Below are 1,153,433 nucleotides of genomic sequence, written 5' to 3' on the forward strand. Positions count from 1 at the left end.
AATACGGTAATGATCTAACTAAATTGATGCTCCCCTTACAATGAAAATTTATGCTTAAATGATTTAGCAACAACAGTGTATGATGAATAAATTATACATGAAGATTAAGTAAGTCAGCATTAGAGCATCAGTTGCAACTCATTTTTACAACATTAACTGAAGGATACTTCAACGAGTGAGCAACTGTCTTCTAATACTTGACAGAGCTAGCTGCAAAACAAACAAATAGTGCTAGTGCATGAATATAGATTTGTAACAGATAATTTAATAGTTCACTCTCCTATTTAAAGTTTATTCTAACTAGAGTGTTCTGAGATTTTTATTTATTTATTTTTGTGTGTGTCATAGATGCCTTCTTTGAAAGATACTTTTTTTTAAGCTCATGTTTTAGGGGTAAGATACATGTCCTGACATCTAGATAGGTTCATTCAAATGTGGAGAGGTTTTGCGTACCCTATCTTCCTTCTCACAGATGAATGATTCCACCATTTTTTGAAGTCACTCCTACAATTTCAGAATCCAAATGCAGCTATAGCTCTTTGATTACCCTGCATGGATCATTGCATTACCCATTGCATTGATTGGCTGACTGGGTAATATTATTCCTGGAGTTAAATTAATTTTGTGCTCAGGGCAAGCCTTGGATTGACAGCTCTAGAGATTACACCAATATTCACATCCTGAATTCGCTGTTATTGATTAAAAGGGGCTCCACAGATGTAGTGATAGGAAGTATTCAGGGGTTCCCGCCCCCACACTCTGTTTTCTTTTCTTAATCTGGCACAATTTATTTCTACACTCAGAAATCTAATGCCTTTGTTCATGGGTGGTAACAAAATTTATGAGTTGGGAAAACTTTGAGAAGTTTCCACTTCAACAAACTGAAACTTGCTAGGAAAGGGATAAAAGTGATTCCAGTTCAAGAATTGTATGAGGACAGGATGCGAAGATAAAGGACACAAACACACTGGGGCAAATTCATAGTTCATGATGGCCCACCAAAATCAATAGGCATATACCAGGAGCAACATGGCTCATTATGTATACTAATACAGACTATTCCTTGTGCACCCAAATTCCACTGAACAACAGTGGTTTGGAATGTGTAAACACTGCAAAATCAAGCCTCTATCTTCTGTGTATATGGCAGCAAAAGGATGATAGAAGCAAAGCAATTTCACTGACCTGAAAGAGGAAGTAGCAACAAGCAACAAGATGCTCCAGGGAGGACAGGATGGTCTCAGAATATACTTGTAGACATGAACCTTAGCTGAAGTCCAGGTCCAACTCACGATGGTGTAAACCAGGAGTAACTCAGCTGAAGTCAGTGTATTTATTCCAGGGTAAAATTAGTGTGAGAGCAGAATTGGGACCCAAGTTTCTTGTAGCATGGAAGAAACTTATACAAACAAATCAACTCCTATTTACAACTGTTTTTGTAGTTTTAATAAACCATTTAGTTGCTACAGTTTAATCATTTAGCACCACATCAGCAAATGTAAGCCTACTCAGTCATGGGCTGGTGACAACGACATTTGCAGTTAAGAGGATCTACTGCATGAAAGTGAGAGAAACGCCTAGAAAACAGCAGTTGTGTTTTTTTAAACACGTTCCTAAATCAATATAGTATACCTCTTCCACATTAACACTCATCTTTCTTCAAACAATCCTAATTACCATCTCATATCAAAACACTGACAAAGAAAACCCATTTCATATCAATTTTTTATGATAGATCCCTTTAATGGTGCACAGCTTTTATTTGTTAAGCTGACACAGAAAATTAGCTCTGCTTTCCCCTTACAATCCTCCCCTGCACACAGACCAGATGGCATTGAAAATCAGATAAGAGAATAATAAAGTTAGCAGGAGAAACTGGGATTGTTTAAAATAACATATCATTTGAAAGATATAAAAAATATCAAATCTCTTTCCTTTTGCTCTTTGGCATGAGCAATCCAATACATTTTTATTTCAGTCTATTTTGTATCTCTCCATTAAATTAAACTGAAGAAATGCAGGGCAAACGACTCTTCATTCAAGGAACTAATAAGCACAGTAAGTCATAAGCATTACATTGTATGAGCTATAGTTTTTCACATTTCTTGCACACCTGGGAGGCATTAAACAATTTTTCCTCTGGAGGAGACACCTTTCTCCATCCAGAGGAAATACTTTCCTTACACAGCAACTAAATAATGAACCTCTTTAAGGTAACTACAAGTAGAGGGGGTTGTGTAACAGAAATGCATCATGAAGATGTTGCGTAGTTAGAGGCCCAAGCTCATTACTTTGATGTATAAGATAAAACCACCACTCAACACCTACTAAAATTCTATTGCTTAAATTATACCTCCTCCACAACACACACAGCCTCAGACAGTTGCAACAGAGGGAGGAGGTAGTGTGGATAGCCTTGCCTCCCTCATATTCTCTGCCAGTGCAGCCATACAGAAGGCACTCATAATCCAGGCACTCGGGCGTATAAGGAAGGGTCTGGCTAATGCTGACTGGCTCTAGAGGTAGGTGTTTCTGACCAAGAAATGTACGGAGTCATGCCCCACCCACTTACACTCCTGAGGTCTGATCATTAACTTCAGTAGGTGCAGGACTGAGTCCCTGATTGGCTGTGCTAGAGAGAGCACTTGGTATACTTTTTTAAACACATAAAAAGGTCTCGTGCACCATGCTCCCTTCAACCATAGTACTCAGGAGACTTTATGCCTTTCTAAGCCTGACAAATTTAGGGTATTCACCCTTCCCCCTTCAAAAGTGGCTCAGCCTCATAGGAAGAAAAAGTGAGCCCTATATATCTTGCATGGAGTGGGGGAAGAGGAAATATGCTAGCTAGAGAATAAAGGATATCTGATAAACTGTTCCTGTCTCTGTGTCAAGGCCCTTTTTGTGAAACGCCAACTGGTGCCTCAGGGGAATTATTGTAAATTATATTCATGGGGAGCAGAGGGAGAGAAAGACACTAAACTTGTCTTTCTTGCTTTTAAAGGTTATTTTTAATTTTCCATTAAATCTCCTTAATGAGAAGGCTGTTGTTACCCTAGACATACCTGGCTAAGTAAAATAGGAGACAGATTCAACCCAGAGCATCTGATGGATGAGCAAATATTAGAATGTGGCAGTGAACGCTCAGCAGCAACCTTAAACAATGTTTGCTTGTTTTTTAGGAGGCAACAAGAATAACTTCTCCAAATAAAAGTGCAGGGAGAAATTCCAGGTACACAGAACAGAATCACCCACATTTGAATTTATTTTTTTCTTATATTACAGATTTTCAAAATACAAACATATATGACCAGACATAAAGCATTACACACGTGACAAAACAACCAGTACACATCAACACTGATAGCCCTTGGTGCTGAGTACCTCCTCCTCCTCCTCCCCTCTCTGAGGCACTGTTTGCTCCCAGGAAAGTAGAAATCAGGAGTTAAAGTAAAAGGAAGTGTTGGGGAGAAGGACTACCCCTTCTCTCCTTGGCTTCTGGCTTGGGGGAGCAGCATTCCTCTTTTCTCTCCTTCCTGTTTCAATCTACTTTAAGCACTGGTAGAGATGGAACAGTCCCTGAGCTCCCCAGAGCACAGGGGGCTGAAATTCTACTTGTCCTTTACACAAGGCACATAACGGGAGAGGATTCTTTACATCCTGTCTACTTTTTCTCCCTCACTGCACACACACACAAAATGTTCAGGAAGAATGTGGCTCTTACAATTACAAGGTCTTTATTCATTTTTATGAAGCACAGTCTCTCCAGATTTGAGTAATTTGTGTCAATAATTTGATTTTTAGATCACTGTTGAGTGTTTGGTATTTGAGATGCACTGGATAATTTTTACTGGACACAAAGTTTTGTTCCCTGATTGGCTGAGTATAATGAGTGAGATTTCTGGTGCAAATTCTTTTACAGTTAGAAATTCAAAATTTACTTTCTCAAATATTTGGTGAAAATTTGCTATTTTAGTCAGAAACATATTCCTACTAGTAACCTATTAACTAGAATATTTGCAGAATTGGAATTCAAATGAGTACAACCAATGCAGATTCCCTTTGTTTATTCAGATTTATTATTAATTATGTTTTATTATTAATTATTATTATTTTATTTTGTTATGTATACACTGAGTTCTAATGGAAAATCATTCTAGGAAGCAGAGATAATGCTATAGCAGACTGTCCTTTACTAAGTGTTGAGCTGTTATTAGGCTCCCTCTTAATCCAGTTTCTCCTATTTGGCCTGTAATGTATGCGGCAGAGAAGTTTTGCTTTTTGTTTTCTTTCTCTCTAAAGAGCTCAGATATAGTCAGTAACCTTATCTGTGAAAACCTGTAGCCATGTAGAGGTCGACATCACCCCATTGTGGAAACGCAAGTAAAAAGTCCTTGAAATGCTGGTTTTAAAAGTGTAATCTGGCCTTTTTAATAGCAAATGTGGAGTCCTTTTTTAGTGTCTCTATTAAGCTGTCCTCCAAATAAACAACAGGAATAGCAACACTACTTCAAAGTACTTTGGCATATGTCACATTTTCTTTCTCCAGCAGCTAATTCATCAGGAATGATCAAAATCAACATTAATGCAGTTTATTAGCTGTGTGGTCTTCCCCCAAATGTCTCATGATGATAACTGGACTTTCCATAAGAGTCTACTGAGATTCACAGTGCATGTATGCATGTATAGTTTCTCAAACCCATTACTCTTCTGCAGCATGCTAAACTCATTGATGACTCATTTGTACTGCTCATAGAACCATTCAAACATTTTCAGGGTTGAATTCCTCCAGCTGTTGCTAGTAAGTTTGACCATAAAAAGGGAACTGCTCACGCATGGCCACTCTTTCTGTAATTGTGATGCTTGCAACATCTCATTTACCTTCAACATCAGCTGTAATGAGAACTCAATGTTTATTTTGCTAGAGATGCCAAATTCACTATGCTGTTGTGCATAGATTCCTAAGACTGACTGAGGGGTTGTTAGTAATGGAGATAGGTCAGGGATCACAAAAGGTGAGAGCAGAACTAGCAAGGAGGAGGCATGCTGCTGCTGCTGCCACTGCCACATTATCCCTTTACACAGGCCCTATTGTTTAGTTTCTTTTCATATTTATATTGGACATCTTCTAGGTGTTGGGAATTTACTCCTGCTTCCTTCATCATCTTTTTCTCTGTTTCTTCATTTCCCCGTATCATTTTATCATTTTTGATCCTCTGCCATAGTAACTTGCCTGTATGTTTTCACTGCATCGGCATCCTCAGCCATCCTTTTCCCACAAACACAACCCTTAACATTTTTTACATTTCCTTTTTTATTTGCCTGCAACATTCTAACAACATTCTGGACAGTCTAAAATCTAGATATGCAGCAGAAACTGGTTTTGCATATTTTTAAACAAACTTCTGAGTTTGTTTTCTTTAGTTCAGGATGCCGGTGAAAATTCCACTAACACTTCTGAGTGTGAGCATTGTTAGGTTGGGCCATTTAAACTCATTTCCCAACCATGGTCATTAGACATTTCCTGTGCAGCTCTTACAGCTTCATGGAATCTGATAGCCCGTGCCCTTTTTGAATGAGAATCCAAGATAGATTAGGCTCCAGACTCCCTTCTTTCACTGTTCTTTGTGTACATTGAGGACTTTACTTATCCCAATTACAGTCAACAGTAGCCAGCTGTACAGGTGCAAATCCTTAGTGAACATAAGAACATAAGAATGGCCGTACCGGGTCAGACCAAAGGTCCATCTAGCCCAGTATCCTGTCTACCGACAGTGGCCAATGCCAGGTGCCCCAGAGGGAGTGGACCTAACACGCAATGATCAAGTGATCTCTCTCCTGCCATCCGTCTCCATCCTCTGACAAACAGAGGCTAGGGACACCATTCCTTACCCATCCTGGCTAATAGCCATTAATGGACTTAACCACCATGAATTTATCCAGTTCTCTTTTAAATGCTGTTATAGTCCTAGCCTTCACAACCTCCTCAGGTAAGTAGTTCCACAAGTTGACTGTGCGCTGTGTGAAGAAGAACTTCCTTGTATTTGTTTTAAACCTGCTGCCTATTAATTTCATTTGGTGACTCCTAGTTCTTGTATTATGGGAATAAGTAAATAACTTTTCCTTATCCACTTTCTCCACATCACTCATGATTTTATATACCTCTATCATATCCCCCCTTAGTCTCCTCTTTTCCAAGCTGAAGAGTCCTAGCCACTTTAATCTCTTGCTTTTCTTGCTTTTCTTGCTTTTACCATGAGATAGCTAGGTCAGCACTACACCCTGCACCTATGGTTGACCGCAACTAGTTTACCTCACAGTACAACTAAAGCTCCTTATGTCCACTATGGTTTTACATTGGGATAGCTACTGCATGTTGGTTATTCTATGATAGACACATTCCTTGTTTCATTAGTAAAGTCGTAGCCTTTGTCTGCCTATAGTAAGAGTTCACGCTATATCAGTGGCTAGCCATCTGTGGCTGATATTAAGGCAAAACTCCAATGCAGACAAGGTCTGGGAGGTCGTTTCATCTGTTTGGGAAGTTCTACATAAAATTCTCTAACCGTTTAAAACCACAAGGATTGCAGTTAGAGAAAGGTGATTACAAATAGAGAGGAAATCCTGCCAAAACAAAAAGTTTAGACAATACAACTAGTCTGAAACTCTGCAAAAGGCCCATGTTGTGACAAAGAAACAAAGTCTAACATTTCTCAAGTGCTCTGATTCTCTTTCACCCAACTGGTCCTTGTCCTTCTCTGCTCCTTTTTTGCAGACAACATATCAGAGGCACGACCTTTGGTGTCAGGTGTCTTGTGTCATCTCCTGTCCTGCCTGACTCACATCCTGTTATATTCTGCTTGTTTGATATATCTGTCTCATTACCATACCAGACACCCCGCAGAAAGTGATGGGCCATGTTCCCTCCTGTCTCCACAGTGAGGGATATTATTCTGCCATTCATGTTGTTCCCAAGTTATTCACCATTATAATCACTGTGTTGAATAAACAATTTAGGCTCCTCTTTTTCTCTACACTATTCCAACCTTACTTTTTTTGAAGATGTATTAACACAATAGTTGATTCTCAGGCCAAAGCGGCATTGTGACGTTATTGACATAAACTGGGACCGATTAGATCAATGTTTCTCAAACTGGGGTCGCCGCTTGTGTAGGGAAAGCCCCTGGTGGGCCGGGCCAGTTTGTTTACCTGCCGCGTCCGCAGGTCTGCCCGATCGCGGCTCCCACTGGCTGCGGTTCGCTGCTCCGGGCCAAGGGGGGCTGCTGGAAGCGGCGCGGGCCGAGGGACGTACCGGCTGCCACTTCCAGCAGCTCCCATTGGCCTGCAGCGGCGAACCGTGGCCAGTGGAAGCCGTGATCGGCCGGACCTGCGGATGGGGGAGGTAAACAAACCGGCCCGGCCCGCCAGGGGCTTTCCCTACACAAGTGGCAACACCAGTTTGAGAAACACTGGTATAGATCATTGTTGCCACCAAGATCCTCTAGTGGCACCAAATCTTGTATAAAGGGGGTCAAATAAGGTATCTAAGACAAGGTTATGGTTTGCTGGTTATGATTATGCTATCTGTATGCATGTATCATTTTTCTATTTAAAGTTATAAGTATTGGCTCTATACTGTCTGTATTTCAAACTTGTGCTATGCTTCTGGGTGACACCCCAGACAAGTTGGTGTCAGCTCTACCTAGCCTGCTTGATGCCCCATAAGGACCATCAGCTATACAACTGACCCACTGAGAGAAGGCAGATACACCTTGTGACTCAGCAAGGCATGCAGGGACATGCCTATGGACAGAACTCTGAGGTTTTTCCATGCCATGTGATGGACAGCTTGTCTTTGGGACAAGGAAAGTAGATATCACATGGCAAGAGACTATAAAAAGCTGCTGCAGCTCCTCCATCTTTTCTTCAATCCTGCTTCTGACCTCTGGAGGGACTTTGCTACAAACTGAAGCTTTGAACAAAGGACTGAATGACCCATCCAGCTGTGGATGTTCCAGAGACTTGATTTGAACTTGCAATTTATTCCATCACTGCTACAAGTCTGAACCAAGAACGTTGCCATTACTGTATGTAATTAATTCTATTTAACCAATTCTAGCTTTCATCTATATATTTTTCCTTTTATGAATAAACCTTTAGATTTTAGATTCTAAAGGATTGGCAACAGTGTGATTTGTGGTTAAGATCTGATCTGTATATTGACCTAGGTCTGGGGCTTGGTCCTTTGGGATTGAGAGAACCTTTTTTCTTTTACTGGGGTATTGGTTTTCATAACCTTCATCCCCATAACGAGTGGCACTGGTGGTGATACTGGGAAACTGGAGTGTCTAAGGGAATTGCTTGTGTGACTTGTGATTAGCCAGTGGGGTAAAATGAAAGTCCTCTCTGTTTGGCTGGTTTGGTTTGCCTTAATAGTAAAGGAACTCCAGCTTTAGGCTGTAACTGCCCTGCTCTAAGCAATTTGTCCTGAATTGACACACTCGGTTGTGTCCCACCAAAGCCAACATCGTTACAGGCACACCACAGAGAAGACAGACCCAGATCAAGCCCAGACATCCAGCTCCATGACAGAAATGAAGGGAGGGGATGGGGGACCAGTAACTTCCCAGGAGGGAAGAGTCAGCCCTCCCCAATCCGCAATCCAGGTGCCAGGATGGAGGGATGCCTTTAACTCAGACCGAGTTCTAAATGAGGCAGAAAGAAATTTCTTCCTAGAGATGAAGTGCTTGGAAGCGGAGGACAAGTGCTTGGAGGCAGAAGTGGAGGAAAAGCACTTGGAAGTGGAGGTGAAGCACTGGCAGGCGGAAGCATAGGCAAAGCACATGGAGACGGAAGTGGAGGCAAAGTGCTTGGAAGCAGAGGTGAAGTGCTGGCAGGCGGAAGCAAAGGAGAGGAGAGAGGCGAAGCGCTTGGAGGTGGAAGCGGAGGAGAGGAGAGAGGCGAAGTGCTTGGAAATAAAGCGCTTGGAGGCAGAAGCGGAGGAGAGGAGAGAGGCAAAGCGCATGGAGCTGAATTGCTTAGAGCTGGAAAAGGCTAAGCTGGATCAATCAGGTAGCCCTAACAGTCCTTCTCCCCATTCCAAAAAATTCCCCACATACAAGGTAGGTGATGATACAGAGGTCTTCTTAGAAAATTTTGAAAGGGCCTGCCTTCGGTATGACATCGCTACAGACCAGTATGTGGTGGAACTAAGGCCACAACTCAGTGGACCCTTAGCAGAGGTGGCAGATGAAATGCCTAAAGAATACATGAACGAGTATGAACTTTTTAAACACAAGGCCAGAATTAGGATGGGACTAACACCCGAGCATGCCCGTCTGCGGTTCAGAGCCCTAAGGTGGAAACCAGACATGGTATTTTCCCGACATGCCTATCACATGGTAAAAAATTGGGATACCTGGATATCAGGAGCAAATGTTAAATCTCTGTAAGATCTGTCTCTCCTAATACAAATGGAGCAGTTCTTAGACGGTGTTCCTGAGGAAACAGAAAGGAAAGGAAATAGAAAGGGAAGCCCAAAATTGTAATTGAGACGGGGAGATCAGAATCAAATAGGTGGAGGTGGTGGAGAAGAAGAAAGCTAGTAGCAGTTGGTGCGGATACCAGAAGGGCAACCCCCAAGACGACACCCCAACATCAGGGTCAGCCCAAAGCCCCACCTCGCAAGGAGGAGCCCTCCACACAACCAGGGCGACCCCAGATGACCTCTCGGCCCATCACCCCACTCTCCAACCACCCACCTCACCCCAGCCCCCAGTCAGCTGGGCGATGCTTTAAATGTAATGAGCTAGGGCATGTGAAGGCCAACTGCCCAAAGAGCACCAGCCAACTGCAACTCATCACCCTGGAGTCCTATCAAGAGCCTTCAGGCCCAGATGCCTCACAAATACCCCCAAAGCGAAGGGAAACTGTGAGTGTGGGCAGGAAGAAGATTACTGCATGGAGAGACACTGGAGCACAGGTGTCAGCTATCCACCAATCCCTGGTGGACCCCAATTCATCGGCCCAGAGGCCCAAGTGATGGTGCAGCTTGCCTATAGCCAAGTTGCCTGTCCAGTGCAAGGGCTGGTCTGGAATATGGACTTTTGCAGTCTATGATGATTATCCCATTTCCATGCTGCTGGGAGAAGACTTAGCCAACCATGTGAGGCTAACAAAATGGGTGGGGATGGTCATCTGCAGCCAGGCTAAACAGACCTCCACACCTAACTCCATTCCTGAGCCTCCTACAGGAACCCAGCCAGAGGTGGTGAAACCAGACCCCAGACCAGAGTCTATGACAGCGGTTGTAGATCCAGTTCCTGGAACCCAGCCAGAACCAGCCCGAGGACCAGAACTGGCGGAGCAGTCAGTACCAGAGCCTGTGCTTGCAATGCCACCAGAGTCTGGGGAGCCAGCACCAAAGAGCGCTACAGAGCCAGCACCTGCAGCAGCAGCTAAACCGGCGCAAGAAGCTCAACCGGAGCCTGAAATACAACCTAGTGCACCAGTGGAAAGCGAAAACAACCCCATCACCTGCATCGCTTCCAGTGGGACCAAGCCAAAGTCCACAACCCAGCGAGGAACTAATGTCCCCAGCATCAAGGGAGCAGTTCTAGGCAGAGCAGGAAGCGGATAAAAGCCTCAAGGGAGCTTGGATGGTGGCACGGAGCAACCCACCACCTCTCAGCTCTTCCAATAAGTCCAGGTTTGTTGTAGGAGGAGGACTCTTATACAAGGAAACCCTTTCTGGTGGGCATTTCACTGTGAGTGAATGTGCAAGGATGTTTCTACCTATGTCCGGTCTTGTGAGGTGTGCCAGAGGGTGGGAAAGCCCCAAGGTCAAGGCTCATCTCCAGCCACTCCCCATCATTGAAGTTCCATTTCAGCTTGTAGCTGTGGATAATCTGGGTCCTTTCCCTAAGAAGACACCCTGAGGAAAGCTGTACATGCTGACTTTCATGGATTTTGCCACCCGATGGCCAGAAGCAGTAGCTCTAAGCAACACCAGGGCTAAAAGCATGAGGCAGGTATTGGCAAACATTTTTGCCAGGGTAGGTTGGCCCTCAGACATCCTTATTGATTTGGGTCGTGGGAGGGACCATTTTTGGTCTGAGAGCGCCTGGGAGCTGTTAATTACCTCATAGCGTTCCCAGACCCTACCCTAAAACTTAAAGTATACCATGTTAATTCTCTAAAGCCCTTTTATTCCCGAGAAATCAAGGTTCTCCAGTTTACAGCCTAGGAGAGAGACGACGCTGAGTGGCCTGAAGGAGTCTACTATGAAGTAAAAAGCAACGGTGGCGTGAAAGAGGTGAGCCTTTCCATGACCCTTGGGCATAAGCAGCGACAGCAAATTCAGGAGCTATGCACCAGCTTCCCACCAATGTTTTCAACCACCCCAGGACAGACAGAATGGGTGTACCACGCCATTGACACTGGTGATGCTCATCCAATTAGAGCCCAACCCTACCGGATGGTTCCTCAAGCCAAACGTAATAGAAAGGGAGATCAAGGACGTGTTACAGATGGGTGTAATCCTCCCCTCTGAGAGTGCATGGGCCTCTCCAGTGGTTCTGGTTCCCAAACCAGATGAGGAAATCCGCTTTTGTGTAGACTACTGTAAGCTAAATGCTGTAACTTGTCCAGAAAACTATCCAATGCCACGCACAGATGAGCTTTTGGAGAAACTGGGATGTGCCCAGTTTATCTTCACCTTAGACTTAACTAAGGAGTAGTGGCAAGTGCCGCTAGATGATCCCACCAAGGAAAGGTCAGCCTTCTGTAGTGGACCTTCGCTCTCCCACTTGGAGGGAGGTCACTTGTTCCAGTTGCCTTGGAGCTTGTCTGGCCAAGGCACGAAGCTGCAGAACACTCTAGGGCCCTTGTCTCCCCCCAAGTGGAGCAAGGCCTCCCCAGATCCTCTAGTTCCCAGCCCCACAATAGGGCTGGGCACCAGACAGTCATGGCCAGGCTTTAGCCTGGGCTTGGGGAGGCTCAAGCTGCCAGTAATTAAACACCGGCTACAGGGGACTGGCTTCGGCTGGGGCGGGGCTCCGGCCACCAGCAAGGCAATCACAGTCTATGGAGCTGGTTCAGGCCTGGGCTTGAGGAGGCTCAGGCTGCCAGCAAGCAAACAGTCTTAAGGCTGGGTTTAGCCTGGGTGGGGCTCAGGCAACCAGCAAAGCAACAGTCTATAAGGGAGCTGGTAAGGGAGGCTCCTTCTTCAGAGCAGGAGCTTCCCTGCACAGTGTAGGGAGTCAGCCACCCCGGGGTGGGGTTGCAGGGGGATGTGGGCCCACCCTACTCCACTGTGTCCCAGCCCAGGGCCCTGGCAGGGGCAGGATTGGCTGCCCCTGCGTCAGCGGGGATCCAGCCGCAACATGCCGACTGAGCCACACCCTGGCTTCACAGCCGGCTGCTCTGTGGCTGCCCCTGGCTACTTCCTGCCTCCCCAGGGTTTGGTACCTCTCGCTTCCAGGGCTCCTTGGGCTCCTCGGGGTACACCGTGGCCAGCAGTCCAGGCCACTCCTCGTCGGGGTCTCCCACTTCTGTGGCTATCGGACAGCCGGGGTAGGTTCTCCTCCTGTGCACGGCAGTATGGCCTGAGCATCCTTCTCCTCCAGGGATTCTGCCACAACTGGGCTTCAGGGCCTTCCTCTTATACTTCTGGCCCTGCCCCGGCACTTCTGGCAAGGGGGGGTGGGGCAGGCCAGGCTCCGCTCACCAAGGGGAGTGTAGTCGACCCTCGCTCTCCCACTCGGAGGGAGGCCACTCAGCCTCCCTACACTTCATCACACATATAGGGCTGTATGAATTTAATGTGCTCCCTTTCGGACTGCGAAATGCACCCGCCACCTTCCAGAGACTGGTAAATAACCTTCTGGCAGGATTTGGGGAATTTGCAGTCACCTACCTTGGCGATGTGGGTATATTCTCAGATTCCTGGGCAGAACACTTGGAACACCTCCAAGCTGTCTTCCAGTGCATAAGGGTCAAGGAACTATCAACCCCCTACAGGCTAAAGTAAATGCTATCCAAAATTGGCCTGTCCCTAAGTCAGAGAAACAGGTCTAATCCTTTTTGGGCTTGACCGGGTATTACCAATGATTTGTACCACACTACAGCCAAATTGCCACCCCACTGACAGACCTGACCACACAAAAAAAAACAGCCAAATGCAGTTCAGTGGACTGAGAAGTGTCAGAAAGCCTTTAACGAACTTAAGGCGGCCCTTACATCTGACCCTGTACTAAGGGCCCCAGACTTTGACCAACCGTTCATCATAACTACAGATGCGTCCAAGTGTGGTGTAGGAGCAGTTTTAATGCAGGAAGGACCAGATCAACAATTCCATCCTGTCATGTTTCTCAGCAAAAAAATTTCTGAGAGGGAAAGCCACTGGTCAGTCTCAGAAAAAGAATGTTACGCCATTGTATATGCTCTGGAGAAGCTACACCCTTACATTTGGGGACGGCAGTTCCATCTGCAGACTGACCATGCTGCAATGAAGTGACTTCACACAGTCAAAGAGACTAACAAAAAGCTTCTTCAGTGGAGTTTAGCTCTTTCAAGACTTTGATTTTGAAATACAACACATTTCAGAAGCCTCTAACAAAGTGGCTGATGCACTGTCCCGGGAAGGTTTCCCAGGATCAGCCGGGTAAAAATGTCCCTGTATTCTAATTCTTTGTAGTCCTTAAAATGTGAAAAATACTGTTTAGTTCTTCATGTAATAATTAATAAAATTAGCGGTGCATGTATCTTACTTCAAAGAAGTTAACGGCAACATGACTGATCGGAGGCCACCTTACTCTGTCATGGGCTGTTGCTTCCAGTTGCTGGGGTCAACCTGACATGCTTTCTGTTTGACTTCAGTGTGTCTTTATATTGCTTGCACTGGTCATCATGAGAAATGGTGCCTTACTTTAGCTGACCATAAAATATGTCCATGGTATACTCGAATTGGCCATACAAACAAGATGTCCAGACCAATAAAGCTGAGCTTTTATGAGAATGCTTTGAATGCCAGCCATCAGACAGCAGTTAAAGATTTTAATATTGGGAATCTTGTCCAAACCATTTGATCTGGCAAACAGAGTGAAGACAGTGCCTATGGAGCTCATCAAGTTTCCTAATAGGATGGCAATATGTTGTCCATGTCTCACAACCATATAGAAGCATTGTAAGTGTGACTGCCCAATAGACATTTAGCTTAGTACTTATTTTGATACCCCCTCATTCCATAGGTGGGCCGGGCCGGTTTGTTTACCTGCCGCATCCACAGGTTCGGCCGATCGCGGCTCCCACTGGCTGCGGTTCGCCGTCCCGGGCCAATGGGGGTGGCGGGAAGCTGCGGCCAGAACATCCCTCGGCCCGTGCTGCTTCCCGCAGCTCCCATTGGTCTGGAGCGGCGAATCGCAGCCAGTGGGAGCCGTGATCGACCAAACCTGTGGACGCGGCAGGTAAACAAACCAGCCAGGCCCACCAGGGTGTTTACCCTGGCGAGCCATGTGCCAAAGGTTGTCGATCTCTGTCATAATCAATTGTGGAATTTGGTGATATCATACTCCCAACTTAGGAAAACTTCTCCACACACTTGAGAGGAGTAGTGATCTCAGTAATTGAGTAGACATACACATCCCCCAGCATAGGTTGGTACATATTTAAAAGTGATGTGCTGCAGGTCAAATTTCCTTATCCACTTATACTTTCTACACATCTTAGCCCTACTTATACCCACATTACTCACGTATATGAGTCTTAGGCCCTGCTGACATTATGGAAATTTGTACTGGTGTAATTACAAATTTTATCACTGGAATATTTTAAATCAAGATTAGATGTTTTGTCTAAAAGCTCTAGTTCAACCATAATACAGGACTTGAAGCAGGAATTAATTCAGGAAAGGCCTATGGCCTGTGTTATGCAGGAGATCAGATTAGATGATCGCAATGACCCCTTCTGGCTTTAAAAGCTGAAACTGTATGGCAGTGTAAGCCCAGCCTTATGACAGCACAGTGCATATACGCTATAGCAGTGGGTCCCAAATAGTGGGTTGCGGGAAGATTCTAGATTGGTCACCACATTTAGGTCCAAATTAACCCATTATTGGGCCTTGGCCTATGCAAACATACACTTCTCCCAGCCTGGTGGGAGGGGAGGCACACACCTCTCAGCAGCGGCTCCTGTCCCATGGGGCTGGGCCCAGCTCCCACTCTGGACATTGAAACCCTAACACACAGGGTCACAGAGCCATTCAGATTTGGCCCAACCGCCCCTCCATGATGGAGGGTCAGATGGGCCAAACCTGAGTGTCACTGTGATCCTGTGTGCCAGATCACACAGCCATCACTCAAATTTGACCTGGCTGATCTTCTATCATGATGGAGGGGTGGCCAAGCCAAACCTGAGTGGTTCTGTAACCCCATGCAGCAGGTTGAAACACCTGGAGCAGGAAGCCAGGCCCAGGCCCGTTGGACAGGAGTTGCTGCAGGGTGAGGGCAGGGTGGGCTTATTCTCTCCCCTGATCCTTGAGCCTCCCCTCTGCAGGATTAGGGTGCAGTGTCAGGATGAAGGGTGAATATACGTAATGGTGAGTCACAAAAAAAGACAAAATGCAGTTGGTAATCATGTTAGTAACAAGTTTGGGAACCACTACATTAGAGCTTTCCACTGTTTTAACTACATTGACATAGATAAACTCTGAATACCCTCTGTATTTCATTAACATAGACAGGAACCAAGGTCCAGCTCTTCAAAGCTATTATGGTGCCTTACACCCCTTGATTTACCTTTAAGAATCTGGGCCCAAGCAGATATAGTTTATATGTCAAGGAGCTGGAAGAATCTTGACATATAAACCCCCCAATCTTGACTTATAAACTGCATCAATTTAAACTCACTTATACATGATCAGACTTGAAGTAGATTTATTGGAGTCCAACTGAGTGAAAGAGGGAACAGATCTAACTTACACCACCTTACACAGCAGGTCTGGATTTGACTTATAGAAATTAAAGACAGAAAATGCCTTTTCCATCGCCTGCAGTCTATTTTCTAGTGCACTGTGCAATCCAGTTACCTCATGCTCTCACTTTCCTATTTTAGATGAGAAGGTAAGGTGACCTTGTCTCAGCGAGCAATTAGTTGGCCAATAGTTTCGTGGAAATTCTTGACTAGCTAGGAGGGCAACAGTGCAACATTATTTTAGGTCATACGACTCTCAAGCACTTAGGCATGCAGGAGTAAAATGCACATGCGGAAAGTACCTTGCTAATTTTCACTTCACTAATGTACTTGTATCATAGTTCACACACAAAACCCAGCAGTTTATCCCCACCTGTCTGTTACTGTTTAACAGCAGAGTGCTGTAGTGGTTTCCCATATGAAATGTTACTAAGACTTCTTTACTTTTACAAAATAAACTAGAGAAATGTACTAATATTTTATGAAGTATTATAATAAACAAGTAAAACTAAACTACATCTTTCAAATATGTGAACAATGTATAGGTGTGATGACTTATCCTTGGGGTTTTTTTTAAACTATTTGTTCACTTTGGGCAAAATTCAGTTCTCAGTCAGGCAGAACTCTTATTAACTTGTGTGTGTGTGTGTGTGTGTGTGAGGGAGTGTAAATATATCCTGCAAATTAATGTGCATTATTCACCATTGATTATTTTTAGTAAAAAATAAAATACTACCATACATATGCTATGTCATCCATGAAAAATACTTCTCTTTGCTATGTAATCAACATAGAATCATAGAAATGTAGGTTTGGAAGGGACCTTGAGAGATCATGGCACCCAGCCCCCTGTGTTGTGGCAGGACCAAATAAACCTAGACCATCCCTGACAGGTGTTTGCCCAACCTGTTCTTAAAGACCTCCAGTGATGGAGATTCCACAACCACCCTTGGGAGCCTATTCCAGAATTTAACTATCCTTATAGTGAAAAGGTTTTTCCTAACCTAAATCTTTCTTGCTGCTGTGGACATGAAGAAGAATTCATCACAGTCCTCTTTATAACAGCCTTTACGATATTTGAAGACTGTTATCAGGTCCCCCCTTAGTCTCTTCTTGAGACTGAACATGCCCAATTTTTTTAACCTTTCCTCAGAGGTCAGATTACATAAACCTTTTATAATTTTTGTTGGTCTCCTCCAGACTCTCGCCAATGTAACCACATCTTTCCTAAAGTGTGGCACCCAGAATTAGAAACAGTACTCCAGCTGAAGCCTCACCTGTGCCGAGTACAGGGCAACAGTTATCCCTCATGTCTTACATATAACACTCCTGTTAATACACTCCAGAATCATATTAGCCTTTTCCACAATTGCCTCACATTGTTGACTCAAGCAATTTGTGATCCACTATAACCCCCCAGATCTTTTTCAACAGTACTACCACCTAGCTAGTTATTCCCTGTTTTGTAGTTGTGCACTTGATTTTCCCTTCCTAAGTGTAGTACTTTGCACTTGTCATTACTGAATTTCATCTTATTGATTTCAGACAATTTTTGTAATTTGTCAAAGTTATTTTGAATTCTAATCCTGTCCTCCAAAGTGCTTGGCACCTCTCCCATCTTAGTATCATTGTAAATTTTATAACCATACTCTCCACTCTATTATCCAAGTCACTAATAAAAGATATTGTATAGTACTAGACCCAGGGTAGACCTGTGCAGGACCCCACTAGATACATCCTCCCAGTTTGACAGAAAACTGTTGATAGCTCTTCTTTCACTTCAGTTTTTTAAACAGTTGTACATCCATCTTATATTAATTTCATCTAGATCACATGTCCCTAGTTTACTTATGAGAATGTCAAGTGGGACTGTCAAAAGCCTGATTAAAATCAAGATATATCATGTCTATTTCTTCCCCCCACCCACTAAGCCAGTTATCCTGTCAGAGAAAGAAATTAGGGTGGTTTGGCATGATTTGATCTTGACAAGTCCATGCTGGTTATTCGTTATGACTTTATTAGTCTCTAGGTCAAGGATCGGCAACCTTTGGCACGCGGCTCGCCAGGGTAAGAACCTGTTTGTTTACCTGCCGCGTCCACAGGTTCGGCCGATCGCAGCTCCCACTGGTCACAGTTCGCCGCTCCAGACCAATGGGGGCGGTGGGAAGCGGTGGCCAGCACATTCCTCGGCCTGCGCCACTTCCCACAGCCCCCGTTGGCCTGGAGCGGCGAACTACGGCCAGTGGGAGCTGTGATCGGCCAAACCTGCCGACGCGGTAGGTAAACAAACTGGCCCGGCATGCCAGGGTGCTTACCCTGGTGAGCCACGTACCAAAGGTTGCCAATCCCTCCTCTAGGTGTTTATTAATTGATTGTTTAATAATTTGTTCCTGTATCTTTCCAGGTTTCAAAGGTAGGATGACTGGTCTATAATTCTTCTTTGTTCTCCTTTTTAAAGATAGGTACTAGGTTTGACCTTCTCAGTCCTCTGGGACCTCACCCATCTTCCATGAATTGTTCAAGATAACTGCTAAAAGTTCCACAATTTGCTTCAGCTAGTTCCTTAAATACCCTAGGATGAATTTTATCAGGCCCTGCTGATTTGAATACATCTAACATATCTAAATATTCTAGAACTTGTTCTTTCCCTATTTTTCACTTGTGTTCCTTTCCCCTTCTTGTTAATATTAATTGTGTTGAGTATCTGGTCACCATTAAACTTTTTTAGTGACTACTAATTAGGCATTAAACACCTCAGCCTTCTTGATGTTGTCCGTTATTAGTCTCCTTCCTCACTAAGTAGAGGACCTACACTGGGGATCGGCAACGTTTGGCACGCGGCTCACCCTGGTGGGCCGGGCCGGTATGTTTACCTGCCGCGTCCGTAGGTTCAGCCGATCGCAGTTCCCACTGGCCACAGTTCGCCGTCCCAGGCCAATGGGAGCTGCGTGAAGCAGCGCGGGTCAAGGGCTGTGCTGGCCACCGCTTCCCACTGCCCCCATTGGCCTGGAGCGGCGAACCGTGGCCAGTGGGAGCCGCGATCAGCCGAACCTGCGGACGCGGCAGGTAAACAAACCGGCCTGGCACGCCAGGGTGTGGGCCGCGGGCCAAAGGTTGCTGTTCCCTGACCTACATTTTCCTTCATCTTTCTCTTCATCCTACCCTATTTAAAGAACCTCTTCTTATTGCCTTTTATGTCCCTTACTCAGTGTAACTTATTTTGTGCCTTAGCCTTTCTGATTTTGTCCCTGTCTGCATACTTGTGCTATTTTTTTCTACTCTTCCTTAGCAATTAATTCACATTTGCTTTTTAATTGTCAGGTTACGAAAGTGCTCCTGATGGAACCTTATTGTCCTCTTCCTACCTTTCCTTCACATTGGGATAGTTTACAGTTGTGTCTTCAATACTGTCTCCTTGAGAAGCTTCCAGCTCCTGAACTCCCTTTTCCCTCAGTTTTTCTTCCCTTAGGATCTTACCTATCAGATCTCTGAGTTTGCTAAAGTCTGCTTTTTTGAAGTCCATTGTCTTTATTCTACTACTTTCATTCATTTTCCTTAGAATCATTAAATTCTATCGTGTCATGATCATTTTCACCCAAATTGCTTCCACCTTCACATTTGCAACCAATCCCTTCCAGTTGGTCAGAATAAAGTCTAAAATGGCTGTCCCCATGGTTACATCATTACTCTCTGAAAGAAAAATTTGCTCCCAATATATTTGAAGAACTTATTGGAAATTTTGTTTTTTCCTGTATTATTTTTCAAAAAGACGTTTGGGTAGTGAAAGTCCCCCATTATTATGAGGTCTTATGTTTTGGATATTTCTGTTATTTGTTCTCATCCACTGCCTCTTCCTGACACCTACCCTGATGTCACCTCTATTTTTCCACTTTTATTTTTACCCAGAGACTGAACTGGTCTGCCTCTCACCTCCTTCTGGACCTCAGAACATTCTTGCAGTAAAATGCAACATTTCTTCCCTTTCTATCCTGCCTGTCCTTCCTCAACAATCTATACTCCTCTATACCAATATTACAGTCATGAGACGTATGCCACCAGATCTCTGTGGCACCAGTTAAATAATGTTTTAGCTTATGGACTAATACTTCCAATTCTTCCTATTTATTCCCCATATGCCTTGCATTTGTGTGTGACATATGATGCTGGGCAGATTGCCCCACTGATTTCCCTCTTGTTGCTCGTATGACTCTACTGTCCCCCCCAACATCAAGCTCTCTGTAAAGGTTGCTTTTTTTATGCTTACCTGTGGGCTTTTACCTGCTCCCTTTGAACCTAATTTAAAGTCCTTCTCACCAGGTTAGTGAGTCACTGAATGAAGATACTCTTCCCCTTCTTGGTCAGGTGGAACTCATCTCTTCCCAGCAGTCCTCCTTCATGGAAAAAGCATTCCATAGTTGAGGAAGCCAAAGCCCTCCCATCTACAGATGAACAGACAATCCAGGAAGTTTTTGGAAAGTGTAGGGGACAATTTCCCGGTGCAAGTGCAGAGCTCTTCTAGACCTGCTGCTCACAAACCGGGAAGAATTAGTAGGGGAAGCAAAAGTGGATGGGAACCTGGGAGGCAGTGACCATGAGATGGTCGAGTTCAGGATCCTGACAGAAGGAAGAAAGGAGAGCAGCAGAATACGGACCCTGGACTTCAGAAAAGCAGACTTTGACTCCCTCAGGGAACTGATGGGCAGGATCCCCTGGAGAATAACATGATGGGGAAAGGAGTCCAGGAAAGCTAGCTGTATTTTAAAAAATCCTTATTGAGGTTGCAGGAAAAAAACATCCCGATGTGAGAAAGAATAGTAAATCTGGCAGGCGACCAGCTTGGCTTAACAGTGAAATCCTTGCTGATCTTAAACGCAAAAAAGAAGCTTACAAGAAGTGGAAGATTGGACAAATGACCAGGGAGGAGTATAAAAATATTGCTCAGGCATGCAGGAGTGAAATCAGGAAGGCCAAATCACACTTGGAGTTGCAGTTAGCAAGAGATGTTAAGAGTAACAAGAAGGGTTTCTTCAGGTATGTTAGCAACAAGAAGAAAGTCAAGGAAAGTGTGGGCCCCTTACTGAATGAGGGAGGTAACCTAGTGACAGAGGATGTGGAAAAAGCTAATGTACTCAATGCTTTTTTTGCCTCTGTCTTCACGAACAAGGTCAGCTCCCAGACTGCTGCACTGGACAGCACAGCATGGGGAGGAGGTGACCAGCCCTCTGTGGAGAAAGAAGTGGTTCGGAACTATTTAGAAAAGCTGGATGAGCACAAATCCATGGGGCTGGATGCGCTGCATCCGAGGGTGCTAAAGGAGTTGGCGGATGTGATTGCAGAGCCATTGGCCATTATCTTTGAAAATTCATGGTGATCGGGGGAGGTCCCGGATGACTGGAAAAAGGCTAATGTAGTGCCCATCTTTAAAAAAGGGAAGAAGGAGGATCCGGGGAACTACAGGCCAGTCAGCCTCACCTCAGTCCCCGGAAAAATCATGGAGCAGGTCCTCAAGGAATCAATTCTGAAGCACTTAGAGGAGAGGAAAATGATCAGGAACAGTCAGCATGGATTCACCAAGGGCAAGTCATGCCTGACTAACCTAATTGCCTTCTATGAGGAGATAACTGAGTCTGTGGATGAGGGGAAAGCAGTGGATGTGTTATTCTTTGACTTTAGCAAAGCTTTTGATACAGTATCCCACAGTATTCTTGCAAGCAAGTTAAAGAAGTATGTGCTGGATGAATGGACTATAAGGTGGATAGAAAGCTGGCTAGATTGTCGGGCTCAACGGGTAGTGATCAACGGCTCCATGTCTAGTTGGCAGCCGGTTTCAAGCGGAGTGCCCCAAGGGTCGGTACTCGGGCCGGTTTTGTTCAATATCTTCATTAATGATCTGGAGGATGGCGTGGACTGCATTGTCAGCAAGTTTGCAGATGACACTAAACTGGGAGGAGTGGTAGATACGCTGGAGGGTAGGGATAGGATACAGAGGGACCTAGATAAATTAGAGGATTGGGCCAAAAGAAACCTGATGAGGTTCAACAAGGACAAGTGCAGAGTCCTGCACTTAGGACGGAAGAATCCCATTCACTGTTACAGACTAGGGACCGAATGGCTTGGAAGCAGTTCTGCAGAAAAGGACCTAGGGGTTACAGTGGACAAGAAGCTGGATATGAGTCAACAGTGTGCCCTTGTTGTCAAGAAGGCTAACAACATTTTGGGCTGTAGAAGTAGGGGCATTGCCAGCAGATCGAGGGACGTGATCATTCCCCTCTATTCGACATTGTGGAGGCCTCATCTGGAGTACTGTGTCCAGTTTTGGGCCCCACACTACAAGAAGGATGGGGAAAAATTGGAAAGAGTCCAGCGGAGGGCAACAAAAATGATTAGGGGGCTGGAACACATGACTTATGAGGAGAGGCTGAGGGAACTGGGATTGTTTAGTCTCCAGAAGAGAAGAATGAGGGGGGATTTGATAGCTGCTTTCAACTACCTGAAGTTCCAAAGAGGATGGATCTAGACTGTTCTCAGTGATACCTGATGACAGAACAAGGAGTAATGGTCTCAAGTGCGGTGGGGGAGGTTTAGGTTGGATATTAGAAAAAACTTTTTCACTAGGAGGGTGGTGAAGCACTGGTATGGGTTACCTAGGGAGGTGGTGGAATCTCCTTCCTTAGAGGTTTTTAAGGAGAGGCTTGACAAAGCCCTGGCTGGGATGATTTAGTTGGGAATTGATCCTGCTTTGAGCAGGGGGTTGGACTAGATGACCTCCTGAGGTCCCTTCCAACACTGATATTCTATGATTCTATGATTCTACACCATCTGCACAGTCATGCAGCCATCTCCATGCTCCAGTCTTGGCCCTTACCATCAATAAGACACCTCCCTTTCAAAAGCAGATCTAATAGCATCAAAATTATCATTACGTATTTTGAATACCAAACAAAACAGCAATGTTACACACATGTGTCACCTTTAATTCCAGTCTACAGTTGGTGCTTATTAAAACGGAGCAGTTTTAAAAAATATTGCATTCAAAGATGAAAATTTACTGGAAATTTTTAAAAATTACAGGTCCTTTACAGCAAATGAAGCGTACTGCTTAGAGAAGAGTAAATGTAGCCTCACATATACCGGATGCTGACTCAATCCACACAGATGGCAACAGGGATGTAAATGAAATGTGTGTCTTTTTATTGTTATTATTTAATATTTACATCAGTGTAATTCCCAAAGGCCCCAGTCATGATTAGAGCCCCGTTGTGCACTAGGCTCTATACAAATATATACCAGTGTGTATTGGTTCCAGCTCCATCACTCTCCTGCTGCACAGTAAACTCATTGATGACTCATTTGTATTGCTCCTAGAGCCATTCAAGCATATACAGGGTTGAATTCTTCCAGCTGCTCTGAAGAGTTTAAAATCTAAGCTGGCAAGTGACATACATTATATTCCCTAATAAAAAACCCTTTGTTTAGGTGAAATTTATGCTTGAGAATATACAGCAGTCACCTCAAGGTGACAGTCCTCACAAGATTATAGTAGTTGCAGTAGCAAAAAAAAAAGTAAGCATTAAGGAGTGAAGAAATCAAAAGCATTTGACAGTACAGAAATATGGTTAAGTTTCCTGCCTTCAATCTCTTAAGTTATGCAGATACGTTGGAATGTCCCTTCACACTGCTGTCCCTGTGGTTTCCTTCTCCCTGGCCCACTACTCTGCTGTCCCCCATTCTCCCTCTCTCCTCCTGCTCCTCACTATGCTGTTTTTCTCTTTCTTCCCTGCTCCAGCATTCTCAGACTCCTTGCTCAAACCATCACATCCCTCCACACCAATCCTTGCACCTCATTCAGAGAGTTTAAGGGGGGGTTGCAGTAAATGGCGGTTACAGGAGCTAGAAGAGGGCTTTGGAGACAGAAAAGCATGAAGACATTTCCTTCTGTAGACAAAATGAATCCAATACACTTAATTTAAAATATTCCCCAGTTTTAATTCTCAAGGTAGGGCCGTGATAGAAAGTATTAGAAGATTGTAGCTGTGGTGACCACAACTTTGAAAATGAGCCTTAATTTACAACACATTGTTTGATGAATGTCTGTTGTGATGGAAATATTAACCTATCTCCACTGACAAGCCTCCCTTACCTTTCAGTTTGAAGTCTATTTCCACCAGGAAACAGGATCAAAATTTCCTCCCCAACCCCTTTTTTAAGTGAAATTTTGGGATGTCAGTGATCATTTAACCCAATATTTTAAGCTTATCAGACCTGATGTGCCATTCTGATATTCATAACTAAACTCTTGATACTGTTTGAAATTACAGTGCAATCAACCAATCCTGTGAACTAGTTCTCAACTAGATAGTCTGGTAAGTTATCTTTCTGTCCTTTTTTGTAACTATTGTGACAAAGTCAGTTCTGACAGATATTAGAGAGTGGTGGAGGGCAGATATATCAGCTCTAGAATGGTGAAGGCCCTGTTCCCTATGAGCTGAAACCGGCTTACCTCAGGTTAACTAGAGACACCTGAGGCCAGTGACCTTTATAAACCCCTCTTCTGGTGAGAGAGGGGATGGGAGATAAGCTGCAGCAGGGCTAGTGGCAGCAGGGGAAAATTTTTCTCCTGAGTGGAAGACTGCTCTTCTTCCTATTGGTTAGGCTCCTAAATACTTTTGAGGATCTGGGCCTACTGTAATATAAATAATGAATGGTGAGGGTAAGCTGGGGATATTAGGCTGTACATGTCCTTGTTTTGTACAGGATGAAAACATTGGACCAAATTTATTCCTGGTACAACTCTATTGATTTCAGAGGAGTCATACCAATATCAGGCCAAATTTATACAGGAAGTAATTTTATTGATTTCATTGGAGTTATACCATTGGCCCCTGTTGCTAGAAACAGAAAGCACTCATCAATTTGCCTTTCAGTCCACATTCCAAATAATGTTTTTGGAATGTGTTTCCTTTCCTTTTCTTTTGAAATCAAACAAGAACATGATGTACTGATTCTTTGTAACAAAATGTCTCTGAGCATTTGCTGGGTATCACACTTAGTCTCCATAGGTCTTAACACTATGTCATTTAAGTGGTGTACATGAGCATTACAGTGATTGCAATGGGACAGGCAGGGGCCGTTTTCTGTTTCAAAGTCATAATCTGAACTCTGACATCCTTGACAGTGCCACACGTCAAATCAGAAGTTCTTGCTTCCAAGCTTGTGCCAGCCTTGTGCCAGGAGTGACATAACCAACAGCCTTGATTATCACCCTTTTTAGAGAGTCAAACCACGCAAGCTACAAAAAGGCAATGATAAGAGCATGGTGTAAGATCAGAAATTCAGACGTTAGCACTAAATCATAGGCTTGCAAATGCCAATAAATATAGGGATAATGGATGCCACTGATAGAACCTCTAGATACGAAAAAAGTTTTGTAATGCTTTTTAAAACAACATAAATAGAGCTTTGGAAAGCACAGCAAGCCCTGTTTTGGTGACACAGATGGGAGTCGCAGCCCTTACCAAATGAGGGTCAGATTCTGCTTGTAACAGTGGCCCAGGAGTTACTCCAGATTCAGACTGGTGCAACTGAGAGCAGAATCTGACCCTGAAAGACTTGCATTTCAGAGCAGCGACTCTGTTCCTTGCCAGAAACAGTCCTTAGAGAACACAGTTCAGTATGCATTGCTCTCATGACACTTGGTGGGCCCAAGCATACTGTTCTTGTGGAATGGCATAGCTCTTATAAGTTTTTGATTCTAGGAGAGTGCTGCACCCGTGACTGAACCCCAAGAACAAAAAGAGCTGGTTTGAGAAATGGTATGTTTTGCAAAAAAATTCACAATATCATTTTCTGAATTTGTTGTGAATTTCGAAGGAAGACAACAATATTTTATTTTAATTTTATTTGGGAAAAAATCAGAAATATTTAAAAACAATTCCATGACATTTTTTGTTAAAAAAAAATGCCATTTTTCATTGAAAAAAAAGTTTTGAATGAAAATATTTTGACTAGCTCTATTGAGAAAGAAAAAAAGAAAGCATAAAGGAGATGGTAGCATCTGAGAATGTGGAAGACAAAAGTGCAAGAAACTCCCTGAACTATGTTACAAACAATCATAGAATCATAGAATATCAGGGTTGGAAGGGACCTCAGGAGGTCATCTATCCAACCCACTGCTCAAAGCAGGACCAATCCCCAACTAAATCAATGAATAACTCTAATTGCTTTCAGTGTGGAAAAAGAGGAGCAAGAAGACTCAATCTGATCTATGTTATGCTGAACTTGAGTCTTTTCTCACTCACACTCATTTTTTACTGGCTACTCCACTGAATTCTGCTGAGTCACTCTTCATATACATTTGTGTGAGAGGAGAATTGGGCCCAAATACTATAAAGCAAAGGATATACTGTATATTTCTGATGCTATTTTGGGTTTGAAATGTTTTTTTACTATTTTTCTTTTAAAATTAATTTAAAAAAAAATATCGATTTTGCTGTTGAAATCAGGAAGTCAAATTATGTTTTGCTTTTTGTTAAAGTATTAGGACTCACAGATTGGCCACAAAATTGGCCTTTAATAAGGGTGACCTTCAGCTACCTGCTAATTCATCTGAAAATGCTGAAGGCCCACACATATTAAAACCTTGTTTTTAACATATTAGTGACTTAAACTAAAGAACTGTTTAAGGTTGTGTAAGACATACATTCGTTATCAATCAAAGAATAATCAAGCAATGTTCAAACTCTTTGCATTTCAACAGAAGTCAGCGATTAAATCAAATCACTAACCTTTGTGTGACTGAAAAATATCATATCGAAGAATGACCCTTTTGCATTTCTGCACAACAACATGCAAAAAACCCAACAATAAACCACATCAGGGTATAGGGAAATATGTAGAAAGAAGAATTTGTGCAAGGTGTTACTCAGAGTACTTGTAGCTTTGGCCTCATAACTCACATGGCACTTAAGGCATGTTCCAGTAGCTATGTCTACACTTCGAGCTGGCAGTATAACTTCTAGCTCGAGGAGGCATACCTGCACTAGCTCTGATTGAGTCAGTGCACTAGAGTGTAGCCATGGTGGCATGAGCAGCAGCACAGGCTAGCTGCTCTGAGGACAATCCCGGCTGAGACACTAGGTGCATATGTAACCCATGCCTGCTTGATATGGTACTCTGTCCCTCTCTAGTGGCAGCTAGGTCAGCTAGAGCAGTGGTTCTCAAACTTTATTTTTCGCGGACTACTTGAAAATGGATGAGGGTATGGGCGGACCACTTAATGATCTTTCCAAATGTTTGTACCATTAGCTAACTATTGTAAAGCGCTTTGGATAAAAGCGCTATATAAAAAAAGTAATAATAATTAACTTTTTTGTTCTACAAATAAAAGTACACAACTCATATTTTAATATCAGTAGTCTTACCTTTCTAATGCGATGGATGTGTCTTTTTCCCCCGTCGCGGCAGCCCCGGGGCTGGGGCTGGGAAGGAGGGGGATGTCTCCCTCTCTCCCCTGCTGTCACAGCCCCTGAGCTGGGACTGGGAGGAAGGGGGGTCTCTCCGTCTCTCCCCCGCCACGGCAGCCCCCGAGCTGAGGCTGGGAAGAAGGGCCATCTCTCCCCGGCAGCCACAGTCCTGGAGCTGGGGAAAGTCACCTCTTTCTCTGGCCGCTGCAGCCCTGCACGTCCCAAATTCCACCCATCCCCTCTTCTCACCCCACTGCCCCTTCCCACCTACCCCATATTCCTCCTAAGGCCACCACCTCACCTTACATGTGCATCTTCTCCAGGGACCAGGCACCTAATTAGTGGAGCCACGCCTGTGCGGCTCCATTAATTAGGCAGGTGGCCCTTCATTCTCTCATGTACGGCCACCCAGGCACGCACCTTAGAGGGAACTATCCATGGATCACCAGAATGGAGCTCGTGGACTACTGGTGGTTCATGGGGATTGGTCCTGCTTTGAGTAGGGGGTTGGACTAGATGACCTCCTGAGGTCCCTTCCAACCCTGATATTCTATGATTCTATGGACCAAAGTTTGAGAACCTCTAAACTAGAGATTGATGAGTCTCCTACAGCCTTGGCTAAGAGAAATTTGTCTTTTAGCTCATGCAGTAGAGGCTTATGCATTAAGCTCCAAAGGTCCCAGGTTTGATCGCGACAACAATGATCGGGGTCTGTTGGTGTTACACATACTAAGGACAGCTAGCCACACCCATCTCTACTCCCTATTTTTAGCACACTAGCTTGATCAGAGCTAGCACAGGTTTGTCTCCTCGAGCTGGAATTTATACCTTCCAGCTCAAAGTATAGACATACCTGCAAATACACATCCTGCTGTGGTTTATAGTCCTAAATTGGAAGAATTATAAACTCTGGCAACAGTTTACCAACCCATATGAAATGGTATAATGTAGTGAAAGTGCATTTGCTTGCATTTCAGAGCCTTTCTTGTCCTTGGGTATGTGATGCCCTTGTACAATTGCAAGGCAAAAATAAACTGTTTTCCCCTTAACCAAACAGATATAGCCCCATGATATGAAATTACTGAAAAGATGTGATTTGGGGAAATTACAGTTCCTTGCTTAGTATGTACTGTGCATGCCCTACAGCCTTCCCTAACCAGTAACTCCCAATTTCATTTAAATTGTAATGATTTCCTTTAAGGACAATTACGTGCCCAAGAGCAATGCATGCATAATAATGCTGCTTTGGCCTGGCTGAATGTAGAGGAGAGTAATAACTGTTTATTAATATGATAATTAACTGTTAATGCTTAGCAACCTAATTATATCTGTTAAACAACTTACAGTTTTGAGACAAATTTTGGTAGAAGGAATTCTATTAAAAATAATAAAATGCTATGAATATCATAGGAAAGCCACAATTACACTTTAAAAGGCTGTATCCCGCCTTGACTTACACCAAATGGATTCTGGATTTTTGCGTATTGTGAATTAAAATTGGCTCTAAGGCCTCCCGTGTTCTAATTATGTGCAAGCAGTGTTAGAATCTGGTGCATATTCAGGAAAGCCCAAGTACTTGAGGTGGCTGTGCATAACTGAAAAAGTCGGAAGAAAATTAACTAGTCCCTCCAGATGAGAACATTGTACATATAGGGCATTTTTTAAAAAAAATCACCTGTTTCTGTACTCGCATACACTCACAGGGTATTTGACTCTAAGTGGGTGAATCTCCACTGAAGTCAAGAGAGGTACACAAGCTCAGAACAGTGGGGAATTTGGGACCATTTTATTATAACTTATGTTTCAGTGGCACACAGATTGTTCTACATCAGGGGTCTGCAACCTCTGGCACGTGGCTCGCCAGGGTAAGCACCCTGGCGGGCCGGGCCAGTTTGTTTACCTGCCGCGTCGGCAGGTTCGGCCAATCGTGGCTCCCACTGGCCGCGGTTCGCCGTCCCAGACCAATGGGGGAGGCGGGAAGCTGCGGCCAGCACATCCCTCGCCCGCGCCACTTCCCGCCGCCCCCATTGGCTTGGGACGGCGAACCGCAGCCAGTGGGAGCCACGATCGGCCGAACCTGCCGACGCGGCAGGTAAACAAACTGGCCCGGCCCGCCAGGGTGCTTACCCTGGCAAGCTGCGTGCCAGAGGTTGCCGACCCCTGTTCTACATTATGTACAGATGTAAAGGGAGATACAGCCCCTGGTCCAGAAAGCTTATTGTACAAAAAGACTGGTTGGAGTTTGAAAGATTTTAAAAATTTAGGAAAAGGCCTACCAGTGATCTTAAATTAGGAATACATTTGGCCCAATACATTTATGACGTCCTATCACAACACCTTGGTTACTGGAAACTTCTGAAAATTTCTCCTAATATTACTTGTACTTGCAACCTATATGGTGATGTCCAAGGGCCACTTTTCCCCCATCCATCTGCTATAATGTTACCAAATTTCTCATTCATAGACGTTAGAGTGCTTTACAAAGGAGGGTAGTATCATTATCCCCATTTTACAGATGGGGAAACTGAGGCCCAGAGAGGGGACGTGACTTGCTCAAGGTCACCCAACAGGCCAGTGGCTGAGCCAGAAGTAAAACCCTGAGTACCTGTCCAGTGTCCTATCCACTAAGTATGACTGCCTCCAAATACTTGCCCCCAATCCCCCAGCAAACAACACTTTGTTGAAGAGATAAGAAGATACCCTAATGCCTTTTGAGTTTCTTTGATCATCTTCTATCCCTGAATTTTGATAAAACCACTAGTCCTGATACCAGTTATTTCTCCAGTACTTGCTATCACACCAAGTCTGAGCCTGGAGTTTGAATGCCTGGTTTGCTGTCATTTCACCAAATGCACTTTGACTAATCTATCCCACAGTCATCACCATTGTATCTGAAATCCTGACAAAATTATATAAATCCAATATGTTTGGGGTTTTCTTTTGTTGTTGTTCCTTACCATCTTCTAATAAATCTAGAAAGAATGCATGCTGAAATCTTTGATCTCATATGTAAGAAAATCAAATATAAAATGGGAGCGCACAATATCATTTCTCTGTATTTACAAACTTGGGGAAACTCATCCATCTTTCAGCAAAGAAATGGATTATTGGCAAACTAAAATGGCTGAAAGTGTTTCGCTATCTTTGACCAAGCTATTTCAGGGTGATTCATTTATTGCATTAAGAGCTATTAATACAAAATTTAAGATCCCTGACTTTCCACTTTTTTCTTTATTTCAGAATTAGAAATTTTGCCGCAGTGAGGACAATTAAATCCCATATTATTACAGACCTGATGAAGTAAAAAGACTTTTTATTTTTCCATAACTCTTTCATGGATCTTGCAGGCAGATTATATAGAGCATTAGGAACTGGACTGACACCAGAGGTGAAAGGCTCGCTAGCCCAATCTCAATCTCTTTAGCTAAAATATTTTTTAAACCCATGAAAACATGCAATAATTATGTTTTTCCACAACTTGGATTCACATGATTATTAATAGGGGCCCAATGCACCCCAGTGCTTTTAACGGGAATCAGTTCCACAGTGCTTTGTTACCCCCAGTTACAATCACTTGCCCATAGCTCCTTATTATCCAGAGAGAAAAAGAATAAAATGTAGTGACTCCCCATACATCAATGCTTTCTTCCAACGACCTTGCTCCCTAGCCATACAAAACAAATAAGCGAAGAAAATGCAAAATAGAAGCTTTCAATCTTCTCCCATCTTTTAGGAATTCCATACTCAAGGGCCTAGTACAATCCCTACACAAAAAAGGGGGAAATTTGGAGTGTAAAGTCCTCAGAACAGTTACCTTGCCATTTTTTTAACTTGTCTGTAAAGCACCAATGGATTTCTGTAAATAACCAGTGCTTACATGTGTCTGGTCAAAAGAGTTTGCTGACCCGCAAATCACATTTCTACAGCTGGATTCCTAAGAGACACACATTTCAACCGTGCCTGGGAGATGGGGATCCTCTCATTGGTTGCATTCCCCACCTCCCGGGATGTAAGCAGCCAATCAGATCCGCAGCAGAAAGTAGGCATAGCTCTTCTCAGGAGCAGAAAAAGCCCAGGCCATCACTGCAATTCAGGGTGACTCTGCTCCTTCTTCTCAGTCTGTGAGCAAGTGGATGATTCTTCTGCTCTTCTCCCACCCCATTTTCCTCCCTGCAACACCCAGCCTGGGATGAGGGAAAAGAGTCCCCACGGCAGCCCACTTCAGGCTTGAGAGAGGGGGTTGAAGAGCCCCAGGAGCTGCAGGGAGAGCAGTGTTGAGGCTGGAGGGTAGGGAGAGAAGGGAAGAAGATTGAGGGCAAAATTGATTGAGAGCTGGAGGGACAGAGCAGAGGTGGGGCAGAACTGATGTGGGAGTAAGGGGACCAGCAAATGGGATATCGCTTTCCTTTCTGTAGAACATATTAGACCTCCACTTTTTTCAGACCACTGTAAGCACTGAAAATAATAATATTAAAAGAAAGGGGAAAATATTCACTGGTAAGTCCTTTAGTTGTTATCTTCTTCTCATCACCTTATATTGTTACAAATCTTTCTTCCATTTCTTTGTTCTTTGACTTCCTACTCTAGAAATCTCTCAGGAAGGAAGTGAGAGGACTGGGTCATCATATATATGTGTGTATGGGTGTGTATCTATCTAATCCAATCTATCTATTTATCTATATATATATATACACACACACACATTATATATATATACACAGACAGAGAGAGACAGATTTTTGCTTCCTTCCATCCTAATGGGGAGATCTATAAGGCGGTATGTCATTACATGCTCTCTCTATAATAGGGGTCGGCAACGTTCAGCACGTGGCTCGCCAGGGTAAGCACCCTGGCGGGCCGGGCCAGTTTATTTACCTGCTGACGCGGCAGGTTCGGCCAATCGCGGCCCCCACTGGCCGCGGTTCGCCGTCCCAGGCCAATGGGGGCGGCGAGAAGCGGTGCGGGCGAGCAATGTGCTGGCCACGGCTTCTTGCCGCCCCCATTGGCCCGGGACGGCGAACCGCGGCCAGTGGGGGCCGCGATCGGCCGAACCTGCCGTGTCAGCAGGTAAATAAACTGGCCCGGCCTGCCAGGGTGCTTACCCCGGCGAGCCGCGTGCCGAACGTTGCCGACCCCTGCTCTATAATGTCAACACATACAAATCCTGGAGCATGTTCTCTCCTGAAGCCCATTTATTGTTCTTTGTTGAGTATAGTGATTGTCCTCAGCAGTGCACAGAATAGGGAAGACAATGCATGCCACAAGGCACTTACCAATACCATCTGAGTTAGACACAGAAGTACAGTCCACATGAATTAATACACAAATAAATTAAATGATACATAAGTCCCAAAATATAAGTGAGTGTTCATGCTTTTTCCCCCCCATTGTATTTCCCTGTGTTGGTGCAGGGTGGGGAGTTTCCTTATCATCACAGGTGTAAATTCAGCCATGATCAAATTTGCTGATGATGGAAGAATTGGAGTAATAAAACAACAGAAGTGGAGAGAAGCAAACTGCAATGTGACGTGGAAAGATTTAAATAGTGGGGTAAAGGCAATGAGAAAAGTAAAGTGATACAAATAAAGACAGAAATAAAGAGAGGTAAAAATGAGGGAAGAGACATCTGGAAAGCAGCAAGTCCCAGAAAGACCTGCAGGGAATAGTAGCTGCAAACTAATTAAGAGCTCCCAATACAAGTCCATTGTGAAATGCTGTTTATTTCTCACATCTTTATATAAGGAGATTCCATATTCATTGTTTATGAGTGCCTATTCAGAACTGGAATAGGCTGGAGTTGCAAAAAACCATAAAATAATTGCAGTGTTGTGAAGCCATTTCATTGCAACATGTCAGCATCATGTATTGATGCAGCGCCACAGTGCCAGGGTCACAAAACAGTATCGGGACATTACACCAAGATTCTGTGGCTTTTTGCCATTGTTAGATATCCTTTTCTATGTGTGGGTGCCTCTTCTTCTCCTCCAGTTCCATCACTCAAGTAATGGGGAAGGCTCCTGATCATTTCAGTCTGTTTCTTAAGCCCCACCATATGCGGACTTGCACGTACCAAGTGTGGGGAGTGCTCCTATGATCAGTATTGCTCACTCTGTTCATTCCAGTCAAACACTGAAGATTCTTGAACAACTGCATACACTGCCCCAAGAGATGCAAGTTGAAAAGCTTTGTCTTTAACTTCTTGAGCCTCAGACTAAGTATTGTTGCCTTTAAGGTAATATACAGGAAGGAAATTAATTAGTCACACTCTCAGAAAATATTAGGATAAGAAGCAATGGCCAGAAACTAAGGAAGGGAAAAGTTAGGCTAGTTATTAAAGAAGGTTCCCAAATGCATAATAAGGGTTAAACACAACCCTAATATACACAGGGACAACTGTATTGTCTTCTCTGGAGTTGTCCCAACTTACAGCAGGCTGAATTGGTCTCAGAGTAATTGGTCGGCAAAAGAAACTCCCAGGAGAATGGACTGAAGCACTATCAGCACAGACATTCAGGAAAAGTTTACATAAGACTAATGACACAGAGTTGTGCTAGATCAGTTTTACCTCCCTAATAAGAATAAGATTAAGACTATAATATCAAGTGTGGAAAGAAAATGTGTGTGCCAGAGTATCAGTTTCCTAAGTATTTAGTGGTGTTGGACATCTCAGTGGTATCTGGGATAGATAAATAAATTTGCTAAATAGGCCACATGACTGATCCACTCCACCATTCTGGAGTAAGAGCTGAACCCTGGTGTTACCGCACATATAGCTGAAGTCTGCCTTTGGCTACATTTGGGAGACTTCTGCTGACATCAATAAGAGCCACAGGCACATAGGCAAGGGCAGAACTTGGCCCACAGTAAAAGCATCTTTGGAAGCCAGTCAGGGTTGGGTGGGGGGAAACGGGAGGTTTGGAGGAAACTGACTGGAATGTAAGGGGAATAATGATTTCCTGCTCAATTAATTTACAAGATTTATCCTATTACATATCAATTAAATGTATATTTAAAACATGTAATTGAAAATGTTACTAAAATATGGAAATTGCACTTAAAGTAGGGAAATTTATTTTGTCCTACCTTGAATATCCACGGCTGTAACTTACTAAATGGGGCATGAAATGATTTAAATGTGTGGCTTCAGTTTTGCCACTTTTTATAAAACTAGCATAAAACATAGGCATCATGCTTTCGTAACAACCACAAGTCAAAGAAATGTACTGAAAAATGTTTTTTACCATACAAACAAAAGGACAAGATCCATATCCACTGACATATGAAATACATAACAAAGGACAATATGTAGAGGAGAAGCAAGGAAGATTCTTTAAACTCCATAGCTATATATTAGACTATTATTTAATCATTATTTTTTATATAATGTCATAATTATGCATGGTGTTTTGCAGAGCAAATAAAGATGGGAGATTTAATCCTGGCCCTATTGAAATAAATGGCATAACTCCAACTGATTTCAATGGGACCAGGATTTTTAGCCAGGGTCCCTACTTTAGGAGATTACAGTTTGCGGCCCTGATCATGCAAACACTTATGCACAAAACACTCAGTGATATTACTCACATTCGTAAAGTTACTCACATGAGTAAGTGTACTCAGGGTTGGCGGTCTATCTTAGACGGGACATGACATGACATGATGTAGGAAGAAATGACATCAGGAAAGCAGAGGGAGGTTTGTACAGGTGTTAAAATTTTGCCTGATCATATCAGGAGCATATTATAATTCCCTTTTCTGGTTAAGTTTTTGTTATTTTGTTTTTATTCTGCTTTCATTAGGTTAAATTGGGAATGGGATTGTTGGAGAGACTGAGCATTTTGAAGAAGGATTACAAGAAGGGGGTTGTGTGGGATGCAGGATGATGAAGTACATGCCAGGTTCAGTGGGAAGCATAAGAGAAAGCACAGATGTATTTGTCTGAAAATCATATAATGATAGGGTTGCCAGAGAGCAGGAAGGGCTAAGAGGGAATTGAAATTAGCAGAACACTGAGCCTGAGCTGGAGAGTTGAGGGAGACAGGGGACAGGTGTAAGAGGTGCAGAGGTATGTAGAGATGTGAAGATGAGAACACCATCTTGAATGTGAAGATATGGAAACAGTGACTCTAAGAAGAAATAGACCAAGTCAGAGCAATAGGAGAGAGCAGCATTTCATAGAAGCTGGGAGCCAGATAGACCAGAAGGGAGGAGGGGGAGATCTCTGAGACACTGACAAAATTGGAAGAAGTTGCAAAGGAATTTATCAACAACCTGGATGTGTGGATTAAAGGAGAGAAAAGTCAGCATTACACTGAGATTCTGGGACATAAATCACCCCTAACTAACAGAGGATAGGAAGAACTGTCCCCTATAGGCATACTATTTCATAATTGCCATTTCATTTTAGTGTCCCAAGTATCTGGTTCTAACCACCGACAAGGCAACACTAGACTGGATGGACTACTGGTCAGATTTGGTATGGTGATTCTTATGCTCCAGTAAGGAAGCCATTGAATAAGTGGTCTAAGAGGTAGGAAGAAAACCAGTCCAAAACCAGAGTCACAAACCCGAGCGAGGACAGGGTTTAAGAGGATGAATATGAGAAATCTGAAGGGACAGAATAGAAAATATTAAAGGCCTCTAGAAAATGTCAGTGTTAGTTTATTCTGAATTTGATTTTGAATGCAGAGGCCTTAGCACAAATGCAAGTATCCCCAAAAGGGAATATTAAGCATATATACACACACATATATGTATGTATCTAAATGGATCTTTAAAATATTGAATATTATAAAAAGGTTTAATGAAATCACATTTTATCATTGTAGTCATAATGACTCTTAGTAAGCTCTTTTGTTCCTTTTCTATCTATGAGCTCGGTTCAGCAGAACGATTCATGGTCTCTCATGGTACATGAGCATATGAAGGTCATGGATTTGGACTCCACACCTGGCTGAACTACTCAGCAAAAATGCAGCTGGGCCATGGAAACCAATTTTGCTAAATTCAGCAGGTGTCCCCAGTACAAAGCTGTGAGGGACTATGATTTCATTTAGACCAGTTTCTTTAATTCTATTCCCCCTGTACAACACTAATTCAGGTTGGCCAAGAAACAGCATTCCATAGTGGTCAAAATTTAACAAGAAAATGGATTAACGCCCTCCAAAAATCATAGATTGCTAGCTGGGTGCCCAGAATTGTTTTCAGGTTTGCTTTAAATCACATCCTCTATAATCTCAAAGGGGTCCTTCACTTTCTCAGCAAGGACTCCATGACCTCAATCGACATTTTATTAATGTGTAGCATTAATCTTCCAGTTACTGCATTCAGGATTTTAGAGATGAAAGTAGCTGCCAATCAGCTTTGAATAGTTATTTCTGCTTATATGGATATCAGCCAATGTGATACCATGATCTGAGGTCATTTTCCAGATACAAGTGTATAAAAAATATATGATTCCAAATTTGGATGTTTGTGCACATGTAGAAGATTATTATTGTTAATAATAATATTATTTCATATTTGCTTATCATCAACATTATGTTAGCATTATGCAATACACAAAAATCAAGAAAACCTTGCCCTTAAAGACCTGAAGAGATCAAGACAGAAATAAATTCGTTTTCTTTTCTTTTTTTAATTTACCCCCTTAAATATAATAAACTAATTTCTTAGGGCCAATACAGAAGAAGTGTTTTTTAGAAGAACTTTGAATAAGTAGAGAATACTGTCCTAATGGAAACTGGAATTGGGAGAACATTTTGCAAATGGCATCACCATGGATAAAGGAAAAGACAGGCGTGGAAGAGGACGTGAATGGGGAGTGAAAATTAGAATAGAAATTGGGACAAATTGGTCTGGAACTAAGTTTGCTGAGCCTGCAAATCTCATATATATTTCTGCTGAACTAGCCTTCTAAGTAATAAAGTACTGCAAGGGCGTGGACCAAGAACAGCAACATAATTAATTTGAAATTAAGATACACCAGCAACCACACCAATAAATTGATTAAGGGCCATTTTTTTTTACTGGCATAAATTGGTATAGCCCCATTTAAATCAGTGGAACTGCCTCGCTTTACACCAGAACTTGGCCCATAGGATGTATCCATCAGACAGCGCCATACTGAATGTTAAGTAAGAAGGTATTAAATATGATCATTATTTTCTTTCACTGTCAGTGCATGGCATCTATAGCATAAGCGGTAGTTTGGAGAGCTATGTCACATTTTCAATTACATGGAACTTACGGATAAACCCAGTTTGCAGGTTATTGTTGATCTGGGCCTTTAGTTCTATTTCACAGGTGGAAAGATCTTCAAAGATTTACCAAAAAATCCCAAACCCAATTTAGCTTCTGATGGAATCTAAATGATAAGCTGTTGAGGTAATATCTGCTGTCATTTAAACCCGCTAGCCCCACTGCTGCTCAATGGGCTGCTCAATATATATGACCACAGAATTTGAAGCATTGTTTCTGAACTGCCTTATTATATATATATATATATTTAAAGCCTAGTAATTATCCTAGGAGATATTTTACAGGAATAAATGTTGCTTATGCATAAATGCACATTATTTGACTCCTTCTACACTGATTCATCTTCTCCAAACCAAATGTATACAATACAGTTACATCTGGGCCAATTTTCCCAGATTGAACATTTATTTATAGTCTTGCTTCTTATCCAAATTTCCATATTATGTTTTCTTCGGGCATTTAGAAGTTATGTTACAACTATCAGCAGCAATAATTCTTGATTTCATAAAATGCAGAGTTTGACAGGCAGTCCAAAAGTCTCCATAAATTAATTGAAATGCTTGCCTCTGCAGAGGTATTGAAATCCTTTCTTGTGATCTGTTGAATCACACTTTCTTTGTTGTTGTTGTTGTTGTTATTGTTCTTCTTTGCCTTTTTAAGTTGAGGAAGTCTTGAGAAAACTGGATCTCTTTCAGAACACAGAGGAATGCACTTCCTTTCAATACAAGAGCATGTACGGAAAATACTTTTTCCATTCTAAAATGTTTCTGTGTTTTTAATAAATGTTACTGACATCTCCTGTGAACCAACAGGAAATAGCAATGAGTCTTATTGAAAGGAAAGATTTTGTTACAGAAAATGTTGATCTTTTTTAGGGTTCATGATACATTAGCCCTAACTAGCTCAGGACCATGCAAGATGGGGTTCTGAAAGGCATTCACCATTTTACCCCTTTAAACTGCTTCTTTACTCTGCTGAAATACAGGTAAAACAGGAGGAGTGTAAGAACCATATCTTACTTCCATCAATACTGCTTCATAGTCAGCCATCTGGAATTATTACTGAGTGATTCTTGGATCATCACTGCAGCGAGCAGGAAGTCAAGTCCTGAAATCAGGTTGTTGGTCCTCTAACAAGTAACACTAATGACAGTACAACAAACTTAGTTAGTTTTCAGAATAATATTAATGTACAATACTAAAGTATCCACCAAAAATGATCTAGATTGTGAGTTAACGATCTGATCTGAGCAACAGGTAGTGTGTTGTTGCACTGCTACTGGAGCAGACTAGGACAGAGATTGTGACTCATTAAGTCACCGTGGCCTGGAGCCACAAAAGGAGTTAGTGTCACAGTGTCAGTGTCACAATCCCTAGCTTTTACATGCCTAGAAAGTCACAGCTATTCACAAAAGTTGCATGTGGAGTGATAGATGCCTAAGAATGGAATTCACAAAAGCTAGCACATTAGGCAGGGAGCTGCCTGAACTAATGAATGGGAGATGCTGAACAGAAGGGGGAGTGCTAAGCCCCAACCCTCTCGTGGAGCTAGGCACCTAATTCCAGTTTGCAGGGAGGCTCCTATCTCTGCTTGCGATTCTCAGCTGTGAACCTTCTCCTGGAGTTAGGCACCTATGCTGTTTTAGCCAGAAGCTGAGGAGAAGGAGCTTTTAGCACAGCAGTTAAGGTACTCACCAAGGATCTGGGAGCCCCCCCCAGCCCAAGGCCCTCCTCTGCCTGAGGGGCAGAAGGGATTAGAATAGGGGTCTGCAATCTCTCTGGTGAGTGCCCTAAACTGTGGGATACTCTGATAGGTGAAGTAGTCCTCTGTCAATCTCTCATGCTGAAGCTGTTGCGCTGTGGCTCAATAATTAAAGAGTCATTTCAGCAGAAGGACTGGACCCTGGGTCTCCCACATCCTAGGTCAGTGCTCTAATCACCAGTTTCTCATACTCTATCTCTCCCTGGTCCAAATGACTCCAAGTATTTTTTTACCAAGGCTTGTATGCTTCCCAACATACCTATGCATACACTGCCTGGCACATTATGAGAAGCAGAGTCAAGGTTCTGTCCATTCCTTCCTATTTCTCACCCACCTGCATGGAACATAGCAGATTTGCAGAACACACTTTCCTTCCTATGCTGTGAGTGTTGGTATAGATAGCTAGTGTAATGTATTTGCATGTATTTTAACCCTTTAATAAAATCAATAGAGTCACATCAGGACTGTATTTGACTTGGTAATAATAATAATAAATACATTTTATTTGTATGATTCCGCTCATTTCAGAGGATCCAAATCCTTTTACAAACACAGGAATCAGTTCAGTCACTAATGAAATGCAGTCCCCCTAAGGTAAATTCAACAGCTTTTTAACAGCACAGTACTCCATATAACAGTTTAGCACTGAACATGAAAAAAAAAATCAGGAATAGGGCAAATACTGAAATGAACAGGCAGCAGGTTTAAAACAAACGAAAGGAAGTATTTTTTTCACATAACACACAGTCAAACTGTGGAACTCTTTGCCAGAGGATGTTGTGAAGGCCAAGATTATAACAGGGTTCAAAGAAGAACTAGATAAATTCATGGAGTAGAGGTCCATCAATGGCTGTTAGTCAGGATGGGCAGGGATGGTGCCTCAAGCCTCTGTTTGCCAGAAGCCAGGAATGGCTGAGAGGGGATGGATCACTTGAAGTTTACGTGTTCTGGTCATTCCCTCTGAAGCTCCTGGCATTGGCTACTGAAGGAAGACAGGCTACTTGGCTAGATGAACCTTTGGTCTGACCCAGTATGGCTGTTTGTTCTTATGTTATATACTTCACATCAGATTCTGACTTCATTTATACTGAACTCCACTGAGTAACAAGAAGATTTTGTTCAAAGTTTTAGGAAGCACCTAAATTTTCAAATAGCAAACATTTTCAAAAATGGGTGCTTAAATTTAGGTTGCCAAATCAATATTTATGCAAATAAATTAACTGCTTAATGTTGTGGCATTAAACAAGGGTTTTATTAATATCTTAAAGCTTTTGACATGAGATCCCCCACACCTCCATTAACACTATAGCTCTGAAATCCATATTTAGACACCATAATGAGTGATCTAATTTTCAAAAGTGCTTAGCATCATGCAGCTATCAGTCTAGATGAGCTAACAGTTGCTCAGCACTTCGGAAAATCACACCACTTCTCTAGGTACCTAAATATAGAGTTAGGAGCTATACCACTAATGGAGTTGGGGGAGGTCTCATGCCCACATGGGTTTAAGAAGTTAATAAAACCCTTGATTACTGCCACAACATTAAGCGTTTAATTGTGGTTCAAGATGTTATATGCCCAGAGCCCTTAGGTTGCTAATTACAGTTACAACTGCACTATTAAAAAATTCCCTCAACTATTTATTAAGTATAAAGACAAATAATTAAGGCAAAATGTTAGAGCATTTGAAATTTCACAGTTGACCGGAAGGCACCGCTTCACTACATTTGCCAGCTCTTTCATGAATAAAGAGAAGAGGAAAAAAACATAAATTGAGGATATAGAGGGGATTCCTTTAAAATGTTCTTTATAGTTTTAGAGATAGAAAAGTTTTCAGAGATGTTCCTTATACTTAAAATGGGGAATACAGCTAGAACTGGTAATAGGTAAAGAACTGGCAAGAACTTTGTAAGAGCATCCAGTGGATGGAGAATTCATGTCTTCTTACTGCCATCTTTCAAAGGAAAACTCTTGAAGAAATTCAGTTTTGCCATTGTGAAGGGCGGCAAATTGTTCTAGCTCTGGAGTTAACCACAGGAAAATATCCAGAATGAGGGAGGGTTCTCCTTGTATGCATTTTCCCCTGAAATGTCTGCCACAGCCTCTGGAATGTTGAACATGGAAAAGTACTTTCTGCTGTAGTACAACCTCAATATTTTATGGTCAGGTTGGTCATCTCTTCAGACCTAGATCCCTTGTTCAGTCAGTAATGTCTACTGACAGCAGCTGAATCTGGGTACTCTGAATTATTAGTACCCATTCGAAAGAAACTAATTTGTTTGTGTTTAATGGGGCCTCTGACAAGGAAGGCCCCACTCTGTCTTTGAGGCACTTTTTTGCAGGATCTCTGGGATAGGTAAGTGTAAGAAGATGTTGGTTACAATACCATTAATTTCCTTCTCCTCCACATGAGACTGTTATTGGTAAACGTTTTGTGACAAAAATCCCTGTTTCTTTCCCATTAAATAAGGGTTAACACCCTGCTAATACCTCCCATGTGCATAGGTTAAATTAAAAATGCAAGGCTGGAGAATGAAGTCCCAATCATGGTGGCTAATAAACAATATAAATATCTGTTTAATAGTTACAAAGATCAAAAGCCTTTGAGAAGGCAGAATCAGACATACAAGCCAAACTGTGTTATCTATGCCCTTGTTGGGACAGCGTGCAAGCAACCTAATATGCAGTGGGACTCTTCAGGCTGTACCAGCCTTTAGTATTCTGTAAGAAACTCTGTGGGCTAGTGTAGGGCATGTGAGGCCTTGGCCTCCCTACAGCCTTAGTTGCAGTGGACTTCTTGGTAGAACAATCTCTACAACTGCTGGGCCTACAACAGTTAGTGGCTCTTGTACAGAACAAGCAAGGGTAAGGGGAAGAGGTTCCCTGCAAACTCTCTCCCAGCCTATGTGCAAGAGCTTCTGACAGTTTGGCCTCACTTGTTATAAGGCTATCTGTCTGTCTGCTGTTTTGTCATGTTAAACTAGGTTTGTTTCTCTTATCCCTAGAGTACTCTAAAATCTCAAGAATGAAACTGTGAGAAGGAAAACCTGTTGGTTGACTACTCCTTTTCCCTTAGTGCTTCCCAATTGGTTAAACTTTTTTTTTAATCCCTCTGGTTGCTTCTGTAATAAAATTGAGATTTGGAAAGACTGGGAATAGACCAACTAGGGACTCCAGTAGCCTACTATAACCCTTGCCAAAAATCCTTTGTGTGACAGAGAGCAGACATCACTGTTGATAAGTTTTTGCTATGAAATTCCCCTTGGACAAGAGAATGTTTAAGGTCAAATCCATGGTATCTACACTGAATGCCAGAAAGTGTAAACTAGGAAGAGACAGAATGAATTTTTTTACTTTTAGTAACACACACACACACACACACACACACACACACCCCGGAGACTTATATAGAGAGATATAATGTGGAAGAAACTCTCAGCCTCAGAGGCCATTCTAACCCTGTTGAAATCAAGATATAGTCTAAGTAGATAAGCATTTTCATTTCCACGAACTATAGGAATTGGACGACAAGTGTCATAACTAGATTTGGCAGGAATTTTGCATTCAACCTTTTTCAAGAAAGAAAGAAAATAGCTTAAGAAAAATTGACAAAAAAGTTTTGGTTTTTCAAAATTTTCCAATACATTTCAAAAATGAATGTAAATATGGAGGTTTTAAGATTTGTTGTTTTCCCGTTTTCTCTCCCTACCTACTTCTTTCTTTCTTTCTTTCTTTCTTAGAGAGTAGGAAAATGAAAAAGGCAGAAGTGAAAAACAAAACATGGACATCATTCATTTTAGTGCACATTATGGCAAAAATCAGAAAAAGGATGGAGGAAAGGCAGGAAATGAACGTTTGAAATTTCAAAAATTCTATTAAAAATACTTTTATAAAAAAAAACTGTTCCATTTTGAGCTCTGCAAAATAGAAACACCTTTAAAATTAATTTTGTGTGTGTGAGAGTGAAAATGTTTTTCTATTTTCAACCAGCTCTGCTGCTAATCTGGTAAATAAGTAAAACAGAAACCAAAGACTTTCGCCTAATACATCATGAATTTCTACGAGAATATTATGCTTTTTAAATTTTTTGAACTTATTTTTTATTTTATTTCAGTAGCTAGCAAGCATACTGCATGAATACCATTGAAAGTTTTGCTAAGGTCTGTTTTTGCAAATTTTATATTATATATTTATTTACAGTTGTTTAAAGACTTCAAGTTTTTCAGGTTGTCTATGTGGAAGGACTGGACATTCATGAAAGAGTTTTTGGTCTAATGCTTGCAAGTGGATGATAACCCCACTGAAACATAAATATGGAGCTTATCCATCTCAAAGGCCTGTGACTCTCAACATTCTGATCTTCTCTACAGTAAGGAAGGCATCTCTGCCTAAGGCCTGGTCTACACTGGGGGTGGGGGGATTGATCTAAGTTACGCAACTTCAGCTACGTGAATAATGTAGCTGAAGTCGACGTACACTGCTGTGTCTTCACTGTGGTGAGTCGACTTCTGCCGCTCCCCATCAACTCTGCCTGCGCCTCTTGCGGAAGTGAAGTACTGGAGTCGACGGGAGAGCGCATGGGCGTCGATTTATCGTGTCTAGACTAGATACGATAAATCGACCCCCACTGGATCGATTGCTGCCCGCCGATCCGATGGGTAGTATAGACATACCCTAAGATTCTTAGTAAAGAGAGAGCTTTGAAAATGAAAAACAGATGCATCACTTCTGTCACAAATTTTAGAAGAAAAAGTCAGTGATGAAGAGAAGAAATTATTGAACTGTCTGTATACCAATTCTAGAAACCTGGGTAACAAATAAAAGGCATTTGAATTGCTCGGTTATGAGTATAAATTCGATCTAGTTGGTATTACTGAAACATGGTAGGATGATTCACATGACTGGCACTCTGTATCAAAAATAACATTGCCAATTTCCAAGTCACTGGTAACTTGAATGAAAGTGATTTTGAATGCTTATGGATCAATGTCCTAACAGATAAAGCACAAGATGGGGTATTAGTTGGGGTGCTATACACCACCAAATCACCATAATGAACAGGATGACTTCCTCCTTACACACCTATCTATAATGTGTAGGGTGGGGGGAAAACCCTGCACTATCATGGGGGACTTCAAACTGAGGTTTCATGCTGCCAGTACTAAAACATCCTTGCAATTTCTAATACTATTGATGACAATATCCTAACTCAAGAAGTGTTACAAACAACACCAGGGAATTCTTTATTAGACCTTGTCCTAACAGATAAAGAGGAACTGATCACAGAAATAAAAAATAATGGTAGTTTAGGTACAAGTGACCATTATTTGATCACATTTATAATGTGCAAAGAGAATAAAATCCAGACCAGCAATATACACACACACTTGGTGCTTTAATGGGGCCAATTTCACAAAGCTGAAAATAATTATGAGTGAAATCATCTGGGAGGAAGAATTTAATCAAAAAATGTAAATGATAATTGTGAATCATTTAAGAAGATCTTATTAGATGCCAAAAAACCCACAATTTGACAACTGAGAAAGAAGGCCAAGCTGGTTAAAAAAAAATTACTTAGTTTAGTGCAAAAGTGAATGCAGCTATTTTTTACACACACACACACACACACACACACACACACACACACACACACACACACACACACACCAAATGGAAGAAAGGTGAAACTGATAGTAATGAATATAAATCAGAAACTAGGAATTGTAGAAAATTGATAAGGGAAGCAAAGAAATGCAAGGAGAAAATTTTGGTCAGCAGAGTTAAGGACAATAAGGAGGTTTTTTTCAAATATATTAGGAAGAGAAAGAATCCAGACAAGGTATTGGTCCATTACTAGATGGAAATGGGACAATTATCAATAATAATTCATAAAAGGCAGAAATGTTCAATAAAATTTCTGTTCTGTACCAAGAAAAAAACAGGTGATATAGTCTCGTCATTTGGTGATGATAATGCTCTTTTCTTTCTACTAGGATCTCTGGAGAATGTTAAACATAAGCTACTAGAGTCAGACATTTCTAAATAGCAGGTCCAGATAACTTCATCCAAGAGTTTTAAAAGAGCTGGCAGAGGAGCTCGCCGGACTGTTAATGCTGATTTTCAAAAAGTCTTGGAGCACTGGGGACGTTCCAGAAGGCTTTGAGAAAGCTAATGTTGTGCTAGTTTTGAAAGGGTAAATGATTAATTATACGCTGGTCAGCCTGACATCAATCCTGGGCAAGACAAAACAGCAGCTTATACAGGACTCAATTAATCAAAATTAAAGGAGGGTAATGTAATTAATGCCAATCAACATTGGTTTATGGAAAATAGATTCTGTCACACTAACTTGATCACTTTTTTTATTAGATTACATGTTTGATTTATAAAGATAATAGTGTTGATGTAATATACTAAGACTTCTGTAAGAAACCTGACTTGGTACCACACAATATTTTGACTAAAAAATTAAAACAATACAAAATTAACATGGCACACACTAAATGGATTAAAAACAAAAACAGGCCAATGATAGGTCTTGTAAACGGGGAATTGTCATCAAGCAGGTGTGGTTCAAGTATGGTCCTGCAGAGATCTGTTCTTGGCCTTATGCTAGTTAACATTTCAATGACTTTGAAGAAAACAAAATCATAATTGATTAAGTTGACCCCAAAATAGGGGAGTGGTGAATAATGAAGAGAACAGGACACTGATACAGAGCAATCTGGATCACTTGGTAAGCTGGGCACAAGCAAACAATACGTGTTTTAATATGGCTAAATGCAAATGTATACATCTAGGAACTAAGAACGAAGGCCATACTTACAGGATGGAGGACTCTATCCTGGGAAGCAGTGACTCTGAGCAAGATTTGAGGGACATGTTGGATAATCAGCAGAACATGAGATTCCAAGTGATGCAGTGGCCAAAGAGCTAATGCAACCCTGGGATGCATAAACAGAGGAACCTTGAGCAAAAGTAGAGAGTATATTTTACCTCTGTATTTGGCAATGGTGCGACTGCTGCTGGAATACTGTGTCCAATTCTGGTTCCCACAATTCAAGAAGGATGTTGATAAATTGGAGAGGGTTCAGAGAAGAATTATTAATGAGAATTATTAAAGGATATGAAAACATGGTTTATCATGAGAGACTCAAAGGGCTCAATCTATTTAGCTTAACAAAACAGAAGGTCAAGAGATGACTTTATTACATTCTGTAAGTATCTACATGGGGAACAAATATTGAATAGAGGGCTCTTCAATCTAGCAGAGAATCTTCCAATCTACCATGATCCAAAGGTTGGAAGAAGCTAGACAAATTCAGACTGGAAATACATTGTAAATTTTTTGACAATGAGGGTGTGACCATTTTCAGGGGGGGGGGGCACTCTGAGATTGCTCAATTAAGGAAAATTGCAAAAAATGGGGCAGACAATCCCCAGTTATTCCTATACTTAGATTCACCAAGTCAGCAACAAAACATCTTATACAATAGCTTATGGTTACCCAGAAGTCAGAAATACAGTTCCCTTAAAGCAAGCCAGCCCTGAGCTCCCACCCAGACAGCCAAGTCTAATATGATGAGGATTACTGAAAATCTTGTTCATCATATAAAAAATTCTACCAATCCCAAAGGATCAGACACATTATCCAGCAGGTTAATGCATATCTCTGATCTTAACCAAATACATGCTTACAGCCAATTCTTATTAATAAAAGAAAAGAGTGAGAGTATTGATTAAAAGATCATTATATATACAGATATTAACAGAGTTCTTCGGCCAGTTTCATAGTAGAGTTGGTGAGCTTCGAAGTTGCAAACAGTCCATAGTTCATAGGTTACAGTCCAATGTCCAATATCAGCACAATCCAGAATGGAACTGGAGATCTCAGTCTTGTGACTCAAACTTCCCCGATGAAGCTTAAGCAGATCTGAGATGATAGGATCAGGGCTCTAGAGTTCTTTTTATAATTGTCTAGCAGCCTCTTGACAGCATGCAGTCCTTGGGTGAACAATAGGCAATTATCTTAGTTTTGAAGTAGAACTTCTATTTCCTAAGCATCACTGGTAATTAGCTAAATGGATTAACATAAGGCAATTGCCCATCTTCAGCCATTTACAGGTAGTTTACTACAAACTTCAAAGAGAAATAAGAATGATATTACTACATTCACAGTTCATCTAAATGTTAACATCTTCTTTTGATCTCTGAATTAACAGAATACAGCGATAGACAGGAACTGTTTGGTTACATTGTCAACCTCTAACAATATATATGTAAACACGGAAAAGACATAATATGTCTCTAAAGTTTGAATCTGGATCAATTAGCCTGCTAGTTGTGTAACCCTTTCTGGTCCTGTGTCACAGAGGGTAATTAAGAGACGGTTACTCACCATGTGCAGTAACTGATGTTCTTCAAGATGTCCAAAAGGTAGCACCTTGTATTGGTAATGATCAGTCTGCAGGATGAATCTGAGAAATCGTCTGTGAGCAGGGTGTATGGCGATGTGAAAATACATATCTTGGAGGTTGAGTGCTGAGAACCAGTCCCCCTGTTCCACTGCTGGGATAATGCTTGATAGTGTGACCATCTTGAAGCATTGCAGCTTGGCAAACTTGTTGAGGTTTCCTAAATCTAGGCTCAGTCTCCAGAAAATAGTAGGAATAAAAACTTTTCCCTCTGTGCTGAGATGGTACCGGTTCTATGACTCCCAAACGCAGAAGGTGATTCACCTCTTCTCATAGAAGGTGTTCATGAGAAGGATCACTGAAGAGGGATGGGGAGGGCATGGGGTGGGAGGGACAGTAATGGAATGGAGTATGGAATCTTTGTTGATTATTTCCAGGACCCACTTGTCTGAAGTGATTTGCCACCATGATGGATAAAAAGGGGCTAAAACGGTCACCAAACTGGTGGGTTGTTAAACATGGTTGCAGCAACTGGAAGTGGGGGAAGCTTCTTGGAGCCTCGACCAAATCTTCAAAATTGTTTAGACGAAGGTGTGTGACAGGTAGACCCCCTAAGGCGGCGTTTGTCTGAACTTCAGAGGGGGTCTTTTTGCTTTGTGACTGAACAAATTTAGTCACTTCCAATCCCTTATATAGGGGGTTGCCCTAGGGTCGTGTTGAATCTGGATCAATTAGCCTGCTAGTTGTGTAACCCTGTCTAGTCCTGTGTCACAGAGGGTAATTAAGAGAGGGTTACTCACCATGTGCAGTAACTGACGTGGGAAGAGGAGAAGTAGCATGGTGGTGTAATCTCTTTCTCCATTTCTTCCTGCTGTTCCTCCATCGTTACTGAGTTAACATCAGGTGGTTGAGAGATGGATGAGGATGACAATTATGCATGTTTCTGGCTCTGCACTACGGATGGTTTGGGAAACTGTGCCCTGTACAAAGCCCATGGGTCACTGTAGGGCCAATATGTAGGAATTGGTATGTGGGTTTTCACCCACAGGAGTCTGTACCAGGGCCCCGGTTTGGTCCAGGATCTGAATAATGCGGACAAGCAGAGGATTGTCTTTGTGGGTGTTCTGGATATGCAGGTGGAATGGAGTACTCTTCATCCTCTTCCTCACTGGGAAAGGATGGTGCAGGTCTCAGAGGTGAAGGGGAGCAATGTTGTGACTCCAGAGAAGAGGCATGAAGTATAGGGAGCTTCCTACAGTGGAGCAGAGACTCAGGCGTAGCAGAAACGACCAGGTGGAGCAGACAGGAGCATCACTGGCACCAGTGGTTGTTTGGAAAGTGAAGGAACTATTAGTGCCAAGGGTAGAGTGCATTCCCTTGAGCGGTCAGTGGATGTAGATGGCTTAGTTGGTGCCAAGAGCTTGCCCAGTGCTGAGGGTGTTGTCAGTGCCAAGGATTTGATCAGTGCCGAGTGGTCGGTGCCAAAAGACTTGTAGATACCAACATTGTTGTCGGTGCCGAAGCACCTGAGATTGTCTTGGATGAGGCACTTGGTACCATTTTTGGATGCTCTTGCACTGTGCTTCTCAGTCCTGAGAGACAGTGTGTCTGCCTGTGGTCCTGCCCATTGAGGGTCCTTGGACTTCTGTTTAGCTCCAGTACCGGAGGTACCCTGATGGCTGTAGCAGCTAAGTCTCAGCCCTGAGGATGTTGAGCCTACTGGCCTCACAGGGGATGGCTTTTACTTAGGTGGTTCCTTGGCAGGCAATGTAGTGATCCATTTTTTCCTGTCTGAGCAGGAAAGAGAGGATTTCCTCTTGGATGGCCATGGCAAGTGGGGATTGGCTGATTGAGCTCAGGTAGAGAGCCATCCCAGAGAGGTATCACAGCCGGGGTACAGCTGGGCATAGAGAACTCTCCATGAGGAGAATTTTCAGTTGGAGTTCTTTGCTCTTTTTGGCCAGGGAGGTCAAGCTGATGCAATGGGTGCACTTAGGTGTGACATGGCCCTGACCGAGGAAGCAGATGCACCATGAGTGACCATTGCTCATGGGAAAAGCCTCCTGATAAGAAAGGAACCTCTTGACCCTAGGAGATCCCGGCATACTCCCAAGGGGGAGAGCTCCCAATCGGGGAGGGTTTAAAACAGGTAAGAATAAGGTAACGGGGAGGGAAAAGTAACTAAAAGATTAATTTTTTTAGGGGGAGAAAATGTACAGAAATGGCTAATCACTACTAATGTAAGGTAACTTAATGAGAGTACATTTATATATTCTCGTATTCTATATTCTCTATATATTCTTTTTAGGTAACCTCATCCTGTCCCATAGCTTCAGATAACTCCTTTTTCCTGAAGGTTCCCACTCCCATGTCTCCACCCATAATCTTTATACTGAAAGCTCCTTCTGATCACCACCAATGCCCTACTTCAACGTTGTGTGGTGTGTACTGCAATCTGTGTCAACTCTTTTCCCTCAGTGTCCTCCCTCCCTATCCAGTCTCTAAATAAATCCTTTCCATTTTTTTCTTTATAATATAACCACAGTCAATCCTTCTCTTTCTATTGTATTAGTCACCTTGGTTTACTCCCATTTTGATTTCTTTAAACTTCTCTTTTCTGTGTACACCTATCCTCCATTCCCAGTTCTTACAAAATTCCTCTGATAAAATTGTCTTCCTCCCTTGACATTACAACCTTGAAACTCATAATTTGCTTCCTTTCTTTAATCACATTACATCTCTTAATTTTGCCCCTATATACATCTCGCCTGTCATTTACTTTTGCTCCCTATTTTCTCTTTCCTTGCAGTTTCATCTCTTGTCTCATTCTTGGTCTTCTTTACTGCTGCCCTCTCTGCTTAGAATAGTTTCCAACTTCTTTTCTACCAAATGCTCCCTGAACCTATGTCATCATTAGTGCCAAATTTGAACATCTTATTTGAGGTTAAATAATAAAAGGTTTTTTTTTAAGGACCACACTTCCTATTTGCTTTCCTCTGACATTCTCCCCTCCCCTTCTGCTCTTCCCTGTTGGAAGGTCCAGCTGTCTGTTGCTCTTCATTTTGTTCTGAAGGGTCTTCACTTTCCCTCCCAGTCCTTTGGCTGAGATGCCTGGCACTCTACACCAAACCCCTAAGCGGCATCCTCTGAAATTATGGATGAAGGCAAACATTAATGGGTATATCATATGGGCGAATGTGAAGAAGCTTGTACTGCAACAACATATACTGACCCCAACTTCTGGATACCAAGGGTATGTCTACACTTAAAACACTACAGCACACAGCTGCAGCTGCACCGCTGACAGGAGTGGCTGTCCTGTCAGCATAGGTAATCCACCTTCCTGAGAGGCGGTATCTAGGCCAATGGAAGAATTCTGTCTTCCATCGACCTAGCATTGTCTACACTGGTGGTTAGGTCAGCATAGGTATGGATTTTTAGTGAGAGACATAGCTATGCTGATGTTAATTCCCAGTGTAGATCAGCCCTAAGAGGTCTTCATTATCCAGTCTGGTCAATCTATGATGAGAAAGGTGGATGGAGAGAAGGGGTGGGTCTATGTGACTACGGGACCTTTTAATAGTCTTCTGTCCATGCATAGTTCTTCTGAATCATGTCCATTGACTTTTGGACTTCTTCTTGAGGTGGTGGGCTTTCTTTGCTCAGTGTCCCCCACTGGATCCCTTTTGACCATGTGACCTGCCCCCCAGTCTTTGTATTTCATTCTTTCTCTGTCATACACTCAGTTAAATTCCATGCTCTGTGGCCTCTCCCTCACCTCAATGAGTGGGATCTTTGGTGCAAAAATGGGCTCCATCCACCATCCCATGATTTAAATTAGATTAGGATCTAAATAATTGTGAATTTCATTTTGATTTTTTAAAAATTCTGATAAGCAAGTTGCTGAACAAAGATTTTATTTATTTATTGTTATTATTAGATTAGTGTCTAGGGGTCTCAAATGAGGTTACAATCCTGTTGTGTTTATCACTGGACAGACATGTACTAAGAGACAGTCCTTGCCCTGAGAGCTTACCCTTTAAATATACAAGACAGACTAAGGGTAGGAGAAAGAAAATATTACCATCCCCATGTTATGGATAAGCAACAGGAGATTAAGTGACTTGTCCAGAGTTACATAGGAAGCCTGTGCAAGAGTCAGGAACTGAATCCTAATCTTCTGCACTGCAGACCTGTACTGTAATCACCTAGATGATGGGAGAATCAAATGAAACTATTAAAATATGTGCTATTAAATTATTCTATTTTATGGAGAATTAAGTGTATGAATTTCAAATTTCTATGAAAAATGTAAATAATAGCACATGAATAAAATATTAGATACATGAACAACAGGGAGAAATCAAAATATTAAAAGTAAAATAAAATCAGATAAATTTAGCTGAACAGAAATTGTACACATAGTCATCAAAAAGAAAAGATAAAGGAAGGTAAGTAAAGTGTAGCACACAGGTGATTTAAATTAGTAGTGGAAATCATGTCTATAAAAGAATTTGGAAAAGTACATGAGAAACAATGAAACATGAGCAATCTTAAAAATTCCCATCACTTTGAAAGATTATAATAGTTCCAAGAGCATTCCCCATACGAAAGAAAGAGATGGGAGAATCTTTCAATTCAGTCAAACTTTTTAAGTGCAGGTATCATAGAATCATAGAATATCTGTGTTGGAAGGGACCTCGGGAGGTCATCTAGTCCAACCCCCTGCTCAAAGCAGGATCAATTCCCAACTAAATCATCCCAGCCAGGGCTTTGCCAAGCCTGACCTTAAAAACCTCAAAGGAAGGAGATTCCACCACCTCCCTAGGTAACCCATTCCAGTGCTTCACCACCCTCCTAGTGAAAAAGCTTTTCCTAATATCCAACCTAAACCTCTCCCACTGTAACTTGAGACCATTACTCATTGTTCTGTCATCTAGTACCACTGAGAACAGTCTAGATCCATCCTCCTTAGAATCCCCTTTCAGGTAGTTGAAAGCAGCTATCAAATCCCCCCTCATTCTTCTGTTCTGCAGACTAAACAATCCCAGTTCCTTCAGCCTCTCCTCATAAGTCATGTGCTCCAGCCCCCTAATCATTTTTGTTGCCCTCCGCTGGACTCTTTCCAATTTTTCCACATCTTTCTTGTAGTGGTGGGGCCCAAAACTGGACACAGTACTCCAGATGAGGCTTCACCAATGTTGAATAGAGGGGAATAATCACATCCCTCGATCTGATGGCAATGCCCCTAATTATACAGTCAAAAATACCGTTAGCCTTCTTGGCAACAAGGGCACACTGTTGACTCATATACAGCTTCTCGTCCACTGTAACCCCTAGGTCCTTTTCTGCAGCACTGCTGCCTAGCCATTCGGTCCCTAGTCTGTAGCAGTGCATGGGATTCTTCCGTCCTAAGTGCAGGACTCTGCACTTGTCCTTGTTGAACCTCATCAGGTTTCTTTTGGCCCAATCCTCTAATTTGTCTAGGTCCCTCTGTATCCTATCCCTACCCTCCAGCGTATCTACTACTCCTCCCAGTTTAGTGTCATCTGCAAACTTGCTGACAATGGAGTCCACGCCATCCTCCAGATCATTAATGAAGATATTGAACAAAACCGGCCCCAGTACCGACCCTTGGGGCACTCCGCTTGAAACCGGCTGCCAACTAGACATGGAACCATTGATCACTACCCACTGAGCCCGACGATCTAGCCAGCTTTCTATCTACCTTATAGTCCATTCATCCAGCCCATACTTCTTTAACTTGCCGGCAAGAATACTGTGGGATACTGTATCAAAAGCTTTGCTAATGTCAAGGAATAACACATCCATTGCTTTCCCCTCATCCACAGATCCAGTTATCTCCTCATAGAAGGCAATTAGGTTAGTCAGGCATGTTTATATCCATCCATGACAGTACTTCAGTCATGTGAGTTATCCCACCAAGTCTCTGTTATTCCAATCACATCATAGTTCCTTGACTGTGCCAGGACTTCCAGTTCTCCCTGCTTGTTTCCCAGGCTTCTTCCATTTGTGTATAGGCACTTAAGATAACTCGCTGATCATCCCGCTTTCTCAGAATGAGACAGGCGTCCTCCCCTCTTGCACTCTCCTGCTCGTGCTTCCTCCCAGTATCCCATTTCCCCACTTACCTCAGGGTTTTGGTCTCCTTCCCCCGGTGAACCTAGTTTAAAGCCCTCCTCACTAGGTTAGCCTACTTGCGAAGATGCTCTTCGTTAGGTGGAGCCCATCTCTGCCTAGCACTCCTCCTTCTTGGAACACCATCCCATGGTCAAAGAATCCAAAGCCGCCTCTCCGACACCACCTGCGTAGCCATTCGTTGACTTCCAGGATTCAACGGTGTCTACCCAGGCCTTTTCCTTGCACAGGGAGGATGGACGAGAACACCACTTGCACCTCAAACTCCTTTATCCTTCTTCCCAGAGCCATGTATTCTGCAGTGATCCGCTCAAGGGCATTCTTGGCAGTATCACTGGTTCCCACTTGGAGAAGCAGGAAGGGGTAGTGATCCGAAGGCTTGATGAGTCTCGGCAGTCTCTCCATCACATCGTGAATCCTAGCTCCTGGCAAGCAGCAGACCTCTCGGTTTTTCCGGTCGGGGTGGCAGATAGATGACTCCATCCCCCTGAGGAGGGAGTCCCTGACCACCACCACCTGCCTCCTCTTGGAAGCGGTGGTCGTGGAACCCCCATCCCTAGGACAGTGCATCTCATGCCTTCCAATTGGCGGAGTCTCCTTCTGCTCCCTTCCCTCAGATGTATCATCTAGTCCACTCTCCGCATTTGTCCAAGTGGAGAGAACATGAAAACTGTTGCTCTCCTGTATCTCCATTGCTGGTACATGGACGCTCCTCTTTCTTCTTCTGGAGGTCACATGCTGCCAATTTTCTTCCCCGTCCTTCCGTCCCCGCTGCGCAGCCTGCTCTGATTCTTCAGAACGTTGTGCCCATAGAAGCATATCCTGACATCTGTCCAGGAAATCTTCATTTTCTCTTATGCAAGGCAGGGTCGATACTTGTTTCTCCAGACCTCGAACCTTCTCTTCCAATATGGAGACCAGCTTGCACTTTGTACAGACAAAGTTGCTTCTGTCCTGTGGAAGAAAGACAAACATGGCAAAACCTGTGCAGTTTACAACAGCTGAACGCTCACCCTCTAAATTACTGTACTTCGCAATTGAAGTCCAGAATTAGATTTTCTTTCACAAAATAAAAATGTATTAAATGTAGTTACATTATATTTTCAATAGCAACCAATAAGACATATTTTATACTTCCACATACAGTTGTGTGTGCAAGTGTATCCCATTCTAAGAAGCATTCACAGAAAAACAACCTTTCACCAGGAAATTAGTTTACAATATCTATCCATTCCTGATCCCATTAAATTCCATTACAAAACTCCTACTGAAGACAATAGGAGCAGGATGTAGCCCAATTTGTAGTCATGAACAATTATGTATCAATTTAAACCCCATGCAATTCGATGGAGTTCCACAGGATATAAATCAGAACAGAATTTGGCTCAACATATATTTAATGCTCTGAAATGCCAGTATTACTTAATTTCAATAACCAAAATTTTAGGGAGGAAAATCAAATTAGAATAGAAATGTACCCACACTAAATTAGATAAGCCAATAGAACAGGGGAGTCTCATCTGAATGTTATCCTCTTCCTTCCTCACCTAGATGCCTTCTCATTGCAGCAGTTGGTTGTTTGCAACTTTTCTTGTTAGACAATCATGTGTTAGATGCAATATTGCTCATAATTACAGCAGTCACAATCCTATTGCTATCATTATTCCTGTAATTTGTACTTACATAAATGTAAGCTTATTGTTGAATGCAAGTGATGTCAACCCTCATAATGGATGGTCACTGTAATTATAACGGAATTATAAAAAGAAAATTGCTTTTTAGCCAGTATTATCTTGTCAAAGATTTCATCTCCAACTAGTTAACTTGACAGCTTTACTGAAACTTTGTATAATTAAATTCTTGTATCATGTAGCTGTCTTGTTTGATTTTATTTCATACTGCATTTTTAATTAATTTAATTAACTTTATAGCCTGATTAACAATTGGCATGCTTCTAATGCAGGTCATTTATAAAACAGATATTAACTGGTGTTCTAATCAGTCTATCTCACTATACATTCTTTACAGGTTGCAATCCTGACCCATGACTTAAATTAGACTGAGCCACAGAAATTTAGATTCTTGCAAAATAATATAGGATCATTATACCTTTTCTAATTCCAATCTTTTTTGAAATATATTGGAAATGGAAAAGGCACAGAAAAGGGCAACAAAAATGATTAGGGATATGGAATAGCTTCCACATGAGGTGAGTTTAAAAAGACTGGTACTTTTCAGAGACTACTAAGGGGGGATATAATAGAGGTCTATAAAATCAGAACTGGTGTGGAGAAAGTAAATAAGGAAATTTCTTTACTCCTTCTCATAACACAAGAAGGAGGGGTCACCAAATGAAATTAGTAGGCAGCAGGTTTAAAACAAACAAAAGGAAGTATTTCTTCACACAACGCTCAGTCAACCTGTGGAAATCTTTGCCAGAGGATGTTGTGAAGGTCAAGACCATAACAGGGTTCAAAGAAGAACTAGATAAGTTCATAGAGAACAGGCCTATCAATCGCTATGAGCCGGGATGGGTAGGGATGGTGTCCTGTCCCTAATCTCTGTTTACCAGAAGCTGGGAATGGGTGACAGGGGATAGATCACTTGATAATTACCTATTCTGTTCATTCCCTCTGAAGCACCTGGCTTTGACCATTGTTGGAAGACAGGATATTGGGCAAGATAGACCTTTGGTCTGACCCAGTATGGCCATTCTTATGGTAGCCAGAAATAGAAAAAGGACATTGAGAGCATCAACTCACTCTCCTTGTAAAGGCAGTGGATTATGGAGTGGGAGCACGAGGGAAGTTTTGTTTTCCAGAAACAAAGGAGCACTACTTCAATTAAAATGCAAAAACAACTTTTTTGTTAGGAAATAGTTAATAGAGTGAAAAGCAGGATTGGGGCCAAATTGTATAGCTGATATTCAGGATTTTTTTATTTTATGTTTATTATTATTATTACTTTAGTTATTCACAGCATACATCTCATGTTGGCAATAGAAACCTCTTGCTAATGTCGAGTTGTCTGCATATGAGGAGAGCCATAGGGTACTTCCTTTTTAATCGTTTTAACGAGTTAAGGTCCTACAGTGCCTCAGCTGCTATTGATCAATGAGTTACTCTGAACAACTTTGAAATCAGCACATGGTGCAAGTTAATGGAACACTGGGACAGAAAAAATGTCAAGTTAAAAAAAGGAATGAATGACAAGGGATCTGTAACAAGTAATTTACTTGTTTGTTCCGTGTGTAAATATATTTGAAAATGGGATATGCTGCTGCTATTCATCGTCAGTGCAACTTTGCTTTGTTTGGCAATAAAGATAAGGTATGGATAAACATAAATTTTATCAACTTTTATTTACTGTTACTTAGACCTTTTCATTATTTTGTAAAGAATCTTAATACAATTTGAATTCCATTAGATTAGGGACAAATAACTAGAGCTAATTATTTTAACATGCATTGGTCAAAACTACATGATATTACAGCCTATGGCCTTATTTTCTATTACAGCAGTTTTACATAATATTATGTCACCTTAATTGAGCTAAACCAAAGATTCACAGCAATAATGGATGTTAGTTTTAATTTCTTTAAAGAACGTTGATTAAATTAACAGCCTTGAGGCATCCAAGCATTTTGTTGTGACAGGGTATTAGGCTTTCTGGTATTCAGAAAGAAGAGCATATTTGATAGTACTTAAAAAAATAATGCTATGGCAACTGGCTATCATCATGCTTTTACTTTGCTTGTTTTCAAAGTATGTATAGGAGATATTGGTTTGTCAATGACATGCAGTACCACAAAATATCCTCTAGATGACACTGTTTACTGCAGTTAGAAGACTTGCAAGGCTATAGAAACAAGAGCGGTGAATTAAACAGAATAAAGTGATAAACTGTCTGAGCCTAATCCTGCCCCTGTTGATGTCTAACATCAATAGCCAAAATACCAATGGCTTCAACGGGAGCAGGAACAGGCCCACTATTTGTCTATTTAGTTTAGTGAACTTTTTTTTTCTTTTAACAGAAAAGACTGACCTTTAAAATTGAGAAAAATAGTTCATATCAAAACCTAAACTACGAAACGTGATGTCTCTTAGGATTTTTAATGTGCCCCCATGCCACTCCCAGTTAATTATCCTAACTGGCTTTGTTAAATAGTGACACTATAAATATTACAATTTTTTTTTCTAACTATTCTTTGTTCTGTAGTCTACATTCATTGTAGCACAGCAAATTTACGTTAATTAGATCAACTAGCCCTATTTATAGATGTATATGCCTTGAAGTAGGATTAATTATGCTAGTTTTGTGTGTGTGTGTGTGTGTGTGTGTGCGCGCTTGTTTGACCTTTATAGTCAGGATAATAAAGACAACCTCTGACATTTCTCTGAAAGAAAAAAAGTGATAGGAACTCCATCTTGTATTTCTCCACCACCAAACACTTATTGGGTAAAATTTTGCAAAGTATTTAAGTCACTTAAGAGCTTTGGAAAATGTTACCCATTATTTTCAAAGATCCCATACAGTATGCTTTGGAGTTATGAGGGCTACATTCTGCTGAGTTACCAGAAAACCCCCAGTTATGTCAGGGTAACTGAGAAGACAATTTGCTCCTTTGTACTTTTAATCCCAACTATTCCTTGATTACTGCCACCTGAGCATTGCCATTTGTAACTCTATCTTCATGCTGTATCAATAAAAATAACATGGACCTTTTGCCTGAATTTCTGCGGTGTCTAGGGTGACCAGACAGCAAGTGTGAAAAATCGGGACGGGGGTGGGGAGTAATAGGAGCCCATATTAAAAAAAAGCCCCAAATATCGGGACTGTCCCTATAAAAGCGGTGTCTGGATTATCAATATATTATTTTCACTCTAGGACCCAGATGTTAAATGGAGACACAGGCCCTGATCCTGTACTGAGTTTTGTGTGGGTGGAATCCTGTGTTAATGTACTAGTCATCATTCCAGGCTGTAGGCCTAGGACTGCAAACACTAGGCTTTCGATTCACAGAGGGGTTTAACTAAGTTCAGTCATTGTAGGTGTGTTAGAGGCTTGAGTATGCTTTACCCAAACATCCAAAGAGAAATCCTTTCAGCTGGTTGCTTCCATCTATCAAACCAGCTCCTCCCTCACAATAAGTTCCGGGATCTCCCTCTTCTTCCCTTAGATATCTTCAGGTAAGTGCAGAGGTGAAAGTAAGCCGGTTCGGCCCAGTACGGCATACCAGCAAGAGCTGGTACGCTGTGCTGGACTGGACCAGCTTCTCCAGCGGTGATTTAAAGGGCCTAAGGCTCCAGCCACTGCGGGGAGCCCCGGGCCCTTTAAGTCACTGCCAGAGCTCCGGCAGCTGGGCTCGGGCAGGGATTTAAAAGGCCTGGAGCTCCAGCCCCTGTGGGGAGCCCCGGGCCCTTTAAAGCGCTGCCGGAGCCCTGTTGCCGGAGCTCCGGCGGCGCTTTAAAGGGCCTGGGGCTCCCCGCAGTGGCAGGAGCACGGGGCCCCTTAAGTCCCCGCCCGAGCCCTGCCGCCCTGGGAGTAGCAGCGGCAGGGCTCCAGCGGTGATTTAAAGGGCCCAGAGCTCCACGGCGGCCGGAGCCCCGGGCCCATTAATTTGCCCCTGAGCCCCAGGGCTCCCAGCCACCTCTGCAGCTGGTAGCTCCGGGGTGATTTAAAGGCCCTGGGGCTCCCAGCCACATCCGCCTCTTCCAGTTCTTGAAATACCCCGCCTTGAAAAGCTTGAAATACCCCGCCTCTTCCAGTTGAGGCCCCGCCTCTTCTGGTTGAGGCCATGCCCCCGCTCAGGACTCCAGCGTACTGGTAAGTCCTTTAAGTTACTTTCACCTCTGGGTAAGTGCTGGGCTCACTGTTGGAGAGCAGGATATCTGTTTGTGGACAAAGCAAGGGAGACTGACTAGAGGTGACTCTTTACGAACAACGTCGGCCCATGTCTGCTAACGTTACTTGAGCACAGGCTGAGGTTTGCAACTGAGTGTCAAACCAACTTGATATCCAATACTTTTGTGATTTGGGTAGAATATTCTCCACTGCACTAAAAAAGACCCTACATAAGGCACACAACAAAAATAACAAGAAGCAGCAATGTGAGGGTTTTCTCTTAAACATTCATATAGTTCTCATATATGTCTACACTACAGCAAGTGCCATTGCAATCAACATAAATTTGCACCTTTTTGGCAGGCTCAGCTTAGAGGCCGTGCGTGGAATAGGCATGACAACTGAACTAGCCTCACATCCCTAACGGTGGTCCCCCCACTCAGAGCTGAAAAAACATCTAGTGGAAAAATATGGGGACATTTGCACTGCTGAGCCCTGTGCTATACGTTTTGTAATGGAACAAAAGTCTTCAGTCCTTTGGTCTATGAAGCCAACTACTTTCATAAACACTACACTCATTTTAAATATGTATTTTAACAACTTTTCTATAATATCAATTTCAAAATTTCCTATTTCTGACAACATTCAGCAGTGTTTTAATGCCCCAAACATGCCTGACCACACTCTTTTCACATCCACTACACCTTCTCCCAGGAACTTATGCCACAAGAGGAACAGTCCTACCTCTTAAGGCTCCCTGTGTTGTTACAATCAGGAATAAATAACTGAAGAGTAACCCAAGTGAGTCAAACAGTAATTGTAGGCCAAATGCTGCTCTCAGTTAAAACTGATGTCAATCCAGAGTAACTCCAAAGATTTCATAGGAGTTACTCTAGATTCATTCCAGGGTAACAGTGGAAAACAATTAGCTTTGTGATTATTGAATTTATAATGAGTGATATACTTCAAAATGAATTACAGGTAAAAAGTCCTCCCCAATATGAGCTAGAAGAGAAGCTTAGCTATATTTTGCATATTATGCTTCTCTATTTCCTCCCCTAGCTTCAAATATATCTCATTAGGAACTTTGATCCCAGTAGGTTTGCTTTTCTATTATATGAATATCCCATCTTCAGTGATAAACAGTCTAGGGAAGCTGAACACAAGGAGATACACTAAATGAGAGAACAATTTAGAGATACACATAAAATGCTAAATGAACTGTATACCTTATATAAACTTAATGTGTTCATTTCAATGGAAAAATGTCATTAGATGTACAATAACAAAATTAAAGGATTTCCACATAAAACTAGTGACCAAAATGACCCAGTGGGAAGTAGGCTTTGTCTCTGCAGCACCAGGTTTCGGTATGAGGCGATCAGGGTTAACATTTCAGATAGAAGGCCCTCAGTCTTGTCTAAAGGCTGTTTGGGCTTTACAAAGATAAGGGGGAAATGCAGGATGTGAAGGAGAATCCAAGTACTGGGCCCTGTAAGTACATCTGAAAATAAAACCTCTTGGCATATGATAGCAAAAACAAACATTGCCAGAAAACATAGTGGTAATTCTGGGAAATTTTGAATTTTGCTTTCCTGTAATTTAACTCTCTCATTCCCAGCATAGACCAGAGGAATCTTCTCTTACCCCAGGCTTCCAGTGGTTGGACTAGCTGCTCGGTGGCTTTAAGCTCAGTGCCTGTGAAGCTTTGCTATGAGTCAGGGAGGCCCAGTCCCACCTGTATCTAATCTATCTGTGTAGACAAGGCTTAGCAGCACCATAATTTGCTCTAGTCTGGTTCCTCTCTTTGATGTTTCTTGTGACAACTAGAAATTTGACAAGGAAATCCATTACTGATCAGTCTGTGGTATGTTGCTGTGATAATTGTGTAAGCACAACTGAGTTAGATAGGTGCTTGCTTACCTCCTAAAGCATGTTGCCCTTGGAGTAACAGATACATTGATAAGGAAGAGGGCAAAATGACGAACTTCGATTGTGTTTGTGTTGAAAAAATCTATTGTTTGTTTATATGGGAGGTAGGACCCATGATTTATTAGTAGAGATTAGGGGAAGCCACGGAAATCCACCATCAGTTCCGTCCCCTAAGCTGGTTCCTGGCTCCAAATATTCAATAACTTCCCAGCAATAGAGAGTACCATCCCATTCTCTATATTTTTTTCCTGTGGTTTACATTATTGTTTGCTAAATACACCTCTACCTTGATAGAACGCTGTGCTTGGGAGCCAAAAAATCTTACCGCGTTATAGGTGAAACCGCGTTATATCGAACTTGCTTTGATCCGCCGGAGTACGCAGTCCCTCCCCCCCGGAGCACTGTTTTACCGCATTATATCCGAATTTGTGTTATATCGGGTTGCGTTATATCGAGGTGGGGTGTATATTACAACACCCTATTTACCTTGCTTGTAATCTTTGTGTAGCTTATGCCTTTCTAAAGAATGTTCTTAGTCAATCACTGGATGGGATAGTGCAAATCATGGAGCTTGGGGAAGCCAGACTGTGGAGTTAAGGCCTTTTCCGTAGATTTTGAACTCTTCCCCAGACTCTAAACCCGTGTTTCTCAAACTGGGGTCGCCGCTTGTGTAGGGAAAGCCCCTGGCGGGCCGGACCGGTTTGTTTACCTGCCCCGTCCGCAGGTCCGGCCGATCGCGGCTCCCACTGGCCGCAGTTCGCCGCTGCAGGCTGATGGGAGCTGCTGGAAGCGGACACAATAGGCCCCATGTCAAAAACCAGAATATAATAAATTTTCCTTAGACATGTTAATTTAATTTTTGGACCCTTGGTTTCATTCATAAGTTTAGGAAAGGCAGAAATCAGAAAACTAAGATGCCAACTCATGCCCTTAAACAAAAAGAAGTCATGTATCTATCTATCCTTGAAATCAAGCGTCTCTATGTTGGATAGATGTAGTCCTCCAGTGGATGTATAGTTTAATCAGGTTGCACCATTCTGATAACCTTTACAAATGGTGATGTGTGGGGCTGAGATAGGGATGGAGACTGAAGAACAGAAAATATTTAGCATAAAATTCAGAAGTGATATAAAGGATGGTGCAAATTTCACCTTGATAAGTGAATGTGATTGAGTGGACATTGGTCTAAATTGCATGTTATTTTAATGTGATCAGCATGAGCAAGGACAGAAAATGTGGGCTTGAAGCTGGAAAAAGTTATGCAGAAGATATAACAAGGCTCTTCCTGCTTGTCTCATTTTGATCCCAGTTTTACACCTGTGTAACTCCATCGATCAGATTTGCATTATCTTGTCAGGGGAGATTATTATTACCCAGTGAAACTTTCTTCAGATGTTATTTTGTCTAAAGGTCCTTACAGCCCCTGGTTCCTTCTGCCTTTTTCTTTTTCACACATCTGAACAATGTCCCTCAGCAAGCTATGCAAGTTATTTGCAAGTCTTGGAACATTTTCTCCTTCCACAATAACAAATTGGTTGTATTCTGCTTCTAGATTCTGATTCAAAAGCTACTTTCATCAAAATAAATGACATGAGGGTAGCAAAGAATAAAATATATTTTTTATGTGCCACATGTAATTACATCCCTTTTAAGTGGCCAAATAATTGCATTTTAAACTGTACTTGTTTATTATTCTCTTTTTGCCATTTCAAAATTGATTTCCATTGTTTTTATTAAATAGTTGCCAGAGCCCTGGGAGGGAAAAATACTCCTAAGCAAACAGTTCAAGTCTGTCCATTAATCTGTACCTTTAAATAAACATCAATAATGAATGAGAGTTCAGCACCTTGTTGCATTGTACAATGACAGTGATTAAACACTGGCACTGCAAAATGCCAGTTTTCAGCTTTTGCATTTGGAGACCAGTTAGAGCCATGAACCTGACATTTGTAATCTTTGTCAGTCAAAAAATATGGCAAATTCAGTTAAATTTAGTTCTGTCATTCAAATGGAATAAAGGTTGTCACCTGCCCCTTTTGTGATTTAATTACCCAGGAATGAATTTATTTTCCTGAAGGGAGACCCATTAAAAGGGCCTGATCCTGCAAACATTAATCACCTGACTAGTCCCATTGGCTTCAATTATTCAACATTAATTGACTTTTTATTGCTGTTTATTTAAAAGTTCAGATTAATGTACAGACCTGAGTTGTTTGCTTAAGTGTTTTTCCCCTCCCAGGACTCGGACAGCCATTTAGAAAAAACAATGAAAATCAATTTTGAAATGGCAAAAAGAGAATAAACAACAAGCACTGTTTATAATGCAATTATTTGGCCTCTTAAAATGGTGTAATTACATGTGGTTAAATAATACAGAAATATATTTTTTATTGAACTCAGTGGAACTATTCATGAAAGTAAGGGCTCAAAAATCAGGCCCAAGCACTGTGGAGAGGAAGACAAGTAATTTTTTAAGGAGCTTCCCACACGAGACATGAATAAAAAAGGAATCGTAAAATCGAAACTATCATGTGGATAAAATATGAACAAAAGTAGAAGCAATATCATCTTTACGGCTATGAGGAGAAAACAACAATACAACTGTTAAGATCTCTTAAGCTATATGGTCCCTTCTGTATACGGATTTCCCCTGGTCTGCACAGAAAGTGGGGACAGCATCCTTTGTGGCATTATTTGGTGAGGTTTTGGGAAGTGGGGGTGAAGCAGGGGACTACCTTATTCTGTGGCATTGCCCTCGTCTTAGCCTCTGGATTTGCCTGTGGAATTCCAGGAGTTTGCCATATTACTCAGCAGCAGTGGAGGGAACCAGCCAGTCATGAGACGAGAAGTAGAGGCAAGTTTGAACAAAGTGGAGGCAAGAGCCCTCCAGGTAGGATCTCCTACCTCCATGGATCAGTAGGATTCATAAGGTGGGAGGTCTTGCCCTTTGCCAACTCCACTGGACTCCAAATCCCCACTTTTGAGGGGTCAATTAAAGGAGGAACCTCATAAGGTTTTCCTGGCAACCTCCACTAGGTCTCTGCAGGATTGGCAATCTCACTCTGAGTTATTCCCTAATTATGATTGAAATTCAACTGAATTTGGTAATTTTTAATCAGTATTTCAAAAACAAAGCCTCCAAATATTTGCTACCATACAATATTTCATTTAAGCACATGGGGAAATCTGTACTACATTTATTTCATTTTCTGCTATGTGTTAAGAAAGCAGGCACACCATAGGTACACTAGGTTAAGCTCTGATGCACATTGTGATGGCATGCAGTAGAGGAGCTCATTCACCAAAATATGAATCAGCAATCCATAAAAAGTGTTAATGTTCTTATAGGATTGTCCTGGAGTCTCCAGGAATTAAAGATTATGTCATGTGATGAAACCTCCAGGAATCCGTCTAAACAAAATTGGCAACCATAATAGATGAAAAGGCATTATGCCTCCATAATAACAGACCAGGAGAGGCAATATGAGGTATAAAATGATCAAGTGACCATAGCCAGTTCAGTGAAGCATGATAGCATTTTATGCTCAACAGTCCAAGATTAAAATCTTTAGTTAGCTAAGCATAATGTGAGTCAGTTTCATGTATAATGTATTGTGTGAGCCTGTGTGATACAATGTAACCAATTCCATTTAGTGCAATTTGACTATAGCTAATACAGAATAATTGGAGTCAGTTTCTAGCATGCTCCAGTTTGAGTCAAATATGATATGGAAAAGAACTTGATACATAATAATATGAAGAGGAGAGACCATATAATGCAGTGGATGAATAGTTAATATGCTAGAATACAGAAGGCAGTCTAATAGGTTATAATGTGATTAGGGGCCTAAATACTCTAATACGTAGACAAAAGCCTAATACATTATGAAAAAGATAGGAGACTATTAAAGAACAGTATAAATAATAGTACATAGCTGAACAAATCATAACACCAAATACTATAGTTTTTCCAAAAATAAGTGTACTGGGAGGAATATTTATTAGAAGATAAAACACGGCTCTTCAAGCAAACATTAAAATAAGGACTTTTTAGAGCCATTCTTCACATTTAAAAGGCTGTATAACAATGTACTGGGCAATCCTGATTCCTGTGCCAGAATACCGGCTTTTATTAATTTTCTTTCTAGAAGATTAATAAAAGTAGTTATGACAGTTCTAACCCGTTTGATACCAGGAGTTACGATTTCACAATTTATTGTACTATACTAATGCAAACAGTGTAGTCTGAAGACCTACCTTTTCCAAGAGGTTAACAAAGTCAGATTAGTTAAAGAACAGCAGCACACAAAGGTGTGTACAGCAAGTACACAAAGATTAACATGACAGATTGTATTTCAAGCAAACATCTTTGGCTTTTTAACATATTCAGCTTCTGAAAAGAGCAGACATGTTTTAACTTTTTTTGACTTGTGAATGTGTTACATTTAAGTCCAGTAGCCATTAGTTTAATCAAATTTGATTATTTCTCTTCCTAACCCTTCATAGGGCTAACCTTGTGTACATGTGGAGAGCTCATTTATGAGCACAAGATAATCAGTTCTGACTACAAGTTAAAGTCATCCCTAAGCAAACAGAAAACTATTCAGTTTAGCAATAAAGTTAAATAATTATTATTAGACTATGTGATGTGACTACAATGTGACTTTGAAATGACTGTAGTGTGATTAGAATAAAAATGTTATGTGTCTGTGATGTTTCTAGAAGGAGAAAAACATCTGTGATGCCATACCGCTGTGACATGACTCGTGTCAGAAAAAATGCGTGCATTATTAATGAATACATAGGCACAGTATTTCAGGAGCAGAATATGTTATGCAAAATGCTAGTAGTTCTAATTATCTTCTTTATTAATAGTTGTACTGCTTTGTACTGTAATATGATGAAGGAATTAAATACTTAATTCTTTCACAGAAAATTCTTTCTAAATGTTTTGGCAGTAAGGTTACTCTTTCTTGTCAATTCCTTGACTTTTGACGCTAGGGCTACAGCCATCCTTCCTGTATTACATAATGAATGCTTTTCTTTATTATTAGATTAAGTTCTGTTTGCTCCCATTACTTAATGTCATCAAAACCAGAATCAATTATTTGTGTGTGTGTAATACAAACTTTTTTTAATATAAAACAGAGTGGCAGGAAGGTTTTATCTTTACACAGCATGTGATTATTGAGACTGCAGCGTTCATGCACACTTATATCAGGAGCATCTGCACCAGTGTGACTACCAAGGGTGTTTATATATGTGACTGTGAGGATCAGGATGTACCCCCTACATATACAGTAAACGCCTATATTTAATTGAATGCATTGGGTTTCTGTATTTGTACATAAATACACATATATGGAAACCTAATACACCATGATAAAGATAGAAGTCTACATATAATTGGACAAAGATATGCAACTTAAAATGGGCACAGTATGTTTTCATGTTATGGTTTTAAGACCTGAAAATCTTATATTGATGCTATTCTTGTTTTTATATACATAGATTTGGTGGTCATAAACAATACCATAATTACTTATTGTGGCCATTTTAACCTGACTTGTTAAGTTTCATAGGTGTTAGATGATATGGTAGGTAAATTCAGGCTGAGAAAGGCTAGGGATTTCAAAAAATATTCAGAATAAAGGTTTATTCATGCTGCAGATGTTAAAGAAATGCATTATGATCCTATCCTTGTGACACTTTTAAAGGTAATTAATTGCAGAGTAGGTTATTTTATTATAGCACTGTCTTCCAGGCTGGATGGACAAAGTAAATGTGTCACTTACAGGCTAGAAGAGATTATTGTTTTTATTATTGATTAGACAATAATGAAGAATGTCTTTCCGTTCAATATTGCAGGGGATAAAAAAAAAAGGCATTTTCTTAGAAAATTCTCCTCTGAGCCTTCAGAAAGGAAAATGAGGAAGGTGTACAGGAGTCAATGGGAAGCGAGACTGAGCTGGAGTCAGAGAAATCTGAATTATAGATGAAGAGGCATGTATTAAATATAAAGTTGAAACAAGTTGAGGAGGGCCAGGGAGCGATATTTTATACAGCGAGAGGAGAGATGCCGGCCGGAGAGAGCCCTCCAGCAACTCTGAGGGGGGAGTTTGACGCACAAGCAGCAGTACTCTGCACAGCACCGGCCTCCTGCGGTGTCGGAGCTAGGAGAGCGGGCAGAAGCGGTGCACGGTTGGGGGGCGGGGAAGTCTCCCCCTCCCCTGTTAAGAGCAACTGCCCCCACCAAAGGAGACTGCTCCATGAGAACCAAAGGCAGCAGCTTTATCCAGGGGGGCAGACTGGGCTTCTGCTTTCAGCCAATCCACCCCCGCTGCGGTTGCTGAAAAGGCTGCACCAGCTCACGCCATCCAGCACCCCTCATTCTCCCTCTCCGTCGCACTGGTGTGACTGGGCACCAGGGGCTCCCCGCTCCAACGCCGCGGCTAAAACGCATGAGGCCCCTCGCGTGGCTCCCCGCAGGCTAACTTGGGGCGTGCATACGCCGCTAAAGCCAACAGAGAATACGCCGAGCGGAGGCCCCCGGCCCCGGCACCCCGGGGCAGTTTAGCACCGTGCAGGGCAGTACGGTCGCCGGCCGCCCCTGTAATCTGGGGCCGCGCTCCCCTCCCCCGCATTGCAATCCAGAAGCACACAGCCACGTCCCGCCGGGAGCCGGGCGCATGCACGGACTCCCCTGCCCACGTCTGGAAGGCAGCGGCGGCAGAAGCCTCCTCCCGCCCGACCGGCAGCGGCTCCGAGGGCTGAATCCAAAAGGTCCCGGCTCCCGCGCCATCCCCCCCGCGTCTCTCGCGCTCCAGTCAGCCGCCGCCGCTGCCCGCAAACCTATTAACCATTCCGCGCGGCGGCTGCAGGCTCCGCTCACCCTCCTCCTCCTCTTCAGCTCCGCCTCCCCGCGGCCCCGGCTGCCCGACCGACGCGCCTAGCGGCCAATGCCAGGGCAGCACCGCTCCAGCCTCCACCCCTGCCGCTGCAGGCCAATCGGGTGCCACAGGAGGGGAGGCTTAGCAATACTCACACCCTCCCTCTGGGCTTATTGAGAGTTATATCAAGAAATTTCAGTTCAGAGAGAGAGAGAGAGAGAGAGAAGGAGAGAAAGAAAGAGACACTAGGAGGGAGAAGGGCAGGGGAAGCGCTGTAGCTTCCTTCCATCACTAAAGCAATAACCTATTAGGATTTTCTTTGGCACCTATCACCCCAGAGATGCAAAGAAGGAGAGAGAAGCATCAACCAGCCCAACTCTGACATTTCTAATAAGAACTTACAGACTTAACATGCCTGCCTCTCTACACTGAGGAGACAGGAATGGAAAATGTGTGCAGTGTAGAGTGGAAAATACCCCTGATCTAAAGAAGTGCACTGGGTTTTGTGCTTGCTGGTTGGTTGTGGTGGTGTATGAACGTTAAGCACCAGAAGGATCGTCGCCGGATAGAAATGAAACGTGGAGAGGATGACTAACGACAGAACTGTGAATTTGTTCTCTGGAGTTGCTAATTTCCTACCCCGAAGCAACACATTTCGCAAAGAGCAAACGTTTGGCTGCTGCTGATTTCTCCAAAACTGGTGGTTTAGCAGATGCTTTGTGCTGTATGTGTTGGATCAGATCCTTGCTGAGCCGCAGCAGATCGGCAAAGGTACACAACCAGTGTAAGTGCAAAGTTACACATGCACCGTGCCTCTAATTTTTTTTTTAAATACTAAATATATTTATCTAGGTAGAGAATCTGTGTTTCTGATTCAGTTGCTGTTCGTGGCAAAGGCTCACCTACTCGGCTGTCTCTGCATCCCTACCTGCATCACTCTGCTGGAAGTGATCACAGGCATCAGCTACCGTGCAGCTTTAATGCAGATAAGATGTAGTGCTTAGGCGCTGACCAGTTCCACTAAAGTATGTAGATGCTTGGAGCCTTGCACCATTTAATTTGCGGTTAATAGAGCATTTCGGCAGAAGTCCTTTTTTTTTACCTGCATTATCAGTCTGCAGTATTTATGTGTGGCAGCCGCTAATAACATCCTGAGGGGAGATCAGTGTCAGTGGTAAAAGACTGCACCTTTTCCCCTCCTCCTGTGATCAGAACATATTTTTTCCTGCATGTTCTTTGCAAACATTTAGGTTGCTTCTAAGTTGCATTTTGAATCCCCAATCCCTCTGATTTAGAATGTTTTAAAAATCAAATAAAGTTTAACGTTATTAAACATAAGGTGAAGTAGCCAACATCTGGAGACGAGACACCGAGCTTACTGTGTAAGAAACTGTGAGTCCTGTTATTGTCTTTTTAGTTAATAGGGATGTGAAGTAGCCAGTGACGACTGCTGCTGCTGCAGCATGTCCGGGTGCTTATTTCCCTGTACGATAGCAATAGTGGGGGATGCAAGGCACCAGGAGGAAAGAACAATCTGGTTAGCAAAAAAAAAAAAAAAAAAAAAAAGCAAGGAAGGAAACAACAAATTACGTTTGGCAGCTGACATTGCAGTTAGCACATAATCCTAGAGAAGTACGGCAAGGTTTTTCACTGGCACCAAAGGACTGGGTGGAGGTGGGAAAGCACATTACTGATTATTTCACCAAGTGCTAACAAACGATTTGGAAAGTACGTGTCGAAACTGTAGCTGCCTTTAGTACGGCAAGTAGTTAATTCCATTCTCAGTATGTGCAACTAACGGGATATTGGTGCATTCGTCCGGGATTGCTTGTAAAAGGGAGAAGCAGGGATATGTACAGCGTGCAAGTATGCATTGCAAAAATGAGTAGTAGTTCTTGGTGGTTGTGGATTTGTTTTGTTTTTTTTTGTGAAACAATAATGCTCGTCTGTGTGATTGTGTTGACAGTTGCTGTCTCCAAATAAGAAATGAGATGTAATGCATCCTGCAGTCCATGCACGCCTCCTCTTGCAAATCGTGCACCATTCCTCCGTGGAAACCTTTAAATCCTAAAATCCAGGAAAAGAGAATAAACACATTATCATGGACCTGAGGGATTTTTACCTGTTGGCTGCTCTGATTGCCTGTTTAAGGCTGGATTCAGCTATAGCTCAAGAACTTATTTACACTATTAGAGAGGAGCTGCCTGAAAATGTACCCATAGGAAACATACCAAAGGATCTGAACATTTCTCACATCAATGCTGCCACAGGGACCAGCACCAGCCTTGTCTACAGACTGGTTTCTAAAGCAGGGGATGCCCCTTTGGTCAAAGTGTCCAGCACCACCGGGGAAATCTTCACCACCTCTAATAGAATAGACAGAGAAAAACTCTGTGCTGGAGCCTCCTATGCTGAAGAAAATGAGTGTTTTTTTGAACTTGAAGTGGTGATTCTCCCCAATGACTTTTTTAGGCTGATCAAAATAAAAATCATTGTAAAAGATACCAATGACAATGCACCTATGTTTCCATCCCCTGTCATCAATATTTCCATACCTGAAAACACGTTGATCAACAGCCGCTTTCCAATTCCATCAGCAACTGATCCGGACACTGGTTTCAACGGTGTACAGCACTATGAACTGTTAAATGGGCAGAGTGTCTTTGGATTGGATATTGTTGAAACTCCGGAAGGAGAGAAATGGCCACAACTGATCGTACAGCAAAACTTGGATAGAGAGCAGAAGGACACCTATGTGATGAAAATCAAAGTAGAGGATGGAGGAACCCCTCAGAAATCCAGCACAGCCATACTGCAAGTCACAGTAAGTGATGTCAATGATAACAGGCCAGTTTTCAAAGAGAGTCAGGTGGAGGTTCACATACCAGAGAATGCCCCAGTAGGCACCTCTGTAATTCAGCTTCATGCTACAGATGCAGATGTAGGAAGCAATGCAGAAATCAGATATATTTTTGGTGCCCAAGTTGCCCCTGCAACCAAAAGGCTCTTTGCTTTAAATAACACAACAGGGCTGATTACAGTGCAGAGGTCCTTAGATCGAGAAGAGACTGCTATTCACAAAGTGACAGTGCTGGCCAGTGACGGTAGCTCTACTCCTGCTCGGGCAACTGTTACCATCAATGTCACTGATGTAAATGATAACCCTCCTAACATAGACCTCAGGTACATTATAAGTCCCATCAATGGCACAGTATACTTATCTGAGAAAGATCCTGTCAATACAAAGATTGCCCTAATTACAGTTTCAGATAAGGACACTGATGTGAATGGCAAAGTGATCTGTTTCATTGAGAGAGAGGTCCCATTTCACTTGAAGGCAGTTTACGACAACCAGTATTTGTTAGAGACCTCTTCCTTGTTGGACTATGAGGGCACCAAAGAATTCAGCTTTAAAATTGTTGCCTCTGATTCTGGCAAGCCCAGTTTGAACCAGACTGCCCTGGTAAGAGTTAAACTGGAGGATGAAAATGACAACCCTCCAATTTTCAGCCAGCCTGTAATTGAGCTGTCAGTTTCTGAAAACAACCGTCGTGGTCTATACTTAACAACTATTAGTGCCACAGACGAAGACAGTGGGAAAAATGCAGACATTGTTTATCAGCTTGGCCCTAATGCCTCCTTTTTCGATCTGGATCGAAAGACGGGAGTTTTGACAGCCTCCAGAGTTTTTGACAGAGAAGAGCAAGAACGTTTCATTTTCACTGTAACAGCAAGGGACAACGGCACCCCTCCTCTGCAGAGTCAAGCGGCTGTAATTGTTACTGTGCTGGATGAAAATGACAACAGTCCCAAATTTACTCATAATCACTTTCAGTTTTTTGTATCTGAGAACTTACCAAAGTATAGCACTGTGGGAGTGATCACAGTGACCGATGCAGATGCAGGGGAAAATAAAGCAGTGACCCTTTCCATCCTGAATGATAATGAGAACTTTGTGCTGGATCCTTACTCTGGAGTTATAAAGTCCAATGTTTCTTTTGATCGAGAACAGCAGAGCTCGTACACCTTTGATGTCAAGGCCATTGATGGAGGACAACCTCCTCGCTCTTCTACAGCGAAAGTAACAATAAATGTCATGGACGTTAATGATAACAGCCCAGTTGTCATCTACCCACCTTCTAATACTTCTTTTAAGTTGGTGCCACTCTCAGCAATCCCAGGCTCTGTGGTAGCAGAAGTATTTGCTGTGGATATAGACACTGGAATGAATGCTGAACTTAAATATACAATTGTAAGTGGAAATAACAAAGGTTTATTTCGTATTGATCCAGTGACAGGTAATATTACTCTGGAAGAAAAACCAGCTCTTACTGACGTGGGGCTGCATCGTTTAGTGGTCAACATAAGTGACTTGGGTTATCCTAAATCCTTGCATACTCTTGTGCTTGTATTTTTGTATGTAAATGACACTGCTGGAAATGCCTCTTATATTTATGACTTGATACGTAGGACTATGGAAACACCCTTGGACCGGAACATAGGGGACAGTAGCCAACCCTATCAAAATGAGGACTATCTTACTATCATGATTGCTATAGTGGCAGGTGCTATGGTTGTGATAGTGGTGATATTTGTCACGGTTCTGGTTCGCTGTCGACATGCATCTAGGTTCAAAGCGGCACAAAGGAGCAAGCAAGGTGCTGAATGGATGTCTCCCAATCAGGAGAACAAACAGAACAAGAAAAAGAAAAGGAAGAAAAGGAAGTCTCCTAAAAGTTCTCTTTTGAACTTTGTTACCATTGAGGAGTCGAAACCTGATGATGCTGTTCATGAACCTATCAACGGGACAATAAGCCTTCCAGCTGAGCTGGAGGAGCAAAGTATAGGAAGATTTGACTGGGGCACAGCACCACCAACAACCTTTAAGCCTAACAGTCCTGATCTTGCTAAGCATTACAAATCTGCCTCTCCACAGTCTGCTTTTCATCTTAAACCTGACACTCCAGTATCAGTGAAAAAGCATCATGTGATTCAGGAACTTCCGTTGGACAACACCTTTGTTGGTGGTTGTGACACCCTTTCCAAACGCTCTTCCACTAGTTCAGATCACTTCAGTGCCTCAGAGTGCAGTTCCCAAGGAGGCTTCAAGACAAAGGGCCCCTTACACACCAGACAGGTAAATGAGCACTTTTACTGGTCTATAAGTACTGCATACAAGTGCCCAATCAACCAGTATTAAAGTGCCAGTATGTCTTTTGTTTAGGTCTACTTTTAGCTTGGTTATAATATGGAGAGAGAAAAAAACGACCACTTTACCATCTGTCTGGGGACTTGTAAAATGCCTCTGATATTTCACAGTTTTAAGAGTCACTGATTATTAAAAAGAACTACATGTGCACATATACACACGCATGCAAACACACACACACACACTTACATATCTGTGTGTGCATAAACAACAGATCAGAAATGGAAATAAATTGTTAAAAGCCAAATTGTTTTCCCAAGAGTGTCCCAGTGTAAAGGTTACTGAAGAAGAAAAACGGTGTTTTCTAATATGCCAAATTCCACTCAAAGAGAAAATTTGACTGTTTCAGGATTAATGTGTTACTTTGGGGATATGTAAATTCACTTTTAAATTTCAAGTGAGGCTGGTTTGAGTGTCTTTTATATTTCAAACTAGTTTGGAATATTGTTAAGTTACTGTTGTTAAAGGGGTTCTTATTTTTTCACTTACAAAGATAGCAGACTTTCCAAGGAACTTCAGCTGTGAAGCATATGGTTTGTTGGTAGGATATAACTAAGCCATAAGGAAGTCTTCCTTTGTTTTGATTTTTAATTATTTTGTTGTTATAAAGTAGGGGGTCTAATAGAAAGTTTTTTGCATATTTTCAAAAATGGCCAAAGTATACTTTCAAAAGGAATGCATTTGCTCTAAATACAACTTAATTATGCAGAAAAAATCAGCCCATTGTACATATTTTCTCATCTTAGTTATGCATAAGTGATCTGTCACAACTCATTTTAAACTGTGAAATATGCCATATGAAGAGGGATTAGGAGGCTGATAAACTCATATTTCAACCAAATCCAGCATTAGTTTTTCTTAGGTCTAATAATTCCTTGCTAATAAAGATTTAAATGCAGTGCTGTCTAATTTATTTCATTGATGCTTGTCTTTTGCCACTAACTTAGAATGTCAATATAGCCTGTAGATGGCACTAAGGTACTGTGTCGCTTGTGCTGGCCAGGTGCCAATCCTGCAGTAGATAGGAAATGGGGGAGGGAGGATCAAAGTAGTACTACAGCCAAAGAAACCTTTTGTTTAATCATAGTTGCACTGGAGCAACCAGTAGTTAAATTTACGGGTTTGCAAAGCAGCTTCTTAGTGCTTAGCTTTCACTGCACCAACTTTCTAAGGTTTAGCAATCAACTTCATATTACTGTAGGCATTGTAATCTTCAATATATGGTGATTTGTCTGAATTTATTAGGGGTCCACAAAGTACGAATCTTAGAGCAGCAGAACATTTAAACTTGTCTTTGCAAAAAAGATTTTGTCAGTAGCAAGTTTAGGACCAAGTAATTCCCTTGCTGTTGCATTAGCCTTATCTAAGATGAATGTGATGTTTCCCAAACCATGTCTTGACTTTTGGGTGTCTGTAAGGTGTCATACTAACAAGACACCTTGTTTAAAACAGGCACTTACAAGGCATCTGCTGTCTAGGTAACTACTCCAAAAACCCTCAATAGACTTGAAATGAGACACCGAAGAAACACTTAGAAAACTCTCCACACAAAAATCTGTCTTTCACAAGGACTTTAAAGCACTGTAAACTCTCAGAATGTTTTATGCACTACAGTAGCACTCCTGTCAGCATATTTTTTTTAAAAAATGCTGATTTAAAAACCTCCAGTGCAGAGCAGCTCTGGGTAATCTGTGGTTGTTCAGATGAGGGAATACACTCTTCCCCCATTTTAGTTACAAAATTTAAAAACCTCCTTCTTTGGTGTTCAGAGGTGCTGTTAATTTAACTTGAATTAACTCCCCATGTTCTGTTAAAAGAATCGCTCTTAATCCCCTTCAGCCTCCCAAAGAAGTGAAAGGAAGTTAAGCTCACTAAAATGATTTACCTGATAGAATATGTCAGCACTGAACAGTGATGCTGAATGTGGGCAGAAAACCTACAGGCAACATTTTCACCTTTTTTGTTCTTTACATTAAACAAATGTTGCTTGAGTTTAGTAATAATACCAGTCAGTATACTCACATTCTTGTATTATGGACCTGATTCAAATCCTGTTGTAGGCAATGGAAAGATTCTCATTGACTTCCATGGATTTTGAATCAGTCTATAGAAGAGGTATAATGTTACATGGGACTGAAAATGCAACTATATTTTATTGTTCTTTTTATAGAAACAATTATTATAATTGAGCTTTTCCATTCATAAGCCTGATTTTTTAAAATAGATTTTCCAGTTGATCAGTGTTACAGGAACTAAGGTTTTTGACCTTATAACATTTTCTGCTGGTTGAGTTCAGCCAACAGTGGCAGCATGAGTTAGCAGTCTGGTATTTCTCTATCTATGATCTCTAGAGTTAGGATGTATCTTTGCTACTGTTCCCTGTGATGATGCAGAAATTAAATATAGTTTCATAGGTATGGGTTGTTGGGGTTTTTTAAAGCCTTGTTGATATAGAGTATGTCCTTAAAGTAGAATATAACATTTTAAATAAAATCTTTCTTATAGAATGTTAGATGAAAATAATGTAAGATCTGAAATGCATTTTTTAAAGTCCTTTGTGAAAAAAGTGTTTAATTCTGTGCCATTGTACTGTTTTCTTGCATTTAGAATTGAGGATTTCTGTATTTTATGCTAAAAAGTTATAGCAAAGCAGTCACCTGCATCTTTTGTAGAAAGTATTTCTTTTTGTAATTTGGAAAGGGTCCATGAAATGTTGCAGAAAATGTTGGAATAAAAAAGGGAGAAGGTTAGGGGAATACTTACCTGAGAAAAGTTATCATGATATATTTTCCATTAAAAATGTTATTTGAGATTATTATCCATGATGAAAACACATATACATAGCATTAGGTACTGCTGATAAACTAAAATCCATGTATTCAGGCAAAACTCCCATTGACTTTAAGTCATCTGCTAGGACTGGGTCCCATGATAAAATCTTTCATTTTCAGAATACTTTGTTGGGCTTTAGCTATGTGATTGCCATTAAATCCAATGGGAATTGCTTGGCTAAACTTCTGTACACCACTTTGAATTATGCTGGTTGGTGTTTCAAAAAGTGCCCAGTATAAAAACCAAAGCCCTCCCCAAGTGCCTATGATGCAGAACACCTGGTAGCTTCTCTGAGCAGAGCACTTTTGAATACTTGAACTTGGGAGTGTCTTTTCAGAGCTAATTAACATAATTAGGAGTGCGAAAAGAATGTTACCAACTGTCAGCTCTTGTTGCTCAGATTTTGTAGTCACTAATATGACCCATGAATAATACTGAAATCTATGCAGGGTGTTCCATCAGTGTTCATTTCAGTATTCAACTGAACAAAAACATTATACAAAATATTGAGCCAATGCATCAAACAACTAAGTACAAAATATAGCAGAAGACAGCATGTTGCATTCTTGTGTGTGAAAGGTTTTCTTTTAGAAAAACCCTACTCAGTGCCATAATTTTAGCAATAGGATAAATAGTGAAATGATAGACAATGAAAGTCAGATCACCATGCTTTATTCCAATTTTACACTAATGTAACTCTGTTCAAACAAATTTGGAAGGAGTTACACCACTGTAAAACTGCAGTAACATAGGGCTAAAAACCTTACATTAATGTCACCGTGAAAGTTATGAGCAAAGACTTCAATTCATGAAAGCATTCCTATTCAGAATAGCACTTAAGTGTGTGTTTAACTTAAAGTGCATACATATATCCCATTGAAGTCAATGGATGTAAGCACAGGATCAGAGGTAGTCATCTGCTTAAATGTTGTCCTAAATAGGGATGGACTACAGTACATGCTTAAGTACTTTTCTGTATCTGGGCCAAAATTAAACCCTTTCGGAAATATGTACAATTCCACTGAATTCAATCAAGGTAAACAAGCACTGACTTTGGCCCTACATTTTCAAGCACTCAAAAGACAGAAAATACAAAAATGTAAGGTTCTCATAGTAACCTTAACTTACACAATACTCATATTGCATATTAAAGTATATATTTAACTGCATAACAGTAATGCAACATATTCTGTGGGGCCAATTCTTTGCTCCTTATTCAGTCAATGGGAGTTTTGCCTGAGTAAGGAGTGAATATGAAGAATGAAGGCTCAGTATTATGAGTGAAGATCACTTAAGCTTGCTCTGTCAAATGTAATTTTTGGCATTTTTTGACTTTGGTGTGTTTAAAATTTTAACCTGAAGCTTTTGTATTTAGTTTCTCTATTTTTTAAGGAAAAAAAGATTAAAACATTAATGCATCTAATGTGTTCTTCCACAGTCGCAAAGTTGAAAGTGTGTGCAACTGTGGTAATCCACAGTGAAATAGCAGTACAGAATTTTTCATACCTTGTAATGATTACCATTACGTATTCATAGCATTCCATAGTCCCGTAAATAGTATTGTTCTTAGTGGCAATTTTTTACTGCAGATGCGCAAAGTTGCATTTTCTATCAACTATAATTTCATTGTTTCAATTATTTATGCTTATGGTTATTTTATTTTTACATGTTAGCCTGGACATTAGTCCATGGTGAGGGCTAGCCACTGAGAGAACTTCAACATATAAAATTCAGCTGTTTTTGAGTTATGTATGTCTTAAAAAATCTGGAAATGCTGAAAAAGTACAGTATGTTTTTCCACCTTTGCATAGCTCAAAAATAGGATAACAGATGGCTAAAGAAATTTATCTTTGAGCTGAGACTAAGCATGGAAAATTTCAGCTGAAAAGGAGAGTTTTTCAGCAAGTTAAGAGCATGTGAAAACTCATGGTTATAATGGAAATCTGAACATAACCTTAAGCTATAATACTGTTTTCAATTGTAGCACTGTAAATGCTAAGCTATAATAAGGAACATTTTGTGTATACAGCTACGTACGTTAAAAGCCTAGCAAGCTTCCTTTCTCTTTAAATCGGTTTTCCATGCAGAGAGTTTTTGTCTGAATCACTGCAGTCTGTTCTCACCTGGATGTGCAATGCCTAACTTTCATAAATGCTAATAAGAATCACATCACACACAGTAGAGAGAATAGGATCCTAAGAGTTTAATGCTATTGGAGTTTTGTGATACTGTTCTTTTGTGTTTAGGGACAAGAAGGGATCTTTCTAGTTACTATTTCAGATTTTCATTTCCAAAGAATCTATTCTTCTAGCAAAACCATATCAGCCACACTTTATTGACAGCAATTTTATTGTAGCTAGAGGCTTTACAGTAAGCTGTTTATTGCTGTTCCCTAACTCAGTTGACAGCAATTGGGGAATTAATTTTCTTGCCCCTGGTGTGCTTTCTTGGATATAAACAACAGATGTTAAAGATATGAAAACAGTGACCCATTTACATTTGACAACTCTTTAAGTACACAGTTTACCTGTGTGGATTACGCAGAAGTTCATATTGGGGCAGAAAACAAACACATACAAAATGTAATGTGAGGGAATGCTAAATAATAGGTAAAATTGCTCCATCGATGCTATACTATATATTTTCACAATAGAGTTGTTTATCCATATATCAAGCATGTAATACACTGACATGTATTTCATATATACGTATATACGTACACACACGCACATATATCAGTATATCTAGCCAAACATATACCCACACTCACACACATACATATATATACAGCTCTCATTTACGAAATTGCCTCCTCAGTGCAGTCTCATTGTGCCTGCTTACTGTGGGCCTCATCTGACCCATCTGGTATTCAACATACTGAATATAATGTACCAGTCAGAAAGCAGTAAATTCTGAAAAATCTAGCAATAGCCACAGATAATATTTGGATTTACTTAGCAACTTCCATCTAAATAGATCCTAAAATCCTTTAAAACTTTTATTTATTCATTCACCTCTGAAGTGCAGCTCTCTCTGGTACTTCCTTTAGTGCAGGTGTTGATTCAATACAAACACAGAGGGAAAAAGTGAAACTAAATCATCAACATTCCCTGCTGCAGCCTTTGTTTTTCCTTTTAATTCACAGCCTGTGGTGGAACATCTTGAGGATGATCTATAAAATCATATATGCCAGATATATCACTGTAGACAAGTTTTCTCTGATTTACATCCCACTCAATCCCATTAACAAGAAGGGTATTATCCAGGGTGTAAATCATGGAGGAATTTACCCCATATCTATAGTCATTGGCGTATTTCTGTTAGAAATCAACATGAAGACATAATGGGCCAATATTTTTCTCTAGCAAGGATTCCAATCAGCAAGAAACTTAAGATTTGTCTCAATTAAAGCATATGACTAGTCCTAACAGGGCTTAAGCTTGCTTAAGATTTAGCATCTTACAGAATTGTGACCTTAAGGGCTTGTCTACACACAAAAGTTGTACTGTGTTAACTATACCATTATAGTTTGAGTGGTATAACCCTCTTAGTGTGGATGCAGTTATATCATTATAAATATGCATTAAACCAGTATAATTTCTGTATGGGAAGGGGAATAAGATAAATTGGGATAAGGCACCTTTATAGAGATATAACTGTGTCCTGTACCACTCTAACTATTTTGGTAAAAAAACAAAAAACAAAAAACAAAACCATACCTCTAACTAAAATAGATTACTGGTACAAACTGTGTGCAGACTAGGCTCACACTGCATGGATGTAAGTCAGATAAACATAAGGCCCATTATCTCTTTATGTCTACTTCATATTGTGCTCATTAAAAAAATGCACAGGGTGTAAATCATGGAAGAATTTGGCCCATTTTGTCAATTATCTCCACATTTTTAAAGCAGCCTCAGTCTAACCTCTGGTTTTGGGAGCACAATGAATTGTGAGTGAAAATACATTCAGTTGTTTGATTATCTGATTTGTAGGCATATTCAGGTAATTAGGTGTCTAAATGCTAGCAGGTTCACCTACAAAGATCGTGCCTATAATTTCCCCTTTCATTTTCTATTTCAACAGTTAGCAAGGTTAGCAAGAATGAAAAGTTATTATAAAACCTCTGTGTATCTTTGTAGTGTTTCTGCTATCATACCACATGAAAAGTGAAACTTGAATTGTTCACCCTTTGTCAGGAGATTATCTAGCATTATTTCAAGTTGTCATGCAGTTGCTGTAGTTTACTGTGAAGTCTCTTTGTAGTCATGTTATATTTTGCAAAATACCACACTATATTTTGCATTAGTAAAATCTCTGTCACTATTGTAGTATTGTTTTAATTTAGAATATGCATGCTCTGCCTACAGGAAGAACGCAATGAGCTCTCATTTACAGACACTGTTAATAGTAAGAATTAAAAATTTGAGGCCAAATCTTCAGCTGGGGTAAATCAGCATAACACTACTGAAGTAAATGAAACTCTGCTGATTTACCTGAGCTGAAGATCTTGTCTGGTATTTTTGTTTTTACAAAAAACTAGGGTGTGGGGGAGTAGGTGATGTCGATATAAAATATCCAAAATACAAAATAACTCTGAGTAAAATAAATGTGGGCTTGACTGAACTCCAGATTAATCCATTTTGAATTCCTTCAGACACAGTGCAGAAATCAATCTATTTGTCTATCACCTTTATTGTCTTCAGTGGGAGCAGGTTTAGGATAGCACCAACAAACAGCAACAAAGACAAAAATAAAAACAGCAACAACAACAAAGAAAACAAATATTTCTATTGACTAATGGATGGAAGGTGAAAAATACAGAATTTTATGTGTTCATTGAAATCAATTTGTAAGTTGCTCAGATACCAGAAATGATAGGAATGTTTCAAGATGCCCAGATACCACTAAAATAGAAGATCTGACTGTCTATCCATCTATCTGTCTATGCATCTATCTAGAGTTTAATACTATTGTTGTTTTAAGGTGCTAAGTGCAGTCTACTTTTGTTGAAGTCAATAAGAGTTGAAAGATATTATTTTGTAGAAAGTGTTCCGCACCTGCCAGTGTGAGGTATTTTTATTAATATTCTTAATTGTATGATTGTTTGTGAATCAGTTCCTGAAAAGTGTATACAAATATTTTTCTACCAGTAATAATGGTTACTTTTTAGCCTTATATAGTGATATTGTCCTTAAAATACAAATAAAACCCAAACAAAAATTCTTATTTCGGTTGTGAAAGAGATTTACCATCAGCCTGACCCTGTTGTTGATTCATCCAGTTGGAGATCTGTTTATTTATTTATTTATTGACATCATTCAAACTTCTGGAAACAAAATAACTTTGGATATCTTCACTGTAGATGCCCATCTTGGTTACAATAGCTATACATTAAGTGGCTTCATTCGAACTGTAAAGCACAGAAAGTAGGATACCTTCACATTTTGTACTGACTCCAATGTTGTGTATGAGTTTTTGGGCCTGATCCTTCAAGCCTTCTGTATATGTTAATTTCAATACTGCAGGTTCAAGCCAAAAACTCTCAGTGAAGTCAATAGTAACGCTTGCAGGATCTGGCCCTCTGTTTATGAAAGTATATTTATGTCCATAGTGTGTATGTATAGAAACATGCACCCAGTACACAGTAACATTTGAAAAGCTCCTCTTTGTAATATGGGCCCAATCCAATGTCCTGTCGAATCAATGGAAAGATTCCCATTGACTTGAATGGACATTGGATTCAGTCCTGGAGGGGGGGGGGAGGGCAGGGCTGCACACTCCGGCAGATCAAAGCAAGTTCGATATAACACGGTTTCACCTATAACGCAGTAAGATTTTTTGGCTCCCGAGGACAGCATTATATCGGGGTAGAGGTGTATTAGAAAAAAATACTATTCTATTCAACTATTCAAGCCATTGTGTTAAAATATTTCCCGTATCTCTTTTTGTGCTTGTGTCTGCAGCTGCCTGAATTTTCAGTCGCTTGTCAGTTTGCTTCACTTTAACCGTGTCAGAAATACAGGTCAAAATATCAGTAAAGTGTTGGTCTAGTCGGTAACAGGACTTGAAATTGCATTCAGGTTGTGACAACTGTATCCTGAAACATGCCTCATGTTGAAGTCTTCAGCATTCAGAGCAGCAGGAGGTAGACTGTGCACCAGTAGTAAAGCTGTAGTCATCCCTATATTTTTAACAACTGCCAAATAAATTAATTAATGAAATCTGCATCTGTCTAAGGGATAGTAATAAACCTCACCTGTTGAAATGTAATCTCTCGTGTACAGGAGATGGACTTTTCTGTTTGAGATTTCATCAGTTTTTATTTCAGAAAGCTGTTAAATCTGTCAAACATTTCAGATGGAAAAGAATGCCTGCCTTTTTTTAATTTTTTTTATTTTGCCTTTGTATGCTACAAGAGCACAGGGCTGTCAATCACCAGAAATACAGAGTGAGACAGGATAGACATGTTGCCATGATTGGCATTTTATTTTTATTTACAACTCCCTTTTTCTTCCTGAAACCAAGATTAGTTAAAAATGGCAATGCCTGATTATGACATGGCCTTCCTGTGAAAGTAGATGAGGTGTGGATATGGCCAAGGGAAGCCACTTATAATATGCCCTGGTACAGTTGTTCTTGTCTCCTGGAGGCATCCTTTTGAAAGGGGTGGTTCAGTCTAGGGGGTTTGTGCAGCTGTAGCTGAACAGCGCTGTAGAGCATTCAGAACTGGCTGTTCATTTAAGCTGTTCATCTATCATGGATCTGTTTTTGCATCCTTAGCCATTATGTGACTGAGATGTGAACATACTTGCTTTGTTTTCTTCTTTTGTGTGTGTGTGTGGTATTGATGCATTAAAGTTTACCTCATGCAGTCCATCACATTTAGAGTGATAGAGTGAGATCATTTCTACATGGATTGCCTAACAGTCATGCTGCATAGTATGGCAAAGGTGCAGTCAAGGGCTTTTAAATGCCATAAAAAGTAGTTTCCTTTATCCACTTCTCTTGAGCTGGCTCTTTTGGATTCCCTCTGTCATTAGAAGCATCAAATAATAACAACAGTGTGTTGGTGTGGTCAGCTTTGTGTGACCTCATTAAAAATCAGTACACTGGTTACTGTCATGTGATTCTTCAAAGTTGTATATTGCAGACTAAGAAACTGCCAAGTTACTAATTGGTTTTCAGTAGATTTTAATAACTGCTGCAGTTCTTGCTGTGATTGTATCCTTTGCTTCTTGTTGTGATGGTATCAAAGCTATCTGAACATATCCAAATTTTACTATTACCCAACTTTGCTAATGTGTAGGCTTTGGCCTTCTTCTGTGCTTTAGCAGTTGATTAAGAAATACTTTAATCCCTTGCAGGGTACTGAGAAACTAATGGCTTGTGTAGTATTTTAGTCTTTAAGCTTCCATTGTAAATGGTATGAAAAATTGAGTCACTTGGCTGATGCTTAAATATATCTTTCCCTTTTACTAAATTATTGTCACTATCATTTCTTGTTTCTCTTTTTAATACTCAGAAAATGAAATCTGGAGATATTTATTTTTGTACGAAGTGTGCATGCACATATTAGAAATCTGAGATTTCCCCCCAAATGAATATTATCAGAGAAATGATACACAAATGATTTCCATATGATCTGTTATTGCACAGTGAACTCAAAAGCATAGACTGTAGTAAGTACTTTAAAGGAACTAAGTGGCTTCTTTAAAATTTGAATAATAGAGTGCTTTTATAGGAATATTTTTATAGAATGTTGATAACGTGAAGTAAAATGCTTTCTAATCTAGATATTTGCTTGTACTTGTTCCTACATTATTGTATTTTTTTTTTAAAAACCCATCAAATTAAATAGAGTGATTTAGGGATGCTAATGAAAGTCAGAGGAAAAAGAAAGAGAACCCAGCCCTGCAATACTTATTCTGGAGAAACTCCCATTGAAGTTTTCAGAACTGGGCTGAGAGAATGAGGGAGAGGAGAGAGAAACTAAGGCCTAAAAATACTCATTATTTGTGGGTGCCTCCATTTTCAGGTGCCCAGCTTGAGATAACTTGATATTGATTTCCAGAGGTGCTAACTGGTTGCTGCTCCCCTTACTTGCATTTGGAATTGTGGGTGCTAAAAGTCAGACTTCTATGTTTCTCAAGTTGTGCACCCAAAATTTGAGGTATTCCTAAAGTAGTGGACAGACACTGTTGAAAATGTAGTGCTAACTAGATGAACAGAGACTGTTAGTTGTGGACAGTCGTATATGCTTATTTTAAAATTGACGAAACCTGATTCACTTGCAACCTAAATCTGATATGAACCCCATGACCTCTTCTAGGTATAATAGGCCACTAACAAGGGCAGGCTACTAGTATGATCTGGTAAGGTAACTTCCATGAATCACTTTCTTTCTGAGTATTTAGGACCTAAAATGTATGCCAGAAATGTTTGGATTTTGGAGTTTAAAATGTTGCCCTTTTTGGAGAGCTATGAAATATTTATTTTGAAGTAGCCTGCTGGAATCCATTGGCTAGTTCTGTAGCCATACTATATTTGTGATAGTTGAGGCAGGCACACAAAATATCTCATTAATGTTTTTTGGGCAGACTCTGTTGATACCACACTGGCAGAGGGCAACATCCATGTTAGGTCTGGTGTCTTGCTGAGATTTATAAAAGAGGATTGATTCAGAAAACAAAGCAGGACCGTACAAATTGAGGTTCAGTAAGTGGACAGTACTTGAATTCAACAGTTTACCAGGAAGATTGGGATGAAATCTGAAAACACTTATGAAACCATACGGCTGTCATTTGGCTAAAAACACAGTGTGGATATCTGAACTTTCAGGAAACAGAATAGGTCTGTTAATAAGAAAGCAGGCAGTGCTTATATGATACACAGGGTGATACTGACTCTTGAGTCTGCATGTTTAAAACAGTATGTTGGGAACTTTTAATAGTACAGTTTCATAAGATCCCTCATGGGACTCTTTGTATATGGCGCACATTACAGATGGCAACAAAATGGACTTACCTTGTCTGGAGCTGATTTCTGATGTCCGTCTGTGTCATAAGCAAGTCACACAAGCAATTCTTGCATTTGGAACTTAGGTCAAGTAAAGCTGTCAGTCTGTGAATCAACTTAGAAGGAAATGACTCGCATTGGAAACCATTTCTATGTTTGGTAACATTTACTTGCTACTCTTGCGCCATTCTAGGTATTTTGTTAATGCTCTTACATTTTGGGCCAAGTGCAAGCCTGGTGTAAGAATGTGCAAGCCTGGTGTTCTAAAAGCCCATATTCAAAGAGTCCCCAGCTACCATAGAGCCTGTGTAGCCAACTCCCTGCGTCCCCCCAGTATAGGTGATGATTCTAGGTTTGCCAACTTGCTGATTGCAGAAAACCGAACACCCTTGCCCCGCCCTTCCCCGTGGCTCAGCCCCTGCCACGGGGACTCGGCGTGCTGACCCCGCCCCGAGCGCTGGCTCCGCAGCTCCCATTTGTTGGGAACCATGGCCAATGAGAGCTGCGGTGGCGGCACCTGCGACTGGGGGCAGCACGCGGAGCTGCCTGGCCGTGCCTCCACTAGGAGCCGGAGGGAAATGCCGGCCACTTCCCGGAGCCGCGTGGAGCCAGGTAGGGAATCTGTTTTAGCCCCACTGCGCTGCCGACTGGACTTTTAACAGTCCAGTCAGCAGTGCTGACTGGAGCCACCAGGGTCCCTTTTTGACTGGGAGTTCCAGTCAAAAAACAGATGCCTGGCAACCCTGGATGATTCGGGAGCAGGAGGAAAGGGCATGTCTGGACTACTATTTCTGCTGCTGATTACATTTGTGACCTGCCAGTTGTTACTTGTAGACATCTCTTTGGGAACCGTAGCCAGTGAGCATAGTGTAAAGCAGCCTCAAGATTGCGCTCCATTATGACAGGGCTGAAGGTAGCACAAAACCAATCTCAGAATCAAGCAGCTGTTCGGGGTACTTTGTGGTCTTCACCAAAGCAGCACCCAGCAGATACTGGTCCCAGCTGAGAATCCAGGCCAAGGTATCTAGGGCAGTTCTTTTGGAAGGCCTAAATTAATCATATTCCTTTTTAAACAATTGAAATTAATTCTGTCCTAATTTTCAAAGCTGTAAGGGTTTTTTGCCTGTTGTGATTTCTTAGTGGGCTTTCATTACTTTTGCCTCTATACAGTTTCACAGATAATGACAGGCCCTCAAAACCTGCAGAACATTGCATGTAACATTGCTTCTGCTACTATTTACCACTTCATTAGCTTTTTCAATAGTGAAGATAAGTTAGCATTTTGTCATGAAATTTGAATTGCCAACTTGTCTGACTGAAACACATGAACCAAGGCATAATAACTCTCACAAAGTGCATTAACGCTTGCACAAGCAGATGCAATCCCCTAAGAAAATAAAATTTGTGTGGGGTTTTTTTTGTGATGGTGAAGCCAATTTTTTTTTGACATTTTCTCCAGCAAATTTTGCTGCTTTGCAGAATATCTGAAAATACAATGGGAGACATTTAGCTCTTGTCTAAGTGGGAGCAAATCAACTGACTGCAATAAACTTAATCAGAGCTACATTTGTCCATACAGTTCCCACATTACACTTTAAACGTAATTGAACCACCGGACCAGTTTCAGTGTGTTTTTTGTCTTAAAGTTATCAGGCCAGATTCTCACTAAGGACTTTTTACATCACAGGAAAGTGTGCACAATGGTGATTGATACCCACTATAAGGCATCTTTATACTGCCAAGTGGTGGTAAAGTGGCGGTTGGCTATGACTTTGCTACAGAAAAATGGTGTGGTTTTATACTGTGGTAGCCATCTTAAAATAAAATTGTAGTGGAGATGGGCACTGTGGTTTTTAACTTGTATGTAACCAGTTGAGGTTAACATTAGGTGTGTAGTACTGGGATCAGCTAGCTACATTGAGGACTTTAACCATCAGTAGCTGTCTCACATTAGATATCTCAATGTAAAAACACCCCCTTTTTTCCCCATGAAAACAAAGCCTTAATGTAAATGAAAATCAGGCCTGATACCATTAAGTCAGACTTTCACTGAATTTGGTCCCGTGGTTCATGGAGTGAAATAACATTACTTTTAGGTTATCAAATTTCTCCCCAGTGACACTAGCAACAGAATGCCTTAAAACTCCTGCCAGGCTCTCAGCACCATCTGTTACACTACTGATATGTTTCTCATATCAGCTTCAGTGTCAATGCCATACTTCTGCAAACTATTCATTGTTGCGTCAGTGATTATCATTCCATTCAGTGAAGATAACTCATTGAACCCAAACAAATGCAGTAATCTCTAATTTCACTAACAGAGGTAACTACTCATAGCCTTTCTCTTTTACACCCATAGCCTTTCGTTTTTACACCGTCCAGAAGTTTGCAGTTTTGACTTCTGTCAAAGTTTTTTAAAGTTTGGTGATGGTTAGAAAAATCACTGTAAAAATAGCATCATTTTTCTCAACAGATCTATTCCTTGTGTACATTGAGAGTCTGTTCTGTTTGCCTTTTCTAAAAAACAAACAGGCAAACTGTTTATTGCTTTTAATTCTGTTAGCACACCAGCACTGTAATGGCAGAGAGAAAGTTGTATACTCTTCTGGCTCACGTATTATCAACCATATTTTTAACCAAGATACAATTGCAAAATATTTATTACTGATCATTATGCCTGAGTCAGAACAATCCCAGTTTGATTTGCAGTGTTAGCAATTAGAGAAAAAAATGTTTGCCTGTAAATAAAGCCCTTTATTGCTTTTCAGTAACTCCAGCTCCAACACAGAACCCCATGATGCCATTCTTACCATCATTTTTTTTTTTTTGGAGTATCATCACACTTCAAGGTTTGCTAGGCCTCACGCTTGAGATTCCAAGGATTAGAAGGGCCTGATCCAAAGCCTATTGATATCAGTGGGAGTCTTTTCATTAACCTAAATGGGCTTTGGATAATGGAAAGACTTCCATTGATATCAATAGGTTTTGAAACAGGCCCTTTGGAAGGGCAGAATTTGGCCCACTGAACTAATCATTTTTGTGCTGTTCAGCTTCGGTATCACTAACCAAAAGAGGGGTTGGATTTTTGCTTAGCATGAAAACATCGGGACAAGACTTTCTTCACAGTTACAGAATGAAGAAGGCAAGCAGGTCAGAATAAATGTGTTGTTTTATACCTTGTGCTTCAACTTTTTCCTTTTATCTCTCTTGTATCTCTTTGAAAAAATTCCTTTACAATATCTTATCTCTTCGCTTTTGATCTACCTCATAGCCATTTTTTAAATGTAGTTTCCACTTCTGAACATTCTTGGTAATTTGCTTGCCTCTTTATCCTCCACAGATGCTCCACCCATCTGAGGATCCTCTCCTTTATAACATCTTCGTTGCAAAACTGCCTACAAGACAGTGAATCTGGTTCACAGTCAGTACTTACTCAGCAGGAGACATTTTTCACTCACATTTGATACCTGCTGGCTGCTGCTTTCAATTATGCCCTATACTGGAGAGCAGAACTGTTGAAGTAACGGAATCAAGGATGTAATCAAACTAGTTAAAATGCTAGCAGGGTAGCTACAGGGTTCTGGACATTGTCTAATTCCTGCCATAAGCAAAATAGTGACAAGTCCTGCTATTTTTTGTTGCTTTCTTAGATGGCAAAAAACTAGACATTTGTTCATTACATTGTGAAATCACATCCTGGGATATTGTTGAATCTGCCCTGCAGCTAATTATCAGACGATTGTAGGTAATGAAAATAACCTTTCCCTTCCACTAGGAATATAGTATTGATCAAGTAGATGCATTATTTTTGTGTGTTCCTGGTCCTGTGGTTCATATGGATTTATTTGATATGAATTAATGGTACTGTTTCCCAGAATTTGGGTATTGGTGTTTTACCAGAGGAAGGGGCATTTAATACATTGCATCTTGGCACTGAGAATGACCAGAGACAGTAGGCCTGATTCACATTTACACTAAGACTATTTAACAATGCTCTGGTTGTGGAAAGGGGCCTTAAATTGGGTATAAACACAATTTACCGTGGGCCCAATTCTGGTCTCACACTGGTTTTCCATTAATGCAATTCTAGTTACATCACTGATGTTATCCTGTGTGGCAGAGTAGAATCAGACCCATAGCCTCTATGCAGTTCTCCTCCTCCTCTTTCTCACTCACCCCACAGCACACATTATATGGGAGGAAGGTTCTATGGCCCTTCTGGAGCCCTCAGAATCGCCAGCATACATTTTTCCCCTTTGCACCTTCTTACCGCCATTCTTCTTCTACTGAGGCTGCCTGGATGGCAGTCCCTTGGGCACTCTTGAGTGGTTGCTGTTTATTAATGTGAGGTATTCTGTCTCTTTGAATAGCAAGAATGCAAGAAAAGAAGGCTAAGTCCTTCCCCAGTAAGGCAATTCAGAGCATGACCAGTAGGCTGGCCAATTGATGCTATTGTAATAATATCTTCACTTCAGGGCTGTATCTAACATCTAGCTCTGTCTTCTGTGTTTTGATTGTTTTATCATGAGGTTTTCCAAATATTACATACAGCCTTTAAAAGCTAGAGCTCAAATCCCACTTCTAAAGAAGAATGTGGTATCAGAGGACTAATATAATACAGATCTAAGTAGTGGTGTGATTCACTAGAGGTGACCTGCAGTATAGTGAGTAGTGTAAAGGCATTGTAATAATCTCTGATGTTACATGCCACTTGTTGTCATGCCCTACATTTTTCATTTTACACATCTCCTGCATGCAATTTCCAATTGGGATTCATTTTAATGTATCCTTAATATGTTCCTTAACATGTTAATGGCACTTTGACATCTTAAGAAAAGAGGGCCAGTGCCAAAACTATGGAAGACTCTTTAACCAACATACTAGTTTAAATAATTCAGCACTCATAGTTTTAAGACCCAAGTGTAGATGTAAAAATTAGATGCATGTTTGGGGAGATCACTAGTGTCAGACTTTAATCTTAAGGACATAAAGAAGCTGTACACTTAACACAAGTTTGTACTGTTTTGAAATATCAGAGGGGTAGCCGTGTTAGTCTGGCATGCGTCTGACGAAGTGGTATTCACCCACGAAAGCTTATGCTCCAATACATCTGTTAGTCTATAAGGTGCCACAGGACTCTTTGTTGCTGTTTTGAAATAGATGCCATGTGTGAGAACAGAATCTCAAATTTAGTGTAGGAGACCTGTGGTAATTTAAGGTAGTGTAACAAAACAGTAACATCCATTATTTTAAATCCAAGACCATCAGAATTTCAAATTTTGCTTCTCCCGCTTACTGTGGCAATGTACTTTAGAGGAGGCTTTAGAGAAATTACTTGACTCTTAGGGCAAGTCTACACTACAGCATTACATTGGCACAGCTGCACTGATGTATCTGCGCCAATGTAGCGCATCTGGTGAAGACGCGCTATGCCGACAGGAGAGCAGTCTCCCGTTGGCATAATTACTCCACCTCTGCGAGAGACAGAAACTATGTCAGTCGGAAAATGTCTCCTGCTGACATAGTGCCAGTGTGGACACCACTTAGGTCGTTGTAACTTGTGATGCTCAGGGGGGTGTCTTTTTCACACCTCTGAGTGATGTAAGTTACATCGACTTAAGTGGTATTGTAGACCAGCCCTTAGAAAAACACCATCAAGAGGAACTTGGTTTGTCCCTTGTCTGGATTGGAGTAGCCATTCTGATATATTAACCTGAAGACAAAGGGCCAAATCATGGAGTGCTTACTCAGGCGAAACACCCATTTGCATCATTTAGAGTTTTGCTTGAGTAAGGACTGTTTTCCTGTAATCACTGAGTTCCTTGGACAAACCATTTTGACTCTGATCCAGTAAAGCAGAGCAAGTTCCTTCATCTGGCACATTAAATGGAAGCTCTGCTAGAAAAGGAAATGTAGTATTTTGCCTTTGCATTTCAATTGAGTCAGAATTTATTATTTTAAGCTTATAGGGTGATAAGCATCTCCAAGCAATGTAACATCATTTACAAAGCCAGGTGACAGATCGCTTAAATACGAGGATACAATTAGGCATGTGGATTCTATTAATGACAACAAAAATAAATGAATGTCATGTGCACACTTCCCTGTGCAGTTCTTTCAGAGTAACTCACTTCTGACTTGCAGCACTCCTGCTGTTCGAGTCTGGGATCTTTCTTTGACACAGAAAGTCTTTTATGCAAATTTGCATGGTGGGCAAGCATCCAAGAGAAAATAGGTTAAAGTCTAAACCCACTTCCACTTTTGACCAGATTTAGATTTGAACCAGGGTGGCTAATGTTGAAAGACATGTATAGCAGTGTGCAAGTAGGACCTCTCACACACAGTTTTTCTTAAAAGACCCAGGTCCTGATTCTCTTCTCACTCACTGCATTGATTTCAGTGGAATTACTCATGATTTATACCAGTGTGAGAAGAGAAAGAATTAGACTCATGATTTCTAAAACAAGCAGGGGATTTTTTCCACTTGCATTCAAGCTTGTGATAAACTCTTAGATTTGTGCCCAAAAATATGAAAAGAAGTCACCAGCTGTTCTGCAGCTCTTTAGGCAATTATCACTGAACACACACCATGGTTCAAAATGCCATGAGCACAAAGAACTGCAGAAAGCAAAATCTATGTAAATTGCAAACAAACAAGTGATGCAAACACTAATAGTACTTCTTGGTTAATACATATTGATTGTAAAATCTAAACAACATTTCAGTAATCCAATAAATGTTTCGATTAATATAATAAATGATTGGAGGGTTCATGAAAACAGAATGTTTGGAAATGAATTTCTCTCTGAGCAGTATTGAATATATTCTATTTATGGATCCATAATATTTGTTAAAGAGCTTAGTGAAACCAGTAGACACAACAGGGCGGGCATTAGGCTGAGATCACAGCAGCAGCTCCATGCTTTGGTTGCTGTGAGAGTCACAGGAAGAAATAGATCATGTTGAATAGGAAGTGAGAAATACTGTAATCTGATGATTTGGTATTTTCGCAGAGTTCGTTTCTTACTATCAATTAAAGCAGATATTTAATACTATACTGAAAAACTTGCCATTGTTACTGTGACATTATTTTTGCTATCATTCATGGATTTGACAATACAAAGCAAAAACGTTTGTAGATCATGGAAGCAGGAGAGGGCAGAAGGACTTGGACACTCCATTGAGTAGCTCAGTACTCTCCACCTTTAGGATGCGGTGTGATTGGCTAGAACAGTATGCTTGCACCAGGCCTCAAGTTGGAATCGGCATGTTCAGGGTGCCTAGAAGTAAAGATGATTGCTTTCCCTGATAACTTTTTGCCCTGATTTCACATTGTTCTCCTGGGTCCACAGAGTCTAGGGGCTGGATTCCGCCATCTCTTGAAAACCAGTTTATGGGACTTTTGTGACTTTAGCACTTCTTACGCTGCAGTGGGCTTAAGCCCTCCTTCTGCTCTGGGGACTTTGGCTTCTCTGCATGTTTGCTAATGGCAGGGAGCATGACGATACTCCCCCCTCTCCTTTGGGCTACTACTCACAGTTAGTTACCTTTGTTTTATTTCACAGAAAAATAAATGCTTACAGGCAAGACTCATTAACTTTGTGAAGTAAAACAAATGGGGACATAAGTAGTTCTCTGGTATCTCCTTTGACTCGCATTGTTTCACCAGAAGATAACTACGCAAGTTGATGAGGAGGGCTGGTGTAATGTTCAGCACAAAGTTCTATCTTCCATGTTTGAACACCAGCAGGAATTCCAGGCCTGATTCTGATCTCTTTTGTGCCGGTGCAAATCAGGAGCAAATCTAGAGAAGACAATAGGGATACACTGGTGTAAAACTGATAGATGCGAGAGGAGAATTGGGCCTTCTGCACAGAAGTGGAGGTTTTTTTAACCTGCTGTTTTCAGTGTGTTACTTTAATTTGCATTGTTCACAGAATTTCATCTATTTCTTACACATTTGTCTTCTTCCTCAGTTATAGCTCCCTGCTTTTGCAGGAGGAATACATATAAATGAAAGTGTGTGCTCTTTAATAAGAAGTAGAAGTTTTTACTAGGAGGGGCTGAGATTTGGCTTGAAGTGATAACTGCAATAAATAAGCTTGAGAGAAGTGAATCCTGCTTTTTTTGTTGCCATGGTGTTGTTGTCACTGTGGGTGTTACTACTATGTGGACTTCAGCGTGTAGGTGGCTTAGACAAAGGCTTGCTCGGTAAAAGATACAGCTATGGAGATACAACTGTAAATTATGCTTGGACCAGCGTTGTGGACTTGCTAGCACACATTGCACTTCGCTGTGCCTACAGGGGCTGTTGTGACCTTGGATTAAGTCCATCCCCAATGTTGGTGTCACTAGGCATCACCCTAGGTAACTCGGGGGGGTGGAAGACCACGAGAGTTGATGAAGCCCCCCCGCTCTAGGCCAAAGTGAACCAAAGCCCCTGCATGTTAAACTTTACTAACCTCACAGGCCAGCATCTGGGAAGCGATAGTGATAAGGGGAACCTACATGCTTCTAGCTGAAGGACTAGATAACTTGCAGAAGGGAACATAGCGAACAAGCTATGCAGCCAAGGTTGTTTAGTGTAGCTGCAGAGGGAGGAAGGGGGGGAAGTAGGGAAGGGAAAAAAAAGAATAAAAAGGGAAAAACTGCTTGTCTCAGTGCGCTTGATTTGAGACATGCTGGTCTCCTAGTGCCTATTCAGAGCTCTTGAATAAACTTTGTCTGCTTCTCCACCCTGGTGTGTTCATTGGCGCGAAGCACACCGGGCAACGAACCCCGCTGTTGCCCCCTCGGGCCCTCTGTGCCGGCAACACCAAGGGAGGGCATCCTTAGGACAGCACTACCCACTGCTGTGCCAATTCCCTGCTGGATATCAGGCAGAGTGGAAGATTCAGGACACTTGCCCTGCTGCAGCTCCCTTCCAGACAGATTTAGTCAGTCTGCACTAGAGCTGGGTGAATAACTATTTCCATTCGGTGGCAGTTCTGAAAAAAATAATGTTAATAATAATAATAAAAAATTGGCTTGAGTCAAAACAGATTTTTTTTTGGAAATTCCTCACTATTTCACTATTGGTCCTATTTCACTTGCCTTGATTTCAACGGGAGCCCAGTCATCTCAGTGGAGCTTGGCCCACTATGTGTTCATTTTTTCACTAATTTTCTCCTTCCTGTGCTTGCTCAAGATGCCCTCCATTCCTAGCATTTCCTCACGTTCTTTCTGAGCCTGATAAGTATGCTTGCTTTATTTGTGTTTAATAATAATACTAAAGTTTTTGTTAGGAAGAGTGACTAAATGTGAATTTTCCAGGCTGGGAAGATGCGTGTTGTGTATGCATAAGGGAGTGAGGTGGGGCACAGATTGGGGAGTGATTGCTGATACAGTTAGGATGAAAAGAGGGAATTTATATCTTTTAAAAGTATGGGCCCAATCATATTCCTCTGTAGATGCATGGAAGGTAGTCTGTAAACCCAGAGAGTTGAATGTTTGTATTGGGGGGAGGGGAGAGGCAGTAGAGCTGAGAAAGGAGGAGGAGGTTGAAGAAAGGAGTACATTCTACCCCCACTGGATCTGCAGAAATCAAGGTGGATGGATAATACAGCTCCAGGTTATCTTTCATATAGGCCCCCTCTGCAGTGAAAATCCCCTTTTAGGGTATCCCCAGGGCAAGTGCTGGCTGCAGAAGCCCTGATATCACAGCTTCAAGAGGTACCAGGGAGTGGGAAGGAGGCATAGAACCTCTACACTGATGGCCTCCACCTTTATCAGATCCTGCAGGAAACAGGTTTGTGGTGGACTTTGTCACCTTTTCCATGGGGAAACCCCCAGTTTTTGCCCTATCACATCCCCACGACATGTCTCTGTAAGGAGACCTTCTTCCAAACCTGCCTGCAGGAAGTTTTGCCAAGGGAGGAGGTAATCAGGATATCTTCTTGTAAGGCTCTGTAGACATCCTGGAGCACATTCAGCCAGTTTGGGGATGGATACTTGACCTAACCATAGTCGCTGGATAATGCCATTATTCTAGAGAAGCATTTTTTTAGTAGGATCCCTGCAGTTTTGTCTAGAATTAATATTCCCATTTGCTTCTTTTCTCAACAAATACTCTTCATACAAAGTGAAGCATCTAACATGCTCAGATTACCTAGACAACATGATAAAATGAAATTTGGATTAATAAAGGAGAAAGATATATATTCATAGTAGTCATTTTGTAAAGATAATAAAAATACTGGAAGATCAATGATGTCGCCTTTCATCAAATAAATTGTGTTCACATTGTTTCCAGTAGACCCAGTTTAATTCAAAAATGTTTAAAAAATTGTTTTTGTATTACAGATTAAAATAACCAATTCACTGTTTAAATGGCCTAGGTAGCACAACATGCATAGTTTTTCACTGCAAATAACTACAGGATAATAACATCAATATTAAAGAAAAATAGTGCTTGGTGGATTTTTGTTTGGTTAATTCTGTGTTGTCTGTGGGTGCAGTATTTTCATGCACAGATTCTCTTAATGCAACAGTATAACAGTATTCATTGTCACACATATATAGTGCTTTAGATGGGAGGGAGACCTTGAGTGGGAAAAGGAACTATTGGTTTTGAAATCTAAAACTGCAAGTTATGAGAAGCGGATTTGTTGTGCTTGATTCTTGTTTACATGAAGGCCAATTTACACCACTTTGGTAACATAAAGGAGCATAAAATTAGATGTACATTATATTTACACTGATATGAAGACCTATTTACATTCTCAGAGCTATGCTGAATGTCCTTAGTATAAATGAGGCCCGTCAAATATAAAGTAGATAGTAAATAGTGATATATAATCTAATATTATTAGGTAGCTAGTGTCCAACATAATGAAAATAAAAATAATACACTAAATAAAAAAGAAGTATTTCATACATAGTTTTTGAAGTATTTTATGAAGAAAGGTAAGTCTCAATATCCCCATTTTACAAATGGGGAAACTGAGGCACAGTGCAGTGAGTGGCACGACGTCACAAAGCAGGTCACTTTCAGAGCCAGGACTAGAATATAGCTTTTTATTAATATGCAGAATGATGCACAATAGGTACAATGAGCATTATGTAGAATAATTAATTGAATGAGGTGTACAATTGATGTTTTCATGAGGGAAAACTTAGCAAGGTGAGAGATGAGCATGCCAGCACTGGCAATTGTATCAGCAATTTTTTGCATAGCACTGTTGGGGACTACTATTCTAGAGACAAAGCTGTTTGATTAATCAAATCAATTTTCCACTGTAACAATGCAGAGAGGTTATGTCTGCTGGCAATCTAATTTGAAATCAAATGTTTATGGATTAATGAACACAAGACAATTGCTTCCAAGCTTCTTTTCAAACAAAAGATCTTAGGTCCTTAGAAATGTGGATAAGTAGAGAATCATTAGCCAGGGCTGGCAGTATAAATAGACCTCACTCCCCAAACAAACTCTCTTTACAACCAAAAAAAAAAAAAAAGTCCTTGGGTTGTTATTTATTTGGTTAAACCGTAGGGTGGCATAAATAAGGGTAACTCCATGTATTTCAGTGAATTGGGTCCCTCAAGTTTAAAGGAAATAGGAAACGAATACATGGTGTAACATTATCATTCAATAACACTGAGTTCAATGGAACTATGCCTTTTTACATCAATGGAGGATGTAAATCATAATCTCCTTCCAAAAAAGAAATCCAGGCCATGTTTTGGAATGACCCTTTTACTAAAATATATTGGAAAATTCAGCCTCCCTTTTGTACTCTTACGTGAGGTTATTCATGACATTATCTTTAAATTCCCCAAACAATTGGCTTATTATAAAAGGAAACATGTAATCCACTTGAGCATAAAAGAAACTTCTTCTGCTTTTATAAGAAACAACTCTGAATTAATTCAGGTACCATTTTCTGTTCCCTTTGGTCCCTTTCTTCCCTAAGAAGACTATTTGCTTTGGTTTGATACTAAATTGGTGGTATCTAAATGCTCCCCATTGAGTTAATTTTGCATATTGGAAAAAGAAATCTTTGCTCTGATGTTTTATGTCATCCCCATGGTGCCATAGACAAATAAGAAGCATATAGCTCTTATTGAGTCAAGAGAATAGTACAACTTCTCTGAAGAAAATTGGCTGGCTTTCACTCACTACATAAAAAATGGTCAGTTAAACACAGAAGCAGCTGGAAGTGAAAATCCTCCTGTTGTCAAAGGTGAAAATTAAACTTCTTCCGGCTTTGACTTGCTCCTTCTCCCTCTAAGATTATTTTATCTTTATACTGTAATGTTTATACAACTGGTTAAGGCCAGCCTGCTAACGTGAGCTGCTTGGACTCAATTTTACAAGTTTTCTTCACTTTGGGTAGCACTTGCTTGATGAGTAGTTTCATTGATTTCCACGCAAAATGTACCGGAGTCTTTGAGTTTAAATTTTAAGTTTTCAAAAGTGTTCCGCACTGGCCTATGTTTGCTTCCATTGAAGTCAGTGACTCAACTATTGACTACTGACTCCAGTGACAGCAGAGAGGCCAGTGCTGAGTGCTTTGGAAAATCCCTTCCAATGACTCCTGTGAGATGACTCATGTGAGTAAGTGTCACTCAGTATAAGGGTCACTGAATCAAGTTCTATGGGTTTTGTGAAGGACTTTATCTAAAAGTAAATGAGAATAAATGAGAACATTTTAAATGGACACTTTAGTGGGGGAAGAAATTGTTGAGAAAAGTTAGACAGAGAACATTATGTTTAAAATCTGTTCAACAGGTACTGCAACCTAAAATGTTGTCTGCAACTATGGAAAATATTGTTTTATAGTTTAAGTGATATGTTGCATTGGGACAAAGCTTCTTGCATTGGCTACTCTACATTAAGCAACATTGTCTGCACATCCCAAGCAACTGTTCTTAGCTTAGAACATTTCACTGACTCTATCTCAAATTTTCAGTGGTGTTGTAGCTGTGGGTTGGTCCCAGGATATTAGAGAGACAAGGTGGGTGAAGTAATATCTTTTATTGGGCAAACTTCTGCTGGTGAAAGAGACAAGCTTTTGACCTACACAGAGCTCCTCTTCAGATCTTCGAGCTACATTCAGCTTTTCTGGGAAGATCTGAAGGGGAGCTCTGTGTAGCTCGAAAGGTTGTCTCTTTCACCAACAGAAGCTGGTCCAATAAACATATTACCTCATCCATCTTGTTTCTCTGTATCTCACATTGTTTTTACTGCTTCTTTATAATTTCAGAAGTTATAACAAATAATATCCATGGCAAGGTGAATAAGATGATATAACAATTGTCTCACAACACTATGCATATATAGAGTAATGTATAAGATGGAGCTAGGCTGTTCTCAGTGGTGGCAGATGACAGAACAAGGAGCAATGGTCTCAAGTTGCAGTGGGGGTGGTCTAGGTTGGATATTAGGAAAAAATACAACGCCCTGGCTGGGATGATTTAGTTGGGGTTGGTCCTGCTTTGAGCAGGGGGTTGGACTAGATGACCCCCTGAGGTCTCTTTTATGATTCTATCACTATGAGACATGTAGGGAGCTTTGCATCAGGAGAGTGAGACAAAGTTATTCTACTGCACCAGGAAATATGGCTTTGTACAACTTGCCCAGAGAACATCAACATATAGGCAATATATGAATGTGTTACCACAGAGTTCAGAGTCTCTTTCAATACGTTTAAGAAGACCAGCTTTACTTCTCTTTTGAGAAATCCCAAACTACTTTTCATCTTTATAATACAAAAATTGGCTAGAGATCCTCAGCTGGTGAAAATTGGCGTAGCTCACTAAAGTGTTTGGTGCTATGCTGATTTACATCAGAGGAGGATCTCTTCTTATGAACTTTGGAAAAATGTAATTTTGTGGGATTAAAAGAAGGGTGCAGACCATTTTATGGCAATGAACTATGATATGGGCACTGTCTCACTTCCACTGAAGTTACTGGAAAAATTTCCACTGGAGTCTTTGGATCAGATCCTAAGAGATAACAGTTTGCAATTGCTTAGGAATGTCATTAGATCAAAGGGAGATAAAAGACAAAGGGCATAACAAGTAGTGAACTTTCAGCCTCTGACTGAAACAGCTTACACTATAAATTAGAAATAAAAGAGCAAGGGAGTCAGTGGATGTGATATGGAAGGATGAGGATTATAACAGTGAGAGAGCATGCAATATGTTCATAGTCATGTATGAATCTCATTTGCTACTGTTAGATTTTATTATTATTATTTTATTTATTTATTTTATTTTTAGTATTTTCTTTTTGATATAATGTGGTAAAATTTGGGGGCAGTGTGTGGAGAAGTTCAGGAAAGGAGCCAAATGGAACTTTCCTATCATACTACAATGGCAGATCTTTCCAAACCTTCACTCTTAAAAGCTCTGTCTACATTAATCCTGGAAATGCATTTGTCAGAAATGTGTTTCAAGACAGTGCATGGTGCTAACATTTCCCCAGTGTAGCTAGGGCTTTGGCATCCGTGTGATTTTTTAAAAATTGTGCTAGACTAGAGAGATCGTTATCAAGAGCACAGATTTGTAGACTGGTTTACAATGATTATACCATGGCTTAGCCTTGTCTACACTGATGAGAAAAACTATCCTTGCACCTCATATTTGAATATGGCATTGGCTAACATAAGCTGCAATGTAGACTGGGGTGATCTGTTCAGAAGGACCCACATTACTTATCTGCACTTAAATACTTCTGCTAGAATCAGCACTGGATAGAAGTTTGTCTTTTGCCTGCCGTCTCTGTTCTGGTGAGCAGCATTTCTCAGTTGGATACAAACTCTCTAAATATATTTAGAAATGTATTATTTTTATACCCCCATTACCACAAGAGGCATCCTGCTGTTTTATACAGTGTTTTGAATATGCCAGCCTTATGTTGCTGGTTTCCATAATGGCACTTTTTTATATGTGCTAAAATATAGCCACCTCATGTTAAGCTTCAAATATAATCCTTGAAACTGGTCATAAATAATGTTTACAGTGTTCTTATCAGTAATGAATGTGTTAAGTATGGTTTAGGTTTGAATGGAGTAACATCAGATTTAAGTATAATTCTACATTGCAGAATTTTGTGCAGGTTAACCTCTGTGCACATTACAGAATAAAATAAACTAGCTCAGTGATCTAGAAATGGTGTACACTGTGCCCATGGGTGAATGAGATTGATTCTTGCAACAGTCTGCTAACAAACTTGTTTAGTGTGTGAAGTGCATGTAGATCATGTAATCAGATTCATGGCTGCTGTTCTTATTTAGGGCACAAGGTGTTGCAGATTTCTAGAGAATAATAAAATACAATCTTAATTTAAAATATAAAAAAAGAGAAACCATACATAGGAGCTAAAATAAATCAATTTCAGACACCTAAGATATCAGAGGAACAATGCTTTTTAGTTTTCCTGTATTTTGATCATTACTGTTTAGTTATTTTGAGGTTGATTTACTTATTTATTTTTGTTTATTTCAGAATTAAAATTCTAATGAGCTCTCATATGTGGAAGGGAAAGTTTTTACCTAATTAAAAAATGCTGTTAAACATGTCACTGAATGTGGACCTTAGTGCAGTTAATTAGCAAACAAGCTTTTATTGCAGAGTTCACTAGTGATCAATCATAGATTTTTAGATAGTTGGACTCAGCTGTTAACTCTTCCTGTCACTGGAATAAAACCAAGATTTACAAGTTTTAATTCATCAAGCCAATCAAAGAAAATAAACAGTGTTCTCTGATATGTGTATTTTTAAAAAGGGGGAATTGACTTCAGACCAAGTGAGATGGGACTAGAAATACTCTGTGTGTGTGTGTGTGTGTATGTGAGAGAGAGAGAGACAGACAGACAGACAGACAGACAGGAACAGTACCATTTATGAAGAATCTCATATTTAACTAGAACAACCCTGAAAGGGAATGCTCTCAGTAATCGCTCTTTAACAGATTCAGGTGGAAGAATGCCAAGTTTTTTTTGTTACACAATAGGTGCAATCATGTGATAGAGTTTCCAGTTGGGAGTTGAAAACTGAAAACCTGACATGCATAAGTGAATGAAGCTGCCCTATGTGATGTGTTGATTTAGTATTTTCCCTCCTTAAAAATACAGCTGGAGTTCTGCCTTTGTCTGGGAACTGAACAGACAAAGCTATGTGAGACGCAAAATTAATTTCGCATTGACGTTCTGGATGTTGGTGATAATTTGTACTGACATTGTGGCTATTGGTTATTATTGTGACAAGCAGGCTTGATCCAAGTGGACATTGTAAGAGCCAAATTTAATAGACTTATCATTGTAATTTTCTGCCTTGAGGACAACAGAGACTTTCCAATGTTCCTTTACCACAACAATCATGGATTACAATATAACAAGTCCACAGGATTGGGGGAGGATTGAGGGGATTAATGGAGTATGACAAAATTGCACCTAAGGGGGAAAAGTCTGTAGCAGTTTCTCTATGGTGATGTGGTAGACCAGGCAAATTGGCAATTGCTACTGATCTTTACACATGCATGTCTTCAAATAAAGTGTGTGAAAGACAAGTGGAATGCAACTATGTGGCTAAGGCTGTCACTATCATTTATGTCATCAAATGCACAAATCACTTAATACTATCGTTTTAAGTATTTCAGTGATCAACTACATTAAGCATCAATAGATTGTAGGCATTGCACTAAATCATTTTATGCTCTGTTATAACCTCTTATCCTGCTAAACTAAATCCTAAAAAAGATTAAAAATGTAGGGTTAGGCCAAGTCTCTTTAAGAATAATTAAGGAATATAATTCCTGTTCAGTAGGAGTGTTCTAGCCTCAGAATGTTAGAAACACTGATATTAAAATAGGTTTGTTGTCTGCATTTATTTGCTGACATGCTTTTAAATAAGACCCCAGTTCCCCATCCCTTTAAAAATGTCCATCTCACAGCAGAATATATTTTAGCCCTACTTCTCATGGAATATGAGTATATTAGTAACAATATTGGCATAAGCAGGGATTGCCAGTATTGAGTCTGGTTCTCCTCTCACACGGTTGTAAAACAGGAGTCAGTCCATTGACTGCAATGCAGTTACATCTGGGTGAAAACAGAGACTAGGAGTATGACACTTGTTCTGGTTTGTGACAGGAAATCCCGACTCTTCATTTCAAGCATATTTAGATAATTAGAACTAGATGCTTTTCTCTTTTCACTGGTGAAAATTTGGAGTAATTTCTTAGACTTCAGTGGCGTGGTTTTAGATTTATGCTGGTGTAAATGCCGGCAGAACCTGGCCCTAGAACATCCTTCTTCCATGGAAATTACTGTGAGCGCTTCATTATTAATTTAAAAAAAAACAACAAAACAAGTGGTTAAATGTTGATCTAGCAAGAACTATACAAGAGGTACAAAATTAGCGAAAGAAGAAAAATCACAAACATTTATCAGTGGCTGAGGTCACAGCTCATGTGTTTTGAATCGTTTAGGAAGTGCTTTTGCAGCAGTGTTGACTGAAGGTCATGTTGTTATTTAGGCTTTTTGCTAGTAGGCCAGCAGCAATTCATTAATTCCATTAGCCATCCACTCCGCAGGCTGAGACGTGCAGATGTAATTGTCAACAATTCCTACAGTATATTTAAGCTGTCAAGGCTTCTGTAAGGCTTCTGTTATCCTGTTTGGCGATATCAGTAGAGGCAGGGAGGGTTATTTCATGTCGTTTAAAAGCAGAAATAAAGAGAACTTTGTACTACAGAATCTATCCTAAAAGATTTCAACTTCACTGTTAACTTAAAGTGACATTCCAGCACAGAAACACTGAGTAGATTTCTAACTGGCAAAGTTTCTGTTTTTTTTTTTTTTAAATGAGTCTCGAAGCCATTACAGTGTTCTCTCTAAACCCAAACCTGTATTCTTTCTAATAGCCAGATGGATGAGTTCTCTTCTCGTTCCCAATGGCACAGTGATATATACAGTTGCCCCGATCCTGCACACTGCTCCATGTGGGTAGATTCTAGTGCAGAGTACAGCTGAAGCCAGTGGTGCTCTGTGCAGGTTTCCTCCCGCATGGATCCAATTGCCCGATTGGGGCCTATATTTTTTTATACCAACATTTCACCCTAAAATTTCTGGTCGATAAGTGAGAAGAAAAAGTGACAAATGACAAACATGTTTAGTATATATTCTTAATATTAACTGGTTGTTTGTTGCTTTGATGGCTTTTGTGTCTGAGTGATGGTCAGAGCCAGATGTTTAGAAATGAGAGGCAAGGAGATATTCCTGATTTATGAGCCCAGTCAAAAGTAGATTATATCTGCATGTGTGTGTCTGCCCTCCAAGTGAGGCACTGTTACCAAACAGTGCCCTGCAGAGAAAAGTTTATTTTCTCACGTAGAAGAGACCATTACCTTGAAAAGATTGCAAGACTGCTTGGAGTGAAATGCCTCATATTTAACTGTGATGCGTGAGTCCTGGAGAGGTACACAAGAATTTAACTTGCTCTTCCGCTCTAGTAGCCTACATAAAAATAGCCTGCTCTCTCTTGAGAACTTAATACACCATAAAGCCTTAGTGGCATTTAAAAATCTTTAACTTTCAGTTAATATACATTTCAGCATGTTGCTTTTATTTTAACAATAATGAATATAAAGCTGTGCTGTCCTTTGCCATGCTTTGAGCTGTTCAGATAACGCACCGCAGGGTGGTTAGGCATGACTCAAATAGGCCCACTGTGCGCTATTTGAATGGAAAGTACTTCTTTTCATTCATCATTGCTTAACTAGTTTTCTGGTTATGTGTTTCCTAAACTTTCTGAATGACACCCCTATGCCCACAATTCCTAATTTGTTTAAGGTCAGTGCCAAATGCTTGACACTCTGTTAAAGCTGTTATTCCTTAAACTCTGTTTGTAAAATGGTCAGGTTGCTGCTCATTTTCTGATCTTGCAATAGAAAATGCATTTCACGTATTTCTGCAGAAATACTTTGTCACTGTGTAACAGATGATTATTCTCTGAAAGATGAAAAAATGTGGCGGAGTCTGTCTGGGAAAAGGTTCCCCCTGTTGTGTGATATAATGTATGAGTAATCATAAATGTAAAACACTTGATGTGACAATTTCCTATATAATTATTATTCAGTAGTTAGTAGGCACAGTATACTATATTACTCCTGTTATGTATATATATGGTGGACGCTATGTATTCATAATATGGTTTAACATGTTGTATACGTAGTATCTACCCATCTGAGGGATATTCTTCCCCCAGGTTGACAATTGAAAACTGACAGTGTTCTTTTCTTTTCTTATGAGCCACTACAGGATAGAAAAATTTTAAGGATAGCAGTGTATTTACTTCTTCTTTACAATTCCGATTGTTGAATCTCTCTCTCTCTCTATATATATATATGCAAGAAATAGCTGAAAAAATCAGGTAAAATGTTTCAATGTTTTAAAGTAGTAGTAGATACCATTGCTATGTATTTATTACAGGCATAGTTTAGAAGAGAAGAAGATGCTGTCAATGATTCTGGAATATTTTCTTCACTGTAGTGGCCACTGAGTTGAATGGGAATTCACTGATGTGTATAGTAATGCATCTTGCAATTTATCATTTCTAATCAGTGTTGGGCAGTGAAAACGAACAAACTGTCCTTTACAAAATGGACCTTTGTGCACTCTGATTTGATTTAAGAATTGATTTCATAAAAGAAGGTATTCAAATAGTTGTACATTTAAAATGTATTAAGTTCCATTTTTCTTTTGCTATATTTTGTAAAACATTTTCAATGTAAACAGTATGCCTCTCACACATGTCAAATCAAAAGTCCTACTATTTATTCAAAAATATATTTACCTAATGTAATTGGAAGCTTATTGCACTCTCATAAATGTATATATTGTGACTTCAAAAGTATGTACTGAACTTTTGCTTAAACTACTAGTATGTGGATTTCTTTCAAATTTATTTTTAATTAATGATATTAAGGATAAGGTCCTTTACTATATGTACTTTAAAATTCACAATAAAGTTTCAGAATTTGTTTTATACAATGCTGAGGTTTTGTGTTGAATTTTATTATGGAAATCTACTTGCATTGATACCTTGGTAAGATCCATTCCTTGAGCTGCGCGTGTAAATCTGCTTCACATCATAATGATTTAAATCGGGTCTGTCATATGAGAAATGACCATATCTCCATTCAGTGAAGAGCTGTCTTCTTTTAAATAGAGAAAGCTGCTCTGCTGAAGAAAGGAACTACTGACACCTATGTAATCTATGCTTGAGAAGGCAAAAGCCAAGAATTCCTAGTATTTCAGTGTACTGGGCTCAGTGATGAGGAAATATATACAGTAACTGGTGGGTCTGTTCTAGCCAGAAAAAGGTACAGAAGAAGATAGGTGGGCTAAAGGAATAAACATGGAGGAAAACATTTAGGTACATTGGGCATATACTAATGAGTATATTAATTTAAAAATTCTAAATCACCATTTTATAACTTTCTATGAAAGGAAAAAATCATTCACAGATTTACAGTGTTCAAATACACTGTTCACACTTTTATAGCCTTTCATTTTTGCTCTTTACCTAGCTATTGTTTTTAATGCTCTTTTATTAGTTACTTAGTAGTTACTTAGGCAAAGCTTTCGTTGACAATCTGTGAGGATTTCTCCTGAGTAAAACTGTTTTGGATCAGCCTCTTAAAAGCTAATTTTTTCACTTCCTTTCTCTATACCCTTTTGAAAATTTAAAAAATGACATTGTTTTGCTTATAAAACCTCTCAGTAGTCTTTTTCTTGACAAAATATCATCACCCATTTATAAACATCATCAACTGATTGGGACAGCTATGCTCAGGAATAGAAGTTTTTTATTTCAGCTAACTGCTGTGGCAGAGCTAGCCAAGAGCACAACATGTTATAATTTTTCCCTGGGAAACACAAAAAATTAGGGACATTAAAAAAAATTATTGACAACACATTCTTAGGGCCTGAGACTTCTCCCATTAAAGTCCACAGTAGTTTTGCCATTCATTGTAGTGGGACTGGGATCAGGTCCTTAGATTTTACAGATGGAATTTTCAAAAACACTCAGTGTCAGCCTAACACCGCTCCCGTGGATGTCAGTTTGAAAACTCCAACTGATTTCAGTGGGAGCAGAGTTAGGTGAATGCTGAGCAGTTCCACCCTATTCGGAGATATATATCCCTTTACAGTGCAGTCATTCACATTTAAATTTTTGAAATCTAGGAACATGCCCATTTCAGAATTTCTTTCAGAAATCCAAATATATTTTCTAAACTCTGGTTCAGCCAACTGTTGGCTAATTGAAATGGAGATTTTGTAATCAGAACCTGGCAGAGCTATTATGTAATTGAAGGGTCAAATTCTGCCATCCTTTGTTTCCTATATGTACGGTTCCCAGTAAAATCCAGGTCAACACTGGATCCCAATGTAGAAAACACTTTGGCCAAGTCACTACTGACAAACAACTTTAATAGAGTTACACCAGTGGAGAATTTGGCCCCCTCTCTTTTTTTATAGCGTGATTCCTTTAAAAAATCTGAAAAAGAAAGTTGAATTGTCATTTGAAAAGCTGAATTTGAAATTCATGCTCTTAAAACACCTTTAGGTCATTGCAGAGATACCTAGTATCTCCATGCTTTGCTGTTTCTGCAACATTTAGTATTATTTGCATAATTAAAGCTATGCTATGGACAGCCTCTCTCAACATGCTCAGTTGAATTAAAACCCTGATACTCCAAGCAAGAGAGAAGCAAACATTTTTCATCCCTAAAATGGAAAAGGATATTGAAGTAGTCTCATTCGAGGAAACACTCAGGACCAACAGGAGGTAGGCTGGATTGTCTGTATCTTGCAAATATAGCCAGGGTCAAGGAATAACACCAGTGCTATTCTATAGCATAAATAAAGATGATTATTCATAATTTTCAAGAATTAATGTCATACCATAGTCTATTGCCCATTTTCATGCTACCCATCATCAGTTCTGTCTGTCTTATTTCCATGTCATTCATACTGTAATTGTCTTTTGATGAATGTCCTTCTGTTGCAGGCTGTTACTGGTGTTCACATTCCCTCTCCTCCTTTTCGCCATATACTCTAATATCTTATATTTTAATACAAGTGACAATGGTAAATGATTTGTGTAATTTAGATCCAGATCTCATAGTCTCGACTCAAGTTGGTGGGCACTTCTAGATCTTACAAATGGTCCTGTTGATTTCAATATCATACAATGCTCCTGTGAGTTAGTGCTCAATAACATGTGAAATGTTGTGTGATTTGGCTCTTAATATATTGGTTCACCTATGCAGAATTTGCACTTGGTAAAGTGCCCTTTGTTCATTATTAAGTAACATGATGTTAGGGGCAGAAAGAATTAAACCTGCTGTCCCTGAGCAATGGGCCCAATTTTGATAATAAAATATCAGTTTTACAATACTGTAACTTGATGGGTATAATTTCTCCTTCTATCCACATGTGTGAGATCAGAATCAGAGCTTGGTACTGTCCTCATACAAACCAGAGTGCAGGCTCAAGATCCAATTTTTCAAGTCATAGAATCATAGATTCTTAGAAATGTAGGACTAGAAGGGATCTTGTGATGTCATCTAGTCTGGCGCCCTGCACAGAGTCAGCACCAAGTAAACCTAGACTGTCCCTGACAGATGTTTGTCTAACCTGTCCTTAAAAACCACCAGTAATGGGGATTTCACAACCTCCCTTGGAAGCCTATTCCAGTACTTAACTACCCTTACAGTTAGAATGTTTTTCCTAATAACTAACCTAAGGGTACGTCTACACTTACCTCGGGGTCCGGCGGCAGGCAATCAATGTTCTGGGATCGATTTGTCGCGTCTTGTCTAGACGCGATAAATCGATCCCGGATCGATCCCGGAAGTGCTCGCCGTCGACGCCGGTACTCCAGCTCGGCGAGAGGAGTACACGGCATCGACGGGGGAGCCTGCCTGCAGCGTCTGGACCCACGGTAAGTTCGGACTAAGGTACTTCGAATTCAGCTACGTTATTATCGTAGCTGAATTTGCGTACCTTAGTCCGAAGTGGGGGGTTAGTGTGGACCAGGCCTTAATCTCCCTTGCTGCAGAGTAAGCTGATTACTTTTTGTCCTACCTTCAGTGGACGTGGGGAACAGTTGATCACTATCCTCTTTATAACACCCTTAGTGTATTAGAAGCCTATCAGATCCACCCTCAGTCTTCTTTTCTCAAAACTCAACATGCCCAGTTTTTTTAACCATTCCTCATCGGTCAGGTTTTCTAAACCTTTCATCATTTTTGTTGATGTCCTCTGGACTCTCTCCAATTTGTCCACATCTTTCTTAAAGCAGGGTGCCCCAAACTGGACACAATTCTCCAGTTAAGGCCTCACCAATGCAGAGGAGAGCAGAACAATTACCTCCTGTGCCTTACATACACAATGATATTAGTTTTTTTTGCAGCTACATCACATTAAAGACTTATGTAATGATTACCATGTGGGCCCAAGAAACAAGAAAAAATGGCAAATTTGTTATGTATCCAATAGGAATGTAATAAATATTCAAGCTCAGCAGCAATATTCTACAGAAGTGTTGAACTTTAAATCAGGCATTACTCTGACTGAACAAACATAACAGCATTGTCAGCTCTCAGTTGTTTGATGGTGCATACTTTTTCTACATTATGTGACATTTCTTTATCCGTCAAGTTAGATGTTAACAAAAGCAACTGAAAGTTAGACTCAGGCACTTTCCGCTATATGTATGTATTTAATGGGATTTTTTTTAACAAAACAAAACATTTCTTTTGCCCATGAAGTACTGCAGAAAGTGCTTGAGCATCTTTGTCTTGCAGTTTACTTGAAAGAAGAGGCCGAGACTGGAGTGAACTTTCCAACAGCCAATGTGTGACAAAGCATGCTTAATGGGAAATGAAGTCAAATGTTTTTCTCTTTGAAAATGGCTTCCTCTAGATTTGATGGAGAGCAGATTTACTGTAGGAAATTGTTCAATTCCATTCTTGCTTGTTCACTTTGCATTTCATACAAAATGTTTTCTTGCATGCAACATGAAGCAGAATTTTGTCACTGTACTGCAGAGGGAAGAAACATAATGTGCTTTGGCGGTCCCTGACAAGATACATACATTAAAACTTTTAAATCTAAATTTATGGGGGAAATGTATGTCATGTCCCATCATAGAGCTTCACAGCCATTGCATTCATTGCCACTGGTTACTAGCAAAGCTGTTCTTTCTTGTGTTTGTAGCTTGTTTCCCCTGTAAGTGCAAATACTTATACAGAGCTATATTTGGGAGATTGCTTTGTAAAGCTCTGCAAGTAAATAAAGTCTTGTTCATAAGCAATTTAACGTGTAACTGTTGGTTAACGTTTTTTTTAACTGTTTAAAAAAAAGTTCAAGTCTTTTTCTCAAACTACATAATTAGATTTTTTTTCAGGTCACAACACACTGTCTTAACAAAAGGAGTGGGTGGATTAGAATTTGGATGTATGAGAAATGCTAAATGGAAACTGTTCAATACTGCTTTCACTGTGGCCAGTCAAACTGTGGTGTCAATTAAAAACTAAGAAGAACATACTGGTAATCCTTTGCTGAATCCAAATGACTATAACAGTTTGTAGAGTTAGTAAGTATGGGGCATGTTTTAACCAGTTATAAAGCTGTTTAGATGGATCAGAAAATATATTGGAGAAAGATTATGACAAACATAGAATCCAATTCCCATGTCATATCATCCTTCCTTTTACCTTTTCCATTCTTATTTTAATGTTAAGTACTTGAAATACATCCAACATTCTGAACATGTTAATTACAAAATAATTTAAGAGCCTTAGTTGCTCCGAGAGACAGTAGCACCATATTTTCAATCTGAGAATACGCAGCAAAATGCTCTGACAATGCTGAATCCCTTTTCTTTTTCCATATTCTGTTTTACATATCCTACACAAGGATTGTACTTGGAAATTTGTCTTTCCTAAGTAGTGTCCTAACAACAAAGAGGCAAGTTTGCATCCCCTGAGCAAGGTCTTGCATTTGTTATTAAAGTTGAATGACCACTGAGGCTAGTGGCAGTTTAATCTTGAATGAGGAATGCAGGATCTGCAAACAAACTGTCACAGCTCGGACCTCCTATGGTTTTGCATGTGGGATGTTTATAGAAAACAGTGGGAGTTTTCTGTGGGGATTATGGCAGGATTAGGAGATATTGCAATGTATCTCGTGCACTGAGAATTTATCTCCATACAGGTTCTTAACCCATGTTTGTAAAATAATTATTTTTGCAGTGGTATGCTCCATATTATGGGAGTTGCTCATAGAAGTCTTAGGGCCCTGTGCAGTAATACCTGCTCACAATAGGCTTGAATTAAGAGTACTTCAGCAGTGTTAACTCTGCATGCTTCTATGTGTATTTGTATTTTATTCATAAAATTATTTTGACATAGCTTTTTTGTGCTTTGCTTCTTTCTCTTTTCTTTTCTACTGATCTGTAGCTCACACTGGCATGGTCCCCATAGGCTTCCACTGACTATGTTTCATATTTTTTCTAATTAATATTCTTTCTTATGTGGTCTCTCTAGACCTGTGCTGACATTGCTTCTTTTCACGGCGACACAGTGTCATCCTGTTAGAGACAAATTTTGACATCTTTAAAACTTATATTCTTAAAAAAGGAATATGTCAGTATTTTACAGTAATGGTCAGTGTGTGGGGCCATTACAGTGAAATGCTGTAGTGTTCTTTTTTAAATATGACAAGAATGTCAAGTTAAAGTCCAAGAAAATGGGAAATTAGCATCATTTAGAAGAAATAATAACTTGATCATATGCAAAAAAATAGTTGTTTGCCAAATGTATATATCTGTTGTTTCACTTGAATAACTGAAACTCTCAAGCCTAAATTAAAGGGACACTGTCAGTAAGTTTAGGTCAAAAACGTAAGTTTGAAAATAGAAAAGTTTTACCAGTGCTAATAAAAATACTTTCATGCTTTAAAAACAATAATTCAATAAAACCTTCATAGATATTCTCTGGCACTGTTGGAAACACAACATTACTTCATTGTATTAGTGCCAAAGCACTTAATGCTGAACCTGACTAAGCAGCTCTTAGTCAGTGTCTGCCTCTGTAGCTTCTCCATGCTTGATATTCCCAAGTCTGTCTGTCTACCTACTCAGTCTATAGTATTTCTCTAACGTCTATCACTGTATTCAAGTACTGAGAGTTCTGTACACAGAGTGAAATTCATTGCTCTGCAGAGGTTCCGTATCACTGTATCATTTAAATGCCATTTAAGGCATAGGTTTAAGTGGGACTGAAATGGTGCATAAACTTTGCTCTGGCCCTTTGCATATTGATGAGCTTCATCAAGTGACCATGGAATGAGACCCTGATAATCCATTATGAGTGAAATACACCAGTAAACAGCATAAGTGATAAACCTGTATTTATCTGATTCTTTCACATTAATAATTTAAAGTGTTATGTGTAATACTGGTAAAGACTTTTTTTAAAATTAGACTCATAAATACAAAGTCCCCGTAAAAACTAAAGTTTTATAATTAAATATTAGGTGCTTTTGGTTTCTGTAGCTTGTTTGAAATAGATGGAAAAAGGCTGTTCCTAGGACATTTCTAGGATCAGGCACTTAGAGGCCGTTAAAAACTGCATAACTAATTATACTTATTTTTTTTTTAGTTGAAAAAAATCTATTAAACACATTTTAAATTAAATTAAATTAAATCCTGACCGACAATTAAGTTTAAACCTGATACAATAAAGCCAATTTATCCTTACAGTGTGATTCAGTTCTGGAAAGTGACTGTGTCAAAGTGTTATCCTGGTGTTCCAAGTTCATTGTCTCTCAGTCATTAGCATATGAAATGTGCCCAATTTTGCTATTCAGAAAAGATATTTTTCTAATGGCTAGCCCAGAAAACTCATCTGGCTTCTGGCCGCCAGGCGAAATTCTGCTTTCAGTGTCATGGGAATGAATCCTCTGTCTTCAAATTATGCCCTTGTTATGAGGGTAAGGTGGGGTTTGCTTCCTTGTGGAAAAGGTGGATCAAACCCCAAAATGTGGGTGGTCCTGTCTAATCTGTATGGAACTGCACTGTTTCCAGAGCCCCTCCATTCCATTGCATCTTAATGGCAGCATAGAGGGGGCTCACAGCATGGAGGTAGTGCTCTCCAAAGGTACTTTATGACCTTAATGGTGAATCTCAGCTGGGTTAATATGGGGTGCAATGCATGAAAACTGTCATTCCTCCATCACGTCCATTCCCAGGCCACTAGCTCCCGAGGCATGAATTTGGATTGCTACAGAGGAAGATACAAGCGAGGGAGAGGCAATGCTATTCATGTGGTATTCCCTCCCTTTGTACTTTGTCTCTTGGAAAACACCAAGTTTTCATACCTTCTGACCATGATGGTGGAGGAAAGGATTTGGATATATACCAAAAATAAACAAATAAGAAGGAATGTAAAAAAGATAAGAAAAATATTTCCAAATGTAAACTCAGAAAGGAGGAGCTGCAAGCTTATGGCCATATAATTCCCGAGTCCTACAGAGGCACTGGACTCCCAGTCCGATCTTTTTTCCAGGTGTTCTGCCTCTGTGGAAGCTGTGGAGTGGTTTGGAAAAGATGGGAGCAGAAAGAGTCCGGAGGCCCTTTTGGACCTCTAGCACGATATGTAACAGCTCTCTACTTAGAGCATGCAGTAGGTGATCTTTTTCAAAACACTCTTTCATTTTCATGGTATTAAAAAGATGTACAAAAACTGACTGTGCCCATGAGGTCCAGGAGTCGGATCATTTTTCTCTTTTGTGAGTGGGCAGCTGTAACTTAAGGACTGCATGTTGAACATTAGCTTTCTTGAGATAATAAAGTCTCGTAGAAGAGAAATATATAAAACTAGATCCATGGAAATAGTAAAAGGTCATTTCCATGGAAACCACAGGAAACTCTCAAACTATGATTTTGAAAGAGTCTGTCTTTGAAGCTGCAGAATGCTTGAACAATGAGATTTGTTTTAAATTAGAATCCAATCTCTGTCTTTTAAGTGATAGACACTTAAAAGTGTTATTTCTAATTTAATGCAATCTTTTGCTAGGAAGGAGATGAATGTATATGTCAAAGCCAGCTGTATTGTTAAGTTTGGCCTTCAATAGAACTCTTTGGTATCTTTCTCTGCTTTTGCCTCCTGTTGTGAATGGCTGAGCTTTTATACTGAGCATGCTAACCTTTTAGGATTTGTGGCTGAGGTTTCCATTTGCTGTGGTTTCATCTGCTGTCTACACCTTAGGCCATAAATCCAGCCTCAACAGACTGCTGTCTAGAATACTTTATATATATATATATATATATATATATATATATATGAACTAGAATACTTATATATTTATATATATATATATGAACTTATTCACACACAGTGAAACAAGGTGAAAATAACTATGCAGCAAAAGAGCTATCTTTATGGATAAGTTCTGTATAATGGGGTGAAAGCAATAGGGTTCTATATAAATTACTGTAAAAGTTTATAGAAGTTAATCTATCCTAGATTTTTTTTCTTAGATCTCCTTTCTAGAGAATTTTTAAAACATCCTATAATTAAACAAAAACAAAATTATTCTCCATTTAATTCTATAGGGTTTTTTTCCTGTAAGGGTAGAGAAGATTTCTGAAGTTTTCATAATAAGAAGGTAGTAGAAGGATGAAAAAATGGTGGAAACAAGACAATTAAAGGTGGGTTTTAAGCCACTAGAACATATGTGCACTTGCTTTCAGTGCAGAGATATAGGGAAATATGAATGTTGTTTGTCACAGCCTCAGAAGTCTGCTACATTGTCTTTTTTTTTTAAATGATACTATATCAACATTTCAGTACGCAAGAGCTTTCAAGCAAGGTAACACATAATGTAGGGATCCTTAACCAAGATAAAGTTAAAAGTAGTATACCTCTACCCCGACATATCGCGACCCGATATAACACGAATTCGGATATAACACGGTAAAGCAGTGCTCTGGGGGGGCGGGGCTGTGCACTCCGGTGGATCAAAGCAAGTTCGATATAACGCGGTTTCACCTATAACGCGATAAGATTTTTTGGCTCCCGAGGACAGCGTTATATCGAGGTAGAGGTGTAGTAGAGTAGAACAAGTCATAATGAAAATAGGCTCAGAGATCACTTCCTCCTTCTTTCTTCATCCTCATCTTCTTTCAATATAGTGTCTTTCATCCAAGGCTCTCAAAATGCTTTACCTATATTAAGCCTCTCAATCTGTAAGATAGGTAGATATTGTTATTCTGAGTTTGGAGATGAGTCAGTTGAGACTCAGACAGATTAAGGCTAAAGTTTCAGAAGTGTTCCTTAATTTGATGTGCCTCCGGATTTGGATGCCCAGCCCGAGACAACTAGTGTCTGATATTCAGAGGTGCCGAGGACCCGCAGCTCGTGCTGAAGTCAATTGCTTTCCTATAGAAAGGCATCTGATCAATCACTGTAGGAGCAGAAAATCTGTTTAGGAAGTTACAAATGGGAAAGCAGAGGTTAGTTATCCACTGGACTGCAGTTCAACCTCGATAGGCTTTATATGGCTTTCTTCCTGCCATTTAGAGTGTTGGTAATCAAAAACAGATCACAGAAGACACTATGAGCCTTGTGCAACATCACTGATGTCATGGGCACTGTCCAGGGTGGGAATCAGCACAGTTGGCCCATACTGTAATGCTGACAAGTAGTTACTCCATTTTATTTGGAAGATGTTTTGAATAGGCATGAAACAGTCAAACATTATAAAAAAATATAAACGTGCAATGGTGCGCTGTGAGGGAATTACAAGTTGAGCTCCTGGCAACAAGCAACTGGTGATTTATGTTGTTGTTTGATGCCCTCAGTACATGTATGTAAAAGACTGTTTACAAATTTTTCTGAGTGTTTGGCATTATGACTAACTCTGCACTGCCTGGTAGTGGATATTGTTGTAGTCACCGCAAGTATGTATTTCATTGCTGTGCTGTTACTTTGGTGGCATTCGTCACGATGCCTCATTTCCCTAGCTAATATCAGCTTTTGCTCCTGGTTTGATTGGACGAGGTTGTTAGAAATGACACAGTGCCCTTCTGCTCCTTTCTTTGTTTCTTAGCTTTGGCCAGCTCAAGACCCAGAGGTGGAAGGGAACAGGTTGCGCTGATATTAGACTACCAAGATGCCCATGATCCATGCAATTTTAGGCTGAGACTTTCTAAGGGGCCTAGAGGAGATAGATACCCAACTCTACTGCACTGTGTCTAACTTCCACCAGCTCTTTGAAAATCGCAGCCTTAATTAGTAAATCTACAGAATACAAATTAATTCAAATACATTGAATTATTATATGGAGAGCTCTTCTTGTCTTCAGATTAGCTGAGCTGCCATTGAAGTCATACCCCCCGCTGACAATGTCCTATTTCCTGATTATTCTGGAAATCAAACCAAATATTGACCATAGACATCCAGAAAACATCTTTTACGTGAACAATTGTTTCCATAAGGAATCTGCTGAATCCCTACTGGAGTCCTCTATCCCTCTGCTTCTACCTCCCCAACATAGAAGCTTTGTGTCAGAGCTCTCATTTCTCTGGTGAAGAAATACTGAACTAGATTCCTTTCAGAGGCTATGTACTTTGTCGGAGAGATTGCTGTTGAGCCGCACTCTGAGCAGCATTCACAGCTCTCTCTCTTGGGCCTGCTCCAAAGCCATCAAAGTCAATGGAAAGAATCACAATGACTTCAAGTTTTGTCTTGCAGGGAGTAAGAGACCAAAAATGAGAATTAAATTGAGCTCTTTTAAATGGTAACAGAACCTCCTGGGGCACGTCATTATTTTTCTGCTGTGAAGTATTACTGGTAGGGATTTCTGATTACAAATCTTTTACTCCAATACTGATTCTGTAGCTGCTCTATGTAAGAAACTTGCTTTGAAGTCAATGGGAGCTGTGGAGATGGGGTGGGTACATCTCTGAATGGGATGTCTTTGGTGTTTGCCTGAGAGTCAACCTGAAAAAATGTAGATCAGTCATTTTTATATGAATTACTTCCTATGCTGTACGTGCTGGAAGTAGGAGTGCTGGGGGTCATATACAGGGTTTACAGTTTGGTTCAATGGCTCTCAGCACCCCCATTATACAACTAGGATCGATTGGTCTGATTTGCCCCTGCCTTACACCACTTTTACATCCATGTAAAGGTATTGACTTCAGTGGACTTACTCCTGATTGTTCTCCATTTAAATGAGAGGGGAATCAGGTCCAGTCACTAGGCCAAATCCTGCTGTCATTGGGAGTTGTGCCATGGGCATCAATGGGACCAGAATGTAGCCCTTTGTCTATTCATTTGTAAGGTATATTGTTGTTGGTTTTTTTTTTAAAGATGGCCTCTATTTGCACAGTGCTTTTTCTCTTACACTGTTATTGTCATCAAAGGAAGTAGGACATCATTAAAACTGCCAATGCTCAAATGTGAATTTTCAAGATTAAAATAAAAGAAAATATGGTTTTAAATGTTTAAAGTAGGTCAAAGGCTTCACTTAAAATGAGGGTTGGTGGTTTGACCACACACAAAAAAGTACTAGGTAATAATTCAGTCGTAGTTTTCCTGCTCTCAATGATTCTGAAAGTGGGAAGGTGGAAAAAAATCAGTTTGATTTTTTATAGTAAATATAGCTGTTGAAAGGTCAAATGAAAGGTTATCTTTATTTGATATTTTTGAGCATTATATGAAGGGATGGATGAAATGAAGGACTGTGGAAAGTATTTAAGGTATGAGGAAACAAGGTAAAAAAAACATCAACAGAGAAATTATCATTTATTTTGCACTTGCAGAAAAATGCACATTAAAAAGTCCAAGGGTAGATAATCATATTAGTCAAGAACTCAAATTTTCATTAAGAGAAATGAAACCATTCATCATCATTATTAGTAATTTATTAGTTACACCTCTACCCCGATATAACGCAACCTGATATAACACGAATTCGGATATAATGCGGTAAAGCAGCGCTCCAGGGGGGCAGGGCTGCGCGCTCCGGTTGAGCAAAGCAAGTTCAATATAACGCGGTTTCACCTATAATGCGGTAAGGTTTTTTGGCTCACGAGGACAGTGTTATATCGGGGTAGAGGTGTATGTGCATTTTGTTAGTGCTTGCCATGCGGTAGGTGCTGCCAATGCACACAAGGAGGATCAATCAGTCCCTGGAAGGGTTTACCACCAAAGGCTTTCATTGTAGAAACTGGTCTGCACAGGCAGACCCCAGGTCTCATGTGGAAACCAATTGACTCCAACAGGACTCTGTATATGCCCAACAGTCTGTCTGTGTGGAGCAGCTTGCAGGGCTGGGGTGTAAGGGCTTAGTCCTAATAACACTCAAGTTTAGGGAACTAAGTTATTCATGCCCATAGGTGTTTTTAATAACAGGCCCCAATTTCAGAAGTAACTTAAGAAACGGAGGATGAGCAATTCTCAACTGTGTCAGCCAATGGACAAAAATATAAACAGAAAGGCAACCAGCATGAAATTTTAAACTAAAAGCCTGTCCTCAGTCCATTTGTATTACATCATGTGAGTGTCACATGTGGTTTAATCTTTACTGCTCTAATTGAAGAGAAGAGCAGAGAAGATTGGTCCTGGAATGCTAAAGATTATCAATATTTTTCTATCCAAAACCACAATGAAAACAAACAAAAAATATGTGGTAATCATTCCAACTGCAGTCTGATCTAGACTCGTCCAACCTAATTTAATCTGACCTATCAATCATTAAGAATATTTTCCTATTAATAATAAATATATATGATTGAACAGAAACGTTATACATTTTATTCAATAGCAATGATAGTCAAACATTTATAATTAATGTTAAGATTTTACCAAATAGGGCCATATTGTGTTATCCAATTTGACCCCGGTGTGCCATCTAGGAAGTTAAAAGGGGCTAGAAAGTGGCTCTGTCGGAGATGAACGTCCTGCTTTTGTCAGCCTACTGCTCTTTTTTTTTGTCAGCTACCCTTCCTCTTCCCTGCTGGGGTGTGTTGGGGGCAGGAGTTGGATGGGTCATTGTGAAGGAGATCCATTCCACTATACCTGTGTTGCATTGGCATTGGGACTATTAAGTCTCTGGGCCAGTTTCACAAGTTAAAGCTGCTTGGAAACATTTCTAAGTGTCATAATGGCTAGAGCAGACCTTGAGAGTCAGGGAGCTAGAACCGGCTTCTTTTCACCTCTCCTGAACTCAGGCTCAGGAAAGGATCAAGCCCATCATGATTGCTTGTTAATAAGTTCAATAGCTGTATATAATTTAAAAAGAGAATATCTTGCTGAGGATTATCAGCTTGTGTACAGTCACATAGCTCTTTGGAGATAGGGTCTTTATTTTTTGTTTAACATAATGGTGAGCTTATTGTCAGTGCTGATAAAATAAATATTAAAGTGTAATCAGAATAATAATTAGTAATAATGAAGGTCCAAGATCCAGTTTTTTCTGTGATGTAAGTCAGTTGCGGATAATGGAAGTTGCACCAGGGATAAATTTGGCTGTCTACGTCCTTGCATAATATGTGTACACTGGGTGCACAATAAGATTGTCATAGTTGCTTGAGGGAGAAATTCTGCCTTCATATATACAGGTGCAGGACCGATCCATTAGAGTCAATCGGAACTCTGTGCGTGAACTCGAGGACTGAATGTGGCCCTTAGCTGTGCATTTTTTGACTCCTTAAGCATTTTAAATCTGTCCTTAATATTCCATTGGATATGGATGTAGTTGTTTGTACTGAATACACTGTAGTTGCTTTTGTGCAGTATTCTATGTATCTCTGTCTGTCTCTGTCTCTTTTTGTCTTTCAGCCTGTCTTTTTTTTCCCTTTCTTTCCCTAAAATATTACATTTGTTTACATGGGTTTGCACTGAGTGCATTACTTGCAAGTAGCAGAGTGAAATACAGATACTATATGAGTAATAAAAGCACTGGTTCCTAACAACTGTACATAAATATAACATTTAAGGAAGGTTATAATGTTTAACGTATTTCACAGCTTCCTAGAGATGCATTGTTGGCCAGGTAAGTGATTTTCATTTTTATTTTTGTTTGTTTCACCAAATCATTACAAGAGCTTGTGCAAAAAGAAAACATAACCATACCCCTTGCAGCTATTTTGTACGGCTGATGATTAATTGCAGTTAATTCATGCGATTAACTCAAAAAATTAATCACGATTAAAAATTAATTGCGATTAATCACAGTTTTAATCACACTGTTAAACAATAGAACACCAATTGAAATTAAATATTTTGGATGTTTTTCTACATTTTCAAATATATTGATTTCAATTACAACACAGAATACAAAGTTTACAGTGCTCACTTTATATTATTTTCAATACAAATATTTGCACTGTAAAAATGATAAAAAAATATATATTTCAATTCTCCTCATACAACTACTGTAGTGCAATCTCTTTATTGTGAAAGCTCAACTTACAAATGTAGATTTTGTTGTTGTTACCTAACTGCACTCAAAATCAGAACAATGTAAAACTTAGAGCCTACAAGTCCACTCAGTCCTACTTCTTGTTCAGCCAATTGCTAAGAGAAATAAGTTTGTTTACATTTATGGGCGATAATGCTGCCCGCTTCTTATATACAATGTCACCTGAAAATGAGAACAGACGTTCGCATGACACTTTTGTAGCCATAAGTGCAAGGTATTTACGTGCCAGATATGCTAAATATTCATATGTGCCTTCATGCTTTGGCCACCATTCCAGAAGATATGCTTCCATGCTGATGATGCTCGTTAAAAAAAATGTGTTAATTAAATTTGTGACTGAACTCCTTGGGGGAGAATTGTATGTCTCCTGCTCTGTGTTGTACCCACATTCTGCCATATATTTCATGTTATAGCAGTCTCGGATGATGACTCAGCACATGTTCATTTTAAAAACACTTTCACTGCAGATTTGACAAAACGTAAAGAAGGTACCAATGTGAGATTTTTAAAGATCGCTACAGCACTTGACCCAAGGTTTAAGAATCTGAAGTGCCTTCCAAAATCTGAGAGGGATGAGGTGTGGAGCATTCTTTCAGAAGTCTTAAAAGAGCAACACTTCAATATGGAAAGTACAGAACCCGAACCACCAAAAAAGAAAATCAACCTTCTGCTGGTGACATCTGACTTAGGTGATGAAAATGAATATGCATCGGTCCGCACAGCTTTGGGTAGTTATCGAGCAGAACCCATCATCAGCATGGACGCATGTCCTCTGGAATTGTGGTTGAAGCATGAAGGGACTTATGAATCTTTTGCGCATCTGGCACGTAAGTATCTTGCAATGCCAGCTACAACAGTGCCATGCGAATGCCTGTTCTCACTTTCAGGTGATATTGTAAACAAGAAGTGGCTAGCATTATCTCCTGCAAATGTAAACAAAATTGTTTGTCTGAGCAATTGGCTAAACAACAAGTAGGACTGAGTGGACTAGTAGGCTCTAACGTTTTACAATGTTTTATTTTTGAATGCAGTTATTTTTTGTACATAATTTAACATTTGTAATTTCAACTTTCATGATAAAGAGATTGCACTACAGTACTTGTATTAAGTGAATTGACAAATACTATTTCTTTTGTTTTTACAGTGCAAATATTTATAATAAAAATAAATATAACGTGAACACGGCACACTTCATATTCTGTGTTGTAATTGAAATCAATATATTTGAAAATGTGGAAAACATCCAAAAATATGTACATAAATGTTATTCTATTATTGTTTAACAGTGCGATTAATCACAATTATTTTTAAGCTTATGATTAAGCGTGATTAATTTTCTTAATCGCTTGATAGCCCTACTATTTTGTTCAACATCCATTGTCTCTATCATATGCAAGCTGAAAATGCTGATAACATAACTTTTACAGACTGAAACAATGTCCTGTCCTCTTGGTTATCAATAGGGATTTTGCCACTGACTTCAGTGGGAGCAGAAATGGGCCTAGTTACCCATTTAAACCATCCATAGTGAAATGTAGAATCTTCCCACAATTTCTTGGATCCAGTTCTGAACTTAGTGACACCAGTGTAATCGGTAGAAACTCATTAGAAGTCAATGGACTTGCATCCACACAGCATCACTGTAAGGGAGAATCATGCTGAATCCTTGTATAAATGAGTGCATATACAAAGAGGAAACATTATATTTATTTATAGATATTTACTTTTAGCATGCAAATTACAATTTTATGAGTGTCTTTTCTTCCCACATGTATACATAATTCCTGTTCCCTTAAAGGGAGTTGCACACATATAGAGAGAGAAGAAAAGCTTCCCAGAAATTTGAGCTGAAAAGCAATTCTAAAAATGACACTATGGAGTTCTATTTCCTATTTCTCTCAGTGACTTCCATGTCAGTCTAGTTCAGAAGCCAAAAGATGACTTTTCTAATTGGATGGTCTGCAAACACAGTCTTGGATGTGAAAATCAATGTGTGTTTCTTCTGCCTCTCACATCATCCCTACTAAAAAAACCTCTGCAGTTCAAATTTAGATAAATCATTTTGTTGATGATGGGCGAGACAGAACAGAATTTAGGTCATTCTTCTACAGTGGTGTTGTCTATGTAGTGCAAACAGTAGTAAAAACTTGATATTTGTTGTTAAAATAAGTGAATGTGAGTTGCAAACAGTCTAAGCAGATAGGGTAAGTAGGAAGAGAAGGTATTATTATAACAGTTAATTTTCCGACTATGACCACACTTAAATGTTAATCACTAAGGGCCATATCCAACACCCATTAAGTCAATGAAAGGACTCCATTTGGCTTTGGATTGGGGCCTAAATCATAGAACATATCACTTATCTTATTGGTTCTGTCAAGTAAATGTAAATGACACTTTGGAGGCTTGTCTGTGTATAGTATCCTTCACAAGAGTTCTTCATCTAGACCAGTGGTCTCCAAACTTTTTTGATTGCGCACCCCTATCAGTAAAAATTTTTTGAGTACGCACCGCCAATATATGTATATTTATTTATGTATAAATTATATACATGTACTACTATAATAATATTTTATGTATATTACAAAACATACAAAAATAGAAATTAAAAAAGATGAGATAAAGATGAAATAAACAATAATTTTTAAATATTTTTAATTGTATTTTATTTATTAACAGTACAAAAAACCTTTTTGTTCTCACAAAAAATTATTATTAATAATATTTTTTAGTGAGAGCAATGTGATTGGATATGCTTCATTATTTCTGAAAATCTTGGTTTAACACTTTGTGATACAGCGATTTGAAGGTCTGGATTAGGTTTAGGGTGTAGGAGGGGGCTCAGGGTGGAGTGTGGGGTCTGGGAGGGAGTTAGGGTGCAGGAAGGCGCTCAGGGTGGGGGTGTGGGAGGAGGCTCAGGGTTGGGGCAGGCAGAAGGTGCAGAGCACTTACCTGGGGCAGCTCCTGTTTGGTGCAGGGGGTGTGCAGGTGGCTCTGCGCTGCGCGGCACCGCTCCCATGGCCACGATTCTGAGAGCCACGATTCTCGGTGCTCCCCCCCCCAGGCCACCCGGAATGCTGGGGTTTAGGGGCTGCAGGGCCCTGGGCTAAGGGGGCCCCGGGGCCCTGGCCTGCAGCTCTAAAGCCCCTTTCGGAATTCAACCCTGCGAGCACGGGCTGGAGGACTCAGGAGGAGCAGGAGCAGCCGCACAGCCAGTGGCCGGAGAGAAGCACCGCTTTCCCCTTCAAAGCGCCGCTTCTCTCCAGCCGGCTTTGAAGGGGAAAGCGCCGCTTCTTCTGGCAGCTGGCTGTGCAGCTGCCCCTGCTCCTCCACGGGCCGGAGGACTCAGGGCCGCATTCTGAAAGAGGCTTTAGAGCTGCAGGCCAGGGCCCCAGGGCCCCCTTAGCCCAGGGCCCTGCAGCCCCTAAAGCCCCTGCGTTCTGGGTGGGGGGCAGCTTTCCCGCTCGCTCGTTCCCTCCGGCCACCCCCTTTTTTTTTTTTTCCCGGTGGTGCTCCTCCTGCCGCGCCCTCCAATGGATCGTCTTGCGCACCCCACTGTGGAGACTACTGATCTAGACTGGACATTTGGACTTTGTTGTCAATCTTGTTGGTCTTATCTGGTGTTCTAAACCTTGTTCCTGAAAGAGCATCATTTTAGTGTTTTTGGAAACCTAGGTTTGATAATTAATGTGTCATCTTTTCTTCATGCTTCAAACATAAGAACTTTAAGAAAGCCGAGTGTTTTTTTTCTCTCACTGCCCTCTTCTAGTCAAGAGAAGATATAACAGGCAAGAATGATTCAAAATTAGTTTGATGGAATCAAATGATTCTTTGTAATACAGCACCAATATGCACCTGATCCAAGAATTTTTAATGGCTAGAGACCACAGGTGTCTTGAGACATGCCATTTCCCAGTTTTGGCAGGCTAAAAGCACTGAGACTACAGTGTAAGTCAGCTCTGTCAGAGGACATGTTTATGTAGATTTCAACACTCTGACATTGCACAGTTCCCTGAGGGCTCAGGGAGACATGAGGAAAGATGTTTATTATTGGTTTCATTTATTGAAGAAGAGAGCTCGTGTTTAGTGGGAGGATCACAGAGGCAGAGTGAAACTCAGAGAGGTCCCTAAGGTTAACATACTAACTCTCCCAGGCTTGTTTGTTCTTTTGTTTGTCTGTCATTGTGCACAGAACAGCATGGCCGCTATGTGCCTCCTGAGTCCAGATGCCAATTGGGGATAGGTGAGAAACACAGTGCAGCAGAAGGGAGGAAATATGTTTACACAGATCTGTTCTGGTGTTGAAGTTTATGCAGAAAAGAGTGAGGCTGTGCTGTGTAAGTCACTTGGTAATGCTAAAAGTGAGGGTTGCTTGTCATCTAATGGAAACTTGCTAAACCTCCTACTAACTTTTATTTACTTCATAGAGCAAAGAACTCCCAAGCTCACTCAAGCTCATATAAAGTTTTCATTAGCTTCAGGTCAAGCTGATCAGACTGTCTCCCCCAGCTGAAACTGGTAAAGCATTGAATTAACGCAGGTCTGTGACCTAATGGGTAGTTGATAAATTTTTGTTCCTTGTGGACAGTTGTGGCTCATCTCCAGCCCGTGTAAACACTTCCCCATTCATTAGTGTCACCTAAGAATTGATTCTCTATCAGTGTTCAGACAGCTTGGAAAATGGCTTTATTTTTTATCTTCCTTCATGCTGACCCCTTTCCACTGTGTGAAAAAGACTGTTAGCTATTTGCTTTCACTATGGGGCATGGGGTTGTTATTCTGCCAGATATGCAGAACCCTGAATTAAATAATACATTTTGGGCTAGATTTAGCACCACCTAGAGCTGCCAGGTATCTGGTTTTTGACCGGACTGCCTGGTCGAAAAGGGACCCTGGTGGCTCCAGTCAGCACTGCTGACGGGGCTGTTAAAAGTCCGGTTGGCAGTGCATCTGGGCTAAATCAGGCTCCCTGCCTGCCCTGGCTCCGCACAGCTCCCAGAAGAGGCCAGCATATCTCTGCGGCCCCTAGGTGCAGGGGCGGCCATGGAGGCTCTGCACACTGCCCCCACCCTGAGTGCCGGCTCTGCAGCTCCCATTGGCCAGGAACCTTGGTCAATGGGAGCTGTGGGTTGGTGCCTGCAGACGAGGGCAACGCACAGAGCCCCGGGCTGCCCCTGCGCTTACGGGCTGCGGGGGCATACTGTCCACTTCCGTGAGCCGCCTGAGGTAAGCACTGCCCAGAGCTCGCACCCCAACTCCCTGCCCCAGCCCTGAGCCCCTGCCTGCACCCAAACTCCCTCCCACAGTCCGCACGCCACATTCCCTCCCACATGCTGAACCCCTCGGCCCCAGCCCAAAGCCCCTTCTGTACCCCAAACCCCTCATCCCGGCCCCACACCAGAGCCCGCAACCCCAGCCGGAGCCCTCCCTTCCCTGCACCCCAACATCCTGCCCCAGCCCAGAGCCTCTTCCTGCACCCAAAACCCCTCAACCCCAGCACCACCCCAGAGCCCGCTCCCCCAGCCGGAGCTCTCACCCCCTCCCACACCCCAACCCCCTGCCACAGTCTGGTGAAAATGAGCAAGTGAGTGAGGGTATGGGAGAGCAAGCGACGGAGGGAGGGGGGGGATGGTGTGAGCGGGGCCAGGGCCTCGGGGAATGGGGTGGGGCAGGGGGCGGGGCAAGGGTGTTCGGTTTTCTGCAGTCAGAAAGTTGGCAACCCTAGCCCCACCGCAGTGTGGGAGAAAATGCAGCGCTGCCATATCCCACGAGGAACTCCTATAAAGAAAGTACTTCAGGAGTCACACTCCTTCCTAGAGCTGCCAGTGCATGATGGGAGCATGAATGTTGCATCATCCCTTGGAAAGCCGCAGCCTGTTTCTCTTTTGGTGGCTGGCCAGCTTCATTGACTGGGAGGGGAGACAAGTGGTCTCACCTCATTACCTTCTCCCCCATTTTGATACTCAGTGGTGTGTTGAAGGGGCAGTCTCTATGGTCCCGAAATGCAGGGACGGCAAATACCCCTGGTCCTTGCACTGTGTGTGCAAAGGATGAAAATTTGCTCCCATGCACCGGAACAAGGTCCAGCTACAATGGGACTCTACTTCCCTGGACTATAAAACAATATCAGTGTAGTACACTTCAGCTTCATAGTTCTATATGATACAAACGTACAACTGTTCTATATTCATCTCTGTTAAAGGTGGCACACAAAGATAAAGCATCAAATAACTGTATGAGTAGCTGCTGATTGCTCCGAATAGTCAGGTTAGAAGGGCACAACTCATTCTTCCTTGTCCTTTTTCTCAGGTCACGTGACATCCATCCCTCTCATTGCTGACTAGCTCCGATGTGATGCCCCAACATATGTGAGGCAGTGGTGTCACAGCCATCACACAACCTCATGGGAGCATAGAGCTGTCCCATAGGAGGTTCAGTATGTGCGAGATTTTTAATATACTGCAGAGTGTTTCAGAGTTTCACGTGCATTAATTTATACTGTTTGTAGCTATAAATTAGTACAAAAGAAATCTGTGCAATATAATTAAAATAAAAAGACACTTCAATGCCCCCTTTGTCCTCCAATGCCAATGTGTTTAACCCTTGTGGAAAATACTATCTCTGTTACAGTAATGGTCAAAATCACCTCGAATCAAATTGTCCTGTGTGTAACGTGGTTGAAACCCCCAGGACTTCCCTGTAACAGAGAAGAGAGTTTTGCCTACATTTAGCAATAGCAATACTGCAGTGATCCAATCACACATTACTGGGCTAATGCTGTAACATACTGTAATATTTCTTTTAAGTCTCCTGTAGTATTTGCAGTGTAACAGCATGATTCATGCGGGACATCTCTTTGGAGACAGAGCTGGCCATCCACAACACCACTATTCACTTGAGTGAAGTTACTCCTGGGCATAGTCTTTGTGGGATTAGACCCGTAGATAATCATATGCAGATTTTCCATCTTGGTGTGGCTCTTGGGGGCATTCAAAAACATTGGTACATTTTTTTAAAATTTGGTACTTAACTTCTTCAATTCAATTTTCAATGACACAATTCTTAGATTCTGAAACAACTTTTATAGAGATGTCATATTGTATCTCACCAGATGTGTTGATTTTCTGGTTACAAAAAATTAATAAGTAAAAAATACATTAGAATATTTATAACCTAGAGTGACTATGCTACATGCAATTTTTTTGCTATACTGTATGCAAAATATTTGAAAACCATACCACATAAAACTTTGTTTTTACAACCCAACGTGAAACTTCACTGAAACTGAATCACATTTATGTCTGTCTATATTATCTGCCTGTCTATAGATCTTATTTGTCTGTCGGTCTATCTAATTGATGTGTCGCTCTTATCTACGTATTTTATCTGCCTATACTGTCTACCTACCTACCTATCTTATCCATCCAATCTAATCTAGCTAATCTATTTTAGGCTTTTCTATCATGCTTATCACTGTGGTGCATAAGCACCATATGCCTCGATCCATTTCTGCTTTTTTTATTTAAATGAACTTGAACAACATTTTAAAAATGTTGTTAATTGGAATCAGCTACCGAGCATAATTTTAGCTCATAATTAGGCCTTTTCCTTCTAGAATCCCTTCCCAGTCTTCCTAATCGCAATGAATTTTAGCTAACTCAATAATTCTGCGGGGGGGAAAATAGCTTTAAGTGCTTTTGCAAATCCTTATTGCATAACTGTACTAAGCATTTTTGTGGAAACCAGAAAATAAGGTTCATATCCTCTTCTGCCATAAATTGGAGTTAGTCCATTGAAGTCCATGGAGCTATGACAATTTTCACCAGATGAGGACTTGGCCTAAGACATTTAGCAGAGAAACATGTACATGATATAGTCACTTTAAAAATAAATTAAGTCTTTGGATGCATTCACAGGTTTTCATTGGTGTCGATGACCACAGAACATATTTATCTGAGGGCTGAGTTTGACCCTAACATTTCTTCCCCATTCATATTTTGATACTATTTAACATTTGTTTATTATTTTTTTACTTGTGTATCTGTCTAGACCCAGAAATAACTTGCATAGATTAGTTTAAATATCCTTTCCTTTGCAGCCTATTGTCCCTGGACTTAAATAAGCCATGTAATGTTCAAGCAGATAATGATTGTTATTAGTAATGGTATGGTACGTGTGAGGTAGGTGAGCTCTTTGTGCATATGCCATAGGTTTATTTGTTTACCTGCTGTGTCCTAGGACCCTAATGAAAATGTGACATTGCATTTCATGATTTTGTCCTGGTGAGTAAGAGTTTAATACATCACCAATCCCAGTAAACAACTTACAACTTATTCAAAGTAATGTTATACCTGAGGACCATTAGCAACCATTCTCAGCTCCTAGGAGAGCAAAGGCTTCTTCACCAGTGCTTCCTTTATTAAAGTTACCTTGGATGCAACTTTGTCTCACTGGGGAAGTATGAGTTAGTCACAGTGCAACGCCAAGTCTGTCTCACCCTTGATCTTACTAGTAAGGCTGAATCTACCTGTGAGTGCTTTCCCCAGAGCTTCTTTGTTGGACTTATTGTCACTGATCCACCAGTTATAAAGTAACATGAAGACGAGATAGTGCTTCATAGAGTAGTCACTATGCTACAAAAAGGGAGCCAAATATGAGCGTATTAGTTACACACCAAAATATCTTCCTGGTGTTTTTAAAAGTGGTGCAAGTGCTTCTCGGGCAATAGCTTTTTTCAGATATATTGTGCACTTAAGAAAGTAAATTACTCTAACATTATAACATATGTGTATAACTTCAGTGGCGGGGTAAGGGGAGAGACAGATGCTAAATTTAAGCTGCTTTAAATCTAAGTCTGCACTAATGGGTTTGAAAAATAACCCTTCTACCTTTTGTGCCATACATTCGGAACTAATTATGAGTTGAAGACAAAATAGCTTTGCTTAATTTAACAGCCATCTTTTCTTTGCATGACATTCTAATAGTTCCAGAAAAACTAGATTTATTCTCTTGCTCTCTTGCTTGCTTTCTACCTTGTATGTTGGATGTTATACACTCCAAAGATTCAATGAAAACCTGAGCATTGTTCCAATTGTAGTAGAGTTCGATGCCACTCAGTGTTTTATGATCCAATTTAAGTATCTAACATTCTTGAAACCTCTTTGTCTCAAATAGGCCCATACGTATGCTTCTTTACTCAGGCAACATTCCAATTGCATATTAGACCTATGTAGATCTAAAATTAAATTATATTATTATAACATGGAAAATCATGTTTAGCTGGGCTAATTCAACTTTTTCAGTGAGAAGAAATATCTAGAATTAAACAAAAGTATTTGTTTCCCCCTCTACCTACTGTAACTTAATATCAAACAGATTTGGTCATATTCTACAATTAAAATTGCAATTAATATAGTTTACCCTCTTCGCACATGTTTATATTGAAGAACTCTCACTTTATAAATTATTTTGCTTACTGTCATTTAAGGTGCTGAAAAAGAACAATACAACTTAGTGAATACATGCCAGTTTGTTCTTATGATAGCCAAGGACCAACATCACAGAGTTCTCCTCACCATGATAAATATACTGGACATGCAAACAGAACAAGACAAGCTGAAAATATTAATGCATCTTTGCCTTGAAAATACTAATTGACTTAGTCTTTCCAATCTGTTCTTTACAAAGGTGGAAGGCAGATGTTGTAGATTAAAATCAACAACAAAACACTAGCTACTGTGAATTAGCAGGACAGAACTAAGGGATATCTAGCAAAACCTAAAAACAGACAAGGAAATATAGAGCAATAATGTAAATATGAACAAAGACCAGAGCCCTAAGGATAACAAGGGAAATCTTAAAATCTATAAGTAAAAGTCAGTGAAAGGTACTTAAATTCTGGAGTAATGTGATGGGTTGATTTAGTGCAAGTGTCTCCTCAGGCATCTACTGTCTGTAATAATAGCAATACCATTGTGCACAGTGAAGCATCAAGGAAACCAACAGTGAACTGTAGTAGTTCATTGCTGAGATAGCAAAAGCTTACAATAGCAATATTAGCAGAAGTGGACTCAATCATGTAACATTCCTGAGGGAGATGAAAAAGCAGCCCTGCTAAAGTATTTGTATTGTCATCTACAGTCAAATAATAGTCCATTAACCCCTAATCAGAGCGGTCAAAATACAATGCACCTTAAAAGGTGGTGTTTGAGAAACTGCCTTCCCTAGGAAATACTGAGGCTCAGTCCAAAGCAGCTTTGCCCTATTGCCTATAAGTTCAAATAATGGTTAGAGATCCAACTCCAGCCTTCAGCACCAGTGGGACAGCCCAGATGTTGCAGAGACCAGGTCAGATAATAGTCATTCTTTAACTTGTGTATGTCCAGTGCTGTATATGAATTTGTGAACCTCTGATGGTTAGAAAAGAGAACACCAGAGAACATGCAGATTCTAAAGAGCACTTCTCCACAAAGGATCATGTTCGTGAGATGGCACCCTATCTTGAAGCTAGATGGTGGTGAAAGTACATTGATCAATGGCAGATGATAACACTGAAAAAAAAGAACCCAAATTTTCTCAGGAAGGTCAGCTGCCAAGGTCCCCAGCTCTCCTGAAGTAAAGATGCTGAATCCTAAATAGCTGGGCCAGAAAGCAAGCTTGTATCAGAAGCTGGGCATTTGCCGTTCTTCAGGAAGGTAGCTTTTGTTCCATTTTAAGGCTGCAGCTCAGCAAAACTTTTTTTTTTGGGGGGGGGGGGGGGGAGGGCTGACATTGGACTGCAGCTGTGCAACTGATACCACCTCAATGGATCACTTCTTAACACAGTGAAAGGTTGAGACAGAGCAAACATTTTTACCAAGCCCCAGGGGGGGAAGTAAGATCCCTGGAGCAAAGAACTGATGATCACAAATTCACACAGTAATCTGACATTTACGGTTCACATGAAATCTGAACTTTACACTAAAGGACACTTAGGTACTATGTAGTACATGGAATGTCTAAGCCATAGGGTATTTCTGCTTTCCTCCTTAGTTCCAGTACATATTAGGATTAGTGCTTAATTATTTTATCTAAGAACTACTAGCTCTAGGTGGTCATTCTTACATAGAAGCTTGATCTAGAGGGGTGTGTTACAAATCTGCACTGGGTGTTAAGTAGTATAGCCACACTACTCCACTTCACTGAACTTGGCTCCAGTCCCATCACCTGACATTAGGAGTTCCTGTGACTTTTTCAGCTATTCTAAGTGCTGGCCATACTAATACACAAAGACAGTATTTTTATTGGGTTTAGAGAGCAAATATTCGCAAATACATTTCATATATATACTCCTATTAAAAATCTAAGGTTATGGATAGAAGTCCTGGCTAAACTGTGACAGACATTAGCCATGGTAGAATGAAAAAGCATCAACAGTGCAAAAAAAATGTAATCTAAAATACATCTTTTACAGTTTCACACAGTTATGGATGTATGTGCATTTTAAACATGGACGATCTGACTGAGCTCTTTGCTTTATTACAAATTTAATCAGTGTTAACGAAAACCAGGCACACAATGCAGTTTTGGAGTAAGTAGGTATGTTGCTAATTCTCTGCCTTCTCTTTTCTTTATTTTCACCCAGGATGTATTTCAAGGAAGCTGTTAAGCTACTGTAATTGCAGTAATTTCATGAATCTGTATGAAGATTTTCCCTTTAAAGTTGAACACTTTGCTAGTTCAGTTTAGTAGCACAAGTCTTTGTTGTGCAAATTAAATGCAATATGTTTGCTGTGTTCTTGTTTTTTCCACAAAGATTTCTTTTAGCTCTGCCGGAACTGACTTTTTGTTTTGTTCTGTTTTTTAAAGTAAAATAATAATACCACCAAATAACTGGCAGTTCATTTAATTAAATCCACCACGCCAGAAGAGTCTCTCTCTTGTACTGGACTTGAAACTCACAGTGGAAAATGTAAGCCTTTTCTCCAGCTTACTGGTGCTGGGTATATGTGCCCTACTCAGAGTGTCAGCTAACACTGGTAATTATTCTGGACAATATCTGATCTCTACCCAGTAGTGCTGGAGATTCATCAACATGGGCTGTAATCTCTTTGGAGCCCTAAGAAGAGACTTTTCCCAAATTGTCTCTAGGGTCTGTGCTCTGATTATGCTATTACTGGGTGGCCATGAGTGTATTGATGGAATCAATCCACTTCAAATACTACAACCAAAAGCCCTTTTCTATTTTGGCTTACCCCTGTTCAGTCTCAGATAGAACTGTGCTGGCATTAACAACCAACTGCTCCTGCAAAAGAGCTCTACCCAATCCTTTCTCTGATGCATCACACTGGACTGCCAGTGGCTCCCGTGGTGGTAGTGATTAATCATTTGTTTCTGCATGTAAAAGGTTTGGTGTTGGGGACCTGCCCAGTCCTATTTAACATCCTGCCTTGTGAGCTGATACCAGGGTTTTGCTGCTGCAGCCAGGTGTGGACAGAAATTGGACAGAAAATTTATGATTTCTATGAAGTGCTGTACCCCTTTCACATCCACTGGAGTTGGCTTGTCTCTGTCCACTTCAAACTTGTTGGGAACTGCTTTCACTCCCTCTGCTATGAGCAGGTGTCCAGTATATGTCACCTCATGCTGGTTGAGTCACACTTTTTCTGTGTTCCATTTTATGTCCTTGTACCTGCATCGCTGTAGAAAAGCGTGTAGATTTCGGTCATGATTCTGTCAGAGCTTCGGTATGATTATTCACTTCACCTGCAATGAGGATATCCTCTGCAATTATTTTCACCCACGGCAGTCCTTCAAGCGCTTGGGTGAGTCTTCTCTGGAACACCTCTCAGACTGGGCTTATGTCCATTGGCATGTGCAGGCATTTGTAGTAATGAAATGGTGTGGTCAAAGTTGTCAGCATGTTGGACTCTTTCTCCAGACCTATGTGCCAAAACCGTTCTTCACATGAGACCATAAAGATTCTGCTTTGGAAAGTTCTGCCAAGTTGTCCTCAACTGTGGGCAGTGAATTGTGTCATCTTTTCAATGCCCAGTTCAGTGGCTTTGGGTCTATGCAGATGCATAATTTGCCAGATGGCTTCTTTACTACCATCATGCTGCTTACCCAGGCTGTACTGGCTTTTATAGATGCACACTTATAAGCTCCTTCTGTATTGGATTACATAGTACGACTGGAATTTTCCTTCATGGTAAGCACACAGGTTTCATTGTGGGGTCTTCTTCCACAACTTTCCTCTGAGGCATCTGTTGCCTCACAACTTTCCTCTGAGGCATCTGTTGCTTTTGAAAACATCCTCATGTACCTTTAAAATTGTCTCCATTGTCCACAGGACTCCTCCTTTTTCTTCTTGCACTGCAGTTATAAAATTCTGATGCTGCATGTTGATTAGATCTATGGCTTGTATGTATAGAGGGATCTGTGGTGCTTACCATCCACCAAAACAAATGTCAGTTGGTAACATCTGTTCTTTTTTGGGTTAGTTACTATGAGGTCACATTTTCTGTGTGCTGCATTATGTCCTTTTTGTACATTTTTAGATTGTGCCTGCTCTTTGTAATGTGTGTGTTGGAGTCCAGTTCACCCAGAGGAATCACACTGCAGGAGGCCCCACTATCCAGCTGAAATCACACAGGGTGTTTCCCTGTTAACATTGTTAACTTCACAGAAGTTGGCATTATCCCTTGTTGCTTTCCTGTCTTGAAAGCCTGAACCTGATATGCTCTTTGACTCAAGGAGAGAATATGATCACGGCTGTCTGATGTGCCATCCCCCCTCTTGTAGAAGTCTGAATGAAACTTTCTGAAACCTTCCTCTGCTCTTGCACACACTGCTAAAATGGTTCAATTTGCCACATTGCTGGCAATGCTGTCCTAATGCGGGGCACTTTTTCCTTCCCCCCCCCCCAGGCTGTCTCCCACAGTAAATGCATTTCACTATGGGTACCCTGGCCACCTGCTTTCCTTCGCTGTTGACTTACTGCATATATTTCTGGGTGTGTTGTTCCTCGTAGGGATTTCATCCTTTCTCTTCGGGCTTCTGCTGCACACCCCTTGTCTAAGCATCTGTCTAATGTCAGATTGCCTTGTTGCAGGAGTGCTGGAACAATCTGTGTAGTGGGGGTGCTGAAGGTCATTGAACCAAACTGTAAACCCTGTATATGATGGAAACCACTATACCTTGTTGGTACAGCCACTCCCACAGGTGGTGATCCCAAGTGCTGCAGACTATCCTGTCCCAAGTTACAAGAGTGTGTCAAATACTCAGAATTGCATGTAGCAGCCAGTGTGCATAAGGCAGTAACATAGGGGTTTAATCTCCCTCCCTTTCAGATTGGCCTGTAGCGAAACACCTGTATCACTCCACAGTTTTGGTCTGCTTTGGGGAGCAAGAGTTCCCGAGGACTCCTAGGACTGATGTGAGGCTTGAGGCAGTGCTGAGCTTCAGAGTGGTGCAGACCTGTCTGCCTTGTTCCCCAATAAAGTACAACACAAGTTTTACTTTCCTATCGTCACCCTCCTGCACAGCCAGGTCAGTGTACAGGTGGAACTCCTCCTTCTACGAGCTCCTTAGTGTCTAAAAAATCCAGGGCTCCCAGGGGCTTCAGACCAAGTTCTATGGCTCAGGCTGCCAGCTGCTGCACTTCAGAGAACTCACAACCCTGATGCTTCCGCCATCAGAGCCAGCTCTAACCTTTTTGCCGCCCCAGGCAAAAAAGAAGAGCGCCGCCCCACCGTAACACCCCCCCCCCAGTGCCCCGCCTCCCCTCCCGAGCGCCACCCCGCCCTGCCCAAACCCCCGAGTGCCGCGCCTGGCTGCCCAAACCCCCGCCCCCCCCGAGCGCCACCCCACCGTAACACCACCCCCCAGCGCCGGGCCGGGCCGGTCAAACCTCTGCCCCCCCCAGCGCCGCACCATGCCGGGCAAAACCCCGGAGCTCCGCGTCGGGTCAGGCCGGCCAAACCCCCACCCCCCCCCGCCCAGCGTCGCGCCGGGCCGGGCAAACCCCTGAAGCGCCGGGCCGGGCCGCCCAAATCCCCGCCCCCCTGGAGTGCCGGGCCGGGCCGCCCCCCCCCCCCAAGTGCCGCGCCGGGCCGCCCCAAACCCCCGAGCACCGCGTTGGGTTGGGCCGGCCAACCCCCCGCCCCCCCCCCGTGAGCGCCACGCCGGACCAGGCCGGCCTGGGCCGCCCAAACCCCCGAGCGCTGCGCCGTGCCACGCCGGGCCGCCGAAGCCCCCGCCCCCCAGCGCCACGCCGCAGCATGCCGCCGAAACACCCCCCGCGCTGCCCGGCCGAAACAAAAACAAAAAAACAAAAAAAAACCCTCCAGCGCCGCCCCGCCAAACAAAAAAACAAACACCGCGAGCGCCCCCTGCAACCCCAACATTGGCCGCCCCTTCTAAGGTGCCGCCCCAAGCACGTGCTTGGTCGGCTGGTGCCTGGAGCCGGCCCTGGCTGCCATGTTTCCTTCACAAAGAGTGAAGCTGAATGCTGCTTAAGTTGAAAAAGTGGAATTCTATTCAACCCTGAGCACTGTTCCATCCATGTGGCTGAGTTGCTTCCAGGCTAACTCTCCTCATTCCCTGTTCCACTGATGTCCTGTCCATAACAGTCCCTCCAGGGAACTTTGGCCCTCTGACTCCAATTATCATGATATAAGGATGACAGGTCTAAGTGTCCTGATACCCACGTGGCTAGCCTGTCTTCTTTGACTACTCTACTCTTGGGCATCCTAACCCTTGTAAACAGATGTTTGTCAGCTTTTAATGGACAAGACTGTCAAAGACCTTGGCCTTTCTTCCTCTGATCTCCTCCCTGTAGAAAATTTCTGAGATGCCTAGTGATCGAATGTGTTCATCTTCCATTAGGTCTAAGCTGCCACCTGAACTTCCATTGCAGCAGCTTCCGTGCTCCCTTCAGAAAGGGAATTTCCATCCATTTCTTTGTCAAAACGTTGTTTAAAAAGATAAGATTTATAATTGTGGGTTTGTGGTCCTAGGAAGCATTTTACCCAATTAAGATCTTCAAAGCAGCCTCCCTGAAGCTCTGAGACTGTCTATTGCCAAGTGACTTAAAAACTGTTATCTACACTAACATTTTCTTTGCTTTGTCTTGTACAATACTTAGAATAAACAACTATTCCAGTTACTATACTGGCCCATGGGCCAAAAAGTTTGCCCACCCCTGATCTATATGAATAGCAATCAGCTCCACCACTCTGGAGAATCACCCATAGGTCTTCATTTATGAAGAAAGAAAAATAACTTCCTTATTAAAAAAAGTTGTGGTATTATCTGGGTTTACAGAGGACAAAGTAGCTGCTATGATAGTGACATGCCAAAGACTTGAATACTGATTGACTCAAGTTTTGGTTTGCCTGAGTGATGGGTAAAAGGCAGGGGAGAATGTTCCTTCCAATGTGGCAGATCTTCTTAGTCATAGAATGAAATTTCCAGGTTAAAAATGGCCTTTTCCCCAAAACTTTTCTTTTGTTGTAGTGCTTTTTTCTACACAAAACCAGAGCCGTTACACATTTTGTTTCCCACGCTGTTAGCCTTTATTGGACAGATGGAAATACCGCTGGTTTGCAAATAGGCTATGAAGGAGAGAATGGTTAGACACTTAGCCACAGGAAGTGTCTGAACACTCTTCCACATTAGCTTGGCATTGGTATGATGATGGCATTTTGCCTTGGCCTTGACAAGTACATTTCAGTGGCTGGACTGTAAGCTCCAGAATAAACCATTGTTTGGATGATAAGAGAGACTTTTTATCGGATGACCTTTTTCGTATATTTATAATAAAAATTAACCTTTCAGAAGCTGTGTTAACTTTCAGTCTGAGGGACCAAAACAAGCAGTGAAAACTAGGATTAATTCTCCAGCAACAATCTAGTGCATAAGCTCTTTCATTTCCAAATGAAAATCAAGTGCAGATAGGGGTTTCTTTTTATAGTAAAGATGTAGATGCACATGAAAATATCAGTCTTTTAAGTTTTCCTAATTAAGTTCCTCCTCCAAACATGATTATGAACACAGAACCTCCCATGGCAAAATAATACTCAATCAAATCAGAGAATAACATTTGTAGGATGTCACAGCCTTGCCTTCCTTGTACTGTGTACTTTTATAAATAGTCTTTGACAATAGCTACCTCATTGTGTCTTTGATTTTGGTCAGCATTTTGAATATATTGCTCTTCTTGTGTGTATTGCCATCACAATGTATAAATAGTATGATTTTGGATGCCTGTTATGCATCTCTCCATAAACTCTTTAGTCCTGCAGTTGCTGTTGCATCTTTTCTAATATTTACATTGCAAATTGATCTATTTCTCTGTTTTTCTGTCTGTTCTTTATTTCTTACTGCTGTGGTTATGATGATTATTCTATATCAGCCTTCCAAATCCATGTTGCTGCACTACAGCAATGTCAGATAGTGAAATCATCCAGGAGCTTAGTAGGGAGATTATGTATTGAAATGATTACTAACTCAGATATTTTACGTTAAGAGAAATCTAAGAGAATAAAGGTTTTGTCATGACTTGTCACAGATGTTGAAATGGATTGTCACATACTGGAGGATGATAAGTGAGATCCCCCAATGGTAGTCCACAACATTGTTTGGCTTATCAGTTTGCATTCTGCTCAGTTAAAGTTATATTTATCATTTTTTCTCATATGAACTTTGGTTATCTATTGCTGTATATCCAGACATTTATTTATGTTTGAAGCAGTGATCTTCTACCTGAATATATAATATTAAACCATTGAAAATTTCCCTGCTTGCCTGCTTTTTTTTTAAATTTTAGTACCATTGCAAAAGTTTTATTCTTTGCTCCTTTAGATGAAGACACATTGTATTGGTTTGTACATGAAGATAAACTAGGATGAATGCCAGTTCTCTTGATTATTTTAGAGAAATTCCAGACAGTTAGAAAGTAGTAGCTCCTTAATGTATGTTTACTATTGTAAGTCTACTGATGGTGCATTAATAGCTGTCATCAGGAGTATCATACAAAAACGTTGGCGTCAGCAAGCGCTGAGCCTAATGGCACTCCTTGTGAACAGACTATAGAGAGGAGAGTGAAAAAGGATAGATGACTGTTTTAGGCTCTTGTCCTTCATCTAAGGGCAAAGAGGGGTGAGACTGTCACTTTAAATGATAGTTCTCTACTTCAAGCAATAGTTTGTTAGTTATTCTCTATTAATGTTACACCAAAGTTGATTTTTATGTACTAGAGACATTAACTGAAATACAGAGGGCTGATACATATTCATAATTTTGTTCTAACGCTAAAGTGCTTTCCTTGTAAAGCCATCTAGCCAGAGATCTTGTGAGCACCAAAAGCAATTACTTCACTCCTTCAGTTTGGTCTAAAAAGGATACTATTAAACTCCTTGTTCAAAATGTATTGTTCCAATAGGGAACCAGAAGAGCAGTCTGCTGGGACACAAGTACAAGGAAAAAAGTTAGGATGCTTTATTTTAATTATGTCTGACAATGTTGGGCACCTTTCTTTTTTCAATCTGTAAATTAGTAAATTTATGCACCTATCAAAAACAGTGTATAGAGCTCTCCAGCGATAATTTGTGGCAAAGAAAGTGAAACAAATTTACCAAAGGAGAGACTCTTTTTCCAATTTAAAATGCACACTTGAGATTCTTAGGAAAGAATGCTAGAGTTTCTAGGGAGTGGTCATCTGGGCTCTTTAGAAATCAGAAGATTTGTGGAAGTAGATAGAAACTATAATGTACTGTTGGATACTCAGCACTTTTGAAAATATGGGCACTTAAGTGCCTAAGTATGGATTTAGGAGTCTAATTTTAAGATCCTAATTTTTGAAATCCTTTGTCATGGATGTTGTGGATAGACAGGAAGATTGCTATCTGTCTATCTACAGTACAGACCCATTTACCCGTGGATGTCGGGAGTCAAGCCTTCACGACCGCGTGATAACGGACCACGGGTTAAGAAGGCCATGTTGGAATATCTTAAGATATCTATATATACATGTATAATTATCTAGGATTACATACGTATTCACAGGATCCCAAATACTGCAGGCCTATCTGTTAACGGCGCTTTGGAAGAATATAAATTCAAATGTGTAATCTAATAAAAAGATTATTATTACTACACGGGGTGAAAGTAACTCAGGACACTTACCGGTATGGGGCAGGGGCAGCTCTGGCCCCCGGAAAGGGCGGGGCCTGGGGTGGAAGGGGCAGGGCTAGGGGTCAGCATCCCCCTTCCAGGCCGCCTGGTCTGCTCCACCCAGGGTTTCCGTTGCGATTTAAAGGGCCCGGGGCTCTGGATGCCGCTGCTGCGGTAGCAGCGTCCGGAGCTCCGGGCCCTTTTAAATAGCCAGCCCCGGGGCAGCTGCTCCCTTTGCCCCCCCATTGGCGGCTGAGGGGGGGCAAAAGGGGCAGGGACCTTAAAGCGCTGCAGGGTCCTTTGCCGCGGCAGCGCTTTAACGTTGCTACGCCCCCCCACCCCCGTCGGCGGTCCAGCGCTGCCACAGCAAAGGACCGTCCTTAAAGCGCTACCGTGGCAGTGCTTTAATGTCCCTGCCCTTTTTGCCTCCCCCGTCGGCGTGTTGTACATCTTTCCTGCCGACGAGGGGGAGGGAAAGGGGAAGCAACGTTAAAGTGCTGCCGTTGCTTAAAGGATGTTTAAGGACGGTCCTTTGCCGCGGCAGTGCTTTGAGGATCCTTAAAGTGCTGCCACAGCAAAGGACTGTCCTTAAAGCACTGCCACGGCAGTGCTTTAACGTTGCTGTCCCTTCCCCCCCGTCGGCAGTAAAGACGTACAACACGTTTCCGCTCTGCACTTCCTGTCAATTTCTATGTCAGTGAGTTAGTGAGCAGATCTGTAGCGCTACATAGCAAGTTCCTGTATCACATGTTAACGAGTCTCGCATGTTAAATAGGTAGCACTGGGAAGCATGGCGCTACCACGCATTAAGTGGATTCGCGTGTAAACGGGTCGTGCGTAAACGGGTCTGTACTCTATCTATCTATCTATGTTCTATTTCTACATGGGTTGTGGGCATGTTCAAGTCATATTTTTCAATAATAAGTTTATTTTCTAACAAATAACAAGAACAAATCTATTGCTGATTCCTTCTTTTATAATAAGCACTGACAAGTTTAGGTCAGAGTATTAAAAGAATTAGGGATATTTTCTGCAATCCTTACACATTCTCAACTTTGGCAAAACTGTCACTGAAATCAATGGCATTTTGTCTGTTTAAGGAATGGGAATGAGAAGTTGGATTTGGCTCTGGATGTCGTTTGAAGTTTTGTGTTAGTCCATCAGCTATCCCAGCCATTCATTAATTCTTAAGAAATTATCTGGACTGTAGTCATTACTTAATTAAGTGTGTACTTAGGAACTTTCATGTAATGTGTTACTTGAAGAACTGTTCTTGGCAAGCTTTAATTTCAGTGTTTGTGATGACTTCCAATAATGTAGGAAATTAAAAGCAACAATCTCTTCTTTTAAGCTGCTCTTAGTATAAATGAAGGCTACTTACAATGAGATATTGCAGTCATTGTCAAAAGCCCTTTAGTATAAGATTAAATCATTTCATAGTTGTATCATTTTCAGTTGGGGAATTACATATTTGTTTTATGAGAGCTTGCTAATGAAAAACTTCACTGGAACTTGAAGGAATAAAGAAATTGCTTTTGTGATGATTTAAGATTATAAGTGTTTAGGTAAACACAGATGATAATTTTAATATATTTGAATTGTCACCTGAGATTATACACGCGCCTGGTTTATCTTTTTACTGAACAATCACAGATAACAATTTACAATATATTTTTCATATATGGTCTTGGAGATACTTCCCTTAATAAATAGAATTCTTCTATGTAACAGAAGCAGCTTTATTCCTCTGCTCTGAATAAACTTAAAATGTAAGAAACAGTAGGAGTAATCTCAGTAGAAAAAAAATGATGTTCTTTACATCTTCATTTTGATGTAGTCAGGGCTGGTTATAATCTTTGTGTATTTATTTATACTTGATGTATTCCAATTCTCATTCATGCTCATGGAATCACTACAGTAACTAAATCTGCCAAAGCTTTTGTTTGATTTCCATTCCTCCGAATAATGGGCCCAGTTTAAAAGAGCTACTTGTTCTACAAGATGTCTACTTAATTATGGCAATTGTGTAAGCACATTTGTTGGTCTAACTGCTGAGAAAGATTAGCCAAATTCAGGAGAAAGTAGAGACGGATGGGTGATCAGGAAAGTACAGTTTGTATGTAAATAATTTTACATAGATTTTCCCTGTTAACTTTTTCAGATGTTGATATTAAAATTTAATGGTGCATTTAACAAAGATTTTCTGTTTCACTGGTCATGAGCCATACAGCTATTTTCTCTGCTTGCAGGAGCAATTTGTTTCACAGAAAGGATCTTTTCCCCCCAAATACATTAGCACCAAAACAGTGAAGACCAAGGAATGCACAATCAGTTTTCATTTTTCTGTGATGCAGCGAATGGTGTTAAAGGCTCTGTAGCGCCTTATCTTCTTCACCCACTCAGGCCTGTAGCCTCTTAGTCAAGAGTACTGAAGTGAGGCCAATTTTTATTTTCTGATGCAGACTCCTGCAGAGTAGAATCTAGGTCAAGACCTTCTGACCTTATTCTATGCACAGTCCCTTCTAGTGCTTAGTAGAAATGATATTTGATTGCTGCAATGTGGATTGGGAGTCTAACAATTGAAAAATCATGGTGCTTATGCTGTTTGGCCATGTTGTGTGAGTGCTGTTGCTTTAAAGTAAACTATTTTAAGCAGTAGTTGCTAGACATCACTAAACAAACAAACAAGCAGGCATACTTCTCTAATTCAGCAATTATATTTTGAGATTTAAGAATTTCACAGACATTTGCAACACTGTTGCCATATTATCATAGCACAGTGGCTCTCAACCTTTCCAGATTACTGTACCCCTTTCAGGAGTCTGATTTTTCTTGTGTACCCCAAGTCTCACCTCACTTAAAAACTACTTGCTTACAAAATCAGACAAAAAAACCCAAAAGTGTCACAGCACTCTATTACTGAAACATTGCTTCCTTTATCATGTTTACCATATAATTATAAAATACATCAATTGGAATATAAATATTGTACTTACATTTCAGTGTATAGTATCTAGAGTATAAACAAATACTTGTCTGAAATTTTAGTTTGTACTGATTTCGCTATTGCTTTTTATGTAGCATGTTGTAAAATTAGGCAAATATCTAGATGATTTGATATACCCCCTGGAAAACCTCTGCATACCCACAGGAGTACCCCAAGTCTCACCTCACTTAAAAACTACTTGCTTACAAAATCAGACAAAAAAACCCAAAAGTGTCACAGCACTCTATTACTGAAACATTGCTTCCTTTATCATGTTTACCATATAATTATAAAATACATCAATTGGAATATAAATATTGTACTTACATTTCAGTGTATAGTATCTAGAGTATAAACAAATACTTGTCTGAAATTTTAGTTTGTACTGATTTCGCTATTGCTTTTTATGTAGCATGTTGTAAAATTAGGCAAATATCTAGATGATTTGATATACCCCCTGGAAAACCTCTGCATACCCACAGGAGTACTTGTAACTCTGGCTGAGAACCACATAGTGTGAATCCATTGGCTTCTTCCAAACAAATATGACAATTTTAATATGTTTGTGTGCATTCTTCGACACAAAATCAACCTGAATAAACAATCTGCTATTTAGCTATAGATAATAGCTATACATACACCTCCTTAGGGGGAGTTAACTAAAAGTAATGGGACTAGAGAATGAATGAAGCAAAGAAACTTAGCAAGGGGTATCAGAGATACTCAATGCCTAATGGTGAATGCTATTAGATGGTGAAATAGCTTCCTTCGGGAAAATGTGGAAGCTGCATTTCTTGGACATTTGAAACTGAACTAGATGCAGCGCAAGAAAATATATTGAATGGAACAATCGGCACCAGCAGACTGATGGACTAAGCCAGGGGTCGGCAACCTTTCAGAAGTGGTGTGCCGAGTCTTCATTTATTCACTCTAATTTAAGGTTTTGCATGCCAGTAATACATTTTAACATTTTTAGAAGGTCTCTTTCTATAAGTCTATAATATTTAACTAAACTATTGTTGTATGTAAAGTAAATAAGGTTTTTAAAATGTTTAAGAAGCTTCATTTAAAATTAAATTAAAATGCAGAGCCCCCCGGATTGGTGGCCAGGACCCGGGGAGTGTGAGTGCCACTGAAAATCAGCTCGCATGCCGCCTTTGGCACACGTGCCATAGGTTGCCTACCCCTGGACTAAGCGAATAAATAAGTCTTTTATATCTGTAATTTCTAGAGCTAGGGAAAAATAGGAAAAGTAAATGTAAATTACAATTTTTTTTTTTTTTTTGATAGAGTAGTCGCATACTACTCAGTTCCGTAAGAGCATCAGAATCTGGCACTTAATTTTAACAAGATAAACTGTTTTCTACAGGTCCCTTTTAATTTAACTCTGTCCCAGAATTCCCACAATATGTAGTACATTAAAATTCCGTATAGTCTCTCCATGCACCTGTTGACATAATTAGCATGCACGTGCCTGCTGACAAACATAACAAACATGCATGTGAAACTATGGCTGTCAAGAAATGAAACACTCAAAAAGCTTCCAGACGCTTGATAGAACTGTGCCATCACATGAGCTGTATGGAGCCTTAGGCTCCTTAGCTAACTTAGGTTTTAAAGAAGAGGGAAAAAAGAGATTTAGCTATTTAGAGGAAGGTAAAGTCAGAGAGTGCTGCGTCAGGTGTTTCAGTCATAGACGAGCTTAAAGCATGGAAGGAGCAATGTACCAGCAAAGCAGGCCTGCTGAATAATTCATCTCTGTCTTACACATGTCTGCTGCTGTACCATTATTTAGGTAAGAATATTATATTGTTATTGATTACACCACTTGCTGATACATTTCATTTGCTGTGAGGTGTGTGTGTTGTGTGTGTGGTTTTTACCTCTGACTCTTATACCATCAGCAAAGAAACTTATATATGAGATCTATTGAAACTTAAGAGGCCGTGTAAGTGTCCCAGCTGACCCTTCAGATGGGGAATGAAAACTTGCATGAAGTTCCAGAGAAAGAGACTAGTAAGAATTCCCATACACATTTTTTTCTAAATGACAACAAAAATTCTTTATGAGAATACCACAAGCTGCCCTGTTCACCATAACAACAGAGGAAAAGCGAGGGACTGCATGTCATCCTGCAGTGCTGCATGAATGTTCTGAGGAGAAATGCACACACGGATTCTGTTGTGACACTAGGCCTCTGATGTAGCTGTGATCAGAGCCAGTCCCCATTTAAGGGCCAAGCTCTTTGCTTATGCACCTGCAGTCGCTGATACAAATAGAACTTCAGCCTGCAGTGGGCTAAATGCCCAAAGCATTCCATGGGCATTGCAGTCAATATGTGCCAATTGAATGCCACAAACAAAACTCACTTGAAAATAAAAATAGCACTTTCTGTTTGTGGTTTTTAGAATTTTTTTTTAAATGCACCTATGACTCAGGGTGCCTTGCACCCATTTTTCAGATGTTTTCTGAAGCCCAGAAGGAAAGAAACATTTTCCTCAGTTGTGGATGAAAAGAAAAATGCCTTGCTTTATCACTTGCGAGCAGGACAGTAAATTATCTAGGATTGTCCTGAAAGAGGACAGAATATCCAGGAGTGGAGTTGTGGGGATCTTTAGTGAGCACTATCTTGCTTTTTTCACTCCATCTAGCTTTTCTCAAAGAGATGGGCTAGTGGAACAGACAGCCATCCCTTAAAAAGCACTGGAAGATAAAGAGGAAAGAAATTGGGATACATCCTGCAGGACCTCACCTTTGTTACCCCTCACCCCCACAAGCCAGATAATCTCTAAAAAAACCAAACGTCTCTGCAACCTCTGTTAGAGACACTGTATACTGTGTAATGGATTTGCTAGAAAAGAAATGACCTTATGTCTTCAGGCTGCTCTTCCTTTCTTGGACAATTAGAGAAATTATTGTAGGAAATCCAGTCAAATTGATTCCTGATCAAAATTAGTCAAATAAAAGAGAGAGTGTGAAATCCAGACCCCATTGAATTCACTAGGAGTTCTGCCATCAATTTCAATGGGAACGCCTAGTGAATTCAGTGGGGTCCAGATTTCACCTACAATGTCCAGTGTATACTTCAGGTTTGTCGGGAAAGAAAATGTGATTTCTCTGCTCATTAAGGCTCTGCTCAGGCTTCTATGGGTAGGGACAGGAGCTTAACATGGCCAAGGGTCGGTCCTGGGGCCGTTTTTGTTCAATATCTTCATTAATGGTCTGGAGGATGGCATGGACTGCACCCTCAGCAAGTTTGCAGATGACACTAAACTGGGAGGAGTGGTAGATACGCTGGAGGGTAGGGATAGGATACAGCGGGACCTAAACAAATTAGAGGATTGGGCCAAAAGAAAACTGATGAGGTTCAACAAGGAGAAGTGCAGAGTCCTGCACTTAGGACGGAAGAATCCCATACACTGCTACAGACTAGGGACCGAGTGGCTAGGCAGCAGTTCTGCAGAAAAGGACCTAGCGGTTACAGTGGATGAGAAGCCCTTATGCCCTTGTTGCCAAGAAGGCTAACGGCATTTTGGGCTGTATAAGTAGGGGCATTGCCAGCAGATCGAGGGACGTGATCATTCCCCTCTATTCAGCATTGGTGAGGTCTCATCTGGAGTACTGTGTCCAGTTTTAGGCCCCACACTACAAGAAGGATGTGGAAAAATTGGAAAGAGTCCAGCGGAGGGCAACAAAAATGATTAGGGGTCTGGAGCACATGACTTATGAGGAGAGGCTGAGGGAACTAGGAGTATTTGGTCTGCAGAAGAGAAGAATGAGAGGGGATTTGATAGTTGCTTTCAACTACCTGAAAGGGGGTTCCAAAGAGGATGGATCTAGACTGTTCTCAGTGGTAGCAGATGACAGAACAAGGAATAATGGTCTCAAGTTGCAGTGGGGGAGGTTTAGGTTGGATATTAGGAAAAACTTTTTCCCTAGGAGGGTGGTGAAGCACTGGAATGGGTTACCTAGGGAGGGGGTGGAATCTCCTTCCTCAGATGTTTTTAAGGTCAGGCTTGACGAAGCCCTGGCTGGGATGATTTAGTTGGGAATTGGTCCTGCTTTGAGAAGGGGGTTGGACTAGATGACCTCCTGAGGTCCCTTCCAACCCTGATATTCTATGATTCTATGATTGGAATATTCAGCACCCCTGCTAAAATTATATCACTCCATCCTTGCAACCCCTATACAAGGGTATAGTGAAATGATACTTCTCCTTACATATGATGTGCTTCCTAAAACAATAGGGTCAAACTACCATGAGGATTTTACCCACTGATTTGAGATGGGGGTGCTCAGCAGTTGCAATAGCCCATGGGGAACTTCAGGTGAGACTGGGTCTTAGGGATACACAGTCCATCCCTGAAGGGCTCCAGCTAGCAAAGGGTGCAAGTGCAGGCTGCAACATTCTTTGGAGTGGTAGAGTCTGAATCCCTAGTGTGTCCATCCCCACTCTGTGCATGGTGCTGACCTGGGCAGTACCATGTCCTCACCTTCGCCTGCAGTCTCCTAAGGTTGTGGCAGACAAAGGAATAACAAGATCCAGTAGCTGGCAGATGAAGCTAGATGAATTCAAAGTGAAAGTAAGACACTTTTTTACAGTGAGGGTAATTAACCATTGGAACAACTTACGTGGAGACATGGTGGATTCTCCATCACTTGATGATCTAGCTCAGCCCTGATTTATAGGGTTTGAGGTTAGAATCACTGGGTGAGGTTCTTGGGGCCTGTGTTAAGCAGCAGGTCACACTAGATAAGTATAATGGTCCCTTCTGGCCTTAAATGCTGTGAATCTTCACTTGAAGAAACATGGCTTTAACAAATCAGACAATCCAGGTATGTGTGTGTGTGTGCGCGCGCTGGAAAACTGGCGGAGTGGAATATGTCTAACGCTGCATCTGTTGGGTGCAATGAATGCTACAGCCACCTTTTTAATCCAAGAGGCAATAGTTTTCCTGTACACTGGGCAGATGTATGAAGTTTGAAAGCTTGTATTAGTTCTACTATTCTTCCACATTATATGTAAGAGAAAGTAGAGCCTGGCAACCCACCCTGAACCTGATGGGACTCAACTCCATGTGTTGGGTTTGGGTTCGGTCATGTCTGCAAATAACCCAACCCTCTCAGGCTTGGGTTGGTTCAGGTCATCTCTGATCACGTCCTCCTGCCTATGGAGTTGCCGCCGAAGAAGCTGCTTGTCCCACTCGTGGCTGCCATTGCTTCTCTGCATTGTGTGTGGTGCAGAGTGAGTTTGCTGATAAGTCACAGCACCTCTCAGTCTGAGGGGCATGCAGCCACCACTGCGCCAACCCCAGGGGCAAGAAGCAGCCAGAGATAGATTGCGGGCACGGGTTATAAAGAACGGGAAGCCCCCACCATGCTGAATGACAAGGACGAGGCAGTGGAGCTGGCCCTGCACAGGTTCAGGGGAAGTGTTGGGGTCAGGTTGGGTCTGAAAACGAGACAGCATGCTTGGATTCGATTCAGTTCAGCTGTGCTCTAGTCGGGTTTGGTTCTGGGCTGGGCTAAGCCTGAAAGAGCTCTGTGAGGAATAACTTTCAAAAATGGTAAAGGCATTCAGAAGGGCAGGAATATTTTGTGTGTAACCACCCTAAATTAAATATTCCACTCAATTTATACCAGTGATAACTCAGCCTGTGCCTCTATAGCCACAAAGCTCTATTTAGGGTTCTGCATGTTGCTCTACTGGAGCCCATGAACTCCCAGAGAGATCTCCTTGTTCCACCCAGTTTCAGGCAGATTGAATAGATCACTGTCAACAGATGAGCTTGAGGGAGGTATAGGAATTATCAACAGCATGCTTTAAAAACTTGTCTTTCCACTAACAGGAGGACATTGGTTCAGCAACATAATATGGACTTGGGAGCCTACCTTTAGACACCCATTTATGAAAAATCTTGCCCTTAAGTTTTGCCAAGGAAAATTGTGTACAAATAACTGTATGGTCGCAGAACTTTGTGGATTCATACGTAGGTGAATTCAAGTGTTTGTTATCTTACATCAAAGAGTTCACACAGTTCTACAATCTAGTTACTGAAGATCATTTTAAAAAAATACATATATCTGTTTAGTCAGTGTTTTCAGTTTTGGTAACTCAGAGTTAAAACGACTGGAAGGAATCCTGTCCATCTTAACAAACAACTTGTGTACAGTAGATTCATTATTTACTTCTAGAGCTTTTTTGTAATTCTGATTAATTTTTAAGGATTGGAGTGGGAAAAGATATTAATCCAGTGTACTGTTTGCAAAATACTCTTGAAAATTTGCACTAGCACTGGGACAATTAGTATAGGATCATGTTTACAATAAGTCATATAGTATTAGTTATTTTACTTCTGATGTACTATAGGAGCAAGATGTTCCTGATATGCTTCTCAGAAGTAGGACAAAATGTGCACTCCATTAGTCTGGTAAGCACACATAATCAATCTGAACTTCATATCTTAATTTTTGCTTTCCTTCACTTACCTTCTGCAGACAGACATACCTCTCAACCTCCTAAATGCTGAAGTTGAGATTTTCAGGGAATTTAGACAAATGATTGCAGAATTTGTCTCCAGAGATGTACAGGAGACCTTCAAAATGTATAGCAAAGAGCTAACGTTGCCAGCAATCATTTTTTCCATGAATATAGGCATTTGTATCTTTTCTAGTGTGATGACTATACATATTTTGTGATTATTGTAGTTACTGTGATAAGTGTACCGTATCTGTAAACTTGGCTGTAGTTATTTAAGTTTAAAGTCAACTAAAAATGTAAAGACTGAACACTGTGGCCCAGTCTGGAAAAGCACTTAAACATGTGTTTAACTTTAAACATGTGGTCCCATTAAAGCCAATGGGACTGCTCATGTGGTTAAGGCTAAGCGTGTGCTTAAGTGCTCTGCTGGATCAGAGCCAGACTGCAGTCAGTTAGTTCAAAGCTAGAATAATGGCAGTGCCTGCATAGCTATCCCATAACTGGTTGCTTACCTCCACCTATTTCCAGAATCTGTCTTTTACAGTTTCAGCTGCTTTTAGATCATGTGGAGGAGGATCTACATATGCTACTACCGATGGGCAGGAACAGGCCACAGTCATCTCTCAAGATTGGTTGGTGATAAATGGATAGCATGAACATTGTGGGAAAGAGTAGAAGGAACACTTTCTGTTTTCTTGTCCAAATGTATCAGGCTCTCAAAAAGAGAAGCACTTGAATGATTTGAGGACATGTATTTGAATGCTGGTGTTTTTCATTGAGATGTGGGCAAAGCGGTGAGACAACTAGTAAACTTTGTATCCGGCTGAGGGAAGATGGAAAATAATGTGAAACTGAACTAAAAAAACCTTGTAATAGAATGAGAAATGGTATGATGTGGGGGTGTTTGTTGAAGTGAATGAAAAGTGTTATGGCTGAGAATAAAGTAATGTCTTGCTCACCGTGAATCTGTGTGTCTAACATGTGACCCATGAATGGAGAAAACAGACACACAGTCACATGACCAACTAATGATGAGTACACAGACTCCCTAACTGTCTGTCATGTGATTTGGGAACATGTTTTTGAATGTTGGTGTTTTTCAGTAAGATAAGTGCCTCTTGACCTGATAATATCTAGTACACCTCTACCCCGATATAATGCTGTCCTCGGGAGCCAAAAAATCTTAACGCGTTATAGGTGAAACCGCGTTATATCGAACTTGCTTTGATCCACCGGAGTGCACAGCCCTGCCCCCCCCCCCCCCCCGGAGCACTGCTTTACTGCGTTATATCCGAATCCGTGTTCTATCGGGTCGCGTTATATTGGGGTAGAGGTGTACATACCAAACTGATGCCTTTCAACTATACTAAACAATTTACACATACTTATTTTGAGGAGCCCGAGGCATTTTGAGGGAACTGACTGGCTAAGCAGCAGTTCTGCAGAAAAGGACCTGGGAATTACAGTGGAAGAGAAGCTGGATATGAGTCAGCAGTGTGCCCTCGTTGCCAAGAAGGCTAACAGCATATTGGGCTGCATTAGTAGGAGCATTGCCAGCAGATCGAGGAAAGTGATTATTCCCCTCTATTTGGCACTGGTGAGGCCACATCTGGAGTATTGCATCCAGTTTGGGGCCCCCCACTACAGAAAGGATGTGGACAAATTGGAGAGAGTCCAGCGGAGGGCAACGAAAATGATCAGGAGGCTGGGGCACATGACTTATGAGGAGAGGCTGAGGGAACTGGGCTTGTTTAGTCTCCAGAAGAGAAGAGTGAGGGGGGATTTGATAGCAGCCTTCAACTATCTGAAGGGGGGTTCCAAAGAGGATAGGGCTCAGCTGTTCTCAGTGGTGGCAGATGACAGAACAAGGAGCAATGGTCTCAAGTTGCAGTGGGGGAGGTTTAGGTTGGATATTAGGAAAAACTTTTTCACTAGGAGGGTGGTGAAGCACTGAATGGGTTACCTAGGGAGGTGGTGGAATCTCCTTCCTCAGAGGTTTTTAAGGTCAGGCTTGACAAAGCCCTGGCTGGGATGATTTAGTTGGGGATTGGTCCTGCTTTGAGCAGGGGGTTGTACTAGATGACCTCCTGAGGTCTCTTCCAACCCTAATCTTCTATGATTCGATGATTATCATACTTATAACAAACTGGATTGGTTTACAGAAGATTCTGAAACAGTGTGGGGTCTGTAGCTGTTCTCAGTGACAGACTTTCAGCTTCATAATGAATGATAACTGACATTAGTGTGAAAAGGCTAGTGTGGGCAAAGTGTCTTTGTATGGGGTTACCAGTCTGAGAGAAGTTGGAAAATAATGTGAAACTGAACTAAAAACCTTGTAACAGAATGAGAAATGATATGATGTGGGGTGTTTGTTGAAGCGAATGAAAAGTCGTATGGCAGAGAATAAAGTAATGTTTTGCTCACCATGAATCCATGTGTCATGTGGCAAATTCCTGAGACTTAGAAAATACAGTATGCTTTCCTTCTGCTCTTCCTTCTACTTCAAACCCTTTCATTTCCCCCCTCCGCCTCCTTCCCTTTCGTCACTTGTACCTCTTTCCTTCCCTTGCTTTACAGGGAATGTTTGATTAGCAGCTACTCAAACACTGTACTATCCAAGTTCCGCTTCTTGTAGCAGTGCCCCTCTTCCTTTTCACGTCTCTCACAGTGGCTCTTTATCCTGGCAGTTTTCATCACTGCTGTATTTTTGCAACTCTCACTCCCATCACCATTTTCCTTTCTTCTCCTCCCTATGATTCTCTTCCCCTGTGGTTCTTTCACTGGTGCGAAGGGACACTGTCAAGTATTTTTGTCCAAGACAGAAACAAAATCAAATAGAACTGTTCAGTGTTAAAACAAACAAACAAAATCACCTCAGTGAAAAACAACAACAACAACCTTTTTATCTATTGAAATATTATCCTGCAGTGCTGGAAACTGAAACATCGCTTTGCTGTGCAAAGGCTTGATACAAAAATCACTGACGTCTATAGGAGACTCCTGTTGACTTAAAATGGGCTTTTATTAGACCTGGCTGGAAGATGTGAACATTTTTGTACCAGTAGGATCTGAGTGACTCAAATCTTTATTTATTTATTGTATCTATCCTCACAGTATCCTGTGAGGAAGGGATTAGCCCCATTTTACAGATGGGAAACTGAAGCACAGAGAAACTATGTGACTCAGCAAAGGTCATACAGGAATTCTGTGCTAGAACAGGACTCAAACACAAGTCTCCTGAATCCCAAAGCTAGCACCGCAACTGTTGGGTCATCTTTCTCTGTGGTAAGCCCATTGCAAACAAGAACCAGAAAATGAAATTGGCTGTAAACCAAAAATTAAGCTGCCTAATAGAGTGTCACTGTCTAAATTGAGCAAAAAGTAAAGAAACAGTATGAAACGTTTTCAGAAGTGCCTAAGTGTCATGGAACGTAGGGACCTAAATGATTTAGCACTTTTTAAACCATTGTCTGTAACACAGATGAGAATTTTTAATGTAAATTTTATGTTAAGAATTTGCATTACAATTTGTTATTCATAAAATGGATAATTGTGTGTGTGTGTGTGTGTGTGTGTGTGTGTAAATGGCTGCGTCTCAGGATTTTGGAATGTTAGTGTAAATCCAGAGGTGCTAGAAAGTGGACACAGGACACAGTAGGTTGTTAACAATAATAAATTAATTTCTCACATGGCTCTACAGCTTACCACATGCATATGCATATATGTGTCCATTCATATTACGGGTGATTCCCATATAAGAAAATTCAGAGCCACATAAGAAGTATAATGTACTCCTTTGACTGTCACTTTGCCCATTTATTCATCTTTCTGGAACTTTAACATTCCAAACCCCAGATCAGCATCAAAAGCTGATACTTATTTTATTCTTTTTAAAAGAGAGAAATCAACCTATTGGAGAAATATTCCTCCTCCTCCCTCCATATGTGCAGATACCCTTCCCTCCTGCCCAAATTTACCTCTGCCCAAGGCCCAGCAAGGGCAATGTTCAGTCGTGGATCTTGAAACAACCTTTCCTATAAATAAAAAATGTAACAGCTTTAAATTCCAAAACCTCACAGCAAGGCTAGAAATGGGAGTTTATAGCATTGAGAAGTGGAGATACTCAGTTCCCCAATGTGGACTCAGCACTCACTTGAATATGTGGTTGCATTATACATAGTGGATTTCAAAGTCAGGAGATTTTATGTTTAGAAAAGCTGCTTGTGAGATATCAGGCTTTTGAGAATAGAGATCTGAAAAGGACTGTGACACACAGCTGAGATAAATAATGATATATGACTACTGAGGAGGCCAAGTGTGGAAACAGTAGAGAGGAAATAGTGTCACTTGTTGCTCTTCTGGTTTAAATGGTTAGATAGCAGGTTTTCTTAAGTGTTTGTAGCAATGTGGGAATCTCTTGGAACACTACTATGGAGAAAAAAAAGGAGTAGGCTCAAAAATATCCTTTGCGTTTCAACCAGGAGTTTTGTATTTTTCCCTCTATACAGAGTTTGCCTTTTCTGGAGATAAAACATGCTCAGAAATTTACTGCCTTCCACATTGGTGCCTGTCTTTTGCACACACTGTCTTCACTCTCCTAACGATGTTTAAATTCTCCGCCACTATTTCAGCCAATGATATTTCTTTGCCAATGGCTTAACACTGTCCAGTTGTGTTTTGTAACCATTTTACCGTCTCCCATCTCTTAAAGGGGAAGTTGTAGTTTTGCTCTCCTTGTTTTCTGAAAAAAAATGACATGTCAATTCTTCCTTTATTCTTTGAATCTAGCCCCTCCTGGTAGTCTGTATACTCCCTGATTTTCAGTGTGCTGAATTGCAACTTCTGGATGAATCACCCTATGTTCTAGGGATTGGCAAATGGTGTCATACTTCAGGAAGTGCATGTTTGGAATGGTGACAGCAGGTGTGACAACCACCATCTTGCCGGCCAACGGGATGGCGGCAGCATGCGGAACCCCGTGGCCCACCCGCCTAGGAGCCGGATCTGCTGCTGGCCGCTTCCGGGGCGCAGCGTGGTGTCACAACAGGTAGGAGCTAACCTGCCTTACCTGGGCAGCACCATTGACAGGACATTTCACGGCCCAGTCAGTGGTGCTGACTGGAGCCGCTGCAACCCAGTGCTTTACATTCCGCAACCCAGTACTGGGTCGCGACCCGCAGTTTGAAAACCACTGAGCTATAGAACCAGGTTCTGAAGCTAAGAGCTGTAACAGACTCACCTTATGTGTGGATCGGGCACAGATGGGGATTCATAATGCACACTGACAAGTTTATATATTTCCTCTGGTTCATCCTCATCAGCTGAAGCTTATAGCAGTTTGAATTCCAGATGAGTTCCATTTCTGTGATGGTCACCATGCTATGGATTGTGCTGGCACCTTTAATAGACTCATTCCTCTGTGAATCAGGCACACAGAGGGACATGGAACACACACTGACCCGTGGGTTACACAGGCACAATTGAGTACACTGTTGGAGGCAAAGCAGTAATACATATTATGCATGTTTGAAATGTCATGCTGGGACAGTATGCTCAATGTAGGCCATCTGGTCATTTTACATGATGTTATTCATAAAATGGATAAGTGTGTGTGTGTGTGTGGGGGGGTGCTCCTCAGGATTTTGGAATGTTAGTGTAAATAAGTGATGTGATGGACAGCTCTAACTACAAGGCTACATAAGGAGCACAAAATTCCTTTTCCTTATCTACTTTATGTATTTGCAGGTTAGTAGTTGAAATAAGTCAATTGGTTGGGTGAAAAAAAAAGGCTCTTTTTTGTTAAAGTGAGAAGAGAAAAATATTAAACTCTGTCAGGCACTAGGCTTTGAGAGTCTCCTCTAATACTGTGGTACTCCTGTGTTGTGCTGCCAATTCTATTTTTCCGAGCCACCCTGCCTTTCTTACTTTTTCTCATCCTGCTTTGGAAACTGTACCAATATTAGTAAAAGCTATTGCTCATAATTTCAATGCAGACTTGGTCAGTGTCTTTTAGGCTCCAGAACTGAAAGAGGCTCCTAAAAGATGAATGCATTTTAAAACCCTCATTAAAGTGAAGATTCTTCAGCAACATGCTCTCCCCTTTCTTTCTTTCTTTCTTTCTTTCTTTCTTTCTTTCTTTCTTTCTTTCTTTCTTTCTTTCAAATATTGCTGGCTTTTATGAGAAATACAGGGGTATATATTGCCATCCAGCAGGGCCATCAATCATTTTGAAGCTGAAGATATTTTCTGGAAGATGCTCAGGTCTTTTCATATTGGAGGTAGCTTGATTCAATCAGAGATATGAAAACATCCTTTGACCTTATCATTGAGACCCTGATTTTCACTGGTCTCATGTTGTCACTGTAAAATAAAAGCAGAAATATTGGAGATGCATGTTAGTGAAAGAGACATTCTGTTGTGTTTTTTTCCCTATTAGTAAAGCAGAATCAGAATTCTAATACATGCTTCTTTGTGCAGTCTGAATGGCACAGATTTGTTTCAGATACTGGCCGTAGATTGCTAATTTTATAAACTTGAATAGAATTAGATCAGGCCTGGAGTTCTGAAAGTTACTAATTCATTAGTTCACTGCTTGGCAGAGAGCTGTTTTACATCAAGAGTGAGGAGCTGCTGTTCATGGACAGACTTCTGCACCTATGTGGAACCCATTGAATCACTGTGACTCTGCATGAGTACAGGCTTTCAGTGCAGGGGTGTTGCTTTCATTTTATTTAGAATGCATCATCCTGAAAACTAACTGAAGGTGTTTGTTCCTTTTAACTTTTTTGGTGTGCTCAAGTTTTCATGTATGTGATAGACAGAAGTGACTGGCAGCATGCATTGTGTGCTGTGCAAGCTTTATTCATTATACACATTTGTCATTACACCTACTTTAAGTCCTTACCTGCAACATCATAGTTGGCTGGTTCTGAGCAGAGACTGTCAACAATATCAGCTGTATTCTTCATCCATGCCCACAAGGGCCTGCAGAACATAGCTCTTGCCTATCACAGCACTGTGATTACCTTCTTCTTGACCAACCCAGGCCACCCAACTCAATGCTATTACACAGTGCATGGAACTTCTCCCTTCACTGAATCCTCTGTGCCTTCCCTCCTCCATATTAAAACCCCCCTTAAGAAAAAGAAAGTTGCAGGGACATTATTTATTATTGTATATTATCATAGCACATAGGAGCCCTAATCATGGATCAGGACCCTGTTGTGCACTGTTCAAACACAGATCAGCAAGTCGGTTCCTGCCCCAAAGAGCTTACAATCTAAGTATAAGAAAAAAGACAACAGATGGATATGGACAGATGGGGGAGTACACAGAAACAGACAATTTTGGTCAGCATCATAGGCCGTGGTCTTTGCTTAGCATCAGTCTAACTTGTCTAGTTTTTTGTAGGTGTCACAGCAAAGCAGGCCAATGCATGTCACACATCACTGCTGCTTGTTGCATCCCTTCCCCTTCCCTACATTAGTATGTACTGTCTGTCTGGACTACAAGCTCCTGGAACAGGGATTGTTTCTTTTTTAGTTGTCTATAAAGATCATAGGAAATTATGTGGGCTATACAAACAATAAGTAATAATAATAACAATTTGAAATCATGCTACGCTTTTCTGGTTTAGGCAGACAGACACTACACGAGGTTGAGGCCACCACAATCATTTCATTTGTAATATAGCACAGATTTAATGAAAGCCTGATTTTGTTTGCATTGAGGCCAATGACAACATTTCAGTTGACTGCAATGGGAACAGGATCAGGTCATACATGCAAAATTCCTGAGGTAATAAACCACTCATCTAGTGGTTTTTATTTTTTTAGCTCTTCAAAATTCAGTACAAACATGAACTAATTAGTTCTCCCAACTCCCCTCTGAGGCAGCTAAGTACAGTAATCACCATTAAACAGAGAACTTTTACCAATAGGTACCATCCTGTAATATTTGAGTTACCATAGAATTTCTAGATGGTTAGATTAGGAAATAGGGAATTTTGCCATTGACTTTGAAGAGGGCAGGATTGTGCCCTAAATGTGGAATCTCAGGTTAGATGGTGTGGTTACCATTGGTAAATATTGACTCTTTCATGGCAACCATTAACTGTTATTATCCATTTTACAAGTGAAAAAAAATCAAAGCAGAGAGGGTTAGTGACTTGTCTCAGACCCCAGATGGAATCTGTGTGAGAGCTAAGATTAGAGCTCAGGAGTGCTGATCTGAGAGCCATTAACCCTGCCCACAGTCCTCTAGAGCACATTACCTTGCAGGTGAATCACATCTGAGCTACTCTTATATATTTCTTAACATGGTCCAAGTTTGCTTTTGATGTGCCTCAAAGGGGAACCCGTTCAACATTTCAGTCTCTTAATTAACTGCGCAATTCCCTGAAAATTTATATCTGTGTGACTGGAGTCGATTACAATTAGGGTATTAAACTAATATTCAAACCATATATTTTGGACATGTAATACAATAACCCTAACCAGTGAGATGAAGGATGGTAAAAGGAGCAGCACATATTTATATAAGTGAATACTAATTTTTACATCATAATTTAAGCAGTATTAAGTATTAGTCATGTCCTCTAGATAGATATTGATAGTTTCTGTTAGGGTGAGCTAGTATAGCTGTTTCTTTGCTCAGCTTGCAGAGAGCTTTAGCCTTGAAGAATGAGGTTTTAGTTGCTGCAGGTACTTACTGTTAATGTATTATTTGATGTGTGTGTCTATGTAGTTTGGGGTCTGTGTAACACACTGTATGTAGTGTTGTATGTGTGCACTGATAAAGATTACACGTGTTGCATTCCAGCACTGGGGAAGCCAACCAAGTCACTGTAGCAGCTGGCAAAGCAGGCCACAGTATAGTGAAACTGAAATAATTTTTGCTCTGTTTCCAATAAAACTGGTTCAGAACCTAGGACTGTGAAGCGAAGTATGAATGTGGGGAGAATATAAGAAAATAAGAGGAGACGGGTTTGTGTTCATGTTATCCTTCCCTATAGATCCTTTAGCACAAGGGTTCTCAAACTGGGGGTCGGGACCCCTCAGGGGGTCACGAGGTTATTACATGGGGGGTCGTGAGCTGTCAACCTCCACCCCAAAGCCCACTTTGCTTCCAGCATGTATAATGTTGTAAAATATATTAAAAAGTGTTTTTAATTTATAAGGGGGATCTCACTCAGAGGCTTGCTGTGTGAAAGGGGTCACCAGTAAAAAAGTTTGAGAGCCACTGCTTTAGCACCTTCTCCACATGTTGACTCTTTTAATATCCTAGTTCTTCACAGTGCTCTGCTTGGGCAGAGCCCTACATGTGCAGAACCTATTGAAATCAGTGGAGCTCCGTGTGGGCACAGGAGTCTTCTGTATGGGGTCTGTTGCAGGATTAGGGCATTAATTTGGAGGTTTTGTGTAGTGAAGGGAATTCTCTTCATGCTTTGTCGATTTTTAGGGGGCGCCATTGGCATATCCCAGGGCAGAAGTTAGTCAAAATACTTTTTTTTGCCTCCCCCATGAACTGCGGAAGAAGGTTTTTCTTTCCACAGTAACCCATAATACACATTTTGCACAGTTTTAAAGCTGTCACTACCTAGAGACAATTACCAAAAGGGAATGTCATGGAGAAGGAGGAAAAAAAACAACAACTCAAAACCCAACTCCCTGATCTGAAGGATCACCTTCATGATCCTGGCTTAGATATATAAGTCAAAATCCAAAGTTTGATCATTCCTCTTCTCACCGGTATCTGCCACATAAAGCTTTCATGCACTGAAAGAATGGCATGTGCCTTTTTTAGCTAAGAAACGGAGCTTCTCTAAAGTAGAACTTTAAAGGTATACAGCAGTGGTTGAGAATGCTGATCCTTACATTCGCTACTCAATGAGGTTTGACAAGGTCATACAATAGGGTATGCATTGTTTCACTGTCACAATGGGAAGTACAATTGCAATATGTGGATATAGAGCACCAAATGAGCCTGCCTGTCTGGTATACTGAGGGCTTGTCTACACTTACTAGGGGTTTGACGTGCGGTGATTGATGCATCGGCGGTCGTAGATGCGCTAAATCGACCGCCGATCGCTCTCCTGTCGACTCCTGTACTCCATCTGAATGAGAAGCGCACGGGGAGTTGACGGGAGAGCGTTTCCAGTCCACATCGCGTAGTGTGGACCCCGCGGTAAGTAGATCTAAGTATGTCGACTTCAGCTATGTTCATAGCTGAAGTTGTGTAACTTAGATCGATCTCCCCCAGTAGTGTAAAGAAGGCCTTAGTTTAGGTAGGCTGAGATTGATTTAACTAGGTTCCTTTAGACCACAAAGCACAAGAAGGAGCTGAATGAGCAGGCCAGTTGCTCTTTTAACCTTACAACATGAAACTCTTTGCACTGATCAGCTTTTCCTAAAGCCCTCCCAATGAACAAGAAAATTACTTTAGTTTAAAATGATGTAATCAGTAGGACCCACAGTGCTGGGAGGAGGAGCCAGTGAGCCCTTTGCCTAGAGAATGCCACTGTCTGGAGTTTTTGCAGGAGGAGGAGGAAAATGACAGATCTAGGAGATGGCAGGTGTGCAAGGTAAATTGATATCCTTATTGATTTTGCAGTGTGCTTATTTTCTTTAATGAGAATTCTTGTTTAATTAAAACTAAAAATTAGCCGTGGCTTTATAACAGAGTGTGAGGGTTACGTGTACAGAGCTGAAAAGAAAACAAACACATTTGCTTTCTGTGACCCACTGCACATGTGCATCATGCTTGTTACCTAGGAGAGGAAGGACTGCTCCTCAGCTGTAGAAATTCAAAGGAGGGAGGAAATTTCTCTAATTGGTCCCTAACTGGCTGGGGAAAGAGGTGTTTCACACAAAGAAAGTGACTTAAATATGTGCTATCTTGTTAGGAGGTGTTTTTGCTTCTACATAAACTGAGAAGAGGAGAAAAACAAGCACAAATTCCGGACCCTTGATTAAAATTAATTAATCTTGCAGACATCACAAATAAAGGATGGCAATATATATATTCAAAATATCTATATCTATGTATTCTCAGCACCACTGTGAACTACTGGCTTCTGAGGACTTGTGTTAAAAAGGTAGACCTGCATTTAAATGCTGATCTCAACTTTCCACTAGGGACCACTAAAAAGTCTTTCAGTAGAAAAGGCCCGGATCAGCAAAACATGAAATCATTATAGCTGCAGACTTTCTAGACCTGCTTTGTATTAGATGCTTGAAAAAAGACATTTGTTTAAGGATGTGAGGGTTTTAATCCTATCTGTAATGCTTAATCATCTGCTGTGAAGAAAAAACAACAACCAGTGTTCTCACTGTAAGGTCACTAAAGAAGGACCACATAGTACAGTTTTCCATCCTCCTCGAGCCGACATTCAACAGTTCACCTGGAAACTCATCGTTAGGATTAAAGGAGACCCTGACAAGCTGGCATAAAGTACATGGAGTAACAGTTATGTATAAATGTGTGATTGGAATGTAGAGATTATGAGCCTGATTCTCCAATCACTCAAAATGGTGCAAATCAGGAGTGATTCCACTGAAGTCAATGGCATTGCACTGGTTTAAAACTGTGTTCAGTGTGATCGAAAATCAGACTTTCTGTATCTTTGGCTACATCTACACTATGAGCAAGGAGTGTGATTCCCAGCTTGTGTGCACATATGCTAGCTTGATGAGTGCTTGCATGAATATAAATAGCAGTGTAACCACAGTAGAATGGGCAGTGGGAGTGATGGCATGACTTAGCTGTGTCAAGTATGTATCCATGGGGTTCAGGCAGGTTTGTAGTTGGCAGGGCTAAGCCATGCTTGTGCAACCACTGCCCATGCTACTGTGGCTACACTACCATATATACTTGTGCTAGGTCTCATTGAGCTAGAGTAAGGATGTGTGGATGTAGCTTTTGTTGGAGAAGGTTTCTAGGATATCCCATTTTTTTGCTCCTTTACTCCTTGTCACAATCTCAAAACCAAGTGTCAGGACAATGCTTTGTCCAATTACGGAGTGTTGTGTCTCTCTCTGAAGCCTGCCAATGCCTTTCTGAATGTCGCCCAGAATTTGGTCACATGAAAGTGATATTCAGCACATCCCTCCTCCGAGTGACTGAGCAAGCCTAAGACCTAAGTGCATATCCACACATGGTAGCACAATGTAGATGAGGCAATATTCTCCCCCAAATCTCTTTACTGGCAAAAATAAAGTACCTCAGTTTTAGTTTAGATAATTTCAGTAGTTTTTCTATTTATTTCCACAGAGAACAGTCACTATCAGCACAAAATAGAGGCTCTGTAAGGAAGTAAGACAGGGGCCAAAATCGTGCTATTTACCCCAGAGTTGTATTTACATCCTGTGACACTACTATTGTTATATTGTTACCTGCACTAACTGGTTTGCTGTGTAGATATATCTTAAGTGTGCGATATGTCATAGGAACCTAAAAGGGTCATGGAAAAGATCACATACAAAACAGAAGTAGGAAATCAACAGGTTGAAAAGTTCAGAGCTTAAGTTCAGTAGCTCAGTTCCTATCTGCATGCACTAAAAATATCAGCCCAACAGCTGATTTTTCAAGCAACTCAATGATGCATGCCATGTATCTGAGACTAGAATTTAGCACCAGTGGTGTAGGAACCATTCCCATTAGGAGATTTGTGTGTAACTCAGTGCTGAGTGCAATAAAGTAAATGTGTTGCTTCCCTTATAATAATGGGAGATAGTCATCTAACCAGCTTTGAAATCCTCCCTCCACAATAACTATTGAAATCTTGACTGCTGCTAAATATACCAGTTACAGTAGATATGTCCATGCACCTGCTGACTGCTAAAAATTCCAAGTATGTCCAGGCAGAAAATGCTGTGCTGCTTGGTGAACCAACCCTATGTAGGTAAAACATACCTGCTGAGCTGCTGAATATTATGGATATATCCAGGTGTTGCTGCTTATGAATGTTAGGTGGAATGTACTCATCCAAATGAAACAATGGTCACACACTAGGTCAGGGGTCGGCAACGTTTGGCACGCAGCTCACCAGGGTAAGCACCCTGGCGGGCCGGGCCAGTTTATTTACCTGCTGACGCGGCAGGTTCGGCCGATCGCGGCCCCCACTGGCCGCGGTTTTCCGTCCCGGGCCAATGGGGGCAGTGGGAAGCCGCGGCCAGCACATCCCTTGCCCGCGCCTCTTCTCGCTGCCCCCATTGGCCCGGGACAGCGAACCGCGGCCAGTGGGGGCCGCGATCGGCCGAACCTGCCGCGTCAGCAGGTAAATAAACTGGCCTGGCCCGCCAGGGTGCTTACCCTGGCGAGCCGCATGCCAAACGTTGCCGACCCCTGCACTAGGTCCACTGGAACATCAGTAACAAAGGGGCTTATCTTGCCCTTTTGTTCTTTCTCTTTAATTTTAGTTGACAATGATCTATATATAAGAATAAGACAGACTGTTCATCATAATCCTGGCAGAACTTTCCCTTTATAAAGGTGTCACAGAGCGTTTTTGTTATAATTATGAAAACATAAGTGGCTCAGCCTCAAAAGCTGAGTAACATCTGGTACATACAAATCTAACACAATAGAATCTATTTGCAACTTGACTTCACAGCAGATCACTAGCATGTTAGCAAACACCTATTTAAGTAGTTTGAGAAGTGATAATTTGCCTTTTTTCCCTTTTGGACTGTGTGACTCTCACTTGTGTATGTGCTTCCCCACCCTCTCCCCCCACCCCTGTTTTAAGCAGAAAAAGCCTCTTGTCATAGTCAGTGTGTTCTGAGCCTCAGTAGATGATGTAAAACAAAACAGCCATGACACGTGATGTGACAAAGTCTATCTGAGCTGTTTCTCATGTTTCCCAATGAGGGGGTAAAAGACAATGCATAGTACAAAGAGTCTTGAAGTGGGATTAGAAATTCAGTGTGACTGAATGTGAGTAAAATGTCTAAGCAAATGCCTCACAGAAAATTGGCAAAAGGAAACTGCACATGGCTCAGACTAGTGCTTCTATGGTAAGCTGTAATTTAAAGGACCAGAATCATTATTTTTGTAAACATGAAACAGTTTAGAAGAGGGTTGAAATACATTTGTGTATAGCTGCTTTTGTTATAAAAATCATCAGTTTAACATTGAATCAGCACAGATCCTGGTGGACAGGTGTCCAGAGTGCAAAACTCACTTGGCACTCATGAGGAGGCTTATAGGCAGTCTCAAAAGAATGACTGAATGAATATTGAGACTAAATTATCTTCTCATGCCACAAGTAGTTGCTTCAGGTCAAAGATAGTGTAATTATTGCTGCATCTGCCTATGTTGTGCCTGTTTCAAGGATAGCAGTTTTCGGGGACTTCAGCCTTGCATCTTTCACAAGCAATGAAAGAATAAGACGTATGGATGTTGTGTTGAATCTGCTGGGGAAAAGGGGGCCAGATCCTCAGATAGTATAAATTGTCATAGCTGCATTGTCTTCAGTTGAGCTACAACAATTTACACAAGTTGAGGATCTGGTCCAAAGTGTGTGTGTGTGTGTGTGTGTGTGTGTGTGTGTGTGTGTGTGTGTGTGTGTGATAATATATATTTGTATTTAAAATGACCTTGCACAGGAAACCCTGCTCCCAAGTAGAGTGAGATGTTGCAGGTAATCAAGTAAGCAGATTTATAAATGAGAAAGAAGCTTTCTGGCTAAACATGCCACACTCAGATGGTTAACTCAGTAGCTGACGATCATGTTCACATTGAAATGGCATGGTTGCAACATCACAGGGTTGAGAATAACATGCTATTGTGGTTGAAATAAAACAGGGCATTTACCAGCCGTAATCAAATAGTGGACTCTGGGATACCAGAACTATTTCCTATTCTTAATAAAGAGGACTACAGTGGTATAGCAGATGCCATTGGGTGGTAGCAACTGGTAAATGATGGTTTTTCATGGTGCCCACTGGACAATTTGTTTTCCTGCAAGCTCCTTCATGGTGATGGACTCTTGCACCCATGTGGAACCCCACTGACATAAGTAGGGGTTCATGCAGACACAGGGGTTCATCTGCACAAAGAAGTGTCATCCCTTGAGGAAAAAAACTCCAAAATAATTGACCCCCCCCCCAAAAGAACCAATTTGTTGTATGTATAAATGTGAATTCCTCTTACAATTTCAAATGTGTTACAAATGAGCCGTATGCAAACAGAATTTTAAAAGTTTTATCTTTATTAAATGACTTTATACAGATCAAAAATAAAAACTCAATACTCGCTCAGTAGTCCTTGGAAAGTTGTATTTCCTTCCTGTGGTAAAATGGCTTATTGTTTGGACATCAAGCAAAAATAATAATTCATGAGTCCAGCAATAACTTTATTAAATAGTCTTTCTTACCTAGCCTATGAGATACATATTTTCTTCTCAACATACCAAGAAATATTTGTTTGTTTGTTTATAAATAGCACATTAAATAGGCAGGAGAGAAAGAGGTTATATAGGTATTACAGAAATAAATGAAGTATAAGCAAAAAATGGGAGATAAAACCAGAAAAAACCCTCACATGAATGACCAAAGATTCAAGGCCAGATTGAACATGAGTCTCACACAGTACTTCCAGGGAAATTGGTGGTAGAGAGGGGAATTGAGTCCACATCTACCAAGTGTGAGCCCAGGGCCTAAACCATAAGGCCATACTTCCTCTTTAATTAAGGTCTCCATTTGAGAGATGGTGCATTTTAAGGTGGCTAAGAGGGTAGAACAATGTTCTGCTCTGAGAAACATAGGCTCATGTGTGAGGGACCTTGTGTTGAGGTATTTATACCCATGATCCATGAGGTACATTGTAATGGGAGACAAGGCTGAGGTAACCATTGGAAGGAGGAAATCTTGTGTGAGATAGTTAAGGCTCCATACATTCTGTCTGTTATCTGTTGGAGTGATAGGATGTGTGTTAGAAAACCAGAACTACACTTCATGCTGATTAACATAAGGTTGTTGGTAAATACAGTATCAGCTATCCATGGTTTCATACAGGATGAGGCTCTTTAACTGTCTAGAAATGTGGAGCATTCTTTCCCAAAAGGTTTGGTGGTGCTGCTGTCATGACACATCCATCCTTGATATTTCAGGTCTAGGAAGTGAGAGTCTGGGAGAGGTTTTGAATTTGGCTGTTCCATAGGACAATACAGAGAGCTACCATTAAGTCTTTGGGCAAGTCCACACAATGTAAAATAGTCCATGCTCACTAACATGAGCAAGGGTTGACAAGTATTCTGTCTTGCCATCTGCCCATAGTATTCTGGTTTCCTATTCTACAGTCTGATGCATGTACATATGCAAATGTATTGGAAGGAATATAGCCAGTATTGTATTACTGCCACAAAACAGTATTGTCACGAATAGCCTAATACAGGGATTGGCAACCTTTGGCATGCAGCTCACCAGGGTAAGCACCCTGGCGGGCCGGGCCAGATTGTTTACCTGCCGCGTCCGCAGGTTCAGCCGATCACGGCTTCCACTGGCTACAGTTCGCCGCTTCAGGCCAATGGGGGTGGCGGGAAGCAGCGGCCAGCACATCTCTTGGCCCGCGCCGCTTCCCGCAATGGGAGCCGCGATTGGCCGAACCTGCAGATGCGGCAGGTAAACAAACTGGCCCGGCCCGCCAGGGTGCTTACCCTGGCAAGCCGTGTGCCAAATGTTGCCGATCCCTGGCCTAACGTTCAAATATTTGAAGCCCAATAAAAAGTTCAAAATTTTTTATAAAATTGAAAAGTAAGAATCATTGACTGTTTACCAAATAGAGTTCTGTGTTTCCTTTTAGAAACAAACAGGACTATAAATAAGTTACTAACCTGGCTCTTCTGAACATTGCTCGGTCCTTACAAGGAAACCTGTCAAGTAGAATATGTAGACTTCTAACGAAGAAAGAGGTTTTAGGCTTTCTTTTAAAAGATGATTCTCCTGTGTACCCCCGTAAGGTATGAACATTGACCAGCAAGGCAGTGTGAGTAACCTATATGTTGGGTTAGGTCAGGGAGCAGAGGAAATACTCTACAGGGTGTGGGCAGTAACTGAGTTTGGACACAGCAAGACACAGAGAGAGGTGACAAGTAGCATTTTTAGAATCTCACAAAGAGAACAATATTTTAGACTCTGTTATTAAAGGGAAATTATCCTGACTGTACATCTGTCTTGCTGCGTCTGAACTCTTACTCCCTGCACCCTGTAGTTTGTCGTCTGCTCTTACTTTTCTTTGCCAGTCTCTGTGACTAATTCTTAACCACAGTTCGGAATGAAGTCTTCAAAGATCCCCAAATTGATCTTCTTCCTTCATTTCATAAAGAAAAATCTTAAGTAGCTACCTCTCTTTTTTAATTTGTATCACAATTCAATTATTATGCTTACTGTGGTTGTTTAATTTATTTGTGGTAATAACACTTCACACCTATGTAGTGCTTTACATTTTCCAAGTGCTGTGCAAACTGACTAATGTTTGTGTAGTTTAGTGAGTTGCTTTGATAAAGGTAGGGTGGGGAGTACAACACTGCTGATATTTTATTTTAATTATCAAACAGTGCAATGAATAGTTTATTTTAAAGTCTCAGGGAAATGGCTGACACTGTCTCAATGTCAGCTTGATTGAGACTGAATTTGAACCACTTCCTTTTCCAAAATATTGCGCAAAATGAGACCAGATCTGAGAACAAAGAAAAGTCAACGTTATTGCTGGTCAAATTAACCTTTAGAATATATAATCTTGTATAGTAAATATGAAATAATTTACATTAATGGTATTCAAATATTTATTATTTGTATTACAATATCCCCTGAACACTACAGCTATGATCAGAACCCCACTGAGTGAGGCAATATGCAAACACTTAGTAAGAATTTCTTATCTCTCTCTCTATCTATCTATAAATGCATTATCATCAACTGCATTTTACGGATGGGGAAACTGAGGCAAAGAAAGATTAATTGAATTGCCCATGGTCACAGAGGAATCCTGTAGTAGATTTGGAAATTGAACCTACTTCTTCCAAGTCCTAGTCTAAGATCTTAACTACAAGGCCATCCTCCCTCTCCAAGGCAAATCTCAAGGCAGCAGCAAGGGAATGGAGTTATTATCCCTGCATTATTCTACTCTGATCCTTCAAGAACACTTAATATAAATATTAGGGGTGAAATTCTGGCTCAAAATACATAGGAGCTTTGCTATTGACTTTTGCCCAAGATTTTGGTATTCTGTTATTGACCTCTAAATTAGCCAGTACTAAGAGTTTATCGTACTTATGCATATTTTCTGTTGTGCTGCAGAATGTGCAACCTATTGGCAAATTGTATTTGATGTAATACTAAAGTATGATGTTGCCTTCTTTTGTATTGCTTAGTAATTGCAGCTCCTACATTAACGGTCAGGGTGTATTAATGTCTGCATAGTATACTAGAGATTTTTATTTTATCGCTAACATGACAGAAAAGTCCATCAGGTCTATGTCAAAGTCATTCAGAAGGTTACTGGTGAGATACTTGGTACTATACATATATGTGATTAATTTGCATTGGACAGTATTAGAGTCTACTCTTATTAGGGATGACAGTTTATTTCTAGCTATTAAAGTACTTTAAGTGTTTTGTCTTTATTAAAATTCTTAAGCTTTTACCATCCTAACTGATGACTAGTCAAATCCTTTATCATCCCCATAATGCATATGAACCCAGGAAAGGATGAATCATAGTTCATGATTTCTTTTTTCAAATAATTTCAAATGGAGGAAGGAAAGAGGACAATAAATAACTGTTTATGCAACTTCTGCAAGTGGCTTGTATCAGAGAATGGAGTTAAATGATCCCTGAATTTGGTGTCTTGTAGAATGCAGTCACGGCACACATGTATTGCCGAATCGATGTGAAATTTTAGCCCCCTTGATATCAGTAGCAAAACTTTCATTGGGGCCAGGATTTGATCCCCTGGTATCCATAAGAAAAATTTTATAGAGCTATCAGAGTAGGGGCATGAATCATTTACCCATTTACCCTCTGAGTTGAAATGAGCTTTGTATCCATGACTGTTTCATGCTTAGCGGTGTGATCATTGTATTTGCAAAGTGATGCTACGTTTTCCCCAATCTGTGTGGCCTGTGTTTTTCTCCTACTCTCCAAACACTCTTCATTATGAACATGCTATAAAATTTCAGGTATTGTTTAGTTTCTTTGATTTGACTGATTAACCCTGACTGTGTGTTTTAGTTAATCATATCCTAGACTGGATTCAGCATGGTATTTATAGACTTGGGTGTCTCTATTAAAGATATGGGCAGTAGATGGGTTTCTCTTATTTTTAGGGAAAGCTCTTACTTGTATGCCAAGGACTATGGTCATTATTCAGAACTAACGTGTTCAATGCTTGCTTTTCAGTATACATTTTGGTTCTAGTTGAAGGCATTGGGCCAAATTCAGACACAGTGTAAGCAGGTATAGCTACACTGAAGTCAATGGAATTAAATCCTATAAATCTGAAGCTGAATTTGGCCAAATGCCCGTATACATTAACTTTCAGAGGATCTGATCCCAGAGCAGTGGACATACAGAAAGCTTTTGACTGTCAGACTTTTTCAATTACTTTAGAATAAAATGTATGGCATATTTCTCTATTATAGTAATTATTGTTCTCAAGGGATAATCAAGACACGGAGCTTTCCTTTCAGACAATGCTTGCTGCCTCAAGGGGGAAATAGTAAGCATGCAGAGTATTCTTAGACAGCCTTTGTCACTCACAATAGCTTTTCCTAGATGAACAGTAGCTGAATGCCAGGGAATCACTTGATTCATTGTGAGGACACTTTGTTATGTATCTGTCTAACAGCCCCAAACTGGTTCGAAGCTTGGAGTAGGTTATTAAACTTCCCGCTAGGTTTGTACTGATGGTCCATTGTAATGGAAAGCAGAGTGGCATAATACTTCACCCAGTGATATGATGGGGGCATTTTTAAGCAGAGCGGATTGAAAGTACATTTCAAGAGGGAGGTTATTCCAAAGTCCAAAACGTCTACAAATCTGGAGGAGTTTAGAGAAATGAACAAGGAGACCGCATGGAAAATAAAATAATGTATTCCCCTCCAGAATTTGTTTAAATATATGAGGACCTGATTTTCAGAGGTGTTGTGCACCCCCACCTCCCATTGACTGTAATCAAGTATGAGAGCTGCTTGAAAAAAATATAGGTATTTTCTATAGAGAAAGTATATTTTCTGTACACTATGATCCTCAGCTGAAGTGAACCAGCATAGCTCCATTGAGATCAGTGGAGCTATGTCGATTTACACCAGTTAGCTCCCAAATTGGAGAGCAGGAGGAAGTAGGGGGTAGAGGCCAATAAGAGCCCCTCTGTTGTGTAGCATCCACAGCCCACAGACAGAATGAGCAACCCTCTCTCTCTCAGCTTGCGGCTACTACTTCTGTGTGACCTAGCGTCTGGAATCACTAATGGAAATGGAAGTGGGTTGTCATTTCTTGTCACAGACAACTGCTGTTCAGAAAGGAGAACAGAGGTTTTAAAGTAAAGGTAAAAATACTTTCCCTTTACAATTGCCATTTATTTAAATATCAATAACACTGTAAGGATATTTTATTCATTTCCTTTCTTTTACAAAGCTAAACTTCCACAAAATTGAGAGGAAAATGCCTGAAAGTTACATGTGAATGATCACACTGCAGCAGAACATGGAGAATGGTATTATCTGTTGTTTACCTCTGCATCCCCTTATATTTCAAACCAGAAAATGAACCTCTCTGTGATTTACAATGAAGTTACTTTACACCAAAGCGGCATTATCCAAATTTGGCACATTTGGTTTTTGTCTGTGTTTTTTTTTAAGTATGTAATTCTGTAAAACTGTAAATAAACAAGCAGAATTAATGCATTTATCACGACTGCCTGTGCTGGATATACTCTGAGTAATGTTGTTAGTCATTCCACTCTCAGCCAATATAGGGGCCATGTGTGTAATGGATTGTGCAGCCCAGCTTTGAGGGATCAGGCTCCTGTACATAACATTACATTGATAGAGCGAAAGGTGGGAGACCTGTTGGGGTAGGAATGTACAGTGGTTTTGATGGTCGTCACAGAGGTAGGCACAGGAGATGTTTGGTGACGGAGGAGGGGAAGAGAAAAAGGCTGCCTACTCCCTCCTGAGCTGAGTAACACACATTCCTCTTGCCACCTTGAAGGTTTGTCTCTGCGTGCAGGGTCGAGCTAGTCAAAGGATGCATTCAGAGGAGATGGAGTGGGCTCCCCTGGAGGTCTCCTGGGGCCTGCAAGTGTTTATAACAAGCAAGACAAAATGCTGGGACAGGCCCTGTAAACAGGGACATTCAAGTTTTTCAGGAACATACTATTGCCCTAGGCATCAAATTCTGTGGGAATTCTGTGAAGGGAGAGCTATAGGGATTATACCCTGTATATCCAGCCCTCCAACCCAAGTTCCTGTTTACTGGACTGTGCTGTCATGCTCTATCAAGGCAGAGAGAGGAATGAGCTGTGCATGTGGAAACCTAAAAATACAATGCTTTATGTAATGATACCTTGTGAAACTGATGGTGTCAGAGCCTCTTGGCATGCTGATAAAAGTACAAAGTGGTTTGTTTAATCTATGTACTCAAGAGGTATTCCTCCTTTAGCAGCTGAGCAGGCACCCAGCCTGGTGACTTTCCAGGCTTCCATTGCTTGATTATAAAGAGTCAGGGCTGCCTCCAGGGTTTTTGCCGCCCCAAGCGGCCGGGGGGGGGGGGGGGGGGGGGAGGGGAAAGCCACAATCGTGATTGGCTCCACTGCGCCGCTTTCTTCTTCAGCGGCAATTCGGCGGCAGGTCCTTCCCTCTGAGAGGGACTGAAGGACCCGCCGCCGAAGAGCCCGAATTGCCACCCCTTCCCCTTGGCCGCCCCAAGCACCTGCTTGCTGGGCTGGTGCCTGGAGCCGGCCCTGTAAAGAGTTACCAGTTTCCTGACACCTAACCCCAAGATTAGTTAAGTTGACAAAAACATCATTTATACATGTGGCAGGAGACCTGGCTTTGGATGTTTCCACACCTTTAGCCAGTGGAAATGGTGCATGTTACTTAGTGACATATTTTCCTCCCTAGGGCGGAGATGGTGAAGGGTAGAAATGTGGTTTGGCTAGAACATGATTAGTGGCCAGCCACTGAAATGGAATTATTGTGACTATTTTATTCTTGAAGTCCTAGTCAGTGTGGCCTGAAATTTAGAAGTGCTGAGCACTAGCAACCCCTATCGAATTCACTGAGAGGCTCAGCCCCTTGGAAAATAGCTGTCTTTGAGTTAGGTGCCTACATATGGAGATAGATGCCTAGCAGTAAACATCCTTGTTGGAAAGGTTTGGTTTTGGAACAAATGAAGTCCACAGCTATGCAGTTTGGGAAAGAAATATACTAGCTCCTAAAAGAAGCCTGGATGGTGCAGGGTCATTTTCTGAAACAGAAAATAAAATGTGAACAGTCTTCTTACCTGAAACCTGCTAGATGGCTTTAGTGCCAGATATTCATAATTTGTGACTGATGAGGACGGTTTTGCAGTTAATGAAAAACATAATAGCTTTTCTTCCAAGACCTCATATCCACAGTTAAAGTTGGTGCTGTAAAATAGATACCAGTGCTATAGTGCAACCTGAACCTATTAAACTCATTACCTCTCAATTGGATTGTGTAACCAGATGAACATCTCATGCTCTTTAAAGAACAAAATTGCCAATTGTCTAAAATGTTTTGGGTTTTTTTTTAAATTGCATATGCTGGCAAAACGTGGGTAGTTCTTACTGATCTTTACATATTTTCATGTAATTCCCATTTCAAAAGATTACATCTCTAAAATAACTCTATTTCTTTTCATTTGAAGCAAGAGGAGTGAGGCTGAGATTTCACAGAGTTACATTGTTAAGTGTTTTGTAACCTCTTGTTGCACTCCAATGTGGGGGATTTGCTCTGATTGCCTCATCCTACATCTCTCTGTTTTTTAAACTACTAAGCCTTGTTAATAGTCATGAGAGTCTATAAAGATGCTCACAGACAAGGACTGAAAAGTAGTCAGAACAAGAAATGAATTACTTTAATGGGGCAAATTTAATGCACATACAGTATGACAAACAATGTCAGAAGAAAAATCTGCACATCATATTTGAGACTATTGTGCTACATTTTAGCTCGCTTGACAGAAGCCACTTTGATTTACATAGAATCAAAGATGGGTAAAAAACTAAATGTACATGAAGTGTCATGAGCTGCTAGACTGTGCTCAAGGCGTTATTCTGGGTAGCATGCTAGTAACTTCCTATCCCTGGCTCTGGTAACAGCAGGATCATGGTGATATAGGCTGCTGGTGGCCTTCTCTCCCCCATAGTGACAACTCTACCTTGCATGACTTCCCTCATAGATATCCCATAACAGAAACTGCTTTTCCAGGAAACATCCATTCCCTGCATATGCTCATCTACCATTACATACTCCCCTTCACCATGCATGCTTTCCTTCTGAGCCATATGCCGCATGTGCTTTCATTCTATGAAACGTCCACCCCATATAGAATATCCTTTGACAGTTCACATAGAGATCCATTTGTGTATGGGTCTGACTATTCAAGTTGGCTCTCTAAGAGAGGGATTTTGTTTTCATTCATATTCACCTTCCCCAGGCAACAGGAGATGGCCCTTTTTGCCAAATTTTGTCAAGTCCCAAAAGAACAACAACAAAGAAAGAAGAAAAAGTGTAATATTGCCAGCCCCAAGCATTCTAAAATCACAAGTTGAGCTCCCAAAATCACAAGATTGACTTAAAAATTATGAGATTTTATGTTGGCCTTTTGGTTTTTGAGAATTTGGGGTCCACTTGGGTAATGTTTCAAGCTTATCTCTGCAGTTGCGGGCACTAAAAACTTTATTTACGTATTTTAAGGAAAGCTGAAATTCACATGTATTCCTATAACTCCAGGGGTTGGGGCTACAAGGAATATTGCAAGCTTTGTGACAAAATGTTAAGCATAGGCAACACAGGAAGTGGAGGCTTTTTTACAATTCTTCCTTCCTTCAGCAATGCCCATGAAGATAGGTGAGGATCCCAGTTTGATCTTTCCCCCTCACACCACAAAATAGGTGGAAGTGGGCAGCCTTTTGTGGCCTTATCATTGCTTTCCCTTGAGTAAAGAGATATAAATGGGAAGGGAAGAACTACTCCATCCCTTTCCTTCATCTAAAGGAATTTCCAGACTGGAGTTAAGGTGTACATTTTTGACAGTGAGGGTAAATAACCATTGCAACAATGTATCAAGAGTCATGGTGGATTCTCCATCAATGACAGTTGTTAAATCACGATTGGATGTTTTTTCTAAAATTATATGCTCTAGGGATTATTTTGAAGAAGTTCTGTCACCTGTGCTATACAGAAAGTCAGACTAGATCAGTGTATCTCAAACTGGGGTCGCCGCTTGTGTAAGGAAAGCCCCTGGCGGGCCGGGCCGGTTTGTTTACCTGCCCCGTCCACAGGTCTGGCCGATCGCGGCTCCCTCTGGCCGCGGTTTGCCGCTGCAGGCCAATGGGAGCTGCTGGAAGCGGCGCAGGCCGAGGGACGTACTGGCCGCCCCTTCCAGCAGCTCCCATTGGCCTGCAGCGGCGAACCGCGGCCAGTGGGAGCCGCGATCGGCCGGACCTGCGGAAGGGGCAGGTAAACAAACCGGCCCGGCCCGCCAAGGGCTTTCCCTACACAAGCGGCGACCTCAGTTTGAGAAACACTGGACTAGATGATCACAATGGTCCCTTCTGGCCTTAGAATCTATGAATCGTGAATGAAAAACCTCTATCCAGCAAAAGGAAAGCAATTGGCAGTTTGTCATAACCAAATATCTGTTATTGGAGCAGGGAGCTGACATTGGTGGAGGAAGTATTGCTCAGTCTGATCAATCTCCTGAATGAAGGAGAAATTGAGGAGTGTTGGGGTCTCACCTGCAGCCATTGTTTATCTTCTCTGCAAGAAAAAGTCCTTGTTCATTAGAGGTCTGTGCACTTTGTTTAGAATTGAGCCCAATAATGTAAAAAACAAAGTATTAGCCAATAAAGATAATGTTAGAGAAAAAGGATACAATATGTTTCTTTAATTTAAATTGGTTGATTTTGGGTAGACGGGCTAATTTCTCTGAGGTACTGCAAGCACATTCCTGGAGAAAGGAATCCTTATTGTTACATTGTGTATATATAACCTAAGCTGAGAGGATCACAGTACCTCTGCCTCTGCCACTGCAGAGTAAAACCAAAAAATGTTGAAAGGCAAAAGGCTCTGAAATCTACTTAGATGGTGAGGAGTATGAAAGACACGTTTCATAACAGGACAGGAATATGCAGATGTCTGTATTTGTGCAGCCCTCTAGTGTTTTAGAGATTAAATACCCATGAATGATGAGACATCCTACAGTTTTTCTGTGGCTAAGGAAGCTTGCCTGCTCTGCCATCCAACTTCCCTATTTTCATTATTAGCTGAACAGTAGAGGGGGAGCAAACCCGATTCAAGTAAATGATACACACACCAGTAGCTTACATGCATACTACTTATATGGAGAAAATGACAAATTCCAACAGCTTATCTGATGCAGGGCAGTAGCTCATTGAAAGTAGGCATACTTTCTGCAGATATTTTTTTGTAATTTAACTTTTTTCTGTCAGTTCCATAGTTGCTAGAAGTAGTATATCTCATAAGAACTCCTGTAAACTAGAAATTCCTGCCACACATATACTAGAGTAAATGGAATTGTGCTGTAACTCTGGCTCTGTTCCATTGAAATCAGTGGAGTAGCATCTATTACTCCAGAGCTGAATTTAGCCCATTACATCAAATGTGTGCCATTCTACCACATTAACCATGTACCAGGTATGTGTGGCAAAATGTTTCTGCAGAGCTGTCCCCTGTACTGGATCTGTTATGTCCCCAGGGAGCCATAGTGCATTAAAAAAAAAAAAAAAAAGCGTGCCACTATATTGCTGCAGCATAAGACCTGCATAGAACTGAAGTAGTGAAGAGGTGAAGGGAACTGACAGACCTGACAGAGGATGAAGGACATTGATTTTAGGTTTCTCAGTGCAGAGACTGTCTCTCTTTACACTCGGTGTAGACTGTAGAGCATAATGCACATTTAGGGCACCATGTACCCTAAATAAAGTAAACGAATGTTCATTGTGAATTTTGAGTAATAGGGCTGTTTAGGTAGCAGCAGATTTACAGGAGATGCAAATAAGCATGTGTGTGTGTGTGTGTATATATATATATAGAGAGAGAGAGAGTCCCCATTTATTTAGAAAATCCTACCATAAGTAGGTTAGAATTCCCCCACCTACTTGGAAGGTTTTATACCTATAATAGCAACATGCTGGATCTGTATGCACAGTCTGTTGCTCTCTCAGACACTATGCCGATGGAGGCTGGACAGAGGGATCAATAGTCTAATACATGCATGGTCATTCCCATATGCATGAGAAGCTCCTTGCATGGTCTGTTTATTAACCTGTGCTTGAAAAAGTATTTTAAAAATCATGTTCTTCATATTCTTGTGACAAAGAAGGGCAGCAGAAAATGCAAGTAAGACAAAGCTAGAGCTTAGATTTCTGTCCAAGCTAAGCGCTGAAACCAGAAACCTTTTTTGAGTTCTCTCTGGGCTTTTTGTTTGTTTTTAATCTATAGTGTTGCTAACCTATTGGCAAACATCATAAAATAATGCTAAAAAACACTGCTGGCAGAGCTTACACAGTCACCCGGAGCAACAGAGGGGATTGTTCAGGGAAAGGTGACAAAGTTTCTACTAGTGTACGTTGATATGTCACTTCACTGGGAAAGTACTATATTAATACATCTGCTGCCTTCTGTGTAATAAAATTCCCCCTTCAACCTGCCCCCCCCAAAAAAACCCTCCACAGAAACCTAATACCAACCTCACTCCCCAGAAGCCCCACCATCTACAAAGTGTCTAGATGTGGCCTGATTCCATAACAGCTCCTCCCCATTTCCCCACTACAGAAGCCTCCAAAATCAAATTTTGTGGGACAAGGTCTTTTGGCTCTTTTTGCATAGAAAACAATGAGAAGGACACTGAAGCTTTCACATGGAAGTGTAATTTACCTCCCCAAATCAGCCTGGCACCCTGGCCCCAGCAGGCTTCAACCAGAAGAAGGGCAAGGAGTATTATCACCACCATCTACTCTTTGAGTTTCTGCCAAATTAGAGGAAGGAGAACAGCTTTGAAAATGGCTAGGCTGTGTCTTAACCTTTATGGTGCAGGCTTTTATAGGAATATTCCCAACCAGTATATTTGCCCTGGCAACACCCCCTTCCTGATCAAATAACCTACTTCTTGAGCATTACCATCCCCTGGCATAGGGGATATTAGTTAGAGGAGGTTTTCTGTCTCCTCAACATCCTCTCGCTGTTACTTGTACTTGTGTGTTTATGCTGGTGCAAGCCCAATGAGTTCAGTGGGGTTGCACATACATAAGTGAGAGGAGAATCTGATCTATTGAATGCATTTAATAGGATCTAGCCTTCTATGCTGCTGTGTTTTAGTTTATTTTACTAAGAAGGTCATTCCTGCGTTGCTCTGTTTCAGTTAAACTTCAGTGGATACTGGCACAGCTTTTTTTTTCTTTTCCGCAGTTTAATGATGTGTCAAGCTATTGTGGTAACAAATTAACACACATATTATCAAGAAATATTTGACATTACTGTAACAATACAGAGGGTTACAAAATACTCCTGTGATAGGTCTTCAGTAAAACATAACCACTATGTTCCTTCATTTTACAATCCCTCACACTTTTATGCAATCATTTTGGAGTGCTTGAAAAACAAGTGATTTTAAGCTATGTAAATTGGTACCATGACTCTTGACAATGGTACATGTTCAAAACCAGTTTGTCATTAAAAGTTAAAGCTGAGCATGGAAGAAAACATACTTTCATTATATTTTAAAGGCAAACCTCATGCTCCCTTGATCAGGAAAATATAACTAGCAGCCATTTTGCTGCATTATCACAACATCAAAAGAAATCAACAAACTGGCATAGAAGAGAACTGTTCTATCTAACACAATCCACATGCTCCTTATGTCTCTGTCCCTCTCTTGGTTACTTTTGTTCCTTTTTATATTCATTTTTGGGTTAATTTTTAAAAATAAAGATTAGGGAAAACATGGATATAAAATTTTCCTTACATAGCAGGTTTTGGTTTATTGCTTGACAAAATGTGCCTTATTTCAGTGAGCGTAGATACTATTTGCTAATCATGTTGAAAGCTACAGGGCATTCTCAAAATTTAAACTCTGTTCATGCGTCCTTAATTCCAGTTTTGAGGGACAACAATATGTGTTTGGAGAGATTGGGAACACAGTTTAAATCCATTCCCAGCACAAATAGTTTGTGGCAGTGGGACATGGGCAGTGTTCTTTTGAAATGTCATTTGTCCATTGGAATATCAGCCCTTTAGATGTGAGAGGCCACTAACACATGGAGGAGCATTGGAGGTGCAATCAGTGACATATACTGTGGCCAGAATTCTTCCATCAGTGACACTCATGCCCTCTGTGGTGTTACATGACTATAATTGGGGTAAGCATTTGGATTGATGCCTGGTAGAAGCAGGGGATATTTTGTGTTGAAATCTTTCTTAAATTACTGTGTGTAAAACAGATTCTCTAATCAATGATTTTTCAGGAAAAATATAAATCAAGAATAGCACTGCTGTAGTACTGGTCCAGGTTTGTACTTTTTTGTTTGTAATTGGTTAGGCTTCGACAGAAAAAAAAATCAGTTAAGATGCAAGGCTTTGCATTTCAAGTGAGGGAGGCAATCATTGTCTGACACCCTTTTCCCCTCCTCCCACCAACTTTCATCAGAAGGAAGGCCAACTACTTGAATGTTTCTAATCCTCAATTTATTGGCCATAATATCAAGCCTGGTTCTGAAACCTTTATTTTCTTTGAAGAATTCTGTAATAATCATTTCCTGGCCAGACAACCCCATTTTCTAAATCACATACTTTGTCTCCTGTCCGAGTGAGCCTTGCTCCAAAAATATTCTCTCCTTTTTTGTTTTCATCCAGAGCAGTAATAGTATTTTGGACACAGTCCAAACATTTGTAGAGTGTCTAGCTTCCTAGTCAAATCTTCTCTCTCTCTCTCTCTCTCTCTCACACACACACACACACACACACACACACACACACTTATATATATATATATATAAAACAGGACAGGGTATAATGGGGCAAGGACAGGAGGTCAGAGCAGAACTCACATATAGGACTGGGGTCAGGAATAAATGCATAATAATCTCTAAAGTGGCTTGTTGTTTTAAGGATGCAGGCTTTGTGGTTTAAAAAGAATACCTTGCTCTTATAAAGCACTTTTCATCAGTAGACCTCAAAGCACCTTACAAAGGAGATCAGATATCATCATCTCTAATTTAGAGATGGGGAAACTGAGGCACACAGAGAGATGTGACTTGCCTAAGGTCACCCCGCAGGCCAATGCAGAGTAGAACCTCAGTTTACTGAGTGCCAGTCCAATGTGCTATCCATCAGGCCTTACTAACTCCCTTTAAGCAATGTGTTTTGTTCAAATATCTATCCAGTTATCTAACTATCTCGTTCAATGAAACTTGATGAAATAAAATGACACAGACATGAAGATAGCACAGTACTTTGAGAAGAGTGTTCTGAAGGCACCTCTTACATCTTCCCACCCTGAAATCCCAACATTTAGGGGGCTAATTATTAGTGTTATTTATTTGCTCTGTATATTGCTGGAGATGTTCTCAGATGTTTACGGTAAATAAAATATTCCAAACAAAGAACGGAATTCCTGATCTTGCCCTTTAAAAAGACAGCAGCAGATGCAATACAGGCCGATGAAGTACAGGACATATGCTCAGTGGCTGGAAATTAGTGACTATCATAGCTGTGATACTTTGTGGAAGTGAGAGAATTTTCAGAAAGTGGAAGAAGGGGGCTCCTTGGGTACATTAGTTGTTATGCTGTTACAAGAGTGAGGGGCAACATGGAAAAAGTTACAAAATGGAGAGTGGCTAATAGAAAGAGAGACAGAGCATGCAGGAGAGAGGCTTGAGCAGAGTGTAGGGAGCATCGTGGAGTGCAGGAGGAGAGAAGGGAAGAGATGTAGGTGGGAGCAGAGTTATGGAAAGCACTTACAGGTTAGCAGAAGTTTGGACATTGGTGAAAGAAAATGCAGAAGCAGAAGAGAGATATGGTCAGTGGGAAAAAGAAGATGACCTTTGCATTTGCCTTTTGGAGAAGAGTAAGCAGTTGCATTATTTCAGCTAGGAAATAGCTAGAGCATATAGTGGTGTGTTGGCTGAAGGGAGGAAAGGCACATTTTGGACAGTGTAAATAAACATGCAACAGGATTTTAAAACAGCCTGGATGAAATGAAGAATAGGAAAGAGGGGCCAGAGATGACACCCAGATTGTGAGCCTGCGGGGTAGGGAGAATGTTAATGTTGTCAACAGCAATGAAGAAGTGAGTGCAGTGGAGAGGATTTTGGTGGAAGATGCTAAACTCACATTGTGGTGATCATGAGCTGTCCAAAAGAAACAGGATGCAAATGGACAGATAATGGAGAGGTGGCTAGCTAGAGAAACTAGACTGGGCAGGTGGCTAAAAGTCAGGGATGGAGAATTAGGCTTTGTCTACATGCAGAAGTTACCCCAGTGTAATTTAAATTATTTAATCTGATTTAGTTAAACTAGTACAAAAAGTTTATACTGGTTTAAGCGTAAGTCAAACCAAACTAAACATGATTTTCCAACCGGGAAAAATGAGAAGTATGCTGCTTGCCAGGAGCTAGGATTCATGATGTGATGGAGAGACTGCCGAGATTCATCAAGCCCTCAGATCGCTACCCTTTCCTGCTTCTCCACGTGGGCACTAATGATACTGCCAAGAATGATCCTGAGTAGATCACTGCAGACTATGTGGCTCTGGGAAGAAGGATAAAGGAGTTTGAGGCGCAAGCTGTGTTTTCGTCCATCCTCCCTGTGGAAGGAAAAGGCCCAGGTAGAGACCGTCAAATTGTGGAAGTAAACGAATGGCTACGCTGGTGGTGTCGGAGAGAAGGCTTTGGATTCTTTGACCATGGGATGGTGTTCCAAGAAGGAGGAGTGCTAGGCAGAGACGGGCTCCACCTAACTAAGGCCTGGTCTACACTACAACTTTAATTCGGATTTAGCTGCTTTAATTCGAATTAACGCTTGACCCGTCCACACAACGAAGCCATTTAATTCGAATTAAAGAGCCCTTTAATTCGATTTCTGTACTCCTCCTCGACGAGAGGAGTAGCGTCAAAATCGGTATTGTTAATCCGAATTAAGGTTAGTGTGGCCGCAATTCGATGTTATTGGCAATTAGATGTTATTGGCTACCCACAATGCAACGCTCTGGAAATCGATGCTACTACGGTAGCTTGGACGCACACCACCGAATTAATGGTGCCTAGTGTGGCCGAATACATTCGAATTTATAAAATCGGTTTCCTAAATTCGAATTATATAAATTCGGATTAATCCTGTAGTGTAGACATACCCTTAGAGAGGGAAGAGCATCTAGGCAGGCTAGCTAACCTAGTAAGGAGGGCTTTAAACTACGTTCACTGGGGGAAGGAGACCAAAGCCCTGAGGTAAGTGGGGAAGTGGAATACCAGAAGGAAGCACGAGCAAGAGAGCGCAAGATGGGAGGATTCCTACTTCATACTGAGAAAGCAGGATGATCAGCGAATTATCTTAAGTGCCTATATACAAATGCAAGAAGCCTGGGAAACAAGCAGGGAGAACTGGAAGTCCTGGCACAGTCAAGGAACTATGATGTGATTGGAATAACAGAGACTTGGTGGGATAACTCACATGACTGGAGTACTGTCATGGATGGATATAAACTGTTCAGGAAGGACAGGCAGGACAGAAAAGGTGGGGGAGTTGCATTGTATGTAAGACAACAGTATGACTGCTCAGAGCTCCAGTATGAAACTGCAGAAAAACCTGAGAGTCTCTGGATTAAGTTTAGAAGTGTGAGCAACAACGGTTATGTCGTGGTGGGAGTCTGCTATAGACCACCAGACTAGGGGGATGAGGTGGATGCAGCTTTCTTCAGGCAACTAACAGAAGTTACTAGATCACAGGCCCTGGTTGTCATGGGGGACTTCATTCACCCCAATATCTGCTGGGAGAGCAATACAGCAGTGCACAGACAACCCAGGAAGTTTTTGGAAGGTGTAGGGGACAATTTCCTGGTGGAAGTGCTGGAGGAACCAACTAGGGGCAGAGCTCTTCTTGACCTGCTGCTCACAAACAGGGAAGAATTAGTAGGGGAAGCAAAAATGGATGGGAACCTGGGAGGCAGTGACCATGAGATGGTCGAGTTCAGGATCTGACACAAGGAAGAAAGGAGAGCAGCAGAATACGGACCCTGGACTTCAGAAAAACAGACTTTGACTCCTTCAGGGAACTGATGGGCAGGATCCCCTGGGAGAATAACATGATGGGGAAAGGAGTCCAGGAGAGCTGGCTGTATTTTAAAGAATCCTTATTGAGGTTGCAGGAACAAACCATCCCGATGTGTAGAAAGAATAGTAAATATGGCAGGTGACCAGCTTGGCTTAACAGTGAAATCCTTGCTGATCTTAAACACAAAAAAGAAGCTTACAAGAAGTGGAAGATTGGACAAATGACCAGGGAGGAGTATAAATAGGGGGTGGGGTCCTGGGGGGCAGTTAGGGTGGGGGGGTCTTGGGAAGGAGTGGTCAGGGGGCAAGGAGCAGGGGGGGATTGATGAGTTGCGGTTTCTGAGGGGGGTCGGGGGGGGATGTACTCACCAGGCGGTTCCCTACCGGGTCTTCGGTGGCGGGTCCTTCAGTGCCGCTTAAGACCCGGAGCGCTGCCGGGTGAGTCATCCCTGCCGGGGCCCCGTCAAATCAGGCCCCGCACTTCCTAAAGCCGGCCCTGATTGGAGGGTAGGAATAGGATACAGAGGGGCCTAGACAAATTAGAGGATTGGGCCAAAAGAAATCTGATGAGGTTCAACAAGGACAAGTGCAGAGTCCTGAATTTAGTACGGAAGAATCCCATACACTGCTACAGACTCGGGACCGAGTGCCTAGGCAGCAGTTCTGCAGAAAAGGACCTAGTGGTTACAGTGGATGAGAAGCTGGATATGAGTCGACAGTGTGCCCTTGTTGCCAAGAAGTCTAACAGCATTTTGGGCTGTATAAATAGGAGCATTGCCAGCAGATTGAGGGACGTGATAATTCCCCTTTATTCGGCATTGGTGAGGCCTCATCTTGAGTACTGTGTCCAGTTTTGGGCCCCAAACTACAAGAAGGATGTGGAAAAATTGGCAAGAGTCCAGCGGAGGGCAACAAAAATGATTAGGGGGTTGGAGCACATGACTTATGAGGAGAGGCTGAGGGACCTGGGATTATTTAGTCTGCAGAAGAGAAGAATGAGGGGGGGATTTGATAGTTGCTTTCAACTACCTGAAAGGGGGTTCCAAAGAGGATGGATCTAGACTGTTCTCAGTGGTAGCAGATGACAGAGCAAGGAGTAATGGTCACAAGTTGCAGTGGGGGAGGTTTAGGTTGGATATTAGGAAAAACTTTTTCACTAGGAGGGTGGTGAAGCACTGAATGGGTTACCTAGGGAGGTGGTGGAATCTCCTTCCTCAGAGGTTTTTAAGGTCAGGCTTGACAAAGCCCTGGCTGGGATGATTTAGTTGGGGATTGGTCCTGCTTTGAGTAGGGGGTTGGACTAGATGACTCCTGAGGTCCCTTCCAACCCTGATATTCTATGATTCTATAATAAACCAAAATAAGTTTCCACACAGCCTTTCCACTGCTTTAATTAAATTGGTTCAAAATCAAATCTTAAGATAAGTGCCTGCAATTTTCCTGTGTAGACAAACCGAGAGCCTCAAAGAGAAACAGTTATCTGGGTACCCAGTGAGTAAGAGCATATATAGGGAGAGATGTAATGGGTCAAGGATGGAACTCTGTTCTACTGTGACAAGAGAGAAGGAGACAAATGGATGAGGAATACCCTTCTCTCCCCTAAAGCAGACAACCGGGGACTGATCACTGAGATAAGAGAGCAGGGGTAGATTAATACAAAGATCCTGGATACTTGGAATGGAATCTCCTGGTCAGATGGGGGCTTGAGTATGTTAGATTTAGAGTAGTTGATGCAACACAGCATTCAGCTGGTTGCTGACTGTTTCTGCCTCCCTTGAGTGGAAAGTCACGGGCTCAAGGGTGGGAGGGAGAGTAAATACTAGTGGGGGTTGGAGGAAGTTTCTGTCTGGGAGAGCTGAAACTGTGATTGATGTGGGCTCCATTTAAACTTGATTCACCCAGTGAAAGGGAAATCAGGAGAGAACAGAGCCACAGTGAGCAAAAGGAGAGAAGGATGAGCCAGTGACCGATTATCCGACATAGCAGGAAGATCAAGAGCAATGAGAATGAGAAGGCCATTGAATTTGAAAGAATTTCAAAGGCTTTTTCGATGAGATGGGTAACTGAGAAAAACTGATGGTAAAGGAAGAGGAAGCAAAAAGAACACCTGAAAGAACTACATGGCGCTAAGAAGGCATAGGCATTGAGGGGAGGCAGAAGGGAGGCCCAAGCTCCCAAGCCCATTATAAATGATTTCTGAATCTAAGGACTGTGCCTGCCTTTGCAAGGATGAGGAATGCAGGGATGAGTGTAAAAGGGGCCTGTGTTTCTGACCTATCATCCTTTCTCACTCAGGGCTTGATCCTGTGCCAACTGAAGTCAATGAAAAAAGATTTCAGTGGTGGAGGATCAGGTTTCACATAGGGGTCAGGCACAGTGGTACTCACCTGAGTTCAAGGACCACTCAAGCGTAGCTGCTTGTGTTAGCCTGTCCAGAGAGGGTGGAGAGCAATAAGAAAGGTGCAGAACCAGGGGCAGCTCCAGGCATCAGCACACCAAGCGTGTGCCTGGGGCGGCAAGCCGCGGAGGGCGGCCTGCCAGTCGCTGTGGGGGCGGCAGTCAGGGATCCTTTGGCAGCATGCCTGCGGGAGGTCCGCCGGTCCTGCGGCTTCGGCGGGAATTCAGCGGCGGGTACGCCGAAGCCACGGGACCGGCGGACCTCCCACAGGCACGCCGCCGAAAGCCGCCTGACTGCCGTGCTTGGGGTGGCAAAATACATAGAGCCGCCCCTGTGCAGAACATTTCTGAGCTGAGAACTGTTCTCCTACTTTTTACAGGGCTTTAAAAAGGGCAATGTTGAATCCTGGGAATCCTGCATTTTCCCCACATTTTCCTGCATTTTTGGTAATTGTCCAAGAAGCACTGAAACAGAATCATCCCTCAATAGAGTAATGGTGGTGCTGCTTGTATTGGCACTGTGATGATAAAGGAGGAGGAGATCAAAAAAGTTGGTGCTGGCAAGAAGAGAAACACAAAAAGGGGAGAGCGGCCATTCCTTACTTTATATACCTTTACCATATTACTGCTTGGTCTTCTCTCCAAAATAAATGGCTGTTATTATTTTAAATCTCTCTTCATATTGTGCTTCCAGTTCTTTTCATTGCCTCTCTGGATTTTTAAAATTCTTCTTTTTTGAGACAAAGTAACCAGAACTGAACAGAGTATTTAAGGTCCCACAAATCCATATATATACAGGCATTTTTTTTATTATTGTTCTTCAACCATTTCAATACTCTTAATTTTCCATCCCTTTGTTCATTCTGTTTTGTTTGCTTTTTTGACTACTTTTGTACTCCGAACAGATTTTTTTTTTAGGTAACAAATCTGAGGAACTGTCCCAGATTCAGGTGAAGTGGAGGAGGTCTTGGAGCAAATTGATAAATTAAACAGTAATAAGTCACCAGGACCAGATGGTATTCATCCAGGAGTTCTGAAGGAACTCAAATATGGGGTTGCAGAACTACTGGCTGTGGTATGTAACCTATTACTTAAATCAGCCTCTGTACCAGATGACTGGTGGATAGCTAATGTGACACTAATTTTAAGAGACACCAGAAGTGATGCTGGCAATTACAGTTATAGTAAATAGCAGAATTATCAGACACATAGGTAAACATGCTATGTTGGGCAAGAGTCAACACATTTTTTGCAAAGGGAAATAATACCTCAACAGTCTATTAGAATTCTTTGACGGTGTCAACAAGCATATGGACAAGAGTAATCCAGTTGGTATACAGTCTTACTCCTGAGGGAATTCTGTGCCAAAAAAACCCAAAAATTCTGTGCACAATATTTTAAAATTCTGCAAATTTTATTTGTCATATAAATTTGGAGGCTGCAGCATGGCATTGGGGAGCACAGGCCACTGACTGCACAGAGGTGGGAGATCAGCTTCCCCCTGGGATACGGACTCAGGGGTGAGGTTGCACCCAACCCTGACACAGCGCAAGGACCGGGCCTGCCCCAGAAATATCCAGTGCCATGCCCCTCCATGCCAAGTGCACCAGGTGTGGGTAGGCAGGCTCAGCAAGGCAGGATCCAAGTGTGGAGGGGTGGTGTCTGGGTGTGGGGGTGATATTGCTCAGAATATTGTTCTCCTACTTTTTACAGGGCTTTAAAAAGGGCAGTGTTGAATCCTGGGAATCCTGCATTTTCCCCACATTTTCCTGCATTTTTGGTAATTGTCCAAGAAGCACTGAAACAGAATCATCCCTCAATAGAGTAATGGTGGTGCTGCTTGTATTGGCACTGTGATGATAAAGGAGGAGGAGATCAAAAAAGTTGGTGCTGGCAAGAAGAGAAACACAAAAAGGGGAGAGCGGCCATTCCTTACTTTATATACCTTTACCATATTACTGCTTGGTCTTCTCTCCAAAATAAATGGCTGTTATTATTTTAAATCTCTCTTCATATTGTGCTTCCAGTTCTTTTCATTGCCTCTCTGGATTTTTAAAATTCTTCTTTTTTGAGACAAAGTAACCAGAACTGAACAGAGTATTTAAGGTCCCACAAATCCATATATATACAGGCATTTTTTTTATTATTGTTCTTCAACCATTTCAATACTCTTAATTTTCCATCCCTTTGTTCATTCTGTTTTGTTTGCTTTTTTGACTACTTTTGTACTCCGAACAGATTTTTTTTTTAGGTAACAAATCTGAGGAACTGTCCCAGATTCAGGTGAAGTGGAGGAGGTCTTGGAGCAAATTGATAAATTAAACAGTAATAAGTCACCAGGACCAGATGGTATTCATCCAGGAGTTCTGAAGGAACTCAAATATGGGGTTGCAGAACTACTGGCTGTGGTATGTAACCTATTACTTAAATCAGCCTCTGTACCAGATGACTGGTGGATAGCTAATGTGACACTAATTTTAAGAGACACCAGAAGTGATGCTGGCAATTACAGTTATAGTAAATAACAGAATTATCAGACACATAGGTAAACATGCTATGTTGGGCAAGAGTCAACACATTTTTTGCAAAGGGAAATAATACCTCAACAGTCTATTAGAATTCTTTGACGGTGTCAACAAGCATATGGACAAGAGTAATCCAGTTGGTATACAGTCTTACTCCTGAGGGAATTCTGTGCCAAAAAAACCCAAAAATTCTGTGCACAATATTTTAAAATTCTGCAAATTTTATTTGTCATATAAATTTGGAGGCTGCAGCATGGCATTGGGGAGCACAGGCCACTGACTGCACAGAGGTGGGAGATCAGCTTCCCCCTGGGATACGGACTCAGGGGTGAGGTTGCACCCAACCCTGACACAGCGCAAGGACCGGGCCTGCCCCAGAAATATCCAGTGCCATGCCCCTCCATGCCAAGTGCACCAGGTGTGGGTAGGCAGGCTCAGCAAGGCAGGATCCAAGTGTGGAGGGGTGGTGTCTGGGTGTGGGGGTGATATTGCTCAGAAGGGCGGTCTGGAGGACTCAGTGTTGGGGTCCAGATGTTGGGGGAGCGGGGCTCGGGACAGGGGTGGGATCTGGGTGTGGTTGGTTCATCGGGGTGGTCCAGATGCTGGGAGAGTGGGGCTCGTCTGGTGGGGTTCTGGGTGCAGGGCTGGGGTGAATGAACCTCCCTCGGCCCGCGCCGCTTCCCGCAGCCCCCATTGGCCTGGGACGGTGAACCGCGGCCAGTGGGAGCCATGATCGGCTGAACCTGCGGACGTGGCAGGTAAACAAACCGGCCCGGCCTGCCAGGGTGCTTACCCTGGCGAGCCGCGTGCCAAAGGTTGCTGATCCCTCAGGGCCAGCTCCAGGGTTTTTGCCGCCCCAAGCAGGGAGGGAAAAAAAAAAAGCCGCGGTTGAGATCAGCTCTACTGCTGCCCCTTTAGTCTTCGGCGGCAATTCGGCGGCGGGTCTTTCGCTCCGAGAGGGAGTGAGGGACCTGCCCCCGAATTGCCGCCAAAGAGCCGGACATGCCGCCCCCTCTCTCCGTTGGCCGCGCCAAGCACCTGCTTGCTGGGCTGGTGCCTGGAGCCGGCCCTGCGAACCCTACTCAAGATAGTTAACTCCATTCTTATGTTCTTAATACCACTGAGATCTTTTTTTTCTGAGTAGTTTCAGTTAATTTAGAACCCACATAAGTATAAGAGTAGTTCACATGATTTCTTCCCATGTGTATTACCTCACCCTTGTCTACACTGAATTTTATCTTCTGTTGCGTTTCTTAATCACACAGCCTTGCTCAGTCTTTCTGAAGTTACTCCCAGTCCTCTAAAATCTTGATTAACCTGCATCAGTTTGAATTTGAGTTTTAAAGGTCCTATTAATAAATTTAATGGTTTTTAATTTTTTGTTTTGTTTTGAGAATGGCAAAGTAGTATCAAAGGTTCATTCAAAATACAAAAGTTCAGCAGAGCTGCCATAAGCAGTTCTGTCTCTTGTAGCATGTGGGAAATGAAATAAAGTGAAAATACCCATTCATAACAAGAAAATGTAAAGTCAAATAGGCCCCGAGTTTTTAATATTTAATTTTCTGCATTATAAAGCAGACTCTTCTTCTCTGCCTCCCCATAAAGGCAGAAATGGATCGGATTAATTAAACATTAAACCATAATTCTTCCTAAAATAAAAGTTCTTGCTGGTCACATTTGATATAATTTATTCCCAAGGTGATCTTTCCCACATTTGATTTTTTCCCCCATCTTTGGTTTAAAAATAATTTATAATAAGGAAATAAGCATTGTGCTATCCTATTATTCCTTTATCTTTTTCCTGGGGGAGACGGGGTATTATTTAGTAATTTTTTCTTTAATTAAATACATGATTTGTAGACTGATTCCATAGTGGAAATGTTTTATTAGATTCAGTTCAGCCACTGATTTGGAAATGGGTACAGACAGTCATTCTGTAGAAGTAGGTAGATTTCTGGGTTCCTAGGCCCTAGGGAAGGAGCAGATTATGCTCTAGGTTTTCAAACTGCTGGTCGCGACCCAGTACTGGGTCGTGGAATGTAAGGCACTTTATTGCAGCAGCTCTGGTCAGCACCGCCGACCCGGCCGTTAAAAGTCCTGTTGGCAGCGCTGCCCGCTAAGGCAGGCTAGTCCCTACCTGTTCTGACACTGCGCTGCACCCCAGAAGCGGCCAGCAGCAGGTCTGGCTCCTAGGTGTGGGGGCCACAGGGCTCCGCATGCTGCCCCCACCCCAAGCACTGGCTTCCCGGCCAATGGGAGCTGGGGGGGCGGTGCCTGCGGGCGAGAGCCATGCGGAGCTGCTGGCGTGCCTCCGCCTAGGAGCCGGACCTGCTGCTGGCCGCTGACTGGGAGTCGACCGAGGTAAGCCTGCACCCTAACTCCACGCCCCAATCCCCTGCCCTGAGCCCCCCCAAACCCGGAGTCCCTTCCTGTACCCCAAACCCCTCATCCCCGGCACCGCCCCACAGCCTGCACCGCTCAGCCCAGAGCCCTGACCTCCTCCCACACCCCAACCCCCTACCCCAGCCCTGAGCCCCTCCCACACCCAAACCCTTCATCCCCAGCTCCGTTGGGTCGCGGGCATCAACAATTTTCTTCAACTGGGTCGCCAGAAAAAAAGTTTGAAAACCACTCCTCTAGACTGTTTGCCTTCTAGAGAAGGGAAGGAAGCCAAAGGACGAGCCATATGCACTTTTAGCTAATCATATGCAATGTCAAGAAGGTGCTACTTCCTTCAGTGGAGTATTGCTCTGGGCTGGCAGGATAAGAGAAAAAGAAACATGTGAAGGGAAAATGTTAAACTTGGATGGAGCAAAACTGTTGGCTAAAAAAGAATAAATAAATAAATAAATAAATATATAGAGATATATATATATAATCGCTGCTATATTGCAGTCTCTTGAATAGTATAAATATAAATCATAATTACTTAAATTACAGAGAATAAATTTTTGAAACTGCAAACATACTTATCGTGAACTTAATTGCAGCACTTACTGTACTCTTTTGTTCTTCAATCTCTTGCTCTGTTATTTGCTATGTGATGACATACCATGTGTGCTCCTCAGATCTATCAAAAAAAGCTGCACAGCTATTCCAGTCCACAATATAAACATAACAGCAGAGATGATAAATAATGATTAATGCCATGTTTCCACAAATTATCCTCATAGAATTGTAAAATTAAAAAAAAGAAATCACTGCAGTTTGTGATATGGGTCTGTCCAAAAAGAAAATTAGTTGCCATCAGTCAGCTAGAAAGCAATAGCTTGGTCAATGTCTCTCTTAATTTTGAGAAATACATAACTATAGCAGACAGGCTGAAAATGTACTTACTTATTCTCTCTATGCCCCTTTGTGAAAGTGCAGAGGAGTTCTATAGATCACTAAGCTCAGCATTAGCCAGTCCCTTTTGAATAATAAGTAGAATCTCCAGCACATCTCATCCTCCCCACAGTGGTATATTATGTTACAACCTATGCCATGGCACCTGTGGAATCCTCAGGAAATTCAAGAGAGGAAGAGAGAGACCTACCACTGTTCAGTTATATAGAACCCCTGACTGACAACAAATATCTATCAACCATTTCCTCTTTCTAAATTGTAACCAAAAGAGGAATTGACAATAAATGATAGACGCTTGGGATGTAAATGTTAGTGGGAGAGGTAGTGGAAAGGAGAGAGGAGCCCACTGAGTGCTATGAATAAGAAAATTCCATCTAAGGGAAATCTTTGTGACTCCCAACTGCCATAATTTTGATTAACCTTGCTGTGTTTCAGCACAGGGTCACGCTATCCTGTTGACACCCTTCCTTTGAGATGTCAGTCACATTTCAATAACTTTTCAGCATGGGCTTGTATGGTCTCTTCATTGACTTTGAATGAGGCAGGTTGCTTATGAATGCAGCTTGAGGTGTCATTCACATATTCTTGCATTGCGTTATCTTTGATTGGCGTGTCTGGAAAAATTTCAGGATATCCAACTGCCCCTGTTTCAGCAGTGCGGTCCCTCCATTTTTTATTTTTTTTAATGTCTTCCACTCTTATGAAGATAATGAGTTTTGATAGTGCTTCATTTCAATGTTAAAAAAGCACAGAAGAGAGTTATCTTACAGGTGTAGCTTCTCAGGTCTTCTGTTTGTTTGAAGTTTAGTTCCCCACAAGCCTGTGGGGCTACAATTCCACTAATAGAACACATTAGCTGTCACATGCCAAGTCAGTACAACAACAACCTAATTACTGTGATGAGAATTCCTATGTGATCTTCTCCTTGGCAAAAAAAGAATCGTTAAAAGGATCATATAGTATCTAGTTTGGTCTAAAAATATGATGCATTAATCATAATAGAGAAAAGCAAGTCTAAGAAAGGACCTAAACGTGACTCCCACTAATTTTAGCCTTCCTGGTAGATTTTTGTCTGCCTTGCATGGTTTCATAGGGTTAAGCCCAAAGCAGGTTGAATGAGGTAAACTCATTTCTAGTTTTGCAATTGTTATTATTAACAACAGATTCCATAGTTGTTTTTGTGGAAGTTTCATTGTGCAGCAAATGTTGTGTCCCAGGACAGTGGTTGTTCTAAGGCAGTATTATTCAATAATCGGATTTATAATATAGTGTTCCAGTTGTAATTCAAGGGTTGTTCCATTAATTTTAAGCAAAATAAATATTTCTCTGACACAGCTTCTTGAGGTTTATCATCTCATTTTCAGGAGTGTCCTAGCTCACATAAACAGACATTTCCCTTTTCCAGTGTTAGCAGAAAATACAAGGGTTTGTGGTGGAGGAGTGGGGAACTGTATAATGTAAAATACTTCATATCACTCAGAGGCAGAAAAATAAATAAGAGGAGTTTCTGTTCTCATAGCTACTGTTGTAACTTCTCTGCTCAATATGAAGGAAAGAAGGACTATGTTATTGTAAGTAGCCGAAGACTAAGAGTAAAAAACCAAACTAAAATCCCTATCACAAGCTTAGTCCTCTATAACCAGAGAAAGGAGAAGACATTATGAAGTCCATTAGGGACCTTACTTTTCTAATCTAACAAAGGTGGGAGTCTTCAGATACTGTGCTAGGGCATGCCAGTACAACGCCCTAAGAACTATACATAGATACTGTTGATGGAGTTGTTAATTTACAATGGAACTTTGAACTAATCGGTTAACTTTTGTATGCCTCAGTTTCCCCACCGATTAGATCTACCACACAGGAGTTTTGTGAGTCTTGGTTAACTATTGTTTGTGGCGGCTTTGAGAGTCTGGGCTAAAAATGCACATAAGTGCAAAGTTTTCCAGTATTAGCCCAGACAAAGATTTCTCTGATTGCAAACAGTAGCTTCTTCCTCTGACACATTTTTTATTTTCCTGGTGAATGCTATATTTTATTTGCAGCAGTTAATAGTATTAGAATTAACCCCAATATATTTTCTTTGTGTTTTTTGGAAAAATAAAGGGCCTATATTGAAAAAAACAAACAAACCCAAACCAGCCCTGAGTTATGCGTGCAATTGTGTATGTGCATTGGCTTGCCAGTTATCATGATTGTATATGAAGATGGAATGGTTGCATTCATAAATGGCTAGATGCCTAGCTAGCAATTATCATATGTTATCATCTCATACAATCACAGTGATTTCATGTGAATCTGAGACCTCTTTTTTAATTAATGAAAAGGCCCAATATAGTACTGTCATCTTTACCTGAGTGTTTCTTTTAGTCAGCTTATTTGTGGCTTCTGCTACTGTCTGTGTATGTGAGAAATGAATATTAAACTATAATGAAAGTTTTCTGGATAGATAATAACATTATGAGCCTCATTAGTATGAGAGTTGTTAGGAAGCTCAAGAAGTAACATTTTTTGAAATGTACTGAAAACCACTGATATATTGACCTCATTCTCCAGTCACCTGTCTTGAAAACTAACCGAGCTGTAAAAAGAAAATGTGTATTTCCCAGTGGAAAACGAAGAGTAAAAGACAGAGCTGCGACACGACTTCAGATAGTGCATTGTGAGGGTCATTGTCTGGTTGCTGAGAAGCATATGAATGTCACTAGAAATGATTGTGGGAGCCCTTTTATGTAAAATCATAGGTCACATTTAACCAGCATAATATAATGTGTAATGAAAGCCTCATGAGAGAAAAAAAAGCTAGATTTACATATTGAGCTCTGGGTAGGAATTGTTATTAGCATTCTCTTAATTGTTCAGCATTCTCTCCAGAGAGAGCTATTTTTTTCCCTAGAGCTTCACACTTGGAATCATAGAATCTTGTCTGAAGAATCAGAGAAGTTAGGAACAGGTAGGAGAAAAATGGAACTAGGCATTTAGTCTTCCCCACTCCCAATGCTGTTTGTTCCTTACAGTGCTATATTTTCTAGTACCTTGTTCAATCCTGTTTTAAATGTCCCCAGTCCTGGGGCTCCCACCACTTCTGTTGGGAGATTGTTTCACAGTCTAACAGTCCTGGCATCATTAGAAAATGTTTCATGATATTCTGCCTAAGGATTCTACTGTGGCTTTTAGAGCAGGACTTTAATAATGGGGCAGTGAAGCTGTATTGCACAGTGGCAGTGGGAAGAACCAAGTACTGCCTACAGGGAGCTAAAGCAGGCAGAATGCCTCCTGGGTACGGTGGGGAGCATGCTTAGGAGTAGCTCTTAAACCTCCTGTTCAGATATGAAATATGAACTGCTCCAATTATTGCTCTCTTACCTGTAACCCTTATGTAGGAGTTGGAGGCCTTGACCACACCTCCATTCCCTCCAGCCACGTCCCCTGTAGGATAAGCCTCTGGCCATTCTAGCTCATTTTAATGCAGAAGCACTATCATTCTAGCTGCCCCCTGAGCAAGGAGAGTCTGGATATGGGCTCCCTGCCCCTCTCCTCTTAGTTGAAATCATGCTGGGATAGCCAGACTCTACTGTTATCTTTTCTTAATTTTATTCCACTTTGTTTAGCTATATAAACCACACAAGTATGTACCACCCTAAACAATTTATCTCCCTAAAACATTAGGCCAGACTTTTATGTTATAAAAGAGGCCTTTGCTGGGTTGTCTTAAATAAATCGGAATGATAGGGCACTGTATCAAAAGTACATTCACTTAACATTAATACTTATGTAGCTCCTTAAATTCAAGAAACTCAAAACATTTCACAAATTTAACTGAATGTCTCCCAACTCCCATCAGATACAAAATGGAGGAGAGCACCACCATCATTATTCAACTGTGCATATGGGACAGAATGTAAAGAAGGATACCATAAATTATGGTATGGAGTTACCAAAATTACCAAAGTTTCTCAGGACTTAGTTTTAACCTTTTTCAGCTATATGGAACTCATGGAAACTTCTCTGTTGAAGGGCTTCAGCAGGGTAGATTCAAAAGGGAAGGAATGCTTCCAAGACTAGAGGAATACTCCTCTTCTGGCGGGTGAAGAGGGGGAAGCTCCCTTCTATGTGCAGGTGAGCATGATCCTGATTTAATAAAAATACAAATCTGAATGTGAAAGTCTACAGTAGTAGCAGCTGGAACTGAATTTTCTTTTTTAGTGGGTTTAGGTTAGACCCTTATGTACTGAGCACCTTGTTAAGAATCTACTATTTGCAAGTCACAGAAGGATAAGGTACCTGTCCACTGGAGCTGCTTGCACAGAGATAACACAAAGCAGACAAAAAACATACTGGGGCACTTAGACATTCTGCCACAAAGTGGCTTGAGGTTTTGTTTTTGTTGCTTATTAGTAGATGCAACATTTTTTACTGTTGTGTCATCGTGATTGTTCAGTTAGCAGAATTATTGTGTTTTGAGGAGGGATTTGGGATTTGAAAGCATATTGCTCATGCTAAAGAAACAGTAAATAATAATGAGACTGTAGTGTTTTAAGAAAGTCATCAGTATTTTTATATATTTTTATAGACAAGGCAAACAATCAGTGGTTATTAAAAGTAGTTTGGTTCATGAGGCTAGCTCCCATCTGCACAACGCCTTTTGAGTCATTCACAGCCAGATGAAAATAAAAACTTAAACCTGAATGCAACTGTTATAAACGGAGCCTCAGATCTGTTAACATGAATCACTGTACCATGTGGAGCATCATTGACTTCAGTGGTGTTTTGCCTAGACACGGGTGTCTGTACTTACAAATTGCAGGATTGAAGTCTAGAAGGGAACACTACAAACCTTCTCAAACTTTTGGTAATTTTGGGTCCAGATCTGAACTTCCTGGCTTTAGCCCATCTCTAAGGCCTGGTCTACACTACGACTTTAATTCGGATTTAGCTGCTTTAATTCGAATTAACGCTTGACCCGTCCACACAACGAAGCCATTTAATTCGAATTAAAGAGCCCTTTAATTCGATTTCTGTACTCCTCCTCGACGAGAGGAGTAGCGTCAAAATCGGTATTGTTAATCCGAATTAAGGTTAGTGTGGCCGCAAATCGATGTTATTGGCAATTAGATGTTATTGGCTACCCACAATGCAATGCTCTGGAAATCGATGCTACTACGGTAGCTTGGACGCACACCACCGAATTAATGGTGCCTAGTGTGGCCGAATACATTCGAATTTATAAAATCGGTTTCCTAAATTCGAATTATATAAATTCGGATTAATCCTGTAGTGTAGACATACCCTAAGTAGAATGTTAGAATTTCCATCTCATGATAGACATAACCACCACCTAAATCTTGTATTTTGTAGCCAAAAAAGCACGGCTGAAAAGGAATTCTGTTTTTTCTTGATATAGTCTAAACCAGTGGTTCTCAAACTTTTTTTTCCGCAGACCACTTGAAAATGGCTGAGGGTCACAGAGGACCACTTAATGATCTTTCCAAATGTTGTTTGTACTGTTAGCTAAGTATTGTAAAGTGCCTTCCACCCCCTCTTCTGACCCCACTTCCCCCTCCCACCTACCCCTTATTCCCCCCAAGGCCACCACCTCACCTTACATGTGCGTCTTCTCCAGGGTCCAGGAACCTAATTAGTGGAGCCACACCTGCACGGCTTCACTAATTAGGAGGGTGGCCCTTCATTCTCTTGTGTGTGGCCACCCAGGTGCGCAGCTTAGAGGAACTATCCGTGGACCACCTGAATGGAGTGGTCCATGGACCACGGTTTGAGAACCTCTGGTCTAAATATTATCCTACAAAGCTTTGTGCTTAAATTCAGTGTTATAAACCACCTGCTACTGCAGAGGAACTGTTTTAAATCCCCAAGAACAACCAAATTAAAAATTATATGATTCATGCCAGGTCATATTGCTCTTTCCTGACTAAATAAACTAATTTAAATATGTTGCTTGTACTACCTTTGGATGCTAACCCCAGTAAATTGTGGTGACATCCAGAAAATTACATATTAGGAAAAGGTATTTGGAACAAATGAGCTGTAGTTTGAAGGAGCAAATGTGCTATAAATCTCAATTTTTATGAGTTTAATGTAATTTCCATTTTCGGTTCTGGTCCATCTTGCCTGGAACATTTCTTCTTAACAGGGCTGCTGAACAACTTGTGTATCCACATAGCAAGGGACTTTGAAGAAGTCTGCTCCCCATGGCTTTAAAGATTAAGTAAAAAAAGCACATTTTCCTCACTAGAAAGGTCTTTCTGAAACAAAAAAAGAAATGCCGAGGACCCATTTTTAATGAAAAGCTGTTAAACATAACAAAAATCCAGTGTACCATATGGCAATTATGCCAAAAGATTGAATTTATTATCAAATAAAACTGTTGGCTTGTACATTTCACAGTTTCCTCTTTTCTCAACCAGTGTGTTTTTAGAGGTTTTCTGTAGGGTTAGTTGCCCAGACTTCTGCAAAAACAACAGTTTGTCCTTGTCACAGGAGGTGTTAGGAAATCAAATCCAACTGAAACAGCAAATGAAATTACAGACTAGTTCTGTCCCAGCTGCATGACATGTGCCAAAAGCTGGTTTTCCATAAAGAAATGTAAGGCAATGGACATAAAATTCTATTTGCTCTGTTATGGGAAGGTGTTTCCCCTGTTATGGTCTTTCATAATTTTCTCTGATACTTAATCTTTCTGCAAAACCCCAGTTCATTCTCACCACAGTTAAAGGTGATTCAAGTGTCTTTCTTGAAAGGTTTTCTTATAACAATTTTAGTTGGATTACTAAATAGCTCCAGTGAATAATGTTATGCCAGATTCTCAGATGGTAAAAATCAGCATAACTGGATCATTTTACACCAGCTGCAAATCTGGGCTGTTGTTGTGCATTTGCGGAATAATGTTCTTTTTCTAACAATATATTGTAGAATCCAGGGTAGTTTAACCATTCGTGTTACAGAATTTTCTTCAGAAATTTCCTCCAGCATCTTCTGGACTGAGGGAGTCCCCCAGGAGACACTTGTATCCTTTTTAGTTCTGAGAATGTTTTCTAATCTTTTTTTAAAAAATGTATATTTTATATCTGACAGTTTTATGACACCTATCCCCTTTTTAATCTATGATCTTAATTAGGTCACATTAAGGAAAGTGCTTCCTCTCTTCTCCCCCCACCCATCTCCCCGTGTAGCCATTCATCTATGAAAGTGGAAGTTGATATTATTGCCTCAGATAAAATTTGCTCTCTGAAGTTCAGAGTCTCTGAGGCAGTTAACAAGTGTAATTTCATAGCATGAATACTTAGACAACATTCATTGAGAGCTTTCAATGCAGCTTGCATTCAAACCATAAAATTATACTTTCTTATGCAGCCACTTGTCAAATGAACTTTAAATGAGTGATCAGTGATGCTTATTACATTCAAATGCTATTGCCAAACAGTGGGGGGGGGGATCAGAGATGAGACCCCCTCATTTTCACTTGGGTATGAAGTGCGACTTTCACAATTAAACTGGCAAAGAGCCTTGAGGCGTGAAAGGGAATCCTTCAGTAAGGACAATGGTGCTTTTCTTTGGCAGTAGTAAAAGATGCAAGAGAACACAATTAAGCTCCCTACTCCTGCATTGAATGGTTTAATTCAGCTTTGCTCCTTCACCGGTATTTCACTCCTATGCCAGTGATTGGCATGGAGAGGAATACAGGAAAACTAGTCCACAGAAGCCCTCTTCACAAAGACAACTCACTTATCTATAACCTGTCAAATTTGTCACCGATTAGTGTCAGTATAATAAACCCTCTACAAATGTGTCCAGACACTTTGTTCTTTAGATCACTTCCATTATCACAGCACATCTTTAAATTTCTCCCACTCCTTCATTCCCCTTCTAATTTGCCTTTTTTGGGCATCTAATGTAAGAGAAATAGGATACTATGAAGCTGTGAACAATGTTTTGGGCGAGTTCATGTTGATATTTTATAATAATTCATGTTGATTTCCCTGAGAGGAACATTATGGGTTTCATGCCTTGATTGCATTTCCTTGGTGCATTTATTGTTCCTTTGGGGAAAGTGTGGATGTTGGGTTCAATGGACCATAGAATTTTGAATTAACCCCTTTTTTCCTAATCATGAATATAATGGTTTTCACAGCCTGTTCTTCCTTGCTTCTTTTTTAAGAGGGGGGAGAACAAGAGATGTTCAAGTTTTTAAGGTTCTGAGATAGGTATGGAGAAAGAGAAATATTTATAAGGAAACTTTGTTTCAAAACAATTTTTTAGGTTTCTTTTCCCATAAGAATTCCCCACATTGTTTCAACCAAAAAATATTCACTGCAGTCCCTAGGAGTGAAGGATGAACACCATTAGTACTACATTCAGATGTGGCAGTTTCAGTTATACATCCCTGTATTTGGTGAACGCTTATGATGAATTTGAGAGGCTCCCCTGGATGATTTTCAAGAGTCTTATTGAACACTACCAGGAGCCCTATTTTAGGTAAATGCCTCATTTTCCTGGAAGTTCTAATTAAATAATGTAATTTACAAGATGGAGATTAAAGAGAGAGAGAAAGGGAGGGAGGGAGGGAGGTTTTCCTTGATTCCCGGTTGCTATGTTCAAGGCATATTCTGGTTGTAAGGAACAATTCAGTCAACTAGAAATTTTGCTTCGGGGATCCCCATGCATCAGAGGATCAATCTGAACTTTTCACTGTTTCCAAAACTTAAAATGCTTATTCTTTGTGTGTGTATGAGGGTGGCAGTGAGGGGGACAGGGGGAAGAGGTGGAGGAGAGAGGGAAAGGGACTGGTGGCGGTTGAGTGGGAAAATAGAGGAAAACGTAATTGCAAAGGAAGTTTCTTCCTCACTGCATTGGTGTCATTGTCGCAGCCCGGCAGGAGAGAACATAAGTAGTATTATAGATGGTGAACATGTACTGGGGCAATGAAGGAGTCACGTTGGGACAGGACAGGGAATTAGCAAACTTTGTTTCAAAATAATAGGATTTGTATGTAACATAAGAATAATTGACACTTGTAATGTGACTTCCATCTGAGATTATCAGAGCATTTTTCTAACGTTAACTATGCCTTACAAAAGCCTTGTTGATTAGGTACAGTTACACTCATATTATAGAAGGGTAAACTCAGGCAGAGAGGTTAAAGAGACACTATCAGTTTAAAAATTATACATCTTTGAAAACACACAGATTTCTTTACCAACTGTTGGTACCGCATGGTTTATTACAATTGAAATAATTTTTATAATTAAATGTATTTTTCATTATTTAGTCTCAGCTGTGTGTTTATTCTGTCCATTTTACTCTATTCGAATAACAAAAATGAAAATGAAGAGTTTAACATTAGGTGGTTTAATTCACTGGCAGACATACACTAACACCATGCTGCAATATTTAGTTTGAAATACTACAAGGGAGTATTTGAAACCACATGAGCTTTTAATTGAAATAAAAACAACAACTGACAAATATGTGTAATAGTTAGTCTTGTCATTTATTTTAAGCAGATCTGGGTTTAAGTTATTTGGGTGCAGGGGGAATTAATCTAATAGCAAGTCAGTGGAAAACTCTGAGTCTGCTCATCTAAGCACGAATCATGATTGTGGACATTTAATAATACTATGTTGTAATTTACAGTTTTCCAAGTGCATTGAAGGCAGTGGGTGTCTTTCCATTAACTTCAATGGGCTTTGGATTAGAACTGAAATTTGGATTGATGAAGTAAATCTTTGGGACATTCTACCTGTGTCTGTGGCTTGCACTAAATAACTTGGGCTAGATTTGTTTGCACTCGGAATTAGTTTAATTGAACTCGTGTTGTCCACAGCTTAGTTCTTAGTGAGGACAGGGATGAACCGTGGTCATCACCGGTTCAGCAAAATCATTTCAACAATCAGTTGTCAATAATTTGTTTGATTTCTAGTGCAGACAAGGTTTAAGAGCAGTGCTGCTGAAATCAGAGTCTGTTCTTTCTTTGTTCAATTCACTCCAGTAAGCAAATAGGACTTGCCACTTTTTTTCCCCTAAAGCTGAGTTTCTTGCTAAAATTTCCCACCATTTTTACTACTGTTTCAGCTGCATTGTTGATGGGAAGCAATAATGTAGGCAAGACTCTGGGCAGCTCCGGCATTTTAATGAGCATGGGCTTGTTTTTCTGAAATGTCCAGCACTCATAACTCTAAGTGATGTCAGTGGGAGTTGTGGGTGCTGAGCTCCGTTGAAAATCAGGCTCTATGTCATCTAACCACATGTGCAACAGGGGTTTTGGCAAATGTTATCTCTTCCACTATTGCTACCGCCAATGGAGCTGAACCATTGATAGTGAAATTGGGAGATTTCAACAACAATTTCCTGGTATAGACAAGGCCTAAGTGATTGTACTTCCATGAGACAAAGTGTGCACAGTTGTGGTATCAGAAGATCAAACAATTTGGTTAAACAAAAGCAAATAGAAGGTGCTCAGCTTGGTAACATATGGAACAAAAGTAATTACTGAGGATGAAATGCAAAGCAAGGCAATTAGCATGCTTGTTATTTGTCAATGAGTAACCTTCAATATCTCAAAATGGTGCAGTTCAAATTTCATGCCAGGGTTGTGGGAATGCATCAGAAATGGTGATTTCAAAGTCTGATTATTTAAAATGTATTGCAGTGACAAATGCAATGGAAAGCTATTCATAGGCTTGCTCTATACTCAATTGCTTCTTTTAACATATTCATTTATCAGATATTTGACTAGGAGGAACACAGCCTAACGTTATATTGATGTAAATTGGTGCAGAACAAAATACATTCATTTGTTAGGATTGCACATGCAACAAAGCAGCTGATCATTACTATATTTCATGTACCAGGTATTTATTTCATAAGTATTGGCACATGTGTGAAATTATTCTTCTTGTAAATGTATTTCTGTATTATATTAGAGTGCCAAGTTTTGATGATAAATGTAATGAAGCTGTGATACACAGGAAAGAGCCTGCTCTTAATTTCCTGGCTTCTGTCATATAACTTGTGTCAAACTTACAGAAGCTTATACCTCTGTCACATGGAAGGACATTAAGTTATGATGAGTTTGCTTTACAGCATGTTTTCACATGTACTGTAGTTTTACTACAGCAAGTCCGATTTACTGAATGCTACTTCTAGTTAAGTCATATAGTTCTTCCACTAGTTCTCCTGTCAAGAGGCTGCTGGACCACTAAGTGAGGAAACCTGGGGTGGGGGTTAGAACCTAGTAGAGATCCTTATACACCTCTACCCCGATGTAACGCAACCCTATATAACACAAATTCGGATATAACGCGGTAAAGCAGTGCTCGGGGGGGGGGGCTGCGCATTCTGGCGGACCAAAGGAAGTTCGATATAACGTGGTTTCACCTATAACGCGGTAAGATTTTTTGGCTCCCGAGGACAGCGTTATATCAGGGTAGAGGCATACTACTTCTGGAGGTGGACCAAAGTGAGAACATTTCTGGTTACTTGTTCCTCAGCTTAGCTGGTGCAAGTGTAATATGTAAAGGTGTGTCTGGGACTGTCTTTTACTCTGTCAACATCCTTTTTTTTTTCTTACCACAAATAAAAACTTGTCTAAGAAGCTTGCCATGATACTTACATCAGAACTTTCAAATGTGCAGAGTTTTGGAAGCATGGAAATTTCAAGCTCAAAGTGAATTGTACAAGATGATTTTTTGAATCCTCATAATGTACAAAAAGCAAACTTGTGAGCACTCAAACACTGCACAAAATGCATTGGTAAAACACGTATATTATGACTGAACTGGTTAAAAATTTCCCTAAACATGAACTCTACTTTTCTGGGGTTAATAATTCAGGAATATATTTTATAATCATTCATGTAAAAATAGCTCTCAAAAACTTGAGGGAAAAAGTAATTAACAACCCTTCCAATATATCCATATATTTATATCTATAAGGATTATTATAAAAAAAGAAGATAAAAGAGGACATATAAACTTTTATTTATTTGTGTTGGTTTAGACTGGGGTGATCAAACTTTTTGGCATGAGGGCCACTTCGGGGAATAGAAATTGTATGGCGGGCCATGAAAGCTCACAAAATTGGGGTTGGGGTGTGGGAAGGGGTGAGGGTTCTGGTTGGGGTGCGGGCTCTGGGGTGGGGCTGAGATGAGGAGTTTGGGGTGTAGGAGGGGGCTCTGGGCTGGGACAGAGGGGTTTGGAGGGGGATCAGGGCTGGGGCAGGGGTGCAGGAAGGCGTGCAGGTTCTGGCTGGGGGTGCAGGCTCTGGGGTGGGGCTGGGAGGTTTGGGGTGCAGGAGTGTGCTCCGTGCTGGGATCAAGGGGTTTTTAGAGAGCGGGAGGGGGATCGGGGCTGCGGCATGGTGTTGGGGTGTGGGGAGAGGCTCGGGGTGCAGGCTCTGAGCGGTGCTTACCTCAAGCGGCTCCTGGAAGCAGTGGCATGTCCCTTCTCCGGCTCCTACGCATGGTGTGTCCCCTGACCGCATGGAGCGCCGGAGCAGGGCTGAGCCACGTAGAGTGGGCCCCGACCCGGCGGCCCGGCTGGAGCTCACGAGCCGGCTTAGTTTGCCAACCCCTGGTTTAGACAGAGCCTTAATATCACTTCATGGTATTGTTTTGTTTATAATATGTTAATCTGAGTGATTTTTACTATACTAGGAATACTTCATTCCAGATAATATACTATTTTGGAAGGTATATGTACTAGAGTGTTTCCATGTAAAAATTCACCTTATCAGTTGAATCTAGTAGGCCTGTATTCTTTCCTGTAACTTGAAATCATAAAAATTAATAATTTTTTAACATTGGCACAGGTGTCCTTTTGAGCTTAAGAATGGTTTCCATTCATATTATCTCTTATATATATTTTTCGGACGTGTGGCTCATTATCACATCATTTTCATTTGCATGCAAGTATTTTTTCAAAGCACCAGTTTTTGTAGCCTTTTCTAATTCCAAGCTCCATTTCCTAGATTTATTTCTGAGAGCAGCATTCAAAGCAGCACTGTGAGCCTTAAAATACCATATTTCAATCGGTTTTGCTGTGAAATTCGAATCTGATTTAGTCTCCATTTTGAAAACAAATGGAATAAACACTACAATTTGAATGTGGTAAAATAATAACTAAGAATTCTAGATTTCTGTGTAAACTCTGACATACTTACTTATGGTATCATAACATTTTGGGCTTTCCATGCATATAGGTTGTAGGTTCAGCTCTAAAATCTCCAACATGCACTGCTACAAAAAAAGGTTGGATATCCCAGATTATGGGTGTATGTGTGTGTGTGTGGGGGGGGGATTGTTTTGTTTTTTTGAACCTGATTGGATCAGTGCAGAGCTGCACTTGAAGGCAGTTCTGAAGTTGGTTTGCATGGGATTAGGATCTTGTCAAAAGTCAAATTACTAACACTTCTGCAGTGTCTCATGCATGTAGTTTCATGTTATAAGAAAAGAGAGACAAGCTGGGTGAGGTAATATTTTTTATTGGACCAACTTCTGTTGGGGAGAGAGACAAGCTTTTGAGCTTACACAGAGCTCTTCTTCAGGTCCTTCTTCTGACCTGATGAAGAGCTTTGTATAAACTCGAAAGTGGCTTGCTCTTGAAATGGTTTTGACAATGTAAACAATGAGCAGGAGATTACTCTCCTAAATTCCATATGCCCAGGAGGCTAACTGCAGTTGAGGAGTTAAGTATCCTCTGGGCAGTACAATATTGGAAAGGCGTCTCTCTCCTTTCAGTGGAGTAAAAATATTATTAATTGGAAATGGTAAAATATAATCTTATGTTTAGTGATACCCTTGGCAAATTTCTATACAGCTTGTCAGTAGCATCCATTTCACCTTCTTGGAAATAGGCCAGTTTCTTATAGGCTTACAAAGAGCGTTTATAAGTAGTTTGTCAGGAGATGGAGAAGGGGAGAAGGAGAGTGTTGGCTATGGAAAGTAGGGGAGTCTACATCTAGATTAAGACATGACATCAAATAATTAGATCACTTTCTGGGAGTAGGTGGCTGTAGTTTATGGAACCGGGTCTCTTTTGGGGAGGTGAAAGGAGAAACCTGCAGTTGGGGATCTTGGGTGCATTTTGAAGTGACTACAAGAGGGGTGGCTGAAGAATTGAAATGAGTGTTTAAGGGTTAAGCGGAATCTTTTTATAGATTATGTTATTAAAGATATATACTGCAGTAGGTATATATTGTAGCGATGACATGCTAAGAGTAATTGAGTAATCAACTGCTACAGCTGAAATAGGCCATGTACAATTTTGAGTGCTATTAGGTCATAAGAGATTTCAGCTTGTGTTATTGTAACTAGACAATTGCAAAGAAAAACAGGTCTTTGTTATAATATTGTTTGTCAGTAATGTGTCAGGATTGCTAGTGCACCATAAGCACTTAAGGGCTATTTTCTGAAACTGTGATAACTAAATTCCATGCCAAAGATGTCTAAATTTGGGAGATTCTAACAGCCACAAATGTAGCCATAATCATTTCTAAGGGGTTGAAAACATCAGATTTCATTTTACATGACAGTAATTTTTGTATAAGGAGAGAACAAAACAATGTTTTTAACTCAGCAGTATCCAGAGAGCATAATGTTGCTGCCAGCATGGTTTTTTATTTGTTTAATCCCAAGAACTGCTTGCTCCTGCTTGGTCAGGTGATGTCAGATGCCTTCTTGCTGGAGGCAACAGGGTGAAAGGAGTGCTATTCCAGCTTTAGTCATCTGACATTCATGCCATTTGTTAGCATACATGGGTAATTTTGAGTCTGTCTGATACTAATTTATCACAGTCCCACATTTCACAAGGATGAAATGAATCTCCCCAAGATAATACCAAAAGAGTTGATTCAATATGCAGCTACCGTATACGTGTTGTAGAGTTCATCATATCCTATTCATCAAACACTGTTTTGAACGGTGTGCAGTGTTTGCAAAACACAATAAAGGAATAAAGTAGCCTAAACAGCAAATAATAAAATAACTAATGCTTTTTAATTTAGGGCTTTTGAGTCCAGAAAATATACTGGATTAACCACCCCATATTGCCACTGTCAACTATGATTTTTGAAGTGCCATCATTCAGTTGACTTAGTTAGAGTGTTCATAGTGAACTTTTAGCAAGAAGGTAGGTCCAATCACTCTCAAAACTCTAATCACTAATACAGAACAGATTCTAATTTTTCTTATAAAGTAAACAGATTGCATTTATTTACTTGGGCTGAAATTTTCCTCAGTGCAGAGAGCCAGTCCTAGTTCCTCTACACCAGTATTTCTCAAACTTTTTGATACCTGGGACCGGCTTGCTGCCTTCCTAAAGTGTGTCAGGGAGATCTGAGGGACCAGCACTGAGAAAAGATTCCACGTAACCCTTAAACATTCATTTTAGTTCCTCAGCAACCCCTCTCTTAGTCACTTCAAAATACACCTGAAGCCCCATATCTGCTCTACACTACCTAAGCGTAATGTTAAGGGCTTGTTCCTTCCACCACTGAAGTCATTAGGAATTTATCCTTTAACTAGAGCTTGAGCAGGCGCAAACCCTAAGAGGGCCTTAGGTGATGACAGGGTCTTCTCGCAGGCTCTGTGCACTGAGATCAGTTTCATTTCCTATTTTTAGGCTTGGCAGAATTCAATTTTTATATATTTTTTTAATTTTGACGGAGAATATCGATGTTCATTTTTAAGCATTTTTCCAATGTTTATCTATTTAAATTTTCACAGCTGTGGGAAATGAGAAGGGGGCAGACAATAATTATTTACTGACAGTACACATTGAGATTCAAGAAGTTAAAGCATTATAACTAAAAACACAAATTGTCAACATCACTTGTCAAAATGTAAATATCCTTAAATCAGTCTAATAATTTCTCAAGCAGCATTTTTCTTACTTTTCCTATCTGTAACATTTTTTGTTATTATTGATGTTTACTGACCTTTACCAATGAAAATTGAATGCTTCCAAGCCTATTCGTAACCTATAACTGGATACTAAACTACATTAGAAAGCAAAGCAAAGCAAAATCTAAGGCTCTGGAATTGTGGGAGAACTATTCAGGAGCGTCTATAGCCTGGCATATGTTTAAATATTATTCTTTGACTCATATATACACACTAACTTTGATAGCCCCATTTTTCTGAAATAATGTTAATTACTCCTGCTTTTTATTAACTTGGTTTAGCATTTCAACAGTAAATACCAATTAATAATAAAGGTTATAAAACTCTGCATTCACAAATATAGTGATCACTATTAACATTGGACAGAATCTTAAATCTTTCACTTAATAATCTCACATTTTACTCCTTTAAAAGGAGTGGTGGAAGATGTGAAGTACAAATTGCCTGAGAATTTTGGATGTACTGATGGGTTTGGATTTTCTGTAACTTGAAGTCTTTAAATCAAGAGGTGAGGACTTTAGTAACTCAGCTAGTGATTATGGGCCTATGACAGGAGTGGGTGGGTGAGGTGCTGTGGCAGGAGGTCGAACTAGTTGATCATGATGGTCCCTTCTGGCCTTAAAGTCTGAGTCTTTTAGCGGTATAAATTGACATGTTCTTGATTTGCAGTGCAAAGAGCAGTTGTCATGGCCAGGTTGTCAGAGCCTGGATTCAGCTCCCCAGGACCACAGAGGAGTAAAAGGGAATGAGTCCAGCCGCCCCCAGTCCTCTCTTTGGCCTTGCTCAGATTGTGACTCCAGCCATGGGTAGGAGAGCCAGGGCTACTGATCAGATACTATGAGCGTTGGATGGGGAGAATGCAGGAAGTTGGAGCCTAAACTCCAACCCCAATTTGCAGACCATAGTATATGGCCAAGATTAGGGAGGAACAAAGTAGTTTATCTCTCCTCCACACAAAGTCCTATCTCCCCAGATTAAGGGGTAGCAGGAGAGGAATTGTGATTGAGTCACAATTCATTCTTTGGATTGTTTGTGTGGTAGTGCAGCTATATGGGTTCCTAGGTGCAATGGTAATACAAATAAATAATAATAATTAATAATAATTAATAAATGATGCTCCTTATTCTGAGCTACATTATAACTTTACAATCTGCCCTGTGTGAGAACTAAATCAATCTGCATTGCATACACTAATTTTGGTAGAGATTGGACAGCATGTGATAGGTACTATCATCTTAAGGACACACCGTTGTCAGTGGTTAGAAACCAGTGAAATACACTTCAACACTTGGAATATTGGAAAGAATTCTAATATATGTTACTATGATTAGTACTGGAGAAATCCTCTCTATTACACTGGTCTACAATTTTTGAGAAGTCGTCTGCTTCAGAGATAAAATGTGCTATTTATTATGTATTTTGATATGCTGAATTCAAATATGACAATTAAAACAACTGATTGGCTACTGTTTCTAAGATATTTAAGTTTTTACATTTTATGTCTACGTATATTGTGTAGATAGTAGAGTTTTAATCATAAATTGTAATGGGTCTTTTCATGTGTTTATGGTTGCTTTACATGATAATATTTCACCTGTCCTGTTTATGTAACACTTTAAAAATCAGCAAAAGGGTTATATAAATAAAATTTATTATGAAACAAAAGGCAAAAAACTATTCTGTACATAGTTTAGTCCTATTCAGTGTCTACTCGGCGCTTCTTGGCTTGTCTCTTGTATTCATTAAATGGAGCATCTCTTGTCACTGTCCAGCAATAGTCTGCAAGCATTGATGGGCTCCATTTGCCCTGATAGCATTTCTCCATTGTTGCAATGTCCTGGTGAAATCGCTCGCCATGCTCGTTGCTCACTGCTCCGCAGTTCGGTGGAAAAAAATCTAGATGAGAGTGGAAAAAATGTATCTTTACTGACATGTTGCAACCAAGGCTTTTGAATGCCTTGAGGAGGTTTTCCACCAATAACCTGTAGTGGTCTGCCTTGTTGTTTCCGAGAAAATTTATTGCCACTAACTGGAAGGCGTTCCATGCCGTCTTTTCCTTGCCACGCAGTGCATGGTCAAATGCATCATCTCGAAGAAGTTCACGAATCTGAGGACCAACAAAGACACCTTCCTTTATCTTAGCTTTACTTAACCTTGGAATTTTTCCACGGAGGTACTTGAAAGCTGCTTGTGTTTTGTCAATGGCCTTGACAAAGTTCTTCATCAGACCCAGCTTGATGTGTAAGGGTGGTAACAAAATCTTCCTTGATTCAACAAGTGGTGGATGCTGAACACTTTTCCTCCCAGGCTCCAATGACTGTCGGAGTGGCCAATCTTTCTTGATGTAGTGGGAATCTCTTGCACGACTATCCCATTCGCAGAGAAAACAGCAGTACTTTGTGTATCCAGTCTGCAGACCAAGCAAGAGAGCAACAACCTTCAAATCGCCACAAAGCTGCCACTGATGTTGGTCATAGTTTATGCACCTCAAAAGTTGTTTCATGTTGTCATAGGTTTCCTTCATACGGACTGCATGACCAACTGGAATTGATGGCAAAACATTGCCATTATGCAGTAAAACAGCTTTAAGACTCGTCTTCGATGAATCAATGAACAGTCTCCACTCATCTGGATTGTGAACGATGTTGAGGGCTGCCATCACACCATCGATGTTGTTGCAGGCTACAAGATCACCTTCCATGAAGAAGAATGGGACAAGATCCTTTTGACGGTCACGGAACATGGAAACCCTAACATCACCTGCCTGGAGATTCCACTGCTGTAGTCTGGAGCCCAACAGCTCTGCCTTACTCTTGGGTAGTTCCAAATCCCTGACAAGGTCATTCAGTTCACCTTGTGTTATGAGGTGTGGTTCAGACGAGGAGGATGGGAGAAAATGTGGGTCCTGTGACATTGATGGTTCAGGACCAGAAGTTTCATCCTCTTCCTCTTCCTCGTCTGACTCAAGTGAGAATGATTCTGGTGCATCAGGAACCGGCAGTCCTTCTCCGCGGGGTACTGGGCGTATAGCTGATGGAATGTTTGGATAATGCACAGTCCACTTTTTCTTCTCTGACACACCTTTCCCAACTGGAGGCACCATGCAGAAGTAACAATTGCTGGTATGATCTGTTGGCTCTCTCCAAATCATTGGCACTGCAAAAGGCATAGATTTCCTTTTCCTGTTCAACCACTGGCGAAGATTTGTTGCACAAGTGTTGCAGCATATGTGTGGGGCCCACCTCTTGTCCTGATCTCCAATTTTGCAGCCAAAATAAAGGTGATAGGCTTTCTTAACCATAGTGGTTATACTGCGCTTTTGTGATGCAAAAGTCACTTCACCACAAACATAGCAGAAGTTATCTGCACTGTTCACACAAGTACGAGGCATCTCTGCTCACTTTGGCTAAACAGAAATGTGTCCCTTTGCAAAATCAAACACTGACAAAGAAGAGAGCACGACACTGTATGATTTCTAGAGCTGATATAGGGCAATTTGTTCAGCAGAGTGATGTAAGCTTCATTTTGATTGCATCATCTATGACTTCTAGGAATAACATGATGCAATTCATATCATGCATGACGCAATACCAGCTTCAGATTGCATCATTCATTGTTTTGCCTAAAAAGCAAGTACTGTCCAAACCCAGTCATAGATTTATTCATAGATCCAGTCAAAGATGTATTTTAGTCATTTCTGGTTTAAATTGAGATACCTTCCCTTTATAACTCACTTATCCTCCGCCATTCCCAAGTCAGGGGTCGTATATACTGACCCAATAGCATATCTTGAAAACTAGAGCCAATCAACAATTTTAAGCATCATTTTCGTTCTCAGTGACCCAGAATTAGTAAAGTTTGACTACATTTATTTCAGAAGCATTTTGGCTGTAGAGCAGTGTTATTGATTTCCTTTTTCTTGGAGAAAAATAGTAATAAAAATGGATTCTAGAACAAATTTAATTGACTGTTTTCTCTGCTGTATGAAAACTTCCATTTTAACTATTAAAGAGCCATGTGCATTTTCTGCTAACATGTATTACTTAAGCAGAAGATGGCATTGAAAAAGAAGTTCCAATTTTAGCTCTGTTATCACTACATTTACAGAGGTAAAGGGACAGCTGAATTAGAGAAGAGACTGTTTCTTTCATTCTGTGTTGATACAGGAGACTCATTAAATCTCATGTCAGGCTTGCAGCCTCTACAGAAAGCCAGACTTTTCAGAGAACTTCAACCTCTTAAGAACTATAGTTTGCACACTTTGGAAGTTAATGAGCTATCCTGCATTTATTAGTTGGTGTTTTATCAATGGGTAGGCTCTGGGATTTTATTTGACTTTCAGATTGTAACTTGCTCTCCTATGCGCTGCATGACATCAGAGCTAGAGTAACTGTGCTTTCCAGTCTGCTAATCCTCCCAAAACAGATTAGACTATAATAAATGTTGCACAATGTAGTGAGTTAGCGAAAAAGTCTTATGTGATTATCAAAATACCTGAATTGCATAATTCTTCTTCCACAAAGAGATTATATCACCTTCAGATTGTGGTCTCTAAAGTCTACAAAGTTGGCCCTGGAATAAGTGAGAACATCTCAGCTAACACCATCCATACTGGGGATAGGCCTCCATTCCAGCCATAGATGGGAAGTGAGCAGTGTTGCTGTACCTGTGCAAACCCTTAATGTAGACAAGGTAAACCCCAAGGATAAACAACATTGCTACAAATGACTACTTACCTTGCTTGCATTAGGATTTTGTACTGGTACATCTATGCCAGTAGCAGGTCTCCAATGGAATAAATTGAGACACTTGTCCCAGTGTATACAAAGTCTTAGGGCCAGATCCAAAGCATCGTGAATTCAATAGAATACCAGTAATGCTTAAAGCGAGGGGAGGTCACAGACCAAGCAAAAAAAAAAAAAAGAGCTGGGTCACTGAGGGGTGCACTTTAAACACTCTGTTGCCAAAACTGCTGCTCCCAGATTATGGTCTTCAGACCACTTTAAGCACTGGATCAAATTTTGTCAGCTAAAGGTATCCCTTCAGGAAACTGCAGATAAAGCCAGGAGCTGATGTCAAGTCTGGTAACCTGTTTCTGCTGTGTGCCTGATCATTGACTTTTTTCATGTCTCTTGTTTTGTTCTCTTTGCTATTAAACCAAAAATCAGTAGAACTAAATAACGTAGTGGCATGTTTTATGAAAAGGGAGATAATTTTCATGCACTTCACCTTCTCTCATAGCCTACAGAGAAGTGGAAGAATGTGGGTAAGTTAAGCAGAGATAAATTTTGCTTGAGGATTAATTTTTGGGGAGGGTCAGGACAGGAGGCTCCTGGGGGGACCTGAAAAAAACATTTATTTTATACCAATCAGGCCTTCTTGTGCTGACATGCAGTATTTTTCCACTCCAGGAGACATGGTTAGACATCCTCTGACACCCTGGAGGGTTTAAATGAGGGACGGAGCTCTTTAGCCTTCTTACACTCTGGAGAAATGTACCCATTTTTTGAATGTTTGTTTTTCTTTCCCAAGTGTATTCTTGCTTAAGTGCTTTCAGTTTAAAATTTAAAAAAGCTCCCCACACACATATCCTCAAAAGACAAAACAACTTTTGACTATGTCGCTTGTTAGCATCGTAGTGCACCAAGGGATTTTTACAGAGGTGCTGTATGAACAGCCTGAAGTACAGCTGTTCTGCTCCAGCTAAACAGGTTCAGAGGGAATGAAGAGCTTAGAGCAATTTGTAGGCAACCAAGCAAAAAGAGAAATGCACAAAGAAGCAGCGGATGTTAGCGGCTTTTACAATGATAAAAAGAGAAAAGGAAGAATAGGCAATCGGAACAAGAGCAGTGAGAGAAGATGACTCTGGAGGCAATTTTAATAACTATTTCTCCAAACCAAAGAGAAGCCAGAGTAGTTACTTACTTTTGTAAGTCATATTTTATCCAGTCTTGGATTTCACTGGGATACCTGCTGAGCAATATTCTTGCTTAGAATATGCAGACATTAAGCCAAATGTTTTCTCTCTTTTCTAGAATGTTTTCCCTCATTCCCACAGTGACTAGAACATGAGACTGGCAGCCATTTAGGTTTTATTTCTGTCATTCTCACTCACTCATGCCCAGGCTCAAAAAAGCACTTAAGCACATGGTTAAATCCCATTGATTTCAGGGATGCTTTCATGAAATGGGGCCTCAGGGTATGACTTTGGGCAAATTAATAAGTTTTGGTGCCTCTGTTCCCCATGTTTAAACGTGGGATAATAATACCTACCTCTTATAGGTGTTGTGAGGCTTAACTCTTTTTAATATTTGCAAAGCATTTTTTAAACTTTTAAACTATAGAAGTGTGATGTATTATTATCTCTCATTAACACTAACAGGAGTCCTTATATGGGCATCTTGTAAGGAGAATGAACATTCTTACTGTCACTTGTTCTTGGAGTGCTCTTAATGGGCAAATTCTCAGCTTGTGTAAATTGTCATAACTCCATTTAACTCAATATTCAAAAGTATAATCCTTCAAGTAGAAGCTTCTTGGATCACCTCCCAGTAATGGGGGAGGAAGGTAATGTTTGCTCAGTGGGACTGATTCTTGCTCCTGGTATACTCATTTAAACCTGTCCAAAGAGGGTGTAAAATGCTCCCAAATCAGACTAGCATAGCATTTTGCACACTTTGCACAGGGGTAAATGACTACACCAGGAGCAAGGCAGGGGAGACTCAGGTCCAGGGTGCTTACAAGATAAGGTATTTTATCTGCTATAATACAAGATCGTCTTTTAATATATGTATGGGACAGAGCTTAGAGTAAAGGTAAAAGGGTATGTCAAATAGTATTATAAATATATTCACATATATGTGTAGGAGTTTATCAAGTGAGATGTTACTGAAAATTTGAATGTCACAGACATTTGATAAACCATTAAATATAATTGAAGAACAGTTATGTGAGAGAGAGCTAGAAAGAGAGGGAGAGAGAGAGGGTGTAAAAAAGTGTTGCGGCTACTGCAATTTTAAAAAAATATTTCAGTGATTTAAAATTCCCCCTAAGAGTATGTTTGATCTTCCTGAGGTATATAACAGAAGTTATGGAGTGTCATGGAGCACAGGGACCCATTATTATATTTCCTTGGTACTTTTATTACCTGAGGGTAAGTGCAGGCAATAGAACAAGGTGTCAAACTTACTTTTAACCTTTGGTCTTTGAAGACGCTAGATGAAGGGTTGAAAAGGATTTTAAGTTATTATCCTTAGAATCTCCTCACTCCCTCTCCATTTGCAACCACTGCACATGAATGTTATCCAGTTTGTAATGTCAACCCCTCCTATTGTGCTCCATTTAGACCTGTTGTTTGCTCCACAGGCAACTTCATGCCTTTGCTTCTGCTTTATGTGACATGCTATAGGTTTTGTCAGATATCTTCAATGTAATTCCTGCTTAAGAAAAAAAAATAAAAAAAGAGAAATATCTCATTTTGTGTGCTGGGTAAGAAGCAGTAGCATGACATAATTGTTTAGAAACATATATGTGGGCCAGAGATCCGGTCTTTCATGCTTTGAATGATATGTGTCTTATCCTTCAGTGCTGGAGAGTAAAAATCGGAGAAATTGACAAACGTACTTTGAAGTTAAAAACTGGACTGTGTTTGTCATTAGGGACATGTTGGTATTGGCAGCATTATTAAAGGGCTTCTGGCTCCTGATGTTCTTAACTTTGTTCTTAAATTGAGACATAAACTGCTCACAGAGTTCAGACAGAGAGTGAGCCGAGTTAAGTAGCTTCTCTGAGTTAAAGAAGCCACTTAGAATGTTGGGCAGGAGAGCAGGGCAGTTAGCTTTACTCTACATTTCAAAGGGAGCCAGAGCCACATTATTCCATTTTTTCCCGTGTATCTTCAGAGATTTACATGAACTGCCCAAGACTAGAAATTCACTTTGAAATCCAGAAAGCCTCCGAGAAAATACTCTTCCTCTGATAATGCTGAATATCTACATCTTGATTTTTATGACAACATGAGGTTCTAGTCTTGGGACATTAGCATAACAGTTCTCATGAAGTAAGTGTTCTCCCTGGTACTAAGACATTTGTTTCTCTTACAATGACTGGCAAATTTATTGATTGCTTATAATAGGGGATTGCATGGAAAGTAGGGATGTAAATATTGTTTAAAAAGTTAACCATTTAAACTATTAAAATTCTATCGTTTAAATGGTTAACTTATTAAAGGGCTGGGGTTGCTCTGGCTGGCGAGGTGGGGGATGGGGCCAGTTGGCCGGCTGGCAGGATGGGGCTGGGGGCTAGGGTGCGGCTGCACTGGGGTCTTGCCTTGGTTGGGGTCCAGGGTACAGCCGGCGTGGTCAGGCTGGGGGCCTGATGGCTCGGCTGGGGATTGGGTCCAGTTGGCGTGACGTGGACAGGGGTTAACTGTTAATATTGGTTAACATTTTACATCCCTAAAGGAAAGGTGTGGAAAGAAAGAATGAAACAAACAAACAAACAAAAATTGCCAAGTTTCCCCCTCATCCCCAGCATATGATAGTATCAAGCCACATGACAGTTTTTCTGGTTTTGAGTAAAAATGATGAACCAGGCCTCCATAACTTACCCATAGCTTTAGAAAGCACAGAAGTAAATATAGAACATTACAAAAGTAATAATAAACATTTTACTACGGAGCAGATCAAGTGAGCACTTCAAAGAAGTTAAATCTTCAGCACTCTGTAATGCAGTGTAAAATCATTTTGGTTTCTGCGGCAAAAAATATATTGAAAGAATGGCACTTGTCATATTAACCCTGATATAAAGCTGATAAAAGCCATCCATTAAATGGGTTTGGGGGGTGGGAATCTAACAAAAATCTAACTTCCAACAATTGTAAAAAATATCTTTCAGATTCATTGTCTGTTTTATTTTCCTAGTCCAACAGTCTTCTTTTGTTGTGGCCTCTACCATCCAGTTGGTGCCATTTGGTGCCCTAGCCTTGCATACTGGAGACTAAATTTTGGTTGAAGTCATGTTGAGAAAAGCCAGCTCAAAAACAGGGACGACTGGTTAAGTAAACTTATGTGTTACAGATTTATTTCACAACTGTGGTTTGTTGATGTTTGTTAATTCTGTTTTTGGAATTTTCCTCATTTCCTAAGTGGTAGAGACCTTTGTGTTGTAACCCTTCTGCCAGGTGCGTTCAATATATAGGGGTTCCTTTTTAACAATACAACTCAGAACTGGCTCGAGCCCTCACTCAGTAACCTGGGAAAATTACACACCACCTCTTGGGCACCTCTAAGAGGCAATACTTCCCCTCTTGCAAGCACTAAGTCTGTGTGTAGAGAAGAAACTTTTAATAAAAAGAGGAAAGTAACCCGGCATTAACTTGGGAAAATGATGCAAGCATGATTCATAAGCATAAGCCACAAACATAATTAATAAGCATAAGACCATGAGCAAAACACCCACCCCAGAGTACATTGGGCAGTGTCCTTTGCCTCAGGTTCTCACCTTGTGGTGAAAAAGTCCAACAAACAAACTAAAGTTCCTTTACAGTGCCCCTCCCTTCACCCCACCCCACTCACAGTTGTCCTTGGTCAGTGAAAACCGAGTTCAGAGGTGCATTTGTGTGAGTTCACATCCCACCCTGGGGAGAGGGGGAAGGCACTTTGATCGCTCTGGCAATCAGGCGCTCGCTCGCCGGCTGCTCTGCCAGTGGCCAATTGGTCTGCCGGCCCTTCCGTCCACCAGCTGCTACTCGCTTGCTCACTCTGCTGGCCACTCCACTGGCCACTTACTCCACCACTGGCTGCTATACCGCCCACTTTGCTACACTGTTGGCTGCTTGCCATGCCATCAGCTGCCTACTCACTCCGCCATTCACTCGCTCCACCCTCAGCTCCTCTGCTGTTGGTTGCTGGAGCCCCCAAGTCAGCCGCTTACTCCACTGCAGTCTCTGGGATGTCTTGAAGTCCAACCATTTAGCACAGCTTTCAGTGAGTTCAGCTGTTAGTGGGGAAGCCTCACTGCTAGTGGAGGCTGGGCAGTCTCTTTCACCAGAGACACTGTCCTACAGCAGGTCTAATGGTTAGATCTGGTTATCAGTGATTTCAGCTCTATTCATCCACAAGAAAAGACTCTCAATTGAGTCCTAATCAGCTCTGTCATTACACAATGGAGAGTCAAATGGTGTCTAGGTCCCATAGGCAGAGCCCATACCATCAGGTACAAACACTTATCCCTACCTGCTCTCATCTCCTCTGGGCTTTGGCACCCCTACCCCATACCTAGCAATTGCAGTTCAGTTGAGGGTGTGTCCCTCAATCAGGGCATGCCAAGCACAGTTCTCTGCCCTTTATTCACACAACAAGCATAACCACACTTTATTACTTCTGCCCCTGCCCCAAATAACAAAGTAACTTGTGATCCAACACCAGCCAAAAGTGATCATTTGGGCAAAGCAGTTCCATCATGCTGCTCATCTAGGCACAGTGGCCATGTCTATGCAAACAAGGTTACTTCCTGGAGTCTTCTCTCCCAGGTCATCACTACATGTCAGGGGAGAGCTCATTCAGACCCTGTTTGAAGTGTTTATAACTTTTCATCAGTTCCCAAGCAGTGAGTGAGACATGAATTTTTACTTTCATTATATGCTTCGATATTAAGGAATTTATCTGCATGTTGCATGTGACTTGGGGAGCATGTTTTGTTTTTTTCTCTCTGTTGTTTAATTTTTTGGAATATTAATTTGTTTGCTGATAGCCAGGAGAAGTATTAATCTATCAGTGTTACATAGTGGTACGTGGCTTTTGAATGAGCTCTTCTATAGTACTTTTTATCCATAGATCTCAAAGTACTTTACAAAGGAAGTCAATATTATTATCATCCCCATTTTATAGATGGGGAAACTGAAGCACAGGGAAGGAAGTGATTTCCCCAAGGTCACACAGTAAAGCAGCCACAGAGCCAGGAATTTAACCCAAGTCCTAGTTCAGTGCCCCTATGAACTAGGCTACACTGCATCCTTTCGTAGACACTGCCTGCTGTTACGCTCCCATGCACACAAGAAAATAAGAACTCACCAAAGATTTTTGCAATGAAAGGAGCATAAAGAAATACTTAGAAATTAATGTACAAGCCTACCCCCTACCACATGGCTTTGTCTTCACATAGCGGGGACATATTATATAGTACCAGTGTATATTCCCAGGAAAATTAACTGTAGTATACCGTTTGCATTGAAAATAAAATGTACCATGCTTGTGTAGAGTCCTCCAAGATATTAATAGTCCCTCAGTTTACATTTAAATCAACGTTTCTTGAGAAAAACATATTTTTTATTCAGCAGTACATTTCCATTTTATCAAAGTGTATATAGATTGCATTAGGACCTTTGCCAAGCAAAATTTCTGAAACTGTAGCTGACATGTTTTCATAAACAGCAATTTACATTACAGAGAAACTGTTCACTCTTAAAGTAGGTAGCTAAACATACAAACATCTTTGACATGGTCATGTCTTTTGCCAATTATCTTAAATAGTCCAACCTTTATATTAAATTAAATTAAATATATATAGAGAGAGACACTTAATTTAAGAGTAATCCTTAAATTTGTTGGTGCCAAGAAATCTTTGTGCCTCTATTTGACATTTAGAGGTGTAACTGGAATGTACATACCAAAACAAAGTCCATTCCAGAAAATGGAAAAGTGTTTTCTAAGGATGTACTGCAAAGGAATGAATAGACTGAGGAGGAAATCTGTCTGACACTACTCCAGATGTTACGGCACATTCTTCCTTCGGGTGTATATATGTGCAGCTCCCACTGAAGTGAAGATAACAGGCACTGCATCCAGACATTCAAGAGCAGAGTTGGGTCCCTTGTCAGCAAACATGTAAAGACTGAAGCTCTTAGCTTGTAATAAAACTCCATGCATGTTGTGCTTCTATAAGGTGCTGGCCAGCCCTGTAGACAGCAGTCTTCTCTCCATAGAGAAGGTTTCCATGCAGGCAAGTTGTAATGCTTACTTCCCCACATGTCTAGCAAGTGTAATTTAAACCTGACCTGGAAAGATCACATTTAGGAGAAGAGAAGGTAGGTCAGCCTCTGTGATCATTCAGTTCTTGGCCCTGTTAATGAGATGGCCAACAAGGTGCAAGTTGTTTAGATACATGTCCATTGGGAATTGGGTAGAGACCACCAACTCATTTCACCAGGACGATTAAGCAGCCATTACTTGATGATGTTGCATGCTAATAATTTTCACTGTTGACCTTGACCAGATTAGAACAGGTGATCTACAGGTTACCCATAGTCTGATTATTTTGCTTAAAGTAAATAGACCCTAGTAATACACCCCTGACTCACTCCTGTGACATTTATATGGTTCTTTGACTATATATTTTTGAACAAGTATATATTTCTTTCAAACTTTCTTCAGCAGAGCCTTACACCAGACAGTCTGAGTGACTGGTGAACTAAGTAGAGATAAGGCCAGATTGAGTCATAAAAAAAAGTAAAACCTATTTCTGCCATAGACCTGTCATGCTTGAATGAACATGGAAGCTTGAATGAACATAGGAGCATGGTCAAAAACAATTTTGAAGGGATCATTTCCATGAATGAGCTTTTTGAAGTTTGAAATAAAGTCTTTTGTGGGCAGGAGGAGTATACATAAAAAATGATGAAGGCAGTTTTTGTGCTGATGACTTTGTTGACCCTTTTGGGGGCTATAGGTCTGTTTCCTGTCTTACATTTTCCCTGCCAGTTATGCAGTGTATTGCATGATTCCAACACAGTTCATTCAGTCATAGTGGAGTAAGTCTCTTTCAAAAGAGACTTAGGACCAGCTTTCTTTGTAGCAAGAAACTGAACTTTGGACAGCAGATTATCATCCTTTATTTAAACAACTATGAGGATGATCTTGGGATATGACCTCCAATAGATAAGCATTCTCAAGGTTCTGTGATCTTCTAGGACTCACTTGAGGGAATGTTAATTTTTATTATCAGTAGAGAAGATCAAGAAGAAAATAATTGCTGAAACTTCACATAAAGAGTAGTAGTGGATTTTGTGCCTGGCGTAAAAATCCAATATTTCCAACTATGACTACAAAGTCAATTTAGCTTTCAGACAATCAGACAATGTTATGTCTCCCATAGTTCTGTTGTTATTATCTACTCAGGAATTGATTTCTATATGGTATAGTTTAAAAGTTGACTTTTGTTTTTCTTCCACTGCTCAGTAGCATAAATCAGTGGGTAGTAGACTTCCAATCACTATGTGGCTCTGATAATACACAGCACCACAGGAATGATATCTCACTGTGGTGAAAATGGATTCTCTATTAATTACTTATGCCATTTATTTTTAGGGGGGGGAGAGAAAGAAATATAGGATGTTTGTAAAACTGAACAATGTAGTGATCTGGAGCATGGAGCTTTGGCTTCTATTGCATTCTGCCTCTATGTGAAATAAACTATAATAATGTAATGAAAAAAATCATTTAGTTTAGCAGTATATAGTGCACTTCACCACACATTATGACTAACCATTAAGAGAGTGCTAATATGTCTGGACAGTAAAGGCAGCATCAGCTAACAAGGAGCAGATGTCTCCCACAACATCATTCAGCAATGGAAACTTCTCTTCGGACAGGGAATACAGAGTACAAGTTTAAGTTGTGGAGTTACAGAAATACAGGTGGTCAGTGAACTCAAAGAAAATGTCTGAGCTTTAATCTCCTGTATGTATCTGCAGATAATTATGTTAATGTATATGTACATAAAGGAGCATTCATTGTGTGTATCTGTACATATGAATCTACCTTCGACACAGAGTCCCTATTCAAACATACACATATATTTTTGTTTTCCTTTGTTGTCTGAGTCACAACCTTAATTTTAAAGTTAAAATGACTGTCTCTTAATTCATTAGTTTGTTTCTGCATCACAGCATTCCAGTGCTCTGAGACCCTCAAATTATTAAGGCACAAATTGGAAGGGCTAAGAGCAGAGCATCAGCCTAAAAGAACACTTGTCAAAGTTGGTAGGTATAAAAAAATAATCCTAAAGTGACAACGGTCCCACAGGAAGGTCTTACCTTCCTGATACTATCCATGTTTTTCGTGTTTCAGAACACTTGTTAAAACTGAAAAGGAAAAAAATATGTGTTGCACTTAGACTGCCAGTAAACATAAACCTTTCTTATCTTACTTCTCAGCCCCTCTCCTCCGCCTCCCTTCCCTGTCTCCATTTACAACTTCACTATTCTTCCTGTCTCCTGGGACCATAACCTTAGTGTAATCTTTGACTGTTCTCTCTGCTTCCCTCTGCATATCCAAGCTCTTGCTAAGACAAACTGCTTCTTTCTGACTTCACCAAAAAATCCATATTTCCTCACTGTTGGTACTGCCAAAAACCCTTGTCCATGTGCTTTTTACTCCAAATCTTCTTCATTCTGGCTTCACTGCTACTCAGCTCCTGCTATCAATCCACAGTGCTGCTGCTAAAATCTCTGCAGAGACAACCACAAAGGGTGCCAATTACAAAGGTGTTTTCTTTCCCTAATGTGGGCATTGATCCATTAGGAACTGGACTGAGATCTCACAAATTTATGCCATATAATGAACAGCCATCAAATGGTGCCAACTTAATTTATTCCCAAACTGGATTGGATTTGATACAGTCACCTAGCCCAGAAAAGGCCTATAATCCATTATCTATCAATTTGCTTGCATTTGTCAATGTATTTCACAGCTTTCATGTTACATATTTTTAGTACATTTTCCCTTTTGTCCTTCTCCCTTCTGTAGCAGGGTATATGGCCCAATAAGTAGGATACTGGATAGGAAGTTCTATTCCTGCTGTAACAATAGGAAAGTCATGGACTCTCTTTTCCTTAGTTTCTCCATCTGCATATTTGCTGCTTTCATAAAGTGCATTGAGGTCTACAGAGGAAGAAAGTAATTTAAGAGCTAGGTATTATTGTTATTAGCCTGATTTTGACAGAAGCCTCAGTCCAGCCTCTAATTTGACATTCACATTTTTTGTGGGTACAAATACTTACAAGTGCAAACATATAGCTTCCAGAGTATACCCATAAAAGAAAGTGCAGTAGTTATATGACTAACTATGTCTAAGTGGCATCAGTTGTAACTACACAATTGTGACGTATTGAGAGGCCGCATCTAATCAAATCCTCTGTATAAACCTTTCTAGCTTCTTATCAGAGTTTATGTGGACAACTCAGGAAATGAAGTTATTCATATTCTGCATTATCTTTTATTTTAATTATCTGCATTTTGAAGGGCATATTGTTTTAGAAAGTGGCAGATATGATATATAATCATTATGGATTGAGAGATGTAATACTATGCTATAATAAAACAAATATATTAACTTAACTGTGGTGGCTGTTGACTTTTTGACAAGTCAGGCACAAATCTCAAAATAGTTATTTCCACCCTCTTCCAATATATAATTTAATAGATATTAAAACCTTACTTTTACTAATACTTGAAGAAACAGTAGGCAGACCTGGGAGCTGGAGCTGCCACCGTTATCTCCTCACGGATACACAGGGCCTGCCCTATGCGAAGAAGGTTGGGGAGGCACAGGGCACAGGCCTCATCTCATCATCTGCAAACCACCTGCAGACTAGGTTTAACTGCTACAATTCTGCCATGGCCTCACCAAGCAGTAAATACCACTGCAGCACCATTACAAAGAGCTTCTCGGCGTGCTGAGTTGTTGTGGTAACAAGGCAGCTCCATGAGGCACCAAGATTCAAACCTCAACTTTCTCTTGTTGCATTTTGCAATGGCAAGAGTGAGCTGTGATATTAAAATGAAATCAGAATTTGCCCTAAAGTCTGTATGTATTTATCAGCTAAAGGAAAATAAAAAAGAATATGCAAAATGTATTTTTTGGCTTTTAGGACTTCTTGGTTAGGCTGTGACTCACTTGCCTGGGCTGACAATCCACCTCTGAAACCAATTGGGCTTGAAAGTTAACATAGCTTAACATATGGAATCCAATTATGTTTTTTCCCAAATCCATAAGTCACATCAAAAATTCAATGGAAAACTAATGGCTACTGGCTAATTTCTCAGCTGCAGCTCCATTTACAGCAGCACAGTATTTGGCCCCAATATCTAAATCATTGATAACAGAATTGTGACAATCAGGGTCCAGACATCCCAGTTTCTGAACCCCAAAGAATAAGCAATTGAATCAACTGATTGTATACAGTAGTATTGTACTGTAAAAGTGCATGGAGTAAGGTCTTTTATGAAAGCCGGTGACACGCTGGTCATGAATATAATTGTGCGATGTATGTGTGGTTATTGTATAAATTGTTATGTATGTGGTCCGGAAATATGTTTCTAAAATATATTCAGAGCAAGCAATCTGAGTAGAGCAGATAAACGGGTTTGTCCTAGACAAAGAAATGTGGATTCGCCCTTCTGTGAGGGTCAGGTTTTGTAAGCAAAGGACAATAGAAGTACATTTGCATACAAGGTAATCAAAGTAGTCAAACTAATCAAAAAAGCAAATTGACCTGGGGATGAATAAAAGGACTTGGTGCCTGCACCCTGAAGAATGAGCAGCTGGAAAAAGGAACTTTGTCTGGACTTACTTTTCAAAGAATGCAGTCCAAAGGTTTACTGGACTATAAAAAAAGGGCAAAGAAACCAGTGATTTATATCTATGAAAGATGGGTCCTCCTGCTAAAAGAGACCGGAGAATGCTGACAATTTGGGGTGATTAAGAAACTATGTTAGGCAAAAGCTCTAGCTTTCTAGAATTAAATTTTAGTCACTAGAAAGTGTGTTATTTTTGTTTTGTTTGTAACCCTTTCATATCTCTTTCACTCTTACTTGAAATCACTTAAATCTATGGTCTTTGTTAATAAATTTATTCTTCGTTTTATGCAAACCTTCTCAGTGCTGTGTATTAAGCCGGAGTGTATAACCCCAGCTGAGCTAACAAGCTGTTGTGTATACTGGCTCTTTGGAGGCAGTGAACTTAGGGTTACCATATTTCATCAAGCAAAAAAGAGGACGGGAGGAGCCCCGCCCTAGCCCCTCCCCTGTCCTGCCCTAGCCCCGCCCCTGCCCCTCCCACTTCCTCAGAACCCCCAAACCCCACCCCGCTCCTTGTCCCCTGACTGCCCCCTCCTGGGACCCCTGCCCCTAACTGCCCCCAAGGACTCCACCCCCTACCTAAGCCTCCCTGCCTCTTGTCCCCTGACTGCCCCCTCCTGAGACCCTCCCCCCATCCTAACTGGCCCCCTAGGACTCTACCCCCTACCTGTACCCTGACTGCCCCAACCCTTATCCACACCCCCACCCCCAGACAGACCCCTGGGACTCCCACGCCCCATCCAACCACTCCCCACCCCCTGACAGCCCCCCCCCAGAACTCCCGACCCATCTAAACCCCTCTGCTCCCTGCCCCCTGACAGCCCCCCCCCAGAACTCCCAAACACCCCCCCCCGCTCCTTGTCCCCTGACTGCCCCCTCCTGGGACCCCTGCTCCTAACTGCCCTCCAGAACCCCACCCCCTACCTAAGCCTCCCTGTTCCTTGTCCCCTAACAGCCCCCTCCTAACACCCCCCCCAAATGCCCCCCAGCACCCTACCCGCTACCTGTACCCTAACTGCCCAAAACCTTATCCACACCCCCACCCCCAGAAAGCCCCCCCCCCGAACTCCCGACCCCCCCGTCTCTTGACTGCCCCCTCCAGAACCTCCCTGCCCCTTCTCCGACCCCCTGGCTCCCTTGTTGTTGGCCTTCGCCTAATGTCTCTGTGAGCTTGCTCAGGAACGGCCTGAGCCCTTCGTCCCGGCAGGCTGGGGAGCGGGGGAGGAGCTCCAGACTGCCGGAGGCGATCTGCGAATGCAGGGAGGGAGGGAGTGATCTCAGCTGCAGGGGGAGGAGGGGCTCTCTCTGGCTGTCGGAGCCCCATGTAAGTGGCACCATCCGGCCGGCTGCCCTGTTAGCCACGCGCGCTCTGCATGGGGGGGGGGAAAGTCCGGACATTTACAAATTCCCCCCGGACGCTATTTTTAGCTCAAAAAGCCGGACATGTCCAGGGGAATCCGGACGAATGGTAACCCTAAGTGAACTTGATATTGCCTCTGTGAGTGTCCAGTAAGAGGGATAGGAGACATGCCTGAGAGACATGTCTAGGGAACTCGGGAATTGGAGTTCACTGGTTGTTACCTGCAAGGGAAGGTTTGGACTGGCAGAGTCCTGTCGAGTTTGCTGGCAAAGCAGATGGGCTGGTGTGCTAGGAAACTGACACACAGCTTAGCAGTGACAAAGCTCTCACTCTTCCTAAGGCACAGTTGTAACACAGTGGCTCTCGAGTTTGGGTGTCAGGATGTCACAGCCATCTACGATTTTATGAGTCTACCTAAGTAAATAGAAGAAAGGCCACGACAATGATTAAAAACAAACAAACTAACTAACTAAACCATAAGAGACAGAAAGAGAGAGATCAATATCTGGCAAATAGAAAGGGAGACAACTATTATTTTCTAACTTCTAAGAGATTTTTGCAGTCGATAAAGAATAAAGTTCTCTTAAAACAAACACAAACAAACAAAAAGTCCTGGGTAATTTCATGTCTATGTATGTGAGTAATAGCAGGTCTATTGTATTAAAAATCTGTTCCTTTAAGAAGATTAGGAAGTTTAAACCTTCAGCAGGCATTAGACTTAGAAAGGTTTTCTGACACACAGTATTGATATAATTGATGCTAAGGAGATTTATTTATGTAACTCAGTCATTATTTTTTATAATAATTTAAGAGAGAGGTTTCTACACTAGACAGTAAATTTTGAAAGCCCACACACATAGTTCAACATGACACTCCTATTTAGAGAGTCACTCAGCTAAAGCAGATCTTTGAAAATGTACTCTCGTAGGAGTATATTCTATTACAAACACAGGAATCTGCACAGAGCGGTGCAAAGTCTAGTACATTTAATTTGTCACAAGTTACAGTAGACTGCCAAAACGGGGCTAGTGCTTTTTCTTGTTCATCAGTGCATTTTGCTATCATAGTACAGGGACCTGCATTCTCCATTTAGAGGCATCAATGCTTCATGCCCTTTTTCTTGTCAGTTTGCTTTTTCTCATTGCTGGTGAGTAGCTTATGAGAAATAAACCACTGAGGCACATCAGACCTTATAAAAATGGTAGACCAATGAGTAACTCAGTAGCAAGCTGAGTTTTTCTATTCTGCTGTCTTTCAGTTGTGTGGCTTGTATTAAAAATAAAATAAAATAAAAAAAGACTCCTGCTGCATCTCACATTGATAGAAACTCCTTTTACCTTAATTATGCCAGTGACATGTATTTTTGTTTATCTTTCTAATTATTTATTTATAGTTGACATGAAAATGTTTCCCACTAGACATCATTGACTGCACCTAACTCAGTAGTGAATTTCCTTTGTGAGACTTTTGTTATTATAACACGATTAAAATAGCACATTAATTATGCATCCTGCTATAAAACTGGATACAGCAGAGGAAATAAATGCATATTAATAATACATTAGTTATTAATCTGTATGCTTGTCATTTGAATGAGATGCAAACTACTACGTCTTCAATTCATGAAGACTACCAGCAGTCTGTATGTTAAGTCCACTTACATCTCACCCCTGCAGAGGGATAAACTTTTGTTCAAGGTCATCTTGTGCTACAAAATTACTCTGTTGTTAGTTGTCCTACCCAAGATAATGTACAAGCGTAGTTTTGTTATTAAGCCAAAATTTAAAATTGAGTATGGCATCTGATTTGATCGCATCATAAGAACATAACATAAGAAGGGCCATACTGGATCAGACCAATGGTCCATCTAGCCCAGTATCCTGTCTCTGACAGTGGCCAGTGCCAAATATTTCTGAGGGAATGAGAAGAACAGAGTAATTTTGAGTGATCCATCCCTGTCATCGAGTCCAAGTTCTACCCATCAAAATGTGCTAGAGTAGCTATTTAGTTTGGCATCACAGTTTTGTGCTCATAAAAAAAGTAATTGAAGCTCAAATCACTCACATAGAGGACATTGTTAGAAGAGTAAGAGGGATGATATCAACAGTTTGCTCTGCAACTACCTCCCATTGTCTCATCAAAGGGACACATTTGTGCTAACTGCAGGGGATGCCAATTATAAAGCCAGTCCTACCTCTTGAGGCTATCTAGAAGGTTCTGGGAAAATCAACACTTCATTGGATTGCTTCTGAGGGCTCTTAATAAGGTTGAGAGTGGACTAGCTTGAATGTCACAAAGCTGTGTCCCTTTTGGTTGCAACCAAGAGAGGGTAATTAATGTCTTGTGCAACAGGAAAACACCTGGCCACATCCTTCAAATTTTAGTCTAAGTAGTACAGTTGCAGAGCAAATAGGTCCAGCTCACTATTATGCCATAATAGTGGGAGACATTTGTTTTTGTTTTCTTCAAACAGTTTATTTAAATTATGGACTGTTTGGGCTGAAATCTTTATTGGGAGCTTGACTGTAAAGCAGAGGAGTTTAAGGGCACTTTTTATGTTCCCAATTTCAGTTCCACCGTGAAGGACATAGTGATATTTCCTCATGCTTAGTTCTCTGAATGTTTAAATAAGTTCTCAATATTAGGGCCGGGATGTGTGGGGTTTTTAAATGTAAGGTTTTGAAGTGAGCCTTTTCCCCTTAACCTAACTAGGTATATGTCACCACTCTCACCTTATCTTTAAATACTATATACACATTCACTAATTTCAGGTGCGAACGTTTTTGTCTAGTTGCCTCAGATTTGGCACCGAAAAATGGATGCACCCAGAATTAGTATATACTTTTTTATGACCTGATTAACTTGATGAAAAGGGTCATAGAGGTCAGCACATATAATAATAGTAATACTTAGCACTTATGTAGCACTTTTCATCAATAGATCTCAAAGCTATGACAAAGGAGGTTAGTATTAAATGGAAGCACAGAGAGGGGAAGTCAGTTGCCCAAGGTCATCCAACAAGTCATTGGAAGAACCAGGAATAGAATGCAGGTCTCCTGACTCCCAATGCAGTGTTCTATCCACTAAGCCAGACTGCCTCTCCTCATCTAGATCACGCTATCTCTGCAACAGATAAATCCAGCCATTGTTAGAGACGTAGATTTAGATTTTTCCCAGTTGACTTTGTATCCAGAGAAGCTGCCATACTTTTGATTTGTACAGCATGTAGCAGGGTGGACATGATGCCCTTAAGATTAATGAGTCCGAGCAGTCAATCATCTGTATATAAGGATAACAAGGCTTCTCACTCTCTATCTCTTTCCTTTCTGTGGCTTAATCTCTTCTTACTATTTTCTCCCAACACATCCTTTACTGTAAACAAACATGCTATGTTTTACTCTGAAAGTAGACGGTGGCAGGAAATGAAAAGGAGGGTGGCAGAATATTTTGTCTCAGAGAAGAACAAAGAAGAGAGGTCATTTCCTCTTTCCTCACACGCTAAAAACCTTCCAGAGCTCCTACCAAAACAGTCAACATCCCCACCTACTGTTTCACCTCGAAAATGCGGTCACACTGCACCTCTTGGGACAAGCTCAGTTCATTGCAGAACCAGGTCTCTGGGGACGGAGAAACCAATAGTGAACTGCTCAAAAAGACCCCATCACGAAAAACAGGAAAGAAAGCTGGAAACCCAAAATACCAATGTTTTTAATGTTTGTGTCGTTAAATTGGTTTCATTTTAAAATGACATTGCAAAATTATATATTCACCGTTTACTTTGTGTTGTAAAACCCCTGAGTGTTCTCTGTGAGACTAAATGAAATGATCTGGCGGGCTGCTGAATGTTTTGGCTGCTCTAGGGTACTTAAGTAGAAGTGGTTTTGCATTATTGTTTTTTCTTTTCCTTTTTTGGTAGGATAAGTCATAAATAATTACTCTCTAAAGACCTGGTTCTGCCGTACTTACCTAAGGATTGGGCACTGCATTTTATTAACCCTACAGAGAAACAGTACATTCATTCAGAGTGGGCCACAGTGGCATTCTGGAAGAAGTATATTTTCATAAATGCATGTAATCTTGTGGTGTAAAGGCTTAGTTATTCCTAACTGTTCTTTGTCTTGTAATCTGCAGAGCACAAATAATCATGTGGTTGTTCTGTAAGAACAAAAGAGTTACCCTTTAATTCCAGCACTGTTACATCAGTGCTTTACATATTTAAAACTAACTGTTCCTGCACTTCCCTTTCAGCTTTGTTAGTAATTACAGTACCACACAGCCTGTCTATATATGTTAGTGATTATGCTGTATTAATCTCTCAGGGCCTAAGGGCTGTGGGAAAACTGTGAAGATCCTAGGAGATAAATTGGAAGTGAAGGCCATCTCCACAGAGGATTTCTGCAACCCTCCTCCATGTCCTGCCAGTAGGGCTCCAATGGGAATATGCTTATGCACTGTGGGAGGAGGATTTCTACTGCACATAGGAAGCACTCAAATTATATAAAGCATCTAAAAATGGCTTTATAAACCTCAAACCCATCTCTAGTCCTGAGTTGAATACTACAAATCTTATAGCTAAAGCTACTGTTATTTTGGTGGGAAAATTCACTTTGGAGGGAAAGATATTTTGTGGCAGTTTTGTTTTTGTTTTTAAGCAGACAGCTGCTTAAAATGTACACAGAAGTCCAGTACAAGAACGGATAGATAGTGGGTAGGGTGCGAATGAAGTTGTCAACGGTTCTTGTGCTGGGAAGCTGGAAAAAGGTGTAGTTGGACTTCTAACATTCTCACCAATCTGATAGATGTAGTGAGACAATCCTTTGCCAATACAAAGGAATTACATGAGCCTTAGGGGTTGAGATTTGGTAGGGTTGGTTGCATATGGGTTATGAAGTTGTGAAGTGATCTGGATTTCTTGATAAGCTGGGCGCAAGCAAACAATATATGTTTTAATATGGGTAAATGCAAATGTATACATCCAATAACAAAGAATGTAGGGCCATACTTATAGGATGGCGGGACTCTATCCTGCAAAGCAATGACTGAAAAAGATGTGGTGATTGTGGTAGATAATTAGTTGAACATGAGCCTCAAATGTGATACTGTGGCCAAAAGAGCTAATGCAATCTTGGATGAATTAACGGGGGAATCTCGAGTAGGAGTAGAAAGGTTATTTTACTTCTCTACTTGGCAGTAGTTTGACTGTTGCTGTAATACTGTGTTCAGTTCTGGTGTCCACAATTAAAGAAGAATGTTGATAAACTAGAGAAGGTTCAGAGAAGATCCAAAATAATGACGAAAGTATTAGAAAACATGTCTTATAGTGACAGATTCCAGGAGCTCAATCCATTTATCTTAACAAAAAGAAGGTTAACGGGTGACTTGATTGCAGTCTGTAAGTAACTACATGGAGAACAAATATTTGATAATGGACTCTTCAATCTAGCAGAGAAAGGTATGATCCAATGGCTGAAAGATAAAGCTAAAAAAATGCAGACTGGAAATAAGGCATACATTTTTAACAGTGAGAGTAATTAACCATTGGAACAATTTACCAAGGGCTGTGATGGATTCTCCATTATGGACAATTTTTAAATCAAGATGGGCTGTTTTTGTAAAATATTTGCTCTAGGAATTATTGTGGGGAAGTTCTATGGCCTGTGTTATGCAGGAGATCAGACTAGATCATCACAATGGTCCCATCTGTCCTTGGAATCTATGAATATATGGAACACTTTCCATCTATGGAATGGTTGTTTTTTCTTCTTTCCACCACCAGCCAACCTTCCCTCTCAATAGCATCTGTGGCGCCTTCTGGGCTTTATGAGGCTGGGAAGGTCATATATATATTTTGGCAGAGTAGGACCCAATCATTGTTTTCTCTCTCTCTTTCTGCCTAGAAACCATTGAAGAGAATATACCCAATCTGTCTAATCATAAAATAAAAACACAATACAAGTGAAGTGCCCTGGACACCACTGCTTTGTGGTTTCTCCATACTAATGTTCTGACAATATGCCAAGGCATGACAACTGAGCCTGAGACACAAACCAAATCTGAAGTGAAAAAAAAATTAATTTAATGTTAAAGTGCGTAGGATGTCGGGTTTTTTGGGAATATAAGCATCTGTAAAAGGAAACAATGGAGTATTCTCCCATCCCCCATCAGCTATCACTTATTTTATTTTCATATTTGTTTGGAGATGTTTGTTTTTCTTAAGATTAAAATGTGTCTGATAAAGGAAGCCACTATAATATCAGGTTAACAAAGCATATTTTGAAGTGATTGCTACTCTCTTTTTCTACTACTCTCTCTCTCCCCCCCCCCCCCGCCTCGCCCACAGAATGACAACTAATAATACTTGCAGTTAGGGCCCCGTTTGTCAAGCCATCTGTGTACAGAACTTCCATTGACCTCAGTGGGAGTTCCATACCTGGAGGGCTTGCAGGATCTGACCCTTACCATATGTAGCTCTTGTCAACTTCAAAACACTGTACATACAGTAAGTAATCTTCACAATACCCCTCATACGAGGCATGTTTTATTACTTCCCATTTTACAGATGGGGAGACTCGTCCTCAGGAAGCTCAGGTGACTTATTCAAGGTCGCACAGCAAGTCAGTAAAAGAGACAGTGTTCCAATTCAGAATTACTGGCTCCTCATTTTGTGCTCAGTTTACGTGAAATAATTGACACGGCAATTAAGATACAATTTTACACGTTTGAAATATCTAGGGAAAAACATATTTGTACATATTCAGTACACGAGCAATACAGAAAAAGGGCTGAGCTATAGTAACTAACATTTGAATGATATGTTAGAGTCCCGCTTCTTTCAACTTAAGTTTTAATTTTCTATCTGCTAATACCTACATTCCTTTCCTCTGACTCCTTCCCCTTTGGTCCAGTTTCCCCTGCAGCTCTTTCATCCCTCTAGCCAATATCTGCTCCCAAGTATTTTGCTTTCAAGGAGAGACTGTCTCTTTGTAGCAGATGCCAGTTCCACTCTGTGGGATTGTAAACAGAAAGTACCCATGACAACTGATTCATTCCCCCATAGAGACCACACAAGGTATCTGTGAAATGTCTGCATTTTCAAAGAGCAAATCCTGTCTCTGACTCAGGTTCACAGAACTGAGTGCCAGAGCAGGTGCCAGGAGAATTCTTTTTGGCTTGTGGTGTGTGAATGAACTAGTGTATGTTGAAGACCACAGTCTCCATTGATGCTGCTTTCAGCATTCTCTCTATTAAGTGCAGAGAGCAGCGTTCAGTCCACGGTATAATCATTTCCCCCACCCCTGAACTGATAATAATAATTTGTACCTGAATAGTGCCCTTCATTTGAGAAGTTCACACTCTGCAAACATTACTTAACTGAGCTTCACGATCCCTCTGTGAGGCAGGTATTATTAATCTCTTTTTCAAAATCGATAAATTTGGGAACTGAGAAATACAGGGCTACATTGTGTCTAGTCCTGCACAAGTGTGCAAGAGGGAGAATATAAGAAGCCTTCATCCACCCCCTTCTACATATGCATGGGGATAGACAAAGTGCCTTCCAGAACTGCAAGGACTGGAAAAAGCTGTAAGGAGTCCAGTGCTACTTCTCTTCCAAAGGTAGGGGGGCAGAGAAGGGAAGGGCCATGTACTAGGCTAATGTGGCAGGGGAATGAATGCTGCTCTGTGTAAAAGGGTGTAGCAAGAGTTGCGAGTTACACACGCTCTCCTGTGCTCCTAGAAGACATTGTGTCTGTCACAGGCACAATGACTTGTCAGTTGGCCTCCTGCACACAGCTCTGCCTCGCTCCCTTCCCCCAAGTCTAATGCCAACTTAGAGCTATAGTCTTCCCCGTCGTGATTTGCCAAAATCATACACAGGCTTTGTGGGATATAGAGTAGGGAGTAAAACACAGGAATACTGTCTCCCAGACTTATGCTTTATTAGAAACCAGATGGTAGATACCTCTTTCTTTTGTTCTTTTTTTTCTGTTATTAATCCCATTCTTGCATATGGAGTAACTTTCCTTTTTCTGGAACAACAATACTATAGTGAGCAGAATATTATCAGCAGAGACACTAAGACATTGTTACTAAGAAAGAGAAAGTAAATGGGTGTGAGTAAGAAAAGGTGTCTGCAGGACTTGGGGCTAGAAGAAAATTTAACGCTGGCTTTTAAGGGCTCAGGCGGTTTGCACTGGGATTGAACATTGGCAATGTTGAATTATTTTAAAATGACAGAATCCTTTATGCATCCATAAAAATTGTTGCTTCTTTAAAGCTACTTTACCAAGGACAATAAAAGGTTGAAACTTAGTCTACTTGAAGAATATATATATTGGGGTTACCCAACATTAAGTATACATTCTAATCGTATACTGTGTGTATAGTCTGGCTCTTAAAGCCAGAGCCTTGTTGGGAGGAGGAGAGGAGGATATGCAGTATCAAGCAGTGGCTGCTAAAGGCATTTTGACTGCCTTGGCTAGGAGTAGGCATAATGCCTCCAGGGGTGCTGGAGAGATCTGTGTGCATTGGCAGTGCTTCCTGTTCTTTATGCCTTGTGAAAAGCTGTAGCATGCACAACCCACGGCAAAGCCCTGAAGCTGCTAATCCACAGGGGGAAGAAGACCATGGCCATGCTGCCACCCAAGGAGACACAGCCCCTTTAGGACATTGAGTGCTAACTCGCAGCATCACTAAGCCCATCATTTCTCTCGTGCTCACAAAATGCCTATGTTGTTGCTGCCCTCTCCCCTTAATTTGGCTCAAAATGTGTATGACCTGATTTTCTATTTAATATTTCTAGTAGCCAGAAACCAGACCAGGTTTAAGTCACAAAATTAGCATTGGTTTGGTTGATAGCAGTTCAGAACCCGTGAAGCACTTCTAAACACTTCACAGTTCAGGCAGGCCCAGGATAGATACACTAGGACAGCCTCAGGTGTATGAGTGTAGCTTTGTATCTATCCAGTGAGAGGGCTTGTGTTCACAACAGGGATAAGTCGACCTAAATTACGCTACTCCAGCTACAAGCTGGAGTCGACGTAGCTTATGTCGACTTACCCCAGTGTCTTCACAGCTGAGTTGATGGGAGACGCTCTCCGGTCGACTTCCCTTACTCTTCTCGGGGAGCTGGAGTACTGGGGATGACCAGAGAGCACTCTGCTGTTGATTTAGCGGGTCTTCACTAGACCCTCTAAATTGATCCCTGTAGCATCGACTGCAGCAGCGTCGATCTCCCCGGTAGTGGAGACTAGGGGTACGTCTTCACTACCCGCCGGATCGGCAGGTAGTAATCGATCTATCGGGGATCGATTTATCGCGTCTCGTCTAGACGCGATAAATTGATCCCCAAACGTGCTCCCCGTCGACTCCGGAATTCCACCAGAGCTAGAGGCGGAAGTGGAGTATACGGGGGAGCCGCAGCCATCGATCCTGCGCCGTGAGGACGCGAGGTAAATCGATCTAAGATACGGCGACTTCAGCTACGCTATTCTCGTAGCTGAAGTTGCGTATCTTAGATGGATCCCCCCCCCAGTGTAGACCAGCCCTAGCTCTAAGCTCTAGTTCATAAAGCTGCCATACCTGCCCCCCAGAGGATTTTCTGTGTATAGCATGGTACTCTGGTGCTGGAGGGTTAATGTAGTGGCACCTTCTTGCAACTGCCCTAGGGTGTATGGTTGGGGTGTAGCTCCCGATGATCTCCAGCTGCCAGAAGGATCTGTCCCTTGAGGCCATAGACAGCCAACTCATAGTAAAGCCCTGATGCTGGCCCAGTACAGATCAGCCCAGGATTGGTAGAGCACAAAGATGGTTTAGTCACGTATGCACAAACCCTTCGTGAGCTGCACAATGTAATACTTGAGGCAAGTCAAGATCTTTCCTCTGATTGGGTTCAGAAAAAAAGAACTATAATTTCTTTGGGCCATTTTTATTACTGCCTCTTTAGTAGTTGTTTGCCAAGTCAGCACTTTCTTAAGAGAGATCTTAAATTGTGTTCCTCAGTTAAGAGTGGTGTTCAAGGGAAGCCAATAAAGAAGAAGAAGAAGAAGAAAAAAAAAACTAATTGAAGAGAGAAAGAACTCTGACTTGTCAATCTGTACATAAACATTTGAGCATTGCAGAACTCCTCCCTCAGCACTAGAACTGCAACATTTACATGAGCCCTGCAATTTCTAATCTGCAGTCGTTTTATTGGGACTGTTTCACTCATCCAGAGATTCATCCATTTGAAATATGTGTTTGACACCTTGTCCTGGGAATTCCCAGTGAAATCTGTTTTATTATTTTTTTAGTTTTTGCAGATTCCAATAGCCTAATTTGTCAGTAGCACAAGCAGAAGAAAGGGGAAGGTTTGGTTTCTGTAACTCACTTCCTCCAGTGTGGACATCTTTGTTCAAATTAGTTTCCTATTGTTGGTGAGGGCCAGAGAGATTAGGTTCAGATATCTTAGGATCAGATGCCATTGTTCCTCAAAGGGTAAATTTCAATGATGTAAGTATCTCCTGGCTGAACTGAGTGGTAGAAAATGAAAGGGAGAATCAGAAGGAGCCAAAAATTATACTATTAAATTGCTCTCAACCAGCTTTGAATTAGAAGCAGAGGGATAACCCTTTGGTAAGGGATCACGGTTCACTAAGGGAGACACCAGATTCATTGTAAAAAAAAAAAAAAACCCATACTTACGCTGTGGAAATACAGAAAGCTGAAAATTCATTATGACATTTTAAGGGGAAATAAAAGACTGAGAGTCTAATATTCAAACCTTCAATTTATACAGAAAATCCAGGCTTGATCCTGGAGACAATCCTTTCAAGTAGTTGAATGATGGCCTGTGTGTAATTTATAAGTGACAATTGTAATGCTTGTGACAAGTGGAGAAGCTCTCAAACACATTGGCTTTGTTTTGATTGCTCAGTGAAATCATTGTAAACAAATAAACCCATCATTACCTTAGTCACTGAAACAAATTCCAGCCTAAAGGGGAAAAGGTTATCAATATCAGGGCCGCTTTTATGCATAATTCAAATAAGTTAATGTCACACAAACTTATAATTAAAAGACCATCCTTCTATAGGTGTACCGGTAGCAGAGTTACTGATTTCAAGAGTCTAATAACATATGTGAGCTCCTGAATAAAGTAGAATGTTTTCAGCATGAATGCTTGCTTCTGAAGTGACGTTGTCTATTGCTAAAATTGACATGAATTACTATATGCATAGCTGTATTTAGCACCAAGTAGAGGTTAACTATATGTTAGCTTTTCCACTTTCTATTTACAGATTCTCCTGTAAAGAGCTGGTTCTAAACAGAAAGTGAAGCATTTCTTTTTGCCAGCTGAAAATCGCCATGTGTTTTGGTGGACACAAAACAAGTATAACTAAGCATTCAAACTCTGCGTTTTAGCAACTTGCCCCAACTTTCGTTTTCCCTTCATCTTTTCCCATAGACAACAGCTGCTACCAGCTAGTGCAGTGTATCAAAGAGGGTTGGTTGGTTGCTTTGTGGTTCTTGGGATGTCTGATTTTTCACGTGTTTTCTCCCCAGATTTTTCCTACCCTTGGAGCGATTTGGCTTTTGTGTCCTGCTTCACATCACTAGGGTTACCATTCGTCCGGATTCCCCCGGACATGTCCGGATTTTTGAGCTAAAAATAGCGTCCGGGGGGAATTTGTAAATGTCCGGACTTCTCCCCCCCCCCATGCAGAGCGCGCGCGGCTAACAGGGCAGCCGGACGGATGGTGCCACTTACATGAGGCTCCGACAGCCAGAGAGAGCCTCTCCTCCTCTCCCCTGCTGCAGAGATCACTCCCTCCCTCCCTCCCTCCCTCCCTCCCTGCATTTGCAGATCGCCTCCGGCAGTCTGGAGCTCCTCCCCCGCTCCTCCTCCCCTGCCAGCCAGCCTGCCGGGATGAGCGTGCCGGGACGAATGGCTCAGGCCGTTCCTGAGCAAGTTCACAGAGACATTAGGCGAAGGCCAACAACAAGGGGGCCAGGAGGTCGGAGAAGGGGCAGGGAGGTTTTGGATGGGGCAGTCAAGAGACGGGGGGGGGGTCGGGAGTTCGGGGGGGCTTTCTGGGGGTGGGTGTGGATAAGGTTTTGGGCAGTCAGGGTACAGGTAGGGGGTAGGGTCCTGGGGGGAAGTTAGGGGGGGGTCTTAGGAGGGGGCAGTTAAGGGATAAGGAACAGGGAGGCTTAGGTAGGGGGTGGGGTTCTGGAGGGCAGTTAGGAGCAGGGGTCCCAGGAGGGGGCAGTCAGGGGACAAGGAGCGAGGGGGGGGGGGTTGGGAGTTCTGGGGGGGGGCTGTCAGGGGGCAGGAGTGGGGAGAGGGATTGGAGCAGTCAATGGGACAGGGAGCAGAGGGGTTTAGATGGATCGGGAGTTCTAGGGGGAGCTGTCAGGGGGTGGGGAGTGGTTGGATGGGGCGTGGGAGTCCCAGGGGTCTGTCTGGGGGTGGGGGTGTGGATAAGGGTTGGAGCAGTCGGTACAGGTAGGGGGTAGGGTCCTAGGGGGCCAGTTAGGATGTGGGGAGGGTCTCAGGAGGGGGCAGTCAGGGGACAAGAGGCAGAGAGGCTTAGGTAGGGGGTGGAGTCCTGGGGGGCAGTTAGGGGCAGGGGTCCCAGGAGGGGGCAGTCAGGGGACAAGGAGCGGGGGGGAGGGTTGGGGGTTCTGAGGGGGGCGGGAAGTGGGAGGGGCAGGGGCGGGGCTAGGGCAGGACGGGGCGGGGCTAGGGCGGGGCTCCTCCCGTCCTCTTTTTTGCTTGCTGAAATATGGTAACCCTACACATCACCAGCTTTTTCCACAGGAGCCTCCCACCCCCAGTCTTTCCCTCCCGTCAGCCCAAACACAGCAATGCCTTTAGGCTGAGAGGACAGGATACAGCAGCCTCTTAAAGCCTGTCAATTATGCTTCTTTTTAAGCCAGTGAGAGTTACTCTCACAGCTGCACAATGCAGTGGATTTTGGTTTACACTTCCTTCTATCCACAGGGTACCTCAAATGCTTTATAGAGTAGTGAATTAAATACTGATAAATGAAGGCAAAGGAAGACAACACCCCATGCTTAGCATAGACAGCCCTGTATATCAGAACCTTTTTTACAGAGAGGAAGGGATGCTGTCTGATTATTCCGTACTCTTTGCAAAAAATTTTTAGGAGTTTTTTTTATCTTCAAATTTGGCTGCCACCAAGCAAGGGCAAAAGGCGAGTTGATACTTCCTTTGAATGCTTCATTGCATAAATGCTTCATTAATTAAAATGTGCTTTATTACATGGATATGTGAAATCTTTTGAAATCTATCCTACTGGCATAGAGTTATTTCAGAATCTAGTGGTCTCACTTCCAAAATGCCCATAGCCAGACTGTTTGTTCTTTAGTCCTAGTGTGGATTTGGACCAACGGCCCCCAGTCCCAGAAGCAATAATGCTACCACCTGAGTCATCATGATGGAATGATATTGATACAGTGTTCACTCTACCAGAGCAAGGGCACAGCCTCCACATCACTCAGCTTCAGAAATAATAGGCTATGTACTTGATTGTTCCAAAGTCAGCATATAACCATGACCCTAACAGGTCATCTAGCCAGCTCACAAATCAATTTGTAATTAGTAAAACCTAAATTTCACTCTAATTACAATTAAAATATTTGTTGCATGTCTGTTGCTGTGGTTAAAAATTCTAAGTTAAAATTCTGGCTTTATGTCACATATGGAAATGAGCTTGCTGGCCTATCCCAGTCCCCAGTTGTGCCTATCACAAAAAAATATGCACAGTTTAATATGATTAACAGCATTTGCTCAAGACCAGAGTAGTTGATATGTTGTTGGTCACAATTGAACTGTGTTGGCAGCTCTGTGTGGCGATCTGTATACCTGCTCACATTCTGCCTCCAAAGACCAATCTTCAAAATTGGCCCAATGACTATTCCACTGTGAATATATAGTCACTGAGACAGAAGGACTTTGTAGGCCATTGGTTAGAACACTTATATGTGAGATCCCAGGTCCTGTCTCCCTGTTCCAATCTCTCTTTCATTATTTTTCCATAGAGGAACATCTTCAACAGGACAGATTGAATATTTCATAGCTCAGGGTTGGAGCACTCACCTGAGAGGTTGCCCTGTTGAAATCCTTTCATGCTCTCTGGTGGGGACTGGGGGTTTGAACCAGTGTCTCCCACATCCCAGTTGAGTGCTCTGACTACTCCATTAAAAGTTTTAACCTGGGCACCCATAGCAGATTTTGAATGGGAACTGATGCAGTAGGCAGCCTCTGAGCATGCCCACTGGACCAGGCCCTGCATGCAACTTAGGTGTCTGAATTGCTCTCGGACTTATACGGGAAATAGATATCTGGATGCTCACAGTGAGGCAGCAGTGTGGATGCCCTGAGGAAACTTTTATCCTGAAAACTTAGGCACTGAGTGAGTAGAAGTGCCTATCTGGTTTGGTGGGAGTTTTGTGGATCACAGTGGAGCCAAAACTGGACTTAGGCCCTAAACCCGAGACTTAGGCCCTAAACCTGAGACTTAGGCATCAAAGCACCTTTGTGGAGCCCACCCTGAATGCCTTGTGTGCATATAAATGCTGTGAGCACTAGATTGCAAGCAGAAACTTATAGGTCAGATGAAACATACATTGAAAATTTGGACAATAATATTTTGGGAATAAAACCATGTTTGCTATGCTTGTGATCCAACACAGTTTTTACTACTATAGAATCATTTTGGACTAAACCTTTACACAGAATGCTGAGCTGCTTTCAATTTTATGTTAATGCAGTACTGTTTGTGACAGTAGAGGCCACTGACTTTAAATGGGAGAACAATTTTATAAAGAGCAACATCATTTTAGGAGATCAAAACTTTTGCTGTGTAAACAGGCTGGGAAAAACGTTGTCAAAATGATTAAAAGTCTTTGAAAATATAATTCCAACAATCAAAAACAAATTAGCTACCAGTTAACACGATAATATGCATTAAAAAGGGGGTATTAAGTGTGAAACCAACAGCTTTATATGATGCAAGTTCATAAAAAGGAGAAACATCAAAGCATCCCTACAACTGTAAAATGTTAACAAAGCATTTGGAAAATTAACTGAAGATTGTTCTGTAGGTGATTAAATTTATTTGGAGATCTTTTTAAAGAGATATGATGACTAGATTTGAATGAAAACACTTACTTTGGTGACTTTAATAAATTTGGTTTAGTCAGTAAGAAAACATGAAACATATTCTTTGACATGATAGAAAATATCACCTTTCAAACACCAGGCAGAATTTCAGAGTAGCTATTAATCTATCCATTACCTTGCCCATGCTGGGAAAGGACTGCTACATTTCCAAATGTCATCAGAACTGTTTGAGTCACAGTATAAATAAATGGAGCTGCTGGATATTATTATGAGCCTTGTCTACACAGTTTAGCTCAGGGATCGGCAACCTTTGTCACGTGGCCCATCAGGGAAATCCGCTGGCGGGCCGGGACGGTTTGTTTACCTGCAGTGTCTGCAGGTTAGGCCAATCGCAGCTCCCACTGGCTGCGGTTCGCCGTTCCAGGCCAATGGGGGTTGTGGGAAGCGGCAAGGGATCCTAAGGTTGCCAATCCCTAGTTTAGCTCCTCCGGCATTAGCAGTGTTGTTTAACATTGATGACCCACCAAAATTTTAAACATTTTGTCTATCTCTGGTCTCATTAACACAGTGCTTAAAATGCTGGTAGCAGCTATTGGCTCACAACATTTCTACCACTGGTGGATCTCCACCATTGTTAACCAGAGTGGGAATTGTTTGCAACATTTCACTACTGTAAATAAGATGTCTTTCACAGGAGTGTAATGGGCTGGGACTCTTTGTTTGAAACAACCTATTACCGATGTTGAGCTGCTGAGAAAGTGTTAACTGGGGTTTGTTCACTCACTGGTACAGCTAACTTATTGCTCCACCAAGGTATAAGGGAGGTGGATCTAGTCAATAGGTTTGGTACAAACAATAGCCCTAGAAGAAAGGCTTAGTATTATTTGCAGTCATATTTTTGTTAATATCTGTCCCCTAGCAGAGTGACTTTTAAAAATTATTCTGTGTTGTTTTGTTTGGAGTGGAGTGAAGACTTGCTTGTACGTGGTTCTAGAAGATTCAGTAAGAAAATATGACCCTCTTTGTTTCTAAGAAAACTTTACAACTTCCATCTCTGCATTCGTTGAACATCCTACACATTCCATTGTAGTCATTCTTGTGTGAGCCTAAAAAGTTAGAGGCTTCTTAGTTGGTGCTTAGCGTTTATAATGCATTTGCTCAGGCAGATGTACTCATAAAATTACCAAACCATTCAAAGTTATAACATGGTGCATATAAAGCTTGTTTCATCTGTATGAAAGAGACTGAATCTTTCCTCTCCAGACATCCTAGCACATGAACATCATCGCAGCAGTTTAGCAGATTCTATTGTGCTGTTGGTTGGTGTTTGCATTGTTACTGCTAGTTTTCTCTGTTTTTTTTTCTGGTATGTTTATTTATAAAGGAGTTATGAGACTGTGAGTGAAGTTAGAAAAGATGGTTCCCTTTGGCTTGAAAAGTGACTGACCCCAATCAGCAGGGCTTGTTGTCAGTGGTGCTGGAATCTCTCCATGAGTGAATGGAAAGCGGTTTTCTGTCAAGTTTAGTTAGAGTTCTTTTTCCCAGTGTCGCCTGTCATCCTTGTTCAGTACACATTGAAATTGTACATTAACCTGTGCTTCCTTAAAAAAGATACATAAAAAAATGGTCTGTTTTTTTTTTAAACTGACCAATACAACTAAATTCTGATTTGAGAAGAGATGTGTTGTAGATTATTTCTCATTGATAGAGAGATGTTTCAATCAGTGGGACCTGTCAGAGTTCTTTAAAAAATCCAGCCATATGATTGAGTATTCCCTTATAACCCAGACTACTTTAACTTCTACAGTTTGAACCTAGTCTTGAAATCTTTTGCAGCATGTTGAACTGGGGATATACCTATCTCATAGAACTGGAAGGGACCAAGTCCAGTCCCCTGCCTTCACTAGTAGGACCAAGTACCAATTTTGCCCCCGATCCCTAAGTAGCCCTCTCAAGGATTGAACTCACAACCCTGGGTTTAGCAGGCTGATGCTCAAACCACTGAGCTATCCTTCCCCAATATGTGAGGTTATACAGATAGAAGAAAGGGGAGAGATGATTCTAATGATGCATTGCGTGGAAGGGAGGCAAAAAAAATGTTCCTTTGAAACAAGAACATCTCTCCATACTGTCGTTGACAAAGCTCCAGGAAAACTGTAGTATACCATTTTCCTGTTCAGAGATTTCTTTGTTTCCTGATGAACAAATTATGGTATGGATTATCTCTTTTGTTAGTTAATACATGGTTTTATAACGGAAGTGTAGCATAGTCCTTCTGGGGAGGAGGTGATTGGATGGGGAGAAGGAGGAAGAATCCCTATAGTAAGTAGAAAGGGTGACATTTTCCGGACCAATAGTTTATTGGCCAAAAAATGCGGTTTCGGCTGAACTGAAACTGTTCGAGAATTTGCCCAGATTACTTTTGGTTGGATTAAAAAAGGAAACAACAACCACCCTTTTTCCAGGCTAGCAAAGTGTCTGTGTTCTCCCTAATAGTCAGGGGACCACAAATGAGGGCACTTAACTAGGATGTGGAGGCTTAAACTGCTATACTTTAGAGCACAGACTTAAAATCGCATTTTGTTTCAGCAGCCTAACCACCAGGCTATAGACTGTTCTAGGGAAGAGGGGTGGAAATCTCTCCTGTTGAAGCTGTTCCACTTTTTATGAAATACTTCAATATTAATTGAAGACAGCAAGTGCGACTGACTCTATAGTCTGCGGATTAAGATACTCACTTAGCAAGTAGAAGATATGGATTCAAATCTCTCTGCCTGATTCAAAGGAGGGATTTGAATCAATCTCTCCTCCCATGTGAATGCTTACTCAGCAGATTGTAGAGCTGTTTGCTCTTTGGCCCAGTAGTTAGTCAAAGTGGAACTGCTTCAAGAGGCTCAAATGAGAGCATCCCTATAACATAGTAGTTTGCATGCTTACCTAAAGATATGGAAGGCTTGAGTTCAAGTCCCTGTTTTAGAGTGGGGATTCAAGCCTAATTTTCCTGTATCCCAGACAAATGCTTTCTCCAGTGGGCTTAAAGGGAGAAATTAATGCCTGTGGTTTGTTGACAAATTCCAAACATTTTTGGAACCATTTTTTCTGGTTTTTCAGTTTGCTGGTTGAACTGAAAAATCATTTATTCGCCCAGCTCCATTTATGACAGGCACAACACAGACACACCTCATTCCTAAGAATGACTTCCTAGGTCCTGCTAACTTTGGCTAAGTGAAAGTTTGCCCACTTATAGGAACTTTTTTCCCAGCATGCTCTTCTGGGGCTGGCCTGTTATATTTGGCAGAACCAAGCAACTAAAATCCTTCTATGGCCACGTTGCAACTGGCTGCTGCTTACTACAGCTCCTTCTTTCTAGCAGGTAAGTGTTCTTAACTCCTGGTGTTTCTCCCACCATGACCCCTAGTTTTCCCATATATATATATATATATCATGAGGAGAAAGGTATAGTTTCATAGCTATTCATGCCCAGTCAAGGAAACTGTTAGAACTGCGAAACCAATAAAAGAGCAATTCTTAACATGTTTCAACTATACTGTGAGCTTTGTCTCAGAGCTGTATGGTTACAGAGTCCAGTTCTGAATCAGGCTGTGGAGCTTATCTCTAAAGTCCTCTGACAGCTCCAAGCACATGAGCTGAAATAATAGTTTCCTACCTCACAAGATTGTTGTAAGGATTAATTAATAATGTAGAGTGCATTGAGATGCTCAGATGACAGGTGCAGTGCAGTAGAAGTGCCAACTGGTCTTAATGATTAGTATTAGTATTTAGTTGGATGCATCCTTCATGGTAGTGAGCACCAGCAAATCTAACAGTCCTGAGGTTGTTGGGAGGTACCAGTGCTCAGCTTTTTTCAGAAATTAATGTCATTATTACTGGGAGGAGCCATGATGACATGAAAGGCAAAGTATTACTGCATGCTGGAGGATTACTTCTGTTTCAGAGAGATCTGCCAACCAGTGCTTTTTTTCTTTCTTTTCATTTGTTTGCTACCTTTTGAGGCGCTTACAGTAAAGGGTGATTGAATATCTGATTAACATCGTGTAAGAACCCTTTTTGCCCAATTTCCTGATGAGACGCCGAACCAGTCCAAATCCCCTGAGTTTTATAGGAGAGGTAATCCCACGATCCAATGTCAGCATAATCCCCCCAAGACAGCTTAAATATTTGTAGTTCTTTCTTAAATCAAGAAATCCCTTGAGGTTTATACCAATCCCAATTTTAAAAAAATCACTTGACCTGAAAACCCTGGAGGAATATTTGAATGAGGTTGTCTCGCCTCCAGCTTCTTGGCCAAGTTGCTCTAACAAGATATGAATAAGATATACAAGGTCACAATTTATAATGGGATATGAAAATTATGCATCCAGTGAAAGGCTAGGGGAAAGAAAGAAGGGGTGGCCCTCAGGGGAGAGGCAGCATTTATTGTGATTACTAGAAGGGGGCCTCAGTGGACTAGGATTATTGTACTTTAAGTGAAATTGATTTTGTACATGATTTGATTTTAATCTAGTTTAGATGAATCAAATTCTACAAGGAACAGATATTTAATTTAGTACATTAGGATGAAAAGGACATCAGTTCAGAGAAGTTTAATGCATATGATGTGATAAAGCAGTATCTGATTATGAGAGGATTTTTTATAATAATTCCTTTTTATTTTGCTACTACTTGGGTAACTTTTTCTGCTCATAATATTTTTTTTCTTGTACCGCTAACATTTTAGTCTCTTTAATGGTATTTAGTCTGATTTCCTGAGCTAAAATAATAATAATAAAAAAAATGGGGGCAGGGGAGAGGTGAGGGTGAAGAAAGACAGTGCTTTAGGTGTACTACTGGGGCAAGCCAAAAGTTCTCTCTTGTAGCTGGACACTTGTCACAAGCAGGCTCCTTAGCAAAGCAAGTCATAGCTGTCTTGTTACAGACAGCAGTTGTAAACAGGGGGCCTATGAAAACCAATCTCCTGCAATTTTCCAGTCTACTGTTTTCTAATCTAGAGAGTATGAAGGCTTTTCAATTTTGAATATGCTGGTGTTGAACGGAGGATGCTACTCTTTAATAGTTAGGACCAGATGGAACTGTTTTCAAAGGTTAACGTTAGAGCGGGGAGAACCATCCATGCACAGAATGGAGACAAAGAAAAGTTCAGATGGTGCATACACAGGTTGCTTTTTCTTATAGAATAATTGTATAAGTATTTTTCTTTCTCTTTTTTTCCTGAAGTCTGATTATTGGAAGAAGCAAATGCTGTTGATTCACTGGCTTCCCTACAGGTTATTATAGATGAATCAGTGTACCTGTTCCTTCTCTTTCACTGAGGAATAATTTCTGTTCTAGTGCTTAATGAACAAACCTTTTATATGCTCAAGGAAAAGATTTGCTGTGCTGGAAAGGACTTTATATTATCATCTAACATCACAATGATTTGCATGGGTCATAATGATCTGCATGAGTAAATAATAAAAAAAAGAAATGAGGGAGAATTCTTACATCGTAGATGCAGGGCATAAGTTGGCAGAAAAGCATTTTAATACATCAGTCTAGAGATGTTTGATTATATGTCACCTGGTTGTGCTTGTGTTGCAACGAATTACAAATGCTTTTCCCCCTTTTGTAAAAATATTATTAAGCTTTCCCATTTGCTGAAATGCTTTACCGTAGAAGAGGAACAGGGGGGGAAAAATTGTATCTACTTAACTGCCTGTGAGTAGCACTTAGGGCCCTCCCTTTCCATGCAGAGATCCAATCATCTGTCTCAGACATTGCTGCTATTACAACTTCAAAGATGTGGTTTTTTTAAATCAATTTAGTTAAACTGGGGCAACGTCCCTGTGTGGACACTCATAAGATAGATCGATATAAGGCAGTGTCTGTGTGGGGGGGTTGCATTGGTTTAAATCAAATTAAGAACTGATTTTAAACAAGTGCATGTTTGCTGTGTAGACAAGGGTTTGGGATTCTCCCTCATAAGTATCATTTAAGGCCATGCTGCCGAAGAGTTGTGTCTCCCTCTCACAGACTGGTGGGAATAGATAACAAGGATCTCTGGTGAATAGGGCTGCTCATGCCCCAGGAAATGTGTGGAAAGACAAGCTGAGAGTGTGGTCTGGTATGACAGGGAGGCACTATGTCCTTTTGTGGTTTGGAGGCTGGGCTCCTTTGTTAACCAGCCAAGCACTAAAAGTCCTGATGTCAGTCTTGAGCCTGATGAGGCAGCAAAATTGGACAGTGCAAAAACTATTGGTTTAGCTTGTAATATTTCACTCTGATGTTTTGCCCATGAAAGGAAACACTGTACCCGGTCATCCATAGATGTACATTTGCTGTAGCTAGAGATTATCCACTCATATTGTTCACTTTTAATGACAGGTTTCAGAGTAGCAGCCGTGTTAGTCTGTATCCGCAAAAAGAAAAGGAGTACTTATGGCACCTTAGAGACTAACAAATTTTAATATTTAAAATTTTAATATTTAAAATTTTCACTTTTAATATATCTTTTTAGCTATCAACTTTGTTTACTTGTCTGCATTTCACTATCTGGCGCAAATAAGGCTTATTTTGCTTTTGATCACATGAGGCCTGAGTGAGGCAGTATGAGATGCAGTCAGGGTTGAAGTAACAAAGTATTAGTTTGGTCCATGCCTTATCAATAATCTCTGATTTCTACTATGTACAAATACTCGTGTTTCAAACCAGCTCCTTCTCTTTCCTTGAGATTCTAGAAATAATGAGAATTCCTTTGTCGTTGCCAACTGTAAATCCTGTGCTGAGATTACATCAGTTCATTTAGCTGGAGCTTTTCTGGGACACGTTGGCAGGAATTGATTTCCTTATTTTAGTCCTTTAGCTTTTTGGATTCAGACCCAAAGGCATACTTCAAGGAAGTGAATTCTGCCCTTACATCTATTTCAGACAATTACCAGAAAACATTATGCTAGGTAGGGGAGGAAAGCAGCTTTTCTTTTTCTACATATAAAAGTACTTCACAATTGTTGAACATTTTAAAGCATTTTGATTCACGTTACAATCCTAACTGGTCTTTCTTGAAAGTGGATGGGGTGGAATGGAGCAAAACAAAGAACCACTTAGCTCTCGACAATGACTGATAGGATAAACAGAACACCAAGAATATTGCCATTTTTATAGTGTCACATTTCCTAACCCTTTTTTCCCTTTAAATAGTCTTAAAACCTGAAAGGCTACATTCAGCATCCCAAATCTACCACAGAGAATTTGAAGGGGGTTGTCATACTTGGCAGTGTCTGCTGAGAACAGAGCTGGCACAGAGTGTTTATCGGAACAATAGAGTAGGTGGTATCTCCAGGAGAGTGGGATTAGGTAACAAAGCAGATGGAGTGGTAGCTTTAGAGGTTCAGCTAATCCTCTATAAGTATGAAGAATAAGAATTTAGGCCTGATCCTGCTGCCCTCACTCGGGCAAACTCCAGGGTATACTTCATCAGGCCCACAGAGTCCAGTAATTTTGCCTGCTGAGCTTGTTTAAAATGTCTTAACTTATTCACTACCACAGAGTACATCATATGAGGTATGTGAGTTTATTGCATTAAGTAGATCCAGGAAATGGGCCTATATGAGCAAATTATGTTATTTTTATTTATTTATTTGTTATAGAAGTGTAGATAATGACACGTATGATGAATTTTGCTCAACACTTTCCATTATGAGACCCTGTCTTCAGTTGCTTGTAACTTCTCCAAACCTAAACTGTTTGGGTTGAAAATTTCCATACAGAGTGTCTACCTGAGGCTGAATTTTTTTGGAAACTAAATGGCTGCTTTTAGCTGAAACAAGAATGCGGTCGGTTAGGGAAAATCTTATTTTGCCCATGTTAAAAATAATTTAAGTTTAGCAGAGAAGCTCTGGGGACTCCATGTTTTGTATCAGGGACTTGAAATTTGGCTGTGGGGAATGTCTCTTTTGCCATTTCTGTGAAAGTTCACCCAAATTTTGTCGAGTTCTAATTATCTGAAAAATCTCAGGAGAGACTTGTTAGAGTCTGGCAGTTAAATTGTCTGAGGACTCCATTTGTACTGAGCATGTTCCAGTATATGCTCCTATCTCCAGCCAGATTTCTCATGCACCATCCCAAAAGAGCAACTGAGCATATTGCATCCCAGGGCTGTAAGTGCTGAGCAGGACTTCCCCTTCAATAACTCCTTCCAATTCCCAGAAGCCTCTGTGGGGGTGGGTGTCACAGTTTAGGGCAACAACACCAGTATTGCCCCTTTATGGTCCTGTAAGTGTATCCACTCTAGGCTTCTGGCTCATCGGCTGTTGCTTCTCTTGGGTGGAGACGCATGTCTCCCTCTCTCTCCCATCTGACTGGTATAGTTGCTGCTCAACTCCTTGTGAGAGAGTTGTTAAAAACTCTTAAAAGGCTGCATAATGATACTAAGCCCAGTCCAAAAATCCAAGATGAAGAGGAGAATTCTGTGCTGACTTTCATGTGGTACGTCCTCTATTGTGTCCACTGACATGCACATGTTGTAAATCAATAGAGAATTCATCTCAGAATATACCTACTAGGTCATCAGCCCTTTGGCCATTGCAGGATTGTTCACAGTGAAAGCAAAAATAGACCACACTTTTCCTGCAGAACTTCTGTCATTTCAGCACACTGAACTTGCTCTGTTCCAGCAAAATAAAGACAAGAGTGATTCCTCCTGTCAGGCTACACAGTTCCTTGACTACTATGAATTCCCTTGCAAAAGACAGACTGCCTAAGCAGCCCACTGCTTTGCTTCTCTCCTCAGAGACCATCATAGTGTAATTGTCACAGTTAAGTTACCACACAGCCCTTTCTAAGCAAAACCTTTTATTTTTAAGGTGAAAGCATTACAGAGAAAGGATATTAAAAACAAGCAACGAACCTACATGTATGTTAATAAGCTTAGCAGAGATCACCCCAACTCCAACCTAGGGCTCTGGTTGGTGACTAGCACCTCAAACCCTACACTGTTTTTTTCCCTGTAGTCACAAGTTCATCACAAAAAGAACAGGAGTACTTGTGGCACCTTAGAGACTAACAAATTTATTAGAGCATAAGCTTTCGTGGGCTACAGCCCACTTCTTCGGATGCATATAGAGTGAAACATATATTGAGGAGATATATATACACACATACAGAGAGCATGAACAGGTGGGAGTTGTCTTACCAACTCTGAGAGGCCAATTAAGTAAGAGAAAAAAAACTTTTGAAGTGATAATCAAGATGGCTCAGTACAGACAGTTTGATAAGAAGCAAGTGTGAAAATACTTACAAGGGGAGATAGATTCAATGTTTGTAATGGCTCAACCATTCCCAGTCCTTATTCAATCCTGAGTTGATTGTGTCTAGTTTGCATATCAATTCCAGCTCAGCAGTCTCTTGTTGGAGTCTGTTTTTGAAGTTTTCTGTTGTAAGATAGCCACCCGCAGGTCTGTCATTGAATGGCCAGACAGGTTAAAGTGTTCACCTGCACATCTACCAATGTGATATATGCCATCATGTGCCAGCAATGCCCCTCTGCCATGTACATTGGCCAAACCGGACAGTCTCTATGCAAAAGAATTAATGGACACAAATCTGACATCAGGAATCATAATACTCAAAAACCAGTGGGAGAACACTTTAACCTGTCTGGCCATTCAATGACAGAAAAACTTCAAAAACAGACTCCAACGTACTCCAAGTACTCCTGTTCTTTTTGCGGATACAGACTAACACGGCTGCTACTCTGAAAAAAGTTCATCACAGCTTCAGCTCAGAACCTGCCTTAAGTCCTGTGGGTCTCAGTGGGCTGAAGACCTGCCAACTCTTCTCCTAAATTGGGTGGCCCGTTGGGCCAGAGGGCCCGTCTGGTTACTGGATGAGAAAGACAGCCCCGAGTCAGTTTTAACTCAGGCTGTTTAATGAAAAATCTTTTCTTTCCCTGGTCCCTGAAGAATCCAGTTTGCCATTTGTTAGCCTCTCTTCAGGTGGTGGTAGCCCTCTGGAGATGTTACAACCTGAGTGAATTTGCCTAATCACCCTGCACTGTTCTTAGTTCCTGGAGGGCTGTGGCCCTCCTCCCCCGTGGAATAAAATACAATCCCTCAATAGAACTTAAACATTTGTGTTTTTTAATACAATGAACTCCTAAAATGCTTCAACATAATTCAGTAAGGTTTTTCCCGGATATTGTTATGTCTGTCACCGTGGGACACCAGTACTGAGAGTGGGAAGAGTCTCCTGTGCTCTGGGAACTCCCCCTGTTCATGCCCAAGCAGCATGTAGCTAGAGTCGGAGGCAGCAGCCTGATGGAATGAGGAGGAGTGAAGAACGGGGGAGAGAGAACAGGCAGAAGCTGGCAGGGGAAAATAGCTGGGAAGGGGGAAATAGGAGCTGAAGGTTGGAGTTGCTCTGGGGATGAGTGAGGTTTGTCTTATGAAGGGGCTTGTTGTCTATAGAACCCCTGCCACATTTGTTGCATAAGTTGGAAAGTGTGTAGTAAATGTGGCAGGGAATGGCAGGAAGAGACAAGATGGTCTAATGCCTAGGGCAGTTGAATGCTCCTCTGGAGAACTAGATTCTATCTCTGCCTCTGCCACATGGCTGCTGTATTATACTAGGCAAGTCATATAAATGGTGTCAAGCGATTAAAAAAATGAATCGTGATTAATTGTGCGATTAAAAAATTAATCATGATTAATCGCACTGTTAAACAATAATAGAATACCATTCATTTAAATTTTTGGATGTTGTCTACATTTTCAAATACATTGTTTTCAATTACAACACAGAACACAAAGTGTACAGTGCTCACTTCATATTTATTTTGATTAGAAATATTTGCACTGTAAAAAACAAAAGAAATAGTATTTTTCAATTCACCTCATATAAGTACTGCAGTGCAATCTCTTTATTGTGAAAGTGTAATTTACAAATGTAGAATTATGTACAACAAATAACTGCATTCAAAAATAAAACAATGTAAAACTTAAGAAACAACAAGTCTACGCAGTCAGTCTGAGCCAATCGCTCAGACTAACAAGTTTGATTACAATTTTCAGGAGATAATGCTGCCCACATCTTGTTTAAGAACATGCGTTCGCATGGGATGTTGTAGCTGGCATCGCAAAATATTTATTCGTCAGATGCACTAAAGATTCAAATGTCCCTTCATGCTTCAACCACCATTCCAGAAGACATGCATCCATGCTGATGATGGGTTCTGCTCGATAACGATCCAAAGCAGAGTGGACCGACGCATGTTCATTTTCATCATCTGAGTCAGATGCCACCACAGAAGGTTGATTTTCTTTTTTGGAAGTTCAGGTTCTGTAGTTTCCGCATCGGAGTGTGTGCTCTTTTAAGACATCTAAAAGCATTCTCCAGACCTTGTGCCTCTCACATTTTGGAAGGCACTTCAGATTCTTAAACCTTGAGTCAAGTGCTGTGGTACCTTCTTTGTGTTTTGTCAAATCTGCTGTGAAAGTGTTCTTAAATCAAACAACATGTGATAGGTAATCACCCGAGACTGCTATGACATGAAATATATGGCAGAATGAAGGTAAAAGAGAACAGGAGACATACAATTCTCCCCCAAGGAGTTCAGTTGCAAATTTAATTAACACATTATTTTTTTAACGAGCATCATCAGCATGGAAGCATGTCCTCTGGAATGGTGGCCGAAGCATGAAGGAGCATATGAATGTTTAGCATATCTGGCACGTAAATACCTTGCAACGCTGGATACAAAAGTGCTATGTGAATGCCTGTTTTCACTTTTAGGTGACATTGTAAATAAGAAGCAGTCAGCATTATCTCCTGTAAATATAAACAAACGTGTTTGTCTTAGCAATTGGCTGAACAAGAAGCAGGCCTGAGTGGACTTGTAGGCTCTAAAGTTTTATGTTGTTTTGTTTTTGAATGCAGTTATGTAACAAAAAAAAATCTACATTTGTAAGTTACACTTTCACAATAAAGAGATTGCACTGCAGTACTTATATGAGGTGAACTGAAAAATACTATTTCTTTTGTTTATCATTTTTATAGTGCAAATATTTGTAATAAAAATAATAATATAAAGTGAGCACTGTACACTTTGTATTCTGTATTGTAATAGAAATCAATATATTTGAAAATGTAGAAAAGCATCCAAAAGTATTTAATAAATTTCAATTGGTATTCTATTGTTTAACAGCGTGATTAATTTTTTTAATCCAGTTAATTTTTTTGAGTTAATCGCGTGAGTTAACGGTGATTAATCGACAGCCCTAATATAAACCACATTTTTCACAGGTCGTCACTAACTGCCTCACGTACTGGGTACGCAGCTTGGGACACTTACACTTGGGCATTAATTTACAGAAATACTGAGCACTCACATCTGTAACCGAAATAATGGGAGCTGTGCTCTGAAGTGCTATGCGATGCTAAGTACTCTGAAAAGTCAGGCTCATGACTTCTCAAATTTGGCACCCCAAATTTGCTGACAATTTTGACAATGATGAGGAGAAAAAAAAAATTGAATAGCTACCCATTCAGCAACCTGTGCACTGAAAGAAACAGGGGTCCTGTGGAAAAAATAGCATGTGATCATGTAATTAAAGACTATATGATAATACATATGCACAAGGGTGGTGAATTAAGGGTGCACTGGCAACTTTAATTCAGACATTTCCAAACTTTTGGGTACTCAATTTTGCAATCTTAATATTCTTTCAACACAGGATTTTTGTCTGTAATTATTGGGGCCCACCTTTTACATCCCCCTAACATTCTGTTCATTTCAGCAGGCTTTCTGTAAAGAGCTGCTACCAAAATTTTATGCAACAGTGAAGGAAGTTAAGCTGCACATATCTTACACACCCATTTGTTACTCTTGAAATAGTGTTAACCTCCTACAAAACTGTAAATTTATCTTCCCTTTTAAAGCTCACAAGAATTTTCAATGATGCTCATTTGTCGTAATACCTGTTGGGGGGAAGGAAAAGCCTGTGCAATTACAAGTTCTCTTATAGCCATTGCTTATCAGCGTCTGCCTCCTAGTCAGCAGCCTGTTCCTGGCTTGAGCAGTGCAGTGAAGAATGACGTCTGTGCCAGCAGAATGGAAACTCAGAATGAGATTGAGTTTAAATCCACAGCGGGGACTTGAGCACTTGGCACAGGAGATCATGGGGTCATTGCAGTAAGACAGGGAACATTCATGCTTATTGTGTAAGAAATACACGGGCTCTCCAGTCCAGTTTTCAGCTGTTTTAACTGCAGTGCTTCACTGTATTGTATGTGTGTGTGCGCGGTATACACATAGCTTACCAACCTGTAGAAAAATAACTACTCCATAAAAGTCTGTCTTCTTAAGCCAAGGCATTTTATTTTTACAAACAATAAGTATTTATTTTATTATTAGACTCGTCACTTCCAACACAGCACAAAATGGTGTTTTTATTTACTTTGACAAATAGAAAATGTTTGGTATCCTGTGAAATATGGGAAGATTCCCCAGGATATCAGAACTCACATAACTGAAAGCAATTGTTTTTCCAGTTGCCACATTTAAAAAATATATTATTTTTTTTCTAAACCATTGTTTGTGAGTCATATATCTCTTTTATGTCTTGCACATATACCATGATGTGTCTGTTCTGGAGTTATCAATATTATATTCAGAAATCAGGATCAAGATCATTCAGTAGGACAAGGTTCTGCTAATAGATAACCTGCTATAAGGCTAGAGCTTTCTCCCCTCTGCTTATTCCAGGTTACGTGGGTTACCTTGTATAGTTCTTGATAAATATGAAAGACCAAAAGAGAAAGTGCTTCTTTGTAGAGAGCCAATGTGACCTCTGGAACTAGAGATGCATATTAATCTTGCAGCCAATAAAGCTGCCTGAAAAATACATGAAATGTGTTTTAATAGAATTGGCAGTAATAGTTTCTTACTGTGAAGGGTAGGTGAAAGCATGACTGAAGCAGATAGAAAAGAAACATGTCTGGCTGCAAGGAGTTGGCATTCAGATTGTATTAGAAAGACAGGCAAAATTATACAGACACAACGATGAGGGGAGCTGCAGAAAGCTGAATCTCACGAGTGGACTTTTATGGGCAGAACCTATTAACAACCGCAAAAGTTGGGTTAACTGAGATCACTGCAGGGCCATTTATGAGCTCTGTTTTTCTTTCATGTTTACGGAGTACTAATCATCAAAGTATCTAGATATTGCATATCTTTTGCTATGCACAAATGCCAATGTTCAAAGGTACCATCCAAAGAGCATGATAAATTCTTTCATGTGGCCAAATGGGATATAACTCGGAGTGATATTTAATATATGCAAAGGATAATATTGGCTGAACATCAGGGAAAATATCAAATTGTGACCTCCCAAGGAAAGTGCTGGGACCTTAGTCACTTGCGTCATTTAAAAGTAGATGGCACAAAGCTCTAGAGAATACTCTAGAATATGGTATAAAGGAGGATGGACTGGATGACCTAACACCAATAGGTATTTTACATCTCTTATTTCTATGATTCTGTTATTTTTATGAGTTAGTCGTAAATAACGGTAGTCCCTAATGAAGCCATATATTTTTTTAAAAGCCAGATTCTGACTTTGATCACACTAAACAGTGACTTCAGTGAGTTTATTCTGGGCTTATTCTGCACTCTGAAGAGAAGCGAAGGCTGGGAGGAATACACAGGCATAGAAACACTCCCCTTGAGAAGCTGAACACAACTTGTAATAAGACTGGAAAAACCTCCTTCTGGTGCCTCCATAACTTCCCTGGACAGGGCTCACCTTCTAGAACAGGAATATTGTAAAGCTAGCTTTAAGTAGAGTCCCCTTTGAACTGGGCTTCTCTGACTGCCTAGCAGTTTACTAAGTAAAGCTGAAGTCCTCTGGTCATGTTAAAGGACCCAAAACATCTCTCCAAACATTCATTTAATCTTGTGTGTTTTTCCTTTTTTTCCATCTCTGACAGCTTTTTCTTGCCCCCACTCTCCTCATGTTTTCTAGAGTGGCCGTGGTGTTCTACCAAATGGGACTCTCAATCAGTGGCACACACCCAATGGCCTAGTTTGGAACTAAGCCCATTGAACCTTCCCATTGCACAACAATGTTAATGATCATGTGTTTTTTTAATATCATTCTACTATATGAATATTACTATCTTCTTCATAAATAAATATGGTCTGACTCTTTTTGGCCCTACATTTACTGTGGTGTATCAGAAATTGGGGCCCTAAAACTGTAGGCTCCTACTTTTTAACCTTTCATTCTAGTTTTCTATCTTCCACAGTGTTTTCTCTTATTCTGATTTATTTGTATTTACTTTCCCAATAGGCCTGCAGTAATGCTACCTTCCTTGTCTTCTGTGTGCAAAACACTAGCTCTTTGCAGAGATTCGTATTTTGTTTGATCCTCCGTGGGGTCCATCCAGTGACCAGTATATTTGCCCTCTACCAGACTCCTGTACCCCACTGGTCGGGGTCTGTCACAATATATATATACACACTTCTGCACAGCTAAAGTCACTGTGATTACATCAGTGACATTTCAGCCATTGAATGTGGCTTCTCCCAACCTTAAATAGAAAGGCCGAGATGGCTAGATCTGTGTGGTTCCTTTTTCAGGAGGAATCATTAGTTCTGTAGGGTACGTCTCAGGGAAAAAGCCTGCCCTTCAATGAGAGATGTGTGTTTGGGGTTCAGGGGGCAGAGGACACACACAGGCGCTGAATGTTCATCTGGTACAAGAGCTAGATGGCTTAGGGCTGGCAGTATTCACTGTGCTAATGTATTCCTCTTTAGAAAGGAGTTGTGTGCACGTCACCTATATTGTTCTGCTGGCCTACACATGCTCCCTACTCCCTGGGCCTCTGGTATGCTATTCATTATGATGAACAAGCCTCAACCTTAGTGCTGTCTTGAGATACCAGTGCAGTTGCCAGTGGAAAGAGGTTCTTTGTACCTCTATACTTCTCTGCCAAAGTGGAACTGCAGAGCAGATGGTAGAATCTCTAGCTCTTGGAATCTTGGGGACTGCTGAGATGTTACAGAGTATACAAGGAAGGAGATGTTACTTTGCTAAATTCCCACAAATACCTCACATACTGTTTGCTTTACCTTGAGTTATGGTTTTGCTGCAGACTCTTGAAAGAATGAGACTCAGCAAAGATTTCAATTAAAATAGGCAGCAGGGAGGTACAATAGCAGCACTTGTTATGTTGTGTCTAGGGGAAAGAAGGTGAAAGTGAGGAATATGAAAATCAGAGAGCTAGAGTATGTATAGTGCTGCAGGATCTGCTGTGCAAAATACTCGCTTGCTTGTCAGTGAGACCTGATTTTTGGGAGCAGATCATTTGCTATCTCAAAGAAGACAACTTGCCAGTTTCATTACTTATGTCTCGTCTACAAGATATAGACAATGTTCAAATCATTAAAGTACCCATCCTAAGCTTTCATTAAGTTTGAGCCAAATGTCACCATCTTCTCGAAGTGTGCTGTAAGATTACAATATGTAACTGCCTTCTGCTTACACATGAGTAAGCTTGTGATAACTTCACTCTAAAATGGATTTTCTCTCTCTCCTCTCACCATCCCCCCCTTTTTTACTTGCTTGCAAAGGTTTAATTTTCACAGGCTTGCCAAAAGCATAATTATACTTGATGCCTATAAATACCCAGTAGAGATAAAAGAGAGAGAGAGACTCGTTTTTAGAATTCTGGAGAATTTGCAAATGTAAACTGAAAGCACCAACAGTGTTGGAAGTGTGTGAGTTGGATCACTGATTTCCACTAGGGCAGGCTTTATTCAAGGGGAAAATATGGTTAAATTAGATGCAGGCAGGTATAAATTACTTTCACATCTCTAATGAGCACTTCAGATTGCCTGCTCTTAGAACCTCAATGCATCTACCTAAATTTGGATGGAAAACTATATCTACAAACAGCCAGTCTCCTGCTGGGAACAATAATATATTTACCTTTTAAAACCTGGGCATTTCATTACACTGTGTCATGCTAAATGATCAATACATCTGATCAAATACATCACCTACATGTGTACGCATGACCTGGTAACAAATATTGAAAGGAAAGTGCATACTGGATGCTGCTCATTCTTCTTGTTATTGTACTGGAATTCATTGGGCCAAGTTTTACTTTCTGTTTCATCATTGTGAATGGTGCAACTCCATTGACATCTGTATAATGGAGAGCAGAGTTTGGCCTTTCTTCTGGCTAGTAAAGAGGAAGAATAAAATCTACAGTAACACAGGGCAAATCACTGTTTGCTGACCCGCCCAGTTATTTCTCAGATGCAGTACTGTGTTTCAGGACAACACTATTTTGCATGTCTTCAGGGCACATTTTTTGCCTCTTTACACAGCACTTGGCTCAAGGAGCTCCCTGAAGTTTGGATAATATTGTTCTGACATATATGTACAGTATAGTATTTAGATTCATGATGATCCTTTGAAACAATCTACACTCTTGTTAACTCAACCTGTGCCATGTCAGAAAACATGAATGGGATGCGCTGTTATTCTTCTCTGTCTTCAGAATGCCATTGATGCCCTGTCTAAATGTCTTCACTAGCTATCGCCTTACCCATCAATTTGAACCTCATAGGGTATGAACCAAAGTCCACTGAAGTCAACAGAAAGAGTCTTGTTAACACCCGTTGACTTTAGATTAGGCATATCCACAAAGGGAGTTAGGCCCATAGAAAATGACTGGATCATCAATGTAATCCTGTGATGGGGTATACAAACCGCAAATGGACCACAAGGGGTTAAGGAGCTGCTCTGGGCTCTGCTAGATCTGCCCCTCCAGACCCGCAAGGCATTCAAAGCTGGAGCTTGAAAAAAGAGCAGAACAGTTCACTTGTTGGCAGCCCCAGAAAGAGAGCAAACTGTTAACCCTCAGCTCCTGAGGAAAGGGCTGACTGAAGGCAGGAGCTTTGCAGAAAACTACTTCTCCTGAGGCATGGGAGAGACAGATTCTGATACACCTTCACGGAGATCACTCCCCTCTATCTCTGACTAACTCAGTTTATTTGTGTTAATTCCCCTTGCTCTTTGTTCATGGACTACCCTGGAAGGGGAGAGACTTTGAAGGGACTTGGCCAGAGCGCCAAGTCCCAGGAAGAGGCAGGCCACCGCAGAGGCAGAGCAGCCACTGGCAGGAGACACCAGTGGAGGGAGAGCTGCCACACCATGCCTGAGCATGAGGAGGTGGCACAAGTGACTTAACCCCTTCACAGCTCCACAAACCCTGAAATAGATTCCTAGGCTTCCTATACAATGAATGGGAAGAGGGAAGTGAATAAGAATATGATCCACAAAAGCAAGAATACTACACAGGGCGTTGCCTGAACTAGCCAATGGTAGATGCTGATGAAAGGGGTGTGTGCTGTGCCCCATCTGTCAGAGATATGTGCCTAAATCCTTGCAGTTGGGAAGCTTCTAGCTCTGCTAGTGATCCACAGCTGGGATCCCCTCTCCTGGAGGTCATTTGGCAGGCGTCTAACTCTGCACAAAATGGCAGTGGCTGGGGGAAGAAAAGGAGCTCTCTCATAAAATTTAGCCCAGTGGTTAGGGTAATCCCTTGCGATTCGGAAGACCCTGGTTCAAATCATCCCTCTGCCAGATGAAGAGAGAGGATTTGAACAGTACCACTGGACTATGGGATATTCTGATATGGGTCTCTCCATCTCTCCTGTTGAAATTGTTCCACATGATGAAATAATTGAATAATTAAATATTAGTTATGTCAGAGAGTGAAAATCACTCCCTAATCCAGCGTTTAGGGCACTCGCCTGTGAGATGACAGATATCTGTTCAGATCCCTTCTCCTCAGCTGGCAAAGGGGGAATTGAACTTCCACATCCCAACAGCACTAAAGTGTATAACAGAGCTCCTTTCCTCCTCAAATCTACCCCCTGCCATTTTGTGTGGAATCAGGTAGCCTCTGAGCACACCTACTGGATGAGGTCCTGCAGGTGAGATAGGCGGAGCAGTGCCTATCTTCCCCTGTTTTGCGGATCATGTTGGGGCTTTGGTGGGAGATAGGCCATCTATACCTACAGTGGGGCTGCGGTGTGCATGCCTAGAGGCAGAAACTTACGTGACTGGGCAACTTTTAGTGAAAAGCATAAGCACTGAGATGAGGACCCTACAGGGTTAAGCGGCAGTCAAGTGGCGCTGTTGTCCATTGTAGTAGTGCCTAAAACTGGGATTTTGGCATCTAATCCCAGATTTAGGCATCTATATCCCTTTGTGCATCCAGGCCATATTAGTCACTGTCTACAACTCTTTTCCTGCTTGTATCTTTGCATGTTTCTTCCTTTCCTCTCGCTGCCTTTACTTCAGTGAACTTCTTGTCTAACTGGTCTCTTTTTAACCCTCTTATTTTGTCTTAATGCCTTCTTCTGTGCTGCATTTTATTCTAGATCTTTCCATTGACTTCAGTGGGCTCTGGGTCCTAGCCAAAATGATTGCACTCTCTTCATTCAAATACTTCCTTAAGTCATCTCTTCTATGAAGCATTTTAGAAAAAAACTCACCCTGGTGGAAGAAATTTAATTTTTAAATAATATATTCACACAAAGCTGCAACGTTTTTAGAAGCTGCTCTTCTTAGAAAATTGCACTCTTCCAAGAGGCATGATTTTTTGGTTTCCTTCCATGCACTTCTCTACCCATTGTCCATCAAAGTCTGTTGTCATTTTGTTGTGTTGACATTTTCGCTTAGATTTTATGCAGCTGATGGAAGTGACCTTGTCTTTGTACGAGGCACATTACAGGAAAATGTACACATGGTCCTTATATAATAATAAATTATAATACATACAGATGAAAAATATGTCGTGTACCCCAAAATATCATGTTGTTGTGTTATGATCCGATGCTGTCACCTAGCAATTATAATTTAAAACACCCAACCAGATTCATCTTATTGGCTCCAGGTCAAAAGTTAAATAGAATGATAGTATTGTAAATGCTAGAATGTTATCTTGGCTCTTTAATCCCTTCTGGCTGTTGCACATTCAATTCATGTTGCCCCACGCAAGCACAAGGGAGGCTTTCCATTACTTTCAATGGAGATTGCCTAAGGGCACATTAAAGAGATACTGACAGGTGGATAGACATATTTTTTTAACCAATCTGAATAAATGAAGGGTGCATGAGTCATGTGGGAGTGAATGGAATGGCTCTCTGGCCTCTTCTTTTCCCTGCTGGTGGTTGGTTTGTTTGTTTGTTTGTTTTTGTTTTATTTTAAAAATATCTGACAACTTTCCCCTCCCCGTTAAGCCACCCATGTAATTTAAACAGCAATTTCTGTTTACATCTAGTATATGTATGTCTCTGGGTGTACAAAAAAGCAGGAATGTATAGGCACGAATCCTTTGGGTAACCCTGGAAAGTAAAAATGTAAAAATAAGCTATCATTTGGTGTATTTCCTCCAATATTGTGTCTTGTGTTTGAGTGTGTGTGTTGCATGGGAGACCTATTTTGATGGAGGCAAAGATTGGTATTGTCCGTCTAATGGCAAAATGAGTCAAATATAATATGAATTTATATTTATAATTTAAATACAATATCGGAAACAGAATAATTACTCCACTTATTAATAAATTCATCTGTATTGATTTCCAGTAAAACCAGTACAAACTCCATTTACAGTGTTGAGGTGGCACTAATCTATACTAGAGCCTGTTTCATATATTAGCCTTTAAAAATGAAATGGTTTCTTACTAACTGATAAGATGCAATCAAAGTTGAAGCTAATAAATATACAAAACAAATTAAACATCAAGACATATTCTGAAATGAAAGGCTCAGTTGTTCTCCAGCTGGTGAGGACTCAGATTTAAATACAGAAGGATTACTGTAATTTTTACATATTAATACATTGGTCATGGATACAAAAATAATTATTATATGTACTTAGCACAGCATCATATGTCAGGCAACAGGACACCTACTTTTTAAAGACGTCTTGAACATCTAGCCGGCTAATTTTTATTTTCACCTGATGTAACATGAAGCAGACATTTGTGTCTGAAGAAATAATGAAGAGTAGGGCTGTTTGGCGTAAAATAAATAGTATATGGAAGGCATTTGCATGTTGTTTACTTTAAGATCAGAAATCTTGTAGATTATGATTAGATAGTTTTCAACAGGAGGTCTCTCTGTTTTTTTTCTCCTTCCTGGAGACATTTCTTTTTACTGTTGGCATCAAGCCTTCACATTTATAAACAAGATCAAAAGTTTGGGAAAACCTCAGTCTGCATCCCTTTTCCTTAGTCCAGATTTAATATTACTTACCAGGATGTTATGTGATTCTCTTTCTTATTGTCTTGCAGACATCTTCTGTAACTGGGATAGAGAATTAATATTGTTATATACACAGCAGTGGGGCATGGTTTAGGCAGGATGAGAAGGTGTAACTTGCATGAGGTGATAATAAGGGATACAACAGAAATGGCTGCGTTCCTTAACTGTTCAAATCTCAGACTTTGATACTTTTAGTGGCCTTTTTAAAGTTGAAGGATAATTCCATAGAGATTATAATATATTTTCTGGGGGTCAAGACTCCATAGATACCCAAGGGCAAATCCCCAGCTGGTGTAAATCAGCATAGCTCCATTGACTTCATATGGGAAAAGGTTGTAGCTAGCCACCTTGGCATAAATTAATCTATATTGATTTACATCAGCTAGAATCTGGCCCACACTTTCAACCTGAACTTTTTCATATCTTTTGTTTGTTATTATCTTTAGCTAACTAGTTATATACAGTACAATAGGAGAGATTATTTTAGGTTTTGTTTAAACTTTCCTTCTCCACATGACTCACATTTTTCCTGACCCTAGAAAGTTAACATTGACACTGTTCAAACAGGGATGCCTTAGTGCACAAGACTTTGTGACATGCTTGTAGGTGCTGTCCGTTTTTGTTAGAATAATTTGTTGTACAGTTCATCTAACTTCTTCGAGTTCAGTAGAAGGGCTTGCATTGGTTGCTGTAGCTATCTGTGCAAGTAAATGAGTTGCCACTAGTTACAACCCTTTTTTTTTCTTCTTATGCAGCAGTAGTCAGGGAATGAAGGGCGGGATGAAAAAATCAAAGTAATTGGATGTTAGAAACCTGAAGATTCCGAGAAGCATCATTTTCACAATTAACTGTGGAAGTTGAATAAGTTAACCTTTAAAATGTTGTTTATTCTGTTATGATCAAGGGGGAAAAGTGTCACTCTTTTCTTTTGCTGATGCCATTTACAGGTTATGATTAGAGATGTGTGCTGCAGGTGTCCTATGTATAAGCAGCCTTTGTCTCAGTGAAGATCCTCACTGGGTAAAATAAATCAGCCAAAACAACTAAAGAAACTAAGGGAAGGTTTCCAATTTTTTGGCAGCAAGTGACCCTTACCCTGAATCATCCTGGGTAGTAGTAGGGTGAAGAGACTCTGACTCACATGAAACTGGAACTCTGGGTAGGGAAAGTCTGAAGCAAACTGAGCAGAGCTTTTGCTTCTCTCAACTTTGTCATCATATTTTTACTTTGTATGATCGTCTCCTCTTACTTCTACATCTTTGGTACTCTGGAATTTGCAGCCTTATAATGAGCTGGTGACATACAACATGGGTCTGATTACCTACTCAGTTACACCAGTGGACTTATTGGTGAAATGGAGTGGAGAATCATAGTTTAGAAGAAATTACCTACTCAGTTACACCAGTGGACTTATTGGTGAAATGGAGTGGAGAATCATAGTTTAGTTTATTTTCATGTGCTGAAATAGCTTGAATAGTTTCAGTACTTTATCCACTGTTGTTATAGTTATGTATCTTGTGCACCATTTTCTGAGTGTGCAACAATATGCATGCTGGTGTTAACCATTTGGTATTGGGATCACAGATGAAATAACTCAAGACGTGGTGAGCTTCATTAGGAAAGGGTGCTGGAAAATGTCCTGGATTCCTCCTGAGAGACAGGAGGAATCACTCTTGTCCTTATTTTGCTGGAACAGAGCAAGTTCAGAGATTATCACTGTCCCTTACGTGTTTCTCTCTCTTTCTTTCTGGTGCTATGCATTGTCTGACACTAGTCACAATGGAGATAGGAAGATCTTTAACATAAAAAACCTCATTCACAGACACATGCCAATAAATGCGTTGCCAGCATTGCTAGGAGAGACAAGAATGTGTTGGGTAGCTTTCTTATCAGAAAAGCCAGCAGAACTCTGTTGAAAGGGGAGGGAAAAAATGGACCAGATCCACAATCTCAGCAGGACTCAACTCAAAGAGGACTTAAAGCTTCTTAATGCCAGCCCTATTTCAGTTGCTCCTGCTTAGCAATCCAGCAGTTCTGGCCAGCAGAGAGGCTTCTTGGGAGCTGTTGTCTACTGCACAAATTTAGAGCAGTTCTGAGGATTGGAGAGGCAAAACTGTAATATAAAGCAACCTGTGCTGTCCCTGCTCAGGTGTGCCGAGTGCTGCTCTGGCACATCTGGCCTCATCCATTTAACAGACAATGCAAGTATTTCTGGATAGCTGGAATGGGGGTTTCCTGTTAACCAGATAAGCTTGTTTGTGGGATAGGCGACATTATTTATACCGAGCAAAACTCCTGCTAACAGTTGTGGGGTTATAGAAAGTGATAATATCCAGTATAATATTATTGCATTTCTCTAGTGCACTCCATAAAACAATCTCAAAATATATAACCCTTATGTGTTCCAGGGATATAGCATTTCACCAGGTCCTACTGTATGCCACACCACTTCAGATGGTCCATTGAAAATTTGGGGTTTGCTTTATAAATCATGGCTTGTGGCATGCCTTAGGGCATGCTACTTGTGGGGCTGCAATGATACAATACTTTACTGTGTATGTACTGTACAGCTACCCATACTTACTTCAACATAAAATGGCACATTTACACATAAGACGAGTACAAAATGGTCCATGTGGAACTAGTTGCACTTCAGGCAAAGTCTCCTTGTAGTGGTCTGAAATGTGAAGTGAATTTTATTTTAAACTGTACAAAAAAGCAGAAAGTTGATCAGTATTCTCTTTTCCATTTCAGGGCAATGGGGGGTTTGGCCTTTGTTTCTTTCAGGAATGAAGCTATTTTCTTTTTTCATGCGGCCAAGCCCATTTTCAAAGTAATACAAAGTAAAATTAAAATGGTGGGAAAGAGAAAGGGAGTCTAAGCCTCTTGAGGTTGATTGGTGTGTGTGGAGAGTAAATTCATTTTATTTAGCATAACATGGAGGTTTCTGCTTGGCTGGGTACAAAGAGAGAAGGAACTGATTTTATCTTGCATGTGCTGAAGTGACAGAAGTACTGCAGGAAAAGTGTGGTCTATTTTTTGCTTTCACTGTGAACAATCCTGCAATGGCCAAGGGGCCGATGACCTACTAGGTATATTCTGAGATGAATTCTCTATTGATTTACAACATGTGCATGTCAGTGGACACAATAGAGGACGTACCACATGAAGGTCAGCACAGAATTCTCCTCTTCATCTTGGATTTTTGGACTGGGCTTAGTATCATTATGCAGCCTTTTAGGAGTTTTTAACAACTCTCTCACAAGGAGTTGAGCAGCAACTATACTAAGAGCTGCTTTCTCACCAAACGTAGCTTTCTGAAAGATGCTCAGCAATATACACCTCGGTAAGCAGAGAAACTTGAATTACTCAGACTCGGCCATTCCAATGCAAGTATCACCCGTATGCAGTGGCTGATCTGACAAAGTTGTGAATCACAGATGGCAAAAATAAGTCTAAGACCAGAATCAACTCCTCTGAGCCTCAATCTGGTGTTGCTTATGCTGGTGTAAATCAATAGGAGTAACTTCACTGAACTAGTGGGACTACTTGTGAAAATAAGGGAGCTAAATCCAGTTCACAAGAACAAAAGTGGAAAAATACCCCACAGGTTAAATTGCCCACTGAAATTACTGGGGATATTTTTACATTGTTTATGAAACTACAGTCAGGTATCTTTCATAATCTACAGATGTTTGAATCTCACAGAGAGCTGAGGAGTGTGTAATTGGGGGACCTGTACAGTTTGCCTCTTCCTAAATATATGGGGTAATCTGGAAACCAGCCTCTACAACATGTAGCGTGGTGTGAGTTGAGCCCCCATTTTAATTTACAGTCCATAATATAGTTTCTTTGGCAGGGATTCATAAATCTCCATTTCATCCATACGACTGCTGCATGATAATGGAGCTTTCTCTGGAGCTGCCTCTATCTCCACTAAGCCTGCCTCTCAGGACACGTAGGCTTCAGCTGTAGGAATATCACCCGATGCCAGTCTTCACAGACGTGTAGCATTATTGAAAATGTGCTGGTGCCTCACATTGTTATCCGGGTCCATAGTCATTAAAATTTTATCATATAAACCCTGCCGTCTGCACCGAAGAAGAATTGAGAGCCTTGGCAGAGGATGATCACATATTTTATCAGAATCTTCCGAGAGGGAAAAATCAGCAGATTCAGATCAGGAGGGAACCAGGACAACATTCTCTTTCATTTAAATATAATATAATGTCAAAACCCCTGAAATTGACATTTATCTACTGTAGTTCCTTTTCCCCTTTTCCCCAGAGTGGCTCATTGTCCCATGGTTGCATGACAGTTCAAGCCAGTTGCACATGGTATCATTTTCATATGTTTCTCTTGGAAGGCAGATATTAATCGAGGGATGCCAGTGAGAATTAAAGCAAAATAAAGGAATCTATTGATTATAATGTTGATTTCTCAGTGGTCAGACTGTCATGTCAGTAGGTTCAGAGGCTGTCTGGCTCTGCTTAGTATGAATACAGATTTAAATGAATAGAGAACTAACTACACAGAACATTCTATAGTTGAATCAGTCAAGAAGAGGTTTAAATAAAAAGAAATAGGCTAAAACCATGCTTAGACCAAAATCTTTGGATTTCCTCCTTTGCCAACCAACCATCCTTCCATGCTGTCCACAACAAATCTGATTCATTTGGGGATTTTCTCTTGATTGTGAGTACAACAGAAATACTACAGCAAGCACAAATAAGATACTTCATTTTTCTTTTTTCAAAGTATTTTATATAGCTCAACTAGTTCATAGGTATTCAGGATTGATAAGAAGTAGTAAGAATGCATTTCACACATTTGGAAACTGAAGAAAAGAACAGAAAATCTACATTTTACAAAACATCCACTAAATTTTAGGTGCCTTAATTTTAAGACAACTAGGTTCTGTTTTTAAGAAAGTATGTGCAATTCTGATTAAAATCAGTGGGAGCTGTTGGCAATCAGCAGTTCTGATAATCAGGCCATAGATTCTCCAGAAGGGTACCCCAAAAACAATACTTAAAATCAGTTGGTACTTAAATCAGTGGACACTTTTGTGAATGTAAATGCTAGTAACTTGCCAAGTGCTATAGAGGGAGTTAGGATCAGAAGTTGTGAGTTCCTGGCACCTTGTCCAGGGTTCAGATGAGGAAAGAACAAAAAAGAACTTTCTTAAAAGAATAAAAATAAAGACACTCCAGATCCATTGACAGTATAGAATATGTCCCCTTTCTCATGTCACATAATCACATGGCTTATCACATGTTAGGCTGAACGGAATGAGTCAGATTCACGGACAGGAAGAGGCAAACCCCTAATTTCCCAGTAGCAGAATGAGGTTGGCCTCTAAAAAGTGAAAGCTGAATTTGGGCTTTTTGCTGTAAAGCTCAGGAACAGTGTCAAAGTCTTCAAAGGTAATTAAAATAAATCCATGAAAAAACACTCATGCTCCTGTAATTAAGGAACCAATATTGTTCATGTTTTTTTGTTCAGAAGTAAAGTTTGCCCCTAGAACTAGCAGCTCCAAGATTTGCACATAGGTTTCTTTTAGATTTTTCTCCCCGCACATTTTAATGTGGCAGATGGTGTAGATCTGGGGGCTAATTAGTAAATCGTTATTTGTATAAGTGTGCAGGCCTCTCTGTAGTTTTACTACACTTAAGACTTAGAAACTTTCTTCAACTGTTGTGTTTTCTTCTACCTTAAAAGGAGAACCTTCAGCTTTTTGCCCTTTTAACAGTGATGGGCCAGCAGTGCCAATTCTGAATGGAATTACTTTTGATAGCAGTTTGTCCCATGCCCTATAATGATGTTGCAGGCACAGAGGCCTGAGGACAGCAACAGCTGGTTCGTTGCCCGGCGTGCTTCGCGCCAATAAACATACCGGGGTGGAGAAACAATCAAAGGTTTATTTGAGATCTCAAAGTGGTGCAAGGAGACAGGCAAGTCTCAAATCAAGCACACCAGAACAAAACAGTTTCTCTCTTCTTATACCTTACAACTAAGCCCCCACCTCTCTCCCCCTGTACCACCACCCCCTACTCCCCCTCCCTTCTCTACCGAAGACATGTTTATACATTTAAGCCGTTAAATCATTCTAGGGCTATAAATCTAGCTTGTTAGTAACATTCCTCTAAACAATCATTTGGTTCTATTTACCCTTAGTTTACCACCCCTCCTCCAGCTAGAAACATGCAAACCTCATCATTATTGCTTAGGACCTGGTTATAAACAAGGTCGTAATAGGTAACTGGTTATTTACACATTCCAATTCCTGTCCTTGGCTCTTGAGGTCGATTAGAGTTAAACATGGAAGGACAGAGTTTAAACATGGAAGAACTCTGGTTCATATATATATATATATGCCTAATAACCCCAACAATGACTTAAACAACTATTTTAATCAGTTGAAGTAGTGCATGATGTCCTGCTGAGGGAACCCTGGGGAATTACAGACAAGCAAAGAAAGTTCAGTGCTCAAAGATCCATCTTTTTTTAATGTGTTTTCTTATCTAGTACACCCCCACTTATACTACGTGAGTGAACCTATATGTGCCAAACTTACATTTTACATCTTTGACTCTTGGAAGTGAGAGGTTGCCAGGCAGGCTCTGTAAATGCAAGACCCACTTCTTCTGGTGTGGAAGCCTCCACAGCGGAGTCTCTTCCCACCCCTGCTCTCTGTAACTCATGTCCTCTATAGACCCTGGACCTGTGGGAAGGTCAGTGAGAGGAGTATAAGTTCTAACCTGGAGTCAGTGTGGAGGTACAGGTCATCTTCATGGATGGCCTTTCACAGCTGGCAAATTTCAGGGGATCAGTGGGCTCATTTCACAGAGTTCAAACCTGTGAGTGGCAAATAATTCAGAGACAACTCTGCACAGGGAACCTTATACAGTTTACTTCTTCCCCAACTCACCTTCTAGTGGGTTTTCCCAGGGGAATGGGTGATGTGGTGTTTGGGGACTGTAGTTGCTAGGCAAATAATTAAAGGTTTTGACAAATACAAATTTCTCCCTGCCCCATAATCTCTGAATATGATGAACCTGTAAGCAGTTCTACTTCTAAGCATCTGCTTACTTTCCATAAAATTCAGCTAGATTACATTGTTTCTGTGCTTTTGACATTTATCTCCTCTGATTAATTTCTGCTTACAGGGCTGCTGAGAAGTATTTAGGCCTAAAAGTCTGACAGAATTTAAAAGGGCACTGTCAAGGTACTATTCTAAATATGCAATAAATGTTTTTTTTCTCACTTCTGTTTATATGATAACGTTTTAGATACTTGAAGCTGAAATCTGGTTCCATATCAGTGTTTGATTTAAAAAAAAAAATCAGTTGATGCAGAGCATAAGCATGGATAATTTTAGCTTCAAACAGAAAAAAATGTTTGGCAAAATTTTAAGTAACTGAAAACAAGTACTTAAAGCATTGTGCAACCTTAACCATGGACATTGCTCTGCCTATAATATTTATTTTAAAATTTCTTGACAGACTCGCCTTATGTTTTTTTTTTAGCTCTGGGAAATATGATGAGTAAGAAGAGATTTATTATGTTTCTAAATCAATCCAAACAATACTTAGCACTTGTATAGCACTAATTTTCATTTTTTTTTAAATGAAAGCCCTTTTAAAAGGTGAAAGGCATGTGTTTTCTCCATATTGCTTATGGAGAAACTGAGGCAGGATGTGACTAAGTGACTTGCCTGAGGTCAAACTAGCGAGTCAGTGGCAAAATTGGGAATGCCCATGATTGGAAACTATAAAGGAAAACACAGCTGCTCCTGAAAGTACACAATATACAACAAAGAAACAAATGACGATAACTGTAAAACAAGGATTTTACAAAGTGAAGAGGAGGGTAACTAGTGGCCTCAGAATGAAAGGTGAAGAATCAAAAGGAATCTACAACATTATTTAATTTATCTGTTTTTTGGAGCAGAATCAGAATCTGAGATTAGAAGAAATGAGAACACTGTCAATACTTTGTATGTATGAGTATGTGCATTATTGATACGTGTGTGTGTATAAAAAAATATCTTACCATAAGCTTTGACTTCCCCACAACTTTATCCTTTTTCTTTGCAATGTCCTTGATTGAGAAATACTATTTAAGTTTCCTAGGTACCATGTAGTAGGCTTTTTCACTTGTCTTTCTGATTTTGGCATTCAGTCACTTGATGTGGGTGAACACAGAAGCAAAATGAGGACAGATGCATGGAATTAAGCGGCAGGCCACAACTTTTATTAAACTTTAATGCAGAAAGGAGAGCTGTAACTAGATATTTTAGTGCCTGGGGCAAGCAAGCATATTTGTGCCCCCTGCCATTTTCCCCCCAGCATTTTTCTCCACCCCATTTTTCTGCCCCTGCAGCTTTGGGCTGCTGCCCTATTTGCCCGCCCTGGTTACGGTCCTGTTAATTGGTTCCTGCATTCCTGCATTGGTTCCTGCACAGTACCTCAGTTGGGTACTAAGGACGTTCCTATTCAACCCACTGTGGCTTGAAGGTGCTGCGAGGAAAACAAACAAACAAACAAAAATCCCTGGTCTTCTGCCAATTGCCCCAAGGCATCAAAAAATTCCTTACTGACCCCCAGATGGGTGATTGGCTAGAGCCACAGCATCTGTCAGGCTGGTATCCCATTCCTAGTTCAGATCCGGTAGGGTGGGCTGCTGGAACAGAGCTGAGAGAGACTCCATATGGTCCCTGCGCTGGACTAAACCCTGGGAGCTGGGGAATGCTGGCCAATCAACACTCTTCTCCCCCTGCTGGCCAATGGGTATCAGAGACTCCTGGGAGACGAGCTTCCTGTTGTCCCTTAGTGAGTGTCTCCCTCCCTTGCAACTGGGACTGTTCCCCTTTCCCTGCTGGTATTCCTGGAGAAAAGAGCATGCTCCAGATGTAGGATGCTGTAGGAAAGCATCATTCAGCACTTCTGTTTTACCAGGCACAGTACTTCGTTTTTATCTCTTTCTGCCAGTACTCTAGCAGGAATTTACGGGAGGGATAGGATGATGTTCTGTGAGAGATAAGATAATATAGTTCACACACTGATTTCTAAACAGTGCATACCAGATTGATAGCACAGCAAGTAAACAACAATAACTACTTCTCTGCCATACATGTCCACAGCTATCACTAAGGGACACTGCCATGTGAAACCTTTTCTTCCATGCAGTGCTGCACAGCTGGGCATGGATACTGTGATTTACAGGCCATTGAACACAGTTCCAGCCAACCTACTTTGAATCAACATTTGCTCTTAAAGGATCAGTCTGTGCTTTGTCGTTCTTTCAAAAAAAGTCAACTGAATTTTCCACCAGATTTGTAAAGTCCTAAATCTTTTTTGTTTAAATGACTAATAGTTTTCCCATTGAGCCTTTTACACGGCAGGACAGAACTATTCCCTGGCTGATTTAAAGGCAGAAGACAGAAATGGGCCACTCCGGGCTTCCTGTAAACAATTTAGATGAGAACAATGTAGTTCCATGTAGTTTTCAGAGGCTGCTTATTTTGCTGAGTCACTGACAAGCTGTCACATCAACAAGAAAACAATTTCTTTCAATTAGAAACTCAGACGCACGGTCTCCTTTAAATATGGCTGGGATAAATGGAAATTCTATTATATTTCACTGTTGCTGGGTTTTTTTCCCCTGCTAAGGAGCAAGCACCTCCAGAGGGAAGCTACGTATATTTTCATAAACGTCAAACTTCTTTCATTTTTCTTTTTCTTTAAATATTTCTGAACTACCTTTTCTAAATTCATTTTCCTGTTGGCTGCTTGTCACTGGTTACCATAGCAACAACCTCTAGTAGCAATGAGTCTGGGTTGCCCAGTGTGAACATCCTCACATTTAAACCTTGCCAAGGCTAGCTATTAATCCAGGGCTCTATACTGGCTCAACACGGTAAAATTGCTCTAATTTCCTTCCTTCTGCCATGCTGCCTTCCCAAACTGGTAGCACTTTCCCCAGGTGCATTCCTGTCAGGCAACCCACCGTTAATTTTCATGCTTGTGATTCTTGATTTGGCTATGGGCATTTTCAGGAACTGGACTGTTGGTGTCTTTAAGTGCCTTCAACAAAATATCTCAAAGAAACAATTACTTAAATCCAGTTTTTAAGGATATCTCCCCCCTCTCTCTCTCTCTCTCACTCACACACACACACACACACACACACACACAAAAGAAAGAGAAACTTATTCTTTAGAAACATACTATAGGCAGTTTATAATAGAAAATTTCACTTGCCAGTAATTCTACTCTTTGATGTTTTTGAATTGCTTTACAAACCATCATGAAGAGATTACCTTTTCAATGGGTTTGGGGTGTGGTGGGAAACAGGAGACTAATGCAGAACAGGTGTGGATGATGCAGGACTTACACCCAGCACTCTAGCAGTTTTAAAAGTATTTCAAGACCTAGCACCTTCCCTTTAGTCAACCCCTAATGACAGCTGAAAACTCTTTGTAAAGCAGAAGTAGCAAAGTGGTTAAGAGTAGTTGGATGGGAAATGAGAGCTGAAGGAGAAAACTGCAGTGTAGTGATTGGTTTGATTTGCTGAATAAATTGCTATTTTCAGATTCAATTTGTATCAATAGGCAAAGCACTGTATACCTGCAGAGCCTGTCACACTTGGTATCCAGAACTCTGACGCAGCCAGTCTTAAACAATCTTTTCACTGTTGTCAATAATTATAGCAACCCCCCCCCTCCCCGCCCCCTCCCCAAAAAAACCTTGATGGCATTGGCCTTTTATTTTAAAACATTTAATAGTAGTGTTTCTCCTGCCTACTTCCTGGAAAGGAACAATTCACTCCATAAATACGCAGAATAATGTAGCTATTCTCAACGGGTAATTTTCAAAGTAGCCAAGAGGTGCTGCTCATTCGCCAGAAGGATTTAGCTTTATTAAATGTGACTGAAAGCTGGAAGCATAATGTGCCGTCTCCCTAATGCACTGAAAATTACACTTTGTTAATTTACAACATATGATATAACAAAGAGTGGAACAGGTTAAGCGTGTAAGTATGTACAATCACACTCAGACAGTTAACATTTATTCTCCTTTGCAATCCATATAGTTTTTCAGGATTGCAAATATTTGGCTTCTAGGTAGGGCTTTTTTGCAAACCCTGCTGGGTTTGTTTTGCATGAGTTCACAATCTGAACCCTGCAGGTTTGTTTGGAGGTTGGAAGAAAATCCCTGTGGGTTTGGAGATCTGAGTTCAAACTGCTGTGATGGGGAGGGAAGGAAAAATCCAGCTGGGGCTTGCAGGGGGCATCTGTGCAACCAGCATCAGTCCACGTGTGATACATTTTTGAGATCATAGGCTGAGATGTGCAAACACCAATCTTAAACATAAGGCTCTGTTCAAGAAGGTTCAGTACAAATAATTTCCAGAGTCCCACTTCGTATGTTAAAGGCAGTTGGAGCTTGAGTTTTATGATTCAGTATCTTTGTTGCTGAGGGCCAAATTATGCTGGCCTTACTCATCTATATAATTCCACTGACTCTAATGGAACTGTTCAAATGAATAAGGCTTTGGCCTTATATATATATATATATATATATATATATAATGTGTGTGTGTGTGTGTAATATTTATTTATATATATATATGTATGTATGCAATTTTATGGAATGGTCTGCATACATCTAGGTCACTGATAGAACAAATAAAATTAAGAGCATGTGTTTATACTCCAATTCCTTGAAATTTTTGAGATTAAAAGTTGAGTATCAAAGCGTACATTAAAAGCTTCAAATACTAAAGTTCAGTTTAAACTATGAGCTGTTTTGTAAAAATTGCAGACTCTTTGGGGTAGGGAACTTGTCTTATGTGTCCATGACATTTCATAAACACTTGTGATGCTATAGAAATGATAAATAAGTATGCATAGTATTATTTATTATGTTCAAAATGTCAAAATTCAATTTTTAAGAGAGATGAAAGAGGACAAAAAAGTAAGAGTGAAATTATGGGTCTATTAAAGTTGATGGAAAAACTCCCATTGACTTTAAATGAGTCCAGGATATTCACTGTACACGTTTTCTGGTTGTATCTGTTTTTTGCACTGCTGAAACTTTGCATAACATACTTTTTAAAAGTATGATATGATATAGATTTATTCCAAAATGTAGACTAACTTGTTAGCAAGTGCTGGTGAGAGGGGAGAAGAAAAAAATTACATTTATCTTTAAAAAGTAGTATGTGTGCATGTTTAAATACTACAGCATTCTACAGCAGTTTTGTAACACTGCAATAGCATGCAAACTGTAGAGTTTTAAGGACCTGATCTTGTACCACTAAAGTTAATGGCTAGGGCGACCAGACAGCAAATGTGAAAAATCGGGGCGGGGGTGGGGTGTAATAGGAGCCTATATCAGAAAAAGACCCAAAAATTGGTACTGTCCCTATAAAATCAGGACATCTGGTCACCCTATTAATGGCAGAGTTACCATTGACTTCAGAGGGAACAGAAGTGAGCTTTTATAAATGCATGATATGGGGATACCATTTTTGGAGAATGAGGGGAAATTTGAATCTCAGGAGAGTCACAGGTTTGGTTTGTATAATTCTTCCTAGGGTATGTCTACACGGTAATTAGACACCTGTGGCTGGCCCGTGCCAGCTGACTGAGGTTCGCGGAACTTGAGCTGTAGGGCTGTTTAACTGTGGTGTAGACAGCTCGCACCTCACAGAATACTAGAGCCAGTGGTGCAAGTAGGGCGGTCTGGTCCAGTACGCAGTACCAGTATGATATTTATAGCCAGTATGCCATGCTGGAAAGATACAGCAGGAGCAGAATGTGTAGCAGCTGGGTGACTCCACGTCAGCAGCTCCTCCAGCGCGGCTGTACTATCCCCATCCCTTCCACGCAGCTGCATCTCCTGAGTCCTTTTTGGGGTCTGTATAGCAGCCCCGCAGGAGGACAGGCTGGGGGCGGTACAGACGCACCGGAGGAGCTGCGGCCCCACGTTCTGCTCCTTTCACTGCTGCGGTTCCGGGAAGCCCTGCGATTTGACGCAGCGGTAGGACAGAGCCTCCCCACCAGGTAACATGGGATGGATCATGGGGAGGGGATTGGGGGAGAGCGTGGGGCCCCGGTCTGGAGGCGGGGAGGAGTCATGTGAAGAGTCACGTGGGGAGGTCACGTGGCCCCCTCCCTTTAGCTGGTGCAGCATACTGGTCAGAAATGAATTCTACTTGCATGACAGCCTAGAGCCCAGGCTCAGGTCCAAGCCTGGACATCTACACTGTAATTAAACAGCCCCTTAGTCTGAGCCGTGTGAGCCCAAGTAAGCTGGCACAGGCCAGGCCAGCTGTGGGTGCCTAATTGCAGTGTAGACATACCCGTAGTGTAAAAGCTTATCCAAGGCTTATCTGGACCAAACCAAATATGTTTGGTCTAAGTAGACTTTAGCGACAAACCTCTTTTCCTTTTTAAAATTAATCATGTGTTCTGACTCACATCAGTATATACTGGTATAGCGTCACTGGAGTTACTTCAGTGTTTCCAGCTATCCCTGCATGTAATTGAGAGGAGAATCAGCCCAATATTTGCTCTTAAGAGACCAGGTGTCCTGGGGGCAGGGGCGGGGGAGGAGGGGAGGGAGAGGAGAACTGTAAATGATTTATCTGTTTCTGTTGTATGGTAAGGCCTGGTTATCATCTGGGTTTTACCTCATGTTGTCCTGTGTGTTGGTATATAGTGTACCAATTGGGTAACTTTTGTCCTGACCCTGCAATTTGTTAAACTCAATTCCAGTTGAAGTCAGCACACTGCAAGATATGTTCCTTAATGCAAATCTGCATCTATTTTGCTCAGTCCAGCAGTATGAATAAATTTTGAAATGTTATTCTTAATTACAGTTGACATTTGTGAACCTGGGGTCAAGCCAGTTGCTGAAAAATGGCTACTTGACAAATTTGGGGCAGCATTTTTTGACACTGTGTCATCAAAGACCAATGGAAGACACTAGAAACTAGTTTTCAACCTGCCTTAATATTGGTTTAACACTCCAATGTTTAAACCAAATGTTTGATATTTAAATATTAAACATTACCATTTTCCTCCAGACTGTTAAACCAACATTAAAGCAGATTGAACACTGACTTTCTGTCCTTTACACTTGGACTCCTGTATTGCTCATGTCAAAGTAAACATATATTTGCAGTAAGATGGCACACTCTAGAATGGCCTGATTGTGTTCCCATTGAAGTCGATGGAAAACTGGTGCCAAGTCAAGGCCGAGACTCAAAAACATCAATGGTTATTACTCATTTGAAGAAAGAAATACACTTCTGAGTTTATTCATGGTGACAAGTGTTCTTGTTACCATGCAAACTAATGGAATGTTGGGCTGGATAAAACTAATGCAGCCTTCCTTTAAAGATGTTTTCTCAACACTTCTGCCGGAACTTGAAGTTCAGGAAAAGAAAGAGATGCTTCATCTTGGATGACTGACAGAAATAATTTAAATGTCCTCTCTAGTATTGTATAGGGCAGGGGTCTCAAACTCAAATGACCACGAGGGCCACATGAGGACTAGTACATTGGCCCGAGGGCCGCATTACTGACATCTCCCTCCCCGCCGCCCTTAGCCCCGCTCCCACTCCACCCCTTCCATGAAGCCCTGCCCCTGCCCCGCCTCTTCCCACCCCTTCCCTGCCCCCATTCCAACCCCTTCCCCGAAATCCCATTGGCCAGGAACGGGGAACCACGGCCAATGGGAACTGCTGGGGGCGGTGCCTGAAGCAACATCAACACACACCCCTGCGCCTCTCCTCCCCCAGGTTCTGTCCACTTCCCGGAGCGGTGCGGGGGCAGGGCAGGCAGGCAGGGAGGCGCCCCCGGTGCGCGTCAGGCCGGAGCTGCACTAGGTAAACGCTGGGGGAGGGCGGGGGGGCCGCGAGGAGCTCGCGGGCCGCAGAAAATAACCTCGAGGGCCGCATGCGGCCTGCGGGCCGCGTGTTTGAGACCCCTGGTGTAGGATGTACTGTTTTCAATGATTGCTACTTTGTGGTCAAGAATACACTAGTCATATAGAACATACATTGTTCTGTATGCTTAGTTGAGCAATACAGTTCACCCAATAGTCAGTTTCTCAAGCACTTGCAAGTTGATTAAAATGAGGGCAAAGACTTCTTTCTCTGACTGTATTGTCAGTCAGGGGATATTTCTGCTTAAATGAGTCCCCAATGCAAATTCCTATCTAGTAAATACTCTTCTTTCTCAAAAAGATCAAAGATAATGCCCAGAATTCTGCTTTTACATTTGCCCTCCATGGAAGTCAATATTTTAAGGGTAATATCTTGCTATACATCATGGTCTGTTGCTTATGCATCTAAAAACAAGATCAGTAAAATGAGAGATGTCACTCATGAATTGGTAGAAGACAGACCAACATTGTATTGTTATGTTGGAAGGTGTTAATGACTGCCATCAATAGCACCCGGGTTAAAGCTGATGGGTGTACTAAGTACCCTTTCTTCAGGCTGAATCATAGCAATGTAGGGCTAGAAGGGGCCTCAAGAGGTCATCTAGTCCATCACACTGTGCTGACGCAGGACCAAGTAGACCTAAACCGTCTCTGACAGGAATCCCATACCTAGACCATCCTTTGTCTATCTTGTTTTTAATAACTTCCAATGATGGGAATTCCACAGCCTCTCTTGGTAACCTAGTCCAGTACTTAACTACCGTTATAATTAGAAAGATTTCCCTAGTATATAACCTAAGTCTCCTTTGCTGCTGATGAAGTTGATTACATTTTGTCCTACTTACAGTGGACATGGAGTACAATTGCTCACTAAAAGGAGCAAAAATGCCCCTTTATGTGGTGATAGCTGGAAACACTAGCAGCCACCACCCAAGAAACTGGGCCACATGGCAAGGCCTGATTGCAGAAAAAGGAACAGAAAGTGGGAGAATCAGTGGTGACAGAACTTCTTTTGGCTCAAACTCACTGGAAAGGCAGTCTCTAATTTCTGAGCAAGGGAACTGCCTGTGTTCAGGGAAACATAACTTTGTGTGTACTCTTAATAAATAAACAAGATTGCAGAAAAGAAGTATCTGACATATTATCCCTTTCCCCTTCCAACAGGAGTAACTTGGCAAGGCCCTGAATATTAGCTAAGCTGTCATATCCAGAAGGGGCAAACATATTAATTATTGTAGTATATTAAAGATTGAAGTCAAAGGGTGTATGTATTGTCTTGTTCATACAGTATGAATTTTCTCATTTTGTTTTTCAATACGCCATTTTGCTTCAAATATTGTAGGAATTCATCACTTGTTATAGGTGGATTTGTCTGACTTCTTGTCAAATCAGTGTTCATTTACAGAAATCTATAAGGCACTTTACCCTGAAGGCATTTGGTTAGTCAGTGCCAGCATGAGCTGCCAGCTTTTACTGATTTTATGATGCCAGCTGCTTTCTTGGTGAACAATCTGCTCTGAGTCTTCCTTTACTTTCTGAGACCTTGGGCTCCTTTTAATCAGCTTGTTAACGAAGGTGAGGCAACTCCTCTTTGAAATCTTTATTGGCCCTGACCTGCTCAGTAGAAGATGACAGAGGACTGATTTATCTTTTCTTTTTTTTATTTCTAGCCATTTTTATAATAAGACGATTAGAAGCTGGCACTGACTTACTGAATATGAGGCATCATATTTAGATAATGATGCAGACATTTAATAGTTTAAATAAAATACTGGTAAATATGATCACAAATAAAACCTGGCTATTTCTTGAATGGTTGGGCCAGGTATGAATGTTTGCTTGTGTCTGTGGATTATTTGTCATTGGTAATAGTTAATGGCTTTGGATTGCAAAAATTGATGAAGAACAGTCAAATCAAAGTAGCTATACCCAAACAAATTAAACTCCTGTAATGGAATTATTGTGCTGGGTGCATGAGTATTCACTGGTGCACGCACACACACACAGTCTCCAGAGGTATGGCTCCTTGATAGATGGTGAAGAAATCATTCTGAAAGGGAGTTCAAGGGTGTGTCTGCTCTTTCTTCCTCTGTAGGAAATGAAAATGTTAAGTAACGGCAGAGCAACCCCAGCAGCAGGAGGGGAGCTGCTTTTTTGTACTAATAAATAACAGTTATTTTGCTCACCGACTTTTGCCTGCATCCTAATTCCATTGATTGTTTGTGCTAGCTCAACAACAAGTAGATTGCAGAATCATATAACATGTCCATTCTGTGTCGCTTTTGGATGTGTATTGAGGTAGAAACAATAGTAGCCCCTTAGCTCAGGATGAGATGAAGGGGGGAAGGAAATGGGAACATTTTTAATCTTCTGCAAAGAGGGGGATATTTTGCATGACGTCACATTCCATTGTGCTCGCTCTTTAGAAGATGTTCTTCACAACTTGCCTGGCAAGGTGAAAATGAGTGGTAGTACAAAATGGGTGTAAAATGCTACCTGATCAAGGTAGCTCTTTACAGCCACATTGTGAAAGTGTAAATGACTAAACCGATAGGTGAAGAATTAAGCCCTTCATCACTAAGGCCATGTCTACACTACAACTTACGTTGGCAAAACTTAGTTGCTTCGGGGGATGAAAAAAACCACCCCCTGAGTGACATAAGTTTCCCCAGTATAAGTGGTAGTGTGCACAGTGCTATGTCAGCTGGAGAGCTTCTCCCACCGACACAGCTACCACTGCTTGTGGAAGTGGTTTTATTATGCTCGCAGGAGAGCTCTCTCCCATCAGCATAGAGAGGCTATATGGGTTATCTTACAGTGGCTCTGTTGCATCGGTACAGCTGAGCTGGTGTAAGCTTTCTAGCGTAAATATGACCTAATTTTCTTGAATGCTTGGAGTCAAATTATAGCACTGAGAGCGAGTGGAACTTGAGGGTGAGAGGGGCTTATGGTGACTGAGGAAAACAGTATGTTTGAATAAGGCATAATGACTCCAGGACAATGATGGAGGATATATGGATGTGTAATTTAAAGTGGCAGCTTTATACCTGAGCAAAAGACCAGTGTGCATTTTTTTCCATTTCTTTTTCTTGTGGGGGTCGGTTAGCGTGTTTACAGCATTTTTTCTTTCTTTGCCTTTTAGCCTCTTAAACAGTTGTTATTACTGCTGTGCAGCACTGCAGCTGCTCATTCTCTCACACATTCAGGACCTGGTCATGCAGCCATTTCACATTAGGCATTCCCATTGACTTCACTCAGAGAGACTTGTCTGCAGCAGCACAATCATTTCAAATTCTGTGCAATGATTGGGGTTGGTTCTTATTTTATTCAAACCAGGTCTCCTTCTGCAGTATAGTTGTAAATTGGAAAAGCTTCTTAAGTGCCCCTTCTGAGTTTCCTTTTTGGGTATGCAAGTTTCACTTGAGTCTTAAACATTTTTTTTAACAAGGATTATTTTTTATATTGTGTACTTAGGTGAGCAAACTGAGAAATAAATACCAAAGTTCAGGGCCATTTGATCTGATTTTTCAGCTTGGTTCATTTAAATGGTAAGATCTTGCTACAAAGGTCAGATCTGTAACACTGCTCTACAGCCAAAATGCTTCTGAAATAAATGTAGTCAAACTTTACTAATTCTGGGTCACTGAGAATGAAAATGATGCTTAAAATTGTTGATTGGCTCTAGTTTTCAAGATATGCTATTGGGTCAGTATATACGACCCTTGACTTGGGAATGGCGGAGGATAAGTGAGTTATAAAGGGAAGGGATCTCAATTTAAACCAGAAATGACTAAAATACATCCTTGACTGGATCTATGAATAAATCTATGACTGGGTTTGGACAGGACTTGCTTTTTAGGCAAAACAATGAATGATGCAATCTGAAGCTGGTATTGCGTCATACATGATATGAATTGCATCATGTTATTCCTAGAAGTCATGGATGATGCAATCATAACGAAGCTTACATCACTCTGCTGAACAAATTGCCCTATATCAGCTCTAGAAATCATACAGTGTCGTGCTCTCTTATTTGTCAGTGTTTGATTTTGCAAAGGGACACATTTCTGTTTAGCCAAAGTGAGCAGAGATGCCTCATACTTGTGTGAACAGTGCAGATAACTTCTGCTATGTTTGTGGTGAAGTGACTTTTGCATCACAAAAGCGCAGTATAACCACTATGGTTAAGAAAGCCTATCACCTTTATTTTGGCTGCAAAATTGGAGATCAGGACAAGAGGTGGGCCCCACACATATGCTGCAACACTTGTGCAACAAATCTTCGCCAGTGGTTGAACAGGAAAAGGAAATCTATGCCTTTTGCAGTGCCAATGATTTGGAGAAAGCCGACAGATCATACCAGCAATTGTTACTTCTGCATGGTGCCTCCAGTTGGGAAAGGTGTGTCAAAGAAGAAAAAGTGGACTGTGCATTATCCAAACATTCCATCAGCTATACGCCCAGTACCCCACGGAGAAGGACTGCCGGTTCCTGATGCACCAGAATCATTCTCACTTGAGTCAGACGAGGAAGAGAAAGAGGATGATTCTTCTGGTCCTGAACCATCAATGTCACAGGACCCACATTTTCTCCCATCCTCCTCCTCTGAACCACACCTCATAACACAAGGTGAACTGAATGACCTTGTCAGGGATTTGGAACTACCCAAGAGTAAGGCAGAGCTGTTGGGCTCCAGACTACAGCAGTGGAATCTCCTGGCAGGTGATGTTAGGGTTTCCATATTCCGTGACCGTCAAAAGGATCTTGTCCCATTCTTCTGCATGGAAGGTGATCTTGTAGCCTGCAACAACATCGATGGTGTGATGGCAGCCCTCAACATCGTTCACGATCCAGATGAGTGGAGACTGTTCATTGATTCATCGAAGACGAGTCTTAAAGCTGTTTTACTGCATAATGGCAATGTTTTGCCATCAATTCCAGTTGGTCATGCAGTCCATATGAAGGAAACCTATGACAACATGAAACAACTTTTGAGGTGCATAAACTATGACCAACATCAGTGGCAGCTTTGTGGCGATTTGAAGGTTGTTGCTCTCTTGCTTGGTCTGCAGACTGGATACACAAAGTACTGCTGTTTTCTCTGCGAATGGGATAGTCGTGCAAGAGATTCCCACTACATCAAGAAAGATTGGCCACTCCGACAGTCATTGGAGCCTGGGAGGAAAAGTGTTCAGCATCCACCACTTGTTGAATCAAGGAAGATTTTGTTACCACCCTTACACATCAAGCTGGGTCTGATGAAGAACTTTGTCAAGGCCATTGACAAAACACAAGCAGCTTTCAAGTACCTCCGTGGAAAATTTCCAAGGTTAAGTGAAGCTAAGATAAAGGAAGGTGTCTTTGTTGGTCCTCAGATTCGTGAACTTCTTCGAGATGATGCATTTGACCATGCACTGCGTGGCAAGGAAAAGACGGCATGGAACGCCTTCCAGTTAGTGGCAATAAATTTTCTCGGAAATAACAAGGCAGACAACTACAGGTTGTTGGTCGAAAACCTCCTCAAGGCATACAAAAGCCTTGGTTGCAACATGTCACTAAAGATACATTTTTTGCACTCTCATCTAGATTTTTTTCCACCGAACTGCGGAGCAGTGAGCGATGAGCACGGCGAGCGATTTCACCAGGACATTGCAACAATGGAGGAACTCTATCAGGGCAAATGGAGCCCATCAATGCTTGCAGACTATTGCTGGACAGTGACAAGAGATGCTCCATTTAATGAATACAAGAGACAAGCCAAGAAGCGCCGAGTAGACACTGAATAGGACTAAACTATGTACAGAATAGTTTTTTGCCTTTTGTTTCATAATAAATTTTATTTATATAACCCTTTTGCTGATTTTTAAAGTGTTACATAAACAGGACAGGTGAAATATTATCATGTAAAGCAACCATAAACACATGAAAAGACCTAGGTTTACAATTTATGATTAAAACTCTACTATCTACACAATATACGTAGACATAAAATGTAAAAACTTAAATATCTTAGAAACAGTAGCCAATCACTTGTTTTAATTGTCATATTTGAATTCAGCATATCAAAATACATAATAAATAGCACATTTTATCTCTGAAGCAGACGACTTCTCAAAAATTGTAGACCAGTGTAACTAAATTCAAACTTGACTAAAGTTTGGGATGTTAGGATCCAACATTGGTTTATGCCCAACTCTATTAAGAGTTGCTATTACATTGCACCCAAAGTGCTGATACATCCAGTTCCTCAGCATTAGAAAATTTAGGGCCTGATTCATCATTGCCCTGCAGCTTGTTGTGTACTTGTTTACCCCATAAAGTGGATGCAAAACACGACTAATCTGAATGCACTCACTTTGCACTGGCGTAAAGCTATAGGGCAAGCATGACTAAAACCTAGATTATTCTGGAACATTAGCACATTTTGTCTTTCTCCACTGCATTATACAGTGTCCAGTGATGTGGGGCAGAACAACAGCTTCTTTGTTACTTTTTAAGTGGAAATCTATCTGACTGGCTGTAACTCCCCATAATGGGAGACAGAGAGTGCCACTGCTGGGTGAATTGCAGGGTGACCAGGTGTCTGATTTTCGACTGGAACACCCAATGGAAAAAGGACTCTGGTGGCTCCAGTCAGCACTGCAGACGGGGCCGTTAAAAGTCCAGTCGGCGCTGTGACTCTAAGGCAGGCTAGATCCTACCTCTCCTGGCTGTGCCCCGGAAGCAGCCAGCAGGTCCGGGTCCTAGATGGGGGGGCCACGGGGCTCCATGCGCATCCCCCTGCCCCGAGCACCGGCTCTGCACTCCCATTGGCCAGTTCCTGGCCAATGGGAGCTGTGGGGGGGGGGCAGTGCCTGCAGGCGAGAGCAGTGCCTGGAGCTTCTTTCCACCCCCGCCCCCCCCGCATAGGACCCGGACCTGCTGGCTGCTTCTGGGGGGTGCACAGTGCGGTGCCAGGACAGGCAGGCAGCCTGCCTATCCCCCTGCTGCGCCACTGACCGGGAGCCACCGGAGGTAAGCCCACACCCCCAGCCCAGAGCCCTCATCCCTCCCTGTACCCCAACCCCCTGCCTCAACCTGCAGCCCCCTCCAGCACTCCAAATCCCTTGACCTCACTCCCCAGGCTTGAGCCTCCTCCTGCACCCCAAGCCCCTCATCCCGGCCTCACCCCAGAGCCCTCCCACACCCCAACCCTCTGCCCCAGCCAAGTGAAAGTGAATGAGGGAGGGGGAATGTTGTGAGTGGGGGCGGGGCCTAGGGGACGAGGCAGGGGCGGGGCCTCGGGGAGGTGTTCGGTTTTTTGAAACTAGAAAGTTGGCAACCCTAGGTGAGCGCAGAGAGCACTTGGCCTTGACTCAGATTTTCCTGCTCCCCCCCACACACCACAACCCTGCCCCCTCAGGAAAAAGGTGTTCTAATATCTGCTTGGTGAGAGCCCTATGCTTGTTCCAGAACAGAGTGGGACCATGATTGTTTTCTGTAGCTTGTTTAAATCCTTCCTAGGTTGCATGTCACTTGTTCAGCTGTCAATTTAATCTGCTCACAGGAGCAATGCCAAAGTTAAAAGCTTCAAATAGACATCTTTTAAAAAGATTTTTGCTATTTCCCACTTTCCACTAAGAGCCACTGGAACAACATTTTAATATAGGAAATAAAAAATGCTGATGCTGCTTGGCAACCCTGCCCAAATAAATGCAGATCACGGCATAATGTCCATGATCACAGGCAAGTGGGGCAGATAGGTTTTCTTTGCCATGCATGCCCCATCCATATGAGCAGGCAGCATGCTGAAGTGTACCAGAAGCTTGTTCTCTGAAGTGCTGGGAGAGCAGGGTTGGTTTAAATTTCAGTACACTTCTTGCTCACAAGGATAAGGCAAACAGGCACAGCAGGGAAAGCAGTGTTACCTGCAACCTTTGTGACCCAGCTTGCATTCAAAACAGTTGGTGGTAAATCAGATATTTGGCTCACCTGTCTTGGCAGTTTCAAGTGTGTAGTCCACTGATATGTGTCATTTCAAAAGATGTGTACATTTGAAAGAGATTATGTTTTTAAAAAATAAACAACTTTCCAAATCAGACAACTTTTAACATTGGATGTTAGACCATCTGAAGCATCTCATTGTATTCTGATATCGGTCCACAGGCGATTACACACAGTTACCATATGCATCAAGGAGAGGCTAGATCTCATTTCATTTTTGTAGATAGATGCTTGGGTAAAATGTCAAATTGGAGCTAAATTCATCTTATTATTTTTAACAGACTTAGCTGAACGCAGCAATATATATGAAGTAAGAAGAGAAAGTTCATGAATCGTAATATTCTAGTCACAGTTTCTCTCATTTCCCAAAGTGGAGAGCTGCTATGTTGTTTTAAGGTTTAGAAGTCAATGCATTTGCCTTTCAACAATCAATAGCAGCTGTTGATCAGAGTCATTAATGAGCTTTAGACTGCATCCACATTTAAACCTTGTATATTCAGCAGGAGATGGAGTATGCTTGGAAAATGGGATTTCTGTCATGGTTATAATGAAAGTTTTACATGTTTAAGATGAGGGGACACTACAGTGAATCCTCCACCTGACACAATGGAAGCTAAACGATGCAAGCTTTTTCTCTAATGAGGAAGCATAAAAGCAGTTTCTTGTTGAGATTTCAACTAGAGCCCCTGGTTTATGAGAAAATGGCTCTTGGGTGGAAGTACTTGCAAAATGTGATTTCATAGGTGGCCTGTTCATTAGAATGCTACCCACTACCGGCATAAGAGCAGCAGGTTACCTCAAAGAGTGACAGGCCTGTGTACATACAGTGTCAGTTGGGGGATGTTCAATATAATGCCAGGGTAATCTACACACACTGACTCTGGGTACATTGAAACTCCACCAAAATTAGAATAGAATTAGAGTAAAAGTCCCAAAATATTGTACACATTATAATTCTGATCCATAGTGAACTTCCACTTATATTTAGGTTTTTCTATGGGGAAAAATGATTGAATTGTCAGTGGGCTCCCCTGAAATACATCCTAGAATACTCAAGGAGCTGACTGGGGAGATAGTTGAGCCATTAGTAAGGCTATGATTTAATGATGGGTATTTTTAGTAAGTCATGGGCAGGTCATGGGCAAGAAACAAAAAAGCACGGCCTGTGACCTGTCCATGTCTTATACCATAAATACCCCTGATTGAAGAATCTAGGGGTGGGGGCGCCAGCGGCTGCTATGGCCACCACCATGGGGGGAGCAACAGGGGGCCAGCGGCTGCTCCAGCTGCTACCAGTGCAGGGAGGGGAGCCCAGGGGGGCCAGACACTGCTCTGGCTGCCCCAGGACCACTGCCGGGAGCCATCGAGCTCCAGCTGCTCCAGCCACCCTGGGGACTGCTGCTCAGGCATTCCCCATGGCCAGCTGCATCGGCCACTGCTCTGGTGGTCCCCGGGACAAGCTGCCCAGGACCGCCGGAGCAGCGGCCGGGGCCATGGCCGCTCCAGTAGTTGCTGGTGTAGCCAGGACTGCCCGAGTGGCTGGCTCCAGGGCCAACTGCTTGGGCGGCCCTGGGGTCAGCCACACTGGCCACTGCAGAAGTCATGGAGGTCGCAGGAAGTCACGGAATCCGTTACTTCCTCAACCTCTGTGACAAACACGGAGCCCTAGCCATTAGCTATTATCTTCAAAAACTCACAGAAGATGGAAGAGATTCCAGAGGACTGGAAAATGGCAAATACAGTGCCAATCTATAAAAAGGGAAATAAGGGCAACATGGGGAATTACAGTCCAGTCAGCCTAACTTCAGTACCCAGAAAGGTAATGGAGCAAATAATTAAGCAATCAATGTGCAGACACCTAGATGAAAATAGGGTGATAAGTAACAGTCATCATGGATTTGTTAAGAACAAATCATGTCAACGCAACCTAATAGCTTTCTTTGACAGGGTAACAAGTCTTCTGGATAGGAGGAAGTGGTAGATGTAGTATGTCTTGACTTTAGTAAGGCTTTTGTTACTATCTCGCATGACCTCCTCATAAACAAACTAGGGAAATACAACCTAGATGGAGCTACTATAAGGTGGGTGCACAACTGGCTGAAAACTGTTCTCAGGGAGTAGTTATCAGTGATTCACAGTCAAGCTGGAAGGGCATATCGAGTGAGCTCCCACAGGGATCGTTCTGGCATTCCCCATTCTGGGTCTGATTCAGTTCAATATCTTCATCAATGGTATAGATCAGGGGTAGGCAACCTATGGCACGTGTGCCGAAGGCGGCACGCGAGCTGATTTTCAGTGGCACTCACACTCCCCGGGTCCTGGCCACCAGTCCGGGGGGCTCTGCATTTTAATTTAATTTTAAATGAAGCTTCTTAAACATTTTAAAAACCTTATTTACTTTAACAACAATAGTTTAGTTAAATATTGTAGACTTATAGAAAGAGACCTTCTAAAAATGTTAAAATGTATTACTGGCATGCAAAACCTTAAATTAGAGTGAATAAATGAAGACTCGGCACACCACTTCTGAAAGGTTGCTGACCCCTGGTATAGATAATGTCATAGAGAGTACACTTATAAAGTTTGTGGACTATACCAAGCTGGGAGGGGTTGCAAGTGCTTTAGAGGATAGGATTCAAATTCAAAATGAGCTTGACAAACTGGAGAAATGGTCTGAAGTAAAAATGATGAAATAAGGACAAATGCAAAGTATTCCCCTTAGGAAGGAGCAATCAGTGGCACACATACGAAATAGGAAATGACTGCCTAGGAAGGAGTACTGCAGAAAAGGACCTGGGGGTCATAGTGGATCACAAGCTTAATATGAGTCAACACTGTGGCCAAAAAAAAAAAAAAAATCAGCAAACATCATTCTGGGATGTATTAGCAGGAGTGTTGTAAGCAAGACATGAGAAGTAGTTTTTCTGCTCTATTCTGCGCTGATTAGGCCTCAACTGGAGTATTGGAGACATTTCAGGAAAGATGTGGACAAATTGGAGAAATTCTAGAGAAGAGCAACAAAAATGATTAAAAGTCTAGAAAACATGGCCTGTGAGGGAAGATTGAAAAAAAGGGTTGGTTTAGCCTGGAAAAGAGAAAACTGAGAGGGGGCAAAACAGTTTTCAAGTACAATAAAGGTTGCTACAAGGAAGAGGGAGAAGAATTGTTCTTCTTAACCTCTGAGGATAGGACAAGAAGCAATGAGCTTAAATCGCAGCAAGGGCTGTTCAGGTTGGACATTAGGAAAATCTTCCTACCTGTCAGGGTGGTTAAGCACTGGAATAAAATGCCTAGGAAGGTTGTGGAATCTCCATCATTGGAGATTTTAAAGAGCAGGTTGGACAAACACCTGTCAGCGATGATCTAGATAATACTTAGTCCTGCTATGAGTGTAGGGGACTGGACTAAATGACCTCTCGAGGTCCCTTCTAGTGCTACGATTCTATGATAAATAGTTGCCAGCTCATTGTTCAACACAAACAGAAGGAAAAAAATATATTCCACTTTTTCAAGCTGAAAAAAAGAGAATTTCAACAGTTTGCTTTTCCCCCCCCTCTTGTGGTCTTTTTCCTGATATACGTGTTTCATTAGCCTTTTTCATGCTTTGACTTAAAAAAAAAATCCATCTGTTTAAGAGCCTTTGGAGGTTGCATTCCTTAATTTGTCCTCCCCAGCATGCTAAGGGGAATTCTTTATGTAATAAACAGACATAAAACTCTTCAAGATAGCAGCTACTGAAAGTGTGGAAAATGAGGGAATAAAATACAGAAAGAGTATTCTTAAGGAAGAGCTATTGTAATTTTGCACCTAGAAGTCCAACTGAGAAATGAAAAGTTCCTCAGTAGGAAGCTTGTCTTCATCATGAAGCCAGCACTCATTTTTCTGCCACTGGCTAACTCACTCAAGAGAGGCCTGACAACTGAAACAGCAAGGACATTGTGTGGTAGGACTGGTGTGAGGTGCATAGGCAGAGTTATTGGAAGAAGCTGAGCCTGACTGAAGACTGTAGTATGTCAAGATCAAGCCAGTAGTTCAAGTTATCACACTTTCCATGAGGATTCACTTTATCCGACTTGCCTAAAATTTAAGATAAAAAAAAGTCAGCAAGTGTAACTCACTATCTCAGAATTACAAGATGCCAGGTGAGCCCACCAGGTGTGCTATTGATCTCTGGTAGAGCAAATAATCCCAGTCTTAGTCAGCACCACTGTCCCAGAGGAGGGAGTGTAAAGCATCCAAAGTCATTGCTTAGAAGTTGCATTATGGGATTACTTAGAATTAACTCTGCTGGTATTTTGCCTTGTTGGATGGTCTAGAAATAGACACAATTCTTATTTGGCTGGTGGAATTAAGGACAATATGGGACACAGAGTTAAGGTTTGCGAGAGCGATCATGCCCTTCTTTATCTTTCTACATCTTTTTCAACACTTGCTCATGTGTGATTTACATTACCTTTTGTACTCTGTTCCTCCTCTACAAACGTTTCTTTCCCTTAAGTGCTTGACTCATCTGTTTAAGTCACTTACCTTTTGCAGTGTCCACCCTCAGCTGATATTTCAGCTTTTGTCATACTACATTGCAATGCAGACTGAGGCAATGTTAAATCACACCACACTGACAACACAGGAAAAAGCTAAAGAAAGATGACTTCTGAAATTTGTAGAAAATATTTATTGTTTTTACTTCATCTGTGCACATCACATAGTGGGGGGAAACTGTCAAATACTACACAGGTAGGGGCCATATAAATAGGTAGGTTGGAAGCTACATTGTCAGCCAGATACAAATTCATGGTGTGTAGTTGAGGTTGGGGCATAAGTTTGTCAGTTATGGCTCCCTGATGCTAGGGACCAGTCCTGCAATACCCTTGGCATAAGTTAGAACACCCTGGGGGCTGATCTACATCAGCTGGCTATAACTCCCAAGTGGCCATTGACCAACAGGAAGAGAGAGTGCTCCATTCCTTTCCCCTTCTCCTTTCCTTATGTGCCCCCAAGCAGCTGGAGTGACAGGGTGAATTGGCATAGAAACCTGCTACATTAGCTCTATATCCTCTGAATACTCCCCCCGTGAGTGGAATCCTCACCATGCAAGATCAACTTGCTTTCTGCTCCCAGAGCTTTGTGAAAGGAAAGGAGGATTGGGCTAGAGAATATTGCCTAGCACATTAAACTCCAGCAATTATGGAGGTTAGGAGAAGGGAAATAAGAGTGGAGCTGTCCCTGGTACTCATGAGTTGGAAAGCAGTGTGATTCACAAACTGTTTAATTTATTTGTGGGTTTTCTGGTCATCAGTCACTGAATAGCATAAACCAGGTGAAACAATGATTCAGAATTTGCTTATCAGTGTTCATTCAGCAGGAGAAATTGTGCTGTCCCAGAGTTTGTTTTTGCTTTCCATCATCTCTCTCCGTTTCAGTGATGAATTTGGGAAAAATACTCTAAGTAATAACTTGTCTGGTTTTATAGCACAAGATGACTTTATGGAGGCTTTTAAACACGATTAACCTTTGAACATTGGTCTTCCTGCTGAAATGACTGCTGGTTTAGAGCTGTGTCATCATCTCAGGGCCTGGTCCGACCACACCTTATTCACATTGGTGTTCCTTCTCACATGCGAGTAGTGAAACCCATGGTCCTAATGATGGGGCTAAGGGTTTTCAGATAGATTTGGACTTCCAAGACCCTTGTGTAGGGTGACCAGATGTCCTGATTTTATAGGGACAGTCCCGATTTTGGGGTCTTTTTCTTATATAGGCTCCTATTACCCCCTGCCCCCGTCCCGATTTTTCACATTTGCTGTCTGGTCACCCTACCTTTGTGTGTGAGCCCTGAATAATAGCTGAACTTGAGGCAAGAATAAGTTTTAAAACACATTAAAAATCTATTTTAGTTTATTTGAAAATGCCTACATTATTATATGGGAATGTCAGTGAGCAACTTAATTGTATTTTGGGCTGCATAAGCTCCAAAGGCCCAAGGTATTTATAATGTGGCACTCTAAGGCCAAGCACCCAAGATGTGTTTCAAGAACAGGATGCATGCTCAAGTTTTTCATGCTCTTTTTTTTTAATGACACTGTGGTGGACTTAAAATGCACAAACATGAATCCTAAAGTTCAACTATATATGCACAAAATTATTAATTTTTAAAGTTCATAACTTTAAAGCCATGTTTGTAGAAAAATTGTTCTAAAGTTATCAACTTCTACAGTCTCAATGGGATCTACAAAACAACTCAGCTTGAAGTTTGTCTTCTATCTTATTTTTGGTCATACAAGCACAATGTATCTGACTGAAACCTATGAGGAAAAACAGCCCCAAAAATCCATTTGTAATAGTTCAATTTATTCCTGAGGGGATGGGGGTGGGAGGGTGGGGAGGGGAGGGTGGAGATCTTTGGCCTGAGAAAAACCATGGTAAGTTTCAGCCCCAAAATAAGTTGTATGAGACATTTATGAGCAGCTGGGGGGGGGGGGGGAAGGTGGTCGGCCTGTCTGAATACAACTTGTCTCAGATAGTGGTCATGCAGTTTCAGACTAAAAAGCTAAATTCTCTGCTGTCCTGGAGTTTGTTTGTGCTTTACCATCATCTCTTCCCCTTTCAGTGATGAATTCTTGTTGCATACGGTCATGATTTCCTCAGACTTTTACATTTGGTATTGAAGTTTTCAGTGCTCGGTTTCTATAAAGTTTGAAATGGAAATCCTCCCGAAGTTTGAGGGAAATCCTCCCGAAGTTTTTAAGTTTGAGTTATGAGAGTCTGAAAAAAATATTCCTCTCTAAATTGCCATTTTCCCCATGCAAACAATGCATAATGGTTGAATTTGAAACTTCAAATTCAGTATGTAATCAGTCCTTAGTACTTTTGGAAATTTTGGCCACAAAATTAAAAGTGACTACTGATGTTTGGATGCCAGAATTTTTGATGCCCAACTTGACATCTCAAAAAGGCGAGGTTTTTGATGCTGGGCCCCTTAAGGTGACTCGAGTTGCTCAGCCAAAAACCGAAGGTCCCAAAATCACTGCTCGCTTTTGAAAATCTTGGCCACATTTAGTTGGATAGTGATAAAGAGCCAGATTATTACTGGCTGTCATGCAGGTGCTCTGTGTATGCATTGGGGTGACTGCAAGTGGAATAAGGGACTATCACAAGTTCACTCCCTGCACTGCATTCTCAGAATGTGTCCACATCATTGCAAAGGGGTTGGAGTGGCAGGGCTATGTAGGCAGCCTCCCAACACATTGGAGTTTAGGGAAAGATCATAGCTTCCTGGGGTAGAGTTCCCTCCTCAGTCTCCCTATGGGGCAGTCACAGTGGCTGCTGTTTGGTGAACGTGTGCACAACATTATACATGTAAATGTCTCATTGAAACACACACTGATAAAGTCCTCCAAAAATACCACCAAGAATTTTAGTGTTTCTATGCTATTTTTTGTTGTGGTGCAGAGTATTCTACAAATTCTAAGCTTTTTAAATATTTTTAACATGCATTGCTATCCTTTTCTGTTGCCATGATACAGCCATCATAATGTAAGCAGATGTGTTGCTTCCCTGTAAATGCTACTTGCAGAAAAGTCTCCAGAAAGCAATAACAAAAGTATCCATGTATCTTTCCCGTATCCTTCTTTCATCCCAGGCATTTTAGTAAAGTGCTAAATTCTGTCCCCTCTACAGTCCATTCATTCCATGGAATGTGTGAATTCTGTCCCTCTGTCTACCTTTCCCCTAAATGAAATGTGAACTTCAAAGATTAGATGGTACCATTTTAATGATAAGATTATTAACAAAGAATTTTTCTCTCTCCTTAAAGCCACCAAATTAATAAAAAAACACCAAGCAAAACACAACTTTTGTCAATGTGATTGTAAGGCTGTACAGTTAAGTCAGAACGTTAACAAATATTTACTTACATATACTAGGCATTTTGCGGAAGATATTTTAAAAATCTTTTAATGTGTGTGTATATATATATATATATATATATATATATATATATATTAGCTACATTTAGCTATATAGCTAAATTATGTATATCACTATATATATTATTTAGCTACCAGATTAAAAGGTAAAACTCAATGAGAGACTACCTCATTTGTGCAATATGGTTGAGTAAATGTGACTGTAAGAGCCTTAATTTTGCATAACTGAATAATACAATATATTGTGTCATATGTTAATTTTAATATACAGTTTACAGGTTTTTCAAATCTGAATACTAAACAGAAAGGGAGTGTGGAATCAATTGCAATAGTTTGCAATAATTATTTGGGTTCTTTCATGCAGCAGGGCTATTTCAACATCATTCTTTGCTTTTTAAGATAATTGAGGGTTTAAATTGGAAGACTGGAAAGAAGTCAAAAGAGCACTTGAAACATACATGATCATTATTGTAACAGTTTGTAACCAAATCTGTTCTCCTAAGCAGTATTTATGCTTATACTATTCTTTCATTTATTATGAACTAACAAGATAGATACTAACATAATGTAAGTGATTGTCAGTAAGCATACCTTTACAATAAAAGAGCCCAAAATATGGACCAGAATTGCTGTATTTAGCTGCAAATGTAGCTTCATTATATTTTGCATTTGTATTTTATTAAATAAGAACGATGCTATATAGCTTTTTTCCCAGTAGGTGGCTTTCAGTTGAAAGATATTTCATGGTTTTTATTGTCCTGTAATATTTCCCACTAAGCCCTGATCCTGCCCACATTTAAGAAAGTGAGCAACTTAATACATGAGGAGTCTTTTGAGCTCACATCCATAGCAAAACACGAGCAGTAATTCTTCTGCTCTATTCCATGCTGAATAGGCCTCAACTGGAGTATTGTGTCAAGTTCTGGGCACCATATTTCAGGAAAGATGTGAACAAATTGGAGAAAGACCAGAGAAGAGGAACAAAAATGAATAAAGGTCTAGAAAACATGATTTATGAGGGAAGATTGAAAAAAAATGGGTTTGTTTAGTCTGGAGAAGACTGAGAGGGGACATGATAACAGTTTTCAAGTACATAAAAAGTTGTTTCACGGAGAAGGGAGAAACATTGTTCTTCTTAACCTCTGAGGATAGGACAAGAAGCAATGGGCTTAAATTGCAGCAAGGGCAGTTTAGGTTGGACATTAGGAAAAACTTCCTAACTGTCAGCGTGGTTAAGCACTGGAATAAATTGCCTAGGGAGGTGGTGGAATCAACATCATTGGGGATTTTTAAGAGCAGGTTGGACAAACACCTGTCAGGGATGGTCTAGATAATACTTAGTCCTGCCTTGAGTGCAGGGGATTGGACTAGATGACCTCTTGAGGTCCATTCCAGTTCTGTGATTCTATGATTTCTATGATAGGAATTTGCAAGATAGGACTTCCTTTGTCTCTGACAGTGGCCAGAATGAGAGGCCTCAAGGGAAAAGGCAAAACCCCCTTGAAGTAGGTAGAGGTAGGGTAGTCCCCCACCACACACACACACACACACACACACACACACACACACATGGAAATCTTATGCTAACCCATTTAGTTATATTCTGCTTTTTTGCTAGTATAAGGGTCACAAGAATATCCATACCCTTTTTGAATCTTGCTAAATTCTTGGCATCATTGATATCCTGTTGGCAGTGAGCTCTACACTCTATGTGCCGTGTGGAAAAAATTACATACTTTTATCAGTTTTGAACCTGCTGCTTTTCAGTTTCATTTCATGTCCTTTTCTTCTTGAATTCTGAAACAAGAATATAGAAGCTCCTGATCTACCTCTGCTTTGCTACTTATAATTTTATATACTTTTATCATACTCGCTCTGATTTATCTTCTTTCTAAGGTAAATTATTCCAATTTTTTCAGTCCCGCTTCATATTCATTCCCCCCTGTTTATTCTGATGACTCTTCTCTGAAGACTTCTAATTCACTACTATACTTTTTGAGATGGGGTTACCAGTACTACACACGGCATTCTAGATAAGAACAAAGTATTGGTTTTATATAATACTATTCTTTATTATTCTCCATCTCATTTTTTATGCATCCTAACAGTGTGTTGTTTTTTTGACTGCAGCTGCACATTGAACAGAGCTCTTCATTCAGTTGTCTACCATGATGCCCAGGTCCTTTTCTTGAATTTATGCTGTTAATTTAGACACCTGTAAAGTGTATGAGTAGTTATATTCCCTGCCTCCAACATGCACCACTTTGAATTTTATCTGCTGTCCTGTAGTCCATTCACCTAGATTGGTTAGGTCCCTCTGAAATTCCCAGTTTTCACTGGACTTGGCTAATGTAAACAATTTTATGTTATATGCAAATTTTGTCACATTGCTGCTCACTCACTTTTTCACATCACTAATATATATTAGACACCTGAGCCCTGTATGTAACCTTGGGGCACCCAGCTGTTAACTTTTGCTGTACCATTTATTCCTACTTGTGGGGAGGTGTTTAATTTTTTTTTTTTAATTTTTTTTGTTCTCAGTCAGTTTTTGATCCATTAGCAGTACATTAGCTTTTTACCTTTTAACTACAGTACTGAATTCTTTTAATAGCTTCTTGTGAGGGACCTTGTCACTACTACAGCTATTCAAATGAGTCCAACAAGGTTAAGTGGCTGTTTCCATCATGCCTGGATCAAGCATATATACGAGACCACTAAACTGTGTCTGTAACTGTGGGGAATAATGGCAGAAGATGGGAGATTAGTGAATGCAATCGGTGCTTTAGGCAGATATATTAAATATTGTTACATTTTGAAGTGACATTTATCACAACATTTCCAAACACTGTCTTAATAAGAGCTCTGGCACTTAGGAAATTAGTCAGGACCCCACCCTTTACACTTAGGACCTAGCTTTGTGTGAATGTGACATGAGAGAACTGAAGGTAAACTCTAAGCAGCTATTTATAAAGATCTTATATCTTCCTTTCTGAACATGACTTGAACACAGATTTTTTTAAGGTTGGGATCCACATATGTAGTCAATTGTAATGCTCTTTTTTTGTTGGGGGAAAAAAAGGAAAGAAATACCTATTTTTTAGGTTTAAAATGTCCTAAAAATCCCCATGCCTGCTCATCTCCTGGTATTTCTCTCTTTCTCTCATGTGCTCCCCACCCTCGCACTGAGAGAATCAATGTCTGTGTCATCAATCCTAACTATCTGCAGTCCATAACAGAATCCAGGAGCTATCATGCTCCTTCAGTGAGAAGATTACTTGCATTCAGGAAGGTTTCTCAGGCAGCGTGGAACCAGACACCAGAAACAGATGCATACTACCTCCTTTCCTTCTCCTGAATTCAGTCTGTGGACACTAGAAGAAATCTAGGATGTATGAATGGAGATGCGGCTCACCGCTTACAAATCACTCCCTTCCTGGCTGGCAAAGGAGTCAATGAGAATTAGGACTTCTTCTGACTAAGTCTGATAAAATGTTATTTGAAAGAGGCATTGTACCTCACACATAAAAGCATGCTATAGTCCAGCCAACCCTAAAGTTATCTTCTATGGATGACGTGGAGATTGCCAACTGCTACCTGTTATCAAGTCTCTCTTTTCTGAACAAGTTTATTGAGAAAATCTGTCCAGAGCTGGTACACAAACATTCCTGGTCAAGTGTCAGGTATGAAACAGAAATTTCAGCAATGGATATATGTGGATTTTTCATACTCATACAAACCATATGATCATTCATCAACTTTTCTGCAGCATTTCACAGAGTCCATCACAAGATATCAAGAGGTCTAGAAAGGGATAAGTAAAATTCTCTACAGTGACTTCCTTGCCCTGTATAGCAATGCAGAACATATCAAGTGTTACTGATATTAAAACAGAACAACTTTAACAAAGGTGTATAACTTTGCTCTTTTGATGGAAGACTGAAAAGAAAAATTTGTTTGATACTAGTAATCTTGTCTATTTTTGGAAGACACTAAAATACTACAGTGTGGATGCAATAGAAGAAGTTGAGTAGGATAGGATATCATAATTTGTTCAGACACTCCTCCTATTAATGAAGGTTAGGAAATCCAATCAAAGAACAGAAATTCCACCATGTGATGTAAATGACCACCATATTATTTATTTACAAAAGTACAAATGTCAAACACTTGAGCTCACAGCAAAGAACCATCCAGTGGCAAATTTTCAATCTGATTCATAACAATTTTGCCAGCCAAACCTGAGAAACCTATTTCATATTAGGCAAACGAAGGCTCAAGTTTTCAACCACTTTGCATTTGGAATGCACATGGGGAAGCCTTGGGAGCACCTTGGCACTCCAGGCTGGCTCAACTCAGAATATGTTATCTGCGTATGCTTGAGCGGAATATATCTTCTGAAATACTTTCATGTTAAATAGCATAAAGAATGAATATATGCTTCTTTCAAGAGTGCATTGTTTGGGGGGAGGGAGAATGGAAATCACAGAATATGTGTTGGTATTTCCGGAGGCTGTCACTCATTAAATGGTGCTTCTAGCCCACACAATTTTAATGTAACCCACCATGATTTAATACATCAAAGAAATAAAAGGTAAAATATTGTCTGGGGCTGTTTCTCCTTAAGGAATAAACTCTGAAAATACTCCAGTACAAAATGGGAGCATTTTTCACAGGCATTTTTTTTTCTTCGTTCTCCATTTCACACAGAACCTTCATCAAAACTAATGTGAACATAGAGAAGATTTATCAGAGGCTCTCAGGCAGGTTTCTTAGATCTCCCTTACACTGAGAACGGTACACATCCATCTGCCTTCCCAAGAGATTAGCAGCAAATCAGAACCCCTGACAGATATTATATTTTAAAGAAAGTGTTTTTAATAGCTTTTGCTTTTCTCTCCCGTTAGCCTCTAATAATGACTGGTAACAGTTCCCAGAATGTGGTGTTTAAAGTTTACAGTTTTAATATATAGAAGAGTAAGTAAAATGATATAGTGTGAGTGAGTCATGAAAGGATTTAGGGTGGAGAGGACACTTATGGTACATTTGAAAGTTCCTGTTCCATATTTTAGACATATGAAAAACCCATTAGTTTCCATTTACATGAGTTTCAGTGAATCTTAGCAGCAGGTTTGGCCTCACATTTTTTGCACCCCACTCTTATGCTTTGGCTTTCAGGTTCATACTAACACTAAACTCAAGATGAAGTCTGAAAAAGGTGACTTGTGTTTTCTATTTTGTAGCCAAGCAAACAAGTTTAATTAGGAGACTCCAGAGATGAAACTTGCTATTTACTGAAAACTTGTTCATGAACTCTCTGATAAGTTTTCTCTAGAATCCAGAGCCAGCAAAATACTTCAGGAAATGTTTCTTTAATCAACCTTGACCAGGTTCATCATCTGACCCAACAACTGTGAGAGCAAAATCTGCTCCGTGGTCTTTGATGGCCTTCAAATACATTAATATAATATTTTGATACAATTTTTGTACAATTCTAGTTATGCATGTCTGCATAACAAAACCTGCGATCAGAGGTGAAAAAACAAAACCCTCTACTCAAAAAAATTGTATGGTGGAACTATATACAGTTCCTAGAAAGAAACTGCTGAAAATTGTAGTGCTAGATGGACAAATCCATTAATTAAAGTTAGTTACAAAGTCCTTTCATATTGTTTCAATTTGGAGAAATAGAGAGTCTATCAAATTTAGTATTTGACAGGTGATGTACAAAATATGTTGCCAGTTAGCTATAATGAAAAGAAATTCCTCTTCCACCTGTCTCTGATTACAAGATGCTTGCACGGTTTCATACATACAAGTGTCTCTGATTCAAAAAGACTGATGTTCTTGACCACTTTGTGATGTGATATTCATATTTAACCCGCAATATAGGACACTTGAAAAAAAATAGTATATAGCAAACTACACTTTGACACCAGCTTGCTCACATGATATTTTTTCTCATGGGAACTCCCTTTTGAAAACATAATGGCCAGTGTTCTTCTGTCTAATAGATATGAAACTAAGGGTTTAATCAGTGGGAAGGCTTATTCTATGTCCTTTTCTGTCAAGAAAATAAACTGCTGTCATTTCTTGCAATAAGCTCATGCCCTGTGTAGTCAAGTTATTATGAAAAAGAATAAAAGAATTTTACCTCTGCTAAAAATGCATAATTTGTTAAGTGCAAGCTGCTCCAGTTCCAAGACTAGAGTTCTTATATTTACCTATGGAGTTTGCTGAAAGGGACACTGTTGTGTAAAAGATGATACTTAATAAAATAAAAATCCTTACCTGTGTGCTTTAGAATTAATGAAACAATTATTACAAATTTAGGGCCAGATCATCAGCTGGAGTACATCAGTGAACAGTGAAATTAGACTGGTCTGTATCTAGTCAATTTCCATTTGATTTTTCCTTTATCTACAGGACTATTATGTTTGGGCAACAAACACAACAGAAGAAAGTTTTAAATTCTTTAAATAAATACATATTTCAATTGATATTTTCCTTTAATTACTAAAATATTTCTATTAAATTTTAAATTTCAATTCTGTTTTCTTTCTCTCGTTATTTTATCAGAACTAAGTTGTGGCTCAAAGATACTGCAATGTTTCTCTTTAAAATGTTGATGCGTGGGAATATTGAATTTTCAAAGTGACAGAGCTAACTAGCCAGATACATTTCCTCTCTCTAACCACAGCTGTCAATAAGAGTAACACTGTCAATGTCGCAACAGATTTTATGTTGCATAACACTCATCCTTTTTTCATTCAGCGAAGCCCCTGAGACAAATATTTAATTGACAAAGAGATAAATGGTTTGAAAATGCATTATATCCATGCCTAATCATGAAGGGAGCTTGTTTATGAAGCAGCAACAGTTAGTTTTTATTTTATATTTGATATTCTCTGAAGCACTTTACAAAACACTTAGATTAATATGATATGTTGGGGGAACAGTCAACATGTCTTTTCTAAAGGGAAATCAGGCCTACTAATCTATTACAATTTATGGGGATCAACAAATATGTCAACAAAAGTGATCCAGTGGATGTAATGTACTTTGACTTTCAGAAAGCCTTTGACAAGGTCTCTTACCAAAGGCTTCTAAGAAAAGTAGACAGGCATGAGATAAGGGGGAAAGTTCTCTCCTGGATCATTAACTGGGTAAAAGCTAGGAAACAATAAATTGTCAGTAATAAATTGTCAGTTTTCACAATGGAGGGAGGTAAATATCAGGATCCCCTAAGAATCTATACTGGGACCAGTGCTGTTCAACATATTCATAAATGATCTGGAAGAAGGGGTGAACAGTGAGGTGGCAAAGCTTGCAAATGATACAAAATTACTCAAGATAGTTAAGTCCAAAACTGACTGTGAAGAGTTATGAAGGGATTTCACAAAACTGGGTGACTGGGCAACAAATTGATAGGTGAAATTCAGTGTTGATAAATTCAAAGTAATGCACATTGGAAAACAATCCCAACTATACATACAAAACAATGAGGTCTAAATTAGCTTTTACCCTCTAGAAAGACATCTTGAAGTCATTGTGGATAGTTTTCTGAAAACATCTGTTCAATGTATAGCGGCAATAAAAAAATCTAACATAATGTTAGGAACCATTTAGGAAAGGGATAGATAATAAGACAGAAAATATCATAGTGCCATTACATAAATCTGTGGTATGTCCACACATTGAATACTGTGTGCAGTTCTGGTCACCTCATTTCAAAACAGATGTATTAGAACTGGAAAAAGTTCAGAGAAGGGCAACAAAAATGATTAAGGGTATGGAGCAGCTTCTACACAAGGAGAGATTAAAAAGGCTGGAACTGTTCAGCTTGGAAGAGAGATCACTAAAGGGGGGATATGATAAAGGTCCATGAAATCATGAGTGGTGTCTAGAAAGTGAATAAGAGTTGTTTAACCCTTCAGACAACACAAGAACCAGAGCTTCTTAGTTAAAGACGTTAATGGGCTGCAGATTAAAACAAACATAAGACAGTACTTCTTTACACAATGCACAGTCAGCCTGTGGAACTTATTGCAAGGGCATGTTGTGATGGCCAAAAGTGTAACTGGATTCAAAAAAGAATTAGATAAGTTCATGGAGGTTAAGTCATACAATGGTTATTAGTTACGATGTTCAGGGATGCAACTGCATGTTTTGGATATCCCTAAATCTTTGATTTCCTGGATGACCGGGGATGGATCACTTGATAAATTGCCGTGTTCTGTTCATTCTGTCTGAAGCATCTGGCACCGGCCACTGTAGGAAGACAGGATAATGGGCCGTTGTTCTGATCCAGTATGGTCATTCTTATGTTCTTAAAACTCACATATAGTTGCCACCTATGTTGCTCCAAACTTTTTTAGGCACTAACTCAATAATATGAAATTTAAAATGGGGACAGAATGTGTGAAATAACCTTCTCACACCTGCCATAGACTAGTATATACAAACCAGCCAACCCATATAACTTAATTTTAGAAATATTTGTGATCAATTTATACAAAGATACATGCACAAACTATACAGATCTCACATCCTTTGATCTCCTGGTGAGGTTTGTTTTGGTGTTCAGAGAATTTATGCAGGTCTTTCTCTTTCCTATGATGGGAAGTAGAATGGGTTGAAAAAGGGATTTATTTTTTTTTAAGAATTCATCCCATTTATTTTCATTTAAGTTTTGAGCAATTAATTAAATCAGAAATTTCTAATTTTGGGAAAATTTGATGAGTTCTATTAGGAAGAAACTGCATACTTCCTCCAAGAGTATAACATCTGTTGTTTCCCTTTCAAACAAGGTATGTCTATGTTAGTTAAATATTTCCCTGCCTGACTTAAAAATAAGAGATTTGCAAACTTAATGTCAAATTATTCCTTTGGATTCCCCAGCTGGTTTCCAACTCAAGTCAGTGGAACCTTTTCATATGCATCTAATAAGGGCAGAATGTCACTCCATAGGTCTTGTTCTGATTTTGATTTCAGTGGACATGGTACTCATTTAACTGTACATTCTTTTAGACTCATGTAACTAAAGATTCTAGGGGGGAGGGATAGCTCAGTGGTTTGAGCACTGGCCTGCTAAATTCAGGGTTGTGAGTTCAATCCTTGAGAGGGCCATCTAGTACAAAATCAGTACTTGGTCCTGCTAGTGAAGGCAGGGGGCTGGACTCAACTCAATGACTTTTCAGGGTCCCTTCTAGTTCTATGAGATAGGTATATCTCCATATATTATCTGAGCTATGGGCAAATGAGACAATTGTGTAAGACAGGCTCACCATTGCCACATCCCCTATGACAAAACAAGATAATATTTTATAAATACATTGGTTAATCCCATCTTAATCGGATAGTTTAAAGGCTGTATAATTGTGATAGAGATGACACAAGCCATCATTTCTTGGTCTTGAATACCTGGTCCATTGGTCTGACCAAGTTTAACAGAGACTTGTTGGCTTATGGCTCAAGGAGCTGGTGATGATATGTAGAAATGATCAGTTTTAAACTTAAATCATGAGTTTAAAGAACTGAATAAATTCTTAAATAATCCAGTATTGGAAAGTGGTGATAGATAGAAGCAAATTCAGTATTCCTGGAAATGACTCAGAAATATCACTAAGGTGGTTGTTACAGAAAGATATTGGCATGTAATGCCTCTTAGGAACCCAATGTTAAAAGAAGCTTCTGAACTTTGTCCTCTTGCTAATAACAAAGTTCCCAGAAGACCAAACCCATGCCATCACTGCACTAATTGACACCTTTGCTAATCTCAGCAGAAAGGTCAAGACTCAGTTGGGCATGGGAGATGGAATTACCATCTTATCCCTAGGTAGCTGCAGAGATCACAAGGCCTTCTTGCCTTGCAATCATCTAGTCTGACCTCCTGTGATTTAAAAGTTGCCAGTGATGTGGCACCACTGGCTGAGGATTCAGATTTATTGGCAGGCTATAAGGGGCGGGGGCAGCTCTTATTTCCACTGGCAGTGTTTTAGCCAATTCTGAGATGAACAGATTGCCACTTTATTGTGTATAGTGCTTTTTTTACAAACAACATTCTATGCTCATTTAAATGGGTACATATAAATATATAAAATAGAGGAAGAGACAAACTAAGAGGTATGAACTAGGCTAGTGGGAAAAAATCACTTCAGATATGAAAATAGATGGTGAGCCAATGAGTCAGACTGTTCCTGTTACAGGAGGACTTACTGATAACAGGAACTGCAGAGGTTCAGTCTTTCACACAAACATTTGTTGTGAAGGAACAGAAAGGAGACAAGCGCTAGACAAGTGGAGTGAGTGAAGAGAGCAATATAGTATGCCAAAGTCTATGAAATATACTGAATAACTCCATAATGAACTTAAAAATAAATAAAAAAATTAAAAACCAGGTCCATTTTGGTCTTGGTACTGAATGAAGTGAGTTAATGAAGTTGTTTGATGCAAGTGACATGGGCATACTTGACACAGTATGTGCACGAAGATGGGAAGCATCATAATAGGCATCTGTCTCCAGACTGTTGGTATGATACCTTCACAAATACTTGTGCATGTGTGTGGACACTTTTATTATTATTTATTAACTGTTATAATAGTACCATCACCAACAGATATTGGGCAAGTTTTAAGCACTATACAAACACATAAGAGATAGTTCCTGCTCCAAAGAGCTTATGGGCAAAATAAACAAGATAGTGGGAGGGAAAATAGAGGCCCAGAGAGATGAAGTGACGTCCCCAAAGTCACACAGTGTGTTGTAATTTTTTCCTGCCATTCCATGGATGGTAATGTGGTTTGCATGAGTTAGAGAGAACTTAAAATACACACACATTTTGGCCACTCATTTGTGAAAGCTTTTACTTTCAGCGATAAAACAACCATTTCTACTTACAAATGGTGGTATTACAGTAAACAGGCTCATTTTCATTCATGAGGAATCAGTGGCATTCTTAGAGAATTAGTTCTTATACACTATTTATGGCTCTTCTATTTTTAATTCATTTTGATTATTTGACACCTTTTAAAGAGAATTCAGGAATTCTGCAACCAGCTGTCTGCAAATTTATTGGGTCATTAGTCACTGTACATGTGGATGGGAAATCTCAATTTTTCATCTTCAGAACTGAAGGTTACTAAAGGACACTCTACAGACTTAATTTACAGTTAATATCCTTTCAGGTATCTTCATAGCATATAATGGGTGGAAAGGGAATTTCTAACCAGAGCTCCTTTGTGGATGCCTAGCAATATCCAAAATAAAGAATTGTCATATTATGTTTGAATAAAATTGCTCAGGTCTAGTCTGAGCTGTCTGCCTCCTTGAAAACAGTTGTATCCTGAGAGGGCAAATGCTGAAGGTGAAATCCTCATCCCATGGAAGTCAAAAGGAGTTCTTCCATTTATTTGAATGCAGCCGCCTTTTGTCTCCTCTGCCTGGGTGTGACCTTAGTCACTCGCTGCAGATCTGGAGGTATTGAGGGTTTATCAGGCCTTATACTGTGAGTTAGTTCCACAGCTTTTCTGGTTAGTGAAGAGCACTAGGGAAGTATGAGGCTCATTGTTGGTTGAGGTTCAGTGTTTCCCATTGCTGGGTTAGGGAAGTCTGGAAAGTGGCCATCTTGGGATCAATCTATATTCAACCCTCTTTTTGGGGGGGAGGAGGAGGAAACAGGACTGAATAGATTGGAGCAGGGCAGCTCTCATGTGTGGAGTCCTCAAATTTCATTGTCAGGTAAGTTAGGTTTTCATTCCTGGCATGGGACAGCAACTGCCCTAGCTATATTGGCTTATGATACCCTCTCAGGGATGTATGAAGATAAAGCGTCCATGCTAATTAGCTCTGTCTGTAGCCTTTGATCCTGTTGACCATGAAGTTTCCCTAAAATGTCTGTGTTCCCTAGCAGTGTTGGATGTGCTATCTTTTTGTGTTCCTTTTTTTGGTAAGATATTTGAGGGTAGTTCAGAACAATTGATCTGCAGGGAGTTTACTTTGTCAGCTGTTACTGCTCAATGAGTGCATAGCGTTGTTGGGAGGGGTAATGAAGGGTCATAGACTGTGCTGCATTTAGTATTGCTGTCTGTACCACTTTCTTTACATATGTTCAAAATTTGGGATTTTTATTAGACAAAGAACTTTTTGTAGTTCAGGTAGCAACTGTAGTCAAGAGTAGGTATTTTCCTTTCTGCTCCTAATGAAGGGAGTGTAGCCTTTGATTTCATATGCAGGGCTTGCTATGGTTAGGTACTATCTATTGTGCTTCCTTCTGTCGCTGAAAAAAATGACCAGGTACTTGCATGTGTCCTGGGCAGGTACTTTAGTCCTGTCTAAAAACTGATATTGGGTTTGGTTCTCTACTGCTTCGTACCTTTCATAGTTATTTACATCTGTGCCGTATGATGTAAAGTGCTACCATTCTCAAATGGTGATATTTTACATCCACTTTGCATGGATGTAAATGACTATACAAAGTGCAAAGCAGTAGAGAAGCCTGATATTGATTTCCCTTCGAGAAGATGAAATTGCCTAGCCTGCTTGAGTTCTCACAAGGATGACCAAAATAACTGCTATTTAAACTGAGTAAACTCCTCACTCTTCCTAGTACCAAAGAAAATCTGATTCAGTACCAAATATAACAAGAATAATCTAGTGAAAGAAAGGGAGCTACATACGAGATGCTAATATTTTTAAGCATTTTTTCTGCTTACATAATAACAAAGATTTAACAAATAATAATAAAGAAATAAACAGCATTTATAAGTTCATCCTTTTGTAGTCATACCCTGCATATAAAGTATCTCCTCTATCAGTTTCAAAAGCTTTGGAGCAAATCCTGTTCTCAGTTGCACCACTGTAACCCTGGGATAACCCCATTGTTGCCAAAGTTATTATATACTCAGATAATAGAGGGGAACATTTTGGGCCTTTCATTTTTGCACCCAAGAAGTGAATCAGATCACCATATAGATAGAAAATTTTCATCAGAAACTACTCATTCTGAGGTTATAGTGTACTACATAAAAACTATGGCTTTATTACCTAAATAGAGATAGTATTGAGTACAGCCTTACTCAGTATGAGTCTTTGATCACTCTTACTAGCAAGGAGTATATCTTTCTGTTTTGTTTTTCCACCACCGCATATTCACTGCCACCTCCCTCTGCTAATACTTTACTGTTTTAAAGGAGAAAGTACTTCTTCTTTCCTTTGAATTAGATACAGAAGTGTGCCTGGGGTTGACTTGACACTCAGAATTTCATCACACTCATATGCTTTGTTTTGTTACTCACTTGTTTTTTTTATTGTACACATCCTGGTAGGGTTGCCAGGCGGTTGAACATCCGGTCAAAAAGGGACCTTGGCAGCTCTGTTCAGCACAGCTGACTGGGCCGATAAAAATCCAGTTGGCCGCAGTGGCTGGTTCCACACGGTTCCCGGAAGCGGCCAGCACGTCCGGCTCCTGAGTGCAGGGGTGGCCAGGGGGGCTCCATTCACTTCTTCTTCCCCGAGCACTGGCTCTGCAGCTCCCATTGGCCAGGAACTGTGGTCAATGGGAACTGCAGGGGCGGTGCCTGCAGAGCCGCCTAGCTGCACCTCTGCCTAGGAGCCAGAGGGTCATGCTGGCCGTTTCCCGGGAGTTGCCTGAGGTAAGCGCCACCTGGAGCCGCCTGAGGTGAGCGCCACCTGGAGCCTGCACCCCTCACACCCTCCAACACCCCAACCCTCTGCCCCAGCCTGGTGAAAATGAGCGAGTGAGCGAGGGTGGGGAAGAGCGAGCGATGGAGGGAAGGGGGAGGGAGTGAGCGGGAGCAGGGCCTCGGAGAAGTGGTGGGGCGGGGCGGGGCTCGGGCAAGGGTATTCGGTTTTCTGCAATCAGAAAGTTGTCGACCCTACATCCTGGGCATTCACTTTCTTACATCCTGGATATTGCCATGTTCAAAGAAAGTTTTGGAAACATCTTCCCTTTTAAACATGCTCTTATTAGTGCAGTAGAAACACATCAGCAGTACATGAACAAGAAGCACAAACTACAAGAGAGAATATTTTAGCATATCTTAAATCAGTATTTTTGCATATTTGGTATTACAGCCTGTTATGCGCAGGAATGGGAGATTGATGGGCATTGAACTCTGAAATTTTTACTTTTCTAGGCAAAACAGTGCTAAGTATATTTGTTTATTCAATGGAAAAATCAAGTCCACTGCCTGTTGTAACACAGTCCGTTTTTTTAAAGGAGCAACACTGTTCCTAATGAAATAAATTAGATTAAACCGAGCTGACATATACTGAAGGATTCAGCTGTGCCATGACAGCCTGGTATTGCATCAGTTGTGCTAAGCTGCAGTACCTCACAGAAGCCCAAAGAATTAAAGACAACATTGGTCCCAGTATTCTCAGAATGTTGGGGCTGGGTTAGAAGCTGGGTGGGGGAGGGGTTATTGAGGGACTTTCCGAAGCCATATGGACATCAGTTCTGTAGGGGGACACAAGCCAAAGTAGTGTAGGTACGACAAAGAAGCATAGAGAAGGGAGAGAATGATGGAACAGGTCTGTCAGCCTGCCTTTTGTGCTCAAAGTAGAAAACAAAGTTTAAAAAATTAAAGACGGGAGCAAAATAAATATATTAAACATGCTTTGTGTGCTTAAAAATTCATAAACATAGTCTGAAATATAGCAGCAGCAGGGTGATAAACTTGCCCCCTTTTCCGTTTTCTCAGTAGTGGACACTTTCACGCAACAGCACTCAAGCACAGCTTCTTACGGCAGGTGTTTTTCCCATACTGGGAGTTCACTGCCCTTGTTTTGTTAGCCTCAGCATTTTGAAAGTGTCTGCTCACCTACGGTGCTTGAGAATATATCACTGTCCATGCTGCATTTGCCTTTTGTATTTACTGGTGTCTTATGCTTCAGGGTTTCTGATGCCCTTGAGAAGTTGTGACCATTCTTTACATCTTAAAGAGTGCCAACTCATTTATTAAGACAGAGTCTGTGAGGCCTGGATGAATTTATTCTATCTAACATTTAATAAAACATTTAAATTAAAAATGTGACTTATGCTGTGACATGCTCAGTATTACCCTTTCAAGGTTTAAATTTGAGAGGCATTGGGCCCTCCTGTTCAGAACATGACATGTTATCAGTCTTGCGCCTAGATGACAAGGCCACTGATGTTTTCCTGAGGCAGTTGTTTAATAATAAATTTTTCATTGCTGGCATGTTCAATAAATGGATTGCAACATTTATACCCAGTCTGGAAGTTTTACAAATTCCTTATAAATATCAGTAATGATAATAGTTAATAATAGAATAATGAATTTATGCTCAAAGAACCCAAGATCAATCAAGGACATTAAGTCTAGCCTAGGCCTCTGCTGCTACTTTTGGGCTTTTTATACCTTAAAGTGTACCCTGTGTGGATAGGCCTATCTGGTGATTTGTTGAATTTCTTAGTGTTTCACTTGTCATATTAATTTAAATCTTTAATCTGCAGACATGTCAAGTGTATCAAGTGGCATAATAAATCAATATTATATTGCAGATGACGTCTCTGAAGAGGTTGCAATTGTGTAGTGGAATGTAATAATAGGAATAATAAAAAGAAATTGCATTTTGATCTTCCCACACTTGTTATCACAATGCTGTTCACCCTTTTTTAAAAAAGAAACATACAGCTCTGCTTGTGGAGGCAGCCTCTTTCATAGAGCTTTGGCACACATTCAAAATGCAAAGTAACAAACAAACAAACAAAAAATCCAAATGGGGAAGGCATGTCAGTTACTATTAGGAATCTAGAAAATCACATCTATGAAGAGGGATTCTGTTGCTAAACAAGCGTTAACTTGGCATTTAAAACAAATGGTTATGGTCCCATTAGAGTTCCTGATAGTCAGGGATAATATCATTAAGAGAGTTAATAAAGGAGGAAGTTACAGTGTATATCCCTTACTGTTTTCCACTGCTTTTCACCATGTGTGTGCAGGCATTTCTGCCTGTGCAAAGTAGGCATAAAACACTATCATTCCATTTTGGCAGTGATCCTGTTAACAGGCTCTTTGCACAGGCATAAATGACTTTGCAATGGATAGAGCACTGGTCTGGGACTTGGAAGACCTAGGATCTATTTCTTGCTCTGCCACCGGTCTGCTTGTTGACCTTGGGCAAGTCACTTCTCTTCTCATTTCTCAATGCCTCAGTTTCCCCATTTGTAAAATGTGGATCATGATACTGACCTCCTTTGTAAAGTGCTTTGAGATCTATTCATGAAAAGTGTTATATAAGACCTGGGTAGTAATATTACACAAGAAGAATGACAGTGAAGAATTGAGCCCTGGTTTCTAAAGTCTTCCTGTAAGAGTGTTCACCATAGATGCGCTATTAAGATTTGTCTTTGACATACAATAAGTGCACAGAAAGAATTACTGCAGTAAACCTATCAAACTATAGGTATTTAGAAGTGAATTTGAACATATAGTATCTATTCTCTTTTCCAGAAACTGAAGGCAAATTTATTAAGTTATATCCTACTTAAAATACTAGACCGATCCAGTTTTATATAAGTAAATGGGAGAGCATACAAATGCATTGTTTTCTCCTTTATTCTGTTCAAGAGTTTAATTCTAATACTACAGGCATGCAGAATGTACCTAAGTTTGCATGACGCCTGGACCTTTTAAAATTTCCACTGTCCTGCAGGAAGAGAGGAGGGACCTTTTTTAAAGAACCCCAAGTTGTTCAATAGATTTTACCGTGCAGGACAGGAGGGATTTGAGAGGACCAAGAATTGAATACAGTGTGAGTAAGAGGCTGCATTATTATAGAAGTTGGAATCCTAATGAAAAACATTTCATAGAAATCCACATGGACAGAGATGTGGTTTTAAACTGTGTCCTCAGTGGATTCCCACTCCCATTTCATTAACATGAATCTCATATGTACAATCAACTGCTATTCATTTACTGTTCTCTCACTCTATCTCAGAGCCACTTAGTTCAATACACCCTGGTTTTCAAGGAATCTTGAAGTGACAACTAATCTCATTTCTTCCACTTTGCTGTACAAACAGATACAGTTTTGAATGAGGAAAACCTTTGCTGCTACTGAATAAAAATCTTCCTTTATGGTGATCTGTCACAGTATTAAACAAACTCTCCCTCCCTACTCTTGGATCCAAGCCTAAGGATGCACCCTCTCCTCATTTAGTGTCTCTCCTCTTTAGGGTATGAATCTTATTTTCCCCTTAAGTACAACAGTAGCCTCTATTTAATACATCAGTTGCAGTTTAAAAATCAGCCCTTGTTAACAAACTACTGTGTGAGGTCCCACAGTTATTTCCTATTCTAAGTAGATGGCAAACCGCTTCTCTCAAATGTATACGACTAAGTTGTTTTTTCCATTTTAATGCTGCTCGACTGCCTGAACACATGAAAGCCAGAACCCCATTTTTTTTTTAATTTGACTGTTTGAATCCAGCATTCAAATGCCACATTTTGGTACTCAAATGCACGTTTTTACTTGTGAGCATTTGAGCACCCTAATGTGGGATATTGGCACCCAATTTTTAAAAGTGGGCTTAAGATGTTAATGATAGCACAGTGATATCAGTTTTTTAAAAAGGGAAAATAAAGATGCACATGAAACTTTGAAATTCAGGTTTCCTTTCTGAGTTCCCAGATTTTTCAGGCTTATTATACAGGAACACAGGAATTGCCATACTGCATCAGAATAGTGTTCCACCTAATTCAGTATCCTTTCCTCTAACAGTGGAGAATGCTAGAAGCTTCAGTGGAAGGTGCAGAGAACTCCAAAATGGACAATTATGTAATATCTTTCCCACAGAAGAAGTTTCTTTCTAAGCCATCAGTTAATGGTTGGCTTATGCACTGAAGAATGAGAGTTTATATCCCCCTATATAAAAGAATGTATTCTGTCTAGTGCTACTGTGGATGTTTAATCCTTTTTTTGAATCTTACTGAGCTCTTAGCTTCAATAATATCTTGTAATAAGATGATACAATAGTTTCCTGACACCAACTTTCTCTCTGTCTGGGGGTGAGTTGCTCATTCTGATGAGAACATATTCACCAGAGTCTCTCCCGGCCTTACTGGATGTGAGATACCTTTTTTTCTAGAAGTGGACAGCTTCTTGTCCCCTGGAATGGAAAAAAATGTGCTTCATCCTCTCAACTCTATTAATAGTGTTTAGATACTAATGGATTGGTCTTGCAATATTGAGTTTGCACCTGCTGATAGTTACCAGCTCAGTCTTGATTCAGTCAGATATATCAATCATTTATGGACCGTGGACAGATTTCAGGGCAATGTCTCTTGGAAAATAAATAAGAAAGGATTATCTGAACTGTGATCCACATAAGATGTATAATAGGTGGGTTGAAGTAAAAATAATTTTAAAATAGACTGGTATGGATTACAGGAATATGCTGATTAATGAAATAATAGGCAATAGACCAGATCCTCAGCTGATGTAAATTGGCATACCTACCCTGAAGTCAGTAGCTAAGGAATTGGCCCAGTAGCAAATCCTAAAGGAGACTTACAACTGAAAAAGTATACCAAGGCACCATTGGTTTGGATGTTCACAGGAATGTTCAGACCTGGATGCTGAAAGGGCAGGGATGAGAGTTGGTATATGAAAGCAAGCTTAAAACAGAATATGAAGGAAGGAAATGTGCATATTCCTGTCATTTGTTACTTGAGTAAGGGAAGGTGCTGGGCTAAGAAGACTCATACTTAAAGCACAGCTCTACTCTGGAAATCGACTGGGTAAAAATGACAGTTTCGTATGCACCAGGCCGGGCCAGGTAGTTTTTATTCCTTAATGCAACTGTCAGCCCTGCAGAACCAATGCAGCTATGGGAGAGTAAATTGGACTCTTTTGTGGCTCATGCGTCATCAAAAGAATTGTTAGCCAAATCCCATTTTCAAGACTGTTCAACCCACTGTCTTCAAATTAAGTCTTCAGTTACACCCATGCAACCCCACTGAAAGCAATAGGATTTCACAGGTGCAACTGAGAAGAGCATTCAGCCTGCAGAATCTGTATTGCTGGTGGTCGTGCATGAGCTAGAAAGGCAACAGCTTGGCTTTTAAATAGCATGCTGAGACTACAGTGCTGGAAGATAAGCTGAGCAAATTTTGATGGGCAGCCAATATGGAACTGCACTATGCCATTTTTACAAAGTTCCTTTACAGAGAAGGACCATACTTGAAAGTAGTTAGGTGGGCATCCTGCTTTCCAAAATACACAGTGATCTCTGAAAACATTACATTTGATTGACATTGAAGTGTCTTTGAATTATGAAATCATCTGAAACTTTGAATCTTCCATGTTTATTATTATTTTCCTGCGAGCTTTCCAGTTGTTTAGCGTGGTTACTAAAGGGCAGGGTGAGCGTGTGTGTGTGTGTGCATGCATGTGTAAGGGCACTGTTGTCCCCTTACTAAAACTCAATAGGGGTGTTTTGGTTGGCTAGCTCCCAGTACCAAAAGAAAGGGGAAGGGTTGATGGGAAATCAGGACCCTGAGACTGACAGTCCCCAGAAACAATGGGGAGAGGCCAGTGCTCCAGGTCATCCTGACTGACTGGGCGGGCAAGCTAATCAGGGAGTCAGGAGGTCAGGGAGGTCCCGTCCTCTGTGTGAGCTAGAATTGCCTGGGTCAGAGAGGGTGGGGCCGAGCTAAGGAGAGAGCAGGGACCCAAGCTGAGCTGGGGAGCAGAGCCATGCCAGCCAGAGGGGCCAGAAAAGCAGCCCAGGAAGCAGGTCAGTCCCGGGAGCAGAGTCATAGAAGCAGCCCACAGAGCAGACCTGTCCTGGGAGCAGAGCTGCAGCAACTGGAGCCAGAGGGGCCAGAGAAGCAGCCCAGGAGCTGGAGGCAGAGCTAGGGTTACCATTCGACGGATTCCCCTGGACATGTCCGGCTTTTTGAGCTAAAAATAGCGTCCGGGGGGAATTTGTAAATGTCTGGACTTCCCCCCCATGCAGAGCGCGCGCGGCTAACAGGGCAGCCGGCCAGATGGTGCCACTTACATGGGGCTCCGACAGCCAGAGAGAGCCCCTCCTCCCCCCTGCAGCTGAGATCACTCCCTCCCTCCCTGCATTCGCAGTTCGCCTCCGGCAGTCTGGAGCTCCTCCCCCGCTGCCCAGCCTGCCGGGACAAGCGGCACGGTAAGGGGGCCAGGGGGTCGGAGAAGGGGCAGGGAGGTTCTGGAGGGGGCAGTCAAGAGACGGGGGGGGTCAGGAGTTCGGGGGGGGCTTTCTGGGGGGGTGGATAAGATTTTGGGCAGTCAGGGTACAGGTAGGGGGTAGGGTCCTAGGGGGCAGTTAGAGGACAAGGAACAGGGAGGCTTAGGTAGGGGGTGGGGTTCTGGAGGGCAGTTAGGAGCAGGGGTCCCAGGAGGGGTAGTCAGGGGACAAGGAGCAGGGGGGGTGTTTGGGAATTCTGGGGGGGCTGTCAGGGGGTGGGGAGTGGTTGGATGGGGCGTGGGAGTCCCAGGGGTCTGTCTGGGGGTGGGGGTGTGGATAAGGGTTGGGGCAGTCAGGGTACAGGTAGGGGGTAGAGTCCTAGGGGGCCAGTTAGGATGGGGGGAGGGTCTCAGGAGGGGGCAGTCAGGGGACAAGAGGCAGGGAGGCTTAGGTAGGGGGTGGAGTCCTGGGGGGGCAGTTAGGGGCAGGAGTCCCAGGAGGGGTCAGTCAGGGGACAAGGAGCGGGGGGAGGGTTGGGGGTTCTGAGGGGGCGGGAAGTGGGAGGGAGTGGAATGGGCAGGGGCGGGGCTAGGGCAGGACGGGGGCGGGGCTAGGGTGGGGCTCCTCCCATCCTCTTTTTTGCTTGCTGAAATATGGTAACTCTAGGCAGAGCAGCAGCAGCAGCAGTGCTGAGGCAGAGTGAAGCTGGAGCTGGGTTTGGAGCAGTTGGGAGCTGGGTGCAGGGACAGCTGAGGAGAGCTGAGAAGGAGCAGAGGAGAGCGTGGGGGACCCTGGGTCGCGGGCCTAGTGCAGGGAGATGCCCCCAGCCAAGAGGCCTTGCAGGTCAGACTTGGAGGGGGATTGTAACCCTGACGGGGCGGGGGCAATGCTGAGAAGAAGGGTCCTGCCACCTAATGCCTGAGGGCGTGTGGCCACCACCAGAGCAAGTGTCCAACTCCCAGCATCCCTGCAGCACAGCCAGGGCCTGAGAAGGAGGCCTGGGACATGTGAGGAACAGGCTGTGAACTTCCCTTACATTCCAGAGACGCTGATTGTGATGTCCCCCGCCACAGAGCTGGATTATGTGTTTTCCTTTAACTTTTCCCATTTTTTCCTTATTTTTTTAAATTGCTGTTTAATAAATTGTATTTGCTTTGAACTGTATGTAATGATGAGTGGGTCAGTGAAGCATCCAGTGAAGAGAGAGCACCCTGGAGTGGGGACACCCTAGTCCCTGCCCTAAGTGACCACAACGAGGTTGGGGGTCGAGCCCTTCAGGAATCCTTGGCCCAGCCTTGTTGGGGTTGCAAGGACTCTGCCACACAGGAGAGTGGAAGGGGAGCCCTTGAGGTCAGGCAGGCCTCTGGGTAAAGGAAGTGGGAGCAAGGACTCAGATCCTTTTGCTAGCCCATCTCACCAGGGTAGTGTATAAGCCAGGAAAGTTCCCTACAATAGTTTACACATGCATGTGTGTTTCTCGTAGTATATTCCAGAATACAGTGCCTGCTGTCTCACTGATAGAGAGAATTTTATGGACATAATCATTTGATGTTCGTTTCCTAAGCTTGCTTGATCTTGTTTTGAAGTATCAAGATTTTTCTATCTCAGGAGAAGAATAGAATAGAATTTGTTGGGAAATCTTCCATTATATATCTAGATTTTGTTTCCCCTGGCCAGCCTTCAAAACCTCCAGGGTCTCTTTACCAGACATTTATCAAATTCAGTTAAGGTACCATCAGCTCTCTTTAACACAATATATACATAAGTTGCACTATTGTGGCAGGCTAATAAAATATATCAACCTTTTTGCCTTCCCCCCAAAACAGTTTTTTTTTCTCCCAGGTTGAATGCAGCATGTCACGAATGAAAGTTGTTTTATTTATTTAACTTAGCTGTTTTGAAATGTAATTGCTTCCAACCTTTCTTTGAGGTATATTACTCTGGGAAGCTATGTCTATGCCTCCTAGGGAAAGCAGTGGATATCCTGCAAAGAAGTAGCTTTCAACTATTCCAACCTGCAGGCTAAAACAGTACTAACATTAATGTTTCTACTATAAACTTGTTCATCATGCTACTATTTCATTTCCTGGCTTTTTTTCCTCCTTTAATATGCTGTGAGAGGCTTAGGAAAAAGAATGTGGCAGTTGCTGGTATGTCAAGAGCTTAGCAGATTAGACACTCTGTCACATGAAGTGAGAAAATAAATTCTAACAAAAAATTAGGTATCTAAAATAACGTACAAGTACATTGGGTTGTTAGCTCATTATTCCTAAGAAGTGTGGCTCAGCGCAGATACTTAGAGGAGAGTCTATCTGGTAAAGTGGCATTATGAATGGGACTTCATAGGGACATGGGGTAATTTCATAAAGAGCTATTTCCATTATCAGAAAGTTGTATTCATTACTTGATAAAGTTAGTTGGGGAAATAAATTGAAGACAATTTCTTAAACAGCTCACATTTGGGAAAACACCATTTAAACAATGAAAGCAGAGTGCTGGAATCTATTTACTGTACTAGCTACGGTATTTAATTCAGGGGGAAACGGTATATATTAATAAACATTCTAATATTATTTTTGGGACATTGCCCATCACCAGGTTGACAGACACATGGTGTGGGGTCAAACTGCTGTTGGTAAGGTGCACAGTTATGGAAATCTAGGAGCTGTTTTGGTCTTCAGTCTGCTGGCGGGGAGTCTTCACATCCTCTGGTTTGCATCTGCGGACTGGTTTGCACATGACCAAACAATAGCTTGGTCTGCTATGTTGATCTTTTTACACAGTGTGTCCCCTATCTCCTCAAATGCCAGCAGTTAATTCGATACATATCCCAACACCATGTGTGTACAGAAAGGCCTTGTCATTTGATTCAACTGCACTTTGCTTTATTTGCAAGGACCACTCAACAGGCCAAACAACACGCAAGCTGCACTGCACTAGAAATATAAAAGTGAGCAGTGTATCTGGATTGTGAAAATGGTAGAATTTGTGATGAGACAAAACCAACCATGAAACATCAAATTATGTTTAAAAAAAAAAAAAGTAGCAACAAAACCCAATCAGGAAATTCCTCCTTGACCCCACAGTGTGATAGAATCTAATCCTGTGGTCCATGAGTTCTGAATAAGAGAGTGACTTATAACATCTTCTTATGAAGTATCAAAATTGCCCCAAGGTGACCACATCATATGATATGTAAGCATCTGGCTTAAGAAGAATCAAAATGGAGGATACGTAGATTGACTCAGTTTCAAAGAAGAGAAATTGGTCGTATTGGACTTGTGAAAGACCTCTGTACACAAAGATAAGCAAAATCCCAGATGGCCAGGCTACACAATTCTGGGCCTTACCACTAGCTCTATGGGTGGCTGGACCTGAGTGATGGCTGTGAGGATGTTCAGAATGTGAGATTTCTAAGCCAGGCTTACTTGATTGGAGCCAGACATCAAGGCTAGTCACTCTTACTTCATCGCCTTTAAAAGGAGCAATTTGGGCCAGGGCCCTAAAGGGAACCTTGGATAAATGATGGTCAAGGGAACATATTGAGAATTGGGAAACATTGTCGCCAATGGCAGTATTGCTAGAGATTCCATGTGTGCCAGAATCAGCTCATGCCAACGGGTAAACACTCCTTTACTCGCTACCTGACAGCAAAGAGGGGTGAGCGGTATTGAAGATACATTCCTAAAGCACGATGTAGGTGTTTATGCCAGGAATTCCCAGGGATTATACTGAGATCTGTGTGGCAAACACTTCCTCCTCATTATAATGCTTCAAAAATTGACCTTTTTTTGTATTTGTATTAAAACTGAAATGAGACAATTAGTCTCTCTGATTTCAAATATTTCCTCAGCAATGACCTTTTCCTTGGGCAATCTTTAAAAGACAAATACACCCCTTCACACTTAAGTTGATGACTAGTGTAAAAGGTTTATGAAAAAACCTATTTGACTTCAAAGAAAGATATTTCAATCACCATTCCAACATTTCTGCCTTACTAATAAGTGAACTAGTTTGATAATTGAAAGGATAGTAAGTAGGTATGGTCTGTCTATTTAAATACTTCCTATGGTACTCGTCCTTCGTACATTATGAGAGGGTCAATTCCTGAATGTCATGGAACAAATAGACTTGCTGTGATGAAAGCCAGTCCTGAGTTGAGAACAAGAAGTTCTTTTCACATTGGAAACACTGGCACAGGACTGCTACATAACCATTCACTTTTTAAGGTCAAACCATAAGAATTGAAGGACAAATCTGATTCCTGACAATTTTTTACACAAATCCCAGTTGACTTCAATGGGTGCTCCAGTTGTACTACAATGGCAGGACATGACCTGAAATTTACTTGAGGCTTTCAAGCTTTTTTATTGGTTACACTGAATACTGATCTGGTTTTAAAGCAGTAAGTAAGAGTTCTTTTTTTTTTTATCAGAACTTTCATTGCATACATGAAAAGAACAGGAGTACTTGTGGCACCTTAGAGACTAACAAATTTATTTGAGCATAAGCTTTCGTGGGCTACAGCCCACTTCTTCGGATGCATAGAATGGACTATTCCACAAAAGCTTATGCTCAAATAAATTTGTTAGTCTCTACGGTGCCACAAGTACTCCTGTTCTTTTTGCAGCTACAGACTAACACGACTGCTACTCTAAAACATTTCATACATGGTTTGTTGTTTTGTTTGTTTGTTTTAAACAATTTTCCTCTTGCAAACATAGCTGTATTTGGATATGGAAACTCAGTAATCAGTGACAATAGAGGCTTTTATACAGATTTTTTTAATTTGTGAAATTTGGGCGGTGGAAGGAACCTTTTGTGATGACACCTCCCATAATGCATGTTCTGCTCAAGGCTGTTCACAAGTTACTGAGCCTGAGATCCATGGCTTTAAAGCCGTTTCCAGTCATTTACTGAATGATGCTCATTCACTCTGTTTAGAATTGGATTTGATATGAGGTCAGCCGCAGAGTCACTAAGTCACTTGACCTGTTTTCAATGTTTTATTTCAATCCTGAAACCTGAACCCTTTTTATCTTGTGCAACATCAACTGAGTGCAAATCCTCTTGATATGATTAGTTGTTTTTCTACTTACTTTGTAGTGCTTTTGTTTACTCAACATTGCTTTCTCATATTCTATTTACAGACATCAGATAACTTCTACTGTGAATTATGTAACTTAATGCCTTGTAAATGTTAACAGTCTTGATATGTGAAATGTATCCTATTTATAGGTCCCAACCATGATAGCTTGACTGTTCCACAGGAAATGCTAAGATCTGTGTATAAATCTCTTTCTCTCTCTCTCTCTCTCTCTCTCTCACACACACACACACACGCTTTAGTGCATTAGGTATGTGTGTGTGTGTGTGTGTGTGTGTGTGTGTGTAATCTTACAATATGTATATATGTGTGTGTGTGATCACTGATAGAATATCCAGGGCCCAATCCTTAAACCTTCACTGTCAGGTGAATAGAATAGTGTGGCAATTAGAATTTCTGTTCCATGGAAAATTCTGCAATTTCAGGGTTTTGTGTTTTTTTTTCAATTCCAAATTGGAACAAAAAGTCAGAATTGTGAATTTTACTGCAAAATGGAACTTTTGAAACATTTCAGGACCATCTGAGCAGCCCCAGAGATCCTGGCTTCCTGCCAGCCCACCCACCAACCAACTGGTTCTTTCAGGAAACCAGGCAGGCAGTTTGGCTGTCCAGCCTGCCCGATTTCCATTGAAAGTTTTGATGGAATCAACACATTCCTAAAGAACATTTTGGTTCCATCTAATCAGCATTTTCCAATGGAAAACTGTTCTGTGGGAAAATTCTTGACCAGTCTTACATATGAATAATCATTATGGGCCACTTTCTCACATTTTACTCACATCAAGTACCGTACCTTTTCATGAAGTACGATTCTTCTCAACTTGATTAAGGGTGGCAGAATATGGCCCTATGTAAGCAGTTTTTTACAAGACACTAGAGCACTGCTTGAGTGGGTAAGGATTACCCATGAGTGTTGCTTTTTCATTACATAAATCTATTACAGCGCTAATGCATATACCATAGGTCAGGGATTGGCAACCTTTGGCACGCGGCTTGCCAGGGTAAGCACCCTGGCAGGCCGGGCCGGTTTGTCTACCTGCCGCGTCCGCAGGTTCGGCCGATCGCAGCTCCCACTGGCCGTGGTTCGCCGCTCCAGGCCAATGGGGGTGGCGGGAAGCGGCAGCCAGCCCATCCCTCGGCCCGCACCACTTCCTGCAGCCCCCATTGGCCTGGGACTGCGAACTGCGGCCAGTGGGACCCGCGATTGGCCGAACCTGCAGACGCGGCCGGTAAACAAACTGGCCCGGCCCGCCAGGGTGCTTACCCTGGTGAGCCACGTGCCAAAGGTTGCCGATCCCTGCCATAGGTTATTGAGCATGGTGATTCTTTGGGCAAGTTCACAACAGAGTCACATTGGGATGAATCTGAGGTTCTCAATCTTTAAAGTAGTCAATAAACCAATTAATGTATCAACAGCAAAAGCTGTTAACCAGCAGTGCAATAACACTACTGATCCTTCCACTGATCTCTGGATTGGTATAGAAGGAAAAGAATGCAGTATTGTTTTATTCTTTGTGCTACTGGATCAAAAATATAATAGCACTTGGCACTAGAATAATGGAAGGAAAGGACAAGTTTCTTTGAAATTATTTGTTAAATAATCACTTTTTGAATAGATGGTAATTTAAAAAACAAGACAACAGCAAAAACCAACAAAAAATAAATTGATAGATTGTGTTAGCTTGTAAAATCTTTGTTTAGAAAATGTAAATGCCTGTTCTAAAACTTGCAGACTGCTATCAATGGAATTAAGTGAAGATTTTCATTCCAGTAACTGACAACCTGTGTAGCAGACTATGCCACACCTTGCATCTTGTTTCCCCCTCCCTTCTTCCTAATCTTGAAAGCCTCATGTATCATTAACAATCAAGTCAGGCTTTCTGACTGGAACAGTATCATTACAAATAAATACCTTAACACTCTGTGCACGTTAATGCAACAGAACAAATCTTAGCACCAATTTGCAGGCACTAAAACCCATTAGAGCACTGGCCCCAAAAGGGGTAATTCGTTGAAAATGCACTAATTATTACTTGGGCTCTTTGGAAGGATTTTGGGTTGATGCCAGATGTTAATAAGATTTTCAGTGACTGAGTTCTTTGGGCAGCTCCCAGAATGAAACCAGTAACCAGAGACATTTTCCTTACTAGCTTGAACTGACGCATTCTGGTTTAGTAGAATTTTTTGTGCAAAGTGACCTATATTTCTCAGCTCCAGTGTGTAGCACTGGATGTGAAATGAAACTACCACATTACGATCCCTAAGACCTCTTCATTCAGTCTGCATTTTGGATGTCCCAGTTGTATTACCATTGTCATCTTGCTGCTCTTCAGCAAGGAGCTGAAAAGTAGTCAGCGCATATTAATAAATGGGTAAATGTTTACACCAATGTCATGGCTGGTACGCAGCAGACTTTCTGTGGGGGAGCTAGTCTGTGAAAAATGGGCACTGTGTGAATTTATGGCTCTGTCAGGTCAGTTTCACGGCTAAGGGAATGGGGTATAGTGGTTATCGACCAGCAGAGGATTTATGGCTAGGATTGACTATCGTTGTTTTGCACAATGGATTGTTTCTCACACATCTCATAAATAATGTGCAGCATTTCATTCAAACTGATGAATATACAAAAAAAGGTTCCCCCCCTTCTGCTTTGCACTGAAACAGTGAAAACATCTTGTCATTTATTTGTTCTGCCTTTGCAGCTACAAGGTCTGAAAGAGAAGAGAGTAAACCATGCATACATTCATCCAGGTACCTATTTTTTTTCTATGAAAAAGAAGCCATATGCAATAAGCTGCACTGGTTCTTGGTCTCTCTTTATCTAATTTGAGTCAATGGTAGAACTAGATTCTTTAGTCAACTTTAACATCCTTCATGTTCGGTAAGGTGCAAATATTCATGGAAAGTAGAAGGCCAAATTCTGTACGAGTGTAAATGGGATGCTCTCCATTGACTTCAATGGAGTTTCACCCATTTGAACCAGCAAAGAGTTTGGCTCACAGTCTTTAAAATGCCTTAAAAGTTTCTTCAAATAAACTTTGAGAAAAAGCTTCTTCCCACATCTGTAGTTGCCTGTTCATGTGTGAGCTGATAAAAGCACCTGCCTTTTAGCGTTATCCTCTTGCTTATACTACTGAACTTTATTAATTCATTATAACCCCTTTCAGTGACAACATCACTTATACTTATACCTCTCTTTCCTTTCCTATACTCACTATCATTGAAGATAGTGATGGGGGGAAATCTGTTTTAAATACTCAGGATGATCTATTGCAAAAACCCTCATTGAAGAGCGGTTTCCAGCCACAAGTAGTGGCGGAGCTCATGGTATTCGAATCTTGTATGTTTTGAGGAACAGCAAGAAAATCAAGTCTTAGTTCTAGGGCATCCAGCAGGGGTTGTTGTAGATACTGAAACAGGCCTTTCCGTTAATTGATTTAATGTACATTCACTTGGAAATATTGTTTGCAAAGTCCTGCAGTCACACAAGATCATTAGTGGCATGGCCAGAATAGCAAACTCTTAATAGATCTGAATTAGAATAGATCTGAATTAGATTTGCACAATTTTCCCGATATATTAATATTTGCCTTATGTATTGAAGGCAAATTACTTTTTTTAAGGCACAGTGAGAAAGATACACATTTTTATTTTGATGAGGACATCCAAGCAGTGGTAAATCAAGAGTAAATATCATTAGTCTGTTGATTTAGGTCTTTGTTGGCAGGGTGCCCAAAGCTCAACACAATTTATATCCACAGGTCCATCTGGAGGGATGCCTCACCACAAAAGAAATGGGGGTCTAGGCCAGTGGTTCTCAAACTAGGGCCGCCGCTTATTCAGGGAAAGCCCCTGGCGGGCTGGGCTGGTTTGTTTACCTGCCACGTCCACAGGTTCAGCCGATAGCAGCTCCCACTGGCTGCGGTTCACTGCTCCAGGCCAATGGAGGGGTGCAGGAAGGGCAGCCAGCATGTCCCTCAGCCCGCGCCACTTCCTGCCACCCCCCTTGGCCTGGAGCGGTGGACTGCGGCCAGTGGGAGCCGCGATCAGCCAAACCTGTGGACGCAGCAGGTAAACAAACTGGCCCGGCCTGCCAGGGGTTCCCTGAACAAGCGGCGGCCCTAGTTTGAGAACCACTGGTCTAGGCAACATGAAGGGTGATGACTCAGGCAGGGGTGATGGCTGATCCTCTTGTGCTGAAATTCAGCTACTCGTGCGTTGTTATGAAATGAGATTCAGAATCAAACACATATGCTGCTAATGGCAGGAGGGCCATGAGGGACAAAAACTGAGGTATCTGGGACTATCAGATAATCACACGTTGACAATGTCACAGTGATGATGACCTTTCCAATTGCTTCCTTTACCTAAGGGGAGAATAAACCATCCCATCCCTCTGGGTACTATGGGTGACAGTGGGTAAGCACGCATCTGCCCAGAGCACTGTGAAAGGGAAGTGCTTCCTCAGCCCAATTATGAACCCAACATAATAGTCTTATATTTAATACTTTTGTGAATCTCTTGATCCTGTCCCCCTTCTCTAGTAACACCCACATCTACCGCTCCCTACAGGTGTTCACATCTTGTATTTGAGTAAGCAATTGAGAGTCTTTGAATAGTGCTTTAGCTATATGAATATTTAATGGCAGGTTTTACTGTAGTAAAGTATCTGTATCAAGCATCTCATCTCTTGAAACATATAATTACCTGAGGTGAGCAGAAAATTTGATGCATGTTCATGATTTGTATGTACAATCTTTTCTTATTGTCCTGATTTTTATCTGCATATTTTGTATATTGTGTATTTCTAGAAGATCATCTAGTGTATATGTTTATAATATAAATTATTAGGTGCTAAATCATGTTGTAGATGATAAATAGAATGGAGTTGTTAACTATAACTCAGAAGATCTGGGTTCAATCTCTGACTCTCAGACTTCCAAGTGATCTTGGGCAAGTCACTTAATTTCTCTGTGTCAGTTCTGCATCAATAATATTGGCATAATTATACATTTTAATCCATTCCTTGTTCATCTTGTCATTTAGACTATAAGTTTTTGGGAGCAGGGCATGGCTTTTAACAGGTGTTTTATATAGCAACTAGATCAATTTGGCCAAAAATCTCATTGGGGGTCTGTAGATGCTCCTCTAATAAATAAAATGCAAATATGTAAATAACTATTACATATTACAGCCATATTTGTAAATATTAAATCGTAGCCAGTGAAACCAGCTCCTGGTGCCTGTTACACTATGTAGTGAAGCAGAAAGAGAAAGTGTGCAAATGTTTTACTATATATTGTATGTGTTTATCACCGATCTAGTTACACTCCTTCTTTTGAACTCATCAGACTGCTGTGAGGGGATCCTTGTGCTTTAAGCCTACAGCGTCTGAACAGAGTCCAAGCACTGCCCCTGGGTTGCGGTCTCTAGGCATACTTTTGGGGTGCAGATCATCTGTCTAGCATTCCGTCCTGAGAGTTGAGATGTGGTCCAGATGACCCCTCAGACTCCTACGTAGCTTAGTATCAGAGGTGTAGCCATATTAGTCTGGATCTGTAAAAAGCGACAAAGAGTCCTGTGGCACCTTATAGACTAACAGACGTATTGGAGCATAAGCTTTTGTGGGTGAATATCCACTTCGTCAGATGCATGAATACCGACGAAAGCTTATGCTCCAATACGTCTGTTAGTCTATAAGGTGCCACAGGACTCTTTGTCGCTTTCTACGTAGCTTAGACACCCTCTCTTCCAGAATTCCAGCTTTGTGGGTGCTCTGGGTTCACAGGTTAACTCTTCGGGGGCACACAACAGGTATAACATATAACACACATACAGACTTTGCACATGATTCTAAAACCCTATTGCTCATTACTTAATAGCATGAGAAATACACAGGTCTATAAAAAGTAATAAACCCTACATATATTTCCCTGCCTCAGTTTCCTCACCACTCTGGAGCATTACTTGGGCTGGGGTCACTGTACTATGGGGGTCTCCTGGATCCTTCTGCTGCAACTCTTGATTTCTGGTCTATGGACCCTCTAGCTCACTCTTTCAGCTTGCTTCTTCTGATGTTGGTTGGTCCTGCAGTTAAACTGGGCCCGCCCCTGTTATGAAATCATTTCCATTTCTTGCCCAGAACTTCCTGCCTTTTTCTCTAAAGCCTTCCCCCAGGAGTCCTTTTTAACCCCCTGCTCTGTCTCCTCTGTGTCTGTCTTGTTTGAGAATGTTGCACTCTCCAAAAGCCAGCCCCTGGTCTATGGCCTGGAGAAAAATGGTTCACATTGCTTTAGCCAGCCTCTTTAGTGTATCCATTGTGCAGCCACCATAGAGTGGTTAAACTTAACTACTCTCCATTGTCCCTAGTCTGATGGGTACATGATACTGGTCCTGTCTGCCCATGATGCATTCCATATTTACATGGAGATATTAAATGATAGAGCAATTTTCATAGTAACAACTTGATAATATCAGTCAGAATTCATAAATTATACAGACAAATTCCCCAAATCATCACAGAGTAATACAAGAAGGAGTCATTTTAAAATCTGGTGTTGTATGGAGAGCTCTTTCTCTGCCATCAGGAAGAGGACAAACTTACCTTGGAGGCTGGGTTCAATGAATTTTCCCAACCCCCTCTTTTCCCTTTTTTCCTCTGCCACAACCAATCACATTGCTACTGTGATCAACCTTTCCTTTGGCTAAGAAAGGGCAACATGGTCTCTAATGCTAATGTGTATCTATTATTTGGATACCACGGGGGATTGTCCAAAGAACATCCCAAATCTTACTTCCCTGTTTCCCAGTTCTCTTGGGCTTTTTGTATGGCTGTCCCTACTATGGGATTGCTGTGCCCTCTCAACCTATGTTCAGTCTATTATTAAGATCTTTTTACTCAAGCACACCCCTCTAACAGCCTAATCAAAAGGAGTGCTGTATTTTTCCATCAAACATTGATTCTATCCTTGAATCCCATGTTGCTCTTCAATTCATAACACTCTCAATATATATAAGGCACTGATTTTTATTTAGAGCTTGTCGGTTATCTTTGCCACAGATGAGTAGACATCTAGTCTTAGTAATAAGTGGGAGGAGAAACAAAGTATTTATATGCTGCCAAAAAATTGTCACTCAAGTGAAATCCTTCAGGAAAACAGGTAGTATTGGGCTAAGTGCTACAGTCTTTACTAAGAGCCTAATCACGTGAGCTCTCCATGCATTGACTTCAGTGGCAGTTCTAAAGATGGGAGTATAGAAAGATTGGTCCCTTAGTCCTTATTTGGGCTAAATGATCATTGGAATCAATGGACACTTTATTGATAATGAAGATTCTTTACCATTGGAATGCAGTTTCCAACACAAACTCTGACAGTGAATTAAGCATTATGGTCTTGAACTTGTGAGGTGTTGAAGATTCCAACACCTCACAATGGAAGTGCTCGTTACATTGCAAGACTGAAGTTTTTGAGACTAAGAAACTTCCATATGGGCAAAACTAGTTGCAATGAGTGTGTAAGAAAAAAGGTCTTAGAGTTACCTATGGTATAGATTTTTAAAAAATTATTATTCATGGGAATTCACTGAATTTATACACACATGCTTGCTATTCTCTCTTTACTTGTAGCCACAACATACAAAAAATAATGTTTCTATTACTACAGTCCCTTCAGTCTGACAGGGTATACAGTATCACCAGGGGGAAAATAGATTAAAACATGTTTACAAATTTATTTTGTTTCTTTACCTATAAAGGTGCAAAACTCTTGCAGCTTCCAGAAGTTATTGCAATAAAGTAGTTAGCATTCTGATTACCAGACAGATAGACAGATATTTTATCCATCCATCCATCCATTCACATTGTTCCTTTTTCCTTTAAGATTAGTATGGCTCAAGGAACATGGATTTCTCAGCAGGACTCCAGGATTCCAGTGGTTGTGTTTTTGGAATGGATTCTAGATTGTTAAATAGTCTCTAAATATAACCTTAGAAGAGCCAAATAAGAATGCCAGGTCTAAAACTGTCAGACACATTTCACCATTTGGCTATGACACAAGGGCATTTTTTATTTTAATTTAGAAATTTTAATGCAGACATGCATAGCATTAGGGTCCAATTTTCAGACATTATAAACACTTTAGTGTCTACACTGTTACATTTAATGACCAATAGTATTATTACCAATTAGTACTTCTAGAGTATTATTTATTTTTAGTGCTACTACTAATGTAAGTAAATGTATTTATGAACCTCTGAAATCTCCTCTCTACCTCCACTCTGATGCTCAGAGGACTGCACAGTTAAAATGCAAAGTACTTAAAATAACATTTAAAAAGATAAAAAAAAAGCCAAGTATAAAGATAGTGCTAAATGCATGGTTGGTCAACACTGCCTGAAAATCCAGCCCATTTCCCATTCCAAAACACAAAATACACATAATTATGTATCAGGTAAAATTGGCTTTGCAGGGGGAACTGCAAGGTGATTGGGGAAGAGGAATAGAATCCAGTTGCAGGACCTCTCCAGAGTTCCTACCTCAGTTTCTGGGTTATAATGTTAGGCACCTAAATACATACTTTCGGTATCTAAATGCTGATTGTGGCACCAAAATGTCAATTTGGATTCTTCTTCTTCTTAAGTTTAGGCACCTGCGTGTGAAAATTAGACCCACATTTATCACAGAATCACTTTTACAGTTTGATTTGAAAAGTTGCTAAGCTCCCCAAGCTCCTGTTGACTTCAGCAGAAGTTTTGGGTGTTTGGAATATTTGAGAATCAGGCCCTTGTTTTTAATTAGACCAAATATTTGAATTTTCAGTGTGTTAAAGATTAAACCTAACTATCGTAAAAGCTAAGAATTTAAAGAAACAAATAAGAAAAAAGCATATCTGTGATCTCTTTCCACAACTTGTAATGCTTCTTTCACTTCCTCGCCATTATACGTCTCTGTTGGCAAAATTAATTCTCAAATCTCTCTACATTCCCAGTGATGATAACTTTGTGTGGTTAGTAGCCCTTTCTTTCTAGGCTCCTCTTAAATTTAAGTATAAATAGTGTAGTATCAATTGGATTTGCTTGAAATCTTAAAATTTGTTCAAAAGATATTTGCACAATTTTTGAAAATAGACATTTAATAAAAAAAAAGTGTGGAGATTAATGCATGAGACTTCAAGGAATGTCAGCAAAGAGATGCTATGACATTATTCTTTATGTTGGGCAAAGCCTAGAAGAATCTGCCTGGCAATATTTCTTGTTTTCTTCTCTTTTTAAGAAGAAGGGGGGAAAAAAAGATTTTCTAAGTTTGCCAGGCTCACAAGTGAATAGTAGGCAAAAAAGAGATGCTGATAAAGTTGACAGGTCAAAACACAGGATTGTGGTCAGGGAATTCTGAGGTGAAGAGAAGCTTAGAAAACAGATATAGATGCAGTCACCAGATTCCACAGCCTACTTTTTTGTAGTGCCTCACAGCAGAATATACAGACATACATGCAGGCTTCCCTAGTATCATTCCTAGAAAAAAATCTTAAACTTTTCTTGACCTCTGCCTTTGTGAGAGTTATGGATCTCCTTAATGTGTAGAAGAAATAGATATTTGCCACTCTAAGGTGGGTTAGTAGGAAGATGCAGGTAGACCCATCAACTCAGACCAAAGTATATGGGGATGGGATAGCAGAGTTCCAGAAGTGGCTATTTCTCCAGAAAAAAAATGACTCTCTAACTCCTCTACTTGTAGTGACTTCCATGTATAGCAATACTGTCTCATAGTCCTTTCAGAAGAGTTAAAGGACAGCAGTCTATGGAGACTCTTATAGGGTGAAAGTGAAAAATGACACTGCTTTACTATTCTACATATTTGTTTTATATTATGTTTCCTCCTGTATAAGACTGGATGAACCAAATACAGAAGTGATGGATTTTTTTTCTTAAAAAAAAATAAAAAATCAGTGTACCACTTATGAGCAAGTCTACAATAACAAACCAGTGTGTAAACATATTGGATAGAAGCATAAATTAGTCAGGAAACTTGAGTGTTGATTGAAATTTCTAATTAAATAGTAAATTCAGTGGAAGCAGGATTAGGGAACTGAGAACTTTTGAAAAATCTTATCCCATATTTAAAAAAAAAGTGACTTTACAAAATATTCTTTGGCACATCATTATTCAATCTTAAGTCAGTGAAAAAATCATTAAGGGCCTAATTTTGCCATGCTTGCTCACATGGAGTAGTACTTCACTCTGCAAGTAGTTAAGCCTTCTTTAGTTGAGACTATTCAGGAAGCAAGGATGGCAGAATCTGTTTTGCAGTTTTGAAAATATTCTGCTTGTGTCAGCTGTAGGATTTTGTACTGTGAGCACCTCTAGTTCCTAGTCCATAGTTCCTTTTCACATTCTTTGCTCTCAGAATGTTTCAAATATATTTTTGGAAAAGGGAAGGAAAAAAGAAAAAAGAGAAGGAAAGAACAATTAAAAATTGTGCTTTGGAGGGTTAATTAATACTTCTGCCTCTGTGTCCTCCCTCCCATGCAATCTCCTGTATTCATTTTTGAAACACAGCACTTGAAAGTGTTGCTGTGAGGCTCACATCATGCAGTCGGTTCTCCTTTCTCTGTTGGAAGTCACTGGTTAGGCCTCGGGCTTGCCTCAGACATGTGCACAAAATTACCATTCGGAATAAGTATGAGCTGATCTTGCTCAGAGCACTACGTTACATTTCAGCATCTTGAGTCAGAACTGTTTTACTTTCCTGCTGACTCAGTAGGGATTTTCATGAAATAGTAAAAATTAGGGTTTGAAGAAGTCTTAGGTCACATAGCCCACCTGCATGTATAACACAGTGGTAGGCAACCTGAGGCCTGCAGACCATCAGGGTAATCTACTGGCAGGCCGCGAGACTGAGTTCGCCGTTCCCAGCCAATGGGAGCTGCGGGAAGCGGTGGCCAGCATGTCCCTGCAGCTGCCATTAAAAATGTCAAATGTATAATATAATATAATTATAATATAACATACTGTGAATAAAATGTCAGCTGTTTGGTACTTTTATTTTAAAATTACTATATATGTTTTAGATTTTTTATATGATGAATGAAATGAGATAATTGGTGAGGTAATTTAGAATACAACATAATCTAATACATAGCACTCATTAAATTAAAATGGTTGATCAGGAATTATTCTGTGTATAGTAGCATTAATTTTTTTGCCTTTCATATACTGGCATAAAGATGCTTCTGGAATGGAATGAGGTCTTTCCTTGAAACATATTCTCTATTTACATTGCTTGTAATTTGTGTTATGTATCACCAATTATATCTTGGCTCTTTGCCTATCATAGTGGATATTCTGTTACAGTTGCAAAATCATCTCCTCTGGGAGATCGGGTGGCTTAGAACAGTGCATTACATTTCCCACTAAGACTGAATTTAGGAAAAAATAAGTTTTCCAGAAACTTTTACTAATGGAGGTTGGATAACTACCAGAAATGATGCTACCACAACAAAGAACTGAGGTATTCTAGATAGACCTTGTGCTCAGTTGTCATTTGAGTAGCAGCTTGCTATGTCAGTTGTCAACATTGCTCTTTCTCGTGTCCTTTAATTGTATTCTGTTTAAAATAAGTACTTCAAAGAGACACCTACTGGGGAAACCAGAGAAGAATCTCTGCAGTATTCTGGCAAACAGATGCAGTTACCCTACCCTGAGCAGTTAATTAATTTAAATTTGAAGACAACAGACTTGAAGTAGTCATGCCTGTTGTTTTCAGTGAGGAGACAGGTGAAGTGACGGGGCCTCTGAAATGTATGTTGTATTCATGCAACTATGAGCTGGGCATGGTCTTCTCACCCAGTTGCTTTGGCTGTCTGCTCATGTACTCAGGGCCAGCTCTGGCTTTTTGGCCGCCCCAAGCAAAAAAAAAACAACGGGGTGGCCACAACGGCAAAGCAAAAAAAAACCAACAAAACCCTGCGGCGCGGCCGGAGCGCGGGTGCAGGGGGACCGGCTAGCGGGGGGGAGAGGGAGGGAGCGGGCGGGAGAGAGAGAGGAGGGGGCGGCCAGAGCTACAGCGGAGTGCTGCCACGCGGCCCCTCCCGCCGTGCCGCCTTCGGCCGCCTGCCGGGAGGGCTCTGCTCCAGTCGGCGGGGGGGAAGGACGAGGACTGCCCTGCCGGGCTTGCTGCAGGGCACTCCCGTCCTCCGCGCCGCTGCCCCCTACATTATTACTAAAGGAAAACCCAGTGGGAAATGTAGGAATCTCAAAACTATTTTATAGAATGACAGATAAAAATGACTAAGTAATCCAAGACAAGATCTACAGTGCATGACGACTATCTGTATTCCAAACCTAGAATCTCTACTGATAGGATGTTTTATCTGATGGAGGATAACCTACTTCTGGTGATTAGTTTAAATGGAGCCCCCAAGAAAAAGACCATTTTACTTGAAGCAAAAAGTAATCAGACACTTTTTTTTTAGTCTTTCCTATTTACAGATAAAGAACAATTTGACTGTCTGAGAATAGTTAAGTGTAGCAGTCCATGGTAGTCAGGTTAAAAAAAATCTGTTGGTCAGCTCATTTGATTGAGGATAAAATGTGCAGTCTTTCATAAATTTTCAGCTTAGACACTTGGACTTTATGATGCAGTAACTTTACTGAAATCTCCTGGGAAACAGAGATCAGCATTCAACTCATATTTTTTCCCTTATCAGGATGATTTTTGAGCTAAACTTTTTTTTTTAAGGTGCCTATGTTGTACTCACAAAATGTGTACGTACATGGTGAAAGCGTGCATTGGGATGCACAAAACACATTTGCATAGCTACAAGAATGCAGCTTTGCATGTACTTGCATGTCTAAATACCCCTTTACACATGCAGTTAACTTTTTAAAATGCAGATACATACTAGTGCATGTGCACACACATTTTGTGGGCACAACTAAATGTATTGAATATTTGACCCACTGAGTCAGTTATCCCACATAGTAGGGATGAGGGGGCAGGGACTATTTCTAGTATATATTGTAGATTAATGTATCTCTTTTATTTGCTGATTGTGATTTACAAAAGAGAGTTAAACTCATTCTATTGTTCTATGAACCTAGTGTAATTCCTTTATTTTTTTAAGGCCACAGGCCACCAATAATACACTAATATGGGGCAAGCTATTGTTAGTGTCAGATCAGAATTCATTAAACTACAATGTGGGATACAGCAGTCCATTATTAAAGCCAGGTTATGTCATAGCACTGTTGTCAATGAGAAGGTGAACAGTTCATGGAGGATTACTAGTGCAGTCACTCATAATTAGCCTACAGAATGTAGAATGTCAATTTGCAACATCTTCAGATTGTTTATGCCCACAGGGCCTGAAAACTCAGTTTAACATATTGTAGTAGATCTTACTGTTATTTCCTTGACTTGTACTGCTCCTTGTCTCCCAGTGAAATGAGACCTACCACTCCCCTATCCACCCAGCTCCCTATGCAAAAAAAATCTCATTTACACAGAATGACAGTATCAAAATAAAATGACATTGATGCATTTCTTTCCTAAGACCTGAAATGATATTTTCCAGCTTCATGAAGGACATAAAGCATGTTCTGTGGTTATAGGGCCGGCTCCAAGTTTTTTGCTGCCCCAAGCAAAAAAATTTTCCCGCGCCCCCTGGCCCTGCGCTAACTCCGCCCCTTCCCCGCCCCATTCCAACCCCTTCCCCAAATCCCCGGCCCCGCCTCCTCCCCCGGGCATGCCGCATTTCCTCACCTACCCCTCCCTCCCAGGCTTGCCTGGGACGGAGGGAGAGAAGCGGAGTGGCGGCGCGTTTGGGAGAGGAGGCGGAGGTGAGCTGGGGGAGCGGTTCCTCTGCCCCCCCAGGGTTACTTCCTGCGGCCCTCCCTGTGCCCCCCACTGCCACAGCTCACCTCTGCTCCGCCTGCTCCCCTGAGCGCGCCGCCGCCGCTCCGCTTCTCCCCCCTCCCTCCCAGGCTTGCCGCAAAACAGTTGATTCGCGCGGCAAGCCTGGGAGGGAGGGGGGAGAAGCGGAGCGGCCGCAGCACGCTCAGGGGAGCAGGTGGAGCGGAGGTGAGCAGTTCCTCTGCCCCCCCCCCCGGCTACTTCCTGCGGCCCTCCCTGCTCCCCCCACTGCCGCAGCTCACCTCCGCTCAGGGCCGCTCCTGGCTTTTTGCGCCCCAAGCAATTAAAAAAAAAAAAGGAGCCGGAGTGCCGCCCCTTGGAAAGAGCCGCCCCAAGCACATGCTTGGAGCGCAGGTGCCTAGAGCCGGCCCTGTGTGGTTAGCAGGAGTGGATATAGCTGAGATCTAGCTAAAGTTAATGTGGGTGGAAGTTGATTTGCTTGTCTAAGTTCTCTGCATTGTTGTGTGCATCTATAGGTTTAACAATTATGCTAGTGAAGTACTCTGCTGTCGCAGCTGGGTAGCGTGAGTAAGAGGTGACAAGAAGATCACAGTTAGGGTAATTTCTGACTGATGCTGTTAAGCCTTGATTTAGGCTTCTTCTGCACAGCTTGGCCCATGCACACAAAACAAAACTGTTGGACTGTGCTGAGATCATATAGCCTGACTGAACATGTATAGTTAATGTAAAATACTATGGCATTGAGACTGCAGATTCAACTTAGTTGCTGTGAGAACTTGAAAACAGACAGAGACTCCACTATTCTCTTTGCTCTTGTACATCTTGCAACTCTCAAAACCCTTAAGTTCATTTTTCTTCTGTTTTGGAGAGAATGGGAGATTACTATTCATCACAAAAATCAACTTCCGAAGGACAGATCTGAAGGATAAAAGAAGCCTCTGCTTATCCATATGTGTATTAGGTTACCAACCTCTCGTAGATTGGTTGAGACTATTAAACAGGCATCCCAGTACAAGCAACTAGCTATGCCAAAGTGTAACAATGGCTCAGTGGCGATATAGATTGAATAATCAGAATGTGTATTTTGAAAAGGAAATTAGGTACAGACATTTGGATCTTCAATGCATTCATGTCACAACTTTGATACTATTAGATGTGTATTTAAGAACAGGAGAAAAATGTTTTAAGTGGTTATAAGAAATGATTTCTTAACTGCCAAAAGCAGCAGATAATAATTTGGGAATTTAGTGTTTAGGTTTTATTTGTGTTTATTTCCATACCAGAGACTGTTTACATAATAATTAGTGCTGTCGATTAATCACAGTTAACTTACATAATTAACTCAAAACATTAATTGTGATTAATCACAGTTTTAATCATACTTAAAACAATAGAATACCAATTGAAATTAATTAAATATTTTGGATTTTTTTCCACATTTTCATATATATTGTATTCTGTGTTGTAATTGAAATCAAAGTGTACATTATTTTTTATTACAAATATTTGCACTGTAAAAATAATAAACAAAAGTAATAGTATTTTTAAATTCATAGAGTCATAGAATATCAGGGTTGGAAGGGACCTCGGGAGGTCATCTAGTCCAACCCCCTGCTCAAAGCAGGACCAATCCCCAACTAAATCATCCCATCCAGGGCTTTGTCAAGCCTGACCTTAAAAACCTCTAAGGAAGGAGATTCTACCACCTCCCTAGGTAACCCATTCCAGTGCTTCACCACCCTCCTAGTGAAAAAGTTTTTCCTAATATCCAACCTAAACTTCCCCCACTGCAACTTGAGACCATTACTCCTTGTTCTGTCATCTGGTACCACTGAGAACAGTCTAGATGCATCCTCTTTGGAACCCCCTTTCAGGTAGTTGAAAGCAGCTATCAAATCCCCCCTCATTCTTTTCTTCTGCAGACTAAATAATCCCAGTTCCCTCAGCCTCTCCTCATAAGTCATGTGCTCCAGCCCCCTAATCATTTTTGTTGCCCTCTGCTGGACTCTTTCCAATTTTTCCACATCCTTCTTGTAGTGTGGGGCCCAAAACTGGACACAGTACTCCAGGTGAGGCCTCACCAATGCCGAATGATCATGTCCCTTGATCTGCTGGCAAAGCTCCTACTTATACAGCCCAAAATGCTGTTTTCGTTCTTGGCAACAAGGGACACTGTTGACTCATATCCAGCTTCTCGTCCACTGTAACCCCTAGGTCCTTTTCTGCAGAACTGCTGCCTAGCCACTCGGTCCCTAATCTGTAGCAGTGCATAAACCTCATACAAGTACTGTAGTGCAATCTCTTTGTTGTGAAATTGCAATTTACAAATTTAGGGGTTTTTTTTTTGTTACATAACTAGACTCAAAAGGAAAACAATTTAAAATGTCAGAGCCTACAAGTCCACTCAGTCCTATATCTTGTTCATCCAATCGCTAAGACAAACAAGTTAGTTTACATTTACAGGAGATAATGCTGCCCTCTTCTTAATTACAATGTCACGAGAAAGTGAGAACAGGCATTTGCATGGCATTTTGAAGCCGGCATTGCAAGGTATTTACGTGCCAGATATGATAAACATTCGTATGCCCCTTCATGCTTCGGCCACCATTCCAGAGACATGCTGCTGATGCTCATTAAAAAGAATGCATTAATTAAATTTGTGACTGAACTCCTTTGGGGAGAATTGTATGCCCCCTGCTCTGTTTTACCCACATTCTGCCATATATTTCATGTTATAGCAGTCTCAGATGATGACCCAGCACATTTTAAGAAAACTTTCACTGCAGATTTGACAAAACACAAAGAAGGTACCAATGTGAGATTTCTAAAGATAGCTACAGCACTCAACGCAAGGTTTAAGAATCTGAAGTGCCTTTCAAAATCTGATAGGGATGAGGTGTGGAGCATGCTTTCTGAAGTCTTAAAAGAGCAACACTCTGATGCAGAAACTATAGAACCTGAACCACCAAAAAAGAAAATCAACCTTCTGCTGGTGGCATCTGACTCAGATAATGAAAATGAACATGCATCGGTCCGCACTGCTTTGGATTGTTATCGAGCAGAAACCGTAATCAGCATGGATGCATGCCCCCTGGAATGGTGGTTGAAGCATGAAGGGACATAAGAATCTTTAGCACACGTGGCACATAAACGTCTTGTGACACTGGCTACAACAGTGCTATTAGAATGCCTATTCGCACTTTCAGGTGACATTGTAAACAAGAAGAGGGCAGCATTATCTCCTGCAAATGTAAACAAACTTGTTTGGCTGAGTAATTGGGTGAACAAGAAGTAGGACTGAGTGAACTTGCAGGCTCTAAAATTTTACATTATTTTATTTTTGTTTGTTTTGGTGTGCATAATTCTAAATTTGTAAATTCAACTTTCATGATAGAGATTGCACTACAGTACTTATATTAGGTGAATTGAAAAATACATTTTTTACAGTGCAAATACTTGTAATCAAAAATAAATATAAAGTGAGCACTGTACTCTTTGTATTCTGTGTTGTAATTGAAATTAATATATTTGAAAATGTAGAATACATCCAAAAAGATTTAAATAAGCGGTATTCTATTATTGTTTAACAGTGTGATTAATCGCCTGATTAATCGCAATTAATTTTTTTAATCGCTTGATAGCCCTAATAATAATACCACTGTTGTTTCAGATCACTCCATGATAACGACTCACACATCACAACTGTATATCCTTTTTTTACATACTCTGTTGAATTCTAGTTAAGTATTCTGTCTGATTTTTAAGAGTTCACTATATCTGAGAGAATGCAGTTGGATCATGTCAACAAGGTTTGGATACTAAATTACTTAATTGTTGTTCAGTGAATTTCCTGAAGTTGATAATTTAGTGGGTGAAGATAGAAAAAGGCGGGGGAGTGGGGCTAACAACTTAGAAAATCAATGTATAAAGAAGAGGGTTTCAGTGTACACTTGTCTCAGTTCAGATAGAGGATTACTAGTTCAATGGATTGGCAATGAGAGAAGAAGAATGGTCTTCTGGTTAAGGCATTGGACTTGGGATGCAGATGTTCTAGATTAAATTCCAATGATTTCCTCTGTGATTAATCGTGCGATTCTATAAAACTGTAATAATACTTCCTTATTTCACAGGCATCTTGTGAGAATAAATACAGTCATATTTGGGAGGCCTATCATGATGCCAACATATAGGGTATGGTCTACACAGCATTTTGGAGCCTGGGGAGTGAGCCTCCCAGCCCGGTTGACAGACTTGGGCTAGTGGGGCTTGTGCTAGCACTCTAAAAATAGCTGTATATACATCACTTTTAAGTTGTGGCTCAGGCTGGAGCTCGGGCTCTGAAGCCACGGGTGGCATCTCTGTCTCTCTGTCTCTCTCTAGTTGACAGCTTAAAAAAAAAATTAAGGGCAACATCTTGTTTTAATGCGGGTTTTTAAAAACAGCAATGACCTTTGGAAGTTGCATTGTCTTTTTGCTAGTTTATGACGGAATCCATACTAGCCTGATTTGTCACAACACAGCATCAACCGCTGAGGAGAATTGTAGAACTGCTCTCTGCTTCTTATCTTGTTCTCTTATATCTTTCTTATTTCTTTCTGCTTTTGTGTTTACCCTTTAGTTCAACCTAAAGACACCTTCAGCTTTACCCATGGGGAGGAAAAGCTAAGAAGAGGTGCAAAAACACATCTATATGAACATCAGTATGTCAGGGAGAGAGGCGTTCATATCAGAAGAGGATTAATGTCTCTTTTCTAGTGACTGGGGAGTAGGAAGAGGGGTGAGAGGGGAATGGCAGTGTGTAGAAAATGAAATGAGAGGGCTTTTGCAGGTAGTGCCATTACAGAAAAATGGTGTGGTTTAAGGGTTAGAGCAGGGGACTCAGAATTACATTTCCTGGGACATATTTGGGATTGAACAACTGACTTCTGTGACCTTCGGTATAACCTATGTGTCTGTTCATTCACTAAAATAATATATTTACTTTATGTGTGTGTTGAGACTTATTTACTTAATGTTTGCAAAGTGCTTTGAGGCCCTCTGGAGACAAATTATTATAATTAGTAATGGCCCATATTAATTGCTCCATATTCCTTTTATACCCATGTTCCACTAAGAGGTTAGGAAGAATGGCGAAACAGTAAAACTGTTAAACCTGATTCTACCCTACTTTGCAACTTGTGGAGTCTGGGACCCTCCCACCTCACAGGGTGTGAGAGCCTGGGCTTCAGTCCAAGCCCAAACATCTACACTGCAATTAAACAGCCCTTTAGCCTGAGCCCTACGAGCCTGAGTCAGGTAGCACTAGGGTTGCCAGTTTTGGTTGGATGTGTTCCTGGAGGCTCCAGGACAGGGGTGAAAGTAACTTAACTGACTTACCAGTATGCAGGGCAGCCAGGGTCCTGGGCAACGTGGAGTGGGGGTCGGCTCTGGGACCCCGGAAGGGGCGGGGCCTCAGGTGGAAGGAGCGGGGCTGGAGCCAGGCCTCCTCAGCCAGCTCTCCAGTGCTGCCTGGCCCGCACCACCCAGGGCTCCGGCGGTGATTTAAAGGGCCCGGGGCTCTGGCCACTGGCACGGTAGCAGCAGCAGCTGCAGTGGCCGAGAGCCCCGGGCCCTTTAAATTGCCATTGGAACCCCAGGATAGTGACGGCGGTGGCCGGGAACCCCAGGCCCTTTTAAATTGCTGGGACCCGGGGCAGCTGCCCCTTTCCCCCCCACCCCCCGCTCCTATCAGCGGCCCTGCCGGTATGGTCAGCTGTGTATCAGCGACCACTTTCTTACAGGAACGCTGGACTGGACCAGACTGGCTTACTTTCACCCCTCTCCAGGACAATCCTGGAGGGTTGGCAACCCTAGCTGGTATGATTTTAATGGCAGGGTAGACACACACAGAGATCTTCCTATCTAAATAAACAAGCCAACACGTGAGAAGGGAAATAGGCATGGAGCAGTGACATAGCCGTGACATAGTGGCACAACCTAGACTAGGACCCAGCTCTCCCAAGTCCCAGTCCAGAGACTTGGAACATATTACTTCTCCACAACAATCTGCTTGTTATAAATTATAGAGACTTCCCAGATACTAAGGGAAGATTATTTGGAATATTGTTCACAACTTTTCTGTCATGTTATCAATGACATCTGTGTTTTAACAAATTTTCAGACGAGTTAATTCCCAGGAAGCTTTTATAATATAAAGAATTGTTAGACAAACTATTACTGAATCTCAGGTAGACAATGTGTTCCTTAGGGAATGTAAGTTTCAAAGGCCTGCCAGATGTATTTCAACTCAATAGTCAATATTAAGAGCAAATGTCTATTCTATAATTGTGTATATTGCTATGACAATTGGTAGAGAATAGAGGGAAATAACTGATAGATACTGTTGATCAAAGCACCAATATTTACATAGGTCTTCTCTAAAACAGACCCTTTGCAGTGAGTTACCATTCCATTAATTCACCTCTCTCTTACCTGTAAAGAACTGTCCTGGAAAGACAGTGTTTAATTCACCTGCAGACAGTATTGTTTCATGCAGTTAGTATTGGGCATTAAAAATGAATTTGCACTTAAAAAAAAAAAAATAGAACACCGGACTCTTAACCTGTTATCTGGAGGAACACTGACCTGACATACTCTGGCTGTGTAAATCAGATGAACATTGATCAAAAGAAATTTGCTTATGTCTTTGTGAAGACAGTTTTTCATGAAACATTATTAATTTTCAGTTGTATGTTTAAAATCTTATTTTTGGTTTCCAGATGTTAATGAATCCTACCATTTATTAGTAGGGTCCTACCAAATTCATGGCCATGAAAAAGGCATCACGTACCATGAAATCTGGTCTCCCCCCATGAAATCTGGTCTTTGTGTGCTTTTACCCTATACTGTACAGATTTCATGGGCGAGACCAGCATTTCTCAAATTCGGGATCCTGCCCAAAAGGAAGTTGCGGGGGAGTCATAAGGTTATTTACAGGGATTGCGGTATTGCCACTCTTACTTCTGCGCTGCCTTCAGAGCTCGGAGGCTGGAGAGCGGCGACTGTTGGCCGAGTGCCCAGCTGTGAAGGCAGCACCATGCCAGTAGCAGCACAAAAGTAAGGGGGGCAATACTATACCATGTCACTCTTACTTCTGCGCTGCTGCCTTCAGAACTGGGCGTCTGGAGAGTGGCGGCTGCTGACTGAGGGCCCAGTTCTGCAGGTAGCAGCGCAGAAGTAAGGGTGGGAATACGATACCATGCCATTCTTACTTCTGCGCTGCTGCTGGCGGTGGCGCTGCCTTCAGAGCTGGGCTCCCAGCCATCAGCTGCCGCTCTCCAGCTGCCCAGCTCTGAAGGCTGTGCTGCCGCCAGCAGCAGCACAGAAGTAAGGTCAGCAGTACCACCACCTCCCTTACAATAACCTTGTGACACCCTCCACCCACAACTCCTTTTTGGGTCAGGACACCTAAAATTACAATATCATAAAATTTCAGATTTAAATAGCTGAAATAATGAAATTTACTATTTTTAAATCCTATGACCATGTAATTGACCAATATGGACTATGAATTTGGTAGGGCCCTATTTATTAGGAATAAGTTACTTGGTATAGTTCGTTCAAATTTTGTTGTATGTCAGCTGATAGGCATTCCTTAAAGTGAATATGTCTGCCTCAATAACTGCAAATACAGAGTAAGTTGCTCATACTCCCTATGAGTGTTCCTGAAAGTCCTACTTAAAAATAAGAGGGCTACAGATTTTCTTTTTGCTCTGTTTTTGTACAGCGCTTAGCACAATGAGGTCCTGGTCTATTACTAGGGCTCCTGGACACTCTAGACACACATGGTACAAATAATAAAGAATAATACAGATTGCACTTGTGGTCACATTTTTGGAGTCTCTGTGGGAGTCTGAGGGTTTGTTTACATGGAGACAATCAGGAAAGTTAATCCAAATTAGCTAACGGTGTGAATTAAAAATGGGTTCATTAATTATTTTGGGGGCTTCTCTAGGAATTATTTTGGGGAAGTTCCATGGCGTGTGTGTTGTACAAGAGTCAGGCTAGACGAAGGATCGGCAACCCTTGGTACGCGGCCTGCCAGGGTAGGCACCCTGGCAGGCCAGGCCGGTTTGTTTACCTGCCGCGTCCGCAGGTTCGGCTGATCGCAGCTCCCACTTGCCGTGGTTTGCTGCTCCAGGCCAATGGGGGCGGCAGGAAGTGGCGCGGGCCGCATGACAAAACTTACCCTGGCGGGCCGCATAACAAAGGTTGCCAATCCCTGGGCTAGATGAACACAATGGTCCCTTCTGGTCTTAAATATATGAAAACCATATTAAACCACTGTGTAGACACTCCAATTCAGTATTAAAGTGCCTTTAATTTGGTTTAGTTTAATTCACACCCAAGTGAAATCACCTTGTGTCTTGTCTCAACACTGAGAGCCGTCTAGCTGAGAATATCAGACTAGAAAAGGGAAAGATGCAAAATGGAACACAAAGGAAACTGTGAAAACCTATTGCAGATGTTCACGTTAAAGCTTTGACTAATATTATATTTCCTCAACATCATAAAAGAAAAAAACATAAACTAATGCTCTTCAAACAAAAAAAGTTTGAAGAGCATTAGTTTACTGTGTAGAACCTTTGAAAGTGTGTGCACATACATTATGTCTTGTTACAGCATATGGTTACTTTAGTATATATTGATGAGATGATCAGATTTCCATTTCACATTACAGGTGATATTTTCTGAGTCTGTTGCCAGGTACATTAAGTGACCCAGATGTTCTAATGTAGAGGAAAGTGACATCTATTTAAAACAAGCAGCATGTTAAAAGTTATAAAAAGAAACGAGGGCATCTGTTTAAAGAAGAGATAGCTATAAATAGACCTCAGTTTGAAAAGGGCTTTCTATTAAAATAGCCACGTTGAACAAGTCTCATTAATCCTGCCTTTCTTATGCTTGCCCCCTTACCTCCAAACAAGTTCTAAATTTCATTTGGTTACCATAATTAGTTAAAAGATATAGCCCTTTTCTAAGCACCATGCTACATGACATGTAAATAAAATGTAGTGTGGTATAAAGGTTTTATGGTTATGATCTCATTACTCACCACAAATGGAATTTTTTGTGCATGTTTCATGACTTAAGATGACTGATTTATTCATAAATAACTACTCTGTTTCATTTGTAACGGAGTGTCTTGTAGTTTGATTTTATGTTAATAACCCATATTGTTTAGATTGCTGAAAACTGGATTGAGAGATGTGTGAAATTTGCTTCTGCTGACTTTCTTGTCTGGAATTCTAAATAGCACTATTTGGGCATTAATAGATACATATTATATAATTGCCTTTGAACTGCAAGGTAGAGTAGTAGTGGTACGCATTCAGCGGTGAAACAAATGGGAGCTGCAGAAATGTTTCAAAGGCAGATTTGCCTCTGTTGGTAAAACAGGAGATGGTTGTTATTTTTCCAACGAGGGTGATTCTCTTAAATTCATGGTGTATAAAATACATTGTAAGGTAGTAGTGGTGGCTGGATATGCCTCTCTGACAAACAGGTAGACAGACAAGATTGTAATCTGGTATCACTTCATACATTAAATGGGACATTAGTATAGCTTTATGCAAAATTGTGCATGCATATTGCATAAAACAATGTATAATTACAATACAAATTGGATTTGCCCCAAGGTCTCAAACTTAAAAAAAAAAAAAAAAAACTTTTGGGAAACAGAGCTGCAATGTTTTGTGCTGGTGGTATGTAAAAGACCTGCAATTGTCCCAATCCAAAAAATTCAGTTAAGCAGAGGTCGGGTAATAGGGTTTGTAAGGTAGCTTTATGCTTGGATGTGATATAAGTAAATATATAGATATCTTCTTACACAACCATAGATATAAAATATATTATATTTTAAGTGATTTTCTCCTTCCCTGTGTTACCGCTGTGAAAATGAAGAATTGGCCTCCCATCATTCACCACTTGTCTTTTTGTGAGACTCAATGAGAATATGCACACTGTGTATCTTAGAATCATAAAAATGTAGGGCTGGAAGGGACCTTGAGAAATCATCAAGTTCAGTCCCCTGCACTAAGGCAGGACCAAGTAAACCTAGACCAGCAGTCGGCAACCTCTGGCACGTGGCTCGCCAGGGTAAGCACCCTGATGGGCCGGGCCAGTTTATTTACCTGCTGACATGGTAGGTTCGGCCGATCATGGCCCCCACTGGCCACGGTTCGCCGTCCCAGGCCAATAGGGGCGGCACGAAGCCGCAGCCAGCACATCCCTTGCCCACGCCGCTTCCCGCCGCCCCTATTGGCCTGGGACGGCGAACTGAGGCCTCACCAGTGCTCAGAACAGGACAATTACCTCCCACATTTTACATATGACACTCCTGTTAATAATAGACCCCAGGATTATATTAGCCTTTATCACAACTGCACCATGTTGTTGATTCATATTCAATTTGTGATGTACTCTAGCAAAAGGGGAAAAAAACAGAGGGAAAGGTTGCAGACCAAGCTGGTTAAGAAAGCATCTGAAACAAGTGATTAAGAAAAAGAAAGCCTGCAAGGAATGGAAGATGGGATGGATCAGCAAAGAATGCTACCTCTTGCAGGTCAGAAAGTGTAGGGATAAAGTCAGAACTGCTAAAAGCCAAGCAGAGTTGGACTTGGCAAAGGGAATTAGGGGTGAGGGATAGCTCAGTGGTTTGAGCATTTATCTGCTAAACCTAGGGTTATGAGTTCAATCCTTGATGGGGCCATCTGGGGCAAAATCAGTACTTGGTCCTACTAGTGAAGGCAGGGGGCTGGACTCAATGATGTTTCAGGGTCCCTTCCAGGTTACTAGTGGAGTTTCTCAGGGACCAATCTTAATTTAACATTCTTATTACTGACCTTGGCACAAAAAGTGGGAGTGTGCTAGTTGAGAGGTGTTGCCAATACAGAGGAGGACCAGAATATCATACAAGATCTGGATGACCTTGTAAACTGGAGTAATAGAAATGGGATGAAATTTAATATTCCAAAGTCATGCATTCAGGGATTAACAACAATAATTTGTGCTATAAATTGGGGATGCATCAGTTGGAAGTGACCGAGGAGGGAAAAGATCTGGGTGTATTGGTTGATCACAGGATGACTGAGTCACCAATGTGATGGGGCCATGAAAAAGGCTAATGCAGTCCTAGGATGCATTCAGGCGAATCTTCCATTAGAGACAGGGAAGTGTTAGTACCATTATTCCAGTCACTGCTGAGACTTCATCTGGAATACTGAGTGCAATTCTGGTCTCCCATGTTTAAAAAGAATTAATTCAAACTGGAACTGGTGAAGAGAAGGGCTACTAGGATGATCCGAGGAATGGAAAACCTACCTTCTGAGAGGAGACTCAAAGAGCTTGGCTTGTTTATCTTAATCAAAAGAAGGCTCAGGGAAGTTATGATTGCTCTCTATAAATACATCAGTGGGATAAAAAACAGGAATGGAGAGGAGTTATTTAATTTAAGTGCCAATGTGAACACAGGAACAAATAGATATAAACTGGTCATCAACAAATTTTAAGCTTGAAATTAGCAAAGTTTTCTAACCATCAGTTAGAGGAGTGACGTTCTGGTACAGCCTTCCAAGGGGAGTAGTGGGGATAAAAAACCTAATTGGCTTCAAGACTGAGCTTGATAAGTTTATGGAGGGGATGTCATGTTGCCGATTTGTGACTGCTCGCAGCAAATGTCTCCCAACAGCCAGTGATGGGATACTAGATGGGTAGGGCTCTGAGTTACTAAAAATAATTCTTTCCCAGATGTCTGGCTGGTGGGTGTTGCCCACATGCTCAGGGTCTAACTGATCACCATATATGGGGTTGGGAAGGAATTTTCCCTTGGATCAGATTGGCAGAAACTCTGGGAAGTTTTCGCCTTCCTCTGCAGCCTGGGGCACGGGTCACTTGCAGGTTTAAACTAGTGGAAATGGTGGAGTCTCTATTACTTGAAGTCTTTAAACCATGATTTGAGGCCTTAAGTAACTCAGTCAGAGGTTTAGGACCTATTACAGGAATGGGTGGGCCAGGTTCTGTGCCTACAATGTGCAGGAGGTCAGACTAGATGATCATGATGGTCCCTTCCAACCTTAAAGTCTATGAGTCTAACCCCAGATCCTTTTCAGCAGTACTATCACCTAGCCAGTTGTTCCTCATTTTGTAGTTGTGCATTTGATTTTTTCTTCCTCTCTAAGTGCAGTACTTTTCTGAAATGCTGCACTTGTCTTTATTGAATTTCATGTTGTTGATTTCAGACCAATACTCTAATTTGTCAAGGTCGTTTTGAATTTTAATCCTTCCTCTAAAGCACTTGCAATCCCTCCCACCTTGATGTCATCAACAAATGTTGTAAACATACTCTCCCCAGCCATTATTCAAGTCATTAATGAAAATAAAGTACCGGGCCCAGGACTGAACCCTGAGCGACCCCACTACGTGTGCCATCCTTGTTTGACAGCATGTCTTGTTTTCAATTATCAATGTGAAATGATCTCCAGATAGTGAGGCAGACAAAAAGTGTGTTCTGAATGGGCCAGAGAGAAAACAACCAGTCAAATGAATGAGAAATAGAATAAATATTCTACAGCATTGGAATATTAAGGTGAATATATGCAGTCTTGCAACATTTTTGTTTGTGTAGTTTTTAGGCTACCCAAATATACCTCTTCAGCAAACAGACATAATACACACTGTAAGTCATCCTCAGTAAGATATCTGTTTAGAACTGGTTGTAGAGCAATAAGAAATATAGCCTAACTTATTCATTCCCACCACATTTTTTTTGTTTTTTTCCACTTAAATGTAAATAATGATTGATGTAGTTAGACTTTCTCTCAAACACATCATAGTTACATTATCTTTAGTAAGCATCTGAGACATTCTCTTGAATGATAATGAGCAATAGTAATACTTCACACGTTTTGAACCTTTCATTCAAAAATCTTAAAGCGCTAGAGAAACATCCATTAATTACTGGAACTCTCACATCTGTAGGAATATATACAGTAGAACCCCATTCATTCAGCCCTCCATTATCCGGCTCTCCGTATTAAGCGAACAATCAGTACACACAAATCCAGAAATGGGTGATCTCTCCTGTGGTCATTAAGTGGCACTTTCCCATTCTCCAGATTATCCAATTTTTTGATTATCCAATCTGGCCCTGTCCCAATTAGGTAAATGGGGTTCTTCTCTATATCCTTCAAGCTATTTCACATGCCATACAGTCAAAAAATCAGCCACATCTGGCACGATTCATTTATTTATTATTTATTCGTTGATTTACTTATTTATTTATTTGATTGATTCAGATATCAAGGAAGGCTCAATGGCAGACAGGTAAACTTATGGTTTCACTGAAGTTTAAAGTTCAGATTCAGCTATCTATCCAACCTTCTTAGTTCTTATATTTTCATTTATCCTGATAGAATCTAAGCACCTACATACTGGGGTATCTGAATTCATACAAATGATAGAACTCAGAATGAGAACTGTCACAGCAACTTATGCATCCGAAGAAGTGGGTTGTAGCCCACGAAAGCTTATGCTCTAATAAATTTGTTAGTCTCTAAGGTGCCACAAGTACTCCTGTTATTTTTGCGGATACAGACTAACACGGCTGCTACTCTGAAACAGCAACTTAAAACACCTGGAGTAATTCCACATGTAATAATAGCTGTTACATTTTTTTAAAGGCTGTTAGTCCATTAAGGCAAAATGAGTCACATGCTACTTGCTCAGACATCATGTTACTCTACCTTATTAAACATGGTGACACTTAAAAAAAGTACTTTATGGGGCTACTTATGATATTTGTCTTTTGCCATAAATCTCATATTTACAAATTCAGGGGAGGGAAGAGAGACTAGGTTTGCTGTGATCATCCAAACTGTAAAATATTGAGCAATTATTCAAGGCTCTCTTTTAAAACAAATGAAATTATTTCCCAAAGGATGATTTAAAATAGTGTCTCTTGTTCCTTATTATGACTGACTACAACTTATCAGAGCCCTCTGCTGTATACTTTGGTTGCATTAGTATACAGGGATCGGCAACCCTTGGCACGCGGCCCACCAGGGTAAGCACCCTGGCGGGCCGGGCCGGTTTGTTTACCTGCCACATCCGCAGGTTCAGCTGATCGCGGCTCCCACTGGTGGGAAGCGGCGGCCAGTACATCCCTCGGCCCGCGCTGCTTCCCAAAGGTTGCTGATCCCTGCATTAGTGGGATTTCCCTAACCAGATAAGGAGAAGTTTTCTTTAAAAAGCTGGGTGCAACCCCTGCTGCACCCTTCCCTAAACCTACATTTTTGATGGATTCATTCTCAGAGTTTCGTTTCAGAGTTGGATTTTTATGTAAGATTAAACAGATTTGTATTTATAGGTTAAATGGAGATAGACCTGTCTGGAGTTGCAATTTTAAGGCTAGACATGATGAATCCCTAACAGAAACTCAACCTGCTCCTATTTCTGTAGCACAGATGCAAAACAGAGTAACAATTCATTTGAAATAGGAGCACTAATATGATCTTTACAGATTCATATTTAACTTGGCTTGACAAAACTAGGAAGTCAGAGTACTGCCTGTGCTTTCAGGGGTCACAGCAGCTGCTGTTTTCTTCATACAGAAGTAGAAATCTACGTGGGATAAATAGGACCAAATGCCACAGCTTACTGTTTTATGAGTGGCAAGGTATGTCAACAATGCAGAACATTGGAATAAATGACATTTTTCTACCTTAAATATAAAAGAATTTTAAAGTATTTTGCAAAATTCAGGCCACTGAAACTCACACACATTACTGTTGATTGACCCGGAGAACCAGTCACCTGCATCACCAATAGGTGGTGAGTTTCATGTATTAAGTTTGTGGGTAAACAGATGTGTGGACAGCAAAAGTTCTAATCTGCTGTTTGGTTTAGTGAGAAACATGCATGTGAACATGTTCTGGTCCCCATCAAGCAATGTAGATGGTGTTGGATTATCTTTGAGTTCAAAGTGATTCAGTTCATTTCTTTGTCATTATGATTTAGGTTCTTTAAAGAGAATAGATTACTCTGAGAATAGATCAGCAGTCAGTAGAGATGTTTCACTACAGTATGGAATGCTAATAAAACAAAGAAAAGACTTTTTTTTTTTTTTAAGGAATTCACCATTTGGTATGAAAGGTACCCATTAAATTATTCAACAAATATTTAAGCTTGAGTGAACAGCATAAGGCCTGGGGTGCATGTAGCCCAGCAAAAAATATTTTCATTTCATGTTTGCCTGAGCGTGACCCTTGACATCTCAATGATTTTTGAGGTCTCAATCCTGGAGCTTGAAGGAGTAGTAGAAGACCAAACCTCAGAGTGACATTGAAGGAAGAGGAGAACCAGCAGGAAACAGAGTTAATAGGGCATGCTAAATTCTTGATAGGAATACATCCGTGGCCTGTAAAGTGATGAATTATATACTGGTATGGAGTATATTGTTAGTAGCCCTACATGGGGTTGCAAGAGATAGGGAGAGAGAACAAAATGAGCCATCAAACACACACTCACTTATGGCTCTGAACAGGGGATGGCCACAATCCTAGTCCAGGAAATCCCTGGATGAGGCATGAGGAGCTGGAGAATTTGCCACTAATTGATGGCAATAGATACTCCAAAGAGTGTGGGAAGGTGGTGAAGCTGTCACCTCACTGTATACTTCATTGACTGATAGCTGAGCCAGCATGACAATGAGTTCCCACTACACCCTATATAAGGATGAAACAGCAGCCGCTGTGGTGCACATTCCCTTAGTGCAGCTAGCAGCATTGTGCCTGCCTGATGCAGAATGCTTACAGGAAATCACTTCAGAGTCCTGTGCCCCCACACCTTTTCTCTTGGCTTAAAAGCCATAACAAAGTGCCTAGAAGTTAGGGAACATGGTATATATTAAAGGATCAATGTACAAATGAAAATGGGAATTTACAAGTGGCTTCACCAAATATATCTTACAGCCCTAGTCTTTATACCCTAGTAGAGTATCCATAGACTGACTAAATGTATGGGGAAAGAATCTGATATTACTATATATACTTTAAAATGACTGGGCAACCATTACAAATCGTTGAAGATTTTTTAGACCGCTACAAAAGGCTTCTCAGGGAAGACAGATTCTGGGAAGATGTTGAATACTAAAGAAACACTACAGTCCTGAATAGAGAGATGCTGTAGTGTGCAGACGCCAAGAACTTTGACTCTTGTCTGTTTAATCTGAAGGTTGGTGGCCAGCAGTCTCATCGCTCTGAACTGTGACTTTTGTCAGATTTTACAAGCCTAGTAGGATCATGCCTGGTCAGTGCTTGGAAAGGAGATCTTCAGTGAAAATCCTGTGGGTCGGTTCTTCAGAAAGGGTCACTCTTCCGTTATAATCTGTATTGAACATACACCCCAACTTGGCACTAGGTGCAGGGGTGCTCCTTTCATTAAAGTACCAATTACTTGTGGTTATTAAGAATGCCAGTGCACTTTCAGCAAAAGAATGGTCAGTAGTCCCAGTATGTTGAGCAAATTCCAAATACATAATGATATCAGCTTCCCTAAAGCCTAAATTGGCACTTCTCTCCCTATTTTAAAGAGAGTTGTGTTTTTCGTCTGTATCCAGAATTTCTTTTTCAAGTAAGCGTCAAATGACATACAGTAAAAAGTGATGGACAATGTCAATACAAAATGATTTCATTCAGTAGAATTTTACAATACAATTGGGAAAGAGGGAGAAAGAGAATGGGCAGAAAAGCCATAAATAAATCCTTTTAAAATGAGATAGCATTCCTTATGTAGGTTTCTCTATAGCAAGGGTGAAAAAAAGGTGTTTTGTTTCGGTGTGCTATTAAATGTAACACTTTCCACTCTGATAGTGGCTGGATGTCAGAACTAGTTATTCCTGTAAATGTATAATAAGCAAGGTGGATTGAGATCCTTCAGGATAAAAGTATTAATATTTTACATGCACACGCACGCATACACACAAAAGATCTTGAATTTTAGGCCCTTATCCTGCAATCAGATTCATGCAAGTGGTTCCTGTACACAAACGTACAGCTTCATTGATGTCAGTGGGGTTCCACGTGGATCTGATTGCAGGATCAGGGCCAGTATGTGTGATGTTTCAGGATGCCATTGTTACAATGTGTAGCCAGTAGTTATTTTCCCTGATCCTGCAATGACTTAATACATGTGCTTAACTTTAGGCATTCTAAGTAGTCCCATTGACTCCTTGCATTGCGTAACATTAAACACTTATGTAAGTCTTTGCAGGATTTGGGGCCTTAGGTAGGAAAGGACAAGCTGGTTTGTTTGGAAATGAACTATATCTGATTGTGTTCACAGATCACTTTGGATAAGTATCTTTCCTCTCTGGTCTTAACCAATCAGGAGTCTTATTGGGTTGAGTGGTCCTGAGGCACAGAATGGTGTTAACCAGTCAGATCTCATATGCTAATAAGTGAATCCTTATTTGTTGCCATGAAGCCTAGAAAAACCTATTATTTACCTTCTGGGAGGTGAACTGTAGGTGCTTTCTGTATCGCCAACTTCATCTCTTATATAGAATGTTAGTTGTGAAGGAAAAACTATTACACATTTGAAATTCATGACCTTAAAGGAGAGATTTCCACATTTCTGCCAAAGGTGATTAGAATGCATGTAGCAACACATTCTGTGAAACCACTATATTAATATGTCTGAATTACTAAAACTGCCCTTACATGTAGCACAGTCTGTTTGAGGATATTGCTTTTAATTTGTCATTATAAATATGTTGTTACAAGGATAGAAAAATATAAATGAAAATATGCACCAGGTATCAGTGCTCCCAATAGATAGTCTGTAATTATTTCCCAATAAAATAGATGACTGTACACACATTCACAGGGGGTTTTTGCCTTTTGTACTCTATGCTATGAATTCAAGTGTTGGATCAGAAGGATTTATTGCTTGGTAGTTCAAATGGTAAACATAGGGAGGATTTGATTAAACAGTTTAAGACAATGTTTCCTAAAGCCAGTAACTTATTTAACACTTCAGCAAGGTTTTCCAAAAGGCTGTGTGTTATAGTAACAACAGATTATTTCTGACAGCAGTGCTCTTCGTATTAGAACATTGTCAAAACAGGTACATACACAAGACTGAAAAACAGCTGAAATACATCTCCTGCCAAACACATTCCTGGGCATGCTCAATCTGGCTGTCCAATCATATAGCACAGCTCAAGGAAGGTATTTAACAAACATCATTATCTTAGGCAGTGAATCTATAAAGTAGTTTTCATGTTCCTGTTCTTCACTGAGCCTTGAGATCTATAGTCTTTTTTTGGGTAGGGGGAAGGAATTCATCTTCCTAATTTTCACTATGGTCCCATTTCAGCTTTTTGCAATCTGGTTACTACAAAATTAGTTACACTATACTAAGTGATGACCAAGAAAAACACAAAATGTGGCTTGCATTACAGTAAATTCTTAATCTGAATTAAGATCCTGCATCTTCTATTGTAGTCACCAGGTAGACGCATGCAGCATGTTTATCTGGGGAATCCCACACATCTACTGACAGTGAGGACAGATTCAGTATCGTAGTTCTCCTCATGTGCTGTGCTAATATTTACTCAACCTTGTTAAAGTGAGAATGTAATTTTGTTTTTGAAATTCTAGTTGTCATGAGTGAGGGGCTTGATTCAAACCCACAGATCTGCCCACTCTCTAATGTTTGGGAAGTTCACATTCAAATCAAGATCCACTCTTTGTGACTCAGGCCTCTCCTCTCTTCTTTTCACAATCCTCTGCCAGGTCTCTGGATGTCTGTCACTACCATTAACTTCAACACTATAATATCTAATATGTTCTGAATTTTAACATTACTAATATCAGGAATAGGTGCCATGTGAGGCACCATAATTCACTTTCAAAAATCCAAAGCTGATCTAGCCTGACAGAGGAAGTGGCTGAAAATGTACTAGACAAATTCAGAATAGAAATAACTTTCACAGTGAGGGCAATTAACCACTGGAACAGTTTACCTGAGGATGTAGTGGATCACTTGACATCTTTAAATCAAGATAAGGAGGGCTCTGAGTTACTACAGAGAATTCTTTCCCATGTGTCTGGCTGGTGGGTCTTGCTCACATGCTCAGGGTCTGACTGACTGTCATATTTGGGGTCAGGAAGGAATTTCCCATTGGGTCACGTTGGCAGAGGCTCTGGGGTAGAGCCCTGGTGGATACACAGTTTATATCCTCGGCTGCGGATAGTGATCAAAGCTCCATGTCTAGTTGGCAGCTGGTATCAAGCGGATTGCCCCAAGGGTTGGTCCTGGGGCCGGTTTTGTTCAATATCTTCATTAATGATCTGGAGGATGGTGTGGATTGCACCCTCAGCAAGTTTGCATATGAAACTAAACTGGGAGGAGTGGTTGATACACTGGAGGGTAGGGATAGGATACAGAGGAACCTAGACAAATTAGAGGATTGGGCCAAAAGAAATCTGATGAGGTTCAACAAGGACAAGTGCAGAATCCTGCACTTAGGACGGAAGAATTCCATGCACTACTACAGACTAGGGACCGAGTGGCTAGGCAGCAATTCTGTAGAAAAGGACCTAAGGGTTACAGTGGACGAGAAGCTGGATATGAGTCAACAGTGTGCTCTTGTTGCCAAGAAGGCTAACAACCTTTTGGGCTGTTTAAGTAGGAGCATTGCCAGCAGATCGAGGGACGTGATCATTCCCCTCTATTCGGCATTGGTGAGGCCTCATCTGGAGTACTGCGTCCAGTTTTGGGCCCCACACAACAAGAAGGATGTAGAAAAATTGGACAGAGTCCAGCAGAGGGCAACAAAAATGAATAGGGGGCTGGAGCACATGACTTATGTGGAGAGGCTGAGGGAACTGGGATTGTTTAGTCTGCAGAAGAAAAGAATGAGGGGGGATTTGATAGCTGCTTTCAACTACCTGAAAGGGGGTTCCAAAGAAGGATGGATCTAGACTGTTCTCTGTGGTAGCAGATGACAGAACAAGGAATAATGGTCTCAAGTTGCAGTGGGGGAGGCTTAGGTTGGATATTAAGAAAAACTTTTTCACTAGGAGGGTGGTGAAGGACTGGAATGGGTTATCTAGGGAGGTGGTGGAATCTCTTTCCTTAGAGGTTTTTAAGGTCAGGCTTGACAAAGCCTTGGCTGGGATGATTTAGTTGGGGATTGGTCCTGCTTTGAGCAGGGGGTTGGACTAGATGACCTACTGAGGTCCCTTCCAACTCTGATGTTCTATGATTCTATGATATCTGTGAATATAAAGCAGGTAACCATGGAGCTACAGGGCTCTAGCGACAATGAGCAAGACCAGCAGAGCCATGGCCAGTGAGTGGGCCAGGAACCGCTGTGACGAAAGCAGCTACATGTTGGGCCACCGTTCACAGGAGCCAGTGACCAGCCCAGGTCACTGACCTTATAGTCTGAGTCTGATGGGGATGTTTGTAAAAGATATGCTGTAGCTCAAGAGATGTTATGGGCTTGATCCAAGAAAAACTAGGTGAAATTCAATGGCCTTCCCGCCCCCCCCCCCCCAGTACGTCAGATTACATGATCATAATGGGCCCATCTAGCCTTTAATAATAAATCCTAAGAAAATCCATATCCAATCATTGTTAAAGGGTCTGATAAAGAGCCTGATCCTGAAATCATTGCTAAGGCAAAATTTCCATTGATTTAATGGAGAGCCCAATCCTAAAATCCCTGTTGAAAAAGAAATTGCCTTTGAATCCAATAACTACCCTGGAAGTCCTGTGGGGAAGAAGTCAATGGCTGTATTGCTAAAAACTGAAATGAAAAGTTAAGGAATGGGCCCTCTGATTTTTTTTTTTCTGAAAAAGAAGTGAAGAATTGGACCCCAAATGGAACGATGCTGTTGTATAGATTTTAACATGTTGTTTTGTGCTTAGAGCAGTGTAGTGGCATACAGAAATACTAACTACTGTCCTTGGTTCTACCAATGACTCAAAATGTTCAGGGACAACTTATCCTCTTTGTGGTTCAGTTTACGTGTCCACAAGCTCAGTAATAGTTAACTCATTGGGATGTTGTGATGCCTAATTAAATAGTTCCAGATTGTGTAAAGAAAGGCATTGTTCTGCTCTGAACAGAATCTATAGACACTGGCCAAAACTGAGGCCCTTTCTTTGTTTTGGCTTAATTAGTAACTCAACAGTAACAACAAAAGTAATCCTCAACTTACTCTTGGCTGTTCCTACAGTATTTTCTCAGAATCCTCTGTGTCCTAGACCCCTGTTCCCTCTGTTTAAAGGGCCACTCCCATCTCCTATCCAGGTGGAATTAATGAGCGACCTGCCACAATGAGTCACCAGGAATCTGCTCTTCCCTCCCGGATTCCAACTCCTGCCTACGGAGTGGTTCAACAGAAGAATGCTTCCCTTCAGTTACAAGCACAATGCAAATAAAAATGAATAGTGCTACTTTCTTTTTATATATTTTCTTTGCGTATGAGATCATGTCAGAGTAGAAAATATCTGGTCTAACGATTTGGGCAGTGTTACTGTGGCATCAGCAGAGACAGAGAAGCTGGATTTCTGTCACTGACCATTTCCATTATATTTTACTCTGTGATAGAACGAATTAAACCCGAGCAGCTATTAGCATCCTGATATTCCATGGAGGAACAGCTAGTATGTTTAATGTTCATCTGTAGATAATGTCAACTGTGCGAGCTGAACCCCAAAAAGCAAGGCAATTCAGATTTAAAACCTAACCTTTAAATACATCCTTCAATAAATAAGCATGCTTGCCACATGGTCTTCCAAGAGCAGGCCTTTGCAACCATCTTGCTATAATGTAAGCAGAGTATTGGTCAATAGGCATCTATAGTAAAACATGGTAAAAATGATTATGTGGAAGTTAAAAACAAAAAGAAAAAAAAAATCTCATTATTTTCAATGGTTCCCCATGAACATGTCATCTTAACTTCTTTCTATTAAAACAGAAATTCTATTTTACTTCCTATTCTCATTTACTTAATATTTTACATTTCTTATGTATATCTATTATTTAAACATATTTCCTAATAATACGAGTACTTTCAGGTCAGAATTACTTGTGTGTTTGATTTTGAGTAATTAGATTTGTGGATTGTGGATGGGTGTTGGTTTGTATTGAATGGGGAACACGTTGCAGTGTGAATATCATGTATGGTTGTGATGTTAACTCATTTAGCTTTCTATAAAATGTCTGTAAACATTTAAAAACAAATAAACATATGTACCCATCTCATATTTACTGTATATACGTATGACTTGGGCTGCTAATTGGCTGGTGAACTTACTGTTACTGTTTCCATCTGGGGAAAAATAAATATTAAGTAACCCAAACAAAGATAAAGCAAAACCCCTCTGTCAGGGTTCCTTCCCCACTCTGAACTCTAGGGTACAGATGTGGGGACCCGCATGAAAGCCCCCTAAGCTTATTTCTACCAGCTTAGGTTAAAACCTGGTATGCTGCCACCACCAAGTGATTTAACAAGAAACAGGGAAAGGACCACTTAGAGTTCCTCTCCCCCAAAATATCCCCCCAAGCCCTTACACCCCCTTTCCTGGGGAGGCTTGAGAATAATATCCTAACCAATTGGTTACAAAGTGATCAAAGACCCAAACCCCTGGGTCTTTGGGCAATGAAAAAATCAGTCAGGTTTTTAAAAGAAGGATTTTATTAAAAAGAAAATGTAAAAATCATCTCTGTAAAATCAGGATGGAAAATAACTTTACAGAATAATCAGATTCAAAGAGCCCAGAGGAATCCCCTCTAGCCTTAGTTTCAAAATTACAGCAAAACAGGGATACCTCCCTCTAGCAAAGGGAACATTCACAAGTTGAGAAAAACAAAGATAAACTAATATGCCTTGCCTAGCTATTACTTACAAGTTTGAAATATTAGAGACTTGTTCAGAAAGATTTGGAGAGCATGGATTGATGTCCGGTCCCTCTTAGTCCCAAGAGTGAACACCCACCAAAACAAAGAGCACAAACAAAAGCCTCCCTCCTCCCCCATGATTTGAAAGTATCTTGTCCCCTTATTGGTCCTTTGGGTCAGATGTCAGCCAGGTTACCTGAGCTTCTTAACCTTCTTTACAGGTAAAAGGATTTTGGTGCCCCTGGCCAGGCGGGCTTTTATAGTATTGTACACAGGAGGGTTGTTACCTTCCCTTTATAGTTATGACACCCTCACACTGCTTTATCATTAAAGTTGTGTGCGCAATGTACATGTTATTCTGTATATTTATATGTACATACGGTTGTTAGTTTATAAATGTGACTTCTTCAGTTTGTAGCCATAGAGCTAGCTTAGCCTTTTATTCTACCTAGCAGTAATGCTTAATCCAATGTTTTACAGCAGGGGTCAGCAACCTTCGGCACACGGCCCATCAGGATAATCAGGTGGCGGGCTGCAAGACATTTTGTTTACATTGACTGTCCGCAGGCACGGCCCCCCACAGCTCCCAGTGGCCGTGGTTCGCTGTTCCCAGCCAATGGGAGTTGCGGGAAGCCGCGGGCCGCAAGGACGTGTTGGCTGCCACTTCCCACAGCTCCCATTGTCCGGGAATGGCAAACCGCAGCCACTGGGAGCGGTGGGGGCCCATGCCTGTGGACGCTCAACATAAACAAAATGTCTCACAGCCCACCAGTGGATTACCCTGATGGTCTGCATGCTGAAGGTTACCCGCCCCTGTATTACAGGATACAGGCCTGTAGGTTCTTTCGGGTCACCAGGCCAACCCATTGCAGCCTGCGGGTTGACCTGGTGGCCCATAAATTCTAAGGGGATTGTGCAAATCTTGCTTTGGTTTCAGTTCAGGTTAAAACTCAACTGAAATGATCAGGTTTTGCTTGATTTTACCCAAAATTATAAATTCTAAGTTCTGCATAATCACTGTTAAGTTTCAACTAACAAGTTTGTGAATCTAGCCTAAATTTTGGATTTGCAAGAAAATTTTTGGCCACTTTTGATTGTGTTAAGAGTTTTTCAACAGCTGCATATATAAGGTTGAGATTACAAACAGTAGAGGAGTATTGCCTCATTTCTGGTATGTGGCTTTACTGTCTGGTTTACATGCCAAACTGCTCTTAATATGACATTCACATTGTAAGATTCAACTCTGGCTCTATGATTTTTAACTTAAAATATGGATTTCCTGTTAAGAGCGGGAGTCCCAGTAACTCAGTTTGCAGTCTCTTTGTTTGATGAATTGAGCTGAGTCTAAAGGATTCTCTACATTGATGTGTGAAACCTTGAACGAATAGAAATGTGTTTTCCATCAACACATTTGGAGGAGTAATTTTAAGTCTTCACAATATGAAAGACATGTCTGGGAATGTCATGTTCTCAATGCTCTGCTGAGCTACTCATTAAAGTGTGTGTGTGGGGGGGGAATCTTGGGGGAAAAAACTGTTGCTTGACTAGATTATGATAACCTCCTCTCTTAAAATGAATCATAAAATCAACCCAGGGAGACTTTAAGTTGTTTTCAAAACTGCCAACTTCTCTGTATGAACCATATTTAGAAAAAAACAACTTTTTTTTTTAACTAACAGTTTGAACAGGGTAGAAAATTAAGAATAACAATCGCTCTCTTTTAATGTCAATTTATCATTTAATGGATCAAATTAGGTGTTTCCAAATAGTAATTTTGTATGCAAAACAGACAACCTAGTGTGTGGTTCAAGTCTAAACAGTTGAATATCTCAGAAATGTTTTTAATTAGCTATGTTGATGCTCAATTAAAAAAAACTAACTTGACCCAGGAAATACATTTGTAATGTAAAAATGTTTGTGTCTGTGTATCTTTTGTCATAGGAAGCAAAGCACTATGTATGCAAAAACCCCAACTAATTAATCAATTAATTTCCCAGTCTTTGTCTGCAGCATAGGATTATTTTCCAGACTCTTTTTTTTAAAGTGTCTGATTTGTTTCTCATTTGAATACTTGCATAAAAATTCTCTAGGCCTTTAGATCTTCTCCTTCTATTTTACATATTTCATTTTCCTCAGGTTCTGAGAAGGCTTTGTACTGAGGGAGTCAACTGGCACAGTGCCCACAATTAATGATAAGCCTTTCCTTGTCATACATTCTTTGCATCATTGGAGAGTAAACTAAAAGAACATAACATATAAATCCAGAGGCTGAATGCAAAATCCAGCACTTCACCTTTTCTTCCTGAGAGTGGGCATGAATGATTTTATATAGTTTAAAGGTAAAATGGTGACAACAGATGTCAGTGTCTCCAAGGAGGATTTAGAAACTTGCTTTTTAGAAAAAATAACTGCTAGGAGCTATTGTTTTTGTTTATTGATTTTAAAAAAAACATCATATTTTCATATATTTAAAGCCTAACAAATTGTGTTATTGAGTGAATGCTTTTTCTCATTGCTCTGGAATTCGAGTACGGTGAATAGGATAAAACACCACATTGGTTTCAGTGCTGCAGACTGATATACACATGATGTCATAATATATTCTGATAATGCAACCCAGAGGGGAAAAAAATAATATGAGGAGGAGGTTATTAGATCTTTATAAGGAGGGAAGAATCATTTAGATGGAGCAAGGAGGGGGAATTTCCTAACTCTCCCCTTAAAAATAAAACTCCAGCTTTGAGGGCTTGATCCTGCAAGATGCTCAGCACCCTTAACTCCCATTACTTGAGGGAGGACTGAGAGCATTCAGCGTCTTGCAGGATGGAATTGTATATGAATAAAGCCTTTGAATAATGTAACAATTAGGGCTTTCTACAATGACACTTATGTTTATGTTGTCTTGTACTTGCTATTAAGGGCTTGAGCCAACCTTCCCTGAAGTCAGAGGAAGGATTTTCCAGTGATTTCAGTGGGTTTTGGATTAGGCCCTGTAAATTAAATCCCACTTCCATTAAATCAAAGCTCCCCTCTCCTCCCTCCCCCCCAACACAAACACTAAAAAATATGTGGAGCTTAGTTACAGTGATAGAGGATTGGGCTCTTAATGTGGATTTAAGAGGTACAATAAATGCCTGTTAAATAAGATTGCCTTTGTGAGCCTTAATGTGGAAAGGATAAAAAGAAAACAACCCTTTGAGACTCACAGAGCAGGGAAAATAAGTTAGTTCAGATAAGGAAAGAGAGGAGTTTAGATCTTGTTTGAGTGATACAGTATGTGTTCTCTGTGATTCATTACTAAAGTATTTCAGCAATGAACAGTAGCAGTCTTTCCTATTTGTGACAAAAGAAGTGGAATCTGATTTAAGGGGGGAGGATTCTATTTTGCTGTTCTGTCAGTAGCAGATTTACATGAGTTAGGATCAAATGTGGTTTATTTCTCCGATTTCTCTGTTATTGCGAGGAAGGCAGGGGAGAAGAAAACAAGTACTTACAGAGATCCCATCCTTGATTGGTTTCATTGTTCTGTGGTGCTGCCAGGAGGTTTGAAAGGAGAAAATCCCTTCCAAAGGAAGATGTCAGAGAGGCACAGCCATGTGAGCTTGTGACAATGAGCCAGTTTCCCAGGCTCTTGACCAATGGTGGATCAAGGAAGTTGCAAAAGTGACAGTTTGTGTATGAACTTATTGTGCAGAGGTGCACGCAAAAGGGAGAACATAAAGAGTCCAGGGAGCTGATGAGGAAATAGGGTAAATAATTTCCGAATGTCTTCTCATGTTCTGGGAACTAACATTACCATTGAGCATCCAGCAGTGTGTACATTATGACTGATGCAGTTGGTGCCCTTCCCAGGAAACCAAGCACATTATTTGCATGACATGTCCAGTCTGAACAGCCCACCTAGCAGTGCTATGAGCTGTCCTTAAAGAAATGCCCTGTAGAATTTATTAGAATGTAACCTTTCTCTAGCTTTTTAAAAAAACTTCCAGACTCTAACCGAGAATTATATCCCTACTATTGAAATCTAGAGGATGGTTTAAAATAAACGTATATAGATATAGATACTCAATATTCAATAAATATTCAATTCTATAGGTTTTTAAGCATACCTTCTATAGAACTCTGGTTTCACCCCATTACATTCTATAGCACTTTTCCACAAAAGCGCTGCATGCCAATAGGCTGACATTTAAACTACAGATTTAATGGGATCATCAGCTAGGGTTCAGAGATAAAGAGCAAAAAAAAACACTGGTTAGCCAGATATTTTACATTGTGAGAAGGGCACTCACCAGACTGGTTTTTGCTGTGTTTGGATGCTACTGAACTTATACGGAGCAAGACAGGTGTGCCACATTGAAGAGCCTTTTATTATAAATGAAAAAGTTTTAATCTATATATAATTTAATAGCTCAACATGTGTAATGTTAAATGGGACAATATAATGCATTTTCAGAACAGTTCAGTGCATTTTTCCCTTATTCCAAAAAGGTGTAGCCCTGTTAGCCTTCCTCCCATGAGATGCCATGGCATCACAGCAGAGCAGAGATCCTTCTGAGAAAGACATGCCAGAATACTGACTATTCTTATGGGACACCTTAGCACTTCAAAGGAACAGGACAGATGGGGTCCCACCTCGTGAGAGGGAGTATGACATCAGACTTCAAAGGAACCAGAAGAGCTAAGGGAGGGGTACCTGAGCCATCATGTCTTTTTGACATGTCATTTCTTCTGCCAGCTTGTTATATTACAATAATACATATGACTCTATGCCTCTATGAATACATACACACACACACACACACACACACACACACAGACTTGTAGGGCACCTAATATTTCTTATAAAGAGAAAATATGAAAATTATAGCAATATAAAGAATAAAAGAGAGCAGTGAAACATTTGGTATGAAATTCAGTGGGTAAAAAATCCAATCATACACAGTATCCAGCAGATTTCATCAAAATCTTAGGTGTATTAGATCTAGACATCCATTTTTAAAACTGTTAATGTTAATATTTGCAGGCTAGGTAAGAGGGGGGTTCCAAAATATTTAAGTGTTTTCCCCTCCCTGTCCTCCCCCACAGTGTTACCCTTTCCTTTCTCCCCCCATCGCCTCCCCTCCACACACTTTATCCTATCCATTCTTCTTTGTGCTCCCTCAGTCCTTTCGTACACTCCAGAATTATTTCCATATTAGAACACTCCTATCAACACATGGCCCTCCCCTCCCAGCTCTTTGGCCTTGCATAAAGTGTCCTGTCCTTGCCAGGCCTAATGCATTCCTTGGACCCCCTCCACCAATTCAGTTCTTTCTATCTATAACATAGTGTGAAAAGAGACAGGCTTTGCTAGATGGAGCTGTGGTGATGCAATTTGCTGGTTGGGGATTCACACAGTACATGGGCCATAGTAAAGGGCTGCCAGGCAAAACCAAAGAGATGGAGGAGATATCCATTCAGGGGTGTGCATGGGAATAACCGCTACCACCACTGAGCTGCTCTTGAAGATTCTAAGGCAGGGGTCGGCAACCTCTGGCACACGGCTCTGGTAAGCACCCTGGTGGGCCGGGCCAGTTTGTTTACCTGCCGCCTCCGCAGGTTCGGCCGATCGTGGCTCCCACTGGCCCCGATTCGCCGCTCCAGGCCAATGGGGGCTGCGGGAAGCCGCAGCCAGCACATCCCTTGGCCCGCGCTGCTTCCCGCAGCCCCCATTGGCCTGGAGTGGTGAACCGCGGCCAGTGGGAGCCGCGATCGGCCGAACCTGCGGACGCGGCAGGTAAACAAACTGGCCCGGCCCACCAGGGTGCTTAACCTGGTGAGCCACATGCCAGAGGTTGCCGACCCCTGTTCTAAGGATATGTCTACATTGCCAGCTAAGGTGTGTCTGAAGGTTGGGGAGGCATACCTGTTGCTAGCTTTAATCACGGTTGCACAGGTAACAATATATATGAAGATGTAGTGACCTTGGTTTCCATGCTGGTAAGCAACCCAAGTACATACCCAGGGCCCCTGGTGGGATTTTATTGGGGGTGGCAAACCCGGACTGCCACATCTTCACAACTACTGTTACCCGTACTAGCTAGATTAAAGCTAGCAGGGCTAGCCTCCCTCTGCTGCAATCACACCTTCACTTGCAATGTAGACTTATTCTAAAAATCCTAGAGACTAACAAATTTATTTGAGCATAAGCTTTCGTGGGCTAAAACCCACTTCTTCAGATGCATGCAGTGGAAAATACAGAAGACATGAAAAAATGGGTGTTGCCATACTAACTGTTGCTTTCTTTGTTGGTCTGTCCTGTAATAGGTGACTTCTGGGTACTCTTCTGGCTCTGTCAATCTGTTTGGAATTAATTTGCAAACTGGACACCATTAAATTAGGCTTGAATAAAGACTGGGAGTGGATGGGCCATTACACAAAGTAAAACCTATTTCCCCATGCTAATTCCCCCCCCCCCGCCCCCCAACTGTTACTCACACCTTCTTGTCAACCGTTGGAAATGGGCCATCCTGATAATCACTACAAAGGTTTTTCTCCTTCTGATAAGAGCCCACCTTAACTGATTACTCTTGTTATAGTTAGTATGGCAACACCCATTTTTTTCATGTCCTCTATGAATATATATCTTCCTACTGTATTTTCCACTGCATGCTTCTGATGAAGTGGGTTTTAACCCATGAAAGCTTATGCTCAAATAAATTTGTTAATCTCTAAGGTGCTACAAGTACTCCTCATTCTTTTGGCTGATACAGACTAACAGGGCTACCAATCTGAAATCTAGAAATCCTGTAGTTGAAGATATCCTACCAGTTTTCTTCCCCACCCTACTCTTGCAGAGCCATTACAGTGACTACTGCAGAGCTATGGGATAAAGTTATCGGGGCAGCACCAATTTTTCCACTTTGAAGTAAACTGTGAAGAGCCCACATCCAGGTTCTTCAGCATCTATAACGAGATCTGTGGTATAGGACTAGTTAATTGGATGCATGTGTAAGTAGGGACCCCAAGTGTTGCATAAATAGAGTTGCCAGTAAGTGTGCATTAGGGACACATATCCAGTAAGCCAGGAAGAGAGCTGAGAAGTGAGGAATAGAAAGAGGCCCATGCTAAGCCCTGAGTGAAGTAAGTGATGCCCTTGCAGGATTCACCTGCTAGTGAAGAATTCACTATGCAGAAGCAGGGTTAAAATGATGCATTCCTTCTGATCACTCATGCACTGCAGTGACTGGCATAAGTAGGGGAGGAGAGGAAGCCACATTAGTCTTCCATCCATAGGTGTATAATCTCACCCAAATTGTCATCTTTAAAAATACGGAACACTTTTATTTGTTTTCTTAGAGACTTACCTCTACAGCACAACATACTATCCTTGAATTAAAAGGAATTGTGTGCACAGCTGCTTGTGAAAGGGAATGAAGCTGACTCTCTAGCTCTTCTGTCATGATGAATTCTGGAACTAGCTGTTAAGAACCCTTTTGAATGAGTAGCTTCAAATTGATCCAGTTTGCTGAAGAGCTTGGGGCCCAGTGAATTGAAAAATAGCATTGGGATTAAAAAAAATAGAATTGAAGTTTCTATACTATAGATTTAAGTTTTGTGCACACTGGGGGTGGGGTTGTATTGCAGTGATAATTCAATAGTATGTGTTTGCTTATTTCAGCATTCTTTTTAGCTTGTATTCTTTATCTTTCTTTTCTGCAACTTCTCTAATGCTTTTAAAATATATGTATATATATTATACTTGTGTGCATATAAAATCATTCATACTTCATATTAAGATTTCTTTTATAAATTGTTTTAAAGGGCTAATAACTTATTAATAAATGTTACAATCGTGTTACCAAGATGAGTAGTATGTAATATAGTAACCAAGAAAAGATGCTGGTTATAAAAAAAAAAAGTCTATTGACCAGTTGGACTCTTTAATGATCAACAATTATTCATTTATTAAAATATCTATTAGTCATTTATCGTCTCTATAAACTATTTATAAATGGAGCTATAATAAAGTGTGACCTATATATGCATGTACCATAGAATACTTTAAGTTCTAGGTTTTTCCTTTTTCTTTTTAGTGATGATGTTTTGAAGACTTCATCTATTAGTAAGATACCTAAAATCAGTATGAGCATTTGTTATGAATTGTAAATTGGACTTTTCTTAGCAGGGAAACACCCCCTCCTTGATCTATGTAGCAGTTCTCTTATGCTGAGTGTTACATATTCTGCATTTTATTTTGTGTGAAAGTGGTCCAGATATGAGTTTTGCAGGTCAGAGGGCACTCTTTCTTTCTTTTTGATTTTTAATATGATTGTCATGAGTATTTCAGTGTTTATTCCATTTCTCTAAAGTTATACTGTGCCCTATTGTTTTTTATCTAATTCAAATTTCTTAGGTTCTCTGTAGCATGTATAACTAACTTATTTCCAGTGTACTGGAAACAGTATACTGCACAAGTTAATATAAATTCAGTGAGAAGAGAACTGAATATATGTATCTATAGCCACCTCCAGGCTAGTCTGTTACAATGTGTTTTACCTGGGGCTGACCCTCAAGGCCCACCCATAAAGCAACATCTGCTGCACCATGCTGTAGCCCACCTCCTAATCAGGTCACCAGGTGGTGATCTCTATTCAATATAAGCTGCTAGTTCATGACTCGGTCCACATTAAGTACCAGGTACTTACTTTCAGTAACTAAATGTATTAGGTTTTGGCTATCTTAGAGATTGCTTCTCTTTGTGCACCCTGAGACAGCAGCTGGGAAACTTTGGTGACAGTACCTAATTTTGACTGGGGGTGGAGGGGCGGGTCAGGGAATTCTTAATGGAGAGCTTGAACCTGTGGAATTAATTATGTGAACAAACCTGAGTCCACTTTTAGGGTATTATGCAAGATTCGCCTCCTTGTACGAGCCTCCTAACTAAATTTTACAGCCACCACCTGAATTTGCATTCCTTTAAGAGGGATTCTGAGGAGGGAAAGGAGAAGAGGAGATTTATGTTCCCACGATAGGTAATTAACATGCTTCAAAATGCTGTCAAATGAAGGGTGCACAGGTACTACGGTGACGGAATGCATGAAATACTAGTGGGTGATAATTGTGTATGTGCATGTGTATGTCCACATCTATCTTTCCACGCTGACGCTAAAAAAATCTTCAAATCCATGTCTGCAGTTCACAGCTGGCTCCTATTTTTATGCAGAGCTGGATCCCGTCACCAGAACAAAACCACAAACGTCAAGGACTATTGCAAGTTTGACATCAGATCCAAATTTATGCAAGGTTCAGGTGTATTTAGATTTGGGATTTTGGTGCAGTTCACTGTAGAGGAGGATCCAGCTAAAGAGTCTAACTACAGAGCAAACTTCACCAATATAGGGGGAAGTTTGAATGTAGGATTTTGGTTTGGGCTCACTTGTAGTAGAAACTGTTGGCTTGGTATCTCCACCCCACTACTGTTCCCTGACCCCCAGTGTTGACGTTTTACAAATGTTACTTCTGGTTGTTACAGTCGGAGGCAAAATGCAACATATGGCCCTGGTCCTGCATCATTAAATTGAATGGGAGCTTTACCATTAATTTCAATGACCATGGGATCAAGCCTTATATGTGAGGAAAGGGTAAACAAACCATGGACCTAACTCTCCTCTCACTTGCACTGTTCTTATACTGGTGCAGCATAATTGACTTCAATGGAGTTATTCCTGATTTTCACTGGTTTAAGAGAGAGAGAGAGAGAGAGAGATCAAGGCTCATGCCTTTTCTGGTGCTTTCGGAAGAAATCTTTACCCTGTCTCTTCAGCCCAGCAGTAAAAGTTCACAGGGTTAGAAACACTTCTCACCATGAGTAAACTGTGAAATGTATGTGTCCCAAAGCCACCAGTCATATCCTGTCCCAAAGCCACACAGCAAGTAGTGTTAATTCTTTTTAGCACTCAGTTTATACATCCTGGATTTCCAATCACTGCTTCTTGCAAAAGCAAATTATACTTTTTAGAGCTAATGATCCAAGTTTATCATACTCAGTAATACCCTTTGGATGGTAGATTATAGTCAGGCTTTAGCTTGGATCATTATGGTCATAGCAGAGAATACAATAAATGTTAATATATTAATTATAGTATAATAGAATAGCATAACACTATAATCTATTTACAGAAAAAAAGCGCCAAGAGTGATTAAAACAAGCATTCTTTCATAATGCCACTAAAGGTGCTTGAACGAGTTGCATTATTGCAGTGAGACAGCAGAGACAACTTGAAATCTCCATCATAATGTATTGGCACAGCAGCACAGGAAGGATAATTTCAGGAACCCTATTGGTATGTGAACAAAAGCAGAAAATCCAAAGAATGTATACCTACAATTTCATAGGTTCATATATTTATAAATGCCAAGGCCAGAAGGGACCATTGTGATCATCTTGTCTGACTTCCTTTTATAACAGTCCATAGAACTTCCCCAAAATAATTCCTAGAGCACCTCGCTTAGAAAAAAAACCCTGTATTGGTTTAAAAACTGTCAGTGAGGGAGAATCCACTATGACCCCTAGTAAACTTCCAGTGGTTTACGAGTTCACACCTTCATATCCCACAGAATCCAAAGTCAAATAGTGGTTCTGATAGTAGCATTCCCACTTGAGTTTCTCAAGTAACTCTATCGCTCCATAGTCTCCTTTGTCTTCTGCCATATCTCATAATGCAATGGGAGGAAAAGAGTCCTTAGAATAGGAATTTACCAACACTCCAGTAAAAATTATGGCATAAAAATAATAATGTTAATAATAATAAACAACGTTCCTTGGATGAGTATAGCTTGACAGCGTCAAACTAGCTTAGCTTCTATAAGGGAAAATCATGCCTCGCTAACCTATTAGAGTTCTTTGAAAAGTTTAATAAAATAGCAGCTAGCAGTGACCAAATGGATACAATTTACTTGGCTTTTCACAAAGCTTTGGACAGAAGACTATTAAGGGAAATAAATAACCACAGGTTAAGAGACTAACACTTGTTGTAGATTAAAAACTCTTTAGATGATAGAAAACAAAGAGCCATAGTAAAAGGATATTCCTCAGAACAGAATGAAGTTAATGGGGTAATGAAGAAGCCTGACCCAGGGATCAAGACTGGAACAAGGACAAACAATTTCAAGAGAGCATTGTGGAAATTTGACATCATTTATCATTTTCTGAATATGTTCATTTTATATCAATTTACTTTATCATTGCTACAGAGGGGAAATTTTTATATGACTAGTGCAAATATAATCTATATGTTTTCAGGTGCAGGGTCATCATTTTCAGTCTTATATATATATATATTTCTGAAAAAGTCACCTATCTTAAAATCCCAGTAACTTTCTCCAGGGTGAGTAGCTATCATGTAACACAAATAACAATTTGGCATTGTCATGCTTTTACAACATTCCATAATTAACAATAACCTTGAAGCTTTGAAGAATTTGGATGTTTATATGGATAGCAAGAATATCCAATGTTATAATAATTTGTTAATAATCATAGAATCATAGAAATGCAGGCTTGAAAGGGAGCCCAAGAGATCATCAGGTCCTGTTCCCTGTGCTGAAGCAGGACCAAATACAGTAGAACCTCAGAGTTATGAACTCCTAGGGAATTGTTTGTAACTCTGAAATGTTCATAACTCTGAACAAAATGTTGTGGTTGTTCTTTCAAAAGTTTACAACTAAACATTGACTTAATACATCTTTGAAACTTCACTACGCAGAAGAAAAATGCTGCTTCATTTTTTATACTTTTTTTAGTAGTTTATATTTAACACAGTACTGTACTACATTCGGGGGTTTTGAGTGTGTGTGTTTCTGCTTCTGCCTAATTGTATACTTCTCGTTCCAAACGAGGTGTGTGGTTGACTGGTCAGTTCGTAACTCTGGTGTTCATAACTCCGAGGCTCTACTGTAAATCTAGACCATCCCTGGAAGGTGTTTGAGACCATCCTAGACAGTATGGGAAGGCAGATAAAAGGTCGTGTTTCAGGATTTAAACCAATCTCTGACTCCTAAGGATTATAGGGAAAGGGTTACCTCACATCTGCCTAACATTTTTTTTTTTCTTTGCACTGTGCTTGGAAACATCTGGCACTTGCCACTGGGAGACAGGATATTGGACTACATGGTTCACGTTACTGATCCACTATGGGAGTTCCTTTGTTTCTGTGTACATAGATTGTTGCTTAATTCTGCATGTAGGGCTTGGTGCTAGATTTGTGCCTACCCCTATGCTGGTCCACAAATTGGGAGCTATGACATAAGAAGCCCCAGGTCAGGAGCTACTAATCCAGTCACTATGCTCTGAGTGCAAGGATTGAATGAGGCTAGAGCCCATGGCAGTGCTAACCTATCAAAGGAAGCAGGAGGTGGAATTGGGTGGAGAGTTGGGAGTGTGATGGCTCTGCCTCCTGCAGCAGCCAAAGGAGATGGTCTATTATGAGGGAAATTGCACATTCTTTCAAAGGCTGTAGCCATAGGGTATATCTACACTGCAATAAGACACTCGTGACTGGCTTGTGCTGTTTAACTGCTGTGTAGATCTTCAGGCTTTGCCTGGAGCCCAGGCTTTAGGACCCTGTGAGGTGGCAGAGCCACAGAGCTCAGCCTGTAGCATGAGCCTGAAGGTCTCTACCATAGTTAAACAGTTCCTTAGCCTGAGCCAGCTGGCACGGGCCAGCCACTGGCTTTTAACTGTAGTGTAAACATACCCATAGTGTCTCTGGCTTGCACTCCCTGCCATTCACAGAGGTAGTCTATCCGAGTCACTACAGCAAGACAGTGTCTTGTAATCTTACACATAGTTTATTTTCAGAAAGTAAGGAAGCAGAGGAATTGGCTTTCATGCTGATTGTTGGCAGTTACAAGTAAATGAAGTAATTTAGCCCTAAGGAGAAAAAGCAGCACAAACTTTTGAAAATAATCAAAATGAAAGAAGCCCTTTGCACTAAACTCATTCAGGGGCATGTCTCACCCTTATCCTGTTTTGCTTTTTCAAACCCACATCTAGTTGCACTTTCATATTTGCTAGGTCTCTAGATTGTCAAACATCATTGTATAATAACCAGCTTATTATAGAAAGTGGCAAATGCCATCCTGCCAATCATTTATCTGTCATACTAACAGGTGCACTGCCATTGTCAGTGTCAGGCTGAATGCTGGGGATCAGTTAGACAGGTGGAGTAATTTGCTCGTCTTGACGTGGCAGGAGGGGACACCTTATCAAGGAAGAAAATGGGGCTTCACTTGGTACATTTGGTATTTGGCTGTATGACCTGAGGTTTACACTATCCAGGCAGAAAATGATGCACCGAACAGATACTGCTGTTTAGAATCATATTTCTATTACTTTCATTTATCTCGAAAATCTCTCTATTTCAGTTCCTCCTCCCCACCTCTTTTTCTTTTCCTGCCAAGCCGTTACCAGTATCCTTTTGGTATTTGCTGAATGCTAAATTCTTGAAAGGCCTGATCATTTCACATAACAAAAAAGAAAACAAATAAAAAACCAACACCACACCACTCAGGGAAAGAAACTCACTTCATTACCTATCCAAACTGAGAGGCACAACTTATCTTGTCTATATGTCTGTATATCTAATCTGTCTCTATATACTCTTATCTATATAGGTCTTTATTTTGCATTCATCACTATTATATGATCTGGCTGAAATATTCTGAAATCAGATTTTGTATAGACAGCAGTATAGCCCTTGCATTGGACATTTAGATTACAACTTTTTTTTAATCCACTCTGTGAATCCACTTGGGGATTCATGCACCCCATTAGGAAATTAGGCTCAATCAATCTATTTTATTGTGATTGCAGTGCTAAATCTTGAAAGGGTTTATTCAGAACGAGTGCCAACTTTTGCTGTAATATTGGGATTATGAAAGTAAATCAGCTCTGTGGTGTTAATATATACTGTTGACAATGTCATTTTAATGTTTCCTGTAGAGTTAAAAAAATTGGGGGGGTTCGTCCCCATTGGATTCTGATAATCTTGTTTCTTTAAATATATGTTATTGTGATCCTTCCATTAATGATGCATACTCTTTTTTGAGAAAAACACCATTGATTCCAGAGATAAAGGGTACAAATTTCCCAAGAAAATTTGACCTCTAAAGAAGAAAATGATAGGTTTCCAGGAGATCAGAAATTAGAACTTTTAGCAATAGGACATCATGCAGAAAAATCCTTGAGGTTAAAAGGGTTTGTTCTCTCTCTCTCTCTAATGTGTGTGTGTGTGTGTATACATATATGTGTGTGTGTATTATATGAGAAGGCCTGCTTCCATGGGATAAATGGCATATGTTAAATTTTCCACTGGAAAAGTTGATTGCTCAGGGAAAAGCCACACTTTGCTTTTGGTAAGGCTCTTCTACCACAACAACTCCAAGCCATCACCTCCCTGCATAAAAGACACCAAAGACTAAGCTGTGCCAACCCACTCTTGTGAGACTTTGTGGTCTCTGCTAACCCTCATATATGTCAGTGCCACTAGGAAGGGACTGAAAAAGGCAACAGCAAAACATTTATTGAAATAATTTGAATCAGGAGACTAAACCATCTGAGGGAACAGGTTAAGAGAACCATTAAAGATGCCTGTGACTAACAGGTCATATGAGTGCAGAATGGGTCCTAGGACTGCTACTCTCTAGAGTCCTTCACTTCCAGGATGGCAGTTGAAACTCAGTTTTCATCTAGCAGGAAGATGCCTGTTTGTATCTGAACAGTGTTAGACAGTTAAGATTTTATTTCACTCAGTGATGTGTGAAAGCAGCTCTTTAGGAAAGCTGAACAGTTCTACTAGACATTGCTGCTGCATTAACGGTGCTGCATAGTAACCTGTAAAAAGTTTTGCCTTTGCCATCGGATCATTTACGCATTCATATGAGCCTCCGATGCAAACTTTTTTTTTTTTTTTTTTTTAACAGTATACACAATACAGGACTCAGGTGCATGCTAGCACTTGCCACAGTCAGCAGTGGCTGCACACAGGAACATTTTTTAATTTTTTTTTTTTTGACAGAGCAGCAATGAGCAGAGATACAAATCCCTGAGGGGGCTTCTCTTATAAAGAACAAGTTTCCTCTGCATGGGAATTTATGTGCACAAGTCTCATTAGCATTATAGAGGAAGTCAAACACTTAAATCTCCAAGCATCCAGACAAGGATATATAAACCTCTTAAAAATCTACCTGCTTTTTTGCAGTATATAAGGCTGCAAGTTTGCATGTATGGCTAAAATTGTTACAGCATGCAAACCCCAGTGGCTAACTTTAAAATGAAACCTTGTGCTCAGCTTACATACGCGGCATTTCATTTTTCAACAAATTTTCAGCCTGCCATTTAAATATTATCACTTAAATGCACAGGGGATTTCATGACTTTTGTTGTTAACTTCAGGTGCCATACTGGCAACTGCATGTGGAAAAATAGTTTTTGTAGTTCTCAGCTTTCTGCTCTGACAATGTGTCTGAAAAGAGATGTCTCCGCTGTAGGTATTTTTGGGATGTTTGTATCACTGCCAGCTTACTTCTTCCAGTGGGAACCATTGTAGAACAAGGATTATTTTGAATAGGCATTGGCAGATTAGGTAGAGAAAAATACCCCCAAACAACCTACCCTTACAAACATGATATTGAGGAGGAGGAAATGAGATACCAAGTGAAAATGTCAGCAGTATCCAGTATATGGTTTAGTAAGTTTTTTTCCCCCCCATTTGCTTTATGACCCTCCAAACCACTTGATGTGAATAAGGTGTCCTCTAAAAGCATATTTAGGATGTCAAATGCATACTAAGGAAATATGCATCATCACGCCCAGTTTTTGCAGTGGTATAACACTGAATTTTTATGCTGCAGTCCTCAGTAAAATTGCTGTATGCTTTCATTGCTGCTTTAGGAGGATTTGAACGGTAGTTGAAGATTGGGAATGGTATGTGCAAAAGCAAGCTACTTGGACTACAAGTACACTCCTTTACACCCAAGGAACTCTTGGCTTCAATGGGAAAAAAGAAAGGCAAAGTATAGACCCAGGTGTTTGGAGCTCCAGGGCTTCATTTAAAGGTCTCACTCACTTCTGGTCAGTCACTAAGCACTCATTGAAGTCTACTGAAGTCTTGCAATTGATTTCAGTGGATGTTGGATCTGACCTTAATAGAAGTTGACAACTGAGTTTCCAAACCAAGGAAACCTCATATGTGAATGCTCAGAGCACACGCTTTGACAGGTGTAGGGAACTGAAATCCATACTGTCTCTCATAGGACACAGTGACAGATCACTCCTCTAAGTATATGTCCATATATATCAATCAATATAAGCAAAAAGCAAAAGTAGGTGACAGTCTATTAAAAGCTATTTAAAGATTAGAGTTAAAATTCCATCTGATTTATTTAAGATGAAAGGAAAGCTACCTCTTGGAAATTAAATCTCATTAAGTTATCTTCCTATCTCACTTCATGTAATTTAATGTCCCCTGCCCTCAATCCTTGCTGTTCTACAGATCTGAGATTCAAATACGGTATTGCAGGTGGGTCACCCATTGAAGTCTCTTCTTTTATAAGTGTCTGGCTATTAAAAGTAAAACTATCCAAATTATTTTCTAAAGTGTAACAATATATTCATGACACAACCAAGTTGACGTTGCTGAAGAGATTGGAAGCTTACCACTGTCGCTTAATTTTTTTTCCTAAATTGATCAAGCATGCATGATGATTTGTTTTTCTATCATTGGCAAGCCTTTTTGGCCTACAATATGTGTTGGTGGTGTGCAACTGAAATATGTGTCCTATTTTGTAAGTGTGTAGATGGCTTAAACTAAATGATGAAAATCTAGTTATTCCCCCCCATAAATTCATGCAACAGTTAAACTATCAACCAGACATTTTCTCATGCCTTGCCTTTATGATGGTTAACTTGCAAGCAAGCAGATTTAATATTAATTCCTCTCAAGTCAGCTACATCTACACTCTGACCTACAGGTGTGAACCCCCTGCTCATGTATACCTGCTTGCTCTAGTTCTCATTGAACTAGAATGAGCATAAATAGCAGCGTAGCCGCAGTAGCACAGGTAACAGCAGACCTGGCTAAATTGTACTGCATATCTACCCACTGGTTTCAGGTGGGTTTGTACTCTGCACAGCTGTGATGGGCCTCTGCTGCTGCTTGCCCTGTTACTGTGGCTATGGTATTACATATACTAGTGCTAGTGTCTCTGAGCTAGTGCAAGTCGGTGTACATGAGCAAGAATTACACTCTTCGCTTGTAGTGTTGACGTAGCCTTTGTTGCAGGCTCCATAGATAGAGGTCATTAAAATAGCTAAAATTCATTTCTATTTTGTCTGCAGTGTATACTCAGTGGATTGTGCTAATTTTGATGTTGAATATACCCAAATATGAAAGATAATCAGCATGGATGTTTGATCAAGTTCAGAGAAAATGTAAGGGAAATACTCCCCAAATCTTTGGTGTATTTAGGATTGGGCTTCTAGCTAGTCTGCCTTCAGATAGCTCCACTATATTACACAGAGACTAAATTAATATCTAAAGTGTTACAGTTCATTGTGGATGAGTGATAATGGGATTATTGCTTGTACGCCCAAAGCATGACATTTTAAATCACATCATTCTTAAAAAGCAGTTATAGTCAGAAAAGTGACTGCGTGAAGATGACAGTGTGAGGTTCCATATTTATTCTCTCTCAACAGCTTCCCTATCAAATTTGCTCAGCTTATGAGTCAAAAGATGATTTTTTCTAACTGCCAGCTGTGCAGCTGAAGCTGTGATTTGAAAACTGACTCACACACCCTATCCACACAATAAAAGACTCTGGTATTGAAACTTATATGACAATTCTGTTGATGATGGATGAGGCAGAATAGAAGCTAGCTCAGTGTTCCATCTGATTATTGTATTGGCTCTTGTTGCTAACAATTGTCAAAACTTTCTTTATCAATACAGTAAACAGATGTGACTCTACAAACAAGGAGCAAATATGGTAAAGAAAAAATGTTCTTGTTTACATCATAATTTTCATCCATAGATCCCAAAGTGCTTTTTACAGGGAGATATTGTTATTCCCATTTTACAGATAGAGAGAATGAAGCACAGAGAGCTGAAGTCAAGTTACCCAAGGTCATAAATGATTTTCATAGACTATAATTTGTCATTTTAAGGCTGAGCCAGTTCTATGGATTTACTCTCAAGAATACCAGAATATTTTTTTCCATTCATAGCAAGGTATTGGAACTGTAAATTGAAAAGACATCTCAAATGGTGACTTGCTTTTCCTGGAATAGTATTACTAAACTCATGTTATGTACAGTATGCTCCTTTCAGTGTTTCCTCTTCCTTTCTGTTTCTGCGTACCTAATCTTCTTAACAAACCCCAAATATAAAAATAAATAGAAGCAAAACCAAAAGCCAATCTCTGCTCTCCCCCCTCTGATTGTATATTGTAACATCCCATACCCTTCATCTGTCTGTCTCTTACAGCATAATGGGTCCCTGATCTCAGCTGGTCTCTAGGTGTTACTGTATTTGATCAAGTCAAAAATCTAACATAAAACTTTATCACTCCTCACTCCACTTTCTTCCAAACATTTTACTAGACCAAAGCTTCATTGTGCAATAAATGAGTCTTTTAGCAATAGCCAACTGCTACATAGCAAGCTCCTGTCCCTTTATTATTTTGGGGGGAGAACAATGGAAATTTACTGTTACTGGCCACACGAACCGGAATTAAAGTCAAATAGGAAAATTTAAAGTGATTGTCAAGTTCATCATTTCTAATACAGTAGAGGCAAATTAGAGTTATCTGCAGCAGAAGAAGTAGCAGCAGATTGCGTTATAAATCATATCATTGACAGACAATTACATTCAAAACTTTTCAAGCATGAGGCAGTGGCAGTGTTTATCTACCAACAAACTTGATCAAGCCAGAAACCACAGTGATTTTGGGTGCATGAAATTTCTTGAGGATCTGCTTATCCTGTGCTCTGGGTGTCCCTAAGCCTCTGACTGCAAGAAGCTGGAACTGGATGACAGAGGATGGATTGCTCAATAATTGCCCTGTTCTGTTCATTCCCTCTGAGGCATGGGCCACTGTCAGAAGACAGGATAATGGGCTTGGTAAACCACTGGGCTGACTGAATATGGCTGTTCTTAGGTCCTAAAGGACTTACTTTTTTTTTTTTACTGCACCTCTTCCTATTTGCTTGTAATGCACTCCATGTTAAGAAGGGTGTCATACCGTCTGGAGTGGCTCATGATTATGAGTGTGTATGTCAGGGCAGACTGTCAGAAAAGTGGGCAGATACCCCAAACTGGTGGTGTGTTCTATAATTAGATTTCACCCAAGCCAGTAACAAATGTGTACTCCTGGATCACTATACCAGTCTTACCATGGAGTCACAGACACTCCAGTCTATCTTGCCACCCAAACAAATTGGAGTTTGTGATAAAAGGTCACTTACACCAAAATCACATCACATTTAGGTTGCTTATGGTCCTAAGAGACCAGTCACTTACCCCAGATCAATTGGTACTCTAGATCTTACACCAAAGGCAACGCTGGTAGCCAGTTCTATAGTAAATTATCTAAAAGGTTTATTAGCTAAGAAAAGGAAATGAGCGTTATTGAAAGGTTAAAGCCAGTAAAATGTATGTATAGGTGAGTCACAATCAAATGATCGAAGTGATGTAATAAATTGCCAGTTTCCCAAAAGTCTTTTCAGGGTACCCAGATTGTCTCTGGGGATCTGTGCTTTGCATCTGGGACACTTCCCTGTAAGAGTCCAAACAGTCCAGAGATGAAGAATCTTTCTATGAATCCACAATTATAGCTTCTTCTCACAGAAAACAAGTTGACAGGGTCACGATCCACATGGGCTTTTCCTTTGATGAGGGAGAGTGAGGAATGCATTTTGAGTCTTTGACTCCGATAATCACATACAATGACCACTTGCTTGAAAATTAGCACTTTTCTGTTAAAGTTTTTCATTTGCATTACACATCTGCATTTCTCGTTTGATAGGTTATTTAGTTACAGGGGAATATACAATGTAAATGTTTGCTACTACATTATAATGGGATACGGGTAAGTGAAAACAATGCAAGTAACATCTGATTAGTTTTCATGACGTTTAAACACCAGATACAATCTTATACATTTAACAATCACTTTGATCTAAACGAATACACAAGTAAATTGGCCTGGCTATGCATTTGTAAGCATTTAGTGAGGCCTGAGGCTTTTGTATGAGCTGGCACCTGGTCTGCCAGCATCAGAAGGGGGATGAGCTTTGTGAACACAGCAGGAGAATAATCCTTTATTTTGGGGACTGTCTGGGTCAAGGAATAGAGAAGGAGATTTAATTAAATAGCTGCTGATCTACAGTGGATTTAACATAGCTGGATTGGCAGAAACCTCTTGACAAAGTTTCTCCTGAAGGGTTATTGTATGAACTCTATAAAAGTGAGGACTTGATTGCCACATTTAGGCACAGCCTAAGGGCATGGCTACACTTGCAGATGTAGAGCGCTTTGAGTTAAACCAGCCTTCGTAGAGCACTGTAGGGAAAGCGCTTCAGTCTGTCCACACTGACAGCTGCAAGTGCACTGGCGTGGCCACATTAGCAGCTCTTGCAATGGCCACAGAGAGCAGTGCATTGTGGTAGCTATCCCAGCATGCAAGTGGCTGCAATGTGCTTTTCAAATGTGGGGGGTGGAGTGTGACAGGGAGTGTGTTGCGTGTACTTGGGGGTAGAGAGAGTGGGTTTTGGGGGGGCTGAGAGCATGTCAGCACGCTGTCTTGTAAATTCAGACCTCCCTCCCCCCGCCTCTCTCTCTCACACACAGCATTCCACAGTAATGGTTGCTTTGTCTCTGGGCAGATAAGCAGGCTGGCTGTCAGAAACGGAGCTTTGAAAGGGCATATCCGCATTCCTGCAGTGATTCCAAAACAATGAGAAGAGTGACCACTTGACTTAAGGGGATTATGGGACGTTTCTGGAGGCTGATCAGAGCACAGTAATGCAACACCTCATTCACACTGATGCCGGGGTGTTTCAGCTGAGGCGCACCAAGCATTAATCTTCTCATGGAGGTGGATTACCAGGAGTGCTCCAGCTGCAGAGTCCAGGTGCTCTAAGTGCCTTGCCAGTGTGGACGGGTCATGAGTTAGGACGCCCGGGACTGCTTTAATGCACTCTAACTTGCAAGTGTATCCATGCCCTAAGAGGGGCGTTTTAGAGCCACACAACCTCAAGGGGAGAATGCTTGATGGAGTTCCATCAAGCACCATCACTTGCTCTCCCCCACCCTCACTCACTTTCACCGGGCTGGGGCAGGGGGTTTGGGTGTGGGAGGGGGTGAGGGCTCTGTCTGGGGGTGTGGGCTCTGGGGTGGGGCTGGGGATGAGGGGTTTGGGGTGCAGGAGAGGGCTGGGGCCAAGGGGTTCAGAGTGTGGGAGGAGGTATGGGCTCCAGCTAGGGGTGTGGGCTCTGGTGTGGGACCAGGGATGAGGAGCTTGGGGTGCAGGAGGGAGCTGGGGGCAGGATGTTGGGATTTTGAGGGGTGTGCAGGGTCCCAGCGGTGTGGCCGCCAGGTCCCTGCAGCCCCATGGCACATGGCAGCCAGGGAGGCTCTGCATGCTGCCCTTGCCCACAGGTGCTGCTGCCGCAGTTCCCATTGGTCGCAGTTCCTGGCCAATGGGAGCCCCGGAGCCGGCACTAGGGGCGGACGCAGCGCATGGAGCCTCCCTGGCCGCCTATGTACCTAGGGGCCACAAGGACCTGGCGGCCATTTCCGGGAGACACACGTAGCCAGGGCAGGCAGGGAGCCTGCCTTAGCCCCGGGTCCCCGCTGTGCCACCAACTGGACTTTTAATGGCCTGGTCGGCGGTACTGACTGGAGTCGACGGGGCGTTCTAGTCGAAAACCAGACACCTGGCAACCCTAGATTGATCCCCTAATATGTTTAGGTTTAAAATGATGAACATGGACAGAAATAAGGTCCAAGGCAAGTATAGTTTCATGGGAATGAGTTCAAGTGGTAGAGTAGAAGGATCTATGCATAGGGTGACGAGACGTCCCGATAAAATTGGGACCGTCCCGATATCTAGATGTTTGGTTGGTTGGGACGCAATTTGTCCCGATATTTCGCGGTACTCCATTTTATCCCCCTCCACCGGTTTACTCCCCCACCCCATGTGTCCCGATATTTTCTTCCTCTCATCTGGTCACCCTATATGCATAATGATAGAGCCAAAAATTAAAATATCACTCAAATGTGCAGTAGTAGTAAATAAATTTAATAGGGTCAAGTATTGTATTAAGGGACACATATTAATAGTCTGTGGATACTATAAGACTGTAGATTCTGCTATCACATTATAATGTACTGACTAAACATATGTTAATTGTAGGGCCAAATTCAAAAAGAATGTGATTGGGTCAAGTCCCTTAACTTTAAAATGTTTGCATTCACTTACACCAGGACTCAGTTTGGATGTACATTCTAGTTTTGGTTACCTTACCTGAAGGAAACTATAATTATACTGGAGCAAGAGCACAGCATAGGGCTACGAAGACCATACATGGAGTGAGAATGCAGCTCATATGAGACAGTGACAAGATCTGAATTGAGAGTGGCTAGTGTTTGTTGTAACATCCACATGAGATCTCTGGATGGACTAGAACTAGAGGCCATGAAGTTTATATGGAGCATACAAAATACAAAAAGTTAATCAAATATTTTAGAGAGAAAGTGATGAATAGGAGACTGGGCTTCTGAGTTCCGTAGTGGGTTCAAATGATATGGCTGTGGGAAAGAAACAGACATTAGAATGTATTACAGCGGTAGTAAATTAAAAAGGAAAAGAAAAGACCAAACTGTGTTTCCCTTTGCAAGGACTTCTACAAACATTTTATTTGGTGAATCTACATTAATTTGCATTCCATAGAATTCTCTGAGTATAAATAAGTAAATAAATAAATAATACAAAAATCCTTATTGAAAGTTGAAACTACTGATTTTCACTTGACTTCACAATGAAACCATATGTATATCTCACATGATTTAGCCACAATGATCTAAATTGGCTCAGTCAATGGTTTGGACTCCTTAAATGGGATTTTTTTTAAAATCTTAATGAACTTTTCAGAAGCCCAAGGATGAAATTGGTTTCTACCAATATCCAAAATTTAACATGTTTTTCAAATAGTTTAGTTTTGCTGTGAATATTTCACAGAACTCTGCCCATAAATTTACCATGGTCAGTAATCTTTATCTAATGTGTCTGCTAATGTCCTTTTCCTATTGTATCCAATACTGTAACATGTAAGGACTGGAAACTAAATTTGTTCTGCAAACTGTGAATTTGTAGAGGATTCTGTTCTACAGCCTTCGCAAAGTCTAGGAGCGTCTTCATTTGTCTGTTTGGTTTTTGTTCTAACAGCTAGGATTTGGTAGGAAGGCTTTAACAAATGGGAGAGACTGTAAAATTCATTTGCCTTTAGCTAAGGCTAATCTCTTCTAGTAGTTTGTTCCACAAATAAGCGCCCCTTGATCAAGAATGCTTTATCTCATCTCTTACACACTTTGTTCTGGATATTGTTAGCTGCATTGTTCCAAAGGAGCATGACTTTCTTAATAACACAAGGAACCAAAGTTGTCTGTCTGCGAGTCAAGTGATATTGTTATGTATATAAACATATATTTAAATAACCAGTATGCAAAATAATTATATATTTGAAAGTGAAGGAAAATACCTTTGAAAATATATTAAATACAGAGACAAATCTGAGTTAGAATACTTAAGATCCAATCTAGTGATATGATCTCATTGGCATAACAAAATACTTAGTGGACAAGTTTTTGTAATCTGTTATCCAGCTCCATTAATCTCTTGGTGTCAGGTTCAACAAATTTCTTTTTAATTGTGCTCATAACATTTTTAGTGTATTCATTTTGCACTTATAAAGGGGTATATACACCTGTCTGTATTGACTGAAATCAATAGGACTTATTTTGTGCTTACAGCTATGTACAAACATTTACTTTTGGCAATGGAATCTGCCTATGCAAAGCTGATTCTTTTTTATACATACCACTATGTAAAGGGCTGTTTAATATTTCCCATTAAAGTCCAGGTAGGGCTTGTACAAAGCAGCTTTGTGGAATCCATCTTTAGTTTGTGTTCAAATCACAAGAGCTATCACCTGAAATCGCTTCCTTATTCAAGTATCAGAGGGGTAGCCGTGTTAGTCTGGATCTGTAAAAAGCAACAAAGAGTCCTGTGGCAACTTATAGACTAACAAATGTATTGGAGCATAAGCTTTTGTGGGTGAATACCCACTTTGTCACTTTCACCCACGAAAGCTTATGCTCCAATAGATTTGTTAGTCTATAATGTGCCACCAGGGCCAGGTCCAGGCACCAGCCGAGCAAGCTGGTGCTTGGGGCGGCAGATTGTTCGAGGAGGCATTCCGCCCAATCCTAGGGCAGCACGGCCGGTTTTTGTTTGTTTGTTTGTTCGTTTGTTTGTTTTGCCGCTCCAGCCACCCTGTAGGGGGCAGCGGCGTGGAGGACGGGAGCGCCCTGCAGCAAGCCCGGCAGGGCAGTCCGCATCCTTCCCTCCCAGACGACCGGAGCGGTGCAGAGCCTCCCAGCAGGCGGCGCACCAGTCGGGGCCGTGTGGTAGCGCCCCGCTGAAGCCCTGGCCGCCCCCCTTTTCTCTCTCTCCCCCCTGCTCCACCTCCCCCCCGCTAGCCGGGGCACGTCTGCAGTGCAGGGAGTCCCCCTGCACCCTGGCTCTGGCCGCGCCGCAGTTTTTTTTTTTGCTTTGCCGTTCTGGCCGCCCCAGGTTTTTTTTGCTTGGGGCGGCCAAAAAGCCAGAGCCGGCCCACTGTGACTCTTTGTTGCAACAGGACTCTTTGTTGCTTTTTCCTTATTCAAGGTCTGCCCTCCCAACAAACCATCAGGATTATGTTCAAAACCTAGGTATTGAAGTCATCATGTTTTTTGTTTGTTTGTTTTTAACTGATGAATGCTGCATTTGAACCTTATGATAAGACTTCATTATAACAGTATATCTGCTATCAAGCTAGAGTCCCTTGACTTCCAACTGTACTAATACCCATTATATTATCTTAGCACTCACAATTCTGGACTTCTGTGTCAAGGTTTAAAATAAGGTTACTCTGTTTTGTAAAACAAAATACCCCTTTGCTGGGATTATCATGGGTTTCTTGGTGGATTTTTGGAGGGAGCAGTTTTTCAGTTCCTAAAATTGTTTTCTATTGGGAAGTTTTGTTTTTTTTTAAAGCCCAATTTGGAAACTAGAGTGTAGTATCAGAATAGCCCCCTGCTGTAGCAGTGCATATGATCTCATAATTGTATGTTATATAGAGAGTGGAGTTGGCACTTGTATCTTTTTTCTTTTATAAATATTATCGTGTGGGGGTGGGGAAATTATGGATTGTCAAATTGTGCTATATGTTTTAATTTTTGATAGAAAGAACAGATTGTATTTATAGACGGTCACCTGTAGGTATGGTTATTAATGTGAGAAGTTATTTGCTGAGGTAAACCGCCTCTGTTAGACAGTGAAATTCATCACTCAATACTTGTTTAGATACATGCAAAATACACTCTAAATGTTGTCTAAATTTCAAGGAAATTAATGCTCCCGCTAAGATCTTTTCAGACTGCCTTGACATTAGGGCTGGGGATTAATGACAACTATACATTTGTTGCTTTTCTTTATATAGGTTTATTGAGTTTCATGTTCTACCTTGCATGTTCACTCCTTTCCATAATTTATCTGGAACCTGAAACATTTCTCTGGAATCCCATTTTGTTAATATTCATCTTGCTTCTACATCTCTAATCTGTGCAGTTTTAAGGACACAAGGTCTCATTCCTACCAACTACCAAATGTTAAAAAGGTCACAGTACCCAAGTGACCTGAACTGAAGTTGCAAGCCAAGCTTCTTCAAAATAGCTATCATAGAACAGAATGCGAACTAAGTTTAGTTCTCAAATATTTTGCCCTCTAGAAAATATAGTACCTATATTTATGCTAGGCATATACTTGAATGGTCAGTGATTTATAAAGCACAAAAGGTAGACCTGAAGAAGAGATCTGCATAGCTCAAAATCTTGACTCTTTCACCAACAGCAGTTTTTCCAATAAAAGCTGTTGCCTCACTTATCTAGCCTCTCTAATATTTTGGGACCAACACGGCTACAACTCTGCAAGTGACATATGAAGCATAAGGTTATTCTACGGCAGGGGTTCCCAAACATGGTTCGCAGCTTGCTCGGGGTAAGTCCCTGGCGGGCTGTGAGATGCTTTGTTTACCTGAGTGTCCACAAGTACGGCCGCTCGCAGCTCCCAGTGGCCGTGGTTCACCATTCCTGGCCAATGGGAGCTGCGGGAAGCGTTGGCCCACTAAAACAGCTGTGGATTAACAGATAAATATTAATGGTACATAACATGAGAGAAAAGCATACAGGAGTGTAGTCCAATAGTCACAATGCTGGCCTGGGACTCTGAAGACCTAGGTTCAATTCTCTATTTTCCTATAGAGTTCCTGTTGTATCCTTGGCTGAGTCAAAAATCTAGGCACCTAATGGCATCTTTACGAGCCTAAATACCTTTAAAAATCTGGCTCTTAGTCTCTCTGTGTCTCAGTTTGCCAGCTGTAAAATGGGGATGATAACACTTTCTTACCTCATAGGGGTGTTGAGTATTAAATACATTAAACATTATGAAGTGCTCAGAAACTATGGCTATGGGGGGAGGGTGCACATACATACACTTCTAAGAAGTCATTGTGGAAGTGACATCCTGAAGTCCTTTGTCCTAATTCTAGGAGCTCAGGTTGGCTTGGAAAGTGATTTGATAGAGCTGCAAAGGAAGCAATCCACTGAGTTGTTCTCTTTGGGTCTCCTGGATCATTTGGTACTATAATGGCTAATGTTTCTGGGAACTGCAATTGCATATCTCCAGTTCCATCTCTGAAGGAATGGGTAAGAGGGAACCATCTCCAGGGGTTGACAGAACCATAACCTCTTTGGAAAAGTGGCTCTGCTGGCACAAATTCTGCTCTAATGCTCACAGGAAAGGATCTGTTGTTACTAAACACTTCTCAGAAAGGAGGTTGCTACAATGTGACAGTATAAATGTTTAAATTAATAACCAATAATAAATTACTTTTGCAGGCATCTGTGGTTTATAAAAGAGATGGTGAGGAAGAAAGATAGATGATCTTACTTTGATATATTTTGCTTCATGCTATATTTTGATCACACTTATAAACAATAAAACTATTGCTCCTTAACTTGCTCAATTAGCTATGTGGTATTTGTGAAAGAGACACTGAAACCAAACCCTGATTACCAGTGGATAATGCTTATCTCTTTCTTATCTCATTTTCATGCACTAGGAGATAAATCCTGTAGCCCTCAAACAGACAAAACTCCCACTGATGTCATTAAGAATTTTGTTTGAGGAAGGATCACAGGATTTTATGCAGGGATCATTTAGATTCTCTCTTATATAGGTTTATCATGCACAGTATTTACCAGTACTTGTCTTTTGTTTTCTTCTACACTGCATCATGATGCATCACCATCATAATAACAAATAGCCTGTCAACACATTTACTGGACTGCAGTCCTCTTGGGATAATCACTAAATTTTCATCAAGACTGCAATGATTAGTGTTTGATTATGATAATCAAATGACTAATTAACTATCAGATTTCAGAAAAGATTTATAAAATTAAAAAAGAATGTTTCCAGAATAGTGGGAGACTGAAATTTTAGCCACTTCCATTTTCTACAGACTGCTTAGATAATAGGAGGGAATTGAAGAAATGTAATATTTCGTGGAATAGTGGTGTTCTCTCTCTGTGTGTGAGTGTGTGTGTGTATGTGTGTGTACCTATTCACACATTTTGTTTAGGCCATCATCACTGTAGTATCTGAGCACAACTCAGATTAATTAGAACAACGTGATGGGGTTTCTAGTGCACTTCATATCACAATACATAACACATTTTTGTTCCTGCCTGTTTTGCCCCGCTCTATTTTGAACCTTTTGATGAATTTTCAGAGGTGTCACAATCTGACTAGACATCAGACTAGAAGCAGGAGGGGGGGTCACATCTCACAGATTTACCTCACTGCAGTACTGCATAATGGTGCTGAGATGCTGAAAAGGAGGGTGAAGAGATAAGCACAGATATAGGTAGGGGTAGGGGATTGGACATAAGAAGGAGGGGGCGGATGGACAGTACGGGGTCCGTACCAAATTGCATAACTAATGGGAGAAAGGATAGACAGCATACAGTAAGATGTTTATACACCAATGCGAGAAGCCTAGGTAACAAAATGGAGGAATTGGAGCTCCTGGTCCAAAAAATGAAACCTGATATCGTAGGAATAACCGAAACGTGGTGGAACGGTAGTCAAGACTGGAGTACAGGTATGGAAGGGTATGTGCTGTTTAGGAATGACCGAAAAAAAGGTAAAGGTGGGGGAGTGGCATTGTATGTCAATAATGAGGTAAAATGTAAAGAAATAATAAGTGATGGAATGGATAAGACGGAGTCTGTCTGGGCAATAATTACACTGGGTAAAAGAACTACTAGAGCCTCCCCTGAGATAGTGCTTGTGGTGTGCTATAGACCGCCAGGATCTAGCCTGGATGCGGACAGAGAACTATTTAATGTTTTTAGGGAAGTAAAAACTAATAAGAACTGTGTAATCATGGGGGACTTTAACTTCCCAGATATAGATTGGGGAACAAATGCTAGTAAAAATAATAGGGCTCAGATGTTCCTAGACGTGCTAGCAGATGAATTCCTTCATCAAGTAGTAACTGAACCAACGAGGGGGGATGCAATTTTAGATTTGGTGCTGGTGAGTAGTGAGGACCTCGTTGAGGAAATGGTTGTAGGGGACAACCTTGGCTCGAGTGACCATGAGCTAATTCGGTTTAAACTAAATGGAAGGATTAACAGAAATAAAACTGTGACTAAGGTTTACAATTTCAAAAAGGCCAACTTTAATAAATTAAGGCAACTACTTAGGGAAGTGGATTGGGCTAACATACTTAGGGATCTAAAGGCAGATGACGCCTGGGATTATTTCAAGTTGAAGTTGCACGAGCTGTCCGAGGCCTGTATCCCGAGAAAGGGAAAACAGTTAGTAGGCAGAAGATTTAGACCGAGCTGGATGAGCGGGAGTCTCAAAGGGGCGATTAAGAAAAAACAGAAAGCGTACAAAGAATGGAAGAGGGGAGGGATCAGCAAGGAAACCTACCTTATTGAGGTCAGAGCATGTAGGGATGCAGTGAGAAAGGCCAAAAGCCGTGTAGAGTTGGACCTTGCGAGGGGAATTAAATCCAATAGTAAGAGGTTTTATAGCCATATAAATAGGAAGAAAACAAAGAAAGAGGAAGTGGGACCACTGAAGAATGTAGATGGAGTGGAGATTAAGGATAATCTAGGCATGGCACAATATCTAAATTAATATTTTGCATCGGTCTTTAATAAGGCTAATGAAGGGCTTAGAAATAGAGGGAGCAGGACAGAGGGGAATAAAGGAGGGGGGATTGACATTACAGCATCAGAGGTGGAAGCCAAACTTGACCAGCTAAACGGGACTAAATCGGGCGGACCGGATAATCTTCATCCGAGAATATTGAAGGAACTGGCACGAGAAATTGCAAGCCCCTTAGCGATAATTTTTAATGAATCTGTAAACTCGGGGGTGGTACCGTTGGACTGGAAAATAGCTAATGTGGTTCCTATTTTCAAGAAGGGGGAAAAAAGTGACCCGGGTAAATACAGGCCTGTTAGTTTAACATCTGTAGTATGCAAGGTCTTGGAAAAATTTTTGAAGGAGAAAGTAGTTAAGGACCTTGAGGTGAATGGCAATTGGGACAAATTACAACATGGGTTTATGAAAGGCAGATCGTGCCAAACCAACCTGATCTCCTTCTTTGAGAAAGTAACAGACCTTCTAGATAAAGGAAATGCGGTGGATCTAATATACCTCGATTTTAGTAAAGCGTTTGATACTGTACCGCATGAGGAATTATTGGTTAAATTGGAAAAGATGGGGATCGATATAAAAATCCAGAGGTGGATAAAGAACTGGTTAAAGGGGAGACTGCAGCGGGTAGTACTGAAAGGTGAACTGTCAGGTTGGAGGGAGGTCACCAGTGGGGTTCCTCAAGGTTCGGTTTTGGGTCCGATTTTATTTAATCTATTCATTACTGACCTCGGAACCGAATGTAGGAGTGGGCTGATAAAGTTTGCGGATGACACAAAGTTGGGAGGTATTGCCAATTCGGAGAAGGATCGGGATATTCTGCAGGGAGACTTGGATGACCTCGTAAATTGGAGTAATAATAATAGGATGAGATTTAATAGTGAGAAGTGTAAGGTGATGCATTTAGGGATGACTAACAAGAATTTTAGTTATAAGCTGGGGACGCATCGGTTGGAAGTAACGGAGGAGTAGAACGACCTCGGAGTCCTGGTTGATCGCAGGATGACTATGAGTCGGCAATGTGACGTGGCTGTGAAAAAAGCTAATGCGATCTTGGGATGCATTAGGCGAGGTATTTCTAGTAGGGACAAGGAGGTGCTGCTTCCGTTATACAAGGCGCTGGTGAGACCTCATTTGGAGTACTGTGTGCAGTTCTGGTCTCCTATGTTTAAAAAGGATGAACTCAAACTGGAACGGGTACAGAGAAGGGCCACTAGGATGATCCGAGGAATGGAAAACCTTTCCTATGAAAGGAGACTCGAGGAGCTCGGTTTGTTTAGCCTAACCAAAAGAAGGCTGAGGGGGGATATGATTGCTCTCTTTAAATATATCAGAGGGATAAATACCAGGGAGGGAGAGGAATTATTTCAGCTCAGTACTAATGTGGACACGAGAACAAATGGATATAAACTGGCCGTGGGGAAGTTTAGGCTTGAAATTAGACAAAGGTTTCTAACCGTCAGAGGGGTGAAATTTTGGAACAGCCTTCCGAGGGAAACGGTGGGGGCAAAAGACCTCTCTGGCTTCAAGATTAGGCTAGATAAGTTTATGGAGGGAATGGTTTGATGGGATAACGTGATTTTAGTCAATTAGGCAATAACGTGCCATCGCTGGTAAAATGAGGGTCCGGCTGGAGAATCTTGCCTGTATGCTCGGGGTTCTACTGATTGCCATATTTGGGGTCGGGAAGGAATTTTCCTCCAGGGTAGATTGGCAGAGGCCCTGGAGGTTTTTCGCCTTCCTCCGCAGCATAGGGCAGGGGTTGCAAGCTGGAGGATTCTCTGCGACTTGAAGTCTTTAAATCACGATCTGGAGACTTCAACAGCTGAGTTAAGGGAAAGTGGGTGGGTCAGCTTTTGTGGCCTGCATCATGCGGGAGGTCAGACTAGATGACCATAATGGTCCCTTCTGACCTTAAAGTCTATGAGTCTATGAGTCTATATATCTTTTAATAGTCAATCATCTCGAGTGTGTGCATGATGAAAGCTGTGTTGTTTTGGGGTCGCCCTCTTGGAAAAGTGTGTGTGTTCATGCACAGGGGTTGGGGGAGGAGAGGAAGACTTAATAAACTCTCATGTCGTTTGGATGCTTTAGATGCAGTTGAAGGTACCAGTTCCATAGACAGCTCCTTCTCTCTCATGGGGTTCTGTGCCACACATTTACCTTGATGTCTCACTTGTCCTTCATCCTAGTTCAGTTTATATATTTCAGAGGGAGACGGTAGCATTATGTTAATTTGTAATAGATTCCAATGTTACATTTCTCCACTTCTTTGACCATACCAAGGCCAGTTGCTAGGACGAATAGAAGGTAATGAACTCCCCTCTGAGAATGAATGAACTGCTATGGCTATATGACAGGGGTGGGCAAACTTTTTGGCCTGAGGGCCATATCTTGGTATGGAAATTGTATGGCAGGCCATGAATGCTCACAAAATTGGAGGTTGGGGTGTGTGGGAGGGGGTATGGGTTCTGGAATGGGGGTGGGGGTTCCAGGGTGAGGTCAGAAATGAGGGGTTTAGGGTGCAGGAGGGGGCTGTGGGCTGGGGCAGGAGGCGCGGGGGAGGGAGATCGGGCTGGGGCTAAGGGGTTTGGAATGCGGGAGGGGGCTCCGGGCTGGGGCAGGGGGTTGGGTTGTGTGTGGGGGGGAGGGCTCTGGCTGGGGTGCGAGCTCTGGGGTGGGGCTGGGGATGAGGGGTTTGGGGTGCAGGAGGGTGCTCCGAGCTGGGACTGAGGAGTTTGGAGGGTGGGAGGGGGATCAGGGCTGGGGCAGGGGGTTGGGTTGTGGGAGGAGGTGAAGGGTGCAGGCTCTGGGTGGCACTTACCTCAAGCAGATCCCAGAAGCAGCGGCATGTCCCCGCTCCAGCTCCTACACAGAGGTGCGGACAGGCGGCTCTGCATGCTGCCCCGTCCATAGGCACCGTTCCTGCAGCTCCCGGAAGCAGCGGCAAGTCCCCCCTCTGGCTTCTACATGGAGGCATGGTGCCGGCCAGGCGGCTCTGCGCGCTGCCCCGTCCGCAGGTGCTGCCCCTGCAGCTCCCTTTGGGCGCTGTTCCCGGGCAATGGGAGCTGCAGAGCCGGCGCCTGGGGCGGGGGCAGCTGCCCCCTAGCTGCCTCTATGGGCAGGAGCTGGAGGGGGGAATGCCGCTGCTTCCAGGAGCTGCACGGAGCCACGGCATGCACGGAGCAGGGCAAGCCCCTGACCCCGCTCCCCGGCGGGAGCTCAAGGGCCGGATTAAAAGGTCTGATGGGCCAGATGCGTCCTGCGGGCCATAGTTTGCCCACCCCTGCTATATGAGATTTAAAGAATAAAGTCTAAAGTAGTTGTGCAGATGTACTACATGTTTTGTGCCTAGAAACAAAACAAAACAAACAAAAAAAGGATTTCAAAGGGAAGAATTTTTAACCTGTGTGAATTTTTCACCTATTTTTCACTTAGTCCATAGCTGCTTCCTCAGAAAGCATCTCTTTCATTCAGAGATTCCTATCCAAGCTTATAAGAAGATCAGTTTTTAGTGAGTTTGAAAAGAAAGGTGGCCCACATGTACGTAGGATCTGCTTCTTAAGAGATACCAAGCTTTTATAGGGAATTAGATGGAAAGACTATCTAAGCATCATACTTTAATCTGAGTTCTTCGCTAAAGTTAGACAGTGTCTGAATCAAGATAAGGATCTTGCCTCAAAGATCACTGTAGTTTGTTTCTCTTGCAGCCTAAACATGGGAATTATTGAGCTCTTGACTATAAAAGGACTCTCAAAGCAGGCCCTGAAACCATAGAAATTCTCTGTTGCTAGAATAAAATACTGGTGGAAGCATCAAAGGCACAGTTCAACCATGTCGGCTCTTTTAAAAAGAGAAATGAGCAGGGGTCATGTGGGAGGACACTATGATAGGTAAAATTGAAGTAAGGTTTCAGTCTACCTTTGAATATACACCGGCATTAATATGATTTTTAAGAGCATGAATAAGAAACTCTACAGTCAAAGAACTGCTGTAGGAGCCTGTTTTTGGCCTTTTAAAAAATCTCCATTACAATTACACTTTATCTCCAAAAAAGAGGCAAAGAAAGCCCAAGGACTTGATTCTGCATTCCTTACTCACACAAAACTCTCATTGAGTTCGGTGGGAGATCTGTGTTAGTAGTAACTGTTTTCAGTTATTGCCTATATTTACTCACAGTGGAAGGTGTACCTAACAGGTAACTTTCCTAATTCTTTAGATTTCTAGGATATAGAAGCTGAACCAAAGGGAAATTTTGATGCAAACAAAGATTCAATGCCAAAATTTTTCATTAAAATGACTATTTACTTCAGGTGTCCTATGGTTGGTTGGTTTGTTTGGTTGGTTTTTTGGATGCCCAACTTGAGACTCATTAAAGGTGTCTGATTTTAAGAGGGTGGATGTTCAGCACTTTGTGAAAATCAGGCACCTTTAAAGTGTCTTAAGGTGGGAACTGAAAATCTTGGTTAACATCTTTAATTTTGGGACCAATCATTTATTCTGTTGTATCTTTTTGGTGATAATGGGATTGTTAATTGACACAGTTTAACTCATCACAGAGGTTATCTTTTCTTGACCTATCAGCAGAAAAACATGTATTTCAACCCTACCAGACCAATTTGATTCTTCCTTTAGAAGTGCATTAGCAAACATTCAGGTTGTAATAGAAGTTACTGAACATGGGAAGTAAGGATGTATTTTCTGCTGAGGCAAAAAGAATATCAACTCTATTCATAGATTCATAGATTCTAGGACTGGAAGGGACCTCGAGAGGTCATCGAGTCCAGTCCCCTGCCCGCATGGCGGGACCAAATACTGTCTAGACCATCCCTGATAGACATTTATCTAACCTACTCTTAAATATCTCCAGAGATGGAGATTCCACAACCTCCCTAGGCAATTTATTCCAGTGTTTAACCACCCTGACAGTTAGGAACTTTTTCCTAATGTCCAACCTAGACCTCCCTTGCTGCAGTTTAAGCCCATTGCTTCTTGTTCTATCCTTAGAGGCTAAGGTGAACAAGTTTTCTCCCTCCTCCTTATGATACCCTTTTAGATACCTGAAAACTGCTTTTGCAAACAGGGGCTGCTAACAGGGAGTTTCGCAAGGGAGTTTCGCAAGGGGAGTGGGAAGGGGGCGAGGGTCCCTTGCCGGTTCTATCTGTTTTCCCTTTATTCCCCTTAAAACCTATAAACCAACTACATTCAAAACTTCTTGCTTAAACAACCCTTTCAGCGGACAGGGGGCTGCAGACGGGAGTTTGACAGAGGGAGGCTTACGATGGTTAGGAAGACCCGCAACACCTGTGCCAGCACTGCTTCTGTCTCCTCCACCTGCGCCTGTCGCCAGACAGAGTGCCTGAGCATGGATGCTTCTACCCAGATCCTGGTGTGGTTTTGCAGAGACTGTAACTTGCAATTTCCACTTACTGATATCCAGGCTGAGGGGACCATCCAATGTGAAAGGTGCCTGCTGGTGGAATCTCTCAGGCAGCAGGTGGGAGAGCTACAGGAGGAGGTGGCTAGGTTGAGGAGCATCCGAATCCACGAGCAATTCCTGGACAGTGTCCATGTGGAGACAGCTGAGGTAGCTGTCCCAGTACACAGGACTGCTGATACACCACTGGTGGAGGAGGAGATGGCTCAGGGTGGACACTGGCAGCTGGTTACTTCTGGCAGCAGGCAGTGCTCCACCCCTGCTCCGAACCCTCCCGCCATGGTAATAGGTAACCGTTATGCTCTTCTTGATACAGGAAAGAAGGAATCACCCCCTACAGTAAAGGAGGAGAAGCCTCGTACCCCTAAGGCTGGGAGGTCTGCTGCCACCACTGCGAATAGGAAACGTAGGGTAGTGGTGGTCGGAGACTCTCTGCTGAGGGGGACAGTATTAGTATTCTATGTCAGTGTTAGTATTCTCTCTTTCCTGTCTTTGAGAAAGATTTATATTTGTGTCCTCTAGGGGCCATATCTCAGCATTGGGATCTTTTACAGCTTCTGAGATGTCAGAATGTTGGGTGGATTAGTTTGTCACTAGGTTCTCTCAAGCAATTGCCTTACAAATTGAAAATGAAAATGATCTTTTATGTGTGTTTTTTTAATTATACATTGGTATTACATAATTGCACAGAGTTCAAAATTCCGTCTATTGCTCTATTCTTATCCCTTTCATTATTCAGTCCCCAGAATTAAAGAAACGGTTCTGAATGCATGAAATCCAAGATGACCATGTCCTTATAACCATTTGGTTATATTCTATTCAGAGAGTGTCTTTCATCTTAAAGGACTCCTGAGTCACTTTTTAAAATATACTGATAAATTATACCTTATGTTATAGCTGTATAACCCCATAAACTTCAGTGGGATTACACAGCTATAGCTGTGGAAGAATTTGGCCCTATTTATTTATCTGTCTGACTAATTATCCTCTCTTCACCTGCCATCCTATCTGCTGAAATGCAGTTGCTTCTGGGGAGGATCATAACAGCTGTTTTATACTCTCTCTCATCAAAACTGCACAACTATTTGGGGACAGAAAGTAAGCTAAAACCTGAAGTCAGGGAGTAAGCACTGTAATTCCACATACCAGTAGATGTTCAGTCAGTTCTTTTTACCAGATACCAGAATTATTCTGTGGTAATTCAGCTGGTTGGAAAGTACATCCATTGAAGTACAGAGCAGGTTTAATTCTCCCTCAAGATATAAAAGGGGTTAATCCTCCAGAGTATAGAAAAGAGCTCAAAATTGCCAAGTAAGAGTCAGATATCAGCTGTACTTATAACACTTGAATTCTTTAGTAGAGGCAGTCTACTTAGCAACATGCTGAATGAATTCCTTTATCTGTTAATGAACATATCTGATGTATTATTCCTTAGTCAGACTTTGGTCCAAAATGGCATTTGTATTCAGCTGGATGTGAAGTTACAAATGCCTATATTTCCTGTATCAATTTATTTAAAACACAATGTTAAGGTGCAGTCAAGAAATCACCGTGGCCTGTAATGCAGATTCGTAGAGCCAATCCAATGTGTTCTTCTTTTTTTAATTTAAAACCTTTCAGTACATTTTTCCTTTCTATGAAATGGATTTTTGGCAAGGAAATAATAGTGTGTGTGCACGGGGGAGTAAAAGGGAGATGCAAACAAAGAAATAGAAAGTACACTTTGATATACATTTTATTTAAATGCATACCCATAGCAACTAGGTCAGAACAGGTGAATAAAAATCAAATATAACAGCACAAACCATTTAAACTTGGTCACCGTTATGTGTGCAGAACATCTAACATTTGTGGCCCAAACCAAAGGGGTTTTGCATTGCTTCTGCTTTGTGAGTAATGACTTGTAATTGCATCTGGCATGGATATATTAAGATGGAATGGTGGACAGTAATTGAATGTGAATGGTCTTTGCAGTTGGACTTCAGAAACAAACAATTGGTTCTTCTAAGAGCAAGGCTTTGTTTCCCATTTTGCCCATACACCCCCTACTTTGCAAGGTTTCCATGGCATACTTAGTGTTTTTGTTGAATTCTAGCAAGTCTAGTCTAGCTTGTATATTACAGCACATTTAGAGAGACCCTGCTGTGTAAGTTTCACACCGGGTGCTGTTGTTCAATTCTTAATTAAATTACCAAGAATTCCATTGTAATGGTACACTTTTTAATATGTTTCTTGCAAACCTTTGCTAGATTACTTGCAGCAATAACTGAAGTCATTATTTTTCTTATAACAAGTGTGATGACATAAGTAATACACACACATCTCTTTGAAACAGGGCTAATTCTAGCACCAATTGTATCATAATTTAAGGAAGTCTTTCTTATTTTTATTCACCTGTTAAAGGAAGAATTTTGAAAACAAACATACTTTTACTAGCAACATTTCCTTGGGTATTTTTAAGCAATATCTTCAAACTATGTCAAAGGGACTGCAGTACTGAGTATCCTGAGTACAAAATACAAAGGGAATTAAAAAAATAAAATAAAAAAATAACATGTAATCTCTTTATCTCCTAATCCTGATTGAACATCAGCCTTTTGGAGTTGGAGAAATTGACTAGCCCTTGTCATAACCAGTACCTGTGCTGAAAATCTGCCTCTGTTCTCATCGAACTGAGAGAAAAAATCCAATATTGTGTGTATATTTGTGATGAGATTTTTGTGTAACAGCTGTCAGTAGGGCTGATTTTAGAACTAGCCATAAGCCTAAACTTTCCCCCTCCTTTGTTTTGACCTTGACTTTAGTTCTTTGAGTTTGTGTTTCTTTGGTTGGATAGGTGTGGGGTCCCGGGGGGGGGGGGGGGGGGGGGGGCTGTCAAGGGGCGGGGGTGTGGATAGGGGTCAGAGCAGTCAGGGGACTGGGAGCAGGGGGGCTGGATGGGTCAGGTGTTCTGAGGCGGGCAGTCAGGGGGCAGGAAGTGGGAGCGTTCGGATAGGGGGTGGAGGCCAGGCTGTTTCGGGGGGCACAGCCTTCCCTACCCGGCCCTCAATACAGTTTTGCAACCCCAATGTGGCCCTCGGGCCAAAAAGTTTGCCCACCCCGTTCTAACTTGTTACTTTGAGAAGTTGTACTTCTTCATACAAAGGGATAGCCACCTTCATCATTTAGTCCATGGTTGGGACTGTTTACCCATAGCTATGATTAGGGCCCTACAAAATACAAAATTCACAGCCATGAAAAACTCGTCACAGACCATGAAATCGGGTCTCTACCTGTGAAATCTGGTCTTTTGTGTGCTTTTACTCTATACTATACAGATTTCATGGGGGGAGACCAGTGTTTCTCAAACTGGGGATCCTGACGCAAGGTTATTTTAGGGGGGTCGCGGTATTGCCACCTTTACTTCTGCGCTGCCTTCTGAGCTGGGTGGCTGGAGAGTGGCGGCTGTTGGTTGGGCACCCAGCTCTGAAAACGCCCCAGCAGCAGCAGCGCAGAGGTAAGGGTGGCAATACCATACCATGCCACCCTTACTTCTGCGCTGCTGCCTTCAGAGTTGGGTGGCCAAAGAGTGGCGGCTGCTGACTGAGGGCCCAGCTCTACAGGCAGCAGTGCAGAAGTAAGAGTGGCAATACCATATCATGCCCATGCCATCCTTACTTCTGCACTGCTGCTGGCAATGGCTCTACCTTCAGAGATGGCCTCCCAGCCAGCAGCCACCGGTCTCCATCTCTGAAGGCTGCACCACCACCAGCAGCAGCGCAGAAGTAAGGGTAGCAATACTGCAACCCCTCCCCCCCCGCAAAAAAATAACCTTGTGACCCCCCACACACAACTCCTTTTTGGGTCAGGACCCCTATAATTACAACACAATGAAATTTCAGTTTTAAATAGCTGAAATCATGAAATTTATGATTTTAAAACTCTTATGACTGTGAAATTGACCAAAATGGACAATGAATTTGGTAGGGCCCTAGCTATGATGGTGGTGCTTTGGCACTGGACTGTGTGATGCATCTAGTGCTGTGTGTTGCGTTCCGCTTCTCACTTCATACCCAGTTGCCAGCTAGTCTTGGTGAAAGAAAGGCAAATTATAGAAGTCCTACTTGCTGGCACATAGCTTCTGCACGGTCAAGACTCTTGGAATGCCTCCTTGTGGCACCAGCTGGGAACTGACCACACCTTGTAGTTTCAGGCTAAAGGTGTGAGGGATCTCACAGCAGCATGGGCCCCAAGGTGCAGTGTGCAGGACCTCCAGTGTGTGCATATGCCCTGGTGCTCACCTACCATTCTCCAGCTATGGGTAAATAGTCCCAACCATGTATTTTATATATTGAAGGGGGAATAAGAAAGATAAACAGAGCAGGATTGTATCCTAGATGCATGCCAAATAAGTTCTTTCACTTCTTTCAGTCTTTTTTATTAAATAATAAACATTTCAAAATCATGGAAATGTTATTTTTTTAACAGTTCCTTTGAATCAGTAATGATTGGTAAATATTCTGAGGAAAACAAATAATATTCCAGGGGCCATATTGTGTAGTTTCTATGCAGTCCCACTGTCAATCATGGGAAATTCTACTAAGAAATATATGACCTCTTTTGTGCTTATCGTTTCTGTGCCAACTTGTGGCACAATGCACTTCAAAATGACCGACATATTAAACCCCACTATGTGTGACAGGTCCTTAAGTGTTCTGCAGTTACCAAACACTGTGATAATATATGATGCTAAAAAGAAATCACTATGTTGCAAACCTTTCTCTTCAAACAGTTATTACACTAAAATATGTGCTGTGATTTAAGGTAATTTATGCTGTTTTTTCCCCTGTTGTTCTGTTCAGTCTGTTGTGGTATCTGGTATAGTCTTTGTCTCAGTAATTGCATGCTTAATCAAATTGGTTTGGATGTGTTCCAAGCAAATTTAACATGAACCAAACTTGACCAAGCATATATCAGCCATAGTGAAAAATGTTCTGTGCCCTTCATCAAACGTAGTTATTTCAGAATAAACAAGTAAGTTCTCAGCTTGTTTATCATTGATATTTGTTTCTGGTAACACCCCAATATTTCAGAGGCTGCACAAGCATAGAAGGAGGCACAATCCCTGACTGAAAGCAGTTGTTGTCTAAGGCCTTGCTCCTACAAACACTTACATATGAGTCACTTTATTCATGTGAATTAGTTTGTCTTTGATGGCAGTGTGGAGTACTCACATGTATAAAGCTATGCACATCATAAGAATTTGCAGGATCGGTGCCTAAACTATATTTGGCCTGCCTTATTTAATTTGGTAGAAAATTCACACTTAATTTTTGCTTTGAGAACTTTACAGAACAAGGTTGTGTTATGCCTTTTTTTCTTGTTTTTTTCTTTTTCTTCATTTTAAAGCTCTTCCTTCCCTCCTTAACAAGTGGGGGTGGGGGAAGAATGGCACAGACAGTTCACTCCACCTCCTTCAGAACTTGGATCTCAGAAGACAGGACATTTGACAGATATTGACAAAAGGGTTCACTCTAGCTTCTAGATGGAGTCAGGAAGTGCTACAGAAACATTTTTTAGGAGAGCAAAAGACTTGCTAAAGAAATAAAATACAAGGAGCTTCAGCACTGGATGTCTACAGCACTGAATAAGTAGTAAAGCTGAGGTAGTGCTAAATCAGTCCTGATGTTGGTTGGGATTTTAATGCAGCCTGCTGCATGAAAATAAGACTCCTGCCTCCTTAATTATAGCAAACACATTTTATAATGACTCTACTGATCTTTTGCAAACAAGGCTGATTTTGTTAGGAAGGGTAGGAGGAGTAAGTGAATAATAGCACAAACTACTATTGGATTCCAGCATGGAAATAGTATTTAAAAAGCTGCTTTAACAAAAGAAGCTACTATTTGTTACTGATGCAGAATATATTTTCAATAGTCCAAAAATAATTCAGTATCTCTCTGTTTCATGATTAGAAGTATTACCAGCTTCTGTAATTTACAGGAAATTATGTGCAAAAATCTCCATAGAGAACATATAGCTGTTTTAGAATTCTAGTGAGATGAGGTAATGCTATGTAGCCAGTGCAGATTGTCCCTGGCATACTGAATACAGTGTTGGGAAGGACTTTAGGCAGTCATTAAAAATAGTGGCTACATATTAAAATGAAAGCAAATACTCCATGAATTGAAAGGAGACTTCTGGGGAAACAAGTGATAGATAAGTGATCCCAAAGTGATGTCTAATCAATAAAGTTACATCAACTATTTGCAGCTAAGTATTCAACTAATTTTGCCATTTAGTTCTCAAATTATCAGCAAAAAGGCTTTGACCGTTAAGAATTTGTTAGTTCAGAATTTGAAGATTTATACTGTTTATGGATTGTTCATTATATATTTATTTTGACTATATATTTAACTATTCATCATTCATTATTTGTGGTGTGACTAGCTACCTATTGGATATGGTGTTATTTTTCGTTCAGATTAGATGATGATGGATTTTATTTGATGGCAATTTTTTTTTTTTTGCAGTACCCAACTCTAGTGCTGAGCAATTAATGTTGTAGTGATATAGTCTGTATAATTGAACTTGATTTACAGAAATCATCCTACATATTAGGTACACTTTTTGTTACTGATCTGTCATGTGTACCACAAGATCTTGAAAAACACCGCAAAATATAGATCTATATATATTTGTGATGTCTTCAGATCCAATAATATTTCCTTGTAAGAATGGTTTGGAAGCAGATGGTGACTGCTTAATCAGTTTCAAGGCTCTGACTCTAAAGAGGACAGTAGGGAGCCAAGTCCTCTTCACTTTACTCACAAAAATAAGTCCCATTGACTTATGTGAGTGCTAATCCTGTGACTAAGATGAGCAGGATTTGTGAGAGGATATTTCATTAATAAGAGCAAAAGATCATAAAAGAAAAAAAGTCCATCACTTGCAAACATCAAAATGCCAAATACAATATATGCTAAATGTCATGCATCATTGTAAGCACCCGGAGGGTAAAAGGGTTATTAGGAATAGTCAGCATGGATTTGTCAAGAACAAATCATGCCATACAAATTTAATTTCCTTTTTTGATAAGATTACTGGCCTACTGAATAGTGGGGAATCAGTAGATGTGATATACCTTGATTTCAGTAAGGCTTTTGACACAGTTCCACATGACATTCTCATAAGCAAACTAGGGAAATGTGGTCTAGATGAAATTACTATAAGGTGAGTGCACAACTGGTTGAGAGACCGTACTCAAAGAGTAGTTATCAATGGTTTGCAGTCAAATTAGGAGAGCGTATCTAGTGGGGTCCCACAGGGGTCAGTCCTGGTTCCAGTGGTAGTCAATATTTTCATTAATGACATAGATAATGGAGAGAGTAGGCTTATAAAATTTGCAGATGACACCAAGCTGGGAGGGGTTGCAAGCACTTTGGAGGACAGGTTTAAAATTCAAAATGACAGTGACAAATTGAAGAATTGGTCTGAATTCAGCAAGATGAAATTCAATAAAGACAAGTGCAAAGTATTCCACTTAGGAAGGAAAAATCAAATGCACAACTACAAAATGGGGAATAATTGGTGGTAGTACTGCTGGTAGTTCTAGGTGGTAGTACTGCTGAAAAGGTTCTGCAGGCTATAGGGGACCACAAACTGAATATGAATCATCAATGTGATGCAGCTGCAAAAAAAGACTAACATGATTCTGGGGTGTATTAACAAAATTGTTGTATGTAAGACACAGGAGGCAATTGTTCCACTCTACTTGGCATTAGTGAGGTCCCAGTTGGAGTACTGTGTCCAATTCTGGGCACTACAATTTAGGAAAGATGTGGGCAAATTAGAGACCAGAGGAGAGCAACAAAAATGATAGAATGTTTGGAAAATCTGACCGATGAAAAAAGGTTAAACTTTCTAACTATAAGGGTAGTTAAGCTCTGGAATAGGCTTCTAAGGGAGGTTTTGGTTTCCCCATCATTAGAAGTTTTTTAAAACAAATTGGACAAACGCCAGTCAGGGATGGTCTAGGTTTACTTGGTCCTGCCACAACACCGGGGTGGACTCGATGACTTCTTGAGGTTCCTTCCAGCTGTACATTTCTATGGGGTTTTTTTTGCTTTTGGGGGGGGGGGGGAGGGACGAATAGCAGCGGGGAAGAACCTGTGTTGGATCTGACAAGTTATAAGCACTATTTCATGGCAATTAAAATATATATTTATTATGAATTTCAAGCTACATTATTACAATTTAACAAATATTTCAGAGAATGGAAATACTCTTCAAGAAAATAAGCAGTTATAAGAAGCAGACATATTCACTTGTACTATTGAGATCTCAGAATTAATTCTGTCTTCTCTCACAAGGTGGAAAAAATTACCTTGCAAAAAGATAAGAAAGACATTATGCAATATTAGAAAATAGATGTTTATAGCAGTGTTACAGGAATTCAGTTTGCTTGGGAGAAAGCTGAAACTAGGGGCTCAAATCAGTGGTGATTGTGCAAGATAATCTCCCATTGAAGGTAGTGACTAGTAGCCGTCTGGGACTGTTATAGAATTTGAAGCAGTATTTGATGTAAATGGCTCAAAAATGTTAATCACCTTGCGGATTAAGACCCAGGCCTTCATTTGACACCAGTACTGAACTGGGAACCAATGGAGAGTGTGAAGCAGTGGCATTGTGTATTCTTAGGGAGTTTTCTCACAAAAGAACTGGGCAGCTACATTTTTAACATTACTGGAGAACCTTTAAATTTAACCCCAGATATAGTGAATACAGTGATCTAGTCTGGGTGGTTTAAAAGCATGGAATTGTGTGACTGTATTCTCATCCAAGATAAAAGGGTGTATCTTACTGGGTAACTAACGGTGGAAGTAGGTATTTCTTATCACTGTCCCTGTCACTACACTATCTAGTACAACCTGACTTTTATGATCCACAATCTGGTTCTCATAGTCGATTTAGCAAAGGAGACATTATGACTTCATCATACAATATTACAGGATTTTGTCTTTGTATTTATGCTTAAGTTTCACATATCTGCAACCATTTGCATAGACTTGCCTTGTTTGGAGCATATTACATCTTATTTTTCCTGAAATATAGCTCATCAGTGTGATAATCACCTTGCGCTATATCTAGTTGACTAGCTTGTCATGATCATTTTGTAATGTAATGCAGTGTAACACAACTTAGTAAGGCCGACAGTATTTTTCTCATTACTTTGGAATCCCTGTGCAATAGTTTCACACATGCTAAAGACGGGAGAAAGACATTCTGAGGTATATTTCTAAGGAGAAGGCATGTTTGTACTGATCACTTTCTCCTTGATCACTTGGAATGCTTTCTGTTATGTTATCGTTGCTTCATTATGTTGCCTTTTTAAATACTCTGCTTTTCTCATGACCTTTTATACATGTCATTCATTTATAAATACTGCTCATATAAAAACTGAACAACACCCAAAAATAAATTCCTTCTCTTTATTTCATCGTTCTAAGGTACAAATGCGCTCTAAGATATGCACCTAACCAAACACACAAAAACTACTCTGAGAATGAGTTCAAAGTACTGATGTTCTCTTAACCTAGACAGCCTCAATCTCAATTATCATTTTATAAACTAGGAATCTGCTAATCGTGATAATTTATCAGCAGATATGATTTAAGAATTGCCCTTGAATCCAAGGAAAACTAGAGACCTTTGTCAACTCAATTTTATTCATGTGAAGCAACATTCTGATATCAGCAAAAATAACAGGAGTACTTGTGGCACCTTAGAGACTAAGTACTCCTGTTATTTTTGCGGATACAGACTAACACGGCTGCTACTCTGAAACCTGTCATTATGCAAGGCACTGCATTTAGCCGTATGGAGTGGAAATCCATCAACTTCATGAAATAAATTTGTTAGTCTCTAAGGTGCCACAAGTACTCCTGTTATTTTTGCGGATACAGACTAACACGGCTGCTACTCTGAATTCTGATATCATTGCACCACTTATTTCCTATTGAAATGAATGGGACTACTCACAGAATAAGATCATATGCACTCTGAGTGACGGTGACAAAATCTGGCCACTGGTGTTTAGGATTTCTCCAGCTATCAGGAAGCCTGGCAGAACTTCTAAGGTAGTTTGGTTTTAAAGGAAGAATTTTATGCATCTGGAATAATTGCTGCATGGAAACAAGAGGCCAATTAAAGTTGTTCGGGTAAATTTAACTCTGCATTTCCATACTTAGTAATAGTTTTTGTAAATAGATAACCTTGCTTTTAAATGTCCTGTGTGTGCATATATGTGTGTATTATACACACACACACGTAAACTGCAGCATTCTATGTACTGTATTGAGTCATATTTACCACTTTTTTTCCAGGTTAATGATTTTTTGGGGTCTGAGATTAGCATTTTGTAGAATAATACAAGAGTTCCATCCTACAGCTTGTCAGAAACAGACACAATGGTGATGTGCTATAAGAGGGGAGCCCTCAGCAACCCCTTGCTAAACTTCCACAACCAAACTGAAGGAAGAGTTGGAATAAGTTCCCTGACTTTGACTGGGTTCACCAGTCTAGAAGAGCTGTTGTATAATCTGCACCAGGACATGGCTTATCCTTGCAGCCGGGGTTCCCTAACCCTGTACTTGGGTGGCTACACACAATACTGGCTGGATCTACATTAGTTCTCTCAAAGACCATGGGTGAGTGGAGGATTATGGGCAACTGCTTCCCTGTCTCAGACAGTTGTGTGGGAGGGGAGGGTGGTGACATGATCCTGTTCTGTGATAAGAGAATATATTTGGGGATCAGAACAATGGCTGCTGCTCTTTTAAGAAGATAGGTGATGTAATGAGCAATAAATAAAAATAAAAAGCAAGCTATTCCGCTGGTTAGGAAAGATAGAAAATGTGGCAAAAGACCACCTTTGCTTAACTACGAGATCTTGTATGATCTAAAAAATAAAAAGGAGTCATACAAAAAATGGAAACTAGGACAGATTACAAAGGATGAATATAGGCAAACAACACAGGAATGCAGGGGCAAGATTAGAAAGGCAAAGGCACAAAATGAGCTCAAACTAGCTACATGAATAAAGGGAAACAAGAAGACTTTTTATCAATACATTAGAAGCAAGAGGAAGACCAAAGACAGGGTAGGCCCACTGCTTAGTGAAGAGGGAGAAACAGTAACAGGAAACTTGGAAATGGCAGAGATGCTTAATGACTTCTTTGTTTCGGTCTTCACCGAGAAGTCTGAAGGAATGCCTAACATAGTGAATGCTAATGGGAAGGGGGTAGGTTTAGCAGATAAAATTAAAAAAGAACAAGTTAAAAATCACTTAGAAAAGTTAGATGCCTGCAAGTCACCAGGGCCTGATGAAATGCATCCTAGAATACTCAAGGAGCTAATAGAGGAGGTATCTGAGCCTCTAGCTATTATCTTTGGAAAATCATGGGAGACGGGAGAGATTCCAGAAGACTGGAAAAGGGCAAATATAGTGCCCATCTATAAAAAGGGAAATAAAAACAACCCAGGAAACTACAGACCAGTTAATTTAACTTCTGTGCCAGGGAAGATAATGGAGCAAGTAATTAAGGAAATCATCTGCAAACACTTGGAAGGTGGTAAGGTGATAGGGAACAGCCAGCATGGATTTGTAAAGAACAAATCATGTCAAACCAATCTGATAGCTTTCTTTGATAGGATAACGAGCCTTGTGGATAAGGGAGAAGCTGTGGATGTGGTATACCTAGACTTTAGTAAGGCATTTGATACGGTCTCGCATGATATTCTTATCGACAAACTAGGCAAATACAATTTAGATGGGGCTACTATAAGGTGGGTGCATAACTGGCTGGATAACCGTACTCAGAGAGTTGTTATTAATGGTTCCCAATCCTGCTGGAAAGGCATAACGAGTGGGGTTCCGCAGGGGTCTGTTTTGGGACCGGCTCTGTTCAATATCTTCATTAACGACTTAGATATTGGCATAGAAAGTACGCTTATTAAGTTTGCGGATGATACCAAACTGGGAGGGATTGCAACTGCTTTGGAGGACAGGGTCATAATTCAAAATGATCTGGACAAATTGGAGAAATGGTCTGAGTTAAACAGGATGAAGTTTAACAAAGACAAATGCAAAGTGCTCCACTTAGGAAGAAAAAATCAGTTTCACACATACAGAATGGGAAGAGACTGTCTAGGAAGGAGTACGGCAGAAAGGGATCTAGGGGTTATAGTGGACCACAAGCTAAATATGAGTCAACAGTGTGATGCTGTTGCAAAAAAAGCAAACATGATTCTGGGATGTATTAACAGGTGTGTTGTGAGCAAGACATGAGAAGTCATTCTTCTGCTCTACTCTGCTCTGGTTAGGCCTCAGCTGGAGTATTGTGTCCAGTTCTGGGCACCGCATTTCAAGAAAGATGTGGAGAAATTGGAAAGGGTCCAGAGAAGAGCAACACGAATGATTAAAGGTCTTGAGAACATGACCTATGAAGGAAGGCTGAAAGAATTGGGTTTGTTTAGTTTGGAAAAGAGAAGACTGAGAGGGGACATGATAGCAGTTTTCAGGTATCTAAAAGGGTGTCATAAGGAGGAGGGAGAAAACTTGTTCACCTTCGCCTCTGAGGATAGAACAAGAAGCAATGGGCTTAACCTGCAGCAAGGGAGGTCTAGGTTGGACATTAGGAAAAAGTTCCTAACTGTCAGGGTGGTTAAACACTGGAATAAATTGCCTAGGGAGGTTGTGGAATCTCCACCTCTGGAGATATTTAAGAGTAGGTTAGATAAATGTCTATCAGGGATGGTCTAGACAGTATTTGGTCCTGCCATGCGGGCAGGGGACTGGACTCGATGACCTCTCGAGGTCCCTTCCAGTCCTAGAATCTATGAATCTATGAATCTATGAGGGTAGGGCAGCTTAAACACTACTATTTTTTTAGGACGGGGGGAGAGGGAACAGAATGGTTCAAACACCTCTGCTGATTTCTTAGAAGGGGAGGGTAAAGCAGGATGATCTAGAATCTCTTTTAAGTCTGTGAGTGGATGACTACATATGCGTGGCTGAATGAGTGTGTGCATATAAATATGAGTGAGAAGATGCCCAAGTGCGTACGTGGATACCTGTGTGCAGGTGGGTTCATGCATGCATGCAGGAGGGTAAGTGTGAGTCATGCTGGTTCAGTCAAACTGTCATTCTGTACACGGGGGGGGGAGGGGAAATAAGACACTGCTGGGATTAATAAAAATACTTATGAAGAATAAACAGACTTCTATGTCAAAAGGACCAGATTTTCCAAAATGGCTGTTATTAAAAGAAATAAATATTCAAAATGGAGCCTCCCTACTTATCTTTCTTCAAGTCACCACCTTTCGAAATAAACAAGTGGAATGTCCAATTGAATTTAGCATAATTTAACATTTTTTTCCTGAACAAAGTATCAACCCCTGCAGAAAAGCATAAATTTGTTTGCCCCTCCTTCATTACGGTTAGGTAAATAAATTTCTGAGTGAGCAAGCTGGGAAGGAAGAAATGCATGGATTTGGTAGGCACCTCTTTCTACCTCCCCTATGTCTTTGTAGGTACATGTACCACAGATCAGCTAAAGGAGACTATTTTCGTGGAGCCTTAGAAGCCCATCATGAACAACACGGCAATTTTATTTCTCTACTTATTTATTTTGATTAATTAAAGAACCATCTTTAAGCTCTGGCAGATTTACCATTTCAAGCCAAAAATAAAATCTTATTACGTACTTGGTGAATTCAATGCACTCCGTGAAATTAATAGACTGTGTGGGACAACAACATAAAAAGCTAATAATTAACAATAGTCATCAACAATTCAGCCACCTCCCTATCCCATAAATCTGATTTATCTCCAAAGCCTGTTGAAGTCAGTTAAAGGATGAGGTCAGGCCCAAAATGCCCCAGAGGAAAGGATGAGCTTTGCAGACTTTATTTTACCATTTTAAAGTAAACGGGGAGGGGGGAATAGAAATGTTGTGTGTGTTTAATTTATTTGCTTTGTTTGCTCACTCAACCCAGTTTGGATGTTCAGCAAAGAAATGGACCTTACCTTCTACTTCAGTGCACTAACTTCCTTTTTTTCTTTTGCCAGCAGAATATCAAATAGATGGCAATATCACTGTTACAAAAATTTCAGATGTTTTTTGCCCCTGAAAACTGAGAGCAGAAACCTAAAATAATATTGTGATAAATAAAGTGGGGGATAGCTCCCTTTGATAGACACCCAGCCAGCCATTTAGCTGTAAAATCCCTCTTGGTAGCTGTTCTCTGCTTGCTTTACCTGTAAATGGTTAACAATCCCACAGGTAAAAGAAAAGGAGTGGGCACCTGACCAAAAGAGCCAATGGGAAGGCTAAAACTTTTTTAAATGGAGAAAGAAACTTTCTCTTTGTCTGTTGTTCTCTGGGCTGCAGGGACATGGAGCAGCAATACTATAAGTAGGAATGCTGTGTAAGATTTGAATCAGGTATGAAAAAGTATCTTCCATACCTAGAAGAAATAATTTGGATAGGGAATGTTTAGTTAGAGGCAATCAGGTTTATTTCTTATTTTGGCTTGTGGATCTTCTCTGTGCTAACCCCAGATGCGTTTGTTTGTTTGAACCTTTAAGCTGAACCCCCAAGAAAGCTATTTCGGGTGCTTAATTTTTTGTAATTGCTTCTTTTAAGATCTAGCAAAAAGGCTAAGTTCCAGAGGTATTTTTTTCCTTTTTGTTTTTAATAAAATTTACCTTTTTTAAGAACAGGATTGGATTTTTGGTGTCCTAAGAGGTTTGTGCATGTTGTTTGATTAGCTGGTAGCCGCAGCTAATTTCCTTTGTTTTCTTTCTCAGCTCTTCCCTGGAGGGGGGTGAAAGGTACCCCACAGGGGAAAATTCCCAAGTGCTCCTTCCTGGGTCCAAGGGTATTTTTTGCATTTGGGTGGTGGTAGCGTTTACCAAGCCAAGGTCTGAGAAAAGCTGTAACCTTGGGAGTTTAATACAAGCCTGGAGTGGCAAATATTAATTTTTAGAATCCTTGCAGGCCACCACCTTTCCCACTCGGAGTGACAGAGTGGGGATTCAGCCTTGACAATATGAAAATCAAAATCTCGGTATTCCACTGCCCACAGAATGTAAATGAATTCTTGCAATGTCTTACAACTGCATGGCATGAAACTAACAATAGAAATGGGTGACATTAGAATTGCACATCAGTAAGTGTTTGTCTTAGTGGGCAATGTATAGCAAAATAAACATCTGTTATTTCTGACATTCATTTCTAATATTTGTTATTTAAACTTTCAAAAAATCAAATAAAAATCACAACCCAAAACATGGGAACACAATGTAATATCCCAGAAGTAAAAACAAGGGGCAGCCAAACTTCAATCCTGCCTTGCTATTCACAGAAGTACAAAAGAGCTGTTATCTTAACTGATGAATTGTTACAAGTTTTCTCTCCTCTTACATTCGTCTCTCTGTACAGAGAACACTGAAAATCTGATTTCTAAAGGAGACTGCCAGATCTGTAATATAATTTAAGTATTTATAATGTAGGGTTAAGGGCCTTTGTCAGGCTTAAGAGTATGCATTTCCTTACTAATTTTACTTACAACACTTGAATGCATTTGATTAAAAAATACTTTTAAAAAATTTGTTCTGCTTGTTTAAGTTTTGCAGTTCTCTTTGCTTGGAAAATGAAAAGAAACTAATTATATTTCTGAATAGCTGTCTCTGTGCATTGTTAGTGTGCCCAGCCATTGTGGTGTCTAGATACCAGTTGTTACAGACTGGACAGTTTCACTTTTGTTTATAATCACTTTCTCATCAATTTTACTGTTTGGTACTTATACATGAGCACAGTGCTTTGGTATTTAGATTGAATGCTTGCTTTTGTTAAATTGATCGATTGTTTTAAAAGCATTGTTTCCAACGGGGTGTGTTGTCTGTTTTTTTTTTTTTTTTTTTAAGAAAACACTTCTATTGATCTTACATTTTGTAAAAACTTATTTAACAAACTGAATTTTGAGATAAATTGGAGCTGACATTGTCACTTTAAATGTTATCTCGCTTATCTGATAAATTACCATGATCATCACTCCTGCTATATCACCAGATTTGATTTAAGGAACTACTCTTGAAGCCCTGTCAGAAGTAAGTACCTGTAAATGAATGAGTAAACTTTACTCTCAGGAGTAATTCCACTGAAGTCAATTAGATTACTTGTGTGAGAGAGGATTATTCCTCTGATCACAGATTGCTGGATTAGGCTCTTACTTGTGAAAGGATAAGTGGACACAATTCACAGTTATTAAACAAAGATTAAAAACATAGGACCTAGTCTTGCAAAAAGTTACTTGTTTGTGAGGTTAAGCATGCATGTGTAAAGGTTTGCAGGATGGGGAGCAGAGATGAGAAGCTAACCAAACAGGAGAAATTGAGAAATGGAAAGTTCTCAGAAGTACTGAACGTTCACAAGTACTGAGTAAAAGTACTCAGAAGTAATCATGTGAACTCCAGAAGTGATTTAAATTCTTCAGTGGTATCTGGAGGTATGCCTTTTATCTAGCTAGGTATTCTTAGCTATGGACCACATCACTGTCACAACTGAGTACATCACGTGAATTGGGGGGGTGGGAAAATAGAAGTCAATGTACACCTTCAGAGTAATGCTTTTTTCAGAACCCTGTTGGTAGTGCCAGCAGGTGGAAAATTAGTGTAATGCGCCAAAGATCTGGGAGCACAAAGAATTTGAGTGTGTCCTAGCATTGGCTAGAAAATAGGGTGATGGGGCGAGAGATGCGGTTTTGTGAATTTTGGCTCTTGTTTTTTCCATGAAATTTTCCAGACAGCCCCTCACAACACATTGATTTTGAAAACAGGATTTGAGTGTCAGGCTGCTTTGTATGTTGTCTCTTTGGACTTATCCTCCCGCCTGCTCTTCCACCTGCTCTTCTCCTCTTGGAACTGTTCAGTTCTCTTATCATCCTCTCTGACTACAGCCTACACCTCCTGGTTTTTCAATTGCTGGAACACTGTATGCACATATGTCTCAAGATTGTCCCCACAATTGTAGAAATAGTGTGTGTCTATTTGTGTGTCTATACCCTGCCGACCCAATCATTGATCTAAAGAAAGAATTCAATAAATAAATGGATTAGAGTATTAAAGTAATGGATTATCTGTGTCTTTTAAACCACCCAGAACAAATTCTGTCTTTGTTAATTTCAGGAAGGTCAGCTGGGTAACTGAGCAGAGTTTGGCTCGTCATCAATTACGTGTGTGTATGTGTGTGCGCGCGTGTGCTTTGGTTTAGTCCCTTAATGCACAGATGTTTGCTGTTCAACATTTAGCCATATTGTTGATAGAATCCAATTTCTAACAGAAACAAAAATAATTAACTGTTGTTTGTATGCTGTTGATATAGTTTTGAATTGTTAAAATATTTTAGAGAAGTAACAGTTGACATGCTTTCAATTTTGTCAGTGTAGATGTAGTAAGTAGTGAAAGAAGAACCTGGCAACACATCTAATTAAATCTATAGTTTTGTTATAGAAAAGGGTTTTAAATCCAGAGACTTCTGTTATACACCTTGAAATAAAAGATGCAATACATAATCATGTTGCCCTCCCATCCCCACATCATGTAAATGTCCCAGACCCATCAGACACTGAATCAAATACAGCAACCAACTGTTGCCAAATTCTGGAATCTCTGCTACGATGCCTCACTGATATTAGACGTCACCTGAGGCTGGATCTCAGTATGAATAGCTGTACCCTGTCACTGTCTTTGACGCATGACCTGAAGTAGTTTTACAAAGTGATCTGTGTGCAGTGTATGAATTTCTGTGATAAGACTTCTTTCCTTGTAGGAATGAAATCCCCAAATCAATGTCAGATTGAAATCTAAACTCTCAGAGTTTGGGGGATTAGTGGAAAGGATTTTAATAAGTGTGAATTTTAGATTTTACCCTAGGAAATTTGGCAGATAGACCAAGTGTGAAATTCATGGGAGCAGATGGCTGATTAAGATATCTGAAGACATAGTACTAAGAAGGTTTAAATCAAATTTGGGAATAACATTTTGATGGAATGAGAAAATATTCTGTGTTTCACCTGGATTTATAACACAGACTTTGCTGGCATTGAGAATTTGAGAAAATTAAGTTCTTGCCTGCACCTTTGTGAAACTGAATGATAACATTCCAATATCTCTCAGTAAAAAGAGCATCAAGTTTAATTGCTTCTATTTAAGTAGCTATTTTTTTTTCTTTTTTACATTTGAACTACACACTCACGTGTGGACACACACAAAGTGGATACAGCAATACTAACATAGCCAGCAGAGTGGATCAGTAAGGTGAAAGTCATTATATATTGTACCAAAAACATTGCAGCACACAATAAATAAAAAAGCACAACTTAGATACAATTTCTTTTTTTAAATTGTATTCACCAGGGTAATACATACACATTCTTTGCTAGCCAGAGTTGATTTTGGCAATGATTGCCTAGAATCTCTGTGGAATTAAAAGATTTTAGTTGTTACATATATCTACTGCAGTACTATAGGCATATAAAATATGCCTTTCTCTGATCACTATTGACTTATCTCATCATGCTTAACCCAGCAATTTTGGCTTTGCTAAAAAATGTATTTCTTTATATAATATTTCATATTGGCATTTAAGGAGCTAACTTAAAACTATGATTGACAAATCATTCATGTGAAAATAGTGGCAAGTTATCTTAAAGGAGTTTTCTGTTTCTTGAGGTAACAGTGGAAGTATAAAATGAAAAGGGAGTAATACAACTACTAATAGAGATGGAATTTCATTAGAAGCCTTGTCATCACAGAAGCCGGGCCCTGTGGCTACTAATGTCAAACTGGAGATCTGTCTCCACTTTCTTGTATATATTTTAAGAAAATAAGAAAAATCTATCATAGTTTAAAAAAAAAAAAAAAAGCCTAGGCTGGAAAATGACTGCATGGAACAATCTGGCTTGAAATGCAATGGATCAGTGTTTCTCAATGACCAGTCCGTGGATCGGTGCTGGTCTCATAGATCTCCCTCTCACAGTTTAGGAAGGTAGCAAGCTGGTCCCTGGTATCAAAAAGGTTGAGGAACACTTCACTAAATTAAATCCTGTGGGATTGTGCCTCTGTGAGATACCCACACCACCTCCAAGCCCAGGGCTGTAGCTAAAATACTGCAATTGAGCTCAGTGACAGTTGGAGTTCAGTTGAGTAAAACTTGTTGAAATTAGACACGGTCGTCTTCAGTGATCTAATTATTAATCTGTCTTTTTTTTTTTTTTTAAATTTCCCCTCTTGCTTTATGAAAAAGCTTCTGCAGTCTAACGTTCACCATTCTAGCTAGAATTTGGCTTCATCTAATTACAATTGTGAGTTCCTAACACTGCTCAGGGTACATAGAGGAAACTTTGTTTTAGAAAAGAGCACAAGAGATTCCACACTCAGGCAAGGATTATTTACTTATTAGAGATATGGTTTTGGCGGGAAAAGAAATTTAGTGAACAGCCTACAGTAATTACAAATCACTGAAACAAATGAAGTCTCACCAACTGTAATATTCTTACCTCTTATATATTTTAATATTAATATAAATATCAATGTGTGTGTAAATTTCCTCTTAGCTCTGAGATACCAGTATAGGGATTTCACGGCTAACCAGAAGCTGTAAAGCATTCAGATAACGAATGTATCTGTAGGAGGTTTGAAATTCCCTTATTCACTGAACACTGTGGTAGAGAATGAGCATCCACTTTGCTCAATATTTTTTTAAACCTGTGTTCTACCATCTTTCCTTAGCCACAAAAAGAGGGTGTGCCAATTTTCTCAAATGAGGAGCCAGACATGACAGGACACTTGATGGTGTCGACATTGGTAGCAAATTTGATGGACAGCACCAAACCTTGCTGTGGCCTACCTCCCGCTAATTAGCTGTTCGAAGGAACTCTGTGCCACAGGCACAGTCTTATCAGTAAAGGACATCTTTGCCATTCACACTGACAGCTGTGATGCAGCTGTTTGTGAAGAGAATGGAGTATGTAGGGTGGTGAGGCTGAGGCGGAGGAGGATTTTGAACAAGTGACAGCTCCCGTGTCTTTGCACTGAAGCCATCCTGAGCTATAATAAATATGCAGAGTAGAGAATAGAAAAGGTGGGAATCAAAATGTATAGAATCAAAATGTAGATTAGACATAAAACAAGAGTGAGAGTGAAAGTGAGAATAAGGGAAAGAAAACATGCTGCCCCACGAATACTTTGTAAGACAACTGGCGCTGTATACTCCCATGATTAATGCAGGCCTAGGGATTTGCTTATGGATTTAACGTACAAATGTTCATGATTTTCTGTAGGTTGTGTGCATGTCCATGGATATTAATGGGGAAGCATGCCAGGAAGTCCCACATTTGAGCAAGATGTAGAGAAGCATGGCTATGAATAATTTATTGAGGTGCCTTAGATCTGATGGCTTTGGAGACAGGCTGGGAGGAGGAGTTAAAAAAAAAAAAAAGAAAGAAAGGAAGGTACTTGCTTAAGAAATGTTGGGAGATTGGGTGGGGAATTAGATGGAGAGAGAGCACCCGTCTGCTTGTCAGAGAGAGCTTCCTTTCTGATGCAGTAAACCAGCGTGGTTAGAGGACACTGTTTTTGTTGTTATAATTATTTATTGAGTTGTTTTTCACTTGTACAGTGTGAACTGTGTGCTAAGTGCTTTACTGACAGGTTTGAAGACAGATCCCTGGCCCAAATTGCTTACAGTTTAAATGAACAATGTAGAAATAAAGCTAGGAGCAAAAAATCAAGAGATTGAGATGGTGACATTTTGAATAATGTGTTTTTGTTAGTCCCATTTGATTTTTGTTTAGACGTTTTCTTAGGGTGGGAAAGATTATCCCCTCTGGATGGAGGGCTGGAGTACATTTGCCTTTTGGATATACAAACCTCACAATACAATGGTAGGCTGAGACAGGGAAGAACAGTACTCATGGGGGGGAAAGTTCATTAATACTTGGTCAACTTATCTGTTTCCGTATTTTTTTTCCTAACAGTTGGTGTCATTAGGGATGAATGAACCAGTAGGGTAAGGGAGGAGAGAAAAACCTAGCCCAGAACACAAACTAAACAAGTGTTGAAGCTTGAGGGGAACAAAATAACACTGGTTTATTCCTCAGTGCTTCCTAGAAGCAGAAATATTGACAAAGTTTCTATCCTAGACAGGGGCAAGGAGTATCAGACATTTCTGGAAAATCTCAGTGGGTGGACTGATTTGGATAGTACCAAAAGTTGGAATGTTACTGTGAACCAAACCTTTTATGAATAACTCTTTATTACTGATTGAATGTGGGTTTCACTGCATCCAACTTCTCTCTTCTCCATTGACACATAGTTAACATAGCTGATAGTACAGTGCAGTCAGTTTCCAAAAGTGTCCCAAAGCAGATGTTTCTACCGTTATTGCAAAGAAATCACACACACACTGTCAGAGTGTGGCTGGCCCTTGTTAAATGAAGAAGATCCAGCTCCCCTGTGCCAGAGCAGGTGCTCCCATTTCACCAGTTAAGAAGGCAGGGCAGTGCTTGGAGCTATAAAGGATCAGGGAGATCCAGTAAGAGAGTGAGATCTGGGCTGCTAGAGACAGTTGAGGGAAAAAGGCATGTGAGAGCTACTGGAGCCAGAAGGTGTTTCCTGGGGGAAGACTGAAGGCAAGGAGAGCAGTAAGAGGGGTTTTCCAGGTGGCCTCCCCAATTCAGAGAGTCAGAATTAAAGAGGTGAGGGTAGGAGGAGCAGCAGAGGGGATTGCCTGCTGGCTCTAAGCTGGAGAGCCTTAGCTGAGGGCTGGAGAGGGCTGAAGGCACGGGAGCAGTAGAGCGGCTTGTGTGCTGATGTCTCCATACCGGAGAGGTCTCCATACCGGAGAGTTGGATCCAGGGAACAGTTTGAGATGGTGAGGAGGAGTGAGGGAATCTCCCTTGGTAAAGATGAGCTCCAAGCAGAGGGCTGTGGGGATTCCTGCTAGGAAGAGTGGGGTTCCACTCTACTTGGAAGGGCTGGGGTGGCTGTCTTGGGGCAGAAGAAGAGGACTGACAAGGAGTCTAGGTGTAGTGGAAGACACTTGAGTATGGTATGGAAGGGCTCCCAGCAGAGAGGTTGCTGTGGGTGCCTGCTGGAAAGAGCAGAGGTTTAAGAACTGCATGTGTTGGGGGTTATATGGACTGTGTTTTGGGGCTTTGTTTACAGACTATTTGCACTATGTTTGGTAATAAACTGGCTCCCAGGAGGGGTAAGCAAGAGAGCCTGGTGGAGAGTGGTTGGGTTACCTGTGGGACTGAGCCGGGCACACCGCTCATGCCATGGTCTGCTGCAGGAGGGTGCGCCAGTTGGGATTGCTTTATGACACACCTTTACACACCTCCCTGATTTTAAGCTCTTGTTAGATTTTACTACCTAGCCAGCTTCTTCATCCTATTTTGTAGTGGAAAAACAACCTTCACTTGCCAAAAATTATATATATATAAAAATGTCTTTGTTTACTTATAAAAAGACGTCAGATAGGAAAGATGAAGTTATGCCCAGGGGACTCTTTCACAATAAGAATAATGGGTATTCTTCCTCTGCTTTATAGTAGGACTCTTTCTATCATTTTTTATTTGTTCGTCTATTATATATCCTGTACTATATGTGGAGAGACATGTAATGCCTTCTGGTGACATTCTGTTTATTTTCACTCATGACTTGTGGGATAATTCCTATTATCCTACTGGAAACTGTTAGGTATTCCTCATAAATATTAGATGTGGCCACATAACCTCAGGTTTATCTTTCAGGTTTCATACAAGTCTAATGATGTCTCTGAAATTCATTTTTAGGGGAAAGCTATTTTGCTCAGTACCACAACTAGTTGAACCCATTTGTTGTAAACATTTTGTCCTTTAGATTAGCCCTTCTTTCTGAACATGAATTGTCAGAGAATTGAACCTGGTTTTTAAAAATATGTTGATGTTTTATAATTGTTTGAATAGTTTTCAGAAACTATTCATGGTCAGTGCTCCTTTGAATAGTTAGCATTTGATATCCAGTCTATATAAACTAATAACCTAACTCAATTATTTAAATAAGACTGTTTGTGTTAGTACCACCTAATCATCGCAGTGATTTAAGTGTTCACTGTCTCTCCCTAGATTTGGAGAGTGAGCATATTTCTATATCTTCCAGATGGAGAACTAAAAATGTTTTAAAGGTTTGCTTGTACTGCATTTATAGTAACATTTGTTCAGTAAACGAAGTGTGATGGTTTGTCATGCCACTAAAAGTTGATGTTCCAATATAAAGAACATCGTTTTATAAGCAGATATAGCAACATTAAGATACATTCATATACTAGTTTTGTTTCTAAAGGTGGTTTTTTTGTTTTGTTTTTTTTTAACTACGGGTACGGCTATATTATTGATCCATGGGAAAACAATATCCTTATATGCTATTCACATAGTCTTGAATTGCTAAAAGAACATCTTTCTGGACTGTTCATGCATGCATAAAATCAAATCTTTGTGCAGTCTTTGCATTAACAAGAACAAAGTGTTAAAGATTTACTGCACAGTTATGCAAGAAAGTTATTTGATGGATACGCTTGGTATGAACTGTTTAGTTCTTGGCAGTGGTTGGTAAAAACAGAACCATAAGGAGGCATGAAAGTTAAACTGAACTTTGGTTTGGATGGATGGGGGGGGGGGAAGGGGAGAGTGGAAATTGGGTAGGGAGAGACAGGGAAGAAATCCTCCACCCAGGCCTTTCTGTAAAGTGGGAAGATGGGTGACACTCAGGGGTGGCTCTATGTTTTTTGCCACCCCAAGCACGGCAGTCAGGCGGCTTTTGGTGGCGCGCCTGTGGGCGGTTCGCTGGTCATGCGGATTCGGTGGCATACCTGCGGGAGGTCCACCGGTACCGCGCCATCGGCATCCCCACCGGTGAATTGCCGCTGAAGCTGCGGGACCGGCGGACCTCCTGCAGGCACGCCGCCGAAAGCCGCCTGCCTGCTGCCCTCACGGCGACCGGCAGGCCGCTCCCTGCAGCTTGCCGCCCCAGGCACGCGCTTGCTGGGCTGGTGCCTGGAGCCGCCCCTAGTGACACTAGTAGGTCCTCCTTGTCCTATCCCCACCGCACATACCATTTTGCTCAGCAGAAGCCTATTGTGAACTTGAGAACGGTAGAGATGGTCAACATTTTCCAAATGTGGAATGTTCTTCTGAAATGTAGAGGTTTTTGATCAGCTCTAGGGAGTTGTTTAACCCCTTTCACTCACACCCCACAAGCCCTTCTTCTACCCTCCTTGTACATAGAGTAACCTCAATTTGCTCCTTAGGGCCTGATTCATACCCACTGCAGTGGCAGATTTCATGATGATTTCAATAAGAACAGGACTGAGACAAGAGTTTTCTATAGTGTGTGTACCTTCTTATTGCTCTGTGGGGACGCTCTGCTGAGAGAAGTAGCAATAGCTTCTCTTTGCTATTTCATTCCTGAGTCCAAACCCATGGCTCCCCTGCTCCCCTATGGACTATTCTCCTCTAGGGGATCATGAGGCCCCTTCTTTGGTGGCGGGGAGATATGTGCACAAATTGCCTCCTGGGTCAGAGCAAAAAATGGTTGGACCTGAAGACAGGTTGTGACATTCCCCAGAGTTCCATCTGGACTGTGGAACCATTGTGCCCCCTTTAACTCTCCTGCCCAGGCTGTCTCCTACACTGCTATGCTAGTGAACAGCAAACCCCTATAGGCTCTGTTCACTCAGCCATCAGTATGCAGCAGCACACCCAGCAAAGTTACATGAAGGCTCTCACAGCCACTCATGAACTGTATACAGGGAGACACCCGCAAATTTTCTTACCCCCAGCCTTGCACCTCAGGAATGTACATCTTACACTGCTCAAGACCCCCTTGATCAGAGTAAGCTCATTAATTAGTTTGTCATACCGTCAAAGGGTACGAATATGCACCAGCCTTTGTAACCTGAGTACATTCCCCAAACTTCAATCAAAAACACACTGGCTTAGATAAAACATTAAAATAAGTTTATTAATTACCGAAAGATTTTAAGTGATCATAAGTAGTATGGGCATAGAAATTCAAAACTGGTTACAAAAGGAAATAAAAGATAAAATTGCAGTCTAATTCCTAAATTTTATCAAGCTAAGACAAGTTTGAAGTAATACAGTTTCTCTTACCCAAAAACCTACAATGGTCTGTGCTAACTGGAAACACTTTTCAGTTATGACCACCCTCCCCAGTTTAAATGTGTCTTTGTCTTCCTTCAGTGTAAGTAAAGCAGGAGACGTGGAGTGATGATGTCACTTTCCCTTATTTTATACTCTCCTCCAGATGCTGGAAAGATCCTTGCTGTGTAATGGGGGTTAAGCAGCCCCATGGTGTATGTGCTCGAGCAACTGTCTTTCATGTTAATTGTAAATCTGCTTACAGTGGTTCTCAAACTTTTGTACTGGTGACCCCTTTCACATAACAAGCCTCTGAGTGCGACCCCCCCCCCCTTATAAATTAAAAACACTTTTTTATATATTTAACACCATTATAAATGCTGGATGTAAAGCGGGGTTTGGGGTGGAGGCTGACAGCTCATGACCCCCCATGTAATAACCTCATGACCCTCTGAGGGATCCTGACCCCCAGTTTGAGAACCCCTGGCTTACAACTCCCCTGCTGCTGATTGGCTGGTGATGGTCACTTAACACCTGGCTGGATATTAGTCACTTCTTTGTTGCCACTGAAGAGCTAGTCTGTGGGCATTTCCCAGACTCGCACCATGTTTCAGTAACCAACATATAGCAAAATCTCATAATGTCATATACAATGATGATACATACATTTCAACACGACAGTAATGGTCTACAGATTATGCCTTTTCCAAAGATCCCTTACAAAGCATACTTTGCACAAGACTTAACACAGTTTTGTAAAAGTGGTGACCATAATAGTGTAGACTGTCACACAGGTAGTGATGCTTTCCTGTTCTACTAGCCCTGCCAGCATTTTGGAGCCTGCAGGCTATATAGGGGCTGGGGCAGGATTGTACTTGGATGGCTAACTTGATCCATTGCTTGGGCCACCATGGCCATGGTACTATTTTTAGCATGCTACCTCAAGTAGCATGCTAAAAATATCTGCCTACCTGTGCTTGAAGCACACTCCCAGCTTCTGTGTAGACATATCCTACAAGGGAAGAAGCAGGCTTCAACCTGGGTGGGTCTGAACATAGAGACCTAGAGGTTGGGCAGAGGCAGTGAAAAATCCTAGAGAGAAGATTTAGATCAGACTTTGTTTTACTGCTATTTGTTTGTTAATTGTTCATAGTGCAGGCAGTGGCGGTGTGCGTGAATTTGGAACCTATGCAGAGGTTTTCACACTCACTCATGTGCAGACACACTCTCTCACATTTGAAGGTGCCGAATTCACTTGGGAAGGGTGGAAATTGGAGGGTTTTTTTTCCAGGAGTAAAACAGTATGGTTTCTTAAGTGTTAGTGTTACTAGAGCTGTGAGATAAACTCCTTGGGGAGAAGCTTTGACACATACTCATGAGTACTCAGCATATACAACTGGGGCACCTGCTTTGCTTTTCCAGAGTGGTCTGTCTTGTTTTAAGCAAAGATCTTGTATTGGAGATTTTTATGATAATCCATAACCCACTGGTGCCTGCTACAATCATGAACTATCAGGTCTCTCCTCTCTGTGAAATTAAAATAGTGCCTCTGGCTGCTGTAGATACCATCTGTTTGTTGGCATTTCTATCTGTTTATTGAGTTTGTAAGAGATGAACAGGAAGTGGTTGTTAAAGAAACACAATTTTTATCTGATATTCTCAGTGATACAGTTCGAATATACATAATTTTCCTGTGTAGCTAAAGAGTCCATATAGCAATGCATTTTTAGTGTCTCAGATTCTATCTCTTCTAATGAGTATTTTAAATAAATATTAAGAAGCATTGAAATGGAAGTGTTTAGGGGAGCTTTGTTTTTTGAGCTTTCTTTCCTGACATTAAATTAATGGTTGCTGCCTCCTTGGTTAGTCTCCCCAAGCTTCATTTTTAATCATTGATGTTTAATGATGTTATCTCAACAACAATTTTAGGGCAAAATTTTCATTGCTGGGACTCAGCAGCTGACCAGAGATTAGCGAGGCAATGCACTTGGATCTCGGGCGCAGAGACCTCCTTATGAATCTTGTTAACTGGATTCACAAGAGGGTGTATTTGTTTTTTTTTTTTTAAGTTCAATCACTTTATTGAGGGGAGCTAATTTAGCAGCACCAGTAGACATAGGCATCACAGCATCAATCAATCAACACAAATACTTTCCTACTGAGACTTCCCTGTGACCTTGAGGAGTGTGAAAAATGACTTGGAGGATGGAACAGACAGATACCTTGTGATAAACCAAAAAAAATATGTTCTGCTAGTTGACGGATAAAAAATAAAAATGAAGAGTGCGGGTAGATATATGTTTGGTTTAAACAAGACTTGATAAGTTCTGTAACTACCTTGTGCGGCTTTGGCTCTGGTTGGAGGAGTTCAGTTTTTCAGTAATCAAGACTTCTTTAATAGACCTTAGTGCAGTGTTTAGTTGGTCAGTGCTATAGTACTTCATGGTTATCTGTGCTTGATTATGGTTGGAGGTTGTAGCAGTTACTGATAATGAATCTGGAGGCAACTTATCTCATCAAATACAAGCAGAGGGAAGGTAATCTGCAAGGTGAATCTCCTAGCCTGGATTTACTTGGTTTATTCTAAAAATCTACAGAATAGCAACTAAATGACAGGAAGCTTGATAATCAAAGATTAAATACATTAATAGCAGTAATCTACAGTCTTGCTAGAGATATTGTGCACAGAGGTTTTTTTTTAAAATAAAAACTTCACTTCTTGTGAAAAGTGATGTAAAACTGCTCTCTAGCTCTTCACAGAACAGTTGTTGCATTGGTAGCAACAGTGCATGCTCTGCCACCCTCTAAGGTGGGTCTGAACAGGAGAAAACTCTGCAGGAAGAGGAGCTTCAGTCCCCATACCTATTCTGTTTTGGTGCATCATTTGATACTGCCTATTACAATGTAGACTGCTGCCACTGTACAGAGACCACCAACTCCTATCCCATCCATACACCTGCCAGCCCTCATCTAGTATATTTGCCCACATCACTATATTATCTGAACACTTTCCAAATATGTAATTATAGATAACACTAATCATATATCTCATGCTTTCTTCCTTTCCAGCCTATAGGAGAAAGCTTGATGGACATATATTTTTGATTGAATGATTGCTTTTGGTGTGTGAAAGAAAGAGAAACTGAGCATGGGAAAGCCAAGTCAAATCAGATGAGTTCTTTAGCTTATTCAGAAAGCAGTGAGACCTCTGGTTATTCTTACCTCTTGTAGGAGTGAAGTTAATAGGCAGCAGGTTTAAAAGAAACAAAAGGAAGTATTTCTTCACACAACGCACAGTCCACCTTTGCAACTCTTTGCCAGAGAATGTTGTGAAACGAAGACTATAACAGGGTTCCAAAAAGAAGATAGGTCCATCAATGGCTGTTAGCCCGGATGGGCAGGGATGCAAAACCATGCTCTGAAGTGGCCCTCGCCTCTGTTTGCCATAAGTTGAGAATGGACAACAGGGGATGGATCACTTGATGATTACCTGTTCTGTTCATTCCCTCTGAAACACCTGGCATTGGCCACTGTCGGAAGACCGGATACGAGGCTAGATGGACCATTGGTCTGACCTAGTATGGCCATTCTTATGTTGAATATTCAAGGCCAAGCTCCTGTAAAAATTATGTTTCTTGCCTTTAATCCTCTCACTCCTGGGCAAGCATTCCATTGTTTCAGCGAGCATAGGGGTCACAGAGGAAGGAGCAATTTCTCCACTAGCTAGAGCCAATTCCATGGAGAGGTGAGAATATTAGAACAGAAAGCTTGCACAGATCTCGGTAGTCAGTGGGGAGACAGCGCAAAGAGCAAAGTATTGGGGTGATAGTCTACTACTTTTTGTACCTGAGAGTTTCAGGGTATGTGGCTTCATTCTTTATGTGAGTTAGTCAACCATCCTGATACCACACAGTCATGGGTCACTATGGCCAGACTGGGGTCACAGGGTGCCTGGCCCCAATAAAAGAAGCAAGTCCAGATCCTCTGTGCCAGAGCAGGTGCTCCTACTTGGCTAGTTAAGAGGACAGGGAAGCACTTGGGACTACACAGGTTCAGGGAGAGACCTGGTGAGAGGGAGTCCCAGTGAGTCACAGCAAACTGGTTCAGTCAGGAAGGCCAGGTGAGAGCTGCCAGAGACTAAGGGATTGGGGAAGGTCCCAGAGGGGAGCAGAAGGTGTTCCCTGTGGGAAGGACTGAAGACAAGAAGAGCAGCAAGAGGGGTTTGCTGGCTGACTTCCTAAAGCCAGCGCCAGAGGGCTGGAAAGGGCAGGAGGAGCAGCAGAGGGAGTTGCCTGCAGGCTCTAAGATGGAGCCAAGGTCCAGAGAGGGCTGAAGACTGGGGAGCAGAGGAAGAGCTTTCTCACTGACATCTCCACTGGACCCACAAGAACTGTGAGAAGGCCAGTGAGAGTGAGGGGTGCTCCCAGTAGAAAAGCTATACATGGTTCCTACTGAGCAGAACAGAATTGCCTTCAGTTGGAAGGCCTCGGGTGGCTGTCCTGGTCTAAGACAGCAGAGGACTGAGCGGGAGTGTGGCAGGGGATGCGGGATCAGTATGTTACATGTCTTGTTTGAACTATAATGGGGGAATTCTGGACTATGGTTGTGGGACTCTTGTTATGATTTATGTGCATAGGACTGCTGTAATAAATAAACCCCACAAGGGCTATATTTATACTAGGAAAGATGTTTTGAATAATCTTGGGGGAGAGAGGGGGTCTGAAGGAGAGAAACTGAGGCAGGTACACGTTTCATGCCACAGCCTGAGGCATGAGGGTGCTCCAGACAGGCCTGCCCTTCTTACAATATGGCATAATCCTCTGGCCAGTTGCAGATGATTCCTTGGTACCCCACAGGGTCATTACAGATCTGAGTGACTTTCTTAGTGAAATATAGGCTGCTGCACAAACATCAGAAAGTAATAACATTTGGTCTTCATCAACATGGCTTCACTCAAACCAGTAGAAGCTAAAGGCTCAGTACCCCATTTCCAAATTGGGAGGTTGTCTTTTTCTAATGCCAGACTAGACTTGTCAATGCATGAAAAGATGTTTTGGTTCATTAAGATCCATAGCACCACTAGTTAACCAAAGGGCAAATGAAAGGAGTGGTATAGGCAATAAAATACCATCATCCCTCTACCAATATTGAAGCCAGTCATACTCAGTGGTAGGATGCCCAGATTTACACTCATAGTGGGCATAATCAAGTATTTGAATGTGGTGCTGAAATGGCAGTATTGCAAGTCAGAATAAAATAAATATATAAAGCATTACCTTGTGGAGTAGTTAAAATAATCTGGAGGAGTGTACGCCTGTATGGGGAGGAGGGAATGACAATCACTACAAGGCCCTGGAAAATGATTGTTGAAAGAATTCTGCTGCAGTTCCAAAAGTCCTGTGTTAAATTTACCAACAAGGGATGTGCTATCAGAGGGCAGCAGACATGCATCAGGAAAAAATCAGGTAGCTGCTTGCAACTGGGGTTTTTAATGAGGTCAGTAACCCAGTCCTGTTGAACAATTAATTTCTGCAGCACCTTGCTGAATGTGCTTCTGTTTTTGAAAGTGTTAGATTCCTTCCCCCCTTAGATTTAGCTGTGCTTTTCATTCATGTGAGGCCAAATTGGCACTATGTAACTTTGCTGCCCACTCATTCCCTCATTTGCTATAATGAGGGCTCTCAAAGTGGGTTTGACTATGGAAAATGACAAGCAAATGGGATTATAGGATTAGATTGAGGTTAAAAAAAGATATCAAGTCAGAGCATTTAAGATTAGAATGAGCCATGAAATGAGAAACATAATTATGACATGCTGTGTTTAATTAACAATAAATAAATAAAACTTAAAATTAAAAGCCTCAAGATTCAGCACCTTTCAGTCTGGAAGATTCTGCACAGCCCAGGCATTTGCCCTGAGGGTAGTTCATATCCCATCTGAACACGTCCTATGAAAATATTTTCAGAACTGTTTCTGTTCCATACTCCCCATCTTGCCCATGAGGTATGACGTCAAAGTTCCGTCCATATTAAAGATCATAAAATGGTTGCATTTAATCTATGTATCTTGGGTACCTGTATGGCCTCCTTGCTATCTGAGTGCCTAACAATGTTTAGTGCTTCCCTGCCTCACGGGGGGGGATGTACATTATTCTCACCATTTCACAGATGGGGAACTGAGGTACAGAGAGGCTGTGCGACTTGCAAAAGGTCAAGGAGGTAGAACAGGGAACTGAACCCAAGTATCCAGAGTCCCAGGCTAGCACTTCAGCCATCATACCATTCATCCCACTGCCAAATCTGCTTATTAATGACTTTCCTCATAAAATAGCAACAAACTTCCATGGAAAGTTACCATCTGTTATCCTTAATACAAATTAAATCATAGACTTTAGGGCCTTATCAAAACAGATTTGGTTTGTCCCAAGAAAGAAGTGGTAACCATTCCTCACTAGTTTACATCATTACTAGGGACACACACTGCCTCTGAGTTAAATTTGCCTCCATAGTACAGAAAACGGATCCACTTGTTTTGTTTAGTTTAATTTTGAATTCCAGAAATACTTAGGGACAAATTCTAGACAAACTTACTCCTCATGCTCTTTAACTGAACCACCATCAAATTATTACATTGTAGCTATGGCAAACTTTATTTTTCGTTAGCCCTACCTGCAAAGTTCACAAGCTGTCAAATCAGGGACTGAGAGGACTCTTACTGACTTCCTGCATGATCTTGCAAAAGTAACTAAGAGACTAATCCTGATTTTAATACTGTCAGAGCAGAAGCAGCTCCAAAATTTTCTGTCTTGGATTGGCTAAATTAAAATTTACTTCACACACATTTTATGAGGCATAATTAATTGTTTGTGAAGTGCATTGAGAATCTGGGATGAAAACAGTCTATGTATGTGCCACTTTATTTCTTTAGCTATGTTGGTCCATAAGAATTTTCAGTCATACGTGTCATATTGGATCAGTGGTCAAATTTAGGATTTATTCTTTAACAAAGATGGGATGGAAAAAATGAGGCAGTAGAACCTGCTGTGGCCTACTAACTTTGGGAAATGTTATGAAGCCGAAGGATCTCACCATTTAAGAATGGCATGCAGGATGTTACATGAAAGGGAAGATGCCGAGCCGGGGGGGGGGGGGGGGAGGGGGTGGAAAGCTAAGATATTACCAAACCTCTGCATTGTTTCTGAATAAGATTATTTTTCCCCAACAAATGCTTACAAGCAATGAGGTCTATATTTTAAAAAAACAAAATAAACACCCCCTACTGGGATCAATGCCAATAAGATGCTAAATTCAGACCTTAGATTTTTGGTTATCTTTCTCATGCCAGATGAAGAGTATGGTTTGAAAAAAATTAAGTATTCTGTATAGTCTGATCTGTAAGCTCCTGAGCCCAGCCTGAAAGAGAGGGAAAAAAACCTTGAACTGTAATTAAATGAATTTTATTTTGCAGGCACAGGGCCCATGCTATTTCATTTCATTACCAGGACATGCTGAGCGGGCTGGGATCAGCAAGTACTCCAGGCAATGCAAGCAGATGATAAGCATTTCATCATGGTCCTAAACATATTAAATTTTTAGCTATAAATTTTATCAACAGCATCTACGTGACATGGTAGCACTCCCTCCGCCCACTTTCCTTCTCCGTCCCCCTCCTTCTCTCCTGCTCTGCAAGCATAACATGCATTTGACCATTCTGAAAAGAACTTATTGGCAAATTTGCTTGTCCATTAACTATCAATCAGGTTGTTACCTGCTGTGCTTAAGGAAAATGGGGAAACCAATATTACAGCATCAGTAACTGTAACAACAGAGAAATACCATTAAGCACATTCAGCTTTTTCTTTTTCTGCTTTCTAATCATCCTTCATATGGAAATTCATCTAGTTCTCCTATCCGAGCTCTTTGCCTGTTTATTATATTGGATCTTTCTTTAAGCATATAATAGATTTGATTGAGAAGGATAGTGATTTATAAGCAGTGATGATAGGCAAACATCAAAAGGGACTTCAGAATTTCTGAAGCGTTTTTTTTTTTTTTTTACATACCTTTATGAACAATCTAAATAATCGTGGTATAAAAATTTGGCCTGGAAGTCCTGTTAGAACAAACTTTTTTGGGTGTTGAATATACAACCTTAACTTCATTTCTTGACTTGAGCGCAAAATGACACAACCAGAGCTGATTGAAAAATATGGACAACTCTATACATTTCTGGGGAAAAGTGTTCCTATTTTTGAGCATCTCTCCTTATGAGTTTTCATGGTCTTTTAACAAAGGTGTGGGTTTCTTTGTTTTTTTGTTTTTGTTTTTTTGGTTAATAGAAAAAAAATTTTTGAAAAAAAAAATTGTGGTGCAGCTATGTGGCTAGACACCATGCAAGCACTCCACTCCATGCACAAATCTGCAATCAGTGGCATTTTTACAGCTCACCTTAGGAAGACCATAGGAAAGAGCATCTCTCCTGTAGGTTTTAATGTAGAAGACATGTAAAGAATCTAATTCTCTAAGTTCTTATATGGCCCCTGCCACCACAGTGCTTCCTTCAAATAAACATAGCAATAAGGATCTCTCTCTCTCTCTCCCTCCTCCTTCCCTGCTGGTGAGAATGTGGCAGGGATTCCACAGCATACCTTAAAGCAGGGGTTCCCAAACTTGGTTCATGGTAAACAAAGCGTCTCACGGCCCACCAGGGGCTTACCCTGAACAAGCTGCAAACCAAGTTTAGGAACCCCTGTCTTGAAAGATGTGAAGTGAATATGAGAAGGCCTCCACCTTGACTTCAATGAACTTTGCATCTAGGCCTACATGCCTGCAAAACATTTGTCCCTGTGTAGGAAAGTTATCCAAGCACAACAAAAACAGTGTTGCCATCTTTACGTGTGCATTTTAACCTTGATCCAGCAAAGCACTTAAGCATGTGACTAGTCCCATTAACTTCAGCCTTTTTGTGAAAAATGTACTTCATATCCAGGGAGTGCAATTTTTAGTAGATTTTTAACTCAGGTAATTCTAAACCAGTCTTCACCAGAATACTAAAGTATTTCTGCTCAGTGACGTCTAACTCCATGCCAAGCTTCAGCTTTATACTCATACACTAAGCAATCTCAGCACTAGAACAGGAAGCACACGGTAGCCACAAAACACTAAAAGTCATTTTTTAATAACAGGAAAAGGTATGGGTTTGATTTTTGTTTTGTTTTTCCCACCCACTCTCATCATACTAATTAATGGCTGAACCATTTTGCTTGGTCTTAAAAAAAAAAAAAAAAAACCAAGAGGAATGAAAATGGGCAGCTTTGTGGGGAAAATGGAAAATTATGCAACTTTAACTATACCTTTTGTTGCCACTTCTGCTGTAGAGCCATATTATAATACCCTTGCTCAAACTGAGTGGTGCCTTACTCCATGTATTAATTGATTTCAATGGGGCTCTTCTGGAATATGGTGCTACTCAGCATGCGTAAGAGTAGCAGAATGTGACCTATGATAAATAATGTCATTAATTCATAAACATGGACCGTCCCTCACTCTTTTTTTTATTTATTTCCCGTGGAACTATAAAACCTGAACGCTATGCCTGAATTTCCAGGAAAACCTCAGAATTAACAGGGAAAATAAATAAATCCTCATATGGAGAGGACACTACTCAGTAAAACTAATATTTGTTTAAAGATTAATTGAGGAATATTAAACATAGTTTATGTAATAAGGTTGGGATTAATATGTAGGTTAATCTTAAAATCACTCTAGTCTTGCATGACCTGCCCAGTCAACCTTATTTTACTCTGTCCTCACTTCTTGCACTTTGGCTGATTAATGTATTGGTCTAGAACTCATTTCTCCTTTTCATGATTTCTATAACTTTCTGAAAATGTGAATTAAATTTGCTGTGTGATCTCAACATTCCTATCATACATTCCAAGCCTCCTGTTGTCATAAGTGATGATCTGCGGTGTGACCTTCAGAGGGCAATTGTATCCAGAAGCTTTTTTAGGCAGCTGTGTTTGGTGCCCCATTCTATGTCCTGATCATCAAAGGGGTCACATGCTGAAATTTTGTTTTGAAATCTCAAGAGCCCTTAGGAGTTTCATTCTTTCAGGGGATGCAGAAAATTCTTGCTTCCTTCCTTCATACAGTGCCCCACAGTTAATGAACTACCTCTTATCATAGCTTTTAAAACAAAATGCTACATAGCACTTGGGATTGCAACTAGTGCTTTATATAAACATTCTGTTTTCTTTGATTTATGCACTAGTACTTTACTAGTGCAATTCTACCCAGATTTTGTTTGACTTATTCACTGCCTCTGTGCAATGGGTTGAGAGCTTCAGAGATTTTTTTCCTGCAATAATAACTCTCAAGCCACTTTTCTATGTCCTTTATCCAGGAGCACCTTTTCAGCTTGCACATATTCCTTCTTTGTCCTTTGGTTCCAGAATTTATTTGCACTGCATAGTATTTTTGTCTTGAAGTCAAGCCTGTAAATTCATTTCTAGTTTAAAGTCGACTTTACCTTTACATTACCTACTTTGCCTTCTAATTTTATATTACTAGTATCTTAGCATCATCATTTGAACACACACACTCTCTTTCTCTCTCTCTCTCTCCATAGTTAGAATTTGGAGCCTTAGAACAGTTTTCATGCTCTCCCTTCCTTGTTTTTTTCTTTGGGGATATAGTTTTACTGTCATGCATGCATTTTGGTCTTGCCTTTTTTAAGATTTTTGAGCCAGCTGGCAGGTGCCACTCACTAATTTGTATGATAATGCACATAGCTCTCTGAACAATTGCACTTGATGTGGTCCTCAGGAGGTAGTATTTCCTGAAGTGATGTCACCGTGTCAGCCAAATGACAGTCTTCTGAAGATAAAGTAAAGTAGATACTGGCTTTGGCAGCAAACCAAATCACCTGCTTGCAGGCCATCAAACACCCACATGTGTTTTAAGAAGAACTTTGTCTGAAGAACTTGTTCCGGGCACATCTAGCCATTATTCACTCTCAAAAAACTTCTGGAACAAATTGTGTTTTACCAAGGACAGGCTTTATCTAAAACAGGGGTTCTCAAACTGGGGGTCGGGACCCCTCAGGGGGTCGCAAGGTTATTACATGGAGGGGTCGCGAGTTGTCAACCTCCACCTAAAACCCCGCTTTGCCTCCAGCATTTATAATGGTGTTAAATATATTAAAATGTGTTTTTTTTTTAATGTATAAGGGGGGGTCACACTCAGAGACTTGCTATGTGAAAGGGGTCACCAGTAGAAAAGTTTGAGAGCCACTGATCTAAAACAATGCCAGTGCAGCTGGATGATCAACAAGATGTGTCACAGAAACTCAATAGTCAGCTATCCTTTTCCTGAGGTCGAGAACATCACTTGACCATAATGCATCCAACATCCACTAGGTGAGATACATGATTTCTGAAGTTCCATTTTCTAATCTGTTCTGAGAGTCCCACCTCAGATAAGGATGCCTATACAATACTTGAGCTTGGCTCAAACACTGCCACTGTGTTAAGTAAGTGACAAAAACAGATCCATAACAGGAACTGAAGTATATAATTCTCACAGAAAAGAATGCAAGGATTTTTTTGGAAGGAGAGGTGCAGAGGGAGTGGTTGTCACTGTAACATGCTCTGTGGGGATACTCAAGGAATTCAATTTAGTTAGTTTAACAAAGAAAAGGTCAAGAGATGACTTGATTAGTCTATAAGTACCTGCATAGGGGACAATTATTTGATGATGGGCTCTTCAATCTAGCAGAGAAAGGTACAACCTGATCCAATGGATGGAATTTTGAAGTTAGACAAATTCAAACCATCAATACATTCTAACTTTTTAACAGTGAGGGTAATTATCCATTGGAACAGGTTACCAAGGGTCATGGTAGATTCTTCATCACTGGGAAATTTTAGATAAAGATTGGATGTTTTCTTCTAAAAGTTCTGCTCTAGGAATGAATTTGGAGAAATTCTATGAACTGTTTTATGCAGGAGCTCAAAATATATGATCACAATGGTCCCTTCTGACCTTGGAATCTATAGGAATGTCATTCTAGTTACAGTAGCAAAAATGTATTGAACAGTGAGTGGAGATTTTTTTCAGTGCATTTGTCTAAGAGACAAATCCTCTGGGGCGAGTGTGAATGCTTCATCCCTGACTCACATGCTTCTGTCTTGGCTTTGATCTACATAGTTCTGGAGGAGTACAACTGTCTTTGTAGTTCATACACTGAAATGTGATCTCTAATGTAACTGGGGTCAAATCCATTAACTGTCTTGAAGTTTGTGACCAAGACTTTAAACTGGCAGTTGAAGCAGAGGGGTAGTCAATGAAGGGAATGGAACACAGGTTTGCCTAAACACGGAGGAGGTGATCAGATGCTTTCTATACCATCTGGAGCGTTTACACTTTATTTTCACATTCAGCTTCAGATACAATAAATTGCCAATAGTTCAGTCCGGAGGTGAGAAATGCATGTGTCACTCTAGCCAGGAGAAAGGGATGAAGTTTGCTAGAAAACAGAAGGTGCTTTTAGATACTGATAGTGCCTTGTTATCAAAGCTTAGTAGTGAGTGAAATGGGATATTGAAACTTTGACAAATGAAGACCTCGGTTCAAGGAGAGGACACATGCCCATTATAATTCTTCAGTGTGCTTTTTCCTTTCAACAAGCATCACTCTGGTCTCAAAAAGTCATTGTTTTGTGGTGGTGATAATGCAACAGCAAGCTGCTTACCTCTTCTTCAGCCCATAGGTGGGGTGAGGTAAGGGGAGATAAATGCTTTCTGTTCCAGCAAGGGAGGAAGAGTTGTCCACACCTCTCCTGTTCTGGCCCATATCTGCTTGTTCAGGAGGGTAGAGCTAATCAGAGAACCAAAGAGGAGACCAATCACGCTGCCTGATGCAAAGCTGAGCTGTAATTGGTCAAAAGTGCAGTGGTGCCCTTGACATTGTCTAGGTTCCTCCAATTAGTGAGGGGTTGGAGTGGAAGCGGGGTGTGTCAGTTTGGGACGAAGGGAACACCACAAAGAAGTTCAGCTTCATATGCTTAAATAAGCTGAACTCCAATGTTGGAGCAGCTACATTTTTAGTAGATATGCATATTGAAAGTAAAACATTGACTCTCAATCTCCATGCCTGGTTGCTGCTACTGTTGGATCCTGTAGTTATCTACTGCTTCCAATATCAACATCACTGTCTTCTTCACTGGTGCTGAGTAGCTGTAATTCCCCTCCCCCTCCCCCCCCACCCCCGGGCAATGCCTTGTTTTTCTTTCTTTCTTTCTTTCTTTCTTTCTTCCTTCCCCCAAACAAAAACCCATTGACTGTGCATGTATGTATGTCCATTCTAGTGTACTGTTTTTTTCCACAGTACTAATCACGGCTTGTATTTGTTGAGCCTATAGGTGCATCCATAACACCTTATTAGTGATCTCATCTCTCCATTGTTCTGGAATTGTAACAGCTGAAAGTCAGTAAATAGAAAGAGGGTCCACACTTTTGACATCACAGACTTTTTTTTTTTTTTTTTTTTTTTTTTTTTAATTCTGATTCCGACCCATTTCTGACTAGGCAGATGAAATCTTAGGTAGTATTATGGTATTATGGCTGGGACTCAGGAGATCTGAAACTGATTCTTGGATGTGTAATGGAAGTCCTGCGTAACGTTGGGAAAATCATTTAGTCTCACTGTCTCAGCTCCCCATCTGCAAATGGGAGATTCTACCTTTCTCCAGTCTTTCTGTGTTATCAATCTATTTACACTGTATTCTCCGAGGCAAGGGCTATCCCTTATTATGTGTTGCTACACTGCATAGCGCAATGGGACTTTTAAGTACTACTGAAATACAAATAATTAACAATAATAATGCTTTCCTTTCCCAAATATTGTGTACTCTTTCACCAAATCAAACTTGAAGGTGTTGTTTACTTAAAATAGTCCTGTAGATTTTAGTGTGATAATCATGCCCCCTCTCTCCTCCTTCAACACACATGATGTCCAGCTGCTTGGTCTATAATGTCTAGTTCCAGTTTCATTTCCATTATTCTCTAAAGTGGTATCCAGTCTTGGTTAGTCTGAATCAGTTTGCAATGTACTTTGCCCATTACTATTAATAATTTTCTGGTACACGTGTTTAAAAATTGGGTTACATCTTCCACTTCTCAGATATCAAAGCATATGACAACACACTTTCAAAAATTGGACTCTGTTTCTGGGTAATTCAATTTCTGGATAACTAACTTGAAGAACTTTAAAGTTTCCCAAGTTGGTCACTCAAAAATAGCCTTTTCACTTTTGAAAACATTTTCCTAAACACACAAATTGCAAAGCTTTGCATTAGCAAATTGTAGGTTTCATTAATAGGGGCATTGCCTAACTATGGTGTCGTCTCACTTTAGAGACCCTGACCTTTTCCTAAGACTCATTCTTTACCCTTTTATGGAAATGTGTGAATTCTATAAAGTATGAAATTCTTCCTCTTCAATGCGTCAAAAATCTAGTGTCTGATATAAGACAATGTCTCAGGATATGTCTACACTAGAAATGTAAGTCAATCTATAAGGTCTAATTACAGCCACCTCAGTAATTAATTGTGGAGATGCATGTTCACACTATCCACCTTGGGTAAGTGGTGCGTGTCCTCACCAGGAGTGAGCAGTGTGGGGAGCTGAGAGGGGGAGTGTGGGGAGCTGAGAGCCTGGTCTCTCAGCTCCACTAGCAGCTCTCTGCTGGTAGCCAGGCTGCCCATCCCCCTGCTTCCCATTCCCCGCTGGGAGTCGAGGAGGGGAAGCCACCCTGGGCTTCTCGCCCCTGGGAAGTGGGGTCCAGCTGCCCTGGCTTCTCCCCCTCCACTCCCCCACCAAGCTTCTCCCTGGGGCTCCCAGCAGTCTAGCTCTCCAGTGGAGGGGGAAGCAGGCTTTATTTTGAATGTCAGGGTCCTGACACTCCACGCAGTGCCTACACAGAACACAGTATTTACACAGACACTGTGTCACTCTAGCTTCCTTATGTCAACCTAACTGTGCAGTGTAGACCAGACCTCACCCTTCTCGTTCGTGAAGACAGATGCACAGTAATTGTGTGTGGGTATAGGTGGTATGTACTTTTCATATTCTCACTAGCTCATGTTATAACTCTAATCTATCGTGAAAAAAGCTGAACAGGTTCTGCTCCATGGCACTGGACTTGATTTGCTGTGGGTTGCTGTTATAATTATTGAATGTTGTTGTAATGATTCTTTGTTTACTGCTGACAAACTCTCATCCAGCAATTTATCTTTCATAAAACTACAAGGTTGCAAGTACAGTATATGATACAGACACCTCATGCAAAAAACAGACCTCTGGTGACTGAAAACAATATGACAGGGACTGAACATTAAAGAGTAGGATAAATTGACTATGGAAATAGGAAATCAATATGCAAGTGTACAGCAAAAGCATAGAGAAAAGCTGCTAGTAGTGCAGAATACTAGGGAAAGTGTTAGCACTGAAAAATCATCATCATTTTTCAATATATGAAATATAAGGTCTTCTTGCCAAAAATGGGAGTGTTTCCCTTCTGGCAGACACTTTGACGTTTAGAATTTGTTTCAGTATTGCTGGCATATTCCCAGAGAGTGGAAACTGATACATTATTGTAATAGGAGAAAAAAATGTCCAAACCACCCACTTCCCTATGCGGAGGCTTTACATTTGTGGTTTTGTGTGCAATTAATCAAAGCCCAAATGCATTTGTATCCTCTGAACAGTTGGGGAACACTTCCATAGTTTCACACTGGAGCAGAGACAACTGATACAGGATGCCAATGGAAAATTGTTCTGGGAATGATATTTTTATCTGCTAATACTGTTCATATGGGTTTTGTAACTAGAGTTTTCGATGATGGATTGTGACTTTTCAGTTGTTTGCAAGTCATGGGCTTGACATTTGTTCCCTGCACTATCAACATTCTTATTCAGTTTGAAAATCCCAGCATTTTATTTAAAAGCAATATTACGTCTTGTTGCCACTCCGGTTGGTGGTGTTCTAGAAAGGTGGTTAGGATCAGAGAAATAATCTGTTCATTTTACTGCAACATAAAAGCTCGATACAGATGTCTACAAATGTTTTTGAATTAGCAACCAATGGGGTCAAAATGTAAATTAACACAAAACCCTTCTGAACCCTCAGCTACAAAGCATTCCCTTAATATAAATTCACTGACTCAAAAGCCTGAATATCTGAGGGCTTAGTAACATCTAAAAATGGTGTCAGTCCCCCTAGAACAGCCTTAGAGAATAAAATCTCCTTTGAGGCATGTCATTATATATGGCAGAGATTACTGGATCTGCTTCAGCAAGACGAGATCAAAACACGAAAATTTGCCATTTTATTCAGCAATGGCTGTAAGATCAGGCTTCTACTGCTCATCAAGTGATGGGCTTTAATTTAGCTCTAATCTTGCAAATGAAATCTCTGCAAGAATTTGGGGACCTTAGAGCTGCACTGCAACAAGACCTCTTTCTTCGGCTGTGCATGAGACTGGATTTAGAAACAAAATGAGAGCTAGAGTCACAAAGATGCTGCCTTATCCAGAGGTGAAAGTGATTTCAGAATGCCAAGTTTATGCATTTCTGGAGCCCTGTAAGGCACTCACTCACGTGTAGGGCTTTTAAATAACAATTTTAACTTGACAGGATGATGATGTTGCGTTGTCTTCTCACTCCTACAACCTACCTTTCGAGGCAACTTAGTCTGAGAGCTGTATATCACGTTTCTATGGGTGAGGCTGGTTTTGTTTGTTTTAGTTGAGTGGGGAAAGATCCAGGTAGTGTTTGGTCTTCCCCCAAAAATATATATATATATAATATATAATCTGAAGTCATTTTTTTTGTTTTGGTGTTTCAGATGCAGTTACTACTTTATCTTAGTTTTATTTATTTTAGTATTTATTTGTGTACTTGTTTCTAGGAGTATATTCAGCGGTTGCTTGATGACATGACATTAAGGAGATTCACAGTTTATTGGCATTATATTTATAGACAATATAATAGATGAAACTGAGTAGAGAAAAATGACTGACTGAAAATGAGACTGGGGCAAAGGTAGATTGGGTATCTAGCCAGGTACCTCTATGGCTCCAAGTATTGTAATGTCTGAGCACTTCCCAACCATTTTAAAATAGAAATAGCAATAAAATACCTTTTCTTTCTTCCTTCCCAGCCTGTCAGAAAAACAGGTGGATTAGTTTATAAGGTTTGTTTGGGTTTGTGTGAGCAGGTGAGTGAGAGTGTGTCTGTATGTGTGTGTGTGTGTGTGTGTGTGTGTGTGTGTGTGTGTATGAAGGAACCTGTGAAAGGAAAGCTAAGTCAAGTTTTGCATGTAGTTGTGAAAGTAATGAGGTCTGGGGTCATTCTTAACTCTTGTTGGCTTCAGTTGAACCTAGATGTTCCAGAAGATCGTAGTGGGAGAGAGGATTTCTCGAGTAGTTTAATGTGATGAATATAGAGGCAGAAACCTTCAGATGAACTGTGTATTAAACAGAGCACCTGTGCAGAGAGCAGAGCATATGGGTGATGAGCTTGCAGTGATCTATGCTGCAAAGTAGATGGGCTGCTTCATTTTGTACCAATAGGAGTTTTTTAGGATTGTTCCTGCATATAAGGATGAGCCGAGTAATCAAGTACATAAGTCACAAATGCGTAGCTCACCATAGCCAGATCATGATCTAATAGGATGAAGTGCAATCATGGATGGACGTTGTGCAGGTTTAAGGCTGTGGACAAAAAACAGGAGATATTACAGTGCAGGCAAATTCTTTGAAGCATTTTGTTTATCCTACCGCATAAGGGAAATGCCATCTTCTTTGCCTCAGTTCAACTATAGCCAACCTCTATTCCTCTGCATGCTCATTTGCAAAGGAGATGATCATGTAACTTGTATTAGTTTGTGAAAGAAATAATCCAGAAGAGTAAGTAAGTAAGGGCTAGGTCCGTTTCAACCAATAGGTAAAAAAAAAAAAAAAAAATTGAAAAGGGGAATCATTAAAACTGTGACAAATTTGTTCTAAGGTTTGCGGTTTTAACGAAACCTGACCCAAGCAAATTTGCATTGTGAGCATTTTGCAGTTGTAACACAAGTGTAGGTGTGTGAGCCTGTTTGCCTCCACAGAGGATAAATAAGAGCATGCAACTTACAGTTCATCTAGTTACTCCTTTCACTCTAATGTGAGGTGCATGTGCTTTTGGTGCAGAGGGTTGAGATTCTGTCCTCAGTGATGATCTGTGGTTACAAAATGACAACCAAAATGTGTCTTGGGGCCCTGATCCTGCAATTCAGTACATATTGGGTCACCACTGCATCCGCCTGGAGCCTCACTAAACTCACTGAGGCTCAATGAGAGTATGGCAAATTGCCGGAACAGGGCCTTAAACTCTTGTAGACCTCAAATACTTCACATAAGCCTTGTCTACTGTGGGGCAAATGCAATATATCGACTAAGCGTATGCAATCATGCCTCTCTAAGGTGGGTGGATTGCAAAGAGGATAAAAATCTGTTAGTAACAGCAGTTCCTCATTTGGCTCATGTGGTACATGCTTGTGCTTTTAATGCTGAAGTTTGAAAAATCTATCCCTGAAGACAATGCATGGTGTCTCTCTGTGTGCAGCCACTGGTTTGTTACATGCAAGCTAGTCATTTTGGATTCTCTGTCACAGAGCCACAGGATTGATGCTATGGAACAGTTTTGGAACAGTCTTTAGGAGGAACCCCTTCAGTGTGCCAGACCCTCTCCAGGGTACACCCCATGCGACTTCACTGCCTCCTTAGACTGAGCCATCAGCATTCCTGCCTCACACTGTGAGCTCCATTCAGTGAGTCCAACTGAGACAGACTCCAGATGGACACTTGTACTTTCTTCAGGGATTAATGCATCTCACCCAGCATTTGCAGTGACACTCACACAGCGCTGTCAGAACAATAGGATTTATTAGTCAGCTGAAGATTAGAACTTAGTCCATTCTGATTAGCGCAGAGCCCAGCAAGCTGTAGTGAACCCCTTGGTTCAAACTCTGTCTGTCTCTCTATCTGACTTCCTTTGTCACAACCGAGGTGAAAGGCCCCCTTCCATCCCCCGCCTCATACCTCTCCTATCCTTTGATAAGGAGCTGGGATATTGTTGTTCAGCTTGAGCTTCTCTAAGGAGAGGTGGGAAGTCCATGTCCCTCTGGGAAGTTGGATGCTAGGTGTCAATGTCCTGGCAATTGGATTTGCCATTGTTTTCTCAGATGGGTCATCAATATGGAAATTAAGGCCCAGACAGCTAGGTGACCCCCACACCTATGTGTCTCAGCCTCCTGAGAGAGCAAAGAGTCCCCTTCCATTCACTGGGTAACCATGTAGCACATAGGGGAAACTGAGGCACAAACAGGACTCATAAAAATATTACAAAATATTCTCACTTTCTCATATTCTCGTTCTAGCATTTATATCAAACCATATGTACTATGAAACTGTTTGGATAAAACAAAACTTTTGTTTTTATATAATATACAGCAACAGCAGGCTGAATTATAGAAATCATTCTGTATATAGTGGTAACTTATGTTAGACAGATATAATGCTACCACTAATTGGCCAATGTACAAATTAATATTAAACAAACAACCATAACAACAATAAAAAGTTCAGTGTATTTCTTCTCGACAGTGGACATTTCACCCTTAAGACTCATAGAGTGCTGCTTTGAGGCTATTTTGACTCTTCTTTTCTTCATGGTCTAAATGTGTGCTTTAATCTCTTACCCAGATCCTCAGAAGAGCTGGCACTTTGTTTAGTGCAATGGTAAAAGGAGGGTGTAAACTGGCTTTAACCCACTTTTGCACTTTCTTCATCCTTCGGGGATAACTGGTGCGGATTGCTTCCCCGGTGCCACTTATAGCAGCTTCAGGATGTTTCTGAATTCTATCAGCTGGTAATAGCCCCAATAGCCCTTTGCATATTGTGGGGATTGTTGGAGGATAGCATGCTCTGGTCAACCTCCTTCGTCCTCCAGAATGGCCTATATGCCAACAGATTGGCGTGTGTGTGGGGAGTTGGTGTAAAACTGGCTATGTAACCTAAGATTCTCAGCAGCTGGCTGCTTAAACCAGCTTTCCGTGCTTGACACCCCCAGGGTAGCTCAAAGGAGCCAGAGATGTGACCTGAAAACTTTACATTTATCACATTTTCTAGCTGCCACAGATATTGAAAAGGCTGTGTAATTTTTTCACCCATTCATATCACCATTGTACCATTCATTGAGAATAATCTTTCCTTTTGATGGTACAGGCTGCCAAAAACACAGACTGTATTCAGGGGAGTTAGTACCTTTTTCATTTCAGTGGTGACTGATAAATCTCAGTAAGTAAAAAGCTGCAATCCATAACTATCACTTATCACAAAAAATTGTGCATGTCTCAATCTTTTTTTCTCTTTTAAGCCAGTGTGAGTTTTGCCATTGACCTCAGTGGAAGCAGGGTATTGATTCAAAATATATGCATGTTGATTTGCCTCACAGAAGAATGTAATCTAAAGAATATAGCTTTTTTTTTTTTTTTTTTAAGAAAAGGAACTCAGGAGAGGTGATTTGATCAACAAAGTTTTCCTCTGTTTCATTTTACTTTATCTTTTTATATTATTTGTGAGCTATTTAGGTTTTTTTGCATTTCTGTTCAAGGGGCTGTAGCAGTTTCTAAACTATTATAGGTTTCAGAATAGCAGCCGTGTTAGTCTGTATCTGCAAAAAGAACAGGAGTACTTGTGGCACCTTAGAGACTAACAAATTTATTTGAGCATAAGCTTTCGTGAGCTACAGCCAGGGGTGGCACCAGCGCAGCAAGCAGGTGTCTGGGGCGGCCAACGGAGAGTGGCGGCACGTCCGGCTCTTCAGCGGCAATTCGGCAGTGGGTCCCTCTCAGAGGGAAGGACCTGCTGCCGAATTGCCACCGAAGAATGAAGCGGCGGCGGTAGAGCTGCCGCCAAAGTGCCGCCGATTGCGGCTTTTTTTTTTTTTTTTTTTTTTTTTTTTGCCGCTTGGGGCGGCAAAAACACTGGAGCCAACCCTGGCTACAGCCCACTTCTTCAGATGCATAGAATGGAACATATAGTAAGGATATACATACATTCAGAACAGGAAAAGGTGAAAGTAGCCATATCAACTCCAAGAGGCTAATTAACTAAGATGAGCAATTATCAGCAGGAGGAAAAAAAAACTTTTGTAGTGATAATCAAGATGGCCCATTTCAGAGAGTTGACAAGAGGTGTGAGGATACTTAACATGGAGAAATAGATTCAATCTGTGTAATGACTCAGCCATTCCCAGTCTCTATTCAAGCCTAAATTAATGGTATCTAGTTTGCATATAAATTCAGGTTCAGCAGTTTTTCATTGGAGTCTGTTTTTGAAGCTTTTCTGCTGCAAAATTGCCACCTTTAAGTCTGTTACTGAGTGACCAGAGAGGTTGAAGTGTTCTCCTACTGGTTTTTGAATGTTATGATTCCTGATGTCAGATTTGTGTCCATTTATTCTTTTGCATAGAGACTGTCCGGTTTGGCCAATGTACATGGCAGAGGGGTATTACTGGCACATGATGGCATATATCACATTGGTAGATGTGCAGGTGAACGAGCCCCTGATGGCGTGGCTGATGTGATTAGGTCCTATGGTGGTGTCATTTGAATAGATATGTGGACAAAGTTGGCATCGGGCTTTGTTGCAAGGATAGGTTCCTGGGTTAGTGGTTTTGTTGTGTGGTGTGTGGTTGCTGGTGAGTATTTTCTTCAGGTTGGGGGGCTGTCTTTAGGCAAGGACTGGTCTGTCTCCCAAGATCTGTGAGAGTGAGGGATCATTTTTTTAGGATAGGTTGTAGATCTTTGATGCGCTGGAGAGGTTTTAGTTGGGGGTTGAAGGTGACGGCTAGTGGCGTTCTGTTATTTTCTTTGTTGGGCCAGATCTTGGGAGACAGACCAGTCCTTGCTTACAGACAGCCCCCCAACCTGAAGCAAATAGAGAATAGAGCTTGAATAGAGACTGGGAATGACTGAGTCATTACACAGATTGAATCTATTTCCCCATGTTAAGTATCCTCACACCTCTTGTCAACTCTCTGAAATGGGCCATCTTGATTATCATTACAAACGTTTTTTTTTTCTCCTGCTGATAATTGCTCATCTAATTAATTAGTCTCTTAGAGTTGATATGGCTACTTCCACCTTTTCATGTTCTGTATGTGTATATATCTCCTTACTCTATGTTCCATTCTATGCATCTGAAGAAGTGGTCTGTAGCCCATGAAAGCTTATGCTCAAATAAAATTGTTAGTCTCTAAGGTGCCACAAGTACTCCTAAACTATTATAGAGTGTTAGGTCTTTGCTAAATGTTGTGACACCACTAGATGATGCTCTTTGGAGGGGGAGTAAAGCAAAAAGACAAATTTAATATTGTTTTTGCCTGGGAAAGTACCAAACAGTGCTAAAACAGAAAAATGCATATCTAAAATACAATTTTTAAAAGAGGTTTCTTTGCACGTCATTCTTTGGCAGCAAAAGTACTGCTTTTAAAATAAAATAGCTTTGGCTATTTTTTTATTGTTATCCAATAACACAGTAAATGACTTAGTGACTACTAATGCCTGCTGTTTGTTAGCTGCTTCTGATTTTTTTAAATGCAAGGGCAGGGATTTCTTTTGATGTGTTTATGATGGAAGCTTGTTTTTTGTTTTTGTTTTTTTGGGTTTTGTTTTTCTTTGCCAATAGAATGTGAGGGAAGAAATAAATAAAACCAAGGTTTGTAGGCTTTACACAGATGTCAGTTCTGTTGTTTTTGCTACTGTAAAAATCTATGAAAAAAGTAATGGATATGATAAAATGATTTCTAATTTCATCAGTGTGCTAATGTTTTCATATGATATTGAAATGAACTCAAAATGCTAAAATCGTACTGAGTTTCAGAGTTAATATAGCACTACATGTTAGAAGCCTTTATTATCAGCTGTCCAATTATATTGGCTTTTGTGATATGATGCTAAAGTCAATATATTATGAAACTCGCTTAACTAGTATGTTGGAAGTTTGTTAATGCAATAGCCTTATCATATTATTAATTTTCTTAACAGAAGCTGAGGTGAGGCTGTTGTTCTCTGGATTCTCCTTCTCTTTTTTAAAAAAATGGGCACTAGATTGCCTTTTTCCAATTGTCTGGGACTTCCCCTGATCACCACGAGTTTTCAAAGATAATGGCCAATGGCTCTGCAATCACATCAGCCACCTCCCTCAGCAACCTCAGATGCATTGCATCCAGCCCCATGGATTTTGCATGTCTATCTTTTCTAAATAGTCCTTAACCTGTTTTTTCACCACTGAGGGCTGCTCACCTCCTCCCCATAAGGTGCTGCCCAGTGAAGCAGTCTGGGAACTGAACTTGTCTGAAGACCGAGGCAAAAAAAGGATTGAGTAATTCAGATTTTTACACATCTGTCACTAGTTTGCCTCCCTCATTCAGTAAAGGTCCCACACTTTCCCTGACCTCCTTGTCGCTAACATACCTGTAGAAACCCATGTTGCAGGCCACAGAATATCGCTCACCCACTCCTGTAGTAGACCCATAACCTCTGGCTCAGTTACCGAAGTTCTCAAATTAGGATTTAAAGACTTCAAGTTACAGAGAATCTACCCTTTACTCTAGTTTAAACCAGCAAGTGATCAGTGCCCCAGGCTGCAGAGGAAAGCAAAAAAAAAAATTAAAAATAAAAAGCATCTCTGCCAGTCTAACATGGGGAAAATTCCTTCCTGACCCCAAATCATAGAATCATAGAACTGGAAGGGAACCTCGAGAGAGAGGTCATCTAGTCCAGTCCCCTGCACTCAAAGCAGGACTAAGTATTATCTAGACCATCACTAACAGGTGTTTGTCCAACTTGCTCTTAAAAATCCCCAATAATGGAGATACCACAACCTCCCTAGGCAATTTATTCCAGGGCTTAACTACTCTGACAGTTAGGAAGTTTTTCCTAATGTCCAACCTAAACTGCCCTTGCTGCAATTTAAGCCCATTGCTTCTTGTCCTATCCTCAGAGGTTAAGAAGAACATTTTTTTCCTCCCTCCTCCTTGTAACAACCTTTTATGTACTTGAAATATGGCAATCAATTACACCCCGAGCATGTCAATGAGACCCACCAGGCAGACCCCTGGGAAGTAATTCTCTGTAGTAACTGGAAGCTCTCCCCATCTAGTGTCCCATCTCCAGTCATTGGAGATACTGGCTACAAGCAGTTGCAGATGGGTCGCATGCCATTGTAGGCAAACTCATCATACAATCTCCTCCATAAACTAATCAAATTCAGTCTTGAAACCTGTGAGGTTTTTTGCCCCCAGTATGCCTCTTGGAACGCTGTTTCAGACCTTCACTCCTCTGATCGTTAGAAATCTTTGTCTAATTTCAAGCCTAAACTTGTTGATGGCCAGTTTATATCTCTGTTCTTGTGCCAACATTGGTGTTTAAATTTATATTACTCATCTGTCTCTGATGTATTTATAGAGAGCAATCATATCTCCCCTCAGCCTTCATTTGGTTAGGGTAAATAAGCCAAACTTCTTAAGTCTCCTCTCAAATAAAGGTACACCATTCCTCTGATCATTCTACTAGTCCTTCTCTGCACCTGTTCCAGTGTGAATTCATCTTTCTTAAACATGGGAGACAAGAATTACACACAGCATTCCAGATGAGGTCTCACCAGTGCCTTGTACACTATCATTAATGGAAATATCTTGCCTGATGCATCCTAGGATTGCATTAGCCTTTTTCATGGCTGCATCACACTAGTGGCTTATAGTAGTCCTGTGGCTGATCAATACACCCAGGTCTTTCTTCTCCTATGTCACTTCGAACTGATATGTCCCCAGCTTCTAGCAAAAATTCTTGTTGTTCGTCCCTCAGTGCAGGACTTTGTGCTTTTCACTATTACATTTCATTTCATTTCTATTACTCCTGTTTTTAAGGTCATCCACATCTTCTTGTAGGATATTTCAGTCCGCCTTGGCATTGGCAATAACTCCAACTTTGTGTCATCCACACATTTATTAGCGCCCTCCAACTTCTTGTGACAAAGTTATTAATGAAAATGTTAAATAAGATTGGTCCCAAGACAGATCCACTAGAACTCCACTAGTAACCTTCCTCCAGCCTCACAGTTCACATTTCAGTATGATCCATTGAAGTCTCCCTTTTAGCCGGTTCCTTATCCATCTCGTATTCTTATATGAATTATCATATTAAATCCCCATCTTCTCCAATTTAACGAATAATTTCCTATGTGGAACTGTATCAAGTGCCACAATGAAATCCAAATAAATTAGACCTACTGCCATAGGCGCCGACTCCGTGGGTGCTCCGGGGCTGGAGTACCCCCCCCCCAAAAATAGCCGATGCTCTCACCCACTGGCAGGCCCTGCAAATCAGCTCCTTCCCCTCCCTCCCAGCACCTCCCGCCCACCAGGAATCAGCTGTTCAGCAGTGGGCAAGAGGTGCTGGTGGGAGGGGCGGAGCGAGGGGAGGGCATGCTTGGGGGAGGGGGCAGAGTAGGAAGATGCATGGTAGGGGTGGGCCCTTGGGTGAAGGGGTGGAGTGGGGTGGGGTCTGGGACGGAGCGGGGGGTCGAGCACCCCTGAGGAAATGAGAAAGTCAGTGCCTATGCCTACTGTATTTCCTTTGTCTACAAAATCAATTATCTTCTCAATCTACCTTTTGTTAAACTGTGTTTTGTTTTACCCCAATTTCTGTTCACCTCTATGTCCTTAATTATCTCTTCCAAAAAATTTTCTAAGACCTTGCATACAATTTAAGTCAAACTAACGAGCCTCTAGTTTCCTGGATCATTTTTTTTCCCCTTTCTGAAAAATAGGCACTGTATTAGCAATTCTCCATTCATAGGGCCTGACCCCTGAGTTTACAGATTCATTAAAAATTCTTACTATTCGGCTTAAAATTTCATGTGCCAGTTCCTTTAATATTCTTGAATGGAGATGATCCAGGTGCCTCGATTTGGTCCCATTAAACTATTTGAGTTTGACTTCCACCTCAGATGTTGTAATTTCTACTTTGACATCCTCATTTCCATTAGCCAACCTGCCACTACCCCTAAGATCTTCCTTACCGTCATTAAAAACAGAGGCAAAGTAATTTAGAATTTGAGCCATGCCTGGATTATTTCTAATCTGCATCCTATTCTCAATTCCCACATTTCAAATCGTATCATAATGCCACTGTATAAATCCATGGTATGCCTACACCTTGAATACTGTGTGCAGTTCTGGTCTATTAAAACTGGAAAAGGTACAGAGAAGTGCAATGAAAATGAATGGAACAGCTTCTATACAAGAAGAGTCATCTCTTTTATTAATCTAAGGGGGATATGATAGAAGTGTATAAAAATCATGAATGGTGTGGAGAAAGTGATTAGGGAAGTGCAGTTTTCCTCTTCACATAACACTAGAACCAGAGGTCACCCAATGAAATTAATAAGCAGCAAGTTTAAAACAAACATAAGGAAGTACTTCACACAACACCCAGTCAACATGTGGAATTCATTGCTAGGGCATGTTGTGAAAGACAAAATTCTAACTGGATTCAATAAAGAATTAGATCAGTTCATGGAGGATGGGTTCATCAATGGCTATTAGCCAAGATGGTCAGGGACACACTACCATTCTCTGGGTGTCCCTAACCCTCCAACAGCCAGAAGCTGGGACTGGACAACAGGGGATGGATCATGTGAAACTGTCCTGCTCTGTTCATTTCCCTTGAAGCATCTGCTACTGTCAGAAGACAAGATACTTGGCTAGATGGACCATAGGTCTGACCCCAGATGACTGTTCATATATCTCTGTTATGCATCAACAGAGAAAGTACTGTCAACAGAAGAATGCAGCCTCCTGCCCAAGAATGCTTGCTTAAAGCATTATGGTTATGTAAGCCATAAAGGCTACAGAGGCACTGGACTATGTGCTGTGAGAAGTAGCTCTTGCCAAACCTTTAACCCCCATCAACAGCAACACCCAGTTGTCCCCATACTGCATCCACCTCGTTGACTGAAGAAATGAGCAGTGGGATGGGACAAAAGCAGCACTTACCCTAAACAAACACATCTTTTTGTGTCAGTATGTAGCTGCCTCTGGAGTAACAAGCCAGCCATAACTTGGCCCTTAGATTCTGAATTGTTAAGGTTAGGGATGGTCTTTTTTAGATTCCTGTAAAATCATGTACAAATGTAAGCTGTTACATAAAAATAAATGTTGTTTCTTCTGCCCACACACTATGGGTCCTATCTGACCGTCCTTTACTCATTACTCTCCCAAAACTCCCATTAACTTCATTGTGGTAAGTAAGTCACAAGTAGAGTTGGGAGAAGACAAGGGGGAACAAAAGTTCAAAGAATAGCATTTCATATTTTAAATGAATATGCTTCAGTGTGTTCTTGTCTGGAGGGTTAGGGCACCAGAATTGTTTCTTACTATTGTTCTGTTCAGTCTCTCTGGTGCAAAAACAGAGACGCTCTGGGAATTTGTTGTGCTTGCATCATCACAGCTTATCTCTTAGACAGCAGTTTAGCCTAAAAGTTCATCTTTCACATGCACTGCAGAAAACAAATAAAAGTAGAACTCTGTCCAGTCATTCAAACAGCTTGAGAGCTCAGCTTTCAAGAGCTTTTCACCTGAAAATTGGTCTTAGACTTGTGAGTTCACCTGCAATTGTTGAGCCTTAAATCTACAAGCTTTTCAAAGAGCTTTCCACAACTCTTGGATTCTTATATCTCCTCCTAGAAGTTTTCTAAAATGGATGTTTCCTGACATTGATTATACACTAGAGGAGACCTACATCTGTCTTCCCAATCCGGTAGTGAACAAATAATGTAAACTTGAAGACTGCTTGACAGTAAGATCTTCATGTTCTGATCATAATAAAATGCCATTCAAGAAAGTATGTGCTGTCATATTGGTACTGGAAATATGCATTCCTTTAGCTCTACATTATGAATCAAATGAAAATACTTGGTGTGTGTGTGTGTCTGTATCAGGGAGAGAAATCTATAGTTAAGGTTGCCTGACATTATAAAACTACATTTACAGTTACTTATAACTTTACCAAGCTTTCACCATTTGCGCTGAAATTTTCCATGATGGGTGCCTGCCTCAGGCTGACATGTATTTGGGAAAATTTAATTTAAATTTTCAGTTTCCAAGAATGGGGCTGGGGGAAAACTGTTTTGCCCATGTTAAAAATAAAATTTGTACTGCCATTTTGTTGAGAAGTTCTATTGCTTCCATGCTCTGGCATAAGGGTGGCAGGGGTGCTACCTTGGTGTCATGGTCTGCCCCAGGACTCCTGCTGCCCCTCTCCTGACTGGCTCCCTTGTAGGGGCCCTTGATTGTCAGTCTTGAGACTGTCAATAAGAATATCTTGCAGGCAGAACAGAGAGGACATGGGCTGCTGGAAGCAGGACGAGGCTGGGCAGGTTCCTGGGGGGAGGCCTGGCGCAGTAGCTGGTTGCCCCTCTCCCCACTCAAATTGTTCCCCATGGCCTCTTGGTCATGATGATGGGGTTGTGGAGTCAAAATTGAGTGGCATGGCAACCTGGTATGCAGGGAGGGGGAGCAGTGCTGCTGAGGCTTGTCCTTACAGCCCCAGCATTGTGTTGGGTGAATGTTGGGGACAAAATTAAGTAAGAGGCATTCCGACCTGGTATGCAGACCTGTGGGGCCAAATCTGAGTGGGCAGTGGGGCAGCCAGCACTGATCCTCCTCACCAATGCCAATGGGAGGTCCCAATGCTGATGCCTTGGCATGGTGCCACTCCCAAGGGTATGCACCGTATTTAGCGCGTGTGTGGCTGTAGGCACTACTGGTCCTTGTAAAAATCTGCCAACATTTGAGCAAGGCAGTTTTTTTTACACACACACACACACACACACACACACACACACACACACACACACACAAAGTTAAGGCTAATGGTCCCCCAAACCCGTTAACTCTGTCTACACTTGATGAGTCAGACTGGTGGGGGGGAATGAAATTAATGTATCTTTAAAAATCAGTTTAACCTGGGTCCACAAACACTAACATGTCTTCATAATAGCATAGCTACTGCACAATGGTAAGGCTAGTGAGCTCCCTATACCCACGCTGTATGCCAGATTTAGCACATAGTTTTTACATAATTGAAATGGAATAAATCTGGCTCACTGACATTTTCAATTTGTCTAGATTTGGCCAATGAATGTCCAATGCTTTGTTGTAACAATACTTCAGGGCCCGTCCTGCAAACCCTTAGTTATGTGAATTAATAGTCCCTTGATATTTATGTGATTACTCATGTAATGACTATTCACATGAGTTAAAGGTTGGGCCCTAAGATTCCTTTAATAAAAATATGGTTGTGATGGACAATATTTTTCAGGCATGTATATGAATGCTAATGCTGCAGGTATATGATTTTCATAGACTGTATGCTAAGGCATCCAGATTGCTTCTAATATATAAAATGTTAGGGAACCTTAAATATAGGTGGTGTTTCCAGCTCTGCCTATAATGCAGCACTCGTAGAATTTGGAACCCTGAATTCATTACTAGGAAATATAGCAAAACAATATGAATACATTTGTTTTTCTGTTTGAGTGTTTCACATTTAGGGCCTCCTTTAAGTCCCAAGGAAATCAGTGGAAAGGCTCATGTTGACTTCAGTGGGCTTTGGATCAGGCCCTTACTAGGGTGTGTGTGTGTGTGTGTGTGTCTGTGAGAGAGAGAGAGAATGTGTAATATATATACACAAGCACCATGGCTGAAACACGGCAGACAATAAAGAAGAGCCTGTCGCATTGAGCAGGTTGTGTGTAAATATTGTCCAAGGGAAGTTTTTGCGCCTATCAGGGGGATGAGAAATGTATTCACTGAACAGCGGGATTTCTTTAAAGCAGAAATTCTCTGGACATAGTGACACCTATAACCCCATCTCAGTCAGCAGTAAACACAGGCTATTGAACAGATGCTTTCTTGGCTAGCAATCAAACTTCTTTAGCAGAGCTTCTTTTGTGTATACACTCCCATCTGAGCTAATGGAATACTGACAACATGTTTTCTAAAGAAAACCTATGTATGAGAAAATTGCTTAGACATGCACAATCTCTGTTCGTGGGGCTGTCAAGGACTTGTATTGATGCTTGATGGTATATTATTAACATGCTTACAAAACTAATTTAAAGGCAGTGGAGCAATGCTGTTTATACTATTTGCAGTAATATTACCATTACTAATTACATTATATTGTTACACTCACTGATACAAATCAAATGCTGGTAACGTCAGGATTAGTGTAGGATGGTAGAACTAGCTGGTTTTCACACCCTTTGATTCAGCTTGGCACTGTCTCATCTTGGTACTTGTCATCTCTTTAAAAGAACCTGAAATGATGCAAATTCAGTTTGCTTTTATTTCATGTCCTTTATTTTCACCTTAGGATAAACTTCAGTTTTATAGAGCAGAACACTGTTAAGTCGACTGAAGGCCATTTCATTTATTTAAGAGAGCAGCCATATTTATTGATGAAGTATAGTCTGTAAGGTGTTAATTTTTATTTTTCGTCTTTAGGGTCAGAAATAATGGGTGAATAATGTATAATGGGATCAACATACTTCATTTAAGGCACTTTAGTGTCCAGAGTGGAGCAGCCTGTACTGATTAAGTGGTCTGACTTTATTGACTACATTATTAAATATGAATTCTATTAAACTTAAGTACAGTCTTTTCCCCCCTTCAAATGTTAACATCAGTGCAAGTGCCAGGGTAAAACTCATGACATTTAGAAAGAAGAGAGAATCAGATAAGATTTACCCGAAACAGGATGTATGAATAATTGAAGAGGAATGTCTGTAACAATGCAGCTCCTTTAGATAAATCTTGACAAAATATTTTTCCATTTTGTGATGAGAAAAAGTTGCCGAGGGAGGGTTCAATCAATTGTTCCTTAGGCACTGTAATCAGAACAATTTCTGAGGTTTCTTTCTGAGACTTGATTTATCTCCCCTATATCCCAAGGGTCGTCAGTATGATTGCTTTGGCACTACTATTTATGGTGGGAAAACGAAACCTGTCACAGTAGACTCTGCATATCCTCGTTCCTGGATCAGAAGTACATCCCTACTTTATCTGATAATGAAGGGTAATTCACATACTATGACTTTCTTTCTCTCTCTGTACCATCCGTGCACACCGTCCAAGGTTGTCACTCTCTTCGTAACTGGAAATGACCCTGCTACCTCTGTAAATGAGAGCCAGGAAGTCTGTCTGTACATTTTTGTTCTCAGCTGGGATTCTAGCTCATGGTACAAAGTAGAGTCAATGCACTAAACTGGAATAAATTAGATCATTGAGTCATAGTGCCAGTTTTACAGCTGAATCCTGGCTTCCTTTGGGGTTCTAGCAAAATGTAGCTTTTCATGCCTGATATTCTTCCTATCACATTGCAGCCCTCTTCTGAGCTGTAAAGAAATGACCTTTTTCTTTTTCAGCATAGCAAATCGCTTCTCTGAATGCGAGAGAAAGAGAGATTGCTATTGCTTCTGAAGGGATAAGATTCTCTTGAAGAATGTACTGCTACTACTATGGGTAAAACACCTGGGGGGAGGGGGCTATGGGGAGTGTATAGTCTCAAAGGTGTGCTCCTTTTTTCTTTTTAGGGCATTTGGGTTTGTCAGTGTCTTACGGTGTCAAAAGCTTTTCCTGACTGCTGATATGCCTTCAAATAGCAGATCTGTATATAGCCTCCACTGCTTCCAATTTTAAAGGAATCTTATACTAGTGAAAGGTGATGGATTTGACAGCACTGGAGGCTGAAGTTCTTTGTTTATCCCAGGTGTAGTACAGTGCACAGCAATGCAAACTTCTCCACACTGATGCAAGAGTGTATGTCACCCCTGATCTTGAGGGTAAGTCTCAAGGGGCTAGAGAGCAGTTTGAATCCTTCACCTCTTTTTGCCTGAGACTACCAACAAGCATGCCATTTGTGATTGTGTCTTTTGGTATCTAGAATGCATCGCTTTTGAAGCAGATTGAAAACACCAATGTATTTCACATAGTACCTCACAGTATCTCCTTGGCTGGAACACAGTTTATTTTTGTTCATAGAGGGCCAAGTCTTGCAGCCCTTCCTCAGTCCTTAAATAAAATCTGAATGAGACTGTCAGAATGTCACCCTTAAAACATATCTTTGTTGGGACCTGGTATGGACAAGAAAACAGACATGTAATATGCTAAGGATGAGGTAAAGCAGTTCATAATTGCTGAATTTAGGTATTAGCTGTCAGATCAAAGGCCAGTCCTGACCCATTTAAGTGAAAGGGAGTTTTGCCATTGACTCAATAGCAGTATCCAAGTCCGTGTGCCCAGTGTTATATTTTGTAACAGTGTGTTACTAGATAAGTGTGTTAAATCCTGTTAAATTAACATTTAAATATAATATGGAGATATACCTATCTCATAGAACTGGAAGGGACCTTGAAAGGTTATTGAGTCCAGCCCCCTGCCTTCACTAGCAGGACCAAGTACTGATTTTTGCCCCAGATCTCTAAGTGGTCCCCTCAAGAATTGAGCTCACAACCCTGGGTTTAACAGGCCAATGCTCAAACCACTGAGCTATCCCTCCCCCAAATAAATAGCTGTGGCTCATCTCATCTAATGGATAGAACCAGGTTGCAAAAGCAAAACAATAAAAATCCCATAATCCACAGCTAAGATGTTATTGGGTAGGTATATTTAACCTGAATCTAATTCTTTAAAGGGTAAACTAAAAATAAACAAGAAATCCTTAGTTGAGAATTACCAAGTGTGGCCCTTTGGAATTGAATGTATGCAGGTTTCTTGTGCCCCAAATAAGCTAAAGCCTCAAAATAACTTTCACATGTATTATTTATTCAGTGCCACAGGTGTGATGAAGCTTTCCACACCTAAAAAACAAAAACAAAAAAAACCACCCTCGTTCCAGGAGTTTAGTCTTAATTAGATATTACATAGATAATAAACAAATGTGAAAAGGGGGCATAAGAACAGAAGGGTTGCAACAGTGGAAGATCTTGAGAGAGAAACTGGCTACTGACAAGTTTAGGCTTGAAATTAGGCGAAGGTTTCTAACTATCAGAATAGTGAAATTCTAGAACAGTCTTCCAAGGGGAGCAATGGTAGCAAAAAACCTAGCTTAGGGCTGCCAATTTTGGTTGGACATATTCCTGGAGACTCTAGGCCAAACCTGCAGGGTTGGCAACCCTAAATAGGCTTCAAGACTGAGCTTGATAAGTTTACGGAGGGGATGGTTTGATGAAACTGCCTACAATGGCATATGGCCGATCTGTGACTGCTAGTAGCAAATATCCCCAATGGCTGGTGATGGGACGCTAGATAGGGAGAGCTCTGAGTTACTATATGTTCGGTCTCGCCAAAATGCTCAAGGTCCAAGTGACTGCCATATTTGGGGTTGGGAAGTAATTTCCCCCTGAGTCAGATTAGCAGAGATCCTGGGTTATTGGTTGGTTTGGTTTGTGTTTTTTTGCCTTCCTCTGCAGCATAGGGCAGGGGTCACTTGCAGGTTTAAAAAAATGTAAATGGTGATTTCTCTGTAACATGAAGTCTTTAAATCATGATTTAAGGACTTCAGTAACTCAGCCACAGATTATGGATTAGGGGGGAGGGATAGCTCAGTGGTTTGAGCATTGGCCTCCTAAACCCAGGGTTGTGAGTTCAATCCTTGAGGGGGCCACTTGGGGATCTGGGGCAAAATCAATACTTGGTCCTGCTAGTGAAGGCAGGGGGCTGGACTCGATGACCTTTCAAGGTCCCTTCCAGTTCTAGGAGATGGGATATCTCCATTATTATTATTATTTTTTTTTTTAGAGGAGTGGGTGTGCGAGGTTCTGTGGACTGCAACATGCGGAAGGTCAGACTAGATAATCATGATGGTCCCTTCTGGCCTTAAAGTCTGAGTCTGTGTTTACTATTATGTTTGTATTGTCTTAGTTTCTCTTTAGGTTTTAAAAGCAATTAACATGACACTTTATGGGGTCTGGAATGAAGGTTGGGTGTAGATCAGCAATGTAATGCTGAGTAACAGAAGTAACCTTAAAGGAAGATTTATAGAGTGTCATGGCTAGGGTGACCAGATATCCCGATTTTATATGGACAGTCACAATATTCAGGGCTTTGTCTTATATAGGCACTTATTACACCCCACCTCCTGTCCTGATCTGGTCACCCTAGTCATGGCAGAATACAGAGTCACACGTAGGAGACTCATAACACACTCTGAAAGTAGAACTTGGATCATGATGCTTCTTCTGTAGTTCAGATGCTTCTCACAGATCTGCAAAGCAGATCTCCACTTTGATATTTTCTCTTCCATAACTGCCATTCCCACCAATGTGAAACAATCCCAGGCAATTTCTTGATAGGCAATAGGTCACAGAAAAGTTTATTAGTGAAAAATGTGTTTGAGTCCCTTTGACTTGTCTTTAACACAGTGAGTGGGTGTGTTTGTCTCTTTGAAAACAAGCAACTTTGAATGAGTGGCTATCTGCTGCAGGTGATTTGTTCCAAGATAGCAATGGTGTTCATGATAAGGCACAACTGATTTCACATTTATCTGTGGAGTTGGGTTCTTTTAATGTACAACAGTTTTGATGGCTTTCCAAGTTTTTGTACACTAAAATAATGCAATTTCTATAGACCAAACTTGGTTGTTTTTTCCCTTGCACAGTGGGGTCCATTCCTCCCTGAACAAACAAACAATAAAGGCAAGCTACAAGCAAGAGAATGATGAAGACAGTGTAGGTCGTGCCAATTGGCATACACAGGGGCAGAATAAATTGTCCAAGGACTTATCTGGTGCTCTTTCCTTGAATTAAGTGTTTATTATGGAGGTATTTTTGTGTGTATCAAAATGTCAGGGCGCAACTAAATTCAGGTTCCTTGATTTATTATTTTTCCTTCTTTCTTGGATCCTTTATTTCCTTGACATAAATAAAGGGGAATATTTAACTTTCTGCTCTGTTTTTGACAAAGGTCTCCTTCCATGAAGATGATTTTACATCTGCATATAAAGGACTAGTCCTGTGTAGGCACAGAACTACCCCTGTGAGTGCATTGATTTTAACACCCATCTGAAGACACTGAAGGACTGCAATGTGGCTTAGCCGCACTGGAGTGTAGGGGTGAATGAGGAAGAGAGTCTCTGTGCACACATACCTATGAAAGGGACTGGCCATAATCTGGCCTAATGTCTCTTCTTAGACTATTGTATAAAATGCCTCTTGGTTTTACTAATTATTATATTTTAATTTTATTTCCTTTAATGTATGTGGGGCCATACCCGACAGAATTTACTGCTAGGGAAGCAGGATCTGTCTTCAGAGTGATGATATCATACATGATGCCAGTAGATAAGTACAAAACAGACATCAGATTCCTGATTCTGCAAGGCTATATTCGCACAGGTAGTGCTGTTGATTTCAGTGGGAATTGTGGGATGACCAACACCTCCAAAAATCAGGTCACTTATTTAGATGTCTAAAAATAGATTTTGGTTTTTCATTTGAGGCTTCAGGTTGGAAAATTGTGACTTGCCTAAGAGCACACAGAAATCTCTGGCAGAACTGGGAATAAAATCCAAAGGCTTGTCTGCATCGTGCCTTAGTCTGGGATGTACATTTTAATGCGCACCAACATGTCACATCCTGCTGCTGTGCACTGAAAGTTCCCTAGTGTATATTAACATAGCACAGTTTGAAACAGGACTGCATAATGTGCACTAGGGAACTTTTAGTGCATGCCAGCAGAGTCCACATGGATGGTTAGTGTGCAACACTCCAGTGCTCATTAGAATTTATACTTCATCTGTTATGCATTAAGGCACTGTGTAGACAAGCTCCAAGTCTCTTAACTCCCCTATCCTATCCATTAGCCAGACAGTGTCGTCTATCTCACCTATTTCCCTCTAAATCTGCAGAAGAGTAGAGCATGTGCTACTCCACTTGATGACAGCGAGAGATACAAATTCAGCATTTCTTACGTTTGCTCCATTAGCTTCAGTGGGGGTTTTGCATGAGTGAAGACTTACATAGACATTTAGTTTGTGGAATTGATGCTACTAAACTCCACAGGCATTATGCATACCTCGCTGTATGATCTGGCTGAAGAGACCCAGGTTAAGACTGTCAGGTCTAGGTAGCCAACAGTTTTCAGCACCGAGACTTCCGTTGTGGAACTCCTCACCAGAGGAAGGAAGATTTGACAGTATTTGGATTAAAATCCGAAACTTGTCTTTTTGATTCAGATCTTCCTAATTCAGGATTGTGATTTCTTTTTTTTAATATATTAAAAAATTCAAACTCTTACACATTTCTTGGATCCAGGGTGGTGGTAGGAGGGTGAAGGAACAGAAAACTCATATTTTGATAGATGGATGCATGGGGGGAAAAAAATATTTCAGACCTGATCCTGCTGTTCATACTCTAGCAACAGTTCCATTAATTTTACTGGGAACTTTGCCTGTTTATGGACCGCAAGATCAAGCTCCTTTAATAAACAAGAAAGATGCAGAATAATTAGAAATAAAGCATGGACAGGATTTTACTATGTATTGGATTTTTTAGCTGACAAAAGCATGATTATTGTGGGAGTTTTAGGCTAATCTGCCCTTACTCTTACTTTTGTGCATAAAGTGATGACACTGTAGACAGTTTTCATTACATTTTTCAGGTCTGTGGTTCAGTCTGCTCATTTTATTGGGAAATAGAGCAGTGGGCAGAGCTCCTTGATGTTATTTCCCTTGCTGTTGGATTGCAGTACCTCACCCTTGATGCTGATTTTATGTCACTTCCCCCCAAATTGATATTCAGCCAGGATATTCTCCCAACCCTTCTGTTTGTAGATGCAGAATGTTAGATTAAATGGATTGCACGACTGTATTTCAGCTGAAGGATTTTGCTAATGTCAGTTTATAAAAGCCAGGCACAGTCCGAAAGAAAAAGATTAGAAAACTGGACTGTGGTCTTCAGGTACAAATCTTACATGTTTTATAGTATTTTAAATTTTGCTGGCTTTTAAATGCCTACTGGGGAGGAAACTAGATATATTCAAGATCTCCTTGAACCTCGCCAGAACCTGAAAAGTGTCTGCTCTTTGACAACAACAACAACCGTTCAAGGATTCTCATTACACTGTCAGGAGGTGACTGAGTCTTCCCTGTCTTGAACTCTAGGTTATAGGTCTTATCTATGGCTATGACAGCCATCTTTAAACTATCCTTTACCATTTTTAACACAATGTTTTTTTTAAAGCCACTCTTTTTTAGAGGTGTTTTCTTTTTCATTACAGTCAACCTCTCTAAGGGCACGTCTTCACTACCCGCCGGATCGGCGGGTAGCAATCGATCTATTGGGGATCGACTTATCGCGTCTAGTGAAGACGCGATAAAATCGATCTCCGATGGCTCTGCCGTCGACTCCGGAACTCCACCGCGGCAAGAGGCGGAAGCGGAGTCGACGGCGGCGCGGCAGCGGTCGACTCGCCGCCGTCCTCACAGCCAGGTAAGTCGACCTAAAATACGCAACTTCAGCTACGCTATTCACGTAGCTGAAGTTGCGTATCTTAGGTCGACCCCCCACCCCTCCGTAGTGTAGACCTAGCCTAAGACTCTCCTCTCCTCTTGAGCTAGCTCTAATTTATCTGGGCAGGGAAGTAAAGTCCCTCTTACTCCCCTGTCTAGATGAAATGGGATCTTGTATCCCCAACCTTGTTGGGGCCAAATAGGTAGCACAAAGAATGAAATAAGCTGCTCCACAGTGCAAAGGGAGATTAAGGGAGGAAGTGTACATTTGGGTCATAATTCATTCTCATATGCCTTCCGTTACTCAAGGCAGATTGTAAGGTTACAGTCCTTTATATTTAATAATCCCATATTATTTAACATTTGTTTCATTTTATAAATATTATATATAATATATTATTTGTATTTTTTTTGTTTCATTATGGTTCATCATTTGTATTTTAATAATCTCTGCAGCGTCTTTACCTGGAAGGGGGAATACATTATTTTCTTATTAACATTACTGTTTTTATTATACTTCTTTACAAAACCACTTGTAGGAAACAATAATTCTGAAAGCTATCTAGAGGAGTTCTGATAGTTTAAGATAATGTACTTGATAACGTATGCCAAATTCTACCTTCAGATATATTCATATAACTCCTATCCAAGTGATTGGGAATTGCATACATTTATCTGAAGGCAGCATTTGGCCTGATTCTCCTCTCTCTGTGGTTCTACACTTTTGTGTAATTCCATTGACTTCAGCTGAGTTGCACTTGATTTATACCTGTATAAGTGGAAAGACAAACAGGCATAAAATACCAGCAAGAGAGGCAATCTTCTGAATGTGGTATGTATTTTAAGCCATTTTCAGTTGCTTTTATTTATTTATTTTTTGTTAAACTATATTTATTAATCTCCATTGAGTGCATAAATACTTTTGATTCAAAGAGCATAAGAACCAAATAACAGGTTTCTTTTGGTTTAAAGTGAGTTTTCTTTCAAATGAGATGTTAGTTGGCAAAGAAAGGATCTCCCCACGTTAGTCAGAAACATCACGTCAGGTATCAGAGGAGACTGCTTTCAGTGGATATAAATAGTTAAGAAGACATGCTGCTTTCAAGGCAGGGTTTTTCAAAAGCTTTTTAGAACTGTGATATAACTCTCTAAGAACACAAGACTCACGTAAGATATCTGAGATATCTGCTGGGAGTACTTTGGAACAGACATGTGTTTTCCATTGGGGTTGACAACACTTTTTGATGTAAAGTTTTCTGATGTTCTTGCTTACCATATGATGATAAAGGAGTGGGCAAACAATTCTGAACAGAATACTAATGTCCTCCTTGAATATATTGCACAAAGATGTTTGTTTGGAATTCAGAATCTTCACTCTGTAGAGAGTGGATTTGAAGTGATCCAACTTTCCACATATGTTATTCTTAATCTAATGTTAGCTGTCTAGGAGGGCCTTCTTTTCTAATAAAATAATAATTGAATATATGAGCAACAGAATACACAGAGAGGAGAAAATAAAAGAATATACATTTCTGGCTCCCCATTTGCTTCTCAAGTAGTATACATGATTTTTTCCCTGTTTACAACTGCTTAAAATTACTCTGGCACTACTGATCTGTTGTCAAAATAAATAACCCAAAGAGTCATTTCCTAGAGTGATATGCAGCACTGAAGATTCTGCAAACTTTTGGAACCCAGGAAACTACTTCTCCACAGATGCTGTTTTTATCCCACACATATGGATTAAGATTATTGTTGAGGTGTCCAAGTCCTACACCAAGAATGGGATTTGAACTACATAGTGCTATTTATATTCAGCAGTTAGTAACAGAGCATGAACATCCATTAATGCTCCCATATTAAACACAACTTTAATTGCAGTTTTAAAGATCTGCTGGTTTTGCTTTTTAGAATCTCGGGGTTGATTTAATAATATCTTAATAAAAAGCTTAATAGTGCATTAAATTAAAAAATAAGTTTTTTCTTATTATGAGACAGCAATTTCAGTGGGTAGTTCACTAAACAGAAAACTAAACCTGCTCTGCTATTTTGAAAATCTGTTGCCTGATTGCAGCAAAGTATAGCACAATGCTATAAAATCAGCCTTCAGAAAGTAAATTGTTCCTTGATGTAGCACTTCAAATGTTACCAAGCATGTACTTGGATAACCAAGATACAAGCTTTCAGAAGCCTGAACACCCAAGAGAGAATTATTTCACTTCCCCTGCCAGAGATTTGCCCATATTTCTGCTTTATATATTAGCCAACGCTGGGCCAACGGGTGGTGGGATATCTGAAAATCTGTAGTAAAAGTAACACATCTTTTTATTTAAATATTACTTGCTTTTTAGGCACTGAATTTTGGAGATATGCCGAAGTACTTGTGGGAGATTTGGGTACCTGACAAACCATGGGTGGTAAGATATCAGATCAATGAAATAAATAAACAATATATATATATATATATATTTTTTTTTAAAAGTTAAATATTGTGGGCTGTGTTCCCATTGAAGTCAATGGTCATAACTCCCCTGGGGCTGATGGCAACTGGATTACTGCGATTTTGCACACTCTGTTGATTTCAGTAGCATCACTCTAGGGTAAAACTGAAATAAGGTAGTGGTAAACTAGGATCATGCACTTCGGCAGGAGCAGAAATTGGCCATGCTGCAAGTCTAAATCATGCTTTCAAATACTCTGACGCTTGACACTCTGCAATCTGTACCCTATAAGTAGCCAAGATTTTTGATTTTGGTGAGGTGGGTAAGATTTACTTTAGGAGTGAAAGCGTGTTATTTCTTATTTTAGTTTGAACGATATTATTATAGGTCTATTACTACCACTCTTATACTGCCAAGCAGTTACTCACATGAGTAATCCCATGGATTTTAGTTACTATTGTGAGATCTTCTTACCAGTAAGATTAAGGGGGTCAGAGTCTGGCTCGCTAAATAGTACCTTGTGCTACCACAACTCTCATTATTCTCAAATGGCTGTCATCTACATGCCTGTGCTAAGTGCTTAATTTGTAATGAGAGGTGCCAGGGTTCAAGCAAATTTTTTTTTTTTACATTCACAACTGATGCAGTAAGCCCAGAGGTACTGGGGCTACAAATTACCAAGCCTAAAGGTGCCGGGGCTCAGCTCTGGCACAAAGTAAGTACTGCCCATGCTGAGGCATAAAGGAGTAAGACCTTCCTTACAGCCCTGTGTGGAATACCCAGAAATTAGGCCCAGTTAGTGCTCTGCACCTGCTACCTACTCCCCCTCACCCAAGAGGAAGGAGAAGACTCTACCCCCTAAAGCATTGACCACCACATCTGAGCCAATGCAGGTAAATGGTAATTTGCTACTTATCTTAGAGTCAGGGGTAAACAGGTTCCTCTCAGAAGTAAAGTTCATTCGCTGTGCAAAGCTATAGTCCTGCCCTTTGGTTTCAAAGGACTCAAGCAAAGGTGGCAGCATCTGCTAGTTTGTGAAAAGGGGACATTGTAGAATTTGTATTGATGACCCAAGCCCATTTAGATCCTTATAAATTCACAAGGTTTCAAAGGTTAAAATTCTAAATAAAACCTAAATTTTGATGCAATTTATAAATCTACAAAAATTATAATTCCTTCAGCTCTTCAAGCTGCAAGCTTTCAGTGAATATTTGTTTCTACTGTGAGTTAGTTAATATTTGAAAGCTAAGCACTGCCCTGCAGCAACTTTGAGTTACATGAGGGCCAGGACAGCTTCCCAACAATCAGGAGGCAACTTTAATTCTGGCATTCTCTAACTTTTAAGTGCTTGGCTTTGCTATCTTAATGATCTTTGAATGTAGTTTTTTTCTATATCAGTGTTTCTCAAACTGGGGTCGCCGCTTGTGTAGGGAAAGCCTCTGGCGGGCTGGGCCGGTTTGTTTATCTGCCCCATCCGCTGGTCCGGCCGATCGCGGCTCCCACAGGCTGCGGTTCGCTGCTGCAGGCCAGTGGGAGCTGCTGGAAGCGGTGGCCAGTATGTCCCTCGGCCCGCGCCGCTTCTACCAGCTCCCATTGGTCTGCAGCGGCGAACCGTGGCTAGTGGGAGCCGCGATTGGCCGGACCTGCAGACGGGGCAGATAAACAAACTGGCCCAGCCCGCCAGGGTGCTTACCCTGGCAGGCCACATGCCAAAGGTCGCCAATCCCTGTCCTAGATTTTACAGGCGATATACTCAATAGAAGTAATCTTGCCTTTATTTATGAACTGATTATATCCAAATTTAGTATGTTCAGTTTTATGCAAGAATTCCTCTAACTCATTTTGTTTACGTTGAAAGTCCAGTTTAATTGTGATCTTGCTCCCTCTGGCGCTGCTGAGGCTGTGCTGAGACATTCTACCTTTGCATTAATTCTGCACGACACCCGAGTGCTGTACCGATTTCCTTAAACTTGGTTTAGAAAGAAGCATCATATATTCCCTTTTGTTCCTGCTGCCAGATGCTAGCAGCAGCTCTGTGTCAGGCAGGGTAGGTCTTTGGGCCCTTGGGTCCTTGGAGTCTAATTGGGGACATTAACGAGTGCTCAAAGAAACACTAGTTCTGTATTGTGCTTGACTTCAGAGTGACTGTGCTGAGGTGGGGGAGGGACAAGCTAATTGAAACTTCTTTCCACCATTGCTTCTGTGCAGTGTTAGCCAGTGTTACCCACAAAGGTAACACAGTCCTTAAAATTAGTAAGAAAGGCCTGATATATACTTAAAGGAAAGCCAATCATTCTATAACTCAGGTTTCAGAGTAGCAGCCGTGTTAGTCTGTATCCGCAAAAAGAACAGGAGTACTTGTGGCACCTTAGAGACTAACAAATTTATTAGAGCATAAGCTTTTGTGGGCTACAACCCACTTCTTCGGATGCATATAGAGTGAAACATATATTGAGGAGATATATATACACACCCATACAGAGAGCATGAACAGGTGGGAGTTGTCTTACCAACTCTGAGAGGCCAATTAAGTAAGAGAAAAAAAAAACTTTTGAAGTGATAATCAAGATGGCTCAGTACAGACAGTTTGATAAGAAGCAAGTGTGAAAATACTTACAAGGGGAGATAGATTCAGTTTTCAGGGACTTGAGTCAATTGGGGACCAAATTCATTGATTTACATTAGAGATTAATTTGGTCCCACCAATCATATTACAGGTTATTCAAATTAAAGCTTTAATTCCCCTGGGGGATGGGGAAGAGTTTGCACTATTCATATAACAGCCATTATTTTAAATGTCATGATAGGTACAGTAAGATGGAAAAATATCTGCAATCAAATGTATTGTACCCTCAAAATGTATGCTAAGAGGCCCTCCATGTGAGGAAGTCCTCCTTGCCCTTTGCTTTTGGGTTAACCCCTCACCTTCCCTCAAACCTCCAAGGGCTCCATGACTCTGGGATCTGAATGAGGATACTGGTGGGAAGTGGGCAAACTGGAGGGGACGATGCAAATTGCCTTCCATTGGCCCTGAGGAGATTTCTCTCCCCCCACCTCCCGTAGTACAGTCTCAGGTTGTCTCTCCCCCATTCTCCCACAGCTGGAACTGTTTCCCATTAAACAGGGGTCCCCAAAGCAGCCACTAACTGCAGAAGCCCTGTCAGTGTCGCTTCACAGGAGCCAAGCTGCTGGAGAGCAGTCGGGGTTGCTGGAAAGCAAGAGCCAATGTGGATATTGATAGTCTCTTCTTCCCACTGAGCCTCCAGAATCCTGTGGCTTCCAGTGGGCCTGTGAGGTTTCTGGGATTGCCCCTCTACCTGCTGTATTGGGGGAGCAAGCCCTACTTTCTCAAAAGAACAACTGGAGAGCACTCCTTGAGGAAAACCTCTCAGAGGCTGTTTCCTTTTAGTCCCTTCTCATTTGTTTCTCTGCAGGAGGGGTGAGTCTAAAGTAATGAGACCTTACATACTGTAAATAACACAAAGAGAGGCATAGCAAGTCACTGGAGTATAAATAATTCTATGATATTTCCCCTCTATAGGATGAAGAAATACTGGTCTATCAAGCATATATATTTTCATATAGGTATAACCATTGTACTATAAACTCATACGTTAACAGTATTTTAAAATTAAAATAATTCATATAGAAAAAAGTATCAGTTTGATGTGTTGTAGGTTTGTGCTTGCATGGAAAATTGCCCTATTTATTATCCATTCAGTTTTTAATGAAGCAGAACAAAAAGGCAGTAAAATGTATTGAATATATTGAATCTAAATATTAATGATTGCTGGGCATATTCATAATATGTGTGCATAATGCTGAAATATATATTCACAGAGATAGACACAGTGTGTGTATCTGTGGGCGTTTTTACACACAATATAATGGAGGGAGGGAGGGGATACATAAAATTTCTTAGTGTACTTAGTAATTCCCATGTGGCTAGGATTTTTTCTTCAGTGATATATATTCTATATGATCTGTTGATACTGTTATCGGAGTCTGATATTTCAAATGTCTCAAACCGTCGTATGCCATCATGGAAGTGAGAAGCAGAGATTGTTCATATGTCTGGCCAACTTGATTGCAATCTTTTCTTCTTTCTTGTAGAGAAGGAGGTTGTGGATAGGCTGGTATTATATTATATACAGGGTTGCCAACTTTCTAATTGCACAAAACAGAACACCCTTGCCCAACCCCCGGCCCTTCTCTGAGCCCCACTCACTCCAGTCCCTCTCCCTCATTTCTAGCCCCATCCTGGAGCCTGCAATCTCAGCTGGAGCTCTCACCCCCTCTCGCACCCCAACCCTCTGCCCCAGCCCAGTGAAAGTGAGTGAGGGTGGGGGAGAGCAAGTGACGGAGGGAGGGGGGCTGGAGTGAGTGGGGGTGGGGCCGCAGAGAAGGAGCAGGATGGGGTGGGGGCTCGGGGAAGGGGCAGGACGGGGCAGGGGAAGTGTGTTTGGTTTTGTGCAATTAGAAAATTGGCAACCCTACCTTGCATTCCGGTCGAAAACCGGATGCCTGGCAACCCTACATATATATGTATTCAAAACATTTATGTTGAAGATCTGTTTCTTGGTACGCTGAGAAATTTTCATGTTCTGAACATTTTCTTGCAAAACCAAAGGCAAGGAAAACTTTCAACCTATATAGTGTCATCTCTGACAAAAGCATAGCTGAACAGTGGGACCCACTATCCAAGATGACATTTTGTGTTCCTCCCTCCAGCTACTTGGGAGGTTTAAAAGCTCTGTTTACATTTGAAAAATGCCAATGGCCAACAAACAGTTCCGTGCAGTTATAATGCCTTTTAACTACAGTGTGCATGACTTTGGTGATCCTGTGATGCAAGATCGTGTGTGACTTGTGCCTCTCTAGTTACCAAATTATCTTTGTGTCACTAATGTGTGAGTGGTGAGAAATCACCAAGGCATTTGTGTAGGTTGCATCCTGTTATTTACTGTATGCCATTGTTTGTATTTTTATGAAGCTAATGAATATGGGGGAAGTGAGCCTGTGATGCCAGCTGTTAGACCATTATAACTTCACATGTTTTCTTTGTATTTTCTCCCCTTACTAAAGGGATTTCTTGTTTCATATGTGGGGAAATGCTATATTACCAGCCAATTAAAAAAAGAGAGAGAGAGACTGAGAGAGGAATGTTAAGAGTTCCACAGTGCATTAGCCTTTTTTAACCAATTTTGGCCAGCCCTAATGTTGAGTTTAAATTTCGTAGCTACCTGTAGTTGCTGAGAGTTGATTTATGAGTGCAGGGGACAGGATCAGTAGCCAGCAAATTTTAAAGAAAAAAGGTGTGTGTGTGTGGGGGGGGGGGGGGGGGGGCGGGGGAAGAGAGAGTTTTATGCCACAAAATGCTTCATCAGTGCCCAATTAAAACAATCAATCTTTTGTCAGCCAGCTGCTCTTAACACCGGTTTGTTCTGAGCTGGAGTATTTGTCACAGAGAGTAGCCTTGTTAAGAATGTACTAGCTCATGTCATCCTTTAACTCTTTGAGGACCTTTGGGCATACATGCACAGAGCATACGTGCATGAACACAACAACCACGAAGCGGTGTGGATTAGAGTGAATATGGTTGGAAAGCATTGCTGTTTTTGCAGTGTTCTCCGATGCAACAGCGGGTTGCATATCACAGGGATTTATTGCAAGCCATTTTTAATGATCTCCACTGTACTTCGTTCATTATGCCATTCCATTGCCAAAAACTGTAAATCTATTAACATAGTCCCTGGTGGTCTGCTGTAGACTGGTCTGAAATGGGGTAAAAATAATCCTTACATTTTACCCCACTAAAACTAACCCCCCTACTACTACTACTGTGACATAGATCAGAAGCTTTAGAAGGCTGACAGCTGCCAAGTGTGTTTGCCAACAATTCATTTGTACACTTTTCAATTTACAGAACCAGCCCTCAGTCTCAGTTTTTAATTTGGTGCTTTAGATGAAATCCTATTTGGGGAGATCAGCGAGAGGTTAACTGAAGCCAAGGCAGCTGCAGTGGTTAAAAGTCCACAGCTTTGATTTGACGCCAAACTGACATCTAGGTTTTGTTTTCTGTTTTACATTGCTCGTTTCCCCAGCCTGCAGCCACATCACATAATGCCACTGTTGTCAAGCATCGGTGAAAAACATTAGAAAGCTTATCACAGTATCATTCATTACCATACATTATAATGTTACAAACCCACAAATATCAGAGAAGGAAAAAAAAGCAATGGATATTTAACATGGATGAATTTCTGAAAAAGCTTGGCTTTCTAGCTAGGAGGCCTATTGCTCCGACACCCTCCACTACCCCCAGTTTAAATCAAGCTAGTGATTAAGTCACAGCATTGTTGGAATGTAAAAGGCCACAGATGTATTTATACACTACAAAGTGATACACACAAACAAAAATGAATCACAATGTGCACAGCATAGCAAATTAACATGTGCCAGATTGTGCTTTCCACTGAACTGTCTTACCTGTCTGGGATGAAAATCCTGACTGTTGCTGAAACGTTTATATCCCAGTGGAACTGAAGGATATAAATGCACACATCCTCTCTGACCCTAAAGTAAGTGGAAAGAGATCTAATAATAATAGACCTTTTGTATCTGTATATAACAGTGTTTTGCAAAAGTGAGCTAAGCATTAGTAAACTCATGTAGTAGCTGATGGCAAGTGGTTATTGACTTGACCAAATCCAATGGACAACACAAATCCAGTCCCACACTCAAGTCTCTTGTGGAGCCCAAAATAGTATGGCAGTATGAGCAATGTAACAATAGCCACCACAGTCTGTTGATATTGACCATTGCCATGCCAGTTGTGTGTAATATTCTGCAATGGGCCACAGACAAGAACTTTCAACTGAACAAATATCTGAGTTGGCTGAATGGAATTAGGACACATGTAGGATACGTATTTGATGAAAGAGTTTTACTATATCCAAGTAACATGGAGGCAGTTGTACAAATGGAAAGTATCCAAAAACTGAAGCTTTACAGAGATTCATGAACATGTTAACATAGATACTTATGTGTAATTTGTCATATTTAAGTGTGCCACTTCTAATGCTGCTTGAGGATGGTAAAGAATGGAACTGGGAAGATTGGGAACAGCCATGGGGAGTTTTTTTTTTTTTAAATAAGTTGTCACAGAAGCACTTGCACTGAAATATTTTGTGATTAATGAAAAACGTAAGGTCTCTGTTGATGTAAACTGACTGCGGTTATCAGCTATCCTTTAAGATGATCACCAAGTGGCATAAGCTTCTGTGCTAACAGAACTATAACCAGATATGCTGACAACTGGTTTTAGTTGGAAGCAATTTTTATAAATGTTTATGGACAGTAGTCAAATGAGGCAGAAACAGAGTGTAAGGCTTTGTAAGTCATATTACACACCCTATGTAAAAGTACCAACTAGATTTCAGAAAATGACATTGAGAACCTGATTTGGTACCCACTAAAGTCAATGGAAAAAGTCCCATTGATTTCATCTTAGAGGATGAAACACAAACATACTCATTAAATGTTCAATAGTGTTACAAAATGGAATTTTTTATAACAAATATGCTTTCAAGGCCACTTATCATAGGATCCCTAGGAAGAGGTGTTTCAAGTAAATATGGCTCAAGTTACTTATTTCCAAAACAAAATTTTAATAAATGCAAACAAAAATGAAATAACCTTACCATTATTTCCCACCTTTATTCCAGTATCCACATAGTAAATTTCTTCCATCCAACAAAGTCCATGATCCTGGCCAGAATCTTTCTAGTAACACTGCAGCTTCCAGATGGCCTGATTTCTCTGTCCACAGACATGTAAATCCCGTTAAAGTCAACGGGAATTTTTCGTGTCATGAGTGTGGAGAATCAAGATGTGGAGCTCCGGATCTTCTTATACTGTTGAGTGATATTACATTATATTTCCACTTAATTGTAATGCTCACTTTTACTTCCTTGCTGTATTTCTGCTGGTCATGGCATGTAATCGGCAAAGCAGGAGGGGGAAATTCCTTTTTTTCTGTTTCTTCCCTTAAGGAAGATATAAATTAAGTTTAGTATTAAGCCTAAATGTAGTCACCCATATGTGCATTTGCTACTTTAGATTTGTGAACACTGATATGATGAGTTAAAAGAGGGACTGCTACCTTGTCTCAGTGAAGTAAATTATTGAACCCCAGAATGGGAGCATCAAATCTATGGAAGTTTTACAGTGATTTTTGTGAAATGTCAAATTATGCCTGAAGAAAGATAGACAGCTGTAACTCATAAGCACTGAAGACACAGATGAATTGCAAGGTCAAGTTTCATTCTGGAATACAGCAACTGAATTTATGATTGGTTTTTGTTGGGTTTCTTTTATCTCCACCTGAAGAAAGAATGAAATTAGGCTCACAAGATTGTGTGAGTGCACACAGAAGGGATAGCTCATTAGAAGGAAAAAAAATGACATGAGCTAGGCAAGAATATTTTCTGTTTTGGGGAAAATTGAAAATTGTGTGGGGGGGGGAGGGGAAAGGAATTCATGGCCAATTTTGATTGATTTTTTGACATGTAAAATGAAGACTCGGGCATCTTAGATGTATGAAACTAATGTCTCTTTATGATGTAAAGCTTAAAAGAATAACCTGAGGTGAATTAGTGATATCAGGATATGAGTTACACCAGGGATCAGCAACCGGCGGACAGCACATCCCTCGGCCCGCGCTGCTTCCTGCAGCCCCCATTGGCCTGGGACGGTGAACCACGGCCAGTGGGAAGGCATAGATCAGTGGTAGGCAACCAGCGGCTCGGGGGCTGCACGCAACCCATCAGGGTAATCCGCTAGCAGGCCACGAGACAATTTGTTTACATTGACCATCCACAGGCACATCCACCCGCAGTGCCCAGTGGCCGTGGTTTGCCGTTCCCGACCAATGGGAGCTGCGGGAAGCAGCGGCCAGCATGTCCCTGCAGGTTGCCCACCACTGGCATAGATGGTCCTAGTGTGTTTATAATCTAGGATGTACACTTCAAATAGGATTTAAACCTCAGCCAGTGAGGGACTAGGGAGAGTGGTTACATTTATTGTGTTAACTCCCTTTAGTGTACTTAGAAAAGAACAAGACTTAAATACAAAGAATGGTTAACAGACTGAGCAGGAATGGAATGAAATACAAATCCTAGAGCCTATCTGATCAGTTTCACACTGGTGCCACTTTATTGACTTCATTAGAGTCACTCCCAGGGTTTAAATTCTTAGAGTATTTCCTGGAGACCCCATACGCTCCCACCAAACTATAAAAACTCTGGTGGGGGCGGGGGAGAGGGAGGGAATATTTACCGATATTCCACTCCGGACAGCTCCAGCTGAATTTAAGTCCTAATCACTCCTGATTTGACACTTCAGCAACTGAGATCAGAATCTAGTCCTAAGAGTTGTGCCCACCTTTTCAAATGGTCTCATTAATATATTAGCCACCAATGGATGTGTTCTGGGTCTCTCTGGATATTTTGGTGGCTGGAAACACTAGTTGGATTATCATCAGTTTACTGTAAAATAAATTTTGTCTTTGACAAGTAAACAATCGCACTTTGCTTGCACTTTAGTACAAAAGCTCCTTGGCACGCTGGCCGTGTTAATATTATAGTATAATCTGAAGCCGATTCATATGTCAAAATTTACCCCTGTAATCTATATGTGATTCGCCTTTGCCCCTAGATGTTCAAATCAAAGAACTGTTAGTGTGAATGCACCTGCTGATATCTGTTGCCACAGCTGGTACAGAGGAAGAGGTGGCCTCTTGAGTAGTGAGGGCCTCAATCAAATATGCTTTTAAAGATTAAAATAAACAACTTGAAGTACACTTGAAAGCAAACAGGAGGCCAGTGCAATCTAATCTCAATAGTTCCCTCCACTAAGCATAGTTACCTCCACGCATTTTGTACCACATGAAGACTGAGTGGTCTGTAAGTGTAGTCTCACATAAAGGGTATTACATTCATCCAGTCTGGGGACGACACAGGACCAGACACACATTCATTTGGAAGTAGGGCACATTTTGTGTGTGAGGGGGGAGGGGGGGGGGGAAGCTTGATTTTCAAATTTAAGGGCCTGCTTCTAATACACTTTGAGATCCTAATATTTTTATTGCAAAATTATAGACATGTATAAATCATTAACTCCTACATTGAGTTATAAAGTACAAAAGAAAAAAAAATCAAGGTTTCAATACAATCAATTTGATTTAAAAACAGAGAACTCTCTAGATTATTACAATTATTATGGACAGAAAAGTAACTTATATATTGTCCCTTTCTTTCACAACTCTTGTCATACCTGAAAATAGTATGGAAAGAGAATAAATTTGGAGCCAGTGAATGAATCTGTCTGCCTACAGGGTGTAAGTATTTATGTATATAATGCATACACAATACACATATAAAAAGAAGTATAGAAGGACACACACCATGTTTTTTGATGTTTATGGGCATCATATTGGGATTTGTATAAGACACAAGAGCCCAAATATAACCATATTAAAACTCCAGGCTACATAGAAAACTTCACCATAGTTATTGATAGGGTAGGTCTGTCTCAGAAGGCTTAGTTACATTTTTTTTTTTTTTAGTATTTCTGAACTGCATAAAACCTCAGTTCATGACAGCACTTAAGCAGGAAGAACAGGAGTACTTGTGGCACCTTAGAGACTAACAAATTCGTTTGAGCATAAGCTTTCATGGGCTACAGCCCACTTCATCGGATGCATAGACTGGAACATACAGCACGAAGATATTTATGCATACAGAGAACATGAAAAGGTGGAAGTAGCCATACGAACTGTAAGAGGCCAATCAATTGAGATGAGCTATCATCAGCAGGAGAAAAAAAACTTTTGAAGTGATAATCGAGATGACCCATAGAAGGTGTGAGGATACTTAATATGGGGAAATAGATTCAATTAGTGTAATGACCCAACCATTCCCAGTCTCTGTTCAAATTAAGTTAATTGTATCTAATTTGCATATTAATTCAAGTTCAGCAGTCTCTCTTTGGAGTCTGTTTTTGAAGGTTTTTTTTTGTTTTTTTTTGTTTTTTTTTTTCAAAATTGCCACCTTCAAGTCTGTCACTGAGTGGTTAGAGAGGTTGAAGTGTTCTCCCACTGGTTTTTGAATGTTATGATTCCTGATGTCAGATTTGTGTCCATTTATTCTTTTGCGTAATTCCTGTGAAGTCAATGAGACTTAATCACATGTTTTCATGAATCATTACCAAAATTTAGAAGCCGTTGAGGAGATCCTGTAACTGTATTCTTCCCAGTCCCCAGAAGCATTCTATATGTTTTAAGCTCTTTCTGTGTTAAAATTTCACTTAATTCCACCACAAGGATAATTAATGCTGGGTTTGGGATTAAGGTGGCATTTTTTTGTTTGTCTTTTTTTAATTGCCAAGTGCATTTAAATGCTCATACATAAATTTAAGTGTGTTAATGCTGCCATGGATATTATTTTGTGGAGTATTACCATAACTGTGCACATAAATCCAATATTAACGTATTGAAATTGTTAGTTTCACTCCTATCTACATATGTCTGTGTGAATATATGTGACTTGCAGGGCAGTTGTGGTAATCATTTTGGGTGAAGCTTTTTACAGATAAGACACTAAATTATAAGATATTTGTGATCCAGGTGTTTAGTTGTGCATTCTTTGAACCTAGTTGCACTCTCTTAAGTCGAAGTCATTAACATCCAGTGTTTGTTGGTGGAATTTGTGTTTTGTAAAATAAATAATTCCAAACGGTTAAAAATCAACATATGATGAACTGATGCATTATTTTCTGTTGAAGATATAGAAATGTACAGCGTTTGTTAAACTAAAAACAAACATCTCCCCACAAAAAGTGTTTTCAGCTGTTATGTTTTTAAATTGCTCCCTAACAGCACATGCTTTGATTGCATGAGATGGGAACTTTACAGAAGGGAAGTGGATGGGGCCTCCCAGTAATGGTATAAATCAGTCATCTTCAGGAAAATTTGGCTATCTCCTCTCCCCACTAGACCATATATGCTGTTTCTGGCTTCCTCATTGCAACTATATATTGTAGTCCCCTCTATGGGCAGTTAATACTGGTTTGAGATCCGTTGCAATTTCCATTTTGGATTGTTTCCAGGAGAGCATATCATAGAGCAGTGGTGGGCAACCTGCGGCCCATGGGTCACATGCGACCCATCAGGGTAATCTGATTGCGGGCCGCGAGACATTTGGCTGACATTGACTGTCCGCAGGCACCGCCCCCCCCGCAGCTCCCAGTGAACGCAATTCTCTGTTCCCGGCCAATGGTAGCTGTGGGAAGCGGCGGACAGCACGTCCCTGCGGCCCCTTCGCCTGCGGGCGCTGCTTCCCACAGCTCCCATTGGCCGGGAACAGAGAACTGCATCCACTGGGAGCTGCGGGGGGCAGTGCCTGCGGACAGTCAACGTCAGCCAAATGTCTTGCGGCCCGCAATCAGGTTACCCTGATGGGCCGCGTGCGGCCCGCGGGCTGCAGTTTGCCCACCACTGTCATAGAGTGTGGCTACCCCAACCCTCAAAATACAAACCTCTACACCGTTTCAGTCACCTATGTCCTCCCAATGTGCAGAGAGCTGCTGGCATGTGGTATTTTTGGAGTTTTGTGTTGAAGGGGATATTGAAAATGTAACTCAGTATGGTTTATGTTTTAAAATTGATGTTTTCGAGAGCATCTGTCTATAAAACATTTCTAAATTTATTCTTTACTGATCTATTGGATGACTTTGGGGGGGGGGGGGAGGGATTATTAGTTGTCCATTTCCTGCTCTGGAAACAGTACAAACTTATATTTTGAAGGATTTGAAATTTTAGAGAAGTTATATTTCATTCACACACGCACACGCACACGCACACGCACACGCACAAAAGAAGGGCAATTGCTATGTCTGATTTAGTTACATCCAAATGACTTGACTAAAATGTAGGAGTCTGTGCCCATAACAACAAAGTCAAAATAGACTTCCCATAGGACAAGGAGTATAGAAACCAGGAAGGTTTCTAAACCAGAGTAATATAGCTGGAACCTAAGAGTAATGCACAAAGTCCACAAGTTGAAATAAATGAGTCCCAGGAAAAAACCAAATTAGCTCTATGTGTTGGAGAAAGCAATATTTTATTATAAATTGCTATTTCAGTATTGCCTAATGTCCCACCTGAGATCAGATTCGCCTAGTTATAGGTAATCCGTGTCCTAAAGACCATGCAACTGTATCCAACAAAAGGTGGATGACAGGAAGTATTATCCTCATTTTAGTTTCTTGTCTAATTTTTGAGGTTGGATTTTTAATAATAAAATATTTGGCAAGTATTCACAAAACTGCAAGGTGTCTTAAATTAGTGTTGTGATTTTTATGCGGATAGTAGGTTTTGGTGTGTTTATATTAGCGTATAGTGTATCTAAACTTGCATTTACCCTTTGCATGAGAAATGTATCATTTCATTAAGTAATTAGGTATCTACCATTGCCATAGGCTGTTTCCTTTTAAAGGTGTTGACATTCTCAGTATTGAATTGTGACTGGGGTTGAATAAGGAGTTAGAACAGACCTCCAACTTGGTGCCTTATCATAAAGCGCACTGTACCTATCGACTGTGGTTTCATCCCTGCTAGATGCAAAGGAATGCTGCTTAGGGTAGAAAACAAGACTGAGGATTTTTGAGGAAAGCTGGTATTTTGAAGCTGGCACAAATTAGCTCAAGTAATGATTGAAAATTGGCAGTGCTGTGCTGTAGGAAAATCTGCTCCAGCATGTCTGTTCCTGCAGGATTGGCTTTGCTATTGGTCCAGCAGACAGAGAAGGGAATGAAAGCAAACATAACAACAAATATTTAGAGGCATAATCTTATCTCCCTTTATCCAGAACTTTTCAGTGAATTAAAATAATAAATCCTATGAAGAAATATGGTGCTTGTTACGTTGGTGAATAATGTATTCAGAAGGCTGTCTGACCAGTCTTGTCCTCACAAAAATTATAGAAAAGAGCTATTCAGTCATACCCTATGCACTTTAGTAAAATATCAGATCTTCTAAACTTGTTCCTGCATCTATAAAAGTGAAGATTGCAGAAATATTCTCCATCACCCCTATGCTCCATTTGAGAAGTTGATGAGCTATAAAATATCATTTTATTTTGGCTTCCCTACACAGTCCTTTCTTATCCGGATATTTGCTTCTAATCTTTTGGCATTATCACTTGCTTTAGGCTGCGTTTTAAATCCCAAGAACTTTTTTTTTTTTTAAATAAGATACTCAGGAGTACAGGAATTCCTTATTTTCTCTACTTATTTATCAGGCTTTTTCAGCATGTATAACTAAATGATATGTGGGGGACAGAGAAATGCCAAATGCATCATTAATCCATTTATTTATTTAATATTTCCAGTTTAGCTCTTTCCATTGGTTGAATTGAAAAGGCATTTTCTTGGTTCTGCTTATGGTGCATCAAAACAATGGTTCATGATCATTCTTGAATTTCACTGTTCTCAAATTTCTTGTAATATGTTTGAATAATATGGCCAAGATTTTCAAAAGTGATTTGTGTGTGTGTATGTGTGATATATCTATATATAGTACTGTATACCCTTCCTCCCTCTCTCCACCCCGGTCTGGTAGGATATACTGTATATATTACAAACTTGGAGGTAAGTGCTGAAGGCACTCCGAGCACTCAGCTATGCAGACTCCAGCCATCCAGTGAGTTCCAACTTTTTACATTCTGTGTAGCAGATAATTACTTTACTTAGTTCTTCCAGAAACTGAAATACCCTGGGCACAGTTCCTTTAAATTGCAACACAAAAGATCAAATCAGCAGTTTTCAAACCAGATCCTTAGTGTAGGTCCCTAAAAGATGGGAGTCTCAGCACCCCTCCATAATATCCTCACTGGATGCTGCTGCCTTATGTCTTCCTCCTACAGCTGGTTTGGCCTGGGAGCAACAGGATGTCTCTCTGTTTGGGTCTTAGATGCTCCATTTCCAGCTGTGGGTTGTTTGCTGCCCAGTCTTGCCTCCACAGCTTACTGCCTGTGTCCCACACATAGCCTCTGGCTTTGTCTTGAGCCTGGCCTCAGACTGTACTTTCTTTTCCTGGACACTGGGTATTATGGACCTCTCAACTGGCTGGATGTAGAACTGGGGGACAATGCACTGTTCATTAAGTTCATTAGAATATGATATCCTAAAAATAATTCATAGGTATTGCTGAAAAAGAATTTTAAGGCTTAAAATTTCCTCCTTTCTGTGTAAAAACAGCAGCAGCAAATTATAGTAAGTACAGCAATCCAAACTTAAAAGAAAAAGCTTCCCCAGACCGCTAAGCTGATTTAAGGAAAGTTTGTTTGACATGTTTTTATTAACATTCATACTTTGGCATTCTCCCAAGCTGGTGAGTTCTTTCCCCATAGATATGAGAAACAGTAAAACCCATACAACTGTATTCAAAGGAGAAGTATGTATTGCCAGGGTAATTAGCTGAAAACGGACGATTTCAAACCTAGATGATGAAACTTTGTCAAGGAACGAAGAAGTTATGTAGGGAAAAATGAGAATCTGCCTTAGTGTATTGTTTCTCCTACATTTTATATTCAATAACCAGGATCTACTCCCAAATTGCAAAAACTGAAAAATATATGTCATTAAAATCAATAATGACTTGATTATCTAGAATCATACCCCTGACTAAATCAAATTGACTAATACCATAAAATTTGGTGTGACAACCATTTGTCAATATAAGCATACAGATTCATAAAATTGAATATAATTTACGTAAGTAGAAGAGTTGACTGCCACAATATAGGAAGACAAAGGAGGAAATCTCCATATAAATCAGGCTGCTAATAAATGCTTTTAATGTTTGATTAATGCATTGTGATGTCACATGGGGTGGGTTCAGAAAGTAGATGCACTTTCCTTTGCTCCATCATTGTCTTCACCTTGGGTGAAATCCTCATCTCTTTAACATCTCTTTAACATCAATAGCAAAACTATCATTGAATTTCACCCCTTTCATTATCAATGACATTAACCAACACTGTGACCAAATGGGAGAGATTAAAAGAGAGCTAGAGAATTTTTCGCAAGAGTGGGTCAAAAGAACATATTTGTTTAGCAAAACAAAAATTGCTAGTATACTTATGGAGAAGAAGGTCTGAACTTTGCAAAAGAAGAAGACATGGACTCCCCTCTGGATGAAATTGAGAACTTGGTTTATTGCCATGGTTTAGTAAATTTTGACCAACTCTAATCATAATAGTTTTCAAACAAACATACGACACTGCTGAAATAAACAAAGCATATTGTTGCCTGCTGCTGCTATCATGTATCGGACTGAAGCATTCATTGAATTTTCTGTATATCTTTATATTTTCATTCTAAAAAGGAGAACATAGTTAAATTGGCCACATGTCCATGGATTGTCCCTGCTTTAAAGAACTTCCGTATTATCTATCTGTTTTGTTTCAGTTCTTATAAACCAATACAGATTGCCCAACTGACAGCTATTGAAATTAATGTCAGGATAAATGACAGCATGTGAATCTCAAGAATTGCCTACACCAAGCTTTGAGTTGACACTTTGTCCTCCTCCTGGATTCCACTGAGCCCTCCAAGAAAAATGGCGAATGGCAGTGCTTTAACTAAAAACAAACACAATACAATTAAAAAAGAAATTTACCACTTTTTAGTTAACTGAGTCAAGAGTAGCTAGCAACCAAGAGAATAATAATTAAAATAAAATATCATCCAATAGTGCAGACAAGTATAAACAAAACAAAAACCTTAGATCAGAACTAGTTTGAGTTCCAAATTTCATATTTCTATTTTGGGCCAACCAAAATCCAAAAAGATATTTGGGTTTTGCATTCTAGATCCAAATCTAAACCTTCTGAAATTTCAGGGTACCTGGTTCTGACCTATTATAACGAGAAATACAACCTGCAAGTGTAGATTTAAAATCTGAATGTGAATCTGTTTTGATTTTCTTGAATTTTTTATTAAGACCAATCCCTAATAATAACTGTTCAAAATTCATGTTTTGTCCCTTACCTTGGATTTACAAAACTATTGAAAGGTCTGCCATGAAAACACAAAGTATTATGTAGGGGATTAGGAAAAGTGACTTTCTTTTTGCACCTAATCTCAGGAGTAGCAGGTTCCCAGCCTTTCTCTGTATGTTTCTCTTACTGCGGCATGAATCCTAGGATGGGTTGAGGATGGACTTGATGTTGGAGAAGCAAAGAAGTTCTGGAAGAGTTTCTCAGGTTTCTGACTATTCGGGTGCTGGAGATATGAAGTCTTGATGCTTGGTGACGTTAGTGTGCTGAGAGATGGTGATTCTTCTGGACAGACACAGAGGTTTGTGGCTGCCATGACAGCCAAGGGACTATCTTCAGTTGGTTCTGGCTCCGTTGTTATATCTGACTAGTTTTGGGGATGGGATTGAAGGTTGTAGAAGTGAAAATTATATTCTTCTTAGATTTATAGTTTCCAAGGCCAGAAGGGACCATTGTGATCAGCTAGTCTGACCTTCTTTATAGCGCAGGCCATAGAACTTCCCCAAAATAATTCCTAGAGCATATTCTTTTAGAAATATGTCCAGTCTTGATTTTAAAATGGTAAGTGATGGAGAATCAACCATGACACTTAATTGTTCCAATGGTTAATTAAACTTACCATTAAAAATGTATGCTTTATTTCTATTCTAAATATGTTTATCTTCAATTCCAGTCATTGGATTGTGTTATTTTTTTGTTAGATTGAAGAGCCCATTATTAAATATTTGTTTCCCTTGGAGATACCTGTAGATTGTAATCAAATCACTCCTCCTTTTGGTTAAACTACACATATTAAGCTTTTTGAGTCTATCACTAAATCACATTTTCGGATTCTATAATCATTCTTGTGGCTCTTTTTGAACCCTCTCCAACTGATCAACATCCTTCTTGAATTATGAGCATCCGAACATGACACAATATTCCAGCAGCAGTCACATCAGTGACTAATAGTACAAAGGTAAAATAACCTCTCTGTTCCTACTCAAGAGTCCACTGTTTGTGCATCCCAGGATCGCATTATCTTTTTTGGCCACAGTGTCACAATGGGAGCTGATGATCCACCATGACCCCCAAAACTTTTTTAGAGCCATTGCTTTCCAGGATAGAGTCCTCCATACTGCAAAAAAAAATGTAAGCCATATTATTCTTAGATGTGCACATTTACATTTAGCTGTATTTAAAAGCATATTGTTTGCTTGCGCCCAGTTTACCTAACGATTCAGATTGCTCTGAATCAGTGACCTGTCCTCTTCATTATTTACCACTTCCCCAATTTTTGGATCATCTGCAGACTTTCAGTGATGATTTTATGTTTTCTTCCAAGTCATTGATAATTTTTTTTTAATAGCATAGGTCCAAGTACTGATCCCATGGACCCCACTGTAAACACACCTGCTTGATGATGATTCCCTGTTTATGGTTAATTTTGACACCTATCAGTTAATTTTTAATACATTTTAATACATTAATGTGTGCTATGTTAATTTTATATCATTTTAGTTTTTTCCATCAAAATGTTGTGCATTATGAAATCAAGTGCCTTGCAGAAGTCTAAGTATATTATTTCAACATTATTATTTTTATCAACCAAACTTATCATCTCATGGGGAAAAAAGAAGAAAGATATCCAGTTAGTTTGATAGGATCCATATTCCATAAACCCATGTTGATTTTCATTAATTACTTTACTACTTTATTAATCAAGTCACATAAAAAGCCTCTCCATTACCTTGCCTGGGATTGATGTCTGGCTATAATTATCCAGGTCATCCCATTTACCGTTTAAAAAAAATATTGGCATAACATTAGCTGTCTTCTAGTCTTTTGGAACTACCAGTGCTCCAAGACTTATTGAACATCAACATTTAATGGTCCACTAATCTCCTGGACACCTCTTGTATTCAAGAATTTCAAGTTTATCTGGACCAGCTGATTTTAAAAAAGAGTTTGATTTTAGTAGTGTTCATTTAACATCCTCCAGAGATACTAGTGGAATGGAAAGAGTGTTATCACCACATTATAAGACTATATTGTCTGTTTTTTCCCAAATACAGAACAGAAATATTTATTGAATACTTCTACCTTTTCTGCATTATTCTTGATAATTCTATTATTTCCATCTAATAACAGACCAATACCATTTTCACGATTCATTTTGTTCCAAATATATTTTTTTAAAAACTTCTTCTTATACCCTTAACTCTACTGGCCATTGATTGCTCCTTGTGTCTCCTGGCTTCCCTTAGCAATTTTCTACATTCCTAACTGCTGATTTATATTCATTACTATCAACTTCTCCTTTCTTTCAATTGTTATGTATTATTTTTATTTTTACAGCTGCCTTCCCTTGCCCTCTAAACCAGGTAAGTTTTATCGGCATCTAGTATGGTGTTCTTAAATGACTCCCAATTATCATTCACATTTTTTCTGATCACAATATTTCTCCCAGCTGATTTGTCTCATAATTGTTTTCAGCTTTGTTAAATTAACCCTATTAAAGCACTAAGATATCTATTACTGATTGGAACTTTATTCTGCTTGCACATTATAAATCATGTCATGAACACTTGTACGTAAGCTACCATTAATTTTTGGTCTGTGATCTGTTAGGAAAAAGGCTAATAAAGAATTCCCCTGTGTTCGGTGTAACACTTTTTGAGTTAAGAAATTATCATGTATAATATTTAAAAGTTCCAAGGATATTTTAATACTGGCAGCATGAGACCTCCAGCATATGTCACTCAAATTGAAGTTCCCCATGATCACACAGCTTTTGTTTCTTACACACTGTGGAAAGGTGCATAAGGAGCTAGTCATCCTGATCCTTAGTGTGATTTGGTGGTCTGTTGCAGACACCAGCTAACATCACTTCTTATGCTTTATCTGTTAGACATTGGTCCATGAGCATTCAAGATCATTTTCTTCTGAGTTTAGTGACTCAGAAACAGGTAATACCATTTTTTACCTTGAGTGCCACTCCCACTACCCTTTTGCCCACTCAATCTTTCTTAAATACATTATAACGATTGATTTTTAACATTCCAGTACTGTGGATCATCCCACCTGGTTTCAGTAATACCAACTATATCAAATTTATATTCATAAGTGAGCAATTCCAGTTCCTCTTGTTTGTTACCCAGGCTCCTAGCACTGATGTATAGGCAATTAAAGAACTTCTTCTCTTCATGTCCATTGGTTCTTTGATTAATTTCGTCCTCAACTTCTCAATTTTTTTTGTGCTGAGTACTCATGAACTTCTTCTTTTAAACCTTCTGACTGATTTCAGATGGTTGTGAAGGAGTCTATTGCCTTGCCAACACAGTATGCAATAGATGGACCTGATTAGATTGTATAAATGTTTGAAGAATGGATTAAAACAGAGAAGCACAAACTATATGGGTAACAGGGAACCATGGCCAATGGGAGCTTCAGGGGGTGGTACCAACAGGCGAGGGCAATGTGAGCGGAGCTGTCTGCCCCACCCCCAGGAGCCACTGCTGGACATGCTGGCCTCTTCTGTGAGTGGCGCAGGGCCTGGGCAGATAGAGAGCCTGCCTTAGCCCTGCTGCATATGCCGCTGCCACCCTGGAGTCGCTTGAGGAAAGCTGTGCCAGGCCAGAGCCTGCACCTCGAACCCCTCCTGCACCCCACACCCCAACCCTGCCCTGAGCTCCCTAACCCCCTGCCTTGAGCCTCCTGCCACACCCCTCTTGCATCCCAACCCCGCCTTGAGCCCCCTCTTGCAATCCTTACCCCCTCGTGTACCCCAACCCTGTGTTCTGAGCCCCAACCCCCTGCCCTGAGCCCATGCCACACCCTGCACCCCTCCTGCACCCCACACTCCACCTGCACCCCATCCCCTTGCCTGAGCCCCTTCCTGCAAACTGCACCCCATCCCACACCCTGCACTCCCTCCCGCACCCCAACCCCCTGTCCCAGACCTACAGTCATGGCCCTGCATACAATTTCTTCACCCAGATGTGGCCCTCGGGTCAAAAAGTTTGCCCACCCCTGGATTAAATATTGTTTAACTGATAGTGGGGTTTCAAGGTTCAGACTCAATTTAAAAGGATTCCTGGGTACTTCTATTTATATGCATATTGTTACCCCTCATCCAATCATTTTCACATACCAAAAAAAGGTTTTTAATAGGGAGGGGCTGAGCAGTGTCTGAGTAGAAATCATCATGTAAAGCCAAATTTGTTCCATTGTCGAGACAACTGACAGCAGATTTAAATAGCTGGACTAATCTGATCATATGTCCGGGCTATAAATATTTAATCTATATGATTTATGCTTCCCCAGATTTGATAAAAAATAAATAAGGTAATGAATTCATTTGCACAGCAGAGATCCATGAACCCTTTCCTGCACAGCCTTTAAGCTATAATACTAGACAGCAGAAGTTGGGTATGACTGTTCTTGGGACACCCAGGACTGGGTGGCGCCTCATTCCCTGGCCTCCAGTGAGAGGGAGCCTTTCTTGTAGCAGATGTAGGGTTACCATACGTCCGGTTTTTCCTGGACATGTCCGGCTTTTTGGTAATCAAACCCCCGTCCAGGGGGGAATTTCCAAAAACCCGAACATGTCCGGGAAAAATACTCCCTGGCTTACCTTAGAGCGGGCGCCGGGGGCTGCTGTGCTCCCTGACTCCTGGGCTCTGTAAGCGCGGAGCTGCCCGAGCACTGCCGGCTTCGGGTGACCCCCAAGCCTCTGGACCCTGCGCCCCCGGCCGGGCACTTCCCCTCCCGGGCTCCGGGGACGCAGGGTCCAGAGCCATGGGGGCTGTCCGAAGCCGGTAGCACTCGGGCAGCTTGGCGCTTACAGAGCCCAGGAGTTCAGGGAGCACAGCAGCTGCCGGAGCCCGGGAGGGGAAGTGCCCGGCCGGGGGCGCAGGGTCCGGAGGCATGGGGGCTGCCCGAAGCCCGAGCGCTACCGGCTTCACGGTTTGCCGGGCAGCCTCCAGACCCTGCGGCCCCGGCTGGGCGCTTCCCCTCCCGTGCTCCAGCTGCGCTGGGGAAGCGCTGGCCGAGGGCGCAGGGTCTGGGGGCTGCCCGGCAATCCGTGAAGCCGGTAGCGCTCGGGCAGCCCTTTTCGCGTGGCTGGAAGGGAGGAGGGGGAATGCGGGGCACTCAGGGGAGGGGGCGGAGTTAGGGTGGGGACTTTGGGGAAGGGGCGGAGTTGGGGTGGGGAAGGGGCGCAGTTGGGGCGGGGCCGGGGGTGGGAAAGGGGCGGGGCCAGGGCCCCATGGAGTGTCCTCTTTTTTATTTTTTAAATATGGTAACCCTAAGCAGATGGGTGTCAGTTCCCAGACACTTCCAGCCTTTGAGCCATGCAAGCACTCTCCTTTGATTTGTTCCACTCTGATTTTCAGCTGCTGACACTGGTTACTCACAGAAATTTGCAGTGTACCACAGTTTATCAATTTTACCTTAAACTCTTGATCCTGTAAACCACACAGCAATTGTGAGCACTTATAATAAAACAGCACTAAGTTTATATATAAGAGAGTAAAGATTTAACTATTAGTGACAGAAAATGATGGAAGCAAATGGTTACCACACACAAAACAAAATAATAAAATGCGAACTTAGGTCTACATTTATCAATACTCCTCTACCCCGATATAACGCGACCTGATAGAACACGAGTTTGGATATAACACGGTAAAGCAGTGCCCCGGGGGGGCGGGAGGAGGGGCTGTGCACTCCGGCAGATCAAAGCAAGTTCGATATAACGCGGTAAGATTTTATGGCTCCCGAGGACAGTGTTATAGCGGGGTAGAGGTGTAGTTACCTGTCCTATTTAATAAAGTAGGTTTTCCCCATAGAGTTCAATCTGTATCAGAGCTGGGTGGTTTCACAAGAACCAGGATCCAACTATTCATGAAAGCCCCAAATTTCTTAAGGGGGTTCCTTAGTGAATGGATAGAGCGCCTTTTCTGACCCTCCATCTTTTGTCTTTATTGATAGCTGTAGAGATCTCCTGCCTGCTATAATGTTCCTTTTCACCTCTAAGTGGTTTCAGTTGTTTGCAATTATCTTTGATGCTTTTCCATGGACTGTTCTGGGATATGGCAAGTGTAGATAAAAGAAACTTGCATTACCTCAGTGGCTGACGAGGAAGGGTTGACAACTCCCTCTTGCTTGAATGGGTCGTCACTGAGACACAATACTTCCTGGTGACTAATTTCTACTCCACATACGTAAAGCATACTTTCAAAATAAATACATTATTCCTTAAATATTACCTGTACATATAGCTGACAGTGATTGAGTCTTGACAAGTTATGAGCTTTCTGTAGATACATTAAATGTTAATCTTTATGGATAAATATCCAGATGTGTTTGGTGTAGTGAGTTTAACAGGTCTGAGGTGAGATTTATTTGCAAAGAGCACGGGATCCTTACCAAGGAGTGTGAGTCACACGGGGGATATCAAAAAACATATTCAGTTGACTAAGTAGTCCTAAAGTAAACTGATTTGAAATTTAAAGTCTCATACCAATACTTCTACATACACAGATAGGAGAGAGCCTAGAGCCCTAAGCTAATAAGAAAGTTAATAGGAGCTGGAGAGTGCTCAGCACTTTTCAAAATCAAGCAGGGGCCTAAATATGGAGTTAAAAGGAGAATTTTAGGCTATTCAAAAATGGTTTGCTTTTTTTTTATTTATTGTGGCCCTTCCCATTTTCAGGAGCTACACTAACTATATGGAAAGATTCAATTATTTTAGGAATATCCTTGTGTGTGTGTGTGTGTGTGTGTGCGCACAGAGATACAAATTATAGTAGGTCTCAAAACAATTTTACAACTCTTTCAGATTTTGTAATTTCTTACTCACAAGATGATGCAGAATTTACAAGATAGATGAAATTACTCTTCTAGTACCTCTAGTTAAGATATTTGTCTACTAATCTTTACTTCATAGCTACCATTCCTTCTTACCTCCCTGCAAACCTTGTGAGGAGAGCCATTTTAACAGCCTGCTAAAATCAGGAATAATATTGCAGTTATAAAGAGTGACAAATACAGTAAGTCCTCACTTAGTCATCCCGGATAATGTTGTTATGTTGCTGATCAATTAGGGAACATGCTCGTTTAAAGTTGTGTAATGCTCCCTTCTAACGTCATTTGGCAGCCACCTGCTTTGTCTACTGCTTGCAGGAAGAGCAACCTGTTGCAGCTAGCTGGTGGGGGCTTGGAACCAGGATGGACCGGCAGCCCCCCTATCAGCTCCCTGCTCCTCTAAGTTTCCTGTGCAGCAGCTAACCAGCAGGCTAGCAATTGCAGCTGTCCCTCCCCCCACTGTCATGTGCTGCTCCTGCCCTTTGCCTTGGAGCTGCTCCCCGAGACTCCTGCTTGCTGTGCGGGGGGGGGGGGGAGGGAGGGGAGGAGGGAAAGAAGAGGGGGGCTAATGTCAGGGTGTCCACCTCCCCCCTGCTCCTGCACCCCGCTTACCCCATCTTCCATAGAGCAGGGGAGACACACCAGGGCTCAGGACGGAGGGAGCTTGCAGGAGCTGTGGTCTCAGCAAGCTGATCTAATTAACAAGGCAGTGTACTTAAAGGGAAAATGTGCATATCTCCCTCCATTCCTGCTGCTTTGTAGAGTGAGAGAGTTAACCCTTGAGGGCTCAGCCAATTGCTCATTCATCATTTAGCAGTAAGGGAAATATCCCACCTTCTGACTCCTCCACCTCAACCAAGCTTCACAATCATCATCACTGTTTACCAGTATTAAATTGTTTGTTTAAAACTTATACTGTGTGTGTGTGTATATATATAATTATTTTGTCCGGTGAAAAAAAATTCCTTGGAACATAACCCTCTCATTTACATTAATTCTTATGGTTTCGCTTAAAGTCACATTTTTAAGGAACATAACTACAACGTTAAGTGAGGAGTTACTGTATGTTCCCTGCTACCAGCAGCATGAGTTTGAAACACATTCTATGGAAATGTTTAAATATTCTGGGCCTGATTCTTATTTAAACTAAGGGCACTTTTACTCCTTTCTGTAAAGTAAATTTGTAAAATAAAGTACTGTTTATACCCACTTTAAAGCCCTTTTAAAATACTAGAGTGGTATAAAGTGTAAATAGAATCAGGTCCACTATGTTTTGAAGCAACAAGAGGATGTCCAAACAATTACTCCTCTTAGCTACAAATATTTCCTCCTGAATCTTCTCTCACTAATCTCATTGATGAGGTGTTTCAAAGACTGATGCAATTATCCCATCCTACTGTAAGTGCCAAAGTGCAGTGAAATAAAAGCGTGGTACATACTAACAAGAGGTAATAACACTTTTGCTAAAAATAATAGGTTCATACTATATGATGAGCAATCTGTAATTAAGGGAGGACATGCTGTCCAGGATTTGTCACTTGACAGGATTGTAGCCTTCAGAAATAAAGGGAAGCACAGATATTTATACAAAACAATAAACAGTGGTGTGCACATAAGTACTTAACTTCTCTCAGAGTTGCATGGGTTGTCATTAGAGGTTATGGGATGGTAACTTTAAAGCCCAGCCCTGCTGTCAGAGAGAAATGAAGGCAGATCTCCCTGATGGGGTCTCCTAGGGGCATGGAACCTAAGGCAGACACAATACCTACAGGAACAATGTTGGGATATGTGTCGGTGCCCTAGCCTGCCTTTTACAGGATGCAACATGTACTTCCTCTCTGGGTATGTCTACACTGCATTTGGGAGTGAGCCTCCCAGCCTTGGTCCATAGATTTGTGGTAGTAGGGCTTGACTAGCGCACTGGAAACAGCTGTGTTGATGTTGCTTTGACATTGTAACCCAGGCTGGAATTCAGGCACTCAAGCCTGAGGGAAGAGGTAGGTTTGAGAGACTATTTTTAGTACATTGTTGCAAGCCCTATAGCACAATCTGTTGATCCAGGCCAGAAGGCTTGCTCCCGGACGCAATGTAGACATACCCTCTGAGGTTGCTTCTGCTGCGTTTGCCCTATAGCCCTGCCTCCATGAGGTAGGCTAATGTTGCTGTGAACATTAACCTGGACCACTCCTTGTCCTTCAGACAATCCCAGTCCTGTGCTGTCTTTGGTACAAGTATTTAAAGGGAGGAAAGGTTCCTTTCATCCTCTCCCTGTCTTGCACTGCTGCAGAGGACCAGGCACAAATTGTTTTTTTGTTTTTTATTCTTTCCGGAGGTGCCACATTTTCTGACAAGATCCAAGTTAGAGACTTTCAAAGTCAAAGGATCCAATATGAATTTTTGATCATCCTTTCTGGGTCTATTAAACTCTCCCTCTACTATAACTATTGGGAGCATCCATTGATTTCTATTACTATTTTCAGTCAATTTCAGTTGTTGCAGTATTGTGGTCACTTACATTGTTATTATACCATTGGAGTAAACCTAAATTCGGCAGATGAATACTAATTTCAGTGTTACCTCCTTATTTTAAAATTCGCTCCTGTGTTTCTCGCTTTCTCCGTTCTCCGCACCCCATTTATCCAGCCCTCATCAACCACCTTGTAATTTTCTTAGTCCTCACATGGTTCCTCTGTACCTACTTACTATGTCCTTATTCTGTTTGTTCAGTTATTTTTGTTTTAATTCCGTCTTGTTCCCTTTCCTTTGTTTATCTTTCATACGTTAAGACCAGGTAGAAACTTTTATCAAGAACACATTTTAACAGGTATAGGAAGTTATACTAGTCTTTCATTACACATTGTGGCTTGCTGTGAATCAGTGAGGATATTGCAGTCATTTTGCATGCCTCGCAGTCTAGAACCCAGTAGACGTATGTTTGGCTAATATATACGTCTCTACTATAACACAATATCTAGCAACGGAGAAGAAAATCAGTTGGAAGTTGTAACAGTTAATGTTTTAGTTTCAGTGTTGAATATTTTAGGTTTACAAAAAGGCAATCATCATTATTACGAAGGTTAAACAAGAATAATTCCTTTTTTAAAAAAATCTCTTAATCAGTATTTTTCCAGATGATGAAAAAGAAACCGAGAGAGATGAAATTGACAAATGTAGTATGTAATGGTCCTTCTTGGAGCAGTACTACAGGGGCCTCATTAGTAGACATTTTAGTGCAATCATTTTTACCCCTGTGGCTGTCATTTCAGACTATACACAGAAAAGGTGGCTGTAGGAGCTAATCACAGGGATGCCTTTCTCATTTTTTTCCTTGTAAAAATGAGGCACAAGAGAGCTAGTAAGCTCTAATTGAAATAAGAATTAGCATTGCCATAGATGCATGCAATGTCTGTAGGGTACTGTTTCACCACTGGATAAATGTATGGAAAATTTCCTCCCTACATTATTTTAGAGTAATAAATTCATTTTTTAGACTTAAATATGAAGTTCTGCTGAAATCAATATCAATACAAGTTCCACTCTGCTATTCTGAATGGGACCAGCACTATGTGTCCCATCTTACTTAAAGAAGACTACTTGTCCATTTAATTCAGTATTCCTAATAGTGGTTGATAACGGGCATGCTGCGACCCAGAGGGTTGCGTCAGCTTCAGAGCCAAAGCTGCTGCTTGAGCTGCAACTTCCACACAACTATTTTTAGTGTGTTAGCTTGAGCTCCATTAGCACGAGTTTGTTTACCCAGGCTGGGAGGCTCACTCCCAGCTGCAGAGTAGACCTACCCTAGTTGGACAGACTTTGGGAATGAACACTCACATTTGCATTATAGTTTAAATTTGACGTCCCGCTCTGTTGGCAAGTTTTTGGGTGTTTTATTTTTAAATTAGCTATTTAAACAGATTTCCCCTAGAGGAGACTGAAGGGAGCGGTGGTTGTTTGCAATTTAAGTGCCCCCAGGCTTCAAGGACACCACAGGACTCTTTTTGCCTTTCTCCCCAAATAAGCTAAAAAGGTTGTTCGGGAACAAGGGAGAGGAATTACAGTGGTATTTAGGCTTGGAAAGGTTACGTCTTTATTGATAAATGTTGATTTCACCATACACATATAAACTGGTGAATAAATATTTGCATCTATTTCTGTTTTGTTGATGATCAAAATTTAGAGATAGGCAAAGTAAGAAAAAAGCTGCTTGAAAACTTATCAGACTTTGATGTACTTTGTATGTTTTGACATAAGGTGTTGACAATTCGTGTTTTATCAGTTTATAAAACTTTAATTTTTTGAATCTCAACATCCACTGTCATTAAACAAATATTATCTGATCCTCCATAGTTTCCCAGAGCTGAAAATGTAAATAGCTAAAAACAGGAAAAAAAAGTTTAACAGTAAACATCAATATTATCCGGTGAATTTAGTTTAAAAAAAAAAAATAAAAAAAAAAAGATGAATTCTGCGAAGCCTACTTGTATTCCAATTAAAAAAAATGCTTCTATTTTTTTCAGGTCTAGGTAAGAATCTGGCTGTGATTAACCCATGTTTTGCAGCCAACAGACATATTAAGAAATGAATCTCTCATACTTCTCCATAGCTTGTACTGGGGGAACTGTAATCTTTCTGCTAAAAATCAGAGTTAATGGATCATATAGTAGGAGATTCTTTGTCAGTTCTGTAGGCCAGCCTCTAGAAGGCAATAATACGTGCATAGATACACACACATGCCCCAGTTCTGCAAGCTGAATCTATTTGGGTAGTTCTGCAAGCTGATCTATTGCTGCTCAGAGTCTCACTGAATGGTTCTTTTTGTGATGTCATCCTTCCCTCTCCACAAGGATTCGTCTAGTTAAGATAATAACCCATCAGCATTAGGTTATGTAGTGATATCTCTATGCACCATGAAACTCCCCTTCCCTGTCTTCCCCTCAGAACAGGAATTTGAGGTCAGTTCTCTGGGTGGACTGCATAGCACAACTCCACAGGGAGTTACACTTCCATGAAAGAGGCTGGTGCAGAGAGCTTTCTGCTTCTGTGCAGGGCACTCTTGGACTCTGTAATTCCCCTAAGATCCCCTAGTTCTAAGGGACTGAAGCATCTGCTTACTATACTGGGATGGGAGAAACCCTGTCCCTACCAACGGAGTGATTAGGTGGATCATCTCCTAGAAAATATTGAGGAATTTTAATAGAATTTGCCTTCTTTTGTGGGTATCTCCTTGGAAAGGGGGTGTTATGACAAAGAGTGAAGAACAGTGTTTGTGTAAAAGCTTCATTTAGGCCCAGAACCTTGTTTTGCTCTTCGTAACTGAGAAGTGGTGTAACCTCTTGGTAACTGAGAATTTAGACCCTGGACTTCAGATACTTCTCTCATAAAACCTTTGAAAAGCACTTTTGTTTATGCTGTTGGATCTTTCATCTAAAGCCTGAAAATACAACTTAGAAGTAACACATTTTTATTGCATATCCGTATTCCTTTGGGAGGAATTTGTTAAATGTTGTTATTACTGAACATCCCAAAGTAAACAGAAGCCACAACATTGTTCCTAAAGGCTTAAAAATCAGTAAGCCTTTCAGTAAGTTAATGAACTGTGATTTTCCGTTATAAGGAATACAAAACAACATGGCACAGCAGTTAAGTATCATTACAACTATTGAACAACAACATGTCCAAAAATGCATCTTAAAAAAAAGCAAAGTTTAACAACAACAAATGTTGATAACAGACTGATGTCAGAGAGATTTTCATTGCTTACTGTATTCTTGCTTATAGTGTCTGTCAAATAAGGATAAAACAACTCATAGGTAAACACTGTTGTCAGAATCATAACAAAATATATATGTTTTGAGAAACCATCTACTTTATCCATAATTCCTTCCTCTGTGGCTGAGGAAATGAAATTGTTTTAGAGACCAATAACTGAAATAGAACAAAGAATTAGAGTGCTCTCAGTTCACCAGAATACTACCGGGGCAACATTTAGAAGATGAGTGTTTTCCATTACAGCTGCCTGTTTTCAACTATTTTTCAACCTTAACTGTAGCTGGCACTATCAGAGACTTGCTATAATATTGACTTCTGTTGAAGTGATCATCAGGAGTTATTGACCCAAAAGGTAACTATTGACTGAGGTGAAATTAAGGTCAATATAAAACTAGAGAGACTATGAATTTTGATGTTCACTGAAACCCCAAGTCAATATAGATAGGTATATACGTGGTTTTTTTAAAAATAGTTTCAACAGAGCTAGCTGGAAATCTTTTGTTGTGGTGGTCATAATTTTCTAACATTTTACAGGGCTTTTTAAAGCTAAAATCTAATTGGAAGATAGAGTTTGAATTGGAAAAACTAAGACTATGAGGATGTAACTACTTGTGTATGTAATCTAATTGGTTAACATAATCCAAAACCTCAGTATAGTTCACGTATGAGAAGGTACACATCTGAAACTTATTGATCTCTTATGTGACTGGTTTTAGCCAACCATATGACAGTTTGTTTTTCTTGTAATGAAATTGTTATAGTTATATATAAGACTGAATAAAAGCAGTGCACTAACAGATGACATTAGCAATTCCTGACAAACACACCACTGAGGCTGCAGAGAAGAAAAAAAACAAAACAAAAAACACCAGTACTCTAGCACTGAGGAAGTAAGAGGAGGGGTGGTGTGTGTGTGTGTGTGTGTGTGTGTGTGTGTGTCAGAAAGAGTGAGAGAGAGAGATTTTGAAATATTTCTATTTTTTTTAAAATAAGGAATCAGCCCTGAAACTAGGGATGGAGTTACTGATTATGTGAGGGAGATTACCCTGATATTTTATTTTGGAATAATGGGACAGTAGTAATTAGAGATGGGGGGTCAAGGAGGAAACGTACTTTCCCCCTTTGAAGTCAGTGAGGTGGAATAGGTAGGTATAACTAAGGGCAAAAATTGGCCCTAAAGATGTGGGTGCTTTTCTTTGGTTGGCTCGGGGAGGGGTGAGGCAAGGAGTATAGGAGGAAGGGTGGTTACTGAGCTGTGAAGACCGCTAGTAATGTATTTATATTAACACTTCACTGCTGCCTCATCTACCTTGGGCATAGCTTATGTATGCCTTATGTAACCAGGGTATATTTCATTGTTCTATTGTGATTTCTAAAGAGTGAAAGGAATGCTGTCCTGTAGCTGAAGTGGCGGCGTCATCAGGGAAGTATGTTAATAACAAACATATACATGTTTCTTTCATTGTTATTGGTAATATGAATGATGCCCTAATTTTCTAGGCAGTTGTATGGTTCTTGTGCCTGGATAAACTAAACAACCTTCAGACTAATCTAGTTCCTTTATCAGGCTAATCAATTGTCTGGTTCCCTCATGCAAGCAAACTAAACAGCCTTCGTATTTTATCCATTTAAGATTTGAGCTATTTCTTTGTAACATCGAACGGTCTTCTTATCACTTTGTTTTAATATATAGCTATATTGAGTGAGTGATTTAGTAGGACTACTTCTAACTTAAGATAATATAATTCCCCCCCTCCCCCCCAAAAAAATGTTGTTCCTATCCTTAAAAAGCATAAATAATAAATAGGGAAAATTCAAACTGAAAGGGGTAAAAGGGCTCACAAAATATTTTTTTACAGTGAGAAACCCACCTAGGATGGCATTCATGATTCAGTTACAGATGTAAGTCCTCAGAATACATATACAGAAACCTTGACATATTTGTAGTGTTATCACTTTAAAATTATGGCAGATTGTCTCAGGGTGACTGTCCAGTGCAGCTATGATTGATATTACTGCAGCCCAGTTTGGCCTGAGGGAAGGCACCTGGCCTTGTAAAGGGAAATGAATGCATTATGGGTAGAGAGAGAGTGGAGAGCTACTTCTGAAAAGGCTCAGGAAGGTAGCAGTTGGGGAAGCTGCTGAAGGAGCAGCCTGGAGTTCAGCAGACACAGGCTCAAGGAAGGGGCCTCTGCCTACCGCTCCCGCCCCCCGATCTCAGTGGGTCAGAAGAGATTTTACTTTAGATTGATTTTATGTTAATAAACCAGTCCCCAAGCAGGAGTTTTGTTATTGAGCGTAGGCCTCTGTAGATTAGTCTGGACAACCTGTGGGGAAATTGACGCAGGGCGCCACAGAGTCATGGTTGGCAGCATGTCCTTAGATGCAGACCAGTATATCTAATTTGCATTGCATTGTGGGAGCCATACATTCTTGCCACACAGTTGTTTCCAAAATGGCGGTAGTATCTCTTTGAACTTGACTTACTAGAATAGTTTTAAAATATCATTTTTAGTTGGCGGAAAGCTTATTTGAATTTAAGGTTATAAACCACAGTTCATGAAAATACCCTTCAGTACAACACTGAAGCATATACTTCATATACATTCTTAGATTTTGCTTACCTAAATGCTGTCCTAAAAGTGCCTATGTGTGTTCCTGAATTGGGGCTTTAATGCTCTCCTTTTCCCCTCAATGCCAATCTGTTATACACCTCTTATTGGAAGAGTTGCCATCCAGTAACTTGGGAAATGACCCTTCTCTGAGCAAGGGAATATGTTTTCATTTACAGACAAATCCCATTAACAAACCTTTCTTATATCCTACATCCATGAATGGCAAGTGGTACTCCCTTGCTTATCCAAAACTCTGTTTTTCCACAATAACATAACCCTTTCCAAACCATAGGGAAAAATTTTTCTACTGTAAACCACAGTTTATAACATCTGTTATTAAAAATGCCCTCCTGGGGCTTCCTCTGCTGAAAGTTCTCGATTGCCTGAAGCACATTCAAGGGGGGACAAAAAGCCAGACGCTGTACTGCTAATCTGCATTCTGTTAATGCAGACATTGTAATTCATCTCTCAAGTCAATTAGCCTGCTGGTGGCTTGTGGGGAAAGCACAGACATTAATATTTCCAATAAACCTGATTGTAGTATGGTAAAATTTGAAACAATTTTCAAGCGGGAAAGGAAATTAGGTCAGGAGAAATAGCCACCACAAATTAACAAGCCTACCGATAGCTTCAGCATTAGCTTCACTATTTCCATAAACTATTTTAATGTTGTAGAATTAACCATCAAAATTTATTTTATTGACTGGGGGTGGGGAGGAGAGGATGTTTTTAACATTTTTCTTTTTTAATGCATGTAAGTGGATGTTGCTAAAGCAAACACACAGTAGATTAGAAGTGCTAAAACTGGGCAATGGGCATTGGTGTATATTTTGCTGGTTGGCCTGTGTTACTTATGACATTGTAGTATTTGTCTCCATTCTGTGAAGAATTGATTATAGTTCTGTCTCATAGCAACTCTGCCATGTACCATCGGAGACCTGTAAAGAGAGAGAGAGAGAGAGAGAGAGAGAGAAGTAGCAAGATTTGAGCATAGAAATAGATAATGAATAACATTTGCTTTGCAGAGTAAGTCAGGTGTGTGATACCTATTCTTCTACACACGTGCTTTTTCTATTATTATTTGAAAAACTAAGTTAGAAACAAAGCTCCCAGCAAATGTCTGGTCACAAATATGCCTTTGGATGCAAAATGACATGAATGATTTATTCCTCCTGAAATAACTCTCTCAGGTCAAGACAAAGAAAGAGTCCTGAAGCACTATTTATGTATATGTAATACAGTTGTTCTCAAACTTTTGTACTGGTGACCCCTTTCACATAACAAACCTCTGAGTTTGACCCCCCCCCAATAAATTTAAAAACACTTTTTAATATATTTAATATCATTATACATGCTGGAGGCAAAGCAGGGTTTAAAGGGTGGAGGTTGACAGCTCGTGACCCCCCCCCATGTAATAACCTCATGACCCCCTGAGGGGTCCCGAGCCCCAGTTTGAGAACCCTTGATGTAATGTGTGAATATGTGCTGGAACAATGCATAGTATTTAACTGTGGCCTTTATAGCTTTCCCAGGTTAATCCTCAAAATTATTTTATACTGGGATGTGTATAGCTTTAGTTGCGTGACTGAAGCAGAGTGGTAAGCAAGTCTGGAAGTTGTAAATGTATGCTTTTCTATGGATGTCTCACCAGATCAGCAGACCAAACAACTACATTGGCTCTGAGCAAAATGGGAGATTTTGTAAATGTAGCAAGCTCGCTTTCTAGTGGGAGATAAGAACTTGTTCACTCATATTGAGTGAAGCTCAGCCTGTGCAGATGGCTGGCTACAGGTCTGTGCAGCACTTAAGTTCTACATAAATCCATTATCTTGAAGCATATAAAGTGTGTACCACTTAAATCCTACTTAAAACCCGGCTCTGCCACTAGCCTACTGGGTGACCTTGGGTAAGTCACTTCACCTCTCTGTGCCTTGGTTTCCCCATTTGTAAAATGGAGATAATGATACCTCATTTGTAAAGCATTTTGATATCTGCTGCTGCAAAGTGCTATACAAGAGTATATTACTATTGTTACATAAGCTCATTAAGGTATTAAGCAGGATTTAAGTGGTGCATAGACCATGTGCCAGCCCTCTTCACAGGTTGAATGTCACCCATTAAGAGTACAGTACGAGGAGTCAGACTGTAATGATCTAGGGACTGAGAAAGAAGGTTCTTTTCCCTGTGCCAAATGTGTGTAGTTTAGTTTGTGACAATTAAGCCTACAGCACCACTTTTCCCTTCCCCCCACAAAAATGACAACATCTTTAAAGTATTCTACTGCCTATGAGAATCTGTCTAATCATTTAGGTACAGAGTGACATAGATTTTTAATGTCATATGTTCATTTTTAATAAGGGCATGTGAGTCTGGAAGATAGACACCTTTGTTCAGTATACTTTCCTTGCCATTATTTATTCATCAGAATGAGACAAAACTGTCATTTAAAAAAAATATATATTTTCCAGTCGTGTTTGGATAAATTATATTATCAAGTTCAAGGGAATTTGAAATGGGAGGACAGTTGCAAATGGGAAGAAACTAGTACTAATAAACAGTCTACAGATATGCACCTTTGTAACAATCTGGAAAATCTGGGAAAATTTGTGTGTATAAGTTAAAACAATATAAAGGCAACTTTACAGTAAATCACTTAAGAGGCAGTTAAACAGCAGATTCCTTTGGCTGTCACTGGGTTTGGGTGTAAACATCTGTCATATTTGCATAGAAATGTTCAAAGCTGTTTTTTCTACAATTTATACAATGTATTGTGCACACTAAGACTCTTCCATAGCAGACATCTAGGACTTATCTTTCCACTTCTCCAGTAGGGCTGGATGAGTGACTTACCAAAATTAGTACAACCACCTTCCCCTCTCTTACCCCTTCCTCACTCCCCCCACAAAAAAGGTAGATTTGCATTTTCTGAAAATGATCAGAAAATTAAATGGTTGATTTCAAACTAACCCGATCTATTTTAGAAGCCAATTGTTCAAATCACTTCAGGCTGGGATGGAAGTAAAGGTGAAGAGTGTCCTAGAAACATGTGCAGATACGTATTTGAATGCTTTTCACCCAGCCCAGTGGTTCTCAAAATACAATCAGTGAACCACTAGTGTTACTCCTATTTTAAAGCATTTGTGTTACTCCTATTTTAAAGCATTGGTTTGCAGTGCCCAGGGGCGGCTCCAGGCACCAGCGCAGCAAGCGCGTGCCTGGGGCAGCAAGCCGCAGGGAGCGCGGGCCGGTCGCCGTAAGTGCGGCAGTCAGGCTGCCTTCGGCGGCATGCCTGTGGGAGGTCCCGCGGTTTCGGCGGCAATTCGGCGGTAGGTACGCCGAAGGCGCGGGACCGGCGGACCTCCCGCAGGCATGCTGCCGAAAGCCACCTGTCTGCCATGCTTGGGGCGGCAAAATACATAGAGCCGCCCCCGGCAGTGCCACCTTGTTATGTTGAAGAAGCATCTTTCAAATAGTGACATTTATTGTTAGTTGTAGTCCAGTTCAAGACTCAAAATCTTGAGAGGGTTTTTCATCCAACTTAAATGAAGGAAGCCCCAAAAGGGCATTCTCTGTCCTGCTCTGCCACTGTTCTGTCTGGATTTTAACAGACATTTAACCTCTCTGTGCCTCATGTAAGAAGTGCTTAGAAGTTTAATTAATTAATTAATACTAATAAAATGTTTTGAGATACCCACATGGAAGACTTTTTGAATAACTATTAGTGTGTCAGTAAATGTTGCTGTCAATGGTTGCTTGGAACTATATTGGAAAGACCAGATTGAAAGGCCATAGGTAACTAGTAGAAAGTAGACATTTATCTAAATATTCCTATGGCCCCTGTTGCTGTAATGTGAACTCACAAATCTTAAAAAGTGCATTATCATAGCATTGCTGTATGGTAGGGAATCATTATTATTCCCATTATATAGATAGAAAGTTGAGGCACAGAGATCTTAAAGGTAAAATCTTGGCCCCAGTTAATTCAGTGGCAAAATTTCCATAGAATGAAATCCTGCCCCTATTGACTAGCTGTGTATTGTACAGGAAGTTTCAAGCAGAAGCAGGAAATCAACTCACATCTTTCAAATCCCAGACCAGTCACTTAATTCTGTTTCCCACTCTTTGTCTATGAACATTGTGCACACTCTTCAGCAAGGAGGTGCCTAGCGCACTTTTGGGTGACTGTGTTTGGGCATATAAACCCCACACTGGGGAACCAAGGGATAATGAGTAACTCCACCCCTTTGCGTGTGTGGATAAACAGACTCCTGTTGAGACTTTGAAGGGGCAGAGGCCACAGTAGGAAGTGACCCAGGAAGCAGGCTTGATGGTATCCACCCCCAGGCCACATACCCAGCCTGCCATTCACAGGGCCATGGGTTGGAACCTGGTAGAACAGGAAGGGCCTGGATTCCCCTTCCATCAGCCCTGCAGACTCTCGCCACTGGGTGATACTTCCAGGCTCAGAAGCAGAACCTGCGGACAAGGACACATACAAAAATAATAGAAGCAAAGCATTTTTACTGTGGGTCCTCTACATAAGTCTGGTAACACAGAAGTTCTGGGAGTATGCATATTTTTCCCTTGGGAAATAATTACAATTTTATGGAAGGAATAAAATCAATTATTTTAACTTAGACTTGTGAATATCCAGAGAATGCCCCTTGCCCAGTCACTCAAAGATTGTATATGAGTAACAGCAGCAGAGTGTGTTGAGACAATAGTTTTTCATTCATTAGCATCTGGAGAGTCATTATGTGCGGACTGTGTTGGTAGTAACTTCTGCCAAACATTTCCCATGAAGCCAAGCATTTGTGTGTGTTCAGATTCTGCCTCTTGTTAGAATCCCACTGGTATGGTGTTACAGGGGAAGCCAGATGACTCACTAGAAAACCTCTCCAATCCAGATAATTCTGTTCAAAGTGCACATTCAACAGTCACTTTTCCTATATATTCTTTAAGAAAAATGGTCACTCCCCATGCCCACAGTTGAAATTTGCTGTCAGTTAAACTCTATTTGGAGGCTAGTAAACTGCTGTGCATTTTGAACATTCCTTGGCAAAAATACTAAGCACACAGCAGAACCGCCCTGCTGTGCAGAAGACCAGCTGGGAAAAAAGATACATAACGTGGATGTTAAAATAGTCAGAACAGGGCCCCTCGTTGATAACAGCAGAGTGCTACAGCCAAATACAGCTATTGCCGCAGGATTCTATTGATTTAAACTGGACAAAACTGTGGTGCTTTTATCAAACAGTTTTGTGGCTACTCAGCAGTCCGTGTCAAGCCATAGGCAGAGATTTTCAAGAAGTTCCTGGCACCCAGTGAGCCAGAGACAACTGGTTATTATACCAGGCAAATCGCTCAAATCACTTAACAGCATGCCTGCCTCAGTCAGATGGAAAGCACATTCACATTATGCGGATTATACTGCCAGCCAGCACAGCAGAAAGATTAGGCCTCACAATTTACCAGGTAGTGTTTAAAATCTATTCCCCAGCTAAAGGATATAGCTGACAGTTCATACTCTGGAGTCAAGTTAATCTGTAACATTATCCACCCATTTTGCACTGAGCAGTCCCCAAAGCAGTTTGTAATATGCATATGAACTGAACCATTGTTGTGATCAAATTTTAAATACCCTTGTGAAATGGGGAAAAAGGGAAGATAAAATAAAACCCTGCTGCTCTGGTACTGAAGATTGACAGCAAAAGGAAAAATATTGCTTCAGTGAATGCATGGCTTTGGCTACGGTGGATGCATTAAGTTGCTGGTGGGACTTTCTAGTCCCTCTTCTAATGCATGGCTAATAGCTCAGCATTAACTGTGTAGAGTTCTAGATGAAGCTTTCCCATTCCAGAATATTATGAAATTACGATGGTGTGAAATTAGAGTGATAGTCATTGTAAATTTGTTTTGGACAAGGACACTTGGTTAATATAACTCATAAGTGTAGCTCAGTGTCTAACAGTTGCTCGCTGCTGCTGTAGCCGCAGAGCAATGGCAATACATATTCCATTTTCTGCAGTTGATGGCTTTTTAAACTCACTATTTATTGTACCAGGGATCACACATTTGTATGAAAGCGAGAAGAAAAGAAGAGCACATGGAAACAATTGCCATTATGGCAAAAAGCAGAAAACAACACATGCTAGTTCTGTACTTCTGCTGGCATGATGCCCTCTTCTAGAGAGGCTGACACCATAATTAATTATATCCATTTGTTTCATAGTAGTGAAATTCAGTGTTGGCTTTACTGTGTACTTAGAGTTGATCCCATTTGTAAAACTATATAATTCACTTTAATAACCTGAACACCAGAAGTGTGCCATGAAATTAGTAACAGCTTCTGTACTTTATGACTATACTGTTAAATTAAAGAGCTCTCTGTTGGTGTAGTCCCTAAACACAGAGGCGAAATAAAAAAAAAATTAAAAATGAAATTTTATCTATGTAATTTGTATTATATACTGCTAATGTGCTAGTCTCCTCACTGCTTTCTTAACAGTTAACTTTTTCTTATCAATGCCATGGGAACCCATCTAGGGAGATTCCAACACTATGAGTGAATTAGAAGGAAAAGTAGGGTTTTTGTTTTTGTTTTGTGTTGTAAATTTCAGGTGGTCATGGAACAACAAAAGTTTGTAATTTGGGCTTCCTTGAAAAAGAACAGAAAAACCTAGGACACTTTTTTTCCCATTTCATGTGGTATATTGAATACCTTTACTGTAAGGAATTGCATCTATGCAGCTTGTTTGACCTGTATTTAAGAAGCATATTGAATCAGACTACTGATCCAAGCAAAGAGAAGGGACAGGATTTGTATAGGAGCAAGACTGATTAACTAGCATAGCCATTATTTGGCAACATGTTCTTTTTTCCCCTAGGCTGAACCAGGGGCATCCCAAGGAATGTAGTCATTCAGGCCTTGACCCTGTGAGTTACTCCACGCAGGCTTAGCAGTCTGTTTGCATAGAGCAGATCACAGGAGCCTTAGGACTGAAAAGATTTAAAAAAAAAAAAAAAAAAAGGCAGCAGCGGACTTTGTCTGTTGATGTATTTGCAAGAATATTCTGTATATATTAAATCTGTCATGAAGTTAGCACAGATTTTTAATATAAATTTGATTTGAACAGATTCAAACAAGTTATTTAGGTCAAATTAACACAAGCAAAAAACAAAAAAAAACCCACATAGATTAAACTTGTAAAGAGAAAGCTACAGGACTTTCCACGCCTAGATACTGCTGTTGAAGTTTCATCTTATTAGAACTAGCTTCATAGTTGTTGCAAAGCCTATAAATACTGGTGCAGAATCAGAAGCCAAACCACTAATTTAACAATAGTAAGTCATGAGTTGTTTTTTTTTAATGGATTTGTTCACTATATTGTGGGAGTCTATTTTTTTTAAATCTTCATATATTTTATACTCAACTAAATATAATTATAAATTCTGACACAAATATAATTTACATAGCAATTGGTCACAAAACATAATTCATTAATATGCAATGATGTGCTAATTTGGACAGTGCCTAGAGCAATTGTAAACTTCATTTTGCTTTTAGATGGACATTTTGTTACAGAGCAAATATAACTGTGTATAATTGTATTAATCAGACTCAAACAGTGTTTGAACTTCAAATCTATAGTGTTCGTTATTTCTGATCTAGAGCTTGACAAGAGGAGTTGGTTAAGGCCAAAGAATTCAGTGCTGTCTTTTATTACATTTTCAAATATTATTATAATCCTTCTCTCTTTATACTATTAGAAGGACCTGCACAGTTTAAGATGAGACTTCTTTGTCAATTTGCCCTTGAGTTATGAAATTTGGCATTATATTTTCTGCAAAGGTGTTACCTGGTCAATTTAAGGCACCCCTACCCTTTCCCTACTGAGGGATTGGGGTGTAAGGCACCTAACCTTTCCCACAGGGCTCAGGGAGAAACCTGGTCAATTTAAGTATCCGCCCATACCCACGAGGCTTTGGGCTCTTTCAGTCTGTGTGAACTTTTCCCAGTGAAAGAGCTTTGCACAGCTGTGCTCTAAACATCTATTTATCAGCAACACACACAATACACATGCCAAGCAAATCTCTTATGGTCACCACTCCCAATATACAGACAAATTTCTCCTGATGGCCAGTCAGGATCCACTCATCTGGGGGTTCCTGGCAATGCCCCTGCACGTCACGGTCATGAAGAGTGGTCAGAGTTCCAGCAGCTTGATGTTGATTTGCAGTCCAGAAATGGTTCCCAAAGAGCATTGTTTTTCATTTACATTATATAAGTAAAACTAGCTCCCTCCTTCAAATTTACTAAAGTATCACATTATCCCACAGTCCTAAGTAACAAAAATGTTAAATTACATACTGGCACCTATGTGTCCTCCTTGCTACGCTAGTTTACATTTTATCTTTCATGCCCAAATTGTAATTTAGTTGTGACGTTCTATGTTTATGCTGATGATCAGCACAAAAATGCTGGTCAGAGCTTTCTGTCTCCTTCCTAATTTCCCAATGCCTGCGTGTCTCTACTTTACAATCTTGGTGGTTATAACACTTATTAGGGACATTCCTGAAGAGGGGGTGCTTTATCAGCAGCAGAACAGTCTTTTTTTCTTTTCTTCCTCCCCCGCCCCTCATTTTAGTGGTGAACTCGAAGGGGGCGGGGGTTGATCAGGTCTCAGGTCAACAGTGGTGCTCCATGCAGCGTAGTGGAGATGAAGTGAAGTTGTAGAAGAAAAAGCAGTAGGTTCATAGATCAAGGAGAATGGAAGCATTAAAGAAATTGGGCAAAATTCTTCTGTGTTGTTCCCGTTAAATCCTCAGAATATGTGGAAATAATGGATAGCAATATTTGCCTACTTTGTCCATTTGACCACCTGAGGGACTTTGAACAGGAAACTGATTCCTTTTTGCTTTTTTACATATATAATTTCAAACCTGGTGTAAGCAGGATTGAATTCAGTAGACCATTACCTGCTCCCATCAGGCCTGAATTTGGCCTGGGCCATATTATGGGGTGATACCTGGAAGCTCAACATTTGAGAGTTAGCTTCAGGATCATAGATTTCTCAACTTTGTGTAGTTGATCAAGGCTGCAGTGGCAAAGCTGCGGGGGGGAGGAGGAGAGGGGAGACTATTGTAATCAATAATAAGAATCAAGCCTGATGGCCAAAAACTTCAAATTCTGCCCAGCTCATGACGACATATGGCACTGTGCACTTTGAAAGTGTAAACTGCAATGTGCTACAAATGGAAGTTGTCTGGAACTGTGATGCTTTAAGGCAGGGGTCGGCAACGTTCGGCACGCGGCTCGCCAGGGTAAGCACCCTGGCGGGCCGGGCCAGTTTTATTTACCTGCTGACGCGGCAGGTTCGGCCGATCGCGGCCCCCACTGGCCGCGGTTCGCCGTCCCGGGCCAATGTGGGCGGCGAGAAGCCGCGGCCAGCACATCGCTCGCCCGCGCCGCTTCCCGTCGCCCCCATTGGCCCGGGACGGCGAACCGCGGCCAGTGGGGGCTGCGATCGGCCGAACCTGCCGCGTCAGCTGGTAAATAAAACTGGCCCGGCCCGCCAGGGTGCTTACCCTGGCAAGCCGCGTGCCGAACGTTGCCAACCCCTGCTTTAAGGAGAGCTTGTCCATATCGTCTGATTATTTCCCCTCACAGCCCTTTAAAATGTTTTTGTACCATGCAGTTATTTTGTCAGGAGAGAATGAAAAAAGAAATTAAGAGCGAGCAAAGACACATGCACTGCAGAGATGCCCATACCACCAAGAAACAATTTGGGAAGTCAGCAAACAGATACCTGCAGTTCACAGCAGGTTACAGTGGAAAATTACTACCTGCTGGGGAAAGGAAAAGCTTGTCTCACTGTAGGTGGACATGGTGGAAGTAGGTCAAACATCCACAGGTGTCTGACCACTGTGGATATGTTAATACCTATACCTTGCTCATGCATTGTTTTTCAAAGTGTCTTCAGTAGTGGACTTCTTGCAGCTTGCCAACCATCTGTCATTTCTCAGAATGTATGTGATTGCAGGCTTTTTGCAGTGTGCTGACCAGTGCTCATTATTCAATCTGTGCCATTGATACCTGACCTTTTGCAGTGAAAAATACCTACAGTATTATGCATACATGAAAGGATGTGTCATGAAAGTCTCTTATGTGAAAACAAATCTTGTTTCAAGATAGAGCAGGTACATGGGACCAGATTTGGTAAAACAACATTGTTAGTGAAGTAACAAAGAAGCACAATCATAGGTGTTAGAGCTTTCTAATATGTAAAGAGATTCTGCAAAGCGCATCTTTTCAATATTCATTGTAATTCTACAAAACACAGTTATGTTACAGCTTGCATAAGCCTTGGTAATGAGCTAGTGATCAACAGGTGTTGTGCACTGAGAGAGAGAGAGGGATCAAAGGAAGGTAGAATTTTTTGATACTGTGAATAACACAGTGAGTGAATGCATGTATCCTCGTGTTTAACATCATTGGGCTTTTGGATTGGTGTGGAAAAAACAAATTTTAATTATCTGCCTTTTATACTGTAATGCCAAAATCTTATTTCGTATGGTCAGGGGATACAGACTAGAATATGATTTCAATATTGCCTGCCTTTAATATGTGATAAGCTTTTACATTACAAAACTTGTCAGAATTCTGTAATTTTAGGCCAATATCTTGAACATCTCGTAAGATGATGGTGCTTTTAAATCTAAAACCTGCCCTTGATTCAGCCTTATACCCAAACTCTCTCCCTAGACACAGGGGTTCCCAAACTTGGTTTGCGGCTTGTTCAGGGTAAGCCCCTGGCGGGCCGCAAGACGCTTTGTTTACCTGCGGTTCACCATTCCCCTGCCAATGGGAGCTGCGGGAAGCGGTGGCCCGACCCGCACTGCTTCCCGCACCTCCCATTAACCGGGAACAGCAAACCGCAGCCGCTGGGAGCGGCCGTACCTGCGGACACTCAGGTAAACAAAGTGTCTTGCGGCCTGCCAGGGGCTTACTCTGAACAAGCTGCGAACCAAATTTGGGAAAACCTGCCCTAGACTAACCTTAAGTGATATGCCAGAACCAGTTCCTCTGCAAATCACTTATATGAAGAGACCGAGCCAATTTCTGTGCTGGTATAAATGGGTGAAATTCCACTGACATCATTGGAACTGCGCTAGTTTACACTGGCAGCAAATTTGGCCAACAATATTTATACCATATCAGACATGCTTGTATTTCGGCTTTTCCTTTTACCAAATCAGAGTAGAGAGTTTGTATATATGTGTGTGTGTTTTCTTTTCCATTGATTTTAATTGGATTTCAAGTAAAGAAAGTCTGCTTTACACAACTGACCTTTCAGATCTATGCTAATGTGATCCAGATGAGAAAAGGAAAGCTTCCCCTTCCAGGGTTCATTAGTTCAAACCCTGGTACTTTTTATATATTCTTCCTCCGCATAAAAAGCCATCAACAAAACAAAAATAGACCCGAGGAAATGTATCTTCAAGGTCCAAGCCAGGCTAGTGTTAGACCTTGTCTAGTGCTATGTATCCACACACCATTAGTTACATGAGATTTTCAAACAGCAGTATGCCATTGTTTTCTGCTCCTGTTTCTTCACACAGCCAAAAATTGTGTCTGGTGAACACTAGCCTTCCCCAATTTACTTTCCAAATGAGAGATGCAAGCTTGACGTGGTAATGCTGCCAGCAGCTACAGCATGCTGGGGGCATAGCTTAACTGACTGCCACTAAATGAAGAGAGAACGCTAATGGTTACAAGTAATATTTCTGCAGTAATGAGAACGTTGTATTAACACACTCATGTTGCTCTGTGACAGACTACCACATTTTATAGAGATGGCAGTGCATTTACTATTCTCTGCCCCCACCACCCACACAACCCAAATGTCCTAATGCAGTATACAAGCTGACTTGGCTGAGAAATTCTATGCTTCTTCCATTCCCATTCAAAATAGGAGAGAATTGGGCCTGGTGGAAAAATGCCGTCCAGCTACAGCTGAAAGCCAGGAGTGCCACTAAACTAACATAGAACAATAACTAGAAAAATGTCTTTGCATTGATCATGGTAATTGCTGAGTCATGGTGTTAATATATTAACATGACTGCGTTACCCATTTTTGTTTTGCTTTGGTGTGTTATTTTTTTAACATAATTTATAAAAGAGAGATGGGAGGAGATGAGAATAAAAGGTAACTATTCCAGTGGATGCAGCATACAGGGAACCTGCTGAAATAAATGCTGGACAACAGCCACTGTCTCCCGTAGGGTAAACAAGCAGGTTTTATCCAGGAAACCCAGGGATGGAGCTGAAGCAAAGAAATGTGGGGAAATACAGGGTGCAGCTGAACTCCCTGTTCAAAATGACTAAGAGATGTTGTTTAATGGCTACAGTAAATGTTCAGATATAGAACAAAATGGTCCTTACCATGTCTACTGTATAGACAGAAGTTCAATTTAGCAATGTGATCATGTTCACCATTATTTTCAATTCTTAGTGACTATCTGGCTTGGCAGGGATGCAAGCCAGCTATGGAGAAATAGGAGACAGCAGCTGTTTGCTTTCCAAGGGAAAGGAAAACACCTTGTTTGGAATGGTAGGGCAACCGCAGAGCTACCTACCTAACCACTGTCCACCAGATACAGATGTCTTGTCATAAATAAATGTAGAGCAATGAGGTGGGAGGGATGCAGTGTCATGAGTTGGGCCTGGAGAAAGAGGGTTGGACAGGTCAATGTTTTATGATAAACAAGGATAGTTTTTAATGTGTAGAGGGGTTCAAGACTATTTTTATCCTGTTTGCTTAGCATAAAGTCATTGATGATGTTTTGTTTTCTTGAAAAAAAAAAAAATTACCACTAGAAAAACCTATTGGAGATTTTCACAAGGGAATATATTGTATATACTCCTTTGTTCTATCTTATTTTTGAACCACTCAAAATATTTTTTTCATGATAGGGCCCATAGACTGTAGGTGACATTATTTGTAATATAAGTTACTCATTGGTGGACTGGCTTCAGAGTGAGTGTAAAATGGTGATATCTGCATGCCAAAGGAGTGAAAGGCTGGGATTATAGCAGATGAGGAGGTGAGATCAAGCAGACCCTCCCCGTATGATTTTATTTCCCCATTGGTTGCTTTTCCTGCTACAACCTGGATCCTGGTGTCCCAGCCCCTCGGTATATAAGGCCCTGGCTAAGGAAACCATTTAAACGTGTGCTTAAGAACTTTCCTGCATTAGGATATTCTCTTGAAATGGGGCCTAAATGACACTGGTTTAAACACTCACTCACAGCAGCATACACATCACTTGCACACAATTTATGTCACCTCTGAATTTGGCCTTGTATGTCTGTGCTAAATTCCTAGCTTTATTGGCTCCACAACACTTCCAGGGTAGTGGTGTGGAAGGGTAGACCTATTTCCTCCTCCTCCTCATATTTATATTTCTAAGAAGAAATAACAAACTTTATTTTTCTAGGCGATATGTAACTAGTATATTTTCATAATGACTACTTGTTTACTAGCAGATACATTCAGCCTGGTTTTTCATTCCATACTTGTGGTTAATCTCATTTGCAAAATTATCTGTTTAACAATCTTGGCATTGAAATCTAATTCAGGACTAGTGGCAACATTGCCCCTTATCTCTTGAAGATACCAAGCAAACAACCAGTGGTGTATATTTGGACATGGTAGGTTTTTTTTAAACAAAATTTTTGAAAGTATAAAACACGTAGGTATTGACTGGATATTAATTGTTTCACCTGCTTAACAGATACTGCAGATAAATGGCAGGACACTGTCAACACAGAATTTTAGGTGGCACAAATTATAGAGCCCATGTCATATTTTGTGTGCAAAAAGTTAAGGTCAGAGTACACACACAAAATGAGTTGGAATTGGTTGGATGCTGCTAGCTATTCTTCACTGTAGATCTAAACCATAATCCATAAAGACTGTTAGAGCCTCTGAGTGGAGGTTAGGTGATAGTGGTGACTGTTATCCTAAGAAACAGATCGTAGAGTGAGTGACACCTATAAATGTGCAGGCTGTGTTGCTTCATTGACAAGATGCTAAGCCCTTCTGACACTAAAGTAGAAAGGCAGGTGTTTTTGACACAAAAAAGTAATATTGAAACTATGCCTCAAGCCATTTGGAGAGGAAGAGCCAATTTTTCAAGTAAAAGTAACTAAAAAACTAAATTGGGATATACATGTAAAAGCATGACAGCTTTCCCATCGATGTAATTTTGGTGAGTTCTAATGACTTTCTTATATCTGTAGAAGTAGCAGATCACCTTTCAGGGAAAAATTTAATTTTCAGGGCTTGAGAAGATTGGTAGCTTTGCTCTGGAAACCTTATGCTGTTCATTTCCAAGGCAAATGAAATGGCAAGCGGCATTTTTGGCTTCTTTGATAACACCCATTATATTTGACGGTGGAATTCTTCAATTACCTTTATATCTGCCTTAAATATAGCATGAAGTTAATCAAGTGTTCACATACCACATATTATAATTGTAATTAGCAATGTCAGGTTTAGAGATTCATGTGGCCGACAGGGAAACCACCATAGTGTAAAAACCAATTTAATGAGTATACTTACTTTAAAATCCATTATCACTTCAACAGATTACTTTGTTTAAAAGGGTATTAAAGCTAATAGCATTTAATCTACTTGCTTGAATGTGGTGGTAGTTTTCAGAAGCCAATGAAACTAAAGCTTCAATAATCGAGCACTTCCAGATGGTTAAATTTGCAGTGCAATTCTTTCTGAGAGAAATTGAGTTCCTATCTCTTTTGCTGTTTTCAAATTATAAAAACCTATTTATTTTTATTCTGGATGGAAGTAAGTTATGAAACAATACAAACAGCCTCATATTATCCACATAAACAAAATCCACTGAAGCCCACCTAAACAAATGATGAAAGGAATAACCCTTACATTCTGTGGAAGATGATACCAGGGTAAATACATTGCATATCTCTTGCACTGAAATGAGATGGTCCACTAGATTGAGTTATTTTGAATAAAACAAAATTCTTGTTTGTCAGGAATAATGTTTTTTTGAAATGAAAGAACCTGCTGGTTTATTGGTGGCTGAGGTTTCTTTTCTTTTCTTTTCTTTTTTCTTTTCTTTTCTTTTCTTTTCTTTTCTTTTCTTTTCTTTTCTTTTCTTTTCTTTCAGGTCATTAGCTTATATGTACTAATGCAATAATAGAATATTTATCTTGCAAACTGTCTTCACATAAATATGACAGCTGTTTCTAGATCTTCTACAGTACATCTTTTCAAAAACCTTCAGCACAGAATCTTGAAATCTACCCTAGTAATCAATGTTGGCTTATGTAAATAATGCATTTTTTGGTATCCCATCCTTCTTTGCTTCTCCTTTCTCCATCTTTCCCTCCCCTTCCATTTGCTTGGTCAGGAAGCTTGTCTTGTCAACTGGTTTCTTCTTCCACTAGGGATATGGTCCTGGAGTGCACATCTTTTGGGAGAGCAATTTATTACTGTGGTAGAACCCCTCTCTCAATAATAATGCACCCTTGAAATGTGGCTACTGTGTACCATTTACCTCGTCTATTGCCGAAGTGTCCCCTGCTAGAAATAAATTTTCCTATACTATAACAGATCATCAATTAGAAGGTAGAACTAGTTCAGTATCCGTGCTGAAGAATACATGTGGTGTATAGATAATGTTATTTAACTAGTTGATATCCTCTGCATGTAATATATCAGATGTCCATTCACCATACAGTGGATACCACTTACCAAAATATTTGTAAATATTTATTTAGTTACTACATTCACAATTGTCAGTGTTCAAAAGTCAACTTTTACCAAGTTGCCACATGGTGATATTAGTTACCACAGTTTACCCTTAGATTTGGAATAGGAAATACATGTTTTAACTACGGCTAAATGATACTCTTCTATGACTACACTGTGTATGCTCTTGAGTTCATATGATTTGCTGCATTGTCTATGATGCCGAAGCAAGGTTATATGGAATGTGATTATATGCAAAAGGCTGATACCCGTTTCTGGTGTGCAGTATACAGTCCAGAAACATCATGATTCAATTAAAAGCAGAAAAGAGTCCTGTGGCACTTTATAGACTAACAGACGTATTGGAGCATAAGCTGACATGCATTTAATGAACTGGGTATTCACCCACGAAAGCTCATGCTCCAATACCTCTGTTAGTCTATAAGGTGCCACAGGACTCTTTGCTGCTTTTACAGATCCAGACTAACACGGCTACCCCTCTGATGATTCAATTAAGAATTCTGGAAGTGTAGAGGATCCTAATTTTTTTGAGTTCTATTAAGAGGATAGTTTTAGTTTTATTATTATTATTTATTAATATCATTATTAAATGTATATGAAAATGACAGAAAAATGACATCAAAATGATTAACAGTAGTCTCTTAATCACAAACGATGCAGCTGTGTGTTGGATGTATTTTTTTCAGTATGCAAGGTAATTTATATTGTTTTCTCCTTAAGAAAGTGATTTCAACTCTTCAGTTCATATACAGTGTTTCAGATGAGGGGAATTACCTTAATCAGAGTGAACTAATATCTATGACCCAAAACTTTTTTCTGGGAGCTCAGTTTAGGCTCAGATGGCAGTACTGTAAACCCAGGATCAACTTTTCATAGAGTAAGCTATTCACTTGTGCATGTAATTCATTGTCTCCTTTTTCTGTTTTTATGATATCCACTATTTATACATCTGTGCTGGCCATCATCTTGGTTGATAGGATTGAACTGAAGACCTCCAGAGCTAAAAGCACAAGTCCCAGCAGTTTGATCTAAAAAGACAACCTCTGTACTTTGGGGTTGTCGCACACATATCCTTTGTGGACTAGGCACAGCTGGGTACATGTAACACATTCTGATCAGTGGGTTACATATGCTTCCAGTAAACTGAATGGAACTTTTTTGCTTGGATAGTTGAATATGCTGAAGATAGAACCTCACTAGCTTTGTATGATCTTATATTTTTTTTACTCCCTTTCCCTGGCTAGGTTTTAAAAGATATGTATGTATCCTGCACCTGAATCTCTTTGTCTGGTACTGAAGTACAGATACTTGTGGGCTGAAATTCAGCAAGAAACAGTGCCCAACAACACTGTGCCACAGTTGAGAACAAGTAATGAAGTATATCTTATTTATGCAAGAATTTGTCTAGTTGAGCACTGACTGATTTTTGTCCCTTTTTATTTTAGACAAATGATGACATATTTGCTAACATTTCTGTAGGCAGCAGCAGTGCTTCATTAATGGTGGGAAGTTTATGTAAATTATTATTAATTTTGTAAATGAATGCCTAGCTGCCACAGCGATGGGCACGCTATAAAGTAATCAATCATGCTGCACAATAAATGAAGATTTGTAACACTTGGAATATCTGAAGTAGGCCAACTTTTAATTACTCAGATTGAAGTTTGGCGAGGACAGGAGGGCTAACATATTCCCTCTGAAGCACCCGGCATTGTTCACTGTCAGAAGACAGGGTACTGGGCTAGATGGACCTTTGGTCTGACCCAGTATGGTCATTCTTATGTTCTCTACTATTATGAAAAATATCATGGGATTTTAAATAATCACCAGTTTGTCTTTCTTTCTTATCTGAAATCTGGCACTTCCAGCATCAGAGCAAACTCAGTCACTATGCTGAAGCTTTCTAAATTAGCTGAGCGAGAAGAGCATCTACAGTACATAGGCTTGACTGCTTTCCAGCTAAGTACTTCCCAAGCCAGACACTGTATAGTTGTTGGGATCTGATGAGCTCACAGGCCTTTGGTTAGTACATTTCCCATTTAAGGGCATGATCCTATAGCCATTGAAGTCAATAGAAAATCTCCCATTGACTTCAATAGTGCAGGATCCAGACCCTAACACATTTCCCCATGAAAGTGAACCTTTAGTGATGCAAACAGGAACTCTTTTTCATGTTCTTTAATCACAAACCATAGACATTTATTTTAATTTAAAACAAATTGGTAATATTCAAGTCCGTTTATCAGTTAGAAATGAATTTAATCTGACGACAAACTCAACCATTTAAAAATCATACAAATTAAATGTGATTAAAGTACTCAATATTATCACCTAAAACTATTAAGTCTTTTGAATAAGGTGATGACTTCAGTTATTTTAATTCATCCAAACACTCTTAAATATCATCCCATCATTGCCCCACATATAAAATTTAGACCTTTCTCAATTGCATTTAATTGAAGGTCAGTCAGTTTTGTAAATAAACATACTAATATTTTAATCAGATTATTCTATATAAAGTAAGCCCCGTACAATCAGCCAGTTAGATTTATGTGCTTAACTCATTGAGTACTCTTCTTCTCAGACTGGGCCTTCAGGGTAGACTGCTACATGAGAGATGTTGAGTGTTCTCAATTTCTATTGATGCCTCTGGTAATGGAGAGCACGCAGTACCACACAAGAGTAGATTATACATTAACAGTTCTTAACAGAAACTCTGCATAAAGTTACTGAGCCAGATCCTCTGGTATACTAGGGCATCTTTGCTCTGATTTACCTGTACAAACTGACTTAAAGATGACTTACCTGGACACTGAGATATTGCTGTGCAAGGGATCCTTAAATAATCTAGAGCGACTGTAGCTGCTATGTGGCAATAGCTCCCCCTCCCCCATGGTGGGTGCAAGAGGGATAGCTAGGTAAGCAGGCATGGCCAAGGCATCTCTGCATCTCAGTGGACCTCATTACAGCCCATTGAGACCATATGCAGTCACTGCAAATTTATAGCCAGCTGCTCTAATTTGCACCTGGGATTGGCCATGGTACAGAGCAATCCCAAGGTTACAAGAATGCAAAGGTGGCCTAAATCAGGCTCCCTTGCATGCCTCTTTCTTCGGTTCTATATTGGAGTTGGATAAAGATCTGGGACCATCCATTCAATTTGAGTCTCGAGACACTATAGTTGGTAAAGTCCATTGAGTTGTACTGGTGTAAAACTGGTTTAAGTGAGAGGAGAATCAGGGCCTACAAATTCAAATGCAACTGTTGCTGAAAATATGTACCTCAACAAACATAAACCCAGCAATCCAATTCATATTATATTTTTATTTGCACTAGTGGCTTTCTCTGAGGTTGATAATCTGTAATGGCTGTAAAAAATAATACCCTGCATTTGTACATAGTGTCTTTGGTACAGAAGAAGATGTACTAAGGTATGTCATAGATTGTTAGAATGCATTACTCCTTTGGTTTGGCAAATACAAACCAATTGACTGAGATATACATGTGACCTAAAATGGGTTTTCCTTTTCACCATGTAGTGACTCAGTAGATGTTTACATTATCACCCCTCACTGAAATGCAGTTAATGCTGGGATGAAACCTGAGTTGCACCATCAGCACCAGGAGAAGAATTTATAGTTTACACAACCAAAACTAGAGTGAAAATTTAGAGTTAACTCATCACTGGTACAAAGCCATAGTAATAGGGATTTACACAGTAACCTAAAGCAATGTTATTAGGTATGTAATATTTCCCCACAACCTGTAAGCTACACTTGCAACTACTTTGCAGCCAGGACTTAAAATTCACAAGTCAGAATAGTGCCTGCTGCATGCTCCTTAGACTTGGTTTTGAGCTGGTGCATCTGTGTTGTTTGCAGTACCATTGGCTACACCCAGTCCCTTCCCTGGCCAACCATAACCGCACTAATCAAAGCCTTGGTGTTGTCCCTCATAGATTGTCTCCTCCATATAGAGGCCCTGTGATGATTTCACGGGTTTAAACCTTGCTTATTCACACAAAGGATAAGACAGCATTTCCCTGCTTGGCCAGGTCACCATTCCTAATATCCCCATTCTTGCAAACAGTGCTGTGGAATGTGTAATGACCAGGAGTGTTCAAGACTCCTGTATGACACTATCTCTTCCAAAACATAGTACAATACCTTCATCCCCATGATGATCCATAGGCATAGTACTACACAAAAGGATGAACACTGTCACCTGTTGAGTCAGGTATATCACTTCAGTTAACTTTTTTAAAGCATGAAATCTGTGAGTTAAAGTGAAACGACTCAAAATAATGAATCAAAATAACATAATATAGAAAATCTTACAGCAAAATGGCACAATTAAGACCACGATCCCTTCTCTAGAATTAGATCTGATACCTGCAAGTTAACCTTAGATGATCCTGCCTTCTAGAAATGTTGCTGAATGTACCACAATTTGGTGTGTCTAGTGTATTAAGTTTTTGGCTTGTTTCAATAGGTATTCTAACAAGTATCATGATTTAGATATGTGTAAGGCTGCATATGTTTTTAAGTGACACAGAACTGTTTTAATACCTAATCTGATATGAGTTTACCTTTCTCCTCCCCTCTCTTAACTGTTTTCTACACACCAAGGACAAAATTCAAGATCTGAACTAATAAGCCCTTCATTATAATTTTCAATGCTGCTTTTTTTATTCCTTTGAAATCTTGATAACAGTTATAACACCTTGTCAGGCATTCAGGAACTTCCATCTGTGCAGCATAGTGGGTTTGTGAAATAAACCCATCTGTACAGCTGATTAAAAATTGGATGTAGTCCACGTTTTGTCTTTGCTATGAAAGAAGCAATATTGCTGCAGTGGTTGTTGATGTAAGGGCTGGGTGTAGAGTGGAATGCACAAGGCTAATGGAACAAAATAGCTTTTAGTGTATTCATTTGTATTTAATAATAGTTAAAAATAAAATCAGGACAAATTAAGTGTGACAAGCAAGACCAATTAGAAAGACTGCAAGTTCGTATTTGCAGTTGTTTCATGCATGCAATGCTTGTTATTAGTGCCATTTCAAATGTGTGTAAAACAGCAAGGTGAATCCAGTGCTGATAGCATCTTATTCTTACTTTCTTTCTTTCAGCAGTGTTTCTAAATGTCTGACTGAAATGTAAATCTTCTTGCCTCATTTCTTCTTTTGTTTTGTTTGACATCTACTTTTGCTATAGGCCGTCTCTGGTAATATATTTTCAAAAGGGTTGAGTCAGAGCCTACTTTTTCATAGGTGCAAAATAAATTGTAGATGTAAATCCTAGAAATTGTGCTTCTAGTTACTTGATTTACACTCACAATCAGGCAGCTATAGAGAGACAATTCCTCAGATTTGAACCCACAAACCCTTGGGGCAGTGCTTAATATGTAATGAAAGAGGTGCTGGAGCGCAAGCAACTTTTTTACTTTTGTAACTGACACAGCAAGCCCAGAGGTGCCGGGGCTACGAGCTGCCAAGCCTAGAGATGCCGGGGCTGAGCCCTGGCAATCCCTGGCACAAATCAAGCACTGCCCATGGGAGTAAGTGCAAATTTTGTGGGTGTAAATTGCACTTGCAACAGGGAGGCCAGTCTTTTTTTCTAAAAGAAATTAGCCCCAAATACACAAGCTAAAAAGGTTCAACATACTTGTCTGGTCTGAATGGGGCTTTGAGTTTTCACTCTCCTCCACAGACACTATCCTCATCACGCATTTAAACAGTGGGGCCCTTCGTCCATCTGAAAGGAGAAGGCAAGTTGCTCCCTTTAACTGCAGAGATGGGGGCTTGTCCTGCAGACTAGTAGGAAAGAGATCAGTGTCCCGCTCCCATATCCCCAAGAGGATTAGCTGTTCAAGTGAAGAAGCAGCTGACTGACCAGGTCACTGTACCTCAGCTGACTGGAAAGGGAGCAGATGTATACTCAGGGCAGTTCTTGGAAATCCCTCTTTACCCCAGATCAGGCTAGTGAAGAGGGAAGGAGGTGGTGTGTGCCTGATCCCCCTTCGCTTATATACTCTGTATAGTTTTCTTTGAATAAATGTGGTCACATATCTTGCTCTTAATGTGCGTAAAAATGCAGACATACTTTCTTGCACAGAAATCTTCTCGCAGCTTTTGTGTGTCACAGTAGTGTTGTGGAGATCACTCATAATATTTCCAGGCTAGTAGGAGTTATCACAGTTTCTAAATAGATGGCAGAAGGTGTAATTTACTGAGAAAATATTATTTACCTTTGGACAGCCAACCTTCTTTGAGATAATTTCATCCTACAGGGCCAAGGAGCATATATTTTAGGGTTGCTTCTGAACCTTAGCCTCCTGTCTCAAGGCACGATTACTACTTTCTGAGCAACCAAAATACGTAGGTGGGGCTCTTATCCTGCAAAACGATTCACACTTATGCCTTCAGGGAGTTCCGTTGACTGGGGGCAGGGAGGGTCCGTGGAGTTATTCTGGCTTTACACCAGTGTAACTGAGAGTAGAACTTGGCCTTATGTCTTTAGATGAGATTTTTGCTAAGCTGTAGGTGCAAACAAAGCTGTGCAAACTGTCATAATTCATAAATTTTGAGCAGCAAAGGGTTTGGGTATAGCTGAAAAGATCCTTGCTTTTGTCAAGGCATTTACAGTAATCAGCAAAAAACCAAGACCTTAATTATAATGCAAATAGTAGTTGATAATTATACAGGATTGCAGTGTCATACTCCGAAAATAATATCCCATTTTAATACTGGAAGGGCCATACAGGAAGGAAGCTAGCTGCTCATGGAGAAAAGTAGTAGTTTGAATTAGATTTACTCAAAGAGACAAGATACATGTGTTTAAATGTTATAACAAACCTCCCTGGATGAATCTTTGTAAATATGAACACAGATTAAATACTGGGATGGGGGAAAAAACTATTGTAATTATACACAATAGAGTTGTGGTCCACTGAGTACTGTTTGGTTGAATATGGTTCATTTTAGTGCTTATGGTGATAATAACAATACGTCATTTGGTGTATTGTGAGTCCCCTCAAGGGATATGTGATATAACCCTGGGGTGAACAAAGCCCTAGTGTTGGTACCTGACTTAAACATGATAAATACAGCTGTTTCCTATATAAAATGAGTGTAACCAAAATATATACATAATATTTTTGAACTCCTAGGCTGTGTTTGGAGTTCCAACTTCAGTCTGTCCAGTTGTAGAGACTTGTTTCATTCTATTAAACATATTTTAAATTTTGCTGATTATTTTTCTCAAGGGCAAAATGTAATAATGCATAGGAAAAAATAGCTACATCACTTCTCCACCCCACTTTCTCCCATCTGCTTAAGGTATGTCATCTTTATCTTGTCACATGCATATACAGTGACTCACTCAGGGATAGCCTACTCATTATAAGGTGTCTTTCCACTAAGTTATGTGAATACTTGGTGATTCATATGCTGGCTGCTGTAATAGACTAATATAGAGAGAGCTTTCTCATTCCATGTGGGGTGTATGACTGAAGTACACCAGGGAAGTACTGTACAGTAGAAAATAAAAGGAATTAATGTAAGCTATGTTGTAGGTAAGAACCTGTTGCCTCTTAGTACCAAAAGGTTAATTCTAGTTCTTGTAGGGATATGTGATCCTGCTGGAGTTTGTGTCAGGGCAGAGCCTAAGAGAGAATATTGGTGTATACCACAGTTGAGAGAACAGCTTTTGATTTTGAATGATATTGACTTTAGTATGATGGGGACAAATTCACCCATTAGTTACACTGGTGTAACCCATTTATGTCAATAGGGTTGCACTGTGTAACTGAGAGGAGAATTTGGCCAACCATTTCCATAGGAAAGATAAATAGGACAGTTTTATATATAGCCTAATATTTTTCAATGTAATATCTAATCAAGCTGAATGTAAAAATGTTCCAGGTATCATTATTGTAATCAACTACATTTAAAGGGCTAAAAAAATTATTCCCCCCCCCTATATTTTATTTCAGGCAGACATTTCTTTTAGCCAACCCATTTGAACAGCTGATTCAAACTCATTAATGTAACAGTATTACAGTAAAAGTCATGCTGATAGCAATTGGTTCATTAGTAACTGCATCCAGAAGGCATACAGAAGTAGTTAGAAGCAACTGACAATCCTGGCTTCTAATGCAATGCACTGATAAATAGTTTAACAGGGTTTTTTTGTGATTCCTCCAGTAGTGTGAGGGACATTTAGAAGCTGTGCAGTGGGGAATACGTCTTCCAAGAGAGCTAGTGAATCACTGAGCTCTTACTTACAAGGATCAAATTCTAAATCAGTTGCCATCATAATCAACCATGTTTATGTTTATCCTCCTCAAACATAGTAAACTGGAATGCCTAAAATAAATCCCCATGGGCCATAGCAGTTCATTGACTAAGTCTGATGCATGCAGTCATTACGCAGATGAGGCCTATACAGAATTTTAAATCTCAGATCCAGTAACTGAATAAGTTCATATAAGGAATTTGGTCTGAGACAATTTAAAGTGCAGTATTTGAATGAATTGAGTATGCAGTTAAAGATAGGCCCTGATTAAGTGAGAGCGTAAGTCTCATTGATGTACGTGATCTTACCCATGTCCTTAACTGCTATTCTAAATGGGAGACTTTGGGATGAATCATTATCACCCTTTTAGCCCTGTTTTAATGTGGTGTAACTCTATTGACTTCAGTGGAGCTACCCTCGGGTAAACTGGAGTAACATAGTGATGAATCAGGCCCCTGTATTAAACACTTGCACATTTCAAACACCAAATATGATGAGGATAGTCTTAAGGAGGTGGTAAAGGAAACAATACTGACACTTATATTTTTCCTGCATGCAAATAAGAAAAAAAAAGAATATGGGCTTGAACTTTGCCTTGAAAATTAGCACTTAGCAAAGGTTATGATAGCAGGAGTGTATAGCAGCATGATTTCTCTTCCCCCTGCAGGTGCTTTTGTTGCACACAGGGGTGATTGCAACAGCAAATCTGACCAGGTTTATATACAGAGCCCACTGTATTAATAAAGCTGTCTACAGTGCTTACCAGGTGGTCTAATGGACATACAATTACAGACTACCAGCTGGATATCAAGGGCTCATAACTACTTGTATAGTACTGAATCATTTATATTTTAAATGATATAAGTGACATTAGACCACACATCAATTGTGAGAAGTGGTTATTATTTACAATAATTTACCAGGTCTCTGGATATGATTATCTTCACTTGTTTATATGAATGAGCATCCTCAGAATAGATTTCCAGCGAAAGACCGTTAGATTTTAGTAAATACCTTTAGTGAATATTGTGAGGTGTATGAAAGGGGGGGCCTTTTCAGGCTCCCCCTTTCATACAAGTATCAGCCCATTTCAACTGTAATCACCGAGTGTAAGATGGATGGGCAAACTACGTCCCGCAGGCTGGATCCAGCCCATCAGGGCTTTGGATCTGGGCTGTTGGATTGCCACCCCCATGGCGCCGTGGGCCCCGTGCCGCTCCCAGAAGCAGCCTGCACCACGTCCCGGCAGCCCCTGGGGGAGGGAGGGCAAAGGGCTCCGTGAGCTGCCCTCACCTGCAGGCACCGCCCCCCATATCTTCCATTGGCCAGGAATGGAGAACCGTGGCAAATGGGAGCTTCGGGGGAGGTACCCACAGGTGAAGGCAGCATGCGGAGCCCTCTGCTCCCCCTCCCCCCGCAGATAAGCGGTGCCGGGCCGGAGTCCGCACCCCGAACCCCTCCTACACTCTGCACTCACTGTCCTGAGCCCCCTGCTGCACCCCACACCCCTCCTGCACCCCAACCCCCTGCCCTGAGCCCCCTCCCGGACTCCTCCCTGCACCCTTTCCCTAGCCCCCTCCCGCATGCCGCACCCCCTCCTGCACCCCAATCCACTGCCCTGAGCCCTTCCTGCACCCTGCACTCCCTCCTGCACCCCAAGCCCCTGCCCCAGCCCTACATTCATGGCCCTGCATGCAATTTCCCCACCCAGATGTGGCCCTTGGGCCAAAAAGTTTATTTGAACTACTAATGAACAGAGTAGCCTACCTGTGGATTATAGGTCAAGGTATAAATGCCCAAACAGTTTTTTTTGACTGGTACAAATTGTTACCACAGTTATTAACTTGGCTCCAAGAACCCTACACACTTGTGTTGAGGGACCAGGATGTAATAATGTGGCTTTTAATGATGCCAAAGTATTTCAGGAGATTGCATTACCAAATATTAATTCTTCTATACAAGTTCTACTTTCCTTATAGTGCTACTCCCAATTAAAGCATTAAGCACTTAACCTGTAGTTGTGAAAAAAGCAGTTTATGATGGGTGTAATCTTACTCCCAAAGGTCTAATTATCTCAGTTGGTTCCCAATTAATCCATGAAGTTGTTAGGGCCTCCTTTTTAATTAGAGCTGTTCCTCCTGAAGAACAATCTTATTTTTCAAATTTCACTTTATTATTTCCTTTACTGGAACCCTGCAGGGTGGGAATACTACTTTCAAATGTTCTTGTTTGTTTGATTGCTAGTTGATGCTTAATGAAGATGCTGCTCTTTACCCAGAGCTTGCATTAAAGTTCAGAGTGGAGAGCAAAATGCAAGTCCTTTGAGCATGAAAATTAAATGTAAATATGTGTCAAGTATGACTGTGCATACTTCTGATATTTTAAAGCCATTATTCAATATTCAACTTTTTTCTTATTACTGCACATTAATCTTTTGTCTAATCTTGCAAAATGGGAAAACCAGTGGTGAATTTGTCATTTTATGCACCCTCTGAGTTACCATTGTGGTTTATTAACTTAGTGAAGACATGAATTTATATTTAAGGGAAGTTGTTATAAAATACATATGAAGGAGAAAGTTAGATCTGAAGTGATCTTTTCCTTTTTCTTAGTTCGGTGAGAGAGAAATTACTGAGTTTAAAAGAGATTTAAAGAAGGATTAATTAATTATTCCTGATAGCACAGTATATCCCATGACTTCACTGCAGCCTCTATCAGTAATGCTCCTCTGACCCCTAGCACCTTCCTTGAAAGAAGCCACTTCTACACTAAGTAGCAATGCATTGCTTTTCTAATTAGAGAGAGTTATTCATTATTGACCAGATGCTTTGTTGTCTTTTTGGGAATGGCTCTCATAGACTATTTCCTCTATGTCTATAGCCATTAAACCAATCATGTCCTCTGTCGACGGTGACAGGAATTGGACAGCCTGGAACACAGACAAGTTCATAGAATCATAGAATATTAGGGTTGGAAGAGATCTCAGGAGGTCACCTAGTCCAATCCCCTGCTTAAAGCAGGACCAACACCAACTAAAGCATCCCAGCCAAGGCTTTGTCATCCGGGCCTTAAAAACCTCTAAGGATGGAGATTCCACCACCTCCCTAGTGAAATAGTGTTTCCTAATATCCAACCTAGGCCTCCCCCACTGCAACTTGAGACCATTGTTTCTTGTTCTGTCATCTGCCACCACTGAGAACAGCCGAGCTCCATCCTCTTCCGATCCCCTGTGACATATTTTTTTTACCAGTCTGCCTGAGGCATTAGGTGATTAGGCTGAGGCCGCAGGACTGTTAGTGGAGGCGATGATGGAGCACACCAAGTAATTGAGTTTTAAAGCTTTATTGATAAAATAATAAAATAACAGCGGAGAGCGTTGGGGGTTTCCTACGTCACTCAAAGGAAGGAAGAAAGCGTTAGTGCCTCAAGCCCTAACCCACTTTCATACTCACATCCGCACTACCCGAGGTTGGCCAAACCTGGGCGTAACGTAAGAAGAAGAGGGGGAAGGGTGAATGGGAGTTCTTGTTCTGTGCACGGGTCGCCAGGGTCCTCTGTTGATCTCCAACTTGCTTTGGCTCTCAGGAGAGTTTTTAAGTCCTGGGTTCTTTTGGGGGTGTTTCGTTCAGGGACCTCTGTTCCTGGTGCTCTTTGTACCAGTCCAATCCGGTGCTCTGTGGCCTTCACTGTCTTGCTTGTTTTTGTGGCTCCTGCAATTTTGTTCAGCAACTCTCCTTTCTCACAGCTGGTTGGGGGCGGGGTGGACTCCCTGCCTTCTTTCTTGGCAGGTAGCAGAGTGTGTGCAATGGCCTTGGGCTGAAGTCCGGTTCTTATCTTCGAGTTTAGCTGGAACATCAAGTTAACCCGTTTTTTTCTCCTTTCCTCCCCCTCCGGCCTTTCGCCGCCTGTAAAGAAACCTTTTGTTCCGCATTCATACCTTTAACCCTTCCTGAAATGCCTTGCGATGCTTGCAACAGCTTTAGCAACATACAATGCTAATCTGCCTCCCCAGGGGACCCCCTGAAGGAGGGGGCCATTGGGCTGTAACACCCCCCTTCAGGTAGCTGAAGGCTGCTATCAAATCCCTCGTCACTCTTATCTTCTGTAGACTAAATAACCCCAGTCCCCTCAGCCTCTCCTCATAAGTCATGTGCCCCAGCCCCCTAATAATTTTTGTTGCCCTCCGCTGGACTCTCTCCAACTTGTCCACATCCATTCTGTAGTGGGGAGCCCAAACCTGGACACAATACTTCAGGTGTGGCCTCACCAGTGTCGAATAGAGGGGAATAATCACTTTCCTTGATCTGCTGGCAATGCTCCTACTAATACAGCCCAATATGCTGTTGGCCTTCTTGGCAATGAGGGCACACTGCTGACTCATATCCAGCTTCTCGTCCACCATAATCTCCAGGTCCTTTTCTGCAGAACTACTGCTTAGCCAGTCGATCCCCAGCCTGTAGCGGTGCATGGGATTCTTCCTTCCTAAGTGCAGGACTCTGCACTTGTCCTTGTTGAACCTCATCAGATTTCTTTTGGTCCAATCCTCCAATTTGTCTAGGGCATCATGGACCTTATCCCTACCGTCCAGCATATCTACCTCTCCCCCCAGCTTAGTGTCATCTGTGAACTTGCACATCATCCAGATAATTAATAGATTTTGAACAAAACTGGCCCCAGGACTGATCCCTGGGGCACTCCGCTTGATACCGGCTGCCAACTAGACATCGAACCATTGATCACTACCCGTTGAGCCCGACAATTTTAGCCAGCTTTCTATCCACCTTATAGTCCATTCATCCAATTCACATTTCTTTAGCTTGCTGGCAATAATACTGTGGGAGACCATATCAAAAGCTTTGCTAAAGTCAAGATATATCACGTCCACCACTCTCCCCATATCGACAGAGCCAGTTATCTCACCATAGAAGGCAATCAAACTTATGAAACATCCTAGAGTCCAGAACTTCATTTTATCCTAGGCAGCTAACACTTTCTAAAAGGCTTAAAAGCACTATAAATATGTATATTAATAATATGACCCAAAATGTTTATTGTAGTATATACCACATGTAAAAAATTACTGATTCATGCAATGATCTATTTACTGAAGGGCCAGTGGATCCTGCCTTGCTTTTGCATGTTGAGAATTACCTTACTTCAAAAATCAGTCCCACCGGGTTAGGTTGTCCACTTCAGATTCCTATGCAGCAGGGACCTTCTATGCATGGACCTTTCCCCTTTTTGTTTGGAATGGTGGGGAGGAAATGAGTCATCACTGTGGCATGCCATTTCCATGGCTCCCCTTCTTTGTATATCCTGCAGAGGCACTTGTCAGTTTAGGGTCTACTGTGGGGGAGGTGGCAAAGAATGAATAATTGGGTGGGAGGGAGGAAGGGAGGGAAGGAGCGTTGGGGAGGGAGTGAACAGGAACAGATGACACTTTGAACTTGTCAATAAGCACCCTGTGGCTTGCAGGATCTGGCCCTTAAATCTCATTTCTTCTGTGATCATCACAGCGTGTTAGTAAAAAAATTACATCCTTAGTTTCCATTACTTTTATTAAACAAAATATGCAAACCAAAATCCTTCATAGAATCACCCAGCTTTGCATACACATTAAAACCCAAACAAAAAGTCTACTGAAATCAAGGGAGAGACTCTTTGATTTCATTTGGCTGTGGATCAAGCCCTTCCTGAGTATCTGTATAACTGTAACCACTTAGCCTTTCTCATCCATATGTTTGATTGTTTGTCACCCTTATTTGGATAAAGTGTAGATAGTAAGCTCTTTAGGGATTGTATATTTGTATGTCATCTGTGATGTACCCAGAACACCTGATGCTAAGAAAAGAGTATTTAGTCTTATTTTTATGACATGGGGTAAAAGAATAATATCTTAAGCCTAATTTTTTCAGCATTATTTTAAACTAGATTTTCTTTTCTTTTCTTTTTACTAATTCACAAAATTATTAAATAACGGATGGTCAGATTACAAATGATGCTAAGAACCTCTGCAATGCTTAAGTGACTTTTTTTTAGTCTCTTACTTTTCTGATGACTACATTTAAAAAGCAGCATTATATAATAATTAAATAATGACAAGCATTCCAAATACAAGTAGCCACTAGACAGAATATTAGCAGAACTTTCTTGGAAATGTAGCTCTTTGTTCCCACATACATCAGCTACGCTACATATGATACAAAACTGTAATAGTTTCTCTGTCAGTACTTACTCCTTTCTTGCGTTCTCAGTGATATTTCCTTGCATTTCACCAGAAATCAAGCTGTTTATCCACTGGAACTATGATTCTCAGAATGCTTGGGAAAGAAGTGATCAACTGTGGTCTTTTAAACTGTTGAACTTAGCCAGCAAATGACTGATCTACAGTCTTTATATCTGTCATAAGGGACTTCAGTGAATAGGTTTCTCTTTTCTCCCAGTGGCACATGAGTTCCTTTTACAACTGCATCAATTTTTATATCCACTTTTTGTTTAATTTCTGTTTTATAGTTGAAACTATTGGCCAATATTGGTTGGGTAATTTAACATTTGGGGAGCAGTCAATTCTTAGCCACCAATGCCAGATTCTTATCATGAACAGAGTTGGTAAGACAACTCCCACCTGTTCATGCTCTCTGTACGTGTGCTTGATTATCACTTCAAAAGTTTTTTTCTCTTACTTAATTGGCCTCTCAGAGTTCGTAAGACAACTCCCACCTGTTCATGCTCTCTGTATGTGTGTATATATATCTCCTCAATATATGTTCCACTCTATATGCATCCGAAGAAGTGGGCTGTAGCCCACGAAAGCTTATGCTCTAATAAATTCGTTAGTCTCTAAGGTGCCACAAGTACTCCTGTTCTTTTTGTGGATACAGACTAACACGGCTGCTACTCTGAAAACTGTACATATTATTCTTTGTGTCTAAATAGAAAAGTTTACTGATTGGAAACAATAATAAGTATAGATGATTGATGATGAAAGATGATTAATTGTCTAAATAAAATAATAAAAATCATTTGCTTATGGTGTTCAGCTCCAAAAGCACAAAGGAAGCTAATAGGATAGCCACTAGAAAGAATTACTGTACAAAGAACTGGTCTGATATAGTCTGTACAGTAACAAGCAATGGTACAAATCCATAAACAGATCAATGTTATTTTAGAGCACAAGGCATCAGTGCAAAGAAAATTTTCATTTTGATCAAAAAATACTGGGCTATTTTGTGACCCTTGATAAATCTCTTGACCTTCTTTTGCATCATCCAGTGGGTAGGAAATCAGATAATGCATCACTCTGAGCTTCCCTAGGCAAGTAAATGATGGGCCAGATAAATCCCCTCCAGGAATTAGTAATGGAGGGAAAATCCTCTTTGTTTCTGTACACATCACCTCACTTCTCAAGCACTCCAGAGGCGCTGTGTAGATCATCTTGCAGAGGAGTGGGTGAAGACAGGTAGACTGAAGGAAGGAAGAGGTGGGGCAGGGCCAGAAGACATTAGTCAAAATAGATAATATAGCTGAGCATTGAATTTTCTTTTCTGCTTTCCAGGATTATTGTGGCTGCTATGACCAGGGGGAGTCCCTACTAGTGCAGCTCTAGGCCAGGTCTACACTACCGCGGTAGTTCGACAGCTGGCAATCGAACTTCCGTGTTCGATTTATCGCGTCTGGTCTGGATGCGCTAAATCGATCCCGGAAGCGCTCGCCGTCGACTGCGGTACTCCAGCTCGGCGAGAGGAGTACCGCGTCGTCAACGGGGAGCCTGCCTGCCGCGTGTGGACCGCGTCTGAACCGCGGTAAGTTCGAACTAAGGTATGTCGACTTCAGCTACGTTATTCACATAGCTGAAGTTGCGTACCTTAGTTCGAATTTGGGGGTTAGTGTAGACCAGGCCTTAGAGAGCTTTGCAGCCAAGGATTCAGTGTGAGGGAGAAAGCATAGGTCTTTGTGATTTATGTACTATGTGTGTGGATTCAACTGCCTTTCCCGCAAAAGTGGGAGAGAAGTCCCGCCCTGCCCCCGATGGGCCATAGTGGGAGGTTCTCTGAGAGGCTCTCCATTGATATTTCTCTCCGAAGAGGGGGGCAATAGATATTTAAATAGACTGATTGTGTCACATCTCCTGTTTAAAATAACTTCATTATTCATTTCCCCCTCCCCAAACCATAGTAGTTTTTAGTAATCTGTGACTTCTGTGTGTATGTGTGTGTATGTGAACGTGGTTTTGGCATTTGAATTATTTTCTCTATAGGAAGTAGAAAGGGACTTTAATATTGGTTTGAACAACCACCACCAAAAAAAAAAAATTCCACAGACTATATTCTGGGCAGGTAGTTTCCTGCAAATTCAGGTATCTATCATGTGCTTTTTTACTCCATTCAAAGTGACTTTCATATAAAAATTAAGTCCTGCTTATTTTTGTTGGAAGGTGTCAGCTCATGTTAAGCTGCTTTTTTTTGGTCCCCCTTTCCCTCTCCCCCTCAGTAGATTCAGACACCTACAAGTTTTAACTGAACAGAAGGTCAGTAAGCAGCAGATGTGATTCTTGATTTCTTCAAAGGAAGTCAGAAAATATCCAGCACAGTTAACATATTTTTTTTAACTCTCTGTGACCCTAAGTCACAACTTTCCAGTTAATCAGCAGTAACAGCAGAAGCTTTCGTCATGTTAGTTTTAAAGGGTTAATTTAATAAAACCATTATATAATTCTAAAATTGGCCTCTTAGCCAGATGGAAGTGGGGTAGCAAATTGCACACATGTGTATCTATATTTGCAAGGGGGAAAAGTATGACCTTATTCTATGATTGAGAAGTAGTATAGGATCATGTAACTGGAGTTTGTACTGAAATTCATAAACATAAAAGGCAGACTTAATTTTGCTAATTGAATCTTAACTTTAGCAAATCCTGTCTTTTGAGCGTATACATTTGTAATCTTATTGTTACATTAGACATTGTGCTGTGATGTTATGTTTTATATATGCATCAACACTGGATGGGTAAACATACTGCTAGGCTCCCTAATTGCTCATGAAACTTGAGGAGTCAGAAGGGTCTTAGAGAATGACATGCATTATAATTTAGCTCTCAGATAGGGACCTGACATAGGGCCTGATCCAGTGCCCATTTAAATCAATTGGAGTGTTACCATTGTCCTCAATGGACTTTGGTCAAGTTCCTGGGGGTTGCCGACTTTTTATCCTATAGTGTCCCATCATTACTTACCACAATTGCAGATCTAACTTGAAAGCACTACTGTAAAATGTTTGGTGTTTTAACAATATTGTTTATTTAACAAAATTGTTCTTAGCAGGTGTGGATGAAATGTGACCAGCTGCTGGCTCCTTGTCTGCCTTAGAGATCACTACATTGCTAGCACCAATAGAGTTGCCACAGTGGGAAATTTTGGAAAAATAAGTCTAATGTAGACAAGGCCTTACTATTTTCTAAAATGACGTATTGGTTTCCGGTTGCCAGTACATGGTATGACCCCTTCCTCTCTGCTTTACATGCTCCCAGGAAGTGAATGAAATTCAGTTAAATTCAACCCCAGAGTGATCCATGAAAGTTAAATACACTTATGGGAGAGTGTAAAAAACAGAGATTGCAAACTGTTTGCAGGTAGATTAGAGGGGAATAGAAAGAACTGTAAATTTTATATAACCAGAAATATTTATACAAATTTGAAAACAAAATTAGCTCTTTTGGGTGTATATTCCTTACATTACATTAAATGTGCAAGACTGTAGGTGGATTTTTTTCTTAAATATAAAGAGGGTTACTAATTGTAGCGCCTAACCTCTGAAATTTCTCTGTCAGACCTTTGTTCATTATGCAGTAATTAGAAAGGGAACATTAGCATCTATATTGTGAACTTTTCAATGTAGTTCAGGACATAGGGCAGTATAACCAATTAAAACAAAAACATTTAAGTGGGTAAAAAAGCCCATTAAAGCCAATTCATTAGACCTGAATCTTATTGTTACAAGCCAATTCATTAGACCTGCATATTTTGGGGTCAGTGGAACAGAACACGCACATCAAAGCAAAAAAGCTTGAGTTGCTGACATGCCCAAAGCACTGAAGTGAGCGGCATTGCAGATTGTGAATTTGAGAGGTAGGGCAGCCTTAGGGTAATGATTACATTGATGAGGATACAGTAATGACTTAAGCAGCTGTCAAGACTTATAGAGACCAAAATCCACAAGGATGTGTGGGAAGGTAGCTTTTAGATGTTTTTAGAACTGTCTGCTTCATATGTGTTGAATTGAAGCTTTGATGAGATCATTTCTGGAATGTTTATTCACAGATTAGGTTTTTCAGTTATCAAAAGTAAAATGTATTGGTATATTGGATGAGTATACAATGGCTATACCTGATTTGAAGAGTTACCAATACACTGATCTAATCAGGGAACAGAAGAAGAAGAAAATAAATAATATATGTGTCCAGTCTAAGTAGTTTGAACTTTAGACTCTTATGACAAACTGATCACAAACTAAAGACCGAGAATTATCAAAATGTATTATTTGGTGAACAATTCTGAATAAAAAAAAAAGTCAATAAAACCAGAATTGGTTTGACAACAATTAGTGACCAGAATAAGAGATTAAAAGGTGTCCACTGCCTTACCCGTTAACTAATTAGCCACCCAGTTTGTCTAAAGCATATAAACATTACATTCTATTCCTACTTATTTTCAAGAACTATGTGATGCATCATTTTACAAGCAAATAATTTAAAAGACTTTTACAGTCAATTATCTTTTTTGCTATACTGGATTGCACTATTCAGACAAAGCCATGAGTACATAAGAACGGCTATAATGGGTCAGACTAACAGTCCATCTAGCCGATTATCCTGTGTTCCGACAGTGACCAATGCCAGATGCTTCAGAGGGAATGAACAGAACAGGTAATCGTCAAGTGAGTACATGGCTGCAAAGTTATACTTACCTTGGGGGAAGCCCAGGGGACATTGATGTGGTGTCTGATCTCAGTTAAACTGGTATAAATGCTAAAAAGGTCGCATATTGGGGAACACAACTTACTAGTGGTTATTATAATTCTGCAGGGATCACCATTCCACATCCTTTCCCCCTGGTCCACATAACATTTCAGTTTAGTGAGCAGTTTAGCAATCTTGCCCGCACACATATATAGAACAGTGAGCTGTTGAGTACCAATCAACAATATGATTAATCACTGTTAACATAAGACCAGGGTACTATATACGGAATGTCAGTATGCATTGTTTGATCTGAATGCATCTATTTCAGGGGTGGCAGTCTCTCTTTATGCTTTCTGAAGTAACCCTGCTGTTCCCAACAACTGCTGAAATCAGGCATGTTTCATTCCTATTAATTCAACAGGCAAAATTGTTAGCATTGTGCTGAGGTGTTGCATGCATGTCATTCCTGCTTGGCTGATTTCTGAGTCAAATTAGGAAGACTTATGTGTGATGAAACAATTAAGTATTTATTGAGTAAATGGCATTGTCCTGGTCACAGTTCAGTGCTGTTGCTTTCCCTTACAAACTGAAGCAATGAAGTATCACAGCTCAAGGATAAAAGAAGAAAAATGATTGTAGTTATACTTTGCATCATGTGTGAATAGCTCTTCATTTTAATATGCTGTTTGATAAAAACCAAGGTCCTGCTTTAGTCAAAAAAAAAAAAAAAAAAAAAAAAAACAGTTGTGCTTTCTTCCTCTAGCAATTGAAGCCAGAACATTTTTAAGGCATCTTCTTTGGGTTGGCTCCCCATTAGGGATGATGGGTAGTTCCTTCCCTTTGTAGTCAGTCAGCCTGTAAGTGACCAATCAGGTGTGGAAGAATATTGCAGGAAGCCCATTCACTTTCAGACATTCTGTCTCCAGGATTCCTAGTATCTCTGCCTCTCGATTGCGAAGGAAGGCACAAAATCTAATGTTACCCATTTTAGTGTTCTACATTGCTGCCCATCATGGTAATATTTGAGCACCTTCCAGGTAAAATGAATAGCAATAGCAAAGTCCATAATGCACTTCTTGGAGTTACCAGTGCTTCTTCCAAAGTTCTGCTTGAGGAACGGGTATATTTTGGTAGGGGTTGAAAGGGTTGTCAGTGTTGCAACCATCATTCTTATGGTGGAAAGGCTTTTTTGAAGAGGAAGGTTTTACAGCATTCCCTAAAGTTGGTCACATTCTAGATTTGCCTGATCTCTGGATGTTTGTTCTGTAGCCTATTAAACTACTCATTAAGGTGATTGTACTGGCACCCATCACTATAATATCTGTGTCCCTTACATGGGTGAAGAACCATTAAGACATTTCTCTCTTCTTTCTCTGTTGGCATGAGGCAACCTTTTGAAAATAAAATACAGAATATGGTTGTGTTTCTGTGCGCAAGAATATTATTACACAGGAAATTTAGAACACAAAGGTGGGGTACACTGATTGTTATTTATTTCTTTATTCATATGCTACTGCTCCTTTGCAATCACTTTGCATATTAGTAAGTCTACAGAATTAAACTTTGGGTTTAAAATAATTAAAACCTTTAAAGTGCTGTTATGCTATTTTGCTTGTTAAGGAAATGGATGTTGCCATTTTAAGCTGTCATATTGGTTGACGCATGCTTCTGTCAACTAAATGGAAGCCTTCATAGCTGTCACTGTGTCACCTAGGTGACCACTTTGTCCATCCTGATGCTCAGAAGAGCATCTTCAGGGTCTTAGCAACAAATTGAGCTGTTTACCCTTGCTGTTAATTTGTAGCATATAGGCGTACATTCCATGGTTTGCACCTGTCATTTCAGGCCATAAATTCTTGGCTCTGGGCTTCTGCTTTGTGTGTTTTAGCAATCTGATCAATGAAGAATCCATTAAAAATGATTCAGGTGGATGCAGCCTGGTCCAACCAATTAGCTATCGGATGATTGAATGGCCTTTTCTTTTTTTATTATTAAAATGTGTGGTGGTAAACTACCTATCTGTACAGCTAATAGAAATTCAAGGAGCTGTAGAAATTTCAGTCTCCTGTTATATTTAAAGAAACATTTTGAGAATTGAAGACATCTTGAATAGCCTCAGTATATAAATGAAATGTAAATATTCACTGATGTGTGTAAAACTGAGGTTATAAAAAAGATATATATTTTGATGTTCAATGTTATATTAAAACCCAGAGAGCCAAATCTATACCATGATAATATCTTATATTACCTCTGATATTTTCTGTGTTGTGTTTGGTACTTTAGCAGTGTAACCAAAGAAGTAATATTAATCTTAGCATCTCAACCTTTACTTTGATAACCAAACGTCACCAAAAATAAATGAATCTGAGCCATTAGATTGGTAAATTTAACAGTAAAATTATTAATGCTTTCAGTTTTTCCTTAAAATAAGCAAATGGTGGATAGCAAGTTCCTTCTAAACAAAAATATCACTTATAATGGAATGTTGGCCTGTTGGCAAGAAAACTTGAGCACACTCAGACTGCTCCGTTGCTAAAATAAATTGATTCAGAAATTGGAAGTTAGATATACCAACGACTCCTTCGGTACTATGAATGTGAAACTCATCAGCTAGCATAGCTAGGACCATTCTATTAAAGGTAGGCCAACAGTTGTTGTTAGTTTGTCAAGGCAAATAGTCTGCCATGTGGCACAGCTTAATGTGTCTTTATGAAATGTATGTTGTAACATATATTTTTCATGACTCTGCCTAAAATAGGTTTATGACTCTTCCTTAATGTTAGGCTTCTAAGTCCATAGTTATGCATCTAGAATAAAATTTTCAAAAATAATTTTGGCACCTATCCAATTTAGGCTCCTAAGTGCTGAAGTCACTTTTGAAAATGGGTCTTGAACTCGTAAATCTCAGCTCCTAATGCCTACGTATGTTTTGAAAATAAGACTTGGGATCCAAAGACACTTAGGTGCTTTTGAAAATTGTTCCTCTCGTGACCTGATTTTGAAAAGTGCTGACTTAAAGAGGCTGCTGGGTGCTCAGCATTTTTTAAATTAGATTTATTTACCTGCTTCAATCTGGATTTAGGAATCTAACTTTTGCCATCTGATTTTTAAAATTTGACCTTGTTGTTAGTGTTACTTTGCAAACTTGAAAATAATAATTAATAAATCAAGCAGTTGCCTTACTGGATATGTGAACTGTTTAAGAACCTCACCATGAGTTTGTGAGCTGGATCAGGGTTTATATACATTGTTATGTGTCATGAGGATATCCTTTGAATAGTTTTGTCTCCAGCTGTGGAAGTTTCCTCTTCTTTGTGGAAAGGAATGTTTTGTTTTGTTTTCCTCCCCTGGCAATTCTGAAAGCTACTTTGTGGTAGCTCCGAAATGTGCTGCAGGTTAATAAGGACTGATTTCAGTCCAACAAGTTCACATGCTCTATCATAGGTACTCAAAGTTACATTGCAGGTTAAAAATCTGGGACACAGGATACTATTAAATCTGCACATCAGCTTGTGCTTAGTTTTGATTTGACTAATGTTACCTCTTGACATCCTGAAATTTATCAATAACTCCTTGAGTGCTGGTGTGTAGTATAGGATTAAGAGCCACAGCAGTTTAATGATGCTCCATTAATTTCAGTGGAATGCTGGGCCTGGGAGGCATATTTTCAAAATGACATATTGGTACCACTGTTCTGGGAGTACATCATGCTTTGTGACAATTACAACATCCAAGGGTACTAAATCTTTTAAGCTGTATTCCTCTAGGCCCTGAAAAAGAGGTAAATCACCTTTTTCAGGTATAACTTTTTCTAAGATCATTTAAATTAAGATCAGGTGGAGAGAGAGAGAATTAGCAGTGTTCTTTAAAGTGCATTAAGTTGAAAGGCAAGAGAGGTACATAGGTGTAACATATTGGTTCCAGACAGGGTTTGTTAAGAGGGTGCCTTTTGTTTGAGTGTACTGGTTGAGATAATGGAAGTGGGGAGAAATATGCTGAAAGCAATCTTTCTTTCTATGAAGAGAACTGAAAAGGTGAAATAGGAAAATAAAATGGGGACTAATGTTCTCTATGTTTTAAACAATGCATTGGCTCTGCAATCTTCTTCAAGCTGTGGGGATGGGGAAAGAAAATAGAATAAAAACCCTCTGGCCAAAATGTCCTTTTAACTCCTGGAGTGCTCCTGGCCATGAAGCTGATCTAAGGCTGCAGACATTTTAACATTTCTGCTGCTCTGTTGAAAGTAATGTGGTGTCCTAAAAAAATACTAGGCGTGCCAAGGAATGTGACACTCAAGTGATTATCCTTTCATTTTAGATAGCATGAATTTAATTTTTTCTAAACTTACAGTGACACAGCAGTATTTTCAGGTATTACAAAAATCAAAATTTAGAAAAAGCCAATTAGATAAGTAGGAAACATGTAACATTTATGGTTCACTTGAGACTATGCTACTCATGAATTATATGGACTTTATTCACTTGTGGGATATGCATATCTTATTCAAACTCATTAGGATTTCTCTCTTTTGCAGCATAAGAAGTTATATGCATATATACAGTGAGGTTTTTTCTCTTCATACCACTAAACATAGGGAGACCTGTTGAGTAACTGAGGCCCCCACAGGAAACAGAAATACTTGTACAGGAACTCCTCACTTAAAGTCGTCCCGGTTAACGTTGATTCGATGTTAAGTTGCTGATCAATTAGGGAACATGCTCATTTAAAGTTGTGAAATGCTCCCTTCTAACGTCGTTTGGCAGCCGCCTGTTTTGTCCGCTGCTTGCAGGAAGAGCAGCCCGTTGCAGCTAGCTGGTGGGTGGTTGTAACCAGGGTGGATCAGCAGCCCCACTATCAGCTCCCCACTCCCGTAAATTCCCTGTGCAGCAGCTGTCCCTCCCCACACTGCCATGTGCTGCTCCTGCCCTCTGCCTTGGAGCTGCTCCCAGAGACTCCTGCTTGCTGTGTGGGGGGAGGGGGGAAGAGGGGGACTAATGTCAAGGTGTCTCCCCCTCCCCCCTGCTCCTGCACCCCGCTTACCCCGTCTTCCATAGAGCAGGGGGACACATGACGGAGGGAGGGAGGGAGCTTCTAGGCAGTAGCTGCTGTCTCAAGTCTCAGCAAGCTGATTTAATTAACAAGGCAGTGTACTTAAGCCTGGGGTCAGCTACTTAAAGGGAAAATGCACATTTTTTTTCTCTCCCGCACAGGGTGTGTGTCTCTGTCTGGCCTCCCTCCTTTCTTGATGCCTTGTAGAGTGTTGTGAGAGTTAACCCTTGAGGGCTCAGTCAATTGCTAGTTCATTTAGCAGTAAGGAATTCCCTGGGAAATATCCCACCCTCTGACTCCTCCACCTCAACCAAGCTTCACAATCATCATCACTGTGAACCAGTATTAAATTGTTTGTTTAAAACTTATACTGCGTATATGTGTGTGTGTGTGTGTGTGTGTGTGTATATATATATATATATGTGTGTCTTTTGTCTGGTGAAAAAAAATTCCCTGGAACCTAACCCCCTCATTTACATTAATTCTTATGGGGAAATTGGATTTGCTTAACATCATTTTGCTTAAAGTCGCATTTTTCAGGAACATAACTACAACGTCAAATGAGGAGTTCCTGTAGTACATGAAAGGCCTGATTCATCTTGCATGTTGATGTAAATCAAAGGAGGTATCATAGTATAAAAATGGTGTGAGAGGAGAAACAGGCCCGACATTTAAAAGGCATGAGAATGTCAGAACACAACAAACTGAAACTAGGTTTAATAAAATATACGTTTACAGTCTAGTGTAACAGTTGTAGACCCTGGGAAATCGTTATATAAGAATATGGACACCTTGCCATAATTCAATAGATTGGAGGGATTACAAGGATTGATTGATGACTACAAATTACAGACATATTGCTACAGTGGAACCAGGTTGACCACAATTTTAGAATTTCATTATTTATTTGGAATGAATTAACCTGTGAATGTGACAGCATCCCAATTTATACATTATTTTTTGGACATTTTACTGTGGAATTTTCTTCGGCATTGTCAGAAATTCATGTTGTCTCCATTAAACTAGGTTAGTTACTGAGAAAGAGTGGCTGATGCATTTGAGTGAATTGTGATATTTGAAATCAGGCCTCCATGAGGTGCAGAACTAATGCATCTTTTGCAAAATAATTTGCCCATCTATGTAGCTTCCCCCACACTTCCTATCACATAGAAATCTTAGCTAAATATTTCTAAATGCTAACAATATAAAACAGTTCATGGCATGGCAGAGGCCTTATAAGTATCAGCAGAGACCAACGTATATACTGTGGTTCCACATTTACTCTGAGAGACAACACTATATAATTTATATGATCTGTGTTTGTGTGGTATGTATGTATATCCACACAGAGTTAAGTAAGCTATAAGGCTATTGTCAAGGGATTTACAGTGGCTTCAGGGTAACCAATCAAGTGGTTTGTTATATCTTGAAACTTTGATTTATATTCAGAAATCTCCCTTTTGCCTTGAAACCTCCTACATATTTTCCGTTTCTGCACCTTAAACTGATTCAGAAGTTGGGATGACTACAGAAGGCAAAAACAACAAGGAGTCTGGTGGCACCAGTCAGAAGGCAGCTCTCCATTTTGTAAACGGTATAGAAAGCATGTGATACCTATGCTCCAAAAGGGCTTCGAACTCTCCTATCTAAGAGACCAACTCTCTCCTCATGATACACTTGCCGCTGTTAAGTAAACACTGATGCTAGACACTATTTGATATAATGGAGAGGGTGGTCCCAACAGGTCTTTGTAAAGACCATGAGAAACTTAGAGCACCCTTCCATCTTGGGTCTGAAGTAACCCGGATTTTCAAAATTTCATGGTGTGCTGGAGTGCCCACTTTTTTTCACCTGGCCTTTAAGGACAATACTGGCCCATGTGCTGGGTGCTTGTTAACTTGTATTCAGAGCTTTTGTTGGGCACAAGGAGTAAGCAGTGTTTGGCTTTATAATTTAAATAATTGACAAGATGCTTAGAGCCTGTTTATGGGCACCTTACTAACTTTATTTCTTCCTATTTAAACAATGAAAGTTCTGTTGGTTGTGAGGAGGAACATTATTTACATGTATGTTTTAAAAAGTAGTTTGATTGCATTATAGTTATGGCTGTTCTTGCCTTGTGGGATTAAGATAACACTATTTGTAAACTGCAGTTTGGTTAAAATTTTCGAACAACTTGGATTTTCTTACACTTAAAAGATAATATTTTGTGACTGTAGCCTCAGCTGTGAAATTTGCACTTTAAAAAAAATTCTTACTAGCAGGTAGTGGGTTCTCGCTTCCATGCTCCCTCACCCTGCCTTCCCCTGCTACTTCCATTATATAAAGCATTTCCCCCCAGGGTGCCCAGTACAAAACTCAGAAAATAAAATACTGGGTCACTTGAACTGACAAAATATATTTTGTTATATATAAAAAGTGGATGCTTCAGTTTGGAGATATGACTAAAATGTTACTGGAATTTTTTGGGAGGAACACAACACCATAAAGCTTTTAAGGACTGAGTCGTGTGTCAGGAATGTGCCTTTTGCCATTGCATGAAAATCTGCCCAAAATGGGAGTTATAAGTAAAGCTGGGCAAACTTTTTTTGGTAAGAACTATTTTTTTGGCAGCCTGGGACTGAGCAGGACTTTCTCTAGAATTGAAAGTCTGGGCTGTGCCAGTTCCAGATCTGGACACCTGAACTGAGAACAGGGAGCCTGTCTCTCCTGCATTCTCAGTAACTGCCCTACTGGGCTCAGGCAGTGGGGAGGAAGAAGCTGCCTTATTCAAATGCAGAGGGGACAAGAGCTGGACCTGCAGAGAGTACAAACAAAGAGTATGGACAGAGGGACTGGCAGGGAGAGGGAAATTGGGACTGAGTGCCAGGGGAGAACCAGGCTAATGGGACCGGGATCTGGTGGGGACTGGGAGCTGGGGACAGAGAATGGGACTGGGAGCCAGTGAAGGTGCAAGAAGAGTGGGACTGGAATCTGAGCACACAAGGTGTACATGTGGGGGGTGGTGGGAGGCGGGGGAGCTGTAGTGGAGGAGACTGGGTGGGTCTGACAAATCAAGACACCTGGGGTTGAGAACCAGTGGAGTAGAGGGAAGGATGTGAGGGGAAGAAGAGACAGATACGATGTGAAGTAGGGATGCAGCAGGAGAATTGAGAATTGCTGGGCAAAGAGACTGAGACAGAATCAGAATCAGTGTTGAGCACTCACAGCTACAGCTGAAGGAAATGGGAGTTATGCTTTGAACAGGTAAAGTGCTATATAATGCTTACTCTGAAAAATCATGTTATAGGTGTTTCAAATTGGGCACCCAAAGTTAGTAGATAATATTCACTAATAGTTTATCTGTGCCTCATTTCCTAATCTGTAAAATGGGGATAATACCACACCCACACCTAACAGGGATGTTGTGAAAATAAATTCATTAATGTCTGTGAAGCTCTCAGCTACTATAGTGATGAACACTATTGAAAATACCATGAGGAAATTAATAAGTCTGTTTTCTGAGTTGGTTTTGAATATTGTACGGTAAGTAAGGCAGAAGGTCACATATTGAACAATGAGGAGAGAACAGAATATTGAATATCTACGTATTCAGTGAATACTGTCCATCCTGTTCACTGAAAGAGGCAGGGTTGGTCAGGGGAGTGGAATCCTGTGGAAAGAATAGTACATCATTATGTAACTAAAAAATGTATCAAAGTGCATATTCTTGGGGGACCAAATTAAGGTTGCACAGACAACCTAAACATTAGCATTTCTCAATGTTAATTGAGAATATTAATGTTAATTCTCAGTGTTAATGGGGGGGAGAGGAATAGCTCAGTGGTTTGAGCATTGGCCTGCTAAACCCAGGGTTGTGAGCCCCCTCTTTGAGGGGGCCATTTAGGGAACTGGGGTAAAAATCTGTCTGGGGATTGGTCCTGCTTTGAGCCAGGGGTTGGACTAGATGACCTCCTGAGGTCCCTTCCAACCCTGATATTCTATGATTCTATGAACTTTTGAGTGCTTGGCTTTGAAACTTGGTTATTTTAACATATTTTTGTCTGTAAAATGTGTCAGCTGGGCAAGTCCATCTTACTTGCTTTTATTGTAACTGCAACTGGTCCTACTCATCTGTCTCAAACTCTTCAGAGAAGGCAAAGAAACTACATGTTGACAGGAAAGCATGCATTGTGGTTGCTTAGTACAGGCTCATTGAAACTCTCATATTTTCTAGGAAGCTTTTGATAGAAACCTCAGCTGGAACATCCATCCGCCTCCTGACTAAACACAATTGATACTTGGAGGAAAGTATGTTTTTTCTTGAATATGTAATATAGATTAGAGTCAGAGAACCCAAGTCAGATGTGGGACAAGGTCATAATTATTTCTGATTGGTTTGGAAAGACCTGATGAGAAAGGTGCATGGCCAAATTTTCAACTGTGACTAGTGAGTTTTGGGTGCCTCACTTTTGGGGTACCCAAACTGACACACCTAAAGGTCAGAAGGTTACCTTTCCAGAGTGTGAGCCCTCAGCATTTTCTGAAAATCAGGATTTTGTAAGATGTTTCAATTTGGGCACCCAAAATGATTAGTGACTTTTGAAAATCTTGTCCTAAATATTCAGCTGTGACCTCCTTTTTATTTTCTTACTATTTTCTCCCTCCCCCCTCCTTCTTTCTTGTTCTTTCATTCTATACATGCACACCTTTTAAAACAAAATGAAACCTTTCTCCCACCACAGAAATCCCTCCAAAATCAAACAAACAGCCTCCTTCCCTTTCTTTACATTTTGAAAGGATCCCGAACTGATGTTTCTAGTTATCTGCTCTCCACTACAAAACCTACCTTCTAGGCTGCTAAGTCGTCTTGTACTATTACTCTTTGGCTACAATTTGTCCAGTCATGGAATATTCTGTATCACTTTATTGTGTTTTGTCTATTTGTTTTGATTTGTTTTTAATGGTAATCTGGTAGAGTTTTAGGCAGAGAAGTGAAATTGCTGCAATGAAATATGTTTATACTCTCTTTCCTAAATTCTGTAACATAAACATTTCATAACTTGATGACACAGTTACAGGTTAAATAATTGCAGGGAGAGAGAGAGAGAAATCAAGAGGCACAGCTTTAGGAGAAAATAAGTTTTCAAACAGATCATATCTGAAAGGAGTGAGTGAGCTGATGAGATACTCTGTCAATATGCAGAGGAAGGCTGCAATATGCTGGCCCAAGCAGCAGAATGTTCACAAAAGACACACTCCACAGAACAATAGTGAGGACAGAGAAACATCTATGTAGGTGGACTGAAAATGGATAGATAAACAAGATCTGTGAGGAGAGTTGGAACCAAGTGATGGAAGATTTTCAAAAGAAAGGAATTATCCTCCAACATTTCCTTTCTTCTTTGCAAATAATAAGGAGAAAAAAACCCTACTGATTCCTCTAATAAATGTATAATGTGCAAAGTTGTCCCCTCTGCAGTTATTAATCTTTACACTTATTTCAGTTACACTGTATTTCTCTAACTCACTGAAAAGATTGGCCTATTAATATTGGCCTTTTTAGTACATTATATTGTGTCCCAGCAGTACTTAAACAAGGAACGTTTTTTTTTATCCTGAATCCTGATTGTACTTCTACACCAATAATGCAAAGTTATCAGTATTAATTTTATTACAGAAATCTTGCCAGCTCCTTTTTCTAGTAGCTTTAATGATTCTCTGTGATGTAGCTTGCTTTCTTGTATTTTATGAAATCCACAGAATTCATTGTTCTGTTAATCTTAACTAACATCTTGTTTTTTTACACTTAGCCTCTGACCATTCATCATTTCAACATGAATTGGATTTTTGCACACATCCCTTTTAATGTTAATTTTTTGAATAGAAAAGTATGCAGCATATATAAGAATTTGGTGATTTTTCTGCACAACTCACCCACATCTTCATAGATATTTATTGGAAGGGTTTTATAGGTCTCTAAACAGTCTGTTCTTTGCAGTCTATGATCTTCACTTTTTAGCTGTCTTTTCTTTAATTTTTCCTTAACTATGCAGCTAATAGCTCTTCTACAACATTTAAGAAATTATTACGTCCTCAAGAACATCTTTATTTTTTCCACACTATCTCTACCTTGCTACCATTGGCAAAGTCACAACACTAAACTATTAAATGACCTCAAATCAAAAACAATTCTTGTATAATATAATTACAAGTTTCATACAAAATAGCCCAGTATATCTTATAAACAATGATGGCCTAGATAGGCAAATGAAGGTGAATTATGGTAGGTTACATTATAGCATGCAAGGTACTCCTATACATCTACCAGATGCAAGGACAGGGCAAAAGCTGAATGCAGTGATTACATTTAACTGAGTTCAGGGAAATTGAATGGCCTGTAGAATTTTGTGTAGAATTTGATTTTTCAAATGGGATCTAAAAATGGCTGTGCTAGTTGGTTAAGAGCAGAGGCAGAGGAGACTCTTCCAGCAGGCTGAAGCAATGAGGAAGAAGGATCTTCTACCACTTTTTAGGTGGTGAGACAGAAAGAGATTTCCTATTGGGGCAGAATATAGGAAATGGGTTGGAGCATAGAAAGAGGTTGGTTTGGACAGGCAAGGCCATGGAGGACTTTTTAAAATTATAATCAATGTTTTGATAAAGATTACCACTTCTAATCCTCCAGAATTAGGAATGCTTCATACTACTCTCAGTGTGGCAGGTTGGCAAAAGGGGGAGAGAAGGAGAGGGGGAATCTTGTTAGTTTTGTTTTTGTTTTTGTCCAGATTTGCAGGGGTGGCATCAATCAACCACATCTAATACTCTGTCACAACATAGATCAGAAACCAAATTATTTTATTCAGTACTATGTTTTAAGAAATAAACACTTGGAAATTGTGTATATTTAAATCTGAGCACTGGGAAGGACCATTCAGTTACATATTATTTTGGGATGATATCTAGAAAACTGTCCTAACCTGAATCTACCCCTTCCTCCACTTCCTCACTGTGCTAAAAAAAAAAAAAAAAAAAAAAGACCAAATCCTGATATTCTCACTCTGTTATTAATTAGATAACACTCCTATTGATACCAATTGGCTTTATGATTGAGTAAATGCTTCAGGATTTGGATTATTAATGTTAAGCAGTGTAAACGTCATTACATTTCTTCAGGCACAGATCAAAGTTAAATGAAACCAAAAAAAGAAATCTCATTTGTGGGACACCACTATTACTAAGGTATTGTTGTGTCACTCTACCTATTCAGTATACTGCCACTGTTAATAGTATAATGCGTTTCCCAAATTCTCGAGTCGACCTCTCTATTGATTTACATTTGTGCAACAGTTGTGGGCATTTCTAGTTTTGTACACTTATGAGATGAAGAAGCCTCAATAAAATATCTTGTATGTAAACAAGACAACTGTCCAGTGGCCTTGGAGAATGCATAGTTTGGGAATGAGGATGTGAATTTTTGGAGTTCATAGGAACCAGTCAATCTCATGGTTACTTATCCCTTCAGGTGAAATCCCTATGAAACATATTCTAATCTCCTTCCTCAAGGTAAACAGTACCTTACCCCACAAGAAGCACCATCAATGGGTTAAGATGTTATTCACTATGGGTAAGGATGTCCGAATCTAGCTGCGTATATAACTACAAGAACCAACAGTTTTGTACAGTATGTGTCTCATTAACCTTTGGCAAGGTATACCAAGGTATAAAGCCAACTGAAGTCTGTTGAGGGAGACTCCAATGGGCCTTCAATGAGGTCCTAAATTTGTTTCATATTATACCTTATACCTTATATATTATGTATACTGGTACAGTTTGTTGTAGTTCAGAGCCCATTTTCACTTCATAGTGGCAGATGTTCTTTGTTGTATGAAGATAGAGAAGATAGATGTTTCATTCCTGTCTGCCTTATCCTTCCTAAAAGGAATGTACCCAAGTATTATGAAAGTGCCATTTTATTAAACTGTGTTTTTTATATATACATAGAACATTTGGAGTTATTTCTTACTCACCAGTTAATCTCTTTCAGTCTTGGCCATGAGCCACCAGGCTCCTAACAGTCTGAAGAATGTAACTATGAACACATTGGAGTCATTACTGATTTGTACTGCAAAGAATTATTGAAATAAAATCAGCTGATGCTTCTTTAAGACTCCACTGCTTCTAGTGCAATTATAGTATCTTATTCTTTGCAGTGGTTGAGATGAGCAAATTATAACCTTGGTGATGTAAGAGAGGAATTGATTCCTATTAATCAGCAAAGTACTTTCATCAAGGGTGTTCTGTGCTAAGGAGAGTGTACTTTCATCCAGAAAACAAGCAGGATTTTTAGCAGATTTTATTCATTTGTGACTTTACCAATGCTCTGCTTTCAACTTATCTTTTATTCTATAGCCCCAGGAACCTCCCAACTAGCATTAAAAAACAAACAACTCACTTCCCCTACTTTAAAGGCTTTAGTAGCGTATGATATCGTAGATGTCTTATAGTTCAAACCTGTTGTACTTTTAGTCCCCTTATTTTTCTAGGGACAACCTGTATACAGTATTTACTCTTCTCTTCCTCCTAATTCTCAGTACACACACAAGATTTGAGTCCTTTCTACTCTAAAAGAGGATGTCAAATGCTTGACTGACTTTTTAGAGATCATGACAAAACAAACAAAATTGAGTCCTGACAACATAATGGAGTGGGGTATAGTGTGAGTCTATCTGCCATTGACAGATCTGGCTTGAGTGGCTGACCTTCATAAGAAGAGCTCTAAAGTAGCTGATGTCATGACACCAACATTCTCTGTTACAGGTTTCAAATTATGATCTGTGGCATATTCCTTCCATAAATTCAGTACTTCAGTGTCTCAAACAAGGAAAATGGATCTGTTGGGTTAATATGCACTTGATCTGTGGGGTTCAGGAGGGTCATGCCATTTCAGTGTGGTTTCCCTATACAAAAGAGAACTATCTATCTAAGATTTTGGACTTGGGGTCTTTTGTTTATTTGTTTAAACCAAGCATTTAGCTGTCCCTTGGTTGTTCTGATTTTGCATCCGAAAGTCTCCAGATGATTACAGTTGTTGCCCGTACAAAATTAATGTCTGACGTTAAAACTACCAAAGGGATGGTAATAAATCTTGGGAATTCTGAAATAATTTCTGATCTTGTTGTGTTAGATATAGCTGGGTATAGAAGCTTCTTATACCTATGTAATTAAATAGAAACTCTGGCTTAAAAACCACGGTTGAAATTGTGCTGCTGAGTGGCAAGTTTCCAGATCTCCAATTGCAGGCTCAGAGATGGGTGTAGGGGTGTGGTAGATAAAGTTTGAAATGTTGTGGAAGGACCATTTGACATAGAATATTTAGGTGACCTTATCTTACAGATAATGCAACAAGTTGCTGGGTTATTATGAGCCTTCAATGCTTGGTTTGGTTTGAGATCTATCTTCCTCAGCAACCTTATGGCTATATGCCTTAAAGAGAGAAGCTAGCTTGAGACATAGGGGAAAAATAGGATAAAGAGATACTTTGAAATATTTCTTAACACAATAATAATTATTCCTTGAGCAGCAACAGAAACATTAGGCATTGTTAATCCCATTTTTGATGTATTTTCCCATGCATTTCTTCATGCATCGTGACAATGTGACATTTCAAGCCTTGTTAATTGTTTTTTAAGTTTGCCTTAAAATGTATCTGGCTTGACAGTTTGATGTCATGTGATATTCCTTTGAACCTTTGAGAAAATTGCTGTTTTTGAGACAAATTCTTCTCATTTTCCATGATAACTACTTAATGAGAAGACGTAGGTGCAGCGGAAGTGCAATGATTTTCTGTTTGAGTGGTGGAGTTTTCCTTTGAATTTCCTTTGCATTATAAAGACTGAATGCATGCCCTAATGTTCAGCTCATATTGATCCATCCACTATCTGTATCTGTTTAAAGCTACATTTATTTGTTTATCTTTGTCATAATTTATTTATGCCTACATTCCTTGATGGAATCTGATAAAGACCAGACAGGGTGGCATGTTTTTGTGTGTTTGTTAGTTATTTAGTTTGTGGTATTGTTTAAAATTCTGGATAAGAGGATAGGGAAAGAGAAGGAAGCAAAATATGAGAAATCAAACCTATATAACACCAGCCTCATTATAATACCCAGTTATCAATCCGTTTATTTATGAAGTTGGAAGTTGATTATTGAATCACATGTAGTTCAAACGTATTGTGAAATGAAATCTTATAGCTACTAAATTATTCATCCTTCTGTTTGCAAGTAAATAAATATCAAACACCTCCTTGTACTTTTTTCTCCATTTTCAGACGAAACAAATATAATCTTCTGTCACAAAAAGACCTGTATCATTTATGAGATTGGACTTCAGTTTGATTCACTTTAAATTAAATTGTTTTAAATGTTTGGTACATGTTCTTAGGAGGCTCAGGAGGGAAAAAATTCAGTTATTCATATTTGATTGGAATGTAAACTTTACAACAGAGAAATGTGAAATCCGTGTAAGCAAGCAACAAACATTGCCATTCAGTTTTAAATTCTGAAGAACTTTTACTTGCCTGCAGTCCTCTTAGTACCACTACAAAGCTGTGCTCTTTATGATTCTTCCACAAATAAATGTCCTGAGACCAAGTTCAGCTCTTAGTTACAATTACCCATTATCCTCAATGCACTGGTGTAACAGAGGGCAGAAAGTGTTCCAAGAAATGGGACTTAGTTAACAACTGGATTGAGGCGCAAGGGGGAAAAAAATCCATCTCCCTTCCTCTTAGCTGTGTTTGGTTTTCAGGGCCAATAGGAGTAAAGAAGCAGACACTTATTATTGTCACTAAAATCAGCATATGTAAATCTGAATACACACAGGGAGCTAATCTGCTAAGTAAAAGGTGCCCATTTTACCTTGTCATTATTCAGAATAGAACTGCAGTTTAAAAGATGCATCTACTGCGAGGTGCTGAGCCCCTACTCACATTGTAGTGTAGTTAAGGTCAGGCAGTCCTCAGCACCTTCCAGGACTGGGCCCTCAGTTTTCAATGATGGCCATCAATTCATTGCACTCCCTCGTGGCACACTTGTAGTGCATTCTTCCCTTGCAGATCCCACCCAATCCTCATACTTTTAAGAACTCTGTCCAAGTGGGCCAACAAGTCTATTAGCCTCTCTACCAGATACTGGTGCTACCACTTGCAGATTGTGTTTTGGGTCGGGGTGGGGAGGGGGGGAGGCTGATCCTCTTCTACCTTGCAATCTCAGACTCCATGCACTGTCAGGGTTCCATTGACTTCGTTGAAATTATGACAGTTTATGTCAGCTGAAGATCTGCCTCCTACCACTGTTGAATGTGAGTGGATAATCTGATTGGGTAATGACCAACATTTACTTTGCAGAAGTGTAAATGATTACACTAGAATATTTCTATTTGCTATATAAAGTTGTTTTCTAATTAGATTTCCTGACCATTATTTTAAATACAATTCATTTTTTTGGCAGAAGGTCACACTTCATAAAAACCTATTATTCTAAATAAGAGGAAAACCTGCATGTTGATAGCATTTTTACGTGTGTGTGTGTGTGTGTGTGTGTGTGTATATATATATATATATATACACACAAACAAACATTCCCCATTACATGAGGCTTCAGTTTGTATTAATTAAGGATGTTCCTGTTCTTGGGTGGTCAGAGACACAAGGTGAAAATCTAGGCATGCTGTTTTTATACTACAGCCACACACCCTGGTGTTTTATTGCTAATTTTCACATTTTCACTGCTGTTCCTTATTGCTTTGGTGGACTGTGAAATTACTCTCTACTCCTATAAAATAATATAATATGCTGTAGCCTGTTAAATTGGAGATCTTTTCTGAATTCTGATTTCAAAGATCAATCTTTATGTTTATGCTTAAAATAGTTTTAATTTCCTTTTTGGTAACAAAGAAAGTGTCGAGATATGTAGCCAACAAGGGATCTGATTCTCCTTTCAATTACACCACTTTTCTTCTTAAAGTGGAGTTTCTCTTGATTTACACCAGTGTGAGAGAAGAGTCAGGCCCAAATTCTCAGAATCTGAACATGCAACCAACAACAACAACAAAAGTCTGGCTCATAGTTTTTTTGTTATCTATGTATTTTAGTGATGTGTAGAAATACAAAACTCTGCAGTATATGAGTTCCTTCTGCCTAAAGGAGATTGGCAGTTGTGATGTTGTGGTGGAAAAGCTTTCTCAAATGGGAAGGTTTCTCCCCACACCAAAGATGGTCAGATTGTGGGTTTATCAACCTGATGTGGATGTTCATTCCACAGCCATTTCCCCTCTATTAAGAAAGATTTGTCTCCAACTCTCACACACTTTTACTCTGGGCTTCAGTGTCCCACTTTTAAAAGCTTCCTTGATAAGAAATACCAGGGGGTATTTCCTGATTTCAACTACAGAGGGCAAAAACCTATATCTGATAGATCATTTTTTCCTTTGGCACCTTCAAGCTAAGAGCCCAACTACAGTTGACTTCAATGGAATGATGTAAGGTAGTAAGCACAATCGGATGAAATCCACCTGCACCCTATCAGCTCATGTCTCTTCCTTGATCTTTAGGCTTCTCCCCGGTCTTTGCTTGCTACAGCTCCCAGTACACCTTAATGGGATAGGGGCATTTCTATCCAATGCCTCATATGACTCAGACCAGGAATGTGAGGGTTAGGCAACAGAAATTCCATACCTTTCAGCAACTCTTCATAGAGGTAGAGGTGTTCTCATCTTGTTGTCTGGCTAATCTCACACAGACAGAACAAAATCTTCTTTAAAACAAGTTTTATTAAAAATAGAGAGCAAATGATACTAAAACAAAAGAAACAGTTTGTATAGCATACTTCAGCTGACTATTTTGCAGTAGGCTTTCCTTAGCTTAGTTCTGGAGAAAGGAATATCTATAGAAATCAATTCCCTCTGATCATTTTGCAATCAGCTGTGATACAGCCTCCCATTGCTGTGTCCAGAGTAGTGCAGGTATATTCCCCACCTGACCTCTGTGTATCCCTGTACCAGGTAATAGAGATCATTATCATTTAAAGATGAGGTTGCAGTGTTTGGAACAGTGGAGTGTTTGGTCAGGAGTACTACCTGGAGGAAATACTAAATTCTTTGTCCCTTATGTAAGGACCATTGTTCCTTTGGCACCTCTGAGGAGCTCTGCCATGCTATTGCCCCCAAGTCCAGAATTTCAAAGGCCATTTTGAATTTCACTTCTGATGACTGACTTTGGATTTTTATGTCCGTCTGGGCTATAGGTGTTAGTTCATGCCCAGGGAGTATCTAGTTTCTATCATAATTGATCACAGACGTAACATGGATTTGCTTTTTTTAAGTCCCTTGTATCAACTTTTCCTTGACTTGAACATAAAGCCTGTGCCATATGGAGTTTTGAGTGTACAAATACACACCAAGGAGAATGGTTTTAGTCTCAGCTTATGCTGGGATCCTTGGAAAAGAGAGACCTTTTGGTGACAAAGCTGGTGCTTGGAAGAGGGATTTCTTAGAAGGAGTAGGCTGGTGTAACGTAATTGATTATCTAAAGCTCTGATGCATCTGAGACTATATATGTTGAATCAATTTAAGGCACTTTTAACTTTTTCTTTTACAAAAAGAACCAGCTTTGCAGAAAGTATTGTACCAGCTCTTCTTAAACCTCTTAAAATCTATTTTGCTTGTTAATTGTCTCTCAAACTAAGGAAGTGTATTTTTGTAGGACTTGGTTCATATACTACTTTTAATAATGGCAAGACAGGGAGTTGTGCCAAAGTTAGAGATTCCCATTGGGGATTATTTGTTAGCTATGTCTTTGTATTATAAGAATTGCTATAGTGGTGATATGATTCATATCTGTATCCAAAGATATATAAAGCAAAAATGTGTCATTTGTGAGTGTTTTCAAAACCGAGAAGGGCTTGGATTACTGTTTCCTGCAGAGGTAAAGAACACCTTTTCTGGCGCAGTAGATTGCACCTTTTCTGATGACAAATAAATTGTAGAGCAACTTTGTAGCAAAGGCAAATATATTGACTAAATTTAGCCAACCAACACACTTCCTCTCATGATCTAAGCGTAGAGGTTGTTTCTGCAGAGCTCTAACGCTAACGAATTAATCCACTGCATCATTGGAACAACTGATTTTTATTAGATTTGAAACTTTTGAAAGATATAAAATCATGCATTGCTGTGCAGTTTTTTTGTTTGCTTTAACAAGCATTTTATTTTGTGTGCAATGTTTAAAATATGCTGATCACCATAAGATCTTTTCCTCGGTTGCAAAAGTAAGCATAGTAAGTAATTGTAAAATGTCAGGCACCACTGTGTGATAACTACGGGTAAGGGTTTGGTTTTGTTTTCAATAGGAGCCACTGGGTGTGTGTGTTTGTTTGGATATGTTGCTTTTTAATAAATATTACATAAAATCATATCTATATCTGACAGATATTTTCTGAAGGAAATGTCAATAGCAAGCCAGAGCACTGGACATAATAAAAAGGCCTATGTAAAAATTCAGCTGCCATTTGGTACTGTGAACAGAGAGCTCAGCTAATTCCCCTGCCCTAGCCTGATTGTGCTCTGGCAATTAATTCTACCCCTCTTGATTATCACAAGGAATAGGAAAAACAAACCCTTTTCTCTTTCCACAAGAAGGGTGTTTTTCTTAATTTTATGCAATGCATCAGTTGCATATTAATCTGATATTGATAAAAGAAGCAAGCCACTCGTAAATTATAAATTTTAAAGGCGAAAGAAAACAAGCCCCTTTTGCACTCACATCTATAGCTGTCTGAATGCAAAGTTAAACTAAACTATACATTTGTTCATGACATAAACCGTATTGACCCCATGTATGTAGTTAACGTTCATGACAATGCATCTTAAAGATACAAATCTTTTCCCGACTGGCTGTTGTCAGGATTATAATACAGGTAATAACATAATTAGGGATAAAGTCTTAGAGAGGATTTAAGTTTTGATAGCATAGGAGACCTTTATCTAAATCTTAAAATATCTTCATGTTGCAAGGCCATACAGTGAAGGCTGTGATGATTTCATGTTTCCAACACAGCCCTTGAAGGATAAATTGGATTTAAATGCTGATGATTTAGCTGGTTTAGTAGCTTGTGCAAGTTCTTTCAGATGGACAGCCATATGGCTTGAAAGACAGATAGACTAAGACATGGAGGCATTTTCCTTCCCCAGCTACCCTCTATAAAATCACACCTGATCTTCAGAAAACAAAAACTGTTCATTTCCATTACTGTTTGGATAATATTGCCCATGGTATGAAGTGAAAGACACTGATTGAATTTACACAACATAGTTCAAAAATGGATTCTCAGTGGAACACTTCTGATTTCTTCGTATAGCAGCAACTCTTTTACCTACACAGTAAACATTATGCGCAAACAGACCATTAGTGTGCATCTTGAAGAAGGCACAGGTCAGCCCACTGTGCTCTATACTGGGGCAGGAGAAGGAAATTCTCCACCTCAGTGATTCTCAGATTTTTGAAGCAATGCCAGAGGAGAAATCAACTGGGTTTGAATTCTCCTATTAGGCACTGGTCTGTGTTGGAGACAGCTTAGTAAGCATAACAATGCCCATGTTTGGGTTGTCTTTGAGGACTGAATATGGGACCTCTGGATCTAAAAGCACAAATTTCTGCCACTTTAGTTAAAGGACGAAGCTCACTACCATGGAGGTGGTAGCAGACACACAAACCCCTATTTGAAATCTAACCATCAAGGGGACTAAAGACTAACATTGTGTTAATGTGGGTCACATAAGCACTTAATGTAATTCGTGTCTTCGAAAAAGCAGTTTGGAGAAGTGGATGACCCTTGGGTCTGTTATATTAGGGTAGGGGATTTTAGTCCCTTCTCTGCCTGAAGAGACCTTTCAGTTATCTAATTTGTAAAATGGATGAAAGATGATTGCCTTCCACTAAGGTAGAGAAAAGTGACTTTGGTTAATAAAGGTTGTGAAGTGCACAGACATATTAACAGCAGGCAGAGGACGGGGGTTCGCTCTCTCCTTCTCTTGTCAAAAATGTGTTACATTTTACCATGAATGTGTGACAGATCTGCCAAACATGGGACACTTGGCAGGTCTGCTCCAGTAAAGATTAATAAAAAACCAACAGCAGCAGCAGCAGCAATAACAAAATGAAATGAACCAGACCTAAATGTTGGCAAAGAGCTATGTTTCTTGTATATGTTTCTATGCTCTTACTTAGACAGTTATTGGACACCATATCTAAAGCAACATTTATATCACAAACAAATGGTAGTTACTATAACTAGCTTATTAGAGGCTTCCATGTCCCTTATAATGTCAGTTATCAGCAAAATAAAATTTCATTTGCTATTGTGGCTTGACTAATAATCTAAAACCAAGCAAAGTAATCACTTCTGGTGGATAAACACTGAGAAGGAATGAGGAATTAGTAGGACCAGGCCTGCTTAAAGTTAAAACTAGTTCTAGATTTCCACTAAGGACAGATCAAGCTTTATTCCTGTTTTGATACTTCAGAACTATAATTGGCTAAACAATAAAATTGCAATTCACAAGTGAGGATATCTATTGAGGCTCTTGTTTTATAACCCATGAAGGAGATTATAATGGGGAAGAAAAGGTATTTCATGAGCTGCAAAGGGACTGTGAAATGCTATAACACTGGGAGCTGAGAAACAAACATAAAAGGGAAGTTAAAGATGCTGCTTTGTTATCTTGGATCAAATCTCAGCCATATATAGCTGTTCACAAGCAGAGGTCAAGTGCCAGTTCCAACTGCTGAAATAATCAATGGCTACATATATTGCACTCAACTTCTGTTAATAATTCCAGGGCCACTGTGTACCAGAGACACACTCACACACAAATGTAAGCTGTAAAGTTTGTTATATGTATGCATCAATTGTAGTTGGTGTCACATATAATAGATGCATGACCAGAAGTAGTGGTTTGATTTTTTGCATACTTTTCTATAGTTGTTGACAGGAGAGTTTTGTTGGCACAGTCCTTTACATTTGAGAACACAGGTTGAGTATAATTGGGTTTTTCTGACCAACAGGTGACGCCGCTGGACATCTCTGCATAATGAATTGAGGACCTAGGGAGATTAATGAAAGTCTCTCCATTGAGTACAGTGGAATTTAGAGAAGGCTCTGTAAGGTCTCACTGTAAATCTTGAGATTTTTCTCATCACCATCCTGCTACCATTTAAGTTGATAGAAACTCCCATTTACTCCAACAGTTAAGGATTGAGCCCTATGTTAGGCAAATCTTTCCTTATTGATTTCAAACACTTTCTCTGAGATTTCTGCACTTTCCATTTTTAACACATTTTTATATTTGTAAACCTGCTAAAGCCTGCTCTTCCTTCACTGGAAGTTGTTGGCCAAAGTCCCAAACAGGAGTGAGTGAGTTTCTGCAGAACTGTGTGGAAAAGATAGTAGGAATGAAGTATAGGGGAAGTCTGTTTAGTTAGTTGTGTTAGGGAGCTTGAGGAAGGAGCAGAGTTGTCTGATGTGTATGGTGAGTGTTCAAGTGAAGGGGTGTATGCCTGAGTGTCGGAATTAGGGGGGGTTGTACTGATAGATGCCTTTTTCATTCTTTGCTTTTTTGGTTTTGTGTTAGGTATCCTGGCCCCACTGAATTCAATGACGGAAGTCCCATTGACTTCACTGGTGCCAAGATTTCACCAATTTTGTATAGACCAATGTTGACTTACACACAATACTATTTTTGTGCATAACCATAAATATGGTATGTTATGTTGGATTTATGTCTCCTATATGAACTAATATGAAAGTGATCTCTTCATATTTTTCAACCCACATATGTCACATAGTATTTTAATGTCATACATAATAAATGTCCTTTCTGCAGATGGAGACCCCTTTCTGATGATTAAAACAATTTTTTTGTTTAAAAAAAATGTTACTTTGGGATCCACCTGTGTAGGGTCAGTATTATGCTTTGAAAAGTTCAAGACATTGATAGGGCAATGGATTGGATCCAGTTCTGGGTATTCCTGCAAACTGGGACATGTGGTTGCTAGATCAATACAATCTATGTTGTGCTTCTTTGGGACCTGATCCATTGAGATTAACAAAAAAGATTCCCATTGACTTCATTGGGCACTGGATTTAGGTTTCTAATACATAACTTTAAATTCAAGAATAATGCTAAGGGCCTGATTCTGACACCCTTATATTGCAAGTAATCCCAATTGAGTATTAAGTAGTACTCAGTGTGAGTAAGTGTGGCAGAATTGAGCTCTAAATGACTTTATACTGATCTTGAAAACAAAATTACATTCCACCTATCTGTTTGTACATGGTGACAGATTAATTGTAAATTCCTCTTTCCCCACTCAGTAGATCAGAGATTTAGGGCCAGCAGGACATAACTGCTTTACATTCCAATCCCTCCAGCAACCCCAACTTTTTTGATTCAGTAAGAAGCAACAGAAGGTAGAGGGGAGCTAGTGTGCCTACAGTTTCATAAGAAAACAGGGAGGGGGGTTGTATTGCCTGGGGATCTAGGGAGAAGAGGATGAGAGTAAGTATTGTGGGGGAATTTCACAGGCTGATTGTGGAACTGGCAGTGGAGACCTCATGAGTGAAAACATGGGGGAAATCTTACACGGTGTAACTGTTTTGGAGGTAACTGCTGGGGAAAGAGAACTTAGGGAAGCCTGGTAACAGAAGGAGGAAGTAGTGTGGGAGAGTCTCATGTATGGGGGAGAGATGTTGTGATGGTGGGCATATTAAGTGTAAAATTGAAGATGGGAGTTGACACCCCTTAGTACTTCTCATACATCCTATGAAGATTTGGACAAGAAGCACAGGTTACATTTGAACATTTTCCTCAGTTTCATACTTCTTCCAAACAGCAAATTTGTGCATTCAGGAGTATGATAGGGAAAGGGCTAGATGAGCACATGCTTCACAGCAGTTTCTTTGCCAGGTTAATTTTCCCCAAGAAACTGACACAACCTGCAATACAGAATGAAGAACACTTTGTTCTTAAATCATATCAACAGAACAAATAAAGGAAGAGGCATGATTACATGGCATCAGAAAAATGTGGAGGGTAGGTTTTCATTATAAATTTCCTGATTTTTTTTTTTCAATTTCACAAACATGTTAACATTTGAAATCCTTGTTTTATAAATACCCCCACTCTTCCGCATAAAGATTTTGAATGCATCTGTATAATGCACCCATATGTGTGTGTGTGTGTGTGTGTGTGAATATCTGTAAAATCTTTGTGAAGAGGTTGGGGGTTTTATTTATTTATTGTTTGTGATATATAGATATATATATATATACTCCTTCTCACCTGACCTTTCCCAACCACTGAAACTTTATTTATTGGAGAGATTGGCTAAGGGATAAACACATAATTCTTCTTTTATTGGCAACTGTTTATACTTTAGCAACAGATACTGTAAGCATCTCTTTCTTATGTGCAATAAAAGCTAATCTTAAGTGACCACTCTAGTGACTTTATATATATATATAATCAGTTGCTTGACTTGAATAGATTAAAAAGAAATGATCCAGAGTTGTACTCAATATCTTTGGTGATACTTAAAATTGGTGTCCTAAGACAGAAGGTTGGCTAATAAAGATAGTTTCTAATAGAGCTTTCACTGTAACTTGTTTGTTAAAATGTTCTGTTCTCATGGACAAATATCTTCATGTAACTGTGATTTGGGGGGCTAATTGATTAAAATAGGTGTGAAGTAGAGACCCTTTTATAGGAAATTAAATTCCAAATTGCTTTACTTTCATCAAAGTGAACTCCATTTTCCTGGCATTTCTCAAAGAGAGTTGCTAATTAGGAATATAGGTGAGCCAGTTGGGTTAAAATTAAAGCAGACTCCCAACCATGATCAATTGTAACAGCACCCCAGATTTAACCACCTGTTTCTTTGTAATTGTTTAATATTGTGAGTAATACCCCAGGCAATATGAAGCATTCTGATTCATACAGATGGAAAAGATCTAATAGACCATTCTGCCCCACTCCACTGCCGTTCTCTGTTGTATATTTTCCAGCATTTTGTCCAGTCTAGTTTTATATGTCTCAAGCAATGAACCTCCACCACTATCTTTGCCAGATTATTCCACAGCCAAATGGATTTCAGTGTCCTTATTTTTCCAGAAATGTAGCTTAAAATTTCTGTTAGAATTTTACCCTTATACTCACAGTTACTATAACATGTACTTTCATAATAATTGCTCTGCTTTTTTAGTGTTAATAACCTTGAAATATTTGTAGATTTATGTCACTCCTCAATTCTGTTGCTCTTGCCAGAGCTTCCTTCAACTTATCAATAACTTTGCGGTTGTTCCAAGATGCCTTTGCTACTGCAGCCTGTTTGTGTTGCCCTTTCTTCCTGTCATACGGTACTGCTAACTCACACCTAATTTGCTTTAGACTATCATTTGAAAGTCTGTTTCAGCATTACTACTGTTAAATTTTCTCTTTCCCATTGACTACATGTGTTTTTGAATCTCATTTTGTAGTTTTCTTTTATTTCTCATTTCCCTATGTCTGTTTCTGGTTTTTTATTCCCTCCCAATTCAGCGTCTTCTGTGAATTTCATTAAATGCTGCATTGTCCTTGTGAGGAGGTGGCATTCCCACCTGCCCTGAACAGAGGATACACACAAGGAATATATTACAAAGTTGTTCCCTTCGTGGGGTTTACCTTTATTGTTAATTTAAGTGACATCAAAGCATAAAGCTCACCCTAAGCTTTCTCCTAAATATTGGCTATTCCTAGGCATTTCCATGTAGAACTTTTTCTGTCCTGCTTCCTCCATCTCAAAGAGACATTCCAGTATCTCATCAATCCTGGCTGGAGTTAATAAGGGTCTCCTGCTGATGTGACCCTTTGCATATTCTTATGCTCCCTTATCTCTTTGTTTGAATGATCAGCAAAGGTCACAATCTAGTACATACATTGTAAGCAATTTGAGGCAGGTGCTGCACATTTGTAGAGTATCTACAGTGTCTGCTTTCTGTGGAAAATGTTGACCTTTTGTGGAAAAACCAAAAAACACGGGGTGTTTGGACAAATGCAGAAAACTTTCCAAGTGAAACCAAACTTTTATTTATTTATTTATGTATTTATTTATTTTAAATACAATGTTGAATTTTCAGTGTTGGGGGAGAATAAAATCCACATCATTTTCTGACCAGCTCCAGTCTGGGTGCTTGCATGCATACTTGCCTCCAGACCACTAAGATTTAATTCACTATGGGATATTCTGGATTTCCAATGTTTCTAAGTATAGTACTTTCTGTAAGTCTTATACCATTTTTGCAATAATGCCCTTTGCTCATTAATCCCTGTTGCTACCTCAAGAACACACAGGTTTTGTTCATGGTTTAGGGATGAAATAGTGGAGGAAGCAGACTTCAAAATGTATGCTATTGTTATTATGCCTTTAAAGAACGAAGGGCATGGGAAATGAACTCTTCTTTTCAGAAGGAGAACATGTCTGTTTCACAGTGAAAGCATAATTTTGTACATGGCAAAAGGAGCATTCTTGTCATGTTGTCTCATGGGTTTTTCCCGTTTTAAAAAAAATTGAAACAAGGTCAGACATTCTTCAGAGTGTCAGGATAACACAATGCATTCAGTTTCCTTATGTAGCCAAAAATGAAATCAAAGCAGAGCTACTGCTGAACAATGATCAATTTAAAAAGCTATAAAGCATAATTAGAAAACACCACAAATAAAAGTTTTTTATATAGGAAAAGAAGCTTAAATTCTTGTAACAGCCTATATTAAATAATAAGTCAAACATTTGCCTTTTTAGCCAATGCCTTTTGGGTCCAAATCCTTTCCTCTATTTTCACTTGTTTCTTCAGATGTATTTAAAAGTGCCTGCCCACTGCTCTTGACACTTGCACAGACAATTAAAATAAGCCAAATGTATAGGATAAAAATCCCAAATGCAGCAACTTGCCATCCACACCGACCCTGAACTAAAAAAAAAAAAAAAATAGATGGCTTAGTGAAGCAGCCAATATTAAAAGGGGCAGTCTTTCTCATATTGCTCACACCCTCCAAACTATCTTCTCCTCAAAAGGCTTGGGAAAGATTAACAAATCCAGGCCCTGCTTGACAAGTGGGGAGTGAGTCCCAGTGTTTCCGTCACAAGGAGAAATGAAGTTTTCATTTTCTTCAATGGAAGTTTCACCCATGTGAGCCAGAGAAGCATGGGCCTAGAGGGGCAAATTTTCCAATTTAGCCATGCAACTCTTTCCCCGTCACCTCCAGCAGCCCTAGCGGTGTGGAGTGATTTGTCTTGGTCAGCAGGGACAAGCCTAAGGGGCTTTTTTAAGGGTTGATCCCCTCTTCTCCACCCTTACGTGGGCACTCAGCATCTTCATGGGATTAGAGGAGGGGACTAGAAAGGGTTTTATATCCACAGAATAGTGGCTGATTTGAATACATTAAAGGGTGTAGTTTATCGGACCTTTTTCCTTCCTAGGACTCCATTCCATGCTTGGGAGCAACTGTTCTCTTCCCCCTCTACTCCTGCCCCAAACTCCATTTTGGATTAGAGTAGGACTGAGATTCTTGGTGAGGTGCCAGTCATATTTTGGGCTGAGAAGAAAGTTTCCCTCCCTGCCAGACTGGCCCAAATGGTGTGGATTTTTTCTCCTTCCTCTCTGCAGACGAGGCAGGTCAGTCAGATTATTCAGGTGTTTGTTGTTCCCACTTCACAGGGGTCCAGTGGAGCTGGAATCACAATTAGGTGACTGTTTGGAGGGGGATGGGGGGCGGTGCAGCTCCTGGTACAGCAAAGGATCACTCGCTTTCTCCGCCTCCCATATCTTCAATCCTTGTATAAGGGGAGGGAAAGTTGTATAAGGGTCTGAGCAATGGTGCTGGGACCAAGTTAAGGGTTTGGAGGAAGGATGGTGTGTGTATGGGGGGTAGTAGTCTCCCAGGTGGTATGGATTACAGATGGGAGATTGACCTGTACTGAATGAGTCATTGCCAGATGTGTTAAGTTAATAAAGTTGCATTCCTGATCATATCCCAGAATTTAGAGGTTTAAGCATGAACCCATAAGGTATGACAAAGTGCTTTGCCTAACATGTTGGGGTAATGTAAGCATCTCTCTCATCCCAACCACCATAAATTTAGTTGGGGTGCAAGTCTCCCTATACAGGCCTAGTCTCACTACAGCATGTATGGTCTCGGAACAGCAGTTGGATGTCATGGATTTAGCTGCAAGGTGGAATTTCTGTGTTCAGGAGATAGTTTGCATCCATTCCACTTCTTGGATATTGTGCCCAAAGCGTGAATTTAAATTTGGCTTAGTATCCTTAAGTAAAATGTATGCCCACCGGTTTAAGTAAAAAAAAAAAAAAAAAAATAGTATTTATTTGTACTCCTTGTGCATGTGTCTATATATAGCTGCAAAAATGTCTGCAGCACAGGAAACTTAATTAGCATCTGAAAGGGAGGGATTCATCTGTAACATGACAAATTCATAAAAATCTGTAGCTTCAATAAAAGTCAGAACTAACTAGGTTCCTGATGGTTAGACAACATATTACAGCACCAGGGTGGTGGGAGTGTATGTATGTTGTGTGAGAGGTAATGTGGTTCAGCGGATAACAAAGTTGACTGCAACTCAGGCGATCTGGGTTCTGTTCTCATTTCTGTTACTGTCCTATCATATCTTTGAATCTCTTTCCTTTTCCACCATTTGTCTGTCTTGTTTATTTAGGCTGCAAGCTCTTTGGGGGAGGGAGGATTATCTCTCATTATGTGTTTGTACAGCACTATCCTAATAATTAATAATAATTTCACAATCTACTTCAGGACTGCATTTTCTGAAAGACAAAAATATGCATGATAGAACCAGTTGTTTTGTAGGACAGGACCCACGTCTGAAATGGGCTTAATCTCACACAACCATCAGACAGAAAACATTCTTTTTTTTTTTATCCTCAAATCATGTATTGTAGTAGCTCTATTGAAGATTTGGAACAAAATTGTACTCTCTTTCTCCAGTTTAATACAGGAATAGCTGCACTGAAATCAGTGGAAGTTTTCTGGGTTATACTCATGTGTCTGACAGAATTTTCCCCTTGGAGCACAGATGTCTCTATAAATGAATTCTTTGCCATCTCAGAGCCACTAATACAGTAGGTGAAGATACTGGTGACACTCTATTCTTTCCGTGCCATATTATTTATTCATATTTTTTAAAACGACAGACTTCCCATCAATTAAAATGCACAGTACAATAGCAAAGGCTCCCCATAAACATCCTCCAACCCTCAGCCCACTCTGGTCTTAAAAGCTCAAGAACAAAGTTTAACAAAAAGCTTCCATTGTCCCTACCTCCCTGTTTGCGAATTCCTGAGCCCTATTCTGTGGTTTTAAAATCACATTTTTTCTATTTTAAAAATGTGTTTTTTCTCTCCCCTATTGCTTTGTGAAAGTCCCACACAAGCAACAGGGAAGAGCGAGTGTCTGTGTACATAGTAGATTATTGTTGGGATCTGCAGCATTATATTCAGAACTGGCATTCACTTGGTTAGAGAGAAACATATACAGTTGCATTCCTTCCCTAGGTCTTTGATTTGACATTCTCAGAAGTGTGGTTAGTGGCTAGAGACAGGCCTCCTGAGTTGTATTTGTAGTTGTGCTAATGATTCGCTGTGTGGCACGGGGCAAGTCACCTATGGGGACACTTAGCAAGATCCTCACCCCTGCTCTAGCCCCATTACCCTGCATATTAGGACTGTCATGGCATAAAAGGCCCTAAAAGCACAAGAACTACTGAAGTGATAAGGCTGCCTCCTGAGGACCCTATCAGGAGCCATGACTGGGGGCAGTCCCATAGCACTTTAGAGATTCTAAGCAATGCCACAGCTCAAAGGACAGCCCAAAGAGGCTGCTGTAATGTAGACAGGCCCTTAATGCAGTCTAAGGTATGCAGCCTGGGGTCCCCGCAGCCCAGGATTGACAGAGCCCAAAGATGTCTTAAAAGCCTTCATAGCCCCTCCTCTTCTCTGCAAATCTCTCCAGCCATTTTTCTTTTGTGGTTTTAAAAATGTTTTTGTCTTTGTTACTGCTGTATGAAGACCTACACAAACAGGGAGACTGACTGGATACATAGTAGAAACAGTCAAATTTGACTATGTACTAAGTGATGTCAAATGCACACAGTGGACAAACAAAAATTCTAATCTCTTAAAGTAACCGCGGCCACTGGGAGCTGCGGGCGGCCATGCCTGTGGACGGTCAATGTAAACACTGTCTCGCGGCCTGCCAGCGGATTACCCTGATGGGCTGCAGGTTGCCCACCACTGCTCCAGGTACTGGGGCTGTAGGGCATAAGGAAGAGTAACTTAGAGGTTGGTTCACTACTAATAGCAATTTCTGAGTATCTTTCCCTGGCTGTGCTGTTGAAGCAGTGAGCACTGATTGTTGATGCAGATCTTTATTGCATAAACTACTCTGAAACTGTGCATTGAAGTGCATAGAAAATGCAATAGAGATCTGCACTGCAGGTGGGAGTTTTGCAGTGTGGTCCAGACAGAGAATTTTGCCTTATTTAATATTTCAGAAGTTTCTAACAAAATATATGGATTTCCCTTTGTATGCCAGACGTCCAAAGGGGAGACACATGCTCTTCTGTTGTAAAGCCCCTCTTCCCCATTTTTTGTCGTTTTGATGTCATTGCTGGTTCTATTGCAATCATTTTCATTTCCTTCTGTAAAAAATAAACTGGAACTACCATTTTCAATGATTATTCACCTTAGTTTTCTTCCAAAAGCCAAAATATTGTTTTTGGTGGTTGTTGCTTCCTTTTGGGATTTTATCTGAGAAAAAGGCAAACTCTATAGAAACTGTATTTATTTGAGCTGTGCAGTAAATCCTGAATCATCAGTGTGTGTCTGGTAACTTACACAAAGAAAACAACATTAAGAAATGCCTCGTCTTCTTGACCCGTATCAGTTTTGCCCAAGGCAACAATACTGCTTATCACATACTGTGTAAGAATCAGCTTCTGCCTTAACTATAGTGCTGATATGTTCTGTAATAGAGGGCATTACCACTTAACAAAATGGAGAGAATTATTTAATCTCTGCTTTTATGCAAAATCATACATTGTGTTCATAAGTACGTCTCTATGAATGAACCAGTCAGGATCCATTTCTGATAGGTGGATGAGGTACCCTGAGTGAACGAATATGCTCTTTTCATGAGAGAAGCTTTGAATAAATCATTTTTAAATTTAAAAAATGCATAATAAACTATTTAAAATCATAATATAAAAAGCTATGTAACATTACTTGATAGCTTGGCTTCTCAAATATGTGAAGTCATATATTCTTTGCAAAAGGGAATTACAATAAAAACAATTTAGTATGGTATCCATCTTGACAAGCCAAGAAATACCAAAGCAACCAATTTACAATGGCCAACTTGCTACAGTATATTGTCATATGTCAGGCAGGACACTTATCACATCCTCTCAAATCCATTAACTTGTGTAAGTAAAGCAGTTGGGTGTGTGCTCTGATAATCTAATTTAGGTAATATATAAGTGATTCAATAGGTGGTGCTCTTCTAGATGAGTCAATATTGAATGAGTGTTCACTCCATAACACTGTTGGAGCGGGGACATTTTGTTGCTGCTAGTGTCAACTTTTTCATGAGGTATAATTATTATTCTAACCACTTGAGTTCATTAAAGATCATGCTGACTTTGCTATCTTGGCCAAACTCCTTTTGATTACCAAAGTTTACCCAGAAGTTTCAGATTGGAAGGAAGGTTCAGCCTAATTTGTCCTTAACTACTGATGTGTCCAGCTTCAGTGTGCTGTTAAATAGATGTCAGTTACCATGAAGTGGTAGGTGAAATGTATAATTTGAAGATATTATACTGTCGAGGAAATAAAATCAGGATAAGATATTGTTTTAAACTATTAGGCTCCAACATTGCAGATTCTTTGCAAGCAGAGATCACCATTGTTAATGGTAGGCACTGTGCTTCCCGTGCTGCAAAAAGGAGCTACAAAACTTCCCAGAAGTCCTCAAAATCTTTGTCTTTGTGAAACTCTTGACAAAGGTCTGGAACCTTTAATCCACCTAGTATCACGTGATAGAATATAGTTGTATATTGAATATAAGCATCTTGCTCAAAAAAGCCAGTGACTAATTATCAATGAGTTTCTTGATTTCTTACCTAATTTAATCACTGACATTGGCCACAATGAGTATTGAAAGAAGTTAGTCATACTGCTCACATGACCAGAGGCAAAAAAACAAAGGAAAACTGAGAAAATGCACTGTGGAAGTACATCCAGAATAAGGCAGATGGTTTGAATGAATGTAATATTATTCCTTTAATCATGGAGTTCTGCTAAAGTCAAAGAACAAGAATACATCTCAAACAGTTCTTGAACAATGACAGAATCCTGAAATTGAATTACAGCCTTCAATCAGGTATTGTGTATTCGTTGTATATACAACATTATTTTTGGAAGCCAGTTACGTGAATATACTGTAAGAGTCTATCAAGCCATAACTATACAAAGTTTACCCTGTAAGTGACATAAGACAGTGATTACATCTTGTTTATGTAGCTGGAAGTGGCTAATTAGAGCGATTCTAAATGATATACAATAACTAATATTTATGCGATTGAGGTAGAAGAAAGATTAGCGTAGTCATTATGTTGCAGTACTCATACAATATATGTTTACTGATATATGCAATAAAGGACTACTTAGCATAAGGGATGGGTTTGTTTGGGTTTTATTGCATGTGGTTTTTTAAAGTGTGATTGTACAGCACCTAGCACAGTGGGGTCCTGGTCCCTGTCTGGAGATCTTAGGTGCATACAATTAATAAGTAAGTATTGCATAGGCCATGTCTACATGTACAACACTGCAACGGTGCAGTATTGGTCTATGCCAACGGGAGAGAGCCCTCCCATCAGCATGAAAACCCCACCCCCATGAGTGGCATAAGTTATGTTGGCAGGAGAAGTTCTCCCACTGATACAGCGCTGTGCACGCTAGTGCTTATGTCAGTGTAACTTATGTCATTTGAGGGGATGGAATATTCACACCTCTGCGCGACATAAGTTTTGCCGACATAAGTGGTTGTGTAGACATAGCCTTAGTTTTATATAGTGTAGCTGTCATACTTAATGAAATTAAATTGCTAGACTGGGCCAGCTAATCAGGCTATGCTCTTTCCGTTATAATGGTTGTACAAAGAAAACAAGTCTGTTCAAATGGCTGATCTATTCCTTGTTAAAATTCATAATAATCACATTGGGCCTGATTCTCTACATTCACAATTTTTTACGCCCATGTAATACTTTTGACTTCACTGGAGTTACTCTTGATTTATCCAAGTTTAAGTAAGTGGAGAATAAGATCCAGGATTTTTAAGCTACTATATGAATTATCTTCCGTGTCCTATTTTTGGAACTCTTCATCATTGTTCCTTGTAAGAAATTATCATGGTAGTTCTGGGAGGGAATAGGTTAAAATAACCTCTATTGAAAAGGACAAAGAGTGTTAGCCTGCTGCTGTGTTATATAGCCCGTCTGTTCTGCCAAATTATTTTTGATGAGCTTCTTAGAAGTTGCTGCTTTTATTCTGGTGTAGGATTGTCTGTAATTATGTTGTAAGTAGCATTGCAAGAGTAAGGGAAGAAGAGGGGAAAAAAGACATAGGTCTTTTGTGGGACCTTTTGTAGGCTTCTGTCTCATTATGTTAACAATCTGCCAAGAGAATGGTGTCAGATTTGGAGAGCAGACTAGATTGATTTACTTTTCAGGCCCTTCTACCCAGCCTAATTATTGCATTACAAATGGCAATTCTTTCACCCCTCTGAAGGAGCACTTTGATTAGTGTCTGCAGTGCAGGTGCCAGGGCCTGATACGGTAAGTGCATGTCAACTAGCTTCTTTCATCACATAGTCAAACTGTATAAAACAGCCATTGCATTGGAGGAGATGATGAAACTGTTTTACACAGCTTATAAGAGCTTAAAATTGATAAGGTTAGGACAGTTATGGGTGTTGTCATCCCCCATTTTAATGCCCACTCTTGTTGCACCAGTAAATACAGGAATGACAGGTAGATGTAACATGAAAATAAAATTGGTGTGAGCCTGTAGTCTGTTATCATTGAATTTTGTTTAAAATTCAGGTCAGATTTTTTCCCCTCTTTCATGGATAAGGTTGAATGGTTCTAATTGCAAATTGTGATGTAGTTCCAATATCACGGGCACACTTATCAGCAGATGTGTTTAGTGATTTGACTTGTGAATTGTTTTGGCATTAAACAATAGTAGAGTGATTTTTCTTTTGGGCTGGTTAAAGATTTATTTATAAACAGCATTTTTAGCAACTTCCAGTTGACTAGACAAACACAGAATCACACATCAGACTAGACAAACAGTAAGGCCAGGCTGATCCTACACTTGTGTTGAAGTATTTAGTGTAAGTTCCTTCATAAGGAAGAAAGAGTCAACAGTAAGTGCCTGATCCCAATACTACTGAAGTCAGCGTGGGGCTGCTCATTGACTTCAGGGTGGTCCAAGGGAAATATCTAGGCTGATAGGATAACAATAAAGACAGCCTGAATATGCAGTGAAAATAGACAAATTTCTTCATGGCAAGATCTATTAAACTGTAGAATACTCTGCCAAGGGAAGTAGTGGCAGTCTCAGTGCTTGAATCATTTAAAGTGGACTAGACAAAGAACTGGAGAATTTACTATAGGGAAATCCTGAATCTATAGGAGGGCAGAAATGAAAGAAAACTTAATAGGTCTCTTCCATTCTGACTTCTGAGATTCTATGAACACAGCAAACACTTTATTCAGATTAATTCATGCAATCTTTCCACATACCGTGGCCCTGATCCTGCACTATCTTGCACCTTTTGTAGTCATTTACACTTGTGCCAATAAGTGCAAAATAGATGTAACATATTTCCAGATGAGAATAGTAGCATTTTACATCCAATTTGCACTCAATTTGTGTAGGTGTAAATGACTACACAAAGTGCAAGGCAGTAAAGAAATCAAGCCTTGTGTTCTGAATATATGTGAATAAACAGAAGGCATAGATTTATCTTTTATTTTCTAACTTGTAATTAACATCAAACATCTTTTCAGAAAGAAACAATAACGGGTTTTGTTATCCTTGCATTTTAAAAAAAAGTAAAATTAAATGCAGAGGGCAACCATCTTGATTAGCCAGAAAAACAGGATCAGTTCACTTGATATATAATAAGGCTGATGTGTTACTGTGTATTATGGTTGTCACGTGATCACATCTCCTTGGACTGTTCTTGTCACATCAGGATGTACCAAAGTTATGAACTGACCAGTCACACCTCATTTGGAACTGGAAGTGCACAATCAGGGAGCGGCAGAGACGGGGGGGAAAAAGCAAATACAATACAGTACTGTGTTAAACTGTAATTATGTTTATAGTAAAAAAAAAAAAAAAAAAAAAAAAGGGAAAGCAAACATTTTTCTTCTGGACAGTAACGTTTTAAAGCTGTATTAAGTCAGTGTTCAGCTGTAAACTTTTGAAAGAACAACCATAATGTTTTGTTCAGAGTTATGAACATTTCCGAGTTATGAACAACCTCCTTTCCTAAGGTATTCATAACTCTGAGGTTCTACTGTAGATTGTTTCAATGATCGAGTGGATGTCCTTATTCTAGAGTAAGATGGACATTTTCCTTTACAAATTTTTTGACAGGATTTTGTTAACAAAATGGAAATTTTTGAAAATAAAAGTTCTTGTGGATTCCTCCCCCCAAAATACTCCCCTGAAAACCCCCAAACTAAATGTTTTCTATTTTTCATTGTCAAAAAACAAAAAAAAAGTTTTATTTTTGTTGTTGTTTTTTTTGTCATGGAAGAAGAAATCCTTTCCTGATAAGCTCTGTGGGTTTCCCACTGAGTCACTACTAACCAAATGCTGTAGACTGTTCTAAGGATGTTGTCCTTTTTGAGTGAGATACAAACCTGAGGCTCTGATTACTTGAGGTCAGTACAGATACCATGGTTCTTTTCACTAGCCTATGAGTTAACTTCAGCTTCCTTGCTGAAAGCTTACTTTGAGTTCTACCTATCTAAATACCCCCTGAAGCTTCACTTTAGACTTACTCAGTTATTGTCCTAGGTTGCTTTTTATTGATGTGCATTATTAAACAGTAGGTCTTCATCTCTAATTTTTGTGATTTCGTGAATACAGCAAATACTTTGTTCAAGTTGATACATTCAGAATCTAATGGAAAGGGAGCATGCATGTCTGAATATGTGAAGATAGTAGGCACAGATCTGTTTCTCAGTTCTCTGACTTGGAATGAATGTAGTATAATTATCAGAAAACGACATTCCTGAAATCTTCAAATCAGTTGAATCTAGTGAATGTAGGTCCAAAGCTCATTAACTTAGAAAATTTGCTGATCATTTCTCTTTGTCTTTTTCAGTCTTTCAATTTTAGTCTGTGAATATCCACAAAGCCTACAGGACGTCACCTGGATTAGATCTCTGACTACAAATTGTGCTCTTACAATTCTGATAACATTTTTTCAGACAGACTGCATGTTCCCTTTCATTGTAATGGGATAAATACAAAACAAAGAGACAGGGTGAAATCTTGGCTCCACTGGGACCAATAGCAAAACACCTATTGATTTCAGTGTAGCCAGATTTTCACCCAGTATATTCATATGTGGGAGTTTTGCTATTGATTTCATTGGGCTCAGGATTTCATCTTTGTCTCTGTTTTGTTTTTGTCCCATTAAAATAAGAGAAGGAGACTAGTTTTTTTCCCCCATATGGAGCTGATTCAGCCATTCCCTCTCACTTGGAATGAACTCTTAGTCCACAATTAAAGTAATATTGAAATTAGATACAGTAGACCCTCAGAGTTATGAACACCAGAATTACGAACTGACTGGTCAACCACACACCTCATTTGGAACCAGAAGTATGCAATCAGGCAGCAGCAAAGACCGCCCCCAACACCCACCCCCCCACCACCAACACCACAAAAAAAGGAAAGTTTAAAAAAATTGACAAGGTAATAAAACTGTTTCGATGCTTGTTTCGTTTAAATTAAGATGGCTAAAAGAAGCATTTTTCTTCTACATAGTAAAGTTTCAAAGCTATATTAAGTCAATATTCAGTTGTAAACTTTTGAAAGAACAATGATCACATTTTGTTCAGAGTTACGAACATTTCAGAGTTACAAACAAACTCCCTTTGTTCTACTGTACTAGTCAACGTAAGCTCGCAAGAATTTAGCTCAGAATCTAGCAATCACAGCAGTCAATTATACAATAAACATCCCTCTCCACCTATATTCAAAACTTTGCATATACTTTGTTCAGCTCTTTTGTTGATTATAGTAATCTCTGCTCTGGTCTTTTTACTCTCAACTCTCCAGATCATAGGTGGTGGAATTAAGGGTCCTGTGGGTGCTGCAGCACCCCCTGACTTGAAGTGGTTTCCATCATATATAGGGTTTGCAGTTTTGTTCAATGGCTCTCAGCACCCCCAGTATACAAATTATTCCAGCACCCCTGTTCCTGATGCCAGCCTATCCAAAATACCTATTGAGTCCTCTTCCACTCCTTTTTGTACTCAATATCAAGAGTGTTACCAAATCATGTCGATTTTCCTATATAGCATTTTTTAAAAATCAGTCCTTTCCCTTTGTCTCTACAGCTAAAATCTTTTTACCTGGCCTTTACTTATCTTTGACCTAATTTCTTACTCTACCCTTGCTCACTTTGCTTTGCCAACATGTGATGTCTCACCACTCCCATGACATCCTTCTCCCCATCTTGTTTCCAGACCATCTGCTGTTCTGCTGCAGCTCTGCAGGTACAACTCTGTGTACAACTCTGCAGGTACAATCGTATGTAATAGTGGCCAATTAACTTAATGTCCCTGAGCACAGGTAAAGACATGGCAGTGAGGCTTAATCCTCTGCTGTTGTAAACCAGTATGCATTCAAATCAATTCTCAGCTGTAAGGAACTTCCAGAAGAATATAAAGCATTATTATGAACCATGATTAACTTTTTTTTAATTATTTATATTACTACTGTTATTTATAAAGTGTATACGGCATCATACAGAGTTAAGCCTTCCAAGGAGTGGACCACTCCATGCCTTTAACTGTCATTATAAACCTGTGCATAAATAATGGCCAAGATTTTCAAGAGTTACTAGTGAATTTAGGTTCCTGGTTTTTGGATACTCATTTGGCGTTGCCTTAAAAAGACCCAGAAGATAGTTGGTTAGCATATTATGAAGGCTCCTTTAAAGTGTCTCAAGCTCTACACCCAAAATCACTAAACTATTGAAAATCGTACCCAATAAAAATAACAACAACATTGTCTTTAGGGTCTTATAATGTGTTCGCCTTGTCCATGGGAGGCTCTCAAAGTACTTACAAACATGTAAGAATTAAGTCTCACCAGTAGATTTTAAGGAGATGGAATCCACATTTTACAATGGGAAACTGAGACACAAAGAGATTAAATCTGACCTCAGTTTTAAATATTGGCCATTTAAATGCTAACAATGCATGCAGGGAGCAGTTTCTCTTCTTTCCCTTGCCCCAGGACAAAAAATGGCATAAAGTTACATTAATGCAATATTGGGGATACAAATGTAAATGCACAGAAATTAGGAAATAAAATTGGGTACTCTGTAGTCACTATAATCCACCTATAATGTCATAAAGCTCATCTTCCATACCCCATTCCCACCATCCTTCATCATTCCCACTCATTGTGTCATGTCTACAACATATGGTGTACGCTCTTTGGGGCTGGGATTGTGATTTTCCATTGTATTTGCTAAGTGTCTAGCATGCCTTTTAACTATAAAAATTAATAACTATAAAAGCCGATGCTGTTCTGACTTACACCCCACACAGCCCCAGTGATATCACTGTTTGGCTTGCTGTGTAGATTTAGGTATGCTTTTAACTGCCTAAGTACTTTAAAAAAAAATCTTCTCTAACTGAGAGCAGAAGTTGTAATATGGGTGAGTTAATTACAAAGTAACCTTAACTTAATATCCTGACTTGTACATTTCAATTCAATCCTTAATGTTGCAGTAATCTTTATTTTTCTTCACTCATTTGTTCAAAATGTAGCATGAGGAATACTGAAGTTGTGGCAATATAATGTCATGCTCGCAACTTTAATTACCAGGTAGCTTTCTCTTTCTGTATCATGTATCACATGATGGTGTTTATGCCATCACTCTTGACTTGTATAATTGTGATCTGAAACCTTAATTTGAATTGTCCAAAGGAAGGTTGAATTAACATCCTTTGCTAGTAAATATAACAGCTGGGCTTCTCTTCATTCCCCAGGCAATAGTTATTAGAAATTTCAAGTGTAAAATAAACTGTTGTGCTTCAGCAATCAGCTGGCATAGTGGTAGGTCTACAGCTGTGGAAAGTGGCAAAGTACACAAGAGCACAGTGAAGTTCAATCCTGTTATACCTCTGCTAACCAAAGCATTGTAAAATTTCAGGTTTTATGATGAATAACCACATACTTCATTATGTCATTTGTACACATGCCTGCAGTTAACAGACAAGCAGTAGGAGCTGGATGCCCATAGGGTTACCATTCGTCCGGATTTTTGAGCTAAAAATAGCGTCCGGGGGGAATTTGTAAATGTCCGGACTTCTCCCCCCCCATGCAGAGCGCGCGCGGCTAACAGGGCAGCCGGACGGATGGTGCCACTTACATGAGGCTCCGACAGCCAGAGAGAGCCCCTCCTCCTCTCCCCTGCGGCAGAGATCACTCCCTCCCTCCCTCCCTCCCTCCCTGCATTCGCAGATCGCCTCCAGCAGTCTGGAGCTCCTCCCCCGCTCCTCCTCCCCTGCCAGCCAGCCTGCCGGGACGAGCGTGCCGGGACGAACGGCTCAGGCCGTTCCTGAGCAAGTTCACAGAGACATTAGGTGAAGGCCAACAACAAGGGGGCCAGGGGGTCGGAGAAGGGGCAGGGAGGTTTTGGATGGGGCAGTCAAGAGACGGGGGGGGGTCAGGAGTTCGGGGGGGGCTTTCTGGGGGAGGGTGTGGATAAGGTTTTGGGCAGTCAGGGTACAGGTAGGGGGTAGGGTCCTGGGGGGGCAGTTGGGGGGGGTCTTAGGAGGGGGCAGTTAGGGGATAAGGAACAGGGAGGCTTAGGTAGGGGGTGGGGTTCTGGAGGGCAGTTAGGAGCAGGGGTCCCAGGAGGGGGCAGTCAGTGGACGAGGAGCTAGGTGGGGGTTGGGAGTTCGGGGGGGGGCTGTCAGGGGGCAGGAGTGGGGAGAGGGATCGGAGCAGTCAATGGGACAGGGAGCAGAGGGGTTTAGATGGGTCGGGAGTTCTGGGGGGGGCTGTCAGGGGGTGGGGAGTGGTTGGATGGGGCGTGGGAGTCTCAGGGGTCTGTCTGGGGGTGGGGGGGTGGATAAGGGTTGGAGTAGTCAGGGTACAGGTAGGGGGTAGGGTCCTAGGGGGCCGGTTAGGATGGGGGGAGGGTTTCAGGAGGGGGCAGTCAGGGGACAAGAGGCAGGGAGGCTTAGGTAGGGGGTGGAGTCCTGGGGGGCAGTTAGGGGCAGGGGTCCCAGGAGGGGGCAGTCAGGGGACAAGGAGCGGGGGGGAGGGTTGGGAAGTGGGAGGGGCAGGGGGGCTAGGGCAGGACGGGGGCAGGGCTAGGGCGGGGCTCCTCCCGTCCTCTCTTTTGCTTGTTGAAATATGGTAACTCTACCTTATAGAACCTCCTATATTAGTCAGTAGAGGGTTAATGTGTTGTAGAACTGTTGTGTGTTTCTATTTCCTTGTTAGATAATCTCTGATTTTAATCTTCATTCACTAATTAGTGTGTATAAGCATGTCTTACTTTTGTGTCATTGGATGCTGTCATTCCAAGAATGCAGTTGAAAAGAATTTAGGACAATGCCCCTTTAAAAGAGGGGAGAGATTCTACAATGCTCAGTCCCCAGCCCAGGCTTTTCTCAAGTGACTAGAACTGTTTTGTCAACAGCTCCATCTGCAGCCCATGGGTAGCCTGTGTGCCTCACATTATCATCATGGTATATTCTCTCAGAACACAGTTGTCTGTTAAAATTAGATTTGAAAGGCAACACCTTAGAACACCTTTTTTGCGGTTGAAATTTTGGCAGTGTCAGGTTTTATATGATTTTTGAGAGTATAGCCGTAGGCTTTGTCAATGGAAACTTGCTGAGAAAGAAGAGGGGGAAATGAGGAAGAAGCTTTCACTGTTGCTGAAGGCCTGCAATCAGGCATAATAAACTCTCCAGTCAGCTGTTTAAACAAGTACACAGCAAATTAAATTCATCTCTGATTTTTTTTTCTTGGAAAAAATTGATTAATCTGAGTTTTTAAAAAAATAATATTGTAGTTATTAATAACAAAGGCAGTTTCTAAGCTGTCATGTACTTGGTACTGTCTCCCTTGTGTTTTGAGAATGAGCAGTGCAGATCTGTCTGCCAAAGTTATTTGAATAATCTCTATGCCCAGCAGTAGTATCCTCAGTAGTGTTTCTCTAGCAAAAGCGTGGGTGAGGGGCAGAGATTAGTATTGCTTATGTCTATTTATAGTTGGGGTCTGAGGTTTTGCAACACTAGAGGGCTGTGTAAGTCTTTTCTAGTAACCTGTAATGGAGGTAGCTTTGTTTGTTTGTTTGTTTTTAATTTTAAAAAAAATGTGGGAAGATGTGGGGGATGGTGTTCTAAACTTAACTGTAACCTTTGTTTTACAGAACTGAGCTCTGGTAATTTAGAGGAATGTTTCATCTGTTGTTTGTACAATACACATATACCCCTCCATACATGCCTACATAGATGGGTTTTCTAGTATCCTCTAAAAGTCCACAAATTTGAGTCACTTTGGTTTGACTGGGAAGTGAATTGTAAAGTCAAGGATCCCTCACACAGTACTGCCTACCAGCAGCTCCCTCTCTTTCTTATGCCAAGGGAGCTCTGGTTTAAGCGCTTCCGATGATCTCAACACATGGGGAGAGTCAGTCTCTCAGGTAGGCAAGTCTCAAGGCATTTAGGGATTTATAGGTCAAAAACAACACTTAAACTCCACCTGGAAAACTTGAGGCAGCCAATGCAGAATCTGGAGAGCAGGTGTTTTATGCTTACAAAATGATTCACAGCTTAACAAGCGGACTGCTACCTTCTAAACCAGATTGTTTCCAATTGTAGGTGTACGCCATATAAAGGACACTGTAGTTGTCAAACCTTGAACTAGTATAGTTTTCCATTTCTCCAGACCCCACAGAAGTCCATACAGGACATTATCATCCTGGAAACACATAGTATCAGCATGATCTTTCTCATTCCCTGTCATGGGAACTCATGGGTCACACTGTCTTACAGATCTTGGGTAGGACAGGAGGACGGTCAGAGGCACAAGACCTCCACATGGGTCTCCCTATCATTAAGCAGAGCTCTTAGGAATCTTGATGGAACTCTGAGTTTAATTTATTATTCTTTATTTTTGTGGTTTAAATATACTGCTAGATTCATATGGGGACATCACTTATACCCCTAAGGAGGGAAATCTGGTAGAAACTGTGCAAGTTCAAACTTGGGTAGTTAAGTCCTCTATATAGGAAAAATCTGCATAGGTAGCTGTATGAATAGTTATAAGTATGTTTATCATTAACTTCTGATCTCTGAATAAATTTTTCACTTTAGAATTCTGTTTTCAAATGTTTTTACAGACACTTTGCTGAAATAGATTTTGTTTTATTTTATTTGCCCCTAGAATTGTATGGAGTACTGCATCTGTTTACCTAAGTTATCTGCATAGCTCACTGAAAATGTTACTGAGCATCCTATTTATTAATAATGACTTAGGGTATGTCTACACTACGAGAGTAGTTCGATTTTACTTAAATCGAATATGTGGAATCGATATTACAAAGTCGAACGTGTGTATCCACACTAAGAACAGTAATTCGACTTTGTGAGTCCACACTAACGGGGCAAGCATCGACATTGGAAGCGGTACACTGTGGGCAGCTATCCCACAGTTCCCGCAGTCCCCGCTGCCCATTGGAATTCTGGGTCGAGCCCCCAATGCCTTCTGGGGAAAAAAATGTGTCGAGGGTGGTTTTGGGTAACTGTCGTCATCCAACCGTCACTCCCGCACTCCCTCCCTGAAAGCGCCGGCGGGAAATCAGTTCGCGCACTTTTCTGGTCAGTGACAGCACGGACGCCACAGCACTGCGAGCATGGAGCCCGCTGCGACCATTGCTGCAGTTATGGCCATTGTCAACACCTCGCAGCTTATCATCCACCTTTCCCAGAGGCAGATGCTGAGAAATCGGGCGAGGAGGCTACGGCAGCGCGGTGAGGACCTGAAGTCTGAGAGTGGCACAGACCTGTCACATAGCACGGGACCCCGCGCCGAGGACATCATGGTGGCAATGGGTCATGTTGATGTTGTGGAATGGCGATTCTGGGCCCAGGAAACAAGCACGGACTGGTGGGACCGCATAGTGCTGCAGGTCTGGGATGAATCACAGTGGCTGCGAAACTTTCGAATGCGGAAGGGGACTTTCCTGGAACTTTGTGAGTTGCTGTCCCCTGCCCTGAAGCGCAAGGACACCCGGATGCGAGCAGCCCTGACTGTCCAGAAGTGAGTGGCCATAGCCCTCTGGAAGCTTGCAACGCCAGACAGCTACCAGTCAGTCGCGAACCACTTTGGCGTGGGCAAATCTACCGTGGGGGTTGTTGTGATGCAAGTAGCCAACGCAATCGTTGAGCTACTGCTCTCAAAGGTAGTGACCCTGGGAAACGTGGAGGTCATCATAGATGGCTTCGCCGCGATGGGATTCCCAAACTGCGGTGGGGCTATAGATGGAACTCGCATCCCTATCCTGGGACCGGACCACCAGGCCAGCCAGTACATTAACCAAAAGGGCTACTTTTCAATGGTGCTGCAAGCACTGGTGGACCATAGGGGACGTTTTACAAACATCAACGTCGGATGGCCGGGCAAGGTTCATGACGCTCATGTTTTCAGGAACTCTGGTCTGTTTAGACGGCTGCAGGAAGGTATTTACTTCCCGGACCACAAAATAACTCTTGGGGATGTGGAGATGCCTATAGTGATCCTCGGGGACCCAGCCTACCCGCTAATGCCCTGGCTCATGAAGCCATATACAGGCGCCCTGGACAGTGAAAAAGAACTCTTCAACTACCGGCTGAGCAAGTGCAGAATGGTGGTGGAGTGTGCTTTTGGACGTCTCAAGGGGAGATGGAGAAGCTTACTGACTCGCTCTGATCTCAGCGAAACCAATATCCCCATTGTTATTGCAGCTTGCTGTGTGCTCCACAATCTGTGTGAGAGCAAGGGGGAGACCTTTATGGTGGGGTGGGAGGTTGAGGCAAATAGCCTGGCTGCTGATTACGCCCAGCCAGACAGCCGTGCGATTAGAAGAGCCCAGCGGGATGCGCTGTGCATCCGGGAGGCTTTGAAAGCTAGGTTCCTGAGTGAGCAGGGTAACCTGTGACTATTAAATTTGTTTACAGAGAAGCTGAACCTGGCCCCGTTTCTTTACCCAGTGAATGTTCACTATCCTCTCCAGTTACATACCCCGTTCACCCCGTTCACCCCGTTCCCCCCCTTCCAACACACGTTTAAAAATAAAATCACTTGAAATTTGTTAATGAACACTGTTTTCTTTATTACTGTTTTCGCGGTAAAGTGTTGAACCTGGGACGCAGACTGTGGTGGGGAGCGGGTGTAGTGTAGTGATGCAAAGGATGCTTCTAAACTCGAGGAATGACAGGCTCCGCACTGGTGGACTGGTTGTTTCAACGGAACCTGCCACCCCTCCTGTTCGGGACTCTGTGTGTGGGGGCTATGTGACTTTGTGGCAGGGGGAGGACAGTTACAGATCCCCTGCTGCGTGGCTCTGTGATCCAGGATAAGGACCGCTGCATAAGATCTCTAACCGCCCTCCCCCGCCACAATGTCACATACCCCCCCCCACACACACACACACAGAACATGAAAACCACCTCCCAGACTGACCAGGGTAACTAGTGACTGCAATGTGTGTGTGCCCTGCTGCTGAACCTGCCCCCGCGTCTGTTCCCTGGTAAAGGTGACTGTCCTGTCCAATTACCAACCCCCTTCCCCCCCTTCAAACAGACTCTCCTCTAAAAGAACATGATGGAAACAGTAATTAACAGAAACATATTTTTTATTAGCAACTACACATGAAACTGGGGGATGAAACTGGGACGGGGGCTTGGGTGAGGCGGGAAGGAAAGGACTTATCAAATTTTGGGGAATGAGAGCCTTCTGGTACTTGAGCAGTCTGCAGGGGTGGAGTGAGAGTTTTCACAGACTCTGCCGCCCCTCCTTCTTGGGACTTTGGGTGAGGGGGGTATGGGACTTTGTGGCGGGGGAGGGCGGTTAGAGAGAGACTGCAGCGGGGCTCTGTCCTCCTGCCTCCGGTCCTGCAGAACATCCACAAGGCGCCGGAGCGTGTCCGTTTGCTCCCTCATTAGTCCAAGCAGCGTTTGAGTCGCCTGCTGGTCTTCCTGCCGCCACCTCTCCTCCCGTTCAATGTGTGATCGGTGCATTTGGGACAAGTTCTCCCTCCACTGGGTCTGCTGGGCTGCCTGGGCTCGGGAGCAGCCCATAAGTTCCGAGAACATGTCCTCCCGTGTCCTCTTCTTCCTACGCCTAATCTGCGCTAGCCTCTGGGAGTGTGATGCCAGGGTAGGTCGGGAGACCGTCGCAGCTGTGGGATGGGAAAAAGGGAGTTAATTCCTCAGAAAGATAAATTTTTTGGTGAACAAAGAACATAGTCTTTCTCTGTGAACAAGACCATGCACAGCACCTATCACATGCACACTCAGGACAAGCTCGAATTTTCGGCCTTCGCATTCAGTGCCTGGGGTCTTGCAGTGCAGATCAGACAAGCGGGGCAGGACAGCGGAATTTGGGTAACAGGCTGACATGGTAAGCCGTAGACTTGTGGCTGCTTAAAACGTTAATAATAGCACTGGTCTCCTTTCACATTCAAAGCAATGCCAGTCCCTGCTGCCAGCAATCCGGCAAGCATGAACTCTGCCCCTGTCCCACCCCCTCGCGGCTGTCCCAGGGAAAGATCCCTGTATGCTGCTCCTCTCCCGCCTCCACCACGTGGCTGTAAACCGCTGGTTACAGTTCTGTAAAGGAACAGGCAAGCAGTCCCAATACTAACATTCCCCTACCTAATTCAAAGCAGGTCACCATGACCGACATCACTCTGATGAGGATTTCAGAGACCGAGAAAGAAAGGATGCTTCGGGAAAGCCTGCAAAGACCAGGGCCGTATGCCGCCATGCTCTGCAAGGCAATGATCCCCGAGTACTTGATTGTCTCCTGGCGCGGAAACGTTTCCTACCACAGAGGACCCAATAAGGCCGCTCTCCCCAGGAACCTGATGCAAAGGCTTTCCAATTACCTCCAGGAGAGCTTCGTGGAGATGTCCCAGGAGGATTTCTGCTCTATCCCCGGACATATAGACCGGATTTTACTGTAGCTGCACTGGCAGGGACTAAACAGTAGAGCGCCTAGGGCAAACCAATCATGCTAAACCGGACATTGTTAGATTTTTTTTCAGTAGTTGCACTGCCAAGGACCGAAACCTTAAGCGCCTAGGGCAAACTAATCATGAAAAACCCATTGTTAATATTGTTAATATTCCTGTTCTGTTAAAAATAAATGTTTACATGTTTAAAACACTTACTGACTGATCCTTCCCCTGATTCTGTGTCTGGGTTAACGCCTGGGGACGGTTGGTAGGGGATCTCTGTAAGGGTGATGAAGAGATCCTGGCTGTCGGGGAAATCAGCGTTGTAAGCGCTGTCGACTGCCTCGTCCTCCTCATCTTCCCCGTCCGCTAACATCTCCGAGGAACCGGCCCTCGACAATATCCCATCCTCAGAGTCCACGGTCAGTGGTGGAGTAGTGGTGGCGGCCGCACCTAGGATGGAATGCAGTGCCTCGTAGAAACGGGATGTCTGGGGCTGGGATCCGGAGCATCCGTTTGCCTCTTTGGTCTTCTGGTAGCCTTGTCTCAGCTCCTTGATTTTCACGCGGCACTGCGTTGCATCCCGGCTGTATCCTCTCTGCGCCACGGCTTTTGAGATCTTCTCGTAGTTCTTTGCATTCCGTTTTTTCGATCGCAGCTCGGAAAGCACGGACTCATCGCCCCACACAGCGATCAGATCCAAGACTTCCCGATCAGTCCATGCTGGGGCCCTCTTTCTATTCTGAGATTGCATGGCCATCTCTGCTGGAGAGCTCTGCATCGTTGCCAGTGCTGCTGAGCTCGCCACGATGTCCAAACAGGAAATGAGATTCAAACTGGCCAGACAGGAAAAGGAATTCAAATTTTCCCGGGGCTTTTCCTGTGTGGCTGGTCAGATCATCCGAGCTCAGACTGCTGTCCAGAGCGTCAACAGAGTGGTGCACTGTGGGATAGCTCCCGGAGCTATTACCGTCGATTTCCATCCACACCTAGCCTAATTCGACATGGCCATGTCGAATTTAGCGCTACTCCCCTCGTTGGGGAGGAGTACAGAAGTCGAATTTAAGAGACCTCTATGTCGAACTAAATAGCTTCGTTGTGTGGACGGGTGCAGAGTTAATTCGATGTAACGGTGCTAAATTTGACATAAACTCCTAGTGTAGACCAGGCCTTACATGTTATAGCACCTTTCAAATGCTTTATGAACTTAATTAGCGGAGGCATGCATTATTCATAGAGATACTTCACGTGCTGTTGAAATGCAGCCACCTCTGGGGTAGAATGTGGCAGCTGTTTAGCAATGTGCATCAACATTACACAACAGTTTAAAGCAGGGAGTGAAGAATACTGTATTCAACTGAAAATGTTTAAGAAATGTGTTCCCCTCATCAGCTTTTTTAACCACACTCCTTATTGTGGCCATAATCAAATGAATTTCATTTTAAATTAAGGGAGAAAAGCAAGCTTTTTTCTTGTGCTTCCACTGTCAAAATATAGTGCTGGCAGGATATGTTGTGATGGATTCATTACAAGGGAAGAAAACAATGTAGTCAGTCTGGGAGGGGGGGGGGGGGGAAGCCACAAACACAAAATCAGATTCAGCAACTTCCCAACAACTCTGTTGGTTTTTCAGCTGTCAGCAATGATAACATGGAGTCCAGAGTAAACACTGTAAAATGGAACACCAACAGGAGCTTCCTTTCTAATATACTAGAGAATAAAACAAACACAACAAAGGCAAGTGGAAAATGTGACACAAGCTCATCCTTTTATCACAACTAAGGGGAAACAAAATAGGATGTCAAAGTAATCTGAAAAATGGCAACTTTATCTTTGGAAAATGTAGGTCATGTTTGCAATCCACACGTGTTTTGTTCTGTAACTGCACATCATATATGATGTCATATTAGTGGAAAATGTATAGAGAACTTAGAAACATACTATTTTCTTTAAGTAATGACTATAAAGATTTATTTAGTGATAACATTTTTGCTCAGAATCCCACAGAGCAGGGCTTAACATCCTGTGAATTGACCATTCCGGATGATGTCTCTGAGCAGTTTGAAACATTAGTGCATTCCTGGCATGTCCTTAAAGTATTAAAGGAAAAAAGAAATTATGTGATACCACAGTTATTTAATTTCAATTATTGATTTAGCTGACTATATAAAAGGATTCCCAGAATTTAATACGAGTAGCATGACAAAACTGCATCCAATAGTTTCTTATTTGATTACACAAATAAAGTGAGAGTTGAACTTTCAAACTGAAAAGAAAATCACCCCAGAGGACTTCTGCACTTCACGAGAGGGATTGTGCAGGGGTTGGTCTTTGGCCCTACCTTATTTAATATTTTTTATCAATGACCTGGAAGAAAATGTATCATCATTACTGATTAAGTTTGCAGATGACACAAAGTTTGAGAATATTGTAAATAATGAAGAGGACAGGTTATTGATACAGAGCAATCTAGACTGCTTGGCAGGGCCGCCCGGGGGAGGGCAAGTGGGGCAATTTGCCCCGGGCCCCACAGGGGCCCCACGAGCCCTGGCCGAGAATCCCTTTCCTCATCTGGCAGCGGTCCGGGTCTTCGGTATCTTGGCAGTGGGGGGCCCTTCAGTCGCTCCGGTCGGCGGCGGCATTTCAGTGGCGGGGGGCCCTTCAGTGCTGCTGAAGACGTGGAGCGACTGAAGGGCCCCCCGCAGCCGAAATGCCGCCACCGCAGACTCGGAGACTTGAGTACAAGCTCCCCCGCTTTGCCCCAGGCCCCCTGAATCCTCTGGGCGGCCCTGCTGCTTGGTAAGCAGGGTATAAGCAAAAAATATGTGTTTCAACATGGTCAAATGTAAATTCATACATCTAGTAACATACAGTGCGAGCCATACTTATATGGTGTGGGAATCTATTCTGGAAAGCCATGAGTCTGGAAAATGACATGGGGGGTCATGGTGGATAATCAGCTGAACATGAGTTTTCAGTGCAATGCTGTGGCTACAAGTACTAATGTGTATAAATAGGGGAATATTGAATAGTAGTATACAAGTTTATATTATCTCTGAATTAGGTACTGGTGTAACCACTGCTGGAATACTCTGTCAGTTCTCTTCACAATTCAAGTAGGAGGTTGGAAAAATTGGGGAGGATTCAGAAAATATTCATGAGTATGATTAAAGGATTAGAAAACATGCCTCATAGTGAGAGACTCAAAGGCCTGGAGCATCACAGTGCCTACGTTTTAGTGACCCAGAAAATCACTGTAATTCACAAAACCTGAGTTTAGGTGTCTTGGATCCCTGTACAATGAATGGGGAGATATAGGTTCACAAAATGGTTATGCTAGGCAGGGAGCCCCCTAAGCATAGGCATGGGAACTAGTAGTGCGGGAGTGCTGCAGCACCCCCAGATTTTATGTGGGGTCCCGGCCACCACCTTGTGTCTGGGGCTCTGCACCTGGTACCCAGCTCCCGGCCCTGAGCCTGAGCGTCCGCTCCCTGGCCCTGCGCCCTGGGCTCTACTCCCTGGCCCCATGCCTGGGGCTCGAATACCAGCCACCGGCCCCATGCCCCAGCCACTGGTCCCACTCCTGGGGTCTCAGTTGCTGGCCCCACACCCGGGGCTCCGTTCTTGGCCCTGTGCCCACTCCCAGCTGTGGACCCAGCCTCAGCCCCCATACCCCTTTCTGGGTTCTCCCCTCCCAGAGACACGGCCCTTCTCCTGGCCCCAGCTCTGGGGGATAAGGAGAGGTGCAGACCTGGGTAAGGGGAGGGCATGAGGTAAAAAGTAAAAACTGCTTTCAGCACCCCCACTATTAAAAGTGTTCCAGCGCCACTGCACCTAAAATAACCTATGGGAGATGCTTACCAGAAGGGTGTGTGCTAAATCCCACCCCTCTCATGGAGATAGGTCCCTAAATCCAGGCTGCAGGAAGGTGTTTATATCTCCTAGTGATTTTCAGTTATGAACCATCTCCTAGAACTACGACCACCAATTTAACAAGAAGCTGAGGGCATGGGGAAGAAGAAAAAGGAACTCCTTTGTTACTTTTTAGCCTAGCGGTTAAGGTACTTCCCTGGAATGTAGAAGATCCCAGTTCAAGTCCCCCAATCACTTGATGGGGAAACAGGATTTGTTATTTCTCTGGTGATCCTCCTGACTGCTGAGCTATGGAATATTCTGATGTGGGCTCTCTCAGTTCTTCTGTTGAATCTGTTGCATTCTGGATAATAAATGAAAGAATGATTGAAGCAGAGGGACTGGACCCATGGTCTCCCACCGCCCAGGTTTGTGTCTAACACACCTGGATGGTGGGAGCTAAGCAAGTGGACTACAGAGTCTCTCTCTCTCTCTCTCCAATGACTGTTCCACTGTGAATAAATCACTTGGGCCACGGAGAACATGAGAGAACGTGAGAGCACTCACCCAGTATGTAAGAGACCCAGGATCCAGTCCCCCTACTCCAATGAGCCCCCACATCAGAATATCCTGTAATCCAATGGTTAGAGCATATCACAGGTGAGTTTCCTAACCACTGAGCTTAAAGTTATGAGGGAGGTCTTCCTCCTATCCCTCTCCTCCGCTGTTTTGTGTGAACTCACCTGTGGTACTCAATCCAATAGGCATCCTCTGAGCACACCTACCTGAGCAGGCCCTACATCTATCTTCCCCTGGTTTGTGAATCACTGTGGGGATTAGACAGGAATTAGGCATCCAGACGCCTAGAGGGACGCAGCAATCTGAATGCTCAGAGACAGAAACATAGGCATCTAGGGAACTTTTACTGGAAAGTCTTACTCACCAAACGAGTTTAGGTGCCTACATGGTTCACCAGGAGTTTTGTGAATTGCAGTGGTCCTGAAACTGGGATTTAGGCACCTAACTTCTTTTGTGCATCTGGGACTTAAGCTATTTAGTTTATCAAATAGAAGGTTAAGGGCTGATTTGATCTCCATCTGTAAGTAGTTTCATGAGGAACAGAAACTTGATGATAGAGGGCTCTTCAATCTAGTAGACAAAAGTATAACAAGATACAATGGCTGGAAGTTGAAGCTAGACCTAATCAGACTAGAAATAAGGTGCACTTTTTTAACAGTGATGGTAATTAACCCTTAGAACTATTTACCAAGGGTTGTGGTGTATTCTCCATCCATGTTAATTTTTAAATCAAGATTGGATTTTTTGCTTAAAAAGATATGCTGTAGGTCAACCACAGCTATTGGATTTGAAGTTGGAATGAATTTAGGGAAGTCCAATTATTTGTTTTATGCACAAGGTCAGATGAGATGGTCACAAGATCCTTTCTGGCTTTAAAATAGATGATTCCATGAGTGATGCCTTATGTCACACTCTCTGGAGTGGTTCATGACTGTCAGTGCCAACCTCAGGGCAGACTGTCAAGAAGCAGGCCAGAGACCCCAAACTGGTTGTATGTTCTACAGTTAGATTTCACCAACTGGGTAGCAAGTGTGAACTCCTAAAGCATTATAACAGGCTTACCATGGAGTCACAGACAGTCCCCTTGGGCATTCCAGTGTATCTTGCCACCCAGGCAAGCTGGATTTAGTGATAGTTGCTTGCCATACACCAAAGATCACAAAATATTTAGGTTGCTTACAGTCCCAAGAGACCAGCCACTTATCCAGGTCAATCTGTACCTTAGATCTCTCCCCTAAGACAATACATAATAAACTAACTAAAGATGTATTATTAGAGAAATTTATTACAAGGTGGAAGCAGGCAGATATATATGCACAGATGAGTTACACATCTTATGATTTGACAAGGTGACAGAGTTGTAGCAATCTGTCTGTACTGAATGTCTTTTAGGGATAACTCAGGTTGACCCTGGCGATCTCTGCTCCCATTTCGTAGCCCCGGCCCTCTGAGAGTCCAAACAGCAAAAGAGATGAAAAATTTTCCTGTGAGCTATTTTTATTTCCTTCCTCCAGAATTCAAGGTGATGGGACGAGCCCTTTCGCAGGTGACCTCTTCGTGGTGAAGGGGCAGTTAACAAAGTCTTTGTATTCTGATGTTCCACAGTGGCCCATTTAGTTTTGATAGTGCTTATTGGTGGGCAGGAAACGATCCCTCCTGACTGGGTTCACAGTTTCAGAGCAAACATGTTTTACAGTTATAAAGCAGAAAGTTTAATATTATCTCATAGCACGTGATAAAGATATTGTAAGTGAGATTCATACATGCAGCAATTTACAAGCATTTCATAAAGCCTAAACACACAATGCCCATCTTAACCATACTAACACACAGGTGAAACATACTGTTTTCCAGCAATGAATTTGTCAATTCTCAGCTGAGGCTTAAAGCCTTGGCAAGAACTGGCACCTGGTTTGCCAATATCATACACCTCTACCCCGATAGAACGCGGCCCGATATAACACAAATTCGGATATAACGCGGTAAAGCAGCGCTCCAGGGGGTGGGGCTGCGTGCTCCGGCGGATCAAAGCAAGTTCAATATAACGCGGTTTCACCTATAACGCGGTAAGATTTTTTTGGCTCCCAAGGACAGCGTTTTATCGGGGTAGAGGTGTCCTATAAACATGTTGGTGTTTGTTTGTTTGTTTTTATTTGTGCTCTAAATGCAATCTAAGACATTGTGTTCTAGTTTGGAGTTCAATACTGAAAACCTTCCAGGTGGAGAACTTCCAGTGAAATCAATAAGATTGGGGATGCAGGATCAGAAACCTTAATCTTCTTTTTTGCCTTAGCCTTCTTTGCCTTCACCTTGTTCCATTAGTCAGGGCTGGCAGCTCTTTTTCTTCATCTCCAAGCGTTCCGGTCAAGCGCACCTTCCGAACTGACACCGACCTTCTTCATGTCTTCCTTCTGCATCTCAAAACACCTTTTTAGGGAATCTTCCTTATGGTCTCTTCCCCATAACTACTAGATACTGTATTCACACAGGATATGTTGGTCAGACATAGTGTCACATGACACAACCACCTCAGCTTTTCCATGTTGGGGGCAACTTGCATCATGGCACATACCATTTTATTGCATAGCCTATACACATGTCTCTCACCTAGTGTCCACCTGAGCATTCTCATTTCTCATTAAAGATCAAGCTGTTAATATGAAATATAATTTATTTGGGTACGTTCAAGCTGTCTTCTGGTGTGATAACAAATTCCTCTCACAAGGATGAGCTTTTTTTTTGCTTTTTTTTTTTTTCTTCCCAGATGTACAGCATTGAACAATTGACCAAGTGTGTTAAGGGGGAGGTGTGTCTTTCTCTGTAGGATTAGGTATTGTCCTGTTCCAGGGCAGAATGCTGGGTTTGATGGACCAGTTTATCAGGACAAATTGTATATTCCAGAAACATATTCAACAAAGAGTTACTGTCTGTTGTCTACCATCTGCTGAGCATCTGATGTCATTAAGTTTAGTTGATGGATGCAGTCAATTCAGGTAGTAAATTATTCTGTTAAATATCATAATGGACACTTCCCCACATGAACACTGCTGCTGTTCTTACTTTTGGTTTTGAGATTTTAGTTATCTGGGAAATAAAACTGAGTAGAAAAGTCCTTATCAAGTATTTTCCTATAATTAAAAATACCAAATCAGATTCTTCGCTGCCTTGAACCTTGTGCAGTCTTTTACACCTGTGGAAAGGGGGTGTAAAATGAGGTCTGAATGATTACATTTTGAATCAAGTTAGCATGTGCAAATATGCTAAGTAGTAAAGAATAAGCCCCCACCAATCACAAATGGTAATAGTACTGTGGAGTCATCATGAAATGATAATCTAGCAAGTGTAGCATCACACTGTAAGTGTGTTTAAACCAGTGGTGGGCAACCTGTGGCAAGTGGGCCGCACGCGGCCCGTCAGGGCAATCCACTGGCGGGCCGCCAGACAGTTTGTTTACATTTGCCCGGCCGCCCACAGCTCCCAGTGGCTGCAGTTCACCATTCTGGGCCTATAGGATCTGCAGGATGCAGTGCGGGCTGCAGGGATGTGCTGGCCGCCGCTTTCTGCAGCTCCCATTGGCCGGGAACGGTGAACCGTGGCCACTGGGAGCTTTGGGCAGCCGGGCAAATGTAAACAAACTGTCTGGTGGCCCACCAGTAGATTACCCTGATGGGCTGCATGCGGTCCGCAGGCCGCAGGTTGCCCACCACTGGTTTAAACTGTTCTATGCTGGATAGTGGGGAGGCTGAATAGAATGTACAGCTGGAAATGTGTGTGTCTCTTGTTATAATACCTATTTGAATTTGTATATCATGGGGATACTGAGGGAACAGTTTCATTGAGAACAGTAATTAGTGCCAAGCATGACTTGTCAGTTAAGCCATGTAAATTGATAGTATGTCTGGACTAAACTGATGTTAGTCTGATCATTTGAATGCCCGTTGGGCTAAAAGAAAAAAAAATACAAATTGGATGTGTCCGATAGGCTTGCTGCCATAATTGAAGCTTTCTTGATTGTGGACATTACAGGCAGCCCACCTTCTGTGTCATAACAGGCTCTAACATTGTATTTAAATGACAACTGCCAATGTAGGTTGAGTTCACAAGTCTGTAGTTCTCAGAGGTACTATAAAAATGTTAACCAGCCAAACCTATAACATTTGTTCCTAAGTGCTGTGTGCACTAATAAGGAGGAAAGAGCAGGAACAGTAGGCTTGATTCTGTTGTTTTTTCACTGCAGTGACTGGAAAATAGTATTAATCATATGACGTGTTATTTTTCAAGTTGCCTACAACCAACTTCAATAATACTGTTGGGCCCATACTAAGCCGTTGGCAGCACCTGCAAAGCCTGCCTAACCCTAGAAGTATGAGCAGAGGATGGCAGCACTGGGAATTGTTATGTAACCCGCAGGGGTGGAGAGGGAATAGCTAAAACACAGACAGTACCAGAGTATCCCAGTATTAAGGGCTGCTCTACAGGGGGATACCTGGGAAAATTAATCCAAATTAACTAAAAGAGTGAATTGCAGATGGATTAGTTAATCCACTTTAAATCCCTGTTTGGTGGCTGCTATTAATTAAAGTGGCCTTAGGTTGTTTTAGTTTAATGGAAGTGAATTAAGCTAAACCAAATTAAGGTCTTTTCATTTTTGAATGAGGAAGTTCACACAGGAGTTTAATCCATTTCAAATTCACACCTTTAGTTAACTCGGATTAACTTTCCTGGATATCCCTGTGTAGACAGACCCTTAACCAAATATCAGTAAATAACACTGGAGAATTATGACTGCATCAACCCAATGCTGAGTAACGCTGTCAATATTTCAATATCTTCCATAGAAAACAATCAGTCTGTTAAACTGTACTTGACTATTAGAGAGAGACAAGGTGGGTGAGATAATTTCTTTGATTGGACTACGTTGGAAGCAGATTGTGCAGTACCTGTAATTATTGTATGCTGGAATGGGATGTTAGTTCTGCATGCATGGTCACATATTTAATGAGGGGTCAGGGCGTGGCTTCCTGTCAGCATTAGTACAGGGTTTTCTACTTCCTGTTGAGGATTACATATCCCACCATGCCTCTCTTTAGTTGGAATTATGTTCAAATGTTACCATGGTGTTCACGTGCCAGGGTGTGTGTGTGTGTGTGTGTGTGTGTGTGTGTGTCTCTCTCTCTCTCATTTATATATATATACACACACACACACACACACACACCCCATAGCAGGGATCGACAACCTTTGGCATGTGGCCCGCCAGGGTAAGGACCCTGGCTGCGGGAAGTGGCGACCAGCACATCCCTCAGCCTGCGCCGCTTCCAGCAGCCCCCATTGGCCTGGAGCGGTGAACCGCGGCCAGTGGGAGCCACGATCGGCCAAACCTGCGGACACGGCAGGTAAACAAACCGGCCCAGCCCACCAGGGTGCTTACCCTGGTGGGCCACGTGCCAAAGGTTGTCAATCCCTGCTATAGTGTTTGTGTGTCTGTGTGTGTGTGTGTGTGTGTGTGTGTATAGAGAGAGAGAAAGAGAGAGAGCGAGCAATAACTACTATAAGATTTATGTAAATAGTTTCTTATATATATTTTTAAAATACCCTATAATTTGTCCATTATAACCAACAATAATTAAGTTCCATATCAACCATTTTCATGTGGTGTGGCTTCATTGCCTTGTGCTACATGGAATCTTATAAATTTATGCTAGTGTATGACTATTTCTTCTGCTATTTGCTGCTTTTGCTGATTGACACTTGCCCAGCAGAGTCTTTAACAATGTAATTAGGCTATTTGCATTGCCTGGAATTAGGTGACCTTTGCTTTTGCCAGTAATTAGAGTATCCCTGCTGTACTTGCTGGTAGGCACTAACCAGGCAGAAAAGGTGACCAAGCGCCTCATTTAGTAAGCTACGAAAGCTTTTCAAATGTCATTAAAATGAACATGAAATAATTAACAATGTGTCATTTTATGGATGTGTCTTACAGATAAAATGTAGCTAGAACAGTTACTTACATAACCAGAAACAAATTCAAATAAATGAAAATTATCTTCGGCATAACTACTTTAACATCTAATACCAACATCCAGTTATGGTGTTGGATCTTGGCACACTTGCATTTTCCAAATTGCCAGGCAAGTGAGTTCTTTGTAGGAAGTATGTGTGTATACAAAAGGAAGGAGGTACTGTGGTTGAGATACTAGATTGGGCCCAGGAGAATCTGGATTCAGTTCCTGTCTCTACTACAAACCTCCTGTGTGACATTGGGCAAGTAACTGTCTCTGTAAAATGGGGGTAAATAACACATTACTATCTCTAAGGCTGTTGTGATGATAAATTCATTTAAAGTTTCTGAGGTGCTCAAATACTTTGGTGATGGGGGTCATAAATACATAAATGGATATGTATCTACTGTAAACATTCATATACAGATCCTTTCCTGCTTTACTAGTACATAGAAAGAACAAGGTTGAACTGCATTGTCCTTGCTCGCTGAGGGGCAGTATGGATCAGGCCAATAAATTCTTTAATATTATGACCTCAACTATAGAACTCCTTCCTTGTGGATGTCCCTTGGATTCCTCATGTTTCTTTATTTTTTTGGGAAAATGATCATGAATGACCCAAATTGGAAGGCCCCAGGTTTAATCATACCCAGTGTTTCCATCTACCTTCATAAGCATAAGGCTATGGGGGTAGTTTTTGTTAAAGGTATGTATAATTGGGCCTCTAAGCCTAATTTTAAGACTTTTAAATCTTTTCACCTTTATATATGTTTCTTAATGTTTATATTCAAATCCCTCCGTAAGGCAGAACTCATCCAGGATGTTCACAGGAACTGTGTCATTAAATATTTTCTTTTCACAGAAGAAATAAGAGTAGTGGAAAATCATGGCGTACTATCTTTTGACCCCATTCATACGGACTGAACATTAAGAACCAAATTTTCAGGTACATGTATGTCTGAATGCACACACAATGTTGTGTGTTCCTGACACAGGTGCATAAGTCCCCTGATGCATAAGCATAGGTCAGGTTTGTCTATGCACATACTGTATAAACATGGGCACAAGCAACAATACTTCCAAATATACATTGAGGAATTTGTTAGTCAGGTTCACACATTAGATGTATACTGGTCTGAAATTGTGAGCCTGAACTTTGAAATGCATTCAGGTGGATGCATAAGATTTATATATATTTGGTGTGAGTCCTTTCACAAGAAGTCTGAATTTGACCCATAAACTCATAAAGGCAGCAACACAAGAGTGCAGCCATGTGTGTGTATATAAGAACATAAGAACGGCCGTACTGGGTCAGACCAAAGGTCCATCTAGCCCAGTATCCTGTCTACCAACAGTGGCCAATGTCAGGTGCCCCAGAGGGAATGAACCTAACAGGTAATGATCAAGTGATCTCTCTCCTGCCATCCATCTCCACCCTCTGACAAACAGAGTCTAGAGACACCATTCCTTACCCATCGTGGCTAATAGCCATTAATGGACTTAACCTCCATGAATTTATCCAGTTCTCTTTTAAACGCTGTTATAGTCCTAGCCTTCACAACCTCCTCAGGCAAGGAGTTCCACAGGTCGACTGTGTGCTGTGTGAAGAATAACTTCCTTTTATTTGTTTTAAACCTGCTGCCTATTAATTTCATTTGGTGACCCCTAGTTCTTGTATTATGAGAATAAGTAGATAACTTTTCCTTATTCACTTTCTCCACATCACTCATAATTTTATATACCTCTATCATATCCCCCCTTAGTCTCCTCTTTTCCAAGCTGAAAAGTCCTACCCTCTTTAATCTCTCCTCATATGGGACTCTTTCCAAACCCCTAATCATTTTAGTTGCCCTTCTCTGAACCTTTTCTAGTGCCAGTATATCTTTTTTGAGATGAGGAGACCACATCTGTACGCAGTATTCAAGATGTGGGCGTACCATCGATTTATATAAGGGCAATAATATATTCTCTGTCTTATTCTCTATCCCCTTTTTAATGATTCCTAACATTTTTGTTTGCTTTTTTGACCGCCTCTGCACACTGCGCGGACATCTTCAGAGAACTATCCACGATGACGCCAAGATCTTTTTCCTGATTTGTTGTAGCTAAATTAGCCCCCATCATATTGTATGTATAGTTGGGGTTATTTTTTTCCAATGTGCATTACTTTACATTTATCCACATTAAATTTCATTTGCCATTTTGTTGGCCAATCACTTAGTTTTGTGAGATCTTTTTGAAGTTCTTCACAGTCTGCTTTGGTCTTAACTATCTTGAGCCATTTAGTATCATCTGCAAACTTTGCCACCTCACTTTTTACCCCTTTCTCCAGATCATTTATGAATAAGTTGAATAGGATTGGTCCTAGGACTGACCCTTGGGGAACACCACTAGTTACCCCTCTCCATTCTGAGAATTTACCATTAATTCCTACCCTTTGTTCCCTGTCCTTTAACCAGTTCTCAATCCATGAAAGGACCTTCCCTTTTATCCCATGACTACCTAATTTACTTAAGAGCCTTTGGTGAGGGACCTTGTCAAAGGCTTTCTGGAAATCTAAGTACACTATGTCCACTGGATCCCCCTTGTCCACATGTTTGTTGACCCCCTTCAAAGAACTCTAAGTAAGACATGATTTCCCTTTACAGAAACCATGTTGACTTTTCCCCAACAATTTATGTTCTTCTGCGTGTCTGACAATTTTATTCTTTACTATTGTTTCGACTAATTTGCCCGGTACCGACGTTAGACTTACCGGTCTGTAATTGCCGGGATCACCTCTAGAGCCCTTTTTAAATATTGGCGTTACATTTGCTATCTTCCAGTCGTTGGGTACAAAAGCCAATTTAAAGGACAGGTTACAAACCCTAGTTAATAGTTCCGCAATTTCACATTTGAGTTCTTTCAGAACTCTTGGGTGAATGCCATCTGGTTCCGGTGACTTGTTAATGTTAAGTTTATCAATTAATTCCAAAACCTCCTCTAGTGACACTTCAATCTGTGGCAGTTCCTCAGATTTTTCACCTACAAAAGCCCGCTCAGGTTTGGGAATCTCCCTAACATCCTCAGCCGTGAAGACTGAAGCAAAGAATTCATTTAGTATCTCCGCAATGACTTTGTTGTCTTTAAGCACTCCTTTTCTATCTTGATCATCGAGGGGCCCCACCTGTTGTTTAGCAGGCTTCCTGCTTCTGATGTACTTAAAAAACATTTTGTTATTACCTTTTGAGTTTTTGGCTAGCCGTTCTTCAAACTCCTCTTTGGCTTTTCTTATTACATTTTCCACTTAATTTGGCAGTGTTTATGCTCCTTTCTATTTACCTCGCTAGGATTTGACTTCCACTTTTTAAAGGAAGTCTTTTTATCTCTCAATGCTTCTTTTACATGGTTGTTAAGCCACAGTGGCTCTTTTTTAGTTCTTTTACTGTGTTTCTTAATTTGGGGTATACATTGAAGTTGGGCCTCTATTATGGTGTCTTTAAAAAGCGCCCATGCAGCTTGCAGGGATTTCACTTTTGTCACTGTACCTTTTAATTTCTGTTTAACTAACCCCCTCATTTTTGCATAGTTCCCCTTTTTGAAATTAAATGCCACAGTGTTGGGCTGTTGAGATGTTCTTCCCACCACAGGGATGTTGAAAAAACTTTAAAATACAGAGAATCTCTTATGGAGTTAAAAATATATAGAACCTCAAGATTACATTGAAGACTAGTGTTGTTCCTAAAATTATGGGTTCAAATTGACTAGTGAGCACTGGCTGTTTTGCATCACAAGTCTGTTTGAATTGGCTAGTATAGCCAGGTCTATGATTGCTTTGTGACACTGCAGTGATGCAAAGCAGCTGGCGCATACCAGTGACCATGGCCCAGGGTAAACAGGTCACTATTAAAAAGCTGAAATTAACATACTCGACACTCTTGATACCTTACCCTATTATTGATCATAATAGGTGTTCCATTAAATGTAGAAGCCTTTATATAAATGTAGGAATACCACAAGTTCAGATAAATAGATTTTATATAGTACTTGGAACCTTTTCTAAGAATTTTACAAGCATTAGTACTTATAATGCCATTGTGAGGTCACTAAGGAAGGTGTGTGTGTGTGTGTGTGTGTGCGCACATATAAAAGTTTTCAGATTTCGTTATTCTTTCTCAGCTGGATGTACTGTTTGTATATTGTACCACTGTGTGGATTATGTCTATATTTTCTTAGACAACATATTACAAAACAGATGTCGAGAATGTGTCATTACAAATCAAATGAATGGTAACACAGCAGTAAAGTATGTGAATTTGCAATAATTTAATTTCTACTATAGATACAAGCCATTTTCCCACCTTGGTGTAACAACTGTGCTACATAGCTTCATTCAGGAAATGATTAGGAAATACAAGCAAGTTGGTTTTGGATATTAAGTTTCTTTGCTTAACCAACAGTTGTGGGCCCTAAAGCTATCCTAATGCCATAAACAGGGCCGTCCCTAGGGGGATGCAGGGCCGTGGACAAATCAGCCTGTGTAGGCCCTGCTTGCTATTTTTTATACAGGTGCTGAAGTCCCTTTCCAGGTTCTCGTGCCGGGGATGCTCCAGTTCAGGGAGAGCCCAGCTCTGGGGGAGCCCAACGCGGCTGCTGGTGCTGCAACCTCTGCAGGTTTGGCATGTGACTTGCCCCTGGTCTGCAGCCACAGAGTGACGAGCCTCGGGCTCCTTGCCCCTGCCAGCCACCCGTCCAGCCCATGCGTGCCGTGGCTGGTGCAGACTCACTGCGATGGGGGCAGAGCAGCTGCGCAGGATTGGTGCTCAGGGTTGTGGGCCCTGCTGCAGACCTAGTGCACAGTGTGACTGGGGCATCCTCTGGCTGCATCTAGGACATGCCACATTGGCCTAACCACTCCCTTGGGCTCCCCTGAGGGACCAGCTCCACTGCTGGGACTCCTGGGCCCCACAGGGATGTGCACAGCTTCAAGACGCCAGCAGAGCTCGAGGCCGAACCTGTGTTATGTTCTGTAGATGTCTGTGTGTGTGTAAGTGCCGCAGCTGGGTAAAGCTAGCCAGGGGTCTGACTGGCCCACCCCATGCAGGGCCAGCACTGGACACCCCCATCGGCTCCCCACTGAGCCCTGAACAGATCCGGGAGCAGCCTGCAGGGGCAGGCGCTGCAGAAATCTCTTCCTGCCAGTGAGTGCAGGCCTGAACCCTGCTACCGGCACCAGGCCCCCCGCTAACTCCCTGGGCCAGCCTGCCCCCCCCGAGCTCCTAACCCCACCCCATGGGCTGGCCTGGCCCCCCAGGATCCCCTAATGCACACTGAAGCGTGGGGCCCGGAGTGGTTGCCCCAATTCGCCATACCCAAGGGATGGCTCTGGCCATAAATGTCCCAATAAAAAAGAAAAGACAGACATTGTTTGGAACAATGTGCCTGACCCTATTCCCGTTAAAACCAAAATGAGAATTTCAGTTGGTTTCACTGTCCCAGTGTTTTCATCTTACTTCACTCTGGGGTCCTAATCAAGCCCATTCAAGTCAGTGGAAGCCTCTCCATTGAGTTGAGAGTAAAATCGGATGCTGAGTTTGTAGATATCTGTTTATACATAGGTATCATTATTACTTATCTGTATTACCACTGTATTAATGCTGAAGGTGATTAAAATTTCTAGTCTATTCTTGCCATGGTGAGTAGATCCATTTGTTGTTTATTATTTATTATTTGTATTATCATAGCACCTAGGGTTCCTAGTCCTGGAACAAACCCCATTATTCTATGTGCTCTGCAAACATAGAACAAAAAGATAGTTCCTGCCCTAATCAGTTGACAGTATTGGTGAGCATAATAGAAAGTGATTTTAACACACAACCAACCTAACCATTGTCAAGTTTTTTGTTGTTGTTTTTTTGTTGTTGTTTTTTTTTGTAGGCATGATTGCAAAGAATTGTTTTGAGAAAGGATTTGAAGGTGGATAATGAGTTAGATTTGCGGATCTGGGAGCACCTTCCAAGTGAGGGGCAACATAGAAAAAGCATGAAGTTTCTTCTTTTAAAACTTGATAAGTGTGTGCTGGAGGCTGGCATCATGGGTTGATCAGAGTTGAGTGTCAACAGCTGGATAGCAAATGGGAAATGATAGGGTGGGGATTGACTGTGAAGGGCCTTCTGAATGGATCAGTGTGGAGCAAGATTGTATTTGCCAAGGCCAAAAAGAAGGATGTTACAGAAATCAAGATGTGAGATAAGAGCTTGGATAAGAGTTTAGCTGTGAGAATGGATAAGTGAAGCTGGAGATTTATGCAGAAATAATCAGCAAGAGTTAGACGTAGCAAAGATGTGAGGATCTAGAGAGAGGTCTGAGTCAAAGATGATGCCCATGTCACGGGCCTGAGTGACAGATAATATGGTGATGTCAACAGAGATTGAGGGAGGAAAAAGATAGTGGGGATGTCTTAAGAGCTCTGTTTTAGTCATGTTGAGCTTAAGCTGATGGCAAGATATCTAGAAGGAGATGTCAGATATGCAGGCCAAGATTTTAGTTTGAACAGAATGAGAAAGGTCTGGAGTTGAGATCTGTAAATTGTCAGCATAGAGATGGCTGTTTGTGTTTATGGCTGAAATTACTCAGCGATAAGTATAGAGGGAGAAAAGAAGGGGACCAAAACCAGATCCCTGTGGAAGAAACCCCCACAGAAATTTGGAGGGCATATGAGGAGGATCCTCTAAAGGACACTGAATGAGCAAGGTTGGAAGAGAATCAGGAGAGGACAGAGTAATGGAAGCCAAAGGAGGGCAAGATTTCAAGAAGAAAAATGTGGCCAGTGGTGTCAAAGGTGGCAGACAGAACCAGGAGGATGAGGATGGAATACTAGTTCTGAGCTTTACCTAAGAAGAGGTCATTAGAGACTAAGGGTACGTCTATACTACCCACCGGATCGGTGGGTAGTGTTTGATGTATTGGGGATCGATTTATCGCGTCTTGTCTGGACGCGATAAATTGATCCCCAAATCAACGCCCGTACTCCACCTTGGCAGGAGGAGTAAGCGGGGTCGACAGGGGAGCCGCGGCAGTCGACTCGCCGCTGTAAGACGGCCAGGTAAGTCGAACTAAGATATTTCGACTTCAGCTACGCGAATAGCTGAAGTTGCGTATCTTAGTTCGAACCCCCCCACTAGTGTAGCCCAGGCCTTTGGAAAGAGCTGATGCAGTGGATGCAAGGGGCAGAAGGCAGATGAGAGAGTGTCTAAGATGGAACTGGAGGAGAGGAACTCCAGGTCACGATTGACAGCCTGTTCAGTGTGCTTAGAGATAAAGGGGAGATAGGACAGGAATTATGTGTTGCATACCTGCTACAGTAAACATGCAGTGTCACTATTAAGTTTTCTGAACATTGAATGCATACTTAGTTTTGATAGTATCAACGGACAGGTGGCTGGCTAGAGTCATACATTAAATGCATTCTGAAATTGCATGATTTGATATTTTAAACAGAAGATTAGATTAACGGTCTACAAAACTTTTCCTTCAAGGTCACATATTTCACAGCTTTATCCAACAAGCAATTGTTTTGATAGATGCCTTCATATTTCCTGTAAATATAAAATTCAGTCTCGTCGATGTGTCTGGATTTTTAAAAAACTGCTCAGAACTGAAACAGTTAATTCTCAGATTACCACCTATTAGGCTGCTGCTGTTTAATATTTTCATTGCCATAGCTCCCAGATGCCCCAGTCAAGATCAGAGCCCTGTTGTGCTGAGTGCTGAAGAAACATAAGAAAACATGGTCTCTCCCCTATAATCTAGATGAAGGGTAAGAAACTTCCCTACTCTACTCTATAAATGTGACTCAACCCCAGAGTTGGTTTAAGGTTAACATTTAATCAGCATTTGTCTTTCATAAATTCCATAAAAGATTAATCAATATCTATCTATATCCCTTTAAAGTGCTTTTCAACAGATCACAGAGAGCTACATAAAATCTGAATTCTTATTGAATTCTTGCTCAGTCTGAATGCTGACTCACTTAGAATCAACTCCAACATCCACTGTTGGGCAAAAAGTTACTATATAAATGATTTAATAAGTAAATGTTTTTGTAAGTAGTTACTGAGGAAAAACTATGTTCTTTAAAGATCAGAATATAACTCAGCTGTCCCTTATTTCAGGGGACCATCACTAATTTTAGTCCCAAAATTAATTAAGTTAATTTAGTATCCCCTCTCTTTTATTGTTGAAAATAATTTCCTTCAGAATATCTGAACTGAGGTTATAGGGTTATTTTTTCACAGTAAAGGAATGAGTTCCATGTCATTTTAAGTTTCCTGTATGAATAGATTTTTGTGTCTGTCATTTTGGGTTTATTGAATCCCACATTTGAGTCTTAGCAGGTTGAGAGGAATGGCTTAGATTTTACAGCTCCAGTAAAAAATTGTTTCAAAGATTCAACTGAAAGTACTTGGCTTGCTCATGGTTTTAGTCGTACTTACTGGAGTAGTCTGGGGAAGCTTCCATGGATGTACTGTTCTGTGGAGAAGACTTCAGTGTCTCTGACTGTTGGTTCAGCACCTTTAAAGAATATTAAGCAAGAAAGCAAAAAAAACCAAGAAAACTCCAGGAACTGAAAAAATTGTTTTATATATATAGCAATCGGTAATATTCATATCTAGAACTGGGCAAACTTGTTTTAATCAAAAAGTTTGGGGGGTTGGCAAAAATGTCAGTCAGACAAAAAAAAAATTTTTTTTCAGAAAATATTTTATTTTGTCCAAATTTTTCATGTCTTTTACACAAATTTTGAAATAAAAGAAAACTAACATCTTTGTTAAAAAAACAAACAAACAAACCAAAACTGTCTTAGTCTCTCTTCCCCTGTCTCTCTCGATTATACTGTAATGAAGGAAATGTAAAAAATGAGAGAAACAAAATAAATTTTCTTGGATCAAAATTGAATTTTTGTGTCAAATATATTTTGTCAACAACATGGGGAAACAAATACTGAAAAAAATTAAACCAACAAATTCATCATCATTGGAAAAATTTCTGCACACTCTACTCGTATCCATTTGTTATTTCAGCAGCACTCTTTGGGGCATGTTTTACCACCCTTACGGACTTTGAATAGTCCCTTACTCCACAATTAGATCTGTTCCCTTGTATCAATTTTGAGAAGCAACTATTTATTTCACTACAAGACTGACCCTTTGGACATAGTTTTTACACTATAAACAGGCCTAAAACAAACAGATACGGGAAACCACTATAACTATATTTAAAAAAATCTTCCCAAATACAATCACTCCAATAGCCTATAAGACACGACGTTCTTCTTTGACCTCATGAGGCAGAAACCAATTGCCATTATACACATTCTAGGCAATGGTGGGAGGTAATGAAATTGCTCTCATGTTTGTATCTCACAAGCAGCTGTTTATGTTTTAATATGATAACTAGGCAGTTAAAGAAGAATACAAATTATAGTATATATGAAGAAGAACTGGTCAAAAATTTTCCATCAGGAAATATGTCATCAGAATTGAAACTTACTTAGCTATCATGTCAATTTTGACAAAATTTTGTTAAGAAAAGAATTGTTTTGGTATCATTAGAGTGGAATGTTTCAATGTCTCATTCTGAAATGTTCTTTTTTGGTTTTGAAATGTATTATTTATGTTATTTATTATTCATTATTATTTTATGCTAAATCACTTAGATAACTGTAAATGGGAGATACTGTACACAGAGAAGGCACACAACATTCCCTTCACCTTTTTCGTGCCACAAAATTGGAGAAAGGGCTACTGTATCCAGGCTTAATATACATGCATATAGTAGTCAAAACATTTACTGAGGGCATGTGGAAGGTAGGTTGGTGGAATGGTAGAAAGTTTGTAGAATTGAGCCTTTTCTATGTACAAGCCTTGGGAAAATTGAATATAAGTATATAGTTATATTAGAAATCTGGGCTCAAAATTCCCTAAACATGTGGAGAGCAACCCTTTCAAAAATATATATATTAAGTAGTGTGGTAATTACAGTAGTTTATATTGTTTAATAGCTTTTCCAATTTGGTGTTAAAAATGTTTTGAATCGGAACACTGAAAAATGTACAGAAACCTTCCCCCCCATCCCTTTTGTGATAAATATTCTAATACTCTAGAGGTACCAACAGAGTCTGTTGTTAGTATGTAGTATGTAGTAGCTTTAGACAGATGGATTTGTAAATTATGGTATAAACTGGTAAAATTAGGAATTTATAAAACACTTACTGAAACCTTATAGAGGTGTCTAACCCCTGTCCTAAATTCAGTACTAGCGTAATAGGGTCCAGAGCGATTGAGAAAAGGATTATGATTACAGTTTGACTCAGGATTAGATTTTGAAATCATGTAGTAAAATTATTTTAAAGGTTTGTGGCATGTTGGAAAAACAAAACAAAACCAACCATGAAGTGTGAACTCAGAACTTTTACTATCCCCATTTTAACTTGGGCTCAAACTAGAACCCCTCCCTCCCCCCGCCACCCCAAGTACTTCACTGTTGTTCAGATCTGGGTTTAGATCTAAAATTTATGGTATGGTCTACTCTATATTTATTTACATAATATTTTTTAAATGAAAAGATAAGTTCTAGATGTTAGGATTTTTTTAGCTAACTAGCTACTTTGTTTGTTTTTTAGTCTAAACTGAATTCTATTACAGCTCCGACCCAATTTTCTTGAGGGACAAGTGATAAATCTTTTAAAAAGGGGAAGGGATAGGTAGACACATTTCTTTCCCTTGAAAGTGAAATAAAAATTAATTATTTTTTTCAAAGTAAGAAACACAAGAGTTAGGAGGAGTTCTTTGGTAGTTACTAAAGCAAAATGGCATTGACATTCTAGGATGTGAAAATAGAAAGTTGTCACTGTCATGTTATCTATGCAAAAATGGCTTCAAATCTTAATATGCGGAAACAAAAATGACGGATAAACAGTGAATGGAAATAAAGTATAAAGGTATCACTTGTCTCATGCAGCTCCAGCTGCTTCCCTTCTTAGCCTTATTCAAATTTATTGCTGATTTTTCTGGGCTATAAAATCCTGGAGTGTAACACGACCTCACATAATGCTCCCCTCAACTTTTACAGCAGAGGTATGATTTAGTATAGTAATAAAACTCTGTTTTCATGTATCTTTTAACAGCTTTTAGCATTTTTTTGTTTATGAATAAGTTGCAAAATGATATTCTCATCTGAATGTCTAATTGAAGACAAAATTACATATTGTATACTACGTTAAGAGGCAAAATGGGTTTTGGTGTGTTAGATTAACACTGAAATGTGTGAAAATATCTCTCAAAGTGTCATTCATATTCTTGCTTATCCAGGAGATTGTGAATTAAAGTAGGCAAGTGAGGCCCGCATGAACTTGGCTCTACCATCCATAGGGGAAAGAGTAACCACAATAACTTAAAGTCAGACATTTGAGTCATTGTAGCTGTATTCAGAATGTGATTGTACGCAGTAGTTCATTTTGTGCTTTTCTGGATGAGGATATACATTTCTGAGTAACAAATGAAATCCTATTGGAAGGAAGAAATGTAAAAAAACATTCTGGGGGCATAGAAAACATTTCCTTGAAGTTACAAACATAACAATCATTAAATTCAATGATTTTCTCCTCCAACTTGCATGGTGAAGGTACTTGTAATCATAAAACTATCAGATGCACAGTATGGGCAAGGAGATTGGAGTATGGTTTTTACTTCAGAATGCTAGGATTTTTTCATGGAATTAGTCTAGGCATGAAGTGAGATGGAAGAGTTGAATTATGTGCCTTTATTGCACTGCTCATACCAAATTTACCTACTGCGTCCCTGCTGGTTTCCGTTCACAGTTAAATAGTAGGGATTGCACTTATTATTTGTCGCAGATTCCATGATAGGTTTATTGTCTTGTCAGATTTATTAGAAAGAACTTTGGAGCAGCAGAATTTTTTTTATAATACAAGCAATTGCGCATTAAGAGTACTTGTTAAGAGAGCTGTGAAGAGGATGGAAATTCCATTGCATTAAATATTTCAGATTTCAAAATTTGGCTTCATTTCAAATTGGAATGAAATCCTGAAATTTTAAAATTCTTTGCAAACTAAAATTCCAAGAAAAAATAAATTGGTTTGGATTGATCATAACAATTTATTTTAACTAAATTGAAGTTGATTCGCATTTTGTTTTAATTTTAACTATATTTTATATTTTTTAAAAGTAATATTATACAAAATAGAAAAAAATAAAAATGGAAAAGTCATCTTAAAACAAAAAATATAAATATATTTTGTTCCAAAAATGTCAAAGGAGCACATTGTAGATTAAAAAAAAAAAAAAAAGAAATCTTCAAAGCAAAGTTTTGTCAGTAATCAACACAATTTTATGAAGTGTTTTGATTTCGACAAAACTGTGTTTTTCAATGAAAAAGGATTCTGTCAATGTTTTCCGACCAGCTCTCCTTGTTAACTAACAGTTAAAAATAACAGGCTTATTGAAGTAACTATGTTGCTGTTTCTTAAGTGACATTTTTTAACAGTCAATAGACATGAGCAGGGCAGTAAAATAGCAGACACTTTTAGAACGGGCCAGTTTTGATCCACATTTTTTATTATGAAGTTCCTGTTGCTGAAGCAGAAATGTGCATAACAAAACTCCGCAGTCTTTGCAACAACCTGCCACCCGCATTTTTCTCTTAATATGGTAGTTTTATTAATCACGATAATTTCCGTAGAATGAAGAGAATATTTTATTGGTGCTATCGGTGGACTGTGAAGTTAGCAGATAAACAGGAGTATATTGCAGAACCTGGAGTTTGTGAGATTTCCTCTTTATGGCTGAGTAAAAACAAGTGAAAGATTTGAATTGATCCAGAAGCACAAAACGGCATATAAAGCCAAAAGACTGCACCGAGCAGAACTTTCCTAGATAGCTTTGATTTAAGAAAACTCATTGTGTCATCAAGAAGGATCTCCCACAAAAATAAATAAAAATACAATAAAATACCTAAATCCTCTATAGAACTGTTAATCAACAGACCCCAAGCACTTTACAAAGGCTGTCACTATTACAATCCCCATTTTCTATGATTGTGAGAGCCTTACACCGTTTTAGGGATGGGTAATTGTACAGTATAGATAATACCTAAAGAATACTGAGTAAATATGAAACTGTGGCAAGCATGCTACCAAATATAAAACAGCAATGTGTAGCTCTCCGTGTAATCATAATGGAGTGCTACAAATGTTCTGTTAATAAAATTGCATTGCTCTAAACAGCTCTTATTTCCCAGCAACTCATTGTTATTAATTTATTTGTCATTGTCAAAAACGTAAAGAAAATGCCACACAACAAAAAAGAAAAGGAAGGAGAAAACCAGGTTTTTCACTATGCACAATTAAAAGAAACTGAGGGGCAATGCTGGTCTTTCTTGTATAGATGCACTGGAGTGATGAAGAAAGCCAGTTAGCATGTGGGAGTCCTGTCCTTCAAATAAAGGTAATGAATGCTATTGAAGGACAAGTTAAACCTCTTCCTGTTTGGCTTTAGTGATGGTAAATGAAATAATAAAGATCAGAAATCATAGACTAAGCCTTCTCCCCAAGCCTTGTATGTTCTAGGATTTTCAGCAGGGCCTCTCTTGCTATGACCCTACTTTTCTTTGACCAAAGGGTCCACTACCACCTCTAACAGCATATGGTGATGGGAACAAGCCAGTCCAGCAAGAGTGAGTCAACAGAACATACTCAGCAACTTTCCTCAGGGTTCTGTATCTCCTGATAACAGGATAGGTAACAAGAATAGTCCTGCATCCTAATGTGGGGTTGTGGATCCTTCCATTCTTTTAAAGATCCTTTACCACCTATACAGGGGCAGGGAAGGATATGTATCTGGGACTCACGTGTGTGCTAGGCAGGAGAGGGCAGCAGGCTAATTATATCTAGTAATGTTTCATGAGCATGGCTAGGCCCTTCTGGGGTTGCCAACTTTCTACTCGCACAAAACTGAACACCCTTACCCTGCCCCTCCTCTGAGGCCCCACCCATGTCCCGCCCCTTCTCAGATGCCCCGTCCCCGCTCACTACATCCCCCTCCTACTCTCGCTCGCTCTCTCACTCACTCCCTCCCTCATTTTCACCAGGCTGGCTCAGGGGGCTGGGATGCAGGAGGGGGTGAGGGCTCCAGCTGGGGGTGCGGGCTCTGGGGTCGGGCCAGAAATGAGGAGTTCAGAGTGCGGCAGGGAGCTCCAGGCTGAGGCAGTGGGTTGGGATAGCACAGGGGTTGAGGGCTGGGGGTGCAGACTCTGGGGTGGGGCTGTGGATGAGGGGTTTGAGGTGTAGGAGGGTGCTCTGGGTTCAGACCGAGGGGTTCAGGGGGCAGGAGGGGGATCAGGGCTGGGGCAGGGGGTTGGGGTTCAGGAGGGGGTCAGGGGTGCAGGCTCTGGGCACCTCTTACCTCAGGCAGCTCCAGGAAGCAGTGGCATGTCCCCCCTCTGACTCCTATGCAGAGGTGTGGCTAGGCGGCTCTGTGCGCTGCCCCATCTGCAGGCGCCGCCCCCGCAGCTAACATTGGCTGTGGTTCCCAGCCAATGGGAGCTGTGGGAGCGGCACTTGGGGCGGGGGCAGCATCCAGAGCCCCCTGGCTGCCCCTACGAATAGGATCTGGACGGCAGACATGCCGGCTGCTTCCTGGGAGTTGCGCAGCATGGAGGCTAGCAGGGAGCCTGTCAGCCTCGCTGCATGGCGCCGCCAACTGAACAATTAATGGCCCGGTCAGTGGTGCTGACCGAAGCCACCAGGATCCCTTTTCGGCTGGGTGTTCCAGTCGAAAACCGGATACCTGGTCACCCTAGGCCAGGGATCGGCAACCTTTGGCACGCGGCCCGCCAGGGTAAGTACCCTGGCAGGCCGGGCTGGTTTGTTTACCTGCCGCATCCGCAGGTTCGGCCGATCACAGCTCCCACTGGCCACGGTTCGCTGCTCCAGGCCAATGGGGGGCTGGAGGAAGCGACGGGGCTGAGGGATGTGCTGGCCGCCGCTTCCCACTGCACTCATTGGCCTGGAGCGATGAACTGCGGCCAGTGGGAGCTGCGATCAGCTGAACCTGCGGACGCAGCAGGCAAACCGGCCCGGCCCACCAACCATGCCGATCCCTGCCCTAGGCCCTTGACTCTCTGTATGTGTAACGCCACCAGCAGTGGACACTTGTGGAGTGCACACTATTTATTTAGCAGTGCTGCAGAGCACTTTGTCTTCCAGATCCCTGCACAGGAAGGGTGGCTCAGTGAGATACCATTTTACCACTTCGCTCTTCCCTGCCCCAGTCCATGCACCACATTCTTATAAGGCAAGAATTGTGCCCTGAGATTTAATTAGGCTATATCTTGAAAATGTGTTCAAACAACATCATTGGATTTAGATGTGGATATTACATAAAGGCCAATGACCTTCTGCTTACAATGCGTGAGAACCCAGTGTCTCTGCTGACTTTGTCAGATTTGTCTGGTGTCTCTTGGCCATATAGTGGAGATGGCACAGCTGTGGACCCTGACAAGGATAGATAGTCATTTGATTATTTTCTTGCTGAGATGATTGAGGATAGTGTGGAGCAATTGCTTATCTGCTCCAACACCCACTTACACGGAGATCTGTTTTGTTGCCTCTCCTGCTCAACATTTGAGATCAGGTGTTTTATCTCTGACATGTAAATGCCACTTAGCTATTGGTCTGTAGGTCCTGAATGGAGGTATTTTATGGCTATCTAGTGTCTTGCTCTGATGAGGCTTTGAGTGAGGGCAAATGGTTGCGACTCATACTGGATTTGTGTGTGGCTATGCTGGTAGATTGGGTGAAATACAATGTAGAAATAGTGGAAGTGATATTAGCCGCCCCTTCCTGCAGTCTGATGGAATTCATCTGCCTGTGATAAAATCATAGAAATGTAGAGTTAGAAGGGAGCTCAAGAGGACATCTAGTCTGTCCCTTTGTGCTGAGGCAGGATTAAGTATACCTAAGACATCCAGGACAGATGTTTGTCTAACCTGCTTTTAAAAACCTCCAGTGATGGGATTTCCACAACCTCACATTTTGGTAACATTTTGAACATGGAATCACAATTAAATTATTTCTGTTGTTGCAAGCTGGGATCCTTACTCCCTTATCCTCCATTGTGTAGATAGATTTCAGCCACAGAGAACATGAGAATAGAAGAGCCTATGCCTATAGCAAGGGGCAAAAATGCCTTGGCTCTGATGCAGATCCAATCATCTTATTCTGTCTGAATGCTGGGTGTTAGGAAAGTGTACTCATTGCTCTATTATAAACATCTCCTTCAAAGGTTGATACCTTCATTTCCCCAATGTATATGTAGACAGAAAAAAGGTAGCTAAGCCTTGGCTTCTGGTGTCAGATTAGGAGTTTGTGAAAGCTTGGGTATATTTTTGCAGTTTACAATAAAGTAAAATTGTATTTACTGGTGGGTAAAATTGTTGTAAACTAATTTCACCAGTTCACTTCAAACCTTTTCATTTAAAATGACAGAAGCAAATTATGGTGCTATAGTTTGTTCATCCATGATTTCATGCTCCTGCACTTCAGGAAACAAGAGGCAAATCTTGAGGGATTTCTGTGTGGTAATGCAGTTTTAATTAGTAAATAATCATGAAGTTGCACATTCAAAACAAATCCTTACTAAGCAAGCCATATTGGCACTTCCATTCACAGTATTTTCAGCTTTCTCAATGACTGTGTGCAGAGGTTCACGTTCCACAACAGTTTTCGCTCCAAGAGGGGAGAGAGTCCTGAAGGTGGTTGCTGTCTCTTGCCAATTGGAGCAGCATACAAATTGAGCCAAGTGGAAGTGTCTCAGTTTGCAATCCATGAAATTTATACATAGAAACTACATTGTTGTAAAGAGTGAGGGAGTGTCACACAAATATACATTTAGTTTAATAAAATATATTAAAAATAATGTTTCTGGTGATGACTTATGCAGGGGGGGAAAACAAACAAAAAACCTGGAATATGCTACTTGGTTTCATTTTGTTTTATTTTATAAAATAAGACAGCAAATAAAACTCCTGGGCTTGAAAAGTAAGGATATAAACCTAAACCACAATTCAAAAAGAAAAACAAAAGGACAGTGGGGGATAGGAGAGAAGAAGACTAAAAAAAGTATTTAGTGCTATATATTTTGTATTCAGGGCCTATGCTTTCTTTTATCCTAATACTGTACTACATGTTCTGCTGTTTTTGTGGATAGTTTGGCTTTGTTGTGAGCCAAGAAATCCCCATTTCAGAGATTAAGATCAGACCTAGTCACTGAGATACCTAGGACCTGATTTTGCAGAGTGCTGCCTGAAACAGACACCAGACTCCCAACATGGATAATTTCAGCCCAAACAGAGTTTTGCAAAGTTATAAGCAACTGAAAACAGCGTCTGATAATGGGACATTCCAGGCAACCTTAAATAGGTGCTACCAGCCTCACCTATAATATGTATAGACTTGTTTTCTGTATTGTGATTTCAGCTACGAAGGAGTCTGACCTTTCCTTTTTCCTATTAAAGGCTTTATTTTTTTATTATTGCTGGTATCCCAAACCCTGTTAAACTCTGAACAATGCATGGGGACTTAGAGTCTAAATATTACTCTGAAAACAACAGAGCATGTCTGTTTAATCTGGCAAAAGCCATCTCAGCAGTATTACTGAGCAGCCAGGGGAATTTTCAAATGCCAGTTTCTTTGTTGTTCTTCCTTTTGGCATCCTTCCTGGATTGCTCCCAGATCAGAGAGATATGAAAGTCCCCTCTGATTAAGAGACTGTGTGTGGGTGGCCATGTGCCAGACCACTTCCTTTCATTTGTGTAAAGCCCTTCACCTACAGATGACAGACGGAGTTGCTGAGTGAGAGACCTTGTTAGAGTCAGAGGAGGCAAAGTGGACAGAGAGCTGTCATTGGAGAGTCGACAGATGCACACAAATGAGACTCTTCTTCCACACTCTTCCTAAGGTGGGAAAGCTGCTACTGTAATTGGATATCATTTCCCATAACCATTGGCATCTCGACACCTCTTTTGAAGAGATGTGTGTTTAGGGAGGGATGGTAATAAAACCTGTAGGTGGCTCAAGCAATCCACTTTAATGAAAAAATACAGAGAACACTGAGAACCAAGAAGTTACTCACTGTTATTTTCCCTACCCTTCTGCTCTTGCTGGTGTTTCAGATGCTGGAACTGCTGCAGCTTTCCTATCAAGAGCTGGTTATGTTCTTGCACTTTCTTTTATCCAGGCTATCTTTACAGAGTTTAATCTGGGCCCCAGATTTGAACATCTGAAAATATTGATCCAAAATATTCAATCTGAGTATCCGAAATTAGGCACCTACATCCATATTTGGGCAACTTGGTAAGTGTCTAATTGTCCAAGGTACTGAACGCTCACAACGTCAATAGGAGCTATGGATGCTTAGCTTCTCTAGTAACCGGGACATTTAACTGACTAAACATAGATTTAAGTGCCTGATTTTAGGCACCATCGTTAGGAAACATTGGCTGTAATTTCTAGGTGGTATGCCCAAAGATATCTGGGTGTCTTTATAAAAACAATTGCTAGGAGATGTTGCCAGATGAAACTTGAGCAGGAAAAACTCCATATGCAACCAAGATTTAAAAAAAACAAAACCCACACCTAAAAATGAAACCATTTCTGAAACCTAATCCTGAAGGATGCTGCTGCTTTGCTTTTGTGTATGTCAAGGTAGGGGACAGTATTTTATAGCTGCGATCTTTCACTGGAAAAGGTTCCTCTCTCCTATCCTTTTCCCAACAGTTTCAAGTATCATGCTGATTATTTAGACCCCAGTCCTGCAAGTAAATGTGCTTTGCAAATCCTTGCATCCACGTGGTGCACTATTGAAAACATACATGTGCATCTGGTTGCAGGGGCCATAGACTTTATCAACATACTGATGTTCTGAGTGCATAGATCTTGCACTCAGATCCAAGAATCCATTACTATTGTGGTGAAAAAAATATGGAAAGTAAAAACAATACATTTTTTTTTAATGACTGGAGACCAAACTGTCTAATTGAATAATTCTAGGGAAACATCTCATGGTGTATTTTAGCTGGTGTATTTCAACTGCATTTCCTGCATATTCCTGAATATTTGCAGGCATAAAATATCCATTGCCTGCATATTTTAGCTGGTGTATTTCAACTGTATTTCAACTGTATTTCAAATGTCAACTGCATGTTGACATTTCAACTCTGCTTCCTTTAATTAACTTGATTCACTAACATTCTGACTGACAAGGTTTCCTCATTCTGTGCTTTGGGGGGCGGGAGGGGGGAGTTTGTTTTTTGTTTTGCATTTGTTTTTGTCAGAGAATCTTCACATATATGTTCACTGCAATTGGTGTCGTTCAATAACAGTCAGATTTAAGGAATGGTCTCTCCCAAAGAATTTTCCTTTGGTTTCTGTGTTTTTTACCCTTTCAAACTCTTTCATTTGTTTTGCCAACATGTCTGCTTTTTTGGCACACCTGCTTTCCTCCTTAGACTGTGTTAATTCTTCTCTCAGAATCAATCGTGAGCAGCTTGCAACCAAATGCCTGATTAAAAAGTTAGCAGACCTTGAGTGCAATTACTTCAGCTCCATAGCATTCACGCATTAAACCCAGTGTTAATTGTTTCCCATTTTTGTAACGATCCTTATAATAGGATAAAAACAGAAGAGAGCATTTCTTGTAGTTAAAACAGCAGAAAATAAAGACATTTGCTCTGATTAATCATTGCAATATGAAATTAAATGCAATCACGAGTAAACACACTCAGGCAGTGAGCTGGATGCCAGCAAAAATTGCCATTTGTACAGTGTGAAAAATTTATGTCGGAGGACTGGCACAGCACACACATTTGTCATGTTTGCTTTTAGTCGGAAATGATCATATGATGAAACAGTTTTATTGTTGCAGATTAGGCTATTGGTGCCCATTGTGTTCATTCTGTTTTCTGCACTAACTGTTTAAAAATATAAGGGGCCAAATCCCGATGCTACTGAAATATAGGGAATTTTTGCCAAAAACAGAAATGCAGCTAAGATCTGGCCAATGACACAATGGCTAAGGTCACATCCTGCAATGATGTATGCATGTGCCAAACTTTAAATACGAGTAGTTCCACTGACCTCAGTAGAAGACATAACATATGTTAAGCACACACATAAGTCTTTGCAGAACTGGAGCCTGTTTGTAAATCTGCAAATCATTTGTGGGCTTGAAGTGAAGGTTTAATTTTGCTTGGGTACCACTAGCTCTCTTTTTTTTTAAACAAAAAGAACAAAAACAATACCTTAAAAAATCTGAAAAGCCTGAGTTCTTGACTGACATCTGGAAGTATAAAAACTAGAGACATAAAGTGAATTTTACAGCTGTAGGACCTTTTGGGATTTTGTTCAAGATGTTTCTTCAGTAATTGGAAAAGCTAAACTTTAGCTATCTTCAAAAAGTATTCCTTGTATATGTTGTCGCTGTGTCTCAGTGGGTCACAGTTGAGAATACTGGATTCAGGACAAACAGCTGAGAAATAGAGTAGACTCACCCCACGCTGGTTGTTAGTCTACCATTAGATATATGAAACCAGTAACAAAAATAAATTTATGTCTCACCACACTGGTTAACAAGAATTCAAAAATGCAGTCTTCTTAGGCATTCCAGCACTTCTTTCACCACCCAGACACTAGACTTCATGATGAGTAGTTATAGAAAACCAATTTAATCAAACAAGGAGTTCTTCTGATCTCAAGAGGTCAGCGACAGACAGGTCAATATATAACTCAGAATTTACCCAATAATCACACTGTTGCTAATCCTTTAGTAACTAAAATCTAAAGGTCTATTTATAAGAGAAAAGAGTTAAAAGTGGTTAATAAATCATATACATAGAGTCATTGCAAAGTTCTCTTATCAGGTTTTTAGCAGTGATGTTACAGATTGCTGGACTGTAGTCTCTGTTAATTTCCGAAAGATTGGAAGGTCCTTAGTCCATAGTCAATATGCTCCTTTTAGTTGTAAATTCACAGACTAGAGAATCAGAGCAGGAAAGAGGCAACATGGAGATGTTTTAAGGGTCTTTTATACCCTCTGCCATGTGCTTGGAATTTTACTGTTCCAGAAAAAACCTCACTGCATAGTTTGTGGAAAATAACTGGCACAAGAAGGAGTTCAGGTCACATGAGCAAGTCATATGCCCTTACATGGCTTGCTGACTCACAGGGGCAGCCAATACCCAAATTTAGGCTGGAGCATCCACAGGAAGGCTCACTGAGTGGGACAAGCTTCTTCTATGGCCCATTGTTAGAGAGAAGTGTCCTTCAATGGGCCACCAAACTTGAATAGTCCATTCACAATGTGTTGGCTAGGCAGGATGTAAACTGTTACCCCAGGAACAACACATTTATGGTAGAGATACAATGATGGTACTTTTCAGAGTGGTAGCCCTGTTAGTCTGTATCAGCAAAAACAACGAGGAGTCCTTGTGGCACCTTATAGATTAGGGGTCGGCAACCTGTGGCACGCAGCTCGCCAGGGTAAGCACCCTGGCGGGCCGGGCCAGTTTGTTTACCTGCCGCGTCAGCAGGTTCGGGCGATCGCAGTTCGCTGCTCCGGGCCAATGGTGGCGGTGGGAAGCCGCAGCCAGCACGTCCCTCGGCCCGCGCCGCTTCCTGCCGCCCCCATTGGCCTGGAGCGGCGAACCGCGGCCAGTGGGAGCTGCGATTGGCCGAACCTGCAGACGCAGCAGGTAAACAAACTGGCCCGGCCCGCCAGGGTGCTTACCCTGGCAAGCCACGTGCCAGAGGTTGCCGACCCCTGTTATAAACAAATTTATTTGGGCTTTCGTGGGCTAGAACCCACTTCATCAGATGCATGGAGTGGAAAATACAGGAGCAGATATAAATACATGAAAGGATGGGAGGTTGCTTTACCAAGTGTGAGGTCAGTCTAACGAGATAAATCAATTAACAGCAGGATACCAAGGGAGGAAAAATAACTTTTGAAGTGATAAGAAAGAGGCCCATATGATGATACTTGGATTTAAACAGGATAATCTCATTTAGCAAATCATAACTTTTCCATTGACATCTTTCAATTGTCTATCAGTGGTGATATCAATGATATACATGGTCATATTTCAATCATACAGTATCACATATGTATGTTCAGATGACATCCTAATGCCTGACATCAGGAAAAAGGGTTGGGAATGGGCAGCGACTGGGAACTGAATAGCCAGGAGAAAAAAATATATAATTTTGAAAAACCTTGAAACTGAAAATAGGCAGAGGTTAATAAAATAGCTAAGAGTTATGAAAGTGGATATTGACAAGGATCAAATAACTAACTTTTTAAACAAAGAAGCAAAAAATTGATACCCATAATGATTCGGACCCTTCAAGTTGAGCAAATATAAAACTACTGTAATAGCTGTTGGCATCATCATTGCCCCCTGGCACTCTTGAATGGTTTGCTACATTTAATCTTGAACTGGCTTGTAAGCTTTCTGGAAGAACAAGTGTTTTCCTGTATGCTTTGAACAGCGCCTAACACAGTTCTTATGGGAGGTCTTTTGCAACTACAAAAATACATGTGATAAATATCTCCCCCATCAAAAGAATGATAATAATAAAATTGTTTTTGTAGTGTTTTCTATCTGAGAGTATAACATTTCTTTACAAGCATCATGGAGCTTAGTTCCCCAGCGCTTCTCTGGTGATGCCGTCACCAGTTTACAGACAGACAAAGAATGTGTGCATCTCCGTTTTACATCAGTGACAGCTGAGGACGTTTGGCACCTCTCAGGAGGTACTCAACACCTGGAAGGATCAAGCATTAAAGGTCTGATCCAAAGCCCATTGAAGTGAATTGGCTAAGTGACTTCTATTAGGTCACACAGGAAATCTGTTACAAAGCCAATAATAGAACCTAGGCCTCCTGTCTCCCAGTCCTGTACTTCAATCAGACCTCCTCTGGGTGGGAGAGACTCCTTGTATTTCCTCAAATGTTGGCTTGTCTGTCATTTTGAGTTTAACTTAGAAACTCAGTATCATGAATTGTTTAAAGTGCTGCTTGTCTGACCTGGCCCCTGATTTTCATTGTTAAAATTCAGGCTAACATTCCATATGGTCCTCTGTAGTAAAAGGATTCACAAACTGGACCTGTCTGGTGTTCTGCCGTTCCTGAGGAAAGTGACAGCTGTTGGGTGTTTACTCATTGCTGAACTCCATTTGAGACCACACCGATGGGCAAAATCATGGAGAAAATCCAGCATTATTGCTCTGGTATATATCTTCAGTCAAATATATTGCAGAAACAGTTTCATCTGTGCCTGATATTCATTTTTTGAAAAGTCAAGAAATTAGAGCACATCTGCCTTTCTTTCCCTTCCATCTGTCAACCCAGAGCGTGCACTAGATCAGATTTTTTTCTAGCATGGGAAGCATTTGGCTTCTTCATTATGAAGTTAACTATATGCAGCTAGCCTCTGGATTATTATTATTATGTAATAACATTTTGCAGTTTAGATAATTGAACCATAAAGTTTCCTCTGAAATTCCTTTAAACAGTTTTAACCTTTTCTAAAAACAAGGGGTCAAGACTGTATATACTGGTCTTTTGCAACATATTCCTAGCTAGGTTGGCTAATGTTTTTTTTGTGTGTGTGTGTGTTTAGGCTGCAATTTGTTTTATGTACTGAATACATTTATCTCAGAAATTCAATTTTTTTCATTTAAATAATCCCGATAATAAAAACAACCAGTGACGATTGCCGTTTCTTTTTAAGATTTCCATTTTGCCTTAGAAGCTCAAACGCTTGTCTCTGTCACCAGCAGAAGTTGGTCCAATAAAAGATATTACCTCACCCACCTTGTCTCTCTGACAAGACCTAAGACGTTCAAATATGCCCTTAACTTTGCCTTGCCTATTCCACATCAGGAAATTGTTCTTTTCCAAAGGAGTGAATCAGACAGAAGAGTTTGATCTAGGTAGGTGTTAAGTTGTCACCCACCCCATCATTTTGAACTGTCATTTTTCCCACCATATTTCTACTGTCCTCTGTTAATTATACTTGCTGCACTGCTCCATGATATGATGCATGCTAACCTTGCTTTCTAGGGGTGGAAGTCCTAACTATTGCTGGAATGCTAAAGTCACTCCTTATCCCAGGTGTTTCACATGATGAGCTGGAGCTCAACTATATCTTAAAGGCACAGCCCTGTGTTGGAAGAGACGCAGAGTCACAGGGTTGTGCTCTATGAGGAATTATTGGCAGGCAGGAAAGAGCTTGCCTAATGCCATATTCCTCCAGAAGGCAAAATACACTCTCCCACTGTGTGTCTTCTCAGTGCTACTATCTGATTCATTGGGAGGGTGGAGCCATGGGCTCCTTGTCCCTTGACTTTGCACCCTAGGCAGTGCACAGATAAAGCAGTCACTATATGAAAGTTTAAGGCCTAGTGTGGCCCATACATTAATACTTTGTGCTAGCCACCATAGTCTCATTCTCTCTCTCTCTCTCTCTCTCTCTCTCGCTCTCTTTTTAATGATGGAAATGCCAGTAGAAGAATTGCCATTGAGCCAAATCTACAGTCTTTTTGGGGGCAGGATTCCCACTGACTTCTGAGTAATGACTTCAGGAAATGGTCTTTAATGAAACAAGACATTACTGAGTAGCACTTTGTATTGTACTGTTGATCTCACTTTTCAGTTACTATTTGACTACGGGTTTTTTGGTCAAGATATAATTCAAGTGTATTAGGGCATATTTTACATATGCGTCATTAGTTGTGCATAATGATTTGGTCTCCATTTGGAAACTGGAGAAGTACGCTATTGAAAGAGAATGTGTCTGGTTCAAGAACAACTAAACACAGAATTCAGCAAATAATATCCTATGCCATACTCAAAAGTTTATTTAGATATATTTAAAGCTTATTTAATAAGTCCTAATCAGATTGTTTGTTTGTTTTTTTAATATAAAAATAGCAATTTATTATCACATAGTAAAAAAAGCATATAGGGGAATACTCATTCAGGAGAGATAAGGCAACTGGCATCTCGATACAAATGATTTTATCATTGTTAATTTAGGACAGAAAGACTGTTACTAGCTATCCATAAGAATCTGAGCCTTTACTGTCTTTTATGTTAGTGAACATAGTGGTAAAGGGCCTGATCCAAAGCCCACTGAAATCAATGAGTTTTTCCATTCAGTTTGTCTCTTTTTTGGATGTTTATCTCTCCTGGTGCAAACAGGCTTTATTCCATTGAAGTCAACCAAATTCTGTCTGCTTAAGTCAGATTTGAATTTGGCTCAGTCAGCTGTACACTTTCACTGATTTTCAGAAGCGTTGGGGAAGTCTCAAGTTCTCCTGCAGCATTAAAAACTTGTGTTCATGACCATGCAAAGTTGCATCTTAGGAAAAAATGAAAGCCTATGCTTATGCTCATATGATAAAAAAGTTTCCACTTTCAAGATTTCTGTGAAGTAGGCAATGGTTAACTGCCATGTTTGATCAGTTATCACCTTACCTACAGGCCCAGTGGAAAATCGTTCAAATGTCCCTATCTGTGATCTGTCAAAGTTAAAGATCAAACCAGGAGTCTGAGCTTCATTCTGTGTGTTTTGTAACCTGTGAAGCCTGAGATAAGATGGCTTCTACAGACATTAAGCTCTGTGATGTATTCCACAGAGAGATAACACCTTAAATCCAAAACTACCATCATATTTTCTTCCATCTGTCAGGGGAGGACATGTAGTAGATCAGGATTCTTTTTGATATAAGAAACATTTAACTTCAAAATGACGAGGCCAACTTGGTGGAATTTTCTTCTAAATACATCTAGTTTATTTTAACTATCATACTAAGTTGAACTCTAAAGTCAAAAAGAGCTTTGTCCATTCTTCCTTAAACCAAGTAATCTCATGTATTGTAAATACTGAGCATTCCACAACTATAATGCATTTACACCAGTGGTTTTACGTATTAATATGCATTTCTGTGTTTACTCCCTCTTAAAGACCTTGAAATGTCATGGTCATGTATAGCTCTCCACCATTTATAAGGTGCAGTTTTATAGCTTTGTATGGATTTGTGTATGAAATCCTTCAGTATTTGCACCTTGATTTTTAATGCTTTAATTTAAAATGATTGTTATCACAAAATAGAAATGTGAAATATTACATTGGGGATTTTGCTGTCTTGTCAAAGTACATAAAAAAGGGGTAGCAACTACAAAAGGTAGAGATTACCATTAGTAGATGGTCAGTACAACTGGAAAGTTTTTAAAGTCAGCAATCACACTGAATATAAATAGGTGTTGTGGTTCACATACAAATAGGAGTTGATCCACTTTAAACTCTAGAATCAAAGGTTGCAGCCTCAGATGAATTGTGTGAAATAAGGCATGAAACTCTCACTAAGAACAGTTTACCTGGCTAGTACCATAGTTTAGCATGGCATTAATAAATATAGAATGAGGGTATGATGAATGACCACATCAGGAGCTAGGCTGTCTGTCATAAATGTGGGCCCAAAGGCCAGAGGTGCAGAGTGCATTAAAAATGTCAGCTTTACTTTAAACAGTAGCATGTAAATTCGGGGGGGAAATGCACCCATCAGAAAATGTTTTCTGACCAAACTTGAAACCCACAGTGTCTTGCTTCCTCAGCCCCCTATGGTTGTATGTGTGCAATATGGAGAATTCACAGTGTGCCAAGAACATTTAAAGCTGTATGTTCTTGAATGAATGTATCACTAGAGCAGGGGTTCCCAAACTTGGTTATGGCTTGTACTGGGTAAGCCCCTGGCGGGCCATGAGACACTTTGTTTACCTGAGCGTCCGCAGGTACGGCCGCTCTCAGTGGGCGCGGTTCAACGTTCCCGGCCAATGGGAGCTGCAGGAAGCGGCGCGGGCTGGGACACCATTTCCCGCAGCTCCCATTGGCTGGGAACGGCAAACCAAGGCCACTGGGAGCTGCGAGCAGCTGTACCTGTGGACACTCAGGTAAACAAAGCGTCTCATGGCCCGCCAGGGGCTTACCCTGAACGAGCCTCGAACCAAGTTTGGGAACCCCTTCACTAGAGGAAACTAAGCAGAAGTTTTGAGAATCAGCTGAAGCAACTCTGAGACTCCACCAAGCTATTCCTATAGTGCCCCATACCTGCAAAGTCAAAGATTCACCCATAAGGGTTCAGATTATCACCACAGAGCTGAGTAAGCACAAAATCAGCTCAGGCTCCACACTAACAGCACCAAAGCATATGAAGTGAATATCAATCCAGCATCTCAATCTGTCTCTGTTGGAGACCCCTGTGGCTGCAGATTTGGCGGCATTTTCTAAAGCCAGCCTGCTAGTAAGAAAACTCTTGTTTTCTCTCTAACTTTAAACAGGGCAAGAGCACACCATCTGCTACATAAATGACTGAAGTGGGTCAAGTGTTTGGTGGTAGTGGTGGTCCCCAGTGGTTTGTCCTAATTTTAATTCTGTCCTAACCAAACAGAGATTATATTGGATTATGCTGTTTTACTATTGTGATAGGAGCCCTGTTTTGTGCATGCTGCTGTACAAGTGGACCAAGGGACCTTATTTGCTTTTTTATTTTCCTTTATGTTCTGTTGCTAAATGAGATTCCAGATGTGTATTTTAAAAATGCAGATACAGATGTACATGCATCTTTTACAAGCTTATAAGAAATCTCTTTGCACAGAGAGGGCTGAACAGGTTACTCTTCACTTACTTTCAGATCTTGTATCAAGCACGAGCCTTTTCCACTATGTAATGATCATGGCACTGGAATAAAGCACACACTGAGAAACCACAGTTCAGCTGTTGAAAGACCTGAACTTTCTTATGGATTTAGTTTTTCAAGATTTGACATCAGGAGATATTTATATGTAGGGATCTTTCTGTGTGCACACGTGCGTACACAAGCAAATGAAGGGGATGTTTTGTAGCTGCTGCTTCCTGTCATATGTGTTGCACAGTGAAGAATCACAAGAGACCCTTTTGGATATCTTATCCAAAATCGGTAACTTCTATTTAAGTAAACAAATTTTTTTTTTCTGACGTGCTAGATTTCAGTGCAGTGGTGTGACCAGCTTAGAAGTCTGCAGTCTCCTGAGCAGCTTTTCAAGACCGCTCCACGTCCACAATGGCTAAACAGAGGTGCATGCTGAACATATGTTGCAGCATTGCATTCTTGTCAGAACTTTCTAGACAATAGGGATGCAACTGGGTCATCGGGTATTTTAACTAGCATATAATATATGCAATAGATCTGGATAATCAAGAGATTCATTTCTGCATTAAAATATTGCATATTGCACATATTTCACATTACATACTTAGTTAACCAAATTATCTTTGACAGTCATGTCCACTTTTGGCTTTTCCATGTGGATCCATTTGTCTAACATGACAGTTATGATGTCCATTGTGTATGTATGGCTGCTTACAAGAATCATGGCATGTAAAAGGGTTTATCCTCAAAGGGCAATCCTGCTGTTGTTGCCACTTCCCATACTCGCAGGAGAAGACATGACTGATGACTCAAAATTAAATGTAACCCAGTGAGCTGTCAGTGACAGATATCCATTACATGTACTAGTACTAGTTCAAGAGGCAATGTTCTAATGCATTATTCCCCTGTTAGCAGCCTTAAACTGAGATTCTACATTTTGTACTTTAAAATATCCTGAGAGCCATTGTGAGGATTAAAGTTGTTTTAGCACAGATTAGTGTTTGTTTTATCTAGGAATAATGCAGTATTTTCTGCAGTTCTGTTTATTCACAAATTGCTAAAATGTGAAGATTAATGCTTAAATTGCTGATGTTTATACTGACCATTTAAGTCCTACTGATCATTTGAGATAGTGAATCAATTAAATAGTCAACTTTTAAAAAAAAGTTTCCTTTTAAAAACATATTAACCTGAGTTACTTTAATGTCTAGTGTCACAGAGGTTCTTACTGGTTAACTGGTCTTGTATTTTTGAAGCAGCACATTGCAAAAGTTTAAAGCACATTTTTTACTCTCTTCAAGTTAACAATTTTGTAAGTCAAGTGTTCAAGACCTGAGGTTAATCATAATATATAGTGAAGGCCACATCCCTTCAGACACAAGCTTGCTACCTTTACACAAGAGCCATGGCCTGCTTGATTTCCAAGGTCATACACTGTGTTAAAGAAAGCTAACAGAACAGAATACTAAAGGGATTTTCATCAGCTCTCTTTTTCCTGAAGATCTCTGGGAAGTTTCCTGCTTTCTGGCACCACATGAATCTGCATTTGTACTTCAGTGACTGACAGTGTTGAAACCATAAACAGAGAGTGCATTTGTATAGCAGATGAATTAGCAGCTAGGCCAAGAAAATGCCACATCAAGAATAGTTATTGACATTAGACCATGTAATATATTAACGTACTCAATATAATTAGTAAGCCTTAGTTGATGACACTGATAATTTGCAAGTGTAATTAATTAAATGGATATAACCTTAATTTATGTTGATGATATAAATATAATTATAAATATCATAACAGTTAACATTTTTACTATTTCATTTCATGGAGACGGCGCTATAATAGATTTGTTGATATATTAATTTCCAGATTATGCATCTTCTTCAGATGGGACAAATTCTTGCTCATTATTTATTTTTCTTGCTCACATTTTAAAATGCAACATAAAGATAAAAGGCCCAAATGATGTCCTGGCTTACACCCCATGCACTTCACAGAACCTAGTGGAATTCCACAGGATTCAAATACGGACGTGATCTGGCCTATTGAACTTGAAAAATTTCAGCAACAGCTGCTACTTTTTAACAGTCGGCTTCTTCTTCAACGCTTAGCCAAACGGTGGGCCGTAGCGATCGTTCAACATTTGCTTCATTTCTGTGCAGTCACAAGGGCTTGACGGGCCGAAAGTCCAACATCGGAACAGATTTGATGCACCCATTTAATAGGGAGCCTGCCTTTGGGCCGCCTCTCCCCCTTGTTTGGTGGAATCGTATCCCTGATGTTACAAGCCACCCGGAAAAAGGCGTTTGACGGAATGTCTTGTGGCATTCTTGTAGGATGTCCTAAAAGCATAAGATGTCATTTGTGGACAATGGCCCCAGTAGTCTGTAGACCAGAGCAACTGTAAACATCCGCATTAAAAATGAAGTCCTTCCACTTTATGCCCAGTATACAGTGTTGGCATTTTGTGTGGAAAGCCTCTAGTTTTGCCCAGTCTGAATGGCATAGTGTCCATGTTTCACAACTGTACAGCAGTATGGAGAGGATACAGCTTGAATAGATCCTGAACTTGGTTGGCATGCCAAGATATTGATTCCATATTTGTCGTAAATGACCCATGGCAGATGCTGCAATGCTAATCCAGTGAGAGTTGGAGGAACTGGTGAGTATAGAATCCAAATAGCAAAAGCTGGAGACTGCTTCAAACGTTTCATTATTCAATGAGATTGGGGTCACAGGTGGACCTAATCCTAGGTTTTACAGCTTTGTGTTAGACCACGAAACATGGAGGCCAACTTTAGTCGACTCCTCCTCCATTTGCTGGAGTGCCTTGTGAAACCTGTCAGGGCTCTGTACTGGAAGAATAATGTCATCTGCATAGTAAAGGTCTGAGAGCGAGATATCACCAATCTTAATGCCCATTGATCTGATGGAATGCTGCATTATGAAATCCATTGCCTGACAAAAGGAGTGCAGGGGCCAACACATAGCCCTGCCTGACACCAAATACTGATTTAAAAGGTGCCAACATCCAATTCCCAAGATGTACATGGGCAGTGGTTCCATTATACAGCTTGATAATCAAGTTCAGCTGAGTGGTTAGGACACCTACGCTCTTTACGGCCTTCCATAGTGCACCTTCGTCAACTGACTCAAAATCAGCCTTAAGAGCAACATACGCCATGTGCAGAGGCTTCTTGAAATCATGGTGTATCTCTGAAAACAAACAGAGGGCCAAAATGTCATCTAATGTGGACCTGTTCCTCATAAAGCCTGACCGTTGCGGACGATGCTTCCGATGCATGTTAGCAGATGGCGTCTGCAATATATGTATTCAAACATAGCTGGGATCTCTGCCAAGTCAGGAAAGTTGCAAATCTTTAGAGGCATGGTGATCAGGTTGCTGTCTCACATGAAATGGACCATCTTGGCATATTAATGGCTGGTCTAATGGAAGCAAGACTGATAGATCATGGATGGCACAAGGTGGAAGATTCATTATTTCTGTATTCCACGTGGTCCTAATCACTCACATGGGGTAGCATTACTATTGCCAAGTCCTCCTTGATAACTTAGATGCCCATGTCTTCTTGATTACTTATGGCACATCTTAAACATTGGCATGGTCACCTCCCTGACATAGTAACCCATGCGTCGACAGAGGAATCTGCTGATTTAGTCAAAAAAGATAATTTCTATGATCAATTGGAATCTCTAGTACACACCATCCCTCCACATGATAATCTTGTTATTCTGGCGACCTAAATGCAGTTACTGGCACTCCCTGCAAATTGGGCACATTCTGCACCTCCCAAAATCCATTCTTGGGTCATGGTTCAAGCGGCAACACATACACTGGATGTCCTGGATCTCTCATGATGGCGTCACTCAGAAGGAGTTGGACCGCATCGTTACATATGACACCTTCACCTCCTGCAGAGTGTATTGCAGTGCGGAATGTGCCACAAACATGGGTCACCACATAGTGGTTGCCCGCATGACACTGATGCTTTGACGAGTAAGTAAGCCCTCTTCAATTATGTAGAAGTTTGACATTGATGCACTTCTCTGTGTTCCAGGTTTAGCCAACAGGTTTTGTATCGATGTTAGCAAATGTTTCTTGGCTCTAAATGACCTGCCAGAAAATGTCGAAATCTCCTGATCTCTGTTCATCTGCATCCTCCACCAATTCACCAAGCAGATGATCAGCTATAAGCACCCAGCATGTCAACCATGGCTATCAGAGGAGGCCTTCCAGATAATTAAATTGAAGGCCACAGCCCGCAAGCATAGTGATAAGCGCACTCATAATCAACTGACGTGAAAGTTCAATACCCTGGCACCTTGTGATCACAAGGCATATTATAACCAAGTGGTGGATGATGTTGAACTCAGCTTAGCCAGTGGAGACTTAAAGCTGGCATTCCACGTGATCCACCATCTCAGCGGTCAAGAGGTAGTTGCTATGAACGACATCCAGAACAGCAGCCAAGGCTGTCAATGTGAATTGAATGACAACATCCTCTCATGCTGGCTGGAATATTATCACAGAGCCCTGAACCACCTTCCAGCTGCCACTTTCTCAAAGCTGGATGATTTGGCCACCACTGTGGTTTCGGACGCAGACACTTGTACTGATGCACCAATGTTAGATGAAGTGAAGTGAGTCATATGCAAACTGAAAAGCGGAGTCGCAGCTGGCACTGATGGCATACCTGCAGAGCTGCTAAAATGTGCTATTGACCTGGTAGCGGAATCACTACTGGCCTATCTTCCCCGGAGAACTGGAACCTTGCCAACTGCCTGGAAGGACAGTATTCTGATCTCACTTTATAAGGGCAAGGGACCGCTCAGTAAATATAAGAGCTACAGGCCAATCACCTTGTTTTCCATGCCAGGGAAGGTGTTTGTGCATGTTCTGCTGGTGCGTTTGGAGCCCCTGCTTCATTGGAAGCATTTCCCCCAACTTTTTAACAAACAGAAGGCATTATTCATCCACATACGCTTTTTACTACTGCAAAATTTGTAAGAGTGTGGAGAGCTTATAATAAGTGGTGCAGTGCTTCTGTGGTTCCTCTCCAATTTAGGGCACTTACAGTGTGCCATCTGAGTTCTGCAGTTCTGGCAGCTAGTTACCAAAATCAAACTGAACACTTAAGTCTTTCAACATCTAAAGAGCATATAAAATATAATTCCATTACAAACAATTAAGTTTTATCTGACTTCTTTGTGTTCTGCCTTGCAAAAACAACTAATTTAATAGACTATAGAAGAGTAACAGGATAAAGTAATGTAGAGTTAGTTTATTACGTCTTTGTCAATGACATCCACCCCACTGAGGCATCCCACTTAAACAGCAAATGGCCAGAATTTTCAAACGTATGTGTTTAAAGTTATGTTGCTGAATCCATAGTAGGGTGGGTAGGCCAAGATTTTCAAACTCGAGTACCTGAAGTTTGAAGGTTACCATCAGGCTCTTAAGTTTGAAAACACTGTCCTCAGTATCTATCTGTGGATTTTTGAAACTAACTTTAGACATCCAATTTGAAACGTTTATCCTATATGTTAGGTTTGGCCAAACTTGCAAGCCACATGCGGCTCTTTTACAGTTAAAGTGCACCTCATGGAGACCCCCATGCCTCCCTCATTCTCCACCTACCAGACTGGAGGGGGGAAGCTCAGGACTTCTGCCTTGCCGTGGGGTAGGGGTTCTGCCCAGTGGGGAGGGAGGTCTCGAGGCTTCAGCCCCATGGGATGCACCTGCCAGTGCTCGGGGCTTCAGCAGGAGCAGGGCTGAAGCCCTGAGTCCCATCAGCCACTTCCCACAAGGCTGAATCCCTGAGCCTGGCAGGTGCACCCCGGCTCTCGAATTTCTCAAGATTGTCGTATGCAGCTCGGAGGGTCAGTAAGTTTGGCCACCCTTCTATATGCCCAGAGAGAATCACTTGATGGTACTGGTGAATTACAATTTACTAGATTACAGCAGTTTGATGACTAGTATCCTACAGATTTACTAACACGTTAGCTTAGTTGCCTACCAAGGAAACCTTATTGATGTCTCCTATTGTAGAGTGTTACCATATTCTATACAGCATATAGATTTTTTCCCTCCCTCCCGAATGAGATACTAATTTACCTATCCATGGGCCTAGAATTCACTTGGTTTCCTAACCCTTAGACACATTAATTCTGTTTTTTAAAGACTAAAATATGAAGTAGTAGTATTATTGCTAACTGACTCACACATTGAGCAAGGCCATTAGTTAGGTGAGATTAAATTTTACCACTTAATTTTCTTGTTACGTCAAATTTATTTTACTTTGAGTCAAGGCAATTGTAGATAAATCCTTTTCCTAATAAGCACCTAATATCTATATTCTAATTGGATATTAGGAAGGCAGTACTTGAAGTGAAATAAATGACAGCGTTGTGTTTATTTTCTGTGGTTAAAAAATGTACGTCAGTCTTTCCATTGTCCAGGAAAAAGCCCTTACAAACTAGACACAAAGACGGCACATTTATTAGATAAATGACAGCAATATTAACATGAGAAAAGGGGAGGGCTGAATATAGTGCAGCAAAAGATAGCTGTAGTCACTCAGAGTGACCACGAGCCACATTTTATTCTGACTGGTGGACTCAAAGTCAAAACCACTACCCAGCCAGCTTGGGACACACCCTCCATTCCCAATGAGAAGGTTCAGGTCACCTCTGAGGCTGCCTTTGAGTCCCACAGTTCTGGGCGAGAGATCTCCCTCCCTCACTTTGCAGGAGATTACATGTATGTCCATCTTTGAAGTTACAATATAACATTCCAAAATATGTGGAAACCCAAATGAGATTCTGCATTGACCTGAACAGTAAAGAAACCTAAGGTTAGTTGGCATAACAACAGTGATGCATGCTCCAATTCAACACTAATATCATAGTCTGAGGAAAAGGGCTGAATGCTTGGCTTAAGACCCTGCCCCAGCTTGTGGGTGGGAGGGAAAACACTGCTGCAGCAGGAGGAGAGTCTGAATAGCCTTTTGCTTATCCCTTAACTCAGTCTTAAAGAAGAGGTAGGCACCATTCCCCTACTCTTACAAAAAAGAGGGCTCCATAGACAAACCTGTGCCTTGGTCCAACACAAATCTGATCCACAATTGGTTGGGAGAGGCAAGGAGCCCTTCATTCTTGGAAATTCCTAGCAAACCCTGCCCAGCCTGCCACTGTCCTACAATTCTGTTTGAAAGGGAGTGAGGGAGTACTTCTTGATGATGACTGATCTAAATTATATAAATCTTTGTTTTGAGGACTTTTCAGTCTGCCCATAGAAGTACATTCTAGGCTTGCAGGTATAGGAGTGATTCCTTTAAAGGAAATTTAAATAAAAAAAACCTGGCCTTCTGAGTTGTAAGCTATTTTTTTTTTTTTTTTTTTTACAATTTAATGTTTTTTAAAGCCAGTGAAAATCCATACATATATATGAACTTTTGGAGACTTTTAATCCTTTTGGTAAACTCATTTAGCAGAGTTACTTTATATTATTGTAGAGAACCTGCCTCTTAGAAGTATCTGGTCCAGTTCCACCCTGAGGGAAATATTATTTCAGTCTTTAAATAATTTAGATATATGTCTGTGGATTTACTGGCCTCTTTTGGCTTGAGTTAAAATAAATAAATAGGGTGTCCCCCACCACACAACTCCATGATCAAATTAGAATTCCTACTCCAAATATCTCCAGCCCTGAGAAGAATTTGGCTAGCAGAGACAAAGAAGTAACCATGTATTACCTGTGTTATGTTACACTACTAAAATTTAATGGTACTCTGGAAACCTGTCTGTCATTTCAGACTAAAGCTGTCAGTCTATTTTTTCTGGGTTTATGTATTATTATTATTTTATTAGTATTTATTTTATTATTTCAGTACATCTGACCTTCATCTCTTCTGCTCCAGTTACAGGCTCAGTCCTATCAAGCAAATTATATGAGAGTGAACAGGGTGCTGCAATGCAATAAATGACAATATCTGATACGACCCAAAGAGGGCCAATCTACAGAAAACAGCCCCCGCCTGGGCCTCAGTAGAAACATAGCCTTTCCACACATATATTTATTACCTAACATTTTCCTCTAACAATGTGCACATACAACTATTTCTCTTCTCCATTTTTCCCTATCCTTCAGGAGTATATTTCCCTCTTTCTGTTGATCTAACTTTATCTGTTGTTCATGTGTGGGTTTTAGAATCAGTAGAATATGTGGCTTACAGATCTTTCCCTCATTGTTCTCATTCAGAATATATTGTTTTCATGCTGTTTTCTGAGCTTCTGTAGATTAAGCAATTCTGTCATGTCATCAGAAAAAATGTCAGATTGGCTTTGCTTTCTTTTTCTCCACCGTTGTTTCTCTTTTTTAATCTTCTTCTCTCCTTTATTTTCACAAAGCTTGGCCGAATCCAAAACTGGGATTGCAGAGGATGGGGGTGGGGGACAGATTGTGAGGTGATGCAAATATATTCCAAATTTGACTTCAATACCTCTGACAGTTTGCATCAAATGAGGATCTATTCCCTTGTTGGATATAATAGGTGGCAATGGTTGGCCATTCTGCATTGCTTAATTCAACTTGGTTTGAACAACAAGGTCTGGTGACTCTTACTTGTCTGGAGAAACAGTAATCAGGGTCCTTAACTTACAGTTGTGTTGAGAAGAAAATCAGGTCCATTGTTTAGGCTTTTGGTTTATAACTAACGAGAACAACACTGTCATTTCATACATGGTTTTCATTCAGCATGTGAACTTTGCAACAATACAGTCTAGAGGACTTTTTTTTCTTTTTTAATTTTAGATTATATTCTGCAGATACATTCTAAGGCAAAGGGTGAATTTGTGGGCAGTTCTGTAGCTCTGGGAAGCAGAGACCCAGAACAGTAATACAAATTTTGTCTTAGACACTTTATTAATAAACATAATACAGTAGTGATACAAAACATCATGGGTCAAATTTTCAAAAGAGGTCTGCACCCAAAAACTACCATTTCACTACTTATATAAAGGGGCCAGATTTCAAACAGTGCTTATTGAGAACAATGGGAACTGTTGGTTGCTGATAATTTTTTTCGAAACTGAATACTTAAATTAAACTGTCTTCACATGCCTGGCCCAGTGGAGACAGTGCTGAACACTTCTGAAAATCAGTCCCTAAAGCTTACTACATTGTTACAGGGGTTTCAAAAGTTCTTGCTCAGGCAAAATTACTCATTAAAGTCAAAATTCACTTAAAGTCAATTGTTTTGCCTCAGTAAGGGCTTTAAGATTGTTTTGTGCCATTTACTGAAGAATACTGTAGTAAATCTAGTATCAACCTATATTTACAAAACCTGTCTGCTGAAAATACATTACTTAGGCACAATACCTTTAACATTCATACCAATCTACAGCATTTGGAAAGCAGCCAAAGAGCTCCAGATTTTTTACTCTACTTTTTTAAAAATTTGTGTTTGTTCATTTTTAATTACAACTCATGACATCAAGGCAACAAAAGTGTGAAAAACTGTGACAGCAGAATATATGGGGGGAAAAGATAAGCTATGACTAAAGTGTATTTTTAAATAGGTTTTAATGCTTTGAAATAAAACAAGTTTACCATGAAAATGTAATATGCTGTGGCAAACACAGCTTTATTGTTCTGTACCTGAACAATAAGATTAGGAATATTTTCAAAGAAAGGCATTTTGTTGTTGTTGCTGTTGACATTCACAAAATACTATAGCTATTATTTATATCCAGTATTTAAACAAACTGAAATTCATATTCTTGGAAAGCCACGATCAGCTCTCATTTTTTGCGATGAGCAATAGGCAACTAAATCAGTTTAACTCAGGGCTGTTTTGCTGTTGTGTACTTCAATTTTGTTTGTTGTTATGATGAAAGGCATCAGGTGGCTGGCCAACTAGTCTCAAATACCTTCCCCAGAACAAAATTGCATTCATAGTGTAACTTGAATAATCTCTATAAGTTGGAAAACACTGATGATACTTGTCATGCTGTCTAGAGTGGCTCACAACTCTGAATACTTACCTCAGGGCAGACTGTCAGAAGACTGTCAGGACAGACACCCCAAACTGGTGGTGTGTTCTATAATAATATTTCACCAAGCCAGTAACAAATGTGAGCTCCTGGATCTCCGTACCAGTCTTACCATGGAGTCACAGACAGTCCCCTTGGACTCTCCAGTCTCTCTTGCCACCCAGACACACTGAACTTTGTGATAAAAGGTTATTAAAACCAAAAATCACACCATCAGGTTGCTTCCAGTCCCAAGGGACCAGCCACTTACCCCAGATCAATTGGTACTCCAGATCTTACACCAAAGACAACGCTGGCAGCCAATTCTATAGTAAACTAACTAAGGATTTATTAACTTAGAAAAGAAATGAGTTATTGAGAGTTTAAAGCAGGTAAAATATAACAAGAGATAAATCACAGTTAGTAACTCAAAATGATGATGTTCTAAACTGCCAGTCTCCCAAAAGTCTTTCAGCGCTATCCATAATAACTCTGAGGATCGCTGTCTTCTCATTCAGCTATTCTGTCCCGTTAGAATCCAAACAGTTCAGAAATACAGGATCTTTCCTTGAATCCATAGTTATAGTATCTTCCCAAAGAAAGAAGTCTCTCTACCAATATGGGCTTTTCCTTTGATGGTGAGTGAGGGATGCACTTAGACTTTTGACCTCGACCATATACATGATGGCCAACTTCTTTGAAATTAGCATTTTCTGTTAAAGTCCTTAAGTCCTTCATTTGCATTTCACAAGATTTCTTTGAGTAATTTAGTAACAAGGCTATTTACCATACAGTGTTTGCTATTGAAGTATGACAGGAACAGATAAGCAAAAACAATACCAGTAAAATTTCACTAGTTTTCATTAAGTTGAAACATCTGAATATACACTTATACATCTAACCCTTACCTTGATCTACACAAGTGAACTGACCTGAATACATTCTAGCATGACGTGGTCAGCCAGTGTCACATTACTATAACACAGGGATTGGCAACGGGCCGAGGGATATGCTGACCGCTGCTTCTCGCAGCCCCCATTGGCCTGGAGCAGTGAACCACGGCCAGCGGGAGCTGCGATCGGCTGAACCTGCGGACGCTGCAAGTAAATAAACGGTCCTGGCCTGCCAGCGGCTTTCCCTGATGGGTCACATGCCAAAGGTTGCCGATCCCTGATATAACAATATCAAAGGCATGAGAAATTTTCTGTATCATTCTCATATGTGAAATAATCCTTTAGCGGGATGAGCTGTATGGAATCTCCTGCACCAGGTGACTAAAGGGGGCTGTGTTTCAGTGACACTTGAAACAGCACAAAATATGTTGGGTTTGGTTAAAATTAAAACTCAGCCCAGGTTCAAAGAACAGTTGAGGGATCCTGGCCTGCTTCATAGATTTACAAGGGGGTTTCAGTTGAATTTCGATTTTTGTGTCCATCTGAAACTCAAACAAATGCAATGCAAATACATGTACATCAGGAATGAGATAAATTGAAAGGAATTCTTAAACTACGGAGTTTTGCCCAGTTCTAATGATAATCTAGGATTGAATATATGAAGAAAAGTTTAGATTTCAATAGCAGCAAAACTAATAGAATCATAGGACTTGAAGGGACCTCGAAAGGTCATCTAGTCCTGTCCCTTGCACTTGTGGCAGGACTAAGTATTATCTACACCATCCCTGACAGGTGTTTGCCTAACCTGCTCTTAAAAGTCTCCAATGATGGAGATTCCACAACCTCCCTAGGCAATTTATTCCAGTACTTAACCACCCTGACAGGAAGTTTTTTCTAATGTCCAACCTAAACCGCCCTTGCTGCAATTTAAGCTCATTGCTTCTTGTCCTATCCTCAGAGATTAAGGAGAACAATTTTTCACCCTCCTCTTTGTAACAACATTTTATGTACTTGAAAACTGTTACCATGTCCCCTCTTAGGTTTCTCTTCTCCAGACGAAACAATCCCATTTTTTTCAATCTTCTGTCATAGGTCATTTTTGTTGTTGTTCTCTTGACTTTCTCCAATTTGTCCACATCTTTACTGAAATGTGGTGCCCAGAATTGAACACAATACTTCTGTTGAGGCCCGATCAGTGTGGAAGAATTACTTCTCTGTGTCTTGCTTACAAGACTCCTGCTAATAAATCCCAGAATGATGGGTTTTTTTTTTTTTTTTGCAACAGTGTTACACTATTGACTCATATTTAGCTTGTGATCCACACGACCCCCCAGATCCCTTTCTGCAGTACGCCTTCCTAGGCAGTCATTTCCCGTTTTGTATGTGTGCAACTGATTGTTCCTTAATAAGAGCATTTGTCCTTATTGAATTTCATCCTATTTACTTCAGATCATTTATCTGGTTTGTCCAGATCATTTTGAATTTTAATCTTATTCTCCAAAGCACTTGCCATGCCTCTGTTTGGTATCATCCACAAACTTTATCAGTGTACTCTGTATGCTATTATCTACATCATTGATGAAGATATTGAACAGAGCCAGACCCAGAATTGATCCTACGGGACCCCACTTGTTATGCCCTTCAAGCATGACTGTGAACCACTGATAACTCAAATAAATTTGTTAGTCTCTAAGGTGCCACAAGTACTCCTGTTCTTTTTGCGGATTAGACTAACACGGCTGCTACTCTGAAACCTGTCTCTGGGAATGGTTTTCCAACCAGTTATGTACCCACCTTATAGTAACTCCATCTAAGTTGTATTTCCCTAAATCATGCTCAAAATGTGATGTGATATAAGCAAGTTTGCATCAATGTTGTGACACAAACAGCCTCCACATTGTCATGGTGTATATTGAACCTTCACTTGCAACATTTGGATTCAGCTCAGCAGAATATTACAGGGCAGAAAGGTTTTCAAATGGCTTGTCCAGCCTTAGTGATTTGTAGGCTCATTTGATGCCTTAATCACATGTAGATTGTTGCATGGTTGACCTCAAATGGGTCTAAAATCCATGATGTCAAGATCTAATGGATTTGTTAAATGATAGAATGTTACTCACACAATGATACATGGTTATATATTATGCAGATCTTTAAGTTTTGCTGTAGCCACTGCAAAAATTTAGTTGCTGATTAATTTCTGATACTTGTACATTCCCAACTTTCTTTCTTCTTAGACTATTTCTTACTGCTTCAAAGTGGCTATGGTATCTGCTAAGAATGTATATTTAGAATAGTTTCGGTTATTAATACAGTCTCCATGGAAAAAAGTCACTCATTTAAAAATACATATATTTTAAAAAGTGAATTTAGTGCAGACAGGTTTTGTAATTAGAAAAGTGAAAAGTGCTAACAAGCTAGTAGAGGTATTCTGTGTGTGCATGAAATACAGCTAAAAACTTGCATTGAGATCATAAGGGCTTGCCATCCATGACCAGGATGTTTTAGGTGTGCTGTACATTGATCATAAAGCTTGTTATTCATCATAGATTGATCCCATCTGGAGGAAAAATGCATTTGAAATGCTGTAGTTAGTGACTGTATAGATGAGATGGAACAAGGATATTGTGAGCTCCTTGACTGCCAACAGTTTGACTTAACTTAGTGAGGAAAAGAAATATGGGCAGCTTTCCTTTCAAAACAAAAGCACAGTGGTCCTCAATGTTATTCAGCAAGGAGGGTTCAGTATGTTTTGGAAGGCCAACAAGGTTGACAAAGGGAGGGAAAGGCTGCTTGGGAAGGTGCTTGGAATGTTGCATGCTCACAATACTTCCTTATTTTGAGTGCCTGATGTGTTAGGATGGATCACATTTTGGGCTGTAGGGAAAGGAAAGATGTTCTGGGGTTAATGCACCAGAATGGGACTTGGGAGATCTTGTGTTATATTCATGGCTCTACCTTAAGTTTCCTGATTGACCTTTCACAAGTCATGTATGTCCGTATGCCTTGGTTCCCCATCAGTGAAATTGAGATAATGCTTGCTGACCTCAGAGTTATGAGAATAATTCCATTGATATTTGTGAGGTGCTGCAATACTACAGCTGAAACCTTTCTTCTTTCACTGGACAACTTCAAAAACTGAGCTGTCAGCTAAGGAGCTCCCACTGTCCTTGTTGAGGCTGTGAAATGTATCTTCAGCTGACTAATCAGCCAGGAAAAACCTGACCCCCATATCTATCTAGGTACTCTTATGTATCCAATCCCCTTGTTATAACACCCCGACATGACAATGGAGTAGAAGCAGCCATAATGGATTGTGTATGCCTGTTAGTATGAGGAATTATTGTTTTAACTACGATCAGCTTTCTTTGCTGTATAACCCTAGAGGCCTTTGGAATGCTCTTGGAATTGCAGATGATTCTGTTTAGCTGAGTCAGACCTGTTTGTTTCTTAACTATTTCATATAGTCTTGAAGAGAAGGACTTTTATTGGCTCCCTAATTTAGAGATCTGTTTTCCTCAACTGTTGATATTGCCTTATGTTGCCCTTTTACTTCACAAATATTAAAAGAAAATGCCTTTCTTGTGCTGCTGAAAGTCCTGCTAGTGTCATCATCTCTTGTTTTGGAAATACAGTACTCTGAATGTGGTTATTTGGAGATAAATGCAGAATGTTACCAGATTTGCCCGTTACTTTGGGGTACACTCATTTATTAGGGGTACTCTTCGGGGGTGGGGTCTGTAATTCTATCAATGTGCTGCTTGAGTTACTTGTGTTTTCATATGGAGCTCTACTTCTCCCTTCTGCAAGTTCCCTCCCAATGGAGCTATCCTGCAGGACCTAGGTTCCCCAGGGCTGGGTTCTTCCAGCCCCAGAATCAGACGAACACTCACACACATATTAACAGAGCGCGTCTGAGTGGACCGGGTTAATCAGCACTCCCAAGCTGACCCCTTATATGTCCCTGGACTCAGTAGGCTGGGTTGAACAGCACCCAAGCTGTCACCCTCATATGCCACGGGCACTGCACCGGAAGAGAGCATGTCTGAGCAGGCTGGGTCAAGCAGCACTTTCAATCTGCCACCCTCATATGCCCCTGGACTCAGCAGACTGGGTCAAGCAGCACTTCCGAGCTGCCACCCTCATATGTCTCAGGTTCCACACGTCCCTATCTCCACTTTCACGTTACAATTGTTCTGGTAGTAACCCACTTGATGAGCAAACCCCACAGGATTTTTGGGCGCTGCAGGGATCTTTTAGCTTAGGTACGAGAAGAGCTGCTGTAGAGCGAATGGGGAAGTCAAAAACACACACGAGCGGGGAGAGAGAGAGAAGCAACCAGCCTAACAATGAAAGTTATTTATTGCCAAGTAATCACCATACAAGGAGAGCCAAACAAACAAAACAGTTATGATATTAAATCTAACTTAAATTTGACTACAAAAGTCAGGTTTAGAAAACTATAACTGATCACACAAGTCAACGTCAGAAGGCTATACCTAGCTAGAGAGAGAGAGAGAGCTCTCACCACTCCGTGAAGTTTGAATCGATCAGGGTTCCCAGGCGGTGGTGGTAGCTGAGTGTCCGGAGTGCTGGAGACAGACAGAGCCCCCAGCATGATCAGTCAGGAGAAGATGAAGTCCCAATGGAACTGATGCAGATTTTGGATCCAGGCATCACAGCATTTACTTGAGCATGGGTAGGGTTTTCTGTAGGGAAAAAACAGTGGTTCAAGGGAGAACACTAGATTTGTTTGTGGGTAAACTGATGGCTCAAGGGAATATACCAAAGTTGTTTTGTTCAGGCTAGACAGTGGGAACTGACCATTCCTGGCTATGTGCAGTGTTCCTTCGAGGGAGCTCACAATGCAATTAGGCAGCTTCAGTATTTTGGATACCAGTAAAGGATTTATTACTAGAATTGGTCTGATAACTACTGAGCTGGGTGTGTACAGGTGTGGGTTCATTAAGATCTGGAGCAGAGATTACCCATCATGCAGTGCTTTCCTGCTTTTCTGGTCCCAGAGTTCAGTGCGGTTCTTGCCTTGGAATCTCTGTTCTCCATTCTGTATGCTAATAGAGATGCTTCCCTGTCCCATATTTGATGCAAATGAGGCAAGGGGAGTTTCCTTAATCCTGTCACCCTTGTCCCGGGGGGTTTAGATGTGTCTCTCCCTGCTTTTTCATTGCTTTTTGTAAGTCTTTCTTCTGATCGGCTTTGGTTCAAGCGGAGGCTCGTGGGGGGAGGAGGGTCAGAGATCTTTCATGAGTCAGACAGGCTGGGTACTGTGCCCTGGTTCCCCAAGAACACAGAGCTGATAGGTAACAAGGAAAAGATATTAAGCTATATTTGTTTACAATTGAAATGTATTCTGTTCATCTCTAAGGGAAAAAGAATCTGCTAGCAATACTGATTACACAGTATGTTCAGAGAATCAACTATAGAGTGAAAGAAGTCATAAGATAAACTAACTGGTATAGTTTGATGTAAAAGTTGGCCTAGTCAAAAAACACTGAGAGCTAAATCCTTGGCTGGTATAAATTGGCAAAGGTCATTGACTTCAGTGGAACTACACCACTTTGCAACAGCGGGGAAACTGGTATTACAGTGTGAGGAACGTCTTAAAAGGACTGTCCACTTCTACAATTCAGATTTTGAGGGAAGATGTGCTTAGCTTAAGGTATCTCCTCTCTTGGGATGCTCTAGTTGCCTCCAGTGTCTGAGAACGTAGCGTTATCTCATGATACACTTAATATTATGATCATACTGCTTTTATGAAAAACCTCATTCTGTTCCATAGCCACTAGCTGCTAAAAGGGGGAGTTTGCATCTTGCAATACTGTGTGACTCATGAGGAATTATTCGATCATTTTGTGGTCCCAATTCACAAAGTCAGCTTACTTCCTTAGTCGAGAGTTGTTTAAAAATCAAGATTGTTTGTTAACCACTTCAGGTGTATCCTGTGCAAATACTTTAGTCAGATTCCCTTAGTCCTGTCCTGTAATTTGAGATAACTTCTAATCCTGGCTCTGCCTCACTCTGTTCCATTGAGCAAAGCATCTAACCTTAGTCTTCTCCTCTGTAAAATTATTGTAGTAATCAGCTACTCCATGGATGTGTTCTGTGAATCCTAGTTAATCACTGTAATTTCAAAGCAATGTTATAAATGCTAAGTGTTAGTATCATTAAATAGAGAGACATGGTGGGTGAGGTAATATCTTTTATTAGACCAATGTCTTTTGGTGAGAGAGACAAGCTTGTGAGCCACACAGAGCTCTTCCTCAGATATGTGTAGCTAGAAAGCTTTCCTCTCTCACCAGCAGAAGTTGGTTCAGTAAATATTACCTCATCCACTTTGTCTCTCTAGTATCCTGAAACCAACATGTCTACAACAACACTGCACACAACAATGGATAGTATAATTAAATAGACTTTTATCATTCTGGTCCTGGAAAGAGTGGGGGAAAGTTTTAAGATACACACACTGATTGTGTAGGTGATATGTTCACACTGTTTGCTGACTTCAATGGGTGATTCAATCGTCAGTGTTCTGTTGCCTGCTTTTCTTAGCATAGTTCCCAAAGATTTCTGTTGTTCAAGACAAGATTTGTATGTCGTCCCTTTAACATGGCAAGAAACACATAAAAGCGCTTTCTGATGGGTGGCTTGCTTCAGAGATGAGCTCATGGAAACTTCTGAACCTCCACTCTCCTGCATGCCTTCTTCCCTGGGTTGCTGTACAGGGTTAAAAAAAAAGTGCCACAGGAGTCTTTTTTTTTTTTTTTTTTTAAGAGAGAGAACAGAAAAAAGAGCACTAATCAGCATGTCCTGTGCTCTTCTTTGTAGTCCCAGCGCCGTGTTACGTTTCACCTCCCTGATGGCTCCCAGGAAAGCTGCAGTGACAGTGGTCTAGGAGACCATGAGCCTGTGGGTAGTGGAACCCTGATCTCACACCCTCTCCCTCTGGTTCAGCCACAGGACGAATTCTACGACCAGGCCTCTCCGGACAAGAGGACTGAAGCTGATGGCAACTCTGACCCCAACTCTGGTGAGTTGACTTTCAAGGCTTTGGTAGTCTTTGATAGAGGTTTTTGTTTGTTTTGTTTTCTCGTTTCACTTTGTAAAAAACTTTTAAGCTGCAGAGATGTGGAACATGTGCATGGATATTTAGTCACAGCAGTTCAGTAGAATTTACAGCATGTTAAATTAGTTGCCTGAAATATCATGTTGCAATGTTGATTGTAAAAAAGAAACACAAGTATAAAAAAAAGTGTGCTCATTTGGGAAACATGTATAGACAGACTACATGATGAGTGGAAAAAACAAGAAAGAAGGAAGTTCTACAAGGTAGCTTGCTTGTCTTTGTTGTCATTTGCAGTGTTGTTTAGTATTTACCTATGCACTTTCTTCTTACAATGATGCTTCTGTCTTCACTGTGGGATGGGATTTGAAATCATCCTAAATACCTATTGGAGATCAAAGGAACAATGAATTGTAGGTGATATTTTTCATTGAACTAAGTTAAAAAATGGAGCAAAATAGGGTACATATAGTTTTCTGGCTAGTTTGCATATAGGTACCACCTCTTTCTAATAGCTGTCACACTGAAAGCCCTTCTGCTTGCAAAAGTAAATGGAGATTCTCCGTTAGCTTGGGAGGGCGGGGGAGATCATGTTTGGCTCTAATGGATATGAGTTTCATCTACAATGTTCCACATGGGCAGTTTGGCTGGCACCCACTATGGCTATATATATGGGAAGCTATTTTTTCCTTTTAATTTTAATTAATTTTTACAGTATATTGGAAATATAATGCTTGCATCCTGCACTATAGATGCAGCTCAGCAAGTGATAATGGGAGAATCATACATCTGAACTGAGGACTCTACAGGTAATGTGACTAGGGCTCATTGGGAATTTTTTGACAGTGTTTTGTCATTGGAAAATGCTGATTCATCAAAACCTAAACTTCACAGAAACATATTGGTTTTGACAAAACGTTTGCTGGGAACATTTCTCAAGGAGGAGAGAGACAGAAAGACAGACAGACACTTCCTATAATAACCAATAGTTTAATTTAAAGCTGAGATCCCATATCATAGGGTAAGCATGCTAACCACTGGGCTATTGGCTATTCTGGGTTTTATGTAGTCTCTGTCACGTACATGTTTTTGTTGTTGTTGTTTTTTCATTAAGCTGTTGAAAGGTCTTGGTCTTATTTCGCAAAAACAAATTCCCAAAGCTTGAAATTTTTCACAAAATGGAAATGTTGTTTTCTGGCCAGCCCAAACTGTGACCTTAAGTCCACAAAAACACAAGTACCAGTAGTAGTAGTATAGCAGCTAAGAGTGAAAAATGTGTATAGTATATGTAACTGATTAGTTTAAGTGGAATTATCCTGTTAATTCCCTGTCCATGCAAGAGAAGAGTGACATATTTAACTAGAGTACAGGGCTGTCTTAAGGCTTCATTCATTACCTGTAGGCACTGTAGCATGGGCTTTGCTGATACTGAGTTATATATCTCTCTATAGCACATAGCATAAAAGTCCATCAAACAAAGCTGAGCAAAGAGCAGGATCAGTAAACTCTGTACAAAGGTCTTACATGGGAGTGTTTCTGCATTAGCGAATAGGTGTCAACTGCACCGTGCAATCATGCAATATTAATTACAAATGATCTAACTCACCGAAGTCGGCAGATGTGTTTAAAGCTCATATGAATATATCTGTTTTAATGATGTCTGTAACTGATGTGATTATACACAATTTAGCCTTTGGGGACACTAAATTCATGGCAAAACTATGAGAAACTAATGGTCAAGCTGCATTGAAGGTTAGTGAGGCATGGGAATATAGCTTCCTATACTAATTATTTTATCAGACTGAATTAAAACATGCATTTAAATAGTGTCTTATATATCTCATCAGATCTTACAAGCTAAGCAGAGTGTAATAATTTATTTCACAGAAGTCACCCCAGGAAACCTAGGTCATGAGGCACTGGTGATTATGTAGATTCCACTCTTAACTGTTGAGCCCAAGCAACAATGAAGTGGTCAACAATGAAGTGGCTGGAGATTCTTATTTTTTAATTCTGAGATGTGAAATATAGTTTGTGACAGTTTATGGGCCTGAAAGATCCCACGGCATCCGTACATGAGTAGAAGTTCTACCCAGCGTTAGGGCAAAATTAGAATGTGAGTAATTACATTCTGCCTACCTAAATTACTGATGTTGTGTCAATTGGATATGGTAATCTTTGACACTTCCTGTCTTAATCTGTAGTGTATTATTGCTGTGCAATGTTAGAGTTGCTGCATTCAACCCTAGAGGTAGTTTGATTTCAGTGGTTGTTGAAGTGATTCCTACTGTAGTGTGTATGGTTTAAAAGCATTGTGAATACTTTGGGATGACAGGTGCAATTATGCGGCGGGAGGGGGGGGGGGTTAGTGAGAACCCATATTGTTACATTAATGAAACATATGCATTAGATTAAATCTTTAAAAATACAGAGAAACAGTTAGACAAGCTTTGTGATTTCTTTGTAATCCTAATACTTAATTATATCTGTGTTCAAAAGAAAAAAGTGGACCCATTAACACTTTTGGGGAGTTTTACGTTCCTCTCTCATTCACCACACCCATGATTTACACTGGAACAAAATGCTCAAAAAGAGGGTGTAAAATGTTTCCAAATCAGAATGGTCACATTTATATCCATTTTACAGAAAATATAAGGAGGTGATAAATGAGGGATTTTTAAAAGAAATGTGTAACTTTGATGTTAGTCTGGAGGTGTTATATGTAATACAGTCTCTCAGAAAACAAAAAAACTGTAATAATAGTTACAAGTTAGTTTGTTTTATTTTTGAGAGCCTGTTTATTTATTTATATATATATATATATATATATAATATATATATATATATATATATATATATATATAAAACCTCAAAAATAATATCCACATTCAATATTTCTTTAATAAAAAGCCTCATTCTCCATTGCCCTGTCTCTTGTGTAATCATAACAGTAAATGACACTATCATGTGTATTTATACATAATATAAAGGTGTAATAATGTCACTAATAATGATTAATGTGTAATAAGAATTGTAGGTAGGTTGGTTAGTTTTATGTTGTTGTGTTTTTTTTAGAGACTTCCTGAATATTCTATTTTTTCAAAGTTCCTTATTTGTGTTACAACAAATAACACATTCATAGAATCATCGGGCTCAATGGGTAGTGATCAATGGCTCCATTTTGAAATTTTGAAATTTGAAATTTTGAAACTCCAATTAACTTTTCTCTATTTACACTGTGTTTGTTTGTTTGTTTATTATTTCTCTTCAGGTGGCAATGAGAACAGACTAGGCAATTTCATGATTTTTTTTAGTCAGTATCTAGTATCTAATTTCATGTTAGTGTTCCCATGCACAAGTACGGCTGCAAATGTAGTGTGGTAAATATTACAGAGCAAGGTTTTGTTGTGCTCTTTAAGTGTTTCAACAAAAAGGAAAAGAAGCATAGTCATGGGACTATTTGTAATGATTGTCTAATAATGTATCTGTACCAAAAATTGCATGTGGGGCCAAACTTGTCCTTCACTGTCCCTTTCAAAGCTAGTTTTAATGCAAGGTGTGTTCAGTTTGTTGAAGCAGGATGCTATTTCTGCCTGGAAAGACCTGTTAAATGGTGAGAACCATTTTGGTGACTGATTTTAATGTTCTTGTGAATGGTGTGTTTTTATTGTTGCACACCATGAATTTATGTAAATAAAGATGTAGTCATTGTTTCCTGGTAGTGGTATGTTGCTGCTTTAATTAAGTTTGGACAGGGGGCAAGGGCCAGGTTTGGACAGCCTGCAATGTTAAAGAATGAGTTAAATATTCTCATAGCCAAATGATCTACTGCATGAGAAACTCACTGTTATGTTTTGTAAGTGTTGCCAGCCTATGAAGAGATAAGGGAGTTACAATTACACTAGTCTAATGAAAAGGGCATACAAAGCCAGAGAAAATTCTCTCAGCTAATATTAAAGACACCAATATCTCATGAAAGTAAGAGAGATTACAAACACTAGTATTGTTAGCTAAATATTGTCACCATGTTTACTAGGGGAGGGCAGACAGGAGAGGCAGGACAAATAGAAAATAAATCAATCAATCAGCACTTTAACCAGGATCTGCATACTCCAAGATTGGTTTAGGACACTTAACCTGTCAATTTTGTGTAGGCTCACATTGTCCAGCCATGCCAGAAGAAAAACAGAAGGCAATGGATTTAGTTTAATTAGTTTGCAGTTTTATTCACTTAAGATATCTGGGAGTAACCAACCATAAATTGTACAGTGCAGGTCATCATACTTTCCTTAATCATTTACCCTGCCACCCTCTCCTTGTAAGAGGGTTAAGGGGGCTAAAAAAGGAGGGGGCTTGCTTTGCTTTACATCCTTTTTTGATCCATTTTCTCTGATAACAGTAACCCTTCCATACTGATACCCACACTGGACAGCCACCATAAGTTTTATGTACTAATTTGGGACATTATAACCTAACTTCCCTGCCCCACCCATTGGATCCCAGACCCACTATTGGGAAGGAAAAAATATTCCACTTCACCTTGGCCGGTCTGGGAGTGAGGGGGAAAATTACTTACTCCCCAGCCCCCAAGGAAGAAAGGACAACTAGCATGATGCCCACAGCAGATCATAAAAAGACCTGATTCTTTTTTAGATTCTATGGGTTGGAGGATGGGTACTGCCATAGTATAGGCAAAAGCAGGCTTTTCTGGGACTGCACATAGTATAAATACCCCCACTCTTCCAGTCAGCAGGAAAGGCAGTGTCCCTCCCCACCCCCCAACCTGATTAAGCTATTTTCTTATCCTCCCTACCCTGTATAGGTCAACTCTCTTCCTTCCTCTACCTCTGCTACTAGTAGTAGAGGGAGCCTTTAAAGAGGTACCAACCCCCTTTTTTCCAGCCACCTCATAAAGCTGTGGTGAATGAATATCTTATTCTTGAAGCAATCCACCTATAGGTCTTTGCCATCTCAGACTTCTATGATCAATGTTAATTGACAATTAAACAACTATAAAGTTCACCTTTCACTTGATGCACCGGTATAGCCCAAGGTTATCCTATTTTATCAGAACTCTTCTGTCAGTGAGCAATATATTGTGGGCCGAAAAACTGCATTCTTCCATACATTTTCACAAGCTCTGTGGCATTATTACATGTTAGTAACAACAACTAATTCAAATTCAAGAGTCATGACTGAAATGACTTAATTTCACACACAACATTAATTTGTGAAATGTTGCCATTCTTAAACACAGTTATGAACAACCATGTAAAATGACACCATGTTGACCATGACTTTGTGGTCAGTGTAGACCAGGACAAACTGAAATCAGCATTTTTGGTTTTGCAACCATCTTGAAACACAATAAAATGAAGTATTATGTGTAAGCCCGAAGAGGAAGTAGAACAGGGATTTGTGATTGCTGCATTGAGAATATATAATTAAAAAGAGAAAAATAATGAAAATAAAAAGGAAACTGTAATTTGCCATAAAAGAAGAAGCAGAGCTTTGAAAGGAATTTGCAAAAGTAGAGGTTTAAAAATTAGTTGGCCACATTTTGATTTCTATTGTATGTATTTTTGACCCAACCTGTTTCTAAATGAAGAATATTTTTGAATTTAAAAGACTATTCATTTCATTTCTCACTCTTCCTAAGAACGCTATTAAAAGGGAAAATAGTTGCCAGATTATATCTCTCAGTATGTCAGATACGAACCTGCAAAACCACCAAATTGCCCTAAAGTCTAATAGAAATTGCATATTACCAACATGACTTTATTGCATCTCTTCTGCTTGCTTTGTGGCTTTTCAATGTGTTTATTACAAAGTGTAATGTTAACAGAAACATCCTGTTTTATGACCTGTTGACATTAAGAGAAGAATTTGATGTATTTTAATCTGGAATGTTTCTTTTTTAGTTCATCAGACAGGAGCTCAGTGTTGTGTTCTTGCTAGTACAGTTTTGATTTCATCAGCATTAAACGAGCCCTTATTAGTTAAGGATCCTGCTTTCACTGCTCTTTTAGTAAAGGCTGCTAAGTACTATCATTTAAACTGGAAATGTTAATCCATCTAATGGTTACATTCAATACAGCTACCAGAATGATAGAATTGTATGTAGGAAAAATGTGCCTCCTAGTGTAAAGAAGGTGAAATGTGTACTTTCATGAACTTGCTTGATGAAATTACATTTTGATAGCTGCAAGCTGTGGATGTGATTCATTCTCCCTCAAAGAGATAAAGAGAAATAGCATATATTTAACCGAGTGTGGGAACTGCTCTGGGGAGAAAGCCTATTATACATTTCAGATGTGCGTGTGTGGAAATAAGTAAGAAGCAGAGAGAAAAAATATTTATGTCCTTCATATGTTTGCCTAATTTCTACTCATAATTAATAAGCAATATAAATAAATGTTACATAACCCAAAATTATGCCTTCGTGTAAGGAAGACTGGGCTTGGGTGAAAAACTGTAACAAATCCTTGGCATTTTAAAGGTTTCACTTCTAAACATAAAAAGAAGAAAATTGTTTTATAATGCCTGAGGGTATTCAAAATAAAAATAAAAATTTGGAAGTAATTCCATGTTCTTGGAAGCAATGTCTAAAATAGCCCAAGTCTGCCATTAATGCTATAATTACAATGTTTTTTATTTCCAGTATATTAAACAATATTTGGATCAGTGTGGCTGATAAAACACGAGACCCCGCATTTGAATAAACCTAATGCTACAGTTGTTTAGTGAAATGATTTCAGGGGAATTAAATCATAATATAATTCCAGTAATAAGCAGGAATATTTCTGTGGCATGGTTTAATTATTATTACAGTTCAGAGTTATGGCAAGAGTGTCTTGTATTAAACTTGCAACAAAGAGTCCTGTGGCACCTTATAGACTAACAGATATATTGGAGCATAAGCTTTCGTGGGTGAATACCCACTTGGTCAGACATATGTATTAAATTTGGTCATATGACAGGGTCCCATGTGGAGAAGCTAATCCTTTCATGCAAAGAACTCTGGTTTACAGTGTTACTATCACAGGGGCCAGTGGGTGATGGTGTTTTAACCTTACAGTCTGTTCCCACTGCATAATCCTTGCTTTTCTTTACTGCTCCAAAGTTGCTTGTTCCACTTGGCTAGACTGAAGTTCATAGTGGAGAATTTACAGTTTAACATGTAGCCAAGGATGCCTCTATGTTAAATTTTTCTCTCCAGATAAATCACTGTCCATAGCTATTTTTGTGTTTCATAATCTGAGAACTGAAAGAAGAACATTTGCCTTTGAGACATTTCCTCCATTTCATTAAACACAAGTTCATACCTCACACAGAATCTTACACTGTCACATTTAGCTACAGGCAAATAGTAGCAAGAGGAACTGGAGTCAAGTTGGCTGAATTAGCCTACTGAACAGCTATTAAATAGACTGAAGACTGGATTCAGTTTTAGCACCGTGTATTTGTTTCTTTAAAAAAAAACCCTGAGAGGCATGATATGTATCAACATTTCATTAAGATTTTTACAGCATTCTTGGTTTAGAAAGAAGACACAGAGCCAAATTTTATCCTGTATTCCTTTCCCTTCTCCCCATGCACGAATTCAGGATGTGTGGAATGTGAGTCAGGGTTGAATCTGATCTGTGCAACTCATAACATCAGTGTGGGGCGGATATTTAGTGCAGGTACTCCATAGGGAAGGGATACAGAGACCAGATAAATGGCTTGGTAAAGGACTTAAAGGAGGTGTTTGTTAAAGGAGAGGAATGAAGAGGGTAGCCTAGGGGCTTCTATAACTTGCATGGCAGGGAGCCAAGCCCTATTTCCTTGATAGCCCACCTTAACCCTCATTTGAGAGTGGGGATGGTAAGGTCCCAGCAATGGGTTGACTGGGGACCAGGATGGAAAGAGAGGGGGGCTGGCAGAAGCCACCAGGTAGATATTGAATGAAATCGGGTTATCTGCACTGTACTCTTTTATCTGCTGCGTAGTCCCAGAAATCTAATAATAATGTTGTGGCCTGATTAAGACACATGCAATGTCTCCTGTTCTCCTGTCAGTATAGCCGGACAATGTCTACTATACTAAAAAGCCACCTACGCTCAGAAATCTTTTCATTATATAGATTAATAGATTCTTAAGGCCAAAAGTGACCATTTTGATTATCTAATCTGGTCTCCTGCACAACACAGGCCAACAAATCTTACACGATAATTTCTGCATCAAGCCCATAATTTCTGTTATAACTACAGCAGGGGTGAACAAACTACGGCTTGCGGACTGGATCCGGCCCCTCAGGGCTTTGGATCCGGCCCGCAGGATTGCCACACCCGTGGCGCTGCAGGTCTGGCGCCGCGCTCACAAGCGGCTGGCACCACGTCCCTGTGGCTCCTGATGGGGGTGGGGCAGAGGGCTCCGTGCGCTGCCCTCGCCTCCAGGCACCGCCCCCCGCAGCTCCCATTGGCCGGGAACGGGGAACCGCGGCCAATGGGAGCTTCGGGGGAGTTATCTGGAGGCGCGGCAAGGGCAGCACACGGAGCACTCTGCTCCCCCTCCCCCAGGAGCCGCAGGGACATGGTGCCGGCTGCTTCCCAGAGTGGCGCAGCGCAGGGCCAGGGTGGGCAGGCAGGGAGCCTTCCCTGGCCCTGGTGTGCGCTGCTGCCACCCTAGAGCCGCTCCAGGTAAGCAGTGCTGAGCCGAACCCCTCGTACACCCCAACTCCCTGCCCTGAGCTCCCTGCCGCACTTTGCACCCCTCCCTGCATCCCTGCCCTGAGCCCCCTCTTGCACTCCGCACCCCTCCTGCACCCCAATCTCCTTTCCTGAGTCCCCTCATACAGCCGGCACCCCTCCTCTGCCCCAACCCCTTGCCCTGAGCCCCTTCCTGCACACCGCACCCCCTCCGACACCCCGCACTCCCTACCTCACCACAACGCCCTGCCCTAGCCCTGCATGCAATTTCCCCACCCAGCTGTGGCCCTCAAGTCAAAAAGTTTGCCCACCCCTGAACTACAGCATATTTTCAAAAGATATCCAGACTTAAAGACTTCATTTAAAGACTTCAAGTGATGAAGAATCTATCCAACATTCAGTTACTTATAGACCGCAATCAAGTTACTTCTTAACCTTCACTTTGATAAACTAAGCAGACTGTGCTTCTTAACCTGACTGTAAGTCAAGTTTTCTAAATGTGGACTCATATTGGTAGCTCTTTTCTGAACATTTTTCAGTTTTTCAACATCCTATTTATGTGTGGAGTCCAAATCTGGACACTATATAAGAGGAAAGTGGCAAATGCTGCATGCTTAACCACTTAATCATCCAGACCTTTTATAACAGTTTCAAGGTTAAAATGACATCACCACAATTTCAACTTAAATGCCCACAATAGGAAAAAAAAAACCCTCCTCATAAACCCCCTAAAACACAAGCAGTGCTTTTATTGATTTCCTTCTGTGCAGATTCTTATGTTTTGATGTCAGCGGGTATTTCTTCATGCCTCAGCAGCTAAACAAAAAGTCCCTTTACATTAGGATTAAAACAGAGAAACTCAAGCCAATTTTATAGCTATCCCAGTAACTGATACAAATTAGAAAGAAAAGAAACAAAAGAAAAGAAACAAAAGAAAATCACAGTTTCAATGTCAGTTAAGTTTCTTATGCTACACTCCATGCTGGAAATCATTTGTAGATAAGGCTAAGATTTTGTCATGGATATTTTTAATAAAAGTCAGGACAGGTCATGGGCAATAAAGAAAAATTCATGGAAGCCGTGACCTGTCTGGGACTTCTACTAAAAATATCTGTGCCAAAATGGCGAACTTTGGGTCCCCACACCGCCTGCAGCAGGGCAGCTGCGCAGCAGCTAGGAGCTCCAAGGCCCCCACTGCGGGTTGGGTGTCAGAGCTCCAGGGACCTCTTGCCACCCATGGCTGGGAGCTGTGGGGCCTCCTGCCAATTGCAGCAGCTGGGGACTGTGGGGTACCCCTGCCACCTGCAGCTACAGGGGTCCTCCCACCACCTGCGGAGTCTGGGAGCTGTGGGGTGCCCCCGCAGCATCCAGGAGCTGTGGGGGACGGGAGCTGGAGCTGCAGGGTTCCCCCGCTGCCTGTAGCTCCAGGATCCCCCACTGCCCATGGCAGCTGGGAGCTGTGGGGTACCCCCCCACTGGCCATGGTGACCAGGAGCTCAGGGATTCCCCTGCCACCCACAGGGGCCAGAAGCTGCAGGGATTCCCCTGCTGCCTGGGAGCTGGGAGCTCTGGGGGCGCCAGAGGTGGCGGGGGTACCTCGCAGCTCCCGGCCCCCATGGGCAGCAGGGGATCCTGCAGCTCCCAGTCACCACAGGCTGAAGTCATGGAGGTCGCTGAAAGTCACGGCTTTTGTGATTCCGTGACCTCCATGACTAAATTGTAGCTTTATTTATAAATAATCATGCAGATTTTACAAAATGTGTAACAGTAGTACGTGGCAATCCTGAAAACCCTTATTCAAGTAAATAGTTTCCCTGACTTTGCACCACACATTTACAGGTTCTCCCTGTGGAGCTACATGCAGGCAACTAGTAGAAAAATGTAACATGAGTGGAATAAATGCAAAGGTAGAGGGCCTGTTGCTGCACAGATCCTCTGTAATTGGCCAGTGATTTAGAATAAATACTTTTCTCTATTTACAGCAGGCTATTAAACTAAAATGAATTTCTATAAAGTTTATTGGCATCATGTAAAACTAAAATTTGTGAAGTATGATACAGAAGCTCAAATTTCCATCATACTCTAACCTGTTGTGAAACTGGATAGTTCAAGATTTTTGTGGAGGGGTGTCAAAAGAGGGGAAAACCAGATTACTGACTATGTCAAGACTTGCTGTGTGCTTTAATTTCAATACATATTTGTGAAAGTATAGGGAAATATCTGATATTACTTATAGCTCATATTACAGCTTAATTAAAATGTAAAACTTGTCCTGACGTGTCTCTCATTTAAATTACATTCATACATGTCATTATCCTTCCCCCTAGAAGCTGGTGCTCATCTCTGGAAAATTGCCTAGTGCTGTTGGTCCAGTATCATTTTTAACTTGGAGTCTATAAACAGAAGGAATTAATATTTCCATAAACAAGATTATATGTATTATCCTCTAGTTTGTTTGAATGGATATCTTGAAAAATGTATTTCCAAAAGTCAAACACTAGGGGACAAATCCAGTGATGAGACTGAGGGAATTTAGCATTATATGTAACATGTATCTTCAAATGATCTCTGACATGTACGTTACACTAACATATACATCCTTTAGACTCACAATCACTTACAAACATATTATTTACTACCCTTACACATCACCTCTGAATGTGGTCCACTGAATGTGAATTTTAAAAGTCTCCATTGGGTGTATCTTATACACTCAGAGCTAGACTCTGCTCTTAGTTACACTGCCCTAAATCCAGAATAGCTCTACTGACTTCAGTGATGGAAGAATCTGACTCTGAGAAGAGAGAACTACTACTAACATTGGGGTGTTTGTTAAAGCTATCTCCTACTTTAACTTACATCTTCTGACACCTTTCTTAGGCTCCTCAGCATGTAAGTTACATCAGCTTAGACTCTCTTTCACTTAACCGCAGTCAATGACCAAATGGAGAACAAATGTAAGGAAATCTAAGAAAATGTAAGGGATCAGACTTATACCATCTTGCACATCACTAGGGTTATTTGAAATATTTATATAAACATTTTTTAAAATTAAAAATGGAGGAAAATTTGCCAACTGTTTCTCATTTATTGACCACCTATTACACATTATACATTTATCCCCAGGATTAAATCCAGGCCTGGCGTAATCGGTTGAAAACTCTTTTGAAGTCATTGGAGTTTGCATCTGCTTCAGTGGGCTGAATTTAATCTTAGAGCTGTGTGAAAGTCAGTGGTTTCAGTTCACTGGAAGTCAGGTGATTTTTTTCTGTTCTCTCTCCTTCTGTAAATATATATGCATGTCCTGGCACCCTTTTTGTTTCTTGCTGATGTTCAAGATTGAATGAAACCAAAATATAAGGTGAAAGAAGCAAACAAGCAACCTCAGCTTGAAATGGTTATAGTTTTCCTGAATTCATGTCAAAACCACTGAATTTCGTAAGATTTTCATTTGAAACCACTGAATTTCAAACTGATTTTTTTACTAACCACTCTTACTTGAAACTTGCTTCAGTTTCATTGCAATTGCTATGAATCTCTGAGAAATGTCTGGTCCAAATGTCAGTTCTGTAACAAAAAAACCCCCAAATTTTTGGCTTCATTGTAGAAATTTTAAATTGCATGATTGTTGGAAGTAGGAAGCCACTGTATTTTCAGTGGGATGCTCTGCCAGTTAGCATGATTTCTCCAGTTGGTCAGATTTGTCTTATTTTCCCATTTATCATTCTGTAAAAAATAGAAATAAGATGAACAACTGAATAAAATCCATTTTTTCAGGCATAATTGAATGGATTTGGAGAACTGTGTGTGAATTCTGGGGTACTCCAGAAGGCAAACTAGTTCTAATCGTGTGACACAAGATCAATTAATGATAGTGGTGATTTTTACAAAATCCTAGGGCAGTGAAGCAGCAATATAATATGTCACATACCGTTTGTTATTTGTTTGTTTGTTTTTGAGACTCTTTCAGGAAACTCTGGGGAAATGTAGTATTCTAGGGATTTTGATGAATATCTAGGTTTGTTACATTAGTACTGAGATTGATTATCTGATTAGTCAAATTCAGTTTCTAATGGTGGGCTTGACTGTGCAATCTCTGTTTTCTTTGGTAAGCATTTGCTCATTCAATAGGACTACTCTGGTGAAAAAGGATCGCACTGCTGAGTCCTTGGAAATCTCACTTGCAACACCTGAATGGGTACAAATGACCAACAGAGTGGTAGAATTTTCGAGCACCAATTAATGCTGTTTTGACACTCCTGTTAGCTTTCCTTAGTCTTTTGCACACCTTAGACAGACTGGACATTATGCATATTTAATTCTTATTTCTGCTGCTGTAATTTTTCTTACATTTAGTTATTTCTCCCTCAGAATATTTATTTGTGATGCTTATTATATTCATGCCCAGCTTCCTCTGATAGAGGCTGATCACAAGATATGCCAACTCTTGAACTAAGAGAGGCAATGCTTTTTTTAGGTCTTTCACATACTGTTTTACAAGATATGGAGTTGACAACTAATATTGTTCTGTAGATGTATATTTCAAGAAATCATTCCTGCTTCTGGTTTTGAGAAATAATGGGAATGCAACTGCAATTCCATCTGCTTAGAAAGTAATCTTGTTCCTTTAAAGAATAAACAATATTTGTTACTTTTAAATGGTATTTTTGAATGAACAAGGTTGTTGCCTAATTCCCAGTCTTATTCGTTCTATTACCATGCTAATCAGATACACTAATTAATTAATGACATTCATTTTCAGTGTCCTGTAAAGTGTACCTCTGTTTAAAGACAACTGTTTTTGTTTTGTCCTTTTGCACTTCCTGGATAATAGTTTCTGTTTGATTCCTACTTCTCTGAGTACCTATGCACCACACAAGTTGGTTTTTTTCCCCTTTTCAGATGTACTAGCTTGTAAGCATATCTTATTGAGTACCATGACATTGGAGGAGTAGAAGGTAATTTATCTTGGTGCTCAGAAATTCTACAGTGTTATTGAATGCTGATGACTGTACACTTGTGCTGTAAATGGAGAACCATCAAGTCAGAAACTGAAATTCTTCATCAAGTAAATAGCAAAATGAGCTTTTGCCTTCCAAAATTGTGAATTGTCCCCTTCCTTAGACAATGTAGAGGTACCATACGTTAGTTTGGAAGGGCATTTTGAGACATTTGAAAAGAACTCTTAATTTCAAGTACTTTTTTTTTTTTTTTTTAGTAAAGCACTGTCCTCAGATATGATCATGCAATTTCCACTGAAGTGAATTGCACTTCTGTTGAAGTGGTATCCACTTACCTGAAGGCAGATATGGTTCTTCATTTGTAGAATGAAACAGAGAAAACTGTATTAACTTGTTTCCATTTACTGTTTGGTTTAATTAGGGTTACCATATTTAAAAAATAAAAAAAGAGGACACTCCACGGGCCCTGGCCCCTCCCCTTTACCACCCCTGGCCCTGCCCTAACTCCGCCCATTCCCTGCCCCTTCCCCAAAGTCCCCGCCCTAACTCCCCCTCCTCCCTCCCAGCCATGCGAAAAGGGCTGCCCGAGCGCTACCGGCTTCACGGTTTGCCGGGCAGCCTCCAGACCCTGCGCCCCCCGGCCGGCGCTTCCCCAGCGCAGCTGGAGCCTGGGAGGGGAACCGCCCAGCCGGGGGCGCAGGGTCTGGAGGCTGCCTGGCAAACCGTGAAGCCGGTAGCGCTTGGGCTTCAGGCAGCCGCCATGCCTCCGGACCCTGCGCCCCCGGCCGGGCACTTCCCCTCCCGGGCTCCGGCTGCTGTGCTCCTCCCCTGACTCTTCGGCTCTATTTAAGAGCCGAGCTGCCCGAGCGCTACTGGCTTTGGGCAGCCCCCATGCCTCTGGACCCTGCGCCCCCGGAGCCCGGGAGGGGAAGTGCCCGGCCGGCGGCTGGGGTCCGGAGGCAAGGGGGCTGCCCGAAGCCAGAGCGCTCGGGCAGCTCGGCTCTTAAACAGAGCCGAAGAGTCAGGGGAGGAGCAGAGCAGCCGCGGGAGAGGAAGTGCCCGGCAGGTATTTTTCCCGGACATGTTCGGCTTTTTGGCAGTTCCCCCACGGACGGGGGTTTGATTACCAAAAAGCCGGACATGTCCGGGAAAAACCGGACGTATGGTAACCCTAGTTTAATGCTAAAATAATTATATATTACTCAAAGATGAAGGCTTCCTCTTTGTACCAAGACATAGACATTGTTGTTACCATATGACTTAAACTCAACAGTAGGGATGGAAAACGTATTTCTAATATTTTCCTTTACCCTAACACTCTTCCTACTGCCATTGTGATATAATATTAATAGGGGACCTGGAAAATTCTGTTGTAAAGCAGTAAGCTAGTCTCAGTCTTAGCTATAGTGGAGCTATCCACTCACTATAATGGGTCCCTTTTGAATTCACAGGTATATGATAACTATCTGCAACTCTGATCAACCCCTGTCCAGAGAAGAGAAAATCACTGCTTGATTTGTTATTATTTGTTTTGTGTTTTTTTGTTGTTTGTTTCTTTTTTTGGGGGAGAGGTTTTATTTTATTGCACAAGTAGGATACCAATGGGTTGATGTAACCATGCTTCCTCATGGAAGTGCCTTGTAGTAGAGAAATGCGTTATTAATTCATAACATTAAGTTGACAACAAGCCTTTATCTAACCCATAAGACTCTATACTTATTTTGTTTCTCTAACATAGGGAAAATAAATATTACATGTATGTAACGGGGTGAGGACTCACTCCTGCAGCGCCTCATGTCGGTCGTCCTGGGAATTAGCTCTTTTGACCCCGAGCGCCCTCTGCAGGCCGGTGTCCCGCTTGCCGCTGGCCCCCGTGCCCCTCCCAGACCCGGTGCCCCTGGTCCTCGGGCTCTGCCCCCTGGCAGTACACCCGCTCTCGGGGAACCCCTACCCACTAGCCCCACCTCGCCTCAGTCTTGGGCTACTGCCAGTCACCATCTATCCCCCTCTCACTGGGGCAGACTGCAGTATATAAGCCACTCATCATAGGCAAGGGGGGTTTGGACCGGCTACCTCTGCCTACCCTGGGCTGCACCCTTGCACCCTAGTACCTTTCTGGCCTTTGACAAGGCCACAGCCTGGGGCTTTTCCGGGCGGGAGCTCCCCAGCTCCCTTGCCCTATTCCCCAGCCCTACTCCCCTCAGGTACTCTGTTCAGCTTCCCAGCAGCCAGGCCCTTCTCCCGCTAGAGACAGAGAGAGACTGACTCTGCTCCGGGCCTGCTGCCCTCTTATAAGGACCAGCTGAGCCCTGATTGGGGCATGGCCACAGCTGAGCCTGCTTCCCCAATCAGCCTGGGAACTACTTGCTCCCAGCCACAGCTCTCTCCTGGGCTGTTTTAAGCCCTTTAAGGCCGGAGAGGGTGACCACCCCGCTACAATGTATTTTTCCTTAAAATTTTGTGTTTTCCACAAACAGAATAGAGTTGTGACTGTCAATACACAAACTTGGTCTGCTCTCCTTACCCAAAAGAGAAAAAAAAAACAAATCTAATCTTTTTTTTAATACAAAGGACAAATTATTAACATTTTAAAATATGAATGAATAAAGTCTCTAGAAGCAGGAATAATATTTTGTGGCTGTGGCTTTATCTCCTCTCATATGGATCCAGAGAAATACAGGGTTAAAAAAAGTAGGTAAGCAGATTGAAAATAATCATAGAATGTTTGCAATGTTCAGACATGTACAGTACATTACACTGTGATTCCACCACCACAACAAAATACTCATTACCTCTGTCAATCATAGTGAGTAGAGATGCCTTGCTACTCAGATGTGATAATATCTTAGTCTATTATAGTTAGCACTTATTTACCATGTGTGTGGGGAAGAGTGGAGGGGCAGAATACACACATCTTCACATTTACCACAGCCTGAGATGGATATTTTTGTTCTTCTGGAATCATAATAACAAAACCCAGTGTTTCGGCTTGTGTAGCAGGCTTGTGCATTATTCTTTAAAAGTTTTGCAGTTTTAAGAAGGGGTTGTTTCAATGTAAAAACACACTCTCTGAAAAGCATTTCTTGTTTTGCTGTGTCTATGCATCTTGCAGACAATCAGGCAATCAGCACCTATAGCCACAGTCAACGGCATTCAGATACCATGGTGATAAGTGTGATATAACAACCTAAAATGATATATTCTAGACAGTACTTCCTGGAGTCACATACAAAATGGTAGACTCTCCCTGGAGAATGTGCCACAGGCAATTTTACTAGAGTTGGTTCATGCAGTTAGGTTGCTTGTTATCTTCAAGGCTACCTTATTAATTTTTCCTCTGAGGAAATATCTCCTTGTTTAAAGAAAATTAATCCTCATAGAGTATAGAAGTTGCTACTTGTATTAAAATAGGAGAAATGTTATCTTTATCTTTATACATATATAGATTTATATCTTAGATTTATATCTAGACTGATATAATCTCCCAAGTGCACATTTGTATTTCTGCAAGGGATAGCTTACCATTTAAAAGTGATTTTCACTGCTTCTCGTCAAAAATCAAATTATACTAGTGCCTAAAAATTCATGGTATTAACAGTTGAAAGCATCCCCCAAAATTCCATGACCTGACAAATCAGAAGTTTCATTTTCAAGACATGATTTGAAATGTAATTTCTCTGAGGATAACCCAATTTCTGCACAGAGAAGACTCTTCTATCATCCTTGTTATATGCCTGATTCCTCTTTGAGAGTAGCTCTCTGGTGACCTATGGATCTGAAGTCAGTGATTAAGCACTAGACAGGAACAAAAAGGGTGAACATTTTTTCCCCCTTTTGGTTTCCCAACTAATCAGGATTAAAAGTGCTGTATAGTACTTAAAGGATCTAGGTGTGCTTATGTAAAAAATGTCACTGGGATTGCTATTGGAGGGATGGTTTTGTTGGCTGTTAAACATAGCATATTAGTTATAAATTTTCCTTTAATTTAAAATGTTTCATTTTTTAAACAAAATATATAAATAAGAGCATTCTCATATCCATGATTCATTAGCATAGATTGTACACAGATAGTTATTGCCAGGCATGATTATCACATTAAATAGGCATTATTTTTGGTACATGTAAAAATATTCATGGACGGGATTATACTGCCTTGGAATAACTGACTAGTTTTGACATTTAGCTTTTGCTGAGTAATTTTTGTATCAAACAGCAGAGGTAATAAATACACTGTAGGTATCCTCTTAATTGAATTTTATCTTAAACAAATTCTTAGTTAGTTGAGTCATCTAAGTTAACGCACATAATTTTTAAGAGAGCTTTATGTGCACTCATATACTTGAGTAACACCAAATAAATTTACACTGACAAACTAATGGCATAGAGTAAAAGCCTCCATAGAGAAGCCAATACAATTCAAGTGTTATTTTAAGCATATTGTTTTTGCAAAAATGCAACAAAAGAGGCTGGTTTGATCGTTACTGTTATTGCAAGGCCCTTGAAACCCAGCCACATCCCAGTCCTGAGCATGAATGTGATCTGGCAAGCAGAGCTTAGTCATTAACTAATGAATTGTAGCTGCAGTCTTTCAATAAAAATGTGTAGGTGGCTAGTAGTGCTTTAGCATTACCAGCAATTTTAATGTCATTTGTAGGTTAGCTTGTGAAATTAAAAGTTGAAACTGATTTTTTTCTCTTGCCTTTTTTGAAAGGAGGCTTAACTGCAGATAATTAGGAGCATTCAGAAAAGGAACTAAATGGTGCTACAAAGGTGTTCAAACATAACATGATGGATTAACTTTGGACGATGCAATTTCATTGATCATTTTTCCCTATGATGAACAAAACAGTCTAAGCTGAGAAATTGTGTGAGCTCAATAATTTTGATAGTATTATGCCAGGAATAATCATGGGACTCTTTTTTGTTTGTTTCTTTACCCAACACTGGTGAAGCATAATTACGCACTTAAACTGTGTTTATGATTCTCTTGATGTGCATGCAGTTAAAAACATAACTATTTGCATGCACAGTTACACAGTTTGCATACACATTCGTGAAAATTATGTAATTGTGCATACATTTTTGCACATCTAATATGTAATCTATAAATAGATGAAGAAACATCAATGTGCAAGTTGCAAAATGCAAATGTATACACTGACATGTGTAGACTTAATGCCCATCCCTGAATAAAACAGAGGCTTTTAGTGTCTAAATTTTTATCAGTGATGGTATTGACCTTTAGCTATCCAGCTTCTCTTCAGCAATAATGGAGATTGCATAACTGAGACCATAAACATTTACTTGAGAATATGCCACCCATTTTTTTCATAGCAGCTTATGTTAGAGGTGGACATGTTTAAAAAATAATATTCTGAAGTCTCAGTTAATGTCGCCTGGGTGATACTGTGTGCAGTCCAATCAAACTGTTATGGCTGCATTTTCAAACTGGTGTCTAGGAAGCTATGCTCAGAAATCCTGTTACAGAAAACTTCATCGTCTCCTGATTCTGTTGTGCTTCACTGAGAGGGTTTGCTTGCATATGGGTTGGGTCCATGGTTTCTGTGCAGTTCACCTTGAGAACAATAAAGCAGGTGGTCTCTGTTGGCCTTATGACACATATTTAAGTCCCATAGACATTAACACGAGCTATTCAGTGAAAGGGACATAGATCCCCTTAGGACTCAAAAGCTCTATTCGTATCTTCCTTTCTAAAAGTCAGCCAGCACCTCAGGATACCTACATGAATAAGTGGGTGAAGAAGATGTCATGACCAAAAGGCAGGGGTGAAGGAAAAATATTAGAAATATTGGAGATTATTTTAAATTTACTTATGCCAGTTTATGAACAGTAGCTTTGTATGTTGACTAGAAGCCATTTTTATATGGAAAACTGCCTAGTTAAGTAATGAAACTCTTTAATAAATAACAAGGGGTATTGTAACTGCCAAAGTAACGTACCATTTGGATATTTTATTTACACTTTGGCTGAAGGGTGAGCAGCTGGAGTCACAGTAACTTACATAAATAAATGAAACATCTTTATAAAAGCACAGTAGAAGTTAATATTTCTAAGAGGTGGTTAAAAATACATTTTGCCCCCTTGGAGAATATTTTAGTAATGCAATACAACCTTCTGCTCCACACTTCTATCTCATTTTTGGAAGAGCATCATTTATAGCCAGTGTCCTTCTGCACTGACCCTCAAACTGAGGTCCTAGTACTTTTTTTTGCGGGGGGGGGGAGGCCTTTAAAATACTCGACATAATTGTGTCTCGTTACAGTACACTGAAAGTTCACAGTGGACAGTTGTGGCTCTTGAAAAACAAACAATAAAACAAAATGAAAACCCACTTGCCTTGCAAAAAGATCTTCACATCATTTATAAACTGATATTTGTACAGTAACTCCTCACGCTTAACGTTGTTTCAAAGTTACGTCGCTGCTCCATTAGGGAACATACTCATTTAAAATTGTGCAGTGCTTCCTTATAACGTCGATTGACTGACTTTACAAGGGAGCGTTGCACAAGTTCCTCTTCTCCGCCTCCTCCTACTCCCTTCCTCCCTCCCTCCCAGCGCTTCCCCCTCCGCCAAACAGCTGTTTGGCGGCACTTAGGATTTTCTGGGAGGGTGGGAGGGAGGGAGGGAGCGAGCGAGGAAGCTGCCCCCGCCCCCAGCAGGCAGGGCCACCCGGAATGCAGGGTCTTTAGGGGCTGCAGGGCCCTGGGCTAAGGAGTCCCGGGGCCCAGGCCTGCAGCTCTAAAGCCCCTTTCGGAATGCGGCCCCGCGAGCACAGGCCGGAGGACTCAAGAGGAGAAGGGGCAGCTGCGCAGCTAGCAGCCGGAGAGAAGCGGCGCTTTCCCCTTCAAAGCCTTTGCTGAAGGCCCTAGCCCAGGGCCCTGCAGCCCCTAAAGCCCCTGCACTCTGGGTGGTCCTGCCTGCCGGGGGAGGGGGGAGCAGCTCACAGAATCGCGGCCATGGGGGCGGTGCCGCGCAGCGCAGAGCCACCTGCACACCCCCTGTACCAAACAGGAGCTGCCCCAGGTAAGTGTTCTGCACCTCCTGCCTGCCCCAGCCCCAAGCCTCCTCCCGCACCCCCACCCTGAGCGCCCTCCCGCACCCTAACTCCCTCCCAGACCCTGCAGTCCCAGCCCTGAGCCCCAGGGGTAAGCCAGGGGCACCTCCCCACCACAGTACAGTACTGTACAGTATATAATGCCTTTTGTCAGTATATAAAATGCCCCCAAAAATTTCCTTGGAATCTAACCCCCCTCATTTACATTAAATCTTATGGGAAAATTGGATTCATTTAACATCGTTTCACTTAAAGTTGCATTTTTCAGGAACATAACTACAACGTTAAGTGAGGAGTTACTGAATTTCATAATAGTTATAAATTAAAATAAACGTTTCTGATCTCCCTGCGAGCATCTGTTATCTTGCTAGAATGTGACCATCTTTGTGATGCTAACACTGTGGAGTCTTAATATATGAACCTGGCATCTGTTCTCTATCCTGCTTTAATGTCAGAAAAGTAATTGTGTTTGGTAGTGGAAATGTATGATGTTGAAGTATGAGGTTTTTTTCAAACCTGTATTAAAGGAGAGTGAAAACTGGTTTGTAATCTGGCACTGGGTCCCACTGCTGGTGTCACAAATCTTGACACTTTTCAGTTTTAGAAAGGGTGCCAGCAGAAATCCTAGAAAGGTTGGGCCAAATTATTGGTTAGTGTATCTGTACAGCTGCATTAACACCAGCAAAGAATTTGGCCTGCTAATTTTTAAAGAAAAAAGACTTCAGTTTCAAATATGTCAGTTTTGCCAGTAAGAATTAAGGACCAGCCAGGAAGTATTTGCATCTTAAGTAAATAATTTGGTTGGCATCCTACTTGATGCTCCTGCCTCTCTAGCCAACAACCAACCCTTTCCACATCCCAGGTTCTCTTCTTCTCACCTCCTATAACACTCTTTCATTCCCCATCTCTCATCATTTCTTTTTCTCCCGCTTTAGGGATATTGTCTCCAGGATGGCCTTTCCCCACAGCTTCTGCTCACAGAAATGCCATCCAGGAGCACAGTCTTTGGCTGGATGGCTTCTGAAATGTAAAGCCCCGCAGGGCGGTGTATCCAGCCTAAGCCTTAAGCTAACTCTGAGAGAAATTTTCTAACCATTAGATCTAGAAAACATCTAGATCTAGTTAACTGTATAAAACAGTTGCACTCGTTTGTTCAATAATGAGTTGACATGCCAGACTAATCTCTTCCTGTACCAGGAAGAGATGGCAGTATATGTTCACCGGTCTCTTGGTGTGCCTTATATTCGGATCTATATCAAAGTATTATCTTTATTCCTCCATCTATAAGGTTTTATACATGGTGAGAATTTTTTTTTTCTTTTCTTGTGTGTGTTTACATAACAACATAGTTTCTTGCAATGTTGTTGTAGCTGTGTGGTCCCAGGATGTAAGAGAGACAGGTAAGGTAATATCTTTTATTAGACCAACTTCTGTTGTTGAAAAGTACAAGTTTTTGAGCTACACAGAGCTCTTCTTCAGGTCTGGGGAAGGAAGCAGAGACACTCGAACTTGAAATGAGGTGGCAGAAGCTGATCCAGCTAGGAAATGGAGGGAAGAAGAAGATGATGTACATATGCCTCGTCTCTAGTTCTCTACTGCAGGAGGAAGATGATCCTTGGAGTACATATGTGTCCAAATCTCTTCCTTTTTATTCCATTTAGAGACCAACTGTAGAGGTGTGTGACATACTCAGCATACAATCTGGACTGATGAACAGCAGTGTCCCCTCAGCTCTCTAACTTGAGATGCCTTTTAACTGCTTGGCTGTGAGAGCTACCCCTCCTGGTCTTCTCACACATAGCCTCCAGCGTGTAAGTTACTCCCACTTATATGAGTGCTGCAGCCAGCCACTCTTGAATTACACTACAGAGCAACAAGAGCAAACTCCTAGTCCCAGACTTTCCCCAGAAATGTATGTCTTGTGCTGCCCAGCTCCCTCCAGGACAATACAAGCTCATACGAAGTCATTTTATTAATAGAAAATGGTATGCACAAATCCTGTTATCCCAAATGGAGTTTCCCAAACACTTCAATTCAAACAATAAAACATGGTTATTAACCACAAAATGATAGATTTTAAGTGAATATAATTAATGAGGTATAAAAGTCAGAATTGGTTACAAGAAAAATAAAAGTAAAACAGAACTAATGCCTAACTTTAACAAATTAGAATGAATTCAAAGCAAGGTCTCTCACACCATGTTTCAGCAGTCTTACTGGTTGAACTTCTTTCACTCAGGATTCCACTCCCAGTCCAATGCTGTTTCCTTTGTTCTTCAGGTATTCTGGATGCCATGGGCAGAGAGAAAGGAAGAAATGATTTGGGGCATCTGCCCTCGCTTCTTATAGTTCTTTCCCTTCTTCGATAAGCATCTATAGCTGAGATTTCCAAGACAAAAGGCCTGTGTGGACAGGAACCTCACACTGTTTATTTTTAAGATGTAGATTTTTCACCTATGTCTCTTTTCCTGCCAATGAATAGCTACTTAAACAGGTGTTGGACCATTTGTTTTGTTTACACCTGGCTGAGGTGCCACGTTGTCTTTTGTCTTTGAGGAACTGGTTTGGCCATTCCACAGACTTTGAATATGTCTTAATAACACCATACAGTGGAATCTTATAACTTTATATACAAATTTATAAATTATAATTATAAACGATCACGTTCCTCGATCTGCTGGCAATGCCCCTACTTATACAATCCAAAATGCCGTTAGCCTTCTTGGCAACAAGAGCACACTGTTGACTCATATCCAGCTTCGCGTCCACTGTGACACCTAGGTCCTTTTCTGCAGAACTGCTACCTAGCCATTCGGTCCCTAGTCTGTAGCAGTGCATAGGATTCTTCCGTCCTAAGTGCAGGAATCTGCACTTGTCCTTGTTGAACCTCATCAGGGTTTTTTTGGCCCAATCCTCTAATTTGTCTAGGTCCCTCTGGATCCGATCCCTACTCTCCAGCATATCTACCATGCCTCCCAGTTTAGTGTCATCTGCAAACTTGCTGAGAGTGCAGTCCACACCATCCTCCAGATCATTAATAAAGATATTAAACAAAACCGGCCCCAGGACCGACCCTTGGGGCACATCGCTTGAAACCGGCTGCCAACTAGACATGGAGACATTGATCACTACCCGTTGAGCCCGACGATCTAGCCAGCTTTCTATCCACCTTACAGTCCATTCATCCAGCCCATACTTCTTTAACTTGGCGGCAAGAATACTGTGGGAGACCATATCAAAAGCTTTGCTAAAGTCAAGGAATAACACATCCACTGCTTTCCCGTCATCCACAGAGCCAGTTATCTCCTCACAGAAGGCAATTAGGTTAGTCAGGCACGACTTCCCCTTGGTGAATCCATGCTGACTGTTCCTGATCACTTTCCTCTCCTCTAAGTGTTTCATAATTGATTCCTTGAGGACCTGCTCCATGATTTTTCCAGGGACTGAGGTGAGGCTGACTGGCCTGTAGTTCCCCGGATCCTCCTTCTTCCCTTTTTTTAAAGATGGGCACTACATTAGCCTTTTTCCAGTCATCCGGGACCTCCCCCGATCACCATGAGTTTTCAAAGATAATGGCCAATGGCTCTGCAATCACATCCGCCAACTCCTTTAGCACCCTCGAATGCAGCGCATCCAGCCCCATGGACTTGTGCTTGTCCAGTTTTTCTAAATAGTCCCAAACCACTTTTTTCTCCACAGAGGGCTGGTCACCTCCTCCCCATACTGTGCTGCCCAGTGCAGCAGTCTGGGAGCTGACCTTGTTCGTGAAGACAGAGGCAAAAATCATTGAGTACATTAGCTTTTTCCACATCCTCGGTCACTAGGTTGCCCCCCTCATTCAGTAAGGGGCCCACACTTTCCTTGACTTTCTTCTTGTTGCTAACATACCTGAAGAAACCCTTCTTGTTACTCTTAACATCTCTTGCTAGCTGCAACTCCAAGTGTGATTTGGCCTTCCTGATTTCACTCCTGCATGCCTGAGCAAGATTTTTATACTCCTCCCTGGTCATTTGTCCAAACTTGCACTTCTTGTAAGCTTCTTTTTTGCGTTTAAGATCAGCAAGGATTTCACTGTTTAGCCAAGCTGGTCACCTGCCATATTTACTATTCTTTCTACACATCGGGATGGTTTGTTCCTGCAACCGCAATAAGGATTCTTTAAAATACAGCCAGCTCTCCTGGACCCCTTTGCCCTTCATGTTATTCTCCCAGGGGATCCTGACCATCTGTTCCCTGAGGGAGTCAAAGTCTCCTTTTCTGAAGTCCAGGGTCCGTATTCTGCTGCTCTCCTTTCTTCCTTGTGTCAGGATCCTGAACTCGACCATCTCATGGTCACTGCCTCCCAGGTTCCCATCCACTTTTGCTTCCCCTACTAATCCTTCCCTGTTTGTGAGCAGCAGGTCAAGAAAAGCTCTGCCCCTAGTTGGTTCCTCCAGCACTTGCACCAGGAAATTGTCCCCTACACTTTCCAAAAACTTCCTGGATTGTCTGTGCACTGCTGTATTGCTCTCCCAGCAGATATCAGGGTGATTAAAGTCTCCCATGAGAACCAGGGTCTGCAGTCTAGCAACTTCTGTTAGTTGCCGGAAGAAAGCCTCGTCCATCTCATCCCCCTGGTCTGGTGGTCTATAGCAGACTCCAACCACGACATCACCCTTGTTGCTCACACTTCTCAACTTTATCCAGAGACTCTCAAGTTTTTCTGCAGTTTCATACCGGAGCTCTGAGCAGTCATACTCCTCTCTTACATACAACGCAACTCCCCCACCTTTTCTGCCCTGCCTGTCCTTCCTGAACAGTTTATATCCATCCATGACAGTACTCCAGTCATGTGAGTTATCCCACCAAGTCTCTGTTATTCCATTGCATCATAGTTCCCTGACTGTGCCAGGACTTCCAGTTCTCCCTGCTTGTTTCCCAGGCTTCTTGCATTTGTGTATAGGCACTTAAGATAACTCATTGATCATCCCTCTTTCTCAGTATGAGACAGGAGTCCTCCCCTCTTGCACTCTCCTGCTCGTGCTTCCTCCCAGGATCCCATTTCCCCACTTACCTCAGGGCTTTGGTCTCCTTCCCCCGATGAACCTAGTTTAAAGCCCTCCTCACTAGGTTAGCCAGCCTGCTGGTGAAGATGCTCTTCCCTCTCTTCGTTAGGTGGAGCCCGTCCCTGCCCAGCACTCCTCCTTCTTGGAACACCATCCCATGGTCGAAGAATCCAAAGCCTTCTCTCCGACACCACCTGCGTAGCCATTCGTTGACTTCCACGATTCGACGGTCTCTACCCAGGCCTTTTCCATGCACAGGGAGGATGGACGAGACCACCACTTGTGCCTCAAACTCCTTTATCCTTCTTCCCAGAGCCACGTAGTCTGCAGTGATCCGCTCAAGGTCATTCTTGGCAGTATCATTGGTGCCCACGTGGAGAAGCAGGAAGGGGTCGCGATCCGAGGGCTTGATGAGTCTCGGCAGTCTCTCCATCACATCGTGAATCCTAGCTCCTGGCAAGCAGCAGACCTCTCGGTTTTCCCGGTCGGGGCGGCAGATAGATGACTCAGTCCCCCTGAGGAGGGAGTCCCCGACCACCACCACCCTCCTCCTCCTCTTGGGTGTGGTGGTTGTGGAACCCTCATCCCTAGGACAGTGCATCTTTTGCCTTCCAATCGGTGGAGTCTCCTTTTGCTCTCTTCCCTCAGATGTGTCATCTAGTCCACTCTCCGCATTAGTACCTGTAGAGAGAACATGGAAACGACTGCTCACCTGTATCTCCATTGCTGGTACATGGACGCTCCTCTTTCTCCTTCTGGAGGTCACATGCTGTCAAACTTCTTCACCATCCTTCTGTCCCTGCTGCACCTGCTCTGAATCTTCAGAACATTGTGGCCATAGAAGCATCTCCTGACGTCTGTCCAGGAAATCTTCATTTTCCCTTATGCAACGCAGAGTCGATACTTGTTTCTCCAGACCTCGAACCTTCTCTTCCAATATGGAGACCAGCTTGCACTTTGTACAGACAAAGTCGCTTCTGTCCTGTGGAAGAAAGACAAACATGGCACAACCTGTGCAGGTTACAACAGCTGATCGCTCACCTTCCATATCACCTTCCTCTTAAGAGCTTCCTCAGCTGTTGCAGTAACTACTCAGAGAAACCCGCAGATGAAAGCCTCAGTGAGCTCTCCCCAGGCAAACTCCCTCTGTTAGCCTCTGCTGTTTGCCGCTCAGCTGGTTCGCTGCTGACTGCCCTTATATACCAGTCAGGCCCACTCAAGGCCCACCTGGAACAAAGCACTCCCAATTCACACTTTTCAAACAAACAAGCAAGCAATCAAGCACACGGTCAAACTGACAAACTGTCCCAGCAACAGACACTCAGATACTCACCAACACAGCCCCCCTAACTCACCAGGAATTACAAAAATTATCATAAAGGTGTGCAAGGGGTGACCATCACAGGAGGATCAGGTGCCAAGATGATGAGGTGGGGGGCATCTTTGTGTGGGGTGGACCGAAGAAGGGTATGGACACTGCATGGTGTATTCTGGAATGAATGTGGATTTTTTTGTGTGGGTTTGGAAAAGGATAAGAGGAAGACGGGGGACGGTTTTGTGTGTGTTTGTGGTACCTGAATGGATAATGGTGTAGGAGTAGGGTATGAGAGATTCTGTGCATGGGACCTGGCACCTTTCTAGGTAATTCTTGTATGTATATTGAAACACTTGAGGACAGCTCTGTGCAGGCCAGAAGGCAGACAGTTATTTTATTTATGGCTCATACGATGTCCATGAATCATTCTGCTTGCTGTATAGGCTTGAAGGGAACAGTTGTCCTCAGAAGGCTTCAGGATCCCAGAGCCTGGGCCAAAGAAGGGTTGAACTCAACTTGACTGAAAATAAGAGAGCTCAGTCAAAGGAAGGATGAGTGCCATATTTCTTATGTCAGCACCTTTCTTTTTTGGTCTTTTCAGCTGTTCACCTATCAAAAGGTGTTGCCAGCCTGTTTAATGCAGCAGTCTGCTGTGTGTAATATGAATTGCATCGCCTAGGTTTGGCAGTTTGCTGACAGCTCATAGTACTACTCTGCTTTAATGTGAGAATGTCCTCCTCTCTTCAGCTGACCAGTAAAGTCTATATGATTAAATTGAGCTTTGGTAAATATATATTAACTATCTAGAGGGACTAAACTTTGTTGATGTGAGGCTTGATGTTAAAAGGGGCCTGGCACTCACCAGAGACACGTACTGAGGGAAATATTTGCACATTGGAGTCTATAATAACTTTAAAAGTAGAAACACTTATGTTTGTGAACATTATTTTTCTTATTTTATATAATATCCAAATGATACTATTCCCAATATGTGAATTCTATGCAGATTCTGTTCAATGCACCTGAAAATAATTTAGTCCATATATACCCACACTGAGTTAACTGAAGTCTCATTAACCTGCAAATTAACCTGCTAAATCTGGTGGACAGAGATTTTTTTTTTTCTATTTTCTTTTTATTTTTTTAATGTTATTTAATCATTATCAAGTGAATTAGTCAGTCCAGGTTAACTTAGGGAGTCATCTAAATTATCTCTTCCACTAGCATTTCAAGTCTGTAGATGGTGCAGTAGGAGATAATTGTCAAATACGAATTTGGCTTTAGCACTGTCTATAAAGAATTCAAAGTGAATTTTGTTTTCTGTGTTTATTCCATAGTTATGATAATTTGAATCAGTCATCCACAATTGACAAGGGTCAATTCCCGTAGCTAATTGCATGTCTCTGGGTAATACTAGAGTAAAAAATCTAGGTTAAAATAAGAGCCTGGGAGTTTACCAACAAAAAAAAAAGTAGTTGAAAAGATTATTGAACTTCTTTATGTAGTTAAGGATCAGCTTTTCAGATAACCGGTTCTCCAGGATGTTTTTGAATTCTCTTTAAGAATGGCCCATTGATCTGTGTACTAATGTGCTGGGCTTGAAGTGGCTTGGAAATATTGCTTTTCCACCTTTTTAGTCAATTGTATCCTTCAATATAAAATGAAGATATTAGAGGGGAAAATACATTTGTTTATTTTATTACCAAGGTGTTGTTTCTTTGTCAATACGTGAAGAAATGCTCCCCGAGTTGTCACAATGAACACATTAATTTGATGGACAGGATAAAAAATTAATTCACATAGTATTAAAGATGCAAACCCCCAACCAAGTGTGCATGAGCATACCTCATTCTCTAACAAATGTAGCTATAGGGAAAGCCAGCATAATCTGCTAATTATAAAGTACTTTGATTACCAGTAGGTCTGCCTTGCATAGCAGTTTCATAGATATACTGTAGTAATCAAAGTAATTTCTATTCTACCATGTAAGGTGAATTATTACCTGACCAATTACTGGATCTTGTTCTCTCTCTGCTGAGGTTGTTATGAGGAATTTATAAAACTTCTGGCAACTGTGACTTTCCCTCACCTCAAAATCTCCCTTTTAATTTATTGGGGGGACAAAGAGAAGGAGGAGAGGAAGGAGCCCTAGCAGTTTTGTCTCCATTAATATGTCATGTGCTAAACTAATATTAACAAGCACGAATTTCTGAATGTTTAGATTAATTAAATCATTAATCTAGCATTTGCTATGCTGTAAATATCCATTTCACCCTGTTGAGTTTATCTAATATCTGTGGGCACTGATTAGTAGATTTGCTCATTATCGAACTGAACTTGTTGCACAAAATCAAGGCCTTAAAGCATTATTTAGTGTGGTTGTTCCCTGAGACATTTTTAACCTTTCTGTCTCAAGTACTTCAATTTAGTTTAAAAAAATAAAAGATAAATATGTACTATTTCATTTCTCAGGCTTAATATTGACCGTAAATCATAACAATGCATGAAAAGTTCTCTCTAACCACCAAAGAAAGCTCTCCCTATACAGTCATTTAACCAGAGTTTAAATGACTGTATGCATTTTTACTTTAGGTATGTATGCATTTTTATTTTACCGCTAAATATTTAATATCTTTAAACTTGTTTATTTGATATGACTATCGTTTCTTCTAATTTTTCTCTTGATCATTTTTTCCAATGGTGTGTGTACATCCCAAGAACTACTGTATATGCTTTTACATTTTAATATTTATTATTATTTTTTTTAGAAAATAGTTTCAGAGAAACTAATAGTCATTATCCTGAAATTCCACAGTGAGGAATGAAGGGCCCACTTGAAACAAGAAGCATAATGTTAAGGCTGTTATATAGACCATTTCTGGATTTTTTAAAACATCTTCAGTTTAAGCCATCTCTGCTTTATCCCATTTTATATCTCTGAGGATGCCCTCAGTGGATTAATAAACACAATCATATGTAAAATACCTAGCAGAGAACTGGTGGATGTTAACTTGGCAGCATTATTCTACAGGAGAATGTGATGAATCATGGCAGAAAATGTCACTTCACTTCTTAACCCGTGTGTAAGGGGATCTGTGCAAAAAATATTTTATACATATTTTCTTCATTTCAGGAGTCCTTATGTAAGCAAATACTACTGACTTTAGTGTGGCTACCCCCATGAGTAAGAATTTGCAGGACTGGGTATATAAAGGAAGAAATGCTGTTTGCGCCAGGAGGTTTACAGTCTAATTCAAACACTTACACTTCTTTCACCAAATCACACCAAGTGCAACAACAAATCTGCTAAAAACAGGTACATTGTTTTTTTCCCCACAGTGTAATTTTTCAGTCTGCCACTTCATTATGCCTTCCCACAAGCACTATAACCATAATGTGTAGATTAACTACTTATATCTTGTTGGGTTTTACTTTTCCTTTTTTATGAAAAAAGAAACACAAAACACTTTGTTCTGCTCTTCTCAAGCGCTCACTGCTGCTGAATTATCTTTACTGTGATGCTGCTACTACCCCTTTTCAGGATCCTATTAGAACTTTCCACATCCTTCCACCCATTCCCCAAAAATTTCATTGCCACACTTACCTCCTCAGACCAGCTCCTTCTCACACTGCATAGACAGACTAACAATTCCCCCCTTTTCAAACTACCTTTGAGCAATAGCTCCCTGCTCCTCAGCTGACTCATTCAGGTACAGTCTGCAGGATCTGGTCAGAGCAGCCTCTGACAGAATATTTGGGTGCTGGTCTTTCCTCCTTGTACAGCTGAACACCTGGAGGGAGAAACCACTCTGATTTCCCATCAAAAACAACGAGAGCTTGGAGCAAAGGTCTGACGTTTACTAGAATGCAATCAAGTTAAGCCTGAACACAGTTTTCTTCCTTCTGCTGTTACCCAGGGTTTTTAGAACCCAAAGCAATGGTAACTTAACTGTTTTTCTCCAGGCGGTGTCAGGAATAAATCAGTGGGGATGCAGTTCCTCTTCTGATATATGATTGATACAAACTAAAGTTCTTTTACTAAAGTGTACACACACGCGCGCACACACACACACACGTGCTGTAGCAGTAGGTTCAGAGCATGATAAATCTTTATATTTACCAAAGTTAAGATGGTTTCAAGGAATTAGCAGCCAGGCTATCCTCCTTCCCCCTTGCTGCTGCAGAAGTTAGTTGTCAGATCCATGCCCAAAGAAAATTTTGTTGGACTGCTCCAAAGCACACTTTCTAACAATTTCCCTAGCAACGCCAATAACAATTCACTATTCGCCTTATCAGCAAAGCATTTCTAGTCAATAAAACTTACATGTCAGAAGCACCTAAAACCAAGGCTGTCCAAACATTCCTTCTATTTTCATGGAACCTTAACTCCGTGTCCCAACCTCCCATTCTGTTAGCAAAACTGCAAACATGCAGTTGCATGGCCTTTCCTCTCAGTGTCCTAAAACTATTTGTAGTTATGTGATGTTTCAGCTGGCCATGGTTGAACATAAAATATGGTTGACTGTGGTACTCTCAAATTCTAGGGTACATACAGGAATGTCAAATTCGGGGACTACACTGCAACCGAGTAGATGATTTATTACTGTATAATCCTGTGCTGAGATCCTGAGATTGTGAATGATTTTCTTCCTTATCACTAGCTTTACCACTCTTCCAGAATGATGACCTCCCAGTTGTAGGATGGGGCGTTATACTTAGATCGTAAGCTCTTTGAGGCAGACACCATCTTTTTGTTATGTGATTGTACAGTGCCTAGCACAATGGGCTCCCGGTCCGTGACTGGTGCTCCCAGATGCTATGGTAATCCAACATACAATAATCATACGACATGAGAGCTCCCTCTCCACCCACTGCCTCCTCCCTTTCCTACTTATTCGTGCCTCCATGTTAACCACAGGGAGATCATTACAATTGTAAGGGCCTGTTGGAACGATTCCTTTTATTTTATATATATATAAATATATATATATATATATATATATATATATATATATATATATATATATATATATAAAATAAAAGGAATCGTTCCAACAGGCCCTTACTATATATATATATATATATATTAATATATATTACAGCTGGTCACAAAACGTGTGATGGAACAATTTGTATGAAAAAATCCAGTTTTGTTGAAATAGAAATCTTCTGCAGGAACATGTTCATTTTGACATGTTTTGACGGGAAGACATTGAAACATTTTGTTATGACAATGCTGAAACATTTTGATTCCTTTTGTTTTGACTTTTAGATTAAATATTTTAGTATTATAACTAATATTAGGTGTATATATATATATATATATATATATATATATATATATATATATATATATATATATATATATATATTATAATGTTTTAGTATATTGTAAAAGTCAAAACAAAAGGAATCAAAGTAATAAAGCTTAAAATTAATCAGATTTTTAGACTATTTCTTTTATAGGTAAAAAATTCAAAATTTCAGCTTTTATTCAGATTCAGAACTTTCAACCCCCAAAATGTTGGAATCTCCCACAGAACAGAAATTCTGGATCTCGATCAGCAATAATAAATATCTTAAATTTAGATCCCAGAGAACAATTCTGACCCTTTAAGGTTAGGTGAGAGTGACGTGCACACAAGAAAGGAAGAGTTTTGCAAATCATGTGTAGCTATCTGAAACTACGCAAATACGTCATGTCATAAACCCCAATATCAGGCCACGCACACCAGGGTTTCTAAGCCTTTGGACTGACCATGTTTCAGGCATCATAGATTCTGCCCCCCCATCTAAAATAAATTATCATTCTGAATATTAAGTAGTTTCCAGATAAACTCTTAAGAATGATAATTTATTTTATCATTAATAATTAATAATATTCATTCTGAATATTAAGTACCGGTAGTTTATTTCTAAACCTGCAAATGCATTTCAGAAAATTCCATGGTAAGATCTAATTAAGTTATATTGGAATGCACTTTTCTAAACAAAACCATTGCTTACAATAGAATTCTAATATGTTTCCAATTGAGCATGTTTTCATTGCATACCTGTCTGAAGAAAAGGCTTGCGGGGGGAGACCTACCACACTGAAATAGAGCTCTGTTCAGTTTAAAAGGATGAGCTGCAAACAGCTGTCACTGAATAGTTTAATGTTTCACTAGGCTTGGCTTGCAATCATTTTCCCAAAGTACCATAAGAGACACTGCTTATGTGTCCTTTATAGAGAGCCTCATTCTTTGCTAAATAGTGTGTGGATCTATTGTCCCTGGTGCATTATTATTTCATCCTTTTGGAGCTGTTTTTCACTTGGTTGAATAGTCAACTATTTAACATACATTCAGATAACCTTTGAAAATGTCTTTTCCTGGTATTTATTAAGCAAGCACCATTCCCCAAATACAAACCCCAGCACCCTCAAGTTTTTTGTTTTTGTTTTCCTTGTGTGACCTACGCCTTATTCAGGAGAATGCTCTGCTGAGGGCCAAATTTCTTATATCACTTGTACCTAGCATCTTGGCCCAAGAAAATCCACATGTAGGACACAATGTGTCAAATTAATCCTTCGTGTAAATACATTAAAGTCCATGGAGTTACACTAGGAATCTTTTCAAATGGATTCTTATTTCACCTACTGAGACTGGAAGGTGCCTTCCTACTTTCCAAAGCTTATGGAATGTATACCTCCCCCCCCCACGCACCACCTCCAAAAAGACCCTGGTCGGGAATCTCTGCTTTCCAGGCTGCTTGTGAGCTCCAAGGATCTTTGTAATAGACATACCAATCTCTTTAGACACCCCTCCTACCCCAGAGTTGATGCTTTGCATGCCTTTAAAGAACCTCTTATGCTGACTTTGGGAATTTCCTAGCCAAAGCTTAGCATAAGCCCTTCCCATATATCAGTCTGCTAAGCAGGCATGAATAGTTCAGAATACAAATGTGGTTGTCATGATTTGTCATTTTTGCTAAGGATCTTTTTTAGGGGAGAGAAAAATGGGGGGAGGGAATGCATAAAGGCAAGTTAAAATAGTATTAAATCATGCCTAGAACTTAGAAATAGTTAGAGAAGTAGCCTAGCTGTGTTGATTTTTTTATTCTTTTAAAATATCCTTTTTGTGTTTTGTTATGTGGAAGTTCGTCATCTAGTGGCTTTTTTATTTCGTTTTGTTTTATTTCATTTTTTCTTCTAACAAATCCTTATCCTATTACAATAGTCAAATGCCTGCAGTCTCAAAGCATTTAGTCAGGATTTCTTTTCTTTTTTAAATAAAACTTACAATAAAGTGTACTTAACCAAGGTTCAACCAGACAGTCTGTTTGGCTTTGGAATAGAAACAGATTTGCCTGTATAGCTGACATATACTGAAGTGCATTGTACGTTAATTGTAAGCAGTATTCCTGAACAGATTTATTCAGACTGCTGGTCACTCGATGCACAAATAGAACAAAAGATGTCAATGTGTAATTTTTGTGGCCGTCAAAGGGAGAGAATAAATGGGCATAATGACAGTATAAAAAAGATAATCTCAAGTCTTACATGATACGGACCAGAAGAGCAACCCACATTTGGATAACTAAAAGGAGCAGTTACCTATAGAAGTAATAGAATGTTCACATCCAAGACTTTCAACAGAACAGCAACAACAAACAGTGTTGGGGTTTTGGTTTTTGTTTGTTTTTGTTTTATTTTGGTTCTTGAAGCCCTAGCAATAGTTGTATGGCTCCAGATATCTGAGGCATACAACTCAATACCAATGAGCATAAATCGATGTTATATGCAGACAATGTCCTTTTGTATACATCCAAGCCAGAAACCATGATTCCAGCTAATCACTAATTCAAAAATTCTGATCAATGTCTTGGTGCAAAATAAATTTGGGAAGAACTATTGGAAATCTCCCAGTCATCGTCCAGAAGGACTTCCTCTCAGTGGAATTTCGTAGGCAAACTGATGCAAGTTAAGTACCTAGGTATAAAAGTACCAAGAAATATTAACAAACTAGTGAAAGGTAAGTTTAGATCATGTGCTCTCAAAAATAGTTATTGAACAAACATCCTGGTATCCCCCCCCTCTCTCTCTCTCTCTCTCTCTCTCTCTCTCTCTCTGAACCTGTGGGGAAGGATTAACTTAATAAAAATGAATATGCTGCATAGGCTCCTCTATATTCTAAGAGGTCTGTGTATGTCCCTCTGTCTTATTTTGTAAAATCTAATTGCATTATTAAAGCCTTCCATATGGGCAGTCGTCAACACCCACAAGTATGATTTAAAACTCTCCAACTCCCTATAGAAGGGAGGAGGTGTTTAGGCTCCCAGACCTACAAAATTACTATAATGCTTTTATTATGTCATAGATAACATGCTGAAACCAGTTTGACAACAGTGGATGGACAATGAATGTGTATTGTGGCACTCAATTCCCCCTGGCTGTCTCCTTGTTTCCTCCTTTTGTTTGATGGAGAAAAATAAAGTATCTACAGTTATGGATAAATGAACGGTCTGGGCAATCCTAGCTAAGAGGTACCAATATCATCGTAGGAACAATGCACCTATATGGGGAACCCAGACTTGCAAATTGGGAACAAAAACTATTTTGCATCATATGGATTCCCCAATTAGTCCATGATGAGGGCTTTGTTCCTTTTCTAAGGCTAAAGCTACCTAGCCTAGTGGCAGTACTTACAACTAAGACATTTGCTAACAAATCAGTTTGGCCCTAATGTCCTAGGACTGCCAGAAGACCAAGAACTACTGGGAATTTTAAGAATGCTTCATAAACTCCCCAGGCCCATGTCTACTTTGTATGTTTTGTTAATGAAGAAGGAACTCTGTTGTAGTCTGGAATTCTTTGTGAAAGGAGTCATAGTTTCGGGGTAACTGCAGCTATATTCCCCACCCCACGCCTGTCATGGTCTCTTGAAGGTACCACTTAAGATTTCTCTCTTCCAGCCTTCAGCTCTCTGGGGTGGAGACCTGTGTCTCTCTCCTGCCTGACTGGGTTTTAAGGCTGCACAACTCCCTGCCTTATACTGTGATATGCTTAGCAAGTCAGTCCGCCTAAGGCCAGAGCCTGTGTGTCTGCTAACACATCTACCTTGGTCAGGCTTGGGATGATTTAGTTGGGGATTGGTCCTGCTTTGAGCAGGGGTTGGACTAGATGACCTCCTGAGGTCCCTTCCAACCCTGACATTCTATGAGTCTATGATTTTATATAAATCTTCTTTGGAAATAAACAGGATTGAAAAAAAAATCTATCATCAATTTTTTCCTCCTAACAGAAATAACCCACAATGCCCTGGATATTGGCTAACTGCTCAGGTCAAAAGGGGTATCACAAGTAAAAAACAAATACTGAATCTTTTAAATTTTTTTTATGCCTTTTAAATTGTATGCTTATATTGCTATTATTGAAATTGTATTATTATTTTTTTAAGTTATTGGTGATAAATTTAGCACTGTTCCTCAGAGTTTTGTCCAAACTGCCACTGATTTCCATGTAAGAATAAAGGGACCATTGCATATTCAAATATGTCCTTACCATTCGATTTTTTTCTAGAGTTCAGACTTCAGCTACTATGGAATACCAGTGAGATGGAAGGGCATTCTGGATATTACATATAAATGGACATATTTCAGTTATTTTCTCCATGATGTCAACGGGAATAATACTGCAGCTTCCTTACATGGATAGTCCTAATGGCAGCTGAACTCACATGGTTCAGTTTGCAGAAGTGGACAGGATTCAGTGCTACTAGGTGTAGCTGTGGAGGGACCGGTAGTCTTGCCATTCCCTCCACAGTGGGTGCTCTTTCAACCATGGTGACTTCTGCAGGAGCAGTCTGGAATATATGATTGCTTCCCTCCTATCATCTTCATGGACTTCCTCAGAACTCACCTTATTTGAGCTGCACACTGGGCGCCACATGTGGCCTCCAACAAGTAGTTTTAACTGGATTATGGTTTGTCTATACCAGGGGTTCTCAAACTGGGGGTCGGGACCCCTTGGGGTCACGAGTTTATTACATAGGGGTCGCAAGCTGTCAACCTCCACCCCAAACTCGGCTTTGCCTCCAGCATTTATAATGGTGTTAAATATACAAAAAAATGTTTTTCATTTATAAGGGGGGGTCACACTCAGAGGCTTGCTGTGTGAAAGGGGTCACCAGTATAAGAGTTTGAGAACCACTGGTCTAGACCTAATATATGATCTAGACCACATAATTAAAGCTCATAATTAGAGCTCTTCAGCCTGTTGAAGTTTAGGTGAAGTTGAATATATATTCTAGTCAAAACACAATTAAAATAAAATGGAATCTGAATGTGGGAAAAGACCTTCACAAGCCATGATTGCTAAAAGTTAGTCATATAAACCATTTCTTTTATCACTTGATCTGGATAAAAATGTAGCTGAAAAGGGGGGGAAGGGGTTCCATATTAGATTTGTAGTTGGTTCAGGCAAATAAATGTGTTTTCTCGGTTTCTCCCTCGCTACAAGCTTTTGCAAATTGCCACATTGTCTGCATTAAACTAAAAACACGCTATCAGCTGAAGATAAATGAGGGTGTCAGCTGAATAGTGTTGCATGAATTACAGATAAGAAAAGTACTTCTTTAAGCACTTACAAGCGTAACATAAAAACACAACACATGAAGCTAAGAAATAACATATTTGCTTTTGTGGTGAACTGTTGACGATCACAACTAGGGCACTGCAGATGAAAAAGAGAGATTGTATCAGTGAGTACATGGTATGTAAGATGTCTGCATGGAGGATATTGTGGGGGGCATGTGTCACACATTTCCTTCAGCACAGTTTTTAAGTTTGTCCTCTTGTGGTTCTCAACAGTTTGAAAAAATATATTCCTGAGGTTCTCCCCTTTGAGTGCAAAATAAAATAAAAAAGTAATAACACTGAAAAGCCGATGGGCAAAAATTGATTCATAAATGAGAAGGTGGCATTCATCTCAACGTTCTTATTGGAAACCTAAATCTCAGTAAATTTGTAGCCTAAGGATACAATGGGCTTAAAGGATTTCTGTCTCTGAAGAAAAATTAGAAGGCCTTTGAGGTAAGGTAAATGGAAAAGGTTGTTTGGGCAAACGTGGAACTCCAGCACTATTAAATGTTAAGCACCATCAGGGGGTATCTCAGTCATTAACGAGAGTGGCATGTTGGAGATTGTTTCAAGCAGGAGAAGAATTATGGATGGCTGTGCAGAGGTGGCCCAATGCCACAGGGAAATTATGTCAAGCAAGACAAAGATTTTTTGTATCTTATTGTGGGGGGAAAGTGCTGAAATAGTGTCCTTTTCTTTATCTATTTCAGGCATTTCCCCTCTCCTCCCCAACAAAAATGACCCCTAGTGGTCCTCTAAATGCACCAAGTCTATTAATTTATCTTCACAATCCACTGAGAAGATTTGTCCACGTGATGCACTCACTGCTTACTAGTAATGTAGCAATGAGCACATTCACTTTAAATTCAAGTAGTTAGCACTCTTGATTGACTTGGCAGTGTTTTATAGATCCTGTGTGTTAGTTTTATATATAATTAAAAGGATCTCAGGGGTTCTGTTAGCAACCTACAAGATAAGTTATCCTGTGTGAATGTAATATTGCTGTCTAGGGAGGGAGATATTTAGAAGCCAACCCAAGATCATCCCTGTTTCAGACCACTGGAGCCTAAGAACAGAGCAGACATGAAGTGTTATATCTCTAGGCGATAGTTACCAACCTTCTCATTACACTAGCACATCCTTCTGGCTGCTTTGCAAAATAGCCCTGGGATTGGAAACTGTGCAGGAAGCTGTGTGTTCTCTCACAGCTGGAAATATGTTGCTGTGATGACAGCAATTGCATGTAAAATGGGTATTAAAATAGTCCTGAGTGCTGAGAATATGTTCCTTTCCCAGTGTGCCTTAAGTTATTGCCTGGAGAGAACGGCAGCTAGTGTGATCTGTTTTGTAATTCCATTTCAGAACAAATGCTATACATGCTGTTGAGAAATGCCATTTTTAGGCTTGTCTACTAGTACACAATTCATAGCCATGTGTTAGTGGGTTGTTATGTGGTCTCATGTTTGTTTGTTTTTATCATGAGAGCCACATATTTATGTAGAGATTGTCTCATGGACTATCACCAGCCTCATTCATGATGGCATGGACCACTTCTGCTGCCATTCACTGTCTCATAATATTCCTGTTGCAGCTACTGTGAAGGAGCTGAAAGCCAGGAGGAGAGCTGGCAGCCTGTGACCGGCCAGTTCCCCATGCACTACCATTGAGAGCTCGGAGCCCACCAGTGGGCCCACAGACCACAGTTTAGGAGCCACTGGTCTAATTCAGTTTGCTGTTGCTATAAGCTATTACTTTAATTGGCTTTTCATCATAATTATTTTGGGCCAAATCAAGTCATACAATCAATTTAATCACAATCTCTGTTTAGGAATCTGCCTTGTGGTGGGGACATGTAAGCTGTGCCATGTTACAGCCTATTTCTCTATTATGCCACACCTGTTCAGCAGGCTGGCATAGAGTGAGAGAAGGGCCAAGATCCAATCTCGTCACCACCCTCCTCCCTCCCTTGGGGCGAAAATGTGTGCCTCTGGTGGTACACAATTGGAACAGGCTCACTACCATTTCTAGCTACCCTTCTTCAACCCCTGCAATGGAGAAGTGGCAAGCCCTGACACAGGATGTGGAGTAGGAAATGGGGAGATGAAGGCTTCTGGCCTCCCTCCTTCTCCTCTGCCGCCTATAATCTACCCCTTAATCAACTATATGTATAGGCGTAGGGAGAGATTGTGACTCCCATTCCACCTACTCACAAAGTATGGGGCAGGAACTGTCTCTCACACATGGTTTGTATAGCAGTTAGTTCAGGGTTCACAATATAAGTATTAATCACAGTCAAACAATGGGGCTGGATTGGCAGAAGTTTGAATAGCCTCATAAAGAGCACATTGGAGCAATACAGTTCTTATTGGTAGCTATATTTGGACGTAGTTTGTGCATTTTTGATAACTATACAAGGAACTAGAGTCCAGGGTTTTTTAGAAATAAGAATAAGGGAATAAAAAGGTAGGACCATTCCACTGATGCAGTCAGTTCAATTAATTTGAATAATATTGGGGGAAGATCAATGCTTTGGGTGGAATCCATGAAAAAAATACTGATTAACCATATGCTAGTAAAATGAAGATCTTTATTGTCTCACCTTGGTAGATGTCTCCTCCGGAATTAGGATGGAAAGACCATGGAAAAGTAGGACATGAAAGTTTGAACCACTTGCAGTGCAGAGGCGATTGTGTGGGGCTTCATTCTTCATTGCGGTCAGCACCTAGCACCTTTCAGAATAAATTCAGTTTGAAATAAGGAGCACATATTCTTAGAAATTGATCTCTCTCTCTCTCTCTCTCTCTCTCTCTCTCTCTCTCTCTCTCTCTCTCTCTCATGCACACACAATTAGATTTTGTAATGTCTTGGATTTGTTAAGCTCCTTTGTGGTCTCTACAATTCTTAACCAGGGTATTTAATGTCTTTAAAATTAAAAACTCATTATTCCATCTTCATTTTTAGTACAAGCCTCAAAGTTCAAAGTCTGAAGAGCTGGGGAAGAAAGAGACCACTCTCAGACTAAGATGTAGTAGACTAATCCTGTAGGATCCATGTGCAGTTCACTTTTATACATTTTGCACTTAAACAGCCATTTGGCAAGTGGAATTAAAGATAAAGAAATGTATGTAAAACCCTGACGTGCTGGGTTCATTCCTAGACTAAAAGTTTTAGGCTTTAGATTTAAGTGCAGCTTCTGAAAATGTTAAACATCCTGCATACTAAAGATACTTAATTCAGATTTAGCAGTAGGAGTTTTGAAGGCCTGCCACAAACAAAGTAAAGCCAGAGAAGTATGCATTCCTCTTACATTAAAAGGAACCATCACTCAAAATAATATCTGCCTAATATGAAACCATAGAGTGAAGGCTGAAATCCTGTAGAAGGTTTGTGCTGCTATGAAAAGTTTACATTAAAACCAGAATGAACGCTCTACCAATTATAGAATCCCATCTGTATCAACAAGAGAGAGTCTTTGCCTTGTGTCTTCAAAGTTTGAGTAAAACTGTGAGATAAAACCATCTGAGGTCAAAAGCCCAGTTTTAAATTTGGTTAAGTTGCAATTACTGAATATAAAGCCCAACAATATAAATACTGTATTAATAATAAAAAAGCTGTTGAACTTCAATCTGTTTCATCCAAGCAGTATGTGTGATATTGATTCACAACTAATTGCTTTAGAACAGACTTTAAATTACAATATTTACTATATATGTTAATACATAAGTTGTGATTAATTATTTAAGGGATACATTTTCCTCTCATTTATAGTTATGCTACTCTTATTGAAATTCCTCAGAGTTATGCACATGTAACCAATGGCAAAATGTGGCCTTTAATTCTAAACTATTAATAGTATTTGTAAGGGTGTTTGATTAAAAATATGCTCATTTTGACCCTTATCTTGCAAATTCTTATAAAAATACGCCCATGCACTCTTGTGTTTACAGGTCTGAAGCTTTAGTCCTTGGCACCCTCCGACTTCAGGAAAGTAGTTACTGCTGTTAATGATTTGTATACTCTAGCACCATAAAGTTGCGTGGTACTTTGTTGAAATAAATTACAAGGTCTCTTGTTGAAGATATTACTGACAATAGACAAATGTTGGAAAAGGACAAAGGAAAGCGTAAAGATAAAGGAATACAAATACATTTGTTGAAACAAATACAAATGTGAGTTATAATATAATATATACGAAGCTTATAAATTCTGATATAAAATGGTGAGTGAGGTAGTAAGACAAGAAGGGAAGAATAGATAGCACAGGAATGGAGATCAACAGCAAAAAGCAAAGTGAAAAAGGAGGGTTTTGAGCAGTGAACTGAAGAAAGAGGCTTTAGAAGGCAGTAATTCCAGGTATGCAGGGTGACAAGGTAAAAGGCCAGAGGAGAGGGGGTGCTGATGTAGGGCAGGACAAAGGGAGTAGAGCTGGTTAGAGTGTAAGTTGTGAAAAAATGGTCCTTGTCACAAAATTTTGACACTTATATTTCACAACAATGTGAAACTCTACCCATGAGACAAAATGTGTGTTGTTGATTTTTAATTAAATAGCTTTATCTTATCAACATCCCTTAGAAAAAAGAAAATTAAATGGCCATAGATTATAATTTTTAAATTCCTGTCTGAAGTTCTTGAACCAACTGAGGCAGCATAGTCCTGTAGATAGGGCATTTGACTTAGACACAAGAAACGTGGATTCATTTCTGCTACTGACCTGAGGTGAGACATCGGGCAAGTCCTTTCATTTCTCCATGTTCTGTTTCCCATTACATCATTTATATGTCTTGTTTATTTAGAGCTTTTGGGGCATAAACTTTGTGTCACTACATAATGCCACATGTGGGCACCATCAGCCCTGGTGACTCTGGCTGGCGCAACAGTCCTTAGTAGACTGTGTGTTTGATGATGATGACTTTCTTTCACTGTGTGTTTGTAGGCTCTAATATAATGCAATTATTATTAATAGTATTCAGTAAGCTCCTGGGTGGAGATGTCATGAAACTTGCATGTTTTTTGTAAACAGAACATGCTGAGGGGAAAAATAAGCTACTTAATACTGATGACACTAATGTTACTTTAAAGTAACCACAACCTTAATTCCACTCTCAGTTGTGATGCAATCCCACTGACTTCAGTAGACTTTACAAACAAGAGCAGATTTCTTCCCCCTGCTTGGAATAGAGTGGCTCATGGTCACTGCAGGGTAGAATTTTCCATTAGAAAAAGTTCCACCCTACCTCTCCACCTCTCCACATGCTCTTGTAATTAAGAGCTCTGCTGGAGAATTTTCTTTATGGGGACTGTTGTTACCAGCTATGGAAATCTGGAAGTTGATGGAGAAAATTTTTTTCTTCGGGTTGCATTTGCTTAATAAGAATATCTGCCCATGTCTGATAGCAGGAAAACTATTTCAACCAAGTGCCCAGTGCAATCTGATCGGGATACAGAGAAGGTTTTTGTGACTCAAAAGTCTCTGCATGAAACACATTGAGACTTTTCTGATGGAGGTTACATTTCTAGGGCCATATCATGCCTTTCTGGTTGAATAGCGAGAGGGCCCACTATGTGAGGATCTCTACCTGGCCAGATGATGGGCAGTTTGTGCTGCTTTCAAGGATGCCTACACCCCACATGCCTGAATACACACAAATATACCAAATCCCACAGCGGGTGCTCCCCAGGTCTGAAATCCACGTATGTGGAGGAGGTGCTTGAAGAAGGATGGAAGACATTAATCATTCCCTCCCCAAACCTTCCTGCTCGAAATTCAGGGAGACAGGGAGTCCCATTGTCAGTAGAATCATAGAATATCAGGGTTGGAAGGGACCTCAGGAGGTCATCTAGTCCAACCCCCTGCTCAAAGCAGGACCAATTCTCAACTAAATCATCCCAGCCAGGGCTTTGTCAAGCCTGACCTTAAAAATCTCTAAGGAAGGAGATTCCACCACCTCCCTAGGTAACCCATTCCAGTGCTTCACCACCCTCCTAGTGAAAAAGTTTTTCCTAATATCCAACCTAAACCTGCCCCACTGCAACTTGAACCATTACTCCTTGTTCGGTCATCTGCTACCACTGAGAATAGTCTAGATCCATCTTCTTTGGAACCCCCTTTCAGGAAGTTGAAAGCAGCTATCAAATCCCCCCTCATTCTTCTCTTCTGCAGACTAAACAATCCCAGTTCCCTCAGCTTCTCCTCATAAGTCATGTGCTCCAGCCCCCTAATAATTTTTGTTGCCCTCCGCTGGACTCTTTCCAATTTTTCCACATCCTTCTTGTAGTGTGGGGCCCGAAACTGGACACAGTACTCCAGATGAGGCCTCACCAATCTCGAATAGAGGGGAACGATCACGTCCCTTGATCTGCTGGCATTGCCCCTACTTATACAGCCCAAAATGCCATTGGCCTTCTTGGCAACAAGGGCACACTGTTGACTCATATCCAGCTTCTCGTCCACTGTAACCCCTAGGTCCTTTTCTGCAGAACTGCTTCCTAGCCATTCGGTCCCTAGTCTGTAACAGTGAATGGGATTCTTCCATCCTAAGTGCAGGACTCTGCACTTGTCCTTGTTGAACCTCATCATGTTTCTTTTGGTCCAATCCTCTAATTTGTCTAGGTCCCTCTGTATCCTATCCCTGCCCTCCAGCGTATCTACCACTCCTCCCAGTTTAGTGTCATATGCAAACTTGCTGAGAGTGCAGTCCACGCCATCCTCCAGATCATTAATGAAGATATTGAACAAAACCAGCCCCAGGACCGACCCTTGGGGCACTCCACTTGAAACTGGCTGCCAACTAGACACGGAGCCATTGATCACTACCTGTTGAGCCCGACGATCTAGCCAGCTTTCTATCCACCTTATAGTCCATTCATCCAGCCCATACTTCTTTAACTTGCTGGCAGGAATACTGTGGGAGACCATATCAAAAGCTTTGCTAAAGTCAAGGAATAACACATCCACTGCTTTCCCCTCATCCACTGACCCAGTTATCTCCTCATAGAAGGCAATTAGGTTAGTCAGGCACGACTTCCCCTTGGTGAATCCATGCTGACTGTTCCTGATCACTTTCCTCTCCTCTAAGTGCATCAGAATTGATTCCTTGAGGACCTGCTCCACGATTTTTCCAGGAATTGAGGTGAGGCTGACTGGCCTGTAGTTCCCCAGATCCTCCTCCTTCCCTTTTTTAAAGATGGGCACTACATTAGCCTTTTTCCAGTCATCCGGGACCTCCCCCGATCTCCATGAGTTTTCAAAAATAATGGCCAATGGCTCTGCAATCACATCCGCCAACTCCTTTAGCACCCTCGGATGCAGCGCATCCGGCTCCATGGATTTGTGCTCGTCCAGTTTTTCTAAGTATAGTATAGAGGCACAGCACCTACTGCACATTCCACAAAATCAATTGGGATTAACCCCAAATCCAATTTTTTGGGGGGGAGGGAGGGGGTTGATCAGCAAACTCCACCCCCATTATGGAACAATTTGATGAAGATTCCATGAGGGGAACTTTAAATCTCTCCACCCTCTCAATTTTGCAGACTTCCCCTCAGGGAGAGGTAGGTTTGGCCTCTAGAAAATTTGACCAACGTGTTTGGATTATACTGCTTTTTTAACTGTGCACTTTAAAATGGGTATAATGATTCTGACCTCTATTGTACAGCACTTTGAGCTCTACTAATGAAAAGTGCTATGTAGGAACTGGGAATCATCATCATCAACATCATATGTATGTTATTCTCTCCCTCTCCTACACCTTACATGTCCACTATCTCTGTCCTGTTGTAAGTAAAACTGAATTCCTAATGGTAATTTATTAGTTTAAAATATAGTTGTATTCTACTTTTCCTTTCCCCCTTTGCTCTCCCCCGCTCCCCTCAAACCTGACACCTTACTGGATTTTACCTAAGGTTACTCAACATCAGAGGTCTTCATTTACAAAGAGGTAAAAACCTATGGATCTGAAAATATTTTTTAACTAGTAACTCACCCACACTACTGTTCAACTCAAGTGGAACTCCTAATCTTAGTAAAATAGGAAAGCAATCTTCTATCTCTAAAGCAGGTGAGTTCTATTTCGGTTGCTATGGAGCTGTACAAGAAATGAAAATGCAGACATGAAATATCACATATTGCACCTCATGTGTTCCAGAAAGAGACTAGGGACCCCAAATCAATAAATGCACAGGGAAGAATGCTATATTCCCTTACTCTAGAAGTCCAAAACTTCAAACAAAAAAATCAAATTGGGGTATTAGCAATTTAGTAACATTGAATTGACATACTAGTACCAACTTAAAATTACTTATCAAATAAAGTTAATATGAGTATAGTAGAAAAAAATTATGAACAGTACAGATAGTATTTTCCTTCTTGTCAGAGAGCTCTACCTGGAAAGGGCCAAATTTTGCTCTTGGGGTTAATGGAGGCAACTGCTTAGGACCTGCAGCAGTGTCTAAAATGAAAAATAAATGACCCTAGCACATTCTGTGATTATTACCTTTGTTTTTGTATTGTTTGTACAATTATTTGTAAGTTTGTACAGACTGTCAAAATTTTATTGTAGTTGGTTCAGTTTTGTTACCTTGGGCCTTATATTTTTTCCTTGTAAGCACTTATCGCTGTAGGTTTTTTGGTTTTTGGTTTTTTTTGTTTTGCGGGGGAGAGACTGGGGGGATTATTTGTTTGTTGTTTGCTTGTTTGTTTCAGTTTGTTTCGTTCGTTTGCTTTGACCTTGCTTCATTTGGCATTCTGGGACAGAAAGAATAATAAAAACACATCACCAGTTCTGAGCCCTGGTCTATACTACAAATGTATGTCAGTATAACTACATCCCTGAGCGATGTAGTTATATTGACCTAACGCCATAGACAGCACTATGTTGATAGGAGGGCTTCTCCCTTCGACATCACTACCGCCTTTCAGGGAGGTGGAGTATGGGGGCGTTGTCGTAGGAAGCGTCTCCACTAAGTGATACACTAGCACAGCTGCTCCAGTGCAGCTGCTCCACTGCAGCACTGTAAGTGTAGACAAACCCTGACTGTTATAAATTCAAATGCTGATTGTAAGGCAGTCAATTTTTATTCCTTTGTTCGGGGACATGTTCATAAATCAGATTTAGAAAAAGCTAGGTAAAGCCTAGATAAAATATGGCATCAGGTGAAGCATGTATTGCCTTTCATTCTAGAAGATTGACTATCAAAAATGTGTCTGGTACTATATCCATAGTGAATCATTTTATTTTTTTCTGCTAAGGAAATACAGCTATATGTTGTAATTTGAACTTGATAACAGTTATTCCATCTTATATTGGTTCATAAGTGAAAGTCTTCAGTGATATCTTTAATTTACCATACATTTTTAAAGCAGTCAGTTTGATCAAATCATTGCATTATTTAGAAATACGTTTTACAAGTAATTTTGCAAGCTAATTATTTAGTGAAGTTATGCTTTTGTAAAGTGCATGAAATAAGTGATTAGAAGGTAGTAAGTATTCTTTAAGACAAGAAGAAACTAAACAATGCAAAATCAACATGAAGAAATAAATAGACATTTTATAGTGATAATAATGCCTTTAACTGAACATTTTCACCTATCAAACTTATTTTTTTTATTTTAATTACCCATAGTAATGCTTTCTGATACCCTTGCTATAGCACTGACTTCGGTATTTCTATAGTTCCATCTCTCTAAGGATTTCATGCCATACAAGAATGGAAAATTGAAAAGGAGTGAGCTTATGGCAAAATAATTGATATCCCTTAAGGTTTTCCCTTGAGATATTAATTATTTTGACCAACCTTTCTGGGTGTTTCATAGTCCATGTTACATGCATCTCATCTGTTTTGTAAAAATCATTCAATGAGGAATTCAGGCCCTGTGTCTCACCTATCAAACAAAGTTAAAATGTTGGTGGGTCTTGAACATAGATTAAAATAGTAGTAATACAAACAGTAAATTTTTTTCACTATCGATAGGCATTAATGAAGAGAAGAATGAGGGGGGATTTGATAGCAGCCTTCAACTACCTGAAGGGGGGTTCCAAAGAGGATGGAACTCTGCTGTTCTCAATGGTGGCAGATGACAGAACAAGGAGCAATGGTCTCAAGTTGCAGTGGGGGAGGTCTAGGTTGGATATTAGGAAACACTATTTCACTAGGAGGGTGGTAAAGCACTACCTAGGGAGGTGGTGGAGTCTCCTTCCTTGGAGGTTTTTAAGGCCCGGCTTGACAAAGCCCTGGCTGGGATGATTTAGTTGGGAATTGGTCCTGCTTTGAGCAGGGGGTTGGACTAGATGACCTCCTGAGGTCCCTTCCAACCCTGATATTCTATGATTCTATGATTAATGGCTAGATTCTGCCACATTTATGTGGATTGCGCACATTATTTGGTGAGTAGCCCCACTGAAATTATTGCAGTTATTTATGAAGTACAGTGTTTCTCAATATGGATAAGGGTTTCAGAATCCAAGCCAAAGTGCTTCTAATAGTCTAATTAAGAATACTACCCAAACTATTAGATTCTGCTGAATGTTGCTATGGGGTTTTTTTTTATTATGCTTGGATAGAAATATGTTTTCTCTTTATTGATATTCCATAAGCATTTCCCCCTTTTTACAGTGTATTTAAATCCCTGTTTTTTCTTCATACAAACCATCATCTTGCATTTATACAATCTAGGGCAAAGTGCTGGTGGGAGTCAGAGGGAAAAAATACATTTTTCCCTTAAAGTGTAGTCTAATAATAGGTTGGTAAGTGTAGAGAATTTTTTTAGCAAATACTTAAGTTTAATAGCTGAAATACCGTAAACACCATATTTTGCTGTGGTTGCCTTGGTAATAACTTGTTTCCTATAGAATATCAGAACATACAATGCAGTTGTTCAGAATCTACATAACTTGCTAGAGGTGAACGGTAGTGCCTCTGGGGTGGTCATTTACATGTTCATTTCTATGCAATGTGGTGATATATTTTTCCCCCAGGTGCTTTTTAAAAAAAAAATATTTATGCAAATTATGTTTTGTCACCATTTTTTCAATTAGCTGGCATATTCTTGCAGTTTTAAAGTTTTTGTGTTTTTGTTTGCTTGTTTATTTATTTATATAAAAATATTTTTTGTTACAACCCAAGGCGTTATATGGCATGGGAAAGTCATTAAGAGAGAGAGGTGGAGTGTGTATATTCTATCAGCTATCACCACCACCACACTTCGTTGCTGTGGGGCCATGCTTGCCCAAATTGTGTAATATCACACTGTGACTAGTCCCACTAAAAGCAATGCAATGTTAATAATAAAATAATAATAATATAATATAATTAAATACAGAAATAAGTACAAGAGTCTGATATCCTTATTCCTTTTGAATAGCACCTTATTCCTTAGACAGTCCCATTGTTCTCAGTGAAACTGGTAATGGAGTAAGGTGCTACTCAACATTAGTAAAGGTTTCAGAATCTGGGCCTAAAATATTACTTATAAAGTTTTTCATCCTTAGTTCTCAAACTGCTTTATAAAGGTAGGGTATCATTTATTCAAAGAACATAGCAAAGTCCTCATAGTTTGTTAAACAGAAAATAGTATTAGGGCTTACACCACCTTGTTATGGAAATTATTCTGCTATATAACATAACTCACTTGTGAGCAATGTTTTCTTATATTCTGCCAACATTTTCTTTTGCTCAGTTTCATCCTCTAAGCTATAATTATACTTCTCCAAGCCACTCTAAAAATTCCGCTCCCTCCTGAAGTCCAGAATGTGCTATCTCTACTGATGTTGAGTAAGTATCTTCTCTCTCAAATACACCTCTACCCCGATATAACGCTGTCCTCGGGAGCCAAAAAATCTTACTACGTTATAGGTGAAACCGCGTTATATTGAACTTGCTTTGATCCGCAGGAGCGTGCAGCCCCGCTCCCCTGGAGCGCTGCTTTACCGCGTTGTATCCGAATTTGTGTTATATCGGGTCGCGTTATATCGGGGTAGAGGTGTAGTTCCTTTGACTTTAGTGAAACAATTTGTAGAGTAAAGGTGTACTCTGTCTAAATAAGGGTATTGGAATCTGGCCTTTGCAGCTTATACCTTTTGAGTATTTGTATTCCTTCCCCCTGATCTCCTTCATAGTCATCATTTAGACAAACTAGGCATAATTTCCCCCCCTAAACATTTAACATTCCTAAGTGAATGAGACTGCACTGCTGCAACTGGGTGACAAAATTTGGCTTCTTGAGGAGTTTTTATTTTATGGCAGAACTCTCCCTTCTGATCTACCCAGATTATCTTGACTCCATTAGTCTGCTCCTCCTTCATCTGTGGAGCTTCCATGTATGTAGACAGAACACATTATCAGAGTTGAAGTACTCATGGGTACTTGGAAAGGAGGAATTTACAATTAATCTTTTCAATGATTCAGTTTCTCAGGCCCTATTTATTTTTATTCCCCCTCTCCGAGCTACTCTCAATATAACAATGTTCTGTTATTGAAGTATGTAGAGCAACTACTAGGTTCAGTGACTTGCTGAAAAGCAGCAGTTCAAGTGCAACTGAGATAAAACTGAAGTGATATTGTTAGAATAGGGGAAAATTTCAAGACCTTTCTTTCCATTGATAATATCTGTTCTCTAGTTGTCAAGGAGACACTCAGAATCTTTTAGTTGTAACTGGCTTTTACCATCCATAATAGTGGCAGTGGCCAGAAATTCATTTTTCCCTTCTTTGGCTTGTGATGGTTTGCCACCCTTCTTATCAGATGTTGACCCAGCCACTCAGTTTCAGGTCTTTGTCACTTCCAAGCTACTTTACTGCACTGAGACACTGCAAACGCTGCCTAAAAACGTATGTCTGTTCACAACAAGTAGACAGTGTAGACAGAAGACACTCCATTGGCGCTCCATCCAGGATCAGATAATTTTCAAGGTCCTGATGCTAATATTTAAAGCCATAGCTAGACTAGGGCCTAGCTTTTTCAAAGACAACCTTTTTACCTGAACAACAGGGACAGTGAAGCTGAAAGAATCCAGAATGAAGCTCAAATGAACGAAGATCAAGCTTTCTCAGTGGTAGGTCCTTGAGTGTAGAATTCCCTACCACCTGAGATCAGTATGGGCACAAGTCTCGCTGCCTGTAGGATGTGATTCAAGACTTGTTTTTTGCAGAAGCCTTCCTTCCTTAAATATAACTACAGAATGTCCAACAATGCTTTCCCTTAACAATCAAACAAGTGACGACAGCTATCCTTTTAGAAAACAGTAAAATGGAGGGATGAAAAATATGATCCTTTTGGAAGAATGTTGCTTAGTAAATATGTGTGTGCATGTGCTACCATGATATCAAGGTGCTAATGCATTGCAAATGCATAAAATAAGTAGATATAGGCTGGTATCTAGGGCTGAGTGAACTTGTAGGCTCTGAAGTTTTGCATTGTTTTGTTTTTGAATGCAGTTATGTAACAAAAAAAACTACATTTGTAAGTTGCACTTTCACGATAAAGAGATTGCAATACAGTACTTGCATGAGGTGAATTGAAAAATACTATTTCTTTTGTTTATCATTTTTACAGTGCAAATATTTGTTATAAAAAAATATAAAGTGAGCACTATACACTTTGTATTCTGTGTTGTAAATTGAAATCAAATATTTGAAAATGTAGAAAAACATCAAAAATATTTAATACATTTCAATTGGTATTCTATTGTTTAACAATGCAATTAAAACTGTGATTGATCGTGATTAATTTTTCTAATTGTGATTAATTTTTTGAGTTGATCACATGAGTTAACTACGATTAATTGACAGCCCTAGTATTATTGTATCTTGCCTAGACTGCAATACAAACATTCTCTGTGCAGGTAAATCACTGGGCTTTAAACATTTTGTAAATAGCCTAATGAATGTTAATGTTTAAGTTTTGGTTTTTGAGGAGAAGGAAAAACATAAAGGAGGAAACAGGCATAAGCATTAAAGTAAGTAGTATTAATCATTGATTTAATCAGATATTTCATTTTCTGTGCATTTCCTGTCTTGTCACTCCTTTGATATGAAAAGACTTATTTGTTTAAGAAATCCAGAAGTGTTTGCTGTCGTTAATTTAGTTTGGAACAGTTACTGAGACTTAGCAGAGAACATCACTCCTGTCCTCTTGCTGGGGGCAGGTAGAAGAGGTGTGAGTGCCAGCATGCATACTGGTGATGAGCGGCTGTAGCCTGTGCTCTGAAGTGATGCCCTGGAAACCCAGGGGCTACAGAAAGGGCACAAAGCAGCAAACAACTGTCAAGTAACTGTTTCTGTCAGAGTGATGTAATGGAAATGTCTTATGACTGCTGCTGCAATGAGTGTGATTTCAAAGTAATAAGCATAACTGGCAGATGTAAATGGCTAGTTTATCAGTTTCTGTGACGTCTACAAGATTTTGTTGGCACTTTTTAAAAGGAAGACTGTAGAGAACCTAAGGAATGAGTTTCTGCAATAAATATTTTTCACCATAATGTGCCTTCTCCCCACTCACCTGACTGTCATAGAATTCTAGGATCATTTTTGTATCCGTTTTCCTATCATAAGAATATATTTGTTGTTTGAGTTTTTGATTGAAATGGGGACTGGATGTCTATGATAGCAGGGAAAACCTCAATATTTTGCATGGCTTAGATCAGTTTTTTTTTTCTTCATTGTTAGAATTTGCATTGAGACTTTAAATTAAATAATACGAGTTTTTTTTCTACTGCCTTCAGGTGTTTTCTGTACCATTGTCTTATTGACAGATTTCTCTGTAATCTGTAATACAAAATTAAAATCGACATGTAAACTGAAACAAGTGTTAAGTATTCAATTCTCCATTTACTAACAGCATTCCCCTCCCTCATCTTTGTTTTAATACAAAAAGTCCTTCCTAAGTACTGCATTGAAATTATAAAACTCTTACATTGAGCCATCAGAAATACCCGTATAGTTTGTTTACAATCTAACATCCTCCATAAGTAACCACTTTACTGTTACTAAATACTGAGTGTGTGCGTTTGCACACATGTCTAGCTATGGAGTGTAGAAACAGGTCTCTACATCAGCAATAGAATTGTCATAGATTGATGGGCTAGAAGGGAACATTATGATCATTTAGTCTGACCTGCACAATATAGGTCATAGAATTTCACCTAATAATGTCTGCATCAAGACCACATCTCCTATTCATGCTAAAGCATGTCTTTTAGAATTTTATCCGATCTTGATTTAAACACTTTAAGTGATAGATTAACCATCCCATCACCATGGAACTAGTTACAATGATTAATAACCCTTACTGTTAAAATTTTGCCTTATTTCCAGTCTTAATTTGCTTAGCTTCAGCTTCCAACTGTTGGATCTTCCTATGCCTTTTTCTGATAGATTGCAGAGCTGTGTACTGTCAAAAATCTCTTCCCTGTGTCGGGTACATGTTAGACCAGAATCAAGTCACTTTTTAATCTTCTCGTGGATAAACTAAATAGATTGAGCTTCTTAAATCTGTCACTGAAAGGCAGGTTTTCCAGACCTCAAATCACTCTACTGGTTCTTTGCCAAACCCTTTCCAATCTGGCAACATCCTTTTTAAAGGGTGTACATCAAAATAGGACACAGTATTATAGTAACGGACTCACTAGTGCGTCCAACTCCTACTTGATATTCCTCTACTTATTCATCTAAGGATTGTGTTTGCTCATTTAGCATCACACTGTGAACTCATATTCATCTGGTTACCTATGACATGACCCTAAATCCTTTTCAGTGTTGCTCCTTACCAGGATACAGTCTCCCGTCTTCTACATGTGGCCTTCCTCTTTTGTTTCTGAATGTAGGACCTTGAATTTGGCTGTATTAAAATGCATGTATGATGGATATGGACCGGCTCTGTAATATTTTCTGGATCATGTCTGTTGATCTGGTTGTTGGGATGTTTACTAGAGGAATGTGTTTGTTTAGTTTAATAGGGGGCAAGGAAAAACAAGAAGAAAAGAAAAGAATGGTTCAAAATAATCCACCCTTCTTCAAACACTTAAGAGTGTGTGAAGAGACAAAGCTAGGAAGGAATAAGGCATGTAAATTTAGGAGTCAATAGAACTACTGCAGGTTTAAAAAGAACACTCTCTCAAGAGAGGGGTGTTGGGAATCATTTGGGAGAACCAGACTTGGACACAGTGCCCTGCTGGGGGTGTCTGGAGAAGTAAGGCCTGCCTCGGTTATCATCGGGGGATGCTAAACCTTTAGGTAAAATAGATGAGGGTAGACTGTGGTTTTAAAATCTCTTTTCTCTAAGTGCTTTGTTCCTGTGACGGGTTGGATCACAGAAACCCCCTTGGGGCTACCAACTGATGTGCCAAGACTACTTCAGCTCCTGCTTTCCCTGCCAGCTTGGGACTCCAGCACCCCATCTTGTTGAGCCAGACACGCCAGTCTGCTCCAACACAGACCCAGGGTCTGAACCACATGCCCCCAAGCTGCAGACTTAACTGAAAGCAATTTAAGAAGTGTTCCTGTCTTTAACACTCAGATGCCCAAATCCCTATGGGGTACAAACCCCAAATAAATCTGTTTTACCCTGTATAAAGCTTATACAAGGTAAACTCATAAATTGTTCATCCTCTATAACACTGATAGAGAGATATGCACAGCTGTTCCCCCCCCCCCGGGTATTAATACATGGGGTTAATTAATAAGTAAAAAATGATTTTATTAAATACAGAAAGTAGGATTTAAGTGGTTCCAAGTAATAGCAGACAGAACAAAGTGAATTACCAAGGAAAATAAAATAAAACAAAACACGCAAGTCTAAGCCTAGTACAGTAATAAAACTGAATACAGATAAAAATCTCACCTTCAGAGATGTTTCAATAAGTTTCTTTCACAGACTGGATGCCTTCCTAGTCTGAGCACAATCCTTTCCCCTGGTACAGCCCTTGTTCCAGCTTAGGTGGTAGCTAGGGGATTTCTCATGATGGCCGCCCCCTTTGTTCTGTTCCACCCACTTATATATCTTTTGCATAAGGTGGGAATCCTTTGTCCCTCTCTGGGTTCCCACACCCTCTTTCTCAATGGAAAAGCACCAGATTAAAGATGGATTCCAGTTCAGGTGACATGATCACATATCACTGTAAGACTTCATTACCCACTTGCCAGCACACAGGCATACAGGAAGACTTACAAGTAAAACAGAGCCATTTACAGACAATTGTCCTGGTTAATGGGAGCCATCAAGATTTCAAACCACCAGTAATGGCCCACACTTTGCATAATTACAATAAGCCCTCAGAGTTATATTTTATATTTCTAGTTTCAGATACAAGAGTGATGCATTTATACAAATAGGATGACCACACTCAGTTGATTATAAGCTTTGTATTGATACCTTACAAGAGACCTTTTGCATGAAGCATATTCCATTATATTCATACTCATTAGCATATTTTCATAAAATCATATAGAGTGCAACATCACAGTTCCTACTGCAAAATAAACAGTACTTTTGGTATGACAAAAGTTGCCTTCGCCTCCCCTCTTAGCCGGTTTTTGTTTGTTTTTGTTTTTCATTTTTTAAACCAAAGTAGTTTTCTTTCATGACTGTGGATTTGTGTTTTTTCATAGCTTCTAATAAAACATTCTTAAACAATTCTTATATCCCATTCATGCCTTTATGTTTAAATATTAACCTCCACTCAATTTTGTTCATAATTTTTTCCAGTTTTTGAAAATTGTGCTATATTAAAGCACCAAGTACATATATATTAATGGTCAGAACCATATTCTGTTTGCAAATGAGTAGCAAATGAAAGAAGATTGTGATCCTTGCACCTAGACAGCCATCAATATTTAGTTCAGTAATCAATTCATATTGAGTGAAATTGTAACATAGACCTAGGGCAAAACACCACTAATGAGCAAAGTGTTAGGTTTAATCTCACTATTGATTATTTTTAAATTTAAATAATTAATTTATGCCATACAAGCTCTCACAACGATTAGCAAGTCAAATGTTTGTGTAATACCCAATTCCTGTGTCATCCATGAGAGGTCTCATGGTGTAATAATACATTAAATGGTTGATGTCATTTAAAATGATAGGCTAAATTAGGGGGTAATTGCTGCTTAATAAGAAGATCATTGTTTTATAGGGATTTTTCTCCTGTTCCTCTGTTACTCCACCAAACCATCCTAACAATGTCAACTCACTAAAGAAGTTGTTGAGAATAATACAATGGATGTAATTCAATAAACAAGCCTGTAAGAGCTCATCTAATCCAGAGGGAAAGAACTGCTTGTCTTTATAATTTATTCATCGACTTTTCAGAAAAAGTTGAGTTTTGAAACGTTTTTGAACATTTTTTTTAAGAAGTTGTATAAGGTTCCAAATCATCATTTTCCTAGTCTAATACCCTACACGTTTTTTTTCTTAGGGGGGTGGGAACTAGGGGGGGAAGGAGATGTATGGCTTTTGTTCAATCTCAGTTGCTGAATATAAATAGAAGCATAATAATATGGTGAACAGAGCAAGTGTAAGAAGTACCCATAAGGGTTTTCATTGAATTGCATGTAATTTGTATCCCATTATCTCTCAGCCTCAAATTTTAGATTAAAAACCTTCTCCTTGAAATCCACTGAAGGATGTTCTTGCTATTTTTGTATTCACTTTTTCATTCAAAAGAAGGATTGAGAATAGGGATGCAAGAGGTGCTAAAGTCCTATACAGAATATTTGCTAGCATTGCAATGCTAGTCTTTGAAAAGAGAAGCATTGATATTTTGGGTTATTAGATGATAATTCCAAGATAATAATTGAATCCCATGTTGCTGTAAAAGTTACAATGGCTAAAGATCACTCAGTCTAGGGTACAAAAAGGAACACTTTGGTGGAGAAATGAAACCTGATGTAGTTACCTTTATGGGAATAGGGGCTGAAGGGAGAGTGGGAAAAGTAATGGACAAATTTGTCAGTTCTACTGACAGCTCTTGGTTTTCTTCCAACTCTGGGTGCAGATTCATATTAGAGCTCTGGTGGCTGGCCCCTTTAAGTGAAGCAGGTCCAGGGCTTCCATGCTAGAACAGATGCTCCCAGTGTGCCCAATTAAGAGGGCAGGACAGCACCTGGGACTATAAAGAATTAGAGTGTCAGGAAGGGAGGAGGAGGAGGAGTTGTCCTTGTCTCCTGGGAGGTGAGATGGGGCAACCTGCTGGAGAAAAAGGGCCTTCAGGGAAAAAAGCCCTGAGAGGCAGTGCTCAGTTAACAGAGCACAGAAGATTCCTGCCATAGGCCTTGCAGCAGGAGGGACTGGGAGAGGCAAAGGGGAAAATCCCTGTAGACCAGGATGGGCTGAGGAACTGTTTTAGTGTTTGTTTGCCTATGTTTGGGAAATCAAACTGTGCCTACAAAGAGACTCTGGGTAGGGCAGTGGGTCCTTTTCAGGCTGGGGACATGTCAGCATTGTACAAGCACCTGTTGGTGCAATTTTTAAATGTTTTTTTTTTTTTTTTTGCCATAATATACAAATTAGGGGCACTGGGACTATAGTACAGAGAAAATATAAAGAAGTTTTGTTCTGTCTTCTCTTTAGCACTGGTCAGAAAATGGAAAACACAAATGCAAGCAGTTTTTTAAAAATTCTCTATGAATGTCAATTCAATGGAAATTTCCCAACTAGTTTCACTTCTCTCTAGTCCCATTTCAGCCAGACATCTCTACTGTGCAAAGTATGTGAATGCAAGATTTAAATTAAGTAAGGTAGAGGGGCTCATTGGATAGAATATTGCATGGGTACTTAGGAAGCTGGGGTTCTATTCCCAGCTCTGACATTGCCTGCTGTGGGCAAGACACTGCACCTCTCTGTATGTGAGTTTTCCTCTCTCTAAAATAGGGACAATGAGTCTCATACCTCCTTTATGAAGAGCTTTGAGATCTGTGGATGAGAAGTTCTATATAAAAGCCATTAAGGTCTATTAATTTTAATAGTACTGAAGCAAGTGTTTAAGTACTTTGCTAAACGGGATTAGATTGAAGCACGTACTTAAGTGCTTTGCTGAATTGAGGCCTTGCCAATGTGTGCCTGCATAGAGTCAGATTGTCCCTTTTTAGGGAAATAAATGTTTAAAGAAATAAATGTTCATTAATAACAGAGGCCTCTGTACTCTCAAGTGTTCCAGTCTCCACCAAGCTGCACTTACTGGGCCATGTCTAAAATCTTCAGTGTCCATGGTTAATTGTAAAACTTCTCCAGAACAATGTAAGAATGGAGGGCAGTTTCAAACAGCTGTAAAAAGCACTCCTTTGTAGCAGCTATGGATTCCAATGAGTCAGAGGTGTCATGAGTAAGGACAGTAGTAATAGTGATGGACTTATTTGTTTTGAGAGCCAGAAAAGGGTAATGATGCAGTGAACACTTTGGCAGAACTGTTTGTGAATGGACATGGGACAGAGGTCTGTTATCGCCACTGTTTCTTTGCTTTTGATTAAACTGTTTGGAGTAAACTGCTTCAGACTGTCCCATGATGGTGTTGCACTGAGAGTAAAAGAATATGACACTGACCTGGTAACTTCCACAATACTGATAATATAACGTGATTGTTTATGTAATCATGGCTTAACTTGTGGTTACACAAAATAGGTTTTCCAAAACAATCATTTAAGTGAAATGTCACCATAGTTAATTTGGGAAAAGCAATGTAAAGCAAGTTCTTATATATTATTGACAAACCCATTATAGAAAGAATATGTATTTCCACCTTTTTCATTATGTCAGTTCTCTAATTCTAAACTCTTTGAAACATGGCATCTTTGTGAAATGTTATACATTGTTTTCTTCTATAAAAGTAATAATCTTATACTTTACCTTATTCCTCTATGATGGCATCTTGCTATCTATGAACATATAAAACCTGTGCAAGTCTTAGAAGTGTTAATTAAACATTTTAAAAAATATCCTGGATCTAGTGAAGTCAGTGTGGGTTTTGCCATTAACTTCAACTGGGCCAGGATTTACCCATTCATTTTAACATATATGATTGAATGTAATAGCAATGGGACAGGATTGAATATAATAGCTATGAAACAGACATTCCTAGTACTTTAAGACTAGTTTGTATTAGATAAGTGTCCATTTTTGTTTTGAAATTAATTAGTCCAACATGTTTATAATTTGCTTTAGTGCCTGAATCATAGTTACTTTGCTTATTAATTATTATTGCTATAGGTTTAGTTATACCAAAAAGTGAAAAAATAGTTCTTTTTAACCAACGTGCACTAGTCATTTGGTCTGAAACATTGAGCTGAAGCAATTAACTATCAGAGAATGTATTTGCATTGGTAAATGTCTAGACTGTTACCATAAAAATGTGTGTGTGTGTGTGTGTGTTTAAAAACTTTCAGTAAAATGTTATCTCCTTTTAAATAACCCCTTGGCATATATGCAATCTGAACATTATTGTATGAGAGAAGCAGGGAGTGACACTAAATAGAATTATGTTGTTTGCAGTCTGAAAAAGAGCTCTGTGTAAGCTAGAAAGCTTGTCTCTTTCATCAACAGAAATTGTTCCAATAAAAGATATTACCTCACCCACCTTGTCTTGCTAAATAAAAACATGTCAGTTTAGATTCACTGTCCTAGCTGAGTGCAATATGAAAGTAAATAGTAAAAAGTAACCCCATTTTAAAAATTATTTTCTGCTTTAGTAAACAAAGTCCCCAGTCCTGCTGTCAAATCTGCATAGAGAGACCCAAAGGGGTGCTTGGAGCACTGTTGAAACCAATAGGGCTCTCCATGAGTGCCTCAGCTATCACTGATCCAATTGCAGGTTTGGGACATAGGTTGTTAGTAACAACTAAAGTTTGTTGACATACATATTTTTTAACTTGACGGTGTTCTTTTAGTTTACAGTATTTGTGAACAGCTATTTGATTCCCTTGAATCATCCAACTTATGGAAAGGGAGGAACCGGGCGAGGGTGGGGGGGGAAGATGGGGGGGGGGTCACTTATTGCCTGAATACTCTACCTGTGGTGGATATACCATTTTTTTCATTTGTGTCAAAAGTGTATTGTTGTTGCATCAGGATAAGGCACTCGAGGGGTTGTCTAAACCTTGTCTCTATGGTGAGGAAAATAATTGCTATCGATTAGCAGTTGGTACAACATTGCTGGAAGGGTTATTAAGGCCCTAAAGTGCAGTACAAAGTGATACCGAACACATCATATACTCCCTCATATGTCCTAGAGTAACCATTCCTGTGTTGGAAATGTCCTCCTGACTTTGCTTATGATCCTCAGGAGTTTTGTTATACTCAGTGATTTGAAAGACCAAAAAACATTTAGCTAGTTAAAGGGGAAAGGGGGAGGGAAGAGGAGGGAAGGGAATTGCCCAGAAGCAGAGACTGTTGGCTGTGTCCTCAAATAAAACTTCAAAGCTGTTTCATTTACAAAGTAATGATTAAAGAGTCAGATCATACAGCAATATTTATCCTTTACAGAGCTTCATCGTCTGTGATAACAAAGTGACAGCAAGGGACTGGAGAGTACATGTTCCTTTCTTTCTTTGTGTTCTCCGTCAAAGAATCCTTGCAGTGAGCTAAGAATATACTGGACTCGGCAAAAATATATCCCCGCTAATCCACTCATATTTGTCACTTCAGTTTCTTAACAGGAAATGATTTGTCAAGGAATGTTTCATAAACATGTACAACTTATAGAGAAAGGAGTTTGATGAAAACCTGGATTGAAATGGCAGTGAAATTTTCCTATCACGGGACTAATTCTGCTCTCACTTACAATATCAGGGTTGGAAGGGACCTCAGGAGGTCATCTAGTCCAACCCCCTGCTCAAAGCAGGACCAACCCCCCACTTCACTGATGCAATCCAATTGTGTCTATGTATGTACTGGGAAGGTACCCATCACTGTCATATTTGAGAACTTCAACAAATATTAGTGAATTTGGGTAGGGTTACCATATTTCCACAATCAAAAAAGAGGACACTGGGGGGGGGGGGAGCCCCGCCTGCCCCCCGCCCCATCCACTCCCTCCCACTTCCCACCCCCTGACTGCCCCCTCAGAACCCCAACCCCCCCTGCTTCTTGTCCCCTGACCACCCCCTGCTGAGAACCCCCCCATCCTAACTGCCCCCCTAGGACCCTACCTGTCCCCTGACTGCCCCGACCCTTATCCACTCGCATGGGTGGCAGGGTTGTAGAAATTTTGGTGGTGCCCAGAACCCACCCCCCCACCTGCCAAAGGCTCTGGGAGGGGGGTTGGGTGGGGGGAGGAGGTCTGGGGTGCAGGTCTTGGGCTGGGGATTAGGGTGCAGGAGGGATGCAGGGTGCAGGCTCTGGGATAGTTTGGGTGCTGGGTACAAGCTCCGGGCTGGGGCAGGGGGTGGGTGTGCAGGCTCTGGGATGGAGTTTGGGGGTGGGAGGCGGTGCAAAGGGAGGGTCTGCAGGCTTTGGGAGGGAGTTTGAGGGCAGGAGGGGGTGTGGGAAGGGGGAGGGGGTTTGGGAGGGAGTTTGGGGATAGGAGGGGATGCAGGAGTGAGGGCTGTGGGTCTGAGGATGAGGGGTTCATGATGCAGGAGGGGGCTCAGGGATGGAGCAGAGGATTCGGGTGTGGGGGGATGAGGGGTCTGGGCTGGGGCAGAGGAGCAGAGGATTAGGGTGTGGGGGGATGAGGGCTCTGGCTGGGGCTGAGAATGAGGGGTTCATGATGCAGGAGGAGGCTCAGAGCTGGGGCAGAGGATTAGGGTGTGGGGGGATGAGGGCTGGGGCTGAGGGGTTTGGGGCGTTGGAGAGGCTCAGGGCTAGGGTGGAAAGGCAGGGTAAGGGCAGCCTGTCTTCCCATTAGTGGATGGGGGACGCTAGGACCCAGGGGCAGCAGACAGCAGTTGCTGATGGCTCTGGCAGTACAAGCAGGCAAGGGAGAGGTAGGCGGGGGGGGACGACGCGTGGAGGGGGGTGGCAGGTGGAGGCTGGGGACCCATCCAACACTCCCCCACTCCCTGACTGCCCCCCCCCCCGGATTCCCCTTACCATTCTGGCTCTACATGAAGGCAAAACACGCTGCCCGGTGGGTCGGTTTGTGTGTTACACAGGGCTGCAGACAGAGGGAGGGCGGAGCAGGGGAGGGCTCTGGCTGCTGGAGGCCAATGGGAGCGGCTCAATCGGCCCAGCCGCCCAATCAGCAGCCACAATCTGCATGGAAGGGAGGGAGGGAGGCGAGGGAGAAAACCCCCCAGGACATTTTAACCTTGTTACCAATTCCTCCCGGACAGCTATTTAGAGACGCAAAAGCCGGACATGTCTGGGGAAATACGGATGGATGGTAACCCTAATTTGGGTAAAATTTTCAAAAGGGCCTAAGCCCCATGTTGAAAAGCATCTTGGGGACTTAGGAGCCTAAGTCTCACTGAAATCAGAGTTAAATTTTAGTGGCATTCTTTATCTGAGGCATCTTGTGCCTAGGCATCATAACAGGTGATCTGCTAGAAGAAGATACTCAAAGCATTGAATGATCAAACTGAATGAATTAGTTAATCATTTAATAACTGAGGAGCTCCTCTTGGTACAGGAGAAACAGCCATTCTCGGGACCAGCTCCAGTTCCAATGATAGGTTATTTCCTCTCTAGGCAACTTAAAGATCCATCTTTGCAATAGAGTCCTTTAATGGACCATAATCCAGTGGAGGATTGCCCTGGCAGAGCTCTACATTCCTTCATGACTCTTCCTCCCTGCCCCCAGGACACCTTATACACTTGGAGGGAGGTGAGGACAGAGGCACAGTGTTCAGATCTGACCCAGATGTGCCAACAAGGAGCATCCTTTGGCCAGGTGAACTCCCTGCTAGCAATTTGTGGTCAGAGTCCACCCCCTTTACACTTTCTGAGTTGTGTTAAAGGACTGGAAATCAAAAGAGTATCTGGCCCAAAGTCCTGATTTTTTTACAAGTAGATTTTTTTATGGCGGTAAAATGTGTGCATATAATATTTATGTCCACACTTCTACTTTGCTACTATTTGCAAATAATGTATCTTTTTCTGAAGAGTGTGTAAAAACTGTTCAACTATACGATCACTGTTAATACCAGTAAGATATCTTTCCAGTTTTTTTTCTGTGGAAGAGGAAATGAAGCATCTGTAAATGCTTTATACTATGTGATTGCAGGGTTGTTGTAGCCTTGATGGTCCTAGGATATTAGAGAGAGAGACAAGGTGGGTAATATTACCTCACCCACCTTGTCTCTTTCATATTATAGGACTAGTTTTTGGTAAATGAACTGTAAATAAGATTAGAACTTATAAATGTGTTATTTAGGAATTACACACGGTAGTTTTAATTTTCCCGACAATCCGATATCCTTGCATAACGCACATTACATCAGAGAATGGCTAATGTTAGTGTAAAGAAATTATTCCTTTTTTTCCAGTTGCTCAGATGTAGTTTGGAAGTCTTGACTAATTATAGCAGCACTCTCTTAGGGTATTATGATTCGTCTGCAAAAAGTTTGCTATCGGCTGAAAAGTGTAATAGCAAATCTAAGTGCATTATTTTTAATCAGTCTGTTCAAAGGTAACAACATAGCAGGTAGTAGGAACGGACACCATATGGTACTTTTACAGCTGAAAAACAGCAAACAAAATTGTCAGGCCACTGTCTATAATATTTTAAACGTAACAAAATAGATGAGGTAATGTTTGCAAAACCGCTTTGTAAAGTGTAGTAAAAGAGGAAGAGCATACAGAGTGAAATTAGGTATTGAACAATTCCTTGTTCACAGGTATTAAAAAGTTAACAAGGGAAGACAGATTTGCAGCTCCCCTTGGAGGCAGGACCTGTGATCTGAAATGTAGAGGAGCCTGCAGAAGTTAGGGGCTCTGGGTGGTACAGATGGCATCTCTTCAGAGGTCTGGCACCTTGTATGGTGGGACTCATACACTGTCTCCGCTAGGGCATGTCTACACTGCACCTGGGAGGTGTGATTCCCAGCGTGAGCAGATAGACTCATGCTAGCTCAGTTCAAGCAAGCACTCTAAAAACCACAGAGTGGCTGTTGTGGCCCCGGCAGTGGCTCGAGCTAGCTGCCTGAGCTTCGACCCAGGGTGTCAGGCAAACTTGGACTTGGGCAACTAGCCTGAGCTGCCACCTGTGCCACAATGTCCATGCTTCTATTTTTAGCATGGTAGCTCAAGCTGAGTTAGCGGGAGTCTATGTACCCATGTTGGGAATCATACCTCCATGCTTCAGTGTAGACATACCCCTAGTTTTGCTATACTGACTCATGCTGCACTCACCTCCTAACTGCGGTGATATGTCCCTTCTGCAGTGTGTAAAGGATTTGTACCAATATCAATGTTTTACAATCTTTAACTCAGCCATAACTTGTCGTAAATTTAAGAGAAGCATGAATAGCCCTTTCATCAACGCCTCCCTGCATCCAGGCCCTCTTTCTCCACTCTAGTTTCTGTAGAGAGGTGACTATGTTTTGGGGAATACTACCTCATTCATCTCTTTTCCTTTCTGAACTGGAACAAATTTGGGCCCCTTTAATACGACTCAATGGTTGCCCTCCATAGAGTACAATTATAGCTCAGTATTGGCTAGAGGTTTTTGAGTAGCTTAAATTGGTGGTCTCACTCTAGCTCCTAATAAACAAATCTGCATTATCACCAGAACAACTGTCACATTGTTCATACTCCGTCTTCCTTTTTGGAAGATTCTGTCCTCTGTCTTCGCTGCAGAATTAACTTGAGTTACCAACGCTGGTGCTAACTCCTTTCACGTAAAAAAGAGCAGTCACACTGTGAAATAACAACTGGAGCTGCACAGGTTGATAATATTAACAACACAGAGCAATTGAATTAGCTGCTGTCGAGTTATGTTAGCTCAAGTGCTAGCCAATCTCCTCTGATGGGCCAGTCAACTCAAGTTGAAAGCATCACCACACTCATGTTAAGGATTTATGTGTATGGATGGGACTTGGGTCTGGAGCAACACTTGAGTTATATCTTGAATTAATTGCAGTGAAGACAAGCCCCGTCTCTGACATGGGGCCTCCAGGTCTGGAATGATGTCCCTTGGTATGCTGGCTGGGAGGGGAGAGGGTAATTGAATCACTGATATTTGCGCAGTCCTTGTTCTGAGGATAAGACAGTAGTTTTCAGCAGCTTTCTCCAGCACTTTGGCACTTTTCAAGTAAGCTTATTTACTGTAAAATATCTTTAAAGACTCTTTTAACAAGATAAAATTATTTTTCAAATGCTTCTCTAGATATATTGATCATCATGGATTCCTGTTCTTTAGGTGATATGATATACTGTGGCGTAAAGTATCTGTCCTGGCATTTGAAGTTGTTGTTGATTGTGTGGCTTTTTCCCACATAGTGGCAAACTACTAAACCCTATGATTTCACAATTGTGACAGTAGTTTGCCTTATTCTTGTGCATTATAACACCATCTAAGGAGTGCTGTAATTGCCCTGAAATGCACTGCCTGTTGTGTCTGATGTATAATTAATGCGCATATGGATTCTTTAGATAGAGTCTATTTTATGCTATCTGCACACCCTCTCCCTGCTTCTGCCTAAGCACTTTAGTTACTGCAAATGGCCTTTCCAGCAAACTTTACAGATGAGTATCTGTATCTCAGCTTGAAAATTTGACATACCCAAACCAGTTTACTTTATAGATTTTTCTAACTGTATCTCCAGTACTAAGAAAAATGCTGCAAAATATGGAAAGCATTTAGCAATAGCTTGTAACAACAGAAGTTTCCCACTTCACATTATATGGTGACAAATTAAGCAGAGTACTATAGCAGAGTACTTGGAATACATCTGCTAAACAAAGACATAGTTAATGATAAACTAATCAAACTCTTTTGTAGCTGATTGTCATTCAGCCTTACCTAACAATAGAAGAGCTGTCAAATAAAACTACTCATTATTAGCAGCTTGTCAGGAAAGACTTAAGAAAGAAGTTCAGTACAATCTGTTCGAAGTGTAACATATCTTTAACCCTCATCTGTTCTCACCCAGATATGGGTAGATAGGCATTAAATCAGACAGGTATCAATCCTGGCTTCACCTTGTCTCATGAAACAGAGATGCACACAATATATAAGTCTCATAGGGGGAAACTATTATTCGCAGGTGCATTGTGGGACCATTGAAATTGATGGGATGTTGCCATTGATCTCAATGAGAGCAGAATCAGCTATGTTAGCATACATATAGAGCTATCTATGGCCTTGTCTATACTTGCGGCAGAGTATAGGGTATATGGAACGACACGCTGCAGTGAAAACCAGCCTACATCCATGCTCATTGTGGTTTGTGGCTACAATTGGCTCCAGGAGGGAGAAGGCAGTGGGAAAAGGCTTCGGCAGTGGGGAGTTGCTGGAGCCTTTTCCTGCTGCCTTCCCCGTCCCTCCCCTCTAACCCCCCAAAAACCTTTCCTTGCTGCCAGCATTTTTTACTGCAGCATGGAAAGACTCTGGCAGCCAGGAGGTAGTGGATAGTGACATTGCTATAAATGCCAGTGTAGATAGGAGAGTCACTGCTTGGGTGTGTCAGAGAGCCGTGTAAGGTATAAATCCTAGGGTTCAGGCGTGTAGGGCACTCTACTCTTCTCCACTTGCCTAAGCAGTGCCGCACTGTCTACACTGCTATTTATGCCTGTGCTAGTTGGCTGTCTGTACTCTACACATCACTGTAAGTTCAGACCTACCCTATGTATATCACTGTTTCCGTTAATTTGAGGGCAACAGCATAGAGGGCTAAAATCCTGCAAGTTCCTGACTGCTGCTTAAAGACACCCAGAGAACTAAAGCACTAGCAGTCAGCACTCAGTGTTTCCTCAGCACATCTTCAGAGAGAGATACACAAATGCCCATGCCTGCACTGAATTGAGCCTTGGTCATTGTGAGGGAATATAGACATACTGGAGTTGCTGATAAAGTGTAGATACCAAAGTGAAAATTTGGAGAATAACTGCCATGTGACAGTGTGTGGCCATGTGACAGTGTGTATGGTACACCCTTGGGCCCTTTAAACATGATAGTCACAGGGCATAAGATTAGGAGCAAGCACATATAGGAAACCAGGACTAAAGCTTTCTGCGGGGAAAGCAGAGAGAAAAGACCCAGGGTCAAAAAAAGTCCTAGTCTGGGGCTCTCCATAGTAGAGCCTGCCTGGCTCTCCATAGTAGCCAGGTAAGGCAAGGCTAACAAACACTAGGATATTTCCTCTCCTTCTGATTGAAAGAAGAGGAGAAAGCCTTGGGTGGTTAGTAGCTAGTATTTTGAATTGAGTTGATTGCTTTTTGTTTCAGGACATTGGTTGAGGACAGGGACTTGAAATTCCTTATACCTAGCTAGGACTTTATTTTCCCTCCTTTGCTGGTGAATCTGCACACCAGCTTACAGACCATTTTTAGGATTTTCTTTTATTAAAGCTCGGACTTGTGACTTACTGGAGTATGTTTAAGAGCTGTACTTAGAAGAAATTAATATCAGGGGCAGCCACGAGGCCAGACAGTGACACAGCAATGTGTCCATAAGTTCTCAGAAAACAATATATCTCACCGTCAGCCTTTCATTGCTTCATGCTGTAATCTGGGCATCTTTTTTCCTCCCCCCCCCCCACCCCCAGCACACCAGTCTGCAGTACCCTCTCTGCTCAGGTTACTGCACTTGATTGAGTTGTAGGTAACAAAGCACTTATGCTCAGCACATCTTCTTGTAGCTCTCACAACCTTCATCTGTACAAGGGTCAACATCTAGTGTGACTGTAACAAAAGATGATGTAAATGAATGAGATTCATTAGAGCTGGTCAGAGAAGTTTGCTAAATATGACACTTCAGTGAAAAATAGAGATGGATTTTTTTCTAAAAATGTGGGGGTGGAGGATTGTTCAGTTGTTTGTTCTTCTAAGCCTCTGGAATCTTTATCCACCAGGTAATGCTATTTGAGTGTCTGATTTTTCAGGCCTGACTCTCTCACAACTCTCACTGACTTCAGTAAGAGTTCTGTGCCCCCTTAAATATTAGGGAAGAATATAACTCTCCAAAAATATATTAGCTCTTGGATTGGTTAAGTTAAGCCAGGCAATTAGAGAGGCAGTGTGACCTCATGAAGAGAAAACTGAATTCAGAGTTTAGCAAATTGGCTTCTATTCCTGGATCTGCTGCTAACTTGCTGGCTGGCCTTGGGCATATCTCTGTGCCTCTGTTTCTCCTCTGTCTCTTTTGCTTATATTATAAACTTGCTGGGGCAGGGCTGCCTCTTACTATGTGTTTGTACAGTGCCTAGCACGATGAGACCCCAATGTCATTTGTAATATTATAATATTGTAATAACAATAATCAACAAAAACAATTAGAATAAACTTTAGCCTCCTTTTCTAATTCCATTTAGGAAGGGGCACAGTGAGGTCTAAAGTGGACAAAATTCCTGATGTACCACTTACTCCAGTGGTGTTACTCCAGGGAAGAAACTGGATTATTGTGTCTTCTTTATCTTAAGCACTCAACTGGCTAAGGCTACTTTTATAATATGTCTTGTCTTCATAGATGTTATATCTTTCTCTCTCTGGCTGAACTATTCTTTTCTAACTTCGGATTTCTGCAAGATGTGAAAAGATTTGATCAGATAGATAGATAGAAAGAAGGAAAGATAGTGAAAAATTGTGATAAGCATGAAATCCAATGTAAGATGTAATTTTCCACCAATTTGGTTTCTGCCTTCAAAATATATAGTTGGATAAGAGTTGGGGTAGAAAATAATTTGTTTTGTTGTCTGTGTTGCAGGGCGATTGGGGCACAACCTGAGCAAATTATGTTTCTTGTAAAACTGTACTAAAGCAATTTCTAGAAGAAAATTGTAGAAAGAGCAAAACACTCTAAGCTATTGGGGCAGAGGACTTAGAAGTTTACAGCTCAAAATATTAATGAAGTTTGCACTAACACTCTGGATGCGTCAGTCCTTCTGGACTGAGGGGTGAAATAGTATGTGATGCTCTCTTAAACAGTTGACAAGGAGAGATTTCAATAGATTTTCTTTTATCTTGAACTTTAATTTTTACTCTCCTCTTTAATGAAAAATTGCGAGATCACTGAGTCTGTACACTGCAATGCTGAGATTTTCAATAACAGGTCTGACCACCTCTTATTTATGGTAATACATGTGTCAAAAGCTGTGTGGGTCATTGCTGCATTCTTATACTGTTTCTTTCATCGAGGTTACTGATTTTGTATGGTGTCCAGGCTGATGTTATACTGACCACAACAAAACAGCTAAGAGACCCTGTAGGGCAGGGGTTCTCAAACTGGGGATCGGGATCCCTCAGGGGGTCATTAGGTTATTATATGGGGGGTCATGAGCTGTCAGCCTCCACCCCAAACCTCACTTTGCCTCCAGCATTTATAATGGTGTTAAATATATAAAAACGTGTTTTTAATGTATAAGGGGGCTCACACTCAGAGGCTTGCTATGTGAAAGGGGTCACCAGTACAAAAGTTTGAGAACCACTGCTGTAGGGCATGTACAAGCAAGTTATATACTTCAATGGTGAACACAAATGGGTGGTAGTGCCCCCACTTTTACTAAAAGGAAATCACATTCCCTCATTCAATCATTTCTAATTGTAGCAGCTTGAACAGGATTGGAATACATTTCATCCTCTTTCTCACCCCTCTTCCTAAAAAGCCACCATTTCATATTAAAGATATGAATCTTTTAAATTAAAGACAACCTCCTGCTGTTGCTATCTCTTGCTGCTGCACTGTACGAAGTCCACTCAACCACACATCTGTTTCATTGCCCAGCAAAGTTAGATGTGAGTCACTGCATGTGGTAGAGAGAACTCTGCTCTGTAGCTGGACAGGAGGAGCAGCAATGACAGAGGGATCAGCAGGAGAGAGAGTAATGTTATTGCTGTTTTCCTATTTTCATGTGTCTCTTTTCTGATGATTGTCTTTTGTTCTCTATAAAGAGAATGGATAAGGACAATTGAATTGGCATGACCCCACATCTCGTGTGTGCATTGGTGCTTCACTCTATATCCTATAAGCCAAAACCACCCCTGGGTTACATATACACAATTCCCATTGACTTCAGCAAGAGTGAAAGTATGTGCAAGTAAGGGCAGAATTGGGTCTTTTGTCTACTGTGCTGTTAGTATACACTATGGTGGATGATTGCAAAGGTAAACCAGAATTAGTGTGGTTCCCTTCTCCAAACAAACACCTGTGTGAAAAAGACTGACTTAAGGAACAGAAACTTGCTGTAATGTCATTTTCAGTCTGAAGTCCCAGCTTGTGTCACTGTAAAAAGAAAGGGGAGTCTAGCCAAGTTTTTGAAAATGTCAAGAATTCTCTCTGCTTTGTCAGAGTTCAGAGCGGTGTCATGGGGCTTAATTAGACATCAGGTAATAGAAAAATGCAGGGGTGCTAGTTAGTAGTGAGTGTCTTTCACAGAGATGTAAACATTCATGCTGCTACATTATTCAACATCTTTCCGGTATGCTCGTGAATGACCTAAACTCTAAGGAAAGATCATTCTACTATGAAATGTCAGCCTGGTGCTGCAGTATAAATTCTCTATTCTTTGTTTCTGAGAGATTTCCTCAAATCTATTAAAGGAAGATTGGAATTTTTAATTATTTTTTTAAATAAAATCCTGGAGGGGACTATATGCTCAGTTATTCTTTAAGTGTTATTTTATTACTGAGTAGGTTAAAGGACCACTGGGTAATTCTTACAATATTTTTCTATTCATTCTTCTTTTTCCTTTGAAAGGTTTTTAATTTAGAGGAGTTGAATGAGAAGTTTTCACAGTTCTCTTTCTGAAGCTAAATATGTGTGAGACTGTTTTGGAAATGTTAAAAGCCAGGCTATAGTTAAATACAAAACTTTTGCTGTCCCTTGAAATTTGACATGTGGCATATCTTTTGAGGAATGCCTGCTTTAGCTGTGAATCAGCACTGATAATTATGAGAAATAATAAACTTAACAATCAATAAATCCAAGATAAGCCCTGGCACCAGGTGTTTTAAGATCATTTCAGAATTAATTTATATTTTCCTACCCCGATTATTCGAGCTTTAGATAAGGCCACAATACTGCATTTTAAATAATTCTTGAAGGGACACACAGAGCTAATTGTACTGGATTATTTGGGTGTTAATGAAAGGTAATAATGGATGAGCCTTTGCAAAATGCCACCTAAGATTCATGGATGTAATAATGTTGTTTCCCTGCTGTGATGCTTGAATAGATACAAAACCATGACAAAAATTTAGGAAAGATTATGAAAAGCTGCATAATAAATGGCCTGTTTATCCTTCTTAAGCAATAATAAAAATAATAAAAGAGGGATTTTTTTTCCAAAGATGGGTTTATATTTATGAAAAATATGTGTGTAAAAGTAAAAACCTCTTTTGCAATATTTGAAAACCAAAATCCTATTTCTGTTGGATCAGCTCGCAGAATAGCTCTCTCTGGTGACAAGCATGTCTTTTTCATGAGCTTTAAGTATCTTGTCAGTCTTCATTCAGTTTTTGAGATGCTATTTTTTATGTGCTTTTGCTAAAAGTTGGCTAAACTTTTTGGTTAACAGGTTCAATGTACTAAAAACATCTTTTAGGTTTGTTATCATCGTGGGACTTGTGCAGTTTTTACATAGATCAGTTTTCTGAAATGTCAATCATTTCTCCCACTCTGTTTTCCCCACATCCTCTTATTTATATGCTGTTTCACTTTGCATTTTATATATACCTTATACAAATAAAAATGATTGGCTTGCAGAAACCTAAGATGATAAATACCTTAGAAATATTATAGATAAGGCTACTTTTTAGTCATGGATATTTTTAATAAAAGGCATGGACAGGTCACGGACAGTAAACAAAAATTCACAGTCCGTGACCTGTCCGTGACTTTTACTAAAAATACCCGCCGTGACTAAGACTTGGGTGGGGGGCCGCGGGTGCTCGGGGGGGGGGCATTCCGGGGGTGCCACAGGTGCTGGGGAGGTGGCCTGGAGAACCCTGCTGGTGGAGGGTGAAGGGGGGCAGGATGTGGTACGGGACCCCTGCTGGGGGTGGGAGGGCTGGCGGGGCTGGCAGGGGCTCCTACCCGGCTCCATGTCCCTCCAGCTCCTAGGCGACGGAGGCGTCAGGGGGCTCGGCGCGCTGCTCCCGCCACAAGCACCGGCTTCCGCAGCTCCCATTACCTAGGAACCACAGTCAATGGGAGATGTGTGGGTGGGGCCTGCGGGCTCGAGCAGCGTGTGGCGCAGAGCCCTCCGCCCCGCCCCTTCGTCGCCTAGGAGCTTCAGGGCCTTGGGAGCTGGGGAGTCCCCCCTTCCCCCCTGAGGTAAGTGCCCCCCAACCTCCTGCCCCTAGCTCCCTCCCACACACCCAAACTGCTGCTGCTGGCCCAGGGGCTGCCCGGCTCAGACAACCCCTGAGCCAGCATCAGCGGCTGCAGAAGTCACGGAGGTCACGGAAAGTCACAGAATCCGTGACTTCCGTGACCTCCGTGACCAACTAATAGCCTTAATTAAAGATGGATGGAAGTATGGATAACAGCATATGGTATGTCATTTTTTCTGGAGAAAAACTGAGATTTGCTCAGATTCATCTTTATTCAGAATATTTATTGTAACATCTCTTTAGTGCTGTTACATTGGGATCTCTTTCCTCTTCTTTAGCTTTCTGTCACCCGAAATGGATCAGTTGAGCTAAGAATTCCATTTTTGGGGGGGTATATACCTGGAAACCAAGAGCATCATTTCAGAAAAATTCAGGAGAAGGGGGTGTTAATTGTATCAGTTTATAGACCATTATATGTGATCAATCATATTATATTCTGCAAAGTCTTTGGGTGGGTTCGGGGTGGGACATGGATCATATAGTCCTATGAAAAGTCTTGAGGGGCAGGCAAACCAAAGTTGGGTGGGGCAACTGCCTCCTTGCCCCATAACAAATGATGCCTCTGCTGGAAACCACCGCTCTTCATGCCTCCTTGAACTAGATGACAGAGAACTGTTAACTCAACTGTTCTTATTCACGCCAGCCTCCCAGCTGGTGCAACCACTAAGATGTTGATGTTAAACCTTCAGGGAAGAGATTTTTATTAATCTAAGTTTTGATCCTTTTTTTAGCTGTTTCCAGGGGATTCTCCCACTACTTTTTCTGCTTCATATCACACACAGAAAGGAACTTCCAATACACCCTCTTCTCTGAGCATCTTCTAAATGTTTCACAATAGAGAGTTCCCCACAGCTCCACTTAGTTGTATGCATATTTAGATGCAATGCTCAATAGTGTATCTAATGGCAGAAATGCAGAGAATAGAATTACAATAAAATTACCATAATACTGTGATGTCAAAATTCACTGCTACAGTAGCTCTGAAATGAAACATTGTATAGTGTAGAAACCATTTCAAAGTTTAAAAAAAATACATCCCAGGGACCTCACATTAATTTATATATTTGTTTTACTGAAATCTGAAAATATGATATATTCTTCTAATGAATTAATCAATCTATTATATTCTGTATATGTTTTTATATCACCCTTTTCATCATAGTATCAGAATAGCTTCCGGTAGAGCATTCAGCAACATGATTAACATATGTAATGTAGCTCAGGTCTAATCACTAACAATTTCATTCATTAATTCACTTCAAAAATTTCTGGGAGGGTGGAGGGGAATAAATAGGGATTGCTCCTCAACTCAAGAGTAAGGGTACTTAGTGCAGGAAGTGATGTATGCAACACTCCTGCTAAATTCTCTAGGCTGAATACCTTCTAGTTTTGTCATTGGGAGGCTCCCCTTTGCTTCTTGTCATGCTGTTAGAAGGCAGTAAAGGTTCCAATTCAAGTAATAACTGGAATAGTGAAAGTGGAACACACTGCCAAGCCAGTTATAAAGCAAGGGATGACGCCAAATCAATTCAGAACACTTGGCCATCATTTAGCTAACCCAACACATACATATAACTTATCTAAATATTCTTTAATCAGTTATTTCTCTCTTTTGGATTGCATTCTTCAGCCTCCTTGATATTGTCCATTATTAGCACTCCTTCCCTGTTAAGTAGAGGATCTACACTTCCTCCATCTTTCTCTTGCTTCTGATAGATTTAAAAAACCTCTTTTCTATTGCCTTTTACGTCCCTCACTAGACATAACTCATTTTGTGCCTTTATTCTTTCTGATTTTGTCCTTACATGCTTGTGCTATTCTTTTGTACTCATCGTTAGCAATTTGTCCACATTTCTACTGTTTGAAGGAAGAATTTTTGATTTTCAGGTCATTAAAGAGCTCCTAATGGAGCCATATTGACTTCTTATTATTCTTCCTATCATTTCTTTGCATCAGGATAGTTTACTGTTGCTTCTTCAATATTGGTCTGTTTGAGAAACTGCCACTCTTTTGAACTCCTCTTTCCCTTAGATTTTCTTTTTGTTTTTTCCCCCCCAAACTTTGGAGCATCTGTCTACAGTTATAAAACAGTAAAAGATGGAAAACTCTTCAAACACCTTTTCTTTTTCATGATTTGTTTCAGTCATGGTAAGAGCAGCAAGGCAGTGGTTCTCAAACTGGGGATTCTCCAGACTATGTCTAAGAGTTCCGAAGGGGTCCCCAGCTCCATTTGAAATGTTTAAGGGTCCACAGATGAAAAAAAGCTTGAGAGCTTCTGTCCTATGGTACTTAAGGAGCTAGCTAAAGCATTCTCATAACTGTTAGTGATTATCCTTGAGAACTCATGGAGGATGGGTGAGGTCCCAGAGGCCTGGAGAAGGGCACACACAGTACCTATCTTTATAGAGGGGGGAAAGAAGACCTGAGGAATTATAGACAAGTCAGCCTAACTTTGATACCTGGAAAGATCCTGCAACAAATGATTACACAGTCAGTTTGTAAGCATCTAGTGCAGTGGTGGGCAACCTGCGACCCGTGGGCTGCATGCAGCCCATAAGGGTAAGCTGATTGCAGGCCGTGAGACATTTTGCGGATGTTGACCGTCTGCAGGCATGGCCCACTGCAGCTCCCAGTGGCCGCGGTTTGCCATTCCCGACCACTTTGGGAGCTGCGGGAGGTGGCAGGCCACAGGGATGTGCTGGCCACCACTTCCCGCAGCTCCCATTGGTCGGGAACGGCAAACCGCGGCCACTGGGAACTGTGGGGGGGTTGTGCCTGCGGATGGTCAACATCCGCAAAATGTCTTGCGGCCCGCAATCAGCTTACCCTGATGGGCCACATGCGGGCCGCAGATTGCCCACCACTGATCTAGTGGATAATAAGAGTATAAGTAATAGCCAACATGGATTTGTTAAGGAAAAATCATGCCATACCTTCCTAATTTCCTCTTTTGATAGGGATACTGGCCTAGTGGAAAAGGAGTTGCTGTAGATATACACCTCTATCCCGATATAACACAAATTTGGATATAATGTGGTAAAGCAGTGCTCTGGGGGGGCGGGGCTGCGCCCTCTGGCAGATCAAAGCAAATTCGATATAACGCGGTTTCACCTATAATGCGGTAAGATTTTTTGGCTCCCGAGGACAGCGTTATATAGGGGTAGAGGTGTATCTTGATTTTAGTGACACTTTTGACACAGTCCTAGATGACATTCTCATAAGCAAACTATGGACATGTGACATAAATGAAAAGATTATAAGGCGGGTACAAAACTGGTTGAAAGACCTTACTCAAAGATTAGTTATCGATGGTTTGCTGTTAAACTGGGAGGGTGTATTTAGTGGGATCCTGCCGGGGTTAGTGCTGGGTCTGGTACTAGTCAATATATTCATTAATGACTTGGATAATGGAGCGGAGAATATGTTTATAAAATTTGTGGATGACACCAAGCTTGGAGGGTTTGCAAGCACTTTGGAGGACGGTATTAGAATTCAAAAGAACCTTGATAAATTGGAGAATTGTTCTGAAATCAAAAAGATTAAATTCGATAAAAACAAGTGTGAAAGTAAAATATCAAATGTACAACTACAAAATGGGGGTAGTACCGCTGAAAATGATCTGGAGTTTATAGTGGATCACAAATTGAATATGAGCCAACAATACGATACAGTTGAAAAAGGGTAATATTCTGGGATGTATTAACAAGATTGTCCTATGTAAGGCATGGAAAGTAATTGTTCCACTCTACTTGGCAGTGGTGAAGTCTCAGCTGGAATAATGTGTTCAGATTTGTGCATCATACTTTAAGAAAAATGTGGATAAATTGGAGAGAGACCAGGGGAGAGCAACAAAAATAATAAAAGTTTTAGAAAACCTGACCTACGAGCAAAGTTTAGAGAAACTGGTGATATTAATCTTGAGAAAAGAAGGCTGAGGGGAGATCTGTGAATAATCTTCAGTGTGTTAAGGGTTGTTACAAAGAGGATGGTGCTCAATTGCTCTCCATGTCCACTGAAGGTGGGACAAGAAATAATCAGCTTAGGATGTTTTTCCCTTGCTGCAGTCTAACTATAAGTATAGTGAAGCACTGGAATTGGCTTCAAAGGGAGGTTGTGGACTCCCCATCTGTGGACGCTTTTCAGAGTAGGTTGGACAATCACCTATCAGGGATGGTCTAGGTAAACTTGGTCCTGCCTCAGTGCAAGAAACTGGACTAGATAATCTCTCAAGATCCCTTCCAGTCCTACATTTGTATAATTTTGTGGGGTGCACACTACTCCTCAACTTGCACTAATACTTTTGTTGCTGATCTGAGAGCTCTTGCTGGCTCCTCAGAAGGAATGGTGATGTAGGGCTCCCATCTCTAACCCATTTGCACATTATAAACTTCTGCTTTGTTGGGAAAGCCAGGGCTCTTGCCACACAGAATTCCTAAATCCTGTTGCATAGAAGTTAGAGGTGAAAAAAATGCTTATTAGCTCTTCTAGTCCATCTCCCTGCCAGTGTAAGATATTTTTCCTTCAAGGGTTAAAAGTACAAAATGAATCTGAGGCATCTTTAATAGCCACTTTCATAAAAACAAGTGTCTTTCCCCCCAATTTTCCAAATAATGTATTGCATTGTAACCTGTTACATTACATTATATCCATCATGTAGCTCTATAGTACCTGATTTGACGTAATGGGATGTGAAGGCAAGTATTAGATATGAAGAGAAGAAAAGGGTTTTATAAATGTTGAGCATGCTTTTGTGTGCCTGTGTATCTCCACTTATCCTAATATTAAACCATAAAAAGCCACACTCTGCTCACATTAAGGGTTTGACTTCAATGCACAAAAGCAAAGACAATCAGAGTTAAGAATAAAGCTCTGTCCTTAACTCACCCTGGCATACTGCAACACATTATTCTCTGGGCTGAGTAGCATCACCCACTCTTTTAGATACCTGACCTATGCAAGATCCAGTGGCATTTTAGTGATTTAAAGGTGTTTAATTCTGAAAGAAATGAGTTAGGGCTCGCTTCAACTCTTCCCTTTACAACCTGAGCAAGGAACCAGTAGGGCTGCTCACAAAGTTAGGTACTACACAGTGTGTGTGGGGGGGAGTAGGGGGCTGTGGGCACAAAAATCTGGCCCTTGAGGAAGATATTTGAATGTTAAACCTATTTTCCTTTTATTTTCCTTCTTGATCTTACTTGAACAGTTTGTGATTTAATTGATAGATAAGTACTTTCTCCTGCAATGTTTAAGTATCACGGTATTCACAGTTAATAGCTATGATTCCTCATACATATTATTTAAACAGAATCCAGTTTTTTTGGTATTACAGATGAGTCCTTTCTTCCACATATCTGTCTTCCAGTCCATAAACTCATTAAGGTAGGGAGCATCCTTATTTTTTGTTTTGTACAGGTTCAGATACAGTGTTATTTGAAAGCTAATATTTAATACCTAATAACATGAATATATCAAAAATAAAATAAAAAACCCTGTGCATGTAAATTAACTTAGTGCATTGTTAAACAGCAGTGTTTTAGCTAAATCTATTTTAAAATAGTCAAAAAACACCTGCTAATCATTGCCTAATGTTATACAACCACAGATTAGACCAATTTAGACTTTGTTTTTTGGTGATTGTTGTTTGGAATCCCTTAACACAGGCAAGACCAAAATGATGCTAGTTAGAAGGAGCAAATGCTTCCTTTCTATTGAAGTCATATGGCCCAAGAGTCGTGGGGCCCTGTTTAACATCACTCTGAGCCTAGATGATAACCATGAATGAGGCAACATTATACACCATATCTCCATCTGTGAACCATTAAGAAAGTTCTGCTCCTCTGGAATAATGCAGATCACAAATACCAGGAAGAAGTGCATGAGGGATGGGATTTTCAATGGCACCTAAATGACTTATGAGCACAAGTCCTGTTAACTTTCCCATCTGAGATCCAGCAAGAAAGCATTTTCAGTTAAGGGGATCTGATTGTGATATAGACTTCCAGAGATTAGACAAATCCAGAGACTTACCACCATTACGAAATGGTGCAAGATCCTCTTTTTGTCTAACATAACATCAGAATTACGTTTACAAAAGTGCCACCAGAAATTCCCCAAGACAAACAAAAGCTGTAAACAGAGCTTCCCATAACCAAGGGAGAAGAGCGGAAGTGTTCCCGATCTCCCCTTCGCTTTGCCATTGTAATACAGTAGGCATTTATAGTACAGTGTTGGAAGTCAATAAAAAATGCTAAGGTGAATAGTATATTTTCTGCTTTCTGAGTAGATGATTAAAACTTGTTAAAGGGTGAATAAAGGCTGATAGATATTGAATATAAAATCAGACGCCTTTTGTTTTTGTTTTGTTTTAAATGAACTTTTGGGTTTTCTGAACACTTTCATGTATAAAGGTCATCATGGTATCAGTATTCACGTACAACAAAAAATTGGACCCTCTGAGTAGTGGTATATTGAATTCAAGTAATTTATTCATGAATTAGCAAATATGTTTGTTTTTTATTATTATGTGACCAACTGGATTAATTATCTAAAAATGTGTTTCAAGAAATCTTTAGTTTTTCTGCTAATGTTACTCCATTATCTCTCCCATGCTATGTCATAACTGTGTGTGTGTGTGTGTGTGTGTGTGTATATATATATATATATATATATATATATATATATATATACGCTCCCTTTCTTCCTAGTGATGACTCCAGTTCACTAGTTAACTCATCAGGAAATCCAGAGCAATTCTGGCGAACTTAATGAAATTACTCTGAATTTACATTGGTAGAGGTGAGCAGAATTTGCCTAAATAAATCTACATCTTTACTTACATTGCATTATTTTTATCCTCCTAGAAATTTGGCATGCTTGTAACTGAGAGAACTAAAAGGTTTCACTGCCATTCCTCATTAAAATTGTTGTGGGTTAATAATTTGTTATATAGTATTTTGACAAATTCTGATTGGCAAATTATATTTACATCTCAGTTATTTCCTACTAACTTCTAGTGATCTAGGGGAATGTGTCAGTGATTTTACAATTTAATGTGCAATTGATTTCTCCATTTCCTAATGCCACTCCCTTAGGAAAAGCATTATGCAAAATGAATGAGTGTGAATAGAAGATTTCCCCCCCCTAGAAACTCTATATTTGGTTGGTAAAATGTCTATAACACTGTATTAAAGTGGTTGCTAAATGTAAACATGGTTCACGAAGACAGAAAGCTTTCTCTTTCCATTGTTTATGTTTAGGAACCTTCTCAGTACAAACTACCTATGCAATACACAGGACACCAGAAAAAAAAATGTGACATAACCTCCACAACCTGCCAACAGCCTTTTGGCTGCTACTTGGTTATCAATTAAAATAACATTAGAAGAAAATTGTCTCTGTTTCCAGTACTGTGCATAGGGAATTAGCCATGGAATTCCCATTATTGCTAATAGGAGCTGTGCAGCTAATTCCCAGTGCAATTTGCTGTAAATTTACCCCTACGTGCTCCTCCAGATTTCTCATGTGGAGAAAACTAAAAACAAGTCTATCTGTTGTATCATAATAGAAAACTAGAAGCAACTACTGTCAGTTATATCATCAAGATTCACTGCTGGATTTCTTTGAGAATATGGGAAGCTTAGCAAGATTTGAAACAACAGAAAGCTGATTCTGTGTAATGGTCTCTTCAATAGCAAAGTATTTATTACTATTTCCATAGTAAGCACTACACCTGGCAATGTTTGCAGGATTGAGACCTTGTTTGGCAAATCTTCTATTTTTTCCCTAAAATATTCCTTTGATTTTGAAAATATTTTGTGCTATTAGATTAAGATTTGCCAAACAAGGTCTCAATTCTGCAAACATTGCCAGGTGTAGTGCTTACTATGGAAATAGTAATAAATACTTTGCTATTGTAGAGACATTTTCATTCTTAGATCTCAAAATGCTGTACAACTGACAGTAAGTCCACTTTTCCCCATTTATAAATACAGGAGCTGAGACAAAGAGAGGTGAAATGATTTGCTGGTCACTGGCAGATCTCCTGACTCCCAGTCTAGTACCCTATCCACTGGACTGTGCTGTTCATGCTTCCAGCTGAAGTCAACAGGTCTACTCACAGCATTTCCAGCCACTATACCTGGACATAAGTGTTTGCAGAATGAGGTCCTAACTATTACTGCTAGCAGTGTGAATTCCTTACCTCTTATTTTCCCCTCCTCCAGTCTAAAAGCCATCTTTCTCTTCAGCCCTTTTGAAGCATGCCATCTTACTTCCTGAATTACTGAGATCACTTCCTCTCTCTTCATGAAGTTCAAACTCCTCTTTGTTCGCTGCTATTTCCTATGTCTGAGCTCTTATTTCTATACGCTATCTCAATCTTTATCCTCTACTCTTTGGGTCTAATCCAAGTCCTTCAAAGTCAATGCCAATTCCTTATTCATCTTTGTGATGTATCCAAGCCTCCTTTTATTATTGGAACAGTCAATCTTTCACTTGCTGTGTCCCAAACACCCATCATCTCTTTTGTGTTCCTTCTTAAACCCCCTCCTTTAATAAATCTTTCCTGAAGTGATTTCCCCGCCATCTATGCCTCAGTTCCTTCTTTTGTTTGCACTGTTGACCCTTGTAGAATATTTGATTGAATTGGATGGTTAGTTCTTTGGGGGCAGAGACCTTTACTGTGCTGGACCAATTGATAATTTAAAAAGTAGTAAGTTACCAGGCTCAGATGGGAAACATCCAAGAGTTCTGAAATAGCTTTAGTATGAAGTGGTTGATCACTAACAAAAAATGTTATCTCTCATTAAAACCAGCCAGTGTTCCAGAGGATAGTTGGGTAGCACATTTTGTACTTGTAGTTTAAAAAGGCTCTAGGGATGAACTAGGGAATTGTAAACCAGTAAATCTTACATCTGTATCTGGAAAATTGGTTAAAATGGTAATTAAAAGCAGAATAACAAAACATCTGGAAGATTATGGTATGATAAGGTCTAACCAATACAGTTTCTGTAAAGGAAAATAGTGTCTCACTAATCTCTCTTAGAATTCTTTGAACATGTCAAAATGGTGGATAAAGAGGAACTGGTTCATATAATTTATTTAGACTTCTGAAAGGCAATTCCTATGTTCCTAATGGGCTATGTCCTCTTTTTTATTGGTGTTCTATAAATACTAACCACTGGTGCAGATTTTTATGGTGGAGTTTCAAATCCTTTAAATATTTTAGTAATGGAAATTCAGCATTCAGAGTCGAAGTAAAGGTGGGAATGGACCATGGAATGAGAGAGAGGGAATCATAACAGATGAGCCCAAATCAAAACCCTGAATCCAAACATGCAAGAACTTTGGGGAAATTGGGTAGGAAATGCAGGTGAATGAATAACAGACTCAGTATTTAAGTATCAGGCAACAACTTTATTAATTTAATAGAGGGGAGGGTGGCTATCTTCCCACCGCTCTCATACACCAGACATTTATCTGGGTCCAGTACAGGGATACAGGGCTCCCACCATAAAGTCAGTAAGTTGGGGGTAGTCCCTCGTTGGCCTACCCTTAGGACTCAGCTCACTTCTGAATCCTCTTTCTCTCCCACTGCACGGGGATGGGGAGAGTAGAGGATACTGAAGGGTGACTTCAGCCCATGAGGACTTCAGATCTGCCCTTCTCCTATAAACACAAGGTCTACTAACGAAATTCTGGGCCTTATTTACCTCAGGGAGCTGGCTCTTTCAGAATTTATCTTCAGTGTCCATTGGGATGCTAGCAATTAGCTTGGTCATCCCCTGCATCTGACAGGTGGACTCTATCATCACTAAAAAGCTCAGGCCCAGTGTATCCGAAGTCCCTGTGTTTGATCAACTTCTTCCAAAATTATTTTGGCAGCCTTATGGTTCACATTCTTCTAGTCCGACCCATGGGGGCTGGCTCGATAGCTTCTACCAAACTCGCTTTAAAAGCATTTTTGGCCAAAACAAACTTGTGTGTGGCCATGACCTCCTAACCAATTCCACATCTTTCTAAATCCTAATTCCCAAGATTACTCCAGTGCAAGCCCCAAGGTCATTTTCACCATGGTGACATTCGGTGGCTTTAGTTCAGCCATAACAAATGCAGAAGAGGTATAAGCTGATTCTACAACATGTCTTCTGCTGAACCATCAAAGACAGACCGCTTCAGCTCTGGCGCTCCATTGGGATCCACTTTCTGATCTAGTTGCCTGTTTGTGGGACCAATGCACAATAGAGTGCTTGCAGATCCAGACATCAACCCTCTTCCCAATGTCTCCTGCAATCGCAAGTGACAGGGTTAGTTCAAAGCCAGGGTATGCCCCAGCGCCCCATCAGGAGGGCGAACATAGGTCCTTGTAACAATCAAATTTCAAGGACCCAGTTGCCTGGACCTTCCAAGGATCAAAACCATTTGATGCTACTGATGTCACTGTAAAGGAATGCATGCCAAAATATGCCAGATTGAGATCTAAGTAAGCTAAAGCTTTCTTTATGAATAATGACCTGGTACCTGGTCAGGTAGCAGTCATCCCTATGTCTGAATAGGAAGCCTGGCTCCCTGTCCCATATGCCTAAAAAGCTTTGATGGCATTCCTGGAACATACTCTTTCATCTGTGCATTCCTTTAGCTCTACCGTGGCCCCCTTTCCTGTTTGATCAGCTTTTAAATATCTCAGTTTCAAGGACATTGCTCCTTACATAAGCTGCACAGCTGCCAATTCTAATTCACGACTGGAGCAGTCCTGCTGCCTGCAGCACAAGCTCCCTAAGCTTATAAGCGCCAAAAGAGGCCACAACAAATGCTGTGTCAGGGCCAGGCCATGGGCAATCAGACCTAGTGGATGGAGCCAGAGTCCACCATTATTAGACAGGAATCAAGAGTCTGGGTCAGAATACTGGGAGGTCAAAAGCAGGAGACAAACTGGAGGTCAGGAACCACAAGTCAGATGCCAGGAGTCATGCTGGGTTGGGATGCCAGTAAATCAAGCTGGGGAAGCAGGAGCAAGGAGCAGGAAGCACAAGGCATATAGTCCAGAGCAGGGAGAAGCTCAGTTGTTCAGGAAGCTGCACAGAACGAAAATGTTAAACAAAAGGCAATGCAAAACAAATGCCCTTACCAGCCACTTTACCTATGCCAACTTTGCTGACTGATTGATAATGTGAACCACTGCCTGTTTCACACACCAAAAATGAACCCTGTTATTTCTAAATTGCTCATCCCAAATAGTGACTGCCACCAATACTGGAAAAAAAAGTCAAGAAAATATCACTAGTTGTACCCTGTGCTGCCCACTCTTCGGGCCACGTCTGTGCAAAGCAATCCCTTTGATAATATATTCCAAAACTGATTCCCACAGCGGCAGCAGATTGTATCGTAAGTTCTGTTCTCAGCATCCAGTCAGATCACCTAATAGATATATATCTCAAACAATCAATAGTGTTTCCCATACCACCAAGTCATCTTTCATTTTTTTGTTTACTCTAATGTAATGAGAAAGCTTCCCGACCCCAAAGGTGGCAGCTGTCTGGTGGGCACAAAAGGTCCTACCCAGAGTGACCACCCTACATGCAAAATTCAGATGCCCCATGATTACCTGTAACTGTTTGTGTAACTTTCCTAGAACCTTTAATTGCCCTTATCTACACCCTACACCCTTTCATTGTCTAACTATTCTTTGTATCTAATTCAGCTTCCAAATACATCAAATCCTAGTAGCCCGTCTCTGCACCTGTTCCAGTTTGAATTCATCTTTTTTAAATATGGGAGACCAGAGTTCTCTCCAGGCTGTGGCAGTTGTTTCTCATTTGATCCTTGCCATGCCTCAGAATGCTTCCTCACATCCATACATGTCCAGCACTCTTCACCTGGTGAGAGAGTCCTGACCCCCTTCCTTCAGCCTCTGGGTACCGAAAGTCTGTCCCCACCCAGGGAGGTGGTCTGAAGTTTGGGATTCCTTTGCAAAGCTCAGTGAAGGAGTAAACCTCTAGAGAGGAGAGTAGCATGAAGGCAAGTCTGCCTGCCTGCTCCCCCCTGAGCCTGGACAATGGGAGGCAGCACAGCTCCTGTCTCACCAAGCATGTGTTGCCCAACTTCTCCCTCCCTTCTGGACTGTGTGTCTCTTGACTGTCAGTCCTACCAACAATCCCTGATCATTGAGGTGGTGGGGTGGTGTCATCTGCGTATGGATACAAACATATTTGGTTTGGACTGTCTCTGGTCAGGGACAACAGGAGAATACAGTAGTTCAAAGGTTTTGCAGGAAAGACAACTAGTTCCCATAACAATAAAATATCTTTTTAAAATTAGTTTTTAAAACACTTTAATTATTACTTTTTTCTCTCAGAGGACAATAACTTCTGTTTGAAAAGTTCATAGACGTCTTGTCAATGCTTCATTGCAGAATTTCATTATTAAGTTTAGCCCTGTTATTATTATTGCTGTTATTATTTTATAATTAATCCCTTTGCTACTGGTTCCAAGTGAATATGTCATGTTAGACCTTGGTAGTTATTGGAATACAGAAACTTGATAGTACTTTGTGCCAGGTATAGTATGCAGGGCAGAGTTAGAGTATTTTGCCCCATATATCTGGCATAACAGACAGCACTTCAGCAATTACGTCTGGAAAATTGTTGTATTCAATGCGAAATTCTACCTTTCGTTATGAGCACATAGCTCCCATTTACGTCAGTACAAATCCCTTGTTGTTGTTGGTTTTTTTTCCTGAGAGCAGAATTTAAACTTACCACTATATATTTTGGCATATGGTATCTACTCTTTTCTATTCTCAAACAATCTTATGTGTGGATACATGGAAGATTTTTATCTGAACCAGGTTCAGCAGCTGAGACTGTCACTTAATATATGCTCCACAATGTTCTGATGTCCCGGACATCTATAACCAAATACTCATTAAGCCAAGCTAATTAAATAAAAACAGTAAGCCAAATAATTAAGATGAAATTCATGACCTGTAATGATCTCAGGCACTGTCTATGACACAGAATTAATCTTTAATCACACCTAATGGCCTTTTGCATATTTAATGCATGCTACAGTTACTATCTCCCCAAAGGGAGTCCTGGGTTTCTTTCATCCTTCCAGTCCAGTTGCTCCTCTGGGAATAGGTATTAGTTGCTCTTAGAGAGAAACAAAAGTAGTCAATTTAAAGTTCACATAGGCATTTTTTGTTTGTTTGTTTGACAATTATCAACAGTGTAAGTGTACATAAACTTTTAATTGTGTCCTCAGTGGTATCTCATATAAGATTAGCCTCAAGAGTTTTCAGAGAACTTTAAACTTTAGTTACCATGTGAGAAATGCCTAATAACTAATTTGCTGATTATATTGTTCAGGCAGCTCAAGTTATATTTAATTTGGGTGAATGGAACTGACAGTTTGATGTGCGGTTCAGGTCAAATTTAATTTTTAGCTGATATTACTAAATTTGCAAAACCAGCACTACCATGTCATGTGCTGTACCCTAATCTTCCAAGTATTTTTTAGCATAGTGGTGGGCCTTGTGGCATATTTTTTATTCTTCTTCCTGTTGCTTTCTGTTGGTTCAAGGAGCTGGAGACTGGGTTTGATGTTTGCAGCATGGTTTTCATGTTCTATTTGCTCTTAAATTATCTAAATGAATGTTAATTTGGTGGGGGGGTTTTGGCGGGAGGGAGTAGAAGGGATTTTTTCTTGGGTGGTCAATTTTTTGTGAGGAGATGAGGCTTCAAGAGGAGTTGAGAGTTGTCGGTACCTTTCAGGATCAGGCCTATAATGAAGTATTTTTGACCCCATAGAACAGCAAGAAGAACGGCAAGCCATCAGAAATGTGGTTTATTAGGTCCACAACTGTATTAAGTAACACATCTGGCCGTCGGGAAGTTTAGGCTTGAAATTAGACGAAGGTTTCTAACCGTCAGAGGGGTGAAGTTCTGGAATAGCCTTCCGAGGGAAACAGTGGGGGCAAAAGACCTCTCTGGCTTTAAGATTAAGCTTGATAAGTTTATGGAGGGGATGGTTAGATGGGATAACGTGATTTTAGTCAATAAGTCAATAACATGCCATCGCTGGTAATTAGTATCAATGGTCAATGTGGGTCTGGCTGGAGAATCTTGCCCGCATGCTCGGGGTTCTGCTGATCGCCATATTTGGGGTCGGGAAGGAATTTTCCTCCAGGGTAGATTGGCAGAGGCCCTGGAGGTTTTTCGCCTTCCTCCGCAGCATGGGGCAGGGGTCGCTTGCTGGAGGAATCTCAGCGACTCGAAGTCTTTAAATCATGATTTGGGGACTTCAACAGCTGAGTCAAGGGAGAGAATTATTCCAGGAGTGGGTGGGTCAGATTTTGTGGCCTGCATCCTGCGGGAGGTCAGACTAGATGATCATAATGGTCCCTTCTGACCTTAAAGTCTATGAGTCTATCTGGGAAGTATCCAGCAATCACTTGTCCAATGCAGGTCGCCCTTCCTTTGTCATTTGTATTACCTGGTGGAGGGCTGCTTCCAACTCCCTCACCATTAATCTGTTCCTAGCACTGTTGCTGGGACACTATCACCCTCCCCTAGTCAGAGGGGTAAGGGGAAGGGTAGGGGGTTTTCTTCACTGTACCATCATTAGGAGCCCCAACCCCATTCCCCACCTTCTTTAGGAGATGACATCTCCTAATCTGCTTCTAATTCCATTTTATCAGGGAACCAGTCCGCTGCTGAATGAGCAACTGTGCTGGGCATCTGCCAGGTTGTGACATGACAGATTTTAAATTTCTAACCTACCTACTGGGTCCGTGGGGTGCTGAGAGGAAGGCATATATATATATATAAATTGAAACAACTACCAGGCCAATTAGGCAGTGAGGATAAACTTCTTCCTATCCCCATGATGCCCAAAGCAAAACTTGATCCTATTCTAATCACAAGGGGGGAAAGACATCCTGGGCAGGGGGAGGACTTTATAAGTCCTCCCTTGGGTGCATGAGAGCCAGTAGGCAAATCAGCTACAGAACCCCCCTCCTCAAGCCCACAGGCAAGCTATGGGCCCAAGCAGGGTTGTGTGCAATGTGTAAAGGCACCATGAGTTTTCTTTCCCCTGCTGGTCTAGTCAAAGCCCCTCCCCGAGCTGCTCTAAACAGCCACAGATCCACTGAACACAGTGGAGGTACACTGATTAACACTAATTGAGGAGCAGTCACAGTGTCTATAACCAGAATGGCAAATGGTACATTGAGCTAATTTAGTATTATTCTTCTTCAGTATAAACTTGAATCTTGTTTTATGCTTAAATCCTTTATTAGGGGCTTCCACTGAATAGTATAGGGCAGGGGTCGGCAACGTTCGGCACGCGGCTCGCCAGGGAAGCCGCGGCCAGCACATCCCTCGGCCCGCGCCGCTTCCCGCCGCCCCCATTGGCCCGGGACGGCGAACCGCGGCCAGCAGGGGCCGCGATCGGCCGAACCTGCCGCATCAGCAGGTAAATAAACTGGTGCTTACCCTGGTGAGCCGCGTGCCGAACGTTGCCGACCCCTGTGCTAGATAGAAGATTTAATTGTCTTTTGTATACCCTGCTGTAAGCCTAGTACAGGGGTCGGCAACGTTCGGCACGCGGCTCACCGGGGTAAGTACCCTGGCGGGCCGGGCCAGTTTATTTACCTGCTGACGCGGCAGGTTCAGCTGATCGCGGCCCCCACTGGCCGCGGTTCGCCGTCCCGGGCAAATGGGGGCGGCGGGAAGCGGCTCGGGCCGAGGGATAAACTGGCCCGGCCCGCTAGGGTGCTTACCCTGGCGAGCCGCATGCCGAACGGTGCCGACCCCTGGCCTAGCATCTCCTGCTCATCACAAGTCACTCTTACCTCTGACTCTTGCATGTTGTTGAAACTAGAGGCATCATGAAGATTGATAGGCTCTGGAATACCATAAAAGCTCCTTCTTTAAGCTAGTGCCCTTATTTGATAAGAAGTCCTGCTGTCACATTTTTGCTTTCTTAAAATCAAATAGACCACACACACAGTTTAAGTTTGCTTGGGGATGGAAACTACAAACAGCTTGTCCTCTGATCTGAAGATGTTTGCTATGGAAATATCAGTATCTTTAAGAGACAAATACTCACAGTTGTGGGACATTAAAATGTATGTGAGTTTATACTATTGTTTGCTGCTGTCTCCTTCCATTCTCTCTTTGAAGGGGGAGAGGTAAGTGAGCTAAATTAATGAAAAGCACAGGTAAAACATTTGCATTGTCTGTTCATGTGCCATTAGGATGGAAAGCTTTACTTAAGTGAACCTTTGTCTCTCACCTAGACAAGCAGAATGACTCTAATGAGTATGAGCAACCAACTCATTTCATTGCTTGTATCCCATATAAAGCCTATCTGTGCCTTTTGTCAGGCAGAAAAATAATGATAAAAAGGAAAGAAGATTAGCCCTTTGACAGTAGCAATTCACTATAAAAGACTTAACAGGTACTGATGGTGTTTAATGTAAAACTGCACTGGATAACATTTACCTTTAAGATGAAACTGAATAAAGAAACAAAAGCATTAGCCTACTGGATTTTTAGCCTAGTTGGACATTGTATGCTGCACAAATCCCAGCAGAGCTTGCTGTTCGAAGACTTCATTGGTATTCAGTTAGTTAACATGACAATGATCAAAGATATCCAGACTAAAACACTCATTAATTTTAATTAAAATAACTGTACCAATCTCTTATAGGTTAATCTTTACAGTATGTATATCTAGTAAGGGAATAATTGGTAACCTTAAAATGTAAGAAAGAGGCATAGTGCATTCTATTTGCAGTAGCACTGTGGTTTAAGATAGAAAGACTAGAATTTTAAGAGTAGTCTATTTCTTCTTTATCTCATTTGTGGTAAAGATAGTGGCCAGTTACTGGGTTGCTGGCCTTTGGCCAAATAGTTTGACATTGTGTTTGTTATTACAGTTGAAAATGCAAGGATGAGAAATGGCATTAAACACTGTGGTTTCTACATGCTCTGGGCTTTCCTTTTCATTAAGGAGAGGCACACACTGGCAGGCTTTATGTGATAGTCTGATTGATTAATTCCAATCAGAACCAACTCTGTGGTATATTGATTTTTTTTTTTTGGTACATTTTAGTTGCTGTGTGTCATGTCCTGCAAATTATTTATATTTAATTTAAATTATCTGACCTTTTAAAATTGCAAAATAATTAAGTGTCTTCCTTACAATGAGATATGGGCTGACCCTGAATTACCCAGCTTGCTCAGCAATTTGAACACCACCAGAATTGCTTCAAAATAACGGGCTGAGCAGTGGACAGATTCAATTCTATTCCCTTTTTATTCAGGTTCTTATTCTACCCTCATCACACTGGTATCTGAGTGCCTTGCGGTAGTGATGTGACTAATGTCTGTCACATATAGTTCAATCTTTTGCTCATCTTCTCCCCAGGGGAAAAATTGTGTGTGCAATGTAGTGCTTTGTTTTGGTTGTGCTCTTACCCCCAGTAAATTATCTGTACACTGGGCTATATGTCTATATTAGCAAAGGCAAAGTCAATGAAGTCACTTGGAGTGTAGTTTTCTGTCAGACAGATGTGTCTAACTACCTACCTTTCAATAAGCTTCCCATGTCATATGTAAACCTCTTGTAGTGCTTAGTATTTGTGCATTCATTACCTCCCTTAACGTAGTCTCCTTTAATATAATTTTATGTCTTTAGTGGATACTAAGTTTTGTTTTCTTAGAAATCTCTAAAAATACTATTAATCGTTTCCTGGTTGTAAGTGCATATTGGAAATTCCACAGCAGATACATACGTGCACCTTAGGTTGAGTGCATTGTAGATTAGAGACCAAATTGAGCCATATCATTAGCAACTCCCATTTAATTAAAGGAGAGTTGTACTGTCTTACAGCAAAGCTGAATTTAGTTCTTTGTTCTTCGTTAATTGCCTGAAACACTAGTGCAGGGGTAGTCAATAAGCGGACCACAGGCCAAATCCTGACTGCCGGATGCTTTTGAATGGACCCCAAAATAATTTTATTAACTAATTATTATTATTATTGTTTTGTTTTGTTTTATTATTTTCTCTGGAATCTGGACCTTGACTATACCTTGACCAAGAAATTTGGACCTTGATCTCCCCCCCCCCCGCCCCCCAAAAAAGAAAAGAAATTCACTAGGCCTGTGTAAGACCGACAGACCCTGGTTGTCAGTGGGTGGGATTGAACCTGTGACCTTTGGAGCTTAGTGCATGAGCCTCTACTGCATAAGCTAAAAGCCATGTGGTTGTAGAGCGACTCCTCTCTCTCTCTCTCTCTCTCTCTCTCTCTTCCCCCCCCCCCCCACCCCCTTGGTGCCACTAGATGGGACAGAACACCACACCCAGAAGGTGTGTGGATTACACCCGCACTAATGGATTTACTATGTGACACTGTTTGTGCTCTCTCTTTTCCCCATCTTTCTCTCTCCTTATCTCTCTGTGTGTGGAATTAGTTATGGAATATTGTCCAAATTGCCCACTTCAGCTCTACTGATGGAAACCTTTCTGAAGTGGTTTAGTCCATTGTATCTTACATTTTTGACATGGCAGCAAAACAACCTAATTGAAAACTATATCAGTAACTATTAACACTATGATATAGTAATATCCATTAAAAGATTGTCGCATTCTAATAGCCTTACTCATTCTGAATACTACCTAACTCCATGAATAGTCCCACTGATGTCAATGGGACTGCTTGTGTCAAAAGATGCTACCCACAATCCAGCCCTAAATTAGTCAAATGTGTTCAGGGCAGCTAACTGACTAACTCCATCACAGAACAGAAGTGAAATATGAGCCTTTGCTACCCTGTAAAAGAGAAACATAACATGATGCAATGGCTGCCTTATCACTGGTGTCCGGTAGCTTTTGGGGAGTGTACTTATTGATTTGTCCACAATTCACCTAAAGCAGGGCCTCTTAAACTTTGTTGCACCGCAACCCCCTTCTGACAACAAAAATTACTACAAACCCCAGACGGGGGGACCGAAGTCTGAGCTTGCCCTAGCCCCGCCGCTCTGGGTGGTGGGGGCCAAAGCTGAAACCCAAGGACTTCAGCCCCAGGCAGGGGGCCTGTAACCTGAGCTCCACTGCTCAGGGCTGAAGCCCTTGGACTTTGGCCCTGGACCCCAGCAAGTCTTAAGTCAGTCCTGGTGACCCCATTAAAAATGGGTCGGGACCCATATTTGAGAACCGCTGACCTAAAGTATACATACAGTAAAGAATAGTCATCTCTGAATTAAACATTCATGGAAGCTGCTGGCTATTGACAGCAGCTAATACAACTGTGATTAAAGGGCAGATTGAAGGCATGTTCTCAAAGGACGATGTTCAGGACATCTAAAGCTTAAGTAAATAGCCAATTGCAAGTAAAATATTTGTCCTGTAACAAGATTTCTAAAGTCACCAGTCAATGCCAGGCAAGGTTAACAAGAAAAATACCATTTCCCCCCCTCCCCCAAAAAAGCCCTTAAAACCAAAACTCAGGCTATTTAATTAGTGATCCAACTAATATTTTCTTTTTGAATCCATAGAGTAGCTTGGAGCCGATAGTTAAAATACCTGACAGAAACTCTTCCTAAAAGATTAATGACATGAACTCTTCAGCAGTTTGCAAATGGGATTTTTACACTCATAAATTAAATAATATACACAGGTAGAGCATGCCAATTAATTGTGAAAGAATTATAATAATTGCACCAGCCTACCACCCCAAATAACAACAACCTGGACACTGCACTCCTTCTAATGAAAACTAATGTCAGCCACTAAAACAAAATAATTTGCAGACTGATTATGCAGTCCTTATTCAAGTTGTCATACCTTATGCCATAAGTAGCTCCACTGATTTCAGTAGGACACCTTGAGTAGAATAGTATTACTCATTGTGAGTAAGGATGGCACAATTGTGGCCCTTATTGTCTATCCAAATTACTTACATGGTTCCCATTATTGTAGTGTTTGAGTGCCTCACAATCTTTAATGTATTTATCTTCATAACACAGTCCAGTAGGGAAGTACTATTGTGCGCACTTTACAGATGGGAAACTAAGGCACGGAGGAGTAAGATGCCTGGGCTCTTTTGAAATTCTGCCTAGCTGAATCTTTAGGTGACTAAATACCTTTAAAAATCTGGGTCTAGGTGACTTTCCCAAGGAAGTCTGTGACAGAAAAGGGACTTGAACACAGATTTCCAGGCTAGTGTCCTAATCATTGGATCGTCCTTCCTCTCTTCAGTATCCTGTAGTCCTGAGGCAGTCACCACTCCCATAGAACTCAATGGGAGATCAAGAGCAAAGTTACTAAAATTGGAGATAAAAGAAGGAAAAAACTGCTTCGATTTTCCTTTTCCCCCTCACTAGCTCTTCTTCAAAGAGCTGAAGAATCTACTTTTTATGGCCTGCTACAAATTACTGAATTGTGCAAAAAACAGTACAACGGACATAATTCACAACTGAGAATAATGTTCGAATAATGGTTAAATAGGAAGACAAAACTCAATTGGGTTATTGTAAGCCTCAGAAGGTTTGAACTGGTAATGCTGGTTTATGCGATTTTATCCAAACAGGTAAATACTAACTACAATATTTGTGTAGATTCAATGAAGCAAATAGCATTGTACATGTCTACTTTAAAATTAAGTAGACCTTTTTTGTGTATGTATCAGAAGTAAAATTGTGGTCTCATTGAAGTCAATGGGAGTTCTATCTTTGATTTCAACAAGCTAAGATTTCACTGTGTATTTGCAGTCTAGCTAACAGGTTTTTTGAAAGTACCCTCTATGCAGCCTATTAAATATTCTTGTCATTACAGAATTCAGAAGATCCCATTTTCTAATTTGTTATGCTCTAAAGAGCAGTGTTTCAGGGGAGGGGGCATTTCCCTGTTCTTAGCTACTTACCTAGTTCAAGCATGAAAAGGTCAATGGTTCAGAGCTAGTCTTCTCAGTCTCTCTGTATGCTGTATAGTGGGTAACCAAGTATAATCCTCTCTCAACTGGCAGCCTGAATTTAGTTAGTGACTGTTGACTTGCCAGCTTGCTCTATTAATGGATGATCTTTCTTGCAGACACTTTTTAGCCAGAAGTGTGTTTTAAAACAGCTGGGCTATGGGAGTGGTGGGAGGAAAATATTGTGCCACAAAAAAGAATGGAAACAATATCCAAGCATCTGTTTTTGCAACCAAAAACAAAGAAAAATGACACTACGTGTTAATAACTATATTTTTTGTCACTCCTCACAAAAAGCTATTTTTAAATTTCTGATGTATTTCAATAACTCTGAAAACAGATTACACTGGCACTATTCATAGAAGCACCATAGGCTCTGTCAGTGCTGATGTATGCTACACTCAGTGTAACGGTGCTGTGACTGAACCTTCGCAGGCTATTTCAGTTTCACAGCACTGCCTACAGCTAAATGAAGTGCAGGGGCAAAAGAAAGATACATACAAATGACTATTTTTCTCCTCCTACATTTAATAAGGAAAACATGAGGATTGGTTTCTATTAACAATTAGATTGATTGAGAGTCAAACTGGCCAACTGAATTAATGCTGAAAAATTGAGCACCAAATGTTTTCAAAGGAAGGAGGAATTTGAGCTACCCAGATCCTAAAATGAGTTACTGTATGCCTGTTGGTAAAAATCAGGAGCCTGACTTGCTTTAGTTCACTTACTGAAGGGGTGCTATAGGCACCGACTCTGTGGGTGCTCCAGGGCTGGAGCACACACAGGGAAAAAATGGTGGGTGCTGAGCACCCACTGGTGGCTAGCTTCCCTCCCCGAGTGCCTCCCAGCTGCTAGCGGCCCTGCCGATCAGTGCCTCCCCCTTCCTCCCAGTGCCTACTGCCTATTGCCATCAGCTGTTCCATGGTGTGCAGGAGGCACTGGGGGGAGGGGGAGAAGCGGGGATGGGGCATGGTCGGGGGAGAGGGCGGAATGAGGCGGAGTGGGGGTGGGGCATGCCCAGGAAGAGGTGGGGTGGGGGTGGGGATATTGGGGAAGGGGTGGAGTGGGGGCGGGAAGAGGCGGGGCAGGGTGGAGGCTTGGGGGCAGGGGTGGGGTCGGGGCTCGGCCCTAGGCTCTAAGACCATGAGAGGTGGGAGGGTCCCAGAGCTCTGGCTCCAGTCTGAGCCTGTGCATCGACAAAGCAATGAAACAGCCCTGCAGCTCGAGCCCTGCGAACCTGAGTTGACTGGCGTGGTCCAACCATGTGTTTTTCTTTGCTGTATAGACATATCCTGAGAGGACAAAGAAAAAAAATAGTACAGCTACACCAGACACAGACCACACTCACTTTACCTGGAGTGCATACAACTCCTCAGAAAGAATTGCACAGGTGTACAATTTAAGAAGCACTTCACAGCCATTTATAACTCCCTTACCTTCAGGGTATGTGTACGTTTGAACTGGGAAATGTGATTCCAAGCCGATGTACACATACCTACACTAACTCTGCTTTAGCTAGCACACTAAAAATAGCAGTGTACTTGGGGTAGCATGGGTGGAGGCTCAAGTACATAGTCAGGTGGTTAAAGTAAAGTGTTAGAATCATCTCGTATTCCACCAGCTGACAATGTCCTTTGTAATGAAAGCCCTGTGCCCTACTACTCATGTGACCTACACAATTCTGCATAGAAAGAATGCTTCATACTGCATCCTGAAGGTACTCATGTGTCTCTTCATTTTCCTCACATACATGTGAGGGTGCAAAACATAGATCTCATCTCACAATCGCTGCTCTGTCACATACATCAAAGTAATCTGTAGATCTCGCAAACATACCTCCACGAAGCAAAGCTAACGACTGCCTTCCCTGTTTAGTACAGCTATACCTGACGCTGACCATGGTTACTTTATCTAGAGTGTATGCAGATAATAAATGCTTAGACTGCACTCATATCCCAGCTCACTACTGACCGTATCCTTTGTACTAAAACCCCTATGCCGTGCTAGTTATATAACATACACAATTCTGCACCAAAATTATGCATACTGAAGGTACACATGCAGCTCTTTCCTTTGCTCACACATACAGAATCATAGAATCATAGGACTGGGAGGGACCTCGAGAAGTCATCTAGTCCAGTCCCCTCCACTCAAGGTAGGACTAAATATTATTTAGACCATCCCCGACAGGTGTTTGTCCCCCTTCTCTTAAAAATTTCCAATAATGGAGATTCCGCAACCTCCCTAGGCAATTTATTCCAGTGCTTAACTACCCTGACAGCTAGGAAGTTTTTTCTAATGTCGAACCTAAGCCGCCCTTGCTTCAATTTAAACCCATTGCTTCTTGTCCTATTGTTAGAGGTTAAAGAATACAATTTTTCTCCCTCCTTCTTGTTACTTGTTACTCCTCAGACATACTTGAAAACTGTTATCATGTCCCCTCTCAGTCTTCTCTTCTCCAAACTAAACAAACCCAATTTTTTTCAATCTTCCCTCACAGGTCATGTTTTCTAGACAATTAATCATTTTTGTTGCTCTTCTCTGGACTTTCTCCTATTTGTCTACATCTTTCCTAAAGTCAAGATATACCACATCTACCTCTTTCCCCTATCCAAAAGGCTTGTTACTCTGTCAGAGAAAGTTATTAGGTTGGTTTGACAAGATTTGTTCTTGACAAATCCGTGCTGACTGTTACTTATCACCTTATTGTCTAGGTGTTTGAAAATTGATTGCCTAATTATTTTCTCCATTATCTTTCTGGGAACTGAAGTTAAGCTGACTAGTCTGTAATTCCCCAGGTTGTCCTTATTTCCCTTATATTGAAGGGTGCAAAACATAGATCTCCTCCTGTAATCACAGCTCTGTCACACATTTTAAACTATTCCAAACATGTCTTCATATCACAAACAGACTTTTACCAAGCCTCCACCATTTAATATAGATACACGTAACACAATCACTGTACCTGCAGTGTATGCAAATTATTCCCAAAGGCTATTGCCAGCTCCAGGTAAGTAGAGGGAAGGTGGCCTGGCAACTTTTTTCCTCCATTTTCTGTTATGTCCTCTGTGTTAGATAGAATCCTGTGGGTGAGAGGTGAATGGGTTATAAAAGTTGGCAAAGAACTTGTACACTTCAGCAACAGTGCGGTTGGCAGAGTAAAGCTATGTGTGAATGGGATGTATCAGGACATTGCTGAAAGAAGCAGAGTTAAGGTTGCATTGACAACATACCACCAAGCAACTTTAACTCTGTGTTAATGTAGGGGTTTTTTTGCCATTGAATTGTTATTTGTTTCAATTTGTGGTAATACCTAGCAGCCCCATTCGGGGTTCAGACCCCACTTTATCAGGCACTGTAGTGTTGCTATCCATTCAAGCACACCAAGAGTCAGGAGATATTGAATGGGCTCACATTTGAATATTTTAATGCAGCTGTCATTAAATTACACAGACAAAATGGTGTGAGAACATTTCCTGTGTGTTGTCTTCACTGTCATCATAATGTCCCACTCATTTGAATAGATTGGGGCATGGTGTGCAATCAAGCATGGCTGACAGTATGTTCAGATACCAGCAACTGGTAAGATGATTCACCATATAACATATAAAAAGCTAAATCTGGGGGATATTTATTATTGCCGTGTGGTGTTGATCTCATCACTAAGGGGCTAATAGAACTTCTACACAAGTCCACTTATTATCATTCACTACCAATTTAAGAAAAAATACCATTCATGCTAAGAACAATCATTTTAGCCCCAATGGGATATTTTTAATGACATTTTCATAAAAAATCAGTCACACACCTCTGAGTGTCTGTGAATATGAAAGAGTGTATTTCAGCCCTTATGAAATATTGAGGTACTATTTTGAGCTAAAAAAAATTAGAAAGCAGCTGTGTTTTAAAATGTCAAATTTGGGCTATATGTAGCCCAGTATGCTTTATTTTATTTAAAGAAATTTGATTTTGAAATAAGTTGTTGGTCTTTTAAAATAGCATATTGACCATGCCTGTTCCATACAGTATCTTCCTAAATTGAAGAAATACCCACACAATGTACTGATCTAAATGTTGACATATATAAATATTTGCAGGATTGTATTATATTTTACTGCTTGTTTAGTTTGTAAGATCTTTTTAGCGCCTTTTCACCTTGAAAGTATTCTACAAACAAAGCCATCTAAATGTATTTGAATGTGCTAATATTTTCAGAGCCTGAAGTGATTCTCTTCAAATTTAGAAGGAACCCTTTTAAGTATCCTACAGTACCTTTATGGGTCTGATGATCCTACATAGGGATAAGGGCATCTATGCCATGCATATCAACTACAGCAAACAGCTTATGCTTCTTTTCAAGGAACCATATTGCATTGTTGCTATAGTTCTCTACTTGTTGTTCTGTTTCATGCATGGCCAATGTAGGGGCAGGGGAAATGCAAGAATGCTACATCTCCCACATCAGAGGATTGGGATATAATTTCATACAGTTTATTTTTGATGTGTTGTAATTCACTGCTTACAAATATGTTAATATATAATTATAGCATGTAGGGGGAAAAGCAAAAACAAATGCCAATTTATTATTTATATTTGTATTCCAGCGGCACTGACTGTCTTAATTGAGATTGCAGCCCCATTTTGATAGGTGTTGTATAAACAGAGAATAAGAGAGTTTCTGCCATAAAGATCTTATGGTCTAAGTAGACAACAGAAATCGGGTAAGAGAAGGAGGTATTTTATCCCCATTTTACAGTTGGGAAACTCAGACAGAGAGAGATTGCTATTTTCCAAATTTTAATTAATAAATTCTTTCCTCATCCTCCAAGAAACCAAAGTCAAAAGTGGGCTGAAATATCAAATACTGATATTTCAGATGCTGAAGTCCTTCCTCGGATGAATACATTATAGGTGCCACAGTACATTTCAGTTAAAGGGACACTAGCTGGATGCTTAAGATTAGATTCCTTTAGCAGTATTCACAGGGCTCAGGTAGTCTATATTTCTTATGCAATTGATTTATTAATTTTTATATATAACTTTCAAAATGCAGGGAAAGTTCTGATATTAAAAGCTAAACAGGATTGATCCTGATTAATAAATATTGTGTGACCATCTTAACATACAAAGAACCGGATTGGGCCAAATAAGCAGCACCTATGTTTTCAGGGAATGCAGAGCTACACTTCCGCATCAGAAGTTCGAGGGATTTGCCTCTGCAGGGGGCAGCCATCCAGCACCTTTTGTATCCAGTTTTTGTTCAGACTCACATTTGGGGGGGGAGGGGAGGAGGAGTTACATAATTGTGCAGAATTGGGTAGAAAAGGACATATATGTGTTTTGTTCTTGTGATGTGCGAGATGACTTTGTATGTAACCATATACATACAAAAGGTTTGGCCAGCATCCTCGTTTACAACAGCTTCTTTTTACCTTGAAATTCTAAAGCATGAATACACCTGCAGAGCTTAAACAGGTCTTAGTTGCGCCACCTACTATAGTAGCTAAAATTGATTTAAATTAAGCAGCAGGATTTTCTTTTCATCCTATGGAGATAGTGTTATAGATTTTTTTTTGGTACTGGTATGTTTGCTTTCAGATTTAGAGTACTGCTAACTAATTGGTAGATGTTGTCCTTCTAAGGGGATAAGGAAGGTAAAGGAATCAGATTAACAACCACCAGTCTCAGAGATAATTGGCTGTCAGAGTACTTAAAAAAACATAAAGGTGGATTCTTGGGAGAATTTGATTTTGTGGCTTACACTGCAGTCCATTAGTTTCCCTTCTTCAGGTGTGGGATGCTGTGGTTCTTGCACACAGAAAATATAAAAAGGGGAGGAGCCCTACAGAAAGGGGGGGGAGCCTGCTCCACCCTACGCTGGCTTATTGGATCCACTCCAAGGTCCTATTTCTATTCTTTACATGCCTCAGTGGAGTAGTTCCTACTTTTCTTTATCAGATATTGCCTCATTCTCGGACCCCTCACATGACTAGGAAGGAAGCAGCTAAGAGATCCAATGATGAAAGTTTCAGGATCAAAAGGCTGAGCTTCCCCAGAGGAGGGAGAGTAACTACTTACTGTCAGAAATTAGAATGTGCTCAAGAGGTGGCAGAAATACTTTAAGTGGGCTGTGGGAAGGGAAGAAGGGGATATGAGCTTTTATGAGCCTCAACACAGCTTTGGTTTGTATTTCTTGTTTATCTGAACTGCTTCATCTAGCCCTGCTTCCTGTACAACAATTTCTACGTTCACTATCTGACACTTTAATTTGGAATCCGCTAAAATTCAGAAAGTACAAGGGAGGCAGGGTGAATACCTCATTGCTGGGCTGACAGTTGAGTCACGTGAGTTCTATTTTCATCTCTACCACTGACTTGTGTGTCATTGGACAAGACATTTCACTGCTCCTTGCCTCAGTTTCCACACCTGTAAAATTAGGATAGTGATATTAATGGATTGAAGTGAGAAACCATTAAACAGATATATCTCCCCACTCCTCCCCCGTTTTTTCCCATGTCAGCATCTACAGGACCCACAAATCATAAGGACAACCCTGCTTGCACCATAACCTGTATTTCCAATAGTTACTGGTTTATTTACTTTGTCTGAAATGTGATGGTGTCCAGAAGATGCCTCTGGACAAACAGTGGGAAGAAACAAGTGATAGCGAAGGACAATCTGTCTAATGTGATATTATACTGAACTGTCAAGAAGAATTAAATCAAATGGTTGTCTAATCTCAGAGGATACCTTTATAGCACTTTAGCTTGCTCACATGCTATTTTGTGTTACTTTTACTTTTAATCAAGTCTCTTTCTCTTTCTGCACTCTCTCAATCTTCACGGTTGTTTAGGACTGACAAATGGCCTATCAGGACTCAATATGCCATCACAGAGGATACAAGGCCAGCTAAAACTCTATTCAGAAGATGATATTAGGCTTTGTAGCTTGCTCAGCACTAGTATCTCTGCCATGTTAGATAAAAAAAAGACATATTGTCAAACCCGAACTGCTGTTGCACAAGTATTAGTATTGAGGAAGGATTTTGAAATGCTAACAGTTTGATAAAAAAAATTGGCAGATATGTCATAATGCATTAATAAATTTGCATTAGTGCAGTAAAAATAAAAAATGCTCAGATCTAGCAAGTTGGCATACAGCTGGCATTTAAATGAATCTGTCATCATAAAAACATTTATCGTCATCAAACATAACTGACTGTGATCAATTATTGTTTCATAATTCCTGAAGGTCAAAATTTGAGTTTAGAGGAATAAATGTGTATGTAGGCAATGCTTTTTTAAAAATGGAGCGTTTGCTGCTTAAGTAGTGGCAGCAGAGTTGCCCTCTTCAAGGAGAGAGAAGCTAAGATGTCTGTCTCTGCGTGGAAGGGGTTTGTTTGTGTGGATGAGCAATTTGAGTTTTGTGTGACCCTTATGTCTGCCAAGTCTTGAAGTGACAGCACTATGTCTGTTTCCCACCTTCATTCTGTATTCTTGGTGATGTTTCAGTCTTATTATGTACTTTGCTGATGTCCGATTGCAAACAACAATTGCTAATCGGCTTATTCTAAGCTTCCATATATAAGTTTTTAAAGAGCTTATGAAGGTAAGCCATTGAGATTAAGCAGGGATAAGGTCTGTTGTTTTCAGGTACCTGACAGGGAGATGGAAATACACCCACCTCCCCTCACAATGAATGTAAAAGTAGAACAGCTTTCTATCAGCAATTCTCATTTATCCTTTGTGTGTCCGACTCAGTTCTTTATCATCCCCTGAACTCAATGCCTTATCACCACCTGAGTCTAATACCAGCAACATGCCAAGAATGTGAGGCACAAGTGGTTCAAAGGTGGAAAACTCAGTTCAAAGTGTGGCAGCATTGTTTTTTCTTCAGTGATGTAAGGTTGTCCTTTGAAAGAACTAAAGAACACCTCTGGCTTGCAAATAAGTATGCAGAAAACAAATGTGAAATGAGAAAAGAAAAAACATTGTCTCCCTTTGAGGCTGAACACAGTGCTGGGCCAAAGGGCAAGACCTCTTCTAAAAGTCAGAGAGGTTTCACATAGCTCTATACAAAGTGATTAGTGATGTATTTCAGAAGGCAGCAATTCATACTTTCCCCAGAGTGTAAACCTCTTGGGACTATGATGCAACTAAATCAGTGTTGAGATCAAGATGTGTGTTATTTAACTGGATAAAGCATACAATTTATTCATTGTCAGGCCAAAGACTGGGAAAAGAGAAGATCTGTATATAGAATAAATAAAATGCCAAAATAAACATCAAATATTTTAGTTTGTATCTGATTTTTATGGCACACTTTAGGTTATACACTGATTTATGGAAATAAGTAAGTTTGTTGATTTCTAGGTCTTATTCCCAATGATATACTTGTTCCATGTCTAAAGGTGAATAAAGTTAAAAGACCTTGATGCATTTTAATTTCTTTTCTCACTTCCTTTATTACAAAATACTTTTGCCATTAGGACATTATAAATATATAGAGGGTTTAATACAAAAATATTTTAACATTGCACATCTGCCATTAATCAGTATTCTGATTAATACATTCTTATATAGAACTGGTCAAAAAATTTTAAACTTTTTTTTTCCAATTTTTTTTTTTTTTACTAACTTGAAAACTAATGGAAAATCTTCATCTTTTCTCAAAAAATTTCAGTTTTCAACAACCACAAACATAATGATGATGAAAAACAAAAACAAAATGAAACACATTTTCTTTACAAAAGAATTAGTTGTAACAAAAAACTGAATAAGTTTTGCCAAGATCTTTTGATTTCCCCCTTCCCCCGATGTCCTATGAAAATTAATTGGCTTCTTAAAACTAATTGTAATTAAAGTATTGGTACATCATTACTGAGCCTTCATTTTATTTATATTGTTCTAAGAAAGAGGTCACCTATTGTTTAAAAATAATGGCGTCTGAAAGGCTGTTGAACAGGGGGACCAGTGTCATAGAATCATAGAATATCAGGGTTCGAAGGCACCTCAGGAGGTCATCTAGTCCATCCCCCTGATCAAAGCAGGACTAATTCCCAACTAAATCATCACAGCCAGGGCTTTGTCAAGCCTGACCTTAAAAACCTCTAAGGAAGGAGATTCCACCACCTCCCTAGGTAACCCATTCCAGTGCTTCACCACCCTCCTAGTGAAAAAGATTTTCCTAATATCCAACCTAAACCTCCCGCACTGCAACTTGAACCATTACTCCTTGTTCTGTCATCTGCTACCACTGAGAACAGTCTCGATCCATCCTCTTTGGACCCCCTTTCAGGTAGTTGAAAACAGCTATCAAATCCCCCCCTCATTCTTCTCTTCTGCAGACTGTCTGTAAAACATATATTTATTTCTCACAGTATTAATAGCTATTTTTCTATTTACATAAATGGTGCCATCAAGTCCCTAAGACTCATCAGAATTGAAGATGGGAAAGAGACACCTCCCTTGTAAGTGACAATTATAGAAGCTGATACCTAATATTGTGAAATAATATTTTTAAAGGGTTTTATCAAATGCTCCTTTGAGGAATAAGGGGAAATAATTCCCAAAGAGAAGTCAGAGATTATATATAAACTTGACCATTTTTGTTCAAATTTTTTTATGATCCAGCTTAGTAGAGATGAGGTAGTCTCCTTGCAGACACTAGGACACCATTCCCTGCCTTCTTTAGGAAATGCCTTTCCCTAAATCCACTTCCAGGGGCCCCCTAAGGAATGAATACCTGCAGTGAGCACTTGCAAAGTGGTGTCAGAATAAATTTTGCAACCTACCCTACCCAACCAGGTCCCCGAGTTGCTAAGAAGAAGGCAAATGCACCCCACAGTGCCCATGCCAAGTAAGGAGAAAAACTCCTTTCCAGCACCAAAAGGTGATTGGCACAATGCCTATCGCAAGACCCAAAACCTGCTCTTATTCTTATCTCAGGGTGGTGGTGGAAGGGCGGGTGGAAGGCCTTATAAGATTTCCTTTGGATGTGCAAGAGCCAATAAGCTTATGATGCACCTTCCACCCAAGCCATCAGCCAAGAAGCTCCCCTCCTCAAGCCCATGGAAAAATGTAGTGTCCATAAAGAGAGGGTATGTGTGCAATCTTTCCCCTTCTGGCCCAATTCTGCGGCTTCTGGAGAGAAGGGGGCACATGGGTGCCTCAGTTTTTGGTCTGAATAGGGTTGCCAATTTTGGTTGGACGCATTCCTGGAGGTTTCGTCACATGACATAATCTTTAATTAAAGGTTAATCTTTAATTCCTGGAGACTCCAGGACAATCCTGGAGGCTTGGCAACCTTAGGTTTGAAATGGTGTCTCAGATTGGGCTCCCAAATGCTGAAACAACTAAAATCCGTGGCCACTTTTGAAAAAAGATAGAAACTATTTATTCTGAAAAGAGGCTGCCCGTCTTACTGTCATGTATTTGTGGTATAACATCTCTCTATAGTGAAAGAATAAATCTGTCTGTTCACCTTGTAGTATTGATTGGTGCAGGCTTGCCTTTCTGGTTTATGTCTTTGTTCTTGTAACTGTAATACTATATATAATCTATCATATTGCAGACATTTGCCACTAAAATTTTACTATATAAAGTAGGAGAGAAGAAGCAAAGTGTTTGCTTTGCTGAATCTAGACTGATTTTAAATCAAACCGTTTGGGTTAGGAGGATTTAAGGAGGCATAGAACGAAGCAGTGAAGATTTGATTTCTGAGGGCCTCAGCCAGGCCCTTGAATTTTGATTAAGCCGATGGAGAAAAAAAGCATGACTCCTTTGAAGTAATGTCTTGATGTCTGACTAGTTTTCCAAGATTTGGTGCAAGGGGCACAGGTCACTTGCTGATTTGAACTAGAGTAAATGGTGGATTCTCTGTAACTCAGTCTTTACATCAAGATTTGAGGACATCAGTAAGTCAGCCAGAGGTTATGGGCCTATTGCAGGAGAGGGTGTGTAAGCTACTGTGGCCTGCAATATGCCGGAGGTCAGACTAGATGATCACGATGGTCTTAAAATGTGAGTCTATGACACATTTTACTCCTGCAATTTTTTATTATTAAATCAGATCAGAATCCTCAGCACACAAGAGACTTGTCTTCTTTTCATTTTGATATTTAAGTTTTTCTCTTTAAGTAAACATTATAATCAGCAAGGGAGATTTAGGTTATATATTCAGTTTCCCCCCCCCCTAACTATAAGGTTAGTTAAGCACTGAAAAAAGTTACCAAGGGATAGGGTGACCAGACAGCAAGTGTGAAAAATTGGGACAGAGGGTGGGGGGTAATAGGAGCCTATATAAGAAAAAGCCCCAAATATAAGGACTGTCCCTATAAAATCGGGACATCTGGTCACCCTACCAAGGGAAGTTGTGGAATCCTCATCACTGCAGGATTTTAAGAAGACAAACACCTCTCAGGGGTGTTCTAGGTATCTTTGGTCCTACCTCAGCATGAGGGTGTGCACTAGATGACCTTTTGAAGTCCCTTCACTCCCTTCATTTCTATGATTCTATGAATAGAGCTCATTGGAAAATGGATTCTTGTTCTTTTTACTTCAATTTTGATTTAAAGTTAAAACCTTTCAGCTAAAGGTTTTGATTCAGAAATTTTGAGCTGCTGTGATGCCTCATGGGAGTTGTAGTTTGGATGCCTCATGCCTCAATTCTTTCTATTAGCCAAGTTTCCTGGCTGGACTTCATCTCCCATGATGTACCACAGTCTCCCCTCTTGCTGAGCGGTTGCAGTGCCTCATGGGAACGCAGCCCATAGAGCAGAATAGGGACATGAGGCACTGAATTTTTCAAAATCAAAAATTTCAGTTTTTGGCTGAAAAGATTTTGATTTTCAGGTGTTTTTTATTCTCTAAGACAAAATTTTCAGCAGAAAGCAGGCATTCTTTCTGTAAAATTTTGTTTAGTCAAAACCCCAAACGTATGTTTAAAAAAATGGACAGAATTCTTTTGACCAGATCTAGTATACATAAATATGATTATAAAGTTTCTTATTGTCTCCAAAATGTGAAACTGTGGCCAAAAGAAAACTTTTATTCAGTAGATTATTCCTGGTGCTGATACATTATTTCCTCAAAAGTCAGTGCTGTTATTGCTGTAAAGACTACATGTATAGCTAGAATTTTTCATTTCCCTTAAGTGAGAATCAGTTTGTGTCTGAAGAAATGGTGCATTTAAAGTCCTCTTCAACCTGTCAGTATTTGAGGAGTTATTAACTTCAGCTTCCTTTTCTGCCTTTTCAAATCTGACACGGATTTGTCCCACATCTCCCAGAGGCCTCTGTGTGCAATTAGCCATTGGTTTCACTGAGTAATTACTTCATTTTTCATGTAAAATGCACTTGATTTATTACATACTTGGGAGGGGATGGCAGAGATGGGTCAACAGCAGTTAAAGGAGATTAACAGAGATATTCTCTGCTACTATGGTAGCAATCAGTCCCCAGGGAACCTGACTGAGCTGGAGCGGGAGCAGTGCCATTCAAGCCTTGGCAATGGTATACCAGTTGACTGTGCCACTCCTCTGTGGAATTAGAATGTGTGACTGCAGGGCAGATTTTAATCCCTACCTATCTCTATGAGCCAGGAGATTGTGGAAATGATGAGCTGTTAGAAAAATGTCTTTCAGAGGAAGCAGGCTCTTAATTCTCAGTAGGAGTTATGTGAGTTTTCAGAAGCTCTCATACAGGGGAAGAGTTAAAGTGCATAGGAGGAAATATGTAGACTGTCATATTTTTTTGGACAGGCACTACTTATACTTAGCGTTCATAATTAATATCTTACTAAATAGCAGTTTCAAAATAGTTATGTTACTTTAAATGAATGCTTATAACAATGAGTGCTATTGTTCTCACAGTGAGAAACATTCTGTGGCTTTTTCCTAACAGATGTGAGCTGATAAAGTTATATATCTGGTACAGTAAATTCTGGTAAGTATTATCACTGGTTCTTCAGAAATCTTAGTTGTGGTGAGAAGCATGATATTTATGGCCTTATATCACCTCTGTTGTCAATGGGAGGTATTTTGTGTTTTTACGAGGCTGTGGAGGAGGTTAGATGCTGGAGTCTGAAACTAGAAAAATTCAAGTTGGAAGTGAATGTGTTCTATATAAACAGTGATTGTAATAAATCACTGGAATAATTTACCATAGGATGTGGTGGACTCTCCACCACTTGAAATGTTTAAATCATGATTGGGTTTCCTACTGAAAGATATGGTTTAGATAAAACAAGTTATTGGGCTGGATGTAGCAACTACTGGGTGAAGTTTTATGGCTTATGCTATTTAGGAGATTAGACTGGGTGATCACAGTAGTCCTATCTGACCTTAAAAATCAATGGGTTTAGGTGATTTTACACTGCTGACCTGGAATGCCAGTTTTGTGCCACAATATTCTCTTGTGAAGAAACTTCCAGAGATTTGTCATTACGTAATGATGGGAGAGCTTGGTGGATCTTCCAAAGATTAAGACAGTATTTCATAGAGTATATAACCTTCTTTTGGAATTTAAACTATTTTATGCTTCTAATTCTATTCAGATCCGTAGTCAATATAAAGGGGATCTTTGATATTGGAAGGCAATTGTGATATGGAGCTGACTAATTATGTTGACAGAGCTCTGTATGTGTATATTAATAAATCATCCTCTAGAAAAACTCAACTAAATTGTAAGAAATTAGAAGTATTTTTTGTGTTAATTATAAGGATAATGTAAGAAGAAATTATTATAAAACTGAGATGGTAGAAGGGAAATTAGCCTTGAGGCACTGAGGTAGCTTTAATATTGATTTTCAAATTCAGAGGGCCACTCCACTTTCTCTCCAATAATAAGGAGCAAGCAAAAACAGAGATATAACAGAAACTTTTCTGCTCCACAATTGCCATTCTTTCTTTCAGTTACATGAATAAACAGGATGATCAACTAAATCCCCCACTAACACTAAAAGTATACCTTGTACAGGATTCACAGAATTAAACAACAGAAGTTTTCTGTAATCATACATTTCCCTAAGGGTTGCCAGTATAGTATAGCTATTTTGTCAGAAAAGCTTTGTTGAGGATTAGTGGGTGTCAATGCTGACACACTGTCGTGAAGTAGTCCTGTCTTGGACTGAGTAAATCCTACACATAGCCATATTCAAATGCATCTGCGATTCTTAAACCATAGATATATTTCATATATTCATCTTTCTTATCAAAGTGCTTAAAACGGGTTTGGGGCAGGAGTATTGTAAAATGGGACCCTACCCCCTAAATTAACCACCCTAAATTACCTTGGTGGAACGAGCAGCAACCCATCTCTCACCACCCCTGGTGTTATCCAGAGGGACAGGCTGGGAGTGGTTTTAATAACTCCAGGAAACTTCCTTTCCCCAGATTTATCTAGCAAGTCTACACCAGCAGGACCTTGCTTGCTAGATCCCAGAACACTGTGGGATTCGGTTTAAGGCTGCAATTTAATTACCCTCTCTCTTCAGGGATGTTACAGCTGCTCGCGAGACCTTGGGCCTCAGTGTGAACACTGGAGACTATGGCGAGGGAGCTTCCAAATCACCTTGCCCTCCCGCCATGGTACCTCTTCCTCAATTGCTCCTCTTACCAACTTCAGATGTGTCTGTGAGGTGGAGTGCTCCCACCTGGTTACTAGATAGATTCACAATAAGTAAAATACCCCTAACTGGGGTAGCAGCTTTATTTTGAACTAAACTGGTAAAAAGGGCAAACACACATGAAAACAAATCAAACAGATTTACCTTTCTCAGGAACAGCCTAAAAACAGGAGAAAACTTGTTAGCAGGTTTCAAAACATACTAAGTAAATTAAAAGGTTTTAAAATATACTATGCTTCTTCCTACACACAGATGAAAAGTCATGCCAAACTATTTACCCTATAAGTATACATACAAATAAACCCACTTTAAACAGTAACAGTCTCTTCCGTGGGGTGGTGAAACTTGGCTCATCCGTTTGATAGGGGCATGTGATGAGGCCGAGGCCAATGCCCTGCCCACTGGATTTCGGCTTCACTCGGTGTTCCACACAAACTATCAGAGCAGTATCCAGACCCATCCTTTTTGTGCAAGCCCCAAATCACCCCCTACAACAGAGACCCTGGTTTGAGAGGTCACTAGGTGCTTTTTCACAGGGCTTTAGTGAATGCACTGGTTGTGCACTCACCAGGGGGAACAACCATTCACTCCCCATGGTCAAGGGTCGTCCTAAAAAGAGCGAAAAGGAAAAACCACCCTCCTCCGAGCAGTGCACTCCCCTGCCTGCTGCGAGGTGGGGCCACCATTGCCCAGGCTGACCACAGCTGACGTAGGCCTTTGCCTAAGGACCAGACAGGACAAGCCTCACAGATCTGGCTGCAGCTACCCTGCATGACTTGCCACCTTCTCCCTGGCTCAGGGGCTGCTGAGAACTCCCCAAGCCAGTGGTAGTCACGACTCCCTGTGCATGGCTTGTCTCAGGGCAGTAAGTTGGATGGTGATGAGGGGTGTTACTGGGCTGCCACACCTCCTCCTGTGTGCTCCACTCTCTCTCCTTATCTGGGGTCTCCATGACTGTCCCTAATTCCCTTTGCCATCACTGACCCCTCGCCCTGCGCTCAGGCCTCCTTTATATGTGTCACTGGGTTTTTGGGCAGGGGCCGTGTGAGTCCCAGAATCCTGACTCTTCTTTGGCCCTTCCCCTTTCTCCTGGCATGGGGAGAGACAACTAAAAATCCATGAAGTTTTTTTAAGGAAGCAATAGGCTGTGCTGTTGACTAATATTGCATGGATAACCTTAGAGCCTAATTTTGTTTTCACATTTAAGAGGCCAGTGTAATTGACTATATTGTCAGTGTTGGGGTACTATTTGCATGATTTTTTTATAGGAAACCAAACTCTTTAAGGCTCTTTTTTCCCTTATGTAATGTGCTCTAAGCCACAGGAACAATCAGACCAATAGATTCAGTGAATTTCTACAGCACGTTATGTATAAGACAGTTAAGTGATCTCAGTACTGCTACATGAATATTGTTTCTGGCATGCTGTGTGGTGTGAAAGTCTGATTTATGTTCAGCAAACCCAGACAAGTGATTAAAGTGCAAATGTACCCTTTTCTTTTAATTTTGAAACCTTGTCAATTTTAGTTGTGCAGGGGAATGGGAATAAGAAAATTGGTTTCCTGAAATAGAGAAAGGTAGGGGAAAAGATCTTTAAGCATTGAATTTACATGTGTAAAGAACTGTTTGCTTAAGTTTTGTCATTGTCATTAAGTTTGAAAATTATGCATGTTAGAGGAAAAGGAGAGGGTGTTCCTTTAAATCATTAACCCTTACAGTGTTCAATATTAAAAAAATCAACATTAGCCAGTATTTGCAACTTTATGGTGTTTCAGATTACCACAGTTTTCCCATTTGATTATAATAGAAACTAACTATGGTATCAGGGTGATAATTCTTGGGAGATACTGACTTTTTAGAAGCTTCCTCTTTCCTTCATATTCAGTTATCTCACAGTAAGTGTAAGCTTCGTATGACAGATATTGGGAGATAAAAGAGGGAAAAAATATCCCAGGATTCAGACTAGCACAATTATTGTAGAGTTGCCTATCCATGCTACAGTAGGTCAGCTTCAACAGTATTCGTATCTGGCCTTGAAAACATGGATTTAGGTGTCTTCAAACCCACATTTAACCTCAGGCAGGATGTTTGGAATTGATGGCATTCATTTGCAGCTCTTCTGAGGGAATAGTAATTCTGCATTTTTCCCACTTTGATCTTATAACAGGAAAAGTACTTTACACACATGCTAAAGCTTTTGTAACATAAGTCTATGTATCATTCTAGCAATTTTTGGCTTTGCCTGCTTGCAACTTCACTTCAAAAAACTCTGAAATAGCTAGTTATTTGTAAACCAAAGACAGCACTTGGCATATGTATCTAATATACAAATTTGCAGTTGGGCAAAACTTATTAGTCTGCTTCTGGAACAGATAAAACTAAAATATGAACAGTGTATTTCAAGGCCCCATTATGAATTCAACACCTGCTTAGGTAAACTTAGTTTCATAGACCTACACTTTTCTTTTAGCATCTATAAGGCTAATTAAAGGTGAAGAAGAAATGCTTCTCATCTTTCTACATGGAAACTTTTTTTTTCCACTGAGAGGAGCTCAGCAAAATTTTGGCATCGTGTGATTTCAGCACATTTCGGTAGTCTGGTCATATTGCCTTTACAGACTTCATGTATGACACTTTCTCAGTTGGTAGCATAGAAAGAGAGAGAGAGGTACTTTGAAGGGCCAGATGCTGAGCTGTAGTGGAGGAGGTTTCTGTGAATATCAGAAGGGGGCCGAGGTGTGGTTTACACTCACGCTGATCCTTGGTCTGCTCAGTGCTGGCTCGTTACCCTGGTGCAGATTAGAAAAGCATAAAAGACCACTCTCATCTGCGTTAGTTTCCATTATTGGGGCATACGGATGGCCAGTCGTCATCCTATTTGTCTAGCCATGCTTCTGCCCTGGGAGCTGGGGAGAGGGTGGCATAAGAGCTGCTATGGCATATCTGAGCAATCTGAAGATTCTCTTGAGCAGGGGAAATACTCAAGTAGCCAGATAAGCATCTTCAGGGCACCTTTGTGCAGCTGAAGTTCTGGCCCTGAGATTTACTTGTGTGGTTTCACTTTTTTCAGATGTTGCATCACACTGTATGGAATCCAAATGTTGTTATCTGTGTGAATGATCACTGAACTCAACAATATGCTATACCTTTGACTTCTGGGAGGCAAGAATTCTGCCAAGTTGCTGCAGGCCTGATTTCCCTTTTTCTGAATCTATCTCATTTTTTCAGTCCAAGCTGTACTTTTTCAGGATTCCTCTTTTGATTTTCTAAATATAGTTTTTTAACTTTCCCCACAGCTGATGTCAAATTGATTAGACACTAATGTCTTGGTATGTCCCTAGACTATTTTTGTCCAAGCAACAGAGGTAGGATAGCCACTTTATGTTCCTCTGAGATTTCTAGCTGAAATGAGTTAATGTGAAAAAACCTGCTAAAGTGTCCCTACTTTCCATTCTCAGTCCTTTAGTTTCATCTTTACTAAGTCTTCAGAACCATTAACCTTTGATTAACCTTTCCTGTTAAGTATATATTTCCAAATTTCTCACATGCTCTCATGGGAATCCAGGTCCCCATTTAAACTAATGTTCACAGATTATTTCAACTTCATATGAGAAACCTGAATTTCAACAATCCGATCCCAAACTGGAAGAAAGATGAGTGCATCCAGGGCCGGCTCTGGCTTTTTTGCCGCTCCAAGCAAAAAAAAAAAAAAAAATCGGCGCGGCCGGAGCGGCAAAGCGGGGGTGGGGGGGGGGGGGTTGGAAACAACCTGCGGCGCGGCCGGAGTGGGAAAAAAAAAAAACTCCCTGCGCTGCAGACGTGCCCCAGCTAGCGGGGGGGGAGGGGAGGGAGCGGGGGGAGAGAGAGAAGGGGGGTGGCGAGGACTTCAGCAGGGCGCTTGTCACGCGGCCCCGACCGCCGTGCTGCCTGCCGGGAGGGCTCCACGCCACTCCGGTCGGCGGGCAGGGAAGGACGCGGGCTGCCCTGACGGGCTTGCTACAGACCTGGCACTGGCTGGGGCAGATGGAGTGTGCAGCCCGCTCCCAGCAGGGCGCTCCCCTCCTCCGCATCGCCGCCCCCTACAGGGCGGCCGGATCGGCAAACCAAAATAAAAAAGCGGCCGTGCCGCCCTAGGATTGGGCAGAATGCCGCCCCATAGAATCTGCAGCCCCAAGCATGAGCTTGCTCGGCTGGTGCCTGGAGCCGGCCCTGAGTGCATCGTATCTAAGGGTATCTCTACACAGGGACTCTCTGGAAAGTTTAAATTAACTAAAGGTGTGAATTTAAAGCATGTTAATGAATGTGCATTAAACCCTTGAGTACATTGAGTACACCTTTAGTTAATTTGGCTTTAATTTTCCTGAGTGACTCCGTGTAGATATGCCCTAAAATTTCTTGGAGGGGAAGACGTTGTTTACATTCCCCATATCTAAAGCGATTGCAATTGGGGGTCAAATATTCCAATGGCAGCAGTGGAATAAATATAAGGTGACCATTCCTCAAAACAATGGAAAATGTGCCCAGTGCTTCTGGTTTCCCCTGCCTCTTGCTAATGCATATGTCATCCTGTATCCTGGCAGGCCCCATTCACTTTGTTTTTGTTGTTGTTATTTATCTGCCCCTACCACCACTCATGTAAGTTGCTTCATGATTTCATTCTACAATCTGCCTGTCTTGATATACTTTACCTTGGTGTTATCTGTTTTTTCCTCTCCGTTTGCCATCTTCTCCGTATTCCTTGTTTGTTTGTTTTAAATCTCTTCAACTAGTGGTGCCATGAAAAAGTTTTGAAAAGTTCCCCTCCTCCTTTCTTCTATTGCTTCTCTTTCCTCTTGCACTTTTTCCTACTCTCTAGCTGTTACCCCAAATTTCCTAATTCCCCATTCCTTATCTCTGTAAATCCTCTTTTCCTTACTCTTCTTTCTGAGTTCTTTTTCTGCCCCCTCTTCTCTTTTCCTGCCTCAGTTCTCATTTTCCTCTTTCCTTCAACAATGTCCTTGCCCCTCTTTTCTGTCCTAGTGCTCATTTACTACTACTGGAGACACCAGAGTATTGTACTGTGTGTGTCTGAGAGAGAGAGAGAGAGAGAGAGCACAAAAATGATGCTTCAGAGCAGCAGTTCCCTTCCTCACACCTAATCACTCTCAGTGTCACAATAACCAAAGCGCTGAGAGGTAGCCAGTGAGCACTAGATGGAAGGGGAAGCACAACACTTGCTGTGGGTCAGAGAGGGCACTACAGGGTAGCTGGGTAGTAAGATGAGCAGGTGACCAAATGTTTTCAGTGAGACCTTAACAAAACAATATTTTTTGTAAAACTGTGTCTGAGGCAATGGAACCGACCTTGCAAACTGGGGCACTGCTGGTAAACTAGGATGTCTGATTATCCAAGATCAATATGCAGAAAGAGGAACGATAAACAGTAAAATAAAAATTATAATCTGAGGCCTGTCAGAAAAGGTCATATTTGGATCCAAGGAAATTAATAACCACTGTGCAACATCAGTACTTATTAAACTCTGAAGATCTATCACAGGCAATTCAACTCCTTTTTCATTTTCCATTACTTTTCATTTATTTGAATTGAACAGAATAATCTCTCTAACAAGATGGTGATAAAATAACATAAGCACTTTACTTGGCAAAAACAACAAGAACTCATTTATGATATTTTCCCCACCTCCCCTTTATTTTTCTTTTTTACATATCCAAGTACTGAATTATGATGAAGTAAATCATTTACCAGGATCATTTTACAGTGGGAAAACTTCACCTGCCAATAACAAATACACAATGTGGAAGCAGCTCTCATATGGACTGAATTTATGGAAATAGCCCAAATTAAATCTTTCTAAAGGTGAGTACAATATTCTCCTGATATACCTTGCTCCCTGAGAAATCGCTTAAACTACAAAGAACAGAGGGTTGGTTTTCTTCATATTGGGTTTGTGTGCAGATGTGCATGAACCCAGAAGCAGAAGGGAATTCTGGTAGCAAACAGAAATTCAAAACCCTAAAATGAGAGGAAAAGCAAGGAAAGAATAATGGTTTTAAACTCATAAACAATATGCATACATGCACATACGTTATCTGTTCAATCTAATGATTAGAACAGATAGATGATTAGAGGAAATTGAGAGTCTGATTGCTAGGTTTTATTCCTGCTTTGCTAGTGGCTCTCTTTGTGGCTCTGTATGAGTCACTGGGGCCCAAGTTCTCCAAAGTGGCCAGTGACTATGGATGTCTTCGTTTTGGTGCTCAGCTTGAGACATGTTAGGTGAAACCCTGGCCCCAGTGAAGTCAATGGCAACACATGCCGCTCTAACTGAAGTGTATTGGTGTTTGTGCAAGTATATATGCAGATGTAATATATATGTGTTTAAATTTTAAATGTTCAAATATAGGAGAAAATGAAAAAGCGTTAATCAGAAAGTAATGGTCCTCCCTTCCTGGGATTTCCCATCCTGTTGTCTATTTGTCTGTTGTTTATACTGTAGGCTCTTCAGGGAAGAGGCCATCTTTTTCTTTGTATTACATACAACTCAAAGCACGTAGTCAATACTAAATAATATGAGGTCATCTAATTTATTCCCTGATGATGCAAAAGTGTTCCCTGCAATGTATTTTTCCAGTGGTTGGACAGTCTAGTTTTACATAATGCTACTCTAACCACCTAAATTTCTTTGTCTAGCTGCCATTGCCCTGGTTGAACTATCATATTCCCCACGTAGTATAGCAGTGAATTTCTATACATAATACACAGGTTTTACCATTGAATTGCCTGCTTCTTTTTAGACCAGATTTCCTTATTGATTTAATTTCTTTTTACTGGCAACTTTTTGTACCAAAGACAGAATTACTGCTATCCTTGTAATATATATATAGAGAGAGAAAATCGTATTTAATTTTTGGTCTGTTGTTTGCTTAGTTGGCTGAGCTACTTCAGCCTCTCACATACAGCATATGCCTGCATGACAGATGTTGGAAGATCAGAAAGGAAAAGATTATCCTGGATTTCAGAGTGGCACAATTATTGGAGGGTTTGACTATTCATACTATTGTAGGGGTCAGCATCACTGGGGATACTTTATCTTCTAAACCTCCCCTTTGCACTAAATTTTCCTTAGCACTAGTAATACTACGATTCTTTGCATTTTAGTTGGTCTCTGCAACATTCTTAGCAGGTGAGTAGCTTCCAACTTAGAAGAGCTAAGAAAAGAAAGACTCTGTTGTGTCTCTGCTCTTTTACACAACATTAAGAATATGAGGAAACCACATGGGCACAGTTCAGTTCCAAATAACTGTGTTTAGTAACTATATATAAACATACAAGGCCCAGCTAGACGTTGCTGCTCTGTTAGGTTCTGGTGGCTTCTGCAATAAGACAAGGAGACCGATTAGATGGTCCCCGACAGTTTGAAGGAATACTGACTTATTCCTAATACACTACACTCTCTCCAAGGAATGACACTGGTTCATGGTGGTTGTTGTTCTCTTGTCTGTTGTGGCTACTTTTTTACATACTTAGATATATTTCTGCAACCCTCTTGTATCTTGTAACTCCATTATCTGATTAATTTTTTCCTCCCCCTCTCTTGTTCATCATTGATAGATTTTCCCCTCACCCTATCATAGCTTGAAATGCTCATTCAGTTTTCCCCATATTCCATCACATGCTAATGACCAATACACAGAAACACAGACGGACACACACACATTCTTGATATAATATATTGTGCACCATCAGTGCACTGGAAATTGTACAAACATAGAGGCAGGACCTTGAGGTCCCTGCAGTGAGGACTTTACAATCATAAAGTTAAATTAGTAATGAGGAAAAGTATGACATCCTTGGAGACTAAAATCCTCTGTCCACAAAAGAAGTACAGCATGGAGAGTAACAGTACCAATCCTGCCTATCTGCCCTCCAATGTTCCTGGAAGTGAGACAAATAGTTGTAGAAATGTTGCATATTATTATTATTTTTATTATTGTGATTTAGCAGCATAAGAAAGAGCTATCAAAGAGTAATGACTCCCTGTAATGATGTTCACTAAGAAAAAGCTGGGTCCTGTTATCAAAAATGTTCTCTCAATGGCTAACAACCAAAATTCTGTGTCAAAGCAGCCTATGAAAGCAGCTGTGATTCTAACAAATCCAATACTTTTGTTCCAGCTTCAAAGAATAATAGTGTACCATTCCTAGGAATGACTGACAGAAAGCTTCTGTCTATATCCTGTTGTAGAAACTGCAAACCTCATCATGGCACATTTCCTTTCAAATTGCTCAGAAAAATAAATGATGAAAAAATGTGAAGGAAATGTTTCAGAAGCAATTTTTTCACACTGCTAATAATGTTCCACAACACACAAAAAGCTCATTTTATCTGTACTAATATAACTCATATTCAGACTTGCAAAGGGCGTGGGAGGGGGAGAGATTTAAACATAGGTCTTGGCTTAATTTAGAAGTGATTGCTCATTAATCTTTGGAATAGTTACCCAAGCTGTCTTCCAACTGCAGGGGAGGCAATTGGCTGCTAACATCAAACCATGCTGTGCTGTATTCAGTTTTTTTATTTATTTAAGTACTCTATTTAGCCTTTTCCTCAATGTTTACATACACAAAATTATTGCAGAAAAATATTGCTTAATGAGCTGGTATAGTTGGATGAAGACAGTTAGACACTCAATGGCTGCAAATGTTTAGCCTACTTGAGCCACAAGGCTAGTTAGATGTAATATTTCACAGTTTGATTTGCTGAGGCAGAAACATTAGACACCATGGAAACGCTGAATATTAGGCTGAGAAACTCCTTGAGCTGCTGATTCAGACTCAATGATAAAATATGCAAAGAGCAGCTTCCAGCTGAGAAGCATTGCTCAGCTCCTTCTCCCCTCCCATTTAGCTCACCTGGTAGAACTGCTGCCCCTTGGCCACCAGGGTTCTGATTTGTCTCCAGTGCAATTTACAGGATAAATAAACAATATTGTGTAACAGTAGATTGGAGGATTCTAATAACTGGTTAAGTCTATTCTAGTTCCTACCCTCTAGCTGGTGTATATATCAGGTGGCAACATGGACGGGATCAACTCTGGTAAGCTTCTGATAAGGCAGAAATATAAGGTATGGACAGTGTGATTTCCAGCTGTGACATGTAGCATGTTGGCTTGGCCAGGTGGAAGCCTTCCTTTTGAACACTTAATGGAGAGAGGCTGACATATGAGGTATAATTAAATGAGTGGTATTTGTGTATTATTGCTTTACTAATGGAGACTCTTCTTTAGTTCAAATGAAAAAGCCTCGCGTTTTTGGAGTCCACATGATAACTTATAGGGTGCATAAAGCCCCGACAGACATATTTAGATCCAGATCATTGACTATCCATTTGGGGACTGGGCCATTAAGTGGTTGATTCCACTGTGGTCACAATTGGCAGGTACAACACTTTTATTCATTAAAAAAATATAATGAAATAACTGAAGTTCATCTAATTGTATCTTTTTATTTCCTGGAACCAAAATAAAACACTAAAGAATTATATATATGGCAATAAAAATGCAGTTAATGTGGGATGAAAGAATAATTCTGTAAAAGTGTAGAAATGTCAAAATAAACCTATTGTCAAGAAAATCTTAACACTAATATATCCTTTGAGAAACAGAAAAGATAGATACAAACATTAAGAGCCTAAGTCAAGAATTTAGGGGACAGTTGAATTTCAGGAACAGTTGAATAATACAGTATGTCTCCAAGTAATTTCAAAAAGCCTGAGGACAAGGGTTTCCTTCTTATTGTGTTCCTGTTTTGTCAGCAAAGGACAAACTGAGTGATAGGAAACTCATGTCAGTCAAAAATGTTTTATTTAATGTAATCCCTTTTCAGGATAATGTGAAAGCATATATCTTGTTTTAATGGGACTGCCACAGATCAGTCACATACAAAAGGTTGTGCATCTTTAAACACTAGTCATTCTGTCATGCAAAGACACTCTAATGTAGTCCGTTGCTGTTCCTTAAAGTCACATTACCAAAATGTCTAATGAAGTTCACATAAATTCCAATAGGTGATATGTGATGCAGACAGTCCATTTGAGAAGAATTTTAGCGGATGTGGGCTTTGCTACTGTAGCATAAAATTTTGCAAAGCAAAGATACTGCCCAGTGCAAGCGTAAGTAGAACAACCTAACCGTGCACTATTAGTGTGGGTGTCTAGATGTGTATGCGTTTATAGGGCTGGATACTCAGCTTGTGTAAATTTAGAATAGCTTCTATGACTTATATGGAGATACACCCATTTGTATCAGCTGTGAATCTGTCCCACAGTGTGTCATACATAAAACATGAGGTTTAGGAAAATGGATGACAGTTTTGTTGGTGTGTGTGAAATATTTCATTGGTTTATTTCTGTGTTCTTGAAATTCCACTTTTTATAAAATTTTTGAGGGCCCAACCCACTGTCCCTCTTTCTCACCCCATCCCAACACACAAACACATACATCAGCTTACGAAATCCACCTCTAGTTCAAAATGTTGTGCTATGGCAATTTTGCTCATTTATAGGGGCATCCAGAAGTACCTTGTACCATCACTAGCAGTTTTGGCTTCGGGAGAGAAGATGGGAGGTGGGGGGGGGAGAGAAAGAGGGAATAATATGATGGTAATTACACACACAGAATGATAAACTATACACACACATGCTATAGACATTCTAGGTGAGTCAAGGAAAGGAGAAGCCAGGGATAATAGTCTATAGATAAAAGGGCGGTGTTGCTCCCAAGAGGAGGCACAGGCCACAGGCAGTGGCAGATGTGTTGCCAGTGGTTGGTATACCCATGGAGGTGGAAGCAGTAAACCTCGGCATCTCATATAGTGCATTTTCAGTAGTGCTGGTCCCATCTTTGGTCCTACTTCTGCTTCTGCCAAATTTAACTCCTCTACACTTCATCCACCCCTACTTGTGTGGCTGCAACAGACTCCCAAACACTCACTGTGCCATGGAGGTGTGTGACTTTAATCCAAAAGTTTGGGCAGTTGAATGAAGGCAATAATAGAGGTAGTGGTTGGTTTGATTTCTAATGGTGCAGTGCAGATCACCAGATCCTTTGCTCGGAATACCCATGCTGTGCAGGAAAAGGCTACAGCAACAACGAAAGGCTTTGGCAAGGGGAAAGTCTCCCCCTGCTTCTGGATCCTTTGCCCGATACCTTCCCCCACTGCAGAGGCCTTTCACTGACATGTGTAGCTACACACCGTAGTGTGGATGTAGCCCGCTTTTCACTGCAGCCTATAGCTACACGTAGCCTAAACACCACCAGTAGTGGTGTGCAGTATAGACATAGCCAGAGAGGATGAGTCACAATGGCTTATGCCAACTCTTCCTACTAATCAGGGTAGGCCCATTCAAACAGGGAGTGAAGAGCAATACCATGCAACTTGTATAGCCAGTCGCAGCTTGACAACAGCTTGAAATTTAAAAAAGAAACAAAGATTTGTTGTAAAATTCCCAGACATCCTACTACCAAAACATTTTTCAGTGAGCTTTCATCCATTTTTTTAAATGAAAAATTGGTCCAATTTTGCAAACATTCTGCAAACATCAAAACAGGCATATTTAAATGAAGAAAAATATACTATGAAAATTACTTCCTTTTCTGACCTCTGTCTGTCTTAACCATATATTAATGGGGTATGGACCTGAAGTACCTGCATTCATTTTATGAAGTTAAGAACTTACCCTTAAAACCAGATCTATATTATAGACACAACTGATTGTTCATTCATGTTCTCTTGAAAATGTACAGAGTATTATGTACTCGGTATCTATATCTATTTATATTTTGTGGAAAGCAGCATCTTGTGTTTGACCTTTATGGTTTGTTCTCCTGAATCCGTGTAAATCTCTGGTTGTGGGAGTTGCTCTATGATAGTTCAGGTTTCAAAGAGTTTTTAATGAAATTCATCACTGTTGTTGCTATAATTATTTGTATTCCTGTAGTGCCTCCAACAAGCTAGACACTGTCCATGCACATTTAGGAGGATGCAGTCCTTTTCCCAAAGATTTTATGCTAGGAATGTAAAGAACTGACAGCTTTATTGAATACATTGTTATTGGATGTCTACATGGTATTAACTAAAATATGAGAAATCTTGTGCTAACACTTACTGGGTCTTCATATGTATTATTCGAGGGTGATCTTAACTTTGGTCATTCCAAAGGTTAGGAATACAGAGGAGAGCTTTCCAGGTCCTCATAGGGTTCTCTGACATGATAGGTGTATGTTGTCTTGGTATGAGTTTGAATGAGACAACTGCAGAGTAAAGTTGCAGACTATTGCGGAGTAAATAATTATGCAATTCGGACACTAACATAATATCCCCTATGCTTTCTGTGGCTGTCTGGTTAGGAAGAAAGCTCTTTATCTCTATCACTGCAAAATAAATAATAATAAAAAGAGAGAGTGGGCAGGGTTGAGAGGTGGAGTTACACTAGGCAGTATGTCATTCTGGTGCTCCTAAACTGTGGGTTGATCCTCAGGAAAGGCTGTGGAGAATTAAAAGATGTTTCAGAAAGCACTAATTCCCTGTGCACATTCTCTTATTCCCTTATGTAGAATCAAGAGAACAGTAAGGGCAATGGATTAATGGTGATCCTGATGCTCTCTTTTAGTTTGGATGAGTAATCTATCACCAGCCAAAAGATGGGATAGATAAGGGAGAGCCTTCGAAAAACTTCCTGAGATCTACCACTTTGTGACCCAGATCCACAAGGATCTCTGTCATTTGCTGCCTCTTTTAGCCTGACCTCCTATGCACTCTATATGCCTGCTGGTTCTTCATAGCATAAAGGAAAAATGTGCAGAATGTAGGTCCAGTGGGGCTGCAGAATTTGGGGATTTATTGGGCTGGCATCCAAGAGAAGATAGAGGGTGGGAGACCATGAACGGAAAAGTGAAGGTTGGAATGTAAAGATGTGTGGGGCAGAGAAGAAGGGCATTTGTAGCCGAAAAATAGCATCCAGAATTGGGAAAACCTGAAGAAGCACAATAGAGATCTGGCCAAAGGTTTCTGGGAAACTTCATGCAGGTCAAAGTAGGGTGATCAATACTGAAGTAAGTACCAGGGTGTATGTCTCACTATTGGGGTGGAGGGTAGGAGGAAATTTATATTGTTTGGACATTGGTGGGAATAAGGAGACAATACTGTTGGCCCATTGACCTGAACAATTAGCCAATATTCAGGACATTGCAATGATGAAGAGAAATTGATGATTTAGTGAGGTATTTCTTGACAGGTGCAGTCCTATTTATATACAAAGAATGTACACAGAATCCTGTTTCCCTGAACACAGGGAACAAACAGCAGGCAGTTTCCTTGATGACCATTTCAAAACTTGCCTTTCCAGTGACTTCTGTGCCCCAAGGGGGCTCTGTGCCTCTGCTCCCTAAAAGGACCACTGTCATAATTACAGATTTCAGAGTGGTAGCTGTTAGTCTGTATCAGCAAAAAGAACGAGGAGTACTTGTGGCACCTTAGAGACTAACACATTTATTTGGGCATAAGCTTTCGTGGGCTAAAACCCACTTCATCGGATGCATTCAGTGGAAAATACAGTAGGAAGATGTATATACACAGAGAACATGAAAAAATGGGTGTTGCCATACCAACTCTAACAAGACTAATCAATTAAGGTGGGATATTATCAGCAGGAGGGAAAAAAAACTTTTGTAGTGATAATCAGGATGGCCCATTTCAAACAGTTGACAAGAAGGTTGAGTAACAGTAGGGGGAAAATAGTAAGGGGAAATAGTTTTTACTTTGTGTAATGACCCATCCACTCCCAGTCTTTATTCAAGCCTAATTTAGTGGTGTGCAGTTGGCAAACTAATTTCAGTTCTGCAGTTTCTCATTGGAGTCTGTTTTTGAAGTTTTTTTGTTGGAGAATTGCGACTTTTAGGTCTGTAATTGAGTGACCAGAGAGGTTGAAGTGTTCTCCGACTGGTTTTTGAATGTTATAATTCTTGACGTCTGATTTGTGTCCATTTATTCTCTTGCTTTCTGCCTCTCACACACAGTGACGTCCACAGTCATTGGCACATTATGCACAGTGTATACGTTGGATGTGTCAGGGCTGCTGGGGGAGAGTGCCCCAGACACCCATTTGATAGGCCCACCAAACTGAGTGACACTGCAACCCTGCTGAAGAGGTGGCTGGGCCAAACCTGAATGGCATCATGCTAAGTTAAAGTGAGAGTGATTCAGCTGTGTGTGACATGTGAAGAATTTTTGAGGGTGCCCCTGCCCACTCATGCAGTTTGTAAGGTCCTCACTGCTGAGAACCCAAGGTCTTTTCTCTGTTTGTACAATTTCAAGTGCACTGATGATGCACGATGCAGAATATTGTGTGTGTCCTGGTCATTAACTGTAATAGCTTTGAAATGGTATATGGGGAAAATTGAATGAGGATTTCAAGCTGTGATAGGGTGGGAAAGAACAGGGCCGGCTCTAGGTCTTTTGCTGCCCCAAGCAAAAAAAAATTTTGGCTGCCCTCCCACCCCAGCCCTGGGCTCCCCCCCACACTCCCCTGCTGCCCCAGCCCTGGGTTCTCCCCCTCCCCCTGCCACCCCAGCACTGGGCTCCCTCCTTTCCCCCCCACCAGTGCCTTCCCCCCACCCCTCTGCCGCCCCAGCCCTGGGCTGTCCCCCCAACCTGCACCGTCCTGCTGTCCCAGCCCTGGGTCACTGGTAACTCGCTCCCAGGGCGGGTCATTCAGCAGGAATTTTGGATGTGCACAGAACACAGACAGGATTGGTTCCCATATGGTTACAGAACTGCAGTAAAGTGGAACAATTTTCAGCTTGTGTGATTGGAGGATATCTGGATGCATATTATTAGACTGTCCTACATAAATGAGGAAAAGTTGAGGTGCCTTTATTATTCTTTTGTTCCACTCTTTCTTTCTATGGGGAATTTGCCAATGCAATATCACTGTCTTCCTTTTAAACAAATAAAACTTAAAAAAAAAAAAAGGCAATGGCTGTTGAAAATAGCAATTCCAGTCCTAAAAACCACTGGAAAGCATTTCTTGCTCAATTTTATCCTACTTTTTCTACAGCAAGTTACAGTGGATCAGTATATTTGATTTGGGAGAAATGAAGTAACAGCTGCCTGAATTGAGCTTGAGCACTCCTGAATTTTGAGGGTGTTCAAATCTGGAAGGCAGGTGCTAGATTCCCTTTCTGAATATTAGCTATATATCTGGAAAGGAAAAGTCAATTTCTGCTTCCATGGCTCAGAAGTGGAAATCCTCCTAAGTGCCTAGTACTGTATCTAAAGCTGCCCAGGTCCAGAGCCTCTCCTCCCTTACTTTTCATTTTAAATTCTAGTGGGATCCACGTACCTCCCTTGCTAGGCTTCAGATAGAGAGGGGCACTGTCCATTTAGTCCACCCAATTCCTTCTTTGGGGGTTGCAAGGTGAGGTCACACCAGTATCCCTAATCCAGTCTGGGGAAGTCTTCTGAAGGGGATATCTGGGGCAAAGCCTTCTACTCCTTGGGCACACTTGTTCCCCATTCACAGGGTCACCCCTTTCAACTCACAGCAAGCTGCAGCATGGCTCAGCTACCTCCCTCCCCCTCCCTTTCCTGTTGATAGCTGCAAAGGGATTGCTGGGAAATGTAGTTCTTTCCCTGCTCCAGGGCTGGCTCTATAGGCAGGGAGCTAGGCAAGAAACTACATCTCCCAGGGTCCCATGGGTTCTCAGCTCCCATGCTGGATCCCCAGCTGCTCCATGGCTCCGCTTCTGCAGGGTTGTGAGAGGGGAGGAAGTGAGTAAAAAAAAAAAAAAAAAAAAAAAAAAGATGGCCCGAATGCCGCCCCCTGCAACTGTGCCGCCCCAAGCACCTGCTTGTTTTGCTGGTGCCTAGAGCCGGCCCTGGGAAAGAAGCTATCAATGACAAACAAGAGAAGAGGAGGGAAAAATGAATCAGTAAATGGAGTTACAAGATGCAAGTAGCAAAAATATACCTAAGTATGTAAAAAAGTAGCAAGAACAGGCAAGGGCGCAACACTTGCCATGAACCTGTGTCATTCCTTGAAGAGAGTGTAATGTATTAGGAATTGGTCAGTATCTTTTCAGATAATTGGGAACCATCCAATGGGCCTCCCTGACTTTTTGCAGAAGCCATCAGAACAGAGCAGCATTGTCTAGCTAGGTCTTGTATGTTGCATATAGTTAGTAAACACAGTTTTTTGGAAGCCAACTGCATCCATGTGGTTGCCTCTGCATTAGTCACCAGTCTTAGATATGGTCTACACTGGGGGGGGGGGAACGATGTAAGTTATGTAACTTCAGCTACATAAATAACGTAGCTGAAATGGACGTATTAGATCTACTTACTGTGGTGTCTTCACTGTGGTAGGTCGACAGCTGACGCTCCCCCATTGACTCTGCCTGCGCCTCTCACCTTGGTGGAGTAACAGAGTCGACGGGAGAGCACTCGGTGGTCGATTTATCGCGTCTAGACTAGACTAGACACGATAAATTGACCCCCGCTGGATCGATCATTGCCCATCGATCCAGCTGGTAATGTAGACAAGCCCTTAGGCCACATGGCTTAGATCCTGACCAGGCCTTGCCAAGTGACTCATTGCCTTTGGTGTTGGTGTCTACAGTTTCCAGCTATCACTACATAAATGACATTTAATTGCTGATTCCATTTAACCTGAATGAAGGGTGTTTAGCACTCCACGTAGTTTTAACTGAGTCTGATGGTCCATAGACCAAAGATCCCCTTGATGGCAGCCATTAACTTCTTCCAGCATAAGAGTACTATGGGTGAGGGTCTTTGCCCAACGCCATCCCCACCCTCAACTTTGTGGATTTAGGGTTATAGGCCCAGGCTTAATAATGAATAATTGGTTGCTAGCACCTTTTCTCTGAGAATTTTATAGTTCTTCATACACACCTGACAGGCATTTAACAGATGAGTAAAACTGAGGTACATAGACCATTTCAATCTCATAAGAAGTCAGCGGTCCCACTTTGGACCTGTACTGGTTTACTTGTAACTGAAAATGGAATATGGTCCCTAGTTATTAAATACATTGCTTAGCCAGTGTTCCTACTTTTCTATTAATACCTAGAGCAATGCAGTGTATACCAGCAGCTGAAGCCTGCACTTTAGGAATTATCAATAGTTTTAATCATATTAGATAAAAAAATCCCTCAGCTTTGCCTCAGGATCCATTACTCTCCTAAGCAGTGCAAAGCTACTGATTTAAATGCTTCTGTCTCAGGTCTTACTACTTAATTGTAACCACTGTATACCATATGTACTCTACTGTCTCCAGCTTGGTGTTATTAATACAGAAGCACTGTATGCATTATCCATTGAGTTGAATTACTTTGGGGAAATATAAATTAAATTGAATTATTACAAACTTCCTCAGGTTAGCAATAAATGAGAAGTAGGAAAGAGAAGTAATCTCTGATGATACACTAATTCCTTTTAAAACAGTAGATTTTAAATCATGTTAGGATGACACTTCAAGAATCTTTATAATATAAAAGAACTTTACTCAATGGTAGCAGAAACCTGCAAGTCTTGTTTCTGATGTTTCCTCAATATATTTTCATTTTGTCACGTTATTCTTTGTCAGTATACTCTCTTTCCTGAGTGCAGCAAAATGGCCGTAGAAAAATGTAGATGGAATAGCTATATCTATCTATCTATCTATCTATCTATCTATCTATCTATCTATATGTATATATAAGTGGTGTGTATGTGAGTATGGATGTGTTTGCAACATCAATTAATCATCAATCAAGGATTCTTCCTTTAAGTTATACGATCTGAAATGTGGTAGAAAAGATGACTGATGTCTGATCCTGGTAAAAGTAATTACACACAACTCTTTGGTCCTTGTGCAGGGAAATAAAGATCTTTCAAAACCTCTGATAGCTAGATCTGAAACACACACATTGGAGGAGCCAACAGAGGTGGAATTTCAAGCTGGCTCTGCTGACCTGCTAATGTGCATTTGGCTACTTGCAGGGGGAAGGGAGGGGAGAAAAAGAAGCTCTGGGTGGGTCTCTGAGAGTAGAGTTTTCCTGTATACAACAAATCTCAAGAAATGTATGTTAGTTTATGATAATCCAAGCAGGACTCCCACAATTCACAAGGTCAAGTCCTGCCGAGAATCTGCCATTCATTTGTGGAGTTAAGAGAACACTTCATAAACTTGCACATTGTGTATGCTTGCACATATGTATGCTTTTTTTTCAAGAGTTTTCTCCAAGGATATTATTCAGGATGGGAACAATGAGTTTGAATCTTAATTATATATTTTTAAAGGTATCCCTGTTTGTTAATTGTATTATGTCATTGTCCTTAATAGAAAATTATCCATGAAATATGACATGCAGAAAAACAAAGCAAATTAACTGTAAAATATTTCATGTCAGCTGGTGTATAAGAATTAAAACAGATACTGCACTGGCCTTCTCATCTTTTTCTAAAGGTGAATAATCCTTTTAAAAATACGAGGCCTGATTTTGCCCTAACTGGCACCAGTGTAACACGAGTGAAATCAATAAGATTGTGTGGGCATTAATGGTGGTAAAATTAAGAACATCGTTTCAAAACTGCAAATCCTATTGAATCTGTTATAATTATTTAAAATATTACTTATGTGGTGCTATTGGAGCGTGTGCCATTTTACAAACAAGTAAAAAAATGAAGGTCCTTGCCCATAAATTGCTTACTGTCTGTGAGACTGAGTATCTTCAGTGCTTATTGATTTTAATCAGTGTTGAAGGTTCTGAACCCTCTGTATGAGGTACTGGACCCATTGCAGGATGAGACTGCAAGAGACCAGTCCTGCTGCAGTTAAATTTAATAGTTATTCTGCCACTGATTTCTGTAGGGGATTCACAACAGGTCATGGTTAGCAGCCCCACCTGCTTTGTAGCATGCACATCTATCGATGATAAGAGTGTCCCAGTCATGGGGAGAGATCAGTATTGATGTACCAAGCTAAATTTAGTAGTATTTTTTGAGGCTTTTAGCATGTTCTTTGGGCTAGATCACTTACTCCTACATACAAATCCAAAAGATTCCTCTTTTGGAGTTTCTTTCGAAGCATCTCTCAAGGTATAAGGTATTTTTGGAGGCCACAAACCTGTCAAAAGGCTACATCTCCCAGCTATTAGATTTAGGGGATCCACAAGGAAGGGCAATACTAGATCTAAGGAGACAGGTGTTTTTCTCCATGTTGACCATCTACAGGTATCCCCTTCCATTGTCAGCATGACTCCTTTCAGGAGGATCAGTCACTTGTGGCTGCTGAAAATTAGCTACAGAGCACGTTTTTCAGGCGTTATTGATACTCCCAATGACATTTCCACATGGGAATTACAGGGCTAACCAAAGACTCTGCAGAAGATACTGATTGATGCCCTTTTCCACAACCATCTACCACGTGGAACCAGAGTATCTTCCATGCATCACATCTATAAAGGGGCTTCCACAGTCTTCATGGGTTTGCTTTGGACACTGACAGATTTTTTTTTTCTATGTATTTCATCAAGTTTTTTGTAGTAGTTCATCTGCACAATGGATTATTCATCCAAGAAAATGGAAATATAAAGTTCATCCCCATATACAGGGTACATACAAAGAATTTAACAACACGGATTATCTTGTTTACAATTCCTAACACTGAGGCACATACAGTTGAGGAGCAGGGTTTACTTTTTATTGTGGTAGCCTTTTTCAGGATCAGTTTCAAACTGGTATGTTCAATGGCAGACTTTTAATGTATGTTTAATATTGATTTTGGCAGCTCAAGATTCATTTTAGAAATATACTGCAGAATGTCAGTGGGTCGCAGGCCCTTAACTAGTGGAGCAATGCAGATGACACATTACATGAGTTCAGCGCAATTATGTTAGGAAGCAGATTTACAATTGAAATTTAGCAAAGTTAGTAGAAAAGGTATCAGTGTCTATAAATAGTAATCTCTTTCCAAAAGATTTTTTTTCCCCTCAGGTGCTTATTGCTTACTAAATAAATCACAGAAGCTCTCTGGAAATCAAATGATTTGCCCCAGTATCTGAATAAATTGAATTTGTTTGCAGTTGAGCTCTGAAATTGACACACACACACACAAATTCCTTTATGCTTTTTGATTCCTCATTTATTTGTGACCAAACTTTCAGCAGACCTTCGCAAACACTGTTGATGCTCTCATTAGTAAATGCAGATACTACAATGTGAAACTTATTGAGAAATGTTAGCTTTTCACTGGTAACCACTCATCATTTCTGGTCAGTATCATGATAATCCATTTTATCATCTATACTACATTATATTCACACAATTTATTTTGTGAAACAATTTGACTTATTTTAAATAAGATTTTTTTTTAATCAAAAGGGTGATGAGGACTGAATTATTAAAAAAAAGACTACAAAACTGAATTTTTAAAGTCACTATGTAATTCATCCAGGCAAGGTACCCTAGCGTAAAACTAGAGTAACAACAGTGAATCAGGACCTGTAATTTTCAAGCAGAAACAGATCAGCAATTTCAGATCAGTAATTGAGAAACATGTGACATTAGTCTTCATTTCATGTATTAGAGCAGAATGAAAAAAAAAAAGGATTTTGTTTTTAGAGTGCCAGTGACTTGTCTATTGAAATTTAAATGCCTGATTTTATAAGTGGAGGGCTCCTGACTCATTTAAGGAACTGCAGTAATGAGGGACATTTTGGCAATTACTAGTATTTGATTGGTGGGCAGTGACTCCAAGGGGTAAAGCCTCGTAGAGCACCAAGTCCTTTAAATTAAATCTGCATCTGATTAAATTAAACCCACATCTGATTAGAAAAATGTATTTCATTATTGAGCTGTGAAAGGAAGTTATTCTTGGACTTGAGGAAAAAAATCCTGACTTCACCTGACTTCAAGGTCAAAGCAAAGTATAATCTCTCCTTTCCAGCATTTTTTAAAGCAAAAAAAGGGTCACATCATTTGTATGCTGACATCTATTCTATTGTTTTCATTAAAAAAGACAAATGAGAGACTGAGAAATCTTCCAGCTGTACCTGATAAGAAATTTTTAAAAGATGACCCCAACCTGTGGAAGATGATTTATGAAATCATGGTTTTCATTATTAGACTTAGTACTGACTGTGATGTTTCTGATTGATATGCCTGGTGCTCATAGGCTTCATCTTTTGTCTAAAACCTCAGAACAAGGGCATTGAAATTCTTACTGGAGAACAAATTTATGTAAAATACGGCAAGATTTAGGAACAGGTAGTATGGAAGGCAGAACTACAATATAGTATTTTTTTTTTAATTACTAGGTAATGTATTCAATTTGTTTTAAGTGGAAACTTTAAACAAAGCATTATGACTAACATGTTTGAAACAAAGGAAAACAATATTTACTTATTTCCACAGAATAAATGAACATAAGATATTCCAGAAAATTTGGCTCCATCTGTATATCTGTCATTACAGGGGGGGAAATAATAATTAAAAGTAGGATAATGAACATGTTTACTCACATTGGCATATGCGTATTGACTTAATTGACAATGTTGTACATATCTTTTTATCAGGCTCACAAAAAGACATCTTTGCACTATAAGATATTGAAGATGTCTGAGCTGAGTTGACAGCAGAATATGTCTTGCATTAAGAGTGTAGTTTAAATTTCATAGGCAGTTCACCCATCCCATTATCAATGTCCAGATAAATGACAGTGTAATCGCTCGCTCTCTCTCTCTCTCTCTCTCTCTCTCTCTCTCTCTCTCTCTCTCTCTCTCTCAAAAGTGTAAATTGTTAGAGTAATATTTCACTTCAAAAATTTCCAGTAGTTGGCAGTACCTGTAGAAGACCTCTAATGGGGGGACAACTTATGCATTATTCCTCTAAACACAATGCTTTTTATTTATTTTAAAAGCTAAGAGAAAAAACTATTAAGTTAGGGGAAAACATATTTATATAGAACAGTCTGGCCAAGACAAGTGCATATGTCTGATGTAGATTAGCATTCTTGACCTCTTAATCGGAGAATAGGTTTGTCCACAAAAGCTTTTGATAGATTAGCAGTTAGATCTATGGAGTGATGTAACACCTTAAAGAACAGGCTTCAGTGGCCAACGAAGAAGATCCTCTGTCATATCAAAGTCCCAAAGATATGGTGTACTTTCAGACCTTATGATCTGGTTAAGAACATCTTGGGGTTTTTCATTGCCCTGATATGATATGAGACATACTTTTCAAACCACCCCAGCAGCTGATGCACAAAGACCCTTGGATTTTTAGAACTCTGCCAAGTGCTATAGTAAGACAACTTGCTTAATTTATAGGAAATGCTGAGTAATCTTCAAATGCACCAATCTGTGGAAGTTAAGGAGTACATTAGGCATTACAAATAAAAGGAAAAAGGGGTTGCGGAAGGATGAAGAATGGAAAAGAGATTCTGTTGGTGAAAGGATTCTCTTCCTGCACTTGCCTTCAGTTGTTGAAGGTATAATGTGAGCTTATGTATGCAGAGCATATGTGTTTGTTATAGAGAAAGTGATACACTGAAATAATATTGAAAATAATGGACTACTGAATACAAGACCCTGGGCAATGACTCCTTTTTACCATAGCAGCTAAATATGGTCCAGAATTGTAATGCTGAACCTTGCTGACCATGGTCATTAAATAATAATGGAAATATTGGCGGCCGGGGAAGGGGGGGCATTGGTGAACCTTTACGGCGCGGATGCTACTTACATATTCTCTATGCACTGATTAAACACCAGGAGCCTTTTAGATCATTAATAATGGAGTCCACCAATGCTTTTAAAGCTTGGCTGCTTTTTGTTTTTTTTATTGATTCACTGATTTGCCACCATTTATAAAAAGCTTTGCATACGACATTGGCTTTTATCTTTGACCAACCAAAGAACAGCATCCAGAACATCTTTTTCAGCATCTACAAGTTTTGTGCCTAGCCCTTTCTGGCCAAATCATATCCGACATTAGTTCAATGAGAGATCTCAATGGACCTCTTTAAAAAAAAGTTTTATTATACTCACTTGTGTCTCACTTGTGACACAAAACAAATTGCGGTGCTGCATACCAGCAGGGATAACAGTAGCAAAAAAGAGCTTCTCCAAAGCTAGCAGTAAGATGTTTAATGTGACAGTATAATAACACAAATATTTATTCAAAGGCTGCTATAGTAATTAACAAAACAAAAACAACCAGACACATAGATTTTCCACAACATTTCTGGAGACTGAGGAATATTTCAAATGTTTTTAAAGCTTTTGTGGGTCCTCAAAAGATATGTTATTAAGGTCCCTTTGGATAGGAAAAATGGATTTTCATTTGTTCAAGAAACCGTGCATGATGAGAGTTGACATAGGGTTTGACACAAATGAAAGATACAGTCAGCAGTGTGTTCTGGTAAACATGACCAAATTCATGTCTGGTAAAGGTCTATATACATATATACTCATATATACATCTGGAGCAAAACTGGTTATATTGGTATATTTTATATAATCTTACTACTCGAGGCCAAATCCTTGTCTCTGTTACATCTCAATAAGGCCCTGATTCAGGAAAATACCTAGGTATGTACTTAAGTCCATCCTTATTCAGATCAGCACTTAAGCATGTCTCTAATTTTAAGCATGACTTCAATGGGATTTAAGTACTTGTTAGGAGCTGTCCTGAATAGAAGTTCTTTCCTGAATCAGAGTCTAAATCTGAAATTGATTCCATTAGCCTTTGATTTACCCTGCTGTAACCATCCCTCACAAACCTCTATAGAATATCATAGGGATGAAACCCATATGGGTCTGTACAAATTAATAATGTTCTATAGAAAGAACGCCCAATTTAATGGGAAATGAGCTCTTTTCTGTTTATTTTTTAACCATCCTATAGAGAAATTATATAAATCACAATGTTGATTATATAAATCACAGGGATGTGTGATGTTTTACAGATGAAGAAAAAGACAAGGTCCTTTGTCCATAGGAGTTCGCAAGCTAAGGTCCCAGGCCTGGAATCAGATCCACATGTGTGGGTACTTTTGTCCATGGTGAGCCCCTTTGATTTCAATGGGACTCCACACTTAAAGTAAGGGTCTGCCTATGCGGGTGCATTAGGAGGATCAAGGCTCAATTTGCTTCATGAACAGAATAAAATGGCAAATGACTATGGAAGGAGGTAGAGAAGTGCAGGAGGTAAGAAATAGAAAACACCAAGAGGAAAATAATGTATTTAGGGGAGCGTAGGTTTTCTATGGAGTACATTGTATACATCATTCCACATTTTTCATTTTGGTTACATTTATTGTTTTTAAGCTTTAAATTTCTTTTGTTAGTGGGTACTGTGCAATCAGTATGTGAGAAGGCAGCCAATCTGTATATTTAAAACTATAGTAGTGTTCATTGATCAAGAACTAACATTAGATGAGCTGTAACATTTCCTTACAGAAAAGTTCACATTTTTTATCTGTCTGCTCACAGATTTTTGGCCTTTTGAAGACTATTTCATCACCACACTAAAGGAAGATGGCAGAAATCAATTTTAAACCATTTACTGTCAATATAATTTTCAACTTTCAAAGACTTACAGATGGCTTAAGTACCATCATAAACACCCTGCTACTTGAACAAATTGCTATATTATTGATTATAGCCTGTCAGATTCTAGTTTTAAATTATTGAGATCTGATAAAAATGATAAAATGAAATGGAAGAATCTATTTTCATGGATTAGGTTGCTTGTGAGGTTTGGGGTTTTTAAATATTCTTTCCCCCACTTTCCTTGAACTATGTTCAGAGGAAACCCATCTTTAAAAAAGAAAGAGTCCATGCATTAAAAATTTGCTATCTCTGACTTCTTGCTGTTAGCAAATATTTCTTAAGGCCTGGGTGAAAATGTGATTTTATTAATATGCTGAGCTCCTATCTGTTACTTTTGTCTTTATTCAAGTAGCTTTTAATATATAAAAATGTCTATATAGATAAAAACACAAAAGGATAATGGAGATTAGGTCAAACAGCAGAATCCTGAACTGTTAAATCACTATATGAACTCCATAGCAATTTCATGTACCTCTCCTCTGTTTCCAATTAGAAAAGTTAAATTGACCTAATTTCACACAAAAATATTTAATCTCTACCATTAATTTTATAAAGATGATGTTAATTTGAGCTAATTCAGCTAATTTCACTTGAAAAAGTTAGTCGACTGAGCTTTTTGCACAACCAAAGGAACTTGGAATCCATTTTAAATGTCTTTTTTGTTCAATATATTAATAAAAATTCATGTAGCAAATAATAATTCTGACTCAGCCAGTAACTTATGACTCTATACCATTTCCTATAACATTGATATTATTTGACCAAAAAGATTCTATTAGGACAGTATGTGAGTGATATAGTATGTCTTCAATTACTACCTTGATTCCCACAATGTTAGTATACGATATTTGAACAAATATGCAGAAATCCATTCATTCTTTGTCTGATTTTAAATAGTGAATCCAAAATGAAATTACAACTATCAGTTGTTGTAGCATATTTCAGTATTAATTGTCCCTCACAAAAGAATACGTTTATCTCCTATAGCCATCTCACTTTGAGACTGAAATGCACCAGTAGAATAGTACGGTTCAAATAACATTGTCTATGCATTGAGACTAGATGAGAGGGGGATGTAATTTTTAATATACAAAGAACTGTAAGGGATTGACATATGCTTTGGGTAAACAGAAATGCAATAACTTGAAATTACATTAATAATTGTAATTGCTTGCATTTACAAGGGTACAAAGAGAGCGTGTAAACTTCCAGATATAAGTCACAGAGAAATCATCCCTACCTTTTCCTGTTCCTCACAGTAAAGGAGCTTACTGATACCTGCCAATTTTATTTTAGCATTGTTCCAGTTGAAAGAAAGATGGTTTAATTTTGGTAAAATGTTGATCAGTTGTGTGTCTTTTTTTTCACCAGCAGGACTGGATAAAATGTCATTTCTGGAGCTTGTAAAAGTTTTCAAATAGAAAGTGATTCAGTAGATCCAAGACAATGAGACAATTATGAAATATCATTTACAACATAATATAATGCTGTATTCAAAAACCGTAAGCCACCTTATGTTTTATGAAATTCTTATCCTCCTCTTGTAACTCTTGAGTTTTTCCCCTTGCCATGGAAAGGTTTTGATCATGTGCTGAAACTTTTCAAAGTAATTGGGCGGAATTGTAAGTGGCAGCATACTGAATGGATAATTCAGCTGCAGAGTTCCTATCACTTTGACACTTTGGGTTGAAACCCACAATGAGAGAATTAATTGTATCCCTGATGCAAACCTGCCTTGAAGGTAAATGGTCTGCTAGGATTTCAGCAATGAGTTCAAGAAACACTTGCAACTGAAGGGAAGTTATGATTTGAGGCCATATATGCAGTGCTTAGCCATTATGCAGACAGAACATACGAGGCTTCAGGAGGGGTAGGATTTGTGTCTCTTTCATTATAACAAATAATAAAAATGTGTTTGACAATGAAAATGAATCATAAGGGGTTAGATTTCATATGAAGAACTGAGTTTTGTGTTATCCCATTTACCAGTGACCATATAGCACTGTGTGCCACACCAGCTTTCTTCCATCTTTAGGCCTCTGCCGTATTCCACAATTATCCCAGAGGAATAAAGGAATTTAATCACATTGTTTGTTACTTTTATCCTCTTGAGCTGATTTCCAGTTTTTGAAATAGGCATTTTGATCCATGAGAAACCAACAGCAATTGCCTTGTTCTTGTCATTAAGAGGAATTAATGAATAAAGGGGCTCTGTAAAGATAGGCAAGTTTACAATTACATTCTCCATGTTTACTGCATGGATTAATACATCTTTCCCAGGGTGTATTCTTGGCAGATTATAGTTTTTGTCTGTACTTTTGGTAAACATGATTAAACAATAATTAAATATATCTTGCTGTGCTGTTCATCAAAAAGAAACAGAGAAAAAATGTGTGTGTTCTGCAGTTAGCGCCCTGAATTCTTTCTTACATAATTGGGATATGACATCTGCTTAGGCACAAGCCAAATTTAATCTATAAGTAACTATACTACACAGTACCATACATTCAGAAGAAAACAATTAGGTCAAGACCTAAGGAAGTCTAGGGAGAAGAATATTGTTACCAAAAACAAAAAAAGAAGAAGAAGATAAGCATGAATGTCCTAACTTTACATGTAGGGCTCTCTAGCGTTTTAATATCCAAGAAAAATGAAGCTTAAATAGAGAATGTGGAATGAAGACAAATCAGATCTTGAATTTCAAGGGAGTTGGAACTTCCCTAAACAGAGAGTAAGCCTGAACTGTGATGTTTTGTGTTTTAGGAATTGACTCTGTAGTCTTGGTATCTTGGAATTTCACCCGTGTAGCCCAGGATGTCTTGCAAAGAGAGTTCCATTTAATTATACTGACTTCCTACAATAAAAAATGGGCACTACCCTTTCTGCAAGACAGGTTAAATTTCAAGATTTTCAGACCAAATTTTTGTGCTTAGTTGGATCTGCTTAGCTGAGCAACACAGAACGAAAGTGCCTGATATGATAAACCTCTCATTGCTGAAGTCAGGAAATCCCTGAACTGTGAGCCAGAATCCTCATCTGAGAGTCCACTCAGCTATAGACTGATTTTTTTTTTTTTTAACTGAGACCTAGCATTTACTTAGCAGTAAAGGGACCAATTCTCACTAGTGGTAGCAGCTATTCACCACAGCCATCACTGTAGCCAGTGGATATTATTTAAAATATATAGAAGCACAGCCCCTTGTTTCCCATTTAATTTAATGGGAGCATCAGGAAATGCAGGGGCTGCTTTAACTATTGGCAAACTAGGCAACTACCTGGGGGTGGGGCAGGTTTCTTGTCTGCTCCTCTGTCCAGGCAAAGGGGCGGCTGGGCCCAATCTGCTGCCCTAGGCCAATGAGGAGTGAGGCAGCACAGTGAAGTTTTGTGTAAGATGGCAGATTGTCTTGAGCAGCCACTGAAGGGTATATTTTCCCTTTATTGTTCTGTTAACAGGAGGCTGGGTTTTGTTATTTCCCATTATCTGCATTTCTCTGGCCTTGTCTACACTAGCAATTTTATAAAAATCTTTCACTGATTCACTCCCACCAGCCTCACAAGTGGTAGCAATGAGAAGAGTAATGTAGGTAAGGTGCTGGCACTCATGTTCTTATGACCTGCTCGGGGTAGCATTAAGTGATATGGTGCTTAAAATGACTGAGATCTATCTATACTAGTGCTCCCACTGATGGAGCAGCAATGGTGGTAATAGAACAGAAGAGTTTAAGAAGAATGCTAACCAATGCTCGACAAGGCTAGTGTGCTTCCCTCTTTGAGCACACTGATGAAGCCACACTCAAGACTACGGGCCTGGATTCTCTACATCAGTGTTTCTCTGTTCGCTGCTCCGGGCCCATGGGGGCTGCTGGAAGCGGCACGGGCCGAGGGACGTACTGGCCGCTGCTTCCAGCAGCTCCCATTGGCCTGCAGTGGTGAACTGCGGCCAGTGGGAGCCACGATCGGCCGGACCTGTGGATGGGGGAGGTAAACAAACCGGCCCGGCCTGCCAGGGGCTTTCCCTACAGAAGCGGTGACCCTAGTTTGAGAAACACTGCTCTACATGGTTACGGCTATAAACTGGCTGCAAATACCCGGCAAAGAATTTCTGCATTGGTGGAAAATAATCATCTGTCTGGGCCCGGTACCTCCTATTCCTCACATTATAGATGTGTTAGGGGCATTGTAGAGCGGTGCTGGTTAAGCTTCCTGTATTAATGGTGCAATTTACAGCAGTCCAGTAGGTATATTTAATGGTGTTAGCTTCCTGACACAAAGCCCTCCAGCTCCCTCCCATGCCAAGCAGAGTCTGGTACAGAAGAAAATTTAGCCCTAGATCTCCAGTTACTGTTTTTAGGACTCTTTTTTTTATGGGCATCTGACTGTTTTTCCTTGAAGTAAGAGAGTCTGCAAATTGCTATTTTTGCTGTATCTGAAACTGCTGCTCGTAAGGGCCAGATCGTGAACCTCTTACTTACAGCTGTATGCAGTTACTCATGTAAGTAGTCCCTTTAAGTTAAATGAGAACTACCACATGATTAAGGGTTGCACAGTCTAGCCCTAAATTCTTGTATCATCTTCCTTTCCATAGCATCACAGCACCTGCCAGTTGTTGGATGCAGTACTGCAGTGCCTATCAGTAAAAACATGATCAGTCTGGAAACAGTAGTTAAGTTGGCTGAGCCAATAAAGAGCTAGTTGGAAAGCAGGGGGAAAATAATCCACATGCTAAAGTTCAGAATAAATGGTTATTTGACTGTTTGTCCAGCCCCGATAAATAGACATCTTGAATTTTTAAAAATGAAAAAAATCTGCTGCAATTTAAATACATTTTGCCTTAAGGAACTTCAGTCAGTTTGAACGTGAAATGCAGCCTTTGAATGAATATTTAATTTCACTTCCCTTATAAGTGAAGTTGAATCACTTCTGCTAGTCTGTGGGTGACAGTTTCAAATTTCAACTCAGGCAGGCAATCAACAGAGAATAATATTGCAGCAGGGCAAAAAGTTGGTGATTCAGTAATGACATTTTAATATTACAGAGCAGTGTTACAGAGATCTGCAGTCCCTTGTGATGGCTTTCTGTTGACTTAATAATCAATATAATCATAACAAGGAGCATATGTAAAATCATAGCTAGAGGCACTGCCTAATAATTCGGGTGAATGCGTTGCTCGTATTTTCCAAAAATCTCAGTATATGACTCCCTTTTTTTAATGATTAAGACCAGTGATATTCAACCTATAAGTCCTAGAGTCATCCATGTATTTGAAGACCCTATTTTCCATTCTCATGGAGTCCCCAGATCAGAGTATCTCATTCTCCCTACTGTCACACACAATGAGCAGAGTGCCAGTCAAAGGAACATGCTGTGGGTCTCTAGGGTCCCTTACTCATCTCTCCCAGGATCCTGAAAATGGTGGGATGGCAGGGAGATAAACCCTCTCTGCTGTCATCTTTCCCTGAAGGCAAATGAGGCAATGTCAAGTAGAGTTGCACCAGAGATTGCAATATAATGCCCTGGCATGGCTTTGCAATATTTTCCTTATGATGTAGCCTTCCCAAAAGATGATACTGTGTCCTAACAATGCATTGTCACAACATAAATACTGCAATGTCAGAACACTGTCACAATAATGTTGTGTCTCTCTGGAAATACCAATGATCTAGCATGCCCTGAACAAAGAGAGAATGTCTATTTACCTAAATTAAATTAGTGTTTAATAAAATTATAGTAATACACTGTCAGTTTTTCAAAATGAGCAATTTTATCAGAAAGTGTGAAAAGATGATTCAGTTTGTGAGTGGACTTAATAAATTGTAAGTTATGTAGGTTTAGAAATTCATCTCTGCCTGAATCTCATCAGATGCAGAATCCAACTCATTCCCTGCTTAGCTTAACTTTATTTGATAGAAAGTGTACTTGTCTATATGTATGAGTGTGTAATCTATAAAACATGTCTATAACATTTTCCAAGCAGAGAGATTCACAGTTTCTTCTTTAAGATTACTAATAAATGAAACAAAATGGCTTTCTTAATTTAGCTGAGGAGATGAAATGGAGACATGGAATAGTAAGAACAAAGAACAGCATCTAAAAAGGAAAGATAAGTACTTAAAAAAATCAGTAGGCCAAATGCTGAATTCCTTCCTCATGGCCTTATGCCTGGCTACTGTATGGGGTGAAAGGGAGCAAAATATATATGGGAAAAGGCATTTCTCTCTGTTCCACCATGTATGGGAGTGGAAAATACTTGGATTTTGTCTTCAAAACTCAGCAAAGCGCTGAAGCACCTGCATAACTTTAAGCACACAAGAAGACTTACTGATGTTAGTGGTAGTACCTGAACACTTAAAGCTATGCACTGGCTTAAATATTTTGCTTTATCAGGACCTAATTTGCTTAGGAAGGGAACATATGGGGCTTGTTCTCTACAAAAGCAAACCTCTAACTGAAGTCAATGGGAAGCTTGGCTTGAGTAAAGAATGCAGGATTTGTGTCAGCATTTTAAGTTGAGATCTGTGAAATTGTCAATTAGAGAACAGGAGATTGGAATTAGTAGAAAAAAAAGTCACTGTTTGATGGATCACACAGGGATAAGAGATCTCTGAACCTAAATCAGTTGTATCCCTGATTAAGATCCTGTATGCATACGACAGTGCCTGCCCACTATCTCTTGCATGTTTCATAACTGGGGGGGAAATGTAATCCAAAAGGAAAATAGAGAACCGACCTGGCGAATAATGCATGTATTAATTTTAATATCCCTTAATAACCTTGGGATTAGATAATCTTCTGCATATAACAGTTTTTATTTTAGAAAAGGATTCAGTATAGTTTGTTTTAACTCTAGCATAGAGTTGAATATATTATATCTAGATGGGCCTTTAAACATGATCATGAATACCATCTATAATGCCTTTTGATATTTTAGACTGAATCCCATTGGTTAATTTTATGCTTTTAAAAATCAAGTTCCATGATAATAAATGTATTGAGATTGCATTCTATGAAGAGTGAGTGTCTCAATAAAGAAAACAAAGTAGATTATCATCTTCATCTATGGGGTAGGAGAGAGGAGGGACCCCACAGTATGGTAATTATAGACTCAACTGCAGAGTGCATCTTATTAGCATTGAAGTGAAGATATTAAAATATTAGTAATGTATCCTTGAAATATGGACTGCAGGGATAAGCTGCAGTGAGAACGCTGGTAAGGAATATAATTTTGGAATCAATTAGTATATAATTATGTAGACTTTTGATCTGTATTACATTTTTACATTTTCACAGGTGATAAGGATCGGTGATTACTATAAGTACTAAATCCTATAATTTTAACCAGTTTTTTTGCCATCAGGAAGTTGTCATTAATGTTAGCATTTATTGGGGCTATGCTATTGCCATTGCAATTTTCCAATATTCTCATAGCCTTTATTATTATTTTAGGCAGATTAACTACTAAACCAGTAGTACTATCTGTGTCTACAACAAACATATTTCAAGTGCTATCTCTGTGCTCCAGAAATATGTTTTTCAAGCTTCTTTTGAGTTCAAATTGCAAAGTATTTGCTATTCAGCTATTTGTCTTCTGTTTTTAACCCTTTTTCTACCTTATCTTCTTTTAATTTTAGCTACGTATCTGTGAGTTCTTGTGATTTGGCTAGAGTATGGGCAACGAACATTTAAATCTGATGTCATTCTATCTCCTGATAATTTGTCTTCCTGAATTCTCTGCAAATCACTCCTTGAGTTTCTGCCACATGTAGGGTTGCCAACTTTCCAATTTCTAGAACCTGGACACCCCTGCTCCACCCCTTTTCCCTTGAGGCCTGCCCCCTGCTATCCCCCCTCCCCCAAGATCCCGACCTGCACTCACTCCTTCCCCCTGCACCGTGCCCAGCCTGGGGATTGCCGCATTCTCTCCACCCCATCAGTTACCTGTCGGGGGGGAGGGAGTGGAGACTCTCTCCTCCCACTGCACCTGCCCCGTTGCACATTCAGCCCCTGTCCCTGGCAGCCGGGCCTGGGCGGGAGGCAGCCTGCTGCCAGTGCCTCCCCCAGCCAGTCTCTCTCTCAGGTGGCCCAGCTACCACGCTGGGCAGCTAGGCTCTCATGACGACCCAGAGTGGAGCGGCTGGCAGGAGAAGTGGGTGGTGCCACCCTTTCCCTCCCCGGCACATTTCCAGCTCCCTCAGCCTCTGACCCTGGCAGCCAGGACCAGGTGGGGAGAGGAAGGGGTGGGACCACCCACTTCTCACACCAGCTGCTCTGGTCTGGGTCAGCATGAGAGCCCTCCAGCCACCCAGCCAGCATGGCGGCTGCCTGTGAGAGAGAGAGAGAGAGCCTGGCTGTGGGAGACGGCAGTGGGAAAGGACAGAGCCCCTCTCTCTCCCGCGGGCCAATCTCAGGGAGTGCTTATCCCCGCATGCTCCCCCTCGGCATCGCCCCTACTCCTGCAGGTGGCAACCGGACTTTTGGTGTCCGGTCAGTGTTTCTGACCGGACACTGTCAGGTGTCCTTTTCTATCGGACTTTCCCGTCGAAAACCGGACATCTGGCAACCCTAGCCATGTGGCATTTGAGAATCAAATCCTAGTCACGTGTCTTTCAGATAAATATACAATGTTCTGGAAGCTTTCATTTTGTTGATGAAAGGTAAACTAATGTATATGATAGATTTAGCTTGGTGCTTATGATATTCACGCATAATAAGATACTCAGTTTGCAAGACTTCACTTATGGAATGCTAGTATATCCTTCTAAATATAGAACACTCATTTTAGGCCAAGAAATTAATGGCTATAATTATTAATAATAAAACTATGAATGACACTAAAAATTGCCTACTTGAAAAAATCATCCATATATGGAACCTGACTGTCATTCCTCTCAGTCACATGGGAATCAGTAGCACAATTCCCACTGACTTTAATGCAAGCACAGTTGAGCTTTAATACTTTTTAGTGATCCATTTTCTCTCACAAGTAGAGATGGTTCTGTGCTGAAATGATCAATCTGAACTGGCATAAAAATAAACCAGAAGAGCTTCTGTAAAACTAATAGTATCTGTTCAGGCTTTGGTAAATTGTAAATATGGAATTCTTCTCATATTTAGAGTATTTTTAGTGGAATAGTTGGATTTTTATTGTTTTGCCAAATAGAAACAAAGAGAGAGAGAGAGTACATGTGGGCACACAAGCACAATGAGAGATAGCAACAATGCCTTATTATAAGAGAGAGGAAAAAAGATGGACTTCACACTTGGCACTGTTTAGAACTTCAGTCTTTATGCCAGACAATGAGGATCATCCTGTATCCTCTATGTTTTCATTGTTCTCTTCCATCTGTTGAACTTGGATGCCCTCCTAGCACCTACTGGGAGAGTGTCCAATTACAGGGTAAGTAGGTCATTATTAGTCTGAAGTTCGAGAAAATTACTTGGGAACATAGTGTTATTGAGGAGTCAAAGTACCTTGGAAGAAGGTACACAAAAAGAAATACATGCAGAGCAGGGTGAGGACGCACGTTCCTTGAAAACTGAAGTCAGCTGAGCTGTTTGTGAAATATATTTATTCCATAGTGAAGGCAGAATAAAACTCTCAAAAATAACGCACAAACAAACTGAGTCTCATATTTTTAAAATTGTATTTCCATTCTTTTGTCAGTATATGCCTTGGGGCCATAACTAGCAATGTGTACATACTGGTTGATGTTTTGTATTCCCATCTGCAGTACCCAAATTCCCCAAGGTAGACATGCCGTTACATAGAATATGATCACTAACCCAGCAGGTGTACATAGATACAGCTATCAAGCAGCATGTTAATAAAAAGCCTTGATGAAAAACAATGTTGCCTCCAGGACATACAAGAGTCTACGTCATGGCATATGCTTGTCTATACCCATGGAATGTCTTAATGCCTACCAGAAATCTTTTTATTATAAATAAGGAATCTATTTCCCCCCACTAAATCTGGAAGGAAAAAAAGATCAATAATGCATTTTGCTAAATAATGTATTTTTACTTGCACATGCATCTGATGTCATGAAATTAGGTTGAATGCAACATTATAGGAAGCAAATAGTGACCTCAAAGGTTAGCTAATAGTATATACTTTTGAACATGTCATGTAGCCTTCTCAAGTGGCCTCAATCCAGACTATGTGTTAATTTTGCAATCACAGCTGCTGTCTTCTGTTAGCTGCAATATATACAATATATGAAGTAAGTACTTAATAGATTTTCATTTTTCTATCGGAATGGCACTGGTTGCTTGTCATAAGGAGCAAGCTGTAAAATGATAAGGCTCTGTTGAGCAGAAAATATCTGTTTTGGGAAGATGTGGATTGTGGCTACAGAGGCCATACATACAAGTTGATAGCATTTCCATCCCAGCTTTAAAGCTGGATGTTGTGGATCCAGTTCAAAAGTAGAACCTGTTATGCTCATACAAAGCACACGGGATCTTTATAGAGGAAGGTAAATACACACAGCATTTATTGAGAATACCACAGTTAGCATATGCTTTTTAGACACACACACACACACACACACACACACACACACACACACACACACACACACACACACACACACACACACACACACACACACACCAGTCCAGAGTCTGGATCAATCTAGTGGCCAGCCAGATTGGTCGCAGAGGGGAGCGGGGTTCTATCGGTCGTGAACTGGTGCTCCTGGAGTGTGGCAAGACGAACCCAAAGTCCTATGGCAAAGCACCCTGTTCTTATAGGTTTTCTTCTCTGTTGAAGCCTATGGATTCTGCTGTGTCACTTTGTGACCAGTTACTTCTTAATTGGTGTAAACATTTCAATACACCTCCGAGAGGGTCATCCTGTCCTTTGTTCTGATTTAATCAATTGTCTTTAGGGGTGCCAGCCTTTACCTCAGGGTCATCAATCTGCCCTTCGTTATGGATGCGTGTTGATGATTCTTTGATGTCCTTTAAGTTTCTTCACTCCTTCTTCCTTGACTCTGGCTATAACAACGGCCTTCACACCTTATCTTTTCCTAATGCATACATTCCTCATTCACACAAACAGATTGAGAATACAAACAGTAGTATTTTATATTGAGCAAAAGGGCATTGCAAATTAAACCTTGCTAAGTTTTACAATCAATAACCAAGACAATTTACATTGAGACCCAGGCCTTCAATGTTCCTCTAATCTACTTAACATAGACACAATAGAGAACCCTGTCTTTTATTTACTAAACCTTAAAACAAAGAAATGTATATTTAACTAGAGTGCCTACTTTGTAATACATATAGGAAACCATAGTAGACATTATAACTTATTCTAAAACAAAAGGGTGACCATAATCAGTCATAAGGATTGTTTTGGTCTGTCATCCTTTCTGCTATTCAAAAAGGCTGGCTGACAGGATGAAATCAAATCATACATTAATTCTCATAGTACATTATAAAATCCAGCTCCTACAAACCCTCATACAAATTTGCGCCTGCCTTTTGCAATCCACAAGGCCAAATTCTCATTATGTATGTAACCCATCTGCCAGGTGGTGTTGGCAGCAACAAGGACCAGGATCAATATCTAGGGGTTCGTTTTACAAAACAGAACTAGCTTGAGCCCCCACCCAGTAATCTGGTAAAACTAAACACCTCCCCTGGGTGCCTCTAAGAGGTAATACTTTGCCACTCACAAACATTGAGTATAACAAGAGAACTTTTATTAAAAGGGAACAGGAACCCAACATTAATTTAGGAAAACACCATAATTACAATTTAAAAGCGTGTAACCATAGGCAAATGCCCAGCCCACAGGATGTTCAGCAGTGTCCTTTGTGTCAGTTTCCCACCTTGTGGTTTGAAAGTCTGAATAATGAATGTTCCTGTAACACACCAATCCCCTTTCCTTTTACTGCACTCCACTCACAGTAGATTGCCCTTGGTCAGCAAAGACCCAGAGTTCAGAGATGCATTCATGAGGGTTCACCTGCAACCCTTGAATAGTGGTGTGGGGGTGAGCACTGCCTCTGCTGCTGCCGCTACCTATGCCCTCGCTTGTTGCTCACTGCCAACTCTGCTGCTTTCTCTGCTGCTGCTTCCTGTCGCTGCCCATCTTGCAATGCCATGTTCTGAGGTTCCACCACTTATCCCAGCTCTTGGTGATTTCACAGGCTAGTAGGGAATCTCACGGCTACTGCAGTCTCTGCATTGTCTTTCACTGCATACTGTCCCCACATGAGATATAAGGTTTAGCCCCTAAACCTCACCAATCACAGATTTCAGCTCTAGCAATCACGGAACAGAAAGAAGGGCTCATAATTGATTCTTATCAGCAACACTGGAGAGAGGATGGTCAAATGATGTCTCTAGCACTCTTTGAGCAAAATCCATGCCACCAGGTAGGAACATCTGTCCCCACCCCATCTAACTTTTGCTAGGATTTGGCATCCCTATTCCCTGTTTAGCAAGAGAGGTTCAGTTTAGGGTGACACTGTCAGTCAGGGCAAACTAAGTACAGTTCTGCTGCTCATACAATAAGGAAAACAATATTTCATTGTGCCTGCATTTAGGGTTAAAGTGAATTGCAACCCCAAACAAGCCAAAATGGATTACTTTGGCAAAGCAGCCCTGTCTGCTCAACACCAAGTCAGAGTAGGTGTGTCTATGCAAATACGGTCTGCTCCTGAAGTCTGTTCCCCCAGTTTGTCACCAGATGTCAAGGGAAAACTCATGCATACCCTGATTATATTTAGTTGCCCAGAAAGCCCTACAGCCATGCTGGAAGTGTTAATGTGTCTGCAATAGCTCTCATTTGCTTCATGGCTGTAGGTGATAGGAAGTGTAAAGAAAATGAGTATTTGGTGGTGTACACCCTGGGAGGTGGACAGCTCATTTGCATAATCTCTCCACCTCCCAATCGGCTCTACAATTTTCAACCTGAGAGCTGTTTCAGTTTTGATTTTATTTTTTTTTAAATGAGTTTATATGGGTGGCCTCCTGTGGAGTCAGAATCCACAACTTTCTAGTGTGGATGTTTTCTGCTAGATTGAGTCCTAAACATTTAAATTTTTTTTTTAATTCTGACAAGCAACTGGTGACATTATGATGGAAAGTGTTTTTAAAGCTATTAAGTACTTACTGCACTTACTATGTATTCTATATTTTACTTAACATCTGACAGCCGAGTAATTACAATGTGAACATTTAGCGTAGATTAAAGCCACTATTGACTGGAGTGGCTGTGGGTGGGGAGAATGACAGGCTTGGTGGCCTGTCTTCTGCTGTTTGATGAAATATAAATAAATAAGTTTACCATGCTGACAGCCTGCACATCTTGCCAATGGTATTTTCTTGTCATTTGCTGTTAAATTTTTTGGCCATTCTTGGGTCCTTTAATGTTTGTTGTTGACTGACAGGTTAATTCTGGTCTCTAATTTAGCAATGTGAGGGGAGGTAAATATAAAAAAGTAGCCTCAGTTGCTTTCCCCTGAGTACCACAGAAAATCAGCTTACTCAGCAGAAAACATGTTAGCCAGTAGAATTCTCCACTGCCTGGCTGATGTTTGGTTATTCAAGGAAGAACACTACCTTGCATTGTGGTTTGGTGTTTCCTGATCATACTCTGAATGAGGCACCACATCACATTCTCTTGGAAAGAGCTGGTAATGGAGGCCCTGATTCAGCAAAGCCCTTATTCATGTGTTTAACTTTGAGCACATACAGTCCCACTGAAATTAATGAGACTGCTCATGTGCTTGAAGTTACACACATGCTTAAGCTTTGCTGGATGGAGTCAATAAGTGTTTGTGAGAAATATTTGTTACAAGTTTTGATTAATTTTCATTAACTAAGTATTTGAAAATTTATTCCATTATTTGACCAGCTCTCTTTTCAGGATACTCAGTCAAGCATTCTGTGGGCACTGAAAAAGGATTATTTTTCCTTAGGAAAAAAGCCGCTTCAACTGCTGAGCACAGAAGACCCACAAAACTTTCATGGGTTTTCAGTCTCAAGGTTAATTTTGGTTTGAGTCCTTAATATTTTTGAGAAATGGTTCTCAAATCAAATAATCTGAAATTAATGTTCATAGGTATTGGAGGATACATGATGCATAATATATTCTGCACATAGCAATGAATTTCCTTGCTTACTAGTTTGGATCTCAACCTTAACCTTTTTAAAAAATATATATATATTTTTGTGTGTGAATAGTTCTGATCATTTTAATGAGATGGGATGTTTGTCTCATTAATATAATTGCACTGCTGCACTGCATTATCATCCTCTGCACCAGGCTCTTATTCCAGCAACAATTGTTGTAACAGTCATACTAATTTGTACATTTTCTCTGCCCTAATATTCCATGGAGATGCAACTTTAATTAAAACATGACCTTATTATTCATAACTAAATGTGAAGCATAACCTTTTATCCTCAAGGAATGGCATCAAAGGTTGCATCTTCGTTCTGCATCGGATCGATGACTGTCATGCAGGATGAGAGTCCTACCCTCTGTGACTGGCACCTGATGGTAATTTATAACATTACCTGCCAACTCATCTATCTTTAGAGACATGCTGCAGACATTCCCAACCTGTGTTAGATGCTTTTGCTTAGCACTGCCTGCCCTCACTCACCAATCACAGTGTCAGGTGACACATTCATAAAATCAGAGTGAATTACCCATGTTTGTATGTGTCTCTGTGTGTGAAACATAGAAAGCAAGTCTCCCAAGGCTGAAATTAGTTTGTATATACTGTTCTATCAATTTATATAGTTATTGTACCCTGAGGGAAACTCCTGTTGTTTTAAAAGGTGAGCAGTTCTGATTCCGAGTTATGGGATTGTGAAGCAAAACTGAATGGTTTTCTCTTAGATGAATTGTAAATGGAACACCATATAATAAAAACAGCTTACCTCTGGTCAGCAAAAATGCAATACCAAAGCAGTAGATAATGCCATAACAAAAATAACTAACGAAATAACAAAATGAAGTGTATTCTCATGTCAGTAAAATACATGAATTTAAAGTTCATATTGTTTTCTCCTTCTTAGTTTAAGCATAGAGCAGAATTAAGAAGAATCAGTTGGAAGTCCTTATACTATCCTCAGCCTGCTAAAGTATATCTCATTGACATCATAACTATTTATGTCCCATAGAGCAGTTGATTCCACCAAGTGGGGCACCTTCTTTATGCAAAACTATGCACTAAGCATGTCCAGTCATCTGTTGGCTGAGCAAGCCCTCCTGCTAAATTAATTAATTTTTACTAGGGCTGTCGAATAGTCGCAGTTAACTCACGTGATTAACTCAAAAAATTAATTGTAATTAATCGCACTGTTGCTACTTGTATTAGGTGAACTGAAAAAAATACTATTTATTTTGTTTTTGTACAGTGCAAATATTTGTAATAACAATAAATATAAAGTGAGCAGTGTACACTTTGTATTCTGTGTTGTAATTGAAATCAATATATTTCAAATGTAGAAATCCAAAAATATTTAAATAAATGGTCTTCTATTATTGTTTAACAGCACAATTAATCACAATTATTTTTTTTAATTGCTTGACAGCCCTAATTTTTACATTCTTCAGGATCCCACAGGTCAGAGGCATTAGTTGAAAATAACAATAAATAAGTAAAAATTCTACAGGAAAAACCCTGAGCAATGATCCAAAATTACTTGACTCATAGTTATTGGTTGATTTATTCCATACTGCAAACGTTGTCTCCTGTTTTTGTCCCCCATCCCTCAGGGGACAGAGCATTGCACTCACATAAGAAGAAGGCCTGCTCCTTCCTAGCTCCATCAACAAAAGCAGTGGAGAAGTCATGCCCAGGGGCTGCCCTACATCCACACTAACCAGCTCTGCTGGCCAGCCCCGGAGAGCGCATGCTGCATCACCTTAAGGCACAATGCCCCTCAGAGTTCTCCTTGAGGCACCGTGTCTAATGAACATGATTAATCGTTATGTGATACAGAGCAGCTTTATTGCAGTAAGTTTAATGTCAATTTTTAGCAACAAAATTAACATGATTCAGTGTGAACTTTTCCAGACCAAACTTGTAGTTAATATCATGAATCATAGAGTGTAGGTAGGGAGTTTCCTTGTAATGAGGAATTTAATACCTGGCAGATGTCACCATTTAAAGCAAGATGAAGGCTGAACATGACTTATGCTGCTCTTGGAGATTTTTTAAAGATGGATCTTGCTTAGAGTTAGAAATCTGTGATGCCCTTGTGAAAATACGGGCCCTTTCTAAGGCCGCGTCTACACTACCCGCTGGATCAGCGGGTAGTAATCGATCTATCGGGGATTGATTTATCGCGTCTCGTCTAGACGCGATAAATTGATCCCCGAATCGATGCCCGTACTCCACCTCGGCAGGAAGAGTAAGCGGAGTCGACGGGGGAGCCGCAGCGGTCGACTTGCTGCCGTGAGAATGGCCAGGTAAGTCGAACTAAGGTACTTCGACTTCAGCTATTCTATTCGCGTATTACTACCCGCTATTCGCGTAGCTGAAGTTGCGTATCTTAGATCGATCCCCCCCCCCAGTGTAGACCAGCCCTAAGAGCATGGCCAAAATCAGATGATCATTCTGATTCTACCTTAATCTGTCATTGGTGACATTAACTGTGAATTTTGCTTTACTTTTCTGTCACAGCTTGCTTTACAAAATAATAGTCTGGTTTGGGGCTCAAACAGTTCAAAACTGTCATTTAATGAAATTAATATTGTTTTGCTTATAGGTTTGCTACCAATTGATTACTATTGTAACATTTAATGGAACTAGGTCTAAACAAAAGGTCAGCTGACAATTACTTTTAGCCTTTGTTAGTACTTTGCTCTTTTGGAAGAACACAGGAGCTGTGCTTAGGTGTTCTAAGAATACTCTCAGTCTGTCAGGTAGTTTAAGGAGGTTTCTCCCTTTCTTGTAGTACTATACAAGGATGACTCACAAAAGTTGTTGACACTTCTTTTTTATAAATTCTAAGCAACCAAGAATTGTAGAGTAAGATTTTTTTAAAAACTCAGTTGCTGTATACAGTGGAACTCACTTAAACCACATGGACACTCAATCCAAAAAATCCAATCAAAATGTTCTGAATTTTGACTTTATGATAAAAAATTATATGAATGTTTCGTGCATCTCTCTTTACAACCAAATATCAAAAACTGAAGAAAAAAATTGACAACTTTCAAAATGCTTTTTCCTGTTTTTCATCCATTTTGAAAGCCAAATTGGTTATCAATATTATCTGTGTTATTTAAGATATGTAGAATTTTTTTTCTATTGATAGTTTTCAATTGTTCTAATTATTCCTTCCCCCTTTGCCTTTTGCCACTTAATAGTTCTTATTCCTCAAAGTTCACCCATTTTCACTGCACTTTTTGCACAGCATCTCAGTACTGGAAAGCTCTTCATGCTGTGTATACAATTTGTTAATCTCTTGGGGAAAAAGTCATTTGGAATGGGCACCTGATTTAAAAGGACTAATTAAACATTGCTATATTACGAGGCTTTCACTTTAAGGTGAAGGGATGCTATCCTGAATTCTGTACTCAATGGGTAAAAAATCAAGTTATCACTGTGAGTGATACATAAGTAAGGGTTCAAGACAGCCCAGTTTGGTGGTCGTTTTTGGTTGGGGGGGGGGGGGTTATGTAGAATAAACCTGGCTTCTTCTGGATGTTTCAAATTTCTTATATTGAGTCTGCTTCATGTGGTATGTCAGTTCAGTTTAAATGACTCTTCCTCTGTTGTTTCCTGCTCAAAAGAGGGGATTTTTTTGAAGGTTAGTTTTAGCAGTATATCAGTCTGATGGTGTTGGTCCCAACTGAAGAGAAGAAAAGATGAAATTAAAGTGTGATTTTTTTTATCTTGGAGGTGATTTCAGAAATGACATTGTTTGGTTTCTCAGTGACTCAATATGAACTTTGCTCTTTTTACAAGTAAAAAAAAAAGGCTAGTTTTGTTGTATTTATTTTCTGAATCTGTTGGTTATCGTTAAGGCTTCGTGTTTGTCACGGAGGTCACAGAAGTCACAGATTCCGTGACCTCCGTGACTTCTGCAGCGGCCCATACGGCTGTCCTGGGAGCCACCTGAGCAGCTCGGGAAGCCTCTGGGCCAGTCACACTGACTGCTACTGGGGCAGTCGTCTCCCCCACCTCTTCTCTCCAGCAGCAGGAGTTTGGGGGGAGAAGACTCAGGGCTGGGGATTGGGGTATGGGGCAGTGCTTACCTAGGGGGGGCTCCCCAGAAGGGCAACAGGAACTCCCCTCCCTCGGCTCCTAGCTCCATGTGCTCCCTTTGCCCGCAGACATCGCCCATGCAGCTCCCATTGGTCATGGTTCCCAGCCAATGGGAGCTGCAAAACCATGGCTTGGGGCGGAGCGGAGGCAGCACGTGGAGCTAGGATCTGGAAGTCGCTGCTTCCCAGGAGCCAGGTAGGGAATGACCCCAGCCCCGCCACCACCACCCCCACCCCAGCACCTGCGGTGCTCCCTGTGCTGTGCCCCCACCCCCACCCAAGCACCCGTGGTACCATCCTTGGGCTGTGGCTCTTCCCCCCACCCAAGTATCTGTGGTGCCCCCCAGGCCACCCCCCCCCAGCACCTGCAACACCCCCCGGGCTGCCCCCCCAAACCACCCCCTCCAGGTTTTAGTCCGGGATATATAGTAAAAGTCATGGACAGGTCACGGGCCATGAATTTTTTTTTTACTGCCTGGGACCTGTCTTTGATTTTACTAAAAATACCATGACTAAAACATAGCCCTTGTTTTCGTTTATTTTTATTTTGAGCTGTAAGCTCATTGGCCCGGGTACCATGTCTTTCTAGAAGTTTGTATTTAGCACACTAGGGCCCCAATGCTGATTGGGATCTTTGAGTCTACTGCATTGTGAATAATAAGTAATAATAATAATAATAATACTGTTTTTGAAGAGGGTTGTCTTTTCTTGACATTTCCATGTATTCTCACTGACTTTATTACTTTTATGTGCCTAACTTTACTTCAACATTTAATAATCTGTGTATTATGGATGCCTAAGGTTATGGTGCAAATTCTGACCATGGTGTAATTTCACTGGCTTCAAGAATATTATACCAGGGATTAATTTTGACTCATTGTTTATATTTCTATGATGTGCTTTTGAAGTTCATGGCCTTTTGCTGTTATCTATGACTAGGTGTTCAGAGGTCTTAGGCATAAGCACATTATTATTTATTCATTTGCACAGGCAGTGGGTGATGATGATGATAATAATAATAATTATTATTAATAATACTTTGCTGTAACACCTTTGAAGTTCATAACGAATATTAAATATCCCCAGAACAACCCTGTGGGGTAAATATTCCTATCCCATTTTATAGATGGGGAAAATGAAATAGAGAGGTTAACTAACTAGCCTGAGGCCACAGAATAAGTTAATGGTCCCGCAGAGATTAGAATTGAGGTATTCATATCTTGCAGTCCAGTGCTCATTTCTCTAGACTGCACTTCCTCCTTTACATTGATTGTAGCTTTGTTTAGGTAATTATTTTTACCTCTCAGGTCAATAAGTCTTGATGCTCATTGCAACTGATCTCATTGGGACAAATTCAATGCTAGGTGACACCTGTGTTAACTCCACTAAATTATTCCAGACCAGAGTTGTACTGGCTTTTACAGCTGTGTCACTGAATGCAGAATTTGGCCTGATATCTGGTGATTTATACTAGTTTTTATAAAGTCATAAACTAAAATTAGGGATATTGTGATTTAAACAGATTCATGTTATGCTTGTGACAGTATGAAGAAAAGAACTCAGGAGTTCTGGCTCCAAGATTACTACTGCATCTTAACTCTCAATTAGCTGCATTGCAGCTATGGCACAAAATGTTATACATTTATCTCAATCTCCTTAAATATCTAGGCCCAACCATGTGTCTTAAGGAAGAAAATCCCTACATTTTGTGTGGGCTGAATTAATATTCCTTATGTCACTTAACCTCTCTGTGCCTCAGTTTCCCCATCAGTAAAATGGGGATAATGATACTTAACTCCTTATAAAGCACTTTGACATCTACTGATGAAAAGCACTATATAAGAACTAGGTGGTGGTGTGATTAATTGTTCTGCATGTAACATGATTGTAGTGTATAATCTGCCTATTCACTTGTAGTATAAATATTTTCTGTTTTATTTGAACCATCATTGCAGGTACAGTTACAGTATTAAAGGCAGACTTGTACAAACAAATGTAGATCTTGTCTACAAAAGAAACAGAAACTAGAAAAGTCCTTTCTTTGTGGATAATGTGAAAAGTTTGCATAGAGATGCCAGGAGAAAAGCAAGGAGTTTTACCAATGTCCAGGGAATCTGAAGATCTGCATTTAAATAAAGATACTAATAACTGGAGCTAGGACTTCTTTTACAAGGATGTTAAGTGTTGTAAGATGTTTTGTAGAACACGTGAGTAAATTCCTAATGACACTCAGAAAGATTCTGAAGGGCTCATCTTTTGTCATTTATCATATCTTATGCAGTAAATTGCAGGCTACATTGTAGTATGAAGTCTAATAAATGCATTATTCAGGAGTTATTGGTAGAATTCTAATAAAGTAATACAAGTTGAACTTCAGTATACATCTGTTAGGAATGTTCATTATAAGGTAGCATATGCTCCTTAAGAGATGAGACTAACAGAAACACATCTAATATGCAGTAAAATACCACAGTAATTAAAAATGTATTCCTTTTCAATTAAAAAGTATTTTCATAAAGTTGATGACAATGTGTAATATAATTTGGAATTATTCCTTTGGAAGGAGTCTGGGGGGCCAAGAATGAGGGACATAGAGAGGAGGGTACTGGACTAGGAGGGATATAGACTGAGGTAGGGAACTGCGTGGCTCAAGATTGGGCTACCCAGTCTTGGAATGAGTGCTCTGTGGGAGGCAAGAATAGGAGAGCTATATGGAGTGGAGATAGGCTATGGCAGGGCATGGAAGAGGGATGGAGGGGAGTTTCAGAAGTTGAAGGGACATAGAGGGGGCTCAGAGAATGTGTGGGAAGAATATAAATAAGTCAAATAGGATCACAGTGAATGATGGCAGACTATGGGGCAATGGGGAACTGGCTTGATCCCTGAACTCTTCTTTCCAACATTCTTTTATTTTTCTTTTGCTATTTTTATATGTGTAGAATTTCTATAAAGAAATATAATATTGTTTTGGTGTGATAGGTGGACTCCCTAAAACACACTTTCAGACTTACCACTCTTTATCTGATCTTGTTGTTTGTGACTGTCTCTATGCATAGAGACACCTTGGACCACATTGTTAGATAACAATTCCTCCTTGCATCTCATAGAATGTTTTTTCATACTTTAAAAGCAGCAAAGAGTCATGTGGCACCTTATAGACTAACAGACGTATAGGAGCATGAGCTTTCGTGGGTGAATACCCACTTCTTCGGATGCATGTAGTGGAAATTTCCAGAGCAGAAATGTACAGATCCAGACTAACACTGCTACCCCTTTGATACTTTTCATACTTTATCACTGACAGTCCTGGAATTCCTCTGCCTTTCAAACCCTTCCTGCTGACTCCTTTTTCAATCACTGTGGACAATATCACCGTCCTGCCTGTCACTCAGGCCTATAATGTGGGAATCATCTCTGACTTGGACTTCTCTCTAGGTACTTATATCCAGGCTATGTCTAATTTTGCCAATTCTTTTTGTATATCATCAGTAAGATACAGCCTCTCTTATCCATCTGCACAACTAAAACTCTGGTCCTGGCTCTCATCAGCTCACAGCTTGATTACTGCAAAATCGTTCTTTCTGGCCTTGACAAATGCAATCTTTTCCTACTCATATCCCTTCAAAATGCTGCTGCAAAATTCATTTTCCTAGCTCATCATTTAGACTATGTGACCCCTCTCTTTGCATCCCTCACTTGTTCCCCATTCTCTATCAGACCGAACATAAGGTGCTTGTCTTCACTTTCAAAGCCCGGCACAGTCTGTCCCCACTTTACCTAATATCTCTCATTTGTTGTTGAGATGTCGCCTTTTGTCTCTGATCCGTCTTTCGTAATTCACATGTTAAACTTTTAACAAGCTTCCTCTCCTGCTACCCCTTATGCTTTGGAGAAGGTGCAAAGGTACCTCATTATCCACCTTCAAAACTTACCTCCAAATTGTCCTTTGATGCTTACAAAAAACCTGACAATGGTTACGCTACTGTTGTGTTGAGATCATGCTGACCAATATTGTCTCATTGTTTTCTTGTACTGCCCCATCTGTCTGTGTCCATCTGTTGTCTCTTTTCTTATACTATGAGCTCTTTGGGCCAGGGACCATCTTAGTTCTATGTTTTTACAGTGCTCGTCACAATGGAGACCTAGTGACTAGGGCTCCTAAGCGGTATGGTAATACATATAATAAGTAATAATTTCTCTCCTCTAAAATTGTGGGGTTTTTTAAATAATCCTCTGAAATTCTCATTTTTATGTGCCCATGAGAGCTGTCCCTTCTACTTAAAGCTCGCAGAGAACTCTGGCAACCACTATAGTTGTAGCCTTTTTGGTAGGGCCCCGCATGTCTACACTGCAACTGAAAACCTGCAGCTGGCCTGTGCCTGTGGTATCAGACTCATGGGGCTTGGACTAAGGGGGGTTTAATTGTGACGTAGATGTTTGGGCTTGTGCTGGAGCCCATGAGGGGGGACTCCAGCCCAAACATCTACACTGCGATTAGACAGCCTCTTAGCCCAAGTCCCGCGAGCCTGAGTGAACAGGCATAGGCCAGCTGCAGGTTTTTAACTGCAGTGTAGATGTACCATTAGAGACTTAGTCTGGCACTCCAGGAGCTAGTAAACTCGAAGCAGGGGTAACACTGCTACAATGGTAACACTGCTTACTTCAGTGTTTGCCAAGAGGGTGCCAGCCAGAATAATTTATTCAGCCAGTTAGTGGAATCCTCCATTCTTGTGGCTGGACTTGCTTTTATATGACTTTGGTGAACCCCATAGTCAGCAGCTTTCAGGAACATGCCCAAGTAGCGCCCTTCCCAGAGAGCCAATATGGTCCCTCTCTTTGGTTCAGCCAATAGAAATCTCTCAATTGAAGATGGCTTTTTGGACATCTTGTATCTATAGCCAGTGAATATCTCTGGGCCAAATTCTGCTCTGACTCTTGCATTCCTGTACAATCCTGTTGACTTTAATGGAACTACACAAGTTGTCAGTCTGTGCAGAATTTGGCCTTGTGTTTGTTGCCTTGGTAACCATATCAGTCTCTAGTAGAAACAAATAGTAACCAGCAAATTCTATTCTTTAGCTATTTGCCACTATTATAATTGTGACAAAAATATGAATAAAAATACTGCCATTTAAGCAATTGAAATAATAGCTGGAAGCAGATTAGTACTTACTCATTCACGCATGAAGAGGAGGAACTGCAGAACATGTTTGAAGCTTTGTCTCTTTTAAGTTATGATCCTTCCCCTCTCTTGTGATCCAGTAAGAAAAAGAGTACAATGCCCCAGCAACCTCTTATGTGTAAAATACATAAATAAAACGAGACTGGAAAAAGATCTTTGTCATGTTTTCACTTTCTATTGTTATATTCTCAATGCTTGTCTCTGCTTTGCTTTTTTTGTGAGACAACATAATGTGGTTTTGTCAAAGCACAATGTTTCTTTGTGCTGAAAACAGGTGTATTACTGTCCTCATTAAAACAAAATTAAACTGTCAACCTCAAGTATATATCTAATTATTTAATTTGTCAGAATTTTCTAAGGAGATGTGGTGAATGGAAATTATTTGCGAGTCTGACTGAAATACTGCTTTCTTAGCACACTGTTCCAGGTATGTATGGATATGTGTGCTTGTTGTTGGTATTTTCTACACCTTATATCTCTTTTCTAAAATAAAGATGCTTGGGACCAGATCCTTTACTCAGATAAATTGACTGAGCTCAGTTAGCTTCAAGTTAAAGCTCTGGCTTCAGGAGTCCTTATGAAAATACAACAGGTTTTTAAAAAATGGTAAAGTATGTTTTACAAAATATTTTGAATTAGTTTTCCCCTTTTGCGCCTGAAAAATGGCCAAAATAGTAAAGAAGGGTGGGAAGCAAAGAAAGAAAAAACATAATTAAACATGATTTTGAAAACTGAGCAAAAACATTTTTTGGACTTTGTTTTTCACCAAAACATACAAAATTTGTGTGTGGGGGGGAATGAAAATATTCTCAGAAAATTAAAATTTAAAAGACCATATTGCCATAAAAAGTTTTGAACAAAAATTCCCATCAGTTCTTGTAGTAAACACAATTCAGAAAATTCCATGTGTTTGCTACAGTAAGCACAAATGGGGCAAGAACCTTTTATGGTGTAAATCAGCAAGCTGCACTGATTTTAGTGAAGCTATAGTAGTTTACATCATCTGATAATCTGGTCCTTTAACTCTTTTGATTTTGGTTTAACAATCCAAACAGATATAGTTTGCTATAATAATTATAACCAATTACTGGTTTGCATTAGAAATGGTCCTAGAGCAAAGTTCCACATCCAGTCTATAGATCTGAGTTAGGATCAGGCTCTTCACCTCGAGACTTTCTCACTTATGGATCAAATCAAGAAAATCTGGCACATTTTGGATCCTGCTTTGAACTCTCTATGTCCAGATCCAGAGGCTTTGATCTCTCTGTTAATGAAGCAAATATTTTTTGAGTCCTTCTATAGTTCCCCTGGGCAGATTTTAAATTTTGCTTTGTTAGAAGAAAGGAACTGAGGTCAAAGAGCAGTTGGCTGGATCCTGCAAGGTACTGAGCTTGAGCATCCGCTTATCTTTAAGCACATTTGTAAATGTTTTGTTGAATCAAGGCCAGAGTGCTAAGAACCTTCCAGCATCAAGCCCTATACTCTGCTCCCAAATATATGATCAATTCTCAGTCACTTCAATGGGAGTTGTATGTCTTTGTTTGAAAGCAGGGTTTGCACACAGTGATCCTATGACTTGACCTCATTGTCATGAGGAACTTTGGGTATAAGATTAAAAATCTCTCTTTCTCTCATGCAGTTGCATAGTACCTTCCGTTACATGCAAATTGCTCCTCATGACATTATTTTTATGGCTTATTTTCATCTGTTCATCCACATGTTTACTGATAAACAATTACTACATATGTTAGCAAAAACAATGATACTAAGAATGATAATCCAGCTAAACAAAGACATAATTATTTCAAGGAAGAATGTAGAAAGAGATAAAAAATGAGAAAACTGCAGGTAGTACAGTAGTGAAGAAATAACTACTTTGAATACTATGCATATGAAAGAATTAGTACCCAAACAGCTCCAAACAGGTGAAGTCAAGGCTTGAAGGAAAAGAGTACTAAATAAATAGTATTACAGCAATGCATAATATTAATGAACAGAATGAAATATTGAAACAAGTGATGCAAAGTAGAATGCCTAATTGTAATAGTCTTGCAAGGTAGGTGATGGAAACCCCATTGCTTGAGTCATTTAAAATGGGAGAGACTGCAGGAGTATAAGGAATGAATCTCTACTGCAATTTTTTGTAAGGCCAAATGTTACACTTCTCTTTCAAGAGCAAAGGAGAGAAAAAATAGTGAATCCAGGCTGATGATGGTGAGAGGAGAGTTAGTTCTGCTTTATGCTCTCTGCCCCCTGGCCTCTCAGTGTTGGACTCCCTGGATATGGGCGGGGTAGCACCATATGTAGGCCCATCTGTGCAGCAGGATGTCCCCTTTGACCCTCAGGGGTTATAGCAGGGATTGGCAACCTTTGGCACGCGAGGGATGTGCTGGCTTCCCGCTGCCCCATTGGCCTGGAGTGGCGAACTGCGGCCAGTGGGAGCTGCGATCGGCCGAACCGGTGGGCGCGGCAGGTAAACAAACCAGCCTGGCCCGCCTACACTGGCGAGCTGCGTGCCTAAGGTTGCCGATCCCTGGGTTACAGCTTCATCTTCTCAACATTAACTTATCCTGTTTCTCCAGAATGATATAAAAAACTCCCGGTCCTATCACCACAATCCATATTTGAATTTGAGAACTGTGTGGAAGCCAGTGACCATAGCTCCTGACAATGGGTGCTGGGAGGCAGTGAAAATGTGCAAGGTCTTTGTGTGCATGGTCTGGGCCTCCAGCAAAATGTGGGGAAGGTTTCTGGGCCAGTCCCCTCTGAGTTCTTTGAGGAGATGAGAATGGGGGAAGGGGAAGGAGGGATGCCATTCTATGCCAATCAAGCTACCAGTCATAAACATTGAAGTGTTTTCATGTATTCCACCTAGAAATAATCTGCATAAGGAACATTTTGGCTCTAAGAATTTATGGGCTTGCAACATACACTTTCCCTCTCCTATTGTTTCTTAGGGAAGAGTTTTATGTGGAATATTAATTCATTTAACAGATTCTCAAGGAGTATAATGAATAGCATTAGATGGGGCTTGCATACTCAAATATATGCTTACTTCATACAGTACTCAATTTGTATTAAATTACTAGTTTTCAAAACAATTTTGTTTCAGCTTGAACTGACATTTTCAGAGTCAAGGCAATTTAAATTTACCAACTTGACTGCACTTTTTAATTCAAGTGCACGTTTGAAAAGATTGAAAAAGCTGTTACAATAGCTTAACTCCAGCTCAACAATTTGAGAGCCAAGAGTAATGGAGAGTTAAAGACGTTGCTTTCTCACTCGAGGCTGCTCAAATAATCTGAGGATTAAATCTAACATTACAGAGGTGGAAATGTATAACAAAGGGAAAAAATGCTTTCTGCCCAGCCAGCTTCTCAGACAACTGCATTTCCAGACCCATTCAGTAAAGAATAAATCCAAGTGCCTCCAGCTGAAATCTGTGGTGGCAGGTTTTTATAACATAATCGGGAGGGCTCATGGATCAGCAGGAATAGTACATGTATTTATATGCTCCCCTCTGCTGGGTTGGCTGGAGGGGACCACAACCACAGTGATCAAATGGGAACCTTATAAAGAGATATGGGAAAGGCCAAGACAGCTAAATTAAATGTATCCCTCCTCTCCCTAGTCCAGAGGTCAGCAACCTTCGGCACGTGGCCCATCAAGGTAATCCGCTGGCGGGCCGTGACACATTTGGTTTATGTTGACCGTCCACTTGCACAGCCCCCCACAGTTCCCAGTGGCCGCCAATGGGAGCTGTGGGATGTGTTGGCCGCCACTTTCTGCAGCTCCCATTGGCCGGGAACGGTGAACCGCGGCCACGGGGAGCTGCGAGCGGCCATACTTGCAGATGCTTAGGTAAACAAAGCCTCTCACAGCATGCCGGGGCTTACTCTGAACAAGCCGCGAACCAAGTTTGACCTAGACGATCCCTGACAGGTGTTTGTCTAACCTGTTCTTAAAAATCTCCACTGATGGGGATTCTGCAACCATCCTTGGTAACCTTTTCCAGTACTTAACTGTACTTATAATTAGGAAACTTTTCCTAATATCTAACCTAAATCTCCCTTGCTGCAGATTAAGATGATTACTACTTGTCCTTCCTTCAGTGGATGTGGAGAATAATTGATCACTGTCCTCTTTATAACATTCCTTAATGATGTATCTTAATAAAAAATGCAATAAAATAGAAAACTAAGGGATGGAGAGCGCTGTCCCTTCAGCTTGTAGCTGCACAACTCTTAAAAAATAAGTGCATTCTAAGAATCAAATAGAAGAAGCTCTGCAGAATATTTTAACAGCCTGTTTATCAGAAATATACTTGAAATTGAGTATGTCTGGGAGGAATTCAGTAAATCTATTTACATTTCTTGTAACTTAAAATGTATGAAAGATTTGTCATTTACAAACTTTTGTGCAGTGGTGAGAGGTTGTGCAGTTTAGTAATGGATCACTTTCTTTTCCCCCTGGGAAAATAGGGAGAGACTGAATTTGGAGTTTGTTTCTCACTGAAATGTCTACTTATATGGCTTCCTTCACTATTGTGCCTAATGAATGTATGCTCATAATACTCTTGAGAGATAGAGAAGTATTATTATCTACACTTTCATAGAGGAGGAAGAGAGATTAAGGTCCAGATCCTCATCTTGTGTAAATTAGCTTAGAGCCATTGAAGTCTTTACACAGGAAGTCTGTGGCAAAGCAAGGAATTTACCCCAGATCTCCTGAATCCTACCTTCATGTATTAACAACAAAAGTAGACTCAATTCCCCCGAAGGAGGACAGTTATCCTTCACCGTGCCCTTCTTGACTCCTTTGGTTCTGAATTTGTTTGATGGGCACAATGTAACTGGGGAACATGACCTTTCCCATACTGTGCTGTGATGCCTAGGGAAAGGCAGCATAATGGTTAGGAGTGAACAGGTAATCTTTGGCTGTGGGAATGCCACCGGCTTTGGTTTAATAGCATATGATACACAATATTGTGTGATATAAAATCAGAACCATATCTCAGGAAATAGGTGGGAGGGCTGCAATTCCATTTGAAATTCAGTGTTAAAAGAAAATTAATGTAACAGATACTATGATCTAGCAAGTCTCTGGACACAAATCTGCCCTGAGATGAGCATCTGAGGGTCGAGAATTGACTGAGAGCAGAGAGTAATACATTCACTGCCTTACTCATATTAGAATTGATGAGTTTTTTAAATGGAAGGGTGGGACAAAACCTTTTGGGAACTTTTTGAGTTTCATTTTTCAGATACTTCTTATACTTTCAGATACTTCTTTTTAAAGGAATTCTGTATTAATTATCTGAGCTAAGGAGATGACATTAGATTTACTACAGCTGGTTCAGGGTAACATGAAGCTCTTGATCATGAGGAACCTCTAGTAGCAATGCTTTTCTAAGAGTTGTGGTTCCTATTGGACTCATTGCCACCTTGACTAGGGAATGAGAAATGTCTCTGGGTTTTTATACAAGTGGAATTTCCAAACAATCCCACATTGTTGGCATACGGAGGCATCAGTGGGAATTTTCAAACAAAGCAATTTCAGTTAAAAATGCATTTGTTTATTGAAAAATGTTGTTTTAAAGAATACTGGTCAAGTTCTTTATCTAGAGGCATCTTCTCTGTTTATTTATTTTTATGTGAATTTAGTGCTTATACAAAGTGACCATGGATGGGTAGCCTGCGGATGCTAGTCATCTATTTACTGCAAAGGCAGTATATGTAAACTTCTTTACCAATGCTCAGCCAATGTGCAACAACCCTGATATTTAAGGGCTACTGCTATGGGTGAGAGAGTAATTCATTCTCTGCTCATTCAAAATTTGACATTTTTGCCCAGACTGACAAAAAGTATTTTAGTTGTTGCTGGTGCTTTTTGTGATTCAGAGACCTACCAACCAGGACGTAGGCACATTCATTCATCTGACAAAACTTCAAATACTGTTTGAGCTCAGGAATATTCCAGAATTCTATAAAAGTGGGATGGGGAGTATGGGAACTGTTGACCAGAATTGTGGGTTGAGGTGTAGCGCATAGACGTCAAGGCCAGAAGGGACCATTATGATCATCTTGTCTGACCTCCAGCATAACACAGTACACAGGATTTCCCTGAATTAGTTCCTGCTTTAGGTCCAATAGCTATAGTTTGACTCAGCTTATCTTTTAGAAAAACATCCAATCTTGATTTTAAAATTTCCAGTGATAGAGAATCCACCCCAATCAATTGGTAAATTGTTCCAATGTCTAATTATCCTCACTGTTATAACACTGTATCCTATTTCTAGACTGAATTTGTCTAAGTTGTCAATTCTGAGATTACGGAGTCCTCTTGCAAATAACTAGTGACACAGGATGATGATAAAAAGCCTATAAAAATAGCCCCTCAGTCTAGGATTGAAGCACGAGAAAGAGAGCCCGGACCACAACTACCATAGGGTGGGATATCAATATATTAGGGTATATTTTTTTCTTTTTAACTGATGAAAAAGTGTATTGAGATGTTGGTTTAACTCTCACAAGTGTTATACAGCTGGGGCATTTTCCCCATGGGATTCACATAGGTCAAAAATTAACAGCAGAGGTTTTGGGGAGTTATTGGCTCACCTCATAAACAGTTTTCTTGTTCCCTGTGCCGTATCCATGTATATTTAGATTTTATTTCAAAATTGCACAAGGGTTTAAAAAATTGCCTGAAAGATTTTTGATGGTCCCAGATTCTGCCACCATTAATCACACTGAGTAGTACCTTACTCCACAAGAAGCCCCTCTAGGACTGCTCAACATGTTAGAATTTGGGCTTACATGAGGGTTTAACGTAATGAGCTTACTCATATGAAAACTACACACCACCTTGTTCACACTGGATTTTACCATGTGTTAACTACCACATAGTAAAAACCCACCTTTTTGTCCTAGTGAAGACAAGGCCAGTGTGGGTGCTTGTGTGGGAGGAACTCAAACAGAGGCAAAAAAGGGCTTGTTCTTTCCAAGCCTTAAGAATGTTATGTTTCCCTTGCTTGATATTGTCCATATGATGGGTTTCATGATATTATTATTGTTATTTTATTATTATTGTTACGTGAGATAACAAAATGTGTCTCAACTTTATATCACCCTAAACCTATGTTGTTTATTAAAACCAGGTATGTACTTTGGGAAGGTTACCTGCTTACTAATTGCACGTAGGACGTGACCCAGGCAAGGTATTTAGTCTTAACTTGTGTGGCTGCAGCTCACTCAGCAAATTGCTCCAGATCTCCCTAACATTTGAAAATACTGAAAGTGTCCTTTCATCACACAAACAAATGATTTTTGAACTTTTTTTGTGCAATGTAATTGAGCACAGGGATGTTTTTCTTTAACATTTGCCATGTTGAGCTTGTTTGTCTACTTCCCTCCCGCCCCCCCCCCCAAGGTTACTTTGCAGTAGCTAATTAGAGAGCACAGTGAAATTCACCTACTTCGTCTTTTTTTTTCCCCCTAAGAGGGCATAAAATAGGAAGAAACCTTGAGTAATAACTCACTTGGTAAATAGTCCCACTGAAAACAACATTATTACTGAGGAAAATAGAAAGGAGCATAGACTCTGGCACGTCAAGTATAATTAGGCAGGCCAAAAAAGAATCTGAAGAGCAACTAGACAAAGACTCAAACTCTAACAGCAATTTTTTTTTCAAGTACATCAGAAGCAGGAAGCCTGCCAGACAATCAGTGGCGCCACTGGATGATTGAGGTGCTAAAGGAGCACTCAAGAAAGACAGGGCCATTGTGGAGATGGTGAATGATTTCTTTGCCTCGGTCTTCACTGCATAGCCATTCACACCTGAGCCATTCTTTTGAGGTGTAAAATCATAGAATCATAGAATTATAGAACTGAAGGGACCTCGAAAGGGCATCTAGTCCAGTCCCATGCACTCATGGCAGGACTAAGTATTATTTAGACCAGGGATTCTCAAACTTCATTGCACCATGAGCCCCTTTTCACAATAAAAAATACTACATGACCCCAGGATGGGGGACGAGATCCGAGCCTGCCTGAGTCCCACCACGCTGGGTGGAGGCACCAAAGCCAGAGCCCCACTGCCCCAGGCGGGGGGTGGGGGGGGGAGGGGGAAGTCAAAGTCCAAGGGCTTCAGCCCCAGGCTGGGGAGATGGGGGGGGGGCTGTAACCTGAGCCGTGCTGCCCAGGGCTGAAGCCCTCAGGCTTCGGCTTTGGCTACTGGTGGTGGGGCTTGGGCTTTGGCCCTGGGCCTCAGCTATTCTAAGCCAACCCTGGCGTCCTCATTAAAATGGGGTCGCAGCCCTCTTTGGGGTCCCAACCCACGGTTTGAGAACAGGTAGGGAACAGCCAGGAACAGCGAACTGTGGCCACTGGGAGCTGCAGGGGGCCGTGCCTGCGGACGGTCAACGTTAGCCAAATGTCTCGTAGCCCTCAATCAGATTACCCTGATGGGCCGCATGTGGCCCATGCCCACCACTGGTTTACACCCATTTGTTATGTGAAGTTTAGTGTTATAAGTAATCAAAGTTACATATACATTCCAAAAGATTACAGAATGTGTAAATCAACAATATGCTGTGGATTATATCTCAGTTGGTATTAACTGCTATAGTCCCATTGAAACTGATGGAGCTATGCTGATTCACACCTGCTAAGGATATGACCCATAGATTCACCTACTTTGGGCCAGTGCATGTTTCTACTTGAAATAGTCACCCAGCCCTAGTATGTATGTAGCTCACAATGACCCATAAAAATAATGTGCAGTGCACTAATTGCTTATTATTAAACACTTGTAATAATAATTCCTATCTAATGACAAGTGTAATCAAATGAAAGATGGCAGGACCTCTACAGCTTCTATTGCTATACTGGTTTGACATGATCAGCAGAGCTGATCCTAAACACCTGAGAACACTGCATTTACGTGTTGCACACCTTCCCTGAGGTACCTCCTAGACAGCCTAAAAATTAGGGCTCAGAACAGTTATAATAAAATATTTGCAGTCTGAAGAATATGCCAAGGTTGAGAGTAGTGGAAAGGGTAGAGAATTGTAGGAGTTTCATGAGACAAAAGGGGTTTAAGAAACAGCTGTTAACCTGGGTGATTGTTGCATTTTTAAAAGACCAGATTGATGAAAATTGATGTATTTGTTTGGGAGTTTAAAAGTTAATTCCTCATTCTGAGCTCTATCTTAACTTTGGCCATTATAATTTCCTCTCCTAACTGAACTTGTTTTGCTACCACTGTTCCCTATCACTCCTGGCACCACCGTGTCAGTGTTTTAAAAGGTGCCATTGCCATTCAGTCTTTATTGAAAAACTATATATTAGTCTTCTGTGACTTGCTTCTGCTAGAATTGCTGCAGGCTGATAAAACCTTTCAGCTATTCCCAGAAATTAGAAAATGTTGCACCTCTGCAATTGGCTTCTGCCATTAATTTTTACAAGTTATGGGACAGTTCACTTCTCTCTGCCTCTCTTTCTTAATCTTACCCCTAGGTCCCTTATTTAGTTTCATAGTTTAATTCAGTTTTTTTAGAGTCTAGTATTGATTCTTTGATATGTAGATCTCTCTAAAACATGCTTTTTAAAAATATGCAATGTTTATAGTTTTAAATCACTGTCTGCAGTGTATATTTCACTAAATCTCTGAAAATATAAAAATTATAGCGAAGAGATATAAAAAGTGACATGAGTTAGATTTAAGAGTGGTAAAATATGTAATTTAATAGTACAGTTCTCTTTTGGACTCAGTAGCTTCTCTCAAAGCTGTATCATAAATGTCATTGGAGCCAGCAAACTTTAAGGTCAGTTTAAGGTCTAGTACAGATAGTGGCCACATTTAGATGAACAAATGTAGTTAGGTCATGTGATATGCACTTTCTCTCCTTCTGGTCTTGCATCATCTCTGTGTCATGCAGATTGCATAAAAGCTGTAGGTATGATATTGCACAAAGTATGTTATACTGAATTTGCTGTCAAATATGACATGCAGATATTTACTAAATGCTACAATATTAAATATTACCCAAGAAGCTTTATGCTTGATAATACTGTATATTATGCTGGTGAAAAAAGTCAAATTAACTGGTGATGAAACCACTGGATAACGACTCAGTAAACTGTTTTAAAAAGCAGTAATAAAATACAGAACACCACATGCTAACTATATTTCTGTAAACTTTAATCTGCTTCATCATCTTAATTGAACTAATTCCAGTCTTGCATATAAAATATAGTTGTTTGCAGTGGTGTAGTAGCCATGTTGGTCCCAAGAGATGAGAAAGACAAAGCAGGTGGGGTAATATCTTTTATTGGACCAACTTCTGTTGGTGGAAGAGACATTCTTACAAGCTACACAGAGCTTGTCTTCTTCAGAAGTTGGTCCAATATGAGTTATTACTCACCTATCTTGTCTCTCTCATAAAATATAGTAGCTGTCAAAACTTAGAGGATGGTCTGGGGAAAACTTGAATCAAGACACCCCAGATTATTATTATTTTATTTAAATTAGAGCCTTTTGTCACTGCAAAGGCTTTAAAATATGTTCATCTGTGGTAACAGTGAAAATCCAGGTATTTTGTCTCCAAGTCTACAGATCATCAGCAAGGGAGGTCTAGGTTGGACATTAGGAAAAAGTTCCTAACTGTCAGGGTGGTTAAACAGTGGAATAAGTTGCCTAGGGAGGTTGTGGAATCTCCATCTCTGGAGATATTTAAGAGTAGGTTAGATAAATGTCTATCAGGGATGGTCTAGACAGTATTTGGTCCTGCCATGCGGGCAGGGGACTGGACTCGATGACCTCTCAAGGTCCCTTCCAGTCCTAGAATCTATGACTATGAATACTTTTAGTCACTCACTTGTTTTTTTCCTCCTTGTACTTGTGTGCTTTCTGAAAGCTGTAGTTAGTGGCATGCCATACAGCCTTCCCTAGAGCAGAGTCCTTTGAGTATGTGCATTATTGTTGTACTCAGCTGGATGGAATATATAGCTCCATGTCAACTGCTGCACACAGGCACCATTTAGAGGAGAATGATTCACTTCTACATGGTATACTACTGTCACCATTGTCAATTCTGAATGTAATCCTTCTGCCAGGTGGAGCTGGCAGCAACCAGGGCCAGGTTCAATGTCTAGGGGTTCCTTTTCAACAATACAACACAAAACTAGCTCGAGCCCCCACCCAATAACCTGGGAAAATTACACACCATCCTTGGACGCCTCTGAGAGGCAATACTTCTCCACTTCGCAAGCATAGCGTCTTAGTGTAAAAAAGAACTGCTAACTTTTAAAGGAGGGAAGTCACCTGACATTAATTGGGGAAAATGCCACAAGCAGGATTTATAATCATAAAACTGTGAACAGGACACCAACCCCAGAATGCGTGGGGCAGAATCTTCTACCTCATGTTCTTGAGTTCTGCAACCAACAGTTTATTTTCTGTGCCCCTCTCCACTCCCTCACTGTACCCCACTCACAGTGGTTGTCCTTGGTCAATGACGACCTAGGGTTCAGAGGTGCATCTGTGTGAGTTCACCTCCCACCCGGGGAAGACGGCACCTGGCTTGCTCCACCATCTGACCACCTGCTCCGCCAGCCATGGTTCTTCTCCAGTGGCCACCTCGCCAGCCACTGTTCCTCACCTCCTGGCCACCCCGCCAGCCCTGGTTCCTCTGTACTGGCTGCCCTGCCAGCCGCGGTTCCTCTGTACTGGCCGCCTTGCCAGCTGCTGTTCCTCTCTGCTGGCCGCCCTGCCAGCCGCTTGTTCTGCTCTGCACCTCACCAGCCGCGGTTCCACTCGCCGGTCACCTTCTGCCACTTATCTTTCTGCTGTGATCTCTGCAGGTCAGTCTCTTGAGGTGCCTCTGTAGCCTGACCCAAAGTTGGGTGTATACAATTATAACATGAAGATTAATAGGTTCTTGTCCCAAGATCAGGCCCAGTAAGATTATTGTAAATTTATCATATAATTTGGGAACCCGGATGTGCACAGGTGCAACACTCATACTATAGAAACTCTTTATATATATTTATACACATAAATGATTTATTAATAATTTAGCAAAGTTATACGCACACTTGGGGTACGTCTTCACTACCCGCCGGATCGGCGGGTAGTAATCGATCTATCGGGGATCGATTTATCGTGTCTTGTCTAGACGCGATAAATCGATCCCCGAACGCGCTCCCCGTCGACTCCAGAACTCCACCAGGGCGAGAGGCGGAAGAGGAGTCGACGGGGGAGCTGCGGCCATCGATCCCACGCCGTGAGGATGCGAGGTAAGTCGATCTAAGATACGTCGACTTCAGCTAAGCTATTCTCGTAGCTGAAGTTGCGTATCTTAGATCGATCCCCCCCAGTGTAGACCAGCCCTTAAACTCAACAAGGCAGATAGAGATGATATAGAAAGTACATTTGGATAGCCATACTTACACCCTTATTTTTCTTAACCTACTTAACCATTATCTTACATACTTAACCATTATCTTTCTCATCACTGTCACCGTCTCCATCCTCATCTTCCCCAGTGGCCATCATTCTGGCCCCTCTCAAGGTCTACATCTCTCCCTTTGCTACCCCTGGGATGTTACTTTTATAGAAGGTTACGCTGATGTTACCATGTCCAATGCATATTCAATAGAGGTCCTTATTTGTATTTCCTCCCCTTAAGGTGTCCGTTTTCAATAGGTTACTATATGTATGATTTTACTCTATTAGCATACACGTCAATTTGTTGTCATGGCACCTTTGTGGTCAGACATTCTGTCCGGAACCTTCTGGATGCTAGTGTCAGCTATGTTCTGTGGGTGGCTGATGTCGGTATTCTGGACAAAATTCCCTCTCTTACATGCTACTTTCAGTTCCCTATAACATATGAGTTACTTAAATTTATCTATGCCAAAGGTTATAGGCCTCAAGCCTCACGCCATTTACTAAAGCCAAAACTTACAGGATAAAAGCCTGTAGGTTCCTTGCATTACTACTAAATATAATAAAGCAGAATAACAAAGCAATGAATATAATACAGGTAAGCTGGCCCCCTGGGCTACACCACCCAGCTCTTAGTGATTTTCAGTTCTGAGGCTGGGCAGAGATGCTGTCCCATCACAGGTGATTCTCAGTTCTTTTGCAAAAAGAACAGGAGTACTTGTGGCACCTTAGAGACTAACAAATTTATTAGAGCATAAGCTTTCGTGGGCTACAGCCCACTTCTTCGGATGCATACGAAAGCTTATGCTCTAATAAATTTGTTAGTCTCTAAGGTGCCACAAGTACTCCTGTTCTTTTTGCGGATACAGACTAACACGGCTGCTACTCTGAAATCAGTTCTTTTGAGCATTTAAAATAACAAAAAGCTCCTAATGGAGCCTATTTAGCTCTATCTTTGAACAGTGGGAAGGAACGGGTTAAATCAGACCAGGGACCCTTAGGGAGAGTCCATACCTCCTGGCTGGGACACCTGTCCCTGCCCCTCTCCCCTTTCCAGGGCTCTGGCATTTGAGCCTCTGGCTTAATGAGGTCCTTTCAGCTGAGGGTGACCCCCTCATTTGGGACAGGTTAAGCACAGTTCTGCTCCCCTTTACTCATACAATAAAGACAACAACATTGATAACAACATTTCACTACCCCTGCATTCGGTACTAAAGTGATTTGTAACCCAACTCCAGCCAAAGTTGATCACTTGGAGCTACACAATTCCTGTCTGTTATATACCTACACAGAGTAGGTATGTTTATGTAAATACAGCTTGCTCCTGAAGTCTCTCCCCCTCCCCAACTGGCTGTCAGGGGAGAGTTCATTCAGACCTTCCTTACATAAATGGGGAATACTGGGGAGCAAACTGATGATTTCAATAACTGGAGGCTCCACTACTAGTCCTTAATTATTTGTACCCATAACAATCAAATAGAGAGCATTGATTTAGTTTCATACTAGGTTGTTACTCTAGTCTAGATAGAACTTAAGTTATATTTTAATAGACAGTAAGCATTGCATAGTATCAGCAGAACATTAACGCATTGGGTGCCTGGTGGGATTTTTGTTTTTATTTAGCTACACTGTCCTTAGCACAATTTAAATTAGAGATTTCTTAATTGATCAGTTCTTTTTCATTACGATGATCTAACAAATACAATTTTTCTAGTATATGCAAGCTGTATGTAGCATCTTACAGAAGGTCATGTGTGTTGTGATCACCTACACTACAAGATAGTATCTAACTTTTTTGAATGTCACAGTTCATCTTTGATATAGCAATGCAAACTGTCTTTGATTACTTCCCAGATAAGATCAAAGCTTTGTCCTATTCTTCTGCTGATGTAGCTTTCTTGTGTTCTACTGAATTTTCAATTAAATTAAGGTAAGTGTAGAGCACTTATTCATTGTCCCTTGCCTCCTCTTTAAAGGAAGAAAGAAAGAAATAAATGGAGGTTAAGCAATAGAAATCAGCGGATTGTCAAGAATAAATGTAGAAGCCAGAATCTTTGCAAAGGGTTTGAGGAAGACAAACTAGGAATTTGATTTGAGGATTAAACAATAATCTAGGTCAACTCACGGAGTTCTCAAGCAATGATTCCCTCCAGTTGGGAGTTCTCTGAAGGGCTTACTGGGTTGCCACAAGGAAACTAAAAAAGCTAGGCTTTCCATACAGTGTCATGTTCCTGCTCCTATGCCCCATGAAGTGAGAAGAAGTTATTTGCACTAATAGATTTACCAAACCTTGATACTGTATTAGCAGGGTAGCTTTTTTTAGTTCCCTTGTAGCAATCAAGTAGCAGCCATGGAGGTGACTCTCAGTGACACAGCATTAACGCAGGCCTGGGTTTTCACTTGGAAATCTACAGAAAGAGCAGCGGATGGTGTTGCAGAAACTGGCTGGTCCCTGGCTTCACTCCCAAAATACTATAGCTCCAATTCCCCTTAGATCCTCAGCAGAAAGGCTCTCACAAGGCACTGTGGGATGGGGGAGGGGAAAAAGAAGAATGCCATGGGGCTGAAGCTCCCACTCCTCTGGCTCAGGAGAGAGCTACTGGATTTCATTTCCCTCTACTAACCATACTGGAAGGGAAAGTCTTTACTCAGTAAAAACTGGAAGGCACAGTTTTTGCTCAGACCTTTCTCAATTAACGCTGTGATTGAATGTAGTGGGAATTTTGGCAGCTCTGCTTCCTTCTATGTTGTATGAAGGGACATGGTTTGACACCCCGGGAAGCCAAATGTCATAAATTAATAGAAATTTTTCATCCCAGCAAACGTATTGAGACTAAATACACAGAAAATAATGAATTTAAAAGAAACTTGTGCAAATAACCTTCCCTCCTCTGAACAAAAGCATATTTTGAAATGCATATTTTAAAACAGGTAAAACCCAGATAGGTATGTTACCAGCTTCCTGGATCTCTGGTAGATTAACATACATTATTATTTTGAGACCCCGAGCATCATATTCAATTTTATCAAGGTCAGCTAATTGCTATAAAATATTTTTATGCTCCTTGTAATTCTACAATTACTACAACAGTGTTTTTAATGTTACCCAATGAAATATAAAAGTGACCAATTTTTCATAGGTAAAGAAATAAAAATGTCATTGTTCTCCATCTCTGAGAGAATCCATAAAACAAACAAATAATATAATTAAATATAGATCAGGACTGTTAAATGGTGAATAGCTGAGCGTCACTACGCTATTGATGGGTATCGTATCAAATCAGGCTTGCATCAGTTTGTGGATACTTGCATCAATAAGAAACATTCACTGCTGGCTAACTACACAATTCAGTTCTTGTTCATTTCAGATGCTTTTATGCATGTGCAATATGGTTCTTTTTTCCTCCCTGATCAGCGCAGAGATTAAATGATGACGATAAGTTAGTTAACGTCACACTTAACTGTCTTTGCAGCAGATTGTGTTCTTTAGGACTTGTATTTGCTGACAAGGACACCAGCAAATGCTGTGAAGGTTAAGTAGTGAAATTAAACAAAAGTAATCCTCCTACATGTTCTTCCAAGGACACTTCCAGAAAATTAGCAGCAAAGTTGGGAGTCAATCCTCCAGTGGAAAAGATTTTTTCTGGTTTGTTTAAAAAAAAAAAAAGTATAGAAAAAAATCTATTTACTCTCCCCAAATATGTCCATGTCTTTTACTGGAAGCCTGCACATTGCAATTACTTTCCATTACTGAACAATGATGGCAAATTGGTTTCTATACAAAGATCTGGTATTAATCTACATATAGGATGGGTAGAGGCGTATCTTCCAGTGAGCACTGAACAGAAAAAAAAACCATTTTGTCACATCAATTTATGATAGTGAAATACAGAGTCATGGGATGAAAATGCCAGCGACCCATGCAGTAGTCATTCTTTCAGTCTCCAAATGTTTTAGAAGAATAAAGCAATAACTTCAACAGAAATGTAGTGGTAGGAAGGTTCGATTTGAGAGTCTTCTGATCAAGTACATCATCACTGAGTATATCCTGAGGGAAATGAATAGCTGGCTTCTGTCATTTGGCCCCACTTATTACAAGGATTTAAGTGGTGAATTACAGTCTTTTAAAAAATTATGTAAAGGGAGGAAAAAGGAGTAATATGAAGGCAGCATTTGTTCATTATCATTATATATCTCATTGCTGCCTAATAGATCATGTATGTGGAACAACACACAACTTACCTGTATACCTGGTGCATTCCTATCTGGAGAATCTGGGGTCAATGGAACTTTAAAGATAACCACCATGTTCTGCTGGGATGGATTTACACTATGCCCTGCATGACAACTGGCATGGGCTTTGGTTAATTTAGGGGGAGAAAATGATTTCCACAGTCAATGCACAGTGTATAAACCCATAGGCTATTAGTAGAAATGCTTCAGCCTAAATTCAGCTGCAGCAAGACCAATTGGAAATCAGTGAGTGGGGGAAATGTTGTTTAATGTGTTGTTTGTGGTTTAAATTTGAGATGTTTTTCATAGCTGCTGCTTTTGCAAAATTCTACATCGATGCATCATTCTTATTTTAAACCATTTTTTCCTGCCACTTGTCACCTGTAAGGTGCATAAGTATTAGCACAGGACTTGTGAAAAAAAATTCAGGTACACTTAAAAACAGTTTTACTTTTCTCTTTTTAAAAAAAGTTTTCAAAAAATATTGTAATGTTCACTCAAGGATAAAGATGCTTTGTAACTATTCTGCAGCCAAACATTGTTTAGGGTAAGAAAAGCATACTCTTTCCAAGGGCTGTTATAGAATAACTACATGCATCCGACGAAGTGGGCATTCACCCACGAAAGCTTATGCTCCAATACATCTGTTAGTCTTAAAGGTGCCACAGGACTCTCTGTTGCTTTTTACAGATCCAGACTAACACGGCTACCCCTCTGATACATTTTCACAGGTGTTAGAATGAATTTGCTCTGAACATCTCTGATATTATTGAGTTTCATTTGAAATATTTGCACAAGAGAATCCTATGACTGAGCTACCACACTTAGCGTATGTGGGGGATATTGGAGATAGAAAATAAATTTATTACCATATTTTTCAAATAGTAATTATCTTGCCCTTGATTCAAACAAGTGCCATAGTATTATTCATTAAACCTTTTCTCATTGACAATGCTATCACATTTAACAGGGCTTTCAGATAGATTGCAAGTTTTGTTGCAGTATTATTTTGGATCATCACCATATCATCAAGAGAGGGAAATGAAAATTAATATTGCAGTGATGCCCAGTGACACTAGCTAGAATAGCTTACTTTACTTTGATTGAGAAAAAACAGGATTTAAAAAAAATAGAGGCGTTGCAGGAGAAACAAATGCAACAAACAATGTGTTTGTCAACGCTACTAAAAATTTACTTGGGTTTGCAGAACCTTATTAAAAAATTCAAGTAATGATGCATAAAATTTCATTTACTATAGACTTGAAGAGAAATAGAAAAAGAACAGCTGAAAGAGTAACAAAACAAGATTAAAAATAGAGGTATGAGGCGATGAGAGGAGGATCACAACAACAGAGAGAGAAAAAATCTACAAATGTCATCTTGAGAGACACTCATTTAAAAGCAGCTTCCCTTATTGCAGTTGCTATCTTAAAAATGCTTGCCAATGTATGGATGATTTGCTAGTTACATTTAAATTTGTCTTTTCCACTTATGCTAGACAGGAATAAAATAATCTTCCTTAACTACTGATCCAAGGGGATCACCCAATATGATATTAGTTAGGCCCTTTTATTTTGCTACTGATTTTACCATCAGCTAAATCATGCCTGCAGCTAATCCAGATGGATCATTGTTTGTTTGTACAAAGTAAACCACATCTCTAGCTGGTGATACCCATATGGTTATTTAAATAGGCTTATTGTGGTTTGAAATGCATTCTTGATGGCTAATCACTTCAGATACTATACCTCCAAATCTGTGTGTGTGTGTGTGTGTGTGTGTGTGTGTGTGTGTGTGTGTGTGTGTACACATAATGCGTTTTCTGAGTTTAATATCAGGTTGTTACTACTATCTTGTATTCCTTCCTTTTTCTTTGCAAAAAAAGAGTATTGCACATTTGTTACAGGAGAGATGTTGGAGATATTGGCATTATATATGTGTTTTATATCTGGAGACTTTTTCCCAGGGTACCGGGAGCTGCTTCAGCTGAAGCGACAATTATGCTGGTGTGAGGGGTAGATGGAAAAGTTTGTTTGTTTTATAAATTTGGTTCTTTCATGTAACCAATATTCTGAAAATGGCCTAGATCTAAGCATTATGGAGGAATGCATTAGTCATGTTCCATATCCTTTCCAATTGTGCATCTTTTGCACAAATTCAATTTAATTTTGATGTCTTTGTGATCTTACCAGTCAGTACAGCAACTGAGCTACTCCTTTTGTTCTGAATTTATGCCTGAGCTCAGAAAGATGAGAGGTTGTGCATGTGTCCACTCCAATGCACAGCGCCTAGGAAACTTGCAGGAAAGTGGAGAGGATAGAATTTTGAGTAAATCAAAAATCAGAAAACTAGATTAACCTCTTGTGACTGCTGTGCCTCAGGGGACCAGGTTGCACAAGAGGCAAACCTATTATAATTGAAGTAATGGCATTACATACTGTACAATGTGGGCCAAATGAATGGCCGTTCATTGAAAATACACTACATTCTGGAATTCTTAAGAGGTTAAGGAGTGAGTTATCCATAGATAAAATGTTGCAGTGAATATATGCATGTGGCAATTTGAGTCATTCAGATATAGCACAAAGGATATTTCATATTTTTCAGGAATGAATTCAGCTTGCTACATTTTACTCTGTTATGTGTGTAATAGAATGCAGATTACACCTGTTATCTTCTGAATGTGAGTACACCAGCCAGAGATACATATACAGTTATTATGCAGTATATGTCTCTGTTACCGGTCTAAAACATCTACTCTGTGTTCTGCAACAAATGGAGTCAGAGCACGCTGGGCAGGCTCATCACTGAGACACTGTCATGGTATATTTTATTTGTTTATTTATTTATTTGTATCACTTGTGTTTTAGAATTCGAACTTATCAGTTCTCTGTCAATGAGCTCAGACCCCAGGGAGCTGGAAATGCAGCTAAAACAAATCCATCTGCTTATCAGAGTTGACAAAGCTACAATGGAACTGAGGATGAATCCTCATTTTTCCCTGAGTTTTTGTCCATTGCATTAGGATCTCATGCTGAGAACATGGAAATGGGACTCACTCCTTTGCGACTACAAACAAACAAACAAAAGAATAAAATCAGGTTTTTTTCTTTTCAAGAAACCAGTCTCTATCTAGTCTCTTCTTTTGATGCATGCCTTTAACACAAGTTAACGTAAACAGAACTTATTTTTGTGTATCATCTGGTAGGGAATCCACACTTAAATCTGATAGACTAAGTGTATCTTATTAAAGAACTCAACATTACTTGCTACCTCAACCTGTATTTATAGCCCTAACTAAAATATAAAACCATGACTTTTTTGTGCATGCGTTCTCTCTCTCTCTCTCTCTCTCTCTCTCTCTCCTGTGCGTGTTGTTTTTAATAAGAGGGAGCATCCTCTAATTATTTCTTTAGTTTTAAAGTATCCTCTCCCCATTTCTGCCATCCTGGTTCATTCTGCCTGCTTGTGGTTCCACAGAACCTTGCAAGGCAAAATAATCACTAGATATAGGATTCTCTTCCAAATCTCATCTATGATACTCCTGAAGGGCACACTGAAGTATGACACAACATGCTTTCTCCTTTCCTGAATTTGCACAGGTGTATATAACTGCCAAAGTTGCTAGGTAGTGGTGAATCAAGCCCTTAGTTTCTACATAAGAAAGAGTGAAATGTTGCTTCTAGTAATGTCTATCTCAGGGCTGGTCTATACATAAACTTCAACTGCAATAACTAAATTAGTGCAATGCACATATTTTGTTACTTTGCAATATTGAAATAGAAGACTTTTATTCCAAAATACAGTAACACGATCTACATAAAAGCTTGCACAGAAGTGACAAAAAGTGTAATTAAAAACCAGACAAGGCCTGAAATGGGAGTGCAGCTTGTAAGTAACTAAAATTATCAGTTTCCAAAGTTGATTAACTATTTCAGTAAAAGAAAAGGTCTCCGAGCATGGACCAGTGGTTAGTCTTGGACTTGGGAAATCCAGGTTCAGTTCTCTACTTATTCACAGGCTTCTGGGGTGACTTTAGGCAAATCACTTAGGTTCTTTATGGCGTATCTCCCCAATCTATAAAGTAGTGATAGTAGCTCTTCCCTACCTGACAGGGATGTTGTGAGGATAAACACATTAAAGATTGTGAGGTGCTCAGATACTGCAGTATTGGGGTTGTCTTTAAGTGAGGGGACAGGTGTTTGTTAGCTTGCATATATAGAATGTCTGGTTACAGAAAAGGACTTGTGTTTTGTTGTGACATATCTGTCTCCCCAGCCTGAAGGAAAGCTGTAGAAAACTCAATGTGTTGACTCACAAAAGGGGTAGCTTTTCTGCGTAATATAGCTGAATGATACTGATATTGTTCTAAAAAGTGATTGTGCAGGCTACATTTTTATTGATTCACTACCCTTCAAATAATAAAAATGTTGTTTATTGAATTATTGGAAGGACTGAAGGCTGCTTCTCCATGAGCTATTTTGTAATTTATGCTCTTATTTGGCAAAAAAGCAATGTTCTAGTTGTAAAACGGTTGTTTAGGAAAGGGTAGAATGATAAAGTAGGGCAAATTATTTGTGCACTGAGTTTGTATGCTTTGGCTTAAGAATGGATATTAATATATGTTCATAAGAAGAAGGGACATGATTTTGTGAGAACTGAAAAGAAAAATCATTCCATTCATTATTACCAGGCAAATGTGAACTCTAATGGTTCCACTGTGTGCATAAGACCAAAAGGATACAAAATCTAGTCATTCTTTATTTCCTGGAATTTTCTAGAAAAAATATTTCTGGTGCCGATTGTGCCAAAAGATGCTGATGGTTAATTGTGATACACCTCTACCCCGATATAACGCAACCCGATATAACACGAATTCGGATATAAGGCGGTAAAGCAGCGCTCCGGGGGGGGACGGGGCTGCACGCTCCGGCGGATCAAAGCAAGTTCAATATAACACGGTTTCATCTATAACGCGGTAAGATTTTTTGGCTCCCAAGGACAGCGTTATATCGAGGTAGAGGTGTATATAAATGTATTGGGGATTAAAAAAATTCCAAAGAATTAAATCCTACTGTTAGTAGATACTCCCCATATCACAACTTCAAGAAGGAAAAAAGTCCATGTTCTTGACATAGGACAGCCTCTGACTCTGTCCTGTGCTATAAATATTAAATTAACTTGGAAGCTGTTGTCGTTTCATTGTGTAAATGGTAGAATCATGAAACTGCTGTTACAAGCACCTCACAATTTTCCGATTCCTTTGTCTGTTCAGGAGCATCGTAAACCAATTATCATTGTCTACATGTTCAGTGAGATTAAAAAAATCTGATAATAGCCCTACACAAATAGCTACTGTCCCCCTTTATGCCTAAAATAAATTTTTAGGAGGCATCATTGAGAAGAACAGATGTTTCCTTCACCCTACCCCCCATATTTCCTGCTGAACTGCATTAAGCAGGTTGTCTGTACTTTTTCATTTCTTTATATCTGGCTTTTCGCCTCTGCCATGAGGTTGAAAAGAAAAAAAATAGAAACTAAAAAGAATTAGGCCAGGATGATAGTAGACTAAAAAAAAATGTGTGGCCTTCTGTGGGAGTCTGAAAGATAAGATGCTTTCTATAGTCTTGCTAAAGAGCAGGCAGTGTTACCTTGCTGTACTTCAAGATGAAATATGTTAACCTGTTCAGCTTGGCTTGTGCAATATTTACAATGGATGACTACCTTAAAACAAAATCACATTGAAACTCATCGTTTGCTGCCTCCAAAACCAGATCCTGTTGTGTATCTACTACTTCCTTAAATAAGTCTGTATCTCTTCCTCACAGTCCTATTTCCAAATATTTATTTCCTTTTGTCTAAAATACTGTATTGTAGCTTTAAGTCTGGGTCAAGTTTATTTTTCTTTAGACCCATTTATGTCTCCTTAGCCAATTTCTTTGAAGTGGCCTTATCTATACTAAATATGAATTTGTCCGCATCACTGAGAGCCGGCTGTACGTAGGTTTTGGATGTTTTTTTTTTACATTAAGGTTTTTAATGTGTCCTCATAACTCATTCTCCTTAATCTAGGGATTAACCTGCTTGCTGTTCACTACTGCAATATCTTTTTTGCTAGGTGGTGAAAAAAGCACAGAACTTCAGCTAAGGTTTGCCCATCCGAAATGCACAAGAAAGCACATGTTCTCTTTGTAATATGCTATACTTGCAGGCAGCAGGTACACACATTTGCCGCACATACTATATAATCGTGTTATTAAGAAAGTGAACAGAGAAATGTGGGTCTAATCTAGCTAGAATGAACCTCCACAGCTGCTGATCAATGAAAATTCTGTGGGGGCTCTGGCTCCCTCAGCATACTCTTGATCCCTTCTTGCAGTGTTGCCAACTCTTATGATATTTAGCACTTTTTCTTAAAGCCCCAGCTGCTGGAATCAAAAGATTACATGAGAATCTCAGCCTTCTCTTGTCTTGTTGTCTCTTCAAGGATTTTCTAGTCCACATGGTTGCAGAGAGAACCATGAAAATGTAGAGTGAGTGTACCCTACGGATTCTAGAATGCAAAGGGGAAAAAACCCACATTTATTTTTAAAAAAATCATGAGTTTTAAGCCAGTCTAATGATTTTGGGGGTCTTGACTTATGATTTTTGAATGCTTGGAGTTTGCAGTACTTCCTAAGTAATGTAAAAAGAGGCATTCTCTAGTTACTCCCATCCTAAGCCTCAGGAGTGTAGCCTTTGCTTCTGCCCTGCCAGGAGAAGAATTTGTGAGGGACTCATCTTGAATTAATCAAGCCCTTCCCAAATGTCAGCTGGGGAGATGGAGGGACAACATCCCTCAGATCAAAGGGCCAGGTTAGGTAGCTAAATACCTTTAACAAGCTGGCCAAAAGACTTACTTTCCCCTCTCCAGCTCCTGAAATCAGGGAGTGTGAACAAAAATAGGAAGAGTAATGAGCAGAAAGAATACGCACAAGGGATCTTGGACAATGGAGAGAGGTCTTCCCTGCAATCTGTTTCCTACCCCTTCCACCCACACATGGAGCCATATTTTCAAAAGAGCTCAGCTTGTAGTAATTCTCATTGACACATATGGCTACAGTTTTAAAAGAGCTCAGTCCCAAATGTTCTGAGCTTTTCTGAAAAATCTCGATGCTGATTTTGGTGTCTAACTGGAATCATGGCTGATCTTGGCTGAAGGAGATGAACTTTTTGGAAGTTCTGATTAACAGTGTCAGTCTCTCTCTTTATTGAGAAGGGAAAGGTAAGCATGCATGTCCACTCACTCAGAGCTAGTTTTTTAAATCTGGCTCAAAGGCTGATCGGGAACTACTTACATTTTATCATCCCAGAACATACTTTTGAATGGTAGCAATTCTCTGGGTTCTGAAGCCCAGTATAGGTGGACAGAATTATCTATATAATAAGATTCCAGGATTGTCACTCTTGTGTTTCATTCTGAAGCCTAAAATGTCTGTTGATCAGTGTGAAATGATGGAAAACGCTGCAAACATGGTTGAGAATATATTTAATTGGTAAATTAAACAGTACTAAGTTACCAGGACCAGATCGTATTCACCTAAAAGTTCTGAAATAATTCAAACAGGACATTGCAGAACTACTAACTGTGGAATGTAATCAGCCGCTATACCAGATGACTAATCAGTAGCTAATTTAACACCAATGTTTTAAAAAAAAGATTCCAGATACCTGTCAATTACAGGCCTGTAAATCCAACTTCAGTACTGGTCAAATTGGTTGAAACTACAGTACAGAATTATCAGACACTGATAAACATGATTTTTTGGGAAGAGTCAACATGGTTTCTGTAAGGGAAATCATGCCTCACCAATCTATTAGAATTCTTTGAGAGTGTTAGCAAGTATGTGGACAATGTGATCCAGTTGATATAATGTACTTGGACTTTCAGAAAGCCTTTGACATGGTTTCTCACCCAGGGCTCTTAAGGAAAGTAGGCTGTCAAGAGATAAGAGGCAAGGTCTGGTAACCTAGTAACTGGTTTAAAGAAACAAAGGGTAGGAATAAATGGTCAGTTTTCACAGTGGAGAGAGGTAAATAGGGCGTCCCCCAAGGATCTGTACGGGGACCAGTGTTGTTCAAAACATTCATTAATGGTCTGCAAAAAGTGAGTGAACAGTAAGGTGGTAAAGTTTACAGATGATACAGAATTACTCAAGATAGTTAAACAAAAAGCTGACTGCAAAGAGTTACAAAGGGAGGTCACTGAATTGGGTGACTGTGTGACAAGATGAAATTCAATGGTGATAAATGCAAAAGAATGCATTAAAATAACAGTTATGCATACAAAATGATGGTGTCTAAGTTAGCTGTTACTGCTCAAGCAAAAGATCTTGAACTCATTGTGGAACTCGTTCTCTGAAAACATGTGCTCAGTGTTCTGGTGCAGTCAAAAAAGCTAACAGAATTGGCATTAGAAAAGGGATAGATAATAAACCAGAAAATATAATGCCACTTTATAAGTTCATGGTCCACTCATACATTGAATAATACATGCAGTTCTGTTTGCCCCCTCTCAAAAAAAAAGATAAATTGGAAAAGGGTCAGAGAAAGGCAACAAAAATGATTAGGGGTATTGTACAGCTTTCATGAAATGAGAAATGAAAAGACTGGGACTGTTCAGCTTAGAAAAGAGACGACTAAGGGGTGATATGATAGAGGTCTATACAATCATGAATGGTGTGGAGAAAGTGAGTAGTGAAGTGTTATTTACCCCTTCAAGTAACACAAGAACTAGGAGTCACCCAGTGAAAATCATAGGTGGAAGGTTTAAAACAAACAAAAGAAAGTACTTCTTCCCACAATGCACAATCAACCTGTAGAACTCGTTGCCAGGGGATGTTGTGAAGTCCAAAAGTATAACTGGGTTCCAAAAATAATTAGATAAATTCATGGAGGATAGGTCCATCAATAGCTATTAGCCAAGAGGGTCAGGTACGCAACCCCATGCTCTGGGTGTCTCTAAACCTCCAAATGCCAGAAGCTGGGACTGGATGACAGGGGATGAATCGCTCAAAATTGCCCTGTTCTGTTCATTCCTTCTGAAGAACCTGGCACTGTCGACTGTCCGAAGATAAGATATTGGGCTAAGTGGATCATTGATCTGACCCAGAATTGACATTCTTATGTTCTCACAAGGTTGAATCATCACTGGGTTTCACAGTCTGTTACTGTCCAGTTTTTAAATTCTCAACCATTTAGACATTATGAATGACACCTGTGCAGTGCCAAGCTACAGCAAGATATTTATTCATGCCATGCCAAGAGTCCTAGATGATTGTGATATCAGAAGCAACTCAATCACTACCCTTACTCTACAGTTAATTTGCATGCATCAAGTTCATTGGTTATATGAGGGAGACTGCTCAGATGGTTAATTACTTGGCCCAATTGCCAGAGTTCTACAAAACCACCCACACAACTCAACCAGCACACACCATAACCACAAACACACACAGCCTCTCTTGGCAGCACACTCCTGTCATTCACCACCTGCACAAATCAACACAAATCTCCCAGCACAACCCCCTCCCGACACAAATTAACATAACAACTCATACAATACAACCAGCATACATAGTAATAGCAAACACGTATAGCCTTTCACTGCAGCACACACCTCTCATTCACCACCCACACAAATAAATACAAATTTCCCAGCAAAACACAACCCACACACAAATCAACACAACCCCCACAGAACAACAAAATAATCCCAGCACACACAATAATTCCAATCATCACTCTGAAGCCTAGAATGTCTATGTCAGCGTGAAGCAATGGAAAGCTACAAGCATGGTTGAGAGCTCTCTTTGTTCAGAATATCGCCAGGTTCAATCATAACTGGGATTCACAGTCCGTTACCATCCAATTTTTAAGTTCTCAGCCAATTATAGCTTTTTTACACACATGACTTTATGAATTACACCTGTGTGATAGCATGGGCTTTCAGCTACTAGTAAAGTAATAAAGTGCTGAAGATCTCATCCCAGTTTTTGCTGTGATGGCTTTTCAACTTGTTCCTAAGAAATAATGTTCATTTACTTATAGGGAAGGTAGGCTTTGTGTGAGAATACATTTTTATTTGGCCTAAATTCTTGTATGGCTTGGAAGCACAAGAGAATATTTGCTGCAGTAGGTCTTGCACTGCATGTATGTTTGGACATCCTTTTAGTTCTATTTGCTATTTTCTAAACACAGTATCTAAACCATCTGTTTTCTTTTTATGCTGTTTTTCCTCAGTGTTTTGGTATTTTGGAAATTTGTCAATGTTTCTTTTAAAAGGTCCAATCCTGCATAAATATAGGTTAATGGGAGTTTTGCCATTGACTTTAACGGGCACAGAATCAGGTCTTTAGGCTTCCTGCTCTAATGTGATTTTAATTGTGTTGCACTTTTGTCCTTCTTTTCTGCTTTCCCTTGCAACATTAAACTTAATTTGTTAATTACCCAACATTTGCAAATTACAAGGCAAATCTGGAACTCATTTTCTTTCTTTTGCTTATTGCTTTGTGTCCTCTCTGTTAAACAGATGTGGTGATAAGCATCTGACTATTTTTTTATAAGATTTAGTAAACTTTATGCACCCCTTTATGCACTCTTCAGTCTTGTGTACAGTGGTTACCCTGAAAATCCTGTCAGTTTGCCTTAGAAAATTAAATTGTTTACCTTAGTATGGTGCTCATTCAGCAAGGTATTTAAGCATGCACCTAACTTCAGACATGTCAGTAGTAGCCATTGAAGTCAATGATACTACTCAAGCTGAAAGTTTGGCATGTATTTAATTACCATGCTAAATGGGTGTGGGGGGACAACTATTTTCAGTATACCTTATTAGAAGCCTATGGAAATTTATGGAATACTGCAAATATTGAGGGAATATCCATTCATCTAATGTAAAATGGGCAAGTTTTAAAAAGTGTATACAATATATTGAAGATGATCATCAAATATAGGAACCAGTCCTACAAGATACTGAGCATCTCCTGACTGCATTTATCTTGCACTAAAGTTGCTGATAGTGTCAGTCCCATGATTGTTTGCAGGGAGAAAATGATTAGAAAAATTATCCAAAATTCTACACTTAAAAAAAAGTCTTTATGAAAGATGACATGTTTTGAATACCTCCTTGGGTTGTATCCGCATTCACTGTATTCATGGCCTCTTTGCTGATACTGCCAACAAGACTGTAGATTGTGGTACAGATACCATACGATGGTAGTCATTACCATACGATGTCAATCATCAGATGTTAATGACGTTTGACCTGGACATACTAATGAACGAGACAAACAAATAGCCTATTATAGGTGAACAGGCAACGTATCCCTTTACCAGACCCTTATAGTTCTCCCAATTGTTTTATTTCACTTTTCTTATTCTTGTTTTCTCTGCAGTTTTGTTTTAATTGACTCCTTGCTTAACCATGTTATAATTCATCTCATAGAGCTTCAGTTTTCAAATGACATTACACTTATAATTTGTGTACAGATTATATCAGTTGTTGTAAATCTGTACTGAACTATCAGATATTTTAGTGTATTTCTGAAAAATATTCTCAATCATCCATTTCAGTAAGGGACCTTTAGCAAACATCACATCACCCCTAGGCAAAATTAAGATTGAAAAGTGGGTCTCAGGATGAAATTTTCAAAAGCACCTAAATCCCATTTTTAAAGTGACTTTCAAAGAGAGATAAGCTTCTCAGTAAAGCTGGGCAGTTTGGTGGCCAATTGCAAAACTGAAAAAATAAAAACAAATTCTGAACAAATTGAAATTAAAAATTTTAAAGATATGAAAAAGTTAAAAAAAAAAAAAAAGAATTGTTTTGGGCTGAATTAAATATTCCATTCTAAATGGAACATTTGTTTTGTCTGTGGTTTATTAAGCAGTTTTCATTTTTAAAATTTAGCGAAATTCCAAATCAAATATCTTCCGAAAATTGGAAGTCAAAATGTTTCATTTTGGAAATGCTGCTTTGACTTTTCTGATTTTCCCCACCCCCTGAAACAATTTGCTGAAATCAATCTGAATTCACAAATAGTTTTAGTTGACCCAAATCTGTATATTTCAGTGAAAAAAAATATGCACGGAAAATGTTGCCAGTAGAACTGCTAAGTGCCTAAGTCACTTTAGAAAATAGTATGCAGTTTCCTAAGTTACTTAAGCTCTTATGAAACTTTTACCCTAGAACAGGGGTTCCCAAACTTGATTCGCGGCTTGTTGAGGGTAACCCCCTGGCAGGCCGGGAGACATTTTGTTTACCTGAGCGTCCGCAGGTACGGCCGCTCGCAGTGGCTGTGGTTTGCCGTTCCCAGCCAATGGGAGCTGTGGGAAGCGGTTTCCCGGCCCGAGCCACTTCCCACAGCTCCCATTGGCCAGGAACGGTGAACCGCGGCCACTGGGAGCTGCGAGCGGCCATACCTGCAGATGCTCAGATAAACAAAGCGTCTTGCGGCCCACCAGGGCCTTACCCTGAACAAGCCGCGAATCAAGTTTGGGAACCCCTGCTCTAGATCCTAGTGGTCCTAATCATAGAATCATCAAAATGTGGGGCTGGAAGGGATCTCGAGAGGTCCATCAAGTCCAGCTCCCTAGGCTGCGGAAGGACCAAGTAAAGCTAGACCAGCCTGACAAGTGTTTTTCCAACCTGTTTTTAAAAACCTTCAGTGATGGGGATTCCGTAGCCTCCCTTGGAAGCCTATTCCAGAGCTTAACTACTCTTGTAGTTAGAAAGTTTTTTTCCCAATATCTAACCTAAATCTCCCTTGCTGCAGCTTACTCCCATGACACGTTGTCCTACCTTCAGTGGACATGGAGAACAATTGATCCCTATCCTCTTTATAACAGCCCTTAACATATTTGAATACTGTTATAAGCCTTTTCTCAAAACTAAACATGCCCAGTTTTTTTAACCCCATAAGTCAGGTTTTCTAAACCTTTTTTTAATTGTATTTTTGTGGCTCTCCTCTGGACTCTCTCCAATTTGTCCACATCTTTCCTTAAATGTGGCACCCAAAATTGGACACAGTACTCCAGCTGAGGCCTCACTAATACTGATTACAGCGGGACAATTATCTCCCTTGTCTTACATACAACACTTCTGTTAATACACCTGAGAATATTAGCCTTTTTTGCAGCTGCATCACATTATTGGCTCATATTTATTTTGTGATTAGAATGATCAGATGTCCCAATATTATCGGGACTGTCCTGATATTAGGGGCTTTGTCTTATAAAGGCAACTAATACCTTCTTCCCCTCCCACCATCTTGATTTTTCACACTTGCTATCTGGTCACCCTATTTGTGATCCACTATAAGCTCCAAATCCTTTACAGCAATACTACCACTAAGCCATTTATTCCCCATTTTGGAGAGGTGCGTTTGATTTGTCCTTCCTAGGTGAAGTACTTTGCACTTATCTCTATTGAATTTCATCTTGTTGAATTCAGACCAATTCTCTAATTTGTCAAGGTTGTTTTTGAATTCTAGTCCTATCTTTCGAAGTGCCTGAAACATTTCCCAGTTTGTTCTCATCTGCAAATTTTATAAGCTACTCTCCACTTCATTATCCTAGTAATTAATGAAAATATTGAATAGTATTGGATTGACCTCCTCAAGGCCTCCACTTGATACACCCTCCCAGTTTGACAGTGAAGCATTAATCAATACTCTGAGTATGGTCTTTCAATCAGTTGTGCACCCACCTTATAGTGATTTAATCTAGACTGCATTTACCTAGTTTGCTTATGTGGAGCTGTGCCATAAGCCTTACTAAAATCAAGATATGTCATGTCTACTGCTTCCCCCAATCCATTAAGCCAGTATAATAATATAATGGCTCAGGATGTGTTTCTTCAGTGCATCATCCCTTCATTCAAATCCCTTCAAATCTTAGTAGTCTTAAAGTTTACATTATGGAATTTTAAGATTAAGTAACTACAGAGTTGCAACACACTGTGCACCTTCAGTCTTTAACGATGGCTTCCTTTAATTACCACTAGGAGAGAGAATTGTATTATCATTCCTTCCTGCAAATTATTAACATTCACTAACTCACTAAAAGGCTAACTGAGAGGGTCAAAGTCTGAAAAATTATCAAATTTCCATATGCACAACTCTACCTGTGATAAAAGGATTTGCAGAAAGATGCACACACAAAAGTTGCTGGATTGAGACTGGCTAACTACTTATTCCTGTACTCTCTGTCCAAATACACATGGCTTCTCTCCCTTTATCCTGCCCCAAGTCTTCTCACATGCAAAATAAACTCTACATTCCAAACTCTTGATTTCCCCCTTCTGTCCCCCACCTTCTCTCTTCCCTAGCTCTGCCTGGATCCTCTTGGAATCTTTATTGAAAATTCATCACCACCCTTTGAATTAAACCATGTCTTGGTAAATGCCTATTATATCATCCTTTTCAGCTCCCTTCTTTGCAGATTTCATTTGTATTCTGAACAGGGACCAACCAACTCCTGAATTTGCCATTAAAATAAGGATTAAGTGCTGATTTGGCATGCTTATCATATGTTGGCTAGCGTTATGCTAGGGGAACCAGCTGGGCACTGGAATGAAACTCTCTTAATGGCTGTTCCCTAGGCCTTTCTTTAAAAAAATCTAGTACAGCTGTTTACAGCACAATTTTGAAAAACTGATTGTCCCTGCTGCTGGAATCACCTGCCTCGCACCCCCCTTGAAACTACTGGACTGTAGCTTATTTTGGCATAAAGTTACTAAAGACCTAGAGCAATTTAAAAGTTGCCACCATTAGCACACTAAATACTCACTAAAAATCTCATTGTTATAAGACTGCCATTAGCCTGGTTCGGGTTCACATTCAGTCCTTTTTATAAAAATCCTCTATCTAATTGGCAATAACTTTGGCTTAAAAAAAACAGCTTTATTAGGGGAGGGCACTATCACTTCTTTCCTAGAGGAAGTTTTCCAACAGTTAAAGCTGTCTTTTTTGTGTGCCTCTGAGCTATAACATGTAAAAGTCAGTCCCACTAAGTTATAATTATAAGTGTAGGATAATTCTAATGATGTCTTACAACTGATGAAATCTGTTTCAACTCTGTCTACCACTTGATTACCATGGAAACCATTGCTGGACAACAGAGTAATTCTGATCAAAAGGAATTATTATTAATCTTCCCTGTCTATAGTGGATAGGGATTTGGCCAGCTTTTGTTAAAGTTTCTGGTAGAGGCTGAAAGGGGCAGGAAGGGTAAATATTAATTCTTAATGTGCTGGAGAGCAAGAATGGTTTATTCTTGGTGGGATACAACTGGCTTTCACAAAATCAGATATTAGCAGATTGCAGGATCAGGCTTGCACCACCCAGGGATTAGAGATAAACAAAGGTGGTTTGGTCCATGGAAAAATGCAACAAGAAAAGCTGACATAACAAAATTATCTGTCTATTTCAAGGACAGTCAAATTTCAGTTGAAACTTTAATGCTGCAAGGAGAACAGGGGGGGGGGGGTAAAAATGTAATAAACAGACTTGTTTTCAAGGAGACAAATGATGACATCACAATGTGGTTACTTTGTGTTCAAGTGTCTAGGAAATTTACTTAGTGGGACCCTTTTGCTCTGTTGATATACAGGGACAATAATCTAGTCCATAATGAAATTTGAAATATAAATAGTTTGCAGAAATTTGACTTAAAGAAGGTTGCAGAAACCTGAAGCATACTGATCCTACAAAACACAGACAAACCCACAGAAATGTATTCTACTTATTAAAGAGATCTGAGCTCTGTAGAACAGGCCAAAGTTTTCCAGGAATCCACCTTTTCTTTATTACCATCAAAACAAGCTGACAATAATGTTTAGAGTTTCTGAGACTTCCTAGTTTCTCACCAGTTTGTGTGCTCCATAATCTAAATTAGATGCCTATATTTGTTATTGTTTTATTCATATTGTAGTAGCTGCCAAAAGCCCCACTCTGGATCAGGGTCCTAATATAAACACAAAGAAAGGCATAATCCCTGCCCCCAAAGAGTTTATAATCTAAAAATGATAAAAACACACAGAAGGTGAAAGGAAAAGAATGTATATGCCAAGTGATTAGGGAGACAATTGGCACGTGCCCTGTTTTGTTTCCCTTTATTTTTTTAAGTATGTATTTATGTATAACAGAAAGTAAGTTTTAGATTTTTTTTTTTTAATTTTGTGTGTGCAGGTGGAGGTGGCACCCAGGATAAAGAGGGGGAGGGGAGAAAAAAGGATTGTTGGAGGTGTGGAAAAGGAAACATTGGGGGAGGGATGTAAAGAGAAGGGGAGGGGAATAGTGAAAAATACAATGGACATGGAACCTCATTGGTTTTAACGGGGCCGCTGGTGGGACATTCTCTGTCAGAGACCTTTGATTTGGAACTCATCCCATTATTGGTTCTAAACCTGTTGATCTTCAGGACTTGGTGCAAAGCCTTTTGGAACAGGGGGAAATGGTTGAGGATTGGTCTCATGGGGGGTTATTATACCTTCTAAGATTATTTTTGTGTGGCTTACTTTTGACTATGTGAATAAAGCCATGCTGCTAGATTTGATATAAATACAAAAATGAAGACAAAAACCTCTTGTTCTAGTTTAATTATTTGCATAGCATCAATAAGCACTAATATGTTAGAAGCTCAAGGCATGGAGAAACTCTGAAACTCATTGTAGAATTTTATAAGATCACACTCACTGTCCCCCCATTGGGAGAAAAAGTTCTTCTTTGTTGGTAGTTCACACCCTGGGTGGCCAATTAAGAAGCATCATTGGTGCCAATTGAAGAATTGGATGTTTATTGCTTTGGGCACAATGAAGAGAGAGAGGGTGTAGAACATAGTGAAAGTTTGATTTAGGCTAGAGTTCAGCATCTGTGACTGGTTTGGCACGGTGTCCATGTGTGAGGATAAGGCAAGGAAAAGTCAAGCTAGTGAAAATCTTCTAATATTGTTTCTTGGCAGTCACGATGACCTCAAATGTCAGTAAATGCATTTATCTTTTCATATATGTATAGTCAGCATCAATGGCTTGGCTTCTGTCTTACTCAGAGGGACAAGCTCGGACCTTGGCATGTCTCCACCCCCATATTTCTTGGCTCATGTATCTGTACTAACCGAAGAGAGAGAAAATCTCTTTATTAAATGGCAATGGCAAGCCAACAACAGACTTTATTATGGGAATCTACTGCAGTAAAAAAAAAAAAAGTTTTACAGTTTTTGTGACTTTTAATTCATAAATTGTATCTTTCAAAATATTAGGAGATTCTGTTGTATTTAATAGATATGGGGATTTGAAAGTATGAGCAGACTACTAAATAAGAATCCAAAAGTTCTGTGGTGAAATATTGGAAGCTTTGTCATTAACTTCAGTGGGGTCAGAATTTTGACCCCAGCCTTTTGTATTGTCCTCACAACCATACATACATATATGAATAGATTCAGCATTCTGTGCAAACATACATCCACTCACCTAGATATACTGTAATTAAATAAATGAAGTAAATATTTAAATACTTGTTTCTGATCCTTTTGGTGCAGATAATCAGTGTTCTTACTATTGGCTTCGAAATATTTGAATTGGGGTTTCCCTTAGAAGCTTAGCTATGCCATTCCTTCTGTCTACCACAGACATTACTAGAGGCAAACACAAATTAGCCCCCCTTACACTAGACATTCAGTTTGGCTGCTTCTGAACATGTGGTTTTCTATGTATGGATTACTCTACTGAGACTAAACAAAGTACTGGCTGTTAAGAATTTCCACTGGTATATTCTTTTACTGCTATTTTTCCATAAGGATTAAAATGTATTAAAATATAGTTCTACATGGAAAAGAGAAAAAAAAGAATTTATGATTAATTGTGGATAGTAAAATGCCTTACATTGATGTGCCCCACTATTAATCAGGTTTTAGTCTGAAAATCTATAGCATCTTTGAGAGTCCTTTGTGGTAGGGGTATTTTTTTACTGAGAAAAGGATGTTAGGATTTAATCTGTGTAATTAGCATGGCACAGAATCTTTATTTCTCTCATTAGGAAAACAAATTTACAAAATTAACTAAACTATACATTTTCATGTTTTGTAATTTTCCTAACCATTAGCCAGACATTATTATAAATACTAATAAGATGAAACCCCGTTAGGACCAAATCCTATTCATCTGGCTCACACGAGTAGCTCCATTTGGCCTGATTCTGATTTCACTCATGCTGTCTTTACATTAGTGAAATAACTCCACTGATTTTACAGTCTGGCCAATTGAATTTAAAGGAATTAACTATTCTTCTTCCAAAACTAAAGTCAGTGGAACTACTTGTGGTCCTGATTCTGGAAAGGAATTTAATATATGCTTAACTTTACGTGTTTTCCTGAATAGAGATGGTTTCTTGAATCAGGGTCTGTGTGAGTAAGGAGAGCAAGATTTAGCCTTCTATTCATTTAAACTTTAGAACTGGCAGCGAATGCTAGACTTTGGTTTCAATGTTAAATATGATCATATTATAAAGATACTACTTGAACCACAGTAGATTTATACTCTCTTCTGCAGTGCCAGAATAAATCATCAAGATTAATGCAGTGTGTGTGTGTGTGTGTTTGGGGGCGGGGGGGAGAGGGGGAGGTGTACGAGTATGTATTCTTAGAAATAGAGCTTATACTATTATTCAAGATGAATGTTCCAAACCAAGAATATTTTATACTTCCCCAGTTTTCCATACTTATTTTCCATAAAATAACATTTATATCAGAAGGATTAAACTTTCATCTCTACTATTTATGTGTGTGTGCATGTGCGCATGCGTGCACATGGTCTACTTTCTGTAGCTGTCAAAATTGGTGAAATTTTAATGTTAGAGTATGGAGGAATTAGAATGACACAAAGAGTTTTTTTTTAAAGTCTGCAGATGTTGTATTTATAGGATGCAACAGCAGACTGGCAATCAGGAAGCAATATAATTGAGTAGGAAACCCATTTCCAGGTGCATTTCCCATTTAAGGCATACTGTTTGTTTAAAAAAAAAAAGAACAAAAGAAGACATTTAAAGTCAATATTAACAGAGCCAGTCTAATTTGAGAAAGGACAGATGTTATAAACTTACTTACGTTGCAGATACTGAGGACTGCTTGTAGTGCATGTCACATGAGTGTTGTGTATTTCTGCAAAGTTCTGTTTTATTCAATACACAAATATTAGTTTTACCGAGAGAGAATCATAGATGGTTTCTCAACTATAAAGATTTATTGGTCCTATGCTAAATAACATAGGGAGGAAAATTGTATTAGGGAAGTTCTATTATACAAAGACTAGAAAAAAGAAATGATACTAATTTAGAACACATAACCTTTAATAATAGGACACTGTCCAAATATCCAAGCCTGTAGTTTGACCTACTGTGCTGTTCTTCCACATTTATTTAAAACATATTAGAAAAAATTGTTGGGGCTAAAGTGGGGCATTGACACCAGAACTAAGTGGGGCAGTGCATAGTGTGCTTTCAGGAGCAGACCAGAGACCAGATTGTGATGTGGAAAATTACAGTCTTGTCCTTGGTTCTTCCCCTTGTTTCAGGGGGAAGTAAGCTGTGCTAGTCCTAAACTTGCTGCAGATTACTTCTCCTTATGTGCTACCAGGGCTGCACTAGCCACCACAAAGGATGGTTGGGGTAAAAGCTCTTGTCATCCATGCACTCACCCCCATCTGCTTGGAAGCAGGAGGTAGCAGCTTCAGGAGGGATAGTCCATGATGGGGCCTAAGGGTGCATTTTACTCCATTTATTGCTGTAAGTAGCTATGTCCAGCAGGTGACACTCTTATATTTTCCACGCCATCACTTATTTAAAAACTCCCCACCATATCTTTATTTTTGGTGGTATAGGTCTTCAGATCTGGCCAAGCTTCATCTGGTGCAGGACTTTGCAGAGGGAGGAAGATGGTGAAAGTGGTTTAGTAAAATAGGAATTGACATGCTACGTCAGAGCTGGGGCCTTTTAGTCTAATAGCCTTTCACTTACTCTGGCCACAACTGGCTGCTTCAGAGATTAATGTAAGAAACCCTGCAGTGTAGGCAGTTATGGGATAATCTGTCCCCATGGCAATTTCCTCCTAACTTCCCAATAGTTAGAGGTTACTTTATGCCTTGAAATATGAGGATTTACATTCTTTCAAAAAATATTTTTAATTCTGGATATTCTTTATATCTGTGTATATGATTCCTCTCTAAAGCCATTTTTGTTCCAAATTCCTGTGGACAGGCCCTATCCCAGCTCCAACATGCCCCTATGCCAAAGGGACTAAGTGGGTAGTGTAATGCTGGGTTCTATGTGAGCCAAGGATTCACTTTCCCTGGGGAATAACCTTCTGGAAGTGATAGGAAAAAAAGATGAGGATCCAGTAGTTGTACTTCAGTCATTGTATCCTGGAATATTGAGTTAATCCAGTAGCTGTACTGTGGAGAGAGGATAACTGGAGTGACCATGACTGTACTGTTAAATAGAACATGTTCATCTATCTGTTTCATGTATGACATGAGGGAAATATTACCATGAGGGAAAACACTTTGGTGTGGCAAAACATAAGCATGTATATTTAAAGAGTTGCTTACACAGTGACACTTTTGTGTCATATCTTCGGCCTCCCTTTTGTCTTAATGAATTTCATTTTGACTAATATGATATGAAAGGTACTTGGCTGTGTATGATCTGAGAGCTTTATCATGTTAGTGAAAATGAAATAAGCTAATCTCATGAAAGTTGCTAATAAGTCTTAAAGTATTATCAACGTTTTAGCATATTATTGACTCATATGGTAGTATGGAAAGGGGAGTTGGCTAATGTGACAAGAAAGCAATTAATGTAATACATAAGAAAGTAATATGATACGACCTTTGTACTGAATTACTAGCTTTGATAAAACCACTAACAGTCTCATTCAGTAGCTTGTCCAATGTATCTATGATAGCTCATTGAGGTCCACCATGGAAGCAATTAGACATACATCACTTCTGTTCTTCCTAATCCAAATGTCTCAAATAGAACTGGGTGGGAAATGCTTTTTTCCCTCTCGTGAAAATTTTTGTGACTTCAGAATTTTTTTCTGCCCTCATTGAGGCAAGCCTGAGACCTTTTAAATTTTCTCATGAAAAAAAGAGAAACATATCCTAGAATAGCCAAATAGCCCAAGTTAAGCAAAGCAGGTATTTGAATTTGGACCTCCCTCATCCCAGTTGAATGTCCAAAGCACTTGGCTGTTGGCTAATATGGGGTTGTTGACATGCATCTGCTCGCTGTCTCTCTTGGTTTGACAAGAACTTACATCAAGGCACCCAAGAAACCCTCCCTGACAAATTGCCATTGAAACAAGTATGCTGCTGGAGTCCCATGCGTTGCTCCTGCCTCCAGCCCTTGACTCACCTCAGCGGCAGGGGTGAAAGTAAGTCCAGTGACTTACCGGTACGCTGGGGCCAGCTCTGGCCCCCGGAAGGGGCAGGGCCTAGGGTGGAAGTGGCGTGGCTGAGGGAGTCAGAGCCAGCCCCAGCCCACCTTGTAAGGTATGTGCCCCTCCCCACCGGGGTAGCAGCAGCAGCCCAGGGCTCCGGGGGCTATTTAAAGGGCCTGGGGCTCCCCTGCTTCTACTGCCCCGGCCCTGTAAATAGCCGTGGGAGCCCTGGGGAAGAGGCAGGGCTCCAGCGGCTATTTAAAGGACCGGAGCGGCAGAGGCAGCTGGAGCCTCAGGCCCTTTAAATAGCCCCTGGAGCCCCCTTCCCCCCCCCCCCCCCCGCTACCCTTGGGCTCTGGAGGCTATTTAAAGGGCCCGCAGCTCCCCTGCTTCTACCGCCCTGGCCCTTTAAATAGCTGTGGGAGTCCTGGGGAAGCAGCGGGGTTCCCGCGGCTATTTAAAGGACTGGGGCGGCAGAGACAGCTGGAGCCCCAGGTCCATTAAATAGCCCCTGGAGCCCCCTGCTACCTCTGGGCTCTGGGGGCTATTTAAAAGGACCGGGGCTCCCCTGCTTCTACCACCCCGGCCCTGTAAATAGCCACCGGAGCCCTGGAGTAGTGGCGTTGGGGCTCCGGCGGCTATTTAAAGGGCCAGGATGGTAGAAGCAGCGGGAACCCCGGACTTTTTAAATAGCCCCCAGAGCCCCGCAGCCCTACCCCAGGGCTCCAGCAGTGGGATTCTGGTGGCAATTTAAAGGGCCTGGGGCTCCAGCCCCTGCTAGGAGCTCCAGCCCCTGCTAGGAGCCCCAGGCCCTTTAAATTGCCCCCTGGGGAAGCCGGGCCGCCCCGGTATGGCAAACCGGCTCTTGCCAGTACGCCGTACTGGGGCGTACCGGCTTACTTTCACCTCTGCTCAGCGGGCATCTGCAAAGCAGGCAGTAGTGCTGGAACTCCAGCAGCAGGGAAGGAGAAGCAGCAGGTTGCAGCTGTAGGGGGAGGAGGGGCTCATCTGGCAGCCAGCAACCCTGCTGCTTCCTCCCTGTCTGGGCTGCAGGGACTCAGAGAGAGTCGCTGCCGGGGGAGCTTCTGCCTTCTCCAGCAGGGCGTCCCCGCCAGAGGCATCCCAAGAAATGGGGGGTGGTTACGCAAACCTTTCATTTGTTTGTGTTTATTGTGCCCCTCCAAAAGTATTCAAATTTAAATTCCTGTGCATGTTCGTGGACATATGGAACACAAGAGGTTCAAATAGTGTAAGTATTGATAATATGGATACGGTTTGAATAAGCAGATGAACCTGAATGCTTAATTCATAGAATCATAGAATCATAGAATATCAGGGTTGGAAGGGACCTCAGGAGGTCATCTAGTCCAACCCCCTGCTCAAAGCAGGACCAATTCCCAACTAAATCATCCCAGCCAGGGCTTTGTCAAGCCGGGCCTTAAAAACCTCCAAGGAAGGAGACTCCACCACCTCCCTAGGTAACGCATTCCAGTACTTTCACCACCCTCCTAGTGAAATAGTGTTTCCTAATATCCAACCTAGACCTCCCCCACTGCAACTTGAGACCATTGCTCCTTGTTCTGTCATCTGCCACCATTGAGAACAGCCAAGTTCCATCTTCTTTGGAACCCCCCTTCAGGTAGTTGAAGGCTGCTATCAAATCCCCCCTCATTCTTCTCTTCTGGAGACTAAACAATCCCAGTTCCCTCAGCCTCTCCTCATAAGTCATGCGCTCCAGGCCCCTAATCATTTTTGTTGCCCTCCGCTGGACTCTATCCAATTTTTCCACATCCTTCTTGTAGTGCGGGGCCTAAAACTGGACACAGTACTCCAGATGAGGCCTCACCAATGTCGAATAAAGGGGAACGATCACGTCCCTCAATCTGCTGGCAATGCCCCTACTTATACAGCCCAAAATGCCGTTAGCCTTCTTGGCAACAAGAGCACACTGTTGACTCATATCCAGCTTCTCGTCCACTGTGACCCCTAGGTCCTTTTCTGCAGAACTGCTACCTAGCCATTCGGTCCCTAGTCTGTAGCTGTGCATGGGATTCTTCCGTCCTAAGTGCAGGACTCTGCACTTGTCCTTGTTGAACCTCATCAGGTTTCTTTTGGCCCAATCCTCTAATTTGTCTAGGTCCCTCTGTATCCGATCCCTACCCTCTAGTGTATCTACCACGCCTCCTAGTTTAGTGTCATCGGCAAACTTGCTGAGAGTGCAGTCCACACCATCCTCCAGATCATTAATAAAGATATTAAACAAAACCAGCCCCAGGACCGACCCTTGGGGCACTCCGCTTGAAACTGGCTGCCAACTAGACATGGAGCCATTGATCACTACCCGTTGAGCCCGATGATCTAGCCAGCTTTCTATCCACCTTACAGTCCATTCATCCAGCCCATACTTCTTTAACTTGGCAGCAAGAGTACTGTGGGAGACCGTATCAAAAGCTTTGCTAAAGTCAAGGAATAACACATCCACTGCTTTCCCCTCATCCACAGAGCCAGTTATCTCCTCACAGAAGGCAATTAGGTTAGTCAGGCACGACTTCCCCTTGGTGAATCCATGCTGACTGTTCCTGATCACTTTCCTCTCCTCTAAGTACTTCAGAATTGATTCCTTGAGGACCTGCTCCATGAGTTTTCCAGGGACTGAGGTGAGGCTGACTGGCCTGTAGTTCCCCGGATCCTCCTTCTTCCCTTTTTTAAAGATGGGCACTACATTAGCCTTTTTCCAGTCATCCGGGACCTCCCCCGATCGCCATGAGTTTTCAAAAATAATGGCTAATGGCTCTGCAATCTCATCCGCCAACTCCTTTAGCACCCTCGGATGCAGCGCATCCGGCCCCATGGACTTGTGCACGTCCAGTTTTTCTAAATAGTCCTGAACCACTTCTTTCTCCACAGAGGGCTGGTCACCTTCTCCCCATATTGTGCTGCCCAGTGCAGCAGTCTGGGAGCTGACCTTGTTCGTGAAGACAGAGGCAAAAAAATCATTGAGTACATTAGCTTTTTCCACATCCTCGGTCACTAGGTTGCCTCCCTCATTCAGTAAGGGGCCCACACTTTCCTTGACTTTCTTCTTGTTGCTAACATACCTGAAGAAACCCTTCTTGTTACTCTTAACATCTCTTGCTAGCTGCAACTCCAAGTGTGATTTGGCCTTCCTGATTTCACTCCTGCATGCCTGAGCAGTATTTTTATACTCCTCCCTGGTCATTTGTCCAATCTTCCACTTCTTGTAAGCTTCTTTTTTGCGTTTAAGATCAGCAAGGATTTCACTGTTTAGCCAAGCTGGTCGCCTGCCATATTTACTATTCTTTCTACACATCGGGATGGTTTGTTCCTGCAACCACAATAAGGATTCTTTAAAATACAGCCAGCTCTCCTGGACCCCTTTGCCCTTCATGTTATTCTCCCAGGGGATCCTGCCCATCTGTTCCCCGAGGGAGTCAAAGTCTGCTTTTCTGAAGTCCAGGGTCCGTATTCTGCTGCTCTCCTTTCTTGCTTGTGTCAGGATCCTGAACTCGACCATCTCATGGTCACTGCCTCCCAGGTTCCCATCCACTTTTGCTTCCCCTATTAATTCTTCCCTGTTTGTGAGCAGCAGGTCAAGAAAAGCTCTGCCCCTAGTTGGTTCCTCCAGCACTTGCACCAGGAAATTGTCCCCTACACTTTCCAAAAACTTCCTGGATTGTCTGTGCACCGCTGTATTGCTCTCCCAGCAGATATCAGGGTGATTAAAGTCTCCCATGAGAACCAGGGCCTGCGATCTAGCAACTTCTGCTAGTTGCCAGAAGAAAGCCTCGTCCACCTCATCCCCCTGGTCTGGTGGTCTATAGCAGACTCCGACCACGACATCACCCTTGTTGCTCACACTTCTCAACTTTATCCAGAGACACTCAGGTTTTTCTGCAGTTTCATACCGGAGCTCTGAGCAGTCATACTCCTCTCTTACATACAATGCAACTCCCCCACCTTTTCTGCCCTGCCGGTCCTTCCTGAACAGTTTATATCCATCCATGATAGTACTCCAGTCATGTGAGTTATCCCACCAAGTCTCTGTTATTCCAATCGCATCATAGTTCCCTGACTGTGCCAGGACTTCCAGTTCTCCCAGCTTGTTTCCCAGGCTTCTTGCATTTGTGTATAGGCACTTAAGATAACTCATTGATCGTCCCTCTTTCTCAGTATGAGACAGGAGTCCTCCCCTCTTGCGCTCTCCTGCTTGTGCTTCCTCCCAGGATCCCATTTCCCCACTTACCTCAGGGCTTTGGTCTCCTTCCCCCCGGTGAACCTAGTTTAAAGCCCTCCTCACTAGGTTAGCCAGCCTGCTGGCGAAGATGCTCTTCCCTCTCTTCGTTAGGTGGAGCCCGTCCCTGCCCAGCACTCCTCCTTCTTGGAACACCATCCCATGGTCGAAGAATCCAAAGCCTTCTCTCCGACACCACCTGCGTAGCCATTCGTTGACTTCCACGATTCGACAGTCTCTACCCAGGCCTTTTCCATGCACAGGGAGGATGGACGAGAACACCACTTGCGCCTCAAACTCCTTTATCCTTCTTCCCAGAGCCACGTAGTCTGCAGTGATCCGCTGAAGGTCATTCTTGGCAGTATCATTGGTGCCCACGTGGAGAAGCAGGAAGGGGTAGCGATCCGAGGGCTTGATGAGTCTCGGCAGTCTCTCCGTCACATCGTGTATCCTAGCTCCTGGCAAGCAGCAGACCTCTCGGTTTTCCCGGTCGGGGCGGCAGATAGATAACTCAGTCCCCCTGAGGAGGGAGTCCCCGACCACCACCACCCTCCTCCTCCTCTTGGGAGTGGTGGTCGTGGAACCCCCATCCCTAGGACAGTGCATCTTTTGCCTTCCAATCGGTGGAGTCTCCTTCTGCTCCCTTCCCTCATATGGGTCTACTCCACTCTCCGCATTAGTACCTGTAGAGAGAACATGGAAACGATTGCTCACCTGTATCTCCATTGCTGGTACATGGACGCTCCTCTTTCTCCTTCTGGAGGTCACATGCTGCCAAACTTCTTCACCATCCTTCTGTCCCTGCTGCACCTGCTCTGAAGCTTCAGAACATTGTGGCCGTAGAAGCATCTCCTGATGTCTGTCCAGGAAATCTTCATTTTCCCTTATGCAACGCAGAGTCGATACTCGTTTCTCCAGACCTCGAATCTTCTCTTCCAATATGGAGACCAGCTTGCACTTTGTACAGACAAAGTCACTTCTGTCCTGTGGAAGAAAGACAAACATGGCACAACCTGTGCAGGTTACAACAGCTGATCGCTCACCTTCCATATCACCTTCCTCTTAAGAACTTCCTCAGCTGTTGCAAGAACTACTCAGAGAAACCCGCAGATGAAAGCCTCAGTGAGCTCTCTCCAGGCGAACTCCCTCTGTTAGCCTCTGCTGTTCGCCGCTCAGCTGGTTCGCAGCTGACTGCCCTTATATACCAGTCAGGCCCACTCAAGGCCCACCAACACAGCCCCCCTAATGCAATTGAATCTAACTTCCCACCATTAGAGATTAGTGTATCACTAGTTAATATTTATATTTCTTTATGCTATACTATTTATCAATCACTGAATATTTTAGGAATTCATCGAAAAAATGAAAGGAAAACAGTTTTAACTGAATTAGGTGCTTATTGAAGTTGCTGGATTGATAGCCCTTGAGGCTGAAATCTGTTAATGCAATGACATATAGCAATGTCCTACCACTCATTTACTTGAAACATTTACCTGAATGACACTAGGAATGAGGCAGAGCCAGGTGAGGTGGAACGCTGGCCAAGTCCATCCCCAGTTTAGCTCCATAGATGAATTTGACTCATTTTATTTTAACTATTTTCAAAGAAAAGCACATTTTTATTGTATGTCAAAAACATTTTCATTTTTTTTATTTGTTTAAAGTTCAGAGCAACAAGAATGCTTAGGAAACATGGGTAAACTCTCATATGAAGAGAGATTGAAAAGATTGTTTCCCTTAGAAAGAAGGTAAATTGGGAACTTCAGAGCTCCCTTCTTATACATGAATGACAGGAGGAGGTTTTTAATTACCACTTTTTGAAACTGGTTGCTGAAATCAAATTGTTAAATACTCATTTGCTTTCTTGAAGCATGGAATTAAAACCTCAGCCAACCCACCAAGTGAGATGAAGCTTCCCTTTTGGCAGTAGATTCTGAACTTGATGAGCTTAAGATAAAGACATTGTTTTGTATATATTAATTCTATTTTTAATTACATTACCTTAAATATTTTCTTTGAATTGTTCTTTTGTGATCCTCATTTTCAGTTCACTAGTTTTTTTTTCTAAACATCATTGAGCTTGTAATTGTCTGAGGCAGAAATGAAAAAAGCAAAGTTGTTGAGGCTCCCTGAAACACCAAGGAATCCAGTAGAGGCTTAATGGATTTCTATACCCCATTTCTAAAAGGCTGTTTCTAGTTCTAATTCCTTCTCTGGCAAAGTAAATTTCAGTGATGCGTAAATTCAGGGATGTAAAGGTTATGAATGTAGCACTTTGCTTTCCTGTTTATTCCTCCAGGGTCATGAAAGCTCATCCGAAGTTACTAGTGTCTTTTTAATCTTTTTGACAAAAACTGTGGGATACAGGATACAGCAAGAATGAGCTGCTCTGTCTATCTGTGACAAAGGCATTCAGTAACACTATTTATTACTTTTTAAAATTCTGATAGATATTGTACTGCAGGTGGAGGCTCTTGGATAATCAGAATGCATGGTTCCTTTCATACTGAATATGAGTAAGGGGTGAAACTAATCTAAATTGACTTCTTCCTCTGGGTCTTCCAGCCCAGCTTGTCTTTCCATGCATGTCTTCTACACTATGTGCTTTCCTGGACAGAGACTCTCATGCTATCTGTCTTGTATAGCACCTGGCAGACAGTGCTTAATAACTACTTTTATTATTCCACAAAATGGCTGTTACCTCTGAATAAAGAAGCTGATATTTTCACAGAATACTACCAATGCATTTAGCTCTTTCCCTTTCTGGGTCAATGTCACATCATCATCTTAACTTCTACATACAGTAGTTATTGAAATTGATTTATAAAAAGTTTTCCTGTTTCTGTCCCCTCATATTAAAATATTGCATTTTTTCTTAATTAATAAATTTTCCTCTCTCCCTCTTCCTAGCTCACCACAATCACTATTTAAATCCCCAGTTACCCCTTTTACTTCATAGGAATACAGTTTCCTTCCAGTCCTTCAGTACCCTGCTTTCTTTTTCATGGTCAATTAATATAAAGTTTAAAACAATTAAATTGTCATGTAATAAACCTAGCTTTTGATTCAAATTTCCTTCCTTTTGCTCCTGGAATAACTGGGGCAGAGATTGCTGTGGGGGAAATGCACACAGTCTAAAGGATTAATCTGATGGCCTCTGAAGTCAATTGAAGAATGGGATTCTTTTCATCAACTTCAGCAGGCTTTGGATAAACCCCTAAATGTAGAGCAGGCATCCTGTTTTTCAGTAAAATCTCTGGCTAATTTAAAAATCGCTGCTGACCAGTCAAATTGTTTTTGGCCAGAAAGATGGTGGTTGTGACTAGGGGATTCAGGATTGTGTGTGGTGGAGTTGGGTTAAAAAAGAGATAGGAAACCCCTCTTCTGAGGGAAAACAATGAATTTTATGCACCTCTCATCCATTGTTCCCAGGTTACCACTAACAAGTGTGTAGCAATCAACTGAAACACTTAGCACAGTAGCAGTCTTAATCACATGTGTCTGATCTAAGCCAATCAGTGTGGCAGCTGCCAGCTGAACTCATCATCCAGATTCCTAGGGGGGGAAAAAGCTCATGTTGAGTAACATTGACTGATTGTATTTAATATCTTTACAAACTCATGACAATATCAATGGGGATAGGTAGGAACTGCCAAAACCCATAAGATCAGTGATCCATCTAGTCCACTATCCTGCCTCTGGTAGTGCCTAATACCTTGAAATTTATAAGAAGGTGCAAAATAAAAACATAGAGAACAATTACGTAGTGACCCGCCCCCAAGACAAATTTCTTCCTAACCCCAGGCTTATTTTTACATGAGTGTGTATACATATAAATTTTGTGTGTGTGTGTGCGCACCTACATTAGGAAATAGAAAGTCTATATTCTAACTAATGATTAAACAAATCATCTTATTTTCTATCTTAGGTATTTATGTGCCCCTTATCACCCTAGTATCTGAGTACATCACAGTTTTTTAATTTATTTATCCTCACAACAGCAATCTAAGGTAGGGAATTGCTATTATCCCCATTTACAGAAAGGAAACTGAGGCACAGAGGTACTAAGTGTCTTGACCAAAAGGAAGGTCACACAGTATATATCTGGTAGAGCAGGTTATTGAGTCCAGGCCACGAAAATCCTAGGCTATTTCCCTAACCAACTAGACCATCCTTCTACTTTTGAGTGCACTGGTTGTACTCTGATTTCAACAGAATTAGTCCTGATTTACATCAGTGTGAGAGCACAATCACATGCTATTAGTTCAGCCATTGCTCAATAGTTGTAATAGCAGTGATACCCTCTTCTCCTCAGCTCCAACCAGATTTCCATACCGAAATAAAACACTTGGTTTTCCTCTACTAATTTATCCACTTGGGAACCACACAGCTACTCTGGAAAAGTGAGTGTCCATTTTATTCTTTCTTAATTACATGTAATTGTTATGCAAACTTACAAAAAACAAGATAAATTGACCTATTGCTGTATAATTAAATACAAATTCAAAAAAACATAAAATTGCCCATATATTAATAAATTAAACTTGTAGTTAATGCTTATATTTAAATTGGCATTTAAAACTATTGCGATTTCAGGTTAATCTGTGTTAATTTAGTTGATAAAGTTGCAATTTTTTATTTAATAAATGTGCTAATAAAAATATACGGTGGCTTATTTTTATTTTTGTATGAGTTATCTTCCAAAGCATTCCTTTCAGTGTATATTGAGTGTAAATAATCAATACACTGTTGATTATTTAGTCTAAAATTGTTATAAAAGGAGAGTTAGTAAATACTAGTGTTAAGATTATATAAGCATTTCCATTCTAACCCCCTGATTTCTATCATGTACTAATCTCTGAAACTGTCACTTTTGGGCCAGAAAAGTTCTACACTTGGTCTGTGTCTGAAGGTGTTTTTGCTTTGTTTTGTTTATCTCTGCAGAATTTGAGCTCAGCTGTTTTGGAATTTAAGGAGTTTTGAAAAAGTATACTTTCCCCACTATAAAATAAGATCTGTGAGCCTGTTGTTTAAATTAAAATTGAAACAGCACTAATGATGGGGGTAGGCATTTTAATTTTAGCAGGGAAACAGAAATGCCTTTGCATGTTGTGGTTTAAATCGCTTTTGATTTAACTGAATAATGAGCATTTAAAAGTATGCTTCACACGTTTCTTAGAATTGGTATATATGGGTTTTTTTAATCACAGCAAAACTAGGCTGTGGTTCACATGCAAGCATGGCTAACTTATCTCCATAGTTAAAAATGAAAGTAAACATGCAGAGAACAAGGGCAGTCTCCGAAGAAACTCTTTCTTTATTAATTGTGTATTTTGTACTGTGAGCAGTGAATGGGACAAGGGCCACCTACATTTCTGCCAGTGGACATATTCAATGCTGTCTAAGCCCTGATGCTGCACAACTCATGCCTAAGCCTTGCCTGGATTCAGAAACTAGGCATTCCCCTGCCTATCTTGCCTGCATGCCTCTACCTCTTCTTAGACAATAGCTCAGTAGTTGGACCAGTCCCTTCTTCAAAAGCAGGCCATTTGTCTCATTTTAAGATGGACAGTCTAAGTTGTGTGCCCTATCCAAAGAGGCATGGTTTGGTCCATTATTGGATGGGGGGGAATGAAATTGTGAAGAGCGCACTACCCCATCTTCACCAGGGGAAGGGTGATGTGCTCTTCAAAATGGCATCCCTATGCAGCATGACCTCACATGCACATTGCATATGAGATCATGCCAGCGGGGGTGGGCCTCCACCTTCCTAGATGTATTAGAATGTCTGGTATTTGGAGATGCATGGGTGGCCAGCCTACTTCTTCAAATCCCCACTCTCCCTGATTTTGAGCAGAGACTTAAACCCAGGTCTCCCACCACGGAGGTGAGTACCCCAACCACCGGGCTCTGCATTGCACCACCTAAGTCCCCCTTGTAAATCTAACCCTAAGAAATTAAGGTGTTTAGAACCCCTATGAAAATAAAATTAGTCTAAGTAGAAAGGAATAGAAAGCAAATATTACAATATGCTCTACACTGATGCCAAAGCTTTAAAAAAATTGTATATTGTATTGTATTATTCAGATCATAGTATTTGATCATGTAATTAAAGAATATGCACAAACAGGTGGGGTTAAGACTGTGAGTGCAACCTTAAATTTGTCATTTCCTCATTTTTGAGTGTTTAACATGCAATCCTAACATTCTGTTGATATTTTTTTGATGGCATAATTATACAGCTTGGTTTCTGTTTTGCATTAAAGCAGATGGATTGTGTGCTGCTCCTTTATAGTGAAATGTCAACAGTCCTATTTTATATCTCAACTTCAGGGCATATACTCCACTTATAAATGTTTTTTGTGACCTCCTGTTGAGCATTAAGGTGTCAACTAAAGCACTAATTTGTATTTATAAAAGTTGGAATACATTAGTTCTGTGAGTTGGATGCAAAAATGTTTTTAAATAGTGTTTTTTGCTAAAATGTTGTTGTTTTTTAAAGGAAAGAGAAGTGGCTCACAATAAATTGCTAATATCTTATTTGCAGGCATGCTTTTTATATACATCCAATGTACAGTGACATCCAGTTATGATGTATTTATATCAACCTACATTTTGTTGCATTTCTAAAATGTGCTTAATAGTGATAGATCATAATGAATACCTCATCTGATATACTGAGCAATAGCCATATGGCTGTAACTAAGTACCTGGACTGTATGTAATATGCCTGATTTTGAGGGCATAAGTGAGATTTAAGGAATGCACATGCACTTCATTCTAAAAGGAGTCTCTAAATGGAGGTGAATTTTACCCTTTGGTTTTGGGAGATCTGGCAGGGATCACTACAGCAAGAGCCTCAGAAACAAAAGTGTTGGGTGGGGGATATGAGGAAGATATAGATGACACCACTGTGTGTTGGGTGAGGAAAAATATTATAGTTCCTATAATAAGCATTATTTGATTTAATACCTAGTAAAGTACAGGTTTTGGTGTCTACTTTTCCCCGAGTCTTGCAATAGGATCTTGTGGTTGAAATATGAATATAATGTAATATTTTTGAAGAGGACAAAGTAGCTCTTGCTACCTTTTGGACATTTTATAGTGAGAGCAGTATTAAACAAAATATTGCTTTGAAGGCAGTGTGGCACTACATGCTTAGAGGAAAGCACCCCAGAGCTCATCTATCATGTTTGCAGAAAGTCCCAGAAGCTTTCTCTTCTCATATCACCCTAGCTAGGCCTGTTATATTGCAATATTGTACTGTTCATTATTATCTGCTAGTGTCAGACTCTTCCTCTCTGGAGCCTGTAAATAAGCTTTCCTTTCAGACTAACACAACACAATTACAAAGCAAGTGATTGTATTATCAGATGTTACTTCATCGCTGCATGATAAAGGCCTTAGTATACGGTTCATATATATCTGGTTACTGTGTCATATCGTGCCCCTGTCCTGTAATCAACAATGTAAATGTTTTAGGGGGAAATAAGCCTTCCTTGCCCCTTAGAAGGAAACAACATTCAAAGGTTGTTTTGTTTTGTGGGGTTTTTTTTAAATCAACTTTATTACAAGTTTTCTGGAATGAATTGATTTTGATTGTTACTATAGAAAGGCAGAAAATCACAGGATTCCACTCTCACTGTCTTGTGTGTATCTAATTTTGTCAATCGATTGAATACTGTTTTTTTCCAAATGTATGTATTTATAGGGAACTAATCTCCAGGTATTTAGGCCATTAACTTCAATGGAATCAAGAATTTACCCAAAATATTGTTTCAATGAAGTCATGTTTCCTTCCCTTTTGTTTCAATCTCCTACTTGAAATATGATGCCTATAATGAAGACATATAAATGAATTATTCTTAGGACTCAAATTAAAATAAAATTAATGGTGACTCTTTAAAAGTATTATTTTTGTACATCCTTTCATCCTTCCACTCACTGGAGACATTACAAATGTAAAAAACCAAGGCTCAAAAAAGTTCCTCTTAAAATTATATTTGTGGTTAATCTGAGTCCAGCTGGTGTTTACAGATATATTTATGCAAGAGAGTTAAAATAACTTTATGTAAAATTAAAGCCTTGGCAGCAATCCAATCAAATGCTAAAACACTTAAAGGTTAAAGCTTGAAACTATCAGCAGATGAACTAGTCAAAATGTAAGCAACTTGACATTGATATTCATAATGTTTTTTTTTTTACAAATTTAGCACTCTCTTCTGGCTTTACTCTTCTTAGGCATGTACAGACTGTGACACCTAAGGACAACTGAACTGCATGTATGATACTATAGTCTTTATATACCAATGGTAAGACTAAAACACATCACACTGGTATCTAGTCAGATCTCTCGCCTATTTTTCAGGAATATTTGCTACATCATTCCCCACTAATTATATCTCCTCTTTTCTTCACTATCTGCAATGATGGGACCTGGACCACCTTCCCATAAGGTGTCTATTCCACCAACCAATTGATCTTAATGTTAAGACTTTTTTTCTTATTAACTGCCCCACATTTTTCCTTTTTTTGCTTCAAGCCACTGTTCCTTGTCCTACCATCTTCCGATACTGAATGAATCCTTTCCTTCATTTGTAGTTTTACTTCAAAGGAATTTATAGACACTCATCATGTTCTGTGAGTCTTCACTTTTCTAGACATTATTAGATCATTCAGTCTATCTTCATATGATTTACTTTCCAATCCTTGTATTTCATTTTTGTTGTCCTTCACTGTATTCTCTCAATGTGTTCAGTATGGTTCATTATCTGTGTAAGAGCATTTCACATAGTGGTCAAAACTGAACCTTGGTGTAAGCAAGTGCAGCTCCATTAGCTACCGTGGAGTTTCATCAGTTTATACCAGAGCTGAATCTGGCCCATAATGCCTGGGGAGCTGGCACCAGAGCTGATTCACGTGTGTGACATCCCTGCATAATGCACAAAATTTATCTCTATGCAGAGAGCATGCACAAAGCCATGCACTGCTTAAATCCCACTTTGCATATGCTTTGTGATGGCCCACTTCACAGAGATGAATTTCGCCCAGTGTACAGAAAGACCCAATATGTCTAGACCACAAAGGGCAGAGAATACTTGAAGGACAGGAAGGGAAATATTTCCCCCTTGCCTTATTCTCTGACTCCTCAGAGTCCTCACATTCCATGATATTAATTAGCTCTCAGATCCAGACTCACGGTGGTATAAAATACTTATTTTCTCCAGATCTCCCTCTTCTTTTTCTTCTCTTTTCATCTTACCAAATTCATGTAACAACACTGGAATTAACTCTTCTAACTTCTAGTATAGTTATCTCTATGTCAGATTTTTTCTTTCTCTCTATGGTACTATAATCCCAGGAAAAGAAAAAGGGAAGTCATAAGTTTCAGGGTTGCTGGCCCAGCAATCTTCCTTCAGTGATGGGACTTGCAAGGGCTCTGTGCTGCTCTAAAATTGAATGGTGTTAGCCAGAGAAGGCCATATTCAGTGCATTCCTGCTGCAACCTCCATTTTTATGGATCCAGAAGGGGGGATACATAGCTGCCCTCTCCTCATGTAACAGTGATCAGACAGCCTTCTGAAAATATAAGTATTGTTTATTTTAGCTGTAGGGTCAAAGCTCTTGGAGAAAAGGGGTCTTAAAACAGTCTACATGCATGTCTAGCTTACCTAAATATTTGCCATTCCTAGATTTTAGCCTAGACATCTTTAACTTCTTCAGACATCCCCTTTGGGTGTTGGGTACCCTTTGTTCTTCTGTGTTTTACCTGTCCTGGTTCAAACCACTTTTGTAGACTGGCTGAAGAGGAAGTAGAATCTTCAAAGCTAATAGGTCAGGCATTGTCTCTTAACAATCTTTAAGTCTTTAACAAGGGTTGGCTTACCTTGAGTCATTCTTTCCCTTCCTGCTTGCTTTTCCAGGCATCCCCATATTGAACTAAATCAATACTCATACTGTACATGTCCCTATAACGAGGTCAACATGCAGTGTTCATAAATTATTACAGAACAGCTTTAAATCTGTCACACAAGTTAAGTGCAGTTGGAGCTGAGCAGAATGGCATTCTGGTGCCCCTCAGCAAAGACTCACTTGACCGCTTGTGTTGAGCAAGCTTCATCCACCTGAGGCTTAGAGATAGTATGGGTGTGAGCTGTAAAATATGTGACCTCTGAGACTGCAGCCCAGTTATGTGCATTATTTTCTCTCAAGATCTGTTAACTTATAGCAATTAGTCTAGCTACAGAACATTAACTGTGAGGATAGATTCACTGATTGGGCCAGCTTCACTGTTATTTCTGAAAGTACAGTCTCCATGTTCTATATGTTAAATCCTGTTTAAATTTCTTTAGGTTTCTAAAATGTTAGCTTATTTTAATTTTCCTTGTCCAGAAATTGTGTGGTCTTGATAAAAATACCATTGATGTCAATCAAAATACAACCATTGACTAAATGGGTTTTAGCTCAAACCCTATGTGAGGCTGTCTGTTATGCTGAGAGTTTAACAGTAACTCTCATTTTCCACCATTATAAAAATATATAGCTATAGTTGCTGTCACCGCTTAGTCGAATGAAGCAAACACAGGGTGGAGTGCTGGATATTTAACCGTAAGGTAATCAGACTTACAAGGCTGAAGAGCCTTTGCAAAAAGGTTCAAGGCAAATAGATGCTTCTGATTTATTACATATGATGACATACTGTATGGCAGTAATCATACATCTGGGATGATGTCACAGTGCAATATATATATATATACACTTGTATTTACGTAAATTAGTTCTATCTATTGTATATAGTGTGTTGTGCAATAAATTTACATAGTTTTAATATAGTTCATTACTCTTTAAAATAAATGAAAATAAGAAAAATATTAGGCTAAAACACTTCCATACTTTGTAAAAATAAAGTGTATATTGTTCCTGAAAATTCAGATAGAACACCATAAATAGCCATCATGCTACTGAAGTGATTCATATTAACATCAATGTATTGTTCATATTAGTATGGAGTTCAAAAGAAAGCATTTTAAACAAGTTCTTTCAAAGAATGGCACGTATTTCTGAAATAATAAATATACTATAATTTACCATATTTCATGCTATCACCAGATTTCCTCTGTATAATTATATTTTTTGTATTTTAGAGGGAGAGAGCACCTACTACTTCAATGTCTGCCAAAAAGCACATGTCTTGAGGTTTTTGACTTATCTATGGTGCTTGTCTGGTAAAGCATCTGTAGTGTGAAGATATACTAAATATGTATTTTTCATTTTTACTATAAAACAAAAGCTGGTCCAACAGCAAAGTGAATCTCATATCCTTAACACTTTTCTCTCTGTGTTTATTTTATATCTCAGTAAATACTCATCTCCCCAGCCCACTAAGTAAAGCAACTTTCTGTTACAGAACTTACCCTAAAAAATGCCATACATGGTGGAAAAGGGAGAATAACAAGAGCAAAAAATGACCACAGCAGATTCTACTGGTTTAGCAACTGTACCTGCGGTAAAGGGGCAGGCTACCACTTCAGCTGCTGCCACTGCTCTATCCAGTATCAGTAGGGTCCATCAGAAGAAAACTTCATAAAGAACAGCATAGTGTCAGTGTTGGCTGCCAATCTGCCAGCACTGTGCCCCCCTTGCTGCTCCCCTCTCCCCTGCCCATGATGCTAATAAAACCTAAAGCCCATTTTTATTTTTCTTGCTGTACTAATCTAGCTGGGGAAAGTGTAAGGCCTGTTTTCAAGAGTTAGTGTAGTACAGAAGTTACAGATGTTGCAGGTGGAGGCATTGGACATTTGGGTATCTGTCTGATTGGTGTGATGCTGTGGCAAAAAAGGCCAGTACTATCCTTGGTGTATAAATTGGAGAGTAGTGAGTAGGAATAGGGAGATGAGATTTTTACCTCTGCCTACGGCATTGGTGAGATTGATACTAGACTACTCTGTCCAGTTCTGGTGTCCACATTTTAGAAAGGATGTAGAAAAATTGGTCTGCCCTTAAAATCTATTAATCTAGCCAGATTGATTTATTACATCATTGCACAGAAAAAGGCAGATACTCATTCTATATAGAGGGTCAATTTCCATTTTTAATTGCAATTTGTGTATTGGGTATAAATTTAGGACTTGATAGAACCCTGAATCCTAAGAGAAGCTCCCAGTGATATCAATGGAAGATTTGCATAGACAAGTGGCCTTTATGTATAAAAAGCATCCATTTTATCTTCACTATTCCTTGTTTGCTCTGTATCGTATTGTTACATTCAGCATCAATCAGTGGGAAATATATGCTCTCCTTTAGAATTATCACTATTTCTTCTCTTTGTTTCTCTTCCCTTCCCATCCTATGTTTTCTTTCGCTCCCTTTTCTTTCTTTCTCCTCTATTCTTCCCTTTACATTCCTTTCCTTACAGAAACTCCTTGTTCCCACCTCCTGTAGGCCATCTCCAGGTTTAAGCTATCTCCAGGTTTAAGCACTCTCCGGTCCTTCTCCACTAAAGCGATGGCAGTTCAATAGTTAATGCTTACACTACACTAAAGTGTCATCAACTGGTTGTAGAGTCAACATCCCATTCAGTTAATTAGCAGCAGGGAGTTCATACCTCTGAGTCATTGTTTCAGGCTGTCTTTAGACACAGAATGGCATCACTGCATAGGATTGATTCGTATTTGGAAGGCTTTCCTCACAACCACGAGGTCTAGAAATTTAGGATGGAACCCTAGCCCCATTGAACTCCATGATAAAACTCCCTTTGACCTCAATGGAGCCAGGATTTTGCCCCATCCCACTTTTTTGACGGTTTCAAGTCTGCCAAATTTGAACATGTCATGCAAACCATAAACACGTGATGCAAACCAGGTCCATTAGTTGTGTGTTTGACACCTTTGTATTACTGTGTCCAAATTATAGCATGTACAGGCTAAGCTTCCTAAGGCATACTGAGATAGTAGTGCTTAAACCTGGAGATAGTGGCTCAGCAGTATTTTCTGAGTATATCTCCATTACCAACTTGGAATCTCTATCCTATTATGTCTGAGGCTATGTCTTCACTACCCGGCTGAATTGGGTAGAAATCGATCTCTCGGGGATCGAATTATCGCGTCTCGTCGGGACGCGACAATCGATCCCCGAATCGACGCTTGTACTCCACCAGCGCAGGTAGGAGTAAGCGCCGTCGACGGGGGAGCCGCGGAGGTCGATTTGCCGCCATCCTCACAGCGGGGTAAGTCGGCTCGGATACGTCGAATTCAATTTGCGTATCTTAAATCGAACCCCCCCCCCCCCCCCCGTAGTGAGGATGTAGCCTTAGACTGAAGTAAAATTTGAGCAGATGTGCAGTAGGAGGAACACATCATTACTAAATTCTAAGAGTTGTGTTTCACATCAGTGAACTCAAAGCTGCTTAACTAGGCATTACTTTTTCATCCAAAACATCAAAAAAAAAGAACCTGAAGTATAAGGCAAATGGGTCTCTCTTGTTTATATTGAAGTTTTACTATTCACTTGTAGAAGCAGGCTTTTATATGTGCTTTACAGAGAGTCTACACCTCAGATATTGTTAGATCAGACACCACTATAAGGTAAATAAAGTGATATGGTAGGGTAAAATTATCTCTGATGTAAGCAACTTCAATCTCCTGACGTCAGTTAAGCTACACCAGACACCTCAGGATTTAAAAAAAAAAAAAGGTAACCCCTAATTACAGCACCATAGATATCCTTTAGTCACAAATAAATGAGTTAAGACCACATTTCTATAATCAATCTTTAATGCAGCCACCTAACTACAAAAGTGCTCATCTCCCCTAGAGCTGACTAAAGGCAGCACAACAATATCCACTTCCAGTGTTCATTCCTCATTCCAGCCCTATTCACATGCAAGTCAGCTAAGAATGTGTGGGAATTGTTTAAATGGCCCCACTTACAAGTTATAGGTGAGGGGAAACAAACTTTGCCTTTTCACTTTATTTAGAATTATCTGCCTTTTTATTTTGCTTAATTTGATAACATTTGAAAAAAAAAAAAAAACCCAGAGGGTTGTGGGGGGGGGGAGGTGAGGATTTATCTGCATTTCTTCCTCTTCCTTTCCACAAACACTTGCTCCACCCTCTTTTATCACCCCACATTTTCTAATTCTTTAGTGTTTTATCATTCATTTAACATAGGTTCTGGGGCATGAAATTTAATTTATCAAATTTGTAGGAGTTGTTTGTTCTTCCTCCTGTTTTGTTCCAAAGTATGGTTTGATCCTCCTTGCACAGTGAGGTGAAGGTGAACACTGAAGTGTTTTATGTATTTCCTTAGGCTCTCCATGTACGTCAACTTTTTTTTAAGGAAGTGGAAAAGTAATCCTTTCAAAATGCTCTGCAGTGGAATAATATTCTCTCTGTTTCTATGGAAGCAAGCCAAATTGTTGTGCATAGTGATTAATTTGAGGATTCACTGTCCTTAGTAGTAGCCATGAGAACATATCTAGATCAATATGAAATAAAAACAATGTGGAATTGGTCAGAAGTGCAAAGGTATGTATCATACATGTTATCTGAAAAGAAAGTCAAGTGTTCATATTGATATTTCTGGAGGGGAGTGGGTATCTTTGTTTACTTATTTAGTGTGTTAGAGAGAGACTGAAGAGAAAAAAATGACGTTTCAATGGCTGGGATTCTGTATGACTGCTGGATTTGAGGAATGTGCTGGGTCTCACAGATCTCCAGGAAAATTGCTGTAAACATTATGTATGATAGAAACATTGTTACAACCTCCTCAAAGCTGCATGTTCTGAATAGAACCTAGAAAACAGTGCTGTTTTTAGTTGTTTTCCTATGTGAGCTGTTTGTCAGGTACCATCTAGTGCAGGGGTTGGCAACCTTCGGCACATGGCCCATCAGGGTAATCCACTGGTGGGCTAGGAGACATTTTGTTTATGTTGACCGTCCACAGGCACAGCCCCCCGCAGCTCCCAGTGACCGCGGTTCACCATTCCTGGCCAATGGGAGCTGCGGGAACTGGTGGCCAGAACGTTCCTGCGGCCCGCCACTTCCCGCAGCTCCCATTGGCCGGGAACGGTGAATCGTGGCCATTGGGACCTGGGGGGGGCCGTGCCTGTGGATGGTCAACATAACCAAAGTGTCTCACGGCCCACCAGCAAATTACTCTGATCGGCCGTGTGCCGAAGGTTGCCGACCCCTGATCTAGTGATACACAAGATCACAGCCACCCACTCTTTATACTTTGCAATGGGTGGTAAACCTTCTTTATCCCCATAAGACTTGCAGTACCTCACCATATTGCTCAACATTATACACATGCAGTTTCTCTTCCTGGTTTCACATCCTCTCCTACCACACCTTTCCTCACACTTGCTGTTCATCTCTGCCTTCCTCTGCAGTCACCCAAATATTTCAGCTCATTCCCATATTTCTTTTTCCTTTCCATCTCTATATTATTAGTTTAATAAGGAGGAAAAGACTGGAACTGGAAAGAACGCTACGTGTCCTAAGCTTTGCAAATAATTGGATTTTGTATGTCATACAATGCCCAGGTATGAACTGATGTGTTCAGTAGATGCAACTTACAGACTAGTTAAGAGTTTATCCTTATTTGTGTTCTTGGAGAGATCCCCAATCATTTTGACTGAACTAAAAAATAGAATATAATGTTTTTCCGACTAGATAATTTTCTGTCTTCGGGATTTTCTATGCCAGTCCAGACCCCATCTCATTTCAGCTGGTGCCACTTCATACATAAATTCTCTCATATTCTCAACATTCTAAGTCTTACAAGGTTTCAGCTGACCATTGCTTATTAAACTGAGCTATGTGAGGCAGAAAGCTGCTTATATTGAAAAGGAATGTTATCACCACAAAAAAGCCTCCATGTGGTGCCTTTAATTATTAGTAATGGTGTTAATTTCTTCCTATCTATGCATATCTATATTATAGTTGGGCAATGGCAGCACTCTACTTAAGGTTGACATGAGCTCACTGTTTAACAGCCAGTTTTTCTAAATGCTCTAAAATCCACATAGGTATCTGTATTTTCTACTGCTTTCCTTGTCTTTGTGGGTTGACAAGAACCAACCTCACACTTGGCATGGAGAACTATGTCAGCATTTTATTGTTACGGGAACTTCCATAAATCAAAAACAGTTTTTTCCCCAGTAGCTTTTGGAATGTCTGCCATTATAACTATTGGATTAATGAGCTGCTTGGTTATTGCTTGATGGGGTAAGTGCTCTATTTCTTGGGGTTCATTCCCCAACATTTGTAAACAATAAAGAAAATATTTTAATTATTATAAACCCCGGGGTCTGTCTTGGGGGGGAAAAACAATATTCTAGCATTTTTCCTTCATGTCTTCACTGCACACTGGGTGCCAAAAGCATCACATGCTTCTTTCTCTTAATATCTGCAGCAGTTCCAAATCCTAGTTGTGATTTATAGCTTTTCAGTAACCAGTTTCTAGCTTCATGCTCAGCAATATCACAGTCCTCAAGGAGCTGACCTGCTCAGCAAGCAGTTTAGGTAAAATTGTGGCACCTGGCTGGTTTCCAATGTCTCTGGACCTCCATTATTCTGATACATCAGAACTCATCCATTCTGAATGGCAGTTTCTGGCCCTGCCAACTGCAATAATAACTAAACTAAACAAAGTCAATTTGGCACAAACCTAAGTTAACAATGACCACTGAGGTCTGTTCACCAACACTTGTGGGACTGTATTTAATTATTAATTACTGTGATAATTTCACTTTCCTATCTTTAGGTTGCTTCCAAACATTGTATAGGCAACAGCTGTGGCATGACATGAAAGCAACTTATAATGCACATGCCTCTTTTGAAAACCAGCTGATGTAATTAAAAATTTTAACAAGACAATGTTCTTAAAGGTTTGTGTAGTTATAAAATAAAGCTGTGAAGGATAATTTGATTTTCATGAGACAGCTTAAATACTTATCAAAACGGAGAGGGGAACAAAAGGAAGGGAAAATGCTATTGTTCGGGGATTTGCGAGGAGGTGAGGAGGGGCGTTGTTTTTTTGTTTTGTTTTTGTTTTTGTTTTGGTATGGGCTTCCTTCACTGTTAGTTTATTATCAGAGATCTGAGTGGAAATCTAAAACTTATTTTCTGGGTATACTGAGTTTAGCCAACCATGTGTGGAGGGAAGGAGATGTGGTCACAAAGCCTATTCCTTACTGTGTACACTTTACATTGCTTCATTACTGAACATCTCCGGTTGGATGGCTGCAGGGAGCTGCTGGCTTGAGTAGTAGCATCACACGTGGATTCCTAAAAGCTGTTAATATCAGACACAAATTTAAATAAGATATAGATGTCTCCTGGCTTTTGATACAAGCTGAACACCAGCCAGATCTGTAGCCTCCACTGCTCAAGAGGAATCTCAAAGGGACTCTTTTAACAGGCAAATATGAACCAGCTATTCGTTGTTCAGGGTTGGCAATATTGTGGTGGCTCTTTGTTGCTACTTGTTATTTGATCGGTTTCTTATGCCACCGATTTATCAATGAAAATTATGTATAGTCCATTGAGTATATTGGACTGCATTCATGATTAGTATAGCATTAAGAACCTGTGGCAAGCAACTGAAGGTTTAGTGCTAAACAACAATCTCTAGGCTTAGCCCTATTTCAAAGATTCTTGCATGTGGCTTTCCTTATTAGATATCAACCAATGTGTGACTAATGTGTTATTACCAGCTATTACAGCAACCTAAGAGAGACCATTCTATTATCACAGAAATCTAGTATTAATGATCACCTCATATTAAGAAAGGTCAAACAGTTTTTAAAAGCCATTATAGTGTATAATTGGAGCCAGGAAAGCTTGCTCTAAACTATTCAGTATTTATTTCAATATAGATGATCAACATACACATGTCTTTTTTATACATGAATAATCTGGGCTAGCTTTAACATTATGAGGAGCCTCCCTCTTTTTAATCTCTGCTTTCCTTTCACTCTTCCCTCCAGTGTTATTCCTTTTTTTCATCCAAGCCCTTTCCTCTAATTACTGTCTCTCTTTCCTTTCAAACTCTGCAGATGGCAAGTTAGTTTGTTCAAATAGCACCTGGAACAGTTAGGGGACTGTTGTGTACATTTGTCCCTTAGGAATCAGAGGCCTCCCCGGGTCACAGGATTAGCAGGTCCCTAGAGCTGCCTCGGTGACCAACCCCTCATGTTAGGAAAAATTGCTGCATAAGATTCCACTCCTCTGTTTCACAACTTTATTTGTCCTTAACTCTGTATTTGTTATCTGACACTACGCTTGAAAGGATAAGAAAGTTTCATCATTACGTGTTTTTCAGGGCATACAGAGACATTGCCTGCAGTGCTAGACCAAAAATTAACTGGGAGAAACTTAAACATATAAACTACGGTAGGTGGTCAGCAGAGTCAGATAAGTAAATTAAATCTTGATGGCTGATAAATGCCAGTGCTTTAAACTCTGTTTTATTTTAAATATCAGTGTGAATCTTAGTAGAGTTTCAAGCAAAACTGATTGCTTGCAGTGATTCAAGCTAAACCTTTTAGGCTGGAGATCTGCTATGACTGTAGGGAGTTTACTTTATTACTTTGCAACCAGGAACAATGAAAATAAACATTTTTCTATGAAATCTGTAAGTGTCATAATCAAATGGTTAAGGCTGTGATATGTGGTGAAGCCTTGAATTATATTTTCCCTAGATTGGGATCACATGTGAAGCAGCAGCAGATTTCTCCATGGCTGTTTGCATTAGATGAATGCTGCTCAAGGGCATGGCAGTAGAATTGGCTTCCACTTCTTACAAAGTTATATAATGTATTTGGAATGAAAAAAAGATGATTCTCCATTAGTGAATCCAAATACTGTGTCCCATTTTGAACCCAGTGTATAATCTGCCAGGGAGGATGGGTTGGGGATAGGGAGGGGGCTGAGAGGAGAGGAAGACTTGTGATGTAGTGCTTTTATACATCTTCCTAGATGTGTGTGTGTGTGTGTGTGTGTGTTTTAATCTTCCTGTGCTGTGCCTGAGCATACTAATTGCTTCTTTTCTCCTGCCTTGTTAGTTCTGCAAACACTTCACACTACCGTACAGTAATGCTTTACATCAGAGGTGAAAGGGTGAAGGTCATATGACACTGCTTCAGTGGAGAGGTTTTATCCTCTAGCATTCTTTAAGCAGAGTCTTTTCTGTTGTAAGTTAAATGTGTGTCTCATTTCTGAGTTGAATGGAAGGTCTGTTTCTGAGGAACATTATTTCTTTTATTTCTTTCGCTTGGATGCCTTTCTTCCTAAGCAGTATGTGTAGGTCATATGAATCATGGCCAAAAGATTTCCTTGGGATATTTTGCCCAAAGTTATTTGTATGATGTACCCATACAATCTTCTCTAAGACCCTTTAGAAGGGCCTATTATTGTGATGCTGGAACAGAAGAATACATTAAAGTGAGTTTCTGAGCTGAACATTGACTGAAAAAAATGTCAGTGTGCATCTCTGTATCAGATGTGCTCAGTCTACAATCAAAATGATGATTTTCTAACTGTCAGCCCTGCAAAGTCAGCCTAGACTCTGACAGTGACAGCCTAGACTCTGGCTTCTTCTTGGCTGACACATGGCTGATATTAGAGAGACAAGGTGGATGAGGTAATATCTTTTATTGGACCAGCTTCTGTTGGTGAGAGAGACAAGCTTTCAAGTCACACACATTTCTTCTTTAGAAGCTGGTCCAATAAAAGATATTACTTCACCCACCTTTTTTCTCTAATGCTCTAGAACAGTGTTTCCCAAACTTGGGACACCACTTGTGTAGGGAAAGCCCCTGGCAGGCCGGGCCGGTTTGTTTACCTGCCCCATCCGCAGGTTTGGCTGATCGCGGCTTCAACTGGCTGCAGTTCGCTGCTCCAGGCCAATGAGAGCTGCTGGAAGCGGCGGCCAGCACATCCGTCAGCCCGCACCGCTTCCCGCAGCCCCCATTGGCCTGGAGCCGCGATCGGCTGAACCTGCGGACTGGGCAGGTAAACAAACCAGCCTGGCCTGCCAGGGGCTTTCCCTACACAAGCGGCATCCCAAGTTTGGGAAACACTGCTCTAGAACTAACACATCTACAACAACATTACATACATTGCTGATAGTAAAGCAGTGGTGTGCCATCTGTGTATGCCAGGCATGCATTGTGTGCCCCAGGACCGTCTGTGCCTGTGGGACAGTTCTGTCCAGCCCCCAAACACACATGGAGGACGCCATTTTGTAAAACAAACCATACAAGCAAGGTCACGCTGCATAGAGGATGCCATTTTGAATTCAAGTGTACAATTGCATGCCTGACTAAATATGTCATGGCATGCCACTGTAATAAAGAGCCTTCATTTGTCACCTAATAAAAAGTTTTGTTGCTGATATATGAATCTGAAAAGAATCCAGCGTACTCTTTTAAACGTTCAGGAGTAAAAGACTAGTAAGCTTACTTTGTCACTAAAATAAGTTGATATGACTCTGATTACATATGGGAAACAGGTCTAATAATGCGTAATAAAATTCAGATTTACCCTAGTCACTTGTCTGATCTGCTCACTTAAAGGCAGTGTTCCTGCTAACGCCTTGTGAAAGTGTTCTAATTCATGCCCTACACATAAAAACTGATCATTTTTATATATTGATGAATATCAAGTATTCACACTGACTGTATTAGGTCTGTCAGCCATAATTAATCCTTTTGTCCAGAACAGAAATGAGCAAAGTTGCTCCTTTCTGTGGCTCCATTCATTTCTCTTTCAGATGACCTAAAAGGTGGTGGTGGGTGATTGCTTATCTACAGGAGTAAATTCACTTTTTGTTACTTGGGTTCCCAGTTTGGGTATGTTGTTTGATTGTCAACTGCTCCTGAATCATTGCTGAGCAAATGATTGATTTTTTTATTTGTTTGTTTTTTTGTTTCAGTGGCTGAACTGAAAAATCTGGAAAAATAAATCAGTTAATTTCTACCTGAAGCTAAAAAATTTTAAAATATTTTCTCAGCAAAATGAAAACCCAATGCATAAATAAAATAAAAATTCATTCACAGGGAACACAATTTTGGAATGTTGATTAAAAAAGGACATTTTCTTTGTTTGCATCAACATTTTGTTTCTAAAATGTTGTTTCAGAACATAATGTCAACATAATTTATTTTGAAATGAAACATATCCAAAGGAAAACAATTCAGTTTTTTTGGCCCAAACTCTTCGTATTATTTGCTAAAATTTCTGTGCCCTGAAAAAATCATTTTTTGCCAAATTTACTCTGTGCTGGAAATTTTTTGCCCAGCTCTATCCTGAAATTTCTGATAAAATTGTGTTTCTTTTTTATCTATACTTATCCTGAAGGTGGTTACGTTTTCTTGCAGATGCCAACATTGCAACAGTTACCTTTACATTTCTCACCCTGACATCGGATTACTGCAGTGTCTAGTTAGGGCTACACCTAAAAATCATTAAGAAACGTCAACTGCTTCAAAATGCAGCTACCTGTCTTTAAAGGGTCTTTTTTACAGGATCATGTTATACCTGAGCTCCATGATCCACATTGGCTTCTGATTAATTTCCTGGTACAATTTAAGATAGTTTTAATATATGCAATCCTAAACGGTTGAGTCCTGGTTACCTCAGTCTCCACCCTCCCATCCCCCCTGTTAACAGAAATTATCTAAAAACATTGACTGAATAAGGAATGATTGGATCACAGTCCATAAGAAATCTGATAGTAGAGCATTCTTTAATCTATCAGCAGACAAGATCCAAGGACTGGAAGTTGAAGCTAGACAATTTCAGGACTAGAAATAAAGCACACATTTTTAACTGTAAGGTTAATTAACCATTGGAATAGCTTATCAAGTGTTGTGGTGGCCTCTTCATCAGTGGAAATTTGTAAATTAAGGTTAGAAGATTTTTCTAAAAGATATGCCCTAGTTCAACAAAGCTATTGGATTTGAATTAGGAATTAATTCAGGGAAGTTCTATGGCCTGTATTATGCAGGAGGTTAGACTAGATGATCATAAAGGTCCTTTCTGGCCTTAAAATCTGTGAAATAACCTTTAAGAAAATAAGTGTAAATATGGTATGTATAACTTCTGTGGGTGGAAATGGGAGCAACAATTATAGTAGATAGATATTCACAATCACTGAAAATACATTTTTCATGGAGAGGATTTGTTTGCAAGAAATCCCCTGTGTGCCTTCAGTCACTGCACTTTTTGAGACTGTGTTTAGGAAAAGGGAAAATCCTGGTAGACCAAAGCATTCTTGGATATTACTATTAGGAAAGAAATAAAAATATTTTGATACATTTCAGAATCAGACGTAGAGTTTTAAGTCAAAGTCCACAGGATGCAGTTTAAGAGATTTTCTCTAAATGGTCTTCTGGTAAATTACACTGGTCTACGATTTTTGAGATGTCGTCTGCTTCAGAGATAAAATGTGCTATTTATTATGTATTTTGATGTGCTGAATTCAAATATGACAATTAAAACAACTGATTGGCTACTGTTTCTAAGATATTTAAGTTTTTGCATTTTATGTCTATGTATATTGTGTAGATAGTAGAGTTTTAATCATAAATTGTAAACCTAGGTCTTTTCATGTGTTTATGGTTGCTTTACATGATAATATTTCACCTGTCCTGTTTATGTAACACTTTAAAAATCAGCAAAAGGGTTATATAAATAAATTTTATTATGAAACAAAAGGCAAAAAACTATTCTGTACATAGTTTAGTCCTATTCAGTGTCTACTCGGCGCTTCTTGGCTTGTCTCTTGTATTCATTAAATGGAGCATCTCTTGTCACTGTCCAGCAAGCATCGATGGGCTCCATTTGCCCTGATAGCATTTCTCCATTGTTGCAATGTCCTGGTGAAATCGCTCACCGTGCTCGTCGCTCACTGCTCCGCAGTTCGGTGGAAAAAAATCTAGATGAGAGTGCAAAAAATGTATCTTTAGTGACATGTTGCAACCAAGGCTTTTGTATGCCTTGAGGAGGTTTTCCACCAACAACCTGTAGTTGTCTGCCTTGTTTCCGAGAAAATTTATTGCCACTAACTGGAAGGCTTTCCATGCCGTCTTTTCCTTGCCACGCAGTGCATGGTCAAATGCATCATCTTGAAGAAGTTCACGAATCTGAGGACCAACAAAGACACCTTCCTTTATCTTAGCTTCACTTAACCTTGGAAATTTTCCACTGAGGTACTTGAAAGCTGCTTGTGTTTTGTCAATGGCCTTGACAAAGTTCTTCATCAGACCCAGCTTGATGTGTAAGGGTGGTAACAAAATCTTCCTTGATTCAACAAGTGGTGGAAGCTGAACACTTTTCCTCCCAGGCTCCAATGACTGTCGGAGTGGCCAATCTTTCTTGATGTAGTGGGAATCTCTTGCACGACTATCCCATTCGCAGAGAAAACAGCAGTACTTTGTGTATCCAGTCTGCAGACCAAGCAAGAGAGCAACAACCTTCAAATTGCCACAAAGCTGCCACTGATGTTGGTCATAGTTTATGCACCTCAAAAGTTGTTTCATGTTGTCATAGGTTTCCTTCATATGGACTGCATGACCAACTGGAATTGATGGCAAAACATTGCCATTATGCAGTAAAACAGCTTTAAGACTCGTCTTCGATGAATCAATGAACAGTCTCCACTCATCTGGATCGTGAACGATGTTGAGGGCTGCCATCACACCATCGATGTTGTTGCAGGCTACAAGATCACCTTCCATGAAGAAGAATGGGACAAGATCCTTTTGACGGTCACGGAACATGGAAACCCTAACATCACCTGCCAGGAGATTCCACTGCTGTAGTCTGGAGCCCAACAGCTCTGCCTTACTCTTGGGTAGTTCCAAATCCCTGACAAGGTCATTCAGTTCACCTTGTGTTATGAGGTGTGGTTCAGAGGAGGAGGATGGGAGAAAATGTGGGTCTTGTGACATTGATGGTTCAGGACCAGAAGTTTCATCCTCTTCCTCTTCCTCGTCTGACTCAAGTGAGAATGATTCTGGTGCATCAGGAACCGGCAGTCCTTCTCCGTGGGGTACTGGGCGTATAGCTGATGGAATGTTTGGATAATGCACAGTCCACTTTTTCTTCTTTGACACACCTTTCCCAACTGGAGGCACCATGCAGAAGTAACAATTGCTGGGATGATCTGTTGGCTCTCTCCAAATCATTTGCACTGCAAAAGGCATAGATTTCCTTTTCCTGTTCAACCACTGGCGAAGATTTGTTGCACAAGTGTTGCAGCATATGTGTGGGGCCCACCTCTTGTCCTGATCTCCGATTTTGCAGCCAAAATAAAGGTGATAGGCTTTCTTAACCATAGTGGTTATACTGCGCTTTTGTGATGCAAAAGTCACTTCACCACAAACATAGCAGAAGTTATCTGCACTGTTCACACAAGTACGAGGCATCTCTGCTCACTTTGGCTAAACAGAAATGTGTCCCTTTGCAAAATCAAACACTGACAAATAAGAGAGCACAACACTGTATGATTTCTAGAGCTGATATAGGGCAATTGGTTCAGCAGAGTGATGTAAGCTTTGTTATGATTGCATCATCCATGACTTCTAGGAATAACATGATGCAATTCATATCATGTATAACGCAATACCAGCTTCAGATTGCATCATTCATTGTTTTGCCTAAAAAGCAAGTACTGTCCAAACCCAGTCATAGATCCAGTCAAAGATGTATTTTAGCCATTTCTGGTTTAAATTGAGATCCCTTCCCTTTATAACTCACTTATCCTCCACCATTCCCAAGTCCAGTGTCGTATATACTGACCCAATAGCATATCTTGAAAACTAGAGCCAATCAACAATTTTAAGCATCATTTTCATTCTCAGTGACCCAGAATTAGTAAAGTTTGACTATATTTATTTCAGAAGCATTTTGGCTGTAGAGCAGTGTTATCAATCGCTATATTATGGCTACAATGATATAGCATTATCCTTGATGAAACAAAATCCCTTTGTTTTTGAAAGTTAATAAAAATAATGTACATCGCAGGGCCTGTCTGAACTTTGTTTTTATTATTAATTTTGTTATTAGTAGAATATTAATTTTGACTATGTTTAGTTTCACAGGCTTTCTGTTACATTAAGTTTTGGTTTTCTATTACATTAAGTGCATTTCCCGTGATTAAGTTCAGAGTCAGCACGATTTTGCTTTAAAATATTGGGGAGCAAAACATTTCAGTATAGGTGAATTTAACATATTACACATCACACAGCATGTCAGTATTAATAAGAACTTTAATTTATAACAAAATTAATAGCTAAATCTTTGCTGCATCCATTAACAAGATTTAATAAATCAAAAATCCAGGTCAATCAACAACAATATTGCAAATAATTGTGACTTTCAAATACCTAAACTGGTAGGATGAATATTAATGGTTATCTTAAATTACCTTGGCATGTACATCAGCATAAGCCATGATAATAAAGCCAACATTCATTTATAAAGGCTCAAAGCCAGTGGGAATTTTTAAAAGCAAGTTTCTTGGAATGTGCTTTATAAACTAGCCAAGCTGTTGAATAACTGTTGTGACTATTATTTGTGTTGAATTATTTGCTGACATTTCTGATTTCTCAGATTATATATGTTCAGCAGATTGTTGGATTTCACCATTTAGATTTGGCAATAATAAAATAAAAATCTAATTTCATATGACTCTTTGCTTACCTGTTTTCTAACTGTAATCTCAAAGCATGCAGAAATGTGCTATCATGAGAAACATGTGATGTTTTGTCCCTGTTATGCTGTACATTAGCATTTTGCTGTATATTAATGACCTGTGCTTATTTTCGTCTATCCATCTATGTGTTCCCATTTAGATAACATGTCTGGTTTATTTAGTGATTTTTATTCCTGACTCAGCAAAATCTTAGTTTGTAACCTAACCTGTTTTGGATCTAGCTTACTCATATAATAGGATATTATGTGACATGAATATACTCATAAATAACTTTTACATAAAAAGATGTGTCTGTCTGAAGAAATACTTGTCAAAAAGTGACAGAAATGCTGCTTATTAAATTTATACCAGCACAACCACAGGTCAAATCACTCACTTCAAGTATATGCACATTTTCTAAAAAGCAATTTTTAAATCAGTAAATTTCCCTACATATATCCGTACAACATTAATTGGTTAATAATTATATTACTTTGTGGCAGAAAATAAATCACCTTTCTGTATTACCGATTGCTTGTAGACAGTGCATCCACTTATACCTTCCTGAAGAGTTCATATACAGATTAATTGCCAATAGATGCAGGTATATTTATCTCCTATTAATGCTAGTCAATCTATTTTAGCATACATGTAGACATTTATAAAAAAAAATTATCCTTATTGCCAAATTCATATAGATAAAGTCCTAGGAATGGCCCAAAAATAATTGAGATCGTCATTCTGGAACACTTGTAGTGGTACTAGAGAAGGCATACAAAGCGTGGGCAAAAAGCAGACGATTGGGAACTGAGACATTGGGAGATTAACGAACATATCAAAGGTCACACAGGAAGTTATTAGCAGAGCAGCGAATGGAACCCATATCTCCTGAGATCCAGTTAAGTGCTTTAACCACACAATTCCTACGTCCACTTCCTCCCTTGTTAATAGAGTTACATCATAGATGAATTAGGCCCAATCTGTTGTAAATGGGAAATTATTTGTGTTTTTTTAATTAAATCATCAGATCATAAGGTTTAATTATTGTTAATAAATTTACTCTTTTGCCCTTCAATAGAATCACCTCTGATCACTCAGAAAAAAGATATTTTAAAACCTTGGAGAAGCGTATCTCCTGTCCTGAAATAGAAAATGTATGTAAATCAGTAATGCATATCTTGGGACTGATGAGTATCACAGGCTGCCCACTGAGATCATAGTGAGTTAGGGAGATGCTTTGCTTTTAAGCAAAGATGCAGATTCTAAGACAATGACTGTACAGGCAAGAGAAGAGTGATCATTTGTCTAAATCAGGCCTTTGTTTAGACAGCCTGTGACAGCTGGCACCTGCTGCAGTGAGCTGAATAGGCTGGATTGTCCTGCAGTTTTACTTCAGGTCACACGGGACTGTGGAACCACTTGAACAGTTAAAAGACAAAAAACTGTGCTAAGCTGAAACAGAGAAGGGTCTTGAAATGATCTTCCATGTTATGCCACCTTCCCTGTAATAATAGTTTGAATTTGCATATCAAATGGATTAAATTACATAAGGGATTAAATTACATTTCCATGTTCTAATATGAATTTGTTGGGGTTTTCTGATAGGCGTGTGGGCTCTTAACCATTGATTTACCATTGAAGATATTCCATATAGAATGTACAGTACTTTATGGCTCTTGCTACTTGATGGGACCACATTGTTTTGTTGCACAGGGTCATAAATTGTGTTTCTTTTATTTAAAATCACATTTAGCTATTTCTAGTGTGGAGTGGAAAGTAAGTCACTAGTATAGTGTAAAAGAGGCAATTCCTTTACCCATTTAAAGCCTGATGTACAAGATGTCTATTAGCAAAATGTTATCAACAGTTCAGCTCCACTGGTGGTAGCAATGGTAGAAGAACAAATGTAGACTGGTGGCCATCATTCTTTCAAGCACCATGTTGCAGAGATCTTCTATGGATGGCAGTGGGGTTTTTGTGTATTTGTTTGCAAAAATCCTAATATAGACACCCTCTAATTGAAAAGCCAAGTGACTAAAAGCCAAGTTGGAAAACAAGCCACACCATTTCTCTCTACATGAAAACTTGATAAGGAATCTGGGGTATTTTGTGGAAACTAACCATTCAAATGATATTTGGCACACCTTATATTAAATGTACATTTAAACACAGTTTATAAAGAGATAATAAATGATTAATAGCTGTTTAGATAAGTGCATAGTCAGTTGTTGTATAGTCCAATAGGTCCATAGGTAACTTCTGGCCATCTATAACACCTATTGATGTGCTTATAACCATCCATAGCCTATTACATCCAAGAACTACATTAAAATAATGTTAAGGCTGCAAAATGAATCCTTCAGAAGTTATTAAATGCCAGAATTGGGGAGGCCCATGCATATCTAGCGTAAAAATTACCTGTTTAACAAAATACTATAGAACTCTCTTTGCTGGCATATAATACAAATGTGCTAGCACAATATGTTATGGGTTTCATGGTATTTTGCAGAAGGGTAATTTGTAGTTTATTTACTAATAGTTCTTTGATTCCACACTAATCATATAGTTATAGATACGCTTACCGCTGTAATAAATGTTTATTGTAATTTTACTTTTGATTTTAATGCTGCCGTGGCTAATCATTTTTATTGGTGGTTTTTAAAGGAAATTTCAGTTCCTTTTTTTCATCAGTGTAATTATTAATTAATTAATTAATTCTTACAACTTCCTTTAAAATTAAAAATAAAAATTTAATATAATAGCTCAAACAGTTCACATGTTAAAAAGAAGAGGCAAGTGAAAAAAAGAACAGTTATGGTATATGCTGATGTGATATATATGAACAGTCGCATCAGGAAAGGTACTGATAAATACGGTATTATTGTCCATCTATCTGTTTGTCTATCTGTGTAGGTACTTATATAGTCCTCATCACCTTAGTATCTATTCACCTAACTTAGTGCTAATTTAGTTCCCATGTATAGGTTCAGTAGGATAAGGCAAAACAATCTTGTTTGAGTTAATTTAATCATTTCCACTCTTAATCCTATTCTAGTATGGCTGTATCCATAGATAGCACATCTTTATATTGCTGAATTATTGTTTTTTCAAAACTTGGGAATTTTGAAATGTTTCTGACCAAACCAGTAAAATTGTATATTTAGTTCTTTGATTCCATAATCTTTCTTATTATTAAAAAAGAGTTGCTCGGTAATGTTTTGGGCTACTGATAATTATCATCCAACAGTAAGTGCTTGCCTACACTCCAGTTCCTCAGTGTCCATATGGCACACTGACACTGGCTTCAAGGCATTTTTAAGAGACTATTTTATATAAACTCCCTGCGTGGATCAATATTTTTTTAATAGAAACTCTCCCGAAGGCTATACTTTTGTAATTAGTTTTCTCATTCATATGGAATCAAACTCAGTGCATTATTGATATGAAATGGAAATCCCCTGAGTACATAGAAATGCAGGCACCATGAAATATTTCTCTAGCCAGATTGACCGCATCACACCTTTAAGCGGGGGCGGGGAAGAATTTGTCTGGCTGGCCAAAGGAAGGGAACAGTGCTTTATGGCTGGGGTGGAAAACTGCTGGAAAAGGAGACAAGGAGCCAGCATGGCAACACTGACTCATCCCCTGGGAACCGGATGGGCAGAAGGGTTTAAAAGGGACAACCCTGTGCGTGAAGCCCCCCTTTTACATGGAGCAAACTGAGGCAGCAGCAGGAAACAGGGGACTTCAGCATGCTTCAGCATGGCTCCACTTAGATGCAGGACAGTGAAAATGGGGTGGGTTGATTCCCCCTACCTCTCGTGAGAGGCAGCCAGACGAGAGTAGCTCCAAAAAGGGTGGGAGAGCTGATTAGCCTTCTCCCTCCGGGTTGGTCTCACTGGGACAAGGATAGGGGAGCGGGATCTTATACTTGCACAACCACTTACTTGCTCTATGATTTCGTAATACTACAGTAAAAAAGAGAACATAGCAGGAGAAGGAAACAGGGCATGTTGTGGAGGGAGGAATATGCGTGTGATGGGAAGAGAGGATCTGTTGGATGTATACCTGAACTGAGTCAAGGAAGCTCTATAGATTTACCCATCACTACTAAAAGCATGCTTTCTGAAATGTCCAAGCTATGAGCCTGATCTTGCAAATAGTTAATCATGCATGTATAGTGGGACTCCAAGGCAGAGTAGCTATGTGCTTGCAGGTAACTATTTGCAGAACTGGGCCCCTAAACTGAGTTTCACACTAGTACATGATGAATTATTCTACTAGAGAATGCTATTATTTAGAGATTGCTGTAGGCCACTTATGAAGCTGAGAGTATGATCATTCACATTTCAAATATCTCTAAATCATAGCACCAAAAAATAAGCATAGAAACCTTGATGTGCAACACTGCCTTTAGATGTCCAGCCTGAATATTAATGCAAATGCCAGGTGATCTGCAAGAAGTTTCTCTTTTATAAAAGCAATGAAACATATAACTCTACTTGATAACCCTTGTTGACACTTATGTACTAGAAAAATTTACCTGTTCACTTGAGAGAAAAGATGTGCCGTTAACAGACGTTTGTAGCTTCTTTAGAGCCGAAGCCAGGAAAACTTAACTACTCGTAGAATAATAAAAATATAAGACTGGAAGGGACCACAATAGGTCATCTAGTCCAGTCCATTGCAGTGAAGTAGGGCTAAGTATTGTCTAGACCAGGTATCGGCAACCTTTGGCACACGACCCATCAGGGAAATCTGCTGGCGGGCTGGGACGGTTTGTTTACCTGCAGTGTCTGCAGGTTCGGCCGATCGCAGCTCCTACTGGCTGAGGTTCACCATTCCAGGCCAATGGGGGCTGCGGGAAGTGGTGGCCAGCCCATCCCTTAGCCCGCGCCGCTTCCCGCAGTCCCCATTGGCCTGGAGCGGCGAACTGCGGCCAGTGGGAGCTGCGATCGGCTGAACCTGCAGATGCTGCAAGTAAACAAACCGTCCCGGCCCGCTAGCGGATTTCCCTGATGGGCCGCGTACCAAAGGTTGCCGATCCCTGATCTAGACCATCCCTGACAAGTGTTTGTCTAACCCAGGGGTCGGCAACCTCTGGCACGCGGCTCGCCAGGATAAGCACCCTGGCAGGCCGGGCCAGTTTGTTTACCTGCCGCATCTGCAGGTTTGGCCGATCGTGGCTCCCACTGGCCGTGGTTCGCCGCTCTAGGCCAATGGGGGTGGCGGGAAGCCGCGGCCAGCACATCCCTCGGCCCGCACCACTTCCCACTACCCCCATTGGCCTGGAGCGACGAACTGCGGCCAGTGGGAGCTGCGATTGGCCGAACCTGCAGACACTGCAGGTAAACAAACCGTCCTGGCCCGCCAGCAGATTTCTCTGATGGGCCGTCTGCCAAAAGTTGCCGATCCCTGGTCTAGACAATATTTAGTCCTACCAGTTCTTAAAAACCTCCAGTGATGGAGATTCCATAACCTTAATTTGTTCCAGTGCTTAACTACCCTTACTATTAAGAAGTTTTTCGTAATATCTAACCTAAATCTCCCTCACTGCAATTTAAGCCCATTGCTTCTTGTCCTGTCCTCAGTGCTTAAGGAAACAATTTATCACTCTCTTCTTTATAAAATCTTTTACATACTTGAAGACTGTTATCATTTCCCCCCCCACAGTCTTCTATTCTCCACACTAAACAAGCCCATTTTTTTCCTTTCTTCATAAGTCATGTTTTCTACCCCTCTGATCATTTCTTTTACTCTCCTCTGAACTTTTTCCGATTTGTATACATCTGTCCTGAAGTGTGGTGCCCAGAATTGGACACAGTACCCTAGGTGAGGCCTTATCAGTGCTGAATAGAGTGGAATATATACTTCTTGTGCCTTGCTTACATCTCTCCGTCTCTAATGCAACGGAGAATGATATTTGCTTTTTTTGCAACAGTATTACATTGTTGACTCATATTTAGTTTTTGATCAACTATAACTCCCAGATCCTTTTCTGCAGTACTCCTTCCTGGGCAGTCATTTCCCATTTTGTATTTGTGCAATTGATTATTCCTTCCTAAGTGTGCTAGTTTGCATTTGTCCTTATTGAATTTCATCCTATTTACTTTAGACAATTTCTCCAGTTTGTCAAGATTATTTTGAATTCTAATCCTGTCCTCCAAAGTGCTTGCAGCTTCTCCCAGCTTGGTATCATCCATAATCTTTATAAGTGTACTCTCTTTGCCATTATCCAAAACATTTATGAAGATATTAAATAGAACTAGGCCAAGCATGGATCCCTGTGGAGACCCCACTCGATATGTTCTTTCATCTTAACTGTGAACCACTGATAGCGACTCTCTGAGAATGGTTTTCCAACCAGTTGTGCACCCACCTTATAGCAGTTTCATGTAGGCTATATTTCCCTAGTTTGCTTCATGTAAGACCTTATCAGAAGCCTTACTAATGTGGAGATATATCACTTCTACTGCTTACCACTAATCCACAAACCTTGTTACCCTGTCAAAAAAGGATATTAGGTTGGTTTGATATGATTTGTTCTTGGCAAATCCATGCTGACTGTTACTTACCTTATTATCTTCTAGATACTTACAAATTATTTTTTGATTATTTCCTCTATTATCTTGCTGGGTACCAAAGTTAAGCTGACTGGCCTGTAATTCCCTGGGTTGTCCTTATTCCCTTTTTTTTTATAGATAGGTACTATATTTGCCCCTTTCCAGTCCTCTCGATATCTTCCATCATCCACGAGGTCTCAAAGACAATCACTAATGGCTCAGTGATCTCTTCAGCCAGTTCCTTAAGTATTCTATATCACATATATGACATAAGGAATTGAAATAAATTGTATGTGTTTAAGATGTAGCCTCCAGGCTCTCTGTTATTGGGCAAGTCCATGGAGTCTTTTTTTATTTTGGTGCATTTATATCTTTTAAAAAAGTGCAACAGTTTATTTTTGCAAATGTTGTTAATATATTTGCTTCCGTGCTTAGAGGCTGAATGCCATGTTTAGCCCAGAGTGAATTTTTATGAATAATAAACCCCAGAAAAGAGCAGAAATGTAGACAGCCCCTTAACTAAAGTGCTGTAAACAGCATGGTTGTAATACATGAATTTTCTCTGGTTAAACTAGGAATCCCTTTCTATCTGACTCCACTTCTGTTAGGTTGGTGAGAGACTGAGGTGTCTTGTACACAAGGGAGAAGGGAATTAATGAATTTAAAAAAGCATAGGCTTTATCTTGGGAAAGCACAGTCAACATTCTGTTGGCAATATATATGACAAACCATCATAAATGGGAGTGAGTAGCTGTTAATAGCTTGGGCTTGGATTGTAAATTAATTGTGAGTGGCCCTGTCAAGGCTGTATCCCTACTTTGAACTTTAGGGTACAAATGTAGGGGCCTGCATGAAAACTGCTAAGCTTATCTACCAGCTTAGCTCTGGTCCCGCTGCCACCATTCTCGATGGATTCCCTCCCTGGGAAGCCTTGAGAAACCTTTCACCAATTCCCTGGTGAATACAGATCCAAACTGCTTGGATCTTAAACAAGGAGAGATTGACCCTTCCCCCCTCCTTCCTTTCACCAACTCCTGGTGAATACAGATCCAAACCCCCTTTGGATCTTAAAACAAGGAGAAATCAATCAGGTTCTTAAAAAGAAGGCTTTTAATTAAAGCAAAAGGTAAAAATCATCTCTGCAAAATCAGTATGGAAAATAACTTTACAGGGTAATCAAACTTAAAGAGCTCAGAGGAATCCCCTCTGTCTTAGGTTCAAAGTATAGCAAACAAGATAAGCACTCTGGTAAAAGGTACATTTACAAGTTGAGAAAACAAAGTAAATCTAAGACGCCTTGCCTGGCTTTTACTTACAATTTTGAAATAAGAGAGACTTGTTTAGAAAGATGGGGAGAACCTGGATTGATGTCTGGTCCCTCTCAGTCCCAAGAGCGAACAACCCCTTAAACAAAGGACACACACAAAAGCCTTTCCCCCCCCAAGATTTGAAAGTATCTTGTCCCCTTATTGGTCCTCTGGGTCAGGTGTCAGCCAGGTTACCCGAGCTTCTTAACCCTTTACAGGTAAAAGGATTTTAGAGTCTCTGACCAGGAGGGACTTTAGTACTGTACACAGTATGGCTGTCACCCTTCCCTTTATAGTTATGACAGGCCCTGTGGACCGTATTGTATAGCAAACAAACTGCACACATTGTTTTGTGTATAAACTCAGTAATGGCACATGGGAAGTGAGATTCCCACCCAAAATGAGCGCTACCACTGATACCTCCTCCTATTGAGTTCAATTGTACATTTTAATTTTTCTTCTAGCTATAGGCACTGACTCTGTGGGTGCTCCAGGGCTGGAACACCCATGGGGAAAAATTGATGGGTGCTCTGCACCCACTAGCAGCCAAGCTCCCCTCCCTCCCCGCCCCAGCTCACCTCACCTCCCCTCCACCTCCGCCACCTCCCCGAGCACGCCGCGTCCCTGCTTCTCCTCCCAGCGCTTGCTGCAGCAAAACAGCTGTTTCATGGCATAACAAGCTCCGGGAGGGAGGGGAGAGGAGCGGGAACGCGGCACGCTCAGAGGAGGCGGGGAAGAGGTAGGGCCAGGGCAGGGATTTGGGGAAGGAGTCCAATAGGGGCAGGGAGGGGGCGGATTTGGGGTGGGGACTTTGGGGAAGGGGTTGTTATGGGGGCGGGGCAGAGGCGGGAGGGGGCGGGGCAGGGTGGAGTCAGGTGGGGGTGGGGGGGTGGAGCACCCACCAGCGCCAGGAGAAGTTGGCACCTATGCCTCTAGCATAATCCAAACCTGCTGCTTTTGCTGCAGACACCTTCCATCTTAGACAGCAGCCCACCCCTCCATATATTATATAGAGAGACAAGGAATCCTTGCACATGAACATTAAGGGAGGAGCCAGAAGCAAGCAAGGGGTTCATACTAGCAGCTCCTGTGCTGCTCTCCCAGCAGGATCTCAGTGATTATGTGCAAATTCAGTGCTTGCAATCAGTGAGAGCTGCTAGCATGGAACTCATGTGCACTTTAGTTACTCCCTTTATAAAATCCATTTGTAATAAATTATTTCAAGTTGGTTCTTTAATTATTTATAGTACCAAATGGTCATTCAACTTTCTGACTCATGGCTTGATTTACTTAGATAAGCAATGCAATGCCCTGCATCGACTTCAAGCACTGCTAAGCATTTTCATTTTACCCAAACCAGTTTTAAAACACCATACAAATTATAGGCACAGACTAAAATTACTAAGTGGTTCTGAAAATCTAAACCATCGCTTAAGCCTGCTATATTTTAGTATTGATTTTAATTAGTAATATTGTGCTAAGGGTGAATTGTTTTTAACTAGATCGATAATGTTCGTGTCAAATGTACCCAGAGAGCTTGGGTGTTCCCTGTAAGTGATGAACAATAGCCTTGCCTTACTGTTGAAACTGGGCAAGAGCTACTGATCTTAAGGAAGCAAGTGAGTAAGCTGAGATGTGCAAATTGGAATGTAGGGACACTGACTGGAAGAAGTTTGGAGCTATGTGAGGTCTTAAAGAGGAGAAGAGTAAATGTGGCATGTGTACAAGAGACTAAATGGAAAGGTTGAAAAGCCAAGATGCTGGTGGAGAGTTACAAAATCTATTACTCAGAATTCAACCTCCCAAAATGGTGTTGCAGTTATTCTTGATGAAACCATGCAGATGGATGTGATGGAGGTTACTAGAAGTTTGGACCAACTGCTGAGCATTGAACTGTGTGAAGAAGAGTTAACTATCCTTATAGCAAGTGAGTGTGCAACACAGGTAAGGAGAGAATCAAGAGGTAAGAGAGGTTTTTTATGAGTTGTTGTGCCTTATTGGAAATGTACCGTCCCACAAGAAGATAATTATCAGGGCAGATCTAAATGCATATTTTGGAGCAATGAAGGCTGGATATGAAACAATGGATGGCATTGGAACCAAAAACTCTGAGCAGCAATCAGTCCTACAGACTTGTCTGAAACTGGATTTGCCAATTGCAAACATACATTTTCAGAAGAGGGAAAGAGATTTAATAATGTATGCCCATAGAGGGCACAGCCCCCAATTAATGCCTTTTTAATACACCTCTACCTCGATATAACGCTGTAATCGGGAGCCAAAAAATCTTACCGCATTATAGGTGAAACCGCGTTATATCGAACTTGCTTTGATCCACCAGAGTGCGCAGCCCCCCCCCCCCCCCCCGGAGCACTGCTTTACCGCGTTATATCCGAATTCGTGTTATATCGGGTCGCGTTGTATCGGGGTACAGGTGTAATAATGAGAGAGAGATCATGAATAATGATTTGTACGGTAGAACCTGGTGAGTGTCTTTTGAAACTGCACAGATCTCTGCTTATATACTCCAGAATATGTACACCTCAGAAGCATCTGAACTGCTGGGCACTGGAGAGGCCTAAGTGGTGGCACTTAAAGATGGGAATGAAAAAACTTTCAAACCAGGAGTAATGCACAGACTTTCAAAAAATGGCAGGCCACAGGCTTGAATGATGATAAGATGGTGTAACAGGTGGCCAAAAAGGAGGCCTATATAATCAACGAGGATGACATGAGGGAGAGAAAACCATCTATAGACTTGCCAAGGCACGAGTTTACTTACATTAGAAATGGATATGGTATATTGCAAACAAATGGTGCATCAACAAAGTTTAGAGTGATTATTCTGAAAGAATGATGAATGAGGAGAACCCAGTGAAGGAATAAAGAACAAGATGAACAGGGGTTTGATAGAGTGCATACAAGAGGAAAAAGATGCAGAGGCACTTTGGAAAATGAAAAAGGAGAAACCACCTAGGCCAGATGAAGTACCAGTAAAGTCATTGGGAAGGGAAGGCATCAAATATCTTACAAGTTTGTTCAATCATAGTCTTAAAGGGAAAATGCCAGATGATTGGCGTAAAAGCTTTATGATGCCTATTTTTAAACATAAAGGAGATATTACACTGTGTGCTATCACCCAATTATGCTGACATTGCATGCTGTGAAAGTATGGAAGAAGACTACTGAAAAGTGTGTGAATTTTGAAGGTCAATATGGATTCATGCTGGGAAGGAGCACAACTGATACCATATTTCTGATATGAATCCTCATGGAGAAGTTCAGAGAAAAGACACGGAAACAAGCTTTGGGCTTTGTGAACTTGGAGAAGGTGTGTGTAGAGGGACGGCTGCCCCACTCCAGTAGGTGGGGGTTAAAAGCAGCCCTGGAGAGGGCTGTGGCTGGGAAAAGCAGTGAGAACAGCTGAGTGAGTAGCTGACCACAGGTGTGGCCAGCTCAATCAGGGCCCAGCTGGCCCTGATAAGAAGGCTGTGGGCCAGGAACTGAAGCAGTCTCACTCTAGCCCTAGAGTGGGAAGGGCTAGCTGCCTGAGAGGAAGGTACCTGAAGTAGAGCAATGTTGGGGAAAGGGCAAAAGTTTCTGGGGAGCTCCAGCCTGGTAAACCCCCAGGTTGCAGGCCTTGGTGAAGGCCTACAAAGGTACTGGGGCTACAGAGGTTCAGCCTGGGAATAGACAGAGGCAGCTAGTCCTAACCCCTTGCTAATGATGAGTGGCCATTACAGACTGTAGTCTGCCCCAGTGAGTGGGGGCTAGATGATGACTGGGAGTAGCCACTGAGGCAAGGTGGGTTTAGAGCAGGGGTCGGCAACGTTGGCACACGGCTCACCAGGGTAAGCACCCTGGCGGGCCGGGCCAGTTTTATTTACCTGCTGACGCGGCAGGTTCGGCCGATCGCGGCCCCCACTGGCCGCGGTTCGCCGTCCCGGGCCAATGGGGGCGGCGAGAAGCGGCACAGGCGAGCGATGTGCTGGCCGCGGCTTCTCGCCGCCCCCATTGGCCCGGGACGGCGAACCGCGGCCAGTGGGGGCTGCGATCAGCTGAACCTGCTGCGTCAGCAGGTAAATAAAACTGGCCCGGCCCGCCAGGGTGCTTACCCTGGCGAGCCACGTGCCAACGTTGCCGACCCCTGGTTTAGAGGGTTGGGTGTTCCCCTGGGAGGGGAGACCCGGAGTGTGGGGGTAATGCTGGAGGCAGAACCCTGAGGTAAAGGGCACCGGGGTCTGGGAGGGACTCGGGGGCCAGCAGCAGGCGAGACACCGGACAGTAGAGGGCACTCCGAAGCTGGTGAAGAGCTAATTCCCAAGACAACCAGCAGGAGGCGCCGCGCCAGTGAGTCTTCGCATCGCTACAGTGTGCAATCATGTACCAAGAAAACTAGTTTGGTGGAGTTTGCAATGGAGAGATGTACCAGAAGGATATGTCTGTCTTCTCCAGGATATGTATGATTCAGTGACTACTGTAGTCAAAACTAATATTGGAATACAGTACAAAATTTTCAGTAAATATTAGCCTATATGAGGGCCCATGCTACTTAAACACATTTATTTAATAGAGCGAGATTCCATATTAAGAGGAAGAAGGTAAATGAAAAGTATTTTGTGTTCAAAATATGTAACTTGTTTTATCTAAGTAACTATTTATATTACCTTCAAGGCAGGATGAAAATAATGACTCAAAGCTTCCTGTTTGTATGTATGTTTATGAGTGGAAATGCTCTAATAGACATCCATAAGATTTCTCTATCTATTCGGGGCGGGGGGGGGGGGGGGGGGGCGGAGATTGATTTCACAAGAAATATGTAGTTTCATAAGAAACCTTTTAGTTAGCCATTCATGCCAGGTACTGAGCACCCTGACTTGCCATTGATTTCACTGAGAGTTCAGGGTCCTCAGCACCTTTTGAAGCACATAGCAGCTTGTATTGCAAACTCCAAATGTATAAACTTCATGAGAGTGACCCAAAAATCATGAGATTTAAAACAAAAAATATTATATTGTGGTTTTTTTGGTCTGTCTTTTCATTTTTGGACTCCCACTTCCCCTTCCCCCAATGTGAGTATGTCACTAGTACTGTCACCAACACCCACTAAATATATTGGGTATGGTGATTTTGGCCCTTTCTCCGGGAGCTTTTTCTACCACATCTACCCACCCCCTAAACCTGAAACAAATCCTTTGCCCCCAGGGACCAAATCAGTTATGCCTCAGTCCTTCCCCCAGTCTCACCTCTGCTCCTCCTGCAGTTCCTGGGGTTCTTCACCCCCTCTCCTGTGGGATGGAAGCTGCAGTGAGGTTCCTTTCTCTCACTTCCAGGCTGGGGTGGGCATTTCCAGAGGTTCTTCATCCTCCTCTGCCTATTTCTAGGTTAGATGTTGTGGAGAGGGGGAGGAGCCGAGGAGCAGTCCCATTGCTCACAGTATGGGAGGAGTGGAGCCACCCTGAGTTTCTGGGTTATTTCTGCGGCCTCCTCCCCTCCTGTGATAACAATGTCAGTTCTTGAGGGAAAGTGGGGGAGAGAGCTTTGCCTGCCTCTGCAGCAGATGTTTGGCTGCTCTTACCCAGGGGGTAGGTAAGGGAGAAGGCAGCCAACAAAAGGAGTGATTTTCCACAGGCCGGGCTGACATTTGTAAGAGTGCTGAAGTTCTGGTGTGATTGCAAGACAGGCTCCAGCCTTGGCTGAAATCCCATGAATCACAAGGAAAAAAGTCAGAATTAGCAATGCTGGAACAGGGCCTTAGGGTTGAAAAGTAGAAAACATAAAAAAGCTCTAGATCCTCAGCTGCTATAAATTGGCAAAACTCTGGTGACTTTTTAATGGAACTAGACTGATTGAAACCAGCTGAGGATGTGGCCCATACAGTCTGAATACTTCAACTTCTCTTTTTAGAACATAATCAAATCTGGTCATTTCTAAAACTGGGGATATGTGACATGTCAAATTTAAAGATGTTTTGAAAATTATATTCAGAACTGTTTTGTGGGTGTATCACCAGTGCCTCTTTTGTTCAAGGAAAAAATGTTGAAACTACTATAAATGTGCTTTTAGATATCTGCATCACAGAGCATTGTCAGTGCAAATCTACATTAATCCAGTAGACATGCAATCCAAATTCAATTCAGTGAACGTAAAATCATTATTGTATATAGACTAATTCTTCTCCCAGTGAGAAAGGAGTGGAATTTCTATGAGAGTATACACAGTCATGCATTCTCTCACTTCCATAAACATAAATTACATATATTCACTGCCATTAGAATGGAAAACTTCCATTCAGCTGGCAAGCACAATTATTTTAGAGAAATTCATCTTTATTCTGAATGGTTATAGATGTGGAGCAGAATCAAATATCAAAGAATTAGATCTATTGGTGATGTACTGCTGATAACATTAAGAGTGAGGTTGCTCTCCAGATATTTACATTACCCTTGGAAATGAGACCACAATGAGTCACCTAGCCAGCCTTCTGCAGTACCTCAGAAATCATCTAGTAAAATATTCACATATGCTGTTGCCTGTGCAAACTGTACATTAAAGAATGAACATAGAATCACATTCAAAATCAAGGCTTACTTTGGGACTATTAACATAGGTGGTACATGTTCGGGGAGGCTCACATGCGAGCGCCGGAAGCAACCTGGAAGTGGGGGAGGCCATCGGCCTCCGGACTGTGACTCCACCCCTCATGCCCTGCTCCACCTCTTCCCCTGAAGCCCTGCCCCTGCTCCTTCTCTTCCTGCCCCCTTCCCAAGGCCCTACCAGCCACTTGTTCCTCTCTGGCCCCCTCCCCCGAGGTCCTTCCACCCACTTCTTATTTCTCTCCACCTTCTCCCATGAGGCCCTGCCAATCCGCCAGTCACTCCGTTCCGCCCCCATCTGACATGGCCCCATCACTTTTTCCTGCCTTAGGCAAGTGACGGGAGGGAGTGGGTGGAGATGAGTGATCAGTGGCTGGGGGGCCTCTGGGAAGGAGGCGTAGTGGGGGCAGGAAGAGGCAGAGCAAGGGTGGGGAGTGGCCCCACTTTTACAGAGCTTTGCCTTCTGGTACTCCAAAGGCAGCAGTGGGCCAGCATGCCTCCGGAGAGGTGAACCACGCCACATCCACAGCATTTCCCTCCTGCATGGACAGATTTTTTTGGGGAGGCTTAACCTCCCCTGGCCTCCTATACTCACCGCCCATGGCTAATAACTGGTGAAGAGGCCCTTCTTTTCTCGGTCTAGAAAACTAGGTAATGTCATTATTTCTTCATTCATGACACCAGTGATAGCGGTGAATATGTGCTAGCATTTGATAATGGTCTACCCCTGGAAATGAGTTAATATATTTCTGTAAAGTTCCCTACCACAGTTCACTGCCAGTGGTGCTCCGTTATAAGTGTAACAAGATGACCAACTGTGTTCCCACTTGGGCAATGCTGTAGATTTGTATTTTACTCCTTTCACGGGAGAGCCTAAAAGCCTATTCAAGGGTATCATTCCAAACTAAGCACATTGCATGAGAATATTACATTTCAATGACAAACACCTGCATGAATGTTTCTGTAAAGGCTCCGGTTGTAGAAGAGCTCAACTCCTTGGTCCATGCTCCCACCACATGATCAGTAGGACAGCCTGCTCCCTGAAGCTGCTGGTGTATACTCTCCCTGCTAAGGGTTGTCATAGTTCCTAGTGTCCTTTCAGTTCCTGGGTGCTGTTGGTAGAGGAAATCCTCTGTCTGTTTCTTTTCAACCATCCCAAAAATCATCTTAAAGCTGAGAAGACTTAAAAATATTCCTCTGGATTTAAATGCAGCTAAAAGGAAACTCAGTTTCTGTCCATCCTTTTCTTAAAGTGGCAAATCTAAGTTTGTGCTCTGAGGGCATGGCTGAGGTACTGATGAAGCCAATGAGAATTCTGCCATTGACTTCAGTAGGAGCTAGATCAACCCTGAGAGGCTCCCTCTTCTGAGACAAGGCTATGATGGGGATGACTGATGTGGCAAATCCTTTCTCTTCTTGCCCAGATGCATGAGTGTTGAGGTGAGAAGCCAGTGGGGATGGTTACTCTATCACTCCAATTGGCCCTGAAAGTTTCTGCGTTGAGAGGATGTGCCAACAGCCTGATTAACCAGGCTCAGGCCAAGCAATAGAAATGAGACTGCCTCTGCTTATATCTAAAGTAATCGCCCACCTCGAACCTACTGCTAGTGTTTTGTTTTGGTGGGGTTTTTGGGGGGGGAAGGGGAGGGGGCGTTCTCAGCTGTATTGTGTGTAGTCCCTTGTTTGGTGACTCAAACTGGGTCTCCTCTAGTTAACTCAAATTAGCCCAGTCCATCAAATTAATAAAAAACAAATCAGTTAGCCCTTAAGCTCTAAGTTTTAAAGTCTTCCTTTTGGGTTTGTCTTCTTTACTGGTCCCAGCTGTGGATATGTGGGTCCATGACTGGCAGTTTTGGCATCTGTGCTTGGGTATGGTAAGCCTGATTGCTTGTAAACTGGGAAGGCTCTCCTCCCTTCTGCTATATTCTATATAACCCATTACAGAGGGGTAAAGAAAACTAGCAAATTTAGTAGTTTATTGATCTCTAGGCGATCTCTAGTGGAGCTTAACAGTCTCCTGAGGCTTGGCCATCTTGAAGATTCCATGCTACTTAAAACAAACATCAGTCGGGCCTAACTTCCCTGCGCCACTACTAGTAGAATTGAGCGGTCTCTTCCAGCTCCATTATCAAATAGCCTGCACCACCTTGATGACTAAACACGATCTGGCAGCTCTTCGACACACATGGCAGCCATGAGGAGCTGTGTACTGTCACCACAACTCAGTCCACAGCACAATGCTCTTCAAACTCCTCACTCCCATGCAAACTTAGTCCTCATAAGGCCCTTCTTTCTACAGAAGTTTAGTTAAACATACAAGCTTTATGGTGTATTCTGAAGGTCATCAGACCTGAATTATTTTGAACCAGGAAGATGAGCAGTAAAGCTGGAAGTGGTTTTCCTGTCCTGCAAATTTTTTAAAGATTTTTGGGAAAACAAGTCTTGTCCCAAATCAGGAAGATTTTATTTTTTCTCTCTCTTACTTGTACAGAGCACCCCTCCCCCACACGTTATGCAAATCCAGACTTACGGAAAAAGTTTCGTAAGCTAAAAATAGTTTGTGTGTGTGTGTGTGTAATGGTTGGGTATACGTGTCTGATTTACGCAAAATTCGAGTTACGCAAGGCGTTCCAGAACGGAATGCTTGCGTAAGTCAGGGAGCATCTCTACTAAAATTTGCATAAATTTTAAACAAAAAGTAAAAATGAAACATTTCGCCAATTTCCAAAGTTCTTTTTCCAAAATAATTGTGGGTCAAGAAATTTGTCAAAACCAACCCATTCCTGAAAAAAAAACACCAGTTTTGGTGAATTGGCATTTGCCAATGAAAAAAGTTTAATCAAAAAATTCCCAATCAGCTGTAGTGAGTAGAGAGTGCTCTTCCACTAGTGCTCTCTCTTATAGACGGGGGACTCCAGTTTGAATCACTCTGCTGATCAGAACTGTGGCAATACAGCACAAGGTGAGAGGCAGTGTCTCATGTAAGATATTGTGGAAAATACTGGTTACTAACTATCTTGGTTCACAAGAAAAGGCACTATTGAGAATACAATATTTTTAATTGTCTCAAGTAATAACTTGTGCTATCTAAGCTTTCAGGTTAAATAGATCATTTTCCAAGTGTAGGGGGAGGCATGTAAGCTTCTGTATAATAAAGTGATTGGTCCAGAAAAAGGCTTTGCATTAACTACCTTGTCTAGCTATCAGAATTTTTTCCCTAAGAAGAAATACAGTTGTAACAGCATTCCAATTTCTTCATTACACACTTTTAAATGCCTGTCCACTAAAGACTCTTGCTTCCCATGATTCCTCACAAGAAGGTTGACATATTATTCCCCAGTGTTCTAAACCTGATGTTAGTTTCTATTAAATCCTGCTAGACAGGCAGAACAATATTTGAAACAAGACTGTTTGAACTAAAATGTAATTGGACTCATTTAAAGTCTTATTACAATGAAATCTGACTTCTTCCTTGTAATTTGACTTGTAGAAACTGCTCAAAAACCATTACCTTTTGCCACAGGCTGTAAATTTAAATTCTATCCTAGGTAAGCATAATGAGAAAAGAAAGTTCTGATGTGGCTGGAGATCATATCAGCTTCAGCCTGATTAATTATTTCCACAAGATCAATCAACACCTTATTTAGATAACCGGAGGCATTCACTAGTTAATTTGCTAGAGTAGAACAATGAGGGCAAGCATTTATCTGGCCAGTCAATAGTCAGATTAGTACTAGAAAGTCAAACACTAGATTTGAAAAGTGGTGGTGAAGAAAGGAAAAGACTGGAAAAACACACCAACTTTGCAGTTCTTAGCCCATTTTCTGATTACATTTCAGTGATTCCACATCGTGCTATCCCTGCCCAAAAGTCTTGTCTACCACATCCACCTGCTAGTTTATTAAATGTTCAAAACCTACATTTAGAAACTGTGTATTCATTTATTTATATACATTTATGACCATCTAAAAGAAATAGATGCCTCAGTTGCACCTGCAAACTGACACATGAAATCTACAATATGTATCCAATTACCCAGTTTGTATATGCACAAGAATAATTTGCAGTCACAAGATAGACATTAGTTCTCATATATAATATTACACACTTCTGCAATGGAAATGTGCATATTAAAGCTACAAAACATTGGTAATATGAGTCAATACTAAGATCAACAGCTGCTTGATACTCTGCCCTGTGCAGATGAATCGTCCCTTTCATGGTTAACCTACATGAACAGTGAGGTTGCCCAATCAGGAGACATGCATCTATATTCAGATCACACTCTCCGATCTCAGCATCAGAGAATCGAGAGTGTTTTGTAAGAGGAGGGTGCAAATTCCCATGGTTTTGCAACATGCACCTAAACACTGACAAATGTCTGAATTGGTCTTGTTGGATAATAAAGGTTCTGTTTTGTTTAGAGACAAAAAAGAAATATTAATTGTATGTAGAGTATTTCCCTGCCTCTTCTTTTCTAGTTACTGGGCCAAATTAAACTCTTGTATATTCCGTCAATGGAATTACAGCAGGGTTAAATTCAGCCCTGTGTTTGATGGGGAAAAAACATTGATACAGCCATTATTAGAGGACAACAAAACTTTCTTTCTGCCTAGTTGAATTGAAAGGAAAGGAAGGAGACCTTCCCATTCAATTCCCAGCTCTGCCCCAGAGTTACTGTGTGACTCTTGGTGAGGCGCTTAATCTCTCTGTAACAATACAGAGGTCTCTATAATAATACTTTCTTTCTCATACTCTTTGTCTGTCTGCTCCATTTGGACTGCAAGTCCTTTGAGATAGGGATCATATGTATATACAGTGTATAGAGTAGTAGAGCTGCAGTCTTGGTTGGGGCCAAGAGGTTCTGTAATACAAATAGTACATAATGATTAACATTAGTAGTAGGATTCATAGCCTTTTGCCTTTAGGTCACCAATTAAAAAACCAGAAATGTTGGTCAGTAGTAACTTAGTCATTATCATCTGATGGCTTTTGATGGTCTTTGTGAAAAGGGTTAAGAGGGAAGATATCACCATCACTGAAACTACCACTACAATTGTAACTAATTGTTACCTCACAAATTATTCTTAGCACAAGGTCCAGGCAGAAAACAAGAATGAAGATTGCACTGCCCCCAACACCCGTGGAGTCTGTCCATTCAGAACAGGGTTGAGGAGCATTGCTGGGAGAGTGTGGAAAAGTCTACACAGCAGCTACCTTTGCTATGCTGTTTGGTGGTTTTAATTTCCAGTATTGTCAGACTGGGAAGGAGAACTAAAATTCCCTTAAATATAAATAATGTGCTCTATCTAAAAGTGTGGATTTAATGATGGGTATAAACAAAAGCCATTTTGATGTTGCATTTTTGTGAAAACTGGATCTGGGTACTATATACACTTTTTCAGTAAGGTTCTCCAGTCGAAGCTCTCTCAGAAGCTTAGCAGACATTTGAACCATCTGCTAAAATTCCTTTCCTCTACCTCACTTTTTTACACTTTCGGCAATCCATGTCTTCACCTGTTCTTCTTAAGGGATGATATGGTTTACATATTTTATCAGTCTTGTATCCCCTTACTAACTGGATACATTAGAGCCACCAATGTGCCTAAAACTTGGTTATAAAGCAGTTTGGAAACGTCATATTTATTTTCACAGAACGTAATTAATGGATTTCTAGGTGACAGTTATAAGATCAATACTAGGTTTTGGGATGAAAAGGAGTGAAGGTTCAAAGTTACCTATCCTCTCCACACCCACTGCTTCTCCTGTAACAGCAAGTCTTGTAGAAATCATTGAAGTGCTAATGTATGCCCTTTACACGTGGCTCTATGCCAAGTCACAGGGTTTTGTTATAATTCTCCTCCTGTACACCTCTTATCATGTTGAATTTGTCCTTGGTATGGATGGCATCGCTATAAGTGAGGATTTAATTATAGCCATTTAGAGACAACTTAAGAACTCTTGTCTAATTTACTGCAGTTTTAAAGTGGAATCTGGATAAGAGTTCTAAAGTTTTAAAATACTGATGGATAAGCCACTTACTGAACAGTGTGTGTAGTGTGAATTCATTTTCAAGGAGAAGTGAAAGAAATATGAGCCCTCAGCATAATTAAAATCACATGAATAGAACCACCTTACAATCTCTGCCTTCATCATTTCAGGCTCTTAGGATTGTTATGATTAATCAATTGGCTTTCTATTCATCAGATCAATTATTGTATTATAACATGTCGTGGCATTTGTTCCAACTTGAAATATGTGTCTGACAGATTTTCATGGAAGATTTTATTTTAAAATCCTATAATATATATCTAACTTTATCTTATTATTTTAGACTCCATAATTTTGGTCTTTCTTTTCTGATCTCTCTACTTATGCGCATTCGAGAATACCCAGTAGATGTCTTATTATTGTAAATCTTGTTAGTCTATGCCAGTGATCAAGATACAGTTTACTGTAGTGAGTTATTTCAGAGTATTTATTTTTAAAGTACTTATTTGTTTTGCAATGTTGTAAGGCCCTGCGGAGCAGTCTGATTTGCCCAGGGGCTTTCCAGTAATTTGAAGGTTCAGCAACTTGTATAAGATACAGTTCTTCACTTCTCTTTAGGTACATAGGAAAGGATATAGCCATAACCCAAACTACTTGCCTCTTACCTAAATATTCAAAAGACCAAATTCTGCTCTTCAGTGAGTACATGTGGATTAATTTGATTTTAATGGCTATTCTGTTTCCTATCTGCTTTAGCAACATTTTCACTATTAGAGTGATTTCCAGCCATAACACATAATATTGAATAAAGTCCCCATTATCTGGACATAGAGGACCAGATTCTCAGCTGGTGTAAATCAGTGCAGCACCATTGATTTCAGTGACTTACATCAGCTGATTTTCTGTGATAACCATGCTTGATTCTTCATGCTCTTATTTATTTATCTATTTCTACATTGGAAGCTGGTTCACAACACTGTTTTTTGTTTTTTTTTAAGTAGTTGGTTTTAGATGAAAATTTTGATGCTGATATAGAGCGTCTTTCCTATTTCTCTTAGGAGAAGGCTGACATGGATAGGACACTCCCAACTTCATTCAGGGCTGAATGCTTCTGCGTGAGGAAGTTAGAGTGGAAAACAGATATGGTCATATCTTGCAGACCATGAAAACATGTTTGTTTTTAATGAGGTGCTCCATTACTGTTAGGGTTCCCTCAGAATAAGACATGCTGTCTGCCGTTCCAGTTAGAAAGTTATAATATCTATAGAACCACTTGTTGAAAATCGAGGTCTTCAGCAAGAGAAAATTATTTCATTTTTGTTTCAAAGTTTTTAGTGATTTATGAAATTTAGCAAGGACTATATTGGGCTCACAGGTGGTAATGATGCTCAGAGTAGCCCTGAAAACTTTGTTAATAGTCCTGTAGTGGTTGCCATTTAAATATTAGCAGTTACCATTTTAAAATTATAACCATTACCATGATGTTACAGTGAATGCCTCTAATGCAGAGGCAGTGCTTATAACTTCCAAATGGTAAATATCAAGAGTCAACAATCATCTTATATTCATAACACGTTTCATTCAGAATAAGGCTTTCCCCCTTTCTCAGCAATGTATGCTATCAATAGATCTTGGCTCCATTTTATACAAATTTTATACAATTGTAAGTACCTCTTATTAAGAGATAATTAGTCTCTCTATAGTTAAGGTGGCAATTGGGTTTCATTACAAGACTTCTTTTAGTTCTTGAAGTTGAAATATGTATGTTTTCAGATTTTAAAATCTGCTTCTCTAGGTGAAGAATAGTCTCCATTAATGCATGTTTCTCAGTGAAACCAGTAGAGAAATCTACAGACAGTTGGAGAAGATTTGTAATGACAAACCAGGGACAACTGCATAATCTTCAAGAAATGGATCATTTTCACATCCAGATTGCTACCCATGGCTGCTTCCATGGCAGGACTGATTCCCTGGAGAGGGTCAGGTATCCCATATCCAGGACAATGCATTATTGTGATCCTAAGGGACAGCAACTCCTATCAGGTCCAACAAACTCTCTACGCCTAGACACATGAGATTTTTTATAGATAAATAATATGACAGCAATGTAAGGTATCAAATAAAAGTTTATAGCATACTGGCCATCATAAGCATGGTGAGATGCATGTATGAGTGTCATGCAAGAAGTCATATGCATGAAAAATATTGTTAGACTAAGTAACCAGGAAGAGTTGAAAAACAAGCTTTTCCCAGACAAGGGAATGTTGATTCACCTGTCTTCATTAGTCTCTGATGAAAACAAAGCAGATAAGCCAGGCATAAAGGAAGCCCCCATATGCTTATTTAGTCAACAGAAAATAAAAAGTTTGGAGGGGAGATGTGAAACCAACAGGGAAAACTCTCAACTGGGGGGTACACTTCAAAAGAACACATGCTAAAGGTTTACTTGGCTATAAAAAGGATGCAAAGACATTTTTGTTGTCCATCACTGAGGAAGAAAATGAGACAGTGCTTTTTGTATCTATGAAAGTTGGATCCTGGTCCCAGGGGTTGGTGACACAGTGATGTTGTTTTAGGTGAGAAACTTAATTTACACAAAGGATTTTACCTTGCTAAAGTGATGGTTAGTCTCTTATAAGTGGATCTGGGGTGCACCAAATGTTACCTGCAAAGCAGAGTAAAGGCTGGCAGAGTCCTAAGAATTTTATCTGGGTTAGCTAACAGACTGGGGTGACAGGGAGCAGAGAAAGGTATAATATGATCAAATGGCTGAAAGCTGAAGCTAGACAAATTCAGACTGGAAATAAGGTATACATTTTTAACAGTGAGAGTAATTAGCCATTGCAATGGTTGTGGAGGATTTTCCATCACTGACAACTTTTATGCTCTAGAATTATTGTGGGGAAGTTCTATGGCCTGTGTTATGCAGGAGATCAGACTAGGTGATCACAGCTGTCATGCAAATCTCTCTCTCTCTGAAGCCAGGGGAAACATGGTGACCCACAGGTTTGGGTGGCTTGAGGAAGTGTCAGTCATTTCCTGGTGTTGGGCCATGCTGAAGTGCAAGAGATATCCCTAAGTAGTAGTGCCTAGCATTTATGCTTTCCTGGGTCGCTTAGTTTATCTGGCATTCATTGTGCTTATTCTCTCCAAACCATTTTGGTTGTCTGGTATCTATCAAGTGCATTTCAATTGTGCTTTAATGAAGAAAACACAGTTAATAGAGAACCAATTAATCTGAGAGATAAGTTGCTGTCCTATGTCCTTTAATGGTGGTTACAATTGGTGTGATGTCTCATGGCAGAATCTCAAGAGAATAGGATTCATGGCCAACTTTGTCAAGCACAGATGATTATGGAATCCCTTCTCCCTAAACGCACACTAGAGTACACTTTTACATTATCCTGTGTAAAAAGAAAGGCATGTTTATCTACTTTTATTTTTATCATTTTTAAGTAAGGAATTAAGCCATAAGGAAGCAGATTTACTCTGAGATTTTTTATGCACCATTGGTTTGGGGTTAATAAAGGATGCCAAGTGGATTTTATGATTCTTTGTAGCATCAGGTATTGTCACAGCAAGTAATGCATTCCTTCTGAAGCAGGATGTCAAAGTAATTCCCAAATCTGAGCAGTTCAGCATTAGTAATTAAGGTAAAGGGTTTTCCTTTTTAGCTTTACTTTGTTTTTTTTGTTGAGTATTTCTGTTTGTTTTTTGGCTCTATACTGTTTTGAATGTTTGTTTATCAGAAGATGTCTAGTTTTTAAAGAGAATATCTTAGTTATATTTTTGTTTGATGCATGGAATGTCATATAAATAAAAGTTTATTACTGTTCAATAATTGGCTAAAACTTCCAATTAATAACATACCCAACCTGTTGGACATGTTTGTGTCTATATAAATCTGGTAACACTGCTGTCAAATATTGTATTTTGAAGTTAAATTAAACTAAATTCATCTGACAGATTTATAGAAAATAACATCTGTATTCACGGTAATAGCACATAGTAGCTTATTTTGAGTTTGATTTTGATATATGTTATAGTTTTCAAATATCCTTTAATTTTTGTGCTCTATGAAGAGCAACTGCTGTATAAGAAGTATAATCCCTTCAATGTTCCTATCTATCTTCTGTTTTAGGGTTTTATACCGCCCTCCCTAACCACAGTATCTGAGCACCTTCCATATAAAACCAATTACATATAGCAAAGTCCCTCGTGGACATCATAGAGTCTCTGGCTCTCCTCCTTTTTTGGGTATAAAAGCTCTGCTTGGGGTAGAGTTGGTTTGTTTTGTTTTGATGATTTACTCATCAGTTTTGGAGGGTTTGGGGTTTTGTTTGTTTTTCAATTTTTTGGTTTTGATTTTTCAATATTTGAATCTAGCTTTGTCTGATCTCTTTTGAAAGTCTGCTCCAAGGTGGACCTCTGCAACCAAGAATGCTTTGTTCTCACACACTCCATCCTGGGCTTTGTCAGCTGCATCGCCCCAGAGGAGTGCAGCAGTCTTGGCGGTTCCTGGGTCAAATATTGGTCTTTTAATGAAGCTGGGAATTGGAACCTGATGAGTTCGTGGTGGCCTAAACCATGGAGGAGGCAGTTACCTGCACCTTATGGGAGCTGAAGCTAATGCATTGTTTTCACAATCAGATACATACTTAGTACAGCACATCTAGAAAGCGTTGTCCATCCCTTTGTGCAGGGCCTAGCCAGTTCAGATTTCCCATTTATTTGAATGTGTTTACTATCACTACTGAACCACGTCTTGCTGAACTATAGTGAAGGTGTTAAGAAAAGAAAAAAACAAACAAAGGTTTCACATTGATCAGATCTTGAAGCTGGAGTTACTTGTGTTGTTTCTTTGTGTCTGAAATGGTAACAAGACAAAGGGAAAATACTGTACTTGCACATTTGCAGTCTAAGAGCTAAGAACGCCAATGAACCAGAGATGGATTATTCCTTTACAAGAGGCTCTGTGCTGCGAAACCTTTATAAAATATTATTACACCTCCAAAATGCTGAATGATAGCAATTCCAGTATTTCATGTGTTTACATCTATTTTCATTTAAATACACAGTTTTGCACTCTGCTTCTTCCTTGAAGCTTTCCAGCAAAGTTATTTCCATAATCAGTTCTATAAAGAGGAGTTTAAAATGTAGCCCAGAAATACACTTTGCATGAATATTTCTATTTCTGTGTAATTTAGCTTTCTTAGGAAATACATTTTTAATATCGAATCATTTTTACTTATACACAACAGAACAGCGTAACATCATCCTACAGTGTCATTCGTAGGAAAGGCCACTTTCACTTTTCCTCCAGCAGCAACCAGTCTTAGGGCTACTAATATTGTGTTAAAACAACTTTCAGAAATACTGACATCTAGAGAAAGAGAGACTCTTGTATGACTTATAGTGAAAACCTACAAGGCACAGTTTGATGCTACATTACTCCATTTTTGCCATTGAAACACCATTGTCTGAGAATTAGCATCTGAAGGAACAGAATGTGAATCAGACCCATGTTTTTATAGGTTTGGGAATTAGGTAGTGATGTAAAATCTGTTACAGCGAATTAATAACAAATGACTAACCACTTCGGACTACATTGGTTATATTTGGCATGCATTGAATTCTAGTTCCTGCTGTGAGTTGTGTTTTATTGGAGGTTCTCTCTGACATTGTATTGCATCTCATCCCAAAATACTCAGTGCCCCTCAGGCTGCTGACAGGACTTCCAGTTCTCTACTAAGTGCTCTGCTTGTCTTAGCTGCTTTTTAAATAGTGTGTACTGAAGGTTATTGGTCACCCCTTGCATATTGATTGCACTATGACCTGTACGTATAACAGACTGATGTAAAAAGCATCCTCCTTTATGTAATTTCCACATTTAAACTAAAGACTCTCAAACTCCTAATTAGAGAGTTACAATTTTTTTCTCCTCAGGCCCAGTGCTAGCCATAGTTTGAGTGGCCAATGGTTTTTTCCCCCAGTGGGTTATTATATCTATAATTGTGGTTTTACATTCCTTTGATGTACTCTCTGTGTACTCTGTGAACTAGAGAATCCATAGCAAGACCTTGAAAACACACACAGTTAAGAATAGTGAGCGCAAAGTTTTTAAGGAGGATTTGCACAGTGTAGCAACCTTGTAAAAGACACCATTTAGTACAAACCTTCCCAGAGGCCCCTTTGTTCTAAACACTCTACAAGCATGTAGAGTGACATGGTCTCTGCCCAGAAGTGCTTGCCATCTAATCTAAGACAAGATACAACAACTTGATTGAGTGTGACAAACAAGATGAGGGCATTGTGGAGAGAGGATCAGGATACAGATAATAAGACCACATGGTTCATAGGGGAGTTATGAGCCCAACTTGATGGTTGGGAATCATTCATAATATCTGTTAACAAACCCATCTGTTCCTCTAAACTAGCCATCGCCAGTTAGCCCTTTCCAATAGATGTCATGGCAGAAGTTCTAGTTGAACAATGTTTGTGTTTTAACAAGTACCTTATTTTTCACAACTTTTGTAACCCTGAGCTTTTGTCATCAGTTTGTAGCCATGGATAAGACTTTGATAATGGAGAGACAAGAGGGGTGAGGTAATACCTTTTAATGGACCTAATTCTGTTGGTGAAAGAGACAAGCTTTCAAGCTTACACAGAGATCTTCAGGTCTGGGTAAGGCAGTCTGTCTGTCTACAAATATAGCAGCATGATTTTTTTCCCCTTGTGGCAGCTGCTCTACAAACATATAAGAAGTCACATTTTGGATGCTACTAGAATACAAGCTGTCAGAGTTCAGGGCAATTTCACCTGTATTCCCCCCTCGTGGTCCACCAAAGAGCACCACTTAAAGGTTTCCAGCTCCCAGCCATCATGTGTCTTGGGCCGAGACCCACATTTCTCTCCCTCCTCATCGAGATTTTCCAGGCTGCACAGTTCCCTGTCTATGCTTTCATATTCCCAGCAAGTTAAACTGCCTAAAAGGCATGTATTCTTTGTTTTCTCTCCAGAGGCTATGACCAGTGTATTGCCTGCAATTATTTATTACCACACAGCTCTTTATAAGCAAGCACATTTATTTAAAAGGTGAAAGCATTATAGGGAAAAAAAAAAAAAAAAAAAACAACCAACATGCATGCTAAAAACCTTATCAGAGGTCACCCCAACTCCAGCCCCAACTTCTTGGGTTTTGGTAGGTGTCTTTCCTTCAAAACCCTCAACTGGTTTTTCCCTGTGTTTGCAAGTTCATAACTGTCTCAGATTCATAACCAGAACCCAGGCTGGGCAGAGCTGTCATTTATTTATACAGTTTAGGCCTTTGATCTTGGCTTTTATTAACAGGTAATGGGAAGACAAAAACCCTCTTTTCAGGGCATAGCTGCTAGGCTAGGTTTCTGCATAACCAGAGTTTGGGAATTCACATTAACCTTTCCCTAGGGAATTCAGCAAGAAATCCACTTCACATGTATCATTCCAAATGTCCATTCTTGTCTAGCACAGTGTCAATGTAGACCTTTAAACTTCCGGGCCCCACATCACATCTTCCCCCATAGAGGTTGCATACATTCCTGGCCCACAATATTACAGAAACCTTGTATTTAATACAATAAGGTTTTTTTCAAGGCTATTGCAGGAAATTGTCATAGCTGTCACACAAGCAATAACAATTGCTTTTGTCATAAAATTAAATAAGCAGCGGTGGGCAGGGCTGGAACAAAATCATGTTCAAACCCACACAATGTTGGGCGTTAAGACAGTTATGAAAATCTAATGAATGGTGCTGCTATCTGGATTTATATTTGTCTGATATACTTGAGAGTTTCACCCAGTTTGAAAGTCCCTGTTTAGGAGAATAATATTGCAAAAAGTAATTGTGTAGATGTTTTGTGTATCATCTAAAGAGATGAGTTTCATCTGGGTAATGATTTGTTATGAAGATTTTTCACAACTGCAGAACTCCCAAACTATAAGCCAGATTCCATCCTCCTTTAACTGTGGTTTAGCAAGCACGAATAAGAACTGTAATGTGTAAGTGAAATTCCAGTGTTAAAGCGGAGTGGAAACTGATGGACAGCTGCTCACATTAGGCTCCAACATTGTTTGTGTGGCTCAAGAGCATGAGTACCCAACCTTAGGGCAGATTGTTAGGAACCAGGACACAAACCCCAAATTGGTTGTGAGTTCTATACTTAGATATCAGCAACCAATTATCAAATGTCAATTCCTCAGGCATTATAACAGCCTAAACATGAACTCTGACAGTCCCCCTGGTTCTCCAATCTGTCTTGCAACACAAGAGTGGCATCCTTTGTGAAAGATGCTCCCTTACCCCAAAAATCACAGCAATATTCAGGTTGCTCCCAGTCCCAAGGGACCAGTCACTTACCTCAGATCAATTGCACCTTAGATCTCATACCAAAGTCAACCCTTGTAGCCAATTCTATAATAAAATGTCTAAGCATTTATTAAATAAGAAAAGGAAACAAGTGTAATGCAGGTAAACATAGATACACAAGATGAGTTACAATCTTAAGTTTCAAAAGGTAAGAGAAGCTTCTATAATAAGCAAGGTCTATATGTTCTTTAGGGCTAACCTAGTCTAAGTACTGAGGTTTTCTTGCTTCTGCCTAGAAAATCTTGCCCCCAAAAGTCCATGCAGAATGGAGATACAGTTCCTTCTTGCTAAGGTTTTTTATTTCCCTCATACCATGTGCTCAGAGCTGCAAAATCAGCTGATGGGAGTAATTCACTTGCATGACTCATCTTCATGGTTGGAGAATAGCTGAACAATGAAGCCTTTTGTCCTCTTTCATGTTCCACAATAGTCCATCTGGTGTGATGTTCCATCCTTGTTGGGCAGGATGTAACCTTTTGTTGGAGACCAGCACTTTGCATTTGTTAATGTCTCTCTCCTGTCTGGTGATGTACACAGTCACAGAGGCTTACTGTACAAATGTTTAAGTATTACCTTACAACATGTGATACAAATGATATGAGTGAGATTAATGCATGCAGCAACTCAAAAGCATTCAATAAAGTCTAAACACATTCTTATAATCCTAATGCCTATTTTAACAATACTAACATACAGGTGATCCAGACTGGTTTCAGCTATGTATTTGTTAGGGTTAAGTTAAGACATGGGGACCTTTGCTTCAGCTGGCACCTGGTCTGCCAGTATCACAGTAACCATGCTATTCAGCAAGATGAATACAAGAGGAGAATTTGAGATAGGGAGTGGTTGCAAGAGAAGAGGAGGAAAAGAGGAAGGTGGTGAAAGTTGTTACGGGGGAGAGACTTGGAAGTGCCAGCGGTGGGGATGTACTGTGATGAGGAGAGAAGTGGAAAACTCTAGATAGATTGATAGGATTAGCAGAAGCATTGCTGAGAAGAGGACCAGGAATGTGATCTGAGATGCAGATACCTGCAACAGCAGGACCAAAATAAGAATAGCTGGTTGTAGGTTGGTACCCATGGGGCAGAGTTCAGGGACTGAAAATGATTGGTGATGGGGAACAAATTTGCACCCTCTCTCCACAAGTCTCATAATTCACTTCACTTTCCAGCTTCTGTCTCAGTGGGGCTGTGGAGAAGCTTTTGCATGTGTTTATTAATATGATTCAATTTGGTTGTGGGAGCTGGTAGAGGCAGAATAGGCATGGCCACCTTTCATGCTATTAGTAGTTGGTTGAGCAGTGATTTTCTGTCAGCATCTATGCACACCTACCAGAATTTTTCCAATAGTATGTTAAAGAGTGGTGTTTAGCTCATTTGATAGGCAAGAGCCTGTTATTTAAACAGCTTATTAGCCTGAAAGCTAACAATTCAATTAAAAACTAAACTAATTAAGAGTACTTTAATCTGTTTGATCCTTTAGGCCATGTCTCCATTATGTACAGGAAGGATAAGGAAACCTTGTGAAACTCCATTGTTTCCCAGTCTGAAAATGTTGGATTCTGTGAAAGAAAATAAATAGGTGTAGATGTTCATTTCAGAATGAGGAAGAGATGCAATGCACAGAAGTTAAATACAATAGAGGCAATTTGTTAATACTGACAATAAGTTACACTAATTCACTAGGGCTAAAGCATCTTTCTGTAAGACAGAATTCCTTAAAATACAGATTCAATGAGGACTGTGAAAGCTTTTATGGAAAGTTTAAGTCTGCAGGGGACAGGAGAAAGGACGGTCCAGTGTTTAGGGCACTAGCCTGGGACTCTGGAGACTTGGGTTCAGTGCCATGCTCCCATACAGATGTCCTACGTGCCTTAGACAAGTCAATTAGTCTCTTTGGGAAGAATCCACAAAGCTGCGTAGGAACCAAAGTCCCCCTGTGTGATGCACAAAACTCCTGCCAAACCCTGTAGGTTCTTAAACTCACCCAACGCCTGCATCGTTCAAAGTAAAAATTCCCTAGAAGCGTATGTTCCTACCTCTTGCCATGTGCACTGCTGCCTTGCTCTAGGCATCTGGATGCCTACCTACCACATAAGCCCCAGAGCAATTCACAGATGAGAGGAAGATGGACATTTAGCTGCCTAACTCGCCAAAGGGCCCAATCTGGTAGGTGCTCTCTGAGCACGCTTACCAGATTTGTCCCTATTCAAAAGCCAGCTATTGGTGCTGGTGCTACCACAACCCATCTTATAAAATTCCCCCCTCCCTGGCAGAAAGGATTTGCACAGGGGTCTCCCACCTCCCTGGGGAGTTCTGTAACCGCTGAGCTATGGGATAGGCTGATGTGGGACTCCCTCAGTCTCTCCCATTGAAGCTCTTCCACTGTGGATAAATAAATGAAGAATGATTGGACCAGGGGGACTTGACTCTCTCTGACTCTCTCTCTCTCTCTCTCTCTCTCTCTCTCTAGCCTAATTTAGAGAAAGGTGTGGGGTTGCCCAGCTTAGGTAGCTCTGTGCCTAGAGTGCTGGCTTTTGTGGACTAAGGCACCTCTCTTTCCCTAGTCATTGTACAGGAAGCCTAATTCAGCTTTGTGGATGACAGTGTTGTTCCTGTGATTTTCTAGGCACTTAAAAGTTTGGTGCTGTGAAGCTCAGTATTGCAACACTTAAGTCCCTTTGTGGCTTCCGCCTTTTGTGCCTTAATTCTTCATCTGCAAAATGAGGTTAATTGTACTACCCTACCTCACTGGAGTGTTGTGAGGGTAAATACATGAACAATTGTGAGGGGTCAGTAATGGGGGGGCCATATGAGTTCAGGAGTTAGAAAGCCAGGGTGGGTTTAGGCGCAATTATAACCTGTGACTATTTGCTCAAATGTTTGGCAGGATTAGCAAATGCCGTCCACACAGCACTAGGCCTCCTTCCTACCCTGCTTTTTCCAGAGCACTCTGTATATCCCTTTCCATGCAATCACTCTCCTACTTTTACCATTATGTATCTTTAGGTGGACCCTTGCCAGCTCTTTGTGGGTTTTCAAGGGATCATGGATGGTTGACTCTAGCAGGTTTTATGGAGGAGGCAATATGAGGCCTCCACATCAAAGTCCTTGTGGAGCTTAGATTTAGTCACGATCCTCAATAGGACAGCGAGAGGTGGGGGAACAGTTTCACTCCCATTACAGCCAGCTCCTACATATCAGAGATAGGTACATCCCACTGTTCTTGTCTAAAAACCTGCATGCAACACTCCATCTTTGTGTTCCCACCAACCCAAATCATTCTTCAACTCAGCATTCTACAAATGGTGCCTCTTGGCCTAACATGCTGGCTTGGCAATATATGTTAAAGTTTATTTACCTTTAGGAATTACGTGGTCATATGGCCACTCTCTGTAGCACTGGATGTGAAAAAAATCTTCTTGTTTTTGCAAAAAACATGTCTATGTAGAAAGTATCTCTGAAAACTGGAGGCATAGTGCTTCACATGAGACTTTTCACTCATACTCAGTGCCTCTGGCTTACAAGTAAGTCTCATATGGCTGCAATTAAAAAGATGTCAAAAAAACTTCATGGCAAGTAGGGTAACATGCTCTAAAGGGGGTCGTTTCAATTTTCAGTGCTTTGAGTCCTGTTGTGCTTAGGAGTCAGATCTTTATCAGCTAGTCACCCTTCCTACTCTAGATATGTCAGATAATAGGGTGCCAGTTAAAACATCTTTTGGAAATGTTGACAAGTATCTGAAGAGAGAGCCAACTGTTTCATATAAATGAAGATGACTGACGAATAACAGTGGAGAGTTTTGCTCCAGCAGTAGTATATCAATGAATCTGAATGTGAATGGCAAGAGAAATTTTGCTTGGGGGAGTGGAACCTGTAGTAATTCCACCTTCTGCTGTAGGATCTGCCACCAAGGCTGACACTGATGAATTGCGTAGAGGGAAGTGTGAGTGTAAAAATGGGAAAGGTTATGCACTGGTGTTCGGCAAAGAAATAGAGAGATAATTAAGGTAATGTGTGACATCTCTCTTATTATAGAGCAAGGCTGTAGCTGCGCAAATTCAGGCAAGTTAAAAGAACAAACTGAATTAGTGAGAGAGACTCGTCCTTTGTGCCTACATTCTTTTAAAATGTATTGCTGCAAAATTAGTTGGATGTGTTTACTAGAAATGGTTTGCAGAGCTATTTTCTTCTTTTAAATTTGTTAGAAAAGGGGAAGACATTTGACTCAAGTCCTCAATTCACTGTGGAACATGTACAATTATGTTCTCCCAGTTTTCAGCATAATCTTTGCATCTACTATGCAAAGGAAGTAGGGAAATCAATCTGCAAGCCACACATTTGAAGGCTATAACAGCATCTTGCCATTTGGTCTTTCTTCACATAGCTTTTTTCCTTGTTATTTCTTCTTTCTTTCTTTTTTAATCCTTTACTCTTCAATAGATGTTTACTCCCCACATTGCTCATTTCTCAGTGTACACAGGCAATTCATTTCTCTCTCTCAGAAAATTAAGCAATTTAATGCACTGGGCAGAAAAAAGCTATTTCTAATTATTTCTCCATATATCCTAAATATATTACTTCTACTATGAAGGTTAAAAGAGAGAAGAAGAATTAAAAAAAAACTGCTGGTGGGTACGACTCTACTTCAGTCAGTTGTTTGAACGAAATCATTTTCTCTGCAGTAAAGGTCTTAAACATTTCCCATTTCCCATCTGTATTAAACCAGGGTGATGATAGAATCAGCTAAGATTGCAATTTTGCAGTATCTGGTTAGCTGGAGGTAATCATATCAAAAATCATTCATCAGTCCAGGATTATGATAGCAGCTCTACAGTCTTGTAGCGTGCACACACGTTTTAATCAAATAAATACTACAAGTGAAAGTGATAAACTGAAAAAAATGCAATGTTAACTATTTGTGCTGGTATTAAGAAAGCAATTTGTCAAATTCATTCTGTTTACGCACAGTAGAGGATCTATCTAAAGGGACACAGTTTAGTTACTGTGTTTGTTGCTCACACCTCAGTTTTATGTTTCTCTTAATTGCATTGGTCACTGAGGAAGTGACATTGAAAGTATTAGATATACAAGTTGTGCCAGCATTATTGTATTATTTGCTTTTCCTTTGAAATGTTTTAGATTCTTTGGATGAAGTTAGTTCAAAATTCTGCAGAACAGGATGTGCTTTTTTGTTGTTTCTTCTACCATGTGAAATCAGTATTCACTCACTTATTTTTGGCTAACCCTTACGAATATCATGTCCTCGTATGGCTGCATAAGATTGTAAAGGGAAGTGAGAATACTAAAGAGAGCCAAGAACTTCTCTGAGTGAGCCTCAGAAAGGGATAGGAGAGAGCTAATTGGCCATATCTTCTTCCATACAATTCTAAAATAATTAAGTAAACTATGAAGAATTTTGGTTTTTTTCTTTCATTTTGTACTGGGCCTGAGACTGGTTTCCCTTTTTTTAATCTGGCATGTTTTGGAGGTTATATCGGTGATATATGGTGCATCATAGGGCATATCTAACAAGGGAGCACACACACTTTGAAAAGAAAAAACAGTCTTCTTGCAGCAGAGGTACTGGACATCTACTGGGCCCAAAAACGGGATAAAAAAATGTGTTGGGGGAAAAGGCAACTTGGACCTTAAGGAATTTGTGATAAGCGGTAAGTGTGACGGAAATTGCAATGTTATGCAGTATTTTTGAGAGAATATATTGTACTAAGTTTATGAATGGTTTTGTATCATTGTGAGCCAGGGATTGCGTGCAGTTCTGGCAGGGGGATGTTTATCATAGCACCTCTGGGAACTAAAAACAGTGGAGAATAATTAAGGTTACTCCCTGTAACTCTGAACACCTCCGAAGAGGTACCACCCCCTGGGAAGACTTGTTTATACAGGTTCAGACTGGGTTTTTCAGAGAACAATGGACACAAAAGAGGTTTAAATTAACACAGGGGCCTTCTTTTGTTTCAACAGACAATTAGAACAGTCTGTCCAAGAGGGGGTGGGCAAACCTTGCAGAAGGCATAGAAAGACTTTGCCTTACTACTAGGGCCCCATAAGGCTGATGGGTGACCTCTGGTAAAAAGGTTGAAAAAAGGGTTTAATAGGGTTTAAAAGAGAACTAGATAAATTCATGGAGGTTAAGTCCATTAATGGCTATTAGCCAGGATGGGTAAGGAATGGTGTCCCTAGCCTCTGTTTGTCAGAGAGTGGAGATGGATGGCAGGAGAGAGATCACTTGATAATTACCTGTAAAGTTCACTCCCTCTGGGGCACCTGGCATTGACCATTGTCGGCAGACAGGATGGCTGGATGGTCTGACCCAGTATGGCCATTCTTATGTTTTTATATAAACGTTTAGCATTTGTGTAGGAATGTTAAGTATTTTTATATGGTTTCCCTGTCATGCTTTTCCCTTAAGTATAAAATATATTTTGCTTTGTGAAGGCTGATCGGTAACTGATATACACTGTTGTAGCCCCTGGAGAAAGGTTAATCATAGGTGCTGAACCCAGGTCAGACCTTCTGGGGGAATCACAGTAAGGTGCAGATGGACTGCAAGCCTAAACCTCTGGGTTGGGCGAAAGAGAGCTGCAGGTCTCCACCCAAGAGAGCCTGGAATCTTAAGCAGGTGCCCTCAAGAGACCACAGAGGGAGAATACCCCTGAAATTCTGACAGTGTTGCAGAAAGTGTTGGGTGTGAGGGGAGGAGGAAGGCTACTGATTTAGTGAGGTTGTGAAGAAGGAGAAAGACTTTTCAGAGTACGTGGTGGCATAGTGAAGCTTATGATGAGAAGAGGGAAGGATCTCTGGCCTTTTAAAATACATACTGCATTATTCTACAGTAATGGGCCAGAACATTATAGTTTATGAACCATAGTGTTAGTAGAGTGTTTCTGCATTTTGATCCAGTACTGGGGAAAATGGTGATATTGTTTTATAAGTGTGGATGCGAGGCAAAAAAGCAAGGAAACAACACTTTGGAGACTCCAGTAAGCTTCAAGTCAATCTGGGGCAAGCTTTTCAACCTCTTTCCCCTGTCCTCTTTGGCTTCAATGCCCAAGATCCATTGTTTAGCTTTCTTTGCCTTCATCATGTACAGACTTCCATTTCACACTAATTAGAGGGGTTAGTGGGCTCTGGCACTGGGTTAGGTAAAATAATGCATCCAGGACTTTTGTGTGTGTTTGTGATAGGAGTTAGGGGAACAGTAGATTCATGAATCTTGTTAAAGAGGAAGTGTGTCAGGCCCCACAGGTCTTGAATCTGGGTCTGTGGGTGTCCTGGGAGCCATCACACTCCAATCCTCCACCGGCAGCTCACAAACAATAGCTTAGACCAGGGTCCCTGAAGCCCAACTGGGGCACAACCTTTGCCGCTATGCTCTGATTGGGAGAGATCCAAGTTCCTGATTGGGCCACAGCCACTAGTAAAGCCAGATGAGGAAACAGGAAGTTTCTGTCCATACAGTTGGTCTTGTGGTCACCTTTTCCTGCCTTCTGATCCTGAGTTTCCAGTATCCTGACTCAGCCTGACTCTTGGTTCCAGTTCCTGCCCTTTGGTTCCATCACCCAATCCTGTAATCCTGGTATCCTGACATGCCCTGACTCTTGGTAACTGACTCTTGATTCCTGCCCTCCAGTTTGGATCTCCTGGTGTTCCTGCCTGGCCTGATTTCTGGTAACTGGCTCCTGGCCCCTTGGCCTGTGCCCAACACTAACCCCTAGGCCAGGATGCCCATGTACCCATAAAAACTAGCATGCCCTGGCCAGAGCTATGTTAAATGGAAATATATTCTGATTTATAATGGTGCTCAGGTGATTTTTGCTACAGTGTTCTTCTCCTGCATGAAGTAGCTCTGACAATATCCATGTAGTGCTGAAGCACAAGGGGCTGTCAATCAATGATGTAACACATTAGGGGATTGGTGGGGCCTTAATGTTGTATGTTTGGTTCAGTGTTGCAGGGGGTGGAGGGGTCTTTAAAATCACCAAAAATGTGTTACATCATTTATGGACAGCCCCAAAGCAGTAAAAATTCTACCAGTATTTCAGCCTATCCTTAATCAGAAGAGAGAGAGGGTATGTCACCTGCAGCTTCAGGTATGTCAAGATTTGCTTATCCATACTGAGCTTTGGATATTAGCACTTCAATCTTTGTGTTCTTTTCTAAAATGATATTTCTGAACATCGTGAGGTGGGTCTGTGACAGAAGTGATTGCACAAAAATGTTATAAATAATATAGGAGCAGCTATGTAACAATGCAACAACATTGATAGTAACCTGTATTTGAGAGAGACAGTATAATTTATATAGGGGCAGGAGAATGTTTAGTGAAGTCAATAAGGACTGTGGGAAGAACAAACAGGGAAGCAGCATAATGTTTTTCTGGGTCTGAATAGCTAGGTACACACTTGAAAGACAATGGTGCCCAACTATTAGCATGATAGATCCTGCATCTAGGTTCCAATGCGTTGTAAACCTTGTTTTGCAATACCTGATCAAAGGGCTACAAACAATTTAAAAGTGGTTTTGATTCCCGTGAAGGTGGAGGGCACTTGTCAGAAGCTGTTTATGGGAGACAGGCTGACACAGAGAGAGACTGGCTCTTTGAAGCAGTCTAAAGAAATTGGTCCTTCCCTGATGTAGGGAATGGTAAGCATTTGGGGAAAGCAAGCTCTGCATTTAGCCTGGTTTATTCTTTTTAAGGTATATTTTCTCTGCTGTGCTTTTTGTTCTAAATTAACAATGCTTTACTCAAAGAAGGCTGTTTGGTCACTGATTACCATAGTCATTACCTGAGAAGTAACAAAACTGCAGGGTCTGAGCATAAGCCAGACCTGCTAAGGTGGTCACAGTTGATACACAAGGGACTGCCACCAGGCATCCAGTCTGGAAATGGGAGAATAAGGTGATTCCACCCCAAGAGAGAAGTCATAGCCCAAGAGCTAGTGAGGGTGCATGCAGAGAGACCAGGAGAGGTCAGAGGCTAGGGTTGCCAGGTGTCCAGTTTTTGACTGGAAAGTCCAGTCAGAAAGGGGACCTGGCGGAGTCTGGTCAGCAGTATCAGTTACTAAAAGTCTGCTTACCAGAGTAACTGTGATCAGCCTCCCTGCCAAGAGGGCAGGAAGAGCAGCAGCTATCAGCTGCTGCTGCTGATCAGGGCCGGCTCTAGGCACCAGCAAAACAAGCTGGTGCTTGGGGCGGCACATTTTTAGGGGCGGCATGGCCGGCGCCAGAATGCCGCCCCTAAAAATGTGCCCCGGCCGCCCTAGCTCACCTCCGCTGCCGCTCGCGCGCCGCTACTCGCCCTCCCTCCCAGGCTCTCAAGCCTGGGAGGGAGGGGGAGAAGTGGCGCCCGCGCTGCGGCCACTCGGAGTCTCCCCCTCCCTCCCAGGCTCTCAAACCTGGGAGGGAGGGGGAGATCCCGAGTGGCCGCGGCGCGCGAAACAGTTGTTTGGCACGCCGCTGCTCCCCCTCCCTCCCTCCCAGGCTTGAGAGCCTGGGGGGAGGAGGCAGGGCTGGGGATTTGGGGAAGGGACGGAGTTGAGGTGGGGGGGGTGGGGGTAATTAAAAAACGGGGGGGGCGGGCGGCCAAAATTGTTTTTGCTTTGGGTGGCAAAAATCCTAGAGCCGGCCCTGCTGCTGATGGAGAGAATTGGCTGGTTCCCATACCCAGCTCCAGCATCTCTGGTGGAGAGGTAGGTACCAGTGTCACAGCTGCCGGGGGAAGGGGGAGGATTGATCCTGTCTACCCTCCATTACCCTGATGTGCCCAGATTTTCCCACTCCAGGGACTGACCCCCGCTTCCGCACTGCACACAGTGCATGCCCCCCTGCTGCCTGTTACTGCCTCCCCTCACACACATAGCACACCCCCGCTCACTGACCCTTACCACCTCCTCCCAACACACCGTGCCCCCATTGCTGCTAGTTAGTGGTCCCCCAACTCCAGCACCCTGTCTCTGCCAGATAGTCACCCCACACGTAGTATGCCCCATCAATTTCTGTTAGTCCTCTCTTCACAACCAACCAATGGCAGTTACTGCTCCCGCCACACCCCCAACATCCCCTAAATGACTTCTCCCTCCCAAAATCTTAGTGCCCCCCCTACAGCATTTCCCCTCAATGCCAGTTAGTGCCCCTACAATCCCAGCTCCCCTCAATGCCAGTTACTGACACCCCCCTCCTCCCCCCCACATACACATCTTTGGGGGGAGGGGTACCTTAGTGGTTTGAGCATTGGCCTACTAAACCCAGAGTTGTGAGCTCAATCCTTGAGGGGGCCACTTAGGGATCTGGGGCAGAAATCAGTACTTGGTCCTGCTAGTGAAGGCAGGGGGCTGGACTTGATGACCTTTCGAGGTTTCTTCCAGCTCTATGAGATAGGTATATCTCCATATATTATATTATTATTAAGTAGAGCAAGGCTACTTTTTTGTGAGTTATAAAGAGTGTGAATTAATACATTTCTATTCAAATAATGTTCTGAGATGCTTATTTTAGTGACAATTTTTAAAATAAGTTTGGTTTAAAATACAATACTTTCTTAAACAGCCAAAAATCACTTGCCAGCTTTTCAAAGGAATATTTAGACATCAAAAAAGACTTAATTTCTGAAAAACAAATCTGTGCATAATATGCCAGAAGCCATAAAATGTGTACCAAATTTAGAGATTCTAAAACAGAAACGATGATTAGGACTATGGAAAATGGGCCGGGTAGATAGCTGCAGGCTGGCAAATGGGTTGTTGCTTTTTATAGCAGAATTAAATATGCTGCCAGGTTTGTTTGGCATGATCTTGGGATATTATGTTTTAGCAAGGCATTCTTGTTTGTGTAGCAGAAACTTTCTACGTTTGTGGAACTTCTCATTCGCCCTCACCGCAAGAAAAAAACTCACTTTCCTGTTCCATTTGGTATCTAATAACACATAGAAAAGAAGTGGGAGGGGTTTTTAATCAAGTTATAGGAAGATTTTTAAACTTTTGTTTTTGGATATTAGTGGTGGTGATACTTCTCATTTAATATAGATGCACTTAAACCTGTTTAACCTTCACTTAAATCCATTTGGTTTAATTTAGTAATTTACTAGTACATGCTAAACAAGGACTAAATAGGTGGAAGCATATCTACATTAAGGTGTCTCACCTATTTAATGACAGGTTCAGTATGCCAACATTTTTATGGCTGACTTAGAACAACGCTTCCTCAGCTCTCATCCCCTAACGCTCCTACTCTACTTGCGCTACATTGATGACAACTTCATCATCTGGACCCATGGAAAAGAAGCCCTTGAGGAATTCCATCATGATTTCAACAATTTCCACCCCACCATCAACCTCAGCCTGGACCAGTCCACACAAGAGATCCACTTCCTGGACATTACAGTACTAATAAACGATGGCCACATAAACACCACCCTATACCTACTGACCCTATACTTACCTACATGCCTCCAGCTTTCATCCAGATCACACCACTCGCTCCATTGTCTACAGCCAAGCTCTACTATACAATCGCATTTGCTCCAACCCCTCAGACAGAGACAAACACCTACAAGTTCTCTATCAAGCGTTCTTACAACTACAATACCCACCTGCTGAAGTGAAAAAAACAGATTGACAGAGCCAGACGAGTACCCAGAAGTCACCTACTCCAGGACAGGCCCAACAAAGAAAGTAACAGAACGCCACTAGCCATCACCTTCAGCCCCCAACTAAAACCTCTCCAGCGCATCATCAAGGATCTACAACCTATCCTGAAGGATGATCCATCACTCTCACAGTCCTTGCTTACAGACAGCCCCCAAACCTGAAGCAAATACTCACTAGCAACCACACACCACACAACAAAAACACAGGAACCTATCCTTGCAACAAAGCCCGTTGCCAACTCTGTCCACATATCTATTCAGGGGATATCATCATAGGACCTAATCACATCAGCCACACTATCAGAAGCTCGTTCACCTGCACATCTACCAATGTGATATATGCCATCATGTGCCAGCAATGCCCCTCTGCCATGTACATTGGCCAAACCAGACAGTCTCTACGTAAAAGAATAAATGGACACAAATCAGACCTCCAGAATTATAACATTCAAAAACCAGTTGGAGAACACTTCAATCTCCCTGGCCACTCGATTTCAGACCTAAAAGTCATAATATTACAACAAAAAAACTTCAAAAACAGACTCCAACGAGAGACTGCTGAATTGGAATTAATTTGCAAATTGGACACCATTAAATTAGGCTTGAACAAAGACTGGGAGTGGATGGGCCATTACACAAAGTAAAACTATTTCCCCATCCTTATTCCCCCCCCCACTCCCCTACAGTTCCTCATATCTCCTTGTCAATTGCTGGAAATGGGCCATTTTCATTACCGCTACAAACAGTTTTTTTCTCTCCTGCTGATAAAAGCTCACCTTAACTGATCAGTCTCCTTATAGTGTGTATAGTAACACCCATTGTTTCATGTTCTCTGTGTATATATATATCTTCCTACTGTATTTTCCACTACATGCATCCGATGAAGTAGGCTGTAGCCCACGAAAGCTTATGCTCAAATAAATTTGTTAGTCTCTAAGGTGCCACAAGTACTCCTGTTCTTTTCACCTATTTAACTACACAGACCTCAAATTAATTTAGTTAAGTCTGTACAACTTTTCTAATATAGACAAGCCCTAAGTATTAGGACACAATTGCAAATAGTTGCACTGTGTATAATACAACACTGAATCTGCTCATTAGGTTTGCTTCATTTGAGTGTGCATTTAGTTTTCTCTTTTAAAAATAAAAAAGTCCCTGATAAGGTATGTGAGTAAAACCTACCTGCAGAACAGGTAAGACTATTTAATGAATGCTTGTAAGGCTAGAGTTTTTTTTCTACGTGATTTTTCTGTGGAGAATTTTGGTATAAGAAGGAATCAAAGTATGAGGAAAAAAGTTTCCCAAAAGGCAAAGAACAAGCACTTCTTTTAAACATCTCATGCTGTTCTCATGAATCAGCACCAGCTTGCTCAATCACAGCAGCTTCCTGGGAGGGGGAAGCAAGCGGGGTGAGGGTGCGGCCTCAGGGGGAAGAGCCGAGGCAGGAGGCGGGGCCTCAGTGGGAAGTGCCAGGGGAGGGGGCATGGCCTCAGGGGGAAGAGGTGGGGCAGGGGTGTCCAGTTTTCAGCAATTAGAAATTTGGCAACCCTATCAGAGGTATATTTTCAGGAAATGATAGATTGGCAGTGTCCTTCCAGTGAAGCACCCAAAAATGCTAATAAAATAATTTACAATATATTTTTTTCTGAGAAGGTGACTTTGATAAACCAAATGGAGCCTCATGATGGTTTTGAGACAACTACTTAGTTAATGTATCTGTACAGTGCCTTGAACATGTAAAGTGTGATTGATATATATATATATATATATATATATATTTTTCTACCAAAGTCCTCTCTAATGTTACTCCACTGATGCAAAAATATAGCAGCCACTCTTCAATGATATCTGACTGGACCCTAGAAATTGAAATGGAAATACCCCATTTTTTATGACACAGTGAGCCTGACCCTGCAGGTCTTGATTTCATTGGAACTTCTCCCTTTTCCGGTTGACTTCAGTGGAATTTCCCTATATAGAATCCTTGCAGAATTGAGACGTAATCTATGCTTTTGCTTGTGATTATTTTATTGTGAAAACTGAGAATACAAAACAGAACTAGCCTTGCCATGAAGCATAAGTTTGCTGTTTCTACAGAATCATTGTTAACAGTTCTACTGTTTTGAGATCATGTCTGAGCATTGAGGCACATCTAATAAAATAACCTTTGAAATATATATGGGTAGGATTTTCAGATTCTAAATGAATATCTCTTCAGAACAGGTACCATTTTTAATAACAGAAAGAAACATCACTAGTTCTTGTTAGAGGAATCATTTATACAATTCTTGTCTACCTATTAAATGCAAGTAATTACATCCCAATGCAATGCAATGCATTTTATTGTATACAGAAGAAAGAGTGCTTAGAATTATCCACATTTTACTCCTAACAACCAAAATTTGGAATGAATGGAGGAGTCTAGGAGTATAATTATGAGATTAGTTTACAACCCTTCATGTCAGCTGAGAAAGCCATTGTGGGGCTGCAGTTTCTGTCCCCTTAATACATTCCAGTCGTGCTTTTGTACAGATTCAATGCTCCATTGATTCAGCAGAAACACACAGTGGGGCCATGTTATTATGCAGATTATCTCATCAACCAGCCAGTGCTAGACTCTGAGAACTTAGCAAGAGTATTTGAGGAAACAAAGTGGAAGCCCCATGTGAAGGAATTGTCTTCCAGCTTGCTTTCAGTGATCTGCTCTTATCAATGGGAATATATCACAGAATTATTAATTTTCCAGATTTCAAAGAATAAAAGCAAATGACTGAGAGAGTAGGACAATTGGCTGGAATTCTGTTAGTATCTATAGTAGAATTCTGTAGTATATATAAATATAGATGTGCTTATATGACAGTAACTAAAGGTCCAAATAATTAACAGATTTTCCAATTAACATTCATTCTGTTTCACCTTGAAGTCTGCCTTCCTTTATGGCAGTCAATCATTGGAACTCAGTTTGTGGATTAGAGTGATTTTCGATGTATTTTCAAACAACCTTATGTAAGTGTACAAACTCATTCATCGATGCTACATATTTGTGAGGGGGGTTTTTTGTTCGTTTTTTGCTGATGCTACAACTTTCAAATATATCATCAAATACATGCTCTATCAAATACAGCCACAATCAATCAGTTGTGTGATCAAAGGTACTCTACCAGGGTTTTTTATTATTAATCAAAAAAGAGAAAACTGAAATGCAAAGTTAAATGGAAAGTTAAAGAGCTCTATTGTATGGCAGCCGGCAAGAAGTTGATAACCCCCTATGCTCCACATTTCTGGATTAATAAACACTCTCCTGGTTCCTGCATCTGTAGTGAGAGTTCTATTTTGCATAAGATGACCTTGGTTGAGGCAAGAAAAAGAATGTTATTCACTTTATAACTTGCCATTAGCACCAGTTTCAATGAAATAACACACCCAGCTCTTTCCTATTTTTTTCATTTCTTTGTAGCTTTCATCTTTCAGGACATCAGACAAGAGCACATACAAAACAGCACCCTTAATTCTGCTGCTGCTGCTGTGCGCACTAGGTTGGTTATGTGAGGGCTCACAGAGATTCTCTCTGATGGTCCTTTTTTTTTTAAAGGACTGAATTCAGCACCCATTAAAGTCAGTGAAAAAACTGCCATTGACTTCACTGGGTTTTGGATTGATCCCTAAGGTTTAGTAACCCTGATCTCAGGTGAGAAAGACAAATCCTCACAGTTTCTGTTTTGCATCATAAGGCCAACAGGAGGTATATCTGCTGCTAATTTTCATTGTAGTGTGTTTTTTGTTTTGGTTTAGAGTTCATGTTTAGAGTTTATCATTTCAGTGGGTAAGAGAACCGTTCTGCACCACCATTACTGTTTGAAGGCCCACCAGTGTGCCACTACTATGGGTCTTCTAGATGTTTCCTCTTGTACACAATTCCTCTTCATTACTTCTGTGAGGACAGGATACAACCTGCTTACAAATTTTATAGCTAGCAATATTTTTATTGTTGCTCAAGAAAGACTCCTAAGAGACATTCTATTTTATTTTTTTTTAGAGACATTCAGAATGTTTTCACTATTATGAATGATGACCCAACTATACAAGGGAAAAAGTTTAACTGGCGTATATTTTTATGGATTGCCCTAATACTTTGATTTATTACAACAGTATCAGTCCAAACCATGCCCCGATCATTCTTCAAAAAGAATAAGGGTGATCTCTACGCTGCACATTCAATGTACATTGTGGGGTGTTCACAGTGTCTTCAGAGGAGACACTTTCGGGTCTGTATGCAAGTGTTGTAGGAAGAAACATCTTCAGTTAGATGTATATATCCTTGAAGATACTGACCCAAAATCATCCCTGATTTAAATCACATTGAAGATGATGAGATTACACCAGGGATGAAGTTGGCTCATTATATCAATGTCTTAATTGTTTTTAAAAGCCTTTCCAATTAAATAATGACTAAAATAAATAAAACACAACACAGTATGGAATTAACAGATATTTTGTGATACAACACAATGTCTGATTATTTCTCAGTGAATGTTTTCTTTTACACTCCCTGTATAGTTTGTATCCAGTATGAGCGTTCTTATTCATGACACAAATTAAAGATCTCCATCTACTGAATTGCAATATTCAAGTATTCCACATGGTACATTTAATAAAATAGCTGAATAGCACATTTCAGAACTCGGTCACATACTGTAGACTCATAGATATGGATTTTGAGACCATCTGTATTGTGAATCTAGCAACAAAGTCATTCACATCATGTACCATACAATAACATCCAGGGAGATATTTTAGGAGCATTGGGCCTTAGATTGCAGACATTCAGCAAGCAACTACAAAATGCTTATATTGACCTCATCCCTATGAAAGTCATAGTGTCCAAATAGATTCTTGCAAATACAAAAAGGTAACAAATATGAGAGTTTGTAAAAATGAGAGCTTTTTCTTGTAAGAAGGAATAACTATAATGGAACAAGCCATTGAGCCATATATTGTAGTTTGGTATCCTTTTTGTGAATATTTTTGTGGGATTTTCAAGGATGGTGCCTAATGCACTTAACACTAATAATGTGTTACTACAGTACACACATATACTAGAGAACATGATGTAATTACCCTTAATGTTTTCTTAGCCTTCCTAACTGCAGAAGTTGTATTTGTTAATACTGTCAGTGATTATGTTTTTATTATGATGATTCAGTTTATTTAAATGTATTCTCTGAATTCTAAAGTCAACTTTTTGGCTTAGTCTTGTTTCTATTGTCTTTAAAAAGAGCAAGGTCAGGCCCTGTTGCAAACTTCTTCAGTCATATCTTCATACTGAAAAAGTACAGGCTCCAATGATATCTAACAAAGCATAGAATATATTTCTGTGGTTGAGTGTACACGTACAGCCATAGACATACTGGACAGAATTTTGGTCTAATTCGCACCAGAGAAGCATGGAATCATTCTATTGAACTCAAGGCTTTTACTGTGGATTTGCCTTGGTGTAAATGAGAGCAGAATTTGGCCCTATATATTTCCGTAGAAATACATTGTTTTCTGGTGTCATGGGGGTCTATATTTTAATGTAATGTGTTCACCATTATAATGCAAATTATATTAAGTGTAAAGTCAATAACATTTTAAATATTGTATGCTGGATATTTTGAATTAAAAAAAATAAGTATTTTAAAGTTTTCATTGAATTGAAATAGCAGTTTTTTCTTAAATCAGCAGTTTCACTGAAATGAAAGTTCTTAAATATTTCCCTCTACATTGAATACTAAAGTACTTAAAACTGAGATGCTGTGTTGTCAATCTTAAATGTTAAAATTAAATATTTATTTTTAAGCAATTTAAATACATTGCATATATTAGATTTAATGTTAATTAGAATGACACTTTAGTATGTATGGCACAGAGTGTACTGCTGATTAATATATTTGCAATAGGTATGGAACCAATGGATTTCCTCCCCCCTTCAATTATGACAATTTAATTAAAGCCTCTTGAGCTTTCCAATTTAAGTATTTTATTGAAGAATATATATATATATATAATCTTTTTCTCTCACATCTCCTCTTTGTGTCATTTTCTGACCATTGGAGCATGCTTACTGGGCTTGATGTGTGAATCGGTAATATACTGCTGTGCAGTTTTGTTCATTTCTGGTCCATTGGACTTTTTCTTTTAAATATGCAATTTCTGGGCACTTTGGGCAGAAGGAGAACATGGTTCAATATGCAGTGTTGCCAAATCTTCCAATTATTAGTGTTTTGTTCAAAGCTCCATCTGCTGAATTCATGCTATTGCATGAGAATTTCAGCTTTCATTTTATTTAGAAAAAGTAAATTTCTATCTCATGGTGGCAAAGAAAACTTTGCAAACATGAAGTAAAGGCGCCCTAAAGGCTGGGGGGAGGGGGGTAACAAAAGGCAATGAAAAAGAACCCAACATTTATTGTTTTAGAAAAAAACTCATTTTGGAGTGGGGAGGTAGTCTCATAATTTTTGAACATTTGGAGTTAGCAATACTGCATATGTGTGTGCTTCTTTGGAGAACTTTTCCTCTGTGGTGTATGTGGACATAAAGGGTGGAGTTCTGGCCCCATTGAAGACAGTTGGAGTCTTTCAATTTACTTCACTGGGGCCATGATTTCACGCATCGTATGTTTTAAATGCTGTTCTTCCTTTCTTGTATATAGGGGTAGATAATATGACTACCTGCTATCTATACTTCTACAGTCCCTGTACACTCACACTTCCATTCACAACTGTATATGTAGCAATTGCCGGATCAAGTTCTCAAAAAAGGTCCCCTTCTGAGCCAAATCTGCCACATTCATGTAAGCCAAGAAAAAACAGTTCTGTTTATTTTCATCGTGGATGGAGTTAATGAACCAGATCCTCAACTGGTATAAATCAGCATAGCTATTTTGCCTGAGTAATGATTGCTGTTCCACCGTTACTGGGACTTATGCACACACTCACAAGCGTGCACACACATGCACATACACCTAACACTCCACCTATTTTCAAGGTATATCCTGTGAACCTAGCCAATTTTTACATTGATTTTGCATTTCTTTTCTCATGGAAGCTAAGGGAATTTGTGGTCTTCAATGAGCGCAGAACTGAGCCCTATAAAATAACAGGGAAAGAACATGTTTTTATTCCATATATTCTCCAACATAAAATAATTAAGCAATGTAAAGCAGAAATTGTGTGATTTAGAGATGCCTCAGGCAGATTAAAATTATCTGATTATACTGCTGTGTGGTTGACAGTGGGATGAGAAAATGGGCAGTCTTCTTTAAGAACGAATTGCTATTAAACAATGTCTATAACAGCCATAATTATGTATTGTGAATGATGTTCTTTGTAAATCCCCTTCAACAATAACACATCATAGCAGGTGTTCTAATGATAATAATGATTATGATGATGCAAAAATTGTAATCAAATTTGCGATTATAGAACTGTGTATATCTCTTTCTCTTAACATACATATAATTATATTGAATCCTCATAACAAATAATAATTTTATAAATTAAATGAGCTATAACATTTCCTTAAATGATCCCAATCCTTCCCACTGATAACTGTCAGTGTCATGCCTTTGCCTTTCTTGTATCTATTCTATCTTGTCACACCATCAAATTCATTCCAGTCTATGACTGTGTGTTTATATATCTGTGTATGTGAGTCCAAGGCAGAAAGTGAAATTAGAACATTATATGATTGGGTTTTGTTTGCAAAAATGTTTATGGAAGAAGAGAGTTACAAATACTCATTTCAAATGTGTATTTACAGTGGAAGAATTTGCATAGTCGTCTTGAAATCTCTCTGGGGGTCTGGCAGACCGTCAGGGACCAGAAAATGTATAATATGACATGAGACCTAATCCCACGGACCCTAATGAAAGTAGTCCGTGAACTGAAATGTGTCCACTTATACTATACATTCTCATTATAAACAATCCTGCTAAGATTTACACGAGCTCAACTTTATATGCACTGTGTGTAGTCCCATGGAACTCACAGATTAAGAATGTCCATGAGTCTTTGTAGGCTCGGGGCCTACAAAAAAAATTGTAGAAAATTCACGAAGAGGAAAAAAGGGTAAAATTGTCAAATACATTGTTTCTGTAAACATTTTACTCAGATTCTAACTGAAATTTGGAATCTATATAACAAAGTGTAGCTTCCTGCTGCAGATGCTACAGTGCAATCCTTGTCTTCTACACACTGAAGCAGGGTAATGTGGGAGGAAAGAGAGCACATTTTTGTGCAGGTTCTTCTTTTTTTTTTTTAAGTGCCAGGTTTGACAGCTCAAGGTTTTGGAATGTTTAGTCCCAGCAGAAAAGAATTAGTGGGCAGAGAACAAAAAGGTACTCGGTAAACGCAATCTGTCACACAGCTGTGACGTTTACTGCATTTATATGGTCACCACATATTTGTGTCCTCACAGCGGGGTAAGTCGGCTGCGATACGTCGAATTCAGCTACGCTATTCGCGTAGCTGAATTTGCGTATCTTAAATCGACCCCCCCCTGTAGTGTAGATGTAGCCTTACACATCTTTTCATGGGATGGTCTTTTATGGTTAGATATTGAAATGCGCTATCCTTCCACCATTAGCTGTGTTGCAGGTAGGCATGGTTTGAGAGAAAAGCTGGAGGTATAGTACTGAAGCAAAGTGGTTTTGATGGGAGGTGCAACCTGTTATCTATAAGCCAATTGCTGCTGTATTAGGGCTAGCACTATGATCATATTAAAAATGTGTAGGATTTTTAGATAATGTGGTCTCAACTCATTCCGTCAGATAGCCTCAATGTTACAGTACTTTTAATAAAAGAGGGAAGGCAGTTGCATCATGGGATTCCCTACCTATGGTCCAGCATGGGAAATGTAGTCCTGCCAAGGTGCTCTCACAGAAACTATGGCAGCATATCAAAATCAAAATATTTAGTTTTCAGCCAAAATATTTTGGGGGTTTGAGCATTTGGTTTTTCAATTAAAAATGAAAATTTCCACAGAAAGCAAATGTTTTTTGCAAAAAAATTCCTTTTGTTGAAAAGTCAATTTTCTGCTCAAAAACAGTTTTATGGGAAATTTTCAACCAGCCCTAACATGTATATTATATGTTTTATCCCTGGCTGATACTCATTCAGACAATTGGTATCTCACTTCAGTTCTTGTCCAGCCTATAATAGTTTCTGGCACATATTTGGGGGAAGTGGGTGTATATACCATTGCAACAGTTGACATTAGAAGATTCTACAGCATTACAAAAGTTATGAAACCTTCTATTACATACTATGCCTCCGTTCATGTAAAAAATAAAATCTGATAAAAAGATTAAACTATGAAAGGACAATTAGAGAAGGTATTTGTTTCCCACGAAAACCACAGGCATCCCACATACCTTTTTCCAATTCTTGTTTTGCTACAGAGTTACAAAAAATAAAAACAATCAAAAATAGCATCAGTTACCCCTCACCACACCATATGACAAGTTCCAACAGATTGCATTAGCAAAAGAATAAAAACAAGAAAGGAAATTGCAAACATTAAACGCCATCAAATCTATTAACTAAGACAAATATTTTGTTTCACTCTTAAACGTGAAAGTCGGTTGGATTCTAATAAGTGGATTTTCTATTTTGCCAGTTGTTTCTGTTCACAATATTTAGCTACCTAGTGCTAATTTGTGCCAAGTGGCATTTCTCCAAGAGTATGATATTTCCAGTTCTCTGTTTACTACTTTCTGGAGACAGATAGATAAAAATATAGCAGCAAGTCATTGTGCTTGCAGATAGAGGAGCATGTCTATAAGACTCAGACTAATTCAATTACAGACCAAAAATGTAATGGACAGCAACAATTTATTAGTGGTAAGCTGAAAGGTAGAGGGAAAAAATTGTTTAGTATTAGGAACCCAGAGAAAAGCTAACTTTGGAAGACAAGGTTTAGAAAGATTAAAGAGAATGGTAAATGCAAAAACTAAAATGAGAAATATATCTAGACTAAAAGAAAATAAAAAATAAATACAATAAAAATAGTAATCTCCTACAGTTTGAGAAGTGAGAAACATATAACAAGAAAAACAATTTAATAAAAATGGCCTTTTATTGACCTAAACATGGCAAAAACAAGAGAGAATCAGAAAAACCAAGAGCAGCAAATGCTTCCTTTACTACAAACACTTTTTAACACCTAGAAAGCAATTTTACAAATATTTGGAAAATACGTAATTTTGATGTTCTGTTTAATATTTCTATTTTATTTCAGATAAACTGTAAAAGAAGTAGTACCAGTAGAACTAGTTTCACCGATAAATCTAAGTACTGAACCTTTAGAATACTGTTACCTTAAATAGGTCTTTACATTTTTTTTATATCTGGAGAGGATTCTTATGAAGAATCTGAAAATAACAAAATAGAATTAATTAAGCCCTCCCCCTCAACATAGCTAACCATTGCCCAATATGTGGATACTAGATGCTTAGCAAAGTTCTCTAGATTTTCAAATCCTGCTTTTTAAAATGCTATAGAAATTTAGCCATTTTTTAAATATTATATATATAGATAGATATAGATATATATTCTCTTTAGGTTTTGGCTCCAAGGTTTTATAGAAATATTGATCTTCATGTCAAAGAATCATTATGTTGTTCCAAGACCACTTGTTTTCTATTGCTATGTAAGTGCAGCCTCTGGGAAAAAATGTATTTTAAGGAAATCATACTTGAATTACAAGCAAATGAAAAGTGGGAATGGCAGAAGAAGGGATTTCATTGACTCTACAATCAATAATATTTGACCTTATCCAGTTGTTTAATTGTTAGTTCTTCAAATCTGAAAAATGGTGGATTACCCTCCCTGGTTAGAGAAGCTATTTTACAGCAACTATGTGCATTTGTATTGATCAGGGCCGTGCACCAGGTCCTGATTATTATTTAATGGATAGTTTGGTTGGAAGAATTAATTTAAGTGTTTCAGAGCACTGTGACCCTATAATAAATTGCCAAATGGAATTGACGCAAAAATAAGTTTTATTCTGGAACTGCAGCCTGCTGGAGGCACAATAGTATGAAGCAATTTATAAAATGGTGTTTCCAAACTGGAGATACTAAAGATGATCTTAAAAAAGTAGCAAGCATTCACAGGTTTGCACACATAAGTATGTATTTCCATGGACACACATGGGTATGGGGTTGTGCACAAGTGTGCATCTGTATATTTATACAAGCTTTTGTGTAGATGGCATCCATTTTCCTCTTCCTCATAAGGTCCTAACCTTATTCTTACCAAGTATCTAGCTTACAATAAAGGCACTGGTTCTTAATTGCTGTCTGCTGACAGCTGATATTAAACAAAATAGTGACATTTTTGACAAGGGCATTTTCTCCCAAAGGCCCCAAGACACCTGTCACTTGTTCATTTGCCCATTTATTTCATTGTATCAAGTTTAAAGCTATCCTTGCAGCCTGTGGATAGGAAGTAATGTGATGATCTACATTACATATTGTTTGGACCTTGGCTCTGAGTCCCTAGACTTCAATGATACCTCTCATTGACATTAGTGGGAGTTCCTCTGCTGATTGAGTCCTTAGTGAGGATTCCAGCAGCATGAAGTCAAGATAATTTGGATGATCTTTCCGGCAATACTGAAACCCTAACAAGAGTCCACTTCAATTGCAAATGCGGTTTGCAATATGTACATTCAGTACATAATTAGTTGACCCAGGCTTATCAATAATACAATAAAAAGGTATTCAGTAATATCCAAAAGGAAAATAATATGCTGAATATCTTTTTAATAAGACACTGTCCACTGTTCGTTCATATACATTCTCAGCTGAATTTTTTTTTTACTTCAAAATCCAGTGCATCCCCGTTAGCCCTTTCACATGAAAGAGAAAGTAATTGAGGAAATTCCTTATATTATTTATAGAGTTCATATTAGCTTAAAATTCTTCTTAGTTCAGAAATATTTTCCCTAAGTTAGAGGAGCAAACCCCTGAGCCAAATCGTCTGTATAAATTCAATTCACATTACTATTTCTCAGCCAGTGTAGCAATACTGGTTTTATACTCAGACTTTTGAGCTCCTATGTCATGGTGCATCTTTTAATGAAATTATCTTTAGTGGATTATGATTTGTGGAAAAAAAGATGGGATGCTGAGGGAAGTACAGAATGACTAGACTGGAGAATATACCACAAAGGTGTACAAGACAAGTAGCAGAAGGCAAATTTCTAGACATAATACAGTTTCAACAGGCTGCATTTGGGAGCCAATACATTCATATTATATTGTATGTTCATATTGAGGTTCAGTAGAGTTGGCTGCCAGAGTTCAGTATCTTTATATCAAGAATAATCTTCTTAAAGAGACCGCATCGCTATATTTGTATGACTAGGAAGGAAGTCACTGGATGTTTTATACTCATTTTTTTCACTGGAAAGACTACGTGGTAGAGTTCTGGCAGTGAAAAACTTCCTCTTCTCAATACAAGTAGTGGGCATAGCCATTTTTTGTCCCACAAATGCCTTTTTCTTTGTTGATCATACCTTTAGGTTCTGGGGACATTTTTCCCAGGTGACCTTTTAAACAATCATCCTTAAGCAGATAAGGGTTATGAATCGTTTTCAGCCTTCACTTCCCAGTCCCAGCTGGTATTCATGACAAGGTATTTCATTACGTTGTTTTCTTTTGGAAGTTTTCTCAAACTATTCCTAGTAAAACAATTTTCCCCCCTCCTTTAAAAATAATTGAATACATATATTTCAGAAAACACTTCTTGCAAGAACAGTGAAGGTTAGTCAGTAATTCCAGGAACTGGATGGAATGTCACATAAACCAGGATACTTTTGCATCAATAACATTTAAGGTAGGATACACAGTTGGAGGAATTAAATTAAAATCCAGTAAAGACTATTTTCATTAGTTGCTCACTTTTTGATTTCCCTCCGCCCTGCTCAGCTACTCAAAGACAGTCACACAAAAGCAGTCGCTGGCTTTCCTGTGCTATGAGGCACACAATGACTACTTCCTTTTGCCACCTTCTGGGGAGAAAGCTGGCACCTCTCCCTCTCTGCATTGGCTGAATATTCTTGGCACACTATGGGGGGGAACATTCTGTGCCAGCATAATAGTTGGTGGAACATGCGCACGTCCTTATGCTCTGAGCAGCGCTGAGGAAACTGCCTGCTGAGGCATATTTTCCCAGACACACGGAATGAAAGGCAAGATACAAGGGATGTGCTTTAATTAGGCTGCAACTTTATTAACTTAACTCATCTGGGAACTATCTGACAATGGCTTGTGCAGTACAGGTCATGATTCCTTCCTTTATCCTTTTCTTCTGGTGAAGGCTGCCATCAACTCACCACAGCTGGTCCATAGCCCATTGCTGGGACCTCACCAACCTCTCCCTCATCTGAGGGTGAAGAGGCTAAGTAAAGGGGTTTTCTTCTCTCTGTACCAGACATTAGGAGCCCTAGCCCCATTCTTCTGCTTCTTTAGGACATGCCTTCTATTAAGACCACTTCCAATTCTGGTTGATCAGGGAACTGGAACCCTATAGAATGAATGCCTGCAGTGGACACATGTCACCTGCTGAGTTGTGACAGCTTGAACCATATCTCCTGATCTACTCACAAGGTCCCTGAGATACTCTGGGGAAGGTGTGGAAATGCACCCCATTCTGGCCAATCTGTCGGGGTGGAAGACATCCTTTCCAGTCCCAAAAAAATGACAAGCACAAGCCCACAAAAACCTGGCCCTCCACTAATGCCAGGAGTGGGAGGGTGGGAGCATCTAATACAAGGAGCTCAGGCTGGGGCGGGGCAGGGTTTATATACCCTCCCTCATGTGTGCAGAGGGCACTGGCTTACCCGAGGCCCACCAGTTCAGGTGATACCTATCTCTCTCCCAGCCACCCCCTCCCAAATCCTCAGGGTCAGAGGACCCTTAAAGGAGTCACTGCCCTTTTTTATCCACCTGTCTAGACAAAGCCCTCTTGCCTTTCAAGATGAGGAGTTGTTCTTCTGATGGTGTGGTACTGCACCTAATTAAGGGAGATGGCTCCATGTCACAATCTGGCCCTTAGTGTTTTCTACATCACAATCTAGCCTATAGTATTTTATACACCTAATCCAGTAAATGGATGAAAATAATAATGCAAAGTGAGAAGGATGTGAAGCTTCAGAAATACATGAAATTCTTGCCTATTGTATGCAAGAATAAATAACCCTGAGCAGGTCTATTTTAAGGAAATTGTTTATTTCTAATTCTTTCCTGATTTTATTTTTTGGAGGGAAGAGAAGTAAAAGAGGGAAAACTGACTAAGCATTTCAAGATGAATAATTAAAGCAGTATGATTTTCAAAACCCTCAATCCACCCAAAACTCTAATTTTAAAACTCATTCTCAGATATTTTATTAATAAATTATTTGTTTGGCTTATTGATTGTTGGCCCTTAAATTCAAGGATAACAAGGTACTATACCGGAGAGATAGCAATATAAGGTAACATGCTTATTGTGTATTTAAAGCAGTTCAAGTGAGTTTGTGGTTCTGATCACATTCAAACTAGTGGAAATCGGAAGTAACTCCATTGACATCACTGGAGTTTGACCAGTGTGAGTTCAAAACCAAGCCCTGTGAATGAGTAGCCAGTAGCTCAACTATACATTAGTGAACTTTATCCTTTTATATCCTAGTGTTTAGCAATGTTCCAGCAGCTCGGAATTACCAGGTTGCAGGGCAACGTGGTCATGTGCCTTCTTCCCCCGATATGCCCCTCTGCTAGTAACTGGAGGAGACCTTGTAAGAGCCACTAAGGTGGCAATACAACACCAAAGGATCCTACTACACATGGGGAAACCTGAAGTGTGCAGCCAGACCAGTTTTAGGGAAGCTTTGTGCCACCAGAATGACAAAAAGGGGAGAGAAGGCATCTGAGGATTGGGGTCAGCCTTTAAAGGGTGAACTTGGGCAAGTCACTTCCCCTGTTGATACCTCACTTCCTCTGCCTGTAAAATGGGGCAAATGACACTGTCCTCCTTTGTAAAGCACTTTGAGATCTATTGATGAAAAACCTCCTATAAGAGGTAAATATTATCTGCTGGCTAATTAGCACTAGCAAGGGGCCATGATATTACTCTTTGAGCACCCAACATGGGAGTCATAAGAAGTGAGGCATAGAGTGACTAAGTGACTTGCCCGGGGTCAAAATGAAAATTTGTGGTGGAGCAAGGAGTTAATCCTAGGTCCTAGGCTAGTGTCCTAAGCACCATGCTAACCTTTCTGTCTGGAAGGTGATGGATCTACTTTTATTTCAAATCACAAAGGAAAGGGGGGATGATGAGTAGGGGCTGGGAAGTAAAAAACTGAGGGGGCTGAGGATAATTGTTCTTTATATATAGTATTTTTGACATTATTTTTCAATATTATGTATTTATCTAGCACCCAAAAGTGCAGTGGGCACCTAATAGATGCTTAGTATACTGAAGATATTTATCTTCATTAGCATCAGATATCTTGAAAATGACAGGACTACTTCACACCTTTGTGATTATATATTGCAGGGGTCTTGGCCTCTGTATGTCAATCTTACATACCATATTTATCATCAAGAAACTGTAAGGATGAACTTCGAGCCACAGCCATGATTTTCTGGTTTAGCAAAAGTGTTTCTCGTTATATATATGAATATGCTATTTTTTTCTTCACCACATCCTCGAAAACCTACTTTATTTAGCTATAACAGGACTACTATGAACATGTTCAGTGACAGAGGAAATGCTTCAGAGAACTTCTGTAAGATCACAAAAATTGTGTCAATATCAGAGCTCTATAAATCTGACCCTCATAACTATGCTATCAATAATTCAGATAGCATAAACTAACATTGGGTCTTAGCAAAAGGTATAACTGTTATTGTTATACTGTGATGGATGGATTTTTGTAGTAATGTCAAAAACTGATATTGATTCATGAAGGTTTTGCTACTTTCAATATAAACAACCTTCAACTTGCCTTCAAAATTGGTAAAAAATAGTTTCACTTTTTGGGATTGGATGGATATTTCTAAAAGCACATTTGGTGATAGTTTTCATACCCACAAAATATGTGCACTGGCAGTTTGCATGATTTACAGCAGGGGGGATTCAGTCTGCATGAGAAATCATTGTCTGGAATAAATATTATAGAGGCTGTCTACACTGCATAGAAGATAATCCAAGGTGAATGATGACCAGACGTGTGGAATGTGAGTTAAATTATTTACCCTTTACATATAATTATTTTACATCCCTTTGTGGCACGTATGCAGTATGATGCATGTGGTGAGTCTTAAATACTTGTATATTTGTCCCTGCTAAAAAAAGGGAGAAATATTGTATTCTATATTAATTGGATATATATGGCTAAGCTTTTAAATGTGATAAATGGAGACATGCCAAACTGCCTGAAAGTAATTCTGTCCATCAGTGAACCACAGTGGCTGCCAGTTTACAGATGATTTCTAGTTTTCTTGGTTCTGTCACATTTCTTTCATGCTAGCTATTTACCATCTGAATAAGGAGAAAGTACCCTGAGCCATAAATAAATGTATTCGTCTTCTAATATGAGAGTTTCAGTGAGGGGCTTGTGTTATATTGTGTCACACATCATAAACCAACCTGAGCCTCTGTAATAGCATAGATTGCAGACTGATCCCTTCAAATAAGCAACAACGAAAGTGCTGCTGGAAGCCTTAGAACACAGTTAATAAGCAGACAAACTTTCAGGCCGCCTCATCATTTCCTCATGTAGGAATGAGGTTTGTTTTAGATGAGCTAATTCTCTTCAGGACACCTGAAAGTGTATTTATGATAGTACATGCAACATATCCCTGTGGATCCAACAGGAGAAGGCTTTGTTGCTTTGTGAATGTGATCCAAAGCAGCCTTATGCTTCTTAATTTACAGGAAATCCAGGGTAAACCATTTATTTACAAACAGGGGAACAGTTGCCAAGAGAGAATAAAAAAGCAGCTGATTAATCAGCATGCAGCTTTCATCTTGAAGGGCCTCGCTGCCTGGACCTTTTTAACATTTGGAAGATTGGCCTTGTGTGAGAGAGATGTCATGTGGAAATGCCTTTGATAGCTCTGTGATTGAGAAAGGGACAGTAACAGGTTTAAACAACTCTGCATGACAGAACAGAGAACATGCATGGCTGGGAAAAAGTTACAGTGCTTTTGCCCTTTGGAGTAAAATGAGAGAAAAGCTTGCTCTGGTACTTCTACTGATAAAATTTGCTTTCTGGAACGTGACCAAGTCCCAACATATATCATCTGTGAGAAATAGTGCAATCAAAAGGTTGTGTTCCTAAATAGTCTTGGAATATCTTGGCAACTGCTAAGGAAATACAAATAAGGTATTTGTATACCCTCCTAGCTCGACCCTTAAATTATGCAGCTGTTCATTACCAGAATTATATATCTCATGCTGCCCTTTGGAAGAAAGGCGTGGTGCATAGAGCTGGAACAATCACTGAATTATAGTACAGTAAGAAAGACCTCCTAAAGTGTCTCATGCATGTACAGGAAGATAAGAAAGGCCAGCTTAAGTTCTTGGCATTTTAAAGAAGGCAATCAAGAAACCCTTTGAATTCTTTGGTTTTCTTTCTCTGCAATTCATCTACATTTTATTGCCAGTCTGACAAAGCATCCCATTCATGTGTCAACACTCTTCTCTCTCTTGATGCCTGGGTGTTTATAACAAGCTGAATTTGCAGATGCTACTATTGGAAAACATTAATACAGCCAGTTGCATGGTGTTAATATTTATATAATTATTGATGATTTTTATGGTTCCCTCCTTTGTGCTTCTGAAATACAAAGGCTAGCAGTGTTTGATGCAATCCTATAAACCCAGATTATTTATCCATAACAGGCTTTGCATTTCAGACTGAAATAAACTATGTTATGCTAATCAGTTTACTGTTAATAAATGATCTGAGTGACGTTTGTCACATTTTTTTAACATTTATTTATGATCTGACTAAGAAAAATGGCACTGCAGCATAAAACAGATACTTTGAACATGTGTGCTTGAGAAACTTGAAATTTTTATGTTCATTCAATTGATAATTACTTGCTTTTATGTCTCCTGAGAGTTTGTCCAATACTATATTCTGGCAAACAGTACAAAATAAATGATACAAAGTTACATGCTACACATGAAACACTGGCTAAATGACAGCTCTCAAAATGTAATTGTAAATGGGGAATCATCTTCAAGTGGGTGTGTTTCTAGTTGGGTCCTGCACGGATCAGTTCTCAGGCCTACATTATTTAACATTTTTTATCATTGACCTGGAAGAACACATAAAATCATCACTCGTAAAGTTTGCAGCTGACACAAAGATTGGTGGAGTGGTAAATAATGAAGAGGACAAGTCACTCATACATAATCATCTGGATTGCAAGCAAAGAATATGCACTTTAATATGTTATGCATAGGGTTGCCAGGTGTCCAGTTTTCAACTGGAATGCCCAGTTGAAAAGGGTGCCTGGCGGCTCTAGTCAGCACTGCTGACCGGGCCTTTAATAGTCCGTTTGGTGGCAAAGCGGGGCTAAGGCAGGCTCCCTACCTGCCATGGCTTCATGCGGCTCCCGGAAGCAGCTGCATGTCCGCCCTCCAGCTCTTACATGTAGGGGCACACTGCCCTCACCCCAAATGCAGGCTCTGCAGCTGCGGGGTCGGCGCCTGTGGATGGGGCAGCTCGCAGAGCCGCCTGGCCATGCCTCCATGTAGGAGCTGGAGGGCAGATATGCCACTGCTTCCAGGAGCTGCCTGAGGTAAGCGCTGCCCGGAGCCTGCCCCCCCCCACCCCTCCCATGCACCAACCCCCTGACCCAGCACTAATCCCCCTCCCAGGCTCCAAATCCCTTGGTCCCAGCCCGGAGCACCCTCCTGCACCCCAAGCCCCTCATCCCCAGCCAGAGCCTGCATCCCTGACCTCCTCCCAATGACTGGAAGTTGAAGCTAGACAAGTTCACATTGGAAATAAAGTGTAAGCAGAGGTTTTTAACCATTGGAATAATTTACCAAGGGTGTGAGGATTTTTTTATGACTGACAATTTTTTAAATCAGGCCTGGATTTTTCTTTTAAAAGATATGCTCTAATTCATACAGGTGTTATTTTAGGGAAATTCTATGGCCTGTGTTGCATAGGAGATCAGACTAGATTATTACAATGTTCCCTTCTGGCCTTAGCATATATAAATCTACTAAATGAATTATTGCCAAATTCCAGAAAAGCCTTCCTACTTTTACTAATAATCTGTATTAATTTTGATATTATTTATGTTTCATTTGGACTGTACTGAGAATGAACATGTTCATTGCAGTATCGATGATACACAAGACAAATATCATTTCCAATTAAAATATTACTTAACCAGAGTGGAAACCTGTTGATGTAGAGTTGTTAATGGCACTCGTCAGCCATACAAAAACCATGTCCACACTAGGGAATTCTTGGAAAAAATTCTGACGAGTATTAACACTGGTTTAGCTGGTCTTAGCACTGGTGGGAGCCTGTAACTCTCTCTGGGGATACTCAGATCTATGAGTCACCATGTTACCTTAGGAAGAGTGAGCTTTGCTGGAGATTATACTGTGTGTCAGCTCCTTGCCACACTGGTCTATCGTCTTCACCAGCAAACTTCTCAAGGCTCTCCCACCCCCAACCTTGCCTAGCAGGTAACAATCAGTGAACTCCAGCCTCCAAGCTCCTCAGAGATGCCCTCTGCAGTGCCTGGCACATCTCGCTGTACATTCACAGAAGATATTAACAGGTTTCAGAGTAGCAGCCGTGTTAGTCTGTATCCGCAAAAATAACAGGAGTACTTGTGGCACCTTAGAGACTAACAAATTTATTAGAGCATAAGCTTTCGTGGGCTACAACCCACTTCTTCGGATGCATAAAGAGTGAACCATATATTGAGGAGATATATATACACACACATACAGAGAGCTGAACACAACGCCATCTACAGCCTCAGAAACAACCCTGACATCATTATCAAAAAGGCTGACAAAGGAGGTGCTGTCGTCATCATGAATAAATTGGAATATGACCAAGAGGCTGCTAGACAGCTCTCGAACACCACATTCTACAGGCCATTATCCTCTGATCCCACTGAGGATTACCTAAAGAAACTACACCATCTGCTAAAAAAACTCCCTGACAAAGCACAGGAACAAATCTGTACAGACACATGCCTAGAACCCCGACCAGGGACATTCTATTTGCTACCCAAGATCCATAAACCTGGAAATCCTGGATGCCCCATCATCTCAGGCATTGGCACCCTAACATCAGGCTTGTCTGGTTATGTGGACTCTCTCCTCAGACCCTACGCTACCAGCACTCCTAGCTATCTTCGAGATACTACTGACTTCCTGAGGAAACTAGAATCCATCGGTGATCTTCCAGAAAACACCATCCTGGCCACTATGGACGTAGAAGCCCTCTACACCAATATTCCACACACAGATGGACTACAAGCTATCAGGAACAGTATCCCCGATAATGTCACAGCTAACCTAGTGGCTGAACTCTGTGACTTTGTCCTCACCCACAACTATTTCACATTTGGGGACAATATATACCTTCAAGTCAGCGGCACTGCTATGGGTACCCGCATGGCCCCGCAGTATGCCAACATTTTTATGGCTGACTTAGAACAACGCTTCCTTAGCTCTCGTCCCCTAACGCCCCTACTCTACTTGCGCTACATTGATGACATCTTCATCATCTGGACCCATGGAAAAGAAGCCCTTGAGGAATTCCACCATGATTTCAATAATTTCCATCCCACCATCAACCTCAGCCTAGATCAATCCACACAAGCGGTCCATTTCCTGGACACTACTGTGCTAATAAGCGATGGTCACATAAATACCACCCTGTACCGGAAACCTACTGACCGCTACACTTACCTACATGCCTCCAGCTTCCATCCAGGACACACCACACGATCCATTGTCTACAGCCAAGCTCTAAGATATAACCGCATTTGCTCCAATCCCTCAGATAGAGACAAGCACCTACAAGATCTCTATCAAGCATTCTTAAAACTACAATACCCACCTGCTGAAGTGAAAAAACAGATTGACAGAGCCAGACGAGTACCCAGAAGTCACCTCCTACAAGACAGGGCCAACAAAGAAAATAACAGAACACCACTAGCTGTCACCTTCAGCCCCCAACTAAAACCTCTCCAGCGCATCATCAGAGATCTACAACCTATCCTGAAAGATGATCCTTTACTCTCACAGATCTTGGGAGACAGACCTGTCCTCGCTTACAGACAACCCCCCAACCTAAAGCAAATACTCACCAGCAACCACACATCACTGAACAAAAACACTGACCCAGGAACCTATCCTTGTAACAAAGCCCGATGCCAACTCTGTCCACATATCTATTCAAGTGACACCATCATAGGGCCTAATCACATCAGCTATACCATCAGTGGCTCGTTCACCTGCACATCTACCAATGTGATATATGCCATCATGTGCCAGCAATGCCCCTCTGCCATGTACATTGGCCAAACCGGACAGTCTCTACGCAAAAGAATTAATGGACACAAATCTGACATCAGGAATCATAATACTCAAAAACCAGTGGGAGAACACTTTAACCTGTCTGGCCATTCTTTGACAGACCTGCGGGTGGCTATCTTAAAACAGAAAAACTTCAAAAACAGACTCCAACGAGAGACTGCTGAGCTGGAATTGATATGCAAACTAGACACAATCAACTCAGGGCTAAATAGGGATTGGGAATGGCTGAGCCATTACAAACATTGAATCTATCTCCCCTTGTAAGTATTTTCACACTTGCTTCTTATCAAACTGTCTGTACTGAACCATCTTGATTATCACTTCAAAAGTTTTTTTTTTCTCTTACTTAATTGGCCTCTCAGAGTTGGTAAGACAACACCCACCTGTTCATGCTCTCTGTATGTGTGTGTATATATATCTCCTCAATATATGGTTCACTCTTTATGCATCCGAAGAAGTGGGTTGTAGCCCACGAAAGCTTATGCTCTAATAAATTTGTTAGTCTCTAAGGTGCCACAAGTACTCCTGTTTTTTAGAAGATATTAAGTTTGCTGCTCTGTTAAAGAGTCAGTACATTACAGCATATTCATTTAACTGGGGGCTAAAAACACCCTCCCCTTCAAACATAGCACTGAATTGGCTTATACTAAAAGTAAAACAAGTTTAACAAATGTAATAATTTTAAGTGATACCAAGTAGAAGGAATAAATGTAGAAAGGGTTACAAGCGAACAAAAATAAAAATATGCTTTCTAATGGCTAAGACCAAATTTAACAAGCCACAGCTTTGTTCAAGGTAGTTTCCTTACCAATCTTCCCTTTTAGCGTCCCTGGTTAGCTCTCAGCTAGGATCCCCACAGAATTCAAGGTGCTGGTTTTTCTTGTCTCCTCGGGTGAAGGATAACTTGGGGGTTCTCTGCCCCTATCTTTATAATCCAGTAAACCTCTCAAAAGTATATCTTTCAAAGTTAATTGATCCTGCTTCGAGAGGCAGGAAGGCTTCCTGAGGTGCTTTTTCTCCACTTGCTCTTCTGATGTCTTTTTTTACCTTTTATGTAAATATACTTTCATTATCTCTGCCAGACAGCCAGGCTGCTCAGACAAACAAATACACATTCCTTTGTCTAGGGCAGACTGGGCTTATGCATTGTTAGCCAAACACATTTTAGGAAACATAATCCTAGCACATATCCATAGCTCTTTGTACACACCCTGTAGATACACCACCCAAGTATATTAATGATCAGTGAGTTATTAGTTTTCCAGTGATACCTCGGAAGGCATATTTTGTACAAAAAATATGGAAGTAGTGTGTAGGGTGTAAATACAGGGGTGCCTAGGGCCATAGGCCCCCAATGTGGAAAAGTGTTTGGAGGCTTCTATCATGTTTAACACCATATTAGTCAGTATTACTGAGTGCTAGCACAATATTCTTTCTTAAAATTCCCTAGCACAGACCAGACCAGAGAGAGGTAATTTAAAAACATACACAGGTTCCTTCTTGTCCTATAGACTGGGAAGAGAAAGAGAATATTGTCCGATAAGATTTATTTTGTTTGAATGTGCAAAGTTCAAAGAGTTGATTCAGGTCTGAGGAGCCGAAAAGTGTTTAAGGAAAAAGGAAATATATCTCACACGATGGTTCAGTTCCTGCAAACCTAGTTCAAAGAGTTTGTTTGAAATAGACATGAGTCAAACACTTTCTTTGTAAATCAGGATCACCTCCTATATGATTAAGGAAGGAATTCTCAAGGAAGATGCATGTTCTAAGAACAATCTCTGCAGTGTATAAATGTGCTGTGAATTAAGAGAAAGAAAATTATATCTTTTGTTTGTAACAGCTAAAGATCAAAAGTGGATGTGTTTGTTTTAGGGGATTGAGCTAACAGGGTGACATCTGGAGCTAGGGAAAGATATGTCAATTTAGAGGTAGCTCTGGCAGGCTAAGAAAACAGCTATGCTTAAGGGAACAGCCTTCCTATTATGGGAGCAGTTAGGAAGTATTATTGCTTTTATTTTCAATCCTGTGTAACTGTGTTTATGGAATAGCTTTACAAGAACTTCTAATGAATTGTGAGTGATAGTCTTAATGTCTACTGTCTTTTATATTCCATGTCTTTCTCCCTAGTGTAACCTAATCAACATTAACCTAATCAACATTAAAAGCCTATATCAGTAGAAATATAAATAAAATCTCTGTTGCACAGATTGGGCTGAAACCACTTGCCCCGTTGCTACTTTCTCAATGACCAAATGAGAGGAGGTTTGAGAAGGGGAAGGATGTAGCAAGGTCAGTAATGCCTGAAGGTGGTTATTGAACAAGGACATATCCACTGCCTGTTTAAGTGTAGTTGACAAGCGTTAACAATCTATGGCAATAATGGCTCAACAGTCTCTTCTCTAGCCTTAACATTAAAGATCTGGGTCCTTCTCACAAAGTGATTTGTTTCCATTTTCTAACGAGGCCCAACCCTGGGTAAGCAAAACAGGATGAAAATCAGCCACCAAAGACAGTTGCATGATTCTCCACTCTTTCTGCGCTGTTCTTTGACAGAAGAGCCACATAGGGAACCAGCTGCAACTTCTGGATGCAGGGCCACTCAGCCCTGATGCAAATTATGACTGCACAAAGGCAGCCCTAATTTACACCACTGGCATAGCTATGTGCATAGGTGTTTAAATCCACCAACAGCCCATACAAGAATTAATGCCTGGAGAATGTTTGTCACAAACAATATTGCATGTGCCCAGGAGGAAGCTGTGGTCTGAAAATCAAGCCCAAAGCAAGCATGAAGGCAAGTGGATTTTGCAGATCATGAGGTACGTGAGGGTGAATCAGAGGGGATAGAGCACAGAAGTAGGAAGGGGCAGAATCTTGAAGAACATGAAAGGTGAGGCTGAACAGATTGAGCATGATGTGTGAGATAGTGTACCAGCAGGGAGGCTAGAGGAAGGCAAATATGTGCTTGTATTGGGGTAATACAACATTTTTTCAAAATTCTTATAATAGAATTCTAGAAGATAGAGATGGAAAACATCTATTTGTCCGCAAACACCCACCATTCTCTATAATATATGTTCTAGAATTTACGTGATGTTAGCTCATTATTTCTTTAGTATAACCCATTGTCTGGTCTGCTTAAGTCAGCATAGCTCCAATGAGAGGGTTTGGTCTGAGAATTGGGGAAATATAGAAATAGGAACAAGTAAATCTATATTTCAAAATGCTTCAAAGTAGTGATATATTCTACAGCATATATCCTATAACATAACCACAAAAACTCTGTAAATGTTTGAAGTCATGATCATGTTGGTCTCCCTTGCATGGTACTTTTTTTTCCAGGTTGCAATTTGTCTTTTGCAGGTTTTCACAGTTGCTTCCTCCTCCAGAAGAAAAGTCAACCTGCTGCTTTGGATAAAATAGCAGCGGAGGCCTAAAAGATAGAATATTTTTGCATCTCAAAAGTGTAATTATTGTGAGGGGGTGGATTTCCATAATTACCTTTGAATTGAACAAGTCAGTTCCTGTATGTGTGCACCCATCAGCAAGGTCAGGATCTCATTTCTACAAAAGCCAATTTAGGTAGAGGGCAGATACAATTTATAAGGCCAGGACTATACTTAAAAGTTTTGGCATCGTAGCTGTGCCAGTTATGGGTGTGATTTATTTTTTTTTAAAAAACATAGTTATGCCAGCAAGAACCTTAGATGAAATTAGTGCTTTTGACACTATAGATTATTTTGGTAATCAAACCAATATGTTTACCAACAAAAGCCATTTTTCCTCCACAGAAGCTGTGTCTATACCAGGAGAGTTTTGCCAGCACAGCTATGCTAATTATCCCTGCAAATTAAACTTGAAAAGCGAAGCATTCACTTGCTATTGAATCAATAATGTGTCCTATGTTTTTTTTGTTTTATATATTTCTCTTGTTCATTGATTTAAAACGCATTTTCACCAGTCAAGCATTTTAGCTCTAGATATTTTGTTAGATGAAATGAAAATTACAATATTTAGAATAAGGTCCAGGTTTCAGAATTGCCATGTTGGCATGTATAAGCAGATCTGTACCCAAAATTCCTTTATAGTTTTGTGGTGTTTGGAGTCAGTTCTGTTTGGGCTCCTTAAAGAGAGAGGTTTGAGTAGCAAAGTTTGACAGGGCTTGATTCAGTGTTCTAATCTGAATGTAATTCTTGTTTAACTTTTCGTTCAAGTATATATAGATTCAAGTATTTAAGTATTTAACCAGTTAAAGTTTCTCTAGATGAAGTGTTTTCTTTTATGACAGGATTCTTATGAAACACACATATAACAATGCATATGTGTGTTGGAGGAAAGATGACCTTGTGGTTACAGGCAAAGACTTCCTCTGTGCAAGTCACTCAACCTTTTTTGTTGCCTCTTTGTCTTTTATCAGTAACACCGGGACAATATTTCTTGCCTGTTTCAAGGTGTGAAACTAAACTAATATTTGAATGTTAAGATCACTGACTGGAAGGCACTATAGAACTTCAGTGTATTGTTATTGGTGCTTCAATACCTAGGTGACAGGCACCAGATGCAAATATACAAAGAGAGCTTTGTGGAGTTTCACCATGACATATGTTCACCTTTCACTTGAAATAGCTTCGTAAAAGATAACATTTTGTTTGCAAAATGGGAACAATACAAATTCAACATGGCACACAGTAAAATGATTAAAAACTGGCTAACTGATAGGTGTCCAAAATGTAATTGTAAATAGTAAATCAGGGATCGGCAACCTTTGGCACGCGGCCCGTCAGGGAAATCTGCTGGTGAGCTGGGACGGTTTGTTTATCTGCAGCGTCCGCAGGTTCGGCCGATCGCAGCTCCCACTGGCCGCGGTTCGCTGTTCCAGGCCAATGGGGGCTGCGGGAAGTGGTGTGGGCCAAGGAATGTGCTGGCCGCTGCTTCCCGCAACCCTCATTGGCCTGAAACGGCGAACCGCAGCCAGTGGGAGCTGCGATTAGCCGAACCTGCGGATGCTTCAGGTAAACAAACTGTCCCAGCCCGCCAACGGATTTCCCTGACAGGCTGCGTGCCAAATGTTGCCAATCCCTGTGGTAAAACATCATTAAGCAGGTGCATTTTTAGTAGGGTCTCGCAGGGATTAGTTCTTGGCCCTACAGTATTTATCATTTTTGTCAGTGATCTGGAAAAAAACATCAAGTTGGAAGATGACACAAAGATTCAGGAAGTGGTAAATGCTGGAAAAGACAGGTCATTGCTATAGAGTGATCTGGATCTCCCTGTAAGTTGGGCATAAGCAACCAATAAGAGTTTTAATAGGGCCAAATGTAAAGTTTTACATCTATGAACAAAGGATTTAGGCCACACTTACAGGATGGGGGACTCTATTCTGGGAAGCAGTGACTCTGAAACGACTCAGTGTAGATACTCCGCTGAATCTGAGCTCCCAGTGTGATGCTGTGGCCAAAAGGGCAAATGAGATTCTTGGATGTATAAACAGGGGAATATGAAGAAGTAGCAGCAAAGTCAGGTTACCTCTAGTTTTGGCACTGATGTGGCTTCTACTAGAATACTTTGTCCAGTTCTGGTGTCCTCAACTCAAGAAGGATCTTGATAAATTGGAGAGGATTCAGAGAAGAGCTATGAGACTAATTAAAGGATTGAAGAACATGCCTTGTATGATATTCAAGAAGAGAAGGTTAAAGGGTGACTTGATCACAGTCCATGAGTATCTATGTGGGGAAAAATGTTATGATAATAGAGGGCTCTTCAATCTATTAGAAAAAAGTGCAAAATTTAACAGTGAGGGTAACTAACCGGTGGAACAACTTCCTAAGAGTTGTAGTGTATTCTCCATCACTGGCAATTTTAAAATCAAGATTGTTTGAGGTATTTTTTTCTAAAAGATGCTCTAATTCAAACAGGAAGTAATTCAGGGAGGTTCTATGGCCTGTGCTGTATAGAAGATCAGACTAAATTATCACAATTGTCCGGCCTTCTGACCTAAACATCTGTTCCCAGATATTGAACCAAATGTTCAAACTGAAAATTTCAATTTACATTCTTTGATAATAAATTATACTGGGTTATTTTGGATCACACAGTATATGCAAGTCGGACAGATCCTCACTGACTTCATGGGGCTATAACAACTCACACTAGCTGAGGATCTGCCCCATATAATTAGCTACATTGACTTGTCAATACCTCTGTGAATGTTTGGTGTTGCCTAAGCTTTTTCGACTTGCAACTTTTTTGAAGGAAAAAGAAGATGTAAAACTACCTATATTTCTGGGTTCTTTGTTCCTGTGGAAATTCATTTCATATTCTCTCAAAAGTCCCTCTATTTTTCCATTACTTAAAAATAGCTGATCGTATCAATGGGGAGTCTACTTCAGGCAATAAGAAAGGGAAAAACAAAAAACAAAAGAGCATATCCCAAACAGGCAAGTTACTTTTGGCAGGAACATAGAAAACAAGGCAGCCCACAGGGCTGGCATGCCTGGGGGTTACCAGCCCATCATCTCTAGCACAGTTATCTCAGTACTTGTTTTGAGTGGCATAGAATGACTCAAATTCAGGCCTGTGAGATGCAGATAACTCTTCTTAAATACCAGGGGGAAAATATCTAGTTTGGTTTTAAATTGTGAATTGCAAACACAGTGCTGTGTTTATTCTTGTTGCAAACCACTTTCTCTGTGCCTATTTCTCTGCACTCTCCAAATTCCAGCATCAGCCATTTGTTTTAGAAGGCAAATTTTAGTATTTGTAATGGCTTTGAATACTAGCCTTGTCTTCTGCTGCTGTTACTGTAATATTAGTATCCTTGGTTTTAAATAAATAAACTCTCTGTATTTCTCTGAATCAATGCGGTTAAAAATCTTTACTCCTGGAAAATTCTGAATGTACGCCAATCTAGCCTTGGAATAAAAAAGCAGTGTAGTGATGGAGATACTCAGCCTTTAGTTGAAATATGAACTGAAAGTATGTGGCTGATTCTAGTATCAGTCACACTGGTGGATATTGGGAGTAACTTGACTCAATTTGATGGAGTCTGGTGTAAGTAAGATCAGAATACAGCTCTCTGCCTTTGCATACATGAAACGAGCACATAGCTTGTCAAAAGACTCAGAGTGTAAAACTGGAAGCACATTGCAATGAGATTTTCATCCAAGATTTGAACACTGGCAAACATTTTCCTGGTAGCTGTCTTGAAAGAGGGCAAAGATAATTAAAACGGATATATCATGTATCAGTAGGCAGATTATACAGAGGAAGCTTTTGTTGTTGCATTGATTGTTCACTTGAATTATGAAACAAATGGAGCACGTTGTGTGAAAACAGAAAATCTTATTATGCACAAATTGTTTTAAGAAAGAACAAGGTTACAACCTTTTTTTTTTTAAGGATCACTGTGGCAGCTGTGGCTTTTTCATTGAGTGTTTTGCAGCCCTTTCTCCTGGAGGAGCCCCCTTCTTTCAGGGACAGGCTTACTTATGTAGCCCAAGGTCCAGTGTGCATCAACAGCAGCCGTGGGAACTACAGGTTGTGGACTACAAACTGCGGCATGTTGAGAGAACTTCCTGGTTCCTGCCAGGATGTACCCTCTGCCCTCCCAGCAGGAGGTCTCAGCATGGACTAAGCTGGGAGCACTTGGCAGGCAAGCAGAGAGGAGGCTGCTAGACCAGGGGTGGGCAAACTTTTTGGCCTGAGGGCCACATCGAGTTTTGTAAATTGTATGGAGGGCCGGTTAGGGGAGGGGGTCGTGGCTCGGCCCCCACCTTCTATTTGCCCCCCCCCGGACTCCTGCCCCATCCACACCCCCCTGTCCCCTGATCTCCCCCGGACCTGCGCCGCCCCATCCAACCCCTCCTCTCATTCCTGACGGCCCACCCGGGACCTCTGCCCTCATTCAACCCACTGTTCCCCCCCCCACGACCGCCCTGACCCTTATCCACACCCCTGCCCCCTGATCATCACCCCGAACTCCCCTGCCCTCTATCCAACCCCCCCTGCTCCCTGTCCCTTTACCACGCTGCCTGGAGCACCGGTGGCTGGCGGCGCTACAGCCGCGCCATCCGGCTGAGCCGGGCCATGCCGCCACCGCCACCAGGTAGCACAGAGACCGGGTCAGGCCGGGCTCTGCAGCTGCACTGCCCCAGGAGCTCACAGCCCCGCCGCCCAGAGCATTGCGTTGGCGGTGGAGGGGGAACAGTGGGGGAGGGGCTGGGGCCCACCTCTGTGCTAGACTGTAATCCTGTTCTATATTCTTTACAGAATAAAGCCTTGTTCCTGGTGGCTTGTCTGAGTGGGTCTGGTCTGAGGTGAACACGCACAGACACACAGGGCCGCCCCCACCCCCTTCTCCGTGAGCCAGCTGCACGACTTGCAACCGGTTCATTTCCAAACCACGCCAAGGAAACGTCTATACACGCTCGTGTTCCACACCCTTCACTTCCTCACCCTCGTGTCCCGCCCCGATACAAAGTGGCGGGACCTCCTACCACCTGTTGAGGGTGAGAAGCCCCGGTGGGCCAGCCTATATTCCACCCTGGTCCCGAGGCCCGCCGGGGATATCAGTTGGTGGCTCCTTCATGGGGCCGTGAGCATGGGCGTGTACTTGGCGCGGTTTACCCCTGTCCCAGACACCTGTCCTTTCTGCGGCGTGAGGGAGACCCTGGCTCACGTTTACTTGGAGTGTGCCAGGTTGCAGCCCCTACACCGGATCCTCACCAATATTATGTTGCGTTTTTGGTTGCACTTTTCCCCTCACCTTCTCATTTACGCACTCCCTATCCGTGGCCCCACTACGTCATGGGACCTCCTGGTCAACTTCCTCTTGGTCCTGGCTAAACTGGCCATTTATAAAACCAGGGAGAGGAGGTTGGCCGATGGAGGCTCCTGTGACTGTGGGACCTGTTTCCGGTCCTCTGTCCGTTCACGTATCCGGGCAGAGTTCCTCTGGGCGGCGTCCACTGGCTCCCTTGACAACTTTGAGGAGCAGTGGGCGCTGTCCGGGGTTCTCTGCTCGGTGTCCCCGTCAGGTTCCCTTCTTTTGACCCTTTGACCGCACTCCTGTCCCTGTTTTTACATTAGTTGTCCCCCGTAATCATTTGAGTTTCAGGCCCTATGGATCCTCCCCTTAGGCTGGGGGGGGGACCCTTTAGCAGTGGGCGGGCTTATGCCCGCCCACTTCCTGAAGCCCAATAGGGACACACAAGGCCACCCAGAGGATTCAGGGGGCCTGGAGCAAAGCGGGGGAGCTGCGGCGCTTGTACTCACCAGGCGGCGGTCTGGGTCTTCGGCAGCATTTCAGTGGCTGGGGGCCCTTCAGTCGCTCCGCATCTTCGGCAGCACTGAAGGACCACCGCTGCCAAAATGCTGCCAAAGACCCGGACCGCCGCTGGGCCAGGGCTCGCGGGGCATTTCGGCTGCGGGGGGCCCTTCAGTCGCTCCGCGTCTTTGGCAGCACTGAAGGACCCGCCGCTGAAATGCCACCGAAGACCTGGACCGCCGCCTGGCCAGGGCTCGCAGGGTCCCTGTGGGGCCTGGGGCAAATTGCCCCACTTGCCCCCCCCCGGGCGGCCCTGCTGACACACAACGCAGAGCACACAAAGGAGCCTCAGGCCCAGTTTCCCAAAGTTGTGTAAAACGTCGCAAGGCAAGCTTCCTCTATCTTGAACTGGGCCAGTGAACAGGATGGGGAGGGAGGTGGGGCGTTACACTTCGAAAGATCAAGTGGCCCTTTCTTTGGTTTGCTGTGAGTAGAGGTGGGAGAACAACTGATTTTTCTGTTTGCTGACAGTTCCAAAAAATAAAAAAATCCTTTTTTTTGGGTCCAGTCAAATCAGAAAATTCTTTAAAATTATGACGAATCAAAGTTCCATTTGGGGTCCAATGAAATATGTCATTTGACCAAAAACATTTTGTTTCTGAACACTTTTAAAGGTCTAGGTCCACAAAATGGCTGGAGAGGGAGGTAGTGGTGGTGCCCACCTTATAACTTTTAGCCTTGGATTTAAATGTGTGTCACCCTCTCAGGTGAGTTCTCTAATTACCAGGATACAGTCTCTCTCTCTCTCTCTCTCTGGTCCAATGACTATTCAAGTATTTCATACAAATTATGTAGCTTCACCAGAATAGCCTATAACCTAGAGTTTAGGGCACTCACCTGGGAGGGGGGAGAGCTGGGGTAAAATCTCTGCTCAAAAGTAGGGATTCAAACCTAGGTCTCCCACCAGGGCCAGCTCCAGGGTTTTGGCCGCCCCAAGCAGCCAAAAAAAAAAAAAAAAAAAAAAAGCCGCGATCGCGATCTGCGGTGGCAATTCAGTGGGAGGTCCTTCGCTCCGAGCGGGAGTGAGGGACCGTCCGCCGAATTGCCGCCGAATAGCTGGACCTGCCGCCCCTCTCCGGAGCGGCCGCCTCAAGCACCTGCTTGCCAGGCTGGTGCCTGGAGCTGGCCCTGTCTCCCACACTCCACATGAGTGTCCTAACCACCAGACCAATGGCTAAAAATGGTTGGGGGGAAGGTTACCACCTTCTTCTCTGACCGTTTTGTGAGTCTAGCCCAAATTTGTGCATTTTTTGTTTCTGTTTTTTTCCTGGCCAAAGCTATCCTATGAATTTGTGTGAAGTTCATGAATAGTTTTGGGTTGACCAAAACTACATTTTTGATTAATTGATTATTTGTCAAAAAAATGCCACCCAGCTCTAGTTGTGCGGTGTATCGTCTCTTCCAGACTTCATTAGTGCTACTCTCTTTAAATGTCATAATCTTAAGGCTGCATCTACACTACCACTTCTGTCAGCAAAACATATGTTGCTCAGTGAGTGAATATTCCACTCCCCGTGAGTGACGCCGGCACAAGTGCTAGTGTGCACAGCGATATGTCGGCTTCTCCCATCACCATAGCTACCGCCGCTCATTAGGGGTGGATTATGTTGACCAGAGAGCTCTCTCCCATCAGCTTAGGGTGTCTACAAGAGAGATCTTACAGCGGTGCAGCTGCATCACTACAGACATAGCCCAAGACACTTAAATGGCCACCATTACTGTGTATCTTTGAGCCCTACAACTTGAACACTCTCCTGCACTCTTATAAGGCAGTGAAGTACTGTTATCCCCATTTTACAGACCTGAGGCACAGAGAGACTAAGGGCTCATTTACATGGGGAGATATTCCAGAATTTCTATTCCTGATTAAATGTTCTTGTTTAAGGCTAGGTCTACACTACCCGCCTGAATCGGCGGGTAGAAATCAATCTCTCGGGGATCGAATTATCGACGCTCTTACTCCACCAGCAGAGGTGGGAGTAAGCGCCGACGACTGGGAGCCGCGGAGGTCAATTTTGCCGCCGTCCTCACAGCGGGGTAAGTCGGCTCCGATACGTCGAATTCAGCTACGCTATTCGCGTAGCTGAATTTGCATATCTTAAATCGACCCCCCCCCCTGTAGTGAAGACCTGCCCTAACTCCATGTGTTGACACTTTAGTTCTGGAATAAGAATGTCCACACCTGGAGTTAATCAGGAATAGTTCATCTCCTTTAAATTCACATTCTACCTTATTCCAGGTTAACTTTCATGTGTAGGGAAAACCTGAGTCTTTGGCCCATGGTCATACATGTATTCTGTTGCACAGCAGGGAACTGAATCCTGGTCTCTGGCTAATGCCCTAGCCACTATGCCATCTTCCTCTAAGTCTGAAAATATGAATGCGCATCCCAGATATTCTCAGATATCTATCAATTGGCACATCAGATATAGTTGTAGGAACCCAGTGCCTAATTTTCCTAGATGATTTACCTAAATTTAAACAAATCTGGAGGGAAAAAAAGTCAAGATTTAGTTGGGGAAAGGTGAAGGTTTGGCCACTCCTTACTTTGCCCACTCCTAATTGAACTAGCTCTCAATTTCTTTCAAAACTGAAAGTGCCTGAAAGTGTCATGTGAGATTTTCCTAGACTCCATGCCCAAGGCTCCTGTGGCGCTACATGCAGCCTGAACAAAACAGCCCAGCATATTTAATACTGCAGATTTTATAGTGTGCGTTTGATTAACTGCTTTATATTAAGAATTGTAGGTGATGACTAAAATCTATTAGGACATGATTCCTTAACATACTGCAGATATATCATGTATACTGAACACTAATTGTAGACAGTGCTTAGCCAGTGAAAATGATACAAGTCTATAGGGAGGCTATACTTATACTATAATGAATGGGAAAAATCAGGGTGGGATTTTTCTGTGACTTTTTTGTTTTTTTTGTTTGGTTTGTTTAATGGCAATCTTTTGTTTCTGTGTTGTGTTTTAGGGTTTTTTGGGGTGGAATAGGATAGGGTAGGGTTTGTTTGTTTTTAATTTTGCTCTCAGTATCCCATACCATGAATTAAAAAAAAAAAAAAAAAAAAGCAATAATGGACCTAGTACAGCACCAATAAATGCCTATCCAACAGGAAATACATATAATAAAGCAAAGTACGTCCAGTATTGACAGGGAGGATAAGGTGATTCTCAGGCTTGTAATGTTGTAAATGTGCAGTATATGCAAGTGTTTATGGTGGGTGCTGTGATTTGCTGCAGGACATGCTGAGGCAGGCACTTGTGTAGATCAGTGCTTCCCAGCCTATTTAATCAATTATGTCACTTGATCAGCATGAAACAGTGAGATCTCACTACCTCCATTTTTTAGTTGCAAAAATGGGACCCCAGAAGCAATTACATTGTAAATTAGCTGACAAGCAGAGAATACCTAGTGGATGCATAACTACTGGAGTAGAGAATGTTTTTACTGTTATTTCTTTTCTGAAAAGGAACATTGTGGAGGGGAAGCAGGAGTCAGCCCTGAATCGGTTTCCAAGCTGTTCATATGTCATGCCCGTTCTCTGTGAGTGGATGCGATATATGAACTGACAAAGTGCAGTGCTTCTTTGCCACTCAGGCTACTGAGTGCTTACTAAGTGTTTATACCTGCAGTTGTGTGGAAATCAGTTAATTAGCACAGTAAAAAAAAAACACATTTAATAAAAATAAAACTAGGCAAGCACCAGATGTTTTCTGTTATTAACACTTGAAGGTTGGGGTTGGTTTTTCTTTAGTATACTTACATTTAAATGTGTTTTGAGCAGGGGTTCAATAGCAGCAGCACATTTCCTTTCACCCCATGAAGCGATATTTTTTTTTCCAGAAAAAACTCAATTGTCACCGTGACGTTTTACACTACTCCACACATCCGCCCTTAGCCCACCACATGCACCTACGTACCCCCTTTGCACTATGCCTGCACTCCTTACATGCTGCGTGGGCTCAAAAGTAATGTGGGACTCAACTGCCTTTGCAATGCTCACAGACTGAAACTGGTTGAGAATTCCTTTTTTTATTTTTATTTTTGCAAATGTTGAAAACAATTTTTGCAAATAATTTCTGTATTTTTTTCAAGCAGCTCCACCAGACTCTTTTTGTGTGTTCTGTGGAGGCTAATATCTCTACCTTGCAGCTATGCCCAGAATGGGTAGCTTTATTCCCTTGCATGGGCTCTTAGGATGGGCCACAATCCTGCCATTCTTATTACTGGGATTTTCTGTTTTAAAACTATGGGTCTGATCCACTGCTGCAATACTATTCTTCTGGCACCATCATTGTATTGAAATCAAGGATGTTACACTGATGTAAAACTGGAGTACCACGGTGGTAAATCAGGCCCCAGATGTTTTGCTTGGAGGGTCAGATTGTGGGTTTTTGATATTTGCTTGAAAGTCTATTCAGTTTCCTTGTCTCAGGGTGGTTAAAAGTCACACTGATACACTAACTTGTGGGGAGGATGTCTGCAGGCCATGTCACATTTGATGGCTGTATTCCATCCAGGCAGAAATCTATTTTCAGTTAGTGATCAACTGGAAGAAATATAAACTACTTCAGTGGCCTCAAGTGCTACAGGAGTTAAGTTTGGCACTTAGAGTGTTCACCATGTGACAGCCCAATAGATATATAACTAAATCCCCATGCACAGTTTGAAATTTTACAGCTTAAGTTATATCCATGTAAGTGATCTCCAAACCTCTTGAGCATAAGGACACTCATATCACAACCTGTGGCAATTTCCAAATGCAGCTACTAACATTATTTTCCTCCTGAGCTATTCAAACTATGTCACCACGCCCACTTGCTACTTGAATTTCTGTAGGATCCCCATTGTCCACCACATAAAGTTTAAATGCTTATTCTTGCATTCGATGGACCTTCTTAACTCCACTTTGGCCTACGTCTCTGCACTACTGTACTCATAATGCCCTCTGCACCAAATATATCCATCGCCACTCTTCATACTTCTCTTCTGCCTATCTCCTTGCCTTTTTTCACACAGCCTACTATGTGAGGAATGCCCCCAGTGCTGGTTCAACCAGCCACCACCCTCTTCACTTTCCAGACTCACTTGTTCTGTGATGTCCATGGGAAGTGAACACACACAAACAATAAAAGCACTGTAAAACTAATACTTCTTCTGAGCCCTTTCAGTCTGCCCTATCCTCTTCACTTAACTTGTAAGTGGGGCATAAAATGTCCTCATTTGGTTCCTTGTACATTGTACATGAATACATTGTTGTTGTAACTGTATATTTGTTAAGTATCAACAGTGATGTGGGCGATAGAAACATTAAGAGTGTGGTCTGTGTCAGAATCATAGATTTCAGGGCCTTGACTAACTCAGTACTGTGCATCAGTGGTTTTCAACCAGGGGTATGTGAGAGAGCTAGTCTGGGCAGCTGAGGGCTTGTGGGAGGGAGGGAAATAGGACTACTGGGGAATGAATAAGAGTGTTGGGGAGGTCTGGGAATCAGGGCAGGGAATAGCAGGAATGTGGAACGTGGAAAAGAAGTGGATCTTGAGCTTGAGCACCTGGAAGGACAGTAAGTGGAGAGGAGCTATGCTAAAGGAACCAGCTGTGGTTGGTTAGAGAAGACATCTTCTCCTCTGCTTCCTGTACCCCTAGCTCAGTTCAAGTTACCTCACCTACAGTTCAAGTGACCTCATTGGCACTCATTAAATATTACATACAGATAAAGGGACCAATTCTGCTCCGAGTCAAGTCAATAGCAAAACTCCCATTGATTTCAAAGGAGAAAAGTTGGGCCCAACGAAGATGTGGAGAAGCAGTGGTCTGTCTCTTGTTCCATGGAATGAGAGAGCAGATTTTTTTCTAACAATAAAGTATTTTGACATCTCAGATAATGTCGTTGCATTCATCAGAATGTCTTTCTGCCATTGTTTCTAAATGACTCACTGACTCTGAAATTGCTACTTAATAAATTAATTCACTCAGTGCAAGGGTAATAATCTGCTTAAATGCTCATAACTACAATTTTATAATAGTTCCTCTGCTAAAGCTAAATTGTTGGTACAAAGCCAAGTATTACTGGAAAGGGTTTGGAGGGGGTGAAGCTGAAAGTTTTAAACTACCAGTGATCATTTTCATCATTCTTTGGTTCATGATAGGTGTCTAACCCAAACCTAGGACAGAGCATGAGCAGGTCAAGGATTTCTAGGTATTTTGACAAGGCATTTTATAAATGACGAGTAACATTTATGCTGTTATTCCTGTCAGTGAAGTGAAACACTGAATAAGTGAATCCTAATAAAACTTGACAACTGGAATTCTTCATTTCATTTTCATATTTCAATAAATCAGCTAAATAGATCTCTTGTGAAAAAAAATTGAATTTCATGTTATATTGATTCGTCTAATGGCTTTACAAACCTCTGTAAGGTTTATCAGGGATAAACAAAGTTGATCATATTGTCTGTTGTTTTCAGAGGCTTTGAATGTGCTAATTATTTTTAAATATTTTTATTTAACTGAATTGTTATTATACAATAAATTAAAACAATATAATCATAAATATCAAGGCACTCCTTACCACTTATTAATGTATCAATCTCATGGGGACAAAAAAAACCCAAAAAACTCTGAAGCTATAGGTCAGGGGTCGGCAACCTCTGGCACGCGGCTCGCCAGGGTAAGCACCCCGGTGGGCCGGGCCCGTTTGTTTACCTGCCGCGTCCACAGGTTCGGCCGATCGCGGCTCCCACTGGCCACGGTTCGCCGCTCCAGGCCAATGGGGGCAGCGGGAAGCCTGTGCTTACCCTGGCGAGCCGCGTGCCAGAGGTTGCCGACCCCTGCTATAGGTAATACATTAAAAACTACATCTTAGAGTAAACTTTAAAATCTTCAGTGAGCTGAGGCAAGGAATAACATTTCCCAGGCAATAAATTATATTATTAAATAATACTAACCAGGAGACCATCAGGATCAGGATCTCTCTGTTCAAATAAGCAGTGCCCCAAATCTACATCTCTCTTTGTGACTTCAGCATTATACATATAATAATGCTTTGAAAAACTACAAAATACATATTTTTGGCTTGGTATACTGCTACTCAAATCTGAGCTGAGATTTTGTTTCAGCTATGAAGCAATGTTTTGTTTTTCTTTCTCTGGTAAATTTCTTAATAACTAGATGTGATTTGTTGAGAATGATATTATGGATAACTTGAGAATCCGGATGCAAAGAAGCAGGGACAGTATTTAATGGAGCCCCTTATGCTTATATTTGATTCTGATCTCCATTCGTATCAGTTCTAGTATTGATTTTTAGCTTCCTGTTTCCTTTCTTTAGCCTGACAGTTTGAAGTAGAGTTGGGTTGAAAATAGTTTTCCCATTTCTGAGAAAATGTTTGAGATTTCAAATGTTTCCTGTTTCACATTGGATCAAAACAGAGACCTTCCAAAATGTTTTGTGAAAAAACTAGAGGAAGATTGATTCCTCCAAGAATAACTGTCACTGAATCAGGCAGAGCAAGGACTTAAAACTGAGTTTTCTAGATTCCAGGTGAGTGCCTTAACCACCAGGCTATTGGCTATGCTGGGTGATAGAGCCCTTCGCTGGACTAGGGTCGAGCCCTGCAGTGGGACTGGGATCCCGCAGAACCTGCTGCCATAATAGTGGGAGTGGTATTAAACTATAGTCCCACACAAGGCTCTACTGGGTGGCTTTCTTGCACTCTTTCTGTCCATAAATTCCATCCTAGAAATCTTCCCAAGGAAAGTTTTGTGGAAACCAGCCCTTTTGTGTGAAAAGTTTGGGTTTATACCAATTGGCATTTTCTAATGAAGAACCATTTTATCATAGAATCATAGAATCATAGAATATCAGGGTTGGAAGGGACCTCAGGAGGTCATCTAGTCCAACCCCCTGCTCAAAGCAGGACCAATTCCCAACTAAATCATCCCAGCCAGGGCTTTGTCAAGCCGGGCCTTAAAAACCTCCAAGGAAGGAGACTCCACCACCTCCCTAGGTAACTCATTCCAGTGCTTCACCACCCTCCTAGTGAAATAATGTTTCCTAATATCCAACCTAGATCTCCCCCAATGCAACTTGAGACCATTACTCCTTGTTCTGTCATCTGCCACCATTGAGAACAGCCGAGTTCCATCCTCTTTGGAACCCCCCTTCAGGTAGTTGAAGGCTGCTATCAAATCCCCCCTCATTCTTCTCTTCTGGAGACTAAACAATCCCAGTTCCCTCAGCCTCTCCTCATAAGTCATGCGCTCCAGACCCCTAATCATTTTTGTTGCCCTCCGCTGGACTCTTTCCAATTTTTCCACATCCTTCTTGTAGTGTGGGGCCCAAAACTGGACACAGTACTCCAGATGAGGCCTCACCAATGTCGAATAAAGGGGAACGATCACGTCCCTCGATCTGCTGGGAATGCCCCTACTTATACAGCCCAAAATGCCGGTAGCCTTCTTGGCAACAAGAGCACACTGTTGACTCATATCCAGCTTCTCGTCCACTGTGACCCCTAGGTCCTTTTCTGCAGAACTGCTACCTAGCCATTCGGTCACTAGTCTGTAGCTGTGCATGGGATTCTTCCGTCCTAAGTGCAGGACTCTGCACTTGTCCTTGTTGAACCTCATCAGGTTTCTTTTGGCCCAATCCTCTAATTTGTCTAGGTCCCTCTGTATCCGATCCCTACCCTCTAGTGTATCTACCACGCCTCCTAGTTTAGTGTCATCGGCAAACTTGCTGAGAGTGCAGTCCACACCATCCTCCAGATCATTAATAAAGATATTAAACAAAACCGGCCCCAGGACCGACCCTTGGGGCACTCCGCTTGAAACTGGCTGCCAACTAGACATGGAGCCATTGATCACTACCCGTTGAGCCCGACGATCTAGCCAGCTTTCTATCCACCTTACAGTCCATTCATCCAGCCCATACTTCTTTAACTTGGCAGCAAGAGTACTGTGGGAGACCGTATCAAAAGCTTTGCTAAAGTCAAGGAATAACACATCCACTGCTTTCCCCTCATCCACAGAGCCAGTTATCTCCTCACAGAAGGCAATTAGGTTAGTCAGGCACGACTTCCCCTTGGTGAATCCATGCTGATTGTTCCTGATCACTTTCCTCTCCTCTAAGTGTTTCATAATTGATTCCTTGAGGACCTGCTCCATGATTTTTCCAGGGACTGAGGTGAGGCTGACTGGCCTGTAGTTCCCCGGATCCTCCTTCTTCCCTTTTTTAAAGATGGGCACTACATTAGCCTTTTTCCAGTCATCCGGGACCTCCCCCGATCGCCATGAGTTTTCAAAAATAATGGCTAATGGCTCTGCAATCTCATCCGCCAACCTTCTCCCCATATTGTGCTGCCCAGTGCAGCAGTCTGGGAGCTGACCTTGTTTGAAAAATTCCCAACCAGCTCTAGTTTGATATTAGCTCATTAATGGTTGTTAGCTGAAAAAAATCTCAAAAGCCTATTGGAAATAATCAAAATAATAATTTTAAACAGCTCACACTTCTATAGTCTGCTGTTTCCAAAGAGACCTCAGGAACTTAGCTGCCCAAATGTTTACCATAGAAAGTCAATGGGTGTTGGATAGCTAACTCTCTTAGGCCTCTGGAAATCCCAGTTGTCATTCATTTTATTCCAAGGAATCCAAAAGTGTTTTACAAATTTAAATATTATTCAGTAATATATAATCCCATTTATCTGAATTTTGAGGAATCCCTTATACTTTTGAAAACTCTTTGGTTTGCTTAAGTGTTTCTGATGCAGAAGACAAAGCTTCAGTTTAGTTAAATGAATTTTAGACAAAGGGAGTTCTCCAATTAAAATATAACTATTTTTGGTTGAAAAGTGATTTGATTTGTTTCTGTGAGAAAGCAATTTAGAAAAAAAAATTGAGTCTCCTAGGTAAGAGTTGAAAGCCCAGAAGTATAAATCTTACCAATGACTATAATATAATTATATACCTAACCAAAATTATTCTGAAAATGGGATATGCTTATATTACATTAATATTCATTTGCAGTATATTAGATTTGATTATTTAGATGTAAACATGAACAAAACATGGAGTTTTTCAAAATTCATTTAATATAAATGTGTTTTTCACTGCGTATTTGGCCTTTGGCACATTTACTTAATGACCTTCATAGGAGTTTTACCATACATACTGTAAACCGATTTAGAAACTAATGGGAACCTCCTATAGAGAAAATTTTTGAGTTAATTTAATATTCAAGAAAGTGAAGAAATTATAGCACTTGTCTGAGTTAGGCATAATGCAGGAAAGCACTGTCCACACTTTACCTTCAATTCCTACCTTTTCACTAATTCTGAGCTATGTGATATGTACAAATAAGAAGTAGAACGACATACAGTTGAATAGCAATTTATAACCAGAATTAAGTCATGGACTTTTCAGATCTGGAATAGTTTAATGGCAACTCTGCCATCTTATCTTATTCCGTTTTGTTCTGTTTTTAAATTGTGCTAGAAGAGGACAAAAGGAGTCCCATTTAAACAAACTTGTAGCCAGTGTGGGGAAGTGTTGTATTTATAGGAAGAAAAGTAAGTACAATCAGGGGGAAAAAACAAAATCACTCCTGATCCCAAGAGAAACCAGTGTCAAGGACTTAGCAATGAAAATAAACTCTTGATATGTAGTAATTTAGTAAACTATTAATTTCATTTATTATATATCTGTAATTGTGCAGGTTTTTCTTACACACATTGATGCCTCAATATCGATATAAGCATAACTTTTTAGATTCCTATTTTTGAAAATCTGATCCCAAAGCTTTCTGATAATATAGGTATTTTGGCTTCTTCTCGGTACTGTTACGGAATAAGAGGAGCGTAAAGGAATCAATCATTTTTGATTCCATAGGGCCAGCTCTATACTGGCCCTGATCATGGGATAGATTAGAGTAGCATTATTAAAGCAGCAAATTTCCAAAGACTCAAATATAGATGAGCTATGCAAAAGACACAATAAACCATTGTTTGCATAGAGCCCCACATTTGTGCTCACCATCTTGTTTGTGCTCTTGCAAATACAAGAGTTTGGAGTGCAAGGAGTTGTTGTTTCTTTTTTGTTGTTCGTGTTCTCCATAGAACTGTCTGTTAAAATAGCAGGAACTCCAAAGGGGAAACGGCTCGGAGCATTTTTTTACAGACTTCCAGGAATGAAGCTGGGGGAAAAAATTGCTGGACGTGCTATGAAAATACTCAAAACCACAGTATATTGTACCTATGGGAGACTTGAACTACCCCAGTATTAATAAGGTGACTGATAAAAATAAACATGGAACCTCAAAGGGATTTTTAAGTTATAGAAATAGAGAAGCCAACAATCTTTTATATACTTTTTAACATTTTAGAATATGAGGGAAATGGAGAAGTAAAAGGGTTAAAAAACCTTAACAGAATGTTTGTATTTGTTTTCAAGAAAGCAGGTTGTAGGTAATTTAGAAATGTAGGGCTTAGGTGGTGTGACACTGAGCATCAGAATGCCTAACTTTTAGTGCCTAGAAAATCACTGTGATTCATGAAGCCTGAGTGAGGCACCTAGGCTCTTATACAATGAATGGAAAGAGATAGGTGCCTTAGACTGCGATGCACAAAAGCCAGCATGCTAGACAGGGAGCTGCCTAAGCTAGCTAATGGGAGAGGCTGTCCAGCAGGTATGTACTAAGCCCCACTCCTCTCATTTGGATTAGAGAGAGAGAGAGAGAGCATTACAAGAATGACTCTGTAGCTTGGTGGTTAGAACACTCATTTGTCACCTGATGTGCCTGATCCAATAGGTGACCTCTGAGCACATCTACTGGCTTGGGCCCCACTTGCGACTTAGGTGGCTGGATGCCTATCATCCTCTGGTTTGTGGATTGCTCTGGATGCAGGAGATAGGTGTTTGGATACCTGGATGGAGGCAGCAGTGTGTGGCTCAGAGGCAGGAACATAGGCACCGAGGGAATTTTTACTGCAGAAACTTTGCAGAGTGAGTTTAGGCACCTATAGGGTTTGGAGGAAATTTTATGCATTGCACTGGAGCCTAAAACAGGGACTTAGGTGCCTAACTCCTTTTGTGTATCCGGCCCCAAGGCACTACTTCTGCAAACACTTGCATATTTCATTAATTTCATTCAACTCAGTTGAACTACTCATATGTATAAAGTCGCTCACATGCATAAACAATTGCAGAATTGGGGCATTAGAATCCGTATTACCTCTGACTTCAGTGGAGTGGCTTCCATGTGACACAGCTGAATTTAGCCCCACGGAAATACAGTGCAAGCAAGGAAGCTGAAGTCAGTCTTATATCTCAATAAAAGTTTGTTTAAAAATATACAAGTGTAGCAGAAGCCTGGAACATCTTAAAAGACATAATGATAAAGTCATATCAGACTGCACGTCCACTGGGGAATAGAGCAAGGAGTGAGATCTGAGAGTAAATAGAAAGTGGACACATACAGAGAAAAGCCTCCACTGCTTAAGAAAGAACTAAAGAAAGAAAGAAAGAAAGAAAGAAAGAAAGAAAGAAAGAAAGAAAGAAAGGAGGCTGGGAAGGATAGTCAAACCAAATTACTTTGCAGGAGAAACATAATGGGAAGGTTGCGGGTAGAATGAGTAATCTAAAGAGAGAATATGAAAGTCATTTGGTATAGGTAAAGAGAAAATGAACCTGAAAATAAGGCAGGATTGTTAATAAATGAATTGGTTTCATAATACACTTTTATGTCATATGATAACTGACATTGGCTGCTGTTAAAATCATTGCTGACCGGAACAGAAAATCCATGATTTTTGAGTAGTGTCTGCTTTTCCAGTTCCGCATTTATTCCTTGAAGTGAGCTGTAGGTTTTCCTATTTATTTCAGGTGTCATGGGAAGATGTTTACATTGGCTAATATACTGCAATGGATATAGTATTTGGGGTATATTTCAACATGATTAGAAGTATACTTAAGATAGATTTTGAACTGAAGCCATACTGATTGTTCTGGATGACAGCTTAACATTATAAATCTTGCCAAAGGTTTCAGAGCTAGGAACTTTGGACTGCTATCTAAATTAAAAATAAAAGGTTCACATCACAGGCCACTTCTATTAGAGAGAAACAACCTGACACCCCAACCAATATCAATAAGAATTAAATGAGCCAGCTGGCTTGTGGATTTGGTTAATTCAAAGAAAGAGACAGACAGAAGGAATATGGCGAAGGATTGAAATTGAGTCATCCAGCTGGGAGCAGACCACAGGAAGTTGGAGTCCATGGAAGTTTAATAGTTGTAGGTTAGTGAAGCAAGTTGTAGGAATGCAGTGAAAGAATCTGTTTCAGAAGCATTTGCTCTGGTCACAAATTTCGCTGCTTGAACTAAAACACTAAGTTACATCTTGCTACAGTTCTTGGATGTTTCCTTTATCTTTGGCGAATGATGGCAGCAGGAGCTTTCCCCTTCATACGCTCCTGTGCTCTCTGATCTTTTTTTCTGACATGTTCTGATGGGAACTCAGCCAGCTCCAAGTCTTGACGCTGTTAGAAACAATATATTTTTGTGGGCATTTACAGGGATTTGTTATCCTTAATAAGAGAATTACATTGTATCTATAAAGAACAGCAGTAAAATATTTTCCATCAGAAAACACACTGTGATGGGATATACAAGCCCTTGGACTTAAGTTATCAATTATATTTTAGGGCAGCAGGAAAATGAGAGGGGGAGGGAGGTGGCTTTTAGTCATCATGCACACCCAGACTACAGGTAATACTGGAATACTGATTGAACCTTCAAGGATGCTGAATATAAACTAATAATTATTAAAGTGTGATGGCTGAGCCCAGATTTCAGTGGTTCTATGTGTCAACCAACATACTTAATGGTCTTTTCAATGTACAGTCAAACAGCTTACTTAAAGAGTGGGATAGAAACTATAAGTCTTCTGGTCTTCTGTTGTGTATTCAATTATGTTAGCGCACAGAATATCCTGGTATAGGTGCAATATAGACAGGTCAATCTCTATCAGTCTAAAATTGTATGTCATTTAGGGGCTGATTCTGCCACCCTTATGGATGTGATATTGTACCTTATGGAAAAAAAGATATACTCAGTAAGAGTAAGAATGGTAGCATCTGGTCCTTAGAGTTTAATCACTACTCTTTTTGTCTCCAGTTCTTATGCTGCTCCAGGCCTCTTCTCCTATCACCTCTCCATTCCCCAAGCCATGAGTAGTCTCGCCTAGATTACTTACAAATACACAGCCTTCTCTCTCATGAATACAACTATCCCAGACTCATCTACCTGTTAGAAGGCTTGGAGAATCATCATTCAATGTAGTCCCACAGGGATCTCTTCTTGGCCCAATGCTATTCAATAACTTTAGCATTGATCTGAAGGAAATATGAAATCATTCTTGGTAAGATTCACAAATGACACAATGATTGGTAAATAAGAGACTGGTCAATATTTATAAGGATAGGTCAGTCATACAGAGAGATCTGGATTGCTTGGTAAATCTTGTCTCATTTACGCAACATATCTTTTAATACATGCATCTGGGAACAAATAATGCAGCCTTAAATTTGGGGGACTATGTCCTGGGAAGCCGTGACTCTGAAAGGGACTTAAATATCAGGGTTTATGTAAACTCCCAGTTCAATGTTGAGGCTAAGAGAGCTAATGTGATTCCTGGATATATAAGCATGGGAATGTTGAACAGAAATAGGAAGGTGGCATTGGTGAGACCATAACTGGAATACACTGTCTACTGCTGCTGTCCGCAACTCAAAAAGAAGGTTGAAAACCCAGAAAGGTTTCAGAAAAGACTTACAGAAATTATTTGAGGTCTGAAAAATCTGCCTTACAGTGCGAGATTTAGGAAGCTCAATCTATTTATATTTATCAAAGAAAAGATTCAGAGGTGAGTTGATTACAGTCTATAAGACTGTACATGGAGAGGTTTCTGATACTAGTGGGTTCTGAGTAAATACTGAAATCCAATGTATGGGAGCTGAAGCTAGAGAAATTCAGGCTAGATTTAAGGTTCACATTTTTATCAATTAAGGTAATTAACAGTTGGAAAAACTTACCTGGAGAGGTGATGTATTATCCGTCACTTGTAGTTCTTAAATGAAGATTGGATGACTTTCTAAAATATATGCTCTAGCTTAGTCACAATATACGCTTGATTCAGGATTCACTGGGTGAAATGTTGAGGCCTGTGTTATGCATGAGGTTAGACTAGATGATCAAAGTGTTCCCTTTTAGCCTTAAAAAAAATCTATGAATCTGTATAGTTCAGGCAGTATGTCTGGTAAACCTCCAGATTTCTGCTGTATTCAAGTAAGTACTAGAATTAAACTTCATAATTTGTATAGACAAAGGAGCCTGTTGGAATTATGGATATATTTTAGGGTTTTGTATTGCCACCCATCACAGTAGTAGCTGAGCACCTTCCATGTTAATTAAATTGGTAATGACAAAGTCTAGTGGACTTCATGGAGTCTCTGGCTCCTTCTCCCTTTCTGGAAGTTATGCAGAGAGAACATATTTGGGGTAGAGAGATTAGGGGCCAGATTCTGATGCCCTTATTTGTGTTAAAGTAGTAAATTACTCCATGAGTGGACCCACTGATTTTAACAGGATTACTCAGCTCTAACTGGGTGTGGTGGCACGCACCTATAATCCCGGCTATTTAGGGGGCTAAAGATGACAAATTGCTTGAGCTCAGGGGTTCTGGGCTCTGGTATATTGTGCCGATTGCCTGGCCAGAAGGAATGGCTAGAACAATACAAATGTGGTGGTGTGATCGGCGCTCTCTCGGTGAGGGCTTATGGGCCAGTCGATCAAGGTGACTCAGCTCCTTCTTCTCCTCCCAATGTCTGACAGAGAGGGAAGAAGATTCTTCTAAAAAAAGGGCCAACACGGGGGCTGAATTGTGAGTTTCAAGTCATGTTTTGGCTCCTGCCTGTCCTGTGGGTAGTGCAGTTACACACTGCCCCTTAATTAGGGAAGATCACAGAGTACCAATCCTGCCCTCATGGAGTAATGTGTATTTAATATGAGATGGAGGATCAGTATCTGCCTGTAATATAGAGAGACACTCAGGGAAAAATAAGTCTTTTATCCAGATTTCTTTTTAAAAAAACCTTAACCAGACTGAGGCTCAAGCTGACATTTATTTTAACCGACATGGTGGTGAGGCCAAACATACAGTAGCTGTAAATAAAATAAAATGAAAAAAATACACATTACAATGGTCTACTGTAATGCTATAAATGTTGCTAACATATCTCAGTTGCTGTAGTTGTCAGCATTCAGCCAAGCTTGCTCACACTGATTACTACCTTTCTCCACAAGCAGTCCTCTTGAACTCCAGGGAACTATTCGTAGAGTATGGTACTGTTCAATGTAAGTGTGTCACAATCTAGTAAAATTAAACCAATATATCTACATCTTCAATCTCAATTAAACACCAAATGGATTTGTGTTCCTGATAAAAATCCTCCAGCTAAGTAAACATTATAGAAATATATAAGAATATATATATAATAAAGAAATAATCGATAGAAACTTTGGAAATGAGACTTCAGGTGAGCTATTTCGACTGGCAGCAGGTTGGGGTAAATTAATAGAGAAGTAATGTAAATTTGGGGTAAATTAATAGAGAAGAAAATGTAACCGTGTCAAAACTGGTGTTGTTTCAGCATGTTGCCTGTAAATCTGTTCAACAAAGTATTTTGATCAAGTAACACAAATATTCGGTATGGGGGGAAAAGCTTGTAAATGACTGTGGCCACAGGATATTTTATAAATATGTTATTGCTATAATCTATCACCATCTTTAGGGAATGAGGTTTTTTTGTTTCATTTTGTTTTTTGGTTTTGTTTTTTAGGCAGCAGGATCTTAGCTAAATAATGAAAAAGACGCATACTAAAAAACAAATTCTTGTCCAAATACTTTAACAGTAAGTGTGCTGTGTTCTCAGTAAGTGATCCAGTGAAATTTAGAAGGTTTATTTGTATCCTTTATGGAGATCTCATTTGTTAGATTGTCCCCCAGAAATTGAATGGATTGCAGAAAAAAATGCTAATTTTGAGAAGATAGAATTAGCAGATGAGAAGAAGATGGATAAGGTCCATATCATGCTGAGCAAGGGTGCTGATTTATAAAGATATGCTATCTGTTATTTGTGTATTATAAAATCTGTCTAAATAACATTATCCTCCCAGGGAGAGAATTTGCTGCTTTGGCTGCCCATGTGTTATTGTATTTGGACTGTCTCCATCTACAAATGTTGACTTTTCACCAAAATATTAAATTGGTATGAGAGACACGTAAAACATGTAATCCTTATTTATTTGTTAACAAAACATTTTGCAAAATCTTATTTGCTCCCCTTCCCTTCTGCCCCGAGGTGACTCTCTCTGCAGCCACAATGTGACACTTAAATCAGGTTAGAGTACTTTTTTTTTTTTTTTAAATCACAGAATGAGTTTTAACTTTTAATCAGAAACCAGAATCACACTCTCAAATTTGGACTTGTGGCAAACACCTTCCACATTTCTAAAGCAGCTCCCCTCCCACACGCCCATTTGTCTAAGTTTATCAATGAAAGTTTATAAAAGTTCAAGCACTTTTTGCTAATATTTGCTGATTCATAGATTTTAAGGTCAAAATGGACCATTTGATCTTCCGGGGCTTTTCTACAGGGGGACTTGGAAGTTAATTAAGCTAAACCTAGTTAAGGACACTTTAATTCTGAATCAGTGTGTCCACACAGGCTTTATTGTGGTTTAACTAATTCAATTTCAATTCACACCTTTAGTTAATTCTGATAAATTTTGCTGAGTGTCCCCATGTAGACAAGTCCCTGTATAACTCCTAGAGTGATAATACTCCTCTATAACATGGGCCATGGAATTTCATCCAGTTACCCCTGTAACAAGTGGGTAGTAAAGAACTGAAAGCAGGTTAGCTACCCATCTGTGATAAATAACATGGGGCTATATGTTTGCTCAAACTATGTGGCCATGCAGGGAACAAAAGGATCTTGCCCCTAAGGCAGTGTTTCCCAAACTTGGGACGTCGCTTGTTTAAGGAAAGCCCCTGTCGGGCCGGGCTGGTTTGTTTACCTTCCGCATCCGCAGGTCCAGCCGATCGCGGCTCCCACTGGCCGCGGTTCGCTGTCCCAAGCCAATGGGGGCTGCTGGAAGCGGTGCGGGCTGAGGGACGTACTAGCTGCTGCTTCCAGCAGCTCCCATTTGCCTGGAGCAGCGAACCGCGGCCAGTGGGAGCCGCGATCGGCCGGACCTGCGGACGCGGCAGGTAAACAAACCGGCCCGGCCCGCCAGGGGCTTTCCCTACACAAGTGGCATCCCAAGTTTGGGAAACACTGCCCTAAGGGACTGAAGTTTATGAACCACCTCTTAATCTGAGCTGATCTAATAGCCAAAACCAGTACCCAATGAACTCTGTTAGCAATATCTGTTGTAAAAGAACTGGAAACAAGATGGCAATGTAATTAAACACCTCCATGGTACTCTAAGATTCATTGAAGGAAAGCTATATGTGGTAGGGCATAGGGTACACTACACTTCAAGTCTGGAAAAACTTGTACAATGAAAACGACCTCATTATGAGTCAAATTGTATCTGGCCCTTTTGCTGCCATGCAGAGGAGTGAAGGAGCAGAAGAATCCTAGGCCACCTGTTCAGGCTGTCCAGATTACCCCTTTATGCACTTAACAGTAGAAGTTCCACAGTGCTCTTCTTCCCATCTTCTCTCCCTCTGCCCACCCTACACACAGGTGGACTGGGAGTGGGCAGAGAAAGGCAGGTAGCATGGAAGCTGCACACTTACCAGTGCAACTAAGGCAGCATGGGGGAGAAAGTAATCTACACCTGGTAAAGGGATTACTTTCTCTTAGAGTAAGGTGGGGGAACCTGGGAAATGTGACAATTACTTCTGCAGAGTGGAAGTGATGCTTTTGGATTGGCCTGCTACAGTCGCCATATACATGGTCATATTCTGCCACACTTACTCCTCTTGGTTAGTATTTTACTACATGAATAGTCAGATTCCTTTCAAAGGGACTACTCTGTATGTGTAAGGGTGGCAGCATGTGTCCCTCAGTCTAGCCCAATTAAGGACCAGTTCTGCTGCCAACCTTATTTGGGTTCAGTAATGCCAAATGGGACTAGCTGTGGAGCATGGTGTCTTTCAATGTAAGGGTGACAGAAGCTAGCTTAATTACTAATCAGAAAAAGCAAATTGTACAGCATGTGCGTGGGAGTTTGTTTTTTTTTCTTTTCTTTCTTTTTTTTTTTTTTTGGAACATAACCTAGGATTCAAGAAAGCACTTTCACATTAATTCTTTAATTAATTGAAGAGAAAAATATGTCGGAACCATCTTTGTGTTATAAACCATTTTCCCTCTTTTTATCATATACAGTAGGTGCAAAGCCTTCATGAAATGCAGGAAAATCAGTTCTGTAATTATAAGTGGAGGGGGCGGAAGGTTTTATAAAACTTGTAATATGTTGTCTCTTCAGGAAAGGTCATTTAACAATGCAGCGTATGAATATGTTGCACAGTCAACAAAAGGCTTTTTATATCCAAGGTTAAATAGAGCTGAATTTTGTTAAAGGTCTGGTGTGAAAAGATGAATAAATATGATTGTATCAAATTTTAAATGCAGCTGTGGCCATTGTAGCCTCTCATTAATTGGAATGCAAAATTGCACAAGTCATTAATAACAGATTTTGTATGCAGCGGCTTCATAATATTATTATTGAGTGAGATTGGTGAATCACACAAACAGAAACATGAAAACTTACCTTAAAATCCAAATAAAACCAAGCATAAGCATAACTACACAAACAGATACATATTACAAAACACCTCCAAGGCTGGCATACTCGCAATCTTATGGAGACCATTAGACATTAAGATTAAGACAACAGTAAGTGGAGAGCACCATAAGTGGGCAGTGATGAGCTAGTTACCACCTTCGTGTCATCCCAATGTTCCAGCTAGGGGTTGGTATGACCATCTTTTTATACCCTTTTCCTTGCATCCCCTACACAACCAGGACTATGTATGATTTAGGTCTAAGCACCCTGCCCATTTTTGTCATTCTGGGGGACCATAATTAAGGTTCCAATTGCTACCATAGGCTATTTGCCTCATACATTTCCCAGCAGCTGTGATATGTAAATGTGGTTATTCCATGGTTACATGTATTCCAAAATCCCCTAGGAATTTGGTATTTCAAGCTTAAACTGCCATTTTTTCTTTTACTTGCTTATCACAATATACATATTGCTAAATCTTATAACCCTAGGTCAAGTACTTTATCTAGGCCTCATACTTTTGAAATACCTACAACAAATACTTTTACATTTGTTTTCCCTTCTTACATTACAAGTCTAATGGCCTCCATTTTATGATCTTAAAACATTTTAATGTGTTTTAACACATGATATATAGTTTAATCTTGTATAATAACTTTCCCTAAGATCAGGCCAGGGGTAAAGGGTCAACACCATGTTCACCACTATACCTAACAGCAATGCATCCTGGCTAATGGATCCTAATTCACAGAGGAGGCTGAAAAGCATCTGAGTACAACTTAACTTGTGGACTTGACTCTTTCACATTTAAAGAATGAGCCTCCGGCTTTGAGCAAGAGAGTTTTGAAGGAGCCGGTTGAAAAGCAGCTGGTCAACGTGCCAGGAGCTAGTTGCTAATTGCAGCAGTTAGTTAATCAGTGAAATAACAGTTCAGCTTCTGGGTATAATAATATGAGATAAAAGACCACTCTGAATTTCCACAATTAGGGTATGGCCAACATTTGACTGGCATTTAACTGCTTGCACCTGTCTCCTTTTGAGGCAGCAAGCCATGCAGTTGCCTGACAGCTATTAACAGAATAAAATAATAAAAAAGGCTTTTAGGGGGGGCATAAGATCTGATATCAATAGTAACAAAGACAATTTAAGGGAGTGTTTGCTATGTACTTTTGTGTTTGCTTTCAAAACATTTAAATCCAGAGACAGATGGCTTGTACAGTTTTATCAGCAGTTGTGTCATTATGTATTCAAGCAGCCAAGACTGATAACCGGGCTCATGCATTACAGATTGTTCAGAGAACAAATACTTTGAAAAAACATATCAATAAAGTACTTCAGTGTGGAAAAACTTGATACAGAGATTCCAGTGACATTTTTTGCAGAGAAAGGAAACAAATTAATGCAATTATGAAATTAAAGCATCAGGAATAGATTTTTAAGTGGTGTCATTGTTTGCAGTAATGAAGCAAGTTTAGAAAACCGGGTGAAAGCTATTGTTTGGTAGTGGTGGAGGGGAAAGATAATTACCAGTAAGTCAACATTGTGCTTTCTCAATACAAAACAGCTAACGCTAGCTACCATCCTGCATATCCCAAAAGGTTCTTTCCCCCATCATACTGTTCATGATTATTTCACTTGTGCCACTGAATACTAAGAAGACTCTTAAGAAGGAATGAACTGTCTTCACAGAGAACATAATTACACAAGGCAGGAACTGAAGAAAACCATGCTACTGTGTTTTATTTTTATTGTGCTGAGCTCATATTTTCTCCAAAATTAATTATTTTTTCTTCTAAATCACATACATCTTGCATCAAGGGTTTTGCAGAGCCTCCAAAGCATCATAGTGATTATTAGTAAGATTTATTAAATGTATTGTGGTTGCATCTAAATGCCCTAATCAGAGATCATGGTGCCTATGATGATAGTCACATGTACACATTATAAATGAGACTGTCCTTGTCCCAGATTGGAATATACTGTTATTCCATTAGTGTGGTATTAAAAGATATTGTCTATAATCTGAAATGTACCCCTGGGTGTACACATAATGTAGCATCACTTCAAACAAAAAGTAAGAGGCTGTTTTTATGTTGTGATTCTTTAAAGGCAATGTATGAAAATGTTATTTGCTGATTAAAAATTATATAGAGTCCTTCAAGGCATTTTATCTAATTATTCCATAGTTAATCCTCACAATTCTCTAGTGAGACTGGTAAACACTGTCTGCATTTTACAGACTGGGGAAACTGAGTCAGAGAGCATTAGTGACTTGTTCCAAGTCTACAGTGGGAATGAGTATTACAGGAGTGCTCCTGGTTCCCAGGCCTGCACTGTGAGTGCTAGAGCCAAAACTCTGCTCATATACTTGCAGGTGACACCCCACAAAGAGCAAGATTTTCCCTCTCCAGAGAGTACTACAACCCTGTCAGGCTTGTCTGCATTTGAAAGAAAGTGACATTTGGCTAACCAGAAATATGGGAAATGCCCCTTCCAAAGTGATCTGAAGAAGAACTCTGTGTAGCTCAAAAGCTTGTCTCTCTCACCAACAGAAGTTGGTCCACTAAAAGATATTACCTCACCCACCGGGTTCCTCCAAAATAGGTGATTATCTCCACAGCACCATCCTGTCTCTGTTTATTAGACAGCCCCTTGTTCTTAGTTATAGATATTTAAATAGTGCCTTTCATCCAAATATTTCAAAACTATCCACAAACTTCACCAACTTCAGAGGAAATCCATTCCGAGATTAACTGTATTATCACTCTAGGACTCATACTAAGGAAAGCTAAACACATGAAGTAAATCTCTCCAAGATTAATTTGACATGGCTTATAGGTCCACATGCATATTTTGTCCTAAGTAAAAACAGCTTATTACCCATTTAAATTCTAAACTCAAATGATTGCCATATCTCTTTGAACTTCATTTTATTTTATTTAGCTAAACAGGGCAACATAACAGATCCACTTCGTGAATGTGGAGCTGAGGGTTCTCTTGTTAACCTGCTATTACATTGCAAATTGGAAGCCCAGGGTGCATGCACTGTATTTCTTGAACTGTGTCACTCTGTGGTGAAGGCTTTTCTTTGTGTATTGAAAGTTTTAATCCCTGCCAAACCTTTCCTCCTTGGGTCAGCAAGATAGCATTTTACTGTGTGATCAGGCCAGTTGGAAAGAGTTTTGCCACTTCTCACTTTCTTCCTGTGAAAATGGGAAAAACCTAATTAAAATTAAATTTCTGTTGTCAGCAGAAAAAAAAATCAGCTTTTAACCTATAGATAACCTTTGGAAATGTTAACAATATACTGGGATTACTTCCTTTACTTACTATAGCTTTTTTGTATTAAGTACTTGCCTCAATTTGATTATAGCTGTATAGTGCCGATTTCAAAGAGGGGCTTTTATAGAACAAGAATCTCTCTCTTCCCGTGAATTATCACAGCTCTTATTTTAAAACCAAGATTATTGGCTCTCCTTGAAATTTGTGCGAAACTTCTGCTTTGCAGTTACTTTCTTATCCTAAATTATTGCAGAACTGATTATTTCATCTTGTATTGCCCCAATGTCATTGGGTATATATATTTCTTAAATTATTCCAATTGCTTGTACAAGGATTGCAGGAGCTTCCAGTCATGGCTCATCCAGTTAAAAAGACATAATTACTTTTGTTAGCCATAGTACCCAGAATCTACTTTTAGATACTAATATGCAAAAAGAGTTGTACCTGCCCCATTGACCTCACAGTTTAAGAAAAGATATTCAGAGATAAGGATAAAGGAAACAATAGTTGACGTGTTTTTTAACAAAATGCATCTAAATTAGGTTTGCTAAAACTGAGTCTAAATGCAACAGATGATTAACATGTGGAACTCACTGCCACAGGATCTCATGAGGCCATCAGCCTAGGAAGATTAAAAAAACATTAGGCATGTTAAAAGGAATAGCAGCTACAGTTAGACTAATTAGGATGATCTGGGGATTTGAAAATAAACCTGCTATGCTGTGTTTGCTGCAATTGAAGAGACTGAAATCTCCATTTTCGCTGCATTTAAATATCTTCAGTGATAATTACTGGCCCAAATTCACAATTATGGAGGCATCTTTGTGCTGACACAGCCCTGACAGACTGGTCTTTCTGTGGTCTGTATTTTTCTTCTGATTAATGCTAATCTTCATGACTTCAGCATTCATGCCTATCTGGTTAACCTCATTCTCAAAATCAATCCATAATTTCCTTTCTGTCACTTCACTGTTTAATCAAGAAAAAAATGCTTCTTAACTCTTGAACTGCCTGGAGGTCTAGGCCGGTGATTTGCTCTGAAGTCAAGGAAAGGATTCCCTATTGAAGGTCTTCATCAAAATCATCATATAGCTAGCAAGGGATCATGACCAAGCATTGGTCATTGGATGTATATATTCTCAGATGTTGAGAAATAGGTAACAAAGACATGTGGCAGTTTATCAGTCTTTTGGAACATCTTACCCTATGTGTAAATCCAGTCTGATCAGGTCAGTGACTCAGCTGCAAGTTCACTCACTTAGGGTATGTCTACACTACGGGATTAATCCGAATTTACAGAATTCGAATTTTGGAAACAGATTGTATAAAGTCGAATGTATGCGGCCACACTAAGCACATTAATTCAGCGGTGTGCGTCCATGTACCGGGGCTAGCGTCGATTTCCAGAGCGTTGCACTGTGGGTAGTTATCCCATAGCTATCCCATAGTTCCCGCAGTCTCCCCCGCCCATTGGAATTCTGGGTTGAGATCCCAGTGCCTGATGGGGCAAAAAACATTGTCGCAGGTTGTCCATGTCCTCACCCCTCCCTCCATGAAAGCAACGGCAGACAACCGTTTTGCGCCTTTTTTCCTGGGTGAACACAGCAGACGCCATACCACGGCAAGCATGGAGCCCGCTCAGCTCAAGACAGCAGTCATGAACATTGTAAACACTTCGCGCATTATCATGCAGTTTATGCTGAACCAGGACCAGCAAAATGAGGCAAGGAGGAGGCGGCGATGGCAGCGTGGCGACGAGAGTGATGAGGACATGGACACGGACATGAACACAGACTTCTCTCAAACCGCGGGTCCCGGCGCTTTGGAGATCATGTTGTTGATGGGGCAGGTTCTATCTGTGGAATGCCAATTCTGGGCCCGGGAAACAAGCACAGACTGGTGGGACCGCATAGTGTTGCAGGTGTGGGACGATTCCCAGTGGCTGCGAAACTTTCACATGCGTAAGGGCACTTTCATGGAACTTTGTGACTTGCTTTCCCGTGCCCTGAAGCTCCAGAATACCAAGATGAGAGCAGCCCTCACAGTTGAGAAGCGAGTGGTGATAGCCCTCTGGAAGCTTGCAAGGCCAGACAGCTACCGGTCAGTCGGGAATCAATTTGGAGTGGGCAAATCTACTGGGGGGGCTGCTGTCATGCAAGTAGCCAAAGCAATCATTGAGCTGCTGCTACGAAAGGTAGTGACTCTGGGAAATGTGCAGGCCATAGTGGATGGCTTTGCTGCAATGGGATTCCCTAACTGTGGTGGGGCGATAGATGGAACCCATATACCTATCTTGGCACTGGAGCACCAGGGTACCCAGTACATAAACTGCAAGGGTTACTTTTCAATGGTGCTGCAAGCACTGGTGGATCACAGGGGATGTTTCACCAACATCAATGTGGGCTGGCCAGGAAGGGTTCATGACGCTCGCGTCTTCAGGAACACTACTCTGTTTAAACGGCTGCAGCAAGGGACTTACTTCCCGGACCAGAAAATAACTGTTGGGGATGTTGAAATGCCTATAGTTATCCTTGGGGACCCAGCCTACCCCTTAATGCCATGGCTCATGAAGCCATACACAGGCAGCCTGGACAGGAGTCAGGAGCTGTTCAACTACAGGCTGAGCAAGTGCAGAATGGTGGTGGAATGTGCATTTGGCCATTTAAAAGGTCGCTGGCGCACTTTACTGACTCGCTCAGACCTCAGCCAAACCAATATCCCCGTTGTTATTGCTGCTTGCTGTGTGCTTCACAATCTCTGTGAGAGTAAGGGGAGACCTTTATGGCGGGGTGGGAGGCTGAGGCAAATTGCCTGGCTGCTGATTACGCGCAGCCAGACACCAGGGCGATTAGAAGAGCACACCAGGAAGCGCAGCGCATCAGAGAAGCTTTGAAAACCGGTTTCATGACTGGCCAGGCTACCGTGTGAAAGTTCTGTTTGTTTCTCCTTGATGAAAACCTGCCCCCTTTATTGACTCATTCTCTGTAGGCAACCCACCCTCCCCCTTCGATCACAGCTTGCTTTCAAAGGAAATAAAGTCACTATCGTTTAAAAATCATGTATTCTTTATTAATTGATTATAAAAAGAGGGAGAGAACTGAGAAGGTAGCCCGGGTGGGGTTTGGGAGGAGGATCGGAGGGAAGGAAAAGGCCACTAAAAAAAGGTTAAAATAATGACAGCCTTTTGCTTGGGCTGTCCACTGGGGTGGAATGGGAGGGTGCACGGAGCCTCCCCCCCCCCCTCCCCGCGTTCTTACATGTCTGGGTGAGGAGGCTATGGTGAGGGGGGATGGTGGTTATACAGGGGCTGCAGTGGCAGTCTGTGATCCTGCTGCCATTCCTGAAGCTCCACCAGACGCCGGAGCATGTCTGTTTGCTCACGCAGCAGCCCCAGCGTTGCATCCTGCCTCCTCTGATCTTCCTGCCGCCACCTCTCATCTCGAGCGTCTCTCCTCTCCTCACGTTGGTCCCTCATGTCCTCACGTTGGTCCCTCCTGTCCTCACGTTCACTGGCATCTTTCCTATACTTTGAAACCATGTCCTTCCACTCATTCAGATGAGCTCTTTCATTGCGGGTGGATTCCATGATTTCCGCGAACATCTCGTCTCGCGTCCTCTTTTTCCTTATCTGAGACAGCCTTCGGGACGGAGGAGGGAGGCTTGAAAAATTTGCAGCTGCTGGACGGAGGGGGAAAAAAGGAGAGAATTTTTTTAAAAGATACATTTTACAGAACAATGCTTATACTCTTTCTTGGTGAACAACACTATTCACATTACATAGCACATGTGATTTCTGTGCAAGGTTGCATTTTGCCTCTTAATATTGAGTGCCTGTGGCTTTGCTGCTAGAGATCACAGACGCAGGTCCGGGCAACAGAATTCGGCTTGCATGCGGCCATGGTAAGCCATTGTCTTTCGGCTTCTGCGCCCTCCTTTCCCACATACCAAGCAAAGCTCGTTGAGTGCGGCGGTTTTCCTGTTAACCTTCAGCAGCAGAAAACAAAGTAACCTCCCACCCCCATCCAATTCTCTGGGATGATCGCTTTATCCCTCCCCGCACCGTGTGGCTGGTATCAGGGAAGATCCCTGCTAGCCACACGTGAAAAGCTCAGCACCAATCCCCCCCCCCCCCCGCACTTGGCTTACTACAGGGAAGGATTTCTTTTCAGCCACAGGCAAACAGCCCAGTAGGAAGGGCCACCTCTGTCCCCTTAATTAAATTCCTGTATTTCAACCAGGTTACCATGAGCGATATCACTCTCCTGAGGATTACACAGCGAGATAAAGAACGGATGTTGCTTGAATGCCAGCAAACACCGGGACCATACGCTGCCAGGCTTTGTCATGCAATGATACCAGATTACTTGCTACTAGCATGGGGTGGTCAAGTGTCCTACCATGGAGGACGGAATAAGGCTGCACTGCCCAGAAACCTTCTGCAAAGGCTTTTGGAGTACCTCCAGGAGAGCTTCATGGAGATGTCCCTGGAGGATTTCCGCTCCATCCACAGACACGTTAACAGACTTTTCCAGTAGCTGTACTGGCCGCGAATGCATCCCAAGTCCTCAGGGCAAATTAATCATTAAAAAACGCTTGCTTTTAAACCATGTTTTATATTTTAAAAGGTAAACTCACCTGAGGTCCCTTCCATGGGGTCATGGTCTTGGGTACTGGCTTGGGAGGGTACTTCAGTCAGGCTGGGAAAAAGATCCTGGCTGTTGGGGTGAACGGAGTGCTGTGTGCTCTCCACAAGCTCGTCCTCCTCCTCCTCTTCCCCGTCCGCAGAATCCTCAGGTGTGGCTGATGAGATTACCCCCGCCTCAGAATCCACGGTCAGAGGTGGGGTAGTGGTGGCGGCCCCCCCTAGAACTGCATGCAGCTCAGCGTAGAAGCGGCATGTCTGCGGCTCTGACCCGGAGCGACCGTTTGCCTCCTTTGTTTTCTGATAGGCTTGTTTGAGCTCCTTGACTTTCATGCGGCACTGCTCTGAGTCCCTATTGTGGCCTCTCTCCATCATGCCCTTGGAGATTTTTTCAAAAGTTTTGGCATTTCGTCTTTTCGAACGAAGTTCTGCTAGCACTGAATCCTCTCCCCATATAGCGATCAGATCCTCCCATACGGTCCATGCTGGTGCTCTTTTTCGATTATCGGCCTGCATGGTTACCTGTGCTGATGAGCTCTCTGTGGTCACCTGTGCTCTCCTGTGCTGGGCAAACAGGAAATTAAATTCAAATGTTCGCGTGGCTTTTCCTGTCTACCTGGCCAGTGCATCCGAGTTCAGATTGCTGTCCAGAGCGGTCACAATGGTGCACTGTGGGATAGCTCCCGGAAGCCAATACCATCGAATTGCGGCCACACTAACCCTAATTCGAAATGACAATATCGATTTTGGCGCTACTCCGCTCGTCGGGCAGGAGTACAGAAATCGATTTTAAGAGCCCTTTATTTCGAAAGAAATGGCTTCGTTGTGTGGACGGGTGCAGGGTTAATTTGATTTAACGCTGCTAAATTCGAATTAAACTCATAGTGTAGACCAGGCCTTAGAAATATGCTAAGACTGGGGAGAAGGTCAGCACTTTCTGGAGATATCGGTGACTTGTCCACTGAGCTGATAGTCAGGCCTCTGAAGCAGGCCAGTTGTGCTCTCCGTAGTGGGTGAAAGATTAAATGGGTCTTTAATACGCATAGCATATTACAGACTGCATGGTCCATCTCCTGTGGTCTCATATTCATGCATGTAAGAAAACCATGAAAACACAAGTGAGTTACGGAAAGTTCACATGGTGTGTACCCTTTGATTTATGTAGTTTTATAGCAAATCTTTGAGATGCGTATTCATGTCCAGTGGGACTAATGTGTTTCATCTATTTAGTGTACCAAATGGGGATCTGTATGTGGCAAGTCAATTTGACAATGGTACAGATTTTCTAATCTTCTCATTCTGTTTACTTTATACCACTCAGGTGCTGCAGAGTGGTAGGATCTAGATCCGGGATCGGCAACCTTTGGCACGCAGCTCGCCAGGGTAAGCACCCTGGTGGGCCAAGCCGGTTTGTTTACCTGCTGCGTCCGCAGGTTCAACTGATTGCAGCTCCCACTGGCTGCGGTTCATCGCTCCAGGCCAATGGGGGCGGCAGGAAGCGACTGCCAGCACATCCCTTGGCCCGCGCCACTTCCCGCAGCCCCCATTGGCCTGGGAGGGCGAACCACGGCCAGAGGGAGCCGCGATCGGCCGGACCTGTGGATGCAGCAGGTAAACAAACCAGCCCGGCCCACCAGGGTGCTTACCCTGGTGAGCCGCGTGCCAAAGGTTGCCGATCCCTGATCTAGACCTAACTAGCCAGCTGAGAATTCCCTAGCATTTCTGCTCCTACATCCAGGGCCCCACATACCTGGAAATTGCAGGCGAGATGAGAGCATGCCTGGGCTGTGCCAATTCACCCCTGGCATAAGGTCTCATAGAGAATCTGGGTCATTGTGTTTGCTCATCACTTTTTTTTGTCTGCCCAAGTGTTTACTTCCTTAATAAGGAATCCTTAAAAATGGGATTGGAACTGATTCCTATCCGGTGTCTGAGTCTGTTGGCGAATGACTAATTTATCCATCATTCCCTTTTTGAGGAACAGGGAAGTATACAGGCAATGACATAGAAGATGTTTTGATCACAAAAGTCACAGTTCACCAATGACCTTAATAACAGTTAACCACTCTCTGTTAGCATGCAAGTATATTTTGACACTGTGACATTGACATAATGTCACTTTTTTAAGTCAGTGGCATAGTTGGTTGTAGAGTTAAGAACATTGCAATTACTTTCCCCATTCTAGCAAATGTCAGGAGTACATGCAGCTTTGATAGCAATATTTTCAAAGTGAAAGTCTAACACTTTCTCTTTTTTTTTTTTTTTTTTTTTGGTCTCCTTTGTTGTCTTCTGCAGATGGGCCTCTTGGTCCACGAGGATTAGCTGAAGCTACAGAGATGTGTACTCAAGAATGCCTGGTTTTGGGTCACTCCGATAACTGTTGGATGCCTCCCAGCCTGGGTCCATACCAGCAGCCAAAGTCTCCTCTCTCCACCTTTGCACCTCAGAAAGAATGGGTTAAGAAGGACAAACTAGTGAATGGACACACGTTGACAAGAACCTGGAAAGAAGATAGCAACAGAAACCAGTTCAGTGACCGAAAGCAGTATGGTTCTGGTGAGGGCCATTTCAACACTGGCAATCACATGACTGACATTCCTTTGGCTAACTTGAAGTCTTATAAACAGGCCTCAGGACCTGCTGAGAGTCCAAAGGAGCACCAGCTATAAGAAATGGCTACTTTGGATCAATGACTTTAGTCTACTTAGACTTGCTAATACTGTATGTGTGTGTGTCAGAGCTTTATGTACTGGGTAGACCTCTAGAACTATGCTTCACATAGCAGAGATATGCATATCTTTGTGTTAGCCCAATGGAAAGTATAATGTTCTGCAACACAAAAGAGTGTTTCTACTAGTTGTGTGGTTTTGTTAAATAGACATGATTAAACTCTGCAGAGATCTCTCCAGTTTGCAAATATTCTTTTTTGTTTGTTTGTTTTTTGACCCTGGACTGCTGCTACAAACAACAGAAGATGCATTTGGAGAGTGATAGACCAAGAGAGAGAGTTCAGTGGATTATAATGATTGAAAAGCATATCCAGTTAGAAAATTGTGCTCTTGCTGTCATTGATCTGTGCTGGGACTGCTATACTTGATATCATACTGCAAACAAAACAACTAAAACTATAAACATTAAACCTATTGTGCTATTAACAACATTAGTGGACACTTGTAAGTCAATCAGTGTTCAAAATACTTGTAAATAGGAACAATTATTACTAACAAAATTTGTGTACTTATAACGTTCACCTAAAAAGGATACTGTAGCATAATTCTTTGTTTCACAGTTGCTTTTTACTTTTTTTCATTTGCTTCCTGTTGTTTTGTTTTTAATTTCAGTGATGGTGTTTCTGTGTTAGTAGTCTGTCTGACACACAAAGTTCCAAGGAACTCAAAACACTTGTGTTTAAAAAATAAACCAAACAAAAAACCTCTTGCTTCTGTTTAACAGCAGATGATGCTGGCATTCTAGCAAGCAAAACTGTTTGCAAATATTAAGAAACAAAAGGATTTACGCAAGGGCTTTAAACTTTAATAACTTTAATTTCACTTCCATTCTGTTTTGCAAAGCAGGGGAATTTAAAAAAAAGAAAAAAGAAGTTAGCTATGTGGGGGGTGGCAAAGGAGCGTCAGATGGCATTTATTTAGGAACCCTGATCAGTTAACCGTAGTCTCACAATTAATGAAAAGTAACATTGAGCTAATTTGGAGTAGAAGAAGGGAAATTTGGAGAAACAAAATACAAGGCTCATTTTCTTTCTAATTGGGCAAGTGTGTGTCTATACCTAAGACAGTTTGTATTGCTGAAAAAGCGGCATTTGTGTTGATCCTCATCTGCGTTAATGTTGTAGTAACACAAGTGTTTTTAGACCATAGCCACAGAATATTTAATGTGTTGTGCCTTCATGATGTAACAGAGCATTCTCCTGGTAGGCTAGTTGGGGAAACTAAGGGTTAAAACTCTAATTATTGCTGTTTAACTGTTTGTTATCATAGTTGGTCAATGCCTGGCAGGTACCGGCGTCATGTCACTTCAGACAAACCAGCAGAGTGACTCCTACTATTAATAAGATCTAAGTTGCACGTAAAACAAATCCAAATCTGGACATTCTTAGGCGGTTTTTGTTAAGGCATGACAGATGATTTAAACAAATAAATAGCATGCAGAAAAAAAGAAGAAAAAAAAAAGAAAAAAAGAAAAGAAAAAAAAAGTACTTACAGAAAAAAAAGGGAAAATTATCTTATGCCACAGTTGATCAGTCTTAAAATAACAAACTTAGGTAATCTGAATTTAATTTGTTTTTACCAAAAAAAAAAGGTTTTTTTTGTATATAGCAGTTCACAGTTTTTTTCCTCCACAGTATAAAGACATAAAATGGGTTAGGGGTGCATTGCTTATTGCAGTACTTATGTCAGTTTGTGAGGGGTGTTTGATGACTTTGACAGAATAAATATCTAAACAGTTATCCTTGTTACTGCTTTGCCAGTTCAACGTTATTTACAGTTATTCAGCTCTTGCAATAAATGTTCTGAATTCCTGATTGTCTTGTGTTAGTTCTTGGGCAAATGCCTAAGGGACTTTATTCCCTTTCATTTCCTTTGTTGTTGGTGGTGGTTCATTATGAATATATAAGTTATTCTTCTAAACATATCCATTTGGTTCACCTAGTCCTGGATGAGGAAGGTACATAGAGAAAATGGCAAACATTTAGGGCCTTATTCAGTGACTCTTATGGTGAGTCGGACCTCACTGAAAAAGAGTCCTGTAGAACTTCAGGAGCAAGGTACCACTTACCAGGAGTTAAGGGTGTCAGCATCTGCCCTACTTTGTTAGGCAAACCTATGCACACAGAGTAACCAGGAGCCATTGGCAAACGGCAGTAAGGAAACATTTCCCCATCATGATTAGTAACCTTAGTGGCCACTAACAAAAACTGCATTTACCTCATTGCAGTTTGTTAATTTTATGTCAGAGTAGTCTGTGGTATTTTCAACTTTAAGTATAGAAGATACCACAGTAATGTCAAAATACTGTGATGTAGTAAATGGGGATATTTTTAAAGATCAGTCACTGTGGTCATGTAATAGTTTTTTGTTGCATTATAGTAAAAGAAACACACTGAGATAAAGGGGTAATGAGAAATGTAAACTATTTTTTGACTGTGCTGAGTTTCAAAACCTAGAGATTAAATGAATTGCACATTAAAAATAGAAAAACTGAGATCCTAAACATCTCTCAAAATGCCTTAAAATAAAAAATAAGGGCCTTTTCTAAGAAGACTATTTGAAAACTAGTTCCTATTTGCTTACCCATCAGGAACAGAGTTCCCTCTCTGGCCAGTAAGAATTGACTATAACATTTCCACAGCCAGATAGGAGCCGCATTCCTTAATCTACTGGTACTTCCATAGTTTGTGTTATCATCAACTCTTGCAGGAAAACACAGAAATACAAGCTAGGATCCTGGCAGGTGAAATAATATTTTTTTTTAATTTCACTCTAAACAAGTTACTCATTTGTAATTGTAAGTCTTTAGTATAGTCATCAGCTATTAAATTTTTAAAAAAATCAGTTCACCATTTATATGGTAATATACTATGTCTTAGTCCCATTAAAGCAAATGGGAGTTTTGCCACTCACTTCAATGGGCTCTGGATTTGGCCCTAAATATGTAGTCAATGAGTACTCTTTTATTTACAACTAATTGGTTGGCTCAGTCCCTGGTACTAGCACTGTTGTGTAAATCCCATAAATTAAAACAAAAACAAAAAAAAACCCCACAATTGAAATGCTGAGGAATTCACTGATGTGCCAGACAAGGAGCTCTTCCCCGTCCCCCCCCTTGCAGAGTCCTAAAATGTTGATGAATGCCCAGGATTATTCAAATGTTTCTTCAGCTCTCATGGGTTGGCGCCAAGCATTACCAACAATTATTGGTGAGCAAGCTGGGCTGTATGTGGATGCCTTGCTTGTGTCAGTTCCAGACTGCTTCCCTCAGTTGGGCAATGTGGCTGCATTTTCCCTCCCCCAGATGTACACATTTAAAGAAATGTGTGGCAAGATAAACCACAGGCTGCTTTGATATTTATTTATTTTTAAAATCAGATAAGTAGGGCGGGGCAGAATGATACAGGACTTTAAAGGCAGTGACTGAAAGTTTAATTCTGAAGCAGTTTGAGGGGTTGGCAGCCCTGGAGGGATTTAAAGAAGGGGATGACATGACCAAGCATAACTCTTAGGATGACAGTATGGAGGGGGAAAGTACTACAGTGATGCATGCCACATAAGATAACAAACAATGCTCCCATTGCCATGAGAACACTCCCATGATATACAGCATGGTCATAGGAAGGACTGATCTTTGGTAGGACAGATTCTCTATGACCACAGAATAGTTACAATGCAGGTGATTAATTATAAAATATGGCTGTCTTCTGTGTGTGGCTGTGTTTGTGATATTGCCAAATAAATACTATCAGTGCTGTGCAACACACGCAGCCAAAACAAAAGAGCATTCATACCTTTCTCCTTACCACACTCCGTTACCTTTAGTTATTGCTGAGGTGTGAGACTCCTTGCCTTACCCAGAGACTACAGCACATATGATCAGGGCTTCACAGAATCATAGAAATGGCAAGTCCAGCCCCCTGTGCTTAGGCAAGCCCAAGTAAACCTAGACCATCCCTGTCAGCTATCTGTCCGACCTGTTCTTAAAAACCTCCAGTGAGGGGGATTGTACAATCTCCATTGGAAGCCTGGTCCAGAGTTTAACTGCCCTTATAGTTAGAAAGTTTTTCCAATATCTAACCTAAATCTCCCTTGCTTCAGATTAAGCTGATTACTTCTTGTCCTACCTTCAATGGACATGGAGAACAATTGACCACAGTCTTCTCCTCAACAGCCCACAATACATTTGAAGACTACTGTATCATCAGTAATCTGTGGTTCCATAGCTAAATAATATGCTGTGGCATATAGCCCTTTCTAAAGAATGATTTTTGGGCTCCAAAACCTCAGCTTTCATTAATGAAAAATTTCTAGCCCTTTCTGCTGCGAAGAAAACCTTGAAAATGTGAACCAATGCACTGTCTTCCTTACTCTACAGACTGCCTCGGCCAATAGCTCTCAGACAGAGGAACGAATTTAGGATGTTTTTTTAACTCTGAAAGCTAAAGACAACAATTTAACTGTTAGCATTATTTATATTTCACTGCTGATCATTTTAGCAAATAATGTGTTTATTCCACAATCCGATAGTGCCTCTGGCTTCTTGCCTTGTCCCCCAAGCCCTACGTGGTTTATACCCCGCTGCCAAAGCCTTCAGCTTCACTTTCCTCCAGTTTACTGACTGCATTTCCTAATTCTGCAAAATTGGCTTTCAGGAAATGTATTCCCCTAGTATAGCTGTTTACTATGCTCTATTAAGTTCTTTGGGGCAAGGACCATTCTTTGTTTTGTACTGCACTGAGGCCAGTGACAACACAGCAGAGGGCCAGATTCTGAGTCCATTGGCTTCAATGGAAGCCCTTTAGTGGGTATTGGTGTCTGGCCCATAATCAGGGCTGGCTCCAGGCACCAGCTGAGGAAGCACATGCCTGGGGTGGCACATGCTAAGGGGCGGCATTCCGTCCATTCTTGGGGCGGCACAGTCTGAGCGGCTTTTTTGTTGTTGTTGTTGTTGTTGCTTGGGGCAGCAAAAATGGTAGAGCCGGCCCTGCCCATAATTAGTAAAAACAACAAACTGCATGTGCTTCAATGCTCCTAACTATCAGCTTTATAATTAACTTTAACAAGTGCATATTAGCAGCTCATTCTCTTTTTGATCTACCCACATAGCTTCCCTGGAGACAACTTTAACTTATGTGCTGACATGTGGCCTAATTCTGAAAAATGCTGAGCGGCTCCTTCAAGGAGCTGAGCACCTTCTCCTGACCTTGCAGTCAATGGAAGCTGAGAACAGTCATCACCACCTTGTAGGAGAAGCTCAGCATCTGCTAGGACTGGGCCCATGTTGTAGCATGTTGTACATTATGTTTTGAAGCATTAATGCTCTTGCTAACTGTATCGCTTAATGTAAAAGTCTATTTGCAGTTGTAATATTTGTACTGCTGCCTGATTGATGGAGTGTAAAGTAGCTCTTTAACTACCAGACAGGCTCTCAAGTTCTGGTTGCCTTAGGACTGGAAAGAATTCAAAAGAAGGTAATGTCCCTCACTCCGAACATCATGCTCCATAGAACACAGCCACTTTGAAATCAATTTGTTGTGCCCAGGTATTGAAACACATTCTAGTAATGCATGGCATGTGAATAGATACCTTATTTATTTGTAATGATATATATTTAAATATTATCAAGCACATAATCGCTCAATATAATTTAATGGAATTTTTTGGATCTATGAATCTTGTTCAATGTACTTTAAATTGTATGAAACCACATATTCTGAAGACTACCCTCACCTTTATTCATGAAATAAAGTTCTTTCTTTTGTGTGTTATATCCCTGTTTGTACAAACATGCGATAAAGTTAAAACAGCTAAGTACTGTACAGGAATTGTAACTGTTTCTTTTATTGTCTAAATATACGCCTATGACAATTTTAAGTAGTTATCCGAGTTTTAAGAATGTGTCTTCTATGTGTTCATTGTTGTCTAGTATATAAGCCCAAATTCAAAGGAAAGTTGTGCCAAGTTCATTCCTTGTGTAACGCTGAATGCCCCATTTGCTTAAAAATGTCTAAGCTGCCCTAGTTCAATGTGACCAACACACTTGACCTAGCCATAAAACAAACACACAGTACAATGCTTATGGCTCACTTACTGCAGATGTCACAAATGGATGCGTTTTTTTTTAGTTCTCATCCCAAGTACTGTGAAACGCCAGTGCTGCATGGTTATTGATTACCAATTGTCCCTCTTTATGAGCCTGCAGTACCCAAAAGATAATATTGTGACTGGCTGACTTAATATTAGCTAAGTCAGGGAATCTGGTGCCTTGTCTTGTGTATTTCCTATATTGGGCAATTTTGGGCGGGATGTTCAGCCTGGCTATTAACCTGAATGGTGACCTTTTTGAGGGACTCCGGTTTTTCTCACTGGTAAGCCAGAAATATTTTGGTTGAATCCTGACTCTGTTGAAGTCAGTGGTAGTTTTGCCCTTGCCTCTGATGGGGCCAGGATGTCACCATTTGAGCCCTAACTATTTGGGATGTTAATTTCCTTCCAGGACATTTCTCTTCTTCCTTCCTGTCTCTTGTCCCTTCCACTGGCCTTGAGGGGACCCCCTTCCTTACTTTCCTTGCCTTTGGCATTTTCTGGAGAAGGGGGAAAATACAGGGAAGAAGATGCTAGAATGTTGGCTGGAGGCAATTAGTTGCTTGAGACCTCCTAGCTCCTTTCTGTGCTGTATGGTTTCCCTTTCCTTCGTAACTCCTCTTTGGGGATCCCAGATGGCTCCTCACCCCATCAGCCATCTTCAGAACTTCCGAGTGTATTTGTTTTCCCCTCTCCAATCCTTGGAAGGCCACCTTCACTCCTTGCATACTAAGAGTCAGGTAAAGCTCTTGTCCAGCTGTATCCATCAACAACACCTCTTTCCTGGCACTGACAGACACATTTCTCAGTAGCAATCTCCACCAAGGTGGGCACCCATGTGGTCCTGCAACCACACAGGAGCTTGGGGATATGGTATCAAATGAGTACCAATATGAAAGAGGGCTACTAACTCCCATGGCTGTTATCAGGAAGAAATAGGAGGGCCAGCAAAGAGCAGTTGTAATGGTTCTGGGGCACCCGAGGCTGCATGTCACCTTGTTACCTCCTTGTCTCCAGTGAGAGGGAGACTTGCTTGTACTTAACTGGACATCATCTCCCTGACACCTTCAGTCGGTTAGCCATCTAAACAATCTCTTCTGAGCTATGCCAGCCCTTACTTTGCCTTGCAGGTTACCAATAGATGTACCCCAGTCCCTGAGCCCCTTCAAAGTGCTTCCCAGTAATGTCCCGCCCCTTATCCACTTAACACTCACAGTAATACCAAGTCTACTGTCTCCAAGGGGTCTGTGTACATGCCAGCTTCTTTGATTCAACTCAGGATCAGCTCCTCATACAATACCACAGCACTGAGATACATTGTGAAAACAATCATCAGTTTTTTTTATCAAAGATCAAGATAATGGAAGGGTTGCATATAAAACAAAATCACAACAAAATTCCGAGAGACTAGACTTAACAGGCCAACCTTCTGTCTAAATAAGTTCAACTCACCCAAAATGTTCTTTGCAGCATTTCAACAAAGTCTGTCGGAGATCCAGTTTTCAAGCATGTAATTACACTGCCCTGTTGCTTCCTATGTTCAGGATAAAGAGGTGTCTTCCTTGTCTCCTACATATTCCCTCACCCCACCAAAGTTCATTGTCTTTGCACATAGGCAGGCTAAACCCTATGGCTTGTTTTTTCCTGTGTGTTCCTTTCCTGTTGACTCTAAAATGGGTCTTCCATTACATCGGCTTTAGACTGACCAATTGTCCCAATTTTATAAGGACAGTCTCGATATTCAGGGCTTTTTCTTATATAGGCACCTATTACTCCTCATCCCCGTCCCGATTTTTCACACTTCCTATCTGGTCACCCTAGTCGGCTTATAATACTACATTTACATTTTGATAGAGAGATATACACCTTATCGCCTGTCTGGATGAAAACCTGTTTTCCCTCTGTGGTTATTGACAGACTTTAAAACTTATTTTCAGTACATATAAACAACTCCTTAAATATAAGCTGTATATACATAAAACAATGATTGAGGATCAATATGACATAAGCTTTTATAAGAGACTTCACAGGACATTCTTTGGTGAGCTAGAATGCACATGCCAGACTCAGGAGATATCTGTAACATCTATGCAAATAGGAAAAGAATCACTTGCTACAAACTGTTTGTGAACAACCCATGGGCCCCAATGAATAAGAAATTATAATTGTGATCTCTGTACAATTTGCAATGAGATTAAAACAAAGAACCATCTTCAAAGAAACAAATTGCCCATAACTAACAGTTCGATCAGCTGTAGCCAAAACCAAGATATAGTTGATGAGAATAAGGTTTTGAATGCCCTGATAGTGGATATACTTTCACATTATGCAAGTTAAAGAAGCTATGTGTCGAGAAGATGCTCCTTTAATCTGATATTCTAAAATGTACGACGATGATATTCTACAATATAATGATATTCTATAATATCACTATATACTGTTTATTTTTCCTATTGCGAGTCATTTTCCAATTAACTAATATGTGGCTAGCACTCCATTATCTTTATTAGTACTTAAAATTATTTCTGGATAATCTTTTATTTTCTTCTTCTTAAAAGAAGAGTGGATTTCCCCCCTACATTGTGGGTCTTAGTTTTTATGCTTTCCACAGCATAATTATATGTTTTCCAGTCTGTTGTTCCAGTATTTTACCTTATTTTTGGTTTGAATGTGATTTCTGGCTTATGTGCTTTTGATTTTTTTAAAGTATTCCATATGTATTGTTTTCTGCAGTGAATGTGCAAGGCCTGTGTTTTAATGCGTGATCTTGTGTTCCTAGGACACTTAAACTATATCTTCTTTGTGAAGTTGCATCTACATTATTGATAAAGATCATGCATAATTGCTGACCACCATGTGGTGTTAAACCCCCAAGAGCAAAACGAAAAAGAACAGGAGGCAGCCACATAAAGACAATTATTTTATCTACACATGAAACCTGTACTGTGGTCTGAAAGCAAAAGGTACAACTGTCTATTCAATCAGCCAAAACTACATACTGTTGCTGACTGCAGTTCAGCAACACATTGTTTCTTCCCTGGTTCGCAAGCCACATTGAATGAAATCAGGAAGTCTGATATACATAAATTCACAAAAGAAGAAACTTATTTTTAGAAATGGGCCTAAACATCTTTGGATCCAAACACTGCTGAACTTTGGGGGATGTTAGCTACAGATTTGGATATGAACTTAGTGATTTGCCCCATGTATATATATGTCTAAAAATGACTGTAACCCTGGATCTTAATATCTCTGAACTATGGGAAAGTTGAGAACACAACATGTTCCAAATGTTGAGGCACAGGCCTTATTGATATGGAGATTTAAGAAGCCCTGAGAGGGCATGTAAGGGGGAGGGGGGATATAAGCCTGCAATGTGGAATCAGGTTAAACAAATATGTAATTTATTATCCTGGTATCTTCTCCATTTTTTGTTTTCTTTCCAAATATCTGCAGGATAATGTTGCTAGAGTACTTAAACATAAGCCAACTTCACGCTATCTTTCTGTAGCTATCTCTGTACAGATAGCACTCTAGAGCTTCCATATGTGAAACCTTCATAATAGGCTCAGCCAGCCATACTTAACTAGCTTAAGGCTTAAGTATCTTAGCTCCCCAAAGCCTGGGTCACCTAATGAGTGTGCCCAGTTGGAACAATGTCTATTTTGCAAAAGTGGTAGTTGAAGGAAAGTATCCTGCTAGCATGTTGTTTTATTTGACTGTCCTACTGTATATGGTTCAGTTACTACTGCTGAGGCGAAGAACAATAAGATTACAAGCAGTAATTCTATACCAATATTCATTCAATTAATATATGGTTTTTGTATGGGAAGTACAAAGAAATTGAGTTTCTCTGCATTTTCAGAATATCAAATATGTGATTACTGCATATAATAAGCTTGCAGTCACAGACTGTAATTCTTTGGTCCTGAACAATTGCACAATTACTAATTCAACTACAGTAACATAGGGCGTAGACACTGATGATTTCAAAAAGGACACTGCTGACTTAATTAGGCCTCAAAATTTACCTTTTCAAAATTATAGCAATTCTTCTTGGCATACTTTGATGTCTTTGGGGTATTTGAAGCAAACAATCCAAGAAGAATATTAAAAAAAAAAAAAAAATAGAACAGAAGGAGAAAGAAAGACAGAGATAAGGCACAGAAAAATTGTTTGGGTATTCAGTTACCCAAACAATGTTTTGGCTCTGTGCTCATGCTAGAATGAACACATCAATGAATATGCATCATGGGCATATACAAGCCAAGAATGCTTCTAGCTGCACTGTCCTCACTCTCTCACCTCCTCTACTTCCCATCACATTGATTCTAGTTTCAGGCAGCAAATGAACAGATCCTCAGGTTGTGAGGAAGATATTTTGCATCAAGACGAGCTGCTGCTCCCCTTGAAGGAGACTTTATAATAATATTCCACTGTGCTGTCAAAGCCGTTAATGTAATCATTATGCCGCAAGGGCACAATTCAACTTCCTTGAAGTAAATGTAAAAACTCCCATTGATTTCAGGGGAAGATGGATTAGCCCAAGCAAAAGTTTTCAAATCTGGTGTCATTCCATCAAGCTAGATTGAATGTGGGGGCCGCAGTGTCATGGCAGAACCTCCATGTGCATACGCACAGAATGTATCCTGGTGTATAGAAGGCAGTCATTAAGACCCAAGGCAGTGAAGGGGCAGGAAGAAGACCCTCATTTACTCTACCCAGAAGCTACTTTGCCCTATTGCAGCTTTTCAAGCTTCCTTACTCCTTTCCCATCAACTTGCACTGTACTCAGTTTTGTAGATGTTTAAAGATGCTATGGTTGACTAGACCCCACAGCTCCCATTGCTGACAGAATTCTTCTGACTTCACACCTGCAGGCAATGTCTTCTTAGGAAATAAACTGACCTGAGCCAGGCCACAGGTGCCACAGGTGAAGTATGAGCTGCGCCAAGCAAATAGAGATAGCATGCATTCCAGGTTCACTCCTGTCTTCCTCTCAGGTCTGCCTCCTCCTCAGATCAGCCATTTGTCCAGGAAGGGGTAAATGTGAATGGTTTGCCTTTTCATGTGGGCCACAACTATGTCTAGGCATTGTTTTAAGACTCTTGGCAGTATCTGAATGTACTGGTAATAATTTGGTACGACCATAAACCTCAGGTACTTCATGTCAGGGAGATGGCTATGTGGACGTATGTGTCCTGCAAGTTGAGAGCCTTGAGCCTAGAAAAGATGGAATGAGGAATGCAAGCAATACCATCCTGAATCTGAGGCAGTGTATGCATTTGTTCAGTCTCCTCATGTCATAACTATAAAGGGAAGGGTAACAGCTCTCCTGTGTACAGTACTATAAAATCCCTCCTGGCCAGAGACTCCAAAATCCTTTTACCTGTAAAGGGTTAAGAAGCTCGGGTAACCTGGCTGACACCTGACCCAAAGGACCAATAAGGTGACAAGATACTTTCAAATCTTGGGGGGGGGGGGAAGGCTTTTGTTTGTGCTCTTTGTTTAAGGGGTTGTTCGCTCTTGGGACTGAGAGGGACCAGACATCAATCCAGGTTCTCCCCATCTTTCTAAACAAGTCTCTCATATTTCAAACTTGTAAGTAAAAAGCCAGGCAAGGCGTCTTAGTTTTACTTTGTTTTCTCAACTTGTAAATGTACCTTTTACTAGAGTGTTTATCTTTGTTGGACTAGAGGGGAGTCCTCTGAGCTCTTTAAGTTTGATTACCCTGTAAGGTTATTTTCCATACTGATTTTACAGAGATGATTTTTACCTTTTTCTTTAATTAAGAACCTGATTGATTTTTCCTTGTTTTCAGATCCAAGGGAGTTGGATCTGTATTCACCAGGAGTTGGTGAAAGGAAGGAGGGGGGAAGGGTCAATTTCTCCTTGTTTTTAGATCCAAGGGAGTTGGATCTGTATTCACCAGTAGTTGGTGAAAGGAAGGAGGGGGGAAGGATCAATTTCTCCTTGTTTTAAGATCCAAGGGGTTTGGATCTGTATTCACCAGGGAATTGGTGAAAGGTTTCTCAAAGCTTCCCAGGGAAGGGAATTAGCTTGTGGGAAATGGTGGCAGCGGACCAGATCTAAGCTGGTAGTTAAGCTTAGAAGTCTTCATGCAGGCCCCCACACTTGTACCCTAAAGTTCAAAGTGGGGATACAGCCTTGACAGGGTGGCATAGCGGTGGAGATCATTTTAAACCCAAAAGCCAGTAAGATTTTTTTTTTCCTTCTAGCTGCTTGGAAAGCAGAGCTGAAGGTAGATGCATATCTTATCTCTCCTTGCCTGAAGGCAGAGGTGTTAAGTTTTTTTAACAAGAGCCTTTGTTAAGAGAAGGGTTCAATTAATGAGCAAACGACTGGTAAAAGGAATTTACAAGCTGAATTGTTTTTTTTTTCTTTTTACATCCTCGGGAGTAGCTAGTTAGAAAGTCTCTGTTAACTCAGCAGCAGCCTGAGCTAAGTGCATCCCAGTTTCAGTCAACTGCAGAGGGGTGTGACCCAGCACAAGAAAACAGGAAAATGACTACAAAAGAAGAAAAAGCCAAAGAGGAGGCCCACAAGAGAGAGATGGAGCTAAAAGAAAGAGAAGAGAAAGCCAAAGAGGAGGCCCACAAGAGAACTATGGAGCTAGAGAAAGCCAAAGAGGAGGCCCACAAGAGAGAGAGATGGAGCTGGAAAAAGCCAAAGAGGAGGCTCACAAGAGAACTATGGAGCTGGAAAAAGCCAAAGAGGAGGCGAGAGAAAAAGAAAGGAAGCATGAACTGGAAGTAGCAAGGGCTAGGCAGGATGCACCAGCCCATCCTAGCAACTCCTCTCCAGGTACCACTTCCCATCCCAGAAAATTCCCCACCTACAAGGCAGGCGATGATACTGAGGCCTTCTTAGAAAATTTTGAAAGGGCCTGCCTTCGATACAGCATCACTCCAAACCAGTACATGGTAGAGCTGAGGCCGCAGCTCAGTGGACCCTTAGCAGAGGTGGCGGCTGAAATGCCTAAGGAACACATGAACAGTTATGAACTTTTTAAAAACAAGGCCAGACTCAGAATGGGGCTAACACCCGAGCATGCCCGTCGGCGGTTCAGAGCCCTAAGGTGGAAACCAGACTTGGCATTTACTCGGCATGCCTATCACATTGACAAAAATTGTGATGCCTGGATATCAGGAGCAAATGTTAAATCTCTGGAAGATCTGGTTTCCCTAGTAAAAATGGAGCAGTTTTTAGAGGGTGTTCCTGAGGAAATAGAAAGGTACATCCTAGATAGGAAGCCCAAAACTGTAACCGAGGCAGGGGAGATTGGAGGCAAATGGGTGGAGGTGGCAGAAAAGAAAAAAACTAGTAGCAGTTGGAGCGAATACCAGAAGGGGCAAGCCGAAACAAAACCTTACCACCGGGGACAACCCAAGGCCCCACCCACATCCCAAGGGAAACCCCAGACGCCTTCTCACCCCACCCCACCAGTCTCCACCAACCAACATCGCCCCGGTGATAGCTTAGCCGGGCGATGTTTTAAATGTAATGAACTGGGACATATAAAGGCTCACTGCTCCAAGAACCCCAACCGATTACAGTTCATTACACCACAATCACACCAAAGATCCCCAGACCCAGATGCCTCTCTCATACCCTCGGAGCGAAGGGAAACCTTGAGAGTGGGCGGAAAGAAGGTTATCGCTTGGAGGGACACTGGGGCACAAGTGTCAACTATCCACCAATCCCTAGTGGACCCCAAACTCATCAACCCGGAGACTCCAGTGACACTTCAACCCTTCGTGTCACAGTCTGTAACCTTGCCTACAGCCAAGTTGCATGTCCAGTACAAGGGCTGGTCAGGAATGTGGACTTTTGCAGTCTATGACAATTATCCCATTCCCATGCTGCTGGGGGAAGACTTGGCCAACCATGTGAAGCTAGCCAAGAGGGTGGGAATAGTCACCCGCAGCCAGGCTAAGCAAGCTTTCACCCCCATCCCTGTTCCTGAGCCGTCCACCAGGGCCCCGTCTGTGTTACCGGAGACCCAAACAAAGGTGGTGGAACCGGATCCCCTGCCAACGACTGAAACAGCCGTAGTGGATCCAATCCCAGAGACCCAGCCAAAGCCAGTCCCAGAACCGGAACTGGCAACGCAGCCAGCACCAGAACCATTGCCAGCACTGAGTCCAGCGCTTGCAATCCCGTCTACAACTCCAATGCCAGAGGGCACCAGCGAGCCTGACCTGGCGGAAGCAGCAGATAACCCTACCCAAGAGGCTCAGCCAGAGCCTGAGATACCACATAGTGCACCAGCAGACAGCAGTTCACAGTCAATGGAAGCAGCCCCAGCACCTGCATCGCTCCCAGAGGGACCAAGCCCCAGTCCACAGTCCAAGGAGGAACTGATGTCTCCAGCATCAAGGGAACAGTTCCAGGCTGAGCAAGAAGCAGATGACAGCCTTCAGAAAGCTTGGGCGGCGGCACGGAGCACCCCACCGCCTCTCAGCTCTTCTAACCGATCCCGGTTTGTTGTAGAACAAGGACTTTTATACAAGGAGACTCTTTCTGGTGGGCACCAGGAAGACTGGCATCCTCAAAGACAGTTGGTAGTTCCCACTAAGTATCGGGTAAAGCTCTTGAGCTTAGCCCATGATCATCCCAGTGGCCATTCTGGGGTGAACAGAACCAAAGACCGGTTGGGGAAGTCCTTCCACTGGGAGGGAATGGGCAAGGACGTTGCTAATTATGTCCGGTCTTGTGAGGTGTGCCAACGAGTGGGAAAGCCCCAAGACCAGGTTAAAGCCCCTCTCCAGCCACTAGCCATAATTGAGGTCCCATTTCAGCGAGTAGCTGTGGATATTCTGGGTCCTTTCCCAAAGAAGACACCCAGAGGAAAGCAGGACGTACTGACTTTCATGGATGTTGCTACCCGATGGCCGGAAGCTGTACCCTTAAGCAACACCAGGGCTAAAAGTGTGTGCCAGGCATTAGCAGACATTTTTGCCAGGGTAGGGTGGCCCTCCGACATCCTTACAGATTCGGGAACTAATTTCCTGGCAGGGACCATGAAAAACCTGTGGGAAGCTCATGGGATGAATCACTTGGTTGCCACCCCTCATCACCATCAAACCAATGGTCTGGTGGAGAGGTTTAATGGAACTTTGGGGGCCATGATACATAAATTCGTAAATGAACACTCCAATGATTGGGACCTAGTGTTGCAGCAGTTGCTTTTTGCCTACAGGGCTGTACCACATCCCAGTTTAGGATTTTCACCATTTGAACTTGTGTATGGCCGCGAGGTTAAGGGGCCATTACAGTTGGTGAAGCAGCAATGAGAGGGGTTTACGCCTTCTCCAGGAACTAACATTCTAGACTTTGTAAGCAACCTACAAAGCACCCTCCGACACTCTTTAGCCCTTGCTAAAGAAAACCTAAAGGATGCTCAGGAAGAGCAAAAGGCCTGGTATGATAAACATTCCAGAGAACGGTCCTTCAAAGTAGGAGACCAAGTCATGGTCTTAAAGGCGCTCCAGGCCCATAAAATGGAAGCATTGTGGGAAGGACCATTCACGGTCCAGGAGCGCCTAGGAGCTGTTAACTATCTCATAGCCTCCCCCACCTCCCACATAAAGCCTAAGGTATGCTATGTTAATTCTCTTAAGCCCTTTTATTCCAGAGAATTAAACGTTTGCCAGTTTACAGCCCAGGAAACAGATGACGCAGAGTGGCCTGAAGGTGTCTACTACGAAGGAAAAAAGGATGGTGGCGTGGAAGAGGTGAACCTCTCCACGACCCTTGGACGTCTGCAGCGACAGCAGATCAAGGAGCTGTGCACAAGCTTTGCACCAATTTTCTCAGCCACTCCAGGACGGACTGAATGGGCATACCACTCCATTGACACAGGTAATGCTCACCCAATTAGAACCCCACCCTACCGGGAGTCACCTCATGCCCAAACTGCTATACAAAGGGAGATCCAGGACATGCTACAGATGGGTATAATCCGCCCCTCTAATAGTGCATGGGCATCTCCAGTGGTTCTAGTTCCCAAACCAGATGGGGAAATACGCTTTTGCGTGGACTACCGTAAGCTAAATGCTGTAACTCGTCCTGACAACTATCCAATGCCACGCACAGATGAGCTATTGGAAAAATTGGGACATGCCCAATTCATCTCTACTTTAGACATAACAAAAGGGTACTGGCAAGTACCACTAGATGAACCCGCTAAGGAAAGGTCAGCCTTCGTCACCCAGGCAGGGGTGTATGAATTCAATGTACTCCCTTTCGGGTTGCGAAATGCACCCACCACCTTCCAAAGACTTGTAGATGGTCTCCTAGCGAGATTGGGAGAATCTGCAGTTGCCTACCTCGATGATGTGGCCATTTTTTCTGATTCATGGACAGAACACCTGGAGCACCTGGAAAAAGTCTTCGAGCGCATCCGGCAGGCAGGACTAACTGTTCAGGCTAAAAAGTGTCAAACAGGCCAAAACAGAGTGACGTACCTGGGGCACCAGGTGGGTCAAGGAACTATAAATCCCCTACAGGCCAAAGTGGATGCTATCCAAAAGTGGCCGGTTCCAAAGTCAAAGAAACAGGTCCAATCCTTCTTAGGCTTGGCCGGATATTATAGGCGATTTGTACCACACTACAGCCAAATCGCCGCCCTGCTGACAGACCTAACCAGAAAGAAACAGCCAAATGCAGTTCAGTGGACTGATGAGTGTCAAAAGGCCTTTAACCAGCTTAAGGCAACACTCATGTCTGACTCTGTGCTAAGGGCCCCAGACTTTGACAAACTGTTCCTAGTAACCACAGATGCGTCCGAGCGAGGCGTGGGAGCAGTTTTAATGCAGGAAGGACCGGATCAAGAATTCCATCCTGTCATGTTTCTCAGCAAGAAACTGTCTGAGAGGGAAAGCCACTAGTCAATCAGCGAAAAGGAATGCTACGCCATTGTGTACGCGCTGGAAAAGCTACACCCATATGTTTGGGGACGGCGTTTCCAACTACAAACAGACCATGCTGCGCTACAGTGGCTTCATACCGCCAAGGGGAATAACAACAAACTTCTTCGGTGGAGTTTAGCTCTCCAAGATTTTGATTTTGAAATACAACACATTTCAGGAGCTTCTAACAAAGTGGCTGATGCACTCTCCCGGGAAAGTTTCCCAGAGTCAACTGGTTAAAAATTGTTCTTGGACTGGAACATATTGTTAGTTTTTATATAATCAGTAGTATGTCTAAAGGTACATGTGTCTTATTAACTCTGTTTTCTCCTAGAGCTCCAGGAAGAAATCACAGCCAGTGTGGAACCAGACGTCCAACACTATCTGTGATTTGGGGGGCGTGTCATAACTATAAAGGGAAGGGTAACAGCTGTCCTGTGTACAGTACTATAAAATCCCTCCTGGCCAGAGACTCCAAAATCCTTTTACCTGTAAAGGGTTAAGAAGCTCGGGTAACCTGGCTGACACCTGACCCAAAGGACCAATAAGGGGACAAGATACTTTCAAATCTTGGGTGGGGGGGAAGGCTTTTGTTTGTGCTCTTTGTTTAAGGGGTTGTTCACTCTTGGGACTGAGAGGGACCAGACATCAATCCAGGTTCTCCCCATCTTTCTAAACAAGTCTCTCATATTTCAAACTTGTAAGTAAAAAGCCAGGCAAGGCGTCTTAGTTTTACTTTGTTTTCTCAACTTGTAAATGTACCTTTTACTAGAGTGTTTATCTTTGTTTGCTGTACTTTGAACCTGAGACTAGAGGGGAGTCCTCTGAGCTCTTTAAGTTTGATTACCCTGTAAGGTTATTTTCCATACTGATTTTACAGAGATGATTTTTACCTTTTTCTTTAATTAAAAGCCTTCTTTTTAAGAACCTGATTGATTTTTCCTTGTTTTTAGATCCAAGGGAGTTGGATCTGTATTCACCAGGAGTTGGTGAAAGGAAGGAGGGGGGAAGAGTCAATTTCTCCTTGTTTTAAGATCCAAGGGGTTTGGATCTGTATTCACCAGGGAATTGGTGAAAGGTTTCTCAAAGCTTCCCAGGGAAGGGAATTAGCTTGTGGGAAATGGTGGCAGCGGACCAGATCTAAGCTGGTAGTTAAGCTTAGAAGTCTTCATGAAGGCCCCCACACTTGTACCCTAAAGTTCAAAGTGGGGATACAGCCTTGACACCTCAGGTCTAGGATAGGACAAAGACCCCTTTTTTTCTTTGGTACAGGGAAATATTGTGAGTAGAAGCCTATTCCCCTCTACTCTCAAAGTACCTCTTCTATGGTTCATATATGAAGAAGTAAGTGTGAAACCATGTACCCCATGTTCATCACTTTTATATGATTGTATCTTGTACAAAGTCCACCTTGTGAAGTATTATTTGAAAATGCATAATCTACTGAATGTCATTGTCCTGTTAAAATGTGTGTGTCAACATTGTATGTGGAGCAATGAGATACTTATGATTGTTATTGAAATATATTGTAGTTCTGGGTAGTACCCTCAGACCATTTTCTCAAAGACAAAGAGACACTGGCATGCCAGCTAGGTGCTAAAAGTCCATTACCTGTTTAATTGGAGATTCACCAGCAGAGGAGCTATAAACAAAGTATATACAATTCACCTGACGGACAGCTTGCAGAGCATGTACACAATGAAACTGCTGACCCCATGACCCAGCAAAGACTTTTACAGTACAAACGGTCAGAATATAAGAAGGATGGAAAAAGGCCTCTGGCCACCTCTCCTCTCCTCTCCACCTCCTATGACATCAACGAATCCCTGAAGAACACTGAACTAAGTGGAGTGGTCCCAGGCTGGAAAAAAAAGCAGCCTGTGAAATGTATTGCCGCTCATGGTAAGACAACCTATTTTGCTGTCAGAGCTATTAGCCTTAGTAAAGTTTAGAACAGGGATCGTCAATCTTTGGCATGCGGCTCGCCAGGGTAAGCCCCCTGGTGGGCCGGTTTGTTTACCTGCCATGTCCGCAGGTTCGGCTGATCGCGCCTTCCACTGGCCGCGGTTCGCCGCTCCAGGCCAATGGGGTCGGTGGGAAGCGGCAGCCAGCACATCCCTCGGCCCGCGCTGCTTCCCGCAGTCCCCATTGGCCTGGGACAGTGAACCGCGGCCAGTGGGAGCCGCGATCGGCCGAACCTGCGGACGTGGCAGGTAAACAAACTGGCCCGGCCCACCAGGGGGATTACCCTGGCCAGCCACGTGCCAAAGGTTGCCGATCCCTGGTTTAGAAATTAGATTGCAGTTTTATCCTTTTATTTATTTTCTAACTAATTCTGATTTTAATGCTTTATCACTTATGAATCACTTAAAAATCTATCTTTCTCTAGTTAATAAACTTGTTTTACTGTTTTATCTAAACCAGTGTGTTTGATTCAAGTGTTTGGGAAATCTCTACTCAGGTCAATGGGGCTGGTGCATATTCATTACCTTTTGTTGGAACGATGAACTTATTTATGAGCTTGTATGGTTCAGTGGGCTACTGAATGGTACAAAATGAACATTTCCGTGGGACAAGGCTGGGACTGAGGTGTATGCAGGTGTTGCCCTGTATCTATTCATGGATGGGTGGGCAGAGCATTCATGTACTCAGCTTGGAGTGACTTTGCATGCTAGTAGCTGTGAGTGATCAAAGCCTGGAGAGGTCTGCTCTTCTCTAGCAAAGCTGTGTAAAAGGCACCCTGTGCTAGAGAGTTAGGGGGACACAGCAGTTCAGGCTGTACCATGGGGTATGTCACAGTGAGGTCACTTCTTTTTTATAATAGGCTTTTGGAGGTAGGGTCCCTGAAGGGCAAGGAAGAGAATGGGGAGGGAAAAGGGGGTGGAAATGAGTAAGTATCCTGTAACAGAGCATGTAGTTATTTGTGGAGCTTCTATCACTATCCCCTATCCACAATCCATACCCCACTTCTGAACCTCCATCCTCCCGAATCCAGCTCCCAACCGGCAGAACCAATAAATGTTGCTGACAGATCATTTAGAAATAACTGTTTATTCTGTATCCCTTAATGACAGAATCGGACATCTCCATTATGTGCCCATTTGAAGAGATACGGTGTGACCACTATTTACCAAGGGCTGAAAAAAGTTACTGTTCTTTTCATCTTTAGAAGTTTTAGAGTCAAAATACTGATGATTTCCACACATGTTAAACCCATTCCATTATTCCATTTCATAATGAAAATGTCAAAGCCACTGATTAAACATTACATTTAAGTCCTTTGAATTTACAAATTTTATTTGAGGATCACAAGTACAAGATGTTATTTTGTTAAACTAGGATGGACTACAAGGCATGTGTGCGACTATAATTTAGTTACAGGTATTTCTAAGGCATTGAAACCCATTGAAGCCAGTTAAGTCTTTCCCAATATTGTGCACTAAGGAGGCTGAGTGTTTCTGTCATGCTTTCAGCACTTCAAAAATGGGAGTGGGGAAGGACAACAGGTTGTTCCACAATGTATTCCCTCTGATTGACTGCTCTTCCTCTGGAGGCAAGGAAATGCAAGAAGGACAGGCACACAGGTAGGGGTTTTCTTTTAAGACAGGGGTTTTCCCCACATACCTTTATAAGGGTTGGGAAACCTGTTGTATTAGCACCTGTGGAATTTTTCAGAAAGTTTTGGACATATTCTGCTGGACACTACCTACTATTCTGATTTACAGGACTCAAACTGGCAAGGTGTCAGGGCCCCCTCACCTAATTGTGGTCAATGGGAGTAGAGAGCGCTTCAGAGAGCACTTACAATAGGCACTCAATACTTTGCGACATTGGAACCATAAAGCAAATGTTAATCCTCACAACAGCCCTGTGAAGTAGATATGTGTTATTCTTCCCATTTTACAGATAGGAAAACTGAGGCACGGAGAGGATTTATTTATTTATTTTTGACTTGCCCAGGATGGGGCAGGCAGTGGCAAAGCTGAGCTTAGTACATTTGCACGAAGGCCTGATCCAAAACCCATTGACTGAAATAGGAGTCTTTCTGTTGACTTCAATGTCCTTTAGATTAGGTCATGATCTGTTGTGTTTGTATTTGCAATAAAGTATTTAGATGAGACCATTATCTTTATCCCTATGAATTTGATTTTACATTTTCAGTCTAATTTTCTAATTATGTTGATTTATAATTCTGCATTGAAAAGCCTGATTGTGTAGACTGGTTGAGATGATGATATTTACATATTTTACAGATTTTATATCTTTTACAGATTTTTCCTCCCTGATTGGTGGGAGCTTTTCTTCCCATCATAACATTTTGACATTGAGAGTTGCAGAGAGAAGATCTGGTGCCATATGTGTTTAAAAACACTTGAAGTTTAGGCAATTCAAATGAGAGAAATTTCAAATGTCTTACTGAGCCTCTTTGCAATTACTTTCATTGCCTGAAGGTGATTTTAAAAAAACCAGCAACCCCCAAAAACAAACACTGATGCATTTGCGTTTAATTTTTAAGGCAGTTTTTTAAAGTATGATGATAGATTGGTTGCAAATGTGAGGTTTCTGGAAGTTTAATGGTGTGATTTGTGTCTTGTTTGGTAAGAGTACTACATGTTTATGTTTATTGACAATTTGGATAATCTTATCATGCTTTCGTTTTATTTCTGTTTGCTGCATATTTTCTGGGAAATGAAAGTCCCTCAAGGGCTTTTGCTGCAGTAGTTTCTTAATCTCCATCCTACTAGGATAGCATTTTTACCATTTTAGAGGTGTGGGGTTTTTTTCTTTCTAATAGTGAGTTACTGTTCTTTTTAACCTCTTCATTGCTGGGAATCTGTTCCCTGGGGAAAAGGAGATGCACAAAAATGAGTAAGTTATAATTGAATTGTTAAAAACAAGGGTATTTCTGCTATGATTTAAAAGCTTGATTATTTTTGTGATGATCATTATGGACATTTTCCATCACTCATGCAAATAAGCTAATACAAGCAATTCCTTGTGGGGATTTAATTGACTTTTACTATGCAGTTCACTCTACAATGCAGCATGTGAATGAACTGCCTGTGACCCATAAAGGTCAGAAAAACTCCTTGAACTGTACACCCCATGAGTTGCATAGGACAAAATTTAGCCTTGCCCTATGATGCCCATGCACTGTCTATGCCAATGCAAAGGAACCACTGGGAAGGCATCAGGTCCTGTAGGGAATAGCAGTGGTACAAGTGACCTTTGCACCAGCTTTGAGCCGTTTGCACAGAAACTCCCAATGCAGGGGTTGATGTGCAGGAGATGAGTAGAGAAAGATGAAGCTGTGGTCATCATGTGAACTGATATATTCTGCCTACATGGAGCTCTGCAGCATTGGGCACAGGTTAGAAGAGTCCCAGTCCCCAATGGCCTTTGAATAATGAAGGTGAAAAGCCTCCCTTTTCAGTCCCTGCACCAGCTATAGTACCAACCAGTCTAAGGTGGAACTGGCTGGATAAAAATTATACTGAGATGTAAGGGAAATGTACCAGTGGGTTTATTAGGAATTTTAGACATGAATGTGATATCACTAACGGCCAGTAAGCAAGCTTCACTTGTTCTCCGGTTCCAGAGTCATGTGATCAATGATGAGTCGTGAATGTGAATGATAAGTAGTGTTCAGAACCAAACCTTCTAATATCATGACCATTTTAAAAATAACTTTGTTCTGCCTCCTTGGTTAGCTTTTCTCATGAGTCAATCCTGACATCTAGATCTTTCATTTATATTTTGTTCCCATGTCCAAAAGGGAAAGCAAAGAAGAGATATCAAGAGGTGGAATCAGGTCACACAGCAGTTCAGGAGGAGTACTTAGTAGAACTGGGTGGATTTTTGGGGGGGAGAATAGTTTATTTGCTGAAAATGGAGGTTCAGTTGACCCAAAACTGTTCACAAATTTGACACAAATTCAACAGTTTCAGCCTCCAAAAGTTGTTCAGGCTTGATTCATAACGGGTCTTTGGCACCATTCTCAAAATGGCCAGGAGAGGAAGAAGTGGTGGTGTCTCTTACAATTTTTAGCTCACTGTACTCACTCCAGATGTAGTAAACATTGGTTTAATTATCCACTCTGCCTAATACTGAGCAGGAATTAGAACTTTGGTCTCCCTCCTCCCCAGAGAGCATCCTAGCTACTGAGCTACAGGGGTATCCTTGGGCAGGGCTTTCTCAATTGCTTTCTAATGCTAAAATATGGTATAGCTCAGTTGCATTAGGCCAGAAAGGCTATTTCTGATGGCCCAGAGTGATTATTCCTGGGAACAGAGTATCATGATACTCTCCTCTTGTTTTTTAGTGCTGCTTAGTAAGTATCATTGGTAAACAATGTTTGTGACCGAGACTGACACTCCCAGCAGGAATTCCTGTGGTAGAATAACTATCACAGTGGGATGCATGATCTGGGGGACAAAGTGCAGATTTGTAGCACATTGAGGTAAGACAATGATAACATAGATGAAATATGGAGATCAGATTTTTAACTCCTGAGAATTTTTGTGAAGATTCTCCACCAGAAAGTTGTGACACACTGGTAGAGACAAGTGAGTCACAGTTACACCTTTCTTTTAACTAAAGCATATTAACTTTTATTTGAAATGGTACCATGGCTAGGAAGTATTTTCATCATCAGGCTGAAAGTGGTGTTGCTACATTGCAGGCATTCTGGCTGTAACTTTGTTGAGAAAAGAAACTGTACAACTGTGTCTACTGGTAATCATGCAGAGAGGCTCTGCAGGCAAACTTCTGGACTTACTCCAGTCATTACCCATTTGGAAAGAGCTTCACACAAAGGTATTTTGTGCATGAATAGTCCAGAGGAATAGGTTTCTGGACCAACTGGTGTGTAGCTAATTTTAAAAAGTCAGTTTACCATAACAATTATTTTATGGGCTATAGAGCAGATCTCATTAAAGTGGGAAGGGAATCATAAAGTAAAGGAGAACAAAACACATTAATATGTCTAATGCTGCCTCCTTTTAACAGGAATGTTACAAATGGCAACAAATACACCAATTTATCTTAGCCTTGTAGGGGATGGATTTTCTATTTTAAAAATAATGATTCATGTTTTAACTGGAATATTTTCAAATATAAATTTTGGCTGTTTTTTTCCCCCTCTGTGTTTCTTTTCAAGAGTCTACATAATGGCTATTACTTTACTAAGAGACCCCTACATTGTCATCCGAATTATTTTATTAGGTTGTTTTGTTATTAGCAAATGATCATCAGTTTTTCAGAAATGCTTGCATATGAGCTACCTGTAGTCTTGGCTCAGCTGGAGTTTACAGCTTTTCATTCTCATTATTATCCATTCTTTGTTATTGTATATTTTTGTTTGTTGATTTTTTTTTTCTTTCCTGAGAGACTTTCTTAAGTCTCAGAACATCCCGGCTCGTCTAGTTCTGCATGCTTCTCAACAAGTATGCGTTTGTCCCTGTACACTCACAAGCTAATTAAGCTAATTGGACCAAAAATGCTATGAAGAAAAGACTCGGGCAGTAACACTCCTTTTCGTCAGCAAGATCCCAAAATGGAACCGGTATCCGAATACATTGAAACAACTTGGATCAAGTTGTGCAAATCCTGGGTTTGTTGAAAAAACAACATAATGCACTATGTGAAGGATTGCAAACCACCTTCATTTGTTGCAATGTGTGGACAATACCTGAGTCATTCAGCATTAATTTTACATCCATATATATATCTGGAATATGTGAGTGAAGATTGATGATTGTGTTTACATTATTGGAAAGTTAACATGCATTTAAAGATGGATTTTCCTTCTTTTCCCCCTTTGGTGTTGATAATATATATTTTTTTCAAATATTGTATGCTTTATACTGCCTCTTCTATAAAAAAACAAGGTGGATGCATGCCTCTTCTTCATCTGGTTCTTGACTATTGAAACATTACTGTTCTCATTACTTCAGCAATAAATATTCAACAACAGCAATAATAGTTAATGGGAGATTTACCATTGACTTCAACAGAACCAGATTTAGACCAAGGCTGGGCACTTTTTAAAACCTCACCCATTACTATGCAGTTCTGACACAGAATCATAGGACTGGAAGGGTCCTCGAGAGGTCATCTAGTCCAGTCCCCTGCACTCATGGCAGAACTAAATATTATCTAGACCATTCCTGACAGATGTTTGTCTAACCTGCTCTTAAAAATCTCCAATGATGGAGATTCCACAACCTCCCAAGGTAATTTATTCCAGTGCTTAACCACCCTGACAGTTAGGAAGTTTTTCCTAATGTCCAACATAAACCTCCTTTGCTGCAATTTAAGCCCATTGCTTCTTGTCCGATCCTCAGAGTTTAAGAAGAACAATTCTTGTCCCTGCTCCTTGTAACAACCTTTTATGTACTTGAAAACTGTTATCATGTCCCCTCTCAGTTTTCTCTTTTCCTGACTAAACAAACCCAGTTTTTTTCAATCTTGCCTCATAGGTCATGTTTTGTTGCTCTTCTCTGGCCTTTCTCCAATTTGTCCACATCTTTTCTGAAATGTGGTGCCCAGAACTGGACACAATACTCCAGTTGAGGCCTATGTGTGCAACTGATTGTTCCTTCCTAAATGGAGTACTCTGCATTTCTCCTTATTGAATTTAATCCTACTTACTTCAAACAATTTCTCCAGTTTGTCCAGATCATTTTGAATTTTAATCCTATCCTCCAAAGTACTTGCAACCCCTCCCAACTTGGTATTGTCCACAAACTTTATAAGTGTACTCCCTTTACCATTATCGAAATAATTGATGAAGATAAGAACTGATCCCTCTGGGACCCCACTCATTATGCCTTCCAGCATGACTGTGAACCACTGATAACTACTCTCTGGGAACGGTTTTCCAACCAGTTTTGCACCCACCTTATAGTAGCTGCATCTCGGTTGCATTTCCCTAGTTTGTTTATGAGAAGGTCATGCGAGACAGTATCAAAAGCTTTACTAAAGTCAAGATATACCACATCTACCACTTCCCCCCATCCACAAGGCTTGTTACCCTGTCCAAGAAAGCTATCAGGTTGGTTTGACATGATTTGTTCTTGACCTAATGCCACAGTAGTACTTAGAAATCATAATTTTCCATCTAAAAAGGAATGTGCCTTTCTCCCCTCCTTTTAAGCAAATTTTCTACAGTGATCAGGGGCCAATGGCTCTTTTCCAGAATAGCTGTCTTGTGTATGTTATGACATGGTTATTTAGAGAAATCAAGATGAAACATGTGAAGCTTGGAACATTCTAGAAGGTGGGGAGGGGAGAGGGAATTGATTCAGGCTCAGTTTGTTCTTCAGTGAAGCTGGTTCTATGATCATGGGCAAGCCACTTAGAATGCCTTGCTCATGAGTTCAGACCTGGGCTCTGACCAATGAAAGTTCTCCCCTGTATGTAGCACACATGGTAGAGAGCAGACAGACTAGTGGTCATTGAGATAGCTTGGACCATCTCCATGTTAGGCTCTTATGATAAGGACAAAGACCTTAAAGCAGACATGGAATTTGTTTGGCTGGCAAAGTGGAGCGCTTGTGCACTGTGTGTACACTATCAACTAGGGGTGTGATTCCCAGCCTTCACAGACATACGTATGCTAGCTCTCATCTGATGTAGTCTGAAAAAATAGTAGTGTAGCCACAGGAGCAAGAGCAGCAGTGGAATGGCTGCCCCAAGTACAAATCTGCTTGAACCCCATGAAATGAGAAACAAAAAGATAAATTCTCTGATAGTTGCTCATATCTGATCATAAATGTCATGTAAGTGATCAGATCGACGGAGGGAAAGATTTTTGTCTGTTTTGCTTTTGTTGTCTTGAAGATCAATTTTTTAAATGTGAAAGTTCAGGCATCAAACAATCTGGCCACTTCATTTGAAAAGCCAAATGCTGCTTCGAGGAGCTTTAACAATTGGGAGTGAAGGGGGGGAGGGAGTGTGGAGAAAAGAAAGAAGCAATCTGTATGTAACAATTGAACCAATTAACTACATACGTAGTAAATTGAGGTCTAACCAAGGGGGGGCGGGGGGAAGCAACAGCTATGGCTGAACCTTATACTTCTTCCTGGGCCCGGGTGAACAACAAGATAAAAAGAAGCAATGACAGGAAATGGCAAAAAAGGAGGTGGACACAGAGCAGTAACCATAAGAATCTTCTCATCTAGAGTCTTGTAAGAACATACAATGAAAATACTTGTTCCATAAGGCAAGAGGAGACAGCTGGCCAGGTGAAGTGGGGATATCCTTGAAGTGGTAAATTAGTTACTGATTAGTAACTACTGGCCATATGTGAGCCATTTCACTGATATATTGGGGGAAATCAGTCCAAAAAAAGTCCATACAAATGAACACTTCAGGAGTAAATATTTAGTTATTGTTTATTGAGGGAGCATGGATCCCAGAGAATGGTGATAGGCAACAACACCTCATCCTCAAGAGCGCTCACATGTGGGGTCCTTCAAAGGTCAATTTTATTTTCTCTCCTTTTCAACATATATGTGAGACCCCTAGGAAAGTTCATGTGAGACTATCAACTCCACTGCCAGCATGTCCTGAGGAAACCCAGCCATATATATCCTTGTCAACTGACATCATATTGCAAGGGCCTGGATGAAAACCACTGGCTAAAGTACAACCTAGGAAAAATGGAGGTGATGCTGGTAGGAAGAAAAGACATCAATAAGCCATTTAGGACACTCGCTGCAGACTCTACAGAAAGAAACAAGTTAAGTGGCTGATCCCTGAGGGGACAAGAGCAGAATCCATTTCAAATACGTTCACTTTTCTTAATGGGGTGTGTGCTTACCTTCTGAATGAGCGGCAGCGTGGTCCAATATATACGAGCATTAAACTGGGATTCAGAAGACCTACTTTCTAATCCTGGTTCTGCCACTGATGTGCTGTACAGGGCCGGCTCTAGGCACCAGCAAAACAAGCTGGTGCTTGGGGCGGCACATTTTTAGGGGCAGCATGGCCGGCGCCAGAATGCCGCCCCTAAAAATGTGCCCCGGCTGCCCTAGCTCACCTCCGCTGCTGCTGCCTGGGAGGGTGGGGGAGCAGCAGTGCGTGAATCAGCTGTTTTGCGCGCCGCGGCCGCTCAGGGTCTCCCCCTCCCTCCCAGGCTCTCAAACCTGGGAGGGAGGGGGAGATCCCGAGCAGCCGCGGCGCGCGAAACAGCCGTTTCACGTGCCACTGCTCCCCCTCCCTCCCTGGCTTGAGAGCCTGGGAGGGAGGGGGAGAAGCGGCGCCTGCGCCGCGGCCACTCGGAGTCTACCCCTCCCTCCCAGGCTCTCAAACCGGGCGCCGCTTCTCCCCCTCCCTCCCTCTTAGGCTTGAGAGCCTGGGGGGAAGAGGCAGGGCTGGGGAAGGGGCGGAGTTGAGGCGGGGCGGCCAAAATTGTTTTTGCTTTGGGCGGCAAAAATCCTAGAGCCGGCCCTGGTGCTGTATGACCTTTCTGCATCCTTTTCTCCTTGCCTTATATATTTAGAGTGCAGACTCTTCAAGGCAATCTGTAGGAAATCTATGGGACCCTGATCTTTGTCAGGGCATCTAGGCATTACTATAATACAATTAATAAATGTGATTGATTGACAATAGGGACAGTAGCAGGAAGCATGATTTAGTGGCGGAGCTCATGCCCAAGCAACAAGAATTCTGGGTTCCCTCCCCAGCTTTTCTACATGACCTTAGATAAATAATTTGGGGCCAGACTCTGATACTCTATTAGCAAAGTATGGTACTAATCAATGTGAGTAAAGGTATGAAACTCTTACTTCTATACCTCAATTTTCTCATCTGTAAAATGGGGATGTTAATTACCTCTGAGGAGTGTCATGGGACTTAGTTACTATTGTCAAACACTTTGAGCTCCTCAGGTGAAAAGTAATGTAGAAATCAGAAATGTTATTGTCCTTTCAGGAAACGGATTAGAGGTAAAACGAAGAAACACTGAAGAAAAGTATTCCATCAAATGAAAATTAAATGGAAAGATACAGTGGCTCCCAATGATACCAAACCCCATCAATATTAGGATAGTAGCTGTCTTCACACTGACTTGTATAATTGAGGTAACATTTCTGGAAAAGAAAATTAATTTGAAATGAAGCTAGACTAATCACATGTATAGCTTAAAAAAGCCTATTAAAAAGAAGCAGTAGAAGAAGAACAAACACAAACTCTTGTCACCAATAAAAAAAATCAGTTAATAATACAATTTAATTATTTTGAAAATGTATCTCAGTCCACTTCTGGCACGATCTTGTAGAGTGAGGATTTATTGTGTTATAAATGGGAAAATATGAGCTTAGTTACACAGATAAAGTCAGGTGATTAAATTCACCTCATAAAAAATCCTCAGCTATAAGCTTATTTTGTTGTAATGCTGGGTACAAGAAGCACAATTATCATTTCAAAAATCATATATTTCTTTCCCTCCGCATTATTCATTAAGACAAATAACACTGAATAAATGTTAGCACATGCTCTGTGTCAAAAATGTCTAAATATTGGTATACATTCTTTCTTGCAAAGAAAAAAGGGCTAATAGAACATATGGTAAAGATTGTATGGGTTACAAATATTATTGTAACATGCTACTGCTTTCTTCTATAGTATTTGTTTTAATTGAAAGGAACAAATGAAGCTTGACTTCCTTTCTCAACAGTGATGTGTTTGTTGACCTCTCCTAGCAGCAGAAATACTGCTGTGTGATGCTGTCACTTCCTTCACAGTGGTAACCTGGCATTGCAGCTATTGTCCCAACAGCAGGGATTCCTTAAGTTGGTGGAGGATGATAGGATAATGCTTCTGTCTGGCATATTTAGAGGGAGAAACTAAAATATACTGCTGCGATTCTGGATCTTGACTGACTGGGGGAACAGAATGTAACATAACAGGGCTTCAGTCATCATTTGTTGCAGCCCAAATATCTAAAACCTGCCCTTGGTTCATATTCTTCTTCTTTTTTTTTTTTTTTTTTTTTTTTTAATGAAAAGCCTTCCCCTCCCCCCCCCCCCTTAGCACTTTTAAATGTCACAAGCAAATTGAATGGATTTAGTTTTTCACTCTCCTTGTCTTCTGATATGTCAATGCAGAAAATTATAAGTACTGCATAAAAAGTGGCATTTCTGGTGTTTAAATTTCTAGCTTGTAACAAGATTAGCCATCCCCCTTGTGGTCAGAGGTCACTCTGCAGCTCTCTGCCTCTCTTTCCCCCTCTTCAGGACCTCTGAAAGATCTGCACACAGGCTTCTCTCTGGATTAAAACCACCTCCGTGTTGGGCTGTTTTAATAACAGCAACAGTTTAAAACAATCCTCAGCATCTCAGAATAAAGTCCATCACCACCACACAAAAGTTCCTCTGTCATCTTCTGTCACAACCAGAGTTTTCCACCTGCCCCAGTATGTTCTCACAGCTAGTCCTCCCAGCTCTTCCTAGCTGGAGCTCAGCCTTCTGGCTCTGGTCTTGAGGCCCAAACTCACTCAGGGTTCCCCACAGGAGCATCCTTCTCACAGGGCTGTGTCCTCCCAGTTCCCTTGATATAAAAATCTTTCCTACAAGGCCTCCGTCAGGTTGAGGACCCATGCATGCACTACACAAACGTATAATCCCTGCCCCAAAGAATGTACAGTCTACAAGGTGAGATATAACAAGTGCTTGAGCCAGGAGGGGAAGAATGAAGGGATAACAAAAATAATAGGATTTTTTTATAGTAGTCTCAATGTATGGAGGAGTGTCAGGCAGCGAGGTTATTCGGTGGACAATTGTTATGGTGGAGCACTGGCACACTCCCTCTCCAATCCTGCACCAGGAAGGGCATCAGCAGAGAGTTCACCTGTGCTAGAGGAATTCTCTGATGGGCATTGACAGTCAGATTACAGCCTCTTTGTGCCTTCTTAGTGATGCAAAGGGGTGTAACCTAGCTAGAGAATCTGGTCTCATCTGTACACAATTTGTAGCCAGTCAGTAACAGATATCACAGCAATCACAACTTGTTATCCATCTGGCTGGCATCAGATAATAATAAGATGCATTTCACCTTAAAAGGGTCCATATGAAAATTCAAACGTTAAACCAGCATTGTTAGATTGTATGACCTTAGGAATGGGTACCATCTTTTCATTATATATGTCTACAGTGCCTAGTACAATGGACTACAATCCTGCTTGTGCCTGTAGATGCTACCACAATATTAAACATTATTATTATTAATATCTACCTAGCTCATGTGATATAATGATAATTATAACGTAATTACTCTTTGTATTTCTTAATAAAACCTGTCATTGGTAAATATAAAAATGAGCTTCTTCAACTTTAAGAACTCAAGTCTGAAACTCAAATTGATAAAATTGATAGTGGCAGTAGGAAATATTCTAATTCCAGGTGACCCAATGAAGACAAAGGTATTTCATGGATTAGGGCAATTTCCTGAGTAATACAAGATTCAAGTGGATACTATTGTAGGTCCTATAATGCATGGTTCTGGTTACAACTCAAGAAGTTCTATTTCCAGGCCAGATGACAATTTTGAATAGCAAGAGGAATTTACAACATATTTGCCACATATAAAATGTTGTTGCCAGATTTTCCAGAGAACCCAAAAGACAGTGACAAATAATTACGTGGTGCCTGGGTTGAAAACCACCCACAAAATTGAATCTATAAACATTTATTAAGAAGTTATTATTGTGATAATGCTATTGGAAGCTAAATAGAAAACGTATGAAAAAATTGTTAGAGCAAAGACAATTCAGATCTAAGGGCTAGTCTAAGGCCTCAGGAATATCCCTGACTCAGCATCCATGGCCAGCTACCTATGTAGCTAAACTAGTGCTGCTGATCCTATGTGTGGACAAAGAGTTAATTTGGGTTTATCTTGACTTGTAAAACCCAATTTGCTCCATTAGTGCAAACCCTGAGCTACCTTTCTATATTCTTAGCGGCTAGCTCTAGTGCAGCTTTAGCAGTTAGTGACCATTTGTGATGATGTGAGAACTTGTGAAATCTGGCTGACATTATGAAATGTTACTGTGAAAACTTCTGTATCATGAATGCTTCTCTGTATAGATCTTTACCAAGCACAAACTCCATTTTGCATGTGCAGCCTTTTGTCTTCTCTGTTGTTTGTTTGCCTCTGTGTTGGGCTGAAATGCCAAAGGCTGGTGGCCAAAGAATGACAAAAGAGAATCATTGAGGTTATGTGTTCTTCTATTGAAATGAATTGCTCTAAACAGTGCACTGGCTCCCAACCAGGAGAACAAGTTTAGCAGGGGAAACAGTTGCCTTGGCAGCCACATCACCTGACAGGGATTTTTGGTCATCTGGGGGAGCTGGTCTATTTGGGGTCTTTGGACATTTTGTCTACAGCTCAAGAACAGAGAGAAACAACCCAACATGTAGGGTCTGTGTGATTAAGGTCTGCTTGCCTGAGCCTGGATGCTCCCTCACAGAATCCCAGGGGATGGGTGAGCCAGTAGGGGGCATTGTGGTTAGGATGCTTACTGTTTTGTAAATGATCTGTACTCTCTTGTGTTTTATATGATTAAGTAAAAGCGCAATGGTGTAAGGCCACGTCTACACTATGAACGTGATGCCACTATAACCCTATAGTGTATACTTACACTGCAGCGATGGAAGGGGGGTTTCCATAGCTAGATTGTCGCCAAGGGTTAGGTCGGCATAGCTCCAGTACTCAGGTGTGGCTTTTTCACATCCCTGAGTGCCATAGCTATATTAACCTAAGTTTTAAGTGTAGACCAGGCCTTAGCCTCTGGGCAAAGTATATCTATGTGTGTGTATTACATGATTTACACTTACCATGAGTCTCCTGAGAGTTCAACTGTAAACTAGAAGGTTCACACCTGAAGAGCGGCATTCTGGGAGAGAATGTGTTTAAGTACAGGGGAGTCTGAAGGGTCAGCACTGCATCCCGAGGGGCTAGGCAGCTGGACAGAAGGTTCCAGTTCTCAGGAGGGATACTAGACAAAGCGTCTGCAATTTGAGAATGTGTGTAAGTGTAACGTCGACAGAGCCTGGTCGTCGGCGGGCGGGATCGAACTGGAGATCTCTGGAGCTTAGTGCATGAACCTCTAGTGCATGAGCTAAAAGCTAACTGGCTCTTAGCTAAGGCTGTAGAGGAGTCTTATTTAACTCTCTCTAAGTGGTCTTGGTGCCACTAGAAGGGACAGAACACCACACCCAGAAGGTGTGTGGGTTACATAAGGACCCCAAGACAAGGGCACTGGCTGGATGCCATTCTGATGCAGGAGGCTTAAACCACCCAGTGATCCAGAAGCTTGTATTCCCCTCACTGCAGTTTGAGAGGGCACTTGACTAGAGCTGTGACACCATTGATGGCTATTCCCAAATGTAGACTAGGCCTGAGGTAGTAAGAAACTTGAGAATAAAGTCTGTAAAAGACATCCAAAATGATTGAAAATCATTCCCACACTGAAACTAGCCATATTCCTCTCTGGGGTAACAGAGTCCCAAGGAAGAAATTGGGTCCCATGCCTTCCCAGTGGAGGGGAAAGAACATTGTCTGTTTAGTGATACCCTGCGGGTGTTCACTCCTAGCCCTGGAGTTTGCAATGTCTTTATTCTCTCTGTGTTTCTCAAAGGGAAGTCTGGAGGAGAGGGTTTTTGGACCCTCCACAACAAAGTGGTTGGTAGGGGAGCCCAGTCCACCAGGCTCTGACCCAGGGGCCTGTAAACAGCAACAGTGTCCAACACCCAGGAGTGCCTTAAGGTTGCCTCCCTGGACCATCTCCTACCACTCTCTACCTCACCAGAATCTTATAAAATGAAACAGTAGCAAAAAAAAAAAAAAAAAAAAAAAAGAATAACCAAAGTTTCTGCCACTCTGGGCTCAGCAGGCAGGCTCTGTCTCTCAGGGAAAGGTTTCTACAGCATCCTTCTTCAGGAGCCCTCCAGGAAGGTCTCTTTCGTGGCCCGTCAGGCCCCTTCTGAGCTGTCTCGCTCCCTTTTAAGCTCCACCTCCTGCTGGAGCAGGCTTTGTAGGAGGGGATGGGCGGGCCCACCTGGGCCCAGAGTTGCTCCTTAATCCCTTCGGTTCCAGTGTGAGGTTTATACACCCATCACAGTCACAAATGAGGACAGAAGGCACCATAGATAGATGTTCCAGTAGATTTGTTATTACTAAGCTCTGTACAATGTTGGCATGATAAAGCCCAATTCAATTCTTGTTTACACCGTTGTTCATGTACTGTAGGTCCATTCTCTTCAGTGTAGTTATGCCATATTTACATGAGTGAAAATTAAATCAGAACTTAACCCTTAGAAAAAATTGATTTATTTTTAATTATTTTTGCTAATTTATTTTAACAGGGCATATCCATTTGCAGCCTGACTTGCCTAAGCCATAAAATATCTGGGAGAAGAGCATTTACCATGTTTTTTGCTTGCCTGTCACACTTTGGAATGTAATTTAAAAAGTGCAAACTGATTCCAGGAGTTATATTTAGTTTCTAAATTGGCATTTAGTTGGACCACAGTATTCACAATTGCCTTTCAATTTCCTTTTAGCCTGTCTCCTGGTGTAGATGTCCAGTGACTTTCAGATGTAACCTTTGCTACCATTGTGTTACAATGCTGTAGAAAAGATCCTTAGCTAATAAGACAATGTTCTCTACAGAACAAGCAGTGCTTTTAATTGGAATGTGTTTGTAAGTGTGCATGGAAATAATTTTTACAAGAACAAAGGTTGCATTGGATTTTCTTTCTTTCATGCCAAAAGCAAGACCATAATCACCAGGGTACTTGTTACGTGGCATTTCATTGTGATAGTGTGGTAGATGGAAATATACTAACGTACTTTTGTGCAACTAATAATTCACTTCATCGTGAGTTCAATAATGAGTCCAGAAAAATATGGTTAATAAGTAATACATGGGTCTTTCTTTTTGCACCATTACTTTAATTATTACACACTTGATATCATAATACAGTAACTGGAGCGGGAGTTCAACAACCAATTTTCACATTTGATTCTAAAAGAGAAGGCTCGTTAAGAGCATATCTTACAGTTTAAATTGATGACAGATTGCTTTTTCCAAGGCTACACTGTTTCTAAATCCAAATTGCCAAAGATCAAATCTTGTCTGTGGACTGTGTAAACTGGCTGCTTTGCTAAATGAGAGTGGGTGTGGAACGGTGCATTTCCATTATAATGAATTCACTTCCACAACATAAAACAAATGCTGCAATGTAATCCCTTTTGGGCAAATAGCACAGGAAAGCAAGTGCAAGCTTTTTCTTGCTTCAGTGCTATGTTTTATTGCTGAAGTAAAACACTTCAGGGAGGTATAAAATGTGTATGCCATTCTTTTTTTCTAATTTTAGTGTGAGAAATACCCTCAGAACTGTGTTTATCCAGTATGTAGAATATGGCAGATCTGTGTCAGGGTTAAAAAACCTATGAGGAGACATCAAATTTTATGTATCTTTTTCCAAATTAAATCTCTGTGTCAAGAGGGTTTTCTCATTCTAGCTTTTATAGAGGAGAATAGGTGGGCTGAGGAATGTGTTAGGTGTCTTGGGTTTAGTTGCCATTTTTACTCCGTCTCTTTTAAAACTGAAGGGAGCATTTAAAACTGCTCAATATATCAAAATGCTTTAAAATGTTACTTGCTAGTGTTTGTTTTTACAGGTTTGTGCTATTTTGCTTTTTCTTAGAGTCCTGATCAGGGATCATTTTAGAAGTCTGCATTGACAAAATTTTTATAGCCCTGCTTTTCTGAGTTTTCTTAAAGCACTTAGTTTTTTCTCACAGGGATTTCAGGCGTCCATTTATGATCCAATTTTGCAAACATATTATGTTTCACTGAGACTTCACATTTTTGTGTTGGTAGGTAATTTACAACATTCAGCATCTGCACAATTATTTTTTGTAAAATGTTGTGTTGACTGTTACCCCAACCTGAAATTGTTATTTCAGTGCAGTTTGACTTAAGAATAAAGGGAAAAGGACTGCATCTTAAAATGGCACCTACTTAATGTCTGTATTCAGGAAAGAACAAAAGCATATGCTTAATGTGAATCATGTACTTAAGTTCCATTGATGTCAATGGGTGTTAAGCTTATGCTTACACACATGCATGAATATTATCAGAGTACTCTTTGAGGAATAAAAGTCTGACTATCAAAAGAATACATTTCATATACCAAAGGACAATATATTTACAAAAAGATTACCAACCCCCTTTGAAAATAATTGAAATAGAATGAAGCTGTAAAAAGAATATGTGTCAAGGGCCTGATTCAGTTTCCATAAGAGTCAGTGGAAAAGCTCCTATTGATTTCAACAGGCTTTGGATCAGTCCTCTAGGCTTTCAAAGTCCTAACATAGGCAAAATTCCTGTGGAAGTCAATGGGAGTTATACTTGAGGAACGACTGCAAGATCAGGATCTGCACTTGCGGTTCACAGAATAAAATAAAATGAAATGGCCTGTTATAGTAATATAATCTATTTTCTGTTTAATACATTAATATATAATCATTCACCAGGCAATCAGTATAAAATTGGAATTAAATATTTGTTATCCAAACTGACATCAAATTAATTGGGGAAAAAAACAATTCTGGTCCGTGTGTCTCTTTATGGTGCATCATGTAGATCACATGAACTTGGAATATGTGACATTAACTCAGTGTGAAGCAGCATAATCTAATACGGCAGCATCACATGGGTGCATTAGAAGCACAAATAAAACATATTTTTAGTGTATCTGCCACTATCAATCCACTGCTGGACAGAGGACTCCCTGCATCTTACATATTCTGCACTATCTGGTTATTCCTGCGTTCCTGCTGCTCTCAATTTTTTTCCAAGTTCTCTCTCTTCATGGTGCTGTTTTTTCCCCTCTGTCGGGATTTGCAGTCCTTGGCATACATTCTAGAATTATCTTCATTAATCTGTCATCTTTTCTGTTAGTGCCACTTTTTGCACACTGCTATTTGTTGCTCTGGATTTTCTCACTCATGCCTTACTTCATGTTCCAGTCCAATCCATTAATTCTGTTCCTTATCTGGTAACATAATTCTTATTATTACTGCTCTCTTTATTTTATTCTGTGTGAAGCAACTCATGTTTTGATTGTTTTTCAAGCTGAGAGAATAATATATCTCAGCTGTATATCACGAGAAAGACAACAATAGTACAGTGGTTGTAAACTTGCTTCTTGACGGGTGAAATTCACCCTGGTGCTGAAAGCCAGCACTGGCCCTATACGGTACTTACATCCCACTTAAACTCTCAAATAGGGTGGAAATAGGATTTAAAAGGAGAATCAGCCTTGTGCTGATTCTCTGCACAGGAGTGATTTGCACCCCCGGTGAAAGACTAAGGGTAAAATTTTCAAAAGTTACTGTGACACTGTGTACCTCGGGGGATCACCCTGCACCCCCATGTTCATCCTTATAATATGATTGTGTGGTATCCAATGCAAAGTTTGTCATGTCAGGTGGCTTTGGAAGGCTCATGATGCACTGAGCATTGTCGTTATCGTAAGGTTATAGGTTGTAATTTCATGTATATCGTTATGAGGCTGAAAATGTGTCCTCATGGCTTAAAACAAGCCCAGGCAAAACTCTCCAGGAACAGAAGGGCAGTTCACACCTCATCAGGGCATGTATGGGACAAACCCAGCCCAGCCTCACAGGAACAAAGGACACTGGCCTAGGCAGCAACAAAGGATCTGTTAGACTTTCAAGTGAGTCACCCCCGTTCCCTTGGTCAGTCAGGGACTATGATGAGGTAATGCTCACCTGACTCTGAAGTGGGGGGAGGGGCGACAAAGCCAAGAAGGAAGAAAGAACATGATAAAGGGGAGAGATGTTTGCCATGCTCTTCCTCTTTCTTCCACCTCCATCTACAGATACCACCACCAAGCGACTGAAACACTGATCAAAGGGGAGAGCCTGGCTGAAGGGCAACCAGCCAGCCTGTGGTGAGAAGCCTCTAAGTTTGTAAGGGCACCGAAAGCGTTGAGATCAGCTTAGAATGTATTTTGCTTTTATTTCATTTGACCAAATCTGACTTGTTGTGCTTTGACTTATAATCACTTAAAAGCTATCTTTTGTAGCTAATAAATTTGTTTGTTAATTCTACCTGAAGCAGCGCGTTTGGTTTGAAGTGTGTCAGAGACTCCCCTGGGATAACAAGCTTGGTACATATCAATTTCTTTGTTAAATTGACAAACTCATATAAGCTTGAAGCATCCAGCGGGCATAACTGGACACTGGAAGATGGAGGTTCCTAGGGTTGTGTCTGGGACTGGAGATATTAGCTAGTGTCATTCGGTTTCACAATCCAAGCAGCAGCTGGCCAAGAGCAGCTTACATGCCAGAGGCTGTGCATTAACAGCCCGGGAGTGTGGGTTCTCACAGCGAACCAGGGTAAGGCTGGCTCCCAGAGTCGAGGATTGGAGTGACCTAGCAGATCTCAAGTCCAGACAACACCAGAGGGGAACGTCACAGTGACTTAGGTACTTAGGAGTCTAGGTCTCATTAAAAGTCAGAGGGACGTAAATTCCTAAGGGCCACATTTTTAAAGGTATTTACATGCCTACAGATACAGATAGGCACCTAGTGGGATTTTTAAAAGAACCTCGGTGCCTAAATCCCAATTGAATTCAATGGAAGTTAGGTGCTAGTCAACATCAAACAAGCATAGTCTTCTTAGGATCATTGCACCAACGAGGGTGACCATGGTTGATGGCATTGTGCCAGCATCATGTAGTGAAGTTTCCAGATCTGGCTCAATCGTATGGAACTATGAATCTTCAGGGCAGCCCTGCAGGTGGGGCCAGGGTAGAGTGAGGATGTGCACTCTTTTGCGCATCAATGGAGAGTTTGAAAGCATGATGTGCTGGGGTGTTTTCATCCATACTGAAGTCATGGCCAAAGAGCATAATGAGGGATTGACGGAAGGCCAGATATTTGCAAGATTATGACCTTTTCTGAAAGAGAAATCATTTTATGGTCCAGATTTGACACTGACAGCACATATGGCATGCTTCTAGTGAGAATTAAACTACCCACTTCATGTGGCGTACATTGACATCAAAGAGGCTTTTTGATTTGGTTGACAGATAAGCATTTTAGCTTGCACTGAAAGAAGCTGGTGTTTCAGATGCTCTGCTAAATCTGGTGATCAATATTCACACCAGTACTGGTGCAAGAATGCGCATTGGGATACAGCCTTCACTGCGTTTCTACACAGCCTCGAGTGCACAGGCAGGAATGCCTTATTACCACAGCAGTATTCGGTTGAGCTATTGATTGGATATTACTATTTGCCATTCTACATGCTGCAATGGAGGTTTGTCAAGAAGCATTTACCAACAAAGGCTACATGAACAATGCTGCCTTTCTAGGTGCCTAGGTGCTTTTGAAAATCCAACAAGGCGCCAATCTGCAATTTTAGGTACTTAGTTGGTTTTGAGGATCTGGCCCTAAGTGCCTAGGTCACTCTTGAAAATGGAACTTAGGGTCCACTGAAAGTTGTACTCTAAACCCCTTATAATATCCTTTACCTTGTATTTTCTTTAACCTGTATTGAGTCCTCACTGCAAGGGCCTGATCCTGCAAATACTTGATTCACAAGAGTAGTTCTTATTTTATAAGTAATCTTGTTTACTTCAGTCAAACTACATATGCAAGTAAATAGTTTAAAGGAAAGAGCCCCTAGTTTGTAATTCAGTGGTATTTTGGAAAATTATAAAGAAAATACCCGTTTTAAGCTTCCTGTTCTGTTCATTCCCTCTGAAGCACCTGGCATTGGCCACTGTCGGAATAAGGATACTGGGCTAGATGGACAATTGGTCTGTCCCAGTATGGTCGTTCCTATGATCTTATGTAAAGGTACTTTGGATAAGGAAATTCAGTTAAGTGCCAAATAGCTTAGCTAACTGCAACAGATGGGCAAACAAGATATAAGCCAAATATTGCAGCTAACATGATGATACTTGGCTATTTTCACCCTTTGTTCACATTGTTTTTGTTTGTTTTGCTTTTGTGGTTTTTTTTTTTTTTTTAAGAATGGACAGGAAAATGGAAATCCCTACACATGATAAATGTCTTGTTTTTTAAATTTTTTCCCTCCTCAGTCAGGATGAAAAGTGAAAAAAGCTGTATTTTTTGTAGGAGAGGATTTCCAGGGAAATTTCATTTCAGGAGAACCAAAGTGGAATATTTCAGCTGGTGGGCTGCTTACCTGGAATGCTCTTTTCAATTTCACTTTTTCCTTGCACACAGAAAGTAAAATTGATAAGACCCTTCTAGGCAAGCAGTCAGGGAGAAGTCATTTTGATTTTTCATCCTGAAAACTTACATTTTCTGGCAATTTTTTTCTATAAAATTTTTATGGGGAGGCACCAGTCATCTATGTCGGCGGGAGAAGCTTGCAGAGGTGGCTTTTTTATGCTTAGGGGACAGCTCTCTCCCATCAGCATAGAGCATCTTCACCAGGTGCCGATGCAGTGCTGTATGTATAGGCATACCCTTAGACTCTGAATCTTCAAAGATGTAAGCACATGCATAACTTTACATACACAAACAACTGCACTGTCTTTAGTGTAATTACACTAAAGTGTAACTGTATATAAAGTGACTCATATGTTTAAATTTTTGCAGGCTCAGAGCCAAAGATTATATTTTTTTGGAACAAGTGATTTGTCTTCATAAAATTTCTGAAAAAAACATAACCATAATTCAAACAGCTCTATTAGTTAGTTAATGGATGCAGAGCACATAGAACATGTTAAATGGTCTATTATTATGTAATTCAATGGAAATCAGAGAAAGAGGTAGCAGGGTAATTTCAAACTCAGAGAAGGAAGGAAGAAAACATTTTATTTTATTTTTATATTGTGGCATTCTGTAGCTATCCAAAACTGTCATTCCTTGATTATGTTGTGTATTTAAAAGTTTTTGACCATTCTGTGAACTGTCAGAATCTACTGTACTCTCACACTTTGCAAAGTGTGGATCAAACATTTCTACAATTATTTGCAAAGCTGTATGTTGCAGTGTGAACAACATAGTACCATCTGGAATACACACAATGTTATTCCAAGCTGATGATTTAAGTTAGACCTAGAGCCTGATCCAGCAACCACTACTCAACTGAGTAGCTGCACTGAATTCAGTGGTGTTACCCAAGGGATGGAATTTACTCCATGTGCATTTCACAAGTCATATGTGCATTTTGAAAACTAGAGCTGGCTGAAAAAGATGAAATTATTTCCAATTTTTTTTTTAAATGACGCATTTTGAACAGCTACATTAGACACATTTCCAAATATGAACATACCTGACTTTCAAATAAGCTAGGTTTTTAAAAATAATTGAGATGATTGGATCCTAGATTGGTAATAGGCTACAAATCCTTTCTCCTCTAACTTACTGATTTGAATATGGTGTAAGTTGGTAGTGATCCAAAGCTCTTACTATGTGAGGCCTTTGTTGTGGTTTATTCAAAAGTCATTGGTGGTCTCAGCCAGATCCTTGTGGACCAGTGTTCACAACACAAAATAAAATAAAATAAAATAAAATAAAATAAAAAATCCTCACAATAAACACTAAAAATGCTATTTTAATTGTCACTAGTTGGCACTGTTGGTTGGCAGCCCACTGCAGAGAAACCAAGGATTCGATGAGTTATAAAACATGGATTTTCATTCTCCATGCCTGTGGTAAATGTATGATCAAACAAAGTTCTACCATAAGTACACCTTGTCTAGCTTCAATTTTGTTCCCATTTCAGAAGATGCACATGCTGTGTTAAAATAAACAATTATTTCACTATGTGACCAAGTGACATATGTAAGGGGACTGTTGTCCCCTTACTAACATTAAGTGGGGGTGTTTTGGTTGGCTAGCTCCCAGCACTAAAAGGGGAAGGGTCGATGGCAAATCAGGAGCCTGAGACTGACAGTCCCCAGGAACAATGGGGAGAGGCCAATGCTCCAGATCAGCCTGATTGACAGGTTAATCAGAGGGTCAGGAGGCCAGGGAGGTCCCGTCCTCCGTGTGAGTTGGAATTGCCTGGGTCAGACTGAGTGGGGCCGAGCTAAGGAGAAAGCAGAGGCCCAAGCTGAGCTGGAGAGCAGAACCGTGCCAGATCCAGAGGGGCCAGCGGTGCAGCCACAGAGCCAGAGACACAGCCCAGGGAGAGCAGATCCTGTGCTGGGAGCAGAGCTGCAGCCACAGAGCCAGAGACGCAGCCCAGGGAGAGCAGATCCTGTGCTGGGAGCAGAGCCACAGCCACAGAGCCAGAGACGCAGCCCAGGGAGAGCAGATCGTGTGCTGGGAGCAGAGCCGCAGCCACAGAGCCAGAGACGCAGCCCAGGGAGAGCAGATCCTGTGCTGGGAGCAGAGCTGCAGCCACAGAGCCAGGTGTGGTGAGCAAGTGGGGCCAGCCAAGGGGGGACCTTGGGCAAAGGGCCCAGCACAGAAAGACACCCCCAGACAAGGGCCCTTGCAGGCCAGACCGGGAGGGGGACCTTAACCTGACGGGGGGCTGACGCTGGGAAGAAGGGTCCCACCACTCAAAGCCCGGAGGTGTGTGGCCACCACCATTGCAAGTGTCCAACCCACAGCATACCTGCAGCACAGCCAGGGCCTGAGACGGAAATCTGGGACCTACAAGGAACAGACTGCGAAGTGCCCTGATGTCCAGAGACACTGTTTGTGATGTTCCCTGCCACAAAGCAGGGTGATGTGTTTTCCTTTAACCTTTCCCATTTTTCCTTATTCTTTTCTTTAGATTAATTGTTAATTAAACAACTTGTATTTGTTTTAAATTGTATGGAATAATCAGTGGGTCAGGGAGGTGCCCAGTGCAGAGAGAGTACCCCGGAGTGGGGACACTCTAGCCCCTGTCCTAGGTGACCACAGCAGGGTTGGGGGTTGAGCCCCCCAGGAATCCTGGGCCCAGCCTTGTTGGGGTTACGAGGACTCTGCCAGACAGGAGAGTGGAAGGGGAGCCCACAGGGTATAGATCACCTTTTATTTTAAAAAATCTGTAATTCATATAGAAAGAGTTTGCAAATGAAAGCTTTCAAATTGGTATAGTACAAAGTTAACTTCTTTGTTTACAAATATAACTCTTTGGATGAGAAGTGGTCCTCAATAAAAATGCTGAATCCTAGGACACCTGAAATTAGTGAGCTGGGGCAGGGACTGTAGAACTAGCTCAGCCCCAACTCTAGTAGCATAAATATACTTTATAAGCTTTTACATGCATGATCTGAGTTCAAAATTCCATTGTACAATATATCCTCAGCTCAGTGAAAGATGATGGCACTTAGCACCTTCCAGAATCAAGACCTTAATGAATGACTGAATTCAGGCCCACCGACAGCAATTCCGAGCTCCAGGGCAGAACTGTCAATGGGCCCCCTAAGAAAGGGATGGCTGAGGTTTACGACACTGCTTTTTATCCTATTGATAACACGTTAGAACCCACTATATGTAAGTTGTGGCGTTGCTTGATGTAGTTAACTTTTTTTTCCCAGTTACAGCACCAGTATTAAACAAATTGTGAGCCTAAATATAAGATGTAGAATTTGTTATTTTGAATTGTATATTTAAATTAAATAAATACATTGTGGAGTGAAATTGGAGAAAGACCAGTGGAGGGCAACGAAAATGATTAAGGGGCTGTGGCACATGACCTATGAGGAGAGGCTGAGGGAACTGGGCTTATTTAGTCTGCAGAAGAGAAGAATGAAGGGGGATTTGATAGCAGCCTTCAACTACCCGGTATGAAATTAATTCTTTATAAGATATGAAGCATCATATACAGTACATATGCTCTGGAAGAGGAAGTTAAAATAAAACATACAACAGAAATTTTCATTGCTAGGAAAAATATTGGACTTTATCTGATCTTGAGAGGAAAAGTCATTTCTATGCATGTCCTGAATGTGGGGCTTTGTATCTTTGGACAGAGACCAGTCTTATTGATAATGCTATACTGAACTGCCTGAAAACATCATAGCCAAAGATGCCTTCCTGAATATTGCTAGATATTTTTTTAAGATACAAATATGTGAAGTGACAATGGCATTCACTGAATTGTGTGTGTGCACGCATGAGCCTGCGCTGCTGGATGCGCTCTTCCAAATCCGGCATGGCCAGGTCTTCCACCTGCCCACCTGGCAGCCTTTGCCATTGCCGGTACCATCCCGCATGCACGTAGGAGCCCTGCGGCCCAACCAGATGATTTAAAAGGGCCTGGGGCTCCTGGCCACCTCTACCACCCTGCGTGTGCCTAGGAGCCCTGCGGCCCTCCTGGGCAATATAAAAGGGTTTGGGGCTCCCGGCCACCACCGTTGCTACCGTGGCAGCGGCGGCAGGCGAGGGCCCCCGGGCCCTTTTAAATCACCCAGGCCCCTGGGCAATTGCCCCCTTTGTCCCCCCGTTGGCAGGCCTGACTGAATTTTGCTTTATCAGCAGAGGCCTTCACTGGGAATGGTGTGGAACCATTACATTCCAGCTTACACTCAAGAAGGGAGTGTACATTCCAGAGATCTTTAGTGTGCAAGGGAAGTGCCTTTACTTCTATACCCCTTTGTGAAGCAGCTTTCTGAAAGCTTCTGGAGCACGCTCATCCTGATTCAGGATATTTATTGCTGCCAGGAAATTTACCATTACATAGCAGAGGTGGTCAAACCATTTTTTTTAAAAACTAAAAATGGTTTTTCAATCAAAATTAACATTTTTGTGGAAAAAAATTCATCCTGACTGAAATTAAAAACAAGAAACCAACAATTTTTTGGTAAAAAATATTGGATTTTGGTGAATGTTTTGAAAACCCAAATGTGTACCAAACATTGGCATTTTTTTATTAAAATGATTTTTGCAAATAAAAAGTGTTTCAGATTTGTTTGTTTGTTTTTGATTTTGAAAACCTGGAAACTTTTCCTCCATTAAAAAAAATATAAAGATTTTCCTCCCAAAATTTCCTGAGAAAAATAATTCGTAGTTTTTGACCGGTTCTACTGCACAGTCCTTGCTGTAGAGTCAAGGGAGTGCAAAGGTTGAATATTGCAGTCATCACTTATGATGGAGATGTTGATACTAGGATGAAGCTCACTGGAGCTCGAGACAAGACATTCTTGGTTAAAAGGTACTTGTTGTGGAAGACTCTGCTACAGGCTATCAGGAGGAAGTGATAGATTAGAGGGGGCTGTCCATTCATGAAAACCCATTGTCAGATGTTGCCACTAAACAGAAGGGTTGATTAGGATTATTTTCAAGACCCTTTACAAAAGCTCAACCATGTTTGGATAGTATTTCACCATCCCTGTCAGAAATCACTCATGCCTGCAGTAATACAGTTCATTCTAAAGAATGTAATATAATGAAGGGAACTGGAACAATGGGTTCCATTTTCAAACACGAGCATATATTGTTATGGATAAGAGGCTATGGGAGATAAGCCTTGGGGATGCTCCTGGGTGAGCATGGAGAGAAACAGAGCAGATGGAGCATGTAATACCGGACTTAAAACCCCAATTCCTACCACTCTGCTTGCTTATTTAATAACTTTATTGCTAAAGCGGATGGTGGCATAGATTTGACTCCATGGGCTCCATACTGAAGCATGGAACATAGTCTGAAGCCCTTGGGAACCTTGTATTTTTCGGACAAGACCCTAGTCGAGGCATGGAAATGGTAAAAACAAGACTTTGAACTGTTTTCACATGTTGACATGCCAGGGGACAAAATCAGGAAAGTAAAACTTTTATTTTATCTCATCACACAGCAGGATGGAGAGGTATGTGCCACTGTGAAGCTCACCATTGATTGGACATTGGCAGGTGCCTTTGGAGCTCTAGGGACCTATTAGAATTTCCACCTAAATCCTCATTTGGTGGCCATCTTACACGGCAGAATGTGGAACAGTGCCATGACAACCATGGAACTACAACCCAACTGTGAGTGAATCAGAGATCATTTCCTTCTATACCAATACCAACCTGGATTTGGCGTGTGAATGCCTTCTATACCAAGACCCCTAGATTTGGTGTCTGGATGCTGTACTGTGGTGCTTAACACAATAGAAATACATAGATACAGATAAAGATAGATGTATCATGCTGTAGAAATTATACAGAATGTAATCAAAGTATTTTTTTGTCCCCTTGTTCAACATTTTGCTGAATTTGCTTTTAGAACCATATTATTATTATTTCTATAAGCTGCAAATATGCTTATTGCACATGCATATATAATAACATTTACTATTAAGATAGTATTGTAAATCTTTAAAACACTCTACAAACATTAATAATTGGCCAAATTCTAAGAGATTCTGAGCACCTGCTGATCACGGCAACTCCCAGTGAAATGATTGGTGCTCAGAACTTCTGAGGATTTGGCCCAATGGGAGCTGCAAGGAGTTCACACAGTGCTTAGTGTCTCCAGAATTTGGCTCTTAAGATCAGATTTTGCAAGGTGCTCAGTGCTTTCAAACAGGTGATGAGTTCCCTCATCTCCCATTAACGTGAATGGAAGTTAAATGTGAAGAGTGTCTTGATGGACTGACCCCTAATGCTGTAATACTAAGGCTTGGTCTGTACTGAATACTTACTTTGGTATAACTACATCGCTCAGGGATGTGAAAAATCCACACCCCTGAGTGACATAGTTATCTCGACCATAACCCGCTTTGTAGACAGTGCTATGTTGGCAGGAGTGCTTCTGCCAGTATAGCTACTGCCTCTCATGGAGGTGGAGTTATTAAGCCAATGGGAGAGCTCTCTCCCATTGGCTTAGCATATCTTCACCAAATGCACGACAGCAGTGCAGCTGCATCAGTGCAACTGCACAGGTGTAAATTTGTAGTGTAGACTTGCCTTAAGTGTTTAGCATCATTACTCCTATTGTGCTTTTCCCTCTCTTTTCGCCCCTCTTTTGATCTTCATCTTTAAAACATGTGGGTTCATTTTTCACACATTTATTGGCTTTTATGGTAGAGGTCCTCTCTCAGCTTGTGTCAGTTACAAGTATAGGAAGACGCAATGTTTGATTCAGCAGATTCAGATGAAATGTAGTCTTTATTTCTCTTAAAATTCACCTCTCCCTCTTTGTAAAAAAATGGAGAATTTCTTAGGAGCTAAATGTAACCTTCTTAATACTTCAGCTTGACCGATTTCTCATTGTGAAAGCTTTGTTCACTTAGTTAAAAGCTATCTCATAGATCTACTTTAATTATATAGTGATAAGATTCAAGTCTGTGTTCAATTCTGGGTCACTTCGTTACCAGAAATATATTGATGACTTGAAGGGAGTGTAACAACAAAAAAGATCAGGGGACTGAAGTGATTGACTTATGATAAGCAAAGATTAAAAGAGCTAAATATCTGCAGCTTGGATGAGAGACAATAAAAGATGAGGCATGATAGCAGTCTGAAAGGGTGCAAACACCAAACTGGGATAAGAAGTGGTGGCACAAAAATAATTGATAGTAGGAATTAAATGTGATGAAATTAAGGAAAGAAAAGTTAGGGTGAAGATCAGGATCAAATTTCCTAGTAGCGAGATTCAACCTAGTAGTCCAGGGATCGGCAACCTTTGGCACACAGCTCGTCAGGGAAATCCACTGGCAGGCCGGGACGATTTGTTTACCTGAAGCATCCACAGGTTCGAACGATCGCAGCTCCCACTGGCTGCAGTTCGCTGTTCCAGGCCAATGGGGGTTGCGGGAAGTGGCCGACGGATGTGCTGGCCGCCGCTTCCCGCAGCCCCCATTGGCGTGGAATGGCGAACCGTGGCCAGTGGGAGCTGTGATTGGCCGAACCTGCGGATGCTGCAGGTAAACAAACCGTCCCGGCCGCCAGCGGATTTCCCTGACGGGCTGCGTGCCAAAGGTTGCCAATCCCTGTACTAGGCTGTGGCAATGCCCAAAGGAAGAGCTGGAACAAATCTTCATCATTTGGGGCATTTAAAACTAACTGGATGAAACAAAAATACAGGAACAATCCTGGGAGAAAGTTTCAATGACCTAACAGGTCTTTTCCATCTCTAGATTCTATGAGATTTCCATCTCTAGATTTATCATTTTTATGATGAATCAATGAAGAAATATTAGAAGCCTTTGAATTCTATTATATTACAGGCAAAGGGGACAAAATTATTCAGGTCATGCCCATTTAATACTTATAATTTTTACTCTTAACTGTAACCAGATTGGAGGAATTAAGTTAAATAATTATGCCAAAATCCTCAAGTGGCAAAAATGCTACAAATTTTCACAGCATTAAATGTGTCAAAAATAAACTCCAAACAAGTAGCAACTTTTTGAAAAAGTAAAAGTGTGTGATTCTGACATCTGATTGACAGTGTCTTATACGTGAAGAGATGAAAGACTGAGGCAAATTCAGACCTCAAGTTCCCCAACACGTCAGACTGCCTAAGCAGCTCTGCTTTGCTTTTCTCCTCAGAGGCTATAAACAGCACCATTTCCCATAGCTATAAGTTACCACGCAGCCCTTTCTAAGCAAGCACATTTATTCTCAGGGTGAAAGCATTACAGAAAAAACATATTAAAACACTAAAAGTAGCTGCACACAGGCTGATTGCTTACCAGAGATCACAACCCCAACGCCAACAAGGGCAGTAGCAGATGATCAGTCCTTCAAACCCCACTAAGTGTTTGTCTGTGCCACAAGTCCATAACAGCTGTTAGCTCAGAACAAGCACCCCGATGGACCCGTGATTCACTCCTTTATATGGTTTTGGTCTTTGATCTGCAGATATCATGAACAGGTAATCAGCCAGACTATAGTTCCTTCCTCAGGGCAAAGCTTCAAAAGTTTGTGTCTTTGCTTAACTTGAAGTCGTCATTTACATTCACCTCCCCCAAGGTATTTCCTAGGAACCCCACTTAACTTTGTTTATCTGGCACATTGTTCAAAATAGTTCTTTGAAGCTCATTACAGTTACCAAGGTTTGCATTGGCCATGTATCCCCCTCTCCCCCCAGCACAGAAGTTACACACAATCCCACAATAATATATACACTTTGCATACTGAATACAATGAACTCTTAAGATACTTAAACTTAATTCAATAAGGTTTGTTCAGGATATTGCAGAAAATTGCCATAGCTGTCACATTGATCTCTCTGATTTGTCAGATGTCTAAGCCTTTGCAATATTATTTAATGTTTATATTAGCTATCCTTTTCTGAAGTTATGAGAAGCAAAGAAAATATAACTGGCTCTTTTCTGGATCCTTCAACTGAGACTATCCTTATTTCCAATATGATCATTATTGATCAGGTTAGTATCATAATAACAACTTTGACCACACTCAAATAAAAGTCTATTTATGTGCTAAACAGAACTTGATCCTGAAGTCCCGCTACACAAAAAACTTCATTTAAAGTTACACATGTAATGACTGGAGGACTATTTTAGTGTTTTTCCAGTTCTGTTTCAAATGGACTCTCATTGTACAACGATAGAAATTAGAACTCTAGTGCTGGAGGATTATAAAGCAGACTTGCATCAATGTTCATATTTAAATACTATACTTTGTGTTTTTAGTGCTTGGCTGAACCTTTCTGTGTCTTTGAGAATTCACCATTATCAGGCAACTGGCCTGAGAAATGTAGGGCAAAATCCTTCTCTCTGAACCACACAAAGGTAGTCATTCTACATGTGGAAATCCAATGACATGCTGAACCAGATAGTGGTTTCCAAACTAGTGCATAGAAACTTCTAGTGCATAGAAACTGTCATGGATGGGTATAAACTGTTCAGGAAGGACAGGCAGGGGAGGAAAGGTGGAGGAGTTGCATTGTATGTAAAAGCGGTATGATTGTTCAGAGCTCCAGTATGAAACTGGAGAAAAGCCTGTTGAGAGTCTTTGGGTTAAGTTTAGAAGCAAGAGCAACAAGGTTGATGTCATGGTGGGCATGTGCTATAGACCACGGGACCAGGAGGATGAGGTAGACAAGGCTTTCTTTGGACAATTAACTGAAGTTTCCAGAACAAAGGCCCTGGTTCTAATGGGGGACATCAATCACCCAGACATCTGCTGGAAGAGCAATACAGCAGTGCACAGACAATCCAGGAAGTTTTTGCAGAGTGTTGGGGACAACTTCCTGGTGCAACTACTGGATGAACCAACCAGGGGCCATTCTCCTCTTGACCTGCTGCTTACAAACAGAGAAGAATTGGTAGGGGAAGTAGAAGTGGGTGGCAACCTGGGCAGCAGTGACCATGAGATGGTTGAGTTCAGGATCATCACAAAAGGAAGAAAGGAGAGTAGCAAAATATGGATCCTGGCCTATAGGAAAGCAGACTTTGATTCCCTTTGGGGGAAAGGAGTCCAGGAAAGCTGGTTGTATTTTAAAGAAGTCTTATTGAGGGTGCAGGAGCAAATCAGACCAATGTGCAGAAAGAATAGCAAATATCGCAGGCAACCAGCTTGGCTTAACAGTGAAATCTTTGGTGAGCTTAAACACAAAAAGGAAGCTTACAAGAAGTGGAAACTTGGACAGATGACTAGGGAGGAGTATAAAAATGTTGCTCGACCATGCAGGGGTGTAATCAGGGAGGCCAAAACACAACTGGAGTTGCAGCTAGCAAGGGATGTGAAGGGTAGCAAGAAGGGTTTCTACAGGTATGTTAGCAACAAGAAAAAGGTCAGGGAAAGTGTGGGATCCTTAAAGAATGGGGGAGGCAACCTAGTGACAGATGATGTGGAAAAAGCTGAAGTACTCAATGCTTTTTTTGCCTCGGTCTTCACAGACAAGGTCAGCTCCTAGACTGCTATCCTGGGCAACACAGTATGGGGAGGAGGAGAGCAGCCCTCAGTGGTGAAAGAACAGGTTAAGGACTATTTAGAAAAGCTGGACATGCACAAGTCTATTGGTCCAGATCTAATGCATCCGAGAGTGCTGAGGGAATTGGCTGATGTGATTGCAGAGCCATTGGCCATTATCTTTGAAAACTTGTGGTGATCAGGGGAGGTCCCAGACAATTGGAAAAAGGCAAATATAGTGCCCATATTTAAAAAAGGGAAGAAGGAGAACCCAGGGAACTACAGACTGGTTAGCCTTATCTCAGTCCATGGAAAAATCATGAAGCAGGTCCTCAAGGAAACCATTTGGAAGAGAGGAAGGTGATCAGGAACAGTCAACATGGATTCACCAAGGGCAAGTCATGCCTGACCAACCTGATTGCCTTCCATGATGAGATAACTGACTCTGTGGATATGGGGAAAGCAGTGGTCTGTGATATATCTTGACTTTAGCAAAGCTTTTGATATGGCCTCCCACAGCATTCTTGCCAGCAAGTTAAAAAAGTATGGATTGGATGAAGGGACTATAAGATGGATAGAAAGCAGGCTAGATTGTTGGGCTCAATGGGTAGTGATCAATGGCTCAATGTCTAGTTGGCAAGCAGTATCAAGCGGAGTACCCCAGGGGTCAGTCCTGGGGCTGGTTTTCTTCAACATCTTTATTAATGATCTGGATGATGGGATGGACTGCATCCTCAGAAAGTTCACTGATGACACTAAGCTGGTGGGAAAAGTAGATATGCTGGAGGGTAGGGATAGGGTCCAGAGTGACCTAGAGAAATTGCAGGATTGGGCCAAAAGAAATCTGATGATGTTCAACAAGGATAAGTGCAGAGTCCTGTACTTAGGACGGAAGAATCCCATGCACCACTACAGGCTGGGGACCGACTGCCTAAGCAGCGTTTCTGCAGAAAAGGACCTGGGGATTACACTGGATGAGAAGCTGGATATGAGTCAGCAGTGTGCCCTTGTTGCCAAGAAGGCTAATGGCATATTGGGTTGCATGAGTAGGAGCATTGCCAGCAGATCGAAGGAAGTGATTATTCCCCTCTCTACGGCACTGGTGAAGCCACATCTGGAGTATTGCGTGCAGTTTTGGGCCCCCCACTACAGAAAGGATGTGGAAAAATTGGAGAGAGTCCAGCGGAGGGCAATGAAAATGATCAGGGGGGCTGGAGCACATTACTTATGAGGAGAGGCTGAGGGAACTGGGCTTGTTTAGTCTGCAGAAGAGAAGAGTGAGGGGGGATTTGATAGCAGATAAACTACCTGATGGGGGCTCCAAAGGGGCTGGAACTCGGCTGTTCTCAGTGGTGGCAGATGACAGAACAAGGAGTAATGGTCTCGGGTTGCAGTGGGGGAGGTTTAGCTTGGATATTAGGAAACACTATTTCACTAGGAGGGTGGTGAAGCACTGGAATGGGTTACTTAGGGAGGTGGTGGAATCTCCATCCTTAGAGGGTTTTAAGGCCTAGCTTGACAAAGCCGTGGCTGGGATGACTTAGTTGGGGTTGGTCCTGCCTTGAGCAGGGGGTTGGACTAGATGACCTCCTGAGTTCTCTTCCAACCCTGAAAAAAAACCACCTCTTGATGACCAATTGAGGAAATGACCGTGCATTCCCTGAAAGAGAGAAATGAAACTGTTGTTCTAATATTAAATTAAGTACTACTTTAATTACTTTTAATTTTTCATAAAAGAAATAGGCATTGACCCTAACTCTTTCACAAGTAATCTAAACAGAGAAAGTTAATTTTTTTTTTTTTTAGGGTTGTAATCGGTTTCATTCTAAATGTACCCATTAGCCCATTTTTCTTTTAGCGCATGTAGTAGCCCGAATTCTAGAATACACAGAGCAAAAATAGAAGACTCCTCTGGACCCTAGACTGCATCTTCATTTTCATACATCTGTCAGATTAATTAAATCAGCAATCTCTTCTCAGATTCAAGTATTCATAGGAAAAGGATCTAAAAATTTTGTGAAACCAAAGAAGACTGCTCTGAACTGAGCATGAGTGATGTGATCTGAATGATGGTGTCTTTATGGCAAATATTCATCAATGAGTGGATGAAGATAATACTAGTTGTCACAGGTGCCTCGAATGGGTTACAGCTGAGAGAGCCAATCTCATGTCAGACTGTCAAAAAACAGGGTCGATACATCCAAACTGGTGGTATACTCTATAATTAGATTTAACCAAACCAGCAAGCAATGTGTGCTCCTGGATAACTATACTAGTTTAACATGGAGCCACAAGCAGTCCCCGAAGGCCCTCCAAACTTGTGATAAAAGGTTATTAAAACCAAAAATCACCTCAGCCCCAAAGGGTCAGTCATTTACCCCTGGTCAGGGTATACTCCAGATCTCACCAAAGACAATACTGATAACCAATTCCTTTAGTAAACTAAACTAAAGATTTATTAGCTAAGAAAAAGAAATCAGAGTTATTGAGAGGTTAAAGCAGGTAAGTACATTATAGGTGAATTAAAGTTTGTAAGTCTAATATGATAGCAGAGGTATAGTAATTTGCTGGTTTGCAATAGTCTCTATAGTTCCAGTAGTCAGGATTACCTAGAATGGCTCTAGGAATCTCGATCCAATTGCTCAGAATTCCCCTCTATCAGAATTCATCAGTCCAGAGATGATAAATCAGTCCCAGGATCCATTATTTTATAGATCTTGCTCACAGAAGACAAGCTAAAAACAGTCTGGCAGGTGTTCCTAGCCCAGCATGGGTTCTTGCTTTGTTGATCCAATGCACAGGATGTTTGCGGATCTCCCATTGTCCTACACAATGACCCATGCTTTGAAGTTAACAACCTTCTCAGTTAAAGTTCTAAAGCTTCAGTCCTGGTTGATGGACCATTCAATTACAGGGACATACATAATACATTTAATAATAGGCATCCGGACCATTGGTTTTCATGAACTATGTGACAACCAGGCATAATCCTTCATTAGCTAAAATGCAGTTTACACATCAAATAAATTTACATCTAAACACTAAACATCCTTTGATCTAGGGTCAATTAAGTACAATGATAGCAATCCCAGGAAACAGATAGGTGAAGACAATAATATTATGATGTCACTAGCTTTCATGCATTTAAAGCATATGTAATTACTGGGCACATGCCAAGTACAGGTAATGTGATAACATCCCCTTTTTGTTCTTTTCTAACAAGTGAATTGGTATACTTAACACTTCCTTGAGATTGTGACCTGAGCTAGCTAGTTGTCAGTGCCACACTAGCCAAGATTTTCAAAAACAAGTGTCCAAAGTCAACCTCTTATGTCCATATTTAGATACCTGACTGGATGGCCTGATTTTTTCAAAGACTGAGCAACCTGTAGCTCCCATTGCTTCATAGAAGCTCAGACAAAATTGCAGTGATGGAAGGGAGGGGAAGGTCATTCCAGTGACACAGTTTGGACTGGCCCCAAGCTGCTTGATTATTTTTATGGGCTCCTTTAAAGTCTCTCTTGTTTTCAAGAAAGCCACGCGTGCTTGCAAATGATGTATAATGTTTGTTATTTCTGGATGAATGCACTTAATTATCTCTAAAAACCATTTCACCAACAGATGTCTCCTCCTCCTTCCTCTCTGGTACTAATCATTCTCTGCAGTTGCAAAAGTTTTTCTGAGTCCTTGTGTTCCCTCTCTTCTTATCTCTGAAGGATTTCTCCTTCAGGGCAAAGCTCCTTCTCAAAGCCAAAATGTGCAGCAGCTTAAAGTACACCATAAAAGCTTTGCAGATAGTCTCGGTGCATATTTGAATACATCCACCAGATCTGCCCATGCAGCTGAAAAAGAAAAAAGCATATTTTTAATAATTTTTGCAGTCTTGTGTTAACAGCTAATGCTTAACAAACTCTACCAGTACTATTAATGCTACATGACCGTTACAAGATCAAATGCATAAAGTTAAGTTTGATCTTGCGATATTAATGCCACAATTACACAGCTGCTGTATTTTCAGTGTATCTTGATAACAAAGGGTATAATATTAAGATTTAGATTCAAAAAAGGAAAGAAATAGAAAATGCTGCATAAAATGGCTGAGTGAGTGTTGCTAGTCAACCTTAATTCTTTGAATTTCCTGACTTTGGAGAGTCTTATTTTGCAAGTTTAATATCATGATGATAACTCTCAGAAAGTATGGATCATGATGATGATAATAATAAAGTATATCAATTTTGTATATACTAAATGTGCCCAAACTCCTCCTGACAGTTAAAGTAATAATCCTGTTTCTATGCTTCTGAGAAGATGCGTTTCAGACTGCAAAACAACTGGTCAAGACATAAAAATGACAGGAAACTTCTCATCTGTGGTTGTTTACAATAAAATAACCTTCTCTTGTTAAGAGACGATGTGAGGTAATTACTGTTGCCTCTTTGGTCAAATGAAAAGCTGAAATGATGTTTAAATTTTGATGAGAAATCAATGACACACACTCCATGGTATAATCTGTTTTTAACCAAAATGTATGAAGGTTTATAAAAATTGCATACAGGCTGTTGAAGAAATAGAGAAGTAGCTCTTTAATTAGAGTTGGGTGAAATTCTTCAATCAAAACTTTTTTCCTGCAAAATATACAGATTTTGAGATGCCAAAATATTTTGTGAACTCATTTGGTTTCACCAAATTAATTCAACTGAGGGGGAAAAATACTAAAAAATCCGATAAGATCCTTAAAAATATAAATATTTTGTCTTGACATTTTTAAAAGGAAATGTTTCAACTTTTGATTCAAAACAATTTTTGTTTAAAAAATGTCTTTAATTTCATTATAAGCCATACAATTATGTTAAACTGGTCAAAATAGAAACATTTTCTTCAACCCCAAATTAATTTTTTTGACTTTTTGATTTGCTGAAAAATTTGAAAAAATATTTTCTGTTTGACCCCAAATTATTTTTTTAATTGTCAGCCAAAATAAATAAATAAATAAATAAATAAGGTTATTCATACAGCTCTACTTTGAATACAGCAATAGCACACAGGCTTTTGGAGAAATCCTAAGACAGAGCCCCCAACACTACTGTGGCCAAGAAACAACTGTACATCTGCTTCTCCTTCCTTACAGTCTCTGCACCTACTTCCACTAACTCACACAGCATGGAACCAACACCTACACCCTTCATTTGCAAACTGGGATGCCCTGTTAGCTTCATGACCTAGACACATGGTCTTGCTCTCTGGCTCCTGAAGTCAACCCTTTCCTTTGTGTCTAGATGATACAGCAAAAGAGACTTAGTTGTGCTAATATTGGGAACAAAAGAAAACGACTTTGCACACCCATTCATTTTAAGGTCTGTGATTGGCTTGCATCCAAAAGCCCTGAGGGTGGGCCAAAAGCAGTTTTTCAGTATTACATTAATTACATTTATCATAGTATATTATATAATTTGTCTGATAGGAAATTTTGATAGGAAGTCAACCTTATGTAAACAAAAGGAATGATTAAGTTTGAGAAATTAAACGTAGAATTAAGTTTATCTAAAGCAGGGGTGAGCAAACTACAGTTCGGGGGCCGCATGCGACCCTACAGACATTTTAATCCGGCCCTCGACCTCCCGCCGGGTAGTGGGGTCTGGGGCTTACCCTGCTCAGATCCGTGCGGCTCCTGGATGAAGCGGCATGTCCCCCTTCTGGCTCCTACGCATGGGGCAGCCAGGGGTCTACGCATGCTGCCCCTTCCCCAAGTGCTGACCCCGCAGCTCCCATTAGCTGGGAATCCACGGCCAATGGGAACTGCAGGGGCAGTGCCTGTGGAGGGGGCAGCGTGCAGAGCTGCCTGGCCGCGCCGCCGCATAGGAGCTGGATGGGGGAACATGCCGCTGCTTCTGGGAGCTGCTTGACGTAAGCACTGCCCAGAGCATGCACCCCTGACAGCCTCCCGTGCCCCAACCTCCTACCCCAGCCTGATCCTCCTCCTGCCCTCGAACCCCTCGATTCCAGCCCAGAGCACCTTCCTGCACCCCCAACTCCTCATTCTCAACCCCATCGCAGAGTCCGTACCCCCAACCGGAGCCCTCACCCCCCCCCCGCACCCTAACCCCCAATTTTGAGAGCATTCATGGCTCGCCATACAATTTCCATACCCAGATGTCATGCTCGGGCCAAAAAGTTTGCCCACCCCGATCTAAAGTATACTGGACACAGACCCCAGGAAATGAGAAGGGTCTGCTTAAGAGGAAGTTCTGTTTCTTGGAAACTGTAATTCAAAATGCCATAATATTTTTCTGTTCATTTTAAATGGTAAATGAGTTAAGAACTGAATGAATGTTGATTAATTAACATACCTCATAGATAATGAATAAAGGTAGCTATCAACACATGGATAAAATGTTTGTTTTACAGATTGAAAAGCCAACATGAATTGAAAGTCTCAAGGAAAACCCAACAAAAGGAACTAAACATGACAGCTAAGTGCTTGGTTAGATGAAGTGATTCCAGCACATAAGTCAAACAAAAATAAATAATGGGAACTGTGCAGAATTGGAACTGCTTTGTAATAATTTGGTAATATTGCATCATGACCTGATTATTGGGATGTTGATGATATGAATATATTTGTTTTAGTTTAATAGGAGGCTGTCAGAAAAAAACAAGTAGGAAAGCAAAAGAATGGCTCAAGATGAGCCACCCCTTAGCAAACACTTGACGGCTGTTAAGGGATGATGCCCAAACTATTAACTTTGAAGATTTTACCTCCTCCCCATCCAATCTGAAAATCTATTTTTGTCCAGAAGGGCCAAAGCCTGGAGAGGCAGAAATACAGAAGGACTGTGGAAGTTTAAAAAAGGTTTTTTTCTCTCTCTCTCTATGTGGGGGAATTGTTTATTATTTGGAAGAACGAGACATAGGGTATGTCTACACTACGAAATTAGGTCGATGTTATAGAAGTCGATTTTTAGAAATCGATTTTATACAGTCGATTGTGTATGTCCACACTAAGCGCATTAAGTCGGCGGAGTGCATCCTCACTACTGTGGCTAGCATCGACTTACAGAGTGGTGCACTGTGGGTAGCTATCCCACAGTTTCTGCAGGCTCCACTGCCCATTGGGTTAAGCTCTCAATGCCTGATGGGGCAAAAACATTGTCATGGGTGGTTTTGGGTACATGTTGTCAGTCGCCCCTCCCTCCGTGAAAGCAACGGCAGACAATCGTTTCACACCTTTTTTCCTGGGTTACCCGTGCAGACGCCATAACACGGCAAGCATGGAGCCCGCTCAGCTCACCGTCACTGCTGCTGTTGTGGGCAAGTCTACTGTGGGGGCTTCTGTGATCCAAGTAGCCAATGCAATCATTGACGTTCTGTTATCAAGGATAGTGACTCTCGGAAATGTGTGGGTCTTTTTAGATTTTAGGTGCATCATATTCCTGTCCTTTGTCGCTGGTGTAGAAGTCTTGCAGCCGTACATTCCAGTCCGGTCGGCACTGTAACACCCCATAGCACTTCTGTGGTTGACACATGTAACAGCTCCAGGGCTCTTGCTCTTTTGCCTTGGCTGAGGTACCTTGCCCTACCCGGACCTCCACGCATTCAACACAGAAGTACCTGCAGCAGCTGGCATTGCTACACAGCAGCAGCTCCTTGCCTTCGCAGCAGACGGTGCAGTAGGACTGCTAACCGTCCTTGTCGGACATGTAGCTTGGCAGGGGGTTCTGGGAACGTCTTCCCTGCCCGGCTTCTAGCAACCTCCAGGGCATGGTGTACTGCTCCACCGCTTCTGCTGCAACTCTGCTCTCCTGCTCCCCAGCGACGAGCTTGGGGGATCCATTCTGGTCCTTCTGGGTGCTGCTGGCAGCAGACGGTGCAGGACTGCTAACCATCCTCGTCCACCGCTTCCACTGCAACTCTGCTCTCCTTCTCTCCTGTTCGGGGGATCCATTCATGAAGCCTGGACAGTAGTAAGGAGCAGTTCAACTATAGGCTGAGCAAGTGCAGAGTGGTGGTAGAATGTGCCTTTGGACATTCAAAAGCTCGCTGGTGCTGTTTGTCAGACCTCAGCGCAACCAACATTCCCATTGTTATTGCTGCTTGCTGTGTGCGCCATAATATCTGTGAGAGTAAGGGAGAGACGTTTATGGCGAGGTGAGGTTGAGGCAAATTGCCTGGCATCCAGTTTTGAGCAGCCAGACACCAGGGCGATTAGAAGAGCACAGCAAGGCGCGCTGCGCATCAGAGAGGCTTTGAAAACCAGTTTCATGACTGGCCAGGCTTTGGTGTGACAGTTGTGTGTGTTTCTCCTTGATGCAAACTCACCCCCTTTGTTGATTTTAATTCCCTGTAAGTCAACCACCCTCCCCCCTTCAAAATAAAGTAACTATTGTTTTGAAACCATGCATTCTTTCTTTATTAATTAAAAAAAAATGAGATAACGGAGAAGGTAGCCTGGGTGGGGTGGGGGAGGCGGGAAGGCCAAGGCCACATTGCTTATTGTAGACACACTAAAAATCAAACAGTTTGAATGACAGCCTTCTGTTGCTTGGGCCATCCTCTGGAGTGGAGTGGCTGGGTGCCAAGCACCTCTCCCCTCTCCTGCCCCCCCCGCGTTCTTGGGCATCTGAGTGAGGAGGCTATGGAACATGGGGAGGAGGGTAGGCGGTTATACAGTGGATGCAGCGGGGGTCTGTGCTCTTGTTGGCTTTCCTGCAGCTCCAACAGACACTTCATCATGTCCGTTTGCTCCCCCTTTAGCCTCAGCATCGTGTCCTGCCTCCGCTATTTGCGCTCACTTAATTCTTTCCTGGCCTTTACCACTGAATGCCTCCATGCATTAAGCTGTGCCCTATCAGTGAGGGAGGACTGCATGAGCTCGGAAAACATGTCATCGCGACTGCGTTTTTTTCACCTTCTAATCTGCGATAACCTCAGGGACGGAGATCATAGGGGGAGCGTAGAAACATTTTATGCTCTACGATTCTGGGGGAACTGCATGGTCACCTGTGCTGCTGAGTTTGCCACGCTGACCAAACAGGAAATCAAATTCAAAAGTTCCCAGGGCTTTTCCTGTGTACCTAGCTAGTGCATCGGAGTTCAAAGTGCTGTCCAGAGCGGTCACAATGGAGCACTCTGGGATAGCTCCCGGAGGCCAATACCGTCGATTTGCGTCTGCACTACCCCAAATTCGACCCAGCAAAGTCAATTTTAGTGCTACTCCCCTCGTCAGGGAGGAGTACAGCAGTCGATTTTAAGAGCCCTTTAGGTCGATGGAATGGGGTTGGTTGTGTGGATGCAGTCATTTTTAAATCGATCTAACGTGGCTAAATTCGACCTAACCCTGTAGTGTAGACCAGGCTTTAGACACAGGCATCCACTGTAATGTCTGAAGAAGTTAGGCCTGCTTAGGTTACCATCAAGAGATGGTAAGACTTTAGGTAGGATAGATGTGTGAAAACTTCTTTTAAAAAAATCATTTTTTTCTCTAAATGCTGTGTTCTTACTAGAAAATAAACATTACTTTGGTTTAAGAAGGCTGTTGGATCACGATATAGATCACTGGTCACAGACTCCCAAAGGAAAAAACTCAGTTAGGCCTGCTGGTTAAGCATGGTTGATATATAGGCTACTCTAGCCTAGTCTAAGAGTGGGGGAAATTGCATTATCTCAACCCAGGAGTGGTCAAGGCTTGAAGTACATCAAGGGGGGTGTACTCAGAGAGACCAGAAAGGGGACAGAGTGCCAGCTAGCCCTACAATTGAAACAGTAACATAACAAATTTGAAGAGACATTATAGACCATAAAACATTCAAACTTGACTTTGCAAAGAAGAAACAGTGAAGTATCAGAAGAAACATGGAGTGTGCATAGTTAGCCAAGTGTGCATAGTTACACCACCGAATATGAACTGTGCTTTGAGCATCACCTTATCTACTTTATGAAAAAGAAGGGCATCTCTTTTGTGTTTTTTTATTTGTAGCTGCACAATGGTACTGTGAGTTTTATTCCACAGATGTTCACATATAAATATCTCGGCAAATTCCAGTTCTGCTTTCACAATTTCAATGGTTTAAGCAACAGATGGACACCAGCTTGGGGTTTCCTTTTCTGGGATACCCAGTTTTGATCTTCATAGCACTGTGGTTTTGCACACCATCCACAGAGTGTCACGTGACTGTAAAAATGATACCATTCTGGTTTAGTTACACTTTGCATCTACCGTGCACTCACTTTTCATAGGTGCAAATGAAACACAGGCTGCAAGACAATGGAGAATCGGCATCTGCTTTTTATATTAAGTAATGTTTTACATTCATGTTGCATGGGTAAAAAGACTGCAACTTGCAAGGCAATAGAGAGTCATGCCCATTGCGTTTAAATGCTGGGATTGTCTTGCATAGAGCTAGTAATAATGTCATTTCTTTGCTTTCTGTTGTTAGTCTCTAAAGTGCCACAAGTACTCCTGTTCTTTTTGTTTTTTTCTGCATTGCATGGCTGTGGGAATATGGGGGGGGGGGGGGAAGCAGGGAAACATCTGGGCCTTTTGTGTTGTTAAAGTATAAGAAAGAGAAAATTAATCTCCTACAGCAGGCAGGCTAGAAGTCAATGAAAATGAAGTAAGTCTCATTTTGATTCAGATTTTGTACCGCCTCAGAAGAACCTTCATCCTCATCCTGTGTCTTTTGTGCTCATTTTTGGAATTGAAAGTATTATCCCTACTTGTGTGATAGAAATAATTTGTTCCTGGGTTCTTAGCCAGTCGTGTTCCAGAAACATGACTAACTACAAAGCGATTCTCCCAATGCGTTTGTCAAAACAATGTGATACATGCCCAAGTGCAATACCAGCAACAAAGCACTGATGATATTTCTAAAGCACTACTTAATTAAGTTGTTGTTCATGCAGTAAATACAACATCAGACTCCCAGGCCTAGGATACTGTGTTGAGGGACATTAGATCTACACAGCAGGCACTGGAAACAAGGACATGCTTCAGGCATAATGAAGAAACCTGCAAAAAAAAAAAAAAGTGAAAGATAATGCAGTAGGAGATAATCAGATCAAAAAGCATTTTCTACCTTTTTACATAGACAACATTTCAAAGGAATTTTTATGCTATACAATTGAGTGGATTGAGAAATCTATATTAAGATGAAGGGAGTAAAAATACATGATTAAAAAAAAACCAACCGACCAACCAAAAAACAACCTCCCCCCCCCCAAACCAACAAAAAACGAAGCCCTCTTCAAAATGCTTCCTTGTTTCCTGTAAAGGACAGAAATGGTCCGTAGTTACAAACACTAGTTATAATTAGGAACATCCAAATAAGCTTACTGTCTTTTTGCAAACAAAAACACATTATTCCTTTATTTTTATGGCACTGATTAAACGGATAAGTGAAATTGAAATAGATACATATTTCAACCTCTAGATCATGTGTACAGATGTGTGAGTGAAGGTGATAGAGGAAAGGTCATTTGTTTAACATGCGAATGCTTAATTCTTTCTTATGTAAATTGGAAGGTAAAATAATGCTTAATGAAGGTAGTAATGAGAACTCTTAACTTGAGGATACGTTCGCCTGATAAAGATTAAGAATTTTTTAATGGAAGAAAAAGTCTGTTGCATTCGCAGCTATATCACATAGCTTCCAGGCTTATCTGAGTGTAAAGAAAATAATGTTCCTTTGCTGTAACAGGGTAAAAAGCCTTGTGGATAGGGAGGTTATTTAGATGTGATATTTCTTGACTTTAGTAAGGCTTTTGATACTGTCTCGCATGAACTTATCATAAACAAACTAGGGAAATACAAGCTAGAGGAAGCTACTACAAGGTGGGTGCATAACTGGTTGGAAAACCGTCCCCAAAGAGTAGTTATCAGTGGTTTGCCATCAAGCTGGAAGGGCATATCAAGTGGGGTCCTGCAGGGATCAGTTCTGGATATGGTTCTGTTCAATATCTTCATACATTATTTAGATAATGGCATATAGAATGAATTTATAAAGTTTGCAGATGATACCAAGCTGGGAGGCGTTGCAAGTGCTTTGGAGGATAGGATTAAAATTCAAAATGATCTGGACAAACTGGAGAAATGGACCGAAGTAGATAGGATGAAATTCAGTAAGGACAAATGCAAAGTACTCCACGTAAAAGAAACAATCCTGCACACATACAAAATAGGAAATGAATGCCTAGGATGAAATATGCATAAAGAGATCTGGATGTCATAGTGAATCACAAGATAAATATGAGTCAACTGTGTAACACTGTTACAAAAAAAGCGATCATTCTGGGATGTATTAGCAGGAGTGTTTTAAGTAAGACACAAGAAGTAATTCTTCTGCTCTACTCCGCAGTGATTAGGCTTCAGCTGGAGTAATGTGTCCAGTTCTGGGCACCACATTTCAGGAAAGATGTGGACAAATTGGAGAAGAGCAACAAAAATGATTAGTCTGGAGAAGAGAGGATTGAGAGGGGACATGGTAACAGTTTTCAAGTACACAAAAGGTTGTTACAAGGAGAAGGGAGAAGAATTGTTCTCCTTAACCTCTAAGGATAGGACAAGAAGCAATGGTCTTAAATTGCAGCAAGGGTGGTTTAGGTTGGTCATTAGGAATAACTTCCTAACTCTCAGGATGGTTTAGCACTGGAATAAATTCTCTAGGGAGGTTGTGGAATCTCCATCATTGGGGATTTTTAAGATCAGGTTAGACAAATGCCTGTGAGGGATGGTCTAGATCAGTGGTTCTCAAAGCCGGTCTGCCGCTTGTTCGGGAAAGCCCCTGGTGGGCTGGGCCGGTTTGTTTACCTGCCACGTCCACAGGTTCGGCCATTGCGGCTCCTACTGGCCGCGGTTCGCCGCTCCAGGCCAATGGGGGCTGCAGGAAGGGTGGCCAGCACATCCCTTGGCCGGCACCACTTCCCGCAGCCCCCATTGGCATGGAGCAGCAAACCGCGGCCAGTGGGAGCCGCAATCGGCCGAACCTGCAGACGCGGCAGGTAAACAAACCAGCCCAGCCCGCCAGAGGCTTTCCTGAACAAGCGGCGGACCGGCTTTGAGAACCACTGGTCTAGATAATACTTAGTCCTGCCATAACTGCAGGGGACTGGACTAAAAGACCTTTTGAGGTCCCTTCCAGTCCTATGATTGTATGATTGTATGCCGAGTATGGGTTCAGGCAGGTTCGTACTCAGCCATTGTACTGTTGCCTGTGCTACTGCAGCTACTCTACTATTTAGTCTAGCTCTGATTGGGCTAGTGCAAATATGTATATGAGAGCTGGGAATCTCGTGGTGTAGACATAGACATACTCTGCCATACTTTTACTGTTGTACTATAGACTGTTTCAATGCTGATCAATAAAAATTCTGGAACGGGCAATCAAAATCCTGCCAATCAACCTATAACATTGGTATAACCTCTTCTGCCATTTGTCTTCTCCCCTCATTTCTTTTCATTTTTCCAGCCATCTTCAAATTCTTCTTTCTAACAACAGGGGGCTTTTTATATCTGAATGGCTCCTCTTCACTCAGGCTTTGTATTGCCTCTTATTCTTTGTTTTACGTGAGCTTTGCAGTGTGATATATTTTAGTCCCAGTGTGAATTTTTGTAGAAGGTCGCTACATGATTTAAATTAGCTATGTCAGTATTGTGTTCATATTGGCTAGCTGTTGAGCCTTTTGTAATACAGTGTATCTTCCATTGGGCTCTCATCTGCATGGTGCTAGAGTATTTGAGCCTCCTGTATAGAGTATACACCACAGGTGGTGACCCCTCATGTGAATGCTGTTAACAGTTCTATCACTTCCAGTGAAATGGTATTGTTGAAAGCTTCGCATTGGCAAAGCATTGCAGGTGCATGCTATATGATATATCAGTGGCCAACCTGGGCTTGTTTGGGGTGTATTGTCTGTACTGTTTAAAGTGTTTCTGAATTCACTAGCCTGGATTTAACCCTCAGGTTCCACTAGCACAAACCAATGGAATCCTGGTTATGGACTCCTAGTGGTAAAAATATCACCTGGTGGTGGGCTTGTAGCTACACAGATCATCCACAACCCATATACCATTTGGTTCTCAGACATGGCCTGCTCTGTACATGGAATTGGTGGGGCTGACCCCAGAGGGGCCAGGGCAGGACTAATCGAGAAATGTTCAGATTCAGCCCTCTGATGGGAGACTTCTGTAGAACCAGGGCTGGGGTTTAAAGCAGCTCTCTCTAAGCCAGGGGTTCTCAGACTTTTGTACTGGTGACCCCTTTCACATAGCAAGCCTCTGAGTGTGACCCCCCCCCTTATACATTAAAAACACTTTGTTATATATTTAACACCATTATAAATGCTAGAGGTGAAGCGGGGTTTGGGGTGGAGGCTGACAGCTCGCGCCCCCCCATGTAATAACCTTGTTACCCTGTGAGGGGTCCCGACCCCCAGTTTGATAACCCCTGCCCTAAGCAGTGTTGCCTGGGAAGAATGGTGGTAATATCATGCTTCCTCTCTTCTGGAGTGAAAGCCCTTTCTTCTGATGCAAGTATTCTTGTGAGCACATAAGGGTGTAAATGGCAGCCCCTTGTCCTGAGGCAGTGAGCCTGGCCACTCATATTGGGATGCAAGGTTAAATCCTGTGTGAAGAAAGAGGTTATATGCTGTATTGTAGATAATGGAGTTCTTTTGCCACACCTAATCCAGTGTCTGGAGTGTGGATTAGAATGAACAGGTAGAGGCTCGACACAGATAAGACCGAAGTGAGGCTAATAGGAGGAAGGGGGATGCCATTAGGCGTTATAACTGAGGGTGTATGTCTGACCTTTTTAACTTGTGTTCACAGTCTGGGGGTAGTGCTAAATCAATTGCTGTTAGATGATCACATAGCAGTAGTAACCAGACATGCTTTTTTCTCCATCTCTCTAGATAGGAGGTTGCAATATTTGTTTCTTTGGGATGCAGACCTCCATACTATGATACATTTTCTGTCACCTCAAAATGAGATTACTGCTACTCTGGCATTACACCTGAAATCAACACAGACACTGAAGCTGCTGCAAACTGTGGTAGCCCACTAATTACGTAGTGCTTCTGCTCTGTTCCATGATCTGAACTTGCTGCAAGTCCATCTCTGGGTTGAATCTGACATAACGTTTTTGACCTCTAAAGCTGCAAGAGACTGGAGATTTTCATACCTCAGACAATGCCTCTCTCCCCAGGCCATACTACCACAGCTTGAACTGGACTGTCCTGGATTTAAAAGAATGGGGGGCTGGCACTGGTGTATTCTCCATGATATGTCCTGAGCTTTAGAGTGTGCTCCCCCATTTAGTTAAAAATATCTCAGAATGTGCTGCTAGGTGTATATGAATACTCAGGCTTTGGGGGAGATGGTTTTTGAAGTAGCTGAGGTTTGTGTGAGGATAGTGAGGCTTTTGGGCTTATTTGTGGGCTGAGTTTTGCTGGGAGCTGTTGGTGTGTTTAGCTGCTGGTGTCCGCTGGCTTGCTTGTTTGCAATAGATGTAAAAGCTGCTTAGAGTGCTAGAGAGGCATCTTCTTGGATACGTTTATACCATATACATGATGGTACTTTGTAATAATTTGTAGGAATAGAGTGTTATATAATATGGACTGCTTTGCACCTTCCCTCCAAAAAAACCCCACGTCTTCAGAACATACTGGGTCAGAACAATGGTCGGTCTAGCCCAGTATCCAGTCTTCTGGCAGTGGCCAGTGCCAGATGCTTCAGAGACAGTGAACGTAACGGGGCAGTTTTGAGTGATTCATCCCTTCTTGTTCAGTCCCAGCTTCTGGCAGTTGGAGGTGTAGGGACACCCTGACCATTCTGGCTAATAGCCATCAATGGCCCTTTCTAATTCTCTTTTGAACTCAGTTATACTTATGGCCTTCACAACATCCCATGTCAACAAGATCTACAGGTTGACTGTGTGTTGTGTGAAAAAGTACTTCCTTATGTTTGTTCTAAACTTGCTGTCTATTAATGTCATCAGGGGACCTCTAATACTTGTATTATAAAGGGATAAATAATTCTTCCCTATTCACTTTCTCCACACCATTCATGATTGTATACATGTCTATCATATCCCCCCTTAGTCATCTGTTTTTAATCTCTCCTTGTATACAAGCTGTTCCATAACCCTAAGCATTTTTGCTGACCTTATCTGCACCTTTCCCAATTCTAATACATCTTTTTTGAAATGGGTCAACCGGAGTTGTACATGCTATTCAAGGTATAGGTGTACCATGGATTTATATAATGGCATTATATTTTGTGTTTTATTGTCAATCCCTTTCCTAATGGCTCCTAGCATTCTGTTAGCTTTTCTGGCTGCTGCAGCAGATGTTTTCAGAAAAATATCCACGGTGGCTCTAAAATCTCTTTCATGAGTGGTAACAGATAATTTAAATGTCATCATTTTGTATGTATAATTGGGATTAGGTTTTCCAGTGTGCTTCACTTTGCACTTATCAATATTGAATTTCACCTGTCCTTTTGTCACCCAGTCACCCAGTTTAGTGAGTTTCCTTTGTAACTCTTTGCAATCACGTTTGGACTTTTGTGTAATTTTATATCATCTGCAAATTTTGCTACCTTACTATTCACTCCCTTTTCCAGATAATTGATCATTTATCTAAAATATATGATCTACAAATTATGCTGGGGAAGTTCTATGGCCTTGCTATCTGGGAGGTCAGACTAGATATATCAAATCATCCCTTCTGGTTTTAGAATCCATTAATATGATGAACAGCAGATGTCCCAGTATAGGTCCTTGGGGGATTGGCTATTTACCTTTCTCCATTGTGAAAACTGACCATTTATTCCAACCCTTTGTTTCCTATCTTTTAACCAGTTACCATAAGAGGACCTTCCCTCTTATCTAATGATTGCTAGTTGGTTAAGAGCCTTTGGTGAGGGCCTTGTCAAAGGCTTTCTGAAAGTCCAAGTACACTTTATCCACTGGATAACTCTTGTCCACATGCCTGTTAATTCCATCAAAGAATTCTAATAGATTGGTGAGGCATGATTTCCCTTTGCAAAAGCAGTGTTGACTTTTCCCTGAAATATCGTGTTTATCTATATGTCTGGTCATTTTGTTCTTTATTATATTTTAAACCAATTTGCCTGGTACTGAAGTTAGGTTTATTGGCCTGTAATTGCCAGGATTGCCTCTGTAGCCTTTTAAAAAAACCTTCATTACATTAGCTACCCTCCACTCATCTGGTACAGAGACTGATTTAAGTGAGAGGTTACATACCACAGTTATTAGTTTTGCAATTTCATATTTGAGTTCCTTCAGAATTCTTGGGTGAATACCATCTGGTCCTTGTGACTTATTGTTTTAATTTATCAATTTGTTCCATAACCTTCTCTATTGACACCTCAGTCTGGTAGAGTTCCTCAGATTTGTTACCTAAAAACAATGGCTCAGGTGTGGGGACCTCCCCCATATTCTCTGCAGTGAAGACAGATGCAAAGAATTAATTTAGCTTCTCTGAAGTGGCCTTGTCTTTCTTGAATTTGTTCCTGTAGCACCTTGATCATCGAGTGGCCCCATTGATTGTTTGGCAGACTTCTTGCTTCTGATGGTTTTGCATTCTTAGCTAGCTGCTCTTCAAATTCTTTCTTGTCCTAACTTATTATACTTTTATACTTGATTTGCCAGAACAGGGACCTGCAACCTCTGGCATGCAGCCCATCAGGGAAATCTGCTGGTGGGCCAGGACGTTTTGTCTACCTGCAGCCTCTGCAGGTTCAGCCGATCGCAGCTCCCACTGGCCAAAGATTGCCGATCCCTGCATTAGAATATGACTTCCAATTTTTATTGGCTGCCTTTTTGCCTCTAACTGTATCTTTTACTCTGTTGTTAAGCCATGGTGGAATTTTTTTGGTCCTCTTACTTTTTTTATTTGGGGTATATATATAGTTTGAATCTCTATTATGGTGTTTTTAAATAGTCTCCATGCAATTTGCCAGCATTTCACCCTTGTTGACTGTTCCTTTACATTTCTGTTTAATTAGTTTCCTCATTTTTGTGTAGTTCACCTTTTTGAAATGAAATACTACTGTGGTGGGTTTCTTTGGCATTTTCTCCTCTACAAGGATGTTAAATTGAATTACATTATGGTCTCTATTACTGAGCGGTTCAGCTATATTCACTTCTTGGACCATATCTTGTGCTCCACTTAGGACTAAATGAAGAATTGCCTCTCCCTTTGAGAGTTCCAGGACAAGGAGCTCCAAGAGAGAGTCATTTATGGTGTCTAGAAATTTTATCCCTGCATCTCTTCCTGAAGTGACATATAGTTGAAGCCCCCATTATTATTGCATTTTCTGCATTTTTAGCTGCTCTGATTCTTTCTGAGCATTTCACAATCACTGTCACCATTCTGGTCAGGTGGTCAGTAGTATATTCCTACTGCTGTGGTCTTATTGTTCAAGCCTGGAATTTCTATCTATAGAGAATTTATGGTACAGTTTGATGCATTTAAGATTTTTACTTTATTTGACTATGCTTTTTTTCACGTGTAGTGCCACTCCGGCACCAATGTGACCAACTCTGTTATTACTATATAATTTGTACCTTGGTATTAGTGTGTCCCATTGGTTATCCTCATTTAATGCCTGTCACTCTAGTTCACCCATCTTAGTAGACTTCTAGCATTTGTACATAAGCACTTGTGCATTTTGTTAGTATTAAGTTGCATGCCTTCATGTGCTATATTTAAATGGGACTCTTTTATGTTTGACTGTTCCTGACTACCTCCTATCTGTACTTTACCAGCTTCTTTCCTACCTTCTTTTCTAGGATATAGAGTTCCCTCCAAATTCATCCCTAAGGGATATTTCCACCCAAACCATGTTCTCCTCTGCACATGTTAGCTTTCCCCCAGCCCTTAGTTTTAAAAAGATACTCTACAACATTTTGAATTTTACATTCAAGCAGTCTGGTTCCATTTTTAGTTTAGATGGAACCCATCCTTCCTGTAGAGGTTCCTTCTTTCCCAAAAGGTACTCCAGTTCCTAATAAACCTAAAACCCTACATCATCATCTCATCCACACATTGAGACACTGCAGTTCTGCTCGTCTTTCTGGCCCTACGCATGGAACTGGAAGCATTTCAGAGAATGCTACCATGGAAGTTCTGGGCTTTAATCTCTTACCTAGCAATCTAAATTTGGCTTCCAGGACCTCTCTCCTACCTTTCCATATATCAGGGGTCGGCAACCTCTGGCACGCGGCTCGCCAGGGTAAACACCATGGCGGGCCGGGCCAGTTTGTTTACCTGCCGCGTCGACAGGTTCGGCCGATCGCGGCTCCCACTGGCCGTGGTTCACTGTCCCAGGCCAATGGGGGTGGCAGGAAGCCGCAGCCAGCACATCCCTTGCCTGCGCCGCTTTCCGCAGCCCCCATTGGCCTGGGACGGCGAACCATGGCCAGTGGGAGCCGTGATCGGCCAAACCTGCCGACGCGGCAGGTAAACAAACTGGCCCGGCCCGCCAGGGTTCTTACCCTGGCGAGCCGTGTGCCAGAGGTTGCCGACCCCTGCCCTATATCATTAGTATCCATATGTACCATGACCCCTTGCTTCTTCCCATGACTGCAAATAAGTCTGTCTAGATGTCTTGTGAGATTTTCAACCTTTGTAACAGGCAAGTTGCTCCTCCACAACAGTATTCATAAAGAGGGAGTATTCATTCATATGACTAAGGATAATGCTCCACATGAGCTTGGTTTTTAAATACAGACACCATTACTGTTTATCTTCAGGGAGCTGAGAGGAGTAGCTTGCGGTTGTTTTAATCTTCGTGGTGAAAATGCCTTAAGATGTGCTTTATTTAATATCTAGAACATCATATAAGCAAATTGCTGAAAATTAATATCGGAGGAGGAGGGCAGTAGAGAAGGTCAATGGGGAGATGTGAAAGAGTGAGAGAGCAGCAATGGTAGAGATTAGAGCCATGTAAATAACCCATTTTTGGGATCTTTATGGCCAAACTGAACCATTGAAAAAATTGTTTCTGGTCAAACAAAACATTTAATTTAATTATTGAAGGGTTTCTTACCTTTAAAATTTGTTAAGTAAAATTGAAGCTTTTTTAATTTTTTGAATTGAAAGATTGAAACATTTGAGTTTTTCATCTAAAACAATTTGGCAAGTTCAATACAAATTCATGAAATGTTTTGGTTGATCTGAATTTTTCAATGAAAAAAAAGTTTAGTCAAAAAAAATGCCACCCAGCTTTATTAGAGAAGAAGAATCTCTTCCATGTAACTGACAGGTCTCATGGCATTGGTGTTTCCTTGTTCTCAGCTGCTTCTACAGGTTTCAGGGTCTTTATTCCAAAGAAGCCTATAGGAGAAAGAAGAAGAAAGAGAGTGCTTTCTTGAAGAGAATAAACTTAAGCTACGCTCAGTCACTGTTAGCCACCAGTCTTATTGGAATTGCCAGCTGTCAGCAGATGCTCTCAGCAGTTGACAATGGGACCAGAGTTGCTAGTGGAAGTGAAATGTTCAGGAGAGAAAGGAACCAGACATATGAACAGCAGGTCCAGAGGAGAAAGGAACTGGGTGGCTGAGAAGCATGTCCAAAGATCCTGGGAAGAAGGGAACCATCTGGCAGTGAAAGATGTTCATGGGGAGAGAGAGAACGACAGAACTAATGAGAAGGAAATAAAATCAAGAGCAAAAGGAGACAGTGTGATTAATTTTTTCAAAAGGAATAAAATGTTAAAGAGTGTTAAATGCACCAGATACTTCCCTAATGTTATTTTTCTATGTTAAGGAACTACTGTAGTCTCTTCGTACAGAGATGTTGCACCTTCATAAATTGGACGGGAGATGTCCAGGAGAGAAGTTCCTGTGTACAAAAAATATGTACAAAAAATCTGGAGAATCCCCTGCCGTACAGAGTGTAGTGTATTTCAGGAAGTGAACAGTGAACTCTAATATGTGCATTCTGTTTGCTGTGTTGATAAAGCACCAAATGGACCATGGCAAGTGTAAATATTACAGTAGAATCATACTGTATGTGAAAAAATACTTTGTAGTCTTATAAAAAAAGTTAAGATTAATCAGTATGGTGATCATATAATAAATGTTAATAAATAATATTAATTATTATAATAAGTAGCATAACTGGAACTTCTGGGATGTTCATGTTCAACAGTTTTAAATATATTAAGATAATTGAAAATTTATTTAAAAATTACATCACAATGTATTTATTGCTGTTTTTATTGTAATCGTAAATTGATTCTACTGCTATACAAAGATTATAATATCATTAAATAAATGAATATATGAATACTTTATAACAAACAGCATTTCTAAACACAATGCCCATCACTTTAAAACATATGATGTTTTGTGGATATTTGCTATCACTTTTAGCAAGCTTAAACTTTTGATCTGATCTTTTGCCAACTATGACTAATTTTATTGCCAATCTTAGGTTACTTCCATCTAATACTAATTTACTTTCTGAGGAACAGCAGTAAATCTGGCATCTGATATGTCATAGAGAAAGTCCAGATAAAAGCGAGATGTCTCGCTGTCACTTCTCTATAGTCCTATCTTGCATGGAAAGTCTGGCATTGCTTCACAGAGATATCAGGAGGATGGTTTTAAAGTTCCTTTTGAGGAATTTGAAAAAAGCCTACTTTTTGCTTCAGATGGGAAAATTCTCCACATTTGTACCACTTTCAGAGGAGGAGTGTAATGTGCTACAGTCACACATAATAGGAGTATTCTAAAATGAGGTAAGTTAACTCATAGCTTCATTTACAATAAAGTAATATGAATCCTATCAATCTTAATCCTTCTGAATATTTCCAGTAGTACTTGAAAAATATTTGGCTTGTAGGCTCATTCCGATTTTTTCAGAGTGCTCCCCAAAGTAAGCTCCAGGATCTGCTTTAGTTTGAAACAGACTGTTGTACCATTTTATCTTTGGAATGGAAAATCCAAACTCAGGATTTCAAGTGCATCAGAGTTTTCTCCAAATAATTCAGGACATCATTTGCTTTGCCCTAATTTTCAGGATAGCAAGGACCTTGTCACTATCACTTGCCAAGATCAAGGCTTCATGTGCTCTGCATTAGGGCTGCCCAGAGGATTCAGGGGGCCTAGGGTCTTCGGCAGCGAGGGCTCCTTCCGCTCCGGGTCTTCGGGGCACTTCGGCAGCGGGCCCCAGAGCGAGTGAAGGACCCGCTGCTGAACTGCCGCTGAAGACCCGGACGGAAGGAGCCCTCGCCACCGAATTGCTGCCGAAGACCCGGCAAACTGACATGAATTCGCGAAAAAATTGTTGTGATTGAATCTACATTTTTCACTGAACAAAACTTTAACCCCTAATTGTATTTCTCCACTGCACTTGCATATATTCACTGAAAGGATAATCACAGAATTCTTTGGGTATGTGTTGTCCATCTTCAGATGTAAATGATATAAAAACAGAAATGTGAATTCCTGAGAGATGAATGGCATTGAAAGAGTTTGTTTTTTAAACACACTGGCAATTCCCTGCAGAATTAAGCAGGGTCTTCAAATGGAGTATGATGGATTAGTACATTTGTATGTGTCCTGTCTGCTGTCTGACTTTAGTACTTGTGACTGATATCTCCTGATCTCTAGGGCACCATTCAAACTAGGTGATAGAAACAAAACAAAAGAGCAATTTAGCACCTGAGAGAATATTTATGAGAGCAATAAAAACAGCTCTTTGAAAAGTCCTCTAAATATACAGTTGTGAAAACTCTCAACAGCATTATTTAAAAGACTTTTTAAAAGAACTCCCCTCTCCAGTAATGCTCTCTTGAATGTTGATCCTTTTGTTCTGCTGTGCTCTTCTAGACTGACCAATGATCTATAGCAGAGAACAGGATTAAGCTTTGTGATCAGTATCAGGGATTAATTCAGACTCAGGCATTAATGTATGAAGACGCTAGCATCCTCCTTTTGATAATTTCCCACTTTTCAAGGAGCAGACCCTCGTCAGTAACAGTTCCCAGAATGTAGGCAATCTCTGTGATGCAATAGTTTCAACATTTTAGATTTAAATGGGTCTCTTGGAAATATGTTTGGAGAGTCCTAAATCTTTACATTTTCAAAATACTTCATGGGTTGTAGACTAGTAGTTTCTTTCATTTTCTTGAGGAAAAGTTGTGATATAATCTGATGCAACAAACCAAGCGTATGATGTTAGTAAGAGACTTAATGATTTTGATTTTGGGTGATGGTAATAATCAATTATTATTCATTCTATTTGTCGCCATTAGAGTGCACTGTAGAGAAAACCACAGGGTCTCTGCCCTGAAGAGATTACTGAATAAGGGCTTGTAGCAGGGTGGTCACCTGCTCCTGTCATAAAGGGCTTAGAACAGCCCAGCAGAGGGCTGTGGCTGGACGCAAGCAGTTCCCAGGCTGCTTGGGGAAAGCAGCGTCAGCTGTGGCCACACCCCAATCAGGGCCCAGCTGGCCTTTATAAGAGGGCAGTGGGCTAGGAGCAGACAGACACTCTCTCTTGCCTTTGGGAGGGAGGGACCTGGCTGCTGGGGAGCGTACCTGAGTACCTGGAATGGAGCAAGGCTGGGGGAAGGCCAAAGGAGCTGGGGAGCTCTGGCCTGGAAACTCCCCAGGCTACAGGCCTAGTATAAGGCCAAATAGGTACTGGGGTTGCAGGGGGCAGCCCAAGGGTAGGCAGAGGCAGCAGATCCAAACCCCCTTTGCCTGTGATGAGTGGCTTATATACTGCAGTCTGTCCCAGTGAACGGAGGCTAGATGGGGACTGGGCAGTAGCCATATGGTGAGGTGGGGATAGAGGGTGAGGGTTCCCCTGGAAGGGGGAGACCCAGAGACTGTGGGGTTACTGCCTGGGGGCAGCACCGGGGTCTGGGAGGGACACAGGGGCCCAGCGGTTGTGAGACACTGGCTGACAGAGGGCGCTCCGGAGACTGGAAGCTAATTCCCTGAGAGACCAGCAGGAGGTGCCGCAGGGGTGAGTCAGGCATCGTTACAGGGCTCAATAATCAAGAGGTACAGAGATGCATCATCCCAGTGAGAACTCCAGGAGGAATTCTGGCCCAGGAGTAGATTACCTTCCTTTTTAGCTGAACTGGTAGAAATTGATTCCTCCAGAACCTTTGTGGCACCCAGTGTGGGTGCACCCTTCAAGTGGGGAAGAATACTCCTTTTAATGCCTCATGCCCTCTCTGTGGGCAGATGTGGAGTGGGGCACACCCATGGTCAGTCACCTCCCCTCCCTGCCCTATTTGAGGTGATGTACATTCTGGGGATGCATTGAAGGGGCAACCCACATATTCCCCAAGCACAGGAAATTTATTATGATGGGCCTTTATCGAGTATACAGGGTGAAAGCTCACTGTCAATCCCTATAAGGGCCAGTCACAAGCAGGGCCTAAATTAGAGAAAATATACACCGAAGTGCAGGGATATTGAGACAGGTGCCAGTATTAAAGAAATAGATTGAATGTGAATAGATTGAACTTGAGAGGGAAGCTATGATATATCAGCCTATTCTCTTCTACCCTTTTTTTTTAAAAAGGTCAAATTTGTCAAATAGAGTTTTACAGTGAACAAAGTTTATAATGGTAACAAATTGCCAATTGGTTTCTCACCCAAATCTCACCCACTCTTGTTCCTGCTACTCACATTAGATGAACATGTTGTACTGAAAAAAAGAGAAAAATAAATATATAAACCTAATAGTTTTTTTGTTTCCTGACAGACCACTAAGATACAGTTGTATATATCGTACTTCCATTCTTCTGTTTTTTCTCCTTTAAATCATGGCCAAATAAATTTAATGCTTATTATTGTTCTCCTTTCGTACAATATTAATCATAATCATTATAATATTTTAAGATAAATTTCTAAAACGGGCTTCCTAAATTGTATCCACACAGTGGTGTGTGTGTGTGTGTGTGTGTGCAGTGAATGAGTGTGATGAACACATTTTTTGCATGTGAAAATAAGCATTAATAGCTGCCATTGGTCATTTAGCATGTGCAGATGTAGTGTTTGTGTGAGCCAAATTTCCACACACAAATTTTGCAAGTACAATTTAGGCAGCTCCATTTTCTGAAATGTAAGAAGAGATTTTCAAAGGAAAAGTGCCTAACCATCATTTGTGCCTTTGAAATCTCCCTTTAGATTTTAATTTCTTCCAGGACATGTACCAGTAGGTGTAGATAGAACATAATCACTTTACTGTTTTTAGTTTCATCCACACATATTTCCTTTGCACCAAGAAGGGATGTAGGACACCCAGCATCTTGCTCTGTGTCACTGCAATCTTGTAGCTAGTAGCACTGAATTTCCTTATTATCTGGATATAAGAGATCTCTGATGCAACAGAAGAAGGCAGCCTTTGCTGCTCAGACAACACCCTTGCCAGACTGGTTTTCTGTTTTTCATTAAAGCTAGGCACACATTTGTTATAGTATGTGGCTTTATGTTGTACATACCATAGCACTGTTGTTATCATTTAGCAGCATACACATGACATGGACTTGGTTTTCCATGAACATCTGGAATGGCGCAGCTCACCGATTGCTCACAATGTTTCTGGTATACAAGCTCTGGGAACAAACAAGTCCTTTTTGGGCTATTTGGGATATAAAAAATCATAACTAGAGTTGGCACCATTAAAATGGGCATTTACTACACTGTTTGTTTATCTTTGCCATGCTATTTGCAGTAGTATTTTTTACTGGTATACTTAGTATGAGAAATAAAGTGGTACATTTAAGTACTGTGGTTTAAATCCAATTTGTAAATGATGTTAAGGTCAGAGGACCAGCACAAGGCTTACATTTAATGTAAACCCTATTTTGAGAGCTTAACAAGGACTTAAGTGGTGCTAGTCTGGCCCCTACACAGGGGCAATCCTGACTATTTTATAAGGTACAATATTTGACCAGTGCAATATGTTTGGGAAATATTTTAAAACTTCATGTGAATTTGGTGTGTGTGAGTTTCCAGACCTGACAACCCCGAAGAGTGAAGTCCTTTCTTTCTCCACAGAATAGGTAACATTAGAGCACGGTGAGCTTCGCCACCCTGCTCCACCAATGTGCCTCAAATCTGATGCAGAGAAACCATCTCTAAGGGTGAGAGGACATTTGAATCTTCAGGCTCAGTCTTGGACCTCTTTGCTGAGGTTGCCAGCTAGGGAGCCCAGGGAGTGCCAATTGTGCTGGTAATTTCTGTGCCGTGGAGAAGTGTCCATTGAGAACTAACCTGAGATCTTCAAACCATCAGTCCCATTTTCATACAGCCAGCAGAGTATGAACAAATGCTATACTAATAACCTGGCCAGATTATGAACTAGTGACAGAGTTAAAAGGCTCTTGGAACATTCAGTCCCCAGCAGGGCCGGCTCCAGGCACCAGCTTGGCAAGCAGGTGCTTGGGGTGGCCACTCCGGAGAGGGGTGGCAGGTCCAGCTATTTGGCGGCAATTCGGCGGACGGTCCCTAACTCCTGCTCGGAGCGAAGGACCTTCCGCCAAATTGTCGCCGCAGATCGCGATCGTGGCTTTTTTTTTTTTTTTTGGCTGCTTGGGGCGGCCAAAACCCTGGAGCCGGCCCTGGTCCCCAGAGAATTATATTTCATCTAAATGATTTAGTGCTCATTCCACACAGTACCTCCAGCTTGGCACAGTAGTCCCCAGTCTGTTTCCTGATTTCTTTTATATTTCTCAGGGTTCTCTACAAAGTGTCATAGAAATCTCCATTTTACTCTTTTAAATAGCTTACCTGTTTTCTAGACATCACTTAAAGAAGAGCCCTTGCTGTCCAGCAGTGGTAACAGAGGCTGCCTCAAACTGGTGTATCAATTAGCAATAAGTGCTGATAGCACATGCAAAGTACTACAGTGTATACCAACTATGAACAACTCCTTCACTATCACCTGTTCCCTCTTGGGATGATCAGTAAGAAGTCATTAATGCAATTTTCCACATCCTGCTGTAAAATTGTTATTCTGATAGAATAAGCTGGATTTTAATAGAATGTTCATCTCAAAAGATGAGATGCATGGGAAAAAAAACCATGCAGAATAATTTATTATTTTATTCAATGTATACTATATTGCAAGGTTTCTGTGAAAAACAGAGAACCATAAAGTGTGTGTGCTTTTATAAGGCAAATATGTTATAAGAAATATGCTGAGGGAATGGAGATATAATTCATGAATATGGCCAAAACATCACTGCCAGGTGGAAGGGAAAAAACATATACTTCCCAGCAGCCTGTGCCATTACCACATGCTCATATTTCATGGCTGTGAGGATTTTAACAAAGGTGATTTTGGGATAAAATTGAACTGGTCAGCCATGTTAGGAGGTGGGCCAACAAGGTGATGTTTGGATCCACTGTTGTTTAAATGAAAGATTGGGTTCAAGGCCAAATAACGGCTAAAATCTATGTGTGTCAAAATCTTACAAGCTGTTCTCACCAGGTTTTTGTCCCATCCCTCCCCTTTTCCAAATGGCAGAAATCTTACAAGATCAGCTGCTCTGGTGAAATTATTGCCATCTTGGAGTTAAAAATCTCATGAGAGTGGCTATTTGCATGTGATTTTTGGCCTTATTGGAAATAGACCCAGAAAATAGGCTCTTATAGGCTTTGAATCTTACCCAGAACCAAAAATGTATGACAGTGTTGAATTGAACAATTGAAAGACAACAGAGTGATATTTTACATAAATCTAATACAAAGATTTTTTTATTAAAATCTGTTGTGTGATTTATCAGATATATAATATATACAAGACCTGATTCTCCCCTGCTGTGAACCTAATATTTTCATTTATACCTCCCAAAGCATTAAGGTAGCATTGACACCCACTTTGATGGGGTGTAAATGACTACACAAGGTGCGCAGTAGTGCAGGATCAGGTCTTATATACATATTTGTATATCTGTGTGTATACAATATGGAATGCATGTATCAGTATAGCTGCTCAAAAGAAATTGTATGTGCTGCTGTATCTCTGGCAGACTCAATGCACTGCAATGGAAATTTCAGTTCCTTGTACTACAGAAATTCCAGACAACTCTTTTTTAGCAGTTCTAATGATATATGCATAGGGTGACCATATTTTCCTATGCTGAATATGGGACACCTGGTAAAATTACTCATATTCAAGTGAGTTCAATGGCAATCAATCAGAACTATGCTGTACAAACATTCAAATTAACATCAAGTTGACTAAACCCCTGTTAAAAAGAAATACTGCGTAGTTGGATTCTTTTTATTTACCTTCTTATCTTTAAGGCTTTAGGGTTCACATGGGGAGAGGCGACACACACACACTCCCGTACACCTCTGTCACACGGCGGGGTGATCAACTGACCCGACCCTCCCTGCCCGGCGCTCTCTGCCCTCCCTGCCTAGCTGGGTCCCCAGGACTCATCCACCTCTCCTGTTACCTGGCTCCACATCTTTCTGAGGCAACAGGTGTGTGTGGGAGGGCATACAGGGCACTGTGTGGTAGGGAAGGGACAGGAGCTGCTTCCATCCACGGGGGAGGAGGTGGTGGGGAAGGGATGACCTGGCCTGTGTCTTTGCAGAGCTCATCTTTTCTCCCCACCCCTCCCATGTGGCTGGAAACAGCTTGCCCTTTCTGCCCGCACAGTGTTGAAAGGCAGCTAACACCTCCACGCTGCTGCTGGCCACCCACATCACCCAGCCACCTCTGGCTACAGCACAGGCAGGAAGGGGTTAAGCCCTAAGGATGCATTGTGTACCAGGGCCCAGAGAACTTGACTGCAGGGGCTTCAGCAAACCTGGCCAAAGAGGTGGCTCAGCCAGGGAGGGTGCCCAGGGTGGGGATGGGTGGGTGAAGAGGGTGCTAAGCCCCTGCCCTGGGGGCTTCTGTGGAGCCTGCAGGTTCGGGACATGAACAGGCTGGAAATTGCTTCCCCCCACACACCACCCCAGAGCTTAGATGAGGGGCAGAGAGGTTCCTACTGGCCAGCGTCCCAGTCAGAGGGCTTTCCCAGAGCGCTGGCCCAGCCAAAGGCAGTGGAGGAAGGAAGGCTGCTGGGTGAGCTGAGCGCTCCAACCATGGGCTGGTTCTCCACACAGTGCTGGGAGCGGGACGCATTCCACCAGGGTATGGGTATGGAGGAGCAGCGGGGCTGAGGGAGCAAAGGGGCAAAGCAGTGAAAGGATAGCGAAAGGGGGATCATGTAAAGGGCTGATGGGTGGACAGCAGGCGTGATATGTAATCGGCCGCTGCCTGGCACCTGCTCGCATAGACCAGCCACCGCAGCTCACAGCGCACAGCCAGTGCCAATTGGAAACAGGACGGGGGGTGGGGCCCTGCTGGCTGAGAGCCGGCACACAGCGGGGTCTGTGCTGACAGACCAGTAGGGGGAGCAGCCAGCCCTGTGCACTGCATCTTCACCCTGACTTGCATACCCACCCCTATGGCATACAGGGCCACTGGACCCCCGCCATGCACCACTGGTGGGTGGACGCCTGGTGAGCAGGGATCCGTCCAGCAGCAGGACCCACCGGTACTGATGTGGGGGAGAAAGACAATACAGGACAATTTGCCCATGTTTAAGAAAAGGTCAAGACACCTGCGGGAGGGCTTAAATGTGGGATTGTCCCTTTAAAAACAGGACGTCTGGTCACCCTATATGCATATATAAAATCACTTTCTGTCTTGTTCAACTATGATTGGCCCACACCACATCATGTAATTTACTCTAACAGCCTTTGTCTCCTTGAAAATAGTTCACCACTTTTCCCTCAAAGCTTGGCCTTCTGCACAAATGGATAAGAATTTAAAAGCCCTTCCTAAGAGCAGGTTAATTACTGCAGTTAATTAGTGCAGTTTTGGTGAGAAACAAAACTCTCTACTTCTTCAGATCGTCCACAGAGCTCTTCAAGAGGCTGTGAGGCACAGGTCAGAACCACAATCTCTTAGGTTAGTAATGAAGTATGTTCAGCCTTAGATAAAAGATCCACAGTATAATTCTGAGGTCTTCAGAACAAGCCTGGGGTCTTTCTGGAAGATATGCTTAAGTCAGACACAAATTACTGGAACACAGGAGTAAATGGATAAAAATCTATGGCCTATGTCAAATAGGAGGACAGACTAGATGGCTTAGTCTCTTCTGGCCATAACATCTATGTATCAATGAACTTCCTCACATTTGAGTTTCACGTCCTGTTTCAAATATACAAATCTGGAGATGCTGCAGTGATGTCTATTTGGGGGTTTCATCCTGGTCCAGAGGAAATAGGAGACAAAACTCATTGAAAAAGGCTACTAGCTTAAAGTAACCTGCCTCAGTATTTGGCTGTTAGATGTATGCTTCTGTGGCAACTAGTAGCCAAGTGGTCCTTGGGCTTTTTATATATTTTAGACGAAGAGGCTGGAAACATTATTTTCCAGTAGCAGCTAGTAACTGATACCACAATGAGGTTAATGGGACTTTCATGTGAGTTTGAATTCACACTTGCAGATCTCTTTGCATGCTCAGGTCTTAAATGCTCCTAGAATATGTAATATGTTGTCTTTGAAAGGTGAAAGCCAATGGAAAAAAATCTTAATGTTATTTTGCTTACTAATAATGTGCCTTTTTGTGAGGGTATAGAGAGCTATTATGTACATGTGACGGGTTGGATCACAGAAACCCCCTGGGAACTGCCAACTGATGTGCCAAGACTACTTCTGCCCCTGCTTTCCCTGCCAGCTTGGGACTCTAGTACCCTATCTTGTTGAGACACGCCAGTCTGCTCCAACACAGACCCAGGGTCTGAACCACCTGCCTCAAAGCTGCAGACTTAACTGAAAGCAACCTAAGAAGTGTTCCTGTCTTTAACACTCAGATGCCCAACTCCCAATAGGGTCCAAACCTCAAATAAATCTGTTTTACCCTGTATAAAGCTTATACAGGGTAAACTCATAAATTGTTTGCCCTCTATAACACTGATAGAGAGATATGGACAGCTATTTCCCCACCCCCCAGGTATTAATGCATACTCTGGGTTAATTAATAAGTAAAAAGTGATGTTATTAAATACAGAAAGTAGGATTTAAGTGGTTCCAAGTAGTAACAGACAGAACAAAGTGAATTACCAAGTAAAATAAAATAAAACACGCAAGTCTGAGTCTAATACAGTAAGAAAACTGAATACAGTCAAAATCTCACCCTCTGTGGTGTTCCAGTAAGCTTCCTTTTACAGACTAGTCTCCTTCTACTCTGGGTCCAGCAATCACTCACACCCCCTGTAGTTACTGTCCTTTGTATCCTGGGGGTGGAGAGGCTATCTCTTGAGTCAGCTGAAGACAAAATGGAGGGGTCTCCCAGGGATTTAAATAGACTTTCTCTTGTGGGTAGAGACCCCCTCCTCTCTCCTATGCAAAGTCCAGCTCCAAGATGGAGTTTTGGAGTCACATGGGCAAGTCACCTGTCCATGCATGACTCAGTTTTTACAGGCAGCAGCCAATGTTTACATGCTACCCTGAACGTCCTCAGGTAGACGTCTTATGTGGATTGGAGCTTTCCAAGATTCATTGTCCTTTACGTGTTTCTTGACTGGGCACTTACCGGTAATTTGCACATTCCTTTCTCAAGAAGCTGGCCAAATGCTCTATTAAGGCTGCTTAGAAATCAAGCAAGTACACAGCCAATATTCATAACTTCGAATACAACAACGACACATGCATACAAATAGGATGAATAGTTTCAGTAGATCATAACCTTTACAGAGATATGTTACATGGCATATGTAGCGTAAAACATATTCCAGTTATGTCATATATATACATTCATAAGCATATTTTCATGAAGCCTTATGGGGTGCAACGTCACACACAACGGTCACAGTACAATAACAACAAATACCTCCTCAGTCAGTCTGATACTGATTAACATGATTTCATCATTCATTTTGTAATGGCAGTAATATCTGGCAAAATTTTAAGCTGAGAATGTACACTGATATAGCTTATCCTAGCAATATAGGATAAGCTGCGTGTATAAACATCTGGCATGCTGCAGCCATTGATGGGGCTTTTTTATAGATAGTTTACACTGAATCCCTGAGATTTACCCTTTTCCTATATTAAAGTTGCCAACCCTGTAAAATCTAGAAAATGATGTGGCTGTATTTATACAGTATGTAGATGACTTTGCTATGTATCTACATACACTTAATAGACATTGACTTCCTCTGTGAGAATCTTAGTTCTTAAAATATGTTCAGGGTGACATGCCAAATCTATAGTTATTTTAACTACTGTGCCAAGATTACAGACCATGCTGAATAGATTTCAGGGTCAACAACTTGTCAAAACAGCAGTTAAAGCACGCGTATCTAGCTGATTGGAACCGTATTAGAACAACCCAAGGAGTCCTAGAAAAGCAGAAAGTCACTCCTGGTTCAGGAAAATCACATGGAACAAGATAGACAAGGCAATGCTTTACTGACCTTCAGCCATGGAAACCTGATTGCTAATTTGGTTACCCTTCCCTTGTCTTTGGCCACAGGAGAAGTTGGCTTGCAAACTAAAGTATCAGCACCTTAAACAAATTAACTCCCAGTAAATCTGAAAACAGGTATCAGGTACAAAGTATTGTGGTGGGCTGGGGTGAACCTATTGGAAGAAATACATTTTAAGCTTACTTCAGATTGAGAATCTATCTTTAAATCTTATTTTTAATATAGGTAGCCAAAAATATAGCACCTGGGTACACTCATACAATACTAATAAGCCATAAATAAAGACTTTAACATGTACTCAAGAGGTGGTAACAAATTAATATGTTCACAATGATATAAAGTTCACATAAATAAAATAATAGTGTAAAATCAAATAGACCTGTGAGAGTACAATAACTCTTTTAACACAATGAGCCATAGGACTCCTGAGCAAGCAACTGGGAGTATCTTGGTCACAACTCTTTTCCTGCTCCTGTCTTGCTTCTGGGGGAACTAATTTAATATAGTTTTGAAAAGGAGCATCTTCCACCCTTGCTCTGGCTAAGCTCTGTTGTTTGAGAGGACAGAGTGAATGCCCTAGGATAGGTCTGATGAGGACTAATGAGAAGAAGGTACTTAGGTTCTCTGAAAGAACCTTAGCCTCCTTCAGTGATCTCTTTACTCCCTGTATTGTGTACTGTGGTGCCTAGTGAAATCATGGTGTTTTGGGTCTTATTCTAAAGTCTATATATAACTTCAATTTATAAGTAGTTTAGCAGAACCATTGACTCGCCTGTTAAGTCTGATTTATTTTAACAGTTCCTAGTTATTTGTGTTTATATCTTTGGTGATTTGCTCTTCATATTTCTTAACGTCCTCCTTATATTATACTTGTTTGAATACTTATTCATTTATTTTTCAATTGACCTCATTTGGGTTGAATTTTCATTTTTTGAAGGATATTGCTATAAAATGGTAGATATTAGGAATTCTTTTAAGACACATGGCTAAGTTCTGCCTTGCTTAGCATTCCACACAGATCCATTTATTTCCATTTAAGCTGTGTGGAATATGAGTCACAGCGGATCTGGGATCACAATATTCTTTCAGAGCATCTAACATTCCTGCCTTCTATGTTACATTGTGTATGACAATATAAGGCCTGGCTCTCTGCTGCGCTCAATTTCTCATAAATGCAGGAGAGTGGAGGGATGTCAGAAAGCTAATTACAGCTCATGATTCGCTTCCCCAGTCCTGGACCTGTTGGAGGTTATGGCAGCCTGGAGACTTCCTCTAGCCTCTGCCAGCTGAAATGGTTCTTAAGTAATCATGTACCATCTGGGAATAGATGGAGCACATCATATTGGCCCCATACCTCGCCTCCTCTCCATCCTTGAGATGCTCTCTGCATTGGGTGCTGCTGGGAAGGAGGAACAGGAGCCATTTATACTAGCTCCACACTCACTAGGAACTTTCACTCATTGGGGAAATTCCCAGCTGGGGAGTTATGAACAGCTGCTATTGTGTTTATTAAATTACACACACACACAGACACACACAGACACACACACACACACACACACACACACACAGAGAAATATGTAGGGGATGGGGTGCAGGGAAAAACATTTCTGGCAGAATGCTGGGTATTAAGAGGAGTGCTCTATAAATAAAAGCTTTTTATATTAAACTTTTACATATATATCTGTAACTAGTTCAGGGGTCGGCAACCCCTGGCACGCAGCTCGCCAGGGTAAGCACCCTGGCAGGCCGGGCCAGTTTGTTTACCTGCCGCGTCCGCAGGTTCGGCCGATCGCGGCTCCCACTGGCCGCGGTTCGCCGCTCCAGGCCAATGGGGGCGGCGGGAAGCAGCACGGGCCGAGGGATGCTGGCCGTGGCTTCCCGCCGGCCCCATTGGCCTGGAGTGGCGAACCGCAGCCAGTGGGAGCCGCGATCGGCCAAATCTGCGGACGTGGCAGGTAAACAAACTGGCCCGGCCCGCCAGGGTGCTTACCCTGGTGAGCCAGGTGCCAGAGGTTGCCGACCCCTGAACTAGTTAATAAATATGGTGACAGTAAATGGCTCTCAAGAGTAGTATAATTCCTGCTTTTGTGGAACCAACAAACAAAACAAAACAAAACAAACAAACAAAAAGTCTCGTGCAGCTCTGTACAACAGCTCCTAACACTGGGGCTCAGCCCTGGCATATTTCCAGCACCCTCTGCACACACATTTACAGAATATTCAGCAAGGTCTTTAGTGCCATTCCAGCTAATACTGTGAATACATTTTAAGAGTAGTATGCACAGATTTGGATGGCTTTTATAAACTATACTTAATAGACATTGACAGCATACACATGAACAGTTCTTCTATAGAAGTTTCTTTGTAAAATGTCAATTTAGATTAAGAATAGTATGTGTTTTGTACTATAGAGCCTACTGAAATCAATGGTAGTTGGTTTATTATCAGTGTAGTAGTTCTATAACATGCTGTGCATGCATAATACAATTTATTATGAAAAATAGTTACTGTAAATTCATAGCAGCCATTTTTAACTTCATAATTAATCTGTGATTGTTTTCTTTAAACCCACCAATACATTCTGTGTTTGAATTAAACACTCCATGTCTGGCTTTTACATGCAGTACTCGAGTGTTGATTCAGTTGGAACTGTAACTGGAGTTTGGGATGTAAAGGAATGCAGTTCAATTCAATGAGACTTTATTGGTATAACAAACTATACAGTTGTTGCCAAAGTGTCAAAAGAAATAGATATCTAAAGTATCTGTCAGAGTTAGGTACAATCCACCCATATTAGGGCTACACACTGTGTTTAGGATTTGATCATATGGCCATTTGTAAGCAGTGTCTATTCCTGATCAAGTGGCAAGTTATTGTTTACCATGATGTTATCTCTTCAGGATCATCTTGTAAGAGTGATCTGTTACAAAAAGCACTTAACAGACACTAAACAGTAACTTTTAAACAGCTCTTAATAAGTTCTAATCAGATGCCTGCTAACTAAAGACTTGATCCTGCTGCCATTGAAGTTAGGTCATAAATTATTTTAATTTCTGCTCTCTAGCTTGCTAGCTACTAGTTCTTATAGAAGCATCCATCACTGAGGCATCCCAGGAAATAATAATATGAAGCCATCTGAGGTGGTCATCATCATGAAGAAAGATGCAGACTCTGAGGTATTTTGGGCTAATTCCATAAAGGGCCATGAAGATTACTCTGAAGTCTTTGAAACTGGCCTGATATTCTTTGAGGAGTCAATTGTACTGAGCAGGGCAGGGAATAGGAAGGCTGCTGCATTCTGGACTATTTGAGGCTTTTTTAATGTTGGAGTGATCATATCTAGGTACAGTGATGTCAGTCATGTTTATTACAGTATTGCCAAAGAACCAACCAAGAATGGGGCCCTATTTTGCTAGGCACTGTACAAACAGAGAATAGCAGAAGACATTGGTCCCCAAACTGTGGGGTACGCCCCTGAAGGAGAAGTGCGGAGGAACGTTCGGAGTGGTGTGTGGCGCAACCTGGGCCAGCCCCCAGGGTGGATGGGGAGGAAGTGCCACCAATCCCTGCTCCACCCCCAACCCAGCTCCGGCCCCATCTGCAGCTCCACTCTGCTCCCTGTTCCACCCCCAACCCAGCTCTGCCCTCATTCCCTCTCTGTCCCCAGGCCAGCTCTGCCTCTAGCCCCAGTTCCTCCCCCATCCCCAGTTCTTCCCCCAGCTCCACCTTCAGCCCAATCACCTCTGTGGAGCCAACTGTGCTGCAATGGAGGGGAGGCGTACACAGATTCCATTACTGGCAAGAGGACTGCGACAGGAAAAGTTTGGACACCACCACCTCAAGAGCTCACAATCTAAATAGACAAGACAGACACAGGGTGGGGGAAAGGGGATATAACACAAGCAGTGTGGACAATGTGACAGCAGCAAATGACATGTTAGTTTCACATTTATTTATTTATTTATTTATTTATTTTGGGTGGTTTTAGTTAGGAGTGGGTCAGCTAAATGCAAAGTAAAGTGATATGTGTGTGAGAGTGACAGGGCAAGGGAGAAGAGGGTAAGAGAGGCAGTAGTGAGTGAAGCTGAAGTGAAGAGACTGTGATGGAGGGGGAGGGTTGGAGCAAACCAATCAGCACAGGACAGAGAAGACCAGTCAAAAGTGTGGAAAGTTCTCTGATTGTCCAAAGGTCCCTGCTTTGGCTGTTCCTGTTCCTACTCGCTGGAGTCTCTGGCTGACTCCTCTGTGCTGCTTTCCCCCAAGGCCACATAGCGAGGTGGAGGGGAGGCACCACCTGGGTCCTAATTTCCCCATAGGTGGAGGAGTGGCCTTGGTTTGGCATGATTTTACTCACTCCCCCCAGTGTGGCAGTCCCTCATTTAACTGCTTCTGCAGCTGCTCCAATCAGCTGGAATCTCAGGCAGGTTCCAGTAATAATTCAGGAGGTCACAAAGGTATTGAGCATTGTGAAAGGGTCACTGTTTGAAATGATGGGGTGCAGTCTTCTGGCTAGACATAATTGCAAGGAAGGATTTAGTTGTTCCCCCATTTGGCAGACTTGTGTGAAGGAAAATGGAAAATAGAAAACAGCTGGTACACTTGAAAGCTACAGCTTTAAAAGATGTTTTACTAACCAAATAGGATGTGATTGCTGGAGGACAATGACAGCAACACATACAAAGGGAAGATGGTAACAATACAGCAAAAACAAACAAAAACAAAGCAGAAGGCATTTAGATTAGTTTGATTTAAAGATATTAAAACAAATAGGACTCTGAACAACCACAAATAGATGAATTTGGTACATGCTAATTAAGAACAGTGACACCTTGGTTCTGCTGTTTATGTGCACTACACTATCCACAGCACAATTTAGATCCCCACAGCTGTTTCCAAAAGTCAGTCTTAGTCCATTACTTTAATTAATCTATGCTCATTATCAGCATGGCAGTCTTCCTGTGAACAGAAAGTCAAAGGAGAAGATTTATAATTAGTGAAGTTTTTTAGATTAATTTGCAGGAAACTGAGACATTAAATATTTTCTAGCCTTAGCAATGTTCTTTGATCTGTAACAATACTGACGACATATCTAAATACACCCTTGGAATAAATACTGGAGGGCATGCAAATCTGGTGCCTAACAGAAAATGTTGTTCACACTAACCAGCTGCTGTCTCATTTCCCAATAAATTAAAGGGTATTACCTTGTGCATATGGCTTTATTATGATGCCAATGTTCTTCCAAGATTATGAAAAAGTACCTTTTGGTAGAAGGGAAAGAGATACTTAGTAAACTAACACTTTTGTTGCCAACACATATATACAAGAATTTCTTTTGGTTATACATATGTGATTTATAAGTTGCATTTATTTGTACTCTTTATGAAAACATATATTATATACTTGAGACATAGATTACACATCATGATATAAGTATGAAAACTCCACAAACCACGACTATTTTTTAAAGCTCAAATGCATTCTACTGTGTATGCTATTAGTTATGGTTATTTATATTCCCTCAGTGAAAACCACCCTAAAATGGAGTTAAAATTGAGGGTATACATGAATAGCTTAGGGTAAAACACATTACAGAGACATTCTAATTATCCTAAAAACAAATATTATAAACCCAGAAAATTCAGCATGAAGGTTAAACTTAAAAGAAATCCAAACATCTAAAGGCATGAACATTCAGTTAGGGCACACAAACAACTTTAGCTGTACCCTGTAGTGACACCTTCAATAACCACATGATTCTGGAAATTACAAAGCAATAATCCTTATTTCAACACCAGGCAAAAAAAGTTAACAAATAAACAAAGAGTTATAAAACTCCAAGATAGATAATAGCCTCTGCAAAAGAAAATCATGCCTCTTCAGCCTATTACATTTCTATGAGTGACTCAAACCAATAGTGAATAAAGAAGACGCAAGAGATATATTTTATTTGGTTCCAAAAGCCTTTGATTAAGTGTCTCTGCCACCCTCTGCTCAAAACACTCTTAGAAAGCCTAGATGGTTACATGGTTACATTTATGTTATGATAACAAAACAGATAAAAGTCAGAAAACAAAACATACAAAGGGGAAATATTTAATCAATTTTCAGTATGGAAGGAGGTTAATGATGGTTCTGTCCCAGGAATCATTCTAGGAATGGTGTTCTTTAACATATTTATGATCTGTGAGAAGGGGAAACACTGGGTTGGCAAAAATGTAGGTATGTCAGGTCTAAAGTGGATAGCAATGAATTTTAGAAGGATCTAACAAGCCTATGTGACTTGGTAACACAATCAGAGACAAAATTCAGTATAGACCAGGGGTCGGCAACGTTCGGCACGCGGCTCGCCAGGGTAAGCACCCTGGCGGGCCGGGCCAGTTTTATTTACCTGCTGACGCGGCAGGTTCGGCCGATCGCGGCCCCCACTCCCGGGCCAATGGGGGCGGCGAGAAGTGGCGTGGGCAAGGAATGTGCTGGCCGCGGCTTCTCGCCGCCCCCATTGGCCCGGGACGGCGAACCGCGGCCAGTGGGGGCCGCGATCGGCCGAACCTGCCGCGTCAGCAGGTAAATAAAACTGGCCCGGCCCGCCAGGGTGCTTACCCTGGCGAGCCACGTGCCGAACGTTGCCGACCCCTGGTATAGACAAATGCAAGATAGTGCATGTTGCAAGGAAAAATGTAAACTACTCATACACATTGATCAGCTCTAAATTAACTGTAACTGCTCAGGAAAATGTCCTAGGCATCATTATGGACAGCTCAATGAAAACCTGTGTTCAATATACAGAGACAGTCAAAAATAGCAAACAAGATATTAGGCTGTATTAAAGGACAGATACTAATATTTAAACATAATGCCACTATATATCACCTTGAAAACTGGGTCACCCCGTCTCCAGGATAAAACAAAAATAGAAAATGGTCAGAGAAGAGTAACAAATACAATTACTGGTATGAGAAAGGTGTGTATATGAGGAAAGGTTAAAGAGATTAGGCCAAAAGTTTTCCGACATGACTAATAATAAGTGCCTCATTTTCTGTGTGCCCAACTTGGGACACCTTGAAAAGGCCTGATTTTCAAAAAGGTGCTGAGCACTCTTACTCTGAATATCAGGCCCCTGTAAATGCTCTTAATTTAGACATCAAAAATCACCAGTTCCTTTTTTAAAATCTTGTCCCAGGATTATATAGTTTAAAGAATAAGGCACCAATCCAAAGCACTTAAGCACTCAATTTTCTGTAGGTACAGTGGCACTGAAGTTAGTGGAACTTCTCATCTGCTTAACATTTTACAGGTTCTAAGGTCAAAAGGGACCGTTATGATCATCTAGTCTGACCTCCTGACTAAACAGACTGAGTGCCTTGAGTCTGCCACTATAAGGCATATTGTCTAATCCTTTAATAATTCTTGTGACTTTCCTCTGAACCTTCTCCAACTGACCAATATCCTTCTTGAATTATGGGCACAAGAACTGGACACAGTTTTAAAGGAGCAGTTTCACCAGTGCCAAATACAGAGGTAAAATAACCTCTATTCCCACCCAAGATTCTGTTTGTGTCTCCCAGGATTGCATTTGCATTTTTGGCCACAGAGTTGCACATGGAGCTCATGTTTAGCAGACTATCCACCATGACCCACAACTCTTTTTTGGAGTCACTGCTTGCCAGAATAGAATCCCCTATCCTGTAAATATGGCCTGCATTCTTTTCCCCACATATATACATTTACATTTAGCCATATTAAAATGCATATTGTTTGTTTGTGCTCAGTTTACCAAGGAGTCCATATTGCTCTGAATCAATGACCTGTCTTCTTCATTATTTACCACTCCCCCAATTTTTGTGTCCTCTGCTGTCTTTATCAGTGATGTTTTTTTCCAGGTCATTGATACAAATGTTGAATAGCATGGGTCCAAGAACCAATCCCTTGCAGGAGCCCACTGAAAATAGCCCACTGCTAGATGATTCCCCTTTTACAGTTACATTTTGAGACCTATCAGTCAGTTTTTAATCCATTTAATGTGTTCCATGTTAATCAAAATGTTGTGCAGTACCAAGTCAAATGCCTTAGAGAAATCTAAATATATTATATTAACACTATTACTTTATCAACCAAATTTGTAATCTCATCAAAAAAAGATATCAAGTTAGCTTGACAGGATCTATTTTTCATAAATGTATGTCGATTAGCATTAATTACATTATCCTCTTTTAGTTCCTTATTAATGGAGTCCTGCATCAACTGCTCCATTATCTTGCCGGGGATTGATGTTAGGGTGACACACCTATAATTACCTCGGTCCTCCCATTTATTGCTTTTAAAAATTGGCACAACAATAGATTTCTTTTAGTCTTAAACTTCTCCAGTGCTCCAAGACTTACTGAAAATTAACATTAACGGTTGAGTAAGCTTCTCAGACAGCTTTTTTAAAACTCTTGGATGCAAGTTATCTAGACCTGCTGATTTAAAAATATCCAACTTTAGTAGATGCTGTTTAATATTCTCCAGAGATACCAGTTAAGCACAAGCTTAAGTGTTTTGCTGGTTTGGAGTTCTGAATGCATGAGGTGACATATGTAAAATAAATAGAATAAAGACTGTTAATCGGGAGCTCCCATTTTACCTTTCCTTATCCTACAGGAACAAAGGGACATTCAATGCAACTGAAGGACAGCTATTTTAAAACTGGTGGAAGGAAATGCTTTTTCACAAAACATGTAATTATCCCGTTGGACTTACTGCCACAAGATATTATTATGATGAAGAACTTAGTATGAGTAAAACAAGGATTAGCTATTTATATAATTAATAAGAATATTATCTGGCAGATCTATGTATATAACACCTTGCTGCTGTCAAAGATGGGGTACCAGATTAGATGTACTATTCATAGAAGATTAAGCCCTACAAAATAAAATAGCATCAGCAGTCAGTCAGTAATGCAAACTTAAAGAAGAATTACACAAAACTGTTAATGTGAACTTTCTCTTGGTTTAGAGGTGGGGAAGCTTTGTTTGTGCCAGCAAGGGAAAGAAAACCATTGGCTCCTTTAAGGATCATCCCCCACATTCCCTCCTTGTTGGGGAGGGCTCTGTGGCTGACTGGCGGAATGGAAGGGTGCAGTGTAAGATTATTGGCCTATTGACAACAAGAGAAGAAAGGCATGTACATTAATGGAGTAACTTGGATCTGGGAAAGCAGTCATGCCACCGACTAGAGACGTGCAGGCATGTTGTCTCGCAAATGTTTGGAGGGAAGCTTGGCCTTGTCAAAATACAGAAGATTAGTCTGTTGGGCCCAAACACATTTAGGACTATGGCATGGACCATGCAGGGTAATTTGGATTGATGGTTGCAATGTGCACGGGAATGAACTGGGACCAGTCTGATATTGAAACCATGGTTAAAATGCTTGACTTTGACTCATCCAATATCCTTTGTACTGATGGTGGCTTATTGTTCCAGGGAAGTCAAAGAGGAGACATAATCTTGGCAAACAACTATGCTGGGCCCTCATTAAGGGCAAATGTTCTAGGAAATTAGGTAAATACAAATGCAGAGGTTAAAAAAGAAGAAAGATATACAAAAGGACTAAAGATATCATATGAAGGTGTAGATTTAATAGAATGGTTCCAAACTTCAAAGTGCCTGAAGTATTTACCTCACATGGTAAGAGGGTAAGATTTATCGGAAAGGAAAAAAAAGTTGCAGGCCCATTCAGAATAAGAAATCTAATAAAAAAAAGTACCTGTGGAATATCAATTGAGCCACTACGTTCAAATGAGGAAGTTTGTGAATGATGGGAAATACTCTTATTCTTCCTTCACCTTGCTTTAAGCATGGTGAGGGCTTTCAGTTCAAGAGCTACTCCCCTCAGCCTTTCAGCTGATGTTTTTTAATCACAAAGATTGCAATGGCTGTATCTAAAGTATACTATAAAGTATAGTTTCAAATAGGAGCCCAGTTCGTTCTGGCTATTAGTGGCGGTGTCTGAATGCATACAGTGCTATGGAGTCCCTTCTTGGGGCTGAATCCAGTGGTATAAATGTGCTAAACTCTTTCTGTTTATCTCTTCTGTCAAGGTCAAGAGAACAAGTTACAGGAGTTGGTGACTGGATGTGCAGTCAGAGTATTGTGCATTTGGTCCAGAGGCGGGTGACCAGTTGTCACTAGAAGTTCGCAGCTGGGCATCAGAAATGAAGTAGTTCTGAGTTGTCATAAAAGGAGAGGCATGCTCTGGGATCAGTGAGTGCCTTCTTCCATTTGTTGGCCAGGACAGGGACACATGAATGGATCAGTGTGGACCTGGGGGGAACCATCTGAGAATTAGTAAAGAGGTAGAGTTAAGCATATGGACACACAGATTATTCTAAAAGTTTTTAGAAGCTATTAGAGGTGCCAAGTCCTTTTCCTGGGATAACTGCAATTTGGCCTGAGATGCCACAACAAAGGGTATGGCAAGGGAACTGCCTGGGCTGTGCAGGTGGAGAAAGCCAGGAGAGGGGCAAATCGGCTATGAGCAGATTTAGCTGGGGGCTCAATTATGTGAGCAAGAAAGATTGGTTCTTGATCATCATGAAGTTGCATATCCAACTGGGGAGACAGGATGATTTTGGCTGATATTATGAAAGGAATGGTTAGCGACTTGGGGTGGAGGGAGAGTCATCCAAACAAATTGCTGGTGCCCTTTGATGGCAGGTGCCCAATGCAAGTAATCATTTAGTAGTGTTCCCTGACAAAATTGGAAGTGGATTGGGAGAAGTCATCTCTTAAAGAAGGTGGAAAATGGGGTTGGAGCGCCTAAGGACTGGTACAGTGAGGAGACCCCCTCTTTCACCATCCTTAGCCCTTGTATGAGGGAAGGGTGCTAGGACCAGGTAAATGGAGTGGAGGCTGGAAGCAGCCTTCTACCTGTTGGAATGGAGGATTATCACCCTCCACCAGGTGATAAGGATTACAATAGAAAAGATGACATGCACAGGATGAGTCATTGCCAGATAGTTCCCATAGGTACTACGTAATTAAGTTGTGGCGTAGTTAAACCACATTCCTGATGACTTATCTTCCTGTAGTGTCCAAGGCAATAGATTATTTGGGCTTTCTGAGACATCATGTGAAAGTCGGACATATCACTACATTCCAGCTTTGTGAAATTGGATATGACATATTTTCTTTTCAAGAATTCTGCAGTTTGACAAACCAGGTTTGGTAACAGAGAAATTTTTTAATAAAAAATACAGCTTGATATCATATAGTTTTGATGTTTTATGCTTATATGGGCTATGTGCATCACATAGATTTGCACATATGGGCTGGACATTTGGTAAATAAAAGGTTTCTTATGAGTTTTCCAACATTTGTTTCTTCCAGTTGAGCCAGAAACAACCTTAAATACAATTTTACACCCTGTAATTTAGCCCTTCCATTTGTAGTCATGGCTGGAACTCAGAAGGGCAGGGATGGATAAAAATTAAAAATATCTTTGAGGAAAACGGTTGGAATACTTTGTGTGATGGGTTTCCCCCAGAGTGCCACCTGGAACTGGGGCACCACTGAGACCTCTGACCCAGTAGCCTGGGCTCCCTCTTTCACTGTGCTGCTGTGACAAGCTGCAGACCCACTTCTGGTCCTACACTTCCACCAGCATTCACATAGGTAGGGACACACCCAGCTGCAGTTACATGCAGGCTCTCTGACCAGCCACCCCATGAACCAAGAGTAGATAGGCTACAGCCACAGTAACTCTCAGCTCCCCAGGCACGCTCCCCCTCTGGAGCATATACCCAAAATTATACCATCTTGTGCTGCACATGGAACTGTACAGTGTAAGTTCATAGAGCTCGCCCCTCCCTCAATATGAAGAGGAAATACGAGCCTGTGTTACACCAAAGTGAGATTTTTCCTCAGACACTTCACTTAAAGGCACACTGGGTTTAATTTAAAACATAAAACAGGTTTATTAACTACAAAAGATAGATTTAGGTGATTATTAATGATAGCAAACAGATCAAAGCAGATTACCTAGTAAATAAACAAAACCACAAACTAAGCTTAACATACTAGATAGATTGGACATGAATTAGCAGTTTCTCATCCTGAGAGATGGTACAAGCAAGCTTGCAGATTTTTAAGGGACAAGCTGCACTTGCTTTACAGCTTGGAATCCCCAGGTCCTTCATGCACAGGCTAGAAATCCCTTTAGCCTGGGTCCAGCACTTCCCCCAGTTCAGTCTTTGTTCCTCAGTTGTTTCCAGAAGTCCTCTTGTGTGGGGAGTGAAGAACAACCGATGATGTCACTCCCTGCCTTATATAGCTTTAGCATACGATGGGGACTCTTTGTCCCGAACCTCAGTTTGTGGAAAAACAAGGACATCCCAAGGAGTCCAGAGTCATGTGGCCAGGTCACAGGCCCTTGCATACCTTGCTGAGTCATAGCATTCATTACTTACAGGCTGTCTGGAACTTTACAGGAAGTTTCACCAGGTGATGAATAAGCTTCTCCTAAGACCTAGTGGTGCTGGAATACTTTTAATAGTGGGGGTGCTGAAAGCAGTTTTTACTTTTTACCTCATGTCCCCCCATACCCTTGTCCATACTCCCTCCATTCCCAGAGCTGGAGCTGGGAGCAGGGCTGTGTCTCCGGGGGGGGGGGGGGGGGGGGGACCAAGACTGAGGCCACAGCTTGGGGTGGGCACGGGGCCAGGAGCAGAGCCCCGGCCACGGGGCCAGGAGTGGGGCCCTGGGAGTGGAACCCCAGGAGCTGGGGGCCAACCGCGGGGCTGGGGAGCAGAGTCCTGGGTGTGAGGCCAGTGGCCAGGGAGCAGGGCGTGGGGCCCGGGGCTGGGGAGCGAAGTCCCGGGCAGAGGGCCCGAGGAATGGGGCCAGCGGCTGGGGAGTAGGACGTGGGGACAGCGGTCAGGACTGGAGCCCTGGACACGGGGCCGGGGAGTGGAGCCTCGGGCGTGGGGACAGCAGCACCCCTTGCACTCCTTGTTGCAGCACCCCTCGCACTCCTATGCTGAGACCTATTGTTTTCCCTAATGGCTCATTACCCTGAATAGGCCCTTTCCCACCCACAGTCTAGACTGAAAGCATCTTGCCTAGTGGACGTTGTTAGAGGTCTTTCCCTCAACCCTCCCACTTCCCTGGTTCTTGTCACGAAGACAGCAAGCAGCAAAAGACCGGAAGTCCGAAGTGCAGACAATGCAATGTTTATTGGGGTTAGTTTCCAAGGAAGCATATTCCGAAGTCCTTCACACCAGTTGGGCTTATTTCTATATGCCGATAAAATCTGTTCCCCAGTGTTCCATTCCCAGCTCTGATGCCACAGAGCATTTATCCCATGTCCCCCTTCTCAGCTCTGATGCCGCAGAGCCTTGCCTGAGTCCCTGTTCCCGATCCACCCCCCCCCTTTAGCAAACATGATTCCAATTTTCCCTTCCACTTCTTGTTTGATCCCAGTTTATATAGTAATATTCCCAGCTATATCTTAACCAATCATTTTACTGAAATTTAACTAACCAATCTTAACATATTGTAACACAATTCTCTAACCAATTATATCCCACTACCCTAATTAACTTACACGTAGCAAAATTAATTATACAGCAGACAGAAACAATTAGAAAACCAGACAGATTAACAATAGAAAAGTGGGTCCCATAAAGATAAAACAATACAGAAATGAGAGTTTCACAACCACAACCATTGATAAGTGATTTCTTGCCAGATAGGATGCTATCAAACTAAGTTTTCTTTAACCATCTTAAGATCAGTTTCCTTATCTGGTGGTGATGGGCACTATCAGAACAGGATTGACTTCCTAACAGCCCAATACCACCTTATTTCAATGTGACTGGTTTGGGATGTGAGGATGTGACCGTACACTTCCCAGCTTATGGCTGCCCCTGCTGCTTAGCCAAAAGCCTTAGCCTAAGAACCAGGCCTTAGACTGTCACAGTGAGAGAAGACGCATATACAGGCGGACTGTGCTTTTGATTCTTTGTTTTATACCTCTATAACTAGCTAAGTGATAAAAATACACCTAAGTTCTTAAAGTATAGGCCTTTACAGGCAGGCCTGAACATCTATATTCTAACAGGCGTCACCCAGGTGTAACTACATTTGAAATACAGATACATAGTCAATATTCATAACTTCAGATACAAAAATGATGCATGCATACAAATAGGATAATCGTATTCATAAAATCATAACTTTTCCATTGACATCTTACATGACCCGTTTTGCATAAAATGCATCATAATTATGCTGCAATCATATCATAATAATATCAATATGAAGAATGTGGGGTGCAGAGTCACACTTTGAACCTCAAAAAAAGGGGGTCGCATAGTGACAAAGTTTAGGTTTTATTTAATCTGAACCAGCATACCAGTAGAGATGGGGTAGGATAGAAACATCCAGTGAACAATAAATATGCTACTTATCCTTAGAGAAGCTGAACTAGTCAGGCAGTCATGTTTTAATATCATACATTTCAGTGAATGGTGAGACTTTCAGAAATATCAGAACATCAGCCAGTCAGTACTATGGGTGAAAGGGGTAAAGATGTGAAACACATAAATGTATCCAATAACCAGACTGATGGTAAAAAACGCATATTCCATCAAAGGCTGTGTCTGCACTAGACCTTTTAGGGAAATCTGCTTCACTTCGGCAGGCATAGCAATAGTGGGAGTGGGAGTGTTCTTTCCACTGTATTGTCTAACCCCGTTCAGAGCAGGCCTGAATGGCATTGCGGGAAACACTGGTAGACACCTGTGCTCTTTAGATCCCCAAAAGTGCTATCCCCAGTGGACCTGGACTGATAGCAGAGCAATAATGTGAGATTTGCTGTACAAGTCTAATGTAGCGAAAGCCAAAGAAACACCAAAATCACATTCCTTTATTCCCTCTTAACTGGTAAAAATTAAGGACAATTTGCAGAAAAATGTTTCTTCAGACTTGAAAGGGAAGTTAACACCAGATAGTCTGTCTTTAGAACCAGCAATATTTTAAAATAATATGGAGCTAAATTAAGGTTCCAAAAGCTTCTAATCAAAGAGGGTGTCCTTTTTTGTGAGGTAAGATAAAGCATCATTAGCTTCCACAGAAGCATTTCTCAACTTTAAGTGACAGCTAGAGCACACAGTAATGTGGACTAATATACAGCTCCCCCCCCCCCCCCCCGTTCTCAATGGAGTGAGAAAGGCATGCTTGTTATCACCATCCAGTGCTTCTTGTGATGGCTGCAGGTATGATTGGCTAGATAATCTAAAATATGCTGTGTTTGGATATTTATATCCATCATTGTTCTGAACTACATTATTTGGAAACTGTTCATATTGTGAACTAGTAGTGGAAGGTCCGTGCTGTCACACAGGTGTAATGTGTAAATTCGAAAATGGCTGAGAACTTAAAATTTAGATGGTAACAGACCATGAATCCCAGTGATTGAACCTGGTGAAATTCTAAACAAAAAGAGCTCTACATGCTTGTAGCTGTTTCCATCACTTACCATTGACTCAACAGACAATCTGGCATTCAGGATGGTGTTTGGGATCATTGCGGTTTGTGTGTGCTGATTGTGTTGTCATGTGCATGGTTGTGTTGTGTTGGGAGAGTTGCATGGATTTGTGTCGGTGACAAACAAGGTGGGTTGATGCAGTGTGTGTTTGGGATTGTTGTGTGGGTGGCTGTGTTGATTTGTGTCTAGGGAGGTTGGGCTGGGAGATTTGCTGATTTGTGAAAGTGGCAGCTGGGCCCATATGTGTGGCAGTTAAGCCAAGTAATCCACCATTAGACTGGCACATGCCCTTTGTGCATGCAAGATTTTAGAGTGAACATATTTTGGAAATCCCAAATAGCCATTGACACATGTAACCAGATTTTTGCATGTGCCAGTCAGGTTGGTGGATATCTAAATATTTGGTTTGTGCTTGCAAAGTTTGTTTGCCTGTGCAAATCTTAGTTCCTGAACATGCTAAATATTGCGCAGGCAAAGCTGCAGGCATAAATTTAGAGGCCAAGTGTACAGATGTCTAATTTCACTCATGAATTTAATGAGCCTGATTCTACGCAGTGACATGGTGTAAATCAGGGGAAACTCAATGTAAGTCACTCTTGGAGTGTGATTAAAATCAGGACTCATAGATCTAAGGGACAGATTATCAGCTATTGTACATTGTCACTGCGCCCTTGAAGGCAATGAGTATCTGCCTCTGTCTTGATTCCTATTGAGTATACTCATGGTTTGCTGCATCATTCTTATGTGTGTTATTACTAATAACATTTAATTTGTTACATCTGTGATAGGCATTTTTGCCAGCTATTTACTCTATAATACTTGTAATTAACAGCTACATTTTCAAAGTGTATGATGCTATGACTCCCATTAAAGTCAGTGCAAAGCAAATAGCTAAAAATCTTGCATGCCGCTTTGAAAATTTATGAGGAAGAAACTAAAAAAAACCAAAGTTCACTCCAAAGAGTCTCTGTCTTTTTGCTAAACTCACTCAGTATTCAGTAGCTCAGCTTGCTGAACTGCAGGCTGCCTGCTTCACTGGACACTGCAGCCTGATAATTGGCACTGGTAGTTACATCTAGAACCATTACCCATCAATTCATTGGTCCCGGAATAATATGCAATGAGGCTTATTGTGCACAGTTGTTTCCAAATTATGAAGGAAAGCCTATAAGAAAAGAATAGCACATTGTTAACAAAAAGTTCTTGCTTAAAAAAGCAAACAAACATACTGGTGTTAGGGCCATTGCAGTTACTCTCTAATAGTGAGCAAATTTTAGGTTTACCTATATATCACCATGTATAATTTTCTTGTTTAGGCTCCAAAGAATGAGAAGTAGAGGAATGATCAGGAAAAACTAAATAATATGCAAACAAATCCCAAATACATCTACTCAGTCTTCTTCTTTGGGAATAATGGAGCAGAACTTTTTCAGTCAGTAGTTATAAAAAAGACAACCAGAGTTTTTTTACTGAACTTTCAGTCCAAAAGCAAAAGTTGCAAAAGTTAAGTTAGCAACATTAGACTACAAAACACTCATTGTAAATTATTAATAATCCCAACTGTAGCATCTGGATAGCTGCTGCTGCCATCTTTATATTGAGAATTATAGTTATTAATCATTAAAATAATCTTTTACAAATATTTAAGTTTTCAAATAATTTTTAGTTACACAAAACACAAGTGGGTGGAGGTGAAGACAATACTACCCCCTCCCCTCTTCTAATGGTCAACTACCCCTATAGTGTCAGTTTAACCAGCTTATATTGTTATTTAGCACCAAACCCCTGGTCCTGTTTTACACAACAATAAATGGCAAAATGAGTTTAGAGTAAATATATTCTTGCCTTTATAATCATCTATGGCTATATATCCTCACTTTGTTTTATAAATGTATTTACTTCTTTTCCCTATGTGTGACATAATGGAGAGTACATAAAATGCAGATAAAATAATTTCCCCCAGGTACATAGCAAATCCCACATACAACAGTCCACCTTAACATCAAATAGTGAGGGAAAGAATAATCCTGAAAAGAGGCTTTTGCATATCCTGTGTCATCTTCTGATTTGGATTCTTTGAGGAAGTAATTTTCTTGTTGAAGGAGAAGGGAGGAAAGATGAAATTTTAACTTACTATAGCTAATTAAGAGTATGACACTTATGTGAGCATGGCTGTGCTAGGTGACAAATATGTATACACACTAACCACCTATTTATCTAGTATCAGAGGGGTAGCCGTGTTAGTCTGAATCTGTAAAAAGCAACAGAGGGTCCTGTGGCACCTTTAAGACTAACAGAAGTATTGGGAGCATAAGCTTTCGTGGGTAAGAACCTCACTTCTTCAGATGTCTTGCATCTGAAGAAGTGAGGTTCTTACCCACGAAAGCTTATGCTCCCAATACTTCTGTTAGTCTTAAAGGTGCCACAGGACCCTCTGTTGCTATTTATCTAGGTTATTCTTTAAGTAGAAATCACAACATAACCTTTAACTATGGAGTTGCTACCACCACCTCCATATTATTTCACTATGCATACAAGATCACCTCAGAATTCAGCAGGCACATTTATATTTATAATTTGACTAGATGTGATTAAACATGAACAGTAATGTCTTGTGCATCTCCCTCACATTTAAAGGAAAACAATTATTTTGGCAAGTGGTACCTACTTTTTCTCTGTGTCAGCAGAACCATAAGGGAATTTGTTATGTTGACTAATTGTAAACTGGTCTATACCATGATTTCCATCAAGTTATTTATCATTGATTGAGGCACTGCAAGCATAAAGATACAACACAGTAAAGTAACCACAAAACAAATGACTGGCTTGATACCCACAGTATACCCTGAATCCTTAGTTTCACCTCATCATAGCCGGGGCGAAGGGTGAGGAATCTAAAACAAGGGCTATTTATCTCCTCTGAGGGGTGACAGTGAGCCAGCTGGCTCCCTCTGATTCTTCCAGACAGCCAATGAGCTGCTTTTCCTGGGGGAGGTGTGTGTGTGGGGGGCCCGCAGGGATTCCCTCCCCCACTACGAGGGACCCATGGGGAAGGGGAGAATGAGAATGTGGGGTGGAGATTAGTTTCCTCATTTGCACAGGAGCCTGAAGGGTGTCTTCACTCCTGCCCATCTGTCAAAGCCTCTACATATTCAGAAAGAAGGTCTGAAAAAAAAATTGATGGTCTGCCTCAGCTTGGTCAGTGGTGCACAACTGAATCATCACACACAGCCCCATTTGATTTGACAGCACTGGCACATTTGTAGTAGAAAAAGTTGAATGGGCCTAGGTATTGTGCATATTTCCATCAACTTACTCCAATAAAATGACCTAAATATTACAGGTAGCGGCATTTGCTAGATACGTTCACTATAAGGCTTAGTGTTTTTGTAACTGAAGTCTTTCCATTGACTTCATTTGATTTTAGATAAGACCCATAATTTCTCTATAGCTGAGCTTCAAGCATCCCACAAAAAGTAGCAAGGCATCAATATTTCTAACAGTTGGTCAGGTTTCTATTTTAGAAATAGATAAAAAATTTCCTTAGAAATTAAAGGCAAAATCATAAGATAATTATATAAATGTCTCCAATCTAACATTATATATAGGATACTATTGGGAGTGTGTGATTTATGTTATGTTGTCATAAAATAATAAATTTATGTTATGATTTAATAAACAAACACATAAATAAAATTTGTCCCAAAATATTAAGCTTTTTAAAATGATTCACTTTTTAGTAATTTAAATCACTGGATTGGATATATACAACCCATTTTCTCTGCTTCTTATTTTCTGGAAAATGTCAATGTTCTCCCAAGGAACAAATAAAATATTGATGTGATTATAAAATACCTAAACAGATTCTCCCTCCTTCCCCTTGTGCCCCCAAGACAAGGCATTGCACACTTTTAGGTCTAGTGGTATAGCTGCCACCATCATTATTTCTAATTATTCTTGACATTTTGTCCATTATACCATGAGGTTCCTCAGAGGATAGAAATAATCTTCCAGAAGTGGAGACTAGCTAATTATCTATATAGTCTGAGAAATCCAGTGGTGTAATGGATGAAACATCAATTACAGCGATTAGTGGTGTGTACTGACAGAAGAAATATCTTTTAAATTACCCCTACCAGAAATCTTGGAAATTCTCATCATCACTCCTTCCTTGCCTTCTCTAAGCCAGGGAAAGCTAATTTGCAATACAAAATAAAAATATATACTATTTATGTGAAATATGTAGTAGGTAACTACAGTTAAATACATAAACACTACATTAGGAAGCCATCAAAACTATTGCCCTTGTTTATTATTGTTTTGGGTTGGGAATGTGTATTTAAAAATCTCATTTTAGTACATGTCTTAAGCATGTATTACAATTTTAAAGCAATGATGGTTTTATACTTTAAATATCCTGTATTGCACAGTAAGTGTAAAAAAGAGGGAAAGACTAGTGCTGATATATATAACATTGATGCATATTTCTTACTCCAAAAATTCTGAATGGTGATATACCATTAATATCTCAGTGTACAAGGTATGATAGGTTAGAAGCCTATTAAATCAAGGGTGAATTAAAATGTGCTTCCCCATTACAATGAATAGCTGAGTTAGTAAGGAGGTTGATTCTTGCTGGCATGCTATCAAGAGGCAATCCTGCCCCAGATCATTTGGGAAAACAGAAGTTGGAGAGGACTTGCTGTTTGGATGGTCTGCAGATAGGAAGGGTGGATGCAAAGAAAACAGGTAAACAGAAGTAAGAAATGAAAGGACAATGAAAGTAACAGAATTAGATAGGGGCAAAGTGTCTTTGTCAGGACATTCAAGTGAAAAGATAAAAGATAAGGTAGGACATTTAAAAAGAACTGATTTTGATTGAATTTGAGAAATAAGACCTGAGGAGAAAAGGAGATGACCTACATTAAATTGGAAGTGAATCTACTGAAGGAAACTTAGGTCCAAATTCTGCCATCAGGATTTGGCCCTGCTTGTGTTTATTATTTTAAGCTAATCAGTAATGAAGAGGGGACAGAAACAAAAAGACTGCTGGAGGTCTATGTTCATTGTCTATTTTTTATCTGTCCTATTCATTGCTAGTATTTACTTTCTTTAATATAATCTGAAATGTGTTTTGACTGTTCTATTTGGAAAGGTTACAGGCTGGCATTCTGAAAGGAACTGAACTCTGTTCTCAAAGCAAGAAGGGAAAGGAAAAAGGGACTGTCTATGTCTTGGTCAAATGTGCAGTGAAGGCTGTAGTCTTCCTGAACAACTATACCACAGATGTATAAGCCTTTAATTTTCTCATCAATACAGCTTTTTCATATGACCTGCCTTGTTTTATGGTGATTATGGCTGACTGATGACTGTTTAGAAAATTGTCTAAACGAAATTGACAAATTTCTGCTCTCCAATGAAAATATTTTTTTTTTCATGGAAAAACCAAATTCCCCCCAAATGAAGTATTTTGGCCACATCTCCAAATATTTTGATTTTGAAATTCTCTTGCAATGCTTCATGGGACTGTAGAAAAGATGTCCATTCTCTTCTATGGGCCTGGCTCTTGGGGCAGACTCCATCTCACAGGACGCACCATGGCCAGGGACTCCACCTTTCCTAGAAGGGAGATTATGGCACATCATGGGAGACATAATTTGATGAGGGATGTGGACTATACAGGAGAATGGGAGCAGCAGACACCTGATCCACAACACTAATGAGGTACCCTGGCAATATTTCTGAATGAGAATTTTTCAATCTCCGAATTTCTGCTGAAAAATTGACATTTTCCAGGAAAACTGATGAGAATGATTTTTGACCAGCTCTAGTGGTTATGTCATCTAAATAAAAGAATCTTTTCTCCACATAATCACTGCTGAGAGACCTAGTGGTGAAAGTGTTTTTAGCTCTTTTCTCAGTGAAGAGAAAAGCCTGTTGTGTGAGTAACTTCAGTTATCTACAGGAGAAATCCAGGTTCCTGTGAACAGTCCAAGTGAAAGGTCTGTGTATATGGGAGATCTGTGGGAAAAAGAAGTGGAAAAGTGCTGCCTACTGGGGTGTGCAGAAACAGGAAAGCTACTGCAAACTGAAAGATATATGACTGCTCTCTCTTGCCCACTTCTATGGGGGAGATGTGTTTTGCTGATGGATATACGTAGTCATGGGTACACAAGCCATGACTCTATCCTTTCCCTGGCTAGGCCTACCCCAAAATAACCCTGAGTGATGCCACAATTGCTGACCTGTAGGATGCTCTGGACCTTAAGAACCCTGGAGTATTTGCTGTTAAGGAGTAAATCAGGTTAACACAATATTTTATTTCATTTCATTTAGTCTTTAATGCCTGCATACGCTATGTAGTATTTAAGTAATAGGCATCATATTCACCCATTGTGCTGAGGTTCACTTTTTTTCTGCCTCAGCCACATATGAGAATTGAATTAAGCAACAAAATCCATGGTATGTCATGCCTCCTTGCAGTTATAAAATTATCTTTTTAAAGTAATATTTTTACTAAGGGTTTGACCTTGCCAGGTGTTTTATACTCGGATGCAATTCAGCAATGCCCTTAAGCATGCGAATAATCATCCATTGAAGTGTGTGGAACTGTCCCCAGCAAGTTATTCACATGCTTGTATACCTTGATGAATTGGGGGTCTAAGTGGAACAAGAAGTCTTAAAATCCGTGTTAATCAGTTTCTCCATTTGTAAAATGGGATTCTACTAGTTTCTGGACTCACAGTACTGTACCTGTTCTACAATCTACCGTAGAAAAAATAGAGAAAACACTGAAATATAATAAAGCTATAAATGCTGGAATAGGCCATCCGAGGGGGATGGTTTGGGCAATCATGAACAGAGAAACTGAAAAGGAAACTATATGAATCATATATTACATATACAATGAAATGATCTTAAAATATAACTCAAGGGACAGACAGAAATCTTGAGCTTCAAGTACAGTCTTCTAGCAAGAAAGAAGCTGAATTGCACTCAGTTCATTTGGGGATACTTTAAGATGGTCTCTTCAGACAGGAGGTTAACTAATAAGGAATAGTCTCTTGTATGCTTACAGGTTAAGGAAATTCAGTGTATGAAGTAATGACATTGTTAGCTTCTGAAAATATGAAATAGATCAGTCTGCCCTATACATCGGAGCATTAAAGGGATAATAACACAGGTGCACTGTACAATGGAACCCCATGGACAGGTGAGAGGGAAAAAAAATGAAATACTGAATGATGAGATAAGGAGGGCAGGCTCGGTTAACAAGATTGTGATTATGGATGATTTGATTTCAACCCATTTCAACCTCTCCAGTATTAATTGGGGAATCTCTGAGGTATGCTGTAGAATGGAGATAGAAAGGAAGTATATAGGATTTATTCAATGATTGCTTCCTTGAACAACTGTTAACAACCCAACAAGGAATAGTTTTTGCATAATCTAGATTGAATTCTACCCATTGGCTAAGAAAATAACAGTAAATTATTGAAACCAATATAGTCAAATGACCATAATACAGTTATATTTGCTGGCTTTTGGAAATACTAATAGATGGCTTTACATTCAGATTGTTTAAATGCTGGAATGGAAAAGGAAGAAGAGTAAATCATGGGGTTGGTAGGAAAATTAGTGTAGATTAAAGAGAAGACTGGCACTTACTGAAGAAGGAAAAAAACAAAATACAAAACAGACTAAATTATGCTCTTTAACAATCTGAAACAAATAAAAAATTAGTATGACAAAAAAAGTCTAATCTACCTATAAGCCTTTAATTTAAAAGGGATATGACATATATACAATTTTAAAATGTACTTGACATACATAAGGTCTTAAACGGTGTAGACAGTGTCAGCCCAAGTTACTGTTTTCAGTCCCCCCCACACAGTAGTACAAGGAGGCATAAATGGAAACAAAGGGAACCAAGGCAGCCCTATTATTATCCATGAAAAGTCATCTGAGCCACAGTACACACAGTAGATCCATAGGGCCATACCAGTGTCCCTTTTGCAGAATCTGTCCTGTCCCAAGGTACCTAATGCAACATAATAAATTATGACATAGTCTTGTAATATGGTAATGGGTATGTATGGAGAGAGAGAGAAAGGTTTATATGTAAAGGTTGATCATAAAACTTTAAAACTGCTATTTCTCATGGTCTTTTGCTCAAGAAAGTAAATTCAATTCATGATCAAATACTGAAGAAGCTTTATGATCTTAACTCTGTCAGGCTGACTGATGAAAATAAAATATCTACAAAATACAAAATGAACGCTGATATTGATGAAGGCAATGGTAAGTTAAGGAAACAAATATCTTTGGTATATTTTCTGTATGGAGCTTTCTTACAGTACATACGGATATTTTGTTATTTGAGAGGAACAACCTTTTTTGTTGAAACTCAAAGCAATGATTTATTTGAGGTGCAACAGTTTTTGTAGTTAAAGATTTGTTGGCATGTGTAGTGTGGCATTCATAATCATGAGATCTCTGGAGTCTTTATGTTGACAGGTGTTATATTCTGTATTGCTTAAAGAGCTGAGTTTAGATATTTGTGAGGATGAAAAGAAAAAAGAGTGACTAACTCTTACAAAGGGAGTTTTATTGCAATGCATACTCTCACTTATGGTTAGTGCTAGGGTGCTGGATTTTATGTAGGATTGAGGTTAACATTGTAAATAATTAAGAATCGTAGTCTATATGTCTCCTGGCAGGTGAAAATGTCTTTTGAAATACACAACAGTCCTTTAATAAGAAGGATGATCTTATAGTCAAGGTACCATACTGGGACTCAATAGGAGAGCCAGGTGAAATTTTTTGACCAAAACTTTTGTCAGTGAAAATTGCAGATTGAGTGACTGAAACTTTTCACAAATTAGTGACAGTTTCACCAAATTTTTCACTTAAAAAAAAATGTGGAACTTTGGGTTGATTTTGTTACTCTACCACAGACTTCCTGGGGGACCTTGGGAAGATCATATAATAATTATATACTTCAGTTCCCCTTCCATAATATGAAGATATGATGGGGCAGAAAGGCCCCACATTGGCAATGAGGTGGTTAAAGGAGGTACCCCACTGGCAAGGAAAGGGTTATGGAAAACCTGTGGACCCAGTTGACCCTGTCCCCACTACACCTGTAGCCAATGTCAGGAATGGAGAGGACAGCCAAAAGGAAGAGTCGTAGCTCAGTTCGGGGATGACCAGGAATGAGGACAGAGCTCTGCTTCTCTTGATGGTGGAGGTTGTTTGACAGCCAGATCAGCCATCCTGGAAGGGACGACCAGATCTTAGGGAGAAATTGGCAGAAGCATGCATTGTTTGGAAGACAAGACCAGAATAGAAGGGTCTTGCCTTAGGGAGAAATTGGCAGAAGCATGCATTGTTTGGAAGACAAGACCAGAATAGAAGGATGTGGCCTCACTGAAAGTTTGTGAGACAATTCAGTTTTTGAGATGGACATGTTTTGTTCCTGATTATCTTTAGAACCTAATATCCCGAAAAAGGTAGAACTGACCTCCTAGAGACAGAGACATACTAGAGGAGACCCGCAGCTAGGTGATTTGTGGCCTGAAGGATCACAAGGGGCCCCACCACAGCAACATGGTTACAAAAGACAATACTATTCCCTTTTCCCCACCCTTTGTCTGTGTTGTCTATTTATAGTATAAAATCTTCTGATCAGGATGTGGCCTTACCCTCTCTTTGCCTAGCACAATGAAGGCCTGATTTTTGCTGTGGCCTACTGTAGTACAAATAAATAAAATAATAATAAAATGTCTTGGACTTGCCATATCATCCCCAAAGTATTTTTGATGAATTGCTTATGTATTCCATTATCCTCTCTATGAATATGATATATTTGGCTCAGATTCTGTTGCTTATTGACATCAGTGGAACTTCTAGTAGATTCAGGTCCTAGTCTTGTAATCACTTACACATATGGCTAATTTTAAGCACCAACCTAGTCCTACTGAAGTCAATAGGACTACACAAACTGAGTAAGAGTGGAAGAATTGGGCACATTGGCAGGATAAAATAGGTCCCTTTACCTAAGGATGCCCTGAATTTAAACTGGTTACGTTCTTCTCAAAATCCCACTAAGTGCCAGTCTGCATCTTTAAGCATGCAAATACCATTGCAAATGTGAAACATACTCACTTTTGTTAGTAATACTACTGAACCTGAGTAAGGGCAGCAGAACTGGGCCCAGAATTACAGTGTTCTGACTAAACATTTAAAATGCATAAGAAGAAATCAGTTGTTATGAAATGAATGTGTAGAACTTGCTGCTGCTAATAAGACACCAGTTTTAATAAATTATTAAAGGATTACATATGGATATAGAAAGAATAACTTCCATGTCACACTGTATAAACTTCTGCCTGCTCTGAAAGATTTAGCACTCAAAGGGTTACTTAAAAAATAAACAGAGAGTCCTGTGGCACCTTTAAGACTAACAGATTTATTGGAGCATAAGCTTTCGTGGGTGAATACCCACTTCTGTTGCTTTTTACAGATCCAGACTAACACGGCTACCCCTCTGATACTTAAAAAATAAAAAGTATCTCAATCAGATCCTGTGTGGAATTTAGTCTTTTAATATGAAAGAATATGAGAAACTTGCCTTGTTGTTCTGACACCATTTTAGATTTACTTTAAATAATTTAATTAAAAGATGTTTGTTAACCCAACCAGAAATGTATTTAGATTCTATTAGTCTCTGACGATAGAAAATCCAGTTAGATATTATGGAACGCTCTTACCGTTAATGTACAATTTAAAATTTAACAGTTTGATTTAGTACTTTGGTGAATGGTTTTTTAGGCCCAGCGCCACAAAGGGACTTAGGCGCCCAAAGCCCTGATTTACGCACCACTGTGATCTACAAAACCCCCATTCAGCTGCCCCTTAACTCTGTAGGCATCTAAACTCACTCAATGCCTAAATTTTTACTCTTAAAGTTCTCTAGGTGCCTAAGTGCTGCCTCTGGGCACACACACACTGCTGCCTCAGGAGGTGCCTGGAAACAGGGGGTCACATCAGATATGTTCACATTGTTATCCCTGTTTCTCTCCCATTGCAGCTAACAATGGGTGAGACCTAATCTGACAATACACACCAAGACAGCAACAGAAGACAGACACAGATTTTAACTTAACAGGCCTTTTTCAGGGTCTCAGCCTAAGATGGCACTGAAAATAGCTAGTTTCAGTGTGGGTGGATTCTCTGCATTCTACCTGGCATGAAAGCAAATATCATGTGCTTGCAAGACACACAGAGAGACAACAACATTGAACATCCCAGGGAAGCATATTGCTGTGAACATCAAAAGTGACATCCATGGCAGCAAGACCTTACAAAAGACGGGTGGAAAACACTGCTGTGAAACACCCTGGCACAATGGAACTTATCCTGGTTGAACTTGATCAAATAGCAGTAATTTTTGTTGATAAGCCGCTATGTGCACAGTTTGCATAGCCAGTTGAATTTCCCCTGCCAGAAAAATTATGTCTTGTCATAGACAACTTCAGCAGTCCCACACTATCTGGTGATACCCTGATAAAGACTACAATGGGGAAGAAGCTGAGAAGTGGGCAGCAATAAGCAACTTGATCGTGCTCTGTGATAAAGAAGGATAAATGTACCTTCCAAAGTGCACAATGGAACAAAGGGCACAATCCCACCTAGCCTTTGTCACCTCTGAAAATGCAGCCAACTTCACAATGGAGGTCATGGCAGCAGTCCTAAGATCATAGCATAGATGAGATCAAATGATAATAGAGCCTGCAGTGCAACCTAGGAAAATAAAGTGCCTGTAGACTATTGGCTTTAGTGTGTGGTGCTGGATGGTGTCAGTGGCCTGTGATATACATAAGGTCAGACTGGATGATATGGTGGGCCATTCTGTCCTCAAATTCTATTACTCTAACTTCAGGAAGCCTAATGGAGAAAGGGGCTTTACCCTCTGAATTGGATGAATCTATCTCTAATATTACTCTGACACATGAGCACTATGGAAATTTTGTCTCCCTGGTGTGGAAGACTGCCCAAAAGCACATCCCTCGGGGATATTGGACACTATATGTACCTGGGCTTTCAGAACAGACAAGCTACCAATAAAAGAGATGTTCAGAACTTTGTGACCTGGATTCCTTTGGTGAAGAAACCATTGGGCTTAGGGAAGTGCTTATGAGATAAACTGGAAAAGAGTGGTATGACTGCTGGAGAGAACTGATTGAAACAATAAACCTGTGCCATAATAGCAGAAAAGCGTGAGCCACCATTCACAAGCTCAACCTTGATGGGCAACAACCAAAGCACATTGCCAGTCTCTGCCAACCAAATCTACAATGACCAGTTCAACACTGAGGAGCTGACAATAGCCATGAAAACCCTGAAATGTGCAAATACAGCTGGACTCAATGGTATATCTGCTAAACTATTAATATGTTTTGGGATGAGAGCACAGAAGTGGGTGCTTTAACTCTTACAAGGAGACAAGGTAGAAACCCAGGCTATAGAGAAAGGGCAAAGTGGTTCCATTACTTAAAGCACTCAAAGACCCTAACTCCATAATGAGTTATTGCCTATTACTCTGTTCAACCTGCAAGCTAAAAGAGCAGATGATAATGGGTAGAATAGCACCAATAACACTGCTCTACAGCCAAAATGCTTCTGAAATAAATGTAGTCAAACTTTACTAATTCTGGGTCACTGAGAACGAAATTGATGCTTAAAATTGTTGATTGGCTCTAGTTTTCAAGATATGCTATTGGGTCACTATATATGACCCTTGACTTGGGAATGGCAGAGGATAAGTGAGTTATAAAGGGAAGGGATCTCAATTTAAACTAGAAATGACTAAAATACATCTTTGACTGGATCTATGAATAAATCTATGACTGGGTTTGGACAGTACTTGCTTTTTAGGCAAAACAATGAATGATGCAATCTGAAGCTGGTATTGCATCATACATGATATGAATTGCATCATGTTATTCCTAGAAGTCATGGATGATGCAATCATAACGAAGCTTACATCACTCTGCTGAACAAATTGCCCTATATCAGCTCTAGAAATCATACAGTGTCGTGCTCTCTTATTTTTTTGATTTTGCAAAGGGACACATTTCTGTTTAGCCAAAGTGAGCAGAGATGCCTCGTACTTGTGTGAACAGTGCAGATAACTTCTGCTATGTTTGTGGTGAAGTGACTTTTGCATCACAAAAGCGCAGTATAACCACTATGGTTAAGAAAGCCTATCACCTTTATTTTGGCTGCAAAATTGGAGATCAGGACAAGAGGTGTGCCCCACACTTATGCTGCAACACTTGTGCAACAAATCTTCACCAGTGGTTGAACAGCAAAAGGAAATCTATGCCTTTTGCAGTGCCAATGATTTGGAGAGAGCCAACAGATCATACCAGCAATTGTTACTTCTGCATGGTGCCTCCAGTTGGGAAAGGTGTGTCAAAGAAGAAAAAGTGGGCTGTGCATTATCCAAACATTCCATCAGCTATACGCCCAGTACCCCACGGAGAAGGACTGCCGGTTCCTGATGCACCAGAATCATTCTCACTTGAGTCAGATGAGGAAGATTAAGAGGATGAAACTTCTGGTCCTGAACCATCAATGTCACAGAACCCACATTTTCTCCCATCCTCCTCCTCTGAACCACACCTCATAACACAAGGTGAACTGAATGACCTTGTCAGGGATTTGGAACTACCCAAGAGTAAGGCAGAGCTGTTGGGCTCCAGACTACAGCAGTGGAATCTCCTGGCAGGTGATGTTAGGGTTTCCATGTTCCGTGACCGTCAAAAGGATCTTGTCCCATTCTTCTTCATGGAAGGTGATCTTGTAGCCTGCAACAACATCCATGGTGTGATGGCAGCCCTCAACATCGTTCACGATCCAGATGAGTGGAGACTGTTCATTGATTCATCGAAGACGAGTCTTAAAGCTGTTTAACTGCATAATGGCAATGTTTTGCCATCAATTCCAGTTGGTCATGCAGTCCATATGAAGGAAACCTATGACAACATGAAACAACTTTTGAGGTGCATAAACTATGACCAACATCAGTGGCAGCTTTGTGGCTATTTGAAGGTTGTTGCTCTCTTGCTTGGTCTGCAGACTGGATGCACAAAGTACTGCTGTTTTCTCTGCGAATGGGATAGTCGTGCAAGAGATTCCCACTCCATCAAGAAAGATTTGGCCACTCCGACAGCCATTGGAGCCTGGGAGGAAAAGTGTTCAGCATCCACCATTTGTTGAATCAAGGAAGATTTTGTTACCACCCTTACACATCAAGCTGGGTCTGATGAAGAACTTTGTCAAGGCCATTGACAAAACACAAGCAGCTTTCAAGTACCTCCGTGGAAAATTTCCAAGGTTAAGTGAAGCTAAGATAAAGGAAGGTGTCTTTGTTTTTCCTCAGATTCGTGAACTTCTTCGAGATGATGCATTTGACCATGCACTGCGTGGCAAGGAAAAGACGGCATGGAAAGCCTTCCAGTTAGTGGCAATAAATTTTCTCGGAAACAACAAGGCAGATAACTACAGGTTGTTGGTGGAAAACCTCCTCAAGGCATACAAAAGCCTTGGTTGCAACATGTCACTAAAGATTCATTTTTTGCACTCTCATCTAGATTTTTTTTCCACCGAACTGCGGAGCAGTGAGCGATGAGCATGGCGAGCGATTTCACCAGGACATTGCAACAATGGAGAAACGCTATCAGGGCAAATGGAGCCCATCAATGCTTGCAGACTATTGCTGGACAGTGACAAGAGATGCTCCATTTAATGAATACAAGAGACAAGCCAAGAAGCGCAGAGTAGACACTGAGTAGGACTAAACTATGTACAGAATAGTTTTTTGCCTTTTGTTTCATAATAAATTTTATTTATATAACTCTTTTGCTGATTTTTAAAATGTTACATAAACAGGACAGGTGAAATATTATCATGTAAAGCAACCATAAACACATGAAAAGACCTAGGTTTACAATTTATGATTAAAACTCTACTATCTACACCATATACATAGACATAAAATGTAAAAACTTAAATATCTTAGAAACAGTAGCCAATCAGCTGTTTTAATTGTCATATATGAATTCAGCACATCAAAATACATAATAAATAGCACATTTTATCTCTGAAGCAGACGACTTCTCAAAAATTGTAGACCAGTGTAATGGAAGGGCAGCTGATTGATAACCAAACTGGCTTCCATCCAGGATGTTGGCGGTAGTCAACTTCCAAACCTAACTGAATATACTCAAGATGACTTTGAAACCTGCAGAATTACAGGGTCTGCTTTTGTTGATCTGTTGGCTGCTTATGACACCGTAAGCCATCATGCATTTGTACTGAAATTTGCAGTAATTCTGATGGTCCAGATCATCTCTTCCCTGCTCGAGAATCGATGTTTCTTTGTCAACATGGATGGTCAGAAAAGTCTATGGTCTATTCAATGAAATGGATTTCTCCAAGGTTCAGTACTATCTTGTTGTTTAATGTCTACACAAATTACCAACCAGAATTCCCCAGTGTGTACAGATTCATTTATGCAGATTATCTTTGATCGCCAGCCATATGGAAGGATTTGAAGGCACTGAACACATTCTGACTGGTTCCCTCAGTGTACTTGGAAAGAAATATCACACATGGCTCCTGCCAACCCTAGCAAGACACAAGTCTTGCCCCTTTCATCTGAAACACGAACAGGCCAAGCAAAAACTCCAGATATCATGGGATGGTACAATCTTTGACCACTATTAACATTCTGTGTACCTAAGGATCACATTAGACCAAAGACTGGCATTCAAAGATCATCTCAAGAAGTTGAAAAAGAAAGTGAACTCCAAGAATTAGCCAACACAAAATGGGATGGGGAGTTGACCCCAAAACATTCCAACCAACTACTCTTGCCGTATGTTATTCAACTGTGAAGAACTGTGCCACAGTTTGGTCATGCTCTAGCCATGTACACAAAATTGATACTGAACTCAGTCAGTTCTGTAGGATCATCATAGGGACTTTTAAACTGACTCCCACACTGTTACTATACTGCCTCATGGGGATTGCACCACCATCAGTTAGGTGGGATGAGTTCAGTAAATAATAGACATAAAACAGGTACGCGATCCAAGACATCCTCTGCATGGGCACATACCACCACTGAAGAAGCTGACGTACAGAAACAGCTTTGCCTCTGAAAATCCCCAAATACCACTGTGGAAGGCTAAAGGGTAACAAATTGGCTGAAAATGCCAATGATCTTGCAGAACCTGGTCCCTTCAAAACAATCCCTTCCAGTTACTGACCTCAAATGAAAACACTGCTATATTCGAAATTGAGCAAGAGCTGAGGTGACAATATGACTGTGTGGAAGCTGAGGAATGACCCCAAATATGAATGTGGAGAGCCTAGGCAAACATTTGAAAAATGCCTGATACAGTTCCCCTGACAACATTTTGCATTCTCAATGACCTATTGGAGAGAAGTGACACCACCAGATCGTGGCTGCAGTTTTGGAGCAATAAGCTATGATGATGATGCCTAGACACATATCTCATGCCTAAGCCCAGTACGATCCTCAAACAAGGCAAAACTAGATGTTTCCCCCTTTATCTTACCCGTGGACCCTGATCCAGCATGTATGATCTGAGCACATCTAACTCCACACAAAGCCACAAGGGATGGTGATGAAGAGCAGGAGGGGTCCCCCTTATAATCTTTAGCAGTGTAATGGTTAAAGCACTCAAACAGGATGTTGGAGACTCCACTTCAATTCCCTCTCTTCTGGATGAAGAGAAAGTTTCCCACCCTTCAGGTAAGTGCCCTAACCACTGGTCTGATGTAGGTCTTTCTGTCCCTTCTGTGGAAGCCATTCCACTTTATATAAATAATTACATAATATGCACTGGGTCAAAGAGAGAGTGAGAATGATTAGTCCAGTGGCTTGCAAGCAGAGATAGGTGCCTTCCTCCAGCCTGGATTTATGTGCCTAAATCTATGAGACGGCCAGGAGTTAGAAATCTGCTGTTGGCTTTTAGGCCACTCCCTACCTATTGTGCTGGCTTTTGTGGATCACAGTCTCAGGCTTCTATCTTTCCCCATGCCTTTGTAACCACTTTTCCTTACTGGGTTACTCAGGAGCAGGCAACTCTCACCTGTTGCCTGGGCGCCTTAAGTCAGTAAGGATAATGGAGATCCTGGTGGTCCCAGCTGAGATGGGGAATTAGGTAGGAATCCTTTAGTCACCCCTCTGCAGTAGTCCTCTTACTCCTATGAATATTTATGGTCGGTGGGGCCTTCACCTGAACAGGCACAGTATATACTTGTGGATGTACCTCAGTTGCCTCCAGGAATGAAAATATAAATAATGTATCTTGTGCAGGCAATAAACACCCAAAAGAAAACCAATTCAATTTTACTTAAAAGTTATCCTAACAATGTACAATAGAAAATGCAACAGATTAATATACATGAAGTTGTTATATCTATACAGTATGCAGTAAATGATTCTGCAATAACTCAGTTAATGGCTTCAGCGTTCAACAGCAAGTTGCAGCTTAAACCCTTAGCATTATATACAGAGACAACACATCTCTGAGTGCACATGCCCAAGCTTATAGTCCTGGGCCCTCTCTTGCGTTTGTGTGCAAGGGGAACAGGAGTTCAGGCCAGCACTTTGTAAGTCGGGCAAAGGTAGTCCAGAAGAAACAAGCAGTGAGGCAATTTTCTATTGTGACCAGCTTAGGTTGCACAGTACCATCTGGCAGTAACAGTTATATTAGAAAGCAATAGCCTAGGGGTAACTTGTTCTTTCCTCAATTGTCTGTAAGTCTAATTCACATCTGCTGCACAGCCAACAGTCTCCAGCTTCTGCTTTCAATGTCTAGCTGTGGAGAAGTCCATGAGCTAGGGCTCAGTACTAACAAGTTATCAACTATAGCATAGTCTTAACCCTGATCATGTGACTTCAAACTGACAACTCAACAACAGGATTCACTCACAGCTTCTCCTTGGCCCAGACCCAACAGAGAGCAGTAGCTCTCTGTTGTAACTCCCTGCCCACATGTCATATTTCTTGTCTTCATGTGGATTTTAAATACTTTTTTTTTTAAAATGCAGGAATAAACCTGTGGGTTTCATAATGTGTCAAACTTGTTTGGCCAAATTAAACTAGTGCTGTCAGGTGAGATGAAAAGAAGGAATTTAAACAGAATTAATTAATTATTGTGTTGCCCCTTTGGCCTGAGCAATTAGCCCATATGCAGGGCCTTGCCATTAGGAGGACGAATGGCTGATGAGAGTTAAGTATATCTGTGGTGCAATTCTGTTTGTTTTCTAAGGGTGTGCACAGAGTCCTGTTTACCTGAACTGAAGAACAAATACCAGCAGGCAGTTTCCTTGTGAAAAATTTCCAAATCTGCCCCTCCATTTAGTTCTGTTCCCCGGTGAGCTCTGTATTTCTGGTCCTTTTCAGGGCCATGATCATGAATGCTTCTCTCATTGCCTGCTGGCTTTCTTCATGGCTTTCTGCCTCTAGCATGCACACCATTTGCCAGACAAAATCCTAACCTCTGCATTTTCAATCATAGAGCCCCTCAGCCCATGCAGTTTAGCTTCTGATGAGGACTTGCCATATTACTTGTTGCTTGTGGTAGTGGGTTCTATTGTTTCCATCCATTTCACTACCTAAAAGGGGCTTAGTTGCTTCCGTTTAGCCTGAAAGTAGGGTGCTTAGCACACCCCTCAGCTTTAACCAGGTCTATGTTGCCAGAGATCAGAGTCCCACTTGATGGGAACTATTAACAGCTTACAGCATAACAACATATATTGTGGCCATTATTTTTGTTTGTGTTAAATTGTGTATAACTCTGTCTCTTATTAGTACTGATTAATATTGTAACCATTCCCCCTGCCAAGAAGTATTTGGTAGTCTAAAAAGGTGCATATGTTCAGGCAAGTTGCATGCCCGTACCTCTCTAGATCTTGTGATTAAGTCATGAATGTAAGCCACACTTTTTTAAAGATTCAAACTTACCTTTATATTATTCATGGAAAGGTTTTCTGCATAACCTTATTGCCAAGCATCTGCTTTAATATGACAGGTGTATCCCTGTTAGCTCTTTAGTAAAAACTCTTCTTTGTACTTTTGTAAGTGTTTTGGTTTTGATGCAAGAAAAATATAGTCCCTTTACAGACTTATTAATTTAAATGATATTCTGTACAGTGTACTGCTTTTGGTGAATAATTAATTTGATAAAACTATACTTTTTTGATTGTCTCTTTTATATTCATAGTGTACCTTTTGATGCTCAAGATGACAAGATAATACAGCACCATATTGCAGGCACTCTAACCAACAGGTGAGCACTTTGCTGTTACATAGGAAATGCATCCTTTGTAGTCTTATCTTATTGTCTGTAGGTGTCAACTAAAACCTCTTTCAGATTTTTTCCCCCACACATAATTTGAATGATTCCATATCTGAAGGAAAGAAAAAAAATCCAACTAAAAATTACAGTATTTCTCACTTCTATTTGACTTTATCCAAATATACCATGGAAGAAATGTGCCATGTTATGTCATAACATAAAATAATGAACAATAAACAAACACCTCAGAGCAATATAGGATGCCAGTCTTTTATCTGGTATTTTGGCACAAGTAGTAAAAATGTAAAATGTCTGCACTACCAAGTGGATATCTGAGGACTGGAGTGAAACCTTTTAAAAAAGGGGCTAAAAGCATAACAGGGACATTCAGAAACAAGTTCAGCTTAAACATCAGGGACCTGGGAGAACTATGAAATAATGTTCTGTGCCTTTGAGAGAGAGGATTGCTTTGTAATAAAATAGATGACATCACTGCTTTAAGTGGTTGCTCTTTGGATGCCTAGTAACTCTATTCTAGTTGGCACTGACTGAACTCTCCAATCCTCACCCATTGGAACGAGAAGAAAGAGGATTACTACTGTGTTTGGAGCAGAGAGAGAGACCTTTACAAACTTAGTTATGCATAGAATAACTTAAGGTATATATATATATCTTAACTAATAGACTGTAATGTATTGATGTTCCTCTTCTATTTCTTCTTGGGGTGTTTGGGCTTTATTTCCTTAAGTCCTAGTTAAATGGATTCTCAATTATTGCTGTTTTTAGTTTATACTGTGGTTACATCCTAAGGCCCAATCAGGATCAGGTGAGGTGCAAGCACACAGGGAGTATGATCCCTACCCCAAAGAGATTACTTGTTTCTTATTTTTAATTGACTTACACAGTTGGAAACCATTCTGTTAAGGTTGGTCTCCTTGCTGTATATACATTCATCTCTCCAAGTATATTTGATGTATATTCTTCTATTCTGTTACCATCATACAATTCTAGAGATAAAGTGGCTTAATATTTTATTTATATGTTGGGTCAGTCCTTTCTTACTGAATATTATGGCTAGTAATATACCTTGGTATCTGAAAAGCAAAAGTACTGGTGTTTGAATGCAAAATTCAATCTGTTACCCTCAGGACATGTCTACACGATGTGTTGGTGCCTACCAGGTGAGTGTAAATTCTACTGTGCACCAATATGTCATGCACTAACTATCTGTGTAGATCATGATGACATACACCTAGTTCACTTTAGTGTAGTACAATTTAAAACTGTTTGTATAATGCACACACACAGATAGTGAGATTAAAATGCTATAATATACATTTCTGAGCAGTATAGGGATTCTTATTGAGACAACTGAATCACTTGCTTACCACAGGAACATACCACTGGTACTTACAGATTTGTCATTGAAGTATCTATTCCATTTATAGAATAGAGGAGATTTTGAAAGAAAATGTGGTGGTTTAGCAGCTTGAAGCTCAGTTCAAATGAATCAGCATTGCATGTGTCATCAGATATGTCCAAAGGTCAACCTGACTTCTGCAACAATATTCTAAGTCTTTGACACATCTTGATCAATCTTGTCTAAAGCACTCCATCTGGGCCAATTAACTTCACTTTAGTTGCTGGCTTGGCTTCTTTTTATCAATGGTTTTGCACTGCTGCAGATTTTTTTTTCGTTGAGACCCTCAGTAAACTTCAGCTATCCAACACATTAATTAAAGAAGCAACTATATGAACTTCCTCTATTTGGGTAACGTGTCAAATATGCTTTCAAGTTGTTCAAAAGGAATGGCATTGTGGGTCCGATAGATAAAGTCTGAATACAGAGATTACTTTGGCATTGTAACACTGTTTAGTAGATACCAATTTAACACTAAAACATAAGAAAAAGAAAAAAATACCTTACTCACTTCTGTCACAGAGTAGCTGGCCCTTTGAGACCTGTTATTAAACACAGTAACCAACATAAAAACAAAAACATTCTAGAAAGCACAACAGAAACATCAAAAAACACAAAATAGGAAGGTCAAAACAGATCAAACTGATACCAGAGAACACAACCCACTCCTTCCTTCCAGTGCCTGCCATTCTGTTGAAAGGAGAACTCCGACACTGAAAAGTTGCCACATTCTTCACAGTAAAAGTCCAATTAAATCAGAAGTCAACCGCGATAAATAGTCCTTGCTCAGTCCCATAACTGCTCCATCCCTTTATAGAAAGTCCATTGCATAGTGCTGAAGATTCTACTTCTGGCATCCTCAATGCCTGGACAAAAGTCCAGCCTCTTAATACACAGAAACAAGTTCCTCCTCAGAAGACAAAGAAAAAGCAATCATAGCCAACAACAATAACAGAATACTAAGTCATTAAACAATACTTTAATAAGCTGTGCTGCTGACATACTGGTACCTGTGATATCTAGAATAACTACAATGAACCATACTCTTGATCCAGCATAATTCCCCCTGCCCAAAACAACAATCTCTTTTCAGTTCCTACCATATCATGAACTAAAATACTCCCCAATATCCTCTTACTCCTTCACCCATTTGCCTCAAACATACTCCCAAAGGTTCCGGGGCCTAAAGACTGGGCTTCTCCCTGAACCTCAAAGGAGAGGGGCTGGGCACAAACCCAACCCATAGTAACATATGCCTTCACCATTTCTCTGCTTCTCCAGACAGTGCTTCCACTCTGCCGACCTCAGCCCCCCTTTCCCCACAGCTCAGCTCTTTCTGAATTATCTGCATCAACTCCTCTGGTGAAGCCCCTGTCAGAGGGCTGAAACACTTCGCGTCACGGAGAAATGTGCATAACATGACATTAATGAGATAGAGGGTCTCTCTCCTCCCCATCCAGTGCTGATACGCTGGTCCTGAGAAATCTCTACTGGGCCTTCTCTTGACCTAAGATGACAGGTACTTTCAACACCTGCACTAATTCTGCCTGCACCTTCTGAGCTCAAGGGCATTCCACCAGCAGATGTGTCGTAGTCCTCACTCCTCAAACATGGCTCTTGCCTGTGTCAGACCTGGTCTATTTTTGCAAAGCTTTCCAGACTTCCCTCACAGGCACTTTAACATGGCAAAGCCTCTGGGCCATATATTTATATTTAAAGGGAACCCTCCAGGGCTTTAGAAGCCTCAAAGCCCCCCAAATGACCAGATCATCTGGGCAACCAGCCAACTTCAAGGGCTCATATGCCAGAGCCTCCCCAGCCTGGTCTGTCTTTCCCTCACTTCCTCCTAGAATATTTCCCATTTCCATAAGTGCTGGATCATCCTGACCAGGTTTTCACGGTGCTACTTCTGCCTACCCTGCATCTATTGACGCTGATGCCTCCCCCACTAGTGTTGTACTTCTCCATCTTTGCTATGGTTTCATAGGCTTCCCTTCCCAGCACTCCTCCAACAGTGCCCACCTACCCCTCTGCTGATGGCACTGAATTGATGTGACGCAGTTGATTGCTCAAGACCTGATGCATCATTTGCAGATAAAAATGCAAATTCAAGGTCCTAAGAAACACAGTTGGGTGTTTCATCCTCCAGCCCCTGTATTCCAGAGACAGACTGGAGACCTCTTAATAAGTGAAGGTGTCTTCTTACCCCACAAGAATGGGGAAAAAACCCAGCACTTTCACTCTCCATCAATTGCACCAAGGGCAGCATGTACTCTCTGGCCAATTGAAGGAAGGTTGGAAGCAGACACTGATGAGTCATTTGCACTCAGTGGAAGGTGTGTGCCAGCTCCTGCATCATTCCACCACCCCTCCTCCTGCTCAACGGTCTTCTTCCAATTTTCTCATGGTCACTCCTTTCAAGAACTCTGCCCCCAAGATCATCAGTACGCCTTCCTGTTTTGTACTCTGCAGCCCTTTCAAAGGAGGGAAGGCTGCACTATCACCATCCTTGTCCCCTTCATCACCCAACCATAATGTTTTACTCATCATCAATTTTAATCTATCTCCCAACACTTGTTCAAACCAGTGAAGACAAGTCCTCAGCCTGTCATTTCCCTCATGGGTTATGACTGACTGATATGTCACCCGTGAAAGTTCTAACCTGAGGGGAAATGACATGGCCCTGCCCCCCTCACACTCCATCACCTGCTGCCAAGAGCCTAAGAAAAGGATCCACCAAGAACACACATAGCAAAGGGCTCAAAGATAGCTTTGCCTCATTCCCAACCTCAGAGGGATAGCCCTCTGTCCTAGCTAGCTGTCAACTAAAGAGTTACTGACAGCCCCCTCATACAAGGTTTGCAGCCAGGCAATGAAAGTGCTCAGGATCCCATAATGCTGTAGCATGTCCCACAGATACTTGTGCTGTATCCTGTCAAAAACCTGGGTTTGATCCAGGGAATACATATACCCTTGCCCAGCTCCCATTGCTTCTGCCTCAAACACCTCCTGAAGATCACACAGTGAATCCTCTAGCAGATTACGCTGGACTGCACTGGCCTAGGTTGGAGGGAGCAGCATTACAGCTAACCCCCTAAGATACTTTAGGAGCATCTTTGCCAAGATCATATATTCTGTATTAAGTAGGGTGAGGAGTGTCCCATTTTCTAACAGTGAACATGTTAACTCCTTTGCTTCACAGGATCAGAAACCCCTCTTTAAATTATCTCTCCAAATCCCTCCTTCCCAATGCCTGATTAAACAAGGTTCCCAACACCTGAGCATAAGCCAATAGAAAGTCTGGTACAGTTCACTTGTCAGCCCATCTCACCTGGGGAACCCCCTTTCTTTAGAGCTTAGATTGTTTCTAAAACCTCCTGACACTGAATAGACATGCACAAACCTTCTGCCTCTTCTGCTCTGACTTTGGGGACTACCCTGGAACCCAAAATACAACCTATGCTCTCCTATCTTTGTGTTCCGATGCCTGCTGTTGCTGCTCTTCTCCACCAGATAACTTGACACAATAAGCCTGAATCACAACCATCCCCTCAGGGTCTCTGGTCTACCTCCAGTCTGCATTTCTAAACCCCAGCATATCTTTAGTCTCATTCCTCTCATTTTTATAGGTGAAAATCTGATGCCAATTAGTATTGGCTCTTAGTCTAGCAGCTGCCACTTTCCCTTTACTTTTGGTCTTATCCTCAGCATGAAAGATTCTGACATCCTCCTCCCCATTCCTGAGAGTGTTGCTCTTATCTCTGACATCAAAGTCAGGTGCTTCTACTCCTCCCCTACCATTCCTCACTCCACACCATCCTGAGTTCTTGACAGGGAAGAAGATATGGGCAAGGCCCAGTCTCTGAGGGGACCACTCTGAGATTCTGCAGCCTCTCTTGATGATACCAGAGCAACACTTCTTTAACTCTACTGGTTCCTTCTTCATCCATTCCATCTTTTCCCTAGTCTTCTTACCTCTGCTGTGCCAAGTAGTTCAGCCTCTGCCTGTACAATCAATGTCTCCATTTTCTGAATCTGCCTGTCCTTAGCAACACTCATGAAAAACTGCTTCAGTTCCTCCTTCCCTATTTGCCAGCCAGCCTGCCAAGGAGGGATAAACCCCAATTACTGACTCTGAGCAAGGAAGTGAAAAACCCAGGACCCTTCCACCCTTTCCACCTGGTAACTACCGCTCATTACTTCCAATATACTCAGGTTCAACTTCTAAATCCCCTTCCCAAACAGAATAACCGTATCTATAGGCAAAGTGGCCTGCACCAATAAATGATCCAATTACTTCAGTGCAATGATCCAGAAACTTACACACTTCTCTCCCTTCTCTATGTACAGTTGGTCAATTCTAGTTTTCTGTGCCACTCTAAAAGATCTATACTCATCACCCTTCTCATGTTCCTGCTTTTGAGACTCATTCTCTGAATCCTCTCCTAGAAAAATCTTTTAGTTTTTTGCACTAATGTATGTAACAATTGAGGATCTGCATCCTTGGCCTATGGATGCCCCCTCCCATCCATATCACTACTTCCACTATCCTATACCCCAGGGATTGCCAACCTTTGGCACACGGCTCCCCAGGGTAAGCACCCTGGCAGGCCGGGCCAGTTTGTTTACCAGCCGCGTCCACAGGTTTGGCCGATCGCTGCTCCCACTGGCCGTGGTTCGCCATGCCAGGCCAATAGGGGCTGCGGGAAGCGGCGGCCAGCACATCCCTCAGCCCACGCCACTTCCCGCAGCCTCCATTGGCCTGGGGCATCAAACTGAGGCCAATGGGAGCTGCGATCGGCCGAACCTGTGGATGTGGCAGGTAAACAGACCGGCCCGGCCCACCAGGGTCCTTACTCTGGCGAGCCACATGCCAAAGGTTGCCAATCCTTTCTGTACCCAAAGATGAGAGTTAAAATTACCTTCAAAAATAATAATCTGAGATGTAAAAAGAAAAGGAGTGATGTCCTCCAACAATAATGCTCTCTCCCTCACTGACCTTTGGCACCCATAAACATTAATGAGCATGTACCTAGTGCCATCCTTATACTCAAAACCCACCATGAGTGCCCTTACAGGCACTATCTCGCAAAGCCACAGCTGAGGGATCTTGAAGGTGTAGAATAATACACCAATCCCCTCAGTTACACTTTTATCCACAGACCACATGAACCATCCTCACTTCCAACTAGACTGGGCCTTTTTGCAATCCATTACAGAGTGTAATTGGGTTTCCTGGATCATTAACACATCCCAATGCTGCAGGTTCTGTAACACTGCCGTCTTCCACACCTGGGTCCTCAGTGCTCTAATACTATTCACATTTAATGTCCCAACTGTCATAGGGCATGATTCCCCTAGTCTGCCTATGTGGGTCATGGGATCCTCCCATACAGTCAGAAGACACCACCAGGAGTGCTCAAAAGAAATTTAGTAGGCCTTCCCCTAAAATCATGCACTTTTGCATGCTCCATCCACAGTCTCTCAAATATCCTGCCTTTCTTCCTCCTTCAGTTCTTTCCAAAACTACCCAACTCTTTGTTTCCTGTCTCCAAAGCTTTTGATAATCTGGGCACAGGGGAGATGAATGTGCCAGTGACACAGATTCCTCCACTGGCCAGTGAGTAAGAGTCAATAGGTCTGATTCCGCCACTGAACACAACCGATTTCCAGTGACCAAGCCAGATGTCCCAGCCAACGCCCCCTGTCCCTTCACCTCACCATCCCCCATCTTTTAATCCTCATTTCTGCTCCTGCCTGCTGACCTACCAATACTTCCACATTTCCAACTTCTTCCCCAATACTCACCAGTGACTCCAAAACATCTATTGCTGCAACTAGCATGCTGTATACTCCTATATCCTTGGCTAACTCCTGGCCCTTCATCTGCCAGAGGAGAAAATTTATTTCCCAACTCTATAGGTAAGGGAACAGGCCCTGGAAGAAGAGGAGAGGAGAAACAATCTGGGGCCTCCATCCCCAGAGAATCCCCTTCTCCCAAGCTGGAACCCCTGATACCATACCATCACTTTTCCCCCCTTCAAAGCTCCTCTGTATGAAAGGGGCCTTTGGGGGATGCCCCTCATCAAGAGCAGAAGATGGAATTACCCACCTCTGGGATGGAGAGGGAAACTCCTTTGGGGGAGTTACCAACAAGGAAAGAGCAGCTTAGAGGGAGACAGAGGAGAGGAAGTCCCTCCTTTCACATCAGCCCCACCTGGCATCCAGTGCCTGTTGGAATTCCACTGTGAGAGCTCTTCCCCTGGTACCCATGAAGTTCCACCCCTCTTGCTGCTGCTCCAGCATCAAACCCTCCTTCTCCTCCTCCCTACCTCTCCCTACCTCTCCATCTCCCCTTTCTTCCCCTTCACCTCTGATGTTTTCCTGGGGTTTTGCTCCTCTGCTTTTCTTTTCATGTGCCCCCTCCCCAGTCCCACAGGCAACTCTTTATCCCTGATCAATACTCATGTCCTCTGCCCACTTGCAACCTCCTCTGATATGCATGAAGAATTTTCCCTCCCTACAACTTTCCCCCCTGTGATTTGCCTCCATGGCTCCACCCATTTTCTCTCTCTCTCTCTCCCAACAGACCACAGTCCTCCACCTTAGAGTCCTCCCCAGCCACCTCTGAAAGAGCCAATACTAACACAGGGCCCTGGATGACCTGGGCTCTGAATGAGGAACCTGGCCCAGATGGGCTCCCCAAGTACACCCTTCTGCTTTGTGCCCCCAATGCCTGTATCACAAGCATTTGTCCATTCTGGGGCACGGAGCCCCTATGTAGCCATATTCCTGACATTTAAAATACTGCATCTTAGAACAACCGCATGCAAAATCTTCCTCAGACCCACACCTATTACAAGTGTGGGGCTGACTCACATGGCTAACATTGCCCATTTCTCCTGTTAATTCCACTGAACTGGACAAGTGTACTAATCTATTATCTTTCAGGCCCTTCCTCATCCAGAAAAAACATGTCCCCCTGCACAAAGTCCCAACTGTCTGTAACCCTTTTCTCCCTTTGCCAGGGAGAAACAAAAGTGTTTCTAAAAAAGAACTGTTACTTGATTTTTCTTGATGTGTGGGGCAGCTAAAGGAATGGCCACCACATATTGACAAATCCCTTTACCTTGCACCTTCCCACAGTGCTTCCAAAAGCTCTCCATCATAGTATTTTTCTGAAAGTAGTGGTTGAGCTCCCTAGGCTCCGACAGCTGAATCGCTGCTACTGTCAGTGACCAGGATCCGGGCAGTCATTCCCAGTGGTTATAGCAGGAGTTGGTGCCAAGGGTCAGAGCTGGAATCAGAGGCAAGGTGCCAGAGTCCAAGGGCCAGACCCAAGGTCTGAGCAGCTGCTGAACTGCTGCTCGGTTTAAGAGCCAGTTGGCTGACTCTTCCAGCTAATCAGGTAGCCTATCGCAGGTCAGCTATGCTTGTTAGGTTGCCCGAAGACTCACTCTGCTGCAGGCCCCACTTCCATATGGCTCTGCTGGAGATCCTGATTCCTGACAGCTACATAGTCTGAAGGCACAAATTTCATGCTTTTCAAAATGTGATTCTCTATTAAGACATTTGTCTTTGGCATTGGTGTGGTTAGGAAAATGTATCACAAACAAGTCACACTCCTCCTCCCCTATCTCCAGTTATTTGTTCCTCTACCCTCAGTTCTCTTCCCCATCCCCTAATTCCATCCCAACCGCCCCTCACAAAGTTGATCCTCTGCCCTGACTGTTGACCACTATCCCTTCCATCCAATTGCTGCAAGGTCTCTGCATAAGATGCCACCAGTCTCACCACCATCCTTAGTAAAAGCAAACAGTGTCTGATTGCAGCCCCTTGGCTGTCAGTGTCCTTTTCTGTGCTTGGGGCCTCCACTCCTGACACTCCATGAAGTTCTTTGATCTGCTGCCGCTGTCGCTGCTGAGTCCATGCCACACTGACCTCCACATCTGTACCTCTGTCCCAAAGAGCCTGAGCAGTAGAATTCCCCATCTCATCCCCAACCTTCTGAATCCTGTTTTTCAGTAATCCTCCCCTTCCTCTTGGTAGAATCTTGTTCCCCAATCAAGGAGATTTTCCTCTGTTAGTCCTAGTTGATCCTTCTTCTCCAACCCAACTCCTCCCTCCTCCGCCTCCACTTGTATGTCTTCTCTGATTCATCCTAAGCTACTCATTTTCCTTTGCTCCATGTTCACATCTGTGTCTCTCCTCAATGCAGTCCCCAAACCAAGCTCCCTATATATATATAGCAACCACCTTCACCACCAGCCCATACTGGATTCCGCTGACCACTAATGACTCACTAGGCACCTGGGATCCTCCTTGCCACACCCCAGGCCTCTGTCATTCCTCTGACACTGCCATCTGATCTCCACTCCCATTGCCAGGCCCGCTGCTTCCTCTGTCGTCCACATCAACTGCTTGTGACTTGAACATCACCTCTGGGTGAGTTGGGGGGCGGGGGGAGATTGTACTCCTGTCCTCCTTCTACACACCCTGGTCCTGCCTGGCTCTGTTCTTGCTCTTCCTGCTCTATTATGGAATTCGCTGCAGACACCATGCCCAGTGCCCCAAGTCCTGTTGGTCTTACTGTGGTACAACTGTTCACCATCTCCAGGGCCTCCATCTCCAAACTTTCCAAACTACTAGCTCTCCTGAACCCCAATATGCCCTGTTCACTGCTGTCAGGACCCTCTGGTTTACTGATTGTAAGAACTAAACCTGGTGGGACAGGAACCCAAGAGAAGCCCTTCTTCCTACCCCTAGATTTGTGAAATGGGCCCCTTCTCCCCTGCCTCAAGCTTCCTGGCCTGCCACAAACTGCTGTCCATAGCCTCCTCTTTGTGTCCTTCCACTAATGCCACCTCTCCCAATGCCTATTTCCATCTTCCTCCCTTCATCATCCTCCTCCTCCTTCTTCTCCCCTCTCCTTGAATAAGAACACTGGTTATTTCCTTTGGAAACAAGAAGTTGTCCCCAACATATTCCAAGAATTTATTGGGCAGTTTGAGATTTGCCATATCACTTTTCTAACAGATTTATGGGTAGTTAAAGTGCCCCATTGACACCAGGGTTAGTATTTTGGATATTTTAATCTGTAAATGACACATCCACTTCCTCCTCCTGCTTTTGGTGGTCCATAGGAGACCCCAACCATGATGTCGCCTCTGTTTTTTTCCCTGTTGTTTCAAGGCAAACACTACACTATAATTTTCCATCTTATGATGAAATATTTACAAAGATCTTAATAGGATATGCTGTACTTGTATTTTAAAGTTTTAATATTATGAATATAAAGTTCTTATTGTTAGCATGTACCGTATTCAAATATGATTTAAATATTTACATTTCTTAATAAAACATGCCTTAAATATAAATGGGTTATGAAGCTGAAAGGCAAAGTATGGAACACATTTAGTGATAACTGCTTAAAATATAATATTTAGGTGGGTCTCTTAATCATATTATGTTTGTCTACTCTCTGCAGAATTTTTTCCTATTATAATAGTATTGCACAAGCCATGATGGAAGTATTGCTTTGATGAAAGTTTATATTAGAGATGTGAAGGAACCGTAACACCTAGAATAAGTGCTCATAATTCCTACTCACATCAAGTGGCAAAGAATCCCATTGTCATTGAGAGTGCAGGATTGTATATACATTGTATATACAAGACAAAGAATTTGGTTCCAGATTTCAATCTGACTCAAAAACTTCCTAATGTTCAGGGGAAATTAAAACCAATGTTCTGTTAGAGGCTGATCTCTAACTGTGCTTACTGAACAGTGCCTTCTTTTATACATAGTCCAGCTTAATATCTGATCCCTCACACCCAACAATAATTTATCACAGAGGCTGTCAGGATTGTCAACATGATGTAGAAATTATACATTACCAAAAACAGACAAGAGATCTAATAACTGAAATGATTTTATACTTAAATTATTAGAGCCCTAGGCCATCATCATTACCTAAGACATGATTGGCATTGGTAGATGGTTAGGCAGTGGTGCAATTCATACGGTATTTAACACATAAGCATTACTATTTCTCATGACTGCCAACAATCAGAATATTTTAGTGAATCCCACATAGTTGTAGTACAGTACAGAGAAGTCCTCTTTTTTTAATGTCTCATTTTTTTATCCATCTTTTGCCTTGTCCTTGAAATGTAAATCAAAAGGGCAGATACATAATCTGGGATTGTCCCTACCACCACTAAATATTGAGTACATATTGCATAACACACAATTTATATAGAAACATACAATTTTCTTGGCCTCATCCTGCTCCTCATTTTCTAGTTACATGACTTCCCCTTTTATTGATAGGCCTTTATCATGTACATATTTTTTCTACTAGTGTAGATGCAGATTAAATTTGTCTTGACAGTGTACAACTGTATCCATACACATCACACTAATCTCTTTGTATTACTAATGCCTGTCCTGCTGCTTCCCTTTCACTGTGGATATTACTATGTTATTAAAGCTGTTGATGTTTTTTGAGAACTTGTGCAAATTCTGATTCCTAAAGTGTAGAATAGTTCACCCACATATGGAATAACTATGAAACAATGGAGGAGGAAGGTAAAATGGATATAACAAGAAGCACTTTCTTTAAATAAAATCTTCCTTATGATTTTCTCTGAATGTATTAAAGGTATGGTGTTCATTTCTCCTCTGAAAGTAAAGGTCAACTCCCATTCTTCCTTATCAGGCATTTTATAGATTCAAGATTCTGTGGATGAGTTTACATTCATATCCTCTGCTTGAGTTCATGGGTGGTATGAGAATTGTAATCACCCTCCCCCACACTCTCCACAGAATGAAAAAGAGGCCCCCAGAGATCTATCTCTACTGTGTGCATGGGGCTGTTATGCAGCTTGTAAGTCTCAGCAGGATTTGTGATTATTTTGCCAATAATTCCAATTTGTTTCCACCTCCTGCTGTCCTTTCAAGGTGCACTAGGTCTTGGTATTGACTGTGAGGCTGAGTTGGTTGTAAGCCTCAGAAAAAGTGTTGATTATTTTTTGAAGATCTTTTTCTGAGTGGGCGCACAGGGCACAGTCATCTACATATTGAGTTCAATGACTGATTTAGTGATAGTTTTTGTCTTGGATTGGAGGCAATTGAGGTTGAAGAACTTGCTGTCCATTCTGTACTGGAAGTCAAGTCAGGAGGGGAGCTGTTCAGCGATGAGAAGGAGGATGACAACAAGGAAGATGGAGAAAAGGATTGGAGTGATGACATAGCCTTGCTTAACTTTCATCTTGACTAGGAAGATTGGACTAGGTTAGGAGGGTTGGAGGAGGTTTAAAGCATCCAGAAACAGGGGAATTGGGGAAACATGGACTGGTGTGGTCTGAGAACTCCATAGGACCAGAGATTTGGTGAAGTAAGGAGTAATAGTGAGAAATGAGTTGTGCTGCAACTGGAGTTGTTGGTAAGAGACCAGGCACCATCACTTGCATCATGTTAGCTGTAAGGTGGAACTTCAGCATTGTGATGATTCAGAAACTCACTGTTACTATTACCTGTTGTCACTGCAAAAAACAACACAGATTGGATGGAGGGAAACAAAGAAACTGGACTCTACCACCTGTATTTATGTCAGCTCTTACTTCTTGTTTGGATTATCAACCACTTAGCTACCCAGCTTCTTTTCCAAATGTACTCTCTTCCCACTTGATGGTATTTACTTATAAAGTGACATTTACTTAGAAAGTGACACTCTAGTCCACCCTCTAGTGACATTTCTATGGCACACTGTGCAAATGTTTGGCAAAGATTTGCTGGATTGATTAAAAATCCACAGCACATAACAGATGTTGATGTTTTCTTGTTGTTGTGTCTATTTCTTTGAAAGACTGACACTACTTAAAAAACAAAAAAATCAGATTTTTTTTTGTCTTTGGCAACAGTAGTGACAAGTTTGCCCTGATACCACATGCATAATTTCACCTTCATTAAACTGCCTTTGCAGATCCCTGATGAAGGAGGCTGCATGTTCTCTCTCACAAACTGCACAACTACTGAAAGCAATAAAACCTTTACAAGGTGTTCATGCATCAGTCACAGATCCAGATGTTTCAATCTCTATCTATAAAACCTGGTACATTCAAGTGTCCTGTCTCCACCAGTCCAAGAGACCATAGAACCAACTCTCCAGTTATTTCCTATATCTCATTTTTGTTGCATCTAATTTTTAAAAAAATAGATTTAGATTAGGAACAGGTGTTAACATTGGGGTAATGTACTAGTTTAGGAGTGATAGTTTGCCATCTCCACTTAACAGACTGGACCAGTCTACAAAACGGTAGATATGACAAAGAGGTCAGATGAATGGACCTGTATGATTGGTATTTGAGGTGCTCTGCCAAGAAGCATTCACCAAGCGATTCCTTAGCCTTTGTGGATTTTACTACCCATTGTAGAAACAAGAAGGAATGTAGACTTAAGGAGATCTTGATGCAGGTGGCCTTGGCTATTAAGAATCCATCTTTCATACACTCTAGTTCTTGGCACGTTTGGTTCCAAAATCTGTAGACTTGACTTTGCATGAAAAGAAGTCCAAAGATCAAAAATCCTCAAACTGGAGTTCTCCAAAAATGTCATCAGATTTGTCTAGTACAAGGATCTGAGTACAAAGATGCCTTCATACTTTAGCTGTTTGTGTTAAAGTAGAAGCAATGGATGCACAAATGAACTTGGGTGCTTGTGCTAAGGAAAAAGAACATTTATGCAAGATGATAAGTTCTGAGTTGGTATTCTCGCTTCGTAGACTAAAACCTGTATATGAACTTGTACAATTCCTCAGATCTAAAACAATGAGCAGTGAGGGGCAGTTCTGAGGATCTTCGATTCATGTTGATAATGTTCCATTCAGTTTCTCCCCTACAGTATCCTCAAGGGAATTCTGCTTACTCCCCCAAATACCTTTCCATTAATAAGAAAGGACACTTTCATTAGAGAGTGGGTTGCTTGCTCGGGTCAGTTGTTACCTCAGGGCTTTTAGAAGTAAAGGACCCTAGACTGCAGAACAATATTGTTGAACTTCACAACATGCAGCTAGTTTTCAGGAATTTTCTTCCAGGGTAGATTAATAGTTATTAGTTAATATAGCAGTGTTGTGATTATCTATTTTACGTACTTTTATCACCATAGGATCTGAGGACTTCACAGTCTTTAATGTGTTTAGCCTCACAATGTCCCTACAAGATGTAATGTTCCTAATTTACAGACAGGGAACTGAGGCACAGGGAGACTACGTGACTTGCCCAAGCACACAAAGGAAGTTTGTGTCAGTGCAGGAAATTAGGCTCTGGTCTCTTGGATGCCAGACTAGTGGCCCAACTGTTGGACTATCCTTCTTCTCCTATTAGCTAACTCAGCAGCAGTTTCTCAATCTCCTCTTCTATCCTAGTAAGAGCAATGAAATGCATCTAATTAAAAATACCTTCCAAGTCTTTAGTTAGACTTCACTGAGGTAGGGTTGAATTGGGAATAGTTAGGCATCTGGGGTCTTTTATAGATGTAGGTTGGAATGTTTGGATGATCCTCAGTTGATGAGTTAAACACTATCTAGTTGCTTTACTGCTTTCCATGGGCCCATGGCTTATTAATTAATTTCTTCAGTGTAAATAAATTAAAAATGAGGCTGCTACAAGGGTCTAGATGCCAAGGCTAACACATAATTACTACAGCAACAGAACCCCAGCAACATTAAAATCATAGTTAAAAAAGGAACACAACCATTCAGCCACCCCTCTCAAACAGCATGCCCAGGAGATCATAAAATCTAGTCTATTTCAGGACAAGCAGGGTGGGGGCAGGGAGAAGGGGCAGGGAGCAAGTTCCAGATTCTCAGAGACCTCAGAGAGAACACCCCACCAGCCTCCTCCTCTCTTTTATAACAAAGGGTATTAAGCTTGACTGCTTTTGCTGACCCCATCTGCGACAGTATGGCCTAATGAGCAAGACAATCCCTAAGATAGACCAGTTTCAGTTTCAGACCATTCAGTGGTTTAAGATCATAAACAACACATTAAACTCCACCAGGAGACAGACTGGCATTCAATGTAGATCCCAGAGCCCTGGTGTTGTATACTCCCAGTGAGATGGCCCACTCTGTAATCAAACTGCTGCATTCATGCCAACTTCCGTCTCTGAATAATTTTAAAATACAGTCTTATGTACAGCATATTGCAGTAGCCTAGTCCTGAGGTGACAAAAGCATGGATAACAGTGGCAAGGTCAGCATCTGAAAGTAAAATGTCTCAACCTACTTGCCTTCAGATGGCAAAAAAGGGACCTTGTTGCTCCTGTAATATGACTGTCCAACAGCAGCTGGAGGTCTAGGATCATTCCTAAATTGAGAAACATAGTGACGAATGGTGGATTTACTCAAGCGTTTTTCAAAGTTAGGGCCGTGTACATGTAAGCCGATGGGTCACTCTGGTCAGCACTGCTGACGGGGACATTAAAAGTCCCATCGTCGGTGCTGCCCAGCTAAGGCAGGCTAATGCCTACCAGTTTCGACACCACGCTGCGCCCCGGAAGCGGCCAGCAGGGGTCCGGCTTCTAGGCAGGGGGGCCATGGGGCTCTGCAAACTGCCCCCACCCTGAGCACCGGATCCGCACTCCTGGCCAATGGGAACTGGGGGGTGGGGGTCGGTGCCTGTGGGTGAGAGTTGCAGAAAGCCACTTGTGCACCTCTGCCTAGGAACCGGACCTGCTGTTGGCTGCTTCTGGGGTGCAGCATGGTCCATGGTGCCAGGCAGGTGGGAAGCCTGCTTTTGCACCCCAGCTGTGCTGCTGACCGAGAGCTGCCAGAGGTAAGTCCGTGCCCCAGTCCCGTGCCCCAGTCCACTGCCCCAGCCCTTAGCCCACCCCCCAAACCTGGAACCCCTTCCTGCACCCCAATCCTCTCATTCCTGGCCCCACCCCAGAGCTTGCACCACCAGCCCAAAGCCCTGACCCTCTCCCACATCCCAATCCCCTGCCCCAGCCCTGAGCCCCCTCCCACACCCTGAATCGCTCATCCCCAGCTCCATTGGGTTGTGGGCATCAACAATTTTCTTCAACTGGGTCCCTAGAAAAAAAGTTTGAAAACCCCTGATCTACTTCCTCAGTCAAATGGGCTACTATTACCTCCACCATCTCCTGTGGCTACTTCCCCCAACCCACCATCATGACCTCAGTCTGGCCTGGGTTGAGCTTTAGCCAGCTTGCTCTCATTCATGCCACAGTCTTGTCTAAACACTGAACCACGTGAGGAAATAACCTTTCTTTTTATAATTGTTCTTGATTCTTCATATAGTGCAGTAGTATTCTGGTGCTTTGACAATCTGTTTCTCAACAAGATCTTGTTTAACACAGTTTCCTAAATTGCTTTAAGATACGATTATGGTCTTATTTCCCCTTTTCATTTTCTTCCTTTAGTCACCTGGGATGGACACCCTTTACCTTGGATCCCCTAAACCACAATCCCTTCCTGTCACAACTTTTAAAAGCCACAGCAGCATACTACTTTCATGACAAAAAGTTAAATAACAGGATCACAAATTACAGCAGGGGCCAATACTCTGAAATTCTAGAAAGCCTGTGAGTATGCTCTCCTCACAGTTATTTTTGATGTTGGATGCAAATTGATGCAGTCTGATGTACAAGTGAAAGGATGAACCATTTTCTTTATTTTATGATAACACTGAATTCTGAAATTAAGCACAGCAGGCTGGAAGATACTGAAGAGATTTCAAAGGAAATTGCTTGTCCACACAATAAAACATATTTTTAAAGCCTGGCTTCTTGTTAGCAAGCTTTGTTGTGAGCTTTAACAACAGCTGCAAACTTTACAGATCAGTATGCTGTTAAGACCAAACAAATCTCCCCGGTCTCCACAATTTTTAACTCTAAGATGTTTGAAGTATATTATTACTTTTTGGTTTTGATACTATGATAATTAGTCTTAAATTAACAATATACATTTTTTAGTAGATTTAAGGCCACATATAGGCTAAATCTATCAGATAGGTTTCCTTTGAGGAGTTGTATATGTTACAGTGAATGTTCCTCTCTCTAACTGGTTCTAGCCTTTGAACAAATTCCTTAGCTGTTTTATCATTTAACACCACTGAGCTCCCAGAATTTATTATATGTGCTTTTATATTTTATTTAAGGGGACAAAGTTTGTTTTTTGCTAAGAATAACTTATACCTACATTTTAAATATATTGATGGTGTTAAGAACAGATGACATTAAAGAACAGTTACAGGGAATAATTATATACTGTATAGAACATTTGTTTCTATTAACATGGAAAAGAGGCACATAAATAAAGTCTTAAAAATGAACAGCTATAGTACCAGGATAAGAACTAGATAAATAGAAAATAGAGATGCTTAAAAAGGACATTTTAAAAAAATCAAACAAAAACATAATAATAATCATAATTATTAAATAATAAAAGCCCACCTCAAAACCAGCTTGCCTTAATGTTTATCTCCACAATAGAAAGTTAGGAAGTTTAGACCCTATAAATAATTAATTGAAGAAACAACGTTTCCAAGGTTATATAGGAAAAATACACCTTTAAAATAATTTGTTAAAAATTTCATAGCAGGAGATGAAGAGGGGGAAAAAACTGTCATGGTTAAAACTAGAAAAGCAAATTACATCACAGGATAATTTTAACTCTAAGAGTCATTTTGTTAAAAAAAAAAAAAAGAATGAAAAAGCTGTAGGAACACAGAGTAAATAAAGCAACCCACCTGGAAATACAAAAAAAGAAATACTTGTTAAAATAGCTCAAAAAAGGTGCTAGTGAAATTGGCATGGTGTTAGCAAATGTTAATAGCCGCTAATGCAATGAATTATTAGTCTTGCACCAGAATTCTGATAGAGTGCTAACTTCACTCAGATTTAATATCACTGTGCAATGGAATATTTGAGCACATGAAATGTAAGTATGATACATGGCTGTGGAATTCATCTGCCCAATGCTACGGGAGCTCCAGTCCCTTCCCTCCTCTTTTATTTCTTCATCAGTTTCATCATATTTCTCTAAGCAAGTGTTAGAACTGATAATTGTTAATTGTAAAGTATTAGCTTCAACTGTGATCTGTTACCAGGCATTTACCTCGTTATGCTTTGGAGTGAAATATTCCTCCTAGGAAAAGATTTGGAGGTAATTTGCTCATTTGCCAAACAAATTCCTAGAAGAAAGGAATGCTCAAACTCAATAGCTAGCTCCTAATGCCCTTTTCTACACTAGAAAATCTGATCAAGTCCAAACATGATTGAGAACATTTGAGTTATATCATACGGTGTTGACCAAAGCTTTCTGGTCAGTGTGGAGAAGGTTAAATCATATTCAGCACCATGTTAGCTAATTGTGGTACAACTTTGGTCCTTTCTAGGTCCTTGGTCCTTCTAAGACAAAGGCTGTCTTAACAGATGAGCAGCATTACACAGCTATGTGGGGTTTCCGAATTTGGGGGCCAGCTCATCCCTTGCTCCTTGGGGTAAGAAGGGAATAGCTTACTTCTGTTAAGCAAGACTAATGCACTGAGTGTCATTTATAGGTTCTCAGCTGGAGGGAGGGTTATTGCAAAGCAAGGTCTTAGGAGGTACTTGTGGGGAAATCAAGGGTAACAACAAGAAATGAGTGTAGTAGGACAGGACCAACAGAGAACACATCCAGATCTATGAAAAAATGCGTAACTGACTCAAACACAGGGGCTTCAGAAGCTTGCAGAAATCTCCCCATTCAAGCATTTTTGTCATTTAGACAATTTGTAGGCAAGAGTTCTTTTTTAAAATGTAGTGCATTCATTTTACAAAACTGCTCTTCAATGCCACATTATCAAGAGCATCTTCCAGTAAAGGTTATCAGGATCAGGCACTCTATATTAACCACATAACTTTGACGATATCCAGATTCACTGACATTTGAGCAACAGAGGGTCCTGTGGCACCTTTAAGACTAACAGAAGTATTGGAGCATAAGCTTTCGTGGGTGAATGCCCACTTCATCAGACTAACACGGCTACCCCTCTGATACTTGACTGACATTTGAGTAAGTCTACCTGGGCAATATGCTAAGGGTATGTTAAAGAGAGTGGCCAAATCAAGAAAACTGTTTTTGCCCAGGTGGGCTGGTAACTACGCAACGGATCACGCAATGGGGGACTTTGATCACCTGACAAGGCTGATCAGGGAGTCACCTGACAAAGGGGACTGGAAGTTATAAAAGGAAGGGCCTCTGAGAGGTTATTTTAGGAGGAGAGCTAAAGGACACTGACTGCAGGGCTGACTTGGATTCTATGAGTCAGAGGAGAAGCCATGTGCTGAGGGAGGGGGATCCTAGATTCCTTAGAAGACTCTTGAGCATACTTTAGGGTTTGATCAGAGTGGTGAAGAAACTGAGGTAGCTGTAGGTGTTTATTATTTTGTCTGGATCTGTATGTCTCTTGTGTTGTCTAAAGTAAAGTCTAACTGTGTTAGAAACTTTTGAAAAGCTTACATCTGTGTGCTTCAACTATTACAGGTCCGTGAAGAGCAAAACCGTAAACTAGTGTTGCAGCTGTGGGAAAGGGCATGCATAAGCAACTTGGGAATTTGACGGAGCTGGTACTAGTTTCAGGGTCTAGGCAGTTGGACTGTGGGATCTCAGTTCTCAGAAGAGGATCTGCACTTTGTGAATGTGCCTAGAGATCCAGAGTGAGAGACAGTGACTGAACTCTCTTCTAAGAAGCTTAGAACACAAGGGTCCAGCATGTGAGATGTAAAGACAACAGCCTGGTCAGTGTCCAGCACAGGGAGCTTGACCAGGTTGTGACATTCTGTGATGGGTTAGAGTCCCATAAACTGGCAGTGTAGTACTCTGTCTATGCTGATGTATTGCTTCTCACATATGTGCAGACAAACTATGTCAATGCGTTCCCTTCCCTTACTCATAATTGTCATTAGAGGGGATCTCCTTAGGCATGGAAAAAGGTTGTTTTTATCATTTACATTATTGTCACATGATGTGACTATTACACATCTCAAATACATTAGCAAACAGAGCTTGGTGATGGCAGCAACTATCTGATCCCTGCAGTCCAGACCCCCACCTTCCAAAATGGAGAATGGCTTTTGGTTTCTGTAGCTACACCCACATCCTCACATAACAAGAGCAGCTGATTCATATACCATCCAATGATAGGGTATATGCTTTGCCACACCATCTGTTGTTGGCTTTTTTTTGTTAGCTTTTGTGAGAGGAGTTGCTGATCTCAATCCATTTTGTTATAGACAGGTACTGTACCTATATCCTATCACCAAGTCAATTATCACTAGCTGACAGTTTCAAACAAAGGTGAAAGATTTAACACATGGGGAGACTAAACTATTCTTTCACATTTGGGGCCTGTCTTGTCCAAAGAAAAAATGTACCAAAAATCATTGTTTCACATCCCTTGAACTTGCCTAGGTTGTACAATACCTTGCATCTGTGCTGTAGCCACTTTAGATGTTTTATTAGTTTTGCTTGTAATAGTTCATTGCAGCACCTGGAAACAAGTCTTTTGGTCAGGTTTGGCTGAACCATTGTAAAAGCAATGATTTCGTGTGAGTGTGGACAAAGGTTAAATCATTGCAACTGCAGCAATTCACCTACACCTCTTAAATCAATCCCACAATGTCCTATATTTTGATAATATATGACACCTATACTCCTAGCAAGTGTGCTGTCTCTGTGGGTTAAGTGCTTCAGGAATCATATAGAGTGTTGCTGTGTAGAAGTGCTAAACTATTACAATGAGCAGCAGTGAAACAAATCATTTCATCCAGTCATTGTTCCTGGAAGATGTCCATTGACTAGAGACCATAGAGATCGTTTCACCAGGTCAGGGGTGCAGCATGGTGGGGGACCTCTCATTTGCACTTCTTCCATTTGTACTGAACCTCTGCTTTGGTAAATAGAAAACTTTAGACCCCAGAGCTGTCAATCTAGCCCCGTGTATGATCTCCAAAATTATATATAGATAGATATAAAGAGAGAGATATAGATATCCACCCATATCCTAAAGTGTTACATTAGAAATGACATTTGGCTCTCAAGAATTAACATTTACAAACTGTCCTTTTTCTCAGGGGAGGGGAGAATGTATTTATTATTGAACCTTTTCTTTACTGATTTACATTATGAACAATTGTCAGCCCTGCCTACTCTCTGCTGCTGCTCTTGACCTGCTTGCTGTTTCTTCCTTCCTCCCTCAGGTAACTGATTTTGCATTTGTGCAGAGCAGGTCAGATAATTAATGAGTATGCCTTACTGCAACTTCAAAAACAGCTGTTTAAAAAGCAGCCCCTAAGTATGCAACATCTGAAGGCTGTGGAGAGACTGCCAGACCTTGTCAGACTTTGTGGCAATTACCAAAGGCAGCAGGTCTGCTGTAGTCATTGTAGGGACAGAATAATAACTGTAATACCCTGTTACATTGAATAGGTTGGAAAAATGAGCTAGGTTAAAGTAAGATTACCAAGTTTACTGGGATCAAAATAGGACACAGATCTTAGGTGAGGAGAGGATCTTTTCTCAGTGTTGTGCTGAGTCCTCAGGAAAATGGCCTCTCTTTTCTGCTCTTTTCTCTTGTAAAATCCTCTCAATATTCTATAGATAGAAAAATAATCAATTATATTTTTAAAATGTTTTTAAGTTAATTGCATGTACTCTGTCACAGCTATGATAACTTTCTGTCATTTCAAGAACAAGGTATTGCCTTCTGATGTCTCCCTAAGAAAACATGTGCATAGGTCTCATTTAATTCACAGTATATAAATGTCCACATCACATAGAACTTCATTTAGCTGAATTAGATGAAATCTTCAGGGATGTCAATTTGCTACTTTTTATAAGCACTAGTTATTTTTTTAAATGGCTCCCCCCCTCCCACACAAACAACTCCAGCATTTCTGCACAGTAACTGACGGTGAAAACAAAATGAGTGCAATAGTGACACAGGCAGACTGACAGCAGGAGTGATGGAGTTTCTCATGTTGTAGCAGAATATAATTGGAGCACTAAAAAAGTGTTATAAAAATGTATATTTAGGGGGGGAAAGCAGCACAGTCACAACAGGAAATCTCTTGGCTCGGGTGAGGGGACAATGGTGTCTTCACCAAAATTGGTCCATTTGATTATTTTACCTTATCAGCTTCATGTGGAATAGTTGCGAAGTGGCCATGTCTAGACTAAGAAAAAAGGTCATGCTTAAAAAACATTAGCCAACATGTTTTACCTACACTTTTTTAACACTAGTGTAGACTGGCTTTAACATCTTAATTCTGCATCAGTGAGGAGGGCTTTAAACTAGGTTCACCGGGGGAAGGAGACCAAAGCCCTGAGGTAAGTGGGGAAATGGGATCCTGGGAGGAAGCACGAGCAGGAAAGCGTAAGAGGGGAGGACTCCTGTCTCATACTGAGAAAGAGGGACGATCGATGAGTTATCTTAAGTGCCTATACACAAATGCAAGAAGCCTGGGAAACAAGCAGGGAGAACTGGAAGTCCTGGCACAATCAGGGAACTATGATGCGATTGGAATAACAGAGACTTGGTGGGATATCTCACATGACTGGAGTAGTGTCATGGATGGATATAAACTGTTCAGGAAGGACAGGCAGGGCAGAAAAGGTGGGGGAGTTGCGTTGTATGTAAGAGAGGAGTATGAGTGCTCAGAGCTCCGGTATGAAACTGCAGAAAAACCTGAGAGTCTCTGGATAAAGTTGAGAAGTGTGAGCAACAAGGGTGATGTCGTGGTCGGAGTCTGCTATAGATCACCAGACCAGGGGGATGAGGTGGACGAGGCTTTCTTCCGGCAACTAACAGAAGTTGCTAGATCGCAGGCCCTGGTTCTCATGGGAGACTTTAATCACCCTGATATCTGCTGGAAGAGCAATACAGCAGTGCACAGACAATCCAGGAAGTTTTTGGAAAGTGTAGGGGACAATTTCCTGGTGCAACTGCTGGAGGAACCAACTAGGGGCAGAGCTTTTTTTGACCTGCTGCTCACAAACAGGGAAGAATTAGTAGGGGAAGCAAAAGTGAATGGGAACCTGGGAGGCAGTGACCATGAGATGGTCGAGTTCAGGATCCTGACACAAGGAAGAAAGGAGAGCAGCAGAATACGCACCCTGGACTTCAGAAAAGCAGACTTTGACTCCCTCAGGGAACAGATGGGCAGGATCCCCTGGGAGAATAACATGAAGGGCAAAGGGGTCCAGGAGAGCTGGCTGTATTTTAAAGAATCCTTATTGCGGTTGCAGGAACAAACCATCCCGATGTGTAGAAAGAATAGTAAATATGGCAGGCGACCAGCTTGGCTAAACAGTGAAATCCTTGCTGATCTTAAACACAAAAAAGAAGCTTACAAGAAGTGGAAGATTGGACAAATGACCAGGGAGGAGTATAAAAATATTGCTCAGGCATGCAGGAGTGAAATCAGGAAGGCCAAATCACACTTGGAGTTGCAGCTATCAAGAGATGTTAAGAGTAACAAGAAGGGTTTCTTCAGGTATGTTAGCAACAAGAAGAAAGTCAAGGAAAGTGTGGGCCCCTTACTGAATGAGGGAGGCAACCTAGTGACCGAGGATGTGGAAAAAGCTAATGTACTCAATGATTTTTTTGCCTCTGTCTTCACGAACAAGGTCAGCTCCCAGACTGCTGCACTGGGCAGCACAGTATGGGGAGAAGGTGACCAGCCCTCTGTGGAGAAAGAAGTGGTTCAGGACTATTTAGGCTACATCTACACTACGGGGGGGGGTCGATTTAAGATACGCAAATTCAGCTACGCGAATAGCGTAGCTGAATTCGACGTATCAGATCCGACTTACCCTGTTGTGAGGACGGCGGTAAAATCGACTGCCGCGGCTCCCAGTCGACGGCGCTTACTCCCACCTCCGCTGGTGGAGTAAGCGCGTTGATTCGGGGATCGATTGTCGCGTCCTGACGAGACATGATAAGTCGATCCCCAAGAGATCGATTTCTACCCGCCGATTCAGGCGGGTAGTGTAGACCAGGCCCTAGAAAAACTGGACGAGCACAAGTCCATGGGGCCAGATGCGCTGCATCCGAGGGTGCTAAAGGAGTTGGCGGATGTGATTGCAGCGCCATTGGCCATTATCTTTGAAAACTCATGGTGATCGGGGGAGGTCCCGGATGACTGGAAAAAGGCTAATGTAGTGCCCATCTTTAAAAAAGGGAAGAAGGAGGATCGGGGGAACTACAGGCCAGTCAGCCTCACCTCAGTCCCTGGAAAAATCATGGAGCAGGTCCTCAAGGAATCAATTATGAAACACTTAGAGGAGAGGAAAGTGATCAGGAACAGTCAGCATGGATTCACCAAGCGGAAGTCGTGCCTGACTAACCTAATTGCCTTCTATGATGAGATAACTGGCTCTGTGGATGAGGGGAAAGCAGTGGATGTGTTATTCCTTGACTTTAGCAAAGTTTTTGATATGGTTTCACACAGTATTCTTGCCGCCAAGTTAAAGAAGTATGGGCTGGATGAATGGACTGTAAGGTGGATAGAAAGCTGGCTAGATCGTCGGGCTCAAGGGGTAGTGATCAATGGCTCCATGTCTAGTTGGCAGCCGGTGTCAAGCGGAGTCCCCAAGGGTCAGTCCTGGGGCTGGTTTTGTTTAATATCTTTATTAATGATCTGCAGGATGGTGTGGACTGCACTCTCAGCAAGTTTGCAGATGACACTAAACTGGGAGGCGTGGTAGATACACTGGAAGGTAGGGATCGGATACAGAGGGACCTAGACAAATTAGAGGATTGGGCCAAAAAAAACCTGATGAGGTTCAACAAGGACAAGTGCAGAGTCCTGCACTTAGGACGAAAGAATCCTATGCACTGCTATAGACTAGGGACCGAATGGCTAGGTAGCAGTTCTGCAGAAAAGGACCTAGAGGTCACAGTGGACGAGAAGCTGGATATGAGTCAACAGTGTGCTCTTGTTGCCAAGAAGGCTAACGGCATTTTGGGCTGTATAAGTAGGGGCATTGCCAGCAGATCGAGGAATGTGATCGTTCCCCTTTTTTGGACATTGGTGAGGCCTCATCTGGAGTACTGTGTCCAGTTTTGGGCCCCACACTACAAGAAGGATATGGAAAAATTGGAAAGAGTCCAGCGGAGGGCAACAAAAATGATTAGGGGTCTGGAACACATGACTTATGAGGAGAGGCTGAGGGAACTGGGATTGTTTAGTCTCCAGAAGAGAAGAATGAGGGGGGATTTGATAGCTGCTTTCAACTACCTGAAGGGGGGTTCCAAAGAGGATGGAGCTCGACTGTTCTCAGTGGTGGCAGATGACAGAACTAGGAGCAATGGTCTCAAGTTGCAGTGGGGGAGGTCTAGGTTGGATATTAGGAAACACTATTTCACTAGGAGGGTGGTGAAGCACTGGAATGCGTTACCTAGGGAGGTGGTGGAATCTTCTTCCTTGGAGGTTTTTAAGGCCCGGCTTGACAAAGCCCTGGCTGGGATGATTTAGTTGGGAATTGGTCCTGGTTTGAGCAGGGCGTTGGACTAGATGACCTCCTGAGGTCCCTTCCAACCCTGATATTCTATGATTCTATGATTCTATGATAGTGGGATGGACTGGATGACTTCTTGAGGTCCCTTCCAGCCCTGTGTTTCTATGAATGCTAGCTTCTCATGGTCAACTTTAGGCTCCTCCCACGGGTCAATCCACTAACATATGACTGTAAATCATCACTCACCTACAAACCTTGCTGACACACCCATCACACCTTCTTGACATGTATCCCTTCTTCTGTTTGAAGAGCACACTGTATACAGTTCAAGGTTAAGAGCTAAGTTGTGAGTCAGAACCAATACAATATTGTGATGTTCTTTGTATTCCTTTTGTTCCTGTTTTATTTTCGGTCTCTCTTCCTTGCCATATTTATTTTTGACCATAGGGCTTTCTAAGATTTCTCCTATTTATTTTTTTTTATTTTTTTTTTTTACTGTTGCTTCCTTCATTTTTGAATAATGTAGACATCCTGGCATGTACCGTCTTTGACAAGTCAGAATGATTATTTCTAGAGGACTGTCAGGTTAGATCAGCTCTCTTTCCTGTGTTAAAGCTTGAGCCAGAGTATTTAATTCTAGCACAACCTTTCTGAATTTGACAGCATGACACTGGGAATCTACTGATACATGGAGGAAGTGCATCTGGAATTTGAACGATTCATTGAACTTTTGGAATATGCCTCTCAATGTTTCAAAATTTATTAACCGTATGTATGTTTAATAATAGTGTAAGTTTTCATACAATTGAAACTTTTCAGAGTATATTTACATATGTGTGTGTTCTACTTCATATTGGTATAAACCACTAAAACCCATAATTGAAAGGAGGTTTTTAAGTAAGCTTTTTACATTTTGATTTTGATTTCATTTGTGATTTTATATTTATATTAATCATTATGTTTTTAAGTCATTTTAAACTGTGTCTTTGTAAGACACCAAGAGCTAGAGTCATTAAATCTGAAGTGCACATGACACCTCCATGTATCCACAAGGACACTTGTCCCCCAAAAGACAGATCCAAAGCAGGGGCGAGGTGGGGAGGGGTGGAATAGATGTTGATACAGCTGACTCCCTTTGCTGAAGAAGCATATTTAACTCCATTTACAACTTGATAGACACTTTATAGGCAGGTTTCAGAGTGGTAGCCATGTTAGTCTGTATCAGCAAAAACAACGAGGAGTCCTTGTGGCACCTTAGAGACTAACAAATGTATTTGGGCATAAACGTTTGTGGGCTAAACCCCACTTCATCAGATGCATGGAGTGGAAAATACAATAGAGAGGTATAAATACACAGCATATGAAAAGATGGGAGTTGCCTTACCAAGTGGGGGGTCAGTGCTAACGAGACAATTCAATTAAGGTGGAAGTGGCAATACAATATACAGCATTCCAAAATATTGTTTGGTTAATCTTTTGGTTAACTAGTTTTTACGGAAAAGGTTGTCTTTGTAATATCTGACAGTTTGGTCACTGAAAACCTATTTGAACCAAATAAAGACATTGCTTAAGAAAAGTACAATGGAGATAGCTGAAAGGTGTTGTTCCCTCTCAGAGATTTGTAAATTTCATGAAGCAGTGTAAAATACATTGTAATAAAAGTTCCCATGATTTTCTGCACAATTAAACAAATATTGTAGTGAAGCATGGCACTTGACTTAAATATTTTTAAAAATAATTCAACAGATTTACCACTCATTCCACATATGTTAGCACAACATGGTTTTGGGTGCTCTTCATTCATAGCTCATTACATCCATGTGTGTAGGTCAGGGATTGGCAACCAGCACATCCCTCGGCCCGCGCTGCTTCCCGCAGCCCCCATTGGCCTGGAGCGGTGAACCACAGCCAATGGGAGCCGCGCTCGGCTGAACCTGCAGACGCGGCAGGTAAACAAACTGGCCCGGCCCGCCAGGGTACTTACCCTGGCGAGCCGCGTGCCAAAGGTTGCCGATCCCTGGTGTAGGTAATAAAGGAATGAATAAGAATTTCCACAGTCCCATTGTAATTACACTCAATACACTTAAAAACAGAACAAAATACCACTGTATCCTAGATCCTAATTCCCTGGTGTGCTGCTGAGATGTCCTTTGGCAAGCTTCCAGCCACAGGTCTGCTCAAGGTATTTTTTCAGTACACTGATTTACAACTCTAATCAGCTACCTTGGTCAACTGATGCCTCAATTAACTTTAATTATGCCTGTAGGTAGAGATGCCAGGCCTAGGAAGAAAGCACAGAATTTGTCATGTTGGATCAGACCATGTTGTAAGTCCATCAGGTCCACTGGCAACAGCCAGTACTTCAGAATAAAATGAAACCTTCCGCTCTCTAAAATTATAAGGGATTGTTTGGTGGATGTTATTGGTGAGGCAGAATGCTAGTGGTTTGGATGTTAGGTAGGAATTGTGTTTAACACATCTTCTGTAGATAGTCCTGGAGATTCTCTATTTAGGCACTGAACTGTGGCAGCTACTTCCCTTTGATCACCACTTTAGTGCTCCTAAGGGATTGGGCATTGATTTGATAGACAGATATGGGATAAGAGGACCTGGGATGTATGTGTTGGTTGAGTGTGATTGGGATAGACCAGTTAGGACTAATGTTGGGACAGCTGCCTCTCTTGGTGAGAGGGTTATCATGAAGTGAAAGGGGGGGGGCTGTTGCTGCATGAAATACATTTAAACTCAAATGTAGATGTCGTGCATTAAACTACATATGCTTGGTATTTGAGTCTTGCGGGAGGCGTAGGCCTGGTTTACGCAACACAGTTAGGTCAATGTAAGCTGCCTTACATAGACTGAATAATGAATGTATCTACACTACCAGGTCCCTTCTGCTGACATAGCAGGTAAGTTATTTCAACTTAATTACTCCACCTCCGCGAGAGGTGTAGCACTTAATTTGATGTTGTTAGGTTGACATAGAGGAAGTGCAGACACTGCGTTGCTTGCGTCGATCTAACTGGCCTCCAGGAGGTGTCCCACAATGCTCCTCTGTGACGGCTCAGGTAAATGTTTTCAACTCCACTTCACAATGGTCAGGTACACAGGAAACAGCCCCTCCCTGTTAAAGGACCGGGAACTTTTGAATTTCCATTTCCTTTTTTTTCGGTGTGGAGAGCTCACCTGCACAGCTGATCATGGCAGCTCCATACTCCAAATGCGCTCCAGCCTGGAGTACACAGGAGGTGGTGGATTTTCTTGGTCTGTGAGGAGAACAGGCTGTGCAGGCACAGCTCAAATCCAGCCATAGAAATGTGGACATCTATGAGCAGATTGCACGGGCATGGGGGACTACATCAGGGACACACAGCAGTGCTGTGTGAAAATCAAGGAACTGTGGCAAGCATACCAGATGCTGGGGATTCTGAAGGAACAAACAGACATATTGAGGCATCGGTTGACCTTCAGGAGAAACACCTTGAGGCTAGACTCCCTCTGCAGCCCCTGTATTGCTCTATCCCGCTTCCCCCTCTCCCAAACGTTCCAGAAGGTGAGGGGGAAATGCAATATCACTTCCACTCAACCCTGGGTGAGTTTCCTAAGAATAAAGATGCACCTATGATAATGTGTGACAGGCAAGGCTACTGTGCTTTTAAAGAAAAGATGAATGTGTTTTTCACCTACCAATTTTATTCCACCGCATATCCAAGGTTAAATTCTATTTGTGATCTTTAAGTTTCAGTATGTTTGTGCAATAAATGCCCATGTCTTAAGAATGAATTCATCTTTATTCATTTAAAATGGGGGGAGAGGGAGGGATAGAGAAACTGAGGCATTGGAGGGGATTTGCTGGAGACAGACCCAGCAATCAGAGCAAGGTTCACACTACAGGAAGGCACAGTACTGAGAAGCAGTGCACATTACTGTGGGTCAGTACTGAAATGGGTTTTCAAAGCCTTCCTGAGATGCAGTGCTCCATGCTGAGCTCTCCTTATAGCATTGGTATCTGGCTGATCAAAATTAGCAGACAGTCTATCCACCTCCACAGCACACCCCTGTGGAAACTTCTCTCCCTTTCCCTCACAGATATTATGGAGCACATAACAATGGGGAAATTGCTTTCACTGTGGTTTAACCTAGTGAGAAAACTGTGCCAGCGACCCTTTACACATCCAAAGGCACATTCCACCAACATTCTGCACATGCTCAGCCTATTGTTCAACTGCTCCTTGCTGCTGTCCAGGTGCCTAGTGTTTGGCTTCATGAGCCATGGGAGTAAGGGGTAGGCTGGCTTTCCCAGGATCACTACTGGCATTTCAACATCACCAATGGTTATTTTGCATTCCTGAAAGAAAGTCTCTGCTTGCAGATTTCTGAACAGGCCTGTATTCTTAAAGATGTGCGCGTCATGCACCTTTTCTGACCATCCCACGCTGACATTGGTAAAACAGGTCTGGTGATCCACCAGCACTTGCAACTCCATTGAAAAGTATCCCTTATGGTTTATGTACTCTTTGGTGCCAATAGGGTGACCAGATGTCCCGATTTTATAGGGACAGTCCTGATTTTGGGGTCTTTTTCTTATATAGGCCCCTCTTACCCCCCACCCTCTGTCCCAATTTTTCACACTTGCTGTCTGGTCATCCTAGGTGCCAAGATAGGGATATGTGTGCTGTCTATTGACCCACCACAGTTAGGGAATCCCCTTGCAGCTAAACCATCCAGTATCTCCTTCACATTGCCCAGAGTCACTACCCTTCTTGGCAAAAGGCAATTAATGGCCCTGCATACTTGGATCACAACAGCCCCCACAGTGGATTGACCAATGCCAAATTGATTACCCACTAACTGGTAGCAGTCTGGCATTGCAAGCTTCCACATAGAAATCACCACTCCTTCTCCTCTGTCAGACCAGGTCTCATTTTAGTGTCACTGCATTACAGGGCTGGGGAGAGCTCTGCCCACAGTTCCTGAATAATGCAGCCACTGATCATCATCCCATAAATGCATAATAATTTGATCCCATCAGTAAGTACTTTTTCCTTGGGGCCAGAAACCGTACTCCACTGTGTTCAGCTGCTGCGCGACTGCCAGCAGCAACCATGATTTTTTTCATTCTATGGCTTCCAGCAGGGCTGCTTGAAGGACATTGCAAAGTTCCATGTGTCGACTCCTCTTGTGGCTCTGGAAATACTGAAGGTTAAGGCGCCTGGTGTATGTAATGCTCACAACAGTAGTGCACCGCTGAGCAGGGTCCATGCTTTGAAAAAAGGCACAAAATATTATGGTTTCCAGTTGAAATCAGGGGAGGGAGAAAGAAAACTGCATCCCGGGATGTTGAAGCCGTGTTCCCAGTCCCCCCTGTGAGAATGTTTTGGTCCCATGAGGCATTGCAAGCCCTTCCAAAACCCCTTGCAGTGAGTCGCACTGTGGGATAGCTACCCACAGTGCACTGCTCCTATGCATCGATTCAAGAAATGCTAGTGAGCATGCACTCTTCACTGACACAAGGAGTGTAGTGTGGACATGTACTCCTGACTTAATTACTGTGGCATCTAGATGTCAACTTAACTGAAGTCAATTTAAGTTTGTAGTGTAGTCAGACGTAAGATAGACTAAAATATAGGTGTATAGGGCACGTTGTTGTACTAGAGAGCCTCTAGCTGGACTCACTGTCTCTTTCTGCCTTGACATTGGGCACAATGGAGACATTGATTCTCCAATGCTTCCATTCTGATTTAGTAGCATTTTGCACCTGCTTTGCACTCATGTATGCAACTCTAACTTATGCTCTGAGGCCACCCCAGTACAGAACTGGAGCAGGAGCAGGAAAGCACAGAGGTGTCTTTAAGCTTCCTTTGCCCCTGTCACCTGAGTTGCTCTGATTGCTCCTCAATCATGCCAAAGATCTGGTCATTATACTGTATGTTACATATAAATAATAATACTGAATGTTATGACACTGTTACAGCTAAACTGAAGAATGAAGCTTATCTATATTCTCAAAAGGCATTTACAAAGCCAATATTTGTTGCAAAACTGTATTTCTATTTTCCTACCATAATAAAGTAATTGTGATTAAAGTTATTTGGAGGAAATTCAGCATTGCTACTGTTAGAACGGACAGCCTTTCTATTGTAGTGAAAATTTAATGTTTGGTGAGAACTTTTTTCACAAAAAAAGCTATATTCTATTATTGCTATTATAGACCATTAGTGGAACTAATGAACATGTTTTCTAGTAAACACCTTCTCTTTATTCTAATCTCTAAGGATTTAGCTCTTACCTGTTGTGGATGTAGCTGACAGATTGTTTCTGGGGACTATGCATTAGTTTAAGTGGACAATGAACTATTAATCTTCAATATAAATAATAAATAAAGACATTAAAATGTATATTTTAAAAGTGCAGCATACATTATAAACTAATTGCATTTCTTCAGGGTATTGCTAACCACAGTTAATTATTATTGTAGAGTGTGATTTGCCATTTTACAGTATGTTCAAACCCCTTTTTAGCTTCCCTTTCTTCTCTGTAACCATCATCTGGTATTTAAAATAATTAATGATGGCATCCTTTTTTTTTCATGGTGCTGAAATGCTTGAGGGGAAACCCTTTAAACCTTTATGTTGTAATTTTGAGACTTTGTCCTTTCTGATCAGTGTTGTTCAGTCTGCTCCTGTTAGGCACCTCTTTTTCATTATCTTGGCTGTGACCTTCAAAAGTCCTGAAAACAGACATTTTAGAAGACACCATTTCTGCTTTTCTTATGACTGCTTTGTGTGCATTGCTCACTTTTCTAAATGCAGGTTAGAAGAGCAGGAAGGAAATAATGTTGGTAAAGTATTTGTAACTCTTATCAGATGATTTCTCTCTCCCCCCCCCCCCCCCGTCTTCATGCAATAATATGGTTTTCAAAGGACTTCCCCCCCTCCCTAGTTTCTATCTCTGTGTCTCTCACTCCTTGCACCTGGGTTAGATTTCAGAAGATGCTCATCAGAGAAGGAGCTTAGAAAAGAAGTTCCTCAAAAGATGGACAAACCAAAGTGAAGGGCACCAGTGACCTTTCAGGAATGATTGCCACATGCAGCTGGATTGATATCAGACACTGACAAGATGAGACTGCAGGAGGTTTTATAGGATGCTTCAGCTCATCACAACCAATGGCTATTGCATTAGCTGTGAACACTAATTAGGTAAAGCCAATACAAAAAGGAGGACAAGAGGAACGTGCTTAGAATGTCAGAGGAGGACTTCCCAAAGGAAAGTCAAATGAAAAACTTTAAAAGTAAACAATTATTAGTCCTTAGTCAGGAAACTGGAGGTCTGGAAAGGAAAGAAAAATGATCCTGGAAATATAATGAGGTTACAACCAACTTCCCTTTTGTTTACTACAGGTATGAGCATTAGTGCATGTACATTCAGTAGTGTTGGTAATGTAAACTTTTCATCATTGGCCTCAGAGGTAAGCGTGGGATCCACAAAGGGTTTTAGGTATTGCATGCTCAGCAAATCACAGGAATAACTCTAGCAAATCAAGAAAAATCACAGGAATATCACTGCGATCCACAAAGCCTGAGACAGGTACAGTACCTCAGCTTCCTATACAATGAATGGGGAGAAATAGGCACCTTAGAATGTGATCCACAAAAGCCAGAAAGCTAGGTGGGGAACCGCCTAAGCTAGTCAATGGGAGATGCCTACGAGAGGGGTATGTGCTCAGTCCTGGCCCTCTTTCAGAGATAGGTACCTAAGTCCGGGCTGCAGGGAGGCACCTATCTCTGCTTAGCGAGACATGGACAGGAACCCGCCTCCTGGAAATTGGCAGCTTAGATGCCAAAAGCGTTTATTGCAAGAATGAGTTAGATGCCTGCTGCGCTCTACACAAACCAAGAGGAGGTGGTGTCAGCAGTGGCACTGCCCACTGTATTATTTTAGCCCAGTGTTTAGGCCACTCACCTGGGATGTAGGAGACCCAGGTTCAATTCTCCCCTCTGCCTAATGGAACGAGAGAAGCTCTGAACAGAGGCAGAGCAGTGCTCTAACCACTGAGCTATTAGATATTCTGATGTGGGGTTTCTTCAGTCTCTCCTGTTGAAGCTGTTCCACTGTGGATATATAAAGAATTGGAGCAGTGTCTCCCACCTCCCCTTGCCATTGTACCCCAGCAGGGTTCTCTGCCTACTGGGGTACAATTCCCAGGGGGAAATCAGTCTGATATTTCATAAATTAAAGAAATTATGCCTTCTATTTAAGTGTCTTTGATCAAGCAGATGCTGCAGTGCCAGAAGGTCTGAGGACCCATTTAACTAGATCTTACGCAACTTTTACAACTTGATTGAGAAATATCTTTATCTCTGAAATCTGTAAAGCTGCTACACGGAGCTCTGTTCTCACCCTTTGCTCAGTATCACTCAGCTGCTTCTCGGCTCCTTGGAGCCCAGATCAAGTGTAAGTAGTCTCTTGGCCTATCCAAGGCCGTGATCAAGTGTCTTGATGTTTTTGGTCTTTTGGCCTCGAGATGAAAACCTTGTCTGTGTCTCTTGGAGCTTGAAGTAAAAATATTATCTAAGTTATACCTGCTCTTTTGGGGGTAGCAGTTCCTAATTATGTATTCTTCATCCTTCTTTAACCAAGCAAAATTCACTGCTAGTCCAAGAATGGGGATTTGCAGAGGCAATTCTCAATGGAGATCAGAAGGTTACTCACCTGGAATTCTCTAGGGATTTTAACCCTCTATACTCTATAACCTCAGATCTCTATACTTGTCCACCATCCTTCCCCTCTTTCCAGAGTCCTTAGGTGGTATTTCATATGCTGATAGTAAAAAGGAGCTGAGGGTGAGTGGGTGTTCAGTACCTTGTGTAGCCTAACACAGAACAGTCAGATTTGAGACAGGCACCCAATCAGTCACTGCGTTCTAGGTGTCTCTGGGACTCCTGGTGCTGAGGTGTATGCTCTTCTCTAGTACAGTTCTGCAGAGACAATATTCTAGGAGAACTACAGCTACAGGCTAGTAACTTATACAGTTCATGAATTGAGAATCTTTAAAGTATAATTATCAGCTCTACTTAACATTCACTCTTAGGCTATGTCTACACTACAGACCTTATAGGGGGGTGTTTTTTTCACTGAGCACTATCATGAGTGTAAATAGCAGTGTAGCCAAGGTAGTACAGACAGCAGCAGTGGCGACATGCTGGTTTAGCTATGCTGAGTATTCACGTGCTTGAACCCTATGAGTACATAATTGGAACAGCTACCATGATTACACTACTATTTACGGTTGCATTAAATCTCATCATTTATGTGTACGAGAGCTGGGAATCACACCCCTAGCTCATAGTGTAAACGTAGCCTTAGATTGCATTGAAGTATAGAATTCTGGGAGCATTTCCTCACTTTTCACCTCTGTGCCCCTTGGAGTGTGTGTGTGAGCTTGTCCATGTTTTATTTACAGCAGGACATATTCCTTCCAGTACCATATCAATGAAAAATATGCATTGTTGCAGTCCTGGCTTTAGTAAAACTGCAGTGTGCGATAATGGATACTGTGGAAGCAAAGCAGGATGTTTGGTATGTTCATACTAGTAAAGATGTTTAGCCCACAGCTATTTCATGACAATACTAGTGTCCAAGTTCTGAGATCAAATAGAAAAGTTCTTGCTTGTGTTTTTGTTTTTTGTCATTTTTGCACTGAGAATAACAGCAGGAGGAAAGCATTAAAACACCATGTATTAAAATATTCATAGCATTACAGAGGTGATACTGACTAAGAGTAATGAATTGTCATCCATTATTGCAAGTAATGATGAGTCCCTTTAACATTCCTTTCCACCTGCATTCCTCTTTCACTTGACCTCTTTTTCTTTCCCTAGCAGTTACACAGTGGAAACCAGCTGAGCGTAAGCTCAATTGATATCTATTTCAATTGATTAACTGTCTAGCACATTTGATTTTCAGAACAGATACCCAAGAGACCGCCAATTCATTAGTGGTTGTCCACATGTGATTAGAAGATGTGGGTGGGCTAGCCCCCTCATTTAATTGATCCAATTTCATATTCCTTGTGGTCATTAAGTGTGTTAATGGCAACTTAGCACCTGCATTAAGAAACCAAACTAACAACATTCTATAAATGACTTTAAGTCAGCAGAAGCCAAATTTACAGGAAAAAATTGACATGATTGCTGTTGTAATATTACTGGAGGAGGAATGTGAAGTAATAAAATGTTGCAATTGTTTAATCCATCACAATCAAGCAGTCATCATTTGATGATAACGTGATTGTTATATTATTACTGCTCTTTGGTACTGATTGCCCCCTTTCTGCTCAAGGGCTTCATCCCTGCTTTATGTTAATAACTGTGCTTTCATAGTACTGTTTTGAAAAAAAGTGAGACCCCCCCTCCTTTTTTTCTCCTAATGGATATACCATATGCAAATGACAGTCTGCATTAGTGATAGGCTGAGCCAAAAAAGGCTGAGGGATTTCTATGCTCATATAAAGTATGCAGAATTTATCCAGACCTTTTTGGTTGAAAAATTTAGCTGTAAATCATCTGAAATGAAGCTCTGTCTCTAACACGCACAAGATTTCCTCTGTTTTGCTTTCCGAGTCCAGCTGGTTTGGCCATACTGTCAGAACAGATTAGGATTACAAACAATCCAGAATTTTGTAATTGTCCTGAATTCTAGGACCCTTGTCCTAAACTGAAGTTGTGGTGACACCAATATGTTCCCAATTCATGGGAAGTTGCTTTTCGCCCCTTAAAATATATTTTTAATGCAACATCTGTGATACTATTCATTTGTATGCTCACAGTGAAAAACAGAGGGTTTGCTTTACTGCAAAGCATGCGGCCACTGTTGTATTAATTTAGATGGAATATGTGGGCCCCAAAGAGTAAAAAGTGCTGACATGACCCACTCACTGTCCAACATTAAACAGTTTTAAACAAGGTGTAGTGTTTGGTATACAGCTGGGGTTGGCAACCTCTGGCACGCGGCTCGCCAGGGTAAGCACCCTGGTGGGCCGGGCCAGTTTGTTTACCTGCCGCGTTGGCAGGTTCAGCTGATCGCGGCTCCCACTGGCCGCGGTTCGCCGTCCTAGGCCAATGAGGGCTGCGGGAAGCGGCGCGGGCTGAGGGATGTGCTGGCCGTGGCTTCCCACCTCCCCCATTGGCCTGGAGTGGTGAACCGCGGCAAGTGGGAGCTGCTATCGGCTGAACCTGCCGACGCGGCAGGTAAACAAACTGGCCTGGCCCGCCAGGGTGCTTACCCTGGCGAGCCGCGTGCCAGAGGTTGCCGACCCCTGGTACACAGAGTTATAATCCTGATTAGTACCATGACAAACACATTATTAAATATTTTAATCTTTTATTAAAGATACATAAAAGAAGGGGGGAAAAGTTAAAGCGTTTGAAATTAAAGTATTAAGTAAGGTTTTCATTCTAACAAAATCCATTGTTCCCTTTTCCTTTAGCTGGGGAGAGTTTGTAGGAAGAATTCCTCCCCCTCCCCATTTGAAAGTCTCCTAGATGGTATTAATATTGGTCATAACTGTCCTTTTTGGGGGAAAGAGAAAAGGTTAGTTGAGATGGGCAGGAGCTGTCTTTGTTGCTGTTAAAATCTGATCCCATTTCCTAGAAGGCAAAACAAGACAAATAAACACAAAAGGGGGGACCCCCCCCCCAGCAAAGATAGAAAATGCAGCTTCTGTCTCTAGTGTTTGTGGCACCTTAGAGACTAACAAATTTATTAGAGCATAAGCTTTCGTGGGCTACAGCCCACTTCTTCGAATGCATCCGAAGAAGTGGGCTGTAGCCCACGAAAACTTATGCTCTAATAAATTTGTTAGTCTCTAAGGTGCCACAAGTACTCCTGTTCTTTTTGCGGATACAGACTAACACGGCTGCTACTCTGAAACCTGTCTCTAGTGTTGACTCTCACTTTCAATTTCACTGTTGGAAAAGCACAGGCATAACACATGATTTTAGCAGCTACTCAAGTCCTGGCAGACTTGTACCAACATTCCCTCAGCAGTCTTTTAGAGGACCTCATAAGGCATTGATGGGTAGAATATCTCATCCCCTCATTAATTTGTCAATCAATTAGGCCTAATTTATGGTGCACCAATTTTGGGCCATTGAATTCCGGTCCCACGCTTCTCTTGTTTACCAGGCATGATATTGACTAAGTCCTTGAAATATATCATGAGGCCTTTCTATTTGGATTAATTCAATTTTTCTTTCTCCCTTTTGAATCTTTTCCTATCATTGTAGGTTATGGTGACATTTTATAAACTTACTCACAGAGGGGCTGGGCTCGGCGCTGGGGGTCAGGGCTGTGGGGGGATGGGGTCGGGGGGGTGCCGGCTCAGAGGGGCTGGGCTCGGAGCTGGGGGTCAGGGCTGTGGGGGGATGGGGTCGGGGGGTGTCCGGCTCAGAGGGGCTGGGCTCGGAGCTGGAGGTCAGGGCTGTGGGGGAGATGGGGTCGGGAGGGTGCCCGGTCCCGGCCCCTTACCATGCCTCTTACCCCCTCTCCCGGAGCTTCAGCGCGCCGCGTCCAGCACTGCAGCGGCGTGGTGTTTCCAGTGGGGCCTAAGCTCCCGCCGCTCGGCCACAGCTCGCAGCCGCGCCCCCTTACCTGCTGAGACGCCGGGGGATGGGGGAAGACGGAGGCAGGGGGAGCCTCCGACATACTTGTGGGGGCCCCTGCGGGGCCCGGGGCCTGGGGCGGCGGCCCTCCCTTTTTAGGAGTATAAGCATCAAATCAAATTTACTAAATAGAACACATTTGTAGAGATAATGGGATATTCACTCTAAAGAGTGAATGGCGAATTAAGTGATCCAAGGCTTATGTAAGAGTTGTCTATAAAATCTTAGTATTTTATATTTGACACACGGGTATTTCTATTAGTCAGTTAATAATGATATTTTGCACAGGAATTTCATTAAGGAAGCAGATAAGCAGGAAAATACTAATGAAAAGGCTAGGTAAATTGGGTAATTATAAATTATTTCCATCATTCAGGTATGTGCAAGTGTTACAAAAAGAGGATAAGGAATTCAGCAGAAGAGATATAAAAAAAGATATTTTGTAGAGCTTTATTTATCCATTTCCTTACACACTTATGAAAGCTTTCAGGGCCCTGACCTGTCTATTTCACTTTTCCTCTCCCTCTTTTTACTAGACTGAAGCACAATCCCCACCTTAAGGCCTAATCACTGTAACTCAAGTTCATGATCTCATTATTCCCCTCAGATTGGTATTTGTACCTCTCACCAGAGATATGATTGCAATTCCTGGTGCTTTTGCTAAAAAGCACAGAAATAAAACATTTTTGGCACGCTCTAGGATGGGTTTTTACAGATTATTTCCACATTTTTTCCCCTTAACATCCGTATATTGCAGTGTGCCTCACAACAGTGTTGTTCTGCTGCAGAAGGTGATCTGTCTGAGAAAGGCCAAGGAATATATAAAATTATCATAGTTTATTGTGCAGGGAAAAGAATAATAATAAAATCATATTTTACTTCCTCTTAATTAGATTCTATATTCCTCCTAATTCTCAAGAAGAAAACAGTCCAGGTTCAAGGAATTCAAGCACATAGTATGAAATGTGTTTATGTTTACAGTTGATTAATGTCAAGGAAAACAACATCTCAATCTATTTATACCACTAAAAACTTATGATTATTAATGCTATGTTGAGGGGCATTCCATTTAATTGTTATTGATGGCATTATTTGAAAATTATATTGTGGTAACACCTAAAGGCCAATCAGGTTGGGTCCCCATTGTTCTAAGTGCTGTAAAAACACACAATTCAAATAACAATCCATATCACAAAGAGCTTAGTCTAAAGGAAAGCTTTAGTCTTTATTTTTTGTAAGAATGTGTTCTGTCCTTGGTGTTTCTCTCCTTCCATTCCATTTCTCTATGGTAGGGCCCCTCTTTTTCTCTCTCTCCACTCCCCCCCCGCCCACCTTCCTTTTTTTCCATCCCCCGCCCTGAGGCACACCCCCCCCCCCCGCGGGAGCTCCCCATCCCCCTCTGTGTCCCCCCTTCCTGTATTTACTGTTTTTTAAATGTTAACAATAATTCCTCTCATTTATGCATTCCCTGTGTCTCTCCTCTCATCTGTTAAGTGTGGTGGGGATCCCAGTGAGACTCACTTATGCAGAGCTACTTCTTCCTCAAAGTCCTGCTCTTCCAGGATGACATCTCCCTTTCCACTTGCTGCCTTACACAAGTTCTGGAAAGGCCATGTTGTACCTTGTAAATGCATAGGCATTAATCTTTCCCTCCCCATAAATGGAAAAAAAGATGTTTGAAAATTAGCATATTCTAGAGCCAATCAGGGACTATCATCCCTGTTGTTGGTTGCAATGAGAAGGGGTCATGGAGGGGGAGTTCAGAGTGCTACAGAGTGGTGCAAGAATACCAGGGCACTTATTCAGGAGTGATAGAAAAGCTCAGTTGAAGGCAGCTGCTAGAACGATTCTGATTCCCTCAAGAGCATCAGGGAGACATGTGCTACCTCATCTGTTTGTGGTGTTTTAATAACTGGGCCTACAAATTTACCTTAATTGTGAGCTGTAAAAAGTGAGTAAGTTTATAAAATGTCACCATAACCTATACTGATAGGAAAAGATTCAAAAGGGAGAAAGTGAGCCGGACACCCCCTGACCCCATCTCCCCACAGCCCTGAGTCCAGCCCCTGTGAGCCGGGCACCCCCCAACCCAGAGCCCAGCTCCCCACCCAGCCCTGGGCAACAGCAGCACCACCTGGAGGCAGCGACAGCCCATTGGCACCAACCATCACTATCACCCAGCAACAGCCCGTTATATAATTACAAATGTATACATACTATTAAAGCATTTAATGTTTTTAAATAATGTATTTAGTGTATTTTCAAATTATTACAAAGTAATTTTTGAATGTATTTCACTAGTTATTTTTTACTTTTCCAAATACATGTTACTATAGTATTGCAACTTTTTTTTAATGGAAAGGGCCCCCGAAATTGCTTTGCCCCAGTTCCCCTGAATCCTCTGGGCAGCCCTGTAAAAAGGTATCAAAACAGCTATAAAAACTAAACAAAGGCCTGTGAGAATAGCTTTCTTATGAGTACAGCTCCATTGAAGTCAATTGAGAGATGCCAATTTACACTAGCTGAGGATCAGGCCCTTTATTCTTTTCAGTAGTACTTGCCTGTCTTGTTTTGGTATCCTGTTCCAAGAGACATTCTGTCTGCAGATGGCTACAGCCCTGGAGCACAGAAGTCCTGCTGTGGATAACTGAGCTAGGAATTCGTCACTGCAATGCAAAATGGGAAATGTAGTTCACGCTTAAAGAATTCTACACCGTTCTAAATAGAACACTCACAGATAAATATTTGGGAACATATAGTGGCTTTGGACGGTAAGAGTGGGGAGAGAATTGTTCTTTTTTTAGGAACCTACAGTGATTTTTCCTCCAGAAATACATGTATACAGGAAACAAAGCCATTGAAAATTATCCTGAGAGTGCCACAGGTAAATGAGGCTTTTTTATTATATACTTATTATATATTTATAATGTTCATATATACAGTACTATATACATGCTGTGTGTGTATATAATATATCAGCATATGTGACTTCTGCACACTGCAAGATGCTTATTTCCTGGACATTCTTTGCTTAGAGGGTATGTCTACATTATGGACTGTACACACATGCATCCCTAATGGAGAGGCTAATTGAACTGGTAGCCGAATGGGTGCAGGATCCACCTGCTGCTATGGCCACTAAACCACCACCATCTCCTCCTCCTCCTCTGAGTGCTGCTGTGCCAGAACAGTCCATTTCTAGGACCCCCTCTCCTGCAAATGACTGGGAGGAGAACCTGGAACCTGCAGGACTCCCAGGACCTCATTTTCCATCAGCAACCAAAACCCTTCACAGGACGACACTCAGGGCCGGTTCAAGGAAGTTTCGCGCCCTAGGCGAAACTTCCACCTTGCGCCCCCGCCCCAGCTCTGCGGCAGCTCCCTGCCCCCCCTCCACCCTGAGCCCCCCCCCCCCGCGGCAGCTCCCCCCCCGGCCTGGGGAGCCCTGCGGCAGCTCCCCCCCGCCCTGAGGCACACCCCCCCCCGCGGGAGCTCCCCATCCCCCGGCCCGGGGATCCATGCGGCAGCTCTGACACAGGGGTTCTCCTGGGCTGCCGGCGGCGCGCTGACCCGGGGAACCCCTGGGCTGCCGGCGGCGGCTCAGACTCCCTCTCCCTCCCAGCGCAGCGGCCACTGTAAAAAAAAAATTAAAAAAAAATTGGGGGCATCGCTTTTTGGCGCCCCCAAATCTTGGTGCCCTAGGCAACCACCTAGTTGGCCTAAATGGTAGCACCGGCCCTGACTACACCGAGTGACCAGGAGGGGAATGACAAGCCATAATACTGCAAACACTTTTTTGTCTGTGTTCACTTCTCCCTCCAGTTTCAGAAATATCCAAAGCCCTAAGGATACATCGGAAGGATGGGGAAAGTACAATTAGTATTATGTGCACACAGACAGAACTACTAGTTTTCAATGCAGCAGACGTCTAAAACACTGTGGCTTAGTGTACATGCAGAAAAATGAAACACAATTCCAGTAACAACACAAATAGAGACAGCATCTGGCACTACCCTATGAATAAACAGCACCTCCTTCCCCAAAAAAACCTTAACAACCAATTTCAACCATAGCAGGGATTAGTCCTCTATAACATCTGCTAAACGCAGTTAACACCTCTGACAATGAATGGTAAAAAAACAGAATGGTTGCAACCCGCCTTCCTCGAGCAACTCTTCATTGAATGCTTTTGATAAGAGATTTGTAAACGTGTGGATAGTGAAAATAAAAGCATTGCACAATGACCGCATTGCTACTCAGCCACCACCCACCATAGCACTAACTCAACCCCCAGGTGAAAAACCAATGGAAGATCCATGTTATAATTATTTATAATTTGTGCAATGTCATATAAGCTGTTCTTTCTTGACTCTCTGCTACAAGGGAAAAAAACCCTCACAAAGCTATGTAACCCCACAAGTTTGTACCAATGTTCCCTTGTCCATTTCCAGTAGCCAGGTGTTCCTCAGCACAGGAAGTTGTCATCTTATGCCTCCCTGTTGTATCATGATATGTGCATATATGGCATCCCTGAATTCTGTTGCCTGCAGGAAACCAGGACCACTGTGCATGTGGGTGGGATCCGGTTGCCTGTACAGAGATTGTAAAATAGACTTGTCCTGAGCCCACTCTGGATAGAGGCACTTCCCTGTAATGTCTTAGGGTATGTCTTCACTACCCGCTGTATCGGCGGGTAGCAATCGATTTATCCGGGATCGATATATTGCAATCCCCGAACGCGCTCACCGTCGACTCCGGAACTCCACCAGAGCGAGCGGCGGTAGCACAGTCGACGGGGGAGCCGCGGCTGTCGATCCTGCGCCGTCTGGACCCCAGATAATTCGATCCAAGATACTTGGACTTCAGCTACGCTATTCACATAGCTGAAGTTGCGTATCTTGGATCGATCCTCCCCCCAGTGTAGACCAGACCATAGACATGGAGTGTAGTGCAATGTTGGCCACATTGGCATCCAGATGGATATATAGGCAGTGCCAGTGAGCTTATAGCCTACAAACATGCACTCCATGATCATTCTGCAGCAATGAGCTTGTAATATAATTGATAACAGGGTGTAGTTTCATGACCAAGTCAGGAGTGGGTATGTGGGATGTGAGGCAAACTCACAGCCAAACCGCAACTGCTTGTTCAGGTGCTGGGTGAGTCAGCGGTCAACAGAGCCTGCAGTGAGTCAGCCCTCAGGCATGCAGCACCAACCTCCTAACAAACAGAACCTGGGTCAGATGACCCCATGCTCAGGTATTTCCACAACCCCATCAGAGTTGCAGATCAGTGAGAGCAACAGCACTACCTGGCCAGGAACCCTCCTGCTGCCTTGCGGTGCACCAGACTCCAGAGACTCCTAACCTGCCCCTGCCCCTACCCTTGCCCCTGCCCCATCCCTATCCTTTCTTGACTCCCGTCCTTGCCCTGCACTAGCATCACTGCAGCCTCACCACCACCTCCTGATTTCCACTCCCCCAAACCCTCAGACTCTGTCTATCTGATTTTGACCTTCAGCACGTAGCTAGACTCTGGCTTTGGTATCAAACTGGCTTGTCTTTGGACTCTGACCACCAAGCTCTGATGGCCTGCACCTGGACTCTGGCTATGGTTCTGATCCTGGTTTGTCTACAGAGTGTGATCTGAGTTCTGACCCTGGCCTGTCCCAGATCTCAATTCCAGGACTGCCCTTGGGCCAGGCCCAAACCTATGCCTAGCTGTGACAGTGCTGAATAACAGTTGGCACAGACATACTGTAGATAACCATATCATTTCTGTGAATAAATTTATTTTTCCCTCTTCAAGTACAATCGTGATCCCCTCAGCACTCTGACGTCATTAACCTTTCTACTGTTCATAGAATCATAGAAAATTAGGGTTGGAAGAGACCTCAGGAGGTCATCTAGTCAACCCCCTGCTCAAAGCAGGACCAACCCCAACTAAATCATTCCAGCCAGGGCTTTGTCAAGCCGGGCCTTAAAAACCTCTAAGGATGGAGATTCCACCACCTCCCTAGGTAACCCATTCCTGTGCTTCACCACCCTCCTAGTGAAATAGTGTTTCCTAATATCCAAACTAGACCTCCCTCACTACCACTTGAGACTGTTGCTCCTTGTTCTGTCATCTGCCACCCCTGAGAACAGCCTAGCTCCATCCTCTTTGGAACCCCCATTTAGGTAGTTGAAGACTGCTATCAAATCCCCTCTCACTCTTCTCTTCTGCAGACTAAACAATCCCAGTTCCCTCAGCCTCTCCTCGGAAGTCATGTGCCCCAGCCCCCTGATCAATTTCATTACCTTCTGCTGGACTCTCTCGATTTTTTCCACATCCTTTCTGTAGTGGGGGGCGGGAGGCAAAACTGGATGCAATACTCCAGATGTGACCTCACCAGTGCCAAATAGAGGGGAATAATCACTTCCCTCGATTTGCTGGCAATGCTCCTACTACTGCAGCCCAATATGCCGTTAGCCTTCTTGGCGACAAGAGCACACTGTTGACTCATATCCATAACATGTTACCCATGTTTGTAGTCATGAATTTGCTTATGTGGTCCACTAAGTCTTGCAGGACAAATGAATAGTAAAAATTTTGGTTCACATATTCCATTGCCCCTTGTAGTGGGCAAAGTACTGTGATATGGGTGCCATTGAAGTCCATGGCACAATTTGGAAACCCCATCCTCTGAAATCTAGCTATTATTTTTGGAACTTTTCTTATGGCAACTACCCAGGTGCAGATCAGTGTTAATTGCCTCACAAACCTGCACAACCATGACTCCAAGAGTATACTTTCCAACCCCAAAATGATTTGCAACAGACTTGTAGCTATCTGATGTAGCCAGCTTCCATAGGATAATAATAACCCACTTCTGAACAGGTATGGCTTTCCTGAATCAAGTGTTCTGGCACTGGAGGTTTGGAACAAGTTCCTGACACGGCTCTGTGGAGGTTTGTTTTCTCTTATGGAAGTTCTGAAGCCACTGCTAGTCATATCAGGTTTCCAAAATGATGTGATCCCACCACACCATGCTGGTTCTCCTGCACTAAACATGATGGTCCACCCAACATATACCATGGCAATCCTGGCATGCACATCTGTACTGTGTAAGTGGAATGAATTGTCATCGACCCTCAAGGTCAGCAGTCTTCAATGTGTCAGAATGTTCTGCCCAAATTCCATGCAGTACCTTGACAGTCACCTACTCCACGGCATAAACATTCGTACCAGAATGAGGAGCAGGAGCTGAACCAGATCACCATACCATACCTCCATGTCTTCCACCCATTTTTACAGGGAATAACACTTGAGGGGCGACCTGATCAGGAATTACCATCAGCAAGTGTGTGAAGGCGGGGGACCGTACTAGGAAAATACAGGAAAGTGGTTCCTAGAGTCTTCCCCTGTGATGCACAGAACTCTGGTATACTTCCTGTGAAAAGGTCATGCTAAAACATCGTGTAACAACAGCAGCAATGTGGACACGGGTGTACATAGCATTATACCCGTATCTAGCACAGCATACGTGAACACTGGACATGGGTATGGAAAGTGTACATAAGCATATACACAGTCTAGTACTAAGGTGTGCATGACAGTAGGCATAGCCCTACACTACCCTCAATACAACTTCCTGGAAACTAAAATCTTGTGGGGTATAAAAGTGACATTCACAGTAGGCTATACAAGTAGGCTTGGCCAGATTTGATTTAAATAGTAAAGTCCTTGGTAAATGTTGATTTCACCTGACACACAGAAATCAACAACAACAACAAAAATTCATCAAATACCAGTCAGCACAGGCAGCCTCTCCTGCACCTCGTGCCTGCAGAGATCTGGTATCATTGGCCCCCTGGCCATGCAGGGAGCCCTCTAATGCCTCGCTGTCATGGTCCAGGTGACTCACTCACCAGCTGGGAATGTGGGGGCCATCCCTGAGGAGGAGTTGTTCACCAGTGGGGTGGCCTCTTTGGTGGCCAGGGGCTTGTCCTCCTTGCCATCCTGGCTGCTTTGTCCCACCAGCACTCCAGCCTTCCTTACATCTTGTGTGTGCAGGGATCAGTTGTTACTGGCCCTGCTGCTGATCAGGGAGACCCCCTGCAGCCCTGCTGTGAAACAGTGAAAATTTAAAATAGATAAAAACCAGAAAAAGGGTTAAAATAAACATTGATATTTACCACTGAATTCTGAAAAAATAAAATTTGAATGATGCCAAACTTATATATAATAAAGCAACTCCACTTACGTTTGTCTCAGGACAGTTTTCAACAGCTCTTCTGCTTATTCCTATGTATAGATATAGCTCTCTTTATATCTATAGCCATATATGCTCCTGCACATAAAAAAAAAAAAAAAACATTGTTAACTTTGAGCTGAGGCTGTACAAGCATATTTCTGTCATCCAGACATCCTAAAATTCTAGGAAATCATGACCCAACACCACAATACCCACAAACTCTGCACCTCCATAAAAAACTCCTTTTCACTTTTAACATGCAACCACCCACAATGCACATACCCATTTTTTGAAAATTGAACACACCCTTAACAAGTTCAGTATGTTTTTTTATACTCATTTACTGTGTTAGTCTGTATCAGCAAAAACAATGAGTACTTGTGGCACCTTAGAGACTAACAAATTTATTTGTGCCTAAGCTTTCGTGGGCTAAAACCTACTTCTTCAGATGCATGGAGTGGAAAATACAGTAGGAAGTGGCACCTTGTTAGTCTATAAGGTGCCACAAGTGCTTTTTGATAATCCACCTTAGGTCCTCCACAACTTTGTTGCCTCTGTGCAACAGAATATCAAGAGTATTATGCTTATTAATGCTTACTTTGGGCCCAGTCCTGCTTTGACTGAAATCAATAAGCAGATCAGGTCTTGTCATAGACATTGTGAGAACAAAGTATCATATTTGGTATAAAAGCAGTTGATTTGCTGTCTGGGCAGGATGATCATTCTTTATTTTAACTGTAATTTGGATGATTACATGCTACAGTGGGATTTTATTAGGTTACATTCATGATTATTTCTTTCTTGAACTAAGATAGTAATTAAGTTTTAGATCTACTGATATAATTGCCTAATCTGGAAGACATGTAATTTCTGTCTTTACTTAGCAGGTAGCTAAGGTTTAAGTAAGGTTATTGACACATTAGTCTTGCCTGTAATTTAAAGCTTTAAAAACCTCCTTCCCCACAATACCTCCCCTCTCCCTTCACTTCAAAAGCCTCAGTACTTGCCTTTTTTGCACTGATGTAGCTGCACTATGCAGATGCACGGAACTGATGTAAAACTGACTTGGTTTGCAATGGTGCAACAACTCTATACTAAGACTGTGTCTATGCTACGGAGACTATACAGGCATAGTTGTCAGTGTAGCTATGCCGGCATAACCCTGTAGTGTAGACACAGCCACTGACAGAAGGGGGTTCTCCATTAGTGTAGGAAAGCCACCTCCCTAAATGAAATTAATTATGTCAGCAGAAGCATTCTTCCATCGACATAGGTGAATCTATACTGGAAATTAGGTTGGCATAGCTATGTTGGTCAGTAGTGAGTTTTTTCATACCCCTGCCTGACACAGCTATGTCAACCTAACTTTTAAGTGCAAACGAAGCCTAAGGGTTTGCACCAATGTAGCTACATTGTGCATCTACCACAGTTTAAACAAACAAACAAACAAACAAAAAAACCTCCATATATAGTCAAGGCCTATGAGGAGAGAGAAGGAGGATCTCTTTCTTTGGGGGTGTCTGTCCTGATCTGCTGCAATGAAAATCTGATTGGTAATATAAAGCCAAATTTTCATGATATACAGAATGTCTTCAGATCTGTATGGAGTTTTCTGCAGAAAAGGAAGCCAAATTAATACTACTTCCACTTTATTAAGGGAAGATTTTCTCTTGACAAGAATCTTCAAAGAAATCTGTCCTAACTTCCCCTATGTGGCAAATGTGCATATAAGTTTGGGACGTTTCCAACAATAAGCGTTGTTGCATAATGGAAAAGGATAAGGTAATACAAATAGAGAATCTCTCACTTTGTCTCTCAAAAGCTTTGTTATCCAATTCTTTAAGTGCAAATGCCTTTTCAGGCTTAGGACTATGCAAGAAGGTCCTTTTAGGCACACAATTTCAAGAAACTGAAAATGTAGCTGAGGAAGCTGAGACTGGAAGAGTTGTGACAGTAAAGAATTCCCATTAGAATAGCAGTCCCAGCTAAGACTCCACAGAAAAAATAGGCACATCTAAGGAGCCCATTTAAAGCAGTGTCTCCTGCTATTGACTGAAAAGAAATTTGGCAGGGAGAGGAAAGCTCCCAGAAGATTTGACTGGGATAAAAATTGATTGGGATGATGATGAGAAAATGTTTTGATAGAAAAACATCATATAAATAGTTAAGCTTGTGTGGTTATTCTGGGAGGAGTTAATGACTGCCATTGATCACAGGCTGGGCTAAAGCTGATGGATGTGGCTCTCGCTTTTACCTCCCACTCCCATACCCAGGCTCTCCTATTCTCCCCACCATCATGCCAGAGGATCTTTGTATTCTCCCATTTCCCCCTCCTCTAAGGGCTCTGTCCCATCCCCCCATCACCCTTCCCATGCCAGGTTCTTAAATATCTGCAGTATGGACAATGTCTTTTTAAAGCTTTCCCATTTACAATAATACACACAGAGTAGAAAACAACCAATAACTGTCACTACCTTGAAAGTAAAAATGAGATTTTCGTTTGTACAGCCCCTTTAGATTTGCTGTGCCAAAGGTCGAGATTTCTCTAAGGTTCTTGTTATACCCAATCTCCACATCTGTGGATGGAACTGTGTGGTATCATCTGGTTGCGCTCTTTATGTGGTAGTATTCTGCTTCCTTGGTTTCCTCTGCAGCCTTCTAACATCTTTCATTTCTCTGTCTTCTTAGAAATGTGCCTTCTACTTGCTGTTTAATTAAAAGTGAAAGGCACTTGTTCATTCTTTAAAAAAAAAAAAAAAAGCCTTTCAGTGAAATCGTGATGTTCCAGTAAGGGAAGAACCACCTTTTGGTTACTAACACTGCAGAATAAGCCTATGGTTAATACCCTATTTACACAAACTGAAGACTTTTACATCAATGTTTGGTGACCTTGAAACTGTATCGTGCTTAGTGCCCTTTTTATAACCTTAATTACTAGGGAATACGGAGCTTTAAAGAAAGACTAACATTTCACTTTAACATCCACAATAATCTATTATAAAGCCAGCTAAGCCAGTCCCCAAATACAGAGAAATGTTATTACATGCTCAGCTAGCTGTCAAGGGGCCATGAGTCAGTGGCTTACAGTTATCAAAAGTAACAAGGTTGTTCAGAATTTCCTCCAACAAAGCCAGCCAGCTTATGGAGGGATTAAGCTCTCTTTGATTAGAACAACTGGAACACATCCTGCCCTTTTAATTAGCATTCCCTTTTGCGTGGTTTAGGCTGGTAATTTGATACTCACACTAACCAATGCAAGACAAGACTTGGTATTTTTGGCCTACCCTTAAGCATTACAGCAACAATATATTAGTCTGCATCAGCTAAAATGTGCAAAGTCTTACAATTCATGTTCAAAGACCTGTAAAATCCCAAGGGCACTATGTCAATAGACACAGTGTAATAATATCCCAATATAAAGTGTGGCAGGAGACTCCGTGAGCCTTTAGGCACAGTATATTGCCCTGAGGCCACACTCTTTTTGCCTTACATCCAAGATAACAAAACAGTTTTATGTCAGTTTTATTGATATTTTGCAGGTTTACGTTTTAATTTAGACCTTAAGGCATGTCAGTGATAGCAGACCTCTATTTGCACTGGCGAAGAAGTGAGTGAAAAGTATGCAGGAAAAATAAAGCACCTGATAGAAAAATACATTAGAACTAACATCCTTGACATACTGAGAAAAGAAGGTGAAAAGGACATTTTTATTACAAAATCACAGGCATCTTGGATGTATATTACTACATTTTTCAATTTTTTAAAAAAATTATAACTAATAGCACCACTGGTCATGACTAATATTTGGTAGATATAAGGAAACTGCAGAAGATGACCATTACTCCTTCTCCACACATTAGTTTAGAAATGTGAATGTTAGAATATTGATGTTCCAGGGATAGTGCTGTCTCCTCAAAAAAAGTAGGCTTCTTACATCATTTTTGTTTTGTTTTGTTTTGTTTTCATATGTGTGGTGGTGGTGGTGGTGTGGGGGGCACAGATGAGATCTTTTTCATCTGTAATTTTTTACCATTATGTGATTTAGGTCAATGAAACAGAAGCAATTTCCAAACACACATCCATCTGGGGTCAGATGGTTGCCAGTGGTCTTGTTTTCACTCTTATCCCTTCTTCATCAGCTCAGTTCACTGGTTCATACTAGGTAGTACCATTGCATGCTTCTGCTCATGATCTCGTGCCATCCACTAATATATTATCGTAGTCATCAGCACTTGAGTGTCTTTGTATTCTTTGTCTATCCTGTGCGTGAGTGCATGTCCTATTTAATTTATTGTAAAGGGTCCTTTTCAGGCTCTCACATTTTCTATTCAAATGTTATGAACTCACAGAAAAAGAACTCTTGGGATACCCCACAATTTTAATCGTGTATTTTTTACTTTTGTGTAAGATGAAATACAGATCTCAGGAATTGCTTATGGAATCTGGCTAGTTTCCAGACACAAGAGCAGTACCTCATCCAAGATGCAGTTTTGTACAATATCTGTAAACATTTTTTCCTTTGTTTTGAGCTTACTTCTCTGATAGCTCCAAACATGTGTTTCTGGCTTCTGAAATCCACAATGGACTTTCTGAAGAAATTGGGAATGGCTGAGCCATTACAAACATTGAATCTATCTCCCCTTGAAAGCATTCTCACACTTGCTTCTTATCAAACTGTCTGTACTGGGCTATCTTGATTATCACTTCAAAAGTTTTTTTTCTCTTACTTAATTGGCCTCTCAGACTTGGTAAGACAACTCCCACCTGTTCATGCTCTCTGTATGTGTGTATATATATCTCCTCAATATATGTTTCACTCTATATGCATCCGAAGAAGTGGGTTGTAGCCCACGAAAGCTTATGCTCTAATAAATTTGTTAGTCTCTAAGGTGCCACAAGTACTCCTGTTATTTTTGCGGATACAGACTAACACGGCTGCTACTCTGAAACCTGAAGAAATTAAGTCTTTGAGCACGTCACTTGGCAATACACTACTCAAATAAGTAAACTGACTCAATTTAGTTCAGTCCATCAATAGTGATAGTGGGCTAGGTATAGAGCTTCGAGGGGCTGCCTTATAATACTGTAGGAGCATGAAGAAACTTCCTAAATCAGAGTCTAAAGAAAATTTTGCAATAGCTCTAAATGGTTGATTATTTCATATAAGACGTACTGCAATGTAGGGAACAATCTTGCCCTGAAAGGAAGGGAAGATTGACAAAATAATGAATGATTTATTAGAACATAAAATCCATGGGGCACTGTACAGTGTTGAATACAGAGCCGGTGATTAACAAAAAATAAACAATTATACAAGGTATCTTTCATCTCTAATTTCTATGGTTCTATTGATTTTATGTTCAAATCAAATAAAAAACATAATTATAGCAGTGATGGACCAGTTTATTCCTAGTTTATTTCTGTCGAAGTGTTGTATATTGTAATGTCAGAACTTCCCTGCGGCTCACCTCCCTCCCCACCTCTCGGACACTTGTTTTCTGCTAAATTCTGTTCCAGAACTGACTAGAAATAAATACCACACTTCTCAGATATAAAACACTATGACCGAATGCTTATTTTTGTCAACAAAATAATCAACCTTTTACTGCATAATTATCTGAACTATTATCTTAAGGCCCTCCTCTTTTAGGAAGCCTCTTCATGGTCCTGTAGTTAATGATCTCTTAATGCTTCCACAAAAATCTCTCTGGCTTTCCAAGGTACAGTCTGATTCATTCTGATATGAAACCTGGAATATTTACTTAAACTCCTAGGATTGTTTTTAACAAATTTGGAATAAAATTGAAGTAGATATCTGTGCTTGATTATTTTTAATTAGTTTTAGTAGTTATAAAAGCACAAAAGTAGCATAAACTATTGAACTTTTTTTTACTTTTTCTATAAATGTAAATGACTTCAATGCAGAAAATGGAAATCAACCAGTGATTAATGCATAATCCAGCATAAATCCTAGTGTTATTTTTAGAGAAAGAAAATAGCAGAGATTGTGCTGTCTGACTTCAATGGAGCTATGACAATATACACCAGCTAAGGAGCTTCCCTTTCAATTCTATAACCAGTTCCTCATTCCTTCCCTCCTGCCAAGGCCCACCACTCTCTGTGCTGCTGTGGAAAGAACCACCCTAGAGCCATGTTCCACTGAGTGAAAAAGGGTGTGCAGATTCCTGCTGCATGGATTCTGCACAGCATGGCCTCCTCTTGTGCTGCAGAGTTGTGATTATTATATTATCTAATGACAAGAAGTAGTACAGAAGCTCTGTTGCCAGTAGTAATATGTAGTGTTAGGTCTTGATTCAGCAAGGTACTTAAGCCTGTGCCCTAACTTTAAGTGCCAGTAGTCCCATTGTATCCAATTGTACCCTCAATTTTACCCCATGCAACCCCATTGATTTCACTGGGATTGCACATGGTGAAAATCAAGGCACTATTTGGCTTTTAACTCTTTTTTCCAGTATTTTGATATTGGGGTTGGTTTCTTCTTGACAGCTGGAGAACTGACTACTTAACTTCTAAGGTTAGCTTTAAAAAGGGATTATATGGATATAAAGAAGGATGTTTATTTCTTTTGAACTATCCACTTCCTATTTTTGGTTGATATTTTCTTTCCACTGCATCTCAGCCTGCATCATGGGGTGATCCGCAGTTCAGGGACGGTTGGAATCTTAGGCCCTGACATTTTCCACAGAAGAGCAAACCCCACAGCCTGACAGAAAAAAATTAAACCAAACTCTGGAAGTTGCAACTCCTGGGTTTCCACTCCCCGATAATGGGTTGAGCCAAACTGGCATGCTTCAATAAGCCTATATTGTATGTCTAACATAAGAATGGCTATCCTGGGTCAGACCAAAGGTCCATCCAGCCCAGTATCCTGTCTACTGACAGTGACCAATGCCAGGTGTCCCAGAGGGAGTGAACCTAACAGGTAATGATCAAGTGATCTCTCTCCTGCCATCCATCTCCACTCTCTGACAAACAGAGGCTAGGGACACCATTCCTTACCCATCCTGGCTAATAGCCATTAATGGACTTAACCTCCATGAATTTATCTAGTTCTCTTTTAAACCCTGTTATAGTTCTAGCCTTCACAACCTCCTCAGGCAAGGAGTTCCACAGGTTGACTATGTGCTGTGTGAAGAAGAACTTCCTTTTATTTGTTTTAAACCTGCTGCCCATTCATTTCATTTGGTGGCCCCTAGTTCTTATATTATGGGAACAAGCAAATAACTTGTCCTTATTCACTTTCTCCACAGCACTCATGATTGTATATACCTCTATCATATCCCCCTTTGTCTCCTCTTTTCCAAGCTGAAAATTCCTATCCTCTTTAATCTCTCCTCATATGGGACCTGTTTGAAAGCCCTAATCATTTTAATTGCCCTTCTCTGAACCTTTTCTAATGCCAGTATATCTTTTTTGAGATGAGGAGACCACATCTGTATACAGTATTCAAGATGCGGGCGTACCATGGATTTATATAAGGGCAATAAGATATTCTCTGTCTCATTCTCTATCCCTTTTTGAATGATTCCAAACATCCTGTTTGCTTTTTTGACTGCTGCTGCACACTGCGTGGATGTCTTCAGAGAACTATCCACGATGACTCCAAGATCTCTTTCCTGATTAGTTGTGGCTAAATTAGCCCCCATCATGTTGTATGTATAGTTGGGGTTATTTTTTCCAATGTGCATTACTTTACATTTATCCACATTAAATTTCATTTGCCATTTTATTGCCCAATCACTTAGTTTTGTGAGATCTTTTTGAAGTTCTTCACAGTCTGCTTTGGTCTTAACTATCTTGAGCAGTTTAGTATCATCTGCAAACTTTGCCACCTCATGGTTTACCCCCTTTTCCAGATCATTTATGAGGTATCTAATCAATTTTCAAGTATAACTTTTGAAATAAAGAAAATGTCTATTCTGGAATATGCAGTGTGGTTGTAGCCGTGTCGGTCTCAGGGTAAAAGGCCCAATAAAAGATATTACCTCAACCACCTTGTCTCTCTAATATTCTGAAATATGTTAGTGGAGATAGGAAAATCCATGCCCTTGGGACTAATTAACTTCCATGGATCTGATTAATTTACTTCCTGTTTTAGAGATGACAAGTATTTCTGAGGCTAGGTCTACACTGGGGGGGGGAGGGGCAACCTAAGATACGCAACTTCAGCTACGCAAATGGCGTAGCTGAAGTCGGCGTATCTTAGGTCGATATACCTGGCCGTGAGGATGGTGGCGAGTCGACCGCTGCCACTCCCCCATTGACTCCGCTTCCGCCTCTCACCGCGGTGGAGTTCTGGAGTCGACGGCAGAGCGATCAGGGATCGATTTTATTTTATCGCATCTACACTAGACGCGATGAATCGATCCCCGATAGATCGATCACTACCTGCTGATCCGGAGGGTAGTGTAGACGTACCCTGAGTTTGTGAAAGGGGAGTCTTGTTTCACATTGCTAGTCAAGAGTAAGATCCAATCCAATAATGTGTGAAATATATCACAACAGTAAGATCCAATACACCACAGATATGTTTTCTCTCATCTGTAGTAATAAAGAAGAAGAAGATCTCTTTTGTTAAAGCATTAAAGTTTAACTCATATAAATCAGTGCATTCTATTTTAACTTTACTTCAGTGCATCTTTCTTTCTTTCTTTCCATTGGGAAAGCTTAGTTATGTTTTGATGTTTATCAAAGGGCTGCCTGGTACATTATTCTTTTTATTGAATGAAGGAGGATATATCACCGTGAAAATCCATCTCCTACTAATTTCTGAAATACTTTTTCCAAAAGGCGGATTTCTTGAATGAAAACTATAATGAAACTAAATGTTCTAAGAAATGTAAGGATTTTTTTCCTTTTACTGGGGCTGTTCAGACCTTTAATGTTCCATGAAATAATATTTTTTACATTTTGACTTCATAATACATCAATATCATGGAATTAAGGTTACTTAATGGAACATGTAAGGCAGACAAATTGTTTGGAAAAGATCGATATAGAAACAACCTGGAGAAGGTGTAGTAGTGAAAATAGTTGATTACAACATCCGGAAAGAGGAAAACAGAACGCTCATGAAAAAATTCAAGATCCTAGAAGTGATGTTAATAAAGAACAAAAACTGCTATTTGATATGGTTGCTAAGACATTCTGATCATTTTATCTATTGGAATTTCATGCAGAGAAATACTGTGAAAGATACTTTGACTTTTCTTTTATGTAGGCTATGAAAACCTAATAAAGGATTAATTATAAAAAAGGGAAAAGTACATTTGTCATATGCCAGTATGAATAGAAATAAACTTTGATTTCATTTGCAAACCTGCATGTGTTAGATATAAAAGAGTGAAATATACATATAGTAAGTAAAACACCTGGGAATAATTACTAGGACATTTGAGAGAGAGAGAGAGAGAGAGAGAGAGTTCTTATTTGGGTGACAGTATTTGAGAATTTCATCAAATATCTAGTTCAGAAGAGCTCTTCCCAACTTGACTTCAGTTATATCGGCTTCTACTTAACTGAGATGTACCAAAAAGGTATTTTATTGATATATAAATAAGTGTGAGGGCCCCACATACAGGAGGAAAGAAAATGTCCACAGTTATCCTGTGTACCTCTAATTCAACTATCCAAACTTGCTTACTCTTCCTTAGTAGGGGAAGTAACATAAGGAGAACATTTTTACTCTTGACTAGAGTTGGGCCTGAACTGCAATTACTATACATTCAGATGTGAATCAAAACTTTCCTAAAGCTTTCTGAAATAAGCCTGAGCTGCAAAGTTAGGATCCAAATCCAAATGTTCTTGAAGATCAGGGTGTGTGGGTGAGACAGGGACAAAGGATTAAACGGCTCAGATTCATTTCTAACCTTTACTGAATGGTAAACGCCCAATGAATGAAGAATAAACCTTTCATCACATGTAAAGAGCAGAGGGGAAAAAATACACCAGAAGTGAAATCCTGGCCCCTTTGAAGTGAATGATGAAGCTGTCATCATAAGACCATAAAAATTAACATACTAAGTCAGACCATTCGTCCATTTAGCCCAGTATCCTTTCTTCTGACAGAACCTGGTTCAGATGCTTCAGAGGGAATGAACACAACTGGGCAATTTATTGAGTGATCCATCCCCTGTCATCTAGTGTCAGCTTTAGCACTCAGAGGTTTAGGGACACCCAGAGCATGGGGTTCCATCCCTGACCATCTTGGCTAATAGCCATTGATGAACCAATCATCCATGAATGTATCTAATTATTTTTTTTTGATCCAATTATATTTTTGGCCTACACAACATCCCCTGGCAATGAGTTCCATGGGTTGACTGTGCATTGTATGAAGAAATACTTCTTTTTGTTTGTTTTAAACCTGCTGCCTATTAATTTCATTGGGTGAGCCCTGGTTCTTGTGTTTTGTGAAGGGGCAAATTATTCTTCCTTATTCACTTTCTCCACACCATTCATGATTTTATAGACCTCCATCATATACCCTCTTTATCGTCTCTTTTCTAAGCTGAACAGTCCCAGTCTAACTGCAGTGGGGCCAGAAATTCACCCCAGAAACATAAAACCAAAAAAGAGATATGAGTAAATAACTGAATCCTCTTTGCTAAGTGGATATCTCTGTTTCTACTGAATAGGCCAGTACTGCTTTGCTCTCCACTCTCCCCCAGCAAAGTAGTTCTGATTAGTAAGGGCAGGATTGTGTGCACTTCCTAATTTCATTTATTTCATGTTGTACCTTTCTTCAATCAAGAATTCAGCTCCTAAAATATTTATCTCCTAATGTTCCATAGACAAGGTGGGTAAGGTAATATCTTTTATTGGGCCAGCTTCTGTTGGTGAGAGAGGCAGGTTTTTGAACTACACAGAGCCCTTCTTCAAATATTTCCTAAAATTATTTTAATTCTCTCTCTTTTTTTCTCTTTAAAGGCTTATTTGTAAGCTCTTTCCTGTGGCTTTGCCAAAAGAGCAACTGTTGGTGGTGTTAGTGTTTCAGTCATTTGAGATTCTATGAAAATCCTAATGGTGAAACAAGAGATATTGGCCTGCTAGTAGATCCTGTTCCCATCAAGTCCCAGTACTTATTCATAGACTCATAGACTTTAAGGTCAGAAGGGACCATCATGATCATCTAGTCTGACCTCTTGCACATTGCAGGCCACAGAAACTCACTCACCCACTCTTGTAATTGACCCATAACCTTAGGCTGAGTTACTGAAGTCCTCAAATCATGGTTTAAAGACTTTAAGTTACAAAGACTCCACCATTTCCATTAGTTTCAAGTGACCCTTGCCCCATGTTGCAGAAGAAGGCAAACCTTCCCAGGGTCTCTGTCAATCTGACCTTGAGGGAAAAGTCCTTCCCAACCTCCAATGTGGTGATCAGTTAGACCTGAGCATATGGGCAAAAATTCTCTATAATAACTCAGATGCCTCCCCATCTAGTATCAGAGGGGTAGCCGTGTTAGTCTGAATCTGTAAAAAGCAACAGAGGGTCCTGTGGCACCTTTAAGACTAACAGAAGTATTGGGAGCATAAGCTTTCATGGGTAAGAACCTCACTTCTTCAGATGCAAGCCATCTAGTGTATCATCACTAGCCTTTGTAGATATTTGCTGCTAGCCATCGAAGATTGGCTACGTGGTAGACAATCTCTTTATAACATTCCCTCCATAAACTTATCAAGCTCAGTCTTGAAGCCAGTTAATTTTTTTTACACTTACTGCTCCCCTGGGAAGGCTGTTCCAGAACGTCACTCCTCTGGTGGTGAGAAGCCTTCATCTAATTTCAAGCCTAAACTTATTGGCGGCCAGTGTATATCCATTTGCTTTTGTGTCCACATTGGCGCTTAACTGAAATAACTCCTCTCCCTCCCTAGTATTTATCCCTCTGATATATTTATAGAGAGCAATCATATACCCCCCTTAGCTTTTTTGTTTAGGCTAAACAAGCCAAGCTCTTTGTGTCTCCTCTCAAGGTAGGTTTACAATTCCTGGGATCATTCTAGTAGCCCTTCTTTGCACCTGTTCTAGTTTGAATTCATCTTTCTTAAACATGAGAGACCAGAACTTCACATAGTATTCCAGATAAGATCTCACCAGTGCTTTGTATAATGATACTAACACTTCCCTGTCTCTACTGGAAATACAATAGCAGGTCTTTCTCCTCCGCTATCACTTCCAACTTATAGAAAAAATTCTTCTTGTTACTCCAGTTGTCTCCAATGAGGCAGTGTCAGGAACTGAATCAGGGACATTGTTTGCCAATTTCTGTTATACAGGCTCATGGATGATTACAGTGTTACAGATAACAATTTTTATAACTTCAGTGCAACAGGAGTGTCTAAGTGTAAGGTATTGTTGTTGTTATAAATGTTCCTATGTCAGTGGCATGTCTGATAAAGTTAGACCTCCTTTGTTCTTGGCTGATTTTCATCCTCAGCAAGATAAGTACTTTTCCCTTGAATCAGTTAAATGATAACAACCGATTATCAAACACATATATCTACATCACTGATATGTTTGTACTAAATATAACTACATATTATATCAGAAAAGGGTGGTATCATATCTAGAAATGGGGCCGTGGTAGACAGTGTGACAAAGTTCCTCCTCTATCTTGGTGGGTCCTGTGCTTATTGGCGGATTTTCTTGCCTCAGAGATTCACCATGTGGGTTGGGGAACAGCCCAGAGACCTTCCCCTCTGGAAGAACCCACAGTCCATGTCAATTGGGAGGTTTGGGGGGAACCCGGGCCCGCCCTCTACTCCGGGTTCCAGCCCAGGGCCCTGTGGACTGCAGCTGTCTATAGTGCCTCCTGTAACAGCTGCATGACAGCTACAACTCCCTGGGCTACTTCCCCATGGCCTCCTCCAAACACCTTCCTTATTCTCACCACAGGACCTTCCTCCTGGTGTCTGATAACGCTTGTGCTCCTCAGTCCTCCAGCAGCTCACTCTCAACTCCTTGCACCTCTTGCTCCCAGTTCCTCACACTCACACCACAAACTGAAGTGAGCTCCTTTTTAAAACCCAGGTGCCCTGATTAGCCTGCCTTAATTGATTCTAGAAGCTTCTTCTTAATTGGCTCCAGGTGTCCTAATTAGCCTGCCTGCCTTAACTGGTTCTAGCAGGTTCCTGATTACTCTAGTGCAGCCCCTGCTCTGGTCACTCAGGGAACAGAAAACTACTCATCCAGTGACCAGTATATTTGCCCTCTACCAGACTCCTGTACCCCACTGGTCTGGGTCTGTCACAACAGGCATAGCATGTCATCTGGTTGTTGCCACATGGGCTCATCCATGTTTCAATTATGAGTATTTCTATCACACTTCTCTGAGTTTATCTGATATTCCTGCATTAACAAAGAGAAAGTGGTAGCTTTAAAATAATAGCTTTAGAATTAATGAAAGCATAATATTGTTTTAAATGCGTTCTTGAATACCAAATGTAGCATACTCCATTGTAGGAGCATTCTTTCATAATGTATTTTTGATCAAAAACCTGAGAAACAGACTCATATAATGGCAGTGGCGGGTACATTTTTATTCTGTTTCTTTTTGTTCTTCAAAAGAAATAGTATAAATTTAAAATGTGTAGGGATTGTACTGCATGCTATTCTAAAGAACTTTTTCACTTTACAGGTAACCTGATCATACCAATTAATTATTAAAAATTTGGGTAGGATATGGAGATAGAAAATGATGACTTTTAGTAGGAGGCTTCTTGTCTATTTTCACTGTGCCAGCTGGGGAAACATTTGAGTAATACAGTGAAGGAAATACTGCAGAAAAGAGAGGAGTGGTTATGGGGTCAGCATATTTGTGTAAGCGGGGGAATGGTCCCGCTATTGTGGGGAACTTTCCTGGCTTCTGCACTACCCCGGTGAAGTGGGCTAGCGAAAGGATCCGAGTCCTCGCTCCCACTTCCTTTACCCAGAGGCCTCCCTGCCCTTGAGGACTCCCCTTCCACTCTCCTGTCTGGCAGAGTCCTTGTAAACCCCGACAAGGCTGGGCCCAGGATTCCTGGGGGGCTTGACCCCCAACCCTGCTGTGGTCACCTAGGACAGGGGCTAGGGTGTCCCCACTCCGGGGTACTCTCTTTGCACTGGGCACCTCCCTGACCCACTGATTATCTTATACAATTTAAAGCAAATACAAATTGTTTAATTAACAAATACTTTTAAAAAAGAATAAGGAAAAATGGAAAAGGTTAAAGGAAACACATCACCCTGCTCTGAGGCAGGGAATATCACAAGCAGTGTCTCTGGAACGTCAGGGCAGTTCACAGTCTGTTCCTTGTAGGTCCCGGGCCTCCTTCTCAGGCCCTGGCTGTGCTGCAGAGACGCTGTGGGTTGGACACTTGCTCTGGCGGTGGCCACACGCTCTCAGGCTCTAGGTGGCAGGACCCTTCTTCCCAGCGTCGCCCCCACCCTGTCAGGGTTACGATCCCCCTCCAAGTCTGGCCTGCAAGGCCTCTTGGCTGAGGTATCTCCCTGCGCTGGGCCCACTGCCAGGGTCCCCCTCACTCTCCCCAGCTGCTCACCGCACCCAGCTCCGGACTGCTCCAGCCCCAGCTCCAGCTCCAGCTCCAGCTCCACTCTGCCTCAGCACGGCTGCTGCTGCTGCTCTGCTTCCAGCTCCCTGGGCTGCTTCTCTGGCCCCTCTGGCTCTGGTTGCTGCAGCTCTCCTCCCAGGGCAGGTCTGCTCTGCAGGCTGCTTCTGTAACTCTGCTTTGGGGCTGCAGCTCTGCTCCCAGCAACTTAGCTCAGGCCCCTACTCTCTCCTGGCTGTGCTCTGGCTTTGGGGCTGCAGCTCTGCTCCCAGCAACTTAGCTCAGGCCCCTGCTCTCTCCTGGCTGTGCTCTGGCTTTGGGGCTGCAGCTCTGCTCCCAGCAACTTAGCTCAGGCCCCTCTCTGTCCTGGCTGTGCTCTGGCTTTGGGGCTGCAGCTCTGCTCCCAGCAACTTAGCTCAGGCCCCCTCTCTGTCCTGGCTGTGCTCTGGCTTTGGGGCTGCAGCTCTGCTCCCAGCAACTTAGCTCAGGCCCCTCTCTGTCCTGGCTGTGCTCTGGCTTTGGGGCTGCAGCTCTGCTCCCAGCTCAGGATCTGCTCTCCCTGGGCTTTGTCTCTGGCTTTGGGGCTGCAGCTCTGGCCCCTCTGGATCTGGCACGGTTCTGCTCTCCAGCTCAGCTTGGGCCCCTGCTTTCTCCTTAGCTCAGCCCCACTCAGTCTGACCCAGGCAATTCCAGCTCACACGGAGGACGGGGCCTCCCTCGCCTCCTGACCCTCTGATTAGCCTGTCAATCAGGCTGATCTGGAGCATTGGCCTCTCCCCATTGTTCCTGGGGACTGTCAGTCTCAGGCTCCTGATTTGCCATCGACCCTTCCCCTTTTAGTACTGGGAGCAAGCCAATCAAAACACCCCCACTGAATGTTAGTAAGGGGGCAACAGTCCCCTTACATTTGTATCAATTCTCATCAGGTGGCAAAAAGACTCATGGATTTAGAGAGTCCCTTACAGTCTAATAGTGAGCTGCTCCAGGTCTCATTCCCACTCTGAAGGAAGAGAAATCAAGATATAATTGGATGAATGAGGTTGTGGGAAAACATATTATAAAAAAGAGATGGCAGTTAGTGAGAAGACCTGTATTGTATTAATATCCTACTCTCTCCTTCCATTCCTTACCTTATACTTCTCTCCTCCAGGGCCAAATTATGTCCCTCTCTTCATTTCAATCTCTCCTTGAAATATTTCTCCTGCAAACCCTTTCTCTGATGATTCCCAAAACATACTTCACAGCTTTGAAATTGGACCTTCCTGTGGTGTATTTATATATCTGAACTCTATTGTGTATGTCCGATTTAGACTGGAGGTTCGTAAGGACAGGGATCACTTGAACAACACTGAACTAATAATAAATAATAACAACATAAGAGTAGCCAGACATAACTGGACTGGAGAGAACAGAATATGTAGATCAGGGATCGGCCACCTTTGGCCCGCGGCCCGCCAGGGTAAGCCCCCTAGCGGGCTGGGCCAGTTTGTTTACCTGCCGTGTCCACAGGTTCAGCCGATCGCGGCTCCCACTGGCTGCGGTTCGCCGTCCCAGGCCAATGGGGGCTGCGGGAAGCGGCGCGGGCCAAGGGATGTGCTGGCCGCCGCTTCCCACAGTCCCCATTGGCTTGGAGCGATGAACCACGGACAGTGGGAGCCACGATCGGCTGAACCTGCGGACGCGGCAGGTAAACAAATTGGCCCGACCTGCCAGGAGGCTTACCCTGGCGAGCCGCGTGCCAAAGGTTGCCAATCCCTGCTCTGGATATTCTTGTTATTTATATAAATCCTTGATCTTTTTTTGAATCCTGCTAGATCTGGCCTCAGTAGTAGTAGTATATGTCTAATCGAGTTACTATTTTTGATATAAGTATTTACTAACTCGCTTCACATTTTCACATGCCATTGCACTTCCTGGTTTGGGGGGGCAGGTTTCATAAATATCAAAATACTGGGAGAGGCTCTTGTCATGGTGTTCCCAGCCCAATCAGGTAACCAGTTAAGAGATGTCTAGGCCCAGTTTTACTGACTTATTTGAAATAGTCAAATCAATTAAGCTAAGCTAATGTCAAGAAGGAAGCCTCTCAGAGGTCGATGGCACTTCACCTCTAGCTTGTTGATCGGACATCAAAGCATGGGGTTCTGTGAATATACTGGCTCAACACCTCTGGCATGTGGGACTGATATCAGTGCTATCAAATGGCATCATTTATGTTCATTTGTCCTGAACAGCAATGAAAAAAGTATAAACTTAGCAGAAAGTAAAGGTGATTTTACTTCTGGAATAAGAAATATGGCTATTTCAAATGTGAGGTAAGTGAGGTAACCACACTACATACTGCTATTTGCTGGGTTGGTCCAGCTTGCATTTGTTGAATGATAAAGCCATGATGAAATGAAACAAGAAAACCAAAGCTGGTGAACAAGCAGGGGTGGAAATCACACACTTCTATGACTGAAAGTTAAAATTCAGAATGTTAATTGCCCTAATATGAATGTCTTACCATGCACTACTGAAGGAGAGAAAGCAGCTATGCGTCTGCCCAATTCTGAACTTGAGATCTCTTGTATCTAAAGCAAAATTGCTAATCTCAGAATTGGGGGATCTTGCCACAGGGTTGGGGTCCAGTTTGTCATGGTGTACCTAATTTTTTTGACAGATTGTTTTGAGATTACTGGAGTTTGATATTAACTTGAATAAACAATTGAATTGCTTAAGTAATGTTGCACCCTATTGTGTTTGCTTTAGGGTGACTAGATAACAAGTGTGAAAAATCGGGACGGGGTGGGGGGTAATAGGAGCCCATATAAAAAAAGCCCCAAATATCGGGACTGTCCCTATAAAATCGGGACATCTGGTCACCCTAGTTTGCTTTCCATTAATATTATAGCAATGAGTTTGCTGCTTGCAATACATGTTCCAAGCAAGCATTGGTGAATATTCACATATAGTGAAGTGATTGCACTAAAAGCCTGATTCAAAAGTACTGCCCATGCTCTGAGCTCCTTTAACTAATGTTAATATTCATTATAATACTCAATATCACTTACTCCACTTCTCTTCCTGCCCTAATAATTACTTGTTCCACAGATCAAACATAATGACATGGTTACAGCAATTCTGAAGGTTAAGAAATACAGACCCTGGCACTGGCACATTAACTGGGGAAGTGCAATCCAGAGTAAGGGGGAAAATGTCTTGCCAGAAATGTCTTCTAATTTAAATTATGGGGATTCCAGTGCAAGCACCTTCCCAGATTACAAGTGTGGAAATATGGCATAGAGATGGGCAATCTCGCTGGAAAGCCAAGCTTTATAGATGAAAACCAATTCTTTGAGTACTGCCCAGAAACTCAGAGGCAGGCACCACAGCTTGTGGAACCCTGGGAGCTATGTACTCTTGGTGTGATGCTACACTAGCTTCAGCGTCAAGTAATTTCAGGATATGGCCCCACAGTCTTAATAACTTCTATAACTCTGCATGAAAGCAACATATTTAATGTTCCATGTTCTCCCAGATATTCAATAACTTGAGAGAATTCTTCCAGGATCCACTACCCTTATCTCCAATATTTGCCACGGGTGATCTCTGATAACACTGTCATCAAAGCTTTCTAGCACTCTTGCTGTTTTTATGTGGTTCCCTAGACCATGCAGTTCTTACAATCAAGCACTCTACTATCTGCCTCCCCTTCTGCTTCACTGATCACTGCCCAAGTGAACAAACGAAACACAATTTGTTGCTGCCTCTTCCCTTTCACACCATCAGCATCATGAACTTTCACCTCATCAGAATCTCAATGTTTTATAATAAAATCAAGGCAAAAGGTGAAAGATAAAGGGTGCCAGCAATCCAATGATTTAATGGGTGATTACCACTGAAGCCTACCATACTCTTCGTAAGCCTATTATTAATTATTTGTTAGATGTGCAATGCCATTACTGAACATGGTGCTTTACAGACCAACAACATAAACTGCTTTACACACAAGATCCTTATAATCCCCCAAGAATCCTGTTGATTTAAGTGAAAAATGTGGTGGGTTTGTGTGTGTGTGTGTGTGTGTGTGTGTGTGTGTGTGTGTGTGTGTGTGTGTAACATTGTCATCAAAAGACCAAAGCTGCCAAATGCCAAAAAGGATTGTCTGAAAAAATTATTTTGCAACTGAAAATTTTTTAGTTTTAGGATATTTGGTTTAACAATGATATATATATATATTTAGTTTTAGGATATTTGGTATATATATATATATACCAAATATAGGATACCAAATATTCTAAAACAAAAAATTTAAAAATATTATATATATATCTATATATATATAAATCAAGAAAAAAAATCCAATTTTCCATCAAAAACTGACCCAGAAATATTTCAACCAGCCCTATTTCAGTGGGTCTCTGTACAGAGTCCATGCTTGAACATTCATTTGCAGGATTGGGGTCTATACTGGACTCATTATAGCAAGGAATGTCAAGAAACCTAGGATATGGGGAAGGAGGGGAGATGGGAGGAGTACAGTTACTAAGTGAAAGATGATGAGGAATAACCAGGAAGAACTGGAAGAATTAGTACATAAGCTGAATCATAACTTAATTGGCATAACAGAGACTTAGTGAGATAAATCTCATGACTGGAACTTTTGTGTAGAGGCGTAAAGCTTGTTCAGGAAGGACAGGCAGGAAAAAGTGTGGAGGTGTAGCATGATATGTCAAAAATATATACATTTGTTCTGAGGTCCAAAAAGAAGTGAGAGCAAAACCATTTAGTCTCTGGGTGAAGATAAAAGGGGAACGAAAAAGGTGTGATGTCATAGTAGATGTCTACTCTAGATCACCAAATCAGAAACAGGAGTTGAATTCTACCTCACAGGGAGCTCTTTAATGACATGAAAATCAAAAAGGAATCCTACCAAAAGTGGAGACACAGACAAATTGCTAAGGATGAAAACACAAGAATAACATAAGCATGTAGGAACAAAATCAGGAAGGCTAAGGCACATAATGAATTATATCTCACAAGGGACATAAAAGTACATTAGAAGCAAGAGAAAAGATGGATCGAGTAAGTCATCTACCTAATGGGGGAGGACAGATAATAAATGGTGACATCACGAAAGCTGAGGTGTTTAATGCCTAGTTTGCTTTGGTCTTCACTTAAAAGGTTAATGGTGACCAGATACTAAACACAATTAAAATTAAGATCAAGGGGGAAGGAACACAAGCCAAGATAGGGAAAGAACAGGCTAAAGAATATTTAGATAAGTTAGATGTATTTGAGTTAGCAGGACCTGATGGAATTAATCCTTTGGTACTTAAGGAACTAGCTGAAGCAATCTCAGAACCATTAACAATTTTCTTTGAGAATTTGATGTGGGTCAGATGAGGTCCCAGATGACTGGAGAAGGAAAAACATAGTACCTATCTTTAAAAAGGGGGGAAATATGACCCAGGAAATTATAGACCAGTCAGCCTAACTTTGATATCTGTGATCTGGAAACTTCTGTTAGTTGTACGAAGAAAGCCTCGTCTAGCTCATCTTCCTGGTCTGGTGGTATATAGCAGACATCCACCATGACATCACCCTTGTTGCACTTGCCTCTAAACTTAATCAGAAGACTCTCAACAGGCTTTTCTCCAGTTTCATACTGGAGCTCTGAGCAATCATACTGCTCTCTTACATACAATGCAGCTCTGCCACCTTTTCTCCCCCGTCTGTCCTTCCTGAACAGTTTATACCCATCCATGACAGTGGTCCAGTCATGTGAGTTACCCCACCAAATCTGTGTTATTCCAATCACATCATAGTTCCTTGACTGTGCCAGGACTTCCAATTCTTCCTGCTTGTTTCCCAGGTGTCTTGCCTTCGTGTACAGGCACATAAGATAACTAGCTGATTGCCCTATATTCTCAGTATGAATCAGAAGGCCTCCCCTGTTGCACCCTCTTCCTTGTGTTTCCTCCTAGTATCCCACTTCTCCATTTACCTCAGGGCTTAGGACTCTATCTCCCGGCGAACCTAATTTAAAGCCCTCCTCACTAGGTTAGCAAGCCTGCCCACGAAGATGCTCTTCCCTGTCTTTGTTAGGTGGATCCCATCTCTTCCTAGCAATCCTTCTTCCTGGAACAACATCCCATGTTCGAAGAATCCCAAGTCCTCTCTCTGACACCACCTGAGTAGCCACATATTTACTTCCACAATTCAATGGTCCCTACCTGGGCCTTTTCCTTCAACAGGGAGGATGGATGAGAACACGACCTGCACCTCAAACTCTTTTATCCTTCTTCCCAGAGCCACATAGTCTGCAGTGACCCACTCATGGTCATTCTTGGCAGTATCATTGGTGCCCACATGGAGATGTAGGAAGGGGTAGTGGTCCGAGGACTTGACCAGTCTCAGCAGACAGTCCTGATTTCTAGCTCCAGGCAATCAGCACACTTCTCAAGTTTCCCGGTCTGGACGGCAGATGGATGACTCCATCCCCCTTAGGAGGGCATCCCCGACCACCACCACCCATCTTCTCTTGGGAGTGGTGGTCGTGGAACCCCCATCCCTTGGACAATGCATCCCATGCCTTCCAGTCGATGGGGTCTCCTTCTGATCCCTTCCCTCAGATGACGTTTCCAAACCATTCTTTGTCGTAGTATTTGTGCAGAGAGCCTGAAAATGGTTTCTTACCTCTATCTGCATTGGGGGTACATGGGTTCTCCTCTTTCTTCTTCTGGAGGTCACATGCTGCCAATTTTTTTCAATAAGGGGAACATACCTAGTGGGGTCCCGCAGGGATCTTTCCTGGGGCTGGTACTAGTAAATATTTTCATTAATAACTTGAATAATGAAGTGGAGTATATGCTTATTAAATTTGAGGATGATGGTGATGGCAGGGGTTGCTAGCACTTGGGAAAACAGAATTAGAATTCAAAATGACCTTGAAAAATTGGAGTATTGATCTGAAATCAACAAGATAAAATTCAATAAAGACAAGTGCAAAATACAACACATAAGAAGGAACAATCAAATCACAACTACAAAATGGGGAATAACTGGTTAGGCAGTAGTACTGCAGAAAGTGATCTGGGGTCATAGTGGATCACAAATTAAATATGAACAACAATGTGATTCACTTGAAAAAAGGCTAATATCATTCTGGGGATGGATTAAAAGGAGTGCCATATGTAAGACATGGGAGGTACTTGTCCTGCTCTGCTTGGCACTGGTGAGGCCTCGTCTGAAGCACTGTGTCCAGTTCTGGGTGCCGCACTTTAAGAAAGATGTGGAAATACTGGAAAGAGTCAAGAGAGGAGCAACAAAAAATGATGAAAGGTTTACAAAATCTTACCTATGAGTAAAGGTTAAAGAAACCTGTATATGTTTAGTCTTGAGAAAAAAAGACTGAGGGGAAGCCTGATAGTCTTCAAATATGTTAAGGGCTGTTATAACGAGGATAGTGATCAATTCTTCTCCATGTCCACTGAAGGTAGGATAAGAAATAATTGACTTAATCTGCAGCAAGGGAGATTTAGATTAGCTATTAGGAACAATTTTCTAACTCTAAGAGTAGTTAAGCTCTGGAATAAGCTTCCAAGAGAAGCTGTGGAATCCCTGTCACTGGAGGTTTTTAAGAACAGGTTAGACAAACACCTGGCAGGGATGGTCTTGGCATACATAATTCTGACTTAGTGTAGGGGATGTACTAAATTACTTTCCTTCCAATGCTACATTTCTATGACTCTGTGTTCTTATGCAGATCATCTTAGTTCATTTTTTATTTTTATGAATATCAATTAGTCTAATATAGTAAATATTATGCCAGTGAGAGGATCAGCTATGGAAGACTTAAATAACTATGCCTCCTGTGACCTTTACATGACTCATAGTGGATTGTGATCCAGGTTTGATAATACAAGACACGAGACAAAGAAAGTGAAAGAAACACATATAAACCTTGATCTCTTGCTTTTTACATCAGCATTCATGGTGTGAAAGTTACTAGTGACCCCCCTTAACAGTGCAGCCTTTATGTCAACCAGTGGCCATTAGGGGGAAGCAGACACTTCAAGTACACAGTAGCCTGAACTTTTCTACTGTCTTCCCTTTCAAGGCCTTAAGGTAGTTAAAGCTGGTCCCAAGCCGGTTTTCACTGACCAGATAGCAAAAGCACGGGTCTGACAACCACCAATCAAGTGTTAACATGGCAAGGGCCTTTGTCTGAATGTGTATAAAGGATCTGTAAAATGTGTGTAAAACAGAGTTTTTGTACCAAGGTGCAAAGCTCTCCTTTCTTCTGCAGAATAAAGCAACTCTTCCTTATCCCTGTCTGGCTGTTATTGGCTCTCAGCTAGGTGAACCCGATATTTCGGTAACAATGGCATATGAGACACAGCGTTTTTTTTCACTCAGCTTAGTATGCATAGAAACCAGAACAACTGCAAGTGTTTTCTGAAATGATGCCCCTAACAGTGATATCAGGTGTGGTTTACAAGAGCATAAATTTTCCACCTGCCTTACGTATAAGTGGCATTGGCTCCTCATTCATGCTAAGGATAATCCCAAACTCTATTTATGAGCATAGCTAAAACTGGCTATTTTGGTATGCTGGAGGTAAAAACATTCTCTTTATAAATAATTGCTATTGTAGAGTATGTAACTCTTGTGTGCGCATACATGCACACATGCTTATGGCCATTGCTGGAAGTCAAAAACCATAATAATAAAAAATAGTAAATTCAAATATCCATTTTAGAATCTATAAATAATATTTTCTGAGTATTGTAGAGGCATCAATAGTAATTTCATCTATGAGCATTATTGCACTGAGATTTGCTCTTAGATCAAGATTAAAATTCCTCTCTTATACACTTTAATGATTGTATTTAGTCTCTAACTTTGGCATGATAACTTTGTAGAAAAACGGAATATTCTGTTTGTTTTTTTCCCCACAGCTTTTTAAAATGCTCTCTCTTACCCTGTTTTCTCAAATTTTCTTTTGATTCCTTTTCACATACAACTCCAGGTTTCTCCCCTCTCTCTTGTCTCTCTCACACAATTGTTATTAAAGAAGATAACTTAAATACTCAGATCCATCAGCTATGTTGTTTTGTGAAGCTGCCAGCCCACTTCCTTGACTAGAGCTGGTTTGAAAAACTGTGCAAAATATTGTTTCTGGGTTTTGTAGAAATTTTGTTTGAGTTGGAATTTTCTTACCCATTCTGCTCCCTCACTCACCAGCTGTGCTCTTTGCAAACTCCTGGTGAGCCAGAGATGCAGACTGAGTAGCAAAGTGTCTGGGGACAGATGAGTCCATGAGGGACTTCAGGAAAGTGGTGGGTATGTAGGGATATCAAGGGCAAGTAAAGAACAGGACTGGGGAGATTGAGATTGAGAGGAGTTTTGGGGAGAAAGAAAGAGAGGGGTGTAATGCGGTATATAAACCTTACCCTAGAACCGAAGGGGTTAAGGAGCAGTTCTGGGCCTGGTGATCTCCCTTTCCCCTTTCTCCTTTCCCCTACAGAATCTGCCCCAGCTAGAAGAAGAAGCTTCAAAGGGAGCCACACAGGTGGGGTCAGACAGGGTAGGAGGACAGACCTACCCAGAGAGATCCTGAACAAGGGCATTGCAGAAGCTTTCACTACGAGGAAGGGACTAGCCGCTGAACCTTGACGGTTCAAACTATTTTTTTTTTACATTTTCTATTAGACTTTGATATGTTGGGGGGCGGTGAACAGTAGGAAGTTTCCCAGGGAAGCAGCCTTAGGTTCCTGATATGTCTCTCATAGGGCCCTGGGCTGGAGCCTGTGGAGTGGGAGGGCCTGCGATTCCCTACCAACCACTCTTGTTATGGAAGGGACATAAACCTCATTCCCCAACCTTCATCTCAAGAGTGAGGAGAGGATAGAAGCGCTGAGAGCTGTGGGGCGAGGGGAGCCATTCACAAGGGTCTGGGAGTGGGCCAAAGACCCTTCTCATTGTGAAGACATGGTATTCTCCATACTCCTTTGGACTTTGCTATCCCATAAGGGGGAGAACCAAATTGGTGACCTGGCCAGAGGGCAAAGTTACCCACCCACCAAAAGATAGCCCACCCGCGTATTGGAGGAGTTGCCAATGGGAGACACCAGAGACATGGGAAAGTGGAATTCCAGTGAACATCACTGATAAACCCAAACCTCCCCGACCATTCTGTCACAATTTGCTGGTCTCATTTTATTATGTGAGAATTTCAGCTTTCACTTAACAACAACAACAACAACAACAACAAAAAACATTCCAACCCCCCAAGTTAGAGAAAACTTAGAAAATGTGAATCTTAAGGCTCGAAAACCAAAATGCAAATAAAAATTATATATATAACTTTTTCAAAAGATTGCATGATAATTAACCTTATGATATTTGTGGGGCTTGACTCTTGTAATTTTTTTAATGTTTACGGTTGGCAATACTGGCATCCTCAAATAGTTACCATTAAAAAGAGAAAAGAAAAGCCCTGTCATGACAATTTTTCTGAGTATTGCCAACTCTTGACAATTTATCAAATGTCCCACTATCCTTTGTGATTTTTCGTTTACTTTCATATTATCTCCCTATTACTGCCTTCCATCTGATTGATTTTCCTTTATTCACAATGGCCACCATCTCCTATTATTTTCAATAGAGTTGAAGCCAGGAAAATTCGCTACCATTTCCATGTAGTTTCAGCATGTGAAAGTGAAGTTGCCCCTTGTAAAGATGGGGTGAAGCTGGACTGCTATCAGGATTAATGGATGCTGTTCTATTGTTTAAGGAGCTATACTGTACAGTGTACACTATGCGAAGCCATGGGAATGTGAGAGACTGAATAAAGCAGTGAGGGGGTGTGTCAGGGATATGGGGAAGAGACCACATGTGCATGCGCGCAGAAGAAAGACAGAATGGGTACAGAGGAGTGTGGGGGTGCAAGGGAAACTAAGGGGGATGCAGGAGGATGCTAGATGGGAGGGAAATGTGGTGTTTAGGAGGAAGAATGAAGAGGTGCTGGAAGAGTCTGTGGGGGTGCAGAAGATAGTAATATGAGTTGGGGATGGAGAGGGATAGAATGACAGGTCCCCCAACCCAGAAGTTAGGAGAGGGTAATTGTAGGATGGGTTCCCACCTAAGCAGCTGAGAGGGAGGCTCACATTTTTGCATTTGCATTTAAGGTTGAGTTTTGAACCTGAAATGATCACACATACTCTGCAGGCAACTGGCTTTCTCTTAAGGGCTGAAATTCCTGAAATCAAACTTTTTAACAACTGCCCCTCTCCACAAAAAAAGTATGTATATTTTTAAAATCTCATGATTTTAAACCAATCTCATATTTTTTACAGTTCAATATCTGGTAGTCATATAGGCCTTGATAGAAGAGCCTTATCCCATTCTCTGCTCTCTGTTAAGGCCCAACACTTATTTCTGGCTATGCAAGAGCAACAAGATATTGACAATTAAAATCATGACATTTTTACATATGAAGGACTTATTTTCAATTATTTTTGAATATTTTTATGGCTCCCTCTGAGCCCTGTACAGTTGGCATCCTATGGCCAGATCCTTAGCTGGTATAAATTAGTGTAGCTCCATTGGCTTCAATGAAGCTATATTGATTCATGCTAGTTGAGTATCTGACTCATGTCAATTAAGGCAGTTGGCTGTACAGGCAGAGGGATAGAAGGATTTGCACTATTTGATGTTAAAAATGTGAAAACATTAAGACATCTTAGAATTCATGCTGGTATGAAGGTTTTAGCAGCACTCATTTGAGATAAACTGCATAATTCATTCGTGAATTTGTCTCTCAAAAGAAATGAGGCCATCCCAAATGAATGCAGATAAAGCATCCATCACACTATTATGTGAGGAGAATGTGTGTGTATATATATCTATACATTCCGATTCCTTTTCATCTTGATTATGAGAACTATGAAATACAGAGCAAAACTTATTTATCTGAATTGCACTAAAGGCACCTGTAGGGGAAACAATTGCAGTGTTATACAACGGTAAATTTTTGGTTAGTTCTCATGCTGTTGCTTGGACTGCATAAAGACCACTGACTACATTATGCATTTCAGTGATGTTATGTCCTGGACCAAATCTGGTGCATTACAGGGTAGGATGCCTGTGAGGGTCAGGTGTCGGACACTGTCCCTCCATTCTGTTATAGGTCTTCTCCATCCTTCTTTCACTGGGTCTAAATCAAAGATGAATCTCGCAGGGAATTTGGTAGACCTTTGGAGCAGATGACCAGGCCACCTTAGAGAGAGTTGGGCAAACATTTGAGAGAGTGGAACCTGTTGAGTTAGAAAATGAATTACTTCATTTGACTTTAATTCATATAATTTGATGTTTTTGATCATTCAGAGTTGCTTTATCTGAATGGTGTCAGTGAGGGGCCATGTTTCCATCCCATAAGCCAGAATACTGACCACCAAACCATTATATATCCTCGCCTTTGTGTCGCTACATCTCAGAGTGTTCAGTTTGTGAAAGACATTCTTGATGAGGCACCCCACTAGAGAGAGCTTTTTTCAATGCAGGCTTCAAGTTCTTTCTCAGTGCTGCCCATGTTATTGCCAACAGAGCCAAGGTAGGTGACATCATGGACAGTCTCCACTGGATGGGTCACTCACTAAGATGCTAGAACGCACAGTGTGTGCAAAATTGCCAGTTGGAAGAATTTTTATTTTACTTCAGTTAGTTTTCAGGCAACATTTGCTGCTGAGCTTTCCAGGGTTTTAAGTGCCACAACTAGCTCATCCATAGATTTGACAAGCAGCGCTGTCGTTGACAAAATTGACATAAATTAGGTTCTTATCATCAAGGCATCTTATCCTAAAAGGCATTAACTTAGTGTCTGGTCAAGCATACAGTCTATGGAGACATTGAAGTGTTCTGGGACAGCAATGCATCCTTGTCAAACACCTGACCTAATTTGAAATAAAGCATTTCTTTGGTCCAATTACAATAATTCAGCCTGAGGAGTCCTCATACAGGATATGGAATATTCTACAGAGCTTGTCAGGAAGGCCTCCAAGTTTCAAGATCAGACAAAGCAATTCCCAGTCAACAGTCAAATGTGGCCTGATATCCACAAATGCAATGTGCCCAGGGTACTTGAATTCTCATGACTTCTTGATATGTGGAAGATATCTATACATATTTGCTCCTTAAATTACCAGTACCTTGGGTGAACAAGACAGAAGCAAAACTTCCCCTGGGATGGATAGAAGAGGTTGAATTAACATCATTTGAATAGTTACAACAGTCTCTCTTGCTTTCTTTATGTTTCCAAAGCAGCAAAATAGTGCCTTTTTTCCAGTTGGATAAGACCAGCTCTGTTCCCTGGATGATATTGAACGGTGTCTGCAGCCACAAAAGAATGGCTGGGCCAGAGCATTTTAGCAGTTCTGCAGAAATTCCATACATTCCTGGTTCCTTATTTCCTTTAAGAGCTTTAAATCTCTGCAGATTTTGATAATGAATTCACCAGGATCATTTTGTGTGGAATGAGTCAGCTTGGCATTGGCCTTAATGTCCGGGTCCAAAGAATCTGGGGGTGCATTTAGCAGTTGGTTGAAATGATCACTCCAGTGTACCATGCACTTCTTACTGTATTATTAACTGACCAGAACTAGAGTAGGCCACACCAAGTGAATGATCTTTTTTGTCATTGAGATCACATAGATGTTTATACAAGGAAGCAACATCATTCTTGGCAGAAGCTTCCTTGAGTTGATGGTTTTGGCATCCATAAAAGCTTTGCAGTCAGTGTGCATCACTTTATTATGAGTGCCATTTATCTTATGATACAGGACCATATCACCTCTCAAATAAGCTGTGCAATGCTGTTCCATGATGCCTAAGGTTTTAATGCAGATCTAGGGCTTCTTGGATTTATCTGGGACCAATGAGAGTCATAGCAGCATCAATTATCTGGGATCTGAAGTTGGGACAAGTGAATTCAGCATCGGTATATTCTGGAAGGGTCTCAAATCTGTTTGAGATTTAGACTTTATAGCACTTTTGAATGCTATAAATTTTCAGGTTAGATAATTTAAATTTTGGCAACACAATTGTCGCTTTGCCTGCGCTTTTTAGTCTATGATGGAACGTTAAAAAGACTAGTTTGTGTATGGTGCCAAACATGGCAGATAAATTCTGCAGTTGCTGATGGACAGTTTCCAACAATGAGAGATTATAATGTAATCAGTTATTTTCTTTGGACATCATTACTCAACCAAGTAAATTGATTAATTCACTTCCTCTGAAACCAGGATTTCCTAATGACAAGTTCATGAGAAACACAGTTGTAAAAGGCATTTGCCATTGTCTTTTAAGGTATCTGGAATGACAGGTCTATGCTCCACTTGAATTCTCAACATTAGCATTAAAGTTGCCAAAAGGAGTAGTGATGTCATAATTCAAGATAGTTGAAAAAAGGTGAGTTGATTGTAGAACTCCATCTTGTTTTTATCCGAAGCTTCATTGGCTGGAGCATAGCAAGGGATAATTGTCCATCTTTCATGCTAATGCTGGAGCTGGGCTTTAAGTAGGTGACTAGCAATTGCTTCAGAGGATAAGACTGATTTGCAGATATAACATTTAAGGAGGAGTCCAACTCCTTCCTTTCTCGTATCCCAAGCACCCAAATACATAAGATGGTACTCACCTATTCTTTCCTCATCTGAACTTTAAAGTGAGTTCCAGTGGGGCCAAACCTGGACATTACTTTAATCTGGACATTTCTCTGACATGCAGCTCCTTTGAGCCTTTCTTATTCAGGGCTAACATGTTCCATGACACAAATGAACCCTATTTATTTGATTTAGTTTAATAGGTCACAAATCAGGTTGATCTGAGACAAAAACATTTGTGACTTTCATAGCAGTTTGGTTGGGGGTGGGGGAGGGTCGCTAACCTGTCTGACCCAATGCTTAAATATTTCAGGAAGACATGAAAACCCTGGGATGTGCTTCACCCACTCTGGTAAGATTGGAGCTGTCCTGTACAGTGCATTTGGCACAGATGATTATGTTACCCACCAGGAAGATGTGGCAGTGCGGTTGGGGCAATATAGTAGTGTGCCTAACTTGCTACTGCAACTTGCACACTGGGTAGTTTGTTAGCTCATATCAGCAGTTTTCCCCCCTCTCAATTTTGCCATTTTCACAATCCAGTTGACATAATTTCATTCCAAAAGAATGAATTGTTTTCATAAAAACACTGGGTTACTGAGGTTTACTAATACTAAAACAATACCATATTTATAAGGTTTGGAAGGAAACAAGAGAAAAAGTGGCTTTGATCTCAAAATATTTTTTAAAGAGAGAAGGTGATAAGAATTTTATCTAGAAAAATATTCAGGTACAGTGTTTAAATATACATTAAAACCCCTACAATGGAGGAGGTGGATGACATAAAAAGAGGAATGATGGTTCATTAATCTTACAGATATATCACACAATGGAGGAATGACAAGATTTTCAATAATTCTGAAAGAAAGATCATTTTAAATGTACATTTCACTTTTTGAAGCAGACTGCACTGGGGAAGGATGTACACCTAAGCTTGTTGCTTTACATCTTGGTGTGCCTTACTGGACCTAAAAAATCATCCCTCTGGCTGTTTTGAAGGAGGTACATTTCAAAGAGCCAAGTTTTATTTTAATTGCTTACATTGAGAATACTGTGAAGGTTAGTGTTAGATTTTAGTGGCATTTTGAGAAGATTTAGTTTAAAAGGAGCACTTTTGAAAAAATTACTGGCATGGCTTGCAGAGAAAAATAAAATATGTGAATTTGTATTAGCTGGTGTTGATGGAGCTACTACACCTGCTGTATCTCTGCTTTCTTGTAATTGCCAGCCATACAATTCAGAATGCTTACATCATCCATCTAGCATGTAATTTCTGCAATGTTTTTTCTTCCATAACATTTTAGTCTGAGCATCTTCATATTATCAGATGAGTTCCTTTTAGTAACATTTTTCAGAAACCAGAATGGACAAAACCTTTTAGTTTATTGGTCTTGTTACTCTAATCACATAGGCCTGAATCCATAACAGAACTTAGACACGGTGTCTGGGCTGTAAGGAGGTGCCTATCTCTGCTTGCGATCCACAACCAGGAACCTCTGTCTTGGAGTCAGGTGGCCTAGGCACCTAAGTTGTTTCTTGTGAGAATAAGTTAGATGCCTGCTTCTCTCTGTGCAAAAAGAGGGTGGGGCCCACTTATAACTTTTATCCCAGTGGTTAGAGCACTTACCTGGGATGTGGAGAGCCAGGTTTGATTCCCACTTTGCCTGATGGAGAGAAAAAGATTTGAACAAGGACCTCTAATCTCCCAGGAGGGTATTGTAACCACTGAGCTATGAATATTCTGATGGTGGGGAGGGTGCCTTCCTTGAAGCTGTTCCACTGTGTATAAATACTTAGTCGTGGGGTGAGAGTGAAAAAGAGAATGATTGTGTGGTGTGATGGTTAGGACATCCACCCAGAATATAGTCCCCCTGCTCCAATTCTTCAGTTATTTATCCAACAGGAAAGACTGAGAGAAGCATTCATATCAGAGTAGTTCCTGAGAGGTGGAAGGCCCCTGTTCAAATCCTTTCTCCCCCTCTGGCAGAGGAGTAATTGAACATCTGCGGTGAGTACTATAACACTGGGCTCAGATTTATAAGATTACTGCCACCAGTAGCAGCAGCAGAGACTATGAACAGAACCTGATCTGGTAGGTGTGCTTAGAGTCCACCAGCTGGATTGGGCCTGCACATGACTTAGGCAGGTGAACAACTATCTTCTTCCTGTTTGTGAATTGCTCTGGGGCTTAGGCAGGAGATAGGCATCTGGATGCCTAGAGGGAGACAGCAGTGTGCATTCCCAGAGGAAGAAACATAGCAACTATGGAACATTTACCCTGAAAACTTAGGAGTTGAGTGAGTTTAGGCACCTACCGGGTTAGTGGGAGTTTTGTGGCTTACTGGAACTTAGGTGCCGAACCCAAGACCATGGTGCTTACTGATACATTACTCATATTGACTATTAACTTACTCCAGAACTGGTCCCACTGAAATCAGTGGCACTATTCACAGAATAAGGTACTATTCAAGGAATAAAGGTATCAGAATGTGGCCCACGGGTAGTGGATTGAAGAACACATGGCAAAGCCACAGCCTTGTTTCTAGATATGTTTATTAGTATATTTATCTTTTCAAAAAGAACAACAATAAAATAATTAATTATTATTATTTAGGCAGGTTGTGTCTGTGGTGTGCCATTTCTGCTTTGTTCCAGAAGATAATCTGATTGCAATATTACTGCCTAAAGGAGTTTGTTGTTGACAGAGCCCTAATTTCAATAGCTCTTTGATCACTTCAACTCCATTCTAAAAACTATTTTTTCCGTGATTTCAACAAATTGTGAGATAGTAAGAACAAACAAATAATAAAAACAAGCAACAAACTAAAAGAACAAAATACTCTTTCCTGTATCCCAATGGGTATGTCTACACACCAATGGGTATGTCTACACAGCAACTAGATACCTGTGAAGGGCCAACACCAGCTGACTTAGGTTCTCAGGGCTTGGGCTGCAGGGTTGTTTCATTGCTGTGTAAACTTCCGGGCTTGGGCCAGAGCCCAGGCTCTGGGACCCTGCAGGGTGGGTGGGTCCCAAAGCTCAGGCTCCAGCCTGAGCCTGGAAGTCTACACAGCAATGAAACAGCCCTGCAGCCCAAGCCCTTCAAGCCCAAGTCAGCCATCACAGGCCAGCCATGGGTTTTTCTTTGCTATGTAGACATTCGCAATGAGTCCCGTTTTTTCCAGTCTGTCTTTTAGACATTGTTCACTGTCTTTATTGTTCAGTCATATATATACAACACTGACTTTCTTGTCAGTCTAAACTACTAGTACTAATAAAAATGTGATGATGATTACTTCCTGTTTACATAGGAATAAAAAGATTCACTGTTCTTTGAGGGTAACAGGCTTCTAGGAGGATAAGCAGTTTTTGATTAATAGATAAAAGAGGAATTGCAATTAAGACATTGAAGAAAAATTTATCTGATGCAGAAAATAGATACAATCACTAGTTAGACTGCACAACCACACACAGAGAATAAACTCTGACTGCAACCCTATCCTTTCAATGAAAAAAAAATAATAATAATAATCACAGGACGCTAACAACTGACCCAAGAGATCTCTGCTACCTAGTTCTATCAGTAGGGTCTTTTAATTCTCTGTGTGATGGCCATTAGAAGGTGACATCACATATTACAGAAAGAGAGAGAGTACATAGAATGTCTGCTACTTAAAGTTTGTTTTACAAGTTTAGAATAAAATAAAAACAACGAGGAGTCCGGTGGCACCTTAAAGACCAACAGATTTATTTGGGCAAATATTTATTATGCCCAAATAAATCTGTTAGTCTTTAAGGTGCCATTGGACTCCTAGTTGTTTTTGTGGAAACAGACTAACATGGCTACCCCTCTGAGAATAAAACACGTCACTAGACATTTGTGTACTATTTAGCAATATTGAAAAAGACGTCAAACAGCCATATTCACTTTCTCTAAATGAGATCTGGGCTAAAACATTTTTGCAAGACAACATTCTCTTTGTCACTATCCTTGCTTGTCATGTTGGTCACCAACTCATTTGAGGGTAAGCTGTATTTTCTATTCTTTTAGCTGTTAGTGTAACAATGATCAGTGTAACAATGCAATAGAAGCATACTCTGCACATAGTACTGACACCATAATTTTCAAACATGCATCTGACATAGGGAATTACATTCAGGATCTTCACAGGTCCCTAACACATGAACTAAAGAAGAATCTTCACTGCCTGTGAGATGACTCTTATATTCTCTCTTTGAAGGCCAGCCACTAGGTGGTAAGACAATCAGAAGCATTCAAGCACGCTGGGTCCACCAGTGTAGACAACAGCATACACATATACATATAAATTGGTACCTACACTAGGATGTAGTTGTATAATGCAACACAGAGACATCAGTCAGACCTAATGTTGCAGCTACAATAAAACCATCAGTCTTTTTATTTAGGTTATAGCACTGGTATATGACTGAAGCTCATTGCACTACATCCTGGGAATCTTGGGTAGGTCATCAGATGGAAGGAAGTTGCAGGACATCTCATTGGAAGTCACATCTGCATGTCTAGTAAGACCAGATCTGGAGGTAGTGGAATGCCACCTAAAAAGGAGCATGAGATTCTATTTCTTTTCCTCCTCTCTCCCACAAGCGAATCTTTTCCAGAGCTGCTTGGGTTTCAGCCTCATACGGTTTTTCCTATAAATATTGTATGTCCCCAATGTTTTATTTTCATTAAATTATATTATTTTATATGTATCCTCAGATCTAAGGATCTCACTCTAAAACATGATTGGCATGATTTTCAGAAGTGCTGAATACCCACAAACTCACTAAAGCTAATGGGAAATGCAGGTACTTAGCATCTTTGAAAACGAGGCTGTAATCAAATAAGTTCTGTCCTAAACTCCACTTAGATAAGGTAAATATCATTTTATTTACTTATGATCCAATTTACATATGGGCAATATGAAGCATGGCAAGATTAAGGCCTCACCCCACTTGTGCTTGAAGTTAAGCACGAGTTGTCCCTTTGAAAAGTAGTGAGTAGAGTTAAACATATGTGTAAGTGTTTGCTGGACTTGGCATTACTGACTTCTCTAAGGTCTTCAAGCCAGTGACATGGCTGTGATGATAACTATGTAATTATAACCTCCTCTTTTTACCACTAGACAATTATAGACCACAGTTGGAGATTTGTCCGTTATTTTAGGATCCTTCCATTCTTATCTAGGAAAATATTATGTTGTGCTTTAGAATTCAAAGCAACAATCTGATAACTGGGTTCAAGGATTGCATTTTCAAGCTACCGTATTTTAGCATAAGCTACTGACAGGCTGAAATGTGAAAACATATGAATGAGGCTATCAGCAAAAATTGAATCCAGAGACCTTTAAAAGCAGCCTTAAACTGAGTAACTGATTGCAAGCTTAGTATATTGAAAGTGCCAGGAATTACCTCATGATAGACTTCTGTAGGCTTCACATAAATTTCCTAACACCCCAAGTAAAGCAGGCTAAATCAATTTATGCACTATCAGACTTGCCAAGATACCCAGATGATCTGTGAGATCATATGGATTTATGATCTGAGAAAAGTAGAAATCTAGTGACTACCAGGAAAATTCCACAAGGGAAGAGTAATAAAAAGAGAAAAGTAAGTGAGAGAGTGATTCTGGATTTCACACAGAAAGTGGGAATTGGTTTGTGATAAATGTTTTTTTGATTCAGACCTCCAGAACTGTTTCTTTTGTGGTGGGTATCTAATTAGGCCTCCTAAAATACTTACAAGACTTATGCAGTGAGGGGCCAGCCTAGTGGCATAATGGGAGAACAGAATTCAATATCTACCCCTGGAATCTCACTCTCAGGCTTGCAAGAGCTGAGAATGCTGTGGAAGCTACTTATACCACCACTGAGAGTAGAAAAACAGACAGTTTCTGTGTTGTTCAAAAAGAAAAGTGCTATATAAGATGAAAAGCACTATCTAGGTGGTATTATTATTTTTTTAACTGATGGTGCTTACAGTCTGAACGTCAGAGGGTAGGAAGGGAAAAGAAGTTTAAAAAGGGGTAAAGGAAGGGAAAGTGGCAATGTGTTTAAGGTTCTACATGGTAGCAGAGCATTCCTCAGGGGGGGAAATGCACATTACAGCCCTCCCCAGGGAGTTTTGCTTTTCATTTGCTATGGAAGGATAATTTTGCTTGTGGATTGATGCTGCTGCTCACAAGACGTTAAGCACACGTTCAAGGACCTTCCTGAGTCTGGACCTATGAGAGGAAACTTCTTTGTGGCTGTAGGGCAATGATGATACACTGATAGTGCATAATGAATGGCAATAACAAGGGTAGCCTTTTGAATCAAAAACCTCTCAAATTCTTTGGCAGAGAGGAGCGTATCCTTTAGTATAGAAAACCAACTGCAGCTTGCAATTGATTTAATGGCCTGAGGCAACACTATCTTCCTTTGCAGTGTTACCCCAATATCCTGTCCCTATGAATTTGGGGCCCAGGTGCATCTGTGCTAGGCCTCAACATGGCACTTTTCCACTGAATTGTTTAACCCACTGGTGCACTGGTGCCTAGGTTTCCCCAAATCCCCATGTAAATTTAAAATAGATAGTTTTCAAAAATCACAAGGGAATAAATTATGTATTTAGGCAATGGACAAAAAGCATCTTTTCAGCCTGCAGATATATTAAAATAGCAACTTTATAACTTCAAGTAAAATATAGAACAGTTCATAAGAATTACAAGTAAAATGGATGTATAATTGAGTTGTGTCCCACAGGGAGCCATTCACTTCAAAATTAGTACTTGAACAGATGAATACTTGCTATAAAATAATTGTGATGCTGTTTACACCACTCAAGGTTGTGGCAGCCCTAGGGCTATAAAAATGTGTATAAAGCAAAGCCCATGAAATGTTTTCTGATTCATTTCATGAGCACAGAAAATATTTCCACTAATTTTGCTGTGGGGACCTGGAATTATTTAAATAAGGTTTGTTTGTTTTTTTTCTATAAAGGGCAGCAGTCTTGACAGGCAGCTTGGGTCATTATTTACATTGTTATAAGTCCAGTTTTTTCAATTGTGTGCCTAATTTTCAAACTTGGGTGTCTAAATGTTTGCGTTTTCGTCCATATCTTGGCACCTAAATACTTGAAATCAATGTTGTAGGACTACATTTGTACTGATTTATATTTTATTTGTATTGCAAATAATTGCCAAAGCCACCAGCCTGCACTGAGACTGCACTATTCTAGGCAGCCTTGTGCCAACCTTTTGTTTCCCTTTTGGCCCTACGGGGTTATAGAAGTAGAAAGAGGAGTCAAGGGGACATCTCAATAGCTTCTCAGGTCCAGATGCTAGGGGTAAAAAAGAAGGAAATGAGCATGTGATTCTGGTAGGGAAGAGACAAGTTCAACAAAAATGATCAGTGCTGCTTTCCTGATTGAACACTGGAAGGGGAGAGCTTTCATTATAAAACTTTAGGCTAACCCCGGAAAGGCAAGAGCTTTTATCCAAGCTATTATTGTACCCTAGGTAAAGTAAGAACATTTATTTTTCATAGGTTTAAAGTCAGAAGGGACCATTATGATCTAGTCTGACCTCCTGAATAATGCAGGCGAACCGCAGCCACTGGGAGCTGCGAGTGGCCGTACCTGCAGACGCTCAGGTAAATAAAGCGTCTTGCGGCCCACCAGGGGCTTACCCTGAACGGGCCACGAACCAAGTTTGGGACCCCTGGTGTAGACACTCACTACCATGATGGGAGGGGTCCTCCTGTTGCTGAAGTTAATTCACCTACCCAAGAGGTAGTAGCGTGGTCAACACTGGGGTTAAACTGGCTTAACTATGTCTCACAGAGACATGAATTTTTCACATCCCTGGGCGACGCAGTTGGATTAATCTAATTTTCTAGTGTAGACCAGCCCTTAGTTTATAAACTCTTTAGAGCCAGTACAGTATCTTCTTTTATGTTTGCACTTTACCTAAAACAATGGGGACCCGATCTTTATTGAAATCTTTTGAAATTATTGGCAATATAAATAATTATTATTAAGTGTCCGTACTTTTCCCCTCCCAATGTTCAAACTATTTCAACTGCCTAAATTTGCCCTGTATTGCAATAGTCACTATTAAAAAGCCATAATTTATTATTGGTAGTTTAAATACTGAAGTGGTATTTGGATACTATTAGGGTACTATTACTTACTATTACTAATAAGAAGCTATTTCCTATTCTATGTATAAAAACTACTATGGTATCTCATGTTCTAAAGTGTGGTAACTATAGGCAATGGTGGTCACTGTATTTTCTAACAGATTGACTACAAGCAGAAAGATTTGCAAGGCTGCAGAGTGCATACCTATAGCATGAAAATACATCAGAGGTAATAAATACACAAGACTTCTGCTACTACTAAAATAAACCACCCGGCCTTTAGGCTAGATGTGTCTTCATCTAATGAAAAAGGAGAGGTGTATGACTCTAATATCATTCTGGAATTCCTAATCCCAGAATATAATGTGTTTCTTAGTTATATTAAGCACTGAAGCTTCAAATGGATTGGACAGTGGAGTAAATGAAAGAACAAATGAAACAATATAGGTCATGGTTCCTCTAGCTCGCCTTCTGAATTCAAGTGCATCAGGAAGATGTCTCAAAAAGAAAAAAGAAAAAAAGCAGGTGTGTGTGGCAAAATCAGGGATAGACAATAAAAAATAAAAGTCAACGCCCCGATGGCTTATTTTTCAAACATTTACAGATTTTGCAGTTGGCACTTTGTGAAATGAAAATCTAATATTCTCTGTTTTAATCTGTACTTTGAGGGCAATGGTCTTCTTCAGTGATTTATAAATCTAATACTTTTTTTCCCCATTCTTAACTCATACTTTACACCAGTATTCCCTTTTCACAATGATGTGACTTTTTTTTTTGTCAGAAACTTTAGGACTAGAATGTTTTTAATTTTAATGAGTAACAAAAGAGAGAATCAATTTAACTGTAATGGTTACTGTCAGTTCTAGAATTTTAAGTGAATGGTCACGTCTAATTTAGTACATTATACAATGTCATCTGTACAGTAGAACATACTTATAGTAAACTCTGATAAGATTAAACTCCATTTATAATGAAGGAGAATGAAAATCTTAAATTGTTTCAGTTCTCTGCAATGTGAAACCTGTAGTTATAGAGAAAAAGAGTTAGAAACTGTGATGAAACCAGATGTGATTAGATATTTAAAAAAGAGGAGGGTGGTGGTATTAGAGGTCAAAGAAGATAGGTACAAAGACAGACAT

General features: G+C 40.9%; 1 protein-coding gene across 7 annotated transcripts; it reads left to right on the plus strand.

Moving 5' to 3' along the window:
* The first annotated feature begins 70,792 nt into the window (after window positions 1-70,792).
* On the plus strand, window positions 70,793-949,763 carry PCDH9 (protocadherin 9). Of its 7 annotated transcripts, none has more exons than XM_065412750.1 (7): window positions 70,793-73,828; window positions 287,150-287,196; window positions 401,235-401,246; window positions 550,585-550,600; window positions 621,339-621,365; window positions 623,678-623,879; window positions 949,390-949,763. In XM_065412750.1, exons 1-7 carry the CDS (start codon window positions 70,793-70,795, stop codon window positions 949,761-949,763), a joined length of 3,714 nt encoding a protein of 1,237 aa, XP_065268822.1. The 7 variants fall into 7 exon arrangements, with proteins under 7 accessions (XP_065268822.1, XP_065268863.1, XP_065268830.1 ...); XM_065412791.1 differs by having other exon boundaries at window positions 623,804-623,879; XM_065412758.1 differs by lacking the exons at window positions 401,235-401,246; window positions 550,585-550,600 and adding exons at window positions 384,664-384,680; window positions 410,627-410,650 and having other exon boundaries at window positions 287,150-287,183.
* The last annotated feature ends 203,670 nt before the right edge of the window (window positions 949,764-1,153,433 follow it).

This window comes from Emys orbicularis, chromosome 1, assembly GCF_028017835.1.
Source record: "Emys orbicularis isolate rEmyOrb1 chromosome 1, rEmyOrb1.hap1, whole genome shotgun sequence".
Lineage (NCBI taxonomy): Eukaryota > Metazoa > Chordata > Testudines > Emydidae > Emys > Emys orbicularis.

Coding starts and splice junctions, on each gene's coding strand:
- PCDH9 (XM_065412766.1), top strand. CDS start 70,793: ATGGACCTGAGGGATTTTTACCTGTTGGCTGCTCTGATTGCCTGTTTA. Junction 609,871..621,338: donor CAAACATGGGTCACCACATA/GTGGTTGCCCGC, acceptor ATACCTAGCTAG/AGAGAGAGAGAGAGCTCTCA. Junction 623,880..949,389: donor CAACTCTGACCCCAACTCTG/GTGAGTTGACTT, acceptor TGTCTTCTGCAG/ATGGGCCTCTTGGTCCACGA.